The 1,153,433-nt window shown below is 42.2% G+C and overlaps 8 protein-coding genes and 1 pseudogene across 23 annotated transcripts; 4 read left to right on the top strand and 5 right to left on the bottom strand.

The window, feature by feature from the left end:
- The first annotated feature begins 56,301 nt into the window (after window positions 1–56,301).
- VCL (vinculin) lies at window positions 56,302–161,999 on the top strand. Of its 2 annotated transcripts, XM_084633101.1 has the most exons (22): window positions 56,302–56,679; window positions 100,778–100,848; window positions 111,312–111,462; window positions 113,275–113,383; window positions 118,777–118,899; window positions 121,778–121,938; window positions 129,199–129,289; window positions 130,956–131,103; window positions 133,920–134,073; window positions 134,985–135,160; window positions 136,189–136,379; window positions 139,531–139,730; window positions 140,381–140,509; window positions 141,770–141,919; window positions 142,635–142,743; window positions 143,779–144,081; window positions 144,716–144,843; window positions 146,234–146,419; window positions 150,971–151,183; window positions 154,012–154,215; window positions 155,197–155,301; window positions 159,376–161,999. In XM_084633101.1, the coding sequence occupies exons 1-22, from the start codon at window positions 56,512–56,514 to the stop codon at window positions 159,520–159,522; spliced, it is 3,417 nt and encodes a 1,138-aa protein (XP_084489227.1). In that variant the 5' UTR covers window positions 56,302–56,511; the 3' UTR covers window positions 159,523–161,999. The 2 variants fall into 2 exon arrangements, with proteins under 2 accessions (XP_084489227.1, XP_084489226.1); XM_084633100.1 differs by lacking the exon at window positions 150,971–151,183 and having other exon boundaries at window positions 56,303–56,679; window positions 159,376–161,998.
- A 6,403-nt stretch (window positions 162,000–168,402) lies between these two features.
- Window positions 168,403–213,427, bottom strand: AP3M1 (adaptor related protein complex 3 subunit mu 1; the record flags this gene model as incomplete). 4 transcript variants are annotated; one of them, XM_084634810.1, is made up of 9 exons in its annotated part: window positions 168,403–169,459; window positions 171,142–171,286; window positions 173,146–173,353; window positions 174,313–174,446; window positions 175,129–175,214; window positions 177,920–178,057; window positions 180,922–181,093; window positions 181,728–182,003; window positions 213,281–213,427. In XM_084634810.1, 9 exons carry the CDS (start codon window positions 213,425–213,427, stop codon window positions 169,359–169,361), a joined length of 1,407 nt encoding a protein of 468 aa, XP_084490936.1. In that variant the 3' UTR covers window positions 168,403–169,358. The 4 variants fall into 4 exon arrangements, with proteins under 4 accessions (XP_084490936.1, XP_084490935.1, XP_084490937.1 ...); XM_084634809.1 differs by having other exon boundaries at window positions 213,269–213,427; XM_084634811.1 differs by lacking the exon at window positions 213,281–213,427 and adding an exon at window positions 212,877–212,983.
- ADK (adenosine kinase) lies at window positions 213,356–762,583 on the top strand. Of its 5 annotated transcripts, none has more exons than XM_084634813.1 (11): window positions 213,356–213,487; window positions 247,976–248,050; window positions 278,391–278,444; window positions 394,586–394,664; window positions 489,791–489,963; window positions 499,931–500,039; window positions 633,487–633,657; window positions 682,851–682,886; window positions 693,654–693,768; window positions 731,149–731,235; window positions 761,380–762,583. In XM_084634813.1, the coding sequence occupies exons 1-11, from the start codon at window positions 213,426–213,428 to the stop codon at window positions 761,502–761,504; spliced, it is 1,086 nt and encodes a 361-aa protein (XP_084490939.1). In that variant the 5' UTR covers window positions 213,356–213,425; the 3' UTR covers window positions 761,505–762,583. The 5 variants fall into 5 exon arrangements, with proteins under 5 accessions (XP_084490939.1, XP_084490943.1, XP_084490941.1 ...); XM_084634814.1 differs by lacking the exon at window positions 213,356–213,487 and adding an exon at window positions 233,981–234,122; XM_084634817.1 differs by lacking the exon at window positions 633,487–633,657.
- Window positions 252,042–254,573, top strand: LOC311523095 (uncharacterized protein). Of its 3 annotated transcripts, none has more exons than XR_014712261.1 (3): window positions 252,042–252,124; window positions 253,331–253,425; window positions 254,004–254,573. XR_014712261.1 is itself a non-coding variant. In XM_084632816.1 (3 exons), the coding sequence occupies exons 2-3, from the start codon at window positions 252,873–252,875 to the stop codon at window positions 254,495–254,497; spliced, it is 1,047 nt and encodes a 348-aa protein (XP_084488942.1). In that variant the 5' UTR covers window positions 252,043–252,124; window positions 252,826–252,872; the 3' UTR covers window positions 254,498–254,573. The 3 variants fall into 3 exon arrangements, 2 of the variants coding, with proteins under 2 accessions (XP_084488942.1, XP_084488943.1); XM_084632816.1 differs by having other exon boundaries at window positions 252,043–252,124; window positions 252,826–253,425; XM_084632817.1 differs by lacking the exon at window positions 252,042–252,124 and having other exon boundaries at window positions 252,141–253,425.
- A 38,385-nt stretch (window positions 762,584–800,968) lies between the features above and the next one.
- KAT6B (lysine acetyltransferase 6B) lies at window positions 800,969–991,587 on the top strand. Of its 5 annotated transcripts, none has more exons than XM_084634100.1 (17): window positions 800,969–800,985; window positions 809,300–810,193; window positions 914,687–914,795; window positions 921,550–921,665; window positions 921,926–922,007; window positions 925,092–925,224; window positions 931,836–932,767; window positions 933,746–933,867; window positions 934,991–935,106; window positions 937,038–937,179; window positions 941,821–941,982; window positions 946,562–946,655; window positions 978,513–978,744; window positions 982,846–983,005; window positions 983,625–983,891; window positions 985,313–985,610; window positions 988,412–991,587. In XM_084634100.1, the coding sequence occupies exons 2-17, from the start codon at window positions 809,573–809,575 to the stop codon at window positions 990,889–990,891; spliced, it is 6,066 nt and encodes a 2,021-aa protein (XP_084490226.1). In that variant the 5' UTR covers window positions 800,969–800,985; window positions 809,300–809,572; the 3' UTR covers window positions 990,892–991,587. The 5 variants fall into 5 exon arrangements, with proteins under 5 accessions (XP_084490226.1, XP_084490225.1, XP_084490224.1 ...); XM_084634099.1 differs by lacking the exon at window positions 800,969–800,985 and adding an exon at window positions 801,229–801,321; XM_084634098.1 differs by lacking the exon at window positions 800,969–800,985 and adding an exon at window positions 802,488–802,704.
- A 13,085-nt stretch (window positions 991,588–1,004,672) lies between these two features.
- On the bottom strand, window positions 1,004,673–1,022,976 carry DUSP29 (dual specificity phosphatase 29; the record flags this gene model as incomplete). The annotated part of the gene is made up of 3 exons (XM_084633009.1): window positions 1,004,673–1,004,920; window positions 1,009,980–1,010,200; window positions 1,022,801–1,022,976. 3 exons carry the CDS (start codon window positions 1,022,974–1,022,976, stop codon window positions 1,004,673–1,004,675), a joined length of 645 nt encoding a protein of 214 aa, XP_084489135.1.
- Window positions 1,022,977–1,063,456: 40,480 nt separating this feature from the next.
- Window positions 1,063,457–1,097,643, bottom strand: LOC311524286 (dual specificity protein phosphatase 13B-like). Its single transcript, XM_084635230.1, has 4 exons — window positions 1,097,554–1,097,643; window positions 1,076,462–1,076,653; window positions 1,075,613–1,075,833; window positions 1,063,457–1,066,316 (listed from the first exon to the last, which is right to left on the bottom strand). The coding sequence occupies exons 2-4, from the start codon at window positions 1,076,650–1,076,652 to the stop codon at window positions 1,066,096–1,066,098; spliced, it is 633 nt and encodes a 210-aa protein (XP_084491356.1). The 5' UTR covers window position 1,076,653; window positions 1,097,554–1,097,643; the 3' UTR covers window positions 1,063,457–1,066,095.
- A 3,010-nt stretch (window positions 1,097,644–1,100,653) lies between these two features.
- LOC311523210 (dual specificity protein phosphatase 13B-like) lies at window positions 1,100,654–1,107,455 on the bottom strand (the record flags this gene model as incomplete). Its single annotated transcript, XM_084632987.1, has 3 exons — window positions 1,100,654–1,100,899; window positions 1,102,884–1,103,104; window positions 1,107,304–1,107,455. The coding sequence occupies 3 exons, from the start codon at window positions 1,107,453–1,107,455 to the stop codon at window positions 1,100,673–1,100,675; spliced, it is 600 nt and encodes a 199-aa protein (XP_084489113.1). The 3' UTR covers window positions 1,100,654–1,100,672.
- Window positions 1,107,456–1,144,025: 36,570 nt separating this feature from the next.
- Window positions 1,144,026–1,151,913, bottom strand: LOC311523235 (dual specificity protein phosphatase 26 pseudogene; annotated as a pseudogene). Its single transcript has 3 exons — window positions 1,151,765–1,151,913; window positions 1,146,530–1,146,747; window positions 1,144,026–1,144,237 (listed from the first exon to the last, which is right to left on the bottom strand). The product of its transcript is annotated as a dual specificity protein phosphatase 26 pseudogene (transcript).
- Between the last annotated feature and the right edge of the window lie 1,520 nt (window positions 1,151,914–1,153,433).

Raw genomic sequence — 1,153,433 nt, forward strand, 5'->3', positions numbered from 1 at the left:
ACAGAGCATGTCGGCACACCATGCCCTGGGAAAGTTCCGTTAATAGATTAGACTGGGAGAGACGCAAGCGTTATATTCCTGTCAACAGAAGAAAGAAGACAGGAGTGAATCAAGATGGTAAATAGACCTTTCCCCTTTATTATCTCTGGCAGCTATTCCCCACAAGCCTTTGTGGGGGGAGCTTTGCTTAGGCATGTGCTGATTACATAGCTAATGAGGAAGAGAGCTCTCTTACATGCAGCTTTCAAACTTGGATGCATTTTCTACTTGTATGCCCAACTGGTAAGAGAACAAAAGAGCTGCAGGTCTCTTCAGATAAGCATGGCAAAGAAGTTAGAACTATAAATTGGGTTTTCTTTAGATGGTCATATTCCAATCTGCTTATTTCAGCTCAAGGCAAACAATTTCACAAGTTACTCGGTCAGAATTTAGGCCCTGACCCGGTGAGATACGGAATGCCTTCAGCTTCCACTGAAGCCAATGGAAGTTGAGATGCTCAGAACCTCAAGGAGAGATTGAGTCACGTTCAGAGTTGATTCGATTTTATTATTTACTAGCCTTCTGCAGACTTGCTACTTTGGATTCCTTTTCCCATTTCATTTTCCGTTGCTCACAAATGTTATGTAGGATATCACTGGTAAGTATATCCTGCAGTGGTGCTGCACTGTCCAGTGGTCCTGACCAGGACCGGTAGATAACTCCCAACAACAGCACCCCAGCACATGTTGGGTTTTGCATGAAACCTGGAACAAGTAATTTAGGCGACTAAGTTAGATCTCTGCATACATCTGGCTGGAACAGAGCCTTTGTTAGAGCTGCTAGTTCTAAAAATTCCAGTAATCGTCACTCTGTACACTGATCCAATAGCCCTATGGGATTTAGGTTACAACAGCTCTTTGCTGCTGATGTTCAGTTTTACACTGCTTCCAGTGAAAACTGTATTGAACTACATTTGTTTGAATGCTCCACAATCAATTTTCTACACAGAAGAGATCTGTATTTGGATCTTAAGAGAGCTGTCATCTCTGACAAATCCCAATTTTTAAAAAATGACCCTTTTTCTTCTACATATCTTCCCCCTGGGTGTATCCAGAACTGGAGCTGCTAACTCTAGTGATCAAAAATTAGCTTTCCCCACTAACCCTACAGAACTCTGAATTCTATTCTGGCTCATTCACTGTCAACAGAATTGCAGGGTCTTTATGTAGGTTTTTATTCCACGCTCATCACCAAGGTACAAGAGCTCCTCATCACAGGCAATGCATTAGTCAGAAACAATACTCAGCTTGGTTTTCACATTCCAGCCAGAGTTTACAGCACTGGCAGTCAAACACCAACAGAAAAGTTTTAACTTGTAAACATATCAGATTGAGATGAACACTCAGACACAAACACAGATCCTTCCAAAGCCACTTACAGTCACTTTAAAACATTGCCTAGTAATACCAGCTTTTACTGAATAGGTTGCCTTACATAAACAGATGATCTAACAGCCCAAAAGACAGTGTGTCCCATTAAGTTTAATGTTTCCAGAAAATTGCTCATAGTGAAAAAAAGATGTTTATCTCTATGTGCATAATAGCTGGCTTTCTACAGACATATACCCTCTTTCGCCTATGCCCAGTTTAGTAAAAATAAATGAGATGATTTATATCCCCTACTAATTATTATAATTAGTGTAAACATAGCACCCAGAAGCCTTAAACCATGATCAGGGCCCACTGTGCTAGGTGCTGTACATACACGTATTAGAAGACAGTCCCTGCCATGCAATCGAAGTTATATAGGTGCTACTAATGAAGTGCTACATTTGAGCATATTAAGTCACTAAAACAATGAGTGTAACAACTACTTCCTTTGGGAGACTCTTTCTACAGTTTTGTAAACATTATCATAGTTCAGAAATGTTTGAGGTTAAGCAAAGGAAAATTCTGGCTGAACTTTACCCCTTTACTCCTACTTACAGGTTTTGGCCACAGAGCAGAATTTAGTGTGGTCCGAACAGGCCACTTGTATGCAATGGGGTGTTTTATGGGTTCAGTGTAGTCAATGCCAAACATTTAAAAAAAAACCAAACAAACAAACAAAACAAACAAAAAAGAAAGATTTCAGAGAAGCAGCCATGTTAGTCTGTATTCGCAAAAAGAAAAGGCGGACTTGTGGCACCTTAGAGACTAACCAGTTTATTTGAGCGTAAGCTTTCGTGAGCTACAGCTCACTTCATCGGATGCATTCAGTGGAAAATACAGTGGGGAGATTTATATACACAGAGAACATGAAACAATGGGTGGTACCATACACACAACTCTACACAAAGGATATTAGGAGGCGGCAGTGGAAGGGAATGTCTCTAAAAGAAGCTACACTTTGGATTCTGTTAAGGAGAATCGTAACTCAGCTGGCAGCCAGTATTCCATGGATTCAAGATCCGTAATGCTCCAGATCTTGCCAAAGATGACTCCTGATGGCAAGGCTGCAAGTTCATGTCCCACCCAACAGAGAGCACCTTTGGCAGCACAATGCCTCTTTAACCCCATGCTGGAACAATGGTCAGCACCAGCTCAAAGAGTGTCATCCACTTCCTACAGCACCAAGGATGGAGCTGTCCTGTGTTCACGTTGACTGAGCCAAACTTGCTCCAGTTTGTGAACTAGGAGGCAATCACAGCCCCAGGTGGCATGGTGCATCTTGGGATGTAACATAGGCCAAGATCTTACGAACCACAATACCCAACTCCTGCAAGCCAAGAAGAGTCCATTCAGCGTCTTTCAGAAAGGAAAGAATTGGCTTCCCTATAGTGAACGCTGCAGTTGAGCCAGGTCACAGCACTTTAAGGCAGGGACAACATTTGCCAGACATGAACCATGTCGAGGTTCCTTCCCCACTCTGAACTCTAGGGTACAGATGTGGGGACCTGCATGAAAACCTCCTAAGCTTACTTTTACCAGCTTAGGTTAAAACTTCCCCAAGGTACAAATTATTTTACCCTTTGCCCCTGGACTTCCACTGCCACCACCAAACTTTATCTGGGTTCCTGAGAAAACGTAGTTTGGACCCGTCTTTCCCCCCAAAATCCTCCCAACCCTTGCACCCCACTTCCAGGGGAAGTTTTGGTAAAAATCCTCACCAATTTGCATAGGTGACCACAGACCCAAACGCTTGGATCTTAGAACAATGAAAAAGCATTCAGTTTCCTTACAAGAAGACTTTTAATAGAAGTAAAAAAGAATCACTTCTGTAAAATCAGGATGGTAAATACCTTACAGGGTAATTTGATTCAAAACATAGAGAATCCCTCTAGGCAAAACCTTAAGTTACAAAAAAAACACAAAGTCAGGAATATCCATTCTATTCAGCACAGTATACCGAGTGCGTGTCTGGCAAATGTTGTCCCTGCCTTAAAGTGCTGTGACCTGGCTCAACTGCAGCATTCACTGTAGGGAAGCCAATTCTTTCCTTTCTGAAAGACGCTGAATGGACTCTTCTTGGCTTGCAGGAGTTGGGTATTGTGGTTCGTAAGATCTTGGCCTATGTTACATTCTAAGATGCACCACGCCACCTGGGGCTGTGATTGCCTCCTAGTTCACAAACTGGAGCAAGTTTGGCTCAGTCAGCGTGAACATAGAACAGCTCCATCCTTGGTGCTGTAGGAAGTGGATGACACTCTTTGAGCTGGTGCTGACCATTGTTCCAGCATGGGGTTAAAGAGGCATTGTGCTGCCAAAGGTGCTCTCTGTTGGGTGGGACATGAACTTGCAGCCTTGCCATCAGGAGTCATCTTTGGCAAGATCTGGAGCATTACGGATCTTGAATCCTTGGAATACTGGCTGCCAGCTGAGTTATGATTCTCCTTAACAGAATCCAAAGTGTAGCTTCTTTTAGAGACATTCCCTTCCACTGCCGCCTCCTAATATCCTTTGTGTAGAGTTGCGTGTTTGGTACCACCCATTGTTTCATGTTTTCTGTGTATATAAATCTCCCCACTGTATTTTCCACTGAATGCATCCGATGAAGTGGGCTGTAGCTCACGAAAGCTTATGCTCAAATAAATTGGTTAGTCTCTAAGGTGCCACAAGTACTCCTTTTCTTTTTAAAAAAGAAAGATTTGATTTTAAAATCATGAGATTTTTTTAAAGATGTTTTGCATCACGTAGGTATCACATTTTCAATGTTTCTCCACAATCATGAAGGCAAGAAACTTTCATTTTAAAAAAAGTAAGCAGAGGTTCTCAGCTTGTCACAAGACTGAAGGAAATGGAGCTTTAAGAAAAATACACCAAGTATGGCAACACTTGTGATAAAAATCTTGTGAGCTGACAACTCTGTGGGCTGATCTAGTGAATATCAGAGAAAACCCTGAACTGAGGAGATACAGATGAGTTTGAATCTGAACAGCCTCATTTACGTGATAACTAAAAGTGATGTAGAGTCTCTTCCATAGAGAGAGAAGGAAAGAACAAATTGCTGTGATAAGCCAGCCTAACCACTAGAAGTTCTGTGGAGAGCTCTCCAGAATGTCTTGGACCAATACCACCACAGCGGAAGAGTAATTAGCTGAGAGGCAGGTAAGGGGCTCTATGATTAGAAAGCTGATGGCACCTGTGCTCTGCTTTGCATTTTTCTTTTTCTCCTCATGCCATTCTTAGGAAGAAAAGAGGGCTATATTTCCAAAGTTTGGGGATTTACAAGGGGGAGGGGAATAAAAGTTTCAGATATTGACCTGAAGAAAGCTACAGTAGCCAATGCATTGAGCCTCAGCAATATAACAGGTACCATCAAAGGGGTCTGTTTTGGCTGCCCCTCAAACAGCCATGAATGATACTTATGGACCAACTGAGTAGTCTAAAGAGGATTAAAGGAGATCATGTTTTTAAAGGAAGTTTTGTAATGGCTTTCTTGCTTATGCAGACCTTCTCTAACTTTTCTGAAACACCTTTACACAATATTAAGTACTTTGTACCAAAAACTCTGTCTGGTTTGCACAGCTGCCTAGGTCACATTCTGGCATGCTTTCCCACCTTGGTGTTTGTGCTCTTCAAATCCTTTGTTAAGTTCACCTGTGTTGCACCATTAATCTTGCTTTCAGCCTTTGGTGTAGCTACACTGATGCAAACCCCTAGTATGCAGAAAGGAAGCAGAGATGTGCATCAGCAGAGTTTAACCCATTGTTGAGCAAAATGCAAATGGCAGTTTTCCTTGCCTACCCTAGGGGTTTGCACTGCTGCAGCTACACCAACAGCTCCAATCAGGGCTAATTCCAAGCAAAGATGAGGTCTTCATCTCCGTAATTGACACAATACTTTGCAGTGACTTGTCTACTTCTCTGCCCTCCTTTAGCAACTTACACACTACCATAGAAAGCAGGAGAACTTTTCATATTACTAGCTTTCTGAGTGCTGTCTGGCATACTTGGTACAAAGACATTTAGTGCTTCTCCATCTAGACACATCTACATCGATGTGCTGATGGAATGCTGAGGTTGACCCTTGAAGGCTGGCTGCCAAATGCTGCTTCCAAAGAAGTTGCAGCAGAGTGAGCACCCATAGTTAATTACAGCTGTATTCCATGACAGCTCTCTCACAAGCACAATTGGGAGAATCTTTATAGCATTGCTAGGGGAGAGGGATCTACTACAGCAAAGTTGACAGCCCGACTTTGTACACAGTGACAATCTGCTAAATTGCTAGCAGATGGCCTGCACTGCCATAACAAAAGAAACACTTTATAGCGATGATTTTAAAATGATCAAAGGCATGTTTTGGCCTCTCAGGAAGATATTAATAGCATTTCTGCCCCTTGCTATCCAAATTTTTATAGGAATATCCCAAATAATATTGATTGTGCCTCAGAGACCTGTCTGAGTGACCAGAAGCTTCCTGTCATCTCCACTGGTGGATTTAGAGTTAGTGGGGCCCTGTGCTCAGCTTCATTTTGGGGGTCACCTTCGGGACCCAGCCAAGAAAAAGAACATTCTCTCTTATCTCCCCCATCCCTGTTTTTCATTCTTTTTTTTCTTCATCCTCCTCCTATATGATAAATAATAGGAAGTAAATGAAAATAAAGCAAGGTACCTTGATTGTTTTTGTAGTCTAACCTTTTTTCCCACAGACCACTTGAAAATTGCTGAGGGTCTCAGCAGACCACTTAATGATCTTTCCAAATATTGTTTGTACCGCTAGCTAACTATTGTAAAGTGCTTTGGATAAGAGCCCTTTATAAAAAAATGTAAAAAACCATTGGGGTGCGGGGGCTGGCCAGGAGTTAGGATGTGGGAGGGAGCTCAGGGGTGGGGTCTGGGAGAGAGTTAGGGTGCAGGAGTGGGCTGGGAGTTGGGGTGCGGGGTCTGCCCAGGAGTTAGGGTGTGGGAGGGAGCTCAGGGTTGGGGGTGGGGTCTGGGAGAGAGTTAGGGCTCAGGGCTGGGGCAGAGGGTTGGGGTGCAGAGCGCTTACCTGGGGCAGCTTCTGTTTGGTGCGAGGAGTGCACGTGGGGATGGGGGGTGCAGGAGCTCCCATTTGGTGCTCAGGGTGGGGGGAGGATGGGGAGGTGCAGGAATCAGGGCAATGGGGTGTGGGGGGGCTGGGTTTGGGGGGGTGCAGGAGTCAGGGAGGTCAGAGGGCTGGGGCTGTGTGAGGGAGGTGCAGGAGTCAGGGCTGTATGAGCGGCTCAGGGCAGGTGGCTAGGGTGTGGGTGTGTGTGTGTGTAGGGGGCAGTGCGTGGCGGGGGAGCTCGGGGCTGGGGCAGTCCCAGTCGTGGCCGCTGGGTTACCTTACCTGACTGGCTGGTGGATGTGTCCCTGCCCCGCCGCTGCTCCTGTTCGCTGCCAAAGGGAGCTGTGGCGGCAGCAGCATGTGAGAGATGAGACCCCCTGGCCTGCCACTCCCTTCCCCTGGCTTTCTTCCCAGGACCACAAGGAGCAGTGCACTCCAGGGACTGCACCTGCATTGCCCGGCATCCAGAGAAGCAGGGCAACGGGACAGGCACAGATGGATGCCCCACCAGGGGAGCACACCCGCCTCCCCTACAGCGCGCCCCAAGCTGGCTCCTCACTGCCTGCCTCCCCTGGCTACCTGCAGCAGGAGTCCCAGGAGTCCGGCTCACCAGCTGGGAGAACCCACCACACGCCGCGCCTCCAGCACGTCTCTTAAACCGCCTCCTCCCTGCTCTCCCCAAGAGCTTCTGCCCCAGCAGCGGTCCTGCCCACAGGGGGTGCTGGACGGTGCAGGGCTGCCCAGCCCTGGGGCCCCTAAGGCACTGTGTGTTTAATTGTAAATCCACCTCTGGTCATCTTCCAGGATAAGTTAGTATGACTGATAGCTCTGGTTACACAGAAGCTGATGAAAACTCTTACACTTCCTAGAGCCCCATGACTTGATGGATTTTTCTCTTGATTTCTATCACGAAAACGACAGCCTCAATAAAACCTGCCAATTCCAGTGCTGGTGTTTGCAGATGTACTTTATTCTGGTTGGCTGCAGCCCTTCTGCAATTTGTTACAAGACTTACTTCAGTGCATAAAGGGGAAGCCAGCAGATACTGTGCACTTTATTTTGTCTGGATGGACATTTTTGTTCTAATTCATAGCTGACCTGGTAGCTGAACATGTTATACAGGAGTGGTTTGTCCACTGTAGTGAGACAGGCTTGATTTTAAAAACAGAAATAATGTTCATAGTGTGTTTATGACCATAAAAACCAAGATCAAATTCTGCTCTGTTTGACTCCCACATTCCCCAGAGGGTACCATTGATTTCAATTGTGTTGCAAGAGTTTAAGTCAGGGATAAATTTATCCACTAAAGAAAGAGAGTGTAAATATACAAACATTTTTTCCATTAGTTTTGTGAATTTCAGTGCTCATGAATATGAGGAGCACTGTTGATACTTAGAAAGGTCATAGTTCTTATTCCTGTCAAAAAAGCACCTAAAAAGGTTAGGGGAGAAACCCTGGCCCTGTTAAAGTCAATGGGATTTTTATTTTGCTATTGACTCAGTGGAGCCAGGATTACACCCAAAGTTTAACGCAAACCTCAAGTCCACACAATCAAACTAGAAATCTAGCAATAATAGTCTCATGTGAGTTCCACTGTGTTCTGCTTCCTCTTGTTCAGCCTAACACTCCTGTTTTGCTTTTTGAAAATCAACCCCATCATGAACAGCTTCCCATAGTATTTCAGTATGTTCACTGTTGGTCTCAACAGCATAGGAAAATCAAAGTTAGACAGACTACTTCCTAGTATTACTATTATTCATCATGTTTATTACATTAGTTCCTAAGAAACAACCAAGATCAGGCCCCCGCATTGTGTTAGGGGCTATAGAAACACAGTAGTAGATGGTCCCTGCCTCAGCTTACAGTCTAAATAGGCAAGCCAGGCATGGGGGAAGAGGGCGAAGGGTATAAACCCAGCAGAGTGAACAATGTGATGTCAGGAAAGTCATGTTGGTTCCATTATAAAAAAATTTGTCTGGTGGGGGTGGTTAGTTAGGAGGAGCTAACATAAATGGATAGAAAAGTGAAGGGAGAGGGGACATTGAAGCACAGGGAACAAAGGGTAAGAGGGGCAAGTGGAGAGTGAATCTGAGGTAAAGAGATTAGTAGCCTCTAAAACATCTTGGATTTGGATTAAAAGTTAGTTCTAGTTCTTAGTTTATCCAAATCAGTGTCCCTATGCAGAAATTTTTTTTTTAAATGATGTTTTAGCATTTAAATGATTTCAGTGCTAGTGAGAGGCTCAGGACCACACTGAATGCCTTGGAAACTGAAGATCACTGTCCACAGTACAATACAACGCAGACAACAATGAAACAAACTTTCTCACACTACCCTGCCTGAACACTAGGGCTGGTTGGGAAATTTCTGTCACAATATTTCCATAAAAACTGTAGTTTCTGGAAAAACTGATTTTTCCATAAAACAAGGTGGATTTTTTTAAAATTTTTAATTTCAAATTGGGTAGTTAATTTTGGGTTGGCACTGCATGAAGCATAGGAGTCCCATGACCATGGAGCATCATGGGCAATTTAGTCCACCCAGGAAACCAAGCCCATAGAGGGGTATGGGGGCATGAAACATTCAGACAATTCTCATGTGGCACTGCAGCAGCTCAGGGAAGGGAACACAGACTTACGTCAAACTACATTTAAAAGTTTTTTAAAATTTGGTTTGACAAAGCAAAATGAAACATCTCAATACAGAAATGTAGAAAAGTTTCATTTCAATCAGAAACATCTAAATGATATGTTTTGACATTTCCAAACTGAAATTTTTTTGAACTTACTGTTCTGAAAACAAAAAACCCTAATATTTTGACATTTTATCCTGATTTTGGAACAAAAGAAATGTTTCAAAATACAGAAATTTTCTACAGGACATTGATTTTTTGACCAGTTCTACTGGGTACCTAGGCCGAATTTGTTTACAGAATATTGTAAACATTTTGAAGCGTCCCTGCTCAGGCAAACCGAAAAAACAAGAACTCGCTTACCATTTCTGACCATGCATGAAAAGTTTCTCCACCTTCCTAACTATCAGCAAAACCAACCTTGCTTCTGCACTCCAAACCAGCCATGCAAACTCAGGCCACATCTACACTGGCAAGTTTCTGTGCAGTAAAGCACCTTTTTGCGCTATAACTCCCAAGGTGTACACACTGCCAAGCCACCTACTGTGCAGAAACTGCACAGTTGTAGCGCTCTAAAAAAACCACGCCGATGAGAGGCATAGAGCTTTCTGCACTGGGGCTACAGCGCTGCCATTGGCCTCCTAGAGGTGTCCCACAATGCCTGTTCTCACCTCTCTGGTCATCGTTTTGAACTCTACTGCCCTGCCCTCAGGTGACCAACCATCATCTGCACCCCATACAATCCTTTGCAAATTTGAAAGTCCCCTTCCTGTTCGTTCGGTGATGCGTGCAGTGGTCTCACTGCATCTTTCTAGATGGTCATGCCTGCTCCATGCACCAGAAGATCCTCTGCTTGGAGGAATGTCGAGCTGCTGGACCTCATCAGCATTTGGGGAGAGGAGGCTGTGCAGTCCCAGCTGCGCTCCAGCCATAGGAATTATGATAACACGGACAGATTTCATGATGCATGATAGAAAGGGTCCATGACTGTGACAGATTGCAGTGTAGGGTAAAAGTGAAGGAGATGTGGAATGCCTACCACGAGGCACGGGAAGCAAACCGTCGCTCTGGCGCTACGCCCACAAGCTGCCAGTTCTACAGAGAGCTGGATGCAATACTTGGTGGCAACTCTACCTCCACTGCGAAGGCCCCTGTGGATACTTCATTGGCTCACGTGTCAGTCAAGAGTGGACCAAGCCAGGAGGAGGAAATCTTGGACAAAGAGGGGGAGGGGGATCCAGAGGCAGAGGATGACTCGGAGGCTAGAGATGCATGCAGTCAGGAGCTCTTTTCTACCCCAGAGGAGCCTAGCCAGTCACAGAAGTTGGATCCTGGAGAAGCGCAAACAGGAGAGGAGGCCCCCAGTAAGTGGATCTGATTTTGGGAATTGCTGATGCAATATGTTGGGGGCAGGAGGGTTGCAGAAAGCAGGTTGTCTCCCACCGCATGCCAAGTCTGAGCAGCGGAACAGGGTGTTGATAAACTCCCTCACTTCACAGGAATCTCCCTCAGATCTCCAGGAAACTCTTGTGGAGATACTGGGCAATCCACTGCTGCTGTGCCGTCATGGGGCAGGGGTGAGGGCAGGAGGACACAGGCAAGCCACATAGGGGCCAGGGCGGAAGCCGCAGGCTTGGAGAAGACCCTCCCTTGAATCCCTGCTCACACTCAACAGCGAGATATCTTCCATAATGATCACCTCCTGTGGAAAGTGTGTGGACAGGAATGATTATCAGGCCCCACCCTACAGTGCTGGCTCTCCCCAAGAGCCACATGCCCAGCATACAGCAGGGTCCGGGAAGAGTGATTTACCCTGCCCCTGCGGCTACTCACTGTTTTGGGGGTCTTGTGGCTCATGTATGCTTGCCTGGGGTCAGCCAGTTGGAGACAGTTGTGTGAGTACTGGCTGTGTTTTAAAGCACTGAATCAGTGTTGTCTGTGTTGCAAACAATACTGCTTCTGTAAAATGTTGCATTTAAACTTCACAGAAATGACCTTTGGAGCCCAGCCTCCCTCTTTGTTATCAGCAGCAGAACGGCTGCACAGAATTAGAAAGTGGCCACAAAGAACTAAGGAGGACTTTCTCTGTGAGGTTATGATGTACTCTGCCGCCGAGAAACAGGAATTGAAGGAGTTGCGGGACAGCAAGAAGAGGGACTGAAAGGAGAATGCAGCACAGCAGTAAGAAGCCACAGAGCGGCTCTTAAACGTTATGGAGCGACAAGTGGACATGCTCCAGGTGATACTAGCTCTTCAAACTAAGCAGCTCCGCACCCGCCCTCCCCTGCAGCTGCTGTCACAAAACTCTTTCCCATGCGCCCTACACACACTGCCAAAACACTCTTATCAACCTCCTGGCTCCAGTCTCTACCCGCAGCATTCCACTCCTCCCTCCTCATAGTCCAGTACTGTGGACTCCCACTACCCACTGCACTCAACACCCATCCTCTGCAGTTTGGCCCTGCCGAAGTACAGCCCTCACTGCATTGTACTCCAAAGGAGAAGGTTGGGTATGATCCCTGGACACACACAAATCTGTAGCCGTCCCGGGACCCCTCTTCCCCTTCCCCTGTGCCCCATCCCTCTCCCTGCTGACTTATTTTTTCATTTGACTCTGTACTCTGATTGTTGTCTTTTAATAAAAGAATTGTGTTTGTTTGAAAGCAGTCTTTTTTCTATTAAGTGAAAGCAAAAAGAGCACTGCAAAGCAACATAAAATTACGTAAAGGCCCTTTCTTCCATCACATGCACCAATCACCTAGCATTACAAGCACTGCAATCCCGAGCATAGCAACAAATATTAGTGTCTTTCAGCTTCAAATTGCTGCCTTGAGGCATCCCTGATCCTGACGGCCCTGCACTGTGCCCCTGTAACAGCCTTGGTCTATGGCTGGTGAAACTCAGCCTCCAGGCACTGAGCCTCTGCGGTCCAGCCCTGAGTGAAGCTTTCACCCTTCCCTTCGTACAGGATGTGGCTATAACCATAGGAATATTGTCATCGGCCATGTCTAGCTTCCCATACAGGCATTGCCAGTGGGCTTTTAAATGGCCAAATGCACATTCAACAGCAGGGCCATCCGTAGACATACACCGCATATGCAGCTGAGTAGGGCACCTAAAAATTTGGGGCATCCCTGGGTCACCCTCCCACTTCTTCCTATCCCTGTTCTGACCCTTCCTGCAGCTGCATCCTGACAGGTTTCAGAGTAGCAGCTGTGTTAGTCTGTATTCGCAAAAAGAAAAGGAGTACTTGTGGCACCTTAGAGACTAACAAATTTATTTGAGCATAAGCTTTCATGAGCTACAGCTCACTTCATCGGATACATTCAGTGGAAAATACAGTGGGGAGATTTATATACATAGAGAACATGAAACAATGGGTGTTACCATACACACTGTAACGAGAATGATCACTTCAGATGACAGGTTTCAGGGTAACAGCCGTGTTAGTCTGTATTCGCAAAAAGAAAAGGAGGACTTGTGGCACCTCAGAGACTAACCAATTTATTTGAGCATAAGCTTTCGTGAGCTACAGCTCACTTCATTCAGATGAGCTATTACCAGCAGGACAGCGGGGGGGGGGGGGGGGAGTGGAGGGTGGCGGCGGGGAGGCGGAACCTTTTGTAGTGATAATCAAGGTGGGCCATTTCCAGCAGTTGACAAGAACGTCCAAGGAACAGTGGGGGGTGGGGGTGGGGATAAACATGGGGAGTGAGTTAAATATGTAGTAATCTGGAATGATTACTTTATGAAGGTTTAAGAGTACATTTAAAATATAGAATCAGCTTAGAAATACTGATTAAGAAAATGTAAAACAGAGAAGAGCTGCATCATGTATTCCATAATATTTAATGTTGTATTCAGCAGGACAGTTGACTTGCCCTTACTACAAAGTTTTTGCCAATAAATCTCTGACAGACTTCAGGGTATGTCAAAAAACCCACGACTGACATTTTTTATTCCCAAATTTAGTGCTTTTAATTAGGTACCTTCTGCATGCCAGTCTCCACCTTCTAGCTTGCAGTGGAAAACATGCTCCATTTTCTTTAGAAAGAAATTGCAGAGGAGTGTTTTTTTCAAATGTCATTTGCTTCATTTGGATTCAGGGATTTGGCTGGAAGGGGGTGATCAGGAAGGGGGAAGGAAGAGAGGAGGGAGAAAGTGGGGAGAGGGCAGAACCTGGACAGAGTGGGAGTGGGGCCTGGGGCAGAGCAGGGGTGGAGTATGGGCAGGGCCACAGGCAGAAGAGGTGGACTGGGGAGCTAGCCTCCCCAAAAGGCAGCTTCATCCACCGCTCATTACAGCAGGTAAGAGCGGGTTGGCTCCCACACACCCAGTGAGCACTGCAGTCTCCTTAGGCAGGGGCTGTATTCACACAGCTGAATGCGCCAGCATCATGGGGTTCTCTGCGGGGAACTGTGACTCTCCGCCACCGTGAGGTGGGCCAGGCAGCTTGGTAACCTTTGCTGCCTTGGCCCTCCGCCCCAGGCTACGAGTCCGGGCTGCCGTCAGGCATGGGGCACCAGTTTAATAATACTGCATAGGGCCCCATAAATCCTAAGGATAGCCCTGCTCAACAGTCATTCTGCACTTGCTCAGCCTGTTGTTGAACCGCTCCTTGCTGCTGTCAAATTGCCTGGTGTATGGCTTCATAAGCCATGGCATTAAGGGGTAGGCAGGTCTCCCAGGATCACAATGGGCATTTCAACTTCCCCTACAGTGATCTTCTGGTCCGGGAAGAAAGTTCCTGCTTGCAGCTTCTTGAACAGGCCAGCGTTCCAAAAGATGCATGAGTCATGCACCTTTCCTGACCAGCCTGCGTTAATGCCCACAGGGATCCACAAGCGCCTGGAGAACCATTGAGAAATACCCTTTGCGATTAATATACTCAGTGGCCAGGTTGTCTGGTGCCAGAATTGGAATGTGCATGCCATCTATCGCCCCTCTGCAGTTAGGAAAGCCCATTTGTGCAAAGCCATCCACAATGTCATGCACATTGCCCAGAGTCACGGTCTTTTTGAGCAGGATGAGAATAAGGGCCCTGCACACTTCCATCAACATGACTCCAATGGTTGACTTTCCCACTCTGAACTGGTTAGCGACTGATCGGTAGCAGTCTGGAGTGGCCAGCTTCCACAGTGCAATCGCGACGTGCTTCTCGAGCGACAGGGCAGCTCTCATTCTCGTGTCCCTGTGCACCAGGGCTGGGGCGAGCTCATCACACAGTCCCATGAATGTGGCTTTCCTCATGCAAAAGTTCTGCAGCCACTGCTCGTCATCCCAGACATGCATCATGACGTGATCCCACCACTCAGTGCTTGTTTCCCAAGCCCAAAAGCAGCATTCCACTATGGTCAACACCACTTTAATTAAATTGCATGTCCATACTAACAGCTCTTGTGTTGGCACAGCGCATCCACACTAGCAGCTTTTGCAATGACACAGAGAGTGGTCCACTGTGGGTAGCTATCCCACTGTGCAACTGGCTGCTGGGTGCTTTGGGAAGGGTTTGAAATGCCTCATGGGGCAGGAAGTGTCATTTGATGCATGTTTCTCAATTGCATCTTTCCATGGGCATCCTACTAGATTGCCAGCTGCTTTGCAACTGAAGTGTATGTGGGGAGGAGGGGGGAGAGTGTGTGTGTTATGGGGGAGACAGAAACTGTATGTGTTGGGGAAGTGTGTGAGAAATTTGGGGGGGGAGAGTGTATATGTGAGAGAGAGAGTGAGTGCGTGTGTCTGTTGGGGAAGTGTGTGTGTTGGGAGAGAGTATGTCGGCATGCTGTCTCTAAGTTCAGAGAGCAGGCTAAACAACCAATCCGGGGGGAGGGGGACACCCCCACCATCAGCCCCCAGCTCTGTACAGCACAGCTGTCTCCCCCACCACCACCCCGGTGCAGCCTGCCTGCCTATGGTTCTGTGATTCCCTCCAAGTTCTCCCTCAGTCTCCTCAGATACCAGGAGCAGCTCTCAGCAGCTCTGGGAGCTTTCCAGGCTGAGGAATGTCAAAGCTTCCCAGAGCTTTGAAAGGGGAGGGGCGCATACCTGCAGGGCAGTCGAGTTCAAAACAGTGAGCAGAGCGGTCACAGCAGGCACTGTGGGATACCAGGGAGGCCAGGTATGTTGACATAAAAAATGGCAGCATCTACACTGGCACTTTGTCGACAAGACTTTTGTGCAAAAAGCCCTATGTCTCTCATTGAGGCAGTTTTGTTTTGTCATCAAAGTAGCATTGCAATATGTACACCTCCACTGTTTTGCAGCCAAAAGCTGCCTTTTGACAACAAAATTCTGCATTGTAGACAAGGCCTAATCTGGCAATTTACATTCAGGTTAGGCTCAGGAAATAAGTAAACCTTTTTGTAGATCTTGTTCATCAAGAAGCTGCAACCAAGTAGGCATATGTGGCTCAGCCCTTCTGACTACAGGTGTCCTACACAGTAAGCCACATATACTAAGTGCATTCTCATTCCTAAAGCAACTTTTGTTTAGAAAACATGTATTTTTAATCAAAAGACTGACCATTAAAAAAAATCGTTTCCACTTTTTCTTTCAAGCAAATGTTCCATCTGCAATATTCCACACACATTAGCATTATTTAGCACACTAGATTAAACAAATGAACAGAATGTTTTTCAGAAATACAGGCAGTGAGATGGGAGTTTTCACTTAACTACAGTAAGAGAATTTGTAAGAGCACTTGCATCCTTTGCCAGTTTATCTGCAGAGAAGTTGCTCAAAAAAATACAAGTTATATTTGATTTGTTTTTTAAAATCTGGTATTTTATCTAAATGTTTCATGCCATTCAGTACCCCCTTCAGATTGCTACTCTCTTCATATTGCTTTTTCCATTACAGTTGATATTCATTGTTGATTGAAAACCCTCTCCATGCAATTAAAGCAATAACACACCAGAACAAAGCTGATAATTTGGGTAGTGTAAGACACTCAGAATGAAATCAGAAGTGACTGGGTTGGGAATTTCCTTACACACACAGAACTCAGGCCAAGTCTGGAAACTTGGGTTGAGTTCTGAGCAAGTCTGGGCCAAGTAGGATGGCCAGACAGCAAGTGTGAAAAATTGGGACAGGAGGTGGGGGGTAATAGGTACCTATATTAGAAAAAGGCCCAAAAATCAGGATTGTCCCTATAAAATCAGGACATCTGGTCACCCTAGGGCCAAGTCATGGTTTGGGTCAAAAACCATGGAAGACTCAGGTCTGGTCTACACACAGTTTTTACACTGTTATAACTCAGTATGTTAGGGGTGTGACTTTTCACAGATATAGACATACTGGTGCAACCCCTAGTGTACATGCAGTCAGTGGTGAGCTGGAGCTGGTTTGCACCGGTTCGCGAGGGACAACCAGTTCTAAAAGGGCTTCTAAATTTAACTGGCCAAAAGTGGCGCCTTAGGCGCCGACTCCATGGGTGCTTCAGCCCTGGAGCACCCAAGGGGGAAATTTGGTGGGTGCAGAGCACCCACCGGCAGCTCCCTGCCCCACCCCCAGCCCCAACTCACCTCCGCACCACCTCCTCCCCTGAACGCACCGCCCCGCTCTGCTTCTCCGCCCCCCTTCCCTGCTTCCCACGAATCAGCTGTTTGCGCGGGAAGCCGGGGGGCTAAGAAGCAAGTGGCAGCTTCCTGCTCAGGCCCAGGGAGGCGGAGGTGAGCTCAGGCGGGGGAGGCACGAGGAGGGCCGCCCGCGCTGCAGCAGGTAACCTGTGGGGGCGCGCGCAGGGGAACCGCTCCCTGCCCCAGCTCACCTCCACCACCCTTGGCCTGAGCGGGAAGCCGCAGCCTGCTTCTCTGCCCTCTCCGGCTTCCCGCCGAACAGCTGATTCGCGGGAAGCCGGGGGGAGGGGGGGGTGCGGAGAAGTAGAGCGGGGCAGTGAATTCAGGGGAGGAGGTGGAGCGGAGGTGAGCTGGGGCCGGGTGCAGGGAGGGGAGCTGCCGGTGGGGGCTCTGCACCCACCAATTTTCCCCGTGCGTGCTCCAGCCCCGGAGCACCCAGGGAGTCGGTGCCTAAGGCGCCACTTTTGATGTGATCAGTGGGGGAGCAGCTGCTCCCCCTGCTCCCCCATAGCTACGCTTCCCCCCCTACGAGCCAGAGGGACCTGCCGGATGCTTCCTGGGAGCTGCCCCAGGTAAGCACTGCCGGGACTCCCCACCCTCGTCCCCCGGCAGGTGCCTCTGGCTCTTAGGGGTGGGGTGGGCACCCACTACGGTGGCCCACAAGACCCTCCTGCCCGGTTCTGGGGGCAGTCAGGGGACAGGGGAGGGGGGTGGATGGGGCAGGGGTCCTGGGGGGGGCATCAAGGAACGTGGGAGGGTTGGATGGGGCAGGAGTCCCGGGGGGGGGGGTGGGCAACGACCCCCTCGTGGGGTGAGGAGGGAACCCGTTAAGATTTTGGCAGCTCATCACTGCATGCAGTTATATCAATATGGAGACACCTTTACACTGGTATAGCTTAGTTCCATGTGGGAAGTAGAATAAGTGATGCGAGCATAAGCACATTTATATTGGTATAATTCTATCCACACTCAGCAGTTTTTACCACTTCAACTATCCCAGTATGGTTAAAGTAATACAACTTTTGTGTTTAAACAAGACCTCAGTAATACCACATGGCTCCCATCCAAAACTAATGGCACTTAATTGGGACAGAACCTCAGCTGGTATAAATTATTAAAGCCAATGGATCTATGAAAACTACCTATGGTCACCAAGAGTCAATGGCAGAGCTAGGACTAGGACCAAGGTCTCATCTCCTATTCAGTGCCTTATCCACGGGACTACACTGCGCATTATATAGCTAGTAGAGATTTATACAAAAGAGACCCAATAGCATTAACAATGGACAAGCTAGCCTTACATGTGACCCACTCCCAACGTAGCTGAGAATGCACAAACAATCATACGATCCAAAATCTGATGTGCTGGGCAAAACTGTTGTGTGCAGAACAATCAGAGTCACTGCAGAAGTACCAATAAAAGGAAACGGTTAAAAAAAAAGAGTAGCTGCTCCACTTTGGTGTGAAAAATGCTGCTTAAAGAACAGATTGACTACTGCACTCAAACAAGTGACTTGGTAATTTCCATTGACAGATACAGAGTAAGAATGACTAGTTTGCATTTATTTCAACTTGTACCCCGTTTCATTATTTGTAACACGAAGAAACTGTTACTTGCCTAACTATGCCCAAAGTGGGAGCTGAGGATTAACTAGCTAATGCATGAATTATCCTTTGAAAAATGTAAAGTGCTAATATAGACAATGACTTATTTGTAGGAAAAAAAACGTGATAAGAATATACTTGGAAGTAAAGAGAACACCCACCCATAAATACCAGGAAGGTGGTCACCCAATAGAGAATGTATGAATTCATGCTAAAAATGCTTTCAGTCACTAAATACTAGGCCATATTGCTCGCAAAATGGAGAAGCCTGTTTAATGCTGATAAGTATCTGTGGTCAGTCTTGACTTCCTACATCTCCCACAGACTTTAATGGGAGGTGTACATGCTCAGCAGCTCTGTCAGACTAATACCGAATGACTCTCCGACTGCATTATTGGTATCACCATGTGAACTATGCCTATAGAGGGGAGTCTACAATGGATGGACTTTTCAGAATGAATGGGATTTGTATTCTTAAATGACTTAAGTGCTTTTAAAAATCCCACTGAGTATCTACATGTTGCTTCATCTCAACGGGTGGAGAGAATGGTTCCTCCTTTCAAGTGAGAAGAAAAAAACCAAAGATGTTTTGCAATTAAATGAGAAATATCAATTCAGCTTCTTAATACCATGATACAGTGATATGTGACAGGATAGCAGCTGGGAACCACATTTTTTTCCTACACTTGGTAAGGGCAGGATAAAATGTCAAAATATTGGGGTTTTTTGTTTTCAAAACAGTAAGTTCAAAAAAATTTCAGATTGGAAACAGCAGTGACAGGTGGGCGGCCCCACAGCCAGCCATACTGGTGCAGCTGAAGTGGTCCTGTGGCCAGCTGCACCGGCCACTGCTCGGTTGGCCCCAGGCAGCTGGCCCCTAGGGACTGCCTGAGCAGCAGCTGGTGCAGCTGGCCCTGGGGACTGCCTGAGCAGTGGTCCCGGGGGAGGGGGGAGCAGCAGTGAGTGCATGGCCCCAGAGGCAGCTGGAGCAGCTGCTGCTCAGTGGCCCCTGGCAGTTGGTACCGCTGGCCTCGGAGGCCCACAGCAGCTGGTGCCACTGGCCCCCGGACCTCCCCCAGAGCAGTCCCCCATTCCCTAGGTAAGATTTAGTCACGGGTATATAGTACAAGTCATGGACAATCATGGGCCATGAATTTTTGTTTATTGTCTGTGACCTGTCCATGACTATTACTAAAAATACCCATGACTTAATCATAGCCTTACCTATACTTTGTATATACACAGATAAAAGGCCAGATCACCTCCACTGGCACCATGCCACCTGGGACTAAAGGAGGACACCTGGGACCAAAGTAAAGGAGTATCCCAGCCCATGCCCCCATCCCACCCACTTGCCCCATGTGAATCCCCACCCAGAGAAAGCCAGTTGTGAGGCCCAATGGAAAGGCAGTCAGCCCTTGCCTCCCCTTCTGTTCAGGAGCAGGGAGATCCACATACTGAGATACTGTTTCAGAGTAGCAGCCGTGTTAGTCTGTATCCACAAAAAGAAAAGGAGGACTTGTGGTACCTTAGAGACTAACCAATTTATTTGAGCATAAGCTTTCGGTGGCACAAGTACTCCTTTTCTTTTTGAGATACTGTGTGGATCTGGAGGGAGAGGTGACAATTTCCCCACCCCAGTAACATCGTCAACTGCATATTTCTAATTCCCTGGAATGCTTCTGCAGTGCCAGTGCATTCAAGTGAAATTATGGCACCAAGAAGCTTTAACTTAAGATGTATTAAAATGTTTTATCACTAGCATCAAAGATTACTGTGGTCTGTTACCATAATTTTCAAAAAGAAAAGGAGGACTTGTGGCACCTTAGAGACTAACCAATTTATTTGAGCATGAGCTTTCGTGAGCTACAGCTCACTTCATCGGATGCATCCGATGAAGTGAGCTGTAGCTCACGAAAGCTTATGCTCAAATAAATTGGTTAGTCTCTAAGGTGCCACAAGTCCTCCTTTTCTTTTTGCGAATACAGACTAACACGGCTGCTACTCTGAAACCTGTCATAATTTTCAAGTTATTCAACTTCTATTGGGATGCACTTTAAGCTATTTCACACTCAGTAGGAAAGCAATGATTGCATTTTGAATGACTTTCTCTGCTGACTTTTTTTTCCCCTTATGCAAGCGAAAGGTAGGAGTTGATCCTCTATTTTTTTAAAAGCTAAAACATATTTTTTGGGGGTAAATGGATAGCCTTAATTTCAGTGCATCAGAATGAAGTCTGGGACACCGTGGACAGGTGCTGGGTAAGATGCCTAGCATAGCTATTCTATGGCAATGCACTTTAATCCTTGATCTGCATCACCCCTTGCTATTCTAGTCATGGGTTCCCCATGGAGTGCTGGCATTGCATCTCTTCCATAATCTTCAGCACTCCCTGTTTTTCCAGCTATGGGCTCCTAAAGCTCTGCTAACCTATCACTCCTGATGTTAAGCACTACCAAGCCCTGGGCTTTCCTGAGCAGAGACTTTCGAAGGTTATGGCTATGCTTAAAAAGCTACAGCAGTGCCACTGCAGCACTTCAGAGTAGAAACTACCTATGTCAACAGAAGGAGTTTTCCCGTTGGCAGAGGGGACCCACCTCCCCAAGAGGTGGTATCTAGCTCAACAGAAGAATTCTTCCATCAGCTTAGCGCTGACTACCCCGGGGCTTAGGTCAGTATAACTGTCTCTGCGGGGTGTGGATTTTTCACACCTCTGACAGATGGAGCTATACAACGGATGTACAGCTGTGCTGCTGTAGCATTAAGTGTAGAATAACCTCAGTAACTCTTGTTGCTCTTTCACAAAGGTGAGAGCTGAGCAATTGCTTTAGCAAGTGCAACACTCCCCAGTCACTGCCCTTATTGCTAAAGTTGCCTTTCTGGGATAAAACCTGTAATTTGCACAAATAGGGACGAGGCTGAAGTCTGCTCACTTTTGCAATGTGAATCAGACTTGAACTTATGAATCCAAGGTCTCCTCTCTCTTATCCCTACACTCCTGCTAGTGGAGTTATTCCCACTTCACACCAAATCAACAAGTCCTAAGAGGTGAAGTCTAGTGTGTTAAGCCCACGATCTCAGCTCTCAGAAAGCATGTCTCATGTGCTGACCTTTATTGACATTAACAAGTGAAGCATGTGGTCTTTGCTGCTGATAAAAATAAGATTACTAAGTGCATTTGAATACTTGATTAAAACTTCCTCCTGGCAGCAAGAGGGTTATTCTCTGGGCACTGGCTTCCTATGCAAGCTTAAGGTAGATAAGTCCACAGTGGGCTTTGTGCTATGGATGCATGAACTACATGGAATTTAAAATTGAAGCACACACACCATGTTTCTGTACTCACCCTTGCTCCATGGATGGAATAAAACCCTCCTTCCCCACCCAAAACAAAAATACAACCCAGTGCTAAACTGTCTCGCAGGAGTTCTGTACAGAGTATGTACAGAGTACATTTTCCCATTAGAAATTCTCTCCCATCTCAGCTCTTCATTCAAATCTGGCTGTTTTCCCCCCACCTCATTTTCAAAACTAATTTTCACACTTGTTCTATTTTTTCACTGTTCTTTCTCCCAGTCTCCGGGAGAATTGCAAACCTAATAAAACCCAAATAGAATTTAAGCCTACCACATTAGAGTGGGTTAGGAATTGGGAGAAAATGAGTTGCACAGAGAACTAGGCCATGAACTAGGCCTCTCTATAAAAGGAGGCAGCCACCTTCCAACCATGATCATTTTATCTAAAGTTTCCCCTTACAAATATTCTCTCAGACAGGGCATGGTGGCATGCATCAGATCCCCCTTTCATTTATTTTCATACCACTACTAATTTGAAGTGTAAACAGCTCTTGTTTTATATGTTATCTCTGCTATAACAGAGGCTAATGCAATTACCCAAGTGCATTCCAAATACTGAGCGGAAGAAAAGCTTGCTCACATGTGGAAAAGGGAGCAGCAGCAACAGAAGATAATAGCTAGTTATTTTCCTGTCACATAGTATCTCCCTAGGGTTTCTTGTTGGCCTGACAGATAAGCAGCCTCTTTCTTGAGAAAATTCAAAACATTTAGCTCATTGTTGTGTTGAGGCATGACCATTTTATACTGGAGAATATAATTGCTTGAGAGCTGAAGTTTCAGTACTCAGCCTGTATCTGGGGGGCAACTCCAGTCCCCTGTGCACGTATGGGAGGCCTAGGCTGCAGCAAAAACAATGTAGTTCTGACGGACAGGATTTGAGAAGCCTGACTATGTCCATACTGTGCCAGTGAAGACTGGGGAGCTCAATTCCACAGGTGCCTTCTGCTGTAGATGGAAACCTGGGACCAGGACTTGAAGTCATTCTCTCCCACAAACAAGGGCACATGTGTGGCCTAGACTCTAGACAATAGGGCACCAGACTGGGGGTCAAGACCCAATTCTGTACCCAGCTCTGCACTGACTTGCCTAGGTAAGCTATTTAAGTTCTCTGTGCCTCAGACTTCCCATTTGTAAAATGGAGGTGGATAACAGCTACCCAGCTTCATAAAGCACAGATGAAATGTCTGTATAGTGCAGAAAGTTTGATTATTTTTAGTGCTTTGTAGGTTACGGCAGCCCGGGACCAGGTGTGAATTGAAGGTGGAGGATTTCATCTCATCAGCTCCAAGCTTTCCTCTGGTGCTAGATCCAGCTTGGCCTTGGGGAGGATTCAACCCCTTGTCTGTGCTGGAGACTCCATTTCCATTTTCACAAGAGCACCACTGCTAAGTACAAGGCAGTTTTGCTTTCTGGTGCCAAAAAGACCTATCTAGAGCTTTTCAAGAAACAGGTACAAAAAAAAAGCAGCTGCAGAGTCATGTTTAAAGGTTGTGGCCTTCATAAATGCAGGCAATAAAACCAACCATAGACTTTGCTGATTGAGCACCATGCCATACATCCCTAGGGCTCTCTGTTCTGTAGTGGAGAGGCAGGAAAACTTGCTTGGCCCCAGCACATGCAGATTTATGCACACATTAAAGGTCTTTAAAAGGATAAAAAAAAAAGCCACATCCTGTATCTTAGTTTTTAAGCTACAGCTTCTGTTTAGTTTCATTACTTTCCCCTACAGCTTTAAATTGAGGCCAGATCAAAACAAGAGCAGCTGCCATTAACTGTAATTATTTCCCCCATTGGGTTACCCGGTGAAGGTGAGGTTAGTAACTAAGAGCTTGTCTACACTGGCAATTAACAGTGCTGCAACTTTCTCGTTTGGGGTGTGAAAAAAACACCCCCCTGAGCGCAGCAAGTTGCAGTGCTGTAAAGCGCCAGTGTGAACAGCGCCCCAGCGCTCGGAGCTACGCCCCTCGTTGAGGTGGGTTTTTTTAGAGTGCTGCGCTGTGCCGCGACCACACAAGGCACATTAAAGCGCTGCTGCTTTAGCGTTGCCAGTGTAGACACTGTTGAAGATACACGGTATGCCTCTGTCGCCAAATGGGAGTGGGGTGGGGGGGGAGTCTGAATGGGAATTGTCCACACCCTGCTCTCTCGGTTCAGCATGCACACACAGTGGCCAAAGTTCACCCGCCTGCAAAGTCTGCCTTTAATTGTCAGTTTTAACAAAATACACTCCTCCTCTCTGAGCCATTACAGTAGCATCTGAAGACTTCAAAAAAGATGAGAACCCTATTGTGCTAGATGTTGTACATACCCTCCCAGAGACAGATCCTGCCCTGAAGAGCTTCAGTGTAAATAGCTTTCAGGATCTGGGCCAAAGAGTTTGAGAAGAAAGACAGAGGGAAGTGAAGTCACAGCAGGACAGTGACAGCACCAGGATTAGCAGGGTCGGATTAATCTTTTGTGGGCCCATCTCCAAACATATTTGTGCACCCGTCCCCCCCCTTGGGGAACAACTGTATAAGACAGGAGATTGACATAGGAGTGGTCTTTGACACAGCACACAGCTGCACAGGTTTTATTTACAAATTTAAGTTGCAGATGAAGGTGGCTGCCATTAGGGTACCCGCAATGGGAGCCCACTGGAACAAAGAATACACAGAAGGGCACATAAAATAAATTCTGAAAGAAAGAAAAAATACAAAATAGAACACAGTGGATAAAAACAGCTAACAAAAACCAAAGCTGGCCAAAACAACCAGCCATGTGCTGCTCCCACTAAAAGGGAACTGTCACACTCTCTCACCCTTCATGTTTTTCATATGAGCTACCACGGCTTGAATTAAATTTTTGTATGCAGTCGGGGTGGATTTAAAAAACTGTTTAAAAAGTTTAAAAATTAAAAAATATGAAAAACTTTAATACATTTTATTTACAGCAGCATTATTCTCACTAGTCCTGCTAGTCCTTCCCCCCAGGCAGAGAGGCACAGAGACTAGGATCAGAACCAACTGTGCCCCGAAAAGACCGGCCCAACCCTCTAAATCAGACCAGACCTGCATCCCCCCCCCATATTAACCCCCCCCCGCCCCAAACTGGACCAAACCCCCCTCCAGCACAAACTAGATCAGACCCCTCTGTGAACTGACCCCTCTCAACCTGAACCTTCCCACTGCCTACCAGAACAGGGCTCCTCCTGAACTTCTATTCCCAGACCAGACACCCACCCCCCAAACCCCCAGCCAGACCCCTCTCAGGCCCCCACTCCAAAGCCATCCGCTGCTATCGATATGTCCCTGTTCTCTTCTGAACTGAACTGGGCCACGCCTGGGGTGCAGTTGGCTGGGAGCAGCTCCCCACCAGGCCTGCAGCACAGGTGGGCCAGGGGAGCACAGCGGGCTCAAGTCTCCCCCAGGGGGACTGGTGGAGAGAGATGGGTCAGGGGTGCAGGGGAAGGTCCAGTCTCCCCCAGGGGGACTGGTGGAGAGAGATGGGTCGGGGTGCAGGGGGAGTTCCAGTCTCCCCCAGGGGCACTGGTGGAGAGATAAGGCGATGGGACTCCAGCTGCTCCACCGGGCCCAAGCTGAGGAGGGCTACCTGGAGCAAGAAGTACCCAGTGGTTGGGGAGTGCATCTGCTAGGTGCTGCTGCCACCGCCTCTTGCCCACCATGATCTGGGACCCCCATGTTCCCTGACCTCTGCATTTGAATAATGGCGGGTTGGGCACATGGGGTGGGGGAGCTATCTGCGCAGCACCCTCCCACCCATGCTGCCCCAGGCCTGGCAGGGGCTCGAGAGTCCAGGAAGGAGGTGGGGGCTGCACCATCCGCATGTAGGCCATGACAGGGGAGGCCAGGTGTCCCCGGAGCAGCCAGAAACCCCTGACTGGAGCCTGCTGAGCCCCCTGCTCCACCAAGTAATATAAGCCGCTGAAGGGAGGCGGGGCCAGATGCTGTGCCACCTCCCGCTCACTGCCTGTGCACCCCCAACCTAGGATTATGGGCTCCTTCCCAAGTGTGGGCCTAGCACCATGGCACCACTCCACACCCAGTACTGAGGCTTAGAACACAGCTTTCTCGCCTCTCGTCCCGTGCCCTCTCACATTCTTTTTATGCCCCTGCACTGGATCCCTAATAAGGATCTGCTGGTCTGGTGAGTCGGCAAAGCTACGTCTGCATCTTTACAGTGTCCTAGCAACTGACACTGTCATAGTGAAATCAAAATATATTGTTTGCAGCACAGCTAGATGAGTTTGGCAAGGATTTGGGCATGCAAGTGAGAAAAATAAGAATTTCATTGCAGAAAGGAAGCATGGTGAACAGCTGTGTCATATAGACTTCAGCTGTTTATATATGAGGCACACTGCACAGGAACATACAAAGAGCAAGGACCGAACAGGGGAATCACATACTGTATGTCAAGCTGAAATAAATGCGTAGCGCCGTAGATGCTGTTCAAGGTTTGAGTACGTCAGGCATTTGTCTGAGAATTTATGGCATGCGTTGTCAGATTCTAGTGTTTGTAACTGGTTTTCTATTGATTTTATAAGTGAAGCTCGCAGTGGTGTATAGGACCAAAAAAAACCCCCAAAAAACCAACCCCACCCCTCCCCCCCCACAAACCCCAGATAAAGACTCCTGTTGACTCTGATGCTGAATCCTGCACCATTAAAGGATACTTTATATGAGTATGTCAGCAAGCATAAGACCCTGTATTTCATTTTTTCCCCTATGAGGATTTAAAGGCCCAACTCCTCACTTTACTTACATGAGTAGAAGTCAGACACAGGGTTCATACCCTGGGTTTTGGTTTGGCCCATGACAGAGATATGGATCAGAACATCCCCAAAGTTCAGAGATGTTACAATTTGGGCCCCATCTCCACTTACAGGCAGTGGGCCAGATTCTGCTGTCTAACACTGGTGAAAGTAAGGGCAACTTCCTCTAACTCAGTGGAGTTAGACTTGTGCAAAGCCTGTGGATGAGAAAGCAGGATGAGGTCCAATGTGTACCTTTAATGACACCAGATAAATGCTTGAGGCAGAGGAAGTGCTTAGCACATCTGTTTCCCTTGGAAGGCTGTGCTGCACTGTTGACACACATTTTAGGAAGTGCGTTTTGGGTGCCTGTTTATTAGCTCAACTTGAGACATCTTGAGCAGGAGTGCTGGTCACCAATAGCTCCCATTTCTGGGATGACACGTTGGGCTACCACAGACTAAGGCACCCAAAACCAGAGACCATGTTTGAAAATGTGGAAGCTGCATTTAGTAAGCAGCTCATTAGCAAGGGCTCTCCTACACATCCAGCACTTATCCTTCAGTTAAATGGTACTTTCAGTTTGCTCTACTAGTGATGTGTCATGGGAAATGTTGATCTTATTTTTGCCCCCAACATTTCCCACAAGTTTCAGCTTTTGCAATGAAAAAACAAAAACAAAAGAATTTCAGCTTTTGAAAAACTTTTAGTTTTCAAGCACCTCCCAACATTTTATTTTACCTCTAATGAAAAGGATTTACTGAAAAAACCTTGAATTTTCGTTTCCAGTTTGTCAAAAACAAAAGGGAAACATTTTTACCGTTCTTAAAATTTTCCACAAATGTGTGTGTTTTGTGGAAAAAAAGTTTTAGACTTTTTGGGGGTCTAAAAAATGTTTTGACAAAACAATTCTGATTAGCTCTATCAACCAGTTCATCACCTAGCTGACTCACTAAGCACAATATTTAATTTAGCATTCTGCTCCTTTAAAGTGAAGTTGAATAATGTCAGATGATTAGCTCCGTGCACATTTTATTGCTAATTCGTGATACACAAAGCACCTTTCATACAGCGTCCCATAATACAGAATTTGTCTAAAAATAACTAAGGGCTTCTCTTCACTACACTGTTAGCTCAAGGTATAACCTGAGTGTTGTCCCGGGCCTGACTCCTATACACACACACACATACACAAAATCTAGCTCAAGCTAAGTAGTTCTTTAAGCTCAAGCCAGCGGTCCCAGAATTGCTACTGATGCTAAAGCTAGTAATGGAGTGGGGACCCAGCTACTCTGTCCCGCAAATTTATGCAATCTGTGCTGCTCAAGTGTTCTGAAACATGATTACGCTCATCTGAGCAAGCTAACTTGAGAGAAGTTGACTTGAGCATAGATAACTTGAGCTAACACTGCAGTGAAGATAAAACTAAAGGAAACAAACTTTTCTCTGTTTAGTTACTGTCTGTACAAGGAGTACATGATTCACTGAGATGACTAAGGCATAAACCTATATGCTTAAATTCTTGTTTTGTGGGGGGGTGGGGGGGGAGAAGAGAGAAGAGAACCCAAAATAAAGAGGAAAACTGGGGGGGAGGGGTTTGGGAAGTACACAGCCTCAAGACAAGCCTGAGAATAAAGAGCTCTTACAGCATATTAATCCCAAACTCACATTGCTACTGCTATTTCAGTATCTATTTATGATTATTATTAAACTGAAGCTTCTTCTTGTGTTCATCTGGGAATCATTAGTCTTTCATCACCCTCCTCAGCTGGATTTCTGTGTAATATGAAACACGAGAGACACAGTCTTCTTGCCCAAGAACAGGAAATAGCTTTTTGGCAGATGAAAATGAACTTTTGCTCCAAAAAATCATGCAGTACTAAAATGACATTCTACTGAGCTGAAGTCTTGAAAGGGCATCCTGCCAACCTGATTGCTCTTAACTGCCTTAGGCCTAGGGTTGCCAACTGTCTAATTGCACAAACCCAAATACCCTTGCCCCGCCCATTCCCTCAGGCTCAGTCCTTGCCCTGCCCCTTCTCCAAGACCCCACCCCCTGCTCACTCCATCCCCCTCGCTCAGTCATTTGCTCTCTCCCCCACTCTCACTCACTTTCACTGGGCTGGGGCAGGGGTTTGGGGTGCAGAAGGGCATACAGAGTGTAGGTGCAGGAGGGAGTTCAGGGCTGAGTCTGGGGCAGGGAGTTTGGGTGCAGGAAGGGGTGACGAGTGTAGGCTCCAGTCAGGCAGTGCTTACCTCAGGCGGCTCCCAGAAGTGACCAGCATGTCCAGCTCCTCAGCTCGGGGCAGCCAGGCAGTTCTATGTGCTGTCACTACCTGGCCATGGTTCCCGGCCAATGGGAGCTGCGGACTCGGCATTCGAGGCAAGGGCAATGCACAGAGAGCCCTTGGCCACCTCTGTGCCTAGGGGCTGGACATGCTGGTTGCTTCTGGGAGCCACGCAGAGCCAGGGCAGGTTGGGAGCCTGCCTTAGCCCTGCTGCCCTGCCAACCAGACTTTGGCCTCTTAAAATCTCCTGGATCACCTTTAATAGTCACTGGGAGATGGAGGCCGATTCTGGGAGACTCCCGGCCAATCCAGGAGGGTTGGCAACCCTACTTAGGCCATGTCTACACTACAGGGACTATAGCAGCATAGGGGCCTGATCTACACTACAGAGTTAGGTGGACACAAGGCAGCTTATGTCCACCTAACTATGGACGTGTCTACACTTAAATTTCACTCCCACCAATGTAACTGCCCCACTAGGCTGACTTAATAACGCCTCCTCCATGAGCGGCATAGAGTGAGCATTGATGTGCTTAGGTTGCCACAGTGTCAGTATAGACACTGCATTACTTACATCAACTGAGTGGCCTCCAGAAAGTGTTCCACAATGCCCCACCCTGACCTCTCTGGTCACCATTGTGAACTCTGTTGCCCAGCAGTCAGCTGGCTAGGGAAATGTCCCTCCCCTTTAAAGCCATGTGAATTTTTGAAATTCCACTTCCTGGTTGCCCAGCTTGGAGAGCACACCTACCAACTGCCCAGCTAACCATGCTGGCTACATACTGTAGACACGCTCCTGCCTGGAGTACACAGCAGGTGGTGGATCTCCTGGGTCTGTGGGGAGAAGAGACTATGCAGGCACAGCTCTGATCCATCTGTAGAAACTTCAACATCCACAAGCAGATTGCTTGGGGTATGTAGCCAATCTCCTCCAACAGGGACCAGCAGCAGTGCTGCGTGAAAGCCAAGGAGCTGCGGCAGGTGTACCAGGAGGCAAGGGAGGCCAACAGTCACTCTGGTGCAGAGTTACAGACCTGCTGCTTTTACAAAGAGCTGCACGCCATCCTTGGATGAGACCCCATCATCAACCCCAAGAGCCTTGTGGATACTTGGGAGGAGCCAGAGTCAGAAGTCCCTGCCATGAACAACGAGGAGGTGGTGTTGGATGAGGAAGAGGAGGAGTATGGTGGACAGGCAACTGTGGGATCCAGCTGAGCAGCAAGCCAGGACATGTTTGGACTCCAGTGCAGTCAAACCATTCCCTACAACCCAGCACGGGCAAGCCTGATACAGGGGAAGGAATCGCTGATAATTATGCTGTTTGCTTTGAAATTATAAGGCTAGAAGCTCCAGAGTAGCAGGACATATCTGTTGATTTAATCTTTTTTACTTATGCTAGAAGAGGTAGAAACCACCAACAGAGGTAGAATTATCAACAGAATCAACAGAGGTAGAATTATTGGTTTTTTTATCTCCCTGTAGAGTTAGGCAGAGGGGCCCCATGGAACACTCTGTTTATGTGCACCGGGATGTCCTATGAATCCTCCAGAGAGATCTCGATGAAACTTTCATGCAGGTACTTTGCAATCCCCTGCTGGAGATTTTTGGGGAGGGCTGCCTTATTTCTTGTGCCATGGTACCACACTTTCCCATGCCACTCAGCAATTATTTCAGCGGGAACCTTTGCAGCACACAAGCTAGTAGCATATGGTCCCAGGCAACAGCCAGATGCCTGCAGGAGCAGTTCCCATTAAGCCTCTGTTACCCTCAGGAGTGAGATATCAGCTAAAAAGCACCCCTGCCTGTGGCAAAACAGTGCCAGTATGCAGTTCAGTTGCTCTATATGCACATATTCAGCTCCATGAGCTATCCTGCCTCATTTCCCCAATTTGCCCCACAGCCCCAGGACCACACTCACCATGGATGGCATTGACACTGCTGCCATGCAGAAAGGAGAATGCAGCACTTACAACCTCTCGTGAATACACTGACAGTGGTACCTCTGTGCATTGCATCTTCAACAGCTGCAAATGTGGCTTTGAGGGTCTGTCCATCCACACCAGGAGAGCGGCTCAGCCAGATAAGGAGAAGGAGGAAGAGGACTTGGGATGACATGTTCCAAGAGAGCCTGCAAGCCTCCGATGCTTCAGATAACGGAGCACAAGGCTTGGAGGATCGCCCTTGCAGATAGCATAGGCAGGGATAGACTGGAGAGGACAAAGGCACAGGAAAAGGAGAGGTATGGGGAGCAGGAGATGCTTGTGCTTCTCAGGCTGCAAAACAGACATGCTGCAGACTCTGGTGGACCTGCAGGTTCAACAATTCCATGCTCACCTCTGTGTGCAGCCCATAGAGAACTGCATATTGGGAACTCCCTACAGCCCCCTCAACATTCCATGTGGCATCAGGGGCCACTGCATGACACCTACCACTCCACCCTGGGGACATTAAAGACATTCACAGCTGCACATACACACTAACCTGTGAAAGACACTGTTGGTGTGTGTTTCTGAAATGAAAATGACTGTTCTTTTCCCTTAATTTATTAAGTTACAAATGTTTTACTATTTGCGGAGTTATGGAATAAGTATTTTTGGAAATGTAATTCATCTTTATTAGATCACAACATATGCTGGGTGGTGTGGACATCATTCACAAACAGTATTAATAGGTGCATTGACAATGTTACATTACAACAAACACAGCATCCAAGGGTTCATACAGGGCTGCAAAAGTGCAAGGCCAGTTATAGCACACTACAGTAACACACTCTACTCTGGTTCACTATTAAAATGATCTTTCAAAGCTGAATAGCTCCGCATTGAGCTCTCCTTATAGCCCTCATATCTGGCTGCTCAAAAATCAGCAGACAGCCACTCCACCTTTGCCCTCCAACCCAGTGAAAACTTTTCCTCCTTTGCGTCACGGATATTTTGCAGGACACAGCAGGCAGCTATAACCACTGGAATATTTTTTCCCCTGAGGTCCAAATCTCATGAGTAGACAGCACGAGCAACCTTTCAAAAACCAAAAGCACATTCAACAGTCATTCTGCACCTGCTCAGCCTGTAGCTGAATCACTCTTTGGTGCTGTCAAGGTGCCTGGCTTCATGGCCAAGGGAGCAAGGGGTAGGCTGGGTCTACCAGGATCACTACTAGCATTTCAACAACGCCAATGGTAATGTGCCAGTTGGGAAAGAAAGCCCCTGCTTGCAGCTTTCTGAACAGTCCTCCATGCTTAATGATGCACACACCATGCCCCTTCCCTCATGTCAGTAAAGCTTCCCCAGTGATTCACCAGTGCTTGCATTACCATAAAAAGTAGCCCTTTCCGTTGCTGTACTCTGTTTCAAAGTGTCTGGTGCCAAAATAGGGATATGCATGCCATCTATTATCCCATCACAGTTAGGTAACTCCATTGCTGCAAAACCATCCACTATATCCTGCACATTGCCCAGAGTCACTGTCCCTCATAGCAGGAGGTGATAAATGGCCCTGTGCACTTGGATCATAACAGTGGATTCCCCAACTCCCAATTCATTCCTGACTGATCGGTAGCAATCTGGCATTGCAGGTTTCCCCAATGCGATCACCACTCACTTCTACACGGTCAGTGCAGATCTCATTTTGGTATCACTGTGCTGGAGGGCTGGAGTGAGTTTGGTACACAGATCCAGGAATGGAGCCTTGCACATCCAAAAGTTCTGCAGCCACAGCTTGTCAACCCAAATGTGCATGACAATGCAATCCCACCAGTCAGTGCTTATTTCTCAGATCCAGAACTGGCTTTCCACAATCTGAAGCTGCTCCGGGAACATTGCCAACAATTTTGAATACAGCAGGATCAGGCAGCCTGTGCTCGCAACACTCATCACAATAGTGCAGAGCTCTGCAAGCTCCATGGACAGTGAGGAAGGATGGGCCTGTTTGTGGGATTTTGAAGAGAGGTGCAACATATTATGGGATGCCGAACCCATGCTCCCAGTCACCCTTGTATGATTTGTTTCAGCCCCATGAGGCATTGCAGAAACTTCCCAAAACACCCTGCGCTGGATGGGAGTGAACTTCACAGTGGGATAGCTACACACGGTGTACTGCACTCGACATCAATACAAGCACTCCTAGTGAGGACACGCACCCCCAATACAAGGGGTGTAGTGTGGACATGCTCAAGCAATGTAATTACTGTGGTGGCTGTATGCCGACGTACGTTAGGTTGACTTAATTTTGTAATGCAGACATGGCCATAGCTACAGCCATGTAACTATGCTGACATAACCCCAATAGTGTGGACACAGACTCCAGTGATGGAAAGGGTTTTCTCATCACTGCAGGAACTCTACCTCCCTGAGCGGTGATAGGTAGGAAGCATTCTTTCATCAACATTGCTGTGCACCATAGCAATGCAAACCCAAGTTTGATGTTTAGACCAGGCCTCAAAGTGATATAGCTTCCAAAAGGTGCAATAATGGATAAAACACTAACAAGACAGACAAGCCACTGCACAAGAGCCACCAGACACGTGGAATAAGAGTCAGGCAAACCAGCAGAAAGGATTCGCCTCACTCCCTTTAAAGTAACACACTAACAGTTAGGGAGACTGAGAAGTGTCATCTGTGCTGTATTCCATTCATTTATTTGTTCTACTCCTGTTCTCCGATGACCCTTTGAATAGGTTATGTGTGAAATAAACCAATGCCAACAAATATGGTGTGGAAAAGTCTGATATACTGTGGACATGTCTGATTTCCCCAAGTCCATACTCCTCCTTTTGCTAATTCACACTAAGTATGTGAGAACAATTAGCTAGCTGTATCACCTTACCTTGCATGCCCTGCCTAGGATACCCTTTCCAACTCCAAGTCCAGAAAGACTGCAAGGCCCAATTCCATAGCAATGGCCTCAACAACTAAGTGTCTCAAATCCAAAAGGCAACCATTACTGAAACTGTGGATGATACAGGACACAATTAAAAAACAAACCAAACAAACCCACCACCAACAAAAACCCCTTAAGTCTTTAAATATAGCTTCTACAGACAGAAGTCAGACTGAGCCAGTTCTCATCAATGTCATACCAGCACTTCCAGAGGCATCATTCTGTGCGGAACCCAGAGGTTTTATTTTTAAAAGTTAAGGTTCTGATACCTTGCACCTTGTGTAGAGTAAGTGTCATTTACATCTTTGCAAAATGGGTGTCGGACTCTACCAGACTGTCAGATTCTGATTTGTGTCTTACAATCAAACTCTGCAGAGGTGGAAGGTGCAAGGCAGTGGAGAATCATGCACCATGTTTCAAGCCCTTGTGGTTGTAATAAGTCTTCCAAATTACTGAGTCTGTAGCTGGACAGGAACAATAGCTTTAACAGTGATGCAGACAGCCCCATTTAACATAGTTAGCATTGAAGCCTAATAGCTACAATTTAATGTCAACACCACTAAATATTTAGTTGAACACTTGTCTACTTTGGAATTAGAAGCCTGGTTTAAGGGAGTAGGTGGAGTTTGAGTAGTGCTTGGATTATGGGTAGGTGCAAACCACCACAATTTCTTTCCATTTGCCTCTCGCCTACAACATCAGTTACTTTTGTATTTGGTGGCATAGCAAATTGCTATAGACACAGAGACATAGGTGAACAAGAGAACCTTGGAATCGGAGGAGGGAAATCTTGGTGCATCTGCCCACTGTTATGTTTAAAGAATGTTAAGATTGCTAAGTCAAGCACTCAAAAGTCAGGACATGCCAGAATTAAGGTTACCATGCAACTTTAAATCAGCCCCCTTATATCTGTGCATTATGATATAGTCTTTAATGACATGATCATATACTACTATTTCCACAGGATATGGGACAACGTGACAATTTTTCCAGACTAACCTAGTGCCTGGCCATCAGTCTCTTTGTAGGATATTCCTAGGCCTTGGAAATCATTTCCAAATCCTCTGAAATATAAGTACATTGGTATATTTTCCTGTGAAACACCACCACGGTGGTTCAGTGATACACAATGCAATATCATGGCATCACAATGGCTAAAATGGTCATAGGACAAAGTCAGAAGATAGAAACTCAGGACATAGTCTATTTATTAATCATGCTTCTTTTGGCATGCAGCTCTCTTAGATCTTTGTTCTGAATCTGGGAAAGATGGAGACTGAGGCCTGGTCTACACTGGGACGGGGGCGGGAGGGACGGGACAGGAGAAAGAGAGAAAATTGATCTAAGTTACACAATTTCAGCTATGTGAATAACATAGCTGAAGTCGACATACTTAGATCTACTTACTATGGTGTCTTCACTGCGCTCTCCCGTTGACTCCGCCTGCACCTCACGCCCTGGTGGAGTACTGGAGTCAATGGGAGAGCGCCCAGCTGGATTGATCTATTGTGTCTAGACTAGATGCGATAAATCGACCCCCGCTGGATCGATGGCTGCCCATCAATCCTGCAGGTAATGTAGACAAGCCTTAAGATAGTGAAAGAGGAAGGTTTTCTTGCGGGAGAGAGATTTACATCTGTGCAACAACAACAAATTAACAATTTTGCAACCCCTTTAAAAAAAATTATTTAATGCAGGTTCAACACCGGTGTCAGAATGACAACACAATAACAGGGCCAATGCCTCATGCCCTAGCTTTGGAAACAAAGTCCAAAACCAGCTTCTATTAGCCCAGTCTAGTTAAGAACAAAACGCAAACAGGGTAGCTTCCTTCAATCCAGTCCAAAGGGAAACCCAAAGATAAAACAGTCTGACTTACAGCTACTACAGTTCCTTTAATCAGTAAGTTTCACAACTCTTTTTGAGGGGCTCTGGGCTTGCCCCTCACTCCAGAAAACTCCTACCTATTCCCTCTCACGCGGAGAAGGGAAACAGAAGCTGTTTCTTCTTCAAAAGGGCATCCATTCCAGGCTTGCTTTTTTTATGGCTTCTCAGTTTGCGGGGGTAGGAGCAAGGAAAGTTGTTAATTCCACCTCCCAGCAGCCTAATTGGCAACAGCTGCCAGTACTTTCTGTGGGTTAGGTTTATCCTCTCAGCCCAGTTAAAGGGTTTAACCCCTGCTGAGACGCAGTCAGCAGGGGGCCAGAACTGATTGGTTGTTTTCGCAAACAATACAATAGTGGCACATTAGAAACAGCCACCACTCTGCAGCCCTTTGCTCTCAGAGCTGGCTTGCCTTGTCTGGCTCTGCACTCTGCTAGACTGCATGGCACTACTCTGCTGCACATGCCTGACACACAGCTATCACTGCTTCTCAAGGCCAGAAAGCTGGCATATCTGAAATAGTTAAATACATGTTAATCAGCCCACGCCTTCTTAGAACCCTTTCCTGCTATTACTCCTCCACTTTCCTGACTATTTTTCTAAAACAGTGACCCTGAAGCTGCTGTGCCTTATGGGCCTGATTCTGTGAAGCCCTTGAACAAGTGTTTGCAAGACTGGGGCCTAAAGCTCATGGGCCTGAATCAGAAAGTCTGTTCTGAATGAGTTTCTGGCCAGGGATGGTAGTAAATACCACCAGTTTTCTCATGTGAGAAGAGAAACTCTTAAGACCTCAAGGCAAGTTGGCAGACTCAAGAGATGGGGATACCTTGGTTGAAGCCTGCACAAGCATCTGAACTTTTGGGGTACATGCACCATTAACACACTAAGACTGGGATGATAATGGGGAAATGTTGATTTTGCCGCTCTAGTGCTTATCCCCGTATGATTAAACCTCCATGGTATTTGCCTTTCCAGGTGCAGAAGCATATTAATTTCATCTCTTATTTTGACTAATGCAAGTAATACAGCAGTCACCTTTCTGAGCCAGTTTGAAGAGGCCCATATATTCCAAGTATTGGGAAGCTCTGAATTTTGCTTCTTGTCATACTAAGGACGGCTTTCTGCACTACTAGTGCTGCAGCTGCTTATATGCTCCCATATTTGGAAGTTGGCCTGCAGCTTGGAAATCCCTTGTGGGCTGCTGTTTAAATTCCAAAGTCACTGTTGCACATTACCATTTCCTTGAACCGAAGTAAATCAAATACAGTATGAAGGAAAAATGTGAGTCCAGCCTTGACTAACTACTTCACTAAGGAAATTGGAGCTAATGCAGAAAGTTTGCAGGAAAGGAAAAAGTATTTCAAAAACTTGGTGGGCCTGAAATGCCACATTGTGTTGTCATATATGCCTGTGATTCTGGTATGGTAGAATTTTGCCCCCACTTTGCATAGATGTGAATAACACCATAAAGTGCAGGGCAGTGGAGGATCTTGCCCTGTGTATGAAGTACAGAGTTGCTATCATATTCTCCACTCACTGGGAAGGTGTTTGTGGCTATGCACAGGAGACATTTGTAACCACACGGAGCACAAGGATCTATATGGAAACTCACTTTCTTCCCTACAGACCTCAGGGATCTGCACAGAGAGCCAGTCCCTCCAGACTTCTCCCCATCCTCCTGCTCCCCTCAGCCAAGTTTTTTTTTTTTGGTTCCCTCTCCACAGCTCTGTAATATGGTGTGGCAATACAGGCAGAATGACCCAGTGGACGGTGGGTAGCATACATCTGGGAGTAAGGAAACCTGGGTTCTATTTCGAACTTCCACTGTATGTTACATGACCTCAGGCAAGCCACTTAGGGTTTGTCTACACAGTAACTAGACACCTGTGGGTGACCTGTGCCAGCCAACTCGGGCTTGTGGGGATCGGGCTCATGGGGCTGTTTCATTGCTGTGTAGACTTCCAGGGTCAGGCTGGAGCATAGGCTGGAGCATGGGAGGGTTCCAGAGCGTGGGCTCCCGCCAGAGCCTGGAAGTCCACACAGCAGTGCGACAGCCCTGCAGCCTGAGCCCCGCATGTCTGAGTTGGCTGGCACAAGCCAGCGGCCACCAGCGTCTAGCTGCTGTGTAGACACACCCATAGGCTCTCTGTACTTCAGTTTCTCCACTTGTAAAATGTGGGTAGTGAAATTTGGCAAACTTCGTAAAGCTCTTTGAGATCTACAAATAAAAAGCACTAAAACAGCCAAATCTTATTATTGTTTTCCTCTCTGAAAATGCAATATTAACTCACTGGGAAACTGGGTATCCACCAAATAAAACCACTGTTGACTGCAGTAGAAGCAGGAGTAAGGCCACTAATAGATAAAGGTGAAACAAACAGTAAGGGTATGTCTACACTACAATAACAGATTCGCAGCATGCCATGGCTGGCCCAGGTCATCTGAGTCAGGCTCTGAAACTTAGTGCTGCAGGGTTTTTTTCTATGGTGTAGATGGACCCTAGGACAACTCTCAAGTTCTGTTCTCAAGACTGCGAATTAATTCCAAACAGGCCTTGGGAAAAATCACTTCATTTGTCTTTTTTATATTACTTGCCTTCCAACAGGGTTTGGGGAGGATTAGCTCATGTTTGTAGAATACTGTGAGATAAAAAGCTCTGCATAATGTAAGTGCAAAGCATTATAGCCTTGAGTGTGCTTTTGAAAATAAAATTCCCTTAATAATTACTGTAGAAGAGCACATCCAGGCCTGGATTTATGGGCAGGCAACCACCTGAGGTGCCAGGCTTGGGGGGCGCTGGGCACTATTTTTGTTGTTAGCAACAAAAGGGAAAATAGAATGTTTGAAGTAAAATGTTTTAGGTATTCCGCATGTGGATTCATTTTTCACTAACTTTCTAGAATGTTCTTGACCTTTGTAGAATCTCATGGAACCTTCCAGACTTTCTGAGAACTACACTTTCCTGGAATTTCCTAGAATGTTGTCAGCCATGCCCTCATGGGTATATAAGGGGTAGGGTGTCGCCAGTCAGTCAATGAGATATAGGAACAAAATGAAGTGAAGTAAGAGCCCAGCGGCAATATTGTGAACCTTGTTTTATTGTGTAATTATGAAACTATACTTGTGTTTTAAAACTTGAAGAGTGTAAGTAGTGACTAATAAAGGACCTATTTAATGAGATGTTAGAGATATCTATCAAACCCCTATCTACGCAACAATACAAAAGAAATACTGTTACTTCTTTTGCCATACTTAATATGTAATATTTGATGAATTTCTAAGACTTTCAAAGCTCAGGCTCATTAAAACGTATCTTTGATTAATGATAGCCGATGAGAGACTGACATCGCTTGATATTTTATCGCTTGAAAATGCCATTGGCCAGTCTTTGGATCACTCTGACGCTATGCTTCCGTGCGGGAGGTCAAAAGTGAGAAAAGCAACCTTCTGAACTAACGGAGTAGGGTTAGCATTCTAAGGCTATCACTTATCGCAGCTCTATTTAATACTGGTCCACCCAATCTTGGTGCACAGTTCAGTTTCTTGATGTTAGTACATTCCAGTTATTCTTAAAATTAAAGTTTCTATAAGCATAGAGGAAATGTATTTTTTATTTGCTTATATATGGCATGTATAAATACAGACTTACAGATCTTAGCATGCAAATTTATCATCTTATATGACAGAGAGCAATCATGCATGCAAATCATGCATAAAAGTTGTGAAACGGGCTATAAATGCAAAATAAATAAAGTATTCAAAAGTTTAACAAATGTGTTGGGTGGGGAGCACCAAAGATGCTCCTCACTTGGGGCACCATTTGATCTAGGGACAACCCTGAGCACATTCCATTCCTATATTGCATGTACAGTTTTGCCACACTGTCCTCCTTCAATGTTGTATGTGTCACAATGTGGCTTAAAGTCTTTCTCAGCATGAATTTGGGATCGCCAAAGTACTCACTTATGGTGAACCGATGAGTGTGTACATCCCACATCACTGCCAGTCATGCATATGCTTCATCTTTAACAGAATAAAGCTATTTAGAAATGGTTTTAAAACATTTTACTGGAACTAATTTGTTCAATTCTTCTATCTGAAAAGCCAAGCTTCTTTAGTCACAGATTCTGAGTGCATCACTCCCAGCACTGAACAGTTACTCATATGAATAGTGCCCCTGAAGTAGATGGGACTATTCTGTGGGCTTGTCTCCACTTACAGGGGATTGATCCGTGGCGATCGATCCACCGGGGGTCGATTTATCAGGTCTAGTGAAGTCCCACTAAATTGACTACCGATTGCTCTTCTGTTGACCCCAGAGTGGTGTAGACACTGCAAAAGGTCAACCTAAGCTACATCAATTCCAGCTACGTTATTCACATAGCTGGAAATGCGTAACTTAGGTCGACTGTGCCCCATTGTGTAGACCTGCCCTGTGAGTAACTGCTCCCCACTGTAAGGAAGTCACAGTCTAAGCCATTGAGTAACACCTATCCCTAGGAATACAGTAAGACAGAGTGAAGTGAATTTCAGTATGGGTAAGCGGTTGACACTCTGACCCTTAGTAACCATGCAATTGTACAGCTGTTGCAGGAGACAAAAGAATGTGACCAGTACCTTTAAAAAGAACCTTATAAAATTACTTACCATAGTTCTTGTAAACATAAATGTGATAAATGCAAAATTTTCCAGGTCTAGAAACATGTGCTGCATGTCCCCATGGAAAACTGGGACTCCCTGGTTTGCAAACTCCCACCTGTAGCCCTGCTGATTCAATATTTTGCATTTTTTTACACCTGTCAGTGATGCAGAGTTCAATAGTGCCTGTTCTGGGCTTTAGGTCAAATGTAAGATGACAGTGGATGAGGAAAGAAAATGATACATTAAGGTCCTGATCCTGCAGTGAGCTCCACGGGGCATATTTCCTGTGCTGAGCCTCCTGCCCAGGTTCTGTGGGGCTCTGTGTGAATGGAGGGTCAAGTCACGTAGAGGTGAGGGGAAGACCAAGGCCTAAGGGTAGAAAGAAGACAATATTATTGTAGTAGCCTATTTTGTTGTTGTTTAATGCAGATGTTTGAAGCTGCTCTGAGGTTTAGTGTTGGAAATAGTGCTTCTGGAGATGAATCAATGAGCAGAGTATAGGTGAGGCTATCAAACATGCATATTCAAAGTAATTTATCACATGGATTTATAGTCACATAGGATCTATGACAGAGTTAAACGGTTCCGAGTCTAGTCAGTAAAGAGAAGTGGAACCCTCTGCCACACGCACACACTTTATTACTAAATATAGTCTGTCATTGTGGTAGTGTCATATTGTGCCGCAGAAGCCCTGGAAAGTCACAGGTACTGGCTGTGTGGTGAACAAATACATTCACAAAAGTCCAGAGAACCCAGAACCCTCTAACTCCAGAGAACAGATGTACCACAGAGTCCGCAAATCAGCAAAACACTTGAGTTTTATAACTATTCATGTACTTAAACACGTGCTTAAATGGTTTGGTGGATGAACGTCAGAGCGTGGAGGTCCTGGGAAAGGAGCTATGATAGGCAAGCATAAAATGCCACACCAAAGAGAGATTCGCCTTCTCAGCTGCAATTGACTCCCACAAATGCATGTCCCAGCTCAGTAGTCGTTTCTTATAAATACAAGCAAGTTCAGAAGTCTTATCAGCACTCACAACGTTTACTGGAGAGCACACAGCAATGACAGAAATACTTATGCTTTATATGATGTTTAGAAACAATTTGCTGACTTTTGTTGCCATTCCTTCTGGTTGCATGGTAACTGTGTAATTGAACACAGAGTCAAACCACTTGCATTTGCCCACAGTCTCTTGAAAATTAAACTGTGTTGTGTATAAAGAGTAGTAATGTTATAACCACAAAGAGTAAGGAATTTTCTTTGCTTATAGTGTGTATTTTAACAGTATATACATATCCCAGCCCCTAGTTTATAGTTACGCACATAAGAGAAAAGAGAAGAGAAAATATATTTGTTTGAAATTGTTCAAAACAAGAGAGATTGCATTAGACCTTCACCCCAGAGTCTCTACCAGAGGTTATATTTGGCTTTGTCCCCTTTCTTCCCCACAGCATCTGTTTTCTGTCCTTCAAAACATTTCTCTAGCCAATACTTATAAAGACTGTAACAGCAAAGATACTAGCACAATACTCCAACATAACCTGCTGAAGAATGCAATGTGGTTAATAAAGTGTTTTGGACCCAGCGTAGTTGGCACAAAAACTCGGTGGTGGGGGTAAAAAACAACTTAAAACTTGCCCTTGTTTGGGCTTCTCAGTGAATGTTGCCATTGCTGGGTCTGTCTTTAAGAAAGCAAACACCTTCAGGTAGAGATTGAATTTCTGTCCTGTACTGCTCTAAGCACATGAGCCCTATCATCAGGACTAAAGTTTCAATTGCTTTTGCCTCCGATTAATTTGATCTGAAGATAGAAGACTTCTTTCTGCTGGCCATCTGACATCATGGGACTTATCCTCTCTGTGTCTCTGTTTAAGGCACCTATACATTGAGGATAACAATCCAGCACTTTCCTACAAGAGCAAACTCGCTAAAAAATTACTATACAATTTTCAAAGACATCTGCCTACAGGAAAAAAAGTACTGGCATAGCTTCTTAGTTTTGTTTATTAAATTGTATACATCTGCTAGGACCATTCAGTGCTTAACTACTCTTTAGCATAATAAAGTGAAAAGTGACTACAACATAACAGAACACGGTACCATTGTCATAAGGACACTCAGTGGTAACTAGCTAGCCTCCACCCTGCAGTGGAGGATCTCAGAGCTGTGTGTAAATCCAGCTATCATTTTGGAAGCTATTCTGGGGGTGGAGTGAATGGGGTAGGAGGAGTCTGGGAAGGGCATGGAAAGCAGTTCTGTAATGGCTGCAGGGAGAGAAGAGCAGGCATATGTTCTGCCTTGAGTGTGATTAGGGACTTCAGCATCTGTTTGCTCCTCCATCACTTTTATCATCTGCTCCTGGCCCTTTACAGTGCACTTTTCACTATCCTTTCTGTCCTGCCTTTCTATTTTAAATTTTTCCTTCATGGTCTCTCTCCACTCCCTGTGTTCTCTTTTTTCAGACTTTGAGAATTGGTGTACCTCTCAAAACATGCCCTCCTTGCTCTGCCTTGGTTGCTTCCTAATCTGGCAGGAGCACTCCACAGGGGCACTCCACTGGTGTGTAGGGGGTTCCCCTGAAGGCCACATCTGCAGAAGCACAAGAAACAATACACAGCAGCATGATTGTTAATTCACACAGAGCACAGAATTATAGTAAAATACACCTCTTGTAACATACCATTCACTTTCCCACTGTCCCTTGGCAAACACACATCTAGGTGAACACCCTAAACATGAGGAGTTTGGCCCAGGAGGGTTGGGAGCTCAAGATGGGGCAAAGGGTTGAGGTGTTTTCTAAAGGTGATCACTGCAGGTGACTAGGGACAATATTGTAAATTCTGCCATTATTTTCCACAAGTGGGGTTAATTGAAGCCGATATATCACTCCTGAGGGTAAGCAAGGATGAAATGGTACATCTTCTGCACGTGTGTGGCTTCTGACCCGGTCCCTATGCAGCTCACCTGTGTGCCGCTTTGGTCCCTGCACAAGTAATTGCTGATTGGCATGGGAAAGTTTCCTACAATGGGAGGAAGGAACAAAGCAGCTCTTCCAAGGAACCTTTGGCAGACGATTGGCGAGTACCTCCAGGAGACTTTCCTAGAGATTTCTCTGGAGGATTCCCTTGAAATCTCAGTGTGCATTAACACTGTTCCACCGCTCTACAGAACTGCACAGGGGAATGTGGACCACACTCAAATACAGCTAGTCTGGTACATTTCTATCCCTTCACCCACTTCTACAATATATACAGCAAAGCACAGCTCTACCTCATATAACCGAGCAGCCTCAACTCAAAAAGATGACTTACCACGGCTCTGCTCTCCTGCATCATGTGCACCAGACACAGACTGCTGGGACTGGCTAGACCCCTCTGGAGTGGAAGAGAGGTCCTGGCTCTCCGCGCCACCGGACGACCCTGCTGTGTGCTCCACATTGTCCTCCAACTCGACCTCCTCATCCACAACTTTGTCCTTGGGGTTTGGTCCACTGTCCACCTCCAGTCCCGCCAAAGTAGCCACGGACCTGTTGGCAGTGGAGGTGGTGTCACTGCCAAGGATGGTGTCCAGTTCCTTATAGAAACTGCAGGTCTTCGGTGCAGCACCAGAGTGACGGTTTGCCTCCTTTGTCTTCTGGTATGCCTGCCTCAGCTCCTTGATCTTCGTATGGCACTGATGTGTCCCCCATTCATAGCCCTTATCCAAGAAGCCATGAGAAATCTGCCATAGCTATCAAAGTTCCTATGGCTGGAGTGGAGCTGGGATTGCACAGCCTCCTCTCCCCGCAGTGCCAGCAGATCCAACAACTCACGTGTGCTCCAAGTGGGAAAGTGTTTGCTGAGTGGAGCCACCATGGTCAGCCGGAAAGATGTGATGTGAGCTGTCCATGCTGAGCAATCAGGAAGTAGAATTTCAAAAATTCCCAGGCCTTTAAAGGGGGAGGGGCAGAGGCCTGTGCACCTGGGTGCAGGGCAGCGGAGTTTGAAATGCTCACTACAGTGGTCAGCGTGGGCATTGTGGGACACCTTCTGGAGGCTTACAGCAACATAACCAAGTGCAGCGTCTACACTAACACTTTGTCGATATAACTTTGGCACAAAAAAGCTCTACGCCTCTCATCAAGGTGGTTTTATTTTGTTAGCAAAGCAGGAATGTATTGTCAGCAGAAGGAGCATTGCAGTGTTTACACATCCATTGTTTTGTCGATGAAACCTGACTTTTGTCAGCAAAACTGTTTAGTGTAGACAAGACCTTCTGCATGTGTTTAAATCTTTGGAGGATCAGGGCCTTTGTGCAATCCTGCACATGCAGTATTGATACTTATGGTCCAATCCTTGAAACATTTACTGCCATGTGTAGGAACTTACTACCTACTATAAGCAGGCAAACTAACTTCAGTTGGACTTTATGGTAGCAAGAATATCCCTCAACATTAAGCACTTGGAGCAGCAAGCCCTTAGAGATTCTACTCCACTGACCACGGCACTTGCTATTACAGTACACTGCATCCCCACATAATAGCGTGCAATGCAAACAGCCAAGTACAGGTTTCAAACTAGCAGCCGTATTAGTCTGTATTCGCAAAAAGAAAAGGAGTACTTGTGGCACCTTAGAGACAAACAAATTTATTTGAGCATAAGCTTTCGTGAGTTACAGCTCACTTCATCGGATGCATTCAGTGGAAAATACAGTGGGGAGATTTATATACACAGAGAACATGAAACAATGGGTGTTACCATACACGCTGTAACCAGAGTGATCACTTAAGGTGAGCTATTACCAGCAGGAGAGCGGTGGAGGGGCGGGCGGGGGAACATTTTGTAGTGATAATCAAGGTGGGCCATTTCCAGCAGTTGACAAGAACGTCTGAGGAATGGTGGGGGTGGGGGCAGGGAACAAACATGGGGAAATAGTTTTACTTTGTGTAATGACCCATCCACTCCCAGTCTCTATTCAAGCCTAAGTTAATTGTATCCAGTTTGCAAATTAATTCCAATTCAGCAGTCTCTCGTTGGAGTCTGTTTTTGAAGTTTTTTTTGTTGAAATATTGCCACTTTTAGGTCTGTAAATCGAGAGACCAGAGAGATTGAAGTGTTCTCCGACTGGTTTATGAATGTTATAATTCTTGACGTCTGATTTGTGTCCATTTATTCTTTTACGTAGAGACTGTCCAGTTTGACCAATGTACATGGCAGAGGGGCATTGCTGGCACATGCTGACATATATCACATTGGTAGATGTGCAGGTGAACGAGCCTCTGATAGTGTGGCTGATGTGATTAGGCCCTATGATGGTGTCCTCTGAATAGGTATATGGACACAGTCGGCAACGGGCTTTGTTGCAAGGATAGGTTCCTGGGTTAGTGGTTCTGTTGTGTGGTTGCTGGTGAGTATTTGTTTCAGGTTGGGGGGCTGTCTGTAAGCAAGGACTGGCCTGTCTCCCAAGATCAGTGAGAGTGATGGGTCATCCTTCAGGATAGGTTGTAGATCCCTGATGATGCGTTGGAGAGGTTTTAGTTGGGGACTGAAGGCGATTGCTAGTGGCGTTCTGTTATTTTCTTTGTTGGGCCTGTCCTGTAGTAGGTGACTTCTGGGTACTCTTCTGGCTCTGTCAATCTGTTTCTTCACTTCAGCAGGTAGGTATTGTAAGAATGCTTGATAGAGATCTTATAGATGTTTGTCTCTGTCTGAGGGGTTGGAGCAAATGCGGTTGTATCGAAGAGCTTGGCTGTAGACAATGGATCATGTGGTGTGGACTGGATGAAAGCTGGAGGCATGTACGTAAGTATAGCAGTCAGTAGGTTTCCAGTATAGGGTGGTGTTTATGTGATCGCTTATTTGCACTGTAGTGTCCAGGAAGTGGATCTCTTGTGTGGACTGGTCCAGGCTGAGGTTGATGGGGATGGAAATTGTTGAAATCATGGTGGAATTCCTCAAGGGTTTCTTTTCCATGGGTCCAGATGATGAAGATGTCATCAATGCAGTGCAAGTAGAGTAGGGGCATTAGGGGACGAGAGCTGAGGAAGCGTTGTTCTAAGTCAGCCATAAAAATGTTGGCATATTGTGGGGCCATGTGGGTACCCATAGCAGTGCCGCTGATTTGAAGGTATACATTGTCCCCAAATGTGAAATAGTTATGGGTGAGGATAAAGTCACAAAGTTCCTTCACCAGGTTTGCTGTGACATTATCGGGGATACTGTTCCTGATGGCTTGTAGTCCATCTTTGTGTGGAATGTTGGTGTAGAGGGCTTCTACATCCATAGTAGCCAGGATGGTGTTTTCAGGAAGATCACCGATGGATTGTAGTTTCCTCAGAAAGTCAGTGGTGTCTTGAAGATAGCTGGGAGCGCTGGTAGTGTAGGGTCTGAGGAGGGAGTCTACATAGCCAGACAATCCTGCTGTCAGGGTGCCAATGCCTGAGATGATGGGGACTGAGTATCGCTAGAGAGGCTGCATTGTAGCTATGTTTTTTCTTTTCCACCATGAACAAATTGTGTGAATTCTCACACCAAACTTATTCTACTTTTAGTAAAAGTAACATGTGACTTTGTTATTACTTATTAAAAAGATCCCTAAAGGAAGTGACTAATGGAGGGGAAGAGGGCACCAGCATACAAACCAGTGACCCAGAATATATTTCCAACAAAATTCAGGGCTGCAACTGCTCAGCCAATGTGAATAACAGAACTAAGTAACAGATCAGTACAAGATAGAACTGAGTAACACTCTGGGGACACTGGGATATTTAGGGTTAAGATGATGGGACAGAGATGCATTAGTATTCATAGGCACCGACTTCCCCACTTTCATGTGGGTTCTCGACCCCCCGTTTGCCCCCGGCCCTGCCCCCACTCCACCCCTTCCATGAGGCCCTACCCATGCCCTGCTTCTTTCTACCCTTTCCCTGCCCCCATTCCAACCTCTTCCCCAAAGTCCCCGCCCCAACTCCGCTCCCTCCCTGCCAACATTCCAACTCCTTCCCCAAATCCCTGTCTCGGCCCCGCCTCTTCCCCTGAGCATGCTTGCTAACACTGCCAAACAGCTGTTTGGCGCTGGCCAGGCAGGAAGTGCTGGGAGACAGGTGGAGGAGCGGGGACGCAGCGTGCTCAGGGGAGGAGGAAGAAGGGGAGCTTGGCTGCCGGTGGGTGCAGAGCACCCACTAAGTTTTCCCCGTGGGTGCTCCAGCCCTGGAGCACCCATGGAGTCAGCACCTATGTTCGTATTTCCTTACTTCATTATGGGCCTGATCCAACTACCATTATAGTCAGTGGAAAGACTCCCAATGACTTCATTCCAAGTTGGATAAGGCCCTAGGACAGGGCTTAATCACCCCCTTTATCTGGTCTTGTGTTAAGTTTGTTTAAAAAAAAAAGTCTCTGTTGATACTTGCAGCAACATAGCACCTTTACATCCAAGGAGCTCTGTCTTTATTCAGGTTATTATCCCAATTTTACAGAAGGGCAGACTGTAATAAAGAGTGAGAGAGAGAGAGAGAGAGAGGGGGGTTACGGCCCTGAAGTCAATGAGGCTCCATACAAGTACAAAGGTCTGCCTGTGCTGAAGGCTTAAATGACTTACTCAAATTCTCACTGTGACAGATATTACACATACATGGAAACAGATTCACATTTTTCCATCAGAATAAATCAGTTTTCCCTCTCACCTTGTGCTTCTAGGTGTGAAGGGGTTAATTGCTTTCTTCAAACAGGACAAGCAAAGCAGTGACTGCAGGGAAGTCATGTAAGCATGAATGAGCTATCAGGAACTATCAGCCTGAGAACTGAGCTATAGCATCAATGAAATATTCAAAGACCATCACATCAACTTTATAAATGTCATACCTACCTATATGCACTAGCATTTCTATTTTAGTTCCATGGGGAAGGAGTTTCTTCAGAGTTTCTTGCAGGAACTAAAATTGCCGGAGGGTAATTAATGTAATGTAAATACCTAGGCAGATGAACAAGCCTGGAGAAATCTCACGCCCTGTGAGAAACAGCATAGACTCATTTTACTTGGATGGAGAAGACTGGTAAGTAAAGAACTGTATAAACTGACCAGCCTGATATAGCAGGAGGGTTCACGCTCAACCAGACCAAGAATTGGCATGAGACTGTAATAAGAGAGAAGACCCTACAGAAAGCGGTTGAAGTATTTTGTTCCTATCAGGCTTTCTTTGTGGAAGATGGATGATTGTCTAGTAAGCTAAGACCTGAATATAAGCTATTTGTTGTTTTGAAGCTACCTTTTCTCTGCAATGCTTTTGTTCCAAATAAATAATACTTTGCTTTATGAAGGCTGGCTGATCACTGGTTAACCCTGTCTTTGCTCCTGAGAACAGAATGGCAGGTGTGGAAGTAAAGTCAGACTTGCTAAGCTGATCACAGTGAATTACAGGACAAACCACATCCTAAATCCCCAGCCTGGAAGGAAAATCTCCTGCCCTGAGAAAAACGACAAGCTGCCACCTAAGACCTAAGTGAGGTGCCCTCGGGGGCCAAGAAAGGATCAGAAGTACAAGTTTCTTCAGGAACTGTGACACTCACCATGAATTAGTAGCAGAGCTGGGAAAAGAGGTTTCCTGACTCTTAAGCCCTTCACTCTAATCACTAGGACCCTGTGGCTGCTAAGCACTACTGTATTGCTAATCAAAATAGGTACTGCTTCTAGACTATATGAAATATTTTTGAAGGGTAAAGAAAACTTCATCTTTTTTTTTTTATTTGGTCTGGGAATAAATTCTTGTATGTCTGTAATACCAGACCAAATACAGACAAATAAAATAACTCATACTTCCCACCGTGCACTCAATAACCAGAAAATATTATGATAAAAATCCATCATATTCTAGCCAGCTAGGAGCTGGCGAATTAATAAGCCATAAATGCCAGAGAAAGAATCCAACAGGAAGAGCATAATTAATTTAAAATTACAAATATTGAATGTTAGACCAAGCAAGAGTCTGATTTAAACAACAACAAGAGACAACTGCAAAATTATTACTCATCTGGAGTCAAGGAGACAGACTTGAACATTGCAAAGTAAAGGAAAAACAATTTAAAGGCAACTTCTGTTTAATATTATATGGAGCACTCAGTACATTACTAGCTGATCTTTTGTTAAGATGTGTTAGTTTATAGTCTCAAAATTAGTTGCCCATGGTACTAACTAGCAGAGCATTTAAATGCTGAACCTATAATGTAGCCTTGTAACATAGTCCTGAAAACTGACCAACCGAGGCAAAAAAATCTCTTTGCCCACTATTACCATGACCAAGATGCAGCAGCTTACTCAGCCCTTTAAAAAAAAAAACCAACCAATCACTCTGACCTTTTAGGTAAGCATGATTTTAGAAGGATGCTAAAATGGCCATCTGTTCTTTTATATATTATGCATACAGTAGCAGCACCTATTGGAGCCATCTGATGAAGTGAGCTGTAGCTCATGATAGCTTATGCTCAAATAAATTTGTTAGTCTCTAAGGTGCCACAAGTACTCCTTTTCTTTCTGAAAAGTAGTGGTTTAGAATTGCCAAACAAGATTTGTTTTCCGTCCTTTAAAACATATAAATGTATGCATATTTAGGCTAGAACTCACTAAAAAACCCTGAAAGCAATTGGTTTTTTTAAAATCAGATTTTAGCTCATTTTTAATTTCCACAAAAGAGAATTAAGGTGTTCATCAGTTTTGCATATTTCTGCAAAATGGAATTTCGCAGATGATTAGTTCATAATATGGACTAATTGCTTTTTGTAATTCCCAGCTGCTGCACATTTATTTCCAGGAGGATTTTTACTGGGCGCTCATTACTGATTTAGAATATGCAAAACTCCACCTGCTGCGCCTTGATGTGGTTGCCAGTCCCAACCACAGATAAAGTGTGGAGGATTGAGCACAAGACCAACCTAGCCTCATAAAAGCATTTCACTGCTTATAGTTATAGTAATGGAACCAAGCTACCATTCTAGTAAAAATGAACACTGCCAAGCCCTTGTATTGCATGAAGGCTCTGGCAAAAGTCAGTCTCCAGAAGCCAGGATCCCAAAAAGTTTGATGCTGGCAGCAAAAACCCCTCCAAACCTCCACCATCACTTTCAGAAAAGCAGTGATCTCTTTCACAGGTTTTATTTTTCATGGGTCCTCTGGTGACTGAAGAGTCCAATTCTTGAGCCACAGGCAAATTGACAGACATTGCAGGTGGTGTTTGAAGACAGGGTTGATTGCTTTAACTTTCTTTTCTGGCATTTTTCTGTGACCAGTGCAAGGCGATTTCCCTCAAAAGTGGACTTCCCTCTCTGACAAGTTTTCACCAGTTATCCTTATCCTGCTGTCCCCACTGTGCGGTGTTGATGCCACATCTCTTGATGTTTATCTTGAGGGGGTCTTTAAAGCATTTCTTTCGGACTCCTCATTTCCTTTGGTGAGTTGGGCATCCAGCAGTTGTTCTGGTAAGCGTACATCAGGCATGTGCACACAGTGCCCGCTCCACCTCAGCTGGTGCTGCATAATCAGGGCCTCAACACTGAAGATGTTGGCCTCTGTGAGGACACAGATATTAGTGAGATGATCCTCCTGCTGTATGTTGAGGATCTTCCAAAGAAAGTGCTAGTGCTGGCATTCCAGGTTTTTCAGGTGTTTTCTGTAGGTCATTCAAGTCTCACGGCCGTAGAGGAGAGTTGGGATTACCACCACTTTGTAAACTAAAAGTTCAGTATGTGTTCTGATGTTGTGATTGTTGAACACCCGGCGAAACAGTCTGCCAAAGGCAAGGCTGGCACAGTGAATTCTGTGCTCAATCCCAATGTCTGTGTCTGCCCTCTGTGAGAGATGGCTGCCAAGATAGGCAAAGTAGTCTACATTTTCCAGTTCTTCTTTGTCAATATGGATCTTCCTTGCTGGGTTTTGATGATTGACAAGGAACTGACTGATGGAGAACTTTTGTTTTGCTGATGTTCAGACTTAGCCCTAAGCTTTTGAGAAGCAATTAAGGCTGTTTGAAGATCCTCCTTTGAGCGTGCAACTACAGAACAATCATCTGCGTACTGGAGTTCAGTTATTGTTGCTGATATTATTTTAGTTCTGGCATGGAGATGAGAAAGGTTGCAAGACGTTTAACACAGTACTGTACTGTATTTGCTTTGGTTTTTTTGGTCTCTCCTGCTGCCTGATTGCATACTCCCAGTTCCAAATGAGGAGTGTGGTTAACTGGTCAGTTCGTAACTCTGGTGTTCATAATTCTGATGTTCTACTGCACTGATAGGAAAACTCCTGAATACTAAGACCAACAAGCTATTGGAAAAGGCAAAGGTGGGGTATAAGAAACAAGACAAAGCAATGAAAAGCAACATAAGGAAAGATAAACAGAGATAAGTTAAAGACCTAGCAGCTGTAGCTATGATAGGAAACCACAGAGCCGTTTACCAAGTGACTAGAACCCTGTGTGAAAATTTCAAAACAGGACATAGGCCAATAAAAAGCAAAAAGATATAAAATGCTTACAACTGAGGTAGAACAGATGGGCAAAGCATTTCAGGGAAGTCCTCAATAGGCCCAACCCCACCTGAGGGCCAGATATTGATGCAACATGTGAACCTGATCAACTTGACATTAACATTGGTGTTAGAAGTACGGACTGCAATCAAAATAGCTGAAAAAAATAAATCAGCAGGAGATGATCAAATTACAGTAGAAATGCTTACTACCACCATCCTAATTAAAATGACAGCTATTCAATGAAGTTTGGGTGAGAGATCCATCCTGACTAGTGGAAACATGGAATCATTGTCAGAATACCCCAAACGGGCAATCTTACTCACTGTAACTACTGGAGAGATGTTACATTTATCTCGGTTACATGGAAATCTTCTGCAATATGATACTACACAGGATGAAACACGCAGTGGGTGCAAAGCTTGAGCAAGAAAACCTGTGCAGATCAGATAGTCACAGTGAGGACCATCAGAGAAGAATGATCAGAATGGCAAGCTCCCCCCTTCACCAATTTCACTGGTTTTCAAAAGGCATTTGATAGCCACAACGTATGTCTGTGCAGGAATATTCTTCAGTCCCACAGAATCCCTAAAAGTCATCACGGCTAAAGTCATCATCATCAAGGTTGTGTACAAATCTGTAAAGTGGTCTGTAAGGATGTTGTCTGGTTGTCCATAGTGGTTCAACATGGACACTAGTGTAAAACAGGGCTGCATTTTATCTTCACTGTTTGGCATTGCCATAGAGTGGACAATGAAGGAGGGTGTTAGCAACACAAACTCATGACTTGCTTATCAAGAATATCATGGCAAAATGCACAGAGCAACATTATATATAAAGTTATAAGCAGTAATCATGACTGAAGTATGTTTCCCAGATAAGTCTGGGGAGCGGCCAATCCACTTCCTCAGAGACAAAAGGCAAGCTGATGCCTCAGCCAGGTGTCAACAAGGCCGATGGACCATTACCTGCTAAGTGGCCATTCTCTGGCAAGGAACGAAAGGGGGGAAAACCAAAGGGTTACACCTTAGCAAAGAAACAGCATGGAGTTTCCTTTCTTCACTAGAATCCTGTTACCTTGCTCCCAGCTGGAAATGCTCCTCAAAGGGGGGACAGGACTATAAAAAGAAAGGGCAGGGAGTTCAAGACCACCCTACGCCCCATTCTCCACAGCTGAGAAGACAAAAGGAAACTGCCTTTGGACTCTGGGAAAGGGGTCCTGACCTGAGAGTTTGGTCAGTAATCTGCTGGAGCACGTGATGAGAAAGTTTGCTTTGCAGCTAAGATAGTTTCCTAAATAAATGCTAGTAAGCATTTTATCTGTATTTTTCTTGTAACCATTTCTGACTTTTATGCCTCATTACTTGTACTCACTTAAAAAATCTCTTTTTAGTTAATAAACTTGTTTTACTATTTTATTGAATCCAGTATGTTTAAACTGAAGTGTTTTAGTAACTATTTAAGGTAATAAATTGGCATATTATTCCCTTAAGGAATAATGAACTCAATATATTTGTATTGTGCAGGAGAGTGCCGGGCGATACAGGACATCCAGTACAGGATGTATTGGGGGTCACCCTGCAGTATAACCAAAGCAGGTGAGAGCCAGGGTGTAACTGGCAGACTGCAGTTACACACAGACACTCAGGGTGTGGCTTGCATGCTGGAAGGCTGTTTGTGAGCAGCCCAAGTTAGAGTTACTACAGCAAGGCATTTAAGGCACTCAGGTTGCAAGGGAGGGGTGACCCAGCCCACAATAGTCTGGATTGTCCCCCAGTATGCCACAGAATTATACGCAAAGTGTGTCATAGCTTAAATCTCAATAACACGCAAGTCATAATTAATGTGCATTTAGAGCCCACACTCAAGAACAAGTGTTCTTACTTATGCTCATAAGTACATTTTTAATGTTACTAGAAAACTCAACTAAAAACTTTATCAAGTGTATTAACATATCTGCTCCCAAACAGCACTGGATCCCGTCACATGGAAATAAACTGTCTGACTTCCCCATTATACATTTCTCTCCGTCTTGCTCACACACACACATAATCCCACCATGCTAAAAGAGCTAGTAATACGCTCTAATCCATCAATAAGATACATACTGGCAACCCATCACCCATACCAGGAACCCTACTGATTTCACTGGGATTCTGTACAGGTGCAGTGGCCCATCTATGCAAATTCCATTGCAGGATCAGGGTTCTAATGGATTCTTTGTTCATGTATTGCCAAGGAAATTCCAACTAATGAAGCCATCCTGTTTGTACTGAAGTATGTATGAGCTCTCTCAGAGAAAGCCTCCAAACCACTGATTCACAGCACAAAGTAGCACTATTAGGACAAGAAAAAAAGACAAGACTCCACAAATGTTGTCCAAATTTCATCGCATGGGAGCTATAAAAGTCTCAAATCCTTCAAAAGTTGATGCACATGCTCAACTGTATTACTATGAATAGTCTGGATGTCCCAAAGCTCAGTAAAAGCAAAACCTGCGAGGTGGATGAGAGGGGTAGACTATATACAGGAGAGCACATAATAGTTTATTAGGGTTCAGAGGAGTATTGGAGGCCCTGAGCAATCTCATAAATAACAATGATTTCACATGAAGTGGGGCAGCATTTTGCAGACCTTTTCTGGACTGTGCAGTGGTTTTCAAACTTTTTTTCTGGGGACTCAGTTGAAGAAAACTGTTGATGCCCGTGACCCAAAGGAGCTGGGGATGAGGGGTTTGGAGTGTGGGAGGGGGCTCTGGGCTGGGGGTGCAGAAGGGAGTCAGAGCCCTGGGGTGGGGCCAGGGATGAGGGGGTTGATATGCAGGAGGGGGCTCTGAGTTGGGAGGCGAGACTTAGGACTGGGGGAGAGGTGTGGGAGAGGGTCAGGGCTCTAGGTGCAGGCTCTGGGGTGGAGCCAAGGATGAGGGGTTTGGGCTGAATGAAGGGGTTCGGGCTGAATGAAGGGGTTCCAGGTTTAGGGCAAGCTCAGGGCTGGGGCACAGCCTTACCTCCAGCAGCTCCCCATCAATGGTGCAGTTGAGGTACAGAGGCAGGCTTCTTGCCTGTTGTGACACCGTGGATCGCACTGCGCCCCAGAAGTGGCCAGCAGCAGGTCCAGCTCCTAGCCAGAGGTACGCAAGCGGCTCCATATGGCTCTCGCCTGCAGGCACCGCCCCTATGGGAACCGGACAGTGGGAGTGTGGAGCCAGCGTTTGGGGCAGGGGCAGCATGTGGAGCCCTGTGGCCCCCCGCCTAGAAGCCGGAGCCACTACTGGCCGCTTCCAGGACTTTTAACGTCCCCGTTGGTAGTACTCATCACAGTAACCTAATACCTTACATGCCGGGACCCAGTACTGGGTTGCGACTCAAACTTTGAAAAACACTGTGCTATAGGCCACTGTGCTACAGAGGATAACCCCTCATCCTTTGTTACTACCACAACCTTAGATGGATGTTTATGAAGCCGCAATAGTTTTAGAAGTCCACTTTACTTATCACTCTGTTTAATTTTTGGTTTTCATTCACACAGGACAAAGAAAACCATTTTCGGGTGCCCAATCCTGCTAAAGCTCTAAATAGTGTAGGAGACTATTGAGGCAAATAAATACAATCATTGCTTGGAATAAAGAATATTCCAACAGCAGAAGTGGTTGTTGTAAGTGTCCTATCAGCGAGAAAAGGTGCAATATATACAATATGTTAAAAACATACGTTAAAAACATTCAAAAGGGATCTCAGGCCACAAATGAAGGATACAGCTGGAATCCTCAGAACAAGGATGGAAAACTACGTTAGCACAACTTTCCTCTGCACCACAATATCTAGGGGACAAAAGTTTCCGTAATAAGAGCATGACATGTAAAGTGCTACCGGTCTATCGTAGAGCACTGTTTCAAGAAGTCATTTCTTCAAAGAAGGATTCTTCGCAAGCGAAACAAGAAGCAGAGAAGTGGTTTGCTAATTACATCCCACACTCCCCCTGCCCGCATTGGGTGGGGTGTTTGGTTAATATGCCTGTATGTAAACACACAGCCCCATGCGTGGAAGTCATTGCTGAAAAGCGTGTACAGCCTATCAAGCAATCCCAGAAACTAGCACCGAATGATAGTTTTTTGGAACTATTGTGGGAGAAAGAAAGAAGAAAAAAAGCCCACTAGTCTTACATGTTGTACCTAGGGACGAAATGCCAGTTTTTCGCAATACCACCAAGGACTCTGAAATCAAATCGGTAGTTTTCTGACCACTCCACCCTCCCTCCAGGAGTACGGGTTAATCCACCCCCCGGCTCCCTCGGAAAACCAGCGCCTTACAAGTTGCTGCAAACTACACAGCTGGCAGCACCATTCGCTGACCCTAGTGGGAGCCCCAGACTCCCCCACACCTATCAGCTGACCGGGCAGGGCGTTCCCTCACCCTCAAGCTCTTAGAGTCCTGCACTCCCATCTCCCCCTCCGGAGTTAGCCGAGCCGTTCTGGCTTTAACCATCTCCTTATATGGACACCAGAATGTCTGACGTCATCCAACTCTGGGAAACCAGGGCCTATGCAACCAAACTTGGTTGGGAAAAGCGGGCCGGAGCTGTTGGAATGTTGATGGACGCGATGCCGCAGCCATTGGGAGCCAGCGGCAGGGCCCCGCCATTGGGCGGGAGTGGCGAGAGGGCGGGGAAGGGGAGGGGTAGGTTGCGCCGGTTGAAAGCCCCTGCTGGGCCCCGAGAGGCGAGGAGTCAGTGGGGCAGGCGCTGCTGAGTGAGGAGCGTGGCGAGTTCGAGTCCCGCGGTTGGCCGAGCCGGGAGTTCCTGGCGGGCCGCTGTAGTTTTTTCGCGGGGTTAGTAGGGGAGCGGCGCCTCCGCCGGAGGGGAGAGGTTCCCTGGGAGTTTGTCCGGAGTTTGGGCCCCGGCCCCCCGCCACGCCGCCGCCATGCCCGTCTTCCACACCCGCACCATCGAGAGCATCCTGGAGCCCGTGGCGCAGCAGATCTCCCACCTGGTCATCATGCACGAGGAGGGGGAGGTGGACGGCAAGGCCATCCCGGACCTGACTGCCCCCGTGGCCGCAGTGCAGGCCGCCGTCAGCAACCTGGTCCGGGTGAGTGTGGGACGAGGCCAGCCGGGCACCCGCCTGGGAAGGGCTCCCCGCGCCAGCCGCTCCCGGGCCCGCCTCCCCTGCCTCGAACTTCCCCCTCCGCTTAATGCCAACCGCTGCTCGGTCCCTGAGCGTGCCTTTGCTCCGCTCCCATCCCCTCACGCTGCCCGTCGCTCCTCCCCTGCCTCTCTTCCCTACTCAGCGCCCAGGGAAGGGAGCTGAGGCTCAAGGATACTCAGTGTGCCCTAGTCACCAGCGAGCTCCCCTCCCCTCAGGGCCTCCAGTCGCTCTCCTCCTGCCCCCGCTCCAGTCTCCTCAGGGTGCGGTGAGAAGTGATAGCACCAACCCCCGGGCCACTCGCTCTGAGCCGGCTCTTCCAGTCCCTCCCTGTCACAGGCCCTCTACAGCTCTCCCCTAGGTAGGGGGACAGCTCCAGTCCCTCTCTGTCTTATTTTCTCTAGCCAGGATTTATCAAATCTCCCCACCCAAAAACACTTTGTATCTATATTTTATACTCACATACAGTCAACTCCTAATAACTTGCTCCTTTCTGCATGGCAGAAAGATGCTGGCTTCCTAAGTGGTGAAGACTTTTCAGTTCAGAAATAATTAGGTCTAACGTGGAAAAGCTTTTCTTCAGTTTTTATTTTAAGACTACATCAGATTGTTTGTTTGTTTTGCCCCTTGAGTTGTTTTGTGAGTTCTGCTGATTGTTCAATAGCCCCATATGCAACAGTTGCTTAAGATCTTAATGGCTTAAAAATCTGTTCTTTTTTATTTTATGCACTCTGTTCAGAGGCAGTAATGCACCATAATTATTGGTATCTGCATCATGCTTTCCATATTGGGAAGGATATATTTTGAAACCGCTGATGGATATCTTTGACTTGATGATGCATCATCAATCTCTTTTGTTTTGTCAATAAAGTGTTTACCTCTATTTTGTAAATTGCTTTCTCCATGAGTGCAAGTGTTGCTTTGATGTGATAAACTGTTTTCTTTTTTTAAGTGTGTAAGTCAGTAATGATATTCCTGTTCGTTTGTAGTGAAGAGGGTTGCATAGTTAGCACAGCTGTTGGTATGTGTGGAGTCAGGACTTCTTGTTTGTTTCAAATAAAAAAGCTGGGATTGTGTTTTTCAACAGTGAGTTACTGCTTCCCAAAATGCTAACCTTTACCTAGAGACAATGAAAAGTCAATTTTAATCTCTGATTTTTTTTTTTTCCTGAGTCTTTCTTTCAGAGCATCACTTTAACAGTTTACCATGTTTTAGTTGCTAACTGACCTTGTGTCCGGAAAGTCCAAAAAACTGGAAAGCATTAAAATGTCTTCATTGGATATTAAAACATTGATACTAAATTATGTCTAAAGAATAACAAATTACAGACAGGCAACAAACATGCACGTTTTGCTTTGTAAATCCTTAGGTTGCTGTGCCATTTCCTATCTCCACAACTCCCTAGAGATTGCACGTATCTTTTCCTTGCACATCTGTGGCTTCCTTTACAGAGAAGGCGAATTACTCCCATATCACATTAAATTCTTTATTTTGGTCATTAATCTTTTAAGATGCTCATAAAAAGCAATTTCTGCATTGTCAATATAAGTTCGTTTAAAAACTGGGACACAACTCTTTCCCACCTTCTAAGCGTTAATCTGCACCAAAAAATCCTGTAGTCTATTTTAGAAAAGATTTTTATGCTACTTTTAATGTGGTACTGCAGCAGGACATAATATCGACTCTGGGAATATTAACTCAACTTCTTTTGCACATATAGATAAATATTGGATGACTGCTGTACTAATGCTTCAGAAAATAAAACAAAATCTATTATTTAGATGGAATGTCATGCCAAACAGGACTGACTTTCAAGCTCAGACAATGGGACTGCTGGGATATAGGGGAAAAATACATCAGGAATGCCTCTATAAAGGATATGTGGATTGTGCAATTATAGGCCATCGTAAGGCCCTAGAAGTGCCATACAGTACTGATTACTGTGGTATTAGTAGAGCCCTGCAAATCTGCAGATATCTGCTTGATATCTGTGGACCACGTTTGCGGATTGGATGAGGATACAAATTTTGTATCCTCCCACGACTCTAGATATTAGTACTCACTTTTAATTTGGGAAATTTTGTTTAACTTTATTACATTGTTGCAGTACCTGTTAGGGAAAGAATCTCGGGCACAGAATTTTAACAATAGTGATGTATTGTCTGGAATATCTGTGCTTTTTGCTTAGCTCCCTCTTGGCAAAGGAATTTTATATATAGGCCCTGAGGAGATGAACCATAGGTGTCTGGGGTAGTTAAACCCAAATTTTCCTTTCAAGGAGAATTTTGTAGTGAAATTTTGTGGTGTTCACTGTGTCAAGCTGGTTTGATTTTACTTCATTATGCAATCATTTTATTCTGGATAAAAGATTTTGTTGGTAAAAAGAAGTCACAAAATGAGATTCTCTTATTCTTGACTATTAACACCACTAAGTTTGTCTTCCATTTTGGGCTGTGGCTATGGGAGGCATCCTAGCTTCATTTAACAAATAGTTGTCCATTAGCTATATGGAAACCACCGGTCAGGGAAATAACCTACTTCCTCCCCTGACGAACCAAGGAATGCACCCCACCCATGTACCTATTTGCTGCATCAATACTGACTTGGACTCTAAATACATTCTATGGGTGGCATACCTGAGATCACTTATTCACTGACGCTTTAAAAACTCCTGCACCCCAATCTGGGTCTATGCTGATTGTGCTATGTATGCATCTTGTGAACCTTGTAACCGATACTTGTAATCTCTCATAACTCAAGCCTGACCCGATATGTACAGTACCTTCCTTCTTAACTTGTGTAAACTTGATTTTAAACATTAGCTTTTATAACAAGTACTGTTTCTTCCCTGTGCCCATGTGGCTTTGGCTTGCTTCAGAAATACAGAGCAGCTACAGGTGGTGTTGAGTCAGAAATGTTCCTGAAAAAAGAAGGTGCTTCAGCTCCGTGTTCTACCAGACCCTGTTGTGGAGAAGGAACTAAGTTGGTTTGAAAACCATTTGGTAGGAGATGCTGCCAGAGGGTAAATATTAAGCGAAGTTTTATGATGGGTATGTTACGGGACAAAGACCAAAAAGAACATATGCCAGAGGGTGCATGGACACACAGAGGCTTGGGCTCCTGGAGGGAAGCGCCACCCAAACTGCTCTTTAGGAACTTCACGGGTTTGAATTTGAAGACTCAGCAGCTGGAAAGAGGGAGCAGATTCATCGGTTGGCTCCTGTGACTGGAAAAAGGAACCTCTTGTGAATGTATACAATCCCTATTACAGTGTGAACTAGGAAGGTTATTGAAAGTTTATTGATCTGTTTGTGGTGTTTACTCAAGTTAAAAAAAAGTTTCGTGTTTTGTCAAACATAGAAGATGGAGGCATAGTCAATTGGTAGGTATTGAAGAGATCTGCAGGACCCTTGACATAGTTAAGGAAAAACAGCGAAAAAGCGGCCCAGTATTTACAGTCAAGTGTCCTGAGATGAAGGTGGAGGGATAAAAAGGCTCGACTGATAATCTGGTGACATGGAAGTTGAATAATGTGTGTGCCAAGGAAGGGGCAGGTTGTGCCACTTGTCCTCACTCTGGAACTTCCATTGCTAATGTCAATTTTTTGTAAAAATTCTAAGTGTCATGCAACACTCATAAAGAAGTCACTTTGAAGTTGACCTTTGACAGAAGATCCAGTGGGTCACTAGCTGGAAGACTTATGCCATGTACTATCCCAGAGCCCATGTGGATAAAACTAAGACAATGATGGAGAAGCTTCAGTTTTAGCACACAACTGACACAAATTTGAGGCAATACACACCTCTCTATATTAAGCGGTCTCTCTGTCAATTGAAGAAGTCAGTGCTATAAGTAGTTTGTTAGAGGGTTTCCTTTGCTGCCAGTGAACTAAAAACTAGAGTTCCATGAAATCCTTTTTATTTTTGTATAATTTTTCTTTTTTAGGAATTCCTTGTATTATCTATCTTTTTTTACCAATCCAGGGTTGGGTCCTGCTCCAGTGGGTTATGTGTGGAAGGCCTTGGTGGGGGTGGTGTTGCAGAATGAACCTGCCCCAAATGCACCCAGCAGCGGTCGTATGCAGTTGGGCCCCGCTCCAGGCATTGCGACCTGGCTCCTGGGGTGATAGCACTGCCCAAGTTTGGCCCGGCCACCTCTCCATCACGATGACTGGGCTGCTGGGCCAAACCTGAGTGGGACCCAAGGAACAGGAACTGCTGCTGCAGGGTAAGGGTTTTTGTTTCATGTTGCTTTAATCACTGGGTTTTGATTTATTTTGGGGCTCTCTTAATAACTGTAAAACGGAAAGCTTAAACTGAGCAGTAACTGGTGTGGTGAGCAGGCGAGTGTATTTGAGAGCCCTATTGAATTAATTGCTTTGTGAAATGAAGATCAAAATTCTAACTCCGGTCAAACTTGACTGGACAGAGTTTAGCATAATGGTGATGAATAAAATGAGTTTCTAAAACTGAGTCACTAGTTAATCTACTGTTTTAAGAGAAGTTATAGTACTGTGAAAAATTACCAGTAATTGGGAAGTAGTTTAAAAAATAAGCTTTGTGAACTGTCGTGCTGGGAAGTCTTTGGTCCAGGACTGGTCTCTTCATAATTACATACACAGAATTATTGCTAGGCTGTGAATCTGTAAATGTATCTTTCAGAGCTAATAAAACTAAGGTAGGTAAATCGTATGCTCAGACTGAATTTTGTTTAGAAGTGCGTTCAGCTACTAGTTTGTGCTGTGTTCTGGATTTCTGTTAGTAGTTAAGCTCAGTGGTTTTTAGATTTAAAATAATTGTTTTGCAGAATTGAGGGAATATCTTTTAGCCTTTCAGCAACAACCCCAAATGAGCATAGAAGGTTATTATTCATCAGTAAATGTCTCATGGGAGGTTGTAGATATCTTGACCTGCAGCTGTGGTAATTTGAATACTTTTACCTTGTACATACTGCATAGTAAAAGAGTAATTATCTAAAATTGGTTAAACCAGTTCTTGCCACAAATAATAATCTGTCATAGACCAATGGAGGTTTTCTTCAGTAAACACGGCCTTTAGATCTGCGAAAGGGATGTGTGTGTTTGTTCGCACGTACTCCAGAAAAGACGGTTTTAGGCTTTTAGAATTAAATGACAGCTTCCTTCGTCAACTAATACCTGTCATTGGGGAGATCGAGGGGGAGGGGAATATTCCATGAATAGAACGTGTGTGAGAATGAAAGGTGCTGATATTGCTCATGAGATGTTTTCCCACACTCTAAGATATACCCTTAATAATTAAAATAAAAATAACATTATCTGGATAAAACTGACATTCTCTGGGTAAAGTGCTCCTTCTTGCCTTGTCCCCAACAAAAACCCATCAGTTCTACACTCTTCCTGCTACCTCAGTTCTATCAGTCCTTGCAACCTCTTGCCCACTATTTTTCAAATCATCATGCTTTCCCTTTCCCAGTACCTCATTGAGGGCTTGGCTACACTTGGAAGTTGGAGCCCATTAAATCAGCCCTCGGTGCTCTAACTTCTGAGGTGTCCACACTGGCAAGGCATGTAGAGCGCCCGGACTCTGGCTGGAGTGCCCCTGGTAATCCACCTCCACAAGAAGCAATGAGCTTGCTGCACCCTGGCTGGAGCACTGTGGTGCAAGTGTGGACGCCTTGGTCTATTTACACACTCTGATCAGCCTCCAGGAAGTGTCCCACAATGCCTGTTCTAGCCACTCTGGTCATCACTTTGAAGTCTACTGCCCTGCCCTCAGGGGACCAACCCGTCAGACCCGCCCTTTAAATTCTCTGGGAATTTTGAAAGTCCCCTTCCTGTTTGCTCAGCTAATCATGGAGTACTCTCAGCGCATCTTTCCAGGTGACCATGCCTCCACACGCCAGGCGATTCCCAGTATGGAGCAATGGTAAGGTGCTGGACCTCATCAGTGTTTGGGGGGGAGGAAGCTGTCCAGTCCCAGCTGTGCTCCAGTAAATCCAGGAATTGTGATACCTATGGGCAGATATCAAGGGCCATGATAGAAAGGGGCCATGATCGGGACGCACTGCAGTGCAGGGTTAAAGTGAAGGAGCTGCGGAATGCGTACCACAAAGCGCAGGAGGCAAACCACTGCTCTGGTGCTGCCCCCATGACCTGCCCGTTCTACAAAGAGCTGGACGAGATATTTGGAGGTGACCCCACCTCCACTCTGAAGAGCACCATGCACACTTCAGAGGCCATGGCAGCCCAGAGTGCAACAAGGCAGGAGGAGGAAAGTGGGAGTGAGGGTGCTGAGGAGGAGGTGGGCCCAGAGCCAGACGATGGCCTGGCATCCCTAGATGCCTGCAGCCAGGATCTGTTTTCAAGCCAGGAGGACGGTAGCCAGTCGCAGTGGACGGTGCTTGGGGAAGAACAAACAGCAGATGAGGTGCCTGGTAAGCGGCTTTTATTTTGAGAAGGGAGTTGTTGGGTGCAGGCTGTTGAGGAGAGGAGGGTTGTAGAAAGAAGGGTTAGGGCTGCATACATGCTGAGATGCAGAATAGATCATTGATGTACTCTCTCACATTTGTGGTAATCGGCCTCAGTGATCTCATCAAAGGTCTCGTGCAGAAGCTGGGCAATCTGCTTGCAGAGGTTCTGTGGCAGAGCTACTGAGCTCCTTGTCCCAGTAAGGCTAACATATCTGTGCCACTGTGCCGTGAGGGGTGGGGGGACCATTGCTGCACACCGGCAAGCCACATAAGGGCCAGGCCGGAAGCCTCATTGTTGCAGAAGACCCTCCCTTGTTTTCCAGGTCACCCTCAGCTGTGAGATATCTTCCAGGATGAACCCATCCTGTGGAAAATGTGGGGAGAGTGTTGAGTATAGGGGCCCCCTGCAGCTGTTGGCTCTCCCCGAGGCACAGGACCCCAGAGGACAGTATGGCCCTGGAACAATCAGTCCCCCCTGCTCCTGTGGTTACTCACCATTTCGGGGCTCTTGTGGGTAATGTGCGCTCGGCTTGGGACAGGCAGTTTGTGCTGTTGTGTGCACTGTGCTTGTCTAGAAGTTCAGCTGAATCATTGTTCTGTCTAGTGTTAACAATGTTGCCTCTCTTAAATGTTGCATTTTGGCTTTACAGATGCAACCTTCAGATCCCAGCCATCCTTGTTATCAACGGCTGAAAGGCTGCAAAGACTCCAGAAGCGGCTGCAAAGAAGCAAGGAGGACCTTCTGCATGAAGTCATGCAGCAATCCTTTACTGAAAATAAAAAAGTACAGGAGTGGTGGGAGACGGAAAGGCAGGTCCGCCAGGAGAATGCAGATTGCCAGCAACAAACCATGGAGCGGCTCCTCCTAAGCATTATGGAGCGGCTCCTCCTAAGCATTATGGAGCGGCAAGTGGACTCAGTGCAGGCACTCATAGCACTGCATAGGGAGCAGATCCGTGCCCGCTCCCTCCCTGCAGCCCTTGTCACAAAACTCTTTCCCTTGTGCTCTCATGTCACTGCCAACCCACTTTCCCCAATATCCGGTTTCTTATCAGCACCAGCTGCCTCCAAGACCTGTAGCTTCACCTCCCAGCCCTGCAAACTATGACCTTTATGCACTACACTCAACCCCCATCACCATGCATTTTAGCCAGCCTGAAGTGCAGCACTCGTTGCACAGCACTCCAGATAGGAAGGCTGAATATGATAACAGGACATATGTAAATCTGTGATTGTTCCATTCCCCACCCCTCCCCCTTCCTTCCTCCCACACAGCACAGATGTGTCATGCTGTGTGTGTTTCTCCAGCAGTTGTGTTTCTTTTCAATAAATGAATTTTTTGGTTTTGGAAACATTCTTTATTACATTAAGTAAAAGATAACATAGCCTAGGGAAGCAACAGGCACTGCTCGTCAGTGCATCATTCATAGCAAACACAGATGTTTACTAGCATTGGAACCACTGCACTTAACTCCTGTGCAGGGCACCAAACATTACTGGTGGCTTTCAGCATCAGATTGCTCCCTCAAGGCATCCCTAATCCTTATGGCCTCACGCTGCGCCCCTCTAATAGTCCTGGTCTGGCACATTCAACCTCAGCAGCCAATGTCTGAGTGAAGCTTTCACCCTTCCCTTCACAAAGGTTACAATGGGTACAGCACGTGGCTATAACCGTAGGGATATTGTCAACGGCCAAGTCCAGTTTCCCATACAGACAGCGCAGTGGCCCTTTGCTGTCATTATGCACTGCCTCAGCCTGTTGTTGAACCGCTCCTTGCTGCTGTCAAGGTTCCCTGTGTATGGTTTCATGAGCCATTGCATTAAAGGGTAGGTGGGGTCTCCAAGGATCACAGTGGGCATATCGACTTCCCCTACAGTGATCTTCTGGTCTGGGAAGAAAGTCCTGGCTTGCAGTTTCCTGAACAGGCCTGTGTTCCAAAAGATGCATGCATAATGCACCTTTCCAGACCAGCTTGCATTAATGTCCGTGAAACATCCACAAGTGCCTGGAGACCCATAGAGAAATACCCCTTCCGATTTCTGTACTCGGAGGCTTGGTGGTCTGGTGCCAGAATTGGAATATGTGTGCCATCTATCGCCCCTTCGCAGTTAGGGAAAACTGTTAGTGCAAAGCCATCCACAATGTCATGCACATTGCCCAGAGTCACGGTTCTTCTGAGCAGGATGCAATTAATGGCCCTGCACACTTGCATCAACACAATTTCAATGATAGACTTTCCCACTCTGAACTGGTTAGTGACTGATTGGTAGCTGTCTGGAGTAGCCAGCTTCCAGATTACAATCGCCATGCGCTTCCCCACTGGCAGGGCAGCTCTCAATCTCATGTCTTTGCGCTGCAGGGTGGGGGTGAGCTCATCCCAAACTTGCATGCTGATGTGATCCCACCATTCAGTGTGTGTTTCCCAAGTCCAAAAGTGGTTTTCCACAGTGGTGAGCATGTCCGTGAATGCCACCAGCAATCTCGTGTCATGTGCATTGTGTGTCGACATCATTGTTGGACTCCTCACTGTCACTTTGTAACTTAAGGAGTAACTCGACTGCAATTTGTGACTTGCTGGTGAGATCCGTCAGAATATTCCTCAGAAGTTCGGGATCCATTGCTGCAGACTGAAAGGGAAGACAGAGCGTGCAGTACAAAAAAATTTGAAAGATGGCACCAAACGTGGACAGAAGCACAGGTATTGCTTGGATGCTAAGTGATGCATCATGGGGCATTGGGACAGGACCCAGGATGCCCGGCGCCCCCCACTCCCACTTCCCACGAGCCTCAATGCTAGAATGGGAAGAGGTGATCTGTGGGATAGCTGCCCATAATGCATCACTCCGAATGCTGCTGCAAGTGCTGCATGTGTGGCCATGCCACTATGCTTGCAGCTGACAGTGTGAACACACAGCAGCGCTTTCCCTGCTGCTATCTCCAAGGGCTGGTTTAGCTCCCAGCGCTCTACATCTGCAAGTGTAGCCATAGCCTGAGGCTCCTCTACCTGGCACCTGTTACTTGGAGCAGCAGTGGTAGCAGGTGGGTTGTCTTTCAACTTTGCTGATAATGGTGGCAGACAGTGGTCTCTGGGTGTGCTGTGATTATTTTTGGGGGGGAAGGTGAGGGAGGAGGCCCTCCTATATATGTGCTGGGTAGTTGGGCATTCTGGGTACCCTTTGGTTCTTGGGGTTATCCCTGACTGGCAGAGAGGTCTCCTTCATCTTATCTGTGTGTGTGTGGGGGGAGTATCTCATTAAGTACATAGATACAGTTTCCCTTGGCTTATTGATGGATGCACAAGGCTCTCTCCCAGTCACAACTTTTCAGACTCTGTGCTGGGGCTTAGCAGACAGGAATAAGCAGCAATAAGGGCTACACCTACAGTGGCTGTGAGACTCCCACTCAATAAATGGAACAAATTCATAAACTAAGCAGGAATAAGTCTCCAGGACCTCATGGTATTCATCCAAGAGTTCTGAAGGAACTCAAATGTGAAATTTCAGGACTACTAACTGTCATCTGTAACCTATCATTTAAATCAGCTTCTGTACCAAATGACTGGAGGATAGCTAATGTGGTGCCAATTTTTAAAAAGGGCTCCAGAGATGACCCTGGCAACTTCAGGCCAGTAAGCCTCACTTCAGTACCAGGCAGATTCGTTTAAACTATCATAAAGAAGAACATAATTTGTTGGGAAATAGCCAACATGGTTTTTGACAAAGGAAATCATGCTCACAATCTACTAGAATTCTTTGAGGGGGTCAACAAGCATGCGGACAAAGGAGATCTAGTAGATATAGTGTATTGAGATTTTCAGAAAGCCTTTGACAAGGTCCCTCGCCAAAGGCTCTTAAGCAAAATAAGCAGTCATGGGATAAGAGGAAAGGTTCTCTCATGGATTGGTAACTGGTTAAAAGATAGGAAACAAAGGGTAGGGATAAATAGTTTTCAGAATGGAAAGAGAGAAATAGTGATGTCCCCCAGGGATCTGTACTGGGCTCAGTCCTATTTAACATATTCATAAACAATCTGGAAGAAGGGGTAAACAGTGAGGTGACAAAATTTGCAGATACAAAACTTCTCAAGATAGTTAAGTCCCAGGCAGACTGTGAAGAGCTACAAAAGGATCTCACAAAACTGGGAGACTGGGCAACAAAATGGCAGATGAAATTTAATGTTGATAAATGCAAAGTAATACACATTGGAAAACATAATCCTAACTATACATATACAACGATGGGGTCTAAATTAGCTGTTACTACTCAAGAAAAAGATCCTGGAGTCATTGTGGATAGTTCTCTGAAATCATCCACTCAATGTGCAGCGCAATCAAAAAAGTGAACAGAATGTTGGGACTCATCAAGAAAAGGGTAGACAATAAGACAGAAAATACCCTATTGCCTCTATATAAATCCATGGTATGCCCACACCTTGAATACTGCTTGCAGATGTGGTTGTCCCATCTCAGAAAAGATATATTGGAATTGGAAAAGGTTTAGAAAAGGGCAACAAAAAGGATTGGGGTATGGAACGGCTTCTGCACGAGGAGAGATTAATAAGAAGGGGACTTTTCAGCTTGGAAAAGAGGCGACTAATGGGGGCTATGATAGAGATCTATAGAATCATGAGTGATATAGAGAAAGTAAATAAAGAAGTGTTATTTACTCCTTCTCATAATACAAGAACAAGGGGCCACCAAACGAAATTAATTGGTAGCAGGTTTAAAACAAACACGAGAGTATTTTTTCATGCAACGCATTGTCAGCCTCTGGAAGTCCTTGCCACAGGGTGTTGTGAAGGCCAATACTATAATGGGGGTTCAAAAGGGAGTTAGATAGCTTCATGGAAGATAAGTCCATCAGTGGCTATTAGCCAGGATGGGCAGGAATGGTGTCCCTAGCCTCTGTTTGCCAGAAGCTGGGATTGGGTGACAGGCCATGGGTCACTTGATGATAACCTGTCTGTTCATTCCCTTTGGGGCACCTGCCATTGGCCAGTGTCAGAGGGCAGGATACTGAGCTTGATGGACTTTTGGTCTGACCCAGTATGACCATTCTTATGTTCTTATAGCTTGTCCCTGTCTCCTGTTTTCCTCGTGTGCTTCTGGAGAAATTGGTAGTGCAGGTTGTGAGAACTATATTGTATGTACGCCTAGAGGCCTTGGTGTGGGACAAAGCAGGGATCTGCAACCATTGTCACAGTAAATAGCAATAGTAGGCACGCTCAGGTCTGAACACTGTTAATAAACAGAAATGACGTAAGTGTTTGGAGGGTTGATTGCAAAACAATTTATTTTCCATTTGTCACCCCTGTCTCTCACAGTTTATTTGATTTGTGTGATTATAACTCCAGTATGCACAAGGCAATCTTAAAGGTTTTTGCAGGGACTTAGTGAAATGATTCATTGGGTTAGCAATTAGTTTGCAATGGTTATCTTTGCAAGGAAAAGGCCTTGAGAATTTTTTAAAAATGGAGGTTCTCCTTTGTGGGTCTTAACAAAAGATGTTTTGGGGTAACAAAGAACTTGTGCATGCGCCTTCCAGGTCATCAGTGCTTAATATTCTTGACTTTTTTTAACTTTGTAGGTGTACAATCTTACATGCTTTAAAAAGTAGGGCCTTGATAAATCTCTAGTACTTGAACATCTCACTAGGATCAAAGAAACCAATTCTTATGCCAGCCCATCTGGATTATGTTATATTCCTAAAGCTACTGTCAAATGAAAAATAACAGCTTGCTAGAGGAGTCCTGCCTAGCTAATGAGAAGATAAAAAAAATTCACTGTAGGTTTGTATAGCTTACACTTGTGAAATAAAATATATGATCTAATAATTGTATTTAAGAAGAGAACTTCTACAGGTGCAACTTTCTGAGTTTTCTATTCAGAAAGGGGTTGAAAACGTCTGTTTTTCTTCAGTGTACCTGCAATTGCTTGATAATTTAGTGATCTTTAGACATTTTCTGTAACAAGTGGTCATCTGTTTTGATCAAGTAAGTTGATATTTTTAGATGAATAGTCAAAAAGAAAGAAACCAGCTTTGTGGTAATGCCGGCATACATCAATAGCTAGTTCTTTGTTTTCATCATTTGGGAGTGATCTGTAAAGGAGATGAATCAATCTTTCATTTGAATGGATGATAATCTTTTGTTCTGTTGATATGTTCTATGACTTTTCTTACTATTCTCTGCCATCATTTCTGAAAGGAATCTTCCATTTCTTGTTTATGGGTGTAACTGTCTTTAACTATGTTTCAGTTAGCTAAACAATTAGTGATTGTCTCCTCAACTTGTTCTAGGCAGAAAAATTGGGAACATTGATAATCGGTAACCTGAATGTGATTGACTGGACATAGCATATTGTCTGCATTCTGAACTGCTACATACCACCCATGTTACAGAAAATCTATAATTTGCAGCTAGTCTGAGTAGTCATTTGAAAAGCTGTCTTTTAAAACATTTTATTTCTTACCTGTAACTTTACTGTATTGTGGTGAGACCATTTTCAGTCTGACAACTTTTGTGGCCAAATTGCTGCTGATGCAATTTGTGGAAGCAGATGACTATACTTAATTTATAACTCAACCACTGTAGTGGGAGTTCAGTTGTTAGAGCCAGCTTATGTTGATGGGTTGAGGAACTGTGTGTGGATTGATGTGGTTTGGTGATAACTTATGGAGCGTCAACGTGAGATACGTAGTGCTTTGTAGAAAGCGTGTGGGGTTTTTTAAATTCTGAAGTGCCATCATGCTCTTGCTACATAATTTTTTAAAGAGAATTTATTAAGTTGACTATGCAGGGCCGGACAGAAAACTGTTTGGAATGTCTTGGAAACTGCAGAATACCAGTGTACTACATCAACTTGCCAAGACATAGCAGTTTGTTTTTCAGCTATTTTTCTCCTTATGGCTGGAATTTAGAGTGTGTAGTTGTTCCTTTAGAAGACTGTGTAATCTGGGTGAAAAAATGGTGTTTTTTAACACGTGTTGGCCAACACATATTGAGATTTTTAAACACCATGTAGCACCTAATTACTAGAGACTTACGTTAAAAAAATGTTAGTTGGTTCTGGTGAACTCTGGTACATGTTTCTAGTTCTCTTGTGTTCCAAATGTGGTGTTAATTTGGTCTGATATTAAAATGTCCATTTCCCCTGTTAGTCCCTTCTTCAAGGTTCATAGCCCTCATTTGCTTCTGAATGAGTTTTTGTGGCCATCCACTTCAGTTCATCTGATGTTGCCGAAGACCACTGGTCTAGGCAACCTTTTTATGCCCAAGATCACTTTTTGAACTTAAGGGCAACCAATGATCTACCCCGCCCCACCCCCTGAAGCCCCACCACACTCACTCCATTCCCCCCCCGTCACTCACTCTCCCCCACCTCACTCATGTTCACCAGGCTGGGGCGGGAGGTTGGGGTTCGGGAGGGGGTGCGGGCTCCGAGGTGGGGCCAAGGGGCTCACAGTGTGGGAGGGGGCTCTGGGCTGAGCCTGGGGCAGGGGGTTGGGGTGCAGGAAGGGGCTCCGGGCCGGGGAGGAGTGTTGGGTGCAGGAGGTGGTGCATGGTGCAAGCTCTGGGAGGGAATTTGGGTGCACAAGAGGGCCCTGGGCTGGGGCAGAGTGTTTGGGTCCAGGATGGGGTCCAGGGTGCTGGCTCTGGGAGGGGGTCAGGGCTGGGGGTTTGGGTGCGGCCTCCTGATGGGCGGCACTTACCTGGGGCAGCTCCTGGTCGGTGGTGCAGTGAGGCTAAGGCAGGCTCCCTGCTCCCAGAAGGGGCTAACGCACCCCTGAGGAGGTGGCAGGGGGCATGTGGCTCCGTGCACTGCCCCTCTCTGCAGACACTGCCCCCCGCAGCTCCCATTGGCCGCAGTTCCCTGTTCCCAGCCAATGGGAGCTGCAGGGACGGTGATTGCAGGCAGGAGCAGCACATCAAGCCCCCTGTTCCACCTTCCCCCGCCCACGGGGCTGCTTCCCCTGCCCTTAGCGGCAGCCCCACTATGCCACCGGAGATCGCGATCGACCAGTTGGTGACCACTGGCCTAGACCATAGCTATAGATATCTTGTTTAATGTTATCTGTATTTTATATAGTCACATGATTTGCCTGCTTGTCATCTCCTTTCCTGTTACAAAGCTTTTTTATGTGATGTTTCTAAACGGTTGCTTCCAGTTGCATTGAAGTCCATTGTAAATCTTTTCTTTAAGATGCACCTCATTACGTGCAGAGTCACTGTTCCTAAGAATGTTTTTAGTCAGGTAACACTGCATGTCTTATGGCACTCGCTATATTAAGAACATTCATTGTTGAAATGACAGCTGGAACAGAGAACTAGAAATAGACTGAGCCTTATCTCAAACACTGAACAGAAAGCCTCACTTCTCATTATCCCATACTTAATTTATATTTCTCAAACACTATCATTTTTCTCAGACCATTTGTCCTTTTGAGGTGGATATTTGTAAGTCTTTTTCATTTTATAGTGAATTTCCTTCCCCATAAACTTGACATTTCATTCTTCTTGGGGTATAGCCATTGCAGTTATGATGTAGGAGTCATACCACAGATGCTACGTCTAAATATGAATGTATGCAGAGAGGTAGTTTGGGTCATTTCTCCTCTGACTTAGGGATAGTCATTTTTAAATGTGGAACAGCTTCAGTTTCAAATGTCCTACTAGTTTCAGATATATGGATTTCTTTCACAAAGCCCCAGTTGCTAGACAGCTTCAAGCCTTAGACTATAATGCAGCACAGTTGATGCAGAGCCAGTTACTTGGGTTTTTTGTTACCAAGCTTCAAATATTCAAAAGCATATAGGGGGCTTATTCATCAAAATGACTCAGCATACTAAAAGTTTTGAAGGGGAGGGGAAGTTAACTGGAAAAAATGGAGTAAACTGACTTTTAATGCATTAAGGCCCTAATTTGGTGAAGAATTTATGTATGGTGCTTAAGGCCTGTTGAAGTCAATGAGACTATTCATATGCTTAAGTTGTTGCTGAATCAAGGCCTTAATACACAATAGTCTTTGGTCATGTGGAAGCATGAGGACTGTAAAAATTTAATGCTGGGTTGCCAGTGTTAATCTTCTCCTGCAGTCCCCTGCCCCAAAATAAGGATGGAGAGAGCCAAATAAATACATTATTCCACTGAGGAATTAGAAACTTTTTTCCCCTTAAAGCTACAGACCCTACCCTACCTAAATAAAATGTTTCTGTTGACGTACAAATGAAGTTTAAAAAAAGACCCCACTCATGGATAGTTTCTCTCATGCTCATTTAAACACTGGTAAGCAATCCACTTTGATATAGAGTTCACTCTGGTGCAAGGGGTTTTAATTGCTGCAAAAGGATAATTTCTTCTGGCATTTATTGTTAATTATAGAAGCACAGGCCCTATTAGGGAGCAATTTAGTATTTTGTTTGGGCAATAAAATTGCTTCTCTGAATGAAGAAAACATTAAAGTGAATTTATTTGGTGTATAAACTGCATTTATAATTTCTTACCTCTTCAATATTCTGTAATATCAATCAGCCCAGGAGTGGATCTGCCCTTATGAATATATTATCTCAGCTTTCTAGTCAAGGTCCAAAATAATATATTGCTGGTATAGATGTATGGAGTCACAATATAAACGAGCATGTCTTAAAAGTTAGGGCCTTCAGTTATAAATGATGTCCTGGAGTCTCATAAGAGTCCTCTTGGACTCTGTGACCAGCACTCTTAACAATGCAAAAATTGACTTCGAAAGTCTCCTTAGGTTTAAAGCTTGGAAACCGGTGCATTAGCTCAACCTTTCTCATGAGCTCAAGTCATAGTTGCTTTGCAAACCCATGAAAAGGCTTTAAACATCTTCTTCCTTGTTTTGGATAGGAATGTCACAGAGGTTGAGCCATTCCTCTAACCATACTCTCCTGTTAAACTTAAAGAAATCTACATGGTTACCATCAGCAGAGTCAGCTCCCATCCTGAGATGAGAATCCGTGCTGCTCTTGAAAAGGTTATATAGTAAGTTGTCCTAACCTGCCGAACGGTAAAGCTTTGTGCTACCACGGGCTCACAAGGTGCTCCTAATAGGCTCTCCTTTTTTATGTACAGTAGTAGTCGGTGGCATATTACCCTTGGACGTGGCTATCAGATCAGATACCTGCAATGCCTTCACTTGCCTGTGATAATTGTTTTTACTAACTATATGGAATTAGTGATATCAGCTAACATTAATGCCTCCAAATGGGAGGCCTCATACCTGGCATGAACTCATGCAAGAAATTGGTATCACTTTTGTGAAGTCTGACCTTTTTGTGATCTTTGGTGTTTATTTTGCCTTTTTGTGAATCTCCTGTACAGTTACTCATGTGGACTGCTGACCCTTTGATCAGTGTCAGTGTATAATGCAGTCATCAAGGTGTGGCTAAGGAAGTGAAGGGAGGAAATGGAGAAGCCCATAAGGTCTGTCTATACAGCTTTTTGGAGCCCTCGAGATTGATAGACTTAGGCTAGCAAGGCTTCTGCCCATGCTATAAATATAGCTGTGCTTCGAAGTTGCAATTTGGACTGGAGCTCTGGCTCTGAAGTCCATCCCTTTAGGGTTCAGAACCCAAGCTCCAGCCCAGGCTGTAACTTCGAAGCTCAGCCTGTTCAGCTATATTTGGAGTGGAAGTGCCAGCTCTGCTAGCCCACGTCTGTCAACTCAGGCTGCGAGGCTTGGTCCCACAGTCTGCAAAATACTGTGTAGGCCAGAGGTTCTCAAACTGGGGTGTGTGGAATGTATTCTGGGAGGGTGAGAAGCTTTAAGGGAAAAAAACGGTGCACGGTTTACCCGCAGCAGTGAATAGGGGTCTACTTAAATCGAGGAGAAATCATACGTATTTCACAGGCTGGTCAGAGGATAAAGAGCAAATTTTGTGGATGTGTTCATTCAGTTGTATATTCCATGCCACCCCTACTTCTGAGCTGCTGCTGGTGGAGCCGCTGCCTTCTAAGGTGGTTGCCCGGCGAACAGCTGTTGCTCTCCGGCCACCCAGCTGGGAAGGTAGCACAGAAGTAAGGGTGACAATACTGCGACCCCTCCCCCATAATCGGTATCTCACTTAAAATACACATTACTATATGCTTAAATTGCTCTGTTTGAATCAATGCCTTACTGTTTTTAACATTTAATGGGAATTGCATGTTGATTTATTTTTTTTATCAGTATATGTACTTGAGTGGTGGGGTGGGAGGCATCAACTACTACAGACACAAAGAAGGGGCGGGGGCACAATCAAATCAGTTTGAGAACCACAGGTGTAAAGTACTGTAAGTGTCCTGGTTGAGAGGTTGGCAGCTGCTTTTGGAGAAGCTTTTAGAGAGGATGATCAGCTCTGTTGCTACCACTGAAGGAACTGACTGTGAATAGAATCACAGAATCATAGAATATCAGGGTTGGAAGGGACCTCAGGAGGTCATCTAGTCCAACCCCCTGCTCAAAAGCAGGACCAATCCCCAATTAAATCATCCCAGCCAGGGCTTTGTCAAGCCTGACCTTAAAAACTTCTAAGGAAGGAGATTCTACCACCTCCCTAGGTAACGCATTCCAGTGTTTCACCACCCTCCTAGTGAAAAAGTTTTTCCTAATATCCAACCTAAACCTGCCCCACTGCAACTTGAGACCATTACTCCTTGTCCTGTCCTCATCTACCACTGAGAATAGTCTAGAACCATCCTCTCTGGAACCACCTCTCAGGTAGTTGAAAGCAGCTATCAAATCCCCCCTCATTCTTCTCTTCTGCGGACTAAACAATCCCAGTTCCCTCAGCCTCTCCTCATAAGTCATGTGTTCCAGACCCCTAATCATTTTTGTTGCCCTTCGCTGGACTCTCTCCAATTTATCCACATCCTTCTTGTAGTGTGGGGCCCAAAACTGGACACAGTACTCCAGATGAGGCCTCACCAATGTTGAATAGAGGGGGATGATCATGTCCCTCGATCTGCTCGCTGTGCCCCTACTTATACATCCCAAAATGCCATTGGCCTTCTAGGCAACAAGGGCACACTGCTGACTCATATCCAGCTTCTCGTCCACTGTCACCCCTAGGTCCTTTTCCGCAGAACTGCTGCCTAGCCATTCGGTCCCTAGTCTGTAGCTGTGCATTGGGTTCTTCCGTCCTAAGTGCAGGACCCTGCACTTATCCTTATTGAACCTCATCAGATTTCTTTTGGCCCAATCCTCCAATTTGTCTAGGTCCCTCTGTATCCTATCTCTGCCCTCCAGCGTATCTACCACTCCTCCCAGTTTAGTATCATCCGCAAATTTGCTGAGAGTGCAATCCACACCATCCTCCAGATCATTTATGAAGATATTGAACAAAACCGGCCCCAGGACCGACCCCTGGGGCACTCCACTTGACACCGGCTGCAGTTCACAAATTTTTGATTTAGATGGACTAGATGGGCCAAAAGTGTTAATATAAACAGTTTTAAACAAGGTTCAGGATTTGGCATGCAGAGACCTCAGCCTGCTTACTACCTTAGCAAGTACAACATTGAAAATCTGTGTTAACTTTTTATTAAAGATACAGAAAAGAAGGAAAAACAGCTAAATCACTTGAAATGTAAAGTATTAAGTTAGGCTTTCATTTCAGCAACATCCCTTGTTCCCTTTCCCTTCAGCTGGTGAGAGTTTTTAGAAGGAAACTCCCCTCCCCCCCTTGTTTGACAGTTTTTTAGATAAAAGATGGTAATGACTCCTTTTTTGGGGGGAAAAGGGAAGTTAGTAAGATGAGCTGCAGCCGTCATTGTTGCTGTTGTTGAAGTCCGATCCCGTTTCCTATAAGACAAAACCACACACACACACACACACAAGGGAAGAGAAAAAAATAGCAAAGAGAGAAAATACAGCTTCTGTCTTTGCTGTTAATTTTCACTTGCAACCTCAGTGCTGGAGAAACATAGGCACAGCACACGTTCCTATCAGCCTTGTCAAGATCTGGTAACTTGTACCAACATTGGGCTGTTGAGGGCATTGCTTTTAGTTGCTTTTTTCTGCTCACAGGCTAGCAGTAGTGTTACAGAATATACAGTTTTAGCCTACTAAGCCGGACTCTTATTAGACAGAAGCAAAAAGAAGAGGAATAGGTAAGAGAAGAAATAAGGTGGCGAAGGAAAAGGACATATGGGAGTGGGAAGGAAAAGAGACCAAGTCTCACGTTCCAGATGGTATTTGGGATTTAGCTGGAGCCAGTGGAGGTGTCATCTGGGTTCCTCTCTCTGGCCTGGTCCGGTCAAGACATTTCTCAGAATTAGGATGAAGAAGGTCCAGGGTCCCGGGAGATGGTGGCAGTCATGATGGTTATGTAACCAGTTTTTCAAAGTCTTCCCTTAAGGACCCCAAAAGGGGGATTGATGGGCAGAGTAGCCTCATTTCCAACACATCAATTTTGGTTCATTGATTTCTGATTGCACACTTCTCTTGTTTACCAGACATGATCTTGACCCAGCCCTTGAAATATATCAGTAGGCCTTTTTGTTTGGACTAATTCAGTTTCTCTGTCTCCCTTTCAGATCTTTCCCCATCAATATTTATTGTTATGGGTTGATGTTTTATTAACTTTTACAGTTAAACTCACAACTGGGTTAAATTTGTAGGCTGATTTCAGAGTAGCAGCCGTGTTAGTCTGTATCCGCAAAAAGAAAAGGAGTACTTGTGGAACCTTAGAGTCTAACAAATTTATTTGAGCATAAGCTTTCACGAGCTACAGCTCAATTCATCGGATACATGCAGTGGAAAGTACAGTAGGAATATTTTATATACACAGAGAACATGAAACAATGGGTGATACCATACACACTGTAACGAGAGTGATCAGGTAAGGTGAGCTATTACCAGCAGGAGAGGAAAAAAACCCTTTTGTAGTGGTAATCAAGGTGGGCCATTTCCAGCAGTTGACAAGAACGTCTGAGGAACAGTAGGGGGAAAAAGAAACGTGGGGAAATAGTTTTACTTTGTGTAATGACACATCCACTCCCAGTCTTTATTCCAGCCTAATTTAATGGTGTCCAGTTTTCAAATTAATTCCAATTCAGCAGTCTCTCATTGGAGTTTGTTTTTGAAGTTTTTTTGTTTTGTTGTAATATTGCGACTTTTAGGTCTGTAATCGAATGACCAGAGAGATTGAAGTGTTCTCCGACTGGTTTTTGAATGTTATAATTCTTGATGTCTGATTTGTGTCCATTTATTCTTTTACGTAGAGACTGTCCGGTTTGGCCAATGTACATAGGAGAGGGGCATTGCTGGCACATGATGGCATATATCACATTGGTAGATGTGCAGGTGAACGAGCCTCTGATAGTGTGGCTGATGAGCTTAGGCCCTATGATGGTGTCCCCTGAATAGATATGTGGACACAGTTGGCAGTGGGCTTTGTTGCAAGGATAGGTTCCTGGGTTGTGAGCTGTAGCTCACAAAAGCTTATGCTCAAATACATTTGTTAGTCTCTAAGGTGCCACAAGTACTCCTTTTCTTTTTGCGAATACAGACTAACATGGCTGCTACTCTGAAACCTGTTGCTGGGTTAGTGTTTTTGTTGTGTGGCCTGTGGTTGCAGGTGAGTATTTGCTTCACGTTGTGTGTGTCCTGTCTGTAAACAAGGACTGACCTGTCTCCCAAGATCCGTGAGAGGGATGGGTCATCCTTCAGGATAGGTTGTAGATCCTTGACGACGCGTTGGAGAGGTTTTACTTGGGGGCTGAAGATGATGGCTAGTGGCGTTCTGTTATTTTCTTTGTTGGGCCTGTCCTGTCATAGGTAACTTCTGGGTACTCTTCTGGCTCTGTCAATCTGTTTCTTCGCTTCAGCAGGTGGGTATTGTAGTTGTAAGAACGCTTGATAGAGGTATTGTAGGTGTTTGTCTCTGTCTGAGGGGTTGGAGCAAAAGCGGTTGTATCGTAGAGCTTGCCTGTAGACAATAGATCATGTGGTGTGGTCTGGATGAAAGCTGGAGGCATGTAGGTAAGTTGTAGGCTGAATTATCACAACAGTGTGAGTATTGCACACAACAAACATCACAACTTTTATGGTAAGGGTGAGAATTCTGATTCATGTACTGGTCTTCAAATTAAGAGATGGTTCAGTCTTAAAAGGTCTTAAAAATATATACATAAATGGTTTGATGTGGGCTTCAATTTCCTTGAGAGAGACACTGTATTGAGTGCATGCTATATTCCCTGTCATTGTGTACACAGGGGTGCATAAATCAGCATTCATGTCTGACTCCCCGTCAGTATCCAAGCGAGGCTGGGGAAGCCAATGATCCAAGCAGCGGACCAAATTTGGTGATGAATCCTGGTCATGTACCACCTGAGGCACATTGCACATATGCTAAGAAGAAGATTGCATATTCATCCTGACATTATTGCTAAAATATATTATATTATTTTTAATACAAACTTTAGTTGAAATCAGACTCTGAACACTGTTTTCTTTTTCTATTATCTCAGTTTTATTTTTCTATGAAATATTTGTAGTGAACATCCTTCTAGCAAACTACAAAAATTTAAGAAACGTTGAATTGCACATAAACCTTTATGGGTCACTTCTATTGAAGCATTTTTGCTTCATGATAGCATTCCAGTTGTAGTTGCTTTTCCCATTCCTTTTAATGTCTATTGGAGCTTTGACACTGGGCTCAAAATAATTGAGACTTTTGTATACAGAACAGCTAATAGGCTCTGCGTGGATGAACAAAAAATGTTTTAAAGCTAGTAGAATGTCTTATAAATATCTCATGGGTTGTGAACTTGTTCTTACACTGGAAGAACGATCCAAATTTCTCATTCCATACCCACATGTACTGCTTTTTGAGGGGGAGAGGAACATTTGTTATACTGAATTAGTTCAAAAAGGTAATATAACACAATCTAACAAGGTTTGATTTGAGAAAATGTTGTGGTTGTTAATCTCAGTGTTCTGATGTAAACATTGTGCTGTAACAAAGATGAGTAAAAAGAACGAGGAGTACTTGTGGCACCTTAAAGACCTTATGCTCAGATAAATTTGTTAGTCTCTAAGGTGCCACAAAATACGCCTCATTCTTTTTGCTGATACAGACTAACACGGCTATCACTCTGAAACCTGTCAGCATGAAAGATGAGTAAGAGGATTCAGACAGCAAAATATTGCTTTGGCTGGTTTACAATTTCTTTATACTTGAACGTCTTTGTGTTTGCCAGTTTAAATTGTGTGGAGACACAGCAGCTATTCTCTTGTTTCACTGTTCAGCGGGTCAGCCTTCAGTTCAGATAAATACGAGACAGTAAATTGTGTATGGTAATTCCAAAGTTGTCTTGACTCCTTAGTAGTTCAAAAAGGCACAGATTGGTTCAAGGCAGTCTTTAGCTCAGCTTGGCACCAGTTAAACGGTAGAAAGCTTTGTTCTCTAGGGCTAGTAAAGTCTTACAAAATGTACTTTCTATTCATGTAGAATAGTGCTTGGTATTTTTGGATGGTGTTATCCTGCAATGAGCTTTCAAAGAGATGATGGGGAGCTTTTAAATAGTGAAACACTGATGGCATTAGCAGATGATCCGTTCTTCACATTTAGCTTCTGGTTGTGAAAATAGCAAAGTATGATGGTACTCCAACTGGACTGACATCAATATTTTAATTGTAGGGCTCCTGATTTTCAGTTTTAACTGATGAACACTCATAAAACACCCTGGTACATTTAAAAAAAAATCCAGTGTTTATTAGATAAACATAAATGGCTACTTGTATCTAAGGTCTTGTCTATACAAAGCAGTAATGCATACTCTGTGGGGTGTGATATTTAAAGCACACTAATGCGTTGCATGGTAATTGGTCTGTCCAGACCCTGCTGGCACTCACTAAAGGTTCCCTATTGTGCTTTAATGTAGTGAAACAGAACCTTGATAAAGCACACTAAGGAACTGTACAGAGACATTACTCATTACAATATATACTATTGTAATGCATAATGGATAGACTGTACATTATTTACTACAGTATACATACAAAGAACCCCGAAAACCCTCAATTTTTGGACATGTATATAACACTCAGAAATAAACCCTGAAAAACAGAAGCCCTATTGAATAGTCCAAACTGTGGCTGGCAAGTAATAGAAGTGCTGCTGTGGTCAGAAAAATGAACCTTTTTTGGGGGCTGGGTGGGGCACAGGAAGGGTTTATGTTTTTCCCCTTTGTCACTGTTCATGATTTAGGATAGATTAATAGTAACCAAAGGAGATCCTCTGAAGAAGAGGAAACTCCTGACTAGATAACGGCCTCTAGGAGGGGGTCTAGAAGAGAAGCCATTTCAGGTTCCTCCCTCCCACCCTTCCCTTCTTACCCACTCTACTCCTACTTGGAGACTTGCACTTGACACCACAGGCCTCACAAATTGTCAGCTTTGGACCAAAACCACCACTCCTCCCCTCAAAAGGGTTTTGTAATCTGCTGAAGACCCAAGCCCTGATAGAGCAGGTATTGTCAGGCATTCTGAGCATCCAGAGAAGCTGGGTAAAGCTTAAATAAGAACAGATCCATGTGGCTTGGTATTGGTTATGACTAGAACTAATTTGCTCTTAACAGAGGGTATCTTCAAATTTCCTCACTCTGGCAATGAATTCCCCTGATCAGTACCGTATGGGAGGTAAGAGCAGGACAGGTAATCATTGGTAGACCATCTGTCGCAGATCCACAGGATCAGTGCTATGTCCCCACCTTTGGAACAGTCTCCTAGAGGATCACGGTCAATGTGCCAGACCTTCCTTCAGGGTACACCAAGCAGCCTCACCACCTGCTGAGACTGAACCTCTAGGCTTTCAGTACTCCTGTTTCACACCGTGAGTGCTGCTCAGTGTCTCCAACTGAGGGCAAGCCGACACTACAAAATTAAGTCAACTTAAGTTACATTGATGTACAGCCACTGCAGTAATTAAATTGATTTTGTATGTTCATGCTACCCTCCATCTGTCGGCGATGTGCGTCCTCACCAGGAGCACTTCCACCGATTTAATTGACAGTATTGGGCATGGACCGCTGCCAGGGGCTCCATTGCCCAGGACTGATAGCTGCTGGGGCTCTGGCCTGTCAGACACCCGGAACAGTCAACACAGTGTGTACACTGTTACTAAGCACTGTGCTTCTCACAGAGGTGGAATTATTAGGTTGGTGTAGTAAGTGACAGAGGGTATGTCTACACTACCCGCCAGATCGGCGGGCAGCGATAGATCCAGCAGGGATTGATTTATCGCGTCTAGTCTACTCCCGTACTCCACTGCCACGAGAGGCGCAGGTAGTCGATGGGGGAGCAGCAGCAGTCAACTCACCACGGTGAGGACACAACAGTAAGTCGATCTAAGTACCTCGTACTTAGATCAATTCTCCCCCCCCTCCCCCCCGAGTGTAGACCAGGGCTTAGATCAGCAGGAGCAACATTGTAGTGTAGACGCTTACAAACTTAGGTCAGTGTAAGCTACCTTATATTGACCAAACTCTGTAGTGTAGACCAGGCCTGAGATACTCCTGGTAGAATCTTGTACAGTCTTCAGGACTAATGCACCTCACCCAGTATTTGCAGTGATGCTGAAGCAGCATTTTCAGAATAGTAGGGTTTATTAGTTAGCTGGAACACAGAACTGGAAGTCCTTAGGTTAACACAGAGAAATAAAGGTTAAAGCATTGTCCATTCTGGACAGTCCAGAGGAATTCACCAGCCAAGCTGTTGTGAACTCTATTTTCAGGCTGTGTTTCTCACTAACTTCCTTCCTTAGTCAGTTCCCAGGTGAGAGAGAGCATCCAAGCTTCTTCCAGAAACCAACTCTTTATTCTCCTGCCTCCTGCTCCTTTGTTCTCGAGCTGGGGATCTCTGCTCAGCTAGCCTGCTGAGAGGCAGGGAAACCGTCCACCCTTTGGGTCATTGGTTCGTAGGTATCAGTGTTCTGGTGATCGGGTTTTCCATTGTCTTCTCGGATTTTCCATTGATGATGGTTGGCCTTGGACAATCTTTTAATTCAGTCTGCTCAGACCGCTAGGGGACAGACAGACCCCCCCCACCCCCCGGCCTCTTGGTATGCCCTTAGAGCAGACTTAGTTCAAGTCTACACTACCGCTTAAGTCAATCTAATTTACGTCACTTGGGGTGTGAAAATACACCCCCTGAGGGATGCAGGTTACAGCGATCTAAGTGCTGTCCACACCAGCTCTATGTCCCGTTGACATAGCTTCCATCTCTCACAGAAATGGAGTATTTAGAGTAGTTGACATAGAGTGTTTTCACCAGATACGCTAGAGTCGCATAGAGTGTACGTCTGTGAGCAAGCTGCATACTAGACATTTGAATTTTTTTTCACAGTTTGTTATAGCTTTTACTGCTGCTACTTGTAAGTATTCTGCTGTGTGCGCCTTTACTGATGTATCAATTGTTTCTGTAAGGAAGACATTGCCTTCTTCTGTTGTCACACAAGCACATACGACAGGATCATTGTGGACATTGCTCCACCCATCAAGACTCAGGTTAACAATTTTACCCGCTAGACCTTTTGCACACTGCTCAATTTCTCTTTCATACATTTTATCCAGCAATTTGCTTGTGACATCTGCCCTGTTGTGTGGACTGTATCCTGGTCTTAATGACTGAACCATGTTAATGAAGTGTGGGTTCTCAATCATACGGAAAGGAGAGTTTGTTGCATAAACAAACTGGGCAATTTTTTCATCGATTACTTCTTTTTGTAATCTGTTGGTTCTTATCACAAACTTATCTATGGTTATTTCTGGATGATGGAGATTTTTTTTTCCCCTTTGCTACAGGTGATATACTGTGGCTATGTGACATACATGATGTGACTGAAACACTATCATTGGCAGATAACTCTGAAATTATAGAAAATGATGGTGAACTTGAAGGTGGATAGTCTTCAGAATCCTGTATGTTGAGGATGGATTCTCCTAAACAAAATAAGTCAATGCAGTTATTTAATTATTATTGCCATACTGCTCATTTAGTATTACTCATTGCATTCACTGACACTCAGTACTACTTTAAAGGTGAAATTGTAAAAGGAAGATCTGCCTCTTTCAGCTATTTATTTTTTATCACAACTGCATCTAAAATGATAGTACCATAGAGTAACAACTATATATTTTGCTCAAACATGAGAATTCAAGAATAGTCCAGAAGGAAGACAGGCAGTCCTTAAGAAAGAAGTATGAAATAAAAAAGTTTACCAACCTGAAGATCCTGCATGTTCAGACATGTTCCTTTCATCATCTTAAACACAGCTTCCTCCTGAGAAGGAACAGTTCTCATGATGTTTCATTTGGGTGACCAGGCCTTGCATTTCTTTGTTGCACTGTTTGCATTTTGCACACATGCCTGTCTTACCCACGGGTAGAGGAACTTCATTTAAATATTGTCAAACTGGGTCTCTCTCATGGCCTAGTACCATTATAGGTTTTCCCTTCTATTGGGAGAATGGTATGGTAGATCTCAAATCAATGAAGGCTACACTCAGAAAGACCTCAAGACTTCTTGAATATGGTGCTCAAACAGTTTCACTTTTGTTTCTACTGCCTGTCCCTCTCTTCTCACATTTATCTCCAGTCTTCTTCTCCTTGTCCAGATCTTTTTGATCCCCAACGATCTTCTATTTATTGAACTTTTTGAAACTTTGCACTTCTAGAGAGAGGTAAGGGATTGACTCTGTGTACACAAATTTGCAGAGGGACAATTGGGTTGAGGTCTTTTATTTCTCACCTCGATATATTATTTATTTATTTAAAACATTTTTGTTGTCAACAAGCATGTTATCTCTGGAGACACAAATCCACAGTTTGAGAACTGCAAAACTAAGCATCTCTGATGGTCTCTTCTAGACTTAGCACTGAGTCCTATTGAGTAGATAGAAAGATTAACCAATCTATACAGAAGCCTCTGGAACCCCATAAGATTGGGTCTCTGATCCATGAACTATTGGAACTCATTTACAAAACTTTTCTTAAAAATTACATGAATATATTGTCTCATACCATAGAATTAGAATTTATGATCCCTATTCCATGATGAGATACATTATAGTTCATTAAAGATATCTTAATTAAAACTATCTCTAGATAGGTGTTTTTTCCTCAAAAAGCATTTTATCAAAAAAATCTGATTTTAAATTAAAAAAATCATTTTTTTTAAATCATTGATTTTTATCCACCCTGATTCCCAGTTACTTAGTCAAACATTCCTGTAGTGTTACCTCTGCCAGTAGGTAATGCATTTTCCTAGTGGTCTGTGCAGGATTAGTGTGCCTCCTTTGTTAGCAAGTGTCATAAAATCACAGAAGTGTAGGACTGGAAGGGACCTCAATAGGTCATCTAGTCCAGTCCCCTGCACTCAAGGCAGGACTATCTAATAACTAGACCATTTCTGACCGGTATCTGTCTAACCTGTTATTAACCTGGTACTACATCAGTGACCTTGTACTTCCTCAGCACCTCAAAGAGGTTGGAAGGTGTGGGGGAAACATGTAGTCACTCTACATTCCATCCTTCTCTTTGAGTTGCTGGTAGGTTGGCGTAAAACTACCCATGACATATCCCAGCATTAAACTGTTCCAAAGGAAACTTAATTTTGGTGTTAACCTGATTTTCCAGCCTAATGTTGATGATAATTACTATAGCTTCTACCTAAGAACATAAGAATGGCCATACTGGGTCAGACCAATGGTCCATTTAGCTCATCCTGTCTTCTGACAGTGGCCAATGCCAGGTGCTTCAGAGGGAATAAACAGAACAGGCAATAATTGAGTAATCCATCCTCTGTTGTCCACTCTCAACTTCTGGTAAACAGAGGCTAGGGACACTCAGATGATTGGGTTGCATCCCTGACCATCTTGGCTAATAGACATTGATGGACCTATCCTCCAGGAACTTATCTAGTTCTTTTTTAACCCTGTTGTAGTTTTGGCCTTCACAGCTTCCCCTGACAATGAGTTCCACAGGTTGGTTGTGCGTTGTGCGAAGTACTTCCTTTTGTTTGTGTAAAACCTGCTGCCTATTAATTTCATTGCATGACCCCTGGTTCTTGTGTTATGTGAAGGAGTAAACAACATTTCCTTATTCATTTTCTCTGCACCATTGATGATTTTATAGACCTTTGTCATAGTCCCAATATTTTTAATCTATCCTTGTATAGAAGTTGTTCCACAGCCCTAATAATTTTTCTTGCCCTTCTCTGTGTCTTTTCCAATTCTCATACCTTTTTTGAGATGGGGTAACCAGAACTGCACGCAGTATTCAAAGTGTGGGCATACCATGGATTTATATAGAGGCATTCTGATATTTTCTGTCTTACTATCTATCCCTTTCCTAATGGTTCCTAACATTTGTTAGCTTTTTTCACTGCCACTGCACATTAAGCAGATGTTTTCTGAGAATATATATAAAAATACACCTATAGAATAAAACTGAAGTCTGTCATAACACTACTTTATTCTGGAGATTATGTCCCAGGTATCTGGATGCTCTCCAGTTACTCCTGACAGTGACACATGAGAAGTTGGCCTTGCCATCTTGGCGGAGCGACTCTTGCTGTTAACTGATATTAAGAGCTGTTGGCTTTGGTTTAAAGCTGCTTCTTGCTCTTTCTCTCACTCTTCCTGAGAACTCTTACTGTGGCTCTTACATTCCACAACTGGCAGAGAATGAGTGCTTCCTGTTCTTATATGGTGCTCATCACGGTAGTTCTGAGTACCTAAACTGGTAAAGGGTTCATAAACATGATGCATTTTGTACCTGCTTTCTTCAAAACAGAGCACTTCCTCTCCTCAAGACTGGCAGACCCAGCTGGCCTGAGAATCAATAGCCCAAGAATTCCTTTATGAATCCGGGTTTCCTGTATAGTATATTGTAGTGCTTTGGTCATCAGTGTGTCATCTGGTCTTCTGTGGTGCAAGTTGCTTGGAATCTGTTCCTCAATTTCCCATCTGTAAAATGGGATTATAATTTTGACTTGTGTTACTGCAGTTATACCTCCAAAGAAATTTAGAATTCAAAATAAACTAACTGCACTAATTTATTCTCTTCCTACCCTCCCCACGCTTCTCAATCCTGTCTTCAGACACAGAACTGCTATTACTTTGATTTTTCAGAAGAAAGGTGCTTGAGATTCACTGGAATTATCACCATGATACTGTTATGAAGTGACCTGTAGCTCACGAAAGCTTATGCTCAGATAAATTTGTTAGTCTCTAAGGTGCCACAAGTCCTCCTTTTCTTTTTGCGAATACAGACTAACACGGCTGCTACTCTGAAATCTGTTAAAATACTGGCACTCCTGAGAAAGGCAGGGCTGGCTTCACTCTTGCCACTGCTTAAAACATAGAGATCCCTTTTCAATCTGGCATTTAGAAAGTCAGTGCAAGTATTTGCACATGATGAATGTAAGACCTTAAAATTCAGTACGTGGCAGCTAGCTGCATTTTTATTTGGATATATTAGAGCTCTTTATGCAACTCAAAATTACTGTTAAAAGTTAGCAGTATGTTTCAAGACTGACTGATGTTTATGGCAATGGAGTACAGAAAGCAATTCAGATTTTTGTAATTAAATGCTGAAGTGAATCTTGGGACATTTAAAAAAAAAAAAAGAAAGCTGTTTATTGTGGCCAAGTGAGGTTATAGACAACAGAGAAAGTTTAAAAGGAGAAAGTGCTTTAGTGTGGGCTCATCTTAGAATCTGGGTGTGATCATTCTGTTTGTCCTGTCTTTAGTCGTTTCTACAAAATGAAGCATCTTGTGCTATCCCTGTTCATTCAGTTATTTAGTGCCATAAATGTACATGACCTTTACTAAATAAACACAATGGAAAGAGACATCATTAAGTTTGTCTTCAAGATCCAGTTCTTTAATGAAATTTTTGAACTGTCAATGAGTCTTCCCATTTGAGTTAATTAAGTTGACAGTTTCTAGAACCATTTTTGTAACATTCCCGTACTTGAAGTATCTACCTGTGAGATGTTCATGATGGATGATGGAATGAACAGGGAGAAACTCTGGAAATTTGGAATTGTTTTTCAAGAGTCAACAGTGACAAATTTATCCAGTGGTACATCGGCATTTGTCAAAGCTTTGTCAAGTGCGTTCTTTATGTCAACACCACGTGTTGTTTCTTTTAACACCACTAAGTCCATCACTTCTTCTTTCACAGTTACATCTGCTGAAACATATATCCGCTGTTACATCTGCTGTTACAGCCGCTGACACAAATATCACTAGTTGTGTTTTATCTTGTTTATCTGTGGATTTGTTGACAGCTAGGCTGAATGCTAGAGAATTATTTAGATGGCTTTGTATCTTGCTTGCATTGATCTGGAAGGTACACCACTCTGTAGTCTGGTGCAAAATTGGAATTTGCTTTATTAGTCGTTGAAATTTTGTGTTACTTGGATCTAAAATTGCAAGCACTTCTGCAATATTCTTCTTAATAAATTTTCCATCGCTCTATCGACATTTAGCATGAGCAATACTCCAGGACATAACAAAATTAGCTTAGGTTGTATCAGCTTCCTTACTGAATGACTGACCTGTTTAGGCGTAATTTTAATGTGTTTACTTGTGTTTCCTTAATTCTGAATTCAGGAGGGTATTTAGACGAAAAGTTGTTGGGATTTGTTTCATAGTGACGTTTTAAGTTGCTTGCTTTATAATGAGTGAGCGATGCATTGCAGGTGAGGCACAGGGGTTTGACACCTTTAACAGTAAATGAAAAATCTTCCTCCCATTCTGGCTTAAAATTTCTGTTTTCTTCATACTTGCCTTTCTTACAATTTGACGATGTTGTCATTGTCATCCATGAAATAAACGTAGGGTTTACACTTAAGTTGCATTTGAATAGTTTTAGATTTATGAACAGTAAACACAGCTTGTAGTCTGCAGAATGCAGGGAGATGGCGAGCACATGAGGTCTGCACAGCACAATGTCTGAATACAGAACAATGCAATTTCCCGATATAATGCGCATGTGAGAGCTTCTCTTTCTATTGGTCTCACTCTCACGCTGTTGGGTTCACCCAGGCTTAACTTCTCTTAAAGCGTTGCCTGGAGCCCCCTATGCCTTCCCCCATTCTCTGCCTACCAGACTGGAAGTGGGAGCTCGGGGCTTCTGTCCTGCGGGGGTGTGTGCGCGCGCGTGCGTGCCAGGGCCTGGGGCTTCAGCCCTGTGGGGGAAGCTAAAGCCCCGATACCCCCGCTCTCCACAGGGCAGAAGCCCATTGCCTCCCCCCGACCCCTTCCACGGTCTGGTAGGTGTAGAAGAAGGGTGTGGAGGACTCCGCGAGTCACACACTAACTATAAAAGAGCCATGCAGCCTGCAAGTTTGGTCAGCCCTGCTATATAAATACATAATTTATAGTTGGTATTTAGAGTACTGGGATCTGTGTCACTTGAGTTTGTCATCTTGCTGAAGGGAGAAAACCAGCCATTAAACTTACTGGTTTAGGAGTCATTTTCACGCATCAATAAGTGAGCTCTTAGGACTGGGAGCACAAGTTCATACAGGCCACGTCTTCTCCCTTTCAGCGGAGGAAAGCTCTCTTCCCCCATTAGCAGAAGTGTGAACATTTTGTGATGTACTACTACATTTTAGAGTGCTAAAAAGAAGTTCCTATCTTTCCTTCCCTCTCAAACGTCCCTATTAATACTTTACATATATTTCCATCTCTGCTTCTCCCTGGAAAAAGACCGCTAAACTTTTATTTTTTGTTGGAGTTGGGGTTGTTGACCAACACTAGGTCATCACTAACAGTGATACAAACATACCTACGTATCATTGATGTACAATATAGTCTGCCCCGCTCTTCAGACTAGTATGTTTCTATTAGATATGCAGAGGGGTTTAGCCCTACAATATCACAATTGCCCTACTTTTCATGAAACTCCCTGGTGGTATGCTTCAGTTCACACGTTGTCTTTCTCCAAATGTTTATGTATGTCTATAGAATTCTGTATCACCTACTGGAGCCACTTTGAGACTTAGAGATCTTTCACAGCCATAGGTGTCTTAAAAATGGGTCAGAGAACAGTTTTTTGGTATCTGCTGTGAAAGGTTTTCCTGTGTCTCCTTCATGTGAGGCAGAGTTAACTTATTGCAATTGTGCATTTTACCGACGAGACAATTGCCATTTTTCTTATGCATATATAAACTTTATCTGGAAAATCTAGGAGGAAAGAGTTAATCTTTGTATGGGCCCGATTAGAGTGGAGCTAGCATATTATAATCTTGAAGTAGTTCCATTCTCAGAAGTATTGCAGCAGGAGAGAAGCTTTTCATAATAGTGCTGGAAAAATTCTCCAATTAAAATATTTTGTATTGAACAGTTCACTGTGCCATACCTAATATTTGCTTTTGTGTTTCCTTCATGTTGATTTATGTACCTTATGGAGTGGACTCATTATCTGCACAGGGTTACTAGGCTTCTGCAGCATCAATAGAAATCAATTTTGCTATCCAAACGATGTCACTCATTCTGGTTTCTGTGTAGTCTTTTTCTGTAATTAAACTGTTTTAGTTGAATTGTAGGTTTTCATTCTAGGATTTCCTTGGCCATGGGCAGTTGGAACTGGTGTTTAAAAATTTCAGTGTAGCAAGTAGACTTGTTGCCTGATGATGGGGACTGATGGCCAAGCTTTAATTTTCTTGATTTATTGCCAGAGGATGTTGGAATGGTGCCTTGAAACTTCTGGAATTCAGTCTCCAATGTAATCGTGAGAAAACCAGCCAAAAAAAGCATATGTAAATGAAAGATAGGGCCTATAGATGGAACTGATTCAGCAAGGTATTTAAGCACATGCCTAACTTACAGTGTGAATAATTCTGTTGACTTTATTGAAACTACTTATGTGCTTAAAGTTAGGTGTGTGCTTAGGTACTTTGCTGAATCAGGCTATACTGAGGTTGGGTCAAGTGTTAATGTTGCAATGATAAAGATTTATTGTGTTAGAGGACCATAAGATACTTGATATGAACTACAGGTAAGAAAGGAAGAGCTTGGTTTCTTGCTGGTTTACTTACGGGTTTATCTTGCAGCTCCTAAGAAGATGTGGCTGCTTTTCACAGAAGAAGTGCTGTATATAGGCTTTATCAAAACGTTCATAAAATAGTGCTATAGTATGCTTTTTAAACATCTGTCAGTGACACCTTTTAATCTCTTCTTTTGAGCTGGTGCAACTGATTTAAGAGCGGAAGTGGAACAGTTTAAAGGTCAAGGCGCTAAATGCGACAGGGATGAACTTGGATTGAGAAACGTGCACTAGAGCACTGGCTCTCAACCTTTCCAGACTACTGTCCCCCTTTCAGGAGTCGGAGTTGTCTTGCGCACCCCCAAGTTTCACCTCACCTAAAAACTACTTGCTTACAAATCAGACATAAAAATACGAAGCGTCGCAACACGCTGTTACTGAAAATTTGCTTGCTTTTTCATTTTTACCATATATTTATAAAATCAATTGGAATATAAATATTGTATGTAGTGTGACAGAGTTCCTGCTCTACCTTGGTGGGTCTTGCGCTTATTGGCGGATTTGCTCGCCTTGGAGCTTCACGGCAGCCCTCAGCTGCGCCGTTTTTCTGAATTCACAGTCCAGGTTGACTCCTCCTGTGTCTGACCAGGAATTGGGAGATTTGGGGGGAACCCGGGCCCGCCCTCTACTCCGGGTTCCAGCCCAGGGCCCTGTGCAATGCAGCTGTATAGAGTGCCGCCTGGAACAGCTGTGCGACAGCTACAACTCCCTGTGCTACTTCCCCATGGCCTCCTCCCAACACCTTCTTTATCCTCACCATAGGACCTTTCTCCTGGTGTCTGATAATGCTTGTACACCTCAGTCCTCCAACAGTCCACGTTCTCTCTCTCAGCTCCTAGTGCCTCTTGCTCCCAGCTCCTCACACGCACACCACAAACTGAAGTGAGCTCCTTTTTAAAACCCAGGTGCCCTGATTAGCCTGCCTTAATTGATTCTAGCAGCTTCTTGATTGGCTGCAGGTGTTCTAATCAGCCTGTCTTAATTGACAGAAGGTTCCTGATTGTTCTGGAACCATGCCTGTTCCCTTACCCAGGGAAAAGGGACCTACTTAGGCTGGGGCTAATATATCTGCCTTCTTTTACTCTCCTATAGCCATCTGGCCCGACCCTGTCACAGTACATTTTAGTGTATAGAGCAGTATAAACAAGTCATTATCTGTATCAAATTTAGTTTGTATTGACTTAACTAGTGCTTTTTATGTAGCCTGTTGTAAAACTAGGCAAATATCTAGATGAGTTGATGTACTCCCTGGAAGACCTCTGCGTACCCCCAAGGGTATGTGTACCCTTGGCTGAGAACCACTGCACTAGAATAAAGCGGTTAGGCTGTGTTTTTCCTCATTATTCCTAGATTATTTATTAACTAATTTTCAAGATTATTTCAATTTGGATAAATACATTGTAAAATGGCTAGATGTTTCTATTTGCTTTATTAGGACCTTGATTTAACAAATTAGTTTTAAATATGTGAGTAGTCCCACTGACGTCAATGAACTGGAGTAGCGGGCAGGGAGTAGCCTGTAAAACGGGTGTTCTCCTAAAATAGCCTGTTCACGAGTCCTCCATAGTCTTCATTCATTCTTGCTCGTAAAGCATACTACACCTTCTCTATAGGATGCTGAGGTCATCATCCCATCAGACTATTTATTGGGATTGAGGAGTGACAAGTGAAAACTGCATTAAATCTGACAGCTTTCATGAGCCATCTAAACTCTATGTATCTTTATTCAGAAAATTCAGTTTTTTATTGCTAAACCAGAGCGTGCCCTAGTTTATTCTTCGGTAATTTTTTAAATTAAATCCTGCTGGGTGGCGGTATATGGGGACCGAGTCCCATAGAGCAACTTCGAACTTGAGCCATATTTAAAAAATGCTGTTGATTGCCTATAGGAGCCAAATGTTTTGCCATGTTTCAGTGGCTACTATTGTGTGTGGTTGCTAAATTTGGTCCTGTATTTACATGCTAAATAAATATATAAAATAAACTGCAAATTAAACATTGAGTTTACAGTCTCAGATCAGAGTGATCTGAATAAAGCATCTGATAATCTCACCCAGTGTAGTAAATATTTTCTGTTACCGGACCTCAAACTTAGCAGTTCTATACAAACAGGAGACTGGCATAAATTTATCATAATTGCTGGCTGATTTCAATAGCATTTGACAGATGCTTATTTTTAGCCTTGCAGCGGAGGCCATTTTTTATTGTTTTAGGGCTCACAGAAATGATATTGACCATCAGCTCCTACAGCCTAAATATTTTGCTCTGGATATTGCAGTTTGACATTAATGTGGGTCCTGATATGTGTGTAACCAGGAAGTTGTTTTCCATTTGCCCTTTAATGCTTCAGTGGGTCATTAGTATTTGTTTTCAAGACAAATTCCTAAGAGATGAGGAAGATGAGAAACTGCAGAAGTTGCAGAGGATTTGATTGAGTTGCACAGATAAGTAGATAATTTCTGACATGAGTTTTAACACACAATTGCTAAAACATCTTCTTTTTCACAGTCTGTGTATTCCTTATTGGCTTGCTTTAAAATCTGGAAATATTTTAAAATCCTGTTGCTGGCTTAATGCATATGCATGTGGTTTGGGGTAGTGATGATATATTTCTTGGATATAAACTAGACAAGTTCGGTAGATAAGGTCATTTTCTGCACAAGCCATTCCTAGCATTTGTTATGCTAAATTTGTTTATTTACCTCTTCGCTTTTTATCAGTTATCCAGCTGACAAACTCCTGGCCACACTGGTGTTCAGCTACAGCACCTGAATTTATTTGTTATGGTCTTTAATAGTAAGGATGAAAGTCGACTGCTGCCTCTCTCCTCCCCCCCCTCCCCTTTTTTTTTTTTGGTCTTGTTGTTTGACACCGGTGAATAATTTCATGGAAAACAGATCTTGTTTTAAACAAGCTTTTAAGCTGGGGCACAGGGTCCAGGGCTGCTCCACGCAGCTCCTGGAAGCCGTGGCATGGTTCCCCTCCAGCGCGCCAGTGGGAGCAGCAGGGGTGGTGCCTGCGGACGGGGCAGCGTGGAGAGCCATCTGGCTGTGCCTCTGTGTGAGAGCTGGAGAAGGGACATGCCGCTGCTTCCAGGAGCCGCTTGAGGTACGCGCCGCCCGGAGCCTGCACCTCTGAGCCTCTCCCCCTGCCCCATCCCCCTGCCCCATCCCTGATCCCCCTTCTACTCTCTGAACCCCTTGATCCCAGCCCGGAGCCCACAACCACAGCCAGAGCCTGCACCTCTTCCTGCATCCCAACCCCCTCCCCCAGCCCTGATTCCCCTCCTGCCCTCCGAACCTCTCGATCCCAGCCCAGAACACCCTCCTACACCCCAAACTCCTCATCCCCAGCCCCATCCCAGAGCCCACACCCCGGCCAGAGCCCTCCCCCGCCCCGACTCCGAGTCCCCTCCTGCATTCTGAAGTCTTCATTTCTGGCCCCACCCAGGAGCCCGCACCCCCAACTAGAGCCCTCACCCTCCACACACACTCCAACCCCTATTTTCTGAGCATTCATGGCCTGCCATACAATTTCTATTCCCAGGTGTGGTGGGCCGAAAAGTTTGCCCATTCCTGCACCCTGGGCTAGTGAAGGAGAAATAGAGCTCAGGAACAGGTTTGCGGAGTTGAAAAATGAAGAAGGGGCACAGCAGGTGGTCACTGAAGGTGGGAGGGCAAGGAAGAAGAGAAGAGCAGCTAATTCTATAGGAAGAGGGGAAGAGTCAGTGGAGATAACAACACCAAATATGAGCCCCAGGAGGATACAGGATGGGTTGCAGAGAATTGCAAGGGAGAATAGGAATCGAGAGGACTTGCAGCCAGAGGGAACAGGGGATAGACTGGAGAATCTCACCATCACCAGGAAAAGGCAGGTCTACATGATTGGGGACTCCTTACTGAGAAGACTAGACAGGCCTGTAACCAGAGCTGATCCAGAGAGTAGAAGGGTGTGTTTTTTGCCAGGTGCTAAGATATGGGATGTGGACCTGAGGTTGAAAAGGATCCTAATGGGAGCGAGAGAGAATCCACTGATTGTCCTTCATGTGGGAACAAATGATAGGGCTAGATTCTCTCTGGAACGTATCAAGGGAGACTATGCCAGCCTGGGGAAGATGCTTAAGGAAATCGAGGCTCAGTGGGATTCTGCCTATTCCTAGAGAAGGGCAACAAAGGTGTGACAAGATTATGATGATCAACAGATGGCTTAGGCAGTGGTGCTATAAGGAGGGCTTTGGGATGTATGGCCACTGGGAGGCATTCGTGGACAGAGGACTGTTCTCTCGGATGGTCTTCACCTGAGTAGGGAGAGAAATAGACTTCTAAGATGGAGGCTGGCACAACTGATTAAGAGAGCTTTAAACTAGGAATTTGAGGGAGATGGTCGGGAGATGTCCAGGTAATCTCCACACCGGATTTTAACATTGAGAGAGAAGAAAACGAAGTAAGAAAGGATACAGCCGTGGGTAGGAGAATGGACATAAGGAGGAAGGGTAGTGTAGATACCAGTCTAATAGGTGATTCTGGCAGTGGAATGTCTGTGCCTAATTGGGTAAAGAATGTGGGCGAAGCCAAACAGCAAAAATTAAGATGTTTGTACACCAATGAGAGGAGTCTAGGTAACAAAATAGAGTAACTAGAACTACTGGTGCAGGAAGTGAAACCAGATATTATAGGGATAACAGAAACATGGTGGAATAGTAGTCATGACTGGAGTACAGGTATTGAAGGGTATGTGCTATTCAAGAAAGACAGGAATAAAGGCAAAGGTGGTGGAGTAGCATTGTATATCAATGATGAGGTAGACTGTAAAGAAATAAGAAGTGATGGAATGGATAAGATAGAGTCTGTGTGGGCAAAAATTACATTGGGGAAGAAAGCTACTGGAGCCTTCCCTGAGATAGTGCTTGGGGTATGATATAGACCACCTGGATCTGATTTGGATATGGATAGGGCCCTCTTTAATGTTTTTAATGAAGTAAATACTAATGGGAATTGTGTGATCATGGGAGACTTTAACTTCCCAGATATTGACTGGAGACAAGTGCTAGTAGTAATAGGGCTCAGATTTTCCTGGATGCGATAGCTGATGGATTTCTTCACCAAGTAGTTGCTGAACCAACAAGAGGGGATGTCATTTTAGATTTGGTTTTGGTGAATAGTGAAGACCTCATAGAAGAAATGGTTGTAGGGGACAATCTTGGTTCAAGTGATCATGAGCTAATTCAGTTCAAACTGAACGGAAGGATTAAAAAAAATAAATCTGCAACTAGGGTTTTTGATTTCAAAAGGGCTGATTTTCAAAAATTAAGGAAATTAGTTAGGGAAGTGGATTGGACTGAAGAACTTGTGGATCTAAAGGCGGAGGAGGCCTGGAATTACTTCAAGTCAAATTTGCAGAAACTATCAGAAGCCTGCATCCCAAGAAAGGGGAAAAAATTCATAGGCAGGAGTTGTAGACCAAGCTGGATGAGCAAGCATCTCAGAGAGGTGATTAAGAAAAAGCAGAAAGCCTACAAGGAGTGGAAGATGGGAGTGATCAGCAAGGAAAGCTACCTTATTGAGGTCAGAACATGTAGGGATAAAGTGAGAAAAGGCAAAAGCTATGTAGAGTTGAACCTTGCAAAGGGAATTAAAACCAACAGTAAAAGGTTCTATGGCCATACAAATCAGAAGAAGAAAAAGAAAGAAGAAGTGGGACTGCTAAACACTGAGGATGGAGTGGAGGTTAAGGATAATCTAGTCATGGCCCAATATCTAAACAAATACTTTCTCTCAGTCTTTAATGAGGCTAATGAGGAGCTTAGGGATAATGGCAGGATGACAAATGGGAATGAGGATATGGAGGTAGATATTACCACATCCGAGGTAGAAGCCAAACTCAAACATCTTAATGGGACTAAATCGGGGAGCCCAGATAATCTTCTTCCGAGAATATTAAAGCAACTGGCACATGAAATTGCAAGCCCATTAGGAAGAATTTTTAATGAATCTGTAAACTCAGGGGTTGTACCGTATGACTGGAGAATTGCTAACGTTCTTATTTTTAAGAAAGGAAAAACAGTGATCATGGTAACTACAGCCCTGTTAGTTTGACATCTGTAGTATGCAAGGTCTTGGAAAAAATTTTGAAGGAGAAAGTAGTTAAAGACATCTATGATTGAGGTCAATGGTAAATGGGACAAAATACAACATGGTTTTACAGAAGGTAGATTATGCCAAACCAACCTGATCTCCTTCTTTGAGAAGGTAACAGATTTTTTAGACAAAGGAAATGCAGGGGATCTAATTTACTTCGATTTCAGTAAGGCATTTGATATGGTTCCACATGGGGAATTATTAGTTAAATTGGAAAAGATGGGGATCAAAATGAAAACTGAAAGGTGGATAAGGAGCTGGTTAAAGGGGAGACTACAATGGGTCATACTGAAAAGTGAACTGTCAGGCTGGAAGGAGGTTACTAGTGGAGTTCCTCAGGGACCGGTTTTGGGCTCAATCTTAATTTAATCTTTTTATTACTGACCTCGGCACAAAAAGTGGGAGTGTACTAATAAAGTTTGCAGATGACATAAAGCTGGGAGGTATTGCCAATATAGAGAAGGATCGGGATATCATATAGGAAGATCTGGATGACCTTGTAAACTGGAGTAATAGTAATAGGATGAAATTTAATAGTGAAAAGTGCGAGGTCATGCATTTAGGGATTAATAACAAGAATTTAAGTTATAAATTGGGGACACATCACTGGAAGTAATGGAGGAGGAGAAAGAGCTCAGAGTATTGGTTGACAGGATAACTATGAGTCACCAATGTGATATGGCCATGAAAAAAGCTAATGCGGTCTGGGGATGCATCAGGCGAGGTATTTCCAGTAGAGATAAGGACATGTTAGTACCATTATACAAGGCACTGGTGAGACCTCACCTGGAATATTGTGTGCAGTTCTGGTCTCCAGTGTTTAAGAAGGATGAATTCAAACTGGTACAGAGAAGGGATACTAGGATGATCCGAGGAATGGAAAACTGGTTTTATGAAAGGAGACTCAAAGAGCTGGGCTCGTTTAGCCTAACAAAAGAAGGCTGAGGGGAGATATGATTGCTCTCTATAAATATATCAGAGGGATAAATACTAGGGAGGAAGAGGAATTATTTAAGCTCAGAACCAATGTGGACACAAGAAGAAATGGATATAAACTGGCCATCAGGAAGTTTAGACTTGAAATTAAACAAATATTTCTAACCATCAGAGGAGGGAAGTTCTGGAACAGCCTTCCAAGGGAAGCAGTGGGGGCAAAAGACATATCTGGCTTCAAGATTAAGCTTGATAAATTTATGGAGGGGATGGTATGATGGGATAGCCTAATTTTGGGAATTAATTGATCTTTGACTATTAGGGGTAAATATGCCCAATGGCCTATAATGGGTTGTTAGATGGGGTGGGATCTGAGTTACTACAGAGAATTCTTTTGTGGGCGTCTGGCTGGTGAGTCTTGTCCACATGCTCAGGGTTTAGCTGATCGCCATATTTGGGGTCAGGAAGGAATTTTCCACAAGTGCAAATTGGCAGAGAGCCTGGGAGTTTTTCGCCTTCCTCTGTAGCGTGGGGCACTTGTCACTTGCTGGAGGATTCTCTGCACCTTGAAGTCTTTAAACCATGATTTGAAGACTTCAATAGCTCAGACATAGGTTAGGGGTTTATTACAGGAGTGGGTGGGTGAGATTCTGTGGCCTGCGTTGTGCAGGAGGTCAGACTAGACGATCATGGTGGTCCCTTCTGACTGTAAAGTCTATGAGTCTATTATGCAGTAGAGCTGTTTGGGAATTTTTCAGAAACATTTTTTTTGTCAGGTTTCAGATTGGTAGCCATATTAGTCTGTATTAGCAAAAGCAACGAGAAGTCCTTGTGGCACCTTAGAGACTAAATAAATTTGTTCGTCTCTAAGGTGCCAGAAGGACTCCTCGTTATTTTTTGTCAGGAAAATGCTGATTCATCAAAACAGTTTGTAGGAATGGGCTGATTTTAACAAATTTCTTGACTTGAATGTTTTTTTAAATTTTCTAATAAAAAAATTTTTTTCATTCAAAATGACAGTAAAACCATTTTAAAAAAAGCCAAAATCAAACTGAAATGTATTGAAATTATCTGTATTTCTGTTGACCCAAACAGACTTTTTTTTCCCAAGTTTTTGGTTTGAAAAAATTTTGAGATTTCTACTTTTCTCATCCCAGCTAGGGTTTGGAAAAAATTTCAAAATCTCAAATTTTCATGGGATGGGTAAACAGATGACTTCCCAGCTCTATTATACCAACTTTGAATGCAAAAGACACAGATGTTTATAATTTATTTTGACTTGTTATAGTCTGCATATATGCAAAAAAGAAATTGAGAACTACCTCCACATGAAGTATGGATATTCTTTTCTCAAATATTCACACAGCTCTGATGGTCTTCAGTGGGAGTTTCTGTTATGTATCCAAGGGCGGAAATGACTCCTGTACCTTGCAAGTGTAGCACTCCTAAGTTACAATATGTATGTTAGTGGTAAACGTGGACTGTTTTTTCGTGTAAGAACTAGAAAATGTCAGGGCTATATTTTCCTGTGTCTTGTCCCTGTAATGTTTAGAACTGTACTGAAAAGGTCAAATGGGGACAGTGCTGGTGAGCAGAGTGTAGCTTGTACTCCTGAAAGACAGTCAAGTGTTGAGGTTTCAGAATAGCAGCCGTGTGGAAGCTGTGTGTGTGTCTTATGGATTCTGACAAAAGTTTTAATAATATGCACCAGCTTTAACATCTCTTCAGTCTGGGAGTATATATAACTCAGGCAAACCTCTTCGGTTTAATGATTGTATGTTAAAACATATTTGTGGGTACAGTAAAAATTAGGATACAATGTTGTCTTGTCTGTAGCTCAGGCAGTCCTGGAAGCACTTAATACAAACTAGTGTCTGGGTTAAAGACCTTCTGCTTCCCTGGGCCTTGCTGAATGGTTTATTCAGCTGGAAAATACAGTGAACAATGCAACTGGAAATACTCTGTCAAGTTTATGATCTCATAGACCACAGAGAACCAGCTGCTGATTTAAAAGATTTGTGTAACACAAGAGCTATTGTGTATGAAAACAGTGAATGTTGTTACCCTGATCTTAGTTTAGTCCCATAATTGTTAACTGTAAGGGGAAACTTGTGCACCATTATTTTTGCCTGAGGATAATCTATAGTGTGTGTGCGTGTGTTTACTTCCTAATAGGCTAGTCAGGTCGAAGGGTAGAAGAGGTATTTGTTTTGTTTGTTTTTTACCTTGGAGTCTTCTTTCTGATTCACATTTTATTGGCAAGCCTGCAAAGGTTATTGGGGATATAAAGTTCCTTCTCTTTTCTTGCATAATTGTGCAAGAAATTATGATTTTTTTTCTTACAATTTTTGTAGGGGGAAAAACCAAACTAGCTGCTTCTCTGTTTCTGCATTGAGATTTAGTAGAGGTGTCACACAGGACATAAAATGTCTTTATTTATAATACACGATAATGTGACTAGCACCAAGGTCATGTTGATGTACTTACACTAATGATGCAATGTCCAGTTTTATTTGGCTATTAATATGTACTTTTAAAAAGTGCTCTCATTTAGCATATACGCATGCTCACATAAGTGGAACCCCACAAACCCATAAATAAGATTGCTATAAGACTAAATATGCAACTCATGTTGTTTGCTTTATAAAAATGATTAGCTATTTTTATGGCTCAGTGCTGCAGCTGGTGTTCTTGAAATGCATATTACCTGTAAAAAAAGAATTGTCTTTCAGCAGTAGCGAGAATTGTTTCCTCGAAACTTGACTGCAGCAATTTTGGAAAGCAATGTTTGTATTGGTATTATTAATTTGACCAGATCTGTACAGAGAGCATTACCATACTGCACTCCACAAAACTTGCACAGTGATTAACAAGCTGTTTATTGTCCATGAATTTAATGCTTTCCAAAAAGAGTAAACTTTTTAAAAATTCTACTATTTAGCGCCTATATAATGCTTTACATATTCAAAACTCTATACCAAGGATCCGCAATGTTTGGCAAGCAGCCCACAAGGGTAAGCCTCCTGGCAGGCCGGGCCAGTTTGTTTACCTGCAGTGTCTGCAGGTTTGGCTGATTGCGGCTCCCACTGGCTGCAGTTCGCCACTCCAGGCCGATGGGGGCTGCGGGAAGTGGTGCAGGCCAAGGGATGTGCTGGCCCCTGCTTTTCGCAGCCCCCACTGGCCTGGAGTGGCGAACCGCGGCCAGTGGGAGCCATGATCGGCCGAACCTGCGGATGCAGCTGGTAAACAAACTGGCCTGGCCCGCTCCGCCAAGGGGGCTTACCCTGGTGGGCTGCATGCCAAAGGTTGCCGATCCCTGCGCTATATAAACATGACCAAAACTAATAAAAGGGCTTGTCAGTTACTAGTTCCTTTTGTTGGTATATGATCTGATTGATGTAAGCATTAAACTGAATCCAAAGCTGAGGGGTTAAATATGACTCTTGGATTTTTCATACAGGTTGGAAAAGAAACAGTGCAGACAACCGAAGACCAGATTTTGAAAAGGGACATGCCACCAGCCTTTATCAAGTAAGTTTATCAACATATTCAAAATGTCTGTCATAGGTACAGGAACCTACATCTAGAAGTAAATGTTTCTTTACAGTGAGGGGGAGGGGGACTTTATTTTTAATGGCCTTTATTTTAATATACCTTTTACTTCTGGTCTCATTTACTTGCTCAGGCAATGTCTACACTACCGCGGTAAGTCGGCCTATGCTACGCAACTCTAGCTACGTGAATAACTCTCCTGTCGACTTACCTTACTCTTCTTGTCCGGGGTAGAGTACAGGGGTCGACTGGAGAGCGATCTGCTGTTGATTTTGCAGCCCTTCACTAGACCTGCTAAATCGACTGCCGGTGGAACCATCTCAGGGCGTCAGTCCCGGCTGTAGTGTAGGCCTGTCCTTAGGCAGAAACATTGTAGGCTTTTGCTAACAGGAGTAGCCAGGTGCCAAATCTCTGCCAGAGATAGCTACTTTGCTAGCCTATACTTGTATGGGTAGCTTCCCCCCTTCTTCCCCCCTTCCCCCCCCCATGGTACGTTTCTTTCCCTCTGGAGGGACACTGATGGAGGGCGCACAGTATTTCTCCGTGCATTGGTATTAAGCTGTGCTAAAGAGCTTTTTCTGACATTTAGTGCTGTTCTCCCCATAAGTGTTTTCCATTCTTTTGGCTGGAGGAGGAGTATGTCAGTGACTGCATAACCAGTTGCTGCATAACAGGACTTGGAAATATTTTTAAGACACCTAAAAACTAACTGACTAAAAACTAACTCACTTCTAATTAAGTTCATGGCTCAGAACTGAAGATAAATGATTTTCTCCTCTGTGGCCTTGAGTCTTAAAAATGAAACATCACTTTTTAGTGGTCATTAAACTGCCACACCTGTCATTGTCAAATGACAAACTCTCATTGAAAAGACTTCCCTTACCCAGCCACCCCCTTGAATTCAGTGTTTTCTTTATTAGCAATTTCTGCTGGCACATGCTAAGTCACTGAATATGCTAATGTTTTCTTGAGAGAGAGAGAGAGAGACAAGATGCTCAAAAACTAGAAGCGGAAACTACTGAACCAAATACTAAAATAATAAACAAATGAGTACTGTGAGTGTGTGTGTATGGGAGGAGGGGAACAGAATGGTTCTCAAAGAGAAACATCTTTGAATAATTTTCTAAGAGTTTGTGAAGATTTACATGCATGGCAGGGCTATGTTTATTGTTTTGGAGGCTTACATTTTTTGTATTGCTGCTCCTTTAAAGTTATGCAAAATGGTTTATTTTGTTGCCCTTTGCTGTCCAAGATGTATATAGAGATAATAAAGTGAAGCCATGGTTTAGTTGATACCCTTTGTTTAGGAGCGTGATAGAAGAAGCAGGTGGAAGAAATTAATAACTTTCCTGGAATTTAGTGAGCCACCACTGCTTTGTGGAAATGTTTTAAGTATCCGTCATTAAGTCAGTATATGTTAGAGTGAAGCGGAATTGTGTTGGAAGTTTTGTGAAGGATATCTAAGCAGTAGATATTGGGTAAACCCTGAACAAATTCATTTTTAAAAATAAATATTTTGCCAAGTATCAAAACAGTTAGCAAAACAGTGTACTTGTATAAGACTGGGCTTTTATATTTTATCTCTGAAATGTTTGTTCATGTAGATGATTATTCCAGCTGGGAACAGAAGTAAAAAATGGACTGAAAACAGGTATCAGACTTACTCGCGTCTTTTAAAATGGACATAAAAAAAATCTGTATATTTGGGAAACGGGCCTAAGCGGTCAGTGTTCTGAATAAAGCTGCATAATTAGTAGACCTCTGCCCACATGGGTAAACTTGGCTTACACCGAGAGGTGGTTGTGGAGAGATTACTTATGTATTTTGTCAGTACAATATTTGGTTGGTGCTAAAATATAAATTTTTATAAAGTAATGGTTACAGTACAACTTTCTGGTCAAATCCTTTCTTTAGTGTATTTTAATGATTTTGATATGTCCTCTGCATTTTGCTGTTTCAGCATTTTTGAGGGGCTGCCAAGCTGGGGGAGGAAATGGAAATAGCATCAATACATAGGTAAAATAGAAGATGGTCACTTTTTTCTAATTGGGAGCACAAAATAAAGCAGTACAGGTGAATAATTTTGTTCCCTTGTCTTAAAATTTGCTTGCAAAGTAGGTGAAAAAGTTCTAGATTTTCTTGTTTTAGATGGTCTACTACAGAGAAACAATAACACAACTTTATATTGTAGAATATGTTTTGTCTGTAGCGTTCTTCAAAAATTTTAGTGTTGTCAGTTAACTTTGATCATTTTGAAAACATGGTTTTAGTGATCTACATAGCTCATTTTGAAAACAAATTTGCTGATGTTAAAGTAATACTGAATAGGTATTTGTGACTGAAGCCAATGTATTTCATCACTATGGTTGCAAAAACAAGTGCAGTCCACAGAAATGAGGTTTGTTAGAATAAAAGTTAAGAGAAATGAAACTATTTATTGCCCGTGTCTTAAATATCTGAAGTGTTTAAGGAAAAATGAGCAAAATGGATTGTGATTTTACAATAATAAAAACATATAATCTTTATAATGTTGTATACCTACTGTAACTTAACTTGTGCTGCCTCAACTGTGTTGTATTCCCTTATCTTTTGCTTGTAAGAAAATAACATGTACTGCCCACAAAAGTTAGTAATTAACAATGCTGAAGTCTAGAATACAGAGTTTACTTTTGCTGGTTAAATGTGCACCATTACATCACATTTCTTTAAGAGACAGTCTGGGTCTCTCAGGTTCTTTTGAGCATTTGATAATTTGATTAGATCATAACAGTGGCTAAAAGTATATTCACAGCTTTTATTATAGACCTTATTCTGTTGTAAGAACAAAAGTAAAACCTTGGTAACAGGAGTGCATGCTTAATTGATATATATGTCTGACGTTGAGTATTGCTGTGATACCTAAAGACCTCCAGACAGTTAATTATTCCACTACAATTGTGTTATTTCTGATTCTTTACAGAATCTAAAGAATTTAATATCTGAACATAAAAATTGTCATAAATATGCAGACTTTCACAGAACCACCATTTTTGATAAGCACTGGTATGCAGTATAATAAGTACAAATATATCAGTTATGTAATTTGGGTTATTTTTGGGGCTATCAATTAATTGCAGTTAATGCCTGTAATTAACTGAAAGCAAAATTAACTTTTTTTTTTTACGTGTTAATCACATAGCTGTGGGTGGGACAGGAGGCATTGGCAGCGGGGGAGTTGGAGCAGCCCCAGCCCGCAGCTCCCTGGGTGGTGGTGGGGTTGGAGCAGCTCCCGAGCAGGGCTGAAGTCCAGAGCCCCAAGCCACGATCTTGTATTTGAAAATATAGAAAACCCCAAAATTATTTAAATAAATGGTATTCTAATATTGTTTAACAGTGTGATTAAAACTGCGATTAATTGTGTTTAATTTTTTTAATCACTTGACAGCTCTAGTTGTAACTTTCTTGAGTTACAAACTAGCTACCACAAATGACATCCTTGTGGATGGGTTATGAACTATTTTAATATCTTTTCACATGGCTAGGTTTGCTTTGGCACACTTCCTAATGGTACTAAAATAGAGCATAGTGTTTCACATAGATACCTATGTAGTTAAATAACTGTTCCTTAATTACTAATATTGGAATTGTATACTAAAAAATGATTAGTCTTTACTATTGCTGTGCCCAGAATTTGCAGCAGAGAGGGCTCTTACATTTTATTCTCTTGTTAATAACAAAAATGCTTTTATCAGTAAAGTGACCTGACTTTTTTGTGTGATATGGCAAAACTGTAGAAATTTAAGACCTTGCAAGAAATTGGTACTGTCATTTAAACAATGTTGAAAGTATGTTAGGTACTTGCAGGAATGAAAAAATGCTCCTTGTTATGATGAGTTTATTGCAGCTACATTTTAGTGTCTAAAATGCAGTATCTTTCACTTGCTGAATATCCTTATTCTTCTAATGATTTATCATAAGGTTCTATGCTATAGCCCTTCATCATAGTGCCAGGGGATAATCATTCAGTTCAGGGAACTTGGAGCTTTTTTGTGGAAAATGTGTAGCCACTTTACCTTGGGCTGTGACCCTATCAGATTGGTTAGGCCAGGTCTATATTTGAGTTGGAGATACTCCTTACAGATCTCCTGCTCAGTCTGTTGTAGGCAGTGCTACTAGTGAATTAAATAGATGGCACACTTCCATTGTAGTTGGTATTGAGGGATGCCTTTTATGATGTTAAATGGATCTATCTTGTTAGAGGTTTCATATTTTGTGTGAGACCCGAAAAGGTCATGATTTCTTATGAGGCATGCCATGGGAATTTTAGTGAAGGCAAGAGAAGAGTCTCTGAATCCTGTGTCCTAGCTGAATGGCACTTAAGTAATTAGTTTCATTTGGACAAAGGGTAGAATTTTCAAAGGCTCCTAACTTCTGAGATACTTTTGGAAATGAGATTTAGCAGGCTAAGTAATTTTGGATGAAACTTTAAAAAATAACTTGAGTGTTAACTTCCTGCCCTGACGTATTGTTTTGTTTCTACATACTATCAACCAATTGCCCTAGTCCATCTCAGAGGTGGATAAAGAGATCATTGGGTGTAATTTGTTTCACATGGGATCCTTTGGGATGAGCGCTGCTGTAAAATGATATATTAAGACTGACTCTTGCTGCTATAACGAGCAGCTTGCAAATAAAACACTTCAGAAGAGGTGCCTATGGGAAATAAGGTTTGATGGGTTATTTGAGGTCATGTTACAGAATATGAGTTAGAAAAGTTGAGCAAACACGCAAGTGACTACAGAATTTCATTGAACCATTGTTTGTATGTGTGTGTTTTCCATATAACTACCAAACCTGGAAAGGATTCAGAAGGCACTACTTACTTTCATGCAGCATTTTTACAGAGCATTTTGGAAACATTGAGGAATTACCTAGCATTCAACAAATGGTATTTAATTTTTCAGGCTTATGTCCTGTTTGATTTTAGGTTTAAATATCTGTTCAGTATGAGGTATTCTATTAAAATATTCGAATGTTATTTTAAAATTATCACTAACTTGACAGCAGTTTGACAATATGTTGGAAAACTTCCACTCTACTAACTAGATTGCTGTTGGTCAACTTTACATTGTGTTCCTTGTGGTAAATGTCACTGTTGCTATAAATTGCAAGTGTACCCTGTGCACTTATGGAAACTAGTTTCTGAAGAAATGATAATTGATTGCCAAGAGTCCTTTAACATTTTTGTAATTATGAGAAAAGCTTGAAACTGCTGTAATGTCAGTAATTCCAACAGAATGATGCAAATATCATTGACTGTAATGAAATGTAATATAAAATAATTGTACCAGAAGGGAAGTACATCAGAGAATAAAACATGAGAAAGATATATCGGCACACCTGCAGCAATTAAACTTTATCTTTAGCAACTGAGCTTTTGTGTGGGATTTAAAATTAAGGATTGGCTCTGGTGTTTAAAAAATAAATAGACGTTTTGACACATACGGATCCAATTACATCACAAGTCATCCTAATGTTCCGCTCATGTCTATAAACAAGAGTATCAAAGTATATTTATATATAATTAATCTGCCCTATAAATGTGGTGTTGCTGTCTGATGTTACAGCAGAGGTGAGTTGACAAGTCTGGCAGTCAGATTTCTAGAGCTACCATTTTCTGTCTGGTGGCATTTCCATTTCAAATTATTGTCATTAGCATGCATTCTCTATGTTAAAATGAACAAAGCTCCCCCGCCCCCAAACCCTGAAAAATAGCCTTGATGTTAGCAGAGAAGTGTTAGATTAGTATTTTTGCTTTACAGAATGTATAAACTGACATTAATATAGGTTGAGGGGAAACTGCTCTCAAAATCTTTGAGAAAAGAATAAGAAATCTAAACACTAGATGTAAAAAATAAATCCACTCCTCCCCCTGGATTGGTGTTGATAAAATCTTAGCCTACAGCCTTCCCTCAAGTCCCCCAATAATTTTACTGGGTGGGAGAAAATAAATTGAATCATAAGTTGTAATTAGTTCATTACTTAACTATTTCTATAGCACTGAGCATAAAAAAGAATGAGTTTCTAAACATTTTTTGTCCTTTACACCTACCCACAATCTACCTACCTGAAATTTGTGTTGGCGTAGTAATTAATCTTGTCTAGATAATTATGGACCCTCTATTTGACTTTTTACAAAATAAGAGCATAAGATATGAGAGAGTTGTCTTTAGCCAATAACATCTGAATGATTTTGTAGCTTAAAAGCTTTGTGTTCTCTGGTTGAATCCAAATCTAGCCGTTAATTTTTGTTCAATTTTTTTAACATACTCTATATAGATCCCATTGGAGGAAAAAGCAGTTGAGTGCTGTGATTGTGTTTTTTGAATGTCTTTCAACTCATACTAATTTTTTTTAATTGGGCAATAAATTATTTTGTTCTTTTACAAAACCCCATTCCTGCAGGCAGAGGCACAGAATCCGAAGTTGCAGTATTTTGAGAGGACTTGGAACATTTCACTAAACTGGGCTTTGTACAATTAAAACACAAATCCACCTCTAAATCTTCTCAATGTTTTTTAAATTAAAACTACATTGCAGCTAAGAAATTCCATTCACATGCTGACATGAAGATTTAAAGAGTTTTTACTTTTATATCAATTGTTCACAAATGGGAAATACAGTCCTACCTGCATTGGAACTTTTATACAAATGACCATGAAATTCCGCAGTGCAAATCCAGCAGTTTTGAGCCTATTATTTTGATTTGGGTGGATAGGTGACCTGTTTAATGCCTTTCTTAGTGTGGCTGAAAAGAAAAAATATGACACAGTTTAACTCCTTTCAGCAGTGGGAAACTAACTTTAGTGAAGAATGTTGGACTGAAAGCTACAATTACATTTTACACAGCAGAGACCAGATCATTCCTGTTTTCTGACTCTTGTTAGTCTTAATGGATTTTCTTATGCAATTGTGACTATTACCCCTAATGAGCTGACCAGATGTTTCATTGTAGACTACATCTTGTGATAAGGTCTGTCTGCTGGCCCATTTAAGTCTACTCAGGGGAACCGCTGGCTGAAAATCTTGTATTGTTCTGACACAACTTTTAAGTATTATGTTTTATTTCTTAGTGGGTTCAGGAATATAGGATGGATTAGTCAATTTTCAATGATTTCACTGCTCTCAGCACTGTGTCTCTAAATGCTTATTAGGAGGAACTCTGGTCATCATGAAGGAAGTTAGGTATCATGATCCAGTTTCTTAGCGTAGTAAATCTTGGTTTATCTCAGAACTGGTGTAGTAAGAGTTTAATGTTTGACTGAACTTTATTCAAGGATAGCTTAAGATTGAATTGATGGATGACACTTAGATTCTCCTTACACTGATCTTATGTCCTGCGCTGTACTTAACTATCTTGTGGGAGGAAGCCAGAAAATGGAGGGAAATCCATGAGCAACATAATCAGTGTCATATCTCCAGGAAGGTCCTGCATCTTAATTTGTATCTGTTACTAGGCCGGCAATGATTACCCAAAAAGCTAGAATGCGTCACTTTAACAGTACTCTGTTTGATGCTTTTTATAGGCTCCCAAAAGTGGGTAGCTGGGGAGGATAAGTCTTGTAATCTTGATGTCCTCACCCTTCCTTTTGTGAGCTTCAAACACAGAAGGGATCTGTGATCTTCAAGTACTTGTCCAAGTGTATTCCACCATTGGTGCATGTGTACCTCATGTACTCCAGTTTGTACTCTTTTGGCCAACAGTGTCCATTAGGCATGTGAGGATATGTCTACAGAGTAATGTTCATCTAGGGCTAGTGGGACTCGAGTCAATTGACCTGTATCAGGGAACCCTGGGCATGAGCATCTACACTGCATTTTAACCCTAGGTTAAGGATTTTCTGACCTGTGCTCAAACCTAGGGCTCTGGTGTCCACACTGCAGTGCACAGACCCAAGGGTGTCGAGCATTCTCCCCCCATCACCCTCACTCCATTGACACTCTAGTCTTAAGAATGTGTTGCAAGGTGGGAAAACGATACTGTCCACCCTGTTTCCTAACTGTGATGGTGCTATTGATGGGGCTCAGGTGCCCATGAGGAACACATGAGTACATAAATTGCATACTTAGCTCCTTTGGTAGCTGTCTCAATAGAATGACAGCAATGTGAATCGGCTTTATACGGAACTGAAATCTAATCTGAGCACTGGGTTCTCCACCTCTAGGTTGAGTCACATTGGCAGGAAAGGCCCATGCACACCTGTTCTGTGGATAATTAGGACATCAGTGTCCAGGGCTGTCAACCCGGAATGGGATGTTCAGTGAGAGGGATTTTGTTTAGCTGGTTTTCTATTTATTTTTGTCTGTTTTTGAAGTTTGCCATAAAATGTAGGTTTTAGAGGAAAAGCACACACATCCCCCAGCCGGGCTGCTGCCAGCTGTGGAGCAGTGAAGTGCATCCTCAGCACCACCCCTAGGATCCCTGCCCCCGCTACCCCCAGGAGGCAGGGAGAAGGGATCTGTGGGGAAGTTGTGTGGCTGGCTCCCACTCACTACTCTCACAGTGCACGCTGCCTGGGCACCTCTGCATATGCAACCACAAGAAGCTTTCTTCCTCCCTATGCGGATGCAGAAAGAAGGCAGGACATCTTAGAGTTCTTTGTCAGTACACTTAAATGATTTTGTGTTGTAAACAAACTTTGGTACTAGCCTTATTTCTGTCATGTTACCATTGAGTATGTAACCATGTAAAGTTTCCTCTTTAACAGTCTCTTAATGTTCCTTGTCTTATAAATACATTATTGCTTTTCAATTGCTTTCCTTGCTGCACCTAGTTAACCACAGACAACTCTACTGAATCTTACTTACTCAACTGTAGGCACATATCTGAGTACAGTTGTAGTGGAGAATTGTGGTACTTTGTAGGGAGGGGACAGTTTAAAATTGTTAATTCTACTCCTTCAGCCCCTCATTGTCTATGCCATTGCACCTAATGTGTAATGTTTTCTGTTTCCTTCTCTCCCCATGCCCCAACTTCAGGATGTGTGTGTTAACTTCTCCCCACTTCTGCAAATCTAATATAAATTCCTAACTTGTGTTGAGTGATGAGTATTCAGAGTTGTGCTGTTTGGCGTTGGTGCCCAGCTGTGATAGCTAAAAGCACAATTATTGTGGAGAAGGAGGAAGGTGGAAGCTCGTTTTTTAAGCTGTTAAGCAAATTTTACAATTGATTTCTTTTTGGTTTTGTCAAATATTTCCTTGGTGGAATTAAATATACAAAAGGTAGTTGGGTGAGCACTTGTTGAAAATATATGCACACCTATACAAATGCCTGAATTGACACTAAGAAGCACCACTTCAAATGCTTCTGTTTGCATGAATGCTCAGGGAAATGTGAACATAGAAGAGATGAATACTGTTTGATCAATGAGTTAAACTTGGGAAAATACTCCACTGATAGCTTTGCCCTGCAACAAAATGGTGACAGACCAGATGCTTGCTTGCTAATGTATGTGCCAGGATACTATCCAGATATGAGAGGCCAAGTTAATGGTTGGTTAGTTTGAACTTCTGTGTTAAAGCTTTAGAGTCTGGCTGGAAAGCAAGCTTTTGCTCTGCTACCAGAAAGCTTCTGATTGACTTGTTCAAAGAATACAGCATTTGTGAAAAGTGAAATAGAAATTGATAACTGAAACAGGGTTAACTCCTTAACTCAAAATAGTTTTCTTTAGTGCTGCATTTCAAATAGCTGGATAGAATTAGTTTAATATTAATTTTAAAGCTCATATCAACTGTGTTAAGAGTTACAATAACACTCAGACATTCTGCATTTGGGACCTTCTCTCTTAGACTTGGTATCAGAAGTTGAGAGATCTTGTATTTGCTAACAAGATAGGAGATTCAAACCGTATGCCTATTCACATGATATTGATGTGCACAAGTAGTAATATATTTTAAAGAGCTGGAAAGCTTCTTCATTAACAAATGAGGATCTGAGGCGCCTCAATACTTTTCACAAAATGTCCTTTTGTTATCTTAACTTACAGCTCTGACTAATTGCCTATTGATGCATTTGCCTGTTGACATTAATAGAACATAATGCAAATGCCAGGATGTTGCACAGTGATTACTTTGACTTTGTGATCCTGTTGGAAAAGCTCTCCTCTGCCTAACCTCCTGGCTTGTTGGAATTAAAAGGGTATTTTGTGACTCATGTCAGTGTCTCTAATCTGTTACCTCAGTGTTGTTATATATCTAGCTCTAAAGACAATGGCTGATTTAATCAGTGATGTGTAAATATTTATATTTGCACATTTAAACCATGAATGTGTGTTTGTTGGGATGGATGAACAGTTTGCTGGCTGTGTTTTGATGGTAACCCCCTACAAGTTTATACAGCTGTTCACCTCCTGGCAGAGTATTCAGAATAAGTATTAATGGCTGTATCTTATTGTTGCACACAGAGTGGAGAATGCCTGCACTAAACTTGTCCAGGCAGCCCAGATGCTGCAAGCAGATCCTTATTCAGTACCTGCTCGTGATTATCTCATTGATGGATCAAGAGGCATCCTCTCTGGTACATCAGACTTGCTTCTGACGTTTGATGAGGCTGAGGTAGGTGTCCTAGTACCAATAACATCAGTAACATGTTATCTCAAATACCCACTTAATTTACATTTGCTAATTTTACAGCGCTTCCCAAAATTCATTATCCGTGACAAAGACTCTGTTTGGATAGGCACAAAGAATACTTTCAATTTATCTTCCTGCCAAGAAAAGCCTTTTCATGCTGTCTTGTTACTTATAGATTTTTGTGTATTTCTTAAATCCCCTCCCCCCCCAAAAAAGGGGGGGCACTCAGGACCTTGTGTAAACCCATAGATAGAAGGAAATGTGAGATTGAGGCTTCTACTTCATCTTGTGTATGTTTGTGTGTCTGGTGTTAGTAATGGAACCAATTGGGTTGCTTCACTTTTGTGACCATGTTTCCCCTTCTTAGGAATATGTTATCTCCTGTTTTCTAGCAACTAGTGTCATGCCTTTAAGAGGGAATGAAGTTAAGATAAACATATCCCATTTGGTTGAGGAAAAATTGATGCTGCTTACAATGTTTACCTATGTCATACCTTTCAACCTGCAAAGTCTCCATATGCTTTCCTTCCCATGGTATGTGAGCACTCTAGTACCAGTATTGCTGCTTCACTGTTAAATCGCTTATTACTGAAACTATTCTCATCATGGCATCCTGAGGTGAGGCTAATGCTTGGAATTACTTTGTGGCACTAGTGATCACAGATATTCTTGCAGGTGATTATAATCAGTACCAAAAAGAGTTATGGGCATGTTCACCTATTCCACCTATAGATCCAATTCAAGAAGAGAACTCTTTTTTTTTTAAGTTAAACTTTTTAAAAAGCTCTCAGCCTCAGCTGTGACATACCCAAGTTCAACAAGACACATATATTTGACTCTGGATTTGATTTTCACAAATTTAGCATGTTCCCAACCACTCATATTCATATCTTTCAAAAGAGCCTTGTTCTAATGTTTGCTTATCTACCTTATTTTTAGCAGTAGTAATGAACTCCTGTTTTTGAGGACAATTTCTAGAAGCATAATTTCAAACTTATCAACACTTGGAGTTTGATTTGAATCCACCACAAGCAGTACTTTCAAAGTTACATCCTCTAAAATAAGATTTCATGGTGCCATGGGATCTGTCTGTTTTGCCATGCTCTGAAGTATGTGGTAGAAGAATTCAAGAGGCAATATTGGTGTGAATCTTTTTAAAAGTAGTTAAAAACCTAATATGGATTAACAGAGTATTAAACCAAAGTGTACAAAATCCATAGGGAAGTAAAAGGAGAATAAGTACCTCTCTTCAAATGTGCATTGTTTTTTGGAAGATGTAAGAAATTGGATCTGCCCTTCAAAAAAGGTTATTGTATATTGTGTTCTGCATGTGGAAAACTGCCTAATGGATAGCCTTCCATAGGGTAGACTTTGGAATATGCTACTCTGATATAGGTTGGCTTAGGTGATTTCTTTTTTTACCAGTTGAATAGCAATAATAAACTGGAAACTATGCTGTCTTCAAACTGACAGCATTTTCTCTAGTGCCATAATAGTTAAATACACTTCTTCACCATTTTACTACTACTTCTCTGATATTCTTTGTCATCATACAGTTGGAAATTGTTAGAAGCAGGATTTTCATTTCTAAGTACAGATACTTTGATTTTGGCTAATGAGGCTTTCTTGAGTAATCAAATGGTGAGCAGCTTATTCAGCATTCCAAACCACATACTTTTCTATAAATTATGCTACCAAATGCTGTACCTGTTCTGTTTCAGTAATAAACAAGCATTTCTAATTTATTGTATTATAGCTTGGTCTTATAAATGCTGGAATGTTTTTTTTCCCTAGGTCCGTAAAATCATCCGTGTCTGCAAAGGAATTTTGGAATACCTAACTGTAGCAGAGGTGGTAGAGACAATGGAGGACTTGGTGACATACACAAAGAATCTGGGTCCAGGTTAGACCTTTCCAGTCCTCTGTGACTATGTTCTTGCATGCAGCTTTATTTCTCAAGTAGTTCAGAGGCAAGATCTTGGAGAGAGCTAAAGCTGGGGCTTTGAAAACTACTAGAGGCAAACCATTTTTTACCTCTTTCTGCTTGACAGATATTCTTTTCAGTATGTATAGTAGTTCTAATTAGAAAATTGTGCACCATGATTTAATTGACCAGTGTTGGTTTACCCATGTTAGAATATCCATAAGAGAGGTTAATGGTATGCACTATAAAGTCTTTTACTTTGATGGAGTAATGTGCTAAAAGTTGGCATTTGCTGTTGTACTTTTGCTGTACATCATAAAATACAGTTGTGGAAGCTGTGCACTCACTAACACAGAGCTGAATCCCATTTGTGGAAATAAACACTGTGTTCTGATTAGATGGTTTATGTCTTGAAGGCATCTCTTGGGATGGTATACCTTTAAACCACAGTATGAGTTTGACATCTTCAAGTTAGTGAGAATGCAGAAAATAATGTTATAAAAGGCCAGCTTGGGCCCTACCCCTTTTCCCCTCATTACTCACCGTCCCTTCTTTACTTGCCAGCTAGATTGCAGCCTTTTTATGACCTGTTACCTTACTGATGAGGTCTTTCTGTTACATGTATTGATGCCTTTGCCCAAGAGTCTGATAAAGCCTGTGTGACTGGCAGAGGTGTTAGTTGTGATGCAGAAAAGTATTAGATATTAAACTTTGATTTGAATAAAAATAAGTATGTCCATGTAAATAAGAATTACCATACAATATCAGACAAATGAGCCATCTCGTCTAGTACCTTGTCTCTGACATTGGCCATTGTCAGCTGCTTCAGAGAGAGAACCAAGAAACCATATCCTGAAATAACTGGCCCACAGGGGAATTTTAAGTAACACCTGTTAGAAGTTGTCCTGTGGCATGAAGCATGTTTGTCCCGTTATATACGGTGTGACAAAGTCAGGCTGGACGGTTGCAAGAGAGTGCTGGAAGGGCAGGTATGTTAGCCCTAGAGTGATGCGCGCTTTTTCCTACAGGCTGAGAGGGGGTTACCTCAGGTCAGTTAGGGACACAAAAACCCTCCTCTGGTGAGAGAAAGGGAAGAGAGACAAGCTGCTGCAGGGCTAGCGGTGGCAGGAAGATAGGCTTTTCTAGAGTGAGAGGCAGCTCTCCTCCCTACAGGGGAAACAACCAAAACTGAATGCCTCTTTAGGGGAAGGACTGACACCCTCCCCCCACCATCCAGCAAAGGAGCAGGGAAAGGTGCATCCCCTTGTTTTGTGTTTATGAATTGGTTTCTTTTGTTTGGTGGAGGAGTACTCCTTGAGCCTGCCCCGAGGCCTATCTTGAAAATACTGATCAATAAACTCAGAGTGGGAAGACAAACACTGTCTAGAGTGGGGTTGATTTACTCCAGGTCCCGCCACCGTCAAAGGGGGAAGTACTAAGCCCGGCAAGATGGAGGCGGCGCCTTGCCACAACGGGTAATCTTTTTCATCCTCCTAAACTCCTGGCCTCAGTGTTACCTTGTAGTAATAAGTTCCACAAGTTGGTTATGCATTGTGGTTAAAAAAAAATCCTATGAGAAATAATGAAATTGAAGGCAGTATATTTGGCATCCCCTTGTTGTGCTTAAAAAAATTAAGAACCATTCATTATTTTACATACTTCTTTTTTGTATCCACTTAGTCATCATCTCTAAATCAACAGTCATATTCTTGCCAGTTTCTTCATATGAAAGTCATTTTATAGCTCTAATTGTTTCCACTGGTTTTCTCTGGACTTCCTTGACTTCTGAGATATATAAAATTATTTATTTTTGAGCTAAGGTTACCAGAACTGAACTCTATTTCAGGTGAGGATACACCATTGATTTACAAAATGAGGATAATATTTACCTCCTTGGTAAAGCAATTTGAGATTTACTGATGAAAAGCGCTATATCAGAGCAAGTTGTTGTTTTTTTATACATCCTAACATTTTTGTTTTGACTGCAATGACTTATTAAGCAGATATTTTCATTGAGCTGTGCACAGTAAGCTCAGCTTGGTTTCCTGAGTGGTTACAATTAATTTTGAACCCAATAATGTGTATGAGTAGTTCAAATTATGCCTATCAGTGTTTAGAAACTTTGCATTTTTCAACCCTTAATTTCATCTGCTATGGTATTATGTATTTTATCTAGTGTTGTTAGGTTCCTCTGAAGTTCTTCAGTCTTCTCTAGTTGCGGTATCACCATAAATGTTACCTTCATAACTTTCCACTTTGTCATTGATCCCCTACTCCAGAATATTAATATGTTAACATTAGCACATATTAAACTCCAGTCCTAGCCCAGGTCATTGATGGGGCAGTACCCTTTCACAGTTAATCTTTTTTGGCATGCTGAAAATTGACTATTCCTTCTGTCTGTCTCTTAAACAGTTTCTCATCAATGACAATCCTTAACTCTTGCTCCTCATAACTAAGATTATTTTATGGCCTGTTGTGAGAGAGTTCTCAAACTAAATATAGCTCTTGTGTTGTCTACTTTGTTGATAGGCTGAAATTTAGAGTGGATTGGAGAGCCATGATTTTGCTTTGCAGGAATCATGCTGGTTTGTCCCCGTGCTGTTTATCTCGGTATTTTATAACTCTCATTTTCCAGCCAGTTCAACTGCCACTGAAACAAATCTCATGGGTCTGTCATTCCCACAATAGTGTCTGCTGTCTTTCATATAGCTAGGTGCAATATTTTCGATCTACCAGTCATATGGTTAGTGTTTAAAGTGGTCTCCAAAAAAGTGTGTGTGTGTGTGTCTGTCGTCACCCCCATATCTGCCCAGAAATCAATTCTGCCCCCAGCCCCAAATCAATCCTACTCCTCCAGCCTCATATCTGCAGCATGTGGGGTTCTTTCTCTCTCCCAGGCCTGTGGGGTGAGGGGGCTACAGTGAGGACCTTTCTGCCCAGTTGCAGGGGGGGGTGGGAGGAGTAGAGGAGCCTTGCTGTTGCTTGCAGGATGGGAATAGGGAGTGGAGCCATTCTGAGCTGCTGTGTCGTCGTCGTGTTCGCCCCCCCCCCCCCCCCCCGCGACCTTCTATCCTTTCATTCCCAATGAGAATGATGTTGGTTCCTAAGGGAAGAGAGCTCTACCTGCTTTTGCCCTAATTGGCTGTTTCCTTGCTTGCCCATCTTCTGAGGAAGAGCAGCCAATTAGAGGGTGTTTTCCCCAGGTAGCACTAAAAATGTGTATCCCTCAGTGACCGATCTTGCTTTTTGGAAATTTTATTTCCTGAACTGCGACCCAGCACACTTCAAGCATTGTCTCTGGTATAGGTGATTTTACTGAGATTGCATTTTTCCTGCTGTTTTTGGCAGTGTAGTGTCCTAGAGCCTTTCCCTGCTATCTCCCCCTGCCAGAGCCTTTCACTGCTGTGAATAGCTACATGCTGCAGTGTGAACACTACCCGCTTTTCACTGCGGTGTGTAACTACACATACACTACATGCCACCACTGCAAGTTTAGACGAGGCCTTTGATACCTCAGTCGCTGACCGTGCCTTGTCTTCATTACCAGGAAAGAGTGGATCAGTGACATTCTCCTTTGCTCCAATGCAATCATGTAGACCCACCAGTTATCTCACAGGTTTCTCCTTCTGGTATGATTGTTGCTTATTTTTAGGCATGGCAGAATTGATTTTTTGTGCGTGTGCAATTTTGACGATTAATAGCATTGATAATGGTGCTGCAGGGGGCTCCCTGCTCAGCCCGGGGGACCAACACACCTGGGTGCAAGGTGCAGGGGAGGTTTTGGTTCTGGCCCCGCAGAGCAAAGGGCTGCAAGGGGGAAGATGAGCCCCCAGCCATGAGGGAGACCACCCTACTGCTGAACAATTCTTGCCTAGGGATGGAGCCATTCTATAGTGGGGTGGCCTCCCTTGTGGTCAGGAAGCTCTTCCTCCTTACCATCCTGGCCAGAGGACTCTGCTCCCCCTGCCAGCACAGCAGCCTTCCCAGAACCTTGCACCTGCAGAGATCAGGTGTCACCGATTGTGCAGGGAGCCTTCTAGAGCTCAGCTGTCATATCCCCAGTGACAGCAAGGCCACAGAGGGCTTCCTGCACTTGCATAGGGCTGGTGACACCCAATCCCTGCAGGTGCAAAGTTAGGAGAGTAGGCTGCACTCTCACAAGCTGTTACTAGTGGATATTTTTTTCATCTATTTCAGTGAGTCAGCTGAAATCGACATTTGCTGGTATCTATCCATTAAAATCGAACCCTGCCAAGCCTACTTATTTTGTATCTCAGGCTCTTTATCTTCAAAATTTCTCCTAGCCCTCCAAATATTTTACATGTCTAAGTTGTGCTTCTTCCTTTTTGGCTTCACTTGGGCTGGATTTTGATTTAGGAAGAACATTTGTTTGGCTCAAATAGTCACTAAACACTTAAAACATAATATTGATAGTAAGTTTTATATAGTCTTAGGCATAATGCTACTACTCCACCTCTCAGGTTTCAGAGTAGCAGCCATGTTAGTCTGTATTCGCAAAAAGAAAGGGAGTACTTGTGGCACCTTAGAGACTAACAAATTTATTTGAGCATAAGCTTTCGTGAGCTACAGCTCACTTCATCGGATGAAGCTGTAGCTCACAAAAGCTTATGCTTATGCTCAAATAAATTTGTTAGTCGCTAAGGTGCCACAAGTCCTCCTTTTCTTTTTGCGAATACAGACTAACACGGCTGCTACTCTGAAACCTGTCATTATGTTCCTCATGTAAGTCTTGAAAGTGCATTTACTTCAGAAATCCAAAGTAACACTTGCTTTGATTCTCTTCCTTTCATCACCGATACAATTTTTTTTAGAGAATTAAAATTAGTTTTTCTAGGACAGTGTAAATTAATACACTCATGTTGAAAGTCTTTGAAGCCAACAAGCCTAAACCTGTGTCAGTTCTATTTTCCTATTCTTGTCAACCACCCCATTATTTAGGTGAGAACTGATCAAAGCTAAAGGAGGAAAAAGAGTTCTAAACTACCTTGTCATACATTGCTAAGCTGACTAATTTCCCTGAAGTAGGCTATTTATTACTTTTATATTTTTATAGTTCTTTTCTTAAACTTCTTGATAAATGAACGTCAAAAATATGAGACCTATATTCTAGCTTGAATTAACAACTAGAAACTGGATCTGTGGCTTCCCTGAAACTACTGAAATATGGTTTAATGAAAAGTAGGTGATACAAAGCTTCTTCAGTGGTGTCATAACTCATTACATTTTTTGCGTTCTTGTCTGGAAAGCTAAAAAATAACTGAGCCTACACCTTCTTTGTAAAATGTTAATAAATCTGGGGAAACTCAATATGAACAGTTTTATCACTTGAACTTCGTTGTATGACTTAGGAATGACAAAGATGGCTAAAATGATTGATGAAAGACAGCAGGAATTGACTCATCAGGAACACAGAGTGATGTTGGTGAACTCCATGAACACTGTGAAGGAGCTGTTGCCAGTCCTTATTTCAGGTAGTTTCTGCTGTCCTATTATCTAATTCATAATCTGAAATATCAAATCTAAAATATCAATAATCAAAATCTGAAATATCAAATCATAATCTAAAAATCAAATACATAATCTGAATTTGGATGCATGTGTATTATACCATTAAAAATAGAAGCTTTGACATGCCTCTTGGGCTGACTGCAAATATTTAGATGTTTGGCTGATTTGTGGCAAACTGGGAGGGGATGGCAAGTTGTAACGCCAACTCTCCATATGCATACTCTGGGTATTTCCTATTTTAAGTTCTGTGCACCTCCGATTTAAAAGGAGCTACATAAACTAGTGGTACACTGTTTATATCAGATGTATTTGTGTCATGCATACTTGTCACAGTGTAGAGGGTTTAATGAGTATTTTTAAATGGCAGTCTGCATGTGTGCATTCATATGGATAAACTCCCTCACGGTTGTCTTATTTTTTTCAGTATCTGTTCATAACATGTCTCACATTAATACAATCTAGTTGCCATCATGAAGGATTAAGGGGAAGGATCTAAAAAAAATTTTGAGGGTGAGAGCCATTGAAAAGTATACCAAAAAGGGGGCACACTTCTGCTGTATTTCTCACCCTTTTGTCTGGCATGATATGTTTTTTTTTTTACCCTGCGAATGAGCAAGAAGAAAGGAGAGCTTAACAGCTGAAGATTGTTCAGGAGCAGAACTGCCAGTCCAACAGCTGAAATAGCTTATTCATCTAGCAAAATTCATGTGGTTAGCCAGAGGGAATGCTGGTCTGATTAAACTACAGAGGAAGGAGGAATATCCTCCCCAAGACAAGGGTGAAAGGTGGATTGGGGGAGAGGGAGGCATGTAATAGGACTGAGCACATTTTAGTATGTCAGAGTTTTCACACTTGTGAACATATTAACCCCCTCCCTGGTACTTTGCTGGGTTTTGCCTAGTGGTATAAGCGGTTTAGTACATTAAAGCGTTGCTTTTATTTTAAGAACTGACCATAAAATGAAGTAGAAACTGAAAATGAATTTGACAGTTGATTCTTGCTGCTAAATGAGTGTCATCTTGTATATCATAAAGCACATTTAACCAAATTACCTACTCAGAGGCCCAAACTAGAGTAGCCATCAGTGTTACAGATCAGGACAGAGGATGGAAACTTGTAAGCAAAGCTGTGTAGGAAGGCTGCACAGAACTCGCCTGCATCTGGTCCATGTGTAATTCCTCTTAAAGCCCTACTTTTGTCCTGCCTTTGATTTTTAAGTGAATTTACTGTCAATGAGTCACTCAGATTTTGGCCTCTATCTCCAGAAGAATTTACAGCAGTGCTAATGCCCTGCCAACATGCCTCCGTCTTAGTCTGTGGAACTGATTCCAAGAGGTTGGAGGATTAGTTGAGCATTTAAACAGGATCAAACCAGAGTTAAAGCTTGATTCTAACATGGCTTTGTTCTGGGAGGCAAGCTAAACCGACTTGTAATACATATGGCCATGTCTGCATTTAAGGCCAGTGCTAAAATACAAGTACTTGTGGCACTTTAGAGACTAACAAATTGATTAGAGCATAAGCTTTGGTGAGCTACAGCTCATCCGATGAAGTGAGCTGTAGCTCACGAAAGCTTATGCTCTAATAAATTTGTTAGTCTCTAAGGTGCCGCAGGTACTCCTTTTCTTTTTACGGATACAGACTAACACGGCTGCTGTTCTGAAACTCGCTAAAATACAGTGGTGTTTGTAATGCAGATGGGGTTTTTTAATTACTGTTGTCCTGGGGTGGATTGTAACTGGCAACATGGGGGAGAAGAGGAAACAAGCTTATAATTCAAATATCAGAAGGGTAGCCGTGTTAGTCTGGATCTGTAAAAGCGGCAAAGAGTCCTGTGGCACCTTATAGATTAACAGAAGTATTGGAGCATAAGCTTTTGTGGGTGAATACCCCACATGCATCTGATGAAGTGGGTATTCACCCACGAAAGCTTAAGCTCCAATATGTCTGTTAGTCTATAAGGTGCCACAGAACTCTTACAAGCTTCAAAAGTGGCAAATTGCCTTTGCATTTTTGCTGAATATATGATAAATTGATGTAAATAGAACAGTAGGATAACTTTTCTTTCTCTTTAAATAAGATTTTTTTTTTTTTTTGGTCACCACATGTATCTAGCCTAAGAATGGGACTGTTGTGTAACCATGGCAGAGCCTGATTGCAAGCAAACACAGTTGAATGCATCCACACAGCACCATTTTTCCCAGCAAAAACTGCACTGACTGTACTGCACAACCATGTTTCTACATCTGTGCATTCTGTGAAAACCTGGGCAGCTCTCCCTCCTATGTTGCCTCAGCTGCTGCATGCCCTCCACCTCAAGCAGAGTATTATGGATGTGTTTTGCAGAGTGGAATGCACTTGGTATCATTCTTCACAGAAATGTGGGAGTAATTGTGACACTTGGTTAGCTAGTCTAAGAGGTGTAGTTCGATTGGTCCTAGCTATAGAGCAGAAAACTTGTCAGGTTGTAACCAAATTCTAAGAAATATGTTCTACCCCTTCTCATAAATTAACGAACAGTACAGTTAAAGTGGCAAAAAACCTCTCTAGTGTAGAAACAGTTATCCTAGTGTAAAAGTGTTTATACTACTATAGCTTATTCTTGTTTGAGCTCTAGTGTAGACATATTTATAACTATCAGCAAAAAACCCACACTGTATAAATCAACATAGATTTACCAGTAAAACTTAAGTGTAGACCAGCCTTTAAAGTCTTTATGGTGTTTTCCTGTCCTGTTCAAAACATATAGCTTACTGTTTCTGAGTTTATGCAGGAGGAGGAGATCTTGTATATGAATCATATCTTAGATAGTGTCTCTAATCTAGAGTGCAATGTTCACAGCTATGAAGATTTTTGTAACGACTAAAAGTTCCAAAAGCCAAGGAATAGAAGAGGCCTTGAAAAACCGCAATTTCACAGTAGAGAAGATGAGTGCTGAAATAAATGAGATCATCCGGGTGTTACAGCTCACTTCCTGGGATGAGGATGCCTGGGCTAGCAAGGTATGTTCACTGTTCTTTCTGGAAATAGAAGTCAGATTCTATTTAGCTTCTCACAGCAACTATAAATTGAGGTTTTCAAGAATGTTTGACTAGAGTGTACACAATCTTATCTTGTAACACAATATAGTATTATATCATAAATAGGCTTGGAAAGACTAGATTTTTCAGTAAATGCTCATTTCACTGTATACACACAATGAAAAATGTTTCCATGATGCTGATAAAAATTTACAGACAGGCAATGCAAGAAAAATGCAACTTGAGAACTTACCAGAGTTTGACTTAAGGCTATTTATGTTGTATATTTTGACATTGGTTGAAATTTGTGTTTTAACAGTTAAGAAGATTTAACTTTTTTTGAATCTGAATGTCTGTCATTAAACTGTCTGCTCCCCATAGTTTCCCACAATTGTGAAAGATTTTAAATGAATAAAAATAAAGTGCTTAAAATAAACCATCAATATTGTCCATCAAAATTATTTTTTAAAAAATTGAATTCTGCCAAGCTAATCACAAGATACCAAGGTACAAAGAATATCTTTGGAGATAATTTGGTTCCAGTTAAAGCTTGTTTTTAAAAGTAACTTGCCTGTCCCATTGCTTAGTCTTTGCTGATTCCTATAATAGAAACAAGTAGGTTAAAATGCATGATACATGATCCAGTGGCGTATTGGAAGCACTCTGTATTGCCATGTAGGAGATCAGGGTTTTGTGCTCATTTCTGGTCTCTCTCTTTGGTTTGATAGGGAAGTGCTAGACTTTAGTATGCTCTTTTCAAGGAAAGAGTGTGTTTAATCTCAGTCATGTGGTGACCAAATTTTACACTGTGTGGTGTGAGTTAATTGGGCACACAAGCTGTCCCTTGAGGTCTGTACAAAATTTGTCCAACTCAGTACAGTACTTAAACACCCAATCTAGTATTACCTTAAGGCGCTTCTGTATGTGTCAGCAGGCGGTTAGTTTGCATTCATATTATCTCTAGAAACTTGAATTTGTTGCTCGGTGTAAAGACGAGGTGAAGAACTCCATCTTAACTGAGCAAATCTTTTTGTATCAACCTGGGTGTGGGTGGGATTAGTATCAGTATATGTTCTTCTTACCCCTCACCTCCAAAAAGGCTCTGTGTTCGAAACAGTCCTTCTGGAGGAGAAGAGGTGTGAAATGAGACCTGAGAAGTTGGAACTTCTACAAAAATGGCTCCCAGTCAACCCAACGTATTTGGGTTTTGTTTGCCGCTACTGGCATGCACATGGAGTGTGCAAGGGATGCCATTGCTCTGCTTTACCTGACTGTCCGCTTAATACAGAAAATGCTGCCATATCAATGCCTGCCTGCTCACATGGGTAGAGCACAGGCCGAATGCAGAGCTACTGCTGTGTGCATTCACGTCCTGTGTAGCTGCAGTTACCAGCAAACACAGCAGCACAACTAATGGTTGGGATGCCCACTGTGTTTGGATGGCCTTTAAAGTATGCTGCTAACAGGCTTTTTAGGATCAGTGGCAAAGCAGCAAATAACTGAAAAACTATATTTTAAAAAATGTTTAGACATAAAGACAGACTAGTTCCCCCTTAGAAAACCTGTTGTGATAGAGACATTAAAATCACATTAGCCTATGTATTGGTGCCTTGACCCTGATTTTGCATTTGAAGTATTTTACCACTCTACTACTTCTTTATTATGACTACTTTATGCATCTTTGTTTTTGTTCTTCTGTTTATCTTTTCTCACCTTTAGAAGGTAAGATTTCTTCCACACCTCACACCTGTACTTTTGTACTAAAACAAAAAAGCATGTCTGTGGGATTTTGTGCTGTGTGCTGTGTATATTTTTTTCCTGTGTGCCAGTTGTAACACCATACTTATGTATGTAGGTCTAATAGAGGTTTTTAAATGAGCTTAGCTACCCCTGCTCTGATCTAAGATATCTGAAGTTTGGAGCAGCTTGTTAGGTGTGAGTGATGACAGCCCAGACTATGCAACTCTGCTGTTAAGAGTTTGATGGGAGTCTTCCCAAGTCTTTAGGACAGGTTCCTGTTGAATGTTTTTGTTTAACCTATGTTACTAGCTTCTGGTGCTCATGATCATAGAGTCCAATTATACAGAAGCAGGCTTTCTGTCTGATGGAAAGCTTTATACAGTAATTTTGCCCATCCCATAGTTTGTGGGAAGAATCTCTTGCTTTTCATCAGCACAGCCCCTCAATAAATAAGTTTCCTCAGAGAGCTTGAGCCTTCTATACAGGGCAGGTGGCTTAGGCTCATAACTTAAGTTACTTTTTTACAATTAGTTTTTCCTTATGGATTTAAACATTTCCCCCACTTTCTTTGAAACCCACACAACCTCACTATTCTAGTGCATGGGAAACCCAGGAAGCTTTCACTGTCCTAAGATGAATGCAGGGCAAACAAGATAGTACGTGAGATTTTCAAAATTCTTAAGATATATGTGAAAAATTTCTGTTAGTAACACAAGTCAAGGAGCTTTTATACAAATGCTTATATTGACAGTATCTGTAAGTGGAAAATTTTGGCCAGTGTGCATAATACATAAGTATGCTTTGTGGTCAGTATTCCAAGTACATCATTGTGCACTCTAGGTAAATTTAGAGTAATATTTCAATTATAAATTATATTTCAACATGCAGGATTATGATAGTCTGCCTGCATTTTAGACATGTTGCATTGGGCATTGCTTGTGTGTTGAACGGTTCATGGTACAAAGGATATTAAATGTTACAACTGAACGCTTGTGAGAAGAAATAAGTCCTGGTATTGCTTGCCTTGCTAGTGGTCCCACACAGCAGACCTTCCTCTATTGATACACGTGGCAAATGCTTGATTTGGGGAGAGAGGAACTATTAATTTACTTATATTTGCTGTACCTGTTGCATGCTTCTCCTTACTGATGGAGACTTCCAATGGAAAGAGATGATTCCTACAGAAAGGAGAGGGAATAAAGTAAGTGGAGGAAAAAATTTAGAGCAGAACTGTTTTTCCTATCAAGTGCACACCATTATTAACTTCATTAAGATAATTCTAACACTGTTTTTTAGACTGGGTGTTAATTTCAAATTTAGACAATATTTATAGTTCTGGCAAACCATGAATTTGCTTAAATATAGATTTTGTTTTGTTTTGTTTTTGATTAAACATAATGTGAGTGTTGGTTTATAATTTAAATGCTGAATGAATGTTGAAGCAAAACTTAATTGTTGAATAGTTTGGTTGCTAAGTTTTTCATGTGTGGCCGCCCCCCCCCCCCCGGGCGAACAGTTAAATGAAAAATCCCAGTAGATGAGTGGGGATGAAACTACAAATGGAATACATTTGAGTATATAAATGTGTAGTTTCTCCTTTAATTCAAATGTCTACAGGCTGTAACAAAACTAGGAAAAAAGAATCTGCTGCTACAGTGCTCAATTCATATAATTCCCACTGAGGCTGAAGACGAGCAAGCCGGTAGTGAATAAGGAATGGATTCTGCAAGAGACTGAGCATTTCTTGAGAACGGAGGGCTGTTGGGAAGCATCCAGCAGTCTTGTTGGATGCTTCCCAGGCTTGAACCTTGTTTGACTAAGCTAGTTGATATGCCAGAAAACAGGACTTGCTGTACTTTCCCAACATTGCCTTCTTTGGTAAAGAAATGCAGATATTGCACAACTTCTCTAGACTTAGGGTACTTAATGATTCAGAGATTATAGTTAATATTTAGCAACAAGAGAAAGTGTCAGATTTTGGAGATTCCCTCTGAGGCAGGAAAATTGCCAATATCATTTTTCCAATCTGGGCTAGCTCTATGGCTGTTCACAAAATTACTAGTGATGGCGGAAGCAGCAAAAAGAGGAAAGTAGATCTAGGAGGTACCCTTGCTGGAGGATTGGCTTGTAAAATGCCCATTGCCTCTTCCCGAGTCAGGCAGTGGTAACCCTGATTGTTTTGCCTGTTTTATTTAGGCTCTGTGAAAAAGCAGTTTTGTTTCTAGTATCAGGGGGTAGCCGTGTTAGTCTGTATCCACAAAAACAAAAACAACAAGGAGTCTGGTGGCACTTTAAAGACTAACAGATTTATTTGAGCATAAGCTTACGTGGGTAAAAACCCTACTTCTTCAGATGCATGGAGTGAAAATTACAGATGCAGACATAAATATACTGACACACGGAGAGAAGGGAGTTACCTCACAAGTGGAGAACCATCTGTAATTTTCACTCCATTCATCTGAAGAAGTGGGGTTTTTACCCACGTAAGCTTATGCTCAAATAAATCTGTTAATCTTTAAGGTGCTACTGGACTCAGTTTTGTTTCTGTTGCTCTACCTCCTTTATCTGAGGAAAATTTAGACACCATAAATTTAGCTGCATCAGAAGGGAGACAAATCAGTGGAACAGTTTCAGAACTCCAAGAAGATCAAAGTCCAGAAACTGAAACATCTTTTGTTTCTTTTAAAACATCTTCTAATATTTTGGTACTAAAACTGGCTTCCCTGGATACGTTTTTAGTTCCAGGTCCCTGCTTGCCAACCTTTATCAATCAACAGGACTGTAGGTTTCAATGATCTCTGCGCTCCAACCCTCTCCCAAAGTCTGACAGTGGGCCAGGCTCTGTCAATGCTGAAGGGATGAAGCATACAACAAGTACAGTATCAGTGTGTCCAGTTAAGGGGCCTGTTCTGATGGAGTGTGTCCATTAGAAATGAATCCTGACTGGATAGAATGAAAATGTTAAAACAGGCTAAAAGCTGAGAGCAATCTTATGCGTTGCTGTTCAAAAGCAGATACTCTAGTACCATACAACCATGATTTGGATAGGCTACAACTGTGGAGCTATCTGGGCAGTCCATGGGTTGATGTGAAGCTTGGTAACTATGCTTTTAAAGAAGAGATGCTCTTGAATTGATTGAAACAATTTATTGGCTATGTGAATGAGTTTCCTAGCAGAAATCTGAAATATCCAAGCAGAACAGATCTTGACTTACCACCACAAAAAAAAGAAAAGGGTGTGTGTGGGGGAGAATGCTGTTCAAATCTGTGCATTATGTCTGTAGCTTTTGGGGAGCCCCAGAAATTGATGTATTTGATACACAGGATGGCAAGACTTAGACAACAGAATAATCAGGAATGGAGCCCCGGTGCTGATGGGAAAGGTGATAGAAGACAACTTGGCTCTCTTAGATCCCAGGTTGAGTACGTAGTGCTGGGAGTTTTCAAAATAAAAAGTGTAAAAGCTAAAAAAAAATAAAATAAAGTAAAATCATGTTTCCTTGTGTTTACGAAACAAGAGACTCAGTAATATACAGGAAACCTTCAGTGTCATTTTACTGATTATAAATATACAAAGCAATGTAGAGGACTGCAATTAGCATGATCAGATATAATTCTTGGGCATCATCAGTGCACATTACTGAGGAGGAAGATATGGGTTTCTAAAATTTTTAAGTAGACTTAAAGTGGAAAAAAATCAATGAGGTTTTTTTCAGTCTGTCCTCTTGAAACCTCTTCAATACATAGTATAAATCCAAAGCTTGAAAGTGCAGTGTTCTACTGAATGCTTCAGAGATATGGATGTGAAGGACAAACACAACTTTAAAAATCCTTTCATTTATAAACCCCTTTCTCAGTGGTAAAGCCCTGATTCTACAAAGATTTATGCACAAGCTTAACTTTAAGCACTGAGTGATCCCATCAAGTCTCTACAGGGTCAGAGCATTAATATAGAGACTAGTGACTAATATGTATACCTTTTTAAAGCTTCAGTTAATGCTTTTGTTTTTGGATTATTTATGGAGGGGCAGGTTTGCTCTCCACTATCCATTCAGAGCTAAAACTCCTTTAGTCTGGTATGCAATAACTAAAAGCTGCAACCATCATCACAAGTGATAAGTTTATCAGCTTAGTTAAATGTTTAATAGCTTTATGCATGGTGCTTATCGTTTTATCACTTGCCTTACATTAAATACAGAATTCACAAATTATAGAGCTCTAAAGTTAATAAAAACCAGTATATCCTGCCCTATGATGGTTTGAAGTCATTTGAAAGCTGCTCCAAGTACAGATCTTTCACTTACCCCTGAAGCTCATCAATCTCTAGTTCTGACAGACTGTAGAGGAAGCAGGTTCTGAGACCTAGGCCTTCTAATGAGCATGTTCTGTCACCGGACTTGGAGAGCTCAAACCTAACCCCTGACTCCAAGAGCCACCTAGAAGTTGCAATATGGCATGAGGTGACCTTTAAGGAGCTGGGTCCCATACAATATAGGACTGCATAGATTGAAACCAGTCCTTTGAACTATGCTCAGACATGACTCTGTGGCAGGGGCAGCTCATTAACACCATTTAGAATAAACAAATGTAAGTTACTTTTATCATATGCTTATTGAAGAGCTGTTATTCTGGCCCTGTCTCAGACTTCTTATATTTGATTATTCTTGTTTGCTCCTAGTTGGCTAGCAAACTCACAGTGCCCTCTAGTGGAGAGTTAACTGATCAACACTGGCAAGTACACACAGAGAAAGGACTCCATGTTTTCTGCTTTTCTAGGTGAAGGAGTGTTAGTGAGCCAATACCTTTGCTATTGTTAGAAGAGAGCTTCTCTGGAAGAGACTCATTGCCATGGGTAGAGAAGATAAAGTTTTTACTTATTAGAAAGGACCTAAATCGCATGTATGTCTTAGTTTCCATAGATTTAAAAGTTCTGATTATTCGCTGAATCCTAATAGCTGACAGTAAAGTGTCTAGCTAGTGTCTGACTTTAAAGGGCAGATGAATTCCAAAAATGTAGGTGTTCAACAGATTAGGTAGAAAGGGGCATTAAAATTGTCATTGACCTCTTAACTATAAGACGCCACTTCCAGTAGTATCAAGTCATTTCTGAAAAGACCTATAAACCATAATCTTGTTGCTAAATTTACTATAGTTGCTACAGAGTCTTGGTATACACTTAAAAATCCTGATTTCCAAGATACTATGTCTGAAAATTGTTGCAGCTTTTTTCCTGCAGGAATTGTAGCACAGGGAAAATAACTGAACAGAAAAAGTAACTAAAAACTTGCATGTAAGAGTTCTTTGCATTTTGAGTGAAATGAAAACGTCTTTTGGTTTTAATTCTCAAGAAAAGACTGTGACCTGCTGCTGTCCAGTACATTTTTGAGCTGTTTTAATAGGAGAATTGACTTGTGTTAAGCTTAATTTTCTATCAGCTTTGATTGCGTTTACTATCTGTGCTTTGGCAAAGAGAATGATTGTGAAAGTTTCTCTTTTGTAAAGGACACTGAAGCTATGAAGAGAGCTTTGGCCTTAATAGATTCCAAGATGAACCAGGCAAAGGGCTGGCTAAGGGATCCCAATGCATCACCAGGTAATAATCAAAATACTCCACCCATGCAGTGTTCAGAGTTTACTGTCTAAATGATTGTGGGTTTTTTAGAAAAAATTCTGGTATATTACTAAATTACAGGTGAAGTATTCTGAAAAGAAATGCTTAGATGTTCCTTCAAATATTAATGTTAAGAAAATAATTTATATGCAAAGTGCTTTGGAAAGCTCTGTTGGTTTTTTATTCATGTTGTTCAAATGATATAGTTTAAACCATGTGAAAACGAATCTTCTCTTTTCCATTCTGTAAGAAAATGTGTTCAATATTTAATGCTGTATTTATCTTCCTTTGCTAGTAAAAAAGTGTAATACATTACAATTAATATGGGAAAACGTGGCTCTGAAGCCCAGAGAATAAAAAAAATCCCATAGGCACTTTCATGCTTCATAGCTTTAGTTCTATATAGTATTGATCAGGCTGCTATATTTCCATTATTTATTTATTTATTCCCCCCTTTACCAACATCCCCCCCCCATCTTCTCAGATATATCTTTTCCACATATAAAACTGCTATTTATGACACCTTATCTATTTTTTAAAAATTCCTGTAAGACTTTCCTGTGGCTAAACATAACCAATTGGCAGGGTTTTTTTTCATTTGTGCATCAAATATCTAAACTAATTTCTTTTTTTTTTTTTAAGGTGTAGGTCAATGTACACCTGAGCGGCAATACTGGAAGTGTTTATTTTTGCTGTGTATGGTGTCACTGTTTTAAACCTCCCTCTCACTCTCCCTCCCTCCCTCTACATAGTCAGTCGTGGCAACTTCAGTTTCCTGTGGCGAAAGGTCATTGAAATGCATCCTACAAAATAACATTTTAATGAATGTGTTTCTAATACAATCCAGTTTTAACTGGGTTGGCAACTTTCCTTTTAAAAGAAATTTTGTATCTTACACTTGGATTTTAATTATTGTATTAACTAGATGTGTACAGCATTATAGAAAAGCAATAATCAAACTTTAAGAAGCGAGTCAAATAAGTTGTTAGTTTCTAGATTAAAAAAAATAAATCTGTCTTGTAGCACACTAGGTTTAATTGAAGTAACCTCATTAATCCCAGATCTTTTGTCAGTACTGTTTTGTTGCTTGCTTTCATTGAGTCATTCCTAAACTGTAAGCTCTTTGGCACATGAACGTTCTGTGAGTGCTGGAGGTGCCCACAACACCTGGGTGGTTTTTTTAAAAGAAAAAGAATCTAGAACTACCATGCTCTTTGTTGAACACCAAGAAAGCTTTGCTGTAGGCTCCAGCTAAGACTTTGAAAGTTAGTCCCTCTTTCCCTTGCCTCCCACCCAAAAAACCCCACAATTCAAAATCATGTTCTTTTAAAATGTTTTTATATTCCTAAAATTTTCTATAGAAGCTTCATCAGTAGAAATGAAACTATCTTTAGGGATTCATTTCATGCTTAATTCATGGGACAGGATATACTATTAAAACAACACTATGCTGTTGCAGGAACATTGTCTTAGTAAAAGGTATTGGATTTCTTGTACTCTGTGTGCTTTTGCAGTCATTTCAGTTAATGTACTTTACTCAGTGAATGAAGTATGATTAGTGCAGCAGGTCATGGTGGAATTAGCAGTTTCCTCTTAATAAGCAATGAGTGTCTTTCAGTGTACTTATTGACTGTCTCCTGCATATTAGGGGATCCTGGTGAGCAAGCTATAAGGCAGATCCTTGATGAAGCCGGAAAAGTGGGAGAACTGTGTGCAGGCAAAGAACGCAGAGAGATTCTGGGAACCTGTAAAATGCTAGGCCAGATGACTGATCAAGTGGCTGATTTCCGAGCTAGGTAAACCTTCTATTATTAATAAAAGAGTGTCTCTGAAGTATATAGCTGTTTAGGCTGTGATGTTCATCACTGTGGTACAACAGGTTATATTTGTAGGAGCATACACATTATCTTGTTTGTTTGTCTTGCCATCTCTTCCAGAAGGATAAAACACATGGTGATGTGAATTCATATTTACCAGTGTTCTTGGGACAAAGCAAACAATATAGTTGAATTAGATCATTCAGACTTCACTCAATTGCAAACATGTAGCGATCTGATTTGCCTTAAAAAATCAACAAGCAGAAATGGGGTCTTCAGCTCAGTATAAATAATTCCACAAACTCAGGTGCCTTTTATAAATCAACACATTTCATATGATTCAGAGTACCCTAGTCCTTTGGGTTGCCAGAGGTGATGTACCAGAAGATAGCAGTTGCTCATCACCCTGATAAATAATGTAGAAGTTAGTCTTCACCTACAAGTTCTTTTTGTTTCTGTTTTCCATTTGGCCTTGATGAGCCTGATTCTTTTGCTTGCACCATTCTTCCATCTGTGTTACTTCATTGACTGCAAGAGTTACTCCAGACTTACAGTGTTTTGGGAGGAGAATCAGGCCCACTGTCCCATGATGAAATTCTGGTTCTGGGCTGGAAGAGCAATTTTGTAGCAGACACAGTTCAACATATGGTAGCCTAATGGGATCAATTAGATCATGTTTTATAGGGCACTTTGAACAGGAAAGGCAATGCCAAAGCACTAAGAACTTATTATACTCTCAAAAGCTCAGGGGGCCTTGTGTTTCTTTGTGAAAGTGGAAAGGCAGGAGGGTTACAAAATACCTCGTAATATGAATTTTGTAATTGAATTTTGGTGGCTGAGGACACAAAATTGATGTGCAGTTGAAGACTGTCAGTCAGTTTCCTAACACTGATCTTACCTCAACAAAACAAACTGTTCCAGTGATCCATTAGGTAGATATGTGGTGGCTTCCTGGCACAATTTTTTTTTTTTTTTTTGAAATATTAATGCATCTTGCATATTGCCAGGAGTGGCAACAGAAATTGGTAAGAGGAGAGCATGTAAAAGAAAACTTCATAAATACCATGTTTTTCAAACGTACGTAAACCAAATGGCCTCTTCTGGCATAAGCCTTCTAGTGAAATATGGGTGAGAAGTGAACAAAGCCAGAAATTACTTACAAGTTACTTATTTTGAGCTCTCTTTAAAATAAAGCTATTAAATCCTCCGTATGCCAAACTATAAAACATTCTAATCGTATATGCTCATGCTTGGAATACTTTTTATATTTAGCTAAATAAGCACTGGCATACATTAACAGTCATTATCAGTTCACAGTCCTTGTACATCAAAAAGGTACAAATCTGGAGTATGATCCAACTTCCAGAATATTTATTTAGTTGCTTAATGATTCCATCTGTGCAATTCTTAAACCTGAAGCCATCTCCAAATTATTAGTTGCATTGTCCTCAAAACCAGTTTCAAGGCATCGATCCATTTCAGCCTTCATGGGAACAGTGGAAGAAGAAGGTTAAAACTTCCCTCTTTAAAAGCTTCTAGCAGATTCATAAAGAAATAATGCAGGATTTGCCTTGAAATTTTACCTGTTCTTTGCAGAGCGTCAAGGACAAATTCAGTCTCAAGGTTGAGTTTTCTTGCTTTCACAAAGCAACAGTTGGTGCCAGTCTTGTATTGGCTTGAGACGTCTAGGAAGATGATGACATCCACCCCCACCCTCACTCCCACTCCACAGTTAATTTCTGTGCTGGCTAAGTAGTTAAAGGTCCTTGTATCTAATTTTTTAGAGGTTAGGGTTGAAGAAGCATATCTGAAGTTTTGGCCGGACTCAGGAGAGGGGCCCTTAGGCCTACTACTACATGATTATCCACAATCTCCTCATTTGGTGTTTTTTCTCCCCTGTCATCTATGCCTGCTCTATTAAACTAACAATGTATTCTTTTATAAGAAGAGGAAAAATCTCTATGAACTCTAGTACTTCAGACACTTAGAACCTGAGATTCCTACAACCACATCTAAAAACCTGTAAGATTCTTGGGCTTTTGCTTTAAAGAATGTTCCTCTTCAGTTGTACTTTATTTCTAAATGTTTGAACAGCCACCTGTGGTGGTTTCAGTTCTTCTGCAGAGCCCTGCTGATTTCCTATGTGTATTTCAATAACCTTCCCTTGGGTTCAAATTTAGTAAGATGTCCTACCAAGAGCCTATGTGTTTTTCAGTATTCTATCTTTTGAACTGGTGTAAATATGGGAACCAAAGCAGAGTGTACCTTTAAATTGCAGTACATAACTCATTTAATCCAGCCCTCCTTGCTGTATGCAGCATAAGATGTGGAAAAGCATTATTCCCCCTAAGTGCCATGGTTTAAACTGTCCTAGGAGTGTTGAGAAGCCTCTGAGGAATGAACAGAGGAAGTGGACACAGGGCCCTGCCACGGGTAATTCAGTTGCACTCTGCCCCCATAACGCTCTTTTCTCTTCTCGTCGTCATACTAGGAAACCTTCAAAAAATTCAGTTCTTGTGCTGATGTTGCATGTAAAACTCTAGTAAGAGACAGGCACCATTTGTGTTTCCTTTTTAAGAGGCACCTGTCCTAGCCAGTGTTCAGATGAGCTGTTGCCTTCTTGTTCCCGCTCCCCTGTGTACGTTTTAAACATGTTTCCTGAACACCTTTGCAATATCATGATTGTGGTAAGAATTGATGAAAACTTCGAAACCACTGTTAGTGCCTCTTGTAATTAAAATAAAAACAACTTTTTGTATGATATTCCTATGATGATCTTTGTGTTTTTTGAGTAGAGGACAAGGTGCTACACCAATGGCCATTCAGAAAGCACAGCAGGTGTCTCAAGGTCTGGATTTGCTTACAGCAAAAGTGGAAAATGCAGCCCGCAAACTGGAGGCCATGACCAACTCTAAGCAGGCGATTGCTAAAAAAATTGATGCTGCTCAGGTATATAGTAATTTTATGAATTCAAAAAATCTCTCACACTGTGCCTTTAAGTCACTGTGCTGAACTATTGCAGGTATCCCCAAACATGGTGATTACTTTACATGAGGTATATATTGGGGACATTTTCTTGAGCATACATAAGTCTCTTCTTTCTGATTTCACTATCTAGTGGGAGCCCAGAAGAGTTCTCTCACAGTCTCTCTCTCAAAATGGAAATTCTTTTAACACAGATGTAAACTGATACATTTCTGAAAATAGAGCGGGAGGTACAGTCTAATTTTGGCCATAACATTTTTGTTAAAGAATTATGGAGCCAATACTATGAAAGTTTCACAATGTTGAACTCCCTTGGGCTCTCTGTGGGAAGTACAAATGCAGATTGAGTGCTGCTATGTTTTATGCAAATGGTAAAACAGTACATTGCTTGACCAAGAGGGTAGTTTATTCAGCTCTATAATGGAGGAAGGATATGTAGCATCTTCTTCATAACAAGAAAACTTCATCTTCAATTGTTAGGTCATGCACTCCATTAATTCAGTGTTAAAAAAAGAACTATTATCCAACATCCTACTGTACAACATTTTTAGAAAGATTCCTAAAAAGAACTCTACATTGTCAAATAAATAAATTTGGACTTGTGGGAAACCTAGGTATAAAATAATTGTGAATACTTAAACAGCATCTAGTTAAAGTGAACTTGTGAAAACAGTATATGTAAGTGGGACTTGACAATGGTAGCTAAGATGTACATAACTTAGTATGGCTTGCCTCATATAACAAAACACCTAGTAGCCATTAGAATATCAGGGTATGTTATCAATATGAGAATCTTCTGTGAAATGCCCGTGTTCAAAATATTTTATATAAGTAGGTGACTTAATCTTTATTTGTACCTATTCCTTTATATGAAGAACTGGCTCGCAGACCCTAATGGGGGAAGTGAAGGGGAAGAACAAATTCGGGGAATTATGGCCGAAGCCAGGAAAATTGCAGAACTGTGTGAGGACCCCAAAGACAGAGATGACATTCTGCGTTCCCTGGGAGAAATCTCTGCTCTGACAGCTAAATTGTCAGATCTACGAAGACAGTATGTATCTATACTGCACACATTGTGGTATCCGAGCATCTTGCAGTTGCAGTCTGAGTGCATGAATTCGATGGATCAGGAAATTCAAAGTAGTTACACAGAGAAATTTGCATCCTGAAAGTGTAATTAGCTGTTCTGTTGAGAATGAATGTCTCATACTGTGGGTTTTCCTCCTACATGGAGCAAAACATTTTCATGGGAAAGAGAATATCATAGTCTTCACACTTCAGATTCACAAGTAGCTTGTAGCAAGGGATTCCTTCCTGTCCTATATCTCCACTACAGAAGATCAGATGGCATGAGGTCCCCCTATAAGAAGATATCTATCTCTGCTATAAAAATTCTCCACAGGCAAGGTCTAGCTAGAAACTGGCCTCTTTGCACCACCGGAGCAGTAGAAAGGAGCTGCAGAATAACACAGAATTTTGCCCACAGTCTGTAATACTAACTAAGGTGCACTTATGCATTTACTGATACAGTTGCCTTCCCAAATGATAACTCTGGTCCTTTAAGAAAGTTACTAAACTATCAGATGGTCTTTCAAGCACTTGGATCATTAATCGTTATGCCTATGTTCTAAATCAGATAAAGCTTAGAAAAGCATAGTATTAAAATGGTCCCACAAGGATCTGTGAGCTTTAGTTCAATATTTAGCTAAAGAAAGTGTTTCAATATCAGATCTGAAAAGAAGGTGCAGGGTGGAAGAGGAGGGTTACACTTATGTGGGTGTCAACAGTGGTCTTTAATATTAAATCTGTCACGTTTTCCATTTGTAGTTAGTGCTTTTAACATAAGATTTTCTTCAGATTTTGCTACCCTACAGTCTGTACATTGGTGTCTTTCTAACCCCGTAAATAAAGTCCTGTATAAGTCATTATTCTTAATTTCTGTTTTTGTACATAATGAACATAGTTATAGTGAACTGATTCACGAGAGTATTACAGTTAAATCTGTTTTCAGAAATATATAATGTCTTGTATTGATTTCAGTTGAGCGTGTGACTTCAACTATCTTTTTTGGATTTTCAGTGGGAAAGGAGACTCTCCAGAGGCCCGGGTACTGGCTAAGCAAGTAGCTACATCACTGCAGAATTTACAGTCTAAAACGAACAGGGCAGTAGCAAACACCAGGCCAGTTAAGGCAGCTGTTCATTTGGAGGGCAAGATTGAGCAAGCTCAAAGGTGGATTGACAATCCGACAGTTGATGACCGTGGAGTAGGTGAGCTGTTTGCTGAATAACTGTTTGGCTTCATAATAAATCAGAAAAATAAAACTGCATCTCCTGAGATTTTGTTTAGCACATCTGAGACGTTTGGTTTATGTAGAGGTGCATAGTTTATAGCCTGTGGCTCATAGCAGCATTCTGTGCTGCTTCTGCTGGTGAAGTGTGGTGATGGATCCTCCACTTATGAATTTAAGCAGAGGAAAATGAGCATCATATTGAAGATGGGAGAACTTGCAATGTAAAAAGGGCACAAAGGCTAAGAAAACTTTGAGGACCTTTCCAAGGTGATCATCAGATCAGCTGGATTTGTGAATTTAACATGCGTTCACTATCCTAAATAAAAATTGGTATAAAATCACTGTGTTCACAAAAAACTTGATAAGTCAACAAGTGGTACCATCAACAAGTGGTACCAACAAGTGGTACCATCAACATGCCTTTGAAGTTTTCTAATATCCATACATGTAAGTAGGAACAAAACAAAATGCAGTATTTTTTACACTGCTTTGTATTGTTTGTAATTCAAGTACAATGCCTAAAATACACATTTGTATATCGGCTGGCAAATTAGGAAATTAACTCCCATGTAAATAGAAAGTAGATGTTACATTCTGTAAGGGTTTTTCGTAAAGATATGGCTTCACCTCATACAGTTTCTACACAATCTTATGGAACAGCAATATTGTTTTGTTACCAGCAAGCAATGGAAAACGTGATCAAATAGTCATGGTATGTCACTTGCAGGCATATAGTAACGATGCAGGAGTTGCTTTATTGTTAATAATTGGAAGTGGTGGGAAAATTAATTAAATCTTTTTTACGAAGACAAATGCTGCATCCCCACCCCCTCACATTTGTGGTGTTTTTCTTGTTTTCTGACCAGCTTTCTAGCTGGCAGGGTGGCTTTTATCCAAAAAATAGTTTCAATAAAGGTTTTTTTGAAATCTTCATTTTACAATCTCATTCATCATAATAGCGAGGTGCAGACAGCAGAGCTGTGAAAGCTACGAGGAATCCCAACCTGACCCAGCTGTAGTGCAGTTGTAGACCTTCTGTGCCTGCCCTCACCTTTCGGTGCGGTCAGGATTACGTCTGTTGATGTGTGAACAACCTGATTTTTAGATCACTGGTAGGGTTTGCAAGGCTGGCAGTTAAAGAGACCTTTTTATTTTTGAACTTTGCCAATTTTCTCTAGAAGTTGACAATAAACGTGGAACGGTACCATGCAATTTTAGCCATTTTCTGATGCAGGAACTGTACAACAAAGTGTGATAAGACTCCCCAGGCCTTTTGGAAGCTGTGAAAGTGTGTCCCAGGAGGTCTGGTTGCCTTGGTGGGAACTTCTCCAATTTCAAACTGCCCCAGAATCCACTGCATCCTACATCAGCATTCAGCTCCTGGAAGCATGAAATGTAAACAGATACGATTGTTCACTCTTTCCCCTTCAAAAGAAAAATAAGCAAAAGTTTAGATGCAAAAAAGATTTATAATTGCATAGTTACATTTGAGATTTTACATGCAAATTATGTAATTTCCATAGGAATTGGAACTCTCCTGCATTGGAAATATGTTAAGGCTTTAGTCAATAGGTACAATAATATATAATGCCAAAAATGTGTGAAGAGCCAGAATAAGTAGTTGTGGGAGCCTTAACTTTGGAATTTAAGTGTTTAAAAATTTGTTGTAATGTTGCATTAATGTGTGTTGTTTTTGACTTTTATTTTATTATGGCTGTTGGTAAGATTCCTGTATGAAGGATTCATTGGGAACACAGTGCTCTGTTAGATCTCTACAGTATTATTGAAAGAATTTGGCCTGGTAAATTTAGTCTTATGAAAATATTTCTGAGCTGTTCTCTGAACAGGGAGTTTGACCATGTCACAAATAACTTTGCATGTTTACACTTCTCCCAGTGTAAAGTCTGGCCCTATAGGATGGATTGATTGAAGTTCTGAACCATAAAACATATGTTGTTCGAAAATGGTGTGGGTCATTTTGCTGGCATCTCCTGCTGTTTGCTTTGTAAACAGCTTCATTATAATCTGCCTCTACTGAGCGATAAATGGATTAAAATCTTTAATTCTCACTGCCAGATTAAAAATTGGGCAGGATAGGGTGAAATATACCAAATGAATGTCTTCATCACCTGCTCCTTGCTTACTCCAAAACAACAACTTGAATAGATATTACTGGATTCCAACAAGACTCTACTTGGCTAAACTAAGAGATGTCACAAAATGTTGCATCTTGTATATTCTGGGGCTGTGACACAATTATTCTCATCTCTCTGTAACCAAATCTGTAAACTTATCTCCTGAGCTCTAAACTTCTCTGTTGCAGAGTCAGCCAAATTTGTGTGTGTTAGATTTAAGTGAAGACAGCCATACTCCATGTATCTTTAAGACTTAAATGTAATAACTCCCATTTAATAGAACTCTGCTGTGCTATTAGAAAAACAAAGAGCACCAGTCTCTAAACAAATGAACACCACAGATTGTCAAGACTAAATATGGAGATAATTTGCAAGAAAAAAATGGTTGTCATCCCTCTCTCCCCGCCTCCACCCTAACCCTTGGAAACTTAAGTCTCACATCGCAGCTGATAAATCTCTCCTATATATGAAGTCTGAAGAAAAAGAGGATATGATGCACATCACTACTCTGTTTTCTACCCCTTTTATTTTTTGTCTCTTCCTCCTTGTTGCCTTTGCTTGGTTTAGTTATTGCACCTAGACTTCTTTCCCTAAAATAATTTTGGGGGGATGGAGGCCAATTTACAGTAATCAGAATCGGTGAGTATTGTTAAGGTGGTATCAAGTTCATGGTGATTAGATCAGTGGGAACACAATTAACTAATAATCTGTTCTTGCCAACCCACTCTAGTTAAGGATGGTGAGGCTTGGGCCAAGCATCAGCATATTGCACAAAAGGAGAGTTTGAAGAGACTTTAACTCTCCATTGGGTTTGAAATGCGGTTGAGTGCAAATCTCGTTCTTCAAATACAGCTGAATAATCAGAAGGTTAAGTTTTGAACCAAAAAATAAAATTAGTCCTTAATTGCTACTCACTTGACAGTACAACTGAGTTACTCCCTCTACCTCTGGGGTCTGTGAATTACTGAAGTACTGTACTTCTTTCTATTGTAGGCCAGGCTGCAATCCGGGGACTGGTCGCTGAAGGTCGTCGTTTAGCCAATGTCATGATAGGACCTTATCGTCAAGACCTCCTTGCCAAATGTGATCGCGTAGAACAGCTGGCTGCCCAGCTAGCTGATCTGGCAGCAAGAGGAGAAGGAGAGTCACCTCAGGCTAGGGCGATTGCCACTCAGCTCCAGGATTCTTTGAAGGTAAAACTTCATTATAGGTAGAATGGTCACCATTTTGTAGCAGTTTAAGAGCTGAGGAAGCCTCTGCTCATGCTGGTGGGATGGGTACATAAATACTAAATTCAGTATGAAGTAGCATAGGAAAACTTACAGTGAATACTTGACTGTGGAAGCAGCTTTCACTGGAAGTATAGAGAGCTCCATGCTTCAGTGAGACTTAAAGCACTTGGTTTCATACTTTAGGGACCAAATCTTGGTGTGCTGTAGGAAAGACAGACTAATTTAAAGAGTCTATTCCATCTGCAGTTCCTGATGAGCAGCAGGATGGGTTTTGTACATGGAAAGAGATGCTCAGAAAACTGGCCAAGTATTTAAAGTTTTCTTTTTCACTTACCAAAGATACCACATCAGCAGCAACTTATCTGAGGACCATCTAGGGTCTCACACTATACTGTTCATTCCCTCAATGGTAATTTGGTCTATAATCACTAGTAGCCAAAGGGTTAACATTACAGATAGCTTTAAGAAACAGTATTTAAAAATACTTGGTAAAGGATATTTCTGTTGGTTGCCATTTTGTGTGGTCCCATGAAGTTTGTTTTTGCAAGAATGCTGTTTCTGGGATTTGAAGGTCCTACAAAATCTTATGATTTTCATGCTATGTTTTTCAGGATCTGAAAACAAGGATGCAAGAAGCTATGACCCAGGAGGTTTCTGATATTTTTAGTGACACTACAACCCCAATTAAACTATTGGCAGTGGCAGCCACTGCACCTCCTGATGCACCCAATAGGGATGAGGTAAGTGTGGTAGGAACAACCAATATTTTCTTACATTCAGCTTCTAATACTTAACTACACAGTTTTACAAGACAATATTTTTGCCCTTAGTCTTCTGATCCATAATTGCTAATAAAGAATGGATGAGCAGTAGTCTGAACTACTGAGAGTTGAAGGTTATGTCATGATTCACTAGAAAAGTTAGTCCCTAAACATTCAGTAAATCTTAGGATCTTACCAAGGATCTTCTGTCATGATGCTGTTGACATTCTTAAGCTACTTGTATGACAGATGGGTACTTAAACTAGTTAATCCTTTTTATATCTTTATATGTAATAGATGCTGATCATGTTCATCTAAGGACACATCAATCAATGTGTTAGACCTAATTTTTTTCACTGTGAAACTCGCTTTCTGTGCTTCTGATCACTGGCTTTATGCAAAATGTACTAAGTGCTGTACTTGGAAGTTGTATTTGGCCAGCTGGTTGGCACAGGGCCAGAATGATTCCAGATGCCTGAGAATTTGGCTTTGCAGGATAGATTTGTTTAAAAATTTTTTTTTAAAGACTAGAGCACATACTCAGAAAATAAGTGTATAAAACAAAGTGTGTGTGTGTGGAGAGACAGACATTTTTCTATTTAGAATGTTTTAGTTTCTAGAATAAATATCCACTTTATTATAACGTTCCATGGAAAATTCTTTTCTGTTTTATTTCTTACTTTTTAAATTAGATATATTAAAGCCTTTTAGGAAAAATCTGTGAAACTTAATGAATTTAGAAATAATTATATCAAGCATGACAGTCATAACCTTTGGCATGTGCTGCATTCTTCCCATCAACGAAACCTAGTTTTTGGTAGGCAAATTAATTCCTAGGGAGCTATGGGTTCAAAGCTGCTGTGACAAAATGCCTTTTATTATGCAGTGTGAGGAATTCCTGACTAGTTCTACTACAGAATAATGTAAGACATACCATTCGTCAGTGGAAGTGTGATAACACACCTTGGCAACAAGCTGTACAGGATGGATTAGCAGTTTAAAATGTCTGTTAATTTGATTAGAAAAACTTGGAAATAACATAAGAATTACAAAGTAAAACATTGTCCCAAGCACCTGACTAGCAAATAGGAAATCTTGGGTTCAAATTCCCCCAGTGTCTGAAGTAAATCTATTAGTAGGTCAGACAGCATGGTGCAGAGTGTGGTATTACACTTTGAATAGAAAAGAAAGCATCTCTTTGAGAAGGTAATAATGCACTTTTCCCCCACTCTCTTACAGGTGTTTGATGAAAGGGCAGCAAACTTTGAAAACCATGCTGTTAGACTTGGAGCAACAGCAGAAAAAGCAGCTGCTGTTGGAACTGCTAATAAAACCACAGTGGAAGGCATTCAAGCAGCTGTGAAATCAGCAAGAGAACTCACGCCGCAGGTCTCTTTACTCATCTCATAATTATAATAAATTAGTTGGCATTGTTAATCTCCAAAGGAATTTTCTGTATGATCCCAGTCACTAAAGCATGATGTGGGTGATCTTACCGTTACCATTTGTGTTAAGATGTAACTAACATGAAGAACCCTGTGTGTATTTGTGTTGTGATGTCCACTTCAAGGTGGAACTATAAAAATGAGGATGTGTTTAGCTATTACACACAACAAGGCTGAATAGATGATGGAGACAGTCTCATGCTCTCCAACTTTTGGGCAGTAATTTCAATGAATTTTCCTCCTAACAAAAATGATTTTTAACAAAACATATGAGTAGAAAATAATGAATTTTTCTTTTAAAATGATTTTCTAACTTCATGTAAAAGCATAATTTTGTACAGTCATATAGGTCTATGTTTGATATATACTGCTCATTTGCTTTAGCTCCTTTGAGCAAAATTTTATCATGAAAGTGGAGCTTTTTGTGTGACACGTGAATTGCAATTTGAGATACCTGGTGTCTAAGGGCAATTTTAAATCCTTTTCACACAGTGGAATTCTTTGTGCAGCTGAAGGCTTTTCATAGTGGAACTAAAATTGACATATGAATATTAAAAGTAAAACTAGAAAATAGTTGTATTAAAATAGTGTAGTTTCATGACAATGTATAGTATCCCTGTGTAACAATATTTTTGTATTAAATATTTTACATTTGGCAGGTAATATCAGCTGCTCGTATCCTCTTAAGAAACCCTGGAAATCAAGCTGCTTATGAACATTTTGAGACCATGAAAAACCAATGGATTGATAATGTAGAAAAAATGACAGGTAAAGAATTCTTGCTGAAAGCTTTGTTACTCATTGCTCATTATGGGTATTTTTTCTCCTGTTAAGGTGGATGAAATGTGCACAATATAATGGCTGCACAACTTTTTGTGTCTGAAAGAAATAGCAGGCCTACAGTTTGACCCAGGAAAACACCTATGTTGCATAGTACTAACAATACTGGTTTCCTCCTTTTATATAGGTGCTAAATTAAACCCACCCATTATTCTCTAGTTTAGGGGTCCTCAAACTTTATTGCACTGCGACCCCCTTCTGACAACAAAAATTACTACAGGACCCCAGGAAGGGGGACCGAAGCCTGAGCCCGCCCCACCCAAGCCCCTCCACCCCAGGGGGAGCCACTGCCCCAGGCTGGGGGGCCAAAGGGCTTGGGCTTTGGCCCTGGGCCCCAGCAAGTCTAAACCAGCCCTAGCGACCCCATTAAAATGGAGTTACGACACACTTTAGGCTCCCGACCCACAGTTTGAGAACTGCTGCTCTAGTTCAGACTTGCAAAGGCCTTTCTAATGCACTTTCAGCATGGTATTTCTACACTGGGATATCTTGTCAATCAAAACAAATTTCTTCTAAAAGTCATCCTTTCTGATGTGACTTGTCTTGCTGCCACAGAGCAGCAGATTACTGTTGAGCTCTGTTCCACTGTGCATGTTGCTGCTGGCATGCGGTGGATGAGGGCAGGCATGAGTGGATTGTGGATTGTATGCTGTTCATGCAATAACATTTCTAGATAACGGTATTTCTTGTTCCTTCTTTCAAGCTGACATATGACAATGGTTGGGAAAATTTGTTTTAAGTTGTTACAACGAACAAATGATGAAGATAATGCTGTATCTTTGTGCTACTGTATGTAACTTTCTCTGGCACACTTTTCTCTAACAATCTAAACTCTGTATCTAAGGAGCCAAACATCCAGGAGAGTAAATACTTCCAAACGTGAACAACCTCCAGAGCCCTAAATACCCATTTCCCTTTCCATACATGGAAGTGGAATGTTAACATGTTCAATTTTTATCCTAGGGTTGGTAGATGAAGCAATTGATACCAAGTCTCTCTTGGACGCATCAGAAGAAGCTATTAAGAAAGACCTAGATAAATGTAAAGTTGCAATGGCCAATATCCAGCCTCAGATGCTTGTAGCTGGTGCCACCAGCATTGCTCGGCGAGCAAACCGAATCTTGTTGGTGGCAAAGAAGGAAGTTGAAAATTCAGAGGATCCCAAATTCCGTGAAGCTGTTAAGGCAGCCTCTGACGACCTAAGCAAAACTATATCACCAATGGTAATGGATGCTAAAGCTGTGGCAGGAAACATTTCTGATCCTGGTAAGCATAAAGCAAAGAGCTTCTCTCAAACATTTTTTCCCCTTTTTGATGCTTGAAGCTTTTGCACGTTTGAAACAATTAGTTTTTCTCCTTGTCCATATATCATGACCTCAAAAACCCCAGTATCATGCAATCAAGATGCACACTACTTAATGCTTTTATTAAGTTCAGTGGGAAAACCTCCAGTGAGTTAAAGGGAACAGGATCAGCCTGTAGTTTACTACTTTTGTTACCACCTATGAAGAGACTTGTATCTTGTGATTTTTGTCCCAGGTGAGTATCTGAAATGTGCTGGCAAGAGGACATCTGTATTTTTTCTGTAAAATGGCAAGATGTTGTGTATTTGTGCCTGAGTCTACTTTGGCTATTCATAGTGGATTCTTACTCTAGTCATAGCACTAGTTTAAACCCGCTGGCTATTCTACAGTTAACATTCCAAAAATTAAAACTCACTGTACAACATTCTGTCTGTTGTTTAAATACCATTATATTTTGCAACTAAGTGTTGAAAGTACCTAAATTTGAACCAGGTATTGTGCAAACTGCAAATACTCCTGAGAGTAGTGCTTTTTCCCCCTCTAAGCATGCAGGGTGACAAGGGCATATTACATTAAGCATTGGATTTTCTGTTCAGGTTTGCAGAAGAGCTTCCTGGATTCTGGATATAGGATTCTGGGAGCTGTGGCAAAAGTCAGAGAAGCCTTCCAGCCTCAAGAACCTGATTTCCCTCCTCCTCCCCCTCCTGACATTGAGCAGCTTCATGTAAGTACAATTCAGTTTCTCAGTAATGGTACATTTGAGTTGTACTGGTAGTGATTGGCTTTAAGATTAAACTCGATAAGTTTATGGAGGAGATGGTATGATGGGATAACATGGTTTTGGTAATTAAATGTTCATGGTAAATAGGCCCAGTGGCCTGTGATGGGATATTAGATGGGGTGGGATCCGAGTTACCCGGGAAAGAATTTTCTGTAGTATCTGGCTGATGAATCTTGCCCATATGCTCAGGGTTTAGCTGATCGCCATATTTGGGGTCGGGAAGGAATTTTCCTCCAGGGCAGATTGGAAGAGGAGGCCCTGGAGGTTTTTCGCCTTCCTCTGTAGCATGGGGCACGGGTCACTTGCTGGAGGATTCTCTGCTCCTTGAAGTCTTTAAACTACGATTTGAGGGCTTCAATAGCACAGATATAGGTGTGAGGTTTTTTGCAGAAGTGGTGCGTGAAATTCTGTGGCCTGCGTTGTGCAGGAGGTCAGACAAGATGATCATAATGGTCCCTTCTGACCTAAATATCTATGAATCTATGATTGCATCCAGTGACAATAAAGCTTTTATCGGAGACACTTCAGTTCAGGTAGAGTCGTGTTGGGATGTACCGGACTTGTTTTCACTTTAAATAGTTTTAGTGGTCCTTTTTTAGAAGCTAGCATAATTACTTAATTACTTAACTTAAGATTGAAGCACTTCATCAAAGAGCCTGATACAAAGACCAATGGAAGACTTTCATTAACTTCAGTGGACTTTGCATGAAGTGCAAACATCACGGAACTCTTCTTGAAGCAGGTAGAGGGAGAGAGGCAACCTTTGAGACAGCTAGACTCCAGTCCATTGTTTGCTTTATAGATCCACGTTTCTTAAGTGACAGGACTTTCAAACAGGAAATACAGAAGTTAACTGCATCTTCTAAAGAGACTGTCTTTCAGCGCAATGGTTGTAATTTTTGTCTTAGCAAATAAAATGATTAACAATATCACCTCACTCTTATATGCTTTGTCTCATGTAGTGAGGAGTGGGGAAGCCTCAAATTCTACCCACTAGTTCATACTAGTTATGATCTCCCATACTTTCGCCTGTGATATGGGTTAGTTTAATGTAGAGGAGAAGTATTGATTTTGACCAAATGGAAAACATTTGTTTTATTCTTTAAATAAAAATGTTAGTTGTATTTGGCTGGTCAGCACCACAAACTTAGTGGGCCAGCCTTCAGTGTGCAAAGTCGTAAACTACTGTGAACGTACTTTTCTTGTGATGTAGAGTCCTTTAAATGTGAGACAGCATGAGCTCCTCATTGTCCTACAGATGCCTAACAACCTGGTACCATGTTTTGTGCCAGTATATTTTCAAGTGTACTGAATATATTCCTTTCTTGCTCAGCTGACTGATGAACTTGCACCTCCAAAACCACCCCTTCCAGAGGGTGAAGTTCCACCACCCAGACCACCTCCCCCCGAAGAGAAAGATGAAGAGTTCCCAGAGCAGAAAGCGGGAGAGGTGATTAATCAGCCCATGATGATGGCTGCTAGGCAGCTACATGATGAAGCCCGAAAATGGTCTAGCAAGGTAAGTGAAGTGTATAAAAGGGCTTGTTTCTATTGACTCTAACAACTAACGTAAGAAAGGTGTTTATCTCTGGAAATTAGAAATAACAGTCAAAGATCTAGGACTGAAAGAAATCAGAGTCATTGTCCAGGACCAATCATGAGCTTGACAGTCCAAAGTCAGCTGTTGCCATTCCTTTCATTTCCTGGGATAAAACAAAACATTATAGTTGGGACTCTGTGTATACCATGATTAAACAGCTGGATATTTGTCACAGCATTATGCTGAAGATTACAGGCTTTCATTTTTCCAACCTTTATGGCTGTGAAAAAATTGTATACTTCTCAGACTAGGAGTCAATGCAATGATGAGTGTAAATCCCTAAAAAATGGCTCTGTGAGACATGATGTGCTCCATATGCCTCCATGGGGTGTTAATTTTGAAAACTAATGATGCAGATTTCAGTGGCAGTATTGTTAAATGCTAGTGAACTAGTTTACACTCCAAATTAATGTGCTTATCCCACAAACCCAGACGGCCTTCCATAGCTTCTCAGATACTGAAACCACCTCCTATTTTCCCCTACAGCTGCAAAACCTCCTGCTTTCTCCTGACCCCCTTTTATAATAGAATTTATACATTTGTACTGCTAAGCCCCGCTCTACACCTAAAACTTAGGTCGACCTAACTACATTGCTCAGGGCTGTGAAAAATTTTGCACCCTGCGTGATGTAGTTAGGTCAACCTAACTCCTGCTGTACATACAGCTAGTTCGATGGAAGAATTCTTCCATTGGCCTACCTACTTCCTCTTGAGAGGATAGATTTACTACAGCAATTGGAATAAACACACTGAAGCAACAGAAGGGAAGTGTCTACATTACAGCGGTGTAGCTGCAGCTGCACTTCTGTAGACATACCCTAAGTTCTGGAGTGTGCTGAAAATGTAAATGTTAGGGGCAGAATAAAATATGTGGAATTTAATATCACATGAAACAAAGGGTACAATTATAATTAGTTTTTTTTTTAAATTAAATATGAAAATGCAGTTGGAAGATGCCACAGAATCTCCTCACTGCTATAATGTGGCTGCAGAATGCAAGAGTATTGCCACAGAATTAGGCCAAGCTTGTTGTGAAGTAGACCGGCTCTTGATTATAGCATCCCTGAATTAGTGAAGCCACTCTGTTTGAATGTTTATACCCATCCACTGGATATCTATTCTTGAATCATTGCCTCTGGAGAAATTAGAAGCTTTTTACCTTCAAAACATCGAATAGCAGAACAGCTGTCTCAAGGTCATTCTTATGTGGAGAGCTACTATACTGCACCTTACATTCTGTGTAAGTATGGATTTGCCTTCCATGCTCACTTTGTGTTTGTGGTCATCAAAGCTGGTTAGTGTGTCACAGAAGCATGGATATTTTTTCCCCGTTTAAGGTAGGAAACTGACAGCTATGTTAAAACTACTGTAAGTAGTTCTGGTAGACATCACAGAAACCAACCAGTCAGGCTAGATTGGGTGACTGTAGGTAGCTCATTCATTGAACTCTTCTCCTCCTGAACCATCTGTTTCTAGAAGATGTATCATTTTTGTTTAAAAAAACCTCTACCCCTTTGAGCTGTGTGTTCTAGGAAGGTACTATTTGTTCAGACACCTTATTATTAAAAGCCATTGTATGACTTTGGGGTCAAAGATCATTCAATTTAAAGGGTTAAAATTAGCACTGAATTGGGAGATTAATGCTCAGTGCATTAGAATTCCATATGTAGGAAAAGTGAAACTTGTAGCACTTGTGAGCTGGGTTGTGTTAATTCTGGGGAGAGCTTTTCTACAATAGCTGTATAAATGTACTGTGTGGAAATTATTTTAAAGTTTTGTAAGGTTTATGGTCAAAGTGACAGTATAAAAATGGGACCACCTCACTCCTTTTTATTCAGTCACCCTTACACATACTGACAAAAATATGTCTTTCCTCCTCTTAGCTATATTGACAGGTGCTTTGAGCATCTGGAGTCTATTCTGGTTTGTATATCAATGTAATTTTTTAGCTATGTTACAATTATAGAGACAAATTCTGCCCTTGTTTGCAGCTGTACAAAGCCCATTCTAGGCAGGAGGTGTGGGCTTCCACAGGTGTAACTTGTAGGCCAGAATTTTGGTCTGCAAAATTGCCATTGTTTGGGATGATGTGTAAGCCAGAAAACAGATCCTGATGAGTTAGGAGCACTGAGTCGGAAAGGCCTCTTTACTTGTAAAATGAGGAAAATTGATCTGGATCATTGATGTAATAAACATGAAACCCTGCAAATCCATTTTGGAGCCACTTTTCCGACTAGAAATGTGTTTTACATGAGAAATTCAGTATATTTTCTGCTGGGTTTATTGTTACCTGTGTGTGTTTATATCCCAAAAGGAGTACTCCTTTATCTTGTTAATCATCTTAAAAGGTAATTTTGAGGAACAATGGGTTATAATTTCCACTTTTCAGAAAGTGCTTTGTGGTTTGGATTTTAAAGCTGACAATCCAATTAAATACAATAAGTACTTAAATATTTGTTTACCATATGTAGTTTATATGTTAAGTAATATGCCTACTAAAATATTTACCTACCAGAGCAAAACACCAGTACAGCTTAAAAAAATAAAATGTACAACTTCTCCTATATTTAGCATGAGCCTCAACTCTGGGGTCTCTGGATTATAAAACAATATTTTCAGAACCTTTCAAGAAAAGTGATTCAAACCAACCAAACCAGGAAATTGAAGTCTAACCTTTCATCCTTCGTTCATGCTTTTAAAGTTGCATCAGCTGCAAAGCAAGCTGGTCCCATGAGTACAACTGCAGGAAATTGCAATGTCCCATGGTGTGCATCCCCCGCCCCTGCTCTTCCCTGCAGATCATGGATACCATCTTGGATTTAATCTGGGTTCAGTTTTAAAATGCTTTCTTTTGAGCAGTAATGATCCTCAGAGAAGCTATTTAAAAGATGAGTCTTTAACTTTCCACTGCAGCCACAGGAGGTGGCCTTCTCTTATGAAGAAAATCTAGCATGGCAGGCACTGAGCGTGATGTGTGGGACTTGACAGATCATGAGACACAAGATCCAGCTCATCCCAAGCCTGCTGGACTTCAGGCTGAGGCAGGCTCTCAGTGCACAAAGCCAGTATTTCATTTTTGTGTTTTCACAATCAGATGCTTTTATAACTTTTTGTATGGGCGGGGGAGGGGAAGGAATGCTTAATATCTTTTTAACAGGCTTTTGATTGCTCTGTTTTTATAAGACTCAAAAGTTACCAGTTTAATCTTTTTACAAATGTCATTTTTGACTGGGCAAACCCAGGAATTCTCTCACCTCTGTAATGTCTTATGGAGGGTCCATAAGCCCATGTGGGTCAGGTTTCCCAAATACATAGTTTCTGCCTCTGCATTATCTATATCAGGATAACTTTGGCATTAGGGTTTGCCAGTTTTATAAAGTCTATCAATCAAAAGGGGCTAATATTGTGTAATGTCTGGAAGATGCTCTGCATGACTAAGATTTTTTTTAAGATGAGTCACTTATTGAGTTTAAATTGTAACTTTTCCCTTTCAGTGTTTTTCTGGTGTAGATTTTGTCCATAAAAGGCCTTGCCTTAAAAACAAGGCTCATTAGAAAATACATACCTTCTTGATAAGGATTGTTTGGCTTGTTTCATTCTCTTCATCTGGTATGAAGAATGTGATTAGTAATTCTGTATAATACAATGGTCCTGGACGTGTTGGCTATGGTAACATGCCATGCAAAATATGCTGTGACGTTGTTTTCTTACGTATCTCCTCCCCACACTCTGTACTGTAGCCATTATTTGTAATGGCTTAAATCATCATTTTTTCACACAGAAAAGGTAATAACTGCAACATTATGGCGAAACAATATAGTTCTCTTCATAATCCCTTTGTACTCTAATCATTCGTATTCACAGTGCTTTGTTTTACTAAGTCCATTTTCAGTCTGTTAGCAAACACTAATAACTTAATTTCCAAGAATGAGCTCCTTTCCCTTTAATCTTTTTTGTTCTCTGTGTACTCTGGTAGCCCTTCACTTCCAATCCTGCTACTCCTCTGTTGTTAATTCTCTTCTTTACCTCTCTAAGGGAACAGAAAGCAGTATCTGGAATCTATATTACCTCAGCCTATTCTTATCCCAGCCAGACATCCTTATGTGAAACCGCATCCACAAAGTTTGTTTTCACCATTACCAAATTATACCACCATTGTCTTGCCAGAAAATGTTGTTCTGAAATTCTGATTTCCTTGAAATGCATAAGATAAATCATGTGTACTCATCTGAACAATATTTCTTTCCACATCTTTCAAATAATCCTAACTTTTTCTCTCCTTAACTTCTTAGTAATTCTGGTTCACAGGTGAAATGGTTGGCCCCCTTTCTGCTGATCCTTGGATTGCTTTCATTTTCTTTTCATAGACCAAGAGGTTGTTTGATTACTAAACCAGCTCAGCTCTTTTACCAAATTCTGCTTCTAATACTAACTGTCCCTGTTTCTCCAATCTCCCTGCCACCTTCAAAGCCTGATGTGACTGAGGTTAATGAAGCCGCTGAGGCTGATGTAGATGTAGATGAGCAGGAGGATGCAGATGATGTTGAATTCACTCTCCCCTCTGACACTGAAGATGATTACGAGCCTGAGCTGCTGTTAATGCCAACCAGTCAGCCCGTTAACCAGCCCATTCTGGCCGCTGCTCAGTCTCTGCATCGGGAAGCAACCAAGTGGTCTAGTAAGGTACTCCTCAGTTTCCCACTGGCAACCGATCTGTGTGCATCCAGCCATTTGGAATGCTGACACATTTGCATCACTCTTGATACTTGCTGGGCCCCATGAGTCTGAGTGAATAAACTTTTGCCTGCACTTCATTTTAAGGATTGAGAGTGGCTTCACAAGTTTGGTAGGTCTGTCAAGGCCAGATTTCAGCTTGATTTTTGGGTCACTTTTTAGAATAAAAAGGCTTTTTTTCCCTTTGATTGCATCTTCCTATCTTTCTGCGTATGGCAGTATTTAAAAATGTAAAAGACATTTTTCTGATCACCTGTGAAGCCATGGTTGGTTTCTCAATGACTTCCAGATAATAACAGAACCTAAGTCATTCAAGAAGTCATTTAACATGTCTATTGTGCTTTGCCTCTATCAACGGCTTCAGCTAAAATCCGTATGACAAGGAATGGCTTTGTATGGCAGTGTTATCAAGGAGGACTTTCTGCTGACTTGCACTTGGCTGTACTGCAAATGCTGGCTTGGATAAGAGAACTCCTTTTAAAGAACCTGCACTGAATGCATTAGTTGCTGAGATCAAAACTGTTTATATGGTACCAATGGAGAGCAAAGCTGGAGTTCAGACATTTACAAGTACTCTCTTGTGTCTAAACACAAAAAAGTTTTTGCAAGGCTGGTCACTTACTTCATCATGGAACCGGCGTGCTTCAAGATATGTAAGGTTGTTGCTCTCCAGTGAGTTTGAGTGTGTCATATGTGGTCAGTCATTCATTTTTAATAGAAAGGGCTTTCAAAAATATTCCTGCCCTAGTGCTAGATAAACAGAGGGTTTCACAAATGATGTTGTTGAATATTCCGAGCTCCTTTATCCCTCTTTACGAATGAATGGAAAAGTTGCCTGTTCTTCACCACTTTCTTTAACAGATTGAAAACGGCAGGACCGGGCAGGCTGGTTGAAACTACCGTAAAGAACAGAATTGTCAGACACAGAGATGGACATAATTGGTTGGGAAATAGCTAACATAGTTTTTGACAAGGGAAATCAGGCCTCACCAGTCTACTAGAATTCTTTGAGGGGGTCAACAAGCATGCGGACAAAGGAGATCCAGTGGATATAGTGTGTTGAGATTTTCAGAAAGCCTTTGACAAGGGCCCTCGCCAAAGGCTCTTAAGCAAAGTAAGCAGTCACGGGATACGAGGGAAGGTTCTCTCATGGATTGGTAACTGGTTAAAAGATAGGAAACAAAGGGTGGGAATACATGGTCAGTTTTCAGAATGGAGAGCGGTAAATAGTGGTGTGCCCCAGGGATCTGTACTGGGCCAGTCCTATTCAACATATTCATGAACAATCTGGAAAAAGGGGTAAACAGTGAGATGGCAAAATTTGCAGATGACACAAAACTACTCAAGATAGTTAAGTCCCAGGCAGACTGAAGAGCTACAAAAGGATCTCACAAAACTGGGCAACAAACTGGCAGATGAAATTTAATGTTGGTAAATACAAAGTAGTGCACATTGGAAAACATAATCCTAACTATACATTTACAATGATGGGGTCTAAATTAGCTGTTACCACTCAAGAAAGAGATCTTGGAGTCATTGTGGATAGTTCTCTGAAATCATCCACTCAATGTGCAGTGCAGTCAAAAAAGCAAACAGAATGTTGGGACTCATCAAGAAAGGGATAGATAATAAGACAGAAAATACCCTATTGCCTCTGCATAAATCCATGGTACGCCCACACCTTGAATACTGCGTTCAGATGTGGTTGTCTCATCTCAAAAAAGATATATTGGAATTGGAAAAGGTTCAGAAAAGGGCAACAAAAATGATTAGGGGTATGGAACGGCTTCCGTATGAGGAGAGATTAATAAGACTGGGATTATTCAGCTTGGAAAAGAGGCGACTAAAGGGGGATATGATAGAGGTCTATAAAATCATGAGTGGTATAGAGAAAGTAAATAAGGAAGTGTTATTTCCTCCTTCTCATAATATGAGAACAAGGGGCCACCAAATGAAATTAATAGGTAGCAGGTTTAAAACAAACACAAGAGAGTATTTTTTCATGCAACGCATTGCCAGTCTCTGGAACTCCTTGCCAGAGGGTGTTGTGAAGGCCAATACTATAACGAGGTTCAAAAGGGAACTAGATAGATTCATGGAAGATAGGGCCATCAGTGGCTATTAGCCAGGATGGGCAGGAATGGTGTCCCTAGCCTGTGTTTGCCAGAAGCTGGGATTGGGTGACAGGCCATGGATCACTTGATGATAACCTGTCTGTTCATTCCCTTTGGGGCACCTGCCATTGGCCACTGTCAGAGGACAGGATACTGGGCTTGGTGGGCCTTTGGTCTGATCCAGTATGGCCTTTCTTATGTTCTTTTGTTCAGAGAATTGGTACTGTTTGATTTAACTTACTTTTTTTTAATTGGCACTTGTGTTTTCAGTAATGCTGCTTTTATTGGGGAAATCTAGAATGTCTATAACACTTGAACACACTTGTTCTTAAAATCCAGGCAGCTGCCTCGTCACTTCCACTTCCATGGACAAACTAACATTTTGGTCATCTTTTTTTTTTTTTTTTTTCCCTCCAGTTTTGAAACTTTTTCATTGAGTGTTGGAGGGGAAAGTATTTCACAGACATTTGTACAAATCTTCAGTGCTCTTTATGAAGAATCTTTTTCAATAGACTTGAATTGTTCTTCCTTGACTTAATGAAAGGGTTTGCTAGTGAGTGTGGATTATAGTTCAGGTGTAATTATATTATATATGTAATTTTTTGTGACTGCTGGCCTAACACTGCCATGTCTAACATTCATTGTTATATTTGTTCCCTGCAGGGTAATGATATAATTGCTGCTGCGAAGCGAATGGCTCTGCTGATGGCAGAGATGTCCCGCCTAGTGAGAGGTGTCAGTGGAAACAAGCGTGCCCTTATTCAGTGTGCCAAGGATATCGCAAAAGCGTCAGATGAAGTGACTCGATTGGCTAAGGAGGTGGCAAAGCAGTGCACCGACAAGCGCATTCGAACAAACCTCTTGCAGGTAATAACCTGGGCTGACTTTAAAATAATGCACATACCACTTTGCTTCCTGAGTTCTGCTCCTTCAGTATGGCTCAAGGCTGGAGAGTGAGTTTATTTTTGGCTGAGAATCACCTGTGGATCCCCTTGGCTCCCTATCCCAGCTTTTGTGAGTCTTGAGGCCCAAGTATGTGAAATGTTGATTTTCTTCAACTCCCACTTTGTGACTTCAGGTCCTTTTATTCAGATGGGAGAAGACATGTCAGTGTCCTGTAAGAGAGCCTTTGAAAATTCCATGAATGTCAAGAGACCAGTCTAGCAATGTCTATATCACCTTGGCCATCCACATAGTCAGCCTTATCAAGTCATAGGGTATTGGCAATAGCATAAACCAATACATCCCCGAATCCCATCCTCCATTCCTGATGAAACAGACTCTTGAAGGAATACTGGGCAAAGGAAAAGTGAATTCTGCTTTAGCGAATTGCTAGAATGGTCACCCAAGCTTATCAGGAAGGAATGGGAATTAAATTGCAGTGCCTTAGGTCATGAACACAAGAACACTTAGGGCACAGCAAATCTAAATCTACAGCACTCCAGGGTGCTGCGTACTAACTGTCTGGGTGGTTCCTGCTGCTGCTTGCTAAAAGATCCTGTGTGCACTTTGACGTTGTGCTGTTTAAAACCACAGTACATCAACGTGCTCTAGGGAACTTTCAGTGTGCGGCAGCAGGGTCCACATGGTGAGTTAGTGCATAACATGCTGGAGCGCTGTAGATTTCCAACCCAACTTGCCGTGCAGTAAGTGTTCATATAAACATGTCTTTAGTGACATCATGCAAGGTACCCTTGAAGTTTACATGTACATTGTATGCTTGTACCTGAGCCATCAGCAAAGAGAAACTGCTGTAGAGTGAAGCAAAATCTTAGTTTTACTTTAAAAATGGGATATCAATTGTTTCGAGTTTAAAAACTAAAATGATGCACCTTCCCAACTTCTTAGGTGTGTGAGCGAATCCCAACCATCAGCACCCAACTCAAAATCCTCTCCACTGTTAAAGCTACCATGTTGGGCAGGACAAACATCAGTGATGAGGAGTCAGAACAGGTGAGCTGCATAATTGATTTTAATGTAAACTCCTGCTCGCTCATTGATGCGGGAGAGGGAGGTCAGGTGTGTGTGTCAGGTCAGGTCAAAGCCTCCTCTTTCAAGAGTAATCATGGGATCGTAGGACTGGAAGGGACCTTGATAGGTCATCTAGTCTAGTCCCATGCACTGAGGCAGAACTAAGTATTATCTAGACTCCCATGAGTGCCTCCTATCGGCTTGGTGAGATGCTGCAATCTTTTCTTCTGGCTACTCAGAGTGGGGAGGGATAGCTCAGTGGTTTGAGCATTGGCCTGCTAAATCCAGGGTTGTGAGTTCAGTCCTTGAGGGGGCCATTTAGGGAATCTAGGGCAAAAATTGGGGCTTGGTCCTGCTTTGAGCAGGGGGTTGGACTAGATGACCTCCTGAGGTCCCTTCCAATCCTGATATTCTGTGTCCTATATATAATCAGATGTGTCCCAGATACTGAGAGTTAGTAAATCTGACCCAGTGTCCAGTAAATGTGTTAATTTCAATACACCTTTGTATATATTCTGCAGTTAACAATAGGACATTGCTCTGTCTCATAGAGAAGACTTAATTTGCTTCTAACCTGATATTGCCTCTTGTTTTAAAACAATCCACAGTCCAAAACAAAAACGTAGAGCTGTTTTTTTGGCATAGGAGATTATTCATCAGCACCCTCTGGTGGTTTCCAATGAATACAAGTTTAAGAATATTGTAACTAAAGCGGGCAATCATTTAAAACCTTTTTAGTTTCAGCTCTCCCTGCTTCTTAACCAGCAACTTCATCTTTGTTTTGTGAAACTTCGACTTCTGCAGCTACCTTCAATGACTCTGGGTATATTTAGTTACATTTTTGGTCTAGAATTCCTGTAGGTTCTCTAAAGAAAAAAGGAGTACTTGTGGCACCTTAGAGACTAACAAATGTATTTGAGCATAAGCTTTTGTTTGGTAGATGGATGTGTTAGGAATAGTGAGCTGTTCAGCTCGTGTTCAGACATTAGCTTGCACTCAGCTTTTCAAAAGGTAGGCCATGAGGAACAGGAGCCAGTGCTGCTGCTGTTTGAGTAGTGTCCCTGTATGTGCTCTTCAGGTGCGCCTGCCCCTTTGATCAGAGATTTTTGGTAGTAGTGCCCATTCGGCATGTGCATGCACCCACACACCCTCATGCCCTGCACCGAGGCTATATGGGACTGCACAGGCCAACAGGACTCAGTTCCTTCTCAACCGCCTTTGGCCAGAGCCTACGTCGACTGTGTGCCTGTTTGCCATAGTATTTGATAATTAGTTAGTTACCTTATAGGGTATGTAGTTGTTGGAACAATTCCCTTTTTCCCCCTTTTCCTTTAACTAAAAAAACCCCCCAACATTTTATTGCTAGGTAGACTTAGATAACAGTTAAGAGCTTTTTCCCTTCTAGGGGTCCTCTTTGTAATATTATGCAGGAATGCCAGGCTTGCTGGGATTCAAAAGGTGTCTCTCCTGCGGTGAGGTGCTTGCTATCAATGATGGACACTCCATGTGCGTTTGCTATTTGGGAGGTAGACTCATCCCCAGTAAGTGCAAGATCTGTGCTTCCTTCAAGGGGAGATCCACAAAAAATAGGGAAATCAAGTTAAAACTCGCGCAGATGGCACAACCTTAACAACCAGCTTCAGCTCCAGGAGTGGAGGACCCCTGTGCACACAGACTTCCAGTACCATTAGTGCCCTGTTCACATCAAGATCTCAGTCACCAGAGATCCCTAAAGAGAGAGGCGGCACCGCAGCAACTAGTACATCTAAGGTGCAGAAGTCCTTCATAGAGGTAACCTCAACATCTGCCTCGAAGCAGAAAGTGGTAAGGAGTAAATTTCCAAGAAAATCTTCATCACCAATGCAGATGACGACTACGGAGACCTCGGGTCCCAATGGAGTTCCATGTAGGCTTTGAGTGATGCTGGTACCACAAAGATGAATAGGAGGCAGTTGTCTAAGACAGACATGGTACTGAATTCAGGTACCCATACCCAGAGTGGCAGAGACACTGGTGAAAAAAGTTCTAAGCCTGTCCCTGAGCAGCACTGAGTACCGGTAGCATGAACGTCAACAAAGACCGTTCGGCTACCTGTGGTACCAATGGAATCTGAGTCGACTCACTCCTATGTTAAATGTTTGGTACCAGCTGCATGGGTAAAGAGCCGTCCTCCACAGGTTCTTGCTCAACCCTCTCTTTTATACCATCAGTACTACAAGGTCATAGGTACCCTAAAGACCTGCTAGTATCTTGGAAGCCAGTGCCTTGTCTCTTAATGAGCATGGGGGGTGTGTCAGCATCAAGACTCTCTCTTGGTCACCAGCTCCTGTATCGCCTAGAGTACCATACTTGCCCTCATCATCTTTGCAAGCCGGACAGCTGTGTCACTGCCCCTCCACCCCTTTCCCCGCGTTGGAGTACATGGAAGAGGATATTTCCGACTCTTAGATATCAGTGCAGGGTTCCCCAGTCGAGTCTAGGACACATCGCTGTCCCTCCTCCACTGACTTAATACAGGAGAATAAACCTCAGGTGACACCCACATGGCAGGAACACACATGGATGCCTCCACCTATGCTATTTGCCCCCATCCATGGCTTCATTGCGTCCTATGGGCGTTCTCTTGTCAACAATTTGCAAAGAAATTGTCACACCACAGGAGGGAGCAGGAAAGGGCCCATTCTCCCCAACCTCCTATTCTACCACCTATGCCAGAGGAAGAGACCTGTGAGGAGCAGAAAGCAAAGGGGGATAAGGAGATGACTCCTCTTACTAATATTTCTTCCTCATCACCTGATGAAGCTGTGATGCCTCCACCTCCTCCTATGGCAGATGACTTCAGGCAGTTTCAAGAACTGATGAAGTGAATTGCGGGCATGCTGCGGATTCTCTTTAAGGTATTTCAGGTGTCCCACCATAAACTCCTGGATATCTTGCAAACTTTGACATCTGTGAGGCTCACCATTCGAGGCAATGAAGCTCTTATGGAGCCTGCTAAGACTGTTCGGCAAACACTAGGTACAGCACTTCCTACCTGCAAGAGGGCGGAGGGAAAATATTATGTCCCTGCCATGGAACCAGAGTTTCTGTGTTCTCACTCAGCTCCAGACCATTTAGAAGATCTCCTAGACTATTTGTATCCATTGCGGACAGAAACGAGGGTTCGGCAGTTTCAAAACAGGTTATCAAAGAGGATCTCCAGTTGTATTAAGATTTGTTCAGCCCACTTCAAGAGTGATATCACGTTCGACAAGAACACTAACTATGTCTATAGCCTTACTTAAGGATGTACCAATTGCAGAGATCTATAGAATGACAATATGGTCCTCTGTTGGTGTGTTTTCTCAACATTTATGCCATGGTGCCTACAGCTAGGCAGGTCAGTTCTTTTTTCTGTTTTGGACTCTGGTCTGAACCATCCATCTTCTTAGGACACCTTTGGAGTCACCTGAAGTTGAGCACCCACAGAAGAGAGGTTACTTGTGCAATAACTGGAGTTCTTCGAGATGTGTGTCCCTGTGAATGCTCTATTACCCACCCTCCTTTCCCTCTGCTTCGGAGTCTCGCTTGTGGGAATTGGTGGTGGTGAAGGAACTGAGGGTGGTACATCCACATAGCCCTATGTAACCTTGGTACGGGGCACAAGTATATGTGGGGTGCATGCACAGGCTGAATAGGCATCCTTACCAAAAATCTGTCAAAGTTGCAGGTCACAGGCACACTTGAAGTGGAGCACCCATAAGGGGACATGTCTCAGAGAACTCCAGTTACGGCATAAGGTGTGTAACCTCTCCTTCTTGTGAATGAGAGAATCACTTGCTACTTGGAGTGAGGGGGTAGCCTTCCCAGTTATGGAACAAGTAATTTTTTACATTTGACTATCATGAAACATACATTAGCGAGAATGACGTAACAACATGTTCCTGTTGTGAGGCCCCAGGCAGGGTGGGATTTTATGCTTCTGTGTTAAACAATTGCTCATCTGAATGTGAACACTGTTTTACCACTATGGATATTTAAGAACTTGAAAGAATAACACCTTTCCTTTGTCCGCAGGCTACTGAGATGTTGGTTCACAATGCCCAGAACCTTATGCAATCTGTAAAGGAGACTGTGAGAGAAGCGGAAGCAGCATCTATTAAGATTAGAACAGATGCTGGATTCACTCTTCGCTGGGTTAGAAAGACTCCTTGGTATCAGTAAACAACTGCCAAATAACAATCTTCTGAAACATAAAAAGCCTTTTTGAAGCAGAAGAGAATTTTTTAACAGCAAAATGTGCTGTTAACATGAGCTTAAAATTAGCTTATGCTAATGCCCCATTCTAAGGGCATTAATTATAAAAATATGCATTTAAACATCTTCGGAAAGCATCTCAGAATTGCTTCCGACACATTGACAATTTTTATTCTTTTTGGTTTTGAAGATTCTCTCTTTTCATTAGTTCTGTAATCCCAGAGACACACTTCTCATTTATGCACTGTATATTTCAGTAGTTTCCATATGGTGGTATGACACATGGACTTTGCTCAAGCTTGAACTGGAGGTCTGGAACACTAACCGTGTTACTTAGCTATTTTGGGGAGACAATCAATGACACTGAAAAGGTGAATTGTTTTAATGACATTTTCAGTTAGCTGTTCTCACACCACAAAAGTGTTACAAGGTATATGTAGTGAAGTTCATTTACATCAGAAATGACCCCCTCTTTTTTGGGGGAGGGGGAAATCACATTGCTAAAATAGTCTCTTATGCTGCTGTTACTTTGTCTGGCAATGATATCCTAGGTCAGGAAATACTGAGCTGTCTTCTTTACTTCCCATTGCCACCTGTAGTGATTCCAGAATCTGCATTCTTGTGCTATACTAAAATGGTTGGCGATGGATGTTCGTCACAAATAATGACAGCTTGACTGTTAAAGTTTCAGAGGCCTTAGAAAAGCACAGACTCCCATCCCTGCCCCCCAGTAAAAATTTGGTAGAATATGGAGCTAAAAATTTGGAATCCATCGAGTTAGCTGCATTAGTCAGTCAATCATGTTCAAAGCAACTTTTTGTATGAAAAAAAAATGCTCAGATAGAACACAATCAAGCTCCATCTCCTTTTCTTCGAAACCTGGCACACCCACACTCCACCTCTGCACACTTCCTTCAGAGTTGTTTTAGGGGAAAATTACACTCCGTTTAATGATGCTTGTGCCTCACTGCCCTTCATTCTAATGATGGAGCATGTGGGAAAGTAGAGGCACTCAATTTATGGAGTCTGTTGGTGTTCCTAATGTAAATCTGTTGTTCAGATAACTTTAATGAGCCATGAAAATGATTTCTAGACTGAAATTCTATATACACATTTAAAGCTTAGTAGCAATTAACGGAATTAGATAAATTATTTTTTTCCAATCGTGTTAAGAAAACAGAGTTGGGATGGTTTTTGTACTTCCATACTTCTTACATGCCTTCATTTTTAACATGCTTATGATAGCTGTTCAATAATATTTTTTGGCATTTAAAATGAAAAGTAATTAGATTGCTAAAATTTTAGAAACGGCCTTTGTGTGCAAAAACCTTTGCTAACTTGATTATGTACGCCAGCATTGACATCATAATGGCTCCTTAGTTTCTGTTTGGTACGGATTGTCACAATGATCATGCTCAAGCCACCTTTGTTAATGTGCTGTTGCTGCCCGTTGATCAGACACACAGTAACAGCAAAGGCAAGCTGTGCAGTACAGCGTCAGACAACAGTTACTCTACACTTCGTTCTTCTCTCGCCTGCATGGTTATCAAAAAGGGAAATTACATATTTAAACTACATTATAATAATCTGCCTCAAACTGATTTTAGCAAGAGAAAGCCCTTGTTCATCCTTAATTCACTCCTCCTCCCCTGATAATGCCAAATACATGGTACTTAGGGTCTTTTCTCAAACTCCTCCAATAACTACCCACACCAGGAAGGATGAAGGAGTGAGACAGAGCCTTAAGCAGAATGTCTTGCCTTTGGTTGGCTTATATTGGACCCTTAACACTATGTAATGTAGTCATTTCTATTTAATAGTAAACACTGAATAGGAGGGGACTCTTGAGGGTCTTCAGAATAGTCTTCCTGTATTTGCTTTCAAAATAGTTCAAGCTTCTCTGTGGGTACATCTACACAGTAACTAGATGCCCACGACTGGCCTATTCCAACCAACTTGGGCTCACAGGGCTTGGGCTGCAGGGCTGTTTTGTTGCTGTGTAGACTTCTGGGCTTGGGCTGTAGCTTGGGCTCAGGACCCTGGGAAGTGAGTCCCCTGAGCCCAACTTTGCTGGCACTGGCCAGCCGCAAGCGTCTAGTTGCTGTGTAGACGTACTCTGAGATTTTTAGCATCACTGTCTAGTTGCTTGACTGATATTAATGCAATATTACTAATGCCTTTAATACATGATTGTTTATGCCAAAGATCACTTTTTGTTTTATTAAGGAATGTTCGGGAAAGTTATGAATCATGTTTGCCTTTGATATTTCTTCAGAATGTTTGCTATTAGTTCTTAAACTGTTTTGTAGGATCTCAAATACTGTACACCTTATGCAATTTGTGCTTTCTTGAAGACTATTGGTCTTCAGACCTAAAATGAAGCAAAATTTTAAAGACCTTGAATGTTGGTTAGAAATGTTTTACCACTAATACTTTGTTTATAAATCAAAATTTGTTGTATAGTCTAATATTTTCAACCTTTTCTTTTTGTTCTGTTAAAACAAAATAAAAATGCATTTGTATAAATGTCACTTTATGAACATTTACAGGGACTGAATAGTAAGAATGTTCTTTAATTGCAGAAAACATAGGTCAGCACACCAGAAATATGAATTTAGAGGGTTAATTATTTTCTAAAAAGTTATAAAACAATTGTATGTTGAGTAATAGTTATGCACCCCCAATGTGCTTAAATAGGTAACCTAACAATTTCTATACATTCAGAATAGGAGTAGTGATTCTATCTTTCTATCAGTTACGTGGGCTTCTGGCTCTGATTTGGTACAAGTTATCTGAAAGAGTCAACACTTATGAGTTTAATACATGGAGGACTCTGACATAACTATTATTTGTCATACAAAGTGAAAAAAGCATTGCAATGAGGGGTGGGGGAGGTTAAATGTTTTGGTACTTTGTGCAGACTGTTCACTTACCTTGTAGGACAAATTTCTGGTGCCCATACAGGAAATAGTTAATAGATTCATAGATATTTAGGTCAGAAGGGACCATTATGATCATCTAGTCTGACCTCCTGCACAATGCAGGCCACAGAATTTCACCCACCACTCCTGCAAAAAACCTCTCACCTATGTCTGTGCTATTGAAGTCCTCAAATCATGGTTTAAAGACTTCAAGGAGGAGAGAATCCTCCAGCAAGTGACCTGTGCCCCATGCTACAGCGGAAGGCAAAAAACCTCCAGGGCCTCTTCCAATCTGCCCTGGAGAAAAATTCCTTCCCGACCCCAAATATGGCGATCAGCTAAGCCCTGAGCATATGGGCAAAATTCATCAGGCAGCATTCAGAAGTGCTAAGTCCTGCTTGAACCATATGATCAAACAGTTTCTGGGTGCACACCTGTCTAGCCTGAAGAGTCAGAGTGGTTATGTTGGAGGTTGGAGAAGAGACTACTGGGCACAAGGAAACACCATGGAAGTCCTTGCCAGACTACCCCATGGTTTTGGAGGCAATAGTCACATGGTGGTGGAAGGCTGCTGTCAACTTTCATCAAGCAACTACTGACCGTGCTGGACGTGGCCATCCTGCATGCAAGTGCCAACAGGTCAGTAGGCAGATTTGGAGGTAAGGAAGGTCAACTTTGAGTTTGCTTTCTCTATTATGAGGGAGATCTAGTTCCTGGTCAGATTCCAGCTCAGTGCCAGGTAAGTTTGTTAAGGGCCTAGGGAAACTTAGAGTCTGGTAGGGAAGTTTCAAAAGTGTCTAAATTATACCCTCTCTGGGCATAAGAGGAGCTGCCATGTACTCCAAAAATGAGTTAAAACATTCATAGCTACATAGGAACATGCACATCCTATGGGCTTGGCCTTCTCCAAGTAATGCCTTGGGAGAAGTCTAGCAGTTGGTCAGCCTTTCATATTAACTAACAAAGCCCTATTCCCATGTGACTGCCATTTTGACAGTGGAGTGAGAGATGAAGGGAAAGGACCTTTTTGCCAGCCTTTTTCTGCTGGTAGCTTCACTCACATCAGAAGGTATATAAAAGATACCCTTAAAATAGATGGAAGGGTTTAGGGTGGGGTGTCTTGTGCTTCAGGTACCAAATCCCTCATCATCCTGAAAAATGGTATTCCCATAAAGCTCCACTAGGATTGGTGTGTTAGTGTTGGACCCCTTGAAGTTGCCTGGTAGCCTGACTCATCTTTGCCTTTCCAAGCCTTTGAGTGTGGCTTAGGTCTCAGGATTTTTTTGGAGTTCTGTAGCTGCCTGAAGACACAAGTCGTGTTGGAAAGAAAAACAATAGGGAAAAGATGGCGTTGGTGGGCAGCCAGCCTGCCTCTCTGCATTTCATTGAACTAGGTGTGAAGCATGTTCATGGTTTAATTAAGCTGTGTTCTTTCCAAAATGGCAGGGAAACCTCAGGGAACATGAGGTGCAATAGCATGGATGTAATCAGACAAGATCCCATTGGAGTAATGTTTTTGTGTGTTGCTCCATACAGCAGGGACAGCCATTAGTGTGTTTACAAAAGTATCTGGTGCACTTGCCTCTCAGTAAGGCCCAACAAGCTTGCTTGGCCTCATGTTGCTTTCTGCCTAGGACGGGACAAGTGCACCAATGATTGTTGCCTAGAATTTTCCTACCCTAGTTGCAGTTGATGTCTTAAACCAGAAGGTGCCCCATAGACAAGATATCATTGCCAGCATTTAGGTGGAATCAAGTGACTTGGGCACCTGAAAAGAGGTCTGTAAAGCAGAGTGGCTCTGTTGAAGGGCTGGTGCTGTAAAGCTCTTTTGGTGGTGCAAGGAAAAGGTGTGTCTAGGCTTCCTATTCAAGCAGAGGGAAGGTTCAGATTGGCAGTTGGAGCAGAGTGGAGGGCAGACCCCTTTAATTTATTTTCAGTCGATTTAAAAATAATTCCTTAAATAAAAAAAATTAACACAGCTTCTGGTTTAGATAAACGCCACAGCTTCCCTCTTTGTACAGGCACTAGGTTGAATTGGAATTTAACTATGGAGCCAGTAGCAGGCGAACAAGAATGAGAGCTTCTAGGAGTGAAGAAGGAATGGCTCTCTGCCTTGGCCCTCAGATCCTAAGAATAGCAACTTCAGCTGGGAGTAGCAGCAGGAGATGGGATTTCTTTGCAAGAGAGCATAGTGGAAAAGTCTGTGCCTTTCTTTAGGAGCTGCCCTCAATCTCCAGCTGAAGCTGGTCTGATGGGAAGGAACCAAGCTCTGAACTGGAATCCACCTGCTGCCAGGAAGCAACTAATCAATCCTCATTGATGAAAGGTCCATCCCCAGGCTGCATCCACTTGTAAGATATATCTGCTACAGTAAGTCCAGGGCAACTATTTATACTGTACCCATAATAAATGAGACATGCAAGAAGTTGACCTGCCACCTCCACTGTTGTAGCCTCTGCTGTGGGCTGGTAGCTGCCGCTGGAGAAAAGCTTGGGTGGGCTTCACTGAGACAGCCAGGCAACAGGAGTGTGTGAAGAGCAGTGTGCTAGCAGAGGGTTAGACTCGTACTGTAGTGACGATAGCCACTAAAATAATAGTGCTTTTTACTTATCGCTAAGAGCTAGGTTTGATGTAGATCATTGTTTTAGAGGCAGTCAAGGGTTTGGTTGTCCATGTAAACTTTAAGAGGGAAAAAAACATGGCTTTGAGTAAACCACCAATGCATTGACAGCAGCTAGATTTTCAACAGGACTGGAGGTCAGCTGGAATTTAAGGGATGGAAACCTGCCACTTGGTACTTACAACATAGTGTTGCACATTAAACCTATCAAACAGGCTTATTTTGTATAGTGCTCATCCATTCTGTGATATTTTTATAGGCTGGAGCAAAGACAAGGTCTGTAGGCAAAGCAGCATGCTGTACGGGCCTTTCTGTGGATCCAAGCCACGACCTGTTGAAGCACACCATGCTGTAACTTCGCCAAGTACTTTAGAGGAAATAGCACATCTTAAGTGCCCTGAAGATTTAATCTAAATCACATTCCCAAACTAATGCTCGTGAGCTATCACTGGCATGCAGAGACTGGGCTGCTGCTGGCTCTTCCTCATTGCTGTCAGAGAGAAACCAATGTTTGGAAAGGGAGAGTAAAATGAAGTGTGATTAACAGAGCCAGACAGAGGGCTTGTCTTCATGTACAGCAGCACATTTGCACCGGTGCTGCTGTAGCACTTCAGTGAAGACACTCCTCTACCGATGGGAGAGCTTCTCCTGTTTGCATAGTTAATCCACCTCCCGAGGAGGCAGCAGCTATGTTGATGGGAGAAGCTCTCCCACCCAGGTAGCTCTACCTACACAGGAGGATTAGGTTGGTGTAACTGGGTCGCTCAGGGGTGTAGATTTTTCACAGCCCTGAGTGATGTAGTTATGCTAATAGAGGTCTGTAGTGTAGCCATGGCCTTAATACACAAGGCATCTAATACTGTTCCATGTACACAATTGCTACAGCTCAGAAACAAAATGTTCTGTGCAATTGGGAATAAGTTGTCAAAAGGTCCTTAAGATGCACTAAAGCTGTGGTCCTACTTAAATAACACCTCTGCCTACCACAAGGAGACAATATCATTTGACAGTTCAGGAAAGAATCTGGGAACTACTAATGTGAGAGAGGAACCTGGCTCTCAGTTCATATAGGGTGCTGGAGAAAAGTAGACACTTGGCAGAGGACAGCTCTAGGTACAGTATGACATGAGTCATTCCAGCATTGCCAACCTTGTTCAAAAAATTGTGAGCCATGATTGTAAACAGGTTGTATTCTCCTTTGCCAGCTGAACCTTTTGCTTTCACATCTTCCATTTTTTCTTTGCAAGAATGAGGGCTAGGAACTTTTTGAAAATGAAAGCTGAGCTTCTCACTTAGGTGAAGTCAGAATTTAGATGCTTGTTCCTATTTTTCCATCAGTCTATTGCATAGTGTAGGTTGCTCCTACTGGAATTTTTGTAGATAAATGACATCTCGTGGGAGAAAATGTGAACAGCAGTCCCTTCAGATGTAGGAGCTTTGCGTACCCTTTTCCTTCAAAATCAGGACTTTACTCTCATAACAGTGCTGAATATGTTCAGTGTTTGAAACTGGACACTATACTCCAGTTTAGGAAAGCAGATCTGGGTATCTGGCCCCTATGAATCTTGCCCATATGCTCAGGGTTTAGCTGATCACCATATTTGGGGTCGGGAAGGAATTTTCCTCCAGGGCAGATTGGAAGAGGCCCTGGCAGTTTTTCGTCTTCCTCTGTAGCATGGGGCACAGGTCTGCTCCTTGAAGTCTTTAAACCATGATTTGAGGACTTCAGACATAAGTGGGAGGTTTTTCGCAGGAGTGGGTAGATGAGATTCTGTGGCCTGCATTGTGCAGGAGGTCGGACTAGATGATCATAATGGGCCCTTCTGACCTTAGTATCTATGAACTCTGTGTGGCTCATTGCATGACTTTGTATAAGACACTGAAGTACACTGTCTAGGGTAGCTTTGGATTCATTTTTACTTCTAATTCCATGGAACTACCAGTTTTAAATGAAGCTGCTGCAGCATTTCCAGGCTGCTGCACTGGAGCGATACAGAGTGTGGTGAGGAGAGCCTGTCACAGAACGTACGAGGCCTTGGGTGTAACTAGTGTCTCTCCTATTTTTAAGCTTGTTAAATCTGCTGTTAACTTTAAAGCCCTCAGTAGGATGTTTGTATCCAATCCATCCGCAGTGCAGGTTATACTGTCATGCAAACAGTTTTCCTTGGGGAATTGAGGGTAGCAGTTACATTTTAACTGGATATTCAAAGATTGTAATGTTCTATAATTTTGAAATTCTAGCTGTCCATTGCTTGTACTTGTGAGATCAAAGATTTACAGCACATTTCTTACAGAATGATCGTTTTTTCTAGAGCACTTGAAAATCACTATGCACTTCCAGTGGCCCTTAAGGGAAAATTCTTGTTACCCATAACACCTGACTGAGGAATTATGGGCTGAATTGAAGTTTTTCGTTGCTCAAGGTAACAGAGAGGCGTTACTCTGCTATATAATCAACTAACTCCCGTCCAATGAGAACACATGCAAATATTTAATTCCTCATTGGTTGAAAAGTAGTAATTATTCGGTCTCTCTCAGAATGTTGATTGCGACATTGATTGTACCTAGAAGATGATCAGTGTTCCAAATATAAGCGTGGATACCAAAAGTTACGCTTCATCCTAAATAAAATTAGCCAGATTTTCAGACAAGCTGAACACCTACAACTTGCACTAATGTCAATGGAAGCTGGAGTTGCTCAGTCAGGCTTTTTTTTTTTTGTTAAGTGCTTAAATAAGAATTAAGAAAGCAGTTTTACTATCCAGGTTTGAAAGTTTAGGCTGCGGACCTTGGCTTTGGTTAATCTTTTCCTCTCAGGTCAGGTCTTAATACCTACTTACCCCTGTTACAGGTAAATAGGCACAAGTCCAGCAGCAAAGTCAGTGGCAAAGTAGGGACACTAACTGCAGTGTCCCGATTCCTTGCTCCTCCTAACAATGAGGCAATGTTGGACCTCAGTCTATTTCATGGCACATTCATTTAACTGGCAGTCCAGACAATGCCAATGCCTAATAAGTGGTTTTGTTCTCAGCTTTAGAGAAGACCCAGTGGTTAGTGTTAGGAAGGTGATTGACAGTTATACATTTCAATATTTTTTAAGCAGCAAAGCTAAATGAAGTGAATGGCTTATCACCTCCATGTCCTGTTAGTGATGGTACTTATTCCTTCACACTGGAGAGGTGAGCAAGTTGGTAAGGGTAGCTGTAACTGGTGGTTGCTTTGTTTGTATAAGAAAGTTTCATGTGCTGTTTGCCAGAGCAGGAGATATGCAGGTCATAAGCAAAAATACATTTTTACAAGCGGAGATATTTGCAGCAAAGTTCCCTTTTATTTTAATTAATTACAATAAAGCATACAATTTTTACGTACATTTTACATTTTCTACTGTGCTACCTAAAAGCTAGACTCCAATGTACACATGGCACACAAGTCTGGAGGCATTTGCTTCGAAGAGGAAGTGCCTCTAAATCAAAGCTGAGGCTTTACATAAAAATAGATTTTCCTTTAACTGTATTTCTAAAAAAATACAAAGTAAGGTGAGAAGTGGAAAGAAAGTGGAGTACTGAAGCAACAATCACTCCCAGGTTTGGATGCAGAAGGTTATTTTATCAGCTCATCTGTTGGTGGCACAAATGAAAGCCGAGTAAGGCAAACACTTCCTAAGGCAGTATCTTGTAAACATGAGCAAAAGATTTTTCTGTTCATCAGAAAGGGTCTCAAGGCATGTGACAAATCTGACATGTCCCATGCTCACCTGGAAGCCGACCCATTCTTTCTGCTGCATTCTAGTTCTGAAGAGATATCATGCTGCACTGTGAAATGTTAACTCATGGCAGGCTCTGAGAAAGGGTAGTATTCTCTCACCCTGCAGCAGTAAGACCTGCCATCACAAGAGGGTCCTGCTGGGTTGCATGGCCTTTGCCAGTGTGCTTCACCACCTGCAATTCTGGCATTGGTATCTTATTTGACTGTGTGTTAGCGGCATTCTGTGAATCCTCAAACAATCCTTGTTCAAAAGAATTTATTAAAAGTGTGAAATTGTTAGAAAAAAAATCAACCTAGTTTAAAGCCATGTTTATAAAAAACAGACTATACTTTCATTTGAATTGCTGCTGTGAACAGAAATGCTTTGATCCCAAATTAATTAGTGTGCATTATTACTCAATTGGCACCTCATAGCAACATATGTCATGAAGTGGTCGCAGTTTCCAAATCTGAAGGAAAAAAATAGTACTACTTGCTCTGGCAAATAAAGCATCTTCTCATGTCCGGACTTGGAATTTTCCTGCTTTTGTGATGTACTTGACACCTTTAAAAGGCTTGTATTTCTCTCCAAACATGTCAAGGCGATTTACTTTCAATCCTACACAAAGGGGAACATGAAGAGCAAGAGTTTACATTTTCACACTCGCCTCCCCTTGAAGTCTGGATAATCTGCTTTGGAAATGACGTGAGCAGAGGAGTTTAGTTCTTCCATCTAGCAAGCACTACTGTTCAGTTTGAATTGGTTTCTCTTCTAACCTTTCTTTCTCAGTTGATTTTTATGCCAGAAGGGATGACTGTAATCCTCCTTTAGGCTACGGCTTCTTAACCTGGCAGTGCGGCCACCCCATCTCTCCTATATTGCTAAGTGAGAGAGAGAGAGATCCTGGTACACAGACCCATTCTGACCTGTTGCATAGCACATTCTGTACAATAGCTACACCTAATAATTCCACCTCTCAGCTAAATAGGCCACTGGACTAAAGCAGAGCTTTTACAAAGACATCCACTCTTGCTTTAAAAGTTTTCAACCGATGGAAAACTACAGCAGCCCTTGGTCAATGCCAGCAATGGTTAGTTACCTTCACAGTTATAAGTTTGCACTTATTTCCAAGCTGAAGTTAATCACACCTTTTTGAAAGTCTTTCCTTAGAACTGAGGCCATTAATCCGGATTTGTTCAAGTCTCTAGTTATTCACATAAGCACTATACAGCATGCGGTCATTAGCAAACGCACGTTAGCACAGGTACAAGAGATGGAAAAAAACTCAAAATAGAGAGGGAACGTGTATGTCTCAAAAGGGCTTTGGCTGGCAACACAAATTTCAGCCGTTCAGTAAGCTTCGAGGTCAGCACTGTGGAGTCTAGAAAGTCCTCCGGATAGGCCAATGCAAGTTGAGCAGCGTTTCAGTAGGTGAGTGGCCTCCGCAACTGCACTGCAGCTCCAGAGGCTGTGCCTGAGTTGCCAGGTTTGATCATTTGCTATACACCTGACCACCACAGCATTCTGGAACCTCCCCAGGGAGAAGGTGCTTACACTACCACTGTCTTCTGCCCTTGCTAACCCACTGCCCTCACTGATCCTCATTCCCACCTCATTAGGTTGTAAGTAATGTTTTCTGCAAGTGTATAATCAAATATATAGAATACGCCTGAGTTAAGGTTGAAGCCCTGTTCCTGCAAACACTTGCTTATGGGAGTAACTTTACACAAATCCAATTGGTTTCACATACTTTGTTTGTAGGACTGGGGCCTGCAGGCTTAATTTTTCACCTCCATGGTTGTATTAACCCTGTAGCCTTCATGCTCTGAAACTAGGGGAGTTACTCTGAAGCTGATGGAGGCAGTTAAGAACTTTCAATGATTACCAGAGTTAGGAGGAGGAATAATTTCCCAAAATAAAATGGTCACTGATAATCAGGATGGGTTTTTTCTGTGCTAGGCCCACAGAAGTCAAAGACCTAAGGAAAACCATACTGCTGCACACTAAACTCTTCCTCGCCCTGCACCAGAGAAGTTCATGTATGTTCCAGGCAGAAGCCTGTGAAATGCCCACTATTTTGCCTTGGAAAGGCCATGAGAAATGATCCAAATCATCAAGATTTCACACTCTTCTACTTGCAAGATGAAACTGTTAGTGTTTCAAGGTAACTTCATCTGTTTGAATGAACTCTGCTTTGTGTTCTGCAGATTCACTGGGTCAGCAGCTCCAATTCAATGCTAGGAGACCCCTATTCCTACCTCCTCCAACCGTATTAGTTCTGATTAGTGCAGCTATCTCACCTGAAATAGCTAGTTGTTGTATCTTAAACTGAACATTTAGGCTGGGATTCTCCTCTGGCTTGGGGGCTCCAGATTGTAGATTCACTATGCCCTTAAGATTTGGTAGCTTTTGAGGGGTAATTTTGCCAATGTCCCAAGTTAACACCTAAAAAAAAAAAAGTAGTGAGTGAATTTTAGCAAATACTTTGTAAAGTTAATATCTAGCTGCTAGTTTGTGGGTTGGGCAGGGAAGCTAGTCTGTAGAAAAATATCTGGCAGCTTGACACCAGGTCTGGGCAGGACCCTTGCCTGGATTAAATCCAAAGTGAATCTGCCTTCCTGCTGCCAGATAAGAGCAATGACCAGGGGTCAGGAACCCTTAATGGGACCCATTTCCTTAGCAATGGTGCCTGATAAATAACTCAGATAAGTCAACAGGGCACGAGAGATAGGAGGGGAAGCAGCATAAAGCTAGCAGGTACCCAGGTAGGAGAGAATTGGAGGGGGTGGAGAGAAGGAAGAGGAGGGATTTGCAGTTAGAAGACCATCTGCATCACCAGGGCTTTATAGGTTCAATTGTTTCACATGACTGTTACTCTTTTAGAAGGAAAGATTAGTACAAAAGCCCTCATTTGGCCCTTCTCTCCAGTCCATTAAAGCTTTTAATGTACCAAAATTAACAGGACAAACCATACTGGCAAAAGGCATCAGACAAGTCAGCAGAGCTGTAGGAACAGGGTTTTGCGACTGCAGCCTGATCATACATTGAACTCAACAGGAGGTAGGAATGGACACAATGTGTGCTTGCCTGGCTCTACAGGGGCAGATCAAATGTCCTGTGGTGCATGATAGGCCAGCAGACTATTAAGGTAAATCAAGTTTTGGTTCCAAGCCATACACAGTCCTTTGGACACAATTTCATGTATCTCTGTACTAATACACAACAAGGTGTTACAGTAAGGGGAAGACAGCAAAATTTTCTGTCTTCTTCCCTACTTTTTATTTTGTCTCTTCCCAAATGAGTTTTCCTGAACGAGGGTAGAAAGGGACACTGATCATTTGCATGATTTTACCAACTTGAGAAGAACCAGAAGCTGGATGTGTAAGTAGGTTTTACTTGTGTTTTGGGGCTATTTGCTCCTTCGCCCACCTTCCCTTTCCCCTGGGGAAAGTTCTAGTATGTTTTTTCTGCCTTGGGGTCTCTTCACTTTGATTCGGTAGTTTATTTTCATTTTTAATCAGTCTGTTTCTTTGGGGAACTGTTGCTTCTTGCTCAAAGCAAGAGCTTACTGGCAACTTTCTGAGCTTACTGCTGCCCCAGGAAGTGACATGAAACATACAGTAGTGGGCCTTGGCCCAAACCCCATCCTACTACAATTGCTCTTAAGCTTCAAAGAAAACTTTGAGTTCTGGGTGTCAACCCCCATGTGCAAGAGTCATAAGTTTGAATATATCATTCAAACATAGTTCTGAGAAGCAAAATTATAGGTCAACTGTTTTCCATTACACTCCCTGTTTGTTTACAAAGGTTTTTCGGGTGGCATGAGAGCAACAGTAAACATACCCAAATCCACCCCCTCGTCTGCTACTTGCTGACCATTTTGCCTGTTGCAGCTAATGCCTGCCTGGTACTTGCTGTCTTGAGTTTAAAGTTCTGTTGCAGCAGTTACAAGTAAATGTCTTCTCACAGACGTTGGGGGAAGGGCAGGCACCACCAGTGAAACTGACACAAAGTGCGAACATGCATTAAACGAACTGGAAGTGTGTGGTTCTGTGGTCCCTTTTAGAATTATGGTAACACAGATACAAACTGTGGTTTCAAAGAGGACTGTGGCCCTTAAAAATTTACCAGAAAACATAATGAAACCAGAAGTTTTTTAGATCATCATAAAACTATACTGAATGGTTAAGTTTGTATTTTTGCTAGGGTACGTAAAGCACTCTAGAGTATGAAGCTCTCTCTTGATTTCTTTAATTTTGTCTGCATTGAATTTAAAGACAGAAATAAAACAGCTCAAGACTTACTTTAAGGACGGGATCAAATGTATAGCTGCCTTGCGTGGAAGTAAGGTTCATGTTTAGTACAGCTTTTGGCATATGAACCGTCACAATGACTCCTTCCACTGTCTTCCCCATATTCTGTTTAGGTCCAATTGTAACATCAAATCTCCCTGAAGAGCTGTTCTCCTTAAAACTGATTATGTGTTTCACATACACAGGAATTGCTACCAAGCTGAAGACAGAAACTGGGAATTAAAAGACTACTTCAGATGCATTAGGGCAAATAAAAGTACAGTTTGCAGAGGATTCTTATATCTATCATGGTGTTGGTAGGATAAATCAAAACCAATTTCTCTTGAAAGCAGAAAGTAATACTCTACTAAAAAAGATCCAAAGGGGGCGGGGGGGAGAGAATCAAAGTCCTTAAGTTAGTGGTTTGTAATGCAATAGCAAGTTCTAGTGGTGGTGAACCGTTTTACAACAATCATACAAAAAGGTACTTACAGGCAATCTGACTGGACACATTCTCACTTTTGCCTACATTAAAATGAAACCAAGCTTGAAGATAATTGCAGTTTAGTGGAGGTTTGTTTAAAGCCAGTGAAGATCAATGTACTACAGAGAGATAGCGTCTTAATTACAGAGCAGTTTCTAGCAATGGAAACATCAGGAGTTAAATCTTCCGTTACAAGCTAGTGATCTGCCCAGTTGAACAATCACAGCTGAGATGATATCAGCATCTCTGCCAAGAAGGGTTTATTTATGTTAGAAAAACTGTGACAGAGCATCAGATTAAATAAATCTCAGACAGCTACCCATGAACATGCATTTAGCAATAATGAGAATTCTAGTCATTAAATCATAAATCAGAGCAAATTGAGATGTTCATGAGATTATTCCAGGGCTTGTTTAGAGGGTGCATTAGCCCACAAGTGGGGTGTGGATTCCAGTGTGCACTACCATGGTGTGCACTAAATGGCCCATGTGGCACCTGCTGGTGTGTACTAAAAGCTCCCTAGGGAACATTAATAAATCCTGTTTGAAACTTTTAGTGCATGCCAGCAGGGTCCACACAGGCAATTGAGTGCACAACATCCTAGTCGGCACTAGAATTTGCTCCCCTCTTGCATGGGCTAACGCACTGTGCAGACAAGTCCTAAGTGAAGGCTGGATAGCGAACACAAAACTTACTTTTGGGAGCTCACACGGTAGGATATCAGTCTGAAGTTGCCGTCTGGAGGAATAAATGAGAGCACTCTTTCAGACTCCCAACGCTTGAACCGAATACAGGGATGGAAACTGACATCATCCAGAAGCCTTGGGTTCTACAGGAAGCAAGACAGATGTAAGCTTCTCCCACATCTGGTGAAGGTTTGATATCAGTTGGCTCATTCCTTCCTTCCCATTCCAGCCTCCTAGCTTTGCTGCTGCAGAGAGGTGTTAGACCAGAGATGGGCAAACTATGGCCATGGGGAACCTCCTGCCCAGCTCCTGAACTCCTGGCCCGTGAGGCTCACCCCCAGCCCCTCCCCTGCTGTTCCCCCGCAGCCTCAGCTCACTGCACCGCCGGTGCCATGCTCTAGGCAGTGAGGCTGCGAGCTCTTCCAGGCAGCGCAGCTGCAGAGCTGGCCTGACCTGGTGCTCTGTGGTGCGCAGTGGCGTGACTGGCTCCAACCGGGTGGTACGGCTGCCTGTCCTGGTGCTCTGGGCGGCGCAGCTGTAGCGTCGCCAGCCACCGGTGCTCCAGGCAGCGTGGTAAGGGGGTAGGGTGGGTTGGATAGAGGGCAGGGGAGTTCAGGGTGGTGGTCAGAGGGCGGGGATGTGTATAGGAATCGGGGTGGTTAGAGGGCAGTGAGTTTAAATGGGGCAGGGGTCTTGGGGGGGGGTGAAGTCAGGAAGGAGGGTGGCGGTGGGGGGGCAGCCAGGGAGAAGGGGGGGTTCTAACTCTGCTAGAAATACAACACAAAACAGTTACATTTAGATGGCCAATTGCACTGCTAGGTTTACCATGAATGAAAGAGAAAGATCAGGCATTCCTGACAACTTAATGCAGGAATCAATGACACCTTGAATTTCTGCAAAGACTGTGGAACCTGGAAAAGTAGTGTGAGAGAGAGATGATTTAGTATACTGTGGTCAGCTTACCAAATATAACAGGAGGTGCACTAAAGAGGACATAAATGCATCATATACAATGGTGCAGATATCACTAGGTTTAGCACCCAGCTATGCAAACAAAGTATCATTCTTGTTACATGTGTCACAGAAGGCTTGCTGGGGTATATCAGCTGCAGCAAACAATTGTTCAGGTCCCACCCCAGTTGATTATTGCTTATCACACAGGATTTGCTACATTGAACATTGCTGTGTCTAAACAGGCATCCTGTCCGTAGCAGTGGTCAATATGTGTTTGAGAATGTTGTGACAATCTATAACCCTATGTTCACCTCTTTTACAAGACTGATAAATTCTGTCTGAAGCATGCCTTCTGAGGTATCATTTGACAACTCATAATTTGCTGATCATAACTGTCCTGGTAAAATGTGTGGCAACACTGTATGTAAAGTTATAAGATTTTACTGTATGATATTACTAAAAGCAGTCACAAACCAGTTCCTCAGTGACAAAAGGCAAACTGATGCCTCAGCCAGATGTCAACAAAATTAAATAGACCATCACCTGGTTAATTGGCCATTTTTGGGCAGGAAAAAGGGTGTGAGCAAGAAATTTACATCTTGGTAAAGAAACAGCTGGAGGTTCCTGTCCCCATAGACTGTCTCCTGAACCCTAGCTGGAGAGGATTCTCAAAGAAAAGGGTAAGTATAAAGAATGGGGAACAGATGCCATGGGCAGAAAGAAAGGGAGAAATGATTTGGGGCAATACCACTACCTGAAGAACAAAGAAACAGCTTTGGATTTAGGGAGGAATCCTGTATGAAAGAAATTCAGCCACCAGTCTGATAGAACATGCGAGAAACTTTTTGCTTTGAATTCACTTAGCTTGCTAAAGTTAGATATTAGTTGTGTTCTTACTTTTTATTTTTTTGTAATCAATTCTGGACTTGTATGCCTCATTACTTGTAATCACTTACAAACTATCTTTCTGTAGCTAATAAACTTGTTTTATCTAAACCAGTGTGTTTGGATTGAAGTGTTTGGGAAACTCCATTGGGGATAACAGGATTTGTGAATATCAAAGTCTATAAATAAAAATGATGGACTTTAGATGAGCTTGTATCATCCAGGAGAGGGCTGGCTAGTACAAGATACACATTTCTGGGGAAAGTCTGTGACTGGGAATTAGCTGGTAATTCAAGAGCGGTTGGCTGTAGCACTCAGACAGTATAACTGGGAGTGATTTATTGGCTGGAAGCTGTGTATGAGGAGACCAAGAGTGGTAGCTCTCATAGCGAAACACTGTAAAAGGCGCCAGAGGCTGGAGAATTGATGGGATCAGCTGTTCAACAGTCGAAATTGTACCCTGGGTAATGTCACATATGAAAGCTTCTCCCCCCACCATTCTACTCCTAATAAGTTGTGCAGTGTTGTATATGGAGGCTGAAGCAAGACAAAAAAACATGTGATATGCACAGGTGATCAGCTCTTGTCAGGAAACACTTGCCTGGATTATCCTTGGCTTTCATAGATTGCCATGTTGTGGGTTACTCTCACTGTTTAGTGAAATAAGTCTCTTACATCTGTCATGTCTTGACAGACAAGGCAAGACCATGAGATTTCTTATCTAGCAAGCAACTGCTTCCTTAAATGCCCCACGGGAACAAAAAGGTCTTGAGTCTTTAATGGAATGCTGGGCTTATGTAGCCATAAAACAGAAGAATTAATTGGGGGGTGGCAATGCAGAAGCTACTGTTCACTCATTTTGAAAGGGGCCAGAAGAGAGGCAACTTAGGCTAATATTTACATTAGTGACGTGCCTGAAGAGGAAGAGATACCATTTCAAATGGACATGATTTGAGAGTCTCTGTGTAAAATGAGGCAACATCCTATGCTATGGAAGGATCCTCATCAGCTGCAGACATTCTAATGAAGTCTAGGAGTCTCTCAAGAAAGTCAGATCCTTTGAGGAACTCAATGTGAACTGCTCAGTACTAGTGAAACGACATAGGATTCAAATAGTCTCAGACTTTGCTGGAAGAGGGAGCCATAATGGAAGTACAGATGGCAGTTTTGTGATACCATTACTAACTGGGTATACCTATTATATTTTTTGGATGGCATTGAGCAAATTAGGTGCAATCCATATTATGTATCAAGGTATTCTGACTGTCATGCCCCCGCATTCAATATTTCAGCCTTCATCCTGCCTGGCTACTTGGAAAAGAACATTCTCTCAATGTTACACAGAGGCAGATAATGGGGAAGCTGGAGAGTGACAACTTTTGTCCTGCTCATACGGTGAGGAGCCTTGAACACAAGGATGAGTTGTTAGCATAAAAGAATAGTGGACATAAAGATCACAGACCAGCTAAAGCTTTGGCCTTAAAGAAATATTTTCCCTTTAATAACTGTAAGAAAGTACCAATAGATAAACCATAATTATCTAGATGCAGATACTTCTTGCAAATCAAAAGCTTGCCGAGTAAGTGGCCCAGGCCATATTGCTATTATGAGATTAAAGAAATAGGTTTGTGCATGGTATTTCAAACTGGCAACATAACTTATTTGTTATGTATAAGGCAGCCAGTTAGACTGCTTGAATTCTCTCTAAACAGCACGAGCTAAACAGAATGTTGAAATGTCCTTTGACAAGCACATCTACGTTGACAAGACATCTTACCTGATTTGTCTATAATTGCATCTATTTCTTCAATTACATCAAAATAGGCTTCGTTGTTTGTGTACTTTACCACTGCTCTGCGCCAAGGAATGTTGGACAGCTGTCCAGTGGGAAGTGTTTCACCCATATTGCTACTGCCTGGGAAATGCAGACAATTCAAACAAGCAATCCGTTAGAAGGTTTCTTCCAGATCCCACAGTTATGCACCAGAATAAGACAAACCCAGGAACCACAAATTATAAATATCAGGATTTCCTTAATTGGATGATCCAGAGTCACATTTTCTGAAAGAGTCCTTTCTGACAGTGCTCTACCCTGCATTCTTTGCACCTCTAAATATTTGACCTGAGTCAGCAGGAGCTTTTAGGGTGCTAACAACAATGCAAGATTAGTGATTTAGGAGCCAAAGTCGCTTAAGGCACATTTGAATATTTTACCCTCTTGTAGTCAAAATTTGGATAGAAAAATGGTTCTTAACCTTAAAGGTAAATATAGAATAATAGAAGTATAGGACTGTAAGGGACATAGAGAGGTCATCGAGTCCAGTCCCCTGCACTCGAGGCAGGACTAAGTAATAACTAGACCATTTCTGACAGGTGTTTGTCTAACCAGTTCTTAAAAACCTCCAAAGACTGAGATTCCACAACTTCCCTAGGCAATTTGTTCCAGTGCTAACAGTCAGGATAGTTTAGGAAGTTTTTTCCTAAAGTCCAACGTAAACCTCCCTTGCTGCATTTTAAGTCCATTGCTTCTTGTCCTATCCTCAGAGGTTAAGGAAAACAATTTTTCACCCTCCTCCGTGTAACAATCTTCTGTGTACTTAAACTATTATGTCCCTTGTCAATCTTCTCTTCTCCAGACTAAACTCAGTTCATTCAATCTTTCCCTCACTGGTCGTGTTTTCTAGACCTTTAATAATTTTTGTTGCTCTTCTCTGGACTTCGTTAAATTTGTTCACATCTTTCCTAAAACGTGGCACCCAGAACTAGGCAACAATACTCCAGCTAAGGCCTAATCAGTATGGAATAGAGCAGAAGAATTACTTCTCGTGTCTTGCTTACAACACTCCTGCTAATACATCCCAGAATGATGTTTGCTTTTTTTGCAATAGTGGTAACAGTATTGACTCATATTTACCTTATGATCCACTAACCCCCAGATCGCTTTCCACAGTACATCCTCCTAGGTAGTCATTTCTCATTTTGTATGTGTGTAACTCAGAGGTTGGCAACCTATGGCACGCATGCCAATTTTTAATGGCATGCTGCTGTCTGTCGGACCTGGGCAGACAGCAGCGTGCCATTAAAAATCCTGCCCGGCCCACCCTTTTCCACCCCCCCGCCCCCGCTCTCTCCTTGCAGGGCAGACAAGCTTCCCCCTCCCCCAGCCTCTTCCCCCAGCGTGCTGGGTTCCTGCCCCTCCTTCTCTCCCTCCTTGTGGCAGATCAGCTGATGGCCCTTGCTACAGGGACCTTGGGGAAGAGGGTGGAATCAGGGCATATCCCCTCCAGTCCCCTGCCGTGAGCCGCTCAGGGCAGGGAGCTGGGAGCACCCCCACCCCACACCCCCAGCCCTCTGCCCTGATCTCTGCACCCCCCTCACACATACCCAGCCTTCTGCCCTGACCCCTGCATCCCCCTCACACACACCCAGCCCCATGCCCTGACCCCTGCACCCCCCTCACACCCCAGCCCTGTGCCCTGACCTCTCCACCCCCAACAACCCCAGCCCTGACTCTGGCAACCCCCACACATATCCAGCCCTCTCAGCCCCCTGCCCTGACTCCTGCACCCTCCTCACGCCCCCTGCCCTGACTCCTCCACGCCCCTTACATACCCCCCCCCACACTCCATGCCCTGACTCTTGCACCCCTCAAATCCCCACTCCCACCCTGAGCACTGAACGGGAGCTCCTGCACACATTCCCCCCCACATTCCCACCTGCACCCCTCGCACCAAATGGGAGCTGCCCAGGTAACCGTTCCACACCCAAACCTCCTGCCCCAAACCTGAGCCCCCTCCCTCATTCTAGCTCCTGGCCAGACCCTGCACCCCAACCCCCAGCCTGCTTCACCCCCAGCCCTGTTCTCAGCACACTCCCACCCTCATCTCAGTGCAGAGAGAGAGAGAATGGCTAGAACCAGGGAGAAGGCAGATACCCACTCTACGTGGGCAGGCTGGGATCCCAGACTGGCAGCGGGCTGAGCGGGGCCGACAGCCGGGACCCTGGCTGGCAGGAGCTGGCGGACGGAACCCCAGACTGACAGCAGGCTGAGCCACTCAGCCCACTGCCAGTCTGGGGTCCTGGCCACCGGCCCCGCTCAGCCCACTGCCAGTCTGGGGTTCTGGCTGCCTGCCCCTTGCCAGCCGGGGTCCTGACTGCAGGCCCCGCTCAGCCCGCTGCCGGCTTAGGTGAGCGGAACCCCAGGCCGGCGGCGTAAGATGAGCATTTTAATTTAATTTTAAATGAAGCTTCTTAAACATTTTGAAAACCTTCTTTACATTCGACAATAGTTTAGTTATAGAAAATATAGACTTAGAGAGACCTTCTAAAAAACATTAAAATGTATTATTGGCATGCGAAACCTTAAAGTGAATAAATGAAGACTCGGCACACCACTTCTAAAAGGTTGCCGACCCCTGGTGTAACTGATTGTTCCTTCCTAAATGGAGTATTTTGCATTTGTCCTTATTGAATTTATCCTGTTTACTTCAGACCATTTCTCCAGTTTTTGTCCCGATCATTTTGAATTTTAATCCTATTCTCCAAAACACTTGCAGCCCCTCCCAGCTTGGTATCATCCACAAAGTGTAAGTATATTTTCGATATCATTATCTAAATCATTGATGAAGATATTGAACTGAACTGAACCTAGGAGCAATCCCTGTGGGACCCCACTCGACATGCCCTTCCAGCTTGACTGTGAACCATTGATATTCCCAGAGAGTAGTTAGTTAATTTTATTTAAAAAATTTCAAAGCTAGCTGGCTGTTTTAATCATACCTGTGATGGAATTGACAACAGAGCGCAGAATCGTGGGAGGTTTAATCAACTCTTTTAAGATATTTGATTCCGTTGCCAATGGAAAGCCATTGTCTAACATTTCTTCTAGAAGCTCATACACAATAACCACATTGTCCTTAATTGCAGTCTCAGAGCACTCTCCAAAATAATCCTAAACAAATCAGAGATTACAAAGGGAAAGGATTTTTATTCATAATAAAAACACTTTAAAGTTTATTTTGCTTATAAAACAAACTAATAATAATGCTAGCAAGGGCATTTCTGGACATGTCTTGAATCATAGGACTATTATAGAGTCCAGTGCAAATATGGGTACAGTCTCTGGTTATTGTTCAGTTTTCAGTTCAAGGAATATTCTGAATACACCACCATGTAGGTTCTTCAGTGCTATTCATTGCACCTGTCAAATAGCTTTATGCTGCAACATGGTAAACTGTATTACAAAAATTACAATTGTAACTGGCAGTTTTATTACACCAGATGCATCAGTATAACAAGAATACACAATCTTATCCAAAGGTTGAAGCTTTTGTAAGTCAGTATTTGTTTTGTTTGAAGTGTAAGTTTGCTTCAAGTGAATATCCACAAGTAAAGAAACAAAGCAAACCTTTTGTGACTTTGTGCTTTATTAAGCAAAACTGTGCTTAAAAAAAAAAATCACAGATCACAAGGGGAATCAGATTATTGACAGGGAGGGGTTTGCTACTATTTTTTCCCCCCAACTTGTGCAAGAGACACACACACTTGGCTAAACTGAAAATTCAAAGAATTTATCAGCGACAGACCTGGAATGTATCTGCTACTCGGTGCAGGAATTCAATTACAAAGAGCGGTGGCACTTCTGTCTGTATGACAGACACAAAGAAGATTTTTTCCCGGTAGATGCTGATGAGGTAGTGGTGGGGCGTTGAGATGACAGGAGGCACATTCTCAACATCGGCTGCTTTCTCCTGAGCTTCAAAGAAATAATCACACACAGATTGGCTCACAACGCTCTTCCAGTGCTTCTCCAAGAATATATCACCAGAACAGTTTATAAGAAACAGACTGTGGATCATTTTCTGTTGGAGACACATTCACACATGTTATACAGATGGAAGTGATTTGAAGATTGACATTACCTCTCCTCCCACCTTCCCTTCACTTGGGTGTGTTGGGTACCAACATGCACTGTGAATTTTTTTTTTTTTTTAAAGTTACTGCATCATATTTTGCATTACTGCAGTATTTGCTGCAATTCCTCTACTTAATAAAAGAAAATACCCACAAGGACAGTAAGCTGTCACTGTGGTAAGTACTTAGAATTTTTTTTTAATTCAAGGCACCCACACTTTAAGAATAGCTAAGTAAGTTCAAAGTATTAAAGCTACAGTATTTACTCTGTCCAGCTGCACACACTGTCAACTGATAAAAACATAAAACTGCACTTAAAAATGCAGTTAAGTTCAAACTTCAGAAAGTCAAAACAAAGCATCATAGAAATGTAAGACTGGAAAGGTCCTTGATAAGCTTTTCCTAATCTCTAAACTAGATCTCCCTTGCTGCAATTTAATCCCTTTACTTCTTGTCCTGTCCTCAGTGGCTAAGGAGAACAGTTTATCTCCCCCCTCCCTCTTCTCCAGATTAAACAAACCCATTTTCCCCCAGTATTTCCTGGTAGGTCAGGTTTTCTTAGCATTTAATCATTTTTTGTTGATCTCCAATTTGTCCACATCTTTCCCAAAGTATGGTGGTCAGAACTGGACACAATACGCCAGTTGAGGCCTTATCAGTGCTCAGTAGGTGGAAGAATTACTTCTTGCGTCTTGTTTACAACATAACCCTTGGTTCTTCTGTATTGAGTTTTACAAGGGTACTCCGTTGCGAAAAACCAACATAGTTAATCTGTATTAGTTTCTAGGGCATTGGGGATGGAGAGAACAGCAGCTTCATATATCCAGGAAAAACCACTGAAAAGAAGTATTTTCATTAATCTGGGTGGTCTGTCCAAGATGTGAAATGGCACATCTTATTCCTCTTATTCCTTAAGAAACACAACTCAGCCACAAAAATATTTACATAGACCTGAAACCTCCAGGTTTAATGACTCACCCACAAAGTTACCCCTCCCTTCCCGTCCTCCCCAACATACCCTATGCTTGAGACTTGTCAGACTACTGGGAAAAGTGTTTAGTTCCAGACACTTTCTGCTGTTCTCAAAACTCAAGCGTCCTCTCACTTCGTTGAGTTTCCAAGTCACTTGCAATGCTCTAACATGGCTTTTAGGTATTGACCAAAAAATGAAAGCAAAATAGGTTCATCCATCAAACTGGTCAGAAAAGATATACAGTAGTTTTCTAAAGTAAAAGCTGCAATACTAGAAAGCACAAACACTTGAACATTGACTTGTTTGGCCTTTTTTTTTTTTAAAAAAAAGATATGCTTGCATCTGCACAGCACTGAGGGTTTCTGCATGCCATGGTTTCTTTATGGCAGAAGAGCTGTCTTCTCAACAGCCCCCCCCCAACAGAACAAAAAACACAAAACACAAGATGTTGTGGCATGTATAGACACTCCTGTACTGAAATACAGTTTGAAGAGATCTGTTAAACAGCCACTTTTTTATTTTAGAGAGAGACAAGGTTACTGTTCTGTAAGATTTATTTTATTGAGTAAGATAATTGAGTAAAAGTTGACTGATGTTTCCATCGGAGAGGGGAGTGGGGATAGGGGTGCAAGGGAAGTCAGCACAAAACCCCTCAACCTTGTAGCCAACACATTGGTCTCGTCTTCACTAGGATTTTACTTCGACTTAGCTAACTGAAGTTAAAAACATCTTTTTTCCTAGTGAAGATGCAAAGAGCAGCAGAAAAACCGGCCACATGTTGTGGCCCTTATACAGGCTAAGAGTCCCATTGACCCAAGATGGAACTTTAGAAGAGGATACTTAGTAATCATTTATGGTACATAGCTGCAGGAGGAGAAGACGACATTGAAGCTAGAAATTAACAGGGTGGATAAAAATGGATTTAAAAAAAACATCTAATTTTTGTAATTTAAATTGGATTTTGATGATTATTTTTAAGTTTTTTTCTTTAAAAATAAACCTCTTTAAAATGAAATCTGACTATCCCATAATATATGTTAAATTTATAATCCCCTAAACATTTAAAATGAAATAATGCGCTGAATCTTGAGCCTCTATCAAAAACATTTTATTTCTAACTATTTTCCCCCGATTCTAACTTTTGAGGTCAAGCTGTATATATGGCACAACAGGTCAGCCTACGTAACTTAAACTGTTTCATCTTCAAGATATTTAGATGAGTAGGAACTTAAACTCCAGTCAATTAGCCATATGAATTTTTTTTCCCCAGGTAACCTGAAATAATCAATTTAATTCAGTGACTACAGTTAATCCATCTGTTTAATAAATCAATTAGCTGTAAATGTGAAAAATGTTTTGATAAGAGAAGTTTATGTATGCAAAACATTTAAGGTTGTTTTGTTAAATAAAAATAAATTGTATATGCTGTGTGTGTAAATAAATTCTAAGTTACCATCATAATGCTTCATGACAAATCATTAGCAGAAAGTTAGTTATCTAGTAAATAAAAAATATTCTGCAACAGTTTCTCATACTAAAAATGTATTTTAATAATCTGAAAATACTGAGCTAGATATTGCTTAAATAAAATGTATATAGTTCTAGTCTACCCCGCTAAGCAGCAAAAAGATGTACCAAATCTAGTATAAAGGTTCTATTTTATTGTAAATCAACATTTTAATGATATCAACCACTGAGAATGTACCCTTTTTAAAGAAAACAAGTATAAATGAAAAAGTTGATTAAAATCGGATTTCAATCAAAGCTTTCCTCTTGAAGTTTTACATTCCCTTGATTTAAATCAATCCATCCTGGAAATTAACACTATTGCAAGTCTTCATTGAGCATACATAGGGTTAACTCATCCAACATTTAGTTGTTACTCGAACAGCAACAGAATTTGAAAAAACTGGGCAACTTTTAAAACGAGTTAAGTGTTCTTTAACACAAGAGCCTGGACATAACCACTTGAATCCAGTTTGACCCATCTTGTCTTGAATTTAGCAGGTACTGCACATTAAATCTCTACAAAGTCTCTCAAGATGGCCACACAAGTGTGGTAAGTCTAATCAACCACTGTCAGTATTGTTCCACACCAGCACAGGAGACACACATGAAAGTAATCAGCTATGAAATCTTAGAATAGTTCTTGCATGCATTTTAATGTGGATACAATAGCCTCTTTGTTAATAAAGACAACTCCCAATTCACAGCAAATGTAAACAAAGTTGCACAGGAGAGTTTCAATACAAACAGCTCTGGATCTGGCTACGGAAATAAGAGTTCATCTCTACAAGGGCCTGATTCAAAGCCCAGTGTAGTTTATAAAGATTCCCATGAACTGCAAAAGGTCTTTGGATCAGATGTCTGAATCATGGAGCATTTTTAAACTCTAGAAATTGTCTTGCTATTAAAGCCCACAGATTCTATGGACCAATATGTGCTACATTTTTTATAAACATGCATCACTCATACTGAAATGCTGAACTGCTAAAAGTTGATTTGTTTAAATTCTGACCCTAGCAAGTGCTCCTGGATCATCCTTCAAATTGACTGTATTACTGCTGTCACAGCTGAGGTAACAAACCCTGGTTATGGACCTTACAACTGCGAACTGGATAGGTGTTTATTTTATTCCATAAATACCGCTGAGTTTTATGACAGCGTTTGCAAATTTCTAAACTTACAATTTCTCTGATTTTCCAAAATACCTTTACTATTTCAATCCCAGTTTTAGACTTCCCTTCAAAGGGACATTCTCTCTCACAGCCCCCAGCCCCAATTTAGTCCTCGTGAGAGGTGCATAGGCAATTGTGACCCCACACTCCTGATCTGGAAGAATCACCATGTCTATAAAATGGCAGTTCTGCCTCCCATTCAATCCTAGGCCTCTTTGCTATTACTGTCAACAAAGGAGAGCGAATGGTGATGTGGACACTTATCTACAACAAACTGGATTAAGAATGATGATTTATTTCATATAGGGCATTGAACAGCTGGCATTTCGATTATCATAAGTTAAAAAGAGGTTAGCAAATTATGTGCTTCCTTCATTAAATATTTACTGCATGGATCATTGGATTGTTATTTTACTGTTTGCCATTTTAGAGCCTTAGTTAGTAGAAATTTACAATAGTCTCTAGTACAGTGGTTCTCAGACTAGGTCAGGACCCTATTTTAATGGGGTTGCCAGGGAGAGCATTAGATTTGCTGGGACCCAGGGCTGAAGCCCAAGCTCCACACCTACCCAGAGGGGTGGGGCTCAGGCTCTGCACCCCCTGGGTCATGTAGTCACTTTGTTGTCAGAAGGGGCTGCGGAGCAGTGAAGTTTGCGAGCCCCTGCTCTGGTATACAAGCTTCATTAGGCCATGCAACCACCATTTAAATGCTGAATCCTTATCTCTAGTTATTGATCTGTCCAGAATCAGAGCTCAAGTTTTGCAAGGAAAAAAAAAAAAAAAAAAAAAAGAGTCAGACCAGGCCTGTTCTACTTGGCAAAGTACTTCTTAACATCAGAGCATAAGTGAAGCCACTAAAAAGCAAGACTGAATTAATCTTTACACCAAAAGGTCAAGTAAATGACACCAGTAGTCACACAGTGCAGAGTATTTTTAGAACTGGGATATTCTGAGGGTAAAGTTCCTGGATCAAAGCCTAGAAATTACACATATACAGCGACCCACCCCATCAAAGAATCATCCGAGTATTTCCACAGCAGCTCATGGATAACCTTCCCAAAGAGCGCTTTGTAAAACACTAGGCCACAGCAGTTAAAGGAGGTAGTAGAAAAGTTCAATATGTAAAGTGTTAAGAGGGTATGCCTGAGAACAATTAGACTGCACAGATCTCCTGGATCTCTACTTTCAGACTTTTATGCAGGAACAGACTGTGGACGTTCATGGATGATTAACTCATGACAATAGCCCAGGGCAAGTCATTCATGCTTATTTTAATAAACTTGCAGCCTTCAACTGGCGGTATTGAAGAATTGTTGACCAGACTGTTGGGGATCACAAAGGGCTTGGGGGAGCAGTTCTTCAGTAAGTTCATTTACTCCTTCCTCTCCAAGAGGCTGCAGAGACTATCTGCTCATTTTTTGTCAAAAGCTCAGCTGTGTGAGATCCCACTGGGTTCTTTCTGGTCACCCTTCCTATACCAAGGGAACGAGGAACCCCCCGCCCTGCCCTCCGGAAACTGACGTGGTTTTGTCCAATGTGTCTTCAATATGCTGATGATAGCACGCGCTCTCACTCTCTCTCAACTTTTGATCAAATCCAGATTCTACAGTTTCACTCTTTTCTTGTTGCCTGGCCACAAGAAAAATCTAGAGGAAAGTCTGAGGAAGTTCACTGGACTGAAGTGGTATGTGTGGCGAGTTCTATGGGCCGTGGTGCCTGGGCACCAGGAATAGTCCTAGCCCAGAGCCAGCTCCAGCAACATTTGAGGCCAGATCTCTCCCTCGGCCCTGCCTTCTGCCCCTGGGTGCTCCCCCGCCATGCATCCTTCAGGCTATTTAAAATGGTCCAGAACGCCCACCCACCACCCGCAGCATAGAGGAGCTGAGCTGCTTCCTGTCTGCTCGCTCCATGTGGCTGCCGGCCCCTGGGCAGGGTGGGTCTAGGTCTACGTGCACTGCTCCCACCCCAAACACCCCTATGGCCAATAGAAAGCTGCGGGGGCAGTGCCTGGGGGTAGCAGCATGTGGAGGCCCTCCAGCCTGCCCTACCTAGGAGCCCCAGGTAAGCGCTACACCCCCTACCCCCTCCCAGAGCCTGCAGCCCGACCTCTTTGCCACATTCCTCCTCCCACCCCTAAACTCCCTCCCAGAGCCTGCCCCACTCCTGCACCCCAGTCCCCTGCGCCAGCCCAAGGCCTGCACCCCAGACCTCCTTTCCCCACCCAAACTCCCTCCCAGAGCCTTGGGCAGGTGGGGGTGAAATCTGGGGGGACAGGCTCTGGGCACCACCAAAATTTCTACAAACCTGCTGCCCCTGTGAAGTGGTACTTATTGGTAAGGAAGTAACGCAGGGGCAATCACTCAGGGAGCATGCCTATCCTTTGCTGGCATTATCTGCCCCAAAAATGTATTGAGTACAGTGTTACCCAGTGATGCCCTGTGTCCTTCCAGAAAGTTGAGTTCAGCTACACTCAAAGCAGGAAACCAAGAGTTAAAGTACGCATCACCATCCAACAGTGCTACCTTAGCTCCGCCCTCTGCAGCTGGCACTAACCCCCAGGCAAGGTTTCAGCAAGGGGTCTGCCATAATAAGTACCCATGGATGACTAAAAATATGCCGGTTTGTCCTGTGTTCCACAGATCTCAATTACAGTGTTTACTTGCACGCAGTCCAGCTGCAGTATCAGGAGTAGATATTGAATGGTGGGATTAGTAGCAAAGGGCTGGCAGAGGTTTCACTAATATGAGGAAAGATGCAGGTGTAACTCTGGGGAGCAAGTATGCCTCATTTCAGTGAGGAGGTCTGTCAGTAGCAGGGCACAGGAGACTTCTTAGGGATTGTCAGCAGTCTGGTGGCATGTATGCCTATGTTCCCCAGGGCTCAGGGAAAGCAATCTCAGCAGGAATCTTCAGGGGAAAGGTGAAGAGGTGATAACACTTTGTAAGATTGCATCAGTTTGTGTCAGGTGGAGGTAGCTCCTGTTTGCTCCTCCTAACCTAAATCCTTTTTGCTAAGGCAAAACATAGGAGTGTTAGACTTTGCCCTATGGTGCTCTGCTCCTAGTGTTATGTGCCATCCTGAGACTAGAGTGCTAATATATGTGTTGTTGACATGTTAGGGTATAACCTGAAGAAGGAAAAGCTAAAGTTGTGTTTTGGGCATGGGGTGTTCTTTAACTATAGTTCTTGGTATGTGGAGGTTTGAGTGTAGCTGAATTTGACATTTGGGAAGCACACCAGGCATCAGACAACTTTAACTCTGTGTTACAAACTTTGGGGGGAATTTGATTTCCTTGTAAAAAAAACCAAACAAAAAAAAACCTCTCTGCATCTCCGTGCTCCTTCACAGTGATTATCTGAGCCACAGAAATCACTGGCTGTATGTCAGCCCCTTCACTGCCCCCACAGCATCTCTGTGCCTGTCCAGCAGCTTGATCCTCCCTCCCCAGCCCTCTTCCCCGAGGGTTGAGAAGCTGGGGAAGAGGATGTAGAAACAGCACAGACTGACAGAGTCAGGGAGGACACAGCTGAACCCATTCTCCTTCCCCACAGCTCTTCTGAACTGCCCTTTCCTTGAGAAGCAGCAGCAGCAAGGGGAAGGCTGGGCCTAGTGTCCCTTCCCTATTACTGGAGGCAGCATGGGAAAGGAAGATTTGGGTTCCTTCTCTTGATCAAGGACTAGTTGAGGCAAGAGGAGGCCCTAAACTCCCTCCTTTGCCCTGGTTGAGCAGCCATAGGAAGAAATGTTGAATAAGGGCATGGAGAGAGATAAACTGTAGAACAGTGGCGGATGGCCCAGCTGACTCAATTTCCCTTCCCCTTCAAGAATGTCACAGAACAGGAAGGTACCCCCCTTCCACTGGTTCTGCTCCGTTAGTGCTTTTGAGCTCCCAGAAACCAAAGGTCCCTTGGAAGATGACCCCTTATTCACTGAGATTGTAGAAAAGTTACATATTTGGAAACCCAGTTTTTCCATCACAGCGTTAGTCACTGAACCGGGTTTTCAAAACAGTGGTTGGATGATCCCTTACACTTCATTAAGGGTTGTGGTCTCAGGTTCTGCTGGTCCCTCGGAGCACAGCCCTTGGCAGCGAACGTTAGCAAAGGTGTAGAGTTCCCACTCATTCCCTGCACTGCTCCAACCCCTTCCACATCTCTCCTCACTGCTCCCCACATTCCCGAGAGCTTCACCAAAAAGTGGTATGAGCAGCTCATGCTGCGGAGAAAGGGCAGACACGATGTCAATTAACCCCTTGACCAAGTGATCCAGAGACTTGCTCAGTCCTGCTGCTCAGGAAGCAGGTGAAACCCTGTGACATGGAGAAACTTTCTTCAATTTACAGGTCACAAGAGTGACTTGTCCAGCATCTCAGAAGTTAGTAGTAGGGCTTTGAGCTACTCCCACCCAATCTTACGCTTTTAAGCACGAAAGCTGGTATTATCACAGGAGCTTGAGAGTTAGATTCCCATCTCCTACTGATTTGTGTGCTGAATTCCCTTAGGCTACTTTGAAAATCCCACATTTCCACTGAATGGTCAAGCCATCGGACAGCTAACTTGCTCCCCACAGACAGAGAACACTCCTCTCCCTTACTAACAGCAGAGGGCTCATGAACATGGCCAGTGAAGTCTCACTTCCATCAATGCTGACTAGAGGTTTATTGGAGGGATGTTAAGATCTGGCCAGATGTGGCCTTCTGATTTTATTTATGTCCCAGATTAGCATTAGGTTCTGTAAGGGCTCAGGTGCAGAAGTTCACAAAGCCTCTGTGGTGATGAAGTTTTGGCCCAGTGATGGGGTGTTCACCTGACACTAGCCTAGAAGGGCCAATTAACTGGATAGGCTACATCTGAGGGGAATAAGGTGGCCTAAATAATCCCCTGAATTATAATATGCCCAGTTGAGAAGGAACAGGTGGGGGTAGTAGAGAGCCAGGAAGCTAGCAGCAGAAGGAGAGTGCACTGGAGGAGTCTATAGCCATGCTCTGGCCATTAGAGAAGGAAGGATGGAAATAAATCTAGGGGAATAGGTATACAAAAAGGCTCAGGAAAATGGAAACAAGGTTTAAGATGGTGCAGACCTTTGCTGCTGATTAGAGGATGCCTGAGATAGATCATGGAGTAAAGGGCGGACCCAGGTTACCTTACCAGCCACTGGTGTGGTAGCACGGTCTGGGCAATGAGTGGAAAGACTATCAGAGACAGTCTGTACAAAAAGGCTTTGATTCCCTCTTCTGGGGTAAGGACTATACTAACCTGGCTAGAGGGCTAAGCCAGAAAGAAAGAGCACACGGGAGTCACAGAGTTTTGGGGAGAGAAGTGGCAGGGTGCACAACAACAAGCTGCAGAAGGGGACATGGGACCTGGAAAGAGCTAATCTCCCAGAGCAGCCAAGAGGAGGCGCTCTACCGGTGAGTGAACCGCCATGACTGATCCTTAACTGGAAAAAAAAAGATTCCCCCCGTTCTCTTAATGTTTATCCTGTCTTACAGATGAGTTTTTAATGTTAAACTGCAGGGTGGCTGGTCATGCCAAAGCAAAGGCAGTGTTAAGTGTTTTCTTTTTTGAAGCCTGGACATACTTGAACTTTATGACACTGATGACTCCCAGATCTTTCCTGTTTACTATTCTGACTCCTAGTTTTTCAGTCAAATACCACACACTAATTACAGATGAATACGCTGCTCCTCACAAAGCAGATACGATGGACAATTCTACCACACAGCTTTTGGTTACATTCAATAATAGAGCCAGAGTAACAGATCCTCTGAATTATCAGACACATCCTAACAATCAATCATAGACATTGGTACTGATAACACATAAAACTGAACCTCCGATATTTCTAGAAGTCTAACTGCTGCTTCTTCAAGTTACTCCACATGTGGGAGTGTGCCCCAGCACTGGAGTTGGGAACACTTTCACTGGTACTGTCCAGTAGCAGTTGTGTTCCCTCACAGTCCCTCTTCCCCCAAGGGCATAAAGGACATAGCAATCCCAACAAAAGTGTCCTGCTCTGTGGTCTTTTTTTTTCCCCCCGGTTTTTGTTACTTAGTCATTAGACTAGTAGTTAATGTTTGGAGTTAATGTAATTGTTACTGTTTCATTTGTCTTACTGGCAGTAAGACAATATAAAATAAGAGAGCACAGAATGGAGCTAATGGTGGAGACTAGATCTCCTGGCTTCAAGCCATGGCCCTCCTTGAGGTTATTCCTCTGACGGACACCCATGGCTATTTGGGGGAGGAGTATAATCTCTAAGTGTGCTTAAACGCAAGTCTGTCAAGAAGCAAAAACACACAAGGAGAGACAGTCCAGACTGACACTTTTTCCTCATGGAAAAAATCCGTAACCGCTTTGGTAAACTCTGAACACAGACCTGGTGGTGAGAGAATACACCCTTGTATTCCCCACCCTTCACGCTATTCTAATCTATGTACAAAGCATGCTTTGTGAGGTATCCTTTGAAAACTCAATTGCTGGTATTGTCCTGGTAAAATGTGTGGCAATGTTATATGTGAAGTTATATGATTCCCCTGCATGATATTAAAACAAGTTCCAAACCCCACAGCATTGTCCAGGCAGAAGTCAGGTCTGTCCGAAAGGAAGGAATGTGTGCTTGCCTTAATTTGCATATAAGGAATAAACAGTCATCAAGTAGGGAGGGAAAAGAAGGGAGGTTCAAACAGGTGGGGGAAAAACCCAGCAGGGACTATCCTACATATATGCTTTGTCTCCTGGGTCTCAGCTGGGAATGATTTTCAAGAGAGGAACTGAAACTATAAAAAAGGGACAAACACCCCCACCCCCTCACCTCATTCTCCGCACCTGAGAAGACAAAATGGTCATTGGACTCTGTGGGAGGGGTTCCGACCTGAAAGCTTGGTCAGTAATCTGGGGGAGCATGGGGTGAAAGTTTGCTTTGCACCTAAAATAATTTAAGTAGATATTACTAAGAATCTTACTTTTTTCTTAACCATTTCTGACTCTTATGCGTCATTACTTATGCTCTCAAAGTCTTAGTTTTACAGTTTTATCTAACCCAGTGTGTATAAACTGAAGTGTCTGGGTAACTATTTAAAGTAATCAACTAGCACATTATTCCCTTAAAACAGTGGTTCTCAAACTTCCTTTTTCGCGGACCACTTGAAATTTGCCGAGGGTCTCGGTGGACCTTTTAATGAGCTTTCCAAATATTTGTACCATTAGCTAACTATTGTAAAGCGCTTTGGATAAAAAATGCTATATAATTTTTTTTTGTTCTACAAATAAAAGCACACAATTCATATTTTAGCATCAGTAGTCTTGCTAATGCGATGGATGTACCCTCTCTCCCCTGTTGCTGGGAAGGAGTGAGGGGCCTCTCCACTGCCATGGCCAAGCTGGGGAAAGTAGCCTCTTTCTCTGGCCGCTGCAGCCCTGCATGTCCCAAATTCCTGCCACCCCCTCTTCTCAGCCCACTACCGCCTCCCACCTACCTCCTATTCCCCCACAAGGCCACCACCTCCATGTGCATCTTCTCCAAGGTCCAGGCACCTATTTAGTGGAGCCAAGCCTGTGTGGCTCCACTAACTGGATGGGTAGCCCTTCATTCTCTTGTGTGCAGCTACCCAGGTGTGCACCTTAGAGGGAACTATTCACGGACCACCTGAACGGAGCTTACGGACCACAGTTTGAGAGCAGCTGCCTTAAAGAAATAATAAACAATATACTTGTAGTGTCTGGAAAAGGGATGGGCAGTTCAAGACATACATTTCTGTGGGAAAATCCAAAACTGGGTACGTTGGGGGGGTTACCCTGCAGTATCACCAAGGCTGGTCAGAGCCAGGATGTAGAGCTGGCTGGCTGTGGTCACACACAGACTCAAGGTGTGGCTTCCATGCTGGAAGTCTATTTGTGAGCAGCCCAGATGGGAGCTACTACAGCAAGACATTGTAAGGCACCCAAGGTTCAAGAGCAGGGAGACAAATCCCCACAAAGTCTGGACTGTACCCTGGCATGTCACACTGGTACAGAGACTTCTTCATTTGATTCATCCTTGCAATGCTCTTGTCACCAGAGATGTAACACTGAGCTCGGGAACAATCAGGAAGCCTAGAGACACTCAAATCCATCAGGACAGTCACAGATCCCTATTGTCCAAGGACACAGGCTCTGACTCCAGTTCAGTTCCCCAGCACTGAGCCATGTCTCCTTTTCCAGGCACAAGGAAGAGCTCTTCAAAGGAGCTGTTGGCACAGGAAAAAGTTGGAGTGGAATTCTTGGCGTTGCACCATAGCAAGGGGCCAGTACAAATGATATCTTTGCCAAAAAGAGCTCAAGGGCAAGGATGCATCTCTCATCCTATTTCAGTACCAGATTTATCTGCACAGTCCCTCTCAGTTTCCTGAGCACGCTGGTGCTATCTCAGCACCTCCTTTGTCAGCTCTGGCAGCATTAGCAAAATCTTCCTCTACATAAGCAGCTGCAGTCACTGACAAACTGTTAGTATGGAGGGGGTCAGCTACAGCACCCTTAGCACAGATGCTGCTTAACAATAATTTTATAGCTATCAAGAGATCCACAGGGTCTGACCTCTGCCCCAGCTGGTGACCAGTCTCTTGAGAATGACCCTTTAATGTGCTGGACCCAGAACCAGTACTAGGCATAAGCAGACTAAGCAATTGCTTAGGCCCTAAGCAGCTCAAGGGGCTAGCACCAACTTTGGTTGGGCCCAAAGGACCTACACAGTCCCACCAGGGTAGGCTTATGACCTCCAAGATTGGGCCTTTGGCTCCATCAATCCCTGTCCCTTGCTGTAGCTTCCCAACAGCAAACTCCTGTGGGAGGCTTGTACTATTCCCCCTTCAGGGTGCAATGCTCTCAGCAGGTATTTGCAGCAACAGTGTTTTCAAAACAAGGTAATTTTCCCCCCTTTTATTCTCCAGCTCAGTTTGCATATCCCACTGCCAGGTTTTCCTGCTTTTAGGTGTCAACTCTTCAGTCACTGGGGAGGACAGAAAGGGGGTGTTTTGCTGGATCCTTTGTTGATTTGGGTCAGTTTCAGACCGTTCTTTACTGCCCCAGCTATTTCACCCAGACAGTTAGCTGACCCATGTACCTCATGTGTCCTGGGCTGTTCCAAAAGCAGTGTTAACCTTTTTGCCTCCATTGAGTAGCAATGCACAGTACACACGGGAATCATAAGATGACTACAGAAAACTCCCACTTCATCACAACATCACAAACAGATTCCTTAGTGTCCTGGAATGACCCTGAGGTCTGGTGAGAACCAGAGTCTTCAATCCTGGAAGTCACCTCAGTTTTGGTGCCAGACTGATGCCCTCCTCAGAAAGCAGCAAGGGTTTGTGTGATGAAAAGTTCTCTGAATCAACATTAAAGTACAATTAAGGATGCAAGTCCCATACACATCCTTCAATCTCCTATTATGGCTCCTGCATTAGAGATTTCCTCATCCAAAAGGCTGACTCCTCTTCACCCTCACACAAAAGTCTTCCACGAAAAAGGAAAGAAAACAAGACTAGAGAGGGATATGGGAAAGACCCTCCTATTGGACCCGAGGATGTTAATTCTCACAACTTTCCTTGGTTTCCTCGGATTTGGTCAAATATCCCTTTCCCGTATGGTCTGCAACCATGGCCATATTGGCCCTCATGGCCAGAATGTAAAGGATAAGTTCTCCTGTAACATGTATCACCCATACGCAAGATTCATGAGAACTTGCATATAATCACTCTCCTCATTAAGTTCAGCAAACAGAAGAACAAAAAATTCCAAATGATGTAGAAATACATGTTCACCAGGAGAATTCTTGGATCTTCCACTTGGTTCTTTGGTACCCAGTGAAACCCTTCCACAGGCTACACTAGTGTCAGCTGATTTTAAAAAAACTCACTCGAATGACTGAAGTGCATGGGGGAAAGCACAATCCCGGACATTCTTTTGGATACAATTCAGAAAAAGCCTATCAGTTGTTTATATTCTATAACCAACGTCCCAAAGCAGAGTTGCTCTACCTATTAGTGAAGGGATATTGGAGGCAGCGAAGTTCTTTAGATGATCCTGCCTTCATTTCAGCTACTTCAAAATGTGCTGATTTTATATATTATATAAACCAAGTACTGTCAAAGGTTTTGAGTATTTTTATACCCTGGCTCCATCTTCACTGGTGGCATTGCCACCAGTGAGAGATCAAAACAGTCAAGGAAATCAACTCCCATGGAAAAAGCACCCAAAAGCCTGGATCTCTAAGAAAAATCTACTCTTCGGTTGCTCTGCATATCAGAACAGCAAGCTATCAAACCATGCTAAGTAAGGATTATCTGCAATGGGATAGACTGTCAGATTAAGGACAAATTACCCTCCATTTAAGACAAGTGTAGAATTAAAGTGTTATCTTAAGGAAATGTGTTATAAAGAAAGGCCCTGACTAGCAAGTAGGAGGCAGGCCTCGAAAGTGAGTTATAAGACCAACAGGAATGGAGTATGGAAAATATCTGTGACACTATACCTCGGGGGAGTGCCCGATAACCCCCCATATTCCTCATCTATATATAATTTTGATATGGCATATAAAACATGCCATGTGAGGTACTGGGGAAAGGTTATGATCTGCTGAAACTCATTGTTCCAGCTAAATGTGTGGATCATTAATGCATATAAAAATAATCTTGTATGGTTTTCACTAAAATATGCTGTGGGTTTGGGAAGTGCCCAGATACTAGCTCTCCAGAGACCATGACAAGGGAGGTAACCAACGCCCAGGTGGGTGCTGAACAGACATCACCAGCCATTGTCCAGTAGAGGAGTTACAATTACATTACTCACTCACAGGATACATACCTGGGTATTGCTTCACCTTGCCCACCAGACATGCCTGGACTTGTTCTCCAAGCACATGGGCTAAGGGTATAAAACAGAACACAGTGGCCTGATGCTTGGCTTTTTCTCCCCCTTTTCCCCCCACCCCAATGCTGCAAGCAACAAGGAGACTGAGAAGACTGAAGCCTCCAACAGGGGAGACAGTACACAGGTTTCAACTTTGAAACCTGTGTACTATGAACTGCAGTATCTAGTGGGGTGAGAAAAACTGCTTAATCTAGATGTTGCCCAGTCTAATGGAGTTCAGAGTTTAGACTGCGTGCTTATATATTTTATTTTGGTAACCACTCTGACTTGTTGCCTATCACAATCTCTCTCGTAGTCAGTAAACTTGCTTTACTGTTTATCTTTAGTAGTGAGTTTGCCTGAAGTGTTTGGTAAATCTGCTCAGGTTTACAAAGGCCAGTGTATATCCACTTTCCACTGATGAAGTGGGGAACCAACGAATAAACCTGCACTGCTTGTCTTGAGCAGTGCAAGAAGGTATATTCCTGAGGTACAAGGCTGGGAGCTGGGGACAGGATTGGCTGGTGCCTTTCTGTGTGATTCATGAGTAGCTTTGGGAGCATTCATTCAATCTAGCTGGGTGTGGGTCTCCACATGCTGTTGTGCTGAGCGGTAACAGCGCCTGGAGCGGTTTCCTGCTCGGTACTAGCCCAGTATTGTGGAGAGACAACCCAGGCTGGAGAGTTAATGGGGCACAACGGTCCCACAGTCCCAGGCTGCACCTTGGAGATTCTGTTAGTCTGGTTCCCCCCCACCGCTCTTCCAAAAAAGCCTCTAACCAGCAGGGGTGTCTGCAAATGGTTTTAAAACAACACAAAGAATCGGTCTTGAAGGAACCAGCTGGATCTTTCCACCACACATGCCAGTGTTATCTTAAAAGTAAAGCTTATGCAAACCCTTTGACGCAAGAAAATCTGTTGGTCAGCAGGGAGGAAAGGCCTTGGGGAGAAAGGAGGTTGTAAATATAATCTGGATTAAGATGGGAAATAAGGATGAACTCTCTCAAAATTGGTCGTTAGCTGAAGTCAGTAACTGACAATCACTTGTTTGTTAAAGGATATAAAAATTAAACTCTTGAAGGGTTTGTGGCTAATACCCGCCTGACCACATTGGGGATGACCAACATGACACTAAGCACCCCTGGGTTTAGAACATTTATAAGTATCTTGATCAAATGCTTATAAATGTTTTGTTACTGGTGGATGTAGTAAATTGCTTATTTAGGCATGTTTAGAACTGCATAAATTCCATTTGGCCTGTGGATTCAATAAAGGAATTTATGGCTAAATTAGTATTGTGGTACTACCCTATATAAAACACCTCCAACAAGTTTAAATCTGCAAAGAGGATCTACTGCGTGCTAAAATCTCTCTCAGCGGCATTAGATGCTAGTTCAATGGCTCCAAGTGCTGTGACGCAATGCTCACCATGGTTCTTTATAACAATTTTCCTGAGAGAAGTGCAAGCAACCATTGGCTATTTACCATTCAATGGTCAGAATTTATTTAGCATTAAGGCTGATGAGTCTCCTCATTGAGACTCGAGATCCACTCTCAGATCATACGATTTATATAATCCTATGTTCAGAAAAAACCCTTTATCCTCAATCTTCCTTCTCTAGTACAGACAGAGAAACACTCCAATATGAAGAGAAACATTCTCATAACTGAGCAATCCATAAAGATCTAGATGTTAGAAAAAGCCAGTTCCACTACCCTTGGACTAATCTACAATGACTAATCTTATACCCTTCTACTCCACCCTTTGGTTCCCATCTGTTGTATTGCAAGGAGGCTTGGATGGCGATCACCACAGATCAATGAGTCCTTCAAATCAGGGACCATTCAATTTCAAACCTTGCCTCCTTCCCACCCTCTTCCCAAGTACCATTCTAATGCATGGCACTTGTATGAGAAAACAGACCACCTAAATCAAGTTAGGTGCAATAGACAGAGTGCCTCAGGAGTATGTTGGGAAAGGTTTCTATTCTCAGTTTCCTCACCCCCTTGCCCCCCCAAAAATGGGGCTTGCATTCAATTCTATATCTCAGGAACCCCAAACAACTACATGTCAAATTCTGTATGCTTGCTAACTCCAGTTATTCCTGCTGTAGGTCCCATGGAATGGTTCATTCCCCTCAACTTGCAGGATGCTCATTTTCATGTGTCAAATATATACACACTCACACTCTTAACTTTTATGGCTCCACTGCATCGTTAACAGTGTTTCAGAATTTTATCACCCAAGGGTGTTTACAATGTGCCTAACAGTAATAGCAGCTCATCTACACGGACAAGGGTTGCACATTTAACCTCTAACTGGCTTGTGCATGTGCATGGGGAAGGTGTAGGGACAGGAAATCACAAATGCAGGTAATAGCAACCACAAGGAAAGTGATTTCTTCCCCCCTCCACCATCCTGGATTTGAGGATCAACTTAAAGTTGAATCAGATTCCATCCTGATCTATAAAGTTCATTAAATTCTGCTAGATTCAGCAGCAGTGAGAGCATTCCTCCCACTGCACAGATTCCTCATTTAAAAAAAAAACAAAACAAAAAAAAAAACTAATCCTCCACTTCTGTACTTGGCCTCAAACAAAAAACAGGATATGTCTCAAACTTCTAGGCCACATGGCTTCATATATGTTCATAACTTCATTTGCCAGACTGTGTCTCAGATCACTTCAAGCTAGAAGTGAATACAGTTTGCAAATCAAGACTCCACATGTCATTAAATGTGCGGATTCCAGATTCAATTCTAACCTCTATGGAATGGTGAATGATAGGAAATGTATGTGCAGGAATTCAGATTGTCTTCTCTGATTGTGTCCAAAACTCTAATTGATTAATCCAAGATGGGTTGGGAAGCATAAATAGATCATTCAGCCTCATGAATTTAGATCTCATCGAGAATACACAATTTACGTGAATGTGCTAGAATTTGCAAGCTAATCTCATGCCTCTTAAAAGCGTTTCTACCTATATTCAAGGATTTTTCAATCCAAGGGGGTCTCAGACAATTTCACAGGGGCCTATTCTATAAACAGGCAGGGAAGCGTGATATTAGACCTTCTTTGTCAGGAAGTCATAAACTTTGAGAATGGAGTATTCAGAAGTGTAGACAGCTCTTCACTTCCCAGGAGTCTAGTGGCCGTACTAAGCAGGAAAATATTCTGTCCCATGAGTGGGAATTAAAAAATTGATTGAATTTTCCAATAGGAGGGCTTCTCCACAGAGACTTATTCATGTCAAATCAAAACAGGGAAGTGTTTGATATTTTGTTCTCAAGCAGGAAAGAATCCAGGATCTCTAGCAGTTGCCGTCATTATTTGTTGGTCACACCATCTGATGGATGCTTTCCCTCTGTTTCCAGTAAATCAAAGAGTGTTTTGGAAAATAAGGTAAGAAAAAGCTTGAGCTGTATTGGTCGCTCCTACTTTACCCTAATCCGTTTTGGTTCTCAGACCTACTGCTATTGTCAAATTTATCATGACCTTTATGAACTGGAAGTGTGATATCACGGTCTAATTCTTTACCCAAACCCAGCCTCATTGAATATCACATCCTGGATAATATCTATATGTCCTTGGTAAAAAGTCCTCTTCAGAACAGGAAGTTATCCACATATACTGCAAAATGCAAACAGTTTTCATTATGGGTGCGATCTTAAGAGGGTTACATTCCACATTGGTGTTTTAGTCCAGTTATTTTAGATTACTTATTTTTAAAGCACTCTGAATTATCGATTGCTTCAGTCAAAGTCACTTGGCTCCTATATCTGCATTTCTTACTCAAACAGAGGGAAGTTCAGTTTCCCCCCCCACCCCAGTCAGTGACTAGATTTGAGAGGGCTTGTTCATATTTTTCCTTCTGTGAGAGAGCTACACCATGGGACTTAAATATAGTCTTTTCTTCACTTACAGATCCTCCCTTTGAGCCTTTATCAAACTGTCCAATTCATCTGTCAATGAAAGTGGCATTCTTGGTAGCAGTTACATCAATTAGTAGAATAATCAATTTGCAAGCCTTATTGATAAATCCTCCTTGCAGAGTTTCATATGGGTAGGGTAAGTATGAGACCATACCCATCTGTTTATTAACTTACTAGCCTTTTTTCCAAAACCTCATACTTCATTGTCTGAATTTAGATTACATACTCCAGGTAAGAGAAGATTGCTATTTTATTTATTTAGACCTTTTCATTAAGCTTAGACTTGACATTGCTAACGGGAATAAATCCAAGGGGATGGCTTTCATCTTAAACTCACAATGGGTATCTATTTCTATTAGAAATGCTTATGACATTAAGTAGTCGTCCTCCAAACATCTGAATCCACTCCACCAGAACACAAGTCACATCAGTAGCATGTCTAAGACAAATTGCAATATTGGAAATCTGTGGAGCAGCTATCTGGTCTTCAGCTTATACATTTAGGAAATATTTTTTAGCAACCGCTTCAAGATTTGACCCTGTTTCTGAAGGGAAGTTTTGCGATTTTTTTTCCAGATAATTCCTAGCGGGTGACTGCTGGCTCATCACCATATGCAGGATCCAAAATTACAGTGAAGAAACAACAATGATTACTTAACTTTAGAGTAAATTTTGGTTCTTCAAGATGTTCTGCACATGTAGAGCCCATGACCTACCCTCTGTCCCCACAGCTTGGAGTCTTCTAAATGAAGATGCTGGGGGGCAAAGGAATTAAGTGGTGGTTGGAGCTGCTGTGCTATTTAAGCCCTTGGGGCTGGATGGGAGTTCAAGGGCATAAAAGGTACATGCACAACTCCTCCTGAACATTACTAGTGAAAACATTCTGAACTCCTGTGTGGGGGTACGTGGATACCATAAGCAGGATCCACATATACAGAATATCCCAAAGAGCCACAGTTCCTACAAAGTAAGGAACCATTCTTTTTTCCAAGATTCAATCTTATAAAAGTACAATTACTCTGTAACCTTATCTTTGTAGCATTGTCATTTTAATTAACATTCCTTATTTCAAAACAGGATTGTTGATATTCAGAAACTTTTAAAAGCCAGAATTCAAGTGTCATTATTAGGACAAATGTATTATGCAGTCAATTCATAACTGCTTAGTGTCTAGTGACTCATCCCTTTTACTCACCTGAAACTCCCAGAACCAGAATGGGTATAAGTGAGATTAAGAAGGGCTTCTGCGTGAATGACAGCTGCAATAGATTTGAGTCATATGTTTAACCAGCATTGCTTTATACAGTTTTTTTTTTTTTTTTAAAGTTCCTGGTTCCCATGTGTTCCTCAACATTTAATTAGCATTTTTTAAAACCCATTGGTAATCACCTTTTGAGATGCTTTAATTTTTTAAATAAATTGTATTTTTAAGGATGCTTTGAAGTTGTTGTTAATCAGTAATTTAGTGTGCAAAACAACCCTTTCCATTATCGGTCTTGTTTTTCCATAATGGAAATCATAACCTGTGTTTGAAGTAGAGATTTGTACAGTATTTCATCTACCAACTGACAGGCCTTTTATAAAGTACTTACATGCAGCCCCAATTCAGTCTGTTTCCAGACCTGATTCACTCCATCACTGGCAAGACTCTACTAACACAATTGCCCGGACCCGAGTAACACAATTACAGAGATCATTACAGTATTAGCAGTGGAATAATCACATTTCCTTTGAGGGCAGAGGATAGAAAGTTTCATCATTAAAGCTGGAAATCCAAGTGACTCATTTGGAAACAGAATTTAAAAAAACCTTCATGTCTAATTCCACATTCCTGGAAAATGTGAATGGAACTGCATCTTAAATAGAAGTTACATGCAAGGAAGTCTGGTAAAGAATGCTGTGGGAATGTCTGAGGAAATGTACTATCCAAAAAACAGGTCAGATATTGTACTGGAGAACTAACTAGACAGTAGTATTCCCAAGATCTTAACTATCAAACAGATTTTCATATTCTTTGTAGAACTGGGGACCAATCATGCAGCATGCCAAGTAGTGTCAAATTGCACCAGTACCATTGACCATTAAGAAAACTCCGCAGTTAACAAGATTTGGCCATTAGGAAGCCAGAAATCTGGTCTTGTAGCCCTTGGGAGATTCTCCCCACTGCCCAGCTAACACTCAGAAGCCTTAAAAGCACTAGAGCAATGTGGGGCCTATTAGTCAGCCCCACGCTGCTCCCTTCCTAAGGGACATTCTGAGAGCAGGAAGGGATGTGTTTGCACAGTGCCAAAAAGCCACAAAGTATTGAAATGCAGTACAACAGCCTATAGATAGCCATTGGGAGGCTGTGGTAAGTTAGAGCAGCTTTGGGAGTTGCTTTAACTGATGCCAAGAAATAGTGCTGGCCTGCAGCCATCCCAGAATCTGAGCGGAGCAAGGGTGAAATAAAAGCACTTCCACCTCCTTCCTCCATGAGGCACAGCACACGTTGGACCTCTGACCAGTTTCAATGGCACTCCTGCTCACATGAGCAGAGGCAGAAGTACTCGTAGAGCTCTGCGTGGATACAAATTTATATCTGCCCCCAGCCCTGTCCTCTGGCATGGCTGTACAGACCCCAGACAGGAGAGACAGACAACTGTGTGGAAGAGATGGGGGTGGGTCTGGGGGCGGTATAGTCACTTGGGAGAAACTGCCAGCATGGGGTGCTGGCTCCTGGGAGCAGTGGCCCCACGTTCAGCTCCTTTCACTGCTGCGGTTCCCGCCAGAGCCCTGTGGTTCAGCAGATACTGATTTATAGCCACAGATATAAATTTGTATCTGCGCAGGTATCTAAGCATTGGGCCTGAAATCAAGTTTGCACACCAATAACATCTAGTACTATAGGGCTGCCTGGAAAAGAATTTCAGAGATCTAAAGGACACAGCAACAGAATCCTTACTTTTAAAACCTTTTTAAAAGATCCAGTGTTTAGAAGAGAGATTTGTTAGAAGTATGTGGTTGTTTACCCACTGATACATCCCTTTATTTAAAAAATAAAAACAAAGACATGAAGTGATTGGAAAAAGTATTCCAGGGGAAAGGGTGGGGAAAAGCAGCCAAGAGATCATAAGAAATGCTGATTTAAAGTTAGTCTTCCACAAGTTTCTAGGTTGTAACTGGGAGGCATTTAGGATCTGTTTCTAAGATGTATTCACAAATGAGTCCAAGCAGAAAAACAGTTGAGTTAGGTTACAGTGTCTATTAATACCTAAGAGACCTTCTCAGGTACTGAAAGGACAGGGATGACATCTGTGAAGGAATTTGTTATGGATGTGGTAAAGACAGATCTGTATGAAGGAGTCCTGTTTGGATGGAGATAGAAGGGGATGGATTTTGAACAAAATATGGGGAATAATCCCACAGTCTGCAGAAGCCTAACTAACCTATTCCTTTTTCTCCTCCAAACACAAAAGGAAGGAGAAAAATACAAAATAAAGGAGTAAGTAGTTCTAAAAGGTGATGTGGGTTGCTTGTTTTCTGGGGGAGAAAACGTTCTTGCATATTAAATTGAATGGGATTTAAAACTCATTGAGTTGCAAATAGGTAAAGACTGTGTCTAGGATTTTTAAGATGTATTTTCCTGATCTTGTATTGTAAACAACATTAAACATCCCAAGTCCCAGAGACTAACAGGAATTCCAATATCCATCTGATTCACTTTAATCAGTACTTGTGGCACCTTAGAGACTAACCAATTTATTTGAGCATAAGCTTTCGTGAGCTACACTCACTTCATCGTAGCTCACGAAAGCTTATGCTCAAATAAATTGGTTAGTCTCTAATGTGCCACAAGTACTCCTTTTCTTTTTGCAAATACAGACTAACATGGCTGTTACTCTGAAACTTTAATCAGTGTCTTTTACCAGAGCCAAAGCTGTTTCAATTTTTTTTTAATTAAAGATTTCATCTGCTGCATGCCAGTTTCAAGTGTTTAAAAGGAGACCCTGTAAATGATCACTCCATATCTAACCTCTCAAAGGAAACTTGTGCAACACCTTCAAAAACAAGCCTGGGCGCTTATATTCATAAGCGAATATCATTGATTCAATAGAGACAATGATTTTGTGTCTCATTACAAGAGCCTGTAACCCACTAACTCTCCTTTGTCCTACAACTGCAGAGGTAGTAATTGCCTGCTTCATTTTGAGTGGTTTCTTGCAACATGTGCTAACTCCTTATGTTCAACACTGTTTCACCTTATATTTATCCATGAAACACTGATTACCTTTCCCACACCTGAAGAACAACTCTGTAGAGTTCAAAAGCTTCCCTTCCACAACAGAATTTGGTCCAGTAAAAGATACTGACTTACCCACCTTGTCCCTCTGTAAATCTGTCGGTCCAAAACCAACTTTGTATTCAACAGGTTCCACTTTGTTTATGTATGGAAGTGAAATCTTGCTGCATATTCTATTAAATGGGCAAGGCTAGGGGTAAAGGGAGAACAAGAGGGAAAACTGCAACATTTTAAATGGGGAAGTTTTAATTCTGGCTTCTACCAGATATTGCTCCTATGAATATCAGCCAATTGCCACACCAGCACTTACTATCTGCCATTCATACTTTTCCATGTGTATGACCCCACCTTCTCTCCCACAAATAGAAATCTCACAATAAGAGTATGTAATTGCTCAGTTATTAGTAAGCATGAAAAGGCTAGAAAGTTAAATGTCTTTGTCAGAGTTTCAGGATAACTGCACCTGTTTTCCCTGGTCAGGTCTCAAGCGGTCACCTGTTTCCAGGCAGGCACCCTGGTCCCACTCCCTTTTGACTGGGAGTTTTAAAAGGCTGCACAGCTCCCTGCCTTACACCGATCTCCCTGTGACGTTGCACTCCATATGTTTTACGGAAATATGCTTGTGTGAATATGATGTAACACTCATATGCTTTATGCAAAAGATCTCTTGTAAGGCATAACAAAGGTTATAAACTACTGAATATATTCCTCCTATTTGTATACATGTACCATTCTTATAATGGAAGCTAGAAATATGAAGTATAACTCTGAGGTCCTATTACAATTTATGCAAAGTGTGGGCCATTAATGGTGGTTTAGAATCTTGATAGCTCCCAGTGACTAGGACAATGGGTTGTAAAGGGTTTATTTACCCACAAGCCTTCCTGTGTACTTGTGGGCCACCCCCAGGAAAAATGGAGACTACGAGTCTTAGTGACATGTGACCATGTCACATGATCTTGGAATCCATCTTAATCCTTGTACTTTTCCAGTGATGAGGCAGGGATGGGGACAAGCACAGACAAAAGATTCCTGCCTTGTGCCAAAGCTATAAAAAGGGGTGGAGCACAATGAAAGGGGCAGCCAGTCATATGAGAACCCCTGCTTACCACCTGACATGTCTGCTGGATCTAACAAAGACTGTACTGGGGAAAGGATTGGGCCCAGACTAGGAAAGAGTCTAGTCTGCAAAAGCAGTTGACTGGAACATCTTTAAGGGTGAGATATTACCTGTAATCAGCTTCTTAATGTATTAGGCTTAGACTTGCAAGTTGGTTTTATTTTGCTTTTGTGACTTACTTCATTCCATCTGTTATTACTTGAAACCACTTAAATCCTACTTTTTATACTTAATAAAATCACTTTTGTTGGTTAATAAATCTAGAGTAAGTGATTGATATCCAGAGGAGCAAACAGCTGTGCATCTCTCTGTATCAGTGTTATAGCGGGCAGACAATTTATGAATTTACCCTGTATAAGCTTTATACAGAGTAAAATGGATTTATTTGGGGTTTGGATCCCATTGGGAACTGGATGTCTAGGTGCTGGAGACAAGTAACCTGCTGAGCTGTTTTAACTTAAAGCCTGCAGCTTTGGGGGCATGATCTGGACCCTGGGTCTGTGTTGCAGCAGGCTAGTGTGTCTGGCTCAACAAGACCAGGTTCTGGAAGTCTCAAGCTGGCAGGGAAAATGGACCCAAAGTTAATTTCAGCACATCAAGTGACAGTCCCAAGGGGATCTCTGTGACCAAACAAGTCATAATCCCCAGCAAGCTAATCTGCCTAAGGCCAACACTTGTGCTTTGCTTTTTCTCTGAGTGCTATGAACAATGTATTGCCAGCAGTTACCACACAGCTCTTTTTAAGCAAGCACATTTACTCTTAAGGTAAAAAAGCATTACTGAGACAACACAGTGAGACCCCGATTTAAACACAACAGGAGTTGTTACCCATCGGTCCCTCCAACCCTTTGTAATGGTGGGGGGGGGAGGGGAGGGAGCCCTTGGAGACAAAGTCCCGTCCATTTGCTAAAAGGAAAACCAGGAGTCTGTTTAAATACAAAAAGAAAAGGAGTACTTGTGGTACTCCTTTTCTTTTTGCAAATACAGACTAACACGGCTGTTACTCTGAAACCTGTTTAAATACAGCCTTTTATGCCAATAGCCCTTCCTTTGTCTGTTGGTCTATGTGGAATCAAGTTTGAACCAGTACATGCAGCCTCTGCCAGGGGCGGGACCCCTGTGGAGGTGTTTACAACCTAACTGATGCAATTGCCCTTCCCTGTCTCCAGTTCCTGGAGCTGTGATTAAGCCTCCCTTTGGAGATGTATATGTATCACTCTGAGCCAGGGATTGTCAACTTAATACAATATGGTCCTCAAAGATATTGCATGGGATGTAATATGTCAGCATTATTCTCCCCCACCCCCCCCCCAAGTTCTCACTACCTCCATTTTGGGCTCAAAATTACAAGGTCCCTAGTTTCTCCTGCAGAGGTGCTATCCATTCTCAACCATCTTCGGACCCACTTATCAGGGACAGGTCTTTTGTTTCTATCTACCATTCCTCCATAATGCTCCCAGAAGCAGAAAATTAACACTTACCACAAGGAAAAGGTTAGCATCAGGCTCCTCTCAATGCTCAATTGCCCATAGTTTAAGCACTGTATTACAGAATATTTACCATGCACAAACCCACTGGATAAGTGACTATTCTTTCCATAACTTTTTCAGCACATAAACCAGATGTTGCAGAGGCCATGCCAACTATTGGTTTAGGTTTTGTAAATACTTAAACACATTCCCCACCTCCAATGCCAAGCTACTAGATTCATTTCTTTTAAACATTTACCTACAGTGTTTATAACTGAAACACTGCTGTGTCGTGGCTAGTTCATAAGAACCTGAAATGGACTAGAAACTTATTCATCTAAAGTTAGAATAAATATACAGCTTAAACAGCAATTAGATTTTTAGCAACTTCTCCCATTTTTAATAGCATTGCTATCAGTATCAAAGGGACAAGCTTCTGTCACCCTTATTCATGTTGACTAGCACTGTACTCATTACAGACCTATTGATTTTTAGAGGCATTACTCTGTGGATGAAGTCCATTGCTGTGCAGAAAGGACAGTAAAAAGCCACGGTGCCACTGAAGTGAGTTGTCTTTTGAGGGACGAAGTGGAATTCACATGGTGCATAGATCTTGTTCTAGCCCTCCGGACACCAGTGGACTTCACCCAATAGGACTTAGGATCGCAGGATTAAAAATAAAAACACTTTCATGCCTATGTGGAATTTTCATGTATCTATGTACAGATAGGTGGGAATCTGCTTTTGCCACTTTTCTGAGATTGAGTATTTTCAGTGACAAAATACAGAGCATATTACAGATTAAATCCTTGATTTTTAGTAGCCAAAACCATTTGAGTTCTGTTTTGGTAAATGGAACAGGTTGTATACTGTTCTTAGCCTGTTACTGTAATCAAGATTATTTTTCTTTTACATCTCAAGTCTTCCTTTCACTTTGTACAACATCACTCCTATCAGTTTTAGTGGTTGCACTTGTAATTTACTTGTTTTACTTCTATTTTGCATGCAGAGTAGCTTTTCTTTCCTCCAATACTTTACACCACTCTGTATGAACCTATATTTCTATAGGTATCTGCATTTTATTATGTATCCTGCACTCAGCCAGCTTCTTCCTCCATAAGCTTTTTGAGAGAGAGAAAAAGCCTGCCTCTTGAATTGGTTTTTGGCTCTTGGGCTAACCTTGTTGTCTTCATAAAATTCATAGTGCATTGCATTTAAATGGTTAGTAATACAAATGAATTATTAACTTAAAGGTTCCATTTTTCTCTCCATGTACATAAATGATTCAGTAAAAAGACTTTCTTTACTGTTAAGTTGCTTTATATTCAACATTTTAAAAGACTTTAGGGCTGGCAAACGATCAATCACGTGATAAATTAATCATGCGATAAATAAGAATACCATTTAAATATTTTTGGATGTTTTCTACATTTTCAAATATATTGATTTCAATTACAACATAGAATACAAAGTGTACAGAGCAAGGTATTTACATGCCAGATGTGCTAAAGATTCATGTGTCCCTTCATGCTTCAACCACCATTCCAAAGGACATGTCCATGCTGATGATGGGTTCTCCTCGATAATGCTCCAAAGCAGAGCAGACCAACGCATGTTCATTATCATCTCAGTCAGATGCTATCAGCAGAAGGTGGATTTTTCCTTTTTGGTGGTTCGGATTCTGTAGTTTCTGCATCGGAGTGCTGCTCTTTTAAGACTTCTGAAAAGATGCTCCACACCTTGTTGGTCTCAGATTTTGGACAGCACTTCAGATTCTTAAACCTTGGGTCGAGTGCTATAGCTTTTTTTTTTAGAAATCTCACATTGGTACCTTCTTTGTGTTTTATCAAATCTACTGTGAAAGTGTTCTTAAAACGAACATGTGCTGGATCATCATGTAAGACTGTTGTAAACAAATATATGCATAATGCACGTAAAACAGAGTGGGTAACATACAATTCTCCCCCAAGGAGTATAGTCTAATTTAATTAACACACTTTAACAAGCATCAGCACGGCAGTAATTCCTCTGGAATGGTGGCCGAAGCATGAAGGGGCAAACGCAAGGTATGTATGTACGAGATATGCTAAACATTCAACACTGGCTACAAAAGTTCCATGCGAACGCCAATTCTCACTTTTAGGTGACGTTGTAAATAAGCAAGCAGCAGTATCTCCCATAAATGTATACAAACTTGTTTGTCTTAGCGGTTGACTGGACAAGAAGTAGGACTGAGTAGACTTGTAGACTCGGAAGTTTTACATTGTTCCATAACTGCACTCAAAAACAAAACAAGCTACAATTGTAAGTTACACTTTCATGATAAAGAGATTGCACTACAGTACTTGTATGAGGTGAACTAAAAATACTATTTTTCAGTGCAAATTTGTAAAAGATATAAAGTGAGCAGCGTACACTTTGTATTCTGTGTTGAAATAGAAATCAATGTTTGAAAGTATTGAAAAACATCCAAAAATATTTAATAAAATCAATTGGCATTCTATTGTTTAACAGTATAATTAATCGCAATTTTTAAAATCATCATTAATTTGTTAATCATGTGACTTATCTGCAATTAAATCGACAGCCCTACTATTTTGCTACAAGTAACACCTGAGAAACAACAACTGATAAAAATTCTATTAGTCATCTTAATGCATACTTCGCTTACTTTGTGCACAGGGCAGTACTTTGACTAGTAAATTTTTATCTTTATTTGTATGGGCCTAGAAACAGGGGAGATAACTCACTTTAAAACATTACAAAAACTAAAAATTGGCAGGGAGACTCAGGAGCAGGTGTAACTCCTTTTAAAAAACAAAAAACCCAACAAAACAAAACAAAAAGACCTAAAGCGACTACATTGCATGCTAATACTGTTCTCTTAATTAGTTAGACCAAGTAAGAGTAACCCCTTAAGTAGATACTGGGATGAAAGGTTCACTACCACTTTAAAGATGAGTACTACTGAGAATCACAACTGTGGTGTATTCAGCTCAACAGAAGAAGAGGGAGAAAAAAAGTACATGACAAAAAAAAAAAAGTGACAATGGGTTGGCTGTTGTCATATGTTATAGTAACCGACAATAACATGGCTGCTTACTAATACAAGTAACCCTTGTTGAGAGCAAAATGGAGGAAGGACAGTCTTGTGGTTAAGGCTCTGGGATTCAGGAAACACGAGTTCCATTCCCAGCTCTTCTACAGACTTTGTTTGATTGTCAGCAAGTCACTTAGTACCTCAGTTGTGTATAATATAGGAAATCAATCAATCATTTTTCCCCCCTCCTTTTTCTGAGATGGTAAGTTTTATGGATGAGCAACTGTTTCAATAGCAGCACATTCAGCTCAGAGTACAGCAGGTACCCACTCTGAGCTGGAGCCAGTTGGGGCTACTGGGATGGAACACAAAGCAATAACAGAAAAGGGACTAAACACAGAGAGCTGACTTTGAAACTAGTATTAAGGCTGTGTACACATGAGGGACTCTTACAAAAAATTCTTACTGATGCTACCACTGGTGAAGACTGCCCTGCTGGGAACACTAATGACAAGGCAAGGTGCTAGCAGCTCTTTTACATCCATCCATTAAATCTTTTCAGAGCAAGCGTCTCATGGTCCTGAAAAGGGCTGCTAAAAACTGAGCTGTATATACCAGTGCTCCCAACATCAATGCAATTAAACCAATGTTAGTAAGGATGGGAAACCTTCAGAAAGTTTCCCCAGGCGTATACAAGATCCATTTGCAGTTAAGCTACTTTCAATACTAGTTCAACTGCACCAATTGCTGACAAATTATCAGCAACTGTTAAACTTCCTAGAATAGAAAAAGCTTCAGAGAAACCAAGTGTTACCAACAAGATATTGTTCCCCTGACTGTTCATAAACAATTAAAGGCAAAGCCAAAAAGTTATTTAGAACCACTAAAAAGATGCAACAAACCTAGCTAACCACATGACCATACTATTGTTAACTCCTCTCCCATCTTCCTGTTCTCACGGCATTGCTCAGATCACTTATTCAGATGTATATAAAATTTAGACTAAAACCTTTGCAGGGCCAAGGACATGTATTTAGTGATTTATAATGGGCCTAGAAAACTTAGGTGCTTTATAAATAATGATAAAGTAAACTTTCACCACAGATCTTGACATAACGGACCACTTTGCTTAATATAATGTTACACTGCCTTAATATCAAGCTTCTTGATTGCACTGTTTTTGAAAGATTATGGGACTACTTCTGTGAAATACACATGGGTGTGGCTGTTAAAAATAAGTCTTTAAACTGACCCTTTCTCTAAGAAAGTCCTTACTTAAATTCTGAAGACTATTAAAATTGAAAGAATTTGCTTTTCTATGCACATTTACTTCTCACTCAGTTAGAATTTGCTTTTCTATGCATTTATTTCTCAGTTCAGACAATAAAAACAAAACACTCCACATAACTCTCAAATGAACTTTTAAGCACACAGTGCAAACCAAAATGTACTTCTGTCCCACACAAGTCTAGTGTTTTTATTTCTAACTTAGTTGTTAAAATCAGAGATTCTGAATTTACAGTATGTTAAGAAAATTAACCCCAAATTTAGAGTGTGAATGTGTATATATACACATACTCCTATTCTCATAGTTTTTAAAATCTATAATAAATGAGAACCTGAATATGATAAAAATTATATCACAGTTAAACTCTGAAACAAGCCTATTCTTGGGGGAAGAGGTTTCATACAATGATTGAAGTAGAAGAGCTGAGACGTATTAGGACAGTAACAACTCATTTTCTCTTACAGCAAAGAAAGCTTCCAAGATCCAAAGCTAAATCAGTACAGTAGCAAAGATAGTTCTTATGAGTAAAATCCAATCTGAAAACCAAAGGCTCAGTACATAGCAAATTAAAACAGAATCAGATATTAGATCTCATTACAGCACAATTTATGGCGGGGAGACCGGAACAGTTACATTAACTGAAATGTATTTTAAATTTTGTAAAGTTAAAGGAGTTGCTTTGTGAAACTTAACTGGGTCTCTGTCAGACTTTGGGTTTTTAAGAATTTTTCATTAAAATGAATTTAACCAGACAGAAACTATTACCGAGCAAGAATGGAAGAACTAGAAACTGACACACACACAACGTAATACCCCTTCGATTTCTCCCGAACTCTCTCTTCCCACAAAAAAACCCGCCACCTCAGCACTCCTTATTTGGCTGGACGACAGCCACGATTCTGTTAACACAAATTCTTAGCACTTCATGCACTTCGCAAACATTAACCAACATAAAAGTAATAAATTCTGAGGAACAGGAGTGGGATGAGTGCCTGGGACTTTCACGGTCGCACAAATGTATGCGGAACAAAGAGCCATCAATCTCTTTTCCAAAAGTATCAGCTCCTCCAGCTATCACAATAACATTTTAACTTTAAAAAACCCGGCCAGGACAGTAGACTTTCCGCCCCCGAATTCCGGGGCTAAGACATATTCACCTGCCGCTCCCCGAGCCACCGCTCCCACTCAGAACAAGGACCCCGCTCGCCCAGAAACAGTGGCAAATATGGCTGCGAGGACCCCCCACAGCCCATGCCTCCTCCCCCAGACGCACGCACAGCCGCCTATGCGACTGCCTTCATCCGTGCAAGACTGTATGTTTGAATCGCCTGTGAATCTGCAAGAAATCTCGCCACGCTGGAGCCGCTTTGAGTTTGGCAAGCCGTGCATGGGCATCTGACCTCGGTGGCCAGTTAATTTAAGCCTGGTCATTATTTGCATTACAAAGAAGGAGGGGATTTGTATCAGATGCCCAAGGCGATATGATTCTCCAGCAATAAAGGCTGTTGCACTGATCCAGCAATTGCCACGTTATTTTAAAAGTGGGTACCCCGCTCCTGACCAATTCTTGAATCAGGCGCTCTGTAGCCCACTCAGCTCCGCGCCCCGCTGCTGCTGGCTGCTTGTTGCCCGGGTTGGAAGCTGAGCCGCGGCTACAAGGGGATCGTGACGAGGCCGGGGCTGCGCGCCTGCTGGGTACACTGAGCATGAAGATGGCAGCGGAGGAACCACAAGCCAAGAAGCCCAAGCTGGAACAAAACCAACTTAGGTAACAAATAAAAAGAGAGCGAGCGAGCGAGCGAGAATGAACGTCAGCGTCACCCCGAGAGCGTGCATGAAAACGGGCAGCAGGGAGTGTTTGCTATTAAAGGGTTCTTTTGTCAATCTCACTCTGCCCCGGCTAAAGGTTAACACGTGCTGCTCAACTAAAGTGCAGCCTGAAAGTCACCCCCAGCAGGGGTGCACAGACCCCGTAGAACAGAACGGCTATTGTGTTACCGTGTAGCTGGGGGTACTTGGGCAGCCTCTGTGCGACAATACAATCAAACAATTTAATGTGTTTGTGCGTAGTACAGTTACCGGCTTCTCCACAGCCGGCGCACGTTGTCAGTTCCTGGGTTGCTTTCTAGAAAATGCAGTATATCCAGCACAGGCACTCTAACCCTGAGGTAGTTTGTAACGGTTGAATATGTCGTTATAGGATTTGTATGTTTTTCTAAGATTCTTTAATTACACCCGTTACCTGTGGCTGCGGACCGGCGTACTCTTGACACTAACCTAGGGTTATGTTGAGATCGTCCCAGGGAGGAGGGTTCAGTAGTTAATGTGTTGCTGGTAGAATATTTAATTCTTTTCCTCCCCCTGTGAGTAGGTACCGGTATGTTGCTGGATTGTTTAGGTTGCTATCGGGGGGAGGGTGTTTCTGCCAAGCCCCCCAAGTCCTTCATTTTATCGCCATTGCATAAAGTATTCCAATCCAGGAGACAAATGTCAGTGAGTTGAAAATCGCAGCATAAAGAACAATGAGAACTTTGTTTTAAGCAGTCGGGTTTATCTTTCGGTACACAGGAGTTGTGGGTTTGCAATATCTTTTCCTACACGTGGTTGTATCATACATGGTGCCTGCAGTCTTGCTCCGAACTCCATGCATTTGGCGGAGAATAGAAAGTCTGTGTCATGTGCCATGAGGGGGAAGAGGATCGTTACACTTTCTTTCTGTCACGTGTAACCGGATTTTATATAGAACCAGATGATGTCCGTCCATGACACGCTTTAGGCATGAGTACCTAGGCACTTAGTAAGGGCACCTAGGTTCTTCCTATCATTTCAGGCCAATCAGTATTTGGAATGGGGGAAAATGGGATGGTTGCAAAGTGCAGATCAAAGAGTACTAAGAATCCAGCAGACAGCAGTGAAAGAAATAGTGTCCTCTTGAGGAAGTTGACAGTAGGAGCTGCAGTGGAGAGGAAAATGCCAGTTCCTGCTAGTTCATTCAATGACTGATAAGGACACAGCTGCTGGGTGCCAGGAAGGAGAGTGCTACTATTAAGCCTCTGAGCGGAGGTAACTTCCTCACAGCTGTGTGGGGAGGTATCAAGTGGAGTGCCCCAAGGGTTGGTCCTCAGGCCGGTTTTGTTCAGTATCTTCATAAATGATCTGGAGGATGGTGTGGATTGCACCCTCAGCAAGTTTGCAGATGACACTAAACTGGGAGGAGTGGTAGATACACTGGAGGGTAGGGATAGGATACAGAGGGCCCTAGACAAATTAGAGGATTGGGCCAAAAGAAATCTGAGGAGGTTCAACAGGGACAAGTGCAGAGTCCTGCACTTAGGACGGAAGAATCCCATGCACTGCTACAGACTAGGGACTGAATGGCTCGGCAGCAGTTCTGTAGAAAAGGACCTAGGGGTTACAGTGGACGAGAAGCTGGATACGAGTCAACAGTGTAGCCTTGTTGCCAAGAAGGCCAATGGCATTTTGGGATGTATAAGTAGGGTCATTGCCAGCAGATCGAGGGACGTGATCGTTCCCCTCTATTTGACATTGGTGAGGCCTCATCTGGAGTACTGTGTCCAGTTTTGGGCCCCACACTACAAGAAGGATGTGGAAAAATTGGAAAGAGTCCAGTGGAGGGCAACAAAAATGATTAGGGGACTGGAACACATAACTTATAAGGAGAGGCTGAGGGAACTGGGATTGTTTAGTCTGCAGAAGAGAAGAAATGAGGGGGGATTTGATAGCTGCTTTCAACTACCTGAAAGGGGGTTCCAAAGAGGATGGATCTAGACTGTTCTCAGTGGTAGCTGATGACAGAACGAGGAGTAATGGTCTCAAGTTGCAGTGGGAGAGGTTTAGGTTGGATATTAGGAAAAACTTTTTCACTAGGAGGGTCGTAACACATTCCAGTGTTTCACCTAGGGAGGTGGTGGAATCTCCTTCCTTAGAAGTTTTTAAGGTCAGGTTTGACAGAGCCCTGGCTGGGGTGATTTAGTTGGGGATTTGTCCTGCTTTGAGCAGGGGGTTGGACTAGATGAGCTCCTGAGGTCCCTTCCAACCCTGATATTCTATGATTCTACCTGAGGGAAAATGACAGGTTTCAGAGGGGTAGCCGTGTTAGTCTGTCTCAGTTTAAAAACAACAAGGAGTCCTTGTGGCACCTTAGAGACTAATGCATTTATTTGGGCATAAGCTTTCGTGGGCTATAACCCACTTCATCAGATGCAGGGAGTGGAAAATACAGTAAGCAGGTATAAATATACAGCACATGAAAAGATGGGAGTTGCCTTACCACGTGGAGAGTCAGTGCTAAGGAGGCCAATTCAGTCATGCTGGATGTGACCCATTCCCAATAGTTGACAAGAAGGGGTGAATATCAACAGAGGTAAAATTATTTTTTGTAGTGACCCCACCACTCCCAGTCTTTATTCAGGCCTAATTTGATGGTGTCAAGTTTGCAAATTAATTCTAGTTCCACAGTTTCTTGTTGAAGTCTGTTTTTGAAGTTTTTTGTTGAAGAATGGTGACTTTTAAGTCTGTTATTGAGTGTCCAGGGAAATTGAGGTGCTCTCTTACTGGTTTTTGAATGTTACAGTTCTTGATATCTGATTTGTGTCCATTTATTCTTTTGCGTAGAGACTGTCCGGTTTGGCCAATGTACATGGCGGAGGGGCAGTGCTGGCACATGACATATCACATTGGTAGATGTGCAGGTGAACAAATTAGTTCAAAGCAGGAAGCATGTTCAAAACAGGAGCATGTAGATAACCACATATGAATACAATCATCTTGGAATTTGATCTGGTTACAGTATTGCATAAGTGAACATCATAAAGCAATAAACAATTTGAAACATGGTTTGACAGAAGGGGCTTAGAGTCCAATGGTAACTAATCCTTTTTTTAAAAATGCAGCATTAAGCAAAGGTACTTTTAACACTGGGATGAGAACAGTCATGATAAAAAGTCACAGATTAACTATTCCTCCTAAATTAAGCTTGGCATTTTTTTTGTCAGTGCAGAAATCGGTGTATTTCAGTGATTTGTTTTTTTGGCAGATGAATGACTGTTTGAAGTCTAATAATAGGTGATGTTGACAATTGTGGATAATGGAAGAGGAAAAAATATCTGCACTGCAAAAACCAAAACCAACAAGAAAACCACCAAAACCAAGCAAATAAAATATTATTAGAAGCAAAAATATAAATTTGTATTAAAAAAAAACTACAGTTAATGCCAGTGTCCTTAAAATAGTTCTTAGCATGAAGAGAGAGCAGGAATCCAACACTCTGCTCATATAGCCAAACACAGCGAACTGCATCTTAATCAGATCAAGTTCTGCCTAAAAAGTTAAAGTAGATACACTTATATTTTAAAATGAACGTGTAATCCACGTGTAATCCAACACTTCAGTAATAAAATATATTAAAAAAACTGAGGGGGCAATCTGTTGTGACTGAGAATCAAAGGATGTAACACAGAACCAAGAAGGGTTGAAAATTTACCAGGCAGCTACTAGCTGGAGGTCAGCAGGAAAGATGGAAACCTCTCCCAGCATGGTCCAAGGCCACTATCAAGTGGGAAGCTCAAAAGGAATGTTGGTTTTTTTTTTCCCCCAAATGGTGCTTTCTCTGGACTCTGGTGCTCCCTCACCTCCCCTTTAACATCCATCTGTGGTTAGTTGTTGTCTATCAAACTTAAAATAAAACTTAAAATAAAAACTCCCTCCTCAGTCAGTCACTATCAGTCATTATTTTTGCTATCCTTAATTTCCAAAACAGAATTAATTCAAGAGACATATAAAAAGAAATAACTACAGAATAAGCCATGTAAAGAAACAATGTGGATCATCGTTAATGCTGTCCCAAAACAAGATATAAAGTTCATAATAGTTGTTTCATTGTTTACAATTAAAGGGTGCCTATAGACCTGACTATTGCATGCTATATATGGGGTGGTTATACCTTAAACTGAACCAGAAGCTGAAGTTAGGGCATGGCTACACTTGCAAGTTAGAGTGCATTAAAGTAGCCCTGGGTGCCCTAACTCATGACACGTTCACACTGGCAAGGCACGTAGAGCGCTCAGACTCCACGGCTGGAGCGCTCCTGGTAATCCACCTCCATGAGAAGTATAACGCTTGCTGTGCCATGGCTGGAGCACCGCGTCGCCAGTGTGGACGCCCTGGTCTGTTAGTGGGCTCTGATCGGCCTCCAGAAGTGTTGCACAATGCCTGTTCTAGCCACTCTGGTCATCACTTTGAACTCTACTGCCTTGCCCTTAGGTGACCAACCATCAGACCCGCCCTTTAAATCTCTGGGAATTTTGAAAATCCCCTTCCTGTTTACTCAGCAAGGCGTGGAGTGCTCTCAGTGAATCTTTCCAGGTGACCATGCCTCCATGCACCAGGTGATCCCCAGTACGGAGCAGTGGCGAGGTGCTGGACCTCATCAGTGTTTGGGGGGAGAAAGCTGTCCAGTCCCCAGCTGCACTCCAGCCGTAGGAATTATGATTCCTTTGGGCAGATATCCAGGGACATGATGGAAAGGGGCCATGACCGGGACGCATTGTAGTGCAGGGTTAAAGAGAGGGAGCTCAGAATGCCTACCACAAAGCCTGTGAGGCAAACCGCCGCTCCAGTGCTGCCCCCGCGACCTGCCGTTTCTACAGAGAGCTGGACACAATACTTGGGGGGACCCCACCTCTACTCCGAAGACCAACATGGACACTTCAGAGCTCAGCTCAACAAGGTAGTAGGAGGAGGAAAGCGGAAGCGAGGGTGCTGAGGAGGAAGGAGACAGCCCAGCAACCCCAGATGCATGCAGCCAGGAGCTGTTCTCAAGCCAGGAGGAAGGTAGCCAGTCGCAGCGGCCAGTGCTTGGGCAAGGACAAACAGCAGAGGAGGTGCCCGGTAAGCAGCTTTTATTTTGGGAAGGAAGTTGTTTGGTGTGGGCTCTTGGGGCGAGGAGGGTTAGGGCTGCATGCATGCCTAGACGCCGAATAGCGCGTTGATATGCTCTCTCACATCGCGGTAATCGGCCTCAGTGATCACTTCAAAGATCTCATGCAGAAGCTAGCGCAGGTTCCTTGGCAGAGCTACTGTGCTTCTCCTCCCAGTAAGGCTAACATGTCCGCACCACTGTGCCGTGACAGGTGGGGGGACCATTCCTGCACACAGGCAAATTGTGTATGGGCCAGGGTGGAAGCCACATTGTAATAGAAGATCCTCCCTTGCTTCTCAGGGCACCCTCAGCAGCGAGATATATTCCAGGATGAACTCCTGTGGAAAATGTGGGGACAGTGTTGAGCATAGGGGCCCCCTACAGCAGCTGGCTCTCTCCAAGGCACAGAACCGCAGAGGACAGTATGCTGTGAAAAGAAAAGGAGGACTTGTGGCACCTTAGAGACTAACCAATTTATTAGAGCATAAGCTTTCGTGAGCTACAGCTCACTTCCTCAGATGCATATCGTGGAAACTGCAGCAGGCTTTATATATACACAGAGAATATGAAACAATACCTATTCCCACCCCACTGTCCTGCTGGTAATAGCTTATCTAAAGTGATTTCCAGCACAAATCCAGGTTTTCTCACCCTCCACCCCCCCACACAAATTCACTCTCCTGCTGGTGATAGCCCATCCAAAGTGACAACTCTTTACACAATGTGCATGACAATCAAGCTGGGCTATTTCCTGCATAAATCCAGGTTCTCACATCCCCCCACCCCCATACACACACAAACTCACTCTCCTGCTGGTAATAGCTCATCCAAACTGACCACTCTTCAAGTTAAAATCCAAGTTAAACCAGAACATCTGGGGGGGGGGGTAGGAAAAAACAAGAGGAAACAGGCTACCTTGCATAATGACTTAGCCACTCCAAGTCTCTATTTAAGCCTAAATTAATAGTATCCAATTTGCAAATGAATTCCAATTCAGCAGTTTCTCGCTGGAGTCTGGATTTGAAGTTTTTTTGTTTTAAGATAGCGACCTTCATGTCTGTGATCGCGTGACCAGAGAGATTGAAGTGTTCTCCGACTGGTTTATGAATGTTACAATTCTTGACATCTGATTTGTGTCCATTTATTCTTTTACGTAGAGACTGTCCAGTTTGACCAATGTACATGGCAGAGGGGCATTGCTGGCACATGATGGCATATATCACATTGGTGGATGTGCAGGTGAACGAGCCTCTGATAGTGTGGCTGATGTTATTAGGCCCTGTGATGGTGTCCCCTGAATAGATATGTGGGCACAGTTGGCAACGGGCTTTGTTGCAAGGATAAGTTCCTGGGTTAGTGGTTCTGTTGTGTGGTATGTGGTTGTTGGTGAGTATTTGCTTCAGGTTGCGGGGCTGTCTGTAGGCAAGGACTGGCCTGTCTCCCAAGATTTGTGAGAGTGTTGGGTCATCCTTTAGGATAGGTTGTAGATCCTTAATAATGCGTTGGAGGGGTTTTAGTTGGGGGCTGAAGGTGACGGCTAGTGGCGTTCTGTTATTTTCTTTGTTAGGCCTGTCCTGTAGTAGGTAACTTCTGGGAACTCTTCTGGCTCTATCAATCTGTTTCTTTACTTCTGCAGGTGGGTATTGTAGTTGTAAGAAAGCTTGACAGAGATCTTGTAGGTGTTTGTCTCTGTCTGAGGGGTTGGAGCAAATGCGGTTGTATCGCAGAGCTTGGCTGTAGACGATGGATCGTCTGGTGTGGTCAGGGTGAAAGCTGGAGGCATGCAGGTAGGAATAGCGGTCAGTAGGTTTCCGGTATAGGGTGGTGTTTATGTGACCATTGTTTATTAGCACTGTAGTGTCCAGGAAGTGGATCTCTTGTGTGGACTGGACCAGGCTGAGGTTGGTGGTGGGATGGAAATTGTTGAAATCATGGTGGAATTCCTCAAGGGCTTCTTTTCCATGGGTCCAGATGATGAAGATGTCATCAATATAGCGCAAGTAGAGTAGGGGCTTTAGGGGACGAGAGCTGAGGAAGCGTTGTTCTAAATCAGCCATAAAAATGTTGGCATACTGTGGGGCCATGCGGGTACCCATAGCAGTGCCGCTGATCTGAAGGTATACATTGTCCCCAAATGTGAAGTAGTTATGGGTAAGGACAAAGTCACAAAGTTCAGCCACCAGGTTAGCCGTGACATTATCGGGGATAGTGTTCTTGACGGCTTGTAGTCCATCTTTGTGTGGAATGTTGGTGTAGAGGGCTTCTACATCCATAGTGGCCAGGATGGTGTTATCAGGAAGATCACCGATGGATTGTAGTTTCCTCAGGAAGTCAGTGGTGTCTCGAAGGTAGCTGGGAGTGCTGGTAGCATAGGGCCTGAGGAGGGAGTCTACATAGCCAGACAATCCTGCTGTCAGGGTGCCAATGCCTGAGATGATGGGGCGCCCAGGATTTCCAGGTTTATGGATCTTGGGTAGTAGATAGAATATCCCAGGTCGGGGTTCCAGGGGTGTGTCTGTGCGGATTTGATCTTGTGCTTTTTCAGGAAGTTTCTTGAGCAAATGCTGTAGTTGCTTTTGGTAACTCTCAGTGGGATCAGAGGGTAATGGCTTGTAGAAACTCGTGTTGGAGAGCTGCCGAGCAGCCTCTTGTTCATATTCCGACCTATTCATGACGACAACAGCACCTCCTTTGTCAGCCTTTTTGATTATGATGTCAGAGTTGTTTCTGAGGCTGTGGATGGCATTGCGTTCCGCATGGCTGAGGTTATGGGGCAAGTGATGCTGCTTTTCCACAATTTCAGCCCGTGCACGTCGGCGGAAGCACTCTATGTAGAAGTCCAGTCTGCTGTTTCGACCTTCAGGAGGAGTCCACCTAGAATCCCTCTTTCTGTAGTGTTGGTAGGGAGACCTCTGTGGATTAGTATGCTGTTCAGAGGTATTTTGGAAATATTCCTTGAGTCGGAGACGTCGAAAATAGGATTCTAGGTCACCACAGAACTGTATCATGTTCGTGGGGGTGGAGGGGCAGAAGGAGAGGCCCCGAGAAACAATCAGTCATCCTTTACCTGGTTAGCGACTGATCGGTAGCCGTCTGGAGTTGCCAGCATCCCGATTGCAATAGCCACCCACTTCTCCACCGGCAGGGCAGCTCTCAATCTTGTGTCCTTGTGCCCCAGGGTGGGGGCGAGCTCATCACACAGTCCCATGAAAGTGGCTTTTCTCATCTGAAAGTTCTGCAGCCACTGGTCGTCATCCCAGACTTCCATGATGATGTGATCCCAACTCTTGCTGCTGGTTTCCCGAGCCCAAAAGTGGCGATCCACTCTGGTGAGCATGTCCACGAATGACACAAGCAATCTAGTGTTGTAAGCGTTATGCGAATCAACATCATCCTCGGACTCCTCACTGTCACTGTAGCTTAAGGAGTAACTCGACTGAAAATGTGGACGGAAGCACAGGGATTCCTGGGATACGAAGCGATGCATCACGGGGCATTGGGACAGGACAGCGCCAGAATGGGAAGAGGTGCTCTGCGGGATAGCTGCCCATAATGCACCGCTCCCAATGCTGCTGCAACTGCTGCAAATGTGGCCATGCCAGTGCACTTGCAGCTGACAGTGTGAACACACTGCAGTGCTTTCCCTGCTGCGGTCTCCGAGGGCTGGTTTAACTCTCAGTGCTCTACAGCTGCAAGTGTAGCCAGGCCCTAATTTACATAAAACAGCAGCTTGCTTGACACACACAGGGCATGGCTACATTTGCAGATGTAGAGCGCTCTGAGTTAAACCAGCCTTTGTAGAGCGCAGTAGGGAAAGTGCTGAAGTCTGTCCACACTGACAGCTGCAAGCACTCTGGCATGTCCACATTTGCGGCACTTGCAGCGGCATTGGGAGCGGTGCATTGTGGGCAGCCATCCCACAGAGTACCTCTTCCCATTCTGGCACTGTGGCTTATGGGAAGGGTGTGGGGCATTCTGGGTTCTGTCCCAACGCCCCGTGATGCATCGGTTCGTATCCTAGCAATCCCTCTGCTTCCGTCCACAATTGGCACCATCTTTCAATGTTTTTGTACTGCCCACTCTATCTTTCCTTTCGGTCTGCGGGAATGGAGCCTGAACTGCTGAGGAATATGCTGATGAGTCTTGCCAGCACGTCACATTTGGCAGATCCAAAGTGACAGTGAGGACTCTGACGATGATATCGACGCAAGTAACGCATACGACATGAGATTGCGTGTGGCATTCACGGAAATGCCCACCGCTATGGAACGGCGCTTTTGGGCTCGGGATGGTGGTGGGATCACATCATCATGCAAGTCTGGGATGACGAGCAGTGGCTGCAGAACTTTCAGATGAGAAAAGCCGCTTTCATGGGACTGTGAGAGGAGCTTGCCCCACCCTGAGGGGCAAGGACACGAGATTGAGAGCTGCCCTGATGAGGGAGAAGCGGGTGGCTATTGCAATCTGGAAGCTGGCAACTTCAGACAGCTACTGATCAGTCGCTAACCAGTTTGGAGTGGGGAAGTTGACCGTTGGAATCGTGTTGATGCAAGTTTGCAGGGCCATTAATCACATCCTGCTCAGAAGAACTGTGACACCGGGTAACGTGCATGACATTGTGGTTGGCTTTGCACGAATGGGTTTCCCTAAATGCGGAGGGGCGATAGATGGCATGCATATTTCTATTCTGGCACCAGCCCACCTAGCCTCCGACTACGTTAATTGGAAGGGCTATGTCTCCATGGTTCTCCAGGCGCTTGTGGATCACCATGGGCATTTCATTGACATTAACGCAGGCTGGCCCAGAAAGGTGCATGACGCACGCATCTTTCAGAACACTGGTCTGTGCAGGAAGCTGCAAGCCGGGACTTTTTTTCCCAGACCAGAAGATCACCGTAGGGGAAGTCGAAATGCCTATTGTGATCCTTGGAGACCCCGCTTACCCTTTAATGCCGTGGCTCATGAAACCCTGCACAGGGAGCATTGACAGCAGCAAGGAGTGGTTCAACTAAAGGCTGAGCCGGTGCAGAATGACTGTGGAGTGTGCTTTTGGCCGTTTAAAGAGCCACTGGCCTCTCTGTATGGGAAGCTGGACCTGGCCGATAACAGCATCCCTACAGTTATATCTGCGCGCCGTACCCTCCATAACATTTGTGAAGGGAAGGGTGAAAGATTCACTCAGGCAGGGAACTTGGAGGTTCAACATCTGGAGGCTGAATTTGAACAGTCAGAGAGCAGGGTTATTAGAGGGGCCCAGCGCAGGGCTGCAAGGATTAGGGATGCCTTGAGGGAGCAATTTGAGGCTGAAAGCCACCAGTAATGTCTGGTGCCCTGCACGGGAGTGAAGTGCAGTGGTTTCAATGTTAGTAGGAACATTGTGTGTTTGCTACTTATGATACACTGACTTGCAGTGCTTGTTGCTTTCCTGGGCTAAGGTATCGTTTACTTTATGCAATAATAAAGAATGTTTTCAAAGCAAAAACATCCATTTAATGAAAAGAAAATTCATTTTTTGAAAAGAAACAGAACTGCTTGGGAAACACAAAGGGCAAGGGGGTGGGGTGGGAAACGAAACAATTACAGGTTTGCGTCTGTCCTGTTATCATACTCAGCCTTCCTGTTTGGAGTGCTGTGCAATGAGTGCTGCACTTCAGGCTGGGTAAAATGCATGGTGATGGGGGATAAGTGCAGTGGGTAAGGGTCGTAGTTTTCAGGGCTGGGTGGTGAAGCTACAGGTGTTGGAGGCAGCTGGTGCTGATAAGAACCCGGATGTTGGGGAAAGTGGGTTGGAGGTAACATGGGGGCACAAGGGAAAGAGTTTTGGGACAAGGGCTGCGGGGGAGGAGGGTGCGGTAGTGCTCCGCCTGCATGGCTGTGAGCACCTAGATGGAGTCGGCTTGGCGCTCCATGATGCTTAGCAGCCGCTCTGTGCTTTGGTGCCGGCAATCCACATTCTGCTGGCAGACCCTCTTTTCACTCTCCCGCCACTCCTGCGCTTTTTGATTTTCATGAAGGGAGTGCTGCATGACTTCATGCAGCATGTCCTCTTTGCTTCTACATGGCCTCTTCCTGATTCTTTGCAGCCTCTCGGCCAGTGATAACATGGATGGCTGGGATCTCAGGGTTGCATCTGTAAAGGCAAAATGCTACACTTAACAGAGGCAGAATTGTTCACAACAGAGAGAGGAATGATTCCCCCGTACTTAAGGGCAAGCACAGTCTACACAATAGCATAATTTGCCCGTCCCAAAGCAAGTGCACATAACCCACAGGAGCCCCAAAATGGTGAGTAAGCACAGGGTGAAGGGGGACTGATTCTTTCATAGCTGTACTGTCCTATGGGCTTCTGTGCCTTGGAGAGAGCCAACAGCTGCAAGGGGGGCCCTTTTCTGAACACTGTCCCCACATTTTCCACAGGAGTTCATCCTGGAATATATCTCGCTGCTGAGGGTGACCTGGGAAGCAAGGGAGGGTCTTCTACTACAGTGCGGCTTCTGTCCTGGCCCATCCATATGTAGCTTGCCTGTGTGCAGCAATGGTTCCCCCTGCCCGTCATGGCACAGTGGCACGGACATGTTAGCCTGACTGGGACAAGGACCACAGTGGCTCTCCCATGAAACCTGCACAAGCACATTGCCCAAGTTCTGGATGAGACCTTTGAAGAGATTACTGAGGCCAATTACCATGATGTGAGAGAGCACATCAACCCCCTATTCTGCATCGAGGCATCCATGCAGCCTTAACCCTCCTTGCCCCAAGAGCCTGCACCGAATAACTTACTTCCCCAAATAAAAGCTGCTTACTGGGAACCTCCTCTGGTGTTTGTCCTTCCCCAAGCATCATCTGCCGCGACTGGCTACCTTCCTCCTGGCTTGAGAACAGCTCCTTGTCCGCATGCATCTAGGGATGCTGTGGTGTCTTTCTCCTCCTCAGCACCCTCGCTTCTGCTTTCCGCCTCCTCCTCCTGCCCTTTTTGGACTGTGCTCTGAAGTGTCCATGGTGGTACTCAGAGTGGAGGTGGGGTCGCCCCCAAGTATTGTGTCCAGCTCTTTGTAAAAATGGCAGGTCGTGGGGGCAGGACCAGAGTGGCTGTTTGCCTCACGGGCTTTGCGGTAGGCATTCCGCAGCACCTTCACTTTAACCCTGCACTGGAGAGTGTCTTGGTCATGGCCCCTTTCTATCATGTCCCATGATATCCATCATGTCCCTTGAAGGTGTTGTAATTCCTACGGCTGGAGTGCAGCTAGGACTGGACAGCTTCCTCCCCCCAAACACTGATGAGGTCCAGCACTTTGCCATTGCTCCATACTGGGGATCACCTGGCACGTGGAGGCATGGTCACCTGGAAAGATTCGCTGAGAGCACTCCACGCCTTGCTGAGTAAACAGGAAGGGGATTTTCAAAATTCCCAGAGAATTTAAAGGGCGGGTCTGATGGTTGGTCACCTAAGGGCAAGGCAGTAGAGTTCAAAGTGATGGCCAGAGTGGCTAGAACAGGCATTGTGGGACACTTCTGGAGGCCGATCAGAACGGATTAACGTACCAGGGCGTCCACACTGGCGCCGCGGTGCTCCAGCGGGGGTGCATCAAACATCATTTCACTTGTCGAAGTGGAGTAAGAGGAGTGCTCTAGCCGCGGAGTCAGAGCGCTTTACGTGCCTTGCTAGTGTGGACGCGTCATGAGTTAGAGCACACTGGACTGCTTTAAAGTGCTCTAATTCGTAAGTGGAGCCATGCCCACACAGTATCTTGTGATAAGGATATTGCATTTTTGCCCTGAGATCTCCACTGGGTGCCAATTGACTTCTCAGCAGTGTGTAAAAGGCATTGTTTATGACATAATAAAGTCTTAAATGATCTGGGACCTACTTGAGAGACTCTCTCCCTGTGACATACTGCTGCCATTGTGATTCTTAGTTGGGTCTGGAATGGCTGTGTAGGATTGGAGTTTTAATAGGTCTTCTGACTGAGGAGTGTTTTGTAGGAGATGGGGAGAAGAAAATAACTGCTTGTTTGTTTTTGTTTTATTTTTGGGGTGGTGGTTGGTTTTTTTGTTGTTTTTTACATTGTGCTTTTAATTGGTTTCAGGATACCCGGAGCCTGTGATGGATGATGATTTAAGTTGTCTTTTTCGGGGTGAGGGGAGGGAGGAGAGTTTATAGAAAAAACTCAACAAACAAAAACTGTAATTTAGCAAAAAGAAAAGGAGTACTTGTGGCACCTTAGAGACTAACCAATTTATTTGAGCATAAGCTTTCGTGAGCTACAGCTCACTTCATCGGATGCATACTTACTAACACGGCTGTTACTCTGAAACCTGTATTTAGCAGTATTTAGGCTCTAACCAGAATGGTTGCTGCAAAGGAAAATTATGCCTCACTAAACTTTAGAATGCTTTGAACTTGTCAGTAACTAGCTGATACCCAAAAATGGATGACATTATTTGTTTAGACTCTCCAGTCGTCTGATCTTTGACTAAGCTCCTCCATATCAGATTACTAAAAGAAACACAGTAGTCATAGGGTGAGAGGTAAAATATTGTCAGGGATCAAAAATTGGCTAGGAAACAGAAAACAAATAAATGGTCGGTCCATTGCCATCATGGCAGAAAGTTAATGGTGTGGTGCCACATGATTCTATTGTAGGACCAGTGTAGCTTAATATATTTATCAGTGATCTGGAAAAAGGACTGAGCAGTGAGATGGTAAAATGTGCAGATGACACAAAATTGTGTAGGTTAGCCAAGTCTACAGAGGACTGTGAGGAACTTCAGAAAGACCTAACCAAGCTAGGTGAATGGGCAGCATGATGGCATGGCAAATTAAACTCAGTGTTGATAAATGTAAAGTAGTTTGCATGGGTGGGAAAAATGTGAACTACTCATACACCTTACTGGGTTCTAAATTAACTTTACCAGCTCAGGGAAAGGACGCGGACATCACTGTGGACAGCTCAAGGAAGAGCTCTGTTCATTGTACAGCTGTGATCTAAAAAAAAAAAGGGGGCAAACAAAACGGTAGGTTATTTAAGGATAGGGATAGAGGCTAATACAGAAGATGTTATGTCATTGCATAAATTGCAATATATGTCATTGCATAAATTATTGCTGAGATTATAAAATAATTTGAAAATTCCTCTAAAAAATTCTCTCTATATATGTATATACGGAACAGGCAAATGAACAACTTCCTTGGGAGCTCTTTCTAGCAAATGCCATTTTTTCCTGTTATAAAGTCCTGTCAGCTACATTATCATTTTCCTGTGGATGCTCTGCATCTCTTATATTAATTGGATGGTCATGATGTAGATGGCAGTTTGAAGAAATTGATTTGTCTACATGCAGAATAGGTAAGCATTGAATTTTGGCAGTTGGTGTTTTAAACTAAAAATACAAAGCACAGTATCCTCCTTTCTCTATTAGTATTAGGCAACTTATTCTCCTTAGACTAAGTTATCAAGCACACAATCGTTAATGGTTTTTAGGAAGAGTTGTTGCTCATAATTAAAGTTGAATTTGGGCCCTGGTCTATTTATCGATGTATTAAAAAAAATGCAAAGTTTTTTTTATTAATGTTATTTTACAGTTAGCTTCTTTGCTAAGTTACTAGTATTTCATGCATTTTAAAATTATTCCCTTTCCAGACTTCTTTCAAGTAAAGAAAGATTGCACAATTTTAGGGAAGAGGTTTTATTGTGTCTTCTTTCAGCTACCAATCCAAATAAACTCAACTGTAAACTAGATTGGTATCTTAAATAAACTCCAATAAATTTCCCATCTAGAAGTGAGCAATTCACTTTGTTTCATTTCTCTTGCTTTTTTCATTTCACCCTACTCTCTTTTATTTCTGTCCTTTGTTTTCACCCCCTCAGATCTGTGCATCTTTTTTCTTCCCAGATCCCCTTGTAGGGCCCAATTATGCAAACAGGTAAACAGGTGCATAACTTTGTTCATATGAGTATTCTCATTGGCCACATGGGAACTGACTTCAGTGTGGCTCTATGCAGATGTGTGACTGTATGTATTAGCTTGCAATATTGGGTCCTGAAAGATGGATCAAACCTGAAAGACAGATAAAACCAATAAGTATATTGTTGACAGGTGGAAATTTAGGGAGTAATATTTTACAAAACTCTCTCTTTAGAAAGATGAGCAGAGCACAAAGGTGCTTTGGTTTCATTCTATGAGGGAATATGAGCAACAAACTTTCCCCTGGCTGCTGTTGGGACATAAATATATATCTTCCAAAGCAGTTAGTTGACTGGCCAACTGAAAAATGCCAGCATTATAATGATGAAGGATCTGTTTCACCTTATGCAGTTACTTAATTCTATAATTAGTAGTTAGGGCCCCACATGTCATTGCTCAAAACTTGAAGTAATCATGCCTGAGTTGCCAGAACAAAAATTACCCAGTGCAGTTTTTATTCTTGTCCATTATCAGATTGGAACAGAGACCTATTTATTTTGTTGTTTATTTAAATAATGTATTCATTTCATGCAGTGTATGAAGGGGTATACAAGCACTTTGGGGGTCACTGGAAAGAACTCTCTTGGGCTATAACCATCCGTATTTCCCCTCATTGTCTACATTGTCTCTCTGGGTTCACTGTTCCCAGCAAATATGCAGGTTTGATAATGAATTCTGAAATTCAATTGGATTCTTCCCAGGTCTTTTGTGAGTTCCTTTCTATCCAACTGGTCTGGGACAGAAGGACGGCAGCTGGGTAGCATTACTCATCTAATCAGGTCAGCTGATCTTACCTACAAATAAACTTGTAAGGTAACTGGAAAGGGGGGGGGGAGAATTTCCTCCTCCCCCTTTTGTGTGGAAATTGTTGGAGAGTCAATGTGGACAAGTTGGGAGTGTAAAAGAAACTGTTGGATCTAGGGCTTAATTTTGGTTTACTCTGTTTTTTATTATTTGCTTATAGAGTGTGCATAACTGTATTATGGAGAGTGATAACTTGTGATTCAGGGTTGTGATATTGAATTTGAGTTACTGGGGGGTGAGGAGGAAACAAACTGTTTGTGGGGTTTTTGTCCACTTGTACAGCGATGGTTCACAGATATCTTCAACTGTCCTTGGAGCCTTCCCACCAGGGTCCTGCTCTGCCCATGTGTAAGGGTCTGCTGTGGGGTTCCAATTCTAGGATTGGGGAATGTATTGCTAACAAAAGCAACTGACATTTCTAGAGAAGTGTAGGAAAACAGTATCCTGTTGAAATTGATTAGTATTAACCTCACTGGAGTATATGAATATTATAAGGCATCCCCTACAAAACTCACCTCCGTATTTTGATTTTTTAATGAAAACCATAAATTAGATACTTTGATACAGAGTAATTCATATCTTTACAAATGTTGATATAAGGATATGCAGGTTAGGTATGCTTCAAAAATATTTTTTCCTCCTATGCCTGCATGCAACCAAGTAACAAGCTGATTATATGAAGAAAATTCTTTCTGAAGGTCCCCATTCTGTGAAAGTGGTGCATTTGCTTAACTTTATGTATGTGAATAGCCTCCCTGAGTACACACTCTGTGTGTGTGTGTGTGTGTGTGTGTGTGTGTGTGTGTGTGTGTGTGTGTGTGTGTAAAGCTGTGTGTGTGTGTGTCTTTATAGGGTTAGGACTTTGGAGACTGATACTTACTTGACCCTCATCACCATAGTATCCTATATAAATGTTGTGGGTTATTTTTCTGTAAGATCAAAGTTTGCATTTTTATTTGTTTGTTTTAATCCTAGATAAAGAGACAAACTATGAAAATTGAGAATAGAGCTAGGTGAAAAAATTGTGTACACTTTTTTCAGCAAAAATACAGATTTGGCAAGACTTTCACATTTTTGAAATATCTTTGTTTCAGTACTAATTTCCTTTGTTTTTATTTTAAAAAGGCTCAGTCAAATCAAAGCTTTTTCATTTTTCATCAAACAATGTTTCCGTTAACCTCAAACTGGTTGTTTTTTTTTTTTAAAGTGTTAGCGAACCAAAAAAAAAAACCCCTATTGTTCACACAATTCTAGTTGAGAGCGATGACTATTCAATTTATCCTTGAAAGAAAGGAAGAGAGGCAGGTGACCCTCTCTCCATTCCTCTCCCCTTTATTGAGTATACCTAAGAAATATGTAAAGGATGCACTTTCTTTTTTTTCTATTCTTTCCCTCTTCTTTTTCTCTCTTCCTCTCTTCTTTGGCAATCACTCAGCTTGATAAAATATCATTCACCTCACTGTGGTATCTTAACTGCTATCAGATACTGTAATTAAAGAAATAAAGCACACTTTGGTTTCAGTCGCTCTCCTATTCCTGAATAATAATCCACATAAAAAAATCAAGGAGTACTTATGGCACCTTAGAGACTAATAGATTTATTTGGGCATAAGCTTTCGTGCATCCGATAAAGTGGGTTTTAGCCCACGAAAGCTTATGCCCAAATTAATTTGTTAGTCTCTAAGGTGCCACAAGTACTCCTCGTTTTTTTTGTTAACACGGCTACCACTCTGAAACCAATCCACACAAAGTATTTCTTGGTGTGTAATAGATACTGAACTAACTTTCAAAAGTTGTACCTAAGATGTATATAAACAACTCATCTCTTCATAAAGAGCCATCAAAACTAAAAAAGATGAATTAGAGAGATGCATTTTGCCTTTTGTAAGAAGGAAAACACAGAATTGTTGCAATTCTAAACAGAAAAAAATTCTATTTGAAGTAATCCACACTTTATATGATAGAGAGGGTAACTATGAATAGATAAATTAAATTTATAAATCTGTATGAAACTACCTCTCAGCTATTTTAGATGGGATGGGAGACTTTAACTGGCTCCTATGCCTGGAGGTGTGAAGGTAGCTGTAAGCCACCTCAGGATTCTGTTTACACAAGGGAACACCCGCCCCCCCCCCCCCCAGTGGCTGGCTTTCTGGCTGCCTTGCGTAGTCAGAGGCATAAAGTGGGCTCAAGGATTTGGCCCTTTGACTTCTAAAGGGAAGAGCAGAATGATAAAAATAGTGTAGACTACTGTCTGCAATTTGATGAAAACTCAACTAGTTGTACAGATTTCCTTTTATTAGTACAACATGTGGTCCATAAAATTGTTGTCAGAAAAGCAGTGCTGGTAGAACTGCAATGGAAAGTTAGAACACAACATTTTGTAGTTCTCTAATACAGAATTATTGGCAGATAAATGTTATAGCATTTATGATTGGAATAAGAAATATGAACTTCTCCCCAGCGGAGGTAATTTTAGAAGTTGCAAATGCAAATATGCACACAGTCATTTAAAATTCTAAAAGGGCAGTGGGCAGTCTGAATTACTCTCCCTGTTTGAGGGAGGTAGGTTGAGGAGAAATGATTTTGTCACTCTTAGTTAGAAAGTACTGCAGAAATACTAAGGACATTTTTTGGCATAAATAACGTGTGTGACATCAGTGTTCATGACTCAGTATTTCTGGTAGCAGTAACTTCACACAATAAACAAATGCCAAATCTATGTAGGTTATGAGCACTCTTACCTGTAAAATAAGGAACAATTTGAGAGGTAGATAACGGAGGGGAGAGAAGAACAATAAATTCTGGGGCTGTTAATGCCTTTTACTACTGAAAAAGCACTTGTCTAGGCTCATCCCATGTGTGATGAGGGGCACAAGTCATTTTAGATGGCTAAGGCCACTCTTTTGTATCCCCCAAGGTGGTGTCAACCTTAACGTGTGCAGGGCCCCAACTTCCCAGGGGTCAAACAGGGTTGCAAGTAGCCACCACCTCCAGGGTGGTTGTGAAGGGGTGGGTAATCGTGTGGCCATTAGTTTCATCTTAGGGGAGAACGCTAATCACCTCAGCAAGAGGTGACTAAAATACCTCCAGCTCTGAATTTGAGTGGGGGTGGGCAGGGCTGTCCCTAGAAGGGTGCGGGGCCCGGGGCATAGGCTCCAAGATTCTAATCTGCTTTGGGGTGCTCCACCCAGGCCCTCCCCCCACTACATCCCTTCCTCCAAGGCCCCGCCCTGGCTTTTCCCTGCACAGTTCTGCTCCCTCCCCTGAGTGTGCTGTGCCCTCGCTCCCCTCCCCTCTAGCACCTCCTGACTCTGCAAAACATCTGATCTGCGGTGTGGTAGGTGCTGAGAGGGAGGGGGAGGTGCTGATGGGTGGGGCCTGCTGGTGGGCAGGAGGCACTGGGAGAAGGGGGAGGTTCTGGTAGGGGGGCTCCTCGTTGCCCCTCCACCTGTCGCTCTTCTCCTTGCTGTCAACCCTCCCACCTGCCTCCTCACCTCCCTGCCGCTTGCCTCCCTGTTTGCCTGTTCACCTACTTGCCCTCCCACCTCACCTCCCTGCCCGCCTCCTCACGATTTTATCGAAGTGCGGGAACCCCCAAAGCACAGGGCCCAGGGCGGTTGCGCTGATTCGCCATACCCAAGGGATGGCTCTGGAGCGGGAAATCAGTCTTGCTAACTCCGACAGTATTTGGTGTAGTTTCTTCAAGCCCCAGATTCTGAAATTGCTTGGATGTTTCACTTCTTGATTACCTGCTTGTTGCTGAAAGAAATGAATGTCTCTTGTGGTCACCATTGCAGAGGAAAGCTGGACACTGTGACCTAAGTGCATCTTAAAGGCTCAAAACCCAGCAACTAAATTAAAATAACCCAATCTGTACTGGGGAAAAGAAAAAAAAATCCATCTGATTATGTTAAGGCCACACTGATGAGTAGTGGGAGGGACCTGCCTCATGATTATGGAACACCCAGACTTGGCAATTCTGTGGGGCATAAATAGCTTTTGGAAGTAAGGGCAGGACCTCAACAATGCACACAGGTGCAGCTACTGCTATACCTTCCCCACCACAGCAGTTTGTTTGTACATGCAGTAGAGCAGCCCCCTGAGGGAAGATGATCAGGCTCAGAGAGTGTAGTGAGGCACAGTAATTGTGAGGGTCCCCTTCAAACACTTTGTGGCCATCTTTAATATGGGCAGAAAGATCGTTGTAAAACAACCCATTTAACATGGTGCACTGGGTGTGGGTTTTAAAGTTGGGTGACAGATTACGTGAGGGTGTGTGTGCCCACAGGAAAGATGGCGGATAGAGGGAGCGAGCATGGCATTCCAGGTCCTGTAACTGCCTGGTCTCGTGCGCCTCAGGGAGCCAAGGCGCGAGCCCTCCACTTGCCTGCGGCCGCTTCGCGACTCTCGCTCCCCCTCGCCTCAGTCTCTTCTTCTCGCAGGGGCGACGCCCAGCAGCTGGGTGTTAGCCGATCGCGGTGCGCGCGTGTGTGTGTGTGTGTGTGTGTGTGTGTGGGGCGGGGCTACCGGCAGGGTGAGCGGCCGGGCTGCTCAGGGGAGGTAGAGGGAGCTGAGGAGAGGAGCTGAGCGGCGGCTGCGGTGCTGCTGCGGGGGTGTTGTGTACGGCCGCTGCTGCGAGTGGGGACACCTTCTTCCAGGAGGGTGCGGAGGGAACCATGCCAGTTCTCAGGTAGCGCATAGACGTTGATGCTGCTGTGGCTTGCCCCCCTAGCGCGTCCCCTAAGGCAACGGGTTGCTGTCTGAGCAGTGCATTGACTTACTACCTCTGCCTAGACTTGGGATGGCTTAGTTTTATTGCCTTCTCCGATGGGTCGTGGGCTTGGGGTGGCTCCGTTTCCCCATTCCTTTCTCTTCCCTCCCCTCCCTTTTCCTCGGGTTCTGGGTGGGAACTGTGCTGTTTCACCACCCTTTTCCCCCCCCCCCTCCGCCCCCTCCATAACCAGTTCATTTGGTGTTTGACATCCGTCCCACTGGGACCCCTTCCCTGCAACTTTAACTATGTAAGTGCTATCTTTAAATCAGATGGCAATTATCTGTACGTTGCAAAAAATATACAATATTATGGATGCTTATTATTTATGTGGCCCCATGAGCGTACTGGATGGTTTACAGACAAGTACCCTGCCCTGAGCTGCTCCCTTGTCTATTACACTCCCACCTATGGTTTAACAGGGTTTGGTTGAAACAAAATTAAAAGCCTGTCCAATATGAAAGCGAATTACCTGCCTCTTTACATCCTCTTGCTCTTTTTCTCTTGGACACTAGCTGGCAAAGTAAAGTGGTTTTTAGTCTGAAATTGCTCTAAATCTTCGCAGTGTTTAATAATGTGTTGCACTAACGTAGGAGGCATGAGGGCATCTGGGTTGAAATGCAAGTCTCAAATTAGGATGTGTGGAGGGATCTGTCTGTCATTGGCCTGCCATGATAAGCATTTCCAGGAAAATCATTTGGGAGTATGTTGACTTTAAAGTGATGGACTATCGAACTGCTGTAATGTGGGGCAAATGTGGGGCAATGTGAAATTGATGAAGGACGAGAAGTAGATGCATATATTTGTGACAGTTCTAAAATCGTTCTTGGTGAATAATGTTGGCAGGACTATCCATTCTAAAGTTTGGTTTGGAGCTAAGCCTTTTTCCTCTCTATGCTACACATTTAATTGTGGGGAAAGAGCAACTACAGTAATATGGCAGTAACTTGCATAATCTTGCAATAATAGATGAACATTATGATCCAGTTTTAATATTTGCTACATTTTTAAGCTCAGTTTAGATCAATCCCAAATGCTGAGGAGGATAAAATTTAAGACCCTCAACACATTTATTATGCCAGGGTCACAGATGGGTAATGATTACAGTGACTAGATTTAAAATTTATAGCTTAACATGCAGTAGTGTGAATTCTTTTTTTGTATAATTAGTTTTTTCTTAAAGACCCTCCTCTCTTAAATGGACTTGTACTATCAAGTGAACTGGTGACCTTTATCATATATATTTATATACATACTGATCAGTCCAGTAGTTCCTGAAGAGCTGTCTAAAGTTGCTGAGTTTAATTATCATTTCAAGTTGCCTCTCCCATTCCCTCCCCCCATGCAGTATATCAGATGCCACCTTGTCTCCAGTTAAGGAGTAGAGACCAGTGACTCTTCCACAACATGATGCTATGCAGCTGCCAGGTTATGCTGAGCTAATGCAACTGCCTTAAAATCTCAGTAGTGGTAGAACAGTGTTCATTAGTATGACAGACCTAGTTCCTACAGGCCTTGGCTTTAAAGTGCTTGGAATCTAAAATAAATTACGTCTTTCAGAGGATTGTGAAATGTGTATTGAAGATACTGCATTAACCCTGTGTGTAAATATGCAATGTGTTAGCCAAATGTTAACTTCATTTCTTTAAAGCCCCAATTCAGCAAAGCATATGAATAGCCCTTTGATTTCAGTGGGGCTACTTGCATGCTTAAAGTTAGGCTTAAGTGCTTTACTTAATAGAGATGTAATTGAAATGACCTTTAAACTTTATAGACCTATGGAGTACTAGCACCATAGGTGCTGGAACTACTGTGCTGGGGGTGCTGCTGCACCCCCACTTGAAGTGGTTTCCATCATATACAGGGTTTATAGTTTGGTTCAATGGCTCTCAGCACCCCCACTATACAAATTGTTCCAGCACCCCTAACTAGCACTGAAGTGCCTCTGGTCTCAGATTAATTACAGTGAAGGATAAATGATCTTTGTGTTGTAGAAGTAATTGGGCTGTGAACAGAACTGTACTGGTCAAAAGCTTTCAGCAGTGTTGTTGCTAGCAAGATTTTAAAAGGGTTTCTGTGAATGAATATGCATAGCTGTTTTATTACATCTTGAAACCCTGTCCTAACTGAACAGTGTACAAGTCTGTCTCTATATAGTGGCTTGTTTGGATTTGCTTTTGAGAACGGGTCTTACATAAGTGTTATAGAAATGTTAAACGCCAGTGTTTTTTTCATGAAATATGCTATCTCTTCATAAATTTAAGACTGGGTGTATAGCATGGTTTAGTAGCAAACTTGTAGTATAACTTGAGCTCCACACAGGAACAGGCCAAACCATGTTGTAAGTATTTGGACATTTTTATTTTTGGGAGAGAGAAGGTGGTGAAGTAATACTTTTATTGGACCAACTTCTCTTGGGGGCAGAAGGGGGAGGGAAAGAGAAGCTTTAGAGCTCTGTGGAGCTCTTCTTTGGGTCTGTTCTGTGGAGCTCAGAAGCTTGTCTCTTTCACTAAGATAATTTGGTTCTATAAAAGATATTACCACACCCACTTTGGCTCTCTCTGATATCCTGAAACTAACATGGCTACAACAACAGTGCAAACATAGCTTTACAAGAAAAGTAATCTGGTCACTGAAAAGTGAGTGTCCATCTACCGAGGGAAACTTCCGATCTTATACAACTTCTGATCTTATACATACTTTACAATGACCAGCAAAGCTGTTTTTGTAGACTTATAAAATACAACGATCAATTAATAGTAAAATAAGTTATTTGCTGCTATTGTCTAGACAGTGTAGGTCAGTAGAACCTCAGAATTGCCAAACACCTTGGGAATTGAGGTTGTTCGTAACTCTGAAACGTTTGTATCTCTGAACAAAATGTTATGGTTCTTTCAAAAGTTTACAACTGAACATTGACTTAATAGAGCTTTGAAACTTTACTATGCAGAAGAAAAATGCTGCTTTCCCTTTTTTAGTACTTTATGTTTAACACAGTACTGTATTTGCCTTTTTGGGGCGGGGGGGAAGGGAGTCTCTGCTTCTGTCTGATTGCATACTTCGGGTTCCAAATGAGGTGTGTGGTTGACTGGTTAGTTTGTAACTCTGAGGTTCTACTGGTTGCTAATGAGCAATGCAGATCGCTGCTTGGATTTGACGTTTCCAAATGTCATAACTGCTGCAAAAATAATCCAGTGTGTATTTTTCAAATATTTTTTAAGCAAAAAGACTGAAGTTTTTTTCCCCCCGTATGTTATTGGACACTGATACACTTCCATTCCTGTTTTGATGTCACTCTTTCACACTGCTGTTGTGCTAAAGTGCAGATAGATGTGTGAGAAGATGAAATACTTTGATTAAAATCAGTGCTACTAGTGTCGGGTTACCAATTTTGGAGTTGCATAGAAAGAAGAAATATTTATCTAATTTTGAAAACAAGTAATATTATGTACTCAAGATTGCATAAAAAGATTAAACGCATATTTGCAAAGTACGGTCGGTTAAGATTAGTTTGACATTTATAAAAATGACTTGAAGTGGAAGTCAATTCAGAAGCAAAAGAGAGGGGTTTTTTTTTGTTTTGTTTTTTGGTATGTTGGCTGCACCTCATTACTCCTGTTAATTGTGATAATGAGAGAGTAATATCCAAAACATTTCGGAAAGATCATTGGCTATTTGTGGAAATTTAATCTCTCTAGTGAACAAACCTACCCCCCCAACATGGTTAGCAGAACATGGCTTATATTTAATAATGTACATAACTTAAAAGCTTGTGACTACCAGTTATTTTCACTAGGTTCTGTAGTAATTGCAAAGTCAATAAAATGCCTTGGTCTTTACTATGGACAATTTGATACTTTTTGTTTTTTGTGTGTATGTATGTGAGTGTGTGCATGCACACGCGCACATGTGCATGTCCATATTCCCTCCTTACCAATGTCTGTGTCTTCTGGAAAGTAAGCCACTGGTATTTTTGTGATCTTGGCTTTATTTATTTATTTATTTTATTTCTTTTGGGTGTAAAAAGCATTTTCTGTGGCAAGGGCTTTTTTTTTTTTTTTTTTTTTTTTAATGATTGTATTGTGATACTTGTAACGGTCAGAGATGCATTTCCTATTGTATGGGAGGGATGGACCTCTGTCTGTGGTCTGACAAGCCCAGATGGACTCAATGAAGGGGAACAGTAAAGACGGTTAAATAAATTAAACAAGATTATTCTAAGTCAATATTTAGACTTCAAAAGAAGAAAAATTGTAGAACACACTCATCCTTGATTCACCAGTCTGCACCTTCTATTTCGTATCTTATCCAACCTTTAACTTTTCCTCCTTGAGTGTAAATAATTGATAACCAAGATGTGAAATTGACCAGTCCAGTTTTGCTGTCCAACATGACTAAAAAGCAAAAACTAAACAGGATATGTGTTATGTTAAAGAGTTTTTTACTGCTTTTAAGGTGGTGGTAATAACACTGGTCAGAGTTTAATGCGTTTCTTTACACTGTCCAGATTTAACTGTTGTCTGACGTCACTAGTAATTTCAAGCATGTAAATATGGCTTTCATTTTATATCTGTACAATATGGCCTACAGAATCTTGTCTTGTTTTACATAGGCCATGTCTACACTACAGAGTTAAGGCGACTTAAGTTATGTCAACGATCATAAACTACTGTAATTACATTGCTTGTACATTTTTAAGAGCTCCATTTTAAGCTGTGCCAAGACTACACAAGCCACATTAAAGCACTGCCGTGGCAGCGCTTTAACATTGCCAGTGAAGACATGCCCTGACTCAGGTTAGATTTAAGATACTAATGTTACTGTTTGAGGAGCAGTTGTATCTAAACAGTTCACGTGTTTCTGTCTTTGCTCCTTATGTAGTTCTCAGCAGACCGCTCTGGATGCTAACGGATAAGATATGCAAAGTCTCATGTGGTATTTGAAAATGAAGTGCCAAATGCTGTTCTGTTGTAATTGCCTCTTTATGGAACACCTAAATTGAAGACAGTAGAAACAGTGTTGGTTCCAAATGCTGAACCTACTCTTGCTGGTGTCAGTTACCTTTTTTTTTTTAAGTGTCATGTTAGGTGTGCCCATGGCAATGTAGCCTTTATAATATTGATGGGTTGATATTACCAATGGCATTAAACCTTAGTAACCTATGCCAAAGGTTTGCACTCCCTAAAGGCTACAGTATCAGAATTAGCAAGGTCGGAACAACTATTAGGCTATGTCTACACTTGAGGAGTTTTTGCGTTGTCAGTTTCACTGGTGATAGTGAACCAGTGAAAGCACTTCCATCGCAGATGAGAACAGCGCACTGAGGGCAGCTATCCCACAGTGCAGTTCTCTCCATTTTGACGATAGGTCTTGTGGGAAGGGGGAGGTGATCGTGGAGCATCCTGGGTCCCTACACAGCATCCTCTCCCCAAACACTGATCAGCTCCAGTAGCTCAGCATTGCTCCAAGCAGGGGATTGTTTGCTCTGTGGAGCAGGCATTGTCACCTGGCCAGATAAGTGAGCATTTGCCAAGAAAACAGGAAGGGGAGTTTCAAAGTTCCCAGGGGGTCGGGTGGATGTCAGTTTACCTGGCATCAGAGCAGCAGACCTGCTGGCCAGAGTGGTCATCTAGGCACTGTGGGATATCCTCTGGAGGCTAAAAGCTCTGTAAACAGGAAGAATGTGTCTTCACTTGCACATCATTGATAAGAGCTGTACGCCTCTTGTGGAGGTGGTTTTCTTTTTGCGGTGAAACTTCTGTCATTGGCAAGTGTAGATGCTCCCATGGTTTTTGCGCAAAAAAGGGACTTCTTCCTCTTTAAATGGCAAGTGTAGACATACCCTTAGAAATATCGTTACATTTGGAGACTCTAGGAGCACACAAGGAAAAATAGCAATGACTACAGTAATCCCTTTATTAACAGCTTCATTAAGCAGATGAGCAGAGCCACAACTATTGAAATATACATAGCGAGAGACAACCTTTAAGATATCTACAAAAAGAAAAGGAGGACTTTTGGCACCTTAGAGACTAACAAATTTATTTGAGCACAAGCTTTCATGAGCTACAGCTCACTTCATCTGAATGCATCCGATGAAGTGAGCTTAGCTCACGAAAGCTTGTGCTCAAATAAATTTGTTAGTCTCTAAGGTGTCACAAGTCCTCCTTTTCTTTTTGCAGATACAGACTAATACTGCTGCTACTCTGAAACCTGTCTTTAAGATATCTAGTGTTACAGTCAGGCTGGACAGCTGCAAGAGGGTCCTGGAAGGCTGATATGTTAGGCCTAGGATGTTAACTTCTTCTCAGCTTGTAGGAAAAACCGCGTTTATCTTGTGTAAGTTAGAGACCCCTGAATCCAATTAAGGGTTTCCTGAGGCCTTTATCAACTCCTCCTCTGGAGAGAGCAAAGAGGGAGAGAGAGAGACAAGCTACTGCAAGGCTAGTGGCAGCAGGGAAACAAGCTTTTTCAGGCTGAGAGCCTGTACTCCTTCCCACAGGGGAACAGCCAAATCTGAGTGCCTGCTAGGGGAAGGACTGACACCCCAGGGCAAGAAACAGGGCGACTCCCTGCCCCAGTGAGGAAGCAGGGAAAGGTATTCCCTTCTGTTTTTGTGTTTTGATACAGTTTCCTTTTTGTCTGGTGAAAAATCACCCATCAGGCTGACCCTGGGGCCTACCCTGAAAACACAACCAAAGGAGCACAGAAGGGGGAAGGCCAACACTGCCCAGAGTGGGGCTGGTTTACCTCAGGCCTGCCATCACTAGAGGGGGGATGTGGAAAGTCTGGTGAGACGAAGGAGGTGCCTTGTCACACTAGCATCAATGATTTCATACTTTCATCTCTGTAGTCCCCTTGGAGATGCCAGTATCACTCAACAGGTCGTCATTTGTGGAAGGCCTCCTTATGAATTCCTCCTTCCTTTTTCATACTTTTATTTTGTATTACTCTTATATGCATGAGGGTTCCAACCCCTTTTTCCTGATCTGGATATCCACACTGCATAAATGTTGGTATTCCCATCTTTTCATAGCCTGTCCTCTTAGTTTCTCTTATCTTCATTAATGCTTATGTCAGCAAGTCCAATGGTGACTTGCAGTTATTGAAGAATTTCCCATGATGTTACCATCAAACAGCTTGTGGTAGTGAGGGGCACACTGTGGAATATTTTCCCAAATATCACCTGTATTTGAAAGAGGACTTTGTGAACACGATACTTTTTAGTTTGCATCAGCAGCGCCCACACAGGGGAGTGGTAGTGCAGTACTGTGGGGCTGTGTAGAGAAGCCCTTGGACCATGAGGCGGAGAGAAACTAGTAGGTTTAATTGCATTGCATTGAGACTTTTTTAAAATTTTTTTTGGCATTTTATGTGCGGTTGTTAATATCCCATATACAACACTGACACTTGTCTGTTCATACTTCAGTTTTGATTGAGATGTTAACTGGAAATAGCACGTATCGTGCATTTCGTCTTCAGGGATCCCAAAGTGCATCACGCAGATACTGTATGATTGTTATACCTTTCTCTACAGCATATAAGTAGCAGCTGAGTGGACAATAAATGTAGGCATATGGAATCTTGGGCAAACTCATATTCAACACTTTCAAATATTATGGCTTTTCTCCACCGTTTGTATAAATTCAGATTAATCATTGATTTAACACAAAGAAACCCCTACTTTTTAAAGTCTTTACTATATCTAGCCTTCTACAATAAACAAATCCTCAGACTATAAAATAAATATGGATATTAAAAATATTGTGGCTCAAAAAGTGGTGAAATACCAAAGACCTGGAAGAAAACAAAATCATCACTGATAAAATTTGCAGATGATACTCAAATTGGGGGAGTGGTAAATAACAGAGAGGATAAGACACTCAGACAGAGCGATTGGGATCACTAGGTAAGCTGAGCTCAGGCAAACAATATGTGTTACAATATGGCTAAATGTATACATGTAGGAACAAAGAATGTAGGTCATACTTGCACTATGGGGGACTCTATCCTGGTAAAAAGATGTGGAGGTTGTTGTGGATAATCAGCTGAACATGAGCTCCCAGTGTGATGCTGTGGCCAAAAGAGGTAATGACAGGTTTCAGAGTAAGTGAGCTGTAGCTCACGAAAGCTTATGCTCAAATAAATTGGTTAGTCTCTAAGGTGCCACAAGTACTCCTTTTCTTTTTGCAAAAGGGGTAATGTGATCCTGCAATGCATAAAAGGGAATTTTACCTCTGAATTTGGCACTGGTGTGACTGCTGCTGGAATATTGTGTCCAGTTGTGGTGTGCACATTTTAAAAAGGATGTTGATAAACTGGAGAGGGCTCACAGAAAAGCTATTGAGGATGATTAAAGAATTGGAAAGCATGCTTTATAGTGATTGAGCTCCTTGAGTCTGACTATTTAGCTTTAACAAAGAGAAGATATTTGATTACAGTTTAAGTACCTACATGTGAAACAAATATTTAATAATGGGCTCCAGTGGCTGGAAGTTGAAGGTAAACAAGTTCCAATTGCAAATAAAGCATACATTTTTAACAGTGATGGCAATTAACCATTAGAACAGTTTACCAGAGGTCATGGTGGATTCTCCATCACTGGAATTATTAAATCAAGACTGGATATTTTTCTAAAAGATATGCTCAAGGAATTATGTTGGGAAAGTTCTATGGCCTGTGTTATACAAGAGTCAGAGAAGATGATCACAGTGGTCCCATCTGGTCTTGGAATCTATGAATATTAAGATCTAGTCTGCAAAATTATTTTTGAAACGAGGATTTAGTCCTGTAATATTCTAAAGATCTAACTGTTTCACTCACACACAAAATACTCAGTGATTCTTAGTTCCCCTTACTGTAAATTGTCAGTTTCTAGTTGGTCACAACCTGTGATGAAGTGAGAATGTTCTCAATGTTTTCTCTGAATACTGTGTGGGTGCCTCAGTTTCCCTAGGCATTTCTTAAGTATCTAGGTCGTGGGATAAGGGTGTGTGATTGTTGCAGAGCCCCAGAGGGCCAGCGTGATGGTGTCTGCACAGAGAATGGCAGACACCCTGTCTCCTGGCAGCTGATGGCCTGGGCTCCTCCTCTGCAAAGGTGCCAGAGAACAGAGATCAGGTGGTCTCCTGGCCTAGGAAAGAGACAAAGGCAAGAGGAGGGGCAGGAGAGTTTTCAGTTTGGAGCTGGCTGGGGAAATGGAGGGAGGCGCAGATGGGGCTCTGAGCTCCCTGCCCCTCAAGGTAGACCTGACTGAGGGGTCCTGTTCTCTGTACCTACAGGCTCTGTTTTAGACCATGTTTCTGTCATCTAATAAACCTTCTGTTTTACTGGCTGACTGAGAGTCACATCTGACTGCGGAGCTGGAGTGCAGGGCCCTTTGGCTTCCCCAGGAGCCCCACCGGTGCGGACTCGCTGTGGGAAGCACATGGTGTAAACGGGGATGCTGAATGCTCTGAGGTCAGCCCCAGGAATGCCAAAGTTGTGTAAGCTTCTTACCCTGGAGACAGTCTGCTCACAGAGAGGAGGCATGTTTCCGCAGAGTCCTGACTGGCTTCGTACAGAGTAGTTCCAGAGCATCGCCCGGTGACTCCGTGACTCCATATTTTATTTTGTATTCTTAGTGTTTTTGGTAAATTGAACATTCTTGGCTATTAACTGCCATATTTACTGAAACATACTATAAAACTTCTATTTTATGATTAAGCTGTCATAAAAGAAAGTGAGAAACTTGAAATAGAAGTTTTTCAGTTTATCAGTCAGCTAAAAAATCAGCAATTCTCATTTGGTTTTTGCTTGCTTAGGGTTATGAATTACCCAAATTCTAATTTAACTTTATATTGGGCCAACTTCTAGCAGAACTTTAGCTCTATCTTGGTAAATTCGTTTGTGTGAATTTGATGCTTAAAGATATAAGGGGGGAGGGTTAGCTCAGTGGTTTGAGCATTGGCCTGCTAAACCCAGGGTTGTGAGTTCAATCCTTGAGGGGGCCATTTAGGGATCGGGGCAAAAATTGGGGATTGGTCCTGCTTCAAGCAGGGGGTTGGATTAGATGACCTCCTGAGGTCCCTTCCAACCCTGATAGTCTATGATTCTATGATAAGCTTATGGCCTTTGGTAGTGGGCAAGGGTGATGCATGCAGAAATTTGATACCTGTATACTAGGAAAACGTGGTAGTGCATATCTATTCCAGTACTGGGTGCTTCCGCTGTGACTTATTGCTGATTTCCAATAGATTTACTCAAAATGTAGTACAGGAAACCACGGTCTATTTATTTCTTGTACAGATTACAAGGAAAAAAAACTGGAAAGGGGGAGTAAATTGTCAGGGGCAAATACATAGTCAAGGTGGTAATTGACCATGTTAAATAATATAATTTCGTAGCCCCAGAGTTTAAGATGGGAAATGTTAGCGCCTGGATGAGTTTTTAACTGTAGCCTCTTGGTAATGCTTTGGAAGAGGACATGGTAAGACTTGAATAGCAACTGGATGTGTGAGGCAATGGAGAATAGTCATGATTCCTAGTTTATGGGCTGGAGTGAAAGGGAGGATGCTGGTGGTAATGGTGAAAGAGGAGAGTTAAGCTTGAGTTGATGGCAAGAGACCCAAGAGATGTCTTCATCCAGCCAAACCCATATATCAGCACTTTCCTGATAAGTCAGGAGTGAAAAGGTAGATTTGAGTAATTGAGGTCGAGATGGTGAATGCAGCTGTGAGAGTAGCTAGGATCTCCCAAAGAAAGGGTGTAAAAAGAAGAGTGGAAGGGTGAAAAGTAAGAGACTTATGGGACCTCCATGGATGGTATATGAGGAGGAGGATCTACTGAAAGGGCTGCTAAAGAAGGAGGAGGAGAAATAAGAGAGGATGTTGTTGTTGCAGAAGCCTCAGTTGAATAAAATGTCAAGAAGCAGAAGATGAGGAGTAGGATGAGCCCTGAAATTTGGCCAGGTGAGGGTCAATATAGATCTTGGTGAAAGAGCAGCTTCATAGAATAGGAGGACCGAACATGGATTGGAGGGGATCCAGGGTGGAGGTGAAAGAGAAACTGGGAGAAGTATTTTATAATTGAAAGTACCTTGACCTAAACAGGAATATCAGGTATTATACCCACCATCCAGGCTTTTTTGTATATAGCCAAGGACAAATATACTTCACAGCACAACATACTTAATCTTGGGTCCTATTAAAAACACAACATTTGTCATCATTTGAAAAATTCTATATTTAAACATGTATATTCATAAACCAAGATAGTGTGGCCCACTGAATGGGGCACTGGACTGAGAGGTGTTTTAGGTTCTCTTCCAGCTCTGCTGTGTGACTTTGTGCAAGTCACTTCTCTCTGCCTATGTTTCCCCTCCCACCCCTTCTCGTCTTGTGTCCTTGAACTGTAATGTCTTTGGTGTCAGGACCATGTGGTTGTACAGCACTTATTGCAATGGGGGCTCCATTTTGGTGGGATCCTTTTGGTGCTACTGTAATACAAATAACCACTTACAATGATTGTAGACAACACATTCAAGAGTTTGTAGCTGAAGGGATATGGAGCAGTTGGAGAAGTATTTGGGGACCAGGGTTGGCTTTTTTTGAGGATAGCAAAAGGTGTAAAGCTTGTATTAGGAGAGCTCCAGAGCAGGGAGAGACGTGTTAAGGAGTGTGAGGACAAGGCCAAGAGAGTGGGAGGTAATAGAATTGCTGGAGCAGGTGGAGAGCAAAGCCAGATCAAAACTGGGAAGGCTTTGCCAATATAGCTGCCGTATATACTCATTCATAAGCCAAATTTTTTTGGTAAAAAAGTGAAGCATCAAAAAGCAGGGGTTGGCTTGTCAACGGGTCTACACCAAAATTTGACGATTTTAAGCTCTATTGAATTGAATATCTAATACATTGTTATTGTAGATCAGGGGTCGGCAAACTTTGGCTCCCGGCCCCTCAGGGTAAGCTGCTAGCAGGCCGGGATGTTTCATTTACCTGGAGTGTCCGCAGGCACGGAGACCCTCAGCTCTTAGTGGCCGCGGTTTGCCATTTCCAGCCAATGGGAGCTGGGGAAGCGGTGCAGGCAGAACAGCTATACCTCCATGCAGGGTCCTAATATCTGACGACCTGTCAAAATGCCATGGAAACTCCTTCACTTGTGACCTAACGCAGAGTTGAAGAAGGGTCTGAAAGCTAAAGACAGCCACATTAAGTTACTTTGTTGCCTGGCTTTGTTTGAGCATTAAGATTTTAAGGCTGAAATCCTGTGGTAGTGCTTTGGAGAATATTGGCCTAATGAAAATCCTTGAAAAATGAGCAGTTGATGGGGAAGAAGGTGTATATTTGATGGCTTCTTTGTTAAATTTTCAGAAATGATTTCAGTCGCCAGATGCTATGGGTGTTTAACCTGCCAGTTGGAGCCAGCAGGTGTTGGCTTGGTCGGGAATGTGATGGATTTGAATCTAGTATTAGAAAGTCTAGTTGGAACAGCTGCATTCACTACCATTTGCCTCTGTCATGTGTTATCTAGTTCTTAATTATTACTGTATCACTGAAGTATGTAAGATAACTGACTGAATATGCTAATTTTTAAAAAATTATTATAAAAATACTTGATCATTAGATAATGCCTTTTGGTAACTTGCTGCTTTGCATCATACATTGCATGTTTAGTAATTTTTTTTCTGCATTAAAAAAGTCAAGATTTTATCAGTAAACAAATACTGTTTGGTTTCAGAGTAACAGCCGTGTTAGTCTGTCTTTGCAAAAAGAAAAGGAGTACTTGTGGCACCGTAGAGACTAACCAATTTATTTGAGCATGAGCTTTCGTGAGCTACAGCTCACTTCATCGGATGCATACCGTGGAAACTGCAGTAGACATTATATACACACAGAGACCATGAAACAATACCCCCTCCCACCCCACTGTCCTGCTGGTAATAGCTTATCTAAAGTGATCATCAAGTTGGGCCATTTCCAGCACAAATCCAGGTTTTCTCACCCCCCCCCCCCCCACACACAAACTCACTCTCCTGCTGGTAATAGCCCATCCAAAGTGACCATTCTCTTCACAATGTGTATGATAATCAAGGTGGGCCATTTCCTGCACAAATCCAGGTTCTCTCACCCCCTCACCTCCCTCCAAAAACCACACACACAAACTCAATCTCCTGCTGGTAATAGCTTATCCAAAGTGACCACTCTCCCTACAATGTGCATGGTAATCAAGGTGGGTCATTTCCAGCACAGATCTAGGCTTTCTCATCCCCCCGTCCCCCGGGGGAACACACACACACACACATAAACTCACTCTCCTGCTGGCAATAGCTCATCCAAATACTGTTTGTAAGGATAGTTAAGGAGTGGTGTAGAATTAAATACTGCTTTTAACAATTACTTTTATAAGGTTATATTTGTGACTGCTCAGATAAACAACAAAATCTGGCTCATGGAATTCTACAATCTTGTCCACCATTGCCACTTTATATGACCTGCAAATGCAACCCAAGTGCAACTCTTAGAAACTAGATTATAGCATGCATTGCTCATTCTCTGATTGAAGGGTTGCTTAAATGAATGTGCATGTTTGAGACTTTTGTATTGTACGCAATTCACTGAGAGATAATAAAAGTTTGCATTTTGTTCAAATTAGCTGTGCTGTCTGGATTGCAGGCAAATTGACCATGAAGCCCATGGTTGGGCAAAATTAGTTTTGTCCTAATCTGTTTGTCAATGCAATATAATGTTAGACTAGAAACATTAAACTACATTTGAAAAACTTTGGTTCTTTTGTAGTGAAAATGTGCTTTTTGGAATGGGAAATCCTCTTCTTGATATATGTGCGGTAGTGGACAAGGACTTCCTTGACAAGTAAGTATAAAGATATTTTCACATTAATTTCCTAAATATTGCTGATGATTAATTCTAGAAATTTTAGAAAAGCAACAAGGAATTAAGCACCTGCTTAACGCAAGTACTTAACTTTATCCTTTTTAGTATTGCGGTCTCATGCCAAAAGAGATGGCTAATGCATCATTGAGTTGATTCTCCCAGCACCATGGTGCGGCTTATTTCAGCCCTTGCTGACTGAGAACAATTACAGTGTCCTCTATCACATCTATTTACATATTTGATGGTAACTATCTGTTATCTAAGATAGGCTGTACATCCTCTCTTCCCTTAACCTTAAAGTTTTTGTATTTTCCAAACTTCGTCACTTGTTGCTCCCCTCTGATTTCTTCATATTTACCTAAGCAGATAGCTACATGTACAACAAATATTTGTCTTTCTTCATATGTTACCCCTGATATAGTCCACTATTGCATTTTCATGGATTTTTTTCCTCCTCTCTTTGGGAACCAGTTCATATTTTAATGGATTTTTGTTTGGCCCGTTTCTTTAATTTTCTGGCTTGTGGTATTTAATGTAGTTCTGATGTGCTACTTAAGAGCAGAAACTGTTTAATCTCATGGATTGTCCTCTTGACGGATTCTGCAGCGCTTACACAACTTCTCCAAACAGGCCTGCCACTTTACCACTAGTGACACCACCTTTGTCCCATTGGTGGCATGAAGCTTTCTCGTGCTGTGAAGTAGCAGGTGCAACTTCAGCTCTCCCATTGCCTGGCTTAGAAAGCTTCAGCTATTAATAGTGCTCCAGTCACCAAGCTGTCTCCCTGGATACTTCCACATAAATTCAGCTCCTTCCAGCTGCTGCTGTTTCTCGCTTCTATTTTGTTTCGTTTTTAGTGAGAAGTGAATGGGTTAGTCGTATCGTTCCAAGTAGTCACAATTTATTCTTGACTTCATGCTGTATAAATATGTTTAACATTCAGTGTTATATCCATTCTTTCCCCTCGGTTGTTAATGGAAGTATTGGACTCAGAATCAGAGGAAGAAAAAGAACAATTACAGTTTTATCATTGACTTCTTATCCTCATCTAACTCACTGCTATTTCTCTTGCTTTCCTATGAAACTTTTCTGTCTTTTTTATACTTGTTTTTGTTTTTAATCTTAGCAGAGCAAATGAATACAAATTATTCATCTTAATGATAGAAAACAAACATGACAATATGTATTTAAAGCTTTTATAATTTAAAGGTAAGTTTGATAAGGAGCCTGAATGACATAACTTAGAGATAAGACTGCAATAGAATTGGAAGTGAATCACTCAAAGTATGAAATTTTTGAATTCTCCTAAAAGGGTTTCTGAAACTCTTATAAATGTTAAATAAATAAAACTTGCTGCATTCTCGTTTAGTGCAAGCAATAAAGTGTCCATTGTAATACTTGTAAAACCATTCAGAAAATGTTTTGGGTTTTTTTGGTTTATTTTTTTAAACCCTTTATTAAACTGAGACCCTAAGAATTGTTTTGGGATATATGCCACAGCAGTGAAGTGATGGGAGAGCATTGTACTGGGGCTTGCTTTGGGAAAGCAACACTATTATAAGCAGTTGACTGAACTGCTCATTAGGTTGCAAGAGAATCTAGGGCTTGTCGAGATGGTGTGTTAGAATTTACATCCCCGTTGTTGCAAACTAATGGGCACCAGCATGATTCTCACTAGGTGGCCCAGGTAATCCTTGCTATTCTTTGTTCTTCATTCATAATTACACCAGTTTCATGTCCAAATTAAGTCATAAGTTTGTAAACACAATCCCCAACCCAAATATTTGTCATCTTGAGCCAGATAAGGCTTCATCAGTTCATGCAACCAATGCTATTTAAAAATATTTACTATCTAATCCAAATGATATTTTGTTCTCCCGGGGGGGCTGACTCTTTAAGGGGAGTTGGAATTCAGCCTTATCCCTGACTTTTTAAGCTACCTCCCAGCAGAGACTGATCAGCTGATTTGTAAAAGCAGCAAGAAGCCCAGCTGGGAAGATCCTGGGACAGTGGGGAAAGCTAGAGGAAGCAGGTTGGCTCCTATGGCAGGTCATGGAATATGGTAACTCTCAGGCAGGTGGCCTGTAAGAGTACTGGGGAAGAGCTGCCGGGAGTGAGGAGGGTCCAGCAGGAAGTCCCTGAGTCAAAGGAAGAGACAGGCTTGAGATGTGGAATTTGTTACCAGTTTTATACAGAAGGAAAAAATAAAGCTTGAATCTCTGAGAAAAGGCCTGAAATGGACTCTAAGTGTGGTTTTAATTCTTCCTTGGCTGGAGATATGAGCCAGCAGTCTACAACAGGGGTGGGCAAACTTTTTGGCCCGAGGGCCACATCTGGGTGGGGAAATGGTATTCAGGACTGAGGCAAGGGGCGGGAGTGCAGGGTGTGGGAGGGGGTGCTGTGTGCAGTAAGGGGCTCAGGGCAAGGGATTGGGGCAGAGGAGAGGTGTGGGGTATATGAGGGGGCTCAGGGCAGGGGGTTGGGGTGCGGGGGGGGGATGCGGAGTGCTGGAGTGGTTCAGGCTTCAGCCCGGCGCCGCTTACCTAAAGCAGCTCTGGGGTGGTAGTGGCATGCATCGGGGCCAGGGCAGGCTCCCTGCATGCCGGCCCCGGCCCCACGCCACTCCGGGGAACGTCTGGCACCATGTGCCTGTGCGGCACCTGGGGGTGGGGGGGGCACAGGGCTCAGAGCGCTGCCCTTGCTGCGCCCTCAGGTACCTCCCCGAAGCTCCCATTGGCCACGGTTCCCCGTTCCCGGCCAATGGGAGCTGCCGGGGGGGGGGGGGGAGAACGGCACAGTGCCTGGAGGCAAGGGCAAAGCACAGAGCCCTCTGCCCCTCCTCCCACAGGGGCTGCAGGGACGTGGTGCCAGCTGCTTCTGAGAGTGGCGCGGGGCCCGTGGCACAACGGGGGGAAGCCCTGAGGAGCTGTAGTTTGCCCACCCCTGGCTTCCAATGTAATTTTGTGTCTGGAGCTGTCTTCCTCTTTCTGTATGGTGTGCAGAACGTACCAACAGTGCTCAGTAAAAAAGGGAAACTTTTTATTTATGGTTGGCCTAAAAGTTGCGGCCCTTCCTTTTTTGAAGGTGACTTAGATACAGAAAATCCTTTGTCTCTATAATTCCAAAGACAGGCTACTGGATCCCAAAAACACACCCTAGGATCACTTGATTTGGTCCAGGATCTGAGTATCTTAACTAGTAAAGCTTTTATTGTAACCTTTTGTTTTGAGTTGCATCCACTGTGCTAAACTAATTTTAATTAGCGACTTAGCAGACATCACTAGGGGTACGTATTCACTAGCAATGATAAAGCTTCGGCAGCGCTTCATCATGGCGCTGTAGTCGTGGCACCAGTCCTGGGGGAGAGAGCTCTCCCAGGGCTATATTTAAAAAAACAAAAACAAAAAAACACCAAAAAAAACCTCACCACCACGAGAGGAATACTATCAGTGCTGGGAGTGCTGACTACACTGCCACTTTACAGCACTGAAACTTGCAGTGCATAAGGGTGTTGGTTTTTTTTCACACCCCTGAGTGAGAAAGTTGCAGCGCTGTAAAGTGGCAGTGTAGACAAGGCCTTAGTTACTGATACATTTTCAATCTACTGAATAATGAATGATGGAGTTTGGCACAAGTTTTATTTTCTGCTGGTAGAGGTTAAGGCAATTTTGTTGTATATGACTTTGAATAAGAGAATCCTTCAGCACCAGGGTATTAAATCTTTAAGGTCATCCTGAGGTTACTGAGTATTCATTCTGGGGAAGCTTGTATGTAACTGTATACGCTTTGAAGTCTGGGTAGAATGTTCATGAATGTGAAATGCTCTGTCTTCTATTATTACCTTCCTCTTTACCACTGTTGTCTTAATTATTTTTATTTTTCAGAAATGGTGTGTCCAAATGTTTGCCTAGTAAATATACTATAGATTAATCTTTAAAATGCTACTACTTTCTTTTAATGCTGCATCAGATATGCTGATCTAACCATGTGTGATGGGGTATTCCAGACCCTGAGGCCCCCTGCTGGAGGCCTTGCAGCCCTACCACAAAGGAGGTGAGTCCTCCACGCAGCTGCTCTAGGCACCCTAGAATGCAGCCAGTCAGAAAGAGACTGCTTCCTTGCAGCCTCTCAGGGCCGAGCAGGCTTGTATAAAAGGAGCTGCAGGGACAGAGTAAGTTCAGTCTGCTGGTAGGGACCAGGGGAGCAAGGAAGGTGTTTGTGGCTGGCTGCTGGGACTTGAGGAAGATCGGGGCTGTGGGGAAGTGGCCTAGGGATGCAGTTAATTAAAGGGATGTTCCATGTGACTGCTACTTAGAGGATGCCCCCCAAATAGCCACTGGGGAAGTGGCTAAGCCCTGAGCAAGGGAGTTTAAACAGGCCCAGGGAAGGGCTGTATATGGAATTGTTACCCTGAGCCTTGGTCTACACTAGGAGTTGAGGTCGAATTTAGCAGTGTTAAATTGATTTAACCCTGCACCTGTCCACACAACGAAGCCCTTTTTTTCAACTTAAAGGGCTCTTAAAAAAAAAAAAAAAACAAACCTCCACCCCTGACAAGGGGATTAGTGCTGAAATCGGCCTTGCCAGCTCGAATTTGGGGTACTTTGGACGCAATTAGACAGTATTGGCCTCCGGGAGCTATCCGAGAGTGCTCCATTGTGACCGCTCTGGACAGCACTCTCAACTCAGATGCACTGGCCAGGTAGACAGGAAAAGGCCTGCGAACTTTTGAATCTCATTTCCTGTTCGGCCAGCGTGGCAAGCTGCAGGGGAGTGCAGAGCTCATCAGCAGAGGGTGACCATGATGGAGTCCCAAAATCGCAAAAGAGCTCCAGCATGGACTGAACAGGAGGTATGGGATCTGATCGCTGTATGGGGAGAGGAATCGGTGCTATCAGAACTCTGTTCCAGTTTTCGAAATGCCAAAACCTTTGTCAAAATCTCCCAGGGCATGAAGGACAGAGGCCATAACAGGGACCCAAAGCAGTGCCGCGTGAAACTTAAGGAGCTGAGGCAAGCCTACCAGAAAACCAGAGAGGCGAACGGCCGCTCTGGGTCAGAGCCCAAAGCATGCTGCTTCTGTGATGAGCTGCATGCCATTTTAGGGGATTCAGCCACCACGACCCCAGCCATGTTGTCTCACTCCTTCAATGGAGATGGAGGCAACACGGAAGCAGGTTTTGGGGATGAGGAAGATGATGATGATGAGGTTGTAGATAGCTCACAGCAAGCAAGTGGAGAAACCGTTTTTCTCGACAGCCAGGAACTGTTTCTCACCCTGGACCTGGAGCCAGTACCCCCCGAACCCACCCAAGGCTGCCTCCCGGACCCGCCAGGTGGAGAAGGGACCTCTGGTGAGTGTACCTTTTAAAATACTATACATGGTTTAAAAGCAAGCATGTTTAACGATTAATTTGCCCTGGCATTCGCGGCTCTCCTGGATGTACTCCCAAAGCCTTTGCAAAAGGCTTCTGGGTAGAGCAGCCTTATTCCGTCCAGTATGGTAGGACCCTTTACCACTCCAGGCCAGTAGCACGTACTCGGGAATCATTGTAGAACAAAGCATTGCAGTATATGTTTGCTGGCGTTCAAACAACATCCCTTCTTTATCTCTCTGTGTTATCCTCAGGAGAGTGATATCATTCATGATACCTGGTTGAAACAGGGTATTTTTCTTGAGGGACATTCAGAGGTGCCCATTCTTGCTGGGCTCTTTGCCTGTAGCTGAACAGAAATGTTCCCTGCTGTTAGCCATGGGGAGGGATGAGGGGCTAGCCACGCGGTGGGGGGAGGCAAAATGCGACCTTGGAACGAAAGCACATGTGCTATGTATGTAATGTTAACAGCAAGGTTTACCATGAAAGAGTGTACCCATTGTTCTATAAAATGTGTGCTTTTAAATACCACTGTCCCTTTTTTTCCCCTCCACCAGCTGCATGTGTTTCAAGGATTACAGGATCTTCTTCTTCCCAGAGGCTAGCGAAGATTAGAAGTCAAAAAAAACGCATTCGCGATGAAATGTTCTTTGAGCTCATGCTGTCATCCCACACTGACAGAGCACAGACGAATGCGTGGAGGCAGACAGTGTCAGAGTGCAGGAAAGCACAAAATGACTGGGAGGAGAGGTGGTGGGCTGAAGAGAGGGCTGAAGCTGAAAGGTGGCAGCAGTGTGGTGAGAGGAGGCAGGATTCAATGCTGAGGCTGCTGGAGGATCAAACTAATATGCTGCAGTGTATGGTTGAACTGCAGGAAAGGCAGCAGGAGCACAGACCACCGCTACAGCCCCTGTGTAACCAACCGCCCTCCTCCCCGAGTTCCATAGCCTCCTCACCCGGACGCCCAAGAATGCGGTCGGGGGGGCCTCCGGCCACCCAGCCACTCCACCCCAGAGGATTGCCCAAGCAACAGAAGGCTGGCATTCAATAAGTTTTAAAGTGCTGTGTGGCCTTGTCCTTCCCTCCGCCACCACGCCTCCTGGGCTACCTTGTTAGTTATCCCCCTATTTGTGAGATTAATTAATAAAGAATGCATGAATGTGAAGCAACAATGACCTTATTGCCTCTGCAAGTGGTGATCGAAGGGAGGAGGGGAGGGTGGTTAGCTTATAGGGAAGTAGAGTGAACCAAGGACGGGGGGTTTCATCAAGGAGAAACAAACAGAACTTTCACACCGTAGCCTGGCCAGTCATGAAACTGGTTTTCAAAGCTTCTCTGATGTGCACTGCACCCTCCTGTGCTCTTCTAACCGCCCTGGTGTCTGGCTGTGCGTAACCAGCAGCCAGGCGATTTGCCTGAACCTCCCACCCCACCATAAACGTCTCCCCCTTGCTCTCACAGATATTGTGGAGCGCACAGCAAGCAGTAATAACAGTGGGAATATTGGTTTCGCTGAGGTCTAAGCGAGTCAGTAAACTGTGCCAGCGCACCTTTAAACGTCCAAATGCACATTCAACCACCATTCTGCACTTGCTCAGCCTGTAGTTGAACAGCTGCTGACTACTGTCCAGGCTGCCTGTGTACGGCTTCATGAGCCATGGCATTAAGGGGTAGGCTGGGTCCCCAAGGATAACTATAGGCATTTCAACATCCCCAACAGTTATTTTCTGGTTTGGGAAGAAAGTCCCTTCTTGCAGCTTTTGAAACAGACCAGAGTTCCTGAAGATGCAAGTGTCATATACCTTTCCCGGCCATCCCATGTTGATGTTGGTGAAATGTCCTTTGTGATCCACCAGTGCTTGTAGCACTATTGAAAAGTACCCCTTTCGGTTTATTTACTCACCAGCTTGGTGCTCCGGTGCCAAGATAGGGATATGGGTTCCGTCTATGGCTCCACCACAGTTAGGGAATCCCATTGCAGCAAAGCCATCCGCTATGATCTGCACATTTCCCAGGGTCACTACCCTTGATATCAGCACATCTTTGATTGTGTTGGCTACTTGGATCACAGCAGCCCCCACAGTAGATTTGCCCACTCCAAATTGATTCCCGACTGATCGGTAGCTGTCTGGTGTTGCAGGCTCCCACAGGGCTATTGCCACTCGCTTCTCAACTGTGAGCGCTGCTCTCATCTTGGTATTCTTGCATGTCAGGGCAGGGGAAAGCAAGTCGCAAAGTTCCATGAAAGTGCCCTTGCGCAAGCAAAAGTTTCGCAGCCCCTGGGAATCGTCCCAGACCCGCAACACTACGCGGTCCCACCAGTCTGTGCTTGTTTCCTGAGCCCAGAATCGGCGTTCCACCGCATGAACCTGCTCCATTAGCACCATGATGCCCACATTGCCAGGGCCCATGCTTTGAGAGAAGTCTGTGTCCATGTCCTCATCACTCTCGTCACCGGACTGAGGTTGCCTACTCGCCCGGTTTCGCTTTGCCAGGTTCTGGTGCCGCATATACTGCTGAATAATGTGTGTGGTGTTTAACGTGCTCCTAATTGCCAAAGTGATCTAAGCGGGCTCCATGCTTTCCGTGGTATGGTGTCTGCACAGAAAAAAGTCACAGAATGATTGTTTGCCGTTGCTCTGATGGAGGGAGGGGCGACTGCCGACATGGCTTACAGGGAATTAAAATCAACAAAGGGGGTGGCTTTGTGAGAAACAGAATGGCCCCCTCAAGGATAGAACCCAAAACTGGGTTTAGCAGGCCGTTGATTTCACGGAGGGAGGGAGGAGAAAATGAATACAAAACAAATCTGGTCTATTTCTTGTTTTGATCCACTTCTTCTATCTTTATACATCTTGCTGGCAGCAGACTGTGCAGTACGACCGCTAGCCATCCTCATCTCCTGGGTGCTTGGCAGAAGACCATGCAGTATGTCTGCTGGCCATTGTCTTCTGCTGGCTGCAGATTAGAGGACAGAGCACTGCTGGTAGGACTGAATCGCCATGAAATGAAACTTAAAAGGGAACTAACTTGGCTGAATCACTCCCATGTTTGCCCAGGGACCCCTGACCTCATCGAGGTCGGTTAAAAGAGCACCCTGGACTACGTCGACGACGGCTACCAGTCATACTGCACTGTCTGCTGCCAAAAGGCAATAAACTGTTGCTGTGTAGCAATGCAGTACCGCGTCTGCCAGCACCCAGGAGATATACGGTGACGGTTAGCTGAGTGGGCTCCATGCTTGCCGTGGTATGGCGTCTGCACAGGTAACTCAAGAAAAAAGGCACAAAAGGATTGTCTGCCCTTGCTTTCACGGAGGGAGGGAGGGAAGGGGCGCCTGACGATATGTACCCAGAACCACCCGCGACAATATTTTAGCCCCATCAGACACTGGGATTTCTATCCAGAATTCAAATGGGCGGCGGGAACTGTGGGATAGCTACCCATAGTGCAATGCTCCGGAAGTCGATGGTTGCCTTGGTACTGTGGACACACTCCACCGACTACATGCACTTAGACCATTTGTGTGGGGTCACACACAATCGACTGTATAAAAACGCTTTCTACAAAACCGACTTCTATAAATTCGACCTAATTTCATAGTGTAGACATACCTTGAGAAGGGGGCTGAACTGAGACTGTGTCTCAGCTGGGGTAAGTGAACTGAGTTTAAGAATAATGGGTCAGTGGGAGAGCTGTAGTCACTGAGGACTCAAGTGACGGCAGAGAGTCTCCAGGGAAGAAACCCTGGATGTGCTGCTCCATTCCAGAGCAGGAACCTTTGCTAGGTAGCCAGACCCCAATGGAGGATACTGTGATGGGGCCTGTTGACAGACTGACTAAGGACTGAGTCCAGGGAAGGCTACAGAGACGTTGCCAACAGAAGGGTTTCATGATGGGCCCTGTTGGACTGTTAATGGACTGAGCTGTGGGGAAGGGGCTTCAGGACATTACTGAGGACATTGAGATAGTCTCAGTTGGACCATATACCCAGAAGGAGTTCTTGGTTTTCACACACACACTGTGTGTGACTGGGCTGGAGGGCTGAGTCACCAAAGACCCACCTGATGAGTGCAGCAGCCACAGGGGAACCTTGAGCAGAGAAATTGAGAAAAAACTGCAGGCACTCATACACTCCGTCAGCAGGCGCTCACCTGAGGTGAGTGTGCTCTGTAACACTACCTGTCAAAGTAGAAAATGGCTGGTTTTGGATTGATAGTTTGAATTTTTTTTTTTTTACATGGAATCTAAAGCAGCACATGAGTAGTCTAAGCTCACAACTTACTTAAGAGAATTGTTTTCACAAAACTTACGAAAAAATTATTAAACTTCTTGCTTTTCCTGTGGTGGTTTTTCCCCCCAGTACTTGCAAAACAAATGATAGAGCATTGGCTTCTGTGGCATGGGACTTGCCCCTAAACAAGAGAGAGTCTTAATTTGTATTCACATTCAATTCACTGTGAATTAGGATGGCTTGTTCTCCATCCAAAAGATTGATTGTTATGCCCAGTATACCAAGAATATTTGTTTTTGTTTTTTTCTTTTAGACTGAATCTGCTATATATAAACATGACTTTTAGTTTTGGTATGGTTGTAGACATTTCCTACTGTTTAAGACTGGCTTTGTGCTCTTTTCCCTGTCCCCTTTCTAAAACCAGTATTGACGACAACAACAACAACAAATAGGAAAGAATAGAGGGATGATCCTCGTTACTAAGGTAATGAAGTAAACCAGTCTGATTGCTCAGGAATTACCACCAATAGCAATATAATAATAAAGAGACACATATATGAGAAACTAGAGACATGATGAAATTTTTTATATATATGATTTGTAACTGAAGTTATTTTTAGGGAAAGGTGTTTTTTTTTTTTTTTTAGCCTTTTTATTTTAGTATTTTGGAATTCAGTTAATTCTTCAAAAAGAGCTTTGAAAATGTGACTATCAGATGGATCAATGTGACACTGCTTCTTAGTCACTCTAGATTGTATATGATTTCAGTTAGGCACCGTATCCTGTGTCATCTTGATGCATGAATTGTGAGGAAGAATAGTTAAAAACTTTGGTTTCTTCCCTCTCTGGTTTCTAAGTTGGAAAACATTTGGAACCTACTACCTTATTTAAAGCTGAACTTTTGTGTCGAGATATTGCAGCAAATGTGTGTACCAATATATCATTAGTTCTGACTTAATAGCATTGGAAGATCTAGCACAATGTTGATAAAAAGGTATACGTGGAAGCTATATTTCAATATTATTTTCCTCTATCCTTCAATATATTATTTTTATTGCTGCAATTTAATAATGGCATCCTTGGAACAGATCTACATTCCTGTAAGCTACCTGATTTACTGTAGAAATAATAATAATTAATAATAATAATAATAATAAAGAGCCAAGCAGGTCTTTCCATTCTTCAATACCCAGGCATTTTGACTGGTATATTTCCTACTTGTCATCTGATGGAGACAATGGGCTTGCTATTCCAGAATCCTAAGCTGCTTTGTCTCCTGCATGATAAAATGATACCATTCTCTTCCCTTCCTCTCTTTCTTCCCCTCTCTGAGCGAAAACCATTCAACTTGAAAGAAGGAACAAAAAGATTTAAGATTTCTGTGTTTATATTTAATTTGACTGGACATAAGAATGCCTAATGGGGCTACCTGCAGCAAGATTGTGTTGTGGGCTCCTTTTGGCCTTAATGGTGTGGAGAGTTCCTTTCCCTTCTCTTAAACTGGTATTCTCCCTTGGTAGCAAGGAAGGCAATAATTATTGGAGCTTTGTGGCCAGTCCAGCCAAGAGATACTGGTTCAGCCTTCTTTGTTAGGAGTTACAGCACAGTGGTTCTCAATCCTTAGGGGTACGCTGAGTTCTTCTGGGTGTACATCTAGATATTGGCCTACTTTTACAACAGGCTACATGAAAAGCACTAGCGAAGTCAGTACAAACCAGAATTTCATACAAAAAATGACTTGTTTATACTGCTCTATATACTATTCACTGAAATGTAAGTACAATTTTGTATTCAAACAGATTTATTTTATAATCCTGGTAAAAACGAGGAAGTAAGCAATATTTCAGTACTAGTGTGCTGTGACACTTCTGTATTTTTATGTCTGATTTTTGTAAGCCAGTATTTTTTCAGTGAGATGAAACTTGGGGGTATGCAAGACAAATCAGACACTTGAAAGGGGTACAGTAGTCTGGAAAGGTTGAGATCATAAGATCAAAGAAGGCAGCAACTGCTCTATTCCTGGTTGTTAAGACACTGCAGCCCATCAAGGATAGCACTTGGTGGTTATTGAAATGCTTTCATCTTAATGGCTTGTGCTCTTCTTCTCATGCAGCTATTAATTCTTATTGTCCACTCATGATGACACAGCTTTCTTAAAAAAAAAACAAAAACAAAAAAAAACCAACGAGGAGTCCTTGTGGCACCTTAGAGACTAACAAATTTTTTTGGGCATAAGCTTTCGTGGGCTAGAGCCCACTTCTTTTGATGCATGGAGTGGACAATACAGGAGCAGGTGTAAATACATGTATTCATTTCAGCATAACTGTGCTACACCTTCCCCAGTTTTTCAGAAGAGCTGCTAGAGTCATGATTCTGCATATTCTCAGTCTCTGCCTATTAAGCATCCAAAGAGATGCAGCAATCTGAGGAAGAGGGACCGGGGTCAAAATTGAGTTGACGCTGCTGGTGATTAAATTTTAGTTTGGAAAGTATGGAGTACAAAATATTACAACTAGTTGGTTGCAGAGTTGGCAATAGAGACCAGGAGATCTCAAATTCTAGCCCTTAGCTTTATCCACTAGAACTCGGTGATTACAAGGATAATATCCCCTCTGGCAGCTCTTTCAAACCTCAAAGGGTCTGACTCAAAAGTGAAAGTGATTTTCTTTTGGGGGTCTTTGCCTTTTTTCTTGTCAGCATTCAAACTGAAAAATATTTTGCAAGAAAATGTGGGGAAAATCCTTAGTAAAATCTGTGATACTTTTGAACAAATGCTGCCAACATTGAACACAGGTAAATTCCAAGCTTAAAAAAAATGATTGGATGATTTACCTTGATCTTCACTTGAATGCATGCCTCTTGAGTGTTCCTGGCCTGGGAGTAAAAAAAATGGAATCTGAATGGAACCAATTTGGGTTTGTTGAGAGAGATCAAAGTTCTTAATTCCTGCTCCAGAGACATCTTGTTTAAAAGCTGGTTTCAGTTGCATAAAATCAGCGCAACGTTAATTTTCTTCAAGTTTACTTGAAACATATAAAAGAATGACTTCAATAGTAGACATGCACTTACATCTTGGGTAATAAACATGATTGTGCCGGTGTGTAGTTTGGCCTCACCCTCATGACAAACTAGAGAGGCATTTTACTCAATGTATATGACAAGAACATTGCTGCTTGGGAGAAAAAGACAGTCTTTCGTAGGCTGAGTCCCAGCTGTCATTAGATAATGCTGAGCATGAATGTTTTTATTAGAATTCGTATCTTTTGTTAAAAGTTGAATTTTATATTATCAGTTTATGTGCTTGTATGTCTGTTGTATTGGAAACAGAATAGGAGAAAAGAATGCTTTTAATTCATTATTATTACTTGTTGTTTCAACAGATCTTTTTATGTAAGGATTATGCCTGGAGGAATTTCTTTCCTCAGAGAAAATTCAAATGATTAAAAGATGTTTTTTAAAATTAAAGCATCATGAATATGGTTTAACATTTAGCTTTTTTTTAATGTATAGGTACACTTGAAGTAAAAATGAGTGAAATTTAATTCTGCTGCTTGTAGAGTCTCATACTTTACACTACATTTTCAAATCTGATTTTAATGCCATGAAAAAACTGATAGTATTTTTCTACAGTTAGAACTCTATTATGTTCTGACCTAGTGGTGTTTTGTCTGCAGTTTACTGTGTTTCCAGTCAATCCAATATGAAACATTAGGCTCAAAGACTTGAAGTCCAGAAGGGACCAGCATGATTATCTAGTGTGACCTGTACGTTGCAGGCCACAGAACCTCACCCCAAACACTCCTGTAAAAGGCCCATAATCTCTGTGTGAGTTACTGAAGTCCTCAAATCTTGATTTTAAAGTCTTCAAGTTACAGAATCTACCATTCTAGTTAAAACCCTCAAGTGATCAATCTGTGCCCCACACTGCCAAAGAAGGTGACACCCCCCACACTCTTCCCTCCCCCCTCCCACAGGATCTCTGCCAATCTGATTTAGAGGAAAATTCCTTCCCAACATTTAGTCACTACTTTTAAAATATCTGTGACATGTATAACATTTTAAAGTTAATACTGAAGCAGGAAGAAGTGAAATTGAAAAGCTGGAGGACCTGTATGAAGACCAGGTCAGAGCTGCAGCCAGAAACGCAGATAACTGCAGATAGTCATAGTTCTTTAAGGTGAATTTTCTCTCTCTGCTATCTTTTCCAGCATCTTGGAGTGCATATTTTCCCTAAGAAATGCTGTGAAATTCTTCTGCTGCATTTCTGATCTTCCTCTTGTCTTAATGCGTCAGGATGTGTTTTCAATTGAAATTATTAGTTGCTGCACTAATGAATTATCCAATTGACAAGTTCTTATCAGTGGGAAATACAGTAACTTTTCTAATCTTTTAATTTCAGTATTACTGTTTTCCACATTTTTACTTTGATCTCCTAGAATTTTAATATTGCTTTCAACACACACCCAAACAAAACAACATTTTTAGGCATTTGCATCCTGTAGGCTTTGTCACTAAAATTGTTGCATCTTTGTGCTCTCATAGAAGTCAGAGGTGGAAAAGAACATTTAGATCATTAGTCTGTTTCTCTGCCAGTGCAGGATTGTTCCTCACACTAAACATTTTAATCTTTTACTGCAACATGCTAAAATTTAATAATCACAACAAAATAAATAGGCTGTTAACTGATCTACATAAAAGAATTCTGTTGTACTTTCCATATCTGTGAACTTAAGAAGTTCAGTGCTACTAGTATTTGGTACTGGAGTTCATCCTCACTCAGACTGTTGCTTACTAGGAGTTTCCCTTTTTCTAAAGGAACCTAGCAATCTCTTTTTGGATGATTTGTCACTTGATTTTTCTTGTAGTGGCTACTGTGGTAGGGGCATGTTTTAACATACACAGTTTATTTCTATAGTTGGGTTTTATTCAGCTGATTTTACTATCTAAAGATTTAAGTTTATTGAAGCTGGGGTGAAAGGGTGCTTAGGGTGAAAGTTAGCTATCTGCTTTGCCTAAAATGTTGACTCCAGATTATTCCCTTGTACAAGAATGTCTGAATGGTTGCTGGCTTTTTTCCCCCTCATTTCTCCAAGCAGGAAATTGCAAGATTTAATATGTGTAGATAAAAAGGTCATAATTCCAATCAATACAAAGAGAAATGTGCCATCCTTCCAGATCAGAAGGGTATCATCTATTTCAAACTTATGCTAACTCACGCAAACAAAACTTCTGGAAACAGATAAATATGGATTTCATCCCCTGCATGCATGGTCCCAGCAAGCACAATGTCCAACAGTAGCTTCCTTAAGTTCACTTAGCATAGCTGGAATTTCAGGACAGATGAAAATCCTTGTGTTTGGAGGGCTGGTCACTTGCCTACATCAAGGGGGAAATAAATAAAGGCCCATCAACTTTAAATCTTACTTTAAAGTTAGATCAATCTTACTTTAAAGTTAGATCAATTTCCCTTAGAAGTGAAAAAGGTATGCTTGACCTTACTTATGATTAACATGCTCATGAGAGGGTTGGGTTTTCTAGTGCCTCAGGGTTGTTGTTTAGATGGTAATAACATGTGATTAGTAATATCATTACATCACCTGACTAGCCCAAACAACAAAATATACTTTAAATTGTCTAATAGCAAAATTAGTAAAAATTTTAGGCTTTTTAAACCTTGAAACATGTCCTGCTATCTGGCAAGTGAACCTTAGTAAGGGTTTGTCCACATAGGTGGCGAGTTATATGGGCCCGTGGTGCCTGGGCACCAGGAATATTTCTGGCCCAGGGCCTGGCTCCAGCAATGTTTGAGGCCGGGTCTCTCCCTTGGCCCTGCCTTCCACCCCCCAGGTGTTCCCCCTGCGTGTTTCCTGGGTGATTTAAAATGGCCCGGGGTCCCCACCCACCACCTGCAGGGAGGCGCAGCAGAGCTGAGCGGCTTCCTGCCTGCTCGCTCCACATGGCTGCTGGCCCCTGGGCAGGGTGGGCCTGTGTCTGTGCGCCTTGCTCCCGCCCCAAGTGCCCTTGTAGCCAATAGGAAGCTGCGGGAGTGGTGCCTGGGAATAGCAGGCCATGGAGGCCCCCTGGCACACCCTGCCTAGGAGCCCCAGGTAAGCGCTGTACCCCCACCCCTTTCCCACGCACCCCCTCTCCTTCCCACACAGCCCCTCCTGCCCTCAAACTCACTCCCAGAGCCTGCACTCCTGCCCCAGCCCGGAGCCTGCTCCCCTCACCCCCTCCTGCCCCAACCCACAGCCTGCACCCAAACTCCATCCCAGAGCCTGCATCCCTCAACCCCTTCTCCTACACCCCCTGATGCAGCCCAGAGCCTGCACCCCTCATCCCCTCCTGCACCCCCACCCCAGCACCCAAACTCCATCCCAGAGCCTGCACCCCAGGCCTCCTCCCAGAGCCCAACCTCTCACTCCTGCTGCTCCCAAACTCCCTCCCAGAGCCTGCACTCTTCCCCAGCCCAGGGCCTGCACCCCAGACCTCCTCCCACACCCAAACTCCCTCCCAGAGCCTTAGGCAGGTGTGGTGGGGGAGCGCGCTGGTTCTGGGCACCACCAAAATTTCTACAAACCTGCCGCCCCTGCTTGTCCACACTGGGAATTATTTGTGATTAATTCCATGTGTGGATGCTCCTATTCAAGAATGAGTGCCTTATTCTGAATTAGTTTCCATTTGGAAGTGGATTAAGCTAATTCAGAATAAGGTACTCTTATTCCAGAATAAGAGCATCCACACATGGAGTTAAACTATTCCCGATGATCTGCTCTAAGATCACCCTTTAACTTACTCTAGGTTAACTTTTATGTGTGGACAATCTTTTAGAATCTACAAATACCTAGCTTAAGTTATTTTTCTTCTGTATAACTACAGTAGAACCTCAGAGTTACGAACACTTTGGGAATAGAGGTTGTTCATAACTCTGAAATGTCATATCTGAGCAAAACATTATAGTTCTTTCAAATATTTACACTGAGCATTGGCTTCATACAACTTTGAAACATTTCTATGCAAAAGAAATATGCTGCTTTCCCTTTATTTTTGTAGTAGTTCATGTTTAATACTGTACTGCAGGGGTGGGCAACCTGTGGCACGTGCGCCTAAGGCAGCACACAAGCTGATTTTCAGTGGCACTCACACTGCCCGGGTCCTGGCCACCGGTCCGGGAGGCTCTGCATTTTAATTTAATTTTAAATGAAGCTTCTTAAACAATTTAAAAACCTTATTTACTTTACATACAACAATAGTTTAGTTATATGTTGTAGACTTATAGAAAGAGACTTGAAAATGTTAAAATGTATTACTGGCACGCAAAACCTTAAATTAGAGTGAATAAATGAAGACTCGGCACACCACTTCTAAAAGGTTGCCGACTGCTGCTGTATTAGCTTTTCTTTTTTGGTCTCTGCTGCTGCCTGATTGCATACTTTCAGTTCCAAATGAGGTCTGTGGTTGACCGATCAGTTCGTAACTCTGAGGTTCTACTGCATAAATAATGGAAAGGTCTGTCTTCTGGTTTTGAAAAATAAACAAACCAAAAAAAACCCTATTTATAGCAGTGCAATACCAATAGTAATCTTCAAGGTTGTACAGTCAGCACTTCCATTATACAACCTCACTGTGGTTTACTGCTGGAAAATAACTTTCTGGACTGACTTGTGGAATACCAATTTCTGGTTAGGGAGTAGCTACTGGGTTTTTCTCCTATTCTGAACTGACTGCCTTACTTATATTTGTCACTTGACTTGTATAGTGGAGAGGGTTAGTCATGCATTCAGGAACTCTATTTTAATTTTCCTGTTACGGTGGATGGGTAGTAAGCATTAGTTTATATCTAGACAAGGCTCTAATTCCATTTCTAAGATTCTTCTTTTTGATGATGAAGACTATTGTAATGAATTTACTGTACTACAGCATCACTGCCACTCTTAGTTGACTCCTGGCATCAACTCTTGACTTTAACTATAGAGCTATAGTGTATATATTGAGCTGGATCCAATACCTTATGAACATTGCTTTTAAAAAAAACACATGCAAAGTAATGGTATTCCAGGCTTTAAGATGCTCCATGTGTTGACTTGAATGATTAATTAAACTATGGCAGATAAAGAATAGCCATTCAAAATACTCGTCAAGTCTAGCTGGAGGATTCTCAAGATTGCTTCCCGAAAACCCTGCAACCACACTTTTTGGCAAGTAGGCTTTAAGGGAACTTCATCTTGAAGGTTGGGGAGGAAAGTATGTTACAGTCTGAATTCTTATGGAGGAGCAGGATATCTAGCTGGGGAGGATCACTGTCACTTAGCTCCAGATTTTTCAACCACTCCTAGAGAGAGAAGTTGCCATTTGTGTTGGCAGACAGAGCCTAACAAAACATTTTTTGCAAATGATGCTGGCAAGTAGATCTGATTAAACAGTGAGAGAGAGGGTTCATGAACATTTCAGCGGTTTCTAAATAGACTCTTGTTTAGGTTTTGTGTACTTACTTCTCTGTGAATATTTCGGGGAGTACAGTGTGTTGTTTTTATCGGATTTGTTTTGTTTTTGTACTGATGTTTCTAAAATTAACTTTACATCCAAAGCTGAAACTCATTTAACCACAAAACAAGTTGGTTGCTGGTGGAAGCAAAAACAGTGTATAAAGGTTAGTTTATTCTTGAACAGGAACAATACAACAATTTAAATAATTAATGACACCGCTCAGATATTAAATACTCAAAGGAATAATATTCAAAGGAATATGCAAAGAGCTCAAGCTGTCAATAGGCTGAAATTGGCTTGCACAAAACATTAAATGTGTTATAAATATGTTTATACAACTGTTGCACAATTTTTGCATATTGAAAGCCTAACTTGAAGTAAGGTCTAGAAGTGAGGAGAGCATAGAATCTAGAGCATCTGTTGAAAATTGTGCTAAACATAGTGAATGTGTTTGGTGAATATAAAGTGCATTAGATATAACTTTCTAAGAACGATTCTTAGAAGAGGGGAGGAATCTTGTACAGTTGCATATGCCAACAGTTCAATTTTTTCAGCACACTTTCCTTTTCAAATACTTAAAGTGCTTACCTGTCTTATTGTAATTTCTGATCCTCTGGTTTGGTTATAAGAAACTGTTTTGACAAGCCTCTTACTGTATACTTCAATCCAGAGCGATAGGGCAAATTAAATGCATCATAGCGCGTGCCTCAGTGTGGTGATTAACAAGCTGTGAACTTTTCTTTCTTTTGTAATCCATTTTAATCATTTAAACCTATTATTGTTTCGACTTTAATTTCCAAAGCCCTTTAAATCTGTCTTACAATATTAATAGCTGCTTAACATCCTGGTTTCCAAACACACAGATTCCCCACTGACTGTTTGGTTGAATGGGCTGTTGGAAAACAAAACTATGCAGGATAATGTTGGATCAACAAAAGCCTACCCCCAGCAATGCTTAAATTTATTAGTGGCCATTACCCATGTGAGGATTTGGTATCCTAATTATGCTAAAACAATCCATGGTGTGAGACTGCAGAGACCTCACTGCAAACCGAGGGAACAGATAACTTTCAAATAACAGATGGCGTAGTTTTATAATCCTTAGATTACTACTATGTTAAAATTCAGAATTAGTGATTTTATATTATAAACGAATAACCCACTGAAAAAATGTGCAAAGGACATGAGCTGAAAATATTGGTTGGCCTTTTTCGCTGAGGGAAATTCTAAAAGTTATTTTTTTAAGAATGTTTAAATATGTTCTGGGCCTGTTGCAGGCCAAATAAGCCTCCACCCACACTGGCACATAAGAGTTATTAAAAATCTGTGGCTGAAAAAATGAAAATATGAGAAACTCCTCCAGCCCAGCTACTGAAAAGTGTGTTTACAATTTCTTCAGAACTAAAAGCAGTCATATCCTAAAAGCAACATTTCAAGTCTAGGAATCTTCTTGAGTAAAACTACCTTACTTTGGATTTCTGCCTTGAGTTTAAATGTCTTTATTTATGAAGGTACCTGTTGACAAGCACAAACACTGCTTGAAGATATGGTTCCACTTAATGTACCAAACCCAACTCACTGCCAGGGGTAGGAGTGCTCCATTTTTTCCTAGTGTGACCACTTCATAGTAGAGAGATCATCAACCTCATGGACCACCTCTCGTATCCATTCACAATTGCAACTTGTCTGAGGCAGCTGCAGCAGTTGGTAATGTTGAAAGCATTAATTTTCAATCCTCTTTAACATGATACAGCTTTTTTTAAAGAAGACAAAGATATCCCCTTTCTCCTTTTGCTCTTAATTTCAGATCTCCTTTCTGTCACTCTTACTCCTCTTCCTCTTTCCCCAGCATGTTTCCTTAGCACTTAACTTTCTTCTCTGTTGGACATATTATTCAGTTACCTGGTTATCTTTTACAGTGGTTTTTTTTTTTGGCCAGAAGGGAATGTAAAATCATCTAATCTGACTGCCTACTCGCTTCTCCCCTATTTACATAACCAAGTATCGCACTGGACCGCTTTACCACAGCCTCACACTGGGAACTCATGTTGTTTCTTATCCACTGTGATCCTTAAATCCTTTTCAGAATCCACTGCTTTTCAGGGTACAGTCCATTCCCTTCCTGTAGCTATGACTTGCATTCTTTGTACCTAGATTTGTGTGTCTGCACTTAGCTGTATTTAGACATTTTATTTCAATGGGCCAAGGTTACCAAACGATCCAGATAACTCTGTGACTGCTCCATCCACCTCATTATTTACCAGTCTGCCAGACTTGTATCTCCTATGAAGTTTATCAGCAGTGATTTTATATTTAATTCCAGATCACTCAGAAAAATGTTGAATAGCATCAGGCCTAGTACTGATTCCTGTGAAACCCATCTAGAAGCAGCCATAACTTTTCCCTAGGTGAATGCCTGGTGCTTTCTTCTGGACACTGACTCCTCTGCTGTAGGTGGCCAGCAGCTATAGCAGGTTGATTGTTGCAGGTTTTGGATTTGCAGAAAGTACACCTTCATTGTTGGGCCTTTTATCACTGTCATGTACAAATTGCCCTGAATCTTTCAGGTTAATGGAAAAGGATACTAGTTTCTGGACTCCATGCCAGCTTTGGCCAATAAGTTTTTAGTAAATATTTCTTGAATATAATAGCTTCCCTTATTAAATGTGTCATTGTATAGGAATAATAATTTTTTAATTGAGGGAAATAAATTACGTTGACTTGGGTGTGTCATTGTGCACACAGTGCACAATTGCTTGGTGAGCTGCACTGACTGATTGTGGCTTTTGAGGTGAATTCTAAGGTGAGAACCTGGTTGTATCATTGTATGATACTGCCACACATTGTATGGCAGATTTAAAAGAGAGGTGCTCTTGAGACTATAGTGTACGAGTATCCCTCAGCTTTGGAACCAGAGTCTTATGATGCTTGTGCTTCAATTATTAAAGGCTTCTCATAATCTTTTGGTTTCAGGCTTCCAGCTGGTAAAGATCTTCAAAATGTTTTATGTCCTATTAACAGTAATGGGATTGAAGCCACAGTTGCCCTCCTGTGTCGTTTTGAGTTGTCTCTCAGACTATCCTTAGTTGAATAGCTCCGATTTTTATCTACAAGGGTTGTATGGGGGCAGACTCAGTCTCCCACTTTTAGTAGGTCTGAAGTCATGCTGCCCTGAAAGGAGGTGGTGATGTATTAGTGTGTGATCCAGCCGTGAAATGAGATCAAGTAGACAGGGAAGGGGGAGAAGAACGGGAGGATGTGGAAAGAACAGGAGAATATGGGAGGGCAGGGATACTTACGGGTGGGAATATGGTGTGACAAAGAGACTAGATGACTGCACATGGATATACAGTAGGACAGGCAGAGATTTTTGGGGTGCAGGGTAATGAAACCCTGGTTATACTAGTAGGTTTTAATCATGTCTACATTATCAGGTTTTAATTGTATTCAACACTGGTTCAGCTGCATTAGTGAGCAATAGGTAACTTTCATAACGTAGACAACTTTTGAGAAGAAATGGGGGGAGAGTTTGAGGGATCAGAGACAGGGCGATGGGGGCAAAAGGCTATGGGGGCCAAGGGCTTGGAGGGTGGAAGACGATAATAATGATAAGGGAGGGTATGGGAGCTTCTTAATCCCAGAAGTTAGGAGACAATAAGTGGCATCTCCCTCTAACAACCAACAAAGTGACCTTCACTTGTTTGTGCAGAGAGATGTTTTTGCTTTGTTTCCAAAAAGGCTATAGACCAAAAACCATCTTTTTTTTTTTTAAATAATTTTTAAAAACCTCATGCATTTTTGAGGGTTTACTCATGATTCTTTTAACTCTCCTAGCCTGAATCAGTGAAACTCTCCTGACTTTAAGAGTCTTAAGATTTAGTATATGGAATTTTCCTTAAAATGTTTAAAAATATCCATCTGTATGCTGACATAAATTTGAATTTTCCTAGAGTCGAAATGATTGCCATTTCCCATTATTCTCAGGGAGAGTAAATACACAGGCTACTTTCAGTTAAGATGGCTGTCATTTCTCCTACGACCTTTGCAGGTGGATGAGGCAGCCCCTAGCAAAGACGTCTCCCATTGTTTCCAGTTGCACTGAAGCCAGGGTGTCATCAAGTAAAATGGTTATTCCTTCCGTGCTCTCTAATTTCCTGTCTATTTTTCTAACCATCAGAGGTTGAGGTGCTGTAGAGGTATAAGGTAGCAGAGGGGGAAGAGTGAGGGGAAAACACAGGCACATGATTGACAGAAAACAGAGAGCATGAAGGCAGATCTTGAGTGGGGCAAGAGATTGTGTGACTTTCAGGATATGCTGCAGAGCCCCTCTTTTTTACTGGGACTTTAATGAACAGAGGTGATGTCCAAGGACTCGTGTTTGGGCTGGATGATGTGTGTATACTTCAAAAAAGACTTTATACTGGTTTAGTTGGTAATGTCTGGCTTAGATGGAGGTTTGTCTACTGGATTTATATTTATGCTGTGTGGTGTGTGGGATGGTTTTTTTGTTTAAAGAAATATCTGGCATATAGAGCCTAGGACAGGCTACTTATTTCTTTTATAGTGATAAAAATAAAGTGCATGATCTTACATGTTAAGCTTTATGCTAGTGTTCTCTCTCTCTCCCTGCAATGTAGGAGATAACAGACTCTTTCAGAATTTGCAAGTGACTGACCGTAACAGACAGTGCAGAAATTTTACTTGACATACGACAATAGTACTTTCGCTGCTGTTAAAGCAGTTCAGTTACTCTCTGGTTCCTGTTTTGGTAAACCCCATCTGAAGCAATGGATAAATGGAATTTACCAAGCTCAATTGTGCTAAATAGTGTGATAAAGTAACATTTTTGTTAATCTTTGTGTCTGATAAGTCTAAACTTTTTTCTCTGGACTCCTAAGTCTGATTTGTTTTTGAATATCTGTTGGGCTTAACCACATATATTGGTGATAGTCCTCAGCAAATGGGAAGGAGAATGCACCTTTGTAGCAGATTTTCAATATATCTCCCTTAGGCTTTTTAGCATCGAAAAATCCCAGGGGATCTCTAACTGTATCTATTTAAAGAGTAGCTGATGCACTCTGGAAAAAATGGACAAGCAAGCACAGACATTCCTCATGCTCACTGTCCTAGTCTTTTTAGATTAATTATTGAAAACATATGTAACAAGCCTGATGGTGGGGTGTTTTGAATCAGACCAATAAGGAGAGGCAGAGGCAATCTAACTACTACAGAGGCCAAATTATGTTTTCTCAGTCAGTTGAGGGTAAAGTAGAAATCACTTAGGTAGAAAAATAAATCACAAGCAAATCAATGAGTTACTTTTAGTAGGAACTACTACTTAAATTTACACTGTAAACTATTGCTGTTACCAGCTGTATATTAACTACTGTTAACTAAATAAAACTCACTTTATAGGTAACAGTTTACATTTATGAAATACAGAATTTGGAATTAGAAAATACAATGCATTAGAATAGACCCCATCATTATATATTCCCTTTTCAGTTTCTCAGTCTCTGGAAGCCCGGAATTTGGAGGAAAAGTTCTTAGGATTTTAGTTTATATGTTGAGCAATTCTCTTGCTAGCATTTGAGTTCCTGCGTAAATAAAGACATGTATTCCTTGATTCAATGTATTGGTTTCTTGGTTGAACAATTATCCCTCCACTCCTTTCTGGTTTAGTCTCTGCTCTTTTGACACTCTCTATTCATGTCCCTTCACCTTGTATACCTTGAGATGCTGTCTGGGTGTTTTGTTTTGCAGTCCTTACTATTTTCTTATTTTTACTACAGCTCACATCCTTCTTATTTCTTAAACTGTAATTAAAGAGAAACGGACATATTTTATTACAGTTTATTTCCTTTCTATTTAATTCTTGCTTTACTTTTCTCACTGTTTTCTAGCAATGTTTTTTTTATTTCTTAGATTACTTTGAGATACTTCAGTTATTTTTCCTCTGGTCTAACTGTACTGTTCCTTTAACATTTCCTCTTTCCCCTTATACCACTCTTTCCTTTTTCTAGGTACTGCCTCTTTTGTGACTATCCCTATTGTTCCTACTATCTCCGTCTTTCCCGGCTCCGCTGAACTGGACTTTTTCCCTTTTCAGTTGGGTTCCTGGTGCCCCTACAATGATGCAACTCAGTCACTGAGGCTGCTTGCACCCCACTTACTGCATCCCTTCTTTTCTGGTGCCAGGTGCTGCCTCACTTGTTACTGGCCACTGTCTCTCAGTGGGCAGCCTTCTTCCAGATGCCACATGCCAATTCCACTCCTGTCTGTTTGGCATGCTCACAGCAGTGCTCTGGAAGGAAAAGCTGCCGCCTGCTCTCTTCTACTATTTTTTTATTTTATTAATTTCTCCCCACAAAGTTGTCGTGGGCTCAAGCTCACCCACTTCAACTGCCCTGAATCATTAGTTCAAGATCTCCTTCTCCACTCCCCAGAGTAGCAGTTTCAGGCTCCTCCTCTTTTTAAAAAATACAAAATGACATTCTAAACACCAACTTCACTGCTCTCATTGCTCTTGTGACCCAGCAGCCTCCAGTGCAGGTGGGGGCATTACATACACACAAAAGTATCTTTTTTTTTTTCTTTTTTGCAAGAGACCAAACGTGGCTTTAACATCACTTTAAGAAACACAACTGCATTGAAGAAGGCCAACTCATTCTTTTGGATGACATCTTCTGATAAACCTGAAGCAAGAGCTGTTTGTGGAAATTATTTGGGTTGCTCAGGGACTTTAATGAGAGTTTCTGCAGAGGTGCATGTGCGAAGTTACATTCTAAAAGGCCCCTTTTAATGATTGAAGTAGAGACTAGCACAGTACAGCACTTCTTTAGAAATATTATACCATTAACTCGTATGCTCATCAGTACAGCTGACTTCACTGTACTAACTACTGCTCTAGGTTTCTCATAGGGCATCCTCAAAAAGCGACTTTCCCAGCACCTCGAGGTGGGTGTGTTTTTTTTTTTTACTAAGATGGAAGAAACTCTGTCTGAGAAATGTACCCCTTTCTCTCTCACCACTTTAAAATCAGTTTCAGTAATGTAGTTGATATGCTGCTTATTATAGATACAATTTTGTCACGGTAAAATTAAGCAAAATTCACGGAATAGCCACGAGGGAAAAACAGACAGATTCAGGGTATGGTCACAGTGGCGCTGAAGCCAAAGCCGGAGCCCCACCGCCTGGGGCTGAGAGCTGGAGACCAAGAAATCAGAGGTCTGTTAAAGTCACAGAATCCATGACCTCCATGACCAAATTGTATCCTTACTTATTATAATTGCCAGACAATGTAGTAGTTACTATTTTTAAACCAAGCCCCCTGTGCCAATATGTATAATGTGGAACTGGCTTGATCAGCTATAGCAGGAGAGTCTGTATGTAACGTGTTCACATCCATATGAACATCAAACAAGGGGGAAAATGACTGCACGGTTGCAATATACATATTTCTTCTTTCATTCATAGCTTTTTGTCTAGTCCACGTTATAAACTAATAGTTTTTTTTTTAAAAAACTTGCACTGATAGGACTTGTTCTCTTCAGCACCTTATTTCTTCATGATCCCTTTTTTCTGAAATTATAAATTAAATTTTAGTTTTTATACAACTTTTTCTACTTCTGCGCAATTTCAATGATGGACATTTAGACTTAATCACATATATGTGCACCTTGCTTGGGGGATATATAAAATTTTTAACTTTGATCTCTACACTGGCTTCATATGCTGTATATATCCGAGGTTTCAGAGTAACAGCCGTGTTAGTCTGTATTCACAAAAAGAAAAGGAGTACTTGTGGCACCTTAGAGACTAACCAATTGGTTAGTCTCTAAGGTGCCACAAGTACTCCTTTTCTTTTTATATATCCAAGGTAACACAACTTTTTTGTTTAATCTCATTAGTGCAATTCACAGGCAGTCATGAAGGGGGAAATCCTTTTTACTGGATATTCTGCTAAACTCAGTTTTTATCTATTGGCCCATATCTCCAAATGACACTTATGTATCTTGGGCCTTTGGGCAGTTATGTTTTCTTACCAGCTTTTCAGGAAATTCTGGTTCATGGAACAGGTCTGGGCTTGATGCGAACCTGGAGTTAATTCTCTAATTCAGTGGAGTAAGGTGAAGGCCAGACCAGTGACTTTTTTTCTTTTAACTTTTCCTTGATTAACAATAAGAAAACGCTTAATATCAAAGGGCAAAACAATTCAAATTTGAACTAGTCTTATATAATGTTCAGTTGAAGGATCTTAAAACAAATGATTCTAAAAAATAGATCACATCTTATCTGAATAACACTTGCAGTTTAACTAGCTAGGTTACGATCCAAGACTCCCAAGCTTCAGAACATAAATTGATAACTGTTACAGTTAAGACACTTTTTCTCACCATGTTAAGTATTGCAAATTGGGAGGAATTGGCCCCTATAGGAAATGGAACACTTGATAGTTGGCCTATTTTCATATGCTCATTTTTACAGTGGGTGGAATGCCTGTGGCAGTAGGTAGTAAAACTGTAAAAACATATGATGGAAAGCACTGATGGGCTGCCAAAATCTTAACAACCGGTTCCCTATAAAAAGTTCTGATTTAAGGGATGTGCCTCTGTCCTGCCCTCATCCCCCTGGCTCCATCTTGCCCCCCCAGGCTCTGTCCTGGCCCCCTGACCTCCCCAGGCCCGTTCTCCATCCCAGGTGCCTGCTGGTGGCACAGGAGTCCTGCAGCCCTTGCATCAGTGGGGTTGCTCCCGGCATGTGGGGCGGCGGCTCCCTGCAGGCAAAGGCTGCCATCTGCCTGACTCCCCACCGCGGAATGTGAGCGCCCCTGAGTGTTGGAGGCTGGACAGCCCCACAGCACAGGAGCGGGAGAGACTGGGCAGGGGGCTCATCCCAGCATGCCCAAGGCAGCCCCCAGCCATGGCACCAGCTGGCCCTGTCCGGCTCCTGGGGCAGAGAAAGCTGCTGCTGCCAGGGGCCTGGCTCCCCGGCCCTACCTCCTTTTTGTCAAGGTGTAAATGCTGCTTGCGGTGCTATTTTTCAGTTGAGGCTTACAACCAATGAGACTACAATTTGACGCATGAAGGGGAATTTGAATGTTTACGTAATTGGCATGTAAATACCTTGCAGCACTGGCTACAACAGTGCTATGCGAACACCTGTTCTTACTTCCAGGAGACACTGTAAATAAAAAGGGGGCAGCATTATCTCCTTGTAAATGTAAACAGACTTGTTTGTCTTAGTGATTGGCTGAACAAGAAGTAGGACTGAGTGAGCTTGTAGGCGCTAAAGTTTTACATTGTTTTGTTTTTACTGCAGTTATGTAACAAAAAATAAATCTATGATTGTAAGTTGCACTGTAATGATAGAGATTGCACTACAGTACTTGTATGAGGTGAATTAAAATACTATTCTTGTTTTTAAAGTGCAAATATTTGTAATAAAAAATAATATAAAGTGAGCACTGTACACTTCGTATTCTGTTGTAATTGAAATCAATACATTTGAAAATGTAGAAAAACATCCAAAATGTGTTTAATAAATTTAAATTGTATTCTATTGACAGTATGATTGAAACTATGATTAATCACAACTATTTTTTTAATCTATTCAATTTGTTTTGTGTTAATCGCATACATTAGCTGCTATTGACAGCTTTAGTGTTTGCCCTTCAAGAGGGTTGGAGTTCAGCCTTACTTTTGCTAGATGTAGCCTACCTTCCTAGGTGTAGAGAGTGAGTCCATGGGTTATACAATGGAAGTCTTGACTCAGCCCAATCCTTCTGGGGAAAGTAAGTGCAGCCTGAGTTAGTTTGAGGAGGGAGCTTGGAGAGTTTCACCTCCTCTCCTCCCTGCAAGGCTCGCAGGCAAAAGGCCTTGGGGAGATAGACATGTAAGGAGCAGACACTCATGGGGTGAAAAGCCCAATTCTGAGGGCATGTCTACATGATGGGGTAATGTGCAGAATGGGAATAATTTCTCAAGTGCACAAATGTGTTGCATGTTAATTGGTGCGTGTAGACCCGGCTGGTGCACTTTAATGTAGTGCTGTTTGAAACAGTGCTACCTTAAAGAGCACTAAGGAACTTCTAATACACGCCAGCAGGGTCTACATGGACCAGTTAGTAAGTGTACTTATGAAATCTCACCCCTGTAGTGCACATTGGTGCTCTGTGTAGAGATATCCTAAAAGGGATGCAGAGGAGTGTGAGCCTGGAGGGAGACCTATAAGGAAGGGGAAAACCTGATAGAAGAATGGAAAGACTTCTGAGCCAAGAGAGGCGGCTAAAGCCCATTTATAAATTGAAAGGACAAACTAAGCCCAAGGGAGCAGGATTGTGAAAACACCAGATGGAATGTTTTGTTCGCATGATGGAAAGGAAACTGTGGTGGTGGGAAGGCCCAAAGTCAGACCAGTTATGTCCCTCCTCCAGTCATTAAAGATCCCGTGGTGTATTTCCTGACGGTTTAGTTCTAGTGTCCTGGACAAATTCTGTTTACTGTACATAATTACACAAACTGAATTCCTCCTTTAGTGTGAGGTGAAGACGTTCCTTTCTCATGCCTGATCTGAAGAGCTATGTGGAGCTATTGGTGAAGCATGGCTATTGTATTATACCTCTGACAAGGTTCCATTTCAGCGGTGGATGAGGTGACCCCTGTATATGGAATGTATTGCACAGTAGGTGAAGTATTGAGGATAGGGATATAATTAATGTTGGTCAACATGGAAAATAGGTCTTGTCAAACAAACCTGATTTCATTCTTTGACATTACAAGTTTGGTTGAAATAGGTACACGTTAGATATTTGTAAGGCATTTTAAGTTAGTATTGCATGATATTCTAATTTTAAAAAAATCACGGTGCAATATCAATAAAATACATGTTACATGAATTTAAAACTGGCTAATGGATCTCAAAAAGTAGTTGCTAATGGGGAATCATCATCAAATGCGGCTGTTATTAGTGGAGTTCCACAGGGATCAGTGGTAGGCTTGATGCTAGTCAACATTTTGACTGCTGTGGAAATAAATATGAAGTCACTGCTGATCAAATTGGTAGATGGCATAAAGATTGGCAGAGTGGTAAATAATGATGAGGATGGCGGCAGCCATACAGAGGTGATCTGTATTGCTTGGTAAACTGGGTCCATTCAGACGAAATGCGTTGTAATACAGCCAAAAGGAAGGCTATTAATCTAGGCATAAGGAATGCAAGCCATTGCTACAGAGTGGGGGTGCTATCTCATGGAAATTAGTGACTCTGAAGAAGATTTAGGGGATATAGTTGATAAAGAACTAAACATGCGCTCCCAGTGGAATGCTGTAGCAAAAAGGCCCAGTAAAATCCTTGAATGTATAAATGAGGGTATAGGAATAGGACTGTGATTTTTACCTCTGTATCTGGCATTGGTTAGAGTGATACTACAACACTGTGTCCAGTTCTCGTGTCAATATCTTAAAAAAGGATGTTGGGGTGTAGGATATTGCCACAAATGATTCAAGGTCTGGAGAAAATGCTTTAGAGCAACAGATGAGAGCTCAATCTGTTCAGTTAAACAATAAGATTGGGTTCAATACAGAGGTAAGTGGGTGAAATGTAATGACCTCTGAGATAAAGGAGATCATACCATATAATATAATGGTCCCCTCTAGCCTCTAGTTCTATGGATTTATGAACGAAACAAAGTACCATGGAATCCTTCTGGATATAAATACATACCGCATATTTTAGCATGAAGAATTCCAGGGTTTATGGTCATGATGTATGCAGATCAGTTGGAGCTTCCCTTCCCCAGAAAAGCATGAAGTAATGTAACACTTAAATCAGCCTGAATTTACATGCTGGTACTTTTTTTTTCACATCTGCCTCCACTTCCCTCCTGAAGCTTTTAATTGCTGTGGGTTCTCAAAACTTCTGTACAGTTTGTTTCTCTTGACACCTCACAATATCCATGGGAATTTATTTGTTGGCGGTCTTTATTTTTTGTCATGCAAGATGAAGACTTTGTGATGTTAGCTATGTTAACTCTAAAATGCTGTCTATTTTAACTGGTATTGCTCTCTAGTTTTAAAATACGTGAAATGGCTTTCAGTAGACAAAGATTTTAAGATTGTCTACTTTTCAAATGTAAACTGAAAACAAATTTTTTGTTTAAGAACTAAAGTAACTTTTCTCCTGTTTTTTTTCCCCCCCTCCCCCCCATCCCACCCCCTTTAAGGTATGGGCTGAAGCCAAATGACCAAATCTTGGCAGAGGACAAACATAAAGAACTGTAAGTTTTTATATACTCTTGTATTTAGGCTGACAGACACAATTATGTGCATATGAATTTGCTCCTTCTCCTACCCTTTTTAAAAAAGGTTTGAAACAGTTACTGTAAGAAAATGTTTGCTGTTTTTCAAGACAGTGTTTTTTTCCCCTTAGGGCTTGTCTACATGGTGGGGTAAAGCACCCTATGGGGGTGTATGATTTCTAAAGCACACTGATGTATTGCACTTTGATTCATCAGTACACACCACCACGGTCTACACAAACACTTCCTTGAGCATTTTAACGTACAGTACTGCCTTAAAGTGCAGCGGACCTGTAGTGTTCACTGCCAGGGCCTGCAAAGACCAGTGATTGCGCAACATGTCACTGAGCTTTAGAAATCACATCTCCCGTAGTGCACGTTGCTGCTCCATATAGACAAGCCCTCAGAGTTCAGTAGTATCTGCTGCTGTGTGTTACTTTACTGTCATCAGTAGCTACATGGTTGAAGAATACCATAATGTAGCTACTGATGACATACCGTAAGCAAACTTATGGGGAAATACACCCCCATCCCGCACTTCCCCTGCTGATTGTGGTAACTTGCACTAAGCTCTAGTAATGATGACATAATTAGTGAATGTCCACAAGCAGTGTTTTTGATATGAAATCATTATTCATATCTGCTGCAAACTGAAAAAAACAACTATTTCAGGTAATGTCCTTTTATTTAAAGTGATAATACTGCACAGTGCTTTTGCATCCTGTTACTTATTGTCAGCTTCCTAATTTCTGTGATCTTGAAATGTTGCCTATTTTAGCTGAGCTGACTTCATTACTCTTTTTACATGTACAATGAGAACTTATGAACTAACCTGTGGAAGATTTTCTTTATCTACATAGTTATTAATTCATTGTCTTGCAGCACAACTGGCAATAGATATTTTAATCAAATGTTATAACAAAAACATGAATATTTTTTTAAAAGCTTGAAATCCAAATAATGGTTCCAAATAAATCTCAAAGCAGTATGTGAGAAACCTAGAGGAAACTCTAGAGCCATCAGTGGAACTTCTTGAAAAGCCTATTAAGGATACTTCCTCTGTAAATCAGCATATATCTTCTGTGATGCTCTCCTCAGGGAGTCCAGAACTATAAGCCCCAATGTTACTACTTTACCTCAGTAAGAGAGAGCTTTGCTGGAGCTACAATTGTGTGATAGCTCCCTTCCACGCTCGTCTGGCCACCTCACCAGCAAACTCCTCAAGACACTGCCAGTCTAAACCTTGCCTTGCAGGTAACAGTGAACTCCAGCTCCTGAGTGTCCCCCCCATGTTAGATGTGCCCTTTGCAAATTGGCATAAAGGGGCTCTTAAGGTCACACCTTCAGTCATATGAATCACTTAATATAAGTGAACATATGGAATGTTTCGACTGCTCAAAACAAACAGCTTGTCGTTGACCCTGCCAAGGAACCACCGGGTTTTGATTTATGTCAGAAAGTCTGGTACAGATTGAATTGCTTCAGGACATCTCATAGGAGATGTGGACAAACCCTCTTTAAATGGAAAATGAGGCACACACCTGTATGTGACTGGCTGGTCACCAGGCACAAACGATGGAGGACTTCATGGCTGAGTGTCCCCTTCATTCTTTCGTCAGGGGCCTGAGGGACATTCACCAGCTCACTACTGAGGCAGTGTGCTGGCTATCAAATCTAGATATAAATTTGTAGTTGTTGCTACCTACCCAAACTATAGAAAAGAAGACTTAATATAAGGAGGAGAATCCTTTTGCATCCAGAATAACATTGATTTTTCCCCCCCATGGCTAAATATAAACAGTAGTATGAAAAGTTTACATTTAACTTTAGTGCAGGTACTGAATCTTTCCCATATGTAGATGGTACTAATGTGCTTCTGGAATATAAATAATGTTGTTAAAATGTCAACAGAAACTATGCAGAATGGCTAAGTTTCTGAATTTTTTGATCTTTGCATGCCTGCTTTCTCAACCTTAATATTGCAATAATAGTAACTTGATATATAATTTAAAAATATCTACAGGTATCATATCCCTTGAGATAACCTAAAGCTTAAAATAATTCTGTGTGCACCCAGGATTCTAAGCTGCATGTGCATAAAATTCTGCGTTGACATGTGTAACGATGCTGGTTCTGGCGGGACCCAACTGAGAGTGCCAGTTCAGGACAAATTGCTTAAAGCAGGGCAGTTACAGCCCAAGGCAGGTGTTCTTTTGCACACCAAGGCAAACCAAACCAGCCAAGTAGAGAAGACTTTGGTTTTACCCCACTGGCTAACCACAAGTCACACAAGCAATTCCCTTAGACACTCCAGTTTCCCAGTATCACCACCAGTGCCACTCGTTATGGGGGCAAATGGTTATGAACGCCAGTGCCCCACTAAAAGAAAAAAAGTTCTCTCGATCCCAAAGGACCAAGCCCCAGACCCATGTCAATATACAAATCAGATCTTCACCACAAATCACACTGTTGCCAATCCTTTAGAATCTAAAATCTAAAGGTTTATTCATAAAAGGAAAAAGATATAAATGAGAGCTAGAATTGGTTAAATGGAATCAATTACATACAGTAATGGCAAAGTTCTTAGTTCAGGCTTGTAGCCGTGATGGAATAAACTGCAGGTTCAAATCAAGTCTCTGGAGTACATCCACAACTGGGATGGGTCATCAGTCCTTTGTGTAGAGCTTCTGTTTGTAGCAAAGTCCCTCCAGAGGTATGAAGCAGGATTGAAGACAAGATAGAGGAGCTGCGGCAGCTTTTTATACTTTCTTGCCATGTGGTCTTTCTTTCTTTGTTCCAAAGACAAGCTGTCCATCGCTTGGCATGGAAAAACCTCAGAGTTCTGTCCATAGCATGCCTTGCTGAGTCACAAGGTGTGTCTGCCTTCTGTCAATGGGTCAGTTGTATATCTGATGGCCCTTAATGGGCCATCAAGCAGGATAGGCAGAGCTGACACCAACTTGTCTGGGGTGTCACCCAGAAGCATAACATACATTATAGAGCCAATATTCATAACTTCAACTACAAAAATGATACGCACATATAGACAGCATAATCATAACCAGCAAACCATAACGTCTCCATAGACCCCTTACACAACAACCTTTATGCAATATTTGTTGCAAATATATCACAGTGGTTGCAACAGCGATGTATACGGTTACAGATTCTGTCAATAACATCACAACATGCTAAAAATTTTCTTTAAACTAATTGTTTTCCCTTCCTTTGCCAGGGAACAGCCCAAGTCTGAAAATTCTAGCTTAAGCCCTTGGAGATTTTATGAGTGCAAATTTTGTCTTCATGCTTGAGTAACTCAAAAATGTCTGAACGGATTCAGGTCCAACTTAGAAGAAAAAGAAAAAACATTTGTGCTGTGACCAGGGATGGAAAATTTTAGCCTAAGGGGAATTTGTAAGAAATGTAGGGCAACTAAAAAGGGATTAGGATCTGCTAGTCAGTGTTCACTGCCTTTAAAAGCTATAAAGCAACGTTAAAGAACTGCTGTCTGTTTTTGGAGGTTTGGCTGTAATTATCAAACTTAGGTCAATGGAAGGTGGGGTTGTAAAGGGACATTAAGTTTGGGAAGTAAAAGGAGAGGACGGGACTCTAAGGGTATGTCTACACTACCCACGTTACAGCGCGGCCGTGGCAACGCTGTGACGTGGGCAGTGTAGACACACTTCATCACCGGAAAAGAGCTCTCCTGGCGATTTAAAAAACAAACAAACCCACCCCTAACGAATGGTGGTAGCTTTATTGCCAGGAGTGTTGCTCCTGGTGATAACGAGCTGTCTACACTGGCGCTTTTCAGCGCCAAAACTTTTGTCACTCATGGTGTGTTTTTTCACACCCCTGAACGATAAAAGTTTTAGCGCTGAAAGTGACAGTGTAGACACAGCCTAAGGCTCAATGTCCTTAGAAAAGCAGAGCCATTCTGGAATTTAGTCCTAATTGGCTACCTTAAAATTTAAATGTACGAATGAGAACACTTTAAGTGTATTTGAACCATGGAGAGGGAGGAAGTCTTAATGACCAGACTTAGAATTCTTAGGTTCCTTGGAAAGCCTTTTAGTTTTACTGAAACACAACATTTAGCTTTGAAAGATGATAAAAATAATTAACTAAAGCTGCCTTTATAAGACTGCAGTTCCCAGTAATGAAGAAACGTCTTTTCAAAACCCATGAAGTTGGCTTGGTGGTCCATATGCAGGGAATTGGGGATAATCTTAGATATATGCAAATGGAAAAGGGTAAATCCTTGCATACTGCTCAAAACTCTTGGATAGGTGAGATTTATTGTTGAAGCATTTATGCCCCTGCTTAAGTATGTGAGGACATGCAGTGATACTCTGTTTCTTTGCTCACAAGAAAAGGAGTTAGTGAGTAATATTGGGTCATGATTGTGGGAAAGTATCAGGATATTCAATTTGATAAAGGCAGAGGACCAAAAATAATGTTGGTCATCAGAATAATTGAGATCTAAATGGAAAATCTGGCAGACTTCTGTCAATACTCATAGGTAAAGGCACAATCCCTTGCTGCTCTGAACCTAAAATCCTGAGTTCTCTCCCAAGTTTGTCCAGTTGACAGAGAACAAAGGGGAAGAAATAGAAGGGTTGAAGACAACCTTACAAGAAATATCCTGCTATATACAAAACACGGCTTTCATAGTGATTTGGTCACTTTCCCAGTATAAATAATGTCAGTAAAAAATTATTAGCTGCAGCTTTGGTATACTCAGTTACTTAAATCCTTGTTAGCAAGAATGAGACATCTTGTGGGAGGAAAGTGTATGAAGGACAAAAGAGACAAGATGCCAGGGCCTGAGACGTTACTGGGCAAACAGTCTCTAATAACCAGAGTTTGTTGTATATACCCACTCTTTTTATTCACTGCAAATCCATTAGAGTTGATACATATGTAAAAGTGAATTTGAAGCCATAAAAGAAAATGCTTATTTCCACACAATGTTTCCTCTAAGTCTAAAACAAGTGTTTCTGGATTTCAAATGTTATATTAAATCAGTATCTTAGATGTCTGTATACTAATGCGAGAAGTATGGGGATTAAGCAGGAAGAACTTAAGATGCTAGTTAATAAACACAACTATGACATAGCATGCATCACAGAGACTTGGTGGGATGACACACGACTGGAATATTGGTATAGAAGGGTACAGTTTGCTTATGAAGACAGGCAGGGAAGAAAGGGAGGAGGTGCTGCATTATATATTAAAAATGTATACACTTGGACTGAGGTTGAGATGGAAATAGAAGACAGACTTGTTGAAAGTCTCTCTGGGTAAGGATAAAAGGGGCAAAAAAAATGTCATGGTAGGGGGTCTACTATGGACCACCAACCAAGAAGAAAGAGGTGGATGAGGGTTTTTTTTAAACAACTAACAAAATCATCCAAAGCACAGGACTTGGTGGTGTTGGAGGACTTCAACTACTGAGACATCTGTAGGGAAAATAATATGGCAGGGCACAGATTATCCCGCAAGTTCTTGGAATGTATTGGAGACATGTATTATTTCAGAAGGTGGAGAAAGCTCCTAGTGGAGAGGCTGTGCTAGATTTGTTTTTTGACAAATAGGAAGGAACTGGTTGAGAATTGAAAGAGGAAGGCTTGGGTGAAAGTGATCATTAAAGGGTAGAGTTCAGTATTCTAAGGAATCATAGGAGGGAAAACAGCAAAATAAAGACAATTGATTTCAAGAAGGCAGACTTTTTAGCAAATTCAGGGAGTTGGAAGGTAAGATCCCATGGGAAGCAAGTCTAAGGGGAAAAACGATTGAAGACAGTTTGCAGTTTTTCAAAGAGACATTATTAAGGGCACAAGAGCAAACTATCCCACTGTGTAAGAAAGATAGGAAGTATGGCAAGAGACCACCCTGTCTTAACCAGAAGATCTTCAATGATCAAAAAATGGAATCTAGGTCAAATGACAAAGGATGAATGATAAACAAATAACACAAGTATGTAGGGACAAAATGAGAAAGGCCAAGGCACAAAATGAGATTAAACTATCTAGAGATATAAAGGGTAATAATAAAACAATCTACAAATCCATTAGAAGCAAGAAGACGACCAAGGACAGGGAAGGCCCGTTATTCAATGGTGGGGGCGGGGGGAACGGCAACAGTAACAGAAAATGTGGAAATCTTAGAAGTGCTAAATGACATTTTTTTGTTTTGTTTTTTTGTTTTCATCAGAAAGGTTGCTAGCTATTGGACGTCTAACATAGTGAATGCCAGTGAAAATGAGGTAGATATGAGGCTAAAATAGAGAGAGAACTATTGAAGACATCGAACTTGTCTAAGTAATTTTTAAAGTCACCAGAGCCTGATAAAATGCATCCTAGAATACTCAAGGAGCTGACTGAGGAGATATCTGAGCCATTAGCGATTATCTTTGAAAATTCATGGAAGACCGGAGAGATTCCAGAAGACTGAAAGAGGGCAAATATAGTGCCAATCTATGAAAAGGGGAATAAGTACAACCCAGAGAATTACAGACCAGTCAGCTTAACTTCAGTAACTAGAAAGATAATGGAGCAAATAAATAATCAGTTTGCAAACATTTTAAAAGATAATGTGATAAGTAATAGTCAGCATGGATTTGTCAAGAACAAATTGTGTCAAACCAACCTAACCACTTTCTTTGATAGGGTAACAAGCCTTGTAGATGGGGGGAAGCAGTAGATGTGGCATATCTTGACTTGAGTAAGGCTTTTGATACTCTCTTTCTTGACCTTCTCAGAAACAAACTAGGGAAATACAAGCTAGATGGAGCTACTATAAGGTGGTGCATAACTGGTTGAAAACCATTCCCAGAGAGTAGTTATCAGTGATTTACTGTCAAGCTGGAAGGGCATATCGAGTGGGTTCCCCACAGGGATCAGTTCTGGGTCCGGTTCTGTTCAGTATCTTCATCAGTGATTTAGATAATGGCATAGAGAATACATTTATAAAGTTTGCGGAAGATGATACGCTGGTAGTGGTTGCAAGTGCTTTGGAGGATAGGATTATAATTCAAAATGATCTGGACCAGAAATGGTCTGAAATAAATAGGATGAAATTCAGTGAGGACAAATGCAAAGTATTCCATTTAGGAAGGAATAATCAGTTACACACATACAAAATGGGAAATGACTCCCTAGGAAAGAGTACTGCAGAAAGGGATCTGGAAGGATTATAGTGGATCATAAGCTAAATATGAGTCAACAGTGTAACACTGCAAAAAAATCAAACATCATTCTGGGATATTTAAGCAATACATGGGAAGTAGTAATTCTGCTCTATTCTGCACTGATTAGGCCTCCACTGGAGTTCTGTGTCCAGTTCTGGGCGTCACATTTCAGGAAAGATGTGGACAAAGTCCAAAGAAGAGCAACAAAAATGATTAAATGTCTAGAAAATATGACCTATGAGGGAAGACTGAAAAATGTGGGTTTGTTAACTGTGGAGAAGAGAAGACTGAGAGGGGATATAACAGTTTTCAGCTGCATTAAAAAGTTGTTATAAGGAGGAGAGAGGAAAAAATGTTCTCCTTAACCTCTGAGATAGGACAAGAAACAGTGCGCTTAAATTGCAGCAAGGGCAGTTTAGGTTGGACATGAGGGAAAACTTCCCATCTGTCATGGTAGTTAAGCACTGGAATAAATTGCTAGGGAGGTTGTGAAATCTCCTAAAAGCAGATTAGACAAACACCTCTCAGGCATGGCCTAGATAATACTTAGTCCTGCCATATGTGTAGGGGGCTGGACTAGATGACCTCTCGAGGTCCCTTCCAGTTCTATTATTCTGATTAATTCTCACTGTAAATTTGACTTATTAATAAGTTTGTGCACATTTGGGTTCAAAAGAGTGGTGTATATATTTCAGGAGTGCTGACAGCCTACTTCCAGGCCTCTTGGCATAGTACTACACACCCCCTTTCTGTGTTGCTCACCAACTTATATTTATGCAAACTTTCATCCAGTTAAACTGTCATTTTTTTCTGGCCAGAATCCCACTTTGTGGGATTACTAGGTTATGATTTCAGTATGGGTGTACAACATTTTTGCTGTGTTTTAAAAAAATAAAAATGTTTTTATTGCATGAAGTGTACAGTCCATGGAGGGCCTTTTTTGTTTTTGTTGTTTTGGACTGAAGAGGGCAAGTACTGTTTTTCCCTTTAAACATGATTAAGGCTAAGATTTTGTCTCTGTTATTTTTAGTAAAAGTCACTGACAGGTCACTGGCAATAAACAAAAATTCACAGGACCCTGTCTTGTCGGTGACTTCACTAAAAATAACCAGGGGCAGAGCTTGGTGGGGGGAGGGAGACTGACAGGGCACAGCCATGGGGGGTGCACAGCCCCTTCTCCAAAGCTGTCCGCAGCTGCAGGACAGGGGTGCGCCAAGCCCCAGCTCGGGGGAGGGGCACATGGCCCTGGGAAACCGTGAGGGGTGCACATGGCCCCTGCTGCAGCCGCAGCCCCCGGTGAAAGCTGTGGAGTAGGGGCACATGGCCTCCACTGCGGTCCCCACCGCAAGCTGCAGGATCCTGGTTCTGGCCCCAGTTGCAGAGCAGGGGTGCACAGTCCCTCCTCCAGCCCTGGCTTCAGCCCCTGCAGCTGAAGCCGAAGAAATCACATTTATCTGGTAAAGTCACAGAATCCGTGACCTCCAGGCCTAAATTATAGCCTTAAACATGATGCATAAGATAACACTTTTATTTAATCTGCTGCAGATCCTTTCAAGTCTTAAGAACAGCCTCCACCCTGGAATTCTAATTATATATGAACATTGACGTTCATAACACACTGTTATCTTTTGTGGTTGGTCAGAAGAATATTTAAATTTTTAAGAAGAAAGCAGGAGGCTAAACCATATTAAAATAGTTTACAGATGCTTAGTTTTTTAAAACTGTTCAACAACGTAGTACCTATATAAACCAGATAAAGTTGCATACTAAAAGCTGTTATATGTTGAATTTGAATAGTAAACTAGTATCTGCTTCACAGAATATTGTGAGAATTAGTTGTGTTTGCATAGGGTTTAGAAAATACAAATGTTAAAATGATGAGCTCTTAGGTGGTTTTTAACCATAAATCTCAAAGCTCTTCATAAGAACCCAGCGGGGTTGATGGTATTCCTGTTTTATAGATGGGGAAACTGAACCACAGAGGTCAAGTGGCTTGCCAAGGTTAAGCAGTACAACTGTGGCAGAGCCAAGAATAAAATGCAGGTCTCCTGATTGCCTGTCCAGTGTCCTGTCCATTGGACTGCACTGAGTGGGAGACGCATATATTCTGCAAGCTTATTCAGAAGACTTAATGTTTTACTTAAGTAAGCAAGCCTACTTTTTTACCACTTAATTTAGTTCTTAGCAAAGCTGTGTCAGATGGAGTAGTTACTATTAATAGGGAAATGCATTCTTTATAGATTGGTATTATTGAGCGTGATGTGAAACGTCAATTTACAGACAAAAAATGGAGCGACTGGCTTATTGTCTGACAAGTCAGGAAAAGACAGTCAAGAAATCCCTAAAAACCCATTAACATGCCAAAGATCTTTATGCTGCCCAAATGTATGTAAAGAAATGTTGCGCATAATTGATGTCTGTGTAAGTTCAAAGGAATGTTTTAAATGTTGAGTGGGAGGAACCCTATAAACTGAGAGGGAGGCTAATTTTAAATATTCTAATAGTATATGAAGGTTGCTAGACTGAGAGAGGATAGATTGTTCTAGTAACTTCAGACATAAAGGGTACTACATAAATAAATTCCTCTTCTCCCCTCCAAGTTTTTCTGTGGTGGTTGTTTTGTTTTTGTTTTTTTGCGGGGAGGGGCGGCACTATGTAAGATGGTAAGATACTGGTTTCTGAACAAACTTTGTCAAACTAACATTCTGTGTAGTGGCATTAAGACTACTGCAGGGCCTGATAAAATTCATTGAGGCAGTGTGAGAGAACAAGAGAGACTGCTCCATCCTCCTCATGGTAAATCAAAAAGGACATAGCACCCTGGCAGATTGAGTGCCACCCTTATCAATCTTTAGGTAGGTCCTTAATGTTGTCTGGCTGGATAATCAGTTTATGTCCCTCAGTCGCAATGTTATCATGCTACAGATCTTGTGGCGGCCACATAATTGCCAGCCATGTGGCAACATTCCTTGGTGAACATGCTATGGAATTTGTTGGTCTTCCATCCTAATAATAGAAAGGCTTGAGTACAAATGACATGACTACAAACATCTCTTATTGGACAATGATAGTCTGCTATTCTGTCTAGAGAGAAGGTGATCTGGAGAAGCTGGAACATATAAAAACAGAGAAGAAAAACATCTACAGTTTTTTTTGTTGTTTTTTTTTTTAAAGCTATAAAAATTATGAACATGTCTAATTGACCAGTACTTTGCGTTGACTCTTCTTGGTAAAAGATTGTGATGTTGTCATTTTAAATTGGAAGGTTGTTGGAGTTGGAGGTAAATAAACTCTGATGAAATTTAATTTTGCTGTGTTGGTGAAACTATTCAGAAAAAAAAAATTTCCTTTCAGGAGAGAGGACATTTTACCAATTCATTACCAAATGCAGTCTATAAAATAGTAATGTGATGGTTTTAACAATGCCAAAATTTTAGTTACAGGCCCATCCATATTAGGACAATAACACATACAGGCAAATGTGTACACAGTTTGCCTGGAGTTTAAGATATGAATGAAATTATTTTCTGACAAGTTGTAAACATTAATGTAACATTTCAAAAGATATATAATACCTTTCTGAAACTATCCCAGAAACTTACATATCAATTACTTGAAACCACCCACTGCTTTTAAAAGGCCTGCTTTGTGTTACAGTGGAATTCCTTGATAGTTGTGGGTATATAGCATGGGGTGTATCTTCCTTGGCTCATATCTGAAGGTTTTTCTCTTTTAAAATCTATTTGATCATATCTTTATTGATTAGTGAGGCAAATTTTTGTCATCCTCTTATGAAATAAATTTTGAAAATGCATGAAACCTTGCTGTTCTTAATCTTTTTCTGAGTGCATTAAAGATCTGTTGATGCCTTCTCAATGGTGGGTAGAGCATTTGATTCAATCTGATATTGCTTGAAAGGAACTTGTAGGAAAATTCACAAAACATTCTTCCAAATAGGGAGTTTTAAACTGAAATTCTTCACCATTTCACATGAGTTGCTGAATTACGTGTAGCTTTGAGGGTGCAGGAGCCTTTCTCTGATGACTGAATTGTTGACAAAGTCAGAATCAGTGTAGTGAGGGAAGAAACATATTCACAAAATAGTGTACAATGGTATCCATACATCTTAACTTCACTATAACCTTACATGATGACGCTTCCTTCCAGTGTCCAACACCGTGAGTGACCGTGTATCTTCCTGCCTCCAGCAAAAGCGAGTCTGTTTTGTGGTCACTGGATATCTGCTTTGTGACGCTGCCGCCCTTCAGCCACTCAAACACTCTCCTCTGGCCTCTGCCAGCCCTTACTTATGCCTTTCAGGTGCCTCAGTCCCTGAACTTCTCAGAACTATCCCCCTGTAGTGTCCAGTCCCTGTCACTGGACACCCACGGTAATTGCCTTGTTCGCTACTCCCAAGGCAATAGTATATGCATACCAGCTTGAGTCAACTGAATATACACTCCAATATAGCAGCATGGCACTGTAATCTATTCATAGTGAAAACAAGTGTAAGTTTATTAACTAAGGTAAAGATTTAGGAGATGGTGAACAAGAGAAATAAGTACAACAGGTTACAAATAAAACAAAAATATAATGCTTCTACTAGACTAAAACCTAACTCTAACAGGCTAACCTTGTCTAAAGCAGTTTTTCACCTAAGCGCTTTCTTGCAGCATTTCATCCAAGGTTGGTTTAGATCCTGTTTTCATGAGTATAACAGCAGAGCCCGGGTACCCCCACAATGCAGGATGAAGTGGGGTGGTCCTTAAATTCCAAAGTCGACTGTTTTTTGTCCCCAGAGTCAGGATGACACCTTGGTTTCTTTCCTGGGGTGCTGGATCTGAAGTGTCATCCCCCATACTCCTGTTTGTTTCACCTCCTTGCCCTCACTGTCCACCTGATTTTCCTGTTGACTTTCACATATAAATGGGGTTTCGTTTGTGTTTACTTTACAAAGCTTAATTTACATATGTACTGAGGCAGGTGATGCCATACCCTTTGGTCTGGCAAAACTAGCTTGCTAACCCTGCTTGAAACACAGATTCTAAAGCAGGGATGGGCAAACTACGGCCCGGGGGCTGCATCCGGCTCTTCAGATGTTTTAATCTGACCCTCGAGCTCCTGCTGGGGAGCAGAGTCTGTGGTTTGCCCTGCTCCACGTGTGCCATGGCTCCGCGCGGCTCCTGGAAGGAGCATCCTATCCTCTCCCCGTCTCCTATGTGTAGGGGCAGCCAGGGGACTCTGAAAGCACCACCCCCGTAGCTCCCATTGGCCGACAACTGCAGCCAATGGGAGCTGCAGGGGCGGTGCCTGTGGACGGGGCAGTATGCAGAGCTGCCTGGCCATGTCGCCCTGTAGGAGCCGGAGGAGGGACATGTCACTGCTTCTGGGAGCTGCTTGAGGTAAGCGTCGCCCAGAGCCTGCACTCTTGGACCCTATCCAGTGCCCCAACCCCCTGCCCCAGCTCTGATCCCGCCTCCCACACTCCAAACCCCTCGGTCCCACCCTCCCGGACCCCACACTCCCACCCACACCCCAGCACGGAGCCCCCTCCAGCACACTGAACTCTTCATTTCTGCCCCCCTCCACCCCAGAGCCCACACCCCCAGTCGGAGCCCTCACACCCTACTGCACACCAACCCCTAATTTGGTGAGCATTCATGGCCTGCCATACAATTTCCATATCCAGATGTGGCCCTTGGGCCCAAAAGTTTACCTGCCCCTGTTCTAAAGCCTATTTTCAGAACATACATAAACTTTTTTAAATGTCACCCATATATATATCACTCAAGGACTAAGGATCAGTATGATGTAAGCTTCCATTAGACATCACCTATGACCCTTTTTGGGTAAATGCTATGAAAACAGTATATTGGGTGTAATGAATTTGTCAGGCCTGATAGGAGTTGCTGTTAGAGAACAGTGGCACCTTTGACAGTTGGCATTGGGGAGTACTTAGAATCACACTCACTTTCTTAGAATCGTGTTAATCATAAATAGTAATAATGTGAGGAAAAACAAAGAACAGCACAACAGGGAGGGGGGAAATGTTTCGGCTTCTTTGTCTATGTATGTACAGAATTGTGCTTATTGCCATCTCATGTATTAAAAAAAGCATAAGATCACCCTGTTCGCTTCAGGTTTCAGTTACAAATTTCCCTTTTTGTTTTTTTAAAAATGCTTCATAGTGTGAAGTAATTCTATCTCATGATCCTTGGTGCTTTTTCCATCTCTTTCACGACTGGCCTTCTTTGTTCCATCACAGGTTTCTTCCACTGGCACAAAAGTCTTCTCCAACATGTGACTGTTCTTACCTCATCCACTTAATCTGTTTTCAGATCTTGCCTGATGATTCTCTTTCAGTTGTCCTTTCTCTCTGCTGCTCAGGGCCCTCCTTCCCTCATATTACTATGACAGGTTTCAGAGTAGTGTTAGTCTGTATGGGGGTGTGTGAACCTTTTGTAGTGATAATCAAGGTGGGCCATTTCCAGCAGTTTACAAGAACGTCTGAGGAACAGTAGGGGGGAAAAATAAACATGGGGAAATAGTTTTACTTTGTGTAATGACACATCCACTCCCAGTCTTTATTCAAGTCTAATTTAATGGTGTATAATTCTTGAAGTCTGATTTGTGTCCATTTATTCTTTTACATAGAGACTGTCCAGTTTGGCCAATGTACATGGCAGAGGGGCATTGCTGGCACATGATGGCACATGTCACACTGTTAGATGTGCAGGTGAATGAGCCTCTGATAGTGTGGCTGATGTGATTAGGCCCTATGATGGTGTCCCCTGAATAGATATGTGGACACAGCTGGCAACGGGCTTTGTTGCAAGGATAGGTTCCTGGGTTAGTGGTTCTGTTGTGTGGTTGCTGGTGAGTATTTGCTTTAGGTTGGGGGGCTGTCTGTAAGCAAGAACTGGCCTGTCTCCCAAGATCTGTGAGAGTGCTGGGTCGTCCTTCAGGATAAGCTGTAGATCCTTGATGATGCGTTGGAGAGGTTTTAGTTGGGGGCTGAAGGTGATGGCTAGTGGCGTTCTGTTATTTTTTTTTATTTTTTTTTTTGTTGGGCCTGTCCTGCAGTAGGTAACTTTTGGGTACTCTTCTGGCTCTGTCAATCTGTTTCTTCACTTCAGCAGGTGGGTATTGTTTATATCTTTCACTAAAATAGAGTTATGAATATACAACCTCTTCCCCCCACCCCCCCGCAAGTTTAGTTCTTTCACAGAATTTACCATCTTCCTTATCACTCAGAACCTTACAACATTTTAAAGTGTTAAACAATGTATCTGCATACAAATTAAAGTAACTATCCTTGCCAAGTTGATAGCTCTACCTGTCACTTAAGTTCAATGTTACAGGCTTGGATATTGTTCAAGAAGGCCACAGACTTCAGGCTTCAAAAATAAGTGTTCTTATAGTGAACTAGTTGAGTTCAAATGGAAACTATTATTTGTATAGTGCCTGAAGTGTACTGAGAGCTTTAACAAATGTTTTATTTTAAAATAGTTGAAGTGTGTTTGCCGAGAATTTAAAAAGGGCATTAAATTTATTTCTATGTCATGGTAATATGCCTCAGACATTAAAACTACTAGTGCTGCAGGCAAAAGATAGGCAGTTAACCTAATATACTAATCAAAGTCATTTACATGTAGGACATTAGCTGTGATGACAGAACATGTAAGGACATTTTAGATGTGTTTAACCCACAGTACCCACCGAATACAGTGGAAGTACATCTTTTGAAGTTGTTAGTCTGGGGGTGTGGGAAATGCCACCATTCTAAGGGGTTAAGCCCAAGCTGAAAGGCAATATTGTGTCTACATCAACACACCTTTATTCTGGTCAGTACACTTTGTACTGTGTACACAACTTTTATTTGTGTAATATATCTTGACCAAATGTAACATTTAATGTAAGCTTTTCCTTTTGAAATAGTTCAAACTTTATACTAAAGCCTTCACCTTTTCCTGCCCTTTTAAAATGTGAGTTGCACAGTAGTTTATTACAGATAAGTTGTTACTGTGCGAGTAACAGTGCCAAATAGTTGGGGTCAAAATTTAGACTTGAGTACATTGAGATTTTAAAAACAGCAATGAGATAAAGTTCCTGCTTTTACTATTTGCTGTACCAGTGTACCAGATAAAAGACATGCTTTGTAAACAATTGAGAGCATTGCTTAATATTTAACTTATTAATTTTTCAGTACAAAAATTGTGATCCCCTCCCCACCCATAGCCATCAGCCGCAACAGAACTCTACTCTTGGCTCTGTGGTGATATCGTGAGGTATGGCTGGAGCTCCCAAGGTTCAGATATATAAGCCAGTGGCTTTAACAGATGAATAAAGTACTCTGCTCTTGCTGTGGAAATGAGGTGTTCTCCAGTGCCTCAACTATCTGTTCATATCTGACCCTGCTCAGTGGAGGAACTCTCATGGATCAATGTGACAGGCTGCTCCAGTGCAACACAACCCTGCTCATCTTGATGCTTGTAATTAATTAATTTTTTTGGAAAAACACTTGTTCAATTTAAGAATATCCTATTTGTCTTTTCTGCTAGCTTCCAAACTTCTGCTACTCTTAAATAGACTTCCCATGAAACTGTGCTACCTGTTTTATGCACTTCCCAAACAGTTTGTCGCCTGAGTAATGGAGTTTATTTAGCTCTGAGGCAGTCCCTGCCTCAAAGAGCTTCAGTTCTTGCTATGTTATCTGACTGTGCTCAAATGTTTATACCAACCTTACCTTCCAAGCCTTTGGTTTTGCAGATGATGCAGCCCTGCTACTATTTTTTTTTAAAGTGTCAGTTGTAAGTGAAGATGCAAAACCTATGTTCCCTTTGGGTGGAGGTGGTGGTGGTGGACTATTATTATCTTGGTTGTGGATCAACACCCAGATGTTGCTATGGGTTGCCAGATCCCAGGCAGTGTCCTTTAACCTTTCTGACATAAGAGTTTTCTGTCTTCTACCCAAATGGAATTGGTGGTACTTCACATCCTAAGGGATGGGTGGGGGCTGTTGTTTAATGCCCTCTGTCGCCCACCACCTAGAACTTTGAGGAAAAGCAGGAACAAGCTCATTCTAGAAATATGGAAATGAGTGCTCATCTAATGAGACTTAATATTTATCTTAACATGTATTTTCTTTCTCTTCCAAGAAAGACTCTCAAATGCTTTCTACTCAGAATAGTGACATGACACTTTGCTTTTATTAAATAATTTTTCGTAAATTTTATTTATCTTGACAATGTCCCTCTAAATAATCCTTCTCTTGGCTGGAATTATTCCCATTTTTAATTCTTAGAACTGCACTAATGCTGTTGACACTGAGATCAATTTGAACAAATAGTCCCGTATGCTTTTTTTTCTTTTCCCCCCTGATGTAGACTGCTTTTCTGACTATGGTTCAAGATCAAACATATTTTTGTTGGGAAGAAGAAATCAAAACTCATTGCAGTTAGTAATGATGGTGGCCTGGTTCAGCCTGTCTTGGAAGTTAAAGCAGAATGCTATATTGTTTACCCATTTCCAAATGTACTTATGGCTAGAAATGTAGACTCCACCTTTGTGGGCCAAAGAACATTATTTAATGTTCAGACATTGTTAAAATGGTTGCAGCAAAACCCTGAAAATTTGACTGGCTTGAATGAATTTAACGGGGTGGATGATCTGGTGGTGCCTTGTGGCCTTAAACTGATTCTATGAATAGGGAGCTAAAGTGTATTAAATGAGTGTGTTTAAAGCATTGTTTAAAACTTGGTACCATCTAGTCTGTAACAGTACTTCAAAATGCTAGTTTAATATGTTTGGCTGATGGTCACACAGTATTAACTGTCTGTCTATTCTCAAACCACTTTTAATGATTTTTTGGGGGCCTTAGTTGAAGCAGAAGGAAAGATAAATACGACCTGTAGTGTTCACAACTGGTCATCTTTGCAAACTACAGGTCACAAAGTGATGGAGAAAGAAGAAGGTAAAAGTTGTCCATGAGTTTCCTCTTTTTTCAGTCCCACTGCTGCAAGTGTGCAGTGGGAAGGAAATTGTGCATTTCTGTGAGTTGCAAAGTCTGTATATGATCGAGAGTGGCAGCTTATATTGCTTTTTCCTAATTGTGCCCCTGCCACAGACACCTGCGTTCAGTGAAGTTTAACAGTAAAACATCCAATATGCTGAACATCAGCCCAAGTATCAGTAACGTCAAAATTCCCTAGAATAAATGGCTATTTATGTAAAAAAAAATAAAATCAGACATACCCTTACTGAGTCATCAGATGCTTTTTCCATTTCCGGTGTCCAAGTAGTCTTAGTAGACTAGTAGTCAAAATGAATGCCCATGCACACACAGTAACATGTTAAAACAAACAAAACCTTTTAGAAAAGACCTATTGTCAAAACCAAAATTCTCACTAATGGACTTGGACACAAAACTGCTGTATGTGAAGCAGCGTCCTAGAAGCATACCCAAGCATGGCATTCTACCCAAGTAATATTTTAAAAAAAAAAAAAAAAAAAAAGTCTAGGCTATTAGCAGGTTTCAGAGTAACAGCCGTGTTAGTCTGTATTCGCAAAAAGAAAAGGAGTACTTGTGGCACCTTAGAGACTAACCAATTTATTAGAGCATAAGCTTTCGTGAGCTACAGCTCACTTCCTCAGATGCATATCGTGGAAACTGCAGCAGGCTTTATATATACACAGAGAATATGAAACAATACCTCCTCCCACCCCACTGTCCTGCTGGTAATAGCTTATCTAAAGTGATCATCAGGTGGGCCATTTCCAGCACAAATCCAGGTTTTCTCACCCTCCACCCCCCACACACAAATTCACTCTCCTGCTGGTGATAGCCCATCCAAAGTGACAACTCTTTACACAATGTGCATGACAATCAAGTTGGGCTATTTCCTGCACAAATCCAGGTTTTCTCACATCCCCCCCACCCCCATACACACACAAGCTCACTCTCCTGCTGGTAATAGCTCATCCAAACTGACCACTCTTCAAGTTTAAATCCAAGTTAAACCAGAACATCTGGGGGGGGGGGTAGGAAAAAACAAGAGGAAACAGGCTACCTTGCATAATGACTTAGCCACTCCCAGTCTCTATTTAAGCCTAAATTAATAGTATCCAATTTGCAAATGAATTCCAATTCAGCAGTTTCTCGCTGGAGTCTGGATTTGAAGTTTTTTTGTTTTAAGATAGCGACCTTCATGTCTGTGATTGCGTGACCAGAGAGATTGAAGTGTTCTCCGACTGGTTTATGAATGTTATAATTCTTGACATCTGATTTGTGTCCATTTATTCTTTTACGTAGAGACTGTCCAGTTTGACCAATGTATATGGCAGAGGGGCATTGCTGGCACATGATGGCATATATCACATTGGTGGATGTGCAGGTGAACGAGCCTCTGATAGTGTGGCTGATGTTATTAGGCCCTGTGATGGTGTCCCCTGAATAGATATGTGGGCACAATTGGCAATGGGCTTTGTTGCAAGGATAAGTTCCTGGGTTAGTGGTTCTGTTGTGTGGTATGTGGTTGTTGGTGAGTATTTGCTTCAGGTTGCAGGGCTGTCTGCCATCTCAGGCATTGGCACCCTGACAGCAGGATTGTCTGGCTATGTAGACTCCCTCCTCAGGCCCTTCAAAGGCTGGAAGTCACAAAGTAAAGATTACGTGCACAACTGTAACTGTGCCTGTATTTGTGAGTGTATTATGATAGTCTTTCAATTACATGATCCTATACTACTATTTCTGTAGGACCGACTCCCGCTTCATTCAGCGGACAAAACAGATGATTGTTGAAACAAGCATCTGTCCTTTCTTTAAAAAGCAAAAAAAACATTGTTCAGTGTTTGGTCCCAAGTCTCATTCACTTGCATACCAACCAAAAGCTGCACTAAATAATATTTGTTTTCTGTATCTCCACCAACCTTGATGACTTTATTATTGTAACACCTTGGTGGAAGTACTGCATCCTCTTTCCATATATAGAACGGAGGCAAAGAGTGTTGAAGGTCCTTTGTTAATATCACACAGGGAACCTCTGGCAGACAGGAATAGAATCATAGCTCCTGACACCCAGTCCAGTGTCATCACAGGACCACAGTATACTCTTTTTCCTCCAATGCACCTCAGCCTTACTGTGTTCCACAGAACTTGTCCAGAGTTCCCTTGCCTTATTCACTCACCTTAGAACAGTTTGCTACACAGCTTTTCCTCACTGACTGTCCAACATGTGCACTGATTGAAGGAAGTGTCATTGGTGAGGTGAGAAGAGGAAGTATTCAACCACCTTAACCACTTTAACCAATTAAAACCAGAAAGCTGCAACACATAGACAATGCCACCAGAGGGTACTGCCTACTCTTAAACTGCATATTGCTTGCAAATTCTTCTGCAGAGTTTGCAGCCAGGTATCAATGTGTCCTATTGATTGTTTTGATATTCTCTGATCACCTATGTTTTTCGGACACATGTTTAAAGGTGACCTGCAAAGAATTAACAGATTGGGCTTGTTCTCCCCCCATTTTTGTTGTTCTGCTTTATAATGGACAACAAAGGTAGATTTGAAATTATGAGGGATTTTTTCCCTTTAAATGCTAGAAACATCAGGAAAGCCAAGTCTGGGCTTCCCTGCTTTTGTTAAACCACCTGCTGGATGTCTGAGGCTGTATGTTAGGATGGGTGTGGGAGTGTTTGACTCTTGATAAACATCTTGTCTTTCAAAACTATTGGCAGCTATTATTTTGTCTAATTTACCTAATTTTATTTTTGCATGAACCAGTAGTTAATATTTAGTATGATTTGATAGGAAGTTAGTTTGGAGAATAGTTAATGGAATACCATTATTGTATTCTGTCAGAGATTTACAGGGTGCTCCATGCCCCCCAACCTTTATACTCCATCTGTTGGAGTTGTCCTTTGTATTGCACTAGTCCTGAGGCCTCCACTTTTTGCAATGACAAGCCCTGTGATTCTGCTTCTCCAGGACTGGGCATTTGAACTTCAGCACCCTGTTGCTCAGTGTTGCTCTTTGGTGGGTCCAAATGAGTTTTGATCCCTGTGAGATACTTTGCCCCTTTAGGAGCGATGCAATCAATAGTTATTTGTAGTAATGCAAGACAGCTTTTCAAGACAAGCCAGAATTTATTAGTCAACTGGATTAGTGTTTCAGTGTTCTCAAGTTAGTATGGAAAGGCAAAACTGAATTCACAGTTCGCGTTGGCAGCGTCGTCCACCCCTCTTTTCCAAGCCTTCTGGATTTCATCTCTGTCTCTTCCTCTACACTGGACGTAAGGGACCGGTCTGTAGGCAGTCTGGCTTAGTGGTCACAAGTGGGCTGGTGTCCAAACATCAAGGATGCCCACAAGACAGTAGCCTGTGAGCAGGGATTGGAGGAATCACTAGAGCAGAGTTCAATAAGCAAGAGTCAGGGTCCGAGTGAGGCTAGGGTCAGAGACTGCAGATCAGAGGTAGTATACCAGGCTGGAATCAGAAGGCAAGAGTCAGGATGGGGTCTGAGATTGGCAATCAGAAGACAAGGTATGGATGGAAGTTGCAGCAGGCCAGAAGTCAAGACAACTTTCTGGGGGACCCACCAGGGTTAAATAGTGTACTTGACCACTCAGAGGGCCGCAGTATACTGTCACTTTGAACCCTTTAGGCCAAGGGTTCTGAAACTTCATTGCACCATGACCCCCTTCTGTCAACAAAAATTACTACATGACCCCAGGAGGGGGGATCAAAGCCTGAGCCTACCTGAGTCCTGCCCTCCAGGGGAGGGGGAACCCAGTTCCACCAACTCGGGCAGGGGGGCCCAAAGCCTATAACCTGAGCCCCGCCACCCAGAGCTGAAGACCTTGGACTTTGACTTCGGCCCTGGACAGTGGGGCTCAGGCTTCAGCTTCAGTCCCAGAAAGTCTAACACCAGCTATGGTGACCCCCATTAAAATGGGGTCACGACGCATTTTGGGGTCCGGACCCAGTTTGAGAACTGCTGCTTTAGGCGGTACTTCCTGTGGCACCTGATCTCCACAATGTTCCCTGCAGATGGCTCTGCCTGCCTTTCTGGTGGTAATGTAGCCATGTCAGCCATCTCAGGCTCCTCAAACTTGAGTTCCAGTCCCACGGATCCTTCCACTAGCTAGCTGAGTTCTTATCAAAGTCCTGACACCCCAAGAGCTTTGTTTCAGGTTGCCATCTGGTTTGTTCCATCTGTTCTGCTTCTTTTGGCTGCCAGTCATTAACAATTAATATCCGGTTGTTGGTCCTCTATTGTCTCTCCCAGGCAACTTCATTCATATTTGGGCAGTTCATATATATGTGTACACCCCATCCCTTATTCCCCTGTACCAGAGGTAAAATTAACTCCTTCACACGCAATACAAATACAATACAATACAAAGTAAGTTGGTAAATTGAGTCACACAGTTTCATAAAAATATTAGAAAATGTCCATAATTGTCACACAAGTTTTCTTTGTTTAAAGAGCATATTAATTATGGCATTTTTACAATTTGTGTTTTAATTATCTTGATTTGCTGCTCATGTTTCTTGATTAGACTATCATACTGTCCTTTTCATTGAAAGGACTGCTATATATGGAAGTCTCAGTAGAAAAATGCCCTTTTTGATTTAATATTCAGGGTGACAATTTTTTGTTAATCTTAATTTTTACCTTTTCCAGGTTGTACTAATTCTACACTATTTTTAAATTAATAAACTGTAAAATAGAATTATCGCTCTCTTAAATTGTCAGTTTTCACATGCTAACTATCAACTGATTTGTATTGGTGTGATGGTTTTATGGCATGCTGTCATGTTTAAAAAGGAGACTAAACAATGGCAAAGGCTTCTGTGGCTCAGATAAAACGTGTAAAAGTTTGGAGGCTTTGTGAGTTGCTGGGTAGATCTGCTATTTATTGCTGATAAAATAATGTTGTTTGGACTAAACATTAAAATATTTGGTGGAAAATATGTAAATATGATGAAAGAGATGGTTAGCCTGGATGAATTTTGCCTACTGCACTGGAACAAACATGTCAAGCCTGTTCTTTGGGTTATTGGCTCCCTCTGTAGAACTTTTTTAAAGTTGAAGTTTGGCTTTTTGCCATATGACATTTTAAAATGCTTGCTCATCTCTGTAATAAACTAAGAATTTGCTTATTTGTCTAAATAAACTCTCTTACGGTAGCCTGAAAAATTTCCTCCAACTTGAATTTTTTCATGTACATTTTTTCTAAATGCACCACTGAGAGAAAAATAGGGCCACACAAATTTGTGAAACTTCTGGTATTAGAAAAACACCTAAGTTTTTTTTCCCCCAAAAGTGGGTGCCTCAAGATAGGCTCCTAAATCCTAGTTGACTGTGAGGCACCCATTTAAATTTTTTTTTAATCTTGATCCCAGATGAATATCTAAATCTACTCATGAAATGTTTATTAATCTGTTTTACATATTGTATGGTAAATCTAATGTGTAGCTTATTTATAAAGAAGTCAAATATTGCAGATTGATTATGTACATACTTTTTTTTTAAAAGCAAACCTCCTGACTTGGTATTCTCATTAACATAGTATATATTAAAAATATGACAGGTTTCAGAGTAGCAGCCATGTTAGTCTGTATTCACAAAAAGAAAAGGAGTACTTGTGGCACCTTGGAGACTAACAAATTCATTTGAGTATAAGCTTTCGTGAGCTACAGCTCACTTCATCGGATGCATTCGGTGGAAAATACAGTGGGGAGATTTATATACACAGAGAACATGAAACAATAGGTGTTACCATACACACTGTAAGGAGAGTGATCACTTAAGGTGAGCTATTACCAGCGGGAGGGTGGGGACATTTTGCCAACATTTTTATGGCTGACTTAGAACAACGCTTCCTCAGCTCTCGTCACCTAATGCCCCTACTCTACTTGCGCTACACTGATGACATCTTCATCATCTGGACCCATGGAAAAGAAGCCCTTGAGGAATTCCACCATGATTTCAACAATTTCCATCCCACCATCAACCTCAGCCTGGACCAGTCCACACAAGAGATCCACTTCGTGGACACTATGGTGCTAATAACTGATGGTCACCCACCCTATACCAGAAACCTACTGACCGCTATTCCTACCTACATGCCTCCAGCTTTCATGCAGACCACCCACACAATCCATTGTCTACAGCCAAGCTCTATGATCCAACCGCATTTGCTCCAACCCCTCAGACAGGGACAAACACTGACAAGCATTCTTGTCTATCAAGCATTCTTACAACTACAATACCCACCTGCTGAAGTGAAGAAACAGACTGACAGAGCCAGAAGAGTACCCAGAAGTCACCTACTACAGGACAGGCCCAACAAAAAAAAAAGACAGAATGCTGCTAGCCATCACCTTCAGCCCCCAACTAAAACCTCTCCAATGCATCATCAAGGATCTACGACCTATCCTGAAGGATGACCCATCACTCTCACAGCTCTTGGGAGACCGGCCAGTCCTTGCTTACAGACAGCCCCCCAACCTGAAGCAAATACTCACCAGCAACCACACACAACACAACAGAACCAATAACCCAGGAACCTATCCTTGCAACAAAGCCCGTTGCCAACTGTGTCCACATATCTATTCAGGGGACACCATCATAGGGCCTAATCACATCAGCCACACTATCAGAGGCTCGTTCACCTGCACATCTACCAATGTGATATATGCCATCATGTGCCAGCAATGCCCCTCTGCCATGTACATTGGTCAAACTGGACCTTCTCTATGTAAAAGAATAAATGGACACAAAGCAGACATCAAGAATTATAACATTCAAAAACCAGTCGGAGAACACTTCAATCTCTTTGGTCACTCAATTACAGACCTAAAAGTGGCAATTCTTCAACAAAAAAAAACTTCAAAAACAGACTCCAACGAGAGACTGCTGAATTGGAATTAATTTGCAAACTGGGTACAATTAACTTAGGCTTGAATAGAGACTGGGAGTGGATGGGTCATTACACAATGTAAAACTATTTCCCCATGTTTATTTTCCCACCCCCCACTGTTCCTCAGACGTTCTTGTCAACTGCTGGAAATGGCCCACCTTGGTTATCACTACAAAAGGTTCCTTCTCCCCCACCCCCCCCCCGCTCTCCTGCTGGTAATAGCTCACCTTAAGTGATCATTCTCGTTACAGTGTGTATGGTAACACCTATTGTTTCATGTTCTCTATGTATATAAATCTCCCCACTGTATTTTCCACTGAATGCATCTGATGAAGTGAGCTGTAGCTCACGAAAGCTTATGCTCAAATAAATTTGTTAGTCTCTAAGGTGCCACAAGTACTCCTTTTCTTCTAATTATAAATATGAAATTTTGCTGAACTATTCTCCAGCAGTGCTGTGAAGTCAAACACAACAACATGATCCCAATGTGTAAAAACTAGGAAGTGAAAAAGGCTAGTCTAGTTTTGCCTTCATAGATACTAAGGTCATTATGATCATCTAGTCTGACCTCCTGCACAATGCAGGCCACAGAATCTCACCCACCCACTCCTGCGGAAAACCTCACCTATGTCTGAGCTATTGAAGTCCTCAAAGCCTTAAAAGCTAAGTTAAGTGAAAGTGGTAAAGTAATACCACTAATGATTTTCTGGTAAATCATGACTTCTCTGAATAATAATGTTTAAAAAAAGTTCTTTATGAAATACCAAAGTCAGAAAGGAGTTTGGGGTATCTGAAACACTTAATAAAATGGGTTTTCCATTAAAGTAATTTAGTTTAAATTCTGTTGTCTGGAGTGATACAGCTATCAGTAAGGGTTTTTAAAAATGCTTTTTATCTTAACATGTCTTGAAGATTCTTACGATACCGATTCATAGGTGAATGTTATATTTTGTGAATTTAGCAATCTACCTTAAAACAAACAAAAAAACACTCCTGCTCTCTGAAGGTACTGAACTAGTCTGTTGACTTAATTGTTAATGCTGTGCTATCCCATACAGACCCGTTGGGTGTAGTTTGGTATTAAGGTTAGTAGTACAAGAAATGGCTTGTGAAGAACCAGGAATGCATTGCCAGTACATAGAGAAGAGATAATTAGCTGATTTAAAGTTTTGCTAGGCTAGGAAAGTCTGTGCTTCAAGACGACATCCCCTAAAAGTAGGTATCAGAGTGGTGCTGGATAGTTTTCCTGGAGCTTGTTCAGAAGAACCAATGTGTAATGGAGGGTAGGCTCTAAGTCAATGGTTCTCAAACTTTAGTACTGGTGACCCCTTTCACATAGCAAGCCTCTGAGTGCAAACCCCCCCCCCCATAAATTAAAAACACTTTAAAATCTATTTAACAGTATTATAAATGCTGGATGTAAAGCAGGGCTTGGGGTGGAGGCTGACAGCTCATGACCCCCCATGTAATAACCTCACGACCCCCTGAGGGGTCCCAACCCCCAGTTTGAGAATCCCTGCTCTAGGGTATCTATCACAGATATGCAGAAGAGCTTTTGCCTATTCATTCTCATGTGAGAGGTGGATTTGGTTAGTTCCAATCCAGGAATAAAAAAGATGGCTGAACTTCTTTCAGAGATGAGGGACAGATGGACCCTTTAGGGAAAATCCCCGGGATCATCTAAACTCAGATTAGATCAAGATTTTGTCTTGTTGGAAACCTCAGGCAGAGAGGAAAAAGGACCTTATCTTCAGTCGGTATATACTGTAGGGTGAGAACTTAATTTATGGCAAACTATCTCCTTCCCCTGTAACTTCATTGACAGAAGAATTAGCCTCCTAGTCAATCTGGTTTGCTATTTCATCCACCCTGGCCCCAAGAAAAGTTTTGCAACCACCTTTATCCTTTGCTTCCCTTCCTTATACCTCCAAAGTCACAAATGGTCTGTTAGATCTATCAACATCTTATTTAAAGATTTACACTTTTGGAAGCTCTCATACCCCATCCTTGGGTTTATAGGAAGTGGCTGCGCAAGAAGATTCTGTACTCTGGAAACCTGTCCTTGTAGCATTGATCTGACTTGTCATTACCTTATGAGCATGGAGCTCCTTAAACCTGGTAAACTAGTGAGATGAGTTGTTGTGGCCTTGCCTGGCCTTGTATTGTGGATCACACACATTCTAAATGGGGTCACTGCCTCTTCAGTTAAAGCAACATGTCAGGTCAACATATGAGCAACACCCCCCCCCACCCGAATTTTTATAAAAATGGTCTTCTAAATTTAAGACCAATAGAAATATATTTTTGTGTAAATTAAACAAAAATTACAGGACTCAATCTTGATAAACATCCACTTATAGTATTCACAAACCAAAACACGGAAGCATTTTGCTAGTGCATGAAAATATAAAAGTTAAATTTACTAGAAAAATGATTAAACAATTTTGAAGCAATTTCTCTAGCTATTCAAAGTGAAGAGAATTGTAAACAGTGGGGAGGGGGATGTCTAGATTTTTAAAGGTTTCTATTTCAAGCTTCAGTTACACATGGGAATTCTTTAACTTAGCTGTCTCTTTCACAGAGTGCACAAAGTCTGCAAATCAGTGTAGAATAGGCTTTCATAATTTAGCATTAATTCTAAAATGCAATAAATGTTGGTTGATTTAGCAAGTGAAATTGTCTTCCTTCTCTGTCCAACTCTACTATTCATAATTATCAAATGCTCCATTTAAAAATGGCCAGATCAGGTTTCCTTTGGAGTGTGTAGATATATTTCTGAGTTTTAAGCATTTGTTTGGCATGCAGTCCAGCACACATTTCAAAGTTAAAGGTTAGAAAGTAATTACTAATTCAGTTGCTAATTAATAATGACTTCAAACACCACCCTTCTTAAAATTTCACTTGGCAGAAATACATAAAGGATGATTGATTGTTCTATAAGATGGTTCTCTGCCTTGCCTTTTTTCTGCCCACCAGTAAGTACAACTCATTCTGAATTTCTTCCAGTGTGTTTGCCTTGAAAATTACCAAAAGAATGGGTCTCTAGTTTAACTTCATATCAGGATGTGGCTCCTACTTCTCTATTGTATCTTTTTCTTCACTTCAAAAGGTGGCAGTTTCACAGGGAGTATTTTGCTGGCAGTCCCCTGAAGAGTTCTGCTGCTCCAGGATGAAAAGATTGCTCTGTCTGGCAGGATTAGGGTATGAACAACCTTTCTCCCCAAGGTGCTCATGTGTCAGTGGCCCAGCTGGGCCACTTCTGGTTCACCCTGGCTCAGGTAGTGGTCCCTCTCGCTGTCTTCCCCCTCTTAAACAAAAGGGGTGTATGTGTGGCGGGGGAGTGTCTTGAAAGGCACCATCACCCTTTCCTTCCCTGTGGCCCGATAAAACCCCCTGCACTCAGGGTGTGGGAAGCACATTTGGCTATCAGTATCCTGAAGAGTGAGAGACCAGGACTAGAAACTGCCCATGTTTCTCGCAGGTCAATGTAGAAGTGACTCCTGCTTGAATATTTTATAAAATGACATTTAAAAGGAAAACACTTCTGAATCCTCTTCACTCATTTGACAGCTGCTGTGAACTCTATTTCTGTACAAACTTACAAGAAATGAAAGAAAATAACAATGGACAAGTCAGCTTTGTTATACTCTACAAAATTCAGATACTTATATTTGCCATTAATATAACTTTGCCACAAGGTGGCAGTTGTTATGCATTTTAGTTGGAAATGAATAAAACACTAGAGGCTACCATAAAATCTGAAGTCTCCAATCATTGTAAAGTGCTTTGTCATGCACCCAGTAAGTCCGCCCTCTCCCTGCAAGACCCTGCATTTGAATCTAGGATGCTACTTTAATGCAGACTTTTAAAATGGAGTGGAGGGAGAAGTGTGTATGCCATCACAAGTTAAGTCCAAGAAATAACAGTTTTGTTTTATGCTGAGCGTTCCATATACAGCAGTGTAAAATAAGCAGGTTTCATATTTCTTTCTGTAAAGACCACACATGCTTTTGGTGTGGAAGTTCTTTAGGTAAGTACTTCTAGAATCAAAGTCATAATATTTATGAAAATGGTTTCTTATCGCAAGTTATTTTTCTGTTACTAGTATGACCTAGTCCAGACACGATTATTTTAACATCACTTACACTGATTACAGACAATATGATTAACTAGAAACAGGCCACTGCATAATAAGTAGTATAGTTGTGTGGCCAGCTTAGTGGAACTAAACCATGAACTTGACATTCATATGTGTGTTTTGCACACACAGAGAAATAGATGGAGAGAAGGAGAGTGTAAAAACTGCTTTTAGATTTTCTGCATTATCACACTTTAATGAAAAAGAAATACTGAAACTGGACTTTAGTGTAAACTTTCCTTTGATGCCTTTTGGATTTAATAGATGATTAAATCCTAAACTGCTGCCAACTAGTGTGTGGCATTTTGAAGTAAACCCATCGAACTGTCTGATACTGGTACCTCTACATGTATTTTTTTTATATCTAATTATTAGTTCCTCCATAATCTCCAGGTAGCTGAGTTATCAAGATATAATTCCTGTTTTTTCATAATGTGTTACTTGTAAATGTATTGGCATTTTAGCAGTAAGAGATGTATTACTGTACGGTCATATTATCCTTGGGTCTTACTTTTCAATGCACAAGATGGTAGAGATTTTTTCCATTTCATGTTAATTAAAAACTTTGAATATGAAAATCTTAATTTTAAATTAGGCTATTTTTAAAGCAAATTTAGTGCAAAAGAAAGGTGCCATATTTATAGCTTTGGAGAGTAAAAGACTCATCTATTCACACCTTTATTATTTTGGTGTAACTCTGTAGACTGATTGCATTTGAATTACTCCTAATTTATTCTGGTATGAAAGCAGATTTTTCACCTGTACTAAATTCACTTCAAAAATTCTTCATTAATATCTTAGACTGTTTATGTGCAGAACAGGTTCAGCTGAGCAGCAGCCATAAAAATTTCCTCACCCTGTCCCACTAACATACCTCAGTTTTCTGGTGGAAGGATGATCTCTGCATCTGAGAGGGTAGGTTAGATTTCATGGCCCACTCAGTCTTCATTTCCTCAGCTGAGCCTGGCCACAAGGGTATTAATTAGTGCTCAGTATGGTGATTTCTTTATCTTAAACAGATGGCCATCTACTAGGGATGCAATTAAGACCAATAACTTATCTATATAATAATATTCCAGGGTTGTCACCTGTCTCTGTCATTCTGAAGCTTAGCATGTCTGAGTCAATGTGAAGTAAATGGAAACAGTGACAGGCATGGTTGAGGGCTCTCTTTTTGTTCAGAATATCACTAGGTTCAGTCATAACTGGGATATGCAATCTGTTCCTGTCCGATTCTGTTACCATTCAGTATAAATTCTTTTGACTTTACAAGTTACACCCATGCGACAGGAAGACATACAGCTATGCCATGCCGAGTGCTAGACCATTGTGATATCAACCAGTTACCACCCTTCCTCTACAGCTAATTTCATACAACAATTTCATTGGTTATATGGAGACTTTACGGCTGGTGAATTACTTCGCAGCATACTCCTTTAAGTCCCTATCTGCACAAATCAGCGCAGTCCCCCATTCACCTACCCTCACACTTAACAATAGAACCATAAACTAGTGTAAAAACAGTTGAATAGTTTTCGGACAGTTGCCTTTTCTTTCTTGTTTGACGAGAACTCCACAAGCATCAAACTAGAGTTTATGAACCCAAATGTGGATAGAGCTACAGTCTGTTGGGGCATGTTATTCTAAATACCTTATCTTAAACTTCCACTTCTTCATTATTGTGGAGACACCAGTAGCAGCCCCATAGTTAACACTAAGTTCTGAGATTTAAAGAGAGGATTAATTTCTTTTTTTAAACATATGGGAAAATACAGTTTATCCTCAAAATTATGGCCTTTACTCTGAGTATAGAATGAATTTTCTGGAAATTTGCAAGTAAATCCATTAACTAGTTTTGGAGCTGAAATTTATTTTACAGTGGTTCCTTTAGCATCTGGTGTTAGTCTTTGGTTGGTCCCAGATGGTTTTAGCAGAATAAAGCAGATGCTTCAGACCTCCCATATAATTAGGTCAGTGAAATCTTGAGCATAGGCTACATTTGAAAAAGAAATTGGGATGAATGTTCTTCTCTGTCTAATAGCAGGGGAGCACCAGATGAGAGAGAACAGCTTCGCTTCAGTCTCATTAGGAATGATGGAAGGTGATGCCCATTGTGAACGAAGGCGATTCTTTGAGGTTTTTTTTGAAGGAGATTTTATGATTGTGTCTGATGACAGAAACTTTGTTACAAGTAAATGCAAAAAATATTCATTAGTACTAAATATTACTGATCAAAAGCTGCCTTTTATGCCAAATCTAGCCAACAAGGTAAACAGGAAGGAGAGGGAAACTAGTGTGAATCCACATACGTGCCTGCATGCAGGGGATGAGGGAGGAAGAGGGAAACTGGAGGAGATACATTTGCAGGGCTATGTGGGGTGCAGGAGGAAGGGGGGGATTTGAGGAATTCACCAATACAAAAACATAGTGGCCAGCTAACTAGGGTTTTCTGCTAATTTGTTTATCCAAAATATCACAAAGCAGCTGGAGGGTATACTCCAAGTTTCCCAGGGACATGGAATTTGGAATGTGTATACAGGTACATATTGAGAGGTGCAAGAAGGAGGTGAAATTTGGAGGATAGGAAGGAGGGGAAAACTTTAGTGTGTATTCCAGCTATGTTGCATTTTTCTTTCAAACAAAGCAGTTGTAAATCAAGCTTAACTGGCCATTGTGCTCTTCTTCTGGTGAATCAGACTCTAAAAGTTAAATTGCAAAAATGATGTTAAGTTGAAGTTAATATCTTCAAATGCTTCAAAATATCACATAACATTCTGTTTGACTTTCATGTTTAGTTTTAGTGGATTTAATTTTAATTAAAAAGGAAATTCCTTGTGACTCCATGAGGGTGGAAGAAAAAAAATCAGATGTCTTTTAAAAATCAAGTTGATCAAATCTGGCACCACAAGTACTGAAGTGCATGTGCTTAAGGCATATGGTTATTGCATAGTGTCCCTACTGGTTGTTCAGGTGTCCAACTATATATTTCCATATCTTAACACGTTCTAAGCTTAACCATAATTAAATACAGAAAAGAACACTAAACTTACAGTGCCACTTCAACCAAAGCACCAAATACTCCTGTTACTACAAAGCATTAGATTATCAAATGTTAAATCCAAATGAGTCAGCACAATGAGGTATCATGGATTGAGAAGATCAGATAATGAATGGATTGTGTGTGACTAAAATGAGCTTAAAGTGGTAAGTGAATGTCAGGGTCGTGTCACGTGTAGAGAGAGAGATCTGTGTGAAGTGCACATATAGATATAAGCCTGTCCAGAAGGGTGTGTGAACACATGTCCATTCATGAGAGTGGTGTACCTGGCCGTATAAGTGTATAATACACACTCAGTTAGTGATTGTGTGTGGCTCTATGGAGAGAGGGAAATGTTTGGTAAGGCTGGGGGAATAGACTTTTTGTCTGGCCTCTGAGTACAGCATTGCAAAATTGTTGAAAATAAGTCTTATTCTGTCACTTCTGTGTACTTCTATAGCTCCAATCACCATAGAATCTGAGTGCCAAACAAGCATTAATTTATTTATCCGAGCAACAGCAATTAACGATGAGCCTTGAAGTGGTAGGTTGATCTTCACCTTTACTGTGTGAATGCCCCAGTTAACAGTGCAGAGAAGATCATGCTGTTAAGGTGGTCCAAATCTCTGTTTTAGAGACTGATGCAATTTATGCCAATGTTTCCTAATATGGAGGGATGTGAACCACAGTGTGGGTGCCAAACTGATCCGGGGGTTGAGGCAGAGAGGAGCAGTAGAGTAGAGGTAAACTGCATGACTCCAGATCTAGTTCCCCTGTCCTGTCCCCACATACCCCTTGCAAACATGTTTTAAAGCCAGCTTCTTCTAACCCTGCTCTTGAGGTGGTCCTTAATTATGATGTACATGGGAAGTACTCACATAGAGAGCCTCAGCAGGAGCTCCTCAGCCCCACTTTCTCTTTTCTGCTTTCCTGGTATTCACCTCTGCCGTGTGTGCATGCAGCTGGGTGCCCTGAATGGAGGCCCCCACCCTGATCCCCAGGAGCTTGTAGCCTTCAAAGGAAATAAGAAAGTGAGGCCATCAGAGAGTAAATAGGCAAAAACTGACAACAATAGAAATAAGAAAGATCAGAGGAAAACAGATAGAAAAGCGTACTGAGGACCAGGCTTCAGAAGTGTGTTGGTGCATGCACTAAGTAAATACCGGGTTCAGGCTCATAAGAACGGCCATACTGGGTCAGACCAAAGATCCACCAAGCCCAGTATCCTGTCCTCTGACAGTGGGCAATGGCAAATGCCCCAAAGGGAATGAACAGACAGGTTATCATCAAGTGATCCATGCCCTGTCACCCAGTCCCAGCTTCTGGCAAACAGAGGCTAGGGACACCATTTCTGCTCATCCTGGCTAATAGCCATTGTTGGCCCTATCTTCCATGAATTTATCTAGCTCCCTTTTGAACCCTGTTATACTACTGGCCTTCACAACACCCTCTGGCAAGGAGTTCTAGAGATTGACAGTGCGTTGCATGAAAAAATACTTCCTGGTTTTAAACCTGCTACCTACTAATTTCATTTGGTGGCCCCTTGTTCTTGTATTATAAGAAGGAGGAAATAACACTTCCTTATTTACTTTCTCTATACCACTCATGATTTTATAGACCTCTATCATATCCCCCTTTAGTCGCCTCTTTTCCAAGCTGAAAAGTCCCCGTCTTATTAATCTCTCCTCATACGGAAGCCGTTCCATACCCCTAATCATTTTTGTTGCCCTTTTCTGAACCTTTTCCAATTCCAGTATATCTTTTTTGAGATGGGACAACCACATCTGAACGCAGTATTCAAGGTGTGGGCGTACCATGGATTTATGCAGAGGCAATAGGGTATTTTCTGTCTTATTATCTATCCCTTTCTTGATGAGTCCCAACATTCTGTTTGCTTTTTTGACTGTCGCTGCACATTGAGTGGATGATTTCAGAGAACTATCCACAATGACTCTAAGATCTCTTTCTTGAGTGGTAACCGCTAATTTAGACCCCATCATTGTATATGTATAGTTAGGATTATGTTTTCCAGTCTGCATTACTTTGCATTTAGCAAAGTAATAACAGTGAAAACAAAACAGGACTGCTGTTTCGGAGAAGGTTCTTGCGTGTGTAGATCAGTAGCTGGATTTTCAGTACTAAAATGGTTTCACACTATAAAGCCTGTAAATATTATGGGTAAATTAGTTAACTCAGATCCACTAGCTAGTTGTAAGTGCTCTATATTTAAGATGCAATTCCTCTCTTCAACTGAGTTGTTTGTTCTACCTTCCCCCTTGGATCCCCCTACTCTCAGAATGTAGATTCCTTGCAGGCCCATCTTGTTTCATATTATTTCTCAGGCATGATCAGAAAATTGAATGGTTCCCTCTTTAAATGAAGAGATTGCCACTAGATGGTGCTATTGTTATGCTGTTTGAATTCTGCTCTTTGATAACATGGACACCATAAGCAACCCCTCCCCTCCGACCCCCCCCCCCCAAAAAAAACCAAAAAAACCTGTGAAGCCTTGTTAAAAGAAAATTTGGTGTTACTGGGTCACAATACCAATGTGAAAATATTAATCCTTAACCTATACGTTTGAAAAGGTTGGAGCAGAGGGTAACTGTCTTGTGTGACCTGTATTTGCGCTTTGCAGATTAATGTTTAATATAAACTTGACAGTGAGCCCACTGTTTGATAATACAATTGTTTTTATTGTAGATGATCTTGAGGAAGGAGACACATAAGCCAATCAGCTCTGTAAAATCTGCATATTCATAAAAAGTCTAATTATCCATAAAGAGATGCTGAGTTACTGAAATTGTCACTTGGAATGCTTTTCTAACAAGGGGACTGTCTTTTAAAACGGCAGGGGTTACATAGTTAGCTATCTAATACATTTTTTTTAAAAAAGTTGTGACTGCTTTATGCAAATATAGTGCATTACCCCATATAAATGAGAAGGTAAATTAGCTTTTGAAAGCCCTTCATATTTTTTTTTTGGTGGGAAAAATGAGTCCTCCATATAAATTTGCATTTCAAGCAGTAAGCAATTGCTTGAAAAAGTGCACCCGCTTTTAAAGATTGCAGTTTAATGATTAGGTTAGAGATGGAGAGTTAAAATGTCTAGAATGTTTTGAAATTTATCTTCAAGTATTGTATGAAGAATTGAAGATGCAATCCAATTTTTCAGATATGCTGAAGTTAAAAATGGTGTTATGATTTTTATATTCTTCCTCCTTTCTCTCTTCCTTTGCTCCCCTTTCACTTGTACTTATTTCATTTGTTTGGATCTGCCCACAGAAGTTGCAGAATAAAACACAGGTTCAATTTAAAAAAAAAAAAGAAAAGAAATTGAGTGCTACCAATGCCAGTCCTTAATTTAGTGGCACGCATGGAATTAGCGAAGAAGGTAACCTTGTAAACAAGATCCATGTTTCAGAAGAGGTTTACTTGCTTGATGAACTCAGTCATCTCTTACTGAAACCAAAGCTGCTTGTTGGCTCCATTTGCAGTAGGCCAGCCCTTCGGTTTGTTAATCATGTGTCCACTAAATCTGTCCTGTGAATTTAAACTTGCATTTGCTTGGTTATTTTTTGTGTAAATTTACTGTAGAAAAATATATACCTGTGCTGCTTTTGTTTGTTTGTTCTAAAAAGTAACAGTTCCTCTTATGAAGAAATTGGGAAGTATGGTGTGTCCCAAGCCCTCTAGTCTAAAAGGCAAGCTTTTCTGTATAATCACTTATTTACTCCTCGGGGAATTCTGCATGCCCACAGAATTCATATCCCTCTGCAGAATTTCTTTGCTTCCCTGCAGAAAATGATGGGGAAGCAAAGGGAAGCTGTGTGGGAGTGGGGGTGAGACTGGGGACGCTCTTGGGCATAGTCTGGGGGAAGCATTGCCCCACAAACAGAGGCGAGGCATGCAGGGGGTCATGAAGTGTCATGTGTCGCTGCGCTTCCCCCCCGCCCCCTTTTTCTGCGAATTTTCAATTTTTTGGCGCAGACTTCCCTCAGGAATAATTGGTATTCACCAATAGATAATAGGAGTAATGGTTTCCTTGGGCACATTTGTTTTGAGGCTTTTTGTAGGATTTTTCCAAAGTAACATTCTCTCTGTTGCATTAAAAAAAGGAGCTAAAATATCTATATAACTTTTTAATAATTTTTATGCCTGTGAATGAACTAAGAATGAAATGTGTTTAAAAAACCCCACTAATTGAAATGAAAATTATAAATTAAGGTGACTAGATAAATGATTCAGGATATACCTTTTCATTTGTTTTCCTCTCCCATTGTTCATGACTACCATCCTGTACGGAGAAAGGATGTGGTTTGTATTAAATCCTCCAGCTTTTTGGTTGAGAGGAAGAATGGTGTGGACAGTCTTGAGAGAGGTAGATGCCCAACCCCTTCATCTCTAGAAATCAATACCTATACAGCGTATCCAGTGTTGGCTGTTGAAAAAAGCATGAACCCCAGATGCATTCCCAAATGTAGTTCTCACATGTTTATTGGATGGGCCCAGCTCACTTAAGTTTTTTACTGTAGCTTTATTTTCTGACTGTTATGAAGCAACACATCCTATACTCATGTTTTAGTCAGTGTGAATGAATAGAGACAGGGTGTTCGACAATCAAGATCTAGCAATATTGTCATATTGCAGCAGTGGCTGTGTAGCATATGCTTTTAAATGTGTAATGTACAGTAGTCGTGATAGATTTCATATAACAAATTTGTTTCAGAGCATTCTACTTCAAATGTGATGTACAAGATAAATTTTAAAGATACCATCTGTTCAGGATTCTCATTCCTGGTGTTTATCTCCTTACTGTGAGACTGATGAAACTCCCGATTGTTAATGTTTTTGTTTTTCCAGTTTGAGCTATTTGTCTCCAATATTTTTTGATATTCATCAATTGTGCTTCACTATCTGCTTTTTTCAGCACAGCTAGTTTTGGTGACTTGGTATCTGCTCTTTGGTTCTCGCTGCATTCTGCGTGGTAGTGCCTTGGCATTACCACAATGCTTCAACATCAGTATTTTCTCAGTATATGAATTTTAATTTATGTTTCTCTCACCCTATCGATGGTTGACTTTGTGTGCTTCATTGCCAAAGTTCTGAAGGGTGTTTCAGTACCCTGTGATTCAGTGCTCTGGTGCTAGGGCTATTTGGAATGTGGTTCTGGGCTTAGTGCCTCAGCACCAAACTTTTTTCATGTTTGATACCATTATGGCTCTCTCCTTAACAGCTTTAGCTCCTGGCAGGATAGAAATCTTTAGGTGTGATGTTTTGGAATGGGTGGTGCTCTTAACGTTTCAAAAGCCATTTACCGGAACGACATACACTTACAAATGGAAGCAGTTTGCAGTGTGGTAAATAAGCCATTGTGGACTTCTGCCCCAAAATTGCTAATCTGTTTATCTTCACTTGACTGGGTTTAACTATTACAGTCTATCATGAAGTAGGTTTTCTCAAGGCAAGGGAATCATCACTCCCTGTCTCAATGAGCTTTCCATCACAGATTACAAAGGCAGCTTCATGGTCCTCTGTCTACACATTTACAAACCCTTATTGCTTGGATTCTCCTGGACAGAATTTGGTTTGGTCTTTCTCTCTACTCCCAAACCCATTTCCAGGGTTATAGAGCCCAAACTTTCCAACCCCCTTAACAGATATTTCTTTGTTTTGGGGGTGTACCTTATTTTCCATTGGACAAGTTCTTCTTTTCTTCCCAGTTACTCATTTGTTCTACAGACTTGAATGTTGATTCATTCAGGTATCGCTAGATAAAACTCTTCCAGCTCACATTTTTGGCATTGGGTTTACTGTTCTTGCATGTTGCAGCTGAGCTTTCATTTTTCTTTAGAGACATCCTTCAAACTTTTTGCTCTGTAGGTATGAGAATCCAGCACAGCTGATATATTTGGAGAGGAAAACTGCAACCCTATTTTCCTGTTTGTATGATGATCTTTTTTTCTTTTTTCTATGCATCCGATGAAATGGGCTGTAGCCCACGAAAGCTTATGCTCTAATAAATTTGTAAGTCTCTAAGGTGCCACAAGTACTCCTGTTCTTCTTTTTCAGGTTGCTCATTCTCCCTCCTCCCCCCATATCCACCTCTCATCATTGCTTAGATGTATACTTTTGGAGGTATTTTTCACTTTGCAATTTGATTTTTTTTTTCAGTTATCTTTGAGGCACATTGTTTTTTTGTCCTGTCTTGTTCATTTTGGGATTTGTTTCTCTCTGCGAGAGCTCTGCTTTTTGCTGTGGAGGGCAGCTTTTACATACAGCAGGGGTGATGTGCAATAGCCAATAAAGGCTTGTCTCACACTCAGTGCTGCTACTGGGATGTGAAAAATCTTTGAGTTAGGGATGTTTTGCCAGCATCATTCTAAGAAGATATTTAGGAATGAGAATTCCACACAGATAATATCTTGGGAATAGCAGATATACAAGGCAAGCTCATTTTTTACTGTTACATCCTCACTAAATGTTACTCCTGAGAGACCTCTGCACTAAAATATTCTGCAAAATTCTGCTTATTTTATTTGTCAAAGTAACGCAATATAATCACACCGTTTTCAAATATTCGCTGAGAAGTATTTTGAAATAAATTACAAAAATAATTGAAAATGGTGTGATTATATTGTTATGTTTCTGTGTTATTTTGACACAATATGCAGAACTGTGAAGAATTTTAATTTTTAAAATTTTTTGACGCAGAATTCCCTCGAGTACCAGGGTTGTGTGTGGTGGGATCTGGGTGTTGGTAGCTTGGTGTGGGGTCTGTGTGCATGGGGGGAATCTGGATGCACAGTGTCTCGGTGCGGGGTTCTGGATGCAGAGAGAATGGGACTTTGCAGGGGAGTCCAGGTGAAGGTGGTTAGGGCTCGGGGGGTGGGGGGTTAGTTAAAATCCCAAAATCACAATATGATGTAACCTTTTATATTTAAATATACCATATTACGTCATGATTTCTTTCCAAGTGCTTGAAGTTGTTTAAAACAACTTAGTTCAGTTGGTTGAACTTTGATCATAATGAAGAACATTTAATTGTACTGTGAGGAGATTTAACACTATGGTGTTTATCCTGAGGGGAATTTTGTTTGCAAGTAAGCATTGTGTATGTAAATATCTTAGTATCTTCAAACACTGATTTCTATAGAATAAAAAATGAGGTAATCTTTGGGTTGACATTCAAATTAGTATTAAACTGAAGAATGTAGTTATTAAAGAGAACAACTTGGAAAGCAGAAACTTGTCAAATATTTTAGATTTCTGCAATTGCTTCAGTTTATTCTAGAATAATGGAAGATATTAACTTTCCAGGCCCACCTCTATCAAATAAGTGCTCATTTGGGTCCTGGACCTCTTGAATTTCCACACAAATTGGTGAGAGTGCAGGGAGCCTGCCCCAATCTGGTGCAGAAATGTTTGCAGTTACTGTGCTCACAGTACAGCACTCAGCTAGCAGATTGAATTTCTTTTAGTCCTCTAAAATGTAGCAAATTTGCATTGCTATGTAAATTCTCAGGAGTAGTGGTGAAGTGTTTTAAAAAAGAAAAGAAAGAAATGGGTAAACTATCCTAAACTAAACTCCATATTGTGTAAATGAGAAGTGGGTAAACTCTGTTTACTTGTGTTTACTCTGTGACTACGCTACTGGGGTGGAGCCTCTTTGTACAGTCAAAGTGCAACGGAAGCACTATCTCTGCATGCTTGGGAGCACAGAGGAGAAATGTAAGCTTCTTTGAGGCACAGTTCTTCTAGCTGCCACTTGTATGGTGCAGCTCTGGACCACCCATTATGTGGGTTAGTACCTTACACACACAGTCTGGTTCTTGATATACGTGAACTTTAAATTGTCCTCAGAAGCAGCTAACAGTAAAGGTCACTAGTATTATCTGCTACAACTCTGATGAATAAAATGAAGGCTGCTGTTCTAAATTTATTTGTAAAATATCCTGGATTTGTGGTGACAGTGCTAGGAAAGGTGTTTTCTTTTGCCCTTTATGCAACCCTGTCTGAGCTGTATCGTAAAACAGGCCCCAATGCAAGGACTTGCTAATTATAGCCAATCCAAATGTGGGTTGTGTGGCTTTAGCTCCTTATTTCAGTGTTGAATATTGGTTGCCATTTTACCTGTGCAGTTTTCCTTATTTTGTTCTGGAGATAAGCCATAGCTTCCTTTCCAGTCCAATGTCTCATGCCAGAGAGAGAGAGGGAGAGAGAGAGATGACCTTCTCTCCTGACACTGTAAATCACAATGCAAATTCTCTACATTTAGAAGACTAAAAGATGAGCCAGCTCATTCTTCGGTTTCCTCACTGTGTACTACCCTCCCTTTCATTACTGCCAAAGTGTCACCATTTTTGTTGGCTCTGTATGTGAGAATTTGAAATGATCCTCAAACTTGAAACCTCTGGGGGCAAGGAAAAGCACTATCCATCAAGCTGTTTGGTAGTTGCGGTGGTATTGTTAAACCTTGAAATGTTGAACTTCTGTGTCTGAAACTCATGTTGGTTATGGTTAATGTGTATATAAGAAGCTTTTATTTCTTAAGAATAAACAATTGAAGACATAGTGGAGAGTTCAACACTGCACTCTTGGAAAAGAATAACTACTATATTGGGATTTGAAGATATTAAGTATCTTTACAGGACTTGGGCATTACTGTCAGCTAGGACAGGTGCTCATCTGTTAATTATGGAGCCTTTGTTCACTGATAAGGTTCTATCTGAAGATTAAAAAGAAAACACACAAATCTAGAGGAAGTAAGTGATAACTGGCTGTTGTCGGTGATGATATACTATACTTCGATTATTATGTGGAACTTGCTACTAAAAAAACATACTAATGCAGTTTATGAATGTGGCTTTCAATCAGCTTCTGGGTGGCTCTCCATCCTGCAGTTTAAGGTGTTAGTTACATTGGTTCTGGCAACCTCAGAAACCACTTTTCACCTTCTGTGATACTTTGGTGCAGAAGATAAGAGAGGCCGCAATGTCCTTATTGGTTTCTGGATTTGAACAGTGGCTGTGTGACAGCCTCTGGAGAAGAATGTAGGATATATTTATTTGGCTTGGTTATGTTCAGTTTTTGTTTTTGTTTTGGCTATTGCTGCATACAGGAGTTAAGGGGATTTTAATGTCCAAGTAATTTAAATAAAACTTCCTTTACTGTGGAACATGCTGTATGATCAGTGTATTTCATCAGAGATTTCAGTCACATCATGTGTCATGGCAACCACAGCACAACTCTTCTTAAATAGCCTTAATAGTACTGCACGTTGCTTATATCATTCATTTTTTAAATTTTGCTTACAATACCTAAATGTCACATTGATTGCTGCTTGCAAAATTAAAAAGGGGTGGTACATGAATCAACATTTTCTTGGTATGAGTAGAAGCAGTACATACAAATTACTCCTGATTTGTCCCACCCAAAATCTGTATGACATGGATATTAGCAGCTCAGTAATGGAACTTTTTTGATGCACAGGATGCACAGGATATTAGCAGCTCAGTAATGGAACTTTTTTGATGCACAGGATGCAAAGTAATTTGGAATACCAGATGCACAATATTGGAGCCCAGTTTAGGCAAGCAAAAAATGCAAATCCCTTTCTGTTCCACCAAGACTGTGGCTATGCAGAGTATCTTATAACTTTTAACATTTGTTGGGTCTTTTACTTCAAGCTACTTTATCTTTTTGTCTTATAAAATTGCCCTCTTATTTTGGGTAAATCAAAATCCACCTCTTGCTTCCTAATAGGTAGACCGATTACTCTTCCTTATGTTATACACATCACGGTAAATTGGCCTGCTTTGTGGATCCTCAAGTCAGCCAATGTCTGCTGTTGACTGACTTGCATAGAGATACTATTTATCTTTCACTGTCTGCCTTCCCCATGTAGCCTTCTTAAAATTAAGTGTGGAGGTCCCTGAAAGTGACCTCAGTGCTTTGCAGACATTACCGTTTTCCCTCTCTGAGGTGGGTTTTAGAATCATTTCCTCATCTAGTGGGGAAGATGAGAATGAGGGCAGAAGGGCATCTGATCCAATTGTAGTGCGTTTGTGGGGTGGCAGTGAAGTGTTTTCTGTTTCTTTGTAGCCTGAGATGTTCTGTTTTGTGGGGTTTTTAGCCTCTTTTGGTTTGGTCTGTTTTACCCCGCATTGTTGATCAGAAGCAATGTTTTCCATTAGACAAGATTATGTGGTTATGACATAATTATTGACTACATGGATCAGCTCCTTTGATTTGACCAGATTCTGTTTTTCACAAAGCTTCAGGGAATGGGTGAAAAGGACGCTCAAAGTCACTTTGGCGCTCCCCTAAAACAGTCAGGGGCCAGTTTTGTCCCAAAGGAACTTGCAGCAGCCTTAGGAGAGAGACTCAAAATTCCACTGGCCCACAACAACCCCAACAGATCATTGCTTTAACAGGGGATCACCAGAGGAAAGAGCACTTTACTAAGTCCCCCATAATATGCCTGTGGGGAGAAAGGGCTGTTGTACAGCCTGCAGTTCTGGCTCAGGAGTTCCTAAGGGAATGAGGTATGGAGGTGGGGTTTAAGGATCTGGGCTGTTTTGTTTTTAAACTTTTTAGAAATTTTATTCTGGAACTTTGACATTTGAGGCTTATCACATCCATTCGGGAAATCTCTTTTAAAAACTCACAAGACTCTTTGAATTTGTGGTGAGTTCTGCAATATGTGTTTAAACTTCAGAGAGAAATCAGTTAAATTCCTAAACTTTTGAAAAAGCACTACCATATATCAAAATGTCAAAACACTAAACAGTGGAAAACTGACTGACTTTCATGTAACTGGAAAGGTTGATGATTTCTTTGGATCTCTTTGGTGAAGTGTAGCATTTTGACCTTCCCTGTCTCTGCTCATTGGCAAGGTTTCCCTAAGGTTCAGTTGTTTTTACTTTATAACTGTATGTTCTAATCTTGCTTAAATTCCTATAGTATTTGTGGTGAAGTCATTGAAAACTCGTTTGTTAGCCTTGCATTGGAAAGACACACATGCTTATCGTAAATTACATGCATCAAATTGATTGGAAATTGGTCCATTAGTTACATTGATTTAAAGTGCCAAAAATTGATCTAAATTTCATAATTTAAGAATGCAAACAGTTTCTCTTATTTATGGGAGGATGATTTATTTAGAGACCAACTGGAGCATGAGTATATGGATAGTTAAATAGATAATGGAAATACAGTAGTTGACGGGGTAGGACTAAGAGTGCAGTCACAGTGTGTTTATGGAATACTTTCGTTGCAACCCAGTGAAAACCAAGCATACTCTGGATATCTGTGTTTCTTGTCAGAACTTCTAGGTTCATAGCATCGCATTTTTAACACTGGCATGTCTTTCACTATCCTTTTTCTAGTGTTTTGAAGATTGTTAGCAAGCATCATGTCTACTTAATGTACCTTTTTAAATAAAAAGCTTTTCAGTTGTAATGGATGAAGTAGTGTGCTTCTGTAATGTATTCAGAAAAGCTGCTGAAATTGTGGACTGGGAGATTTCAAAAGATTAATATACAGGAAAGAGTGGGGAGGTATAAGAAAACGCTGCAGTTATATTGGGACACAGTTGTTTGAAAGAGGAAAACTTTCAAGTCTCAGTTCTTGCTATTAAGCCTCTATCTGCTCACATAACTTTGAGTGCTTGTGTAATACAAATCCCACTTCTAGTTCCATGGAACCAGCAAACCCTGTATGAACATGCAGTAAACTGTTGAATGCCGAGGATGTCCATATATTCACAGAGATTCAAATCATGGATAAGTTGGATTTATTTTAACATGAATCTTTTAGAACTTCAGGGGTTCTGTGAATAGCTCTGAAACAAAGAAATTGGAAACATGTTTCAAACTGAAGTTGAAAGTGTTTGCACATTTGTTTTCCCCCATTTTTTATATAAATTTGAATGAAAAGTCTAAAGGTGACCTTCGTGATGAATTTCTTTAAAACTATACCTTTTTATTTGGACAGACCACTCATTGCTTATGGTTATTCTCTGTATTTGGTACATTCTTACATTAATTAAATGAATTTAAAGCTGTGAATTTTAAATTAATGAAAGGAAATTGAGCATTAATATTCTCACCATAACCATAATCCGTCCCTTTCATGCACAGGTAATGTTTTTTATTTTACTGTATATATTCAAGCATAAATTTATTACTACATTTTGTGCTAAAGCTAAACAATTGTTGTGCAAGTGTTATTACATAAACAGTGAAATACATAAATTTAGGGCATACAGTAAAGTAAAGCAGTATAAATTATGGATTACATTTGTATGATACTGTCAGAGTTCCTTCCCCATTCTGAACTCTGGGTACAGATGTGGGGACCCGCATGCAAGACCCCCTAAGCTTATTTTTACCAGCTTAGGTTAAAAACTTTCCAAAGGCACAAATTTCACCTTGTCCTTGAACGTATGCTGCCACCACCAGGTGATTTAGACAAAGAATCAGGGAAAAGGACCACTTGGAGTTCCTCTTTCCCCCAAAATCCCCCCAAGCCCCTCCACCCCCTTTCCTGGGGAGGCTTGAGAATAATATCCTAACCAGTTGGTTATAAAATGATCAAAGACCCAAACTCACGGGTCTTGGAACAATGGAAAAATCAGTCAGGTTCTTAAAAGATGGATTTTATTCAAAAAAGAAAAGTAAAAATCATCTCTGTAAAATCAGGATGGAAAATACTTCACAGGGTACTCAGATTCAAGAACACCGAGGATTTCCCTCTGGGCAGAACTTTAACGTTACGAAAAAAAGCAAATCCCTCTCAGCACAGAGAAAAACAAGAGCCAAAACAAAGATAAGCTAACGCGTTCCCTTGCTAGTACTTACGAGTTCTAATGGAGTTGGAGTTCCTGCTTCTTTTGATCGGTCTCCGGCAAGCACACAGAACAGACAGACAAAGAACAGAAAAACAGACCGACAAACGGTCTTTGGTCCTGTTCACCCCAATATGGCCACTAGGATGATCGTGGGCTAAGCTCAAGAGCTTTTCCTGATACTTGGCTGGAACTACCAACTGTCTTTTGAGGATGCTAGTCTTCCTGGTATCCACCAGAAAGAGTTTCCTTGTATAAAAGTGCTCTTTCTACAACAAACCTGGATCGATTAGAAGAGCTGAGAGGCGGTGGGTTGCTCTCTGGAGGCTTTCATCTGCTTCCTGTTCAGCCTGGAACTGTTCCCTTGATGCTGGAGACATCAGTTCCTCAATGGATTGTGGATGTGGGCTTGGTCCCTCTGGAAGCGATGCAGGTGATGGTGCTGTTTTCGTTGACTGTGAACCGTTCTCCGCTGGTGCACTGTGTGGTATTTCAGGCTCTGGCTGAGTCTCTAGTGTATCTGCTTACTACTTATACTGTTATCTGCTGCTGCTGCCAGTACAGGCTCGGTGGTGGCCTCGGGTGTTGGAGTTGTAGGTGGGGTTGCAAGCGCTGGACGCAGTGCTGGCAATGGTTCTGGTGCTGGTTGCTTCGCCAGTTTCGGTTCGGGGACTGGCTTTGGCTGGATCTCTGGGACTGGGTCTGCTACGGCCGTTGCAGTTTTTGTCAGTTCTGGTTCCACCACCTCCATCTGGGTCTCTGGTAACACAGCCTGGGCCCTGGTAGAAGGCTCAGGAACAGGGATAGGTGTGAAAGCTTGCTTAGCCTGGCTGCAGGTGACCAGCTTCACATGGCTAGCTTCTCATGGTTGGCCAAGTCTTCCCCCAGCAGCATGGGAATGGGATAATCATCATAGACTGCAAAAGTCCACATTCTTGAACAGCCCTTGTACTGGTCAGACAGCTCGGCTGTAAGCAAATCAAAAGGGTTGGGCTTGAATGGTTGAATCATCACTTGGACCTCTGGGTTGATTAAGTTGGGGTCCACTAAGGATTGGTGGATAGCTGACACCTGCACTCCAGTGTCCCTCCACGCTATAACCTTCTTCCTGCCCACACTCACAGTTTCCCTTCGCTCTGAGGGTATCTGGGAGGCATCTGGGCCTGAGGACCTTTGGTGTGACCCCGGTGCAATGAACTGTAATCTGTTGGGGTTCATGGTGCAGTTGGCCTTTACATGCCCCAGCTCATTACATTTAAAACATCACCCAGCTGACTGGTCACTGGAGTGAGGTGGGTTGCTGGAGAATGGTGTGGTGCGACGACAAGGGGTCTGGGGTTTTCCTTGGGGTGTAGGTGGGGCCTTGGGCTGCCCCTGGTGATGTGGTGTGATCTCAGGGTGTCTCTTCTGATATCCACCCAAACTGTGACCAGGGTTGTTACTTTCGGCTACCCCCACCCATTTGGTTCCAATTTTCCTTGCATCCCTGGTGGTCTGGGACTGCTCATATTGATCACCATAAGAAGCAATACTTTCTGTTGAGTCCATTTTCTTATCCCATAACCACTGTTTTACATCATCATTGGTCATAGTCAGGAACTGCTCCTGTATCATTAAATCACCCAGTCCTTCAAAGCTAGTTATATCCCTTCCTTTGACCCATTTATTGAACAGATCCTTCATCTCGTTTATATAAGCCACATTACTTAGTCCAGCCCCTCTCTTAAGGGCTCTAAATTTTACTCTGTAGGTTTCAGGTGTAACCTGAAATTGTTTCAAAACCAAGTCCTTAAATTAACCATAGTTTGAAGCATCATCAATGGGCATCTTATTGAATATGTCCAGAGCTCTGCCAGTCAATTTTGCTACCAATGTGGTCATCTTGTGATCATCAGGAATTGCATGGAGGGTGCACAGTCTCTCAAAGGTGAGGAAATATTCAGCAATATCACTGGATTCATCATACTGTGAACATAGTTGCTCCCATTTGTGGATTTTTGGGGAAGGATTGTTAGGGTTATCTGGTGGACCTATCTTAGCCCTTTCCAGATCTAAGCACTTCAGTGCTAACTCTGCCTCCAAGCGGTGCTTCTCTGCCTCTGCCTCCATGCGTTTTGCCTGTTTCCTCTCCTCTGCTTCCAACTCCAAGCTTTTTAAGGCTATCTGTCTGTCGTGTTCTTTTTGTCTCTCTTCAGCTTCAGATTTAGCTAATTCTAGTTTCTGTTGGACATTGCATTTCGCCATCCTAGCTCCTGCTTGCGTAGCTCACGGGAGAGCTAGAAAGAAAAAAAAAAAACCTGCTTGTGAATTTTCTGGCTGTAATCTAACACCTCTGCCTTCAGGCAGAGAAAAAAACTCCAGCTGTTCTCAGCTCCTGCTTTTCCCAAGCAGCTAAAAGAAGAAAAAAACATTTCTAAGGTTTGTGCTTCTAATTCAAAATGATCTCTGGTTCAAAATGATACCACCGCTCTGCCATGTCAGGGTTCCATGTCAGGGTTCCTTCCCCACATCTGTAGCCCAGAGTTCAGAGTGACAGATCCAAAAAAATGTCAGTGGTATATTTTTAACCAGTTCAATCAATTTGGTCTATATTTCCCCAAGCTTTTCATTTATTAAATGGTTACAGAGAGTCAGTCATTCTACTTCTCAACAAATTTTTATCATCTATATTCCTATGGGGGGTAATAGTCTTTGTTTTATAAACCTCTCCCCCAGATTGTAAATATGCATATTTACATAAGAACGGACATACTTGGTCAGACCAAAGGTCCATCTATCCCAGCACCCTGTCTTCCGACACTGGCCAATGCCAGGTGCCCCACAGGGAATGAACAGAACAAACAATCATGAAGTGATCTATCCGATCACCCATTCCCAGCTTCTGGCAAACAGAGGCTAGGGACACCGTCCCTGTCCATCCTGGCTAATAGCCATTGATGGACCTATCCTTTGTGAACTTATCTAGTTATTTTTTAAACTAGATAAGGAATTTAATTGTATTCCTGCTCTTCTCTTGTCTCCTTAGATTGTAAACTCTTCAAAACTGGACTAGGTCTCTGTGTGTACTTTTTAGGCCTAGCAAAAGGGGGACCCTTCTTAATTGGGGTTTCTGGGCACTAATATAAAATAAATATTAACTTAAGTAATAATACTAAATAGTGCTTGGTCCTCCAAAACCTAAGGCCTTATGTCAACAGTCAAAAAGCACTATAATAAAAATCGATATGGCAAGTTCACAGTTACTCCCTCTGACAGCAGAGCGTGCCCACACTTGGGGCACTAGCATCGACAGTGTGAGCAGTGCACTGTGAGTACCTGTCCCATAGTCCAGCTTGACACCTTCAGTTGCTTGGTCTTGTGGGAACGCAGAGCAGATCGTGGCACATCTTGGGACTGGGCTCAATGTCCCGTGATGCATTGTTTTCTGTCCCAGCATTTCATGGGCTTTCAGCTTGCTTTTGCAGCATTTTTCAACGGCCCTTCTTTGCTGTGCACCCCGGCGGGATGGAGACGGAATGGATCCTGCACTGCTCTCCTATGCTCTGATAACTGTCATGAAGACATCATGGGTGGCAGTGCAGTTAATCATGAAGTTTCTAACTGAAGAAGACTCCCAGTCGCCTGACATGCTGTGTGATAAGGATAGGAGCAACTTTAGATTGCTTTTGGCATTCACAGAACAGCTGCAGAGGGTGGACTATTGCTTTTGGGCTTGGGAAACAAACACAAAATGGTGGGATCATATCGTCATGCAGGTATGGGATGATGAGCAGTGGCTACAGAACTTTTGGATGCGGAAGGCCATCTTCCTGGAACTGTATGTGGAGCTCCCCTCAGCACTGTGGCGCAAGGATACCAGAATGAGAGCTGCCCTATCATTTGAGAAGTGTGTGGCAATCGCTGTGTGGAAGCTGGTGACTCCAGACTGCTACCAGTCGGTCGTGAATCAATTTGGAATCAGGAAGCCGACCGTTGGGGCTGCATTAATGCAAGTGTGCAGAACAATTAATCACATGCTGCTACAAAGGACTGTGACTCTGGGAAATGTGCGTGAAATAGTGGATGGCTTTGCAGAAATGGGTTTTCCGAACTGTGGAGGGGGATAGATGGGGCACACATTCCAATTTTGGCACCAGACCATCTTGTGATGGAGTACATCAATAAGAAGGGTATTTTTCTATGGTGTTGCAGGTGCTTGTGGATCACCATGGACGTTTCACTGACATCAATGCGGGGTGGTCCGGGAAGGTGCATGACCCGCGCATCTTCAGGAACATCTGCCTGTATAGAAAGCTACAAGTGGGGACTTTCTTTCCAGACCAAAAGATTATAGTGGGGGATGTTGAAATGCCCATAGTGATCCTGGGAGACACAGCATACCCCTTAAAGCCATGGGTCATGAAACTTTACACGGGAAACCTGGACAGTAGTAAGGATCGGTTCAACAGCAGGCTGAGTATGTGACGGATGACAGTTGAATGTGCCTTTGGCAGATTAAAGGCGCACTGGTGATGCCTTTATGGCAGACTAGACCTCAGTGAGGATAATATTCCCTTGGTCATAGCCACATGCTGTATGTTGCATAATCTTTGTGAAGCGAAGGATAAAAGGTTTGCTCAGCGTGGAGGTGGAGGCAGACTGCTTGGCTGCTGATTTTGAGCAGCCAGATACCAGGGCTATCAGAGGGGGGCAATTCGAATCAGGGAGGCTTTGAGGCAACACTTGGAAAATGAGAACGAGTAATGTACATCTCTGTGATTGGTGCTGCATTGTTACATTACATGTAGTTTTCCAAGGAAGCAATAATGACATTTGGGGCCTTACATTCTAGTAAGCAAATGATTAAACTGCCTGTGTATATATTGGTAGTGCCTTCTATCTCAATTTGTAGGAAACAAAGATGAGTTACCATTCAAAAACTTTGCTTTTATTGCACAAGAAACTCCCTCCCCCCCCCTGCCCCAAGACACTTGGTGAGAAAGGAAGGGCAGACTTTCAGAGCTGTGTGTATGTCCAGCTATCATTTTGAAAGTTGTTCGGGGGGGTGGACTGAAGGGGAAATGGAGAAGTCCTGGAAAGCGGAAAGGACTGTGTGGGCAGAGTTTGGCGGGGGGCATGGAAGAGAGTTCTGAATGTGCTGCAGGGGAGGGCAGGCACACGTCTGTTCAGTCTGCAGCATTATTTAGGACTTCAGCCTCTGTGTTTGCTCCTCCATGATTTTAATCATCCGCTTAACAAACTTCTGATTTTCTTTTTTGTCCTGCCTTTCGGCTTCCTTCCACTCCTTGTATTCTCTGCATTAGAGAAGTGCAGTACCTCCCGGAATATGTCTTCTTTGCTCCATCTTGGGCTCTTTATTTGGCAGAGAAACTCAACAGGTGTGTGTGGGGTGTTCCTGAGGGCCACATCTGCCGAAGCAGAAGGAACAATGCACAGAAGCATGATTGTTAAATTCACGCACAGCATTGAAACATTTCAGTAAAATACACATTTTGTAACGATCACTTTTTCACTGACCCTTGGCAAGCACACATATCTGTGAACACACAAAGCATAGTGAGTATTGGCTCGGGGGTATAGGGGGAGGTGCTCTACATGGGGAAAAGAGCACCCTGCAAGGGTTGCGGTGCAGCCGACTAGGAAAAAAATTCTAAAATTCTTCCACACTTTTCCACAGGGAGGGGTCATTGTAGCAGATATCTCACTGTTGAGGGTAAGCAGGGAAGTGAGGGTACATCTACTATATGTGGCTTCTGCCATGGTCCCTATACTGCTTGTCTGTGTGCTGCTTTGGTCCCTGCACAAGTGATTGCTGAATGGCATGGGAAAGTTTCCTACAATGGGGGAAGGAACAAAGCATCTCTGCCAAGGAATCTTCGGCAGAGGATTACTGAGTACCTCCAGGAAACTTTCCTAGAGATCTCTCTGGATTCCCGTGAGATCTCAGTGTACATCAACACCCTGTTCCACCATACTGATTAGCTACACAGGGAAATGTCCAGCGCACACAAACACAGCCAGCCACGTACATATCTATACCCTGAACCTACCTCTGCACTACACAAACCACAGCTACTTACTAGGTGTCTCCTATCCTACTTCTTGCTCACCAGAGAGCAACTGCTGACACTGGTAGACAACCTCCGGAGTCGTGAACAGTTCCTGGCTGCCTGCCAAACCTGGGTGACCCTGCCGGGAGCTCCACATCATTGTCTAATTTCACCTCTTCATCAGTGACTTCATTCTCCGGGTTGGGTCTTCTTTCCGCTGCCTCCAGGGCTGCTGAAGTATCCACAGGGTTCTTGTTGGTAGATGTGGGGTCGTCACGAAGGATAACATCCAGCTCCTTCTAGAACTGGCAGGTCTTAGTTGCAGCACCGAAGCAACCGTTTGCATGGTACGCTTGCCTCAGCTCCTTTATCTTTGCTCTGCACTGTGGTGTGTCCCAACTATAGCCCTTTTCACACAAGCCTTGGGAAATCTGCCGGTAGGTATCCCAATTCCTATGGCTCAAGCGCAGCTGGGACTGCACAGCCTCCTCTCCCCATAATATACTGAGCAGATCCAGCAGCTCCGCAGTGGTCCAAGCGGGAGAGCATTTGCTGCGATAACCTGCCATGGTCATCTGAGAAGATGCAATGAGACCTCTTCATGCCGAACAAACAGGAAATGGAATTTCAAAAATTCTTGGGGCTTCCAAGGGGGCGGGGCAGATGATTGTTGACCTGGCTGCAGGGCAGTGGACTCCAAACTGCTGATCGGAGTGGTCAGGATGGGTATTGGGGGACACCTCCTGGAGGCTAATTAAAGCAATAGTATCAAACATGGTGTCTACATTGGCACTTTGTCAACTAAAATTGTGCACAAAAACCTTATGTCTCTTGTTGGGGTGGTTTTATTTGGTCGCCAAAACAGGGCATTTTTGCCACCAAAAGTCACATCACATAAACTGTCCCATTGAGTACAGGTTTGTAGGACATGGCCCATAATAGTGTAAATTAGTGGTCCCCAACCTTTTTGTGCGAATCGCATATTCCTATTCCCAAAAGACTGTGGCAGGTGCCAGACACCCCATCGCTGAAATGCCGCCAAGAAGCAGCAGCGGCAAGAAGCATCGCCACCGAAATGCTGCCAAGAAACAGCAACGCTTCTCAGCGGCATTTTGGCGGCGCGGTGTCCTGTAGGTGTACACAACTGCCCCGGCGGGCGCCACTGCACCTGCGAGCACCACGTTGGGGACCCCGGTGTAAACTGTTGTCTTTAGACACCAAGGATGAAATCCTGTCCTCGGTGAATACAATTGCAACACTCTCACATTGAATTCAGTGGCTTCAGGATTTCACTACAGTATTCTAAGAAAGTAGACCGATTGTTCAAAGTCACTAAATTAGAATATTTCCCTACCACCATTATAAGAATTTGGGGATATGTATAGAAAGAGCCTTGAAATTACTATTACGTTGGTTTTCTAACTTCAGGGCAGAAGTCTTTCATTTTGAAAGTTTCCCAGATCATGTAAAGATGATTTCCCCCGTATAATGGCATTTTTTCTAGCTTTTTGCTGTGAACTGTATGTGTATTTTGTTTTGAGACTATCATAACACTGGTAATATCTAATCAGAGTTTTCATGATATCCTTCTGATAACCTGTAAAGACTCGTGGGTTCATTTTCTTTTCCCAACATTACCTCATCTTGCATTGTTAGTAGTGCATGTACTTCTGTAAATATATGTACGTATAATTTTCCTATTTTTTTTTTCTCATAACTTCATTGGCTGCTGTTTGGAGAACTGCCTCCAGTTAGATTTTTTTTTTTTAAATAACCTAGGTAAAAGGAATGGAAAAGTCCATTTTCCTAATTTGTTTCCCTTGAATTGTGTGAAATTCTTTAGTGCAATTTTGACAAATTTATCTGTTTTAATCTTGTTTGTGTCCCCTAGTACCTTTGGTATAATTGGTATAATATATGGGATTTTATATATAGTGATCAGATTTGAAGTATCCCTTGAAAACGCTAGTCCTTCTCTTATTTTTTCATAATTGCAGCACACTAAAAATCCATGGGTTATTTTTTGGTTGACATACGTTGCAACTCTTTCTTTTGGTGATATTAATAACTTGACTATTTTTTTCCAATCTGTAACTCTTTGATCTCGTCTTCTTTGTTCCAAGACCTAATTTGGGTTGCACAATACAATAGCCATTATATTTGACAAGGATAGTCCTCTATTTTTCTGCAAGCGCTACAAAGATTTTTATTTGACTCTTGGTATGTTCCTATTTCATATGAGTTTCACATATATTTTCCAACTATGTCAATCTGGTTTTTGGGTATGGATATAAAATATTTTTTAGGACAACATTTATATATTGTTTCTGTTCTGCCTGGTAAGGATAATGTAGAACATCCCACCTATTTAAATCTTACTGGAAATTACTCAAAGTAATTACTTTTACTTTTAGATCTGGAACTTTTTAACTAAGTATATTCATTCTTTTTTTGTTCCTCTTAAGTTTATTCACAGTATTGATATTTTCTGGTCTTTTGTTGACTTATCATCACTTCTTGTTTTTATGTCCTTTATTGTTATCCTGGAGCTAGTAATTGAGCCCTACATGTGTGCAATGTGTCTGCATTAAGGTTATGATGAAAACCTTAATATCTACAGCAAAAAAAAAACAAATTACATATGTACAGGGCATCAGGGCATATCTATGGGTCACATGGCCACCTCTATCTTCACCCTGGAATAGAGAGAATTTGACAGAGAAAGGGGAATCAAATATATTTTGACTGTATTTACAATTCTTCCTGAGTAGCCACATGTAATTTTTCTTTGCCTGAAATAATTTTCAGGATTTGGATGTTGAGTAACTTGTTGAGGTGGCCATGATCTTCTAATATGATGTGCTAGTGTGGATCCCTGTATACATATGGATACTATTGACTTTGGGGGTGGCGGGGGAGGGATTTACATGTGGATCATATTGGAGATTCAGGACTATGGTCAGTAAATCTAGTTATAGAGTTTACAAGGACCCAGTTGACCATATTATAAATGGAGATAGATGGAGTCAATTTCTCTGTATACAGCTTAAGGTTTTTTATGATGCTCATTACTACAGTATCAAAGGGTATGTCTATAGTGCGACTGGGAGTGAGTCTAGCTAGCCTGCTAAAAATAGCAATGTGGATATGCTGACAGGGACTTTTGAAGCCTTGGGGATCAGGTAGGCTGGATAGCCCGAGCCAGAACAATCCACATTACTGTTTTTGGTGCACTAGCCCTACTAGTGCAAGTCTGTCTACCTGGGCTGGGAGACCTCCCAAAGAGATCAGGCAACTTCTGGATTCTTCAGAGGCCAAGGCTACACTCCCTCGTTAAACAGAATGGAGAGTAATCTCTGTGGTTGCAGTGAAGCCCACAATAGTAGTGTCTCATTTTGTTGAGATCAGGCCCTCAATACTTGATGATTTTATTTGTCCACGTTTATAGTTAACCAGCCGTGACTCTTTCAAGACTTTTGTAATGTGGGTTTGACAATATGTCTTATTAAGTGGAGTTAATGTATTAATTGAGAGACTTTGCTTACGATACATGGAAAATAAAAGAAGCACATGGCTACTGTCTGCAGTAATGATGGTGAGATTCTTCATTACAGATTCCTTATTTCTAAGGACCACCTTCCCACCAATTTCCCCCTCTAATAATTAAAATTACACCAACCTTTCATGTCTGTTGAAAAACAGTATTGGCTGTCACCCATGTTGCTGCAAGATAAACTTTTAATTCACTTCTATATTAGAAATGACTTTTGGAAGAGAGGGTAAATTTTTCTGAGCAAATCAATGCTGAAGTGCAAAAAGAGTGCTATGAGATTTGTACATTATTGTTTGAGATATTGAAATAAGGGTAATCCAGCTGTGTGTTGACACAGAGGATGTAGTAATATGTGTCGGTTGTAAGACAAGTTATGGCAGTTTTCCAGTGGAAACAATCATTTTAAAATGGATTAAAATGCATTCATCTCAAATTTTCTGAGCTAAATGCAGAATGTGTAGTCAAGGAAAACTATAAGAAAATTGGAGACGACTGCAAATTGACAAATTGTGCTGATTTGAATTTGGTAATAGAAGATGCTGTAGATGTTTAATGTATTAGCAACCTAGGTAAGTAGGTCAGTTATATTCATTTGGGTGTATTTTAATTCTGTTATGTTTAGATTTTATACACTTAAAAAGATAGCATGTAGTAAAAATAGGTGGGGCATGTACTCATGTCTTGATTGTGCTTAAAACCCCCCAAATCAATCCATAGAGAAAAACATATAGATGACCTAGTTAAAACTCTCCATCTACCTTGACTCCTAATTTTTGTTGTTAATTTACTATCAGGTTTTACTATCATTTCTGATTCTCCTAGTTCTATGTATTGCATCAGTAAAGTTCGCTCATTGGTCATTTCAGCCCTGCTGGCTTGCCCCAATGTAGAATTCTAATATGAAATTATTTTACTATAACTTCATTAGTAGTTAATGATATTAAATTATAATTGACTAAACTGAATAGTTCCTGAATGTTTATGCACTAAATTTAAGATGTAAAAAAATCCAGTTTAACTTGTGCTATAAATAAACTGTTAGTAGTGAACATCATAGTGAGACCTGGCAATGCATGAATTATTCACTGCAAGCTTATTATCTCTGTCATTAGCATGAATGGTTATGAACATAATTATTATGGTGGTATGCTCCTGGGAGCGTGGAATTCGTGTCCAAGGTTCTGGGCTTTAGTTACCACTCACAGGAGTATTGAGAAAACTGCAAATACTGCTGCAGTGTGTTGTAGCTGAGATGATGTTTCTCCTTTCTGGATGCCTCTAATAAAATATGCATTCTTTGAAAGTTGTCTGCAATAAATTTCAGTTTTAAGTGTTGTTGATTTTGGTTTCTTAACTTTTTTAGAGACTAGTAATATTTTAAGTGTACATTGACTTCTGCAGTTTTTGGTATGATTGTGGTATTGTATTCAGGCTAAATTGATTTGGTGTTTAATTGTAGTAGCATTGTAGATTTATCCACTTCTGTTAGAAAAGTCTATTACAGTAAATTAGTATAAACAGTCTAATTGCTTAGAAAATCCAGGGTAAAAGGTTAATAAGCAATTTGCCATTCTTAAAGGACTTAAACTAATATGATTTACTATTCTTAAAGAATTTGGCAAGGCATTAGTTTATATGCCTTTCTAATCTAAAAGGTTGTCCACCTGATCTTATGTTAAGCTTTTGATGAACTTCATCGTGCTTCTATTTTCTATTATGATAATGTAAATTATCTGTAATAAGCCATCCTAATTAAAGTTGGTAAATCTACAACACTACTCCAATTACACACTAATCAATTACACACTAATTTAATTCTACTTAGCTGGATACAGTGCATCATTAATCAGGTTCAGACTTAATACAACAGATTTATTGTATTAACAAAATTTGAAGCATTCAAATGGAGGAAAAATAAAGGAAATCATAATGCCAAATAGTGCACATAAATACTTTCCTATCAACAATGTGATACAAAAGATTTCATTCTTCAGCTCAGAAGAATAACTGAAACCTGTTCATTCTTCTTGAGAAGATTAATGCTATGGGCTGAAACCACTGATGATATGATAGATTCAAGCAGCTTGTAGTTCTTATTCAGTGCCCTATTCTTAATTATCTGGTATTGCAAATTGGCTCACTCTTAACAACATTCAAGTGAGCAGTTGTAAATGAAATTTACTAAAAGTTACACTGCCCTTGGCAGTTGAGCAGTAATAGCTAGTGGCCAATTAGATTTTATGCTATTAGTACTTTAGCAAAGATTTTTTTCCCCATATGCCTATTTGTAGAATTTTGCACATAACTTCTTACCCGCTCTAATTAGGGGCTCTAATTTAACTTAGTTCATTGTAAAATGAGTGAAGTATTTAGGATGCAAAAACGTGTGGGAAAATGTTGCATCAGCACACTTATTTGAATTTAGAAGGAGGAAATTTTAAAATTAAGGTTAGATAATCACTAAATAACAAGTCCACAAACAAGCACCAAATATTGCTCTGCTTTAAAACCAAACCACAAAAATGTTTCTGCATCCACTGTATGACAATCTGGAACTTATTGGTGCTCCTTCATGGTAATCTGGCAGATTATGACAGAGATGAGATTTTGGGGCTCAATTAATCCACTTCCCTCTTTGAATTCATGAGTTCCCACTATTCTTCTGCTCAGAAAGAACAATTATAGATGAAATCAGTTTTTTTCTTGCTCTGTTGCACTGTCAACTCAGTAGGTGATCATGGAATGGAAAAAAGAAAAATGTTATTGATCTTTAACTCCAGTCAATTATTGCTTGGTCAGAGAGCATGGTCTACTCTGTAGCCTTCTCTTATCCAGATTATGTTGTAACTCTAGATGGCAGCAACAGGTCATACAAGGTGGGAAGGGGATGACAAAGATCGTGAGCAAATTACAGAACATTGTAGTGATCTTATTGCGCAAACACATGTGAAAGAGGAAGTGTTTCTGTTACCGCTCTTTCTTTGGCTCTCTTGCCTCATCCAGCTCTTTCTGCAGTGAACAGGCACACGTAATAGGGCTCCTGTTATCTTTTAACAACCTGATTGAGAATTTTCCTCTCACAAGCCCACTTCAAGAAAATGTGTATGTGGTGCTAGGTACCTGGTGAGTCTGAATTTTCAGGTCGTGGAGAATGATCATGGAAAATAGTATCACAAGGGTCTCCATAAGCAAACCCCAGCAAATGGGTCTCTGTTACTCCTTTCCTGACTGGAGAGGTGGTATTTCACATCATTGTAGATAAGAAGCTAGCATCCAGACAAGTCTTAGTTGTGTACGGTGTGGTGGAGTCATTTGCTGAAGAGAAGCGGCGAGAGAAATTTTGAGCTTAACAGACCTTCTAAATTGTAAAAGCTTCCAATGAAGGTTAAAACAAGACAGGGTCTTAAATTATACCCTGCTTTAGGCACCTGCTTCTTTTGAAGAGGGTTGTATCTACAATGGATCCTATTAACAAAAATGTGATGGATCATTAAATTATTTCACATTTAGCTATATTCATGATCGTGAATACTGTACCTTGTGTGTTAGACTTATTGGAATGTTTAATGTTGAATGAGATACCTAGTAGTTGTCCAACCATTCAGTTCCAGAAATCTCTCCTATCTGGTTACCAGTGTTTCTGTTGCACAACTTCTCTTCTTACTCATGACAAATGTGTAATGCCTCCCACCTGTGGAATTAAAAGGTGGTCCAATATGTTGCTATAGGCTCCAGGACTAAGCCCCAACCTTCAATTCAGGTCACATCAATTTCTAGCTACTGTGGTGGAACAACTCGGTGCTTAGGTTTCCTCTGGCCACTTTTGTTTAATATATTAATTTTTCTTTTTTTGTGGAGTAGCAACTTCATTTTATCGTATAGCTCCATACTCTCTCTCTTTTCAGCTGAGGAGTTATCAGAGCATTGAGGCTCTGAAATTCTGATGGTGCAGTGCCTCTCAAGTGGGCTCCTTCTATGGCCCAGCATAGCAGTGAAGAAGCTCTGCAGCATTGAAGCCTGTGCATGTTCAAGAATTGCTATAAACAGGTTTTTAGAAGCCTCAGCACATGATCTGTGCCCTGCTGCCACAAGCCACTGACCTTTGCTTTGCCAGGGCATGGGGCTTCAGAGGGCAAGCTGTACCTTGTAGTTGTAAGCCACTGACCCTCACTCTGCCAAGGCATGGAGTTTTGAGTTGGACCAATGTGCCAGGGCCTTGCCACCCCTTCCACTCCCCCAAAGTCATAGTTCTGTCATGAGAATGCTTGACCAAGGAACTGAGAACCCAAATTTGAGACACTGGGTCCCAAAAGACAAAGCAAGAGTCCCCATCATAAGGTAGCAATACATATTGTTAATGAGCAAATGGTGTAAAGATCAGGATTTAACCCTTTTTCTTCGAGTAGCGTCCGTACGGGTGCTCCACTGTAGATGCGCTAGCACCCCCTGTGCCTTTGGAGATTTCTCATAGCAGTGTCCGTTTGGCCCACATATGCATGTTAGTCAGTCTTGTGCCCCCTGTTGCTATCATATGGAATTGAGGGCAGTTACCTACACAGTGCTTTCTCAATCGCCTTGGCCTGAGACAGAGCTGTGGCAATTGTCCAGTTGAGATTTCCTAAACTTTATCCTCTTTTCTTATTAATAGTTAGTTGTAGTATTGGTGTTAGTTTCAATATTTAGTAAATAGTAATAGTATAGCTTTTTTTTTTTTTTAAAGAAAATGTTTTTTGTTTTATTTTTCCTTATATGACATTAAGATAGATATTAGTTAGTAGCTCTTCTTTACTGGAAGGTTATGCCTGCTTTTCCCAGCTTCAAACCTTGTCTATTGTGCCAGGAGGTGACCCCAGTCAGTGACTGGCACTCCCGTTGCATCTATTGCCTTGGGAAATCATGTTGCCCAGAAGTGCAAATTTTGTCTGGCACTGAAATCAAGAGAAGAAATAAAGCTTCAGCTCCTCATGATAGAGCACTCTCTATGCCTGGCTTCTGACCCAAGCAAAGGGACATCTTCCCATCCCCATACGCTGGTCTCTGAGCAAGTCTGCTCCCTCCACAACATTGGAATCCCACACCTCCAGGGCATCTAAGAGGCAGACCCGTGACTTCTGTCATAAGCCCTCAAAATGCCCCTGGCTACCAGATAGAGAATTTATCGCTAAAAAGCCGAGGTCTTTGTTATCTTCAGCTACTCCAGTGCCATTGGATCTCCAATCAGATACCTGTGTGGCACCTGATTCCTCAGGTATCCTGGGCATGGCTAGACTGAAAGAAGACAAAGCCTTGGGCTCGGAGAGATTATTTGTAGTATTAATGGCAATCAGAAAACCACTTACTTTGTTTCCTCGGTACCCAAGAAGCCTGCTTGGGCTGAGCCCACGCTTCCTTCAGAGCTCACAAGACCTACAGTACTATCAATGCCCTTGGCCATGGTCACCTCAGTGCAGACTACAGGTTTAGTATCGATAACACACTCAGTATTGCTTTCCCCAGGACCTTGCTGTATCTGAGACATCTGAGTCTCTGCTGCTCTGTTTTGAGGGGTTGGTTGCGGGCTTGAATTCACATCCTCATCCTCTTCAGCTGCACTAATTCACCAGCTTTCCTCCCTTGGTGACTGCCTTCACCGCTTTAGGTGGGCGTGGGAGTCAATCGCTTATAGACAAGTGGGTTTTGGAGATCATCTCCACAGGATACAGCATCCAGCTTACTACACTTCCAACAAACCCTCCATCCCTCTTCAGGGAGCCCTCTCATGAGAGCTTGCTTAGTCAAAAAATGGACGCTCTCTTACGCTTGGTAGCTATAGAACTAGTCCCATCAGTTGGCCATTTGCTGTCCTATCACACTGCTCCTCATCTCCTTTCCCAGAAGGCAAGAAGATTCTTCACCTCAATCTCTCAGTGCTTCATCTGAAAGCAGGATTGGTCAATGGGACACCAGATTAGAGGCAACCTGCTCAGAGGCCGTAAAAAGAGTACTATTACACAGCAGGAAACAATCTACTCTCTGCACATACTCTAAAAAATGGATGAGGTTTGTCAGTTGCTGTGACCTCAGGCATGTTCCATTGATGACCTCATTGCTATCAGGTATACTGGGCTACATTGTAACTCAAAAAACTTCAGACTATTGATGAGATCCATAAGAGTCCACCTGGCAGCCATCATGGCTTTCCACTCCCCAGTAGAGGGTTATTCCATCTTTACCCATCCAACCACAGCAAGGTTCCTCAGGAGGCTTGGAAACCTATATCCTCTGGTCTGACACCCTACTCTGGTATGGGTCTTCAATCTGGTCCGTAAATACCTCACAAGACCACAGTTTGAACCAATGTCTACCTGCTCATTGCTCCATTTGTCATTGAAGACAGCATTCCTTATAGCCATCACGTTGGTGCAACAGGTTGGAGAAATAGAGGCTCTGATGGCATACTATCCTTTCACAGTATTTTTTAAGTACAAGGTCACGGTGAGGTCCCACCCCAAATTCTTGCCAAAGGTTTCTTTGGAGTTTCATTTTAAGCAGCCCGTTCACCTGCCTCTCTTCCATCCCAAACTGCCTCTAGATAACCAGGAGGCACTGCAACACAGCCTTGACATCAGGAGAGCCCTGGCCTTCTATCTGGATAGGACAAAGTCCTCGGAAAGACCCGCATGTTATTTGTCTCACTAGCAGATAAACATAAGGTGCAGTTCTAGCAATATGTGTCATGAACAGAAGCACATTCATGGGATTACAGGGATTACTCATCAAGTAAACAATTGTCCCAAACTCCACGTGTCCAGATTTACAGGTCTGAGGCTCTTTTGGGAAACACTAAAGAAATTATCTGAGAAAACAAAAGGACCTCAGTTCTCACTGTCAAATCCACGATAGTAGTTTATAATTCCAATGAAACCTAGATACATTTTTCTTCCCAACCCAACAAAATCCTCAGTTTCACAGAGGCAAAATGAACTTTTGGGAATGAAACCGTATTGATTTTTATACAAGACTCCTCCTTATGATCTGATCTCTGCACCCAGCTTCTTCAGTGGCCGATAGTAGTCACAGCAAGGCTCAGGTCCCATATATGCCCATTTGTGGAGACTGTCACAATCCATGCCCTGTCAAGAGAAAAGATCACTCATAATTTGTCAGCTGTTGGAAAGAACTCAAACCCAAAAGTTGTTAAAAAATCAAGAACTTTTTCAATATAATGTAATAAATAAACCCAGGAATCAAGACCGATCAGACTGGCTGCAGAAACCTTTCTGCCCAAGGTAAATTATTTTTTCCATCATTCCGTGTAAATAGTTCTCATTTTGGTCCCATCTTCAGCATACCTTTGGAAAGGTTATGGAATAAGCTTTAAAACTCTAGGAATGCCCACTATCTCATGCATACACACACCAATAATACACTGTTCATCTCATTCCATCCAAAATGCTTGCATTTTAGGGCTTTAAAGTTGCTGCAGGCAAGATTTTAGATACCTGCAGTAGTTGCCATGTTCAACATCTGGGAAATTATTCATGGGGGAAATCAAAGTTCCTTCTGCTACATCCCTAGTGACACTGTGGGAAGAAAGTGTTCCTCATCTGAGGGATATTCACAAAGTAGGTTTACATTCCTCTGTGGAAAAAGAAAAGGAGTACTTGTGGCACCTTAGAGACTAACCAGTTTATTAGAGCATAAGCTTTCGTGAGCTACAGCTCACTTCCTCAGATGCATATCGTGGAAACTGCAGCAGACTTGCCTCTGTGGAGGCATCCTTTATTTGGAAATTGCTACTGGGATGGTTCCCAAATAATTCCTTAAATTCAAAGATTTTGCTTTATAAGGAGGAGACATCTCATTATTCTACTATATTAATTAAAAAAATGCTTTATCCTTTCCTCCCCTACTTGTGTGAATCTCTGCTTGCTACTTCCCATTTCTTCTGAATGGGGAGAGAAGTGGTGCACCAGAAAGAGTTTTCTTACCTGATGATTTTCGTTCTGTTATCAGCTTCTCTCCTCATTCAACCTGCCTTAGTAGTCTGGCAAATGATTTGAGTACAATTTGTAACAAATTGAAGTTTTTCTCTAAAGGAAGACTTAACATAAAATTGCTTTAGTTAATATAATTTCAAGTTATTGTCATAATGCTAATCTTCTGCTGGTGTGTTTCTCTGGCTGTGGGAGGACAGGTTTTAGTTCCAATAGCAACAACAATAGGAGCAATCCCAAATTCCACAAGTGAGTGGCTTTACCCGTTTGTTGTGAATGAGGAGAGAAGCTGCTAGCAAAAAATTCAGGCAAGAAACTTCTTACTCCTTGATATAGAGAGTGATGTTTCTGGGGCTTCCTTGAGAAGTACATAAAACAGCATTGTGCCAGAGAGATTTCTGGCTTGTTAGACAATGTCATCAAAACTCTCATCCAAGTTCTTAAAGATACTATTTTGTCATTTTATGTGAGTAAGTTTCTTTAGTATTTTTTGCACCATCCTCTGAACAATTTAGAAAACAAAATGGGCACTCACTCTTTCACTGTTATGAAATCAGGCAAAATTTATTTTTATTTTTTTAACAGAAGGGACTTAGACTTAAAAATACCAGGTCTTCTTCATTGCACAGATATACTCCGTGTTGAAGGTTCCAAGACTGTTTTCCAACACACTGATTTCTTGTGTCTCCTCAGGAGGTCTACCACTTTCCTCCCAGGAAGCGATTGCTTGCTTGACAGTATTTGGGAGCCACAGATAAAATGTGCACACAGTTCCTGTTAGTGATAAACACGGGTAACAGATAGAAAATCTGTCTCCTCTACCTCTGAATTCTGTAAACAAGAAGGAGTCCGATGTACTGTATTGCATCATTGCCACTGGGGAAAGTGATCAAGTGCCCAAAGAAGAACATTTTGAAGTGTTCTGTTTATTACTATTTAAGTTCTCCAAAATTTGAGTAATTAGCTAATTTGACTTAGAATCAGTTTGTTATGCAGAGATATTTCAAGATGCTGATATCTTGTCCAGTGCTCTGGGTGGTCAGTCCTGCATGTTATGTTTTTGTGTAAACTTTTTAGAATCCTGCTTCCATATCCCAACAGAACTTTAAATTTATTTATTTTTGTGTATGTGTTTTGATATCTTCTTTACACTCTATGGCCCTGTCATCTTTAATAGAAGTATTGTGGCTTTTGTAATCATCACCACACCAAGCATCTTCACAAAGTCAGTTATTATAAAAGCAGCTCTTCAAAGGCAGTGGAGGTTATTAATTTTTCTTCGTCAGGACAGCTGGATGATCCAAGGTCCCTCACTTAATTTAGTTTAGGAAGTTGTTTGCAAGGTGTTTCATGTGTCCCAACATCTGGGTCTGATGACCAATCAGAAGAAAAGTCCTTTTTTCCTATTATAGACCACTCCTCTGGAATTGGACTTCATCATATGTTTCATGGGAATGTTATTTCTTTCTGAAGAAAGAATTAAAAATGTCTAAGGATATTCAGAAACTCATGGAAGCTCAGCTACATGTGTTCCCTGGAGAAAGAGCCTCTGTTATGTCTTTTGGACCTGTTGTTTATTTTTATTTTTTTTTAAATGCCTCTGGGTACATGGACAAATTGAAAAAACACAGACCAAATATTAATCCAGGGACATGATTAACCTAAAAACATCACAGGTTAAGATTTCTATAACTAATGATAAATATATTTCTTAGGTTGTTTAATTTGTGTATTTGACAGTGTTTTGTGTTAGAATCATGCTTTTCCTCCATACACTATACTAATTAGTCTGTTTACTCTTTGTCTTTCACACAATAACCTGGGAGAGAAAAACACTTTAAAAAACAAACAAAAACCCCAAGTGAAATACAACTATAAAGTTGTAAAATTTGGCAGAGGTTGTGCCTTACTACTTGTAATTCCTTAAAAAAAATAATTAATTTGAAATTATCCATGTCTCTTTAATAAAAACAAAAAGTAGGCTGTCCAAATACTAGGTTTGATAATAAATACATTGCTCTGCAACACTCAAGCAAAAATCTTCATAAACTAATGGCCTAAAGACATACAAAATCTGGCTCTTCAGGCTTGATCGAAACTCCATTGAAGTCAATTAAGGTAAGAAACTTCTTATTCCTTGATACAGAGAAGGATGTTTCTGGGGCTCCCTTGAGAAGTATGTTAAACAGCATAGTGGCTAAAAGGTGTCTGGCCTGTTAAACAATGTCATCAAAACTCACATCCAAGTTCTTAGATAGTATTTTGTCATTTTAGGAGGGGAAGCTGCTTTGGGACTTCTTGCATCATGCTCTGAACATGGATTTGAGTGGGTTTTGGATTAGGCCTTTTTGGAATGGAGAAGTGAGATCTGGTCATCTACTCTAATTGCTGAATCGCCCTACCAACAGTATCTGGATATTGAAATCTAGAAACTGTTAATGATAGCACAATAGTTTACCTTAGTTGCCATGGTGGTATGCGACTGAGTAGTGTGTCCCTTTAGGGTAGTGGTGCCTAATGGTCAGCCCACCCTGTCATGTGGCCTGGAGCAGTCATGGGCCTTTAAGAGTTTGGAAGATCCAACGATGTGTATAAGGACCTGGGAGATATTGGGAGAGAGGAAATGGCCCCAGGAGTAAGAATTGTTTGGGAGGAAATCCCATCAAAGAAACAGTAAGTACTCCTGGGGGAATTCTGCACCACTGTGCATGCGCAGAATTAATGTCCCCTGCAGATTTTTTTTTATCTGCAGAAAATACATTCTGTTGGAGAGGTGCTACAGTTATGCCTTTTGCCCACCAGGGACCTGCTGTGTCACCAGAACGGAGCACAGCTGCTCACCAGCTCTAACAGCATATAGGGGAGGGCAGAGGCTGCGTTCCTCACAGTGCCCTGCCTGCAGTATGGGGCACACATGGCTGCTGGGAGGGATCACAGACTGGGTTTCAGAAGGGCTAGTGTGGTGGACAGACTAGGATGGAGTCTGGATGGGAATGTGGGTGGAGGGTGCAGGGCTACATGGGGACGGGGCAGATGTGTCTTACTAAATGAGATAAGCTAGGGGTCAACCAGGGTCTGCATGTGGGAGGCTCACTAACTCCATAACAATTCCACCCCCCTTTCCAAAGCCCTCCCCCCTCCAACCCTGTTCCATATTTCTCCCATCCACACCCAACAACCCTCTAGGTTCATTCCCAGACTTCTTCCCAGCAATTACTTCCCTCTCCCTCAGCTCCTCCATTATCCTTGACTCCCCCAAGTCTTTGCACTGCTTCTGAGGGGTGCGGGAAATACATTCCTGTATTTTAGTTTACATGAATTATTACTCAGAGTTCTGTATTAATATGCCAAGTAAGGAATCTATTTGTCAAAAAAACATTTCCTGAATCTTAAATTGTCTGCATTGTTACAGACATATTTGTTGACAAGTATTTTGAAATAAAATACTAAAATAATTGAAACTGGCATGACTATAGTGTGTTGTTTGGACCAATAAAATATGCAGAATTTTACAGAATTTTAAAATATTGTGTGCAGATATATTTTTTTTTTTTTTGGCACAGCATTTTTAAACTTTTGGAGCAGAATTTCCTCAAGAGTAAGTAAGGGCTGGGGTCAGGAGCCTTGCAGAGAGCATGGAGCAAGGCTCTCCCTTACCCCAATCAATTGGGGATGAGCTAGAAGAAGGGGGCCAGCATAAATACTACCTCCTCCCTCATAGCAGACAAAAGAACCGGTGCCCTGTTGAGCACCCTGAAGCCTGACTCAGGAAAAGAAGCCAGCTGAGACAGAAGCTGACAAAGGCCTTAGAGTTTGCTAAAATACAAATCAGCTCTAGAGAGGAGAACTGAGGGATCCTTCTTAAGAAGGACTAAGAAATCTGATTAACAGAACTCAGCTTCAAAGAGGAGACCTGGGGAGACTGCAGTTTCAGGAGGAAAAAAATATTAAACAAATGTAGGAGCCTCTTCTTTCCTGTGCCTGTGAATGGTCTCTATTTCTAGAACATCACCCTGTTCATTCATTAGGGGACTAACTAACGTAGCCCAGTTCCAGAGAGGAGAGCTGAGGGTTACTGCTAAAAAAAGGACTGACAGGAGTAGCCCAGAGAATGAACAGGGTGATGTTCTAGAAATAGAGACCATTCACAAGCACAGGAAAGAAGAGGCTCCTACATTTGTTTATGGCTCTTCTTAATAAATGAGACCATTGAAAAAGAGTGCTGTTTGATTAATAAAGGTCAGTCTGGACTTGTTTATCACCTGAGTGAAGGGAAGTGGGTCAGGGCTTACCTCTGGTGCTGTGCCTGACTGAAAGGGGGTGGTGCACTGCAGTGACTTCCACACCATCACATGATGCCCAGGGAGGGAAGCAGTCACCTAGGGCCTGCTTTCCATGGGATTAATCATGTTCTTACAATTTAACCAAGTGAATGCTATGTTAAGACCTCAGTTTGCTAGAGGCCAAAACATTTTACATCTTAAATACGGTAGAATCTCAGAGTTACAAACACCTCAGGAATGGAGGTAGTTCATAACTCTGAAATGTTCGTAATTCTGAACAAAATGGTTGTTCTTTCAAAAGTTTACAACTGAACATTGACTTAATACAGCTTTGAAACTTTACTATGCAGAAGAATTCCCTTTATTGTTTTAGTAGTTAACGTTTAATACAGTACAGTACTGTATTTGATTTTTTTTTTTTTTTTTTTGGTCTCTGCTGCTGCCTGGTTGCGTACTTCTGGTTCCAAATGAAATCTGTGGTTGACTGGTCAGTTTGTAACTCTGGTGTTCGTAACTGAGGTTCTACTGTGTATTCAAATGAGTATTCTCTCTCCTTTTACAATGGTTAACTGTTGATCTAAATGGAGTTACTCCTGATTTACACTACATTGAGCACAATCAGGCCCACTGATTATATATTTTTTCAAAATGTAACATACTTACCAATTTAAAGAAGAATATATTACTTATAAAATACATTTAAATAAGTTAAAGTGGTAGCAGAACATTATGCGCTTGCTCTCACTCAAAAAAAAATAAATAATCCCCCCCCACCCCACCCCACCCCTGTTCCCCTAGTTATCCTGGACTACAGATTTTCTCTCTCAAGGTTTAGTTTCTGAAAGGAATGTTGTTGATGGCCCTGTGCCTGAGTCATATTTTCAGGGGTATCTCATTTTAAAAAAATGAGAGTATGGTATAATGAAACTTGTTCTTGTGTACGTCCTAGAGATATGAAAGCTAGTTTTCTCTGTCTAGCTCTATGTTTTTGGCTCGATTAAATATATATAACGGTACCAGTATGATTTAAGTAGTAATTTTAGATATCAAATGTTGCAAACATTTTCTAGTGAAATCCTTGATTACGGTAAAATACAGATGAAGCTTGCTGATGACTAATGCCATGTTGGACAAATCCGTTAACCTCTCCAAGACTCAATTTCCAGATCTGTGACCCTGACAGCATCCCAGTGCAAAAAGGCAAGGGACTCACTGATATCTGGTGGTAGGTTTCTCCTAGGCTGACCAGTTCAGTGTTCCCCAGCTCACTAATGTCAGAACCTGTATCTAGAAGGCATCATGGACGATACCAATAGAAAGCGGTTAACATACTGATCAATAATATTATTGTGTGATATGTGTCCGGAGGACAAATTCAGAATTACAAACCTACTGGTTTGTTTATTATCCAAATGTGTCTGCAGGGCAGGGCTGATGTTACCCCATCCTAGAGAAAGGAATGTGGTTCTGCCACCAGGAAGGTATTTCCAAGGGACATAAAGAGACAATGGGAATACAATTTACATAGAATGTAAATAGGACTATCAAGCCAACAAGGAGAGGAGGAGGTAACCACTCAGCCTCACAGCAGGGAGATGACATTGCAGGAAACCCATCAATTTGCATTTTAGCGAACACCAGTGGGGAAAGAAACCAACAGAGAACTTCCTTCAACACCAGATTCCATATTGTTTTCCTCACAGCTTGAATGAACTTTGGGGGATAATCTTCAAAAGAATCCATTTCAAAGGTTCACTGGACTATAAAAGAAAGGACACAAATCCCCCAAGTTATCTTTCACATAAGACAAAGGAACTGAGCACTTGGGACTTTGTGGGAGATTCTGACCAGAAGGATGGTCAGCCATCTTTCTGGAAGGTAGATTGATAGGAAGAACTACCTTCAACAAAGGCTGTAGCTTGTTTTGTTAAGTCTTAGCCTCGAGAAAGTGTTTTTCACTTTTATCTGCTTTGTACTTGTGCTGACTTAACATCTTGCCTCCTTTTGTTTTGTTTTAAATTTAATGTAAGCCAACCCAGTGCTGTTTGATGTAAAGTTAATGTGGCAAGCTACTGGGTATTAAAAGAACAAACAAACATTAATATCTCTCTTAATGGTATAGGAGAGATCTGGACATTGCAGAGCACAGTTTTGGGAAAATTTGGGACTGCGTATTGGGACCATCCTGCCAAATGTAACCAAGGCTGGTGGAGGCCAGAGTATGGCAATGGTGTAACAAGCAGGCTGCTGGAATCAGGATGCTGAGCCAGGGTTGCTTAACACAAAGAAACTTGGTGCATGCTTGTATGCTGGGTGAAAATGTCCAGTCAAGAGAGCTACAGCAGCAGAGCATTTTGAGGAACTCTAGGTTACAGGGCAGGCAGTGACACAACCCCTTACTGGTCTGGATTGTACTCCAAAACATGATACCATCTCTTACAAAAATTCTAATCATACTTACCTCAGAGGTATCAGGGTTAATTAATATTTGTAAAAGTGCTTTGAAGTCCTAATTAAAAAGAAAAAAAAGAGGTAGGTATGGATGTAAGTGCAAAGTACATAACTGATGGTTAAATTTCAGCCTATGAGAAGTGTAGCTAGGAAGAGCGGTACTGATTGTTATGGCTTTGTGTGGAGAACTGAGCGCTTGCTTCGAAAATAAACAGGTTTCATTTGGTTAAAATAGCAGTTTTTATTAACGTTTTTCAATTTGATAATGTGTTGGACTATTTTGAAGGGTTGAAATGTGATTTCAGTAGAAACTGCTGTGAGTGTTTTCCGAATCTTTTGGAAAGAGATTTATAAGCCAAGTTAACATTTGTTATGATCCATTGAATTCAGCAAGAACTGTCTTGAACAGTTGAGTCTGTACTCAATACTTAATGTACATGTGAATGACTCCTATTCACTTTCTGTACATTCCAGCTGTTTTGGGCCTTCTCACATCTCTGTGGGCAGTTACACTACATGTTCTCCAGTCTGATTCCTAACTCCTTATTGCCTGAGTTTTCCCTCAAGATAGCATTTCATGTGTCTGTTGTGACCTACTGTGGATGCTGCCCCTGAACTTGATACATTGCATTTATCACTACCCTTTAGTTGTCAACCTTATACTAGTTTTATACCCATGTAATGATGCTCTGTTAAAGTCAACTGAATTAATTTGTTAAACAAGATTTTCTCAGGGACAGTAATCACTTTACTAAACTCCAGATATAAGACAATCCATTCTCTTTATAGTTTGATCAAAAAACTATATATGTAAAGCTGAAAATAGAGAATGAATTAGTTAATGTTTTAACTTTATTTTGTTAAGTTTAAAACACTGCCAGTATAAAGCATAAGTAGATCTTGCTGAATGGGCTCTAAACTGGGTGGCAAAGGTGCTTTTGCTTAAATAGGATACATGGAAACACTAGGCATCTGCTACAGGCCACCAGAGATGAGGGAAGTGATAATGGAAAAATACATGGACCAATTCTCAGGGTTATTTAACTGTTCTAGATATTATAGCTATTCCAACGTATGTTGGGTAAAATATGGGCAGTTTCATCAAAGATGTTGCTAATTTACATAGAAAACAAATCTATGCTTCTTAAAAGTTGAGAAACCAACTTTCTTCTATTTCTTACAAACAGAAAGTAATGGATTTAAAAAAGAAAAATAAGGAAAATTTGAACCGATAACCATGAGTTGTTTGAATTCAACAGAGAAAGGAGTGGTATCATGAAGTACAGCAATAAAAGGATATTAGGGTTTGGGTTTTTTTTATTTTTTTAAAGCAAATAGTTGAGGAATTAAGAAGTCTAGTATTCTGTTGCCTTATATGCACAGTACCATGTGGTACCAGTACTCTGTAGTGCTACGCTGTCCCAGAGGTAGCCCCAGGATTTGGTGCTTCACTGTGCTCCTAGGTATGCAGAGCCTGCACACTGAATGCTGCATCTCTTTATGGTGCAGTTCACATATGATGCATATGATGGAAATCAGAGCCATGGCCCCATCCCCTTCATGTCCATCTCTGCCTATTGAGGGTCACCGTGAGCCTCCAGGAGAGAAGGGCAGGGTTGGAATTTTGACTGGTCCTTATTGAGGCAGTCCAAATGAGGAGGTTCTTTGCATGCTTCCCTCATCGAATTTGAATAAGGTCCAGTGAGGGAAAGTACTTTACTACAGTCCACCAGTGGGGAATACCCAAAAGATTCTGCAATTTAAAACAAATCAGGCTACAGTTCTACAGAAAATTATGGAAGCAATGAAAAACTAATGTGGTTTTCAAAAACATGCAAATCAAATAAACAAAACAAAGGAAAAATATATTATAAATGGAAAAGGGGGAGACAGCCAAACAAAACTACAGAATTGGTGAAGGCCTGTAGAGTAACAATAAGGTCGGGGAAAAAAGTGCATAATTAGCTCAATGCTAGCTAAAGAGGGTAAAGAGAATAAAAGGCTTTTATAAATATTTCATAAAGGAAAATGAGGTACCAGAGTGGTACCTATTAATAAATTAGGAGGTTGAAATTTATAACTCAGAAATAGACAGGAGAGTAGACATCTATTTTAAAACTTCAATAAGAAAAATACAAGGAAAGCAATTAGAAAAAATAGGAAGTGATGCCACTGTTGTAAAATATTGTTCTTAAAGAACAGGGAAGAGAGTACTTTTGAAATTGTAATTTTATTCATATCAGCCATTCTGGATGACATCAGTGCTGGGGTTGTAAATGAACTGGAAAATGAGCTTTCTGTTTGACAGAGAATTTAGGTTTGAAAATGGAAAACTAGGGAGGTTGCAGAATACTGGAGAAAAGCAAATGGTGTACTGATCTTCAGAAAGGAAGTGTCATCCTGGCATTTTATGCTTTTTAAACCTAACATCTACTCCAAGCAAAACGATAGAACAAATATCAGGGGGCGGGGGGGGGTGTGTATGTGTATGTAAGTAAATCATTAATTTCTAGAAGAGTAAGCTCCTTAAGTTTACAAGAGAAAGATGTGGTCTGAAAAACTTTTGTTTTGTTTTAAAAAATATGATTAAGGAGTGGCTGACGAGTATTAGATGTAATGTATTTACATAAAATATAACTTTACCCTTTTTTATTGTAAACATAACCATCAACACTGTGGTCATGGCTGCCACTCCACTATATTGATGAATGGTGATAGTAGACATCTGTAATCTGTTGTTTGCCCTTGCAGATGGGGAAAATAGGCAGAGATAATTTCAGTTAGGCCTGTTTTTTGCATCCCTCAAACAAAAAGGTATAATGCTATGTGCCAAAGTTTCTGATTCTAGAATCAGTGAGACTGGATAGATACACTGTAGCTCTATAGCTATGTGATCTGAAGTGTGTGAACCTTAAATACTTTAATCTTGTATTACAAATTAAGAAGTTAATACAAGAAAAAGTATTTTAAATGTTTTTAAACATATGATGGTTGTATTGAATTGTAAGGTTGAATGGTATGCCTGAATCTTGCCAGTAATGTTCTTAAGGTAATTCTTGTAGTGAAGAGCCTTTAGAGAAGAGGGGAGGGGTGGGAGGGAGGGAGCACTGCTTTTAACTTTGCGTTTTGTTTCTGTGGCTCCCTTGGTTCTGAACAGTAGATCTGACAGAATGGTATTCATGTGGATAAGAGATGTATTGCCTTTATTACTACTTAGGACATGAAAATGGCATTTTAAATGGCTACCTGTATCTGTCATGTCATGTGGAAATACTATTGGTAGAAGTAATGTTTTCAAAAAAATATAGATTTGTGTACTGCTAGGAGTGTCCAAAAGTTTCATTATAAAGGCTGCAAACTCAGACTAGGAAAATCCAGATTACTGCCTTTTAATTAACTATACAAATAAAAGAGCAATAATTTTACTGAAAAAAATACTGTTTTTTGGTTGTCCACTACTTGATTTCAAAGTTGTGGTGCTTTTGGGTTTCTTGAAATGCAGGCATAGGTTAGTGAAGTCTACTTCTACTGTAGGAAATGTTGTTGCACATAGATGTCATTAGCTAATAGATAGAGTTAAGGTAACCCATTTCAAGAAAAGTAGTTTTGTAACTTGTCTAATGGATTTATAAGGCGATTTCATTCCATAATGCTTCCATTCGAAACGCTTTAATTTAGATGCCTAATGTACTAAAGAGTTGGAAATTATCTGAAAGACGACACTTCAGATATTAAGATTGTAAAGTAGTTATTGTCTAGCTTCCAGAAAAATAAAAATAGTTGGAAGATGCTTTTTTCCCCCCAAAGACATTTAGATCAAATCCGTGCTTACTTCTCTGACTTTGAATTTTAGTTTTACTCATTAAAAGTGACCCACAAAACTTCTTTGAATTTTTCTAATGGCATTTATAGTAGCATATATGTATTTTTTTAAAGTGGTGATAATTAAAAAAATCTTCTTTGATTACTTTTTCTGTGTGTGTGTGTGTGTGTGTGTACACGTACACATGGTTTACTTTTCTGACACAAATATACTGGTTAAATCCCCGTGTGGACACATTTATGCCAGAATAAATTCAAAATGAAGGATACACGAGTTGAAATCTGGAAATTAAAACAGATAGACTGATATCTATTTTATATATAGTCTTTTCCCTCACCATCAACACTGACATGTTTCTTGATTCAGCGTTTGTCAATTTACAGTAATTAAAAGTGAGGTAAGAGCAGTTGCTTTGGAAAGAAGTAAAGTTAAGTTTAAATATAGATTATTTTAAGTCAAGAAATTTGAGATGTACTGAGCAGCGTCATGATTGGTTTTTGTAGGTACTTCCTGTTAATTGAGATTTTTTTTATCTACCTGAACTGTTCTAAGGTTTCTAAAATGTACAAACATTGTAAGGGTTAGTGATTTAGTTCTAAAATTATCTGCATTTTATACTGATTCTTCTTTCATTGTTTGAAATAACGATTGATAGACAAAGGCAGTATTTGTTCTTGTCATAATTTGCAGATTTCACTCAGACAGTATTTTCATAATTAATCAGCATAGGGGAATACAAATTACTTCGAAAAGATAGTAATAAATACATTGAAATGGTAAATGATTCCACTGTTTGGTAGAAGATAAAATGCTTCAGGTTTTTGTGAAGAATAGAAAAAGTTTGACAGGAAGAAAAAAGATGAACAATAAATGTATTGTTTTTGTTTAGTGGTCTTTTTGTTTAAAGGAGGAGGAGAGAATGACTTTACTGCTGAAGAACAGATACAGCAACACATACAGTATAGCTAGGGCTTCTGTTTTTTCAGGTTTATTTTTAGCAGTTTTTCAGTTGTGTATATGTCCAGAAATCCACGTTTTTCAGGGCTTTCTCTTTGTATATACTGTGATAAGTAATCTCTCTGTAATGTTCCTTGGTGTGCTTTAAGGTGGTACTGTTTCAAACAGCACTATGTTAAAGGGAACCTTTTGTGCACACCAGCTGGGATCTATGCAGATCAATTAATGTGCATCATGTTAGCGTGCTTTAGAAATCTCATGCTCATAGTCTGCTTTACTGCTCCATGTAGGAAAAACCCTTAGATACAACTAACCGTTTCCAGTGTTTTCCAGTAGGTGTACTTTGACTTCCATATGGGGGGTGAGGGGGGCGCTCCAGTCAGGCCAATAGGGTTGCGTGGAGGGAAGGGGGGTAAATTCTGTGCCTGCCTGAGGCTTGCAGTTTGGGGGTGGGGGAGGGCGTGACACCCCCTGCCCCCGAAACCATACCCATGTGTTTTCCCTGTGTTTATTGGATAAGCACCAATTTCATTTTATTTGTATTGTGGGGGTGTTGTTGGTGTTTATTGGTTAAAACTTAAAATCAGAAGCCCTAAATATATAATTTATTTGTATATACTGTAACTTGTTGTTTCAGTTACCATTCACCTTTATGGAGAAATGTTACTTTTATTAACCATGAAAACATTTTGTTTTTTACAATTACTGGAGCATGTACGTGTGAGTATGTCATTTGTAAAATCTGCTATTCTCTGAAAATTGTCAAAACTTCTCTAATCCATTGAAAATAAAGATCTTTTCTGAAAATGCATACATCTGCATGATGGGCTGTTCCTCAAAATAGTTAAGATTTTTTTTAACCATAGTGTTGTTTTAAAAACTTTAACATATTTCTACATGAATTAACTACAAAAATTATAGTTCCTTCATATAAAAACCACTTGACTTTGTCACTTCTGTTTGAGTTGCCTGAATGTTGATTAGACAAGCAATGAAAAATACTTGTGCTACTCTATATAAAACAGGAAGAATGTAGCCCCACTGAGATTAAATTACTTACAGGAAATAATATGGGGGGACTCTTGTTCAGAATATACTTTTATGTCATTAGGTGGAGATAATCTGTTCACTATATTTCAAAGTAAATGACATTATTTGCATAAAGGAATAACACTGCGATATCTCTTTAACAATGTGTAGTACGTTGTATAATGAAAATATTTTTCCAAATTGTACTACTAATATGGTAATTTTGTTTGAAAGCTGGTACTATGAAAAGTTTCATTTGTCTTTATGTAATTAACACTAATTTTACAGCACAAATGATAAACAGATTTGAAATCAGGTTGTAGATAATGGGCTCTGAAGAAAGGTGATATTTCTGCTTGATCTGATGAGCAAAGTATTCTAAATCATTAATATTAGTATTAAAAACAGTGTATAAAGAAATGTACGCAACATGAAGTGAAGTATTAAATATTAAATCAACTAATGCATAATTTATTCCTAAATCTATATCTCCTCCATTTATTGGTGAAAAGAAGTGTGATATTGGTAAATTAGACAAAAACTGATGCCTCTCAGACTAAATGGTTTTGTGCCTGACGGTCTGACATGGATACTTAGTTTTTCTCCCACTACATTAGGACTAAGGACTCAGTTACATTCAGGTAAACCATGTACATCCTCACTGTTGGAAGTATGGAATAATGGAAGGTAGATTTAGTTCTTAAGGTGCTTAATATTGCTGTAATATTTGTTTTTACTGGAATAAATATAAGCCATTTGCAAGATAGAAAGACTTCTGCTGTTTTCTGTGTGTGCGCCTGCCTACATGTATTAAAATGTTTACCGTGCGGAGATTGAGCCACCGTCTTGCTGTGCTGCTCTTAAGGGTAAGTAGACTCAACTAGTTATCACACTTATGTGGGTAATCTGCACCACTGTGCCTATTATTAAGGCTGCCCAATAGTCCTCTTATAAGACCCATTTTGTCAGTTGCTTATAACTTTACCAAATTTTAACTGTTTGGGCTGAAATTATCCATGCCTCGTGTCTGCTTCAGGCTGATTATTTAAAAAAAAAAACAACACAAAAACCTCCCCAAAATCCACCTTCCTCCATTTCCAAGAATGAGGCTAGGAAAAATGTTTTGTCCATTTAAAAAAATTCTGGCGACCTCCTTGTGGGACCAGGGTCTTGAAATTTGGTAGAGGAGTGGCCTTTGTGTAAGGTTTCTAACCATCAGAGAAGTGATGTTTTGGAACAGCCTTCCAAGGGAAGCAGTGAAGGCAAAAAACCTAATTGGCTTCAAGACTGAACTATGGTCTATTACAGGAATGGGTGGGTGAGGGTCTGTGGCCTGCAGTATGCAGACTAGATCATGATGGTTCCTTCTGGCTTTAAAATCTGAGGTATAACTCCAAGTGTAAACTATGGTATCAGTTGGTCATTCTTTCTGCTCTTAATAGCATAAAGCTCATTATCTGTATTGTCTTTATTTATAGTTGAATTTTGGCACATCCAATAATCGTGTAATGTGTCTAATCCTTCATATTATATATTTTCATACATTAGGATGACTACAGTATTAACTAGTGAAGTGGAACAGAGCTGCGAGTTGCAGTTTAGGCCATGCTGCGTGAAAATTAAAACAGTATTTCTTACCAAGGGTATTTTACTTAGAACACATTCATGGTGTATGCACTATATAAATATTCTTTGTGTACAGATACTCTCACAAGATGCAACTAGTTCCTTAGAGGTGGTGATTAAAAAATAAATCTTTATAAGAAGGAAAGATAACAGTGAATTAATGCATATGAGAAGGCTATTGAGTAGAGCATTCTTATGACTTGCAGTGCCAGTCATTGAAAAAGGACATAAAAGCAATATGACATTATTTCCACAGCGTGTATTCATATCAGCATTGTAGTGATGCAGTAGATAAGGCTAGGTTGGCAATTCTTTGCTAAGCTCCTATTTTCTGTGCTTATAACTCTTTCCAAAAACTGTATTTAGATTTTAATTTTCTCTTCATTACTCTTGGTCTATTGGTTACAATGAAGAATATTTATATTGAAAATGTAAAGGACAGGTGGTAAGCCAATTTTTAGTTACCGTGCTGGGGAAAAAGTTTTATAATATTTTCAAATGCTTTCTTTGCACCTTGATACTCCAAAAACAGTCTTAATTTAAAAACTTCTCACAATAATCTGGCTTTCTAAACTGAAAGAAATTGTTAAAATATAATTGCAAGATTTATAATATACATATATGCACACTTAAAAAATCTAAACACATTAATAACATATCAATTAAAAAAAGTACTCCAGCTAACCCAGTTGCTACATTAATTATCAACCAAAATAAAATCTCCATGTTAACTTCTCATCAAAAAAGGTCTTCAGAAATAGGTGTGCCTTGCTATGTGTCCTGAAAAAAACACCCAACTTGAGTTCTGTTAAATTGAAAGGGGGAGTAAGTTCCAGAGTAGAAGACCCTCAGTTGAGAACACTCCGCCTTCTGACTACATGTTTTCTAAAGACTCAGTAAAATTTAACTGCAATATCTTACACTGAATGTATATTCTAGATCAAAAACAAATGTTGTATGTATAATTAGTTTTATATAAAACTTAAATTTGTTTGTTCTGTGCCTTGATTTTTTAAAGCCTTAGTATAAACAGAGTAAAGAGGTTTTATGAGGCATATTTTACTTCTGAATCCTGTGCTTTTTGTTTTTGACTAGTGCTTTAGATGTTAAAAGATAACATCTTTTAGTATTGTCTGGTTACTAGAATGCAGGCTTAAACACAATTTGTGTTTAATCTCTGGTTCTATTTTATCAATAATCTTATGGTTTCTGTTAAAGCAATGTTACTGAAAAAAATCTCTTATTGAACTATGTGATGTTTTTAAAAATGTTTAAGATTTCACATAAAATTTAACTGATCACAGATGAAGCTGTAAATTAATACCTCATGAGTTTTACTGACTGCAGGGCATTGTGTGTGAGTTGCTTTGTTCCTGCACACTAGGGAAAGACCAGGTTCAAACTAACAAATTAAAAATTGTATCATAATAACTATGTACTTCTGAAAATCAAAACACTGTTTGAATCACTTAGTGTGCTATAATATTATAAATAGCTATAAAAATGTAATAATTTCCTTAAACTTAAATCTTTAAGGAATGAAATAAGAGACATAACATTTTATTTTGTTGTCATGTGTAGCTGCCATTGTAGAAATTGTATTCTGTTGCTCGTGAAACTGAGCATGTTAATAGCTACTAATTAAACTTAAAATAACTGATTCGATAATTGAATCAACCACATTTGTTTCCACTGAGTTGTGTGCAGCCCAGAAGTGTACGTATAAAATAGTTTTGGACTTTATTTAAGAAAACACTTCCAATAGCCATATTTCTTCACAAATACTGATAGGTCATTCCGAGCCACAAGCTTAGAATGAGGCTTTTTATGTTCTAAGTCTTCCGCTTGTCCTGTCTAGGCCCAAGAAGAAACTTGAGGAGGGCTTCTTCATACTCTTCCTAATCAATGAGTGAAAATGGATAAAGGCAGATTATACAGCAGCATCTATATTATGAAATTTATTTAAGTAGTCAAATAAATTCTACATGCTGACAAAGTGGTAAGTAGTCAAGGGCCATGTATGGACGTTAGGAAAGCTATACTGAAAACTGTCAGGAACATTGGCCTTCAGATGAATAATAAAGTGAAAGAAATTGTTCCTAAAAGAGGTTTGAAATCACTCAATTGATTTCATGAAACTTTTTTCTTTGGGTTACTGCACATGTGGGATCCCCTTCTTGGTGTCCACGTGCCTCAGCACAGGAGTTTGGAAAGTTTTCAGTAGCCGTATCCAGTAGGAGTTTTGCATGTGCTCTACACCCCCTGTGGTGTAAAGGGCACTGCAGCTGTGCCCATGTAGAACCATAGTATAGATGCTTCCCGCATTGATGGAAGGGGTTCTTCTGTTGAACTAAGTAATCCACCTTTCCAAGAGTTAGTTGCGTCTTCCATCGACCTGGTCATATCTATGGTGGGGTTAGGTTGACCTAACTGCGGTGCTCAGGATGTGAAATTTTTCATCACAACACTGAGCAACACAGTCATGTTGAACTGATTTTTAGACAAGGCCTTAGGAATTAGATTTATAGTTGGTACTTAATTTGTTTATACATCGTATTTAGTGGACTTGTTACTGTTTCAATTAGCTTGTTAGCAGTACGTGGAAAAAAAAAAAAAGAAAAAGCAGCAGCTTATGGCTGACAGATCTCCAGGATTCAATCCATGTTCCTCCTGTGCAGGGATTATTCCTCTGACTGATACCCACAACAAGTTCCTCACCCAGATAGTAAAGGCATCTATCACTGCCAAGTGTGCAATTTTAAGTCCTTCAGGAAGTAGATACAAAACGTGAGGCAGTCCAGACTGAAGCTTATTCTATGTCCATGAGAGCTACATTGGACTCAGAGGACAGACCTGGAACATAGGCATCTGTTTTCATAATTTATCTCTCCAGTGTTCCTGTCATTGGAAATGTGACCCTTAATTCAAGAGCAATTAAAAATACAGGAGAGACTCAAAGGTCCACTGGAGCAGTTAGGGACCCCTGCTATCTGAGGGCTGAGTGGCTCTAAGGCTTGGTCTACCCTTAAAAATTAGATTTACCTAGCTGTGTCAATCAGGGCAGTGAGGACAGTTTTGCATCCTGAGTGCTGTAGTTTGGTCCAGTGTAGATGCAGCTAGGTCAATCTAGATTTCATCCATCAACTTAGCTACTACCTCTCAGAAATCTACATTCACGGAAAACCCCTTCCATTGATGTAGGAAGCATTTACACTGCGGTGCTACAGTGACAACTTCAATGCCATAGGTCGGCCACTGTAGAACTGTTGATCTGAATTATCAACATGTTGATTTGAAACTGAATATAACCTTTACACTAAATTTGGTACTTCCTTTTGCTAATTAGGACAATATTTATTTTTAGCAGTTACATAGCTTAACATACACTTATTCAGATTCTCAATTTTTACTTTATTATGTTAGAAAATGGTGAATGTATAATCTTGTACTAGGGTTGCAAGGAGATAATTAAGGTATTGGTATCCTGGTCATTTTTTTTAACTTCACTAAAAAGACCCAAAGCTCAGTTGGAGTCAGCCACCATTGTTCTTTTTCCATTTATATTTTCTTTTACCTCCCCAAACTTTCTGGTGGAAGGTATTGTTTTAAATGTCAGGCTGACGCCTCAGGCTTCTAATTTGTTTCTGGATTCCCTACTTACAGGCCTGTTCCCTAGTTCTGCCTCCAGGGCTCTGGCCTGCAGAGAAAAGCGTGGGAAGAGTGTCTTAAGACACTGAAAGGAATATGAAGAAGATGCCACAGGACTGTGGGAATGTTTAATACTCTATATATTTCTGTCTCTAGGGCAGTGCTAGTAGAAGTCCAAGAACTTTAAAGGCATGTGTACATTAGCATGCTACATTGACGCAGCTGCACCTGCTACTGTAGTGCGTCTGGTGAAGACGCGCTGTGTCAGTGGGAGAGCGTCTCCCGCCAGCATAGCGTGGTGTGGACAGTGATTTAAATTGATGCAACTTATGTTGCTTGGGGGTGTCATTTTCACACCCTTGAGTGACGTAAATTACATTGACTTAAGCAGTAGCGTAGACCAGGACTAAGAAGAGAATATTATAAAATGCCATGGTCAAAGACAGTACATTTCCTTACTTAAGAGAAACCTTTTTTACTCCATTATTTGTATCCTCTTTCTCCTTTGAGTTACTGCATTTGACGGGGTTCAGACTCACCACCGCTGGCGCCTCCCACTAGTTGCTCCGGGAATTAGCTCTGTCCAGTCATGGAGCACCTTTTGAGCATGGTGCCTTGCCCTTCGTCTGCTCTGCTGCTTTGGGGACCCTCGTTGTTCCCCGCTCAACGGCATCCTCTTCAGGACAGTGCCCTCTGGCAGTGCCCACTGCTCCGGTCTCACCCCCTTCCGGGAGTTTGGTGTTACCAGCAGTCTTCGATCTACACCAGCTCTAGTGGCCGACTGCAGCCTCAAAGTCTAGCCCCTTTGTCACAGGGGCCAGCCACTGCGTGTATCTGGCCTTGCTCCTCCTTAGCCAGGTGTAGTACAAGAAGGACCCAGGCCCATCTGCTACTCTGGGTCCCAACCAAGGAACCCTCTAGTGGCAGCCTCTCTGCCCTTCTTCTCTCCCCTTGTCAAACTATTGGCCCTGTGCACCTGCTCAGTCCTTTGTAGCAAGGCCTGCAGCCTGCGGTTTTCCTTGGCCGGAGCTCCCCAGCTCCTTCTGCCCTTCCCCAGCACTGCTCCATCCAAGGTGCTACCTTTCCACACAGGAGCCAGTCCTCCTCCCTTGCCAGTCAGGGAGAGACTGCCCTGCTCCCTAGCTGGGCAGCCTTTACATAGGGCCTTGCCCCGTCCTGATTGGCAGCCCCTTCCCCCTCCCTGATTGGCTCTCCCCAGGCCTTCACTGATTGGCTGCTGGTTCGTGAAGCCTCTCTGGCCTGGTTCAGCCCTTTTCTCAGGGGGTGGGACTCTGCCTCACCATACTGCAGTAGGTGAGAAGGAGTACTTGTTCTATAATCAGCCAGATTAACAGGTTGACTGCTATGTAAACCACACACAGAATCAGAAAGTCTCAGAATGTTTATATTCTTTACAACAAAAAGGCTTCAGGAATGGGTCAGAAATGCACTGGGAACAAATAGGGTCAGCAGTATGAACCATGTGGGGGATAATTATATTTGGAGCTGGTCATCACTTAGGCAAACAGTAATGCATTTCACTTTATTAATAATCTAGTCAGATCAGCAGGCCCCTAACTACAGTGTTTTTGGAACTTGGTTTAGTAAACACTGAAGCAGTTTGGATAGGGGTCAGTGGGTTCCCCCTTTCCCTGGCACAAGGTAGGGCACTTTGTCACCCTCCAGTTACGCCTTCACCAATGTGAATCAGCTTTGCTTTAGGAAAATATCAAAAAAGTATGAATGCAAAATAAGATTAAAATCGATTATTTAAATCCTGGTTTCCAGGTTGATGATCTAAGTCACTATTTTAAATTGCTTTGATCTAATTCAGTCCATACTGGGGCTTCCAGATCTGAAGACAGCTAGGTCACCAAAGAATATACAATGGAATTCCAAATTGCCCATCACTATTTTTTTTTTTTAACCACACTTATCTACAAACATCTCCAAACTTGCTCAGATGAGTAAAACATTATCCAATTTACTAGAAATGGGAGCTATTGAACCAGTCTGAATGTAGAATCATTTTATATTTTTCCTAGTTGCAAGATCAAAGCACTGTTAGATCCAAAGGACTGGGAAAAAGGCAGTTAAGAAAATAGAACTCAAGCAGCAACTTTCAAGAATGATTTTCTGACCTCCGTGGATCTAAAAGAAAATATATCAATATGTTCTCAACAGAGAATCTCAAGACCTTCAGGACCATTTTCAGTACAGTGTACTTAGCTTTTCAGAATCCAGGAGGATCTAAGTTTGGATAGCTGCTTTCAGACAAAAGGCTATACATATCTACCTGTTGGATTATATCTTCATCGGAGCTCCATCCAGAGAAAAAGCCTATGTGTTGTGGAATTCATTATTAGATTTTTTCATATTCATGGTTGTCTGATCAAATTGAGAAAAAGCCAGCCCATTACTTCATGGAGCATTCAACAGCTGGGAGTTACAACCAATAGAAGACCACAAAGAACGTTTTTTTTCCCCCTCAGAAATCATGCTCCAAAACCAAAATTACATATAGCAAGTTTTCTGTCAGCCATTATCTTACATCAAGATGCTATCCAGGATCTTAGGAATGATAGCTTCTTGTCCGGACTTGACATGGTTAATGGGGTGTGACTCCTCTCCTGTTTTCTTCCTACAGAAATGGTACAGACTCCCATGGTTGTGCCTTCACTGTGTCCTTTTATTTTAAGTTCTCTCCACCACTTCTACAACAATCTCCATGCAACAATCTATTTACAGGGTCAACAATAGTGAGTGCCATCTTGTTTCAGGGAGGGAATAGCTCATTGCACTCAGCGACTGATCAGGAACTATGTCCCTCCACCCCCACCCCTCAAAAAAATTCAACAAGTAGCAATTCACCTGACTGTACTCTCTCTGAGAGAACAAATATTTCACTATCATAAGATCGTGAGAACACATGATGAGGAGTATGTCATTAATAAACAAGCAATGGGATATACAGTCATCCAGCATGCACAAGGAAGCCATGTCTCCTTAGGAATTAGACACTGAAGAACCCAAAACTAGTTGTGCTCTTCACGAGAGCTAAAGTCAATGGCAGCTTGACTGAGCAGGCAGGATGGTGGACCCCGGTGGAGTGGAGCTTCCCTCCATCCATCAGCCTTTTGGCAACTAACGGAGAAATTTGGGTTGCCAACAGTGGACCATTTTTGTTTCCAAAAGAAAGCCATAGTCAGTGGATTATTTTCAATGGAGACACATCTTGGGGAAACTCCAGCCCTAGCTTTCAGTGTCATCTCCGTCTTTGGTCTTGGGGTAATCCTGCATGTCTTCTAAACCGCTTTTTTCCTCCTCCAGAACCCAACATACTACAGAAGATCAAATGGGAGAAGGCACAAGTAATTCTTTTTACTTCATTCTGACTTTGGAGTTAAATTCTGGTTTCTGATATAATGAACATGTTCTCTCAACCATCACCTACCAAACCAAGAGAACCTTCTTACACAAGGATCTCTGAGTCCCCTTAGACTAGGGAAACCTTGGTTAACGACATGGATATTGAGAAAAGGCAGCTGAAGATATAAGGCTATTCCCAATAATAGTAACATATGTTCTTCTGGTTTCTAGTAAGAGGTCCACCAAGTTGGAATACACCAGATTTTAATTTTCAGTTCTCTGCAACAGTGACTAAGCCCCAAATCAGACCAGTTAAAATTTGCTACATGTTGGAATTGCTTCAAGACATATTGACCCTGGAGCTTAAAGCCATCACCATATTCAACCATGTCTTGCAGGAATTGATAATCCTAGAATTAACCCCTTCTATTCTTGTATAAAAAGATTTCTAAACTCAGTTGGTTAGCTCCCAGGAAATTCAGATTTGCCCATGGAAACATAATCTAGTTCTGACCTATTCACGAGACCACTTTTTGAACCACCGTTCTATCGCCATTCCATATAGGTTCTTATATGGTGCGCATCACTGTTGTATCTGAGCAGTTTCCCATAGTGCATTATGGAACCTGACTAATATCTGTCATGTGTTTGTTCTCCTATACTCTCCCAAGGGTAGAAGCGTGTGCAGTGAAGTGTTTTGTGTTGGAATTGTGTTTTCGCTGAATGTGCAAGGCCTTCCGCTCAACTGGATGGCATTTCTGTGTCTGTCTGTATCCAATGTGATAATTTTTGAAAGCTACATCCAATCAATTCCAAAATTTCAGGGAATGTTTTAGGTATCAGTGGCAGAACCCTATTGAATTTGGGGAAAGCATGAGATACATGGAGCCCCTTCCATCTATTTAGCACAACTACAATTTAAAGCACCTCTGCAGTTTTCTGTAGTTGAAAAAACTGGGAGATGTCACCCATTAATGTGTTTCAGCATAACTGTATCCCTGCTCATCCTCCCAACAGAGTTTAACTTGACTTATCTAACGGACAAATAATAATGGGGGATTTAGGGGAATGGCTATATGAAGGCCACTCATGGCATGAAGGGGAGAATGGGGTGACCCTGGTGTGGTGAGTGGGGAAGTATTAGGGGAGTACACAGAACCCTGGAGGAGAATTGGGGGACTTTGGTATATGGGGCACACAGAGCTCCTAGTGAGGGAAGATGGAAATAAGGGTAGACAGAATCCCTGATATAGGGGCAGTGGGTAATGGGGGGGCATGGGAGAAAGGAGAGGAATGGCAGTGCACACACAACCTCTGCCATGGATGTAAATATTGAAGTACTTCACCTAGTGACTGGGGAAGGTGGAAATGGGGTAGACAGACCCCATGGTATAGAGGGAGTAGAGAATGGGGACCCTGGTATAGGTGGAAGAGTGTAGGAGGAAAGAGAATAATGGTGCACACACAGAATATCTGCCATGGGGGGAGACTGGAGAAACTTAATGTGAAGTTAGGGGGCCCACAGAGCCCCAGCCATGGGGCACAGGGTGGGCATGTTGGGGATGGGGAATGGAGGTGCTCTTAGTGCTGCTGGTAGGGAGGAAATAATAAGGAACCCTGGTATGGGAGGGTGGAGGGACGGGGGGCACACAAAACCCCAGCATGGGGGAGTTGCAGGGAGTCCTTGAAGTGGAGGGGGATAGGAGGGTGGTGCACAGGGAGATTGTAGGATAGAATGGAGGAAGGATGAAAGGAGCCCCAGGTGTGTGCAATAAACTTGGACTACAGAAGCTACAAAGTGTGCGACACACTAGCAATAGCTACACATGTTGCTGTATCTTTTGCTAGAAAAGGCAAGGTCAAAGAAATGTACTTTGCACTGAGAGCAGAACGTGGTGAGGTTCATGATAGCCCTTTGTTCCTGCAGGAGTTCATTCTGCAGTTGAAACCAGCCCCCTAGAAAGCTCTGTGTCCTGCACAGATGAGCTTTACCCTTATTGTAGACTTTTTCATTGTGACGGAGGAATGAAATTGTTGACCATAGTCTTCATCCCACAGTTTTAGTCAATCTTTTAGATATCTTCAGCCCAGGGCATTGAGTGCCTTGAAGATAAGGACTGACCTTCAATTTGATTCAATATTCTATGGAAAGCTAACATAGGGAGCGGAGAGGGAAATGGGGTGGTGTGGTGCACAGAACCCCCTGGCAGGGGGCATACTTGGGGTAATTGCAGGGAGTCAGGTTTAATGTGTCCATAGCAGCCAGTGTTGCTGATGACATGTGCTGTAGAGTTCTGTGTCAGTTGGAGTTTCCAAAGTGCTGAAGGCTTCATGCCCAGGCATATTGTATTTGCTGTAATCCAGTGAGGTAATAAACGTGTGAATACCTGAAGCCAGGTCATTGTTTGCTATGATGGAATGGAATACCCTGGCCAACCAGAGGCAATAGAAGGCATCACTTGCAGATGCTGCTCTGTGATAGGCTAGTGTCAGTGAAGAATCCAGGTTGCATTTAGAATGCATTCCTAATAGACTAAATTGACTAGTTGTGTGTGTATGTCACCAACCAAGGCTGGCTTCAGTCTCCAAAATGTTTTCCTGTGCTCACCAGCATAACCTCTGTCTTACTCAGATTCAGCTTCAACTAGCCATTCTTTACCCATCAGCTGATCTCATCAAAGTACTGGCCCCTCTTGGAGGTAATGATGTGGTGGTATGTGATGGTAGAGCTGTGTTATCTGCATATTGCTGGCACTTGAGTCCATGTTGTCAGATTAGTTCACCTACTGCAGGGGTGGGCAAACATTTTGGCCCGAGGGCCACATCTAGGTGGGGAAATTGCATGCAGGGCCATGAATTTAGGGTTGGGGCAGGAGGTTGGGTGTGGGAGGGGGTTCAGTGTACAGGAAGGGGCTCAGGGCAAGGCATTGGGGTGGAGGAGGGGTACAAGGTGTACGAGAGGGCTCAGGGTAGGGGATTGGGGTGCAGGAGGATTGTGGGGTGCAGCAGGGGGTTGGGATGCAGGAGGGGTGCAGGGTGCGGCAGGGGGCTCAGGTCAGGGGGTTGGGGTGCAGGAGGGGGCTCAGGGAAGGGAATTGAGGTGAGGGATGCACGAGAGGTTCAGGGTGTGGGCTCCGGCCTGGTGCCGTTCACCTTGAGCGTCTTTGGGGTGGAAGCGGCACACAGCGGGGCTAAGGCAGGCTCCCTGCCTGCTCTGGCCCTGCACCACGCCCAGAAGCGGCCGGCACCACGTCCCTGCGGCCCCTGGAGGAAGAGAGGGCAGAGGGCTCCTTGCCTGCAGGTACCTCCCCCGAAGCTCCCATTGGCCACGGTTCCCCGTTTCCGGCCAATGGGAGCTGCGAAGGGTGGTGCCTGCAGGTGATGGCAGTGCGTGGAGCCCTCTGCCCCCTCTCTTCCTCCAGGGGCCGCAGGGACGTGGTGCCGGCCAGTTTCGGGAGCGGCACGGGGCCTGCGGTGCCACGGGGGTGGCAATCCCGTGGGCCGGATCCAAAGCCCTGACGGGCCGTAGTTTGCCCACCACTGACCTAGTGGCTGCATGTGGATGTTGAATTGGACCAGAGAGAGATCCTTATGGGAGACCACAAGTGAGGGGTCTAGGTGGGAGGTGCAGTTTCCTCTCATTGTCTTTCTCTCTTCAGGAAGGACTTAAACTTTGTAGCTGTGTAGCTCCAGAAATCACCTTCTAGTTGCCATTGCTTTTCTTTTAGTCTTGGAACTGGGGATACTTTCTATGGAATCCCCATGGTTATGTATTCCATAAAGGCAAGGTTGTCTTTCACCTAAGCCCTGAATTCATACCCAAAGTCAAGTTGCCTTTCTTCCTGCCTAAACCCCATTGATCAAAGAGAAAGGAATGGCAAACCCTGGGAATGCTGCATACTAATCCAAACCATACCTGAACAGAAAAAAGCCCTATTCCATCTTTGTGCTATATTACAGTGATAAGGATAAGAAAGCATGAAACTCATCAAAAGCCTGATGAGTTAAGTACTATATGAAAGTAGTATCTAAGCCTACAAAAGGCCTACTTCCTTTATCAAGATCAGAAAAAAGTTATCTCATGAGCCAGAAAAATCATTTGCTTCCTGTAAGGAAATCTTGCAAAATAAAAATATAAATTGGATATTCAAGTTTTGTGTTTGCCTCCTTTGGCAAATAGGTGCTGCAAACTATAGTACCCCATTGATTTTGTATTATTTTGATATACTCATGCAAATGGGCATTAAGTTAAAATTCCCTCGCAATGAATGAATTCATACTGCTGTTGAAATATAGTTCCAGGAATGTCAAGCATAGAGAAGTGAGAGAGTTTCTTAGCTGATGATTTTCTTTATTTATAGATCCAGATTCACCATTCCTCCCCATCCTTGTTGGGAGTCGTGAGGAGAAAGGAAAGAATTTTCTACTACTCTGTCCTGAGCCTAGTCTCCATTTTTGTTGGTCTTTCTCCCTCATGGCCAACTCTCTTGGCTGAATCTGCTGCTCTTTGTCATTTGTCCAAGTAGCATCAGCAAGAAATTATCCTGATTCTTGACTATTTCTCTGCTGGCTACAGGGTTCATAATAAAAGTTCTGAAACTGATACAGAGTCTAGCTAAATATACTCAGCTGCTGTTTGCAGTCACTGTGGCTGGGTGTCTGCAGAATCAGGAAGGCAAACATGCATTGACTTAATGTTCCTAGTATGATCTTTGCAACTATATAAGCATAAAAAACTTGTTTCTTTTAAAAGAAAGCTAAATTATGCAGAAATTTACTTTAGATGGCCTCACTCATCAGAGGAAGCTTCCCACTTGTCACAAGTTAGTGTTTTTTTTTTTCTTTTTTCAATCTAGGGTTATCAATTATGCTGTAGACCTGGCTCCTTAATACTGAGGAATTTGGAACTTACATTTTTATGACTTATGCAGTACCATTCCCCTAAGTTTTTTGTTTCTTTAGAATTTTTTTTGTTATTAATTAAATAGGTTAAATGTCTTTTTTTTTTTCAAAAGGTGATCCTCTGAAATTGTGCTGATAGAATAAAGAGATGGACTGAATCATCATAGGCTGTGAGATTGAGTTATTTTTAGCTCTTGGCATTTCAAGCTGGAACACTTCATTCTTTCCTGCCTGTTAATGAGTCATCTGGCGAAAATAAGCCTCTTCTTGCTTTCAGAAAGGGTCTGCAGCAAATAATAACAGGCTAATCTCTACCAGAGACATTCTGTCAAGTGAATGAAACTTCAAATATGAAATATATTTGAAGTAGAGACTTATCACCAATATGTAAACATTATATGTGAAAAAAAGATGCCTGTATTGTAATATATATAAAAATCTCAAATACTAAAAGTGTGGTGAAAAATCTATTGACTATTCTAGTGATAAACACAGTTTAGAGAAGCTTAATTGATGCCCAGCACACCTTTTACAAATACAAGAGAATCAGATACTAAGCATGTAATTCAAAATGCAGTTGATACCCGAGGGATCTGATTTAGCAAAAAGCACTTGGTTCAGAAGCTAGCAGTAGTTTTCCCTATGCAGAGTGTTAAGTGTAAGTTTCTGTTAGGGCTGTCAAGCAATTAAAAAAAGTAATCGTGATTAATCGTGCAATTAAAAAAATTACTTGTGATTAATCGCACGATTAATCGCACTGCTAAACGATAATAGAATACAATTTATTTAAATTTTTTTGAATGTTTTCAACATTTTAAAATTTATTGATTTCAATTACAACAGAGAACACAGTGTACAGTACTCACTTTATTTTTGATTACAAATATTTCCACTGTAAAAAAACAAAAGAAATAGTATTTTTCAATTCACCCTCATATAAATACTGGAATGCAATCTCTTTATGATGAAAGTTGAACTTACAAATGTACAATTATGTACAAAAAATAACTGCATTCCAAAATAAAACAATGTAAAACTTTATAGCCTACAAGTCCATTCAGTCCTACTTCTTGTTTAGCCAGTCACTCAGACAAACACATTTATTACATTTGCAGGAGATAATGCTACCTGCTGCTTGTTTACAATGTCACCTGAAAGTGAGAACAGACATTCACATGGCACTGTTGTAGCTGGCATTGCAAGATATTTACATGCCAGACACGCTAAAGATTCATATGTCCCTTCATTCTTCAACCACCATTCCAGAGAACATGCGTCCATGCTGAAAACGGGTTCTGCTCAATAACGATCCAAAGCAGTGCAGACCGACGCATTTTCATTTTCATCATCTGAGTCAGATGCCACCAGTAGAAGGTTGATTTCCTTTTTCGGTGGTTCAGGTTCTGTAGTTTCTGCATCGGAGTGTTGCTCTTTTAACACTTCTGAAAATATGCTCCAGACCTCATCCCTCTCAGATTTTGGAAGGCACTTCAGATTCTTAAACCTCGGGTCAAGTCCTGTAGCTATCTTTAGAAATCTCACATTGGTACCTTCTTTGAAAAGATTCTGTGAAATCTGCAGTGAAAGTATTCTTAAAACGAACAACATGTGCTGGGTCATGGTCCGAGACTGCTATAATATGAAATATATGGCAGAATGCGGGTGGAACAGAGCAGGAGACATACTATTCTCCCCCAAGGAGTTCAATCAAAATTTAATTAACACATTATTTTTTTAACGAGCATGATCAGCATAGAAGCATGTCCTCTGCAATGGTGGCCGAAGCATGAAGTCACATTGGAAAGTTTAGCATATCTGGCACTTAAATACCTTGCAATGCCAGCTACAAAAGTGCCATGTGAATGCCTGTTCTCACTTTCAGGTGATATTGTAAATAGGAAGGGGGCAGCATTATCTCCCCTAAATGTAAACAAACTTGTTTGTCTTAGGGATTGGCTGAACAAGAAGCAGGACTGAGTGGACTTGTAGGCTCTAAAGTTTTACATTGTTTTGTTTTTGAGTGCAGTTATGTAACAAAAAAAAATCTACATTTCTAAGTTGCACTTTCACAATAAAGCGATTGCATTATGGTACTTGTATGAGGTGAATTGAAAAATATGGTTTCTTTTGGGGTTTTTTTTAGAGTGAAAATATTTGTAATAAAAATAATAATAGAAAGTGAGCGCTGTACACTTTGCATTCTGTGTTGTAATTTAAATCAATATATTTGAAAATGTAGAAAAACATCCAAACATATTTAATAAATTTCAGTTGGTATTCTGTTTAACAGTGTGATTAAAACTGCGATAGCCCTAGTTTCTATCATTGACAGAAATCAAAATTCTGTATGTTGTTTTATCTAAGGCTTATGCAACATCTTAGTTTTGATGGCCTACTGTAGAATTTACATTGTAAAAAGAATTAATTGTTTCTGCAGGAGAATCTACACTTTCTCCATTTGTTTTTTCTTCCTCTTCACCAAGCTTTTTAGGAGTCTGACTGTATACACAAAAAGAAAAGGAGTACTTGTGGCACCTTAGAGACTACTCCTTTTCTTTTTTTGTGAATACAGACTAACACGGCTGCTACTCTGAAACCTGACTGTATACAGTTTGTTTTGTTTGACAGCTGTTGATGTAGAAATATGCTTTGTCTCATTGGTATAAAAATCACTTTTATCTATAACTCTCTACTTGGGTGGTAATTGCTCAAAGGTGTTAAACCAATTGCTTCATTTACCTCACTTGTTGAGTTCCTGATATTCAATAATGTGAATGATTAGTTTATAAAAATATAGAACCTGAAGGACTACATGAAAGAGGATTCTGTAAATGAGATGAACTGAAAGAATAGTGAGAAATTATCAAGTTGTTGTGTCACATGGAGACTTTTAATGCTGCTTTTTTATGTGATGTTTTTGTTGGAAGAGTTCTCTTAGTTCTTGGGATCAGAGGGTATCTGATTTCAAGCTAATTTCTTTTGCACTGCTTGGTTGATTACTGTTTGGGATTATTGGCCCGCTTCTCATTTATGTTAGGTGACTGAACTCTAAAACTGATTAGAGTTTATTTCAGTGAATAGTTGTCACAATGCTAAACAATAAGGCTGTTTATAAATTGGTACAATTAGGCTGATGGCTAGTAATTGAGCAATTAAAGACATCCATATAGTGGATTTGTTGAAATATAAGGTACCTTCTATCAGATACAAGCGTAACAAAAAGCCTAGCACTAAGGTTAATTAACTCTTCCTGTGTCCATACTGTCCTAAGTCGTCATCCTCACATCAATATTTGGTGATTGACAAGGTGCTCAGACAGTTATATCACTCCTGACTCTATCCATTCAAGGTAATTGTTCAGGCTCCTTCTCTACAAGGTGTCTGAATGGTGCATATCCTAATTTGAGCCTGTACCTCCAATTTACGTTGTCCAAGCTAAAACCATAATTTATTGGCATAGAGAAAGTGTAATTTAGATTGTATGTCATGAAAATTGCTGCTAAGTGGGCCACAAGATTTAGTTGTAGGGACTGGGTTAACTAAGATACAGTAAATACCTTACATATTAGAAACTTCATTTTCTCTCCAGCAGGCAGTTGGTCTCACATTCCCTTAAGTAACAGTGTGTGTATCCAGTCCTGGGAACTCTTTCTGCCAGAATCCAGCACGTTCCTGCAGCCCACGGCTTCCCACAGCTCCCATTGGCCGGGAATGGTGAACTGTGGCCACTGGGGGCTGTGAGTGGCCATGACTCTGGATGGTCAATGTAAACAAATGGTCTCGCAGCCTGCCAGCAGATTACCCTGACAGGCCGCATGTGGCCCACGGGCCACAGGTTGCCCACCACTGGCCCAGGTGCTCTGGTTCCTCATTACATCATCTCCCAAAACCAGTTTGGATCTGACTTACGCTTCATCTCAGCCCCCACTTTTCCCCACAGGTATGGACAATAAGCAGTATCTTTGTTAATATGCACTTACAACGTAACATGCAAAGACATTATTCTTAATGATAATGATACTTTCGAGAGGACATTGTTTCCTGTGAACTCCCAGTACCCTTAAATGAAAATGCAAGTTTGGGCATGTTGATTAGGTGCATCTCAGGAATTACTTATCCAAGACAACATGAAGTAAATACACAAAGATTCAGAAATTGAATGCATAATTAGATGTTTCAAAATAACCATCTGTCACAATGAGTATTGCATTTTGTTTTGAAATAGAAACCTGAACTAAGAACCATCATCAATCGGTGAAAACTTGTCTTAAATTATCTTTTTTAACCAGCAAATTTTATTGGAAACCTTAGACTTTAGTAAATATGAAGTAAGATTGGTGTTTATCTCATAATGGTGCTTACTCAACTAAGTTTTGCTGTACTTATTTTAATTTTGTTTCTGAGATTTGCCATAGCATTGATACAGTTTACTGCAAATCCAGTAGTAGTAGTGTACCTGTAATAGTTTCTTGGACGTATCTTAATATGCTTTTGATACTGTTTAGTTAAAACCAACATCCTGGATTGATGCTTGATTAAAATGTTTAAAAACAACACAGGTGATAAAGAAGACTGATACGTAACAAATATTGCAGCCATGTAGTTATTGACATTGTTTCTGTGAGTGGAAAAAAATCAACAAATCAGTTTATAGAATATTGATTATTAATATCATCATTAATAATTATTTTGTGCTTACTAATGGAATGGAAATTTTACTTGGGTAGAATTTTCTTAAATCCAGGAGTGGTACATGGAAGCAATTAGTTTGAGTTGTGTTTAGGCAGACTTATCAGATATTTTATGTGCCTTGAATTAGAAACCAAATTCTTGAATTTGTCCATTTCTAGCTTTGAACAATTTTTGTTTCCAAGTCTGTTATATTGATAGATACAAGTGCAAATTATAAAGTCACTGACTTGTAGATGGTAAATCACCTCATTCTAGCAAGTCATCTTTTTTTTTTTTTTTTAAAAGGTATCACCCTTCTGAAGGAGGTTTAGGATATTTTAATCTGCAGCTTTATTTCATTAATCCAAATTGTAGCAAAGATAAGAGCTAAGATCTCGTGTGTGATGGCTTGATAATTTTAATATTAAACGTTCTTGGCAAATGTTCTGTTAAATTAAACAAATTTTCACTTTAATGTGAACTGGAGTAATTTGAAGCTTGTGAAATTGCAGCTTCCGTTAGCATTTACTGAAAAATTATTGACTGTTAACTTCTGGTCTCTACTATGCCAAATGGGAAACGTTTCATGTGATTATTACATAATTAGGGTTATGATCACTAATTTTATTTTTATTTTGTAAAGCAAATATTATTTCTAAAGTGTTCAGTAGTACTTTCCACCCTGCATCTTTACTGAAGAACAGATGACATTTTCAGTATTGAAAAGATTAAAAAGTATACATTCACTTTTTGATCAGATAAATAGCCTGCCCTTCTGCTTATTCCTTTCAATATAATCTGTGATGAGCAAGGAATATCCACAGGTGTATCTGATTTTTAGAATGCTTGTGTTCTCTCCTTTTCTCTTGTGTGCCTATAGTATAGTAGAATATTCTGAAGTAGGAAGGTTTTTCTCAAATAGTTGCACAAATGGAAAACCACTGCCATCAATGATATCAGGCACATGTGCAAATATTTTGTATTACAAATGAGAAATAAATATGATAAAGCAAAGGATGGTCTCTATATCCTCAGAACAGATTTTGACACATCTGGAGGGGTGGGGTAGGCAAATGTTTCTTCCATCACCCCGATCTCTGTAGCTACAGAGCACTGCTACAATTTAGGGCAACCTTACGATTGCTCTAATTTGTGTTTGCTTGTAACAGCCTTGTACGCAACAATCCTCCCAGCCTCCCGCATACCCGTGAACCTGGGCTTGGGGAACAGGAAAGAGACTGTGTAGACCGTTTGTACTTCATGGTGCCTAGGGCTTTCTCTACTTTGAAAGCATTAGGAAGGCAAAAAAGAATTTGAAGAACAGCTAGCCGAAGACACAAAAAGTAATAGCAAACTTTTTTTAAGTCCATCAGAAGCAGGAAGCCTTCTAAACAACCAGTGGGGCCACTGGACGATTGAGATGCTAAAGGAGCACTGAAGGACAATAAGGCCATTGCAGAGAAACTAAACAAATTCTTTGCATTGATCTTAATGGCTGAGGATGTGAGGGAGATTCCCAAACCTGAGCCATTCTGTTTAGGTGACTTATCTGAGGAAAAGTCTGGGACTGAGATGTCATTAGAGGAGGTTTTGGAACAAATGGATAAATTTAACAGCAGTAAGTCACCAGGACCAGATGCTATTTACCCAAGAGTTCTGAAGGAACTCAAATGTGAAATTGCAGAACTACTAATGGTTGGTTTGTAACCTATCATTTTAACCAGCTTCTGTACTAAATGAGCTAATACGACACCAATTTTTAAAAAGGGCTCCAGAGGCGATCCCGGCAATTACAGATTGGTAAACCTGACTTTTTCAAGTGCTTCCTCATGACCATTCAACTTAGGAGTGTGTGCTTACCACATGCACTGGTGCCGAAAGTTTTCCCCTCAGCAATATCCATAGGGGACCAGCTCTGGCACCCCCTGTAGTGGCGGGCACATGCCGCAATATATAGGGCGCCACCGGTCCCCCCACCCTCAGTTCCTTCTTGCCGCCAGTGATGGTGCTGGAACTGTTGCTGCTTCAGCTAGCGCTGTTGCATTCTTGTTCGTACTAACTCGTTAATCCTTGTATTTGAACGTGTATAGTTGCCAATTAGTGTTAGTAAATCCCTTAGCTATAGTTAGAGACTTCATAGGTCCTGAGCGGGACTTTGCCACGGGATGGGGAATGACCTGGTTCCCATGCTTTAAGCCCTGTGGTTACTTCAAGAGGCCCATGCCCGTTAGTGAACCACACAGCAGCTGTCTTGGACACATTAGTGAAAAGTGCAAGTCCTTCAAGCCAAGGACTAAGAAGGAGCACGATATTCATTTAAGAGTGCTCCTTATGGAGTTGGCCCTCACCCCAGCACCGGAGCAACGCTCCGACTCAGCGCCAAGCACTGTGACCTCAGTACGCAGTTCCCCACCAGGACCGTCCGCTGGCTGGCACCAGTCCCCATGTGTGGCTCCGGCCAAGAAGACGTTGCAAGGTCAGTCTCCAACCTCCTACAAGGGAAAGGATAAGACACGGTGCGAGCAAGGTCCCATGCGAGGCAACTCGTCACCCTGTCGGGATCTCGGGCCCAAACTCTGGTTGAGCGGTGTAGCCCAGCCCGCTCCCCACCAACCACCCCGGATAGTGGCAGAGGCCTCCGTCAGTTCCGGGTACTGTACGTGCCTGAGGCCCTGCAGGTGGCGTAGGAGTTCATGTCCCTCTGGGTGCCGCCCACACCGGCTCCCATGGTTCACTGGTCACGGGGTAAACCCGCGTTCGGACTGCTGTGATCCCCATCTCAGTGTCACCATTCCCTGTCGCGGGGCACATCACGCCAGCGCTCAACCTCCCGTCTCTGCCACGACTGTGAAAGGCAGATGCAGCGCAGCTCCATTCAGTCCCCGGACCTTGGGCATGGGCAGAGAGGCTCAAGGCGCAGCACCCAGTATCTCCAAGACGGTGGTACTGCTCTAGGGACCAATCAAGGGATCAAAGCTACCATCACTGATCCCTTCGGAGGGCATCACCGCGTGAGGGCCCTTACTGGCACCAGGCCTGTTCCGATTCCCCGTCCCGCTCTTCATCCCAGTACCGTTTGTCAAGCGCAAGACATAGATAGCCGTTGCGTACAAGACATAGATGGCCATCGCGGATCCATCAAGCGCTGCTGGTCGCCAAGACCCCATTCCAGATTGGACTCCAGGCGGAGTGATCAGTTGCCTGGGAGCGACTGCTCAGGGTCCAGCTCTGGTTTGGAGCAAGGTTCCCTGATGGCAGAACAAGCTCCGGTACCAGCGGTACCAGCTACATTGTTGGCACTGAAACCGGTCCCATGGCGTCCGGCCCAGTGGCCGGCACCATGGTACCCATGAAACCTGTGGAGGTTCACCCAGCCCTCCCAGGCCGCCATCTTGGTGTCCGGAGCCTCAGTGAGACCAGCTGCCTCTCTCTCCCACCCTCCTCCGGTGCACGAAGCCTTGGGCACAAAGATCCTGCAGGTCCAAGAAGGAGTATGGGAACAAGCCACTGGGTCACCAGTGGTTGTGGAGGACCCTACGGCACTGGCATCTTCCTTATCGTTGCCAGATGAGGCTATAATGGCCCCCCCCCGGTTCCTCTGGATGATGCTAAAGTGCACCAGGAACTACTGAAGAGGGGCACTGCCAACCTGGGGGTTCAGGCGGAGTTGTTAAAGGAGCCCTCAGACTCTCTCTTTGATGTCCTCTGCTCCACAGCATTGGCCAGGGTGACTTTGCCCCTTCATGAAGGGGTTTGAAAGATCACCAAAGCCCTGTGGCAAACTCCTTCCTCCTTGCCCCCTACCTCCAAGAGGGCTGAGCACAGGTACGTTGTGCCATCCAAAGGCCACGAGTACCTGTACACCCACCCGGGTCCCAATTCTATAGTGGTGGAGGTGGTTAACCACAGTGAGCGACAGGTTACCCATAAGAATAAAGACTCCAAGAGACAACACTTGTTTGGGTTTAAGATTTATTCAGCCTCTAGTCTCCAGTTGAGGGTGGCCAACCACCAGGCCCTCTTGGGACGCTGTGACTTTAACATGTGGCAAGCCATGGCCAAGCCTCCTTCCTGAGGCTTCTAGGTAGGAGTTCCGGGCAATTATGGAGGAGGGCACGACACTCCAGGCAATGTCAGATGCAGCGGACACTGCTGCCTGAACCATGGTCTCAGCCGTCGCTATGTGCCAGGCATCCTGGCTGCTCAACTCTGGTTTGTCCATGGAGGCTCAGCAATCGATGCAAGCCCTTCCCTTCAATGGGCAAGCCCTGTTTGCAGAACAGATAGACAATAAGCTCCATGGCCTCAAGGACTCCCACACGACCCTTAAAATGTTGGGCCTATACGTTCCCAGCCCTGCCTGCAAGCGGTTCAAGCCACAGCAGCCTCATGGCCAAGGGAGCCCCCCTTGCCAGGAGCCTCCCCATAGGAAAATCCAGAGACTACAAGCGGCGTCCTAGCCACCAGCCTCCTCAGGCTTCTCAGTCGAGCCCAGCCAGCAATAAGCAGGCGGGCAAGCGCTCATTTTGAGGTTACGCCCGAGGGCGACCTACCGGTCTGTTCCCAGGATACTTTGTCTCCTATTTTTGCCAACCACTTTTCTCCTTTCCTCCCTGCATGGGTATCTGTAATATTGGACCGATGGGTCCTCCAGTACGGTGGCATGGGGTTACACCCTTCAGTTGCTTTCTACTCCTCCTTCCCACCCCCTTTCCCTGTCCCTCTTCAGGGACCCTTCTCACGAGAGTATCCTTGCACAGGAGGCAAAGGAGTTACTGAAGTTTGGTGTGGTGGAGGCTCTTTCTCCAGAGTACAGGAACAAGGGGTTCTATTCCCATTACTTTTTAATCCCAAAGGCCAAGGGTGGTCAGCGACCTATCCTGGACCTGCAAGACTTGAGCTGCTTCCTAGCAAAGCTGAAGTTCTGCATGGTCTCCCTGGCCTCCATTATCCCCTCCCTGGATCTGGAGGATCTGGGAGACGCCACCCTCAATCAGAAAAATGCATACATCAGATCGCCATCTTCGAGGGATACAGACACTTCCTCCAGTTTATGGTAGGTCCCAACCACTGTCAGTTTGTGGTCCTCCCGTTTGGCCCAGCAACAGCACCACAGTTATTTACCAAGTGCATGTCAGTGGTAGCTGCTTACCTCCGACATCCGGGTCTACAGATCTACCCATACCTCGACGTCTGGCTAGTCAAAGGCAGCTCCAGGTCCCGGGTCCAAGGGATGTCACGATGCTGTTGGCCACTTGCTGTTGTCTCGGCCTGTTGTCTTGTTTTTTGGTAAACAACAAAAAATCCACATTAGTTCTGGTACAGAGGATAGAGTTCATCGGAGTGGTACTCAACTTGACCTGCGCCAGGGCATCTCTGCCACTGGAGAGGTTCAGGGCATTGATGGACCTCATCACAGAGGTCTCTGCATTCCTCCTGACTACTGCCAGGGTTTGCCTGCACCTCCTAAGTCAGGTGGCAGCATGCACATATGTGGTGTGCCACGCCAGGCTACGGAGGCGATCCCTGCGGCAATGACTGGCGACGGTCTACTCCCAGTCTGGGGACCACCTGGAAAAGGTCGTTACCATCCCTGCGTCGATACTTACTTCACTGCGATGGTGGACTGACCCTGGGAAAGTCCTGGAAAGAGTTCCCTTTGTCAGCACTCCTCACTCAGTGGAGTTGGTTTTAGATGCTTCAGACCTGGGCTGGGGGGTGCACCTTAGCACTCTCCAGACCCAGGGTATGTAGTCCCCAGAGGAAATGATGCTACACATAAACATCAAGGAACTCAGGACATCTGGCACAGGGTACCTCACCCGTCAGGCAGAGTGTTCAGAGTCTTGACAGCCAACACAGCCTTGATGTTCTACATCAACGGACAAGGGGGAGCACTATCCTCGGCCGTCTGCCAAGTGGCACTCTGTCTCTGGGGCTTCTGCATCAACCACGGAATCCACCTAGGAGCGTGTCACCTTCTGGGGGTCAAGAACATGCTAGCAGATCATCTAAGCAGGGACTTCTCTCACTGCAATTGGGTGCTCCACCCAGAAGTAGCCAGCATGATCTTCCAGTGGTGGGGAACTCCCCAAGTGGACTTGTTCACCACAAGGCAGAACAGGAGTTGCCACATGTTTTGGTCCAGATGGGGTTTGGGCAAGGGCACCCTCTCCGATGCCTTCCTCCTGTCATGGACAGAAAGCCTGATTTATGCGTTTCCTCTGATTCTGCTCATCAGCAAGGTTCTAGCAAATATCAAGAGCGACAAGGCTCAGGTTATCACAATCGCCCCGGTGTGGCCTTGCCAGCACTGGTTCAGGACGCTGTTGAGCCTGGTAGCTATCCCTCTGTGGCCCCTGCCAAACCGACCGGACCTGCTGTCACAGGATCACGGTCGACGCTTGCATCCCAACCTCACACCCCTCCTCCTCATGGCATAGATGTTGAGTGGCTGGACCCTGAGGAATAGGCCTGTTCAAAGGGTCCTCTGGAGAGTAGAAAGCTCTTGACTAGACAGACTTACCTGGCAAAGTGGACGAGGTTCTCCTGCTGGGTGGCCGAACGAGGCATCTCCCTTTCTTAGTCTTCTGTGCAGTCGATCTTAGACTACCTGCTTCATTTGAGGAACCGGGGCCTGGCACACTCCTATATCAGGGTGCATCTGGCAGCCATTTCCGCCTTTCATCCACCAATCCAGGGGCAGATGGTGTTCTCCCATGACATGATGGTCAGGTTCCTCAGAGGTCTTGAGACTTTTTCCACAAGTTCGGTCCCTGGTCCCTCAGTGAGATCTCAACTGAGATCTGGGTCTGTCCAGTCTCACAGGCCCACCCTTTGAGCCTTTGGCCTCATGCTCCCTGTCTCACCTATCATGGAAGGTAGCTTTCCTGGTAGGAGTGATGTTGGCGAGGCGAGTCTCCAAGCTGCGAGCCCTGACCTCAGAACCGCCATACACAGTCTTCTATAAGGACAAGGTTCAGCTCCGGCCCCACCCGGCCTTCATTCCCAAGGTGGTGTCTACTTTCCACGTAAGCCAGGACATCCTCCTTCCAGTCTTATGCCCCAAGCCCTATGAGACTGGTGAAGAGAGGCGCCTTTATGCTGTGGATGTAAGAAGGGTCCTGGCTTTCTACCTAGATCAGATAAAGCCTTTCCGTAAGTCAACTCAGCTTTTCATCTATACAGCTGATAAAATGAAGGGCCTCCCAGTGTCCACGCAGAGCATTTCTAACTGGATCATCTCTTGCATTTGCATCTGCTATGAGTTGGCAGGATTGTCAGAGCCCACTTGATGAGAGTGCAGGCATCTTCAGCGGTCTTCCTGGCACACTTCCCAATCTAGGACATCTGTTGAGCCGTGACGTGGTCCTTAGAGGGCCATGAATATGTGCACTATGCCATCACTCAGCAGGCCAGAAACGACACTGGGTTTGGCAGAACTGTGTTGCAATCTACACATCCGTGAACTCCTAACCGCCTCCAAGGGGAACTGCATGGGAGTCATCTAAGTTGAATCGACATGAGCAAGCACTCAAAGAATAAAAGACAGTTATCTTTTCCATAACTGGTGTTCTTCAACATGTTGCTCATATCCATTCTACAACCCACCATCCTTCCCATTGTCGGAGTTTCTGGCAAGAAGGAACTGAGAGCGGGGGAGCCGGTGGCGAACTATATACTGTGGCATGTGCGCGCCACTCCAGGGGGCTCCAGAGCCCAATGGATACTGCTGAGGGAAAAACTTCTGGCACTAGTGCATCTGGCGAGCACACACACCTAAGTTGAATGGACAAGAACACCAATTACGGAAAAGGTAACGGTCTTTTCAGTACCAGGCAAACTGGTTGAAACTATAGTAAAGAATAAAATTGTCAGACACATAGATAAACATAATTTGTTGGGCAAGAGTCCATGGTTTTTGTAAAGGGAAATCATGCCTTGCCAATCCACTAGAATTCTTGGAGGGGGTCAACAATCGTGAGGACAAGGGTGATCCAGGGGATATTGTGTACTTAGATTTTCAGAAAGCCTTTCATAAGGTCCCTCACCAAAGTCTCTTAAGCAAAATAAGCTGTCATAGGATAAGAGGGAAGATCCTCTCATGGATTGGGAACTGGTTAAAAGATGGGAAACAAAGGGTAAGAATAAATGGTCAGTTTTCAGAATGGAGAAAAGTAAATACTGGTATCCCCCAGGGGTCTGTGCTGGGACTAGTACTATTCAACATATTCATAAATGATCTGGAAAAAGGGGTAAGCAGTGAGGTGGCACAATTTGCAGATACAAAACTACTCAAGATCGTTTTAGTCTCAAGCGGACTGTGAAGAGCCACAAAGGGATCACACAAAACTGGGTGATTGGGCAACAAAATGGCAGAAGAAATTCAATGTTGATAAATGCAAAGTAATGCACATTGGAAAACATAGTCCCAACTATACATATAAAATGATGTGGTCTAAATGAACTGTTACCACTCAAGAAAGAGATCTTGGAGTTGTTGTGGATAGTTTTCTGAAAACATCCACTCTATGGATGTGTAGCGGCAGTCAAAAAAGCTAACAGACTGTTTGGAATCATTAAGAAAGGGATAGATGATGAGACAGAAAATATCATATTCCCTCTGTATAAATCCATGGTACGCCCACATCTTGAATACTGCATGCAGATGTGGTCACCCCATCTCAGAAAAGGTATATTGGAATTGGAAAAGGTTCAGAAAAGGGCAACAAAAATTATTAGGGGTGTGGGAGAGATTAATAGAATGGGGACTTTTCAGCTTTGAAAAGAGATTACTAAGGGCGGATATGATAGAGGTCTATAAAATCATGACTGGGATGGAGAAAATAAATAGGGAAATGTTATTTACTCCTTCTCATAACACAAGAACTAAGGGTCACCAAATGAAATTAATAGGCAGCAGGTTTAAAACAAACAAAAGGAACTATTTCTTCACACAATGCACAGTCAACCTGTGGAACTCCTTGCCGGAGGATAGGGTGGATTTAATTTAAATCAAATTGATTTGATCACTAGTCATTAGATCACTAGTCAGGAAGACTCTATTTAATCATAAATTTCTACGTAAAAGTGCATTCTTGTTGGTTGTTATAACCTTAATACATATTCTTCACAACTCAGAGATAGATGTAGGTTTCATTTTTAGAAGATACACACTATACATTTTTAAAGTGATGTTCCTTTCATCGTCAACACAGCTTCCTTCTGAGAAGGAAAAGTTCTCATGATGTTGTTTCATTCGGGCGACCAGGCCTTGCATTTCTTTGTTGCGCTGTTTGCATTTTGCATGTATGCCTGTCGTACCCACAGGTAGAGGAACTTCATTAAAATATTCCCAAACTGGGTCTCTTTTACGGCCTGCTGCCATTATAGGTTTTCCCTTCTAGTGGGAGAATGGTATGGTAGATCTCAAATCAATGAAGGCTACACTCAGAAAGACCTCAAGACTTCTGGAATATGATGCTCAAACAGTTTCGCTTTTGTTTCTACTGCCTGTCCCTCCCGCCTCACATTTATCTCCAGACTTCTCCTTGTCCAGATCTATTCTGCCCCAACAATAATCTATTCATTGAACTTTTTGAAACTTTGCACTTTTAGAGAGAGGTAAGGGATTGACTCTGTGTACACAAATTTGCAGAGGGACAGTAGGGTTGAGGTCTGTTATTTCTCACCTCTATATTATTTATTTAAAAATATTTTTGCTGTTAACAAGCATGTTATCTCTGGAGACACAAATCCACGTTTGAGAACTGCAAAACTAAGCATCTCTGATGGTCTCTTCTAGACTGAGCCCTATTGAGTAGATAGAAGGATTAACCTAAATAATCTATATAGAAGCCCCTGGAACCCCATAAGATTGGGTCCGTAATCCATGAACTATTGGAACTCTTTTACCAAACTTTTCTTAAACATTACATGAATATATGGTCTCATACTGTAGAATTAGAATTTATAATCTGTATTCCATGATGAGACATTATAGCTCAAAGATATATCTTAATTAAAACAATCTTTAGATAGGTTTTTTCCACAAAAAGCATTTTATAAAAAAAAATTATCTGATTTAAATAAAAAAAAGTCAGATTTTTTTTAAAAAATCATTGATTTTTATCCACCCTGCCAGAGGATGTTGTGAAGGCCAAGACTATAACAAGATTAAAAAAAGACCTAGATAAATTCATGGAGGATAGGTCCATCAATGGCTATAAGCCAGGGTGGACAGGGATGGTGTCCCTAGCCTGTTCGCCAGAAGTTGGGAATGGGCGACAGGGCATGGATTACTTGATGATTGTCTGTTTTGTTAATTCCCTCTGGGGCACCTGGCATTGGCCACCTAGATGAACCTTTGGTCTTACCCAGTATGGCCGTTCTATTTTTCTTTGTTTTTTAAAAAAATTTCTTAATCCCTATCTATCTACCTAAAGCAACTTTAAGTCCTCTTTGTGCTGCCAAGAATGGCAGGGCTGAGAACCAACGGGCTGTTCTGTGCCCAGATGTATTTTTCTAGAGTTCTGTGTACCACTGCCAAGTATGCTTTTTGCTTTGTGTCACACTTGTTCATAAACCCTTAAATAAGAGAACCTTAGAGTTTACATGAACGCTCCTCTTCGATGACTAAAGTCAAATTAACCTAATTCTTCCATGGCCCAATCTCATTGTGAACCAGTTCACATGGTTTGTGCATGTTTGCATGGAGTTGGCAAGAAATGAAAATGGAACTAGTAGTCATATTAGAAGTACTCAGATAACTTTTTCTAGTGAGCATAGATAATATGTAATACACCAGTGAAAAGGAGCCTAATAGAACAAAAATGTTCGTATCTAATTTTGACTGTAAGTTCTTAGATGCCAACAAGACTTGAACAAATTACTGTTGATTCATGAATGCAGGTTTAACTTGAACAAAGGTTTATTGCAAATACATTTGAAGTTTAATACAAATACATTTGTATTAGCAAATACAAATGAGTTCAACATTTCACACACCACCTATATTTAATATAGTACAGTATTTTACTGTTGTATCTTGCCCTAGCCTATTGTTTTAATACTGTAAAATTATAGCCATGTAGGAGGAAATGTTTTGATTAAATAAACTTTTGTTTTTACTATTTTTGTTGTACCAAGTATCAGAGGGTTAGCCGTGTTAGTCTGTACCCACAAAATGTAAGAGTTATTTCTGAGGCTGTGGATGGCGTTGTGTTCCATGCAGCTGAGGTTATGGGGCAGTTTCAGCCTGTGCACGTCTGTGGATGCACTGTCCTTTGATCTTGGGAAAGGTAGTGGCTGTGTATGAGGGAAAGGGTGCACGTCGGTGCTGTGTGTGTTGCTTTTGTGCAAGCAGCATCTCTGACAGATTTAAGGATGTTGTTGATGCATCCCCGTTATTGGAATTATAGCTGTTGTAACATGGGGTCTGTTGGTGGGGTGGATGAGACTCTGAAAAGCATTTGGAAAATCTCCTGAGAGAGAAGAAAGTGTAGATACTAACTATTGGATTTTAAGCTCCTAGTGAATTCATTAGATACAAGGAAATGCTTCGTTTTCTACTCAGTTGAAGACTTCACCAGAATTTTCACTGTTTTTCATTATTTTGCACAAAGTTAAATTTTCATCCCCTTTATTTCATGTATATTTCTTTCTCAGTTCTGTGGAATATGCACAGGTGAGTAAACTTATAGTTGTCACATGCAATAAAGATTATAGGTTTCTAATGTTCCTGTCCAACAACATTCCCTTAGACCACTTTCTTGTTACTTAGATGCTCCTTAGTTGTATAGTCCATCAACTACAGACTATTTTTTTTATGAGCATGTATCCCTTTTAACTATTTGTTTCAGATTTAAGAGGGGGAAAGTCAAATGCTATTACTATGGAATGCAAACTATTAATCTAATTACATAGTAGATAGAAGTTCAAGGTGTATGTGTGCATGCCCATGGCCGTGTACTCTATGTATATACAGTATATATTAGTGTGTCTTTTGCAATAAGTAAAAGCAGAAGCCTAATATTTTGATTGTTTTCTGATAACTTGGAAACATAACTGATTTACTTTTTAATTTTTCATCTTGTATAGTGTCAACATCTCAACAATTAATTTTATTTAATTCTACCTGACATTTCTGAGCACAATTCTGTGTATCTTCAAGGATATGTGGTGAATGCATGGGTGGAGCGTGTGTGTGGGAACATTCAAATAGTTTAGAAAAAGAGGCGCCTTCATATTTTAGGGCTTTTCAAGGAACACTTATGTAAAGCTGCCTGACTTTCTACTGAAGAAAGAAAAAAAATTAACTTGGAGAAATGCCTTTAAATCATGATCCTTAAGAGCTGATGTTTTAACCTTACTTTTGAATGACTGTTACTTTTTTCATCTTGTTTCACTATGCTTAAATGCAAACATATGTGGAAAATCTTCTTTTGGCTTTTATCAAACTGACATTTAAGTGCATTTTTTTCAACCTCGTGAACATTTGTGGTAAAATATTTCAAAGCTATTAATCTTACAATTTGCCTATGCATTTTTTCTCTTTCTTCTGTTAACATTTGGTATTCATAAGCCTAACCTGTTTGGAATTACTGATTTTATTTATTTATTTATTTTTAATTTGCTGTTTGTTTGGATGAGGTGGTTAGGAAAATACTGAATCTGAAATTCTAGTTTGCAGTAGTAAATACTTCCATGAAGAGTCATTGTTTTTTGAACTTCACTGAAAAAGATCATAGTCAGCTACATTCAACTGTAACTTATCCATCATATTCCTAAAATAAGTTGACTCTTCTATGCTGGTAGCTGAACCCAATGGTAAATCTTTTTATTTTTTTGGTATGTTTGTTTGTTTTGCAACATGAATCTAGGTTTGCTTGGTTTTTTTTTCACTTTAACTCTGGATCTATCTAGTGTATAGAAAAATCAGGAGTTAGTTGCACTGGGTAAAGCCAGTCATAGCCAGCGAAGTACTATGTAAACTTTCCCTTGTAGCTCTGCCATTGCACCTCAGTTCTGAAATGCAACATTTTTGCTGTTTCAGGCCTCTCCTTGAGCAGTGACTGCCAGTTGTGACAAGCTTTGAGATCATTTTGAGATGTGGACAAAAGTCCAGAGAGGATTAGGGATGGACTCATTTAATGTGTTTTAACTTTTTGTCTTAGACAGAATTTAAAATCTGAAACCCAAAGCTGAAAGTTTAATATAATCATTAACTTCTCTTCTTACTTAGAATATAAAAAAAAAAAAAATCAAATGTCCACCTTTCACGGTACAGTAGTATTTTACTTTTAAAAAAGAAAGAAAGAGGAGAAAAAAGAAGAAGAAACTTCTTAATTATTACCTTGCAGTTAAGGTAATAAACTTTTACCTTGAATTGTAGAACTAGTTTTGGTCCATTGTTATTCATGAACACCATATGGAAAACTGTCTTAGTTGATTTCTTAGTAATCAGTTATTAAAACCAGTGTTCCCTCTAATTTTTCCCATGCATGTGTGGAATGAATTCTGTTATGTGCACATCACCTCCATATTGGTGCACAAAACAAAATTCATGTGGCGGGGGTGAGGCTGAGGGGTTTGGAGTGTAGGAGGGGGCTCGGTGCTGGGGCAAAGGGTTGGGGTACAGCGGGGATGAGGGCTGTGGCTGGGGGTGCAGGCTCTGGGGTGGGGCCAGGGATGAGGGGTTTGGGATACAGGTTGCCCTGGGGCTACAGCAGGGAAAGAGGACCCCCCCGAGCTCTCTCTCCCCTCTGCATCATCTGGGCTCGGAGGGAGAGGCGCTTCTCCCCGCTGTGACAGCTCCAGGGCTGGGGCCATGGGATAGGCGCCTCTCACTCCGCCGTGGCAGGTCCAGGCCGGGCCGGGCCGGGGCCTGGGAAGGAGTGCCTCTTTCCCGGCTGTGGCAGGTCTGGACTGGGTTGGGGCCAGGTGAGGGTTGGCTCTCCCCGCTGCGGCAGGTCCAGGGCTGGGGGGAGAGGCCTCTCTCCCTGCCACAGCCCTGAACCCCTGCGTGGCGCTTAATAGACTGCTGTGCGGCTGTACAGCTAAGAGGGAACTTAGATAATGACCCTTCATTCCTCTGTGAATTCAGATATTCAACAACACATTAAAATTCTTGTTACTGAAATACTGTATCTGTAAATTTCATTTCCAGTTATTACAATTTATTGATTTTCTATTCTCACAGAAGTGGTAATTACTGATTACTTCTGTCTCCTGTACAGTATGTAAATTATATAGTCTATGTGAGACTCTGGCTGTATTGGACCTGCCTATCCTGAAATTATTAAACTTGGGACACGAATGATGACAGGGTCACCAGATGTATGAGTAACTGAAAATACCAAGTATTGACTGAAAAATAGGATGAATAGATTTTGCAATTGTTTTTAACTAGTTTTTTTTTAACTGGAAATGGTAACACTATCTAAAAGCCACATAATGCCGACTTTCTAGTGGCACTTAAATAGCTCTTGTAGGAATGTTATCTCACTCTGAAGCAATTTTTCTTTGATTTACAATGCTGATTCTTTAGACATTCTGTCACTCATTGCCTCATCTGAAGATTTAAATGGCTTTTAAAAAAAATCTAAATAGTGAGATTAGACATGAGGACATTGGGACGTTAGTCGGGTTCTCCTTGCTGCTATACAGTAAACTGAGATCTGTGTCTAGCATGACCTGTTCTTGCAACTGAAAATGTTAGGCAACTAGAGAAGTGAGATAAATGTAATATATATTACCCAAACAATTGTTTTACTGTCTTATTAAAGCAGCAAGTTGCAAGGATGTTGAACCTTTAACAAAGATCTTTTCTCCTAACTGCTTGTCAGGCAGTTTGTGTTAACAAAAACAAACAAAAGAATTTGAATAATCTAACTAAAAATCCCCGGGAAAAATAGGTGAGCCAGGACCTGAATTTCTAATATACAAAATAAACAGAAAAAAACATATGAACAAATAAAACACCTTCAGTTACAAATACACTTTTTCCCTCCTCCTCTGCAGCAGCTTTTAGGCAGCTGATCTTTAAAATGTGGCTTCCTGCTGGTGTGTGCTATAGAGTCATCCTGGGTAACAAGGAAATACTTAAGAAAATAGCCAAGAAAACCCATCTTGCTGAAAAACAAGAAACTACATTTCTTTTTACTTCTTGAAGATAAAGTGGCCCTTGACATCTGCATCAACAGTGTCTTTCTCTCAGGCATTTTTTCTCTATCTGTAACTTGTGTAGAATGGTTTTTAGGTCCGTTTTTTATACTCATTTATACAACTTCAGAGGTCAATAAGACTTGGGCTCCAAAGTGCCTAAATCCCTTTTGAAATGGGATTTAAGCACTTTTGAAAAACGTAACCTTATCTATAAATATCCAGAAGGATATAAATCTATATGAGGTAGGAGGATCATCATTATTCCATGGTTACAATATGTGTGAATAAAGGAAGATGGTTAAATTGTTTTACTGATGGTTAAAAAACTAATTTTACTCATCTAATCCACAAATAATTTTGACTGGAATTCATACCTAAGTGAGTTTGCCATGTTAGATTTACAGGACCTGATTTTGGTCTCACAATAATGTAAATGAAGAGTAATTGTATTAAGGTCAATGGACTGACACTAGTGCAAGACAGATGTGCATAACAGAATCAAGCCCATATTTAAGCAAAATAAAATTAGGATTTGTGTAGTCATGTTGGCAGCCATATTGTGTGTGTATAACTTCCAAGTTCCATTTTCAAAAGAGACTTCGGAAGTTAATGGGATCTAAGATTCTAAGTCACTTTTGAAAATGGGATTTAGGTTCCAAAGTCACTTAGGACCTTTTGTCTTGTTTGTATTCTTTTAGACACTCCATTCCGGAAAGTTAATGCACTTTAAACTCAACAAGAACACCCCTTTCCATTCAGTCTTACACTTCACTGTGAGGATAGACAGAAGATATGAGACGACAATAAATGGATACCAACTTTGGCTGACTTTTGCTTTTTGGTTTTGTCACAAGTCGATTTTTAGACTATAAGATCTTTGTGGCAAGGACTGGCATTTCCCAAATGTTTTTAAAAATGGTACCTTGCACAATGGGGCTGTGATCTGGGTGGCTTCCAGGTGCTAGCTACTGCAATATAAAAATTAAATCTGAATAATTGCAGTACTCTTATTAAGTTGCTTTTTCTGCTTTCCAAGTCACCTAAAAAGTGAATCTCTTGTTCAGATATACCCTTCATCATCAGCTTTTATTAGCAGTTCAGTTCTACAAAGCAAGTGACAGACGTGCTGTCATTGCCAATGTTGTGTATGAAAACAGTAACATACTTGCATTCTTTTTGGTCAGTGCTATTGTTAATCAGCAGTACCACAGCTAGAAACATGTTTTGCTACTGTTGCAAACATGTTTTCTCTAAAATATGATGATCAAATTTATGGTACCAAACTCATGGCCTTCTGGATGGTGCTGATGGTGAGATTTATTGCATTGTTGAAGGTGATGGTATGTTCAAAGATCGACAAAAGAACCAGAGTTCTCAGATATGCCAGAGACTTCAGAAATATTCAGAAGGATCATCAGTTGCAGAACCAGAAACAGCAATGTTAGTCTAGCTTATAAAGTTCGAATTTTCTTGAATTTGTCCCAGACATGATAACAGTTTACTCAGCGCACACACACAAGGTGCCTTTGGTATCCACTGGCCTGAAAGATCGTTGCTCCAGTTGATTTTTTCCCCCCCTAAAACAAAAATATATAGAAAAGCAAATTTAACGCTCTTGAAAGGTGCTGGCATGGAATTTCCTATTCGTAGGCCAGATATAGTGCGGACAATGGCACAGCAAGTTTCCCCATGCTCCCTTGATCATGTACTGATTTTTTTTGTCTGTCCAAATGTTAATTTTTAAAAATGAAAATTCAATTTAAAAATGAAATCCAGTTGTCATTCTTAAGTTTCAGGTCAGTAATTGGTTAATGGACTCTTGTGGATAAATTAACACATTTAATTGATATCAGCCTTACATCATGATATTGAAGACAGTCAGCAAAAGGGATTTCCTTGCATTTTCTTTGAATTGACATATTCACCCAAGGCTCCTGAAGACCTTGTTATATAAAACATGAGGAAATGAGGTGTTTTTTTTTAATACTTCTGATTGAAATAGTGAAGGGCAGCAGTCAGAGTCTCACTGTCTGCATGCCTAATTCAATGAAATAATTGAAAGTAATTTTTTTACTCTCCGCTGGCTGTCACCTTGAGATTGAAATATTAAAGACAATATTTTATCTGATGCCAGTTACTGCATATTTATTTTAGTTTAGAAGCCATCCTCGTTGTAGCCAAACCTTCATTACACAGACCACAGAATAAAGTGATTAAATGCACTAGAAGTCACAGCTCTAAATAAAGAGAGACAGTAGGGCATCTAGTATATATTAATACAAGTAGTCTTGAGTTACCTCTCAGTCACCAAGGCAGTTGTTGTAGCAGGTATTTTCTGGTAAAGAAGTTAATATTTTAATTGCTATGCTCATAGATACACAAATAAATATTAACCATATGGATTGGGTACCAAGCGTTTAAACTGATAGAAAATGTAAGATTTAATTTTACAAATTTAATTTTATAAATCTTGCTGAAACATTGTTAGTTCATGTTGTTGTTGCATTTCTTTATTTGTGAAGTGGTTGTTATGAGACATATTGTTGTTGCTTTTTTCCCTCAGCAACTTGATATCAGTAGAGGTTGCAATTGCTTGGTATACAATTGGTAGATAATTACTAGTGTGGATGGCTGTGAAAAGCATATGTAGTAATTTAGTTTGTGATACTTTCTAATTGCCTGCCTGTCGTTAGTTTGCTAGGATGGGTATCTCATTATTCAAACATTTGAAATGGAGAATCATTGTGGAAAGAAAAAGATCATAACTCTGACCTTTAACAGAGTATTGAAGTACATGAGTAATTATTGGACAATTATGTCCCCTGTCATATGCTATAGAGAAGTATGTGTGTATGTGACAGGATGGATAATATGGTTTAGGTAGTGTTTTCCCTGCCCCCCCCCATCCTGAAAAATATTGTTTTGATAAGTATTTTAACAGAGGCTTCAAAACTGAAACAGAATACGTGAAACCAAAAAAACCTATATATCGGTCGCTAAATTTGAGCTTAACAAGTTGAGGCTTTTGAGTGTAAATATGTAATATTGTAAAGTGAGATGTAAACTTGGACCCAATTAGTGGACTTTAATAGAAGCTTAAATTGTATTCAACTTAGTGTTGAAACTTAACTCCGGTACATGATCTACTATTTGATGATAATGATTGAATTCCACCAGTACTTAATGGTATGTACTATATAACTGGTTGTAAGTATTATAGAATAGGCAGTACTCTTCTCGAATGAAGGGTGGTGGGAGCTACAGTTTTGACTACTTTAATATTAATGGATAACTTTCCATTTCCAGCATTTTCCTTATAATAGTTCTCTTCAGGCTCTTCTCCAGAAAACTGAAATGTGTGATAGCAGATACACTTTGTCAGATAGAAACTCTTCTCAGTCTTTCACTAATCCATCCTCCATACAACTCTTTCAGTTCTCAGTACAATGGCAAAAATGTTGAACTAAACTGTGCTACTTCTCTCCTTTGCCTTTCTCTTGTTGTAGTCCTCCAGCCTCAAACAAGGTAAATGATAGCAAGAAATTAAAAACCTTTAATATTTTAAATTCCACTACTTAACCTATTTGTGAGAGACTGAAGAGATAAGTTACTCAAAGAAAATGCAAGGAAAACAGGACCAAAGGTGCAGAGGTGAGCATTTTTAGATATTTCCTGTGCCCACATTGCTAAATTTTCTGTGTGTGTGTGTATGTGCAAATATAAAATTAAAACAAAACTAGAGAACAAAATTCTTCTATGAAAAGTCAATGTGCCAAATTTTAAAAGTAAGCCTCGGATTTTAGATCTAATGTCCATGTACATCTCAGCTCAACCTTAATAGTCATTGCTGATGCCTCCATTTTCAAAGTAATTTGCAAACGTGACTTAGAGGAAACTATTGTAGAATCATTAAGGTACAACAGCTTATAAAAGTAGTCTGTGAATGGATTTCATAACAGAAGCAGCAGCCTCTTAGCAGCACAGATACTAATAATCAAGAGACCCTATTGATGATGATTTATTTATTTAAGGTGACATGGGTCTCTGTCATAGGATAGGAAGTTTCTATTCTGGATATTGTATGATAAAACTGCTGTGCAACAAGGTTTTCCATCTATTATAGGAGATTGTCAACCCAAGAAAATAAATATAATGAACATCTGGAAGCGTAACTTTCATATTAGTATGGCTGTAATAAAATGACATTGTGGGATTCCATATTTGATTATTTACTTGTACAGCAGATTGCTAAGCTGACCATTCAGAATGATGTATTTGAAGTACAGGTCAACTGTACTTCAGCTCTCAAACTAGAGATAATGCTTGTAGCCAATCATAAATGACAGGTTTCAGAGTAGCAGCCGTGTTAGTTGACCTGGGAAGAACTTCCTGTAAGTGAGTTTTACCAGAGTAAGGACTACAGAAGCAGCACCAACCTCGTTCCACTCAGCATCCCAAGAACTTAGTTCGACTCCAGACTCCATCACTCAGTGCCACATCCAGCCTCACTTTGGTCAGCCATGACACTTCAGCAGTCTTCTCATGGGGCATCTAGTTCTAGCTGACAGACCCCAATTACCCCATCAACACCTGAAAACAGATAGAGTACAGGGTGAGAAGGAGTATTTAACGCCTTGAGAAGTCCAGTTGATTTCAGTGGGACTAATTGAGGAATAACTTACTACTAAAAGTAAGTTATGATATTCCTCTTCCTTCCCTGAGATATCCTTATGGGGATAAGAGTCCTGCAGCTTGCTGAGAGCAGTGTGGGTGGAGAGCTAAATGAAGAATACTTTGCTGGTATGCATCCGATGAAGTGAGCTGTAGCTCACAAAAGCTTATGCTCAAATAAATTGGTTAGTCTCTAAGGTGCCACAAGTACTCCTTTTCTTTATGGTTATAGAGCACAAGACAGAATGGAATGTAACTCTTTCTGATAGATATACTGTATCTGGATCATGGTCGTTGGCATTTGTGTTTTGGCATTAGCAAATATGTTGAAAGAAGATGCCTTTTTTTAATAGTTACTTTTCTGGCTGACGTTTATTCCTTTTTCATTGTTGTATTATAGGTAATCTATATTTATATAATAAGATTTTGTGAGTCACTCTGAAGTCTAAAATCTCCATTGAGTCAGGGTGAAGTGATGGAAACAGCCACAAGCATGGTTGAGAGCTCTCTATGTTCAGAGTATGTCCAGGTTGACTCATCACTGGGTTTCGTGGTCTGTTACGATCAAATTTTTAAGTTTTCAGCCATTTTGACTTTACAAATTACCCTCATGCAGTGTATAGCTTGTGATAGATCCAGGCCAGTTGGATACAGCAGAGTAGCAGAAGGCAGATATACTGGCCACTAGATTAACAGTTTTCTGTTCCCTGACTGACCAGAGCAAAGGCTGCTCCAGGCTAATGAGAACACCTGACTCCAATTAACTTGCAAATAGTCAGGTGAGGCCATTAAGCTAATGTGACCACCTGACTCTTAAGGCCCCTCTGATACTATAAAAGGGCTCACTCTAGTCAGGCAGGGGAGAGCCAGAGGAGAGGAAGTGCGGCTGAAGGGCTGGTTAATGAAGACACCCTCAAGTCATTGGTAAGGGAGCCCTAAGGTAAGGGTGAAGAGGGGAGAAGCAGGAGAGCTGTGGGGAAGTGGCCCAGGGAAATGTAGCAACTCTGGCAGTGAAAGGTTGGCTGCCAACAGCTCCTACCATTAGGGTCCCTGGGCCGGAACCCAGAGTAGAGGGTGGGCCCAGGTTCCCCCCAACCCACCTCTACAGAAACACCTCCTGCGGGGGGAGAACAGGCCCCTGTCAGGACCAGGAGGCTAAACTGTCCTGGTATGAGGCCATAGGAGCAACAGAGACTGTGGGAGTTCCCTCACCGACCTCCTTGCTGACTTATGATGAAAAGGGCTCAGTAGACTGTATCCCTGACCCTAGAGAGAGAAAGGCTATGTGGAGGATTGCAGTGAGCCTCTGAAGCTAGCATAAACTACCTGGAAGTGTGGGACCCATGGGGACAAGGTCAGAGCTCTGCCACAAGCTACAGTAGGCATGTATTTATGCCATGCCTAGATCAATAGTCCCCAAACTGTGGGGCATGCCCCCCAAGGGGGGAGTGGAGGAATGGGGTGTGTGTGGCAGGGCCTGGGGCAGCCCCCACAGGGGGCGGGAAGGAAGCACCACCCAGCTGCAGCTCTGCTCTGCCCCTGCTCTGTGCCCAGCTCTGGCCCCAGCCACAACTCCACTCCACCCCCTTCTCCATCCCCAGTTAAGCTCTGCCCTCATTGCCTCTCAGCACACACCCCCCTCTCTGGCCAGCTCTGTCTCTTGCTCCAGCTTCAGCACAAACTCCTTTGCTGAGCCAACTGTGCAGTAATGGTAGAGGGGGAGTGCGGAAGGATTCCACTAGTAGTAAGGGGGAGGGCATGACAAATAAAGTTTTGGTACCATTGTCCTAGACCATTGTGATATCAGAGGTAACTCATCCAGTCACCACCCTTAGTCTGCAGCTATTTTGCCTACAACCAGTGAAATGGTTGTGTGAAAGAGACTACACAAATCAACACAACCAGCACACATAATAATCCCCCAAATCACTTTGTAGCCTAGAATGTCAGTTGAGTCAGCGTGAAAAATGGAAACAGCTACAAGCATGGTTGAGAGTTCTTTTTGAATATAATATCATCTGTTCAATCATCCCTTGGATTCACAGTGTGTTGCCATCCTATTTTTAAATTCTCAGCCATTTTCAGCTTTTTTTACACACTTCACTTAATGAATTACATTCTTGTGACAGCACAGGCTTTCTGCTACTAGTATTTATTGTAAGGTTGGATGGGTGCCTAACTTATTTAAAAATTATGTGTATTAAAACAAGGGGAAAGTGTTTTCTGTTGATGTATGAACAAGGAGACAATAATGAAAAAACTATCAGGACTGCGACACATGAAAAGTAACATGCATAAGTTGAAATGAAATAAATTTTCATACAGTGTGCAAGAGTAGTGGTTCTCACTTTTGTATTGGTGACCCTTTTCACATGGCAAGCCTCTGAGTGCGACCCCCTTATAAATTAAAAACACATTTTTGTATATGTAACGCTATTATAAATGCTGGAGGAGAAGCCGCGTTTGAGGGTGAAGGCTGACCGCCCGTGGCCCCTAGGTAATAACCTCATGACCCCTGAGAGGTCACGTCCCCCAGTTTGAGAACCCCTGTGCAAGAGAATGCACTTATTAGTCAACCTCCTATTTTCAGAGATTATCACAAAGAATCCACAAATTGATAGAATACTATTCTGCTCCATCTTCATTAGAAGACCACTTCTGTTAAACTATTTTAGTTGGTCCCTTAAGACAGGTTTCACTATATTTCTCTTGAATATTAGGATTTTTCTTGATGGTAGTCCAAACCTAATTAGAATTTTACATTACTTTTGTACTGACCATTTATCGATCTTTCTGGAACTTAAACAATTCAACTTGCACTGCATTTTTTAACAAAGTCCCTTTCATTGTTTCAGTGGTAGCTATGCACCAGATCTAACTAGTGGAACCAGACATTATTAACTTATAATTGTTATGTACGTTATGTTAAAAACCGTGACTTTTCCTTTTAAAGTAATCAAGCTGTCTTTATACATATTTTTATATTGTGAAAAATAGGTTTTGCTAGTGAAACCAAGTGTTCTTTCAAAACATTTGGACAGCGGAGCTTTTATATTAATTAATTTATTTTTTACACAATGATCCAACTTAGAGGACTAGAAAACTGAAAGAGAACTGGTCTGCCACAATTTACACACATTTTACAATTCTTATTTTTTATATCCGGATTTTCTCAAACTAGCAGTAGATTTATTTATAAAGTTCCAATACCTGACAAACACAAGTTAAAAATTCATGCTTTAAAATATTGTTTAAATTTTGAGTGCACACTATTTGACTAAAGTTTTAAAGCAGATAAAGTATCTTATTATTATTATTTATTATTTTATTATTGAACTTTTATGTTACGTATTTAGCTAGAGGAAGTGTGAATCAGCACCTCCTCATTGGTTTCCTTTCATTTTTTTTCTTTTACATGCGAGCATATACTTTAGAAGCTTGAAAGTTAACTATCATCGTGCACAAGCTCCAGATGCTGTATTCCTAAGACATTCTTTAAATGTTCTAGACTTACAATACAACTGTAAGGGAGTGAAATCAAGTTGATATCACTTGCTTTGTCATTGAGCCAGTTGCCTAGTGCGCATACTGTGCATGCATGCTATTTTAGTCTGAGTTTTCTCAGCTAGCACCTTGTAAAAGAGCTAATATGTCTGAATTTCCTGTTTACAAATAACTTGATTTCATACATTTCTAATTTAGATGCTTATATAGTTTTTCACTGTGAAAAATTACAGAATCTGACTGCCTTTCTGTCTCTCTCCTTTTCTCCCCCACCCCCCTACCCCGGTGGTTTCTTACAGGTTTGAAGAACTTGTGAAAAGGTTCAACGTAGAATATCATGCTGGTGGCTCTACTCAAAATTCTGTTAAAGTGGCTCAGGTTTGTTCTTCCTTAAAAGAAATTAACTATAAAATATTCTAAAGGTGTTCACTGTTAAACAACTTCTTGTTCTAAGTTGCTTATCATGTTGCCCAGAGGCATTACTCAGTGAGTGCATGTTAGTCTGTAGCCTAAAATAAGTTGAGCTCTGTACTCTAGAAGTGACTTTAATATTTTTTTTCTTTTTTTTTCTGTTGCACTGTTATTGTTCAAGTTGCAACATTTTAATTATAACCACATTTATTTGTTAAGGGTTTATAACCTGTGCATAAATGATTGAAGTGAAAATTTTTTTACATGAGGAGAATTTTAGAGATATGAATATCATGAAGTTGGGCTTCCACTGATCCAAGGTAGATTTTGTGCATTTTGATAATGGAGAATGTGTTTTGTTATATACTAGTGAATGAAAGCTAATCTAGTAATACATTTTGTGTGTACAATTGTAGATGCACCCACCACACAATCTGAAAGTATATTGCATAAATCCCATGATTTAAAACATGCAACTTTTATTTAGAATTCTTTTACTAACTAATGGCTGGTTTGTTGTTCTTCAGACTTCCTATGTAGATAAAACATATTGCCAGATACCTTCAAATGCTCATTTTGAAGAAGTTAGATTGTAATTCAGCAAAGTTATTAAGCTTTGTTTTGCTTTACAGTTATATTCACAATTTTCTCTTACTCAAAATAGCTATTTCCCATAATTTACAGTGGGACTCCAGCTACCAAGTGGGATTAAAGGCGTTTATGTCCTAGGTAAAGATGATCGCTACTTTACTATTGGGAGGGATACCCTAATAAAAATAGCATCCATTTTCTAATGTTTCCAACTGGGCTTTGAAGCCATAGACAACCATTAGGAAATATGGCTGCCATTTCACTAAGGCCATCACGCTTTTCAAACCTTAAACCTACCAGTCTTTGACACAAGCAATTGAAAGGTATGACCAATGGCTGAAATATGAACTCCTATGTTTTGTTGTGTGTCACATCATAATTCAGATTATAATAATTTTTTATATAAAACCTGTTTTAAGATCGTTCTTCACTCTGTAAATTAGATGAAACATTTAAAAAAATAGAAAATGAACTGGAAAAATAGGAATTTTATCACGTTCACTTATAAGGACCACTACATGGATCATCGGTAGAGTTTCAACCCAAGACATTCAGATCTTGAGTCCATATCGCTACCATTTGAGCTACGGAAGATGGTGGTAGTAGTAGCATAGGCAGCTGTTCTCTGTGTGGTTCAGCCACCAAAGGGGATTTTTGAATGGATTTCACAACCATTTGCAAGACGTGCTGAATGTCAGGAACCATGGCTTTGTTCCTAGCTCTGGAACAGTGGTTTACTGATTACAATCACTTACAGAGTTGACAGATTCTTTCTGTGAGTGGCTGAGACTGAAAGTTAATCATAGAAGTACATTGGTTCTATTTTCATTTCTTTTGCAATGTTGCAGATAATTTATTTGTAAAACGGAGTGAGTGATACTTGACTGTCTCTTAATATAGGGGTTGCTCAATAATAGGTCTGTGAAATGTACAGAAATATAAAGAAATATAAATAAGAGCAATCAAAAGACGTGAAATGTGAACTCCTGGTGTCCTGCCTCCCAGTTCAGTGCACCTTCCACTGTGCTAAAATGTATTTTGTTAGGGAATTTGTCACTCACATAAACTGGAACTCTGATTCAGCTAAAATGCAGTAGACTTGAGAGCTTTGATGGTCATGTGAAATTGAGGCTGCCCAGTAAAGATGGCCGCCTCTTAGCTCGTCTTTCCAATGGCTTTGAAGCTACAGGCTGCTCTCCATGAAGTTCCCCTCCATCCTCTCCCCACTATGCTCTAAGGTTAAGAAACTATAAGAAGGTTGTCTATGCTGTAAACCCTGACTGAGTCTGTGGGTGATACCAGCCAGGGTTGCCAGTTGAGAGCTGCTTTGATTTCCAGTGTTGTGAGTTCTTCAGCTTCAGTTGAAGTGCTGCATCTTCGACAGAGGGTTCTCCAATCTAGACAGCCATAGCTGGCCCAGTGGAGCAGAGATGGCACTTGACAGATTCCTTTTCTCTCCACCCAAGGTGTTTGGGAGCATTCTAATTAAAATTTTGCATTATACTATGCTGGAAATAAATGTTATGTCTCCTTATCAGTTGGAGGTATCATCCGTGTGGCGGTGGACTCTGTTGCCCTCAGTGGAAATATGCCCTCTGTGGGCATTAGAGGTGTCCCATAACTGGACATTTCCTTGCTTTCTAGGGTTTGAGTCAGTGGAATATTACATCTATACAGTCTCAATCCCTTTTTAAAGGGTCTTTATTTAGATCATTTATATAGTGCTATTAAAATATGTGCTGTTTCATCAGAGTAAATATAGGGGAAAGGGTCTGCCCCAAGTAGCTTACAGACAAATTAAAGTGAGGTTAGATGAGCTAAGGTAGTTGATCCTGGAGGTAAGTGCTTTCTCCAGAGGCTACAACAGCAAATGAAGGCTAAAATGAAATATTGTAACATCTGAAAGGTGTATAATGAAGAGACACACATACTCATCAGAATGAGGCTTTTGTTGAGTTGGTGCAGAATATTGTCATGGCCCCTTCTCCCATAAGGGCTTTAAAATCCAGTGGGGTTTGCTGACTGAAGATAGACCAATCAATCTACAAGTTTATAAACAAAGTGTGTAAAACAGTTAGGGTTGCTTGTTCCACTGAATAGGCATGCTTTACCAACTAACTGTAAGTAAAGGAACAGTAGTGCAGGAAGCTTTTCCAAGGCCTTATCTATAGAAGCTATAGAGAGGGAATATATACAATTATTAGAGACTGGAGATAGGCCAGTGTCATCAAACTACCAGGCCAACTGAAACAGGCCAGTTAGATGGAGGGCTAAGAAGGTTAGAACAAGCATCTTAAACTTAGTGTGCGGTGCGGGGTTGGTAGGCAGGTGATTGGATAGTGTGGGGAGTCATGGCAGAAACATTGTTTGAGTAGGTGGGCAGCAGAATTGTCAACAAGCTAGTTATTTATAGAAAGAGCCAGGAAGATAAGCTAGAAATCAAGGCAGAAGATAACAAAAGCTTAATTGAAGAGAGAGAGATGACTTGTATAAATTTTAAGTCAAGGTATAACCCGACACATGGAATCTACAAGGAACGTTTAGAATGGTAGGGCACGAATCCAGATAAAAGTTTAGACGGGAAAAGCATGTGATAAACAGTGTTTCATCATCAAAAAACTCAGTGAGAATAAAGAAAAATGAGAGAAAAGAATATTAAGGGTACATCTACACTGTTTAAAAACAAAAAACTCACAGCAGCGAGTCTCAGAGCCCAGGTCAACTGACTCAGGCTCATGGGACTTGGGCCACGGGGCTAAATATAGCAATATAGACATTTCTGCTTGGGCTGGATCCCAGGCTCTGAGACCCACACCCCTCATTAGATTTCAGAGCCTGGGCTTCAGCCTGAGTGTGAATGTCTATGTTGCTATTTCTAGCCCTGTAGCGCAAGCTTCAGTCAGTTGACCTGACCGCTGAGGGTAAGTCTAAACCGCAAAACAGAACCTGCAGCAGTGAGTTTCAGAGCCCAGGTGACCTGACTCAGGCTATGTCTACACGACCAATTTTTGTCAACAAAAGTGATGGTGACACCCAAAACTTGACATAATAAAAATCAGAATCTCATATTCACATTTACTCCCTCTGTTGGCAGAGCATGTCCACAGTGGGGGCACCATCCTTAACAGTGTGAGCATTGCACTGTGGGTACCTATCCCACAGTCCACATCAACACCTTCTGTTGCTAGGTGATGTGGGAAGGCAGAGCAGATTACAGTGCATCTTGGGCCCTGGCTTAATGTCCTGTGATGCATTGCTTTGTGTCCCAGCAGTCCATGGGCTTCCAGCTTTCTTTTGCGGCATTTTTGCAACAGTCATTCTCTGCTGTGAACCCCAGCATCTTTGTGGGAAGAGATGGATCTCGCACTGCTCTCCAATGCTCTGTTAACTGTCATGAAGAAATTGTGAATGGCAGTTCAGTTAATTGTCAAGTTCCTAACTGAAGAACACTTTCAGGCACCCGACATAGATTACTTTTGGCATTCACAGAGCAGCTGCATAGGGTAGATCATCACTTTTGGGCGCACCTAACAAGCTGCTCACCTAACTGAATGGTGGGATCGTATTGCGATGCAGGTGTGGGATGAAGAGCAGTGGCAACAGAATTTTTGGATGTGGAAGCCACTTCCTGGAACTGTGTGTGGAGCTCGCCACAGACCTGTGGCACAAGGACACCAGAATGAGAGCTGCCCTCTCAGTAAAGAAACATGTGGCAATCGCTGTATGGAAGCTGGTGACTCCAGACTGCTACCAGTCAGTCGCGAATCAATTTGGAGTCAGGAAGTCAACCATTGGGGCTGCATTAATGCAAGTGTTCAGGGCAATTAATTGCATCCTGCTACGAAGGACCATGACTCTGGGAAATGTGCATGAAATAGTGGACGGCTTTGCAGAAATGGGGTTCCCTAACTGTGGAGGGGTGATAGATGGTGCACACGTTCCAATTTTGGAACCAGACCACCTTGTGACGGAATACATCAATAGGACAGGGTACTTCTCCATGGTGTTGCAAGCGCTTGTGGATCACCGTAGGTTTTCACTGACGACAACGCAGGGTGGTCCGGGAAGATGCATGAGCCATGCATCTTCAGGAACACCAGCCTGTACAGAAAGCTACAATCGGGGACTTCGTTTCGAGATCAAAAGATTATAGTGGGGGATGTTGAAATGCCCAGAGTGATCCCAGAAGACCTGGCATACCCTTTATGGCTGTGGTTCATGAAACCTTATATGGAACACCTGGACAGCAGTAAGGAGAGGTTCAACAACAGGCTGAGTATGTGCCAGATGACAGTTGAATGTGCGTTTGGCAGATTAAAGGCACGCTGGCGATGCCTATATGGCAGGCTAGACCTCAATGAGGATAATATTCCCATGGTCATAGCCGCATGCTGTACGTTGCATAATCTCTGTGAAGCTAAGGGTGAAAGATTTGCTCAGGTGGAGTGCTGAGGCAGACGGCTTAGCTGCTATTTTTGAGCAGCCAGATACTGGGCTGTCAGAGGGGGCCAGTTTGAATCAGGGAGGCTTTGAGGCAGCACTTTGACAATGAGCACCAGTAATGTATATCTCTGTCAGAGGTGCAAGTTTTCCTAGGATGCAATGGTGTCATTTTGGGCCTTGTATTTCCATAAGACAATGATAACAATGCCTGTGCATGTATTGGTGGTACCTGCAATCTCAATTTGTAGGGAAAAAAATAAAGGTGATTCACCATTAAATAACTTTGATTTTATTGAACAAGAAACAGCACACACAAAGACACAGATGCCTGATGGGAAGGAGGCACCAGGGAAGGACAGACTTTCACAACTGTATGTAGATCCAGCTATCATTGTGAAAGCTTTCCTAGGGGGTGGAGTGAAGGGGAAACCAAGAACTCCTGGAAAGTGGAAAGGAATGTGCAAGTGGAGTTTGTGGGGGAAGGGAAAGAAAAGTGTTCTGAATGTGCTGCAGAGGAGGGTGAGCATGGATCTGCTCAGTCTGCAGCACTATTAAGGACTGTAGCATCTGCATTTGCTCCTCCATTACTTTAATCATCCTCTCAGTTGCATCCTTAACAAATGCTTCATTCTCTTTTCTGTCCTGCTGTTTGGCTTCCCAGCAGTCCTTACGTTCCCTTTTTTTTTCTGCATTGGAACACTGCAGTACCTCCCAGAACAGGTCGTCTTTGCTGTTTCTTGGGTGCTTTCTTATCTGGTGGAGATGCTTGGCAGGGGTGTGTGGGGTGTTCCTCAAGGCCACTTCTGGTGAAGCACAGGGGACAATGCACAGAAGCGGGATTGTTAAGTTCACGCACAGCATTGTAACATTTCAGTTAATACACCTTTTGCAATATTGCCATCACCTTCTTACTGACCCTAGCCAGGCACATATCTCTGCGAACAGCCAAAGCATGGTGAGTGTTGGAGGTGGGGTGGGAGGGCCTGCTCCACATGGGGAAAAGTGCACACACTCTCTGCAAGGGTCATGGTGCAGCTTTCTATGGAAAATTCTTCCACATTTTTCCACTGGTGGGGATCATTCTAGCAGACATCTAACTGCTACAGGTAAGCAGGGAAAGGAGGGTACATCTACTCCATGCTTGTGGCTTCCGCCCTGCTCCATATGCTGTTCACCAATGTGACGCTTTGGTCCCTGCACAAGTGATTGCCAAATGGTGTGGGAATGTTTCCTACAATGGGGGACGGAACAGAGCTGCTCTGCCACAGAACTTTTGGCAGAGGATTACCGAGTACCCCCAGGAAACTTTCCTGGAGATCTTGCTGGAGGATTCCTGTGAGATCTCTGCGAGCATCAACATCCTGTTCTGCTGTACAGATTAGCTACACTGGGAAATGTCCACCTCAAGGAAACACAGCCAGCCTCCCACATTTCTATACCCTGAACCCACCTCCGCACTACACAAGCCACAGCCACTTACCAGACTCATCGCCTGCTTCTTTCTCCCGTGATAGCGACTGCTGAGGCAGGCTAGATGCCTCTGGAGTGGAGAACAGTGCCTGGTTGCCTGGCTGACCGGGCGACCCCGCTGGGAGCTGTACATCCTAATCGAATTCCACCTCTTCATCAATAACTTAGTCCTCTGGGTTAGGTCCTCTTTCATCTGCCTCCATTCCCTCGAAGTATCCATGAGGCTCTTGACAGTGGAGGTGGGGGTCGCCACTGAGGATAGCGTCCAGCTCCCTATAGAACTGACAGGTCTTAGGTGAAGCATTGGAGTAATGGTTCGCCTCCCTCGCCTTATGGTATGCCTGCCTTAGCTCCTTTATCTTCGCTCTGCACTTCAGCGTGTCCCGATCATAGCCCTTTTCACACAAGCTTGAGAAATGTGCCCATAGGTATCCCAATTCCTACGGCTAAAGCGCATCTGGGACTGCACAGCCTCATCTCTCCTTAATATACTGATCAGATCCAACAGCTCCACAGTGGTCCAAGCAGGAGAATGTTTGGTGCGATAACCCACCATGGCCACCTGGGAAGATGTGATGGGACTTCTCCATGCTGAGCCAGCAGGAAATTAAATTTCAAAAATTCCTGGAGCTTCTAAGGGGGAGGGGCGGATCTTTGTTTACCTGGCTGCAGGACAGTGGAGTTCCAACTGCTGACTGGAGCGGTAAGGATGGGTATTGTGAGACACCTCCCAGAGGCCAATTAAACCAATGAAATCAAGCGTGGTGTCTGTACTGGCACTTAGTTGAGAAACTGGAGAGGAAAAAGACACAAGTCTCTCACCGGGATGGATGTTGTTTTTGTCACCAAAACCGGGCATTTTTCCTGTCAAAAGTCGCATTGCCATGTGTATGCACTATGCACATACTGTTTCTTAGACAAAAAGCAGTTTTTGGTGAAAAAACTTGGTAATGTAGGCAAGGCCTCAGGCGTGCTCTATGGAGCTAAAAATGGTAGTGTTGGTGTTCCCGCCTAGGTTCTGAAACTTGGCGAGGGGGTGGGTGTCAGAATCCAGGCTCCAGCCTGAGCAGGAGTGTCTACACTGCTATTTGTAACCATGTAGTGTGAGCCCCATGAGCCCAAGTCAGTTGACCTGGACTAAGACTCAATGTCCTGGCTGTTCTTTGGAAAGTGGACATACCCAAAGACTTGCTGCCTTGGGTCTTTTTTTGGTAGTGCAGACATACCTTTAGAAGACTGAAGGGAATTGGAAACTGTGATGGGGTTGAGACTTACCACCACAGCGCCTCCTGCTGTTCAGTCTGGGAATTAGCTCAGTTCATGCAGATCGCCCTCTGCCTGTGGTGTCCTGTCCGTCTCTCACCCTCGATTGGCGTCTCGACCCGCATTGCTACCAGTGTCCTCTTCAGGACACTGCCCTCCGGCAGTGCCCCCCAAGTCCACACTCGCCCCCTTGCAGGGGCGGGAGTTAACAGCAGTCTTTCCAGTCACTCCTGCTGCAGTGGCCAACCACAACCCCTTGAGTCTAGCCCCTCTGTTCAAGGGGCAGTTGCAGTTCAAGTGACGGTTGCAGGCCACCCTTCCACAGCCAGGTGCTGTACAAGGAGGAAGCAGGGGACCCAGGCCCGCCCACTACGCTGGGTCCCGACCCAGGGACCCTCTAGTGGCAGCCTCCCTGTCCTCCTTCTCTCCCCTTGTCTAACTGTCCCTTGTCTAACATGGGCCACTTCCCTTCTGGCCTTCATATCTTCTAGGCCCTTTCTATCAGGGCCTGCATTGTGGCAGGTATTGGGCTGGAACCATTCTATGCTCCCCCGAGCCTACCCAGCACTGCTCTGTCTGAGGTGCCTGTCTCCTGCTCAGGAGACAGACCTTCCCCCATGAAGGGCCTAGCCTAGCCCTGATTGGCTGGCTGGAATACTGGCCCTGATTGCGCACCACTCTGGCCTACTCTAGCCCTATCTCTCTTAGGGGTGGAGCAGCCGCCCCACCAGAGAAACGCATAACTGTTTGAGTAGATTGGTGAGGGTGAAAGCCTCAATAAAGTGGATAATGGAGGAAGTGATTTCAAAGTCTTTGCTCATCCATTAACCTCCCTTTTTAAAAACTAAAACGTATCCAACATGTAGTTTCAGATAGATACTGATATGAAATTAGGGCTTGGCTACACTTGCGAGTTACAACGCAATAAAGAAGCCCCAGGTGCACTAGCTCACTACCCGTCCACACTGGCAAGGCCCGTAGAGCGTTCTGACTCCGCGGCTACAGCGCTGCTGGGACTCCGCCTTGGCGAGTGGAATAACGTTTGCTGTGCCCCCGCTGGAGCACCATGGCGCCAGTGTGAACGAAGTGTTGCATTACTGCACTCTGATCAGCCTCTGGAAACGTCCCATAATCCCATTAAGTCAAGTGGCCACTCTTGTCATTGTTTTTGAATCACTGCAGGAATGTGCATATGCCCTTTGAAAGCTCCATTTCCAATAGCCGGCTGCTTATCTGCTCCGAGACAAAGCAAGCCATTAGTGTGGAATGCTGTGTGAGAGAGATAGAGGGTGGTGGGGTCTGCTGCTGTCTGAATTTACAAGACAGCATGGTGACATGCTCTCAGCCCCCCAGAAACCCACTCTCTCCCCCCACATATTCACAGCACACTCCCTATCAGACTCCACCCCTCCCCCCATTTGAAAAACACATTGCAGTCACTTGCATGCTGGGATAGTTGCCCATAATGCACTGCTCCCAATCCCGCTGCAAATGTGGCCATGCCAGTGCACTTGAAGCTGTCAGTGTGGACAGACTGCAGTGCTTTCCCTACTGTGCTCTCCGAAGGCTGGTTTAACTCAAAGTGCTCTACATCTGCAAGTGTAGCCATGCCCTCAGACTCTAACATCACTGAAAACTGCATGATCCAAAACATGATGGAAGGATGTTTCAGGTTTAAAATCTCAAATTCAACACTACTTGCTTCGGTAGATTCTAGATTTTGGATTTGTCCTTTGTGTAGAATTTTTTTCTTTTTGTCTTGAACATTGAAATAATGATGCACATTTACAAAAATAATAAGAATTCTTTAGGATTGCATCTTGCTGTTAATCTCATTTTAATTTATCTCATTAAAACTTGGCTTTATATCTCTCATGATATGTGACATTTGCTCTCATCTGAGATCACTGCAGTGCCTTCAAACAATTGGATCCATTGTATTCAATCTGCAAAATATGTATGCTAGATAGCTGTATACAGATCATGAATAATGTATTATTGTTTGAGTTCTGCCAACTACCTAAATTCAGATTTGTGAATATAGTATTTCACTACTCATGAACATCTTTCTGCATTTTTTCATTAATATTATATACTTGTCTCATAGCAAACATTGGCTTGAGGGGGCAAAACAATAAAACTCACATCTTTGAGTTTTAGGAATCATGGTGATAGCTGCTTTAAAGGAACCGAAGATAGTTTGTGTGTTCAAAATTAGTTTGTATTGCGGGTCATGCTGTACATAAGAATGGCCATACTGGGTAAGACCGAAGGTCCATCTAGCCCAGTATCCTGTCTTCAGACAGTGGCCAATGCCAGGTGCTCCAGTTGGAATGAACAGGTAATCATCAAGTGGCTCATTCTGGCAAACAGAGGCTAGGGACACCATCCCTGCCCTTCCTGCCTAATAGGTCCATCAATGGCTATCTTTCATGAATTTATCTAGTTCTTTTTTGAACCGTTATAGTCTTGGCCTTCACAATGTCTTCTGGCAAAGAGTTACACAGGTTGACTGTGTGTTCTGTGAAGAAATACTTCCTTTTGTTTGCTTTAAACCTGCTGCCTATTAATTTCATTTGAAATTAGTTTTTGTGTTATGAGAAGGAGTGAATAACACTTCCTTATTTACTTTCTCCGCACCAGTCATGATTTTATAGACCTCAATCATATCCCCCCGTAGTCCTCTCTTTTCCAAGCCGAAAAGTCCCAATCTTATTAATCTCTCCTCATACAGAAGCCATTCCATACCCTAATCATTTTTGTTGCCCTTTTCTGCACTTTTTCCAATTCCAATATATCTTTTTGAGATGGGGCGACCACATCTGCAGTATTCAAGATGTGGGTATACCATGGATTTATATATAGGGAATATATTTTTTGTCGTCTTATCTGTCCCTTTCTTAATGATTCCCAACATTCTGTTCGCTTTTTTGATTGCTGCTGCACATTGAGTGGATGTTTTCAGAGAAGTATCCACATGACTCCAAGATCTCTTTCTTGAGCGGTAACAGCTAATTTAGACCCCATCATTTTCTATACCCACATGTCTCATGACTGTTCTTTTAATGTGGGGGGATGAGAAATACAATCACTTGGTTTATTTTTCTATTTCAATTACTGGTGGTAGTTTACTGTTTCAAACCAAATCTGATGACAATACAGCTGATTTTAAACACTAATGCGGGTAGCCCTGTTAATGAAGAGTTGGTTTGTGGATGAGTGTGCTTTTAGTTTTGGTATTGTGAAAGTGCACTTACGATCGAGAAAGGGACTGTAAAAATAGCACCTCCTTACTCAACAGAATTGTTCTGGGTTGGTACTCAGTTTCATATCCGCTTACTCTGACTTTAACGCTTCTATTGTTGCTGTGAATCCTAATCCAACTAACAGAGAAAGTGAGCTGTATTCTGTTGTCTCTTGTATTATACAGAGGATTAACTAAATTCTCATTGCAGAATTTCTATTACTAGTGATGATGCTTGAGCGACAAAGAACACAGCTTGTCTTTCAGATTTCAAGATGAGTTTGAAGGGCTGGCAGTTATTGGGAAAAAGATCTTTTAAGTTACAATTTTTTGAGCAAATGTGATGCAGATAAATCTGGAACCCACAATGCTGTGTTTACAGTACTCCACAGAATATAACCACACATTAAGTAATCACCTCATATTATTTTGTTCATTGCCTCTCATTACCTAACCTTTAAATTTAACTACATATAGTTGTATAATATTTAACAAGAATGTATTGTATCTAAACTTGTTTCAAAAATATAACAGTCTTATAACTTTATTGCACATGTGCTAGATAGGCTCAAGGTAGTTTTAAAGGTTTGTTGCCTGAAACCATTATTTTCCCCCTAGAAATGTTTCTCTAGTTTGCACTCTATCCAGGTAGACTTGTGACAAATTCTGTAATCTTGAGTGCTGAAACTAGCTTTGCCACTATCTTGCTTTGTGGCTTTAAGACTTCACCTTTCTGTTTCACTTTTCTCATTTGTAAATCATAGAATCATAGGACTGGAAGGGACCTCGAGAGGTCATCTACTCCAGTCCCCTGCACTCATGGCAGGACTAAGTATTAGCTAGACCATTCCTGACAGGTGTTTGTGTAACCAGCTCTTTAAAATCTCCAGTGATGGAGATTCAGCAACCTCCCTAGGCAATTTATTCCAGTACTTAACCACCCTGACAGTTTGGAAGTTTTTCCGAATGTCCAACCTAAACCTCCAGTGCCGCAATTTAAGCCCATTGCTTCTTGTCTGATCCTCAGAAGTTAAGAAGAACAATTCTTCTCCCTTCTCCTTTTATGTACATGAAAACTGTTATCATGTCCCCTCACAGTCTTCTTTTTTCCAGACTAAACAAACCCAGTTTTTTTCAATCTTCCCTCATAGGTCATGTTTTCTAGACCTTTAATCATTTTTAAAAAGAAAAGAAGTACTAGTGGCACCTTAGAGACTAACCAATTTATTTGAGCATAAGCTTTCGTGAGCTTCACAAGTACTCCTTTTCTTTTTGCGAAGACAGACTAACACGGCTGTTACTCTGAAATTAATCATTTTTCTTGCTCTTCCCTAGACTTTCTCCAATTTGTCCACATCTTTCCTGAAATCTGGCGCCCAGAACTGGACACAATACTCCAGTTGAGGCCCAATCAGTGCAGAGTAAAGTGGAAGAATTACATCTTGTCTGTCTTACAATGCTCCTGCTAATACTTCCCAGAATGATGATGCCCTTTTTTTTTTTTTTTTGGCAACAGTGTTACACTATTGACTCATATTTAGTTTGTGGTCCACTATGACCCCTATATCTCTTTCTGCAGTACTCCTTCCAAGGCAGTCATTTTCCATTTTGTATGTGTGCAACCGATTGTTCCTTCCTAAGTGGAGTAATTTGCATTTGTCCGTATTTCATTTCATCCTATTTACTTCAGGCCATTTCTCCAGTTTGTTCAGATCATTTTGAATTTTAATCCTGTCCTCTAAAGCACTTGCAACCCCTCCCAGCTTGGTATTGTCTGCTAACTTTATAAGTGTATTCTCTATGCCATTATCTAAATCATTGATGAAGATATTAAATAGAACCAGACCAGAACTGATCCCTGCGGGACCCCACTCATTATGCCCTTCCAACATGACTGTGAACTACTGATAACTGCTCTCTGGGAACAGTTTTCCAACTAGTTTTGCACCCACCTTATAGAAGCTCCATCTAGGATGTATTTTCTTAGTTGGTTTATGAGAAGGTCTTGCGAGACAGTATCAAAAGCTTCACTAAAGGCAAGATATACCACATCTACTGCTTCCCCCATCTGCAAGGCTTGTTACCATGTCAAAGTTATCAAGTTGGTGTGACACGATTTGTTCTTGACAAATCCATGTATCTTCTCACCTTATTATCTTCTAGATGTTTGCAAATTGGTTGCTGAATTATTTGCTCCATTATCTTTCCAGGTACAGAAGTTAAGCTGACTGGTCTGTCGTTTCCCAGGTTGTCCTTATTTCCCTTTTTATAGATGGGCACTATATTTGCCCTTTTCCAGTCTTCTGAAATCTCTTTTGTCTTCCATGACTTTTCAAAGATAATTGCTAATGGCTCAGATACCTCCTCAGTCGTCATCTTGGGTATTCTAGGATGTATTTCATCAGGCCCTGGTGACTTGAAGACATCTAATTTGTCGAAGTAATTTTTAACTTGTTCTTTCCCTATTTTAGCCTTTGATCCTACCTCATTTTCACTGGCATTCACTATGTTAGATGTCCAGTCACCACCAACCTTGTTGAAAACTGAAAAAAGTCATTAAGCACCTCTGCCATTTCTACGTCTTCTGTTTCTGTTTTTCCCCACTCATTGAGTTACGGGCCTACCCTGTTCTTGGTCTTCCTATTGCTTCTAATGTATTTGTGGAATGTTTTCTTGTTACCCTTTCTGTCTCTAGCTAGTTTAATCTCTTTTTGTGTCTTGGCCTTTCTAATTTTGTCCCTACATACTTGTGTTGTTTATCTTTATCCTTTGTCATTTGACCTAGTTTCCATTTTTTGTAGGACTCTTTTTGATTTTTGATAATTGAAGATCTCTTGGTTAAACCAGGGTGATCTTTTGCCATACTTCCTATCTTTCCTACACAGTGGGATAGTTTGCTCTTGTGCCCTTAATAATATCTCTTAGAAAAACTGCTAACTGACTTCAATCATTTTTCCCCTTAGACTTGCTTCCCATGGGAATCTTACCTACTAAATCTCTGAGTTTGCTAAAGTCTGCCTTCTTGAAATCCATTGTCTTTATTTTGCTGTTCTCCTTCCTACCATTCCTTAGAATCATGAACTCTAACATTTCATAATCACTTTCACCCAAGCTACCTTCCATTTCAAATTTTCAATCAGTTCCTTTCTATTTCAATCAGTTACTCCCTAAAATCAAATCTAGCACAGCCTCTCCCCTGGTAGCTTTCTCCAGCTTCTGATATTAAAAAAAATGGTCTCCAATACATTCCAAGAACTTGTTGGATAATCTGTGCCCTGCTGTGTTATTTTCCCAACAGATGTCTGAGTAGTTGAAGTCCCCCATCACCACCAAGTCCTGTGCTTTGGATGATTTTGTTAGTTGTTTAAAAAAACCCTCATCCACTTCTTCTTCCTGGTTAGGTGATCTGTAGTAGATCCCTACTATGTCATCACCCTCAGTTTTTTTATCCCTTTTATCCTTACCGAGAGACTTGCAACAATCTGCTATTTCTATCTTAACCTCAGTTCAAGTGTATACATTTTTAATAAAAAGGCAACACCTCCTCCCTTTTTTCCCTGCCTGTCCTTCCTGAGCAAGCTGTACCCTTCTGTACCAATATTCCAGTCATGCATATTATCCCACCAAGTCTCTCTGATGCCAACTATATCATAGTTGTGTTTATTTACTAGTATTTCAAATTCTTCCTGGTTATTCCCCATACTTTTCGCATTAGTATACAGACGTCTAAGATACTGATCTGACACCTTCCCCCTCCCCCGCCCCCCAGTTCTGTCTTGTCTCTCCTTTATCCCTACTGTAACAGACCCTTCTTCCAGGTCTGCATGTTTTTGACTTACCTGTGGGCTTTGGTCACCTGCCCCCTTCGAACCTAGTTTAAAACACTCCTCACTAGGTTATCCAGTCTGTATCTAAATATGCTCTTCCCCTTCTTCAATAGGTGGACCCTCTCTCTGCTTAGCAGTCCTTCTTCCTGGAACAGAGTCCTATGGTCAAGGAAGCCAAAGCCCTCCTGGCAACACCATCTTTGCAGCCAGTAATTCACCTCCAGAATGCATCTGTCTCTGCCTGGGCCCCTACCCTTGACCGGAAGGATCAAGGAAAACACCACCTGCACTCCCAACTCCTTCACTCTTACTCCCAGAGCCTTGAAGTCACTTCTGATCTGTTGAGGGTCATACCTTGCAGTATCATTTGTGCCCACATGGATGAGTAGCATGGGGTAGTAGTCAGAGGCCTGGATGATCCTCAACCATTCCTCTGTAATGTTTTGGATATGGGCCCCTGGCAGGCAGCATACTTCCCGGGATGCCATGTCAGGGCAACAGATGGGTGCCTCCATCCCCCTCAGAAGAGTCACCAACCACCAGTACCCTACGTTTCCTCCTGGGAGTGGTGGCTGCAATCCTCCCAGCCTTGGGGGTACATAGTTTCTCTTCCTATAGTTTTGGGGATGATTTCTCATCACTCGTTGCCAGGGCAGCATATCAGTTTTCCATCATCATGCTGGGTGGGTTGGGAGTAGGGGTGGAGCACTGCCTGCTGCCAGAAGTAACCAATAGCCAGTGTCCTCCCTGTGTCAGAACTATATCCTCCTCCCCTGTTGGTGTGACAGCAGTCCTCTGAAGCTGGATAGTTTCCTCATGTCTCCATATGAATATTCTCAAGGAATTCCTTGTGGACATGGATGCTCCTCAGCCTAACCACCACCTCCTCCTTCCCACCTGCCTCTTGAGAGATTCCACCAGCAAGCATCTTTCACACTGGATAGTTCCCCCCAGCCTGGCTTTCTGTGAGTGGGAAATGAAGGCCACAGTCTCTGTGAATTCACAACAGGATATGGGTAGAGGCATCCAGGGTTAGGTTGTCTGTTTGGATAGGGGCGCAGGTGGAGGAGATAGGAACAGCACTGGCACTGACAATGCAGCCCTTCCTAACCACAGCGATTCTGTTACGTCTCCCTCCCACAAACTCCCTCTCAAATTCCCGTTTGTGGTGATGAATGTTTGTTTATTTCACAGGAGGATTGCTGTATTAAAGTTTTCATAGTGTTTTTAAAATGTAGAACATATAATTACTACGTATTATTAATATGAGAGTTTCAAAAACTGCAATGGTATTCTATTCCTATTAAAAAAACAACAACCCACACTGATGATCTCACAGGAATATGGGATTGCCATACCAATCAGATCTGTGATCCATATTTCAATATCTCTGACAGTGGCCTCATATTAGGGCATTTCGTTGTTGTTGTTGTTTTTGGAGTAAGGTACAAGAAATCTTGTTAAAGGCAGTTATGGAATAGTATGCCAATAGGGAAGTTTCTTCCTGAACCCCAGGCAGTTAGTAATTGACTTTTTTTATAACCTGCAACACAAGTGTTTAAATCTGTTTATATATTATTTATCCTGTGTGTTGATGATCTTATTACTCATATACATGTATAATCCTTTTCTGAAATTTATTAAGCTCTTGGCTTCCTTGATTCCTTGGAACAAAGAGTTTCATAGATTAATTTCCCATTATGTAAAACAATATTTGCTTTTTAATTTTGATTTTTTTTCTGCTTGTATTAGATGAGGGCTAAAAGGAGTGCTTTATTGATCCTTTCATTATTATCCTTGATCCATTCATTATTTTACATATGTCTATCATGTTTGTTCTTATCATTTTCTCTCTAAACTAAATAGTCCTAATCTTTTCTATGTCCCTTCATATCAAAGTCTTTTTATGCCTCAGTCATTTTCATCATTGATGTCTCTATTTGATAGATCTTTGAGATAGGATAAGAAAACTCAGTATTTGAGATGAGACTACACCATTGCTTGATACAATGGTATTATAATATTTTCCTTGTTGTGGGATTGTACATTTGATAAAAATGAGTTTCCTGTCACTTTCACACCTACCATATATGATTTTTAGGGCTTCCTGCCTTCCGTGTCCTATCTTTTTATTATTTTTATTTTTTGATGTGACTGTTTTTCTGCATTAAAAAGTTTGATAGATATGGGTTACAGGTGTCCCGTTGAGGTATGCCATAGGGATTAAAAAAAAAAGAAAAAAGTTTGTGTTCCCTATTACACTCTGAATTTGTAATTCTCCAAATAAGAGCAAGAATGCAGTAATTCTAGTTCCTTTTCTGCCATACCGTGCCAAATGAAAGTAAGCATTGAAAGTAGACAGCATAATGGCATAGTTAAATACCATTTCTGCATTCTGCTCTCAATTATGAGGTGTCTTTCAATTATGATACCCAAGTGAGAAAGGTATCATATCATATGTACAATTGTAGCCATCTATTGATCTTTCTACTCACATAAATTGAATAATTAATCATCTATGCATAGTCTGTATAGCAGATTTTTCCACAATTTTAGGACTAACAAAAATCTCCAAAAAATTTTTGAGATGAAATGCCTATGACAATTCCAATTATTTTCAGAGGAGATTATCAAGGGATTAGGAAAGAAAATATCCTTAAATAGCTGAACCTGGGCATGTCCAGAAAGGATTTTCCTCTTCTTAAGTGCTGCCAATGCTAAGACCACACTGACATATGTAGCATCTGTTATGGCCTCCAGCTCTGTCAAAAAGAGCTTTGATATAAACACTTCCTTGTAAGGGAAGTTTAAGGAGAATTGAAATTGGCTGTCATAGTAGGCAGAACCCAACTGTACTCATCTAGACTATATTTCCTGATGACCTTATAGTTGATCTAATCTACATTTTAGAATTTTGTCCTTTTATAATTATTCAATCAAATTCTGCAATCTTCAATGAAGCTGAATTTGTCAACCTTAAAGTCAGGTAATCTTTCTCCTTTCCATTTTAGCAGCACCCACACCTGCCGGGTGGCAGAGAGAGAAGGTTGAGCAAACATTTATAATAGGGGTTAAATCCACTGCCCTTAAAAAGTACACCATGGAGTTCCATGTTTATTGTCTCAGTGTTTCCATGTCATTTGTTCAGTTTTTGTTTTTAGTTTTAAATGGGCCACCTTGCAAGCCTAGCCCAGACCCAGAGTCAAGCTGGCTTCTTCTCTCTTCTACATCATCACCATAGTAAACATTCTGCAGGCCAGTTGATGCCCTAAGTTACACCTTGTGAAACATCATTAGCTTTCAATGACATTTTATAGATGTAATTAAGGAAATCATTTTCCAACATAATCTTTTATTACTAGTGATGATGCATGAAAGGGAAAGAACTCGGCTTTACTCAGATGCCAGATAGAACTTGTGGGCCTGGCACATAGAACAACTCTCTTTATTTGTAAATGGAACATATTTGATTTTGCGTCAGAGAGACATCATAAACAGTCTGTGTGATTTTTGTGGAGTTTATTTTCAGAGAAGAAGGGATTCACTTTAAAGAGATAGAGGAGAACATATAGATATACTTCAGCAAATGTGGATTTTTACAAAAAACAGACAGTCTGAAATCTTATTTGCTTCCATGCCTGAAGTAGTCCAATATTCTATGACATACAGTATCACAAGTTTGAAGAAAACTGTCTTCCCTTTAAAGTTGAATGACGGCTGAAAAGATTGGTAGTATCATGGTCGCAGAGGACACGTGCTTGCTGAGGACTACCATTAACTAATCCTACCCAATCCTTTGGTTTTGGTATGGCCTTTAAATTGGATCAGCAATCGTCTCTGTTGCTCCTCTTGTAGCCTGGAACTTTCCCATCTATCCTCTGTTGAAGTATAGTGTGCTTTTTTGCATGTATACTATTGTTACACATATGAAATACTAATTTCCTAATGTTCCTTTTTCCTTTCTATAGCTCAGGATGCTCTACTAGTAATTGCATCTTGTAGCAGTATATCAACTTCTAGCCCAGTCTCACTTGTGCTCCTGGTGATTCTAGCAGCAAGGGATGGAACAAGTCCCCTCCACTGGGGAGATCATATTTTGCTCATACAGTATTGAAATCATGCCTTCTTCAGTGTAGCTGGAAGCAACTTTACTGGCCAGAACTGATGGTTATACAGAAGATCTGAACCTCTCCATGTGAGATTTGGTGGCTTCACTGTTAAAGTAGTGTTTGCAGTTGGAATAATAGTGCTGAGATCTTGGGACCCCATGTTGACAGGTTCACTCACCGGTGGGGCAGCCCTTTGTGGCTGGATCTGGGGTCCACTGTAGGGCCTCCTTCTATCTCTTGCTCGTCTTGTGGCCCTTCTCACTCTCCTGGACTTGGGTGCTCTCTCTTGTGACTTAGCCCTCCTTCTAAGTCACTATATGGTCTTCTCCTTCTGGGCTATCAAAGTCTCACTGGACCAACTGTCGGGATGCTGCTTTCACCAGTCCTGCACCATTTCCCAGTGGCTAACAGGGGAACTCAGGCCTATGCACTACTCTGGGTCCATAATTAGCAGCCAAGGTCTACACAGTCTCCACCCTCACTGCTCTTTCCTTGGGCTTCTTCCTGCTTTGCCTTCCATAGGCTTTCTTCCTCACAACTCCTCTGGGTAAACACCTTCTGTCAGGGACAGGATCCCAGGAATTTTGTTTCCCCCGGGTTTCCTCCTACTGACCTTTTTGTGCCCAGAGAGCAACTGCAGACTCTCTCCCTGCAGCCCACTTCTGCTACAAACTTCCTGGCTTTATATGTTACCCAGCTTCTCCTCCAACAGGGCTTCATCAGCAATTAGTAATTTATCAATCAAGCTTAATTCTCTCCCCAGATGTAGCCAACCAGATTAATTTACCCCTTCTGAGCTATCTTCACCCCTTCAACGGTGGTGTGGGGTTGAACAGGCCATATCTCACACAGAAATGGCAGCCCTCTGCAACCCAACCATATCAATTAACTTCAAGGACTTCCTGCTTACAAATTCAGCAGCTTGTTAGTTTGCCTTTGCCTTTTTCAGCCTTTTGGAAACATAACCATTACTATGTTGTTCCCCCTTTATGCTACTGTATTAGCTTAAATAAGATAAATATAGAAACCATATTTAGTAGGTAACTATTTTCAAATTGATTTTTTTAACTTAAGCATATCTGTTTTGATCATCAGTTTTCATCAAGAAAAAAATGAGATTTCCCTCCTGCTTGCTCTAATGTACAGATTATTCAGCTTTAGCATACACATGTTAGAAGATAAATGTATAAAGTATTTGAAAAGTACATCATAAAAATGGGAATGATTAATTGCTTAAGAAGAAACAGAAATATAACCTTCAATTATAGGTTTGCTGTGGTGTTTTTCAATAACATTGATGTGCATTTATAGCTATCCCTGTGTGTTTCTTTTGAGTGAACTCAGGTATATGTGTGTGTGTGTATGCAAGGCGTGTGAGGTAATATCTTTTACTGGACCAACTAATGCCCCAAAAACAGCTATGTGGATGAAACCAGACAGTCACTACACTCTCACAATTGTTTTGGATGTGGATGTGGATCAAGTGGAAGATGTACTTGGTCCACAAATTGATTTCATGTGATCCACTAAACCACTATCAGATAACAACTAATTTCAGATACTACCCAATCTTACACTTCTTTTTTGTTTTTTTCATGGTATTATTTAAAATGATTAAAGAGCTTTTTTTATTACAAGGCCCTTTTTTATAAATAAGACTTACTGGTAATCGTAAACATTCAGCAATGTATCTGCTTTAGCATGTCAAATATTGGTGGTGTTCAAGTGCTAGTGCAAGTGGAAGTCAAGTCAAAACTGTTTTGAAAATGTTTTCTAAAATCCCCTTAAAGGAACCGAAATACTTTTTGTCACTATATAAATATGCGTAAGATCCTAAATTAGCAGAATACTGGGATAGACTTAAGTTAAAAATACATGAAAAAAACAAAACTGGTTGTACCACTGGCTGCTTCACTTAAATAGTTAGGTGCTTTAGAGTAAATACTGAATAGTTATTTTCTTTTAATTTTGAGATATGCATCTCAGGTTTTGTTGTATTTTCTTTCCCAGCTCCACTCCCACCTGCTGATTGAAGGCAGGGCCTGGTGGTGCTTTGGCTATGACACTGAAGCTAGAGTTGTATCCTAGAGAAGTAATAACTTCCTACTTTGTCCCTTACAGAGGGTAGTATGGTTGGTGGGGGAAAAAGCATTCCTGGCAACAGGGAGGAAGAGCCCCAAATCCTTCAGTTGCTATGGGAGGGAGTCATAAATCATAGAAGCAAGTAAAGAGAGATGCTTAGAGATGACTTATCAAGAGTTTCATTTCAGGGATAGTGTAGGAAGGAATCCTTTTATCCACTGAGTAGTTCCAACCCTGGCAGCTTGACACAAGTTTCCTAATCCACTACTCTCATATTCCCTGCAAGAATCTTGTATAGTGCTGCATGCCCTTATTTCCCACTGAAGTCATAAGAGTGCTCTGCAACTTGCTGGATTGGGTTCAGAGGTAGCATCTTTACTGGTTAAGGACTAAATGAGGTTAAGGATTTAAATGGTTAAGGACTAAATGAGGGTAAAAACCCTCCTCCTTTTTCTCTTCAAAAGATAGCACTTCCTCATCAAAGATTATGCAAATTGACAGGACATGGGAAAATGGGGTAGAAGGGAAACTTGCTTTGTTGCTGTCTGTGCCAGACCTCAAGTGTGGGTGGAGAAAGGACTTCAGAATCCAGGACTCTAAATCTTGCTTCTCAAAAGAACTAAAATGTCTTTAAATGATATATTATAGTATTATGCAAAGAATTAGTGAACTGGACAAAACATGACCTTTGTAACAGTCTAATTAACACGAGAATTTTGGGAGAAAGTGTTCAAACAAACTTGTGAAAATCAAAGGCTTGTTAAAATCTCTGAACTTGATCTTTATTTGTGGGAGTGTGCATATATAAAATAAAATAAAAACTCTGACCGTGCTGATCCTTTTGGAGGATCTTTTGTTTACCTGAAAAAATAAGTTAAAGGTTAAATGGTCTTTTAGTAGGTGTTGCTCTGGGAAACAGTGAGAAGGCCAGCTCTGCTTGGATGTTAAAGGAAGAAATGCCACCGATGTGATCACAAGGCACTGTCTGTCCTAATGGTTTACACCTGGAGCAATTGTGGAAATGTCAGCAACACAACTATATTTATAAATATCAGAGCACAATGTAGCAGATGGTGATGCAAAGCAGAGTTCACATCAGACTTTCCTGTCATTAAAGTGTGTTGTGGGGAAGGTGCTTTTTTACTGCAATTTTAAGATAGCATCTTTTTTTTTGTTTTCTCATAGGTCAGGTTTTCTAAATCTTTTAACATAGTTGCTCCCTTCTGGGCTCTCTCCAGTTATCCACATCTTTCCTAAAATGTAGTGCCCAGAATTGGACACAGAACTCCAGCTGAGGCACTGGTGCCAAGCAGAGTGGGACAGTTACCTCCTGTGTCTTTCATGCAAAGCTTCTGTTAATCCATCCCAGAAGATATTGGCCTTTTTTGCAGCCGCATCAAGCTGTTGACTCATATTCAGTTTGTAATCCAGATCCCCAGATCTTTTTCAGCAGTACTACCTCTTACCTGGTTATTCCCCATTTTATAGTTGTGCATTTGATTTTTCCTTCCTAAGTGCTTTTCACTTGTCATTACTGAATTTCATCATTTTTTCAGACAAATTATTTAATTTGTCAAGATTGTTTAGAATTCTAATCCTATCCTCCCAAGTGCTTGCAACCCCTCTCAGCTTGGTGGTATCTGCAGATTTTATAAACATACTCTTCACTCCATTATCCAAATCATTAATGAAAATATTGAATAGTTTTGGACCCAGGACTGACCCCTGCGGTACCCAATGAGAGACACCCTCCCAGTTTGATAGAGAGCCATTGATAACTATTCTTTCGCTAGGCCTTCCGTGCATACCGCTTGCAGCAGCATGTAGGTACATGTAGCTACACATCGCAGTGAAAAGCGGGTTGCATCCACACTGCAGTTCATAGCTGTGTGTTTCAGTGAAAGGCCCTCCACTGAGGGGGAGGCAGCCTTGCACCGCTGCTTCCCTCTCCACTACCGCAGTCATTCACTGTTGTAAGGAAACTCTCCACTGGCCAAATTCTTTCCCTGCTGCTGGAGCCTTTCCCTCTGGAGGGAGAAGATTCCAGCAGTGGGGAGGGAGAAGGATGCTACACTGCTGAAAATAGCAGTGTAAACAGGGAGAAGCTGCTTGGGCAAGTAGAGTACATACCCAGGTACAGACCCACAGGGTTCAGGTGTGTGTTTACTCTGCTTGCCTAAGCAGTGCTTCACCATCTCCGCTGCTATTTATACACTTCCTAGGAGTGTGTGCAGTGTGTACACTACATGCTGCTGAAAGGAGTGTGTATTGTAGGTGTAACCTTTGAGTACAGTCTTTCAACCTGTTGTGCACCAAACTCATAGTAATTTAATCTAGACCACATTTCCCTAGTTTGCTTATGAGAATGTCATGTAAAACTGTGGCAAAAGCTTTACTAAGATCAAGTTATATCATATCTACTGCTTCTCCCCAGGCCAGTAACAGTGTGAAAGAAGGAAATTAGGTTGATTTGGCATTATTTGTTCTTGACAAAACCGTGCTGACTATTCCTTATAATCCTATTCTCCTCCAGGTGTGTACAAACTGATTGTTTAGTAATTTGTTCCAGTATCTTTACAGGTATAGAAGTTAGAGTGACTGGTCTATAATACCTTGGGTCCTCTTTGTTCAGATAAATACTGTGTTTATCCTCTCCAGTCTTCTAGGACCTCATGAATCCTCCATGAGTTCTCAAAGATAATTACTAACAATTCTGAGATGGCTTCAGATAGTTCCTTAAGTATCCTAGGATGAAATTCATCAGGTCCTGCCAACTTGAATACATCTAACTTTTCTAAATAGTCTTTAACCTCTTCTTTCCTTGTGTTGTTGAATGTTTCTTCCCCTTGTTGATGATGATAATTGTGTTGATATCTGCTCATCATTAATCTTTTTAGTGAAAATTGAAGCAAAATAGTCATTCAACACCTCATCCTTCTTGATCTCATCAGTTATTAGCTCTCCTTCCCCACTAAGTAAAATGTGTATACTGTTCTTTGTTGTTCTTTTGCTCCTAATGTCTTTAAAGAACATCTTCTTATTGCCTTTTATGTCCCTTGCTAGGTATAACTCATTTTGTGCCTTAGCCTTTCTGTTTTTGTCCCTATGTGGTTGCTATTCTTTTGTATGCCTCCTTAGCACCTTATCTGTTTCTACGATTTGTAGGATTCCGTTTTGATTTTCAGGTCAAAGAACTCCTAATGGAGCCATATTGACCTTTTACTATTTTCCCTACCTTTCTTTCATATTGGGATGGTTTTCAGTTGTCTTTAATATTGTCTCCTTGAGAAACTGAAAGCTCTCTTGAATTCCATTATCGCTTAGATTTTCTTTCCAGGGGACCTTACCTACCAGTTCTCTGTGTTTGTCAAAGTCTACTTTTTTGAAGTCCATTGTCCTTATTCTGCTGTTCTCATTTCTCTTCCTCCTCAGAATCATGAAGTCTATCATTTCATGTCACTTTCACCCAAATTACCTTCCACTTTCAGATTAGTAACTAATTCCTCACTGTTCAGAATGAAGTCTAAAACAGCTGTCCCCCTGGTTACTACTACCACTTTCTGAATCAAAAAGTTGTTCCCAAAACATTCCAAGAACTTACTAGAAATTTTGTGTTTTGCTGTATTACTGTTCCAACTGATGTCTATGCAATTAAAGTCCCCTTTACTACCTGGTCTTGTTTTGGATATTTCTGTTGTTTTTTATAGAAGTTCCTCATCCAGCTCCAATTCCTGATTTTGTGGCCTATAGTAGACTCCTATCATGATGTCAACCCTGGTTTTTTTGCAGTGTTTCACCTTTATCCAGGGACTTTCAGGTGGCCTGCCTCTCACCACCTTCTGGACTTCAGAACAAGTGTAAATATTTTTGATGTATAATGCAACAACTCCTCTCCATATAGGCAGTGCCAGCAGGCCTTTAAACAGCCAAAAGCACACTCAACTGTCATTCTGCACTTGTTCAGCCTGTTGAACTGCTCCTTATGGTGAACCTTGACAGCAGCATATGGCTTCATAAGCCATGGCATTAAGGTGCAGGCAGGGTGTTCCAGGATGACAATGGGCATTTCAACTTCCCCTATGATGATCTTCTGGTCTGGGAAGAAAGTTCCTGATTGCAGCTTTCTGAACAGGCCAGTTTTCCCAAAGATTTGTGCATGATGCACCTTTCTGAACCAGCCTGCGGTAATGTCCGTGAAACGCCCACAGTGATCACGAGAACCATCAAGAAATAACCCTTCCAATTAATGTACTCGGTGGCTAGGTGGGCTGGTGCCAGAACTGGAATATGCGTGCCATCATCACCCCTGCGCAGTTAGGGAAACCCATTTGTGCAAAATCATCCACAATGTCACGCATGTTGCCCAGAGTCATGGTCTTTCGGAGCAGGATGCGATTAATGGCCCTGCATACTTCCGTTAACATAAGTCGAACAGTTGACTTTCTCACTGTGAACTGGTTAGCAACCGATTGGTAGCAGTCTAGAGTAGCCAGGTTCCACCGTGCAGTCACCACATGCTTCTCCAACAACAAGGCAGCTCTCATTCTCATGTCATTGCACCACAGTGCTGGGGAGAGCTCATCACACAGTCCCATGAATGTGGCTTTCCTCATGAGAAAGTTCTGTAGCCACTGCTCATCATCCTAGACATGCATGACGATGTGATCCCACCAGTCACTGCTTGTTTCCCACTGTGGGCAGCACCTCCATGAATGCCACAAACAATTTCGTGTCATAGCTACTACATGTGGTGAGATTGATGTCGGACACCTCTTGCCTTTGTAGTTTAAGGAATAACTCCACTGCCACTTGTGATGTGTTAGTGAGAGCGAGCAGCATATTGGTCAACAGTGTGGGATCCATTCCTGCAGACCGAAGAGGCAGAGCGCGCAGTACAGGAACTGGTGAAAGATGGCGCCAAATGCGGATGGAGGCACAGGAATTGCTGGGATGTGAAGCAATGCAGCATGGTACATTGGGACAGGACCTAGGGTGCCCCGCAACCCCCTACACCTTCCCACAACACTTAGCAGCAGAAGAGGAAGAGATGCTCTGTGAGAGAGTTGCCCAGAGTGCACTGCTCCGAATGCCTCTGCAAGTGCCGCAAGTATGAACATGCTGACAGTGTGAACACACAACAGTAGTTTCCCTTCAGCGCTCTCTGAGCGGCAATGTAACTGCCAGTGAAGAAACTCTACCAGTGTATACATACACAATTTCCATAAATCTTAGGGTATCAAGTAAGATGTCAATGGAAAAATTACAATCTATCAAATATGATTATTTGGTTAAATCCATGTATTATTTCTGCATCTGAAATTATGAATATTGGCTGTGTATTCGTATTTGAAACCCGTGTTGTATTCCTGGGTGACACCCACCAGATGGATTTACATCAAGGCTATGCAGCTATGTATAGATGGCCCATCAAGGACACTTAGCTCTCTCAGTGAGCCATAGAAGGCACACATCCTGCTCATTTAGCTCTTCTTGCGAATGCCTCCGACTCCGAGGGGCCAATAGCCACCCACTGTGTGTCTGCAAGCCATGTAAGGACATGTGATATGTTCATGTGACCCTGGCCTCCATCTTGTACCTGTAACTTTTCACAAACAGGGGTTGTGGGCTTTGTTTGGGACAGTAAGTTTCCATGCACGTGCAGAAGATATAAAAAGACACCTGAGACATCTCCATTTTGTCTTAATTTCCTGCTTCGTTTCTCTGGGCTACATTTCTAACAAGGAAACTGTGAACAAGGACTGATGACTTCCAGTCTGTATGGGTAATTCCAGAGAGACTTTTGCAAGCTAGCAGTTTATTCCATCACTAGTATGATCCTGATCTGTCAACACTGAAAAATCCCTTGTATGTATATGATCTATTAACCATTTATATAACTCTTCTTCTTTTCTTTTATTATTAAACCTTTAAGTTACTAAAGGATTGACATCAGAATGATTATTGGGTAAGATCTAAGATCCATATTGATATGAGGATGTGGGTCTGATCCTCCTGTGATCAGTAAGAACCTCACATATGGTGAAATAGGTTTTCAATAACCCCTCGCCATATTAGATCTGTTTATCTGGATGGGAGCCAAGGGCTGCATTGCCTAAGGGGGACTGTGTTTGGCTTCTGGTTAATCAGCATAGTACTGCAGAAGCTATTTTGTTACTGGCTTGGTGAATCTAATTATAGAGTAAACCACTAGTTTTGAGGATTGTCTGCCCTATTTCTTGCAGTCTGCCCTGAGTGTGGCATTCTCAGTGAGGCCCATTCCAGGAACTCAGTCACACCTTACAAGGCTGCCCTTCTTCCTTTTAGAGCTAAACCTAGAAAGTTATGATGGACAACTGTATTTTGGCTTCTTGAGATGTTGCATATGGAGTTCCTCAGGGCTCTGTCTTCTTCCCTGTGTTAGTTAACATTTTATGAGAAACCGTCAGGGGAGATCACGAGGCACCGTGTATGTTATCAAATGCCAGCAGTGTGCAAACATCAAATAGCTGTACATTTTTCTTCACATTAAGTGCAGAAAATACCATCTCTTAGCCATATCAAAGCTTTTATGTGAAATCAGTGCATATATGAGAAGTAGGTCACTGAAGCCGAACTCAGTCAATACAGAAGTGATGCTAATAGAAAGATGAAGCCACCATGAAGAGTTAATTAGTAGTTTTAGACAAATCATTGAGAGAACTGGCCCTCAGTTAAAATGCTGCGCAGTCTTGTAGTCTTCCTGGACGTTTCACGAATCCTGGATGTGGATCTCAGAAGCACCCTTTTAAACTAGGAGTCTGAACTTTATTCTGGCAATTGCAGCCCTAGGGATGGTTTACCAAACTTTTGAGATTTACAGTCTTGATTACTGTAACACTCCAATACCTGGAAAGTACACAATCCCTAAAATAATTCCAAGTGGTCTAGAATATGGCACTTGGCTTCCCCAGCAACACTGGCAGTGGGAGCACGTTATCTTAATGCTCTGACCACTACACTGGTTCCCCATTACATGATGCCAGCTCCACATCACGATACTAGTCTTCAAAGTCCTCCATGTGTTGGGACTGAGCTACCTGAGAGAGATTTCCCCCTTTCACAACAGTTTTGCTCCTTATGAACAATGGATCTTTTAAAAATAAGAGTTAGAGCTGTGAAAGCTAGAAACGGAGGGCTGCGTTCAGAGACAACGTGTAAGATGGTGTAAGTTAATTTTCTTTTGTAACTTAGACTCCATTTAACAGAGGACTAGGGAATCAAATTTAGTAAAAGGGAATTTGTCTTGTGACCATTTCACATCACTGCTGAATGTGGCCCAGAGTTTCCTGTCTCATTCCTGGAGAGATCAGTGACCTCAAATCTTTCTGTCTTCAGACCCATTTGTAAAATCCTCCTCTTTTTCTTAGCTTTCCTTCAACAATAACAATAACACTGTTGGGGAAGAGGAGCAGAGGGAGAGAGAGGGAGATGACACAAACTGGAGGGGGCGGGGGTGAGAACCACCCATTTAAGATGAACTACTTATTTTATTTAAATACAGGGTGGAGTGTGGGTCTAAATACCTGGGTATATACCAATGGATAATTTTTCTCTTGTAGCACACTGAAGGGGAACTCAATCCAGCCTTTCGATTATCAAGCACAGGTCTGCAGGGCCCCAAGCACTACTTTGCATTGCTCATGACTAAGGTCAGAACTGGCCCCAATTCAAAATTATATCAGAAACAAGAATGTGAGGCAAATACTTACTGGCTGTCTTCCCCTCCCCTGCTTATGCTGCATTCTTACCTGATGAAATTCACTCCATGCAAAGAATTGCCTCTGACCTTGACAGCATTTAAATTTTCTGTATTGTGTAAAGAATATATTATACAGCCTTTCTCCTCTGAGTCAGCAAACATTGCCTTTGATGTTAACTGACTGGTGTAATTGTGGTGAAAAGATGGCCAAAAGACCACTCCAGTAATCAAATTAAACACTTTTAAAGGCAGCTAGTCTGTGCAGATCTATTAAATTAATGCAGGGAAGTTGTCTCTGTAGATTTGGATGCAAATAGAGCAATAGGCTGCAGTGAGATGTGCATTAGTACGCTATTGGTGGACTCCTTGGGTGTGCTGTGCTTTCAGATAAGGTAGAACTTCACTTAAGCACACGAATGCAGACCTCTTCCTGGCTAATGGCTATTAGAGTTATGTGCAAGTTTAAATTTCATTAAGAAAATATTTTAAACCAAATTGTGATGGAAAGAGAGGCTATGCAGTGTGCCTTTCCACTATGAAAAACAATGGTAGAGCAAGAGGAAATAGTAGGTAAAAGGTGATTACAACCTTATTTTATTAGAGTAACCATACATGTTTGTTAAAATAACTTGCTTTAACTCTTCTCTGCATTTTTATGACCATTTCTCCTTCTCAGTCCCCCTGAACTTCAATACCATTTCAGCAACAATTTGTGATCAATGGCCATTTTTAACTCTTACTTTCTATTAAGTAATCTGATATTGGGATCGTAGATCATTTCAGATTTTAAATTTAAAGTAAATTGAAAGTGGTCAAGTGGCCACAAATGGCTACATAAAAAACAACTGATCTCATAGGGGAAGGGCTTGGCTGCCTCTCTTACTGCTGAGCCTTGTGGTTGGGTTGGAAGATTAAGCAGTTACTCCATCAGGCATTGCCTTCTTTTAACTTGTACTTTGAGAAGTAAAAAGCTGGTGCTTATCTAGATGACCTCCTGAGGTCTCTTCCAACCCTAATCTTCTTCTATGATCCTATAATTCCAGAACTTGATGTTCAGCTTTTAACTGAGCTAAAAGCTTAAAAACTGAATTGGGAGGTGATTAGGAGAAGAGGTCTTCCAATTCAGTTAGATGACAACTGACAGGCAGCTTTTTTTCTGTAATGAATTCATATTGTGGCTAAGGGCCACATTGGCTTTGGATAGTGAGTTACCAAAACATTCTAGTGAAGATTACATTGCAAATGTAAATATATTTGGTCTCATGTGAAACTATATTTGTGTTTAAAAACATATGATTAATTGGGGAAGATTTGCCATAGAATCATAGAATATCAGGGTTGGAAGGGACCCCAGAAGGTCATCTAGTCCAACCCCCTGCTCGAAGCAGGACCAATTCCCAGTTAAACCATCCCAGCCAGAGCTTTGTCAAGCCTGACCTTAAAAACCTCTAAGGAAGGAGATTCTACCACCTCCCTAGGTAACGCATTCCAGTGTTTCACCACCCTCTTAGTGAAAAAGTTTTTCCTAATATCCAATCTAAACCTCCCCCACTGCAACTTGAGACCATTACTCCTCGTTTTGTTATCTGCTACCATTGAGAACAGTTTAGAGCCATCCTCTTTGGAACCCCCTTTCAGGTAGTTGAAAGCAGCTATCAAATCCCCCCTCATTCTTCTCTTCTGCAGGCTAAACAATCCCAGCTCCCTCAGCCTCTCCTCATAACTCATGTGTTCCAGACCCCTAATCATTTTTGTTGCCCTTCGCTGGACTCTCTCCAATTTATCCACATCCTTCTTGAAGTGTGGGGCCCAAAACTGGACACAGTACTCCAGATGAGGCCTCACCAATGTCGAATAGAGGGGAACGATCACGTCCCTCGATCTGCTCGCTGTGCCCCTACTTATACATCCCAAAATGCCATTGGCCTTCTTGGCAACAAGGGCACACTGCTGACTCATATCCAGCTTCTCGTCCACTGTCACCCCTAGGTCCTTTTCCGCAGAACTGCTGCCTAGCCATTCAGTCCCTAGTCTGTAGCTGTGCATTGGGTTCTTCCGTCCTAAGTGCAGGACCCTGCACTTATCCTTATTGAACCTCATCAGATTTCTTTTGGCCCAATCCTCCAATTTGTCTAGGTCCTTCTGTATCCTATCCCTCCCCTCCAGCGTATCTACCACTCCTCCCAGTTTAGTATCATCCGCAAATTTGCTGAGAGTGCAATCCACACCATCCTCCAGATCATTAATGAAGATATTGAACAAAACGGGCCCCAGGACCGACCCTTGGGGCACTCCACTTGATACCGGCTGTCAACTAGACATGGAGCCATTGATCACTAACTGCTGAGCCCGACAATCTAGCCAGCTTTCTACCCACCTTATAGTGCATTCATCCAGCCCATACTTCCTTAACTTGCTAACAAGAATACTGTGGGAGACCGTGTCAAAAGCTTTGCTAAAGTCAAGAAACAATACATCCACTGCTTTCCCTTCATCCACAGAACCAGTAATCTCATCATAAAAGGCGATTAGATTAGTCAGGCATGACCTTCCCTTGGTGAATCCATGCTGGCTGTTCCTGATCACTTTCCTCTCATGCAAGTGCTTCAGGATTGATTCTTTGAGGACCTGCTCCATGATTTTTCCAGGGACTGAGGTGAGGCTGAGTGGCCTGTAGTTCCCAGGATCCTCCTTCTTCCCTTTTTTAAAGATTGGCACTACATTAGCCTTTTTCCATTCATCCGGGACTTCCCCGGTTCACCACGAGTTTTCAAAGATAATGGCCAATGGCTCTGCAATCACAGCCGCCAATTCCTTCAGCACTCTCGGATGCAACTCGTCCGGCCCCATGGACTTGTGCACGTCCAGCTTTTCTAAATAGTCCCTAACCACCTCTATCTCCACAGAGGGCTGGCCATCTCTTCCCCATTTTGTGATGCCCAGCGCAGCAGTCTGGGAGCTGACCTTGTTAGTGAAAACAGAGGCAAAAAAAGCATTGAGTACATTAGCTTTTTCCACATCCTCTGTCACTAGGTTGCCTCCTTCATTCAGTAAGGGGCCCACACTTTCCTTGGCTTTCTTCTTGTTGCCAACATACCTGAAGAAACCCTTCTTGTTACTCTTGACATCTCTGGCTAGCTGCAGCTCCAGGTGCGATTTGGCCCTCCTGATATCATTCCTACATGCCCGAGCAATATTTTTATACTCTTCCCTGGTCATATGTCCAACCTTCCACTTCTTGTAAGCTTCTTTTTTATGTTTAAGATCCGCTAGGATTTCACCATTAAGCCAAGCTGGTCGCCTGCCATATTTACTATTCTTTCGACTCATCGGGATGGTTTGTCCCTGTAACCTCAACAGGGATTCCTTGAAATACAGCCAGCTCTCCTGGACTCCTTTCCCGTTCAAGTTAGTCCCCCAGGGGATCCTGGCCATCCGTTCCCTGAGGGAGTCGAAGTCTGCTTTCCTGAAGTCCAGGGTCCGTATCCTGCTGCTTACCTTTCTTCCCTGCGTCAGGATCCTGAACTCAACCAACTCATGGTCACTGCCTCCCAGATTCCCATCCACTTTTGCTTCCCCCACTAATTCTACCCGGTTTGTGAGCAGCAGGTCAAGAAAAGCGCCCCCCCCCCAGTTGGCTCCTCTAGCACTTGCACCAGGAAATTGTCCCCTACGCTTTCCAAAAACTTCCTGGATTGTCTATGCACCGCTGTATTGCTCTCCCAGCAGATATCAGGAAAATTAAAGTCACCCATGAGAATCAGGGCATGCGATCTAGTAGCTTCCGTGAGCTGCCGGAAGAAAGCCTCATCCCCCTGGTCCGGTGGTCTATAGCAGACTCCCACCACTACATCACTCTTGTTGCACACACTTCTAAACTTAATCCAGAGACACTCAGGTTTTTCTGCAGTTTCGTACCGGAGCTCTGAGCAGTCATACTGCTCCCTTACATACAGTGCTACTCCCCCACCTTTTCTGCCCTGCCTGTCCTTCCTGAACAGTTTATAACCATCCATGACAATACTCCAGTCATGCGAGTTATCCCACCAAGTCTCTGTTATTCCAATCACGTCATAGTTCCTTGACATCACCAGGACCTCCAGTTCTCCCTGCTTGTTTCCAAGGCTTTGTGCGTTTGTATATAAGCACTTGAGATAACCTGTTGATCGCCCCTCATTCCCAGTATGAGACAGGAGCCCTCCCCTCACAGACATTCCTGCCTGTGCTTCCTCCCGGTATCCCGCTTTCCCACTTACCTCAGGGCTTTGGTCTCCTTCCCCCGGTGAACCTAGTTTAAAGCCCTCCTCACTAGGTTAGCCAGCCTGCTGGCAAAGATGCTCTTCCCTCTCTTCGTAAGATGGAGCCCGTCTCTGCCCAGCACTCCTCCTTCATGGAACACCATCCCATGGTCAAAGAATCCAAAGCCTTCTCTCCGACACCACCTGCGTAGCCATTCGTTGACTTCCACGATTCGACGGTCCCTACCTAGGCCTTTTCCTTCCACGGGGAGGATGGACGAGAACACCACTTGCGCCTCCAACTCCTTTATCCTTCTTCCTAGAGCCACATAGTCCGCAGTGATCCGCTCAAGGTCATTCTTGGCAGTATCATTGGTGCCCACGTGGAGAAGCAGGAAGGGGTAGCGATCCGAGGGCTTGATGAGTCTCGGCAGTCTCTCCGTCACATCGCGAATCTTAGCCCCTGGCAAGCAGCAGACTTCTCGGTTTTCCCGGTCAGGGCGGCAGATAGATGACTCAGTCCCCCGGAGGAGAGAGTCCCCGACCACCACCACCCGCCTTCTCCTCTTGGGAGTGGTGGTCGTGGAACTCCCAACCTCAGGACATAGCATCTCATGCCTTCCAACCAGCGGAGTCTCCTTCTGCTTTCTCGCCCCAGACATATCATCTGGTCCACTCTCCGCAACGATACCTGTGGAGAGAACATGAAAGCGGTTAGTTACCTGTGTCTGTGTTACTGGAACCCGGACATTCCGCTTACCTCTTCTGGAGGTCACACGTTGCCAAGCTTCTTCACTGGCCTCTTGGCTCCTCTGTGCAACCTGCTCTATATCTGTAGAGCCTTCTGTCGTGTTGATGGTCTTGAAATGTTCAGAAGTTAGAAATTAGGGCTCAGGTGCAAGGCTGGAGCTGTGTGATTTAAGCTTGTGAAGAAGCAAATGCAAAAACTTAAATTGAAGGAAATAACTTTTGTGCTCCCAAAGCAGTGCCATCTTTTTGGCTACTTTTCAGGGACCTGATCAGTCCTTAATCAGTTCATTGGGATATTTTGCCTCAGTAAGGACTGTAAGATTGACCTTTAGTTTTTATTAATTTTAGAGCTGGTTTGTCTCTAGCTTTTCTCATTGTGGGCCCAGTGTTTTTTCTGTGGAAGTTTGTGGGAGTTTTGGTATTGATTTGAGTGGGGATTTTAATTTTTTTAGCTATATTTATATTTTATTCCTGAAGGCATTAGAATGCTGTCTTTCAAGAAGAGCCAACTGCTGTATAGTAAGTATTCACAATAAGTGTGGTGGTCTTTCTCTCTACATATATATACTGAAGTAGGTACTTGGTAGCTCCATTGCCATTGGTAATGTAATAGAGCATAATGCAAAGACGAAAGCATTTCATGAGGCATGTATGTGCAAAACCAAATCCTGTGTGTTCAAATCTAAAGTCTGAGAATAAGATTTAAAAGCATTTTGGAAATGCCAGAGGTCCTGACTACTTTTGGTGTATTTCTGTCTCTAAATTTTGTCAATATGTACCTTTTTTGAAAAGCTTTTCATCAAACTCATTCACCAAACTTGTTTACCAGTATACAAACTGAAGGTTCCTAGTTGATGGTTTGATGGAAGATGACTTACTTGGTGATCCAAAACACTAGGGCCAGTTTGTTAGCGGGTAGAGCTGGACAGGGATGACAGTTCTATATCATGACTACAATCAAGGTTGTTTTTGTTCTGCGTTGGAATGAAAACAGAACCTTTTCAGTGTTTTTGAGAAATGGAATTATATCTAAGCATCCATTTATTTTTATTGAAAAGGTCAAGTTTCACTCTCACAAAATGCTTGCAGATACCATCCTGGACCTCAGAAACCTTCCTGTTGAAAATTTCATCAGAATCGATAATCTTTATTAAACATTTTGGTTTTGAAAAAACAGCTTTTCAGACAAAAAATGTTTAATCAAAAACGTTCTGAACAGCTCCACTGGGAGCCCTTGCGTGAATACAAGAACCAAGAAGCCTTCCCCCCCACCCCTTTGTGCAATTATGACAAGGACTTCTTATATTTGCAGTTCCTGTCTTCTTGCACTGTGCTAGCCTTCTCTGGGACTCAGGATGGCACAGGTCTGCTTTAAGAACCCAGGAACTGTAACAGTCCCCTGCACTCCCCAAAGCTGTGCCAGGCAGAAACTCTGTGCAGCTGAGAATCCTAGACCACTGTCCCAAGTGCCCTTCTTGTGTTGGAGTGACTTCACTCCATTCCCTATTTTAGGACAGTGTCATAAATTCCACAACATAGCCTTTATTGTATAGAACTAAAAAACCCTGCATACTACTTCTCTGTAGTGAGGTCATACTCCATTAATGAAGAGTCCTTCTTTGTCAAAGACAGAGAAAAACATTAATATTAACCTATAGTGAGAATTATTAACTTTATTTGTGAACGTTTGTATTTTAGGAATATTTTGACAGTCAATTAACTTCTCTTGAGTCAGGTCCATTTTTTTATGTCCATTTATATCAAAACCAAAGAATTTTTTCATATATTCAATTGTCTTTATTAAAGTACTATTTCAGAAAAGTAAAATTGAATTATAGAAATATTACCTTATTCAGAGGAGACTACGTTCAATATCGGTCACCAAAAACTTTTACTGATTACACTGAGGTAGTGGCACATGATAGTGCAAAGACTTTTAAAGAAGAATCTGGGTCCAATTCTCTTTTCACTTGTACTGATGAAATCCCACTAACTTCAGTGCTTTTAGTACAGACTATGATAAAACCAGTTAAATCAAGTCTTCCCTCTGTATACTTATAACTTATGCTGTCTTGGAAGATGGAATGGAAAACTGAATAGAGATGGAATAGATTTTTTTAAAACAATTATATATGTCCTTTGTTTGTTCATTCTTGCTTCTTTTCTTAAAAAAAAGTTTGAAATACAGTGTAAGGTCTTGATACCACAGAAGAGGATTTTAGTGTAGGCTTGTGTGCTGTCTTCAGTATACCCTGTTGTGTCTAGGTATTGCAACAGTCTGACAGCAATGACTGATCTTGTATGTGACATGTGGTGCATTATCTAGGTACCCAGCAGGTTAAAATAAGGCCTCCAACTAGGATTTCTTTACTTTTGTTGGTAAAACTCAGACCTTTAATGTTTATGTAGTTTTTCTGTGTGTGAATAAATTGAATTTTTTTTTTTAATTTCTTCAAAATGACAAAATCATTTAGGATGCCGATTAACCCTCTGTGACTTAAAAGTAATAGTATCCAGGGGAGTTTATATGGATATTCTGGATTTGAGCAATGTTTTTCTAATTATAACTGTAAATCAGCATTATCGGAAATTCTTGAGATTCCTCTGGGAAAGAAAATTATGGGGATTGAAAACAATTTTGCAGGATGCAAGGAATTTTATGCTATAAAAACTTTTAGTGGTTGTTAGTATGTGGATGAATAGAAAATTACTGGTTTACAAATATAGTCTGTAACATTATATGAGACGTTATGCATATGATATCAGCTCTTGTCATAAATTTGAGGGAAAAAAAACCTTATTTTCACAGAAATAGTGTTTTGGGATTGTAGTTGAGATACAAATCTGCAAACTGTAAAATTGTGTATTCCAAGTAGGAGCCTAATAGATAAAAAAAATAAAATGCTTATAATTGCTCCAATCTTTGCTGAAGAAAGTCTTGAATCCAAGATTGTTAAGAATATGCTGTCTGTATTTTAGGGAAAAAAAATGGTTATCTGTTAAATGCTAGGAGAGCTTTTTCAGCTTGTTTCTATTTTATGTTCATAGAATCATAGAATATCAGGGTTGGAAGGGACCTCAGGAGGTCATCTAGTCCAACCCCCTGCTCAAAGCAGGACCAAGCCCCAACTAAATCATCCCGGACAGGGCTTTGTCAAGCCTGACCTTAAAAACTTCTAAGGAAGGAGATTCCACCACCTCCCTAGGTAATGCATTCCAGTGTTTCACCACCCTCCTAGTGAAAAGTTTTTCCTAATATCCAATCTAAACCTCCCCCACTGCAACTTGAGACCATTACTCCTCGTTCTGTCATCTGCTACCACTGAGAACAGTCTAGATCCATCTTCTTTGGAACCCCCTTTCAGGTAGTTGAAAGCAGCTATCAAATCCCCCCTCATTCTTCTCTTCCGCAGACTAAACAATCCCAGTTCCCTCAGCCTCTTCTCATAAGTCATGTGTTCCAGTCCCCTAATCATTTTTGTTGCCCTCCGCTGGATGTTTTTCAGTTTTTCCACATCCTTCTTGTGGTGTGGGGCCCAAAACTGGACACAGTACTCCAGATGAGGCCTCATCAACGTCGAATAGAGGGGAACGATCACGTCTCTCGATCTGCTGGCAATGCCCCTACATATACATCCCAAAATGCCATTGGTCTTCTTGGCAACAAGGGCACACTGTTGACTCATATCCAGCTTCTCGTCCACTGTAACCCCCAGGTCCTTTCCTGCAGAACTGCTGCCTAGCCATTCGGTCTCTAGTCTGTAGCGGTGCATGGGATTCTTCCGTCCTAAGTGCAGGTCTCTGCACTTGTCCTTGTTGAACCTCCTCAGATTTCTTTTGGCCCAATCCTCTTAATTTGTCTAGATCCCTCTGTATCCTATCCCTACCCTCCAGCGTATCTACCACTTCTCCCAGTTTAGTGTCATCTGCAAACTTGCTGAGGGTGCAATCCACACCATCCTCCAGATCATTAATGAAGATATTGAACAAAACGGGCCCCAGGACCGACCCTTGGGGCACTCCACTTGATACCGGCTGCCAACTAGACATGGAGCCATTGATCACTAACTGCTGAGCCCGACAATCTAGCCAGCTTTCTATCCACCTTATAGTCCATTCGTCCAGCCCATACTTCTTTAACTTGCTGGCAAGAATACTGTGGGAGACCGTGTCAAAAGCTTTGCTAAAGTCAAGGAACAACACGTCCACTGTTTTCCCCTCATCCACAGAGCCAGTTATCTCGTCATAGAAGGCAATTAGATTAGTCTGGCATGATTTGCCCTTCGTAAATCCATGCTGACTGTTCCTGATCGCTTTCCTCTCCTCTAAGTGCTTCAGAATTGATTCCTTGAGGACCTGCTCCATGATTTTTCCAGGGACTGAGGTGAGGCTGAGTGGCCTGTAGTTCCCAGGATCCTCCTTCTTCCCTTTTTTTAAAGATTGGCACTACATTAGCCTTTTTCCAGTCGTCTGGGACCTCCCCCGATTGCCATGAATTTTCAAAGATAATGGCCAATGGCTCTGCAGTCACATCCGCGAACTCCTTTAGCACTCTCGGATGCAGCACAACCGGCCCCATGGACTTGTGCTCATCCAGCTTTTCTAAATAGTCCCGAACCACTTCTTTCTCCACAGAGGGCTGGTCACCTCCTCCCCATGCTGTGCTGCCCAGCGCAGCAGTCTGGGAGCTGACCTTGTTCGTGAAGACAGAGGCAAAAAAAGCATTGAGTACATTAGCATTTTCCACATCCTCTGTCACTAGGTTGCCTCCCTCATTCAGTAAGGGGCCCACACTTTCCTTGACTTTCTTGTTGCTAACATGCCTGAAGAAACCCTTCTTGTTACTCTTAACATCTCTTGCTAGCTGCAACTCCAGGTGTGATTTGGCCTTCCTGATTTCACTCCTGCATGCCCGAGCAATATTTTTATACTCTTACCTGGTCATTTGTCCAATCTTCCACTTCTTGTAAGCTTCTTTTTTGTATTTAAGATCATCAAGGAGTTCACTGTTAAACCAAGCTGGTCGCCTGCCATATTTACTATTCTTTCTACATATCAGGATGGTTTGTCCGTGTAACCTCAATAAGAATTCTTTAAAATACAGCCAGCACTCCTGGACTCCTTTCCCCCTCATGTTATTCTCCCAGGGATCCTGCCCATCAGTTCCCTATGGTTGTCAAAGTCTGCTTTTCTGAAGTCCAGGTCCATATTCTGCTGCTCTCCTTTCTTCCTTGTATCAGGATCCTGAAGTCGACCATCTCATGGTCACTGCCTCCCAGGTTCCCATCCACTTTTGCTTCCCCTACTAATTCTTCCCGGTTTGTGAGCAGAAGGTCAAGAAGAACTCTGCCCCTAGTTGGTTCCTCTAGCACTTGCACCAGGAAATTCTCCCCTACACTTTCCAAAAACTTCCTGGATTGTCTGTGCACCGCTGTATTGTTCTCCCAGGCAATATCAGGGTGATTGAAGTCTCCCATGAGAACCAGGGCCTGCGATCTAGTAACTTCCGTTAGTTGCCGGAAGAAAGCCTCGTCCACCTCATCCCCCTGGTCCGGTGGTCTATAGCAGACTCCCACCACTACATCACCCTTGTTGCTCACACTTCTAAACTTAATCCAGAGACTCTCAGGTTTTTCTGCAGTTTCATACTGGAGCTCTGAGCAGTCATACTGCTCTCTTAGATACAATGCAACTCCCCCACCTTTTCTGCCCTGCCTGTTCTTCCTGAACAGTTTATATCCACCATGACAATACTCCAGTCATGTGAGTTATCCCACCAAGCCTCTGTTATTCCAATCACATCATAATTCCTTGACTGTGCCAGGACTTCTCAGTTCTCCCTGCTTGTTTCCCAGGCTTCTTGCTTTTGTGTATAGGCACTTGAGATAACTTGCTGTTTGTCCTGCTTTCTTGGTATGAGGCAGGAGCACTCCCCTCTTACGCTCTCCTGCTCATGCTTCCTCCCGGTATCTCACTTCCCCACTCACCTCAGGGCTTTGGTCTCCTTCCCCCGGTGAGCGTAGTTTAAAGCCCTCCTCACTAGTTTAGCCAGCCTGCTTGCGAAGATGCTCTTCCCTCTCTTTGTTAGGTGGAGCCCGTCTCTGTCTAGCACTCCTCCTTCTTGGAACACCATCCCATGGACAAAGAATCCAAAGCCTTCTCTCTGACACCACCTGCATACCCATTTGTTGACTTCCACGATTCGACGGTCTCTACCCAGGCCTTTTCCTTCCATGGAGAGGATGGATGAGAACGCCACTTGCACCTCAACTCCTTTATCCTTCTTCCCAGAGCCACGTAGTCTGCAGTGATCCGCTCAAGGTCATTCTTGGCAGTGTCATTGCTGCCACATGGAGATGCAAGTAGCGATCAGAGGGCTCGATGAGTCTCAGCAGTCTCTCCATCACATCGTGAATCCTAGCTCCTGGCAAGCAGCAGACTTCTCGGTTTTCCCGGTTGGGGCAGCAGATAGATGATTCAGTCCCCCTGAGGAGAGAGTCCCCAACCACCACCACCTGCCTCCTTCTCTTGGGAGCGGTGGTCGTGGAACCCCCATCCCTAGGACAGTGCATCTCATGCCTTCCAATTGGCGGAGTCTCCTTCTGTTCCCTTCCCTCAGATTTATCATCTGATCCACTCTCCACATTAGTACCTGTGGAGAGAACATGAAAACGGTTGCTTACCTGTATCTGCATTGCTAGTACATGGACACTCCCCTTTCTTCTTCTGGAGGTCACGTGCTGCCAAATTTCTTCACCATCCTCCTGTCCCCGCAGCACAGCCTGCTCTGAATCTTCAGAACATTGTGTCCCTAAAAGCATATCCTGACATCTGTCCAGGAAATCTTCAGTTTCTCTTATGCAACGCAGGGTCGATACTTGTTTCTTCAGACCTTGAACCTTCTCTTCCAATATGGAGACCAGCTTGCACTTTGTACAGACAAAGTCGCTTCTGTCCTGTGGAAGAAAGACAAACATGGTACATCCAGTGCAGGTCACAACAGCTGAACGCTCCCCGTCCATATTACCTTCCTTCTGTGAGCTTTCTCAGGAGTTGCAGTAACTACTCAGAGAAGCCAGCAAGATGTAAGCCTAAGTGGGCTCTCCCCAGGCAAACTCCCTCTGTTAGCCTCTCTGCTGTTCGCCGCTCAGATTCAGATTCAATATTTCTATAAAATCTAAGACTAAACCATCAAGTTGACGGAACAGAAACCACAGGATTATCAAGTATTTAAATATCTTACTGAAACTAATTACTTTAATCATAAATTTGAATTTCATTGCGTTGGAGGGATATTTCAAAGTTAAGGCTACTACAGATCCCATATTTTAGCTCTGCTTTGCTCAGACATCATAGCAAATATGATAATCTATTCTAGAGGTTTCCAGTGCCTGGGGAAAGGTACATATTATGTGTGATTCTTTACAGACTTTTTTTTTTTTTTAAACAATAATAGTTTCCTTTGTCTATGACTTTCTCGGTTTCTTTGCGCGCTTCTCTGAGTCTCCTATTGATATAATACCTGGGGCTTTAATACAGCTTTTGCAGTAGGGGTGCAGGAATTACTCACGGATCTGGCACTGAAACACTGTGTGATGACTATTTCCTTGGGGGAAAATGTGTGTGCCTGGGTGTGGGGTAGAAAAGGAGCGTTTTCATCTTACACCATGTCATAAATGGTGTTTAACAGGTATTTTGTGGCAACCATTGTAGATACTTGCAGCCCACGTGTTCTTCCTCAGTGTGAAACTGATGTGCACCAGTGCAAAGGTTTTAGATGCAACCTCAACAACTGGGAGCAGCTTAAACTAATTTTCACACTCGGTGGAAATTTTGTATATAAACTGTTATTTACTGGTAATTTATTGACAGTATTGCATTTAAACTATATGTCTGATACATAATCATGCGGTATATATACTAAATAATATTGTAATTTAAAAAAAAATGGTTGGCCCCAGCCCGGAGAGTCTGAGTCACAAGATTGCTAGATCTTACTTTCATTCCCTTGACCAACCCTGCTGCCTGTGTCTCTGGAAACCAATCAAAACACTTTACAATGCTCATTTCCTTTGAGTAGTTAACAAAATGGGTAAACAGTAAAATACAATAAAGCTCTAACCCAGCATTAAATTTGATTACTTGTCAAAGTTATGTTTATAATTAATACAACCTTGTCTTGCCAATAACTCAAATCTGCTTCAAACTAATTTTGCCTTGCATTAAGTTGCAATCTAACCACACTACACCAGTGCTAAATAACAGTACTATTATTTATTCTGCTGGTATTACCATTTCCCCCAGTTTTGAGAAACGTGAACAGGTATATTCTGAGCTAATCTTAAACAGAAATTACACAAATATCCCAAACATACCAGACTGGCTCTTTTTGAGGTTTATATATAATTCTGAATATTTAGATTAACAGTGAAACTTACAATAATTCTTCCATAGTTTACCGTTGGTATGCACACTGAAGTTGGTGCTGGGGAAAAGGGGAATGCTTTTCATGTGTTTTCACACTTGTATGAAACAAAAAGCCAGCATTGAGTGAAAGGAAGATAGGACTGTATTCATGGACACTTGAGGCTGCTAGAAAAAACTACTTAGGGCTTGCCTACACTGTACTGCAGTTTGGACTGTGGGGGTGTGTGTGTGACTTAGCAGTATGCTCCAAAATGCTGAGCTGTAACTCCCTCCTGTGTGGACATTGTGGGTGGGAATTTAAAGATTCCTATTTTGTGTTAACGTAGACCTCTTCAAACAGGATTATATTAATGTGAACTACGAACCTTTTAGTTTGCACCCTCAGTGTCCTCACTGGGGAGTTACAGTGCAGAACTTCGGTGTGCACTGCTATTCACATCCCCGTAATGCAGTCTGAGAATGGTGTAAACATAGCATTGGATTTTAACAGAAAGTGGACCTAATTATAATGAGTTTTATGTACGTTGGTCAAATTGTAACTTCTAAATATGTCCCAGATGACTGAATTTCTGCAATTATTTCCAGAATGATGCTTGAATTTGTTACCTGCTAGCTTTCCTGTCATGGTATATTGGTTTTGTTTGTTTTAAAGGCATATTGTACATAAAACTTGAATTTTCCTTTATTATTTTTAAATCAAATTCCATTAAAGTTTTAAAAAGGCCATAACAACAAATCCTGCATCTCACAACAAATCCTATGTCAATGTGTGATTAGCAATTTTGCACTTTATTAATCCAGCAGCGGATTAAATAATGTGTTTGTGATAATGATTTCTAATGTGGTAATGAGAGAAAGTTATTAGCATGACTTTGTTGTCTTTTTATTTCTTAATTGTATGACTGACTGACTGACGGGGTGTACAAACCTCACACTGATGAGCAGGGCTTTAACAAGCAGCTCTGGTTATGGGTGGCTCTGCCCAGCCATGCCTGCTGGGTGTGCTCCCAGTAGAGGTGGAGCTTAAAAGGGGGCAGCATGGCCAAGTCAGGGCAGACAGTGCAAGGGACCAGACATGCACCAGTAGCTTCTGCAGGAATCCAGCAGGTGCCTCACATTGTCCGGAGGCTGACCTCAAGTTACAGTCGCAAGCCAATTCAGCAGAGACAGCAGAGTAGCTGCTTATGAGTGAGGAAGGGAATCTCTTGGACCCCTTCTGTGGCAGACATGTCGCAGGCCATGAGCCAGGGTGATACCCTAGCCAAGGTCTGACACCTGAACTGCCTGCTCCAGGACCCTGAGGTGGAACCTGGGGAAGTGAGAGGGCTTGAATTTCGCTATCGTTAAACCTCCAGACTTGCACCATTAGGCGCTACTGCCGAACACTTGGATTTGCACCAAGTTGTTATGGATAGCCAGTGCTCTGACTACTAGGGGGCATGGTCTGAGGAGACGGTCCCCCACACAGACTATATTGTATGCTGCTCTAACCAATTTTTATAATAGCGCAAAACTAAGTGCATTATGGTGAGACCAGGAACAGACAAATTTATGATTAGTTTCTGGATAGACGACATCTGTCACTATGTGGTTTCTTTTGGGAATACTGTAATTATTAATGGGAATTTTTTCCACACAGAAAGCACAGTATTAGTATTGACAAACAGGAGAAGATTCCACCATTTAATATATATCTTTCAGTAATGTTATCTCTCTCACACATTTAGAGTGTGACAAAACTGAAGTCTGATTTGTGTCACAAGCCATGGTGTTCCTGGAGGGCAATGATGTGAAATCATTATAACATCAATGTGATAGCACAGAATAGTAATACCAGAATATTCAAAGTGCAATTAAAGGATAAGCATTAAGATGAAAGCCCTTTCTACCTTAATAACTGATACATTTTTGTAACGCAATACAGTGCAAGCCCAGTGTCAGAAATGAGGCAATACTAAGGCAAGAAAACGTGCATGATGGGAAGATGTATAATAAGCTCAAGATACTGGGGAAAAAGGTTGATACTCAATAAACCAGTTAATAAGAAATTGTGTGCCTGATCCTACAGAGTGGTGTGGAATTTAGAAATTAAACAAAACAAAATCTGTCAGATACAGAATCCAAATTTTTCTCCATTATCAATAAAGGTAGTGTATATAGTATGTATTTTTGAAGGAACTTTAATTAGTCCATGAAAGCAATATAGGAGTTGGAAATTTGTCCTAACTTTAAGTTTACCAATTTAAGAGATGACTTGGAACATTGATTGTGAAGGATAGCCAACTGACACACACAAAATTGAAATAAGTTATTCAAGTTCAGTGGTGTCATTCTTCACAAAACCTCTATAGAAAAGCTGGGAATTCATAGGTAGTGTAGAAAAAATGTAGCAGTGAGGATAACTGCATTTGCAGTCATAAAAACGTTATAATCTGAGTTGCATATTAAAAATGTGTCATCTACCAGAGTACATTGTTAACAGGAAACCTTATTACAGCAGGGAGCATGATGAACATTACACAAAGAGAGCCAGTGTCGGGATAAAAACTGAGCATTAACCCCATGGAAGGTCTGAGCATCAATAATCCAGCCAGTAGAGTAGAACTTCGTTTTGTCTCAACTACCCAAAAACAGATGTTATGTTACTACTAAAAATATGACTAAAATGGATCATAAGTTAAAAAGGTCACTGAAAAGTGCTTGGGTAACTAGAATTTAATAATTGGCTTGATAATCTGCATGTTGATTAAAATGGTATTTTAAAAAGCATGCTGGAAAATGAATCAGTATTTTGGATTATTTTGATGCACTTCAAATTAATTTTGAATATGAAGTATGCTGACGACCCCAGTGCTGCCGTAAGTTATTATGGTTTGTAATTGGCTCTCTGTGGCTACCTCTGCATTATGAGCGAGGGGTGTGATTACCAGCTCATGGGTACATACTTGAACTAGCATATTTAAAACAGTTAATCCTGGCGGGAATTCTGCACCAAAAAATTAAAAATTCTGCATATTTTATTTGTCAAAATAACACAATATAATCAGGCCAGTTTCAATTATTTTAGTAATTTATTTCGAAATACATGTCAGCAAGTATGTCTGTAACAATACAGACAAAAGAGAGTCAGGAAATGTTATTTTTGACAAATAGATTCCTTACTAGGAATCTTAATACAGAACTTTGAGTAATAATTCATTTAAACTACAGTACAGAAATGTATTTCCTGCACCCCTCAGAAGCAGTGCAAAGGCATGGGGTAGTCCGAGGTAACAGAGGAGCTGAGGGAAGTAATTGCTGGGAGCCTGGGAGTGAACGTGGTGGGTTGTTGCATGTGGGAGGGAGAAGCATGGAACAGTTTTTTTGGGGTGAGGGATTGTTAGTGTGTTGGGGAGCCTCCCCCAGACAGACCCTGGCTGACCCTTAGCCTCTCCCATTCAGTCAGGCACACCTTCCCCTGTTCCCATGTCCCAGCACCCCCACTCAGCCACCCCACTTCCCCATCCCCATATGGCCCTGCGCCCCCCCATTCCCATTCAGTCCTTGGCTCAATGTTGTCACCCCATGAGCTCCTGTGCCTCCCCCCAGTCTGTCCTCCCACTTCCCCTTCTGAGCCCCAGTCTGTGTGACACCTCCCACCCCCAGCAGCCATTTGTACCCTGCTCTGTCTGTCCCCTCATATCCGGTTCCTCTTTACCTGGTCTCACGGGCAGAGCGCTGTTAGGAAGGCAGCTTCTGCCCCAGCCCTCTCCATATCTGGCTGCTCTGGCCCATGAGCCATCTGCCCCCTCTTCCAGTGCCACATCATCCCCTGGTGGGTAAAAGATGTAATTGCAGCTTCCCTTCACCTCCCTGTTAGAATCAATTATTCTGCAGGAGAAAAAAAAAATCTGTGGAAGATATTAATTCTGCTCTTGCACAGTGGCCCAGAATTTCCCCAGCAGTAAGCAGTGTAGCCACAGTAGTAGGGAAGCGACGGAATGAGCTAGCCACCCTGATTGCATGCCCACAAGGTTGAGTTGGGTTTGTATGTCAGGCAGCTAGCCTATGCCACTGCTCCCCGTGCTACCACAGCTACACTATTTTTTTTTAGCGCACTGGCTGAATGGGAGTTAGTGAGACAATGTGTATGGGAGCTGGGAATCGCACCCTGAGCTCAGAGTGTAAACTTAGCCTGTGTGTGTGTTGACCGTGCCTTTGACCTACACTGGCATGCTTCCCATTTTGCGGGCGGTGTGAGGGACTGGTGCAGAGCCAGTGGTGAGCATTACTCCAGTCAGAGAACCCTCTTCAATCTGAGGGGGGCTGCTTTGGCCCCTTCAGTGTGTTGGAGCAGCCCTAATGAGACCATTCTATAAAGTACAGTCTCTGTGTGTGTCTTTATTTAATACTGATATACTGTGTGGGTATGTGTTACTTTACAAATAATTCTCACAAAATCTCTCATGTAGTGTTTTTTGCAAAAAATAAAATAGAATGATGACTCCACTGCCTTGATGCCTGTCAGGCCTTGGCCTTCTACTTGCGGAGACCAAGATGGATCTGGCAGATGTCCTAGGCTATTTGTCACACTAGGTGAAAGAAGGGTCAGGCAATCTCCACACAGAAAATCTCAAAGTGGATTTCGGAATGCATTACACTCAGTTATCAGGACTGCCTCCACTCTCTGAGGTGCAGGCCCATTCCACGAGAGCTCAGGCTTTGACCATGGCCTCCTACCATGACGTACCACTCCGGGACGTATGTAGAGCAGCCACATGGAGTTCAATACACACCTTTGCTCACATTATGCTTTGGTGCAGGACTCAGCAGTGGATACCTTCTTCAGTGCAGCTGTCTTCTGCTGAACCATACCATCTTCATCCTTGCACCCTCCTTCGTCTTAGGTATTGCTTGTTAATCACCCTCAGTGGAATACAATCGGGACCATCACTCAAAGAAGAGGAGGAGGTTATTTACCTGTAACTGGAAATTCTTCGAGATTTGTGATCCCTATCTGTATTTCATTTCCCTCCCTACCCGTCTGCAGCAGATCTGTTGGATTTGCAGTGAAGAAGAAACTAGAGATGCAGTCGGTCTGCCCCGCCCCTTATCACCTCAAACGAAACCACGAGGCGAGACAAGGGCACATGCGCAGACCAACAGATGCTGCTACTTTCAGATTCTCCAGTTCTGGATGCATGGTGTGCATGCATAAACCCTCAGTGGAATATAGTGAGGGACCACACATCTCGAAGAACCTCCAGCTACAGGTAAGTAACCTCCTCATGTTGAGTGTTCCTGCTTCAGTTCCTATACGTAGTACAGTACCATTGGACCCAACAGTTAATGTGCCTCCCAGGTCAGTATTGACTAGGGGAAAACCACCTATGATCTCCCCAGTACCTCCCACTTCTGGGCTCTTAACCTATCTCCCTGGTACCAACAGGGTCAGCTTCATCCTGGTTGGAAGAAACAGACTCCTCATATTCTGAGGTGGTTACTTATGTATCACAGCTTGGCACATTCAGAAGCCCCTATGCAGTGTCTCCCCTCCATGGTATTGGCCTCAGTTGCAATATAACCGTACCACAAAGACCCATTGCACAGACATAGTTGGGGTCCAGCATTATATCAATGGCCTTTCAGGAATGCTTGGGGTTCCTTCCTCAATCCAGGGTTATCGCCACACCCTTCACATCCTCCTTCAACTGTGTGTCATGACCACTTACATTAGCATCAATCCTTTCTCAGTACCCTGCATGAGGATGTTCACTCTTAGGAGCTGCCCCTGGAGGAATTGGAGGAAGCTCAGCCTCACCAACTCTTGGCCTTCTCTTCTTCATCCCCTCATGAGGCAGTGGTAGCAGAGTCTGTTTCTCTGCCTCCTGATTATTACAGAGCCCATCAGAAATTGTTGAAGAGGATGGCTGTAGCTCTTTATATCCAACCAGAGGAGGTCCAGGGAAAGTCTCATAGGCTTGTTCAAGCTATCCTGGAGGCTGTTGGGGTCTGCCATAGCCGTCTGTCTTCCCTGCCCTGTACTGCAGAATGAGCAGAGAGGAGATAATGATGTCCCCTCACAGGGCTTTGAACTTTTCTGTAATCATGCCCCTCGGGGCTCCCTGGTAGTCTTTGCAGCTAATGAATGGGAGAGGGTCACCAGGCATCAATGCCAAAAAGCAAGGAAGAAAAGAAACTTATTTGGAAGCAAGCTTTATTCCACAGAAGGGGGGTTACAGCTTCAAATTGCAAACTAGCAGGCTCTGCTGGATCATTACAATTTTACCCTGTGGGATAACAATTTAAAATTTGACAGGCTTCCAGATGAGCTGCAACAGCAGTTTACAGCAATGGTGGATGAGAACAAATTAGTTGTCAGAAAGCTTTTTCAGGGAGATCTAGATTGTGGCTGACTCTGCCACTTGAGCCATGGCCTCCACCCTCACTATATAACAGTTTTCATGGCTGCAGTCATCTGGTCTTCCCCCAGAGGTTCAAGAGAGCATCCAAGACCTTCCTTATGAGGGTCCTTTGCTCTTTTCTGGAAACATTGGTGAGAGGCTGCACAGTCTCAACGATTCAAGAGCAACCCTTAAGTTTCTGTATATGTATACACCAGTGACAACTAGACAGCCCTTTTCCTCACAGCACTCCCAAAGGAATCCAAGTTTTGTGACTCATACCCAGGACCTCTCCATAAAGAATGGCAGAGGTTACAGAAAACATGCACCACCTCCTCCTTCTGCTTCAGCGGCTGGACCATCTAGGTAAACTGACCAAAACTCCAAACAAACATTTTGGAGTGTTGGTCAAGGACAGAATACCAGTTCCCAGAATACCATTTTTTCGTCTCCTCCTGTTTGCCAATTGCCTATCCCACTTCCTAAGTACTTGGTCTCACATTACCACAGATCGGTGGGTCTTAAGCATGATGGAATTGGGGGGGCCGTAGAGGAAGTTACTCCATTACTAAAGGGAAGGGGTTTTGTTCCCACTACTTCCAAATCCAAAAAGCAAAACGGGAATCTCAGTCCAATTTTTAGATCTAAGAGAGCACAATAAGATCCTAAAGAAAATAAAATTCCAAGTGGTCACTCTAGCTTCCTTTATTCCTTCTCTGGATCCAGGGGACTGTTATGCTACCCTTGACTCTTAAGATTCATATTTTCACATGGCAGTTTTTGAGAGCCACTGAAAATTGCTAAGATTCATGGCCAGTGCATCTTACTATCAGTTAATGGTGCTGCTCTTTAGCCTGTCAGCTACCCCTTGTGTGTTCATGAAGTGTATGGTAGTGCTAGCAGTGTTGGTGGAGGTCAGGAGTCCATGTGTACCTTACCTACATGATTGGCTGGTGAGAGGCCAGTCCATATCTCAGGTGCTGACCACTTTTGATGCACTGGCATTGCTAATCAACACATAGAAGTTGATCCTGTCTGCTGTACCAAAATTAGAATTATTGGAGTTATCCTGGACTTTACAGAGGGCAACATCTTCCTGTCATGATTCAGTTTCCAAACATGCAAAACATTGCTCTAGACTTAAAGGCACAATTCCAATCACTATAATATGAAACTGCCTCAAGCTTCTAGGACACATGGTGGCATGCACTTACGTAGCACTGTATGCCACACTGCACTTCAGGAAGCTACAAGATTGGATAGCCCCAGAGTATTCACCATTCTGTCATTATATGGACATTGTTGTCCAAGTACCACATAAATTCTTGTCCTTCTTGGACTGATGAACATAATCCTCCAATGTTTGCACAGGCATTCCCTTTGCTCTTTCACAACAGACACTCACCTTTGTCACAGATACATCGGATGTAGGTTGAGCAGCTTGCTTGATACAAGATCTCTGGTCTGCCCAGCATCTAAATGTGAGGGAGTTGCGAGCCATCTATTTAACATTCATGCTGTACCTTCCACACAAAACAGGAATGAATTTGTTGGTACCAATATACAATACAGCAGCCATGCTTCATGTGAGCAAGCAACGGGGAGCCCAATGAGACAATTGTTCCAGGATGTTGTTCTGCTTTGAGATTTCTGTACCACCAAATCTATGCACCTGAAAGCAGCTTGCCTTCCAGGAATACAGAATGCTCTGGCAGACTAAGCAGATTGTTGATCATGAGCTATCCTTTTCGTCCAGAAGTGGCAAGATCCATTTTCCAGCTCTAGGGAGCTTCCCAGGTGGAACTGTTAGCAGCAGAGATCAACACAAAATGTCATCAGTTTTGTTCCTGAGCAGGTCACAGCCTGGGTTCTTGGACAGATACCTTCCTACCTCCCAATAACATGCTGTATACCTTCCTTTCCTCTACTTCCCAAAGTTTTGTGCAAAATCAAGACTGGGCACACCTTATAGCCCCAGTGTCCCCCCATCGACACTGGTTTTCAGCTTTACTAGCCATATTGGCCAGGCGTCCATTGTCACTCCCACTAAACACAGACATGATCTCCCAATACTGCTGCAGCTGCGATCTCCATCCTGTCCTAAAGGGCCTCTGCCTCATGGCCTGGATGGTTCATAGCTGATATCTTTGGAAGAATATTGTTCTTAAAGGAGTACAGGAAGTGCTTCTAAATAGTAGAAAACATTTAAGTAGGAGTATATACGCAGCTAAATGGAAAAGACTCTCCATCGGGCGCTGGCAGAAAAGTGTTTCCAGCTTCTATCCAGCATGTATTGGTCTCTCTCCTTTTCCTGAAACAGCCAAGAGTTAGCCATTAGTTCATTAGTCCATTGGAGGATACCTAGCAGCTAGCTCGGCTTTCTGCCATCCTGTTGATAACAGTTGATTCTTTTCCAATCCGATGTCTATCAGATTTGTAAAAGTCTGGGCAACTATATTTATGGGTATAGAATCCTGTTCCCCTATGGAGCTGGAATCTAGTTTTAGCAAAGCTGATGGCTCCCCTCTCCTTTGAGCTGCTGGTAACCCATTCCCTCCTATACCTTTCATTGAAAGTGCAATTCTTCAATCAAATTTAACTTGCTCCCCAAATTTATTAGCTATTTCTCTTTCCTCTTATTTTCTTTCTCTCTTCAGTCTGTTGTATTATGCTAATCTTGTAATTCATAGAATTGATTTTCTCCCCTATGCAGTGTGCATTAGTGGAAGTGGCCACCCCTTTACATTGTTTCCACAAGAGCAGTTAATTTGGACTGGAGTCTGAGCTCACTTAGGCAAGTTTTATACCAATATCCCAAATGACTTTAATGATTTGAGAGAGATTCAGTACCTTGATATCATGTTGGTTCTTTACCCACCCATTAAATGTCTCCTCTAATCACTTATCTAAAACCTAGATGTGTAACTATATATAAATAGTAACAAGTAGTCTACTTACTCTCCAATGGCTTTCCCACCCAAAATAGCATCTATCTTCAATAGCGCTCATATTTTGACTATCTAGTTCATTAATTGCCTCGGGTCTAATCACAATGGGCAATTTAGTAGAAAACCACTGAACATCTCTTTTTATCTCAATACTCAGACACAGTCTAAACCAGGGATCTCAAACTCAAATCACCACGAGGGCCACATCACTGAAATGTTTTCACACAAAAATACAAAAGCCCCCCGGCCCTACCCCCACTCCTCCCCTTCCATGAGACCCCGCCTTGCCCCACCTCTTCCAACCCCTTCCCCAAAGTCTCTGCCCCCTCCCTGTCCCTATTCCAACCCCTTCCCCAAATCCCCGCCCTGGCTCCGCCTCTTCTCTGCCTCCTCCCCCGAGTGTGCTGTGTCCCCGCTCCTCCCCCTTTCCTCCTGGAAAGTCCTAAGCGCCGCCAAACAGCTTGGGTGAGGGGAGCTTGGCTGCCAGTGGAGTCGGCGTCTATGGTGGGCCGCAGGAAATAACTCTGTGGTCCACGTGTTTGAGACCCCTGGTCTAAACTGATTATAGAGCAGGGAGAAGCTATACATTATTGTAGCTATAACTGGTTCTTCCTTAGTTTTCATAAATAATATAGCAGCTGTCTCAGACTGTTCCCACCCTTTCCCTCTAGAACACTGATCCTCTGTTAGCTTGGCTTTTGTTTTTGTTCGTTTAATAACATTGATTATTGACAAATCATATCACCAAGTCTCCTGTTGTTGATGATATTTTTTTAACTGTTTCACATTTGTAAGCTTTGTACAATCCCATCCTATACATTACTCTGTCAAATACTTTTGAATTTGTGGGGCAAGCATCTTACATTCATCCTTTAATAAATTCTTCTATTTCATTGTCACTGTCCTTATTTCAGACAATTTATCCTGTGTTGTGTGGTGAATGCATGTGTCCTGTACTTTACATAGTTGGTGGTCGTTTGTCATCTCATATTGATCTCCCTGAGTACACCAAAAAATCTTTTAATCTGCTGAACGAAAAATAAAAGTTGAGCAAAAGTGTGGGTTTTTTGGTCTACATCCATCTACCCTCAGATTCAAAATAATTTCATACTTAAAACACTGCACCACACCAATTTTGAACTTTGTATCTGCTTTAAGGGTTACTATATTATTAAAGTATATATCACGTCTGATAGGTTCTACTGATTGGCTCACCTTGTCAATTGCCAAATATTGAACAGTTTACCTTTAAAACTCTAGGTATGTAATCTTTCCTTTGAACCAATCCATGTAGCCATCAGAGCAATAAAGATATATGTGAAGTACAACTTTAGCAGTAATCCAGCCAGTAAATGTGTAAATCTCACTTGTTTCCTGAAACCTACATTCATTCATCTCCTCAATGACAATGTCCCCCACTCATTCTTACACTTTAACTGTCATTTGAGTATTCTTTGAATTTGGTTCTCAGTTCCTTTGGGGAAGGGACCCTACCTTCATATTTATTTTGTAAAGCACGATGTACATTTATAGCACTATATGAGTAATGTTCAGTTTTCTGTTATAATATGCATTCTGGTTTGCACTATGTTCATTGAAGAGGTGAGTAATTTTTCAAGACCAATATTTCTCAGTGTGTTCTTCCTGGTAATTCACCAAGAAAAGGAACTACAGTGTGCATGCATTTTTTAATTAGTTTTTAATCTTTTTTTCCTTCACCAATTTTTTTTCAAAAGTGGTAAAGCAAAGTATTACTCGTTGAGCACTGCATACAGCTCAGGTTTAAAGTTTATATTTATTTAGTTTTTTCCAAAACCAATGCTTTAACATACCACTTTAAAAATGTTGTCATCCCAGTATTGTGTATAGACAGATTTCATTTTCTAGCTTCCAGTGGATTTGTAGAATTAGATATTGCATATGGAACACACTAAGTACACTGGATTTGCTGTAAGTGCCCCATGTTTTTAGGTCTCATCATCAGTCTCTAATTTTGACGATTATTAACTTTTGATATCTTGAAACTATATCTTGCTTTACCTTTAATTTTACTTTCACTTTAATTTTACTATACATTAGTTTGTTGCTGTAGGATTGCATGTAAAGAGATTTTACTTATCAGTAACTGTAGTTCTTAGAGTATATTGTCTCTACAGATCTAAACTCTTAGGACATGCCTATCCATAGCGCTACAAACTTAAAACCATGTAGAAGATGGATGGTACTCTGACCCTGAGAGGACACCGCCTCATTCAAATATTTCTAAAATTGTTCCCGTAGGTGTTCCAGAAGAGGCAGATGGTTATGATTATCAGTCTTTCCACTTAGAGTGGCTTGATGGTTAGTGATATGGGGAGCCAAAATCACAGATTAATAAATATTTTTTTGAGCAAGTTGGAATGCTTGTCAGAAGGTGGGGATCAGACAGATCTGCTTAGCATATTCTTGACCATTGTGAAACTACCATAGTGTGGAGAATGGGGGAGAATGTTTAACTCTTTGTGGGATACCTAATAAAGGCAACTAGCATTTCTCAAAACAGTAGCAAGCAAGTCTTGAGTGAGACAAATGTTAATGAAGGAAAACTTAGGTTAATAGGGAGTGTGTTCTTCTCATCTTTTTTAGGCAGGAGCACACTGAATTAGGGATATGCTTGCTTCAGTTATTTCTTTATTTCTTTAAACTTTCATGGTAAATTGAAAGCCTCAGCCATTTTTCTTAGTAATCTTGAAACTGCTGATAATCCTCAAATATGGATGCTGAAGCAGCTGTGAAGCTCATCAGGCAAAATTTGAAGATATGGACTTTTCATAGCTACTTTAAGATTAAAAATGCAGAGAATGAATGGTAAGGCATGATTTTTTTCCCTGTACCTGCCATAAAGAAGGACCTGAGGATGGCTGGGCTCATGGGTATCTTTTATAACCTTGTTCTGAACATGGAGATCTGAGGGGGAGGATTCATGTGGCTTTGGTGGGCACTACTTTATGGTTTTGAACTCTTTGTGCCAATACACATAACTTCCCAAAAATAGGAAGCAACAGAGACTGTTCTGAAAAGAGGTGACATTTGCAGTGTCTCTTTAAATTGTAATGATCAGATGTGCTAAACTACCCAGACACCATTTCACTTGGATTATTAATCTTTATTATTATTTAATTAAAAAGGAATTGTGGTACTTCTGTTCTTGCTGCTTAATAGCCAAACTGACTTAAGAATTTCTCTACAAGCTTCATAGCTTGCGAGAAGATGAAGCAATCTGACCAAATAAAATACTGTTCTGCATATAATCACACAAGGGATTTCCCCAAATTAATGCTTTTAATACTTGGGCCTTTATAATATCAATCAATGATGAGTAAAAGACTCAGTTGAAAATTAGAGAATAAGAATGGGCATCCTTGACCAGTGCCACAAAACAATAAACAAGGAAATGCCTTAAATTGGAGGCTGCAACTTAGCATCATTATGTAAATTTTTTGCTGGCCAGCAGCACAAGATACAATAGTTCCCAGTTAAACTAACTCATATTAGGGGGCAGGGTACCCAAATGCCCCATTTCCAAATGGAACATTTTTTAATGTGTCATGGAAGCAGTGTCTCTTGTCATTTAATGTTTTGACCCTAATTATAATATTTAAAAGAAAAGGTGCACCTTCTTGCTGAGCCCTAATGTTGAAAGGTTCACAGGTTAAGAAGCATTTGTCACCATAGATAAATGTGAAATATATTATTTTCCGTTCTTAATTACAAATAGTATTTCTAAGGCTAGAACTGGAGACTTCTGTTTTGGTAAACATTGATGCCATATAGACACTCAAAGTATGAAAGTATAATGCTAGAGATGGTAAACCAGTTTTGAGTCTGCTTTAGTAACTAGAGGCTGATATAGAAAATTATTATTATTTTTTCATGTAACCAATATCTGTAGTGGATGCAGGAGTTTTACGTGAAGGAGTTGAGGTGGCCTGTGCAGCTTGGAATGTTTCATATGACTAGAGATAGGAGGGGAGGTCATCCATGTGATAATGAATGAGAGGGGAAGAGTCTAGTTGGGGTCCACCCAGTGAAACAATTTGAGAGCTTCTGCTTGATGTAGAAATCTTGAGGTTCTTTGGTGTGCAGATGATGCAGATGATCCCAATGAGCCTTTCTGGCCTTACAATCTCTGATGTTTTGGTATTGCTTTATGTTGGAGCAATATTAAGCTCCGAATGCCTCATCCCATTCAGGAGACAGGGCGTTTCATTCTGCATGAGTTGAGGTTTCTGAATATTTCAAGCAGCCTCAAATAGAGTGCATTTTAGTAATTCAGCCTGAAGATTACCAAGACATGGTTACTGTGGCAAGGTCTGCAACAGAGAACAGTTATAACCTTTGGTAGATGGAAAAAAATGCTCTACATGCCACAGCCATCACCTGAGACTCCAGGAGAAATGATAGATCTGATGTGAGCCACAGACTGTGAAATACTTTGACAGATTTTCTAAGAAATTATAATATATGTAAACGATGTATGTACATAAATGTGTATGTGTGTGTATATATATGTGTGTGTGTGTATTAGAATATAGTGTTTTAAAATCTTCCAAAAAATTTAAAATCTGAGTGACTGAAGTTAGGTTCTTAGATCCATAGTTAGGTACCTAGTAGAGATGGTTTAAAAATACTTTGATGGAGCCATTTTGTGTCAGAGCATGTGATTCCACTGAAATCAAAATGTTTCAAGAAATTGTCTGTTTCACAGCGGGACGGGGAGTTCCAACAACGTCAAAGCATCCTGTTTTGATATTTCCAGAAAGACATGTTTTGATGTGTCCTTTTAAAAGAATTTTTGTTTTGATTTTTTTTGTTTTGTGTTATACCATAATATAAAATTTAAAAAGTCAAAACCAAAATATTTTGATTCATTCAAAATTAAATTTTTTCAGAATTTTATTTTGCAGAGAATTTCAAATTTTTTAGGTTTTGTTCCTACGTGAAACAAAAAGGAACTTCAAAGTCCTCTGCAAAATGCAATTTCCATTCACCTTAAAGCTCTGGTATCTAGATAGAAGCAGCACAATATCCAGAAGTGCTGTGCACTCCTGCTCTCATAGAAAACAGCACTCCTATCTCCCACTAACTAAGTGGGAGATGGAATTGTCTAGTACTTCTGAAGATTGGGGCCAGTTCCGTTCAGGTGCCTAACTGTGGATTTAGGCACCTAGGTTTAAAAATGTTGACAGCTATTTGCACTTCAGACATTCTGAAATAAATATTTCTAAGTGAAAAAGGTTATCTAAATTCTTCTAAAAAATGAAGTTTGCCTCCTCCCTCTCAGGACTAAAAATGTGGCCATCAAGAATTGAAGTGGGAATGAGAGATTATCAGACACTTAAAATGACAGTTTCTAAATGTCAATTGTCAGAAAAAGATGTTTCTTTTGTTATCAATTCTAGTGAAATATAGCTGTGCAGTGGCTTCATGACAGCTAAATATAGCTCTTTTCCCCCTTGCTTGCACTGGGTTTGGGGCCATATCTGTTAAATATTTGCCTTTTTGACAGATTTCCCCTGAAGGATGTTATCAAATCAAGTATTTGATTGAAGGGCAGCTCTGACTACACAAGAGTAAATACCATATCATCTGCAACCAGAGAGCATTCATTTATTCTCCCTTGAACTATATATTATAGCTGATATTTCAGGGTTCTTTTGAAGGTCTCTGTCAAAGGCTTTAATTCTAGTGCAATAAGCATGTAGAAGGGGGAGATTTTTGTAGACCAGAGCACAAACTGTGTTTATATGTAAGGACTACCGGTATGGTAAATAAAATGTCTTCTCTGCATCTTTGGCAAACAAATCTAGAGTCTCCCTGGAATTCCTGTTTTACCACAATTGCATCAGAGCCTCTTTATTTTATTCTCTGAGGACCATAAATTTCCACCTGATCCTTTTATATTAGATTACAAAAATAATGGATGAGAAATGGCAAAGGATAATACCAGAATTTGTCAAGGAAGTACCTTCTCCTTTCCAAGTTCCAGAAGTTCATTCTCGTTCAGCCTTGTTCATTTTTTGTGGGTTCGCATTCTAAATCTGTTTTATAATTTTTAGTTAAATGGCATAAAAGGATGATGGTAGATCTTTATAGCATGCATTTGGGATACCATCCATTGTTTGGTCACATCATAGCCCCAGTAAATTAAAAACAATCTTTTAACGCAATTTGGAAATCATGCTATCTAATAAATTTCTCTGAGACCCTGGATAAGGTGACATTTTGGAAGAATGAATCAATGTATTTGAGTACAAACGATGAATATGCATTCCTTGTAGTAATGTTATGCAAATGATACGTTGTGGCCCCAGCTAGATAATGTTTACAAGAGATAAATCAGGTAAATTTCACATACCACTTTGCATAATTTTATCAGAATCTGAGTGTCTGCTATTGGGGCAAGAGCCAGTGTAAAAAACTGACCTTATGGTTTACTTATTACAAATATCTTTTATTTTCCACAGAGACGTGATTTAAATTGAGCATAAACTAATGGTTATTACTCTGCACAATACATTTTTCTTTATACATTTATGGAACAACCTGTTAATCTGATACAACTAAATAAAAGTGTGTTACATAGTCAGGGATGCAACCTCATGCTCTGGTTGTCACTAAACCCCTCGCTGCCAGTAGCTGAGACTAGATGATGGAGATGGATCACTCGATAATTGCCCTGTTCTGTTCATTCTCTATGAAGTCTCTGGCACTGGCAACGGTTGGAAGACAGGGTACTGGGATAGATGGACCACTGGTCCAACCCAGTATGGCCATTCTTATGTTCTTATTTAATCTTGAATAAATGTATGTATTTTAAAATATTTATCCAATAACATGTTTTATTGCTCATTGTCATGAAATCAGTCAGTCAAAGACTATTAAGGTATATGTCTTAGGGCATGGAGACTGGGGTGAAGTGAAAGAAAAGAGACTTAGGGATATTGAACCTCAGAATGAAAGATCAAGGAAGAAGGAAGCTATGTATTTCTTTGAATTTCCCAACTTTTGTGATTGTATTACAGCAGAGCAGGCCACAATTTTTGAAAATGCAGAATTTCAAGAACTGCTCTTGAAAAATATTAGGCTACTCACTTGTTTTATCAAGGTCAGTGTTCTTTTTCTGTTGCATTCACTCTGCTTCTCCTCCATTCTTTAGTTATTTTAGTAAATCTTGTTTGAAAGTGATTACATTTTGTATTATGTCATATTTGCATCATACCAGAACCTTCTTAAATAAACTATTGCACTAAATTCATCTCTCCCTTAATTCCAGTGAATTCAGGATTGTATTTACCATATTCTCTATTTGTGTCTTGTAACGACATTAGCTATTCAGAAAAAGTTCTAAATATTCTGCAATCTGTTATTTTCAATTAATCACTCCAGTGATAGTTTTAAAATAAATACAGGTCGGCCCACCTGTCAGAGTTCCTGGCATTGTTCCCTGGACTCTAGGCGGCATTCCCTGGGATCCCAGCGTCAATCGCTGACTGTCTGGTGCAGATCTGTGGAGGCACGTCAACAGTCCCTGGAGTCCGGACACCAGTCTCCGGAGCAGCAGGGTCAATCTCCAAACTCATGGTACCGCTCCAAAGAGTCCAGACGCTTGTCCCCAGAGTCCTGTCTCCAGATCGCTGGTACGTCAACGGTCTCAGAGACATCGATCCTCTCATTCCCGTTCTTGCTCCTGGTCCACGGAGTGGCACTGCTCTCAAAACATGAGGTGTCGATCACCGGGGTACCATCGCCGATCTGCCAAACACCGCTGCTGGTCACCAAGCTCGCGGCACCAAGAGCCATCATGCTAGTACAGGTGCCCTGCTGAGGTATGCGGAGAGGGCCCACGGGAAGGGGGTAGACGCGGCATTGGTACCATCCTGGTCCCCCAGTCAAGTTTCCCCCTCCTCAGGCTCTGAAAGTGAGGAGGAAGACCTGCCTGCAGGCCAAGGCCACCCACCAGGCGCATCGGCATTTCTGTCCGGGCCACCAGTGGCTGCATGGCCTGAGGGCCAGTGGCCAGTCCCCTGGCAATTATGGAACTCCTGGGGGGTTTCACAACCATGGCAAGGACACCAGTCAGTCTCCGGGGTATCTGAAAGACAGTCAGCAACAGTCTCCTGCACTCGGAAGCGGAGTCAGAGCATGGTCCCGAGGTGCAGCCAGCCTCAGCTGAGGTTCCCCTGGCAGAGGCAGTGGATTTGGCAGACCAGCCTATACCCTCCTCCTCCTCATTTTCGCCTGATGAGGCGATAGCAGGGCCTTCCCACACAGCTCCCCAGGATGATGCAAGGGCCCACCAGGAGCTGTTAAAGAGAGTGGCACCAAACCTGGGGCTGGAAACGAAGGAATTGGCTGAGCCTTCTGACTCCCTGTTTGTATTAAGTACAGCAGCTCTCTCCAGGGTGGCATTGCCAGTCCACGAGGGAGTAGTAAAACTGATCAAGGCCTTGTGGCAAACTCCCTGCTCTCTGCCCCCCATCTCCAAATGGGCAGAAAGAAAGTACTACGTCCCTGCTAAGGGGTTTGAATATCTGTATACCCACCCCGCTCCAAGCTCACTGGTTGTATCAGTAGTCAATGAGGGCAATAGATTGGGCCAACCAGGATCGATGCCTAAGAATAAGGAGGCAAAGAGGCTTGATCTCTTTGGCAGAAAGATTTATTCTACGGCCAGCCTCCAGGTGAGGTCTTGGCTGTAATTATTTTAATATTTGGCAGTTCATGGCCAAGTTCTTGGATTTACTGCCAGAGGAGCCCAGGAAGGAGTTTCTGGTGATCCTTGATGGGAGGAGGGCTGTGGCCAAGCCCTCCAAGCAGCCTCCCATGCGGTGGACTCCACGGCCAGACCCATGGCTTTGGCCATTTCGATGAGGCGTGCTTCCTGACTACAGTCATCGGGCCTGTTGGTGGAGGTTCAACAGTCCATCTAGGACCTTCCGTTTGATGGTCTGGCACTGTTCTTGGAACAGACAGTAAATTGCACAGCCTGAAAGACTCTGCGCTCTCTGGGCTTTTATACACCAGGGCCGATGAGGAAGTGGTTCAAGCCGCAGAGTTGCACAGATTTGGGAGCCAATCCTGGTCAGAGCCATTCAGCAAGAAGGACAAGAGGTACAAGTGTCAGCAAAGCCATCAGCCGACCCCTTCAGCTCACACGAGCTCTACCCACAACCAGACAGGTAACAAGCAGGCCTTTTGAGAGTGCTTTGATCCCTAAGTTCTTTAGCACCCATCAGCCCTTAACTGGGAGAGGGCGTGACTCAGGAAGATATGGGCTTTAAAAAGCCCGCTGCTAAGTGACCAGAGGAGCTAGCGAATAGGAACAGCTAACGGGGGTTTTGCAAGGTAGTTCTCCAGGGGTAGTATGTGGGGGCTAGATACACTTACTGTTCCTTAAACTTCTTTAAACTTAAAGCCCAAAACACCCCCTAATTAAAAAAGAAAGAACAAAGGAACAAGTTTCAGGAGTTAAAAGACAATGCAGGCAGAAGTCCAGCAACATCATGGGGGCTATGCAGTTTATTGCACCCAATACAGCATGTATGGTTATCTTCCCTATGGGCAAGTGGCATATGTGTGCATTCAGTGCAAGGAGCTCCTGGCCCTCAGAGGCAGTGTACTGACTTTGGAGATCAGAGTGGCTTAAACTGGAGGAGCAATGGAGACAGAGAGGTACATAGATGAGACTTTCCGGGACACAGTAGAGTGGTCCCACCCCTGGTCTGAAACCTCTGTGCTGTTGTGGAAAATAAAAGTCTCAGGGAAGGAGAACATCCAACTGGAGCAGAGGGAAAAGATCCCATGGTTCGGACCCTCCTTCCAGATAATGTTGTGGTATCCTCTCGCACTGAGGATACCTCTCTGGGGGAGGGAACTGCAGTCATTGGAAAGAGACAGGTATTAGTAATGGGCAATTCGATCATCAGAAATATAGATAGCTGGGTTTGCACTGACCAGGCGAACCACATGATGACTTGTCTGCCCGGTGCGATTGTTGTGGATCTCTCAAGACCTCTAGATAGACTTATGTGTAGTGCTGGGGAGGAGCCGGTGGTCATGTACATGTAGGTACCAATGACATAGGGAAGGATAGGAGAGAGGTCCTGGAAGCCAAATTTAGTCTGCTAGGTAAGAGATGGAAGTCTATGACCTCATAGCATTCTCTGAAATGCTTCCAGTTCCATGTGCAGAGCCAGTTATACAGGCAGACCTGCAAGGTCTCAATGCATGGATGAGATGATGGTGTAGGGAGGAGGGGTTTAGGTTTATTAGGAACTAGGGAAACTTTTGGGAAAGGGGGAGCCTATACAGGAAGGGTGGGCTCCACCTAAACCAAAATGGAATCAGATTGCTGGCACTTAAAATTAAAAAGCTCGTAGAGCAGTTTTTAAATGACATGTGCGGAGGAGCCCGGGGTTCAGACAGAGACATCCCTTAGGGGAGGATCTATTAATGGAGATTCTCTATGTCCTAGTAAGGAGGAGAGGATGGAAGATGATAAAATGTGGACAGGATCTGATGAGAAACAGTCAAATGAAAAAAAAAGTCCCATTCAGTTACATCATGTAATGGCAGACAGCTAAACAGTGCCAAGTTTTTAAAGTTCTTATATACCAGTGCTGGAAGTCTAAATAATAAGATGGGTGAACTAGAGTGCCTCGTATTAAATGAGGATATTGATATAATAGGCATCACAGAAACTTGGTGGAGTGAGGATAATCAATGGGACACAGTAATACCATGGTACAAAAAATATCGGAAGGACAGAACAGGTTGGGCTGATGGGGGAGTGGCACTATATGTGAAAGAAAGCGTAGAATCAAATGAAGTAAAAATCTTAAATGAACCAAACTGTACCATAGAATCTCTATGGATAGTAATGCCATGGTCAAATAATAACAATATAGCAATAGAAATATATTACCAACCATCTGACTAGGATGGTGATAGTGACTGTGAAATGCTCAGGGAGATTAGAGAGGCTATAAAATAAAAAACTCAATAATAATGTGGGATTTCAACTATCCCCATATTGCCTGGGTACATGTCACCTCAGGACGGGATGCAGAGATAAAGTTTCTGGACACCTTAAATGACTGCTTCTTGGAGCAGCTAGTCCTGGAACCCACAAGAGGAGAGGCAATTCTTGATTTAGTCCTAAGTGGAGCACAGGATCTGGTCCAAGAGTTGAATATAGCTGGACCGCTTGATAATAGTGACCATAATATAATTACATTTAACATCCCCATGGTGGGGAAAACACCACAGAAGCCAGCACTGTAGCATTTAAATTCAGAAAGAGTGATTACACAAAAATGAGGAAGTTAGTTAAACAGAAATTAAAAGATACAGCACAAAAAGTGAAATCCCTGCAAGCTGCATGGAAACTTTTTAAACACACCATAATAGAAGCTCAACTTAAATGTATTCCCTATATTAAAAAACAGAGAACCAAAAAAGTGCCCCCATGGCTGAACAACAAAGTAAAAGAAGCAGAGAGAGGCAAAAAGGTATCCTTTAAAAAGTAGAAGTTAAATCCTAGTGAGAAAAATAGAGAGGAGTATAAACTCTGGCAAATGAGGTGTAAAAATGTAATTAGGAAGGCCAAAAAAGAATTTGAAGAACAGCTAGCCAATGACTCAGTAATAGCAAAAAAAAAGAAAAAAAAAGTTTAAGTACATCAGAAGCGGGAAGCCTGTTAAACAACCAGTGGAGCCACTGGACGATCGAGATACTAAAGGAGCACTCAAGGACGAGAAGGCCATTGTGGAGAAACTAAATGAATTCTTTGCATCGATCTTCACGGTTGAGGGATGTGAGGGAGATTCCCAAACCTGAGCCATTCTTTTTAGGTGACAAATCTGAGGAACTGTCCTAGATTGAGGTGTCATTAGAGGAGTATTTGGAACAAATTGATAAACTAAGCAGTAATAAGTCACCAGGACCAGATGGTATGCACCCAAGAGTTCTGAAGGAACTCAAATGTGAAATTGCAGAACTATTAACTGTAGTCTGTAACCTATCATTTAAATCAGCTTCTGTACCAAATGACTGGAGGATAGCTAATGTGACTCCAATTTTTAAAAAGGGCTTCAGAGGTGATCCCGGCAAAGGTGATCAGTACTGGGCAAACTGGTTGAAATTATAATAAAGAACAAAATTGTCACACACAGATGAACATAGTTTGTTGGGGAAGAGTTAACATGGTTTTTGTAAAGGGAAATCATGCTTCACCAATCCACTAGAATTCTTTGAGGGGATCAACAAACATATGGACAAGGGGGATCCAGTGGATATACTATACATAGATTTTCAGAAAGCCTTTGACAAGGTTCACCAAAGGCTCTTAAGTAAAGTAAGCTGTCATGGGATAAGAGGGAAGGTCTTATGGATTGGTAACTGGTTAAAACATAGGAAACACAGGGCAGGAATAAATGGTCAGTTTTCAGAATGGAGAGAGGTAAATAGTGGTGTTCCCCCAGGAGTCTGTACTGTGCCCAGTCCTATTTAACATATTCATAAATGATCTGGAAAAAGGGGTAAACAGTAAGGTGGCAAAATTTGCAGATAATACAAAACTACTCAAGATAGTTAATGAGCTACAAAGGAATCTCTCAAAACTGGTTGACTGGTCAACAAAATGGCAGATGAAATTCAATGTTAATAAATGCAACATAATGCATTGTGGTAAACATGATCCCAACTATACATATAAAATGATGGGGTCTAAATTAGCTGTTACCACTCAAAGAATGGAGTCATTGTGGATAGTTCTCTAAAAACATCCATTCAATGTGCAGCAGTAGTCAAAGCTAACAGAATGTTGGGAATGATTAAGAAAGGGATAGATAATAAGACAGAAAATATCATATTGCTTCTATTTAAATCCATGGTACACTCACATCTTGAATACTATGTGCAGATTTGGTCACCCCATCTCAAAAAAGGTATACTGGAATTAGAAAAGGTTCAGAAAAGAACAACAAAAATTATTAGGGGTATGGAATGGCTGCCATTTGAGGAGAGATTAATAAGACTGGGACTTTTCAGCTTGGAAAAGAGATGACTAAGGGGGGATATAATAGAGGTCTATAAAATCATGACTGGTGTGGAGAAAGTAAATAAGGAAGTGTTATTTACTCTTCTTATAACACAAGAACTAGGGGTCACAAAATGAAATTAATAGGCAGAAGGTTTAAAACAAAAGGAAGTATTTTTTCCACACAATGCACAGTCAACCTGTGGAACTCCTTGCCAGAGGATGTTGTGAAAGCCAAGACTATCACAGCGTTCAAAAAAGAATGAGATAAGTTCATGGAAGATAAGGTCCATCAATGGCTATTAGCCAGGATGGGCAGGAATGGTGTCCCTAGCCTCTGTTTGCCCAGGATGGCTGTTCTGGCCCAGGTTGGCCATTCTCATGTTCTGAGAACATTGGGATCAGTTTAAGTCCATTATAGAAGAGAATCAGCTGCTAGCAAAGAGATTTGCTCCAGGCCTGCTTGGATGTTGCAGATACGGCAACACGGTCTGTGTCCATTGCAGTGGTCATGAGAATAGTGTCTTTGCTACAGCTGTTGGGCTTTCCAAGAGAGGTTCAGAGTAATTCCAAAGATTTTCCCTTTGATGGTCGCAAACTATTTGCAGACTCAACAGATTTCTCATATGCAGTGGTGTAGCTGTGTCAGTTCCAGGTTACTAGAGAGACAAGGTGGATGAGATAATATCTTTTATTGGACCAACTTCTGTTGGTGAAAGAGAGAAGCTTTTGAGCTACACAGAGTACTTCCTTACGTCTGGGAAAGTTACTCAGAGTGTCACAGCTAAACACAAGACCAAACAGATAGTTCAGTATAAGTAGTGGGAACATATTCTTAGGGACCATTCAAGATGAAGTGGCCTGTTAACACCCCAGTAGTTATAGGACAAAAAGGGGGTTAGTGGGTTACAGATTCTTATAATATGTCATAAAACCAGTGTCTTTATTAACCCCATGATTTTTAGTGTCTAGCAAAGTTATGAATTTAAGCTCCCAGGCTCATCTGTTAAAATTGTTATGCTGATTTCCTTTGAGGATGAGGATTGAGAGATATAGAGTGATAACTTTGTGAAACTTTAGATCACTCAGATATAGAGTGATCACTTTGTGAAAAGTGTTAAGCCACAGGTGATAGTGTTTTTGACTTATCATTTTCCTGTACGAGTTCATTTGAGAATGTAGTGATTGTGTGGTTTCATCCACATAGTTTTTTGCGGGGAATTTAGTGCACTGGATGAGGTACACGACATGTTGTGATGGGCATGCTTAGGACCCATGGATCTTGTGGTGGGTGTTGATCATTTAGCAGTGGAGATATGTCTGCAGGTTTTGCATCTGTTGTTCTGGCAAGGTCTGGTGCTGCTTTGAATTGGTGTGCCTTGGTCTGTGGGGGGCTTGCTTCTGCTGGGGAGAGTTTGGGTTGTTTGAAGGCCAGAAGGGGGTGTTTGGGAAAGATTTCTTTCAGGATGGGGTTCCCATCAAGTTTGGGTTGTAGTTGTTTGATGATATCCCTTATGGGTTCCAGTGTGGGTTAGTAGGTGACAACTAGGGGTGTGCAGTCAGAGGGGGTTTTATTTCTGTGTTGAAACAGGTTCTCTCAGGATATTTGGGTGGCCTGTTCCATGATGTGGTCTACTTTTCTGGTGAAGTGTCCTTGTTTAATGAAGGCGGACTTGAGTGTGTTAACATGTATATCCCAGTCTTTCTCCTTGGCGCATATTCCATGGTGTCAGGGTGCCTGGCTGTAGATAACAAATTACTTGGTGTGTTTGGGATGGTTACTGCATCCATGAAGATGAGTGTTTCTGAGAATAACTCACCACACTTGCAGGACATCCAAGATTTTTACTGAAGGTGGCTTAGAATTTCATATTAATCAAACCTTTCATCTTCTAATTTTTTCCCCCAAACTGCACAGAACTAGTCAAGAAGTGGTAACTTGGTCAGCTGTTCATACTTTTTCTAATCATTATGCTGTGGTACCTGCGGCAATGCAGTTATCTCATCTGTATTGGACTCCGATCTGAACCTCCCACCTCCTTAAAGCGGGTAGTGCTTTGGAGTCATTTGAAGTGGAGCCCCCACAGGGACACTAATCCAATGAGAAGGAGAACTTACTCACCTTCTGCAGTACCCACAGTACAACTTTGAGATGTATTCACCTGTGTGTGCTACACTACCTACCCTCTTTCTTTTCTGCTTCAGTGTCTCCCTTGTGGGTCTTTGTGATGGAGAAGGAACTGAGCGTGGTTTGCTCATGCACCCCATATAACATTGATGCGAGGCACGAGGATATATGGGATGCATGCGTGGGCTGAACAGGCACTGCTATCAGAAATTTCCAATCAAGGGCACAGCAGTAGAACAACCATAGGGGGACACACCTTGAAGAACGTTGGTTTTTGCATGAGGTGAGTAGCTTCTCCTTATGCTGCCAGAGTTTGCTGAAAAGTGACATTTCTGATAATGGCCATCCTCAAATCAGGAAGAGGTTCACATATACTATCACATATGCCAGCTGAAATAAATACATTTCAACTATATTTCACAATCTACTAATAGCCTCTTGATTTATGATCACTAATTTCTGAACCCAAGTGATATTAATCTTAAATAGTCATGTACTGTATATACACCCATTATATGTATGTGCATAATTTTAATAATTCTCAAGCTTTTTTGCAATGAAATTTATAGTTTTAGTTTTGACCTTTTTTTAAATGAATCACGCAACACCTTTTGGAAAATTCATTGCTGGAATATTTCCATTTAGAACATCTACTTGCCAAATGTTGTACTAGTATTATAAAGTGGGTGTAACTTCCTTTGCCAATCATATTAGCTATGCTAGCAGAATGGAATGCTTAAGTACAGGCAGCTGTTTGTTCTTTTAGTCACTGTCTCTAATATGCTTTGCTTGGTTGTTAGTACTTGCACAAATATTTAGCAGGTTAATGTGTCAGTTTCATGTCAGCGATAAAAGTAATTTTGTCAGTCTTTCAAATAAACTTTTCTTTTGTGCTTGAAAGAATCCTGAGTTATAGTTAGTGTTTTAAAATATTTCATACATAGATTACACAAAATACATTTCTAAAATTGTACACAGATATCATATTATGGAGTATTTTAAAAACACTTTAGGTGTTAATTTATATTTGAAAACTGAAAAACTCTAATAAATCTAAAATCGAAGCCCTTTATTTTGGCTATGTTAACTTTGTTTAACTCAGCCTGTTATAACTAGGGCTTCGGATTTCATGCGGTAACAATATCACAAGACAAAGATACAAGTTGCAGGCATGTTTTGTATTAGCCAAATTTTGCAGCTCTAGATTTCTACGTCTAATTTTTGTTTTAGTGTGGGGGAAATCTTATGATCTCTTATTCTACGTACTTAGCTACTGTCCCTTTCACATGGTCATTCTCGTAGGCTCTGGCTTCTTTTCCCAAAATGTCTTAGCTTCAGGGAACTTTGCTACTTTTCCTTCCTTCCTTCCTTCATCAGTTGTGTACTGCCTTGTTGATGTATTCCTTGGAATTGTACTGTGAGCAGATTGATCTGATAATTTTTGTCCCATCACTTGATGCTTTGTACTATAGTAATATCCTGTGGAGTTCTATAATTTTGTCTCTCAAAAAAGAAAAGGCGTACTTATGGCATGTTAGAGACTAATTTATTTGAGCATAAGCTTTCGTGAGCTACAGCTCACTTTATTGGATGCATGCAGTGGAAAATACAGTGGGGAGATTTTATATACACAGAGAACATGAAACAATGGGTGTTACCATACATACTGTAACAAGAAAATAGCCCACCTTGACTATCACTACAAAAGGTTCCCCGCCCCCCTCACCCATCCCCCACCCCCCCGCTCTCCTGCTGGTAATAGCTCACCTTACCTGATCACTCTTGTTACAGTGTGTATGGTAACACCCATTGTTTCATGTTCTCTGTGTATATAAAATCTCCCCACTGTATTTTCCACTGCATGCATCCGATGAAGTGAGCTGTAGCTCATGAAAGCTTATGCTCAAATAAATTTGTTAGTCTCGAAAGTGCCACAAGTACTCGTTTTCTTTTTGCGGGTACAGACCGACACGGCTGCTACTCTGAAACCTGTTCTCTTAAGGCTCTCAAAATTAGGACAACTATTTACCTGTTTGTCCATCACCTCATTAGTCCACTAGCATATAAAAATCCCAAAAGATTAAAAATCTGATACTGTTTTAAAAAAGAAAATATGGAGTGCACAACAGTTGTGACAGATACTCATACTTGTAGTCATTCCGTATAGCTCCTCCAGTATGACTACCCTTTCAGAGTAGTCACATTGCGATCAACAGAGGTGTGCACAATCTTTTTTCCATGATGTTGCAGTAGGGAATGCAATATATCATAATAGAATCATTTCACATCCCCAGGTAGGTTGTGCTCTGTACATTCCAAAGAGCTTATTACCACTATGATAAGCATTCATAACTTCCATTAATGTTAATTGGAGTTATCCATGCACATCAAGAGGATAGATCCTTACTGAAGTAATGGGATTAACTGAGCTGTGTTTGGTTCATTAATTACTGAAATGTGGTCATTAGACTCAAAAAAGAAAGAATTGCTGTCACGTACTAGTGGACATTGTATTGCTCATTGATTTGCTGAGGCAGAGGTGATTAGCAGAACAGTTAATTTTTAGAAATTTAATGTAAGAGGTGTGATGAGTGTATGTCTATGAAAAAATCAAAACTCAGTAATTCTGAGAGAAGTGATTTAAAGGGAAATCTAATTTGTATAGTTTAAAAAAATTAAATGTGTGTTTTATCAACGTCTCTGAAGAAAAATCTCACTTATCTGGCAGCCATTTTGGAATCCAAGATTATCATGTCAGTCTAATGGAGAAGTACTCATCAATGTTGTCATCTTTATTTTATTGGTTTAGGGTGCCAGCTGTCACTAAGAAAGCCATTGTGGAGCTTCTACTTAACACCCCCCCACCCTCCCAAAAACCCCTCTTGAGTCTAATGATCTTGCTATCTGTTAACCTTGTGTCCAGATTTCCTTTTCTGTGTAGGTTTATTGAGATAGTTGTGATGGAGTATCCGGAATCCTCAGATATCCTTGTTTTGAGTCAGCCTGCTTTCAGATTTGCGTATGGAGTGTAAGATCTGTACTAATAGGTTAGGTTGCTCAGGGACCCTTTAAGAAAATGCTCTGCCAACAGCCATCTTTCTATTTGATTGAGGAAAGCATAAGTGTTTCTACTGATTACAACTGTAGCACTTTATTTGAGTATGAGCTTGAGCTGTAGCTCACGAAAGCTCATGCTCAAATAAATTGGTTAGTCTCTAAGGTGCCACAAGTCCTCCTTTTCTTTTTGCGAATACAGACTAACACGGCTGTTACTCTGAAAACTTTAGCACCCTCTCTGAGAGAGAGGGGCTCATAGGTCCCATGCTATGGAGGACTTTTTAGGTGAAAACTAACGTTTTAAATCTGTCTGGGATAGGTAACCAGTGCTTCAAGACGTTGCAGTAGTCCAAACATGAAGTTGCATAGGTGAAAGTAGTAACGTCCGCATCCAAATGAGCATTGCCTTCTGGCCACGCGTAGATGGCCAAATGCCACATTAGTGGTCGTCTTCTATCCTGCACTTCTCCTGGATACTCATTTAGCAGCTGAGAGCAAAACTTGATTTTTCCATCTCCAGTGGGCAAAAAGAAAACACATTTCTTTCACATGTGTATCTTGCTACAATTATACATGTTTTTGTCACTAAACTACTGTAATAAACTCTTTTTATGGGGCTCTGCTTTGGTACCATTCAAAAACAGAAGTTTGGTGCAGAGCACAGCTGCCCCTTGTATTAAACGGTACCTTATTCAGACAGCACAACACACACCAGTGCTCTGAAGTTTTCACTGACTGCCTTGTTTGAGAAGATTTTAAGGGGTTGGTTTTGAGCTGTAAAGGCCTAAATCATTTGGAATGGGTCACTTGAGAGATCAGCTGTCTCTCTTTGTGATATCACCAGTTGTGATCAGCAGAGGCATTCTTGCTAACACTCTGTCAGTGTAAAAGGGAGGAGATTAGTGGCTAGGAACATTCTCTGGATCTCAATCCCCACACATTTGGCTGCATTGTTCAACCTTACAAGTACACTTCATAGCTCACTTTTTTCTGAGACTTTTGATAGAGGGATGTATTGAGAGGCACTGAGATACTGTGTTGATCAGGGCCTTATAAATACTGTTTTAGATAGTTTTGGCTGGTTGGATATGGCAGTTATTACTTATTGTCGTTATATGTAGTTATTACTATAACTCTAGTTATAGTAGATTTGGCTGAGCATGTTTTTTATATTTGATGTTATTTGATAGGTACTTTATACTTTATTATAAGTTTAGTTTATTATCGGATATTCTTTTCTGTTTAGAAAAGATTGACTCCAAATGCTTAGAATTACAAATCTTTTCCAAAAGGGAGAGTTATTTTGTAAGTAAGTAAACTCAATTTATTCATGTCTCAATACTGGTGACATCCTAGCAGAATTTTTGGAAGCCTTCTTGATCCATTGCTAACTTTACACGCTCAGCGTCAGGAATCAGGGCCTGCAGCAGAGCTAGTATATGGACAGCCTAATGAGTGCAGCTCGCCTATAGTAAGCTGCCTGACTGGCAGAGCTAGTTCTAGGCATAAGCAGACTAAGCAATTGGCTAAGGCTCTGAGCAGCTCAAAGAGGCTCCTATTCACTTTATATTATGCGTTGTGTCAAGGAGGGGGCCCCAAAATATTTCTACTTAGGCCCCCAATGGGCTAGCACCACCTCTGCTGACTAGCTACATGGTCTGATCGGTTAGAAGAGTCAGCAGACTCGCCATTAAGCCCAGCAGCATAAGCAGCTGCTTAAAGCATTTGCCCATGGCTGCAATAGCTCCTGATTGTTTCCACCATATTTTGTCCTGCTTCTGCCTTGGCCTCAGTCTTGTCCCTGCCTTGCCTCTTTCCAGGCTCTGTGCCTCGGTTCTGATTGGTGACTTCTGACTCAGGCTCAGGTGCTTGGCTCTACCATCTGGCTTCTGACTCTGGTTCTGACTCTTAGTTCAAATTTCTGACTCTGGATCTGACCCTTGGCTCTGGCATCTGGCCTCAGACTCAGGCTCTGACCCTTGGCTCTTGTTCCTGGCTACTGACTCCAGCTGTAAGTGCTAGGCTTGATTCCTGCTCCAACTCTCGGCACAACCACCCACATACCAATCACTGAAACTCAGCAGCTGACCTTCCGGTGATCTTCCACATGCCATCTATCCATCTCTTCACTGCCTGTCCCCTGGTACAAGGACCTGCCACCATTCCTTCCATGATATCTTTCTCAAGGTTATTTCCATCTGTACACCTGATGTGATTCCTGTAATATTTCTAATTTCTGTCCAAGAGCTACTCAAGAGTCTTTTCCAGCACCACATCTGAAAGGCTCCAATTTTCTTCTTGTCAGCAGCATTAATTTCCCAGGATTCTCATCTATAAATCACTAGTCAAACCTTTGTATGTTTTGAGATGCCACAATGATTCCACACTTTTGTAAGGGAGACGATGGCTGAAGGAGCCATCCCTAGTTATCCTCCAATTTCTTTAAAACAGTCTCCTTGGTTGAATATGTATGATCCCACGTAATTAAATTCAACAGCTGCCTCTATAGTTTGACGGCTAATCATGATGTCCGCTTATGTCCTATTATAATTGATTGTGTCAACATACACACATTTTATTTTTGCCAAGTTCAGGGATAGTCCCTATTCCTCACTGTTTTTGTGGACTCCAACATTTGTTTCACTGCACTGATGTTTGAGGCAAAGAATGTGGCACCCATGGCTGTGAGTTATCCCGTTGCCACCTGTCTCCAGCATGAGGGAGTCTTGCCTTTGCCAGCTGAGTGTAAACTTTCTAACAGAATAAGCCTGTCAGCCACTCAGGTCTTCCGTTGCCCTGAGATGCAATAGATTGACAATAGATGCACCCCAGCTCCCGAGTCCCTTCAAAATGTCCCCCAGAGGAATCCAGCCCTTGATCTCTGGTTACCTGTATAAATCCAGATCCTCTGCTCCTAAAGAAACAGTGTACTCCAGCTTACCAGTTTGACCATAGCCTACTACTACTGTATTACACACAGCTCTTGAGTTCAATTATAGTAAAATAAAAGGAAATTTAGTTAAGAAAGAGTAGAGATTCAAAGAGAAACAAGCGTGAGTGGTGGAAACAAATGATTACATACAGAATAAAATCATAAAATGCAAACTAGGGCGTACCCTTAATAATAGTTACCTTTCCTATCGAATAAAGTAGGTTTTCACTCCAAAGTTCGGTCTTTGCAGCTAGAATCCAGACTGTCATGAAGCACCCACTCTCATCAAGGTAACTCCCCAGGGAATGGATCCAGTTTGTCTTTCTTCACGCGGTGATATATTGAATAGGTCTTTTGTCTTTATTCACAGATAGGGCGATCCCTGCACTGTTGTATCATTTCTTTTCACTTCCAGGAGGTTTCAGTGTTTGTCTTGGATGATTTTTCATGGACTTTTGTGGGTTGGTGAAAAGGTGGACAGTTGAGCAATACATTACATCATTGGCTAGCTGAGGAGGGGTGACAAGTCCCCCCCACTTGAATGGACCATCACTGAAACATATCATTCCCTGGTGACTCACTTTCATTCCAAGACCCTAAGAGCTTAATTTTCAATATAGTTACAGCATTCCTTAAATATTACCTGTACACACACATCGCAATGATTGAGTATCAATGAGGTATAAGCTTTCAGTAGAGACCTCACATGCTATCCTGTAAGGATAAATATCAAGAAAATGGTGTATTATATGTGGTGAGTTTGCCAAGCCTGAGACAGGAGTTGCTTGTAAAGAACAGTTAACCCTTTGCCAGTTGACACCAGTGAGCCTCTGTGTCAAGTCATATCATCAGTATTTCTGAAGTCAGTTAAGAGGTGCCAACAATGTAAATCCTACTTCCTTCCACTTTATCAAAATCTTCATGGGCTTGTCTCATAATAAATTCTGCATACATGTTGGAAAGACTTGGAAACAGAATGCAGTCTTGTTTCACACTATGCCCAGTGAAAAACCACTCATTGTCACACCTGTTGTTTGCACCATGGTCTATTGCTGACAGTAGAGACTTGCAATGAGCTCAGTTTGATGCTTCAGAATCCACATGTCTGCCAGTATCCTCCAGAGACAGTCATGTCATCCTCCAGAGACAGGTATCATACACTTTGGAGCAGTCAATGAAACGCATAGTCAGTGGGTGATTATATGCCCTGCATTTTTCAATGATTTGGCAGCTTGTTCTGGTGGTAGTTCCGCTTCTATCATTCAATTCATGTGATCTTGAATTATGTAGTGCAGCATTATCAGGGAGATGATATAGTAGTTACTGCACTCTGTGATATCCCCTTTCTTTGGTAAGTTAAAGAGTCCCTTCTTCCCATCCAGTCGATTTTGAGTCATCTATATGTTGTGGCAAATTTTTCACATGAGATCAGTACTGTGGTAACCAATTGCTTTAAGCAGTTCTGCTGATCTGTTTTCTACCCCTGGTGCTTTTCCCAAGCTTCATTATCATATTAGAATGCATCCTTTCTCAGGATTGATGTCTCCGGCCCTGTACTCTCTTTTCTGTGCTACTATATTGTAAGCGGCATACAGAATGGCAAGTAATTGCTCCACTTACATTTGATAAAATCACCTTCAGTAAGAACTCTGCCATTTTGATCTTTTATTATTTATTATTACTTCATACCTACACTTTTTGCTCGGCCTCTTTTATATCGAATTTCCTGGGTATACAGAGTACAGTACTTTTGCAGGCTTCAAAGGAAATGTAAAGTTTGTTTATTTTGATTCAGTGAACATACACAGTGTACTGATATACTGGAAACAATAGCTTAGTTTCTCTCCCAACTTAATTGAATTAGTTTCTGCAGTTGAAGGGCTCATATCTAGTTCAAGGAAGTCTAGCATTGTACCAACAGGATGTTCAGGGGAAGCCCACCAAAGGAATTGCTTGAGGAAGTTGCAGTGTTGCACTACTCCCAGACAGAAGTTCAGGCTTTTAACTGGGAGACCAGCTGACTGAACTCTCTCCACAAGTAGCATGTTATTCAAGGGCCAGCTTTCCCTCTCCAGAATGGCATTGTCTTGCAAGGGCCAGTTATCACAATATGCAAGATATACCTGAGAAATTTAGAGTCATTCTATCTGCAAAGCGATAATGCAATATCTTTAGTGACACTTAATCATATGTGCAGGATACTTATGGTTTTGTGCCCTCCCTATTTGAAGGTCATTTACATCTTATCACAACACCATTTTCTTACATGAAAAGAAGTTCTATGTTCATTATAAAATACTCAGTTCCACAAATCAGCTGATTTCAATCGAATCTGATAAAGACTACTGATATACCATACCTGGGCTTCATCTTTACATGCCATGGTTTGCCAGCATTCATCAATGCGCTCGAAGTTCCTGTTTGCTGTTTTTGTTCTTTCTGCATGCACTGGAGTGCAAACTGCTGAGCCTCATTTTTGAATGTAGTTGTGTAGGTTGGCAGTCAATAGGTAGGGTTTTTTTTTTTGCGGGGAATCTAAGAAACTTCAGGAATAAATTGGGACTTCTGTATTATGATATTCTTTCTTTTAGCACTCAGTAACTTTCTAACATCTGGAGTACACTGTATACTGTATATGATCCCTGTGTGGGTTAAAGGGATTTCTGCATCTGAAATTACAACATAGATACCTTCCTAAATGTGCAGTCTGAAGTTTTGCAAAGCTACCCTCCTGTTTTTACTTGTTTCTGAAAGATCAAGATATCCATGCTGATGTTTTTCTAGTTCTAAGTTTTTAATACTGCTATCCGTTGTTCAACCTTGAGTCATTTATTACAATGGTTAATGGATTAGCAAGGAAATTAGGTACAGTTCTTGGATTAAAGAATGTTACTTTTGGCTTTTACTAAAGAAAAACTTTTTTAAAAAGTTGAAGTTATTATATTGAATGTCATATTTAATTGTAGGAATGACTGTACCCACATTGTTTTCCTACATATATCTCCATAAACTTTCTAAAATATTAAAATATTAGTTTAGAGTGGGATTTTAACTAATACATTTTGGAAAGTAAGGTATTTATTTTGGCTTGTTAACCACGTCCCCCCCCCACCTCCCCGGTCAAAGGATGAACTTTTAATATCACTGATTCTGGAAGGGTTCCTCACTCTGAGCTGCAGTTTCTCTACCTCTGGAGATCAGTGGTGGGTGAACCTAGAGATGTGGCAAATCTGGATACAGGAGTGTGTTTGGGACTGTGGCTGCCTGGGGCACTGCCTAAAATAAGACAAATAGTGGGGGTGACAAATGTGGTAATATAACTGTAAGAAAAGAATTACAGAAGTGTAGGGCTGGAAGGGATCTTGACAACTCATCAAGTCCAGCCTATTGCATTAAGACAGGACCAAGTACACTTAAACCATCCCTGATATATGTTTGTCCAACCTGTTCTTAAAAACTTCCAGTGATGGAAATGCCACAACCTCCCTTGAAAGTTTGTGCTAGTGCTTAACTACCCTTCTAGTTAGAAAGTTTTTCCTAATATCTAACCTAAATCTCCCTTACTGTAGATTAAGGCCATTACTTCTTGTCCTACCTTCAGTGGACAGGAAGAACAATTGGTCACAGTCCTCTTTATAACTTCCCTTAACATATTTGAAGACTGCTATTAGTTCCCCCCTCAGTTGTATTTTCTCAAGACCTTTCGTCAGAGGTTAGGTTTTCTAAACCATTTATCATTTTTGTTGCTGCCCTGTGGACTCTCTCCAGTTTGTCCACATCTTTCCTGAAGTGTGGTGCACAGAATTGGACATAGTTCTCCAACTCAGGCCTCACCAGTACCGAATAGAGCGGTACAATTACCTCACATGTCTTACATACAAAACTTCTGTTAATATACCCCAGAGTGATATTAGCCTATTTCACAACTGCATCACATTGACTCACATTCAATTTGTGATCCCCAGATCCTTTTCAGCAGTACTACCATCTAGCTGGTTAGTCCTCACTTTGTAATTATGCATTAGATTTTTCCTTCCTAACTGAAGTATTCTGCACTTGTATTTATTGAATTTCAGCTTGTTGAATTCAGACCAATTCTCCAATTTGTCAAGGTCCTCTGAATTGCAGTCCTGTCCTCCAGAATGCTTGCAATCCCTCCCTGCTTGGTATCATTTGCAAATTTTATAAGCATACTCTCCATTTCATTATTGAAATCATTAATGAAAATATTAATTTTTACCAGACGTTGGACTGTCCCTTTCCGGATCCCTCTAGATACACCCTCCCAGTTTAACAGTGAACCACAGATAACTACTCTTTGAGTAAGGTCTTTCAACCAGTTGTGCACCCACCTTATAGCAAAATAATCTAGACTGCATTTCCCTAGTTTGCTTATGTAAGTGTCATGTGGGACTGTGTCAAAAGCCTTACTAAAATCAAGATATATCACATCGATTGCTTCCTCCCACCCACTGGGCCAGCAGTTCTATCAAAGAAGGATATTAAGGTGGTTTGGCATGATTTACTCTTGACAAATCCATGCTAGCTATTTCTTATAGCCCTATTTATCCTCCGGGTGCTTACAAATTGATTGTTTAATAATCTGTTCCAGCTCTTTCCAAATATCAGAGTTAGACTGACTGCTCTATAGTTCCCCAGGTCCTCTTTGTTCCACTCTTTAAATATAGGTGCTGTGTTTGCCTTTCTCCAGTCTTCTGGGACCATACCCAGCCTCCATGAGTTCTCGAAGATAACTGGCCAACGGTTCCTAGACGACTTCAGCTAGTTCCTTAAGTACCCAATTTCATCATGGCTTGCCAACTTGAATACATCTAACTTATCTAAATATTATTTAACCTGATGTTGTTGTTTTGTTTGCATTCCCTTGTAGTTGATATTAATTGAGTTGACTATCTGGTCACCATTAACCTTTTTTAATGAAGACTGAAGCAAGATAGGCATTTAACCTCAACTGTCTTGATGTCCTGAGTTATTAGTGCTCCTTTTCCACTAAATAGAGGAACTACACTTTCCTTCATCTTTCTCTTGCTCTCAATGTATTTAAAGAACTTCTTCTTATTCCCTTCTATGTCTCTTGCTTGATTTAACTCATGTTTTGGCTTAGACTTTTTGTTTTTGTCCCTCTGTTTGAGATAAAAGTCTGTTATGATCTATGTTTGAGCCTGTTGTCTTTTCTTACAGTTAGATCTGCTGTTCCAAAATGATGGTAAAATGAAACGGTTCATCTGGGGGAACCTGGCAGCAGTTAGAATGATGAGATGGTGAATAGCCACTGGTTAGATACTGCAGTGAGGGGCTGCTACCTCCTCTGTAACTTCCAGACATGATCACTCATTAAAGAGAGAGGACACAGAAATATTTGAATGACCTTTATATAGATCCTAGCTTGTCAATTCCCATCATACTTTAATACAATTGTCATAGGCCACACCTGCGTATCAAATATTAAGATAGTTGTAGGTTGTATTATAAAACTCCAAAGGGTACATTCATGTGGCCCTCAGCAACAGCTTATCCACCCATTTTAGCCCAACTTATAATCGAGATGGTCATATTAACACATAATTTTAAAAAAATTGTTCTTATTAATCACCAGGTTTGTAGAGGGGAAAAGATGGTTATCAGATAATATATCAAGTTCCAACAGCCTTTTCCTGAATATAGGTTATGTCATGTTAGTACGGGATGAAGATTTTAAGCATTTTAAAAATAATTAATCTATCAGTCTATAGAAGTTGTTTTGTTAAGACTTGATGTCTGAAGGATTTGGTGTAATTTCCACATGTTTTTCTTGAGATCCTAGTGCTTGAATTACAAGGAAAGCAATTACCATAATGGTTTAACTACGTTATTTCTGCATGTGCACTATTGCTACCGAAAAAGTTGATGATACAGAATTTGTCATGCTTCCTTACAAATAGTAAAAAAGATTAAATTGTATGTTTACAAGTGTGTGTGTGTATATATATGTGTGTGTGTGTGTGTATATATATATACACACACACTTGTAAACATGCAATTTATATATATGCAATAATATATATATTATTACCATAGCACTAAGTTATTCCATGTTTTTATATATATATATACACACACACACACACACACTAAAAATATGGAATAACTTAGTGCTATGGTAATAATAATAACGCTTAGCATTTATGTAGTGCTTTTTAATTTCAAACTGCATTGCAAGCATTAGTTAATCTCTCCATAGCCCTTTGATATAGGAATGTTTTTGTATTCCCAAGTCTTCACTGGTTACCTACTAAGTAGCATAACCTACTGAAGTAAAGACAGAATGCTACAGGGCCAAATTATCATGTCATAGTATATTGTTACATCCCCACTGAAATCAGTGAGATACCACTAGTGTATATGAGAGGAAAATTTAGCTTTTAGCTTATATGAAAGTGGAATACTCTGAGGTGTCTTCTGGAAAACTGAAGATAAGAGTCTAATTTGCTAACTGTTGTCTTTGTAATCACATAGTTCAATCAAACACAGTGGTGTAGCAAATACAGTAATTCTTTAGCAGTCTGCTTCCAGGTTACATGCTAACTTTTATAACAATTTGAGTGTTTTAATACTGGAACGTGTCCTTATCTTTGGCTTGATTTACTGTCAGGTTCTCTTTTTAATGCAGTTTAGATGAAGCCTTTAACTTTTTTTATTCCTCAGTTGCTTCAGACTTTCTAATGTCTTAGTATTATTTCATCCATTCAGTGCCTGAAGCTACTTTCCTGCTTCTGTTTTATAATAACATTTACAAATCTTGCATGCTATATTGCAAAAATAAATTTGCATTGGCTGTCATTTTATCATCTTGACAGCTTCTTAATCTACTTCTTTCCTCTGCCTCTATAGAGAATAAATAAATGGAATTACATGTTCTTGGAAAATCATGTAATGATATAATTAACGTATTAGTAGAGTGGTTAACAAAAAACATTACATAAAGCTATGTTTCTGTTTTTAACTATTAAGAAAAAAAGCTACAATTTCTAGACCTTTATCGTTTTAGTTTAGTTTGCAGTTTCTTGTGTTTAAATGTGTTTTTGCTTTGCTTTTAAGTTTAATGAATTTATATCTGTGCAAGTTTTTTATTACCACAGATTTTATGCGGTATAGATGATGACTATATGGAGTACCAAAGACCTACTACAGTATTATGATTTTAGCTCCAAACTAATTTACATAGATTTGGTTAAAAATTCAGGCTGAGTACACATAGCACAAAGCATTGAATTTGCAGGATTTACAATTCGCATATTTTGTAGTCAATGAAAGTAAGATATGTGGTCTTTGGCTTTTCCAGTATGGCTGAAAGCAGTAACTTCCCTCAAAACATTTACTATTAGTAGTTACTGAATTGTGCTGTTGATCATACTATGTTTAAATTTAATTTACCGGTAATTCTATAATAGAGTAATTGTTTGAGAAATATATTTAATTTAATGTACTATTGAACATATTAGGATTGGGATAATCTATGATGGAATTACTCAAAAGAAGAGGAGACTATTTGTATACTTCGTAATTACCCAAGAAGAGAGAAATTCTCAGATGATGCATCTAATAATAGATCATGCAATTTGAATAGTCTGGATGTATCAACCAGAAGTATTCAGGTTAATTACTTAAAAGTATTGGACTTCTTCCAGTATAAGCACAGATCAAATGAATATCTCACAATTTAACAGAGTTTTGGCAACATCGATTATCATTTTATTTCGGGCACTGTTTGTGGACTGCCACTGATTCTGATAGCCGCAGAAATTTGCACAGCTTTGAGAATTAATTCTTTCTTGGTATTTCCTCTGTGTGATGGGTTTTTCTTTTTCTTTGTTTCTCCCCCTTTTTCCCCCCCCCATTTTTGTGTCCGCTTTCAACTCTTATTATTCCTCCTCCCCGTACAGCCACCTTCTGATACTTAACCCTTGTAGTACAACTTTTCTCAAGATTGATGCTACCCAGCTATAGTAAAAATGGTCAGGTCAGGAAATCTCAGGTTTGTGAATTTGGAGGTAAGGGCAATCCTGCATTTTCATCAAGACCCTTTTCCTCCTTATGAAAAGGCCTTTTGTTAGCCACACCATCTGATCTAGAGGACTGAACTGAAAATTAAAGTTCTATAAATGTCACAATCACGTAACAGGTTTTGCTGTTTGATGATCTGAGATTCATCTTGGTCTCTAGCATCTTCTATTATCAAAAAGAAAAAATGTGGAGGATTGTTCCCACCAGATGACGATTTTTTTTGGTTGGGGGTCCAAATTAATTAGCATTTTGTAAAATTAAATTCTATATTTAATTTTTTTAATGGAAATGCAATATAGGTTGCTATCCTTATCCCTTTTTTACTGCCTCCCTGAAAACAGGGAGTGAGGGGAAAAGAAAACTAGTTGAAATATTCCCATTTGAATTTCACAATGGGATGACTTCTGGAAGTTGGGTATTTTATTTTTTTTTTTTAATATAGAGTAAACGTTGTCTCCATATTTTAAAGAATTCTTCAATTTTATTCTCCAACATGCATAATACATTTCCATAAGTGTAATCTGTACTAAATGCCAAATCCACAACTTTTTCAATGACCGTGACAGTTTTCGTGTGTCTTATCATTTATTATCATCATTTAACATTCACATTGTGGTTGTGCCTAGAGGCCATCCAGGTTGAGGCCCTGGTGTGCCAGGTTCTGTTCAAACATATACTTAATGACAATCCCTGTACCAAAGAATTTACAATTTAAAAAAACAATGGGGCCCTATTGAAATATGTTCCTTTAGGATCACCATTAATAAATTACTGTGTGCCAAATGGGAAAGGATGAAATATATAGGGACAGCTACTGGAAATGATTCTTATCTCATTGACATCCTGTATTACTCAAGAGTAACTTTACTGAAGTAAATAGATTTACAGCAGTGTAAAACTGGACTAATTGAGATCACAGTCAGGTCTGCTGTGCATTCCAACTTTTCAGGCAAAACTGAAAACTACAGTACATCTTAAAAAGTATCTGACTTCAAATGTTTACCTCACATTGCTGAATTCCATGAACTTTTCAAAAATACTAACTAGATCAGGGATATAAATGTCCACAGAAATATTTTTCTTTGGATCTTCTGTGTTTCTTTCCCATATTATTTGTTCTTTATTTTGAAATGGGCTTTTGTTAATCTTTCTCTTTTTGTAGAGATAAAATGAATCCAGTGATGAGCTGCCAAAATCTTATCCGGTTCCCTCCTCACCCCACGAGGGGGTCATGGCCCGCCCCCCTCCCGGGACCCCTGCCCCATCCATGCCCCTCCTCTGTCCCCTGACTGCCCCCAGAACCGGGCAGGCAGGTCTCATGGGCCACCGTAGTGGGTGCCCACTGCGCCCTGCTCCTAAGAGCCAGAGGGCCCTGGCGGGGGGTGAGGTAGCGAGTCCTGGCGGTACTTACCTGGGGTGGCTTCCAGGAAGCATCCAGCAGGTCCCTTTGGCTCCTAGGGGCGGGGTAGTGAATTTGTGGGGGGGGGAGAGGAGGAGGAGTGGCTGCTCCCTGCACTGATATCACATCAAAAGTGGCGCCTTAGGCGCTGACTCTGTGGGTGCTCCAGGGCTGAAGCACCCACTGGCAGCTCCCCGCCCCATGCCCGGCCCCAGCTCACCTGCACTCCGCCTCCTCCCCTGAACACGCCGCCCTGCTCTGCTTCTCCGCCCTTCCTGCGAATCAGCTGTTCGTGCGGGAAGCCTGGGAGGGCTGAGAAACAAGCGGCGGCTTCACGCTCAGGCCCAGGGAGGTGGAGGTGAGCTGGGGCGCGGAGCGGTTCCCCTGCACGCCCCCACCCTCCTCCCGGTTACCTGCTGCGGCGCGGGGGGCACTCCTCGCGTGTGCCCCCACCCCAGCTCACCTCCCCGCCGCCTTCCTGGGCCTGAGCGCAAAGCCGCTGCTTGCTTCTCAGCCCTCCCAGGCTTCCCGCGCAAACAACTGATTTGCGGGAAGCAGAGTGGGGGAGCGGAGAAGCAGAGCGGGGTGGGGTGGAAGCGGAGTGGAGGTGAGCTGGGGCCGGGCGTGTTGTGGGGCAGAGAGCTGCCGGTGGGTGCTCTGCATCCACCAAATTTTCCCTGTGGGTGCTCCAGCCCCGGAGCACCTACGGAGTCGGCGCCTAAGGTGCCACTTTTGGCCAGTTGTTAAATTTAGAAGCCCTTTTAGAACCAGTTGTCCCAGGACAACCGGTTCTAAAAGAGCTTCTAAATTTAATAACCAGTTCTAGCGAACCGGTGCAAACCGGCTCCAGCTCACCACTGGATGAATCTGATCAGGCCTGATCCTGGTGTCGCTGTAGTCAGTGGCAAAAGATCTGATCCAACTCCTATTGAAATTCAGTGGGAGTAGTTTTTTACTTCAGTCGGGGTTGGATTATGCCCATAACTTCCACTAACTTCCTTCAGTGCAGGATCAGGTCTGCCATGATGCAAGATGTGATTATGTGAGGTACTGCGCATCTTCAGCTCCCAATGAAATGAGTTTGTAACTATGAGCAATCAGCAATTGCACAGAAATCCACTGAGAGAGAGGATTCCTGCTAATTTTTTCCATAACAGTTTAGTTATTCTTTCTGTGAAAATGGTTTGAATTTGTCAGAGATTTGATCTGCATGCCAAGGAGTTCTGGGAGTCCTAATCATTCCTTTCAAAGGTACATAATTATAGGTCACTTCTTTTGTCAATTTTGTTAAAATCCTTTTTATTAATTTTTAACATACCAATATAATTACTCCAGTGAAGGAATAACAGAAATTAACAGTATGAGCATGAATAATTCTGTTATACTAAACAATTATAGTCTGCTCTTTTCTTGGGTGTCTTTGGAAACAGTTATGGCAAATTGCATAGTGAAGAGGTCAGGGTTCAAACAGTTGGCTTCCAAGAGCCATCCATGCTTCAGATTCCTAAGTTGAGGGCTTGATGTGTTTTAGCAATACATATTTCTCATCTCAGTATTTACTGTGTCATTCCTTCAATCTATGGGCTAGGAAGAAGAGAGAGAATCCTTTTCAGGCCTTCTTTAATTCAGAGGCCCTAGCAGCCAAGTCTGTATTTTATGGCAAATAGAAGCATTTTCAAATTACAGATCCTGGGAAAAGATATGGTCTTGTGTGTCCACAGCACTTTTTGAGATGTTAGAGATGAGGTGGGCAACAGGGGAAAGTGAGATAAAATATAATTCCTCCTTATTAGTTGTCTGGGCATCTATAACACATCTCAGTACAATAGAACCTCAGAGTTATGAACACCAGAGTTACTAACTGACTGGTCAACTACATTCCTCATTTGGAACCAGAAGTATGCAATCAGGCAGCAGCAGAGATGGGAAAAACAAACAAAAATGCAAATACAGTACGTAAAATACACGTTTACGGTGTTAAACGTAAACTATTAAAAAAATAAAGGGAAAGTTGAAAAAAGATTTGACAAGGTAAGGAAACTTTCTGTGCTTGTTTCATTTCAATTAAGATGGTTAAAAGCATTATTTTTCTTCTGCATAGTAAAATTTCAAAGCTGTCTTAAGTCAATGTTCAGTTGTTAACTTTTGAAAGAACAAACATAACATTTTGTTCAGAGTTACAAACATTTCAAAGTTATGAACAACCTCCATTCCTGAGGTGTTTGTAAGTCTGAGGTTCTACTGTAGTTAGACATACAAGTACTGAATAAATAGACAAATACAGTTCTCACCTTTCAATTGTGCAAAAACTTGACTGGGCCCCACCCAACTCTGCTCATTAATCCATATACTTTAAAAAAATCAAATAATTAACTGAGATACAAAATGGTATTAGTTTTTTATTTGAGTGGATGATACTAACCACCCTTCATCTGGCTTTGGGGGAGGGGAACACACTACTTTTTTGTTTATTTGGGCAGCATAAGGCATCGTAAATCATCCGCTTAAGATGGTAAGTTCTTTTAGGTGGGAGCACAACTGAAGCAGATCAGCATTAGTTTTTAAATATGCAAATAAAATGCTTGTGAAAAGTGTCAGAGAGCCCAGAGGACTAAACATACATCAGTTTTTCGCAATGTCCTCTAAATCTTGCTTTATTGTAAACTCTGTGTATAAATAAACCTGAAGACTTTTTCTTAAAGGAGGCTGATTATTTTAAAATATAGTTATTGTTAAGCAGTGATTAGGCAAATGCTTAAACTGGACAACATCCTCACTGCCTTCATTCTCTTGTGTATGGAAGAAAAATACACCAGAAATTAGAAACTAGCTTTTCTATAATCCCTCCTCACCCAACAAAACCAATTTTTTTAAAATGGCTAGGCTGGGTGGAGTTGCAAAAGAAGAACTGGATTGTGAGTTCAGACTTAGTACAGTAAAATGTTTTATCTGTGATCTGCAACTTGTTGCTCTGGCAACAAAAATACATGAATTTAAAGAGGAAAATTTTCAGCATATGGGATTGATAAAATTGCAGTGTCTTTCTGCTCTTTCCAATTCAGGAGTAGGATTATCATTTGCCAAATTCTTATAATTGTCACACATTCTTTCTAAATGAAATGTAAATTGTATATTAAATTGTTATGTTTATGAAAATGTATAATAACTTAAAAATTAGTCAAAAGAATGTTCTCTAATAGTTCAAGCACGCATAAGCTAGGGCTTTGATTTGACAACAAAAATTACTTTTACAAACTATGTTGCTTGAGCTTTACTAAATGGTAAATAGTTTAATGTATTGGGAGTTCTTGACAGCAGATGAAGACCTGCCACTTTAAAGGCTCTGTTGCCTTAAATGCTTTCTAACTCCAGTAGTCAAAGGCTGTTAAGCTTTAAGTGCTCTGTCATACTTACAGGCTTTTATAGCAGAAGCATACAGCAAACAGCAATGATGATGGAAAATGATGGCAGGTAGACTTAAAACACCATAAAGCATAGAGACAATTGTATGTAATGCCTCAAATTGAATCCGTTTTGAATGAAATGATCAGCCATATGCGCCACCCTTATGGACCCTGTAAGAAGAAGAGAAGAAATGTACCCTATTGCTAACTGTGCATGAAATTGCAGTGTTAGGAGATATTGACCAGATGTTTCAGTCTCAACAAATAGCTTGTTATGTGACTGAGTGAAAATCTCTCTGCTGCTTTGATCACTTACACCTTAAGGGAAGAAGTAATTTAATAGAGGCTGTCAAAGTTCATCAGTGTCAATAAATTTTGCCTTGACCTTTGCCATCTGTTTTTGATACTGTTGCTGATAGAAGTTGAGAGGCAGATGTTTACAGTATGAGGGAGTACTGCTCTTTATGAAATCAACGCTACAGAGAGCAATGGAGATCCTTTCACTCAGACTCTTTTGGTGTGATTCAGGTGTTGGTATGTGTTCATTCAGACTGCACAGCATTTACTGGAGGTGCAAACATGGCACATTCTTGCATTCTGAAAAGTAAAGATGACTTTTTGGGGGTTATAGGTGTGCTTTTTCATATATTTTGTATCATTTTAGTCTGTCACAAAGAAATCCTACATTAAATCGTATTTGTATTTGGCAGCGGTGATACCTGTCCTGGCAGGTTAATTGTCATTTAACTACTTTGTACTTAAACAGTGCCTTTCATTGGAGAATTTGAAAGCATTTTTCAGACACTTACCACACTTCGCAATGTCCCTGTGGAGCAAGTATTATACCTTTTGTACAATGGGTGAGCTGAAGCATGCACAGATTGCAACATGCTGATGGTCAAATAGTGAATCTATGCCAGAACTGGTAATACACCTCAGAACTCTGAAGTCTATACTTGTTCTCTCACCTTTATACCACACTTCTTCCAATAACAGCAGATACATTCTGTAGTTTGCAATTACACTTTACCAGTGGTTCTCAAACTTTTTTTTTCACAGGCTATTTGAAAATTGCTGAGGGTCTTGGCGGACCTTTTAATGATCTTTCCAAATGTTGTTTGTACCATTAGCTAACTATTGTAAAGCGCTTGGGATAAAAGCGCTGTATAAAAAAACCTTAATAATAATTAACCTTTTTTGTTCTACAAATAAAAGCTCACGATTCATATTTTAATATCTGTAGTCTTACCTTTCTAATACGATGGATGTGCCCTCTCTCCCCCACCTCAGCAGCCCCCCAAGCTGGGGCTGGGAAGGAGGGGCGTCTCTCCCGCTCTCCTCTGCAGTAGCAGCCCCCCGAGCTGGGGCTGGGAAAGGGCGGGGCGGGGGTCTCTCCCCCGCCACAGCAGCCACAGAGCTGAGGGTGGGAAGGAGGGCCATCTCTCCCCAGCAGCCGCAGTCCTGGAGCTGGAGAAAGTGGCCTTGTTCTCTGGCCACCGCAGTCCTGCATATCCCAAATTTCTCCCATCCCCTCTTCTCACTCCACTGCCTCCTCCCACCTACCTCCTATTCCCCCCAAGGCCACCACCTCACCTTACATGTACGTCTTCTTCAGGGTCCAGGCTCCTAAGTAGTGGAGCCGCACCTGTGCAAGTCAACTAATTAGGTGGGTGGCCCTTCATTCTCTTGTGTGCAGCCACCCAGGTGCGCACCTTAGAGGGAACTGTCCACGGACCACCTGAATGGAGCTTGTGGACCACAGTTTGAGAACCTCTGCACTACATGGCTAGCTTTATTCCTGTGTTGTATTCACTGCTTTGCTACACAACTGCTGTATGACTTTGGGCATGTCACTTAACATCTTTGCATCTCTTAACGTATCAGTAAAAAGAGTCTACAAGTTAATTCTCTCAAGTAGCTTAGTTAATGTTAATAAAGCTCTTTCAGCTTTCCTTAATGAACACTGGTATACACTATAAATGCCATATTCTGGTCCCTGCTGTACAAAGGGCTTTGGAGTATTCAATGTATGCATATGTTTTTGCCAGATTCATACAATGGTTTAGTTTTTACTTCAATTTTTTTCCTTACATTAATGGTCTTCTAAGCTGAGTTGTGATAAACCTCCTTCCTACATCCTTCCATTTTAAGTGTTCATAACAAATTATTTTCAAAGGGACTCTCCATATTCTCACTATTGAGAGAGATGCCCAGGGTGCAGCAGGCTGGTAAAACAGCCTGAAAGTAGTGCCTTTTGGGACTCTTTTGGCTCTGAATATTTTGCTGATGAAGGGGCTCTCTAACCTCCTCTGAAATTCTTTTCACATGCAGTTGTGGGTAGACCTGAAACTTCTAGCCTGTCTCCATTGACCTTTGTCAGTCTTTCTATTGATTTATTAAAAAAAATGGTAAGTGGTGGTTAAGATAGCTAATGTTAGGTTTTAGTAAACAGGTAATATATTAGCTAGTTTTATAGTTGTCGAGCTCTCTGTGCTCACAGGTGTGATTTGCAGTTCTGACAGGATCAGATATGGCAGATTGCACAGTGAAGAGGTCAGGGTTCAAACAGGGCCTTCCAAGGGCCTTCCATGCTTCAGATTCCTAAGTTCAGGGCCTCACATGTCTTGGTGATACACATTTCCCATCTCAGTATTTTCTGTGTCCTTCAACCCATGGACTAGAAAGGAGAGAGAGAATCCTTTTCAGGGCTTCTTTCATTCAGAGGTCCTAGCAGCCAAGTCTGTAGGTTTTAAGCCAGCAGGATCTTTGGGTTTTGTGCAAGGCCCTAAGAGGCAGTCTCCTTTTCTAAGCAGGTTCTAAGAAAACAGCTCCAGGATCCCTATTGACCTCTATTTCTGGATTTGGAGCAAAGACAATCATGTTGGGTTTAGTGACTAAGATTCCATTTACTGCTTACTTCAGAGCAGAGGGATACAATGCTCCTAGCCGAGTACATCAGTTTCTAAGAACCCAAGATTCAAAAGTGCAGCACTGAAAATTCCTTCTGCTTAGAAGGAACATCGCACTAAGGAGAAGGCTTCAGATGCTTCATGGTAATGTTGCTTGAGGAGACTTTCAGACCTCTCTCTTCAGCTTTGATATGTAAGTATGCTAATAGCTGCAGCTTCAGAAAGATTCAAGAACTCAGTCTGCATTGGCTGATAAAGATCAAAAGATGGATTGCATTGACAAAAAGATGTATTTATCAGTCTCTTTCGTCATCAGGATTGCTAATATTTCCCAGATACCAATACCATCTAAGGGACAAGATGGCTATTTGCTCAGAAATTGTCTGAGGATTAGAGTAAACTTGCTAATGCTGTAACTCTGAAGAGCTGTTGGTGCAGTCTGAAAGCACCAGTTGACTATTTAGACTGTTTCTAGAACTGTCTCCTCAAGATGACATTCCTGTGTAAGGTCTTTAAGATTATCTGCTGAGACCCAAGAGCAGAAGACCTTCCTTTTGAAGGCAAAGGTCTCTTCACAATGGAGAAGCTGAGGAAAACCAGTTCAGTTGCTCAATCTCTGGGTCTGTCTTCACCTGAGAAATGGAGGCACTGCTCTCCACTACCAGTGTCAGACGGTAATACCCTGTGCTGTTTGTACCCTCCTCTAAGGTGGCCATACCAACAACAGCAGAGGAAAGCCTTTCAAACAAAGACTAAAGAGATATGATCTGGTTCATCTTTCAACCCAGCATCCTCATTCTGGAGAATTTAGGCCATATGGGATATTTGAGAGCCACAAACCAATCTTAAACACAACTTTGTTTCCCTTTTCCCTACTTTTAGAGAATAATAGTCTCTGTTGCACATGGCATGAAGAGGAATTGCTATGGGTCATTGGGCTCTAGAGGTCATTCATAAAAGACTGTGTAATCTAATTTGACTCTGACACTTCCCAATATGTTTTCAAGGCTCTTTCTTACAAGACAGTGGTGAAAGACAAAGTGCAATCCTTCCCGCAGTTGGGAGCAATAGAAGAAGTCTCTATGGAATTTAGGGGAATAATAAAGGGCACAGGATCCAGAGATGTTTGGGAAAGTTACACATAATCATCTTGGAGCAGTGGATAAGGAGTAGGGATGTAAATACCATTTAAAAAGCTAACTGTTCAAACTATTTAAAATATTTTGTTTAAATGGTTAACTGATTAAGCAGCTGGGCGCAATCTGGCTGGTGGCAGTGCTGGCTGGGGCCGATCCAGCTGGTGTGTGGGTTAACGATTAAGGCAGGTAAACCAGTAAGACTAATGCTTACCATTCAATTGGTTAACATTTTACATCCCTAGTAGTGAGATGGGCCCTCAATCCTTCTTCCTCAAGATTCAAGAAGAATTGTTCACATAGTCTGTGATCATATGTACTAAGCAAGGAGGGAGTTGATTCCAAGCAATTCTGCAAAGTGGGAGTAGTTCATTAGAAACTGTATTTATCATGTTTAGCAGGTGGTTTTCCATCTTGCAGGAAGAGACAGTACTCTTATGTGCCAGCTCAACCAAAGTCTTCAAAACCAACATGAGTTGTCTGTGAAACAGTCAGTAGTAGAGTGGATTTTCCACAGTGGGGATGTCCAGCCAAAGACCTTAGTCTGGACACCAAATGCAAAAGATTCTGCTCATCAGGAGGCCTAGAAAATCATTCCAAAACAGTTGTTTTTCTCCTGGACTAGAGAAGAGCCCACCTCTGCACCTTTCCCTCCCATTCCCTTCATATCAAGGAGTCTTTGAAAAATCATAGGAGGTAATACTTATTGCATCAGCATGAGAGGTATTCTGAGTTGCTTCAATTGTCCTGGTTCTTACGAATTTCACCGCAATTATTGTCTGGGAAGAACAGATAGATAGATCCAGCATCCAACCCAGAATCTGTTCACCTTGCGGCTTGGGCCATGGGACTTTGACGGCTCCGGGACCATGCTGCTCAAAATCAAGTTCATGAGTTCCTGACGAATTACAAGAAATGATCTTCTCCTGCTTGTTACTTTCACAATTGGAAAAGGCTTTTGCTGTGAATAAACAATATTATCTCTCCAATTTCAGTCCCAATGTAATCAATACTAGAAAATTTTCACTCTCCACTACCTTGTCCCTATCCTCTCTAGTAACGTATAGAGGAGCTCTTTCAGCTCATCATCTAGTACAGAGGTCCCCAAACTATGAGGTGTGGATGAACATTCAGGGGGGCGCAGCAGGGCCCGGGGAGGTAGCGCCACCAGCCTTGCTCTGGCCCCAGCCCGCCCTTAGTCTTGGCCCCCAGCCGTGGCTTCTGCTTCCAGCACCAGCCACAGCTCTGTTCCTGGTCCCAGGCCCATCCCCAGCTGTGGCCATAACCTCGGCCCCCTTTATCCTGTCCATCCTCCAACCCCTGCTGCAGCCTGGTTCCTGGAGTGTGGGGGTGGGTATGGACAGGGTAAGGAAGGGGGGCGTGACCATGAAAAGTTTGGGGACTCCTGATCTAGTAAACAGCAAGTGTGTGTTCAGTCACTCTACAGTGAAAGACCCAACACCAACTTGGGACCTGAACTTAGACCTCATAGGGTTATTGAAGCCCTCTTTGAAACCAATGGCCAATTGCATTCTATTTAATTTCTCTGTGAAAACAGCATTCTTTATTGTCATAACATTTGCAGGAAGGGTCAATGAGCTTCAGACTCTTATGGGTGACCTTCATTTTACAGTATTTCATGAGGATGAAATTTTCCTTCACCCTCATCTTTCCCAAAGTGTTGACGATTATTATGAGAATCTGGCAATAAATTGTCAGCATTCTTTCCAAGACCACTTCCCATTGAAAGAAAGCTCAGTTACATTCATTAAATGTGAATAAAGCATTTCTACTTCAGTAGATCCAAAGAATTCAGAAAATCACCCATGTTTTTCACTGCCTATAATAACAGGTTTCAGAGTAACAGCCGTGTTAGTCTGTATTCGCAAAAAGAAAAGGAGTACTTGTGGCACCTTAGAGACTAACCAATTTATTTGAGCATGAGCTTTCGTGAGCTACAGTCTGCTGCAGCAGTTTCCACGGCATGCATCCGATGAAGTGAGCTGTAGCTCACGAAAGCTCATGCTCAAATAAATTGGTTAGTCTCTAAGGTGCCACAAGTACTCCTTTTCTTACTGCCTATAATAGTGGTTCTCAACCTTTTTACCAGTGTGAGCCACATATGCAGCTCTCTGTGTTTGTTATGTGGGCCACATCCATACAATATATATACTTCCTATATGGCCCTGAAGATGTCACACGGGTCCTAGCTGTGTGCTGACTGGGCTGCAAGTGGCCCACAGGCTGAGAATTACTGGCCCAGGGAACTACTTACCCTAATAGTTATCCTATAGCAGGGGTGGCCAACCTGAGCCTGAGAAGGAGCCAGAATTAACCAATGAGAGTTACCAAAGAGCCACAGTAATATGTCAGCAGACCCCCATTCACTACCCCCCTTTAGGGTGACCAGATGTCCCGATTTTTGAGCCTTTTTCTTATGTAGGCTCCTATTTCCCCCCACCCCATGTCCTGATTTTTCACATTTGCTGTCTGTTCACCCTACCCCCCTCCCTCCCTTTGCCTCCTGCCCCCTGCAATCAGCTGTTTTGCAGTGCGCAGGAGGCTCTGGTGGGGCAGGGGGAGGAGCGAGGGCATGGCATGCTCAGGGGAAGGGGCAGGAGCCTTGGGGGAAGGGGAGGAGTGGTGGCAGAGCAGGGGGTTGAGCAGTGAGCACCCCACAGCACATTGGAAAGTTAGCATCTGTAGCTCCAGCCTCAAAATCAGTGCCTATGCAAGGAGCCGCATATTAACCTCTGAAGAGCCGCATGCATCTTTGGAGCCACAGGTTGGCCACCCCTGTCCTATAGGGGTAACTATTAGGGAAATGTCATCAGTGCCCAGCACCCATCCAAAAGCGTCAGGCTTTACATTGGAAGAGTGTTATAAGTTAGCAGTGTTCTTATGCTGGCTCATTGGCGAGATCACCTTAATTGTATGCCATAGACATATTCTTGCCAGACCTATGGCACTCAGTACATATGTTTACTGAGATTTACTCTTTCAACTTGTGTAAATCTGCCACAAAGGCAAAGTAATATTGCAATCCTTATTTAACTAGCACTCCTCAACCCACCATTTTTGGGAGGAATATCACTACTAGTTGAACTCGCTAAAGTGGGAATGTGCAGAGGTCACGCAAAGAAGAAACCTTTCAGTATGTGGAGTTTTTTGGGAAAAACCTCTGCACAGTCATGCTGCCAGTCCACGGTCCCCTCTTCCTCAGAGTTCTGTTGCTGTGCCAGGCTTTGAAGTTCATGTGGAAGGAACTGAGGCAGTGAGCATGCCCCACCCCCTTTTCATATGCATGCATCTGGAATGTTCAGAGGTGTGCGCAGGCCCCTCAACAGGCACCGTCACCTGAAGAATCTCTGCTGTATCATGGGCACATCTCCCAGTAACAGGAATGCGCAGGCTCATCTCAAAGAACTTCAGTAAGTAACCTTTATTTCTGATACATCAGGACACCCATACTTAAACTGAAAATGAAGACTGGTATAGACTTGAATCCATGCAGGACCTAAGTGTTCAGCCACCCAGTCCAGAAAATGTTTTTGACCTCTCCTTCCGAAGCGGATTTACCTGGAGTGAGAGAGAATGACATCCTTGGAAATTGGTCCTCAGTGCAACCACTCTGATCACCTGCCTGCCAAGGCCGGCCTTGATTTGAATATTTGATGGCAAGTTGCATGTTTAAACTCAGTTGACCTGCTGCACATAGTCAAAATTGTGGCATTGTAGCATATATACTTTTTCATAAAGATCTATGATATAGTACATGAGTGGTGTTAATGCTCCAAGTTTGATCAGATGGTATATAAGGATGAAAAAACAGATACGTCGTTTGCTAAAATGTGTTAGATCCTCAAGGGGCAGTTTGTGAAATTCCACAGGGATTTTTGAGGAATTGGCAGGGTTCATAAAGAGCGGATGCTTTAAGTGCTGTCCATAGTATACCCTGCAAATTCTAGTAATCTGTGAGAGTAAGTCACACTTTTTGGCAGAGAACACAAGATTTGAACCTGTCTCCTCTTATTAACATTGAAACTGGTTCCCTGCATTCCATAAAGGAGCGTATGGTATTCTTAATCTTATAAAATAATCTGTACTGCTTTCCCCTGCCTTCAAAGATAGTAAACTAATCTGTCTGAAAGAGTTCAACTATTGGTTTTATAAAGTATTCTGTGTAACGTCTCAGTCTCTTACATAAAAAATTCCTTATTCTGTAAAGGTTCAGTTACTTTCTTTATTAATTTAGAATAAGAACAAATAGGTCTGCATAGCTCATCAAAGATACATTTTTGTGTGTGAAAAACTTCTGTTGCTCCAATAAAGATACCACATTTTCAGTTTTGTCCACTTTTTCCTAATTAGTGAAGACTTTTTAATGTGAATAAAGCCCTTTTTTCCTCTGGAACTGAATAATAATGGAGACATGACTAAGACTGTATTTCCAGCTCAGTTACTTGAACTTTCTACAACCCACAGATTTGTAACGGAGACATTATCATTTATTTAAATCTTGATTAGGAAACAATTATAAGTGGGGGTTTAGCATGCAGTAAATTCATGTTGCCTTTAATTCATACTGTAGATTGAGTGGATAAGCTTACTGATTTTAAGTAGGGGGAATTATAATGACTTCAGTTGGTTGACTCATGACTGCCAGGGTAGAGTTTTGTATTGTTTCTTCATGACATTTATTATATTTTTAGGTCACTGGCAGTTTTATCTTGTGGTTAAATTTTATTTTTCCCATTTTAGCACACAACACAGAATCAGTTACAGTTGATTGATATATCTGTCCTTCTTTTGTAAAGAGAAGCTTTGTGAAATAACCCAACAGTTTAGCAGCACTACACAGCTATACTCTTTATTTAAAAATCAATTTGCAGAATTGCTCTGAGTAAAGTTCAGGACAGAGATTTTTACATATAATTTACCAGTGTGGATAGGATAATTCCCTTATTTTGCATATAACTGTTAAATACAAAGGGTTATTTTCAATGCTAGTTGCATTTTTAAAATCTATATTGTGAACATTGTAGACTTTCTATTTTTTCAAATGTACTGTCTTCCTCTGTTTTGCTCTTCCATTTGTGTTTTGTTTTCTTCTGTTTTGCAATTACTATTTAAAAAAACCACACAAAATCCCTTTTAAGTTCTTTTGAGGGAACACAGATTCACTGATGTATCTGATCTCACAGGCAAGTGATTTTTTTTTTTACAGTACGTCATTATATTTGAATATAGTATCAGAAGGACTCATGAGTTTTACTTCAATTTTGAATTATTAAACCCTCAACATTATTCTATGTGAATCCTTTATTAACCTTTCCTGAGTTAATGTATCTAATACTTTTTTTTAAAACCTATGGCACAGAGTATGTGACCTGACTTAGAAAAGAGGTGGAAAAAAGTATATATCAAACATTCTCAGTTATTTGTATTTTTTTCTTCTTTCCATCGGCAGTGGATGATCCAGAGCCCTTACAAAGCAGCAACTTTCTTTGGGTGCATTGGAACAGATAAATTTGGTGAGATCCTGAAGAACAAAACTGAGGAAGCTCACGTGGATGCTCATTACTATGAGCAGAGTGACGAGCCAACAGGAACTTGTGCTGCCTGCATCACTGGTGACAACAGGTCAGATGTCTTTCCCTAGAAGTTTTTCTTGTTCTGAAGGATATGAGTGCCGATAAAATAGAAGTCTACCTTTTGATTTGGAATATATTTGCGATATTTGACCTTGAAAATGTAATATACACAATAAAGATGCAGTATTAACAACAACAGTTATTTGGGGAGTTGAGGCAGGCTGGCTCTTCTATTTTTGTTTTCATGTTCTGAGTATATAAGGTGCGTGACAATGGAAGGGTGTTAGTATACTAATCAGGAGTCCGGCGGCACCTTAAAGACTAACCGATTTATTTGAGCATAAGCTTTCATGGGTAAAAACCCCACTTCTACAGATGCACATTCTTCTCTGTGCACATTAACTACTCCAGCCTCACCTTAGTCTCGAGAGGCAGGCGAAGCAAAGAGGATACCCCCCTATGCATCTAAGGGAGGTAAAATATAATTACTCAAGCCAGAATTTGGCCAGGACATCAGGGTTAATGCCCCTCCCTCTTGTGCCCGCTGTTAACATTGTAGTGTTTACTATAAGTAAATTCAAGATACAGCTTCAAGGTTGAGACACAGGGCCAGACTCACAGCTGGCGTAGGTGAGAGCAATAATTCCACTGTCTTCAGTGGAGCTGCCCAGTTAGTTACACCAGGTCTGAACTCGGTTCAGTGTCTCGGTTCACACCACTTCCACAGCCATTGAAAAAGGAGCAAAATATTTCAGACGGGCAACGTAAGCTGAACTCTGTAGAGTGTTCGGCACCATGGGTGGCCAATAATCGAAAGTAGCTTCTTGTTACTGAGCCTTAAACTCTGTTGTTCTAGACAAAGGACTGTGTACAGGAAAACCTTGGGAGGCAGCGGTTAATCTCAAAGTCCGTCTGTTAATTGTAGATGAAAGTTGATTGGCACATCACTATGAGTGATGAAAAATATTAATGTAATTAGTGTATTTAAAGAGGGTAGATACCAGTTAATCAGTCCAGTGCTGTCACTATATGGAAGGATGAAAAGTGAGATATTGTTTGTCACTGATGTTCACAAGTCAATATGAGAACTGTAACTCAACAGAGGTGAGTGAGACAATGAATGAATGATATCCTGAAATTGTAACTGAACAATTAGAATAAGCATAACATTGAACTATTCACTGCTATGTGTTTTATTTGTATTTGAGATTTTTATTTGTTCTTATTTTAATTGATCTGTATATCATTGAAGTTTCACACTCATGACACATTCATTTGTCTCATCTTGTCTTAAATTAAATAGTAAGTGCTTCATGACAGGGACCATAAATTCCAGTTTGGCTGTACTGAACATTGTGCTATGGGACTCTCATCCTGATTGGAGCATTTTGGGTGCTACTGCAATACAACCAATCAAAAGGAAGAGTTTTGAAGAAGAGAATGAAGATAGAGTAACTCATTCTGAGCATCTTCTTGATTTTCTCTGCACAAAAAGGTTTCCTCTTTACTGTTGCTGACACGTACTGATTTTAATGATGGTTGCTGAAGACTTGAGATGGCTGTTATGCTTTCTGGAGTGACTCACGACCATGAGTACCAACCTCAGGGCAGACTGTCAAGAAGCAGGGCAGAGATCCCAAACCCGTTGTATGGTCTATAATGAGATTTCACCAATGCAGTAACAATTGTGAACTCCTAAAGCACTATGACAGTCTTACTATGGAGTCAGACAGTTTCCTTGGGCATTCCAGTCTATCTTGCCACCCAGGCAAGCTGGACTTAGTGATGATTGCTATATTACCAAAGATCACAAAAGATTCAGGTTCCTTCCAGTCCCAAGAGACCAGTTACTTACCTCAGGGCAATTTGTACCTTAGACCTCTGGCTAAAGATAATGCTTGTAGACAATCCTATAATAAACTAGTTAAAGATTTATTAACTAGGAAAAACAAATAAGTTATTCTTCTTCGAGTGATTGCTCATGTGCATTCCACAATAGGTTTGCGTGCTTGCCACGTGCACCAGTGCCAGAAGTTTTTCCTTTAGCAGTATCCATAGGGGAGCGCCTCTAGTGACCTAGAGGGCTCTGCTATGGCGCGGTACAAGGGGAGCTGCGCGCTCCCTCCACCCTCAGTTCCTCCTTGCCACCAGTGAAGGTGCTTCGGAACTGCTCTGCTCCAGCTCTGCTGTTGCTTTCCCTCTTGAACTCTGTTAGTTCATAATTAGTAATGCCTGTAGTTGTGTTTGGTTTTTTTAAGGGTAGTTTTAGTTAGAATTAGTTAAGTGCGCCTGTGGTCGGGGCATGCACCGGGCTTTAAATCGTGCAACACTTACAAACAGCCTATGCCCGTGAGTGATTTGCACACAGACTGTTTACGCTGTCTGGGGGAAACCCATCTCAGTGATGGCTGCAAGATTTGCAGTTCCTTCAAACCTTGGACCAAGAAGGAGATAAACATTCGGCTCCGAGCCATTTTGAGGGAGTTGGCCCTAACCCTGACACCTTTGCACTGCTCCGAGTCAGGCCTGAGCATCGTGGCATCGGTGCACAGCAACCCAATGGTCGGTACCGCTCCCTGTCCATGGGACATTCCAAAAAGGCGAAGAAGAGGTCTTCTCTGCCAAGGCACCAGAGTAAGACTGGGGGAGAGACTAGACCCTCGTTCTCAACACCGTTCCCCGCTCAGTGACCCCCCCCCCCCGTGCGCAATCTACACTGGTTCCCATCGACCCCCACCAGGTTGTCTGGCTGGGTACCGGCCAACAGGGGTTCCAGGCACCACTACACCTCGAGAGAACGTAGATCTCATGAGGAGAGTGTGCCCCGTCGGGACCGGGGCAGATGGCACTGGAGGTCGTTGTCTCTGAGAAGCTACCATAGCCCCTTGCAGTAAGGGCATCAACACCGTTCCCGTTTGTCTCGCTTGAGGTCCCCACCATGGCACCACTCCCGAAGCCCCAGGCGTCAATCGCCAGCACCCCACCATTGCGGATCCGTCCATCGGAGCTGGTCATGGAGCAGCTGCTACCAGCAGTACTCCTGCTCCTCCACGATGGGATCACGGTCTTGTGGTTGGCACCACTCCCAACAGCACCACTCGTCCCAGTCCCAGGATAGCGGTCAATTGTATGCCAGCCCGGCCTCCCTTCGAAGTTGTCACTCAATGGGACAGTCTAGTCAGGCTGGACAGCCCACTCCACCAGTGCCACAGCAGGTTGGTGGAACAAACAGACATGAAGTTACACAGTCTGAAGGACTCCCACAAGACATTAAAGACCCTTGGCCTCTATGTCCCAGCCCTGGCCAGGACCAAGTTCAGACCACAACAGGTTCCCGGTCAGGCCACCGACTCCAGATACGAGCCCCTTTATAAAAAGTCAAGGGATTATTGCCTGCAAATGCAATCCCGGCCTGCACCCCAGTCTGGGACCTCTAAGGGTAAACAGGCAGGAAAGTGCCAGTTTTGACGGGATGCCCTGGGACGATTTACCAGTTCATACCATGTATCCACCTGCAATAAAACTTCCCTTCTCCAACCAGTTGCATGTTTTTCTCCCAGAGTGTTCACGGCTGACCTCGGACTGATGGGTCCTCAACACTGTCTCCCAGGGCTACACCCTCTAGTTTACTTCTACCCCACCCTCCATCCCCGTCCCTCCTCAGAAACCCCTCTGACGAGAGCCTACTTGAGCAAGAGGTGAGGTGGCTTCTTGGCTTAGAGGTGGCGCCAACAAAGTTCAGACGCAAAGGGTTCTACTCCCACTATTTCCTTATCCCGAAGGCCAAAGGGAGGCCTGAACCAGTACATGGTAAAGCTCAAGTTTTGCATGATCTCTCTGGCCGCCATCAGCCCCTCCCTGGATCCCGGGGACTGGTATGCTGCTCTCGATCTACAGGACGTGTACTTCCACATTCATACATTCAGGGGATGCAGGCGTTTCCTCTGTTTCACGGCTGGGCCGGAGCACTACCAATTCACTGTCCTCCCGTTTAGCCTGTCCATGGCCCCTAGGGTATTCACAAAGTGTATGTCTGTGGTAGCGGCCTACCTCAGACATCGGGGGGTCCAGATCTTTCCCTACCTCGACAACTGGCTGGTCAAGGGCAGCTCCAGGTCACTGGTATAGGATCATGTATCGCTCCTCCTGTCCACGTGCACCACACTGGACCTGTTGATAAACGACAGCCAAGTCCACGTTAGTTCTGGTGCAGCGCATAGAGTTCATTGTGGCAATTCGGGACACGACATCAGCCAGAGCCTCCCTCCCACTGGACAAATTTGAAACCCTAAGGGAGCTCATCAGCTCAGTCATGAGGTTCCCCATGACCATAGCCAGAGCGTGTCTCCAACTCCTGGGTCATAAGTCGGCATGCACGTAGGTGGTTCGTCATGCAGACTCAGGATGCGGCCCCTCCAGCTCTGATTAACCTCAGTATTCTCCCAGTCCAAAGACAGGGTGGACAAAGTCCCCTCCGAGAAACATGCTTCAAGAGGTCCAAGAGGTCCCGTTCAGGGGACTCCCCCTTCTATGAAATTGGTGTCTTCTATGAAATTGACGCATCGGATCTGGGGTGGGGAGCCCATGTGGGAAACCTCCAGACCCCAGGTCTGTGGTCCACACAGGACCTTGCCCTGCACAAAAATGTCAAGGAGCTAAGGGCGGTCCGTCTGGCATGCGTGGTGTTCCTCTTGCACCTGGTAAGCAGAGTGGTCAGGGTGCTCACGGACAACACAGCCTCGATGTTCTACGTCAACAGGAAAGGTGGGGCCCGTTCCTCAGCCCTCTGCCAGGAAGCCCTCAGACTGTGGGACTTCTGCATAGCCTGCAACATTTACCTGGAAGCCCACCACTTACCAGGCATCTAGAACTCTAGGGCGGATCGGCTGAGCCGAGACTTCTCCTCTCAGCACAAGTGGTTACTGCACTCAGAGGTGGTGCACACGAGTTTCCGAACGTGGGGCACTCACCAAGTGGACCTGTTCATGACCTGGCAGAACCGCCGGTGTCCCCGCTTCTGCTCCAGGGGAGGGTTGGGCATGGGCGCGATCTCCGACGCCTGCCTTCTGTCCTGGTTAGGCCAACTTTTCTATGCCTTTCCCCCCGATTCCACTGATGGGCAAGGTCTTGAAAAAGATAAAAACGGACAGGGCCCAGGTCCTCCTAATCGCCCTGGCATGGCCCAGACAACATTGGTACGGGACTCTCACAAGCCTGGCAGTCGCCCCGCTCTGGCCGTTGCCATCCTGCCCGGACCAGCTCTCCCAGGACCAGTGTTGCCTCTTCCACCCCAGCCTCACGGCATGGCCGCTCAATGATTAGGTCGGGAGGAGAGGACTTGCTCGGAAGGGGTTCAGTGCTTCCTCCTGGAGGGCAGGCAGCCCTCCACGTGTCAGGCCTACCTGGGGAAATGGTCTCGGTTTTTCCAGTGGGCCGCTGATCGGGGCATCTTGCCTGTGGCTGCTCTGATCCATTTTATATTAGACTATCTCCTTCATGTTAGAGCCCAGGGCCTAGCACCCTCATCTGTCAAAGTGCACTTGGTGGCCATATCGGCCTTCCACCTGCCAGTGCAGGGTCACATGATATTCTCTCATTCCATGACTGGCCGATTCCTTAAGGGTTTGGATCACCTCTTCCCGTATGTTAGGCCCCCCGTCCCACAGTGGGACCTGAACTTGGTGCTGGCCAGGTTAACTGAACCTCCATTTGAACCGCTAGATACATGCTCCTGGTAACACCTCTCATGGAAGGCAGCCTTCCTGGTGGTGATCGCGTCCGCTATACAGGTCTCGGAGCTCTGGGCCCTAACCTCCGAACCCCCATACATGGTATTCCATAAAGATAAGGTCCAGCTACAACCACATCCTTTGTTCCTCCCTAAGGTGGTCTCCGCCTACCATATGGGCCAGGGCATTTTCCTATTGGTGCTCTATCCCAAACCCCATGCATCCAGCAAGGAGCACTGCTTCCACATGCTGGATGTGAGACGGGCTCTGGCCTTTTACCTGGAATGTACAAAACCGTTCAGGAAGTCTTTGCAACTGTTCATTGCCTCAGCCGAACACATGAGAGGCCAGCCAATCTCCACTCTTCAACTGGATCACCTCATGTATCCATACTTGTTAAGACCTGGCAGGAGTCCCCCTGCCGCCGTTGTGAGGGCACACTCGACCAGCGCACAAGCCTTGTTGGTTGCTTTTCTGGCCCATGTCCCTATTTAGGACATCGGCAGGGCTGCCACATGGTCATCGGTTCACACGTTCACCTCGCATTATGCGATCGTCTCCCAAACCGGGGAGGACACTGGGTTCAGGAGGGCCGTGCTCCGTCCCAAGTGTCTGTGAACTCCTGCCCACCTCCAACAGATACAGCTTGGAATCACCTATTGTGGAATGCACATGAGCAGTCACTCGAAGAAGAAAAGACAGTTACCTTTCTGTAACTGGTGTTCTTCAAGATGTGTTGCTCATGTCCATTCCACTTCCTGCCCTCCTTCCCCTTTGTTGGAGTTGTCTGGCAAGAAGCAACTGAGGGTGGGGGGAGCGCGCAGTGCCCCTTATATCGTGCCATGGTGGCGCCACTCCAGGGGTTGCTATGGGCGCTTCCCTACGGGTACTGCTAAGGGAACAACTTCCGGCACCAGTGCACATGGTGAGCACACACACCTATAGTGGAATGAACATGAGCAACACATCTCAAAGACAACCAGTTACGGAAAGGTAACTGTCTTTTACAAGGTTAAAGTAGGCACACATATATACACAAATGAGTTACAGTCAGTGGTTTTAAAAGATGACAGAGCTGTAGTAATGTCAGCTGTGAATGTCTTTTAGAGCTAACCCAGGTTGAGTCTAGGGATGCCTGCTTGTGTTTGCTAGCTCCAGCCATGTGAGAGTCCAAACACCAAGAGAGATCAAAAATATTATTGTCAGCTACTTTTATTTCCTTCTTCCAGAATTCAAGCTGATGGGACAAGCCCGTTGGCACATAGCCTCTTCATGGGAGTGAAGGGAGAGTTAACAAATGTGTGATCTCGCACAAAGGCCCATTTAGTTTTGATAGGCCTTCTTGATGAGCAAGAGACGATCCCTCCTGACTGGGTACACAGTTTCAGAGAAAACGTTTTTTACAGTTATAAAGTGAAAACTTAAATATTACCTTATAGCATGTGATAAAGAAATTGTAAGTGATATTAATGCATGCAGCAGCTTTCAAGCATTTCATATAGTCTAAAACTAAACACATTGTTATAAGTTCAATAACCATCTTAACCATACTAGCACACAGGTGAAACAGATTGGTTTCTAGCAACAAATTTGTCAGTGCTCGGCTGAGGCCTGAAGCCTTGGCAAGAGCTGGCACCTGGTCTGCCAGCATCACAATTATATCTTATGCTATAATTTCATGGGATAGAGATCCGTTCAAGTTAGTTCATGCTTTAATGCATAAGTAGGTAGAAGAATTTCTAGATTTGATCATCTGGAATAGCAACTGATACATTTTTCTGAAACTGTTAAATGTTTATTCAGTGGCATTAGTTAGCTTCAGTGGACTCTGCTGAACAGAGTACCCATTTCTCAGAGTCCCTAGCACCCCCCACCATCCCAAAATGTGGCCTCACTAGCCCTAGGACCATGGGTACTTTGGGAAAACTTTACTGCCCGCGGAGCACATTATCAAGGAGCAGCTTGCTTTGCAAAAGGCTTGATTGGTTCACTTGCCCTTGAGTGCTTTCTGATAGTATACTTGTGGATTGCAGATCAGAAGAGATTTGGTTAATGCTGACCTGAGTTGAGCTGCTGCTGTTTGCAAAAGGGATGTGGATTGCTGTTTGCAAAGGAGATAAAATTGATTGTGGATTGTTGGGATAGAGAGGACTAAGGAAGTTCTTCCCATAGAATTGTAGGATACTTCTGGATGACGCCTGGGACTAGGGTTGCCAGGCATTCGGTTTTCAACTGGAAGGCCCAGTCGAAAAGGGACCCTGGCGGCTCCGGTGAGCACTGCTTACTGGGCCATTAAAAGTCCGGTTGGCCACCCGCAGCAGGGCAGGCAAACTGTCTGCATGGCTCCCAGGAAGCTGCTGGCATCTTTCTCTGGCTCCTAGGCATAGAAGCAGCCCCAATGGCTCCACTCACTGCCTGAGCACTGGCTCCGCAGCCCCCATTGGCTGGGAACCATGGCCAATGGAAGCTGTGGGGGCAGTGCCTATTGGCAGGGGCAGCACCCACCGGCAGGGGTAGCACACGGAGCTGCCTGGCCACGCATCCCTCCGCCTAGGAGCCAGAGGGAGATGCCAGCAGCTTCTGGGAGCCACCTGAGGTGAGCGCCGCCCAGAGCCTGCACCCCTCACCCTCTCCTGCACCCAAACTCTCTGCCCGAGCTTTGAGCCCCCTTCTGCAGTCCGAACCTCTTGGCCCCAGTCAGGTGCCCCCTCCTGCATCCCAAACTCCTCATCCCCAGCTCCGTCCCAGAGCCTGCACCCCCAGCCAGAGCCCTCACCCCAACCCGGAGCCTGCTCCTGTACTCTGAACCCCTTGGCCCCACCCCCCAGCCAGGAGCCCCCTCATGCATCCCAAATCAGTCATCTCCAGCCCCAGCTGGAGCCGTCACCCCGTCTCACACCCCAACCCTCTCCCCTAGCCTGGTTAAAATGAGAACATGAGCGAGGGTAGGGGAGAGTGAGCGACAGACGGGGTGGATAGAGTGAGCAGTGGGCAGGACCTTGGGAAAGGGCTGGGGCAGAGGACAGGGCAAGGGTATTCAGTTTTCTGCAAATAGAAAGCTGGCAACTCTATTTGGGACCTGAGTCAAATGGAGCTGCATCTTTGCTGCAAAGAAATAGGGCTCAGCCTCTGGGTCCCAGCTTGTCTCGAACTTGGACCCTTTAGCCCTGCAGGGTCCTGGGACCCTGGGTCCAAACCACGGGTTAGCACAGTTGGAGTGTAGACACAATGGGGGTTAGCCTGGAGCCCAGGCTCAAACACAGGCTTACATTGCAGTGTAGACATATTCACACACACAAAATCCATAATTAGCAATACCCGGTAGTAGCTTGTGCTGTGTTCTGTGGATAAATAGAGCACTGCACTTTCCAGATTTGTTAATCTTGCTCTTTTTATCATCACAAAAATTCAAAAACCACGTTTAAATGTATTCTTAAGAGTCGTTTTTTCATTCTTCATGCAACAGCTTTCTCACAGTGGTACTAATAGTTTGTTCAGCTGCAGACGGAAGTGAATTTGACTTTTCAGCTTATTTAGCCAAGAACTACTTTCAAGAGTTTGGTTGAATCAAAGCCACGAAAAGGTGGAGGAAAAGGTTATTTATGCTTCCTTATCCTTTTAAATTATACTTTTGCTTCAGTGAATGATGATCTGGCAGAATATATTCATCTCAATTCTTTCTCCTATTGCCCTGTAGTTTTTGGAGTTTTGGGTCATTTCATATTAAATTAATTCGTATTAGTGGAGGTGGTCCCTAGTATCATAAATCTCTGATTGAAAAAAATAACCCTGCATGCACTGTTCTTGATTTCCCTTTTCCATAGAAAGGAAGTTTTGCTTTTTCTTCCCTTTACAACAATTTTTATTTTAAAATATGCAGAAGGATCTAATGCTTAGAGCAGGGAACTAGGGGCCAGAACTCTCCCCAGGTGTACAGTGTGTTCATGGGCAAGTCTTTTTACACCGGAGTGGTTGTGTTAAATCTTTTCATAGTGGAATTGCATACTAATGACTGTGTATGTGTATGACATACGTTTATAGGTTTTTCTGTAAATGTGGATTTAAAAAAACGTTTCTCAAGTTTTTATGATTTTTCTCTCCGTATATATTTATACATGTTATGTAGATATATTTTACATGGACTATTTAACTATTTTACATTATGGTAGCATTCATGCCCTCAGATATAAGTATTTTTAAAGAATCTTTTTATCTGATGTGGAGAACAATACTAGTGTTAAGAAAAAGGATGTGTCTAATTAATATGTGTTTCTTTGGTCATTTTAGGTCTCTTGTAGCTCACCTTGCTGCTGCCAATTGTTACAATAAGGAAAAACACCTTGATCTGGAGAAGAACTGGAAACTGGTGGAAAAGGCCAAAGTTTATTACATAGCAGTAAGTTTGGCTTATTTTAAAGTTATGAAATGTTTGTGGGTTACTATACTCAATTTCTGTAGCACTGAACTACTAGTGTCCATTTTGCATATGATGCAGGATAACTTTTGTGAATGTTGAGAAATAAAATGTCTGCTTCTGTTGTAACTTGATCAGATTTATTTACCTTGAAGTTTACATCCTTGTAAATACTGTTAGTTATATGCATTCTTAAAATGAGCACAGGAAGCCATAAGAAAAAAACTCTTAAAATGTGTTCTATAATAGTGCATCAAATTTACATTTCACATTTTCTGGCAAATTGTTGTGAAGGATGCATAGATCATGTAGAAAAACAATATTAGCCTAATTATTCACTGCAAACAGTTTGAGTTTATTTGTGAGAACCATCTTAATTGCTATTTATTCCATAGTAATTACCAATGCAACTTGCAACTTGATATTTCAGAAACAATGATCATGACAAGTCTCTTGAATATGGGCAGAGGGGGCAAGCTATGATTTCAGTGACTAAATTTTACTTCTGGTACCAAACTTTGGGGGAAAAAGAAAAATAGTAGGGTCACAATTAGTTTTCAGAATAAATATTATTTCTTGGGTTTTTTTTTTTTAATTTTGGAATTAATGAAACCATATTTGTGTAGATTGCCTTCTGCCTACATATAAGTGGTAAATTTTTCATCTTTCTCTCTTGATATGACCAATGGCAATTAGAGAATGTATAAAACATCTATGATAGATTAAAAACACATAATATGCAGATAATACATGCTTTCTGTATGAAAGCTGCTGTCATTTCGCAACCTGAGCTATTTGGGAACAGCTGGTAAGAAGTGTAAAAAATTGATTATCCAGGAGGAATAAGTACATTGAAAATAGTTATTTCTTTCAGCTAGCGTTAATGTCTCCTATAGCCTGTTAGTGTGCACTGCTGTAGGCTTTACATGGTTGTTATTGATTCTTGCATATGGCCAAGGCTGCCCCTTTATAGCTGTCAAACAAATACTTACACTGAGAAGATTATACAAAGGAAAGACATCCCATTGCTTCTGCTGCATATTTAAGATGTATTTAAAAATATGTATTTCTTCAATAGTCTGCTCATTTTTAATTTATACTTTTAAAAATGGACAGTATTTTAAATTTCAGATGATTATACTGTAGTGTGTTCTGAATGCCAGACTTGGGGCTAAATGCTATAGGGCTAAAAATTGCAGCAAGAATTGAGTATTGTTAAATGAAGAAGAATGACAAATGTTAGCCAAAGCCATACTGAACTAAGCTGTCTGTTTTCTACATTTGATACCTGTATATAATTATCACTGAATCTTTTAATGTGTGATTTAGAATAATTATTCTCAGTTGAAATGGTTCAGGGAAAGTTGGGAAGGTCACATAAGGGGAAAAAAGGGATTTTGTTGTATAGAAGTCCACTCTATACTTAATTTTGGTTTTAGAAGCCCATCTTCTGTGTTCAAGCACCGAGCTCAACCACACATTGAGGAGCCAATTTACCATACAGATTTGGGCTTATATTAAAAAGAAATTCCTGAAGTCTGATGGCCATCCAGACTTTATTACCCTCATTGACCAAGAAGCTCAAAAGTTAGGGAATAAGCTTGCAAAACTGAAAATAAAACAGAAGATATGAATAAATTTCAATGGAGAAGAGCTGGGAAATTGTATTGGATATTTGAATATGAAGGGCAGATTCGTGGAACACCAGGTTGATAGTGGGACCCAGAGAATATTCTGACAAGAAGAGGCCAATTGTCATTTTCTCCTCTCTCTTTGTTGCATTCTTCCCTCAGTCCAGTTCTCCATTGCGTATGACCGCTACAAAGGTGCAGTACTGCCACCACTCAAGCCAGTAACTTGGATGATAGACTGCAAAATAGAGTTATAACCCCATCCTTTTTTGTTGATGGTTGTAACATCCCAGTACTGAACAAGGTTAATCAATTGGCATTTCTTCTGGATCCCTGCCATTAATTGTCTGCTGGAAATCGTCTATCTTCTGCTGTCATTGGGACTGAGACACAGAATTTGAGCTCAAACTTTGATGACTCATAGTGACTACTTGGAGTAGATCGTTCATTTCTGACTGGGTTTGATAGTGGTAAACTGAAACAATGCAATATTTTGAGATACACATCATTTCTGGATAGGCCAATTTGGTAAAATTTCATTTGTTCTTTTGGAATGTGTTGCTCTTGATGTGAGAAATAAATTTCTGAAAATAGGAAATGTTTTTCATGTGTCAACTAACTCCCTCCCTACTTCCCGGAAAACTAGATAGCCTTTTCAGGAGAGTCTAAAATTGTCCAGTTCCCACCTGACATTGTTTGTTCAACAGTTCTATATATTAGAACTCTTACTGAATGACTTATTGAGAGCTTTCTTTATCCTCCATACAAGATATCTCTCAAGGTCTCTGGAACACTTCTGACTTTATTAAACAGAGTATCCATTCAACGTTTAGTCTAGTGTTGCACACTCTTTGCAATACTTTATGAAGAAACCTCTTTAAAGTTCTTAACCATTGAGATTATTTTTGAGATAGCAGCGTTAGTTTACGGAACACACTCTCTCTTTTCAGTTATCCATAAAGACAACTTAACCAGCGTACTGTGCTATCTTTTATGCCCAAACTCTCCATTATTTTTTCACCAGAATCAGGATATTCAGGATCTCCTATCTTAATGCCCATTTCCTTCCAAAAAAGCTGAGGCATCTCAAAAACTTAGATATAAAAAATGCCTTACAATTCTATTGAATTGAACAGAAGGCCTTGGAGCTTTTAATCTGTTCATACACTGGATTATGATAGGCCAAAGAAAAGACATAAAGCCAATAAGTATTCAAATGTATTATTACTGAAGTATACACTGTGACAAAGTTCCTCCTCTACCTTGGTGGGTCTTGCGCTTATTGGCAGATTTGCTCGCCTTGGAGCTTCATGGTAGCCCTCAGCTTGGCCGTTTTTCTGAACCCACAGTCCAGGCCGACGATTCCTGTGTCTGACCAGGAGTTGGGAGGTTTGGGGGGAACCCGGGCCCACCCTCTACTCCGGGTTCCAGCCCAGGGCCCTGTGGAATGCAGCTGTCTAGAGTGCCTCCTGGAACAGCTGTGCGACAGCTACAACTCCCTGGGCTACTTCCCCATGGCCTGCTCCCAACACCTTCTTTACTCTCACCATAGGACCTTCCTCCTGGTGTCTGATAATGCTTGTACTCCTCAGTCCTCTAACAGTCCACGTTCTCACTCTCAGCTCCTAGTGCTTCTTGCTCCCAGCTCCTCACATGCACACTGCAAACTGAAGTGAGCTCCTTTTTAAACCCAGATTAGCCTGCCTTAATTGATTCTAGCAGCTTCTTGATTGGCTGCAGGTGTTCTAATCAGCCTGTCTGTCATAATTGTCTCCAGAAGGTTCCCGATTGTTCTGGAATCTTCCCTGTTCCCTTACACAGGGAAAAGGGACCTATTTAACCTGGGGCTAATATATCTGCCTTCTATTACTCTCCTGTAGCCATCCAGCCCAACCCTGTCACAATGCGCATGAAAGCCTTGTCCTGAGGATATCAAGCTATTCCATCTTCTTGGTACAGATGGGCAATGCTTCCCTAAGACAGTTCTGAAATATTGTGTGGTCCTCTATATATACTTACTAGAGTAGATACATATGCCTTTTCAAATGCAGCATTCAGTAGAGCAGCATTCAGATGAAACTCAGCCCTGAAATCTAATCAGTTCACAGAGGGGGAACAGGTCCAAAGAAAAAGAGCAATGGACCTATGGCAGAACCCTGAGAGGGAATTTGTGTTACCGTTTATGAACACAATACATTCATTTTATCCATCTGGCGAAAAGATGTAGACAGATTGGAGAGAAACTACCCAAGAAGAGAACCTTGAAAACCATAGGTTGAAGAAAGATGTAGACCAGGCTGAACCAATCCTCTAAAGTTAGGAAAACTGAAAAAGATGTCAAAGAAAGAAAGAAGAAAACAGAAGACTGATCAATTCTTTTAGCTTTGAAATAATTCCATATTTTAGCAATTTTTCATAATATTTTACAGGTCTTCAAACCCCCTCCCTTCCACTCTCCAGTCTTACTTAAACACAGCAGTTTCTTCCATTGGCATTATATCCTACAGATTCTTATCTTCTTTTCATTCTGGATCAGCTGTACTTTTGGTGGCTAATCAGAGTTTCCTGACAGGACTTTAATGTTTGCTCACGCTTGGGCACTTACGTTTCCTCAAAGTTCCTGTTTAAGAGTTCTTCCTACTCTAAACATCACAGTACTGTCTGTTTCTGTAGTCCATTAATGGGCCGTATCCTGAACTCTGATTTTATTTATGTAAGACTTACGTTTCTTAGTGGTTTTCTTCTATCAATATGTACATTCTTTTGGGACTGGATTTTTAGAAATTGTGGCTAAAATTTTCAAATTAGAGTGACCTAAATCTCTATTTAGACACCTGAATGGTCTGATTTTTTCAGAGACACTGCACTACCATTATTGTGATTATTTAGGCATATAAATAGGAAGTCTGATTGTCAGATGACCATCTGCAATTCCTCTTGTGAACTGCAGGTGCTCACACTTCTGAAAGTCAGAGTACTTATTTTATTTAGGTGCCTAATTTAGACACTTATATTTTGAAAAAAATTCCAAACATTTGGAATTTAATATAATACAATCTTTATTAATATCTCCTGTGGGAAAAAAAGGGCTGCCTATTGAAGAGAGCCATTGAGGAGAGCAGAAAAGGAGGGTCTTATTCAGATGTTTTACTTTTATTTGACTCTGGTATTCAATAAACACTGTTATATATTGACATGGAATTCTCTGCTTATCCAATGAGAATGGGGAAAAAATTGAGAACGGAGGAAGTGCTTGTCTCCATTAAAAGTTGCAGTTAACCAGGTGGGATTTTAATTCAGTTCTGATGATTGATTCTGCTTCCTCATGCAGACAGAATAATATAAACTTTTCCCAATGTGTTGTATCCTGTTCCATATTTTTCCTCATGTCCCAATTAGATATCACCATTTCTCCCAGTTAGTGTTTCTCAGTTTGCTCTTCAGTACTGTACCCATGTTAATTAATGTTTGCTGTTGGAGGTGTAAAGTAGGTGAAGTACCATAACTTGTTGCTGTTAATGCATTAATTCCTTATATCTTTGTAATCTTAGAAATTTCTTTGTTTTGCCTTTAGTTGTTCATCTGCTCATAAACAGTAGCCCCTTACTGAGTGCGTTGAAATTACATGATTGATTACCATTACTGTTCTATTTAATAACTCACATGTTAATGTGGTGGCTTTTAGTGTTGAATAATTGCACAGCTTTTAAGAATGTTAAACCAATCAGATCACTGAATTAGTAGAATATCCAAATGACCCTTTCCTTAAAAGGGAAAATAATAGATTGTTGGTGAGGGAATGTCTTTGAATTACTTTTTAAAGTTAAGGCTTGTAAACAAAAAAAAAACCTTTTAATTTGTGAGTGCTTAAGAGAAAGAGACATCCTTTATTGGACCAACTTTTGTTGATGAGAGAGAAAAAGCTTTCAAACTTAGACAGCTCTTCAGTTCTAGGAAGTTTACTCAGAGTGTCACGGCTACATACAAGATGGAACAGATTGTTTAACATAAGTGGTTAACATATTAATATATTTCAATGATGTCTCTTTAAAATCTTTGCTATTTTAGTGTCTTCAAGGGCTTTTTGAGTAGCCAATTGGCAATTAAAGGATATGTCATCATGTGGCTCAGCTCCCTGCAAGACCAATATTTGTTTCTCCTTTAGCATGGGTGCCTGTTTAATGCTTCTGATGCTCAGTTCTTTGCCCTGGCAGTGCTTGAAACTTTCGTGTTCCTCAGTACCTATGAATTTGTCAGAAAGGAGATATAGGGCAGTGATACAGTTCTGTGGTGACCTAGAATCCTATTTTCGATGTCTCCGACTCAAGGAATATTTCCAACACACCTCTGAACAGCATACTAACCCACAGAGATCTTCCTACCAACACTACAAAAAGAAGGATTCTGGGTGGACTCCTCCTGAAGGTCAAAACAACAGATTGGACTTCTACATAGAGTGCTTCCGCCGACGTGTACGGGCTGAAATTGTGGAAAAGCAGCATCACTTGCCCCATAACCTCAGGAGTGCAGAACACAGTGCCATCCACAGCCTCAGAAACAACTCTGACATCATAATCAAAAAGGCTGACAAAGGAGGTGCTGTCGTCATCATGAATAGATCGGAATATGAACAAGAGACTGCTAGGGAGCTCTCCAACATCTTATTCTACAAGCCATTACCCTCTGATTCCACTGAGGGTTACCAAAAGAAACTACACCATCTGCTCAAGAAACTCCCTGAAAAAGCACAAGAGCAAATCTGCACAGACACACCCCTAGAATCCCGACCTGGGGTATTCCATCTGCTACCCAAGATCCATAAACCTGGAAATCCTGGACTCCCCATTATCTCAGGCATTATCCTGCACCCTGACAGCAGGATTGTCTGGCTATGTAGACTCCTTCCTCAGGCCCTATGCTACCGGCACTCCCAGCTATCTTCGAGACACCACTGACTTCCTGAGGAAACTACAGTCCATTGGTGATCTTCTGAAAACATCATCCTAGCCACTATGGATGTAGAAGCCCTGTACACCAACATTCCACACAAAGATGGACTACAAGCCCTCAGGAACACTATCCTCGATAATGTCACGGCAAACCTGGTGGCTGAACTTTTGTGACTTTGTCCTCACCCATAACTATTTCACATTTGGGGACAATGTATACCTTCAAATTAGCAGCACTGCAATGGGTACCCGCATGGACCCACAGTATGCCAACTTTTTTATGGCCGACTTAGAACAACGCTTCCTCAGTTCTCATCCCCTAATGCCCCTACTCTACTTGTGCTACATTGATGACAACTTCATCATCTGGATCCATGAAAAAGAAGCCCTTGAGGAATTCCACCATGATTTCAACAATTTCCATCCCCCCATCAACCTCAGCCTGGACCAGTCCACACAAGAGATCCACTTCCTGGACACTACGGTGCTAATAAGCGATGGTCACATAAACACCACCCTATACCGGAAACCTACTGACCACTATTCCTACCTACATGCCTCCAGCTTTCACCCAGACCACACCACACGGTCCACTGTCTACAGCCAAGCTCTACAATACAACCGCGTTTGCTCCAACCCCTCAAACAGAGACAAACACCTAGAGGATCTCTATCAAGCATTCTTACAATTACAATACCCACCTGCGGAAGTGAAGAAACAGATTGACAGAGCCAGAAGAGTTCCCAGAAGTCATCTACTACAGGACAGGCCCAACAAAGAAAATAACAGAATGCCACTAGCCGTCACCTTCGGCCCCCAACTAAAACCTCTCCAGTGCATCATCAAGGATCTACAACCTATCCTGAAGGACGACCCATCATTCTCACAGAGCTTGGGAGACAGGCCAGTTCTTGCTTACAGACAGCCCCCCAACCTGAAGCAAATACTCACCAGCAACCATACAACAGAACCACTAACCCAGGAACCTATCCTTGCAACAAAGCCCGTTGCCAGCTGTGTCCACATATCTATTCAGGGGACACCTTCATAGGACCTAATCACATCAGCCACACTATCAGAGGCTCGTTCACCTGCGCATCTACCAATGTGATATATGCCATCATGTGCCAGCAATGCCCCTCTGCCATGTACATTGGGCAAACTGGCCGGTCTCTATGTAAAAGAATAAATGGACACACATCAGACATTAATAATTATAACATTCAAAAACCAGTTAGAGAACACTTCCATCTCTTTGGTCACTCGATTACAGACCTAAAAGTGGCAATTCTTCAACAAAAAAACTTCAAAAACAGACTCCAATGAGAGACTGCTGAATTGGAATTAATTTGCAAACTGGACACCATTAACTTAGTTTTACTTTGTGTAATGACACATCCACTCCCAGTCTTTATTCAAGCCTATTTCCCCATGTTTATTTTCCCCCCCGACTGTTCCTCACATGTTCTTATCAACTGCTGGAAATGGCCCATCTTAATTATCACTACAAAAGGTTTTTTTCTCTCCTGATGGTAATAGCTCACCTTAACTGATCACTCTCGTTATAGTGTGTATGGTAACACTCATTGTTTCATGTTCTCTGTGTATATAAAATATTCCTGCTGTATTTTCCACTGCATGCATCCGATGAAGTAGGTTTTAGCCCACGAAAGCTTATGCTCAAATAAATTTGTTAGTCTCTAAGGTGCCACAAGTACTCCTGTTCTTTTTGCGGATACAGACTAACACAGCTGCTACTCTGAAACTTTTCTACTCTTATAATTGTGCTCAGCTGAATTTTTGGTTTGTTCTCTTCAGAATTGCAAGGTAACATCCTGCTTTCATGTGAGGTGATGGTGCCTAGATCTCAGTGTCACATTTCATTCAACCCGTTTGTTCATAAGATGCTAGTTCACCATTATCCATGAGAATCTAAACTTTCCTATGTATTTTCATGTGATGGTAAATCATTCAAATTTTACAACACTGAAGGCTTACTCGTATGAATCTAAAAGATATTCAGTGATCCCAACTGTCTTGTTTGAAGGATGATATGCCACCATATGGCACCCCATACTCCTTGGAAACGTGCTAACATTGTACACTGATTACTGCAGCTGTTCGGAAAAAGTAAGTATTTTTTAAAAAATTGTAGAAATTTTCTGTGAATTTCTTGTTTTTTCAACAAAAATTTTGTTTTATATGTGGGAAACACTTGCACATCTTATATAGGGGCAAACACTTGCACATCTTATCTTCCTTTCCCCCATTTGTAAAAGGCTGAGGTAAAAAAAATTGGGAATTTTTTTTCTCCCTAACTTTAAATATTTTTACTTTTCCCTCCTTGTTTGATTGTGGAGCGGTGTGGGTGGCAGGGGTACGGTGGGGTGCACAAAGTTACTTTACCTTTCCCTCTCCAATGAAAACAAAATTTGTTGAAAACATTCAGAATTTTTCATTTTGAAAATTTTCATAAAAGATAAACAAACACTTCAGCCAAAATGAAATTTGGCAAACACAATTGGTTTGGTTAAAAAGGTATTTTCCATTTATTAAAATAAAAATGTTTGAAAGAAAATTTTCAATAAGCTCTGTTGCTTACACACACTGTTTCAGTATTTTGATACTTAGAATCTGGGTGACACAGATTATTTAACTGAAATGGATTGGGGTTCTTAGAACAGTTCAAAAGGTATTAACTCTTTGCTCTGCAAGCAAACTGGAGAAACAGGTTCCCATTCACTACTATTGGTGGCATATGATGATGGCCTTCAGTGGCATTGTATTTAGGATAAAATCTTCTAAATCTGTTTAGATTGTATGCATGCACTTAAAAAAGAACAAAGCAAAATATATTTTATGCTACACTGAACAAAAGGGTAGCTTTTGAGTTTTAACCATTCTTTATTTGAGTGTATGATATGTAATACTGTTTTAAATATGCCCATTAAATTAAATAAATTATTAATACTTCAGTACCTCTGTATATTTATAAAACTAATAGCAAGTGCATAATTTTAATGGCAACCACTTTTCAAGATTATGTATTTTGTTTTATAGATTCTGTTTGAAGGACATAATGTCATGTATTTTCAGTGGGTGATAATCAATACAGTATAATATGCCTACCTGTTGGAGGAATAGTTCTTAAATCTCCAAAGTCAATGGCATATTTATGAACATATAAAACGTCATTTTTACATTTATTTTCCTACAATGGCTACTTATCTAAGCAGAGAAATACTGTGGTAGTATATGGGCTTGATGGTGGAATTATCTGGTTTCAACATGAGACTGTCAAAACTTTAGCTTGATGTCAGCAATGTGTAGCACATCTTAAATACTACTTCACAGCATTTCGTTCTTTTTACATGGTTTTGGGCTATTCTGCTTTAGAGAAAAAATTCTGATATAACAATGTAAGTATAAATGAAATGTCTTTTGTGCTGTCTCCTCCTTTCAAAGGTATGTTCAATGAAGCCATTTTTATTATAATTTAGTTATATGATGATTGATACATTTAAGATGGATTGTGATCAATATTTTGAGATGTGCTGGTGCTTCCCTATGCATGGGAAACTAGTGGCACTCACAGAGACTGGCAGAAATCAAAATATCCACCAAGTATTTGTAGCTGTGGATAGCTGCACAATACTCATGCCTCCACTGATATTCTTAACCGTAATGGTCCAACATTTCCTAAATAACTGCATCTGGGAATAATTCGTAGATTTGAAGGTTGGAAAGGAACCATTCTTATCTTCTAGTCTGATCTCAAAGATGAGGCCACAGCTAGCAGTGGATGATTGTAATGTTACATCACTGGCACGTTGTATCTTGTCACTTCCAAAACCACCATTTTGTAGGATTGTAGTTTTGGGAATTATGGAGGAAACAGGGTGCCAACTACCATGAGCAGGTCCTGTAGCTGTGTAGAAAGGAAGATCCATACATCCTTCACAGGCGTGCAGCACAGTACCCAAATATTTCCTATCTCATAAGCAATTGAGAAATAAAAACAACTTTTCCCTCCCTTTAAAGAAAGGAAAACTTGATCAAAATGTGAACCAAAGGTCTTGTAAATTTTCAGCACAATGTATTGAGTAATGCCATGATACATACTGCATATTGTGAAGATACACAATGAAGTCTCACCCTGCCATCTCAGAATGTGATTCTATACACAGATGTCTTTGTTACTAACTTCTCAAGTAATTTAACTGGAAAAAAGCTGGGTTGTGTTCTGTTTGCTTTCTGGGGATTTTTGCAAATTGCGATCCACAGTGGTCCAGTATGTGAAGATTATTGATGCTTACCTTGTGGAGAAAAAAAAATCCATCAAACAATATTTCAGAAATGTTACCCACCCTTTTCCCAAATAGCAAATTAACAGGAGGCCATGTAACAAAGAGAATAAAAATGTTTATTTGTAAATATTCACCTTTAAGTTGCCAATGATATTTATTTATATGTGGAATATGCACACTCTTCCCCCACCCTCCCTGCATCCCAGTAGCCTTTAAATTGCAGATAAACTTCCTCAGCACAGTCAGCACAGTAATTAGTGAAGCTTGGTCGTTGCTCCTCTTATCATGTGATTTTTAAGAATGCATTATTAGAGCACTTACACAGCCAGTCTAGCTGCAACAGCCAGACAGCAACAGCAGTGCCATTTTTCACAAAGAAAATGTTGAACAGGAGCCAAATGTTTGGTGGCAGAGTCTGTTGCTAGGAAATCAAGTTCCTGAGGCGATTAATGACAAAGCAAGCAATAACAAGAAGGCAGAATTACAGATTTAAAAGAGAAAAAAGTGGTTGGTGTTATAATTACCCAAAGAAATCTGCACTCATTAAATTGGCTGTTTTTATGATTGACTTTAATTGGAGGTTAGCTCAGATATTTAGCTCCTTTCCCACCCCTTTAAACACACACATGAACATAATCTGTAGAACTGCAGACTTGTTTTTCTAAGCATTGAGAGGAGCTTGCCCTGTAATTTGATCCCCACTGACAGATGCATTTTCTATGCTGCCATTTTGAATTAACCTATTGTGCAACAATTTTCCTCTGCTCTGTTGAATAAAACATCAAGTCTTATTACCTCAGATGGATTTGATAGAGTAAAAGAATGTACTTCTAGCTGAAGTAGACTATTTGCAGTGAGTTCAGTGATTGAACTCTGCCAACAAGCACCAATAATTTGTGATATGTACTTAAAGCATGAGATGAGGGGAAGAAAGAGCCATATGGGGTTCTCTTTGGAAGTATGAAGTTCAGACTGTCACCTCAACGTAATATTGCTGTTTGCATTAAGGTTGTTGCTCAAGATGAGGACTTCTAGATAAGGTGTGTTAACTAACAGAGTTTTTACCATTATTCAGATTTATTTAATTAGAATGTTTAAAAAAATTAACAGTTTGATGGCTTCTTTGGGGCCATTCTTCCTGGAGATAGTCTTCCTCCCAAATTTGCACTTAATATAAACAGATCTTTTTTTAGAAAGAAAATTTTATTCTCTCATAGGAAAATGAATCTGACATTTAAATCCTGTCTTGTTTCATTGATCATTTTCAAGTCTACAGAAAGAGCTGTTCCTATCTTATACAACTAGTTGTAACTGAGAAATTATCATGATACACTTACAGTACCTGTAAGTGAACATACAGAAGCTGAACTGTAAGAGCTACATGATGTCACAACTCTCCAAATCCCTAATCTGAAACAATAGAGCTGCAAGTATTCTAGCCAAAAATACGCACATTGCTAATCAGATGCCATTGCCAGGCTGTCTGCTTTGTTAAATACCCAGGTTCCCTGAGGCAAGAAGACAGCTGCTATAACTACTATGAAATTTGGTAGCTCAATCTATTTTTGCTACCCTTGGGCTATCAAGCTACTGTTAATTTAGACCACCCCAATTGGTACACTTCAGGGATTTTTTTTTCAGTGTTTGTAATTAAAATGATAAAACATCATTATTACTCAGAAGACGTTGTGTACATTTTGCAGTTGACAGATACCTACGGAGATAAACCCAGCGTGTAATTTTCGTTGACATAATGGTTGTAATTGCATTTCCCTTTTAAAAAATATATTGCATTTTTTAGAAAAAAATGGGAGGTGGGAAAATGGCATGCTTTTATTTCATTAGCAAAATTTGTAAATCTGCTAGAATACTAAACCAGTCTACTGGTAATGAGCCGCTTCAACTGCAAAACCTGAATCAGCCTTTGTGCAAGACAGGGAGTGAGTGAAAATAGATATTCATCAGCCTGAACACTACCACCAGGGGGAGGAAACCTCAGAGCATATAAATCCACATTGATCTATCTGACTGCAAGCAGATTTTACAACAGAGGCCTGCAAGTGTACTTATCCTGCTCTCCCAGATGACTCTGCCTTTAGGGATGTTGAGTCTCAAATTGTATGTAAAGTCTGGGCAGACTTAACACACTATTTAAATGTAAATTAAAAGAAAAGCTTCCATATTCAAGGGGATGGAGGGAGTCAATCTGAAGGAGATTTTTATTGCTATCCTCTTGCTTGTCAGTCTTATTAGATGCTATCCTTATGAGGATGTAAGATTTTAGTCTCTTACCATGTCACGTTTCTTATGACGAGATCTCAAAAACAAAGCACAGGCAAATTTAGAAGAAGTTTACTGCTGTGAGTGGCATTGCTATTGCTGCTGTATCATACAATATTTGAGGATGTGAGTATTTTCCTAATACACAGGTCTTAAAAAAAAATTCATTCATTCCAGAAAGATTTTAAAACTACTATAAAGATTCACCTTTGACATTGACATTATCCCCTGTGACAAAGTTCCTGCTCTACCTTGGTGGGTCTTGCGCTTATTGGCGGATTTGCTCACCTTGGAGCTTCACGGCAGCCCTCAGCTTGGCCATTTTTCTGAATTCACAGTGGAGGTCGACTGTGTCTGACCAGGAGTTGAGAGGTTTGGGGAGAACCCAGGCCCGCCCTCTACTCCGGGTTCCAGCCCAGGGCCCTGTGGAATGCAGCTGTCTAGAGTGCCTCCTGGAACAGCTGTGCGACAGCTACGACTCCCTGGGCTACTTCCCCATGGCCTCCTCCCAACACCTTCTTTATTGTCACCATAGGACCTTTCTCCTAGTGTCTGATAATGCTTGTACACCTCAGTCCTCCAACAGTCCACGTTCTCACTCTCAGCTCCTAGTGCCTTTTGCTCCCAGCTCCTCACACGCACACCACAAACTGAAGTGAGCTCCTTTTTAAAACGCAGGTGCCCTGATTAGCCTACCTTAATTGATTCTAGCAGCTTCTTGATTCATAGATTCATAGATATTTAGGTCAGAAGGGACCATTATGATCATCTAGTCTGACCTCCTGCACAATGCAGGCCACAGAATTTCACCCACCACTCCTAAAAAAGACCTCACACCTTTTTTGATTGGCTGCAGGTGTTCTAATCAGCCTGTCTTAACTGTCTGCAGAAGGTTCCTGATTGTTCTGGAACCTTCCCTGTTCCCTTACCCAGGGAAAAGGGACCTATTTAGCCTGCTCTCCTAGTGCTGCCCTCTGGCCTGGGCTTTTCTTGCTTTTCGCCTCTGCTTCGGCTCCCCCCCGACCAGGCCAGACGCTCTCCCCCTTTCTTTTTTTTTTTTTTTTTTCTTTCTCTGCTGTTGCTAGAGTGCTGGCCGGCTGCCGGCCAGCTGTTAGCACCCCCCCCCTCGGACGCTGCTGCCACTCCAGCTGAAATCCCCCCCCCCCGAGAGAAGGGGGGCCTGCTGACCCGCTCCCCAGAGTTGGGGGAGTAGAAGGACCCAGACCCAGCTGCTTGCTGTTTGTTTGTGGACCCGTCTCTGGCTGAGAGAATTTCTTATCACCGACTCCGGCATCCCTGGAATCTTGGAGCTGTGAAAAAGAAAGCCCGGACAAGGAAGGGAAACAGCCATCTACTGGAGGAACACCTCCTGGAGAATCTACAAATCGCCGTGGAGGGGGCCCAAGACTGAGTAACTTTCGAACTGTGCTCTCGTGTGGGGGGGAGGCCTTGACTGTGTCGTGACTATGTTTGTAGGGACACAGGGGATGTGGCACGGAGCTGCCCCCGGATCCATCTGTGTGTCGTCCCACCACACACACTACTATCCTCATCACTGCCCCCTCCATCGTCATTGCTGGCTGTTTAACATCTGCCTCTGGACTTAGCTGCTCGTCCTGATTCCACCATCTGGGCCAGAAACACCAGCCAACCAAACAGGACTCTCTGGACAAGCGTACGGTGGTTCATGTGCCCCCCACCCCCCGAACTGCCCATCCCACAGTCCGTCCCTTTTTACCTGACCCCAACTCCAGTTAACCACCTGCCATCGCCCCCGCTGGTGCATCGGCAATGGAGGGCACCGGGGTGACCTCCACTGCTGCTATGCCCACCGCCTCCCCAGACTCTAGAGGAGCCCCCCCAGCCGGCGGGAAAGGCCAGGGCAAGAAGAAGGGGAAGGGCTCCGCTAAAACCACCAGGCCCTCCGTGGCAGGGGCCACCCCCACTGCTGCGGCCCTGCCACCGACCATGGCGTCCCCTCCCCCCCCCCGCTGCCCCCTCCACCGGCTCTGCGGGTGTCCCTCCCTCACCCCCCAGGATGTATGCCCGGGCAGCGGCAGCCCCCCTGCCTGCCGCCTCGTCATCTCTCCCGCCCACCACCTCCGCCACCATCAACAGCGGCCAGGGCCCCTTCCCCACCATGACAAGGAAGCACGGTGTCCGATGCCTCCTGGTGCCCGCCTCGCCCCACGTGGAGACCTACGTGCGAGTGTTGGCGAGGGTGGTGGGGCCCTCAGCCATTGTGGTGGCCTCCAAAATGTACAGAAAGGTTGTCGTCTTCTTAGCATCGGAGGCTGCCGCCCAGGAGGTGGTGGAGAGGGTCCTGGCGGTGGGGGGGGTGTTTGTCCCCCTAGAGCTGCTGGAGGACCTGGGCGTCTGCCTGGTCCTGACCTCTGTCCCTCCTTTTCTCCCCAATTCTGCCCTGTTACCCGCCCTTTCCACCCTGGGGAAACCTGTTTCTGTCATCAGCCTTCTCCTGTTGGGCTGCAAGGACCCCACCCTCCGTCACATGTTTTCCTTCCACCAGCAAGTGCAGCTTCTACTGCTGTCAGTGGCGCACGATGGAGAGGCGCTCGAGGGGTCCTTCCTAGTCCCCCACCAGGGGGCCCGTTACCGGGTGTATTTCTCCACGGGGGAAACCCGGTGCTACCTCTGCCGGGCGTCAGGGTATGTCCAGAGGGACTGCCCCTTAGCCCAGCAAGGAGGGGCACCTGGGCTCCCCGAGACCCGGCAGGACATCAGCCCCGTCATTGCCGACACCCCTGGCTGCCCGATACCCGAACCCGACCTCCCCTCCTCTTCGGACCACCGCTTCTCCCGCTCAGGCCCAAGGGGCACCTCCCCTACAACACCCAGACGAGAGGGAGAGTCCCACCCTCGCTGCTGACAGTCTGGCGGGGCCTGTGGAGGAGAGTGTGGCAGAGATACCACCAGGCATGGGAGCGAGCCTGTCCCAGGGAGAATCCTCCTTCTCTTATGCCGCCCCACCGTCCCCACCCCCCAGGCCCCTGAGCCATCGCCTTTACCCCCTGACACGACCCCTGCTAACCAGCCCCCAGATGATACCATGGAGGGCTGGGCCCTAGTCCAGGGGAAGCGAGGCAAGCGGAAGGCTCGAGCTCCACCTCATCTATCCGAGGCGGAGGCCCCCCGGAAGACCAGGAAGGGGGGCACCGATGCCAAGCCTTCCGCTTTGCCCAAGAGTGCATCCCATCCACCGGTGTCAGCCGGGAAAGATGTGGTAGCACCGGAAGGTAGAGTCTCCCCTTCACGGGAGACCCTCCCCTCCGAGACCCTCGAGGAAGCCCCTTCTGTCCTGACACTACTCGAAGCCCCCGTGAGCCCCGAGGCAACCCTCGTGGCGGGTGCCAGCGGGGAGAACCCTGGGGCGATGGAAAGTGTCCTCTCCTCCATGTTCGAGGAGATCGAGGCCCTAGATCTGACCACGGTCACCCAGGGAGAGGACAACCTTTTGCCAGCAAACCTCGATTTGGGTGACCTCACTCCACCCCTTTTTTCCCCATGTTCCCTCCCCCTAACTGCTGTTTCTGCTCCCACCTCCGAGGAGCCCCTGGACTCCTCCATTGACCCGGCCGCTGATGGCACCCCACTGACGACCACCGAGCCTGCTCAGGTGACAGCCGGCGCCACACGGCCGGGGCACAAGCCGCCAGGGGCACCCCCCGTTGGTGCAGAGCAATTGATTTCCTTCCTGGGCTGGGGCCCAACAGAAGATAATCCACCTCCTGATACTGTGGCCGCTAAATCCACCACAGAGTGCGTGTCCGGTGTCACTAAGAGTTCCCTCCCCACCCTCTTAACCCTTGAGCCTGATCGGGAGGCGCCACCATCCAGCTGCTCGCCTCCCGAAACCCAGAACCTTGCCTCTGCCCCTGCCCCTATCCCTATCCAGTCTACCTCCTGCGATGTTATTGACGCCTCCGGGGCTGTCTCCTTCCCTTTTCCAACTGATGACCCCCAGGGAGCGGCCTTTGCATTCTCCTGCCCCGACCCATTAGGGGCTGCTATTTTCCCTCCACTGCCCCCTATCATCCCAGAGCTTGAGGCGGGTCTAGAAGCTCCAGCCCATCAGGCACCCCATCAGGGGTCCGCATCCTGCTTGTCCGTTTTAGTGGAACACGGGGCAGCACTAAGGTCCCCGCCGGGGAACAATCGGGAAACCATAATCCCACCCCCCCATGAGCTGCGAGGAGAGCTGCAGAAATTTTTAGAGGATGTCCGTGGCTCCCGCAACAAGGTACAGCTTGCTCTCCAGCGTTGGGGTTTTTTTTTCAAATCCTCTGGGCCACAAGGGCTCTCATGGGGGAAGGTAAAGGGACGAGGAAGCAGGATGCCGTGGCCTACTGGCGGGTCCGCGTCTTCCGTGACCAATTACTCACCTACGGGATGGGTCAAGGACTGTTGCACGACCCGCTAGGGGATGCGAGCGTCCCTGCCAGTGAGGACCCCCCCAAATCCCCAGCCCTCCCCATGACACCTCTCACCATCTCAACGTTGAACACCCGGGGTTGTAGGATGGCTCTCCGCAGGTCCCAGGTGCTCTCCTTCCTTTGGGAGGGAGGGTACTCTGATTTTCCTGCAGGAGACCCATACGGATCCGACCGCCGAAGATAGTTGGTGGCTGGAGTGGGGGGACAGGGTCTACTTTAGCCATTCCATGATTCGGCAGGCTGGAGTGGTCACCTTGTTCTCCCCCAACCTACGGCCCGAGGTGCTAGGGGTCGCCGAGGCCGTGCAGGGTCCTGCTGCATTTCCGGGTCCGTATAGAGGGGCTCGTGGTTAACCTCGTTAACGTCTATGCCCCGACATCGGGCCCGGAGCGACTGCAATTCTATCAGCAGGCATCCGCCTTCCTCGGCACCTTAGCTTCTCACGAGTGCCTGGTCCTGGGAGGGGATTTCAATACCACCCTCGAGGAGCGAGACCGCTCGGGGACCGAGCAGTGCCCAGCTGCCACGGACACCCTCCGGGAGATAGTTGAACATCACTCGGTAGTGGACATCTGGCGTGACCACCACCCGGATGACACTTCCACGTTCATCTTTGTCCGGGTGGAAGCCCATCGGTCGAGCCACTCCCGGTTGGACCGCATTTATCTATCACGCTTCCGTCTCTCAGGAGCCTACTCCTCCAGCATTCGGCTGGCCCCATTTTCTGACCATCACCTAGCCACCGTGACAGCCTCCCTCTGTGCGAAGAGGCCGGGGCCGGCCTATTGTCATTTTAACAACAGCTTGTTGGAGGATGAGGGCTTTGTGATGTCCTTCCAGGAATTCTGGCTGGCCTGGCGAAGGTAGCAGCGTGCCTTTCCCTCGGCGCAGCGATGGTGGGACCTGGGGAAGGTGCGCGTCCGGCTTTTCTGCCGCAACTACACCCAGGGCACCAGCCGACGGAGAAATGCGGCGATAGAGCAGTTGGAACGGGAGGTCTTAGAGCTGGAGAGGCGTCTGGCCGCCAGACCCGAAGACCCGCTCCTCTGCAGAACGTGCCGGGAGAAGCGGGAGGAACTCCGGGCCCTCGAGGACCATCGGGCTTGGGGCGCCTTTGTTCGATCCCGCATCTGCCTCCTTCGGGAGATGGATTGCGGCTCCCGCTTCTTCTATGCCCTGGAACAAACGAGAGGGGCCAAGAAGCATGTCACCTGCCTCCTGGCAGAAGACGGCACCCCCCTCACGGAACCGGCGGAGATGTGCGGGAGGGCCCGAGCCTTCTACGCAAGTCTTTTCTCCCTGGATCCGACTGACCCTAGCACTTGCAGAGTGCTTTGGGAGGAGCTCCCTACGGTCAGCGCGAGCGACCGAGACCACCTGGAGTTGCCTCTCACTCTGGCCAAGTTCTCGGAAGCCCTCCGTCGTATGCCCACCAATAGGTCTCCAGGCATGGACGGGCTGACCGTGGAGTTCTACCGCATGTTTTGGGACGTCCTCGGCCCAGACCTAGTCACCGTCTGGGCCGAGTTTCTGCAGAGCAGGGTCCTCCCTCTCTCGTGCAGGTGAGCTGTGCTCACCTTATTGCCGAAGAAGGGGGACCTCCGCGATTTACAAAATTGGCGTCCCGTCTCGCTCCTCAGCACAGACTACAAAATCGTAGTGAAAGCAATCTCGCTGCGGCTAGGGTCTGTGCTGGCGGATGTGATCCACCCAGACCAGACCTACACCATCCCGGACCGCAGTATCTTTGATAAACTATTTCTGGTTCGGGACCTTTTGGAACTCGGGGTAGAGACGGTCTGTCCTTCGCCCTCCTGTCCCTAAATCAGGAGAAGGCGTTCGATAGGGTGGACCACGGGTACCTCCTGAGCACTGTGCAGATGTTTGGCTTCGGACCCCAGTTCGTGGGTTTTCTCCGGGTGCTGTACGCCTCCGCAGAGTGTCTGGTTAAGCTCAACTGGACCCTGACCGAACCAGTCAGCTTTGGGCGAGGAGTACGGCAGGGGTGCCCCCTCTCAGGCCAGCTGTACGCTCTGGCGATCGAGCCCTTCCTCTGTCTCCTCCGCAGGAGGTTGACAGGGTTGATGCTGCGGGAGCCGGAGCTGCGGCTGGTCCTGTCGGCGTACGCTGATGACGTGCTCCTCGTGATCCAGGACCCCGGCAACTTGACGCAGGTGGAGGCTTGCCAGGCCATCTATTCGGCAGCCTCCTCCACCCGGGTCAACTGGGTCAAGAGCTCTGGCTTAGGAATAGGAGACTGGCAGCAGGCGAGCTCCCTCCCACCCGCGCTTCAGACTATCCGGTGGAGCGCAGGTCCGCTGCTCTACCTCGACGTTTATCTTTCTGCCACGCATCCCTCTCCGCCGGAGAACTGGGAAAATTTAGAGGGCGGGGTGATAGAGCGGCTCCGGAAATGGATGGGACTACTCCGATGTGTCTCCCTCCGAGGAAGAGCGCTGGTGCTTAATCAACTAGTCCTGTCCATGCTCTGGTACCGGCTCAACACCCTGGTCCCAGACCCGGGTTTCCTGACCACCCTCCGGACATTGATTCTGGGGTTCTTTTGGTCAGGAACATACTGGGCCCCTTTAGGGGTTCTTCATCTACCCCTGAGGGAAGGAGGACAGGGCCTGAAGTGTCTACACACTCAGGTCCATGTTTTCCACCTCCAGGCCCTACAGAGGCTCCTCTATGGTGCAGGCAGTTTGGCATGGAGCACACTGGCGCACACCATCCTGCACCGCATCCGAGGGCTCCGATACTACTGGCAGCTCTTTTATCTCCATCCGGGAGGTCTTCCGCGAGACCTCTCCGGGCTGCCGGTCTTCTACCAGGACCTCTTCCGGACTTGGAAACTGTTTTTAATGACCAGGTCCATGGCGGCCACCGAGGGGGTAGATCTCCTCGCGTAGCCTCTGCTACACAACCCCCAGCTCTGTGTGCAGGTGGCGGAGTCCCGCTCGGTGCGCCAGAGCTTGATCCTGGCTGAAGTCACAAGAGTCGGAGACCTCCTGGACTATGACCGGGGAGACTGGCTGGATCCCCTGATGTTCGCCCGGAGCATGGGGCTCTCCAGACCTCGTACCCCCCCGCGGCGCGTACTTCAGGAGGTGAAGGCCGCTTTGCCGCCCACTGCTCGAGCTTACCTCGACTGGGTCCTGCTCGAGGGCATGCCCCGCCCACCCTCTACCCCAGGACCGCCGGACTTTTTAATTGGATCCCTGCCCCACAGATCCAATCGACCCCCCCACCCCTTCACTGCGAGCCGGCTGCATGAACTGCAGCCGGTATGCTTCCAAACCGCGCCAAGGAAACATCTATACACACCCTTCACGCCCTCAGCCTAGTGTCCTGCCCTGACACAAAGTGGCGAGGCCTTCTGCCACCTTTGGAGGGTGAGCAGCCCCGGTGGGCCAGCCTATATTCCACCTTGGTTCCGAGGCTCGTCGGGGACATCAGTTGGCGGCTCCTTCACGGAGCTGTGAGCACGGGCACGTACTTGGCGCGGTTCACCCCTATCCCAGATACTTGTCCCTTTTGTGGTGTGAGGGAAACCCTGGCGCACGTATATCTGGAGTGCACCAGGCTGCAGCCCCTGTTCCAGCTCCTCACAAACCTCCTATTATGTTTTTGGTTGCATTTTTCCTCTCACCTTTTTATTTATGCACTCCCCATCCGTGGCCTCACAGAGTCGCAGGATCTCCTAGTTAACCTCCTCCTGGCCCTGGCTAAAACGGCCATCTATAAAACCAGAGAGAGGAGGTAGGCCGATGGAGTTTCCTGTGACTGTGGGGCCGTTTTCCGATCCTCGGTCTGTTCACGTATCCGGGCGGAGTTCCTCTGGGCGGCGTCCACCGACTCCCTTGATGCTTTTGAGGAGCGGTGGGCGCTGTCCAAGGTTCTCTGCTCGGTATCCCCATCTGGGTCCCTTTTGTCTGACCCTTTAGGGGAGAGAGTAAGGGACCCCAGCCCCAGCCATTGCTGCTGCGGACACCACCACCCTAGAGGGATCCTTTCACACGTGGGTGCACGTGCTCCCCCCTTCCCCCGGATTGTCCACCCCACAGCCTGCCCCTCTTGTTGGGTGCTTTCAGAGGAGTGTTGGTGACACTCGGGCGTGGCGCCAGATAACTCGAGGGGGTGGAAGATCACAAGAGTCGATGAAGCCCCCTCTCTCTGGGCCACCAGGTAACTCGGAAGGGTGGAAGACCATGAGAGTCGAGGAAGCCCCCCGCTCTGGGCCCGGGCAAGCTTGAACACTTCACTCCCCTGAAGCTAATGAGAAAACTATTGTGATTGGGTGCTGTGTTACACATTGCATATGCTGCTGTTTTTACTTTGTAAGTGTGTTATGCAAATAAAATATCTTTTGCTTCAAAAAAAAAAATTACTCTCCTATAGCCATCTGGCCCAACCCTGTCACACCCCTCAGTTTGGGATAATTTTTTAATTAAAAGAGAATTTTAAAAAAGTAAAATAAATACTCAATACTTAATTAATCACAACTGATCCAAGTTCTTGGTTCTGTGTTTCTTCTACAAAAGTTAATCTCAGTTACACACAAAGCCATGGAAGTCTCTTTAATTCTAAAAACTGCATTCTTTATGTTTATCATTAAATGCTGCAGTAAAAATGTGCAGTCCTGAATTCAGGCCTAGACAGGAAAAAAGCCTTATAAGAGTACAATTTTAAAGTGTTGTTCTGCTCTGGAAAATTACTGTAAATTGGGACTATGAAACTGTGTTTCAATCATGTTCAGATCAAATGTGCTCTGTTTACAAACAAAAAGATGATTTGTCTAACACCAGTACCTGCAAATTCAACTTGAGAGCTGAGAGTCAAACTGGCTGAAAAGTAATGAGGCCTGGAGACCAAATAAATACCTCATTTATGCATGAGCAACCATAATAGGAGAAAGTGGAGTTGCAGATATAAATGAGAGTATAATCTATGTGCTGAAAAATTGATACTGGTTATAATGCACAAGAAGGAAAGAATGCAGCAGTGATAGATGGGCATAGATGGAAGTGCAGCCACTTGGGCGCTCCTTCTCTAGGACTTCCTGTGCCACAAACTATGGCTTTGAGCCACAATTCGAAATGTTTTATAACCTACTAAAATGCAGGAAATTGTACCTGGTATGTCAAAAAGGCTATGGGCCTGCCTTTAACAAAATTGAAGGACAAAACAATTAGTTTCCTTGCTTTTATAGAAAGCAAAAATTAATATTATTGGTCTCCAAAAGTGCACATTCCTTTGTAATTCAGAAACTCTGTTCCTTTCTTGGCTTCTACATCACGTGAACAAAAAATTTTAAAATGGCATTAGTCCACATTGTAGACTAGCGGCACTTTGTGTTATCTGAGGAAGTGGGAAAGACTGGGACAAGATAGAAATGTCAAGAACACTTTTTGATATAATACATAATTCTCATTTAGAAAACTAGATGAAGTTTCTACGTAAATACCTTACTCATCAACATCATAAAGATTTGTGGCTTGCAGAACTAGTGTATGATGACATAATAGTAGCAATTTCATGTTGGAGTGGGATGGTGTAAAGTTTCTGTGAAGACACTTCTGCACAAACTTTCAACAATAGTACACCAAAACCACAAGAAATAAACAAAATCTGTACCATTTTGTATTTGGACTTTCATCTGCTTCATTCAGTGCATTTCCGCTGGACTGTCAAGATTGTAAGACCTAAAGGAAAGGGACCGGTTATTTTTCTATATATTGTACAGCAAATGCTAACTTTGCTAAATAAATAATGAATGTATTAATAGGGCTGATTTCCATTTCAGCAAGATTCCGCCACTTGTTAACCCTATCTGAAGAATTATAGCCCACCGTGGCAGTAAGTAGGGCTTCACTGATTAAACAAAATATTATAGATCTTGAACAAGAAAAACACATAAAAGTAATGCTAGCAAGGGTCTGATTTAAACCAAAAGAAGCCAAAGATGCTTTGGTCTTCTCTACACTGGAAGGTGTTTTCCAGTATAGCCATATCCACAAACCCTCTTAATGGAGATGCAGCTTATACCAACAAAAGAACTCTTGTTGGTATTGGTATGCCTGCAGATTTTTTATGCATAGACCAGGCCTTGGACTTCATCCTGAGACTCTAACCATCATTCACTCTCATGTCCCTACGTATTGTACATCTATGCCTGTGTTTCTGTATCTGAGAAATGCTGAGGGAGCCTACACACGTAGAGATCTGTAGATGAAAATGGCTGTATACATTGTAAGTGTTACTGTGTTTTATAACATGGATAATATGTGTGATATGTTGTGAATGCAAATGTTGCTATTGTTTGCAATTAGTTCCATGGCAGTGGAATCTCGCCTGATGCAATGTAGTAATACCTCCCCATTTGAGATATGGAAAGGGGGGTAGCAGAAGCTGATGCTATCCAGCATGTAATGTGGCTCCTTATTCTAGGTATGTCTTTCTGAGAGCGTGCAGTGTACAGCGTGGTCAGGAGGAACATCATGGAAGTGAGCATTTGTGGAGGGCAGAGGCAAGGGGTATGAGTTATCAAGGATTGCAAGGCAGTGGTGGATTAGCCAGTTGGCCAACAGGGCCCATGCCCAGGGGCCCGGCCGATGGGTGCCCCCGGAAAAATGGGCACCCCCGTGCCCGACCGGCTCTGCCTGCCCAGAGCTCCTGCCGAGGAGCAAGGCAAGCCCCCACGCCCCAACCCCACTCCTCGGCAGGAGCACTGGGCAGATGGGGGAAGTCCCAGCACCCTGAACCCATTTCCCTGACAGACGCGACTGGGTGGGAGGGTTGAGAGGGACTACAGGCAAAAGGAGTGGTTAGGGGGCCCCCACTTGCTCTGGCCGAGGGCCTCACAAATCCCTAATTTGCCTCTGGTGAAGGGCATAAGGAGTGAGGCATAAAGAAGAAAAAAGGCAGGCAACTGGAACATGGGATAGTTGGATACCCACTACTTTTGCTCTATGAACCTATGCAAAGTGTGATCATGGTGAAAAAATGGGTGTAGCCTTGGGGGAGGGAGTGCTGTATTCTGAAGAGATTTCTCTGTAAATCAATATTAGTACTAATGAGCAACTCAGCAAAATAAAGGCACACTGTGCACACTGTACTGACTGTGTGGGCTTGGAAGATGGTGTGTTAAACAGAGCCAGCAGTGGGACCTTGAGCAGTGGCTTCCATTGGGGGCACACAAAAAGCGAGCAGCATTCATGGCTGTGCTTAATACCATTAATTATGGCACTCTTTGAGCTAGTAGTTCCTGTAGTACAGGGGTTCTCAAACTGGAGGCTGGGACCCCTCAGGGGGTTGCGAGGTTATTACATGGGGGGTCACAAGCTGCCAGCCTCCACCCCAACCCCGCTCTGCATCCAGCATTTATAATGGTGTTAAATATATAAACAAGTGTTTTTAATTTATAAGGGAAGTCACACTCAAAGCTTGCTATTTGAAAGGGGTCACCAGTACAAAAGTTTGAGAACCACTGCTGTAGTATGTAATCCCAGTAGGGTAAGGTAAGAATTAGTTTCATCCTTAGGTATTAATTTAGTGCATTTTCTGGGTTGGGGTCTAAACCTTAATGTAATTTTCTTTTGGTTTTATATATATATATATATATTACTTCAAACTGAGCATTCCGTATCTTGCTGTAGAGAACTCGTAAAGCAGTGTGCAGTAACTGGAATACCTCATCATTTCATTGATTTTAAACATTAATTCAATTTTAGAGCAGTGACCCATTGAAGAAATAGATTTATAAACTGCACTGGATTGGAAATATTCAGCTATACTATAGGTCCAATTTTCTTTTGAGAAAAAAAAAGTTTTCAATGGGGGTTGATAAAGGATAGCAAGCATTCATTCCTCAGGACTAGTGCTGTCCCTAAGTACTTCTTTCAACTGCTCAGAATGGGCTGAAGAGATACTCTACTGAGGGCTGTAGATTCTTATCTGCCTAATTGAGCCATCATTTGTTGCCAAGAGTGAAATCATGTGACTTGCCTTAATGCATTTCTCAGTAACAGCAGGTGGCTAGAATGTAGTTCATGTAAGTGTAATGCCAATAGAAATGTTGTTAGAATGTTCATAGTGGCCTAGGATGTGAAATAATTTGAGGGTGGCATTAGAACAATAAAGACAATTGTCTGAACCTTTTCACAGGGTAATTTTTGGAAGGAAAAAAGGTAGTGTGTTGGTCAAAGTGTTCAGAGTTTAAACTTGTAGTAACTTTGAAAATACTAAAACATTTATTAGAAAGCCCTGAAAAGATTGGAATATGAAGTTAATTTATATGCTGCTTTGTTTCACTGCCTGCTATACTAATTAATAGCTAATATTAGTAGAGTAGAAAGCTGTTGGCATTTTTTTCTTCAAGCAAAACTGTTATAATATTGTTGTCAGTTGCAGAGTTGTCAATTCATACGTTCATCTTCATGAGGTGATTGTACACCATGGAAGGGGGTGACAGAAACATTCAGCAATATCAGCTCTTAGGTGGATATTGGGAAAGGATGTTTCTAAGTGCCCTATAAGGGTGCATTATTTGCTTTTTTTCAGTTCATGTGATCATATCATCTGCAAGGAATTGCTTTAATTTCAGCCATATTCCCTAACCAAATTTCGTATAGTATAGAACATAGGTTTATAGACTTACTACTGTCTTCTGGGAGTGAAAAGAGAATCTTTTGGGAAAGATGTCTACTGAACAGAACAGGTTTCTGTACAATATTAGATTACTACAATCTCATTTATGAGAAAATTTACAATCTTTAAACAAATTCTTATTGTGTCATAGATTCCAAAGGCAGAAGTGACCATTATGATAATCTAATATGACCTCCTGCATAACACTGGCAACAGAACTTCCCCAACATAATTCCTAGAGCACATTTTTTTCGAAAAGCATCCAGTCCTAATTTTAAAATTGCCAGTGATGGAGAATCCACTATGACCTTTGGTATATTGTGCCAGTAATTAATTTCTCTCTCTCAAAAATTTACGCCTTATTTCCAGTCTAAATTTGTCTAGCTTCAATTTCTAGCCATACCTTTCTCTGCTAGATTGAAGAGCGTGTTATCAAATATTTGTTCCTCTTGTATGTACTTACAGACTGTGATCAGGTCACCCCATAATTTCTCATACTTAAGTTGAATTTAGATTAAGCTCCTTGAATCTATCACTCTAAGGCATGTTTTCCAATTCTTTAATATTTTTTGTGGCTCTTCTCTCTGGACACTCTCCAATGTATCTTGAATTGTGGACATCAGAATGCAACACAATATTTCAGTTGCTGTTTCACCAATGTCAAATATAGAGATAAAATAAGCTCTCTACTCCTATTTGAGATTCCCCTGTTTATGAATCTAAGGATCTCATTAGCCTTTTTGGACACGGTGTCACCTTGGGAGCTCAGCTCATGTTCAGCTGCTTATCCATCATGATCCCCAAACATTTTTCAGAGTCACTGCTTTCCAGACTAGAGTCCCCCATCCTGTAAGTATGGCCTGCATTCTTTGTTCCTACATGTAGACATATACATTTAGCTGTATTAAACTGCATATTGTTTGCTTGAGCCCATCTTACCAAGTGATGAAGATCGCTCTGTATCAATGACCTGTCCTCTTCATTATTTACCACTCCCCCAATTTTACTGCAAACTTTGTCAGTGATGATTTTATGTTTTCTGCATTGAAAACATTGTTTTCATTGATAAAAATGTTAAACAGCATAGGACCAAATAACCAGTCCATGCAGGACCTCATTAGAAACCCACCCACTCCACAATGATTCCCTATTTACAATTACATGTTGAGACCTATCAGTTGGAAATTTTTTAACCATTTAATGTGTGCCATGTTAATTTTATATTATTCCAGTTTTTAATCAAAATGTTGTGCAGTACCAAGTCAACTGCCTTGCCTAAGTCTAATGCAATGCTGTAGCCATGTTGCTCCCAGGATATTAGAGAGACAAGGTGGTTGAGGTAATACCTTCTATTGGACGAGCTTGTGTTGGTGAGAGAGACAAGCTTTTGATCTTATATAGAGCTCTTCTTCAGGTCTGAGAAATGTACTCAGAGCATCACAGCTTACAGAAGTCTAAGTATATTACATCAACACTATTCCCTTTATCAACCAAATTTGTAATCTCATAAAAAAGATATCAAGTTAGTTTGACAGGATCTGTTTTCCATAGCACATGTTGATTGGCATGAATTATATTATCCTCCTTTAATTCTTTATTAATCAAGTCCCATATCAGCCGCTCCATTTCCTTTCCTAGGATCAATGTCAGATGGACAGGCCTATAATTACCTTGGTAATTGTTTTAAATATTGTCACAGTATTAGCTTTCTTCCAGTTTCCTGGAACTTCTCTAGTGTTCTAAGATATACTGAAAAGTCAATGTTAGCGGTCAAGCGAGCGCCTCAGCCACCGACAGCTCTTTTAGAACTCTTGGTTACAAATTATTTGGACCTGCTGATTTATAAGTGTTTCACTTTAATAGCTTGAGTTGGACATCATCCTTAGTTACTGTTGGAGTGGAAAGTATTTCATCATCATCATCATCATCATCATATGGCATGAGTACATTATTTGTGTTTTCCCCAAATACAGAACAGAAATATTTATTGAACACTTCTGCCTTTTATGCATTATTATTGATAATTCTACCATTTCCATCTAGTAATGGACTGATGGTATTTAACGATTTTTTTGTTCCTAACATACTTTAAACACTCCTTATTTTCCTTAACTCTGCTGGCCATAGATTTCTCCTGGTGTCCCTTTGCTTCCCTTATCAGTTTTCTACAATGCCTACCCTCTGATTCATATTCATTAATATCAACTTCCCCTTTCTTCCATTTGTTATATATACATTTATTTTATTTTTTAGAGCTGCCTTCATGTCCTTTCTAAATCAGACGGTTATTTGAAGCAGCACGGCCTTCTTCCTCGATTGTGGGTTTTGGGGCATCTAGTAAAGCATTCTTAAATCATTTCCAATGATCATTCACATTTTTCTGATTAAATTCTTCCTCCAAGCTGATTTGGCTCATTATTGTTTTCAGTTTTGTGAAATTGGCCCTTTTAAAGCATTTAGTGTATATATGTTACTGGTTTGGACTTTATTCTGTTTGCACATTATAAATGTTATCAAGTCATGATTACTTGTACCTAAGCTACTCTTAATTTTTAGTCATGTGATCAAATTTTCTTTAGCTGTAAAGATAAAGATGTCTAATCTAGAATGCCTCTGTTTTGAATGCAACACTTTTTGAGTTAAGAAATTGTCAGCTATAATATTTAGAAATTCAACGGATGTTTTAGTACTTGCAGCACAGCATCAGACTTTCAGCATATGTCACTCAAACTGAAACTGAAGTCCTGCATGATCACACAGCTTTTTTCCCCTACATATCATAGATGCATGCTTAAAGAACCAGTGTCTCTGTTCCCTACTGTGACTTTTGTAGTCCATAGCAGACACCAGTGAATATGCCATCTTGTGCTTTACCAGTTAAGACCGTGATCCATAAGCATTCAAGGTAACTTTCATATTAATTTTCAGTGACTCAGGTAGTGCCATTTTTGATGTAAACTGCCTCTTCCCCTCCCCTTATGCCCTCTCGATCCTTTTTAAATAGATTATAACCATTATTTTAACATTCCAGTGATAGGAATCATCCTACCAGGTTTCACTATTACCAGCTACGTTGAATTTATGCTCATAATGAGCAAATCCAAATTCTTTCATTAGTTACTCAGGCTCTTGGCATTGCTGTGTACTCAATTAATAAAACCAAACCACAACAACTTCTCTTCTTGTCCTTCGGTTCCTTAATTAATTTTGTTCTCAACGTCTCAATTTTGTGGTAAATCGGTGCTCATATGTTGCCTCTTTTTACCTACTCCCTTTAATCATTAGTTTAATAAGTTCCTGACTACTCCAGCCAGCCTGTCCCTAAGGAGATTAGCTCCCTTTCTCTTGAAGTGGAGGCCAACCAAACCTTACAGCCCTCACCCTAATAGAAGATGGGCAAATGGTCTACAAAATCAAAACCCTTCATCCTACGTTGCTTACCTTTCTTTGTTCTTGAGACAGGAAGGTTTTCTGAGAAGATCACTTGGACATTATTCTTCAGCACACGTCTGAGCTCCTTGAAACCATCTAAATGTGAGATACTCTGTGAAGCATTGTCATTCGTGCCGATATGGACCAGCACCAGTGGATCCTTGCCTATAAACTTCAGAAGCCTATCCCCCAAGTGACCTCTCACGATTTAGGTCATCCTGTTGCCCACCTGTCCCTTTCAGAATGTTCTTTTGATTCTTCTGAGTATTGAATCATCTCTTTTTCTTGAATGGTTGGAGATGTTTTTGTAGGCAAGCTTGATTTTCTTACAGGTTGGGCCAAGCTGCCATCCAGAAGTGTGTTCCATATATCTCTTCGCTCCCATAGACTAGCTGGATCTTGAGAGAGATCTTCCACAGCTTCCATTTTTGAGGACCTGGTATCAATTGGAAACTTCTAGCTGTGTGGAATTTCTCCCTGTCCTATTCTCTCTGATGGCTGCAGCCTGCCCATCTATATCTCTCTCCAGCTGTGCAGAATGCTGCTGTGACCCTTGTCAAAGTGCCAAACCTCCTCTCTGACTTTTTTTCAGTCTGATTCCTTGATGGCCAACTCCTTTCTTCCTTGAATCCAGGGTACTGATGTTTCCCAAATCTGGCCATCTAGGAACTCCTCAGCTTTTCTGGTTCTCCATAGCATCTCTACTTGCCTCTCCAATCCAAGAATTTTTCTTCCAGCATAGCCAAGACCTTGCATTTTCATGCACATTTCATGCAAGTTGCTTCTGCCTTCAGGCCAGAAAGAAAACATGGCACATCTGTTGCAGATCACCGCCAATGTTCCATCACTGTCCATCTTGAAATTGCACATACACTTCCCTTCTAGGTTCAGCTCTTCCTCATTCCCTCTCCAAACACCTCCCTAAACTCCACTGTTAGCTGCTTCTGTCTGCAGCCCTTGAATTCGCCTAGCAAGTGATCTTTTATACTAAATCTTCCTGCTTAGCACAGCTCAGCTATGCATCTCACCACAAGGGGGCAATTAACCATTCAGAGACTTCAAACAGTGGGGCTGATCAAAGCTCCAAGGGGCAGAGCTACAGTGATCTTTATCAAGGTACCCAAAACAAACCTGTTTCAATGCTTACTCAGGCCCACAGTTCAGCTGTTCAGCCCATATACAGAGAGCAAGCAAACAGTCAAAACCGCACAGGTGGACCAAACCCATCACTCACCAAGTCCTGCTTCCTCCAAGCACAGAGTTCACAGCTATGCCCTTTAAACTTTCCTGTTAGCTGCATCTGTTCATGGCTTTCTGTTGACAGACTTCTCTGTTGGTATAGCACAGTCACATGCTATAGTCTGGGATATAGTGGTGTGAAAATGAAGTAGGTCTTGTGAAATTGAGAATGGATTGTAGAATTGATATAACTAATGAATGCAGAGAGTGGTGAATCATGTACCACCATTTGCAGGCTAACTTATGACTAGATTTTGGCTGTGAAAACATTTGCTAACTATCAGTACTCCAGCAGAATAGTGTCGGTGATAGTGGTATGACTACAGGGAGGGTCAGACGAATACTTGATTCAGACTGCTTCAGCAGTATGACCTCTTCACACATCATCAGTAAAGATGCATACTTTGCATCTTTCATTTCTCAACTCTGTTTTTTTCTCCAATTTAAATAGCAATACTGTAATTCTGACCCTGTGAGAGAAGGAACGTGGGAGGAAGAGTGATAGGAGAGAGGCAATAATTTAAGAAGTCTTTTCTGATAAATTTAATTCTGTCTCCCTTTCAGAGAGCAACTAATTTTGTCTACTTGAAGATATATTTCAAGAACCCCTTCTTTACCTCTGCAAAAGAAAAAAATGTTCTTGGAGATACTAGATTGCAAAGCATTAATAAATTAATAATAAGACATCCAGATACAGCAATGCATTCGTATGTAGATACACGGTGGTGGTTTGCTTAGAGTAAAACACATCCTAAACTTGTGTGAATAATAGTGGAATATTTGTAATATTTTTGCTAAGAATAAAGCCTACCAAAACAGTTACTAATAACTGTGCTGAATCATGTATTTAAGAGAGTAAAATTTGTGCTTATGCTTGTAGACTCTGATAAGATGTAAATAAACAATGGGTTAGATTTAGACTTTTGTCTTGCCCTATGTAAGGGCAGCACCCCCCAGAGCAGTTCAGGGAAGTAATTGTGACTGGGGGCAGGACCGAAGCCTGGTATAAATTGTCATAGCTCCATTGAAGTCAATGAGGATTTATCCTGGAGAGTAATATTTCTTCCCTGTACTCATCCTTTGCTTCCTAAGGCGGTGGAGTAATTTGTATAACATTTTACGGGGCACATCATATTCCTGTGCTGACTAACACATTGCATGGGGAAAGCTTCTGCCTGCTCCCCACTCCTGGCTATTCACTTTCCATCCACTTGAGTAGGAAAAGCCCCTCAGAGCTTGCTCTCTCTTTCCCCTTCTTCCCCCACACTCCAACTAAGCAGACTAGATAGGTTGTGAAGGGGCACTTTTGGCCTTCATTTCCCTGAGTGGCGTTGTCAGGACCAATTACAGTTTGGCCCAAAATATTTGGTTCAATTACCTTTCACATATATTTTTTTCCTTCTTGTTAGTACATTCTATACCGTGTTGTTAAAAATAATAATTTGTTTGTAAGTACTTCCTCTTGCTAAAGCAGTGGTTCTCAAACTTTTGTACTGGTGACTCCTTTCACATAGCAAGCCTCTGAGTGTGACCCCCCCCCATATAAATTAAAAACACATTAACACCATTATAAATGCAGGATGCAAAGTGGGGGTTGGGATGGAGGCTGACAGCTTGCAACCCCCATGTAATAACCTCATGACGCATGAGGGGTCCCAACCTCCAGTTTGAGAACCCCTGTGCTAAAGTAAAAAGAAAAGGAGTACTTGTGGCACCTTAGAGACTAACCAATTTATTTGAGCATAAGGTATTGTTTCATATTCTCTGTGTATATATAAAGTCTGCTGCAGTTTCCACGGTATGCATCCGATGAAGTGAGCTGTAGCTCACGAAAGCTTATGCTCAAATAAATTGGTTAGTCTCTAAGGTGCCACAAGTACTCCTTTTCTTTTTGCGAATACAGACTAACACGGCTGTTACTCTGAAACCTGTGCTAAAGTAATATACTTTCCTTCTTCGAGTATTTGCTCATGTCAGTTCTGATTAGGTGTGTGCGCGCCATGTGCACGGCAGCGGAAAGATTTTCCCCTAGGAGTACCTGTTGGGTTGATCCAGGCGCCCCCTGGAGTTGCACCTGCATTTTGCCAAATATAGGGTCCTACTGACGCGCCGCCACTTCAGTTCCTTCTTACCACCTGTGACGGTTAGCCAGAATACTTATCTATTGCTTCAGCAAGCCTTCTCTGTCTCTAAGCAGTTTTTTCCTGTAAATAGTTAGTTTGATGTAGTTAGTCCTAGCAGTTGTTTATTAGTTAGCTCTCCATAGGAGTTCATTTGGGGGTACTCCTTGTGTCCCCTCTTCTCTCCCATTACCAGGATATGCCTCGGTCCCTGGGGTTTAAACCCTGCACAGCGTGTGGCAAGTCTATGCCCAGGAGTGACCCCCACACTTCCTGCTTGAAGTGTTTGGGGGAAGCCCACCACAAGGAACACTGAAATCTGCAGGGGATTTCGCCCTAGAACTCAGAAGGAGAGGGACCAGCGCCTCAAGATCTTTCTGGTGGAAGCTTCCCTCCATTCCCCACTTGAACCCGGGGTCAGCCGAGCCGACACCAAGCACCTCGACATTCATGCGCAACGCTCCAGCACTGTCGCGGTGTGAGTCAGCAGCGAGGAAGGACTCTGCCAGAGACCCTCAGTACCAGCAAAGTTCCCACATAAGGCAAGTGGGTGGCACCATTCACAGTCCGTGGTGTCCCACAAGAAGAGGAGACTCAAAAGGGGCCACTCCCCCATGCCCAGACTGGCACAGAAGGAGTCTGCCGCCGTGAGACCCATGTCGGGCCACATATGCTTGGCACCGCCCGGTAGGGTTCCATCGATTCCTGCCCCACCATGGGACCAGTCGAGTCTGGGCCCCCAGCACTCCCCTCTCCGGGAAGGTCACAAATTCCTGCAGTTGCTTTTCACACCAGAGACGTTTGAGGCTGCCAGGGATCTCATTGCTTTCACGGTGCCGCCTTCCCCTCCTAGGCACGACAGGACACCGAGCTCCATCTCAGAGGCACCCGAGAGACCCTCGGTGCTGTCTAGAGGCAAGCTGGCAACAGTACCATGCCGATCACCATCCCCTCGGCACCGGTCACCAGTACCTTTCACCAGCGGACGGACAGGGGATCCACACTGGTCCCCAAGTTTCCAGCACCAGTGCCTGGCACTGGTGGCCATGCCCTTCCATGGTCATCCTACAGCAAGTCCTCCCAGTCAGAATCTGAGTTGGAATCCTGTAGTTCGAGGTAAAGCAGGCAGTCCAGGTCCAATAGACACAGGCAATAGTTTCATCCACCGCCATGGCCTGAACAATGGCAGGTTCTAACTCAGTGGCCTTTCTGGAACCCCTGGAAGTTCCACCATAGTCAAAGCCAGAGCGAAGGGTCTTATTCACGGAAGTTGGCATTGGTGCCTTCGCCATAATATGTGCTTCCAGTACCTCACCCGGGGCAGGACCAACCACACTACGCAGCACCAGTACCTACTGCACCGGAAGACCAGGCACCGTGTGATCCCCTTGGTGACAAGGGCAGAGAGCAGGACCCACACCCAGCTAGGGCCTCATCCTCATCCTCTCCTGATGAGGCGGTAGCGGGAATTTCAATAGCCCCTGCCCTGGAGGACAGCAGGGTGCTGCAGCAGCTGCTCAGAAGAGTGGCACAGAACCTGGGGATCCAGGTTGAGGAGATCACTGAAGCATCAGATCTGATGGTAGACATCTTTGCCCCCTCTGGCCTCTCCCGTATTGCTCTGCCACTTATAAAAACTATCCAGGGCACCATTAAGACACTGTAGCAGACCCCTGCCTCCATACCATCAACGTTGAAGAGGACTGAAAGAAAGTACTTCGTTCCCTCTAAGGGGTTTGACCATTTTTATACTTATCCCCTGCCAGACTCTCTAGTGGTAGCGGTGGCAAATGAGCGGGAGTGCCAAGGATACCAGGGCCCATCCCCTAAAAATCAGGAGGCTAAGATGATGGACCTCTTTGGGAGGGAAATTTATTTTTTTATTATTATTATGGAGGGGGCTCCAGTTCCGAATTTCCAATCACAAGCTGTCCTCAGCTGGTACAACTACAATTCATGTGGAGCTATGGCCAAGTTCATGGAGCTTCTGCTAGAGGACTCCAGGGCAGAGCTCTCCTCCTTAATAGAGGAGGATAAGCTGATTGCCAGGGCTTTGCTCCAGGCAGTCCTAGATGTGGCTGATTTGGCCACCCGCACCATGGCCTCGGGAGTAGCCATGAGGAGGAGTTCCTGACTGCAAGTATCAGGGCTCCCATATGAGGTCCAGAAGACCATACAGCACCTCCCCTTTAATGGCTCATCCATCTTTTCAGAGAAAACTGATTCGCGGTTTCATAGCCTCAAAGAGTTGAGGGCCACCCTCAAGTCCCTTGGCCTTTACATTCCGGCTACGCAATGGAGGCACTTTAAGCCCCGCCTCGATTCTACCACCCACAAAACAGGCAGGATTTTTCAAGAAGCCATAACAGGAACAATAGAAAGGGGCCTCCCCCCTCGTCAACCCAGGGCTCTGGGCGGGCGAAACAGTCCTCAGGCCAGAAGCAGAACTTTTGAAGGTGTGCCCAGGGGGGACGCATGAGTCCAGACTCTGGATCCATCCCCTTACCTTCTTGTGCCAACTATCCCGTTTCTACCCTGTCTGGGCCCGAATTACATCAGATCATTGGGTACTCCGCACGGTAGAAAGGGGATACTACCTCCAGTTCTCCTCCCTCACCCCCTTCTACCTCCCATTTCCGGTCCCTCTTCAGGGACCCTTCTCATGTGCAACTCATCATGCAGGAGGTGCACACACTCCTAATGGTGGGGACAGTGGAAGAGGTTCTTCAGGAGCTGAAAGAAAGGGGTTCTAGTCCCAATATTTCCTAATACCAAAAGCCAAAGGTGGCCTCAGGCCCATTCTAGAGCTGCAAGACCTCAACAAGTTCATAAAGAAACTGAAGTTCCGCATGGTCTCTTTGGTCTCCATTATCCCGTCCTTGGATCCAGGGGACTGGTATGCCGCCCTTGACTTGAAGGACGCTTACTTTCATATTTCAATAACACCGTCCCACAGAAGGTACCTCAGGTTGTGGTGAACCACAATCGTTATCAGTTTACAGTCCTTCCGTTCGGCCTGTCAGCAGCTCCTCGAGTGTTTACCAAGTGCATGCCAGTTGTGGCTGTGTTCTTGCGCAAGTGTCAGGTACAGGTGTTTCCGTGACGACTGGCTAATCAAGGGCTGCTCTAGGGCTCAAGTGGAGGTGCAAGTGAGCTTCATAAGGGCTACTTTTGTCTACCTGGGCCTTTTACTGAACATTCAGAAGTCAACCCTATGCGCCGTTCAGCGGATAGAGTTTGTAGGGGCAGTATTGGACTCTGTGCAGGCAAGGGCATGCCTCCTGGAGTCTTGTTTCCAGTCTCATCCAACATCATACGAAGTCTCGGGCAGTTCCCTACCACCACAGCAAGGAATTGCCTAAAGCTTCTGGGACACATGGCAGCTTGTACCTATGTATTTCAGCACACCAGACTGACTCCGACCTCTTCAGGCGTGGCTGGCCTTGGTGTAGCAGCCTATTTGGGACTGTCTAGACAAACTCGTCACTCTATCTCGACCAGTTCTCGAATCCCTCCTATGGTGGCTTGACTTACAAGCGGTGTGTGTGTGTAGCTGTCACCTCGCTGGACCGCAGACTTCCCTTTCACTGGTGATGGACGTGTCAACGATGGGTTGGAGTGCGCACCTGGAAGACCTCAGGACTCAGGGCCTCTGGTCCCAAGCAGAGCTCTCACTTCACATCAACATCAGAGAGCTTAGAGCAGTCCATCTAACCTGCCAGGCATTCCAAGCCCATTTGGAAGGGACATGTGTATCGGTCGCGATGGACAATAGAACACTGATGTTTTACTGATGGGGGTGCACCCTCCTCTTCCTTGTGCCAGGAAGCCCTCAAATTGTGAGACTTTTGCATAGCTCACTCAATACACTGGAGGCGTCGTACCTTCCTGGAGTCCAGATCGAGTTGGCAGACTATCTCAGCAAGTCCTTTCACAGCCACGAATGGTCCATCTGGCCGGATGTCACGAACACCATTTTCCAACAGTGGTGGTTTCCCCAGATAGGTTTGTTCACCATGTGACACAACTGGAAGTGTCTACAGTTCTCCTCCTTCCTGAATCACAGCCCAGGTTCTGTCACAGATGCTTTCCTCCTTCCCTGGAAAGGACACCTTCTGTACATATTTCCACCCATACCTTTCGTTCATGAGGTACTGCTCAAGGTTTGAAGAGACAAAGCCTTGGTGATATTGATTGATTATCATGCACATTGTGTAAAGAGTTGTCACTTTGGATGGGCTATCACCAGCAGGAGAGTGAATTTGTGGGGGGGGGTGGAGGGTGAGAAAACTTGGATTTGTGCTGGAAATGGCCCAACCTGATGATCACTTTAGATAAGCTATTACCAGCAGGACAGTGGGGTGGGAGGAGGTATTGTTTCATATTCTCTGTGTATATATAAAGTCTGCTGCAGTTTCCACGGTATGCATCCGATGAAGTGAGCTGTAGCTCACAAAAGCTCATGCTCAAATAAATTGGTTAGTCTCTAAGGTGCCACAAGTACTCCTTTTCTCCTGGAAATGTCCGTTGAAAACCCAGTCACCTTACTGCTGCTCTCAGACTTGCTAACCCAGGATCACAGGCATCTCCAGCACCCGAACCACAAAACTCTTCACCTCATGGCGTGGAAGCTCCATGGCTGAACCCAATGGCGCTTGCCTGTTCGAGTTCAGCTTGGCAGTAGGAAATCCGCCACTAGGGCTACCTACCTAGCCAAATAGAAAAAATTCACAGTTTGGTTTTTGCAATATCTCCAGTCTCCAACACTCTCGTCCATACCTATGATATCGGACTACCTCTCCACCTAAAGCGGCAAGGGCTTTCTATGTGTTCAATAAAAGTACACTTGGCTGCCATTTCTGCCTTCCATCCAGATGTGGAGGGCTGGTCTGTCTTTGCCATCCTGATAGTAGGCTGTTTTCTTTAAGATCTCGAGAGACCATCGCCTCACGTATGACAGCTGATCCCAGCTTGGGACCTTAATCTTGTACTCTCCAGGCTATTGGGGCCACCTTTTGAACCACTTGCAACATGTTGTCTGCTGTACTTCTCATATAAGGTGGCATTCCTGGAAGCGATAACTTTGACCAGGAGGGTGTTTGAGCTCAAGGTTCTAACAGCTGAGCCTCCTTACACTGTGTTCTATAAGGACAAGGTTCAGCTTAGACCACATCTGACCTTTCTTTCTAAAGTTGTCTCCCAATTTCATGTTAACCAAGATATCTTTCTTCCAGTTTTCTACCCCAAGCCACACGCATGCAGTATGGAGCAAAAATGTCATTTGTTTGACGTTTGACAGGCATTAGCCTTCAATATTGAGCAGATGAAACTGTTTTGGAAGTCTATTCAGCTGTTTATCACAGTAGCAGACAGAATGAAAGGACTTCCAGTCTCCTCCCAAAGAATTTCGTCATGGATCACATGCTGTATCTGGGCACGCTACAATCTGGCGCAGATACCTGCCCCTCCACTTACAGCGCACTCCATAAGAGCACAGGCATCGTCAATGGCGTTCCTGGCCTAGGTTCTGACTCAGGAAATCTGCAGAGCTGCTATGTGGTCCTCAATCCACACTTTTACCTCGCATTACACCATTATTCAAGCAGGCTAGAGATAATGCAGCCTTTGGCAGAGCGGTGCTACAGTCAGCAAGCCTTTGAGCTCCAACCCCACCTCCAAAATTTAGGCTTGGTAATCACCTAATTCATAAAGTCGACTTCCCCTCTGCCTAGTGGGGGCTCGACCCACCCCTGGCCCCGGCCCTGCCCTGCCTCTTCCTGCCCTTGCCCCACCCCCATTCTACTCCTTCCCCAAAGTCCCCGTCCCAGTCCACCTTTTCCCACCCCAGCCACGCCCCCTTCCTGCCTCCATTCCACCCCCTTCTCCCAAGTCCCCGCCCCTGCCCTGCCTCTTTTCCATCTCCTACCCCTGGTGCGCCGCATCCCCGCTCCTCCCTCTCCCTCCCAGAAAGTCCTATATGCTGCCAAACAGCTGTTAAGCAGTGGACAGGAAGCTCTGGGAAGGAGGGGGAGGAGCGGGGACATGGCGCACTGGGAGAGAAGGAGGTGAGGAGAGGGGAGCTTGGCTGTCAGTGGGTGCAGAGCACCCGCTAATTTTTCCCTGTGGGTGCTCCAGCCCCGGAGCTCCCACAGAGTTGGTGCCTATGATCTAACTGGAAATGACATGAGCAATCACTCGAAGAAGAATAAATGATTACCTGCCTTTCATAACTCTTGTTCTTCGAGATGTGTTGCCCATGTCCATTCCAATACTCACGCGCTTACCCCTCTGTCAGAGCATGGCCAGCAAGAAGAAACTGGAGTGGCGATGCTTCAGCAGGGCCCTATATTCGGCACCATGGAGGCGCAAAGTCAGGGGGCGCCTGGATGATCCGACTGGTACTGCTAGGGGAAAATCTTTCTGGCTGCCATGCACGTGGCGCACACACACATAATTGTAATGAATATGAGCAACACATCTCGAAGAACAACTTCTATGAAAGGTAGGTAACAGTTTTTTCCGTGTCAGTTTCAGAAATCATTGTCTGTTCTTTATGAGTCAGCATGGTTTTCAATTTAAAAATGGTAACAATAACAATAGTTTGAAATTTTTTTTAGATAGTAAAGTATGTATTTTCTTATTGATCACTCTTTACTCAGGCAAAACTCCCATTGAAGCCAAACACAGTTTTGCATGAGTAAGAAGCACTGACTATGCCCCCTAGGTAGCAAATATGTGTTCTCATTTTTACAAATTCAAAACTTCCAATAGAAATCAATCTATGTTTTTAGTACAAGAAAAGAAGTATTGAAATAATATGAACCATGGTTTGCTGATACAGCCACTGGCACAAAATCTGTGTATAATAGGCTTACTCATTTATACTAGAAGGACAACAGTAGCCTGCAGCTAAATACAAAATAAAATCGGAGTTGCACTACATATGATTTTATGCTTCGCATATGTGTTTTTCATTATTTTTAATGGAAACACAATTAAATACTTTGTGACAATGGTACAGTTATTGAATATGGACAGTAAGCATTGTGATTTAGGTAAATTCTTAGGCTAGAAATCTTCATAAGGTTACTTAAAGTCTAAGGGATTTTTATAACTCCCTTGAGTTGAAGAGCTCTGGCTGAATATAAAAGTTTTGATGAAAAGCATGAAGTATGCATTGGCACTGTAAATTCTACAGGAGAAATATTTACTTTGGATTTTTCCTTGCCTTCATTGATATGTTTCCCGAGCAATACTTGGAAATGATGATTGCCCTGAAATGGCTGATGGTTCAAAAACAAGCCTTGTGTAAATAAAAGGAAGTTAATATTCGCTAGATCTCACAAATTAGTTGTAAGTTCTAGAGCAGACATAAAAGCAGTTCTCAAATTAGTCTCTTGAGTAAAAAGAATTAAAAGCTTTAAGAAATCCTATGAAACACTTTAGGTCCATCTCTATCTCAATAGAATCATTGCCCCCAAAGAGCTACACTTGCTGAAAATATATTACAGTAGACTACTCAGCACTGTAGATATTAAGGGTTACCACCACTTCCCATTCTGCTGTATGATTGCCATAGTTTTTATGTTTCATTTCCAAAGCTTCTGAGAGGGATTCTTTTTTTTTCTTTTTACATCGAGGTCTCTGTTTTTCATATTGGACTTAATCTTTTTTTAAAAATCATCTAATGCTATATTGATGATTTTGGACTGGCAGTATTTTTTTTCCGAAAGCTCTTTGCTTGTAATCTCAAGAACATAATATCAAGTGTTGAAACTAAATACATTAAGAAAACACCTTTTCAGTCAGTCTGTCTTGTTTTGTATACACTTATTTGGCATGGTCTTTCTAATAAGCAAATAGTACACAAAGTTTTCCAGTCCCCAAAAACACTCTTCCCCTTTGGCAATGTTACGACAGCAAAATTAGATTTTGTTCATCTGGCTCTCTCTAACTTGTCATATTAAAAGGAGTGCTCATATACTAATGAGCAACTTCAAGATCTTAGAGTTCATGGACACAGAGTGTTTATGCTACAAAGGTGATTGCTTTGGCGTCCAAAGAGAAAGGCTTACTTAATCTCCCCATACTTCAGCTGTATCTTCTGACAGGGTTCTATATACTGTCACTTATTTTACAGCTAAATTTTCTTGGTGCACACATGCTTTTAGTTTGTTAAAGTAATTTGACATGAAAAATACAAATAAACCTTAATCATTTGAAGATTTCTCCTGTTTGACGATGTACCAGATTTTAAAGTCCACTGTCACACATTTGGGCCTTTGTAGGTTGAGTTATGAACTTCATAAATTACCCAAAGAAGGAAGTGGTACAGCCAGGAATTGCTGTTGAGGAAGGTATAACTTTATTTACAACACAGCCATGAAACTAAATGATAGGTGGGATGACGAGAATGTTATGGCACAGTTTAGAACTGTATAGGTAAAATAGCTAGTGTGTTTATGGAACATATTTAAGATATTTTACCAGGATATGGGATGGCCCATTTGGTTTACAGTGTGGTTTTGCTGAAAGCACAGCATTGGTTAAGTACAGTAACTAACTAAATAAAATAAAAATAAAATCCCCAGATATGTGGTTAGAGTACCATGAATATTTACTGTTCTGAGCCCTGGCATAGTTGATTGCCCTTGAATTAGCGTATGGTATTGGGGCTCAAATTTAGCATGAAATTCAAGTGTACTAGGATTTTTTTCAGTATATACTTCATAGGTTGTTATAAGAGAGTGTTAAATGCCAGTCACAATACACCATGTAATTCAAAAAACCATAACCTTAGTTACATTATGTAATATATTGACCATAGCCTGCATTTAACAGTAAAAGCTGTTAAATAACTTGATATATTCAGTGTGGATTAAATAGGAAAAAAGTACTCTGTGCACTGTAGTATGTGAGTTTGTTTTTTTAAAATATTAATGTTACAGTTCATTCCTCCTTAAACCTAGTCAGAAGACTGCAGAATTTGTCATCGTATTTAACCAAGGATGTTTTAAAAAAGCAATAACATTAAAGGTAGCTTCATTTCAGAAATTAAGTTTTCTATGTTAATAGCAATCCAGATGTTAAACCAAGCACAATTCCAACTTCCTCTTTTATCAAGATTTATTTAGATATGTGAAATTCCTACAGTTTTAGGCAAGGAAACAGGAAGGAAACAACTTAACTTACTGAGAAAGGTACAGTGATGGCGATTCATGATCATTCTATAAGCTGATAATAGTAGCTCATTACCCTGTAATAGGCTTGAAAGAAATAAGATTAGTCCTCTTCCAGATGTGGCAATAATGTTTGAGTTGTGACATAACAGGAGTATTGACTGTTGTTACAGCTAAACAAAAGCCAAGCCACTTTCAGTAATGCTTTGTTTAGCACTACTTTGTATTCTGATTGATCTTGATCATTTAGGATGCTCTCCAAAATTGCACCATGGACTTTTAAATCAACAAATGTTCAAGCACAAGTTGGACAGTGGTATGCTACATTTACTGTCATTGGGTTTTTTTTAAAAGTCCAAATAAGGAAATTTAGTTCCTAGACTCTGCTAACTAGTGGATCTCAGGAAGATTATAGTTTTGTTATGTTGTAAGAACTCTATAAGAAAAGGAGTACTTGTGGCACCTTAGAGACTAACAAATTTATTTGAGCATAAGCTTTCGTGAGCTACAGCTCACTTCATCTTTCCACTGAATGCACCTGATGAAGTGAGCTGTGGCTCACGAGAGCTTATGCTCAAATAAATTTGTTAGTCTCTAAGGTGCCACAAGTACTCCTTTTCCTTTTGCGGATACAGACTAACACGGCTGCTGCTCTGAAATCTATATTGAATGTTTGGCAGCACGTCAAGTGAAAAGCAACTTAAATTATTTGTGGGTTTTTCCTGTTACTTTCATTTGTTCATGTCATTAATTACATAATATTGTACTGAACAGCTAGTGAAGGTGATTAATTTAGTTCATGTCAAATGGCAGTTTTTTGTCTTGGTTTTTGTTTGATGTGTGGACCCAGGGGAAAATTGATGTATAACCTAATATATGGTAAATATCTGTCTCACCTTTTATTCCCCTATCAGGTGTCCTGTTACGTTTAATTGTTATACATTATTTCACTTCTGTTGGTGACTATACAGTTCATTATATTACCTTGATGATTGTATTGCACCACTTTGTACAATTGTTTTATGGTCTAGTGATTAGAACAAAGTACTGGGACTCATGACTTTTATTCCTGACTCTTCCACTAGCTTGTGTGTCCACAAACATACTGAATACAATGTGAATGCACTCTAAAGAAATGATTTTTAAAATGGTACCATGTGGTTATTTCCACCAATGATGCCATATCAAATTTGCTCAGTTTTCACGTTTTTTTATTACTGATATTGACCAACCAGCTGCTTTCTTTCTAGCTGGCACATTGTCAATTATTATTTAAAAAAAATATTAAATTGGAACTTAGTTACCAAATTTACTGAAGTATGAGCCTTAATACAATCCAACTTGCTCTCTTACATCATTATAGGCTCTACATTGTGTTAACTGAAGTAAAAAAGCAGTAAAAACTTATTTTCTCAGAAATGTAAAGCAGTTAACTTTTTTCAAGAAGAGGTCGGAGGAGATGCAGGTAATAGATTAATAAACTATCCTAATTTGGTTTATTTACAATATACACAATTCCTTCAGGAGATGAATATGAAATAGCAAAACACAACTCCACTTAGGTCTGTCTGCTCTCACACTGTGGGTAACATACAACACCAAGAACTCCAGAGACCAAGCTAAATGAATGGGCTGCATGATGGCACAAAAAAATAGGAATACAGAAATATAGAATAGCCATGCTGCATCAGTCCAGTGGTACATCTAGTCCAGTAGTCTGTCTTGAACAGGAGTGGCACCAAATGCTTTAATGGAAGTGGACAGTTATGGAATAACCTGCCCTAGAAATGGTTTCTTCCTACCACTCAACAGTGTTTGATTGTGCCTTGAAACGTGGGCATTCATATCCCTAATTTAAAATATATAATGCCGTATCTCATGTAACTAACTGTGCCTGTTCTTCTTATCCATGTAAACATATAATCTATTTTTGATTCCTACTATGCTCTTGACCTTGATGGTATCTTGTGGTACTGAGTTCCACAGGTTAAATGTGTATTGATAAAAGACCATGAGCTTTTTACACAGTTTTAAATTTGTTGCCTTTAAACGTGGTTGGAGATCTCTTGTATTACTCTGCACCATTCATTATTTGTATATCTCTCACGCATCTCCACTCTAAATTAAACAGTCCCAATCTTCTCATTCTTTCTTCTGACAGATATCTTTCTTTGCATAACATTTTAATCACTCATCTCTGCCCCTTCTGTTTGTGCTATTTCTGTTTTGAGATAGGATTACCAAAACTGAACATAGTATTCCAGTTGAAGCTGTTCCATTTGATTTGTATAATGGCATTTTTAATATTTTCAGTATTATTTTTCTAACCTATTCTTTATACAAGTAAACCTTTTCTTTGCTTTTATAATCATTCCAGCACATTGAGTGGTGTCTCAGGTGGGTAGAGCTTGGGAGAGTGCTTTTTTTTTTTTTTTTAAATTTGAGCATTATATACATGAAGAACACAAACAAACTTTTTGCCCAAAGAAAGCGATTACAAGAGTCAATGGCTGTAGAGAAAACAAAGCACAAGAGAGGCCTGTGTAAATATCTTTGTTGGAGAGGGCCAGAGGTTACCAGAACAAAATAACCTGAGTATTACAAGAGGGTGGACTCCAGGAAAAAGAAAGGAAAATGAACAAAGGCAATTGATACAACAGGAGCATTACAGCTACCTCGAGACCTGAGGCTGTCTCTGATGTGCTGCCTGACATACAGAACAAGTTGCAGAAAGAAATCAGAGTTTGCTTCCTTGTTTCCTCACTCTTACTACACAGATGTACATATCTAGATTAGCTTTTGTGAAGTTTAAAATCCCCTGCAAAGGGCTTTATGTTGGTTATGCTTCCCTTCCCCACCTCCCTTTTAAGGTATATAAGATGGTGTGAAAGGCTTTTTGAAAAAAATTGTTGTTTTCCTTCTTTTTTTATGTTAAACATTCAGGTCTTGCCTGCTCTCAAAGGCTCCTGAGTAACTGGCAAACTAGAGGAATGCTATCATGAACCAAGAGAGGGAAAGCTAAGCTGTTGAGAGAGGAAGGAACTTTTAGTTAGACTGTTTAAAACTTACTTTTTGTGTTTTTTGTTTTTATTAACTTCTGTTTAACTTGAAATGCCTAACTACCATTTTGGAGAGAGGAAATTTTTCTTAAAAATTCAATAGCACTGACCTTTCAGTTAAGATGTAAGAGTTCACAGTACACAAGCACATGGAGAAATCCAGAAAATCTTCCTGCAAAACCAGGTTGAGATTGAGACTTATAAGCTAAAAAACAACCAGAAAAAAAATTCAAGTGTTCCTTATATGCCATAAAGAAGCATAATGCAGGCATAAGCCCAATTTTAAAAATATATCCTCTAAAGGTCAATTTTAAGACTCAGTATGTTATGAAAACATTTATTTAATATGATTTTCTCTCTAAATAACTTGTTCTATTACTAGATGTGCTTTTTAGACTATTTGTTCAAAGAATGTGAAAAACCAGTACAATTTCTATGGGGAACTAATGAAGAAAGGCAATCTGGAGAAGACCCGTGTTGGGAGTCTGTCTAAAAGAGTATGTACTATAACAGCTGTTATGATCAGTTTGCGGGCTTCTGAATACATGGGGACCATCTAGTGTATATGGGTGACAGTCAAAATTGTAGGACTTACGGTAACAGTTATTCATGTCAGTGTTTACATACCACATGATTTGTATCTATGATTGATACTTGTGGTATGTGCATGTAAGGTCAAAGTTGAAGTTTATATTTATTTGCAATACAGAGCTGTCATGCATTTATTTGTAAGTCATATGCCCAGATGTTCTATCGGTCTTGGATTTTTCCATTTCTCTCAAAATACTATAAACTGTGTGTTTAGCAAGGTGAGATGATCATATACCCATAGGAAGTAGATTCAAAAATGAAATTATAATAAAACAAAGTATGAACACATAATTACCAAGTGTGGGCTGCTAAATGTGGCTTAATGCCAGAGCAGTCAATGATTTCTAAAGGTTGAATAATGTCATGAAAGGAGGCATGTCACCAGATATCATTGTGCACCAATGATGTCCTCCTACACCTAACTCTGACAGCTGCACTGCAGGCAGCTCTGCACAGTGTGAGAAGATTATAAAATTAACCTTATAAATTATAACACATCTTCACAGCCTCAAATGTTCCTATTCCCCTGTATGTTGTACAGACCACTCATAATTTGAAATGTTAATTTTACAGTTGTACACAATGTAGTTTAGGAAGAAATGGAAAAGAACTGTTAGGGTAGAGGAGGATATCACTGGTGTACAATGCTGTTTCGTGACATCCTTTTTTTTACAGTTTCATTGGTGTGTCAAATAATTTGAGCACCTATTCTGTGAGTTCGTGAATCTGCTAAATTCCTACCCAATCCTCAACAGAGTACATAGACTCTGACATAGTGTCATGTTCATTCCCTTCCTGGGGGTTGGCTTTATTGGTGACACAATGTGAACTACAGACTAATCATCCTATCCAGACTGACTGTTCCTATAGCTTTGTGGCTCAGAATAACACTACCATTGCCTTTATATCCTGGTTGGAATTAACTGAAGTAGCCTCCATCATGATGTGACAGTAATTATCCCAAATCTTAAAGCACTTGAAGCTAATGTGACTCCCCAGAAGAGCTGTACTTTCCATACAGATACCACTTTCCTGCAGATTTATCTCAAGTTATCTACACGTGAGTTATTTCTCTCAAGTTAGCTTGAGTGAGAAAATTCACACTGCAAAGTAATACTCAATCTATATGTCCACAATGGCACTATGCTCACTTGTGTGTGGTGCTAAGACTTCTGGGGGTACATCCCATGGTGATTTGCTCTTCAGTAAATTCAGCTACTGTATGAAGTTTTTCCTCAATGAATTGTGTGCCCTTTCAAGTTACATGGCAGGAATTGTGGAAAGGCATTGGAGGACTAATGGGCACTTCGGTGGTGCCAGACTGTATCCAGGCTATGGAGTGGTCAGTTAACAACTGCTGGGTTAAGCTAAATTGAATTTTAGCCTAGATCACTCTCAGGCCAGTCAATCCAAATTAAAAGCACACCCATTTTCCAAGTAAAGGATTTTATGTGTAGTTGGGACTCAATTTAGGGGCAACACCTGAATTACAACTTGAGTTAAACTTGTAGCAAAGACAAATCCTTAGAGTCTGCCGTCTTGTTCCAGTGCTGTGCTGAGCCCCAAACACGTTGAAAGGTTATATATGAATTCCTAATGGAACACTTAAACAAGGAACAACCCCAAAATAAAAATCTGAGCAAGAGCAATGAGAAGTAATTAAGTGTAGTTTCGCTGAGACTTCAAGAAATAGCTTCTCTTTTAGTAAGGGAGTGCAATACAGTTAAATCGGAGTCTGTTTTCAGGGTGGCCCATGCAGTTCAGCCAGTGTCAGGATTCCTAATAAGCTCAGAACCTCTCCATATAAATACTAGTTATCTCTTTTCAAGGACAGTGAGACATAGATAACTTTTTAAACGGAGGGTGTGGATTTTGTCATATTCCCCAAATTAACCCAACATATTCATTGAACATCCCATTGATCTTCTTTTGAGATGAACACTTCACTAACAAATCTCAAAGACTAGCCCATCAGGAATGAAAATACTAATGTGGATGCATCCTCAGCCTATGTGGGAGAGAAAGCGCCTGTGTTTGAGGGTGAGGTCCTCCAACTCCTTTCGCAACAAATACTGAAACAAGTAGATGAATGGGTGATATCTCTGGAGCCTCCCATGACCATGTGCTCTAGTGTTGTTTTACTCTAGATTTAAAAGGGGGATTAGTGTATTAAGGTATCTGAAGGAATAAACATTACAATGAAAGATTAAAGAAGTGAAAGATACAGTTTCACATTTACTTATTTTTAATAAAATAACTGCTTTACACACTTGAAATGTTTCTCTTTATTAATTGTAGACCATGCAGTTGGAAAACATCAATATTTCTGTGGCACTTCCCATAAGACTGAAATTTTGAATTTTTTTCCTGCATGTGGAAATGTAGAAAGAAAATCCATAAACTTTATTTCAGAAAAGATTAAAAATACCCTGCAAACCTTTGCTAGGCATACATAACTATATCAAGGTTCTGACATCAGGAGAACCATTTATAACAGTCTCATTCACTTGTGAATTATTTGTAAGATTGAAGTCTCCCACTGAAATTCTATCAACAGAATGGACCCCATTTCACAAAAGCAATTTAATTGTTCCATAATGATGCTTTCAACTTTGATAAAACATCTGAGTGAAATCTTGAAATGTGTCTTTTAGCATTCTAGTGTCTTAAATTTATGTTTTTCATATAGAAGGATTCTAATTGTTTTTAGTTCAAACACATCTATGTAGCACTATATACTCATGGTTTATGTGCAGTCTTCAGCTGATAGTAGCAAGATCAATGTGTGTGCTAATGAATGAGGTATAATAAACCCCACACATTTTCAGAAGTGAAAATAAATGCTGCTGTAACTGAAATGAGGATGTAACAATATTTGTAATTTCATTGAGTTCTCAAGGAAAACTGACACTCTTTGACTACTTCCCTTGTTGATATCCCAAAATACTATGACAGTCCATTTAGGGAATCACAGCTTCAAATGTAAAGTACAAATTGCCTGCTTCTCAAATGTGCTGAGCACCCATAACTCCCATGCAAGTCAATGGAGAGGGTGAGGTTCAGCACTCTGAAAAATGAGGTCATAAGTTTGAGTGTAATAACTGTTGGACCAGCCTGGTCTGTAAGGTTGAAAAATTGTAACTGGTTTGAAGAGCTAAAGGAAAAACATAATGTCTTCGGATATTGTTTTCAATGCATCAGAAAATCCCACATTATGCTTCTTGTTGGGACAAAGCTCCTACATCACTTCATTATGTAGGGACAGCCATCTGAGAAAGCATCCAAATTCCTGCTTCCAACAGCCATATTGGGAATGATTAAATTAATGTTTTAAAAAAATTCTAGGAAGCACTGCTGGTAAGTAGTATTTGATATTAATGAATATACACGCAATGTTTGATCCTGTAATGAAAGACTCCATAGATAATGTGGGACTGTGATGGATTCCACCTGATATACTGGGGTCCCACTGAGCCTACCTGTTCCACCAGCCTGGACTCCCTCTCTCTTTCTGGGTGAGCCAGGCCCTCAAGCCTCCTCTAGCACACACACAGCTAGTGCCACACCAAGTTGCAAAAGGACACAGACACTGAGATCAGCTCAGTGTGGGAAAACTAAGCTTGGGGATTGCCCTGCACTCAAGTGCACACCCCGTCTGGAGTGTAAGCCAAAAATTTTTATATTGTCTTGTGCTGCACAGAAAACTCTCCAATGTAAGCTCATAAAATTCACTCCCTCTCTCAATTTAGAGGAAGATATGCACAGCTTTTTGTCCTCCTCACTTATGAATGGCACAAACTGGGTTTTAGAAAACAAAAAGGGTTTATTAACTACAAAGGATAGATTTTAACTCATTATAAGGGATAGCAAACGGATCAAAGTAGATTACTGAGCAAATAAAGTAAACATGCAAACTAAGCTTAATACACTAAAGAAACTGGATACAAGTAGTAATTTCTCACCCTAAATATTGTTTTAAGCAGGTTGCAGAGATTCTTGAAGACCAATTTCTTTTGCTTGCAGTTTAGAATTCCAGATATTCCCTTCACAGGCCAGACACCTTCTAGCCTGGGTTCAGCTCTTCCCCAGTTCAATCTTAGGTGTTTTTAGCAGTCGTCTTGAGGAGGAATTCAGTGAAGAGTCGACCCCGATTAACCCACTCCCCAGCATTAAATAGGATTTACATATGGCAGGAAGTCTTTGTTTCCCAGTTTGATCTCCACCCCTTTTTGTGGAAAAATACGAGCAGGCCAAGATGGGGTCCAGTACCGGGTGACATGAGCACATGCCTCTGCAGTGGCAAAGCAGCATCCCAGGAATCTTCTGAGGAAGGTGGGAGATTAGCATCTTCAAAGTCCTATTGTCCTTCCTAATGGCTCATCCAGGCTGATTGCCTACTGTCTGGTGCGTGTTCCCCAGGTGCAAACACTTTAGTAATTGATACATAGTCAATTTTCCTAACTTCAGTGACAGAAATGATACATGCATACAAATGGGATAATCTTATTCAGTACATCATAATTTTTACAATGATACCTCAGATGACCCATATTGCATAAATTATAGTTATGCCATATGTATATCATAACAATGTTTCTATGAGGAATATGGGGCGTAATGTCACAGTAACCTCATACAAGCTGAGTACAGGTTGCTGTGGAACCTCAACTTTGAAATTCCTGATATCTGTGTGAATTAACTGCATTCCTAACATTATATTAACATTGTTTTTACAGCACAGTTTAACAGTTCAGTTAGCAAACATTTTGTCTGGGAGGCCAAATACAATACCAAGGATAAAGTAGCACCAATTTATTTAAGCCCTTCAAAGTCTGTCCAGTATTCCTGAACCAAAGAGCCCAGTCCAGATTAAAAGAGAGCAAATTATAGTTTTTCTGAAGGCTACACAAATCTATATTGCTCTCATCTCTGAATCCAGTTTCATGGGCTTCCACTGTAATTATTTTAAATAGTTTATACAAATAATTGTGCTCCTAATAACAAAGATGGTTTCTATAGTATACATTTCCTTAAAAGCACTGGTGAAAGGATATGACTGTATAAGTTGTAGTGTATCCCTCAGGCTGTTTTTTAATAGAAAATTAAGTATCTGCGACATGACTTCTGAGTAAAAAGATATTGTCCATTACTTGCAGTGGTGTCACTTACATTTTGCTTTGAGGTATTTTGAAACATTATTTGAATATTTTTGGCCTTAGTATAACATGAACTTTAAATTTACAAACAGTGCATAGTCAAACCTTCTCAACAATACTCCTTCTATATCACACTCCCCTTATCAATATACTTCCAAGTATCTTTTATTACATGGAAATCCTATTATTTTCTTACTGCCCTCCTGGAATAGAATTTGGAACTGCTTGAGGGTTAGGAGTTGCTTAAGTAGCTCACCAGGGTGCAGTTCTGGCACCTTTTGCGTTACATTCTAGAATGAAGACTGGGTATGAACTGTCACATCAAGGTAGCTGGTTGTTTGTTTGGAGGGCAGCAGCTTAGTGGGAAAGCTCAATGGAAGGAGCGGAAATTTGGGAATGCATAAATCCTGTTGAGCCAGTTTGGTGCCATTTGCCAACAATGGATTTTGAAGGGAAGGTCTGAGAAATATGTAACAATTGAGAAGAATAGATTAGCTGAGATACCTTGAACTCTGTGAAAGTGTGAAGGGCATTTACTGTCTCCTGGGGGTGTTTTAAGAACTAAGAGGAAAAGCAACAGAGTCCTTGTGGCATTTAGAGATTAACAAATTTATTTGGTCATAAGCTTTCTAAGGTGCCACAAGGACTCCTCGTTGTTTTTGCTGATACAGACTAACACGGATACCACTCTGAAACCTATAAGAGGAAAGTTTGCTTTCTGATTTATTCTTTATTGTATATTCCTGAATACTGCATGTTATTTCTGTTTATAATGTTTTTGTTTTTAAGAGCTTAGTGCTTGTTCTTTTAATAGTTGTAGATAGATAAATAAATGCATCTATTTATTTTAAATTACAGTTATCTTTCTGTGACCCTTCCTCGCATTGAATAGTACCTTATTCTGTGAGTTGTCCTCTAGAAGTCAATGACCCAGATTGTGGTTAGGCCCTGTGTGGCTGTGCAAAGGCAAAAGGGAAGCAATACCTGTCTTCCCCCCTCTTTTGTGTGGTCTTTCTATCTCCATTACAGGTCTAGGCAGCAAGCAGGAGGCTGCATGCCTGAGTTCCTCACTTCTCTCAATGTATGTGGGCAAGGAGTTGGCATGGAGCAGGGAATGAGTGGAGTCTGGGCTCTGCCTCCTCAATGTGCTGGTCAGTACAGCTGAGCTGGCATGGGAGTTTGTAATCTGCTACTGTTAAGGATCTGCAGGATATTACATTTTTTCCAGGGGTAAGTGAAGAGCAGGGAAGGAATTGCTGCTCGTGGTGTGTCACACTTACCATGCTGTTTGTTACAGGGTACAGGACGTAAAGTGACAATCCAGCTCAATGAGACTAATTGTGCAATTAAGGGTGGTGCCCAGTGTGTTTCATAGATAAACATTAGGTACAAAAAAAGACTAAGTAGGTAAGCTGGTCCACCTGCAAATCATATTAGATTTCAGGAAAGGCATAAGGTGGCCAGAATATAGTACCCGGTCCTTAAGACTCGCAACCAAAAAGACAGGTTTCAGAGTAGCAGCCGTGTTAGTCTGTATCCGCAAAAAGAAAAGGAGTACTTGTGGCACCTTAGAGACTAACAAATTTATTTGAACATAAGCTTTCATGAGCTACAGCTCTGATGAAGTAAGCTGTAGCTCACGAAAGCTTATGCTCAAACCAAAAACAGTGGTGGTAGCAATATTATGATCGTTATGAAAGCGCTATGAAGAACTACTACTTACAGATGGATTTTGATTTGTGCAGGTGACAGTTATGACATTCAGAGAAGAAATGGACAACTTTTTTCATCCAAAACAGTTGTGTTTTAAGAAAAAATGCAGATTCGGCAATGTTGAAACTTTTTGTAAATTCATGTCAATTTTGCTGAATTGTTTGTTTTGTGGGAAAAAATCTTTAAAAAATTAATATTTAATTTCAGTACGTTCTAAATTAAATATTTTGATTTTTCAATTTGACATGACTTTTTGTTAAAAACTTTCCTGATTTTTTTTAATTCGAAAGTATTTTAAAATGGTTGAAATTTAAACATTATGGTTTTGTTGAAACAAAACATTTCATTTGCACTGAAAGTAAATTTTTCTTAAATTTTGAAAATTTTAATTTTTGATCCTACCTGAAAATGAATTTGTTGCTGACTTTTCAAAATTGCCAGTGAACCAAAAAAATTCATTATTTTCCCAACCCTATTTCTGTACCGTTTCAAAGATGACAACTTTAAATAGACTTACTGACTGTATCATATTAAAAGTTGAGTGATTTTTCCAGTCTTTATCTACCAGATTTTTGAGTACTATATAATTTAGGTAACAAATGGGTATGGGCTAGTTTGCAGATGTTGCCAGTATTACAGTGTGCTGTTAATAGCACAGGCTGATTTGGTTTGGTGTATCAGGTTGTTTCCTGGGAAGAGCAGTAGAATGGGATAGCTAACCATAATTTTTCACTGATCTTTGTAAAATCTAAATTAGCCAAACAAAGAAAAAATGTGGTTTGTTACAGCCTTTGTAGACAGTTAAACAACCATACTCACATTTCAATTTCAGCTAGTTGCTTTGAAATGTGAAAAGCATGCTTTAAGCAGTTTTTCTTTAAATACAGTTAGTCTCATTTCTTTTATGCCTTTTGAGCACTCTCTCACCTCTCACTCATCTTTAGAAAACCTCTATAGTTATTCCCACTGATTAAATTGGTGCTTACAAGTGCATACAGAGCTTAGACCCTGCAGGCTATGCCTCTTATGTCTCTGACATGTTCCACCTTTTGAAGAATGATGATAAATTGTGGACATGTTTTGTTTTTTTATTTACCTGTTTAATTCTAGAAATAAAGTTCACATCTAGAAACAATGTATGGCTCTGGCGGGTGTCATGGAATCCTGAACCAGAGCACTTACAAGCAATCAACCAACTATACCATTTCTTCCTGGATAATTATTCCAGTTGGATAGTTGTGTTGTAAAGGCTGTTGAATAAGTGTAAGCTACATTCTTGTTTGTTGTTCCAAAGCATATTTTTTGCTTAAAGTCCAAGTGAAGTGTAGAAATAATAGGAGTACTTGTGGCACCTTAGAAACTAACAAAGGTGCCACAAGTACTCCTTTTCTTTTTGCGAATACAGACTAACACGGCTGGTACTCTGAAACCTGTAGAAATAATGGCTCAGCACACAAGATCAGAGCTAGGAACGAATTCTTGGACTTTGCATCTTCAGGGCTAATAGCATTACAGAGGTGATTTTCTATCACCAGGGTGAGGGTAGAGTTGGTTAGTTTCACTCCAAATACGTCTTTAGCCTGCAGCAGGAACATACTGAGAGCATAATAAAAATAAGAAAGAGAAGGAAATGGGATCATAAAACAGAAATATATTGGCCCAGAATAAATGAGCAGTTGAAATCCTAAAGAATTATGTTTAATAAAGAGCCACTACATCTGTGGAGGGGAAGGAGTGAAATGCATATATGCCTGCTTTCCCCCAGGCCATGAAAGACAGTATTTACCAGGCATAATAGCTGTAAAGATGCTATTGAAAATGAAGAGGCAATAGGCAAGTGTGCGCACAAAGAGGAGGGTAGAAGGAGTAAGGCATGGGCCTGTGCATATTTGACAATGTTGCTTTCAGGGCCATCCAAAAGCTGGTTTTAAACACAGCAGGGGAGTTGAGAACATTAGAATGCCCATACTGGGTCAGGCCAGTGATCCACCTAGCCCAGAATACTGTCTTCCAACAGTGGCCAGTGCCAGATGCTTCAGGGGGAATCAACAGTACAGTGCAGTTATCAAGTGATCGATCCCCTTTGGTCCAGTTCCAGCATTTGGCAGTCAGAGACCAAGGGACACCCAGAACATCAGGTTCGGTCCCGGACCATCTTGGCTAATAGTCATTGATGGAAGTATCCTCCATGAAATTATCTAATTCTTTTTTTAATCCAGTTACAGTTTTTGCCTTCAGAACATCCCCTAGCAATGAGTTCCACAGGTTAATTGTGTGTTGTGTGAAGTACTTCATTTTGTTTGTTTTAAAACTGCTGCCTCTTAGTTTCATTGCTTGACCCTTGGTTATTCTGTAATGTAAAGGGTAAATAACACTTCCTAATTCACTTTCTCCATGCCATTCATGATTTTATAGACCTCTATCATACTCCCCCTCAGTCATCTCTTTTCCAAGCTGAAGAGTCCCAGTCTTTTTAATCTCTCCCCAGGTGGAAGCTGTTCCATAACCTGAATATTTTTTGTTGCCCTTCTCTGCACCTTTTTCATTTCGAATATATCTTTTTTGAGATGGGGTGACCGGAACTGTATGCAGTATTCCAGGTGTGGGCATACCATGGATTTATATAGCGGCATTCTGATATTTTTTGTCTTAATATCTATCCCTTTCCTAATGGTTCCTAACATTGTTAGCTTTTTTCACTGCCTCTGCACATTGAGCAGATGTTTTCAGAGAACTATCCACAATGACTCCAAGATCTTTCTTGAGTGGTAACAGCTGGTTTACACCTCATTATTTTGTATGTATATTTGGGATTATGTTTTCCAATGTGTATTACTTTGCATTTATCAACATTAAATTTCATCTGCCACTTTGTTGCCCAGTCACCCAGTTTTGTGTGATCCCTTTGTAATGCTTCACAGTCTGCTTTGGACTTAACTGGGTCTTTTTGTGTGTAATTTTGTGTTATCCTCAAACTTTGCCACCTCACTGTTTACCCCTTTTTCCAGATCATTTCTGAATATATTGAATGGCACTGGTCCAAGTACAGATCCTTGGGGGACACTGCTATTTACCTCTCTCCATTCTGAAAACTGGACATTTATTCCTACTGTTAGTTTCCTGTCTTTTAACCAGTTACTGATCCATGAGAGGATCTTTCCTCTTATCCCATGACTGCTTGCTTTGCTTAAGAGCCTTTGAGGGACCTTGTCAAAGGCTTTCTGAATGTCCAAGTACTTTATGTCTGCTGAATCACCCTTATCTACATGTTTGTTTTAACCCTCTCAAAGGATTCTAATAGATTGGTGAGGCATGATTTCCCTTTACAAAAGCTGTGTTGACTCTTCCCCAACAAATCGTGTTAATCTATCTAATAATTCTGTTCTTTACTATAGTTTCAACCAGTTTGTACTGAAGTTAGGTTTACCAGCCTGCGATTACCAGGATCACCTTTAGAGCTTTTTTTAAAAAATTGGTGTCACGTTAGCTGTCCTCCTGAAGCGGATTTGATAGGTTACAGACCCCAGTTAGTAGTTCTGCAGCTTCATATTTGAGTTTCTTCAAAGATCTTGGGTCAATACCATTGGGTTAAAAAAATACTTTTTTTTAAAAAAGGAATAAAAATAATTAGAATATGTAATTGAAAGGATGTTTTATCAGGAAAAAGATTTTTTTTTATGTAGTGCAATTAAAATAAAGCATTAAAGGGACACTAAATCTGTCTTTTGATTTTACATAACATCCATGGAGCTGCAAAAGTCTGTCTCTAAGGACCCTTTAATGGGACTACTCATGTAAGTAAAGACTACTTTCCTAAGTAAAGACTTGAAAGATTAGTTTGTTTTAGTAAAGTAGTTCTTATGTAATTCTCTCAGGAGCCAATCATCCATCTAATCTGGTAACCTATTCCAGATATTCTAGAGATGTAAGAAACCAAAAAATAAAATCCTATAATTATCTACCCAGTCAGGTTTGAGGTACTGTTAAATAGTAGGTTGTGAGAAATGAAAAATATATTCCTGATCTCCTTTGGTGGTCATGTGGAGTGTGGCAAACCAGTTATACTCTAGCCCTTATAATTGTACCCTAGTTGTTATAATTATGCATATGCTACAGTTACTCGTGTATTTAACAGCTTACTTAACTATTTGATTTAATCATATCTTGTGGCAATAAATTCCACAAATTAAATATATATTGCATAAAAAATGGTATCTTGGAGTGACTTCTTGGTATTGTTTTATGGGACAGGGAGCATGAGACCATTCAGCTCACTTTCACCATGCTGCTGATGTTCCCTCAGAATTCCCAGACATATGGCATTAATAATATTTGCATTTTGTATATAGTCAAAGGAAGGGTCTGTTACTGGACATGTGGAATTACTCTTAAGAATGCCTTACATCTTTTATTATAAGGCTGTTTATATATTACAGTAAAGATGTTACTGGATTTGCTGCTTGATGTCCATTTTCAGAGTTGAAATTTAATTCTAGAGTTTGGGATCTATATTTTACAAAGTTTGCAGAACTGTAATCCTTCAAAAATATTGTACATAAAATAGCAAGCTGTTTTGTATTTGCTAAAAGCTGAGAAAGTTATTACTTTAGCTTTTGCCAAGTAAGATGACTTAAAAAAGAAAAAGTTTATCAGAAAGGATTATGGAAGGAACAGATTTATGGCAAGTGTCTGATATATACCCAGAATCCTCATGTTCAACTAAACCAGACTTGCCCTAGGCCTTCAGGAGCACAATGCCCTTAGCAAGTAGCTTTCAACAGTTTTTTTCGGGAAGAAACATTTTTCTTCAGAAAGAGGGTCACTCCACTGTTTTTCTTTTTCCTTCTCTCTTGTCTTATCTTTTGAGTTCAGGAAGTACTTTAAATGTGCAGCCAGCTTTGAAGGCATGAAGCAAGTTCAGCCCCAGAAGTATTTCCTGTTATGGCATTAATCTAATTCCATGAAAGTAGAACTGATTTTTCATCTGTAAAGTAGATAACTGCCTCGAGCAGCAGACCATTACTTCTGGGTTATCATGATAAAGAAGCTTAGTTTTGACACTGAAGTGTTTATCTGCCTAACCAGTGGAAAATTTCATCCTTTTTGTTGAAAGAGATATTAATGGATTATAATATTTCTTTACTTCATAAAGACAATATGAGTTCATATTGAAAATGTTGACTTGAAATAACATTGTACCCATAACAAATTATAAGCTAATTTATCAAGTAAATCTACTGGTACCTGGGGAAACAAGGGAAACTGTTTGTAAAATATTACAATCAGCAAGTATTTCATACATACACTATAGTGTTGATTTCAAATTTACAAAATAGCTTTAGAATTCTGGCCACAACTAGAGCTTTCTGACTAGCATCGGTGATGCCTATGGTTATATTGTGCAATGAATTTACTTTGCTTAGTTTTATGTATACTGCAGATTCTATTATATAGTAGCACTCAGGCACTCCAGACTGTGTATTTCAGGGCTATTATTACACTTTATTTTTTTTAAAGATGGCTAAAGTGCCAAAGAATAACAGTGCCAAAATATGCTTTAGTTACCTAGAAATTCACAGCTCATGTCTTATTGCTTAATTGTAACATTGTCTTTTATATGCAAATAAATAAATAAATAAATAAAGTAGTAGTAATAATATAAATAATAATAATGTGTTAGTACTTACCAAAATATCAGTTGATAATGTTACAATATTTAAACTTGTCTTCAGAAAACAATTCTGATCTGACACTTTGCGTGTACTGTCAGTATACTAGTGTGTGTGTGTGTGTGTATATATTTATATACCAAGCTTATTTCTGTCCATTAGAATTATGACTGAGAGATTGTTTTATATAATAATTGTTTAATTATAGATACAATTTGACCCCTAACTATCTTGCTACATCTCCTTAGGGTCCAATCCTGCAATTGGGTCTGCACAGGTAGACCCTTTGTGCCCACACAGTATCTTTACTTTCAGTGAGTTCTGTATCAGTGCACCAGTCTGCCTGTGTTTATCCGATTGCAGGATCAGGGCCTAAGTTATGGACATGGCCTGGATTACTTTTGATGTTTTGGGGAAAGGGGGGAAAAAAGCATGAGACTGTTTAGCGTGGCTAAGCACTAATAGTATGTAATTTAACTTTTTGAAAAGCACTGAGTGGGTTTACAAGACAGGCCATAGTGGCTCCATACAGTGGCTAAAGTGTTTTAGATAACTAATACAATGTTATCCTCAAAATTATTTATGCTTACCAGGAGCTTTACCTTTCAAAACTGACCAGAGCTAAATGAATAGGTAGTGCATAAAAAATTGATGGATGTGGTGCATACTTATCCAGTGCTATGCATATTGCCAATACATTTGTACAGTATAATTGTGAATTGTTTAGGTCTATGGAATCATTTCTCATATGCAATCATGACTGTTTTTAAAAAATACCATTTTTGTGTGTTATAGTTGAGTGTCCACAGGCAAAAATATGATGCAAGTAAAATTTGATACAAAAATTATTCAAATGTAAGTTGTTTTTAAGAATCATGATTGTCAGCTGTGACTCTTGCTTTATGGTGTCATGAGGTAAAAATAATAGCTTGCTTTTAAATCTGAATTCCCTTTAATTTCCCATGTCTTTTAGTCTTCAACTCTATCAACCTATCTATTGTGATGTATAAAATCTGAACATTTGGCTTGTTGACATGATTAGGTTATGGATATTTCCTCTGAAAGTGTCTGTGGAAAATGAGACTATCTATATAGCTGACCTTTTTTTTATTTATTTACGGATATAAACCTTCATATTTCAAGGGCATAAGCCAACTATTAGCTGACAGAGAATTAGGAAGAAGCTTCCCCATGGGCAAATTAATTTATAGTCTATGGGGTTTCTTGCACCTTCCTCTAAAGCATCTGGTACTGGCCAATGTCTGAAACAGGAAACTAGACTGGAAGGATCACTGAAATGGCAATTCCTATGACCCCTTAGGCTCTGTCAACATGTTGGGTAAAAATTAATATATTGTATTCCCGTGGATGTGATAAGAAAACTGACAGGAAAGAAAACCAAAGTTATGTTTATAGTGAAATCTTATCTAATCTTTTACAGTATTATACAGATTCCTCAGGGACTCCCTTGTGGCAGCTTAACGGTCATAAAAGACCAAGAAAAGCAACATAACAGGCCCCTAGGGAATTCCTCAGTAACTTCTTGTTCTTTCTCCATGCCCAAAACTCCATGAAGAGGCCTGCTGGGGGTAATTGGGAACTGGATGGGGAGTAGATAGAGCAGTTTTCACTCTGACTGATTTGGTCTGCTGAGGGCAACCATCATAAGTTACAGCAGTTCCTGGGGCCACTTGAGTCTTTGTCAAGGGCCAAACCAAACCATTCCAGAATATGGGACATGCAAAGGTGACATAAAGTCCTCCTAGGCTCAACCGTATGTACAGTGTCTCCTGAAGTGGCTTTTAATCTGTTTGGCTTCCCCTAGGGTTGCCACGTGTCCAGTTTTCAACTGGAACACCCAGTCGAAAAAGGACTCTGGCAGTGCTGACTGGGCTGTTAAAAGTCCATTTAGCAGCGCAGTAGCGCTGGCAGACTCCATGCCTGGCTTCGCATGGCTCCTGGGAAGTGATAGGCATGTCTGGCTCCTAGGCACAGGGATGGCCATCAGGGCTCTGTGCGCTGGCTCTGCAGCTCCCATTGGCTGGGAACCACAGCCAGTGGAACCTGCGAGGGTGGCCCCTGTGGTCAGGAGCAGCGCACAGAGCCACCTGGCCGCCCATCCACCTAGGAGACGAAGGGACATGTCACCACTTCCCAGGAGCTGCCTAAGGTCAGCACTGCCTGGAGCCCGAATCCCGTCTTGCGCCTCAACCCCCTGCCCCAGCTTGGAACCCCCTCCCACACCCAAACTCCCTCCTGGAGACTGCACTCCCTCCTGCACCTCAGCCCTGAGCCCCCTCGTGTGCTCTGAATCCCTAGGCCTTTGCCCAGAGCCCCCTCCTGCACCCCACTCCCACACCCCCAGTCCCCACCCCCTCTCTCACCTTCAACCCCTCATTTCTTGCCCCACTCTGGAGCCCACACCCCCAACCCAGGGCCCATATTCCCTCCTGCACCCCAGCCTGGAGCCCCCTCCCACACTCTGAACCCCTCCACCCCAGGCCAGAACCCCCTCCTGCACCTCAAACCTCTCATCCCTGGCCCCAGCCTAGTGCCCACAGCCAGAGTCCAAACCCCCTCCCGAACCCCAACCCCCTGTCCCAGCTTGGTGAAAATGAGCGAGTGAGCGAGGGTGGGGGAGAGCAAGCGGTGGAGGGAGGGGGGATAGAGTGAGTGGGAGGCGGGGCCTTGGGGAAGGGCAGGACAAGGGTGTTTGGTTTTCTGCAATTAGAAAGTTGGCAACCCTATTTCTCTCATGTAATTTTCTACCCAATTGTTCCACCAGAAGGTTGGGAATTCCTCTGCTTAATGAGTCACTGGTTCTACCCATGATTAGATGCACAGGATTTAGTTTAAACACCTACCACTAGAGAATTGGTTATGAACATGTTACAATGATTTGGTTTCTGTGGGTTTTTTGGTGTGTGTGGGTGGCGTGGGAGAAGGTGAGGAGGGATTGGTGTATGACTACAGGAATAGCCTTTCTTGTCCAAAAACTTTGCCTGTGGTTTCAGCTATTGCCAACACCTTTTCACTCCAAAAAATAACAAATACCTTGAATTTAATTAGCCAATATTTACTTAAATGATCTTCTATGGGCCACTACATCAGTTTTTTTTTTCAGAACTGTTGTTAAACAATTTGTTAGGAGTTTTTTTAAGTACTAATAATTAATTAATGTTACCCTAAACAGGCGTATTCACTTCTGACTTGCTCAATGGTTTTTAACTGTGTGTAATAAATATCACAGTGCCTTCAGGCTGAACCTTCACAGCAATGTAACATAGCACCTCTGCACTTAACCCGTCTGCCACAAAATGTAAGCCTAATATGTACAAGTAGTAACTAAAAAATAAATGAAGTGTTCCCCTCCTGAACTGTGAAGAAGGCTACATACTTTATTCATGCCTATTGGGAATGTTTTCATATTCCTCCCAAATAATTGACCTGTTATGGTTTATTAGAACAGGAAGGAAATTGGCAAACATGCTCAATATGCTGAATGTATTGTATTCAAATGTAGCTTATGTGTTGGTTGGTTGTTTTCATCTAGTGTTCATCACTTACTTATCTAAGTACTGCACAATATTAAGAATAAAAGCCCAGAGCATAAAGTCTTTTTTTCCCCTCGGTCTTATTCCAGAGAAGTGTTTGTGTGTAAGTTAAGAACATTTTTTGCAAATTCTAATCACAAAGGCTGGGTAAATGTTTCCTCAGATTTCGCCAAATATTTTTAAAATATATTTTATATAGCTTGATTACCAGGATGATCTTCAATGTACATGCAGTTGAAACCATGGACCAGATTCCTTGGTCTTCTGAAACATTAGAAAACCAGGGGAGAATTTCTCCTCTTCAGGGGAACTCTTCACTGAAGTAAAGTTGGCAGAGGCAGCTCTGACACTTATTGCACCATTGGTCACCTGCAACCTCAGTGTAAGGGGAGAGAGGGAGCATACCATTCGTGTGATATGGACAGGACGGAGAGGGGAGAAGGGTGTAGAACTGTGGAGTGGAGCTATGGCTGGTTTAAATTAGAGTAACCCTGAATCGGAGAACTGCAGTGAGCACCTGGTTTGCCAGCCTCCACTAGATAGTATGGAGAATCAAGACCCATATGTATTTTTACACACTAAGTACAATTGGTATCAATGGCCCGAGCAGCATGTCCAAACCCATCAGTGCTCACCAGCAGGACTGGAAAAACACTTAGCACAGATAAGTTCATTGTAGATTTAACTTTTCTTCAATCTTGCACTGTAGATACGGCAGATCTCTTGACCACCACTCTTTCAGCTTTGAGCAGCTTATACAGAAAAGCCTTATTTCCCAGTATCCTACTAATATTGGTGTTAGAGATGACAGTATCCTGGACAAACCTTATTAAATTAGCTTTAAGTATTTTAAGAGTTCATTGTACTAAAAATGCAAATATTTATATGCTGTTGAGGAATTGTATGTATTTCCATGGGGGAGGGGAACCACAGTCCTCCAGGGACTAAGTGGAGTGGTGTGATTAGGCAAATTCACTCAAACTGTAACAATTCCAGAGAGGTGCCACTACCTGGAAAGCGGCTTACATACATTGGTTCAAACTGGATTCACCTCAGACCAACAGACTGAGGGGCCATGAGTCTCAAATCTGGGCCTGCAGGTCATTAGGCAGTGCTCAGACAATGGCTACCATGCAGCAGCTCACTTGAAGCCATGGAGAAGGGGGCTAGTGAAGCTTTAGCTCACAAAAAGCCTTGCACTCAAAACACCTGATTGCGGGAGATGTCCACCCCGCTGATTGGCTGGGATGCACTACTTAAGCCAGAAACATGCACAGGAAGTTGTAGGCGCAACTAAGTCACTCCCCGACTGGCTGCTACTACAGATCCTTTCTACTTGCTAGAGCCCTGCCTTCCTACCTGTTCCAGGCCTTCTCATTGCAAACTCTCATCTGCTCCTGGTCTCTGCTCCACCCCTGTTGCTGACTCAGGCATTGACCCTGTCTTGACTCCTGACTTTGTCTCTGGCCTTTGGCTTTGCATCTAGCTCTGACCCTGGCTCTGGTTCCAGGCTCCTGATTCTAGCCATTGGACTTGACCACCCAGGCCCTGGTACCTACACAGACAAAGAGAGGATTTTTGGTTAAACAGCCTGAGTTAAAACTGAATCTAGGCTTTTTTTTTTTTTGCTCCAGCATATGGACAGGACCTCTAATCCAGGGGAGGTCCCAATCCTTAGAGCAGGGTTCAAAGATCTTTGGCTTACTGAGATCCCATAAGACTTGGGTACTTGTTCTGAGCTGAAGCTGTGATGAACTTGTGACCACAGGGAAAACTCCGGTATGGGATTTGATGTACTAATCACCAATCAGAGCCCTTTTTGGAGAAAGGGGGTGATCTCTGATTATCTTACTAGCATGCATGTAGGTTATTTTATTGTTTTTAGTATGTTCTCTCTGCAAGGCTTTTCGCCTTACAAACAAATATGCTCCCTTTTAAAGGGTATGTGGTATCCTAACTCCGGCAATTACACTGTGAACTGAGTCTGAGGAGAAGCAAAGCAGGCCTATTTAGATAGTCTGTCTTTTGTTGGGGAATAACACGGTCAAGGCAGGGAACTGTTCAGCCTGGACATACCCCAGCCAGGACGGGGAGAGACATGTGTCTCCATCCAAAAGAGATGACGGCTGAGGAACCTAGAGTAGTGCCCTTCCTGGACCATAAAGGGGGAAAACAGGTGCAGTTTCCTTCAGCTGTGACTAGGGTGACCAGACAGCAAATGTGAAAAATCGGGATGGGGGTGGAGGGTAATAGGAGCCTTTATAAGAAAAAGACCCCAAAATTGGGACTGTCCCTATAAAATCGGGACATCTGGTCATCCTAACTGTGATAATTGGCATTGCTCTTTCACTGCACCCTAATCATCATTCTAAAAATGTGTCTGAGAGTCCAGCAGCTATTCCCAAAGAGTTTTCACAACAGGGAAGCATGGTCACCTCTGCAATATCTGCTGGTGGCCTGCCTTTTCCTTCTTTGGCTGGTCTGTAATACAGACAATCTACAATGGCCAGAAATGATGATAAAATACTCCAAAAACTAAGAATAAGGAATGTTTTGAAAAGTATATTTTCAGTAGCAATTCCACCCTTTGTAGGATTTCATTTATGTATATGCAAAGTTTTCATTGCTTACTGGGGGTACAGCTTATGTTACTTCAGTATCTTTGAGTCACTAGCATCTGGGTCACTCTAGCCCTTTTCTCATGCCGTTTCAAGGCTGCCAAGTCATGTAAAGTGTGGAGAAGAGACTGGATGAGTCACTGCTGATTGTTTTGAGACTATTTGATATGTTTGATTCTTGCAGCCAAACTCTGGGGAAGACAGGATTGGTAGTCCCATGCTTACATCTGTTCTCAGCAAATCAGGATGTCTTTTGCCCAGCACATTCCCCTAGCACAGCTGCTAGCTCCTATTAGAATATTTTAATTTTATTTGTACATACGTTGCTGCTATTGCTTATATGCGCACATTATGCTGTTAAGTTCACAATGCTGGACTTAAATTTGTGTTTTTGTTTTCGTTAGATACTGCTTTTTCAGAGGATGATACATTTCATGTAAATGTCATCTCTTCAAGGTCACAGGTCAAGAGCAAATTTCTCTGGAAGATTTGAACACAATCAGTTAGCCATCTGTTAGCTCATTGCTCAATCATGAATGGAAAAAATCCTTAGAAATTAATTTATAATAAATTAACTACTTCATGTTGCTTTTCCATTACAAACAAGCAATTTAATTATTTTAAAGTGAAGTTTTGCAAAATGTTGGACTGAAATTTGAACAAATTTTTCTATTTGCTTCTCAAAAAATGGAAAAGGGGCAAGTTATTCCCCTTTTTAAGTAATTACAAATATGCACATTAAATCAATCATATTTTGATCACTCAGACTTCCTGAACATTTATCATGTAGAGCTACAGTGAGCATCATTTAAACTCTATCATCAGTAACTAGATTTACCCCAGCAGTTGCAATACTAACCATTCTATTTACAGTAAAGGAATGCATGTGGTATATGTCCATTTTAAAAATTCTCTTCATTATAGAAACCATATAACAGTTCATGTGGAGGCATAAAAGGAAAACATAATTACTTAACAAACAAGAATATAGAAGCAGATCACTCTGAGGTATCAGAGCCCTATGTCTTTTCACATTTGCAATCCACCAATGGAGAAGAGGAAGCATAATTTCCAGAGCGTAATCCCCTGAAGTTTGAAAGTATTGGTGAAAACCCATTAGCTCATGATGACACTTGCTTTATTACATATTGTCTATTATATGAGATTTTTCTCCATAAGACCTGGAGTTTGCAGCAGTTTCACAGTCCAGGCAAACTTCCAGCAGTGCTCAAAGTTGAATACTTGCCTTTATGCTTGTCAACTATCTAAATGGGCCATCTTGATTATCACTACAAAAGTTTTTTTCTCCTGCTGATAATAGCTATTAATTAATTAGCCTCTTACAGTTTGCATGGCAACTTCCACCTTCTCTGTATATATATCTTCTTACTGTATGTTCCATTCTATGCATCCAGTGAAGTGGGCTGTAGCCCACAAAAGCTTATGCTCTAATAAATTTGTTAGTCTCTAAGGTGCCACAACTACTCCTGTTCTTTTTGCCTTTATGCTTGTCTCTTGTATTCCCACTTCCCTTGCCCCATTTGTGCCCTTCTGTGAACTAATAATTTAAAATTAAAGACAGGGAAGAGGAGATTGGGAGACGAGAATGGTGGGGAATGTAAGAAGGGAAAAGTTAAGGTGAGAACATTTTTATATTTAAACATTTAGCCACACCAGAGAGACAAACAGGCCCAAACTTCTAACCTTTTAAAAACCTTTGTTCAGAATTCCTTAAAGCTTTTTTAAATAGTACAAGTTAAGGGTACTAGGTAAATGTTCTCTGTTGCTTAGGATGGGGAGTGCCTACAAAGAGGTCAGTAGTTGAAATCAGTGCTTCTCAGTGGTGTTGTTCTTGGACATACACCAGTGGGCAGTATAGAAGTGGCAGGTCATGGCCAATTCCACCAGTTATACAGATTCACTGACTAACATTCTGCATAAGGGAGAATAGTGGCCCCTTCTGGGTACATGGCATCAAGCAGAACCCCACCCCAGCTTATCGGCCACATACGTTGGGGCAAGCTTCTGCCAGGTGTAGAACTACACAAAGAAGATACCAGGACTCCCCACTGGCATAACTCCACAGCCCAGCACCCTGATGACCTCACAGCTTACACTGGTCATTGGCTACTACTCCTACTCCTGGAGCCATTGAAACTCTGTGGAAGGGCTGGGTAACCGTGGAAGTGGGCCCAACTAGTTGAGTTGAATAACTGTTCAAGGGTTCATATTGGCTTTTTTTTTCTTTTTGTTTCTATCTCCTTGCCCCACACACACACCCTATCCCCCCCCCCCTCCCCCGTAAGGTCCTAGTTAGGAATGGGGGATTGAGACATTTGGGGAATAGAAAGGCAGGATGATGAAAAGGTGATGAAGTAACTCAGGTTAGTTATTGGCAGGGGGCTCACTAAGTACAAAAGGGTAACTAAAATAGCAGATGGAAATGTTTTGGGTTTTTAAGTGCAGTTGAACAATGGCTAAGTAATTTGGAGAGACAACTGAGAGTTTACTAAGAAGGATACAAAAACACCATGAATCTAATAAGATTTTTGCCTATCATCACCTTAATCACTTTGCTTGTATGTTATATCCCTTTCCCCTCACTTTATTCCTTTTTTAAAAAGGTTATAAGCTCTTTGAGACAAAGACTCTGTCTTCCTGTGTTTGTACAGCACCTAACATAATGATATCACAATCCTGATTGGGGCTTTGGGTTCTGTCACAACACGAATAAATTATAAAAGCTTAATAATAATAAGTAGTTGTTCCAGCTCATCTGCACAGGGACACCCAGTCTCCAGGACTCCTTTCCCCCTCATCCCCCATGTTAGTCCGCTTTGCATAGCCTACTAACTTTGGCTTTCCTGGGATAATACAAATCTCCTCCATGGGAGAAATATACTTACTCAAGTAAAACTCCCATTCGCTGAGTAAGAACCACTTTTAAATGCAAAGGTTGTTTAAAGCAGGAAGAGAAATAACTGAAAATGTGATTCAAGCACAGTTGTTTCTGAACATAAATATGTTTTGTGAGGTAAAAGTCTAGCAGAATTTCATATTATTGATAATATAAATAATTTTCTTCGAGGTTGCACCTCCCTTTCCATTCCTCCTCCTTACTGTTACATTTCAGTTCAACAGGATCAGGCAGATGACAAAGGAAAATCAGCTGTTCATGGACATAGACATCCTAATATGCACTTAGTAAGATACTTAGTGATTAACTGTATGTATTAATTAGTAACAAATGTTTGGTGTCATTAATATATCTATATTTAATTACAATATTAAATACCTTATGTGTCTTATGATTAAATCTGTCGCTAAAGCAAGCATTTACATGTTTATAAATAAGTGGTGATTGCTGAGTAATTATCGTTAAATTGACTAAAATGAATTATTAACTGTATAAGTGCAACCTGCGTCTCTCATTCAGCTTGGGAATGAATGAAACTTTTCCTGGCTTTCTTTCCAACATATTTGCATAGCTGTGTTAGAGATATCTATATATTAACAATCTGTTTAAGTATATTTTCTCTTTGAGAAAGATAATGCAAAACAGACTGTGAAATAGGAGCCCATTCTTGACCATGCCAGTGATGTTCTTGTCTCATAAGCACATTTGTGTGCTTTCGTTTGTGTAGCTTTGTATATTTTTGGAAACAAATGAGAACTGCATCCCTTGTGCATGTGTTACAGAACACTGACCATCAGGAGATTACTGTATAGCTCATACGAGGAACAAAAGAGCCCATTACAACATCTCTTAAAGTTAGAACTGGTTGTGCCAAATTAGCAAAAATCTTAGGGTTCAGTCCTGCTCCTCTTAGGGTTGGCGAAGCTCAGAGTCCTTTCTGCTTTTTGTGAACACTTGCATAAGAGTGAGGATTTGTGGACATTGCTGCACTGGTGGCAGCTCAGGCGAGCCGCTTGAGTCCAAGCCTGCTTGACTTTCCGGGTCTAAGCTTGGGTGGCCAAGCCAAGCCACCACCCTCACCGCAACATAAGCAAAGATTTTAGGCAGGTTTTTCTTTGGCACAGGTCAGCTGTGCCCCCACCGCTGCTACCTGTGCTACCACTGCTACCTTGCTATTTACAGTTGCATTACCTCAATGAGAGCTAGTATGAGAGTGTGGACATGAGCTGGGGAATCACACCTTTAGATCCTAGTGTGGACGTAGCACTAATGTGTGGGAAGAGTGTCCATGCTTAGTGTACAGCAGCTGTTATGCTTTAAATTCACACCCTACCTCTCTGCACAATAGCTTCCTGGTGTAGACAAATCCTTACAGTGAGAAAGGGTGACAGAATCAGACTCATGTAATCAATTTGTTAGAACCTCCAAGAGCCTTAGAATTAACCATACTCCTCCAAGGCTCTATCAGGGAAGGAAGGGTACTCATGGTTAAGACACAAGATCTGGAGCCATGAGAAAGGGTTCTATTCCTGGCTCTGCCATAGGCTTCCTGCATAACCTTGGGTTATGGAAACGCTATTTGGCTTTATTCATGAATGGTTGTAAAGTGTTTTGAATTTCTTCAGTGGAAGGTTGCATCTGGTATAAGCACAAAATATTTTTATTAGCCTTGTTGTTGACTACTTGCTTCTGGTATAATATGTTACCCAAATACTTTCTTCTGCAGTAGGGTTGCCAGGCTTCCAGTTTTCAACAGGAATGCCCGGTCGAAAAGGGACTGTGGCAGCTCTGGTCAGCACTACTGACTGGGCCGGTTGGCAGCGCAGGCCCAGGGCTAAGGCAGGCTACCTGCCTGCCCTGGCTCCGTGCGGCTCCTGGAAGTGGCCACCAGGTCCCTGCGGCCCCATGATGCGTGGGCAGCCAGGGAGGCTCAGCGCGCTGACCACACCCCGAGTGCTGGCTAAGCAGCTCCCTATGGCCAGGAACCACAATCAATGGGAGTTGGGGTGGGGGCGCCTGCAGGCATGAGGGCAGCAAGCGGAGCCGCACTTGCCGCCTATGGGCCACAGGGACCTGGCGGTCACTTCCTGAGAGCTGTAGTAAGCGCTTCTGGGATCCAGAACCCCAATTCCCTCCCAGAGCCGGCACTCTGCAACCCCCCTCAAACCCTAATCCCCTGCCCCAGCCCTGAGCCCTGTCCTGTACCCCAAACACCTCATCCCCAGCCCCACCCCAAAGCTTAACCCCTAACTGGAGCTCTCCCGCCCCCTAACCCCGTGCCCAAGCCCAGAGCCCTCTCCCACACCCTGACCCCCTCATTTTTGGCCCTACCCGGAGCCCACTGCCCCACCCCAAAGCACTCTCCCACACCCCAAATCCCTCATCCCCGGCCTCACCCCAGAGCCCGCACCCCCAGCTGGGGTCCTCACCCCCCTCCCACACCGAACCCCCTGCCCAAGCCTGATGAAAGTGAATGAGGGTGGGGGAGAATGAGCGACGGGTGGAGTGAGCGGGAGGCGGGCCTTGGAGAAGGGTGTGGGGGAAGGAGTGTTTGGTTTTGTGCGATTAGAAAGTTGGCAACCCTAGCAATCACTAATATGTAATCACTAATATATGTAGAATATGCCCATAGGTCCCATCTGTACCCATTATGATGGTGATATAATCCGTAAGGAAATTGTGGAGTGTTGAAATAAGAAGCATGTTCTAAGAAAACGAAACTGTCTCTAGTGTCCCATTTTTAATCATGATTATGAATTTACGATGTTACAAAATTGGGATTATATTTTGTTTCATTCATCTTTTGTAGCGATATTTTCAAAATTTATTTGTGCCTTTACATACTTGATACTTTTTTCTGCAATCCTAAAAAATGTTGCTCCATGTAAAGTCAGACCTGACACTGGCTATTTTTTGGATTTTCAAATTTAGTCAAAAGTAAATAGCAAAATCTAGTCCTTTTTAAGATGACTTTGTTTGCTTTTGAATAGGGTGAAAAGACACTCTCTCAGACCCTACAGGACTCTTGAAGAAAATGAACTTGAATTTTTTCTCCTAGTTGCATAACTAACTTGTAATGCATGCTCTAGGTATAGATAAGAAAAGTCAGTGATAATGTACAATATCTGGCTAAGAGAACAATATGACAGGCATTTTTTATCAACTCTGATATTTCAGCATCCAGCAGAACTTACAAAAACCTAATATAGATGTAGAATTGCTGCAAGACATTATCGATTTTTACCATCTCTCATCAGTTGCAAATTAATTTTTCAGCAGTTTATAAAACAATTGTTCTGTTCTAGTTCTTGATTTAATTGTAGATGGGAATCTCTGGTTCAACTAAATTAAACTGTTATAGCAGTAGGGGTTTGAGCCACAAGTGAAATCTGACTAACTTACTCAGATGTTGGAAGTTACAGATAGACAGAGTTCATTATCAACCATCATAATGATACCTCCCTGAGACAAGTAAAAAAGTAATATATAATGTTTCTATATTGTTGTTCTTTTCAGTACAAATATTTGTTTTAGGATTAGTGGTTGAGGAGATAAATGTTTCAAAGACTAATTAACTGTGCTATCTTATTATCATCTTAACTTATTAGTAGGTCAGTGGCCTGTTAATGCATGAAAATTGCTTTTTTTCCCACTTCTAATTAAGCATCAGGAAGATGTCAAAAGCGAAAAAGCAAGTGGGTTTCCCTTCTACCTTTTTTCAAGGGTTATGATGTTACAAATCTGCCTGCCTTCTCTGAAACTGCTGTATATATGTGGAGGGAGGTTGCTTTATTGACTTGAAATAACAGTAGACAAAATTCAAGTCCTGTCAAATGAAAGCTCCCTTGCTGGGACAAGAGGTACACCTTCATGCTTGCAGGGAGAATGAATAGAATACCACCTTATGTTTATATAGGACTTTGCAGGTACTCAAGACAGTTTGATGTATTGTAGTAGTGCAGGATGGAATATTATTTAAAAAACTTAATGAACCCTAAAACATTTTGAGTTGTTTTAGCCCTTGAGGAAAAGTGGACAAGATAACTAATTTCATGGCTTTTCTGTGACTTGATTGTGACTGGTATTCTCCTCTCCATCCGTGGTAGATATGTGTGAGGGATGGGGATTTTGACTCGTCTCTACAAAAGTATTTTCCAGAAGGCTCTCAAGATGACATTGCTTTTTCATGTGAAAATCATCAATTTGATTTCAGTTGATTTGAAATCAGTATTGCAAGGTTTTAAGCAACAATAGTGAAATAACAGAGAGAAGTGGCAAATTCTTGCAGGTTATAAACCAGTAGAAACATGGTTTTATTTCTTCCTAACACTTGGATCTACATGGTGAGTGAGCAAGAAAGGTCCCGGAGTTCTTTATAGATTTGATCAACTTTGGATTCAATTCCTGCTGTCCCAAAGACTTCCTGTGTGACCTTGGGTGAGTTTCTCAGCTTCTCTGTACCTTAGTTCCCCCTCCCTCCACTTCATAAGAGTGCTGTGAGGATAAACGCATTAAAGATTGTAAAGTGCTTTGAGAAATCATGATGTAAAGAGCTAGGTGAGAGCTAGGTATTATTATTATTATTTTATTTATTATTTATTATTTATTTTATTATACCACCCTAATCACTAGGTAATGGAGCATCTTCCAACAATGCAATGAGCAATGTGAGTTGGTTCCTTTTCCATTTTTCTCTTTGGGGGAAAATCATGTGTGGTCTTTGTTTTGTTTGGGGTTTTTAATGTCCTTTCTTTGTGTTTGTTTTTTTATATAATATGTTAGGTTATTTTATTGGTGAAGACTAGGCTGAAGCAATATACTTTGCACTGAAACAGAAAGTGGTGCGGTTTGACATAGTTCTTGGTTCCTGCAGGGATGAATTCCAATGTTGTGTGTCAAAATCATCTCTGGAGGTCAAATTGGCAGTTACCAGGCTCCTAGTAATGTGTCACTCTACAGTAGATGGTTAACTGAGGTAAAAAGAAGCTCATTCTTAGAAAGAATTGGAAAAATATTAACCCTGGCCCACAACTTCCAATAATAATAATAATACCTCGCCCTTTGTAGGGCTTTTCATTAATAGATCTCAAAGCGCTTTACAAAAGAAGTTAATATCACTATCTCCATTTTACAGTTGAGGAAACTGAGGTGCATAGAGGGGAGGTGACAGCCATGGTCACCCAGCAGGCCACTGGCAGAGCTGGGAAAAGAGTCCATATCTCCTAAGTCCCAGTCCAGTGCTCTATCCATTTGGCCACTCTGCCTCCACACTAGAAGGTGGATAAAGCAGTATTTCTCTCCTTGGCAATCTTAGGGTCACTCTAGAACTGATCATCAGCCCCAGTTCTGCTCAGGGCTCCTACTACAGTACCTACTGAAGGCATAGAAAACAAAAGCATTCACGTGAATGCTCACCACAGATGAAGACCTTAAGGAATGGTAGCTTGCAGGCCCAACTTCCTCAACATCTGCTCCATATACCTCTTCAGCATGTGCATTACTGTGGACAAGAGTGTGTCAGTGTAGGTAGCACATACTGCTCAGAAATTAATGCAGAGAAAATGGTCCACAGAAATAATTTTTGGGCATCAACGCCTGGAGGTCTCCGGATCATTTATCACAAATAAACTAAAAATTTACTTCATTAACTTGCCCAATTAAATCTCAGGGTAAAAATCAAGCCTGTAGGTTCTAGATTATCTCTGGTTTTCAATACTAATATTAAGGCACTGAATCGTGCTCATTAATCTATAGAGAACAGTGGAGTTAACAAAGATCAGGCAAAGGTCCTTGAGCTGTTGTGCTGCTTTACTCTGCCATAGCTCCAGGCTCAATAAACATCCTGCATTTGTGAACAGTGCAAATAATTGTAACAGAAGCATCCAGACATCACCTGTCCTATTATGGTCAGATAGCACATTGGTAGCGGCCTACTAAAGTCATTATAAAGGAACCAAATGCCAAAGCATTTCTTCTGCCAATTTTTTCCCATGATTTGATTACAGGGGAAGGCACCAACCCATTACAGCGCTGTCTTGTGCTAAGGTGTGGCTAAAAGTTTTCATGTCACTAAGAAATGCAGAGAGGCTTTAGAACATTCCTTTGGAGCCTTCTAAAAGAGAGAGCAAAGCAGGGCACACAACATTCCTCTTCTTGATTAGCTGCCACTTGTTTAATTGACTGATGAGGATTTGTACCGCCAAGTTACATAAGACTTATAGGGCTGGATTGAGCCATTAAATTCTAGCCTGAATTGGAGACAGTGCAGTCACCCTATGAGCTCCCTTCTGTATCTGGTGAACTGTGCTGGCAGTTGCATATTGGGATGGAGCCCATGGGCCTCCCATCCCCCCACTATTTTATTTGAGAAGTTAGTGCCTATGGAGGCACTAGCCCTTAGCCAGTCCTTTCATTCACGGTAGTGCAAAGGATACAATTGCAAGTATACAGGTAGCAAAGGGGGAAAGTTCATTGCATCTCATAGGGTCTAGTTATAATCTGGCCATTAGCAGGTAAGAGGAGTAAGGATTTATTTATTTACTTGTTTGCTGGCCTAAAAAAGGGATTGTAGTTTACACTTTTGGAACAATACAAATTTAATCTCAGCATTGGCAGTGAAAAGGACAACATAGGCAGATCCGAAGGTCTGATTATGCCAAACATATATGGTATTTACTTTGTGATTTTAAGGCAATAGAAGCTATTAGTTGCACTAATGAGTAAATATGAAATTTAGTGAATTTGAAAATAAATGAACACACACAGTAAACAAGGATCATTCATACTTCACAATATGTACCTTGTTGATGGATATTGACAAGTGCAGTACAGCTTTAATTTTTCATCATAATAGCATTATAGTAAATATACAGTTGTTGCCATTTAAAATTCACAGCTTTCAGCCTCAGCCAATAGGTGCCATACAGCAGTATTTAGATATCACTGTTTTCTCCACCATTTATAATACCATGTTGTATCTGTTGGCAAATGTTGGCTTTTCAATGTTGAAAACTGTAGTATGGTATATTATATAAAAATAATTAAGTCCTACTAATAAAAGATCTCACTATATCTCTGTGCTATTAAAACTTAGGAGGAATGATGTAAGACTGCTGGAAAAAATCAGACTGGAAATAAGGGATATGTTTTTAACAATGGGAGTAATTAATGATTGGAACATCTTCTCAAAGGTCATGGTAGATTCTCCATCACTGACCATTTTTAAAACAAGATTGGATGTTTTTCTAAAAGATCTGCTCTGGGAATTATTTTGGGGACATTCTCTGGCCTGTGTTACACAAAAGGTCAGGCTAGATGATCCCAATGATCCCTTCTGGCCTTGAGATCTATGAAACTTACATTGCTGTTGGTGGGGAGGGGTTGTATATTTTGTGATTTATGGGGTTAATGAAGTGAGAATAAGGGAAGGTTTTTGGGGTATATAAAGAAATAAAAAGCTTTATTTTTCCTCTTCCAGTAAAGGTCACAGCGGTGAGTGTGGTGCTGACAGCAATGTGATTGAGAGCAGGCACCTTTTAGGACAATGCCACAGTCTGAATTATAGTTTTTTTACTTTGAAGCACTGGTGTTTTCAACCACATTCTGATGGGAAACATTTAATGTAGATAGAAAAAAGAAAATTGATTTTTCAGCCTGGAAATGGCAGAAATGTAGATGTGAAATAGGTGTTGAAGTATTTCAGAGATAATGTACAGATTGAAGGCTTTTTTCCCCCAGTCCCTGCTCTAGTCTATTAGCAGCCATTCGTAAAATACTATGATGATGGGAGCCATACAAGCACCTAGATAGTGGGAAAATTGCACTCATCTAGGATTTTCCATTTATTCTGTCTGTCAAAGCTTCAGTAGTATTAGGACTTAAGCCCAAGTAGCTGTAGTGTGTTGCTTTTCCTGGAAATGTGATGTGCGCTACCATAAAACAATGCCAGGAGTCCAGGAGTAAACTGTAGGGAAGAATGAATGAACAAAAGAGCCTTCAGGATCCATGTGTTACATACCACTTTCTTGTAAAGAAGTGTAAGACTTGTGAAGTAGTATTAAGTACAGTCCCCAGCTTTCCTACAGCTGAGGCTGGTGCTTTGAATTGTATCACCTGATGTAAACTAAACAAAGGCCAATACCTCAGAAGCAGACTCGCTCATTACATGTTTTAATTTCCTGGTTTTGATTAATTGGATAGAGCAGCTGCAGCTGATTTTTTGTAGAAAACTCTGGGAACTTCAACTTGTTGATGCTCCGCAGGTCGAGGATAGGGCATAGACACCCCCCCCCCCCCGTCCCCCCGCCATTGGCCTTTGGGATAAAAAAATAGCAGGAGTAAAATGGTTTCTCCCTCAGTGCAGGGGGACTTTCTCCATGGCTCCCACTCGCAGAAAGCCCTGCACTTCCTGAGCAAGCAAATGCATGTGAGAAGGGTCCCTGAACAGGGTTGGGGATGGCCCAGGATGCAAACCTAATTGAAATGGCCTAAGCCAGGGTTCAGGCCGCGGAGATTGCTGCATCTGAGGCCTCTTAGAGGGCTGCCCTGGCCACAGCTCTGTCATCATCCAGAATAGTCAGGAACTCCTTTCTGGGCTCCTTTGGCAACGAGTCCGTGAACTTGGCCATCCCTTCCCTGGATCTGGGAGACTGGGTACGCTGCCCTCAACCTGAAAGATGCTTACTTTCACATATCAATATATCACAGACATAGACGGTTCCTATGTTTCGTAGTTGGGACCACCCACTACCAATTCGCATTGCTCCCTTTTGGCCTAGCAACAGCGCCAAGGGTGTTTACAAAGTGCATGTTGGTAGTGGCAGTCTACCTCAGAAGTCGGGGTATCCAGATCTACTCGTACATCAATGACTGACTCATCAAGGGCCGGTCTAGGTCCAGAGCAGCATTGAGACATTGCGAGTCACTTGTCAAGCTCTGTGCCTGTTGATAAATGAACAAAAATTAACATTGATCCCGGTCCAAAGGGTAGAGTCTATTAGAGTGGTACTTGACTCTACCCTGGCCAGAGCATTCCTGCCAGAGGCCAGGTTCAGGACGTCAGATCTGATTGCCAGCGTCACTGCCTATCCACTCATCACTGCCTGGGGGAGAAAGGGTTTTACTCCCACTACTCCCTCCCCCAGTCCAGGGCTACCAGAGCTGCTGCAGCCCGGGAGAGGCTCCTCTCACCTGATCCCAAGCTGCTGTGTCGAGAGAGGGCTGGGGGGGGGGGAGTCTTTTCTCCCCGCTGCAGCCCCGGGGCAGCCTGCACCCCAAACCCCTCATCCCCGGCCTCACCCCAGAGCCCGCACCCCGAGGCAGAGCCCTCATCCCCCCATGCGTCAACCCTCTGCCCTAGCCCTGAACCCCCTTCCACACCTCAATCCCCTCATCCCTGGCCCCACCCCAGAGCCCACACCCCCAGCCAGAGACCTCACCCGCCCTGCACCCCAACCCTGAGCCCCCTCCCACATTCCAAACCCCTCTGCTCCACCCCCACCACACATCACCTCCATATTAGTGCACATTACAAAGTTAATTCCACACATGGATATAAAATATTAGTGGGAACACTGCTCAGCAGGTCCTTCTTCGCTCAGCATGAGTGGTCCCTCCACTCAGAGGTCATCAGAGTACTCTTCCAGAAGTGGGGAGCTCCCTGACAGGACCTATTTGCCACCAGAGAAAACAAAATGTGTCATCAGTTCTGCTCTCTCCAAGGCCTCAGCAGAGGCTCATTTTCCGATGTCTTTCTCCTGTCATGCTCAGGAGCCTTGATGTACGCCTTTCCGCCAATTCTGCTCATCAGCAAAGTCGTCTCAGAAATCAAGAGGGACAAGGCACGGGTCATTATTATCGCCCCAGCCTGGCCTGGCCAGCGTTTGTTCGGCATGCTCATGGACTTGGCCGTAGCAGCCCCGTGGCCACTTCCCACCTGCCCAGATCTACTCTTGCAGGATCACAGTTGGCTCCTGCACCCAAACCTTGCCTTTCTCCACCTCACAGCTTGGATGCTGCGTGGCTGAATCCAGGGGAACAAGCCTGCTCAGTCAGGTACGGCAGGTTCTCTTGGAGAGCAGAAAGCCCTCCACCAGAGCTACTTAACTAGCTAAGTGGAAGCATTTCTCCTGCTCAGTATTGGAGCAGAATATCTCCCTGACTCAGTCGTCTCTGCAGTCCATCCTGGATTAGCTGCTTCACTTAAAGCACCAGGGCCTCGCCTTCTCTTCGATCAGGGTGTATCTGACAACCATCCTCACATCCAGGGTAGATCAGTATTCTCGCATGAGATGTCAATCAGATTCCTGAAAGGCCTTGAAGGACTCTCTCCGCTAATCTGGGACCCAGCTCCCCAGTGGGACCTGAACCTGGTCCTCTCCAGGCTCAAGGGTCCACCCTTTGAACCGATGGCTTCTTGTTCCCTTTCCCACTCATCGTGGAAGGTTGCATTCCTTATAGCTATTACCTCAGCGAGACGTGTCTCCGAGATTAAAACCCTCGTTTCTGAGCCCTTGTACATGGTATTCTACAAGGACAAGGTCTAGCTGCGGCCCCATCCAGCCTTCCTGCCTAAGGTGGTGTCGCACTTCCATGTCAACTAGGATATCTTCCTGCCAATGTTCTGTGCAAACCCTCACATGACCAATGAGGAGAGGTGGCTGCACACTCTAGATGTCAGGTGTGCCCTGGCTTTCTATCTGGAGCACACCAAGAAGATCAATCCAGCTCTTTTTTGCTATAGCTGACAGGATGAAGGGCCTTCTAGTGTCCTCTCAGAGGGTTTTGAATTGGGTCACCACCTGCATTAGTACTTGTTATGAGTAGGTGCAAGCTGTGCCTCCACCGATAGTGAAGGCTCACTCGACTAGGGCTCAGGCCTCTTCAGCTGCCCTCCTGTCATATGTCATATCCAGGACATCTTCAGGGCCACGACATGGTCTTTGGTATATATGTTCATGACGCATTAGACCATCACCTAGCAAGTCGGACATGATGCTGGATTTGCAGAGCTGTGTTGCGGTTGACACATCCATGAACTCCTACCCACCTTCAATGGTAATGGTTGGGAGTCATCTACAATGGAATGGAGAGGAACAAACACTTGAAGAAAAAAAGATGATTATCTTTCTTAACTGTTGTTCTTTGAGATGTGTTGCTCATATCCATTCCATGACCCATCCGCCTTCCCCTCTGTCGGAGTTCCAGTAAGAAGGATCTAAGGCGGGGGGAACCAGCGGCACCAGAGCCAGTCCGCTACGGATACCACTGAGGGAAAAACTCCTGGCATCAGTGTATGTGGAGAGCACACACACCTAAAATGGAATGGACATGAGCAACACATCTCAAAGAACAACAGTTATGAAAGGTAACCATCTTTTCCAGTCTCCTCTCCCAGTTTCTCAATAATAGGTAGTGCTAACAGCCCAACTTGTAATAATTTGCCCTTTTGGTAAAGATGTAGTTTTTGTGGCTATTGTAAGACTGTAAGACTATATACTAAGAGGAGTATATCTGATTTACAGAGCTGAATTTTGCAACGAGTTTTTGTGTTCCTCAGTAACTCTATACAGCCGAATAGGGATAGCACTTATTGCATCTTGTTTTGAGTTTTGGTAATCCAGGCAGGTACCTCCTTGCTGACTAAGCATGGGAGGAGATGCCTATTATCAATATTAGGCCTTCTCAGGTATAGTTAATGGAGGAGAGGGAGTCACTGTGTGAAATCTTAGCATAGCAGGTTGGGCCATTAATGAGGCATAAGCAATTAGATAGTAGATGGAATTCACTAGTGGCACCAGCCCCAGCAGTTGGGTCCCTGTGGTTCATGTAATGGTGTGAATTTCCAGTCCCCATTGGTCTGATCCTAATCTGCGAGGATTTACTACCTGGAGGTAGGTTGCTCAGTTTTAATAAAACTGCAGCCAATTTGATTCCACTCCATTCATCTGGCTTCATTTACAGTCTGGAACTCTGTCATCAGTGTACCCTTACAATAATAGTAAGATGCACGCTATGCAATTCCATTTCAGACAAAAAGCCACCAGAAAAACCAATCTGGAAAATTTTCAGTATTTGCAATAATCTTTTTTTAAAGTGTATACGCATTTCTGTTTGTAAAAAAAAAAATTAATTACAGGAATGGGCACCTACTAGATTGGATACAAACCTTTAAAAAAAAAATAAAAGCACAGCCAACTGGTGAACTGCTAATTCACTCAGTGTAAAACAAAGATCCATTTCTGTGGGGCTAACTACATGCATCCCATCTCCTTGACAACCGCTCTAATTACCTCAGCTTGGACGATCAATATTTGATCTTTTTCCCACCATGCAAGCATGTCACTTTAACTCCATAGCTTTCTTTTAGCTTTTTGATAATTTGCAGCCAAGTGAGAATGGTCCATTCTATTTGTTCTTCTTGGCTTCAGGCCAAGGGTTCTCACTAGTATAATACAGTTCATTCATGTGAATTTGTCAATCTCCTGGGTAGTTTTTCACAAATTTAAGGCAATTAAAAGCCTTTATAAAGGATTTCACTTCAAGTTATTATTAGTTGTTCAATAATTTTGCTTTTAAAAACTACTTCATCATTTTCTTTCCCCTTGTCTGTCCATGAAACAAATTCAGAAACAAGGAAAAAACCAGCCATTTCGTTCACTGGTTTATGTAAAAGATCTTACAGCTTTTAGACTTACAATTTAATGACATTTTAGAAATATCTAAGTTGATTAATTTAATTTTAAAGAGTAAGTTTTGGATGTTTGAAAAGGTAGCTATTCTACTTGTCGTGTAAAATATATTGATGATGAAAGAGGAGACAATTTTAAGAACAGTTGTGGGAATCTCATAAAATGCACTTTAGCAACAATGAAAAAGAATGAAGGAATTTTCAGCTTTTAGTATTTTTATGATCATTAACTGCTTTGTTAGTACAGGGTTGCCTCTATGTTAGACTGTTCTGGGAGATTTTTAGGACTTAAGGCTTGCACACTGTATAGTGAGTTGGTTCTTGGAAACAGAATCCGGGATAGATTTTATGGCAGCACAGAAGCTTTTGACTAGATAGTCTTATTAAATAACGGAATATACTATGCAGCTCCATAATGTCTTTAACTGCCTTTTTAAAGGCCTTCAGGTATTGTCACCCAAACTGGAAACATAACATGTCTCAGTGTGCAACCTAATCCACTTAGTGAATTATTGAATTCCATTTGATGTCTATATATGGAGTCTGGTTTCCCTTGATAAAGGAGGAGGTTTGGAAAAGAAAACCAAGAGATTAATGGTCAGATATAGGTAGAACTCACACACTGTTTTTGGTAAAAATTTGGGTTGAGGTTTTGAGACAGCTTTGTCCCTGTGTAATATACAGTATCTTCCAACATTAAACTAATGCTTCTTCCAAATGTTACTGCAATTAAAAATGTTGTTTATGACAGGTAAAATAAAGAGTAAGATCTCTGGTGAAAATATATTAATCAATCCTCTAAAGACTCTTGTGATTTAAGGATGACTGACAATTGCAGAACTGTTTTCTGAGGGACGATTTGCTGAGATTTCAGACTGCTGCAACTTGACAGAAAGTGATGGGAGGCTGAAAGGCCTTAAGTAGCAGAGCAATAGCAACCCCTATATTTAGTTGCCTAACACTACAAAAAATGACTGGTTTATTAAGAGCTTGCTCTAACACATCCATGGCTTGCAACAGGAATTTGAAATTTGGCAGTGGGATTATCCTTGGGTTAGGACAGCTCTTTCCAATTTCCAGGAAAATCCATTCAGATTGGGTGGAATTTTAAACTGTCCAAAATCACTATTTCCCATCTGAGGTTTGCTTAAAAGCATTTACTAGAATTTAACCACTCAAATCTCTCACCATCCTATTAGTACTGCACAGGCACTGTCCTGACATCATGCTTCAGCATGTCACACAAAACTGAGCCTATGGAAGGAATTCAAGTAAAATGACTGCTGAAGATGCATATACATATTTCATATGCACATAATAGAATTTGTTTTTTTCTTTAAAAAAAGATAGATACAACATTTCCTAGTACACTTCATCCTGTACTCTGAAGTAGGTAGACGTCCTCCGAAAGCAATAGTTGTCATACTTAAAGACTGTATCATAATACATATGCACACGGGAACAGAATTAAAGATGTAAGGGGCAATCTAAATTTTGGCATTTCCTAGCTTTTATATACTTCACTTTGCAATCTCCACATTCTACCCTACAAGTCCACACAGTCCTATTTCTTGTTCAGCCAGTTGCTCAGACAAACAGGTTTATTTACATTTATGGGAGATAATTTGGTCTGCTTCTTGTTTACATTTCCTGAAAGTGAGAAAACAGGCATGTGCATGGCAGTGATATAGCCAGCGCCGCGAGATATTTACGTGCCAGATGTGCTAAAGATTCATATATCCCTCCATGCTTCAAGCACCATTCCAGAGGACATACATCCATGCTGATGACGGGTTCTGCTTGATAACAATCTAAAGCAGTGCGGATTGATGCATGTTCACTTTCATCATCTGAGTCAGATGTCACCAGCAGAAGGTTGATTTTCTTCTTTGGTGGTTCGGGTTCCATAGTTTCCACATCGGAGTGTTGAGATTTCTGAAAGCATGCTCCACACCTCATCCCTCTCAGATTTTGGAAGGCACTTCAGATTCTTAAACGTTGGGTTGAGTGCTGTAGTTATCTTTAGAAATCTCACATTGGTACCTTCTTTGCATTTTGTGAAATCTGCAGTGAAAGTGTTCTTAAAATGAACAACATGTGCTGGGTCATCATCCGAGGCTGCTATGACATGAAATATATGGCAAAATGCAGGTAAAACAGAGCAGGGGACATCCAATTCTCCCCCAAGGAGTTCAGTCACAAATTTAATTAACACATTTTTTTTAACAAGCGTCATCAGCATGGAAACATGTCCTCTGGAATGGTGGCCGAGGCATGAAGGGACATAAGAAAGTTCAGCCTATCTAGAACGTAAATACCTTGCAATGTTGGCTACAAAAGTCCCATGCGAACACCTGTTCTCATTTTCTGGTGATGTAAATAAAAAGTGGGCAGTATTATCTCCTGTAAATGTAAACAAACTTATTTGTTTTAACGATTGGCTGAACAAGAAGTGGGATTGAGTGGACTTGTAGGCTCTAAAGTTTTACATTGTTTTGTTTTTGAGTGCAGTTATGTAACAAAAAAAATTTACATTTGCAAGTTGCACTTTCAAGATAAAGAGATTGCACAACATTACTTGTATAAAGTAAATTGAAAAATGCTGTTTCTTTTTTTATCATTTTTCAGTGCAAATATTTTTAATCAAATGTAATATAAAGTGAGCAGAGTACACTTTGTGTTCTGTGTTGTAATTGAAATCAATGTATTTGAAAATGTAGAAAAACATCAACAAATATTTAATAAATTTCAGTTGGTATTCTATTTAACAGTGCAATTAATCGACAGCCCTAGTTTTAACGGTTGCAAGATTGTGAAGTCTACTTTATTTCCCAAAATTATTTTTCTGTTTGAGACAACCCAAATCCAAGAGAAAATGTTAAAAACCCAGCCACTGAATGAGGGATACTTCTTGGGTGGATCACTACATTCGGTTCCTGCTTTGTCCCAATAGACTTTTTCCATAACGTGACTTATCACCACAGTTATTTTTTGTTGTTTTTTTACAGTTGTACCTGTACTCCACCTGACATTTCATAAACTTTGCTCAAATGTATATATTTATTCCACGTATTGTTGCCTTTAAAAATGATTTGTTACAAAGTCTTAACAAGTTGCAGGTATCACAGACAGTAATTGACATGGTTAAGTTTTTGTAAGCAGAATTGCAGTTGCTTAATTGAGAATTTCATGGTCAAGTGCAGTTTTCCTTTCTGTGAAATGTCTGAAGTATCTTTGGATGTTCTATTTAGGAATTGCTCCATCAACCAAAAGGAGAAGATAATACTTCTCAGGCTTCCCATATGTGAATTTTAGGCAGTCTTCATAGAAAATAATACTGCAGACACCAGAGCTCATTCAACTTTGGTTGCAAACCACTTACTTGTTTTCTTTTTCTCTGGCTACATTTTTTATAAACCAGTTATGTTTTGTTAATTTTTTTCATAATTTGTAATTGTTGACAAAATAGTATTTATGGACCTAGGTTTGAACAGCCTTGGTACTAGTTCCAATAGCCACCATAATACCATGAATTCTGGGCTGTAAGAATATGGTTTGATATATACTGATTTTAAGGAGTGAGAATGAAGGAATACAAGAAGCGAGGCTTGTAAAGACCTTATGGTGATGTTAAAACATTATAGAAAACATTTTTAAAAATTTTCTTATAAAGAGACTCTCTGTATAAAATAACTAATTATTGCTTAGATTAAACTACTAACACTACAGAAAATATCTAAGTTAATAATAGTTCACCATAATAACACATGCAACTGATTTTGATACTCCAACTCATGCTGAATAGAATTCAATGGGACTACTGGTGTGAAGTACGCTAAAGGAGGAGTAAAGGGTATAAGAATATGGGCCTAGCATTTCATTTGCTGTAAACTACTGTGTTGCAGTAGCGAGGCAAGATGGCAGATGCCTCTTTCCTTTGAAATTTACCTTTTTTATATTGAATAACAATTTAAGACATGTGATGCAATACACATTTTTATAGCCAAGTGGCGTGACTAATTTTTTTTTTTTTAAACAAATAGCTGTTCTTCTTTTAGGATTCTACTGGCAGTAGAAAAAGACCACAGATATTACTTCTATAATTTTTGAGGATTTAAAAGTGGATCCTGAAAGGTTTTGAGACCACTGTCTTGATTCAGCAGAACACTTAGGCACATGAATAGATCCATTCATGGGACTTGCAGGATCAAGCCCATAAACTATATGTACAAAGACCTCTGTCCTTTCATCTCCAGATGGAAAAATGTCCTTCATCCAAATACAAAAATTGTTTAAATTGATTGCTAAATAAAGAAAATAATTTTAATTCATTACATTCTTTTCACGAACAAACCTTATTTAACTTCAGATATAATTTGGCAAAACTTCAGTAGGGCATTTTGTTATGAGAGTCAGTGGGAGGCTGTTAGAAGATGGTCCAGTGGCTAGAGCACTACCCCGTGCCGTGGGAGATCAGCTTTCAATTTCTTCTCTGTCACAAACATCCTTGTGATCTTGAACAAGTCACTTAGTTTCCCTGTGCCTCAGTTCCCCATCTATAAAATGGAGATTATACAGTACTTCTCTATCTCATGGGGGTATTCTGAGGATAAGTATATTAAAGATTGGAAGGCACTCACATATTACAGTACAATGATGGGGGCCATGTAAGTACCTAAGATAGACAAGACAGATAGACTTTATCCTGACTGCAAGATATTTACCCTCTCTCTGCTGCAGTTTCCAATTTGCAAAATGGGTATAATTCTTATCTCCCTTGCAGAGCTGTTGTGAGGTTGAATTCATTAAAGTATGTAAAAAGCTTTAATCTTCAAATGGAAGACACTGTCCAGTAGAAGTGCAAATAATTGTTAGTATTTGTTCCTGCAAAATAAAATATCCTGGCGGGAACTTAAGGGAATGTTATATATAAGTTAATTTTTTAGTCGTTTTTATCTTTACCAAAAAAAAAAACCCAAAAAACCCCTCCCTTTCCTCTCCCAAAAATAGATTCTGAGTTTTAGCTATAAAGGACCTCTTTAGTCATCTTGACCAGTCTTGTTCCCTCGCGTAAGTAAATAAATAGAAAGAAATGACATGCACAGAAATTGCCATTGGGGTGCATGCTTGTCAAGTTCATTTAGAAAACCAATATCTGATTTAATCATGATGCATCCTGCTGAAGTAAAACTCAGTCTCTTGACACACTGAAGTATCTTCATGATCTATTTCAGTATAAGCATTGTGCGCAAAATGGTCGAATAGTCTTCCTGCACCTTTTAACAGTTTGTTAATTAAAAGTAAACAGGACTCTTAAGTGGAAAATGAAATTATCTCATTGCCTGAAATACCTTGATGCAGTTTTTATTACAGGTTGCATATGGTATCTGTTAGGAATTGGAGCTTGGGTTGGCTGTTGAATTATTGTGTGGATTAGCTGTAGCATTTGAAGGTTCTCGACTTTAAAAGCATGTGTCTGTTTTAAATCCTACATAAATTCCTCACAGTTTTTTAGAACAGTCTGTAACTTTAACCGGGGCATTTTTTAACACCATAGCTTCAAGCCAACAGCAGGAGCAAATCTAAAATATTGCTTTGAATGGTTTCATAACATCATTAAAAGATTTCTTTTTAATTAGATAAATGCCCTCTTTCTTTAACTTTTCAACCTTTTTGTAGTTTGTAGTACAAGACAAATAGTGGAAAGACTAACTGAATTGAATTAAATATTAAAACATAAAAATTGTCATTTTTAGAGCTCACACAAAAAAAACAAAACAAAAGTACTTGTAAAACATATGCTTTTTAATGCACATTTAAATTTCTTTTAAGATCTTTCCAAAACTATACAGATTTATCCTAGTAAGAAAAATTATAGACTGTGTTGTCTCACAGGACCACTAAAGTTTCCAAAATGAAGTTCAATATGTAATACATTTTTCATATGTTATTTTAATAAAATCAAATACCATTGTATGTTTCCACCAGTGAATGGGGACCCATTGTTTGGTCATGGTTCCATACACCAGCAGCTACGTTAAGGAGGAATAAAGTATACTTATTTTAAAATATGTTGATTGTATTTCTTTCAAATGACAAATACCTAAAGGATTACATCCATGTTACATATGAAAAATGGTCTAGTCGTATATTGGTGTGTTTGAATTTAGCGTGTGCACGTGTGTGTGTATATTTATACATGTATTAAACTGGGGAGATAAACACCATACCAATTTCCCCTCTTATCTGTATTCCTGACTCAGCAGCAAAGAGAAAAATATTGGTACTCAATGATTGTGATCTATAATTAGCAATAAAAGAGAAGTTACATTTACATAGTCTATTCAGTTACCATTTTGCCACAGTAACTTAGAACTTCATACAGGAACCTGTAACTGATATATGGAAAGTATAGCGGAGCTACTCGGTGTTTATAAGCATTGATCTGCATTGTAAAACCAATGGCTGTTTTAGTTTTACCATTTTAGATCATCAGTCTGGTTCATGCCGAAAATGTTTTAAAGAGGCTTGCAAACTTTTAAAACCTGTCTACACTATTAATGCATTTCTGCTGGGGACTCTTTATAACCCATTTGTCTCCTAACACTGGTAAAACATGGTTGGTCCTCTGACACTAGTAAACCACTGTATTGTTGATGGAACATAGCTGTATTTTCATCCTGTCTCCAAATTGTGGTAAGCCCTGGATGTCTCCATGCACATAAAACATTATTTGGTCCCATCTACACTGCAAGACTAAACTGTTTTAACAGGGTCAAGGGATAACCATGTTCTAGTTGGCTCTCCTAGCAAAGTTGTATTTGCAGTGTAGGCAGGTCTAATGTAAGCCTTGTGGCCTGAAGCATAAAGGGTAAGGAGCTCCCTGCTCCTTTCTGGTGGTAAACAGGGAAGAAGGGCCAAGGAGCTGCTTCATAAGTTGTTTACCTAGAATGCGAGATGGACAGAAGCTTCAGAGGGGAAGGAGCTTTCTGCTGCTCTCTATTAGTAAACAGAGGAAGTACAGCTACAGAAAGGGCTTCATCTGCATAAGCTTTCTACACAGAATTCCTCCAGTAATTCTTTGGGAGCTTCCATAATGGGACACAAACTCACTTGGTTGGGTAGTGGAATTAAACTGAGGGAGGGAAAGGGCTCCTACCCTGTTGCAAGGCATGCATGCTCACTGGCAAGAGGTCTGCTCAAAGGTCCTACATGTTACTGGTTCCCCTCCCCTGGGGATTCTGCACTTTTGAAAGGACTTAATGGTGAGAGATGATGCAGACTGAGGCTTTACTGCAAGAGTTGTTGCAGAAGACATTGTGACAGGACATGATGCAGAGGCAGCACTTTGAGGGAGATAACACATAAGCAGCTCCTCAACAGGGTGCAACACAGAGAGGCCCTATGCTGAAGCTGAATGACTTTCAGTGAAGCCCCTTTTACCCAGGCACTAAATGAAGCTGAAATCAAAATCTCTGGATTAGGCGATGGAGCCTCAGGACAGGACCAGGTAGTGTTTCCCAAGGGACTAGAGCTATGTCTGTCCGAGTGCACCTCAGGACTCTGGGACTTTGCCACTCCTGACACCAAACCATGTGTGGCAGTTTAGTGGATGGAGAAGGGGGAAGTGATTTGATAAAGGGACATTTGTGTATTGAATGTTAATACTGGTGGGTGGGGAACCAAGCTAAAGGGCTACTGCCAAAGTTACCATGTGGAAGTGTTTTGCTTATCATTCCTTTAGAAATACTGTTGCTGTGTTTTCCCAAGTTTATGCTATGTTCCCTTTTCTCTAATTAAGTTTGCCTTGTTTCATGCCTACACTCAATACTTGAGAGAGGGGAAGTGTTGGTCATTAAGGATGCCCAGGGAAGCTATTTAGTGATCCCAGAAATTCTGGGTACAGACTACAGCTGGTGGTGTGTTAGTTATAAGAGTGACTCAATATAGCTATTTGAACTCAGCCCTTGTTGCTGCTGACAACACCTGGCAGAAGGGTTACACTTAATTACTACATTTTCTCATGTCAGCCTGTATGCAATTATGCAAACTGTACAGCATCTTCCTGTATAATAAAATGGGTATCCCTAAATTAAGCATTTTATAGTTTTTTTCTGTAGTAAAGACACATTTTTAATTTCTCTTTGCACACTTCTTATGACTGGTTTCTTTCATTTTTCTCTCGTAAAAAGAAAAGATTTATAGGCTAGATTGTGGCAGAATCTGTTGCTCTACATTTCAGTATGGCCTGGCTTTTTAAGTTGGATTCACCAAGATGTCAGTCGGCATGACTTTTCTTTGCAATAAGCTAATAATATAAACAGTTACTGGGTTACCCTGCTTGCCTGTCTGGCTCCAAATCTGAAAATTTAAATAGCAGTAACCCAGATTTACAGTATTCTTACCACTTTTGTGGGAGTTGGCAAGAAAGACTTGAACAATCAAGCACTTCTCCTGTTGCTGTCTCTTACAGAGGAATAAAAGAGATTTGCATTCCCTTGTGTTTATACATTGGTTTGGGGTTTTTAAAATCCTTTTGAGGCTTTTGGATGAGGTGTTGTTTGAGGATCCAGTTTCCTCATTCCTGTGTGAGCTGCTAGAGGGTGAGAGCTTTACAGAGTGATTGACACTGATATGCAGGACACGCTTGTGTTTTTGTCATCTAGAGTTTAAAAAAATTGTAGAGAAGGGTAAGAATTGAGGGAAAAGAGTGCAGGGAAGTACATTTCTCAGCATTGTCAATTCCATTTTGTTTTAAAATCTGTTAATTGAAGTTTTCACATTTTTCTAAAGTCTAGGTGCAAACTGCAATCTGTGTGAGATATCAAGGTAGCCTTTCTGAAACTATGTTCTGGCTTTATATTTTATGTGGTTTTCATTCTTCACTGGCCTCTGCAAATTGTAAACCAAAATAAACTACTGGTACCTTTAGTCTGTACTTTTATTTGTAATAGAAAAGCTCCAATTATGTAGTTTGCATTATTTGTCAGTTGTATAACTGTATACCTCTGATAACTTTATCCTAGAGGATCTCAAAGCACTCTCCAAATTTTATGAACTAGTATATTATTTAAGAATCAATTCCTCTTCCTCTAGAGTGGAATACAGTAGTTGTTTAATAGCATATAGGAGTGTTACATGATAGTTTAGGACAGGAGGTATGGAATGCAATATGCAGTTGAGCCTACGGGGTGAAATTAGAAAGCCAGGAAATAGTTGGCCAAATTGGAGACTAACATATTCTTACTCTCTTACTCCTACTAACACTGTTACTCTTAGAAAACTCCAGGTCTCCATTGTGCTAGGTACTTTACAAGCACAGAATCAGACAGTACCTTCCCTATGGATCTCACAATCTAAGACAAGAGACAGCAGAGGGATACAGACGGATAGGGGAGCACTAGGAAACAATGAGACCATATTGGTCAGCATGATAGGCCCTCTGTACACCAGTACACTAACCATTGTCAAGCTGTTTTATGGCCATTGTGGAAAAGGAGAGTTTGAAGGAGGATAGTAAATTAGTTTTGTGGATATGTATGGGAGCTTCTTCCAAACCTGAGGGGGCAGCATGGAAGAAAGCCTGCAGGTTCTTGTTTGAAAATTTAACAAGTGGGCAATGGAGGCTGGCATCATGGGCCAGTTGGAGACAAGCTTTGACAGCTCAGTAGTGAATGAGGGATAATAAGTAGGATGAGGATAGGCCATGAAGGGCCTTGAAAGTGAAGACAAGTAGCTAATGTTTTATGTGAAAAGAGACCATGGAGCCAGTTGCGGATGCAAAGAGAGGGGTGACATGATCAAAGCAACAGGGAAGGAAAATTATCTTTGCAGCAGCATTCTGAATGGGTATGAGCGGGACAAGATATCATTTGTCAAGACCAGAGAGAAGGATGTTGTAATGACTGAGACACAAGATGATGGATCGGAAAGGCTGTATTTTAGAGATATTATGCAGAAACAATCTGCAAGATTTAGACATAGCATAGACGTGAGGTCTGAGAGAGGTATGAGTCAAAGATGATACCCAAGTTATGGGCCTGAGTGAAAGGCAGGATGGTGGTGGTGTCCACAGTGATTGGGAAAGAAGGCATTAGGGAGGAGTTTTGAGGGAAAATTAAGAGCTTTGTTTAGCTGTGTTGAGCTGGAGCAGATGGCTAGACATCTATGAGGAGATGTCAGTGACAGGCCAAGATTTTAGTATGGACAGAAGAAGATTTCAGTATGGACACATTTTAGTATGGACAGGTCTAGAGTAGTCTGTATAAAAATGGTACTAGAATTTGTGTTTGTGGATGAGATTACCCAGTGTTAAGGTGGATAGCGGGAGAAGAGAAGAGGACCAAGGACAGAGCCTTGTGGAACTGCTGCAGAAAGTTGGTGGGGGATGAGGAGTATCTTCCAAAGGACATGCTGAAGGACCAATTAGAGAGAGAGCTTTTATGACTCTGTCCCTCTCCTAAGGGAGGGCAAGATTTCAAAAAGAAGAGTATGGTCAGTTGTGTCAAGCTGACTGATGTGTCAAGGATGGAGGGCGATAGAGTACTGGTTCTGAGCTTTGACTAGGAAGAGGTCATTAGAAACTTCAATTAGAGTAGTTTGAGTGGAGTGCCAGTGGCAGAAGCCCAATTGGAGAGGGTCTAGGATGGAAATGGAGGAGAGAAATATAGATAATGCATTCTATGATCTTCAAGGTGAAAGGGAGAGGCAACTGAGGTGTCAAGGTGGTTCTATTTCAATATGGAAGAAACGAAAGCATATTTATATTGTGAGAGGAAAGAGCCAGAGGAGAGTGAGAGGTGAAGGAGAAAAGTGAAAGAGGGGATGAGAGTGGGCACAAAGGAGATCAGGAGATCGGATGGTGTCACTGCTGTAAGTGGAGGGGCTAGCAGAGGAGAGCAGATGAGAAATGTCAACACTTGCAAACAGGAGAAGGAGGAAGAGAATTGTAGGAGAGAAGGGGAAAGGTTACATCATATTTTGTCAATGTTTCTCTTGAAACAAATCAGTAAAATCCTGTGTGGAGAAAGAATTGGAGGCAGGAGAAGGGAAGGGTTTGATGAGTAAGTCAAAGGTTGCAAAAAGGCAGCTGGGATTGCAGGAATGGGACACAGTTACATTGAAGAAATAGAATTGTTCAGCTTAGGAAGATGGCAGTCCTGAAAGAGGAGAGAACAGATTTGTAGTGGAGGAAGTCAGTCTGGTCATGGCTTTTCCACTAACGGCACTCTGCAGAGTGGGAGTGGGAACAGAAGAAGCAGGTATTGGGATCAGGCAGACCTTGAGATGGGAGAGGGGCAAAAGAGGCAAGGGCAGAGGAGAGTTTAGCATGGAGAGACTCAACAACCATGTCAGTGGAAGAAAGGACAACATAACAGCTTTCTTTTGATTATATTTATCTAATTTTAGTCCTGTTAAATTATAACATATGTTTTAGAAAGCGCTGCTTAAACCTTAGGAATACTTTCCTTTGTTATCATTTACTCTTTATTATTCTGTTCATTTGTATACCCCTCTCTTTTTTTAATCAGTTGGCAAACCTTTAAGTTGACATGTTCTATATTATGTCATTGAGGCACATGTGTCAGCACACTACATAAACAGAAGCAGCTGGTTTCCTCAGCACTTAAGAGAATACATACACACAACTGAGATCTTCAAATCCTCTGTATGCTTTGGATACAGTTCCAATCCTGAAAATCCATGCTGTGATTTCAATTAGTGCAGATGTGCACCAAGCCACCTTGTTGGCTAAAAAAAGAATTCTTTTGTTTCAACACTTGAACTGCTAGATCTGGTTAATGTTACCAAAAGAAAAAAATAACATCACACCTATGGTATTAGGCCTGTACTCCAGTATCTGAAAAAGCCTTGGCAGAAAAAAAATGTTATCATCTCATAGGGAAAAGCTGAATTCATACACAGGAACTGCAAGATTACTTCGACATTTTACTAGTCCCCTGTAACACCAGGCAAGTCCCATAAATGCCTAATGGAAAAACAGCAAAAAATGAGATCAGCAGCAAGCCTTTAGAGATCAAATTTATGTTGCTGAACACTTTTTTCAGGTCGAGTTTAAAGGTCAAAAGAAAGTGGATAGATTAAATTTGCTGATTTTTAGCAACTTTAAAGGCCCCATTTAAAGGTGTTCTTTTTCTACAGAAAGCCACCTTTGGAGTAGTTTTTCTATATAAGAGAACCAAAATATGTAGTGTTTCCACTAAATTTGCCATACATGAGAAATGCAGTTATTTAATAATGTTTACACATCTTCCACACTGTTAATAGCATCTGTCTTCAATACAAGTTACATAGTCTTTTGTGAAGTAGTCAGTAGTTTCTAGTGAGAAATGTTTTTCGTGCCTGTGTCCTCCATCCAGACTGATGGGTCATCCCTACCAACATGCGACAGTGGTGTAAATAGTTTAGCTTCATTTTGTCTTCATGCTCATATTGGAATAGTGCTCCTCATTTCTCACACAATGCTTTTCCTCCTTTATCTCAAAGCAGAAAGGCATCCCTTTGGGAACTTCACTGAGTTCTAAATGCCAGGCTTCCTCAAATGTGAGTGGAACAAAGGTTAGAGCTTACACAGTTGAATAGGAAGCAAGGGGTGCATAGTGGTTCGGAGACTCATCAGGGATGGGCACTCTAGATTACCAGTCACAAGAAAATTAAGTGCAATGCTGGTCAGCAAACCCATGACTGAAAACAACTGCTATAAAATATCTTTAGAATGCAAACAAAATTGTCCCTATGGCTCAATATACTGTAGATCCCTTTGGTTCAAACTGTTTTAAAAAAAATCTTCTCTGTTCCACTGAATACATTTTACCCAAAGACGAATTGAATTAAAAATTCAGATTGCCATACACAAAGCTTTGAACAGTTAGCATGTTGGTATAAATGATTCAGCTGCACCACTGTAGTGCTTAGTGAAGACACTACCTATACCTATGGAAGAGATTCTCCCATCATCAGAGGTACTCCACTTCCCTGAGAGGTGGTAGCTATGTCTGGGGGTTAGGTTGGTATAACTATGTTTCTCAGAGGTGTTGAAAATCCACACCCCAAGCAATATAGTTATACCAACGTAAGTTTGTAGTGTAAACTAAGCCTAAGTGTCTGAATATTTCAGTATTTACATATTACAAGATCGTTCAACATTAGCACAGTGTCAACACTAATACTCTTCATTTCACAAAATTGTAATCTTGCCCTCTCAATACACTCTGTCAGAAGAAGCATGAACAAATAGGCAGTGTAAATTTTATATATCTATATACATAAATACACATGTACACACATTTGCAGCCTCAGTTAAATTAGGTTAGGTTTTGGAAAACACTTTGGATTACTGTATTTTTTTACACTTCCCAGTAAAGTAAGAAATATACTGTGACAATCTTAATTTTATATGCGATAATTTTCATGATATTGTTTTCAGTAAACTGCTTCAAAACCACATTGACATCACATATAATGAAGGTCCTGGGCCACTGGATTGACTCTGAAAGGTGGGAATTACTACATAAATCTTTTTAAGGCAATCTCCTCTTTAGGGATGAATTAGTAGACAGTGTACTTAAGGAGATTATGGGAAAATATCATCCCTTTTAACAGCCAAAACTTGTAGCTTGTGGAGCAAATGTTTACTAATATCCATCTCAAAGAATACCTCTTCTAGAAGCATTAATAGTTTTTCAGTTAAAAAAAGAATTTCTTTAATCAGAAAAGTACAAAAACTGAAGGATCTGGTCCTGATTTTTGAGTTCTACAACAAAGCTTCTGTCAGGACATGTATGGCTGGGTCTGGTGAGGATCTTTGTCTCTTGCAAGTAGTTATTTACCATGGGAAAGTTCCATGGCGGAACTCGACTGGCATTTATAATGCTTCTCAAACCCAATTCACAGTTGATGTCAAGATTACAGCTTCAGCCTAGCCAGAAGTTCTCTAAATTAGGGGTTCAAGCATCCAAAGTTTTAAGTGAGATACAGCTACAGGGGCCATCTCTTGAGAGTAGGGGCGCAGATGCTAGTTTGTCCCGGCAGGGAACCTACCTGAACTAAAGAATAGTCTGAGGCTTGTGATTGGGCTCAGAGAGAAGGCATCACAAAAATATTCACCAGCTTAGGGTAGTATTCAAAGTTCTCCTGCCCTTCAGGGTGCAGCTAATGGGGCATCTTTTAGTAAAATCAGATAATATGTAATTGTACCATATATCAACCAGCAGGCAGACAAAGAAATCGGAATTTATTGGAGGAATCCATTTACTTTTCCTGTGGACAGAGCTACGTCTGTCCTAGCCATTTTTGTGTTTTCTCAAAGTGCCAGCAACTCAAGAGATGTTATATTAGATCTAATTTTTCAAATGGTTCCTTGCCACCTGCATCCTTGGAATATAGGAGTATAATCATAGTGTAGATTTGCTATTCATCAACACTATTCAGCATCTAAATTCTTTAATAATCATTATTAAGGGCTTGTCTTCACTATCGCGGTAAGTCGACCTAAGTTACGCTACTCCAACTACCTTATTCACATAGCTGGAGTCACCATAGCTTAGGTTGACTTACCCCGGTGTCTTCACCATGCTGCGTCGATTGGAGACGCTCTCTGGTTGATTTACCTTATTCTTCTCAGGGAGCTGGAGTACTGGAGTCAACCGGAGAGAGTTCTGTCATTGATTTGCATTGACTGCAGCAGCGTCAATCTCCCTGGTAGTGAAGACAAGCCCTTAGTCTTAGAACATCTTGAGAAGACAAAAATTTTCCACAGGAATATCATCCATAGTGAACATTCTAAAGTTCCTTTACTATGGCATCAGAATGGACAGGGAGAGGATGGCATATGTGAGACCCAGACAGTCAGCTTTCTTAAGCTAGATCTACGCTACGAGTTAGGGATGTAATTCCCCTGCTCATGTACACATAATCGCACTAGCTCTCACTGAGCTACCAGGAGTATAAATAGCCATGTAGGTGCAGTAGCACTGGTAGTGGTAGCCGAGGCACGGCTGAGCTACACTGAGTACAAACCTGCCGGAAACCGAGGGGTACGTACTCGGCATGGCTCAGCCTTGGCTTTGCTACTACTGCCCGTACTACTGTGGCTACGGTGCCGTTTATACTCAGGCTAGCTTTATAGCAGCTAGTGAGTGTGTGTGTGTGTAAGCAAGCAGGGGGATAACACCCTTAGCTTGTAGTGTAGACATTGCCTTAGATTCCTCTGGGTGCAAGGCTTTTGCAGCTGCGCTGGGATGTGCCTTGGTGCCAGGGTAGGGCACAGACTGGAAAGTGAAGGGGGAGCCAGTACCATGCAGCCCCTCAGGCCCCCGCTCACCATGGAAAGCCCCAGCAACTGGGCTGTAATCCCCCTGTCAAGGACTCCGGCAGGGGCTCCCATGTTGGATAGGGATGCGGGTACCTGAGCCTGTCCTCTGTTGTATGGGCAGTAAGTTCCTGGCCACAGGGCTGCCCACACTGTTGTCTCAGGCATGGCCAGGAGGGGAGGTGGCACCTGCTGGTCTCTGCAGCCTCAGAGCTGGCCAAGGGGAGAGTGGGAGCTTGGCCCTCCTGCCCCATCACCTTGTGGCCCCCTGCCCCTGCCTTCCCTATGGTCAGTGCTAAGGTATGTGGGGGGGAATCTTTACTGCTTCATAGGCCAAAGGGTCTGAGCATGCATACTGACCATAGTGAGGTTGCTGCCAGTGTCCTCCCTGATTCAAAATGGGGAGGGGCATAAGCATACTATTTGAAAAATTTCTGGGGATGCCCCTACCTTGATATGTCACTGAAGTTCAAGTAAGGGATGAGCTATGCCATTATTTAATTTAATTTTATTATCTCTTAACCCCTTTAATGGATTAATAGTTAAATCCTAAAAAAAATCTGATTCTAGAATCTGGAATTGTATTTCTGTATGTGGCTACAGAAACAGCATCTGGCTCATAGAATTGAAAAGGTTGGACCATTCTGAAATTAGACCTAGGATGAAAGAAGTTTCCCTTCCTTGAAGTTTTAATCTGATGCTAAGATGTCTTTTCCTACCCTTGTCTAAACCCAGTGGTAGTTCCATTTATTCTTATTCACTGAAGATGTTGAGGTTATGCAAAATGTCCTCCTTAGTAATTCTTTGTATCTGGTTTCACCAAGGAAGATGTGGCACTGAAAAACACACTCCTAAACTTGTACCCACTAAGATTTTTTTCAAGGAATTGCACTCCCTAGTGTCTGACTTAGCTCAGACATAGAGAAATTACTTCTCTTGCTGCCTCTAAGGAGAATCCTGACATATGTGCTAAATATCTGATGGATATATTCTTTTAATCATGATAGAAGGGCCTTGAAAGCTTTAAATCATCATGACTTGTGCAATCTAAATGGCATGTTTTCTATATTAGAGAACTGTATTAAATTTTTAAAAGTTGAATGTTCATTCTGTCAGAGCAGTTTTCTCTGTTGGGTGGCCTGAGGGAAGGCTTCCTGCTAAGGCTGTATGTAAAGAAACTAAATGAAGTTCCAGCCACACATTCATGAAGCATTGCAAATTCAGGGCCAAATTCACTGCTGGCATAAATGGGTGGAAATTCATAGAGGCTAACAGAGTTGCACATGCTTATGCCATCAGTGAATTTAACCCTGAATTATCGAACAGCTACAAAAGTTTCTCACAAAACTGGGTGACTGGGCAACAAAATGGCAGATGAAATTCAATGTTGATAAATGCAAAGTACTGCACATTGGAAAACATCATCCCAACTATACCTATAAGATGATGTGATCTAAATTAGCTGTTACCGCTCAAGAAAGAGATCTTTGGGTCATTGTGGATAGTTCTCTGAAAACATCTACTCAATGTGCAGCGGCAGTCAAAAAAGCAAACAGAATGTTGGAAATCATTAGGAAAAGGATAGATAATAAAACAGAAAAATATAATATTGCCTCTGTATAAATCCATGGTACACCCACTTCTTGAACACTGCATGCAGATGTGGTTGCCCCATCTCGAAAAAGGTACACCTCTACCCTGATATAACGAGACCCGATATAACACTGCATTCGAATATAATGCAGTAAGCAGCGCTCCGGGGGGGGGGACGGGGGGCGCGCACGGGACTGCGTGCTCCGGTGGATCAAAGCAAGGTTAATGTAACGCGGTTTCACCTATAATGTGGTTAGATTTTTTGGCTCCCGAGGACAGCATTATATTGGGGTAGAGGTGTGTATTGGAATTGGAAAAGGTTCAGAAAAGTGCAACAAAAATAATTAGGGGTATGGAACTGCTTCCATATGAGGAGAGATTAATAAGACTGGGACTTTTCAGCCTGGAAAAGAGACGACTAAGGGGATATGACAGAGGTCTATGAAATCATAACTGGTGTGGAGAAAGTGAAAAAGGAAGTGTTATTTACTCCTCATAACAAAAGAACTAGGGGTCACCAAATGAAATTAATAGGCAGCAGCTTTAAAACAAACAAAAGGAAGTATTTTTTCACACAATGCACAGTCAACCTGTGGAACTCTTTGCCAGAGGATGTTGTGAAGACCAACATTCAAAAAAGAACTAGATAAATTCATTGAGGATAGGTCCATCAATGGTTATTAGCCAGGATGGGCAGGGATGGTGTCTCTAGCCTCCGTTTGCCAGAAACTGGGATTGGACGATGGGGGATGGATCACTTGATGAGTACCTTTTCTGTTCATTCCCTCGGGGGCACCTGGCATTGGCCACTGTCGGAAGACAGGATACTGGGCTAAATGGACCTTTGTTCTGACCCAGTATGGCCCTTCTTATGTTTTTATACAATATGTAACATACATGTTGGCACAACAGAATAATTCCAATAGTACTCAAGCGATAAAATATTACTATATAATTGTGGAAAGATTTGAACATTACAATAGGTTGCTTGTAACTGAGGGACAGATCAGAAGGAATACCTCATTAGTAGGTAGCATCTGGCCACAAAAAAACAATTCACAGGTAAAATACTATTTCTGTGTGTGATGGTAATGAGTCCTGTTATGGACTGTGGACAAAGGAAATCCATGTTATTTTATAAACCTTTTTAGTTATTTTTTTCTCCATTCATATTCAAGGAATAAGATTCCTTTACTACAGAAACACAGAGAGTGAAGGAAAAAGGAGGGAAATGGAGTTTGCACCTTAAATTAGCACATCTAAAGAGAACAAAGACATCCATTGTGTTGCTTTCATATGGCTGTTAGATATTAATTTGATAAGGGCAAAGTATCTTAAAATGGGGACTGAACAAATCTTGAACCTTTTTTTCCCTATGGCTTTATCTTATATTAAAATGTTTATTGTTGAGATAAAGTGCTCTCTATTCAAGCAGTAACAAGTTCCATAGTGGAACAAAAGTAGGCAGCACTCACAAAATTCACCATAACAAAACGTATGAACAGTAAGATATGAAAACTATTGATTATGTTGTCTGTGGTGACATACAAACAAAGTGATAACTGTTCACATCCGTAAAAGTTGAAGAATGGCAATGTCAGACCATATGAAGATTAACATCAGAATCTGACATCTTTGGTGAAAATTTATAATTACATTTGAAGCTTTTGGTAGAGATTGGAAGAAGGGTGGAATTTCCTCAAGCAATTTTTTTATTCGTGTCTATGCTAGCTAGTTAACTCTTTGATTCATAATAATAATTACTATGCGGAAGCGCAACAACTTTAACAGGAGGCTATGAGGAGGGTGAAAGAGTATCGGGAGCAGCAGTATGTTCCCAGTGTAGTAGCTGTATTTGCACTTCTGTGTCAAAAGTGAGCCATCTAAGTTTTGGTCTTGACCTGCAGAATACCTTAGTCCTTAATATGGCTGTCATTTAGCATCAATGTACAGGTAGCAGTGTCTATCTTAAGATAGTGTCTATCTTAAGTACTGTGTCTTGAGACACAGTCAGAGGACCAAACTGAAAGTGTAGAAGCATAAAATCATAGAATCGTAGGACTGGAAGGGACCTTGAGAAGTCATCTAATCCAGTCCCCTGCACCCGTGACAGGACTAAGTATTATATACACCATCCCTGACAGGTGTTTGTCTAACCTGCTCTTAAAAATCAACAATGATGGAGATTCTACAACCTCCCTAGGCAATTTATTCCAGTGCTTAACCACTCCAACAGTTAGGAAGTTTTCCCTAATGTCCAACCTAAACCACCCCTTACTGCAATTTAAGCCCGTTGCTTCTTGTTCTATCCTCAGAGGTTAAGAACAACAATTTTTCTCGCTCCTACTTGTAACAACGTTTTATGTACTTGAAAACTGTTATCATGTCCCCTCTCAGTCATCTCTTCTCCACACTAAACAAACCCAATTTTTTCAGGTTTCAGAGTAGCAACCGTGTTAGTCTGTATCCACAAAAAGAAAAGGAGTACTTGTGGCACCTTAGAGACTAACAAATTTATTTGAGCATAAGCTTTCGTGAGCTACAGCTCAGTTCATCGGATGCATGCAGTGGAAAATACAGTGGGGAAATATATATATACATACAGAGAACATGAAACAATGGGTGTTACCATACACACTGTAACGAGAGTGATCAGGTAAGGTGAGCTATTACCAGCAGGAGAGCGGGGGGGGGGGAAGCCTTTTGTAGTGATAATCAAGGTGGGCCATTTCCAGCAGTTGACAAGAGAACATGAAACAATGGGTGCTACCATTCCCTCATAGGTCATGTTTTCTGGACCAAGGGTCAGCAACTTTTGAGAAGTGATGTGCCAAGTCTTCATTAATTTAAGGTTTTGCATACCAGTAATAAATTTTACATTTACAGGGGCCCCCCAATGGAACCTCAGACCGTCAGCTGGTTAAGGGAGCAGACTAAGGGAAAAGAGACGACTCAGCCCACCGCCGGTTTGTGGTTCCTTCTGCTGGCTCCTGCCAGCCGGGAGCCGGGGTCCCGGCCACCGGCCCTGCTCAGCCTGCTGCCAGCCTGGGATTCCATTCACGCAGACAGGCAGCGTGCTGAGTGGGGCCAGCAGCCGGGACCCCGGCTGGCAGCAGCATGCCAGTAAAAATCATCTCACGTGCCGCCTTTGGCATGCGTGCCGCAGGTTGCTGACCCCTGTTCTAAACCTTTAATCATTTTTGTTGCTCTTCTCTGGACTTTCTCCAGTTTGTCCACATCTTTCCTGAAATGTGGCACCCAGAACTTTACACAATACTCCAGTGGAGGCCTAATCAGCACGGAGTAGAGCAGAAGAATTACGTCTTGTGTCTTGCTTACGACACTCCTGCTAACACATCCCAGAATGATGTTTTTTTGCAACAGTGTTACACTGTTCACTCATATTTAGTTTGTGATCTACTATAACTCCCAAATCCCTTTCTGCAGTACTTTTTCCTAGGCAATCATTTCCCATTTTGTAAATGTGTAACTGATTGTTCCTTCCTAAATGGAATACTTTGCATTTGTCCTTCTTTAATTTCATCCTATGAGTTCATTCTGAAGAGTTGTTTGTAATTAAAAGTAGAGATTTACTCATAGTTACCACAGATCCGAGATTCCTCAATTATTTCCTCCTCTTGTTATTTGGGGGAAACTGTGGCATCCCTAATAACACTATATGGTAACTGTGGCTAACTTTTGACTATTTAAAGGGATCCCCTGATTTGTTGGGATAATAAATGGAGGAAAAAACAGGTAATGCACAAATGAATCTGAGGTTAAAAGCCACATAGCTCATCTTGGAAAACCCTTTATTCTCCAAGTTATCTGTGTTGCAGGGAAGTTATCATCCTCAATAGAAGGATCAAGTCAGCATCTAAAAATTAGAGAATCCCATTAACATAAAAACTGTTTAGATCTTGAAAGAGGAGATTGTTGATGTCTCATGGATACTGTAGGATTTAAATGATTCCACTCTTATGTCCTATTGTGGTTTTATATATTTATTATGAAAATATGCAAGTCATGTGTCACTTCCAAGTGGCCCAATTACTTTCACTCTTTACAATGAGAACGTGGCTATACAGTTAAAACAGGTCCTAATTTGGGTATGGCGAATGATGTCAACATAAAGAATCAACTTACATCCAAAAAAGCAGAGAGTATTCTGAGTGACTTATAATATATATACTATGGCCCCATTTCAAGAAAGCAGATAAACATGCTTAAATGCTGTCCTATATAGGACTGCTTTCCTTTTATCCAGTATAACAACAATTATGCCTTTATATCTGTCCAGTATGGCCAAGTTATAGTTTTATGGGAACTAAAATCTTGAATTTTCTGCCACTTGTATGTTTAAAATCTCAACCATAACATTGAATTAACATGACTTTTGTGTTTAATTTCCTCATTTTGTTTTATTTTCAAAGACAAAAATGGGAAAGTCATAGCCAGAAAAGAGTGGGAGGCAGAAGGGGGATAAAGAGCAGAGGATATGCTTTAATAATTCTTGGTCTCAAGGTGAAATTCACCTCTGTACAGAGAGCTCTGTGTACACGAGGCTCAGTACATTGTGTGAATCTCATTTAAGCTCTTAATGTAAGTCTCAGGAGGGCCTAAAGTGGCCCAGATGGTCTCAAGAGAGCCCTGTTCACAGGGGGGCTGTTTCATCCTGAATGCGTTTGTTTCATCTGCAAGATATAAACAGGCAGTGGTGTTTTTTTATTTTGTGATGATTATATACACATACACGTATCTCAGGGGTGGGCAAACTTTTTGGCTCGAGGGCCACATTGGAGTGCGAAACTGTATGGAGGGCTAGGTAGGGAAGGCTATGCCTCCCCAAACAGCCTAGCCCCCCGTGCCCCCTCCCACTTCCCGCCCCCTGACTGCACCCCTCAGAATCCCCGACCCATCCAACCCCCCCTCCGCCCCACCCGGCTCCATGTCCCCTGACCGCCCCCTCCCAGGACCCCACTCCCTATCCAGGCCCCCCGGGTCTCCCACACCTATCCAACCACCCCCTGCTCCCTGTCTCCAGACCGCCCCCTGCCCTCCCAGAATCTCCGCCCCATCCAACTGCTCCCTGTCCCCTGACTGCCCCACCCCAGGACCTCCTGCCCCTTATCCAACCCCCCCTCCCCGCCTTCTAACCATGCAGCTCAGAGCAGCAGGAGCTCGCAGCCACACTGCCTGCGTGGCGGCATGGTTGCAGGGGACGGGGAACAGCAGGGGAGGGGCCAGGGGATAGCCTCCCCGGCTGGGAGCTCAAGGGCCAGGCAGGATGATCCCGCGGGCCAGATGTGGCCACCTCTGATGTATCTGGAGCACTGTACTTTAGAATGTTGTGAAAGTGAATAGATAATAGGAGAAGGTTTATTGAGCCCAAATGCTATGTAATTTTTGAAATATCACTAACTCCATTATTTTTCAACCAAACTTCTTCAAGTATGTTACAAGCAAGTTTTAAATGACGGTGAGTTTGAACTTTCAAAAACAAGTAATGTGTGAACAAAAGTACCCTAAAGATATCTTAACTCATATAAACCACTTTTTTAAATTTTGGCTTCAACATTTCAAAAACAAGCAAATGGAATTATGTCAAACAATAAACTCACCTGGTGGCTGAGAACAACTAGGGGAAATTTCAGGCAAAAAGGTTTTTTAGTTCTAAACTTCTGAAAACAATCGTGTTGGAAGTGTCTTTGTAAATGTAACTACAATTCCATAAAAATAACAGCTTTGGAGCCATAAGGGTTGCCCATGCAATCACAAATGTAGGTTATCATTAAGATACCTAATTTTCACTACTATTCTACATTATTAATCTTAATTTGTAAATTGATGTTAGTGCAATTTACTGAGACTTCTCATTTAAGTGATTTTCATTACTTTGTCATACATAATATTATAAAATACCCATATGTTTCTACAGTTGTAGAAAAATGTGTATAATATTATATAATATTTATAAGAGAAATAGTATATGGTTTTATAATTAAAAACTGCATCATAATATATACACACAGGGCAGCATAGTTTGGCATTTCCTGAATTCTGAGTACTTAGCCATGAAACATTCACTTTAAGTTTTTTAAGTGGAATTTCCTAGGTTTGTGATTTAAAAAAAAAATGCAGGGGGAAATATTCCTTAATTTGTAACTATTTAGCTAGACACCACTTGAGTGTCTCGTTCCATGCACATTACAATATGTGCAGGAGGGAGACCTCTCCCCAGTGAACCGTAAGGGCCACCCAAGCAGGGCATTTTCCGCAGGTTCACAACGGGACCTTTGCCTCAGCCCATGTACATCCAAGTTTAACTAGCTCAGCAGTCTTTAGTTTAGCAATATAATTCTGAAATTTAGTATGAATTTTTAAAGGTTCAAAATTATCTCAAATCAAAACTAGTTTTCATGGGAAAAGTCAAAGGCTCTTTTACTGAGCAAGTATTAGCTGTCTGACTAATTTTGACTTTTTATTTCCACCTTTTATGGCTCTAGAACTGTCTTTTTAAAAAAGTGATCTTTTTAATGGAAAAAGTGTTTTTACTCTTTTGCGCTCATGGAGTTTGAACCTGTTTTTATTCAGATTTTGCCGGGGGGGGCGGGGGGCGAGAATCATGCTTGGCAGAGAGGAAGTAGGGAATATGTCCTCCTTGCAAAGTTGGGCACCTAAAATAGGGACTTAGAATGGAAGCCATTATGCAACCTGTCACTTGTGCAATAATATAACATTATAATAAGCAGTATTTTAGAAAATAGATAACTTTTCAATTAGATTATAGTAGTTGGAAATAAAAAATCTTGACACTATTCTCTTTGATTAGAGCAGAAGCCGCATGATTTAAAAAAATAAAAAGTATGAGATCACAAATATTTTAGAAGCAGGTATTTAACTGTAAGTGTCATCTGGCTCTAAAAAGTTAGTAGTTAGATTTCCCCCCTCCCCTGAGTCTGAAGAAAGGGTATATGTGGATTATAATATTGATACTTAGTACTTACAGTTGATATATCACTTTGTGTTCCAAGTGCAGACATTAATTAATGTTCTGTTCCCAAAACTAGTTTAAGTGCAAGTATCTATCTTTGGGGTTTAGCAGCTGTCCACATTTCAATTGTATTGCTCAATAATTTATTCGATGTAGTGCTGGTCCCTACCCACGTTGTTTTGCGTGTTCACAAACAATGCAAAAGCTGTACATAATGAAAATAAAAAGGCCAGACAAAAACATTTTTCTCTTAAATAATGCATTTTAATGTGGAGAAGTGTTAGTAAGTTTTATAGTAAACCCTGCTGTGCTAATTAATCCAAGTGATTAGGACCTAATTGCTTGTTCATGGTAAATATAATATTTACTGTGAAGTAAGGCGATGCAGATTTGCAGTTCGAGGGATAGAGTTGTGAGAGGAATGATAGTTACAAGAGATAGGATTCAAATTATAGCATTTATGCTTCACTGTTGTAATGGTAGAAGAAGTCTCAGACCAATTATTAAAATTATTCCCTTTTTTATTTTATTGATCGTTTTATTCTGATTTTATGAGTTGTTTTCCTATTGTTTTAGTTTTGTGAATGAATGTTCCCTTTGAGTAAAATAAACACAAACTGAAAGTCACATAGATGTTAATGTAAGGAAGAAGTTGGGGCAGAGGAGCCGGGGTTGTAGAGTAAAGGGGACAATAGCATCAACCAGCAGACAGATCCTTCGACACCTTTAACATTTTCTCCATCTTTGCAAGATGAAACTATGATCCCAGTAGTTACATCTATAGTGGATAATTTCAAGGCATTTTGGGACCTTCTTAAGCGGATGGCCAAACCCTGGAAATAGCACTAGAAGTGGGTCAAGAAAAATCATATAAGCTATTTGACATTTTATACTCTGCCACACAGGGCCATTTAACAGTGCCTATTAATAAGGGTATTTTAGATCCATCCAAAGATCTTTGGCAGACCCCAGCATCCGTTTCTGTAGTCCCCAGACAAGTGGATCACAAATATCAAGTCCCATCAAAAGGATTTTTATGCTCACCCTATCCCAGAATCACTTGTTGTTTTGGCTGTAAATGAAGCATTGAGGTAGTCTGGTCCATCAAAGTCTACTCCAAAAGGTAAGGCATCAAAGAGATTAGATCTTTTCAGGAGAAAAATATATCCTTCAGCTATTTTACCAGTCAGAATAGCTAACTGTCAGGCTTTACTAACCAAATTTGACTACTTATTTACAAGAGGACAGAGTTTCCCAATTTTTGGATGAACGTCCAGTGGAATTTAAGGAAGAATTAAAATCTGTGGGGCAATTAATTGCCAGATCAACTTGCAAGTAGCTCTAAATGCTGCTGATACAACTACAAGATCAATATCAACTCTTGCTTGGTTGCATTTGGTATCCCAAAACAAGTCCAGAGAACAATAGGGGGCTTACATTTTGAAAGACGTAGCAGAATTTAAGGACAAGCTCCCTGCAAACGACCATGCCCAGTTCCAGGCCTCAGTAGATATGGGGAAATTGGTGGCAAAGGTGGCTCTATGGTCCATGATGGATGTAGCTGATGCTACATCCTGTTCCCTGGCTACTGGGCTCGTTATGTACAGAGACTCTTGGCTCCAGTCTTCTGGTTTCCCAAGGGAGGTCCAAAACACCATCAAGGACCTCCCTTTCCATGAAGCCAATCTTTTCAATGATAAGACGGACAGGTCTCTGCAGTCCCTCAATGATTCACGCTCCATTCTGGGGATGTATACCCTGGGGTGTATACCCTGGCTCCCAGGAGGAAGCACCAGAGACAGTCCTTCAGACCATGGCCACCTCCTCCTCCCTCTCCCAGCTGCAGGTCAAGGGTCACTTTTGACATACGGGTCTAGACCTGTTAACAAGTTTCAATGCCACCTACCTCACCGCCCATCATTTTTGTCAGCCGCCTTTCCCTCTTTGCCCACAGTTTGGACAATTGGATACTGGAGATCATCAAGGATACTCCATAGAGTTTCTTTCCTTCCTGCCGCATCACCCTCCCACAAATTGATTCTTCCACAGGAAGCAGACTCCCTGCTCCTCAGGGGTGTGATTGAGGTTGTCCCGCCTCTCTACCAACAGAGAGGTTTCTACTCACCATATTTTCTCCTCCCCATAAAGGGTGGAGGATGGAGACTCATCATGGATCTTCGTCAGCTAAATATATTCATCAGCTGAAATTCTGGATGGTTACATTCACATCAATAATTTCCTCCCTCCAGGAATCATTGGACTGGAAGGAACTTTGAGAGGTCATCTAGTCCAGTCCTCTGCACTCATGGCAGGACTAAGTATTATCTAGACGATCCCTGAGAGGTGGTTGTCTAACCTGCTCTTAAAAATCTCCAGTGATGGAGATTTCACGACCTCCCTATGGCATTTATTCCAGTGCTTAACTACCCGGACAGGAAGTTTTTTCAAATATCCACCCTAAAGTTCCCTTGCTGCAATTTAAGCCCATTGCTTCTTGTCCTTTTCTCGGGGGTGAAGACATAGTAAGGGAAGCCTTTTTGTTTAACTTGGCCAGCAGTCACACTTGTGCAGCACTTGTTTTAGGGCTGAATCTCATAGACTTCAAAGCCACAAGGGACCATTATGATAACCTAATCTTACCTCCGGCACATTGCAGGCCACAGAACCTCACCCACTCACTCACTCCTTTAATAGACCCATAGACCTCAGCACACCATCTGCTTGGGAAGATATCAGGGAGGGATCTGGAGGTTGGGAAGAGTTGTGAGTTGCCCATTAATACATTTCTACTATCAAAAAAATCTACCAAATTGTATAAGAGACCGCACTGCCAGAAAAGGAAGTGTTTCCTTTTCCACCACAACATCACAGCCTGGACTTAGCTAGATGCAGCAAATATGATGTCAAGAGTTCTGGATTAATCTGCAAGGACGTCTACCCCTTCTCCCCTCCTTTCGGTACTCACTTTGTTTTGAGGATGTTTAGACTGGAATTAGGATGGACCAGTGGGTCCTCATAGTCATTCAAGGAAGTTATGTCATCCAGTTCCAGTCTCTGCCTCCTCTCTACCCCCATGCTTCTTCAAGGACCATTCTCAAGAGAATCTGCTTTAACAAGAGGTGGCTTCCGTAATTCTGTATTGTGGGTGCAATGGAAACAGTGTGTCCTGCGTTCCAGGAAAAAGGGTTCTATTCCCTATACTTCCAAATTCTGAAGAAGAATGGAGGTTTGTGACCTATCCTGGACCTCAGGCATCTGAACAGGTTTATCAATAACTTCATATTCCACATGGTAACATTCGCTTTCATTATACTTTCCTTAGGTCCCATAGATTGGTTCAGAACTCTTGGCTTACAGGACAGTTACTTGTGTGTCTATCCATCCAGCTGATAGGAATTATCTATATTTTGTGGTAACAGGAGTGCTCCCTTTTGGTCTCTGCAGTACCACCAGGGTATTCACAAAATGTTTTTTTTTATAGCTGCTCATCTAAGGAGATATGTCTTTATGTTTACCTTTACCTCCACGATTGGCTGATACAGGGAAGGTCAGCTCATCAAATGACCAAGGCTTAGTTCTTCCATTCTTTACCTCACAGGGTCTCAGGGACAGCCACAGCAAAACTGTTCTTACTCCTACACAATGGTCAGAGTTCAGAGGAGCAATTCTTGATTCGGGGTTCTATCTTCCCCGGGAAAGATTTTATACTATTCAACACTTCATAGTGGATCTTCAGCCTCATCCATTAACTTTGGTAAAAGTCTGTCTCCAGTTACTTGGTAATATGGCCTTCTGAACCTTTGTAACACTGCATGTCAGACTTCACCTTGCATTCTTTCAGGGGAGATTGTAGTTCTTTGGCATCTTCCATCCCTGTTGATCCCATGACTTCACCCTCTTTCCCTGATTCTGGGTGGCAAAGGTAATGAATGGCAGTTGGAGTCGCTCTGCCCTCAGGAGGGGTAGCATGAGGAAATATGGGTACATGTGCAGGCCCGGAGAACACTACTTGTTTAAAGATTCTGATCTCCTTCACATGGGGATCATGTGCAACAAAAGTGAGATCCATATATATCCACATAGACAATCTTGAAGAACCTCACTTACTGTAAAGCAACCATTCTTTCTTCTAGGAGTATCTGTGCACTTGGATCCTGTGCTTGGTGATTAGCTAGCAGTTTAATTCTTACGGTGTGACAGCTCAGCCAAACTGAGCATCAGCTCTAGAGGTTGACACACAGAAACTGTGATTAGTAAATGTATGAACTGTTCTTTACTTACAGCTGTACAAAGTATGTTTTGGATGGTGTCCTCCTCCAAAAATGTTATAAAATACAGACTGTCGACCAGATTATGTTCTCAGCTACCCCAATTGACATCAGTTCAGAAGAGCTCCAGTGGAGCTATTCTGGATTTTCACTGGTATAATACTAGAATCTAGCACTGGGTTTGTTTGGTTTTTTTTGTTTACAAAATAACATTTTAAAATATTGTGACAGGGTCGGGCCAGATGGCTACAGGAGAGTAATAGAAGGCAGATATATGAGCCCCAGGCTAAGTAGGTCCCTTTTCCCTGGGTAAGGTAACAGGGAAGGTTCCAGAACAATTAGGAACCTTCTGGAGACAATTAAGACATGCTGATTAGAACACCTGCAGCCAATCAAGAAGCTGCTAGACTCAATTAAGGCAGGCTAATCAGGGCACCTGGGTTTTAAAAAGGAGCTCCCTTCAGTTTGTGGTGTGTGTGTGAGGAGCTGGGAGCAAGAGGCACTAGGAGCTGAGAGTGAGAATGTTGACTGTTGGAGGACTGAGGTGTACAAGCATTATCAAACACCAGGAGGAAGGTCCTGTGGTAAGGATAAAGAAGGTGTTGGGAGGATGCCATGGGGAAGTAGCCCAGGGAGTTGTAGCTGTCGCACAGCTGTTCCAGGAAGCACTCTAGACAGCTGCATTCCAAAGGGCCCTGGGCTGGAACCCGGAGTAGAGGGCAGGCCCGGGTTTCCCCCAAATCCTCCCAACTCCTGGTCAGACACAGGAGGAGTTGACCTGGACTGTGAATTCAGAAAAAGGGCCAAGCTGAGGGCTGCCGTGAAGCTCCAAGGCGAGCAAATCTGCCAATAAGCACAAGACCCACCAAGAGCAGGAACTTTGTCATAATATATAGTATATGTCTGTGGCTATATATAGGCTACTATTTTGTCCTTTGTGAGTTTGCTTTAGTTAGGCACGAATTCACTTAGAATAGAATATGGCTTGCTTTTGTACAGTACAGTAAGCTTCAGTAATTTTTTTAACACCTACTATGCTCCATTATCAGAGTGCAGTCCTTTTGATTATGTGATCATTATCAGTGAAATAATATGCTCTTTCTTCAGGGCTCTTGAAATGTGTTCTAAAGATGATGGTAATTGACTTTGATTAATATTTAATCCCCATGCTGCTACATGCTTACAACATCAAGATCTCAAAGGTTTGTTGTTTTTTTTAGCTAAAATTTTTCAGTGTCTACCTCACTTGGAAACTATACATGGTATTTTAGTACCCTCTGTACGTTTTATAAACTGAATCCAGATATAACACTGTTTTACACAGTGACCATTTCGTATACATGGAAATTCACATGAAACAGAGGGCATGGTGCTCACATGAAGTTGATTTATTTTTCTATGGTATTTGATTCATTCTTTTATTTGTTCGTATGGATCAATTGTTTTTGCCTAGAGCTGGTGTCATTTCTCAGCACTCTTCTGAAGCATTAGGGAATCCCAACACTGAAAGTGCCCAATTAATATGCTCTGCATAGAAAGGATGTCTCTTTGATAAATAGGAGGATAGTTTCAGATCAGTTCCTCCTTCTTCCACCAACCCTTCCATTTCCCAAGAAATGTTTAAATACCTACATAGTCACTTGTCCAGTGCTAAAGAATTTTTCAGCTTTTCAAGCCATCAAAATGTCAAGGACAAACAAATGTTGTGTAAGCAAGAATAATATTGTAGTTTTGAATAGCTCTCCAAGACCCTTTAAAATCATGTAAAATTATCCAAGTTTTTACAAGCTCTTTTGATACACAGACAGCCAAGAGTGATTTTGTCTAGTAATGTAGTAATGTATGGGCCAGCCATTTTTTCCCAATCTTTAGTATTTAATCTATATCTATAAAAAGAACCATTGTGCCATTCTAAATCTAAATAATTTAAAATTATTCACGTTCCTTCTTTTCTTCTCCAGGGCTGTTTGAATAAACAAGGAAATAGGTTGGTTTTAAATGTTTCCTTATAGATTATAAATATTAGATATTTTAAAACCTCCAAAGAATTAGACATTTTTCTTTATAGATTCATGATAATATTGATTTTTGTCAATACACAGTTAATACTGTTCTGTAAATAATCTCTTCACCCCAAACTTCGATGAATTCAATATATGGTTGATATTTACATACTTAATGAGATGCTAAATTACATTGATGTTACAAACCACCAAAAAAAATGTTGCACTAACATCAAGGATCCAGTTTAACCCACACAAACTCTCTTCTCATGTATTCCTGACTCAACAAAACACCAGTTGCCAGAACAATTACTCTAGGATTAAGCTCAAAATAGAGGAAATTAAAGTTGAAAATCCAGCCTAATGTTCCTAGTCATAGTGGTTGATATCCTTAACTGCACATTTAAATATTCCTACAATAGGAAACATAGAGTATATGGTCCTGATTTTAGTCTCAATGATTTATATCCCACTTTTTTTATAGGTGTGCACTGAGCTTCCCTAAATTGAGTAAAGATTCTTTTTTCAAGTGACAGAGGGAGAGGGCAAGAGGCAACTTCTCGTTCTCTCTCTTTTTAACCCACAAAAATTGTTTCAAAGATTAAGAGAAGACTGGTTTCACATTGCTATCCAGATTCTAGATTTTTATCCCAAGGCAGGAATAAAAAATGCAATATATTATATACAAAAAGTAAAGCACAGTGTTTTGGGGTATAGGAGTGAGGAAGGAAAAGCAGATTGCCTTTTATCTCGTTTGATTTGCAGCTTATATTTTATTGATAATACTCTGCATTCTGTAATACCTTTCAGCATAGCATCTCAAAAGCCTTTACTAGCATTAATTAATTAAACCTCACAACAATTTTGCAAAGGACTTCACAATATTATTATATCAGTTTTTCAGTTGAGTAAACAGAGTCACCAAAAGGTTAAGTGATTTGATCAAGATTTGGCAGAAAATAACAATCATGAGTTCTGACTCCATCTTATGCCCTAACAACGCTTTTTCATAAATTCTCTGCATATTGAAAAATATTAGGAAAAGCACAATGTTGAAATGACTGATGCAGGCAAAATGCATTTTTGTAACCACAAAATATATTTTGAATGAAAAATCTACAGTATTTCAATAAAAAGCATGTCAAAGCTACTCTTTTCAGTGTAAAGACCATATTTGCTGAAGAAACGTATTTTAATCTTTTGCATGAAACTCTAGAACTGCCAGCTCACTGAATTCATTGAGACAGTTGTTAACTGCAGGAACCCAGGATATAGAGTATAAACCTTTGGGTCAAGGACCATTCCTAATTTTTTGTTTGTGGAACACATAGCATATTGTTGATGCTACAGCAAATAATAATTCTCATGTTTACAATATTTAGATATTGGCCACTGATATTTTTTCTGCGAAACTGAATTTGTTGAGTCAATGAAAGATCAGAAAGATACTGAATTGTCAGAAAGTGGTCAATGGGTGGATATTAGTTATCAGGTTTCAGAGGGGAATTTGTTTTACATTAAATGGCCAACCAGAACTTCTAATATTGGAACAGCTCCTCAATCATATGAATGAAAGTTACTTCAAAGAAAGATCTTTTGAAGCATATTAGTAATTAAATGAACCTACTATAGGTCACCCATGGAAATATGTGGATCTTTGTTCTCTATGTGGATTAGGGCATAAGGCTCAAACTCAGACGTGAGTGTAAATGTAAGAGGCAGCAGCTATTATAAAGGGGAATCAACATGTGGAGAAAGTGCTCGCTTACTCTTTTAATACAGGATGTAGTAGGTTCAATATATAGTGCTGAGTTCTGCCACCTTTACTCACAATGAGTAAGTATCTTACTTTGCAAGTAGTCCGTTTGCCAAGTCTGAATGCACAAGGTGACAGAAAAAGATTTTACTTGTAAAGTGAGCACTTTTGATATGAAATCATTGAGAGAAACTAAACATGGAACCCACACTGCCATTTTTATGGTTATATTTCAGAGTAGAACCACACTTTAAAGGAAATATGTTTATTTTTTACTATACTGTTTGCCTGACCTTTTGTATGCTAAATTCATCCCAAATAAATTTGTAACTTGGTTTATAATGAAAACAATGCTAGACTCTTAACTCTTGCACAGCAAACTTGCTACCATAAAACTATACTGACGGGTAAAAAACTGGGCAATCTCACTGTGGGCTTCAACACTTCCATGGCATGCCTTCTTCTCTGATCTACTTCATTTGTGAATAGATGTGTTCATATTGTATATTGGACGGGCGTCTCTATGAAACACTCTGCTCTCCAATAATTTACCTGCTAGCCTTTGTTACACAAGATAAACAAAGTATGTCAAGAGGGCACTGTCCGGGGACTCCTGTGAATTATATGCTCTCTGTCCCACTGGAATCATGTCTGCTGAAAGTGGGCAAATTCCCATGCAGATGGCACATGGTATTTTAGACCTTACAATTTATTGTATATGACTTTTGCTCCCGTTTATTTCATCAGTAGTTAATGTATGCTTAGTTCTTGCACACATATACCCCTTATATGGCATAATAACCTGCTTTCTATTGCTCTGAGCAGCAGAGGTTTATTCAGTCAGGGAATATACAAAAATCTGAAATCAGCTTATTGATGACCATATAAATGTTGAACATGTGGAGACTAGGGGGAAAAATATCTTGGAATCATTACAAGATCCAGTTTCTGGAGCCAGAACAACACAGGGATCCCAGTTCCTGCACCTGGTAAATCTGTTCATTCAGCCCCTTGGAGATGGTGGAGACCTTCTGTAGCTAACTCAGAGACAGACTTAAGGAACTAGCCCTCCTTGCCAAAATGAGGACCATTGTGATACTGAAGCCCTTTGTCTGGGGAGAATGAAGAGGGGAAAAAATGATAGGAACTTCCCTTCATCAGTCTTTTCCCTTATCCCTCTGTTGCTTCTCTGTCGGTCTGTCTCTTTGTTCTGTAAGTGCATGTGCTCAGATACAATAATTTAACAGATTTCATATGTAAAATCATGTTGCTGTTTTGTCCTAGGTTTGGCTGATAGAAATTCCTGAAGAATGCATATCTTAACCTTTACAGTAATTTTAACTGAAATGCATTTCTAAATTGTTTAAGGAATTAAAATGTTGCTATAATGTGCACAAAACAATTCTATTAATCATCTAATGTCAATATTTGTATGAGTTTTTATGCTACTGTTGCAATCTGATAGATACTAATATGGCAGCAATCAGAGTTTGCTTCAGCAGAAAAAAGCTGTTCAAGTCTGAAAGCAATCCTCTCCTTTCGACATGTTGGCCCCATTTTAGAAGAAAATGTCAGGGTTAATATAAGCACATTTACTGATAGTTAAGCTTTTTCCTTACTGAAAACTGTTTGAAACTTGGCTTTTATCAAAAACAGAAACACTGGCCACTCAGAATGATAAAACAATAGCTTACAGCTTAGTCATTTTCCAGTTATAAAGTGATACTTTCATAAAAATAAACAATGCAAACTGCAGTGAGCCAAAACTATTACTCAGAGAAATTGTTGCGTTTTTGCCATCTTTACTTTCCGATTTAAAACAACTGTTTCCAGTAGGAACTAGTGGAAACCAGTGGTTTATATTTCATTAAATAGCCATTTGCTGATCACTAGAAGATAAAATGTAATTTGAAAGTACAATGAGCACTGTGTAGGTACTTAGTGTTCCTGAGGAAAAGGGCTATAGAGTTTGAACAGCTTTCATGTACTGCAACCATTTTGTATGTATGTAGTGGATGTTCTGTGTAGATTATTTTCTCCTTCTAGGTGAGGTACAAGATATTTTAAAAAAACACCTTCATTAAAAAAGTTGACACTTTTTTAGTGTTGTTTTGTTTAAGTTTTATATTTTAGGGTTTTTTTTTTACAACAGCAGTATTTTAATACCTAAGTCATTTGGTTATCTACTATCGGATACCTGTATAATTAAGCTGTAAAAGTTACATTAATGTATTTTTAGATTATTAATTTAAATGGTCATAATTGAGGAAAAAGTTACCTGGTTTATTAAACCCATTTCTTTGGCAATACTGTATGTCCTGAGTAGTACTGTACCCAGACATTTCAAGATTTAAAGATGAGATTTTTCAAATGGTTCTCCCTGTCCCTCTCTCTCTCCCCCTACATCCATACACATAACTCAGATACAAGTAAAGGTATTTTACATTAATGTTATAAAAAAATTCACCTCCTGCCTCAGAGCTACCAATGGAAGTTTTAACTCAAAGGAAGAATGTTTTAGAGCTATGATGCGCAGTGGGTGGATTCTGGGCTGCATCAAGCTCATGCTCCATGCAGCTCAAATGATGGGAAGCAAAGGTGTCTCTTTGCCCCAGCCGCAAGGTGACACTGGCCCTTTGAGCGGGAAGAGGCTAGTGCACTTATGACTCATCAGCTGACTCCAGTTGGGCTGGAAAGACAGAAGCTGGGCCCTAGATGGGAGGGATTGATCAGGACAGTGGTAGAGTCAGCAACAGCTCCCTGTGGGAGAGAGATTGGCAGATGAGAGACCAGGTGGTCTCTGAAGGTAGCAGTGGTAGTTCCTAGCGGAAGGGGGGAAGCAGGAGATCAGAAGGTGGGGTTTGCTGGATGACCTCCCTAAGCCAGAGAGCTGAAGGCCAGAGAACAGCAGAGGGAGTTGCTTGCTGATTTCTAAGCCAGCGAGGGCTGAAAGCAGTGGACCAGCAGAGGGGAGAACGGGAGCCAGGAGAACAATGAGAGAGCCCGAGGGAGTGAGAGATGCTCCCCTTGTGAGGACAGACTCCCAGGAGAGAGGTTGTGGGGCCTCCCACTGGTAAGAGCACTCCAACTAAAAGGGTTGGGGTGGTTGTCCTGATAAAAGGCCAGGCCAAGACCAAAGAGGAGGCCATGAGTGGTGGAAGATGCTGTATGTAGTACGTTGATGGATGGGAAGATGTGGAATTTTAAAGACTATGTATAATGGGTATGAGAAATGAACTATATTTGGGACTTTTGTTATGGCTTATTTAAACCATCTTTCAGTAATAAACCAGCCCCAAGGAAGGTATTAGTGAGTTAAGAAATCTTCCAGGGGAGTTACTGGGATCTCTGAAGGAGGTATATTGAGGCAGATGTGCCTGTTCTGCCACAGCCTTCCATGGGAGAATGCTCCAGGCAGGTCCATCTTTCTACCTTCCACCTTTCTGTTTTCTTCAGCCACCTTTCTACCTTCTCCATGGGAGAAGATATACTCATAGGGACTTGTTCTAATGTATCCTAGCTAGAATGAGTCCCTGAGGGATCATTCTGCAGGCCTAGGATTGCCAGACTGCATTGTTTACCAGCTTTACTCCATTATGCATGCCCCTGATATGCTCACTAGGTTTACAGGGGGAGGAATGGATGGTGCAAGGCTACACTATGATAAGGGACTGTTCATCTATCTGATTAAGGTAGCTTTAAGTCCCCTTTGTGGTATTGGAGTTCAAAGGAGATTTAACCTGAGCGAAAGATCTGACCTAGTGAGTTATGACTCCAGTTCAGCAGAGGACTTAAGCATGTGCTAAACTTTAAGATTTCAGTGGGACTAGTCACATGCTTAGGCTATGTTTACACTAGAAATGCTACAGGGGCACCGGGGCAGTGCTGCTGTAGTGTAGACATTAACCGCAGCAACAGAAGGGGTTCTTCCATCACTGTAGTAAATCCACTTCTTCCGTCAACCTAGTGGTTTCTACACTGGGATTTAGGTTGATTTAACTACTTTGCAAAGGGCATAGGGCCTGAGCAATATAGTTAATCGGGCCTAACTTTAGTGTAGACCAGCCCCAAGTTAAGCAAGTTCTTAAATACTTTGCTGAATCAGGACTTATATCAGGATTTTCATTACAGCAATGTCCAATTGTCTATATATACAGAAAACTTCCATCCTTTTGATGGATGAGGGTGGTGTAATTGAAATTGCATATTGCTGTAAATGTTTCCCATAAAATAAATTTGGATTAAAGAATTTATTCCTTTCTGTGTTGGCAGAATATAACCTGTTTTAAAAGGCAGCAGGCAGCTTTATATTTGTTTCTGACAGTTAAATATTTTGATTCTCCCTTACAATTTTTCTATATTGTTATCAAATGCTGTTTGAAAATCAGTCCAGACCATCATGAATCAAAATCCATTGGCTCAGATGGCTATGAATTATTTTTATGTAAACTGTTTTAGTTCTGCTTCGAATGATGGTTCCTATTATATTCCACTGAGGGTTATACACATGCGCCAAGCATCTGGAGTTAGGGATTTTGAAAGTAGTAGTGTCTGTTGGTCTGCTCATGTGCCCTTTCTCCACCTCACGGTTTCATCTGAGGTGATAAAGGGCAGAGCGGACTGACTGCACCCTCAGTTCCTTCTCACTGCTGCATGGTCCGAGTTGGAGCTTCTACTGTTCTCTTGTGACATACTTTCTAAAACACAGAAAAAAGACTTTTATTCTTCGAATGGTATCTTTGTTATTTTTGTAGTAGTTATACTGTGAGTAGTAGTTTTAAGGACTTTGGGATGCTGTTTTGCCAATCTCCCACTCCCCGCACCCTCTCAGCACCCACGCCAGGGTACTAGATTATGCCGAAGATGCTGGGGTTCAAGATCTGCACTTCCTGCCCTTGCTTGTTCTCAATCAGTGATGAGCAGCAGTGCTGCTGTTACTGCTTGGGGGAAGCGCACATTGCATTCAGGTGCAGTATCTGCCTCTCCTTCCCAAGGTGTACCTAGGAAGGCCGGGCTCTCCGCCTCAAGAAGCACCTCGTGGAGGCCGCAGTTGGATCCAGGCTGGGAAACCCCCTGTACATTGGCCTGAGCAATCAAGGAGTGCACCTCCTGATGCAGAGTTCCAGTCCGGTTCCGCAGGTACCAGTGTTATGGACCCCATGCTGGAATCTATTTGTGAGACAAGGAAGTGTGCACATCAGCATGGCAGTAAGTCTTCCTCCAGACCCAAGAAGGATACTGTTCCATCCCCTAGTTCCAGCCACAGAGAAGCAGCATGTTCCAGTGCTCAAAAGCACAATAAGAAGTCGCACAGACCGTCGGCTCTGCCTGTTCTGTCCACCAAGCCGTGTATTTCTTCCAGGTCAGTGCTACTGAAGTCAAGGGAACCTTCGGTTCTGAGGCAGTCCTCTGTTCCAGCTCTTGTTCCAACTGTGGAGTACCTACCACTGATACTGGGGAGACTCAAGTTGGCCCCTAAGCCTCATGACCTCTTTGCCTTGGAGGAGGTGAGATCTCCACATCTTCAAGTGCTGTCACCTCCTAGGTGGGTATGCTTTCCTACATTAGAGTTGCTTCCCTCGGGTCAAGTTACTGCCCGTTTACCTACAGATCCCACAGTTCCAATGTCACTGCCATTCGAACTGGGCTCTGATTTTTCAGCATCGGAGGACTCAGATGGAGCCCAGGGTCCGGTCCTCCCATACCACCAATACGACTAATCTAAGGTCACACCGACTCAATGGCAATACTCTCCCTTTCCTAAGCAATGGAGCCATTGGCACCCTGCTTCTTGGGACACTCTACAGCAACCACCAGATCTGCCTGGTTGACTGTACTGGGGGTCATAACCGCAGTATCTGCCTTTTGAAACCTTCTCACGCCACTTGAGAGGAGTCCCCCATCTCTCCTCTTCGACCGCGTAGTCTGACTCTAACAGTACCACAAGAACCAGAGCAGTTCCTTTCATTGTCTGCAGACACTGCAGTGTCTTCGCCTCCCTCCTTGCCCCCAGATGACTACGATCAGTTCCAGGAATTATGTTGGGTGGCTGATGCCCTCCGCATTCCACTGGAGGAAGTACAGGAGAAACAGCACCAGCTGCTTGAAATCTTACCAGCAAGAGTGGCTCTACCAATCAATGGTGCCATTCTTCAACTGGTCCAGAATGTCTGGCACACTCCAGCCACTTGCACACCCACCCTCAAGGGGGCATAGAAGAAGTACTATGTACCTGCAAAAGGGTCCAAGTTTCTGTTCTCTCATTCCCCACCCAATTCCCTCATCATACAGGCAGCAATGGAGCAGGCCCATCAACAACACTCGCACTCCCTCCTGGCAAACAAAGAGGGCAAGCAACTGGATCTTCTGGGTCACACGGTCGTCTTCTCTGCCAGCCTTCAATTTCTCATCTCCAGTCACTTGGCTCTATTCACTACATATAACTGCCTTACCTATGGCAAGTTGGCAGACTTCTCTGACAGATTTCTCCAGCACGATCAAGCCCACTTCCAGGCTATTCTACAGGAGGGAAAACTAGTTGCAAAGACAACTACTCCAGTCTACTCCAAACACTTCTTTGCACACTGTGGCTACAAGATTGTCGTGAGGAGGGAGTTGTGGCTGCATTCATCAGGTTTCTCAAAGGAAGTCCAGAACACCATATAGGACCTCCCTTTTAATGAGTCTCATCTCTTCTATCAGAAGACTAATGATTCCCTTCACTTCCTCAAGGACTTCAGAGCCACTCTGCAATCACTGGGTATCTACATACCAGCACTCAAGTGCAAGTTTTACTGCCCACCACTGGTGCAACATTTTAAAGCTCCCCAATTCTTCCACCAATGGTCCTATGGGCCTCCTTTCAAATGCAGAAGACCCAATGGCCCCATCCAAAATGCCTATCCAAAAACCAAGCTCTGAGGTGAAGTCTGTGGATCAGGATGCTGGATCCTGCCGCTGTGTTGCATCAGGAGTTCCAGGAAAGCTGGAAGTGGGGGAACACGCTGACATGTGGAGACGAAGGGGAAACCAGAACTGGCAAGGCCAGAACGGGGTGATCAGAAAACTGCTCTCTTCTGTCTGATCTCGTGTAGGACATGCAGCAGGAGCAGTAGGGGAGGCATGGCATAATTTATCTGATCTGACAAGCGGATGACTTGTGCATTGCCTTGAGAGAGAGTGCCGAGCAGTACTGGTGCATTTGCTGTTGGCATGGGAGGCAAAGAGGTCTGAGGTAGGAATCCTGCAGTGGTTGAAAATGTTGGAGACCATGGTGTCGCGGAGCTCCCATTTGTGGTTGGTCACGAATTTCCTGCTGAGGGACTTGCAATTACGTTTTGAATCCCAGGAAGATATGCTGCCATCAACAGGATCGTGTGGCCAATGCACCAATCCCAAAGACGAACTGCCTCTGCACAAACCGCAGGTGACCTTGTGCCCCTTGTTTGTTGCTGTAGTAAACAGTGGTTTTGCCTGACATGATGAGAACATGATAGGAATAAATGGATGGGAGAAATGCGCAACATGCTGTCCACACCACCCAGAGTTACATGATATTGATGTGCATCTGGGATTCCTGAGCGGTCCAAATCCCTTGAGTCATGTGCTTACCACTCCATCTGATGATCGTCGCATCTGTGATGATCGTCATGCTTGGGGAGGATGGAAGGAATGGTGTCCCAGTGCAGTCCCCGTCCACCACTGGAAGGAGGAGAGAACCTCGTGGGGAACCATCAGTAGGAAGTCCGTGCTGTGGTGCATGGGAGAATATGTTCTTTTGAGCCACAGTTGTAGGAGGCGAAAGCGTAGAAGATTTAAGGCAGTAATTTATGTGCAAGCTGTCATGTGGCCAAGAAGAGAAAGGTAAGTCCTGACCAGAACAGAAGAACTGGAAATCACCTTGGAAATGAGCTCTTATAGGGCCTGGAACTGTCCTCCTGTAGGTAGAAGCGTGTCAAGATCACGTCAATGAGGCCACCAATAAATTCTAGGGAACATGTGGGATCCAAAGTCAATTTTTCAACGTTTACACTCACTCCCAGGGAGGAGAAGAGCGTGAGAAGCATAGAGGTCGAGGCATGAGCCTCCCCTTTTGATTGCACTGCTAGCAGCCAATTGTCAAGAGAAGGGAACATAAGGACCTCTTGGTGCAGGAGGTGGGCTTCCACTACCAACAAAACTTTGGTGAAGACCCATAAAGCAGTGGTGAGTACAAACAGTAAAACCCTGTATTGGAGGTGACAAAGGCCCATCATGAATATCAGGAAATGTCTCTGGGTATGACGGATATCCACGTGGAAGTATGTGTCCTGCATATGGAGAGCTGGAAATCACATGCCTCTTTCTAATGAAACTTTGGCTTGCATATGAAGCAGTTGAGACAGCGGAGGTCTAAGATCAGTCTCCATCTGCCCTTCTTGGCAACTAGGAAATAGGTGGAACAGAACCCTGCACCCTGATAGACCTATCACTGCCTGTCAAGGTTCCCTCCCCACTCTGAACTCTAGGGTACAGCTGTGGGGACCCACATGAAAAACCCCCTAAGCTTTTTCTACCAGCTTAGGTTAAAACTTCCCCAAGGCACAAATTCTTTGCCCTTGGAGGGTATGCTGCCACCACTAAGTGATTTAACAAAGAATCAGGGACAGGACCACTTGGAGTTCCTATTCCCCAAAAATATCCCCCCAAGCCCTTACACCCCTTTTTCTGGGGAGGCTTGAGAATAATATCCTAACCAATTGGTTACAAAGTGATCACAGACCCAAACCCCTAGGTCTTAGGACAATAGAGAAATCAGTCAGGTTCTTAAAAGAAGGATTTTATTTTAAAAAAGGTAAAAACCACCTCTGTAAAATCAGGATGGAAAATAACTTTACAGGGTAACAAAAGATTGAAAAACACAGCAGAACTTCCTTTAGGCTTAGTTTCAAAGTTACAAAAAACAAGAGTAAACCTCCCTCCAGCGGAGGAAAAATTCACAAGCAAAACAAAAGATAATCTATCTCGCCTTGCCTGGCTTTTACTTAAAATTTTTGTAATATGAGAGACTTTTAGGATGGTTTATAGGAGAAGGAGTTTTCTGAGCTGATGCTTCTCTGCTTCCCAAGAGAACACACAAAACAAAGCCTTCCCTCCGCCAAGATTTGAAAGTATCTTCGTTCCCCATTGGTCCTTTTGGTCAGGTGCCAACCAGGTTATTTGAGCTTCTTAACCCCTTACAGGTAAGGAGGAATTCTAGGCTACCCTTAGCTGTATGGTTATGACACTCCCCTTTGCAATAGGGAGTCTACTTTTAGGGTGAGAATGCTGTTGTGAGAGTGGTCCCTGAGGCGGGGCAAGGGTGGGGGATGTGGATGAGGTAATGTTGTGAACTCAATCATATAGCCATGTTGAATGACATCCAGGACCCATTTGTCCATTGTTATAGCACTTCAAGCTTGTAAAAAGAGTGCTAGATACCCCCCGAAGGGGGTAGGTCAGGTTTACAGCATGAGGGGGTTGTGGCTCTTTAGATGCTCTCCGAAATATTACTTCTGCGAAGACTAAGCGTAGGAGATGCTAATGGTTGTGAAGATGAACCCAGAACCAGAGGCATTTTCACTAGAATGGGAATGTTCATCAGCAGTACAAGATATCCTCTCGAGTAGCACAAAAGAGTCCACAAGGCAGTCCTATAGGGCCAAGTGGAAGCATTTCTCCTCATGATCCCAACAAAAGTGTCTTGCTCCTGAAGCGGTGGACATCCCTCTTCTTTTGGACTATCTCCTCTCCCTGAAGGCATCAGGCCTCGCTCTCAAGTCCATCAAGGTGCACATAGCTGCTATCAGTGCTTTCCACCCCCTTGTGGAAGGGCACTCTGTCTTTACTCACCCCTCGACTACCAGGTTTTGGAAGGGCTTCCTACAGGCTTTTCCTCCCCTTCAACCCATCGTTCCCCAATGGAACCTCATCCTTGTCCTCATGGCATTGACGAAATCGCCCTTTGAACCTCTGGCCTCCTGCTTACTGTCTATCCTCTCCAGGTAGCTCCAGGTAGGCCTTCTTGGTAGCTATTACTTCTGAAAGAAGGGTTGGTGAACTGGGGGCCATGATGGCAGAATCCCCCCTTTACCATGTTCCCTAAAGACATTTTTTCCCCTGTGCTTGCATCCCAAGTTTATGTCAAAGGATTTATCCCGCTTTCATCTCAACCAATCCATATACTTACTTGCTTTTTTTCAAAAACCTCACTCCTCAGTGGAGGAACAGCACCTTAACTCCCTTGATGTCCGCCAGGCCTTGGTCTTCTATCTGCGGAAGACAAGATCATTCAGGAAGTCCCCTAGACCAGGGGTTCTCAACCTTTTTCTTTCTGAGACCCCCACAAGGTGCTATAAAAAATCCACAGCCCACAATAGCTGTTTTTCTGTATATAAAATCAAGGGCTAATGTTAGTGGGTAGCAAGCAGGGCAGTTGCCTGGGGCCCCATGCCACAGAGACCCCCATGAAATTATGTTGCTCAGGCTTCAGCGTCCACCCTGGGTGCGGGGCTCAGAGCCCTGGACTTCAGTCCCATGCAGGAGGGCTTCAGCTTTCTGCCCTGGGCCCCAGCTACTGTAACACTGGCCCTACTTGATGGACCCCCTGAAACCTGTTTGCGGCCCCCCCCAGGGGCTCCAGGCCTCTGGTTGAGAACCACTGCCCTAGACTTTTTATCACTGTAATGGACCAGGATTAAAGGGCAAGCGATCTCCATTCTAAGTGGGTTTCGGGGTGCATTACACTCTTATCAGTTATCGGGATTGTCTCCACCACTTGGGGTAAGAGCCCACTTCATAAAAGTGTAAGCATTGACTACAGCAGCACCTCATAACGTACCACTTGCAGGCAATAGGTTGGCCACATGGAGTTCAGTACATACCTTCTTTTCCCATTATGCCTTGGTGCAAGATTCTGCAATGTATGCCTCGTTCAGTGTGGATGTTCTCTGTTCCATGATTCCATCATCTTCCTTTCACCCTCAGTGGAATACAATAGGGACCATCACTCAAAGAGAAGAGGTTACTTACCTGTAACTGGAGGTTCTTTGAGATGTGAGGTCCCTATCTGTATTCCAATCCTGCGCTCCTTCCCCTCTGCTGCGGATTTCTTAGTTTGTGGTGGAGAAGGAACTGAAGGCACACTTGGTCCGCCCTACCCATCAGCACCTCGGATGAAATGGCTGTTATGTTGGATCATATTAAAGAAGTTCTGTATTAAAATCACAAATGAGTTTGATTTCCCATAGTTTAAATTCCAGGGTATTACTAATTAAGAGGTCTCTTGGTTTTTTGGTCTCTTATTTTTACAGTTTCTCTCCCTCTCTGTGTGAAACTTGCAAGCTGCTAATTGTGTTAGTACATCCTAAAACAGAGTCTGTTCTCAAAGCAATACTTTGTAACAACAACTACTCACAGAGAGAGAGACCAAAGCGATACTTTGTAACAACAGAAACAGCACACAGAGACTCCCCGCCCTTTTGTTGTATTCGTCTCGCTTTATTAACAATTGTGATTAAAATAGAGATAGAGGATGTATGTGGATGAATGCTTGGTGTGGATAATAAATGAATGATCAGGGAGGTGCCAGCCTAAGAATCCAGTGTCAATTGGCCGAAGATAGCGTCAAGTGGAAACAACCAGAGGACTCCCAGAGGGCAGACTGGAATCCACCCAACAGCCTCAAGAATGGGAAAATCAAAGAACAAGATAACATCTGGCAGCACGGAGCCATCAGGAATGTGCCATCTGCTGATTGATTCAGCAACAGCATGATGAAGCAATTCCCATAGACTGGCATAGGAATACAGTCCTATAAAAATGGACTCTAGAAACTGAGAACTTTGGGGTCTGATTCTGCAAACCAACTTCCAGGAGCATCAGATGAGCATCTGACAAGGCCCAGCTCCCTCCTCGTGTCCAGGCCACCTGGCCATTGGCTTGGCACGAGCAACTCTAAGGCTAGTAATTATGATGATAACCTTGCAGAACCTGTGTGTGTGTGTGTATGAATGAATGTGTGAATAAATATTAAATTAAATGGAATGTTATAGCTATAACTAACTGCTTACTATGATTCTTTCTGGATTCACAATAAATGTAGCATTTTGCCTTATTCCCTGCTGGTTTTTATTTTATTGGTATAACACAGTGAAGCAAGGGTGCATGCATGAACTAACAGGCACTACTACTTCCAAAATATCCAGCTCCGGATGTATGGCACATGCGTATAACAAGTGAGCTGTAGCTCACGAAAGCTTATGCTTAAATAAATTTGTTAGTCTCTAAGGTTCCCCCAAGTACTCCTTTTCTTTTTGTGGATACAGACTAACACAGCTGCTACTCTGAAAGATAGGGACCACACATTTTGAAGAACCTCAGTTACAGGTAACTAACCTCTTTTTTTCTTGAGTTGTATTTTTTGTTCTCATACAAACATTGTCTGTGTGGTATTCAAGAATCATAAATCCAACAATACATAGTTGCTTGTTGTCTTCTGAGTCTGGGTTTGTTTAAATGAATACTAAGTCACAGATTTCAGCTTTGGGTTTAAAGAAATACTTGTTGGCTTTAGAAAATCTTGGCCCTGATCATGCAAACACTCATGCATGTGAATAATTTCACTCTTGTGTTATCTTACTGAGTTCAGTGGAACTATGCATGTGAATAAAGTGTCTCATATGCACATGTGATTGCAGGATCAGTGCCTTTGGGTGGAACACCTTATAGAGAAATACCTTCACCACAGGTGGAGTATTCCTGGCTCCAGGAGATGCTTCAACCGTCTCCAGTCCTGTAATGTGGACACTTTTGACACCCTTAATTTGTTTCACTCACATCTGCTATTGCTGGTGCTGCATAGGTTTAGTGTGAGTCAGAAGAAACTCTCTGGGTCTTCATATGATAAAAACAGGAGAGATGACCTCACAAAAGAAATTACTTGTGCAGAAAATTACTAAATGTGTCCAGTCATTCTGATGTCTATGAAAAGGACACCTGAATATGAAAGATGGAAAGGAGCAGGAGGGCCACCTCACACAGCTCTACTGATGGAGGAGGCCTCTCAGGTCCAGTTGACTCAGTCTGGCAATGTGTACCTCCAGCATCAACTTTAGACATCAACTAAGCTAACTGGCTTTGTATCTGGTGGCATCCATGTCTTTGGTCTTATCTGTTGTACCCCAGTGCTAGGGCCCTGTGCTGGCTCTGAGGTTTCTGGATTCCTCCAGGTCAGCCTAATTCAGCACCAAGGTTCTGGTACTGTCAGCTTTGTGCCAAAGTCCTCAGAGCCTTACAGGTCGACTTAATTTGGTGCTGACAGTCAGACACCATAGAAATCCCTTGATCCATACAGATCAACAGAGTGCAGTGTCTAGTATCCAGCACCATGGACCTGGTGAACCACTTGATGCCCATAATTTATAGCATTGAAGGTCCAATAACCATCTGAATTTGCTGCCAAAGTTTTGACACTGTTTCCAAATGCACCACTTGCTTGAAGTAGTCGAGTGCCAGTATAAGTAAAAAAAAATCACACCCCTAAGTAACATAGTTATCTTGGTACCAAAACTGTGTAAACCAAGCCTCAGTGAAATACAGGCCAAATGGCTATTCCTCTATAAACTGAAGTAGGATTTCATTGGTATCCTCTTCTCCATTTCCAGTCTCAAGTCATCTCTGTTTCCATCTCTTACAGGCCACTAAACTTGTCTGTATTCCCCAAGTCTCTTGTACACCCTTGGTATGATTCACCAGGTTTTCATTCACCTGGATATATATTAAAAGATATTCGGTTAATCTGAAGGCAGCATCCTTTGGGGGCTTAGTCTTTTCATGGAATTTGTAAAGTTGTTACTTGAAGCAAAAATGTGTCCCTTACTTAGGTGTGATCAGGGAGAGCAAAATTGTGGCCACCCTCTAATCCTTTCTTGACCTGCCATTCAGAGCTGATGCTCATTTTGGCAGTTCTGCAGTTCTTGTTCATCTAGAACTCCTCAGCCCACCTTCCTATGGAGATGTGCTGCTTGTTAATCTCCCACAAGAGGGAATGTGTAGAGGCCACTGGAAGAAAAAAGAGTTATTTGCCAGTAATAATTGTTCTTTGAGAGTGTTGCCTCTGTGTGTTCGCAGCCCCTGCCCACTTTCCCCACTTCTCTGATGTCTCAGGTAAAGAATTCCAAAATTAGAGAAGGCACTGAACAGTGGCTGGGGCCACTCCCCGCTTCATATTCTGGGAATCATCCACAAGTGGAATGGAAGGGAGGGGCAAATGGCTTCAACAGACACTGCTCTCTAGAAGATTCCACTGCTCAATACCAGGAGGTGCCAATCCTGCAAGTTGGAATATGCATAGATAATGCACTCAAATAATAGCTGCTGGTAGGTGACCTCTCGTTATAACTCCCATTAATACTAAATGGCAGTTTCATCCATAAACATCAAGATGAGGGTGTTCTGCTAAGAGAGTTCTCCTGATTAGCTGTTTTATATTCTTCCTCCATTCAAAACATTTCTGTTGCGAGTTCAAAATGTGTTCGTTTGCAGCTTGAGAATAGAGCTGAAGTGGTTTCCATGTGTCCTATACAATAACGAGAGGTTTAAGGCAATAATCATGTTTTTTAACACTGGTTAATGTGTAACTAGGAAATATAACTTCCAGCCACTTAGGAAGTTGGCAGTGCTCGAGGGTATGAGAATCAGAAGGATAATTTGATGTTACTTTGTCCTGTTATGTGTCCGCTTTCCAAAAAACTAATCTTATATTTTTATTACTAAATGTTCACTCCTTGGACCGACAAATATACTTTTGTTGACCTTACGTTATTACTAGATGTTGGTTGTAGCCTACCAATTTGAAAATGCTGCAAGCCGCTTGTTTTAAGCATAAGAGAGAAATTTGCATATGGAATTTCAAAGGTTTTGTCTACAGTGGTGATTTGTCCTGATTACAGCTATTGTGGCCAGGCATTCTTGTAGCAACACTGGTGCAAACATCTAGCATAGACAAGGAAAACTGTTATTTGAACTGGTGGAGCTTACTCCTATTTAAAACTATAGTAAGCTACAGTGGTGCAAATCAAAACTTACAATTTTTTTAGTGCATCCACTAGTTGCATTGGTGCAACTGTGCTGATAGCTGGACAATGATGGCTGAAATTGGAGCCTCAGTAAAAACATGGCCAAAGTTCATTTCAGTTCTTGGAATGCAAACTGGTTGGCTTACTTAAACCCAGCTCTCTGGTTAAAGACCAGTCAAATTTCCCCCTACATTCTTTTTCGGCACTATTGCCTGGAACAAACAGCCGAAAATTACTTCTACAAAGAAAAATTATGGTTGGCAGAGTATTAAAAAAAGAGCTCTCTCATCTTTAATACAGCTGTAATCCCTAAATGTTTTAAGACCAAATTTTCATTTTAAGAAAAATATGAGGGAAAGAAACCTTTTGAAGAGTGGAGTGAAATTAAATTGAGTTTATTTTAAAGAAACCCAAAAGTCAGTCTTTCAACTTTCGTGAGTTCATGGCCTTTACTGTGCAAGGTCTGAAATGCAAATTATACTTTGTACATCTCAAATACCCTTATGTTGCATTTCAAAAGAAGAGGGGAAAAAGTTGGATTTAGGCATGACTTAGATCCCAAGGGGATACTATTCTGTATCTTAAATTACAATCAGATGGATTTTAGTTCAGATCAAGTTTTCAATCTGAAATTGGTAAGAAGCCTAATTATTTGACCAGGATAATAATTCCAACTGCTCATTAAATGAAACACTAAAAGATGGAAGAGATTGCTATGGAGACAAGATGTTATATCATGTTTGTTTTAATTCTTTGGGATACAAAAATAGAAAGGAGGCAGGTTTGTTGCTTATATGGTTCAATACTGAAAGGTGCTGAGCAGCTCAAGGAGATTTAAAGGGTCCTCAACTCCTGTTGCCTTTAATGGGGTGCTCATCTCTTGGCAGGATCCAGTCCAGATTTTGGCAGTGATCGTATATTTGCTAAACTGGAAAGTGTGGAGCAATGGGAAATATTTAGACAATGTTTTCAAAATGATCTTTAATCTGTAAACTCCTTGTTAGATTAAAATTTGTCAATGAGTAGAACTTCCAAGATGATCTTTAGCTGAATTACTTTGAATAAAAATACAGATGTATTCTAATGTGAAGACAGAATAATATGGTGATGAGAACTGGAAAATAGAACCCTTTCATCATTATGTTTTTAGAGTGTTGCAGTAGTGTTGCTATAGATAAGACTGAAATGGCGCTTTACTTACAAAACCCTACTTGCAAGTTGCTTGTTATTTTGCAGCACATGTGATTGCTGCCTTTAATTCAGTATGTTTAATCAAATTTGAGAATATTTAGTGAACTCTTTAAGGTTATGGAAATGCAAGACTACTATAATTAAGCAATTATAAAGGTATTATTTTTAATAAGTGAAGCATCTTAGAGTATGTTTAACTTGGTATCCTACTGTGATATTAAACTTTATGGAACTGAAGAATGTTACAGTTTACCATGGTAAAGTCAGTGTGTCACCAGTTTAAAAAAAAAAAAAGTTCCCTTTTTTGGTTGAAACAATGTATAAAAGATGGACTACTATCAATCATCACAACACATTGGGTGTACAAACTGAGATCAGTAATTTTGAGCAGGGACAAAGTCTGCCATTTCATATGGGTGAATTTGAGGTCTTGGATTTTTTCACTTGTAGGAATAAAACCAATTTTATTTATTTGCATAACCAGACTTGGTAAGTGATTGCTCCTTAATGAAGACTCAATCATTTTGCCTGCTTTTAATTATTGATTCTACTAAGTTGCAATTGGTTTTGAAATGATGATTGGTATATGCGCAGTGCAACATTGCATGTTAGATTTTAGTCACAAAGATTCAGAATGTTGAGCTCAAAATGGCAGCCATCACATCTTTTCAATCATGGTTCCCATTTTGACGTCAACCTACTAGAAGAAGTAAGTCATTTTACCTATCTATGGAATCAGAAATACAATGATAGTGACACCATGCTAGATGTCAAACAATGAATATCAAAAGCAGCAAACAACTTTCATAAGCTTGAGAAGATTTGGAAAAGTAGCATGATTGGCCCTGACACGCAACTATGAATTTTGAATACTGGTGTCATGTCTGGAGCGGAGTCATAGAAATCTACAACAGAAATTGATGAGAAGATTAACTCATTCCAAAGCAAATGCCTATGAAAGATCTTCTGAGTGCATTGAAGACAGTTTCTTGCAACATCAGAAATTCAAAGGAGAGCAAACCATACTGAAGCATCAAATATGCAAGAAGAAAATGATGGACATATTTAGGACACACTTTAAATATGCCAATAACATAACTTCCACAGCAAGTGATAACGTGGGCACCACCTGGAAAGAGTAGAAAGAGGACAACCTAGAGAAATATTACTTAGAACAATAGAGAGAGCTAAATTCATCAACATGACATTCAGAAGCCTGAACAGACTAGCCCAAGACCAAAATAAATGGTGGAAAACTGGTGAACGCCATATGCACTTAAGGATGTGAGAGGATAAAATAAAGGAGGGGGAAAGAAAGTAAACTGAAATTTAATTAAATGAGATACTGGATTGTTTCTAGTTCAACTCTGTTTATTCAGTATTTCATTTTTGACACTTATTTTATATTTGTCATGTTTTCATCATTTGAGTTCGGAGAGGGAGAAGCTCTTGAAAAAATTATTACTATTATAAAGTATGTACAATCTACAGAGCTTGCAGTAGTTACATTAACTAATATTCCCCACCAATGTGTAGCATCTGCATCAGGGATCGGCAGCCTTTGGCATGCAGTCCGTCAGGGAAATCCGCTGGCGGGCCGGGACGGTTTGTTTACCTGCAGCATCCGCAGATTTGGCCAATCACAGCTCCCACTGGCCACTGTTCGCCGTTCCAGGCCAATGGGGGGCTTCAGGAAGCAGCATGAGCTGAGGGATGTGCTGGCTGCTGCTTCCCGCAGCCCCTGTTGGCCTGGGACGGCGAACCACGGGCAGTGGGAGCTGCGATAGGCCAAACCTGTGGACGCTGCTGGTAAAGGCCCGCCATCAGATTTCCCTGATGGGCCACATGCCAAAGGATGCCGATCCTTGATCTATATAAATATAAAATACCAAAACAGGGATACTGAATAGTAACTAGAAAAGGAGTACTTGTGGCACCTTAGAGACTAACAAATTTATTTGAGCATAAGCTTTCGTGAGCTACAGCTCACTTCATCAGATGCGTTCAGTGGAAAATACAGTGGGGAGATTTATATACACAGAGAATATGAAACAATGGGTGTTACCATACACACTGTAACGAGAGTGATCACTTTAAGGTGAGCTATTACCAGCAGGAGGGTGGGGGGGGGGCGGAACCTTTTGTAGGTGGGCCATTTCCAGCAGTTGACAAGAACGTCTGAGGAACAGTGGGGGGTGGGAAAATAAACATGGGGAAATAGTTTTACGTTGTGTAATGACCCATCCACTCCCAGTCTTTATTCAAGCTTAAGTTAATTGTATCCAGTTTGCAAATTAATTCCAATTCAGCAGTCTCTCGTTGGAGTCTGTTTTCGAGGTTTTTTTGTTGAAGAATTGCCACTTTTAGGTCTGTAATCGAGTGACCAAAGAGATTGAAGTGTTCTCCGACTGGTTTTTGAATGTTATAATTCTTGACATCTGATTTGTGTCCATTTATTCTTTTACGTAGAGACTGTCCAGTTTGACCAATGTACATGGCAGAGGGGCATTGCTGGCACATGATGGCATATATCACATTGGTAGATGTGCAGGTGAACGAGCCTCTGATAGTGTGGTTGATGTGATTAGGCCCTATGATGGTGACCCCTGAATAGATATGTGGACACAGTTGGCAGCGGACTTTGTTGCAAGGATAGGTTCCTGGGTTAGTGGTTCTGTTGTGTGATGTGTGGTTGCTGGTAAGTATTTGCTTCAGGTTGGGGGGCTGTCTGTAACCAAGGACTGGCCTGTCTCCCAAGATCTGAGAGAGTGATGGGTCATCCTTCAAGATAGGTTGTAGATCCTTGATGACGCGTTGGAGAGGTTTTAGTTGGGGGCTGTAGGTGATGGCTAGTGGTGTTCTATTATTTTCTTTGTTGGGCCTATCCTGTAGTAGGTGACTTCTGGGTACTCTTCTGGCTCTGTCAATCTGTTTCTTCACTTCAGCAGGTGGGTATTGTAGTTGTAAGAATGCTTGATAGAGATCTTGTAGGTGTTTGTCTCTGTCTGAGGGGTTGGAGCAAATGCAGTTGTATCGTAGAGCTTGGCTGTAGACAATGGATTGTGTGGTGTGGTCTGGATGAAAGCTGGAGGCATGTAGGTAGGAATAGCGGTCAGTAGGTTTCCGGTAGAGGATGCTGGTTATGTGACCATCGCTTATTAGCACCGTAGTGTCCAGGAAGTGGATCTCTTGTGTGGACTGGTCCAGGCTGAGGTTGATGATGGGATGGAAATTGTTGAAATCATGGTGGAATTCCTCAAGGGCTTCTTTTCCATGGGTCCAGATGATGAAGATGTCATCAATGTAGCACAAGTAGAGTAGGGGCATTAGGGGACGAGAGCTGAGGAAGCGTTGTTCTAAGTCAGCTGTAAAAATGTTGGCATACTGTGGGGCCATGCAGGTACCCATAGCTGTGCCACTGATTTGAAGGTAGACATTGTCCCCAAATGTGAAATAGTTATGGGTGAGGACAAAGTCACAAAGTTCAGCCACCAGGTTTGGCGTGACATTATCGGGGATACTGTTCCTGACAGCTTGTAGTCCATCTTTGTACAGAATTTTGGTGTAGAGGGCTTCTACATCCATAGTGGCCAGAATGGTGTTTTCAGGAAGATCACCGATGGATTGTAGTTTCCTCAGAAAGTCAGTGGTGTCTCGAAGATAGCTGGGAGTGCTGGTAGCGTAGGGCCTGAGGAGGGAGTCTACATAGCCAGACAATCCTGCTGTCAGGGTGCCAATGCCTGAGATGATGGGGCATCCAGGATTTCCAGGTTTATGGATCTTGGGTAGCAGATAGAATACCCCAGGTCGGGATTCCAGGGGTGTGTCTGTGCGGATTTGTTCTTGTGCTTTTTCAGGGAGTTTCTTGAGCAAATGCTGTAGTTTCTTTTGGTAACCCTCAGTGGGATCAGAGGGTAATGGCTTGTAGAAAGTGGTGTTGGAGAGCTGCCTAGCAGCCTCTTGTTCATATTCCAACCTATTCATGATGACGACAGCACCTCCTTTGTCAGCCTTTTTGATTATGATGTCATAGTTATTTCTGAGGCTGTGGATCACATTGTGTTCTGCATGGCTGAGGTTATGGGACAAGTGATGCTGCTTTTTCCACAATTTCAGCTCGGGCACATCGGCAGAAGCACTCTATGTAGAAGTCCAGTCTGTTGTTTCGACCTTCAGGAGGAGTCCACCCAGAATCCTTCTCTTTGTAGTTTTGGTAGGAAGGTCTCTGTGAGTTAGTATGTATTGCAAAGTAACAAGGGTGTATTACAGTTCAAGACTAAAAGGTATATGTGGCCTGTTCTTCTGTTGTCTGGAAACCTTAAAGAAAGTGATAGGGACTACTAATGTCAGGTAATGAAGATTTTCTTTTAGCTTCAATGTGTGAATTTGAACGAGCCTCATATACATTCCAGCAGAGTTGGTTTCCTCAGAAGGGAATCAAGTGAAGTAAAGGCCTGGTCTGATCTTCACTCTTATTACTTTCCTAAACCCTGATCTGCACTCCTTACTCTAAATTAGCTTTTTCTTTGGGAGACTGCACTTAGGTTGCCAGTTTTGGTTGGACGTATTCCTGGAGGTTTCATTACATGACATATTTAAATTAAAGTACTTAAATTAAAGATTAATCTTTAATTCCTGGAGAGTCCAGGGCAATCCTGGAGGGTTGGCAACCCTAATTTATGTAGTTATTTATTTCAGTTTCCTTTTATTGTTATTGGCTTTATTAACATATAAATGGCTTCATATTTTATATTATAAAATATTATCAATTATGTTGGATGACATCTTTTTCATTGTTTAAATATTATACTGCATTATTAAGAGATCAGGCATAATGGATTAATCTAACTAATTAAATTAAATCAAAGGATGCCATTTATACACAGTTTCACATTCAATAAGTGTGCTTTTCATTTTTTGTCCTACCTGCAAACAACTTATTTAATATGATTCCTAATTTGAAATTAGTAATATATATTTGCTTGCTTGCTTGCAGGGATTTTTTCTTACAGTTTCACCAGAAGCAATATTAAAGGTGGCCAGTCATTCTTCTGCAAACAACAAGATCTTCACTTTGAATCTTTCTGCACCATTTATTAGCCAGGTCTATAAAGAGCCGCTGATGAAAGTCATGCCTTATGTTGACATACTTTTCGGAAATGAGATGGTGAGTCCTACTAAAAATATTTGTTTCTGACAGATGTTTATGTTTAAAATAATCTCTGGGGGTTTTTCTCCATTAACATATATTTTAAGGAACTTTGTGTAAAATGACACTGTAAAATCTAATTTACAGTCTAAGTTTAAAAAGAGAGAATTAAACTAGTGCAGTAGTTCAATGGACTGTTAATGTGTTAACCTGTTAAAAGTTTTCATCTTGATAGCTTTAGTCTTGACGGCCCATTCTGCAATAAAGTAGACACTTTCTTTAAGCAGGAGGAGGAGGACATTAGGAAAATGCAGTTTATAAATTTCTCATTGATCTCTATGGAAGATAGAGTGCCAAACCATCTATGGAAATTCGGTTTTGTTATGCTTTTCTGTGCAAGAGTGGGGTAAACAGATGGGGTGAAATTCTGTGCCCACTGAACTCAATGCAAAATAGCCATTGACCTCAATGACGCCAACAGTTTACTGATTGTATTGATATCACTTTGCATTTTCTTAATTCACAGGGTTCTCTTGTAAGCATTTATATGTTTGCTTATCATGAACGCCTGAGAAAGTCACATAAATAAATGAACTGAGTGAGGGCTTGTCTACACTTGAAATTTTTGCACCAGCATAGGTTACATGCATTATTGAAGCTTGTCTAAGTGTCAGATCAGAGTAAACTGTATTGGGAAAGTGACTTTTTACACTGGTGCAGCATGTCCACTCTCGGCGTGTACATTGGTGCAGGTACACCAGTGCAAAAACTAGCATAGACCAGCCCTGAATACTTTTTTAAAGATTAGAAAATAGAATATTTCTTCAGGTGCAGTACGATAGTGAGAGTCTATTAACCACAGGTAGTTGGATGGGAGGAGTAGTTAACATTGACAGTTCTTCTTTGAATGGTTGCAGACATGTATTCCACTCAGGTGTGTGTGCACCCAGCACATTGAACCCGGAGAACTTGGCCTAGCAGTACCCACAGGGGTAATGCCTGTGCCCTTTGGCCCTTAGCCTCTCCCTTGACTGTTTAAGGGCAGCTCTGCTCTGACACCTCTCAGTTCCTTCTCACTGCCTGCGGCTAGAGTCAGAACATTTTGTGTGGTATTTTACCTCATGCTGCTCCACCTCAGTCTGTTTGGGATTTTATTGTGTATAGTTAATAATTAAAATAGTTAGTGGTACTCTCAGGTTAATTTATTGTAGTAGTTTAGATGGATCATCATCTTGGCTGATGCCATCACCAGAGTTTAAACATTATGCTTTGTGTGAGATGACTGTCCTCAATAGTGACCCCACACATGCTGTTTATTATGCCTGTGTTAGGGAAACCTTAAGTAAAGGTGCTGCATCTGTAAGTGAATGCAGAACCTGCATTTGAAACAGCACCTTCTGGAGCAAGCCATATGGCCTGCTTTGGCAATGGGGACCTTCACGGATAGGTAGACCTCCCAGAGGGTATTTGAGGCAGCATGGGCTCTCCCCGGAGGAAAAAAGACGGTTCTCCTTCCTCTGGTCCCCCTAGAAAAAAATCTCATAAAAGAGACTGGAGCTGTTCCAGAGCTAGGAGAGATTCCTCTTTCCCTTCTAAGAGGAGTGCAGACAGGTACCGTGATTCATCCTGTACGTGAGAGCAGGGTCATCTACCCGATTTTTGGCACTGAGGCGAGAGCAAGTGGACTCAGTACTGTCGTCTCCAGTATCATCTGTGGGTCCACCATTGAGTCTGGTACTGGTGGTGTCAGTGTTGGCAGCATCAGACTTGCTTTGCTTGACAGCATACCAGTGCAGGCATATCAGGCAGCATCAGACTTGCTTTGCCTGTCAGTTCCTGAGTCTCCTCAGATTTAAGGGTGCTGAGGTGTGATGGCTTCTTCGTCAGTGCCCTTGGCGCCAGCTGTATGGGTTGTGGACTTGTCATTAGTGTAGGCACCAACTTTGGCACCTCTTCTAACTGAGGGTACAGAACTAAAGTTGCCCGCCTTTTGGGCACTGAAAATCAGCACAGGTATTCTCTTTGCTGCTGTTGATGACTCTGGTGCTCACTGCCATGATGGGAATAGTGCTGGCTTCAACTTCAGTGTTGACATCTGCTCTGGTATAGAATGTAAGTGTGAGGCCCTAGCAGTGCTTGAAGTGTCTAGGGTTTTAACTTTATCATTACCAATGCATCTGATGTGCTGGACTTTGGATGAGGCTGGACATTTGTTGAGCCTGCTGGGGATCACTCTTTCATTGCATGTGGACTACGTGGAAAGTTTCTCAGTATCGGGCTCAGAGATGTCTTTATCTTCTCCCTCACCTTCTTGTTATCACTCGCAGAAGTCATCAAGACCTCCCGGGGATCACCCATCAGTACCCGGATTGGCACCAATCCTGTAGTAAAGTGAGGCATCCTTGGCCTAGTGCCTACTGGCCACCAATGCAGTACCCTTACCCAGAGTGGCCTCCTTGGAATCTCAGGGATGTTCCAAAGTCAGCATGGTCTCAATCCTTGGTGCAGTCCAGAATGATATTACCGATTCTGCCGGTCGCCTCTCCTCCTGCACATCTGTTGCTGCAGCCACAAATCTTGTTTTCTGACAAAACTAAGGAGATGTTACATTCATGTAAAGACTTGTGAGCTAAATTGCATTAATTTGGGGATTTTTACCCCAGCAGTAAACAGATGTCAGCAGCAGCAATATCGCCCTCAGTGGTTTTTCAGGTCGAATTGTCTCCAAAAAGAGGCACAAGTCTCATAGGATAAGGTCTTCTGGTCCCAATGCCAATCAGACAGCCCGTCCTCCATCAGCTTCTGCCAAGCAGCCAATTTGACTCTGTCTCTGGGGTCGGCATTGCAGTCATTATGCTTCAAGCCGCCATTTGAGGATAGGCTTTGCAACTTCTACAGGGCTTGAGAGTCAATAATTACAGACAACTGGGTCCGAAGCACTGGGACTGGGTTATGCCATTCAGTTCCTATTTATTCACACTTCTACCCCATACCATTTCAGGGAACCCTCTTAAGAGTCTGCTTCTTCAGTAGGTGCACACTTTTTGAGCTTTGGGGGTCACAGAGGAGGTTTCCTTTCAGAATCAGGGAAAATGATTCTACTTATGGTACTTCCTGGTCTCCAAGTCTGAGGGAAGATACAAGATTCCTCATGGTTACCTTAATGACTGTTCTCCCTGCTTTGAATCAAAACTGGTTTGCTACCCTTGATTTTCAGGATGCTTACTTTCATGTGGCGATTTTTCCAGGTCACAGGAGGTTTCTGTGATTTGTAATGGCAGGTCAGCATTATCAGTACACCGTGTTTCTGTTTAGCCTGTCCTCCATTCCATTGGTATTTACCAACTGCATGACTATGGTAGCAGCATAGCTCAGGAAAAAAGGAGTTAATATCTTCCCATATCTGCATGATTGGTTACTGAGGGGCAAGTTCTCTCACATGTCCAATTCTTTATGTCTCTACAATCGTCTGGGTCTGATTTTGAACAAAGGGAAGTTGTTTAACACTGACTCAAAAAAAATGAGTTATTTGGGGGCCCTACTAGACTCTTGAGTTCGAGAGCACTTCTTCCAAATGAACGATTTTAGGCATTTCATCATCTGTGTTTGGCACTTCAGTCTCAACCTTGGACTACAGTCCATGTATGCGTGAAGTTATTAGGCCATGTGGCTGTGTGCATGTACATAGTCCAGTATGTGAGATTGCCCCTTCGTCTGTAAGTGTGATTGAAGTTGGTCTATTGCCTGAGTTGTCAATTGCCCAAATTCTGTGGGTGTCCCCGGCAATCCTGGTCTCCCTACAGTGGTGGGCAGTTCAGAGCAATGTTTGCCAGGTTGTTCCCTTTGCTCCACCAACCAGAACTTCTGCAGAAGAGAAGAGTAAGGGGGGGATTTGATAGCAGCCTTCAACTGCCTGAAAGGGGGTTCCAAAGAGGGTGGAGCTTGGCTGTTCTCAATGGTGGCAGATGACAGAACAAGGAGCAGTGGTTTCAAGCTGCAGTGGGGGAAGTCTAGGTTGGATATTAGGAAACACTATTTTGCTAGGAGGGTGGTGAAGCACTGGAATGGGTTACCTAGGGATGTAGTGGAATCTCCATCCTTAGAGGTTTTCAAGGCCTGGCTTGACAAAGCTCTGTCAGGGATGTTTTAGTTGGTGTTGGTCCTGCTTTGAGCAGGGGGTTGGACTAGATGATCTCCTAAGGTCTCTTCCAACCCAAATCTTCTATGATTCTATGAACTGTAATCACCAATGCCTCTCCAATAGTTTGGGGACCACATCTAGGGGCACTGAAAATTCAGGGCTTGTGATCAGAAGAAGAGTGTCTGTCCATTTCAATGTCCTGGAGCTTCTAGCCATTTACAATGCATACCAAGTCTTTTGAGATCATATCAGGGACACAGCAGTTCACATACTCACAGACAACAAGACCGCAATGTATTGCATGAATAAGCAAGGAAGAGCCTGCTCCAACCAGCTTGTCAAGAAGCAGTAAGTTTTGGCAGTTCTTCATCGAGGAAAACATAATTTGCATAGCTGCTCATTTACCCAGGGGTACACAGTCACTTGGTAGATCACTTCAGCTGGATTTTCTCCCAGAATCACGAGTGGTCTCTGAAGTTACAATGTGCTGAGGTCCATCTTCGCAAAATGGAGCATCCCAGCTATTGATCTGTTTGCAACAAAAGACAACAAGTGCGATCAATTTGCTCTCAGCTTGGTCTTAGTCCAGGAACCTTAACCAATGCCTTCCACCTGAACTGGGAATCAGTGCTAAAGTATGCCTTTCCCATGATCCCACTGATTCCTCAACTTATTCTCAAACTAAAACTGAATCATACCAAGCTAATTCTCATTGCAACAATTCGGCTGAGACAGTGTTGGTTCTCTGACCTACTAAGTCTGTCTATTCAACCTCCCATCTCTCTTCCTCATTGTCCTGATCTACTGCCTACTGACTCAGCACTATGGTTGAGTTTTGCATCCAACACTGAGCAGTCTGTATCTCGTTACGTGGATGCTGCATGGCTAGATGAGGAAGAGGAATGCATGATGTTTGAGAAATACCTCTCAATAGCAAAAAACCATCCTCTAGAGTTACGCATTTGGCGAAATGGAAGTGGTTTTCAAATTGATCACTGGCCCTGGGCATTCAACGAGGGCTAGCTTGTATTCAGGAAATTTTGGAGTATCTGCTACATCTCAGTGCTTAGGTCTGTCTCTCGTAGGCCATGTCTACATTACGAAAGTACTCAGATTTTACAGAAGTCGATTTTTGGGAACAGATTCTATAAAGTCGAGTGCATGCGTCCACACTAAGCACATTAATTCGGCGGTGTGTGTCCACAGTACCGTGGCAAGCGTCAACATTCCAAGCGGTGCACTGTGGGTAGCTATCACACAGTTCCCGCAGTCCCCACTGCCCACTGGAATTCTGGGCTGAGCTCCCAATGCCTGATGGGGCCAAAAATTTGTCGTGGGTGGTTATGGTAAATGTTGTCAGTCAACCCTCCCTCCCTCCGTGAAAACAACAGCAGAAAATCATTTCACACCCTTTTCCCTGGATTGCCTGAGCAGACACCATAGCATGGCAAGCATGGAGACCGTTCAGCTCACCGCAGCAGTTATGGCCATTGTAAACACCTCACACATTATTGTGCAGTTTACGCAAAACCAGCACCTGAAAAACCAGGCAAGGAGGCGACGGCAGCACGGTAATGAGGACATGAACACAGATTTCTCTAAAACCGCAGTCCCCGACATTTTGGAGATCATGGTGTTACTGGGGCAGGCTCATGCCATGGAACGCCGATTCGGGACCTGGGAAACCAGCACAGAGTGGTGGGACCGCATAGTGTTACAGGTTTAGGATGATTCCCAGTGGCTCCGAAACTTTCGCATGCCTAAGGCACTTTCATGGAACTTTGTGACTTGCTTTCCCCTGCCCTGAAGCTCAAGAATACCAAGATGAGAGGAGCCCTCACAGTTCACAAGCAAGTGGCAATAGCCCTGTAGAAGCTTGCAATGCCAGACAGATACCGGTCAGTCGGTAATCAATTTGGAGTGGAAAGATCTACTGTGGGGGTTGCTGCGATGCAAGTAGCCAATGCAATCATTGAATTACTGCTATCAAAGGTAGTGATTCTGAGAAATGTGCAGGTCATACTAGATGGCTTTGCTGCAATGGGATTCCCTAACTGTGGTGGGGCTATAGACGGAACGCATATTCCTATCTTGGGACAGGACCACCAGGGCAGCCAGTACATAAACTGCAAGGGGTACTTTTCAATGGTGCTGCAAGCACTGGTAGATCACAAGGGACGTTTCACCAACATCAACGTGGGATGGCCGGGAAAGGTTTGTGACGCTCACGTCTTCAGGAACTCTGGTCTGTTTAAACGGCTGCAGGAAGGGATTTACTTCCCAGACCAGAAAATAACTGTTGGGGATGTTGAAATGCCTATAGTTATCCTTGGGGACCTAGCCTACTCCTTAATGCCCTGGCTGATGAAGCCCTGGACAGTAGTAAGGAGCTGTTCAACTATAGGCTGAGCAAGGGCAGAATGGTGGTAGAATGTGCATTTGGACGTTGAAAGGGTCGCTAGCACAGTTTACTGTCTCGCTCAGACCTCAGAGAAACCAATATTCCCATTGTTATTGCTGCTTGCTGTGTTCTCCACAATCTCTGTGAGAGTAAGGGGGAGACATTTATGGTGGGGTGGTAGGTTGAGGCAAATCGCCTGGCCGCTGAATACGCACATCCAGACACCAGGGCAGTTAGAAGAGCATAGCAGGAAGTGCTGTGCATCAGAGAAGCTTTGAAAACCAGTTTCATGACTGGCCAGGGTACTGTGTGACACTTCTGTTTGTTTCTCCTTGATGAAAATCCACCCCCTTGGTTGCCTCTAAATTCCCTGCCACCCGCCCTCCCCCCTTCGATCACAGCTTGCTTGCAAAGGAAATAAAGTCACTATTGTTTATAAAGCATGTATTCTTTATTAATTTATTACAAAAATAGGGAGATAACTCACAAAGTTGCCCAGGTGGGATGTGGGAGGGGGGTAGGAGGGAAAGAAAAGGCCACTTCAAAACTTGTTGAATGACAGCCTTCTGTTGCTTGGGTGGAGTGCGAGGGTGCCCAGAGCCTCCCCTGCCAATGTTCTTGGGCGACTGGGTGAGGAGGCTATGGAACTTGGGGAGGAGGGAGGGCGGTTAAACAGGGGCCGCAGCAGCAGTCTGTGATCCTGCTGCCATTCATGAACCTCCACCAGACGCTGGAGGATGTTCGTTTGATCCCGCAGTAGCCCCAGTGTTGCATCATGCCTCCTCTGATCTTCCTGCCGCCACCTCTCCTCACGTTCATCGGCCACTTTCCTGTACTCTGATATTGTGCCCCTCCACATATTCTGCTGTGCTCTGTCAGTGCTGGACGACTGCATGAACTCAGAGAACATTTAATCGCGCGTGCGTTTTTTTCGCCTCCTTATCTGAGATAGCCAAATGCGAACAGCTCAGCACCAATGCCCCCCACCACCACCACGTGGCTAACTGAGGGGAGGATTTCTTTTCAGCCACAGGCAAACAGCCCAGTAGGAACGGCCACCTCTGAATGTCCCCTTAATTAAATTCCCCTATTTCAACCAGGTTACCATGAACGATATCACTCTCCTGAGGATAACACAGAGAGATAAAGAACGGATGTTGCTTGAATGCCAGCAAACACCGGGACCATATGCTGCCAGGCTTTGTTATGCAGTGATACCAGATTACTTGCTGCTAGCATGGCGTGGTAAAGTGTCCTACCATGGAGCATGGAATAAGGCTGCTCTCCCCAGAAACCTTCTGCAAAGGCTTTTAGAGTACCTCCAGGACAGCTTCATGGAGATGTCCCTGGAGGATTTCCGCTACATCCCCAGACACGTTAACAGACTTTTCCAGTCGCTGTACTGGCCATGAATGCATCCCAAGTCCTCAGGGCTACTTAATCATTAAAAACTGCTTGCTTTTATAGTATGTATTATATTTTAAAAGGTACACTCACCAGAGGTCCCTTCTCCAGCTTGGTTGAGTTGGGAGGGTATTTCAGTCAGGGTGATAAAAAGATCCTGGCTGTCAGGGAGAACGGTGTGCTGTGTGCTCTCCTCAAGCTCGTCCTCCTCATATTCCCTGTCCGCAAAATCCTCAGGCATGGCGGAGAGTACCCAATCATCGGAGTCCACGGACAGGTGTGGGGTAGTGGTGGTGGCCCCCCCTAGAATTGCATGCAGTTCAGCGTAGAAGCAGCATGTCTGGGGCTCTATCCCGGAGCATCCGTTTTTTTCTTTGGTTTTCTGGTACGCTTGTCTGAGCTCCTTAAATTTCACGCAGCACTGTGTTGCGTCCCTGCTGCAGCCTCTGTCCCTCATGGCCTCGTAGATTTTTTGAAATGTTTTGGCATTTCGTCTTTTGGAACGTAGTTCTGATAGCACGGATTCCTCTCCCCATATAGCGATCAGATCCAGTACCTACCGTTTGGTCCATGCTGGAGCTCTTTTTCGATTCTGGGACTGCATGGTCACCTGTGCTGATGAGCTCGCCTGGCCAAACAGGAAATGAGATTCAAAAGTTCCCAGGGCTTTTCCTGTACACCTGGCCAATGCATCCAAGTTCAGAGTGCTGTCCAAAGCGGTCACAATGGTGCACTGTGGGATAGCTCCCGGAGGCCAATACCTTCAAATTGCATCCACACTAACCCTAATTTGAAACAGCGATGTCGATTTCAGTGCTAATCCCCTCATTGGGGAGGACTACAGAAATCAGTTTTAAGAGCCCTTTATGTCAAAAAAAAATGGCTTTGTTGTGTGGACAGGTGCAGGGTTAATTCGATTTAACGCTGCTAAATCCGACATAAACTCATAGTGTAGACCAGGCCTTAGCGGCAATCTCAGCATTCCATCCGTCCATCCAAGGGAAGCCATTTTCTCAAACTTCATGATAGTGAGATTTCTGAGATGAGTCATTCATTACCTCCCACCAGTGAAAGAGCCGGTTCCCTTGAAGGACCTTAATATTGTGTTAACTGCTGTTATGGGGCTTCCATTTGAGCCCCTGGCAACCTGCTCTTTGTCCCTCCTGTGCCAGAAGACAGCCTTGTTGCTATAACATCTGCAAGGAGAGTAACTGAGCTACGGGGCTTAATGGCAGAGCCCCCATATGCGGTTTTTCAAAGACAAAGTAGCCCTACAACCATATCCTAAATTCTTGTTGAAAGTGTTTCCCCATTTCTACCTTAACCAAGTAATATACCTACTGGTGTTCTTTCCTAAACCACACTCAAGTGCAGATGAACAGAGACTTCATACATTGGATGTGAAACGATGCTTGGCGTTTTACCTGGAGAAGACAAAGCCTTGATGTTCATCACGTTGTCATTTTGTCTCCTATGTGGATTGAACTAAGGGTCAGGCGGTCTCTATGTACACGATTTCCAGGTGGATAACTTCCTTCATTACAACACCATATGAAGTATCTCAGACCATGCCTCTGCAAAGATTGCAGGCTCAGTTGATGAGAGCTCAAGCAATGTGTAGCATTTCTCAGTGATGTTTTGATATAGCACATTTGCAGGACTGCTACTCATATGTTAACCAAGCACTATGCTGTTACCACTGCATCTAGGTCAGGTGCAATGTTGGGAAGGCCATTCTGCTGTAGTTGTTTAAATAGACTCTGAATCCCACCTCCTACAACTACTGCTTGTGAGTCACCTGTGTGGAATACACATCTGCAACCACTGAAAGAAGAAAAAATGGTTACCTACCTGTTTTGTAACTGTTGCTCTTCAAGATGTAGGTGAAGATGGGTATTCCATGCCTCATCCTCCATCCCCTCTACATCAGAGTCTCTACTCTTGACATTGGATGCAGAGGAACTGAAAGGCATCGGGGAAGCACTGCCCTTCAATAGCCAGGGGAGGGGCTAAGGGCCAGAGAGCATGGGCTTTGTCCCTACAGGTACTGCTGGGCAACTTTCTCTGGCTTCCGTGCACTGGGCACAAGCACACCTGAGTGGAATACATATCTGTGCCCACATCTCAAAGGACAACAGTTGCACAACAGATAGGTTTTTCCCCTATCGTTGTCACTATGACAGCCTCATTCTGTCATTTGCATTGTGAAGACCTCATCGAGGTGCTATCATGTATTTCTTTTCAGGAACCATACAATCTCAGGTGTTGATCTTGTCAGATCTCACAAGTTAGCAGAGTCAGGCCTGGTCAATTCTTGAATGGGAAACCTCCCAGGAAAACCCAGTGTTGTGTTCCTCCTCCTTTTGGGTTGGTACTGCTCCCCTAAACTTTCTGATATAATACATCACTGTGGTGTGTAAGGTGCCATTTTTCAGATGAAATATAAAACAGAAGTTGTGATCACTTGTCATTAGATGTACAACAACATTTCACAAAACTAGATGCAACCAGTTCAATGGAAACTGCATTCTGCCTACTTTAATGCCCCCTGCTGTTGCAATAGGATATGGTATTACTTACTTACTTGTCATAACTTTTTGTGTAATACTGTAATGCATAATGCAGTGTAAAATCCTCCCTGCATTTACTGTATATGGTTTTTGAAGCAGTCTGTTATCTGTTAGGGTAAAAGATACTATTCAAATATAAGCTATCATCATTAAATGTTACCATACTGTTTATGCACTTTAAAGAGTACCAGACATCTTGATCTATGTTGCTTGCAGCCTTGCTAGAGTGGGATTTCCCGTTCATTGTAAGCAAAGTTCATCTTTGCTTCTTGCTATGTAACCTACTTATTGCCACTTTAGATTGTTCTTTCTTTAGGATACCTTTCACTGCGGTATATTCTCTTGTTACTCTGTGATTTGAAACCCTTTCTCTTTCCATGGTACACTTCCTAATTATTGGCTTGGGCTGTATCTTCTGGCTCCCAGTGTTTTTGTTCCATGTATCTTGGCTTGTGGTTAAGAGCATGCAAAACCCTTTTAACAAGAAAAGTTTCTCTGGCACAATTCAACTTTCTGAATGCTCCTCTTCTCGTTTCTTCTCCTGGATTCATTTCCCTGATTTTGAGTCTTGTATAATAATGTTTAATTGTCTGTCTATTTATGTATGTCTTCATGTGAAGTGAACCACTTGGCTGAGCCAATGTATACCTAAACACCTATTTTTCCCCATCTATTTTGATCATTCCTTCTGTCTTTATATTTTGTTTTCATTGAGTTTTGCTAATTTATCTATCATAAACAGTAAAGGGACATACATAACTTAAGTATATAAGCTATAAAATGCATACTAGATGGTATAATTATTACTTTATTAGAACAGAGAGTAAGTAGCCTCACACAAGATTTTACTCTTCTGTATATTTATCTTCACTTCACATTATAGACCAACACAGTTTTATTGTTGAACATTATTTTTAGAGTAATGCAAAAAGCATCAAAAGAGCAGCAGAATTCCAAATTGATGCCATTCTTAAACTAAAAACAATTGGCAAAGAGATTTTAAATTACATCTTGCACTTAAAAATTTACAACTGAATGGAGATTGGTTATTCCAAGTTTCAGCTAGATGATAATTAAAATGGGCAAGTTGTAAACCTCAGAAAATAAATACTCTAGTTTAGAATGTAAATGCCAACGTACCCTTAACTGCAGTGGTGGTGCTGAACACTGCTATAATAAACTGTAGTAGTTATCAGCTACAACTGTAGCTCAATGGCCATTGGTATGTTGATCATTTGTCTTTGAAATCTCTTTCATACCTATCCAAAACATTTTGGCTTGGATATTTGGCACTTATTAACTAGACTTCACATAATAAATTTAATTCAAAACATTCAATATAAAAATAATCATACAGCCAGTGCTACTAACCAATTAAGGCCATTCTGAGGTCATTATCCGGCAATACATGACAAGAGAACCTGATTATTGTCATTACTTTTAATTTTTATTAAATTAAGTTTTTTTTTAATAGTGTCATTTTGCAAATGGTTCTTAGCAATTATACCTTCCAAACTATCATAATCACTGGATAATTAACCTGCCAGGATTAAGCACACTCTACTTTGCCTCAGGATGCTTAACTCTCAAATAAGGTCAATTATCTCCTGATGATAACTGCTTTGTCACCAGTTGCTACCTAATTCATCTGTAACAACTCACCTCCTAATACATACTTTTTACAACTCACGCTAACTTTCAATAACACAACAGTGGTTTGGGTTGTTAGAGATGAAGGCTTTAAAAATTGAATCCAAATCTAAACTCACCTAATAGGCAGATGATTTTTTCTTGCACAAGAGGTGCTGTGCAAGCGGAGTAGCACACATAAGAGGATAAGTGAAGGGTGGAGAGCAGTACCACAGCTGTATGCTTGTTCTCCCATTTCTTTGAAAGCTCCATTCTCCCTGGTTTTTGTGATGAGGGTTCCACAACTCTGGTAGGCCTGTTTTGGTTCAAAGGAGGATGGATCCAGGAAGCAGTAACTCTGTGTTATCTGTTCCCTCTCAAAACCTGTGTCTATTCACATGGGGAGTATATGCTGGTCTTAGGAGAATGAACACAAGTTCTATACCTCTCAAAGAGGGTGCAGAAGCCAATGGCCACACCTAAGGGATGGTAATATATGCTGCAGGGGAAGCTGTCTGCAAACTTTGGGACACACTGTTGAATAAGAGTTTTTTCCTCATAGATCTCTGGGACATGTGGGTTCCCTGCCACTTCAGCACCACATTCCTGCCCCTTGCAAGCCCCTCTGTCCCTGAGAGGACCATTTGTTAGGAAGTTGGCATGGTGAAGCTTGCCGGGTTTCCGGGGTCCTATGTCTATTTCTGTAGGATTTCTCCACAGAAAATTTATTTATTTTCTTTGGACTTGGAATAAGATTTTGAGTACCCTGTCAGTTTTTTAAGTAATAAAGCCACATAAGCAAACAATATGGCTCATAGTTCACAAGTCAGTGGAAGTTACAAGGAGGATGTGTAGAACGGTGATCCCAAATGTGAAGGTGAAATCAGTTTTTTTGAAGCAACACAATAATATAGACAATAAATTAACAAGCTCCCTTGAAAATCAGAACCCTCTTCTCTTCAGTGTGTGAAGCGGTTACTTCTAAAGGTGTGGTCTCTGAACAAATTAATTACAGAATTCTAAACTGAAGTTCTGCAATTACAGAGTACTGTTGCAACCAGATTGGGAAAGTGATGTGGGTACAACAACAAAAGTGCTGTTACGAAAGGACTTGTACATTTTGAAAAGCAATAACAATAGCTTTAATAATGGTTCTGGAGTCATGTATCCTGAGCTGTAGAAAGATGGGTACATCTGCATGCAAAAACAATAAAAACAAGCAGGCCTTGTCATCATTGTGTTTAGCAGTTGTATGAAAATGGCATATGTACCTCCTTAAATTAAAATGTTTGCATATCTTATGAAGTATCAAATAATAACACATAAAAATCCTCACAAAAAGATATTATTTGGACGCAGTATGTACAGATAGCATATTGGAAAGTGTATTATTCAGTGATTCTACTATTTATTTTGATACTGTCCATCTTGTTTAATATGTGTTTAAGTTGTACATTCTATTGTTACTCCTCTTTCAATGACAAGGAAAAGTCTTAAATCTAAAAGCACTGATAATGATTGCAGTTGTCCTGACTTTGAACTTGCTTTTGTGCACTGGAAGCTGATTTACTGATTCTTTGTGCTTGTTTTAACTGCAAGAATGGATGTAAATACTTTGTCTTGCAGTCTGAATAGATCCTGCTATCTATTTCCTTTACTTGTGATATTGTATTATGTTGTATACAACTTTGCATTTTGTACGCATTTCTATGTAAAATGCACTGAACATTTGAGTCAAACTGCAGTCCAGCTTCTAAATTAGCTGCTTTAATTTTGGCCCACATATGGCAAGTGGGGAATGAAACAAATGACCTTCCTACAGTAAATCAGGTATGTTCCAATTTTGATTACACTAGTGTAAATCCAGAATAATTCAGTTATCTTCAATGGAGTTACTCTGGATTTACACCAGTTTAACTGAGATGGGACTAAATCCTAGTAGGTGCATTTTAAAGATACAATATTCCAGGCTTCCTGTGTTCATTCCTTTGCCTGAGGAGTGTCTGATACTGGGGAGTGTTTGGTGTAAGCAGTTGCTGCTGAGAGGTTTTGACATAAACAGGCTGTATGGAGGAAGGAAAATGTAGTTGGAGCTATGATAAAAGATGAGAAGGGAACAGAGCCTCATCAGTCTCTCCTCCTCTTCTAAATCATGGTGGGCTCACAAGAGAGGAGAGGTAGCTGATTTAGCTGAAGCCAACTATTAGAACTGTATCTGGAATAAAGCTGGATACCTCAGTGAAACCTCATTTTGGTATGACATGAGTATAGTGTATGGAGAAAGAGAGAGATTTCTTTTTCTTTATTTGACTTAGTAGGACTGCTCCTATATATGTTGAGAGGTTATTTCCACTCACTAATTGTTGGTAATCTGTCTCTAAATTCACTTGATAATTTGATTCATTTTGAAGGAAATTTTCAGCAATGCTAACGATCTTAATTTCAATTTTGAATTTACAATTACATCATGCCAATACTTTGCATTTCACAATGCCTTCCATAATCTAAGGATCTCAAAGTGCTTTACCAACACCTACTCCCTGGATGAAGTTAAGTATTATTATCTCGCTTTATAGATGAGACGGGGAATGAATCAGAAAAATTCAGGCTTGCCCAAGTTCACATGGTAATCTGTGGCAGAGCTAAGAATAGCACCCAGATCTCTTAACTCTCTGGTCTGTTTTCTTATTAAACACATACAGAGAAAACCTTTGTAAGAAGACATCTCATCTTCTCTTTCAGTCTAACCGGAACAGACATTTAAGGTCCATAGATGCCGGTGTTTGTTCTTTTGATGGAAAAAGCAAATAGCATTCTGTGTTCTAAAGACTGGATTTTGATTTTTATAAAATCTGTAACTGGAAGAGGGGGATGGGGGAATGGACAGACATTTAAAGAAGGTAATTTTCAATAGAGGAAGAATATTGTTTTTTTACAAAAGCTCTTCTGTTTCTTTGCAGAATTTCAACACTGATTTTCTGGTGAAGGTATTGACTTTTCAATTACAAGAGCTATGGCATCATCATATTACTGCTAAATTCACAGAATTAACTTCCTCAATATCTCAGTGTCTAATAAATTGTGTTCCACAGAAAAATGAGGTGTTCTATAGCACAAGGTTTATAATGTCAATGGCATGTTGTAAAGATGTGCTTTGGGAAGGATTCTGAAATAGCCCAAGGCTATTTCAGCTGCAGACACTGAATCTCCTTCTCTCTCTCCCCCACTACTCCTCCCCCCCAGTTTTTTTTTTTTTTTTTTTTGTGAACTGCAGTGGCTGTCTTTACATGAAATGCTTTTAAATCATTTCCCAGCCTTGCAGCCATCATTGATAAAAGCCCTGTTATTTGAAATAATCTCAATCACGGTGGAGTTAATCATACCTTATACAGCAACATATTTCAGTGTGATTCATTCTGCTTCAGTTAATCTTCCTGTTTATCTACACTATCTCAGCTGCTGCAGTACAAATTCAGGAGTAACAAGCAAGTCATTATTTCAGTATAGTTTACCTAGTATATTATGAATGAAAGAAAAATTGAGAGCCTAATATTTAAGTTGATATTTAGGGCTGCTTTTAACTAATCATTAGCTATTTAAATAATTTGGGAATCTTACCTCAAAAATGTTTTTACCATATGTTGAAAACGAATGAGCATATAAAAAAGGGGACTACATTTTACAGCAAGCTTTGCTTCTTAAAGCTAATGACATTTTCCAGTAGCCTCTCTGACAGAGGAGGAGGCAGTCAGGGCCGGCCCACAACATTTTGGCACCTGAGGCGGGGAGCTCAAATGATGCCTCTGTGCCCCTTCGCTTGGGACAAAGCTTTGAAAGGTCTCAATTCTGCCTTCTTCCTGTTCTACTCCTCTCATGGTACTGCTCTGCTACCTACCCCAATAAAGAGAACTAACAACTTAAAATTCCTTGTTCAAAATTTTTAAGTAACACTTAACTTTCAAACGCTTGAACAGCAAATGTGACTTTTATTGTCTGCATAGTTAACACTGGCATTTTTATCTGTTTGAATAATCAAAGTGGTGCTTTTCATGCCTTCTTCGTTGCAAAGATTTGAACTGCTTCCTGCAGGTCCACAGTCTGGGCCAGCTCATGCTCTATTGAGATGGTTGCAAGGCCAACCAGCCTCTCCTGTGTCATTGTGGAGCGTAGATGTGTTTTTATTAATTTCAGCTTGGAGAAGCTGCCTTCTCCACTGGCAACTGTTACAGGAAGTGTAAGAAGTATGCGCAGAGCAACAAAAGCATTTGGAAAGAGGGTGGTCATCTTATTTTCATATTCCAGAACAGCCTTTGGAGTTGATCCTGCTGAAATGTATCTTGAAAGGACTTTCAGGTTATCACCTAAATCACTCGCATCAATATCGCACATGTCATCATGTGTCAACACTGTCTCTTGTGCCCTGCATTGCTGGTGTAGGTCTTCTTCAGGTATAGTGAGGAGATTTGGAATATCATACAACATCCCAAATATACTGCTGTGTTCCTTGAGCTGCATGAAACATTCTTCAACTGATTGTATTGCACAATCTAGCACCTGGTTAAAGAATTCAACTTTGAATTGTTGTTTGGGGTCTCTTATGGGATTATCCCATGCCTCGTAATCAAAATGTCTTCTTCTTTGGTGACACTTGTATTCTTGAATGGGTGGGAAAATAGCTTCAGTGTGAAGTTCCTCTGCCAACTTCTGTGCACGCTTCAGAACGGTTTGAAATCCCTCATCTGACCGGTAAGACTGTAGGTATGACTTTGTTTTGTCCAGTTGTTCCATTGCTCCAGATATATCAAGGTTAACACCTTGGAGTCTCTTGCTTACAACATTTATTTCAAACAGTATGTCATGCCACAACACTAAGCCACACAAAAATTTGAAGTTACGTATGTTTCTGGTGATTCCATTTCCCTCTGCCACTGTTCTCCCACGAACAGTTCTGTCATAGCATTATCCTCCATAATGGCAACTATGGCATCATCTATCTTCCCAATCTGGTGTTTGATAGGCTTTATCGCCTCCACTCGACTTTCCCATCGTGTGGCACTTTGTGGTTTCAGTGTCAGAGAGGATGTTCCCAGATGTTGCTTCAAAATTTGCCATTGATGAGTTGATGCAGAGAAAAATACATAGAATGCTTTGAATTACATTAAAAAATTCAGCAGCCTCACTAGAAGCTGATGTTGCATCACTGACCACCAAGTTCAATGAATGAGAACTGCATGGGACAAAAAAAGCTCGAGGGTTTAACTCTCAGATCCGTGTCTGCACTCCTCTGTTCTTTCCTCTCGTGTTGGCACCATGATTGTACCCCTGACCTCTCATGTCAGCTATCACAATTCCCTTATCTTCCAGCTTTTTAAGAAGCACATTTGTCATACCAGCTCCTGTAGTATCATCAATGTCAATAAATTCTAGAAAATGCTCTCTGACAGTCACCATTGAAGGGATATTTTCACTAGGTTCTGTTGTTGTTACAAAATGCACCAGTAAAGTCATTTGTTCCGTATGGCTGATGTCAGGTGTGCAGTCCAGAATAACAGAGTAATACCTTGCTGACTTCAGATCTTCTCTTTGACTTTTGTTGCCAGTAACTGTATGATCTCATTTTCAATTGTTTTTCCAAGGTAGTGGTGTGTGTACATTTCTTGGGTGGTGACTCTTCTTAGATGTTCCTGGAGTACAGCATCAAACTCAGCCATCAGCTCCACAGTTTTAAGGAAGTTTCTATTGTTTGACACATACAGCTGATCTGAAGTTCCACGCAGTGCTACGTTTTGGGTAGTAAGCATTCTCACAATGGCAATGAGCCTTTTCAGAACATTTGCCCGTAAAGAGACTCTGATGCAATCTTCTCTTGATGCTGATCATCTATGGTGGCCTTTAACCTTAGTCTCATCTCAAGCTCTTTTCACCTATGGAATACTCTCTGGTGATTTGCTGCCTTCTCATAGCATGGCAAATTTCTAGCCAGATTTTTCCAGTCCTTTGTTCCTGTAGAACCCAGTGTGGCTGGAACATTAGACTGGAAGAGTTTGCAACAAAACCAGTATGCCGCATTCTGGGTTTTTGAGTACATAAGCCATGGCCTCTCCACTTTGTCACCATTGGAGATTTCATGCCAGTAATGTGTTGGATGGAAACTTCTATTTTCATTGTCTTTGGGGAACATGAAGTTTTTCACTTGCTGTGGCCCATGCAGTACAAGGAAGTCCCTCAGGCTACTGCTCAAGTGGGTCCACAGTCCTGGATCATCTAGACTTAAGAAACTAAACTCAGCAGCAGCTGTTTCTTGCGCCTCCGTCACACTCTTCTCTGATCTACACTTTTCTTCAGGAATGTGCATGGTTACATCCATTTGAGATGGAGATATGGATGCTGCAGTAGCTGCCAGGTCATCTGCACTCTGACTAACTGGAAGATCAGGCATCTCCTCACTGCTCACATCCTCACTGAGGCCGGTAGGCTCACCATGAACATTCGTGTCTGTGTATCTCAGGAGAGCTCCTTCCTGCTTAGATAGAAAAGCTTCCTTTGCTTTCTTTCTTCTTCTGAATGCTGCCCCAAAGGGGTGTTTTCTTCTTTCATTCATGACTGCTGTTCTGTGCCAGCTATAGTGGCTCTCAACACTCAATTGAAGGGGACAAATAAGTAGGCTGGTAGCTGGGCCTCAGTGAGAGAAGAGATCAGCGTCTTAACGGCCTACTACTTCAGTTGACTTCTTGTTCTCCTCAAGTGGGTTCAGGGAAGCAGCAGGAAACAGGAAGCTCCCAGAGAAGCTGGTGTTAATCAGTCTAGGCTCCTGGGGGTGCTAGAGAGGTACATAAGAGGCTCCTCCTCCTCTCTCTCCCTGCAGCTGCTGCTGCTTTCTGTTATTATCTCTCACCTTTTCTCCTGCCTGCCTGTTATGTCTCTTGTGTCCTCCTTCCTGCAGCAAAGCACTCCACCATGAATGCACCATGAATACATATGCACCAGCAGCAGACACAATTTTCTACACTGTGGGTCCTAGTGGCGCCCCCCAGCCCCCAGTCTGGCACCTGAGGCAGCCGCCTCAGTTCACCTCATGGTAAGGCCAGCCCTGGAGGCAGATCTTTTATTAATCTGTCCAGGTTTTAGATACTTCTGAGATCAGGAATTAAAAAAGTCAGTGTACTACTGAGTGTAGTACAAGATGGAAGGGTTATTCTAGAGGAGAAGGCAGATTCCATTGCAGCTCAACAGCTTCTCTGTTAGTAATGATGATAATACTTTGCACTGTGTAACATTTTTCAGATAATCTCGAAACACTTTACAAACATTAAACCTCAAATTATACCAATGGGGTACTGATGTATTATTGTCCCTTTTTACAAATGGACAAACTGAGCCCAAGGTCATGCAGCAAGTTAGTAACAGAGTTAGGAACAAGCATACTTAAGGATTTCTGGTACTTTCCGTTTCTTTAACTTCTAGAAATGCTGCCTCCACACTGGATCTGTTTTGGCCCAATCTCTGTTAGCTGGAGGTATAAGACATGCAGAATTTGGCTTTTATTTTTTAGTTTATTATTTTAAAGTTGATCTTTGAGGACTTATTAAAGGTAGAGCACATGCAGTAGACAAAAAGCAGGACACTTACATCATAAAACAGCTGTGATCAGTCAGAATACTAATAAAACTAAATAGTATAATTAATATGAAGCAACAGAGAAGAAAATGGAAATGTTTACAAAAGCTCTTCTGTTTGTATTTCACAAATATTTGCAGATAACTCCACATGCAAAATATGTGGGTATGAATGCAGAGTTCAGTACTCAGCAGCAGTTGAAGTTTGTCCTGTAGCTCTGCAATACTAGGGCTGGCCGGGGTAGATATAGCCTTCAGCATAACTAGGGCTTGCCAGGGACTGTAAGGCCAACCAGGAATACTCCAGCTATGTTCTTTTCCTCTGCCTTACTCCTTATGCCAGGGTGAGCTTAGCCACTGTAGGGTTCCCTCAGAGTGGGCAAAGAGAACATAGTGGGGGCCAGGCTATGGCTCAGAGTTTTTAGGATTTGTATTATGTCAAGTTAAGAACACAGAAATAAGAACTGTGGTGAGATATTGTTCTATATAGACAGTTAATGAAATATTGCTCTACGCTGATAAAGTCCACATGTAGTTGTAGAGTTCTTGTACACAAGTAGCTGTGAGGCTTTTCATAAAGAACAGTTTGTAGTTTTCCAATCATTATGTATTGATACTTCTTCTGATTGTAAACCTGGGTCTAAACAAGTATGGGATGGAACAAAATGTGGCAGACTTGGGGAGGGACAGTGGCAAAAGGATCTGTAACTAGTAGAGAACACTCCCTACTAATGCTACGACTTACTTCATTAGCTCAAGTGATAGAGAGGTCTGTGCCGTAGATCCAAAGGTTTTGACCCTGCTGATGACCCATGGTTCCAGATGGTGGAATTTGCTTTTTCCATTTTCTTTTAATTTAAGAAATTGTATACACAAAAACATGATGTTAAGAAAAACACTAAGGTTTAAAGGTCAAGCACTCAGAAGATAGGAAATGCCAGAATTAAGGTTGCACATGCAACCTTGAATTTATTTGAGCATAAGCTTTTGTGAGCTACAGCTCATTTCATCGGATGCATGAAGTTGCATCCGATGAAGTGAGCTGTAGCTCACGGAAGCTTTTGCTCAAATAAATTGGTTAGTCTCTAAGGTGCCACAAGTACACCTTTTCTTTTTGCGGTTACAGACTAACATGGCTGCTACTCTGAAACCTTGAATCCTAGTCTATAGGAATTGGGGAGTATCTCTTCAAATAGTTTCTGAGCTGTCTATTGCCCTTCTCTCTCTTCTGTGTTCTAGAAACTGCCAGAACCCTACCAGGACAGAAATGTATATATGTAGGTAGGCCTTGCAAGTTGCATATAGTTAGTCAACAAGATTATTTAGACCCCATTGTGTATGTGTGGTTGCTTCATATTACATAAGTTGTGTAAAAAGTAAAAGACACAATATATAGGGTCTTCAGTTACATGGTCAAATTTCACTATTTTTTCCACAGGAACCCTGCCTCATTCAGTGTACAGAGTTCAGGAAATTAATCAGGGTTGTTCCATGAACGAAGCTGTTGTCTGTAGGACCCCTGCCTCAGTTGTTGCAGAAGTTGGAAGATGTGTAGTGAATGAGATTAGGGACTGCTGGAAAATAAAAAAAGGTCTCACAGTTAAGGAAGTTGAATGTCAGTCTTGAGAACTGAATTTTATTCCTGCCTTTGCCACAAAGTGAACGTGACTTTGGACAAGTCACTTAAAGCAGAATTATCATAGGTGCTTGTAATTGTGTGATCCTCATTGTCTGAGTGCCCAGTGTGAGACACCTGGAGCCTGCTTTATAGAAGTGCTGAGCACTCACAGCTGCAACTGAAGTAAGTTGGAGCTGTGCTTTGAAAATAGCATTTTAAGCACTTTATAAGTCTTCTAGAAAGTCGTCAGGCATTAGACATCCCAAGTTGAACACCCTAAATTATTGGATTCCTTTGACAGTTTTGGTATTATTTGCTCTGTGCCTCAGTTTCCCAATTGTAAAATAAGTATAATAATAGCATCTCACCTCACAGGGCTATTAAGTTCAGTTTATTATTGTTTGTGAAGCACTCAGTTGCTATAGTGATAGGAAAAATATGACACAAAGGGTAGGAATAAATGGTCAGTTTTCACAATAAAGAGAGGTAACTAGTGGGGTTCCCCCAGGGATCTGTACTGGGACCTGTGCTGTTCAACATATTCATAAATAGGGTCCTACCAAATTCACAGCCATGAAAAACGCATCACAAACCGTGAAATCTTGTCTCCCCCCATGAAATCTGTATAGTATAGGGTAAAAGCACACAAAACACCAGATTTAATGGGGGAGATCAGCGTTTCTCAAATGGGGGTCCTGACCCAAAAGGAAGTTGTGGGGGGTCACAAGGTAATTTCAGGTGGGTTGCGGTATTGCCACCCTTACTTCTACACTGCCTTCAGAGCTGGGCAGCCGGAGAACAGCAGCTGTTGGCTAGACGCCCAGCTCCGAAGACAGCACTCCGCCAGCAGCAGTGTAGAAGTAATGGTGGCAATACTGTACCATGCCATCCTTAATTCTCCGCTGCTGCTGGCAGCGGCTCCGCCTTCAGAGCTGGGATCCTGGCCAGCAGCCACTGCTCCCCAGCTGCCCAGCTCTGAAGGCAGCGCCACCGTCAGCAGCAGTGCAGAAGTAAGGGTAGCAGTCCTGCAACCCCCCTCTCCTCCCCCTCCCTACAATAACCTTGCAACCGACCCACAACTCCTTTTTGGGTCAGGACCCCTACAATTACAACACCATGAAATTTCAGATTTAAATAGATGAAATCATGAAATTTAGGATTTTTAAAATCCTATGACTGAAATTGGCCAAAATGGACCATGAATTTGGTGGGGCCCTATTCATAAATGATCTAGAAAAAAGGGTAAACAGTGAACTGGCAAAGTGTATAGGCGATCCAAAATTACTCAAGATAGTTATGTTCAAAGCTGACTGCAAAGAGTTACAAATGGATCTCACAAAACTGGATGACAGGGCAACAAAATGGGAGATGAATTTCAATGTTGATAAGTGCAAAGTAATGCATATTGGAAAACATAGTCCCAACTATACATACAAAATGATGGGGTCTAAGTTAGCTGTTAGCACTCCAGAAAGAGATCTTGGAGTCATTGTGGATAGTTCTCTGAAAACATCTGCTCAATGTGCAGTGTCAATCAAAACAACTAGCAGAATTTTGGGAGCCATTAGGAAAGGAATAGATAATAAGACAGAAAATAACACAACGCCACTGTATAAATCTGTGGTACTTCCAAACCTTGAATATTGCATGCAGTCCTGGTCACTCCATCTCAAAAAAAGATATATTAGAATTGAAAAAAGTACAGAGAAGGGTAACAAAAATTGTTAGTGGTATGGAACAACTTCCATATGAGGAGAGATTAAAAAGACTGGGACTGTTTAGCTTAGAGAAGAGATGGCTGAGGAGGGGATATGATAGAGATCTATAAAGTCATGAATGATGTGGGAAAAGTGAAAAGGATGACCCCTTCACATAACACAAGAACCAGGGGTCATCCAATTAAATTAATAGGCAGCAGGTTTGAAACAAACATAAGTACACCCATTCTATTCTAATTTAAATGTGATAAAAAGTTATTTTAATATCTGCTTTACTGGAGGGAAATAGGTGCTTGTTCTTCTGCGTATTTCTAATTGTACGGAAATATGTTGGAAGCCGATGACAAAGGCTGTTTGGGTTTTCATAACTTGTGTAAGGAATATAGCTTGCTTTTTGGGAAATAACCTTAGAGCTTACTGCAATATGCTTCAGAAATACTGGTGACAATTTCTTTATTATACATCATATATTCCCACACGATCATGTAGTACCATTTCTCTAAAACCACATACCCAACTCCTCTTTCCTCTGCCCCCTCAATCCACCACCCACATATACTCTGTCTCAATTTCTATATATAGCTTATAGAATACGCTTACCCCAGTGAAGAGGGTTGCACATCCAGATTCTAAACTCAGCAACAACTGTTTAATTTTTTGAATCTGTATGGCGAGGGAGAGCAAATCCTAGGCAGCCTGCATCTCCCATTAACGTTTTCCCCCTCCCCCCACTTCTATTTCTGTAATCTACTATCAGTAGGAAGAAACCTAAGTTACCAATGACAATATTGAGGCTGTTTGTTAAGGACTGCCCAAGAAGCCTTATGAATAACAGAGAGATTCATCAATTTTTTTTCCTTCCTGTAAGAGAATGCATTGTTTAAGAACTATGCATTGACTTCTGCTAAACCATGGTCCAAGGACTAAAGTCCATACTGGAATTCTGGGGTCACTCAAGTTGCAGTACAGTGCATTGCCATTAGCCCAATCTACCAACTGTATTTTAACCATATAAAGGGGATTCAAAGGAAGCCTTCATGGCACAGCGTAACATAAGCAAGCTCTCTCATTCATAAAATATCATACGAACAGCTGAGAAAGTATTCTTGACAATCTTTCTCAAAACACCACCACAACATTAGGAAATTAATTGTTGGTAAACGGGATGGGGAAAATCTGAATTATCTAAGCAACTGATCAGCCATCCGAATGGCAGGTATAAATCTACAGCTTTGTGAGTGTGCATCCCTAATTGCATATTTGGGGAGTTGGTGGTCAGATTTTGGCTTTTCCACAGAATCGCTTGATCAAATACTAACAAAATCTGAAAGCTGCAGTGGAGGAATAGCTACACTATAGCAGCATCACTTTGCTATTAATTTAACATAATATCTGTATAAGTCATTACACTCACTTGGAATTCTGTGTAGACATGATCTACCAAAACATAACAATTACACGTATACCACCTTTCATTTTAGTGAGAGTTAACTCCCCAGATACATTAAGGTGTGGATTCCATACTCTCTCAGTCCCTGACATATTTAAAGCAAAACATTTGAAGCAGGAAAAGGGTGTGTGTCAAACTGAGATATAGCTCTGTTTCATTTAAGTGAAACTCAGATTAAGATTATAGCATTTGCTGTGCTAGCCTCCTACAACTGTATCCCTGGAATTCTTTCTAGGCCATAGTGGAAGTGACTATAACCAAAATAAGTAATCTGCACACATGGTAAATAATATAACACAATTTTAATTCAGGTTTTTCTTCCTTATAACACAATCTTAATTCAAAGTCTACCTATTAAATTCCCACTTTCTCTTCTGGAGCTATTTTTGTCAGGGGATAAATGTCAATTACCTCTTTTTAATGAACCTTCACCTCTACTATTGTTAAATAAGATTTTATCCTCCTTGTTATTTCAAACTGAAAAATACGCCATGTGGAATACTGCAACATAAACAAGCAGAAACATTGGTTGCTTCAGAAGGCATTTAGATGGATCCAGAGTGAGAAAGGAAAGTGTAATAGGTTATAGAGGGATGATATCACCCCAGGAAGGTGCTTAATTCAGGAGTAAATTATGCAGGCATTCCTTCCTCTCACTTTTTTTTAAAATAACAAATTGCAGCAGAAATAGAAGATATGTAATTTACGTTTTTCTTTTATTTTGTAAAACTGTTTAATTTCATCATGCAAATTAAAAAGCCTAAGATTCAATTTTAGACTATATATAATTTTATTGGTGTAATAATTCTATATGCTGGATGGGTGGAGAGGATTGGACATTTAGATGGATAATGAGAACATCCACAGTTAAGGGAGATATAAATTCTCATTCTTCAGGGCATAAGCCAGCCATCATCTGATGACAATTGGAGAGAAACATCTCATATGAGCAGACTATTCTATAATTGTCCAATATGGGTTTCTTGCCATTTCCTCTGTAGAATCTGTTGCTGAATTGTCAGACAGGATACTGGAGTAGACAGATCACTAGTCTACTCCAATATGGGCAATTCCTATGTTCCTTTTGCAATTATTTTTCTCTCAAGAACGGAGAACTCATAGTTATGTAATCAGAGTTGTTCTCATCACAATTTATGTAATGTTATGACTTTCTATTGCATTTTTTTAAAAATTAGAATTGGACAACTGTTTGTGATGCCACTGGTTTCATCCTCAGTTTCACTCCTTTGAAAGCATTTAATCGAGCCTCCTAAATGACTCTTGAGGAAAACTCTCACCCCATCTCAAAGAAAGATGCTACCATCGTGGGAGATTAGGAGGACCCTTTACCAAAGAAAATGTGTCTTCTGGGGGAAATGGTAGATTGGCATTTGCCATCCATTTATATCTACTGACTTTTATAGTAGCTCCCTGTAGACTTAGGGAAATGCCTGCCTGGAGCTTTATGCATGACCAGGGCCTTTTAGAAGGAAGCTGGTGTAAGAATGGGGGAAGGAGAGGACTTACTTCCCAGGGTTGTTCTTTACTCTCTCTCCCATATACCCTGCTCCACAACAAGGAAGAAACAGCACCATGAAAGTGTCCATCTTGCTCAGATGGTATACCCAAAGACAGCATATTTTGATTCTTCCCTCCAAGTCACATTGAAGAACATTTATAACATTTTGCTGGTTCCCTCAAGGCCTCTATGTGAAAATATTGGGATTGATGTAGCACAAAGTTGGTACCTTGATTGTTCTTCCTCCACTCATTCCTTTCTCCCTGTATTGGTGTCTTTGGAAGTAAATGCCACACTTACTGCTCTGCAGGATGAGGTCAGTACAAGGAATATGCTCAGATTTGGACAGAAAAGAAGTTAAAGCTGTGTAATAGTTTAGACCCCAGTCCAACTTCTATTAAAGTCAATGGAAAAACTCCTATCGACTTCAGCAGGAGGCTGGCTCAGGCTTTGAGTAAGGTTGTCTAGACTGCAGTCACAGCTGCATGAGATCAGGAGATTAGTGTTCGCAGCAGTAGTTGGGTTTTTGGCTCCAGTTGTTGATGAGCCTTTCTCAAGCCTCCATGTCCACTGTGATTATCACAGAAGGAACAGGGGCTATCTCATAGAATCTTAGCAGGTTTCAAGCTGTCTGTTTCTCACTATAGGAAAGTTATATACTCTGTAACCCTTCCTCACCATTGCATTAAGGAAATCTTCCAGGCAGCAGATTAGCTAATGCCAGTGTCCACTATGGTCTTCTGGAAGGACTCCATGGTAACTGAGCCCAGGGCAGTGATAACACTGACTGGGAGAGAAAAGGTGGAGCCCCTGTTTGTTGTCTTCTCCAGGTCATCCCTTATCTCGCTATATAAGGTGAATGATGACTTCTGGGATGAGCCTGTGTTGCTAGTCTACCTGAGCCGTGATGAAGCCAAGGAAGTTCTTCCTTGGCTTGTAGACCCTGTGTGAAGAGCATCTGTGAGCCAGTGAAAGTTTTGCTCTCCTTTCCCTTACTTGGCTCAACATGTACTAGAATGGTTGGGTGTTGTGCTATAGCCAGAGATTGCCACAGCTTCCACGCAGGACTGGCAAGCATCTTCCCTAAGGCCTTTTCTTAGTCCTCCCCTGTCCTATACCTGGGCAGTCTAATTGGCTTCCTCTCTCAAATAACCAAGCCTGGAGCCCCTTGAAAACTGCTTGCATGTTCACTCTCTCTCACCCATGCTCACCTGACTATTTGTTCAGGGAGAAAGGATAGGATATTTAATTGGTTTGGAGTGAGCATTTTAGCTGTGTAGCAAGCTATGAGTGTCTGGTGCCTTAGGCCCAGATCTGCAAAGGTCTTTAGGCACCTAACTGCTCCTGAAATCAATGAGAGTTAGTATCTTAAATATCTTTGAGGATCTTGGCCCTAATAGTTTAACTAGTATCACACACATTACTGCTGACATGACTAAACGAGCAGCACCTGGCTAAGTACATGTGGGCATCCAGCTACTTCTAAAAATCTTACCTGAGTGGTCAGCCTCTAACTGCAGCCTGTGGCTGAACACTACAAGAGGGAAGGTCCCGAGCACTCAGAGAATTTAGGTGTGGGTAACAAATGGTTATGTTGAGGTTATGTTGTGTTTTGTTGAGGTTCATTGGGAGCATGCAGCATACCACCAGCACTTGTGTAAGCTTTGAACAAATTCCAGTTTATTGTCTGCTAGCAGAAAAAGTAAAGAAAGTAATTGACTTATGATGATGATAAACTGGTAACCTTCTTGCAGTAAGTGCTTGTTGAGGATAATGAACAAGAGGGAGAGACTGTATATGTAGAGTTCCCAAGTGTAAAAAGAAAACATCCCCAACTCCTCTTACAAAGTATTAAAATTTGAACTGATTTTATCCATAGTTCCATATGTAACTATAGATGCCAAACTAAACCAAATCCATAAAATGTGATACTTACCTTTTGGAGTAAAAAGAAAAGGAGTACTTGTGGCACCTTAGAGACTAACCAATTTATTTGAGCATAAGCTTTCGTGAGCTACAGCTCACTTGGAGTAGTTCCTTCTAGTGTGGCTTATTAGCAATCAAACATCAAATGTTTTTAAAAAGCAATGCTGAGTATTAACTGAGAATCATTCTTCAGTAGAATCTAGTGACGGTTACTTGGAAATGAAGAATTCTTGTGTTTTTGTAAGCATCGTAAGCTATGTTGTTTTTCTTTAAACTTTAGGGTATGAATTATATTCTTATAATGGCAGCTGCAGAGTGGAATGTTTTAACACACTGGAGTGAGATATATCTTGGACACATTCTTGGTATCTTAAGTTCAACATGCTCCATATGGTGCCACTGAGACAGTGATTTTGAAGAAAACAGTCAGACTGCTGAAACAGCGTAAAATGCAAATTAGTCTTTGCTATATAAGTACAAATTCACTGTCAATCATTTTAGTTTCCTTTCTCCACAAATACTTCCAAAATAGGCACCACATTTTATACCAGCTGTTGAACATCAGTTAAAGAAATGGAAGAGGTGGTGTGCTAAGAAATACTTATGGCTGAGATTGTGTCCTGGTGTAACGCAGTCATGTTGGAGAGCAGAGGAAAGCAAGATGCAGCCTTCCTTCCTTATCACATTAGGACTGCCTTTATCATGGCTCCAGGCATTTTGGGAAGAGCCAGGGCTGTGTGCTAGCTCTTCCTCTCCCTGCAAGCAAGTATAAGGTGGTCTGACAGAGGGAGCTGTGGCTTCACCAACACCATGTGCTGGCCAGCAGAACCTCCTCGATAAGGTGGGGGAAGTGTGCGGATCTCCTTTAAGGTCTGTAGCAACGTCATTCCCCATCAGCACAAGAGAGGAGCCACAGAGTTGCCCCAGCTACCACCAAGAGTAGTAATAGTATTTCGCCCTATAGCAGTGCCATGTAACAACCATAGTTAAGATTAAAATATTTTAATGCTTGTGGTCCCAGATTAGATGAGATTAATTTTTAAAGACATGATAGGGTTTTTTTCATATATTTTTCCTCTCAAGGAATTTTCTGGGTTTATAATACTTGGTTTTGGGATACAACATTCTTGTAATGTTTTTGCCCTTAATTAACTGATACATACTCTCAACATTAACTCCACCTTAATATAAGTGTTTTTCTTGGCCTTTTAAAATTATTTAAAATGTCACACATGAGCACTACATGAGAAACCCAAGGAGAATGCTACCTTGTGACATTTTTAAAGATTTGAAGATATGGAATATCAACCTTAACATTTTTTTCAAAATATGATTTACTTTTAAGGCAAGATTCACTGGTACACCAAAGCAATCAGCATGAACTGGCCAGCTAAAATGAATTTACAACTCTTTTGCATCATCAGAGCAGTGCAAAGCAGCCAAAGCAGTCTAGTGAATCTGACCCTGAAATTGCAATTGACTTACTGGTTTAGAGGGTTGTGTTAGTGAGACCGGTGCTCTGTGAAGAGGGAGAGCTCAGTCCCTGAGTCCCAAGTTCTTTGTGAGCTTCTGCCTGATTTGCCCCAACAATGTGAAGTGCAGTGGAACTAAGGGAGCAGTACCATGGGGAACCTTTCAAGCACTAAATGCTAAATGTCATTAAGGACCCAGTTTTTAATTTATGTTGAGACAGAAACTAATTAACAAATGTATTTGTAAATTTGCAGAAAATTCATTCTATACTCAGAGTAAGTGCTGTAAATTTGGGGTCAATATGCTGTCCCATACAAAACAAATGTCAAATCCCTGCTTTGAGTACAAAACAGAACTCATAGTTAATTGTGGATTCATGACTAGCACTTGTACAATACATTGACTCACATTTTTTCCACATACAAAAAATATAATTTTATCTCAAGATTGTCAGATTTTTTTTTTCCTTGCATGAGCTGATTTTTTTTATTTAAAAAAGAACTCTGTGTTCATCCAATCAAATGACACCTCACTGAACATGTACTGGTAGAAGCGTTTATGAGAGCTTTATGCCCCTATAGCTTCTGATATGCAATAACTCTTTTGACCTCCCAGTCTGTACATTGATCCTTACCCCTCTGACATGATGATATAATGATGTCACCCAAGACCACCTCCGATTCCCTCTTTCTCTGCCTATCAATGGCTTTCCATCACTGTGTGTCTCAGTACCATGTACATAAGTAAGAAGAGTAAAGATGCCTGTTTAAAAAAAAAAAAAAAATAGAGCTGTGTTATAGGTCTGACAGTTGCATTTTGAAGTTTAGCTAGTGAAAAGAGAAGGGACTCACTGGACCAAATATTCTGTTCATCCCCATCCCAAATGAAGAGTAGTGTGAAAGAAAGCAAAAAGCCTCACTCCACAATATATAGCCCCTCCCCTTTTTTTTTAAATAATAAAAAGAGGATGGGGCCCAGGAACCAGCTGTATTCTCCCTGTACTAAACCCATACCCCCGCCATTCGTGGTCTATGCAGGAAAATTACTCCTACTGTGGAAGGGACAGAATCCAGCCTAAAGAGTTGTGACACACAGGATGCAGAGAGCTCATTTACAGAAGCTCTACACTCCCAAGCAGCTCTGCACTTCCCAGATGTGGAACAATTTCCCCAGCCTTTCCAACTGTACACAGTATATCAGCCTTTCCCCAGTTAAAGTCCACTCATGTGACTAGAAAAGGAGTACTTGTGGCACCTTAGAGACTAACCAATTTATTTGAGCATGAGTGAAGTGAGCTGTAGCTCACGAAAGCTCATGCTCAAATAAATTGGTTAGTCTCTAAGGTGCCACAAGTACTCCTTTTCTTTTTGCAAAGATAGACTAACACGGCTGTTACTCTGAAACCACTCATGTGACTGGCTTTCTGGGTTTTGTATGAGCCATGAGACTGTGAATACATTCTGCTGGCTAGAGCCCTAATAGCATAAATTATTCTTTTGAAAAGTTCATCGAACCTTTTTAGGTGAATGATCAGCTCACCTTTATGCACTGTAGGAGGCAAAGGGAAGATTGTCATCTTAGTGAAATAAAGGTACATGGGGAGATACTAATAATTTATGGCTAGATTTAACTATTTTAAAGAGAGTAAATTATTGCAGCTCCAGGGCAACAGTAACTTACATAGTGACAACTTATACAAGTTTTATGTACCTGTTTACTTCAGTGTTCGCTACAAAAGTGTAGTTACCATAGCAATGGTCTTATCGTCTGATTCCTATGCTAGTTTTGAAATGCATAACACCCATATGCAACCTGAATTGTGATTGTTTTCTACGGCACGTAGAACTTGAGAACTTGCCACACACCTTTCTAAATAAACAGCAACACACATAGATTTATAAAACATTTTATGGTGAAAAGTAATGGTCTGAGTAGATCTCAGGTCTCTATTATTGCTAGTACTGTAAAACCTATGCTACTGAAGTAAAATAAAAGCTTCTCTTATCAGCAGGGTATCTACTACTGTATATTTAACCCAATATCTTGTGCAGCATATCAGTACTTATCTGCAGTATTCCAAGATAAAAATGTATAGCATTCAGGAAGACATTTTCTCTGATTGAGAAGGTGAACTTCCAAACAGAAACATCTTTTGGCTCTCTTATTGCTCCTTTAGAATATGTAAAGATGGCCTCCCAATGCTTTTTCCCCCTTAGTTTGTTTTTCTGCGTGCGAATATATCTAGTCCTGTCTTTTCCTATATTTACTGGAAGACTTTGGTAATCTTCTGGAAGACCTAGGTGATGACTTCACACAGCTCAGAGCTGAAGTGAGGTGCAGCTCCCCTGGCCCCAAGGTGTGGGATTAGGAATCTTGAGTCTTAGATTCCTAAATTAGTATTACCCCACAGGAGGGTGGCAGACTAATGCAACGGGGCACTAGACAACAGAAGGAAGTGAATAGAGATATGGAGAGCTCTATTACCACAGATCTGCTCTTTCCCCTCCCTTGGCTCTGCAAATATGTTCCTAGAGATGTGTATAAATCTTCATGAGTTCCTTAAAAACTGGCTGTCTTCCCTCTCTGCTCATACAGACAGTTGCGTGCAGATTCATGAGTACAGGGTTACAGGCTCAGGCTGCAGTGTGCTGGCTCAGGTTCCTCACCTTTAACACCTAGCTTAGATGAACGAGCACATTTCACCCAGCCTCTCATAGCCATTAGTGGACAATCTAATTTTTGGTGGGTAAGGAAACTGGCAGGAAGAGCTAAAAACAATCCTACATTGAAAGGTTAGGACTGTTTAGTTGTAGGGAGTGAGACTATGAAGCTTGACTCAGCATCCCGTAACCCTTCAATCAGGAACTGGGATTGCACGGCTCAGGTTTCAGCCTCATGCTGTGAGGTCACTGTCCAGACCCCTCTAATGATAACCAAAGTGCTCCAGTAAAATGACTGAAGTCAGGACAAGATATTTTTAATTTTTTTTGAAAACACTGTTTATCATAACTCTCAGGCTGCTTACATACTGTGTAAATGGAACTAATGCAACTTTTTTCTCTGCTTTACAGTTCATCATTGACAAGCACTTTAAACTAGTTTTGGATTTCTCAGCTATATTCCTTTCTATGTGAAAGTAAAAAGTTTGCTCTCTCCAAAGGACAGTAGAAGCGGATTGTGCTTAATTGTTTTCTGAGCACCATATTATATCCACTCTCTGCACAGGTGTACAAACAGGAGAGGATGGAAGAAGCCTCACATCACTTACCATATGGCCACACTTACCACACATGAACTAGCCACAATAAGTCTGGAGAAGGTAGGCCCAAGTGAGGACAAGGCAATGACCACCCATGTTCTTCATCTCTCTGACCAGCAGAGTTGGATGGTTTGGAGTGGTGCACACCTTGCAGTCTTCTCTAAGGATAGTCAGTGATAGGTCAGGTATATGGTTGATTTATTGGGTTTACTAGCTTAGTTTGTAAAATCCCATTGGTCCTTTTTCCACTTCCTACTCCTTACATCTATGCATTTCTCATTTTGCCACTTATTGCTTTTATAGCCCATGGTGAGTACATTCCAACTAGTTTCAGAGGGGTAGCTGTGTTAGTCTGTATCAGCAAAAACAACGAGGAGTCCTTGGACTTTTTGGTTTTTACATTCCAACTGGTGACTTTAAAATGCGCAGCCAGACACTGACCTATAGGAAAGTTATGTCATAATATATTTTACCATTGTTGGCAAATGTGAACATAGGAAAGTGCACACTAGCACTATAGAAAGTGAAGGTGCCATATACCCTGGCCCTTACTATATAAACAACAGACTTTGAAGGAATGAACCACATACATTTTCTAAATGAAGGCTGTGCTACTGCTACTAAAATTGTGATTTCATATTCTTGATCATCTGTTGCTACTTGAATATAGTATTCCTTCCTTACCCTCTGCTGGTGGTCCAGCCACATGGTCTGGGGTGGACTCCCTAGGACATGTTCACACACATGCTCCTCTCAGCCAGGAGAAGAGGACATAATTTTCTGTCACATGAAAGAGAACTGCTGGTACAGTACATCACCAAATGCTAGACTCATTTCTTGAAGTGGGACCACTGCAGGAGAATCTGGCAAGGAAGCTGTGTTTATGTAATGGAATTGAGTGTTGCAATTGCCATCACTTAGTTCCCTGGCTGCTGTGAGCAAGTGGAGGGAGAAAAACAATTCAACCTGAGATATATTCAGACACCAGGGGCAGCTCTAATTGTGTACAAATACTTATTTAAATACTATGGAATATTATTGGAGGCAACTATAGTATTAAGTTCATTGAGAGACCATATGTAGCAGGCTCATTGATGGGGATGGGAACACCCAGGTCCCCACCCTTTTGTTGGAGATACATCTTCCTCTAGTGTCCTCAGTATATGGCAATATCCCTGGGAGATTCACAACACAAGAATAATTACTGAATTACTTGGCTCTTGTACTTAAAAATTACTTTCCAAGTCCAGCTGTTTGGGGTATAAGTGTTAGGAGAACAGGATCCTTATGATGTAACTTTATGAAATGCAGCTAGTCTTCCATCAAAATGCAGAAAATATAAGTTAGAGCCTAGGACCCTAGTCAAATCTGGCACATAAAATTTTATGGTTATGTTTAATGTTCCATATGTGCTTTGGACAGATGCCAGGTTTGAAAAGAACTGGTTCAATATTATTTACCAAAAAAACAGTATTTTCAATACAGTATCTTCTGTGTAATGTCCAACTGTTGATCATGTGAGCCGGTCAAGTTATGGGTGAAGTGTCTGGGGTGGGGTTGTGTGTTTCTTTTATATAATATAAATCTGTGATCAGGGAAACATTTCTAAAACATGGCACAGCAGACATCATTCAAGACCCTCAGAAAGCATAAATGAGAGGGAAAATAATCTGTTTCTCCTCACTGGAAGCAAAAAAAGATGATGAGGAGGAGGAGGAGGAGGATGAGATTGAAACTTTAACAGATGTCTGGGAAAATGGGAGAGAATCATATTCTTAACTTTTAATGCAGATGCACCGACCTATGCAAGTTCTGCTTTTCTATTTTGTTTTGGTGTTCATTTGTAATATATTTCTGTATTATGTGAGCTCCAAAATTTTTCTCAGCTTTTTTAGGGAGTTTTGAATAGGAACAGAGCGATGCAAACACAAGGAATTTCTATAAATCTATGCCACTCCTATAAAGCAGGCGAAGAGATCCCAGCCTGGCTCTCTCTCTCTCTCCCTCACCACCACAAATGAGGCCCTTTTCTCTTTGGGTTCCCAAGGCAGTGTGGCGGTGCTGCTGCTTTGGCAGCGCAGGATTGTCCTTTAAGAATATTCATGATGAGTTACTTTATTTTTGGTGTGTTGCCAAAAGTTTGCTGACAATACAAATGAAAGACATGGGACAAGGAATAGGCAACTCTTTGGTCCCAGGGCTTTTGCCCTGCTAAATTTCAAAGACCTGCTGCAAAAAATGGAGGTAGTACAGCTTCTTAATAAAAGGTCACATGAATCTTTTATAGTGAAAAGTGTCAGGCATCCTAAATATAGGGGTTGCTATCAGCACCCCCTATAATACATAAAAAGCAAACATTCTAATTAAGCTATTTATACTACAGGCAAGAACAGGAAAAGAGAGAGAGATTATTTCCATTTTTAAATACTTGGGATGTGCTCAGATGCTATGGTGATGGGGCCATGTAAGTACATAGAGAGACTGAAGGAGCCATTAAATCCAAAGCTCATCTAAAAATTTTAATTTCAGTTTGAAGACGATTTATAGTTTTTCAGTTATCATGTCACCTAGTGGGGGATAAATCTGGAGCAGTGTAAGCATGTCATCTATATGTACTGCAGAACTAATCTGTAAATCCCAGTAATTAAAGAAAAAAGAAAAGAAAATGGAGATAGTATGACAGAGTCTAAAATAAATGGAAGATTTTAAATATAGCGGGGAAGAAACTGAAATGATAAGTGGTTCAAACTTGTAGTGCTGGATCAAATCTGTTATCTGATATTATCATAGCTGACAGGCAAGCTGAAGATATATGTACCAAAATGTCAGAAAGAGTGTTGTTCTGTGAATGTGTTACACTGCTGCAAAGAAAGCGATGCAAGTGACAATTTCAAACAAGTGGTGTTCCTGCAGTTGTTTCCTTACTTCGTAGAGGCTTACAGGTCAGCTTCTGTAATATTGCCAGTCCTCGTCACATCCGAAAATTAAAGAGTTTAATTTGGACTTAAACCAAGTCTCCCCCTTTGTAGCGCATCTGTGCCCATAACTAAGTCATCCTTAATATTTTTATATGAATTAAGCCCAAACCTTTCATTTTCATCCTAGAGTTAAAAGTTAACCACATAGATTTACAATCTGTGGAATAAGTTAGTGCAATATTCATATTCATTAAACTGTAGGAAAAATATATTTGAACTTTAACATTTTTATGACTAGGTAACGCATGAAATGGTATTTTTAACAGAAAAGGTAAACTAATCAATTAAAAGTTTAAAACTATATTAACAAAGCCATTTATAGTTATAATTAGGTTATCACTGTCTAAGATTAATGTTGTTTTAACCTAGTGGTCTTTAACGATAGTCCATAGAGAACCAGTGGTCTGCAGAGTTCTTCTTGATGGTCAGCAGAATGCAATATTTTTAATAAGAAAATCTGATCTTTCTCCTAGGAAGTGGTCTGGAGAATGAAAATCCACAGTAAGAATATGGTGTAGGGGATATAGGCATGAAAATAAAAGTAAAGAATACATCCTATAGGAAAGGGATCTGATGCCCTCATATAAAATTACCTGAAGTTCTCATTTTGTTGAGCTACAAGAAACACTCTGCATTTGGAAAAGTAAAGACAAGGATATCAAATGTTATCAAGGTACTGACATGCAGAAACACTTATGTCAGATATGTTTATTCATATTGCCATATATCTTTAAAAAAATCCAGTACAGCTCTGAGCAGAGTTCCTGAAAAGATCACATCAGGTGAAGGAACACACATTGTACGAAATCACCAATGTGACACTCTTCAAGACTATGTGCCTGTAACTACCCATATCTTTGATAAATTGTACAAATTTTGTTTGCCATGTGAATTACATTACCAAGTATTAGGTGAAACATCACATGCTTATTTATACAGAAAAGTAATTTTAACATGGTTGAGTTTTATTTTTAAAACTTAAAACAAGTTAATTAGTAAGTATACTTTTTTTTCGCCAGACAGTGATTCAGTTTTTTGCCTTTTACAGTTTACAATTTGTTTTTACTGGCAGAAGAGATGTGTCTTCAAATTAGAAAGGGCATGGTGAGAAGTATCCTCATTTCCTTTTCAGCATAGGAATGCTGAACCCATTCTTTTCCTGAAAATATCCTATTTTCGCATATGAGAGCAGAAAACCAGCTGGCAGAATAGACATTATCTTTTTACCTAAGCCAATTTTTCAAAAAGATAATTAAATTCAAATCATATGAGAAGGTGACTAGGTGTCTGAAGAAATCAGTAATGGGATACAGAGCCTTTTGTTTCTTGTTCAAATCTGTCCACGGTTGGTAGGAACTTAAGGTATATCTACACTGCAATTTGAAACCCACAGTTGCCCGTGCCAGATGACTCAGGCTACCAGGGCTTGGGCTGCAGGGTTGTTTAACTGCAATGTAGACTTCCTGGCTGAGGCTGCAGTCTGAGCTTTGGGACCCTTCCACCTCTCAGGATCCTAGAGCCTGGGCTCCAGCCCAAGTCCAAACATCTACACTGCAATTAAACTGCTCTGCAGCCCAAGCCCTGCGAGCCCCAGTCAGCTGGCACGGGCCAACCGCAGGTTTTTAATTGCAGTGTAGATGTACCCTTATTGGCCCAGGTGAAATAAATCTGTAGACTGAAGTCCACTTCGTATCAAAACCTTTAGTGCTACTTGTGGGTGTTGTCATTTGGGTTTGACAATCTTTCCACCTTTCTGTCTACAAACATATCATGCTAACCCAGGGCTCAGACTCAGCTTCCCAGGAATCCACGGAGTGAAGGGTCCAAGCCTGAGTCAAGCTGGAACCCAGGGTTCGAGCCCTATTGCTTTGCAGTGTAGATGCAGCCTCACTGGACTTGTGCTCTGGGAGTTGACCAAAAGTATCCCACAGGCCAACTTTCTTTGTCCTCTGGATAGTCAAGTTTGGTGAACAGTCAAGTTCTCCCACATTGCACCATGAACAAAGGGATAGAGTGGCCACGTTTTGGGAGGGTACTAGGAAAGCTGGAATATGTGTGGTTGGACTCAGGCCCACATAATACAGTGCAGACCCTGGAGCCCCAGGTTGGGAGCCAGGGTTCATCAATTCCTAACCTGGGGTTCCAAAATGAGTGTAGAGGCTCAAGCCCTAAGTTAACAAGCCCAGAGTCTGGTAAGTCAAGTGCTACTAATATGAGGCTTAAATTGCAGTGCAGACATACCATGTGTGTCTAGCATAACTGTAGTAGCCAAACCTATAAAGTGCAACAGAAGCCATGAAATTTAAGTGGGGTTTTCAGAGAGAGCTACAAAAAATGTACAGACTAAGTTAACAGGCACTGGCAAAACAAATTCTCTATAATAAGAATGTCTAAGTCAACTGAATTCAAACTAACTTTAAAAAGGTAAAATCAGTACTGTTAATATCAGTAAGAAGTCAGGACTCTTGCTGACAGATGGGGCGGTCAATTTTATTTTTTTGATAGGAGTTAGCTGAGCAGTTAAACCTAGCACAGAAAGAGAGTTATGTGATCGTTCACCCCCTGTTCTTTATAGGGTTCCTGACGCGATAGCCATTAGTTATAATTCTAAATGGCCACACATGACATCATACAAACAATGTATATCAAACGTCTTGCTTTTACTGCTAAAAATCTATTAACCTTTTAGGTGTTCAGTTGACAATATGTGATCTGCAAGTCCTGCTACATCACAGCAGTTTTAGAACTACCTAATCATTTTCCTCAGCTAAGATTGCTGTAATTTCAGGCCAGTGATTTCAGGCCAGTTTGAGTGCCTGCAATCACAGAAGGACTTGTTGAAAGTGATGCAGTCCTTTATTTCTGTTTGTCATCCCTCAGCCAGGAAATAATACAGGAGGTTTCAGATTACAGACTGAGAGAATCCAAGGGCCAGCATTACAGATTTCAAAAGATCCTGGACATCTTTCATTTTTATACGTTTATTAATTCCTTATCTCCCCTAATACCCTATCTACTTGATTTGAACATATTTGTTTCCATCTTTATTTAGTTTACTTGATCTGTGGATTAAGCAAGGAGGCATTTATCTTTTTCCCCCTTTTGCATTTATTTTTAATTAGAGACAGATGCATTCATATAGACAAATGGACAATTTAAGGTAATATGATGTAGCTAATTTGATATCAGAAGCATACGAGTTGAGATACAGTGAAGAGGCATAAATAGTGCTGTTCCTTAGATTAGGATGTAAAGTGGAGATATAAGTAATAGCTCTTTATTCATCATAAAATTTCAAAATGGCTCAGAAGTGTATCACTATTGCAGCTGTTGCAGACCTTGTAATGGCATTAAGCCTCTGACTCTGAGTGACTTTTTTATTATTATTATTATTATTATTAATTATTATTTTGCCAGAAGATTCTGGCAGCCACTACAATTCTAGTAATAACCTGAATAAGAAAACAGTTGATGATGATGCATAGGTAATAAAGATGCTTGAGCCTTGCCAAGGCTGATATGGGAAACAAAGTTTTAATTATTTTCTAAATGAGCCCTCACAAATCACTCTCTCTGGTAGAACACCACGAAATAACGTGCACATTGCAGCTCTTATTCCACATAGTGTTTTCACATGTTCTAAACTGATTTTTTTTCCCCTCATTTGGTGAAACCCATGTACTTTATGAATTGGTCAGTTTCTGTAGCAGCAGTGGGACAATTTGGGGCATAATGTGGGCATAATGTGCATCCCTGCTAGCCTCTATGAACTAAGATAACTTTGGGATCTGACACTGCTCACAGGAAAGGTAAAAGTTTTCAGTATTTCATCCAGTTAATGCCAGATGTGCTTTAATCTGTAATATATAGTGGTGGGTATGCACTTTTTCAGAGATTATAGTGATGATTCTCAGGCTCTATGCAGGAGCCGCCCGGTCTGTGACCAGCTTTTATTGATCCCTTGTCTGAAAATGTGAACAGTTGTATGCTCCTGACTAGAGAAATCTTTTAGATGAATCTCTCATACTTGTCAAGGAGCAAAATATTTTGAAGCATTGTACTCCCAGGAAGCATCTCCAAGTATGGATCAAACTTTACCAACTGCATGAGAATTTTATCAGATACATATTTGCTTCAAGAAGATATGCTTGATGTTTCCCTTTTTCTTTTCCCCTCTGCTCCCAAGCTCTCCGTCTCTCCCTTTCTAAAGAAATTTTTAAAAATTCTGGAACAATATTTCTTTGCTGCTGAGTTCTGAGTACCCTTTATAAATGGGCAGTTTTTATAAAGGTTTAGGAGGATGTATTGTTTTGATACAATGGAATGTGGTACTATCTGACATAAAAGGAATTTACTTGCAACCAAGTAAAAGTCTGTATAGAATAGACCAATGTTTTGTGTTGAAAATAACTATTGATAATTGCATTAAACTGGATTGATGTGAAAATACATGTTGTTGTCACTATTCACAACAAGTTTACTGCTGCCATTAAAGAAAGTATATAGAGGCAGGTCCTTGGGTCATGTAAATTGTAATAGCGCCATTGAAGTGAATAGAATTATGACAGTTTACACCCAGCTGAGGATCTGCCACATAAACTGTACATCTATCCTTTTTTAAATGTCAGGGTGCCGTGTGGACACTGGTGGACACTTCATAGAATTCTTGTTTTAAAATATCTATACCCAGATGCCAAGTAATCACAATGCTCATCTTAATTACGCTAATATCATTAGTATACTTTAAATCTATTTTTATTTGAAATATCAGCTACAACTCAATAATATGTACCTTCCTTAATCAAACATAAATGATCTTAAACATATATCTACTTGCTTATACTTCTTGATTGCTATTACACAGTCATGGCATCGCTCCTAACTACATGATGTAAGGTTAATCGTGGCTCTTGCATCCTATTAATTCATCATATTAAGGTATGTGGTTTGCTGTTACTGCTCCTCATTTGAGAGCAGGACAGGTAATAAAATGAAGACATCATACATATTATGCACATTATAATGTAGCACATTATACAGTGAAGTGAGTTGTAAGAACAGATCATATTATGAAGCTTTTTATGTGCTTTATAGAATAGTCAGGTTTGGTATAAAAAAACCCCTACCAAGAAGTATGTCATGGAGTTGGTGATGTATGTAGGATGCCTTTGTTATATTCCAAAACATAGCAACCAGAAAGCTGTTATCCTTTTTATGTGTTAAGACAGATGCCATTTCTAGGATCGTATTTAATAGTGTGACCTGGTCTGCAGTTGAAAGAGTGGAAAATGTGGCACAGCTTACTGAGGCATTTAATAAAAACTTCACCCCCTACTCAAAGACAAGTTTAACTCCCACACAATGATGCGGCTGTTACAAGAGAGGCACATGTAAGGGACTCTTGGTGCTCTTGATAGCAATATTCTTAAAGACCAGGTTTCTACATAAGTGTGAGGAAAGTTACCACCTTCCATAAAAGGGGAAAAAAGTCTTCAGCAAAAAGGTGCCTGATTTTCAGAAGTGCTGAGCACCCAGATATCCCACTGAAGTCAAAGGCAGGTCAGCACCTTTGAAGTTTGCAGTATACACCAAGGGAGAGGCCAGCTGGATTGCAAACCTGGAAGCTGAGCGTTTGTTTGTTTGTAGTTTGCTTTAATTCATGGAGTGAGGAAAGAGAAAGCAATGCTGTGTGCAATTAAGCATTAATCCATGGGGAAGGGGACTGCTAGCAAGGGTCAGAGAATGATGTAGAAGAGAAAGAGGTGGGCTATTTTTTCCCTAGTTTACAACATCCAGGAGGGACAAATCTTTCTGCATACACTCATTCTTTAGTAGAGCTTCATGTCTGATACCTCTGTGATGTGTTGTGACCAAAGCATACTCAAATGTGTTTGATTTCTTCTATTTATTTATTTTTTAAAAAAATTTACAGGGATTCTGGGCAAAATAAATGAGTGTCTATATCATGGATATACTTTTTAACCACTTAGCTCAAAGGTAGTGTGTCATTACTACAGCAAAACTTAGACTATCTGAACCATGTCTATCAGAAAAACCCCTGATAGAAAATCCAACTTCCAAAGTGCATCATTTGTTTAAAAACTCTCTCTCTTAACTGCATCCCTATTTATTTATATTACTTTCTTGTCCTCCATTCCATTTAGACAATTAGGGTTTCACTTTAGTAAAACTTTATGCTACTAGCATTTCATTATGGCAGACAAGGTGAGATGTAGAAAAACAAGAGAGAATTCAAAGAATACAAAGTTATACAAGGATTAGAGGAGAATTAATAGGAGAGACTGAGAAGACTAAATGATTATGGTGTAGAAAAAAGAGAAGTCTCTGAGGAGGTGATCATAGTCTTTAATACCCTCAAGGAAACAATATAAATGAAAGAAAATAATAATTCACAACTCTCAGAAGCTGATAGTGCAAGGAGCAATAACCTGAAGGTAAGGAAGGGAAAGTTTAGATTTTAGAAATTTTTAAAAGAAAGAGCAATTTGGCCATGCTATAGATTGCTAGAGAATATGGTAGAGACGTCATTCAAGAAGTGGTTAAATGAGATATTAGTGGGAGTAAAATAGTGAATGAGCGGGTCTGCCAAATGCAGACTCAAACTGCATGATCTTAGTGGTTTTAAGAATCCATTAAAGTTTTGTTGCTCATAATCCACTTGGATTTGGGAAAAGCATTTTAATACTCTAAAACCATTCTGTGGGGGAGGAGGCTTTAAAATTATTCATGTTCCAGAATCTACTGATATGCTGTTGGTTTGTCTTCCCAAAGGAAATGGAGGGTACCACTTATAAAACTGTAAGCAAATGAAGGCAGAAAATGCTGTATCCATGACCTTCCATGATGGGTGTGCAGATTTACAGGTGTGGCAGTGAGAACTCCCTCATAAATAGTCAGTATTCTACCATGACAAATTTATGAGAGAAACGTAGGAAAAAGTGACTGGGTTTTATGGTGTTCAGTGAGATATTCCTTCTTTCAAGAAGGATTTTGAGGAAAGGTTAGGTTGTGCATCCCCTGCATTTGCGATCTTGTATAATTATTGAAAACACATTCATGTGCAAGGTTATTGTTTCCTGCTGTTTTATAATTTATTTATGACATAGTGTTGGTTTTAGCAACAAAATGCAATTTGATTTGCTGTGATATTTTTGCAGGCTTAAAAGTCAAAATGCATAATATAGATAATACCATTGCTGGCACTTTTTGGAAGGTCTTGTCACTTGATTTCAGCAATACATAGTTTTAAATGCTGTTGAAGAGAATTATATGAGTTTTATATTGGCCTAAATTAATTAAATTTAATCCAGCATGCATTTTGTTACTGTTTTGAGTATAATTTAATCAAGATACCATATAACCTTGGTACCAATAAAAAAAAGAACTCAGTATGCCAAGAAAATGTAATATGTAGTTTACCTAGTGTTTGTTATGGCAAAGAGAACATACAATCATTGATAGTTGAACCATCTAGCTCTGTAATCATAAAATTCTTGCTGAACAGGGGGTTAAATACCCATAACAAAGTAGAGGTTAATTAAACTTCTGTTTGGAGGATATGTTTCTGTTTATTCATAAACAAATAGTTTTATATTATTGGTTATAAAAAGCCTCGGAATTTTAACAAGCCACGTTACAATTAGTTTCAGTCCAGATTATAGACAGCTCCACTTAATAAATACTAGGAAACTAAGAGCAATAAAATACATGCAAACGTGTAAATGGTTTTAAGCTAGCAAAAGAGATGTAGTATAATAGCAGTGGTAGGTACTAAAGGAAGTTGTCGTTTTTTATTGTTATCTCTTTAGTTTATCTCCCCTTTCCTGTGTAAACTGTTCAGTGTTAATTTTAGTGATACAGTGTTATTCAAGTTAAACTACCCTGTACACATAGTTTTACAGTGTGAATTTCCATATACTACTAAGGAATGTTTTTCCCAACTTGATGATGCATTATTGTTAAACCAGTTCTATTTCTAGTTTGGGCTATCCAGTAACAAATCTGCTGTGATAGGCAAATACAAAGATGGTATAAATGAGAGTATGATGATTATAAATATATATCATAGTTTGAATGAGCACACAATGAAGCTTTTATAAAAGTAAGTGTTGTGTTGTGAAAATATGAGTTAGTGAAAGTTTATCAAAAGTGGAAAAAAAACCTATCCAGCCTCCTAAGAAAATTCTGTTTTGTTGCTGTTTTGCTTTATGTTGTCGCATGTCATGCATGAATGAAGATGCTGCATTCTCCAGGGAGCAGTAAAGTCTCTATGTGGGTTGTTTATTTCCTTAATCCTTCCTTCTTTGTGACTCCTGATGTCAGATATAAAATGGAAAGCCTGTAAATATAGTGATTATCAAACTGATTATCACCTGCATGAGGGAACGCCCTGACTGGCTATCATAACCCTAGCAGACTCCACATGTTACAGCCACTCTAAGGTTAGATTTTAAACTGACTACTTCATTAGTGATGTGAAGCTCAGTATGAGGCACCCTGAGGCAGCACAGATGGGGACTGCTTGTTTCCTCTTTCACTCTTATTGTGAACAGAAACTAAAGATTGTCCAGCTATATTGAAAGAACAACAAGAGACACTTGATATGGTTTTAATCGGGCTACAACTTTATTGTTAGATGTCTGGGACTACAGTTACAGTGCAGGTAACTCCATGGTCATTTCAATAGCTATGAGAAAAGGAGGACTTGTGGCACCTTAGAGACTAACCAATTTATTAGAGCATAAGCTTTCGTGAGCTACAGCTCACTCGAAGTGAGCTGTAGCTCACGAAAGCTTATGCTCTAATAAATTGGTTAGTCTCTAAGGTGCCACAAGTCCTCCTTTTCTTTTTGCGAATACAGACTAACACGGCTGCTACTCTGAAACCTGTCAATAGCTATGGGGGCTTACGCCAACCCCCATCTTTTTCCATCCGGGTCCCCCAGCCAACCTTACCTTCCCACCACCTAAAACAAGGGTTAAGATGGACTATAAGGAAAGGGCTCCCTGCCGTGCCAGTCACAGGAGCCCCAAACCTCCCCCCCCATTCCGCTCCTTTAACAAACACCTCCTTTCTAAGTCCTTTACCAAGCCATTTCTTTGGTAACTGTAGCCCTTCCCTATGGCGTACCTGCACAGGATATCCACCCCAAACTTACAGAATAAGCTGCGACATCATAACCTAGCTCCCTTCCCTACTCACTGTAATAAAGCCCCCCAGGAAGGCGAAAAAACCCACTCCACCTAAGCCAGTCTGGTGGTGAGGAAAAAATTCCTTCCCAGCCCCCTTAGAAAGGAGCGACTAGTGTGATGCTCACAGCAAGTCCTGACCAAACCCGATATTTTGTCAAGGGGAGGGAGTGTGGGTGCTGCTCAACCTGGTCTGGAAAAAAGGGGCTTCTCCTACTTGGCTTGCCCCTTTTCAACTCCCCAGCCCTTCCAGTCCCTGGGGGTGAGTCAGTGTCATCTCACTGACCCACTCCCACTTTTGCAGCAGCTTCTGAGCCCCTCTCCCACCCTCCACTCCTAAAGCACTATTCCCCTTCCCCCGGAAAGCCAGACAATGCCTCTTCCTCTCCTCCCCATTGAGGTATGATGGGGTCATCCTCTGCAGTTCTGTTTGGTTAATTTACTTTGAACTATCCTTAAAACTAATATGTTTCACTCTTCCGCAAACCCAGTCTGCAAGTCTTCAGTATTGTCTTTTGAGCTTTACTATTTTCTGTACTATGAGGGCTTTAAGGTTAAGGTTATTTTTAAATGGGTGTGATCCTTCATAGGGAGTTGCATGTGTTGAGCATATCTCAGGATCAAGCCCACAAGACAACTTGTTTTGATGGTTTTGTTGATTGGGGGCTAGGTGGTCAAGGGAGAGACAAACACTGCTGTTGCTCTGTGGTGCTTTCAAACATCTTTAGATCGAAGGTTTATTATAGACAAATCTGTGGTTGTATAAACTAGCTACCATCACTTATGTAGCTGTAGAGATAGCAGACCAGCATAAAAGATGAAGCTATAAGAGGGGAAAATCGGAAGATAAGATATGTTTTAAGTGTTGTTCAAGTGCTTACACATTTTTGTGCATGGGCCAGGGCTTTCAAGCTGCATGTGTTATATGAGAATGCCCAATTCCAGGAAATTAAGATGAACTTCCTTAAAGTCTCTCTCCCATATAAGGAAATAAAAATACTGTTAACTGCAATAGTTTGCACTTCACAGATGTAAGAGTGTACTGGTATCCACTTTCCTGTCCAAACAATAGTTTAACACAGATGAAGGGGAAGAGATGGCCAGCCCTCTGTGGAGATAGAGGTGGTTAGGGACTATTTAGAAAAGCTGGACGTGCACAAGTCCATGGGGCCGGACGAGTTGCATCCGAGAGTGCTGAAGGAATTGGCGGCTGTGATTGCAGAGCCATTGGCCATTATCTTTGAAAACTCGTGGCGAACCGGGGAAGTCCCAGGTGACTGGAAAAAGGCTAATGTAGTGCCAATCTTTAAAAAAGGGAAGAAGGAGGATCCTGGGAACTACAGGCCACTCAGCCTCACCTCAGTCCCTGGAAAAATCATGGAGCAGGTCCTCAAAGAATCAATCCTGAAGCACTTGCATGAGAGGAAAGTGATCAGGAACAGCCAGCATGGATTCACCACGGGAAGTTCATGCCTGACTAATCTAATCGCCTTTTATGATGAGATTACTGGTTCTGTGGATGAAGGGAAAGCAGTGGATGTATTGTTTCTTGACTTTAGCAAAGCTTTTGACACGGTCTCCCACAGTATTCTTGTCAGCAAGTTAAGGAAGTATGGGCTGGATGAATGCACTATAAGGTGGGTAGAAAGCTGGCTAGATTGTCGGGCTCAACGGGTAGTGATCAATGGCTCCATGTCTAGTTGGCAGCCGGTATCAAGTGGAGTACCCCAAGGGTCGGTCCTGGGCCCGGTTTTGTTCAATATCTTCATAAATGATCTGGAGGATGGTGTGGATTGCACTCTCAGCAAATTTGCGGATGATACTAAACTGGGAGGAGTGGTAGATACGCTGGAGGGGAGGGATAGGATACAGAAGGACCTAGACAAATTGGAGGATTGGGCCAAAAGAAATCTGATGAGGTTCAACAAGGATAAGTGCAGGGTCCTGCACTTAGGACGGAAGAACCCAATGCACAGCTACAGACTAGGGACCGAATGGCTAGGCAGCAGTTCTGCGGAAAAGGACCTAGGGGTGACAGTGGACGAGAAGCTGGATATGAGTCAGCAGTGTGCCCTTGTTGCCAAGAAGGCCAATGGCATTTTGGGATGTATAAGTAGGGGCATAGCGAGCAGATCGAGGGACGTGATCGTTCCCCTCTATTCGACATTGGTGAGGCCTCATCTGGAGTACCGTGTCCAGTTTTGGGCCCCACACTTCAAGAAGGATGTGGATAAATTGGAGAGAGTCCAGCGAAGGGCAACAAAAATGATTAGGGGACTGGAACACATGAGTTATGAGGAGAGGCTGAGGGAGCTGGGATTGTTTAGCCTGCAGAAGAGAAGAATGAGGGGGGATTTGATAGCTGCTTTCAACTACCTGAAAGGGGGTTCCAAAGAGGATGGCTCTAGACTGTTCTCAATGGTAGCAGATGACAGAACGAGGAGTAATGGTCTCAAGTTGCAGTGGGGGAGGTTTAGATTGGATATTAGGAAAAACTTTTTCACTAAGAGGGTGGTGAAACACTGGAATGCGTTACCTAGGGAGGTGGTAGAATCTCCTTCCTTAGAGGTTTTTAAGGTCAGGCTTGACAAAGCCCTGGCTGGGATGATTTAACTGGGAATTGGTCCTGCTTCGAGCAGGGGGTTGGACTAGATGACCTTCTGGGGTCCCTTCCAACCCTGATATTCTATGATTCTATGTTAATGTCTTGTTGCTCTGGGACCTTCTTTAAGGCCCATCGGGATAGATCATTATAACTTTGTATTTCAATTTTATAACTAAAAACCAAGGTTAAAAATGTAATCTGGCTACAATACATGGTTTTTAGTTCATTTTTATATTCTCTGTGAAGCTTATCATCCCTCTATTTTTCTCATTGTTGCTTTTTCTGTGTCCCAGTCCCATCTAAGCCTTTCCTGATTGTATTGCAGTTCATTGTACATGCATCACTTTATAGTAGAAGCTTGCAGACTCCTTTTTTCATACGAGTATAGGCTTTGTTAATGACATGCTGGTTTAGGAAACACTGCATGATATCTTTGAACCCTACACTCTTCCTTGACAGCCTGGCTAGCAAATGTCATTGACTATGTGATGTACAAGAAGGAATTCTATTGTACGTAAATTGTCAAAGTGGCTAACCTTGCCTGCACCCAATTGTCAGGACCATGATTCAGTTTTTCTGTCAACATCAGCTAAGACTAACCTGGGCAGCCTTATATTTCTGCAGTGAGCAGCCTGAGGAGTTGTGCTTTTCAGCTTATCACATTTTATTAACCTGACCTTACTGTTGTAATCAATTACATCCACTTCAAGTTCTTAAATTGTCAAAAAATTGGCAGGTTATATAGGTTCACAAATGTGTATTTTTCCCTCCCCCGTGTACTGCTTAAAAGTGAAGCATTACCAAAAGCTGTCCTAGAGATACTGATAGTATGTCTAAGCACACTGCCTTAAATGATTTGGTATGGTAGTTGTTTTAATTTAGTTGGATCATCTTGCTATTCCAGCTCAAGACCCATCCATCTATTAAAATCACTTGGCAAAGTTAATTTGGAAGAAGGCAAGTTAAGGTGTAAAGATTCTTGACAATTGTCTGCAATATTTGCTTATGCTAAGTTGGAAAGTGGATAGGAAAATAACATTGCTATCGTCCTCTATGTCTCTGCTTTCATTGAAAAACAAAAGATATGACTGGAGCGATTAACATAGGTAAGAAACAAGGACATTGTGGTTCCCTGATGTTTCTTCTGCTCTTTGAGGAAAGGAACATAGTTACAGCGCCTGACTCTGTGATTAAGACATCTGAGTATTTAGAAATGTTCCTGTGATTCTGCCACAAAGGTTTGATCTCATTTTGTTTAAATAATATCTAATCCTATCTTTTTAATGTGCAGTAGATGACAAATGATTTTTAAAAGGCTTAATGACCTATATATCCTGATGTCTAATAGACAAATAGGGACATGATGCTTTTTAATTAAGAATATATCTTAAAGCCATATGCCTGGGTTGGTTGTTAAAGTTACTATAACCAGAAGTGAATTTGCCTGCTTGAAGAAAAACATACGTTGCACCTTCTTCATTGTAACTTGTGAAGTCCATTGATAATACCCTGCTGTCTTGCTGGGGATGGGGCGGGGGGAGCCCTTTAGTGCAAGTATCAAAATTGAGCAACTGTATATGGATATATTGAGATAATTGTGTAAAAGAGAAGACGGCCTGAATGAGTTTCAAAATGTATTATTTCTTCATTAGCTAGCACTTTATAATTAACTGTTTTTTATTTTTATTATTTCAGGAAGCTGCCTCTTTAGCCAGAGAGCAAGGCTTTGAGGTGAGTTAACCCACAATTGCACACTAAACAGATCCTAAAGGTTTTTTTCTTGCTGATAATGAAGTTCTTTTGGACAGTGATTGATGTGCTATTATACTCTCCAAGCCTCGCAGTGGTTGCCATGGAAACTTGGCAGTCGTCATGGTTTCTTTGTTCTGCCAGCTCAGTGTTATGACGCACTCTGCTAGGTCTGCACCCAACATCGCCTACAGATGTTATTTATTGAATTTTGAAAAGCCTCTTGGGAAGCCGAGAGGTTGGGCATGGTTTCAAGCTGCCTCTGCAGATATGGGACCTGTCAGTTTGTTCAGTTAAAAAGCTACCTCATTAGCTGCATTACACTCCATAAGGATTCGCTGCTAAAGCAGTGGTGAAGCAAGACTAAACAGTGAAATATAACACCGTTTTAGATAACTTAAACCCTGCCACATGCGGATTATCATTATGCAAATGATTTTAGAAAGGTTGTAAATAAAATGGTTAGGAACTGATTAATGTGAACCCTGCTTCTACAAACAGCCCCTTTTGGAAGGGTAGTGTAAGTTTTTGTTTTCACACGCACACAAGTTGCTGTTTTCCATCTGTGTTCTCCAAAATGTACAACCTTCACTTAACACTCACTTTCTTGAAGTAAACACTGTTGATTTTACAGTGATTTTTCAGAGCTTTTGATGTCAACTTTATCATCTTGATGTATTTATTTGAATGACTAAGCTTTTTTATAGTTTCTCACTGGCTAAATTCACGTACAATAAATTGATCAGGAGCTTTATCAGCAGTAGGACTATAGTGCCATCTCCAAATGTGCAGTTCTTAAACACTATAATTATTGTGACGACAACTGTACTAATTTTACTGATAGTTAAGTGATCCTACTGAAATGTAAATTGCAGCACAGAGCACATGTAAATCCCTTTCAGCACTTTTAAGTGGGAATCAGACCAACTCAAAGTTACATGTTCTTAGTACAAATGTATAGATAGAGCTTTGACTCTTCAGCTCCCATTGGCATTAATAAGAGGAGCACAGTTAGAACCCTATAGGTTAATTTGAGAAATGCAACTTTTGTGTGGGTCTGATTGTGTACAAAAGAAGAGGGAAATATTTATATCTTTTGTTCCCCGATTTAGATTTCTTTAGGATCATTCACTAGCAGGTATATTAATGTTTTGAATATTAAAACTGTCCCATTTCAATGTGTGTGTCATAAATTCTTGCAGTTGCTTTGTAGAAATCTAGACATTTTATCACTGTCAGGATTCATTTGTATAATCTGTATTGTTTGCATAAAAATACATTTTCCATTTATTCTGTCAATTAAATGAATTTTGCAGATGCTTCCAAGTATCACATGTAGTGTAACAAATTATTGGGACCCAGTAGTAGCTAGACAATAAAGAAAAAGAGGAAGTAGTGTATTAAGCCAACCCATTATATATTTTTATTGCCACCTTGAGCTAAAGATTTTGAATGTGCCTTGTTTAAATTCAATCCTAGTGACAAACCACTTTTGCTGGTGTCCACTAACCACCATCATATTAACCTTTCCATTAGCGTTTGCTTAGAGATTCTAGCATAGTTTTTTCTGAACATCCTAAATCTGCCACATTTGATTAGAGCACATCGGTAAAGTGCACAGTGATTATGATCTTATCTCCTATTGGCCCCATGCTTGGCAATAACTATCATGTCAAGTTTGCTGACAGTTATATATAAAATTTGATACGTGTCCGCTCTATTGTTTTCTCTTCTGGTTTGAAAAAAAATTCCCAGCACCAAAAAGCGACATCAAGGGAAGGTAGAATAACCTCCGTTAGATGTTTCATAAATAATAAAATATAATGCCTGTGTGAAACTCAAACTGGAAAAAGCTGAGCCAAGCCACTGCTATTTGAGAATGTTTTCAGAGCTTGCTTTGGACAGCACAGAGTAATTTGGAAATGCCTGTTGGAGAGTTTTGTACTTCTGTGAATAAAGCACAGTGTAAACTAACCAGACTTAAAAACAAGTGTAATATAAAAAGAAATGGCTAGACTAGCTGTTTGTAAGCATACCAGAATGTGAGGAGAAATAACCATTGTTTAGGCATGAGTCAACTATTACATGACATTCTATTTTTTTGTTTGTTTGTTTCTTTGTAAATTTTGCATGATTTTTTTAAAGAAGAACTAAATCTCTAAAATGGATACAGTGATTTGCAGTGAGAAGAGACAGCTCGAAGAGTACTTGAGAGCAAGATAAGAACTGGAGTTGGGCAGAGCAAAAAACAGAATATATTTCAAGTAGATAATGGATTATTAGAATCATAGAAATGTAGGGCTGAATGGGACCTCAAGAAGGCATCAGGTCCAGCCCCCTGTGATGTGGCAGGACCAAGTAAACCTAGACCATCCCTGACATGTGTTTGTCCAAACAGTTTTTAAAACCTTCTGTGATGGGGTTTCCACAGCCTCCCTTGGAAGCCTGTTCCAGAGCTTAACTACCTTTGTAGTTAGAAAGTTTTTCCTAATATCCAACTTAATCTCCCTTGCTGCAGATGAAGCCCATTACTTCTTGTCCTACCTTCAGTGGACATGGAGAACAATTGATCACATTATTCTTTATAGTAGCTCTCAACGTATTGGAAGACTGTTATCAGGTCCTCCCTCAGTCTTCTTTTCTTAAGACTAAACATGCCCCGTTTTTAGTTTTCTAAATGTTTTGTTATTTATTCCATCTCTCCTCTGGACTCTTTCCAATTTGTCCACATCCTTCCTAAAGTGTGGCACCCAGAGTGGGATACAGTACTCCAAGCTGACACTTCACCAGTGCCAAGTAGAGTGGGACAGTTGCTTCCTGTGTCTTATATACAACACTCCTCTTAAAAACCCCCCATCCCGCAGAATATTAGCTTTTTTCACAACTGCATCAGATTTTTGACTCAGTTTGTGATCCATTTGTAACCCCTAGATCCTTTTCAGCAGTACTACCCTTTAGCTCGTTATTCCATATTTTAGACAGGTTTCAGAGTAACAGCCGTGTTAGTCTGTATTCGCAAAAAGAAAAGGAGTACTTGTGGCACCTTAGAGACTCACAGCTCACAGCTCACGAAAGCTCATGCTCAAATAAATTGGTTAGTCTCTAAGGTGCCACAAGTACTCCTTTTCTTATTCCATATTTTGCAGTTGTGCATTTGATTTTTCCTTCCTAGGTGAAGTACTTTGCGCTTCTCTTCTCTGAATTTCATCTTGTTGATTTCAGATCAGTTTTTCAATTTGTCAAGGTTATTTTGAATTATAATCCTGTCCTCCAAAGTGCTTGCAACCCCTCCCGCTTGGTGTCCTCTGCAAATTTTATAAGCATGCTCTCCACTCTATTATCCAAGTCATTAATGAAAATATTGAATAGGACCATATCTAAGCCTGACCCCTGAGGGACCCCTCAAGATTCACCCTGCCAGTCTGACAGCTAACCACTGATAAATACTCTGGTCTTTCAACCAATTGTGCACCCATCTTATAATAATTTCTTCTAGACCACATTTACTTAGTTTGCTTATGAGAATGTTATGTGGGACTCAGTCAAAAGCCTTACTAAAATCAAGATATATCACATCTACTGCTTCCCCCTTATCCACTAGGCCAGTTACTCACTCTGTCAAAAAAGAAAATTAGGTTATTTTGGCATAATCTGTTTTTGAGAAATCCATGCTGGCTATTCCTTATAAACCTACTATCCTCCAGGTGCTTACAAGTTGATTGTTTAATAATTTGTGCCAGTATCTTTCCAGTAGGATGGCTGGTCTATAGTTCCCTGGGTCCTCTTTGTTCTACTTTTTAAAGATAGGTACTATGTTTGCTCTTCTCCAGTCTTCTGGGACCTCACCCATCCCCCAGGAGAAAGATAGTTGCTAATAGTTCTGAGATTGCTTCAGCTAGTTCCTTATATACTTTCTGATTAATTTCATCAGGAGCTGCGAACTTGAATACATCTAACTTATCTAAATATTATTTAACCTGTTCTTTCCCCCTTGTTGTTAATATTAATTAACCTTTTTAGTGAAGACTGAAGCAAAATATGCACTAAGCACCGCAGCTTTCTTGATGTCATCAGTTCTTAGCACTCTTTCCCCACTAAGTAGAGAACCTACCCTGTGATTTGTTTTTCTCTTGCTCTTAATGTATTTAAAAACCTCTTCTTATTTCATGTCCCTTGCTAGGCGTAACTCATTTTGTGCCTTACCTTTTTTGATTTTGTTCCCACATATGGTTGAGTACTTGATTTAAATGACAGGCCTGCTAAGAACTTAAAATTAAGATACTTTATCTAAAAGTTTCACAAGCGTGATTTAGCATTGAAAATTAGTTATAACTAGAGTTTTTCATATCTACTGCATTTCTAGCTGCAAATTATTAAAGCCGCTTTATACTTTTAGGACTTGTATTAGACAAAATGCTTCTATAAATATATATTCAATTCCATATGTCTGTAAAGATTTTAAAGGACCAGGTTTAAAGAAAGAGAAAACACAATTTAGTCATTTTCAATAAAGTTATACTTTTACATAGAAATAACTTGTTGCTTTGTGCCAGAGATAGGGGAAAATCTTTAGTTGTATAAAAAAATCACAAAAATGCTGCTAAGAAAGATCACATTTGAAGGACTCTTTGGATGTACTCCAGCTCCAGTTTATCGAGTTAGATGGTCTTCTGTCTCACTTGAAGGAAATATCAGTGAGTTTTCATCCAGCACTGCATTCTAAGGCCACCATTTCCTGCCTTTATCTCCTGCCCTACATTCAGCTATATTAACTGTAGGTGGAACTTAACCTCTAATGTATGGCTTCCTCCAGTGGCACATCAATACCTGCTTACTGCATGAATTTTTTGCCAAGTGCACTGCTAAATGAGTAGTGTGTGCTCCCTCTGAAGTCAATGCTTCATCCCCAGCAATGCATTACAAGGTCTGCGTAGCCACAACTACTTGTTCCAAGCTTACTCTCAGGCCTGGTTCTACTGTGAAGTAGTATAAGGTACTGCTGCTAAGAAACCTGCCTTGCAATAGATCTGTTTTCAAGTAAGTTAAATGGAGAATTAGAATGTGTTACACCAGGCTTTCTGGGTTCGTCCTGTATAATGGCTGATAGCTTTCTGCTAATTTTATCTAGGGATTTAGGGAGTACCATTTTACCTTCATAGAAAATTTAGGGCTCAGTTCTAATCTTAGCCCTTTTTGTGAAAAGCATGTATAGTAAAATAGGATAATATGTGTGTAATAGGACAGCCACCTCCTGAGCTCCCCCTCGTGACCTGAGGTCACTTTGCAGGACTCTTCCTCTGTTTCACCTCTTCGGGGTCAATGAATAATTCCACACAGTCTGTCTCATCCAGTAACAGCCCTTCATTATCACAAAGTTCCAAAAAAACAAATACCCAAACTCTTCTACCCATCCTAAGCTGGGCACAGTCTTTCTACCCTGGGAGACTCCCTTTCTGTTCTCTGAGCATGTGGAGAAGATGCAGGACATGTCCTACTTTCTTTGCCTTCTGAAATGGAAAACAAAGAGAGCCACAACTCCCTTCCCTGGGGACCACAGCAGGTGGCTCTCTCCCCCTGCAGCTCTGGCCTGCAGTTGCCCCAGTGACTGATCACAAACCTCTGTTTTCCTTCCCAGAGTCCTGATTTAGTCATGACTTGCTTCAGTCTTTCTACTTGATTAATCAGATTAGTTATGTCACAGGTGGGCTGGACCATTTATAAGGGCCATCCCCCCCATGACTATGTGTATTAGGGGCTAGTAGCGCCTCCACACAAAACTGTTGGTCTCCCAGAATACTGCAGACTTCCAAAAAAATCCCAAACCATTACTTTAGATGTATTGGACCAAATTCAGCCTTGATGTTTGTGGGCACAACTCCATTAATTTCAAGGATTTAAGCCTGTTTAAGCCAGGTCTGAACTAGTCCCATTATATTTAATGTACATATATTCAGAGATAAAGAATTGGAGGTTTTGTTTGACCAACTGTGGGAGGTTTCAACTCTATGTACCTGTTATTCAGCATACATGACATATGTTTCTGAAGTGCAATATGTTCTACTTGATCGAGTAAATGCAGCCTGTGAGCCTCCTCAGATGCTTTATTCAATAGGGAGCTGCCTGCCCCGTGTGATTTTTTATATCTTCGTAGCTAAATCAGAGCCAAATCCAAATGTAAAATCCAGCATTTCGAGGCATCATGTGCATTTATGACACTCTTTTAGATACTTTGGGACCATAAAGCAATGATATGTTTGCACTCACTCATATATGTAAGGGAGTAAGGGATTCAGAACAGTGCCCTGGATAAGAATTCAAATATAATCCAATGCAAGTTACAAATAAAAGTAGGAAATAATCTTTGCTACAGGTATTTCAAAATAATATGTATGGAATAATTTTGCTGAACAGAAATTACTTATTCAAACTTGAGGGAAGGTAGCATCTTACAGGGACTTGAAAGACATGCCACAGCTGAAGCCCTTACTTGTCATTTGTCTTTCACTTCACTGAACCACGTGACACAAAACACCACAACCGCACTTCAGAATATAACAGTGCGTAATGGTCAGACGAAGCTAGACTGTGGAGAGGTGAAGGACTTTCCCACATTAAGATTATAACCATCTTCTGTTATAAGGCCCCATTTTAGTTCCCTTTGTCATTCCCAATGACTTTGGTATGGAAGATTAGTTTGGCCTGAAAATTAACTGATTTATTCACAAGGTAAAAGATAATGTCCAATTTTATTCGAAGGTTGCAGGAACAGTTACAAGACACTAAATTACCCTGGTTTGAAATTCTGACTTTTGTACAATGTTTTTTTGTTTCTGTGTAACTCAAAGACAGCTTATTACTCCTACTTCCCCATATAGTTAAATCTACTTGAAAACTTGTGCTTTATCTTACTGTCTTTCATTTCCTCCTTTACCTTCATCCTCAATTAATCTTTTTTTCCCTTGGGTCTTTCCTCTCTGATTTCAAGGACACCCTTGTAATCCCTCACCCTGAAGAAATCCTCTCTTGATCACGCCATTTTCTCAAACTATAGCCCATCATTCTCGTTTCCTTTGACTCTGAAGTCTGAGCAAGTTAGTTTACTCCAAATGTCTTCAAATTCTCTGATTCCTTCATTCTCTTTACTATGAGCTCTCTAACGATTATCACTAGGGACCACCTCCTAGTTAAATCTAATAGCCTCTTTTCTAGCCTTATTTTCCTTGAGCTCTCTGATGCTTTAGTCTCTCCTCCTTCATGGCTCTCTTCACGGCCTCTAAAGGTTCAGGATTTAGATTAAAACATCTAGTAGCCTGGATACTTGTCTCAACCAATGTAGGCCTGCTATTCTCTAGCCCCCAACATCTCCTATTCACCACTTGCAGTTATCTTCTTAAGGAGAGGTACTATAGCATCTTTACAGAAGAAGAGAAGGCCCAGTTCCTTCTCTGGCATCTTCATGGTTCATCTCATCCTTCTTTTCCTGGAGAATAGTGCAATGTGGCCTTTCTGTCCTCCTCCCCTCAACCAGGAGAGATGTGGGACTCCTTCCATTTGTCTTTCTGGTAGGGAAGGCTATCTTCCAGTCTCTGTGTTCCCTTCTCCCAGTGTCCATGGTATGTTACCCTGCATCTGTCCTCCCGTCTGGGGAGACCAACCACCACATCTTTTCTCTCTCTCCATGTTTATCTTTTATACATTAAGAGGAGCTGGCACTATATGGGCAGGGCAGAAGCAGCTACTGCTTGTCTGGTTGCCTTCTTACTGCCTCATATGCTTTCTGCCCTGGATCATTTTTGGATACTCCAGCAGACAGCAGAGCAGCTATGGTCAGGAGTTTGGGGAGCAAAGGCAGCCAGAGACCTCCCACCCACTCAGGATGGCACTGTGTGACCTTCCTGTGACATTGTCAGGGACTGTAAACATCTGGAACTAAATTTCAAAAATGCAGGGTAGCCCTGACCAAAATAATGCAGTTGACAAGTATGTAGTAATAATTTTAGTTACGATCCTGGTCTCAATTATGCCCACTACAATCATCTAGGAAGTTAGTTCTGAATTAGAAAGCCAGGACAAGACGCATGATAAAACCTGCATAAACTGAGACAATTACATGGTCATGTAGGCATGTCTTAGACACTTACCATAAATGGTAAAACGGAATGGAAACTACCTCTCCTGCTCTCCCTCCTCCCCCACCCCCAGTATGAGTAGCAAAATCTGGCCTAAAGGCTACCCAGTACTAGAGAGACTTGTCTTGTTTAGCCTAACAGGAAGGTTGACAGGAGAGATGATTTCTCTCTATAAATAAATCAGGGATAAATACTGGGGAGGGAGAGGAGTTATTTAAGTTAAGCACCATTGTGGACACAAGAGCAAATGGATATAAATTGGCCATCAACAAGTTTAGGGTCGAAATTAGTTTCTAACCATCAGAAGAGTGAAGTTCTGGAACAGCCTTCCAAGGGGAGCAGTAGGGGCAAAATACCTAACTGGCTTCAAGACTGAGCTTGATAAGTTTATGGAGGGGGTGGTATGATGAGACAGCCTACAATGTCATGTAGCTGATCTGTGACTGCAAGCAGCAAATATTTCCAATCTCTAATGATGGGACACTAGATGGGAAGGGCTCTGAGTTACTACAGAGAATTCTTTCCCAGGTGTTTGCCTACTGGGTCTTATCCAACTGCTCAGGGTCTAACTGATTGCCATATTTGGGGTCAGGAAGGAATTTTTCCCTGGGTCGGATTGGCATAAAATTAGTGTAACTTGGGGTCTTTAAACCATGGTTTGAGGATGTCAGTAACTCAGCCAGAGGGTAGGGGTCTGTTACAGGAGTGGGTGGGTGAGGTGCTGTGGTCTGTGATGTGCACAAAGTCAGACTACATGATCATGATGATCCCTCCTGGCCTCAAAGTCTATGAGGATATGGACAACTTTGAGGGATCTAACAAAGCTAAGTGAAATTAAATTCACTTTTGACATACACGATAATGAACATAGGAAGGTATAATTTGAAATACTCGTACATTGCTGGATTCTAAATTAACTGTAACCACTCAAGTAAAAGTCTTGAGGAGCCAATGTGGACAGCTCTATGAAAACCTCTGCTCAATATATAGTGGTGGTTTAAAATAAATAAATAAAAGTTAGAATAAAGAACGGAGCAGAAAATTATTCTGAAAATATTATAATGATATCACATTAACAAACAGTCCACCCTCGCAGACTTGCTGAGTTGAGTTCCAGTCACTTTCATATAAAGGCAGATAGGAAAGACTGAGACTGTTTAGCTTAGAGAGGATATAAATAGGTTTTGGCAGGATTCTTTTCTGAAGCCTGTTATACTTTTGGCCTTCACAACATCCTCTGTCAATGAGTTCCATAGGTTGACTGTGCATTGTGTGAAGAAGTACTTCCTTTTGTTTGTTTTAAACCTGCTGCCTATTTATTTGTTGGGTGATCCCTGGTTCTTGAGTTACGTGGAGGAGTAAATAACACTTCCTTATTCACTTTCTCCACACCATTCATGATTTTATAATAAATATACTGTACAGTATAGTACATATCCTTAAATCAAACTCTAATAAGTTCTCAAGCAGCATTTTTCTTACTTTGCCTACCTATAAATTTCTATTATTATTAATGGCAATATCTTTTCATTGGTTTGTATGTGTATAATGAAATTGACATTTATCGATAGAAATTTAATCCTTGCACACCTAGATATAAATAAGAAGGGACATAGCAAATGGCACAGAGAAAGCATGTTCATTTTGTTATTCACGCTCTTACAATTTAGATGCAAAGGGGCATTCTCAAATTGAATTGAAAGGTAGCATATTTTGTAACTGAAGAAAGGAAATACTTTTAACACACTAACTTGTGGAATTCATTGATGTAGAATATAATTGAGACCAAAAGCTCAGTACTGTAGCATTAAAAAAAATGATTAGACCTTTATATGGATAATGAGAACATTTACATTAGGTAAGATTTTTAAAAATAGGAATAGAAACTCTTGTGCTTCAGACCATTGCACAATCACCAACAGATGGGATTAGGAAGGATTCCTAAAGGCTGGTCATTCCATAAGTGTCAGTTACTGGGTGTCTAGCATCTTATACTGGCCACTATCAGAGATAGGATACTGGAATGGATGGACCACTAGTCTGATTCAATTTGGCAATTTCTATGTTTCTACATATATACAATATGGTGTGGAAATTTGTAGTCCCTCAGAAGTGTTCAGAGAAACAGCAAGGGCCTGATTCTTCTTGAATTACACTGTTGTAAATCAGCAGTAATTCCATTGAATCAGTGCTGTTAAAGCAGCGTAAACCCTCTATATATGGGAAGAGAATCAAGCCCTGAGATTTTCTGAGTTATTCTCTTTCTCATTTTATTTTTAATTTTATGGGGAATAAGGTTAGAATTTAGCCAAAGCATGGAAAATCAATAGAAATTGCCAGTTAGGAAATGCTGCGTAATTCTTTCATTAGGCTCTGCATTGTGGCTATTGGTATAGCGCCAGTATCACTTCCAAGATTATAGCAAATGGCCTCTTGGTACTACATAAACCTTTAAGAGAATGAAGTATTCTTCCTCTTAAAAATCTTTCTCAACACACAATAAAGTCTATTTTATTATCTAGTCATAAGAGGATAAATCTTTGATCTGCTAATAAAGTCTTAATCTTTCACTGCTCTGCTATGCTGGTTACAAGAATTTTTTCTCCCTTGCTGTTAATAGACTGAAGATATTAAAGAGATAGCCCAGAAGGCACAAGCCCTGCCAAAGGTGAACCCTAAAAGGCAACGAATTGTAGTCTTCACCCAAGGGAAAGATGACACTATAATGGCTACAGGTACCTTTTTAAAGCTGTATTGTTATACAGAATACATACGCGTTAAATCATGTATTAGTTTTACAAATAATATCTGTGAAATTGTATTCAAAGTACTTGTCTTTCCCTGATTTTATCTTAATAAATGTTTCTCATGTTTTTAACCCCTTAAATGTCCTAAACATCAGAAGTTAATATTTCACAGGAAAGTTCAACAACTGAGTTATGGATATCTTAAGTTATTTTTATAACATAGATCTAAAATATTTCTCCAATTGGTTTTACTCTACTTTTTATGACTTCAGATTTTATCTGCAAAGCCATCTTTGCTGCAAATAAGAACACACTATACTTGTTGGGAACAGCTGCAGCAACAGTAGAGTACATTTAAGCATTTGTGAAAATGAGGAAGTGAAATCCAGCACGAAGTGAATTTCCAGTCTTTTTTGATTTGAACAGAAAGTCTCACTTCTAGCTTTTCTCAGCTGTCTGCTCTTCCATTCTCAAAGGAATAAGTGGAAAAAAGGTGTTCTTAGCTGGGATATGAGTGGCTTCTGCTGTTTGAAATAATGATATGTGACACACAGATTTAAGCATTACAAACATGACTGCCTGCCTTTGAGCAGGCGCTTTAATTTGTCCACCTATAATTCCTAGATTAAATAATACAATTACTGCCATGTGCTGTTGCAAGCCGTTTTAGTCATTAATTCCTGCACAAGGTAAGGTATTAATTAAGGGTCTGGTTCTGTTAGGTGCAGAGTGCATCCTGTGAGGCTAGGACTTCAGGATTGGGCTCCAAGTAAATATGTCACTACCTTACAATTTGTTCTTAGGAGAAATCTAAATTATTTCTGTTTTTTAGATTTTCTTCCCATAATTTGTTAGTCACAAACGGCTTTCAAACAACACAGGTTCAGAGTTGGATATGTCTGTCTTGTCTTGCAAGCATGACAGCTTTGCTTCCAGAAAATCACTGCAATATTTGAATGGTCCATATGGAGATGCTCCACTTGAGCTTTGTACGGTTGGCTGAAAAAATAGTAGTAAAAATGTTTTTATACATGAGTTAGTAATAATGGTGGTAAACCTAAATCTTACATGTAACCCTCCTGTGCTCTTATTTAATTTTCACTGTGTATTTATTTTATTCTTTAAACTGGAGTTGTTAACAAATCCATTAATCCATTCTTTGATATTTTTCCAACTGGGAGCTTATTTGAGAACTGACGCTTGCTAATCTTAGCTGTTTGTTCCCTATGAAAACGAACTTAAATTAGAGAATGCACTTTGTATGCATGATAAATGCAAGATGGATAGAGAGGGTATGCAGTGGTGTCAGCTACAAAAGCAAACATGATAAATGTTAAGGCAGTTTTGAGCCCTGGGATAAACTATTCAGTGCACAAGCATAGCTGAATCTCTTTGCTATGTTGTTATTCATGGCAGCCAAATAAATGTCAATAATAAAAGAGAATTAAAGATTTTCATTTCCCAGAGGCAGTCCTCTAATACAGCTTGATCTTTCATTTCATTTGTAATTCGTTCTCATGTCAGGATGCAATCATTTGCCAGGCTCTGTGTGTCATGTTAAGTCATTTAATAATGATTAAGAACATAAAAATGCTTGGCCTGTGGGGCAATTCTCAAAAGAGATACCAATTTGTTATTGTTCCCCACCCCCTCCTCTCTTCTTGAATATGGATCAGCCTTTTCCCACCTCCTAGCTTTAAACTACTAATGAAGAATAGAAGGAAAATGTGTCCCTTGATTTAGCATATAGTGACACCACAGACTGGCATAGGGCAGTGCTAACACAGTTATTTCAACACTAATTAGGGCTTGTTGTGTTTTAAACCCTGCATTGTAAAGTGTTTGTAAAAGGTCATTGGAAAGATGGCTGCACTGAGCAATATCTGAGTGTACAAATTAAGCCTCTCTTCTTTACTGCATAAAAGACAATTAATACATGTTCACAGGGACCAGTTGTGGTGCAGTTTATTCTAATGCCTTTCTGAAGAGATCAGATATTCAGGAAGAGTTTGATCAGAGATTAAAAGAATACTTGCAAGGAAAAGGAGGCAGTTAGCCAGCCATGGGTTTGAGCATGCTTGTGGGGAGCTCCTACTTTAGACTGCAATTAAATAACCTTTTGTCCGGTTTTGACCAGCTGAACATGACAAAAGGAACTTCCTGGTTACTAGGTCAAAGAGAGATGTCTAAAAAAGCAATATAAACATGAATAATTTAATTTCTCCCACCCTATCTCAGGGATTCAGCATCTATGCAACAGACTCTACTACTTCTGTCCCTTCTTCCCTTGCTGCCATTAACTGTCCTGAAACAGTTATTGAACAGATCACTTAAAGTCTCCTTGAATTCTCTTTATGCCAACCTGGGAAAAATTAACCACCTCCATCTACAGGAGCTTTGGGGGGCACCTGCTATCAGTTCTAGTCTCCTTTGCCACAATGGACTCCAGCTGCCAGGCTGGCAGGAGCAATTGCAGGGAATGTTCTGTTGAGCTCTGGCCTGCAGCATGCTCAGGGCACTGTGTGAGGGTGAAGCAGACTGAATTGAGATGCCAGCCTCTAACAACACTCTATTGAGCATGTGCAAATGACAATTTTCATTGGCTTCTCACTTGGCTGTAATATGGTTGCACTTTCATGGGGGACAACAAAAGGTGTCTCTGTTGAAAGGGGAAACAACTCCACCAAATTTCACATTTGCTCCAAAATATGAAGCTTCTCAACATGATGAATGTAAGAATTAACCTTGGCAAAACACCATTTTTACCCTTAACGTTCTCAGAAACAACGGAACCATTTTTGCTGAAACTTTCAAAGGAAATAAATACACTGAGGCAGACATCTGGCCCAAGAAAAATGTCAGCCAAAATTGTTCAAGTTAGGCAAAGTTATAAGCAAATGAACACAGGGACTTAGGGATTGTGTACTTGGGGAAATTTACCAGCAGAACTATATTATACCAGCATAGTACTGCCAGTAAATGTCATCACATCAGACAAGCCCTTATTTTGGAAAGTGCAAGGCAACTTTAACTATAGGTATCACTGCAAGCTTCCACGCATAATAACAAGACATTCAGTGATACCTTTCGGTAGTGATCACACCATGAAAAGTAGACCAAAATGAAAGCAGAAAGTTGATTAAACAAAATTGTGGCCTCTAGAAAAACCAAGTTGTTCATAGTCACCATTTGCTGTCCATAAATAAAAAAAAAAAAGTTGGGGATATACAAATGGCTTTACTAGGTATTTCTGTGAAGGTAATTGTACAATGTGTTTTGGGTTTTTTGTCATAAATATTTGTGGGAATGGTTTGATGTTTTTTTCAGCATTTGGTTTATTTGAAAGTTCTCCCACCTGAGAACAGAGGAGGCAATGCTCTTGATTTAGTTGAGCTATCAGATTGCATCCATTAACATATAGTTGAGTAATTTTTTGTACATACGATCATATGAGCTAGTGCAGCGAATCCTGACAGTGAAAATGGTCCAGGTTGCCTCCGTTTGCTAACGCAGGTATTGATCCAGAAGTATGCCTGATTCAATCAAAATGAGCCTTTTAGTAGTTGCCCAAAGAAAGCTCTGCAGCTGTGGAGGTTGCCTTTTTGACTGAAGAAAAGAAATGCTACCTTATCTTTTTAGCAGAGGTCTCTTTCCAGGGGGCAACTATCAGACCTCTCCCAACCTAATCAATGTATATGGGAAGGACGCTCTTGGAAATGTTGCTTAGCGAGTCCCAAGATATCCTAATGCAGGGGAAGGACTCGGTAGTGACCACTGCCCACATGCACTTCTTGCTTGAGACCTGTGCCGGCGAGCAACATGCACAATAGCTGCCTGAAGTGCTTGGGGGAAGCTCACACAAAGGACCAGTGCCAGATTTGCAGGGAGTTCAAGCCTAGAGTGAAGAAGGATAGGGAGGCGAGGCTGAAATTCCTGCTGATGGAGGCAGCACTTAGGCTACCACTGGAGTCATCCCTGTCTGACTCGGTGCCAAGAGGTGCAACTTCAGTGAGAAGCGCACCTCCAGCTTTAGCATAATCCTGGCACCATTATCCCTTGCCTGTACTGAGGAAGAAATACAAAGCTTCCATAGAAGCCCGACTAGGGCAAGCTCTTCAGTCTCTAAGTCTGGTAAGAGGAGCAAGAAGGAGTCACGGAGAGTGCACCTGAAACCTAGGCATTACTCCAAATCAGTGCCTAAATTGGCTCAGTCAGCTCCAGTGTCACAACGAGCACTGTTGAGACCAGTGCTGTAAGTGGCACCATCAACTTCTTCAGCACCAAGACAAGAGACCATCTCAGGGCCGACTACTCCAGAGGAGTTTGCAGCGGCAAGAAATCTGTCTCTTGGTACCTGTGTCTCTTTCCTTACAGGAGTCTGATCCCTCGGCACCACTGCCCTGTCCACCAGCGACTCAAACACCGATACTCAGTTGGCTGCTTCTTGGACAGGGAGGCCTCGGTCCCACCCAGGGCCAAACCAGCAATGATGGCATCACTCTGCCCATTGCCAGGCTCTTGGCACCAGGCCCCGCCCCTGAATAGATCAGCCCCACCATGGTCAGAGAGCCCACCTGGGTTCTCTACAGATGCAGGGTCTGTGATCCTCAAAGGACTTAGCTTTGCACATCAGTGTCAGAGAACTGAAAGCTGTCAGACTGGTGTGCCAATTATTTCTATCGCTGATGAGGGGAAGCAGCCTATTAGTCTTCACAGACAACATGGTGGCAATGTTTCACCTCAACAAGCAGGACTGTACTCTGGGAGCTCTTCAATGCCAGCACGATAGAGCTAGAACAGTGGTTCCCAAACTTTTTCCACCGCTTGTGCAGGGAAAGCCGTGCCGGGCTGGGCCGGTTTGTTTACCTGCTGCATCCGCAGGTGCGGCCAATCGTGGCTCCCAGTGGCCGCAGTTCACTGCTCCAGGCCAATAGGAGCTGCAGAAAGCTGCGGCCAGTACGTCCCTCGGCCTACGCCACTTCCAGAAGCTTCCATTGGCCTGGAGCAGCGAACCGCGGCCACTGGGAGCCACTGTCGGCCGAACCTGTGGACGCAGCAGGTAAACAAACCAGCCCGGCCCGCCACAGGGTTTCCCTGCACAAGCGGCGGAACAAGTTTGGGAACCACTGATCTAGAAGCATCTTACTTGCCAGGTTACAGAATGACCTAGCAGACCACCTGAGCAGATCATTTATGAGTTGTTTCTTCGCCCAGATGTGGCTAGATACATATTCCAGTGGTGGGGGTTTCCCCAAGTTGACCTGTTTTGGGACAAAGTCCAACAAAAAGTGTCAGCAATTCTGCTCCCTAGGGAGTCACAGCCAAGGTTCTATAGTAGATGCCTTTTTACTGATGTGGTCAAGTAGGCTCCTCTATGTTTTCTCCCAGATCAGCATATTCACAGGGTATTACTAAACATAAGACAGGACCGTGCCAAAGTCAGACTTATAGCCCCAGCATGGGCCCATCAGCACTGGTTCTCCACTTTCCTGGAACTGTCAGTGAAACTTCCAATTTCACTTCCAGTAGACTTGAACCTAATCTCTCAGGATCATGGTCGCATAATCCACCCAAGCCTACAATCCCTTCACTTAACTGCATGGATGCTCCGTGGCTAGACACTAGAGAGTAGACCTGATCAAAAGTTGGTCAAGAGATCCTGCTAAATAGTAAAAAGCCTTCTACAAGAGCTACTTACTTATCTAAATGGAAACATTTTTTCCATATGGTCTTACCAGGACAGTGTCACTGATCAGTTCTTCAGTTAAACATATTCTGGACTACTTATATACTTGAAACATCAAGGTTTAGCAGTTCATTCAATCAAGGTACATCTGGCAGCTACTTCAGCATTCTACCCTAAAATGGACAGTCGCTCTATTTTGTCCAATCCATTAAGTTTTTTAAAGGCTTTGTTAAATTATACCCACTGGTGCAAGACTCAGTTTCCCCATGGGATCAACACTCAGTATTGTCAAGACTTATCGGTTCCCAGATTGAACCGTTGGCTACCTGCTGTCTGCTGCATCTGTCAATGAAGGTGAAATTTTTGGTGGCTATTGCCTCTGCCAGAAGAGATGGGGAGCTGCAGGCATTAATGTTGTGGCCTCCATACACGATCCCTTTTAAGGACGCAGTTTACCTATGTCCTCATCCAAAGTTCATCCCAAAGGTGTTTTTTTCTTTCCACATCAACCAGACAACTTATTTGCCAGTATTTTATCCAAAGCCACATATGAGCAGGGAAGAAGAGCGATTCCATACCTTTGACATCAGGAGAGCCTTAGTGTTTTGTCTAACAGAACCAGGCACTTTTGTAAATCCTCCCAGCTGGTCATAGGTCTAGGTCTGGGATTATTATTTTTTAAATATCTGATTTGCTTCTGCACATATTTGTACATTGTGGGACAGCTAATATAAAATGACCTCGCTTCATTGAAGTCAATGGAACTAGGCCTCTATACATCAGCTGAAGGTCTTGGTACTACCTCTTTTAGTTGAATAGTAAAAATAAGGCCCTGACTCTTTGAGCTTATTAAAGATACTGTAGCACATCCAACTTGGGGAATTACATGGTGTGATAGGGTCAGGCCAGACGGCTACAGGAGAGTAATAGAAGGCAGATATATTAGCCCCAGGTTAAGTAGGTCCCTTTTCCCTGGGTAAGGTAAAAGGGAAGGTTCCAGAACAATCAGGAACCTTCTGGAGACAATTAAGACAGACAGGCCGATTAGAACACCTGCAGCCAATCAAGAAGCTGCTAGAATCAATTAAGGCAGGCTAATCAGGGCACCTGGGTTTTAAAAAGGAGCTCACTTCAGTTTGTGGTGCGCGTGTGAGGAGCTGGGAGCAAGAGGCACTAGGAGCTGAGAGTGAGAACGCGGACAGTTGGAGGACTGAGGAGTACAAGCATTATCAGACACCAGGAGGAAGATCCTATGGTGAGGATAAAGAAGGTGTTGGGAGGATGCCATGGGGAAGTAGCCCAGGGAGTCGTAGCTGTCGCACAGCTGTTCCAGGAGGCACTCTAGACAGCTGCATTCCACAGGGCCCTGGGCTGGAACCCAGAGTAGAGGGCAGGCCTGGGTTCCCCCCAAACCTCCCAACTCCTGGTTGGGACACAGGAGTTGACCTGGACTGTGGGTTCACGAAAACGGCCAAACTAAGGGCTGCCATGAAGCTCCAAGGCGAGCAAATCCGCCAATAAGCGCAAGACCCACCAAGGTAGAGGAGGAACTTTGTCACAATGGATACTTGCCTAAATGGAATTTTTTTCCTGCCGATGCACAATTGGCTATATGTACTCTGTGTAATATTTTTGTTTGTTTGTTTGTTTGCCTTCCTCTAAAGCATCAGAGATTGGCTGTAGCTGGAGATGGGACACTAGACAGGATTGACTGGTACTCTAAGGTACTACTGAGAATCTTCTTTCTAGGTGTCCGGCTGGTGTGTTTTGCTCATATGCTTAAGTTCACAGTTACTGACAGATGTGGGGTCAGGAAGAATTTTCCCCCAGTTCAGACTGACTGGGACCTTGGGGGATTTTCACCTTCTTCTGCAGCATGGGGCATGGCTCACCTGTTGGGATCATCTGGGCATAACTCACCTAATCAATTCCCTGCCAGTGCAGGGGCCTTGGGCTTTGCTGGCACCTTGGTTTCTTCCATTCTCTGCTGGCGGTATACAGGTTAGTCTCCTGAATACTGAAATGCTTTAGTCAAACTAAGGTCTTTGGATTTACTAAAGGGGCATCTGAGTGAAAATCGATGGCCTGTGATATAGAGGAAATCAGGCTAGATGATCTAATGGTCACTTCTAGCCTTAAACTCTATGAAACATCTATAAAACCATGAAATTCCTCCTGCAGTTCCACTGGATATGTTGTTCTTCACTTCCTGTCCTAAAATGGTTGCTTATCATTATTATTTATCAGGTTTACTCTTACTTATAAACTGCCATATGGTAAGTGTGATCGCACTTACCAGAGCTTTAGACAGGTCCCTGCCTTGAGAATCTTACAATTTAAGGTCCATCCCTCAAGAAGTTTACAATTGACATTGGATGGTTGCAATACAACAAATTAAAGGATGAGTCAAGAGAGTATGAGCAGGCAGAGTTGTTGTTGGTCATGAATGGAAAGCTAGGCAAAAGAGTGTTTTAAGGTCGGGGATGGTCTGTAAGAAAAAGATTGTTGATGGTAGGGAGGTAGTATGGGGAAAAAGTAGAGAGCCAAGAGAAATAGAAGGGAACACGGAGAACTAAGAAGAAAGGACTGGAACGGGTATAGAGTCTGGGAGAGGTTTATGAGAAAATGAGTAGGCAGAAAAGGGCTGTCGGGGTTAAATTAGATGTATCAAAGTAGATGAAGCAGGTACAGAGCAAGGAGAGAGTGGTGATTTTTAGCAGCAGTATTTTGACATTATGTATTGTTCCTGTGCCCTATTTAAACAACTACTGTATCACATTTTCATGAATAGTTCATTGGAGGGTGATGTGATTTGTGTATGTACATTAATTTCTTATGGGTATGGATATATGTCATAGCTATATGTGCACTGTAACATTTGTCAGTATCAAATGCTGTGAAATGTACCTCCTTTTCAGGGCTGCTCATGACACTTTTAAACAAATTGCTTTTGGTCAGATACATTTTATGTCTGGGCTCGGCCCAAGGGAAAATCTTTTGGAAAATCTGAGCACAATCAGTTTAGCAGTGGAAAACACACTTTTCTCTTGAAATATTTGCATAATTAAAAAACAGCTGAAGCTACAAACTTTAAACTTGTCTTGTTTTATGGTTTTAATAGAGGAAAGAAAAACAATCCCAGTTTGAAGAAAGTCACTTCAGTATTTTTAAAGTTATGAATGATGAAATTTGGCATATTCAGGCATGCATATTAGAATTTTCCATTCATTTTTCCCAGTGTTTTTAAGACCACCTCTGTTAAGGGCATGTTGCTTGTGGGCTCCTTTATTAGGAACATGGCAGTTAAGGTTGGATGTGTTTTTAAAGATTCAAGCATTTAGACCACCTTAGGCAAGCCCTGTTGTGTTAATGATGCTTCAGTTAAGGCCACTTCATTTTGGGCTGAATGCATCAGTAAAGAATGTGTTCCCAAGAGCAGTAGAAACATCAAGGAGTATTTAAATTTTGATAGGTGCGCTAAGGCATCTTTAAAGCAATTTAGCAGAGCTTTTTCCTCTTAAAAAGCTTATGTAAATTAAATGGAAAAGCTGGTATTTATGCAACATTAAGATTAAGATACCAAGTGCTCCAAAGTCAGGAAATTCCATTTGTTAACTCTGTCACATTGTAAATATGTAATAATTTATATTCCTGTTTTCCTTGTTAAATGTGACCCTTTATATTAGTACTTGTTAGTTAATCTATATCATAAAATAAGCCAGATATGCTATGTGGCCATGTTAACATTTTGGCAGTTAAACCTTTCAGCATTTCCTGATTTGAGTGCTTTCCCAATCTTTAATGTTACAGTAAGACTAAGTTTTACATGTAGGCCCCAATCCTGAACCATTTATCCATGTAAGTAACTTTTATACATGCTAGTAGTCTCACTGAGTTAATATAGATAAGAAAATAAGGAACTGAATCTAAAATATTTAGTTTTAATGCATAAATGTGTTTATAATTCATAAGTCTAAATATATGTTTGGTTTGGGCCAGATCTTGATCCTTTTTGAAGTCGATCACAAATATGGATAGTATTAAGTTATGAATCATGGAACTCCCTCCATTTTAGAAGGATGTGTTGCAGCCTTTAATATTTTCAGAAGGTTTTTTTTTATTTTAATTTAATGTCTTAGAAATCTTATAGAAATTTTGCAAGATAGGGAATTGAAGGAACAGTTGTTACTTAATCACAGTGTTATGATACAATAAGCTTTAATTGGGAATCAAGAGGAGTTGTTGGTGTTCAAGCATGCAATGAGCTCTTGGGGCATGGCTACACTTGCAGATGTAGAGCGCTTTGAGTTAAACCCGCCTTCGGAGAGCGCAGTAGGGAAAGCGCAGCAGTCTATTCACACTGACAGCTGCAATCGCACTGGTGTGGTCACATTTGCGGCACTTGCAGTGGCACTGGGAATGGTGCATTATGGGCAGCTATCCCACAGAGCACTTCTTCCCATTCTGGTGCTGTGGCTTGTGGGAAGGGGGTGCAGGGCATTCTGGGTCCTGTCCCAACACCCTGTGATGCATCGGTTCGCATCCCAGCAATCCCTCTGTTTCCGTCTGAATTTGGCGCAATCTTTCAACATTTTTTGTACTGCGCGCTCTGTCTTCCCTTTCAGTCTGCGGGAATGGAGCCCGAACTGCTGAGGAGTATGCTGACGAGTCTTGCCAACATGTCACATTTGGCAGTCGAGTTATTCCTTTTGATCCAAAGTGACAGTGAGGGCTCCAACAATGATATCGACTCAAGTAACGCATATGACACGAGTTTGCGTGTGGGATTCACAGACATGCTGACCACCGTGGAACGCTGCTTCTGGGCTTGGGAAACAAGCACTGAGTGGTGGGATCACATCGTCATGCAAGTCTGGGATGAGGAGCAGTGGCTGCAGAACTTTTGGATGAGAAAAGCCACTTTCACTGGACTATGTGATGAGCTTGCCCCCACCCTGCGGCGTAAGGACACGAGATTGAGAGTTGTCCTGATGGTGGAGAAGTGGGTGGCTATTGCAATCTGGAAGCTGGCAACTCCAGACAGCTACCGATCAGTCGCTAACCAGTTTGGAGTGGGAAAGTCTACCATTGGTATCGTGTTGATGCAAGTTTGCAGGGCCATTAATCGCATCCTGCTCAGAAGAACTGTGACACCGGGTAACGTGCATGACACTGTGGCTGGCTTTGCACGAATGGGTTTCCCTAAATGTGGAGGGGCGATAGATGGCACGCATATTCCAATTCTGGCACCAGCCCATCTAGCCTCTAAGGATGTTAATCGGAGGGGGCATTTCTCTATGGTTCTCCAGGTGGATCACCGTGGGCATTTCATTGACATTAATGCAGGCTAGCCCGGAAAGGTGCATGACGAATGCATCTTTCAGAACACTGACCTATTCAGGGATCTGCAAGCTGGAACACTTTTCCCAGACCAGAAGATCACCGTAGGGGAAGTTGAATGCCCATTGTTATCCTTGGAGACCGCGCTTACCCTTAGTGCTGTGGCTCATGAAACCCTACACAGGGAGCCTTGACAGCAGCAAGGAGTGGTTCAAAAACAGGCTGAGCCGGTGAAGAATGACTGTGGAGTGTGCTTTTGGCCGTTTAAAGCAGGGGCAGGCAAACTTTTTGGCCTGAGGGGTGCCAGTGCCTGAGATGATGGGGCGCCCAGGATTTCCAGGTTTATAGATCTTGGGTAGTAGATAGAATATCCCAGGTCGGGGTTCCAGGGGTGTGTCTGTGCGGATTTGATCTTGTGCTTTTTCAGGAAGTTTCTTGAGCAAATGCTGTAGTTGCTTTTGGTAACTCTCAGTGGGATCATAGGGTAATGGCTTGTAGAAACTCGGAACCCCGACCTGGGATATTCTATCTACTACCCAAGATCCATAAACCTGGAAATCCTGGGCGCCCCATCATCTCAGGCATTGGCACCCTGACAGCAGGATTGTCTGGCTATGTAGACTCCCTCCTCAGGCCCTACGCTACCAGCACTCCCAGCTACCTTCGAGACACCACTGACTTCCTGAGGAAACTTCAATCCATCAGTGATCTTCCTGATAACACCATCCTGGCCACTATGGATGTAGAAGCCCTCTACACCAACATTCCACACAAAGATGGACTACAAGCTGTCAAGAACACTATCCTCGATAATGTCACGGCTAACCTGGTGGCTGAACTTTGTGACTTTGTCCTTACCCATAACTATTTCACATTTGGGGACAATGTATACCTTCAGATCAGCGGCACAGCTATGGGTACCCGCATGGCCCCACAGTATGCCAACATTTTTATGGCTGATTTAGAACAACGCTTCCTCAGCTCTCGTCCCCTAAAGCCCCTACTCTACTTGCGCTATATTGATGACATCTTCATCATCTGGACCCATGGAAAAGAAGCCTTTGAGGAATTCCACCGTGATTTCAACAATTTCCATCCCACCACCAACCTCAGCCTGGTCCAGTCCACACAAGAGATCCACTTCCCGGACACTACAGTGCTAATAAACAATGGTCACATAAACACCACCCTATACCGGAAACCTACTGACCGCTATTCCTACCTACATGCCTCCAGCTTTCACCCTGACCACACCACACCATCCATCGTCTACAGCCAAGCTCTGCGATACAACCGCATTTGCTCCAACCCCTCAGACAGAGACAAACACCTACAAGATCTCTGTCAAGCTTTCTTACAACTACAATACCCACCTGCAGAAGTAAAGAAACAGATTGATAGAGCCAGAAGAGTTCCCAGAAGTTACCTACTACAGGACAGGCCTAACAAAGAAAATAACAGAACGCCACTAGCCGTCACCTTCAGCCCCCAACTAAAACCCCTCCAACGCATTATTAAGGATCTACAACCTATCCTAAAGGATGACCCAGCACTCTCACAAATCTTGGGAGACAGGCCAGTCCTTGCCTACAGACAGCCCCCCAACCTGAAGCAAATACTCACCAACAACCACATTCCACACAACAGAACCACTAACCCAGGAACTTATCCTTGCAACAAAGCCCGTTGCCAACTGTGTCCACATATCTATTCAGGGGACACCATCACAGGGCCTAATAACATCAGCCACACTATCAGAGGCTCGTTCACCTGCACATCCACCAATGTGATATATGCCATCATGTGCCAGCAATGCCCCTCTGCCATGTACATTGGTCAAACTGGACAGTCTCTACGTAAAAGAATAAATGGACACAAATCAGATGTCAAGAATTATAACATTCATAAACCAGTCAGAGAACACTTCAATCTCTCTGGTCACACAATCACAGACATGAAGGTCGCTATCTTAAAACAAAAAATCTTCAAATCCAGACTCCAGCGAGAAACTGCTGAATTGGAATTCATTTGCAAATTGGATACTATTAATTTAGGCTTAAATAGAGACTGGGAGTGGCTAAGTCATTATGCAAGGTAGCCTGTGTCCTCTTGTTTTTTCCTTACCTCCCCCCCCCCCCCCCAGATGTTCTGGTTTAACTTGGATTTAAACTTGGAGAGTGGTCAGTTTGGATGAGCTATTACCAGCAGGAGAGTGAGTTTGTGTGTGTATGGGGGTGGGGGGGATGTGAGAAAACCTGGATTTGTGCAGGAAATAGCCCAACTTGATTGTCATGCACATTGTGTAAAGAGTTGTCACTTTAGATGGGCTATCACCAGCAGGAGAGTGAATTTGTGTGGGGGGGTGGAGGGTGAGAAAACCTGGATTTGTGCTGGAAATGGCCCACCTGATGATCACTTTAGATAAGCTATTACCAGCAGGACAGTGGGGTGGGAGGAGGTATTGTTTCATATTCTCTGTGTATATATAAAGTCTGCTGCAGTTTCCATGGTATGCATCCGATGAAGTGAGCTGTAGCTCACGAAAGCTTATGCTCAAATAAATTGGTTAGTCTCTAAGGTGCCACAAGAACTCCTTTTCTTTTTGCGAATACAGACTAACACGGCTGTTACTCTGAAACTTAAAGTTGTGTCCCACATACAAATTTAATTTAGATATAGTAAGTCAAATATTGTACCATAATAAAATAATCACCAGAACCATACCTGTTAATGCTCAACTGTATCATTTCTGTAGTAGGTATCAGAGACTTTTGGAGGTCCAATACTGAAAGAGTCAGAGCAGGTGAACTGAAATGAATGTTAAGAGGGGACAAGTTGCACACCAGAGGCCCACCACAGCAGTGGCATGCTCTCTTGCCCAAGTGGACGTGATGAGTTTCCTAAAAGACAGGCATCAGAACACAGTTACCCATCAAAACTTTGTAGTTATAAAGATATGCACGGCTGTTGTGAGACCATCACGGAAAATATAAGGGTAGAGCCTGTGCACATTGTACATGTTGCTTTCCACAGAAGAAGTATGGTTGAAAATGATCCCAAGATTCTTAACCTGGCTTATTACTTCAAAACAAATTATTCTTTACTAGTTGGGACATAGAGGAATAATCCTCCTTTTATTTACAATCCGTTTTTGGAATAAGGTGACTGATACCTTTTGCTTATTTTTTCTAGGCTGCCTGTAGATATTAGGGGGCAGGGACTAGCAGCATGCTATTGAATTTGAAGTGTAAGCTTGAATACATGCAAAAAATATGAAATTCTTTGAAAACTTCATTGACGTCAATGGAAATCCCATTAACTTTAGTGGGGATTGTTTATGGTGGTAAAGAACTTACAACAAAATGTTCATTTGTACTTAATTACTGCTAGTGCTCCATGTTCACAAGATTGAGAGGAACATATGCAGCTGACAATATTGTATAGGCATGCCTGCAAGCCAAAGATCAAAGCTGAAAGATACAGGGCCAAGAGGTTTAGAGTGGTGTATCTTCAGCATAGAAATGATCTCTTCAAAGTCTTACTCTGTAATATGATATTTTTTAATAAAAGGCCATTTTAAAATAATTCAAAATGTGCAAAATCAAAAGTTATGAAATGCCTCAATTAATTGCAACCTTGCAACTTGTGCATATGTATTACAATACAGATTTTAATGACATGATTACCTACTATTTTTTTCCACAGGACACTTGCCTCAATCAGTGCACAGGACACTTTATTTCGGGCATTTCCTAACTTTTGAGTTCCTGAATTAGCAACCATAATGTTATCTCAATGTAGGGTTTTTTTGAACATAATTTTCTATGTTTTTAAGCAAACTGAAAAAAACCAGAAATTCCATCAAATGGAATCACATTGAACTTCACACTGGTTAATCGGGGTTGGAACATTTAGAGCTACAGAGCAACTGGTAACATTAATATGATGTTATCCTCTATGTAATCCTGCCATTAGAGGGGGATAAGACATGCTCTTGGCCAGTGGGTTTCACAAATATTTGCTAGACATCAGCAGAATATTGGGATTTAGGAAACCCAAGTTCTATTCCTAGTTCTGGCGGGAAGTATCCTCTAGTGATTAAAGACCTTTCTGCCCTTTTTCTCCACTTCTGCCCCTGTCCCAGCATATTTCTGCTAGCATACCTCCCTCTACCCCGTCCATCCCCTAGCCTGCCCCTGTCTACCACCCTTCTGTCCCTCACCACTCTACATTTGAGTTTGGCTGCATTCTCGTACTGCTGCATCGTCCATGCTGCCTGGGCTCCTTCATGGGAAGGAATGGAAGTTGAAGTGGGGCAGTCTTCTCCCAGTTCTGGTGTCTGGTGCCATAGTGTCCCCAAGAAGCGGGAAGAGCAATTGCAGGGAAAATCCTGTTAAACCCCTGAAGCCCTGGGCTGGAGAATGTTCAGTGCAGACAATATCTTCAAAGAAATTAGCTGCCATCTCTAATAAACCTTTACCTGAACACATGCAAAAGGCAGTGTTGCCAATTCTCGTGATTTTATCATGTCTTGTGATATTTAGTGTTTGTCTGTAAAGCCCAAGCACCTAGAGGCATGTGATTAGGGGGGAATCTCAGCTTTCATTTTTTTAAAAAAGTAATGCCCTAGCCTAGGTGGTTGCAGAGAAAAGCTTGAAAACATGATTCAAGTGTACTCCAAAGTGTCAGAAACCAGAAGGCAACTATAAAACTGTATTTTTTAAAAAGAACTCATGAATTTCATGATTTTCTGAGGCTTAACTCATGTTTGAGCTCTTGCGACCGGTAATACTGAAATGGATTTCAGGGGCTTAAAACTTTCCCAAATTGGGATGGATTTTCATAGGAATAGCAAAAAGCATCTGTCTGACCCTAGGGCAAAATCCCTTGCCAAATAGTAATTCCCTGCTCCAAAGCATGGGGATACAAAAGTTTCTTAGGGAAATGGTTGTCAGAATTTTTTGAAATTGGCAAAACAGCATACTGTTCCTTAACCTTGTTCTTGGAAATGGTTGAGCTGTTTTTGCTGAAACAGACTCCTGGTATGAAAAATTGCAGCCTGGATGCTTAAAGTTTGGCAAAGTTATGAGCAACTGAAAACAAGGTCTTATAATGGAAAGACCTGTTAAAGTAGCTATAAGCGCCACTGCCAGCTCAGCTTATAACTGAACAATATGGTGGCCGGGATAGATCTTTGAAGAGTGCCATTTTTCAAATTGCATAATAGATCAATAACATTACTGACAACACAATTGTCAACCACTGCCAACCAACTCCCTTTACACATCCTCAAAATGAACCAACATGAATTCAGTTGAGGGGATAGCACATAAGGAACCCACAGCTCTTGTGGTTGAAAGATCCATAGCGATCATTCTGGAGCTTATCTGTCTTTCCTGTAAAAACTTAACACAGTAATTGCAAAGTTTATTTGAAAAGACGGTTAATAGGGAGAGACAATCTACATGAATCAGAAGGGCACTGCCCAATAGAGTTCAGCTGAATGGTTCTTCACCTTGTGTTTGGCTTAGGGCAAGTAGGTACGTGGGCCTCAGTCATAGCTTTCCTGTATGCCTGCATAAAATCTTTATTCAAAAGAAAATATTTATTTGATACATATGCAATACACAATAGTTCTTTTATAAACTTTTCATTAAATGTGTATTTCAAAATTTAAATTCAGTGTTCTAATAATTCATATGCATATTTTATTCTGCTGTAACATTCAGCGTTTGATACAGCTTGTTTCTCTTTGAACAGCCAATGCCGTTTAATAAGGTGATACACAGGGCAGGTGATTGAGAGTTATAGTGCACTAGTCTTTCACCTCCCAACCTTTGGGTTCAAATCATAGCTCAAGCAACAAATGAAAACTTCTGGTATGGTATCCACTTTTATGTCACATAAATTAATCTGGTGATTATTTTGTGAGATTAATCTGATGTCATGCTTATTACCCTAAATTCTACTACAGATTTTTTAGAAATCTATTTTAGTTTTACCCTAATTATGTGTGAATATTTTTTTCATTGTATGGGATTAAAGAGCCAACTACTTCAGCAAGTTTCATAATAGATCATAATAATAAGTTGGCTTTAACATTTTTTCTTGTGGGGATGCAGAAAGATCAATGTCTGTGGTGCCCTAGGTCATGATCAATACTTTTAATAAAACTTCCTTTTTTAACCTTTGTATGGTTTTGCTTTTATTAATGAGCTTGTGTTTCAGTTTCAGACCATTAATGGCTTTCTGATAATGTCATACTGCCCAAGATGAAGGCCAATTTGAACTTATAACTCTAGTATCAGTGAGTAAATCCGTTGTCTCTGTGGGCTTAGATGTGTTAGAAGACATGAGTCTGAACACATCATGAAGCACTGCACTCTCGAGCTCAAAGTTAAAAACCTTTTGGGAGGATGGCAAATTAGATTTTTACAAATCTTATGGATCTTGTACTCTAGTATTGTTGGTAATCGCAAGTAACTACTGCAGCCTTGACCACTCTTCAGTTAAGTAAGGGTATTAAACTTTCCACAATGACATTGTGTGACCTTATACTATGCATTTTCTAAGTTCTTTTTGGAATAAGGTGACAGACACCTTTTGCTCATTTTTTCTTGGCTGCCTGTAGATGTTAGGGGGCAGGGTCTAGCAGCATGCTATTGAAGTTTGAAGTGTAAGATGGAATACATGCAAAAAATATGAAATTCTTTGAAAACTTCATTGACGTCAATGGAAATCCTATTAACTTTAGTGGGGATTGTTTATGGTGGTAAAGAACTTACAACAAAATGTTCAATTGTACTTAATTACTGCAACTGCTGCATTCATCTTTGTATGTATTGTATCTTGTCTGCATCCTCTGGTTCACTTCTCATATTCACCTGCAAGTTCATCAGTAGAGAACTTTCTATATATTCAAAGGTTTGGTAACACATTTTACCTTAGGGTATATGCTTTGTAGTCTCTTACAAATGAGGTGGAGAGAGAACTGGACACTTAGACCAGTGGCACCTTGGGAGCACATTTTATGTAGAGGAGTCTTTTTTCCAGAATTTTGGAAGTCTTAGCCTTGTTATATTTGATAGCAGATCACTTCATAACAAATCATCACAAAGGAGTTAGAACAGCAGTCTCTGCTGGAAGTTGCCCTACAGACTCCAATTTAGAGGCTTAAGTTCCCATCTTGTGATTATAGTTGAGTGAGCATTGTAGGAAAGTTCAAATTGTAGCTATCTGTGTCGTGCTTTTGCTGTAGATGACAGAACTTACATTGTCAGTCCTCTAATCTTCACAAGCTCAAATAGTCACCATAAAATTATTGTACAAAATAAGGATGTGTGGGTAGGAGGCATGTCTGTGACTCTCGGGGGAAACCCGCTGCAGGAAGTAGCTATCTGATCAGATGTTTCTGTACTGGAGAGGCCGTTCCCAGGAGGTACAGACTGTGGGAGGAGGGTGCCCAGACAGACAATGGGTTCTTAGTGCTAGGAAGGACAAGACAGAGATGGGTGGCTAGTAGAAAAAAATGAAAAAGATGGAGGAAATAGAGAAAGGAAATAGTTGGAGGGGACTTGCTTGACTGATTTTTGGGTCAGGAGTCTAGAGATAATTATTTGTATAGGGCACCAACATACCTAGGAGCTGGCATGAATATAAAAATAGTCAAGTGAGGGTTCACTCTACAAAGGGAAAATTGTCTAAAAGTGGGCTGGTGAGATTCTGTGGTTAGTGTGACTTAAAAGTTTCAATAGTAAATTTTCTTCTTTTCAAATAAAAGAGTGGGAATGACTTTAACTCCAATATTTGGAAATCAAACTCTGACCTTTGTTGTTCACGCAGCAGCATCAATAACCTTGAAACTGATGAGGTATATTTAAAGTACAATTTAGGTGTACACATGAATACCACAAGGAGAAGAATCTGCAGTTGATAATTAACATTTTGGTTGATCCTTTGTGAACCAAAGTAGATTCTTGCTCACTCTCTCCTATCTGTATGCATTCTACATTGCTCAGAGGAGTAAAATAAAGACTTATTTGTGTCAGTAAAGTAAGCAGATCTGTTAAATAAGAAGGACAAGAGACAAGGTGGGTGAGGTAATATCTTTTTATTGAAGCAACTTCTGTTTGTGAAAGAGACAAGTTTTCGAGCTCCACAGAACTTTTCTTCAGGTCTGGGAAAGGTATTCACAGTGTCACGGCTAAATACAAGGTGGAACAGATTATTTAGCATAAGTAGTTAACACATACTGTCTCTTGATTTCAGCAATAGAAGTTGGTCCAATAAAAACGATTACCTCACCCACCTTGTGTCTCAAATACCTGGGACAAACACGACTATGACAACACTGCAAACAACTGTTTGTATACAGTTAGTTTTATTGCCATACATGCAAGGTGATATAACAATATAATAATACTGATTGTTTTAAAAAGATACATCCAGTCATCCTGATGAGATTTAAAGTTACAGACATATTCATGTTGAGTTTACTTGACTTGATGTTTTTAGTTTTGTTCACTGCCCATTAACTGGGGGAGGGCAGCAAAAAGATGTTCTGTGAAGCCAAATATTTGTAGCACTTAAACTCTGACACTGTGATATTGCACTGTGAACCTGCATTGATGCTGGGCCAGGCATTGTGGCTAATAGCAATTGATCACAGGATGAAAGTGCAGAACTCCATTCCAAATTGTTGGCTTTAGAAATTTGATGAGTACCTTTTCTGATGGAATAAAACAAGTGCCACAAGCAATATCTCCTCCTCCATGCCTTCCCCCCCACCTCACAAGTTTCAGAATAGTGTTTGTACAATGTATTGTTGTCAGTGACAACTGGACAAGAATTTTTAGGAGCAGTTGGCTATCAAAGAATGGCAAATTTAAAGGTTATGCAAATTGTGCCAGTACAGCCCAGCTTGTTTCAGACCTCTTTTCTCTATTATCATATCAATCGAGGCAGCTCATAGTAGACAAAGCAAGGTTATGGGAACCACCTAGAGCATCATGCATCATTAAACATCAATGCAGCATACATGAACATCTGCAATGTCGATTTTATTAACGGAGGGTATAGGGGAAGGCGATAAACAGCTTTCTTAGTCACTTAATTGTAAGAAATTTAATATCCTAATGCTTGCATTGTTTATCAACAGCATGTACATCAATAATTATGTAAATATAGTAGGCTAGATTACAATACCTATTGCTCACTGTTAATCACTACACAAATATGAACTTCCATCTGTGAGCACTTAAACACGTCAGTTGCACTAATAGTGCAGTTCTCTTTTAATGTTCCTTGGCTTGTGGGATGGAAGTATTTATGTGTCTCTTACATTGACATTTTTCTAGCTGGTGCATGAAGATTCTTTCTTGGATGTCCTATTAGCCTGGGCATCTTAGAAACTTCAAAAATCATGCAAGGATTTTTATTTAAGATTTAATAAAGGTGGGAAAGAGAGGGGGAAGCCATTAAGGAGTCCCTGTGTGTGCACCCAAAATTTGGAAACATGAAACAAAAAGTGTCAAACATTTGTACTAGAAATCTATAGATTGTGGGGCAGGCTTTTAGGATAGCGGATAGAAAATGAAAGCAAGTGAGGCTGTGGCCCCAAATGACTTGGAGGAAACTGGTATAGCAATTAAAATCTATTAGAGAGCAAAGAGTACAGTAAAGAGGGGGAAAGAAGTTGGCTACTTAAACCCAGATTGCAAGGCAATGGCCAGAGATTGGAACCACACCCCTAGATGGCACAACAGTGGCAGCTGGCAGCCCTGTTTTGTTAGAAAGGCTGTCATTGGTGAAATTCCCTATGCTTCTTACAAATGCTGGAGTTGTTTAGCCAGGTGACAAGAGGCCTGCCCATAAAAGGGTAAAGGTGGGTGGAAGTACTCCTCTTCCTGTTTCGTCCTGCATTCCACTGAAAGCGAAACAACTATTTAACCAATAAAATCAGAAAAAGGAAGCTGGTGAATGGAGGAGTAAAGTAATACAAGCTCAAAGATCAGGTCCAACAAGTTCACTCAGCAGAAAAATGGTCTAAACTTATCCTGTTTCCAAGAAGCCTTGTTCTTTCCTCAGCACCTTGTACTAGCCCTAAGTTACTGCTCACAGTGAGTAGCAGGCTCCTGTTACATTTGCTTTTTATATGGAAAAAGAAAAAAGTCTTCAAAGTTTTTGTTGGCATAAAAATCCAAAATATGTGCTCAAAATGTAGGCTACGTTCAGCTGCAGGGAAACCTACAGATGAATGCAGAGTCAACAGTAGTTGTCTCTGCGGTCAGTAGAATTCAACTGGTGGCAAAGAAAGGTGAAAAGAAATATGTTAGAAAAAGAAAGGTGAGTCAAATTATGAACAGGGTTGGATGAAAACTGTGTGCAAATGTAAACTTGGCAATTTGATAGTTCATTTTGTTTCCATACCCTAAAGGATAGTTTTTATTAGTCTAAAGTGCGTGTTTGACATATTCAAATTCAAAGATTCAGAGTTCATTTCAGTTGTTTTTTAAAATTAGATACTGTTCATAAATAATCATCAAATACATCCTCTATGATGGATGGATTAAAAGCAACACATAATTGTCTTTTTCCACCATCCTTTCCTCATCTCAAGATGTAAGTGATATGTTCTATTTCCTTCCACAGGTATGAAAACAGAAAATTTGGCCCTGTAGCAGTCCATGAAGTAATATTCTGCTTTAAACAGCAGACTTTGTTTCCTATCTTTTTTCCTTTTCATTCAGAATAACTAGTAGTTGCAACAGAACAGGGTCTGTAATCCAAAAAGAGTTGTATTTATTTTTATCGTTTTTGCTAGAATGGTCACAACTCGAGCTTTCTTTAATATGCTTGTGAAAGTTGTGATTTTGGGGTGTTTTTAAAGCTCAAAATACATGATCAAAGGGTTAAAAAGATTTTTTTTTATTTTTTTTTTTTAAATATAAAACTCTAGGATGCAGCTAATAGTATGGTAGTAAAACCCTGAAGGAAGAGTGAGTAAAAGTGACAGGCTGTGGTACAAACTCGACACGGTTCTGTAAATGTGGATGATGGAGATTTTTAATTTATGCCTTCTAACTTGATTATTGTGGTTTTGTCAAGCAGCCTGTTTTTATAGCTTCAGGTTTTACTGTAAATGATAGTGGTGCGTGCACTATAAATCCTCTTGTGTTACCTTTATGAGTGCGTATATCCTACAGCCATGCTTTAAAGAGCTTGCTATGCAAACATACGATTCAAGTGCTCTTCCTAGAAACTGTCTGTCAAACTGTTGTTATAATAACTGCATCATAATGAGTCCTGTTCACTATGTAGGAAATAATTTATAAACTAAATTTATAGTGTTGCATAATTTACATTAAACTGTATGTGTAATTATTTTGAACTGAGTAAATCCTATACATTCAGTTTACAGCCGTAATTAAGTAATATCATTTTGATACTAATTAGGTGATTCCAAAAGGATCATAGTTTTGTGTATTTAATTATCAAAAGAACAATAAACAACTAATTTAGGGTGAAAAAAACCTCCTTCATTTTGCACCAGATTCTGCTCTTAGTTACCATGGTGTAAATGTAGAGTATTTCCACCAAAGATAATGGAGTTGCTCCTGATTTTTATTGGGTGTATCTGAGAGCAGAATTTGGCCCTTTGAGATTAGCACAAATCTCAGCCCACACTGCACTTGCATCTTCTAATAGATATATAAAAGCTGTGAAAGCCTAGGAGAATCCACTTAATAAGCAAACTCCCATTCTGTTAAAAAAAAATCAGTCTAGAGAGATCTTAATTAAAGGCAACAGAGAATTTATAAATACAGAATGAGAGCAACAAAAATAGTCATTAAAAACCCTAGATCTAGCTTCTAAACAAAACTAGGAGAAATTAAAATCTCCAGGTAGAAATTAGGTATTTAAAGGCACTAATATAGGGTCACTCAAATTTTTCTCTCTTCTTCCTGAACTTTGTCCAAGAGAATGAAGTCTAATGAATAAAAAATTAGTCATGTGCTGGGGAAGTCTTTCTCTGATGCACTGATCATATTTATAAAATTAAATGTAAAATCTTCCAGAAGAAAAAGCTCCTTCAAGAGTGCTCTGTAGTGACCAAGGGCTCACTCCTTCCCTATTCAGTCTCAGTCATGCTCAAATAAAACAGAAATGCCTTGGGCCCATTTCTGCCTCTCCTGACGACCTGTGTTTCTCAGATTATCATGTAACATAAACGAAACTGTCGTCTAACATGGCCTCATTTAAATTATGTGATTTCTGTATTCTCCACTCTGAAATTGAGGTGTAGCTGAGGAAACTGGCAAGTCTCATGGTGGGGGTCTGCACATAACCCATGGGAAAATGAAGCTATGGGTATGTCTACTCTACGAAATTAGGTCGAATTTATAGAAGTTGGTTTTGTAGAAAGCGTTTTTATACAGTTGATTGTGTGTGTCCCCACACAAATGCTCTAAGTGCATGTAGTTGGCGGAGTGTGTCCACAGTACCGAGGCAACCGTCGACTTGCGGAGCGTTGCACTGTGGGTGGCTATCCCACAGTTCCCGCAGTCTCCACCGCCCATTTGAATTCTGGGTAGAAATCCCAGTGCCTGATGTGGCTAAAACATTGTTGCGGGTGGTTCTGGGTACATATCGCCCCCATTCCCTCCCTCCCTCCGTGAAAGCAAGGGCAGACAATCGTTTTGCGCCTTTTTTCTTGAGTTACCTGTGCAGACTCCATACCACGGCAAGCATGGAGCCCGCCCAGCTAACCGTCACCGTATGTCTCCTGGGTGCTGGCAGACGTGGTAATGCATTGCTACACAGCCGCAGTTTATTGCCTTTTGGCAGCAGACAGTGCAGTATGACTGGTAGCTGTCATCGACGTAGTCCTAGGTGCTCTTTTAACCAGGTGCCTGGGCAAACATGGGAGTGACTCAGCCAGGTCATTTCCCTTGTTTCGTCTCGTGCCGATTGAGTCCTACCGGCAGTACACTGTCTTTTAACCTGCAGCTAGCAGAAGATGATGGCTAGTTGTCATACTGCACCGTCTTCTGCCGAGCACCCAGGTGTTGATGATGGCTAGCGGTCGTTCTGCACAGTCTGCTGCCAGCAAGATGTATAAAGATAGATGAAGTGGATCAAAACAAGAAATAGACCAGATTTGTTTTGTATTCATTTTCTCCTCCCTCCCTCCCTCTGTGAAATCAACGGCCTGCTAAACCCAGTTCTGAGTTCTATCCTTGAGGGGGCCATTCAGTTTCTCGCAAAGCCACCCCCTTTGTTGATTTTAATTCCCTGTAAGCCATGTCGTCAGTCGTCCCTCCCTCCGTCAGGGCAAAATCGTTCCACGCCTTTTTTCTGTGCAGACGCCATACCACGGCAAGCATGGAGCCCGCTCAGATCACTTTGGCAATTAGGAGCACATTAAACACCACACGCATTATCCAGCAGTATATGCATCACCAGAACCTGGCAAAGCGATACCGAGCGAGTAGGCAACGTCAGCATGGTGATGTGAATGATGAGGACATGGACACAGACTTCTCTCAAAGCACAGGCCCTGGCAGTGTGGGCATCATGGTGCTAATGAGGCAGGTTCATGTGGTGGAACGCCGATTCTGGGCTTGGGAAACAAGCACAGACTGGTGGGACCGCATAGTGTTGCAGGTCTGGGACGATTCCCAGTGGTTGCGAAACTTTCACATGCGTAAGGGCATTTTCATGGCAAATCTACTGTGGAGGCTGCTGTGATGTAAGTAGCCAACGCAATCAAAGATCTGCTGATATCAAGGGTAGTGACCCTGGGAAATGTGCAGGTCAGAGTGGATGGCTTTGCTGGAATGGGATTCCCTAACTGTGGTAGGGCCATAGACGGAACCCATATCCCTATCTTGGCACCGGAGCACCAAGCCGACGAGTACATAAACCACAAGGGGTACTTTTCAATAGTGCTGCAAGCACTGGTGGATCACAAGGGACATTTCACCAACATCAATGAATAGGGGGATAACTACCAAGGTAGCCCAGGAGGGGTGGTGGAGGAGAGAAGCACCAGGAGGGGTGATGGAGGAGGGAAGGACAAGGCCACACAGCACTTTAAAAGTTTAAAACTTTAAAACTTATTGAATGCCAGCCTTCTGTTGCTTGGGCCATCCTCTGGGGTGGAGTGGCTGGGTGGCCGGATGCCCCCCCACCGCGTTCTTGGGCGTCTGGGTGAGGAGGCTATAGAACTTGGGGCAGAGGGCGGTTGGTTACACAGGGGCTGTAGCAGCGGTCTGTGCTCCTGCTGCCTTTCCTGCAGCTCAACCATACAATGGAGCATATTGGTTTGATCCTCCAGCAGCCTCAGCATTGAATCCTGCCTCCTCTCATCACGCTGCCGCCACCTTTCAGCTTCAGCCCTCTCTTCAGCCTGCCACTTACTCTCTTCAGCCCACCACCTCTCCTCCCGGTCATTTTGTGCTTTCCTGCACTCTGACATTGTCTGCCTCCATGCATTCGTCTGTGCTCTGTCAGTGTGGAAGGACAGCATGAGCTCAGAGAACATTTCATCACGAGTGCGTTTTTTTCGCCTTCTAATCTTCACTAGCCTCTGGGAAGGAGAAGATCCTGTGATCCTTGAAACACATGCAGCTGGTGGAGAAAAAAAAAAGAGACAGTGGTATTTAAAAAGACACATTTTCTAGAGCAATGGGTACACTCTTTCATCGTAAACCTTGCTTTTAACATTATATACTCAGCACATGTGCTTTCGTTACAAGGTCGCATTTTGCCTCCCCCCACCACGTGGCTAGCCCCTCATCCCTCCCCGTGGCTAACAGCAGGGAACATTTCTGTTCAGCCATAGGCAAACAGCCCAGCAGGAACAGGCACCTCTGAATGTTCCCTTAAGAAAAGCACCCTATTTCAACCAGGTGACCATGAATGATATGTCACTCTCCTGAGGATAACACAGAGAGATAAAGAACGGATGTTGTTTGAATGCCAGCAAACATACACTGCAATGCTTTGTTGTACAATGATTCCTGAGTATGTGCTACTGGCCTGGTGTGGTAAAGTGTCCTACCATGGTGGGTGGAATAAGGCTGCCCTCCCCAGAAACCTTTTGCAGCGGCTTTGGGAGTACATCCAGGAGAGCCGCGAATGCCAGGGCAAATTAATCATTAAACATGCTTGCTTTTAAACCATGTATAGTATTTTAAAAGGTACACTCACCAGAGGTCCCTTCTCCGCCTGGCGGGTCCGGGAGGCAGCCTTGGGTGGGTTCAGGGGGTACTGGCTCCAGGTCCAGGGTGAGCAACAGTTCCTGGCTGTCGGGAAAACCGGTTTCTCCGCTTGCTTGCTGTGAGCTATCTACAACTTCATCTTCCTCGTCCCCAAAACCTTCTTCCGTGTTGTCTCCATCTCCATTGAAGGAGTCAAACAACACGGCTGGGGTAGTGGTGGCTGAACCCCCCTAAAATGGCATGCAACTCATCATAGAAGCAGCATGTTTGGGGCTCTGACCTGCAGCAGCCGTTTGCCTCTCTGGTTTTCTGGTTGGCTTGCCTCAGCTCCTTAAGTTTCATGCGGCATTGCTTTGGGTCCCTGTTATGGCCTCTGTCCTTCATGCCCTGGAAAATTTTGACAAATGTTTTGGCATTTCGAAAACTGGAACGGAGTTCTGATAGCATGGATTCCTCTTCCCATACAGCGATCAGATCCCGTACCTCCCGTTCGGTCCATGCTGGAGCTCTTTTGTGATTCTGGGACTCCATCATGGTCACCTCTGCTGATGAGCTCTGGCCAGCATGGCAAGCTGCAGGTGACCATTCAAACAGGAAATTGAAATTCAAAAGTTTGTGGGCCTTTTCCTGTCTACTTGGCCAGTGCATCTGAGTTGAGAGTGCTGTCCAGAGCGGTCACAATAGAGCACTCTGGGATAGCTCCCGGAGGCCAATACCGTCTAATTGCGTCCACAGTACCCCAAATTCGACCCGGCAAGGCCGATTTAAGCGCTAATCCCCTTGTCAAGGGTGGAGTAAGGAAATTGATTTTAAGAGCCCTTTAAGTAAAAAAAAAGGGCTTTGTCGTGTTGACAGGTGCAGGGTTAAATCGATTTAACATTGCTAAATTCTACTTCAACTCCTAGTATAGACCAGGGCTATGTGTAAATGGGAGCAACCTGGTGAAAATATGAGGGAAAACATAATTCTCTTCCTTTTCAAAATTAAATTACACTCAATTTTTTTTTTTTTTAATTTTGAGTTTCTCCCATTGATCCGGTGTAGACACTGTAAAAGGTCGACCTAAGCTATGTTGACTCCAGCTACGTGAATAACGTAGCTGGAGTTGTGTAACTTAGGTTGACTGAGCCCCGTAGTGTCGACCTGCCCATAGCATCATACACTAATACCAGCAATCAGGCACACTTACAACAATAAACAAAAGAAAGACTGGCAAAAAGACTAAACTAGTCAATAAAAAACAAATGAAGGTTTTGGTTTTCTGCTTAGTAAACAGTAATTCTTTCCTGGCGGTCAGCTATGTCTTCTTTTCCTAGCTTGCACCGCCATGCCTCTGAAACAAACAGGCTCTGGTTTTGTAGGTGACAAATAAGTAAATAAATAACCTAATTTGTTTTTTAAAAACTAAAAGGTAAAAATTGGAAATCTTTTTATTTATGGTGGTTGAAATCATTGTGCTCTGAAGTTTCTATGTGTGCATATTTACAAATATAAGGTCTGTCCACATAAATGTCTTAGGCCAGATTCACCACTATGTTACACTAGTTTTATGCTGGTGTTGCTTGACTGATTTCAGTGAAGCTACACTGTGGTAAAACTGGAGTAATGCAGTGGAAAATCAAGCCCTACATGTCTGAGCAGGGCTTGGGAAAGTGTATTTTGGGTCTTGGGTTGCTGTGACCCATCCATTCTCTCTTCAGGCCTGATTATGATCATACACTGGTATAATTCAGGAGTAACTCTATTATAGTCATTTGAGTTACTGTAGTGTAAAAACTGTACAAGTTCAGAATCAAGCTCTTCTTCTTTCATGTGTGATGCTTAAATCTTAACACTCTTTGCCTTTCCTCAGCCTCCAACCCCTTTCCTTGCTCAGACAGAGATCACAGGAAAGTGGTTTAATTCTGAATGCTACCTTATGTCTTTAGCAGCCATGCTGAATTAGGGGAGTTAGTTTTCTGGCAGTTCAGTGGATGCAGTTTCAGCTCCCACTGAAAAGCATGCCTAGCAGGCAAATGGTAGTTCTCTTGTGAACTTGGAAGGGCTTTTTCAACAGAATTCACTGCAGTTCTAAACTTTAAACATTGTGACACATGCCAGAAAAATTCCTCAGCCAGTTCTTCAGGGCACTTTTTCTTAGAAATATATATGTTTATATAGGTATATATTTCATCAGAGCCAGAATAAAGATAAAACTTTAGCATCTTCTGCTACCCTCCCCTGCTCCTCTGTCTGATATACATAATTATAGTGTTTTCTGTACCAGTCTAAACAAAACATAATAAGATTTAAAAAATGAAACAGAACTTCAGCTGTTAGCATCAGCAGTGAACTGGACAGAGAATGCCAAAGGGGAAGGAGCTCCCATACCTCCTGTAAAGAAAACACTTTGGGGTCTATAAAAAACATTCAAGACTGAGTCATTCATTAGTGCTGTTAAGTTTTGCAGTTCTTGCAACTAGATAGAGTCTGAGGCCATGTCTACACTACAAAGTTAAGTCGACTTAATGTAAGTCGACACTGAGTCTCCGATTTAAGCAAGTTGATCTTGCATGTTCACACTAGACTCATTGTGTCGGCCGAGTGCATCCTCACTAGCAGGGCTCTTATCGACACATGGAGCACTGCACTGCAGGTAGCTATCCCACAGTGCACGTAGCCAAGTGGAATTTTGGGTTGGGTTTACAATGCCTTATGGGAGCAAAATCTTGGCGTGGGTAGTTATGGGAACATAATGTTAGCCTCCCATGATGCACTTACCTCCCTCCCTGAAATCAATGGCAGACAAACCAAGCCTTTTTTGTAAGCCTTGGTTACTCGCACGGACGCTATAGCACGATAAGCCTGGACCCCACTCAGGTGTAAACTGTTGTTGTGAGCATTAAAAACACCTCATACCTTATCCTGCAATATTTACACAGCCAATACAGGAGCCGCCACGTGGAACAGTGTGACGCCATGCAAGCAGCCCTGCTGGAAGACATAGAGCAGAGCAATTTGCAGTTGCTGGCGACAGTCACACATCACCTTGACACGGTTGAGTGCCGTTTCTGGGCCTGGGAAACAAGCACTGACTGGTGGAACCACATTGTTATGCAGCTATGGGATGATGTGCAGTAGCTGCAGAACTTTTGAATGTGTTATGCCACTTTCCAGGAACTGTGTGAAGAGTTTTCCCCAGCCCTGAAGTGAAGCAATACTAAAATGAGAGTTGCTCTGACAGTGGAGAAGCAAATGGTGATAGCTCTGTAGAAGTTTACAATGCCAAACTGCTACCGGTTAATGGGGCATCAATTTGGAGTGAGTAAATTTACCCTGGGATCTGTTGTGATCCACCATTGCAGGGCCATCAACGGACTTCTGCTAAGAAGGATAGTGACTCTGGGCAACGTGCAGGACATAGTGGATGGTTTTCCCACAATTGCGTTCCCGAGTTGTGGTGGGATAACAGGCGGAATGCATATCCCAATTTTGATACCACACCACCCTGCGAAAGAATACATAAACTGAAAAAGGTTACTTCTCAATGATGTTGCAAGCGCTGGTGGATCACAGGGGCCATTTCACCGACATCAACATGGGATGGTTTGGAAAGCTGCATGATGCGCACATCTCTAGGAACACAGGTCTGTTCAGAAAGCTGCAAGCAGGGACTTTCTTTCCAGACTTCAAAATAACCATTGGTGATGTTGAAATGCCAGTTGTGATCCTGGGAGATGCAGCCTGCCCCTTGCTCCCATGGCTCATGAAGCCATACACAGGCATCCTGGAAAGCAGTAAGGACCTGTTCAACTGTAGGCTGAGCAACTGCAGAATGGTGGTGGAATGTGCCTTTGGACATTTAAAAGGTCACTGGCGTTGTTCGCTTACTAGGTTAGACCTCAGTGAAAGCAATATCCCCATTGTTATTGCTGCCTGCTGTGTGCTCCATAATATCTGTGAAACAAAGGGAGAAAAGTTTACAGTGGGAGTGGGGAGTTTAGGCGGATCGCCTGGCAGCCTATTTTGAGCAGCCAGGCACCAGAGCAATAAGCAATGAGCCAGAGTAATATGACACTTACGTATACTGTTCCTTACCAAACTGTCCCCTCCAGTGCATTTTCTCCCCTGTAAACACCACCCCCACCAACCACTGTGCTGAATGAATAAAGAGCCTTTTCTCCTCAATCTGTTCAGTTTTTTTATGCGCGCACACACAGAGATGGCAAAAAAAAAAAAGTAAGATAACCTGGGGTAAAAGGGCTGATAACATTCTGGGCGGGAGAAACAAGGAAAGCTTGCTTACAGATGCACTGCAATAACAATCAAAGGTGTGGGAATGGGTGCCTTCTAGTCCTTTTACCCTCCCCTGGTGTTGAGTGAAAGGGATACCGAATTCTTTCCCCTTCCCCCTATACGATGTTTGGGGAGTTGGATGTAGAACTGGGCGATGATGGCAGCAGGTTCAGCATAGGCTGCAGAGGGACTCTGGCATCCAACTGCCTTTCTTGAACCTCAATCAGATGTCTCAACATATCTGATTGCTCTTTCATAATCTGTAGCATCTCTTCCTGCATGGCATGCTTGTGTTCCCTGAATGCTCTCCTGTCCTCCCTGTCCATGTCCAGGTTCTTGGACAGTGTAATACTCCATGCTCTGAGCTCCATCTTGTCACTCTCAGAGGCGTGCATTAACTCACTGAACATGTCTTCCTGAGTCTTCTTTTTCCACCTTCTAATCTGGGAAAGTCTCTGTCCCAGTGTGGAGGATGCACCAACGGACAAGGTTTCAGCTGCAAGGAATACAAAGCACAAGGGTAGCATTGACAGTGCATACATCGTTTCGGGTGCAAGGTTAATTATTTTCTTTAAAAAAAAACCCACGTCACAATACACTTCACTGCAAGCCACACTGACATCACAACTGGTGGCTATTGCAAGAGTCAGTTTTCTACTCCAGCCTTGGTGAGCAAGGCCATGAGGCATGGGTAAGACATCTTGTGGTGCTGCTTTTGTGAAGACATCATTTGGATCACAGGTTGGAACTTGAGAAAAGCCCCCTGTCCCCTAGCAATCTGAATGGTCCTTGAGGACAGGCACCAGTGTAAAGCCCCACAAATATTTTTTTACAAAAGTGGCACCGGGTGAGGGGGGGAAGAGGGAGACAAACAGGAAGCCTCCACCCACCCCCCTTTTTTACAGTGCTGCTTGCAATACACGGTGATCTCTTACAACCACGGCATGTTTGGGAAAGCGTGGTTGTGTGACCCAGATGTCCCCAAATGGGGGACGGACTATTTGTTGAATTGTTTGCAGTTTAAGGGCTAGCATTCAAAACTCTCCCCGTTTCCCCTAGGTGACCCTATGCGATATCACTCTCATGAGGGTAACAGAGGTGGCAAGGGAGCAAATGCTGCAAGCGTCTGGGAATAGACCCAGTCCTTATGCTGCAGTGCTGTGTGCTGCAGTGATGCCAGCAGAGTTAATACTGGAGTGGTGTGGGAAAGTGTCCTATAGTGGTGGACGAAATAAGGCAGCCCTCCCCAGAAACCTTCTACAAAGGATTGCAGAGTACCTTCATGAAAGCTTCCTAGAGAGCTCCATGGAGGATTCCCGGACCATTGCCATGCACATAAAAAGTCTTTTTCGGAGAGCATCCTCTGTGTAGCTGGAGTGGCCACCGATACCCACTACCCCTACTTTTTTTGTTCATATTAAACATAAAAAAATAGCAGCATGAAATCCCTAAGGTTTGTTTGGAAATGTGTACTCACCAGAGATGCCTTCCCCGGCGTCGCGTTCTGCCCACCAACTTGTCCTGTTAAGGGATGGGCTCCAGGGTTAAAAACAGTTCTTGGCTGTTGGGGAGAATGGATCCTCCGCATGCCAGCCTCACATTCTCCTCCTTCTCCTCCTCCCCTTCCTCGTCAACAATGTTGTCCTTTTTGTTGCTCAGGGTCACCTGGGGCTCCTGGGACATATCCATGGAGAGTTCTGGCATGGGGTGGGGTCGCCTCGGAGAATTGCATGCAGCTCTTCATAAAAGAGGCATGTCTGTGGGACAGAACCAGAACAACTGTTCACCTCCCTTGTCTTCTGGTACGCTTGCTGAAACTCCTTTATTTTCATGCAGCACTGCTGCGTGTCCCTGGTGTAGCCCTTCTCCCCTGTGCAATCTTGGCATAGATGTCAGCGTTTCTTCTGCTGGATCGGAGCTCTGCCTGCATAGGCTCTTCTCCCCACACAGCAATAAGATCCACCACCTCCTTTATATTCCATGCTGGAGCACGTTTGCAGCCTTGAGTCTCCATGATCAGCTGTGCTGTGCTGGCTCTCCACACTGATCAAACAGGAAATGAAAAGCCAAAAGTTCCTGGGGCTTTAACAGGGGACCGGCTGTTTCCTGTGTACCTGGCTGATGTGCAGTGGAGTTGAAAGTGCTCTCCAGAGCAGTCACAGTGGAGCATTATGGGACACCTCCTGAAGGCCAATTTATTCGATTTACACAATGCAGTGTCTACACTATCCCCATGTCAACCTGTGGAGGTAGAGTACAGAATGCCAAGGGACGTGCTGGCCTCCCTTCACGCAGCCTCCATTGGCCTGGAGCAGCGAACCGCGGCCTGTGGGAGCCATGATCGGCCAAACCTGCGGACGCGGCAGGTAAACAAACTGTTCCAGCCCGCCAGGGGCTTTTCCTGAACAAGCGGCCGACGGCTTTGAGAACCACTGCACTACACCATCCCTGTGGATTCTTTATAGCTTTGGGCATCTCTGGGCTGATATTGATATTGGTATGACAGTATCTACTTAATGTACATGATACTGGTTTCCTTTTTTCCTGTTGTGGAATACAGCAGTGACATTGGTGCCTACAGCACTAAAAACAAGAAAAAACATTATTACTGTACTAATTTAAAGGGTTTTTTAATTACCTCGATGTAAGGATGATGTGGAAGCCTAAACACTGTTAGGTTCTTTTTCACCCTTCTTTGGAGTGGGTTAAGAATTCAGGTTCTGCTCTGCTGACTTGGAGTTGATTCCGAATACTTCTCTCACTTCTCTCCACCACAGCGGCCCAGAACCATTTATATATTTCTGGGCTTAAGTTAATATCTTCTTTCTATTTTTTTCTGTCCTTTCTTTTCCTCTCCTTTCCTTTCCATCTGGATTTGGCCCCTGATCTAAAGAAAATTGTGTGGGGGGTTGCAGGTGGGTTCTGTTTCACAGTTATTGTTTTATAAAAAGTTCAGCTTACAAATGAAAAATGAATGTGTCCCAGCTTGTCAGCATCTGTATAATCAATATCTGCCCATGTATCTAAAGATTATTATTTTAGGAAGCAGCTAGACAATACTATGGCATTTTAAACTCCCTTTTTTAAAAAATGAGAAGTTAAGGGCACTTGGACATGTTGCCTTTAAGAGTTCTGTTACAGGTAATTAAATATAAGTTTACACATTTAATTTACCTCTAAGAGCAAGAGAGACTAGTAAATGACCCAGTTAAGAAAAGTACTCAGCCTAATTGGATGTAATGATTGTTTGCTAGTGTTTATTACTGTACTACTACAAGCAGACGTATAATCTGTGATTCTAATTTGGTTTAGAGGCAGACCTGTGGTACTCGAAGCTACCATCAGTGTTTCAGCTAGCATCATGAAACTGGCTATATTTATTTGGCAACTTTAATTTCTGTGTGTATTAGGGTGGGAGGAAGGATGTTTTTCTGTCAATATTGTTCTGCAGCATTACCTCCAGGCTCTGTTTTACCTGCAAAAATATTGTTTGGGTGGATACATTAGTGTACATATTTTCTAAGGAAAAAAGATAGGTCCTATATGCATAATGCAACAATTAATAACAGCTAGGATTTACCACTGAACTGACTTTGACTAAGGTTGTGTGTTATAAAGGTGTCTTAAGCACAGGAGGCCACTACATTAGAGCCTGATTCTGGTCATGCTTACATCAGTGTAAATCAAGTGTTGAAGTTAATGGAACTTTATCAGTGTGAAACTAGTGTGAGATCAAGCCCTAAGACTCTAGCTTTCAGTGATATTCATTACCAAATTTTGCTTAATTATTTACACCTGCTGTAACTCTCACTCACACACAATCCTTAACTTCCAAGAAGCAACATAGAGAGGGTGCCCTGTATTTGAATGTGTTTACCATAGAAGAGGTTTGTTGCTTAAAAATAGCACGCTGGATTTTATGCCCAGAGGAGTAGCACTTGGATTTCAAAATACTTATGTAATTATTCTTTATTTCATAAGCTGTCAGAATGATAAATGAAATCAGAACTGACTTTGAAAAGCAAGGTCATTTGATGACCAGTGCACTTAGCCAAGGTGTCCCTGTGTTCACTATGATGGATTTGGGAGGTTTATAATATAATATATCACACATGAAAACGAAGTTAAAGTAACATTAAACTCACAATAGCAAGGAAATTCAGAGTGGAGGCTTCTGGTTCATCCTTAATTCACCCCATTGTTCCTGGTTATTACAGGACCTGCACAGTGGTGGATGATGTTAGATATCACATATCCTGCTGCATGGGCATAGCAAAGTGAATTAAGCCTATTGACTTCATTTTGTGTGAGTTAAAGATAGATCCTTAATGTTACTTCAGTGTATTTTAAATGTGTGTTATTGTTATCTGCCGATGGTAACAAAAGTAGTCTGATACTGATCAGAAGTAGTCTGATACTGTAGGTCCAAAAGAGTGATTAAATTCTGTTGTGGCAACAGACATTTGCACAGAGAAAGTTTTATAATTTGCTGTATTGAACATGTGCAGTATGTAAGAATATCAACTTCTTTTCAAAGTAGTACATGCTGCAAAACCAGACAAACTGTTTCTGAACCCTCAGCATCCTGACTCAACCCACTTGAAAACATATAAAGTTATAGAAGCAGGAAGAACAGACTGGATGACCCATTTAAAACTGAAAATTGTGAGAGTAAAGCAGGTTTATATCATATCAGCTGAAGTCATTGGTGCATTTATTTTTTAAAATAATTCAGAGTTTCCTACTATTATATCTGATACAGAATGAATAGCATAGAAATGTATAAGTCCAGTACTTAAGAGTACTACAGGCAGCTTAGGGAAGGACTCAGGAGGAGAGAAGTGAGGAGAAAGAGAAGATGGTGGTGGGAGTTCTTTCATTCACGTGAGTTTGCTTGAATACAGAATCCTGTTTAATCTTGATCCTTGCCTGTTTAGCTTATTCAAGTACAACATTTGTGCATTATGTCTTTTCTGTGCACATACATATACATTCATACACATACACAAACAGCTGTGTATGCACATATACTTTATATTGTACATCTGTGTGTGTATATCTGTTAGGGGAAAGGAAATCTGCAGAAGGCCACAACAACAAAACAAACTTCTTCATTGTAATGTGTCTTTTAACAGGTTTGTCATTTTATGGATTGTTTTTGCATAAGCTAGAACAAAATATGTTATACTTCCTTATCAGGTGGTTGACTGCACTCTGCTCTCCCTGCAGAGTTCAATACAAAACCTGTATTCCTTGATTTTCTGTTCAAATGAATCCTGTTAAAGTACTATCGGGGTGAAACGCTTAGCTCTTGAATACCATAATGCAACAGCATTTAAGTCACGTTTCTAAATAGCTTTATAAATGAAATAGAGAGGATGCACAGAGTACTGACTAAAACCTGTTCTTTAACTGGAATATTCTTAGATTTTTTTCGTTACCCTTTTCCTTTTTTCCTTTGCCTTTCACTGATGGTTGTTGATAACACTCCCCTCCCTTTCTGGTGGGCCAGCCAACAGTTCCCTCTGGAGGTACCATCATTATATCTGCCTGGTTTACTTAATAGCAGATGGCGAAGAGCAGTAGAGCTGGTACACTGCACTTCACAGAAACCAGGATCCTTCTGGTACCTCTGTAACACACACACACAGGCTCCTGGTTTGAGACTGTTAATTCTGTGTTTGCTTCCCAACCTGAGATGCTTTGTTCATGACTGTGTATTGGACAAGTACTCTGTGTATGAACCATTTTATGATCTGCTGTGTAGCTGGGTAATGAAAAGACTAAACACCTGAAATTTTTGCATATTGCAGGGACTATTTGTCATGTTACTTCTATTTTTATCAAAAATTAAAGGGTGAAGACAGCTCTGATAGTTTTCAGTGTTGCTGGCTGACAGGCAATTTTTTTAACTATCTGCCAAAGGAAATCCATTTGCTGAGACCATTTTAATGCACACTGAATACCAGAGGCAGAACTTCCATTGGCTCTATTACAGGGGTAATTTACACTTTAACAAGGTATTGTGACAAAGTAGTCATTATCTTTTTATCACGTCATTATGACATTACCACCTGGAAAGCCCTAGCTGATTAATTAGTGGCATATATTAAATTTATAACCCTAGATTGCTAAAGTTATCATATGTAAGTGGTGTAATTATGTTCAGTTGTAGTGTGTTGGTGAATTGGAGGTGCAGATGCTCTAGATCCATCTGTTGAAATAGTTTTTATGGGTGCCAGTAGAGGATAGAGAGCTTCAGGGGAGAGAGACTAAAAAAAACCACTAAGGAAGAAGGCTGAGGTCACTGGACATTTTGAAACCACATCTACTTTGGCTGCAAATTCCTAGGGTCCATCCTCAGACACATTTTCAAATGAGATGCAGTTTCAAAGTATTTTACTACCCCAAAACGTATTAGCTTTCCCCTTGTATCTTACATTTTTATTATTTCACATTTATTTTGGCTTTTCTTACGCAGATACTTGTAGGTCCTCCCTATTGGGCTTGTTACTTCCTGAGGCCTTGACTGTCTAGTCTAGAGGTTGCATCAGCTGTCTGCAGCTGACAGGAGGTCCTGGTTTTGGCAGGATGGATTTTTCTCCATCTCTCTTTTCATCTGTCTCTGCATCTTCTTGTGTTTTTCTGTCAGTTAGTTTGACCACCCATACACATGTGTCCATATGGTATATAAATTGACATGTAAACTAAATGTGTGATCCTTTTGGTCCAAATTGAGTTGTTGAGCACTGACATTCACATGTTGATTGTTTTATTTTGCAGTGAGGTGTTTCAAATTTGTTTCCCAAATTACTAATGTTTTCTTTTCCCCTACTCTTGTAGAAAATGAAGTGACTGCTTTCCCAGTCTTAGACAGTGACCAGAGTGAAATCATTGATACCAATGGAGCTGGTGATGCTTTTGTTGGAGGTACTTATTGCTTTCTTTATTCTCTTATTTGGAGGTTAGACTTTTTTCCCCCTATTCTTGATGGAATATGCATTTTTCAGTCTAGAATTTCAGATTGTTCTTTAGAGTAAATTTTGTTCTTTTCAAGCTTTCGTTTACATCCTGAGATTGTGTTTTAATTAAGTGTTAATTCTCACAGGAAAAAATGTGTTCTATGACTTTAAAGATAATATGCTATTACGTTATCCTGTGGTCGTTTTCACAAGATTAATTGTATCTGTCAGAATGTTGCATAAACAAGCTGCATCAAATACATTGTATAGTGTACTCAGATCCCTCCTGGCTTAAATTTTAACACATTGTTGTTCTTTAAAACAGGTTGTGGTGAATATTAAATAGCATTTTAATAATTGAGTGTAATGTCTTCTGATCATGTTGTTTTGTTCTAGAACATCTGTTTCCAGTCTAGTTGTTTGGAGATCAGAAAATAATATAAAGGGTTAACTTTTTAAAACTAGACTAGAATATTATCTGGCACTGCTTAATATTCATTTGCAAATTGACTAATCTTTGGCATAAGCCCTCAAAAAAAGAGGATGTTATGTCTGTGCCTGGTTCAAAATGACTCAATATAAGCCAATAAAAAATCCAATCCAAAAATTCCCTAGCTGGTTGTAGCATTTATGTAGTGCAGTGACATGCTATTGCATCTTGAAGGCCACACTGGAAACACTAGAATGGCACAGTTGCAGTGCTAAAGCTGTGCTGCTGTAGTATACACACTCGCTACAGCGATGGAATGTGTTCTTCTATCACTGTAGTAAATCAAGCTCTCCAAGAGCTGGTAGCTAAATTGATGGAAGAATTCTTCCATTGACTTAGCAGTGTCTATGCCAGGGCTTAGGTCAGCTTAAATACATTGCAGAGGGAGTGAAATTTTTCACAGCCCTGAGCAATGTAGTTAAGCCGACCTAACTTTCTAGAGTAGACTAGCCCTGATTAATAGCAGCAAGTGTCCCATTAGACCTTAACTTACTGGAAGCACAGACTAAGATAGAGATTCTCAAACATTTTTTTGTTGACTGACCCCTTTTCAAATGCAATGTTAATCATGCACCCCCCCAACTGAGAAACTGATTGACAAAAGTATCTGTGTACTTTGTATAAACACGTACTGTTAGTGATGCTTTAAGAAAAAGAGTAGAAGAGTACTTATAGATATCAGTGCGATGGGTGGGCCTGTTTCTTACTGCAGAGTCTATCTATCCTTTGTGTGATGGTTGACAAGCAAACTCGTAAATCACTCTCCACTTCCAGTCGAGACCCGAACTTTGTCTTCATAGCTGGCATGGCAGAAATGGTGCTTCACATATATGTATTGTTGGGAAAGGTAGCCACACTTTCATTGCTTCTGTAACTAAAACTGGGTACTCTGTAGCAATAGTTGGCCAAAACTGGCAAGGTCTCTGTTCCTGAAACTTAATTTTCAGTGTGTGGGCACAGGTAGTTCGAGCAGCTCCTGTTCTGCTTTTGCACTCAAATGGCGAGATGACATAGCAAAAGTTGAGAACGGATCCCAAACCCAATCATATTCCTCCGTGTTGATATTTTTAAAGTAAACCGTGAAGTGCTCGGCTAAAGTTGAAAGGTGACCAACGATCCTGTTTCTCTCACAGCCAATTGTCATTCTGTGAGTATCCAGAAATTCTGTCAAAAGCAGAAACAGATCTGATGTTTCGCTGCTCAGCCTGGTTTTCCAAATCTCTACTTTCTTCTGAAATGCTGCACTCTTGTCACTCACCTCAAGTATGATTGTACTGCCCCCTTGTGTGGACAGGTTCAGCGCATTCAATAGATTAAAAATGTCTGTGAGGTATGAAAGCTGCGCGATCCATATTGGGTCAGAAAAGTTTGTGGCGATCTTGGGATTGTGCACAGAAAGAAAACCCAGCAGCTCTTTGCGAAGCTCAAAAACTCTTTCCAACACTCTGTCGCAAGGTATCCAACACACTTCTGTATGAAACAATAATTTGTCATGTCCAGCACCCATTTCTTAGCAAAGCTTTGCAAAAAGGCATGAATTCAAAGGCCAGGACTTTATAAAATTCACAACTGTCACAGCTCCATTTAGCATATCATGTAATTTGGGTTTCATTTTCTTTGATGTAAGGGCCTAGCGATGCAACATACAGCCTGTTACAATTACCTGTGGGTTTATGGCTCATAGTCTTTCTACAACACCACTCCTATTGCCTCTCATAGCAGCAGCACCATCCATGCAAACAGCAGCACAGTTCTCCCAGTTCAGCAAATCAACTTTCACAAAATCATCCAATAATTTAATATTTCCTGACCTGTTCAACATCCTCAGCCAAGGAATTGTACCCAAACTAGCCCAGGGCCATTAAACTCTAAAAAGAGGACTTCAGAAAATATGAGCCTAAGCCAAGAAGTAAAAATAGAGTTAGATGGTAAAGTTCACATGCTTTTTTGAGCCAAAAATGGAAATCCAACCCTAGGAGACTAACAGAATGGAGCATCTCTCGTGACAGGTAAAATCTAAGAAGGAAACTAGGAAATTACCAGAGAAATACAATTAAATAAGAAATTATTTAAATAAATCAGAAGCTGAAAATCTGAGAGGAATTGGTGTCTGCTGGATTACCGGAGAATAAAGGAAGCAAATAAGGAGGATACGGGCATTCCAGAGAAGCTGAGTTATTACTTTTCCTCATTCTTCACCTCAGATAGTAGTAGGGAAAAACCTTTCCTGGGCCAGTCTTTTTCTGGTAGTAAAGATGAGATATCAGCGATTGAGGCATCAAAAGAGAAGGTGCTGGAACAAACTGATAAATTAAAGAATAAGAAATCCACATGTCCTGAAGGAGCTTAAGCATGAAGTGGCTGATCTGCTAACACATGTACACAGTCTCTCATTAAAATCATTTAATATACTGGGCTCTCGGGAGTAGCAAATGTTATATGTATCTTTAATGGCAACACTAGGATTGATGCTGGGAATTACATAACAATAATTCTTTCTTCTGTTCCAGGGACATTCAGTGCCCCTGAAAGGTCCCCACATAGACTTGTGTACTTTTTAGTCAATGGAACTCATTGCCACAAGATATTGAGACTGAGCACTTAGTAGGTTCAAAAGTGAACTAAAATTTTATATAAAGAGAACATCCACATTAGAGAGGATAAAAACATTAAGAAGAGTCCTTCCCTCTTCAAGGCATGAGCCAACCACTCATTAATGGGGATTAGGAAGAAACTTCCCCTTTTGGCAATTACACTATAATTGTCCACAACATTGTTTCTTTCACTTTCATCTGAAGCCTCTGATACTGGCCATCCTCAGAGACGGGAAAGTGGACTATATTGACTACAGGACTGATCTGATCTGTGTTCCACTGGAAACAATCTCCGTGTTATCTATTAAAAAAAATTCTTCCCTTTAAAAAACTATATTTGTGAAAGATACAGCCTTCTATGACCTATTCACAAGAGATGATCCTATATTGTGGTGGTGGTGGTAGTAGTTGTATTTTTTGACATTTATAGTCCCTACTCAAGCCATGGAGCCAGATGTTGAATTACTGTCCTACCCAATTTTTTTTATAAGGGAAAGTTTTTATTCTATCTTTTCAATACTCCTTGCTTTAAAAGGTCATGTGTATTGATACGCCTGACACCTCAGTATACAATTTTGATTCAGCTTTTAGTTTCCTTATAGCAAAATGCTTCAAATCCCATCTGTTGACTCATAAAATGCACTCATGGTTGTATTAGAGACTGGAAAACATGGATGGTTTTTCAAATTAAAGGAAGCAAAATCCTCTCAGCAGAGCTTACCATACTTCTCTGGGAGTGGTAAATTAGCATGGCTGAGTTGTGGGCTGCTGGATCAAAGGCCTTTGCTTCAGCTAGTGGCTGAGACAGGGTCGTGTCAGCCCTGCTGGAAACTAAAGACTGCATTCAGGGAGTCTATTTTTTTTCCCAAGTGGTCAGGGTGATACAATGCATCATGTGGCTTGAAAACCTTTGAGCTAAGCCACTCATGTCCACAGACATGGGAAACTGAGGTGGAATCTAGTTCTGGGGCCCACAAGATTGCAAGAAAAAGTTGGCCTCAGTGAATAACCGGAAATGCAAGGTTGGAAGGCTGTTCCTCCCAAATAGCTTTAGGGACAAGAAAGGTGGGAAAAGGCAAAAATAAGAAATGTATTTTTTTTCCTCTATAAAGAATCTAACTACTAAAGTTCAGTAAATTTTAAAATCATTAAGAAGAAAGATTTTTTAAAAGTTTCTGAGCACCTGTAGCTCACATTGGCTTCAACTGGCATTCTGGGTGTGAAGCACCTCTAAAAATGAGGCCTCAAGTCTCCTAGTGTCAGTAGCTCAAAGCTCTGCTCAGCCAAGCAACTAGAGACAAAAAATGAACTGGATTCTTTAAGTGGAACTTGTCTTGATAGGGTTTGACATCAAACATTTCATTGAATTCCCTGCTTCCATCTGCAGGCAGAAAACCACGTTACCCATTGTCCAGACTGTCCCATAAGAAACTGAATTTTAAAAGCTTCTAAAATGTATCTTTATTTTGAAACACCTCTCTGAACACTACCGTCAGTTCTGCTGCCTCCAGTGGTTTTCAGCAGCACCACATCCTTTTACCAGCTTAAGCAACGATAAGCAGCTTTACAGTAATTCAGCACCTCTAGTGGTTTGCAGAAGCACACCAGATTTCCATTTCTAATATTAAATGAATCCCTGAAACACCCGCAAAGTAAAGCTGTAATTCCACCTCGGGTTCTGGTGACATTGACAAATCACTTGAGCTTTGCTAACATGGTTTATGTCACCAGGGCCCCCGGAATGAAATTACAGCCTGATTCTGTAGCGCTTGGAGAGGTTTCCTTATTATTTAGCCAGTCCCATCTTGAACAGCCCTAATCGTGTGTTGCAAAGCCTATGTAATGGCAGTGCACATTGGAAATAGGAACAGTTATATCATTTTGAGCTCAATGTGCCTTCCTAATTTCCTAGATCAAGAGAAAACTCCTTTTTGCCGTCCTGCTGTTTTGTCAGAGTAGGTCTGTCTGCCATTTGGAATCCTCTTTGACATTGTCACAGTAACAAATGAAAACAGTGAGAATATTTTGTGACAATCACTGTCATTGTTCCCTGCAAAACCTCTCTGCTAGTCTCGTCCACTAAATGGAACTGGGGGAAAAAATCATAACAAATGGACAGAAAAAGGTGCAAAATCAATATGTTCTACAGGTTCTCTAACAAATGTTGTAGCTAATCTAATGTGATTTCATTGTATGCTGTAAGAAAAGTGTTAGAGTATGAACTATAACTGCAAATCATTTTTAAAGAGTTTAATGCAGCAGTGACAGAATATATGCAGTAACATTATAGCCATGTGATAAAAAATCTTATGCCACTTGCAAGGGCCAACATTCTTGAGATAAAAGCAGCTCCTCATTAAGTGCTGTGAGGTGCCAAGTACTAGCCAGAGCATTTTACTTCTGTCGGTATCAAAGCTGTAGTCATCAGCTCCCACCCGTTGTCATTTTCAAAATCCAATTGATAGCTTTAACATAGAGACAGATCCTAGGAAGAAGTTACCTATAGTTTAAAAACTACAAAGAGAAATCCTGCTTCGGTGTACATGCTTGCAGAATAAACAATTATCTCTCCCCTTTTAATGAAACATAGCATCAGTCTTGCTCAGTGACAGCTACTGTATCAGCCATCAGAACACAATTCATATCGAAGTTAGTACTTGACACAACAGGAATAGTCTGTCCTCCTACGTATCTTCTGTGTGCCTCATTGAATCTTGCTTTAGCTTATCATTTTGAGATACACAGGATTCATTAGATATATTTTCCTGTCTTTTGTTATATTCTTGTTGCCACATCGGCCAAAATAAAGCCAAATCCCTCAACTTTAATATAGAGGTAAGGCCTGTGGAGAATGCAGGTCCCAGTTTGTGATCATCCCCCTTGATCAGAATGCCTTTACAAATTATATCTGGCCTTTGAACTTCTGGCAAGTTGCCAAGTGTCCCTCAACAATGCAAAGATTGGCCTCTATCTTGTGGCAAATGCAAATGATTCTCTGTAGGTTAACATCCAGATATGATTTCAGAACAATGTAATATTTTGTATATTTGTAGTAAGGCTGTCAAGCAATTAAAAAAAGTATTCCTATTAATCATGATTTTAAACAATAGAATGCAATTTATTAATATATTTTTGGATTTTTTTACATTTTCAAATATATTGATTTCAATTACAACACAGAATACAAAATGTACAGTGCTCACTTGATATTTATTTTTATTACAAATATTTGCACTGTAAAAAAAAAAAAGAAATAGTTTTCAATTCCCCCAGTAGAAGTACTGCAATCTCTTTATCATGAAAGTCTAACTTAACAAATGTAGAATTATGTACAAAAAAACCTGCATTCAAAAATAAAACAATGTAAAACTTTACAGCCTACAAGTCCCTTCAGTCCTACTTCTTATTCAGCCAATCGCTGAGACAAACAAGTTTGTTTACATTTGCAGAAGATAATGTTGCCTGCTTCTTGTTCACAATGTCACCTGAAAGTGAGAACAGGCGTTCCTGTGGCATTGTTGTAGCTGGCATCGCAAGATACTTATGTGCCAGATGCGCTAAAGATTCATATGTCCCTTCCTGCTTCAACCACCATTCCAGGGGACATATGTCCATGCTGATGACGGGTTCTGCTCGATAACAATCCAAAGCAGTGCGGACTGACATATGTTCATTTTCATTATCTGAGTCAGATGCCACCAGCAGAAGGTTGATGTTCTTTTTTGGTGTATCGGGTTCTGTAGTTTCCGCATTGGAGTGTTGCTCTTTTAAGACTTCTGAAAGCATGCTCCACACCTCGTCCCTCTCAGATTTTGGAAGGCACTTCAGATTCTTAAACCTTGGGTTGAGTGCTGTAGCTATCTTTAGAAATCTCAGATTGGTACCCTCTTTGTGTTTTGTCAAATCTGCAGCGAAAGTGTTCTTAAAATGAACAACATGTGCTGATTTCAGAGTAGAAGCCGTGTTAGTCTGTATCCACAAAAAGAAAAGGAGTACTTGTGGCACCTTAGAGACTAACAAATTTATTTGGGCATAAGCTTTTGTGAGCTCACTTCATCGGATGTGCTGAATTATCATCCGAGACTACTATTAAATGAAATATGTGGCAGAATGTGAGTAAAACAGGGCTGGAGACGTACAATTCTCCCCCCCCAGAAGTTCAGTCACAAATTTAACGAATGCATTATTTTTTTAACAAGCGTCATCAGCATGGAAGCATGTCCTCTGGAATGGTGGCCGAGGCATGAAGGGCCATACGAATGTTTAGCATATCTAGAACGTAAATACCTTGCAATGCCAGCTACAAAAGAGCTATGTAAATGCCTGTTCTCACTCTCTGGTGACAGTGTAAATAAGAAGAGGGCAGCATTATCTCCTGTAAACAAACTTGTTTGTCTTAGCGATTGGCTGAACAAGAAGTAGAACTGGACTTGTAGACTCTGAAGTTTTACATTGTTTTGTTTTTGAGTGCAGTTATGTAACAACAACAAAATCTACATTTTGAAGTTGAACTTTTACGACAAAGAGATTCCACTATAGTACTTGTATGAGGTGAATTGAAAAATATGGTTTCTTTTGTTTATTATTTTTACTGTCCAATTATTTGTAATCAAAAATAATATACACTTTGATTTCAATTACAACTCAGAATATAATATATATGAAAATGTAGAAAAATATCAAAAATATTTAATAAATTTCAATTGGTATTCTATTTAACAATGCGATTAAAACTGATTAATTGCTATTAATTTTTTTATCACGATTAATTTTTTGAGTTAATCGCATGAGTTAACTGCGATTAATCGACAGCATTAATTTGTACATTATTGACTTTTTTTTAAATTGCTCTGAATATGTAAAATACATCAGATGTATAAACAGGCTTATGCAGACCACATAATCCCTTCGAGGGGATAGCTTTAGCAGATCATTACTTCAATGGTATAAATGTTGCTCCAAGAAGTTGTTTAACATAAAACCAAAGGGATTGATTGTAATAAACCAGTGTAAATCAGGAATAACTTCACTGAAATCAGTAGTTTCACTATTAGTGTAAGTGAAAGCAGAATGAAATCCAACATTTTTAAAGATGCTGCCATAGAGTCATAGAACCATCGGGTTAGAAGGGACCACAAGGGTCATCTAGTTTAACCCTCTGCTAAGATGCAGGATTTGTTTTGTCTAAACCATCCATGACAGATGGTTATCCAGCCTCCTTTTGAAAAGCTCCAGTGAAGGAGATTTCATGACTTTCCTAAGCAATTTGTTCCATTGTCCTACTGTTCTTACAGTTGGGAAGTTTTTCCTAAAATTTAATCTAAATCTGCTATGCTGTAGTTTGAACCCATTGTCTCTTGTCCTGCCCTCTGTGGTAAAAGAGAACACTTTTTCTCCATCTTTCTTATGGCAGCCTTTCAAGTATTTGAATACTGCTATCATGTCCCCCCTTCATCTCCACTTTTCCAAACTAAACATACACAATTCCTTCCGCCTTTGCTCATATGGCTTGGATTCCATCTCTTTGATCTTTTTTCTCTCTCGGCCTCTGGATCCTGTCCAGTTTCTCTAGATCCTTTCTATATAGCAGTGACCAGAATTGGACACGGTACTCCAGCTGAGGCCTAATCAGCACCAAGTAGAGTGGTATTAGCCCCTCCTGTGATTTGTATGCTGTGCCTCAGTTAATGCAACCCAAAATTGCATTTGCTTTTTTTTTCAAGAGCATTGCATTGTTGACTCATGTTGAGATTGTGAGCCAACACAGCAACCAGATCCTTCTCAGCAGTGCTGCTGCCAAACCAGTTATCCCCCATCCTGAATTTGTGCATTTTTTTTCTTCCCTAAGTGTAGCACCTTACATTTGTATTTGTTGAATTTTATTGTCTATAGCCCAGTTCTCCTATTTGTCAACATCCCTTTGAATTTTAGCTCTATCCTCCAGAGTGCTTGCAACTCACCCCCAGCTTTGTATCTTCTGCAAATTTGATCAGTATGGTCTCTATTCCTACAGCCAGGTCATTAATAAAAATGTTAAATAACACTGGACCCAGAACAGATACCTGTGGGACCCCACTTGAGACCGCCATCCAATATGACATCATTCCATTAATAGTCTTTGTGGTTGTTTAACCCATTATGTATCTACTTAATGATAGTTCTACTGAACCTGCATTTCTCCAGCTTACTTATGAGAATGTCATGCGGGACTATGTCAAAAGCCATGCTAAAGGCCAGGTGTATTATGTCCACCGCATTCCCCCTAGCCGCCTGTCAAGGTTCCTTCCGCACTCTGAACTCTGGGGTACAGATGTGGGGACCTGCATGAAAGACCCCCTAAGCTTATTCTTACCAGCTTAGGTTAAAAACTTCCCCAAGGTACAAACTTTGCCTTGTCCTTGAACAGTATGCTGCCACCAAGAAGCGTTGTAAACAAAGAACAGGGAAAGAGACCACTTGGAGACGTCTTCCCCCAAAATATCCCCCCCCCCCCCAACCCTACACCCCCTTTCCTGGGGAAGGCTTGATAATAATCCTCACTAATTGGTAAAGGTGAACACAGACCCAAACACTTGAATCTTAAGAACAATGAAAAATCAATCAGGTTCTTAAAAGAAGAATTTTAATTAAAGAAAAGGTAAAAGAATCACCTCTGTAAAATCAGGATGGTAAATACCTTATAGGGTAATCAGATTCAAAACATAGAGAATCCCTCTAGGCAAAACCTTAAGTTACAAAAAGACACAAAAACAGGAATATACATTTCCTCCAGCACAGCTCATTTTACAAGCCAGTAAACAATCTAGCTAGATTACTTACTAACTTTACAGGAGTTGTAAGGCTGCATTCCTGATCTGTTCTCGGTAAAAGCATCACACAGACAGCCCAAACCCTTTGTCCCCCCCGCTCCAGATTTGAAAGAATCTTGTCCCCTCGTTGGACATTTTGTGTCAGGTTCCAGCGAGGTTACTTTAGCTTCTTAACCCTTTACAGGTGAAAGGATGTTGCCTCTGGCCAGGAGGGATTTTATAGCACTGTATACAGAAAGGTGGTTACCCTTCCCTTTGTATTTATGACACCACCAAAACAGTTTCTTTGTCAAAGAAGGCAATCAAGCTGGTTTGGCATGATTTGTTCCTGGCAAATTCATGCTGGCTGCTAGTGATCACCCTTTCATCCTCCAGGTATTTGCAAATGGAATGTTTTATACATTGCTCAGTAGCTTCCCAGGTATTGAGGTCAGGCTGACTGGTCTACAGTTCCCCAACTCCTCCTTTCCTCCCTTTTTAAAGATGGGCACTACATTAGCCCTACTCCAGTCTTCTGGGACCTCTCCTGTCATCTATGAATTTGCAAATATCACCAGTGGCTCTGAAATTTCTTCAACTAATTCCTTCAGCACTCTGGGGTGAATAGCATCAGGCTATTCATTCATCATTTAGAATTCATTCAAATTAGTCAGAAAATCTCTTATGAGCTCTTTATTTATTCCAATCTGCATCCCTTCCCCTTTATTGTCCATGGCTCCGGGCATTCCCTCCTGCACGGAGAATCCAAGAAGCTTGAAAAATTTAGTTCGACTTCCAGCAGGATTTTCAAAGAAGTTTAAGGAAGTTAGGTGCGCAAATCTTACTGAAAGTCCATGGAAGTTGGGCACCTAACTCCTTTAAGCCCCTTTGAAAATCCCAGCCTCCACCATTTTCTGAGAGCTCTTAGGATGGTTTAGAAACTGACTGAACCAAAAGTGAAGCTTTCACAAGCAGCCATGGAAATTCCCTCCTCCCCTAGTAATTTCGACATGGGGCATGAATGTGCATCATCTTGAAGAGACCCACACATCCTTCCTGCTTTTAAAGAGATGGCATTTTGTGTGCACATACATATATACTGTAGATATCACTAGAGAGTGCTGCACAGGAGAGCTGTGAGATTACACATCAGAAAGTTCTTTTGGCATGGTCAACAAACAGTAGTTTCGGTGGTTTGTGATATAAAAACTCTGAGATGAATGAGTTTATGGCCTTATTCAAAAGTTCCTGTACTTACTATATTTGTATGATATTACAAAGTTATAAACAAAAAACATGTTTTTACTAAAATTGTAGCGAGCACAGCATATCCTTTTGCTTCTTATGTGTTTGTTTCTGTAACATAGACAGACATACAAGAAAAACAATTCTAGATGTCATGAAATCAAGTTTCAGAAACTAGGAACAATTCATTGTTGAGTGGCAGAACTGTGACATCAGAGACTACTTAATCACTATACAGTGGCATTTAGTTCATCTGTGTATAGCTATTTTAATTGGTTAAAATACCATGGAAAGTTGTCACAGTTTTTTCAAACACATTTTAAAAAGACACATTTCATGGATATAATATCACAACCATAAAATACAGCCCTCTGATGCTACCATAGCCCTAAGATACGACTTTATTTGCCAGCTGGCAGTATGATTGTTGTGATAGCAATTAAATATATATTGATATGTAACATGCAATGGCTTATTTCTGTTATAAAATGTATCTTCATAAGGAAAGAGATGAGGGGACACTACTTGTGCATTATTCTGTCTTTCCTTCCAAGTGAAGATAAATGTTCTAACAAAGATCAGTGCCCATGTTGTCTTCATTTATACAACATGAGCGACTAATTGCCTCTGAGCAATCCTGTCGTTGAAATCATAGTTGATGAAAAATAAAGTGTTGAAATAAAAATACTCTTTTAATATTATAAGCATTTTGACTGACAACCCATTTTCCACATCTTTAGCACTGCTGTTGTATAAACAGCACACACTAGTATAATAACTCAGCTGTAGATAGGGCATCAGTCTTCACTTCCATGGGGATGACTTGTCAGAACTCTCAACTTGTTCATTACTGTACTGCTCATGTGTTCTGATGTCATCCTTAACTCACAAAGATAAATGCCACATCTAAAACAAGGCTATTAGATGCCCCCTCTGTCTCTTTAACTGACCTTCCGTAAACTAGAATATTGTCAAATTATGCCTTCATAGTGGATTTTTCCCTGTCACTGCTGGAGGTGCACTATTATTCTGATAAATGTTGTAGTCAGCCACCAGTATGCACTTTCCACATTGGAATTGGCACAATTTAGAAATTTGCCATACTGTTTGAATTGCCGCCACTTTTTTAAAAAGCATAATATAAAAATAAACACGTCACTCAGAAAAAACACTGCATATTTCCCTTTTCTATTTACCTCACTGTTTCAGACTGTACAAATTCCTAAATATTAATTATAATGAAAACTAATCAGATGTTTGCAATCATGAAAGCTTTATTTGGAAGTAATACATTATACTTTATTGGTATATGTACACGGCCAAATGCAATTTCAGTACAGTCCTATCTGTTCTTCTTACTTATCACCTTTCCACTGGGATCCAGGTATTCAACTCTTTCGTTTTACTGTCTTGTCTGTATTTCATCTTATTAAAATACAGTAAATTAAAAATTTTAATTTCCAATTACACAAAACACATATGCTTTAGAAAACAATGTAAAGAAATAAGTGCAAGATAAACTAAATGCTAATTCATCTGCTCTCATTTTGAAAGTAACATTTAATTTTTCAATGCATTAAAAGGGATGTGCGTATGGAATAAAATGCCCCATGGTTCTTGGTTTGGCAGAATTAGGGCCTCATCTATCAAGGTACTGAGCATTGTCAGTTCTCATTGATATCAACAGCATTGTAGAACGCTCATTACCTTGCAGAATTAGGCCTTAAAGGACAGATATTATTCTTAATGACTTTCTAGACAGACTTGATGGGAAACAAAAACTGAATATGTGTTATGTATGTTTAAAAATATTTTGCATTAGAAGTAGATTTTCATAACAAATTATAAGGTTCCAGTTTTTGCTCTGTTAGTTCTGGGACACAATGTGACTTAAAGTCTGAAAGCAAATCATCACTGTTTAAAAATATTTTGTCACGCCTTCTGTCAGTGTAACATTTTATTTTATGTTAATGTGGCATCCATTAGAAAATCATGTAATGATGAAGAAAATGTTGTATGGAAGGTTAGAGCAGTGACTTTAATGAGTTATTATCTCTCACTCAGAATATTGGTAATATTTTTGCACTGGTTTAATGTATTCTGAGTAGAAATACAGGCACTAGTCAAACTAGATCATTGAGCAGATTCCTCTGGGAGACACGGCAGGATATAGTCCCCTGAGAAATGATGCATAAAATTAAGCTGATATTATATTATCATAAAATATAAAACATATTGAAGTATAAAATACTTGAAATATATTAGCTATCTCATATCTGACAGGTCCCCCAATTTTATATCATGTATATCACCTTCCCCAGCACTGAAATGCACCCACTTTTTGGGTGGGAATATAACTAGGGTGAAATCCTGGCACAGGTGAAGTTGATAGAAAACCCCCCATTCGCTTCATTGGAACTAGGATTTCACCCAGAGATGTGCTGGGGTGAAAATTACTACAAAATATTTAAACACGTGGGCACCGATTCTGCAAATATTTTTATGCACATGCTTAGCTTTACTACTGTGGGTAGTGTCATTGAAATCAGTAGAGCTTGTTAGGGGGCTTATTCCTTCACCCACTTACTTCCCTGGTCCTTCTCGCATGAACAGAGAGCAACAATACTCGAAGTCCAAAGATGCAAACAATTCGATGTTTATTGGGGTGAACTTCCAGCAAGCATGATTCCAGTTTCCTTCCTTAGTGTCCCCCTTCCCAGCTCTGACGCCACAGAGTCTTACCTTTGTCCCTGTTCCCATTCCCCCCCTTAGCAAAACATTATTCCAATTTCCCCACCCCCATTCCCTGTTCCCATTTCCTCCCACCCACTCACTTCCTGATTGCAGACTATATAGTGAAACTTGAGTTCTGCTTAGCTATACCTTAACCAATCATTTTACTGAAATTTAACTAACCAATCCTAACATATTGAACATGATTATTTAACCAATTATATCCCACCACCTTAATTAGTTTACACCCAGCAAAATTAATTATACAGCAGACAGAAACAATCACAGAACCAGACAGAGACCATGCAAATAAACAATAGCAAAGTGGGAACTATAATGACAAAACAATACAGAAGTGAGGATTTCACATCCCAGCTATTGATAAGTGAGTTCTTGCCAGACAGGATGCTATCAAACTAAGTTTCCTTTTACATCTTCTAGGTACTTCCCTTTCTCTGGAGGCGATAGGCATTATCAGGACAGGATTGTATTCGTAATAGCCCAATAGCACCTTATTTCAATGTGACTAGGTTGGAATGTGAGGATGTGACCGTTTGCTTCCTAGCTTATGGCTGCCTCTGCTGCTTAGCCAAAGGCCTTAGCCTAAGAACAGGGCCTCAGACTGTCACAGTAAGAGAAGGCTCTTACACCGGCAGACAGTGATTTTGATTCTCTCTTTATACATCTATAACTAGCTAAGTGATAAGAATACACCTAAATTCTTAAAGTATAGGCCTTTACAGACAGGCCTGAATATCTATATCCTAACAGAGCTACTCACAATATCAAAGTTAAGCAAAACATATGCAAAAGTGTTTGCAGGATCAGGGCCACAAAGAGTAAAATATTGTGTGCAGTTGAGAAGTTGCCTTACCTTGCTTTCCTACCGTACTTAATAAACACTACTGTCATTGACACTTCTTAGTAATTGACAAGAGGCTTTTTCCATGTCAATTTAGCATAGGAGTAGTTATTAAAAAAAAAAGACATTAAATATGACCCTTCTGAATTCATTGCATAGAAGCTCTATTAATATAGTGCTGTGGTAGAGAATTTCAGCCCACAAAAGTCATCCCCCTTGCACAAAGGTTTTATTTTGTTACACTCTGCATGCTTTAATGTCTGGCAATGTATTTGCAAACTGCAGTGTGGCTGACTTATGGTTGCTGTGGGAACTATAACTTCGAATTTCCTGGCTTTCGTGCATGTGAAATCTCAACCATAATGTTACATTCATGCAACCTCTTTGCATTTCATTTCCTCAAGCAGATGATAGGAGCATCATCCCCCCCACCCCAAAAAGTGTTTAAAAACTGAACAGAAAGTAGCATTTTGCATTCTATTTTGTAATGTTTATAACTTTATCTTTTTTACAGGAAATGAACCAAATTCTCTTCTAGTCATTATTTTTATAGCATGCCCATTGCCATAGTATCTGGACCCAGGTGCCATCTTTGGGTTATTGAAGCAGATAAATAGCACCTGAAAATTTTCTGAACTGTTAGAAATCCACTTGTCTTCATTCTGATATCTCAAAAATGGTGAAAGAGAATTTTATCCAACTTCCCAGAAACAATTCACTTGTGTGCTAAGAAAAAGTCAGATAAATATCAGCTTGGAAATAATTTTTTTTCAGATAGCCAGAAAATATACTTCAGATGAAAGTATCCAAGTTTTAATGTAACTGATGTAATGCTCAGATTACCTTTTGGAAGCCTGGAGACATTGAAATACATTTCCCTCAAATTGTTTTCCCTTATCCTGGTTAAGCAGGGCCAGATCCAAATGTGAACTTCTTCAAAGATCAGTAGGTAGAAAATAAAAGAAAAGTTTGATGGGACAATCACCATTTAGGACTTATCAATATCCTTCCATCACACATTTCTGAGAGGAGATTTTAGGTTCATCTGACAGGTTTCAGGGTAACAGCCGTGTTAATCAGTATTCGCAAAAAGAAAAGGAGTACTTGTGGCACCTTAGAGACTAACCAATTTATTTGAGCATAAGCTTTCGTGAGCTACAGCTCACTTCATTGGATGCATACTGTGGAAAATACAAAAGATGTTTTTATACACACAGACCATGAAAAAATGGGTGTTTATCACTACAAAAGATTTTCCCTCCCCATACCCCTCTCTCCTGCTGGTAATAGCTTATCTAAAGTGATCACTCTCCTTACAATGACAGGTTTCAGGGTAACAGCCGTGTTAGTCTGTATTTGCAAAAAGAAAAGGAGTACTTGTGGCACCTTAGAGACTAACCAATTTGTTTGAGCATAAGCTTTCGATGCATCTGAAATGCATATGCATCCGATGAAGTGAGCTGTAGCTCACGAAAGCTTATGCTCAAATAAATTGGTTAGTCTCTAAGGTGCCACAAGTACTCCTTTTCTCCTTACAATGTGTATGATAATCAAGGTGGGCCATTTCCAGCACAAATCCAGGTTTTCTCCCCCCCACCCCACCCCAAAACCCACGCTCCTGTTGGTAATAGCTTATCTAAAGTGATCACTCTCCTTACAGTGTGTATGATAATCAAGGTGGGCCATTTCTAGCACAAATCCAGGTTTTCTCCCCCCCCCCCCACCCCACGCCACTCTCCTGTTGGTAATAGCTTATCTAAAGTGATCACTCTCCTTTCAATGTGTATGATAATCAAGGTGGGCCATTTCCAGCAAAAATCCAGGGTTTAACAAGAACGTCTGAGGAACAGTGAGAGGGGGAAAGGAATAAACAAGGGGAAATAGGTTACTTTTTATAATGAATTAACCATTCCCAGTCTCTATTCAAGCCTAAGTTAATTGTATCCAATTTGCAAATTAATTCCAATTCAGCAGTCTCTCGTTGGAGTCTGTTTTCGAAGTTCTTTTGTTGAAGGATAGTCACTTTGAGATCAGAAATCGAATGACCAGAGAGATTGAAGTGTTCTCCGACTGGTTTATGAATGTTATGATTCTTGACATCTGATTTGTGTCCATTTATTCTTTTATGTAGAGACTGGCCAGTTTGCCCAATGTACATGGCAGAGGGGCATTGCTGGCACATGATGGCATATATCACATTGGTAGATGTGCAGATGAACAAGCCTCTGATAGTTTGGCTGATGTTATTAGGCCCTGTGATGGTGTCCCCTGAATAGATGTGTGGGCACAGTTGGCAACGGTCTTTGTTGCAAGGATAGGTTCCTGGGTTAGTGGTTCTGTTGTGTGGTATGTGGTTGCTGGTGAGTATTCGCTTCAGGTTGGGGGGCTGTCTGTAGGCAAGGACTGGCCTGTCTCCCAAGATTTGTGAGAGTGTTGGGTCATCCTTCAGGATAGGTTGTAGATCCTTTATTGGAGGTGTTTTAGTTGGGGGCTGAAGGTGACGGCTAATGGCGTTCTGTTATTTTCTTTGTTAGGCCTGTCCTGTAGTAGGTGACTTCTGGGAACTCTTCTGGCTCTATCAATCTGTTTCTTCACTTCCGCAGGTGAGTATTGTAGTTGTAAGAATGCTTGATAGAGATCTTGTAAGTGTTTGTCTCTGTCTGAGGGGTTGGAGCAAATGTGGTTGTATCGTAGAGCTTGCCTGTAGACAACGGATGGTGTGGTGTGGTCAGGGTGAAAGCTGGAGGCATGTAGGTAGGAATAGCGGTCAGTAGGTTTCTGGTATAGGGTGGTGTTTATGTGACCATCGCTTATTAGCACTGTAGTGTCCAGGAAGTAGATCTCTTGTGTGGACTGGACCAGGCTGAGGTTGATGGTGGGATAGAAATTGTTGAAATCATGGTGGAATTCCTCAAGGGCTTCTTTTCCATGGGTCCAGATGATGAAAGATGGGGAAAGTTGTTTCTGAGGCCACTTTCTATAAGCCATTACCCTCTGATCCCACTGAGAGTTACCAAAAGAAACTACAGCATTTGCTCAAGAAACTCTGCACAGACACACCCCTGGAACCCCAACCTGGGATATTCTATCTACTACCCAAGATCCATAAACCTGGAAATCCTGGGCGCCCCATCATCTCAGGCATTGGCACCCTGACAGCAGGATTGTCTGGCTATGAAGACTCCCTCCTCAGGCCCTATGCTACATAATCCACAGAGACCTCCCTACCAACACTACAAAAAGAAGGATTCTAGGTGGACTCCTCCTGAAGGTCGAGACAGCAGACTGGACTTCTACATAGAGTGCTTCCGCTGATGGTGCACGGGCTGAAATTGTGGAAAAGCAGCATCACTTGCCCCATAACCTCAGCCGTGCAGAACACAATGCCATCCACAGCCTCAGAAACAACTCTGACATCATAATCAAAAAGGCTGACAAAGGAGGTGCTGTTGTCATCATGAATAGGTCGGAATATGAACAAGAGGCTGCTCGGCAGCTCTCCAACACCACTTTTATAAGCCATTACCCTCTGATCCCACTGAGAGTTACCAAAAGAAACTACAGCATTTGCTCAAGAAACTCCCTGAAAAAGCACAAGATCAAATCCGCACAGACACACCCCTGGAACCCCGACCTGGGGTATTCTGTCTGCTACCCAAGATCCATAAACCTGGAAATCCTGGGCGCCCCATCATCTAGGGCATTGGCACCCTGACAGCAGGATTGTCTGGCTATGTAGACTCCCTCCTCAGGCCCTACGCTACCAGCACTCCCAGCTACTTTCGAGACACCACTGACTTCCTGAGGAAACTACAATCCATTGGTGATCTTCCTGATAACACCATCCTGGCCACTATGGATGTAGAAGCCCTCTACACCAACATTCCACACAAAGATGGACTACAAGCTGTCAAGAACACTATCCCCGATAATGTCACGGCTAACCTGGTGGCTGAACTTTGTGACTTTGTCCTTACCCATAACTATTTTACATTTGGGGACAATGTATACTTTCAAATCAGCGGCACTGCTATGGGTACCCGCATGGCCCCACAGTATGCCAACATTTTTATGGCTGACTAGAACAACGCTTCCTCAGCTCTTGTCCCCTAACGCCCCTACTCTACTTGCGCTATATTGATGACATCTTCATCATCTGGACCCATGGAAAAGAAGGCCTTGAGGAATTCCACCATGATTTTAACAATTTCTATCTCACCATCAACCTCAGCCTGGTCCAGTCCACACAAGAGATCTACTTCCTGGACACCACAGTGCTAATAAGCGATGGTCACATAAACACCAACCTATACCGGAAACCTACTGACCACTATTCCTACCTACATGCCTCCAGCTTTCACCCTGACCACACCACACCATCCGTTGTCTACAGGCAAGCTCTACGATACAACCGCATTTGCTCCAACCCCTCAAACAGAGACAAACACCTACAAGATCTCTATCAAGCATTCTTACAACTACAATACCCACCTGCGGAAGTGAAGAAACAGATTGATAGAGCCAGAAGAGTTCCCAGAAGTCACCTACTACAGGACAGGCCTAACAAAGAAAATAACAGAAAGCCACTAGCCATCACCTTCAACCCCCAACTAAAACCCCTCCAATCAAGGATCTACAACCTATCCTGAAGGATGACCCAACACTCTCACAAATCTTGGGAGACAGGCCAGTCCTTGCCTACAGACAGCCCCCCAACCTGAAGCAGATACTCACCAGCAACTACATACCACACAACAGAACCACTAACCCAGGAACCTATCCTTGCAACAAAGCCCGTTGCCAACTGTGCTCACATATCTATTCAGGGGACACCATCACAGGGCCTAATAACATCAGCCACACTATCAGAGGCTCGTTCACCTGCACATCTACCAATGTGATATACGCCATCATGTGCCAGCAATGCCCCTCTGCCATGTACATTGGGCAGACTAGCCAGTCTCTACGTAAAAGAATAAATGGACACAAATCAGATGTCAAGAACTATAACATTCATAAACCAGTCGGAGAACACTTCAATCTCTCTAGTCACTTGATTTCTGATCTCAAAGTGACTATCCTTCAACGAAAAAACTTCGAAAACAGACTCCAACGAGAGACTGCTGAATTGGAATTAATTTGCAAATTGGATACAATTAACTTAGGCTTGAATAGAGACTGGGAATGGTTAATTCATTATAAAAAGTAACCTATTTCCCCTTGTTTATTCCTTTCCCCCTCCCACTGTTCCTCAGACGTTCTTGTTAAACCCTGGATTTGTGTTGGAAATGGCTCACCTTGATTATCATACACGTTGTGAGAGTGATCACTTTAGATAAGCTATTACCAACAGGAGAGTGTGTTTTGGGGCGGGGGCAGGGAGAAAACCTGGATTTGTACTGGAAATGGCCCACCTTGATTATCATACACATTGTAAGGAGAGTGATCGCTTTAGATAAGCTACGACCAGGAGGAGAGTGTGGTGGGGGGAGAGAAAACCTTTTGTAATGATAAACACCCATTTTTTCATGGTCTGTGTCTATAAAAACATCTTCTGTATTTTCCACAGTATGCATCCGATGAAGTGAGCTGTAGCTCACGAAGGCTTATGCTCAAATAAATTGGTTAGTCTCTAAGGTGCCACAAGTACTCCTTTTCTTTTTAGTTTCATCTGGTTTTTGTACATTGCAAATTGTAGAGCTGTGAAACCCAGGCAGGGGGATGGTTTCAGAGTCCAAGCTCCAGCCCAAACCTGAACATCTACACAGCTGTTTTTAGTACTGTAGTGTGAGCCCGGGTCTGAAGATGGAGGCTCTGAGATTTCCTGCCATGGTTTTAAAATGCAGTGTAGGTATACCCTAAGTGGCTAGATTCACTACTGGGTCTCTACACTGGCATAAAAAAGCATAGACGCAAACAGAGTCCTCTGATTATGGAAACTTTACCAGGAGAGGAGGCTGTATCACTGGAAAATGCTGCATCCTCCCCTCTACCCTGGGTTTCATATGGGCATATTGCTAATCACAGAGGTGGGTGGTAATCACTAGGCATGTGCGGGGCAGCCAAGGTATGAGCTGATTAAGGGGCTCATGCAAAGCACCTTGAAGTTAATGAAAGGACTCCCATTGACTTCACTGGGCTTTGACAGAGGCCATATGTGCATCCTTTGAACAACCTTCAGCAGCAGAGCTCCTGTAGAGTTCCAGCTGCAGTTTACGCTTGCTGGCCCACAACACAAGCATCAAGGTGAGAGATGATGTGGCAACACTAAAATCCATGTAGGGCACAAGCATCCTGGCTGGCACTGAGAAGTATGATTATGCCTCACACCACCAGCATTAGTGAACTGCTCAGTAAACTTACTGATGATATTAATAGTACAAACATGCTTTGCAATAAAAAAATACTTCGTAAACATTAACTGATTCATTGATGAGATAACAGGGATGATGTGGGGCTTATTCTGTCCTTTGCTCTTGTAGACTTGTTTCACAGGTATTTTTTTATAGTTTTTTTTTAGTTCTTTTTGCTCGAGAGCATAGCTGCACACAGCACCTTCATTTCAGCAGGAAATGACTACTAAAGCAATGCGAAACCGCCCCCATCGCTTACCCACATCATCCAGTCAGTGCAAAGTTGCATTGTTTGTGTGAGTGTCCACCCATAAATGATTGTATAAACTCAGGCTGAGGAAAATGCACACACAACTGAGTGATCCTTAAGGAAATTGAGTGCACTAAATATAAAGGAAACAAGAGGAATGGAGATAGCAATAACAGCACTGCTACTCTTGAGTGCGTACTTGTTTTAGCCTTCATGCTGGTGATTAGAAAATAAGAGGCTTTGTAACAAGGTTTTTTATATAGTCAGTGAAAAGTATTCACCATTTAGCACGTGAAACATTTTATAATCAGAGTGAAAATAGACTTCCCAAACCTTTTATTCATGATCTCATGGTTTTGTCATTCTGTGGAAGTAAAAATATTGACATTTACCAGGCTGCTTGTTCCAGCTTTCTGATCTCCTGCAGTTTATTTTTATAACAACCTTATTGATGGGCCTCTTACCCAGCTCTCTAGGTTTAACTGAGTTGAGTCGATTTGTTACCAGGGCTTCAAGTAGCTGTTACAGAACAAGCAAGACATCCTAATAAAGCTGTAAACATGTTTACTCAAACGTGGTATTGATTTTACTTGGAGAGGGAGAAGCTAGTGCTTAGCATGGTGTCAGGATGGATGAATTTAACTGCAGTTTTTCATTGTCATCTGTCATGGTTGTGAAACACTAAGTAAAGCCGCGAGAGGATAATTAGAATTGCTAGAAATTTAGCCCCTAAAATCAGTTAACCGTTTGGGATTTTAGTAGTTTAATTAGTTTTTATTAAAACTTTCCTCTAGTGGTATAATCAGAAAGGCACTTCTAATGTGCTTTCAGCTACAGTGAGAATGCAAGGTTGCCACTTCATTAGATCTACGTTTTAAACAAATGATTTTGTTGAGAGGGATGAGTAACTTTTTTTCTTTCACTTGTAATTAGCCCAGCACTGGTTTGTCTTACGCACTGTAACAGTGTGCCAAGCTGCATTGCTAAAATTCTACCTGTGTTGCCTGATCTAATGATTGTGCATTGATTGTTTAAGAATTCCCGATTGATTCCCTCAGATTAACACTCTGAGGTTTGACAGGTTTCAGTTCCAAGATTAGACCCGGAGTTATTAGAGTTAGGGTTAAATTGGAAACCCCAACGTGCACAATTGCAACACTCACACTTAGGAAAAAGCTTTTGAATTTGAAGTAGTTTTATTAACACAATTTGTAAACACACAAAAGTTCCAAGCCAAACAAGAATGTAACAGTAATCCAATAGTAACTCACTATTACTCAATAATAATACTCAATAGTAACTGTCATATGCATACTCACACAATTCTTGTGGAGACCTAGGGCAGGGAGACAGGTGGTGGCCCACGAGATCCTAACCTGGTTCATGAGGTCCTAACCTATCTGTGGCATTCCAAAAGACTCCGATGATCGAGGTCTTACCTGTCTAAGCCAGAGGTCGGCAACATTTCAGAAGTGGTGTGCCGAGTCTTCATTTATTCACTCTAATTTAAGGTTTTGCGTGCCAGTAATACATTTTAATGTTTTAGAAGGTCTCTTTCTATACGTCTATAATATATAACTACACTATTGTTGTATGTAAAGTAAATAAGGTTTTTAAAATGTTTAAGAAGCTTCATTTAAAATTAAATTAAAATGCAGAGCCCCCCCAGACCGGTGGCCAGGACCCGGGCAGTGTTCGTGCCACTGAGAGGCGGTACGCATGCCATAGGTTGCCTACCCCTGGTCTAAGCCATGGTTAGCCCCGTTGTAGTATCTGATGGCTGCAATGAATATTCATGTGAGCATTTGCGCTCCTTTGCTCGTAACTAAGTTCCTCACCATCATATTGTTGGGGTATCCTTATTCTACATGTTAGTATATTAAGTACATTAAATTTATACATCCATTGGTTACTATAGCAATCCTGCAGTTAAGCGTTTGCTAATTTTCCTATCCTAAAATACCCAAACTGGAATCAACTGACTTTTTGCAGTTACCTGTTAGCATTTTATACAGAGTTTCAGTAGAACTGTTTATTGCAAAATTATCTCTTATGCCATCTTGTGACTTAGGGTCACTGTTGGTCAACTTACTTGTGCTAAGGTTTATAGGCCTAATTTCCTTCTACTAAATGCTTAAGCTAGTATCTTACAGGTTTGTGCCTGTAGGCTTCTTGCATTACTGCCTTATACCTATATCAGGGATCGGCAACCTTTGGCCCATGGCCCGCCAGGGTAAGCCCCCTGGCGGGCCGAGCCGGTTTGTTTACCTGCCGCATCCGCAGGTTCAGACGATCACAGCTCCCACTGGCCGCGATTTGCCACTCCAGGCCAATGGGGGCTGCCGGAAGCGGCAGGCAGCACGTCCCTTGGCCCACGCCGCTTCCCGCAGCCCCCATTGGCCTGGAGTGGCGAATCGCGGAGCTGCGATTGTCTGAACCTGCGGATGTGGCAGGTAAACAAACCGGCCCAGCCCGCCAGGGGGCTTACCCTGGTGGGCCACAGGCCAAAGATTGCCGATCCCTGACCTATATCTTACTTTTAGGTTTTAAAGTAAACTTTAAACTTATACTTTAACCCATAGATGACACCTTTAATAAAAAATATTTCTATTTAGAATAGCCGACTATCAGTTTGATAGATGGGTAGGGCTTCTGGCTTACCCCAATCCTTGGCTGTAATATCCACCATTTGCCACAGAAATAAAAGAGGAGACCCACAGCATGTCTAAGTACAGTTGTTCAGCAACTACATTGCAGAAACATCTGATGCCAATGTCTTTTACAGATTCTAGGTTGGCTGGCTGATTTCTTGGCACCAGCTTTGCTAACCAGCTGATCACAATTGACCAGATTTGTGTTACCATAACATTATCCCACACCAGTAGCACTAACAGACTTACAGAAAAGTGCAGCAGTATTGGCTAAAAGATTGTAAATGGTTTGATGCTAGAGTACTACTTCCTTAAAACTACATGCTCCCTAATTCTTTTTGTCATTGCTGGCCTGAATGGCTAGTGGAATCATATAAGAATAGATTTTTATTTTAGATTGTTTTGGAGGTGGAGAAACATCTGGGAGGATCAGGATGCAGACTTTTTTTTAAGGATCATGCTGCTCTTGTGTAGGGTTTGCTAGTCTTCCAGTTGACACATCTGATAACTGCTTTTTCTGTCTACCTTTTTTATTTAAAGGAAAAAATTCACTTTGCTTTGGGCATTTTATTAAAGTTTTCACGGTGCGAGGAGGAATAAAATGTGACATACTTGTGGGGGAACCCGTCTCAAAAATAGTGTTCTTATAAGAATGGCAACCCAGGAGTTCCCTGTCAAAGACTTTAAGCCAGTTTCCAGCCAACTTTAGTAATTAACAGTCATTTAAAATTAATTGTCAAGTTTACAATTTGAAATTAAATGTTAGGCTTTCAATATAAGCTGGTTTTAAGTGTTGTTAAACCATTACTAAAGCAGAGCAAAACTGTTTTAAAATCTCAGCCCTAGCTGATGTCATTGCACTAGCACTAGACCCTTATTCAGAGATGTCAATGGTAATTTTGGAACAAAACCTTTTTAAAATACATTGATTATAGTGACAATTGCTCCTGACACAGTGGGTTTGGAACTTCCATATAGCTGCCCACAGTAAAATGAATGCAGTTTTCCTTTAATGATGCTGAAGTTCAGTTCTGCTCTCAAAAGTAACTAAGTAAAAACAGCTATTGCTCCCTCAGTCTTTTCAGAGTTGTATTAATAAAGCTGTGGTGGAGTAAACTGGATTTTATTCCTGCTTGTGATCATCAAGAGCATGATTTTCTAGGTTCCAGTCAGTTATACCCAGGCAAAACCATTTGACGACAGTTGGGAGTATGACATCACAGGTGTCACTGAGGGCATAAATGGTAGACAATAATATTATGCTGGTTCCATTGAGGGCCTAATTTGGCCTGCAGAAGCTTTATGTCTGATGACGATGTGCCAGGAGGAAAGAAACCAACTTGACTTTCATATCCCATGTTGAGCCTGCAGGGCTGGAAGTTAGAAAAACTGTCTTAATACTTGTAAAATTGAGTACAGACAGCATGGAAATCATTGAGAGACAATAAAGATAGTACTCAGTGATATCAGAGACACTTTTCAGAGCCAAACTGCATTTTAGCTCCTGGGTAGATAGAAGCCCTGCAATTCTCTTTAGGAAATAAAATTGGGCCGTTAAAGCTGTTGATGTTTTCCCATAACCGTTTCCATTGGCTGAGAATTTGTGCACAGCTTTGTTTTGTACCCTTGTGAGGTACAAAATTTGGTTTTTCAAACACCATTTTATTGAACACAATTCCAGCTGAGTTGCTGTAATGAATAAGGGTAAGATTGTCACTTGTTCAGCATGTCTGTGTGGGTGTGGTGGGGAGAAGGAGGGGTGCAGGGGAAAAGGCACCTCTTACTCCCCTGCATGAGCTACCCAGATCACTGATTATAGTAGGGAGGCAGAGCAATCACCATGGATCTGCTATTCCCACCTCCTCCACACACACTCTAAAGAGAGGTGGTAGAGCAGGGGCAAGCAATGAGTGGGGCCTTGACTCTGGTTCCTCCCCCAACACTCTGGCCAGCAGAGGTTTGTATTAAAGTGTGCGACGTATCCATGTGTTTGGACTCTGGAAAAATGCTACTGGCAATATCATCTGCACAGTGGCGCTGGAACATTTTTAGTAGTAGGGGTGCTGAAAGGCACCCCCCCTTACTCCTGTCTGTGCCTCTCCCCTTCCCCCAAAGCTGAGACTGAGAGCAGAGCTGTGTCTCCGGGCGGGGAGACCCGGACAGAGGTAAGGGGGGCTGAGACTATGGCCGCAGCTGGGGGCGGGTGTGGGGCCAGGAGCAGAGCCTGGGAGTGGAGGCATGTGAGCGGGAGGTGGGGCTGGGCTTGGGACCCCAGGCACTCGGCCAGCGGCGGTAGTTGGGAAGCGGAGTCCTGGGCGGAGGGCCAAGAGCAGGGCCCCAGGCATAAAGCAAGTGGCTGGGGAGCAGGGCTAGCCCCCGGGACCTGAGCCGGGGAGTGGAGTTCTGGGCGTGGGGCCAGTGGCCCCAAATAAAACCTGGGGGTGCTGAAGCCCGCATCCTCCTTCCCGCGCCTTTCAACAATATTTAGACAAAGATGCATTGTATTCCCTAAGGCTGATTTGATAGAATATACAAGGCCAGATTCTCAGGTCTAGCTGAGCTTTTCTTGATTAGGGAGTTGTGCCACCTTTGCACTGCACTGAGCGTGAGGGAAGCCAAGAAACTGGCTCTGCCCTGGCATAAGTTAGAATAGTTGCTCGCGCCTCAGAGGCCAGTCCCATGACCCAGAATCACAGAAGGATAACCATGCCCATTATGCCCATGTGGGACTAAGAGCAAGTGACACATAATCAGTATATAGGGGATGGAGAGAGGCTGAGGATACAGGCCAAGGTTGGAGTCATGCTGGAATGCTCCGGAATGCTGTGCTTGCACTTTTGGGGGGAACTAATGCTGTTCCAGTACTATCACATACTGGAAGTACATTCTTGCACTTCTTTTTCTAGGACTGGAGTACTGGATAGGTCCCACAGTATTTGCAGTACAGAACATATCACACTGGAGAACCCAAACCCAGAATTATATTTGAATTTGATTGCCTTTTATTGAGTATACTTAAAAGGCCACTCTGCAGCTAAAGCAGTCTGCCTGACTGAGTTCTTTGTTTTTCTACTAAACCAAGAGTGCTTTCTGGTGTTTCCCTAGGGTCTACTTTGCTAACTGCCTATGTTTAGTATGTGCTATACTTATATGCTTGTGATTTATGTGTTTGCATTATTACTTGATGCGATATTACTTCTGATGCTGCGCCATTCTCCTTTGTCAATCCTGTAAAAAATAAATAATTTTTAAAAGAAACTTTCAAGATTAGATATTGATCTGGGGCAAACTTTCCACAGCAGATTCTACACATTACACAAGTAGCAGTTGAACTAGGACCTTGAGTCTGCTCTCAGTCACTTCAGTGTGAATCAGGAGTAGCTCCATTGAAGTCAGTGGAAATACACTGGTCTAAAACTGTGGTAAGCTGAAAGGCAGTCAGGCCCTAGAGGTAGTTCGTATTAAATGATATTTCATTTCTTAAGATCCTTCACATACCTTGGGTTCCTTATTTTCATAAATATTCAAAGTATTGACCTTCAACAAAGAGTATGATTTTCTTTTTTATATAAAACCCTTTCTGGACTTATGCTCTTTACAAAGCTGAGAGTTGTATGTATTTTTCAAGGCCTGCACAATACATTTCTTAGGCTTACTGATTTAGAAATGAACATTCTTAATTGCCTAATTTTACATATGGACACACTAGCACTCAAGTTTTAACCACCCAGAAACTCACTGGCAAGCTCATGCGTCCCAGGCAGTTCAGATGTAGTGACTGACATTCCCTGTGTATCCAGGACGGGTTCTACTAAGAGTACAAGCGAATTTAATGGAGAGCAGACTATTTTAATTGCGTTATTCAGAAACCATCTGATTTCTACCAGACATGCGTTTTGAATTTCAGAACTATTGTCCAAACCTGGTTGCTGGTTGGACCCTCCTGCCACCAGTCAGGGGGTATGTCAGCCTCAGACTGCCATTGCTGGCAGTGCTCATGGCACAATTCCTCTTCACTTGTTAAGGCTCTCATCCTGATGTATTGAAGACTTCTGACTTTCACTTACATTTATGGCCTCAGAGTTTGTCAGTGACGTCATATCTGTGAAACTGTAGCTAACTTATGGCTCAGGTTTCCCTGGAAAAATACTGATTTTAAAACACACCCAGAATCTTTCATGGTTGTCAAGCTGTCAACCAAAACACCTACATTCCAGCATCTCATGCATTCCATTGGAAAATCTGTGGTATCTGACTAATAGAACCTGTGGCTTTTATATAAAAAGCCCTGCTTTTCTCCATGTCAGTGGCATTTAGAGATGACATTGAGGATCAGTTAAGCCTTTTTTCACGGTTGGTTATGATGGGGAGAGGTTAGAACCTACTTAATCATTGACAGTGGTCTTTTTGGCTCATTGGTATTGTCCACAGTTCTTGAGATTCTTTGTGTTTCATGTTTTATGTGTTTTCTGTATTATAAATTGATCTCTAAATTACTAACAGGCATTATTACACAAGATAGAATGTTGTTTTTTTTTGTGTCCTAAAATAGGGTTGAACATCCCAAGAGGAGTAAATATTTAATACAGGTTAAATGAAAACAATCTTCCTTTAGGGCTTTAGAGTATTGTACTAAAATGTAGGTAGTTTATTTTCATAGTAACCAAGCTGAATATAGAAAACATATAGGGTTCTCTCAAAAGAGAACTAGTGGAATGTGTCATTCTCTTTGAACCAGAATTTCTGATAAGTCGGAAGATGGTAGATTTGAGCTACTTTTATGAGATGTGATTTGAGACTAATCTTGCACTGTTGAAACACAGAGGCAGCCTGAATGTGACATGGGGACTTTAAAGAGTGAAAATGGAGGTCAAGAGTAAAAGGATGGGTGAAAGCCTTACAGAATCTGTTTGGGTTTACCTTAATTCCGGACCTGACTGGCTGAGGGTGGTTTTGCTCCTGTGCTTGGATGGGAAGGGGAGAACCCAACCTGTGACATCTGAGATGCTTTTTAAAAAAGGTCAAACTACTTGGTAAGAGTAGAAAATGTTTACCAAATATTGTGGGGTTGGTTCTGATTATTTGATTTATTTCTTCCCATTTCAAGCCATGTTGAATTCTAGTTTTCAAATGTATTTTATTTCCTATCTGCAGTAAGTATTGTCAGTCTGCTAACCATGGTGTTGCTTTGTGCTGATGCATGTATGCAGATCACGGACAAGAGTTTCCAAAATGAAGCTGGGATTTTCACAGCACCTAAGGGAGTTATTCACCTAATTCCCACTGGCGCCTAGCTCTTTTAGGCTCCTTTGGAAAAACCCCAACCAAGGAGATTAAAGTTAGGCTTTTGAGTCCACATAGAGGCACTTAAACAGGTGGAGCTGATTTTCAAAAGTGCTGAACTCCTCTTGCTTTCAGGTTTTGTAGGCAGTGGTTATGGTAGTTGGTAGCCATTGGTAGCTAGTTAAGTGTCCTGATTGGTCAACATTCTGGAAAATGGGGCCACTTATTTTAGATGCCTAAGTTCAAACTACAGAGTTCAATTTAAGGCACCCAGTTTTTAAAATCTTGATTCCTCTTTCCCTAATGAGTAGGGAACAACAGCTGCCATCTGAATTTTCTGATCAGTTTAAAATTTCTCATTTGATTTTGCTTTGGACACCTACATCTATGAATAAAGTTAACATTTATGCTCTTAAGCAGTTTGCTTTCTCAAAAGGAACACATTGTCCGGAGGTAAGTTGGTGGGCCTGTAAATGCAGCCGATATGAACAGTAGAAACTCTCCAATAGGAAGAGTTGCTTCTACTTTTTTAAATGGGATTAGAGGTACCAGCAGCTCCCCCTGAAAGAAGGGGAGAACGAGGAGTGTGATCCTTTTTGTTTGAGGTCACTAATAAAAAAAACAACCTTGATAGTTATACCATTTGCTTGAAGCCACCAGGTGGAAACTTTAAATAAAAATAAGTAAGGCCCCAGTTTAGCAAGTTACTTAAACATGGGCCTGAGTTTAAATTTAACTTCAGTGGGACTACTAATATGCTTAGAATTAAGCATATGTTAAGTGCTTTGCCAAATTAGGGACTATATGATATACTCAAAATCTAACTATTTTCTTCACTCTCTCTCCATTCTTTTGTTCTGTAGGCTTTCTCTCTCAGCTTGTCTATGACCGACTGCTGACAGAGTGCATCCGAGCCGGACATTATGCAGCCAGCGTGATCATAAAGCGTTCTGGTTGTACTTTCCCAGAAAAGCCTGACTTCCACTGATACCAATGAATCGGAGGGATCAAGGGAAACTCTTATGTTTATGGGATTGCTGCCTAAATATTTCCTACTTCCCCTTTCTCACCCTCCCAATTACCTGCATCAAGGCTTCTGTACTTCTGTTCACTTTATGCTATACAAAACATATATTGCTATGGTATTTTCCTATTCATACAACCATAATGTCTCACTAGTCTTAATTTAGGGATTACAGTGCTATGTGACGCTTATTCTCTTATCAACTTGGAAAAGTTGTATTATTTACATAGGTTACAAGAGAAGTCTCATGTAGATGCCACAGCTGATTAACTCTGTTAAAACACTTCTACAGAAACCTCTAGTTTGTGTTTCATCATCGCCAAATCCTGCTCATCTTATTCATATGTAAAATCAGCAGGCCTGACATTCATCTCACAATGGTGTAAATCAATAATAACTCTTCCTAAATCAATGGTTGATTGTCCAGTGTTAAAAGTAGTGTAAGTTTGAAGAGAATCAGGCCCAAGGGATCTACTTGTGTAAGTATAACATGCAAGATCTGCTCAGTCCTGTTTCCAATCAAGTTAATAGATGTTTTGCCAGTAATTCAAAGGCCTCATCCAAAGTCCATGTTTAAGTCCATTATTAAGAGTCTTTCCATTGATGTCTGTGGGTTTGGATCAGGCAGTATTTTCTAGCAGGATCTGACCCTTAATTTGTAAATTCATTTGCATCTCTCAGACTGGCCAGTAAGACAGGCACTCTCAGTGATTTTGAGGCAGAGACATGATCTCATGATAGGATCTAGCTGTACATTTTATATCTGTCTCCTCAGTGTAAGCTTTTTAAAGGCTGAATTTAATTAAGATACAAACACATAGTGAAAATGAGGTACAGAAATATTTATGCAGGATGTCTTGTCAGGATATGCCAAATGGAATCTCTTAAACGCACACTTTTAAACTTGTAATTTACTTTGGATAATGAAACAATATGCTGGATTTTATTTGTATTACAGTATTCAAAAGAGATTGTCTGACACTTGCCTTCATTACTTTGCTATGTAATTTGGTATTGATGAATAAAAAATTGTCATATAGTAATTCCCTGGCCTTTTGTTGCCAAGAACACAGTGAGAGTAGTGCAGTGTGCGTTCAGCCTTCCTGCACAGATCTTATTAAACCAGGGGCCAGGAAGCAGGTGCTCAACCCACATTATATGATGGAGCTTGAGATTTTATTTGCAACTTGAAGTGTCCAGGCTGACACAGGGTTCAGTCTCAGGAATTTGCTCATCATTAAGGAAGGAAGTGGTTGTGTGTTTTCTCATCAGTGTAGTGTTCTCACCACAGAAGAGATGAGAAGTTAGTAGCTAAGGTTCAATGAACCACCAAAGGGCGTCACAAACAGATGCAGTCTTGCATTCTCCTGAGCTCAGAGACTACTCTCTGCTAGCACATGCTGGGGTGCTATGCACCCCAAAGAGAGTGGGGAGGAGACAAGATCCTGTGCATGGGCCAAGGAAGCTGGTTGGCTGCAGAGGAGAGCAGGCTCCACCTTCAAAACAGATGGTACAGAGGGCACTTCTGCCTACACACCAGGGAACTCCAGGAGGCACAGTACTTCCCAAAGCACCCTTTTCAATCGTGACTTGAATAGCTCAGTGGTTTGAGCATTGGCCTACTAAACTTAGGGTTGTGAGTTCAGTCCTTCAGGGGGCCATTTAGGGATCTGGGGAGTTGGGGACTGGTCCTGCTTTGAGCAGGGGGTTGGACTAGATGACCTCCTGAGGTCCCTTCCAACCCTGATATTCTATGATTCTGTGACTCCACTGTCCCCAGTGAGTTGGTGCCAAATGAGCACAATCCATACTTAAAGGATTTAGTGAGGCTTAAGAAATGGACAGGGTAGAGGCAGGCTCTCTTCAGTTCTGTTAATACAGCTATGTGTATTTACAATTGACACCTTCTGACTTCACAGCTTCTAATCTTCCACTGTTAACTCATAAGATTTCACACTTAGGGCTTGTCTACACTTGGCGCTATTCCTAAATAACTCCATGAGGGGACACTCTCATTCTGGAATAAGAGTAGCTTGTTGCTGTGTAGCTTAACACAGATATCATCTTGTAACCAGGAATTTGTGTGGCAGTTGGGAAAATGGTTAAATCTGACATTGCTATTACTCGGCACTCAGTGACATGTTCCATTCCCTTTTGTAACACCTTCATTCCATGTTATCCCTGTTCCACCCAGAGAGTTATGATTCATTTAAAACAACAGAATTTACAATGGATATGCTCCCCATTTCATATTAATTACATTCAGTTTCAATGGTGAAAGAGGTCTGGTCTATTAAGATCCACAGGATATGGAATATATTTTACATTTCATATATATATAGCGTGAGTTTCTTCATTTTAGTACAAAGAGCAGAGGAGTTCGGGTCTTAGGTTCTATTCTCAGTTCTGGCACTGAGCTACTGTGAGAGCTTGGACTGTTGACACTTTAACTGTTTTTGTCAATCCAGCTAACGAGACTAGCTTGAAACCATTGGGACCAAAGCCAACTACGTCGTCAGAATCTGACCCAGTATGTTTAGTTCCTCAATATCTGGAAATTATAGGACGATGCATGAATACTTAGAAATAGCTTGCCAAGCTATGCTAAGTAACTTCCAAAGGTACTGTCAGCTGTTTTCCTTCAGAATTCCTTTCAGCATCTGTTTCTTTTTTTGCTTACCTCCGCTGGAAGATTTTTGTCCATATAATGGTTACTGGTGCCATCCCTGGCCTGTCGCTATAAGTATTCTTTTTCTCCAGTTTGTCCTCTACTGACCACCTCCATGTAAGAATGGGCTTCCTGAAAAACATGCCATCAAAGACTTGTCAAGCTCTGACATGTGCAATTGTCTGAAATCCCAGCTCTGCCAGATGAACTCAGGTGAGTCTGACTCTGAACTTGAACCATCATTCAAAGCCAGAGTCCTCAGATCAGGACAGTGTCAGGAGGGTACCCCTTTGAAACGCACCACTTATTAACCATTGGCCCCAGTGCTTACCCAGCTAAAACTCCCATTGACTGCAAATAATTTTACTCAACATTACACAATTTGGGCTTCAACTGATACCATTGAAGTTAATGGGAGTTATGCCATTGAGCTCAATGGTCCATTATTCAGAGAAGCAGCATAATCCATGTACTCCACTGGTTTGGGAGTAGGACTAGGAATCAGGCTACCTGGGTCCTGTTTCCATCTCAGCCATTGATTGTGTGTGTGATCTTGGACAAGTCACTTCACCACTCTATACCCCAGTATCCCCAATGGATAAAGTAGTGCACCCTTGAGTACAATAGTATTGGCAATATCATTCATTGTATCTTTTCCTTGACTTGCCTTTTATAGTTATAATTGCTTTTTCTTGTAGCAGCTATGTGCCCCATATATTTTTAAAGAGAGGATAGTGTTAAGTGTTACACCTTGTTTTGGGGGAAGAATAAAGCTTCATCTTCAAATATTCTAGCTGGAAATTACAATAGAAATACAAGCTATTGAAATATGACAAGTTTGGGAACAATGTTTAATGTAGAGTGTCTTAACCACAGTTTTAGCAGAGAAATGTTAATTAAAAGTGTGATGCCATGTTCGGGATTTAAATGAAATCACCCTGCAAAAAATTTATAGCAATCAGCGCTCATGAGCATTAGGATTATGGCTTCTTGTGCTGTTCCTTTTCAGTGATCATGTGATTGGCCTGTTGTTAAATATAGCTTCAATGTAGTGAATTGAGACAGGCATGGGAAAGGTAGGAATACTTCCCTTTAACCCGATGGAGTTCAGAGGTGTTAGAGATTATACAATTCATTAGTCTTTACAAAAGATCAAAGGGAAAGAGTATCTTAATTTGGGCACTGACTGCTACTGTCTGAGCGTTTTACATAGATTAAATGGAAAAGGAACATGTGCAGTACTAACTGCGTGTATTAAGGCAGGAGCCTATTGTTTTATATCTCTCTAACTCACTGTGCACTTCCTGGAGATAATTCTCACACTTAAGACCTTTTCAGATAGTTATTTCTATTGTGACTAGTTCAGCAACCAAATGACTTAGAGGTTAGTGCCTAAGCATCTTCCTCTTGGTCTAATCCCTTTCAAGGACTTCTCTGAGCACTATTGTTAATCTAAAAAGAATGCTAACTGACTTCTATGGCAAACATTATTCAGTTTATGCTTTAAATATTTCCTGCAGAGGCCAACAAAAATTCTGCTTTTTAAATGCGGACCTTTGGGTGCCCCTTGTGTAGTATCTTTTTTTAAAGATTAGAACAAAAATGACAGAGTTAAAATGCTGAAAATCTGTATTTAAAACAAAGCTGCACCATCTAACCCTGAGGGCCACACAAAGTGGACAGCTAAAAACCACCGCACCAGTAGAGTTAATTCTGTGTTAATAACAGTGAATGTTACACAGACCCTGTTCCTATTAGATGCACAATGTATCATTGCATGGCAGGGATTCAGAGATGGAGGTGAAATATTCTCTTATCAAGACATGTAATAACCAGGCTCATTACAAAATGAAAACCAAATAAACATACTTTTAAAAAGCAGCGTGTCTTTTGTGTCCTATTTTTGTCAGGTCTCACCAGAGTTGGTGAGAAAACTCTTGTTTGTGTCAATGGCCTTGACAGGCCTTGCATGCCTAATGACAGGATGGGAAGAGAGATGGACAGATAGATCTGAATAGCAGTATGGTGGGTTTCTTTTCAGTGTGATTAGAGCATGGGATTCCTGTGTGCTGAGATGAAGTATAGCCCTGCTGCACAGTCCAAATATTTAATGCTGTTCTAACTATCCCCTGGTTATTGATTTGTGACAGTTAATAGCCATCAGCTGCCAAACCCGCTGAACAGTTTGGTTCCCTAAAAAGAAAATGAAAAGTTAAAAATGAAGCCAAGTCAGACCAGACACCTACAAATCAGAAACGTGCTATAGCTTAGCAGGCAAATCATCTCCAAAGTTCAGCCTGCTGTCGACCTGAGCTGCTGCTCAAATCAGAGACAGAGGGCTGGGAATCAATCATGCCTAGCTTCCATTCCCAACTTTGTGATGGACTGCTGTACACCCTTCAACAAAATGCTTCACCGCTCTGTGCCTCCGTTTCCCTATCTGTAAAAGTGGGATACTACTACTTACCTCTTAGTGCTCTCTGTAAAGCACTTTAAGATCTTCTTATTAAAGGCTGCAAAGAAACACCAGCGATGATCGTTCTAAACATCCCAAGTGATTGGTTCAGTATAAATGCATAGCTATATGGAAGCATCACTAGATTAAGTTTAAAAGGCCAAATTGTGCACTGACTAAACCCTGCAACCCATGGAGTTGCATGAGATGTAAATCAGTGTAGAATTTTTCCCAAAAAGAAGTTCTGTATGGCTGCGGTTAAATAAAAACAACATCTGGTGGAATGCTTAAAAGGGACACAGCTTGAAAAAAGCACACTTCACTATGAACAGTATTTTACCTACTGTTGTTACAAGTAACATGGAATTTTATGAAAAAGATTATTCAGAGAAATTTTATATATTGAACATATTACTTTGCGCATTTACTGCACTTTGTGGAGAGTGAATGTCACTGTTTTTCCTATATAGTCACTGAGTTTTTGGTTTTTATGGGGTTTCATACAGGAACAGTGGAGAGAGAAACATTAAAAACAAACAGATAAATGCAACTGTAAACCCACAAAACATTGGTAGAGGGACTCAGTGGCAGGCGGTAGCACCTACTCTGAAATCTGTTTTTAAAATCAATTGGATTGGAAACTGAGGGTGGCTCTTTTCAACACCCATCTTGTTATTAACATACCCACTGGAGAGTGCACCAAGCTCTCCCATCTATCCCTAAGCTGTCATTTAGGCAGCAGTTATAATGCTACTAAATAACTTTTTATTTCCATTTATAGTGTTGGCACCTCCACAGCAGAGGTAAGCCCCTCTAATTGAATATATTTTACAGAGCAAGTTGTTTCTTTCCAATCACAATGGTCCTCCCAGACATAAAGGCTATTGGAATCGCGGCCTGTGGATCAGCAGAGTATAAATGGAATGACGAATACAAGTGCAATAGAGAATTGTGTGGTATAACTCCAAAGGCACCATCTACCTGTGGGATTATACCAGATGGAAGTATTTATTTTAGAAATTGCATTGCTTGAAAAGATAATTTATAATCACTGTGCTGGGCCGGGGAACCATAGGGGTGCTTGCTGTGTAAAGCTCTAACTCGGGGAGGTAGTGTAAAAACCTACGACTTGCCTACGCAAGATGTGGCTTAGAGGGCCTCAAAAGCAGCCAGCTGCTGCTGCTGCTTTCCTGCAGGGTAAAGACAAAGCTGATCTTCTTTTGTTGGTGGAGAATGTCAGCAGCCAATGATTCCATGTCATCTACAAAGGATGGTACACACATACACACAAATAATAGGGCTGCTGGTGTTTGTGTCAGATAGTGCAATGTACAGTAGAACCTCAGAGTTACAAACTGACCAGTCAACCACACACCTGATCTGGAACTGTAAGTACACAATCAGGTAGCAGCAGCGACCCGCCCCCTCCCCCCCTAAAAGCAAATACAGGAGAGTGCTGTGGTAAACATAAACTACTAAAAAAATTAAGGGAAAGTAGCATTTTTCTTCTGCATACTGAAGTTTCAAAGCTGTATTAAGTCAGTTGTAAACTTTTGAAAGACCAACCATAACATTTTGTTCAGAGTTACAAGGTGTTCGTAACTTCTGAGGTTCTACTATACATTTATTGGTGCAACCTTTGGATTCCGTCAACGGTCAGAGACATCCCCACACTGCACAGTTTAGGTGGCCTGGCCTTAGGGAAGGGTGTGCCCTGGATGCACATTGCCTTAAAAATGCATTAATACTCTAAAAAAAGAAAAAAAAATACTATACAGTGCCTCCTGAAGGTCCGTGTTTATTGAATCCCAGTGCTTTCCAGATCAATGAACGCTCCTCCGTATGCATGTAAGAAGATTTTTCTTAACTGCCAACTCTGTAAATTTAACTTAGTTTCCAGCAGCTGAGGATCAGCCTCTCAATTCCTATCAGTGCTCCACTGGATGTGCTCTTTTGAATGCAGGTGGTTTCCTTTCTTCTTGTGCACCATAACCCATGATCTTGTGTGGCTCAAAAAGGGATCGCCTAGAGCATATTTGGTTCTATCTGATCCTCAGAAATAGTTCTCCCCTGAGAAGAGGCCTCTGGAGCTTGCCTTCACTTAAAAAACAAAAAAAGTCATGATGAGTTTGAGGAGTTGTGCTAACTAACAGTTTTATCCTACTGGAGCTACAGCTTTACCCACAGCCAACTGACACAATGTTAAACACACCCCTAACTGCAAATCCATGTTTAATACCATTTTAGTTACCTCAATGCCTCACGTGTTTTAACATGATCTCATTTTCCCTGAGAAGCTCTGGTCTTTTCTGATACTCGAGATGGAGACGTTTTTCCGGTGTCCAACTAATTTCCCTTGACACTGTCTGCCTCTCACTCTTTACTGGTCCAGGTATCATACTGAACTATCAAGAGATGCTGAAATTAGACAACCCTGGCAAAAAGGCCAATGAGATTTTTAATGACAAGTTCATCATCACACAATGCCTCTTAAAACTATAGTGATCCATTGGCTCAGTACTGTCTGAGTGCAACCCAGCAAATTACTAGCCTCACTTCCTACCGTATTGTAATTGTCCCTTCGAGGTCATGTACTGAGCCAGCCTAACACTGTGGTGTCTAATGGGATCAGAGCACAAGGTGTATTTCCCTATATCCCTGCTTTACAGCGTGATGATGTTTAGTACAAGCAGCAGAGAGAGTCACCTATTTCCCCCAAAATTCTGCTGATGAAAGGAAACAACAGACCACTATGCACAAATCTCATGCCTCCCAATTCTGCTAGTAACCTGGCTGAACATTTTATTTCCTTTATTATTTGCTTCCGCTCTATAAAACCATAGTTACTAATATTCAGTTTTAAAGGTGAGCCACACAAGAATTGGGCCTTCACACAGGACTCTTACTGGCTGCCGTTCCTGCTGACAGACAAGACGGCAAGAGTCAAGATTTTGAATAAAGGACAAATGTCACATATGCCAAGTGCTACAGAGGACAAATGTGGAATACAAAATATGTTTAATTGCTGAGTTAATTATCTCACTAAAGTCTAAATGTTGTTTTTGGCACTTCCTTCCCCCTACCCGTACTCAGTTGTTTGATTTTTTAAAAAATTTTCAGATAAAAGTAATGTCAAGAAAAACGTAATTATATTCATACTAATCTGAAGTGTTTTCTCATTTGTGTACTGCAGTCTGATATGTTTTATCACTTTCTTTCCAAGTATAGCACTGGAAATTGCATGCTAAATCTAGGACTTAAGAGCAAAAGGAAGAAAGAAAGAAAGAAAACCAAATAAAAAAAACCAAAACATGCTTTTCACCAAACAAGAATTATTCCTAATGACAAAACTTCTGAAATTTCCTTTTAGATAATACATGAATAGCCAGGAATGAATTGGGTCAACAAGAACTTCATTAAAATCCAACAGAGAAAACAAGATCTTTCATGTGAATAATTTGGAATGATTGGGTAAAGATGAGGCATTATTATAAGATTGCTTTCTGCTCCACAAGCCAGAAATATCCAGGCTCTTCCTTGCTGAAGTGTGAAAGCATTTTGTAAACAGTTCTAGTTAGTCCTGAGTGTCAGATGATTGTGCTACTTAATGAACTGCTGCTCATTCTGAGTTAAATTCATCCCTTCCCTTCACAAAGGCCTGGTAATTGGGCTTGGTCTGAGACACTTTGAGCAGCGGAAACGTCTCCTCACTCGAACTCACACAGGTTATAGTGCTGCACCGTAAGCCACCTGCAGTCACTGCTTCAGCCTATGGGTACGGCTACACTGCAATCGAATAGTGGAGCACCCACAGGGGGACACAGCTCAATTAACCTCAGTTACTGCACAGGGTGAGTAACCCGCTCTTGCAGTTTGCCGAAGCATACCTGTGCTAGCTTTCATCTAACGAGCACGGCTAAAAACAGTCGCAGAGCATGGGCTTCACTGTGGGCTAGAAGCACAAATATGCACCCAGGGTTCTGAGTGGCTTGTACAGCTCATGCTGAAGCCCGTGCTACCACAGTTTCACTGCTATCATTAGCCTTGCTAGCTAGAGCATGGGTCTGAATACCTGAGCTGCAGTCACACCTCCACTTGCAGTGTACACATATTCTGTGGGCTGGAATGGCAACTCCATGACCTCTGCACAGCATTTTGGGCCACTGGATACATAGAAGCACAGATCCTATAGCAATTGCCCTGCTCCATGGTCTTTATGCTTCCTTGTCTGCAGTTGAGACCTCTACAGAACATAAGGTGTGGGTGTATCAGACTCCGCTCCCAGAGTGGCCATTCTGTCTATATGCTGTCCCACTGAGCACAAGTGAGATGGAAGGTTTTGCATGAGATCTCCCCATCTCAGTGAATTCCATCCATAAGACACTGAACTGCATGCACTTTCCCTAGCAGATGGGTTGCATATTGGTGCATTGTCCTACTTTCCCTTTGCATTGCTAAGGCCTGGTCTACACTACAAATGTAGGTTGACAGAAGCTGCCTTAAGTCAACCTAATAATGTATGCGTCTTAACTACCAGGTCCTTTCCGCCGACCTAACTCGCCTGTAATGTCAACTTAATTACTCCACCTCCACGAGCAGCGTGATGCTTAATTCGATGTTGTTGGGTCAACAGAGGCAGTGTAGATGCACTGTTGTGTAGGTCGACTGAATTGGTCGCCAGGAGATGTCCCACAATGCTTTGCTTTGACCGCTCTGGAGAACATTTTCACCTCTGCTACACAGCAGCCAGGGACATAGGAAACAGCCCCTCCCCTGTTAAAGTCCCATGAACTTTTGAATTCCCATTTCCTGTTTGATCAGCACAGTTTGCCAGCCCAGCTGATCATGGTGACTCAATGTCCCAAATGCGCTCCAGCCTGGAGTATACAGGAAGTGGTGGATCTTATTCATCTGTGGGGAGAAGAGTCTGTGCAGGCACAGCTTCTATCCAGCCAAAGAAATGTAGCCTCTATGCAAAGATTGCCCAGGGCATGGTGGAGAAGGGCTACAGCAGGGACATGCAACAGTGCCACGTGAAATCAAAGAACTTCAGCAGGCATACCAGACGAGAAAGGAGGTGAACAGTCGTTCTGGTTCTGCATCACAGACATGCGGCATGCAATTCTTCGTGGTGACTGCACCACTACTGCCAAACGCAGCGTGGATACCTCCCAGGAGTCTGGGTCACGGGCCACCTCAGGCAACAACAAGGATGACGTTCTGGCCAACGAAGAGGAGGAGGAGAATGGAAGGAGAGCAATGGATCCATTCTTCCCAGGAGCTATTTTTAACCCCAGAGCCCAGCCAGTCGCTGGAGAGCATGGTGGCCGAATGTGATGCCGGGGCAGGCACCTCTGGTAAATATGCAATTCCAATCAATTGGTAGGGGGTTTGTGCTCTTTTTTGTTTAATCTGGGGAAAAAAAAAAGTGAGGTGCAGTGGGTATTTATTTCCCAGGGGCTGCTCCAGCTACACCAAGGGTCCGCCCTGGAAAAGACTGTTTATGTGCACCAGGATGGCCCAGGAATCCTCAATGGAGATCTCAAGGAAACTATCATGAAGGTACTCTGCAATCCTTTGCACAAGGTTTCTGGGGAGGGCTGCCTTATTTCTTCCACCATGGTAGGATACTTTCCTGTGCCACTCCAGTATCAACTCTGCTGGCATCATTATGGTACACAGCATAGCAGCTTAAGGACCAGGTCTGGACTCAGAGACTTGCAGCATCTGCTCCCCTGCCGCCTCTCTTACACTCAGGAGACTGATATCACATAGGGTCACCTAGGGGGGACAGTGGAAGTTTTCATTACAAGTGCACGTACCACAAACAATACAGCATGTGATCCCCCACCGTGATTTCCAGGTCCCTCAACCACGGTTTCCCTAACATGCCGGTGGTTTCGGTGGCAGGAATCGGTGTTGACCTCAGAATCTGCAAGCCTAGGGCGACTGCTACTAACAGTGTTAAAGAGATGGGAGGAGGGGTTTCCTGTGTTCTCTCGTGGCCGCAAACACACCTCCCCCCCACCCCCTTCAGAGCTGCCTCAGACAAAGACCACAATTTTGGAGACTTAATGCTGGTCCCTGAACTCAAAGCAACATCCATGTTGCTAGGGGGAGGGGGCATTGTCCACCTCTGCTCCTGATGCGAGTTCCCCACAAGTTACAGCACAAGGCTCATCACTCATGCCCCTGGGCCCCAACTTACACCATGGCTGGTACTGGAAACCAGTTCATTGAATAGCCAGGGATTCTCATTGTGGTCTGGCTTGCACTTGACTGTAATAAGGGGAGAGACTTTAAATAGCAACCTTGTACCAGACCCAGGGAATGCACTGACAATGTTGCCTACTGCTTTGCATGCCTTACAGTGGAAAGCTTGGCCTTCAGCACAGCAGATTAGAAGATGGAAAAAGATAACACATGATGACACGTTCAATGAGATAATGAATGCCTCCGGGACAGCTGACACAGAGCTGAGAGCCTGGAGGATTTCATTGTCTGAAAATCTGAACATGGACATCGAGAGCATCCCAGAAGCATGAGTGGGCTACACAGGATGAGATGCTGTGGATTATGAAGGACCAATCAGACATGCTGAGTCATCTGGCTGAGCTTTAAAAAAAAAAACAGCTGGAGGCTAGACTCCCTCTACAGCCCCTACACAATGACCTGCAACTATTGACCTGTTCCCAATCCCCCTCCCACAAAGTTCCAGGAGGAGGGAAGGAAGGTGCAGTATCCCTTCCACTCAACACCAGGGGAGGGTACTAAGAACAAGAGATGGCCATTTGAAGACCTTTGATGGACAAGACTTCTATGATTTCACAGACAGTCTGACTTGGTTTCTCCTCTCCCAGTTTTATCATACCATTTGTCCAAGGTTAAATTATTTTCCTGATCTTTAGTTTCTTGGTTTGTGCAGTAAAAGTCAACTTTGTGAGAATTAAACACTCTTTATTCCAGGCATGGGGGTTTGGATGGTGAAGGGGAGATACAGGGAAACTGATGCAATGGAAGGGATGGTATGGGAAGGCACAACGCAGATAAGTAGTGCACATTACTGAAAAGGGTTTTCAAAGCCTCCTGGAGATGCAGAGCTCCTCACTGGGCTCTTCTTATTGCCCTGGTATCTAGCTGCTCAAAATTAGCTACCAGTCTATGCACCTCCAAGCCCCACCCCTGTGGAAACTTCTCTCCCTTTGCCTTCCAAATAGTATGTAGCACACAGCAGGCAGCAATAACAATGGGGATATTGCTTTCACTGAGGTCTAACCTAGTAAGCAAACTGCGCCAGCAACCCTTTAAACATCCAAAGGTACATTCCACCACCATTCTGCACTTGTTCAGCCTACTGTTGAAGCACTCCTTACTGCTGTCCAGTGTACAGCTTCATGAGCCATGGGAGGAAGGGATAGGCTGGGTCTCCCAGGATCACTATTGGCATTTCAACATCATCAATGGTTATTTTGCGATCTAGAAAAAAAGTCCCTGATTGCAGCATTTTGAACAGACCTGTGTTCCTAAAGATGGGTGCATCATGCACCTTTCCTGACCATCCCACACTGATGTTGGTGAAACACCCCTGTGATCCACCAGCGCTTGCAACATCATTGAAAAGTATCCCTTTTGGTTTATGTACACTTTGGCAAGGTGGTCTGGTGCCAAGATGGCACACATATCCCTATCTATCGCACCACCTGCAGTTAGGGAACCCCATTGCGGCAAAACCATCCACTATGTCCTGCAGGTTGCCCAGAGTCACTACCCTTCTTAACGGAAGTCGATTAATGGCCCTGCACACCTGAATCACAACAGCTCCCAAGGTGGATTTAGCAATTCTGAATTGATTCCCCATTGACCGGTAGCAGTCTGGCGGTACAAGCTTCCACCGAGCGATTCCAACTTGCTCCTCCACTGTCAGAGCAGATCTCAGTCAGGGCTGGGGAAAGCTCTGTACAAGATTCCTGGAAAGAGCCCTTCTGCATTCAAAAGCTCTGCAGGCACTGCTAGTCATCCGATAACTGCATAATAATGCGATCCCACTAGTGTTAGTTTCCCGGGACCAGAAACGGTGCTCAACCGTGTTCAGCTGCTGCGTAACTGCCCTCAGCAACTGGGAATTGTTTCATTCTGTGGCTTGCAGCAGGGCTGCATGAATGCATGGGCAGCGGGTATAATAGGCCAGGGAAGATTCTACCTCCCGTGGTGCTGCTGCTGGACACCTAGTTGTGGGTTTGTCTGAGGAAGTTTTTGCTTTATTATGCCCCATGCAGGAGCAGCTGAGGTGGTGGTATGTGCTATTCAGCTCCCCGGGTTCATCCGTAATCTCCCTAGACTCTAGAGAGATTACTGATAAACCCAGAAAGCTAAGTAGCAGATACTGCCTCCTCAGCCGTCTCAGAACCTGCATGGAGCATAGCTAAGTAGCAGATACTGTCGTCTTCTTCAGGAAGAGATGCTGTCACACTGTGGTTTTCTCGGGCGGCTTGGGGTCTGGGGAGGGGAGGTGTGGCTGGCCTGGGGGCTCCTCCCGGCAGTGGCGGGGAATGAGACTCCTCCTGCTGGGGGGGGGTGGCCTCGCTTGGGCCGAGGAGGGTGGTGCACAGGGCTTCTCTGGGTGTGTGGGGTGGCGACTCGTTGCTCCATCCGTGGGGGTGGGAGGGCAGGGGGTGTCAGGGCTCCAGCTGCAGGGGGGAGTTGGGGGGGCTCAGGGCTCCAGCCCAGGCGGGTGGAGCTGGGGGGCTAGCCTCCACCAACCACCCATGCTTGAATGACATTGCTATGTTCTGTGTGGCAGCTCCTATCTCAGCCCTGGAAATACTGCAGGATACGGTGTGTGGCATTTGTAATGTTCACAACAAGAATGCACAGCTGAGCAGGGTTCATGCTTCTTGGACTATGCCGTATGCATGGCTAAGCCAGGCTTTTGAAAAAAGGAGCAAAAAAACATGAGTTGTTTGCTGTTGATTTCAGGACAGGGTGGGAGGAAACTGCATCATGGGAGGTCAAAGCCAGGTTTCCATTCCCCCTTGCAACAATGTTTTGGTCCCATGAGGCATTGCAAGCGCATCCCAAAACCAGCAGTGGTGCACTGCTATACCCATTGATGCAAGTGCTGCGAGTGAGGACACACTCCACCGACAAAATGTGTGGGGTGTGGACATGCATGATTGACTTAATTAATGCGGAGACTGGATGTCGACTTACATTAAGTCAACTTCACTTTGTAGCATAGACATGCCCTAAGTGAGCTCTCAGAGCAAATTCCTCTCTCTGCAGCTGCCATTGTGACAGCTATGCAGCCGGGAAGCACAATGTAGCAGTGCCAGTTAGCAAACCAGACAGAGGCATAGATATCATCTTCCCGGCCAATGAAGCAAATTCAAAGGAAGTAGAAATGAGCTCTGGATTTTTAACAGCTGGAGCCGGGGGGAGCGGTTCAGATCCAGGATATTGGTTTGACTCAGTATAAAGATAGGGCCCATTTGCTAACTTTGGTCTGGATCTGGATCCAGCTACCTATGAAGTTCATCGTTGTTTGGATCCGGGGTTTTGATTTGGGCCTATTAACCTACCTTACCAGTCTCTCCCTATGGCTTTGCTTTGGCACCATCACTGGAAGAGGGCCAGGGATTTGGTGTGTGGTCTCCTAAACTGAATTAATATAGCCTTGGATTTTAACATATTCACGTTATTTTAAAGGAAAGAACACTTACATTGTTTACACTGTAATAACAGATACCTCAACTCACATGAAAATCATTGAAAAATTCTGGCAGCCCTTGGGCAACAGTGTAGCCTGACTGCATCTGGTTTTAGATGTATGTGATGCCATAATACTGAATCACTGTGGACAAGCTCAGAATTAAGGAGGACATTTCCTTATTATTGCTACTGAGAACAATGAAGCCATCTCTAGTATGTCTTCATTAGGGAGCCATTTACCCAGTTAAAAACTAAGACTGACAGTATTAAAATGCCATTCCACAGATAATTGTTTGGGGTTGGTTTGAAATCGTGGGAGAGCTGTTTATTACAGTAATGTAAACACATTTGGGGAAATTTCAGAGAATTGGTGATGGGAATTAGAATCTGATCAGAGCTAATTAAGATGTGATGGCTGTTTGGTGACCTATGTATGAAATGCGTTTGATAGGATTCAGTTTGGCTCTTAATAAGCAAGCACCCACAGTGCAAAAACCGCCACCACAATTAGTCCCTTCTCTGGTCATTTCAGCAGAACAGGCCACAACTGAAAGAGGAATGTCTGATCAGATAACCCTTCATCCCTGGCACACGCAAGGTCAAAGCACATTGAAGGAGTGCTGTGGGAAAATTTACACTGGCTAAACAGAGGCCATCATCTTCCAATCCTGCGAATTTAATTTAGCAGCAAATTCACTTTTAAAAGGGGAGAAAGGGAACCTATACTGCAGTATATTGTAGCTAAAGACCATATTGTGCCATCACTTTTTAAATAGACGCCTGTAGTGAATTCAGTACAGAGGTTTGCTGATAGATCAATGACGTGCTCCAGCCCTACCTTAACTCTGTCTAAATTTTAAAGATTTGTTTGCAGATGTTGTGTAGCCTCTTTAATCTCGTCCATCTACCTATTAGTAAATATTGTGTGTCATCTTTGAATAGTCGACATACCTTAGACAGAATAATTCCAGTCAGCACCGAAAATTATCATGATACATTTGTTTGAATCTCAGGCCAGACTCTAGCTGGTGTCTGGGAACAGATGTGACTGGCCTCTGCTCTAAGCAGCAGCTCTAATATATTGCAAAAGCAGCACTGACATGCACCTGCATCCTGGCTGAAGCCACCATATCAACTGCCCTGCCTTGTGTATATTCTATTCCTGGTACTAGGAGGTATTGGTGAGGGGGTTGAGAGGAAGGGGGGGAGGCCGGGGCGGCAATACTTGCTAAAAGTCACCATATATGGGTATGTGGACAAAAGGTGAACCATCCCGTTACATTGTTTTTTGTTGCAAACCACAGAAGACCGGTAGAAGGCAGAAAACAGGAGGTCCATTTTCACCCTGTACTTTCACTTTGGCTGCAGTTTTGCTGGCTTATACATGCGCACAGCACTAGCCAGAATTTGGCCACTCCACAGATTAACCCTGCATTAAATTATACACCAACAAGCCTTGTTAAATATGTGGCTGCTATTCTAGGCAGTGAAAAAAGAAAGCTTCTAGGGCCCAATCCTTAGCTAATGGAAAGTCAGAGGTGCCATGCCAATTCACACCAGCTGAGGATTTGGTACATAGGCTGGGGATGTTTACTGCCGGTTAACTAACAAGGAGATGTTATTTTCATATGCTAGGGCCCTATTCTACAAACACTTTTGCACAAGGGTGACATTACCCATGTGAGCAGTCCCACTGAACTCAACAGACTTACTCACTTGAGTAAAAAGTTACCATGCATATGTTTGAAAGACTGAGGCCTTAGGTTTTCCCCTGAAATCTTCAGTATAAGAGAATCCTGGTTCTAAGCTAGTTCTGTGTTCGGAGAGTCCATTTGCATTTGTTCTTATGACAAAACATGGACTTTGCTTATTTTCATACCATTATCTCCCACTTTTCAACAGACCCCTTTTCCTTACCTGTGCTAGCAACAGTGAGTAACAATTCATATGAACAACTCTGCCATTCATAATGAATGAATTTTTACTATGGCAGCCCTGTGCTGCTGAGTAAGTGAGCAACCTGAGGAAATAAACTCATGTACAGATGTAGTGTTATATTAATTCTCTGCTTTACAAGGGAGTGGGAAGTGTGTTGTAATCAGCAGACACTTGTTTCCATTTTTAATGAAGAGTATTAATGGATTAATCTCTGACAACCAGCTCCTCTTTTTTCCCCTTCCACTTCACAATTCAATGGTGTTGGGAGAAAGAAGGCTTATGTTTAGCTGAAGGGGCGATGTCTCCATGTAGAATGTGCATGCAGGCATATGAGGGCCATAGGGATAAGAGAAAGGCAGCCACTGTTACTTGTACCATCCCTTTATTGCTGGCATGGAAAAAGTAACAATAATTGCAGCCTGGATGCTTCAGGAGTAGAATTCTCACCTGCCATTTGGGAGGTCTGGGTTAAATTCCTGGCCAATGCAAAGCCTTTGTCATTATCCTTATCACAAAGGCAGATGTCTGTGCTTGGAGCCTGGAGGGGAGGGTCTCTGAAAGCTTTGGAGCATTTTAGACATCCGTATGTTTGTCTGAAAAATATGCTATAGCTCAGCCACAAAACTACTGGGCTCAATGGAGGACCCCCTGGGTGGAATTCTCTGACCTGTGATATGCAAGAGGCCAGGCTTGAAGATCAGTGTCTCTTCTGGCTTTATAGTCAATGAATTCCCCTGTCCTGATTGCAGTCCTGCCCAACATATATGCGATTTGCTGCCTACATATCAGTTGGTTTCATGGGCCAAAAAGGATCTTTCACAAGGCCTGGAGATGGGTTTAAGTTTTTTAACCCAATCTCTGCTTTCAACCAAGACCCAAACCTGTGGGTTGCTGAGAACCTCCTGGGAATTGCTGAGCACACTCATTGCCCATTGAATCAGGCCCCAGTTCAGAAATGTACTTTTGGACAAGGCAAACTTTAAGCCTGTGAGTTGATCTGTTGACCCGAATTGGACTGCTCATGTGATTCAAGTTCTGCACATACTAGAGTTAGTAGCTACATTTGGGCCTTAACTGGGAACTCAGCACTTCACAGCACATCAAATTGTGCACAGTAAAACAAACCTCAGTGCAGTTTGGCTCGGCGAGTTTCCCCAGTGGACAGTCACTTTCCACGAGTGAGACCTGCACTTTTCCTTTGATTTGTGCACTGTAAAATACATTTATTACACTACAAAGGATGTATGGGACACCTATAGCTGTCAGGCTTTTCACACTCTTCAGCAAAGGAATGTTTTGTCTATCTTCTTCTCTTTACTGCATTAGTTATTCATGCATTAACACAATTTACAGTCACTTTCATTTCTGGTGGTGTTGCATTATGACCTTGTGCATTACTTTATTTATTAATCTCTTCCTGCTGGTTTGCCTAAAGAAATCATAAAAACGAGAGCAATGATATGGCTTAGCTCTGTACAAACACTGCCTCATTAACCTCACAATGTTCCTGGGAGGAAGATCAAAGTCATCATCCCCATTTTACAGATGGGAAAACTGAGACACAGAGAGCTTAACAGCCATATCATGCCATCAGTTTAAATGGGTAGTTCTGCTACCAATCAGTGACACATGTCCCTAAGGGTATGTCTACGCTGCACAGTTAACCTGGGCCTTTACCCAGATTTTAGCCTTACCTGCACTACCGTCCATGCAGAAAAACCTTTGACGCTGGTTTGGAGATACTTTAAGCCTAAACTAGTTTACCTGGGCAGGGGTATGGATTTGAGACCAGATTCCATTTGAACTTGGACTGGAACCTGCCCACTTTGCAGTGGGGAAGCATGCTAAACCGCTCAAGTATTGATAGTCTTCCAATACCTTCCCACAATTCCCCTGAAGGACAGACCGGTTTTTCTGCAATTGACACAGCTGACTGAGAAAGAAGTCTAGAACGAGTGAGGACACAGCAATATGGGTAGGGATTTGCAGTGGCAATGCTCACATCCAGGAAAGACTAACCCGCGTGCTCAGACCTGGGTGCCACACAAACGGTAAACCGTGCAGTATAGCCATTGCTTGAAGGCAGGTCTACACTTCGAGCTGGAGTGTGTAATTCCCAGCTCAAAGAGACATACCTGCACTAGCTCTAATCTAGTGCAATACAAACAGAATGAAGCTATGGCAGTGGGAGGGGCTTGTACTTGCTATATGAGCACATACTTGGGGCAGCTAGCCACTCGTGCTGCCACAGCTGTGTGCTCTTTTTAGCACGCTAGCATGATCAGAGCTAGTGCAAGGATGTCTTCGCAAGCTGGGAATCACAAGTCCAGCTCAAAGGGCAACATATCCATAGTGACTTGACAAGGGACACAGAGAGAGTTATTGGCAGAACAGTTATTTGAAATCAGTAGTTTTTACCTTCCTGTCCCACATGCAGATTAAGTAACAAAAACAAAAAAGATACTTGCACAAAATTTGCTTCCCCACCTGAGCCAACTAGATCCAACATCCATTTGATTGGATTAGAAATTATCCATGGTCATTAATGTGTTAAGAAAATTACTTTCACATACAAAATAATGAAATAACCTGAATTTTGGAGGACCAGAACAAATTGTCTTCCAACCAAGGTAAAGCCACTCTGCTTATTCTCAATTTGGAAATTAGATATTTTAAAAAACAAAAAAAACCCTGAAAGCATATTGTCACCTATGAGCATGGGACTGCAGCGTGAAAGCTGAAATGCTGTATGGACTAAAGAAATTAATTCCGCCTTATTTTCTGCATTACTATTTTTCTTGTGACCTCCTCATTTGGTGCACCTCAGCCCACACATGGACCTAACCAGGTTGAGAGCTGCATTTACATCATTTTACCTATCAGAGGTACTACGACTCTTAGGGTACAATCCCTGCATTGCTGTACTCTGCAACCCCTTTGCATTATCTGTGTATATTAGTGCAGCTCTCAGCCTACCAAGGACCAAATATGAGACAAAGATCAAAATGGGCAACCCAAGAAAAAAATACCAGAATAGAAACGTTAATGCAATGAGCCATTCATGCTTTTAGCCAGTAACATTTTCCAGCACATTCCATTTCATGATTCTGCATTTGAAATCTAAATTATACATGACAAAATAACTGAGCGCACCTCAGAGTGGAGGTAACATTGGTTCTGTAATGAGATGCTGTTGAAAGGTCTATTCAATAGGGAGACTTTTGAGAGTATAGTCTTAACGATACTTTCTTGGGGCTTTGATTTTGGTCTAGACGAGGGGTGGCCAAACTTACTGGGCCTCTGAGCTGCATACAACAATCTTCAGAAGTTCGAGAGCCAAAACACACCTGCCAGGAGCTGGGGCTTCAGCCCCACTCCTGCTGAATCCCTGAGCACTGGCAGGGTTGAAACCACAGGGCTGAAATCCCAAGACCCTCTTCCCCGCTGGACAGAAGTTCCTACCCCACCACCGCACTGCAAGGCAGACATCCCAAGCTCAGCCCTCCCTGCCTGGTAGGTGGAGAATGCAGGAGCAGAGGGAGCTTGCAAGCCGCACTTTAATGGTAAAAGAGCTGCATGTGGCTTGCGAGCCACAGTTTGGCTACCCCGGTCTAGTCCTTATCCTTAGCTGCAGTTTTTGTATATTATTTAACTTGGTTGCATGTTAAAAACAAAATCAGCTGAATGAAAGAATGTTCTCTCTTTGAAAGGGAGAAAAAAGGCAAACTATTTAATTCCTTTACCTCCCTATCTGGGGCTGCAATTTAGGAAAGCACATTCTTACGTGCTTTCCTAAATAAGAGCCTGAATCCCTTCTGGTTTTCTTTGAAGTGCTTCTGTGTGCCATAACTTAAAGCCACTCAGTCCTCTTGCCTTACTCACTTAAACAACTGTTTTGATATCAGTGGGGTTGCATGAGTGTGGAACTGAAGACAGAATTTGGCCTTTAAGATCTAGTTCAGCAAAGCATCTAACCTTGAGCATGTGCTGGGATTTTTGAAGGCATAAGACAGTTCTGAACTCAGTCACAACTGAACATCAATCAAAGTTGGGTGCCAAGCTCCTTTGAAAATGCCAGCTGAAGTGCTTTGCTGATTCAGGCCCTTAGGGTCTGTAAAATTTAACCTGTACTTATGGGATGGAAGAAAATTCAAAACAACCTTGAATTATTAAATATATATTGCCTTCTTAGCTCTTAAAAATGGCTTAACTAGTTTAGTAAATGGAGGAAAATATTGAGTTGGAGGTTTGGGAAAATTCTTGCCCACTAACACAAAATAGAGCAAGAAATGTGAAATGTAAGTATAGCACCCCCTATTCACCCGGTTATCTCCTTAAGAGTTTTGATGGATAGGCCTGAGTTCTTCTGGATCCTGCCACCCACTCAGTAGGGTTGTAAATATCGGTTTAAAAAGTTAACCGGTTAAATTATTAAAATTATATTGTTTAACCAGTTAACTGTTAACCAAGGTCACTCCAGCCGGCCTGGCATGGGTCGGGCAGGGCCAGGGTCCCTCTGGCCGGGGCAGGGTGGCCAGGGTCACTGCGGTGCGGTTGGGGTCCCTCCAGCTGGTGTGGGGCCACTGGGGTTAATGGTTAAGGTCAGTTAACGGTAAGCCTAATGCTTACCAGTTTACTATTTAACCTTTTACATCCCTACTACTCAGCAGGGTGTAGCTTCTTTTTCTTCCCCTATGAATTTAGTTGGCCGTGCCTCCACCCCCCTTGCTCCTTCCTGGCAGTGTCACCCGGGCAGTCTGGGAAGAAAATTCTAACCACAGGATAAACCCCTCCCCGCCTTACTTGCCAGATAGTTGGAGACATCCAATAAATAAAACAAGCACCCAAGAGTGCTGGAACAATTTTTATAGTGGGGATGCTGCTGAATGGAAACCAGGTATTTGGTGTTTGTTATGACTACTTCAAGCCAGGGGGTATGGCAGCACCACCAGTTCCAGCACTACTGCAAACACATTAATATAATTACTATGTAAAATATATTAAATATAACATAACTTGGTAAAACACTATTCTCAGGGTCATCGGTGCCCACGCTAATACCTGCGAATTTCCCTAGTAACATGACCTGATATAGCAAGCTTAAAATTAGTGTCCCATTGGTATGCATACTTTGCAGGGGCCTTTGATGACCTGTGACCATGGTATCTTCTGTGCAGCAGTTAGCAACTTGGCTGACTGGGTTCAGTACAGCCCAGAAGACTCTCAAGTGGGATAAGATGTTAAGTCCTCCAAAGGTTTAATAGGCAGTAGGTAATAAAATCCCCAAACCCGTTCCCCCTGTCTTTAGAACACCATGCAGGTAGTATGGGGTCTCCCAAACAATCTCTCTGACTAGCTAACTTAAAGGATGGCACACTCACAACTCCCCCATAGCTCCTCAGGTTCAAAGAAGGCTGTGGACTCCTCCGTCACTGCAGAGGGGCTGATGACCGCTGCTGGCATGTGCCCTCTTCATGCAGGAGTCAGACTGCTTCTGGTCCCAGGATTTCCCCTCACTACAAAGGGGTGCAGGGCCCAAGGTGCCAATTACAAAACTATACTAAAAATCCAAACTTTAGTCTCCTACCCTAGGGCTCGGACACTCCCAGCAGGTAGCAGCCCTGGACTAGAAGCCAGAGCAGAGTTGGTCATGTGGTGACTGATTTTCCTTAGGCAGTTGGAGGGTTAACTCAGCCTGCCTAGGTGGGAGTTTTCCTAACAAACCTCTACAAACTGGGAGTCATCTTGGAGAGGGATAGGGCCAAACTGAGGGCTCATCTTGCTTCCAGGTCCCCAGAGCCCAGTTCTCAGGGAGAACCTCCTGTATACAGACTTGGGGCTCCAAGCTTAATCCGGCCCTGAGTGTGCCTCTCCCTGAGCTACCAGGACATAAAGCCCCAGGGACCTAGGTGAGCTCCAGGGGGTTACGTAAGATACAGTAGTGTTTCATGATTCCTGATCTTTATTGGCCTTAAAAAAAAAAAAAACCCTCTGAAACACATGTATATCTGAGATCAACACAAGTTAGAGCTACCATACAGACAACCATAACTGTAAGTATAGAGAATGTGGCAGTGTGTAAAATCTACTAAAAAGATGGGCAAAGATACAACAAATAATGAATGCAACTGAAGAAAATGAAAATGTTCTACTGAAGCCAAGGTTGTTCGCTCAAGGAGTCCTTTGAAGACTTGGGGCTCCCCAGCCAGCCCTGCCCTTTCTGTGGCAGGCTCCAGACTGCTCCAAAATGGTTTCTCCGCCTTCCCTCCCCAGTGCTCCCAGGAGAGGGCATTTCACTTCCTATTGGTCAGGCTAGCTCTTCTTCTTGGGCTTTCCCTTGTCAGTCATTTGACTCTGCCCTCTCCTCCCAGCAGGCACATCTGCTATCCTTCCCCTAGCCAACAGGGGCCGTGTTTGTTCTAAATCAGAGGTTTCCAAACTGTGGAGCACGCCCCCTACGGAGGTGCTGAGGAACATTCAAGGGGGGTGCCAGGCCAGCCCCCATGGGTGGCGTAGAGGGAATGCTACCCAGCTCTGCTCCTGGCACCGGATGCCAGTCCCGTGCCTGGGGCTCCGTGCCCAGGGCCCCAGCTGCTGGATCCATGCCAGGAGCTCCAGCTGTTGGCCTCAGCCCCCAGCCGAGGCCCCCTAACCCTGTTCTCCCCTCCTGGACCCCACGGCCCCACTCCTGGTCCCAGCTCAGGGAGGGCGAGGTAAAAAGTTTAGGGAACTCTCTAAATAGTGGCTCTCCTTGCTCCTCCTCGGTTGCCTAGCAGACTCTCATCTGCCCTTGGCTCCCCCTCCCTACTAGGGACAGTGTGCCCAGTGCTGGATTTACAATGGCTCCAGTGGCTCCATGGAGCCTGGCCCATGCTCAGAAGGGGCCCCGACCTGCTCCACTTGCACTGCACCCTGAGACCCCGCTGGCTCCCTCCACCCACCACTTGCTCCTCTCCACCCCTGGCCCCACCCAGCGACTCCTCTCTGCCCCTTGGTTGGACCCCACTGCACTTCTGGCTCTGGGCAGTCTTCTGCTTCCTACCAGCTGTGGGGCCCTGCCTGTCTCCCCGGAGCTGAGCCGCCTGGGGCTAGTGCAGAAGCCTAGCCAGGTGGTGGAGGGAGACAGTGGGGGGGGCTTGGCTGGGCCCCTCCAAGCAAGTCAGTCCTGAGGGAGACAGTGGGGGGTTGGGGCTGGCCCTGGCCTGGCTGTTCGTGCCACTCCCGAGGGGCCGGAGAGATTCCCCATCCCGGGACGAGCCCTGGCTGCACTGCTGGCTGAGCCCAGCAGACACAGTCGCCTCCCAGCAGGGCTGGTGAGTGCAGCCGGGAGGCAGGGTGTGGGGGAGTGAGGGTCTCTGGCGGGGGTGCTGGGCTGTGAGGGGGTGGGAAAGATGTGTGTGTTGGGGCACTAGGGAGTGGGGGTGCTGGGCAGTTGTGGTGGGGCTGTGGGAAGGGTGTGCTGGGCAAGGGTGGTGGTGTGCAGGGTGCTGTGCATTTGTGGGGAGAATTTGGGGGCACTGGGCATAGTGGGTTTGGGAGGGGCTCTGGCCATGGGGAATCAGGGGAGTGTTGGGCAGGGGAGCTGTGTGGCATCACATGGGCCTGCCCCTGAGGCAAAGGGGCACGCTGGCAGCACAGGGCCAGTCAGTCCATTGTGTGTCTGGCAACTGCCGGTTTGTAAATAGTGCCCTCGAACTGGGCTTGGCAGAGCGGGGCTGCCCCTGCCCTGCCATGCCCCGTCACCTCTGACTGGCCTCTTGCTCTGGGGACTGACCTCCCCACACCATGCTCCACTGCCTCCATGGGGACCCACAAATATGTTTGGCACCGGGCCCACAGAAGGTTAATCCGGCCCTGAGTGTGCCTCTCCCTGAGCTACCAGGACATAAAGCCCCAGGGACCTAGGTGAGCTCCAGGGGGGTTACGTAAGATACAGTAGGATTTCATGATTCCTGATCTTTATTGGCCTTTAAAAAAAAAAACCTCTGAAACACATGTATATCTGAGATCAACACAAGTTAGAGCTATCATACAGACAACCATAACTGTAAGTATAGAGAATGTGGCAGTGTGTAAAATCTACTAAAAAGATGGGCAAGGATACAACAAATAGTGAATGCAACTGAAGAAAATGAAAACGTTCTACTGAAGCCAAGATTGTTCGCTCAAGGAGTCCTTTGAAGATGATTCTACTTCTCACAGCCATTTTGTGTATCAAACAACAATGGGCATTGAAAAAAGTCTGGATGGTACATGACAGGATTTCATGGTGAGCTCCCAATGAACAACTGGGTTATAGACTGAGAAATAATTGAGACCTTTCATTGTGCTCCCTCTAGCACCAATCCAGCATTTTCACTGGTGAGTAGTGACTTCAATAATACTACACGTGGGCATATAAGCATGTTCAGGCATATAAGCATGTTCAGGATTGGAGCTTTAGTAATATACCTTTGAGTTCAATAGGACTTCTAATGTATGTAAAGTTAGGCTGTGGCTGTGCAGAATTTTTTTTTTTTTGGCGTTACATCAGTGCAAAATATGCAGGTGTGCTGCACGAATGTAAAACAGTGCTTGAAGGGGTGTGGCATATGCTAATTTGAAACCATATTGACATCGTATCATGAGTGCAAAAAACCCCACCTCTGTGTAGATAGGGCCTTATTCATACCTATATGTGTTTGCAAGATGAGGGCCACACTGTAACATCAAAGTCCATGTAGCAGCCATCACTATGACACTCTTGTACTCATTTCAGTAAGGAGAGGTTTTAAAAAAATATATCTAGTCTGACAAATACAGTATGTGTCCGGCGGCAGCATGATGAGGTTAAGGAGTTGAGTTACACCACTGTAATCTGTATTTCTATATTTTGCTAGCTCTCAAATCAGGGGAAATCAAAGTACCATGTTCCAAGTCACAGCAGCTCAATTGCCACGGTTCTCAATCTAACACCTTTAAATGTGCACGTGCGCACACACAGAGGAGTCAGTCTTCTGACTGTGCTAATAGAATGTAATATGTTTTATACTAAGCACAACATCCATTGAGCTGTAGATTTTGGAATAACTGAATGTGCTGGACCTTAGAATCTTCCAGTATAAAAAAAGTTTAAAATGGGGCTGACATGAGCTGCTTCTGAGGAACAGAAACAAGTGGTTATAGCTTGGTTAAATGATGCCTGGGGAGGGATGTGGCAACTGCGTGCATAGAATAACTGTCTACAGATAAACACCAGGAAAGGAAAGGAATTGTTTAGAGGCTATAATTAGGAGCATAGTAAGGTGAAAAGAAAAGAAAAAATGTAAGCTGAATATCAGGGAAAACGTCCTGATGGCATGTTCTACAGACTGTGGAATGATCTCTCAGGGGAGTGGTAGGAGCCCCACTGTTTGGGTCAAATTAAGGTGACTTGCAGAGGAAAGCTCAAAATTGAGTTAAGCGTTCATTACTTAATTCTGAATTTTCATTTGCAGGTCACCTTTAAAGCTAGGCTGAACAAAGCACAAATATACTACAAATAGCTATCATGAGTAAATTAGTAAAATGCTTTGCCCACCCCTGGCCCCGGGAAAATGGACATGACAATCCATTTTCCATTGTTTATTTCTATGATTCAATACTGGGGAGGGTTTTTAATTTTTAAGAACAGCTTAAAAGGGGGGAGGAGAAGCAGGGGAAAGAAAGATTTTTAAACTGAAAAACCCGAAGACATTCAAAATGGAAGCAGGCCCACCACCTTTAGCATTATTTATTTGTTATTTATTTCTTACAGTAGCACCTAGAAGCCTCAGCTGAGATTGGGGCTCCCTTGTTTTTCAATCTAAACAGACAAGATAGATGAAGGGAGTAGTAATGTCCCCATTTTACAGATGGGAAACTGAGGCCCAGAGAGATCAGGGCACTAGGTCATGCAGGGAGTCTGTGGCAGAGCCGGGAGGCGAAGCCAGATCTCCTGAGTTCCAGTCCGGTGCCTTAACACCAAAACCATCCTTCCTTTCTATCAGTCTGTCTTGCTCTTGTAGGCCTCTGAGTGGCTGCAAAACTACCTGACAAATTCATTGCAGCCTAAGCACAATGGGATGTGCATCTTCTTGATTGGGTGGGCTTGAGTCACAAATTAGTGCTATTAAACATGGCTGGCTGTGAGTTAATTCTTTTTAAAATGAGATTGGTTTTCATGTGTGTTATACAGCTGTGCTCAAGGGACCCTACTCTGATTGCTTCTGTTACCTACCAGCTGGAAAGTAGAAGATTGTAATTTTAGAAGCAAAAGGAGAAATGCAATTTCCTTGACTGTAGACATTTTTAAAGCAATTATCCATTGTGTATAAATTCAACATGTAAACTCACTGCTGATTCTTTTATAAGAGGTTAATTGTTACAACAGAAAAATGTATGCAGCAATTGAAATAGAGTGGGGTGTTCTCTGTGCTCAGGAAACCCTGTCCTTTGCTGAGCGTGTTCTGTGTAATAATGCTCAGTACTTACATAGGGAGTATCACTTTTCAGCTTCAAAGTGTTTCATTGTGAGGTAGGTTAATACTGTCCCTATTTCACAAATGGGGAAACTGAGGCAAGGGGGTTAAGGCAAGACTAGTGAGGGGCTTTTGTGTCAAAGCTATGTTTAGAACTCAGGAGTTCCTGCTGCCCAGTACTGTGCTCAGACCATTAGGCTCTGCTACTTCCCATTATTCCACAGGTCTCTGATGGTTATGGGAATGTTTTGCAGGAAAACAGGGAAGAACAATAAAGAGTTAGCCTCTGAAACAGATTAAGAATGTGAGAGCAGGGTCAGTGAAGAAATGGAATCTGGGCAGGAATGCCTTCTTCGATTGCTGTGTTCATAATAATAATTTGATCCGACCTAACATTTTCATCTCAAAGCACTTTACAAATAGCAATGGATTGGATTTCACAACATCCCACTGTAGAAAGTGAATCATAGAAGGGACCACAAAGGTCATCTAGTCTAGAAGTTCTCAAACTGGGGGGTGCCCTTCCAGGTGGGCATGGAATGCATTCTGCGGGGACGTGAGAAGCTTTAGGGGGAAAAAAACCGTACTGCACACATTTTACCCACAGCAATGAATAGGGGTCTACTTAAATTGTGGAGAAATCACATATTTTTCATGGGTTGGTCAGGGCATAAAGAGCAAATTTCACAGATGTGTTCATACAGTTGTATATTCCATCCCACCCTTACTTCTGCACCGCTGCTGATGGCAGTGCTGCCTTCAAAGCGGGGCACCCGGCCATTAGCCGCTGCTCTCCTACCACCCAGCTCTGAAAGCAGTCCCACGGCCAGCAGCAGCAAAGAAGGGTGAGATGGAATGGTATTGCCACTCTTACTTCTCTGGTGGTGGCACTGTGTTCAGAGCTGGGCACCCGGCCACCCATTGCTCTCCAGCCGCCCAGCTCTGAAGGCAGCACGGAAGTAAGGGTGGCAATACCACAACCCCCCTACAATAGGTATCTCTCTTAAAATTTACATTACGATATACTTAGATAGCTCTGTTTGACTCAGTGACTTAACTGTTTTTGATATTTAGTTAGAGTTGCATGTTGTTTTTTTATCAGTATATGTACTTGCGGGGTGGAGGCGTAAACTACTACAGGTATAAAGAAGGGGGTGTGATTCAGTAAGTTTGATAACCACTGTCTAACCCCCTGCCAAGATGCAGGATTTTTGTGTCTAAACCATCTAAGATAGATGGCTATCCAGCCTCCTTTTGAAAACCTTCAGTGAAGAAGCTTCCACAACCTACCAAGGCAGTCTTTTCCATTGTCCTATTGTTCTTACAGTTAGGAAGTTTTTCCTGAGATTTAATATAAATCTGCTGTGCTGTAGTTTGAACTCATTGCCTCTTGTCTTGCCCGCTGTGGTAAGAGAGAACAACTTTTAATAATAGCCCCTCTGGGACTTTGTAGTTGGGGAAATGAAGGTACAAAGAAATTATGGGCCTGATTTTCAGATGTGTTGGCAACCTGTAAATCCCATTAAAATCAATAAAATTCAGATTAAAACCCAAGTTTTCTGACTCCCAGTACTGCTAAATAAAGCCACAAGACCATTTACCCTTCTCTTGTGTTTAATGTAACACAGAATGGAGGAGGGAATATTTTTATCCCTTTCCTGGGTGTTCTAAATGTACAATTGAGGACAATATATTTCTGAATTGGTTTTAAAATAAGCTACAGAGGTTGCCATTAAAAAAGTCAACATTTGCTAATAGAAAGCATACAGTTTATTAAGTAGTATTATTATGTATTTACATATTATGGTTGAGCCTAAAGACTCCAGTCAAGTATTGTGAAGCTGAAGCATCATTATACAAAACACTGTCTATAACATAATGAAAGAATAGTCTCTGCATGGAAAAATCTAAGTAGTATTTCCAATTCTACCTGATCCAAGTTTTAATACAGGGAAAACCTGTGGTATCTCAGATAATCTGGTAATTGTTGGAATATGCTGTCTTTTTAAAGGCAAACAGGGAAACCATAGTACAAGGAAAACTAATATGTTCAGTGTAAATCATTTCTTATTTACTTATCAGTTTTTACCACTGATTGAATGTACTCTCATGCTTCTTAGCATTCATAGTGGCATTTGTAAGTAGTTCTATTTATGATGTAATGTGGGAATTTATTACATATGTTTGTAGATTTCCTTCCTGTTAGATAACGCTGTATCTGTTTTCTTTATGATCCACAAATGTACCCTTTGCCTCCCAGTAAGAGCAAGAGCTAGGGGTCACAGATGTACTTCTTATTTTTGAATGGAATTTCTTTTGGCCAAGATTTTAAAAAATGACTTATTTTGGGGTGCCCAATCTCACACAGCATAAGTAGGGTTGCCAACTTGGTAATATTTAAAAACTGGACACTCCAGCAGGAATGCCAGAACCTCCACTGCCCCGCCTCTTCTCTCCAGGGCCCCACCCCTGCCTTGCTTCTTCATCCAAGGCTCCGCACCCATCCACTCCTCTTCCTCCCTCCACTCTGTTGCGCGCTGCTTTTCCTCTCCCACCCCTCCACGCAGGTCAGGAGGGACTTGCCTACTTTGCTGGGGCTAGGAGCTGAAGCAGCCCAATGCAGATAGGAGGTGGCACCGGCTGAGTAGGGGCTGGCGCGGGTGATGACCCAGTGCCTTCTCCGCTTGCAGTAACTGGACTTTGGGGGTCCAGTAAGTAGAGCTGACCGGACACTGTCAGGTCCCCTTTTCAGTTGGACTTTCTGGTCAAAAACCAAGCAGCTGGCCACCCTAAGAAAGATGTTTGATTATCAAAGGGCAAATGTTCATCCCTTTCAGAAAATCAGGCCCCATTAAGGTGTCTCAAGTTGGGCACCCAAAATCACTAGTCATTTCTGAAAATGTTGACCTTTATGTGGAACAATTAGTATACAAAATTTTGAAACCTATATTTATACTGTGTTGTTCCACACTGTACTTTTATTTTCTTGTTTTATAGTTATATTAATTCAGCCTCACAAAATTAGGCCCTGATCATGCAAACACATAGGGTGAGATTCAAAGTTCATGGAACTAAATCGGAGTCTTTCCATTGACTTCAGTGACCTTTGGATCAGGCCCTTAAGCAGGTGCATAATTTTATTCACATGAGCAAAGCCACTGAAATCTTTAAGATTACTCAGATGAGTAAAATTACACATGTCCTTAAGAGTTTGCAGGACTGAGGCCTATATACGCTCAGGGAAAATATACATTTTGATCGTAAGCATTTCCATTTTATAATCATCGAAGAAAAGGATGGGTGAAGAGAGTTTGAATCTGGGCAGGTAAGGCCCTATGGCAGTTTTGCAAGGCTGTATTAAAGGGTTGTATGAGGTAGATGCTTCACTTCATTAATTGTGCTTTTACTATACAGTTACATAGACCATTGGGATCCTTCAGAATACAAGGCACAATGTAAGTCTAAGTTGTTACAGGCTCCAATTCTGCACTAGAATTTGCTAGCAATGATGCTTGCAAACTCCTATTGCCTTCAAAAGGACTGCTCATGTGAGTAAGACAAGCTAGAATTAAGAGGAGATTTTGACTGGCACAGATGGGAGTTAGGCACCCAATTCCCACTGAAAGTCAATTAATTGCCTAGCTCCCATCTGTGCTTTGAAAATATTCCCCTTTGCTCTCAGGCACCTTCAGTTGCTGATATGGAGAACACTGGTGTTTGCATCAGGGCAAGATATTCATGTTCCTTATAACCACAGGAGATAAAATCTAAATAGCTGGCAATAAGCAACGTGAAAAGGTATTAAATAAAAATGTTTGGTGGCCCAAAATTAATGGGGAGGGAGGACATCCTGAAAAAGCAAGTGAAACAGGGATGGATGTTGGGGAAAAGCTCAGGGCCTGATTACCCAGGCATCAAGGGGGATCAAAAATGAGAGAGGATGTTCTGTAGCTTAATTAATGGAAAGAGGCCTGTGCGTCTGACAGCAGCGCCTCTGCAAGGTGAATTCTTTCATAAAAGGCCGCATTCATGAGTTGCCAAGACATCCATGACCTATTCTTGAATTCACACAAAAATTAAAATAAAAACAACTGACTGGCTAATTTAGCAACTTGCAGGATGCAGCTGGTGCTACTGTTTTCATTAAAAAAAAAAATAAAAAAAAATTATTGGCCTTTCCCTTTCACCTTCCACCCATTCTGATTTTTCCCCCTCAGCTATTTTGTATCCTACAGTACCAGTGCTGAGTGTGACAACTCACTGACTTAGCTGGCACTGTGGGATACAAAATAACAAAGGGAAAAAACATCAGGGTAGTTGAGGGGGTGATGGCTAGCACCACAAAAATACATGCAACCACTGCACTCCCTGCCCTGATCTTGCTTCTGCTTCTATCAGCTGAGAGAATTGGAATTTCCCCCTTTTAAAATAAAACAATATTTTTCTATGAATTAAACAAAAGGGTTAATGATGCCAGACTGTGAGTCCCCCACCCCAGCATCGTGATGAGTCACTATCTACCTAGCCATGACAGAGAACATAAGGGATAGCTTGTGCCACAGGGCTCTGCAGCTGAATATTTAAAGAGGATTACTTTATGTTTCTAGCACTGATAATTTACCTTAGCTTTACAGCAGTTCCTAGCTTCTCTGGTCATTAACGCTCTCAAATACCAGAGGCAGATCAGTTGATCAGTTGATTGATCCATCAGGTACCTTTCCAAAAATTCTCTTTACACACAGTTCTTTCCTCCACAAGAGATGTTTTAAAAACATGTCGCTCTGTTTGTAACACTGGTTCGGCTTCAGCAGTGTTAAACTGACTGCTGGCTGATGACACCGTGCTGATTAGATCAGCTCTGAGCAAGGTTAGAACACATCATGTTTGAAGTGGTCTGGGCAGTGGACTTCCCATCTATGTTGCAAAGATGAGTGGAGCTGAGCTGGTGTTAGCAGCTATGGGAAGTGGTTGACTAGGGCATCCACAGCTAAAGCAGTCAATGCATTTTAAATAAAACATTAAATATACAAATAACAATAAACAAGTAAATATATCCAGTTAAAATCCCAGCAGGAGATAGCAGCCACAATCCTGGTGTCTGGCTGAGCTCCACATGGCACAACTTCACAAGACGTAAAAGGGAGGGACCACAAAGGACTCAGCTTCCAGAGTAACTCAGAACAGACTCAGGGCTGCTCTATACTATGCTGGCTTGTAATGCACTGATAGGACCATTTCAGTTTCCTCATCTGGTAAATGGGGATACAGCTAGTTAAAAAATGCAGGAGGGGTGAGAGGGGAATGGAATTGATGAAAATGTGGTCAAACTTCCCCTCCCACACATTCTATTCTTCTTGACAACATCTGACAAGAACAACTAATAGAAAAATCTGGAAAATTTCAACCAGCTATAACTGGATAACAATGTTCTATAACTACCTCCCAGTAGGAAGTTGTGAGGCTTCATTCATTAACCATTGAGGTCCTTAGATTTAGAGTGCTTCAGAAGCTCAGCATATTGTTATTTATTAAATCTGCCTATCCAGTTTCTCCCAGTGGCTCAGCTGCGGGCAAGGATGGTCTTGTTTTTTCCTGGTGTGCTCAGCAAGGGGAGAGGTATTTTCTCCCTCATCGTCTCCAAATGGGTCTGGAGAAGGTTGTGAATGTAAAATTAAAAGAGTGAGCGAGAGCCCTCCAGCAGCTGTTGGGAAGCCATGAAAAGGATTTCATGTGAACTCTAAAGAGAATCCCATCCTCTCAACAAGTGACAACTCAATATCCCCAAAGGAAACAGCAGGAGGGAAACCTGAACCTGTGGGCAAGTCAACCGATAACAATTGGAGAGTTAATTACTTTAATGCTAACAAAGACAAGCTGTTAAACTGGTTCCTGCAAACACCATCCTCCTCCTGTTTCATCTAGACTAACAAAACCTAGAACAATTTGTGGATGAAGGGCCTGTACAGACCCCTGATTATGGCCGCTTTCACTAGTTCTGAGAAAACAGATCTCTATTCATTTTCAGTTCCATCCTTCATCTCATCAACTGCCTTAACAAAGTATCATGGTAAATATGTGTAAAAACACAAAGCTGTGCCAAGTTCAGTGATACTGCCTGACACAGAGAGCTGGAATTTAAAAGGACAATCTTTCCTCTTGAGATTAGACAGCAAAATACTACTTTTGCACCCAGCAGTCAAACTCCATCTGCCATAGAGATACATTTTACACGGGGGGGGGGGGGGAATCCCTTAAAACAAATATAAATATGACAAAATTTACTGCAGATTGGATGACCAGAGGCTACTGTTTTTTCTTTATCAGAATAGTTTTGGATCACACTTTACATTATGGTTCCATTTATAAAGGGTTAATAAATGATTAACAGGCGTTATAAGCATGTTGCAGACATGAGCAGTATGTGTTATAGAGGTTTATAAGCACATTGATCGATGTTATAGAGGATTATAAGTCAAGGTTATAAGCATCCTGTTGACCTGTTGGGACTCATAACAATTGATTAACCATTTGTTAAAACAGCTATTAATCACTTATTAACCCTTTATTAACTATTTATAAATGGAATCTGTTAGTATGCAGTCTGACCTTGATTTGGTTATGCATTGCACAGGGCTTTGGGATAATGTGCATAAGAAAGGCACTATATGATATAAACCTCACATTTCATTCTTCTGCTTTGTTTTAGGGAATTTTTGTTTGTTTCCTTGTTTGTTTTGTGGGAGGCCTGCTTCTTTAAAGCTGTGGAAACCCATTTCTCTCGATGAGGTACATGAGGTGAATCTGCTTTGAACTGTAGTTACTGTGGCAAAAGAACAAGGTTTCAATATGTGTATTTACAAGCAAGTGGTTTTGCTCTCTTTGGCTAACAGTTATTCTCTAACTGGACGTGGAAAGATGTTCTAAGGGCATGTCTACATTACAATACAACACCCATGGCTGGCCCATGTCAGCTGACTCAGGATCGCAAGGCACAGGCTGCGGAGCTATAAAATTGCTGAGAATATGTTCAGGCTCTGGCTGTGAGGTTCCCAGGGTCCAAAAGCCTGGGCACCAGCCTGAATCTGAATGTCTACACTGCAATTTTATGGCCCCTCGGCCAGAGTCCCACGAGCCCAAGTCAGCTGACACAGGCCAGCTGTGGGTGTTTTATTACAGTGTAGTCAGACCCTAAGGGGTTTGAACAGGGGACTAACTATCAGAATGGCTGGGTTGTCTTCTCAGCTCTAGCACTCACTACAAGCTACTCTACTCTGTGCCTCAGTTTCTCTATCTGTAAAACAGGGATAATAATACGCACTTGCCAAACATGGTTGTTGTGAGGCTTAATTAATTAATGTTTGTAAATGAGATCCTTGGATTAAACAAGTTACAGAAGTGTGATTTATTATGAAGTCACTCTTTATCCCAATGGGATGGCAATTGATCCAGCACAAACATTATTATTTTCGTATTATAGCATCACACCAATTATAATTCTTGAGCTAAGGCTGTGTCAGCATTTCTCCTGTAAACCCTTAGTTTCAGGGATTTAGAAATAAAACAAAAGAATTAAATAAGGTATCAGCAGGTGATTATTTATACTATCATCAAGGTTCTTTAAGTATAATGGCTGAGCTAGCTGATGTTGAGAAGTGAGTACTGCACATGCCCAGAATATACTTTCATAAATATTTCACTAGGCATATTTATTACTATTTATTAATTACTTGTGTGAGGTGAAACCTCAAGGCTGGGATCGGAGTTCCATTATCCTATAGTGCATATAATAAAGCATATCATAGATTCTCATACATAAGACAAGAAATGTAAAATCCACATTCAAAGGGATTGTCTCATATATATGGATCACTCTTTCAGGTTCAGTTACAATGCAAGTAACAGGCTGCAGAAAAGGCAGAGGTGAGATGACGAAGGGATGTTATTCCAGGCCAGAAAGAAATCTATTTCGGGGCTCAAAGCCACAGTGAGAGACACAGCCTAGCTGTTGAGCTCGGGCAGTGAAGCAGACCAGAAGATGAGATGTAGCTACAGAATCTGTGTATCTGACAGATCCATGGAGACACTTACACTTACAAGACCCCTGGACAGAGAGGTAACTTACTGAGCTCTTATAGCTAGCTTTATCCCCAAGGTCACTACAGCCAACGGTCTGAGTCAGGGACAGGAGAGTTTCAGGTGGAATTTGCTGATATGTGTATATGTATGGTCATTACACAATAAGTCTTGGGTGATGTGGCTGAATTTAAGTCAATGGGACTTTTGCCATTTACTTCAGTGGGGTCTAGATTTCACCCCTTAACAGCTCCAGAAGAGCTAAATGGAGGTCTATTGTTAAAATGACAAAACCTCCCCCGCATTTTTTTTTCTAAATTCATATAAAAATAATGGACAATAATGACTCCACAGAAGAGAAACACACTCGGTGAAGGACATGCCTTTTGCAAATTGGCAGCATGTGTATTTAGCTGATAGAGACCTCACATGTCAGAACTGTTGCTAATTTGTTAGCCTTTAGCTGATGTTTGTTTGTTTGACACAAATAAAGTAAAGAGGTTTAAAGTGAAGGTTGAAACTTCAGCTTCATCTTGTTTCTCTGGTTCCCTGAGCCCTGTTGCATGAATCCATCCTGGTGTAACCCTACTGATCTTAATGGAGTTACACCACGGATTAAGGCCCTGATCCTACTTACATATGGGAATAACTTTACACACAGGAGTAGCCCCACTGACTTCAAGGAGTAGCCCCTACATAGATTGCAGGATCAGGCCCTAATTTATTATTATTGTATAATCCCCAACATATGCTTCACACACAGGTCTGAACACAAGTATTGTAGCGCTTCAGATGAAGCTCTGAGATCAAATGTCTATAACTCTGTGGTTACAAGGATAATATTTCAGCCTGAAGGGCTTGATTGTCAGACATGCTGAGCATCCACAGCTCCAACTAAAGTATGTGGCCCCTGAGAATGCTCAGCACTTCTAAAAATCAGGCCCTGGCTACATCTTTGTTTGCATTGGCGTGTGTCCCCAACGTGGGCAGTGTGTCTGGATTTCTGCACTAACCCTAAAGACATACGGTACATAAAACATGTAGATATGTGTAAACAAATGTGTCTAATGGGACAAATGTAAAGTTTTACCTATATTTTCCGACAGAAAAACAAAAGTATTAGGATTATCATAATTAAGGGAAGGAAATTGACACAGTACGGTGAATTGAACCATAATATTTCCTTATAGATGCAGGTGCAATAGTATGCTTTTGATCTTGGATAGTATTTATTAGAGGCTCTCTGGTAAGTAGGGGGAATAATATAGTACATTTCTCCCTGAGGTGTCTAGACATCTCTCAATGCTTAGGGGCACTATTTGGGATTGTAGCTCATTAGTGTTAAGAGACAAGAGGGGGATAGTGTACTATCTTTTATTGGAGCAACTTCTGTTAGTGAAAGAGACAAGCTTTCAAGCTCTTCTACTCTGTGGAGCTCAAAAGCTTGTCTCTTTCACCAACAGAAGCTGATCCAATAAAAGATATTACCCCACCTACCTTGTCTATCTCATATCCTGGGGCCAACACAGCAACAACAACACTGCAAATAGTAGTTGTAGGAATGTAAATCCCCCACAGTTAGATGGGAGAAAACATTTCTTTACTATTACTTTTACTGGCTTCTGTCACATTCTTAATGTCCTTGGAATTTATATATATCAATTTAAAAAAATTGTTTTTAATTAAGATATGGTTTGCTTTGATTAGATCAAATATAATACAACATAGGGATCCCATATTTAGCTCACAGACTAAAATACATCTGAGTGGGAAAAATTATGTGCAAAATAACAGTACAGCAAACACGTACTAAGTTGGGCCCCAAACCTTCCAACACTTACGAATCATGTGAACCATCCTCAAGTTCATAAATCTGACTCCTTTAGGAACTTTCGCCCAATTAAATATTCCTGGACATGGATATTTTTATAAAATAGTTTTGAATGCTCCTTCTTTTCAAGTGCTAAAAAACTAGAACAGAACATTTAATGGTCTAGAATTCTGAAAAATTTCCTTTTAGAGAAGCCCTTCTAGATAGAAAAGAATTGGGGTGTGGTAAGGGGGGTGAAGGAGGAATATCTGAAAACAATAGCAGTCCTGTTTTTTATGTCTTTAGTACACTCTTAAATCCAAAATGGCCAAATACATTGTCAAGTTTTCCCCAGAGTTTTGTTTCCTGGACTGAGATGTGTCATGACAAGTTTCAGTCTCGAGATTTTTTCTCTTTTACCACCAACCAAGTTGCAAACGTCCTGTAAAAAGGGGTTTACAATAGAAATGTTGACACAACATTCCGAACAGTGTTCCAAATGTGAGGCCATGCTACAGCCCCTTTTCATGATTTAAAAATTTCCCAATAATTTTAAAACTATTTTTAAAGCATCACCAAATCCTGTATATTACACGAATGTGGTAGATGCTGAAAGCAAGATTCTCCAACAAATGCTAGATCAAAATACAATTTCCCACCATGTGTTTGTAATACTTCACTTGGGCAGATAAAAACAGATGTTTTTCCATAGATATAGACTGAAATAAAATTTTCACCAAGTGGCTTTTTGTAAATAGCCCACTCAATTTTACAGGGTTCTAAAACATCACAACGTAGCTGTCTTATACACAATCTGAAACAACTGACTTGCTGAAATAGTTGTAATAAACCTTAATATTTAGCATTAGTATGGAAGTCTAGATCCCCTGCTGATCTACAGAGAGCATCTACTCCCTGGGAAAGACCTTCTTGATTTATTGGAACAGGTAATTTTCTATCCATACTCTGAAGGAAGAGATCATTCTTTTCTTTTTTCCTCTGGGGTACAGGTACAGAGCCAGAGCTGAACTTCACAAAACTTTGAGGGTCTGTGGTTACAGAGGAACACCTGCGGGCAGCATTTCATCCACAGTGTGTGGAAAGCGAAGTTAGTGGGCCTACTCATGTGAGTAACATTAAGCATGTGTGTGTTTGCAGGATCAAGTCCCAAACTGGGTATCTGAAACAGGGAAGATATTTTTGAAAAGATGCTGGAGTAAGTTACCATTCACCCTATCACATACTACCACAGCAGGTAACATTCTATTATGTTAGACTATGGTGAAGTGTGATGTTTGCTAACCATAGCTGAGCAAACATCTGAAGGTATGAAAGCTTTGACCTGATGTCTGGCTCTTGCCAATGTCACTCAAGACTGCAGCATGAAAATGGGGGTGGGAACAACACAAGTGTAGCCCTCCCATAACCCCAATACACATTGAAATCAGGACACCTTGTCTCCTAAAATAAGTCCTTATACTAATCTCACCAGATAAAGATCAGATTTGAAGGGAGGGAAATATTCAGAAATTGCTCATCCTTTTTCTGTCCCATTGGTAATTTTGATTGCCTCTAACACAGACCTGCCCAGAGTGGGGAAAGTAGGGTGCAGGAGACTCCCTCATTATGGATTGAAGCAATTTTAAAGCATTTTATGATGAAGGATTTTACAGTCTCTCTGGGTGTTTTTTTTTATTTAAACATTTAAAATCTCTCTCTCTATATATTTTCCCTCATTCAAATGATCTCAGCAGCTTGAGAGCCCTGCAGAATGCTTTAAAATCACCAAAGATATCTATGATAACCATGTTCCACCATCAACCGCAACCAAAACACCCCAAACCTCACCCCCCTAATGCCTGGCATGTAACCCAGACCTAACCAGACTTGCACTTATAATCAGAAACAAACAACCCCTCCAACCTTCCTCAATTTTTTTCTCCTGTTTTTGAAAAAGCTCAATTTCCTACTTTCCAGCAGCAGACAGAAAAGTGGGGAGGGACCTCATCTGTCAGAGCCTATGTAGATTAACCTTTCAATTAGCTGTTATCAGGTTCTGTGTTTTAGCACCAGTCCTCCAATTTGCCTCCATTTAGCATCAGGAAGGCTTGAGGTTTAGGGTGGGTTTTAAAAAAAATTAATAATAGTCATTATTTGTTCTAATGTTTTCCCTTTGCTTCTCCACATCCTGATGTGAACGGTTGCAACCCATTTTTGTGTGTCTGATCTCTCCCCCACCCCTCTTTGTGTGTGTGTGTGTGTGTGTGTGTGTAAGTGTAAGAAGACGAGCCCCACAGAGGAGGAGGGGAGACAAGGTATTCTCTATATATTATTCTTTTATTCCTTTTGTAAAGGAGTTTAGAGAAGGTAACTGATGCAATCAATCCGTTAACTTGGGATTCTCTCAACCTCCCCCCACCCCCTTGTCTGTCTCTCCTGGCTGCGTTTCCTCACTGAGTATGTGTGAGGGGGAGGTTGTGTTGTTGTTGTGTTCCTGGCTCTGGTTGCAGCCAGGAGAGAGAGAGAGAGAGAGAGAGAAGCCGCGATCGCGTTTCAGGGGCAGCACATTCCGCAGGAACCGCTGCTGCAGAAACACACACAGCCAGAGAAAGGAGGTCATTGCAAGCAAAGGGGGGAAACCTGCACCAGAGGTTAGACTCAGAGGAGTTTATGTGGGGGTGGGGGGGGAGGAATAACAGGGAGAATGCGGTGGGTTTTGTTTTGCATTAGGTGACAGGCTGCAATTTACCGTAATAACCCCCTTTCCCTCCTCTCTCTCTGTGCAAGGGGCTTGTCAGTAAGCTGGGTACTTTTTTTTTTCTTTTTGCATTGGAGGCTGATGCACGTGTTTGTAGACACTTATGCTCGGTAAAGCATTGCAGCGTCCCTGTGTATATTGCAGAGGAAGGGACAGCTGGGTTGGGTGGGGGAGGGAAGGCAGGGGGCGGCTGGCTTTTTGTGTGTTGCATGCGCCCACCCTGTACGGGTAGGTTGTAATTGTTCCTTAGCAGAAGGGATGACAGGGAAGTCCTTGTGCTTTGCGTGGGGAAACTTGCAGGGACCTGCATGTGGCGTTGGAGCTGGGAGTCATTGTGCCCCTCACCCCCTACATTCCGTGGTGCGGGCTGCGTCTGTGCGCGCTATGCCGCTGCTAGTGCCAGGCACCTCGGGAGGGTTGTGCTGAGAGAACACGCAGGGTCTATCTCGCCCGCCCGTACGAGTGGGAAGATCCGCGGCACGCGCATGAAGCTCAATATTTAACGCTGTGTATTAGTGTGTGTCGCGAGCCCGCCCTGAAGTATTAGCTCAGCAGCGGCTGTCGCTTGCCAGCGCTCACCTCTCGAACAAACTTCAGGAGTAGGCGGTGACTGGGGGAATGGGGTGGGAAGAAGGCGAGATTGACGGGTGCAGCAGCCAATAGTAGGGCAAGGCTGCGAGATTACTCGCCCCAACTAGTAATCGGCTGCCAATCGGTAGAGTTCAAGGCTGGGCCGGGGCTAGCCGGGTCCCGGCGAGTGTTTGGCGGCGGCAACGGCCAATGGTTGCTCACAGTGCTTCCCCCTTGACAGGTAGGCGGGGTTCCTTGGGAGTGAAGGGGCGTGTCCCGTGATTGGCACGCCCCACCTTCCAATGGGGAGCCTGGGTGGCTGCTGGGCGCGGTGCGACGCTCTTGCGGGTTGGTGATGGACAGCGAGGAGCGGCCAATGAGCTTGGTGCGGCGCGGCCCAATGTTGGGCGGCGGTGGGCGGGGCGCGCGAGGCTGGGGGGGGAGGGGGTAGGTAAGGTTTTAATGAGACTCCATTGGGCTGTAATCAGTGTCATGTCGGATTCACGTAAACTACAACAGGGTGAAACAAAATGGCGGCGGCTTAGGTGAGCCCAGCAGCAGGGGGAGCCCAGCAGCTGGGGCGGGGGGGAGCCAGCCGCAGCAGCAGTGGCGGCAGCTGCCTCAGCCTAGCAGCAGCAGGGGGAGCAGCAGCAGCAGCAGCACCTGGAGGTTGCTCCTCCCCCTCCCAGTCCTGATCCCAGCAGAGGTGAGTGGTACCCTGAGAGGGGGAGGGGAGCTCTGTCCCCACAGCATCCGCCCCCAGGGGAGGGGAGGGTATGTCACACATACACAGGCACCGCCTCATGTGGGGACAGCTGCACAGTGATGCTGCCCTCCCCACCCACTCGGTCCTGCAGCCCTGCTAGATAAAACGTGCAGAACGTTTGTGCATTAAAATGGGGGGAGGGAGGGGGCGAGGATTTAAAAATTAAAATAAAATTGCACCCTTCATCCCCCTTCCCACTAAAGCATCCCCCTGTGATAGCTGACTGAGATTTGCCAATACATCCTCCCCACCCCAGGTGGCAAAAATATAATGCACATTTCAAAATAAACTTGCAACCTCAAAAATTCCACCTTGAAAACACTTAGTTTAAAATACCTCCCCAACCAAAACTTGCCACTTCTCTCACTGAGAATTACAAATCTCTTCCCCCCTGTCCCCTGCAAAAAAACTTTCCCTTTAAATTACTTCCAGTCCCTCAAAAATATATCTCCAACAAAAGCATCCACCCCAGATTAACCAAGGAGTCAAAATATTCCCTCCTTCCAGTCGCTGATGACTTGAAATCACTGTCATAGTAGTAGCACATTCAGTGCTTTAAAAATATGCAAGGGGGAAGGTGGGAAGGGTCAACATTTAGTTTTGTGGTGGTGGTGCTGCTTGCTGCTCCTGGTACTTGTTTCTGTCATGTTGTTGCTGTTTTAATATGTGCAGTTATGCTGGTTTGTGGGGTATTGCAGCATACAAACACTTCATCAGATCCTGATTTACACATGCTGCTCTCCAAGAAATTAAATAGCCCCTTGATCTGTTTCTTGCAGTTAAAGTTGCTAATGCCTCTCTCTTTACAGTTAAGTAAGGTTTATACAAGTACCAGTTCATTCACTTGTCATAATTAAAGGTATATACAATGTGAAGAGAAAAGAAATCACTGGCTTCATGATCTGAATAATTTTAGTTTAAAGAGTGTCTTATGAACTGGGAATCCCCCTGTTTGATTTTTCTTTTGTAGCTGTATTTATTTTGAGATGGAAACTTATGTCTTGAATCTTTAGTTGAGGGGATAGTAGGGAAGAATTAGAATTGATGGGCTGCATAATTCTAAATAATGAGCTGGATGAAAGGAGTGTGGCCAAGAGAGTTTGTTTAATGCAGTGGCAGTTTTCTCTTTTCTCCACTCCTGCTGCAATCCTTACATGACCCTGATGCTGCAGCAGAGAGCTGGCCTGCTCCTGCTGTCTATGAACAGAGCAAGTAGGAAGGAGCTGAATGAAATGGTACTTCATAGGTCACCAGCAGGTTGCACAACTGTCTTTTCTGTGTTTTCTCGACTCCCCCCCCATCTATTCTGTTAAAATCATATTTTAAAAACTTTTATTTGTGCATAATATTTAAAGCAACTGAGGATGACTTTGAGCTTTTATTTTTTTTCAGATCTTTGTGTGAAAAGCTTGTTGTTTTTCTTATTAAAAAGAACAGCAAAATTAAAACATCTTTCCATTTAAGCAAACAGTTTGTTTTCTGAAACTAGAATTATTTCTGAATGATCCAGATACTAGTTTGGACTAAAGAAAGATGTCATCATTACAGGATTATAGGATTAGTGACTACACTCAAGAATGACATGTTCAGTCAAGGTATTCTTTAATTAGCTGTAGCCCTACAGTAGATTTGTTTTTACAGCTCGGATACTTAGCTTCATTCTAAAATTTGTTATGATTTTGCAACTATTTTGGATCTAGCCTAGTTTATGATTTTAAACACAGGCCAATCATTGAACAGAGATGTCTTTTTCTTGGACTGCAGAGTAAGATAATGTGCTTTCCAGAGCTCCTGTATCTGCATGTTCAATATTAATGTCTATATGTTCGCAAAATATATCCAAAGGATTAATGACTCCTAACCACTTGGCTGCTAAAATACTACATTTTAAAAGTAATCAAAGTTGCTATTACTTTCAAAACAAGGTATAATTAAGCATTTGAGAAACTGAAACCATAATACACAGTGTGAGGCAGCTAAACCCACTAAGTTAATGCCTGCCACCAAGAGACTTGGAACTGGTCCCTCCAAGATTATGGTGGTGAAACTAATCCTTGCTTTGTTGGAGCTTATGAAAGTCTTAATAGAATATTGCTTAATGATGATGAATTTTTTCTGGAACATTAATGTGGACACCAAGAAGTTTGTAGTAAAGAACACTATTATACATAATAAAATGAAGTTGCCAACAAACTTTAGGCCAAATAATTGCAGTTTTGAGTTTTAAATGTGTGTGACTTTAGCAGTGCTAGATAAGCATTGTTCGCAAAATTATCAGTCATAGCTTTGTTTTCAGTCTTACAGTATTCACTTGTTTTAATATTGAAAATACTCTTGGAGTCATATATTTTGCTGAGTATGTACTGGGGAATTGAATCTGAAAGACTATATCTGATTTTTGGTTGTCTTAGACTTGGTTTAATAACTGCTACCAATGTTTCTGATTTCCGAAAAAGTTTGTTTTTCTGAATTAAAAAAAAAAAGTTAAAAGTTCTACAACGTAAGGCAAGCCAGACACAAAAGCACTGAACTGGGCTATGTTCTGGGGGAGAATGTTTGCTATTAAGTATTTCATTTACAATAGACCTTTTTGGTGCCCATTGCTGTGTGCTTTGTCTAATTAAATACACGCCGTGACAAAACAACAGAATAACAGACCCATTATTTGTTAACTTTTTAAAAAAGTCATTCAAAAGCCTGACCGCACAAGTATTGCACTGTGGCCTTGAAGCTTAACAAACTCAGGCTCTGCTGAACCTCTGGAGCAAGTACATTGTAGAGGTCTTGCTTCTCCATTGAGTAAACCTTGTCATATGCAGTGGAAATTCTCCTGTACTTCTGGTGATACACTCCACCAGTGTTGATTTAGTAGGTGCTAGCATGCAGGAGGTTGTGTGACACAGAGGGAATTTAAAGTAAACAGGTAAGTGTACAGTTATGCTTAGCAGTAGCCTCTTGCTTGCATACGCCTCTGCCACAGCCATTGGCTAATAAAAATTCCTGTAACCCACAGGTTACAGTATTTATATTGATATGCTTCATCAGTATCCTCGGAGGTTAGAACAGAACCTACACTGTGTGGTTTGGAATTTAATGGAAATGATATGGTAGTTCATATGACATTAACGTAATAGTATAAACTTGAGTAAATTTAAAATGTGGCAAATTTGTATGACTCAGTAATTATGGTTTTGAGGGCTTAATTAAGGCATTGACCTTTATCCCCGTGGAAAATCCATGGTAGAGCCACACAACTCAATAACGCTTTTTTTTTTTTTTTTTTAAATGTAGCTGTATAGGAATCTCTTGCCTCTGCAAGGAATTCCCTCAAGATTTTATTACAGGATATGGGCAAGCCCTATAAAATGGTGTTAGTGTGACTTCTAAAGTATATTTAGTTGTGGTGGGTGTGGTGTTTTTTTTTTTTTTTTAACAGTTTCCAGGGTTCAGAAATGCTCAAAAATTAAAGTGTGGGCTGTTTTCACCCTAAAGCTCTCTCCCTGTTTGAGCATTGTAGCTATGTCTGAAATGGTCTTCACCCACAACTTTCATCCACGTACTACTTGGTTCCAAAATGAAACTGTATTAGAATCTTCGTCGTGTAGTTAACCAGAGCATGGGTCCCGTGAGTAGACATTCTATCTTAAACTTCACCCTGTCCACAGTGGAATATCAATTTATATTTAAACACTTCTAGCTACAGCAGTCTGAAAACTGTTCTCAAATGTGCAGAACAGTTTTCAAACAGTAATAGGTAATGTAGCTTGTGTACTAGTGTGGAATTGAATTAAACTGTGAATGGGTGGGGCTGTCTTTTCACTAGCCAGTCTGTTTAGATCAACAAGCTTCAATGTAGGAATCAGTGCAACATCCAAATCCTGTATTTTTTTTTTATTTGGAATGTCTTTTTATTCTGGCCAACTGTTGAATTTCTGTGTTTGTAATCCCAAAACTACTTAAGCCCCAACCAAAACTAAAGGATGACACATTCTTAAAATCTGAGTTACTGATCTCTTGATTAGGTCTAGAGCTGTGGTTCTCAAACTTTTCTTTCATGGACCACTTGAAAATTGCTGAGAGTCTTGGCGGCCACTTAATGTTCTTTCCAAATGTTGTTTTTATCGTTAGCTAATTATTGTAAAACACTTTGGATAAAAGTGCTATGTAAAAAAACTTTTAAGTTCTTTGCTCTGCAAACAAAAGCACACAATTCATATTTTAATATCAGTAGTCTTACCTTTCTAAGGCAAAGAATGTGCCCTCTCTTCCCTGCCATGGCAGCTCCCAAGCTGGGGCTGGGAAGGGGGGAGGGAGGGGTTTGCCTGCTGCGGCCGCCACGAAGCTGGAGAGGAGGGGAGGGGTCTCTCTGTCCTGCACCGCAGCAGCCCCCAAGCTGAGGCTGGGAAGCGGGGGGGTCTCCCCCGCCACAGAGCTGAGGCTGGGGAGGATGGCCGTCTCTCCCAGGCAGCCGCAGCCCTGGAAAGTCACATCTTTCTCTGGCTGCCGCAGCCTTGCATATCCCAAATTCCCCCTCCCCCTCTTCTCACCCCACTGCCCCCTCCCACCTACCTCTTATTCCTCCCCAAGGCCACCACTTCACCTTACATGTGCATCTTCTCCAGGGTTTAGGCACCTAATTTGTGGAGTCACGCCTGCACGGCTCCACAAATTAGGTGGGTGGCCCTTCATTGTCTTGTGTGCAGCCGCCTAGATGCACACCTTAGAGGGAACTATCCGCCTGAATGGAGCTCGCAGACCACTGGTGGTCCGCGGACCACAGTTTGAGAACCTCTGGTCTAGAGCCATTTAAATTCATCAGTAACTGAACACACTTCCACTATTTAATCCTACTGGGCAGTACCTCATGAGACCTGATCTGGAGTTGAAACTTAAAGAAAGAAGAAAAATATTAGATCCAAAACATTCCTATTTGCTCCTCTTGAAAATTACTTACAACCTTCTGAGAAGATTAGAATAATTACAACTGCTAGATAAGTGTGACCTGTGGAATTGCAATTCCATTTTCTGTTAATATAGTATGCCATATACTCAATTTTCAGTTTATTGTAGATCAAGAATATTTTTATTTAAAAGAACAAGGTGAGCTTATTATTATTGGATAGACAGACTTGATTGCAAAAGCCATTTTTTTTACATGAGATATTAATATTGGCTTTGCACTTTGCCGCTGAGTCATTGTGTGCTGCCTCAACAGCTGACACATACATATATTTGTTTAAATTTAGATTTTTCTGGAGAATTGGAGAATCTTCTCCTTTTCAAGAGAACAATCAGTTTAAATCTTGAGGAGTTCTGTTCCATGTGGTGGTATTTATTATTTTCTAATTTATCTCTTATCAAAGTATTAATCCTGTCAAGTGGTGGTGGTTGTTTAAAGCTGGTGTATAATAGGGCATATCCTCAGAAGTAGTTGGTTAACTTTTTTTTTAAACACCTGTTTTTAAGATTTGAAGATTACGTCATGAGACAGAATGATCTTAACAATGAAGTATATTTTCATCTCCATTTATGGGTATATTTATTTGCTTAACAGCTTGACACAAAATGAGTCTACACCTTACCAAGAAACTATTTATGGTATTCTAAACTTCAGCTAACTTTGGAGGCCATGTAATCACTCACTAAATACAAGAAACTGGAGGAAATTTGTGTTTTGAGACAAATGCCACAGATAAATGGCACATGGTACATTTAAGTCAAGTGTTCTATGTGCCTTCATACTAAAAATGGGAATTATAAATGTAATTATATTATGCCTATCTCAGACTCGTCCTGTCACTCCACTGGCAAAGTTCCTCCTTCCTAAGAATCTCTGGTATTGCTGGCACAGATAGGCCCTTGTTTTCAGCCCCAGAGGTGATGGTAGCTCAGTGGTGTATGGTTATCCCTGTACGTACTGTGACATTGATACTTGTTATGGGCACCATATCAGTCATATAGTGTTCATGTTTTGGTGGTGGTTGTGATTAAACTATATATAAACTAATTAAACAAAACAGGTAGTTTTTAATTGTTGTAGCCTGTTGAAAAGAAAGGAATGCTTGACAAAGGGCACTCATCAAAGGATTAGTTGCACCTGTTAGGGAATTCATTCTTCATTAATTACAAGACCATAGTGCATATGCATGGTGTTTACTTTTTACATTGTTCGGCTTCAAGAAGGTCTGTTGACCACTAGTGTTCCACCAGGAAAGATTTCACTGAATTGAATCCTTTTAAGAACTAAGCAGTGAAGTAATTGGTTGGGGAGTTGAGACTCTTAAAAATTACAGTTACACTGGGTATGAGTAGAAATTTATGCATTCTGTGGATCACTTTCTAAACGGGGAGGGAAGTGTGGAATTCTCAAACACATTTTGCAAATAAAGTGCTGTTTTTAAAGGTCATACGGAGGCTTCATTACTGGAGCATCTCCAATCTTAAAAAAAAGACACCAGAATTTTATTTATTGTTAACTTGTATCTGTTTCAGCACTAACTGTTTTTTCTTTTCTTTTCTTTTCTTCTCTCTAAAGCTTTTACCTTCCTTGATAAGGATGTACCCGTATCACCAGGAACAGTCTTTCTAGACTTCCATGTTGGTAAAACAATAAGGAATTTCAATCAGCACGTGTTTCTGTATCTCTTCTGATTCCTGAAGGATGGAGGATATTTATGAGAAGCTTCTAAACAGCATGTGGAATTCTCTGATTGTTTTACAGTTGTGAATAACCTTTGAAAGGTTTGTTAAAAGAATAAAGAGGAACCTCTATGGGTAACTTTTGGCTGGAAGATATTATTGGTCAACCATGGTAAAACTTGCAAACCCACTTTATACAGAGTGGATTCTTGAGGCTATACAAAAGGTTAAAAAGCAAAAGCAAAGGCCATCTGAAGAAAGAATTTGTCATGCTGTGTGCGCTTCACATGGATTAGATAAGAAAACTGTTTCAGAACAGTTGGAACTAAGTGTTCAAGATGGCTCTATTCTTAAAGTTACCAACAAAGGCCTTGCATCCTACAAGGACCCAGATAATCCTGGGCGTTTTTCGTCTGTTAAAGCTGGCACTCTTCCTAAGTCTGTTAAGGGATCTAGAGGAGCCTCGAATGAGCTTCGTAATGTGGATTGGAATAAACTATTGAGAAGAGCAATTGAAGGGCTTCAGGAACCAAATGGCTCCTCTCTGAAAAACATAGAGAAATATTTGAGAAGTCAAAATGACCTAGCAAGTATTTTCAACAACCCTGTCTTTCAGCAGAGATTACGGCTGGGGGCCAAGCGTGCTGTAAATAATGGGAGGTTACTGAAGGATGGACCTCAATATAGGGTGAATTATGGTAGTTTGGACAGTAAAGGAACTCCAAAATATTCCAGTGCTTTCCCAGCTTCTCTCCCACCCGTAAGCCTTCTACCCCATGAAAAAGACCAGGTAAGTGTGGAAAATGAAGGCAAATCTAGATGTGAAAACAAAATCCAAATAAATGACTGCTCCAGTTTTCCCTTGGTTTTATATGAAGTTGCTTGTTATCATCTGGAATAGTTTTAGATTAATTTAACTGTTTGTGCATGAATCTTTGACAAACACATTCTGAAAGGTGATGCCTGCATTGCTGTATATGCTACTGTGAAGCGTTTGGGTTGTTCCTGGTTTTGTTTTTTAAGATAGGGAAGAGGAGCTATGTGGAAAAAGGGTGTGTGTGCGCTTGGGCACTTCTGGAGATGAAATGATTTCTTTTTGTCACCTCTTCCACCAGCGTGATAAAGTAATGTTATGATGTTGCTAGAATCCTGGCATAAAAATCAGTAAAATTCAAGCAGTTCACTACTTCGTGTGTATAGTTTTGTACTATAATGCATGGATCAGACACAATTTGTTTCACAACTATATTACTACTAATTAATAGATCTATTGTTAATACATTTCTAATGTAGTCTTAAGTCCTTTTTTAAAAAAAAGACTTTTTTTAGTTATTCTCAGCCTTAGAACTGTGGTTATTATGAGCTGGAGTTAATAATACATGCATTCTAGGAACTGAACTAAAGATGGCAGATAAATGTGTTGCTTCCTCTTCCTTCTACCATGGGATCTTTTGTGGCTCTGTGTCCTGAAGAATGTCCTCAGCCGATTTTATTCCTCTTGACCATCATACATCTGCTTCGTTACCAGGTGGGCCTTACACTTCCAGCAGAGGTGTTTAATGGCTCTAGCTTCTTTCTAAAACTTATCCCTGTGTTTTCATCCCAAGATTTTAAAGGATGAGAGAGAGAGAGAGAGAGAGAATCAGTGGCATAAAAAATACCTAAAGGGAACCCTTGGTCATTCCTTACTTAGAGGTTGTGGTGTGCTTTTTGAAACTTCACTAGAAATTTTCCCACTCTGCTTGAATTATTCATCTCAGTGGCTTTTTTAATGGATTAATTGCAGAGTGGCTTTTGAACTTCAGATGCATTTTGATAGTGCTCAATTCTGATTTTGCATAACATACACATTTCTTTTGACAATTATGGGGGCTGCAAACGGCATCTCCATCAATCCTCCTTTTAGCAGTTTTCACACTGATTTCTTCCTTTCCTTTCTTCTCTCAGCCTAGCCTGTGTCTTGTCCTACATTGTTGTACAGAAGCAATTCGGCTATGGAGCTAATGGCAAAGTGACACTGACTAGAAGCTTGAGCCTGCAGAATTAATTAAATAACTATATGGGGGTGCTCAAGCAAAGTTACATGAGCAGTCTCACTGAAATAAATGGGTATGAAAAGTACATGGCGTATCAGGCCCTAGAATTGGAATAGGAATTCAGGAGTATTGCTTACCATATGATGATTGCTATATTCATACACTGTATAGGTTTAATTATGCAAACCACTCGGAACTTCATCATTACAAGTACCTTTAGGAATTCTTGCTGTAATTCCAGTATTCTACACTGAAGTGAATCGTTTGAAGCAAACAAAAACACATTAATACGTCAGATCTTCATGATCCGTGTTCTCAGGAGGAAATCTCCACTGGTAATATAGGGATAGTGACTCCGCGTTCAGGGCAAGCAAATGGTCAAATAGGTCACAGTCCTCGAAAAGTTAGCCTTTATTGTACTACTAAGAAACACTGATATATCTCTAAATTTGATTTTTTGAACATTTGTCCAACAAATCAGTCCTCTGATGTCAAGTGTTGTTACAAGAATTGAGCTTTCGTTATATGAAGTAAATTCAGGTATAAAGACGTACTGCTAATTTATGCTGCTTAGATTTTACTCAAAGTTTTTACAGCAGCTTCTGGAAACCTGTATAGCTCCACTCAGATTACAGAGCTGGGCTGAAGTAGTAGCTGAGGATCTGGCCCCATTATAGTTGATATGTGAATTCTTACAATATAGTTTAATGTGGCAATATCCTGTGTGTAACTACCAGTTTCATGACTTTATTTTAAAATAATGGCTTATATTATTCATCTTACTGCTGCATTTACTTTCCATGAGTGAACAGGTTAGTACTGAAGGGAAAAATGTGGTGCAAGTAGAAATAGTTCACAGAATGGTTGTACAAGGGTGTGTCCCAAGATTATCCCTTGAATTTGATTTACCAGAATGTAGCCACCTGGCCTTTCGCATTGAAAGCTAGACTTTGATAGGGCTAGTATATTTTAAAGGCCCCTCTTTTTGATCTAAATCTGGTAGTATATACTCCTTACTAAAGTATGATTTCTTATACTGGAGAAAAAGAAAGTTTGTCAGAAGATTGGTCATGACCATTCATGTTGCCCCTTCTGTAGAAATGATGATTAGAATAGCATCTTTGAATTCCAGAACTCAGTGTTTTATGGACATTTAGTCTGGTCTTGTAAACCCTTGCTTATACAAGTTGTACTTACTAATACAAGTAGTAACACATCACAGTGGATAAGTGAGATGCTGTGTGAGTGTACATCATGGAAATCTATGCATCTATTCAAAAGGTTGGTTGAAGCAAACTGAGCTTTCACACTGGTGGGAACAAATGCAGACCTTGATATTCCCCCCGGGGGGGGGTGGGTGGCAGCGGCGCTTGGAGGGAACCCATTGTGAGGTACTGTCTCATTGTGTTTATATAGTGTTCGCCACAGTGGGGGCCTGATCTCAGTTGGGGCTTCTAGGTGCTGCTGTAATAAACAAAATAATGCGGTGGGATCTCCTGAAGTTTGCGTTGCAAAACAGGAGTTGCAAATTCCCTTTAAATGTTGGTGGTGGAGGGGTGGGGTGTGAACTCACAGATGAGATGTGCTGCATGCAGATCCCAAGGGTCCAGAGAGATGTTAGAGCACTGCTGTGTGGATCCTGGGTTAGCCTTTTCCATGAAACTGTCTGGATCCATTTTCTTCGGGTATCAGGGTTATGTTAGGAGTGGTATAGTCCATTGGTACTCCACCATAGCTGTGCATTACCTCCCTGGTCCAGTGGGAATAGACACCACAGAGTAGAGTTAATGCTGTTTCTGCAAGTTTTAACTACCATATGTATTTTCCATAGAAAATGTGCATGAGTCCAGAGGGGACCATGTGTTTAAATGTCAGCTCCACTTCCTGTAGAGTTCCAGAGTAGTGGAAAAAGATGGTCAAGGGTGTGGAACAGCTTCCATATGAAGACAGACTAAAAAGATTTAGGCTGATAAGCTTAGAAAAGAACTGACTAAAGGGAAATATGATAGAGCTCTATAAAATCATGAATGGTGTGGAGAAAATGTATAAAGAAGTGATATTAACCCTTTCACACAATACAAAAACCTGCCATTGCCAAATGAAATAAAGAGGCAGCAGATTTAATACAAATAAGAGGAAGTACTTATTCACAAAAGGCACAGCTAGCCTGTGGAACTCATTGCCATAGGATATTGTGGTGGCCAAAGTATAACTGGGTTCCCAAAAGAATTGGGTAAATTCATGGAGGATAGGTCTATACATGACTATTAACTAAGATTGTGAGGGACGTAGCCCCATGCTTGGGGTGACCCTCAACCTCTGACTACTGGAAGACAGAGCTGGATTGCTCCATAATTGCTCTGTTCTGTACACTCCCACTGAAGCTGTGGTATGGCCACTGTTGGAGACCGGATACTGGGCAAAATGGACTGTGGTCTGACCTGGCATGGCAGCTCTTATGTTCTTCTGACTGTACTACTTACATGGAGGGGCTTCCAAGGGCCCCCAGCAGTATGGGAAGAGAAATGTGCAATGGAGCCACTTATTTTTCCATATCCTTTTGCTCCTCTCCATCTGCATGAGGGGATGGATGCACCTGGCCCATAGGCAAAACATATTCCATTAGTAATGTTCCCTAGGTTGTCAACAATAAGCTTTCTGGGCTGGATGGCAGAAAGTGTGATTAGAGCTATATGAATTGAGCGTCTAAAGAGCATCACAGATAACTATTTTGGGACTAGTGTGGTCGCTTACACTTACCTTCTCTCCCTCGCCCCCCACATACTAATAAAGAGGGGCTGTTTTAAAACAAGGCATGTGGGTTGATCATTTGCAAGAGCTTACTCAGTGTAGACATGGATGTGCAGTGGTTTGTGACAGATAATGGGTGTCTATAGCACAGGTATAGCTATTGGGCTTTCCTGTGTTCTGGGTGAATCAGAAGAGACAATATATTGCGTTTGATATGTATTCATTTTTAATATTTTCTTAGGCCTCTTGAATGCCTTTTAAAAAACAAAAACCCACAGTTGAGTAATAGTTCTCTGCTTAGATTTTTATGCCAAGAGTCATTCTTTGTATGGTTTTTCTTTTTCACTTTCATTTTGTCCCTACAAATTGATCTTATTGCAAAAACAAGCTGTTTTATTAATTTTTCATACTTTGAACTCCTATTTAATGTTTTTACTGGCCTATGAAGACCTTACTTGCTTTTCAAATTATAACTTGGCATGGGTTGAATTTCAATTGTCTGGGATGCTGCTTCTGCCAGTGCAGACACTGGGTGTTCCTCCTTCTGTCTGTCAGGCAGGGAGCCAATGTATAGAGAAGATTCTGGCACCCAGCCCCCTCTTCCAGGCTCCTCCCCTCTCTGCTTCTTCCCTGTGGAAAGGCAGCTGGAGCCTGTTGGCTAAAGGTTTTGCTAATTGCTCCACCTTACCCATCTGGCCTCCAGATATACTGGACAGCAGAAACAGAAAGCCAGGCAGAAAGGAAGCTGTCTCTCCTGCTTCTGCCCACTGTACTTGTTCCATAATTAGGGCAGTGTTTGACACCCACTGTTGTCTGTTTGTCTACAGTGACCTACCATAGCTGACATTAAATTATCCAGGACCACCTGCCCCACTCACAGAGTTAGTCTGTAGGCAACTCTCCGTATGTCTTCTGCTAGTGAAGAACCTCAGCCACATATTCCAGGACTCCAATCAACTAACAGACAACATCCTAGCTTCCTTGGTTCCAACCCCATCTGGATGTATTTCTGAGGAGAGAATATATTCTCTTCCTTCAGTGGCCGAAAAATATTCAGGGGTGACCCAAACGTTTGTTTATAAAAGTTTTTCAGACGCAAAAATCTCTTTACTCCAGCAGTTTTAAAAACAAGAGCAAATAGTCACCTCTCCATCTTCCTCATTCCAGAGGAATAAGCCTATTTCTCTCTCTCTGTGCTGGCTTGTAGTCAGGCACAAGTTTAACACTAACAAGTTCTAGGAACCAACTTCAAGCCTGAGCCTTAATTTAAAGAGGGTGTAATACGATTTATTTCTTTCCCTCTGATCCTCCTGAGTCAGAGGTGCCAAGAGGAAGGATTTCTTGTTGCCTGTATGGTTGTTCTAGAACAGGGGTGGCCAACCTGTGGCTCTGGAGCCACATGCAGCTCTTTAGAAATTAATGTGTGGCTCCTTGTATAGGCACCGACTCCTTGTATGCCTTGTATAGGCAAGAACTGGTGCCTTTCCAATGTGCCGGGGAGTACTCACTGCTCAACCCGTGGCTCTGCCACAGGTCCTGACCCGACTACACCCCTTCCTTTCCCCTCCCTTGAGCCTGCCATGCCATGCCCTCGCTCCAGAGCCTCCTGCATGCCATGAAACAGCTGATCAGGAGGTGTGGGGGGGCGCTGATTGGTGGGGCTGCCAGTGGGTGAGAGCTGATGCGAGGGCTGTTGATGTATTACTGTGGCTCTTTGGCAACGTACATTGGTGAATTCTGGCTCCTTCTCATGCTCAGATTGGCCACCCCTGTTCTAGAATTTCCTGAGTCTTCGAAGTTGTTCTTGCAAACTACTTAATGGAGTTTCTTACCCTTGCTTCTGCCCTTTGTCAAACCAGAACCGCTGTGGCCAAAACCCTCCACTAGGAGCCATCTTGCCAATTCCTTGGACCAAACAGGCCTGTGGGTCTTCTCAAGGTACTTTCATGTTTGTGAATGATCTAGGGAATGAGGCTGAGCCTAGTCCTGTCGTTACTGATCCAATTATTAAATACATCAGTTAAGGATGGAGTCTGACCCCTGGAGTGTCCAACAAAATGGTGATGGTAATTTGCTGCTGCTCTCAGACAAACTGTCTATTTAATGCCTTATGTCTGGCCTCTTTCAGGGATTTGTGTCCAAAGGTGCTAAATAGGCAGCATCCAGATGGATACCTCCTCACATATGAAACTCTGGGCTTGTTGTGAACCAGGCGAAAAGCTCTCTCACCCCATTTTGGAGTCGTAGTAGATAAAAAGAGCTCTCTCCAAGGCCTGAAACCAACTCCAGCTTTTAATCTTACAGAGGTATCCATCAGGAGCTGCATATCCTTACAGGTGACCCTGGTGGCCAGCCTGCCAACAGCTGGTATGTGTTTAGTCTTTCACCTACTGGGGATCTCCTGGAATTCAAACTGGAGCCCCTCCTGTCAGGGAGGTCCTCTCTGACCTGAATGAATGGGTCAATTTCTCTGAGTCAAGTCCTCGTTGAAGGATTTCCTCCCCTCCACATAGATGCCAGTGGATATGATGTTCATTTTCCCCCTTGGGGTATGTTCAGAAAGTTTAGTTCTCCCAGGGAGAGGCAGTGTACTAGAAGTTAGGGCTGTCAGGCTTGCTGTGGTTTCTCTGAAATACCATCCAGTCCAGTAAATCATGATCAAGTTGGAGAACTCATCAATGATAGCCTACGTGAACCAAGAACTGGTGCCTCATGAGTAAGTGTGTCCTGCTTTTGCATTAAGAAGAGGAGAAATCTGGATCTCTGAAGGCTCTTCATGTGTCCAGCCAATTTAATAGTTATGGCCATTAGCTCATCTATCCAGGCAAATGTAAACTCTACAGGGCAGTTTTCCAGTGGGTATCAGCAGACTAGGTCACTATAATGTAACCTATTTGCAATCTCCCCCAGAACTATCCGGTTCCCCAGTCCCCGCAACAGATATCAAACCTAGGGAGTTCTGGCCTGGAATGTGTTCATGATCAGCTGGTTAAACAAGCGATGTTAGGCCTTCCTTTCAAACCATTTTGCTCCTCCAGAAAATCTTAAAGAACCACGAGACATGAGAAATAATTTTTCCACTCTACTCCACACTGGTTAGGCCTCAACTGGAGTATTGTGTCCAGTTCTGGGTTCCACATTTCAGGAAAGATGTGGACAAATTGGAGAAAGTCCAGAGGACAGCAGCAAAAATGATTAGAAGTCTAGAAAACAAGACCTAGGAGAGAAGATTGAAAAAATTTGTGTTTGGTTAGTGTGGAGAAGAGAAGATTGAGAGGAACATGATAGTTTTCAAGTACTTAAAGGGTGTTATAGGGAGGAGGGAGAAAAAATTGTTCTTAACCTCTGAGGATAGGACAAGAAGCAATGGGCTTAAATTGAAGCAAGGGAGGTTTAGGTGGGATATTAGGAAAAACTTCCTAACTGTCCGTGATTAAGCACGGGAATAAATAGCCTAGTGGGGTTGTGGAATCTCCATCACTGGAGATTTTTAAGAGCAGGTTAGACAAACCCCTGTTAGGGATGGTCTAGATAATACTTAGTCCTGCCATGAGTGCAGGGGACTTGATTAGATGGCCTCTCAGTGTCCCTTCCAGTCTCACGATTCTATGATTTTATGAAAAGAGGAGGGTGCTTCTTGGTGCTGGTAAGCAGAGTGACTCTACTTCCTGGACCTGCTCCACTTGATTGGGGAGAGGTGGTTGGAGCTGGGGGGGAGGGGAATAATAGCCTCCTGAATCCAGGTCCAGTGCTGAACCCTTTTCTCTACATTCTGCATGCTCAGGGCCTGACTCTTGACTAGTCCTTAAAATCCTAGGGAGTTTCAAAGATTGTACAAATTCCTCCTCTACTGCCACAAGAAGTCTGTCTTTAACATACTGCTTGATCTGGTTCATGTCCCTAGGGATAGGGACAGAGAAACTTTTTCTTTTTCCTTGATCTCTATCAGTGTGGGCTCAAGAAGAGGACTGCTAGTTACCTCAAGGCCTTCATGCCAAGAATTCTGAGGGGTTCAGTAAATGGCCTCTCGAGAAATCTTGTGACCAGGAGGTGGCATTCTTCCTAAACCCACTAAAATCCTTGTATCCCTCCATGAATCCTCTAATCTGGTTCCTGCAGTTCTTTTTTCTAATGCTTTTCTAGATACTGAATCGGATCTTAATCTCTCTTCATGGAAAGCGGTGGTGGTTTTGGCATAGGCACCAACTCAGTGGGTGCTCCAGCCCTGCTTAGCACTCACTAGCAGCCAACTCCCGCCTCCTGTCCCCCCCCACCGTGCCTCCCACCAGTCAGCTGCCATGCCGATCAGCACCTTCTCCCCTCTCCCAGCACCTCCCGCTGCAATCAGTTGTTTTATGGCGTGCAGGAGGCTCTGGGGGAGAGGGAAGGAGTGGGAATGGGGCCCTCTTGGAGGAGGGGGCTGAACTGGGTGGGAAGAGGTGTGGTGGGGTCTTGGGGGAAGGGATGGGGGGCAGAGCAGGGGGCTGAGCACTTCCTGGGCCCAGAGGAAGCCAGCACTTACGGGTTTTGGTGGTCATCGCTTCGGCCTGATGCATTAGGGAGTTGGCAGCCTAGTTTAATCTTCCAAAAAAAACAAGGTAGTCCTCTACACTTCCCATGGTTTTCTCCTCCAAGATGGTTTTATTTTTATATATATGATAAGGGATCTCCCTTCTTAACTCTTGTCTGAATCACAAAAGTCCGAAGAAGGTGTTCTGGCATTCTCTGGTTGCCTGAGCTTTGAAGACTTAGCTTTAATATCTCTTACAAATCCTCCTTTCTTCATCTTTTTTTGAGGGCTCATGTGAAGGAAAGAAATCTTCTCCATATATGCTATCATCCTGGTGTGACGTACCCAGGGTGCAGTCTGGACCAGTGAGGGACTCTGCCAGAACAGTATGTAAGAGAGAAGTCTTCATGCATGAGCTCTGTTGAGCTGACGCTTCATTTGTAAGTCTTCCTAGATAATACTGTCTCTTTGGACTTCACTTTCTTAGCCAGTTTAGCATTTGGATGTGGGGTAGGAAGGTGTTTTTTTTTCAGAGCTGCTACTCTTCTCTTCTCGTTGCTGATGGTGAAGACCCTAGTTCTCATACCACTAGAATCTAGCCAGTGTCTTTTCCCGTACACTTGTCATTGCAGTCTGGTTCTAGAGCTTCAAGAACTCTTCTCCTATACTGACATGCTGTTGCTGAGCAGAAATTGCATCCTGGAAAGCCAAGTTTTTGTTCTCCTGCATCATACCCACCAACCACAGATGGATTGTCCTCTTTGTTGACTGGGGGAAACTATAGAATATCAGGCACTGGTGCTTCAATTTATAAGGAAGTCCTTTTACTTAATCTTCTGAAAATAATGCTGCTTCAAAAAGAAAAGTCGTCATAATGTGCTCCTGTTTTAAAGGAAGTTTGTATTGCCACTGACAGCAGTGAGTTAAACTTGGATAATAGTTTTTTTTGTTCATATTCACTTCTCTTCAGCCTTTCTGCAAACTCTGATTTTATGCAGGGCACCAGGCATCATCCCAGTTGCCCTATAAATTGAAAAGTTTTAGGGATTTCCCTATTTTGCTCTCTGACAGCATAAATTTTGTTTCATTAGCAAATGTAACTAGTTTACAAGCGTTCGTTCTGTCTAGATTATTCTATATGTTAAACGCAGCAGGTTCTACCTTAGTAACCAAAATAAAGTTTCTTTTTTAGTCTCTCGTCTAGTTTCACAAAGCTGGTTTCCCCTCCCCCCATCCCCCAAGAGCAGCCTTAATTTTATTAAATAGTTCTTTTCAACTCCCCTGTTTGGCTAATGTTTGCTCATCATAGTACATTTGGGATTTGTTGATGCTTATGAGATTCCAACTGTCTATACATCCCATTGTTCCTTGATATTACAGGAACACAGTTCTACAACATGTGGTGGAAAAACTAGGAACTGTTTTCTGCCTTTTTTTTTTTTCTTGACTGATTTCCTCCCTTTATGTTTAAGATCCTTTGAGTATAAATCAACTGCTGATCAAGCAAAGTTTCCTAATTTGATATCTCAAAATTGCAGTAGAGAATCTTTCTTCCTGAGAGAGTTTGGAAGTCAAGTGGTTTAGAAAACCCTTTCTTGGCAACTTAACTGCAATGCCAATTTTGAGCTCTTTGGCGCTGGGACTCCTCAGCATGAATAATATGCTGGTGCTGTGTAAGGAATGCAAAAATGAGTACTAGCCTAACTGTGGGTGAGTGAGATGGATTCTGTTCTGCCTTGTGCATTGTAAGAAGAATTCACAAGATTTCAGTTGCAGAATTTTGAGATTGGTGATGCTTTGAGTCAGAGCACGTTTACAAGATGCCAGGGTATTTCCAGGGCAGTAACCAGTTAGGGTGCAAAAAAACTTCACCTGTAAACTGCTGGTAGCCAGAAGGAATCAGTATGATTACCAATTTTATTTTAAATTGGGTTGAGATTTTATAAACTAACTTGAGAACCTGTACTATTGCTGTAATGCCTGGTGGCTGGAGTGGATTAGGGGCAGTCTAGAGCTGAACTCAAGTGTGCACGGGTGGTCTGTTAATCAGGAGGTCAGTCAGTATCAGAGTCAGTCTGGGCCAGGTGGGAGTTCTTGCAGGGGTCAGTAGCCAGTAGAGCCATTTTATGGGACTGGGTCAGTGGATTAGGGAGGTGAGGGTGGGCTGGGCAGGGTCAGGCAAAGCACAAGGGTGGCAAGGTATAGTTATGCAAAGGTAAAAAGGCAAGGCGGTCTAGGCAGCGACCAGCAGGCAATGGCCTGTTGTTCAGACAGCTGCTTCTTCCTGTTGGTTTCTGCATTAGGTATCCAAGGAGGATGCTGACTGCTCAGCCAGTCAGAGACCTGGGGAGTGGCTACTGTGATGCTGCAGGCCTTAAGCTCTAAGGCTCTCTGATGGGGACAATGTCGGAGTGCCATTGTGGTGTGGTAGCTAGGGACACCATCTAGGAAACTGACGGACCAGGGTACAATACCAGGCTCCTGACATACTGCAAATATAGTTTAAAATTTATAACAGTAAATTTTAAATGCTGTGGAATTTTTTAATGTCACTACCGGTGGGGTGTCTCACTCTTCCTTAATTTTTTTTTGCATAGAATAGCTTAGTAAAAATTAAAAAATAAATATTGCAGGATATGAGTCTTAAAACAGTTATATAACCTTACTCACATGAATAGTCCCATTTCCTCCAATAGGAAAACCCATGTGTATACGTGTATGCAGCGTCAAGAGCTAAAATTGCATTTTTATTAAAACCTTTTCTTAGATGCAAAGCCTCTGTCACTTCAAAACAATATTGCTTCAGTGTTAACAAGGAAAAGTTATTTGGATTTTGAAAACATTGAAGTTATAGTCACTTTTTTTTATACATATCAGCCAAATTTTTTTGAAAAGTAAAAACCTAAAGCTAGTCTCTGAAGCCTATATTTTGGCACCTAATGGTTGGATTTTTCAGAGGTGACTAAGTGACTTAGGAGCACAAGTCCCATTGACTTCAGACTGCAAATGTTGATGAGGTATAGAGCCCAGTCAAAGCATTTCAGCTCTCTTGATTTGTGGAAGTTCAATATATTGGAAGGTAATGTTAACTTCAGTTATACCTGGAGCTATTTGCTTGCTTTGTGGTGTTCCAGTGACAATGTTGCAGTCCTGGACTTACCTTTTTCAGTATAGATGAGCATTTTCAGTGTGAAAATTAATGGTAGGCAGTGTTTGGGGGGAGGGGGGGAGAGAAAGAAACAATTCTCCACCTGCAAAATAAGCTCTGCCCACATGAATTTGCGGAATGAGAGACTGATCACAGTAGAATATGCAGACATACAAATCTGGAGTGCTCTCTGACCTCTGCTGGGCTCCTTGAGTTTTTGGTTGTTGCTGGGGTTGATTGGGGTTTGAATATGCCCATGGGCCCTCCTAGCCTCCTTGGGCTTCACTGTGATATTTTTTGGCGGGGAGGGGTGGAGAGGGAAAGAAGCGGTAACGATATCTCCCAAACACCACCCACTTAGGCCACCCAAATGAGACCAGTTGTGCAAATCTGTGATCCTCCCTTTTTAAATGATTAATAAAATGGTTAACAAAATTGACATTCAGATCATCGTTTCTGGGTATCAGTTAACATCTCAGTGAGATGGAAGGGGCCACTTATGCCTCTCAGAGCTACTGTTGTAGGCTTTCAGTGGACTTGGACATCTCTGGATTGGTTACACACATTTTTCAACTCTGAAGAACTAGAGGTACACTAAAAAGTTTGAGAAAGGTGCAGCTGGGCCATACTAGCCTAATCTAAGCCTTGTATTGGTTTTATTACTTGGTTTGAATATGTTTATGATGACCTTCCTACTGATGACAAAAAAACCAGACAAACTGACTGGTGTTTTGTGTTTTAGTCAGTGACTCTGTGCAACCATGGTTAGAAAAATCAATAACTCTCCCTGGGTGAGTAAGACTCTTTCATGGATGAGTGCTGTCAGCTTCTGCAGAATCTAAGCTTCTAGCTGTAAGTTTATGGTCCTCATAGTTGCAAAGGCAACCTTCCAGTTGTGAATGGTGTAAACAGACGTCATAGGCTCCAGAGAGACTGTTCGCATGGGTGGAGGGGAAGAGTTCAGCTGCTCTTGTTTGAGTGCTGTGGGAGCTGTTTCCTCTGCAGAGGGAGGTTATGCTGGACTCCGTTGCTGCAGAAGAGAGTCCCGTGTATGTGTAAGGTCTCTGCTGTTGTATCCTGGCACCCACCAAAAGGGGTATTTTTGGGGTTGAGGGTTCTTGCCATCCCAGCAGAGTGTTCTTGGGTCTGGGGCCACGGCCACCACCACACTTATTTCCCTCTGAGGTGGCAGGCATGGGGCCAACTCGAGCAGTCCATCTGCTTGGTGGAGCCTAATTGTTCCTTGTTGTTTTGGTGGGCTGGGATCTGGTCCAGGAGAGGGTAAACTTCATTACCCCACAAAGTTCTCCATTTTGGGGTGTGCTGGGGGGAGTGGCACTCCTGCCATGCAGTAGAGCCCTCTGTGGGAAGAGCCAGCATAAATGTAATGGAGTTGGCAGCACTTACTGCTATCTATTTTCTTGTCCCCCAACAATGTCTTATTCAGGGATGGCCTGGCATTAATTGACTTTTTTTTTTTTTTTTAAATGTGGTGTCTGTGTGGTGGGAGGCAGCATTAATGGGGAGTGTGGTTTGGTCAGTGCAAAACCAAGGCTTTTGGTGGCATTAGTGTATTTCATCCTGGTAATTAGGCATAGTTAAGGCTACGTTTTAGTCACGGGTATTTTTAGTAAAAGTCATGGGCAGTAAACAAAAATTCACAGCCTGTGACTTGTCCATAACTTTTACTATATACCTATGACTAAAACTTGGGAGATGGGGAGTCAACTTGCGGGGACAGCCCAGGGAGCACCGTGGGTGCTGTGGGGAAGGTTGGCGGGGCTGGGGCAGGCTCCCTACCAGTCTCCTGAGCTCCACGTGCTGCCTCTGCTTTGCCCCAAGCCCGAGTTCTGCAGCTCCCATTGTCTGGGAACCGTGGCCAATTAGAGCTGTGGGGGTGGCTGCCTGCTGGCAAAGGCAGCATGTGGAGGTAGGAGCTGAGGGAGGGGAGTTCCTGTAGCCCTTCTGGGGAGCCTGCCCTAGGTAAGCACCACCCCAGTCCACAGCCCTGAGCCCCCCCACACCCAAACTCCTCCTGCTGGGGGGGGGGCGGGGAAGACTTCCCCAGCAGCAGCTGGTGCGACTGGCCCAGGGGCTGCCTGAGCTGCTCAGGTGGCCCCCAGACCAGGCACACCAGCTGCTGCAGGAGTCACGGAAAGTCACGAAATCCATGACCTCCATAACAAACATGGAGCCTTATGCATAGTCCTTAAGTTAACAAATGGATACACTTTTTATTTTGGCCAGTCCTCTTATAGGAGAGGATAGCCTTGTGTGTACAGTAGCCTTTTTTGTATACTGTTGTAGAACAATTACTTTGAGGGATTTTATGTACAGCTACCTCATACAATTTTCAGCTAATGTTTTGATTATAAGCCGAGGAAACTCGGCTTCAAAAACTCTTGAACAATTCACAACATATAAAACAGAAAAATACTGCTACGTGAATCATATGTGTTGTGTGGGAGTTTAAAAACAGGATTGACAGATGGTCTAGGTCAGGGGATCTCAAACTCGGCTTACATGAGGACTAGTACCTTGGCCCGAGGGCCGCATCACTGAATACTTTTCATTCAACGATAGAAAAGTATAGTCCAAAAATGAAGAGTAATATAGTATGCTATTAAAAGTCAATGTATTAACTTTTTAAAAGCTGTAATGCAAAGAGGGGTTTTAATAAAATATAAACACTCAGTAATGCACCTCACTCATGACAAAACACGCATTTACTTTTAGAATTACTTCAGTTGAAGCCCTCCCTCTGCCTAGGGCCCCACCCCCACTCCACCCCTTCCATGAGGCCCTACCCCCATTCCAACCCCTTCCCCATATCCCTGCCCCAGCCCCACCTCTTCTCCGCCTCCTCCCCTGAGTGCAGCACATCCCCACTCCTCCCCCCTCCCTCCTGGAAAGTCCTAAGCGCTGCCAAACAGCTATTTGGTGGCGGAAAACGCTGGGAGGTAAGCGGGGGAGCGGGGCCGCAGCACACTCGGGGCGGGGGTTGGCTGTCAGTGGAGTCTGCGCCTATGGAGGGCCGCAGGAAATAACTCCGTGGGGGCCGTGTGTTTGAGACCCCTAATCTAGGTTTTCTTATTGGGTTTGCCACAAGATTTTCTGTGTGACTTTGAAGTTATCTGTAGGCCCTGATCCGGCAGCTGGCTCCAATAGCCATCCACCTGCATGAAGTCCATTGGACTCCCTGTGAGCTTGCCATCCTCTCATCTGGAGCTTGTTGTTGAATAGTGACCTTCATCATACCCCCCTCTCCATTTCTTCCTCTGTAAAAATGTGGATAACACTTAATTCATAAGCATGTTCTGAAGCTTAATTCATTGACGTATTAGAATATGAAGGTAATTAAAGCAAGCTCCATAAAAATAGCTATATAGAAATACAGTTCAACTTAATCCTTGTCTCTTTTTGTAATGCCTCTTTTTAAACAGTCAAAATAGTAATACTTTTGTCAAAAACAATTTAAATTTGTTGTTTTATAAAAGCATTTTAATGTAACAATTATGTTCTTTGCTTGGCTAACTTATTTAACAATGGCTAGTTAAGGAAGATCCACTTTTTATAGACAGCCAGGTCCTCAAATTATAGGAGAAAAGATGTTCTGCTTTGATTTCTGACTTTGTTCCTCTTGCTTTCATCTAGTGTGCCCCAGTAGATCTACTGCAGAAGCCAATTAAGAGGGATGCTTGGGGGGGGGGGAAATGGTCTGTTAAGGACAAGTGTTCATAAGTCTGTCTATAAACATACTTTTTAGAACGGATAAACAGAAGTAGACTCTTCTGATGTGATTAGCTTTGACCTGTTATGAACTTTCTAACTTATCCAAATTTTTTCACTAGCAGCTGAAATTTAGCACCACTGTCAATAACTTCTATTCCATTAAACCATTCACACACGTTTAGAAATTTTTATTTTTCTGATACTGGAAAATTGTGTTATAGAAATAATTCCAATTTAGGATGGCATGTTGGTTGGCAATAAATCTTCCTGTCTTATGAATGCAAGCCTTAAGGCAGTTTTGGAAAATGATCAGGTACAAATCATAGACATTTTCTGAACATCTACCATTTTTATAGGAGAAATGATGTGAGAAATGATGACTGAAGAAAACAAGTTATTTGGACAGATTCTAATCTGATGCATTGCTGTATATCTTTCAAGAATCTGCTACAGCACTTGCATATGTGCATTGTATTTAGTGCTGCTGCACAGCATTAGAGCTGATACAGTGTGATCTTAGAAACCAGTGATTTGCTTTTCTGTGGCCATTTTAAATCTAGGTTCCCATCAGTTCTGTGACATACAGCAAAAAATGCCTTGTATCAAGGCACTTGACATTTCTATATGCTGCACACCTTAAGGGAGGGGGAAAAATCCTGCTAGCTGTATTTTTAATTCCTCATGGTAATTTAAATCTTCTTTCTAAAAGAGTACTAAGACATGACTCCCGCGCCCTTCCCCCCCAGCAGAGCAAGTAGATGGCTTCTGCTTATCTAACACTGGTGTTTTTGCATTTTATTTGTAGCTTCATTTCTGTTGGTGATTTTTAACCATTAACAATATTCTATCTTAGAATTTAATAGTATAGCTACTGAGGAAAGTCATCTTCAGTTAGTCATTCAGCAGGAAATGTGTTGGAAACTTTTTTTTAAGGATTAGGGGCCTAGAAATATGGATTGTATTATTGGCTGTGTATCAGTATTAATGGGCAAGTTATTTTAATTTCTGCATACCTCCTTCCACTCCCTTTGGAAGGGGACAGTTGTTGCCCACCTCACAAGAGCATTATGTATCTTTAATGGTTTAAAAAGCATGCTGAGATCCTGGCATGTATGATCCTAAGGAATTATTGTTAATAGTATTAGTTTATTAGGTAAAATAACCCATCTGAAGAAATGTTTGAGGAACTCTGCCTAATTTGAAAATATCTTGGCAGCTGTTTCTTAGGAAAACCCCAGTTAAATTCCAAGTTTGTAGAGATAAATTGGATGGAAAGCCATTTCTTGCTGTGCTTTTTTTCTTCTTCTATCCATTGGCTACCTGACACCCAAATACACTCTGTAAACAGGTATTTTTGTTTTAATGCATTCCACCACCCCCCCCCCCCCGGCGCAATCTGTTCTTAAGCTGACCTTTCTGAAAGCAGAGTTGTCTGATCCCAATATTAAGAGGTCAGCTGAACTAAAAAGCACTAATATGTAGATTTTTTTTTTTTTTCTCCCTGATGGATGGTGTTCGCAACCTAGTGGTTGGGGCTGGGTTTGGCCTCTATTTTGCTGCATCTCTAATCTTACTCCCAGGCTGCTGTCACGACCTGAGGTGGTCTGGTTGGGTGGTGATTTGATCCTTTGGTCATGTCACCAATCAGTTTCACCTCTCCCAAAGGTGATGGTTCCAAGGAAGATACGGGGGTCTGTCTGTCTGACTATTGAGAGTCTGCATTCCAGTTGCGGCTTTCCAAAGGTCTTTACCCTTTCCTTCCTTACCCTATGGAGAGGCTAGAAGTGAGGGTTTTCATGCCCTTCTTAATGAGGAAGGTTAGTAGGGAAGCCTGGGCCCTCCTCCTCCTCCACCTATGTACCCCTTAAGTTTGCTTCCCTGGGCTACTTTCTACCATCCACTCTCTTGCCAAAGTCTTACAGTTTGCCTCAAAATAATAAAAGAAAAGATAATAATGGAACCTTCAGCTCTTTTGGCTGAGCAAGCGGGCTCTTTCTCTCTGGGAGAAGGTTTCTGCTGCACCATTCTTCAGGAACTCTCGGGGTAGGTCTCTCTCCCTGCCCTATCAGGCCTCTTCTGAGCTGCCTGGCTCCCTTTTTAAGGTTCACTTTCAGCTGGAGCATGCTCTGCATGTGTGTCCTGGCCTAGAATTGCTTCTAAAGGAACCCCTTTAGTTCCAGTGCAGGGTTTATACACCCCATCAGTTGATTCTTAATTGGGTTATACTAGTTTCAAACATAACTAGATAAATCTCTCTTACATCTTGTTTCAAGCGTAATTTTCATGCTACTTTCCCCAAATAAAAAGTAAACTATTTTATTATGCATTGTGAACCAATGGATGCAACTGTTTATTACTTTCTGTGCTTTATTTCGGAGGAGTATGATTGAGCGGAACCGGAGGCTTTGAGGGAAGACTGAAATTTGATTAGTTTGTGTGTGACCTCTAGCTGGTAGATGCAACTAAATGTCATGTGGTTAATGTGGCTACTTTCAAGTTAAAAAGAGCATTTGTTGATATAACTCTCTAAATTAGTAGTGCTTTTCAGTAGCTTGTACTTTACTGCTTCCTCAGCGCACTTAAATAAAATCTGAACTTTTAAATGTAGATTCTCCCCGCTGTAACTCTGTGAAATCCCCGTTTGGTCCACAATCTAAATTGCATTAGCCTTCATGAGACATGTGAAGTGAATCTAGCCATCTCAAAGACAACACATTTATCCACATCACAAAGCCACCACACCGCTTGGCAGAAGTGGAAGTCTTTGCTCAACAGTAGGATGAAGACCACTGCAAGCCTTTCTTGCAGGCCAGAAATGGAGTGAGTTATTGGATCGCTAGGGATCTGAGTTTGTAAAAAGACCTATGGAAATCAAGGACTTGCAGGTCCAGAATTTATGGGAGGAGGGGAAGGGTATTTGCATAGACCCTACTTGCGCTAGTTGGCTGTAGTTAGTGATAATCTTCTCTTATAATGTTAATCATCACACTTCAAAACAAAAGGGATACATATGAAGAATTTAATAGCAATATATTTTCATTTAAAAACTATGAAAACCTTGATCAATTAAAATTAAATGGTAGCGAGAAGATTTCAGAAACAGGTTAAACTGGGTGTGTGTGTGTGTGTACACGCACCTGCATGAAACCGTAAGAACATAAGAATGGCCATACTGGGTCAGACCAAAGGTCCATCTAGCCTAGTATCCTGTCTTCTGACAGTGGCCAGTGCCAGGTGCCCCAGAGGGAATGAAAAGTACAGGTAATTATTAAGTGATCCATCCGTCCGCTGTTGCCCGTTCCCAGCTTCTGGGAAACACAGGCTTGGGACACCATCTCTGCCCATACTGGCTAATAGCCATTGATGGACCTATCCCCCATGAACTTACCTAGTTATTTCTTGAACCCTGTTATAGTCTTGGCCTTCACAACATCCTCTGGCAAGGAATTCCACAGGTTGACTGTGTATGTTGTGAAAAAATACTTCCTTTTGTTTGTTTTAAACCTGTTGCTTTTAATGTCATTTGGTGACCCAGTTCTTGTGTTATGGAAAGGAGTAAATAACACTCTTATTTACTTTCTCTACACTGGTCATGATTTTATAGACCTCTATCATATCCCTCCTTGGTCATCTCTTTTCCAAGATGAAAAGTCCCAGTTTTATTAATCTCGCCTCATATGGAAGCCATTCCATACCTCTAATAATTTTTGTTGCCCTTTTCTGAACCTTTTCCAATTCCAATTTATCTTTTTTGAGATGGAGCAACCACATCTGCATGCAGTATTCAAGATGTGGGCATATCATGGATTTATATAGAGGCAATATGATATTTTCTATCTGATCTATCCCTTTCTGAATGATTCCCAACGTTCTGTTCGCTTTTTTGACCGCCGCTGCACGTAGAGTGGATGTTTTCAGAGAACTATCCACAATGACTGCAAGATCTTTCTTGAGTGGTAATAGCAAATTTAGATCCCATCATTTTATATGTACAGTTGGGATTATGTTTTCCAATGTGCATTACTTTGCATTTATCAACATTGAATTTCATCCGTCATTTTGTTGCCCAGTCACCCAGTTTTGTGAGATCCCTTTGTAGCTCTTCACAGTCTGCTTGGGACTAAACTCTCTTCAGTAGTTTTGACTCATCTGCAGATTTTGCCACCTCACTGTTAACTCCTTTTTCTCCCAGATCATTTTATGAATATGTTGAAGAGGACTGGTCCCAGTACAGACCCCTGGGGGACACCACTATCTACCTCTCTCCATTCTGAAAACTATTTATTCCTACCCTTAGTTTCCTATCTTTTAACCAGTTACCAATCCATGAGAGGATCTTCTGTCTTATCCCATGACTGCTTATTTTGCTTAAGAGCCTTTGGTGAGGGACCTTGTCAAAGGCTTTCTGAAAATCTAAGTACACTATATCCCCTGATCTCCCTTGTCCACCTGCTTGTTGACCCCCTCAAAGAATTCAAGTAGATTGGTGAGGCATGATTTCTCTTTACAAAAACCATGTGGACTCTTCCCCCAACAAATTATATTAATCTATATGGTCTGACAATATTTGTTCTTTACTAGTTTCAACCAGTTTGCCCGTTACTGAAGTCAACGTCACCGGCTTGTAATTGCTGAGATCTCCTCTGCAGCCCTTTTAAAAAAAGTTGGCATCACATAAGCTATCCTCCAGTCATTTGGCACAAAAGCTGATGGATAGGTTACAGACTACAGTTAGTTCTGCAATTTCACATTTGAGTTCCTTCAAAACTCTTGGGTGAAAACCATCTGGTCCTGGTGACTTATTACTGTTGAATCAATTTGTTCTAAATTCTCCTCTGACACCTCAATCTGGGACAGTTCCTCAGATTTGTCACCTAAAAAGAATGGCTCAGGTTTGGGAATCTCCCTCACATTCTCAGCCGTGAAGACCGATGCGAAGAATTCATGTAGTTTCTCTGCAGTGGCCTTATTGTCCTTGAGTAATCCTTTGGCATCTTGATCATCCAGTGGCCCCACTGGTTGTTTAGCAGGCTTCCTGCTTCTGATGGACTTAAAAACAATTTTTGCTATTACTTTTTGAGTCTTTGGCTAGCTGTTCTTCAGATTCTTTTTTGGCCTTCCTGATTGTATTTTTACACTTCATTTGACAGAGTTTATGCTCCTTTCTATTTTCCTCACTAGGATTTAACTTCCACTTTTTAAAGGATACCTTTTTGTCTCACTGTTCTTTTATTTTGTTGTTTAGCCCCAGTTGTACTTCTGGTTTTCTCACTGTTTTTTAATTTGGGGCAATACATTTAGGACAACCTCATTGGTCAGTTTCTGTGTGTAAGACACACTTTAATTTTGTTTTAGGTGTGAAAATTAGAGGGCTCACATGAACAAAATTAGTATAATCTTCAAGTAACTGCACATGCTGGATTTCATTCCACCCCATTACATGGGTTACTCTATGTTCATGCCTGCACAACAGAGCCGAATTTGGCCTGAAAGAGTTTGATTCTCTGTGACAGGTACTTTTTTCCAATCTTGAAATACATATAACTTAGACTCTGATCCTGCAAAACTTTTACACAGATTGTTCAGTTGAAGGCATTTGGACTATTCACACAAATAACCTTTATTCAAGGAAGTAAGAATTTGTAGGATCAGGGTTCTGTCTGCTATGGATTAAATTTGTGTAACCTTTTTATGTAACCAAAGTGGGTTTCTTTAAGTCATTAAATATTGAACTACATAAACAGTTACACTATTGAGAGGGTATTTGTGTACTTAGACTGAGAAGTTAAGTAACTTAGTTTTATTCAACTTAAATGTTGGCTCCAGCCATAAGTAAATCACAAAATTTGGCAGAAGACAGGCTAGTGCATCTAAACATCTCAGCGATTGACATACCAGAACTGGTATGTGACTGACATTTAATCTTTGCATCCATTTGGCTTATTGATTTGAACCTTCCATACTAGTAACTAATGTGTGTGTTACTGCTCAGCTGAGCAAGAGCTTAACAGATTTACAGTTGTACTAATAACACTGATCTTTCCTAAAAAGAAAAAGGAGTACTTGTGGCACCTTAGAGACTAATCAATTTATTTGAGCATAAGCTTTCGTGAGCTACAGTTCACTTCACGAAAGCTTATGCGCAAATAAATTGGTTAGTCTCTAAGGTGCCAAAACTACTCCTTTTCTTTTTGTGAATACAGACTAACACGGCTGTTACTCTGAAATTGATCTTACCTGTTTATCTTGTTTTCATGTTTGCCAACTGAAAGTTTTAAAACTTCAGTCACTCTTTACTATCATCTGTATACACTCTGTGCCTCTTCAGATCCCATGTTTTGTATTATTCAGTTACAGTAGGGCAGAAGGTGCTGTGCAGAAACTGATTTCTAATGTTAGAGAATGAAGGTTTTCTGTTAAAATTTCAGATATAAATCCAATCACTGCCTCTTCGCATACATGAGCACTCAAACAGAACAAGTCTCTACACTGAAATTCTAGCTATCCCCAACAATTTTCATGTGAATTCTTGGAGTATGTATATTGCATGAGGTTTCAAACAGAGATAGAATTTAACATGGATATGAAAGACTAGCTTAACTAGCAAAACATGTTAAACTGCTTCAAAATTACATTTTTTTGATGCTTCACAAGAGAAGAATCTATACTGAAACAGAAGAAGAAAAGATCTATTTGGTCATCCGGCACACTTGCCAGGATTATTTCCTGCAGGATGTTCATTTGGTCAAATTGAGCCCTGGAAGAAGAGGATTCAGCTCCCACTGAAGTCATTAACCTGTAGTGTCCAGCTGAATTCAAAATATTTCCAGCAATTATATTTTTTTTTTTAAAAAAAAAATTCCTTTTCTAAAACTTCTCTGTAGACCAGTTGGATTTTGGTGGTGAAATTTTCATTATTGGTTTCATACCACAGCTTCTGGTTACATCACTTGGTGCTAATATAAATAATTCAGCTCACGTTTGTTTATAGCCCTCCAAATACTTGTTGAAGCCTAACATTACCTCATTTAGTAGTTTTGACCAGCTATATATTGTGACAAAGTTCCTCTTCTGCCTTGGTGGGTCCAGCACTTATTGGCGGATTTGCTCGCCTCAGAGGTTCACGGCAGCCCTCAGTTTGGCCACTTTCGTAGCTCAAATCTGCCATTCGCTCAGTTAGCCTCATCACTGGCCAACATGGGGAAAGGAAGAACAATCCGCACAGTCTCTGCTGATCCACCTAGTGGATCGGGGAACAGGCCAGAGACTTTCCTCTCTGGTGGAACCCACAGTCCAGTTCAGTTCAACTCCTCTGATATGAAGTAAGGAGTTGGAGGGATGGGGGGAACCCGGGCCTGCCCTCTACTCTGGGTTCCAGCCCAGGGCCCTGTGGGTTGCAGCTGTCTAGAGTGCCTCCTGGAACAGCTGCGTGACAGCTACAACTCCCTGGGCTACTTCCCCCATGGCCTCCTCCCAACACCTTCTTTATTCTCACCACAGGACCTTCCTCCTGATGTCTGATAATGCTTGTACTTCTCAGTCTTCCAATAGTACGCCTTCTCACTCTCAGCTTCTTGTACTTCTTGCTCCCAGCTCCTCGCACGCACACCACAAACTGAAGTGAGCTCGTTTTTAAACCCAGGTGCCCTGATTAGCCTGCCTGTCTTAATCGATTCTGGCAGCTTCTTGATTGGCTGCAGTTGTTCTAATCAGCCTGTCTGCCTTAATTGTTTCCAGAAAATTGCTCTTGTGGTGGGGGTCTTGACTGTGTTTGTGGGGACATGGGGGGGGGTGTGGTGTGGAGCCTGCCCCTCCAATCCATCTGTGTCCCCCCTCCACCTCCCCCACTGGCTGTTTACCATCTGCCTTCAGCTCCTGCCTCTGGACTCAGCTGCTTGCTTGGCTTGCCATGCCCTACTTCCACCATTTGGGCCTGAAGCAGCAGCCAGCCCAAACAAGACTTTGTCATGCAAGCGCACATAGGCGCACGTGCCCCCCCCTTGGACTTCCCACCCCACAATTTTGCCCCTTGCTACCTGCCCCATTCACTCCTTGCAGCCTTTTGCCCCTCCCTTTGGCCAAGCCTCCCTTACTAGCTTCAGTTTGTTTGCCTGCCCCACCCGTTTCCCTCTACAGCTTTTGATTTTTTGCCCCCCCACCAGCCTCTGAAGCTAGCCCCTTGGTTTCCCCGTTCTACCTCCAGCCCGCTTAGCCCCTCGCTCCGTGTGCCCATGCCCCCTCCCCTGTGCTTGTGCCCCTCCCCATTTTTAGTTTGAACTCTCTGCATTGCACCCCTCCATGCTGTTGTATCCCCCCCCCACACACAGTGCAGCTAGAGGAGCCGGAATTCCACCCAGTGTCGGTTATTGACCCCTAGCCCTTGATTGCCACCCTGTCCAGCCCACCCTCTTTGGCGCCCGCCTCCCCTGCCTGCAGCCTAGCGAGGAGGAGTGGTCGACCTGATTCCCCTATCCCTTGCTCTTTCTGGTGTCTCCCCCTCCTTCCCTGCTTATGATGGCGGGGGACAAGACAAGTGGGGCCCCTCTGGAAAACTCCGCTGCCCTTTCCCCACCTGCCGCCCCATTGCCCCCCCGAGCCTCTACCTTCTCGGCCGCAGCCGAACCACCTGCTACTGCCCCTGTTGGGGCCCTGGCAGCGGTGGACACTGGGGTGACCTCTGCTGATGCCACGTCTCTTACCCCCTCCGACTCTGGGCAAGCCACCCCAGCCAGCGGAAAGGGCCAGGGTAAAAAGAAGGGGAAGGACCCTGCAAAAAAGACCAATCCCTCCATGGCAGGGGCTGCCCCCACTGGCACGGCCCCGCCTCCCTCCCCATTGTTCTCTCCACCAGCTCTGTGGGTGCCTTTCCCCAGGCATATGCCCAGGCGACAGCAGCCTCCCCATCTGCCGCTACGTCGTCTCTCCCACCCACCGCCTCCGCTACCATCTGTAGCGGCCGGGGCCCCTTCCCGACCTTGACCAGGAAGCATGGCATCCATTGCCTCCTGGTGCCCGCCTTGCCCCACGTGGAGACCTATGTGTGGGCATTGGCAAGGGTGGTGGAGCCCATCACCACTTAGGTGGCCTCCAAAATGTATGGAAAGGTCATCTTCTTTTTGGTATCTGAGGCGGCCGCCCAGGAGGCGGTGGAGACGGGCCTGACGGTGGGGGGTGTGTTCGTCCCCTTAGAGCTGCTAGAGGACCTGGGCGTCCGTCTGGTCCTGACCTCTGTCCCTCCCTTTCTTCCCAGTGCCGCCCTATTACCTGCTCTTTCCACCCTGGGGAAACGCATCTCCCTTGTCAGCCCTCTTCCACTGGGCTGCAAAGACCCCGCCCTCCGTCACGTCGTCTTGTTCTGCCAGCAGGTGCAGCTTCAACTGCCGCCGGTGGCGTGCGAAGGAGAGGCGCTCGAGGGGTCATTACTAGTCCCCTACCAGGGGGCCCGTTACCGGGTGCACTATTCTATAGGGGAGGCCCGGTGCTACCTCTGCAGGGCGATGGGACACGTCCAGAGGGACTGCCCCTTGGCCCGGCAAGGAGGGGCATCCGGGACCCCCGAGTCCCAGCAGGGCGCCGGCCCTGTCATCGCCGGCACCCCTGGCTGCCCGGAGCCCGAAGACACCCCTCCTCCTTCCCAGTCCACCACTGATGCCAAGTGGGGGCACTGATGCCAAGCCTTCCACCTTGCCCACGGGTGTATTCCATCCACTGGTGCCAGCTGGGGAAGATATGGCAGCACCGGAAGGCAGTATCGCCCCTCCACAGCAGTCCCTTCCTTCTGAAGCCCCGATGGAGCCCCTCCTTCTCCAGTACCATCAGAAGCCCCTGTGAGCCCTGAAGCAACCACCACTTCGGGTGCCAGAGGGGAGAACCCCAGGGTAGCGGAAAGTGATCTCCCCTCCATTTACGAGGAGATTGAGGCCCTGGGTCTGACCCTGATCACCCAGGGGGAGGATGATCCTCTGCCAGCGGGCCTCAATCTGAGCGACCTCACTCCGGCCGCCCTTTACCTATCCTCCCTCCCACTAACCATTACTTCTGTTCCCGCCTCCGAGGAGCCCCTGGACTCTTCCACCAACCCTGCCGCAGCTGGCACCCCAGTGACGGCCGCCAAGCCTGTTGAGGCGACAGCCAGTGCCACGCGACCGGGACCCGAGCCACCGGGGCACCCCTCGTTGGTGTGAAGCAATCAACCTCCTTCCCGGGCGGGGGCCCTACAGTAGATTGTCCACCTCCTGATGCCGTGGCTGCCAAACCCACTATGAAGCCTGCGCCCGGGATCTCTGAGAGCCCCCTCCCCACCCCCCGAACCTTTGAGCCTGACCAGGAAGTGCCACCGCCCAGTTGCTTGGCTTCTGGAGCCCAGACTCTCACCTCTGCCTGTCCCTGACCCCGGCCCTGCCCCTGATGCCGAACCTGTCCCAATCCCTTCCACCTCCTGTGACGTTATTGCCGCCCCTGGGGCTGTCTTTTTCCCCTTTCCAGCAGATGACCCCCAGGGAGCGGCCTTTGTGTTTCCCTGTCCCGACCCACTAGGGGCTGCTATCTTCCCTCCGCCGCCCCCTATTGACCCAGGCTTTGAGGTGGGCTGGGTAGCGCCAGCCCATCGGGCGCCACGTCGGGGGTCTGCTCCTTGGCTGCCCATCTTGGTGGGCCACAGGGCTGTGTCAAGGACCCCGCTAGAGGATGGTCAGGAGCCAGTAATCCCACCCCACCATGCGCTGTGAGAGGAGCTGCAGGAGTTTCTTGAAGATGTCTGCGGCTCCCGCAACAGGGTACAGCTTGCTTTCCAGCGATGGGGGGGACTTTCACCCAATCCTCTGGGCTGCAAGGGCCCTTATGGGGGAGGGTAAAAGGACCGGGAAGCAGGCCGCTGCAGCCTACCACGCGGCTTCTGTGACTCATTGCTCACCTACGGGGTAGGTCATGTTTTGCTGCGTGGCCCAATGGGGGTCGTGAGCGTCCCTGCAGGTGAGAATCCCCCCTAGCTCTCCTCATGGCACCACTCATCATCGCAACATTGAACACCCGGGGCTATAGGATGGGTCTCTGCAGGTCCCAGGTGCTCTCCTTCGGAGGGGGGGGGCAGGGGGGGGGAAGGGGTGGTACTCTGTAGTTTTACTGCAGGAGACCCATATGGATCCGGCCCCTGAGGACAGCTGGCGGCTGGACTGGGGGGATAGGGTCTACTTTAGCCTTCTCACAGTTCGTACGGCTGGAGTGGCGACCCTGTTCTCCCCCGATCTACGGCCCGAGGTGCTGGGGGTTGCCGAGGCTGTGCCGGGCCGCTTGCTGCACCTCCAGGTCCATATGGAGGGGCTCATGGTCAACCTCGTTAATGTCTATGCCCCAACATTGGGCCCGGAGCGGCTGCAGTTCTATCAACAGGCATCTGCCTTCTGAGGATCCAAGGTGCTGAGGGAGTCCCTGGTCCTGGGCGGGGACTTTAACACCACCCTCAAAGAGCGGGACCGCTCAGGGACCGAGCAGTGCCTGGCCGCCGCGGACGTCTTCCAGGAGATAGTCAAACATCACTCCCTGGTGGACATCTGGCATGACCACCACCATCTCAGACTTCCACTTGGACAAAGATGAATGTTATCGGTTGCGTCACTCCCGGTTGGACCGCATCTATTTTTCAGGTTTCCACCTTTCATGGGCCTACTCCTCCAGCATCCGGCTGGCCCCTTTTTCTGATCATCTAGCCACTGTGACAGCCTCTCTCTGCGCAGAGAGGCCGGGGCCGGCCTATTGGCATTTTAACAGCAGCTTGTTGGAGGATGTGGGCTTCGTGGCATCCTTCCAGGAGTTCTGGCTGGCCTGGCGAGGGCAGCAGTGTGCCTTTCCCCCGGTGTGATGGTGGTGGAACCTGGGGAAGGTGCGTGCCCGGCTCTTCTGCCGTGACTACACCTGGGGCACCAGCCGACGGAGGGATGTGGCGATAGAGCAGTTGGAATGGGAGGCCTTTAGAGCTGGAGAGGCGTCTGGCCACCAGCCCCGAGGATCTGCCTCTGTGCAGAGCGTGCCGGGAGAAGCTCCGGGCCCTCGAAGATCATTAGGCCCGGGGAGCCTTTGGTCGATCCTGCATCCATCTCCTTTGGGAGATGGATCGCGGCTCCTGCTTCTTCTACTCCCTGGAGAAAAGGAGAGGGGCCAAGAAGCACGGCACCTGCCTTCTGGCAGAGGATGGCACCCCCCCCCCCCCCATGGCTCCAGTGGAGATGTACGGGAGGGCCAGGGCCTTCTACGCAAGCCTTTTCTCCCTGGATCCGACCGATCCTAACGCTTGCAGAGTGCTCTGGGAGGAGCTCCCTATGGTCAGCACGGGCGACCGAGACCGGCTAGAGCTGCCTCTCACTCTGGCCGAGTTCTTGGAAGCCCTCCGCCGCATGCCCACCAATAAATCTCCGGGCATGGACGGGCTGACCACGGAGTTCTACCACATGTTCTGGGACATCCTCGGCCCAGACCTAGTCCCTGTCTGGGCTGAGTCTTTGCAGAGCGGGGTCCTCCCTCTTTTGTGCAGGTGAGCCATGCTCGCCTTATTGCCGAAGAAGGGGGACCTCCGTGATTTACAAAATTGGCGTCCCGTCTCGCTCCTCAGCACGGACTACAAAGTCGTAGCAAAAGCCATCTTGCTGCAGCTAGGGTCCGTGCTGGCGGACATGGTCCACTTAGACCAAACCTACACCATCCCAGGCCGCAGCATCCTTGACAACCTGTATTTGGTCCGGGACCTCTTGGAACTCGGGTGCAGGGATGGTCTGTCGTTTGCCCTCCTGTCCTTGGATTAGGAGAAGGCGTTCAACAGGGTGGACCATGGGAATCTCCTGAGCACTCTGCGAGCGTTTGGCTTCGGACCCCAGTTTGTGGGTTTTCTCCGGGTGCTGTACACCTCCGCAGAGTGTCTGGTCAGGCTCAACTGGACCCTGACTGAATCAGTCAGCTTCGGGCGAGGAGTACGGCAGGGGTGCCCCCTCTCAGGCCAGCTGTATGCTCTGGCGATCGAGCCCTTCTTCCGTCTCCTCCGCAGGAGGTTGTTAACAGGGTTGGTGCTACAGGAGCTGGAGCTGCGGCTGGTCCTGTCGGCATATGATGATGACATGCTCTTCATGGTCTAGGACCCAGGCGACTTGGCACGGATGGAGGCTTGCCAGGCCATCTGTTCGGCAGCCTCCTCCATATGGGTCAATTGGGTCAAGAGCTCTGGCCTGGTGGTCGGGGATGGCCGCGCTTCAGGCCATCCAGTGGAGCAAAGGTCCGCTGCTCTAGCTCAGCATTTACCTTTCTGCCACACATCCCTCTCCGCCGGAGAACTGGCACGATTTAGAGAGCAGGGTGATAGAGCAGCTCCGGAAATGGACAGGACTACTTCGAGGGAGAGCGCTGGTGCTTAATCAACTGGTCTTGTTTGTGCTCTGGTACCAGCTCAACACCCTGGTCCCAGCCCCGGGTTTCCTGGCCAGCCTCTAGACATAGATTCTGGAGTTTTTTTGGTCAGGACTGCACTGGGTCCTTGCAGGGGTTCTCCATCTACCCCTGGAGGAGGGAGGGCAGGGCTTGAAGTGTCTGCACACTCAGGTCCATGTCTTCCGCCTCCAGGCCCTGCAGATGCTCCTTTATGGTGCAGGTAGTCTGGCGTGGAGCATACTGGCACATGCCTTCCTGCGCTGCTTCCAAAGGCTCTGATACAACCAGCAGCTCCTTTTATCTCCATCCGAGACGTCTTCTGTGAGACCTCTCCGGGCTGCCGGTCTTCTACCAGGACCTCCTCTGGACATGGAATCTGCTTTCAACGACCAGGTCCGTGGCGGCAGATCTCCTTGCGGAGCCCCTGCTACACAACCCCCAGCTCCGCGTGCAGGTGGCGGAGTCCCCCTCGGTAGGTCAGAGGTTGGTCCTGGCAGAAGTCACAAGAGTCAGAGACCTGCTGGACTACGACCGGGGAGACTGGCTGGATCCCCTGATGCTCACTCAGTGCATGGGGCTCTCCAGAGCTTGTACTCCCCGGCATTTACTGCCGGAGGTGAGGGCTGCTTTGCCCCCCGCTGCTCGGGTTTACCTCAACCGGGTCCTGCACAAGGGCGCACCCCGCCCACCTTCCACCCCAGGCCCGCAGGACCTTTTCATCGGGCTCCTGCCCCGGGTCCCAACCACCCCTCCCCGCCCCCCCCCCCAAAGTGAGCCGGCTGCATGAGCTGCAGCTGGTCTGCTTTCAGACCGCGCCAAGGAAACATCTATACACGCTTGTGCTCCACACCCTTCACGTCCTCACCCTCACGTCCCGCCCCGATACAAAATGGTGGGACCTCTTGCCGCCTCTGGAGGGTGAGGAGCCCCAGTGGGCCAGCCTATACTCCACCTTGGTCCCGAGGCCTGCTGGGGATATCAGTTGGCGGCTTCTTCATGGAGCCGTGAGCACGGGCGTGTACTTGGCGTGGTTCACCCCATCCCAGACACCTGCCCCGTTTGTGGAGTGAGGGAAACCCTGGCACACACATACTTGGAGTGTGCCAGGCTGCAGCCCCTATTCCAGCTCCTCACAAATATTTTGTTACGATTTTGGTTGCACTTTTCCCCTTACCTTTTTATTTATGCACTCCCTGTCTGCGGCCCCACAAAGTCATGGGACCTCCTGGTCAACCTCCTCCTGGCCCTGGATAAAATGGCCATCTATAAAACTAGAGTGAGGAGGTTGGCCAATGGAGTCTCCTGTGACTGTGGGGCCTATTTCCGATCCTCCGTCTGTTCACGTATCTGGGCAGAGTTCCTCTGGGTGGCATCCACTGACTCCCTTGATGCCTTTGAGGAGCAATGCTCAGTGTCCCCATCAGGTTCCCTTCGTTTGACTCTTTGGCCACACTCCCCTCCCTGTTATTTCATTAATTGTCCCTTGTATTTATTTGGTGTCCAGGTCCTATGGATCCCCCTCTCCCTCTTCGGCTGGGGGGGATCCTTTAGCACTTCCCGGATCCCAGTAGGATCACTCTCCTGTAGCCATCTGGCCTGATCCTGTCACATATTCCCCCCGCCCCCCCCAACACCACGGGGTTGGGGAACTTGGAACGTTAGGAAGTGTACCCGTGACAAACCATCTGCATTGCCATGGTGGCCTCCAGCCCAGTGTTGTATGGTGAATTAGAGAGGTTGTAGGGACAGAAATAATCTGGTCACCCTTGTGTTCTTCTCTTTATTTTGCTGTATCCACTGGAGGGGTGCAGGGTCGGTCACAAGGGTACACCGTCGTCCCAGAAGGTAATAACGTAGTGTTTCCATGGCCCATTTCACATCAAGTCACTCTCTCTCAACCACGGCATACTTCTGCTCTCCCGGGAGGAGTTTCCTGCTGAGGTAGAGGATTGGGTGTTCTTCATCTCCGACCATCTACGATAGGATAGCTCCCAATCCTACTTCAGATGCATCTGTTTGTAAAATGAATTCTTTGTTGAAGTCTGGGGCTATAAGCACAGGGTTACTGCAGAGGGTTACTGCACTGTCTGTAGATCCGTGAATGCGTTCTCTGCATCGTCAGTCCACTTCACCATGTCCGGACCCTTGGCTTTTATCAGGTCTGTCAGGGGACTCGCTCTGGTAGCGAAATGGGGAATAAATTGCCAGTAGTACCCCACCACGCCCAGGAATGCCCGGACTTGTTTTTTCCGATTCAGCCGGGGCCAAGTTTTGGATAACTTCCAGTTTGTTCAGTTGAGGCTTGACCATGCACCTTCCTACAACGTAGTCAAGGTATTTAGCTTTAGCTAGCCCTATAGCACACTTGGCTGGATTGTCTGTCAGCATGGATTCACCAAGGGAAGGTCATGCCTGACTAATCTAATCGCCTTCTATGATGAGATTACTGGTTCTGTGGATGAAGGGAAAGCAGTGGATGTATTGTATCTTGACTTTAGCAAGGCTTTTGACACTGTCTCCCACAGTATTCTTGTCAGCAAGTTAAAGTAGTACGGGCTGGATGAATGCACTATAAGGTGGGTAGAAAGTTGGCTAGATTGTCGGGCTCAACGGGTAGTGATCAATGGCTCCATGTCTAGTTGGCAGCCGGTGTCAAGTGGAGTGCCCCAGGGGTCGGTCCTGGGGCCGGTTTTGTTCAATATCTTCATAAATGATCTGGAGGATGGTGTGGATTGCACTCTCAGCAAATTTGCGGATGATACTAAACTGGGAGGAGTGGTAGATACGGTGGCAGGGAGGGATAGGATACAGAGGGACCTAGACAAATTGGAGGATTGGGCCAAAAGAAATCTGATGAGGTTCAATAAGGATAAGTGCAGGGTCCTACACTTAGGACGGAAGAACCCAATGCACAGCTACAGACTAGGGACCGAATGGCTAGGCAGCAGTTCTGCGGAAAAGGACCTAGGGGTGACAGTGGACGAGAAGCTGGATATGAGTCAGCAGTGTGCCCATGTTGCGAAGAAGGCCAATGGCATTTTGGGATGTATAAGTAGGGGCATAGCGAGCAGATTGATGTTCTCAATGGTAGCAGATGACAGAACGAGGAGTAATGGTCTCAAGTTGCAGTGGGGGAGGTTTAGGTTGGATATTAGGAAAAACTTTTTCACTAGGAGGGTGGTGAAACACTGGAATGCGTTGCCTAGGGAGGTGGTGGAATCTCCTTCCTTAGAAGTTTTTAAGGTCAGGCTTGACAAAGCCCTGGCTGGGATGATTTAATTGGGGATGGGTCCTGCTTTTGAGCAGGGGGTTGGACTAGATGACCTCCTGAGGTCCCTTCCAACCCTGATATTCTATGATTCTGTAAGGCCAGCCCATCTTAGCGTGTCCAGAACCACTTCCACCTTTTCCAAGTGGGTCTCCCAGTCGGGGGTATGGATAACTACATCATCCAGGTATACAGCTGCGTAACTGGTATGGGGCCGCAGGAGTGTGTCCATAAGACGCTGGAAGGTGGCAGGTGCCCCATGCAGTCCAAGAGGAAGAACAATATATTGAAACAGACCCTCTGGTTTAGAGAATGCCGTCCTTTCTTTCTCATCTTTGGCAAGGGGAATCTGCCAGTATCCCTTTGTTAAATCAAGGGTGGTCAAAAATTCCTATTAGCACTGGATATGGGAGTTTAGGGACTACACCTGCTGCTACCTTGGTAGTGTTCCCCTGAATCTCGATTTTTACTAGGATGATGGGGTAATAACCAACTGTACCATGGACGCATGTTATCCCTGTACGCTTAGCCCACAGCACCTGACTACGCTTCATGAGCTTTCCCGAGACCAGCGTGATAGCACTCCCCGCATCAACCAGTGCCGTGGTCTCTACCCCATTTAGCTTCACTGGTCTGATGTACATATGTGGGGTTAGTGAGACCCCCACAAGGTGGATTATGGAGCATGGGTCTGCCCAGTTCCCCAGGTTACACTGCATAGACTCTTCAGCATTGGGACACTGTGCAGCTATATGTCCCCCACTTGCCGCAGGCGTAACATCTGTATGGAGCCCTAGGCGTTCCCCGGTCTCTTGGTTTGGGCACTCTACCATCACGATCCTCTTCCCCCTCAGTGCTCCGACTCTTTGTGGCTTCTGGTGGGCCTTCAGCCCCTCTCTTTTTCCACCTGGGCTCGCCTGGTGGCCCAGTCACCCAAGCTCTAGGGCTTGGTGCTGCTAGTTTAACGCAGGGTGCTTTTTCCTTAACTGGTTAGGTCAGCTCCCTCGTTGTCCTTCACCTTTCTACCAGTGTGACAACCTCATTGTAGGTGGAGGGTTTGTTCTGGCTTACCCAGGCGCGAAGGTCTGGCAATAGTCCTCTCATGTACCAGTTGGTGACCAGAATCTCTAGTATCTCCTCCGGACTCTGGGACTCAGTTCGCAACCACTTACGTGTGAGATGGATGAAGTCAAACAATTTGGACCTCGGGGTTTTGTTTTCCTGGTACCTCCACTCATGATACCGCTGGGCACGCACTACGGTCGTTACCCCAGATCTGGCCAGGATCTCTGCTTTCAGCTGGGGGTAGTCTGCTGCAGCTTCTTCAAGCAGATCATAGTAGGCCTTCTGGGCCTCCCCACACAGGAATGGGGCGAGGATGCCAGACCACTGATCTCGAAGCCAGGCCTCCCGTAGGGCTGTCCTCTCAAAGGCCAGGAGATATGCCTCTGTCATCCTCCCCTGTCATTTTCTGCAGGCAGTTGCTGACCTGTATGATCCGTGTCCCATCATGGCTGTGATTCATCTCCGTAAGGGCCTTCACTTGATTTACCAGTTCCCGCAACAGACTACGGTCTTGAGCAGCCTGGTCCCTCAGCAGGCGATTAGTCTCTTGCTGTAACCGCACTGCCTCCTGTTGGGCGGCTGCCTGGATACGGGTAGCTTCCTGCTGGGCAGCCGTGGCTTGTATCAGTGCCCGCACTACCTCCTCCATTGTGGTGGGGAACCCCCCCCCCTTTTTTTTTTTAAAAATAACACCCTCCTTCTTCCGCTGTGCTGTGCACACCAAATCCCACTTCTCACACCAGTTGTGACAAAGTTCCTCCTCTGTCTTGGTGGGTCCTGCACTTATAGGCGGATTTGCTCGCCTCAGAGGTTCACGGCAGCCCTCAGTTTGGCCACTTTTGTGGCTCAAATCTGCCGTTCACTCAGTTAGCCTCATCACTGGCCAACATGGGGAAAGGAAGAACAACAATCTACGCAGTCTCTGCTGATCCACCTAGTGGATCGGGGAACAGGCCAGAGACTTTCCTCTCTGGTGGAACCCACAGTCCAGTTCAACTTCTCTGGTATGAGAAGGTATGAAGTAGGGAGTTGGAGGGATGGGGGGAACCTGGGCCCACCCTCTACTCCGTGTTCCAGCCCAGGGCCCTGTGGGTTGCAGCTGTCTACAGTGTCTCCTGTAACAGCTGCGTGACAGCTACAACTCCCTGGGCTACTTTCCCATGGCCTCTTCCCAACACCACCTTTATTCTCACCACAGGACTTTCCTCCTGATGTCTGATAATGCTTGTACTTCTCAGTCTTCCAATAGTACGCCTTCTCACTCTCAGCTTCTTGTACCTCTTGCTCCCAGCTCCTCGCACGCACACCACAAACTGAAGTGAGCTCGTTTTTAAACCCAGGTGCCCTGATTAGCCTGCCTGTCTTAATCGATTCTGGCAGCTTCTTGATTGGCTGCAGTTGTTTGCCTTAATTTTTTCCAGAAAGTTCCTGGTTGTTCTGGAACCTTCCCAGTTACCTTACCCAGGGAAAAGGGACCTACTTAACCTGTGGCTAATATATCTGCTTTCTATCACTCTCCTGTAGCCATCTGGCCTGATCCTGTCACACTTGCTATTGGTCTTACAATTTCATGTGCCAGTTCCTTTAATATTCTTGGACGGAGATTGTCCAGGTCCTCTGATTTAGTCTTGTTAAGCTGTTCCAGTTTGACTTCCACCTTTGGATGTGGTGGTTTCTACCTCCATACCCTTGTACCCATTAGCTACCCTAACACTAGCCCTATGCTCTTAATTAGCGTAATTTAAAAACTGTTTAGTTTTGGCGTTGGACCATGCCTAGATTGGCTTGGCCCGTTCTGGTTCCCGCACTTCCCATTGGCTGGGAACAGCAAACCATAGCAATTGGGAGCTGCAGGCGGCCATGCAAATGTAAACAAACGGTCTTACCCTGACAGGCCGCAGGTTGCTTGCCACTGCTCTAATATCTGGTTTCACTTCCTGCACCAGTCGTTCTAGTTCCTCCATTTTGTTACCCTTGCATACCTGAAAGCCTCAGGTTACCTGAGCATCTCTCATGAAGAAGTTTGGATGATCAAGGTTGTTCCTTATTCCTTCCCGGTTTGCGTAGCACCCACTTTAATATTTATTTCCAGATGAGTTTTACCTTAAAGTATCTAGAATGGATTTTAACTGTTTTCCGTTCAGTTTATAACCTGCAGTCCTATATAATAAAATCGTAGAAATCAGGAATGGAAAGAATTTCTTTTGAAAGATTACCATCATTTGTAAGTGAGTGTCACCCAAGATTTGTTCTACTGGGAAATGTGTGTGCTTGGGAAAGAATCCAGTCAGGGTACAACATACTGTTCAAACAAGTGCTGTAAATAATCAAATGTAACTACCTGCTAGAACAAAATTCTGAGGATATTGAAATAAATTTGACTTTTTAATAATAGAGAGATTCTGGCCTCTCTCCCCCATTCATGGTGAATAACACCCTATTATGTGTAATCAATGGGGCTATTCAACATGAGTAAGGCTGGTAAAGTCTGGCTTTGAATCTCTTTGCAAAGAGACTTAACAATACTGTAATTACAAATACCATTTGATAAAGAGATATGACCAAAAAGGGAAAAAACAATGTTCTGTGTGGCTGGTATGCAGCCACGCACCAGCATGATAAAAGTAGACTCGTGTAGATAATTTTTAAAATGAGGCTTTGAGTGCAAATCAGTTGGTAAAGTTGCTCTAAACTTGTTTTATTTTAGAAAATGACACTGTGAGGCTGGAGCTCTGTTCTGTTATGGCAAAAATCACTGGATGCTCAAATTTCATTGTGTGAACATGCCAGATTTAACTTGTTTTATGCAGCTTCTAAAGGGAGAAAGTGTTTGCAATCTGTTAAGAGGGCATGTTTCTATACCTAACCTCTGAGGACCAAAATATTTTCTTTCCCAATGCTGCACTTCAGTGTACTTAAATTTTAAATAGAATTCTTAAGCAAAGATAAACTCAGTACTGATACAGAAAAATAATGTCGCTCAAGGGAAAAAAGTTGTATATCTTGAGCCATGTTATCTGTAATTAGTATTATACTAATATAATGCATCCAGTGAAGTGAGGTGTAGTTCACAAAAGCTTATGCTCAAATAAATTTGTTAGTCTCTAAGGTGCCACAAGTACTCCTGTTCTTTTTGCGAATACAGACTAGCACGGCTGCTACTCTGAAACTTAGTATTATACGTACGTGGTTCACCCTTTTAATTCACTGGCTGTTTTGATGGTGGTATCAAGACTAGCGATGGGCACAATGATTTTCAGAAGTTTCCTTTTTTTAAAAGGAACACTCAGAGTTTGAGGTCCAAATTTTATTTTCTGTTTTGTTTGTCTTGCATCTAATAGAAAAGCTTTTATTACTATATAGGCAAAAGAGAACTGAGATTTTTTTGGGGGGGAAGGGGCTAATTTTAACTTTAGTAACAAATTTGTTTCTTCTTAAAGTAGTTTTTAATCTACCAATTCACCTTTAAAATATTTTGGAAGAAGAATCTTTTTGGGTATAAACTGCATAGTAAAAAGAATGACCCCAATATATGTATTTTTAACGTACTTAGCATTTCAGTTTGGGTCAGCACAAGCCTATGTTTTAGCTGAATGTAAGGCTGATAGAAATTAGAGCAGCAATCATTGATTTCTTGTTCAATAGGTCACATGCATTTTTGTTTGGCCTAATTGTTTCTGGTATGATTGGGAGGGTAGCAGCTTTAAATAAGGTTGGCTCTGCCTTTGTGTACCCCTTTGTTATCTCTTACAAAAAAGTTAAATAGTTTATGAATGTCTAATCCTATTGGTAAAAATATATTAAATACATCTTTTAGGGATCAGTAGCAATGAACATCATGTGCTAAGAAGTCATTGGCTCATGATGCTTCTAAAATTTCTGTTAAGTTCAGCTTCTTTTTAGCTGTTGCTAAGAGAGAAATTTTTATTGACATGAGGGACTTGAGGACATGTCAGCATGCTGCCAGTTGTTTTCTAGGCAGTTAGCTCTGCCGCCTTGCAGATGGTTAGAAACTCTTGGTAGTGGGTAAATGTGTGCTGATTATCTCATTGAATTAAGGTAACCTTTTGTCATTCATTGAATTCTGCAGACCAGTCACAGAGCAGCTGCTCTAGTGTTGTTTAATTCTGGATTTGGAGTGGACAAAGACTATGTTAAAGGGTGTTCAGCCTGGTTCCAGGTATGCAGCATAGCAACACCACAGAATTCATTTTATTTAGCCACCATATTCAATATTTTCAATAAAAAAAGAAAAACATGCTGCTCTTATATTCATGCAGTTAACTAAATCCATTGAAATAATGGTTTCTCATATGTTTGACTAAATGCTACCCTTTTTTCAAGCTTGTTTTATTTTTTTCTGTGAGCACTTACTTTCTAATAAGATGAAATGTGGGTAGAAATAGATTAGCAACCAGAGGTTTATTTGGGCTTATTTAGGAAGCTGAGTTTACTGCTTGGGCTCTTATTGTTTACTTAATTTTTAGAAAGACATTCTCTGAAGTCAGAGCAGCCTAACTTAAGGTATAAATCACATGGCAAATGTTAGAGAAATCAAAATCCTTAGATGTTAATAGAGACAGTGACAAGGTGGTGGTTCTGGCTATCTGTTGTTTACTTTTATGCGTTCTGATTAGGCTGTCTGTAGGTTTCTCCCTTCTTTTGATAGTATTGGCAAGTGTACCTGCTTAGTAATATTTCTGATTTGTTAGCTAATGCTTACTTCACTGTAATTATTTTACTTTCCATGTTTCACATTTTGGAATCGTGTGTATGTGTTCACTCGAGTTCAGATGGAATTAGACTTTCAGATAGGTTGTTCTTCTATGGGAAACTGGCTTTATTTGGAAAATTAATTTTGAGATTTGGTTTCCAGTGTTCCCTGGAGATGATACTAATATGTGGGTGACTTCTTTAGTACTCACAGGCTCCCATCAGAGACTTAGGGCTTCATTGTGCATATGTATGGTGACTGCCGCAACGAGTTTATCGCGGAAATGATTCGCTCTGTATCCAAACAGCATCTATTATGGACATTTGCCACAGTTGCCTAGTCTGTCTTGTAAAGAATATGGTTATATTAGGATTCGAGATTTTCCAAGGATGTTATGAGAGGACACATTTAAAATATGAGAAATCAGCCATCCAAGCCCTAGAAGTAAGTGTGAGCATAGTTCACCAGCATTGGAATACATATGCCTCTTGGGTGGTGATTCATCTCTCTGTAGGAATGACGGTCTTGTTTCCTGATACCACAGCGTTGACAAATTAAACAAAAAAACCTAAATTTAAAATTTGCAAGCATTAATATTATCAATTTGCAAGTCAAGGTAAATCAAGCTTCATAATGTTTGCTGCTCGCTACAATTTCATAAACTTACAAATATAGAATTATGTACCAAATATACATAATTTTGTTTTTGAGTGCAATTATGTAACAAAAAAATCTGCATTTATAAACTGCATTTTTCAAATAAAGAGATTGTATTACAGTACTTGTATCAGGTGAATTGAAAAATACTATTTTATCATTTTTACAGTGCAAATATTTGTAATAAAAATAAAGTGAGCACTGTACACTTTGTGTTCTATGTTGTAATTGAAGTCAATATGTTTGAAAATGTAGAAAAACATCCAAAAATATTTAATAAATTTCAATTGGGATTCTATTGTTTAACAGTGTGATTAAAACTGCAATTAAACACGATTAATTTTTTTTTAGTTGATTGCATGAGTTAACTGTGATTGATCAACAGCCCTAGTTTTTTCAAAGATAAACTATATTCTGTAAATATCAAGAGATCATTTAAAACTTAATTCCAAAGATGACTTTTTTTAAACCCTAGTTGTCAAAACCTTTAAAGGTGTATTTGAATTAGATGAATTCTATAGTTTATTTGAATGTGTGAAGAGAGATATTCATACCAACTTGCTGTGTACCATATGGCCATCTTCTCCCTTTCATAACAGAAAATGAAGATTCTGAAGTGTGTGTTCATAGAGAGTAGGTTCCTTTATGCATCATGGTCTACTCAACAAGGATTTTCTTCATGCAGAAACGTGTAAAGTGTTGTCTGAAGTGTCACTATGTATTTTTAGGTGAAAGTATATTTTAGAGTCCTGACCAGTTACAGTTTAAGGAAGGAAAGTGTTTTGAGTGCTGAATAATTATTTACCCTACTTACTGTTGGTTTGATTTTTCTTATTCCTCTTCAGACTTAAAATAGCACGCCTCCCTAATGTCTTCATAAACATATTTTCTAATTGGTAAATCTGCAGTTTTCCTTACTCTCACCTTTTATACTGATCAGATTCCTTCTACTAACCATCCGTCACCCTCCACCTCTGCTTAATTTGTGCCACAGCTTGCCTGGGCTGAGCCCTGGCACCTAAAGGCTTGGCAGTTCATAACCTTGGCACCTCTGGGCTTGCCATCTCGGTTATGAAAGTAAAAAATGGCTTGAGCATCTTTTTCATTACAAATTAAGCACTGATCTCCATCCCACACCAGAAAATTTCCCTATTAAAAATCCTGTTAAAACTGGATTAGTGCTGAACTTGAAATGCCTATTTTTATATGAAGATTGTAATGAAATATCTGACTTCATATATTTTAAATGTATATAAAGGCGAACATAAGGTCTGCTTTTGGTACAGAAGGAACTGATAGCATTTACAACTGTGATTTACATTTTACATTATCCGTTTAAGGCCTGTGTGACAAATAATACACTTCATATAGTTATAATAAGATTTTAATGTGCAACTCAGAGGAGACATTTACAGGAGACCTGGGCAGCAAGATGTTTTGCCAGATCTATCAAAGATGTCTTTAGTCAAATAATATTTCTAAACTCTGAATAAAGGAGAAATAGGTTTCTACTTTGTTTGATTATCCCAATTGCCACATTTCATTATCGTGAATCAAATCAGCCTCCACTACTAAGCAAAATGTTACATTTAACCATGGGTTGCATCTCATCATAAATTGATATTTGAATCAGCTTCTTAGGCTTAACAAATGGATTTTTCTCTTACTCCCAGTGGAATTTCTTTATAGCTTTTTTTTTTTCTTACTCTAGTCAAGTGTCTTATTCCAATTCCAGTTCCTTTCCCATGGTTATCATTATTCTTCTCCATTTTATCAAATAAATATGTAACCTGAGATCTTTTTTGCTCTATGATCTAAGTTCTAGAACTCTTGTCAGTGTGTAGAATAAAGTCTAGTATATAAATGCCAGTTTGAAAACAAAAGATGTCTTATTCAGTCCTTAAAATTGCCTCCTTTGGGGATGATTGTGTGTTTACATAGAGTGTACAGATTCTAATGTAACTATAGCGTAATTATACATATGGAAATTAGCACTTGAATCTACTGTAACGAACCTTTCACTTTGGTAATCTTTGCTAGGTTATACAAAGACTCTTTTTTTTAGCAAAGGCAAAATTATGCAAATATTAGTGCTTGCTTTAGGCAAAACAGGCAGGAGCCTAATAGCTCAGGACTATAGGTTAATATGTCAGGACTCAGATATTCAGGCAGCATGATAGAAGGAAAATGCTTGTACTTTTTGAAGTTAATTATCAGAGTTCTGGAGTTAATGTCTCATATTAAACTATAGTAACATTGTTTTTTTTCTTTCACTTAAATGAGTGATTCCACTGAAGATAGTGGTATTAAACCGGTATAAAATTAGCATGTGAGGAGAATTGGACCCATAATTGGGACTAATTTCACAGAGGCAGACAATGTGTAGGCAGAAGTATTTTTATGTTAGCAATTGCACAACTGCAGTACAGAAATTGATTACTAGCTTCACTGCACGTTATCAATGTAGCATTTGGTTGTAAAGTGTGTATGTGAGTGTTTACACACGTTCTCTGTTCACTAGTAACATCAAATAAGTTTGTCTGTTGATATTTTGAAACTTGCAAGTATGTGCATAAACATCCTAATGTCCTGTGTATCTATTTTCTAAAATACTCGTTGTAATTGTGCTTATATAGAATAGGCAACAAATTCTTGCCAAACACAAGAAGGAAGTTTAAAGCTGCTTTGCTTTTCCTGCAAGTGGTTTTCCAAAGCCTGCTGTAATGCTCTGGAGACTGTTCATCAGGTGGAGCTGCAGAGATTTTTCGACTGCTACTTACTCATTTCTTGCTCATTCTTGGTGAAGACTGTTTTAATGTCAATGCAGTTCTGTCTAGGCCTGGGATTCTGAGTCTATTCCAAGCTATTTTTCCTTTAAAAAAGCTTCCGAAGGGGAATTTATTTTCAAGGTAATAGAATTCGAGGTGATGGTACGTTTTGCTTTTGTCCCTTTGTTTTTAGTAATTTCTGGTTTTATACTCAAATAGCTAACTGTCATTGTACCTACATATGCTGATATTTAAGGCTGCAGTGATATGGAGTCTGTCAGGTCAAAGCCTGCAATCAGCTACTATGCAGTAAAAATATAGCATAGTCTGCACATTATTTACTGGTCTCCAGTGGGTCTTGGACTCATAACACTGCATTTAGACAAACAAAAACAAAACATCCACAGAGGAGGAAAATGGGTGACGCTGTAGAGAACTTTTGATCACAGGCATTAATTCATACTTGGGGAATTTTTTCTCAATTGCTGTTTGTTAAACATTCTTTTAGGCATGTTGAAAACTTCATATAAATACAGGGTGTTAATAGGAACAGAATAACAGAATTTTTAGCTACTGTAGTAGTAGGAATGTTAATCTAAAAATAGGTTAGGTCTGTTTTATATAATATATATATTTTCTCTCTTGTAGTTTCAAAGGTGCCACAGCCAGAAGGGACCATTGTGATTACCTGGTGTGACTCTGACCTCTCGTATGACAGGCCATAGAAGTTCCCCAAAATAATTCCTAGAGTAGATCTTTTATATAAAAAAAATCCAATCTTGATTTTAAAGATGGTCAATGATTGGTAATCCACCAGGACCCTTGGTAAATTATTCCAGGGTTAATTACTCACGAATAAAAATTTATGCCTTAATTGCCAATCTGGATTGTCTAGTTTCTATTTCCAGCCATTGGATCATGTTATACCTTTCTCTGAAGAGCTCATTATTAAATATTCTCCATGTAGGTACTTACAAACTGTAATCAAGTCACCCCCTAGCCTTCTCTTTGTGAAATCTAAACGAATTGAGCTCCTCTAGTCTATGACTGTGTGGTATGTTTTCTAGTCCTTTAATTATTTGCATGGTTGTTCTCTGAACCCTCCCCAATTATCAGCATCCTTCCTGAATTGTGGACACCAGAAATGGACATAATATATGTCTGCAGTGGCTGCACCAATGTCAAATAATCTCTCTACTTCTATTTGAGATTCCTGTTTATGCATCTTTAGGCCACAGCATTTTACACTGGGACTTTGTGTTCAGCTGATTATCCCCCCCTCCCCCGCCCCCCAATCATTTTCAGAGTCACGGCTTGCCAGGACAGAGTTCCCCATCCTGTTAGTATGGCCTATGTTCATTTTTCCTAGATATATACATTTACGTTTTTCTGTACAATGACATGTCCTTTTCATTATTTACCATCCCCCAATTTTTGTGTAATCTGCAAACTTTATCAGTGATGATTTTGTGTTTTCTTCCAGGTCATTAATAAAAATGTTAAATACAGTAGTGCCAAGAACTGACCCCTGTGAGACCCCACTGGAAGCACACAATGTTGATTCCCTATTTACAGTTACATTTTGAGACCTATCAGTTAGCCAGCTTTTCATCCATTTAATGTATGCCATGTTCATTTTATCTTTCTATTTTTTTAAATTAAAATGCCATGTGGTACTAAGTCAAATGTCTTTCAGAAGTCAAAGCGTATTATGTCAGCACTATTCCCTTTATCAACCTAAGTTGTAATCTCCTCATAAAATTTTTTTAGTTTGATAGGATCCATTTTCCATAAAAGCATGTTGATAGACATTAATTATATTACCCTTGTTTAATTCTCTATTAATCAAGTCCCATATCAGTCACTACATTATCTTGCTCAGGGTCAGTGTCAGACTGACAGGCCTATAATTACCTGGGTCATCCCATTTACCCTTTTTTAAAGATTGGCACAACATTCACTTTCTTTCAGACTTCTGTAACTTTCCCAGTGTTCCAAGACTTATTGAAAACCAACATTAACAGTCCAGCGAGTCTCCTCAGCCAGTTCTTTTAAAATTCTTGGTTGTAAGTTATCCAGACCGTCTGATTCTAGTAGATGCTGTTTAACATCCTCCTAATATTTAGTCATCTGCTTTGTCCCCCAAATACAGAACAGAAATATTTAATGAACACTTCTACCTTTTCTGCATTATTATTGATAATTCTACCATTCTCAGCTAGTAATGGACCAATACCATTAGATTCTTTTTGTTCCTAATATACTTAAAACTACTCCTTATTGCCCATAGCTCTGCTGGCCATAGATTTCTCTTTGTGACCCTTTGCTTCCATTATCAATTTTCTTCAGTTCCTAGCTTCTGATTTATATCCATTATTCTTGACTTCTCTTTTCTTCCGTTCATTATATTTAGATTTTTATTTTTTTATAGCTGCCTTCACTTTCCCTCCAAACCAGATCTGTGTTTGTTTTAACCTTCCTCGATTTTTGGGTAACTTTTTGGGTATCTAGTAAAGTGTTCTTAAATGGTTCCCAATTATTCACCTTTTTCTGGTTTAAATTCTTTCTCACAGTTGATTTGGCTCATAATTGTTTTCAATTTTGTGAAATTGGCCCTTTAAAGCACCAAGTGTATATATTGCTGGTTTGGACTTCATTCTGTTTGCACGTTACAAGTGATCATGATCACATTTATATCTAAGCTACCATTATTTTTTAGTTCTGTGATGAGTTCCTCTTTATCTGTCAAGAGAAGGTCTAATATAGAGTTTGTTTGTGTTGCATGCCCCACTCTTTGAGTTAGGAAATTGTCATCTGTCATTGTGATGGCTCACATGAGAGACAAACCAGGGCTGCTCCTCAATGGTATGAGCAGCAATGGATGCCATCCCCTATACCCTGTGGTCTTCTGGAGTGGCCATATTGGAACCCTTGGGGTGCCTACTGATAACAATTCTCATGAGCTCCTTGTCTTTCTCCTTGGAGCCACCAGTGGAGGCATTCCCCTACTCTATCTGTTCCTTCTCTGCTACTTCAACTACAGGAGAAAACCTTTGAGGAGCAAGAGGCCGGAGCAGTCAAGGCGGCCACTCCACTTAGTAATATCTCCTCATCTTCAACCTCGCATGAGGTTGTTATGCCTCATCCACCTTCTCTGGCCTATGACTTCAAAACAATTTCAGAAGCTAATAAAATGTGTAGCAGGCTCATTTGCAGTTCCCCTCGAGGAGGTCCAAGAGTCGCAGCACAAGTTCTTAGACATTTTTCAAATGACACGTTTTGCTTTAGTAGCCATGGCCATTAAAGAGGCCTTCCTAAATTCTGCCAGGATCATCTGGCAGACCCCAGCAACTGTACCATCGATGTGCAGGTGTGCTGATGAGGAGTATTATGTCCCAGCTAAGAACTCTGAGTTTTTATTTTTGCATCCTTTGTCTAACTCACTGGTTGTTGAAGTGGTAAATTAACGTGGTAGACAACACCACTCTACATCAACCCCATTTAACAAGGACCAAAAACACCTTGACCTTTTTGGCCATAAGAGTTATCTCTCTGTGACCTTACAGTTTAGGAATGTAAATTGCACTATAAGGGCTTGGTAATACTAATCACATGAACCGTTCCAAGTTCACCACATTCATTGAACACCTTTCAGTAGAACATTGCAAAGTGTTCCATGGCATAATAGCTGAGGGTCAGGTACTGGCTAGAACATCATTACAGGCCTTCCTAGATGAGGCTGACACTGTAGCACACTCCATCTCCTTGGCAGTCATTATGTGTCAGGCATCCTGGCTCCGGTTTTCTGGGTTCCCTAAACAAGTCTAAAATACCTCCCCTTTGATTGTCTAAAACTCTGTGCTTAGATTACTGATGAATCATTGTGCACCTAAAAGGGCTTTGCGATCACTTGGGATTTATAGACTTGAAAGTAAACAATTTAGTAGGTCCCAAACTGCACAGAGATTGCCCAGCCCACCCAATATTCTGAGACATCTCGGAAGAAGCCAATATTTCAAAGAAAGAAGCCATTCTCTACCTCCACTTCAACCGCTCATCAATCCCCATAATCAAAACATCAATTTTGATGGCTTGGTTGAGAGTCTGAAACAACCTCACTTCTCTGATCTCCAGCTGCGCCAGTTTACCTGCTTTTCTCCCCTTAGGTACCATCTCTCTCACCTTCCATCTGCATGGGAGCAGATCACATATGACAAATAGGTTTTGGAGATTATAAGGTCAGGTTATGCCATTCATTTTACTTCCCTCCCTTACCTCTCATCCCTGTCCCTCTTCAGGGACCCCTCTCATGAACACTTGCTGAGACAGGAAATTGCTTCCCTTTTACATTTAGGAGCCATAGAACCAGTTCCAGCTCGGCATAGGGAGAAGGGATTTTACTGCAAGTATTTTCTGGTCCCCCAAAAGATTCTAAATATAAGACTCCTAAACAACATTTGAAGATACAGTAAATTAGGATGGTGATGCTTTCAGCTATAATTCAGTCCAGAGGATTGGGTTTTTTTGGCCCTCTACATATAGGGACATGTACTTTCATGTTGTGATTCATCCTGCTCAGAAAGAGATTCCTTCAGTTTCCTGTTGATTTGATATCACTTCCAGTATCATGTACTTCCTTTTTGCCTTTCCTTTGGTCTGAGGGTATTCTTTGATAGTTTTGGCGGTGGTCACCACTTTGTCAACTGGGGATAGTTTTCCATACCTGGATGATTGGCTCTCAAGGGCTGGACTTATGAGATTCTCTCTACCATAAACATAGCATCGTCCCTGTTCCCCAGGTTAGGAAACCAGCTCAACATTGAAACGTCCAGTTGGAATCATAGGGATCACCTTATACACAGTAACAGCCACAGCTTACCTTCACATGGACAGGTTCACTGCGGTTTCAAACTTTATTTAAAAAAATCAAATAAGTCCACAGCCATCAACAAGAAATTGTCTTCAACTACTGGGACACAGAGCAGCTTTGTAATGTGCCATGGTAATGCAGCATGGTAACACGCCTTTGCTGCTTCCAGTGGTGGCTCAGGACGGTTTACGTGCTGAACAGACAGTCTGGACAGCCTGGTATCAGTCCCTCATCAAATACAAGATTCCCTCGGTTGGTGGAAGAACCCTCACAATGTCTGTGCAGATGTTCCATTTATCCAACCTTCTCCTAGCATCACCATAGTGATGGATATGTGGTAGAATCTCCTTCCTTAGAGGTTTTTAAGGTCAGGCTTGACAAAGCCCTGGCTGGGATGATTTAACTGGGAATTGGTCCTGCTTTGAGCAGGGGGTTGGACTAGATGACCTTCTGGGGTCCCTTCCAACCCTGATATTCTATGATTCTATGTCTCTTGTGGGCTGGTGGGGGCTACATTTAGGGACACACACACACACTGGTGTATTGAGATTGAATAGAGCAGGTGCTAAAACTGATCCTTTTGGAAAGCCTCTGTCCAATCTCTGTGATTTGGTGGCAGATTCAACAATGAATGATTTTAGCTACATTCCACTCCTTCAGTATTATGGCAGAAGAGTGGATGTTGGTGAAAAAGTCTGCCAGCCACCTTCTTGCCTTCAGACCAAGATCCTTCAGAAATTTTGGATATATTCCATCCATTGCTGCTCCTTTCCCACAGTTAGTGTTGGAGAGACCCGTGTCCACTCCATCTACTGTGTAGGGGGCAGAAAGGCGTGAAGACGACTGGCACCGGTTTAGTGTTCAGTAAAGTTGTTTGTGGACTTGCTGCCTGATGGTTTTTCTTTCAGCACATGGGAGATGCCAACTAATATGCCATGTTGTGCTTTTGTTCTGGTAGGACATTGATCCATAAGCATTTCTTCTAAGTTATCAGTAACTTAGAAACAGATATTTTTGCCATTTTTGACAGAGTACCAGTCCCCCTCCCCTTTAGCCTACTCAGTCCTTCCTGCATAGGTTATAACCATTGGTTTGGTTTTTTTTTGTTTAATGGTCTTGATTTACATGATGGGAATAATTTTCCTAAAGCAGCCATTTAAAATTAGAGAACACCCTGAACTAAAACTGACTGAGCTCCTTGGACACTTGGGAAAGCTCAGATCCAAATGCTGCAGTTTGAACCATCTCTATGGTTGTGACTGTGTAGTAGTAGAGGAATTATGATGGTGTTTATCATTCAAAAGTTTATAGGTATTTGTGAATATGACTATTCATTTGTGGGCTAAAAAATTTTGGAGTTGTTCGTGTATGCAGTACAGTTTTGGGAAAACTCTTTTTGCACGTGCATCCATGACATTTTATCGAATTCTAGTTTCCTGCAATGCCAACCATGAATATAGCATCACAGGTTTCAGACTTGTAACACGAGAGAGCAGTTGCCTATCTATGCACAAAGTAGGTACAGTCCATACAGCTTGGACAACATACATCAACATACCTCAAAAGGAAGGAAAAAGCCAACCACATTCGGAGTGCATTTCACATCCTAGTGTAGGATACTGCATCTTAGACAGTTTCCTGCCATTTCCCAGATTTGTATTTCAATTCACTAGCAATTTTAAAATAAAAACAAATTAATTTTTTATATAAAATGCTACAGGAAAATGTGAAAGTGCTTCAAATCCTGCTTATCTTCTGGGGGGGCAGAATTAACTCACTTTGCCATCGGCTTAACTTTTATTTCTTCCCCTTATTTCTTCCCCGATTAATGTTACCTTTTTTCTTTTCATCCATTCAGGTCCAGTGTGCACTAAAAAGATAGCTGGCTTAAGTTGATTACAGCACAGTTTTCTTCTGACTTGACATTACTAAAATTAGCAGAGTGGGCAGTACCTATCCATGATGTAACTGGGATAAAGCCTTGGAAGGCTTTAGCGCAGTTGTGGTCCTATCCAAATATTAGCAAATGTTAATTATGTTCTAAGCGGGTGTCCTAATACCGTTATAGTTATATAAGAGCTTTAGCACAAGGCCTTTTCTTTTAGGTGGACTCTTGGCAAAATACTCCAAATTTCTACAATTGGAAGAAAATGATAATTCTTCAGTGCACAAGTTACAACACTCGTTCTTGAATAGAGAGGCCCTTAATAGAAGAACCAAGCACCCAAATGAATAGTGGGAATTATCGAAGAGCATGGAAATTTTCTCTGCCTCAGTAAAGGATTCTGAGTGCAAAGAAGTCTCCAGGAAACTTGTATGGGAAAATAGGACTTTCCTCTCCAAACTACAGTGTTAAAGGCATTTAAGTTAGCCCTTTCTCAGGCCAGGTCTAAACTGCAAAGTTAGGTTGATGTAAGTTGCTTTGCGTCAGCCTAGTTGTGCATGTGTCTACACTTAAAATTTGCCTCCCATCAATGGAAGTGACCCATTACAGCAAATCAGTAATACCACCTCCCTGGCAGGTGTTGAGCCTTGGTTAATATACTGAGGTTGACACAGCGCAACTGTAGGCACTGCGTTACTTAGGTTGACCTTAACAGTGCTCCAGAAGCTGTCCCACAATGCCTGACACTGACCACTCTGAGCACAATTGTGAACTCCACTGCCCAGGGGTCACAGAGACTAGAAGGCCTATCTCCCCTTCAAAGGCCAGCAAATTTCTGAAATGTTTCCTGTTTGTCCATCTTGGCGAGCACACCTAGCAGCTCTCCACTGTTGTGTGCAACTGCCCAGGTGACCATGCCAGCTACACGCGCCAGACCCACTCAAGCTTGGTGTAGTGAGGGGATGTTGAGTCTCCTGGCCCTCTGGAGAGAAGATGCTGTGCAGGCACAGCTAGAAATCAGCTGTAGAAATGAGGACATCTACGAGCAGATTGCAAAGGGGGTTGCAGTACAAGGGGGTACAACAGGGACCAGTAGCAGTGCCGTGTGAAAGTGAAGGAACTGCATCAGGCATATCAGGAGGCGAACAGTCAATCCGGTGCCAACCCCCAGACTTGCTGCTTTTACAAAGAGCTGCATATACTTAGCAGAGACACCCCTCTACAGCACAGACCACCATGGATACCTCTGAGGAACCCGAGTCACAGGTCCCTGGAATGAAAAACACAGAACAGGACGATGGGGGACACATGACTGGGGAGGGTTCAGCTATGCTGTGAGCCAGGACCTGTTTGAGACTCCCCTGCAGTCCAGTCAGTCCCGGCAGTCTAGTACAGGCAAGCCTGATGCAGGGGAAGGAACCTCAGGTAAGTGTGTTTCCCATTAAAATGATTTACTGATGGTGCTTCTAATTTAACAGAACACAGCTATCAACTTTTCATTAATTAGCTTGTACTAAAAGATAGCAATACAACAGAGAGAGTGTGTGTGTTATCTGTTTTTTGTTTCCTCATAGAGTTAGGCAGGAGAGGGCCATGCGGAGCAGTTTGTTTATACACACAGGGATGTCCCTTGGTTCACCTTGGGATCTCAAAGAAACTTCCATGGAGGTACTTTGCAGACCTCTCCTGCAGAGGTCTAGGTACGGTAGGACACTTTCCCATGCCAGTCAGTGGTACATTTGGCAGGCACCATTGCAGTACAGGCAAGCAGCGTACGGGCCGGGCTGCTTTGGGACACCAGTAGCAGCTGTGCACTCTGTGCCTTTGTTATCCTCAGGAGTGAGAGATCCGCTGAAATCACCACTGCCTATAGAAAATGGTGCCAGTATTCAGTGCCATTGCACTATACTCCTAGTTTCACAACCAAGCAACACCCCCCCACCCCCTCATTTCCCTCACCCCTAGTGGGCCATAGTCACCATGGTTGGTGCTGTGAGTGTTGACATGCACTTGAAAGCAGGAGTATCAATAAGCATGTCTTGTATAAAACTTCAGGAAAGCAAGGGAAGGGAGTTCTGAATCTTAACTTTCACTTTCTGTTGTGAATGCATTGACAGTGGTACCTCTGTGTTTCTATCTGCAGCTGACACTATTGAGACCTTGAGAGGTTCCTCCTCCACATGCACAGAATGCCAGAGAGAAGAGGATTTGGGATGACATATTCAGTGAGAGATACTGCAAGTGAGTGTTGCATCAGATCGTGAGCAAAGGTCCTGGAGGGTGACCATTGCAGACAGCCCGGGGAGGGAAAGAACTGACAGGAGAGAGTTCCAGGAGGAAAAGGAGAGGGAGATGTACCAGGATGTAACAGGGCTTCTCCAGCAGCAAACACAGATGCTGCATACTCTTGTGGACCTGAATGCCCAACAATCTTGGGCTCGCCTCCCTTTTGCAATCCATGGAGAACCTCATTACAGCATCTCCCTACGCTTTCCTCCCCTCAACATTCCACACGGTGTCAGGGGCCGAATCCCTTACCCCTACCAGTCCACCCTGGGGGACATTAAGGACAACCACAGCTTCACATATGCTGACCTGTGAAAGGCATGGTTGCTGTATATGGAGATAAAATGAACATGAATGTTCTTTCCCTTAAGTTCTGTTTTATTAATTTTTCAAGTTTTTTATGTATTTGCTTTTAATTGCACAGATTTTTCTTTGCACTGGTTTTGTTACTGAATAAAATTCTATTATTTGGAAAATAATTCATCTTTATTAATTCACAAGAAATGCTTCAGAGTGCCTAGCAGTTCTGAAAGCACCCACTTACTTGTTACTGTACATTGACACACAACCTATAGGATCAGTGACACACTGTATAATAATGCATAAATGTACAGCAAGCAGTACAAAATTAATAGGTACATGGACAACTGTTATATTCATAGATATATGCCAAACCTCACAGAATTCCTTTTGGGCCCAAAACAGCAGGGCCAGTTAGAACACAGTACACCACAAAGTATTACTGTGGCTCACTGTTAAAGTGTGTCTTTCAAAGCCCTCCTGAGCTGTATAGCTCCATGTTGAGCTCTTCTAATGGTCCTTGGCTGTTCAAACTCAGCAGATAACTGCTCCACCTCTACCCCAGAGGCAACTTTTCTGCCTTTGCTTCATAGATATTATGCGGACACAGCGGGCAGCTATAACCATTGGGATTTCTTTTTAATGATATCCAATCTTGTGAGTAAATAATGTCATCGTCCCTTAAATCTACCAAAAGCACAATGGAACTGTCATTGTGCACCTGCTGAGCCTATAGTTCAATCTTTCCTTGGTGCTGTTGAGATGACTAGTATACAGCTTCATGAGCCAGGGAAGCAAAGGGTAGGCTGGGTCCCCCAGTATCACTGTTGGCATTTCAACATTGCCAGTGGTAGGCAATCTGCCAGTCAGGAAAGAGTCTCTGCTTGTGGCTTTCTGAATAGTCCTTTGTTCTTAAAGATGCGAGCATCATGCCACTTACCTGACGAGTCAACGCTGATGTCAGTGAAGTGTCCCTGGTGAACCGTCTACACTGGTATAACAATAGAAAAATAGCCCTTTCTGTTGGTGTACTCTATAACAAGGTGGTCTGGTGCCAGAACAGGATATTCGTGCCATCTGTTTCTGCACTGCAGTTTGGGAACGGCATTGCTGCAAAACCACCCACAATGTCCTGCACATCGGTGAGAATCACAGTCCTGCATAGCAGGAGATGATTAATGGCTGTGCACACTTGCATGACAATGGTTTCTGCAGTGGATTTTTCCAACTGCAAAATGATTTCCCACTGACTGGTATCAGTCTGATATTGCAAATTTCTGTAGTGCGATCACCACTCACTTCTCCACTGTCAGTGTAGCTCTCATTTTGGTGTCCCTGTGCTAGAGGGTTGGGGAGAGTTTACCCCACAGATCCAGGAATGTGGTCTTGCATGTGTGAAGGTTCTGCTGCGACTGCTCATCATCCCAAACCTGCATTACAGTCCCACCAGTTGGCTCATTTCTCAGGCACAGAAGTGGCGCTCCACCGTCTGCAATTACTCTGGGAATGCCATCCACAAACTTTGAATTAGTTCTTGCTGTGTCGCACAGCAATATGTTCTCCAAGAAATTGTCATGTTCCCTGCTTATTTGGTGGTTCTCACAGCTCTGCAAATACCGGCGGACCGTGTGTCCTGTGCTCGCAGCGCTTATGACAGTAGTGAAGAGTTGTGCAGGTTCAGTGCTTCTGTCAGAGATGGCAAACAGCTATGAGGGCTAAGTGGGTCCATGGGATTTTTAAAAAAAAGATGAATTATGGGATGACATAAGATGGAGACAGTTACATACTGGGGAGTTGACCCCTTGCTCCCGTCACTCCTGCGTGACTTGTTTCTGCCTCACTATCCGTTGCCAAAACTTCTCAAAAGACAATGTGCTGCATGGTGGCAAGTTGTGCACTGGGACAGCTACTCTGGTGCATTGCGTTGTGCAGCAACACAAGCAATCCTGGTGAGTACACAACACTGATGCAAGGAGCCAAGTACTGTCACAAAGAAGCAATGTGCTAACTTGCAGGGGCTTTATGCTGACATAACTTGCGTTGAACAAAGTTTGTGGTGTAGACATGGCCTCAGACTCCTGAATCAAAAGCAGTAATGCATTCGATTTATAGAAGATGACTTTCAGGGCCAAATGGTACTGTTAATCCAACAGAGGTGTCTTTCATAACATTTTCTGTTAACTTCTAAAGTCATTTTAACTGGAAAGATTTCTGATTTTTTTTTTTTTTTAAAAGAGAATCTCAAAATGTGACAGGTTATGCGGGTGGTCCTACCTTTAAAAATGATCCAGCTGTTATCCTCAGCTTACTGGTAGTCTCTTTCCCTGCAACGTGAATGCACCTTGCGAACATGACCTGAAAACAATAGATGCTGCTTTTTTAAAGAGGTTTTGTTTTGTTTTGTTGTGTGCTGTTTCACTTAGGCTTACTTACTCCTTCTAGCAGGGCTCTTTGACTAGGAAGGCAAGGTCAACTGGGTATCTGACCAAAAGTCCAAACCTTCCTCTAAGTTATTGCCAGATGCCATCTTGTTGCCTCTTTATGCCCAATACCAATTAAGGATGTTATCAAAAGCTAGTAATGTGGCTTGATGTACTTCTTTTATATCCCTGTTGCCAACAGAGCTGTCAGTCAAATTTTAAGATACTTACATTCCAGTAATTTTGGTTCTATAAACCAAACCATAGGTGTCCTGAAAGCAGTTACGTTTTTACTTGATTGTAAACTGAACTGATTTGGATTTCTAATTCAGAGATGCAGTGACTAGGGGCTTGTCTACAGTTTAAAGTGCTTTAGCAGAGCTGCTGTTGAGCTTAGTGAAGACGCTGCCTATGCCAATGGGAGAGCTTCTCTCCTTGTTGACATCCCACTGTCTACACAAGTAAGGTTGGTACTATGTCGTTCAGCTGAGTATGTTGCTGAGCGACTTTAGTTACACCATCATAAGTTGGCAGCGTAGACGAAACCTAAGCCCTTTTCCCCATATACTTACATATACAAGTATACTTACATATAAAGATATTCCCATTTTCCCCATATACTTAAATTTTTAATCCCTGCTTATTGGAGGATTAGGGAAATTCTAATAAATCTAGATCACAGCCCGGAAAGTCTGAACAAAGATGGCCATTCACCAGGACCAGCTCTGGTTGGGGCTGTGCTCAGTCAAACTCCCAGTACGGAGCTACACCTCAGTCTTACTAGATGAGAGTACACCGTTGCCCTTTTTCCACAAGAATTTGGCTTCAGGTTTCCATCAGGTAGGCCAGAACTACTTGAATAGCTCCAGAAAATATCAGATCGACTTCAACAGCCTGACTTTGGTCCCCAAGTTCCTTTGATCCCTGCTAGCACACAGTCCCTTCAAAAAAAAATGGGATGGGCTTCTAGAAGATGCATTTCCACATGCTGTGGATATGAACAGTTCTAACTGGAGGAACCATCTGAATTTCTTTGGCTTTTGCAACAAAATCCACTCCTTCCTCTAGAATCTAAGCTTTCATTATTAATAAAAAAAATTAAATATTTAGCCCTCATTTTCTCAGAGAAAATCTGAACCAGTAATGAGGGGTTTTTTGTGTGTGTATGCAATCAGACATGCAGAAGGGAAAGCTCTGAGAGGTAGGAATGGCTTGAATCATTTCAGGGGGTTTGTTTAATCGTCATCAGTAGGCTTCAGAATTAATGTCACTGTTAACTATTTTGACCACTGATAATTTTAAGGCATGTCTAGCATATGTGCTTATTTATTTTGGCATGATGTTTGCTGTGGAGGATTTTAGGGATCTGAATTAGGAATTCATTTCACTTCCCACCTCTGTGTGCAAGCAGGGAGAAAAACTAGAGATGTGTTGGGTCCAAGCCTTAACCAGAAGGTATGCAAACTCCCAAACCAGCTCTTGTCCCTTCTTGAGCACCTAAGACCTCAGACACCCTCTGCTTGGCTACCAAACTACTTCCTTTGCTGCTGATGTATTTAACAATACAGGTTTGCTGTATTCTGGTTCTGATGGAATTCTCTTATACTACTTGGAGGAAACTTGAATATTCTTCCAGTGCCCATAATCCTTAAACAGTAAGTTTGGGCTTTTTCTACAACGGGAATATAGGGTGTGGGGAGGGACGGGGTAGAGGGCTAGATTTCTCACTGTGTATAGGGGTATGTCTACCCTGCAATTAAAAACCCGCGGCTGGCCAATGTCAGGTGACTCAGGCTCGTAGGGCTTGGGCTAATGGGGTGTTTAATTGCAGTGGAGACAGGTTTGGAGTCCGGTTGCAGTCTGAGCTCTGGGACCTTCCCATGCTGGTTGTCTACAATATCTTGATGCAGAAGCCAAAAGTGAGAAGCTTAAAAGCCCTGCAGAATAGAGACACACTCTATCAGAATTACCACCGCTTCCACCACATGTAAATAATGGAGATGGTAAAATACTGGATCAGAAATTCCAATAGTAAGGTCCTTGGTGTCTCTGTGAAACTAGAAGAATTAAATTAGTGATGTTTTCAATATACATTTATTAATAAGTTACCTGATTGGGATATTACCATCAATTCCGCTATAGAAAACTGCAACCAGCTAGAGAGCGTGTGAGTAAGTGACACTGTGGAAGCAGAATGGATAAAAATCACTATTTTTAAAAAAAATCTAAATTGGATTTATTTATGTTTCTAGTTCATTTCTCATTTTATAGACTTAAATTACTAAACTGGGTGTTTCATACTTTTCTTTAGTTTGCTAATTGTTAGTAGAATTTTAGATTTTACAAAGACTTTTTTCTGCTAAATTTTACACTTCAGCTGTTCATCTGTGCTGAAAAAGACAAGTCTGGGCCCTCATTAACATCCTTCCTATTAGAACAAAAACTCAGACATAAAATTGCTGTGCAAATAGTCCACACTGTTTTCAACCAACATCACCTCTAATATATTGAGCTTCCACAGGTCAAGAGAGCTGAAATGCTTTGACCAGACTATACTCCTCCATCAGACTTTGCAGTCTGAAATCAATGGGAGTTGTACTCCTAAGTCACTTTTGAAAAATCACACCAATGGGTGCCTAAATAGAGTCTTTGGATCACATGTACAATGTTAACAGTTGGGACATTTATAAAGTACAGTTCTAGCTTGATGAAATCTGCCATTTTCTTATTTCTGTCCTCTTATTCCTCCTCGGCTCCAGTCGGGCAATCCTAAATTTAGGCTGTGGGCTGTTCAGAAAGAAGTGTTTGTTTCTCAGCTTTCATAGCATATTTACTTTAGTGCCTGTTAAATAGGACACTTGTATTTTCCCAAACGTGTTTGTTTCCTCTTCATATGAGAACAAAATATGTTGTGCATAAGAACATGCAGATATCTCAGTATTTTATGTTAAGCGATAAAAATATTACTAAAGAGTGCTGTCAACTGTCTTGCATCTGGGTGCAATATAGAAGTTACCATTTTAGTTTTCTGGATAGAAGGGTTTCTAAGTGAGTGTATTGCAGGGTTTTCCAGAAGATTAGGCGTACTAAACAAGTTTGCCACTGCTTCAAGATTGAATCAGCCAAGACATTTCCTGTCTCCATCAGTCCAGGTGATTATCGGGCACTGGTGGACCTGCAGAACTCATATCTATGTGTTCCCATCGACTGCTGTCACTGGAACTAAATGTGTAAATTTCTGGAATAGGAGGTAAATGAAGCTCCTGCTGCTTTTCAGTCTCTTTAGGTAATGAGTCTAATCTATTACTGTAAAAGCTCTACCCGTCAATGTGTGTATTGCTTTAAGTAATTCTGTCGCTTAAATCTAATTACTGTACAGTGTCTTTTTTAAATCAAACTTTTGTGGGCTGTGGGGTGAAGCATCTTAAGCTTTGTCAGCACATAAACTGAGCCCAGTGTACATTATGGAATTGTTTTAAGAGTGGTAACTGTAACCCTAGATCATTTAACCATATTTATGGGGAAAGAATTATGGCTGTTATAGTTGGTCAGTTATATAGAAAATAATGGAATTGACTGCAGTTAAATGCAAGAATATAGGCTGCGCAAATGGATAGAAAGAAAGAAGCAAACCCATTAGGCTGTGACATTGTAGCAGTGAATTGCAAGGTTTTCATGATGATATAAGCACTAATTATAAAGCTTTTTTTACATTACAAATAATTTAATTGATAAACTGTCAGCACCCGAAGAAGAAAAATCTTTTAGGCCCAGAAGCTTGTGTACTATAACATATTTGTTTGTCTGATAAAAGGTATAGCTCATTCTATCTAATTTAACCAGTAAGTATTTGTTAGAATTTTAACTATAAATCTCAGCAGGGGAAAATTGTGGGATGTGCTATGATCTTGTGGTTAAGGCTGCTTAGCATCAGAGCTTCAGATAGTTATGCAAATAATTGGGGTTTTTTCAGAATTTTCCTGTGGTGCTGTAAGCTGTTTATCTTCAAAACAATATTTTCTTTCTGTCTGTCCCCATGCATTTGCCAGTTTCAGTGCCTTCTCGTTTGTGCACATTGAACAGTGATTTACCACCCTTGCTGTCGTGTGAAGATTGTTGGTAAACAGAAAAATAGAGTGCAAGACTCAATGAGGAAGGGGTGGGGGTGGAAAGTAAAGAGAAGCTTTATGAAAGCAGGATAGTGGAATGTGAAGCAGGAGAATGGGAATGTGACTGTCTGTACTCTTAATTTTGGAATGGTGAATTTATGGTTAAGGCTCTTACTTTCTGAGAGGTTTTGGCAACCATTCTGCCAACTAGACATTCTTTGCTTACTTTTCAAGTTGGATAAATAGCTTATTTTGCAGTTGCTGGCCTTCCTATGGTGTGAGGGTATTCTCAGGTGCTGTAAAATTAATGTAACCAGCCATCATGTATACAGCATGAGCCAGCATCCACTGTACTGGTATTGAGTTTGGGATCCTCTTGGGGTCAATAGCAGAGCAATCTTTGAACTAACACCGTCAGTCTGTTTCCCATAAAGCCTGCAAGCAAGCCCAGTAAGGGAAGGAAGATCCTGTAGGAGCCCCATGCAGATGCTGACTGGAACAATTTTCTTTTTGACTTACGCACTTGAGGGGAGGGCCTTACCATCACTTTTTCTCTGTGTCTGCATTCACTGTCCCTGCACTTAATAGATTCCAAGGCCAGAAGGGACCATTGTGATCCTAGTCTGACCTCCTGCATAACACAGGCCAGAGAACTTCCTCAAAATAATCTCTAGAGCATATCTAATTCATGAGGCTAATTATTCTTTCATTCCATGCTCTCCTGCTACTGCATTGTCAGATAGCTCATCTGAGGAAAAAGGAAGAACTTCCTGGTGTATGTACACGATCACAGAGCTCTTAAAGCCACAGGAATCTCCCAATCCAAAGCTGTCCTTAGGGGAAAAGTTCATAAAGAAAGCAAGGCCAGAGAAGACCTGAGAATTAGCCCTTCCTTTCTTTCATCTTCAGTCTTAGTGTAGCTCAGTATTCCTCAGGGAGATGATTTTCAAGGTCATTTAGTGCATGGGACTCCACAGCTTGACATAGTAGCTGGTTCTGGTTCTCTTATAAACACCACTGTCCTTTTCTCCTGCTGAGTGCCTCATCTGTCGTTAACAAACGCTCAAAGTACTCTGTTTCGCCACAGCTCAGTATTGAAATGGTAAATCAGTGTGATTTCTAACAGTTTATTTCTTCCTCTGAGAGATACCAGGTTGGCCTAGTTTCTCTCTTTTGCTACCTACCCAGGGTGCTCCACTGGCATGGGGGACAGTATTTCTTACCGCCAGCCTGCCAGTGACACAGTGTCCTCTTTCCCCCGGACCATGATTTGACAGTAAAGCTCAGGGTTGATTTAATTTCCCATCTCTGCAGCAAGACTGACTGGCATTTAGTGTAGTTTAAAACAGGGAAATACACAGTGCTTATCTTTAGCTCAACTGATCTGCCACAAGGTCATTTTTCAGCTTATTGGAGGACAAACTTCTTCAGTGCTTTCCAAATAGTTGAAGTCCAGATGAGCAGACATTAGCAGCAGCAATATCTACAGTCCTATCCCTGAATTTGCATGAAACTTGTAATTCCTTTCTGCACTGCAGTTGAGGTCTGAAGTGGATAATGAGGATTTACTTCCAAAGACCCAAGTATATTACGAGGCCACATCATACGTTAAATCTACTCCAGCATTCATTATAGTTGATACAAAAGGAGCTCTGGAGAATTAACATGTGTGTTTGTTTGTTTTAAAATCTAGAATACCAGCAAACCCACTTTGTTGAAGCACATTAAGCTATTAGTTGAAGTCCCCTGGAAGAAATCCTCGTGGCTTAGAACACATCCCTCGCTGAGGGGCTGTTCATGTTTTGACCCACAAAGGTAAAGAAATCCCAAGCCATGTACAGGTTTTTTTCCCCCCCGAGCAGACTGGTTAATAACATTCCATGCATTTGTTGGATCCCATCCTGGTGATTCTCTAACTAATCTCAACCAAATGGCTTCCTCTGCAATGGGACTAGTTAATTTTTTGCTTCTTTTTCAGCATTCCCATGTTGCACCTTCCTTCCAGGTGTCTACAAAAATTGATCTATGGAGGAAATCAGATGCCTTTTTCATGGGGTTGGCAGTCATATAAAAAGGGCATGTAATCCTCCACATTCTACCGTGCCAGAAGGATCAGTGAATGCCTTTTTCCAGGCAAATAAATTGGTAGTCTGGAAACCTCCTTTGGCATTTTGGTGCTTATGCTACAGAAGAAAAAATATCTCCTTCCTTAGAAGTTTTTTAAGGTCAGGCTTGACAAAGCCCTGGCTGGGATGATTTAATTGGGGATTGGTCCTGCTTTGAGCAGGGGGTTGGACTAGATGACCTCCTGAGGTCCCTTCCAACCCTGATATTCTATGATTCTATGATATGTAGTATGTTGGGTGGAAAAATACCAACCCTGTTTGAAGGAAACGTCCAAGGCTAACTGGTCACCAGAACCTTCATTCTTTTTCTAAAGGTTTCCAAATTGAATTGTTATACTCATCAAATTAAAAAAAACAAACTTTCAGCCAGTAGATCCTTTACTCTGTCAGTGCATTTTAGGACCAAGAGATACCAGTAAAATTTGTTTTCATATGTATATTTGTATTTATACAGATTATATGTAAATATATAAAGATAATTATTGCTTCTGCAAGCTAGTTATTTTTGAATTCAAGGCTAATTCAATAGGTTTACCATAGCTTCTAAATCTCAGGCTAATATTATCTTATAGAGGGTTTCTTATTAGTCTCGTTGCTGTTTGAATCACAGCCACTTTCTTTTATTTGTAGTGACATTTTGCATTTCCCCACTATTTTATCACCCTCTGCATATGACTAGTTGATGGTCACTGATTGTTACTTCCCATTACCTATGGACTTCTGTCCAGAGCCGTAAATCTGTTGTGTGAGAAAGGACTAGTTTTGCATTACCTGTTTGTTTTAGTTTCTCCTAGTACATTTATATGTAGTATCCTCTGTGGGCTTAGTTTTGCAAAACCTTCTTTTATGTCTAATTTCAATTCAGAACAGGGTGGGCTATTAAGTGGGGCTAACATGTCACAATCATGACATAAACACATTAATTTTCTTTTTCCTTCAGTGTAAGTTGTAATGATTTAGTTTTGCCTCCCTGGCCTTGGAAGCATTTGTGTGGGGAGGGCATTATGGATTCAGCTAACATACCAGCAGGAGGCACTTTTAACTAACGGCTCTGCCTCACTTCTGCTATATGGGGCAGAAATACCCATGAGCTATGACTCTGGTCCAGAGCAGTGGATTCATTTTAGGAAATAGCAAAATTATAGGTAAGAGAACTAAATTTGGCTTGTCTCTGTTCTCTTCCAAGGATCCTGTTAATCAGAGAGAGAGACCCCACAATTGTGCAATGCCACGGTTCTGCCAACACGCTCTCCGTTTCTACCTTATGTCACTGATGATTAGGATGCAGTGGGCAGATGGAGTCTGCTTGAAATGGAGGTGTACAGCCTGTCTCCAATAAAGACAAGCTTTAACATGAAATTTAGTGTATTCGTGCTGAAAGTGATGATCGGTTTTTGCTGTGCTGCAACTGTCTGATGGAAACTGCTGCATCTGAGCCTGTTCCCCAAGCCGCAGGGATTAATTGTGCCAATCAGTGTGTTCTCTGAACTGCCCATTCTACCACTTTTCTTCCTTGCCCCACTGCTGGGTTCACTATACCAGACACAGTAATTACATTATCCTGCAATGAGCGCTGTTCCATGCCATCCAGGGTAGTAGGGATTGCACAGAGGTAGCCTTGCTAGTGTACCCGGACTGGCAAGGGGCTAGCTGTTTTCAGGGCTGGAGCCACATTTATAAGGTGCCCATTCTGCTCTTTTAATGATGAAACACCTTTTGGGTCCCAGATATGACATCCTCCATCCCTAAAACATGCTTCTCAAACATACACAGGACTCCTGCAGAACTAAACCTAGAGTAGAAGCAGGTGTATATCTTATAGTGAGGGCCAGGATTCTGGGCTTATCTGCCTTTCCAAATGAGATGGGGAAGTAAGCACACACTGTGGGGACTTTCCTCTGCAACTACAATGTAAACATGCTAGCTTTCATTTTAAATGGAAGCAAATTCCTCTTTGAAGAAGGAGGGGGAAATGGCCAGGATGTGGGGCATAGCGGGGCAGATCCTCAACGAGTATAAACTGCAATGCAGCTGACAGCTATACCAACTGAAGGATCTGCCTCTGAGAGAGCAAGTCCTTCACAGCCTTCCCTTCTCAGACTAAAAAAGGGTAAAGACATAGTAAGGGGGGAGCCTGTGTTCTTAAAACCTGGTGGAATATGTTGAGCACAATTTAGTTTAGTCTGTAGTGTCTCTGCAAAGCATCCCAAATCCATGTTAGATGAACTAAGCTTTTAAGAAAAGTTCAGGTAGCAAAGATTTTGTCATAGTATGTGTGGGGCTCGTAGGAGATGTATTTGGAAAAACTTAGGCTGCTGTGGATTTATTTGGTGGACATAAGAATTGATGACACCGATAATGCCTGAGGAAAACCTGTCTCTGCAGTAGGCAAATCTATCTCTGTAGACTCTTGATCAAATCAAATTTAAATGCTTTTATTCTATTACACTCTAATGATGGTGGTTTGTTTGGGTTGTTCTATAATGAACAATTGTACATGTTATAGGAAATGAATATTTTGATTTTAGTTCAAATATATTGGTGTTAATGGAAGACCATTTTGAACCTGATCCAGTTTAATGAGACCAGCTTCTATTAAATTTACTGCTTTAAATCCAACTACAAATAAAGTGGATTACAGACTGAATTATTTCAATGTAGAAATGCATTGAGCCAAAGTGTTATAATGATTAATTTCCTCTAGTGTTAAATTCCCAGTAGGTTTTTGTGTCAACAGCCAAAAAAGAATTTATTGACTTTACTTTAAGCATAGTTCGGTCTTGTTGATTATATCACTCAAGTATAAATTAGTGGGTGGTAGAAGACTCTGTGTTGTATTGGAATTTTATTTTGTCCTAAGCAAATTGTCTCATGCTTTATTAACTAGAAGTGCTTAAAATGTGTAGTTTTGACCCTTGGTATAGATGCCAAAACATTCTGAAAGTTTCTTTTAGGTTTCTCTTATTCGTTATGTAAGCCTGTTGGTATTCACGGTGTATTTTTCTTCCGTAGTGTTTTGTTGGTAAAACTGCATTGTAAGGTAAAATGTTTTGTGGCAAATTCACGAAGAATATTTTTGTCATCACTTGAGATATATATATATATGCATGCATGCATGCATGTTTAAACTCCACTTCAGTAGGCAATTGGCTTGTGGATCACAGTCACTCTCTTCTAACATAAGTAGAGATTAGATACAAAGTCACTCTCTCCTGCATCTTTTCCCTAAGTCCCACCCTGCCCATACATTTTTAAAAGTAAGTCTTTAAATTGGCACGGTGTATTTTTATAGATTTTATTCAAAAGCATGACATGATTAATTTCTAGTCTGTCTCACAAAAGTCACAGTGGAGGAGTGTTCAATTATTTTGGTTTTTAGAGTACTACAGATATTTCATTGAGTACATTAATGCAGTATGTATCATTGTCAAAGAAAACATATCTTCAAACATCTTCTCTCCTCTAATCTCGCATCAAAGTATCATTAGAAATGGTAGGTGCTTAAACAGATGATCCTGATGGACCTTTTTATGTTCCAATTAAAAATTATGCTTTGTAAATTAAAAAAAAAACCACCACAGATTTCTCGTTGGACATGACAGCCCTCCAGTTTGAAAAATAATTACTGTTGGATCAAACTTTCTGTGGCAACGTCTGTTATCAAATTATCTATCAAAGAAAATGAGATGAATGATTAAAAGGTTCAGCTCAAAAGTAACTGGTTTAGGTTCACTGGAGGTTTCCATCCTTTAATTTAAAATTAATCTATGTCTAACTGATTACCTCTCACATTTATAAAGAAATATTGACATCCTGCTAAAGTATAAAGTGACCTCACTTCTAGCTGTGTTGTGTAGGTTTCACTGCAGGCACTCCGAAAGCATTGATATTCTTGTAACCTTTGAGGCAAGATATGTGTACAGTGTATTAATGAGCTGTTTGAAGTGATGCACAGTAATTTCATCCTTGGGTAAAAACAGATGTGAAAGATTCTGTTTTAATATTTAATCAGGCTCAAAGCCTCTGTTGGCTTGTTTAAGTTGATCTGACAGCATTATACCTGGAAACACTTTGAATTAAACCCTGAGTGCTTGACCTTGTTCAAACAGTTGTAATTTAATAAGGCTGCTGTCTTTGTGGAGATAGGGTGGCTAATGGGCAGATTCTGTTTTGGCCAGGATTGCTTTCTGTTGCAGGAAAAATACTCTTCTCATCTCCCTTTTAGAGGAGACTGTAATCTGATAAAGTAATAAAACTGAAATAAAAAGTGCAAGAGTGATGTTAGCCACTCCAAAGTTAAGACTAAAGCTAGTTTCTTCCCATTGTAAGCCTAACTTTTCATCCTGTTCCTAACACCCCACAAAGAAACCAAATGCTCTGAAATTTCACGTGTCATAACTCATCTCTAGGTAGAATTTTTCAGGAGGGGGTCTTCGAGAAAAAATCAGTAGAAAAATTAAGTTATGAGGTCAGATTCTCAGCTGCCATAAATCAGTGTGGCTCCTACATCAGTTTAAGACAGGTGAGAATCTGACCCATAATGTTACAAAAACATTACTGTTGACTCTGAAAAATTTCCCAATTTTTTTTCTGACTTGTTTCTCCAACGTGGCTTGGTCTGGGAAAATTCAAATTTAGTTGTTTGGTTTTGCTTACCATGCAGGGAAGAAGTGCCTTATAGTTTGGCTTTTGTAGGAGGGAGGTAGCTTAGTGGGGAAATTATTATAAAGAGATAGAATAAATGCCACAATAAGGAAATCAGGGAAGTGGTAATTTAGGGGCTCATAAGAGCAAGGATATGTATAGAAGGCGAAGGACAGCAAGAGGGAAGATGATGTATTCTCAGTCTCGAGTATGAAGCCCTAGACACCAAGATAGGAGAGAAGGAAGAACTAGGAAACCATCTTGCTCTGCTGCTTAATACAGTTTTAAGTTAAGCATGCTTTGCATTTTTGGTGTCAACTGTTTAGCCTCTTTTTTTCCCAGGGAGGCTGATATAAGCTCTAGTCCCAACTCTGTGTACACACTGTGAAGGGTGGAGAAATACTCTGTGGTGTATCTTATTTGCTTTCCCCTTGTTTTCCCACCATTTTCTTAAAAAAAACTTAATAATGCATATGGCTTTTGGTGGGCTTCCTGGAGCTGTGCTCCCCTCCTGTAGAAACTAGCTAGTTCCCCACTGCCATATAATAATCATTGTTCCCTGTGCCCCACCTGAGTTACCCAACTTATTATTGTCCTATAACATTTGCAAAAATATACACCAAGATCAAAATAACAAATTGTGAAGTTAAAAAACTCATTTCCTATTTGAGATGCATTTTGCTCAAAATATTGGAACTCTTCATTATGCTACAGTGTTCCTATAAAACATACATTGGTTTCTAAACAATATTGTTAATACAGTTCAAAAGTGCAAGGTCTACTTACACTTACAGAACTCTACAAGAAGTTTCAACAAACACAGCCCATAATGCCAAATAAACCAATGAGTCATAAAAAGTATTCTTCCATTCCACTAAAATATTAAACTAGGAGAACAACTGTAGAGATTTCTGGCATAACTTAATGTACTGTTCTGGGACGATATCACTTTTGAAATCATTGCTACGCATTTAATAAACATCAAGCGTGTACATCCAGCAGCATATTTCCCCCTTGCTTTGTTCTGCAATGGAAAATTAAGTTTGATGGGCCATGTAAACAGAGGAAGAGTAGTGAGTAACTGTTGCAATGGCAATTTTCAGACATTCTAATATTTTGCTTTTTGAAGAGGTGTAAAAATGTAAACAAAGGAAAATATCAATTTTGGGTGCTAATGGAATGCCACTGAAGCAGACTTTCAGCTTTAGTTCTTTGATGAGGCTTATTGTTTACTTAGTCATTTCCTTTTTCACTTATAGGTTATTGAAGAAAATGGCATTCTTCTGTCTGTCTTCCACAGCTATTTTGCTTATTTCTGCCTTGCATATGTTGCTCCCAGCTGTTGTTGTTGTTTGAGGTTTAATATCCTAAATTTCAATCTCCTATGTGAACTTGCTTGATGCCCAATATATTTTAGATTGACACCCCTTTGGTTTTATGCAATAGCTTGTTTCACATAAGGTTTGCACATATACTAATTGTCTTGTAGAAGACGGGCATGGAGACATGAGTGAAATTTCGTTGGAGGCTTATGTTAAATGACGTCAATGCAACACGTTCTCAATGTTTACATGTACCATGTTCAGATAAGTTTTGCGGAGTTTCTGCAGACTTTGCTTTTACAGTGAGAAGCCTATTGAAAGGATTTTTGCAATCCATTAATATCTTTTTCCATCAAGAGATTGGTAATGGGATATGAAGCCATTCACCTCTAGGTGACTATTTTAAATCTAGCTCAGGTCAGTAATTACTGGAGGTCAGTACTCTCTCTTTGGCTGTTCAGTGGTTTATGTAAATGAGATGGAGTCCTAGTCTAGTTCGTAGTGAATAAGTTTGCACATTATACCTATCAATAAAATTTCATATCCTTAACTAGTATTTTCATCAGAGACTCCAAGGATTTATAGATAATGGAGATGGTCTGATCCTCAGTTGGTGTAAGATAGTGTTATTACATTAAAGTAAATGGATCTACACTCATTCACACGAGCTGAGTATCTTTAGAACACAGTTGAGGCATGTTTATAACCAAACCTTCATTGATATTTCCTATGCTAGATCTGTTTTATGGATTTTAAAAAGAGACTCTCTGTTTCTAGGGCTGTCAATATGACAGTATTATAGGTTGGTAGGTTTCTCTTGTTTCCTTACTTCGGTAGCAGGTGTTGAAACCTTGCAAGGAACTTCATGTTGATTGCTGGTGACTTATATGTGCAGGTGTGGTTCATTCCACTTCATTGTGGATATGAGGGAGGTGGGCTTCAGCCTTTGGCAGAGGAACCTTGGACCTGGTACATGGTTCCTGAATCAATCTGCCAGTCAACTCAGGGAGCAGCAAGGCCTTGGGTGAAAGCCTAAACTGTGAGCTATATAGTATATTTTAGAATTACCCCTTTGTTGGTAAAAGTAGATCCTAGGAAGACTGGCTTTGATTCTACCACACATGTACAGCTTTTTTAGGGGGGATGGGGGAAGGCTGGATTGGAGCTGGATCAGGACTCAACAGTTTACAGCTGGGTTCGGCAAACTTTTTGGCCCGAGGGCCACATCGGGATTGCAAAACTACATGGAGGGCTGGGTAGAGAAGGCTGTGCCTCCCCAAACAGCCTGGCCCCCGCCCCCTATCTGCCCTCTCCCACTTCCCGCCCCCTGACTGCCCCCGTCAGAATCCCTGACCCATCCAACCCCCCTCCCCGCTCCTTGTCCCCTGACTGCCCCCTCCTGGGACTCCCACCCCTAACTGCCACCCAGGACCCCACCCCCTAGCCAACCCCCCCCTTCTCCCTGTCCCCTGACTGCCTCAACCCCTATCCACACCCCCGACCCCTGACAGGCCCCCTGGGACTCCCATGCCCTATCCAACCCCCCTGTTCCACATCCCCTGACCGCCCCCCCCGCAAACCTCCACCCCATCCTACCACCCCCTGCTCCCTGTCCCCTAACTGCTCCTCCCCAGAACCTCTGACCCATCCAACCGCTCCCTGTCCCCTGACTGCCACCCCGGGACCCTCCGACCCCTTACCATGCTGGAGCGAGCCACACCGCTGCGCTGCCTGGCAAGAGCGGCAGGCCAGAGCACGTGCGGCGCACTCAGGCTGCGGAGGAGGGGGAACAGCAGGGGAGGAGCCGGGGGTAGCCTCAGGGCCCGGGCAGGATGGTCCCGCAGGCCGGATGTGGCTCGCAGGCCGTAGTTTGCCCACCTCTGGTTTACAGGTATCTTTCAACAGCTCTGCATTGACTTAAAACACATAGTGCCAATTGCTGTTGCAGTCACCACAGGTGCTTAAGGTGGGGGTGGTATAAAAAAGAAGGAACTGCCAGTAAGTTGTTCTCTGTCAAAGTCTTTCTCTAACTTTGGAATCTTTACACTCTCACTCTGTGCCTTCACACGGAGTAGCCAAATTTGGTGACTTTCAAGGCACTGGTTCTCAACCAGGGGTCCGGGGCCTGCTGGGGGGCCACAAGCAGGTTTTGGGGTACTCCAAGCATGGTCCGTGTTAGACTTGCTGGGGTCCAGGGCAGAAAGCCAAAGCCCCACTGCAAAGAAAGCTTGGGGCCCTGAGCACTGTCACCTGGGGCTGAAGCCGAAGCCTGAGCAATGTAGCTTCATGGGGGCACCTGTGGCATGTACCCCAGGCAATTGCTCTGCTTGCTACCCCCTAATGCCGGCCCTGGCTTTTATATGCAGAAAACCACTTATGGTGGCACAGGGGACTGTGGAGTTTTTATAGCATGTTGGGGGGAGAGGGCTCAGAAAGAAATATGTTGAGAACCTCTGCTTCAAGGTATTCTGTGGGGCCCATCTAATTTACTCCAGTTTTTGGAGAGGGGGTATTTTGGAGATTATTTTTGATAAGTCCTTATTTTTGATTTTTGAGGGGGGGGAGTGGTAGCTGCTAGCTTTATTTTTAATTGTGTTTTTTAAATTTTTGGTAAAGATACTTAGAGCCTTGGATAGGATCATTTTTGTGTGTGTTCTGTTATAAATCTAAATAATTGAAGAAAACGCTAGTGTGTAAGTGACATTTTGTTACCCAAAGTAGAGCAAAATATGTACTTGCTCAGTAATTTCTGTAAACCCTTGCAAAGATGAAAGCTAACGCTAAATATAACTAAAGAATGTGAGTCTGCCAGTCAATTAAATGCAGATGGTATGGATTCAGTTAGCTGGAATATCCCAAACACAGCATGTGAACAGACTTGTTTTTTCCAGGATACAGAAGCTATTGCCTTCATGTTTGTGGAAGTTCTTGGTATGTAGCATAATGGATACATTGGTACTAGCTATTACTTTGCTGCATGATATACAGGTAACACTGTATTGGAACAGAACTATATTAGTATCACTGGGTTCTACAGAATCCACATACTTGGTACTTTAGAAGGATCAGAATACACACTGATTGGACAGACCAGTGAGTAAACCTAATTTGCACACTAAAGATTTCTGGGAATATATTTTAAACAAATACTTCTAAGGATTTAAACAGTGAAATCTTGTAGCCATTTCCTATCTCTTTTTTCCCCTTATCCACTTGCTATTCATGTGTTAAACTGAAAATGTATTAAGTAATGTACAAAGTATAAAACATGTTTCCTGTGTGTCAAATATATAATGAAATTGTGATTTGTGTAATTTTTGAAAAGTCTTTATGACCTTGTGGATTGAAAGGGCAACCTTGTTGATTCCACGAGGTGGCATGAACAATTCGATTTTCATATTTTCAAATATTTGTCAAATGTAAAAAAAGCTTTTATCTATAGTCAACTCTGTTTTGTTTTAATTATATAATATTTTATGTTCAAGTGTATCATGTATATAGAAATAGTGGGTTGATTTTTTTCTTCTTAGCAGTGCAAGATACACATAGTTTTTCAACTTGTTTTCCTTGACAACTGTTTAATTTTCTTAAGGTGTGTCAAGGTTCCTTCTCCACCCTGAACTCTAGGGTACAGATGTGGGGACCTGCATGAAAGACCGCCCCCCAAGCTTCTTCTTACCAGCTTAGGTTAAAAACTTCCCCAAGGTACAAAATTTGTCTTGTCCTTGAACCGCATGCTGCCACCACCAAGCGTGTTAAACAAAGAACAGGGAAAGAGCCCACTTGGAGACGTCTTCCCCCCAAATATTCTCCCAAGCCCTACATCCCCTTTCCTGGAGAAGGCTTGAAAAAATCCTCACCAATTTGTACAGGTGAACACAGACCCAAACCCTTGGATCTTAAGAACAATGAAAAATCAATCAGGTTCTTAAAAGAAGAATTTTAATTAAAGAAAAGGTAGAAGAATCACTTCTGTAAAATCAGGATGGTAAATACCTTATAGGGTAATCAGATTCAAAACATGAATCCCTCTAGGCAAAACCTTAAGTTACAAAAAGACACAAAAACAGGAATATACATTCCATTGAGCACAGCTTATTTTATCAGCCATTTAAACAAAAGGAAATCTAACGCATGTCTAGCTAGATTACTTACTAACTTAACAGAGTTTCTGAGAGTGCATTCCTGATCTGTTCCTGGCAAAAGCATCACACAGATAGACAGACCCTTTGTTTCTCCCCCCCTCTAGCTTTGAAAGTATCTTGTCTCCTCATTGGTCATTTTGGTCAGGTGCCAGCGAGGTTATCTTAGCTTCATAACCCTTTACAGGTGAAAGGGTTTTGCCTCTGGCCATGAGAGATTTTTTAGCACTGTATACAGAAAGGTGGTTACCCTTCCCTTTATTTTTATGACAAGGTGCAAGTAATTATCTGTGTTGATTTAGCTGTATAGATTATATCAATTCTCTGTACCGTGCCTACAAAGTGATCAGTGTCACATTGAGCACTGTGTGGTTGGTATCTATCTAACATGGTTCTGTAACACCAAGCCCAGGGGGAACTAGCAGCATGAACGGCAGTTTGCTTTTGACAGCAGAATGTCCTTGTTGCTATGGATTGGGTTGTTCAGTCAAGTGAAAAAACATTGATTCAGCCTTAAACTGGTAGTTATATGATAACCCTGGAGATGAATGAGTATCAAGTGAAGTATTGCTGGGGAAAAAAATCAAATACACTGTTGTTGTACGTAGTTAATAATATACTAATGATTCTTTAAAAATAGACGTTTTATTCTATAGATCTGCACTAAATTAGACACACAGCTAATACAGTATGAAATAGATTCTTAACCACACTATAGCTGTTAATAGGGTTTAGAGGACATACATTACCTCCTTCTCCTCACTCCAGAAAGTATAGCTAGAGAACAAAACTATGTTGAAATACATTACCCTGGTCTAAGGATACAATAATTGTCCGGTATCTTCAGCTGGGGTAGGTGAATATTAACTTTCTAGTATTTAGGGTTTTATTAAGTGATTTACAAACTTAATGTAATTGGGCTTCTAATTGACTTGCTGCACTGCTCTGCATTAATGAGGTATTCAGAAGAGACATCTAGGACTTCTATGTTCTCTTGAGGCTGTTGATCCCAGCTTGTACGTGTTCGAGTACAGTTTATGAATCTAGGTGGTTGTCTGGCCTTTTTTTTTCTTTCTGTAAAGCTACCTTCCCTTAGCAGTTGATAAAATGAAGGTTCAGCGGGATATTGATCTAGTACTCCTGTAGCAATGCTGTGATTAAGACTATTTCATTTTAAACTCGGACTTTCTCAAGATTTACTCTCTTGATTGTTTCAGAATTCACCAAGCTAAAACATGGAGTAAACAAATAATCCTTTTGTTGTTGCTGAAGTCCATGTGGCTGTAAATTTAGTGTAGATTGGTACTTTGCCATTGGTACCATTTTCCCTGCAGAGTTAAAGAATCACAAGTTACCATCCACACAGCTCACTTAGTAGAAAGAATGGGGGGTCTCTAATTAGAGACAGGCTTCATCATCCTTTAGTGGTCATAACATGACAGGAATTGGCCAATGGGAGGACTGAATACCAACAGATTATGTGAGTTTAACATGTTTCGTGTAGTAATTTCAGTGGTGTTGGTGAATAACTAAATCTTTGGTAATTTACATGTAGTAAAAGTGGACTACTGTGTACAGACTATATAGTGTATCAGAAACATGCTCAAACTACGAGCAAACATTGTTCAATAGTTTGGCCATCAAACTAAAGGTCACCAAAGCAGGCATTATATGACCCACTTGGCATAGATTTCATAGTAACAATTCAGTAGATGTCCTATGCAATTGTAAGGCAACTTGTAGTGATACCAGGTTTTTGATGTCATGTTATCACCTATTCATTTATGGTAATAGGCAGGTTATGAGTGCAGCTGTTTCAGTAGCTAATAGGCTAAATTTCAAAAGTGATTTTTACGTGTCTTGGTGTTTGGGAGCCCAGTTGTACATCTTAAAGGGGCCTGATTATCAGAAAGTTTTGAGAACCTATCTTCATACTCGTATGATAGCTTAAGTTGAGCACCCAAATCATTAGCGCCTAGTGAAAATGTAGGCCAGTATCTTTTAAATCTAACCTTTCAGGGTGTCTGTTAGTATGATCTTTTTTGTGACCTTTCTGCTCCCAGAGAACTTCAGAATTTTTATTTTGCCATACAGCATCCTAGCCAAAGCAAAAGAGTAGTCTCTGAAATTTTTGAATGGCTGAATCTAGTGCTTTTTGGAAAACTGAATTGGTTAAAACAGACTCAGTGGATGTCTAGGGAGTGTGATGAAGTTTCTCCACTGTGAGAGCGCACTGGAGAGAGATTATACAGCATCATGGCCTGTTTTGACCAGATTGAGTGTACATGTTCACCAACTCTACTTGAATGCTATTAACTTGTTACTAAATTTAAAGCATTGAATGAAGACTGACAGTCATTTCTAAATTGCTTTACATTATGCATGGCCTTGAAACACACCAATTCCAAAGTTATGACAACCTTTTTAAAAAATATCTGGCAGTTGCTTCCTATTTGCTGTTTGGTTGGTTTATGTGATCCTATAGACTTGTAGTAATTGCACTTATAATTCGTGACCCAATTAGTCAGTCTTAGAATTAAAATGTGCTTGTGCAAATTGCGAGTTGAATGTTAATCACTTACAGCAGCATTTAAATTCCCAATAGTTGGTTTATTTTGGTTAAAACAGAGCTGCAAGCTTGCCCATTCCTTAACTTCTGTGGATCTCATTGCAGGGACCTTTACCTCTGTCAGTATGTTGGCCCATGACACCCATGCCATCAAATCTTGTACGCATTGGGGAGTGTAGTCCTATTGTGCATGTAGTTTCAATTCCGAGCATTAGTTAAAGCTTTTACTTGCTTGGTTCCATTGCAATTGCTGAGCCAGTCTTCGGAGGATTGATGGAGAAAGGGAAGAGAGTCTCCATCAATTCTTTACCACCACTGCCCCATTCCCACAATGTTCAGTGCTGTTGGAGATCAGGGTTTTGAAGCGTGCACAGAGGATGTGTTTGTGGTAGTTGATTGTCAGTCAGAGTCAGGGTATTAGTTGGCTCTTCCACCATGTATGGATCATGTCCTCCAACTTGGCTTCAGTGATGGAGTCGGTTACATTTCAGAGTATTTGTCTTCTGGTATTCGGGTGAGACTCATGTGCTTCCTTGTGGGGAGGTACTTTACAGATAGGAGAGAGTGGATTGGAAGGATGATAATACTTGAAGGAGGTTTGTGGTTAGATGGCATAAAGTGACTACCTATAGGGGAGAAGGCTGTCTTTATTGAGAGGTCTTATTTTGGAGAGGTTGAGAGGGTGGAATTTTAAGTTGAGAGGTTATAGAGCATTGGGAGGGTTTTTTGATGGCAAGTGGGTGAGGGAGATGGATACTTTATTGAAGATGGGATTTCTAGACTCTTCTGGAGGCCCTCATTAGGGTGCTTAGTGTGTCACTTCAGTGGTCACCGTTGGGTGACCAGGAGGGTAGAACAACATGGTTGCATGCAAGCAATCTGAGTCCCAAGAGGCAGGATTGCAATTGCTTGTGCTTCTAGTTTCTGATGGCACTAGACAGGGGAGACAAGGCATTGCAAAGTGAAACAGATGTAAATTTGTGCTTCAAATCCTGGTTTTGTCTGTAGTTACCTGTCAAGGGAGAATAATTTGCTGATCTCTTCCTCTGGGCTTTTGGGGGTGGGAGGAATGTCTGAGCGTGGTACTTTTTCTTATGTTTCTAGAATAGTCGAGGCTTTCTTGTTGGACTTGTCTTATTATATGGCTTGTATTTTTAAAGAACTGTCAAAATTACCTAAAGCTGAGGCTTTATTGCTTAAGCTTAGGTGCTCTTTTAAAATATTAACTTAAAAATTGAAATATAGAGGGGAGTACTAGAGGAAAAAAATATACCACACTTCCCCCTTAGCCAGAGGACTAGTGTACCTAGCTAGAAGGTAACAAAGGACCAATGGGGATTTCACCACTGAGGCACAGGCAGAAACATAGCATCCTGTCCCATTAGCTACTGGGAGAGTGATGGTGTTGGAATCCTATAGTATCAGGGTGCTATCCCTGAACCACTCAGGAGCGCAATCTTTCATTTTAGTTTCTTTCTCTCTCTGAGTGTTGGATCAATTAGAAGCTATGGGATCCTAGTGGCTACTGAAAGGGAGAAGCTTGTTCTCCTCCCCCATTTCCCTCCCCCTGCCTTTACCATGCAACCTGTCAAGGCTCAAAATTAGGGAGACACACAAATTGTCATTTAAAAAACATAAAATGCTGAGAAGTTCATTCTTGTGTTGCAAATAACTTCATGTAACTTAGGTTCCATGATTCTGCATATGTAAAACTTGCAACAATAAAAGAAAAGGGACACCAGATTTGTGTTGTGTGGACCATAGCTAACTTTGGTACTAAAATTAGACTTTTTGAGAATATGCTGCCAACTCTAGACGCTCTTGACAATTCTGGAGAAGGTTTTTATGGGTATTAGTCTCTAGTGGTCTGTCTTTCCAGATCTTTTTGGGCGGAGCGGAAGGGGGAACGAGGCAGTTTGTCCTGTCTACTCAGTAGCTCCACTGCTTTCCACTGCTGCTACCAACCATAACTTGCCCAAACGGAAGGAGATGTGAAATTAACGTGATTCTTATCTTTTTTACTGTTCGTTTGCTTTCACAAATTGTAGCAGTGACATTACTGCTGTCTGCCCACATAACCTCCCATGCAAACTTATTTCACAACCATGATAACTAAAATTCTGTGGAAATAGATGATATAACCTCATCCACACCTCATTTTCCAAGGAAAATTCCTTTTTCAGACTATGCTTTTCACATCAAGGACATTATTTCTTAATTGTTTAGCAAGCAGCACACTATGCATGTTACCACAGTCTAAATTAAATGGTGCTGTTTATTGCCTTTGGCAAGTGAGTTTTCAACCCTCTGTTAGACTTAAAGGCAGCACAACTTAACAGTGATGCAAAGTAGTTAACCCTGGCTCCTTACGTACATTTTCATAGATGGGGCAACCAAATTTTTTAATTTCCTGATTTTTATTGTTGTGCATTTGAGTAGATTTAGCAGATGATTTAAATATTCCAGACAACAGCAGAAATTTTAGTGGCCTCCGAATAACAACTGATCTAGTACTCAGAAATGGAAATCGAGACTTTCATGTTTTATTTTTTTGTCCTATCTATCTAGCACTTTCATGTCCTTCATCCCCATAGTGTCAGAATGCTTCCCAAAGTTATGTTCATGAATGGATTTTATTCTCACAACACCTTTTGTGAGGTAAAAATCCTTATACAGATAGGAAATTGAGGTACAGAGTAGATTAAATGATTTACCCAAGATCATGTGGGAAGACTCTGGCTGAGCTGGGAAATGAATCCATGTCACTTGGAGTCTGGAGTCAGTCAGGTAGCCAGCACTGGACTATCTTTCCTATCATCTCCTGACTGTAATAATGATTACAGCAATTTAAATGTTAATTGTTTTTATTTCAATTTATGTTTAAAGGGAATTTTTAAAAATACTTAACATGTTTTTTTTATTAGTTTTTCATCTGTTTTGAACAGACCATGTTGATAATATATTGACTTATTGAGGAAGATGTTGACATGCTGTCAAACAGATAAAACCTTTAGAGAATATTGTTTCAATATGAAGTATTAATAATTCAACTCTATTGGGTTTACAAGTAACAATTTATCCCAGATGATAAATTGAAAGTATTATTAACTTTCCCAAACAGGAGTACCAGAGATTGAGAAACTGTTTTTTATGGCTTCCCTTTGTATCTAACTGTGGAGACCACAATTAGATAGGTTGATAGTGACTTTGTGACGAATGTTATCAGGGGAGAGAAATTATTTTGAGTCAATGGTTTCACTTTATACATGCATTTGAACTAATGTCTCACTTTTGTACTCTGGATTTTACTGTGCTTTAAGAAGTAAAAATAAAGAGATTAAATTTTTTTTTGCAGTATTAATGTTCATCCTTTCTCTTCTTCCCCTTCTTTCCCTCCCTTTTTCTTGTTTTGTCACTGTCACTTCTTTTTAAGTATTGATTTATTTCTCATACAAATTGTTATTTTCTTTGGCAGGAGCTAGCAGCAAGTCTGTGTGAAATTATGTAATGTCTGAAAAGTTATGATCATGATTAATTAGCCTATCAAAATGTTTTTGGTGCATGTGGAATAACTAGATCATGCTTTTTCTTTGGCAGTGGTCTAAGGCGCTCTGCTCAGATCAGGTTACTTCAGTGCTTTCTTACTAATTCTTGTATGCCTTGCTTGATGGTTTTGCAAACATGAAACATACATTGGATTTAGTAGCAGCCAGTTTATTCGGCCCTGAAAGTAGGGTTCAAACAAACTTTAAAAGAAAATGGTTTGAATTGGAAGTACATTTTAGCTTACCAATAATAAAACACACAATTGCTTTCTGTAAAGCACAGGGCCTCTTAAATGACACATCCAAACCTGTTTCACTTAAACAATTTGCAGAGGATTTTTTTTAATCCATAAGGGTGAAATCCTAGTCCCTTAAAGTCAGTGGCAAAACTCCCATTAACTTCAGTGGGGCTAGGATTTTCCTGTAAGATTTTAACCTGGTCTCTTTACCTTGAAATACCATTATGTAAAATACATTAATTATTGCAGTTTTAATCTTACAGACATTTAAGTTTATTGGGCTTTTTAAAATAAGATTTCTGTAATCAACCTAGTTAAGTTAAACAGAAGCAAACAAATACAGATTTCAGTACTTAAAGAGGTCTGCATTGTTTGGACAACAATTCAGATCAGCAATACCACCTATTAGAAGAGGGTTTTGTGTGGAAAGTTGGGGGGGATTTTTTGGGGTACCATCACAAGTAAATTGAGACAAAGGAGTCTGCAGTGGTTAGGACATAGCCTCGGATATGAGGAAGACCTGGAGTCAGTTCTCTGCTCCACCACAGACTTCCTGTATGACCTTGGGCAAGTTACTTAGCCTCTCTGTAGCTTAATTCCCCATCTGTAAAATGGGGATAACAGCACTACCCTTTTTCGTGGTTGCTGTGAGGATGAACACACAATTGCAAAGTGCTCAGATGCTACAGTGATGGGGGCCAAATAGGCACTTTAGATAGGCAGAAGTAGATTGTTTTTCCAGACTTTCTTCTGCCTCTCTAGTTCGTTTCAACAGCTCCTATGAGGAAAACTTTATTTTCTGTTTTGTGCATTTTTTATTATTTTAGGGGATTGTCTGCCCTTCAGACACAACTAAAGATCAAAACACAACCTGATCATTCTGTACTATTTTTGCTGGAGAAGTTGCTCACTTCAAAGAGGACTAGTAGAGTGATTAAATTGAGGATCTTCTTGCCAGAGTTCTCCTTCCAGGGCCGCCTTATAGTCGTTGCAACTAGACAGCAAAGAGTCTGACTATGAAAAACCTTGGCAGAAGACTTTGGCCTGTCTGTCTGTGCTAGTGGCCATCTTAATTTATCACAAAGTAATTTTGAAACTGGTTAGACTAGGGATGTCCATGTATGCCATTCGGTAGTTTCCGTCATGCTGTCCCTCTAGAAGCACCCCCCCCTTTTACTTCCTGCTTGAGTGAGGGAAAAGTTGTATAGTTCTGTAGAGGAAAAAAAATTGGTGTTTTGGAGGTCATCCCTAAAAGTGGATCCCTGCAATAGCTCTTACTTCAGTGTATCTGTTTGCTGTCCCCTTACAATATATGGGATTACACTGACGAAGATTATTGGATCTTTGGGCCTGGTCTACACTTGAAAGCTTTACCCGTATAACTATTTTGCCTAGGAATGTGTTTACATTATTTATTCATTTTGTTGTCTGATGCATTTATACTGATAAAAGCTCTAGTATGCATGCAGTTATACCGGTATAAAGGTGCCTTATACTACTTATTACCCTTCTTGTATGGAAATAAACTATATAAGCAGTGTGTGTGTAAAGCTTTAGGTTTAGTTACAGTGGAATACAACTTTCTGTTGTAGACAAGGCCTAGAGATCCAATAATCTTTTTGTCATTCTAGTCTGTGTGTGTGATCAGTTTCCCAAATGTTAATTGTTTTTCACTCTCTCTGCTGCTAAAGCCTGGCTGTTTGGAGCAGGGTGGATTTGATTTAAATCAAATTGATTCAAATCATGGTTTAAATCACTAGTTAGGAAGACTTGATTTAATCATGGATTTCTACATACAAGTGCATTCTTGTTGGTTGTTATAACCTGAATACACATTCTTCACAACTCAGACACAGTTGTAGGTTTCATTTTTAGAAGGTACACACTATACATTTTTAAAGTGATTTATTTTGAAAACTTTTCAGATTAGTTTTACAGCTATGAATGATTGTTTGGTTATTTCATTTACCAAAGGTAATTGAAGCAGATATTTATGAAGTCATTGGGATGTGAACTATCTCCAGTTCAACAGGTTAATCATTAATATGTGGAGGATTTTCTTGCCATGCTGTATTAGGAGGAGAACATCACTAGACAGACATTTAAATAGTTCTATTTAACTAAAACAACGTCATATATTCTGGATTTTTTTCTTCAATAGCAAACATATGTTTTAACAAAACAAGCATATGAATTTTTGAATTAGTGAAATATTCACGTTTTTTAAAATCAGGTTTCTTTTTGTTAAAATTGTTTAAAATAATTAAATGAATTTTTTAAAAAAAACAAAAATTAAATAGACTGTGTCAGCCAGGTCAACATGAGAAAATTAAAATATTGGCTTCTGCAACTAACTCAGTCGTCTTCATCTTCATTTTCCTGTTTGTTCATAATCTGGAAAAGAAAAACAAGCTTTCCTGCTTTTTCAGGTCCCAAATGATTTCCCAATTTGGAATGAATTAGTCCAAAGGAAGAAAATATTCTTTCTACACCACCAGAAGAAGCTACTGCTGTTAAAAGTGAGATTATCACTTCAACAGTCTCTGAATCCAAGTGTTTAAGTGACTTCCACCAGTTCACCGGTGTGACTTTTTTTTAAAATCATCAGCAAACGTATTTCTTGAATGGTTCACCTTAGCTCTGAAGTTTACTATAGTTGGCATTATGGAGGGATGATTGCTGGATGTCCATGTCATAGCCAACTCCTCTTCTTCAGCAGTTAAGGTTTGACCCTGGCACCGAATATTGAGAATATTTGCAAGAAAATGAGCTGGAGATAGTGCTTGTTTTTTTAATGCTTGTAATTTAACTCTGTCATTGCATATTTCTCTTTTTAAGATCTCACTCAGTTCCTTCCAAATTTCAACAGAGTCAGTAATAAAACAGCAGTTTCCCTGCATTTTGTTCAAGGCTATAGAAGTAGGCTTCAGAGTACCGAGCATGTGTTCAACATTTCTCTTAAGCCCAATGTTGAGAACTTTGGCTGTGACAATGCCATCTGTTTTTTCATGATTTTGTTCACAAACTGTCATCAGGTTCGGCTTGTTCTTGATCTAGTGCTCAAAACAGTCCACTACTGAGTTCCATCACACATCTTATGGGAGAGTTAGCTTGAGTCCTCCAACTATTTTCAGAGCAGCTGCTGCAAAGTGGTTGTTACGGAAGTACTTTGCAATTTCAACAACATTAGCCTTTATTTCTGGAACACTGACGTCTTTGGCTAGGAGGTGCATCAAATGAGCACTACAACCGTATGTTGTTAGCTTGGGACTCTCTCCTAAATTTCTTCTCATCTTGAATACATTTGCAGCATTGTCTTCGACCAAGCTGCATACTAGACATTTGAATTTTTTTTTCACAGTTTGTTATAGCTTTTACTGCTGCTACTTGTAAGTATTCTGCTGTGTGTGCATTTCAAGATGTATCAGTTGTTTCTGTAAGGAAGACATTCCCTTCTTCTGCTGTCACACAAGCACATACAACAGAATCATTGTGGACATTGCTCCACCCATCAAGACTCAGGTTAACAATTTTACCCTCTAGACCTTTTGCACACTCTCAATTTCTCTTTCATATATTTTATCCAGCAATTTGCCTGCAATATTTGCTCTGTTGGGTGGACTGTATCCTGGTCTTAATGACTGAACCATGTTAATGAAGTGTGGGTTCTCAATCATACGGAAAGAGAGTTTGTTGCATAAACAAACAGGGCAATTTTTTAATCGATTACCTCTTTTTGTAATCTGCTGGTTCTTGTCACAAACTTATCTATGGTGGTTTTTGGATGATGAAGATTTTTTTTCCTTTTTGCTACAGGTGATATACTGTGGCTGTTTGACATACATGATGTGACTGAAACACTATCATTGGCAGATAACTCTGAAACTATAGAAAATGATGGTGAACTTGAAGGTGGATAGTCTTCAGAATCCTGTGTGTTGAGGATGGATTCTCCTAAACAAAATAAGTCAATGCAGTTATTTAATTATTATTACCATACTGCTCATTTAGTATTACTCATTACATTCACTGACACTCAGTACTACTTTAAAGGTGAAATTGTAAAGGGAAGATCTGCTTATTTCAGCTATTTATTTTTTATCATAACTGCATCTAAAATGATAGTACCATAGAGTAACAACTATATATTTTGCTTAAACATGAGAATTAAAGAATAGTCCAGAAGGAAGACAGGCAGTCCTTAAGAAAGAAGTATGAAATAAAAAAAAGTTTACCAACCTGAAGATCCTGCATGTTCAGACACGTTCCTTTCATCATCTTCAACACAGCTTTCTCCTGAAAAGGAACACTTCTCATGGTGTTGTTTCATTTGGGCGACCAGGCCTTGCATTTCTTTGTTTCACTGTTTGCATTTTGCATGCATGCCTGTCTTACCCGCAGGTAGAGGAACCTCATTAAAATATTCCCAACCTGGGTCTCTGTTATGGCCTGCTGCCATTATAGGTTTTCCCTTCTAGTGGGAGAATGGTATGGTAGATCTCAAATCAATGAAGGCTACACTCAGAAAGACCTCAAGACTTCTGAAATATGCTGCTCAAACAGTTTCCCTTTTGTTTCTACTGCCTATCCCTCCCTTCTCACATTTATCTACAGACTTCTTCTCCTTGTCCAGATCTTTTTGATCCCCAACTATCTTCTATTCATTGAACTTTTTGAAACTTTGCACTTTTAGAGAGAGGTAAGGGGTTGACTCTGTGTACACAAATTTGCCGAGGGACAATAGGGTTGAGGTCTGTTATTTCTCACCTCTATATTTATTTATTTATTTATTTTTAAAACATTTTTGCTGTTAACAAGCATGTTACCTCTGGAAACATAAATCCACAGTTTGAGAACTGCAAAACTAAGCATCTCTGATGGTATCTTCTAAACTGAGCACTGAGTCCCATTGGGTAGATAGAAAGATTAACCTAAATAATCTATACAGAATCTCCTGGAACCCCATAAGATTGGGTCCCTAATCCATGAACTATTGGAACTCATTTACAAAACTTTTCTTAAAAATTACATCAATATATTGTCTCATACTACAGAATTAGAATTTATAATCCCCATTCCATGATGAGATATCTTTGAGCTGTAATGTATCTTAATTAAAAAAAAATCTTTAGATAGATTTTTTTTTCAAAAAGCATTTTATCAAAAAAATCTGATTTTTTTTTTTAATTTTTAAAATTTTTTTTTACATCATTGATTTTTATCCACCCTGGTTTAGAGGGAATGAGCTTTCCCACCAGTGGCTACTAGCAATGCTTTTGCCATGTTGTCTCCTCTCCTGATGCAGATCTGAACATGCTCAAGATATTGTGAAAAGTTACACTAAGCAGAGTAATAGCCAGATGCACCCTGCTACTGTGACTCTACTCTGAAGTCCTGTCTGTAAAATACAGGCTGTCTGCTCTGCTGTTTGAGGAATCCCTCAAAAAGTCATGATGGAGAGATCCTTACCTATTGACCTCACAGAACTAGACTTTAATTTCACTTTCTGTGGGCAGCATGGTCTTCCTTACTGCAGTAGGAACTGCTAGGTACCCAGCAGTTTTGAAAATCAGACAGCTTATTTATGGGTCAAAATCAGGATTTGGCAGCCTGACCATGTTCCTGTTTTAGAAAATTTGGGTCTAAATAATAAAACTGTATGTTAATCATATACATTACATTACTATCAATGATTTGGAATTCAGTCTTTTTAAATTCCCTTTTAAAAAGCATTTCGGTTTCATCCTTATGTATGTCAGTAGTATTTATATATCTTAAAACTTCGCCAAAAACTGGTAGGCTTCTGTAAACAGAACATTACTTTTGTTCTGTGCTACTTGTGGACTTGAGTATGTGGCATCAGTTGTTAAAATTACTTAGTTTAATTTTGCATGGAGACATTTTGCTTGTTTTAAAAATTAAGTGTGATAATATAGATTCTCTTTAGTTAATTATAAAATGGGATTATTTTTTCCGTTGGAACTGTACACAGAAGCAGTTAATAGGCACTATTATTTATGTATCTAAAGTGGCATGGATTAATGGAACAGGCAGCTTGCTCCATTTCTTAACTGGCTGGTTCCTATTGAAATACCAATAATTTAAGCATCTCCACATGGCTTAGGACTACTTGACTTATTATTCACCTTCTTTACCTCTCTGCCAAACTAAGACTGCTATTCATATAAGTCATAATTCCTTCAGAAGACTTGTATGAACTGCACTGGTATTTGTCATAAATATGGGTGGATTTTCAATGGCGTCATGTCTCAGGTGTACTGGTTTGTAAAGCAAGGAGTCCATGAGTGACTTCAGCATCTTAGCTGTTAAATAATAATGCTCTTCAGAGTAGAGTTCAGTTTCTGTTGGATCAGAAGTTAAATAGTCTCGCACTTGTTCTATCGGACATTTGTGCAGGTTTTTCACCAGGGAGACCAGGAATCTGTTTTCATAGCTGTCAGGATGTGTGTTCATTATCTGTATGTTGCATAATGTACAAGGCACTTATGTAAATACAGCATAGTGCACCTAATGACACTCTTGTTAAATGGCATAGTACTTACTTCAGATATTTACCAGAGACAAATTAGTGACTCTCAACAATGGATAAATGGAATGCCGGATGTTTCCTGCAAGCCTCTTCACACTTGTTAACATGGAGAATTGATATTGGTAGTGTAAATTCCCTAGTGTGCAGCTGTGTAAGTGAGATGAATGCCCTTTTAATACAGATGAAATATGATTTGTTCTTATTCTTAAACTAATTAAATGAAAGCACAGTATGTCTATGATGAAGAAATAATCTGTTTCCATGAGTGTGAATTCCACAATGTTTGACTTTCAATAAAACAATACTATACAGGTCCATATATATGTAGTGGATGTATTGAGGAATGAACGTTGTTTGATTAGAATTTCTGTATTGCATTTGACATTCTGTGTCTGGTTTCAGACTTCAAATCAATTCTCCTTGGCCTGCCTTTTCTAGTCCTTTTAAGTCTCAAAGGCAAATAGGCCAGTTGTTGGTTTTCTGTTTGAGGATGAGAGTATTTATTTCTTGTGTGATTTGCTTTGGTATGTGTAAATTAAACAACTTACTGCTGAAGCACAATGACTGGAGTTCTTCCTCTGATTAAGATGACATTTCAAATGTTTAGTCTGGTCCCATGAAGCCCATACTGCTCTGTTTATTCCAAGGCAATTCAAATCAGTATTGTAGTGACAGCAAACTTGCCCCAAAAGAGTACGTTAAATAAAACATGTATGTGATCAATTTAATATGCAGTTAAACATTTTCCCAAACAATTAATTACCTGTGCTACACTGCAAACATCAACATTTATTAGGATGACTTTGATAATAAGTTATGAATAGAAAATATGCAGTTATGTGAACATCTGGGCAAGCACAGCATTATAGTAATGAAGTAATTTAATACTAAAGAAATAAGTTGCTTCAGTCCCCTTAGAGGATATGCTTTCCAAAAGGCTTTGAAAACATGCATACTAGGCCCTAGGCTCTGAACTGTACCTCTGTCTGATCACTGCTATAGTCACATATGTGTCCCCAATATCCTGCTTTATCTTTGTATTTATAATTTGTATTGTAAGAGCAGTTAGAGACCCTGTTGTGCAAGACACTGTACACATATATAACAAAAGGACGGGCCCTGCCCCAAAGAGTTCCATACGATCAAAGTATAAGAGGAGAGACAACAGTAGGATTCAACTAACAGGGGTGTACAAGGAAACAGGAAGACGATTAAGAACTTCATAAGCAGTATTACAACACACCAGCTGCCTGCCCGTTGTCAAATGTTTTGTAGGTATCGTGGCAGAGGCGTGTTGTAAGGTGAGATTTGAAGAAGGATAATATAGTGTCTCTTGTGGATTTTAAAGGTGCCCTTCCCAAGGATAAGTGGTGGCATGTTAGTACAACAGAAGCAGTAGTTGATGGTGTTTAAGAGATGATTGATAGGGTGGTAATAAGCCTTAAAAATGAAGACAAGTATGTGACCCTAAGAACCCCCTCTTCTGTAACTAACTCATGACAGGTCTGACAAACTCATCACACCTAGAGGACACTGCTTTCATAGTATTTATCCATAAAGAATGTCATGTGAGGTTTTCAATAAAAAACAGAGGCATGCCAATCATGAATATTGTTGTGAAATGTATGTACAAATACCATGTAAGATGGGTGTGCGTGGGCACACCTTGAAAATATGTTCCTAAAAAATTCTGAATCAAGGCAGGGTTGACAAACATATTTCTGCCACATAAAGGATGTATGCCTCAGTTGACATGTAAATTAAGTATTATAAACCAATACAACAAATGCTCCATTTGCATACAAAGTCAGCATGAAGTCAGCCCACCAGGGAATAATCACGGGGGGGTCATCCCGACTCAGGGGACAAACAGGGATTTGGGGGATATAAGGAGAAGGCAAATGGACACCTCTTTATCCTGCACCTGAGAAAGCAACAAAGCAGTATGATTGCATTCATGAAAAGGGGATCACATCTTGCCTTGGTTGGAAGCACTATAAAGGACATTAAGGTGAGATAAGACAGCTTTTAGACATATGGTTAGCCTGTTAACGTTAAGTTTGGTCTCTAGAAAGCATATATTATCTTTGCTCACTATCTCTTAAGTCTTAACATAATCATAGACTTTAAGGTCAGAAGGGACCATTATGATCGTCTAGTCTGACCTCCTGCACAACGCAGGCCACAGAATCTCACCCACCCACTCCTGTAACAAACCTCTAACCTATATCTGAGCTATTGAAGTCCTCAAATTGTGGTTTAAAAACTTCAAGGTGCAGAGAATCCTCCAGCAAGTGACCCATGCCCCACGCTACAGAGGAAGGTGAAAAAACCCCAGGACATCTGCCAGTCTGCCCTGGAGGAAAATTGCTTCCCGACCCCAAATATGGTGATCAGCTAAACCCTGAGCATGTGGGCAAGACTCATCAGCCAGACACCCAGGAAAGAATTCTCTGTAGTAACTCAGATCCCACCCCATCTAACATCCCATTACAGGCCATTGGGCGTATCTACCGCTAATAGTCAAAGATCAATTAATTGCAAAAATTAGGCTATCCCATCATACCATCCCCTCCATAAACTTAGTAAGCTTAGCCTTGAAGCCAGATATGTCTTTTGCCCCCACCGCTCCCCTTGGAAGGCTGTTCCAGGACTTCACTCCTCTGATGCTTAGAAACCTTCTTCTAATTTCAAGTCTAAACTTCCTGATGGCCAGGTTATATCCATTACTTCTTGTGTCCAGATTGGTACTGAGCTTAAATAATTCCTCTTCCTCCCTAGTATTTATCCCTCTGATATATTTACAGAGAGCAATCATATCTCCCCTCAGCCTTCTTTTGGTTAGGCTAAACAAGCCAAGCTCTTTGAGTCTCCTTTCATAAGACAGGTTTTCCATTCCTCGGATCATCCTAGTAGCCTTTCTCTGTACCTATTCCAGTTTGAATTCATTCTTCTTAAACATGGGAGACCAGAACTGCACACAATATTCCAGATGAGGTCTCACCGGTGCCTTGTATAACGGTACTAACTCCTCCTTATCTCTACTGGAAATACCTCACCTAATGCATCCCAAGACTGCATTAACCTTTTTCATGGCCATATCACATTGGCGGGTCATAGATATCCTGTGATCAACCAATACTCCGAGGTCCTTCTCCTCCTCTGTTACTTCCAAGTGATGTGTCCCCAGTTTATAAAAAAAATTCTTGTTATTAATCTCTAAATGTATGACCTTTCACTTTTCACTATTAAATTTCATCCTATTACTGTTACTCCAGTTTACAAGTGTCAAGGTTCCTTCCCCACTCTGAACGCTATGGTACAGATGTGGGGACCTGCATGAAAAACCTCCTAAGCTTATCTTTACCAGCTTAGGTCAAAACTTCCCCAAGGTACAAAATATTCCACCCTTTGTCCTTGGATTGGCCACTACCACCACGAAACAAATACTGGTTACTGGGGAAGAGCTGTTTGGAAACGTCTTTCCCCCCCAAAATACTTCCCAAAACCTTGCACCCCACTTCATGGACAAGGTTTGGTAAAAAGCCTCACCAATTTGCTTAGGTGACTACAGACCCAGACCCTTGGATCTTAAGAACAATCCTCCCAACACTTGCATCCCCCCCTTTCCTGGGGAATGTTGGATAAAAAGCCTCACCAATTTGCATAGGTGACCACACACCCAAACCCTTGGATCTGAGAACAATGAAAAAGCATTCAGTTTTCTTACAAGAAGACTTTTAATAGAGATAGAAGTAAATAGAAGTAAAGAAATCCCCCCTGTAACATCAGGATGGTAAATTCCTTACAGGGTAATTAGATTCAAAACATAGAGAACCCCTCTAGGCAAAACCTTAAGTTACAAAAAAGATACACAGACAGAAATAGTTATTCTATTCAGCACAATTCTTTTCTCAGCCATTTAAAGAAATCATAATCTAACACATACCTAGCTAGATTACTTACTAAAAGTTCTAAGACTCCATTCCTGGTCTATCCCCGGCAAAGCAGCATATAGACAGACAAAGACCCTTTGTTTTTCTCCCTCCTCCCAGCTTTTGAAAGTATCTTGTCTCCTCATTGGTCATTTTGGTCAGGTGCCAGTGAGGTTACCTTTAGCTTCCTAACCCTTTACAGGTGAGAGGATTTTTTTTCTCTGGCCAGGAGGGATTTTAAAGGAGTTTACCCTTCCCTTTATATTTATGACAACAAGGTAATCCAGATCTTCTTCTATGATATCCTGGTCCTTCTCTATATTGGCAATACCTCCCAGCTTTGTGTCATCTGCAAACTTTATTAGCACATTCCCACTTTTTGTGCCAAGGTCAGTAATAAAAAGATTGGTCGCAAAACCAGTCCCTGAGGAACTCCACTAGTAACCGCCTTCCAGCCTGACAGTTCACCTTTCAGTGTGACCCGTTGTAGTCTCCCCTTTAGCCAGTTCCTTATCCACCTTTCAATTTTCATATTGATCCCCATCCCCATCTTTTCCAATTTAGCTATCAATTCCCCATGTGGAACCGTATCAAATGCCTTACTGAAATCGAGGTAAATTAGATCCACTGCATTTCCTTTGCCTAAAAAATCTGTTACCTTCTCATAGAAGGAGATCAGGTTGGTTTGGCACAATCTACCTTTTGTAAAACCATGTTGTATTTTGTCCCAATTACCATTGATCTCAATGTCCTTAACTACTTTCTCCAAGACCTTGCATACTACAGATGTCAAACTAACAGGCTTGTAGTAACCCGGATCACTTTTTTTCCCTTTCTTAAAAATAGGAACTATATTAGCAATTCTCCCGTCATACAGTACAACCCCTGAGTTTACAGATTCATTAAAAATTCTTGCTAATGGGCTTGCAATTTCATGTGCCAGTTCCTTTAATATTCTTGGATGAAGATTATCTGGGCCCCCCGATTTAGTCCCATTAAGCTGTTCGAGTTTGGCTTCTACCTTGGATGTTGTAATATCTACCTCCATATCCTTATTCCCATTTGTCATCCTGCCATTATCCCTAAGCTCCTCATTAGCCTCATTAAAGACTGAGGCAAAGTATTTGTTTAGATATTGGGCGATGCCTAGATCATCCTTGACCTCCACTCCATCCTCAGTGTTTAGCGGTCCCACTTCTTCTTTCTTTGTTTTCTTCTGATTTATATGGCTATAGAACCTTTTACTATTGGTTTTAATTCCCTTTGCAAGGTCCAACTCTACATGGCTTTTGCCCTTTCTCACTTTATCCCTACATGTTCTGACCTCAATAAGGTAACTTACCTTGCCGATCCCTCCCATCTTCCACTCCTTGTAGGCTTTCTGCTTTTTCTTAATCACCTCTCTGAGATGCTTGCTCATCCAGCTTGGTCTACAACTCCTGCCTATGAATTTTTTCTCCTTTTTTGGGATGGAGGCTTCTGATAGTTTCTGCAACTTTAACTCTGCCTTTAGATCCACAAGTTATTCAGTCCAATCCACTTCCCTAACTAATTTCCTTAATTTTTTTAAAGTTAGCCCTTTTGGAATCAAAAACCCTAGTCACAGATCTGTTTTTGTTTATCCTACCATTTAGTTTATAATACAATTATGTTATAATTATAAATGTATCTCTGTGCTGTTATCTAATCCTTAGTTGAATCAAATAGGCTGGTGTGTACACTGACCCTTTGGGGATAACAAACCTGGTATTTCTGTGAGTAGTTGGAGGCTGGATCTTGAGGACCTTGCATGAGAAGCAGCAGTAAGGTTTAGATGCAGTGTAGTTGTGTGGCTCTCAAGAGAAGTTGAAGTCAAAAATGAGGCCCAGGTTACAGATCTGAGTTAAAAGGAGGATAGTGGAGGTATCCAGGGTGACCGAGGCTAGTGGGAGATCTTGGGAAGGAAAATATCAATAGTTTAATTTTGGCCACGTTGAACTTGCTTTGGCAGCTGCACTTCAACAAAGATGCTAGAAAGAGGCTATAATATTAATTTAGACAGAAGAAAACAGATCCAGTTTAGAGAGGTAGATCTGCGAGTCTTTAGTGCAAAGCAGAAGTTGTGCTTTGCCATAAGATCCCCTAGAGATAGGGGGACTTGAGAGTGGAGCCCCACTGAAAGCTGGAGGGAGCTGAGGGGGATCCTCCAAACAAAACACTGAAGGAGTGTTCTCTGCTTTCTTCCTTGGCAGCTGGTCCCTCAATGGATTTTGAGACTGCTCTTTTTTGGCTGTGTTACTAGGTTTTCTTTAAGTTTGCCTACATCCCTGGCCTCCACCCGTCTGTCATTACATTTCGTTTGTCTTTCCTTTTTAATAGAAAATCCTCTCCCACTCCCTTGTGATTATGTATAGCATTCCACTGAATTTGTTTGTTTGTTCTTTTACAATAATGATACCTAGCTCTTTATGTAGCACTTTGCATCAGTAGCTCTCAAAGGGCTTTACAAAGAGTTCAGTATTTCTTAGAAACTGAAGCACAGAGAGGTGCAATGACTTGCCCAAGTTCACACAACAGGCTAATGGCAAAGTCTGTATCCTGCGTTAAAAGTTTCAGGGTGTTATTATCTGGCTGCAGGTAATGTAGTGAACAGTAGTTTCTATTAGAGGTCTAGGTCATGTAAAGAGCCACAAGAATGATTAAAGGATTAGAAAACTTTCTTTATAGTAATAGACTCAAAGAGCACAATCTATTTAGCTTAACAAAGAGAAGATTAAAGGGTGAGTTGATTGTAGTCTATAAATACCTACTTAGGGAACAAATATTTAATAACGGGCTCTTCATTCTAGCTGAGAAAGGTATAACGTGATCCAATGGCTAGAAGTTAAAGCTAGACAAATTCAGACGGGAAATAAGCTGTAAAAATTTAACCAGGAAAGTGATTAACCATTGGAACAATTTACCAGGGACCGTGATGGATTCTCCATCACTCACCATTTTTAAAATCAAGATTGGATGTTTTTCTGAGAAATCTGCTGTAGACATTATTTTGGGGAAGTTCTATGGCCCATATTACACAGGAGGTCAGACTAGATCATCAAGATGGTCCTTCTCACATGGGAATCTATGAAAGATATTAAACTATAGCTTTCTCAGACTGTAAGCTTGTAACCTACAGTGCTTTCTTTTTTTCTTTTCTTGCATTCTTCTTCAGAAGGTGCATTTCAAATAACTAAAACTCTGCCCAGCAATTTTAGCATGACTAAACGCTTCTAATGGAGGAACTGTTTCTATATCTGTTTCTGATCATAGGTTGTTTGAAGGTTAGACTGCAGATTGGAAGTGGTTACTCCTGTTATGTAGTTAAAATTGTAACACACTCAGAAATATTTTAGGCAGGTCCTTTTTGCTAGGCAAAATCTAATGCTATTCTGATCCTTTCTAAGAGTATGTCTACACTATGAAATTAGGTTGAATTTATAGAAGTTGTTTTTTTTAAATTGTTTTTATATAATTGATTGTGTGGTCCCCACACACAAAATGCTCTAATTGCATTAAGTGCATTAATTCGGCAGAGTGCTTCCACAGTCCCGAGGCTAGTGTCAACTTCCTGAGTGTTGCACTGTGGGTAGCTATCCCACAGTTCCCGCAGTCTCCGCCGCCCGTTGGAATTCTGGGTTGAGATCCCAATGCCTATGGGGCAAAAACATTGTCGCGGGTGATTCTGGGTACATGCCGTCAGGCCCTCCCTCCGTGAAAGCAACGGCAGACAGTCGTTTTGCGCCTTTTTTCCTGGGTTAACTGTGCAGACGCCATAGCACGGCAAGCATGGAGCCCGCTCAGCTCACTGTCGCCGTACATCTCCTGGGTGCTGGCAGATGTGGTACTGCATTGCTACACAGAAGCAGTTCATTGCCTTGTGGCAGCAGACGGTGCAATAGGCCTGATAACCATTGTTGTCATGTCCTAGGTGCTCTTGGCCACCTCGGTAAGGTCGGTCAGGAGCACCTGGGCAGACATGGGCACAGGGACTGAAATAGGAGTGACTCGACCAGGTCATTCTCTTTAATCCTGCTGGCAGTCGTATTGCACAATCTTCTGCCGAGCAGCCAGGAGATGAGGATGGCTAACAGTCCTACTGCACCATCTGCTGCCAGCCAAAGATGTAAAAGTTAGATGGAGTGGCTCAAAACAAGGAATAGACCAGATTTGTTTTGTATTCATTTGCTTCCCCCTCCCTCCCTCCGTGAAATCAACAGCCGACGGTCCTTTCAGTGAGGTTTGTCAGGGGCACCTTGAAAGTTTAATGGAGATTCAGTCCTGTCTGGAATACGGGGGGAGGGATAGCTCAGTGGGTTGAGCATTGGCCTGCTAAACCCAGGGTTTTGAGTTCAATCCTTGAGGGGGCCATTCTGTATGATAGTTGTTTTTGTTTCTCCTTGATGTAAAGCCACCCCCTTTGTTGATTTTAATTCCCTGTAAGCCATGTCATCAGTCACCCCTCCCTCCGTCAGAGCAACGGCAGACAATCGTTCCACGCCTTTTTTCTGTGCAGACGCCATACCACGGAAAGCATGGAGCCCGCTCGGATCACTTTGGCAATTAGGAGCACATTAAACACCACACGCATTATCCAGCAGTATATGCAGGATCAGAACCTGTCAAATCGAAACTGGGCGAGTCGGCAATGTCAGCACGGTGACGAGAGTGATGAGGACATGGACACAGACTTCTCTCAAATCACGGGCCCTGGCAATGTGGGCATCATGGTGCTAATGGGGCAGGTTCATGCGGTGGAACGCCGATTCTGGGCTCGGGAAACAAGCACAGACTGGTGGGACCACATAGTGTTGCAGGTCTGGGACGATTCCCAGTGGCTGCGAAACTTTCGCATGTGTAAGGGCACTTTCATGGAACTTTATGACTTGCTTTCCCCTGCCCTGACGTGCAAGAATGCCACCCCTCACAGTTGAGAAGCGAGTGGCAATAGCTCTGTGGAAGCTCGCAACACCAGACAGCTACCGAGCAGTCGGTAATCAATTTGGAGTGGGCAAATCTACTGTGGAGGCTGCTGTGATGCAAGTAGCCAACGCAGTCAAAGATCTGCTGATATCAAGGGTAGTGACCCTGGGAAATGTGCAGGTCATAGTGGATGGCTTTGCTGGAATGGGATTCCCTAACTCTGGTGGGGCTATAGACAGAACCAATATCCCTGTCTTGGCACCGGAGCACCAAGCCGGCGAGTACATAAACCGCAAGGGGTACTTTTCAATAGTGCTGCAAGCACTGGTGGATCACAAGGGACATTTCACCAACATCAATGTGGGATGGCTGGGAAAGGTATATGACACTCGCATCTTCAGGAACTCTGGTCTGTTTCAAAAGCTGCAAGAAGGGACTTTCTTCCCAGACCAGAAAATAACCGTTGGGGATGTTGAAATGCCTATAGTTATCCTTGGGGATCCAGTCTACCCCTTAATGCCATGGCTCATGAAGCCACACACAGGCAGCCTGGACAGTAGTCAGGAGCTGTTCAACTACAGGCTGAGCAAGTGCAGAATGGTGGTAGAATGTGCATTTGGATGTTTAAAAGTGCACTGGCGTAGTTTACTGACTCGCTTAGACCTCAGCGAAACCAATGTCCCCACTGTTATTACTGCTTGCTGTGCCCTCACAATATCTGTGAGAGTAAGGGGGAGACATTTATGGCCGGGTGGGAGGTTGAGGCAAATCACCTGGCCACTGGTTACCCGCAGCCAGACACCGGGGCGGTTAGAAGAGCACAGGAGGGCGTGCTGCGCATTAGAGAAGCTTTGAAAACCAATTTCATGACTGGCCAGGCTACAGTGCGAAAGTTCTGTTTGTTTCTCCTTGATGAACCCCCCGCCCTCCTTGGTTCATTCTACTTCCTGTCACCTAACCACCCTCCCCTCCCTACTTCGATCACCACTTGCAGAGGCAATAAAGTCATTGTTGCTTCACATTCATGCATTCTTTATTAATTCATCACACAAATAGGGAAACAACTGCCAAGGTAGCCCGGGAGGGATGGTGGAGGAGGGAAGCACTGGGTGGAGTGGTGGAGGAGGGAAGGACAAGGCCACACAGCACTTTAAAAGTTTAAAACTTTAAAACTTATTGAATGCCAGCCTTCTGTTGCTTGGGCAATCCTCTGGGGTGGAGTTGCTGGGTTCTGCTGCATTCTTGGGCGTCTGGGTGAGGAGGCTATGGAACTTGGGGAGGAGGGCGGTTGGTTGGCTGTAGCGGCGATCAGTGCAGCTCAGCCATACTCTGGAGCATATTACTTGGATCCTCCAGCAGCCTCAGCATTGAATCCTGCCTCCTTTCATCACGATGCCGCCACCTATCGTCTTCAGCCCGCCACTTCTCGCGTTCATTTTGTGCTTTCCTGCACTCTGACTTTGTCTGCCTCCACGCATTCATCTGTGCTCTGTCAGTGTGGGAGGACAGCATGGGTCAGAGAACATTTCATCGTGAGTGCATTTTTTTCGCCTTCTAATCTTCATTAGCCTCTGGGAAGGAGAAGATCCTGTGATCCTTGAAACACATGCAGCTGGCGGAGGGGAAAAAAAGGAACAGTGGTATTTAAAAAGACATATTTTATAGAAGAATGGGTACACTCTTTCACAGAAAACCTTGCTGTTAACGTTACATACATAGCCCATGTGCTTTCGTTCCAAGGTCACATTTTGCCTCCCCCCACTGCGTGGCTAACCCCTCACTCCTCCCGCTTCCCCCCACCATGTGGCTAACAGCGGGGAATGTTTCTGTTCAGCCACAGGCAAACAGTCCAGCAGCAATGGGCACCTCTTAATGTCCCCTTAAGAAAAGCACCCTATTTCAACCAGGTGACCATGAATGATATCACTCTCCTGAGTATAACACAGAGACATAAAGAACGGATGTTGTTTGAACACCAGCAAACATACACTGCAATGCTTTGGTCTACAATGATTCCCGACTACCTGCTACTGGCCTGGCGTGGTACCGTGTGTCCTACCATGGTGGACGGAATAAGGCTACCCTCCTCAGAAACCTTTTGCAAAGGCTTTGGGAGTACATCCAAGAGAGCTTTATGGAGATGTCCCTGGAGGATTTCCGCTCCATCCCCAGAGACGTTAACAGACTTTTCCAGTAGCTGTACTGGCCGCGAATGCCAGGGCAAATTAATCATTAAACACACTTGGTTTTAAACCATGTATACTATTTAAAAAGATACACTCACCAGAAGTCCATTCTCCGCCTGGCGGGTCCAGGAGGTAACCTTGGGTGGGTTTGGGGGGTACTGGCTCCAGGTCCAGGGTGAGAAACAGTTCCTGGCTGTTGGGAAAACCAGTTTCTCCGCTTGCTTGCTGTGAGCTATCTACAACCTCATCATCATCATCTTCCTTGTCCCCAAAACCTGCTTCCGTGTTGCCTCCCTCTCTATTGACGGAGTCAAAGCACACAGTTGGGGTAGTGGTGGCTGAACCGCCTAAAATGGCATGCAGCTCATCATAGAAGCGGCATGTTTGGGGATCTGACCCGGAGTGGCCGTTTGCCTCTCTGGTTTTCTGGTAGGCTTGCCTCAGCTCTTTAAGTTTCACGTGGCACTGCTTCGGGTCCCTGTTATGACCTCTGTTCTTCATGCCCTGGGAGACTTTGACAGATGTTTTGGCATTTCGAAAACTGGAACGGAGTTCTGATAGCACAGATTCTTCTCCCCATACAGCGATCAGATCCCGTACCTCCCGTTCGGTCCATGCTGGAGCTTTTTTGCGATTCTGGGACTCCATCATGGTCATCTCTGCTGATGAGCTCTGCACTCCCCTGCAGCTTGCCACGCTGGCCAAACAGGAAATGAGATTCAAAAGTTCACGGGCCTTTTCCTGTCTACCTGGCCAGTGCATCTAAGTTGAGAGTGCTGTCCAGAGCTGTCACAATGGAGCACTCTGGGATAGCTCCTGGAGGCCAATACCGTCGAATTGAGTCCACACTACCCCAAATTCGACCAGGCAAGGCCGATTTCAGCTCTAATCCCCTTGTCGGGGGTGGAGTAAAGAAATCAATTTTAAGAGCCCTTTAAGTCGAAAAAAAGGGCTTCGTCGTGTGGACAGGTGCAGGGTTAAATCGATTTAACTCTGCTAAATTTGATGTCAACTCCCAGTGTAGACCAGGGCTAAGATCTAAAGTGGTGGTAGCATGTGTAGTGAACCTTGACAAACCTAGTCAGGAGTCTGAGGGACACCTTTTCCCATCTTCCTAGTTCCATAAGCCAGTGACAAGCAGATGAAAAAGAACTGCAATTGTGATGGGTGAAAGCAGAAACAGAGCTTTGATGTGAGAACCCTTCTGCAATGGACCGAAGTACGTAAACTACCCTATAGAAGGGCATTGGCCACTAATTACTGAGAGTTACAGCAGAGTTCCAGCTTGTATCAGGCAGTTATAATGTACTTGGGTGCCTCATGTGATAACAGAGATCTAATGGCATCTTGGATATAAATTAGATTTGTACTGAGATACTCTGATCAGGTGCTGATGTGGAAAACTTGCTTTTCTGGTTTGACAGCAAGTGATTGGTAGCAATCCAGAACAACAAGGTGGTCAAACTGGAAAGGAATATTATTTAGCACATATCTGACCACTTCAGCTGCTATAATCTGACTCCTGAGCAAAAATTCCCAGTGGCGTGGGAGTTGTCGGTTTCTTCTTTGCGAGCCATGGGGTTGGTATGGTAGGAGAGGAGGAAAAGCTTTCCAACACCATAGAAGTTTAAGGTGCTATATTCAACAACCCTTTCATTGATTTTTATGAGGAAAGAGAGAGGAGATTGTCCTTTTCATCCCATTCTTATTTTGAATGGGATGGCTGGAAGGGATGGCGGAGTAAAATAGCCAACCTTCCCTTTGCTATCCAGGGGAAGGAGGAATCTTCCTTCCTTCCTTTTTTATGATGCCACTGGAAAGGGAAGGTGCACTGCCTTCACAGAGGGGGTGTGGTTTGGCAGGAATGGCCAGGACATGGCATTAGCTAGGCTTAGGCCACTGCAAGATGGCAACTTCTAACTGTGAAACTTTCCTTGCTTGGTAAGTGATCGGGACTGACTAAAGTCGGCGTATCCAGCAGCACAATGGGATTAATGTGCTTTCTCTTCACTTTAGGTCTAGATGCAACCTTAGGTCATAAGTGAAGATGAGTTGATCAGGCTTTTAATTTATTTAAATCACCAAACCATCACGTAACTTAGTACAATTTGGCCCAATTGGTAGTTGGCTTTTCTTAGCATATGCGCAACATGCCTCAGGTGGCACGTGATCAGGATTCATCACTGAATTTGGTCCACTGGTTGGATTATTAGCTTCCTGGACTTGGGCTGGGTACTGATGGGGAGTTCGACGTGAATGCTGTTCCATGTTTCTACTCGTGATAGCTCAAGAGCTAGAAATTGCATGCCATCACTGGGGTATAACTGAAATTCCATGAAGAGATGCTTGTACAGGGACTATAACTAATGCTACTTGTATTTTGTTTTTATGCCTACCAAACTTGAATACACAATTTAAAGGGACACTGTCAACTTCAAAATCCTTTCTGTGAGAAAATGTTGTACGGGTACCTACAGTGGTTAGAAATAACACCTAAGATTACTGTAACTGAAAGAACCTCCTTTCCTTAACTCAAATGATGCTTATAAGCATATATTTTAAAAGTGAATATAAGAAAAATGGCACATGTGTTTAAAAGAAGATGCTCTGTTCAGGAATTGGAATTTTTAAGAAATTACTTAAATTTCAGTTTGATCATCTCATTTGAAAGGGCTGTGTGAGGAGAAGTTACTGAAGTTAAGAAATTTTTAAAAATGAGTCCCTATTCAAGAAATTAAAATGAATCAGACTCTCTTCAAGGTTGCCATGCAGTGTTCTTCATAATATGCTAATTCTATGCCTTTTTTTACATTTCTGATGAACAGTGAAATAGTTATGTTGAAACTTGAAGTATCATCCTTGGCATCTGAGTTGATGGCCATTGAAATGATTAAGGGAGTTGATATCACAAAGCTACTGTTTCAGGCTCTCTGCAGGCTCGGACAGACTTCTTTGCCTCGATTACACTCAGGTCATGGTTTTCTCCACAACCACAACAGCTTGAGGCTGACTTTTTTTAAAATGAAAGCTGAGACACTGGAGAACAACTGAGAGATTTGTCTTCACCTCTCAGCTACTTCTTTGCGTCTTCCCCAGGATGGTATGCCCCACACTTTGGGAAATACTGATTTACAGTGGCAGGAGATTGTTTAGGTTTCAGTCTATGTGGATATAAAATGCAATCACACAAAGAGTAAGATTCAAGAGATAATGGATTTTGGGATAACATTGTGGGGGACCAACCCAAGGCCTTGGCATTACTTAAGCCTTATTTTGACTTAAATTGCTAAAATTGCGTTTAATTGGTGCTTAGGCCTTGAGGAGGTCCCCTGCACATGGAGTGAATTTTAATCTTAATTTTTCTACATATATATGTATTTTGTACAGTGCCGAGTGCAATGGGGCAGTCATCCTGATTGGGGCATTTGAATGTTACTATGGTAGATGTAATACTTCGTCATAGAGATTAGGGTTTTATTTTTAATCTCTTGAATCATTTGTAGAACATGGACAGTTTCATTTGAAATAGACTAGAATTTGACTTTTTATATCATCTTTCATATTCTAGACACCCAAAGCTACAAATTGGATACTGTTGTCTAAGTAGTAGCTCTTTTGAGCTCACCTGTACTAGTGTAAATTGAAACATTCTCTTCCTGTTTGACAAAGCTAATGCTGCCTCATGAGAATCTTGAAAAATATCCCATTTAGAAACCTATCTTTTAGTCTATGCTGTTTTCTGCATTTCTTCCCCCACTAAAATGTAAACATAGGATTTTTTTCATAAAGATGTACCTTTTATGCAAAATTCCATCAACTGTAATAGTACAGTAGTTAGTGAATGTTGCTAGTGAGCATTCTGTATTGATTTAAAACATTAGCGGAAAATAGTGTAGCTGAGAACTGTGTTACTTCCAGAGTTGGGTGCACATTAGTGGTGGGTGGTGTGTTTGTACAGTAATTAATAAGAGCTTTTGGTGGAAATCTGCTCTAAAAATGCAAGTGCTAGGTGAATGATATTTGTTAGCCTATCTACTTTGAGCTTAGGTGCATTCTGGTACTTTTAAGCTAAAAAGAAAAGTGGTCTTGAGGGTAAGCCCAGGGCTAGGAGTCAGAGGACCTGGTTCTGTCATGACTGTGCTATACGACCTTGAGCAAGTCCTTTAGTGTGCGTCTGCCTCCAATTCCCAATTACAAAAAGTGTTATCCCCATTTTACTACTTCACAAGGGTGTTGGAGGCTCAGGCAGTGGAATGTTTTTGAAGGACTTTGAGATCCTTGGATAAAAAGCTGGTAATGGTAGTATGAATATATATTTAAAGAGCTTTTTATAGAAGTATTTCTAAGTACCTGCTCCTCTTTATTATGCACCTGAAACCTAAATCCTAATCGTGACATCATAATCATCCTTTCAATCAACTGTGATGTCAGAAAGACAGTTTGACTTTAGATGAGAAACATGAGCAGAAACTGCGTGTGTGTGTAGGTAAGTAAGTAAATAAGGAGATGGGGTTGTCAGTTCTAGAGAATATTCTACTTTTTATCAACACAACTGGTGCAGTTAGGGAACTGCAGTTTAAAGAACTCATAATACCATGCCAATGTGCCTTATCAATCAATGATCAACCTTCAAAATAATTGTTCTTGAGAAGATAGCAGTCCCTGTGGCCCATTTGGTCCTTGGCCTGTCTTCTGAGGCAGAAAAACGGTGCCAGTTAGCATTGGCTCTGGAGGTGGTCTATATATGCATACCCCTGTCTCAATAGGAACTGAAATTAAAAGCAGAATCTTCAGGAGCCATTTAATAACATTATGGAAATATAGAAAATGCCAGAATAGTAGATTTATGCTTCTAATTGGAATGTTTTTAGAAGTCTTTCATGAGGTTGTAAATACAGTTTAGCAGTCTGCAGAGGGACAAAGATTATGGGACCATGGCGGGGGATCCACAGTTAAGGTCATGGCAATTTCCATTTTAAACCGTTTTGACCCCAACCTCCAACTTGCTGTAAAAGCTCTTTTCAGCCTTAAATTACTCACGTGTTGTCTCTATCCACAAAATATAGATGTATAATGTCTGTGTATATAATATATATAAAATACTTAACTCTTTTCTAATAGAGGTGAAGTTTTGAGATAAGGGAGTTTGTGGAACAATAGTGAGCTTAACTTTTCAAAAAGATTTGTAACTTTTCTTTAGAAATGTGTATTTTAAAAAAGCACAGATTTAAAAATCTAAATAGAATTCAGTGGAATTACACCAAGGTATGATGCTACTCACTGAGGTAGGAGTTTGCAGGACTGGATATTTAGAACTTCTGGAAGATCTCTCATATGTTTGACATTTGACCTTCAAACACCAACGCACTGCCCCAGTCTAAGTAACATGGAGAGTGTCTGAAGAACACGCAAATTTCATAAGATCATTAGCAACGGATGAAAAGAAATACAAGCTCTTTTGACCCTTTGAGCCAAATTTGTCCTAGTGTAAATTCATTAAAATCTAGTGGAGTTACTCCAACTGTTAATTTGGCTCACTAGGAAAAGCTCATTAATTTTTTATGACAAATACCTGTGGTTCATGAAAGCTGTAAGTACAGGTTGAATAGGGTAGACAAGCTCCATGATGGTGGTACTTAAGGCTTGTCTAAACGCAACTTGTACTGGTTTAACTAACATCATAACATCATACTTTGAAATTGTGAGTATTGAAAGCAGAACCCTTTTTGACACTAGTACTATGTTTGTAACATTAATTAAAAAGTACCTCTTTGCAAATAGTAATAGTTCTTTTTATTAAAATTTAAAATAACATAAACTGCTGAACATTGTAGATAAATTACTTCAGTGGTTATATAAAATATTTTATTATTTTATAGCTCAGTCTTGGCTTTGGTATGTACTGTAGGAGAGACAGCTTGCTGCCCTTAGGGGGCAGCTCTAGGTCATGAAGTGTGCAGCCAGAGGGCGCTTGCATTCCCATGGACGTGTGTCAGAACTATTGATGGCAATGAAATTACTATCGCTGTAGCATTCTAGTATTTTTGTGACGTTCAAGAGGTTGATTGACTACAGTAGTCTGGTATATACACAAATGGTAGTTTGATATCTCGTAATATGTTAAAATGCAAATGAATTACACATCCTGTCATGATACTCTCACATTAACAAATAGTAGAAAATGCCTCGAGTCCTAATTTTTTTTTTAACATATTTCAGGAGAGTGTGTTGGAAGTCCTCTTCTCCCGTTTTAGCATGTGAAATCTTTTCAAACTTACTTTTGCTGCAGTTATCAGTAGCACACAAGTTCTCAAACCAAGGGGAGAGGTGGGAGGGGAAGCAATTTTTAACCTTGAAAATTTTACTAGTGGTGATCACTCTGCCTGATCTGGTAAGCTGGCATCTCTTGGAGAGAAAATACAACTTAGAAATATTAAGTAACTATATTTAAAAACAAAATGAAATCATCATATATATCACAATATTTTCACTGGCTCTTAAAGTAAATAGGTGGGGGGGAAATGGCCCTTGATGAATTCGGTGTATTGAAGGAACAATGGCACTTGGTTTGGACAGGTGGCATGCAGCCTCTCGTCTGACTAGAAATGTTTTTTAACATAACTAGTAACTGCATTCTTTAAAAAAAAAAATTAGCTTTTAAAATAATGTTAAGTTGGTAGCAAAATTATTAGTTGTGATGATCTTCTACAATCAGAAACATGTTCAGGTTCCAGATTTATTCAGTCAACATCTTTTCTGTCAAATCAGTTCAGTTTACAAAACACAACAAGATTTCTTTAACTATACTAGTATTGTGAGTTGTGAGTTCAAGATGAAAGTCACGCTGTGTCTTTTCTGCTTCCTGCAGTTATTGCCAACTACAAAGATTGTGGGATCTGAGCTTACGGGTTAATTCTTGTTCATATAAGACGCAGAGTGGAATTACTTTGTTCTCTTTACCTGTAACCTTTGAGGTGATGACACTGGTACTTAATTACTTGGGTTGGGCAGTAAAACTAATGGATATGACTTGAAAACACAGGTATAGGTACGAGGTATGTACAGTACCTAATGAGCTATTTTTAGTTTGTGTTGGATCATATCCTGATTCATTAAAAATAAATTATTTCATGTACATATCCTAGTTGAGACAACTGTGAGCCAATATATTCCTACAGCCAGTTCGTATGCCATTTCGTTTAAAATCTTCGGCACATAATTTTGGATAATTGAGTTAGTGTATTGGGAAGGTTTCAGAGTAACAGCCGTGTTAGTCTGTATTCGCAAAAAGAATAGGATGCATCTGATGAAGTGAGCTGTAGCTCACGAAAGTTTATGCTCAAATAAATTGGTTAGTCTCTAAGGTGCCACAAGTACTCCTATTGTATTGGGAAGGAGTCTTAAAGTGTTCTGAATTTTCAGTGATAGGTAGCACAGCAGACATTATTTCTGTCTTATAATGCACTGGTGCGATGAGATAGTTATCATTAATATAAATAGCTAAAGGCGAACATCAGCGCTGTAGGGTTCTAGAAAACGTAGCATGAAGTGATAGGATCTGTAAGCTTTCTATTATTAGGTTTGTTATGGGGACATCAGTCTTTCTAGCCTTGAACTACCAACAACCTTTGTCCTTTATGTTACCTTTAGTTAAAAACAAAGAAGAGCATGAATGCTGGCCGATAGCCATGTCTCTCTCTCTCAGCAAAAAAATTCATCTGGGAAAGATAAATGGGATTGTAGATCTGGATTTGTTTCATTATATGAATGATATGTGACATTTTGTGAATTATTTATTGCAGTAAGCATGGCAGAAATGACTAAAGCGTTATTAAATCAAATGAAGGAAAGAATACCATGACTGCAAAGACAGGATTTTCACTGACCTCTGTCGAGGGAATATTATTGCTTTTTAAATCAGATTGTTCTTTTAATTGTTATTTAAAGGGCAAAAAGTGTTCCCAAGATGCTGCATTTGAGCAGTTGCAGGTAATAACTGGATCCACCAATGCATAGCACTGATTGCCTGACATTTTTGTAAGGTGATGGCAGGGTCAGTAACCAATTTGTAGTTGTTGTTTTTGCAAATTCTTTAGAGGTTTCTGTACTGGAGGAATGTTCCTAACACTCCTAGAAAGTACATTTGCATAGACAAAAATTGCAATGTGCTTGAAGTGGGAGGGAGGGGCTTACTGAATTCAAAAGGCCACTACTGAGCAAGAACAATCAACCCAGCTCTTTTTTTCCTCTCACTTCTTGCATTGTTTTTTAAACTTTGAAATGAAGAATGCTCCCACCAATAAGATTAATGATGCTATTGAAGGTCACCGCACAACAATTTAAAATAAATTATTGAAATTCATTTTCACTGTTTTAGAAACATGATTGAATTAGAAATGACACAATACGATCATTTTCCTAATTAGTTCTTTCAAAGTGGCGATTTGATTTTTCAGCAGTGCAAATAATTTGTAACAATTTGTGGCATTAATAAAACTGATTAGTATGTGGTGTCTGCAGTTATATTTGACACAACATAAGATGATGTTTCAGTCTCTTTTAATGCATTTATGGAAGATTAAGACCAATAAGTTTATTATTCCTGATAGAATCAAAAATATTTTTCTAAGGGTGGATTGTGTGTGTGTGTGTGTGTGTATATGTGAATATCAAAATCCTTTTAATTGTATTTTAAAGGGACATACCAGCAAATAACAAATCTGTAGTTCTGAGAAATACATTTTTATTTAATGCAGCATGTTAACAGCTATGAAAACTACTACCTCTATGCATTCAGGAGTCTACACATAAACAGATGTACGGGGCCTTGGTATTGCTCGGAGTAGTAAAGAACCATTGGGAGAAGTAAATGTAGACTTGTATGTTCTTAAAAGGAATTTCTATAGTAACGTCATATAATGCCAGTGGTTGGTTAAGTGTTCTCTTGCTTCTTTTTCAATTTGGAAATGCAAAAATGTTGATTTAGAGCTTGTGTAACTTTTAAAATATCATTTGTTCAGTTTGCTATGTAAACTAATACTATAGTTCTACTGCATTCCAGATCTTTCATGTGAATTTTTTAACTGTTTCATAGTTATCTTCTAGTAATCATGACTCTTAAAAATTCTGTTAGGACCTAATTGTGCAAACATTTAGTACTTCCTACAGTGAGTACTTCCATTTGAAGAAAGGGCTGTGCCTGCAGGATCAGGCCCATAAATACCCTAAGTAAGCAAGCCTTTTTTAGGTGATGTGATTGTTTGTTTTTAACACATTGAAATCTATTACACAAATTATTTTGAAGTATTTTAATATGTTAGCTTGTCATACAGCAAATGAAGAAGAGCAAAAACAGTGAGACTCCCTTCAGTGAATTCCTGATCAGAAAAATGTGCTTTGTTGAAAGACTCAGACTTCCTAAATTAAAGTTTGTGTTTGTCTAATTTATTGCCATAGAATATGTTGATTTAATAGGGACATAGAAATTGCGAGACTGGATCAGATCAGTGTGGTCCATTTAGTTCAGTATCCTTTCTCCAACAGAGTCCAGTACCAGCTGCTTCAGAGAAAGGTGCAAGAAACCCCTCTAGTGGACAGTTATGGGGTAACGTGTCCTCAGAGAGAGTTTCCTCCTACCTAATATTTAGAGTTACCTTATGCCCTGAGGCTTGAGGGTCTCTGTCTCTTCCAAAGTTCTCATTTATTTTTGTAGTAGTTATTATTATAGCTTGTGATATTCTTGTTTTCCCTGCAAATGCCCAATCTTTATTTGAATTTTGCTGAGCTCTTAGCCTTAATTGTATATACTGGCAATGAGTTCCCACAATCTAGTTGTCTGATATGGAATAGTAATTTCCTTTTACTCATTTTGAATTTGCCATCTTCAGTTTCATTTAATATCCCCTTACTTATTAAGTTGGAGTAAGCGTAGATGAGAGATGTTGTGGTAGTTGGGCCTACCAATGCTGAGATGGTTCAGTGACTCTGCTAAAATCATGCTTGGTAAAAACAGAACATGTAGAATTGGAAATTAATGAACCAAAATTGGTGTGTTGGATATTCAGCCTAACTGGTGGACAAATAATGATGGAATGGGCTATTCCACCCACCGCTCCCTTTTTGGGTCTTTAAGGAGACTGGGGGCAAATACAAAAAGAACAGATCGAGGCTAGTAGAGCAAGCTTCACCATGATGGCTGCCACCCCCACCCTCTTCTGAGACCCCGGACCTTGTTCATCCTAATCCTGAGGGATGTCCTAACTAGATAGGGCCTCAGAGAGGGATCCAGATGACATCGCAACCCCTACCTGCTCCAGCTGAATCCCAAACACCACCTGAGATGAAATGGGGTTGGACTTTAGCAACAGTTCCCGCCCATCTCAACTAACTTCTTCTCTTTTCCCATCTCAGATACCATCGAAGAGACTGTCAAACAAGGGGTTTTTCCTTCTAAAATCTCTCTCCAGCTAATGGGAAAGGGAACAAGGGATGTTGCTAAAATGAAAGCCTCATTCAATGCTTTACATTTGAAATGCTTTAACTGTTTTTCTTCTCCGTATGTTTAATAAAAGGTTAAAAACATTTTCAGTGCTGTATTTGCCATGGTACTAAGCAGGGTGAGATCTGTGTATACCAAATCCCAGACCTTGTTTAACACTGTTTAATGTTAGAAGGTGACTGGGTTATGTTAACATGTTTGGCCCATTTATTCCAGCTAAATTGATACAACTGAGCACAGAATGAGTAGTTGATCCTGGCTTTCCAACTGATGTGAAGCAACCCTGAGCAAGTTATTTCACCATTTATGCCACTGTTTTCCCCATCTGTAAAAGAAGATGATAAACTACCTTAACTGGATGTTGTTTGGGGCTAACTGAACATTTATAAAACAGTTTGATACTACTATGATGAATGATACTATTGTGGCACAAAGTATATATTTGTGTTAAATGTAAGGTGAGGGAGATGACTACAGCATAATATCTATTAGGAAAAATTAACTTCATATACCAGAGTAAGTGTCTGATAAACCATGAAACTAACATTTAGAAAATAAAATTAAGGCAAATTGTCTTCTGATTTTGTGAAAAGAGGATTGGAATATCACTTTTTGTGTAAGAGAAGTAACAACAATTTGTATTTATTTTTGCCCTAGCCACGAGCTGATCCCATTCCAATATGTAGTTTTTGTTTGGGGACTAGAGAATCAAATCGTGAAAAAAAACCAGAAGAACTGCTCTCCTGTGCAGACTGTGGCAGCAGCGGTAAGTTGGTTCTACTTGCAAATTGTACAAGAGCCATCTGTAAATCTATCTTTTTGGTCATTGTTCAGCATGTAAATTTCCTGTTTCAGTCAAAATAGTCTTAGGCCAAGTTTTCAAACCATGATAGCTAAAAATTAGATTCTTAAATTCAATTATTCATTTGGGCTTGAATTTCAAAGGAGCTAAATGACTTTGGCTCCCCCTGAAGTCAGTGGGGGCAGCAAGTTTTGAAAATTGGGGCAAAAGCTTTGATTTTAGAAACCTAACTCTGGCATCCATGTTTCAAAAATTTTTCCATCATCTCCAAGGCTATCAGTCTGATACCTTTTACAAGCACTGAGTTACAGTATTTAAAAGAAGCTGGTGTAGAGGATAAAGAAATTGGATATTATCTGTACTGCTGCCGATTTTACATAAAATCCTATTAAGTTTTACAAAAATTATATGGATGAAAATACAAATAGTAATTTTAGTAAATGACTTGAAATATTAGCTAAGTGCCAGTATACTAGTTTCCCCATGTTTATCCTGGGGGGGGGGAGGAAACAATTTGTGGACCGATAATGCTTGAAGATTAAAACATTTTTTTAACATTAATTATATAAATATTGTACAGTCATGCATCCCTGCAGACCGGAGGGAGACTTTCAAAAGCACAAGGACAGTTAGGCATCCAATTTGCATGGAAAGTTGATGTCCCTTGTACCTTTGAAAATCTTCCCCAGATGTTATATGGTTTTAAGAAAAGTTGCTTAAGATGCTCATTCTCTCTCTCCCTCCCCCCAGTGTACAGTAACCCACCTTTCTCTTCTGACCAGCTCCCTGACAGCTTCGTCCTGGTCACCACACTCTCCCGTGCTGCTGGCTCCATGGCAGTTACTCTTCTTTCAAAGTTTGCGGCAAATTTATATTTGCATTCAACCTCTTAGCATAGAATCTTCCTTAAAATACTGAATTTTCATAATCTTTGCTTTGTATGTGTGAAATCCAGAGTATGAGTTTAGAAATACTTTGGCCCGAGTTAACTTAATCTTGTACGATATTGTGATAGTGATAACTTAGTGTTGATAGCAAGTACTTTTTGAGCAGACCCATAAAGGACTTTTAGATAGCTGCTCATTTTCCCAAAGGGCTTTTCCCATAGGACTTTTCCCACAGTCTGTTCTGTCACCTCTTGGTTAACATGTGTATGAGGTCATTAATTGAATTAATGAGGTTGGCTGGTCATTGGAGACACAAGTATGCAGATGATACTTAGCTCTTACTCTTCCTTTTTGTCTGGATCGTTCCTTGCTCTGCCGCAGACTTCCTACATGACCTTGGGCAAGTCACTTATGCCTGGTTTACGCTAGAAAATTAGGTTGGTTTAATTAAATTGGTCAGAAGTCTGAATAACCACACCCTGAGTGCTGTAGTTAAGACAACCTAAGTTCCCATGTGGACAGCACTAGGTTGATGGAAGAATTCTTCCATCAACCTAGCTACCACCTCTTGGGGAGATGGATTACCTACACTGATAAGAGAATCCTGTCCGTTAATGCAGATAATATCTACACTGAAGCACTTCAGTGTAGGCAAGCCCTTAATCTCTCTTTGACTTGGTTCCCCATGTGTAAAATGGGGATAATAGCACTTTCCTATCTTATAGGGTGTTGTGAGGATAAATACATTAAAGATTGTGAGGCACTCAAATTACCACAGTAATGTGAGCCACAGATGGGCTCATATAAGTACCTGGATAAAACAGGACAGCATAGACTAGAATGTGGACTTCTATAACTAAAAAAAGAGAAACTTTCATTTATGCAGGATAAAGTTTTGCCATTATCCATTTCTGAATTGATGTGTGTCCCTTTGCGATAGACTTCCATAAGCATGTATCCTAATTTATTTTTACACCATAAAGTAAAGCAAATTGCTGGATTTTCAATAGAAAGTTAGAAAGTTGATGTTTCCTTTAACTGTTTTATTTGTGACTTACCCAATTCTCTGTGCTTTCTGTCAATCCCAAATCTAATATTCTTTAGAAAAGAACTGGATTGGTACTTAGTTTGTTACAGTGGCTTTTTTGCAAACATGGTTTGCATTAGTCAGGATGTAATAAATATCGGCTATTCTTCCAATATAAAACAATCTCTGGCAGTTCTAAGGAGCATTAGAATTGGAAGCCTTGACTTTCATGGATCAGCTTCCATTTGAATTAACACTGATCCATTCTCTCTGCCTCATTAAGACTAAATTATCTTTAATTAGTTTCTAAGATGTATTAGATATACACATTGAAATGCTGAGACTGCCAATCAGATCGCAAGATGGCTAAAGTTTAGTTACTGATGATTTTTTAAAATAAAAACCAATCTCAGAGCACCATATAAACAGAAAAATTTGACTGTGTTGAGGTTTGTTGTAATTTGGACTTGTGATTTGCACATTGCAGCGCACCTACAAGCAGGTTCCTCTGTACCGGGGTAAAAGAAACTGTAGGAATAATCTGCATTGTTGCTGGACAGAGCAAGTCTATCTGTGGAACTGGGATTCAGGGGTTAAACTGCAATGCCCATAATCAGTGCATGTTTTTCTATGCTCTCCTGCATTCTTTGTTTCAGTCACATGTGCCATTTCATACAGGGGTTCTCTGACTCCAGCAAGAACAGAGGGAAACTTTGGGAGGGAGAAGACCCCTAAAAGAAAGGGGAACTGGCCCTGGGGTTTGTTGGGAACCAGGCTTCATCTCCATTTCCCAATCGTGTAGGACCTGGGTGCACTCCCTCTGAAGTGACTGTAATCCTCCATCATGAGGAGGGTTCTTTCACCACTGATACAAAGAGGCCATTCAGAGTTGAAATCTGGGGGAGCTCTGTCCTGCTCACTGCTGGCCTTCTCCAACAGTGTACATATAGAACTAGCTAGGGCGGGGTGGGCAAACTATGGCCTGGGGGCCGCATCTGGCCCTTCAGATGTTTTAATCTGGCCCTCGAGTTCCCACTGGGGAGCAGGGTCCGGGGCTTGCCCCACTTCGCATGGCTCCCGGAAGCAGCAAAATGTCCCCCCCTCCGGCTCCTACGTGTAGGGGGAGCCAAGGGGCTTCGCACTCTGCCTTCACCCCAAGCACCTGCAGACAGGGCAGCGTGCAGAGCCACCTGGCTGCGCCTCCATGTAGGAGCCGGAGGGAGGACATGCTGCTCTTCTGGGAGCTGCTTTAGTAAGCGCTGCCCAGAGCCTGCACCCCGAAGCCCTCTCACGCCCCAACCCTCTGCCCCAGCCCTGATCCCTCTCCTACTCTCTGAACCCCTTGGTCCCAGCCCAGAGCACCCTTCTGCACCCCCAACTCCTCAGCCCCACCCCAGGGCTCGCACCCCAGCTGGAGCCCCCTCCTGCGCCCTGAACTCCTCATTTCTGGCCCCACCCCAGAGCCTGCACCCCCAGCTGGAGCCCGCACCCCAACCCCCAATTTCGTGAGCATTCATGGTCCACCATACAATTTCCATTCTCAGATGTGGCCCTTGGGCCAAAAAGTTTGCCCACTAGGGCATCTAGTCACCCTGCTCCTGGCCTTGCTGATGCTGCTGTGCACTGTAACGATGATATTGTTCAGCTTTGGCAGTTTCCTAATAGCCCTTTGATCCTCATTCTGGCTTCCTCTCACCTGTGTAGAGGAAGCATGATATTGCTTTCGCTCCCCACTGCACAGTTGAGAGGTGCCAAAGAGCTTTGGAGAGTTGAGCTAGTGTCATGCAGACTCATTTTTAATCAGTCAGTGTAGGACATGTTTGGAAAGAGGACAGAAGGAGATAGTTATGTTGGAGGTAAGAAAAAAGGGGAAGAGAAGATGGATGGAGATTTAGGCAGCAGGGGAGAGTGGGATCTAGCTAATGTGTACAAATCTAGGTTAAACTGAAAAGGCAAAGGGCAAGGAGTCAGAGGCATGGGAGCTTGGGGAGGAGGACAGAAGAACAAACCAAGAACAGCAGCGGACAGGGCAGAGAGAGAGAGGAGAAAGGGAATTGGGATTTGCAGGGCGTGGGACAGATAACTTCAGTTCAGAGAATGGGGATTGGAGCCAAAAGTAAGGGGATAGGGAGGGCTGCCTCCCACTCTCTGTTCATTTACTGACCCATGTCCCATTTTTTTATTCCAAAATACTGGGAGAGGGTGGTTGGTTTGGAAGGAGGAATGAACAACTAAGATACCTTCAGCTATTAAAAATATTTTTACTTGCATCCTGACTGTGACACGTGTCCTGATCCTTTCTGCTTAAAAAATAAGGGCACTCTTGTGAATAATTCTCTTCCACGTAGAAGACCATTGGAAACAAGTGATATTTCTGAATTGCATAGCATAACAGGAATGGTGGAAATAGAAGACCACAAAATCTTGGAAACCCAGGATATTAGCATTTCTGGATTAGCAGGATAATAATTGCTTGTCTGTTGCATAATGCTTATTTTCATAGTTCTTTAAAAACGATAACTGATTTGTCACAAAATCACTCAATGATAAACATAAGTCTGTCAAATTTACAGATGAGGAAACTGAGGCAGATAGGTTGAGACAGTTGCCATAGATGATAGAGGCAGAGGCAGAGCCTAAATTAGAATTTGAAAATCTGCTCTCAACTAAAATAAAAACTTCTGCCTAATGAATCTTCTACTCCAGCACCTGATAGTCTAAAACTGGGTTTCTCCCACTGCATTGCTACTTTGGAGCAAAGCTGCTTGAAGGATTATGGAGGGGTGAGGTCTTCCCTGAGGTAGTCATGTCCCTGCCTGTTGACAGGTTTTAGAGATAGGACAAAGATAGGAAATTCTTTTATGCTTTATCCCATCTAGCTTTTTTGTGATGGTTTAGCTCAGGGGTCTCAAACTCAGTTTACCTTAGGGCCAGTACCAGTCCTCCAGTCGTCCCAGCAGGCCAATAATGTCACTCATGCCACCCAGAACCCACCCCCAAAAACTCCGCCCCCCACACCTGCCTAAGGTTCTGGGAGGGAATTTGGGCTCGGGAGGTGGTCTGGGGTAGGGGAATTGGGGTGCAGGCTCTGGGATGGAGTTTGAGTGCTGGGTTCAGGCTCTGGACTGGGGCAGGGGCTGGGGGAGGTGGTGGGGTTTCAGTCGCTGGGAGTGTGGGGGAGGGTGCAGGCTCTGGGAGAGAGTTTGGGGCCAGGAGGGGGTATGTGGGAAGGGGATGCAGGCTCTGGAAGCAGGTCAGGAGGTGCAACGCTTACCTGGGGCTCCAAGGCGGGGCAGGCCGGGGGGCCTCTGCGTGCTGCTGCCCCCAGGCACCGCCCCCACAGCTTCCCATTGGCTGCAGGGGAGCTCGGGGCAGGGGCAGCACGCAGAGGCACAGCGCCGCCCCGGGGCCCCAGGGAGGGGCCGGCAGACACGTGAAGCGAACAGGCAGGTGCCACTCAGCTCCTCTGTGCTACCAGGGTCCTGGGCCATTTTAAATCACCCGGGGGGAGGGGAGTGCCCGGGGGCGGCAGGTGGGGCCAAGGGAGAGACCCAGCCCCAAAACTGCTGGAGCCCTGCAGGCCACATTGGGGAGGTTTGCGGGCTGCAGATGGTCTGTGGGCCGCGAGTTTGAGACTCCTGGTTTAGTTCATCCTCCAGTAAATAGATTTACAGCAGTTTAACTTGGAGGAGGAGAGAGTTTGGATCACATGGCTAGGCTCTCCTCTGAGAGTGCACTGATAGATATGTACGAGAGCATTCCTTGTGGCTATGACAATGCACCTGTCTAAAAATAGTGATGAGTTAGTATGGCTCCAAAGCTTCTTACCATCCTGACAATTTGTAGTATGATGGCCTTGATCATCAATGTGGGTACAGAATTGGCAAATTCTTCTTCCTTTAAAGATTTGCCCTTTCCTATCAATATAACGTCTGCCTTGTCAGAATTAAGGGTGATTACTAGTGATGTCATTGGCAATAATTGTTCAACTGATCCTGAAGAAACATACCATTGCATTTGCTAAGGTTCCTGATAATTTGCATTCTTTGAAGGAGGAATTGACTATCTTAACCATGAGAACTGTGTCTCCTCACCAAATTTCACTCTCATGAAAGAGGGGGGTCCATTTCATAGGAGGTCAGGGGTCAGATACACCTTATTTCTGGTTGAAGCCAAAGATTTTTTTTAAAAAGTTTTTTACTTATAAATATCTTGTTACATTTTTTATTTTACTGTTGCCATAAAATGTGTGTGTTGTAGGACAGTGTAAGTAGTAATATAACTAAAATGAAAGGAATATATTTGTATAGTTAATTGAATATATTTTATTAGATTTTCCTTTGTGCATACTTTAAAAATACTGTAATCTAGTTCTAAAATTTAGAAATATATTGATGCTATTATATTAAACTCTTTAATAAGTTATGGTTCACTGTGGCTACTATGAAAAGGATTAATTCAAGTGTATGAAAATAATCTTTTTCAGAGTGAGTGATAGTTTAATATGCTGTGGAGACAGCCTGGACAAGACATCATTCAGTTTCAGGTGCTTATAGACTTATTGACACATTATGATTACTGTAAATGCGCACTTTCCAGCTCTCCCCACACTAAAGCATTCTGAGCAGCTATTTCATATCCTCTTCAGAAGAGGAAAAATAAGTTGAATAATATAAAGTTCTGAGAATGGTTGACATTGGCAGCGTTCCAGTGATGGAAAATGCAGTGGTGTCATAGCTGTTGTAGGACACAGGAGTTGGAGCTCTATTAAACTTCAACACATTTTAAATACTCTATTTTGCAGGGCATCCATCATGTTTGAAATTTTGTCCTGAGTTAACAACAAACGTAAAGGCCTTAAGATGGCAGTGTATCGAATGCAAGACATGCAGTGCATGTAGAATCCAAGGCAAAAATGCAGTAAGTTAATATTTTAATAGCACAGTGTCTTTTGAGTTCGTGTTTGCATATTCACTCATATTCTGTGGGCTAGTCCCTTCAACTTTACAATTTCAGGCTACTTTAAAAAGAGTAAAAATATAAGCCTCTATATAATGTAATAAGCTCTATAATCACTGTTTTCAGTTTCTTTTTTTCTTTTACTGTCAGGTTTAAAAATACAAAAAGTATTGATGCAGAATCTCTAGTAACTTTGTATTAAGCCTTTTTTTCAATTTCAGGATAACATGCTCTTCTGCGATTCTTGTGATAGAGGGTTCCACATGGAATGCTGTGACCCACCACTTTCCCGAATGCCTAAAGGTGATATTCTTGTATTAATTAGACCGGAAGTTCAAGTGCCAAGTTAGACTTTCAGCATTTATAGATTGCTTAGCGGTGTGGTCCTGAACATGAAAAGCAAAGCCTCTTGAGCTTGACTGCTCCTAAGATTCCTTCCTGCAAAGTGAAAGACATTGCTATTGATTAATTTTATAATATGAGTTGAGTCACTGAACTAATTATTCGGAGTGAAGCTGTTGGGGAAGGCCATAGCTGACAGCATATGGGATATACACACTAGGACATATCAGGGCACATGGAGAGAGCCTCCTTTGTGTCTTCCAGAGGATATCATTGTAAAAAGCCATTTGACAGTCATGTGGTCAGAGTTCCTCTCTTCTCTCAAAGGATCTCTTTCTCCATCTAGGATTATATGTACCATATGTCATATCTCATTTTGTTGTATCATTGCTGATCACTGGTTTTTCTTATATTTCATTATAAAAATTGCTCCAGATACAAAATTTTTGTAGCACCCTTTTTCTTAAATAATCAATATTTTTGTATTCATTTGCCCATCTTTAACATTGGCCAAGTAAGGTTAGGTGGTTGTTAGCATAGCTGAGTCACCATATCTTTTAAATTACAGCTAGATATGATCTGGCCTTTTTTTTTCAAGAGCCATTGATGTAGATGGGTTTGTAGAGCCTCCTTATATTTTCTAAAATGTATAAGCTGGTTAACATTTTGGAGGGGAGTTTGGAGAATGCTGAAAATAGGTGTGAACATGGCAAAATTATATATTTATCAGTGTTATAAAGTTTGGCCCCACCTACACTGGGAACAAAAGCATCCACTACTATACAACCTTCTTTAAACATAATTACTGTTGACAAGGTTCTAAAACAATTTGCCTTACCAAACAATGATAAAAGAAACCATGCTGCTGCCACTGTCAGTGACATGGTTTAGCTTCCTCCAGAAAATTTTTGGGACAGTGGTTAGGAAAATCCTGCTACTGTTAATTGTTTCTAAGCTGTATCCCCTACCTAGGCTTGACCAGTTGTCAACAACTAAGTTTTTCACCATCTACTAGTGCTTGCATCATCTGGCAAAACCATGTTAGCTGAAATGGCTTTCAAGAACTATTTCAGGATCTTGGAATAGAACTGTACGGAAAAGGTCTAAAGAGCCCATAGGAAATGAGGAGTGGGGAATTTTCAGCACTGCAGCCAGTATAAAGTATACTGAGCATATCTAGAACCTGGAAGCTCCAACTGAACACACATGTTCTGAAAAGAGCAAAATACTTTAAGAGAAGGAAGTGGGACTGGTGGGAATCAGTGGCCATTCTTCAACAAAAAAATTTCAAAAACAGACTTCAACAAGAAATTGTAGAACTGGAATTAATTTGAAAACTTGATACCATCAAATTAGGCCTGAAAAATTAGGTCTGAATAAAGACTGGGAGTGGCTGGGTCACTACAAAAAGTAATTTTTCTTCTGTTGATACTCATACCTTCTTGTCAACTGTTGGGAATGGGCCACATGCACCCTCATTAGCACTACAAAAAGTAATTTTCCCTCTGATATTCACCCCTTCGTATCAACTGTTGGGAATAGGGTACATCCACCCTGTTTGAATTGGCCTAGTTAGCACTGACCCCCCACTTGGTAAGACAACTCCCATCTTTTCATGTTCTGTAATACGTATACCTACCTACTGCATTTTTCACTCCATACATCTGATGAAGTGGGTTTTAGCCCATGAAAGCATATGCTCAAATAAATTTGTTAGTCTCTAAGGTGCCACAAGGACTCCTCGTTGAGTCAGCAGGACATTAAATTTTGTCCATGTTGACAGCAGAACCCTACTAGTTAAAACAATGTTTGCAAACAGTTGTCGTCTTGTGTGATTTTCACAGATAGATACAATTGTAGCTATCACAGTTTCAGTTACCATTGTGAACAACCCCCCACTCTGCCCCCGCGACAATCATGCAGTATCTTAAGCCTGTTGCAAATTTCTGTGGCTTTCAAATACACTTTTAAGTTGGTTTAATAATGTGGAGCATAGACATACAGTCATATTACAGCTATTTTGATCACAGCTTTTTGAAAATGGTTTCAAGAGCGATAGCCAGCCTGAGTGTTGATTTAGCAGGCTGATCTATCTACACTGTAAAATATAATGAGTTGGGGGATCTTGTTAAAACATAGCAGTCCCCCTGACAGGGTTAAAATACTGTTCATCTTACATCACGGATGGAACTAAAACATGTTTTAACCGTGCTGAGCCCTTGAACCTTAGCAGGGCTTCAGTACGATACAGAGCATGATTTTGTCCTTTCTACACGGTAAGACCAAAAAATATTGCAGACACACTACCATGCTGTAACCCATTTCATCCAACGTAGGTTTTACAATGTAGATGGGATTTCAAGGAGGCAGAGTGTAGTGGAGCTTTCTCTCTAGATCAGGACAACTCACCACACATTGGTATGCTTGGTGCCCAGGAAACTCTTAGTGTCCCCCAAAGCAGATTGTAACATAAGCTTGATAAGTGTTGAATTAAGGTATCTTGTTGTGTGAAAGCCATACCAAGATTCTACTATGTTAGCACAACAGAGCTTTTGTTATGCTCTCAGCAGAGGGGTTTGTATGGTGAGAAGCCTAGTGATTGTGTTCTCTAGTGTTCTTCCTCAGCCTCCTATTGACTGGTCCAGGAAACCTAAACGAGGGTAATTAACAATATGAAACTGAGAGAACATAGACGCTGAAGATACAGTAAAACTCTTCACATATATCATTTTGTTTTCAATTGAAAGCTTGGTCTGGTACTTCCTGGATGGGGAGAGGTCTGTCTGGCAGTAGAAAGAGGAGACATGTTAGAATCCTTTTGCTAGTGCCACTCCCCCGTGATCCTTGTTGCTATAGGAAGAGCAAAGCTGTCCTTCTGAACTATAGAGAGAGTTTTTCTTCCCTTCCCCCAACCATCCTTTTTGCTGAAGTAGAATTTGTTAGAATAATGCACCTGAGATGTAGCTTTCTATACCTTGGGTACAAACTGGACACACACTACATGCATGTACAGTTAAAACAATTGTTTTTTCTTAATCAATGCAGGGATGTGGATTTGCCAGGTCTGCAGACCAAAGAAGAAGGGAAGAAAGCTACTTCACGAGAAAGCTGCGCAAATAAGACGACGATATGCAAAACCTATTGGACGACCTAAAAATAAACTAAAGCAACGAATGTTGTAGGTTCCCTTTTTCCAGTTGATTATAGTGTTCTTGAAAATGTAATACAATGAGATTTTAGGTGACAGTTTATTTAAAATTACACTACTGCTTTTGCTGAGTACTACAGCCTGAAAAAAAATCACATGATGAGCAGCACCTATTATGCATCATGTTCAATGTAATGGAAAATAATTAAGTACAGTAGATATTTCTGAGTCTTCTGATGGCAGCAAAAAGTTATCCTAAAAGTTTGCATCACTTTAAAAAGAATCACTATTGGTTCTAGGGAAGGAATTAAACTTAAATTCATATGTGAACAGTGTTATTTCCCAAATCCAAATGGTACCAACAGTCCTCAATAATAAATAGCCATATGATTGATTACTTTAAAAAAAACAACTATCATACCTGGGTTATCAGCACAATCCATATCAAATGGATGATATACACCGATAAAGTGAAAAATGTAATTCACCTCACCCCAAGAGATGTCTTTCAAGGTTTCCTCCAATTGATTTGTTGCCTATTCAACACTGTTCTGTGTTGAGTATTTATTTGCAGGAATATGCTATTTCAGAAATGCTGCTTGCCACCTCCTAAAATTGGTACACATTCCCTCTTAATGTATATAAAATCCCTGCCTACAACACAAGCTCCATAACGAGTCAGTGCTCAGTTCAAGGCCCAGAGGTATCCATGAGACCGAGCTATTGAGTCCAGAGTTACTTTGGAAAAATAACCTTTTTGACCTTTGCTGTTGCTAAGTAATGCCAGTCAGGAGGGGAGCGGGCTGCAGTTCCTCATGCTTCTCTCCAGCCCATGGGTATTAATGTCTGAGAGAAGAGGGTACTGTAGACCTTTGGCACCCCGCTTCCCAGAGAACATTTATATAACTGAACACAGACTTCTTGGACATCTTAAAGCTGGAGGGAGGGCTGTTGTGGGTGGAGGAGCTAGCTACCTCCTTTGTCCTTCTCACCATCTTTTCATGCTCACACACAAGAGAAAGCAGAGTAAAGAAAGGAACATCGATAGCATGGACTAAAAAGACAACCTAAAAAAAAAGGGGGCAAAATTTAAAGCCATCTCATTGATTCATTTCATCAACTTTTCACTAAGCACATCTGTGGTGATCACTCATACATTTCTTGTTGCAAGAGTGAGGTTCAGTGATGTATGCACACCATTGATTGCCATGTCTTGACACTATAGCATCAGCTTGCAAGGTCTAGAGCACATAAATTACTTTTTGCTTATCTAATAATGACAGTTACTATTTGGGAATCAAGTGCAAATGTTAAAAAGTTGATGGATTTGTAACATCCTTTGTGGGAGCCCAGTGACCGTCCATCCCACATTGTGGTGTTAGAAGGAGAAGATGACTGTGCAAACACTGCTGCATAGTTAGAGTGAACCGATCTCCTGGTTCTCCAGGATTGTTTTGGTTTTTTGGCAATTGTATCAGTAGGTTTTAGGACTGAGTCCTAGTTTCATTATCTTCAGCAAATCTGGGATGATATTCACTCGGTTGACACCTCCATTTCACAATGAAGTTCCTCTGCCATCCCCTTTCTCCACGTCTTTATTGCTGTAGTACTGTGGTTCAGGTTGTACCCTGGATATCCCCACTACTATGGCAAAATCAAAGAGAGAGGTGATCATCAGAGAGGCAGGTTGATGAGTTGGTAACACATTGGGCCCAGCAGAGAAGCTGTCATAAACATACAGCTAAGGGTAACATAAAATCCCTCTTTACCCTGTAAAGGATTAAGAAGCTCAGATAACCTGGTTGGGACCTGACCAAAAGGACCAATAAGGGGAGAAGATACTTTCAAATCTGTCGGGAAAGGTTTTTTGTCTGTGTCTCTCGGAGCCAGCCAGGAAACAGGGCAGGGAAAAATACATCTCCCTGAGCTATATCTGAACTAAGCATCTAGTATTGCAGAAATAGTAAGTAATAGGAAAGAAATGCGTTAGGTTATCTTTTGTTTTAGCTTGTGAATTTTCCCTGTGCTAAGAGGTTTATCCCTGTTTTTGTAACTTTAAGTTTTGCCTAGAGGGGAATCCTCTGTGTTTTTGAGTCTTTTGTTATTCTGTAAAGTACTTACCATCCTGATTTTACAGAGGTGATTCTTTCACCTTTTCTTCAATTAAAGTTCTGTTTCTTTTAAGAACCTGACTGATTTCTCTATTATCCTAAGACCCAGGGGTTTGGGTCAGTGATCACTTTGTAACCAATTGGTTAGGATATTATTCTCAAGCCTCTCCAGGAAAGGGGGTGTAAGGGCTTGGGGAATATTTTGGGGGAATAGGAACTCCAAGTGGTCCTGTCCCTCATTCTTTGTTAAATCACTTGGTGGTGGCAGCGTACCGTCCAAGGGCAAAGAGTTTGTGCCTTGGGGAAGTTTTAACCTAAGCTGGTAGAAATAAGCTTAGGGGGTCTTTCATGCAGGTCCCCACATCTGTACCCTAGAGTTCAGAGTGGGGAGGGAACCCTGACAGAAGCTGAGTCAAACTTTTGCATTAATGTTGAATGTGAGGAATGGGTTATTTAAATCTGTAAAGCAAGATGAGAAGGATAGTAGCATGTCACCGTCCAACATATGTTCCTACCTTTGCCCCTGCATGTGCCCCTCAACGCTTTCCTCCAGTGCTATTCATTTGTACTTGAATGGCTCTCATCACTGTACTGTAGGAGAGCTTCACAGTCATTAATGAACTCTACTACTTGCCCCAGTCCTATGGCCCCTATCAAATTTTTCTCTACACACCTAAAACCATCCTAAGATTTCTTCACTCCACATTGTGAAAAATTTACTATTCACTGCCTAAAAACTTGGTTAATGCAGAGTTAAGGTTGACTGGCAGCATCTTATACTTCTCTAGAATGTCAGAGGCACCTATACTTAAACCTCTGAATGACTAACAAAGAGTTACAGTAAAACAAACTTAAACCTTTGACAACTGTGATATATATTGTTAGAGGAAGTCTGCCACAAAACCTTAACCCTGCCCCCTTACATCACTGTGAGAAAGCATAAGACTGTACCCTTCCTGAGCAGCTGGAGGACAGCGTGAAAAGTGCACAAGAGTAATGTGATGGAAACTATTAGGTCGAGTGTAGGTCAGGCTTAGTAAACACAAATTAGTTAAGCATGACCTACATTCAACCACTTCACTTGCTCTTGACAAACCACCAAAGAGTTGCCAGATTCTAACACCTATTCATCCTTGTCCTAGGCAGTGCCTGTGACACATCACCTTTACCTAGCACTGACTGAGACTGGCAGTGCACTGTGGTGTGTGCCACCAAGCTGCTAGACCTCCCTAGAGCGGTAGAGCAGGACAGAGAGGGTGCATGGCACTTGGTGAAAGCCAGTGCAGATAATGTGGAGTTCTAATGGGCACTGAGAATATGCAAGACAGTGTTAGAAATGGATGAAACGTTCTTATATTCACCTGTCTTACTGCCATGCACAGTGGAATGTCAGTATTTGGAGGTGACAGTAGCAGCTGTTACAGCAGTCTTAAGAGCTGAAGAAGAGCTCTGTGTAGCTCAAAAGCTTGTCTCTCTCACCAGCAGAAGTTGGTCCAATAAAAGATATTACCTTACCCATCTTGTGTCTCTAATACCCGGGACTGACATGGACACAACAGCATTGCAAACTAAAACTCTCTATGGACATTTTAACAACTTTTGTCGGCTCAGACCTCCTGTGTATCACAGAGAGAGAGAGAGAATGAGTCCTGATTCCTTTAGCATCAGCTGCACTTCTTCTCAAATGGCTGTGAGAGGTGTGGTGACTTGCTGCAACTAACCTCTGGATCAATATGCTATGAGCCTAGCCCAGTGTCAGTAAGAAAGTGTGAAGAGCAGTAACGATGTAGCATTGAGTTGGACAAAATTGAGCGCAGATTTTATTAGAGGTACGTCAGGTTTTGATTTGTTCCAGTGCCTATTGCCAATTGCAGGAGGGCAGCGGTAAGGGAGTCATCACCTTAGACTTAAGTATAGGTGTATTTGATGTTCTGGAAGGGTCTGAGGCACTACTGGCAACCTTAACTCTGCATTAACCAAGTTTTTGGGCAGTGAATTTCCCTTTGTTTTCGAAGAAGTGTTGGTAATGAAGGGGGCATTAAGGAGGAGGTAAGTGAGGGATTTTCCAGCTCGCCCTCGCTCTGGCTTCTCCATGTCCCTGATAAGGTTGGAGGAGCCCTGGGGAGAAATGAAGGTATTAACCAGGGGACTGCGAGAAGCACACCAGCAAGGGAGTAGGGAGGGGAAACCCTAGACTCTCTACTTCACTTTGGGGATAAGTACAAAGGTAGGAGTTTATATAAAAAAAAAAAAAAAAAAAAAAAGTAAAAAAAAAGTAAGAGCTGTCTCAGCCTCTCACTGTAGTAGTGCTGTTGCCACATTATCCTCCTCACTAACTAGTCCCTAGAGAGAACTTTGGGCCAAGTTTGGGATGCTGAAATCCGATCACCCAAGTAGGGTGCATGTTGTGGCATGGCGGGGGACGGCACCTAAGGGCCTTGATTTCACTTCCACTAAAACAAAGTGGAAACATTGAGAATGACATGTGGTACCACTGTTACCTTTAACTATTTGGGTCATTGCACTACAACCATATAATAAATACTACATTTAAAAACGGGCAAGTCCTCTGAAAGAGCTTGCATGATGGTTTTGACTATAAAAATCTCATTCCCCACTTTTGTCTGAGGATTCTTTGGTAATCCTGGTGACTGATTTGTAGGATTTATGCAAGAATAAATTATTTCCCCATTTTCTCAATTGTATCTATGTATTTCTGTCATTAAAACTCAAGAGTGTATGGTTTCCCACTGAACAATATTCCTTAAAAATGGGATTATATCTTAATTTACAAGGCTGGGTAATAAGACTAGAGAAGAATAATTCCCTAGATGAAATCTACTGCAGAAATAATCCCACTTTAAAAGCAGTACGAGGGTATGGGAGGTAGTGAATCTAGCCATCTTTCATATGGTGCTGGACCTTAATGCGTATAAAGTTGCTGAAGCTGCTTAGCCCTTTTGATATAGTGTATGGAATCTTATCCCGTACTAGTGGAATAGCACTGCTTAAAAGGACCTCTGTATGGAACCCTGAACAGACAAGTTACTGCAGGAGATTAAATAACACCAGGTGCTTTTGTTAACTTCTGGGCACAGATGGTTATTGGCACATCTGGTACTGACAATATGTGTTGTAACTAGAAATATGAACTTCTGGTATCAACAGATTCAGAAGACTTTAGAGAAAAAGATAGTATTTTTAAACAAGATTGGGAATTTTAAGAGCTCTTCAGCTACCCAAATTCAATGATGTGTGAGAGAGAAGCAGCGGCCAGTTTTAAGGCTGGTGGGCTCTTGGAGTTCAGGTACCAGATGGTAGCCCCAGGCTGTTCCATCTCTAACTAAAAGTAATCTGTTGGAATTAATTGTTTCAGCTTCACAATTAAGAAGAGAAAAATCTGTGGAAGGAAACCTTCCTCTGCAAAATACACAAATGTTTTAAATAAATGTAAGGATGCATTTGTGGGAGAGGAAAAGGAGTGGAATAATTTGATGTAATTATGCAGCTTTGTTTGGGTTTGCAGTATAACACTTCCTGATGACATGTATTTCTTTACTATGAATAAGCTCAGCTGTTCAGTTTGTATTTACTTCAACAAAATACCATTCTTCAGTATTCCCTTCAGTGTTCTGTCGTCTCATTCAGTCATTAGCCATCAGCTAAATCAGCATTTTTTAATGTAAGCTTTGGTCTGGAGCATGTCCTCTGATCATTCTTAGTAAACTTTACCACTTCTCCTCAAGCTCTTCCACATCATGCCTAACCCAGTTATGACTTTTCTTTGATCATTATTTTATTTATGCTTTTGCTGTTTCCCTCTATCTATTTTTTGCTTTAACTGCACTTTTATTTTTTTAAATAGAGTGGTCGCTTTGTTAGCTGTATGGGTAGTGCCTTGCATAAACTACCTCATTCCGCCTTTAGAGCTTCATTTTTTTTAAAGGGATATTTTTATGGTCTTTTATAAAGAAAAAATACTAATTTCATCAGTGTAATCTAATAAAATCATACAAAAATACCAGTTTACTGAAGATTGGCTGTATTATTTCCCCATACTGATGGAACACCTCTGCTGTCTTTTAGTGAACATTCTGCTGAAATCAATACAATGTTTTGATATGCTATGTATACTTTGTAGCACAGGACATGTGCATCTCCTGGATGTATGTTACAGATTTCACAGCAATGAAGTGTTTGATGTGAACAAAAACAGTATGTTAATAGTTTTTCTCTCTGTCAGAAGAGAATATTTTTCCTTAAAAAATGTGTTGTATATACTGAAGACTTTTCTATCCCTCCTCCTTACTACTGGTACATGCTGTGAACTACCCAGTGAAATCTGATAGGTATCAGCGGCTCACTTTCATTCAGTGAATCATGTGTCAGTAGTGCATACGTATTTTTAAGGGTCACTGTTACACTCTTGACTTTTAAGTGCAATGGCATATATGTTTTATGTAGAACTGTTTTGTCAGCAGTTTTTGTAGTTTTTTTAATGCTGATTTTATTTTCCAAATTTTTGCATAGGTCTGTAACCAGTGATGAAGGATCCATGAATGCATTCACAGGAAGGGGGTCACCTGGTAGGGGTCAAAAGACTAAAGTCTGTACCACACCTTCATCTGATCATGCTGCATCTGTGAAGGATTCAAGCAGCAGATTGCCTGTTACAGACCCCACTCGGCCTGGTGCCACCACCAAAATCACCACCACCTCCACCTACATATCTGCCTCTACACTTAAAGTTAACAAGAAAACCAAAGGGCTCATTGATGGCCTTACTAAGTTTTTTACACCATCACCCGATGGTCGCAGATCACGAGGTGAAATAATAGACTTTTCAAAGCACTATCGTCCAAGGAAAAAGGTCTCTCAGAAACAGTCATGCACTTCTCATGTGTTGGCTACAGGTACCACACAAAAGCTAAAACCTCCACCTTCTTCACTTCCACCCCCAACTCCCATCTCTGGTCAGAGCCCCAGTTCACAAAAATCCTGCACTTCCACCTCTTCTAACTCTCCCCAAAGTTCTTCCAGTCAGTCAAGTGCACCCTCCTTTAGCAGCCTTCCTAATAACAGTCAGCTAAAGGGACTCTTTGATGGACTTTCTCATATTTATACCACCCAGGGACAGTCTCGAAAAAAGGGACACCCGAGTTATGCACCACCCAAACGTATGCGTCGTAAACCAGAGTTATCTTCCACATCAAAATCTAATACCCATTTCTATGGAAAGAAAGAGATTAGAAGTAGGTTTATTTCTCATTCCTCCACCTCTGGATGGGGTGTGTCTAGAGGACGTGCTTTTAAAGCAATTGCTCACTTCAAGCGAACAACTTTCCTTAAAAAGCACAGGATTCTAGGCAGATTAAAGTATAAAGTGACCCCTCAGATGGGGACCCCCTCACCAGGGAAGGGGAGCTTGGCAGACGGAAGGATTAAACCTGATCAGGATGATGGTAAGCAAAGGTCAAAGCTCCAACCAAACCTGCGTCCCGTCCAAAACCAAAATTCTTATTTTGTCACATAGGTCTTAGCTATTTCTCTTATTCTTACTTCACTCTCATACAAAAGCAATGAAACTTTGACCTTTTACCTAATGCTGACTAAACCTCCAAAGTGTTTTTTCTGACTAATACTATACCACCGTTTTATTATTATTTTTGCATCTGTAGTGGCACTAGGAGCCCCAAATGCCTTCATAACGTTGCTTATGGCTTGTAGTACCGCATGAGTAGCCACTTTCATGCTACTTCCTTGTTCTTTCCCCTGCCCTTTCTCTGGCAGTAGTGCTGTCATTATGATTGTGTGCTGTCAGTGCTTATAATGATGGACATTTCAATTCTTCATTTCCCTCTGCTCCATTGCTTTTTCATGACCAATTCCATCCTGCTGCAGTCTCCACAACACTTGATCTGTACTGCTGTAAAATGTCCTTTTTCTGATTTTTTTTTTTATTTAAGTAAGAGGAAATATATTTATAGTGTCTGAATGTACATTTAGCATAGCACTGGTTTCCTAATTTTTTAAAAAGGTTTTTTGTTTAAACTAGCACTGAAGGGGACACAAGATTTTTATTTTTATAGAGAAATAGCGTTGGAGACTTAGAATACATTATACATATACTAGTATCAACTTAACAATTTCAGGAGGTTTGTGTTCAGAATTCATTTAGTACAGTTCAACTAGCCTATAAAGGCCTGTAAGAGACCGGCAAGAAAATACTGAAAATTGCTCCTGCAGCCGCAATTTTAAAAACTAGAGAGGGAGGAGGGGCATAGTTGCTATAACAGGTATAAAGGAGTCCAAATCTAAACTAGAATGGGAGTTTCTAAGAGCCATCACTGCCTGCAGTGCTATTTAGGAGTACAACTCAGGAACTGTAAGACGTGGTCTTCATGTCTGTGAATAAACCTTCTGCTGGTTTTAAATAACAGATACAGAAATCAAAATAAGCATCAAACAAGAAAATACAGATGTAATTCTGGTGGGGAGCAAGGAAATTGTTACAGAGGAGGATGTGGAAGTTTTTAAGCAGGCTCGGGAACTTTCTCTGGAGGTAAGACTAACTGAAAATCATTTCAGTAATGAACCATGTTGTGGTCAATTCAATTACCTCTATACATTAACACTGAATTATTTTTCTGATGTTCATTCAGCCTCATGGTATTTTTGATACACTCCTTTGACCAAGTGTATCATACTTGATGTATGTTTAGTGGAGATGTTCTGTATAAAATAGTATTCCCTTAGGTTGGAGTGCTGTCATCCCGGTGGAGTGAATCAGATGTGTGACACTTGTGGATTTTAGGTATCTACCTCCTATTGGCTAGACAAGGAATCAAAGACTAAAATCCTGATCCTTTCCCGCCGTCTATGCAGAAAGCAGGCACTATGAAAAGCCACCAGATAATGTCAGTGTCCTGTCACTCTTCTATAAGAAATGCAAAACTGGATTTTATGATCAGTATAGAACTTCACTGCTTTATGTTGCCCAGCTATTTTAATAGTCTATAAGATTATTATGGTCATTGAAATGTTTGAGCTGGATCTGCCTAAAGTAAGTAACCTTGCCCCCCTCTACCCCCCCAGTCCCCATTTAACCTCCTCTGTGGACCCTGGAGGTCATTGTCCTACCAAGTGGACTTCTGTCATCTCAGCTAAAGTTAACTTATTTTAACACCCTATGGGCACTGGAGGTTGCAAATTGAACCCTCGGTACCCACAGCGTCTGCTTGCAGGAGGGGTAAGTCCACTTCTGGGGTAGAGCAGGTGCTCCCAATGTCACCATCCTTCTTCATTTAGTTCTGGAAAGGACCCCTTAGAATTTGAACCAGGACTCCAGACAAGGTCTGCCAACTGCCTGTGAGATTTACTGAATCAGGAAACCTGTTTAGCTGGGCCCAACCTCTGCCTGTTTTGTGGGCAGCATCACCCAGTGCCAGGCCTTCCAGTGGAATGGAGCTTACAGCCAGCTTTTACTGCTGCACTCCAGTCCTGCCAGGCTTTCTGCAGCCTGGGTTCTAGCCCCATGTTTGGCAATTTCCAGAGACCTCTGACAATTAATCATGTCTGAGAAACTTGAAGGTTTTCTAATCTTAACCAAATGAAAATGAAGATGTGAATTGACCCTCCTCTAATTCCTTATAACTGGAACTTTTTGCTTTTGTTACACCTGACAGAAAATCGGATGTAAAAACAGCAGTGAAACAAATGGCCGGTACCCTTCAGTGATAGAATTCGGGAAGTATGAGATCCAGACCTGGTACTCTTCACCTTATCCGCAGGAATATGCGAGGTAGTAGAGTGGTCAAGATTACTGTTTGTTTTTATGTGATGATGAGGACGGGGGCTTCATCCTGTTCTTTTCTTTCACGGTATTTCAGCTGAGATTAAATTTGACCAACACATTGAGGCAGCACCCAAAACTATTACTTCTACAGCACTTCTTTTGCAGTCTTATTAATTTTGTATGAGTTCCTAGTTGTCCCTTGATTACAAACATGCTGTAAATCCTGCCTCTCCCCTCCCCGCTCTCCCCACTCCAAGCTGGTATTTCCCTCTTCCACTGAGAATGAGGTGTATATTGTGAACAGAATATACTGGATTTAGACCAATTTCATTTTATTAACTACAGGACTGTCCAGTGGCAACAGCCTATTTCACTTGTTTGTAAACTTTTCCTCAGTTCTACCACACTGGGGACTGAACAGCCAGGTACAGGGAGCAACAGGGAGGCTGAGGTGATAGCGGGTAGTACATTAGTGTGAACCAACAGTGTGATATGGCATCTAAAATGGGTATTGTGATTCTTGACTTGCAAAAGGCATTACATTATGGAATGGAGAATCGATAATTCCTCTTTATGGTGATGGAGGCAGTTCTCCCTAGAATAGGTGCAGTTTTAGGCACCAAATTACCAAAAAGATGCAGATATAGAGGGAAAAAAACCATAAATGATTAAAGGTCTTCAGGGAAGATTTTCCAGGAAAGATTAAAAACTAAATATGTCTATAGGTTGGCAAAATGATGATGGAGATGTGGACATAAGTGTCTACAAATACTTGAAGTAAGTAAACCATTATAACCACCTGTATACGGTCCTAGGACGTGATAGTTGCTTTTAGAGCACCTGTAAATTGGCCTCTGCTCCAAAGATGATATAATATAATTAGTTTATGCAACAGTGTCCTGCTGTTTCTGTAGTTTTAAAATGTGGATAAACCTAGTGCTAGAAAAATTACTGCAGGGAATAGTTTTGTTCTGGCAGTATGAGTGCTTGCCCCCGGCCCCTCCCCCGCTTTTCCCCCGCAGCCTCAGCGCACCATGCTTCCAGAGTAGTATATTAAACTGCTCTGCATAGGAATGTGCTACTGGTAGCAGTTACGGAGAGCAATTTACTACACTACACCGGCGCAACGCTCTGGGCGGCTGGGCACCGGTGCTCTGTGCTGCGCAGTAAGGGTGCAGGGAGCGAGGGGGTTAGCTAGAGGGCAGGGGAGTTCGGGGTTGTGGTCAGGGGGTGGGGGTGGGGATGGGGTCAGGGCGGTCAGAGGGCGGGGAATGGGGGGAGTTGAACGGGGGTAGGGGTCCCAGGGTGGGAGTAGTCAGGAAGTGGGGGGGTTGGATGGGGCAGTGCGGGAGCAGTCAGGGCAGGGATTCCAGGGGTGATCAGGGGACAAGGTGGGGGTGGCTGGGGCAGGGGTCCTGGGGGGGGCTGTTAGGGAACTGGGGGGTTGGATGGGGCAGGAGTCCCCGGGGGGGGGCAGATAGGGGGCGAGAAGAAACGGTGGGGGGGCGGCAGATAGGGGGCGGGGACACAGCCTGGGACAGCCTCCCCTAACCAGCCCTCCATACAATTTCGGAAACCTGAAGTGGCCCTCAGGCCAAAAAGTTTGCCCGCCCCTGGTCCAAGCCATGGATCAGCCAAGATGAGGCATTCTTCACTTCTGACTCAGCTGACTCAACTCTACTATGTAAGAAAGCCTCCCATCTCATTTAGGAGAAAACCACTTACATGAGTCTCTAATGTGCATTACTTTCAAATAACGCATGCATGTTTTAATCTTCCCCCCGTGATGCATATTTGGCACACACAGAAATACAGTTTAATTCAAGTCTGTTTAGATATTTTTAAGATGGGTGGATAGGGAGAACATGTGCTTTTTGGTCACAGAGTTTAGAACTGTAACAGCACTCAAACTCTTCATGATTTTTATATTTCAACAGACTATCAAAGCTTTACCTGTGTGAATTCTGTCTTAAATATATGAAAAGTAAAAACATTTTGCTAAGACACTCAAAGAAATGTGGTTGGTTTCACCCTCCAGCCAATGAAATCTACAGAAGAAATGATCTTTCAGTATTTGAGGTAGGTGTATTAAAATCCAGATTGTTTAAAAAAGAAAAACTTACATGTATCAGTTGATTATGTACCAGTTGAAGGCCAAAAGTAGAAAAAGATAAAAATGTATTAGAGTAGAACCTCAGAGTTACACCAGAGTTACAAACTGACCGGTTAACCAGACACCTCATTTGGAACCAGAAGTACACAATCAGGCAGCAGCAGAGACCCCCTTTCCCCCACCCCTAAAAAAAAGAGAAATACAGTAGAGTGTTAAATGTAAAATACTTTAAAAAAAAAAAAAAAGAGGGGGGAAGCAACATTTTTTCTTCTGCATAGTAAAGTTTCAAAGCTGTATTAAGTCAATGTTCAGCTGCAAACTTTTGAAAGAACAACCATAACTTTGAACTTTTGTTCAAAGTTACAAACGTTTCAGAGTTACGAACAACCTCCATTCCCGAAGTGTTCGTAACTCTGAAGTTCTACTGTAAATATTTTCCCACTAATATTCATATTGTACTCAAAAAATTAAGTCTCCTCTTTCACTTTTCCCCACCTTTTATATCCTGTGTACTCATAAGTTATGTAGAATTTAAGAGCTTTGTAGCCTTCTGGTGCAGCAGGCTTTTAGATGTATATTGAAACTATATCTTCCAACTACATGTTCTTTCACTTCTAGTCAGATGATAAGGGCACCCTTCTTTTCCCCTTTCTACCCATTACATAAGAACAGTCATACTGGATCAGATCAATGGTCCATCTAGCCCAGCATCCTGTCTCTTGACAGTGGCCAGTGCCAGATGCTTTGGGGGAATGAACAAATAGGACAATTTAGAGTGATTCATCCCTGGTCGTCCAGTCCCAACTTGTGACAGTCAGAGGTTTAGGGACACCCAGAGGATGGGATTGTGCCCCGACCATCTTGGCTATTAGCCACTGATGAACCTATTCTCCATGAATTTATCTAATTCTTTTTTGGACCCAGTTATGCCTTTGGCCTTCACAACATCCCATGTCAACGAGTTCCAGAGGTTGACTGTGTGTTGTTTGAAGAAATACTTCCTTATGTTAGTTTTAAACCTTGTGCCTATTAATTTCTTTGGGTGTCCGCTAGTTCTTGTGTTATGTGAAGAGGTAAATAACACTTCACTGTTCACTTTCTCCACACCATTCATGGTTCATGATTTTATAGACCTTTTATAGACATTCAGTTGTGACACAGTGATTATTTGGAGAAGGAAGAGAACAATGAGCAAGACTATTGGCTGTATAGGAAATGCAAAGGTAACATTTTCCTCACTTAAGTTTTCTGCATAGTTGATTTAGGACTCCAGGAGCACTAAATTTTGAAACTGAAGGTATTCCCCCTACAGAAAGCCTGAGAAATATCTCCTGAGGCATTCTGCTGGGGTGTGTTGGGTCCCAGGCTGAACCTGTTAGCTATCGGTATTACTTCCACAGCCTGATACAAGTCTGGTCAAGGTAAACTGCCTTTAATTTAGTTAGTTCAGAAATTACACCAAAGAGAATATAATTCTTCGGGACATTTTGGAGCTAATCTCTTAAAGACTTTTGACCACATTGCTCTGTTGTGAAAAGACCCTTGAGCTTAACTAATGAGTATTCTGTCTCATGGCTTCAAGTGTCATTGCTGCACCCAATTACCCTAACCTACTTATTCATATTTCTTAAGCACCAGTACCAGTACTACTAGCAGAAAAGACTTCCAGGTTCTTAGGACCATCTTAATTCTCTCAGAAGAATGGCACAAGTATTTCTGAGTAGCAATACTGAAAAGAAATTCTGAATTTTAAAAAACGCTTAAAATCAAAGTAGTGTGGATGTCACGGATGCCACTACCTAGCACTTTCATATTGTGTAAATATATTTGTTACCCCTGCAGGTATGCTTGTCTACTCCGTGTCTTGAAATATTGATGTGTAATCTGGTGGAGTCCCCATGCAACTGAACCAAACCTTAACACTTGTTCTAGTCAGTCACAGATTTCTTGTTCTTAACTAAAATAAAATTCTGAATTAAAACTGCACCGACCCCAGCCAATGGTGACCTGTGGGGAGGTGGGGGGAAAGTAACTCTCAAGGCCGGCAGCTGGGGAGATGAAGCGGCAAGGCCAGAACTGGAAGGGAAGAGGTGGGGCCAGAGCCGCTCCTCTTCTGGCCACGCTGCCTAGTGCAGCATGCAGTTGCTGCGCTCTCCCAGGCAGCCTCCAGCCATGCTGCCCACAGTCCAGGCCAGCAGCATGGCTGGAGGCTGCTTGGGAGAATGCATTAGTGGCTCCATACATGCTGGGGGACTGGAGCAGAGCGGAGGGTCTCTGGCTGGGGGTGGGGATGGGTCACGGGAGCGGGACGGGGAGGAGTCATGTGGGGAGGTCATGTGCCCTCCTTTAGCTGGTGCCCCCTTTGTGTCCCTCCTACTAGTCGCTCATTTCCCCCAGCCTAAGTGTTTTCTCCCAGATATTTCTGCTCCTATGGTTTTCCCATGTCATGGGTGAGCCACACCCTAGTTCTCTCATCCAGAGAGTTACTCCCACCTCCCTTAAACTTTCCCAGTGTATAAAAAGCCACACTTTTCCCAGTGAGTCACCAGTGAACATGATTAACGTGTTCCTCTCTAGTGGGTTCTTCTAACACCTGCTAACACGGAGTAGGGCAACAGGAAAATCTGCCACTATGTTAGTGTTATTCTGTGAGCTGCCATCAAAACTTATTTAGTCCTTCATTTTTCTTTTTTTGAAGCATTCTTAAGGTCTCTCAAAAAGAGCCCTGGAAGAGAGAATATTTTGTGGAAGGAAAATCTGGACTCATCAGATGGCCCTTTTTTCCTTCTGTACTTGAGACACTTGGAAAGGATTACTGAGACTCTTGAAGACTAACTTTTCCAGTTTGCTTGAAGTGTTGGCTAGAGCCGTTACTTCTAATTTTGATAGTTGCAGAAACTCAATGAGTTGATAGAAATTCTGCAGACTTCGAACAAGATACAGTGACTGAACACATTCATTCCCTGCGTGACAGGACAGAGAAGGGGATGGGCTCTTATTCTCCTTCTGTTTCTCCAGGGAGCAGAAAATGCCCCAGGGCATCTTATGTTTATGTATGCCTTCCCTCCATTGCAAAACTTTGACAGATCTAAGAGGAGACTTATTGTCATAATTTATTACTTCATTCTAGTCTAGCAAACATTGGTGTCTGAGATTGTAGTCCATTTTCCCCCACTGAAATGCTGAACAAGCTGGTCTTATCAGAAAGTTACGGAATGCCTTTCCATCTTCACATGAATGCTCTTTCACAAAATAGCGTATAGAATGTTTTAAAGGATTGGCTGTTTCTAGGATTTTTTTTTTAATATCAAGGAAATCTTCCATTGAAACAACATAACAATTGGACACTTCCTCTTTTAGGAGAGTTGAGAAGCAAACTCCAATATTCATTGCCAACATTTTTAGAGGAACTGCAATTTCTTTAGTTAACCATTACAAGTTTTTTAAAATCTAATTAAGGCCAACTTTATCATTTGTTTTTTTCACTTGCTTGCACGTGTGTAAAAAAAACAAAAAAATCCCCAGTTTCGTACAAGGGAGTCAGTTGCATGAGTGTGCTTAAAATACTTCTGAAATTATTAGGTACTATATGTGAGATTATACATAAGTATTTTATCAGTAATTCTTAACTCGTAAGTAATATTTTTTATCTTAAGATAACTTACAGATATTGTCTGATCCACCCCCAGATACCCACATACCCATATGAGGTTAGTGCTTACCCACTTTAGAGCAGGTAAAGCAGAGACTTATCCAACCTACACCAGAAACTGACTCTGGCAATGGATTATAATTTCTTCCTGGTGCTGTGCATAGACCAGAAGGCTCTCTGTGTAAATAAAATACAGATGGTCCTATCATCAAAGAACTCTAGTTGCAAGTAATCATTTCCCTGAAGAAGAATCTTGGGGAAAGACTCTGCTGCTTACATTGATTTTGCTCTTCATTTCAGGGAGAAACTGATTGTGATCAAAGAAATTTGCACTTGTGCCTAGCCTGTCTGCAACCATCAGTATCACAGCTTGATACTTTATACTTATAACAGACATAGACTAATTATGGTACTTAGCTTGAAAATTTACTTCTCTTGCTCAGTAGCATCTTCACTCCAGCGTAGAATTTTTATCTTCTCTAATTATATCTAAAATACTGCAGTGTATAATACCAAACGGACATCCCATTTGCTGGCCCTACTCAGGGAGTCGGAATAAAGCAGTTCAATCTGTACTACTTTTGGAGGGCAGCCCCTTCAATAATGATCTAGAGCTTAAGATAGCTTTAATAATGTTTGCATTATCTGCTATTCATATCTGTAGGATTATAGGGCAATAAGTGAAAGGGATGTAACCAAGTCTAACTGGACCAATTATCAGATCAATTTACCTTGATTGTTTGATAAATCCAGATCTTCTGAAGATTCTTGCTATGCAAACAATTAGCACTAATAGAGAATTTCTATTCTGAAATTAACGTTTTTTTCCTTTCAGGTTTTCTTAACGGATACTGTAAGTACAAGATACCATTTTATGCTAAAATGGTGGTGTTGTAAGAAATAATGGTTGTGTGGGGAAAAAAATGTATCTGTGTGATTTTTTTTTTTCTTTTAGGTTGATGGAAACGTGAGCAAAATTTATTGCCAAAATCTTTGCTTGTTAGCCAAGCTTTTTCTGGACCACAAAACATTGTATTATGATGTTGAGCCATTCCTTTTCTATGTTCTTACAAAAAATGATGAAAAAGGCTGTCACTTAGTTGGATATTTCTCTAAGGTAAAGCAATATCTCTATATGCTTTTTAATATTAACAATTCATAATTTTTCCACTGTTAAAAATTATGCTTCTTATTCAAGTATTTTTGCATATGTAATTTCAATAGATAATGAAGACAATTTTTTAAAATTTGAAATCCCACCTGCAAGTCTCATAAAATTGTTCACTGTCTGATAACCAATAACAATATCTTTATCCATCCCAAAAAGACTTACATTAACTGAGAAAAGTTCTATGTGTATTCAGTAGAGCTGTCAATTAATTGCAGTTAACTCATGCTGTTAACTCAAAAAAATTAATCACGATTAAAAAAATTAATCGCAGTTTTAATCACACTGTTAAACAATAGAATACCAATTGAAATTTATTCAATATTTTTGGATGTTTTCTACATTTTTAAATATATTGATTTCAATTACAACGCAGTATACAAAGTTGACAGTGCTCACTTTATATTATTTTTTATTACAAATATTTGCACTGTAAAAATGGCAAACAATAGAAATAGTATTTTTCAGTTCACTTCATGCAAGTACTGTTGTGCAATCTCTTTATCGTGTAAGTGCAAGTTAGAAATGTAGATTTTTTGTTGCATAACTGTACTCAAAAACAAAATAATGTAAAATTTTAGAGCTTACAAGTCCACTCAGTCCTACTTCTTGTTCAGCCAATTGCTAAGACAAAAAAGTTTGTTTACATTTATGAGAGATAATGCTGGCAGCTTCTTATTTACAATGTCACCTGAAAGTGAGAACAGGCGTTCGCATGGCAGTTTTGTAGCTGGGATTGCAAGGTATTTACGTGCCAGTTATGTTAAACATTTGTATGCCTCTTTGTGCTTCAGCCACCATTCCAGAGGACATACTTCTATGCTGATGATGCTCATTTAAAAAAAAAAAAAAGCATTCATTAAATTTGTGACTGAACTTCTTGGGGGAGAATTGTATGTCTCCTGCTCTGTTTTACCCGCATTTCATGTTATAGCAGTCTCAGATTATGACCCAGCACATGTTGTTCATTTAAGAACACTTTCACTGCAGATTTGACAAAACACAAAGAAGGTACCAACGTGAAATTTCTAAAGCTAGTTACATCACTCAACCCAAGGTTTAAGAATCTGAAGTGCCTTCCAAAATCTGAGACGGACGAGGTATAGAGCATGCTTTCAGAAGCCTTAAAAGAGCAACACTCCAATGTGGAAACTGCAGAACCTGAACCACCAAAAAAGAAAATCAACCTTTCTGCTGGTGGCATTTGACTCAGATGATGAAAATGAATATGTGTTGGTCCGTACTGCTTTGGATGGTTATCAAGCCCAACCCGTTATCAGCATGGATATATCTCCTCTGGAATGGTGGTTGAAGTATGAAGGGACATCGAATTTTTAGTGCATCTGGCACATAAATATCTTGCAACACTGGCTATAACAGTGCCATGCGAACGCCTGTTCTCACTTTCAGGTGATATTGTAAACAAGAAGCGGGCAGCATTATCTCCTGCAAATGTAAAGAAACTTGTTTGTCTGAGCAATTAGCTGAACAAGAAGTAGGGCTGAGTGGACTTCTAGGCTCTAAAGTTTTACATTGTTTTGTTTTTGAATGCAGTTTTTTCGTACATAATTCTACATTTGTAAGTTCAACTTTCATGATAAAGAGATTGCACTACAGTAACTGTATTAGGTGAATTGAAAAATACTGTTTCTTTTTTACAGTGCAAATATTTGTAATCAAAAATAAATATAAAGTGAGCACTGTACACTTTGTATTGTGTTGTAATTGAAATCAGTATATCTGAAAATGTAGAAAATATCCAAAACTATTTAAATAAATGGTATTCTTTTATTATTTAACAGTGCAATTAATTGCGATTCATTTTTTTAATCACTTGACAGCCTTAGTATTCAGTTAAATCTGTTTTTACTGTTTATCTGGTGATTTATAATTGTTCAATTTGACATGAAATCTTTTTCTATATAATTCACTTAGTTACAGATTCTGCATAGATATACTATGCCTGACTTTCAGCAGTTTTATTTGTACAAAATGGGTTATTTGTATTGTATTTACAGATGTATTTTGGTAAAACTTACTATTTACACATGTAACAAATGACCATTTCTGTTAATCTTTGGTCACTTGTGTGCATAAATACCTGAATTTTTTTTTGCAGTTTTTAATTGCACATTAAACTTTTGAAAATCAAGCCCTAAGTTACTAATTTTCATAGTCAATGCCTTTGGCTCGTGGTGATCCTTTGAATTTTAAAACAACAATCCCAATTATTGCTAAGAGGGAATTTCTCTTTATTGCCTTGACAGAGGCTATAGTAAAATTAATTGCAAGGTAAAAGTAGAATTTCCTGGAATAGGAGAGCCAATATTTGTTTCTGTCAACTTTCAAATAAGAGGTTTAGTGTATCAGTGGCTTCCAAACTAACATGTCATACAATCATTTTTATCTTTGGAAATTGGGTGATTTTTCTCATTTTCCTTTAGCTTTCTCTTAATAACAAAAAATGATCTGAAAGAATTTTTTTTTAAAAGAGATCTGTTGAAAGTGATAAAGTTGGAGTAGCAGCATAGTCTACCGAGGTGTTTTTGGACTGATACGTTTGTCTTCAAAAATAAGGCTTGAAGAGAATCTAAGGCATGGTGTGCACCTAAAACATAGGTCGACCTAGCTACATTGCTCAGGGCAAAATTGAAAAATGTCATGTCCTGTGCAATGCAGTTAAGCCGACCTAAGCCCCACTGTAGACACCACTAGCTTGACAGAAGTCTTTAATTTAGTTAGCACGTCTCAAGGGGGATGGATTTACGACAGCAATGGAAGAATCCCAGTCTAGCATTTTTAGTGTAGACGTTCCCTAAGTAACCGTGAGATTGACAGACATAATTTGCACTGCCTCAGACCCTAGAATTTCATATGTCTTTGATCTATTTCCTTGTAGGCCTATTCATCAATCATAGTTTAGATGATTCTAAGTATGTGGATTACAGATAAAATAGTACTGCCACTTCTCAGATTGGCACATACCTTCTAGTACATTCATTGTCTGAGGCATTATTCTAAACTTTATTAGGTATAAGGACCTGCTGGAGATGCAAAAACATTCAAAATGAAGACTGGAATTTGTTCCTCTCCCTCCCCCCACCCCCAAAAAATTGTTTTGGCCCTCTTCTTCTCAACAGCTCACCCAGTCTCTTATCTTTGTCATGTCCCTGGCACCAGTTCAGGAAAGCACTGAAACATGTACTTGAATCCCACTGACTTCAATAGGACTTAGCACATGCTGGAGTGCTCTCCTGAACTGGGGCCCTTTCTTTTCAGTCTTCTGTACCTAGTATTCTTTTGTGGACAAAAATTCCCCTGAATCCTTTGCAGTGGGCACAGTAATATTTCAAAGTACATATTATGGCAGTCAGTTCAAGGGGTTTTGGACCACACTAGAGACTAAGCAGTACTGTCAGTATAAATCTGCACAGGAGCTGGGATACTTTTATGAAATGTGGCAAAGAGGCAATCAAATTTCGTAAGTGAAGGAGTATGATTTGAAACTGGCCTATTGCTACTTGTGACAGTGACAATTCCCATACTATTCTGGCATCTCCTTACATGTGTTACCCTGAGTAGCTTCCTATCAGGTCTATGCTTGCTGCAGCTTTCTGTTGAATATGTCACCCTGGATTTCAGTGGTCTGATTTAGGTCTTTGATGCTGTTAGCTTTATTTTTAAAAGTTACTTATTTTTAATTGCAGTACTCCTAAATACAGGAAGAGGCCTGTCTCAGGACTGTTCTTTTGTGGATTTTGGCATTTTTGGATACTCCTGCAAAAACATTACTGCCCCTACATTGCATCCAAATTTTAAAAAACAAAAATCCTTCAGACTATATTACAAGGGCTGCTTCCTAGTTTAGTTTCTGTGCCTGCTTTCCCCTTTGTCTTGGGCAGTCAGTGTAATCTTTGCTTCTATTATGTTCTTAGTCATGTGATTTTTGTCTTGCCTGAAATGCTGAGATCTGATGGCCCAAGCATTTTTCTTTCACTTTGTAATCAGAGGAGAATGTATTTGTCTGTGAAAAAACTGTATCACTTGAGTTACACTGTCGTACCAGCATTAAAAGTATTTGCTAAAAGGTAGAAGATGAAATGTAGGTGAAAGGCAGTAAGTTATTTAACATGGCAATTGCTGCAAACCTAACTTGCTCTCTTTGGTGAGTGTGTGTATATTATTTCCCCTTGTATATATCTGACAGAATAATCAGTATCACATGAAAAGACTTCCCCCCCCCATTTTGCACTTAACCGTCATATATTGTTTATGCAAGTCCTTGGGATTTTGTTTAATTTCTATAGTGCTGACTAGTTAAATAGAAAAAAGAAATTATTTAGAGGGTGTATTTGATTGATACTTTCCCCCTTATAATTAATGAATACCTTAGACTTATTCTGCTTTGGTATTGACCAGATACGTCTTTTCACCTTTCTGGAATATTTTACAAGGACAGTGGCAGGTGCAGGGAATTGGCCACTTCAGCAGTGCTTTGACATACTTGATCTGTTTCTCCTTCCCTCAGGAAAAGCTTTGCCAGCAGAAGTACAATGTCTCCTGCATAATGATCATGCCCCAATATCAAAGGCAAGGATTTGGAAGGTTTCTCATTGATTTCAGTAAGTGAAGTGCTTTATTTACATTCATGAGCCACAGAGCTGATGGTTGTTATGGGAAACAGTAACATATAAAACTTTATTTAACCTGCTTTGTTGTTTTTATCAATAGATAATGGGATTTCTATTTATATTTATATAGGGCAGAAAAGCTCCCTGAAGTGAAAAACTTACTGCTGCTCTGTTATTGTACTCCAGGAAATTGAGAATAGATCTCTCTGCAGTAATATTAGCTCACAAAGCTATTACACTGAATGAATGTCTAAATTACATTCCATTTTGCACTGCTCATTAGTACAAAAAGAGGCAATTATTTGTGATTAAAGCTAAAGAAGGTGTTAGTCCAAGGCATTCTCCACTTTCTACATTTTTTTTAACTTGTAACATATTTTTAGCAGAACAATTCTTATGAAAAGAACATAATTCAATTTTTCTTTTTAAAAAAAAAGTGGGGGAGAAGGAAAGAGGAATTTCATTACCTAGCTTCTCCAGTGAAAACTCTGCTCTTCGTAGCAAATATATAAACTGGCATTCATGGTTGTATCCTTGTTTGCTGCTTTATTATGCAAATCTGTACATCTGTCCTGTTTGAAAAGTCTAAGGATAATTTGTTTAAACGTACCCATGTATCACCAAAAAACCCTCAATTTGAAATTACAATAAAATTCAAAACAAAATTCTGTAGGTAAATGTTTCAGTTAAATGCCTTCTGTGCTTTTGAACCTGACTTTGTAATGTCATTTAGAGAGAGGATAGAGAAGTCAGGTTAGCATATGTGGGGAAATGGGAAATTGAGATTTCACTATGATTTTAAAGCATTGTAAGAGTACACGGCTCCATAGGCAGCTAAGATAATAGGTAGAGCCCCTTGGTGTAGCATCAAATTTGGAGAGGTAGGTTGGGCCAAACCTGGGTGGCAGTGCAACCCCGTGTGCCGCAATGCCCAGAGCGGGGAGCTGGGCCCAGCCCTGAAGGAGAAGAGCTGCCGCTGCAGTGTGAGTGCAGGGCTGACTCATTCTACAGCACCCTCCTCCTTCCCCCAGAGCCTCCCACCCCAAGGGCAGGACCCAACCCTGTCTTACAATGGGCTTCCCATGAGAAAACAAACTTCCCAAAAAATAAAATGAAGAATTTATAAATAAAAAAATGTACAGGGTTCTAGTAATATGGTTCCTGCCTCAAAGGGGCATGCAAGTGGATTAACATGCAAATAAAACACATTTATGGTATAACAGCAGGACTAAGACAATAGCTTATGACTATAGAGTTTTGATACTCTCGGTCTTGCAACATTCTACGCAGCATGACCACACTGCCTTTAAAGAACATTAGGATTAATAAAAATACTGTGTCTATAGTGCCTTTCATCCAATAGCTTTACAAACAATTAAGCTTCACAACACCCCAGTGAGATAGATATGGATCACTTCATCCACCATTGTAAGGCAGCCACCAGTGGAGTGGAACACAACAGCTGTCTAACTGTGCGGTTAGATTACACAACATTTTGGGGCAGGAAGTGAAGAATACCATATACTGTTAGAACAGCAGGGGGAATTTAGGAGGATAGTTACTTGAGTTTGAAATTGGCTCAGGCATGAGGATTAACACCTCTACTCTGATGAAAAGGGATGCTGAACTCTTAATGAACACAAGTGGTCAGAACCTCAGTTTTGTGCCTTATCTGAAAGACAGCACGTTCAGTAAAACACCCACACCCTCGAATAACACCTAGATTTTTGATTTAGTACTGATACAAAGGGCAGAGTGACCCCTACTGAATTGCCAACACCACTTTAAAACTTAGATGTTCCTTGGCACTCTGTTAGGTGAGCTTTGACATGGCCCAGCCGTGCTTAGCTTGGTGAGATCCAGCTGGATCACAGCACAAGGGAGTATTTTCTCATTTAATTCAGTCCAGGAGGGAGTGACAGGCACAAGAACTCAATGCACTATGCTTCTTACTGGATCTGTCTTCCACCCGCCTCCTCCCCCATCCCTTTTACTTTCCTGCATTTGTTAATCTGAAGGTACCAGTGGGGCTTTGGAGGTAGCCCTGCTTAAGTTTGTGTTCAAATTCTCTTTTTGTAAAGAGCCTGCAGTACATCAGAGCCCTGGAATTTTTCTCATTCTCAGAGATGATTTAGGTATGACTTTACTATGGAAATAGCCCAGGCTCTGACCCTGGTCTTGCCCTTATCCCTCATCTTCCCCCGTCCACACAAACAACCCTCTCACCTGAGTTAGGTGGTAGCTTCTACCCAGGTGAACAAGCACAGCTGGGCATCTGAGTTAGAATTCAGGTTCCACTTTCACTCAGGTTGGTAACTGCCACCCACTCTCCAGTGAGATTGCAGGCTAAATCGCTCTAGTGCTGGTAGCCCTCTAATGCCTTCCCACAATTGTCATCTCCCTCCATTTTCAGTTTTGCTTACTTGCCACATATTCTAGGAATAAGGGTTTTAATGATCATATACTCAGAGGAGAAACATACAACTAGCCAGAGTGGAGTGGCCCAATTAACATTCTGCTGAGTAGGGTAAAATTAACCCTCACCTTCCTGGTATATCAACACAAAACGACAGTCAAATATGCTCAGATAAATTGGTTAGTCTCTAAGGTGCCACAAGTCCTCCTGTTCTTTTTGCGGATACAGACTAACACGGCTGCTACTCTGAAACCAGTCAAAGTACAGAATACTAAAAGAAGCACTTACCTGAAACATCGGTCTGCAGAATGTTTCATTCTAATGTGCTTTTTGCAAAGTGGTTATAAGTTTGACATAGTGATTAATACTAAAATGTCTTAATTTACCACATTCTCACATCGTAGCATTTCCCTCTCCTTGAAACAGGAAATAATTGTTGTATCTCAGATTCTGTGAAGTGATAATTGATAATATCTGTTGACTTCATAAAGACAACCAGCAGAGTTTTTAGCCTAAAATAATCAAAATCGAGCTCACTGAATCATGCTGTTGAGAAACAGCTGCACCGCTTTGTAGTTTAGAGATATATCAGATACTTATCTCAAAACAATGAGCAGATTATTGCTTACAAACAGCAGAAATGCCTCTTTTTCATGGCTCATGATTATCATTTTATAAAAATTAACATTGCACATATAACTTTCTGTCTGTTTATATTTGCCCAGGCTTCTGTTGAGGTGACCCTTTTTTTTGTTAAACTTTCTAAGGAGAAAGTCAGTCACTGGACTACTTTCATTTTAGTAGCACTTTGCTATAATTTGGTTGATTGCATCCTATTAGTTTTTTTTAAATACATGATAATCATGTATAGTTTGAATTGTGTAGCATCTGATGTCTGGGAGACCTTTTTACTTAGGCTGTGTCTACACTGCCCCGCACTCCGGCTACGGGGGTGTGAATAGCAGGGCGCTCCAAGGTGATGTGCTGTAACTCCCCCATGTAGATGCTAGAGGTGCGAAGTAAAAGGTTCCTAGTTCCCAGTGATGTAGTCCTGTTTGAAGAGGACTTTATTAGCATGAAGTAGGAACCTTTTGATTTGCACCCACAGCTCCCACCCAGGGGAGTTAGAGCATATTGCTTTGGTGCACACTGCTAGTCACACTTCTTTTGTCCAAACTGCTGGGTGGTATAGACATTAGATTTCATGGAATAAGTTTGTCTTTAGAGAAAGATCAGGTTGATTTTTGGCATGTGATGCCCAAGGGAAAATCTCTTAGGTTTTTACTATAAAAATAAATAACAAAAAATTATATAAAGGATCCAATTTATCTTTTTTCTGTCTGTCCCTTTCTTCTCAACATCTGTTAACGTACAGCTGTCTATGTGTAAGTAACCTATTTGTACCACTATTCCATGTTGCATTTTTCTGTTAGATTACCTGGAATGAACTGCTTTTGGAGTGAGGGAGAGGAGCTGAAATGACTATTGTTTCTAAACCTGATTATAACTATTAGTATAATACACCTCTACCCTGATATAACGCGACCCAATATAACACAGGTTTGCATATAACGCGGTAAAGCAGCCCCTGCCCTGCCCCCCCCAGGGTCTGGGAGGCAGGAGCTGTGGGGGGGCACTTTTGGGGGCCCTGCAGGCCCAGAGTGGCCCGGGGGATTAGCGGGGAGCCGGGAGCAGCCTGCTCTGCTTTCCTCGCCCTGGCCCTAGCCGTGTCGCTCGGGGGAGGGGGCTTGGGGGAAGGGGTCTTTTCCCCAACCTCCCCGCACTCACCAGCGGCGGGAAGCGGAGCACCGCGGCTGGGAGCTGGCGGAGTGGAGCAGGCTGGGGCCACGTTTCTCCGCTTCCCGCCGCTGCTGGTGAGTGCCTGTCGGGGGGCAGAGGTGTGGATAGGGGTCGGGGCAGTCAAGGGACAGGGAGCAGGGGGTTTGGGTGGGATCCTGGGGGTGATTAGGGACAGGGGTCTCTGGAGGGGGCGGTCAGGGGACAAGGAGCAGGGGGGCCAAAGCAAGTTCGATATAACGCAATTTCACATATAATGCAGTAAGATTTTTTGGCTCCTGCAGACCACATTATATCAGGGTAGAGGTGTACTATGTTCAAACTTCTTGGTTCCCACAGACAAAATGAATACAGTATTGTGAATTCTCTTGAGTGAAAAAGTATGTTTTGAGGAAGAGCAGACCAAATTATGAAGGAGGAAGAAGTTTGTGTATTAAGACATTTCAATGGCAGGGATGAAAATTGATTATGCCTTCAGCCAACATCTCTTTTCACATGTGTTACTGTATGTGACAATTAAGTTCAATGGAAGTGTTCTATAACACGACATTATGCACCTTGTCCATTCTGGTTTTTGAAAGCCTGGTAAGATGTATGTTTTATGACAGGGTCGGGCCAGTGGCTACAGGAGAGTGATATAATGCAGATATATTAGCCCCAGATTAAGTAGGTCCCTTTTCCCTGGGTAAGGTAAAACGGAAGGTTCCAGAACAATCAGGAACTTTCTGGAAACAATTAAGGCAGACAGGCTGATTAGAACACCTGCAGCCAATCAAGAAGCTGCTAGAATCAATGAAGGCAGGCTAATCAGGGCACCTGGGTTTAAAAATGCACTCACTTCAGTTTGTGGTGCACGTGTGAGGAGCTGGGAGCAAGAGGCACTAGGAGCTGAGAGTGAGAACGCGGACTGCTGGAGAACTGAGGAGTACAAGCATTATCAGACACCAGGAGGAAGGTCCTATGGCGAGGATAAAGAAGGTGTTGGGAGGAGGCCATGGCGAAGTAGCCCAGGGTATTGTAGCTGTCACACAGCTTTTCCAGGAGGCACTCTAGACAGCTGCATTCCACAGGGCCCTGGGCTGGAACCCGGAGTAGAGGGCGTGCCCGGGTTCCCCCCAAACCTCCCAACTCCTGATCAGACACAGGAGGAGTTGACCTAGATTGTGGGTTCACGAAAACAGCCAAACTGAGGGCTGCCATGAATCTCCGAGGCGAGCAAATCCACCAATTAGCGCAAGACCCACCAAGGTAGAGGAGGAACTTTGTCACAGTTTATAGAACAAAAGTCTGTTTCTTGACTCCAGCGATTTTGGTGGGGCCCAGGAAATGCAATATCCAGTTCCAAGCTATTTGTTGAGATTGAAGAACTGCTCATATTTAAACCCAGATTTGGTTTGACTTTCTTTAATTCACTTACTCTAAAATTAACTTGTCTTATATTCTAAAAGTAAGAGTTTTGTACAAAGTTATTAGCTATGAAGAAGATTCAAGTGACTGTTCTTTTTTTTATTGCGCCCAGTATACTTTAATAAATATTCTTATATTACATTATATTACGTGTGTTAGTTTCCACACAGTGTTTTTCACTTGTATTTGGAATAACTCTTAAGAACATTACTCATTATTCCAACTTTTGTGCCATTAGAAAAATATCAGTTTACAAATACAGTATCGTTACTCATTGTCAGATGCTATTTTGTCTTGGGAAAACCAATGACCAAAATTTTCAGAATAGGTTAGTTAAAGTTAGGCATCCCAATCCAAATTTAGAAAACTAATTTTTCGGAGGCGGTAATCATGTTAACTCCCCCTGATTTATTTGAAAACTGTTGGTGCTCAGTCCATATAAAACCGGGCTACTTTTATTTAGGTGCCTAACTTTAAATACCAGTGTTCCAAAATTTGAGCCAATAAATACAGATTTTTGTGTTCAGTGTAGGTGTTTTTTGTCCCTGGATTGTGATGGTGTCCTATTCTATTGGGGTAGGGTGATTTGTCTCTTTAGATCACATCGTGTGTTTTAGAGAATTGGAAGAGGTGTGTTTGGTGTGATAGTAAGTGAAGGCAGGTTACTTTGGTAGCTTTAAGCAGTTCCTGAAAGAAAGAGAAAATCCTGAATATGCCTGGGGCAGGAGCTTCCTTCTTCCTTTCTTTATATATATTGTGATAGAGCCAGGCCAGTTGGGCACAGCAGAGTACAGGTGAGTCGCATCATACGCGCATTTAACTTACGCAAATTCAACTATACGCGCTCAGCAAAAAAAAAAGAAAAATAACAAGATACCTGTAAATAGTGTGGGCGATTCCACCCACCATTCCACTCAATGAGTGTATGCCCCGGAGTGAGTGTGAGATGGGAGACGTGGATCTGCTGTTCCCTCAGTCAGTCTCAGTTCCTGCGTGCCTCTCATAGTGTAAGCATCTCGCCGCGCTGAGTGTGATTCTAGTGTTTAAAGATACTGTACGTATTTTTCATACAACATGGCCCCTAAACACAAGCCAACTACTTCATCTGGTGCTCATCCGAAGAAACAGCGATCTGTTCCAATGCTGGAGGAAAAACTGGCCTTGTTGGACTTATTGAGAGACGGTATGTCAGTTTCCAACGTGGCGCGTAAATATTGCCGCAAAGAATCTAGCATCCGTGCCATCAGGATTCGAGAGAGAGAAATTCGTCAAGCCGTGGCATCAAGTGCTCCAGTAACTGCTAAGGTGACGAGCCAGGTGAAGACTAGTGAAGACTGAAAAGGCATTAAACTTATGACTGGAGGACATGAACCGTAAACGTGTGTCTATCGATGGCAACACGTTGCAAGAAAGGGCTCTTCGCTTCTATGCACTGTTCAAACCTCCCACCGAAGAGGGACAGCCTTCTGAAGAGAAGGAATTCAAAATCAGCCAAGGTTGGTTTAACAGTTTTAGGAACCACTTCAACCTCAAAGACGTGCAGACTACTGGTGAAGCTGCATCTGCCAATGAAGAGGCAGCAAAAGCCTACCCCAAACAATTAAAGAAAATCATAGAAGAAAAGGGCTATCTTCCGGAACAAGTTTTTAATGCTGATGAGACTGGGCTCTTCTGGAAAAAAATGCCCAACCACACTTACACTTCAAAATCAGAAAGACAAACCCCTGACTTCAAAGCAGCTAAAGACCGTGGGACTGTATTGTTTTGTGGCAATGCAGCTGGGCATTTAATAAAGCAGGGTTTGCTCTACAGGGCTGCAAATCCCTGTGCCCTAAAAGGCAAGAACAAAAATCTCCTGCCTGTGTTCTGGCAATAAAATAAAAAGGCTTGGGTGACGTCAGCATTATTTCTGGATTGGTTCCACAAGTGTTTCATTCCGGAGGTCAAGCGGTAACTTGAAGAGAAAGGACTTGACTTTAAAGTGTTGCTGATCATAGACAATGCTCCTGGCCACCCGGCAGCACTCCGGTTTGTACATAACAACGTTGAAGTCATCTTTCTCCCCCCCAATACCACTTCTATCCCCCAACCTTTCGACCAAGGCATGATTCGCTGTTTCAAGGCCACGTACACCACTCGGGGGTCGAGCCACCAGCGGAGGGAGGCGAGGACCTGCCCCGGTACAGTGACCACTGAATTCAAGCTGTTGCGCCTCAGGTGGTAGACGGAGGTGAGCCATGCTTGCAATGGCTTGAGCCGGAGCCTGGCTTGCTGGGTCACATATGTGCATGAAGCCATGTGCCTGAGGAGACTCATGCACTCTCATGCTATTGAGGTCAGGAATTGCTGAAGGTCTTGAATGATGCCTGCGATAGCAAGAAAGCAGGAGTCAGTTAGGAGGGCCCGTGCCTGAACGGAGTCCAGCACCAGCCCGATGAATTCTATCCTCTGGGTGAATTCTAAGGTCGATTTCTTCACGTTGAAACCCAGTCATTCGAATGTACACCTGACCAGGCGGAGTTGGGACTGCACCTGCTCTCTGGTGCGGCCCCGAAGTAACCAGTTGTCAAGGTAGGGATACACTTGCACCTGCCATCGACGGAGGAAGGCAACCATGACTGACGTACACTTGGTGAACACTCGGGGAGCTGTTGAAAGACCAAATGGAAGGGCTGTAAACTGGTAATGTTCATGATTGACCACAAAGCACAGGAAGCGCCTGTGCGCCGGATGAATTGTTATGTGGAAGTACACGTCCTTCATGTCAAGGGTGGCGTACCAGTCTCCAGTTGAGCCCACGCAGGTTCAGAATGGGCTGGAGGCCCCCTTTGGCCTTGGGGATTAGGAAATATCAAGAGTAGAACCCCTTTCCCCTTAGGTCCCATGGAACCTCTTCTACCACCCCCATGGCGAGGAGCGCCCGAACCTCCTGAATAAGAAGTTGCTCGTGAGAGAGGGGTCCCTGAAGAGGGATGGGGAAGAGGGGAGTGGGAAGGCGGATAGGAGCAGAATTGGAGAGAGTATCCCGCTTCCACTGTGCAAAGTATCCCGCTTCCACCAGCTGTCCGAGGTTATTTGGGACCACACACGGTGGAAGTGTGATAATTCAAAAAAGGGCAGGGAAGGATCTGGGGGTAAGTCTGGTACATCGTCCTCGGGAGTCCCTTCAAAAGGCCAGCTTGGAAGCCGACAATGGTTTGGTTAGGCCCCAGCCTTGCCCATACGGGGGGTTGGAGGGCTTCCTTCTGCCATTCTGTCCCCGCCGCCTGTAAAAGTCATGCCTCGGCCAAGGAAGGTAGGAGCGCTGCTGTGGCTGCTGGGGCTTGAAGTGTTTCCGCTGGGTTGCCAGGGCGTGCATACCCAGGGACTTCATAGTCACCCTTGAGTCCTTAAGGCTATGCAGCCTAGAATCAGTCTGCTCCGCGAACAGGCCCTCCTTGTCAAAGGGCAGGTCCTGCAGTGTCTGCTGAACTTCAGGAGGCAGGCCAGAGGCTTGCAACCAAGAGGTGCGCCTCATGGCAATCCCAGAGGACAAGGTACACACGGCTAAGTCTGCAGCATCCAGTAAGGCCTGAAAAGAGTCCATGCCAACATCTTGCCCTCGTCAATAAGGGCTCCAAACTCCTCCCTGGACTCAGGTGGCACAAGCTCCTTGAACTTCAGCATGGAGTTCTAGGAGCTAAAGTTGTAGTGGCTCAGGTGCCTGCTGATTTGCAATCCTGAGCTGGAGCCCCTCCGTGGACTATACCTTGCGGCCAAACATATCTAGCTGCTTGGCGTCATTAGACTTGGGCGCTGGGACCTGCTGCCCATGCCGCTTCTTCTCATTCACAGCCCCAACCACCAGCGAACAGGGCTGCAGGTGCGTGAATAGGTAGTTGCACCCCTTTGAAGGTACAAAGTTTTTGCATTGGACCCCCTTGGCCATAGGAGGAATGGAGGCCAGGGTCTGCCAGATGGTTTTGGCATAGTTTTGGTTAGTCTGAGGATGAAATCCCTTGCAGATCCTGCACTTCTCGGCTTGGTGAGCCTCCCCCAGACACTTCAGACAAGAGTCGTGGGGGTTGCCTGTTGGCATGGGCTTGGAGCAGGACTTGCAAGGCTCAAATCCTGGGGACTTGGGCATGAGAGCTCCGAAGAAAGACAGTCGGGGTGGAGGGTAACCCCCCCCCCAACCCCACTGCCACTAACTACAACAAAATCAAAAGAAACTATCAACAAAAATCAGGACTACTTTCTAAACAAAGCTAGGGAAACATGGAGAACTTGCTGAGCAAGACGCCACCGTTCCAACGACCGTCACAGGCGGTAAGAAGGAACTGAGAGGGCTCCGGATCGGCAGGGTCATATATTGAGCACCATGGCAGCATCACTCCAGGGGGCTCCACTGCCGACCCGACGGATGCTGCTCGGGGAAAACTTTCCGACGGCTGTGCATGCGGCGCGCGCACACCTGGTTTAGAATCTATATGAGCAATCGCTCGGAGGAGAACAGATTCTCCCCTCCCCCTTGGCCATCAAACCAAAAGCAGCACAGGATCTCAGGTGAGTGGCTGGAAGGCCCTAGGGTGGATCCAGAGGAGTATGTCGTAGAACAAATTATGGTCCATGCTGCAGGCAGCCAACTCCATGGCTTCCAGGTTGTCTATGATGACATCATCATCATGTGATCTCAGCTGGTGCGGCAGAGTGGGCACTCCTATGCATGAGCTGAGCATTTGGTACTTAGTGGTTAATCAAATGCTGGGCAGCAAGTTGGCTGTAGCTCCCTAGGTTCAGCTAGAAGTGGACTAGGGGCAGATCTTTTTTGAAGTTCTGGTTTTGTGGAACTTATTCCAGTCTTCTCTACAGTAGAGAATTTTGCATTGCAAGTATCTTGCATCCATGCATGAGCATTTGCAATAGTGCACTAGCACTGTTAGCACCATTGTGATTACACATGCTTGGGGCCCGACTCCACCGCCTTTGCATCCGGTCATCCTGCACCATTGCAGTGCTGGTGTGGACTGAAAGAGGTGGCACTGCAGCTTCTCCTCCCCACACAGTTCCACATCCTTTTAGCAGCCTTTACCTATATTGTGCAAAGGTTCCTGCCCTCCTGTTTATTTGCTTGGCTACTGCAGCTTCCGTAATTTTTATGCATGATTTTGTAAGGTGCAGTGCTGGAATCTCCAGATTTTTCTTATTTCCATCTATTGAGAATATGATGCAATACTGATTTAATATTGTAGCATTCATGCTCTTTTATGTTTGGAAAATGCTGATCTGTTTTGGCTCAGTGTGCTGGATCAAAATGTTGTTTTAAAATCTTTCTGTGTGTGGACTGCAGTTCCCGCAGTTCCCTGGCTCAGAGAGAGGAACTCTTCTAAAGATGAATTTTGAAAAAAGTTTTGTTGATTTATGATTATTCCAAGAAAATCAGCCTGTGGGGATTTCTCAGCATATTTTATGGAGCTTCAGGACACTGTGCATTTATCAGAACGGTAAAAGAAATCTGATATGTCACTTCAGACATAACGATAAGACTGTTCTAACCAAAGAGCACCTATATTTCAGTGATTGAAAGGTAGCATTGAAAGCAACTAGAAGGAAGGCTAAAACATGGTAACAGTCAAGACAGGGCATTTGATAGGCAAAGTTGACTTTAAAGTAGAATGGGTGAGTAGGCAGGCTTGACCCAGAAAGGTTACAGATTTTCATAAAAAAGCATCTGCATTGACCAACCTGTTTGCTTCTATGGTCAACCACACAGTCCAGTTATATTGCAGTGTGCTGATGAAAACAGCAGGCATTCTCCCATGGCATATGTCGTCTGGCACTTCCATTCATTTCCCTGTTGCTGGCAACATTTCAACAAGACAGCGCGCTCGCTAAGATAACCTCGTTCTTCCCTTAACAGTCTGTTGTAGATATTACCAACATGTAACCTTTGGTATTTGATTGCCTCAGATGAAAACTTGAGTCCCTTTCTCTGTCAGCAGGACTCTTGAAAGATCCCTAAGAAACTTATTGAAATTATAAGAATTCCACCTGAATGCAGGAAGTCTGCCATTTCTAGGTTTTAACAGAGGATTTAAGAATCTGGAAAATAGGCATAAAGATGTTTGTGTTCCATACCTAATACCTGATATTTTTAATTCTGATACCTTATCCCCATGTCCCTCCAAGCAAACTTCAAACTAAACTCCTTAATTCAATTGGTTTTACTTTTTAAAAGGTTTTTTTGTTTTTGTTTATTTAAATATCTTTAACAATTTTAGACTGAAAAACAGGAATGCATGTTGTACAGTGATATAAAAGTATTATTCCTAACAAAGAGGATTGGGTCAGATAGATAGATGAAACTAGCCTGTTACATAAATGTTCCTAAATAATACATTTTGTGAGATTTGGTGTACAGACACTGTCCTCAGTTTGGGTTGCAGAGGGACCAAGGGATTGTTCCCTTTCAACAATGTTCCTTCCATTATTTTTCCCCCTTTGTGTAGAATGCCTGACTGCATGCAGGTTTAATTCTTAGTCCTTCATGTAGCCACGTATACATTCTCTTTCACTTATACACTCACCTAAATTCAATCTACCTATCCCCATTAATTCACTCTCTCTCCTCTCCCTTCTCCCTGATTCACCCTTTCCTTTCTCAGTTCCTCAGTCTTCTCTCTCTCCTATTCCTGTTCCCCATTCTCCTTATTCCCCATCACCCATTGCATTCACCTCCCACCCAGTCGCACTGTGTTCATGGTCTCCCCATCACTTACTCCATTTTTCTCTTTCATCACACATCATATGCAGATGTATCCATTTATATATCAGAGACATTTAAAGATCCTCCTCCCGCATTCCCTGCTCCAGTTAGACCCTCCTAAGGCACTCAGCTCCTTCCCTTCCTTTCATATATTGGCATCTAGGCCACCCTGCCCTCAATCTTCCCCTCCCTTCTTTTTAAAAGAACATAGGGCTGCTCTACTCCTAGCTTTGTTCCCTGACCTTAGGCCAGAACCTAAGTTCCCTCTATGCTGTGCGGCTGTGCAGCAGCCTGTTAAGCATCACACAAGCTCTCAGTACAGTGGCATGGAGAGATACCTCTCCCCTGGATCTGCCATGGCCAGGGGGGAGAGACACGCCTCCCCCGGCCCCAACCCTCTGTCCCGCCCCCGCTGCATGAATTTTTGTTATGTGCACCAATATGCACAGCTATGATGTGACTTTTGATTACAGAACCTCCATGAGCCCCTGTCCCAGTTGTTTGAATGCTCTTTAGTAGTGCTAGAGACCATCTCTCTCTGTCTTGGAATGACAGACTTATCAGTTGAGATGATTATAAATAGCTTACCTGGAAATATGGGTTATCTCATCGTAAGTACCCTCTGTTACCTTCTGTAGTTCTCAGAGTTTGTTAAAAATATGATCACCATCTTCAAATCAACCATCTAGTCTATTTTGCAACCGATGTTGTTGCTTAGCCCTCGATGTTATGGGAGCACCAGAAAATAACAGTGGTTCTTAATGACATTTATTCAACTGTTACAATTACATATACTATTTATAAACATCTCAGTGTTTGAAGTCATTAATATATTTATAAAATCCAGGACAAGAATCAAACATCAGTAATGATCTTTTGAACTGCTTAACCTGCTAACAAATCTGTTCCTCCTGTTGGCACCAGGCACCCTGGTTTTGGTTTCAGAGGTGCTGTAATTCCTCTCCTCTCACTTATTCTCTCACTACAGTTCTAATTAGTCCACTTCGTGTAGACCAAAAAAAACAACCCAGTCAAGGATTTACTGGTGACTGGCACAGGTGAAGTGAGTGTTAGCCAATTAATTTTCAAAGGGAGCTTTTTGTTGTTTTGACTTTAATGCTGTCTGCATTACCCTTCCTTCCCTTAGTCGAGGGAATTTGTTTAGCCTCTTCTTTGAAACTTTCTATAAAGGAACCAAAGGTTTCAGGCCCCCTGTGCTGCATTTAGTTGAGAATGTAGAGGTGAGTGATAGCTACCATTCTTCCTCGTAACGATAATGAGAAAAACTTTGACTTGGCCCTGTTCAAAGTAAGTAAAGCTTTTTCTTTAACTGGACAAAGAAGAAAAGAGAATGTAGCAGGTTGTTCACTTACCTAAGAATCTCAAGTTACAGCTGACCTTTCTTTTTCTCAGCAGTAATGTTTACAAGGACCCTGGCATTGTGGCCCCTTTGAAAGCATTCTTAAGGCAGCTTCAAAAAGGATATAAACTCCTATTTAAGGTCCTCGATCTTTGACAGTTCCCCCTCCTCCCCCCGACCTGTATAGGAGGTATGGATACACACACATGGAAAATATTGCCATAAATAGGACAGACTATTTATGAACAAGTCATATTTTGGGAGGGTACGTTTATATTAATCTCACATTTTGGCCTTTCTGGGTTTTCTCTCTCTTTTTTCTTTTCCTTGGTATTTCCTACTTGGAGCTTGAAATTCTGTGCTGAAACATCAACTTAGAGTGCACTGTACTATACAGCTGCTTTCTCATTGTTTGTTTTTCTAATAATTTCTTGCATCATTTCATTTTAAAAACAAACTGTTGGTTATGGCACAGAATTAAAAGCTGTCTCTTGGTATAGTTTAAAATACTGTGAATATATCTTGCCTTTCCATTTAGGTGGTAGTTTATCATAAAAATTGTTACCAGTGTTTGCTATTTTGCTTTCAAAGCTCTTGTGTGATACAGTATGTTGCACTAAATCCCTCCAGTTCTTTCTTTGCATATTAAGGATTTATTTTGCCAGGTTGTATGGTCAATAAAACTCAGTTTAATAAAAACCTGCCTGATGTGAACCCTTCTGAGTATGGTTATTCACTCATTGGGAGCCTTTAAAGGGGATGTATAAAAGCTCAGAAAATGCTTTTGAGAAAAGTTCACTGACCCTCTCTTCCTTTGCATTAGATGGTTTCTTTTTAATACCTTCTATTGCTGTAGTGTAAGTTTTAAAAAAAAATCAAATATCGGAAAGAAAATAAGAGTTCAGCAATGCAGATTATTTAAGAGCAATCTCTTGAACATGAAAAAGTGCTGCTGACTTTTTCTTTTTCTGAAAGGCCCCATTCTAGTCTGTGAGGGCCTCTGTGAGAAAGTTTCAGATCTCAAGCTGTTCCCAAGTTTTGGCAGCAGTTCAGTTTTGTGGCAGTTCTTTTGTGTGCTCAGGGTTTTCAGCAATGTGATGGCATCTTTAGTGTATGTATCTGAAAAGCTTTCCTAAGTAATTTGAGTCTATCTTCATTGTGAGAACCATTCAAATGGTACAGGGGTTGCCTGTGATGCTGTGTGTGTAAGTGTACATATACTTGCGTATGTATATATAGTATGCAGGCACACTTGAAACTGGAATTGGCAGACTTGAGTTGTCAGGGGTAGTACAAAAGCTTTATTCATAATCTTTCTAGATCAGATCTAAGTGCAGTGTGTAATGGTGTATTGTGAATTTATGATTTTACTAACATATTAGCACCTGAATGCTATAGTTATTTGTGCTGTGCAAATATACAGCAGACTTATGTAGCTGTATTAAGCAAAATGAGACAAGTGAACTAGAGAGTATGGCCTTTACAGCAGAAAGAAGTTTCAATATTAAAAAAGCTGTTTTTAATAACTTCAATTTTTGAGATGTTATTTTTTGAGGCTCTTAATTGGACTGAATACTCATTATGTGCCTCAAAGCTTCAGATTATGCTTCCAAATCCATTCTCCTTGCATAGTGCCGCATGCAGTTCACTGTCTGGACAGACATTATTTCCCAATCAGACTCCTATCAGTAGCGGAATTGTGATTTGTGACTTCAGTGGCAGATAGATTAAATACAGTGAACTTCAGAGCATAGTGCTTAACTACATAATCAGCTTAGGTGCATAAGAATGGCATAGTCCTTGTTGCACTAATTAATTGCATATTGGCTAGCTGTATAAATTGGCTAATTGCATACTAAATTGAAGTGCAAATGTTCCTCTTTATACTGTAATCACTCTGGACCAAGTGATCAGTCAGAATACTCATGAGACTTTTGTCCATTCATCAATTTTGTTTAAACAGCTGTTAATATATGTTGTTCGGTGTAAGAGGATATCAGATTTATGTATAAAACCTGTTTGTGGCATGAAACCAGAACAGCATGCAAGATGTTAGCAGGAAAAGCATAAAACTGGTTAGTTCTCCAAATGTCCAGTTTCCAATAATAGCATATTCAGGAGGTGATGTCATGCATGAAAGGAGAGTGCCTCTTGGTGAAGTCCTTTCCATTGGCTATTTTAGTGCTCTGACACGGTATGATGTGTTGCACAGACGTAGAAGTTTAAATGTTCATTACTCTAAATTTAGTAAGATTGAAAATAAATTCAGTAGAAAAAATCCATTGACTACTTGTATTGAGTGGTGTTTAGACTGAATATTGCTGAACTGCAGGATATTGTCACATCAGCAAATCTTTTTTCAAATTAAAAAATTGAGCTCTTGGAAATTCAGTGCAGTGGGTTAAGAGAAATTCAGTTACATGTGTAACTACTTTTGCAGCATGAGCAGTTAACGAAGTAAATTGGTTTGAGACACCAATTCACTACAAAAGATGATAGAAAGCTTTTGATTTTTATCTCAGGACAACAAAACAAGTTGTAAATTGCTTCAGGTTTTCAAAAGTCCTGTCTAATCTAGGATACTGCTGCTAAAATTTCCCATCGTTGCTACCACCAGTTGAGCTCCACCAGCAGGAGCACTAGTGTAGTTCAGGTGCAATCAGCGGGTTGGCATTTAAGCACCATGTTGTGTAGATATGTTATGAGCAGGGTTAGATGACATGCAACTTCCAACCTGGCAGCTACCGGAAGGCCCACCTACATCTGTGATTCCACTGTTGTTACTGCCGGTGGAACTGAACCAGTACTAGCAGTGCTGGGGAACTTGAGCAAAAATAGCTCCATGGCACATTACCTACAAAACGAAATAAATGACTAGTTTGGAGAGATCTGATTTACAACACCATAATTCCCTGGCAGAGTTTTAAACTGGGATTAGTTTTGTGAAAACAGTAGTCCTGTGTAATAGACAGGACTGAATCGTACCACAGCCCCAGGACTGTAATGTGGTGTGGCAACATAGTTAAAACATGCTTTGGGCTTGTTTATGCAGGCAAGACTGAGCAATTCTTTAACCGTGGCAGGATTCTGCTGTGTTGAAACTTGATCCCCCCAATACAGTGGGATTTATAGTATTAGGATTTATATGAATTAAAGAAGCTTTGTTAGGGGATATTGTCTGGGTTAATAGGCCCAAATCTGGATCTTCGTTAATGTGTGCATACCTTTTCCTAGGATCTTCCCAGTTACTTACATTTTCTTCTAGTTTTTAAACATCGGTGCAATCCTGACTTAATTGTTATATGGTTTTAAAATAGCTTTTTTTAAAAAAATGGTGCACAGTTGCGCTGAGCAGAAGCCTTTTGGGATGTGATCAGAGCTCTTATATAGCATGCCTTTCTGTTCTGTTTTTATATGCAAGTGGTAAATTGAAATTTACAAGAATCCTGCTCTGGGAAATCCTGTTCCTTGGTGCCTCAGGGAGAGAGAGAGATACTTGTAAATTTCACTTTATTGCATATCAGGAAGAAGTCCAGACACTTGCCTTTGAAAGATAAGCAACACCATGATGACTATGAGGCAGTTTGTGGAAGAAATGCTGCAGAAGCAGAGGTGAGTAAGAAAAGAGCAATTCCCAGAGATAGGTCAGGAGTAGGAGGGGGAGTATTCAGAGCTATGTTGATGAGACTGTGCTGAAGGGAATAAAAGAAACGTTAGGAGAAAATTATAAATCATTCTAATAGAAGGACAGACCATCCTTCATGTAGTCTTCTTCTCTGTTACAGACTTCCTTCTGCCTCACAAGCACACTGCTGCACCGTTTGAGTAAAGGAGTAGCTCTAGATGATCTCGTCATAGTCAAGCCCAGGGAATCAATGGAGATGGTAATTTATTTCTAGGGACACAAGTCTAGTGAGCAACAAAGGTTCTTAGAAGCTAACCCTTCCTACCCCCACTTTCCCACTTTAATAAGAGATGCACATCCTCAAGCACCAGTCATTAAGAGCATGATCTTTTCCCAGCTTCTAGGGAGTGAGTGCCCTTATGAATTTCTTAAAAGCTTTCTTCAAAACTTGAGTGCAACCTTCTGTTCTTGTTTTATAAAAGGACCCGTACGTTATGTGTCTGGCATCAGCCTGGCCCAATTATGATGTATTTATAGGAAGCCATTTTAATGTTATCCATTTATCCCAACAGCTCCTTTAACAAGGCCCCCAGTAGCTTCATTGTTGGCATAATTTGAGATGTGCGGAAGCAAGAAGAAGAGGTGATTTTGTGTTGTCATTGTCTTGTTTTTAACAAAGTGCATAGCTGGTTTTGCATTGAGTTTGAGACAGGCATGTGTAAATCAAGACAAATACAATAAATGTGTATATGCAGAAAGGTGGTTTGTGCATACTGCTAACCACAGTTGGATAGCCACAGGTTTGTTTGGACAGGTGGCATAAGCTTCTTTTGGTATTTGTCATCCTCCTTTTTTTCTTTTTGTCAACCCAGAAGAGTACTCTTTGATTCAAATATGCTGTAATTGTGATATTCTCCCGAACCCTCAATCTGTGGCTGCTCTGTGAGCTAACAAGCTTCGCTTCATCCAGACTCTGGGCCCAGTTGCTAAGAGTGCAGTGCTCAGTGTTACAGAGGTACTGCTAACTTGTGTCAGCATGAAGATTCTTCAGTGGACTCCTACCCCCAGTCTGCTGGTCTCCACCAACAGATGCCTTGAACGGACCTGCACTGGTTAAATTTACCATTTGAAATACTTCCTCTTGGCAGACTTTCCAGTTTGTATTGGTTCAGGGAATTCCTTCTGCAACTGTCTCAGTTCAAATCACAATTGTCATGGACTGATCCAGTCTGGACAACTCAGAATCTGAGTTCCTATTCCAGTCAGTGATGTTATATAAATATGAGATCCTTCTGGGAAATTCAGCGAAGCCTTCCCTGACTCCTTTTGTGTCCTAGAGAAGGAAACATGTCTTCCTCCTAAGTGACAACTTCACCGTGACACTTTCTGTGAAGTAGCCCACTAGCAAGAGTTCCTGATTCCTCTTCAGAGAAGTCAGCTAAAGTACATGGAAGCAGTGACATCTGTAGGTCTTACATTTGTGGAAAAATGTTCAAGTACACTTCAGTTGTGTTCTGTTTTTAATTTACCCTAGAAATTACCACTGACTCCTGTAAGACCAATTCTTCTGGTTCTAATGATTAATGGGTTATACTTGATTTGAGCTACTGATCTGTGTATAGTTCTCTAAATTACCCTCAGAAAGACACTGAAAAGCCTTTTGGGAGTCTGAAAGCTTATGTCTTTTCATCATATTTTCTTTCCTCTTGCAAAGAGGTATTTTAAAAAGGAGGAGGGGGGAATCCTGAAAATGTTTATGAAATGTTCCCCTGAATTTTTTTTTTTTTTTTTTTTTTTTAAATTTCAAATGTTGATATGCTTTAACTGTCATTCTCCAGCCTGGTAGGGAAAAAAATGACATTAATTTGACCAGGCTTACATGCTGTGTATCCATCAGTTTTAGAACCATTTGCTGTAGAAAGTGGGTTGAGATTCAAACAGAAATGGTATCTGTGAGAGGAGTGTGAGAGTTTTTTGAGCACAGAGTGGAAAGTGGGTGATGATCTTTGGCAGACCGATTACATGCAGTGTAGTTGTAGCCATGTTGGTCCCAGGATGTTAGAGAGACAAGGTGGGTGAGGTAATATCTTTTATCTGACCAACTTCTGTTGGTGAGAGAGACAAGCTTTCAAGCCACACAGAGCTCTTCTTTCCCAGACCTGAAGAAGAGTTCTGTGTGGCTTGAAAGCTGGTCTCCAATAAACTGATTACAGGTAGAAGAAACATGGAGGAAGCAAAAATTTCCCAGTGAAACACCAGTTTCTTTAAAACCGCTCTCCTCAACCCTGCTATGAGACTCCTGCACTCCTTTCCCAGAACTGCCACTCCTTCAACCTCCCTATTTAAAGAAGAAATAATTATTGCTCTGTATTGCTATTGCTCCATGAAATGTGAATTGTAACAGATTAGCGAGAGGCTTTTCCAGTGAGCAGTAGTAAAGTGTCCAGGCCATACAGAAGATGCCAAAAAGGATTTGTAAGCACACCACAAAAGGAACAAGGGCTTAGCTAAATAAGGTGAAGAGTTTAACTTTTAAATGGAATGTATGTCAAACAATTATACCATCTATCTTTAACAGAGCTGTGCAGGAAGCTATTTAGCTTCAATCCACAAGTAATTAGCAGAGCAAAATAAGGATTTAAGTTCAAAATATCTTCTTATCCTTAGTCACACACTTCTACCCTTTTTTATTTTAAGGCCTTGACTACACTGGATGAACTTCAGAATTTAAACTCATGTTTCAGCACAGTAAATCAATGTGGATGAGCTAAAAGCATGTGAGAAAGGTATTCTAACCTGGGATATGGTTCTTTTATTATGGCCTTGAACACAGTTGTTCCAGGTTTGTCCCACCTTTACATTAAGTAAAACCATTTCTCCATGTTTATTCCACCCCCACCGCCCCCCAGACGTTCTTGTCAACTGCTGGAAATGGCCCACCTTGATTATCACTACAAAAGGTCGCCCCCCCGCCCCTCCCCCGCTCTCCTGCTGGTAATAGCTCACCTTACCTGATCACTCTCATTACAGTATGTATGGTAACACCCACTGTTTGATGTTCTCTGTGAATATAAATCTCCCCACTGTATTTTCCACTGAATGTATCCGGTGAAGTGAGCTGTAGCTCACGAAAGCTTATGCTCAAATAAATTTGTTAGTCTCTAAGGTGCCACAAGTACTCCTTTTCTTTTTGTACTTATTTGCAGCACAGGGTGGTAGTTGTAATGTAACTGATTTGCACTGAGTTATTCTCAAAGCACTTTCGATCCATTCGTTGAGCCTGTGCAAGTCTAAAGAGGTAACCCTGTTTTTAAAAACAAGTGTACAGGGTAATCCCAATATATCAGTATGGAGGCCAGCAATTCCTTCTCTCAAACTGCTTCTGATGGCCAGCTATTGCTGAGGACACTTCAGTTATGAGCCTTAAGCTACTCAACCCCTCTTAGTTTCCAGAATTTTATTAGCTATTTATTTCTTTACTTGAAAGGATGGGAATGTTGCGGGGGGGGGGGGTGTTTATTATTCAGAGTAACATTAGGTTCTAGTTTCCCAGAAGAGGGCAATTAGTGTAATCTAAACATTACAAAAAGGCGACTATTTGCTCAGGGCTATAAATATATTTTGAGGGGGTTAATTTGTTTAATATATTAAATTGCTTCCCAGTGACAGAGGCAGAGTTAAGGTTGTACTGACTTTTCCCCTGTAAACACTGATTTCCAGGGTTTTAAAACTTTGACATGAGAATTCCATCCCCACTGAAAGGCAGATCACATGAGTCTCAGCCTCAGGGGCTCATTTTTAAAATGCTCTTTTTTTGTTCTTGCATAACTGAAAAACAAATGTGTTTTTATCAAAACAAAATGCTGCAAGCTATAAGTTTCTGCCTGGGTTCAGACGGAGCTGGTATTGCCTATATACTATCCTAGCAAGGCTCTGTTGGCTCCATCAGCTTCTTCAGAATTTATCCTTTATTTATTTTTTTAAAATAATTTCGTTTCTAGCCCTTATGAGTGAGAAGAGACTCTTCTGAATGTGAACCAATGTAGTGCAGTCAAGCAAAGTCTTCAGAAAACCAGTAAGAAATAGCAGCTCTGAGAAATGGGAAATCGTCCCTTTAATATCAGCAACTTTTATATCAATTTAGATATCAATATATTAACTGCATCACTGTGTACTGTTTTAGGAGAAACATCCAGCTAAATTTATTTAAAAATGAAAGCAGGAGATAAGTAGTTAGAAAAATCCAAAAGTCAGGAGAGGAAGTATGTGTTAGTTTTCTATGGGTTGCCTGTATTTTGTCTCTTAAACTATATTTCATGGAATGCCTAGGTTATTAGTGGCTGGTTAAAATTGCATAATAAAGTACCTGAAGCATCTGATCTGTGATGTAACATTCTTTCAGGAAATGTCCTTCAATCCTTTTAACATGAGGATATGAGTGGCAGATATAAGGCAGTAATCTTGGTGAACAGGCTGTTCACCCTCTAGACTCAGATATGTAACATAACCAAATTTTCTCTTATCCAATAGTCAGATGCTCCCATGTACTGCGTGACATGCAGTGAAAGAGAATGTCAGAACAGATTTTAATTTGTCACACTTAGGGTCCTCCAGAAGAATAAGCAATTGTCTTCCAGGATGTCATCCTCAAAGGAACAGCATAAATGTAAATATTCACATTATAGGAAGCGAGGAATGGCCATTTTGGGTCAGATCCATATCCTTTGTTTACCACATAAAATGAATGACCCACGGTCATGCTTTGGGCTGTGATACTGTGAGATTCAGCAAACTAAGCAAGCTTGGGCTAGGTTAGTATATGGATGAGGAACATTCAAGGAACTCAGGTGCTGCAGGAAGTGGTCCCCTGGTCCAGCCTCCTGCACTGATTCAATAGGGGGATGCTCCCTCAGAATTTATATTGAAAATGGCCCTGACTGGGTTTAGCATACCTTATATTTCTGGAAGTGCTCTTTTTCACATGAGGTGCAGCTGAGGTCCTAATCACTTACGGAATCATAGAAATGCGGGGCTGGAAGAGACCTCCAGAGGTCCCCTGGTCCAGCCCCCTGCACTGAGCAGGATCAAGTAAACCCCAGACCATCCCTGACAAGTGTTTGTCTAACCTAGTTTTAAAAACCTCCAATGGTGGGGATTCCACAACCTCCCTTGGAAGTCTATTCCAGAGCTTAACTATTCTTATACTTAGAAAGTTTTTCCTAATATCTAACCTGCAGATTAAGACCATTACTGCTTGTCCTACCTCCATCTGACATAAAGAACAATTGTCCTGTTTATAACAACCCTTTAACATATTGTGACAAAGTTCCTCCTCTGCCTTGGTGGGTTCTGCGCTTTCTGGCGGATTTGCTCGCCTCGGAGGTTTACAGCAGTCCTCAGTTTGGCTCCTTTGGCTAGTGGCACAAACCTGCCATTCACTCAGCTAACCTCATCACTGGCCAGCGTGGGGGAAAGGAGGAGAACAATCCCCGCAGTCTCTGCTGGCCCACCTAATGGGTCGGGGGACAGGACAGAGACCTTCCCCTCTGGTGGGACCCACAGTCCAGATCGACTCCTCTTATATCAAATAGGGAGTTGGAGGGTTGGGGGGAACCCGGGCCCGCCCTCTGCTCCGGGTTCCAGCCCAGGGACCTGTGGGTTGCAGCTGTCTAGAGTGCCTCCTGGAACAGCTGCGTGACAGCTACAACTCCCTGGGCTACTTCCCCCATGGCCTCCTCCCAACACCTTCTTTGTCCTCACCATAGGACCTTCCTCCTGATGTCTGATAACACTTGTACTTCTCAGTCTTCCAGAAGTACACCTACTCACTCTCAGCTTCTTGCACGCCTCTTGCTGCCAGCTCCTCGTACGCACTTCACTAACTGAAGTGAGGTCCTTTTTAAAACAAGGTGCCCTGATTAGCCTGCCTTAAGTGGTTCCAATAACTTTCTGATTGTTCTGGAACAGCCCATTATCTTACTCAGGGAAAAGGGATCTGCTTAATCTGTGGCTAATATATCTACCTTCTATCACTCTCCTGTAGCCATCTGGCCTAACCCTGTCACAATATTTGAAGACTGATATCCAGTCCCCGCCTCAGTCTTCTTTTCTCAAGACTAAACTGGCCCAGTTATTTAACCTTTCTCAGAGGTCAGATTTATTAAACATTTTGTAATTTTTGTTGATCTCCTCTTGACTCTCTCCAGTTGGTTTACTTCTTTTCTAAAGTGGGACCCAGAATTGGACGCCGTACTCCATCTGAGACCTCAGCAGTGCCGAGTAGAGCAGGACACTTACTTCCCATGTCTTACATGTGACACTCCTGTTAGTATACCACAGCCTTTTTCTCCACTGCATATCATTGTTGGCTTATATTCAATTTGTGATCCACTATAACTCTCAAATATTTTTCTGCAGTACGACCACCTAGCCCGTTATTCCCCATTTCATAATTGTTCATTTGATTGCTCCTTCCTAAGTGAAGTACTTTGCACTTGTCTTTACTGAACTTCATCTTGTTGATTTCAGAGCAATTCTCCAATTTGTCAAGGTCATTTTGAATTCCTCTCCTCTGCTCCAAAGTGTTTGCAACCCCTCCCAGCTTGGTGTCATTAGCAAACTTTATAAGCATACTCCCCACTCTATTATTCAAGTCATTAATGAAAATATTGAATAGTACTGGTCTCAGGACAGACCCCTGTGGGACTCTTCCCCCCCTCCCCCCACCCCAGTTTGATAGCAAACCATTGATAACTACTCTTTAAGTATGCTCTTTCAGCCAGTTTTGCACTCAGCTCATAGTTATTTCATCTAGACCACATTTCCCAAGTTTGCTAGAATGCCATGAGAAACTGTATGAAAAAACTTCCTAAAATGAAGATATATCAAGTCTACAGCTTCCTTTCTCCAGGCCAGTAACCCTGTCAAAGAAGGAAATTAAGCTGGTTTGGCATGATTTGTTCATGACAAATCCTTGTTGGCTATTACTTATAATCCTGTTATCCTGTACAGGCTTATAAATTGATTGTTTAATAATTTGTTCCAATAATTTGTGATTGTTAACTATCCCATGGCACTTTCATGGGAGAAGAACTGTTAAATCTGGTGGCCTGGCCAAATGCTGTCTTATGTTCTTCCTCCCTAAAACCCACTGTATTGCAATTGGACATGATAGTCTTGCTCTAAACTTTTAGGGTTGCTGTTAACCATCTGCCATGGGCTACGCCAGAAACAGGTTATTCTTCTTTGAGTCCTCGCTCATATCGATTCCAATTAGGTGTGCGCACGCCATGTGCACAGCCGTCGGAAAGTTTTCCCCCAGCAGCATCCTTGGGGTCAGCTGTGGAGCCCCCTGGAGTGGCACCTTCATGGTGCTCAATATATACCCCTGCTGACCCGGAGTCCCCTCAGTTCCTTCTTACCGCCGTTGACGGTCGTTGGAACTGTGGCGGCTTGCTCAGCAAGTTCTCCACGTTTCCCTAGCTCTTTAGATAGTTGTTTTTAGTTTGGTTTGTAGTTCTAGTTTTTCGTTTTAGTTAGTGCTAGTCGGGTTCGGGGGTTACCCTCCACCCTGACTCTTCTTCTTGGGGTTCCATGCCCAAGTCCCTGGGATTCAAGCCCTGCAGGTCCTGCTCAGCGAAGATGATGAAATTCTGGATGGAGACTCTACCTTTTGTAGGCCTGGCTGCAGCCCTAGGAATAACTAACAGTGTAAACCAAAGGCTGTGAATCAGAGGTGGCCTGGCCTTGACAAAATAACAACACAGTAGGTATTAGCTAACACCACATAAGCACATTCCTGACTGGAGAGGATGGTATAAAAACACACAGATCTCTTGAGTAACTACATGTACTCATTCCTAAGAGATGGGATAAGAATACACCGACCCCTCGTAAGGTAAGGATGGGATGACAGGATAATGGGTAAGGATGTTTTGTTCGAGCTAGCAGGTATAAGGATAAGGGTGGTAACTAACAATGTCTGGAGTGTATTTTGTAACTTGTTTGTATCCATGTATAAAAGGAGAAGTCATAGGAGGGGAAACTTTGTACTCGCTGAGGGGACAGCATCCTGGTGTACTGACTGAGCAGGTACCTTGTTGCAGGCATACATGTGTTGCTCCTGTGAGGCTCTAGTACTGTGCTTTGTCGACAGATAAACCTGGCTGAGCGCCTTCGCCACCGAACCGAGCCTGTGGTCTTTCTTGAGAACAACATCACGGTCTGCTGAATTAACATGCTGTACTGTCTGCTAGTGCAGCTGACATTGGTGCCCCAAGAACAGCAACGCTGGCAGCCGTAACAATGCGACAGCAGCAACAATATTCCACAGAACTGACAAGATCTTTCATTGTTGTTGCAGGAGACCTTCTTACTTCAGTGGATCTGGCAGGAGCTTATCTTTATATTCCAGTCATGCCCCATAAAGCTCAGCTATGCCTTTTGTTAGATGATTTTCCCATCAGATGCTCAAAGTCATTAGAAAGACAACTTCCATAAACCTAAAGAGCTATCTGATTCTTTCTGAGTGGATAGTCCACCTATGAGGTGGGATTGACACAAGGAGAGCCAAAGTCTTCCTGACACAGGAAAAGTTTGATAAGATCCAGGCATTGGTTTCTGAAGTGTCATGGAATGGTGTCATCAATCCATCTGTATCTGCAGCTCCTTGGTCTTCAGGTTACACATTCATGCAAACTTCAGGGATTCCTTGGAGGCCTGCAGCAGAGTACAACATTCAGCCACAGTGATCCAGTCCCTCATTTGATGGAAACAAGAGGACCATTGGATTGTGGGCTCCTTCCTTCCTTCCCTTTCACAGCAGCTAGTTCTATCTTCTTGACATGAGATTTTTCTAAATTGCTACAGCTCTTGTGTCCCTTCAAGCCAGTCACATCTATTTCCCTGTGTTTACTCTGCATAAAGACATGCTTCCTTTTGTCAAGAATTTTGAAACATCTGCATTTAGAAGACACAAAGATTATTTCATCTTCCCCCAGGACAAGGTTGTTGATCATACTGCCAATTAATTCACTGCTAAGGTTAACTTTCCATACATCAGAGGAGATCCTTCTTCCCTCATTCTCTTAACACTATTGGAAAAAGATGGCATGTGCTATTGAGCAGTTAAAGTTTATCTTAGTATAGGCAACCACTTCAGGAGAACAAGCAAAACATATTTCTTCATTTCCTTTCACTGTAAATGCTTAAGAAACTAAATCCTCCATCGGTAGATTGATTAGGTGCTGTATACTGAAATATCTATTCAGTGACAGATAAACTAATTCCTGAAGGGATCAGAGCCCACTGTCCATGTTCCACAACAGTCTTCTGGGCAGAAAGGGCATCAGCCCCGCACGGAGAAGATCTGCAAGACCACTATCTTGTTGTGTCTCTTAGCACATGAGCATCTTTATAAAGCCCAGCTGGCTTAACTTCATTCCTCTGCAGACCTTTTGACAGAATAATGCTCATAGCAATGGTCCCCAAATAGATACTATTAATTTTTCTAGAGTGGAACTTTTTTCTGTCTGTTTTACTTCTTCCTCTGTGCAGTTTTCTTCGGTACCACTTGTCACTTGATTTGCTTTTTGGAACTGATCTCACCCATTCCAACCCAACCTAAGAAGTTATTTGGGCATCTTCGTGATAGTCTTGTCTTAAATCCATGGAGACAGCAATCATAGTTTAATAAGCCTTTATGGGTTTTTTTAAACAATTAATAAGACTTCATTATTTCAATACAGATTTGAATGGTAACTGGGTGGCCAGGTCCTGCAGCAAGTTAGAACTTCATTTAGAGTTTGTAGGGAGAACGATACAAAGCAAAATGTCTTAATTCCAGGAAAAAAGAACTGACTTTCCAGTCAGATCAAACGGAAGTTTGCTTCAGTCTGCGGAGCTTATTGTTTTGCTTCCTTCAGACTGTACACAGTCCTTAGAGGAAGCCAAATCAACCACACTTGCATATATGTAAGCTCAGATTTATGACCCTGTCAGCAGAGAGACTTAGTACAATTGGCTTGATACTTCCCTAGCTTGGGATATTGAAAGATGCTGTGAAAAAACTTATATTCATGTGTGAATTTGATCAGAAAATGATGAATCAGGATTGCCTTTTTCATACAATGTTTGTAAGCCTCTGAGTCTCTTGCTTGGGGATTCATCATTCATTCAGGATTCATCCAAATTGAACTCTAGATCCAGACAGCCCCAAACTTTGAAGTGTTCAAAATCTAGATCACTGCAATATTGGCCCGTCTCTCGTCATGAGTGTAACCATGGAGGCTGGAGACGGGAGATTGTGTTCTGAAGTTACATAAAGGTGGGGTAAATATTTAAAAGATTGCTTTTCGCAGAATTGTTCAATGTAGAATAAATTACCTACTTATATAATTAATTGCTTGAAATAAGCATTCTGCAGAATCTTTCATAGATACTTAATTCCCTTGGGATCCATCTGAATAAGAATGTATCAAGCTGAGCATAGCAACAGATTGAAAGGGGACTTTTTAGTGTTTGCTATAATTTCTTTAATAGAAATGCTAGGGAGCTACTCATCTCTACTCTTAAATTTGTGGACTAGAGTTTTCCTAAACAAAAAAGAATTATACATTTCTCCCCTGCCCCCCATATATAATCTTAGTCTCTTCTGTTGATGAAGTGTAGCAGTAATGGGGAGATTCATACAACAAAACTAGGGGCCTGAATCTGCATGGACAAATTGTTTCTCAAACCTGGAGACAGGGCTAGGAGTCCTAAATGTTAGTATTTTTCTGGATATTAATTTTATTGTGCAGGAGTCTAGTAGGCTTTAGTTGGCACCATGCACCCCTGTGAAGAGAGCAAGGGGACTCTTTTCTTAACTAAGAAACACCTAGTAGTACTTTCGCTTCACTGTTATTCATAACAAACGGTATCCACTGTTTATACTTCATTTATTGTGCTTTTTCCTCCAAAAGTTGCCAGCATTCCTAGTTATATCCTTAGAGAATCTGTTAGGTCGTCATTTTGAGGATATCCATTGTTAAGACTAGATGGAGATACCAGCACTGGGGCTATCTGTTTAACAGGGGCGTGTTGTACTCATTTCAGATGCTTCAGGATAAATACACGAGCTATCAAGATCAGTGTTTTTTATTTACCTGCAACTTAGATCAATTATTTGGCATCTGTTTGGTAAGTTTAATTTAATAGATGTAATTTAAATCACAGAACCAATTAAATTGTGTATGCTGTAAATAAGAGGAATTTAGTATTTAATCTGCACTATTTACACTGCGAGTTCAAAGTATTTTTACGGTAATATGATATGAGCATCTTGAACACAGGTAGGCCATAGAACCATAGAAATGTAAGGCTGGAAGGGACCTTGAGTGGTCATCTAATCCATCCCTCTGTGCTCAGGCAGGACCTAGTATATGTAGATTGTCCTTGGCAAGTGTTTGTCTAACCGGTTCTTAAAAACTTACAGTGATGAGCATTCCACAATCTCCCTTATTCCAGTGCTTAACTATCCTTACAGTTAGAAAGTTTCCTAATATTTACCCTAAATCTCCCTTGCTGCAGATTAAGTCACTTGCTTCTTGTCCTGCTTTCACTGGACATGGAGAACAGTTGATCACTGTCCTCTTTTATAACAGTTCTTACCATATTTGAAGACTTATCAGTCCCCCTTTTCCTCGGTCTTCTTTTCTTAAGACTAAATATGCCCAGTTTTTTTAACCTTTCCTCAAGGAAACTTCAAGTTTTCTAAACTTTTTATCATTTTACTGTGTGCGTACTGCAGAATTTCTGGGGGGAAATTCACACTGGTGCTACCTCCATGTTAGTTACACTGGAGTGGGGGTAATTAACAAGTCCCTAATGTAGACAAAGTTATAATAGGAGGTTCTGGGAGTATGAGTATATAGCAAACAGAAGGAGCCTGTGCTCCAGAATATAAATCGGTGAAATTGTAAAGTTATTTATAGTGATCTAGTAGTAAGTAATACCTTGCTCTTATGCAGTGGTTTGCATCAGTAGTTCTCCAAGTGCTTTATAAAGGAGGTAATCATCCCTATTTTACAGATGGGGTGAAGTGGAGACACAGAGGTTAAGTGACTTCCCCAAGGTCACCCAGTAAGCCAATGGCAGAGCTGGGAATAGAAACTGAGTCTCCTGAATCCCAGTCTAGTGCTCTATTCACTAGGCTAAACAACCATAATGATATGCAAAGATACTTTGGGAGAGTATACACTGAGCAGTAATACCATAATACATGGCATGATGTTAGTAAAAGCAAAACAACATACACGATTGTGTCTGAGTGTCTTTGCAAGTTATGGCATTAGCTGATGATTTCAAATAACTTGATAATTTAACCAGCTTCAGTCTCTGCATTATGGGACACTTCATATCCTTGTACAAACCCACATGCTCCTTCAGCCTGCTTCTAAAACCATCTCACCATTTCTTGCACTACAGGTTCACACTCTATCTGATTAGCAATGACATCTAGTACACATTAAATACAAAGTTCGTCTTACTTTACAGCATTAGTAAGCTGGTTTTGAATTCTTATCAGTTAGAACTAAAATTTTCCCCAAAATTGAACAGAATGTACAGGGGTAAAGAGGAGCTGTGCTATACCAAAGTTTGAAGCAAGATATTTATTCTTGGCCTTCAACCTAGCCAGTACACAATGACCAAATACAGTCAGTCTTAGAACATGAAGACCAGCGTCCTCTGTATGCACAGTGGCTTAGCTTGTTAGAAAATGTATCTTAGTCAACAGATGTTGTAAAGCAGTATCGTATATAATGGGTATATTGTCATAGGCTACCTCACTGCAGTAAGCTTAAGTGGCACTATGTTAGATTGCAGTTGTGTGGTAAATAGAACAGGTTGTACTGGCCCAAGTGTCTTCATGGTTTCCATAGGTATAAGTAGACTTTACATTTCCTGTGGGGCAACTTTCCTCCTTAGGAACTAGTAGGCTTTATTATTCATAAATCCTTTTATTAACAGACTAGTAGATATCTGAATAATATTTAACTGCCACCCACGATGTTACTGATCATCTTGTGTGTAATGGCATGTCTGCCTTTCTGTATTATGGACATTTTGTGGTCCGGAGTCAAGAGTGTGATCAGAGTAGATACACTTTCCAATTGTCAGCCCTGATGGGGCCCACAACAGAAGAAAAACAAAGACCATTGTTTCACACTATAAAATATTGATTTGGAGAACATAAAGTATGCAGAAAAGCGAGGAAATAAGTCCATAAGAATGACTGTATTTCACAAACCAAAATGTTAATCACCTGGCTTTAATTTATAGCGAAAAACATTATGATCAAAATAGGGGGGGAAATCAGAAATGTAATGGGGAATATGCTGATTTTGTCTTGAGATATGCAAAGTTGGCTATGGTAAAGGTGTATTTGCAGTGAGCTTTGAGATTTAAAGAAATGAAATTCTGACTCGTTTTTCAAGTTTAGTGCATCAAGCCATTTTAGAAAGTTATTTGTAAGAGAGAGAACCAGTGGTGCTGGTGAGCTCAAGTTTGACACATTCTGAGCAATATAATTTCATAAATATGGGTACCTGCTGTTTAAGGTCTGCATTTGAATAGTGTTCATAAAGGTGAAGCTAAAGGAGTATTTAATCAGGGAAAGGTAGACATCATTAGTTTATACCATTTCTTCTCTGTAAGTAGATTTTAATTACAATAACAGCTTCCGGATTTTTTTTCACTTTCTTTAAGCAGGTTTGCTCTGTTTTATAATTTAAAGCTTCTTGAAATTGAGGAGAGCTAAAGGACTAGCCTAGATTATACCATGGAGACCTACATGGTATATATTGAGGAAGACATTTTTGAACAGGATTATTGTATTATAGTGCTAAATAGGGTAATTACTGTGGAAGACATAAAATGGGAGCTAGCTGAATGTTCTTACAGCTGACTTAAAGGACATGGCATTTTAAAAAATACTTCTCACAAGTTCAGGTTAACCCACAAGTTATATTGTACATTGCTTATTGCGTTTTAGTCAAGGTGACTCTTTGATAATACACAGCTCTCAACAGGAAAAGTGAATGGACTGTTACTCCCTGTGATGGTGCCATGGAAGGACTTTCATGTTATCTCCTGATTTCCAGTATTTGCAAGAAACTGTCTAAATGACAGTGTGTATGTTCAAGTTATTGTCCTGAAAAATTATTTTTTCCCATGATTAAAACATTTTTATGCAGGTTTGAAATGCTGATACCACACAAATGAATCTGAGGTTTGCTATAAGGAATTCAGAGAAATAAGGCGCACAGAACCTTCTTAGATGCTACCGGAACAGGGAAAGACAGCATTTTCTGCCTTTTTTTCAGCTGAATCTTTCTCTTGTTTTCATAGCGTGTGATCACGTTGACATGTCTGTTATGTATTGTCTCTCTAATAGGACATGTCCTAAATTCTCAAGATGAGTTGGTTCAGTAAAATGTTCTTTCTCTTCCCTCTGTTAGGTTATTTACTTTCTAGAAGAGAGGGACAAGCAGGGTCTCCTGAAAAGCCGCTGTCTGATCTGGGTCGTCTCTCATACTTGGCCTACTGGAAAAGTGTCATATTAGAATACCTTTATTGCCACCATGAAAAACATATCAGCATCAAGGGAATGAGCCGAGCGACTGGAATGTGTCCACATGATATTGCCACAACCCTGCAGCAGCACAGCATGATAGACAGGAGGGAAGACAGGTCAGTAAAGCATACACCATTTGGAGAGTACTTATGAAGACAAAAATATTCATTGTAGCAGTACTCGTTGAGAGTGCACCTTTTACCATAGGAAAAAACTAGTGTACTTTGCATAGACTTTTATGAAGGCTTAGTGGTGATCGTCACTGCCTGAGAAGGAACTGCCAACTTGAAAATCAAGCCAACGCCTGTTTTGAAACTGAAGGTAGTTTCAGATAGCATACCCACACCAGAGTTCCCTCACTAATTTTCATTGTTTTACAATCATGTTTTCCTAGTTCCTCCCTCCCTCCCTCCTCACAAAGAAAAAAAAAGGTTTTCTCCTCTTATTACGGTGTGAAAGACACACGAAGAAGGGAACCTAACTGACTATACACAAGTTCAGGCAGATGCACAGAGAAAGCAAAACAAAAGAATATTTTTCTTTATTTGCTTTCATTTATAGAAATCTTTAGTAGTGCTTGTAACATTAGTAGATTTTTTTTAAGTTGACAGGGTCCTTTTTTACATGTCTCTTCTTATTAGTATATTGGATTGAAAAATTTAGATTTAGCATTTAGGGTGGAATTATCAAAAGGCCTAACTGATTTAAGACACAGGTCTTATTTATTTTCAGTGGGACCTGTGCTTCTATATCTCATGAGCCTAGTCTCCGTGTTAGGTCAACTTAGCTGTATCACTCAGGGATGTGAAAAATCCACACCCTTGAGTGACATAACTATGCTGACCTGACCCCCAGTGTTGATGCAGCTAGGACAATGAAAGAATGCTTCTGTCAACTTAGCTACAGTCACCTGGAGAAGTGGTATTCCTACACAGATAGAAAAAAACCTTTCTATTGATGTAGGCTGTATCTACACTATGGGGTTATGCCAGCATAGCTATGACACTAGAGCCATGCTGGTATAGTCCTTGTAGCATAAGTAAGCCCTTAAACACTTTGGAAAATTTCAGCTTCAGAAACGAAAAGTCTGCAAAATTAGTTGGTGAAGGGACAGTGATTGCTGAGAAAATGTATCATACAAAGCAAGGAAGAAGGCAGTAACTGTGGACTCAATAACACATGTACATTTTCCTGTATTACCAACCTCAAGCATTAAAAAAAACAAAAAACCATGAGTCCATCACCAAAATATGAGATTGGCTTAAAAATAAGGGGTTTGTTTTTTTTTAAATAATAATAATTTTGAGGTTCTTTTTCTTTGCCTTCTGGTTTCTGAGCTGTTAGAGTGCATTCACTTTACAAGCTATTCTCTGCAACTATGATGGCTAGACATTTGATTCTCATGATTCCAGGAGCTGGAGCTTTAAAAATTACACTAAAGTCACAACACTTGCAATAGGTTTCAGAGTAGAAGCCGTGTTAGTCTGTATTCACAAAAAGAAAAGGAGTACTTGTGGCACCTTAGAGACTAACCAATTTATTTGAGCATAAGCTTTCGTGAGCTACAGCTCACTTCATCGGATGCACTTATGCTCAGATAAATTGGTTAGTCTCTAAGGTGCCACAAGTACTCCTTTTCTTTTTGCAAACACTTGCAATAAAATCACGAAAGTTGGCAGCACTACATAGGAATTAAGCACACGTTCTCCTTCGTAGGAGGAGAGCCAATATGGTAACGTCCTTCATTTTGGATATTCTCGATCTCTGCCCTTGATTTTGCCAGTCTTGGTAGGGCATAATTTAGGATTATAATGTTCTACTTTGCAACATCTGACACAGCATGTAAGTGCTTTGGAGAGAAGATTTGTTAAAGGAAGTTAAGAGTTTGCTTGTGCTCGGGGAGGGTACCATGACAGTCCACAAATATTCTGATGGTTTATATTTTGTCTTCTGTGCATTGTTTTGTATTTTAGGCCACACAGTCTCCAACAGTCATGCAGCAAATTAAAATATTACTTACATGAGAACAAACCATGAGATAAAATTCCTTGATTGGGTGGAATGAGTAGGTTAAGGAGGGAGAGTCTCCATGTTAATGGTGATGAGTTTGGAGGATCATTAAGTGTATATTTTTCCACGTTTGGTTTTTGATGTGGTGCTAAAAATAATGGTATATGCCTCTAGTTTATAAATAGATGCTTCTCGATAAATAGAAATAATCTCACCAGTGCCCAATCATACAAACACTTCAGGCATGTGAATAGTTATGTACTCAGGTGCATTAAGTTACTCACATGTGTATGTGTTTGCAGGATCAGAGTGTTGTGTTTTCTGTGTTAGGTTCCACACTTCTGATGTTGAAACCATAGTTTTGTTGTCTGCACAGGACTGTGCCGTCCTTCCGGAATCCCCCGCACAACGAAAGCAGCATCGATGGGCGACAGTCACAATTGGAGCCCCATTGCACTTGGCACAAAGAAATGTGAAAGCATGAAGCCAAATTCCCTGCTGGTATATGTTTGATGCAGTTCTGTTGCCTTCACTGCACCTGTGCAAGTTTATATCAGCAGAGAATTTGGCCCACAGTCCTTGCCCCAAACAGCATCCAAATTTTAAAGAGCAACCCACAAAGGGTGGGAGAAAGGGATTAAGTCAGATACATGTGGTTTTTATATACATCTACCTATGCAATTTTCCCTCTATCACAAATAACTATATATAACTAGATCAGGGATCAGCAACCTTTGGCACACGGCCCGCCAGAGAAAGCCCCTGGCAGTCCAGACCAGTTTGTTTACCTGCAGCATCCGTAGGTTCAGCCGATCGCGGCTCCCACTGGCCCTGGTTTGCCGTCTCAGGCCAATGGGGGCTGTGGGAAGGGCGGCCAGCACATCCCTCAATCCATGCCACTTCCCGCAGCCCCCATTGGCCTGGGACGGCGAACTGCGGCCAGTGGGAGCTGTGATCGGCCAAACCTGCGGATGCTGCAGGTAAACGAACTGGTCCGGTCCTTGATGGGCCCCACATGCCAAAGGTTGCCGATCCCTGAACTAGAGAGAGATGAAAAAATACAAGATGCCAACTACACCCATCTGCCCTTCAGTTCATTAACTTTCTTACAGGTATCATGATAGAAGTGGATCCCAAGGAAAACCAAAGGATTGCTCTTTAAGTTGCTCATCTTAGAAAAGAGAGGATATGGGGAATATGACAGAGTTCTATAAAATCATGGATGGTATGGGGAAAGTGAACAGAGAAGTATTACTTACTCCTTCACATAACACAAGAACTAGGGGTCACCCAGTGAAATTAAGAGGTAGCAGGTTTAAAACAAACATCAGGAAGTACTTCTTTCACACAAGGCACATTCAACCTATGGAATTCATTGCCGTAGGTTGTGGTGAAGGCCAAAAGCAAAACTGAGTTCAGAAAAGAATTAGATAAGATTATGGAGGATAGATCCATCAATAGCTGTTAGCCAGGATGGTCAAGGATGCAACCCCATACTCGTGGTGTTCCTAAACTGCCAAGTGCCAGAATCTGGGACTGGATGATAGGGGATAGATCACTCAGAATTGCTGTGCTCTGTTCATTCACTCTGAAGCATCGGGCATTGGCCACTGTCGGAAGCCAGGGTACTGGGCTAGATGGACCATTGGTCTTACCTAGTATGGCCATTCTTATGTATTTATTTCTTCTTTGTTTCTTTTATTAGAATACCTGTATTTGTAATTTGCTTTCCCGCCCAATCATATCCTGTGTACAGGACTGATACTCTAGTCACTAACTTTCCCAGTTTTAAGCACCATGGTCCCATATATATTCTGCTTTGTCCTAATATGTTCTGTATCACAACTGGAGAAAGTTATTCCAGGGATGGGTAAGGTGGCCCTGGGGTCCATGCTCAGACATCTTCCACATGTCTGTGAACATCTACTGCTGCAGGAGCATTCTGTTTTCTCTCCTTTTCCCTATTTAATCCTGTTAATATCTGTCTTTTATCTTGTAAATGATTATGCACATTTTTGTTCTGATGAAAAACACCAGCATGAGCGATATTTCTCCTGCATGCATGTAAGATATATTAATGTGTATATAGTGGTCTCCATCTCCCTCTTTATTTTTACCCAGACCTCTATTTTCCAAAGTAGTTATGTGAGATTGTTTTGCTTTATCTTGATATTTTTCTAACATCAAAAATCCTTTTTGAATTCTAGATTTGTAATAATTAGAAGGGAAAAACTGATCTCAAGCCACATGGAGAAACTGAAAGCTAATCCACGCGTCAATGAAGTAGACCCTGAAAGTTTGAGATGGACTCCACTGCTTGTTTCTAATGCTGCGGTTTCTGAAGAAGAGAGGGAAGCTGAAAAAGAGGTAACAGCAGACATTGTCAGTCTGAATTCCTTTCCTTAGGATTTCTTCTCCAGTTTTTACCATTCAGTAGTAAATATATAGCATTGTTTAACATTGTCAGATCTTAGTTATGGGGAAAACTGCTTGTGTGAAACACTTTAGCACTAATCACTTATAACTCAGGGTTTTTGGAGATTGTACAGTAAGTTTTGGAAAATGAATATGAAAACTTAAACTCTGTCTCACTTGCTATGAAGTTGTACTTAAATGATCCTGAAGTAGTCTAGGAGCATGGAATCAGATCAGATTTGGTGCAGAGCTCAAAGGCCGCAGTGTCAATCGATTCTTTGTGTTTATGAACTTGCTCAAAGTGATCCATGTCAGCGGGCATGTAATGTAGTGCTAAAAGACTTAAATCAATTCGCTGCATCATTAATAGTGCTAAATATCCCATGAAATGCAATCTTCTTTGGTTTGTTATCCTAACTGTTGTAAAGGCGCTACTAGATGATTCAGCTGAAATGTTGTTGCTTGGTTAGGCAGCAGTGCTAATCAGGGTCGACTTACTGTAACTCTTTAGCTGAACTTGATATGGCTAATACTGTTTCAGTGACCCATTATTTTAACCCCAACCCTTCAGGCTGAGCGTCTGATGGAACAGGCTAGCTGCTGGGAAAAGGAAGAGCAAGATATATTCTCCACAAGAACTAATAGTAGGCAATCACCTGCAAAAGTACAATCTAAAAATAAATACTTGCGATCTCCAGAGAGTGTGGCAGTGGTTGGAGAGCGAGGGCAATCCACAGAGCAATCTAAAGAAAGCAGTGAGGATGATGAGGGGGATGGGAATCATCAAAGTTCACCTCCCCGGCTGACCAAACCACAATCACTGGCCATAAAAAGAAAGGTATGTTACTTTTAGCACTTTCAGTTAAACTTGTTCAGTGTCCATTACAATCAAACCATGTTTGTCAAAAAGATATAAAAAAAGTGCAGGGTTTTTTTCTGTTTACGAGCTTTGATTAGACTTCTTTTTTTTTTATCTAAATTGTGTTTGCACACTAGGCCCTTCCTAATTCATAGCTGTTTTCTAGGCAGTTTGGCTTTCCTTTTGACTTATTCATATTGTTATGAAAAAATGGATGGCACTAAACATTAGAATTAGAATTTATTTTTAAACTAATGACTGCCCTCTGCTGTTTAGGGTTGGTACTGATTAAACATTTTAATTGGTTCTTCCATACCCTCACTTGGGTTTTTTTGCCCTTTTGGGATGAAGTCAAATCAATTATGTGTTTTCTCCTGTTACAAGATTAGCAGGATAAAAAGGTCTTTTGCAAGATATGTTAATAAAGCAAATGCATTTTTTAAGACAAATTTGTTTCTCGAAATATTACAACATTTCTATTTTCTTATACAGCGCCTTCTTATTCCAAGAACTAAACCCTCCAAATTCTGCTTAAACTTGAGTATTTAAATTTTTTTCCTGAAAATTATGTAATCATGTTGAATGTTTATTAACTTAATAATTTAAGAACCCATAAATGTTAAGCTACTTGGCTTAATGCATGTATTTACATTGCTTTGGTGAGAAGTTACAGATGAGTGTCCCACTGTGTATATTTTTGGATTAGAGAATTTTAAAGTAAATGTGAATCTTTGAGAAATGAATAGGTAACAGTGGAAATATAACTTAATGAAATTTTAGCTGAACCTGTTCAAACCCTTCTTTTCTACAGCTGCTAAACTGTAACATTCTTTAGTATATTGCTGTTATTTACACCAAGTTTGAGACTTGGACTGTTTGTCTTGGCACTGTGCTGTTTATCATTTTTCTGCTTGTTTGTTTATAAGCAGCATCATAATTTTAAGGAACCTGAAATCTAAAAGCATAAGATGTACATTTGAGCCTTGAAAATGGTTTTGGTGGAAATATGAGCCACTAAGTATATAACCAGGTGTTTGTAAGCATAAATATTTTATATACTACTATTGTGAATTTTTATTTGTTTAACCAGAGTAGAGGCTGGAAGCCAACCATAAACTATAGATATTAATTTTCACCTTCATAAAACAAAGACCACAGTGTGCATTCTGTCTCAGATGGCACACGCTCATTGCTTAACTGTATGGGTTTAGTATATAGCAGTAAAAAAATCTAATCTAGATTTAGAAGTGTAACATAAGGTAACTTCTAAATTGATAAATAGATTAGACCATCATAAACGCATTTCACAAAAAATAATTTGTTCTCTATGTACCAAGTCAGGTAACTCCTCCTGGACTCTAACAATTCATTGTTATATTTTTTGGAATTTCTTTTTTTAGAGACCTTTCATCTTGAAAAAGAAAAGGGGTCGTAAACGCAGAAGGATTAATAGTAGTGTTACAACAGAGACAATTTCTGAAACCACAGAGGTGTTGAACGAGCCCTTTGATCACTCGGATGAAGAGCGGCCCATGCCACAGCTGGAACCTACTTGTGAGATAGATGGGGAAGATGATGACTTAAAGCCTGTGATCAGAAAAGTATTCCAGTATCAACCTGGTAGGCAGAACCAGGAGGAAGAGGACGACAAAGGGGAGAAAGACAATCGTTGTTATAAAAATGATGTTCAGTGTAGAAGTAAGTTGAACATTATTTTTAAACTATGTTCAAGTTAACTTGTTACTTGGGATTCAAAGGCAACACTTGCTTTTGTAGTTAACTAGCTGGTTTGTGACCAGCTTTTCGGAGCTGTTGAAATTTTTACATTTCACAATCAAAATAACATGCATTTTTACTAATGCGCCATCCCTCTGAGATATGCTTTACGCTATTAGTCCCACTTTATCTGCTTGCTTTGTGTAATAGCTTGAGGCATGTTGCTCTTTTTTCAGTATTTTTAGTGTTTAATTTTTCGGCTCTCTCTCTCTGTCCTGTTATAGCTTGTTCAGTACATTAACCTCAGTTCATTACTCCTGTTCAGGAGAAAATTAGCAGGTTTTGTTTCAGTTTGGGGTATTCATGTTTTTACCATTTGGGAAAGAACAAAAATAAAATCTTGTATATCTACAACAGGCCTCATCATACTTTTCCAGAGAAAACCAGGGGATCTCTTTCTCTTTAGTTTGTTTTGTGAAACCATTATCTACAAAAAGCAAGAGATAGTTGATACCAATGACTTTTTTTTTTTTTTTTTTGCACTCAGTATTGACACCAATTTAGTTATGAGAACTACTGAAATCTGCCTAGTTCCCCAGGAACAATATGTCCTCTTCACTTTAGTTTGGCAGTTCTGCAAGGCTATATTAATAAACTCTGAGACCTCACATTCTTCCACCATGAGCACCCAGAGACTTCGCTTTCCATCTTTCAAAATAGCCTGGGGCTGTTTAAGCACTGGCACAGCTGCCAAAATCCTGGGTTCTTCTGTTGATTTGTAGGGAGGTGTTTGGTTCTAGGATCCCTGGTCTTCCCTAAAAAGTGCACAACAATTTATTTAATGTACATTTTAACAGCTGCTCATCAAGTTAGATTTCAAGGATATTGCCCAGCTGGAAAGCTAAAGGATGTAATGTGTATTCACCAATGAGCAATTTTGGGAAAATCTTCATCTCTCTCCCTCTTAACTCTCAGATGAAAACATCAGTTTAATTCCAATTTTGGAGTGAATTATGGATTCCGACATACAAACTCTTTTCTCTCAAAAGCTGCAGGTACCTCTTTGGTACTGGAGAACTAATAGTTCTCAGGACATGTCAGGAAGTTAAATTTTTGTGTTGCCCAACTAAGAGATCATCTGCTGATGCCTGGTTTGCACACAGCTTTTGTACCGTATAACTCTGTTGGTTAGGGGTATGATAGTCTACCAATATAGTTACACTAATACAGTAGTTCTCAAACCTTTGTACTGTTGACCCCTTTCACACAGCAAGCCTCTGAGTGTGACACCCCCATCCCTCACCTTATAAATTAAAAACACTTTTTTTATATTTAACACCATTATAAATGCTGGAGGAAAAGCAGGGTTTGGGGTGGAGGCTGACAACTCACAACCCCCATGTAATAACCTCGCAACCCCCATGTAATAACCTCACAACCCCCTTAGGGGTCCCGACCTCCAGTTTGGGAACCCCTGCACTAGTACAACCCCTAGTGTGGATGCTGTTTTACCTGTGTAAAGATGCCTTATAATGGTATAGTTTATCCCACTTCCTGTACAGAAATAAACTGTACTGGTGTAAGCACACTTATATTTATAAAATTGCATCCCCAGTAGTGGGGTTGTACTGCTGTAACTATACTGGTATTTGTGTATAGATGAGACCTAAGAGTCTAGTTCACATAACCCAACTGTTGCCATGCTTTTGGAGTAACCCTTTCAGTGGGAGGTAGTATTTAAGAGTGTAACGCTTTTTCTGAAGCTGTGTCTTTGAAGGCAGCAATATTCAACACGGAAATACGTTTCATTCTAATTGTTTTTGTGATTAATTGAATTGGTTGATTTTTTTAATTTTGTCTCTGCTTTCAATTTTATTTAGTTCTGTTTCAGAATATGTTTTTGCATGGAATCTCCCCCCACATTTTGGTTTGTATTGCAAGACGCTTCTTGTGAGGAGGAAAAGTTATTTTCCTTTTTCAGCACTGGAGCAATAATTTCTGTGCATCGAACTCAGCATTTCTGTGCATCGAACACTTCCTAGAGTTAGAGCTCCTTTGTGTATCCAGTGGCTGTATCATTTCTGCAATAACAAAAAGGATGTAGTCATGCATTCCATATCTAGATAATGAGAGTTGATATCCATCTTTTATAAAGGTGCATATTACTGTATAGAGGGGTGCATGTATGTGAGCTCTTGTGTGTAAAAATCACTCTGGGGTTAGTTTATCTCACTAGTGGGAGAGATTAACAATTGTAAACTTTGTAGCATTCTGTTTTATTCTGCAAATTAGCTTTGTATTCTATTTGTCCACCACATTTTATAAATACCACAAGGTGAGGCGATAGTTTATATTAAATCAAAGGTTTGTAGGGTACATTTTCTGCAGTTTAAAATTGTTTTTTGCTTAAAATTCTTTCAGGAAGTATCAGGTAGCATTTTTAAATACATATATAGTTATGAGGCTGACTGTTATAGTGCTACAAATAAGGTGTCTGTCTACATTTATTCAGCTAGTATGCTCTAATGTTTAAAACTCTTGTGTAGTTTTACTGAGTGGGAAGCAGTGTGTATATAGTAAATATTGCCCCTACTTACTGTCATGTGTGGTTAGATTAAGAGTATCTATTTATTGGCAGTATAACTTTTGTTTAATTAGCTAAAGTTTTTTTAAGAATGTATAAGTTAATTTTGGATTAATCAGTTCTGTCTGTTGATAGAAATGGATTTGTTTATGCAAACTAAGACCTTTTTTCTCTTTTCTCTGTTCTCTGCTTCCCAAAGACAACACAGAGGATGTAGCTGTTTTGGAAGAAAGCACGAAAGACAATCCTGAACCTTTGAGGTGTAAACAGGGCTGGCCCAAAGGAGTGAAGCGTGGTCCATCTAAGTGGAGGCAGAACAAAGAAAGAAAGCCTGGTTTTAAACTTAATTTATACACCCCACCTGAGACTCCTATGGAACCTGACTACCAGGTAATAGTAGAGGAACAGAAGCAAGTATCTGAAGACAAGCCCTGCCAAGTTCCTGCTATTGCAGAAGAGGAGATTAAAGAGCCTGTTAAGAATTTGCAGCCTCAAGATGAGGTAAAAGAGCTGGAACCTGAGCTTCTAAACCCACCCAGTGAACACTTTGAAATCATAGAAAATGATCTAATGAAAGTAGAGGAAGAAGAAAGAAATGTAGAGGAAGATGTTGTCAGTGCAAAAAATCAAGATAAAGACCCACAGAAGGAAATGTATGCGCAAAAAGATGAGCCTGAGCATTTGGATGATCATGAAGAGGAGGAGGAAGAAGAGGAAGAACCGTCTCACAATGAGGATCATGATGCAGATGATGAAGATGATAGCCATATGGGTTCAACAGAAGTGGAGAAAGAGGAGTTACCAGGAGAAGCCTTCAAAGAAGTGCTAGAGAACCAGGAGTCTTTTTTAGACCTAAATGTACAAACTGGTAATTCAAATCAGGAAGACTTAATGGACTGTGGTGTTGACCTTGCAGCTGTGTGTGAAGGTGACCATAAAGAGCTTACTGCAGATTCAGGGCCTGTGCCTGAATCTGATTACGATCATACAGATAATAATCAGGACCAAAAGGAGAGTGAAGAATTAAATTCTGATTTCAAGGAAGAAAGTACTGAAACTATGGAGATTGATTCAGAGACAGTACAAGCAGTCCAGTCTCTAACCCAGGAAACAAGTGAACAGGAAGATGCATTTCAGGACTGTTCAGAGACGCAAGAGGCATGTAGAAGCCTGCAGAATTATACTCATACTGACCAAAGTCCACAAATGACCACACTGGATGATTGCCAACAATCTGACCACAGTAGCCCAGTCTCATCTGTCCATTCTCATCCTAGCCAGTCAGTTCGTTCCGTTAATAGTCCAAACGTTCCTCCATTAGAGAACAGTTATACTCAAATCAGCCCAGATCAAAGTGCCATCTCTGTGCCATCTTTACAGAACATGGAGACCAGCCCAATGATGGATGTCCCATCAGTGTCTGATCATTCACAGCAAGTTGTGGATAGTGGGTTTAGTGATCTAGGAAGCATCGAGAGCACAACGGAAAACTATGAAAACCCAAGCAGTTACGATTCTACAATGGGAAGTAGCATCTGTGGAAACAACTCTTCCCAAAACAGTTGCTCGTATAGCAACCTTACATCTAGTAACTTAACACAGAGTAGCTGTGCAGTGACACAGCAAATGTCTAATATTAATGGAAGCTGCAGTATGATGCAACAAACCAACATCAATTCTCCTCCTACCTGTAATGTAAAATCTCCTCAAGGCTGTGTTGTTGAAAGGCCACCGAGCAGCAACCAACAGTTATCTCAATGTAGCATGGCTGCTAATTTTACACCACCTATGCAGTTAACTGAAATCCCAGAGACTGGCAATGCCAACATTGGCCTATATGAAAGAATGGGTCAGAGTGAATTTGGAGCAGGGCATTACCCACAGCCATCTGCCACTTTTAGCCTTGCCAAACTGCAACAGTTAACTAACACACTTATGGATCATTCATTGCCTTACAGCCATTCAGCTGCTGTAACTTCCTATGCAAACAGTGCCTCTTTGTCCACACCCTTAAGTAACACAGGGCTTGTTCAGCTTTCTCAATCTCCACACACTGTTCCTGGAGGACCCCAAGCACAGGCTACTATGACCCCGCCCCCTAATCTTACTCCACCTCCCATGAATTTGCCTCCTCCCCTTTTGCAGCGTAACATGGCAGCATCAAATATTGGAATATCCCATACCCAAAGACTGCAAACTCAGATGGCCAGCAAAGGCCACGTGTCTGTGAGAACCAAATCAGCCCCTCTGCCCCCAGCGGCAGCAGCCCATCAGTCACAAATCTATGGGCGTGCTTCACAGACTGTGGCCATGCAAGGACCCGCACGGACCTTAACAATGCAACGTGGTATGAATATGAGTGTAAATTTGATGCCAGCCCCCGCTTATAATGTCAATTCAGTGAACATGAATATGAACACCCTTAATGCTATGAACGGATATAGTATGTCCCAGCCCATGATGAACAGCGGATATCATAGTAACCACGGATATATGAATCAAACAGCCCAGTACCCTATGCAGATGCAGATGGGAATGATGGGAACTCAGCCATATGCACAGCAACCAATGCAGACAACACCACACAGTAACATGATGTACACTCCTCCAGGGCATCATGGCTACATGAATACTGGCATGTCTAAACAGTCTCTTAATGGATCCTACATGAGAAGGTAGGCTCTTTGGAGAGTCAGATTACCAAACTGGCGTATTGGATTGATCTGCACAAATAGGAGAGTACGATTTCAAAACCAGCAATTGGTGTGAATGCAAAAACATTTGTTGGCACCATGTTAAAAGCTGTATGCAGCAGAAAGCCTTATACAAGTTCTTTTTTTCTTTCTTTCTTTCTTAAACCTCTCTTTTTTTTTTTTTGTTGATTTTGTTTTGGGGGGGGCTGGGAAGTTGTTTTGGTTTTTTAATTTTAACTGAAGTTCTCTGGAAAGGAAGAATTCTTTCTACGAACTGCAATTACACAGCAGCCAATGGTTCAGAGCCATTTTATGTGCCTGCTCCCATTAAAAATGTGGATACATAGACTCCAAAACTTAGTACTGGACCCTGAGCTTTCTCTCCACTTTCCCCCACATGTAAATGCCTTTTAGCATTTCATTTATTGTACATTTTGTTTCTTAAGGTGACACTTCCGCATGCCGCTAATGTCTTTGTTAGTGACAGTGCATTTTGTAGTACTGTACAAGTGTTGTGCTTAACAGTAAGCCATTTCTTAAGTTTTTTGCCTTGATTAGGTTACCCTAGTTTGAGGGTAAAAAAACAAAACTATATTTTTGTTAATTATAAAACTTGTAAAAATAAAAAAAACTGTAAAAGCTATTCACATTTTTGTTAGTTCAAAGGGTTTTATTGCTAAATGTTTGGTGTAAAGTTGAGACTCTTTTCCATTTTTGGTGACTGATTTCTGTTGGGTTTTTTTTCCGGGGGGGGGGGGGGAATAAAAAGGCAGCTTTCTGTTTTATAATTACAGACTTTTGTTGACAGAATGAAGCATATCTCAGTGTTTATTTGTCATGTTTTGAAACATTTTCACATATGTCCAAATACTTGGCAGGATTTTAAAAAATAGTGAATTTGGTGTAAAGTTGCTATTTTATGGAAATGCCTCTAACTTTACATTTTCATTCCATCTGTAGATTTTTCTATCTTTATAAAATATTGAAGTTATTTTTTAAGGGAAAAAAATAGAGCAGTAGCGTGTGAATAGTTCAAACTAAGCTTACAGATCGCATGTAAAAAGGCAAAAGTTATGTGTCTGTTTATATTGCTTCCCTTTTTTGTAGCCTTTGTACCTGTACAGAGTGACTGTAAGGGCCGAGCAGAAGAGGCTTGATACATGTGTAAAATAGGACCCAGTGACACTCTTGTATTTATCTGTTATCTTTTTAGTCAGTCACTTAAAAAAAAACAAAAAAAAACCAACAACCCCAAGCTGTACATTTTAACATAAAATAAATTATGATGAGCCATTTTTAGCCTCTTGTGTTTGTCATAGTCTGATGTTGCATGGAAAATTATCACTTTGCCTTACCGTGTTCATTACAGATCTCTTTGACTAGGGGGCCTGCTCCAAAGCCTCTTAAAGTCAATGGGTTTTGGATTAGGCCTTTAAAGGTTAAATGTAGATTATACTTCACAACCGGGTATACTTTGTGAAAATAAAAATATCTAGGATAATTAAAAAATAACTTGAATAAAACAAAATATTGAATAATTACATATATAAGACATTACCAAATATTTAATGAATGTGGACTACTTTTCTTTAAAAAAAAAAAAAAAGAAAGAAAGTTGTTACTTTGTTAAAAGGCTGTTTTACTGTTGTGTACACAGCGTTTGTGCTGAGCCGTCTCTCAATATTAAACCTGCATTCCCTTTGGTCCTTTTGACTACTATCTTCAGTTACAATGGAGAGTTATCCAGTTTCCAAGATGTTTTGAACATCCAGAACTGAACTTGCCTCACAGTATTGCATATTTAAACAACTTTGCCCTGGCAATTGTAGATATATAAAAATTGAAAATGACTCATAAATGCAGCCATAATGAAATGTGTCTTTCAAATCGAGGTCAGGTGCATGTGAAACAAAACCACAGAAAAGATGTATCTTTATGAGAATTTCTAAAAATGTTTCTGCGCTTAAAGCTGATATTGATTTTTTGCATAATTTGAGTTTTAAAACATGGTAGACGTAATAAAATCATCAGCCATCTTAATTCATCATTGAAAAACATCTATAAAAGAAGCTTCATAGTTGGGCATCTAACTGCTCAAAAGTCAGAAATGTGTGTGTTACTTAACAAAAACAACACCCCTTAATACTTATGTCCAGTGTGTTCAGATTAAGGCCCTGGTCCTGCAGGCTCTTACACATGTGAGTATCTTTATATGTCTGAGTCATCCCGTTTGAATTTGATGGGGCTACTCGTGTGAAGTTACTTCACATATGTAGGTGTGTGCATGAACAGGGGCTATGGTGATTGTGAGAATCATAACTTTGAACCCCTGTCTCTTGGGAGTTTCAACTGTCAACCATAATGCTGCATTAAGGACATGACTGCAAAGATTTACGCACATGCTTAACTTTATACACTCTGAATAGTCCTGTTGAAACCAGTGGGACTATGTATAGTGCATAAAACTAAACACTTGCCTATGTCTTTAGAGGAGCAGCATCTGCTGTAATGTTTTTGCCGTAGCCTCTTCATTTTTAGGGAAATACAACAAAGACAAAGAGAAATGAAGAGAAAACTGTGCTTATTTCAATGTGTGATGGGAGATTAACACATGCAGGTTTGTGTGTGCGTGTAAATTTCTAAACTGGAGCTCTGCAGCTGTGTGTGTTAAATGATTGCACAGTGAAATAGAAGCAGCATATTATGTGACTTGTATTTGTATATTTATATGAAATCAAAAATAAAGACAACTGGGCCTTACCCACTGCTGTGCGACACCAGTTTTGCAGCACTGTTCACGCCAGGTCCAGCTGTTGTTTTGGTGTGTGGCGCTCTGGCCCTGAGCATGCTGAGTCTAGAATATTGCGAGAGCTCAGCATTGTAATATATGATTGAAAGTTTCATGAAAAATTGTGTACTGTGTGCACATAATAAATACTTAATTTCAGAAACAAATTACTTTCAGAAGGACAAGTGCTTTTGACATCTTTTGAGTTCTTTATTTGTGGCATTTATACACTGACAACTCTGCTTTATAAAACTCTCCTGTCTTCCTAGATAGATCTGCTCCATGTGTATATTCAGTGTCACTCACCTCTGCTCACTTTAGTAACAAAGCAGTTTTCACTTCTTTTTACTCCTGTTATCCGTGAAGAACCGACATAGCGAAGAGAGTATCAGCTGGATTCTCTTCAATGAAGTGGATCAACAGAATTATTTGCTGACTTGTAATCAGCATTCCCTGTGGGGACCATGAGTTTTGCACAGATGCTACTGCAGGAATAATCAAAAGAACATGGGGTTGCTAGAGTGTGAAGAGGGCCTAATTAGGACAGCAGAACCTTTTATTATGGCTGGTGGTGTGAAAGATGGAAAGAACCCCGACTCTGAACCTCTGGTGAGTTTTCATGGCTGGCAGTTAGGTCAGATCTACACTCTCAGCTTGTGCTAGAAAAGTTATATTGGTCAGAAGTATACGGTGTGATCCCTGATTCATAGGTGCTGACTTCTCCCAACAGTGGGTGCTCGACTCCCCCCTGCCCCCAGCCCTGCCCCTTCCCAGCCCTGCCCTGCCCCCATTCCAACCCCTTCCCCAAAGTCCCTGCCCCAACTCCACCCCCTCCATGCCCCTATTCCAACTCCTTCCCCAAATCCCCACCCTGGCCCCGCCTCTTTCCCACTTCCTCCCCTGAGCGTGCCACATTCCCACTCCTCCCCCACCTTCCAAGCACACTGCCAAACAGCTGTTTGGTGGCAGCAAGGCAGGAAGCACTGGGAGGTAAGCAGAGGAGCAGGGACGCGACGCGCTCAGAGGAGGAGGAGGTGGGGCGCAGGGCAGGGAGCTTGGCTGCTGGTGGGGGCAAAGCACCCACTGATTTTTCCCTGTGATTTTTCCCACGGAGTCAGCGCCTATGCCCTGATTGATATAGCTGTAAACAGTGTAGATCAGGGATTGGCAACCTTTGGCACGTGGCCAGCCAGGGAAATCCGCTGGCGGGCCAGGACGGTTTGTTTACCTAAAGCGTCCGCAGGTTTGGCCAATCGCAGCTCCCACTGGCCTCGGTTTGCCATTCCAGGCCAGTGGGGGCTGTGGGAAGCAGCGGCCAGCACATCCCTCAGCCCACGCTGCTTCCTGCAGCCCCCATTGGCCTGGAACGGCAAACCGTGGCCAGTGGGAGCTGCAATGGGCCCAATCTGTGGACGCTGCAGGTAAACAAGTAGTCCTGGCCCTCCAGTGGCTTTCCCTGACGGGCCACGTGCCAAAGGTTGCCAATCCCTGGTAAAACTGCCTTTTACTGGCAAAACTGCCTTTGCCAGTATAGCTTATTTTGCTGTGGGAGTTGGGGCTGGAATAAGCTATATAGCGAAACGCTCCTAGTATAAACTGAGCCCATTTGACATGCAAGCCATTAAATGCCAATGCACTGAAACACCACTCTCCCCAAGATGCCAGTTTTGCTCAGTCTTTTGTCAGTCAATCAGTGCTAAGTGATTAGCACTGCACTTTAAGATTGGGCTAGTTTAACCAAATTAAAAAGACCCAACCTGTGAGCTAATCCTGTTGGAAGGAATGTAATATCAACAGAAAGCATGTATTGTGTAATCAGTCCCAGACACAAAAAGCTTTTAATAAATCCACTGTCCCTAAATCTGCATATAATGAGTTTTTACCAGTAAATTAACTAGGTGTCACTCAGATTGGCTGATACAAAACTCCATTTGGTATATTATAAATAGATAATGAGAATGGTGACGGTGGAATAATCCAGCAAACTGCCATAGTAAGGGAGGGGTCACGCTGCTACATCCTATGGCTATATGAATTTACGTATTACTGATACAAAAACGAGTAACTGATGCAGCAAAGATCTTTTGATTGTTTTTACACATAGGAAGCATGTGCATGTCTAATAAATCCATTATTATAGTGATTATTAGGGACTGGATGGCTTGTGGGATTGGTAATGGCAGATGAAGACTTCCTCTCTCTCAGTGCAAATGAAGCCCAGATCAGTAATGATCAAGAAGGTCAGGAAGCGGGAGGGTTTTGTGACTAACGTGCAGAATGGGGTTTTATTTCTGGCAGTGCCAGAACCTTTATATATAACGTTGGCATGTCACTTAGCCTCTTTGTCTCTCATTTCCCCCCTCACTAAAATAGGGATAATGAGTGATAAGTTTGAATAACTCATGTTTGTAAAAGCACATTGAGATACTTTGATGGAAGGTGCTATAGAAAAAGTATTTTCTGTTGCCTGGTTGCCATTGCTGCAGACTATTGGCATAGTCCTTTTTCATTGTCAGGCAGGTGGCAACCAATCATAATACAGCAAAACACCTGTCCTGCGTCAGGATTCCGGATGTTTGTTTCTTTCTCAGCCAATTTGCTTCCTACCTCTTATTATGATTTTTTATTTATATGTAGTCTCACAGTGCCTTGGAGCCCCAGTCGTGGCCCATTGTGCTAGGTGCTGTACAAACACAGTACGGAAAGACCCAACGAGCTGACAATCTAAGTATGGAGACAGACAGATGGGAATTACATGGAAACAATGAGACAATATTGTCTAACTGGACGAGACAGGTGGGGGAAGGGCAATGTGACCAATGAGATGGTGGCAAACATAATGTTAGTTCCGCGGGTGTTAGGGTGTTTTTTTTTTAATGGGTGGCTTTACGTAGGAGGGGTTGAGCTAAAGGGAAAGAAAAGGGAAAGGGAGTGGTGGTGGGGGGCAGAGGGAAGAGTAAGGCAGGGCAGGTATGGAATAAAACTGGTGAAGAGGCTGTGGGGGTAGGAGTTGGAGCGAACAGCCAGTCAGCAGGGCAAAGACAGAACTTCTAGCAGTTTGACTGGACTGTCCAGAGTTCCTTGAGTTGGCTGTTCCTACTCCTGTCGGCTGGAGACTTTGGCTGGCTGTTCTCTGCACCATTTTTTATAATGTCTTCCTTTTCCCACATCCTTGTTAGGATGATGATGATTTTTCATTCTTTTTGTGCCGAACATTGTATTGATTTTACTCACTGGACCAAGCACTCATTTCCTAGGGAGCAGCACCCAGAAGAGTTCTCCAGACTTAGATGGAGAACAACCAACTTGGCCCTTCCAGTGATATTTTTAGAGCCCTCAAGGTACTGACTCTAATCAGTTCCTTTTAGGAGAACTTGTTTTTATCTTTATGGTACGATGGCAACTTGCAGATTCCTAATAGGCAAACGGCTCAGATCCTGTGTTTTGCAAGCTGATGAGTTTGCTAATAGGCCTTGTCCATCTAAATTGAAAGACCATTAAGCTTCTTTCTAGGTTGTGGGGAAAACAGAGAATTGGTCTTTAAGATTGCCATGTGGCAGTCCCTTCCCACTATTAACAACCACTGTAGCGGAGGGACTCAGCTATATTCCTAGCATGGGCCACATTTTAATACATGGACTGTTCTCCCATTGACTATGGAAGAACATCCCTGAGGTAAGTACAGCAATTGCTTATATTGGAAAGTAATTTTATGGAAATATTGAAGTTTCTTCAGATGCAAAATGCTGCTGGAGATAAGGAAGAGCCAGTGTGTATTGCACAGACCAGTTGAGAATCTCTGCATAATAGGATTGATCTAGTGCCTGGGTGCAGGTTGCAAGCAGTGGGCCTTCAGTCTTAGGAGCACATGATCCATTGTTGTGCCAGATGGATACATTTAATAATTTCAGCATTTGCTTCCTATCCTTGGTGGAAGTCACTACTCACAAACCCAATCGATCCCCGTCAGTAGCAAACAGGTCACAGGAAATGGAATTTTTCATCTGCTCTTTCCTTCCAGTGAGACTTGTGCAGACAGACACTCGCTTGTCCCTCAGACCCAAGAGAGCTTTGCTGTAATATAATTTCCAGTCTGTTTTTCACAATAAAGGACCTACTTAACAAACCAGCTACAAATCCACTTCTAGCTAGGACAGCCACTGAACGGGCCAAGGACAGGAACTGAAACAGCTGGTACCCTGGCTAGGGGAGGATGAGTTTTCCTCACTGGCTGCCACCTACCAGAGTGAAGTGAGGACGATGATGCATTCCATCTGTCTGCATGGTTGACGCGAGGACCCATAAAAGTGTGATGGGATGTATAGGCCTTATCGGCAAGAAGAAGAGTTTAACTCCTCAGAAGAGAGGAAAGTCTACAGTTGCGTGCTTTAAATACAAAGATGGTCAGGATACTAGGGCTGGGTCAGCTGTCCCAAATTAATTCATTGCCCCAGTTGAAAGGGAGTTGCACACTGAGGGATTGGCCTGGAAGGTCTTTGGGAGGGAGGGAGGGAGGGTAAAGTATCTCCTGTACAAAGCCTTTGTGAATGCTTTAGACCCAGAATTTTTTTTCTGAGGTTTGGAGTGGCAAAATATGTACACTACATGACTGGTGGCACCAGCCTGTGTTGTGGCATGGGTGTTGCAGGGGGGTGGATGGTGGCTGCCCTCCTGCCCCAGGAGAATGAAGAAACAGGAATTCCTTTCTCACCATCTCGCATTAGAGATACTCAAGCCCCACAAAGAGCAGGTAAAAGGCATCCGAAAATTCATCTTTGAAACACACTTAGCAACAGTCAGTTTGTAAAGTCCATGAGCGGTACTTACACGAACTCAGTTCAAGACCAAGCTCCTCAGGAATGTGATATGGCTCTGCCTTTCCTCTGAGACTTCCCCAACAGAGCAGCTTCTCACCGCCTTCAAAGACAGAATCTGCCCCATCCACTTGAGATGCTGTGTCCCACTTTCAGTCACTCTCCCTGCTTTGATTCCACAGCCTCCCTGCAGTACCCTTATTTGTGGTTCACCTGGTACAAAAGAAGAAAATGCTCTGGTTTCCTGTGCTGTGAGGCAGTTATTTCCCTGGGCCATGAAGATGAGATCTTGAGTTAGACGTCTAACTGAGATCTTGAGTTAGACGAGCAAACTCCTGAGGAGAGGGTGTTGATTGTGTCCCTTTGAGGGTGTCAATAAGGTATGGAAGTAATGTGGTTTGTTTTAGTCTTTTATCTTGACTAGGTGGAAAAACATCGAGGTCTGGTCCATGCTGCAAACCTTCAGCTGCAAATGTTCATCTCTGAACATAGTTCCCAGTGCTAGTATTAGGTGACCAAACCCTATTTAGCATTGTGTGGGCAGAGCAGATTGGCACCTTCTGTGTCAGTTAACAGAATTGTTGGAAGCCATGTTTGAGCATAGTAATGTTTTGTAGTGTGGCCCAAGCCCAGCTCCTTGTTCGTGAATATAAACAGTTATAACTGAGAGCATAGCAACAGCTCCGTCGTGGATAATGAAAACAATATGGTGGTTTGTAAATGTTTTATTTTCCATCCTCAGGTTAACGTATACTGTCTCTCTTCACTGTGTTTTTCTCTTTAAAAAAGCAGACATGCAGAACCTCATTAAAACTGCTTTTATTTGAAGCATGGTTGTTTATAATGTTAAGCATAAACCACTCCTTAGCAGCCCAAAGGAAATAGCAGTTTGCTCAAGAGAAAGAATGTATATTGTTTGAGCAGTTAAATTTGTTTCAAGTGCTGCTCCAGAAGAACAAAGCCCATAGCAATAAGGAGACGTCTTTCTCTCCTAACTTGGTTCGTTGTCTTGTATCCCAGTCAATCATGTGTGGTAGACAGAACCTTTAAACTCATTAGAAGCGAGCCTTCTGACATTTGGACCTTTCGAACATTTAGCAAGAGCCTGTTAAAACTAGATGGTGCAAACATACAAGAGATGCGCTGTGTGTAATTTTGGCAGTATTTGTATTTCCTATTTTTTGCTGCTTTCCTGACCTGCTCAGGAGATGTTGTATGTGTGGTGGTTTTGTTGCTGTTGGTTTTTATTTTGTTTTCTTTTTTGTGCCCTGTTCCAAAAGCTGCTGTGCAGAATGAGAGCGTGACCCACTTCTTCTGTGTGACCTCTGCATGCTGCTCCGCTGGAGCTTCTCATGTGAAGAAAGTAGACGCAGAGAAGCCAGGAGGTGGCACAAATGAGATGGCTGGCTGGCTGGCTGGCTGACTAGCTGCCCAGCAGCTTCCAGGTCAGGAAACCCTCCAGCACTCACTTTCTGTGTGATTTAATTGATCTGTTTTTGGGGTTTGTGCTGTTGCCCATCACTGTAACATCTGAACACGTTCCATGTAAAATAGATTGGGAACGGTAACGTCCCTGGTGTACTTCATGAAGTCTCTGGCTCCTTCTTATAGAAAGCTCTGCTGGGGTAGGAATTTGGGTGGGAGTGGACGATTGGAACAGGAGGTGGTTTGAAGTTGTGACTATCAGTTATGGAGGAAAAGTGTTATTAAAGAGGAAGCGATTGCAACATTATTCCTAAGGCTTTTAGACTCTGAAGTCATCTCCTGTCCTCCAGAAGTTCCTTCTACAGCCAGATCCGCTTGGGAATGCTTTGACCTTGGTTCTGGCATACTTCATGCTGGGCTTTATGAGCTGCATTGTCCCTGACTGTCCTGGTGGCAAATGGCTGGCAATGCAGTGTGTAACATAGGTGCGTGCCGATCCAGCCCTGACTTTGATGATTATGACCGAGGCTCTAAACTGAGAGCTGCAGCTGTCTGGGGGACCGAGGAGGAACTGGGTCACAGGCTAGATACATTCACAGTGGCCTAAGCCATGAAGGTGATGGCTGCCACATTTTATACCAGCTGGAGCCCGAGTGCTGTTCTAGCTCTCATGTCCTGATATAGTGAATGACAGGAATCCTGCAGGGACCAGCGTGGCCAGGTCCTCATCCCGGAGGGAGAAGCAAAGGTTCCTAGCAAGCTGTAGGTGGAAGAGGGATTTTAGTTATTGGTGCTGGCGTGGCATCCAGCCGCACTGGCGAGTCAGACAGGAGGCTTCATGCTGCTCTAACACATGGGGCTGTGTGCCTTCCATGGGCAGGCGGGACTGTCCCTACTAGTTCTCCAAAGCATCATCCTGACGAACAGCTTCCGTCAGCGGGAAATGGGAGGGTTACCTGGGGTATGGGGCCCTGAATATAGCATACACTAGAGCTGAGTTCATGGGGTCGGGGGTTAATGGAGGGGTAAAGAGAGGTGCCCAGTGATGGAGAAATGGGTGCCTCGTACTGCAGTAGTTAAGAGGGAGGAGGACTAGTTAATGGTACCCAAGGCAGTTCCCTGCCCATTGTTTAAAGTGCTGTGCAGACATTAATGTTCAAGCACCTTGTGAAGTAGATGTTATCCCCCAGTGAATAAAAGGGGAAAACAGGCAGAGAAGTTAAGAGTATGATTACACCTCTCAGAAGGCTGAGGGAGCTGGGGTTGGGGAGACCAAATTCCCAGGCCTGCCCAGAAATGCCTCTCTTGGTTCCTCCTTCCTGGCTGGCATCATCCATGTCCCCTCTCCCCTGCACAGCCAGCCCAATGACTGCTGCAGTCTCCTGGCACCCTTTCTTCTCCTCCAGCCCATCCGTGCACCCTGGCTGGTGATGTGTCCAAGAGGTCACAGTCTGTGCCAGTGGCAGAGCTGGGGATAGAACTCAGAGGTTCCTGGCTCCTGCCCTGTGGTTATTTCATCAGACAATGCAACTTCCCTAGGGGCAGGGGAAACAGGTGTCCGGTGCTAGAGTAATGGAATGAGGGCTGGAGGAGAGAATCAGGTGCTCAGTGATGCAGAAACTGGTGAGGAAGAGAGGTAATGAAGGGGACTGCAGGAACTGCGGAGTAACTTCTCTGGCAAAGTAGAACCTTCTACAATAAGGATAAAGGAGACAGAGCTTCTCAGAGGCTGGGCTGAGACTGTGGAATGAGCTCCTGCAGGAGCAAAGGGCCTTCCCAAACCTTGCTGCCTTCCACTCTCAGTGCGGAATGTATTGCTTTGATCTTGCCTCCTCTACCCTAAACATATTACAAACTGCACGTGTATATTGAAACAAAGAAAATCTAGAACACAACACTCCTCTGCCCAAACATCAGATGCTGCGGTGATGAACGTGGTACAGGAACCTATGTGGACTAGCATAGAGGTGGAGGAGAACCCAGAGATCCAAACAGAGGGAATGTGTCCCCATTACTGCCATAACTGGGGGGATGAGGGGCTGGGGAGAAGAGATGGGGGAAGGAAAAAGGACCTTGCAGTAACTGGTAAAGAAGTTGGAAGAGGGATGGCCTGGTGGCACTGATTATGCAGCAGTGGGGGGAGCTTGTGATGCTTCATTGGCTTCCCAAACTCAGTTACGATGAATCTCCTGCTCTTCATGTTATCATGTTTTCTACAGCGGGGGAGCTGTAGCAATGGGCAAAGGCCTTGGCCGCTGTTCACAGTAGCTACCTGTTGAGAAGTTTGCAAGGTCTGATGTCATCTTGAATGTTCCCGTTTATAGTGCTGTTCTGGAATTTAGCTCCCCAATAGCAATTGAAAGAAAGCTGACAGGTAAGAGGCCTTATGAGTGTCAAACAGCTGCTCAGAATCGGTTTACCAAACCAAACTGTATTCTGCTGGAGTTCGGTACTGCATGTTCAAAGAATAGATTCAAGCCTTAGGATGCTGGAGCATAGCTACGTTTTCCAGGTGACTTGCACCCCATTGCTTAGAGAGTGTTCGGTGCATGACACCCCCTCTGGGCCAGCCCCCAAACTGTTCTCAGTGATTATAGTCAACTGTATTCTGACAAATCAAACAAGACAGGGACGTGGTAGTAGCAGGGAAGGTGGGAACAGAGTAAAAACTGGTCATTCTTCAAAGAAGCAGACTGGGAATGGCAAACAAAGTGAATTTTATTTTCTCCAGATTAGATGCAAATCATATCTCTGACCCTTCCCATAAACGCCTGCTTTTGGCCTTGTCAAAGAATAACCGCCTCAATAGATGGAACTGCAGTAGGCACTGTGTGTTACAGCGCTGGTTCATTTCCAGCAGGACTGGCTTTAGGATTTTGGGGCTCTGAAGGGAGCCCATGCTTAGGTACAGGGAGCTAAACCCAAAGTCTCTTTTTTTTCCCACCCCGCCATGGGCGGCGGGTATAACAGGCCAGGGGAGGCTAAGCCTCCCCTGGTGCAGCCGCCAGTGACCTGCTGCTGGACACCTGGGCTGTGGTGGCCTCATATCTTCCCCGAGGCCCCCACCTGCTGCTGCTGCTGCTGCCTGGTGAGTCTTCTTCCTCTCCTCCTCCTCCATCTCCCCACCCTGAGGTCCCAGCTGCTTTCTGCCTCCCTCCCCCATAGGGGTGGAGGGTGAGGAGGGATGCAGTGGGGGCGGGATTTCTCGTGGTGGGCGGTGGAGTGAGAAGGCAAGCGGTGGGGGGTGAGGAGGAACATTGCAGGCTGGGTCTTGCGGTAGGTGAGGGAGTGAGGAGGCGAGCAGCAGTGGGTGGGAGGGGTCTCGTGGTGGGTGATGGAGTGAGGAGGCAAGCAGCAGCACGTCGGAGAGTGAGGAGGCAACTGGCGGAGGGTGAGGAGGGACACAGCAGGCAGGGGCTCTTGCAGCGGGTGAGGGAGTGAGGAGGTGAGTGGCAGTGGGCTGGGGGACGAGGAGGGATGCAGTGGAGTGAGGAGGCGAACGATGATTGGGCAGGTGGGTCTCATGGCGGGTGGTGAAATGAGGTGAGTGTCGGCGGGCAGGGGATCAGGAGGGATACGGTGGAGTGAGCAAGCAGGGGGTGAGGAGAGATGCAGTGGGCAGGAGGGGTCTTGCAGAGGGTGGTGGAGTGGGGAGGTGAGCAGCGGTGGGTGGGGGGTATCATGGCGGGCAGGAGATGAGCAGGGACATGGTGTATGGTGGACTGAGGAGGTGACTGGCTGCGGGTTGGGGGGTGAGGAGGCAAGAGGCAGCAGGTGGTGGGGATGAGGAGGGATTCAGAGAGTGGTGTGTGGGGAAGTTCGTGGGGGAAGGGTGTCTCGCAGCGGGTGGGGGAGTGAGGAGAGATGTAGCGGGCAGCAGTAGAGTGGCCGAACAGGGTGGAGTGTGGGTCGGGCCGCAGGCGGAAGAGGCGGGACAAGAAGCTAGCCTCTTCCACAGGAAGCTTCACCCACTGCCCATGTATCTCACTCCAGTTAGTTTAAAGGAGGATTGCAGCTATGGGTTCTGGCTCAGGCTTTGCAAGGCTGTTTGGGTCTCCTCTCCCTCTCTCTAGATCCTACAGCATGGATTCACAAGCTAGTGAGTGCTGAGTTGGCAGTTATCATAGGTGCATGACCATGTGGAAAGGTTCTGCTAACCTAAGGCAACACAGGTGAAGCTGGGCTCATGCTTCCTTATTCAGTTTACACCTTGTGACATGTATAATAAATGTATGTTGTGCCATGGGGTGGTTATATTTAAGTAAATGTGTTAGGCTTTACATGTGGGTTTGCCTTGGGATAAACTAGCCCCTCATAAACGGTATTAAAATAACGGCTGTTCAACATTTATTGTAATAGGGCAGCAGGAGCAGCTGGGCCTGAATCGTATTTCATGGGCTTGCACACTTACCCCATCCTTTACATACTGGACACCACCCCTATGGTTCTCATAGAGCCACTGCCTTCCATCACAAGTCCCTCTTTTTTCTCTTCTGTACAGCATAGCCCTAAAGAACAGCACTAAAACAAGGGGATTCTGTGTTACACTCCCTAACGAGATTGCTTCCCCTCTCCATTTATCTATCTCCAAACTTAGATTCCCTTTAAGGCATTTCAAATGCTTTTGATTCTTCCCTCTGGACTTCTTACAAAGGACTTTTGACAGTATTGTTTTCCAACTCCAGTTTTCTCTTGCTAGGTGTTTTTCCAGGTAGCAGTAACTGCAGGGCATGAGGAATGCTATATCTCCTTGCCATGCTCCTCTCCACTGACTTGGATGCCGTTCTTGGCGTTTGTCCTCTCCAGAGCCAGCTTTATGTCCAGTTCTCTCAGCTGTTTCAGGAAGCCACGGTTTGGGAGGATGCATCGGTGCTGCAGCACTTGCTCAATAGCATCAACCACTGTCATATTCTTGTAAATCATCAGGTAAGCCAAGACCAAGGTGGCGGATCGGCTGCGTCCCATGGCACAATGAACCAAGATCTTGTCTGCATGAGTGAGGAGAGCAAATACAGAGAAGGCTTTCAGATTTACCAATAATAAACACTCCCCCTTCTCTAGGGCCTTCTGCCCAGAGATCTGAATGCTTCACAGCCATGAGTACTCTGTACAGCCTCCCTGCAGGGCAGGTAAATACCATCCTCTTGTACAGGCAGGGACTCTGAAGCACAGAGAGATCAAGTGACTGGCCCGTGGTCACCCAGTGAGTCCCATTGTAAAATCTGGATCTCCTAATGCTTTAACAACTGAAGGATTGCCAATTTACAGCCAGGCAGGATGGGCTGCAATGCGACAGTAGGTAGCCAGCAAAGCCAAGCTGCAGCCTCCCCTTTATTGGGCTCCCACAGTTCCATGATTTACTGTGCTTCATTCAGTCTGCTGAATCAAGGAGTGTTTGCTCTCTGGGTCGGGAACAGAATTAGGAGGCGGGGGACCAGCGCCGGCGAGGTGCTGAGGAACCAGATACTCATTCCCTCCAGGAGGGTGAAAAGAATGTGTCCAGTTGCTCACTCCCAATACTTAGTAATATAATACTTAGTCCTGCTATGAGTGCAGGGGACGGGACTAGATGACCTCTTGAGGCCCCTTCCAGTCCTTGGTTCTGTGAATACCAGGAGTGAGAGAGGAAGGATGACTCAGTAGTCAGTTGCCTGCTCTGCCTCAGACTTCCGGTGTGATCTTGGACGAATCACTTTATCCCCCTGTGTCTCATCTCGGGATGACAATTCCTTTCATCCCACCCTGTTTGTCTTGTCCGGTTAGATTTTAGCTCTTGGGATCAGGGCTGTCTCTTACTGCGTATAGGCAGCTCTCACACAATGAGGTGTCAGTCTCTGCCAGAGCCTCTCGGCGCTGCTGTAAGGCACATGAATGAGAGTGGGATTCCCCCACTGGCAGTAGCCAGGGGCCGGAGGAGGAGAGTGAGTGATACTGGGCCCTTCCATGTGCTGCAGGAACTGATGGAAATGCTTCTGGGCTACAAGGCCCTGGGAGGAGAAAAGCTGGGGTGGAGTTTTACATCTTGGAAGGAAAAGGGTGATCCATTGAGGGTGCATCTACACCGTGTTTTAAAACCCCTGGCAGCAAGTCTCAGAGCCCGGGTCAACAGACTCGGGCTTGTGTATGGCATGAGAGATCCTGCTCAGACTCTGAAACCTGGCGAGGAGGGTGGGTCTCAGAGCCTGAGCTCCAGCCCTAGCAGGAATGTCTACACTACTAGTTGCAGCACTGTAGTGTGAGCCCAAGTCCATAGCCCTGGGCTCTGAGACTAGCTGCCATGGAGTTTTTTGTTTTTTTTTATCAGTGTATCCTGATAAAGGCAGCATCTGAAACTCTGTCTACTACAACTTCCTATGGTCAAATAACACCACAAACACCATTGCAAGGCCAGAGGCACTTTTACTTTGTCAACTACATCTGGCTACAACTCCTAGCAATTCACTCCTTGATGCTGGGAGTGAAGGGGATGATTTCCTGGCAGGAGCAGCACTGCTGTGTCATGGACACATCAAGAACTGCCAGCACAAGGGGATTAATGGTCACAGTTTGCATCCTAATCCCAGCAGATAGTTGTAGAGGCATCATGGCAGATTTCCAGCCTCACTGATAACAGAAAATGATAATCCCTTCTATCATTACTCTGAATATTTGAAACAGATGAAAACTGATGAAACCCATTTGTTCAGCCCTTCACTCTTTGCTCGGGCCTCCGGTTTGTAAATGGGCTGGGGCAGAATGGTGGAGTAAATGACTGACATGAGGGGAAGGCTGAGGGATCAAGGCTTTGCTTGGCTAGCTGGGAAAGAGAGAAGAACTTTCTGGGCATCGGTGGGAAGAGGAGAACCTGTATTTTTTGTCACATAAAGGAAGGAGAAAAGTGTGCATGTCTCTTTAGAAATGGCAAGGATGGAGAACCTGTCTGCTGTGTGAACATTGAAGATCTCAGAGGACTTTCCAGAAAGAAGAGAATTTGCCCTGTCCTGCAGGGCCCAATTGTGCAGTGTGTGGGTCGGTGAAGTGATGCCTGCTTGTGTGTTGCTGTTCAAATGCTTTGGGGTGCTAATCTATCTTGCTAAGCTCCTTGTATGGCCGTAGTATCTGGATGCCTCACAATCTTACTTATCCTCCCAACCCCTCTGGGAGGTCAGGAAGTGCTATTATCCCCATCATACAGAGGGGGAGCCAGGACAAAGAAAGACTAAGTGATTTGCCCAGGGTCACATGGCAAGTCTGTGGCAGAGCAAAGACTCAAACCTAGGTTTCCCAAGCTAGTGCCCTGGCCCCTGAACCATCCTTCCTCTACTACTTACTCCAAAGTGTGGGTTAGGAACCCGGAGGGCATTAACCAGACAAACATACTGGGTTATTATACTCCTAGGATGCCTGGAATTAAGTTAAGCATGTGAAAGAAGTGGCAGCTTGCGATGCTAGGTGGCTAAACAGAGACTGGTCTTTATCAAACAGGGTAGTTATGTACTTGTACTTGTATGTATGTTTGTAAGTTATGTACTCTTGCGTAAGATTTCTTTAAGGCTGATCCCTTGCACTGATAGGAGTATGTGCTGCTTGGCTAACTGCCTCTTGTCTCTTTACATGTCCTACTTCTGTAGCCCACTATCTGAATGGGGAAAATGCCCACTACAATACTTCTGAAACCACCGTATCAGCAAAAAAAAAGTCCCTAAATCTATTGCACGTGTATGTTTGACTGAATGCACTAAAATGACCATCCACATCTGGACAAGAAGGTGAGGCTTAATGGTGCCATACTTGGCTGTGGTATGAGTAACGTATTCAGAGCCCCTTGTTTCCCAACATGAGTTTCTTTGCGTTCTTGTCCTCCTCTCTTCTCCAGGGCTACTACAGGCAATGGTCATCTTTACATCATTAGTGCATGTAAGAACAAAACACAACTCTCTGTCCTTGTTATTCAAACACCTTACCAATGCAGCAGCCAGAAGAACAGCTACATACAGAAGTGTCAGCATTACACATTTAGTTACTCTTGAATTCAGAAGTATTTTTAATAAGTGAATCACTCCATTCTCTGAGTCGGGCTTCTGTTTCATTGCTGCATCAATGCTTGGTTGAGCCTCAAGGCTTCACAGGTGTTTGATACAGCCTTGTAACCGGGAGCTTTGAAGCTTGAGCCTTGCGAAATGCTCTGAGTCTCTCCCCCATCATTTATCAGCACATGAGGATGTGCTGGACTTCCCAGGGCTTGTCTATATGGAGCAGCAATGTGTACGACAGGGCTTTGAGTTCTAAAGCACACTAGCGTGCTGTGCACTAACAGGTCCATGTAGGACCTGCTTGAGCACTTTAATGCAGTGCTGTTGGAAACAGTCTTTCTCTCTTGACTTCTGTGTGTTTACCATGTCTTTCATGCTATGCTGCGGGAATGGGAAGAGAAGGCTGCAGGATGGAGAAATGAAGGCTATTAAGGGCTTGTCTGCAAAAACATTTTCTCCATGGCAACTTGGGGTGTGACTGTACCCTCACCGGCCTGCCGTGGACTAGGTTTTTGGGTGCACCTTGCTGGCACAAGTTCTTTAGAGTACTTTGAGCAAGTCCCATTTTAAAGAAGCTTGGAGCGAAGCATTCTAATGAACTCAACAGCAGGGAGCACGGAGTTAGTTATTCTGTGGCAGGGTAGTGTGAGCTAGATTCACACCCCACCTTGCCACAAACTACGTGTTTGTGTAGACAAGCTCCTGAGGCCTAAGTCCCTCTCTGGGAATGTGATTAGAAGTGAGGCTAGAGATCAGACACTTTCAGCCACCCAGAAAATCTAACTATTCCCCACCCTTTCCAGAAGCAGGACTTGGGTGGAGTCTTGTCAATTTTAAGTAGCTTCCTTCACCTACGGACCTCTCTTCCTTCTAAGAACATAAAATCTTCAAGCAGCACGAAATGCTAATGACACTTCAATTTTAAAATAGTGATGATTTATTGTCTTTCTGCCTTAACAAGGGGCAAATTCTGTAGCTGAGGACTGTACTTGTTGAAAGCTTAAGACCTGGCTGGTTATTGGGGATATGCCAGGTAACCAGCAGCTGCTGATCTAAACAGCCAAGAACACAAGTTGACAAAAGGTTGGAAACTTGGTATATGTGGCCCTCTGATATTAAAGGCTTTGTAGGTCAGCAGGAGGATCTTAAGTTTCTTTGCTGGCTCCTGGTAAAACACACCCTGTTGAGATTTTTTTTTTTTTTTTTTAATAAGAACTGGAGTAAATGCTGAAAGACAGTGTGGGGTCGCGGCTGTGGTGCTTCACATCAGCTTAAACCCTTAGTTAGAACACTGCTGGAGGTCAGCAAATAATGAATTGTAGTAATCAAGCTGGGAAATTACAAAGGCTTTAACTAATGTTTCCAGATCTGTGCTGTCAAAGTGATTTCAGTCTCCTACGGCTTGGAAGATGACAAAAATAAATCCCTGTTACAGCTTGGAGATGATCTGATGGCAAAAGTACTAAAGTGCTTTTATATGTCTCTATAGCAAACCTAATGCTTTAGTGTAAGAAATGTTGAAGTGACAGCCTTGGAGACTGGAGTCCTACATTCGCAGGGTAAGTACAGCCTGGGCAGATGCCCTGCTAATAGGCCTCACAGCTTACTGGAAAGGGACCACTTCTAGGAATGGCAGATGAGCTCCATGGCCCATTGAGTTCACGACTTTCCTCCTGAGATTGTTTGCTTCATAGGATTGTACAATGAGCGCTGCTTGTGCTAGGGACACCTGTATGCTAGGGAGATCGCTGCTTAACAGTGGCCCATCGGAAGGTAATTTGGATTGCTATCAAATCCCATTGATTGGAATGGCTGATGTGGCTGTGAGATGACCTGAACCCCATAACAGCATTGACTTCCCTGAAATGACCAGCTCCATTATTAGCCATTGCTTGTTTGTCCTCTGCCGGTGGTCCTTGACTTTCTCTGCCTGTTTCACCCCTTGGGAGTTGGCTACTTCTGATGAATACTCATGTGCACTGAGATCAACTGTAGCAAACGAGGTCTTTCTGACCGTACTCTGCCCCCTCCTTACTTCTCTGATCTTGGAGTGCAGCTTCAATGAATTCAGCAGCTGAATAAAAGAACTGGCTGAGGTTGAAGGTGGTGAGATCATCTGCTTCTACCCCATGGTACTCAATGGTTATGTCACTGTAGTAGTCTGGTCCTGTGTCCACATTCCACCGGCCGTGGGCTGCATTGAGGATGTGGGTGAAGCCGGCTTTCTCAAGGCTGTAGCGATCTAATGCAGTTTTCCTGTTAAACAAATGTCACAGTCAGATGTGTAAATGGAGCTCTCTCATGCTGCATCCGCTCAGAAATATTTCTCTTATTTTGCAAGTCATAAACCACAACGACACTGATGATACTTCAAAGAAGCAGTCTGATCCCCTGCCTTTACACAGGTTTCAGAGTAGCAGCCATGTTAGTCTGTGTCCGCAAAAAGAAAAGGAGTACTTGTGGCATCTTAGAGACTAACCAATTTATTTGAGCATAAGCTTTCGTGAGCTACAGCTCACTTCATTGGATGCTCAGATAAATTGGTTAGTCTCTAAGGTGCCACAAGTACTCCTTTTCTTTTTGCCTTTACACAATACCTTTCATCCCAGGATGTCACAAACAAACTGAGCTGCCTAGCAGCCATATGCTGTGAGCCGTTATTGGTTCTACCCATTTTACAGATGGGAAACTTGAGCTACAGAGAGGTTAAGTTGACTTGTCCAAGGTCACAAACTGAGTGAGCAGCAGAGCTAGAAATAGAATCCATGAATCCTTCCTCCCACTCCCTGGCTTTAACCATCTGACACATTCTCTCCCTTCATTTAATATTACAGGACTAATCAAAAAGTCAGTTACAAATGAGGATTAAATTCAGCTAAGGTTCACATGGCTCTTACTACCTCTGAAAGAAATGCAACCACCCAGATTTTTCCCTTCTACACTTAGAGGAAAAAACTTGTTCATGCTCATGTGTCCAAAGGGTCTAGAAGCCCTGTCAGCCTCCTCCTTGCTGCCATGTACTAACGGATCATGTTAAGGTGTCTCAAGACAAAAGCACTATACTCAGAGATCACATATCAGCCACTGATTTAGAGCTGTAACTGCTTTAGAGAAGTAAAAGGGGATAGTGCTACTCCCTGTCCTCTTCCTCCTCTGGAGTGAAGAGGAATTGGCTCCTGGGGTGAGGGGGAATCTATTGGGTGGGTGGGGGGAATGAAACTGAAAATATTCAAGCTTCTTAAAGTGGTCAGGAAGTGCAAAGCTAATGCTTCCCTTTCCATGCTCAGGCACCCGGATGTGCTAAGGACAGGAAAGTGGCAGTCCAACCTTCAGCAAACCTGTTGATAAGAACAGCCTATTGTTATTTATTATTATTAATGTGCCCTCATGCCTAGGAGCCCTAGTCATGGATCAGGGCCCCACTGTGCTAGGTGCTGTACAAACACCCAGCAAACAGATGAGCCCTGTAAGGATTGTAAGGACACAGTGTGGCTGTTCTTATGTTCTTAATATGAATCCTTTATCCTTTCTTCCTAACCCTGTTGGCCAGCAGATACAAAAAAGAAATTCTAATTGTACTCCGCTGTACCTGAGCACACACAAGTGTGGTTGAGAATTCCTTGAGGGATGCAGAAGAGCTGCTGCTGCTGTATCAAGGCACGTAGCTCTTGCTTCCACACAAGAGCATTGTTTAGCGGCTATGTTTAATAAGCTGTGTGTTTTATACAAGGTAAGACAGTGGGGTCAGTTTCTACTGTTGTGTTACCATGGGATCTTTGTTTTGGTGGGTTAGCACAATCTAGCAGAGTCCCCAGAACAATTACACAGCCACGAGCTCACTGAACAATAGAGACCCAGCATTGTTATTGGAGGAGAGCCCAGAGTCAGTGCAGCCCTCTGCTGCCCGTAGTGCTCAAACACACTTTCACCTACTCCCTTAGGCAGGAAGTATGCTCACCCCCTGAACTTCCTCTCAGAGCTACTTCCCGAGATGGCCGGGTCCTTCCTTTCTGGGAGGAGCCACAGAACTGGGTGAAGTTTTTCAGGTGAATTTTTTGGGGGAAAAATGCGGATTTGGGTTGACTGAAACATTTTGTGGCTTTGAGTAGAATATGTCAAACTGATTCAGCGGAAAATAAAAACTAAAAATAATTCCAAACAAATCTGAACATTTCATTTCTATACTAACTGTTCCACGTTTTTTTGATTCAAAATGACTTTCAAAATTTACTTCAGTTTTATTTTTATAAATTTAAAAACATTTAAAACACTCAGAATCAAAACATTTCAGCAGATGTTGAACAAAATGTTTCATTTGACCCAAATCAGTGTTTTTTCTGACTACTTGATTTGCTGAAAATTTCAAAAATGATTTGTTTTTGGATGAACCCAAGATGGTAATTTTTTTTTCAGAATTGCCAGTGGACTGAGAAATCAGTTATGCATACAACTTTAGAGCCCCCCTCGTTAGGGGCTGCATATAGACGAGACCCACATAGAGTCCTAGCAAGCACAGAGTAACTCTGTTACATACTATCGAAAAGATTGATGCTTTAAAAACAGATGAAATAATTTCCTGGGGAGAAGGTCAGGGCAGGTGACGTACCCTACTCTGTTGAATCTGCCATGCTTGAGGTGAAACACGGATTCTGCTTTCAGGTTTGGTTTTGTGGTGGTTCCCCCCTGCAACCCTTATGGGGAAAAAATCTGTTTTCCATTCTTCAGACTTGGCCCAACAAATATGGGAAAATGATGCTTTCAGTTCATAGATCTGTGCTCAGTTAGAAGTCCTGCAAGTGGAATCCTTGCTTAATAGCAAGTAGGGCCATATTGTAGTCAGGGTCAATGGGAAAATAAAGATTAACTGTCCATGAAAAGTAAGTTCAAATTTGGATTCTGCAAATGCAGCTCAATCGAATAAACAGCAGTTGAATTAAACAATGTACATTGTTGCTGTTCTAAACAGAGACAATGCCAAACAATAGGTCACATGCAGGGGTGAAAGTAAAATTCAGCTCTTACCGGGTATGGGGCCGCTCTGGCCCCCCCAGAAGGGGCAGGGCCTCGGGCAGAAGGGGCAGGACTGGGGGTCAGCGTATCCCAGCCCATCCATCTGCGCTCCCTGGCCCGCACTGCCTGGGGCTTTTTTTTTTTTTTTTTTTTTTTTAAAAAAAAAGCCTGGGGCTTCAGCGGCAATTTAAAAGGCCCTTTTAAATCGCAGCCCTGGGGCAGCTACTTCTTTTGTGTCTCTCCCCCACCCCCGTCAGCAGTCAGGGGGGTGGGCAAAAGTGGCAGTGATGTTAAAGCTTTTTGCGCCCCCCATCGGCGGCCCTGCCGGGTCGTCGCTGCTCCTTTTGTGCCCCCCCCACCCTCCCATTGGTGGCCCTGTTGGTAGGGACCCGGCAGAGCCGCCGATCAGGGGCGCAAAAGGGGCAGCGATGTTAAAGTCACCCCTGCATTTGACACTGCAACATTCATCTGGGGTGTAATTTCCCTGTTTCCTTGACTGGGTTCTCAGGAGACTGTCAGAAATTAATGCCTTAAATGCAAATTAGACAAGGTGGGTGAGGTAATATCTTTCAGAGAACCAACTTGTGCTGGTGAGAGAGGCAGGCTTTTGAGCTAAAAGGACCTGAAGAAGAGATCTACGTAGCTCAAAAGCTTTTGCAACTCCTATCCTGGGACCACCACAGCTACAACAACACTGCAACCAACTTAGACGCAGACACTATACCAAGAGAGAGCTTTGATTATAACGTGTTGCATGGTTCTGAGATCTCGCATTTATGTGTTCAGTGGCTGGAATGTTTAGTGAGCACACAGGAGTCTCATTTGTCAGAGAGAAGGCACAGTGCTTTTTTATTAACTGCGTCAGCGCTCAGCTAAGTCAGAGTCTGCTCAGGCTTTGAAAACCATTTAGTGTGTTCTGGGCAAACCCAAGGGTTACCACAGGGTTTACCATAGTCACTCCCATATTAGCATGGTATTTTTGTATCTGCATAGTCACTTCCATTCTACCTCTCCTTACAGTACCCAAATGAAACCTCCCAGGGCTCTTTAGGGTTAGGGACATGGGGGGGGTCTATGCTATTGGAGCAGCCCACTGGTATACTGACTGCAGTATCCTGGCAACAGACTATACCTGAAGTTTCAGTGGAAAACACTCCTCTTTGCCTTTCCTTTTTGCCCCAGGCGTTGTGGGAAAGCGTATTTTGAGGCCGGGGGTGGAGGATGGAGTTCCTTCCTGATGCCTGCTCTTGACTATCTTATGTCCTGAAGTTTTAGTATAATTTTTCTTGATCAGTTTGGACTAACCCCTTATATTAGCAGAGGCATATTGGGTATGTATTTATTCATGTAGTCATTCTGTCAGTTGGGATTGGATAAAGAGGAGTAACTGATCCGTCTTAAACCTTACAAATGCTTACAGTGTGATAAACAAAATCTGTTATAATTGTGAGTCCCTCTTCTGCTCTGAATTAATCATAGATATAAGATACAGAAGAGACATTCTGAGCTCTGTCTAGACCATCATCCTGCCAATGAAGGATTATTCTCTATCATGTTCTCTTTAGTGCTTCATGCAGGCTGATGTTAAATTGTCTGTCATCCTTGCCTTCCTCTTAGCTTAGCTTCTCAGGTCAACTGCTTCAAACTCTGCTGTATTGAGTGCTGTTCTGTGGACCTGTTCGAGTTCAGAACTGACCTTTTGCAGGCAAGGTTACCACAGAAAAGGCCATTTATTCCCACTGGTGCCTGTCCCATAACCCATTGTTTAACATGGGCCCAGATCAAACCCTTCCTTCTTTAGCTGCTAAAACTAGAAAACTTTCAAACGTGAGTGCTCAGAGTTAAGCATTCAGATCCATTTTGGGGCATTAAGATGCCAGTTTAGCAAAGCACTTAAGAATGTGCTTAGGTTGCACTGACTTCAGTGAAATTTAAGCATACACTTTACTGAACTGGTGTCATAATAAATGCCCTGACTTTCAGTGGTGCTGCGCACCTGCAGAGCCAGTTGTGAGCTCTCTGCACCTCTGCAGGTAAGACTATGTATTTAGATGCCTCAATATGGGTTTGGCTGCCTCTGTCTGAAAGGGTTGTTGTCATTTCTGTAGAAGGCTTACACCAGGAACTTTTCCTACGATTTCTAGTACGTTGTGTATTCTGCGGGGCCAGGATTTTGTGCCTTTGTTCTGTACAGCATTGAGCACACTATCTTTGTGAAAAATATAAAGGATTAAATCACTCCACAGCTGCTGCTTCCACCTCATATGCTGTTTTTTGCTTTCCTCTTTAGAGAGCTCCAGCAAGCTTAAATGGCGTGATTTCCCTTTCCAGTAACTAAGCTCTGTTAGGTCCTTAACAGGACTTCTTCCCTCTGCTAGCAAGAGGTTCTGTATTTATAACCTGCTCCTATTGGCTTAAACTGAAGTTTTGCCATTCATAGTAACAAAGGATCAGGTCCTCAGACCAAGATTTTCAAAAGTGACCAGTGATTTTGAGTGCCCAACTTGAGATATTATAAAGAATTTTCAGAAAGTGCTGCAGATTAGCCCTTTGATAATCAGGCCCTTGTAGGGTTGCCAATCCTCTAGGATTGCCCTGGAGTCTCCAGGAATTAAAGATCAATTTCTAACTAACGATTGTCATGTGATGAAACCTCCAGGAATACATCCAACCAAAATTGGCAACCCTAGACCCTTTTCAGGTGCTTCCAGTTGAATATCTAAATAATGGGCCTATCCTTCAAAATCCCTCAAACTTTCCTTTTCCATGTTACCTACAAAAAAAATCTTTACAACAGGTAGACAGATGGGGGCATGCAAGGAAACAATGAGACATTATTGCTCAGCATGATCGGCAGTGGTCTCAGCTTACCGGCAGCCTGTCTATCTGTGGTCTCTTTTCTTATACTTAGTTTCTAAGCTGTTTGGGGCAGAAACCATCCTTTTTCTCTTTATATAGCACCTAGTACAATAGGGTCCTGGTCAGTAACTGGGGCTCCTAGGTTCTACAAATAATAAATAAACGTAATAGGTTTTGGTCTTGCTTTAGTTGAAGTGACTTGATTGTCAATGATCTTGAGGTAACTAACATGATTGCAAATTCTGATGTAGAAGCTCATGCACGTTTCTGAATGCAAACATTGTTCCCGGCCGTAGCTCATACAACCATGACCAGAAACAAACCTTTGTGCAGTGCCAACACTAGAATTTACAAGCATCTCAATTAACTCAAGATAATTGGCAAACAGTTAGGTTGATTTACAGCACAACCCAAAACTTTGGTGTAGATGTACCGATAGAAGCACCCACAATCATGAGTCACTTGTGAAAATCTCAGTTCATAGTTTACCTCCTTTGTGCTTTAATATCATTAGAACTCTTGGGTATATCACAAGATGTATGTGTTTCCTTTTCTTCCATTTACTTCTTACACCACTACTGTGGTAATAGCATTTTAGATGAAAGCAAAGAGGATGTAAAATAAGAATACCTACCAGCAGCCAAATGGGTAAGACAGCTAGTGAGCTAGGGCCACACAAAGGCTGTTAGTGTGAATTATAAACCTTGTTCAAGGGTTTATAATTCAATCCTTAATTTGTTTTGAGCTAGCACATGACACAGATGTTCTCCCTCTTGCAATTAGCTCACCACCTGAGTTTAATAGTCCAGCTAAGAGTTTTCTGTCTTACTCCCTCCCTACGTGATGCTATTGCCTTGTAAATGTGATAGATATTTCTATTTCTCTGGTAATAATTGAACATAAAACCACAAGGCCAGGAAAAGTTCGCTCTAAATGCCCGGTGTAGGTGAAACTATCAGCATTTGACATCCTCCAGTTGCTTTCATTTTACTCTTCTGGGCCATCTGTGTTTTAGCGCTTGATTTCTTTTTACATGGCATAAGCCATTATGATCTTCAATGTCTGCCTTGAATGCACTTTAGAGCAGGGAAGGTGAAGTACTGTATTGGGAAATAATTAGGAAAATGACAGTACATCTCAATCTGGGAAGGGAGGCATGGAGGAAAGTTTGGGTCCCTGAGTAAAAACCCACCAGGCCTTTTAATAACAAGAGATATACTGGGTACAGTGGCCTTGATTCAGCAAAGCACTTAAGCACATGCTCAAAGTCAAGCATGTGCTTAAGTCCATCCTTATGCAGCAAAGCCTTTAAGCAGGGGCTCAACTCTTTACAAAACCAGGGCCTCTACAGTGGAACATGAGGCAGATGGACCCACCAGTGTGTTTGTAAAGTTCTGTGACGGGGGAGAGGAATACTTGAGATGGGAATGACCCTCATATGTGGGAAATAGAAGATGAAATCCCTTTTTACTTTAGATTATATGCACACCTCAGAACATGTTGCCTAGTACTGAGTTGAGGGGAAAAGGCCCAATCAAAAATATAACTAAGTGCAGCCATTTCCTTGAAGAATAGTACTTATTTCTTTAAGATTTATACAAGGACAAAAAGATGGTGCCCATCCAAGCCTGTGGTCTTCATTTAAAATGAAAGTTCATAGCAAAAAGACCACTACTGCTACAAATTCTATTTCATCCCAGCAACAGTTAGCTAACCCTTATAGCAAAATAAAATGATACTGTCCTTCCCTTTCTATAGTTTACCCCAACCCACCATCGCCACCTCTCTCATTGGCACCTCTCTCATGAGCACCAATAACTCAGCCTTCATTCATGCTTTAGTCTCAGCCAGACACTGGGGGAGATGCTCAACCACGCCATCTGGTCAGAGGAGACAGAAACACAAGCTGGGTGTCATCCACATATTGAAGACATCACCACCCATGCTTCTCTGTTAACCCTCCCAATGGCCTCACACACGTGTTAAATGGGGAGGGACAAGATGGAGCCCTGTGAAAACCTCTGAGTGCCCAGCAGGAAGCAAAGCAAGTCTACCCTCTGAGATCGTTCAACAAGAAATGCATAGAGCAACACTATCTACTCCTCCTATAGCCCCCAGGTAAGTCAACAGAATTTCATAGTCAGTGCTATCTGACTCAGTGGCTGGTGTATCTAATATCATTATGGACACTCATCTTTTATGCAATACTTGAGGGAGATCATTGAGCAACACAAACAGCTGCTTTCTTAGTTTGTATCATACTCAAGTTAATACTTGGATTGACAAGGGTTAAGAAAATCTGAGGCAATGAGATATTGTGGAAGGAATTGTCTCTTCATAAATTTTCAAGTATTTTTAACCACCAAGGGAAGGCTAGGGGCAGGGCACTAATTTGCCAGATGTTCAGTGTCAAATGAGGAATTCCTGAATATAGACAGTTTCCTTAAGAGTGGTCTGCAACCTGCCATTGCTAAGGCAGGTGTTGACAATCTCCACTAATACTGGGCCTAAAGTTTCCGCAACTTCCCCTGCATCTACAGAAGCACTGCTGGCTGAAGCTTAAGTAGAGATAATGTAGCATTTGTCCCCAACAAGGCATTGCCTAGTCTTCACAGATGCATGAATCAGAGCAAATTTTTTTCCCTCTGCAAACTAGCTAGCAAGTTCTTCACAACCAGAGGAACTCATGAGTTGCTGAGTGGGGAAAGCCAGGATTCACTGAGCAATCCAGTCCCCAAAGCAAATCCGCTGACTGACGTTTTGTGATTGCTGTGATAGGCAAGGAACCTCCTCTTCACCTTCCCCACATCAAAAGCATAAGAGTTTTGGAAAATGTTTGACACAGACAATTAATTTTGGACTTTGACACTCTTCCTTATTGCTTCAACTGTTGCAAATCAGCTGCAGACCAAAATGATTTGTGAGGAGGACTGGCAGTGTAAACTGCCAATGCTGCTTGTATCTTGGCATTTAAAGCTAAAGTCCATACCATCGCTTTTTGTTCCTGAGAGATTTTTTTGTATGGAGTTACATATTTACCTTCCGGCTCATAAAGCCTCCACTAGGACTGGCAAATGACAATGCTAATATTACAGTGAAACCTTCCACCATGTCTCTTTCTTTTTAAAATAAAATGATCCCACACCCCTCTCCATTCTGTGTACATATTTCTACCTCCTGGGTAACTAACAATACACCTGGAATGTTTCTATTTTGATGTGATTAATACCAGTGGATGTCCTAAGAGTTCATATGTTCTAAACAGTGTGATGTAACTGTCCATTGCACTGAACCAATTCCCATCTGATTTCCTCTGAACTAATCCAAATGGCATTTCTCTTCAAATGTAGCCATTTTGACTGAGCCAAAGACATCACTTTGCCAGACAAAATCCTCCAGAAAGGGGAGGGAGTCAATCAATGGGTGGCTAAACACTCAGTGTGTGCTTAATTAGCACAGTTCCCTATCTTCTAGATGATCTCTCTGCGTGTGCTACCTGCAAACTTAATTGCCTTAGTCAGTTCTCAAACCATACCCCTCGTAGCAAGCATGGTTGTCAGCTCTACCAGCTGAACTATAGAGAAGGCTTCCTTTCTACTGGAGTTTGGCTCTGCTTTGCAGCTGGAAGTTAGTCTTAAAATGCATTATGTAGGGAGGGCTCTCTTGATTAGTTTCTCTTTTTGGTAGAGAGAGGCCAATGAGACAGTGTTCAGATATAGATTAGGTTCTGGCTAGGATTCAGATTTGAGGCCTAATCAGAGCTAGGGATGAGGTCAGATGAGGCCAAGCTTTTAGGAGACCACCATCATCTTTAGTTGAAATCTTGTGAATGGTACTTTGGTTCCAGAAAACGGCCTTTTTAAGTTTTGGATTTAACCCAGAATCACAGCCATCGTGATGGGTAATTTGGCAGCTACCATCTCTACTTTCTGGCTCTGCACTAGGAGCTGGGTTTCCCTCTGAGCATCAGTTTTGCTTGGTTGTACCCTATGGCTGGGGATCAGCCAACCAGGCCACCTGAAGAAGACATCTGCCTCACATCAAACAGTGCACATCAAACAGTGTTAAAAGAAGGAAACAAAACAAAGCAGTTCCCTATCCTATTGAAGATGATCTACATGTTACTAATCCTGGTCATGGATAAACCAAAAGCCTGTTTCTGTTCCTGTCACTGGGAGGCTCCTATTGTCTCCAGGGTCTGGTCTTAAAAGTCTTTAGAACTTGCCGGAGGAAAACTTCAACTGGAACTGAACACAGGATGTTAAATTTGAGGCTTTGATTATTCTGGGCCTGACGGGCCTCATGAGGATTTGATTGCCCTTGGGAAACAGCTGCAGCGGAGTCCTGTAACAAAAGGAATGAGTGGCCTCACAGGGCTCCATGATAGCCTGCGTTGCATTAGAATAATGCTGTGGTTATGTAGTCAGGATAATTAATTGGCATTTCCATAAGCAGTCACTACTAACCTCGTAAATGCAGAAGGCAGGAATGAGGCCCAGATGTGGAGGCTCTGAAGATAAACTCTGTATGTGTGTGTACACTTGATTTGCAATGAGCATGCCACTAAATTCTTCTAAGGGCAACCCTTAATTTAGCCTGGTTGATAAGGATGCAAAATGAACGTGACATCTGTTGCCTTTTCCACAGTAGCTATTTGGTGCCCAGTGCTTCAACCAGGCCCTAAAAAGAGGCACACTGTTGAGTTGAGGGCGGAAGCTGTTGGTCACAAATAAGGTCATCTTGTCCCAAGGGGCTTATCTTGTGTTGCATGCTTAGGACATGAAAATAACTAAAAGAGAACATAAAGCTGGGTGAAGTGTCAAAGCAAACCAGTTCCACTCTAATTAAGAGGCACCCCTATTTTGACACTGAGAGCAGCACTGCCAAAGTGCCAGCATGTGGAGTTGTGTATACGTGGATTATTATGGCCCCATTATCCTGGACTTCATCTGCTTAGAATTAAATGCTTAACTACCACCTTGTCCCAGTAATGGGGCCAGAGTCTTTCCTGGTGAAGAGTTCATCGTCCCTTGGGGACTGGAGGCTGGGCCCTATGTGACCTGGAGCGCTAGCTAAAGAATTAATTTTTTGTGGGTCATCAGCCTAGTAAAGCTGGTCATCATCTGTTTCCATCCCTCCCTTATTTCTTTCCTATCCCCCTGATCCCCAGTCATCTCTCCTTCTCATTTGGCTTTCTTTCCCTGCCTCTAATAGGGTGGAGAAAATGTCTCATTGTGAAGCCCTGCTTCAGGGATGGGCTAGCAAGCTCTTTTGACCCGATGGCTTTTACCTGCAGTGCTACCATCATGTGACCCTTTTCCACCTATTCTTAAAAGCTCGCCCCATTTTCTTAAGAGTTAGTGTGCTCTGCCCCCCAAAAGATCCTTTCTCAACAGCCAACCCCAGCTAAGTGAACAATGTGTCTCTGAATATTCTCATGGGAGGTAGCGGGGCTTCTCTTTTGTTTCCCTGATTAATTGCTCCAGTGGACAAGTGCTTTATTCTTAGCATTTGTCTTATAGACGTTCAAATTAGAGGTGTAACCAGGCAGAATTACAGAAACAACTGTCATTGGAAAAATAACGGTTGGTAGATGGTGGCCTGTGTCTAGGGTCCCTGAATGTTCAAAGCCTTGTTCTGATTGGCCACTTGGGCCTCTCTGCACCAGCTCAAAGGGGCAGAGTTGAAGCCTCATCTCAAAGATAAGTGGAGAATACTTCCACCTATTACGTTAAAAATAATTCCAATAATTTTAAACAAGGAAAGGGAAAGCAAATGCCAGGTGAATTTAACGGAGTCCATTCTGCTTTTGCTGAACCTTGGGTTAAAAAAGATCTAGCAAGAAACAAATAATCGCTTCTTCCCACCCCCCTACCCCCACTTGTCCCTGAGCTTGTTGGCCAGACTATCACCACACTTGGAAAAAAAGATTTTTCTTCTGTAAAGTGTTAGCCCCTGGATGCTTATAGCCCAGATCTCTCATGTGGGTCTTTCTGTTGCCTCTGGTGCCACAGAATTAATTGGTCAACAATATTGGAACTAGAATAACTTTTTTAAAAAGCTGTTTATCTTTCCACTTTTATAATCTGGCAGCAGATGAATTTTGGGGACCTTTTAAAAATATTATGAATACTTTGGAGTCGGTGGGGTTGCAGATTGTGCCTTTAGTAATGATGTAAAATAAAATCCCATTAGGGAAGGGAGTAGGGGGAAAATGGGAATTCGACCAATAGTGCCTAAGGGTTAAGAAAAGTTCTCCTGCTCTGCAGACAGGTTTGATTGTCTGCGTATGGAGTTGGTTCTGTTTAACAGTATATTATAGCCACTTCCAGATTAATCCTGTGCTTTCACATTCATTTGCTAACAGCAGCGAGATGCGCCCTGCAGCAGAGAATGAGTTCAAAGTAGCCTAGCCCTATGAATAAGGACAAATTTGTTTAAAGCCTGGACCGTTTTAATGCACGAGAGCCCCCCTCTTCCTCCTTGACATACTCCCCCAGCCAGGCTCTGACTTACCAACACTGAAATGTTTCCAGCTTTTGGGAAGACTCTTCAATCACTTCCAACAATTCCATTTCAGGCTCACCCATGGTTCTGTGCACTCAACCTGTGCCCTTCACTCAACATGACCAGGGGACTGTCACTTGGTAATAAATTACAAATTACTCCTTGAAATTAACCATCTTAAAATAGTACATGACTATCCCCAAATGCTGCAGCCTGTCCTACTGTCACTACTACGCCATTACTGCAATCTTTGGTAAGAAGAGATGCCTACATGGCTATGAAAACCTTTTCTCTGGGCTGTGGTGCTTGAAAACTAGAAGGGGAAATCTTTGCTTTTGTGTATCCTGAGAAGAGCTGAGGCTTCCTTATTCCTATACTGAGCACTGGTTTGGGCTGCCAGCAATGGCTTGTGTGCTGGCTAACAGAGTGTGGGGATAGGAACCCCTTTGGCTCCATTGGTGGGTTGCATTTATCACTTACTCATCTCCTATGTAGAGATTAGGCCAGACTTCGTTGACATGAGTATACTTTGGGCTGCCTTTCCAGAAGAGCCGCTCCAGTTCAAATGTGCCGGGGGTATAGTAGTCTCCATCAGGGTCCACTTTGATTGCTGTGTAGGCACTTCTCTTCATGATGTTCAAACTTGCTGAAGACATCTTGTCCCTAGGGGATTATATGGCGTTGTATACTTGGAATGACAGTAACTAAAATGCAATCATAAAAAGAATAGAAAGCTGGGAGAAGTGTCAAAGCCACTGGGTCCACTCTGGTTAAGCCCCTTCCCCCCCACCCCGCTCCTTTGTGACACTGAGAGCAACATAACCAGCGTGCCTGGATTTGGAGCTGTGTATAAATGGATAGACACCTCTCTGACAGATGCAGCCCCATGACTGGAATTTGTTTGTGCTGCTGGCTCTCTTGAGAGAGGAATTAGAAGTAGCTCATTGGATAAACTTGCTCGCAGTGAAGACAAATAAAGGGTGGGACTTTCCAAAGCGCTCAGCATTGGCCCAACTCTGCTCCCCTCGGTAGTTTGTGCCCAGGAAAGTCAAGGGTTACAGTTCAGCTGACCTCAAGTGTTTCTGAAAACTGCACCCTCAGGCCCCCAAAGATCCAGTTGAAGGGAATTTTCTCCATCAGATGACATTTTAAAATCAATATGGGGCATTTTTCTAAACGATCTGCCCTATGGATTCCTAGTTCACACGGGAATCCATTCGAGGAAGTTCTATGGCCTCTCTGGAGGTCAAACTAAATGATCACAATGGTCCCTTCTGGTAAGACTTGGACTCCAGGTTGTTAGTCATTAGTCTCCACAGGCTGCACCTTTATCTAACATACGGCAAATCAGAGAGTGGCTGAGTTTGTCCCTAAGGCTGGCCTTGGGGTGCCCTTGTTTTACTCTTTCAAGCTTTTAACACAGCTCTCCATACTGAACATTTAAATGACTGTTTCCAGACTTGCTAGTTTGCCCGGTTGCTGCAGGGCACTAATAGCCGGTGTGACCAGCTGAACCTGCTCTTCAGCCAGGAGTGCAAGCGTAATTGCCATCTGCATGCTCGGAAAGGCTGCGTACTAAACAAAGGGAGCAATCTTCAGCTAAAGAGGTGCGTTAATTCTCATCTGCGGTCATAGACCGCCCTGTTGTGGGGTGCGACCCAGACCAGCGAGGGGTTGTGTCATTGCCTGCCTGTAACCCTGGATGCCCTAACTGCTTTGCTGCTGTGGCTGACAGCCCGGACACCTACAGCCAGCAGATGAAAGTGTAGAATCCTGAGTGTCTGTATGCTGTGCAATCCCGGTTCAGCGCTCCGATCCCAGCAGTCTGCCTACAACACAACAGCCCCGCTCTAGTTTCCACTGGGTTTAATTATACCTAGCAAGATATAACCCCAACTCCCCCAAGTCCCACATTTTCCCCAAATCTTTGCTCTGCAAAGTCCAACCCTTTTCTGGACCATTCAGAGGGATAATCGGGTTGGTTTGCTCCTTTAAACAGACAATGCCCAGTCACTTCCCACATTAACGGGAGTTAACAATTACTTCCATTCAGCACTGGGTTGGTTTAGATTAAAGGTAAATCAGGTTTATTAACAAAAAGGCATAGGTTAAGGGATGAAATAAAATTAGAAAGAGTTGCAAACAAAAGCAAAAAGATGGTTTCTAATGGCTAAGACTTAACGAGCTACAGCTTTGGTTCAAGATAGATTTCTTACCAATCTTTTGTCCCACAGTCTCCAACCCCTTTTGTTGAAGGACCCATCTTTCTCAGCTTGCAAGAGTTCTGGCCCCTTGTGTCTGTCCAGTGATGGATGCCAAGATGGCTGCTTCTCTTTCCTTATCATCCCAATCTCCTCCTCCTCCCTTACTTTTCACTAGGCCCGTGTCTTCACTAGGAGAAAAGGTGTGTACTTAAAACATTTGTTAGCTAACTCAAGGTGAAATCCAAACGCGGACAAGGCAGTGTGTAGGTTTCACACACACATTAAGGACTAAGGTCTATGCTGCGATAAAAAACCAATGGCAATGAGCCTCAGAGTCCCAAGTACTTGGCCTCGCAGGGCTATAAAATTGCAGTGTCGACATTGGGCTCATGCTGGAGCTCAGGGTATGAGAGCCTCAGTCTCACAGCCTGAGCCCCAGCCCAAGCCTGAATGTCCACACTGCAATTTTATAGCCCCTGCAGCCTGAGTCCCACAAGCCTGAAACAGCTGACTCTGGCCAGCTGTGCTGTGCCACATGTTTTTTTTTTTTTTTTTTAATTGGAGTGTAGATGTGCCCTGTGAGCCTAGCCTTTAACTTGACCTGCTGACACACATGAAAACTACCAACTGCTTTGTCATTAGGATTTTACCTTCTGGGAAGAACACACCTTTTTCCTGGTGGAGACACACCCTTAGCATATGTTAGCTAATGTGATGTAACTAAACATCTTCAATCCTAACCTAACCTAGCCAAAGCCAAGCAGAAACCTTTCTGTCTGTTGGAAAATTACCTTGAGCCAGATCCTTCCAACACAACAGTGCTGGTTTACACCAGCTGAGAATCTGGCTTTCAGATTCCCACTACTCTCAATCTAGTCTAGTCACATTAAGAAAAAAAAACTTTTCAGGGGAAATTCCATGGCAGAGTAATTTCAATCTGGACTACAGTGAGATGGAGCTATTCATGTAGTTAGAGCATGTTTTAAAGAGCAACCTCTTTATTGACCTGGTACATCCCCGGTAGAAGATCAGAGACCGCAGGGAAGAAAATGGCAAGTGGTAAATGTATATTTGAGTCACGTTCAGTCCAAATCGACACAACTGTAGCTTCATACCCATGCTGCCTCCGAGACACTGCATACTACAAAAAGGATGCTCGTGCCATAGATCCAGACAGCATATCATAGGAGGGTTCTTGCAAAGCACACAGAGATTGTAATGCCTCTCTTGTTCTTCTTTCATGGACAGTAAGGTTACCAAAGGCAAAGAGAGCCTTTGTTCTGTGGGTTGCCTGCGGAATGTTACTCTGTGCAGTTGATCTCCATATCAAACCCTGTCTTTAGAAGCTTGAATTCTGGGTTCATCTCGAATTTTCATCTGCTCTTTGCACTTGAAGTCAGCGTTCCTCTCTATGGAGCCAAAATCCTTAGAATATGAGAGTGGGCAAAAGGCAGTAGGTTTGCTCTGATTCTATCCAAAGTGTTCTGAATACAGTTTAATTCTGTTGCTTTGTAGAGATGTGTGCAACCTGAGCCAATCTAGAATACAGTGGGGTGAGTTGTGCCTCTGAATTTGGGAGCAGCCTGCTTAGTGTCTCTGTGTTTTTGGTTTTCTTGTTCTAAATTATAAGAATTGTAGTTGCAACCTTCCAGCAAAACTATTTGTTTTTCTCTAACTTCTCTATGTGTATGCTGTGATCATAAAACCTGCTTGCTTTCCTCATACAACCAGTAGTCCCCACTGCTGGTCATGAGTCTAAGCAATAGGCAGCAGTGATGGGCAGTTCAGTTGGAAAAGCAGGTTCCTAGCAGAGGGAGGTGGTGGAATAGGACTCCATCTTCCTGAAAGGGTCAGCCTGCCTCCCAGTGGCTAGAAACCCATGCTCCTTGCAGGCAAAGTACCCTGGACTGGCTCCCCCAAACTCCTCTAAATTAGCTACTGGATTTGTTCACTGATATTGGGGGGAGGAGGGGAAGAGGGGAATGGTGCCTATGAAATGTTGCTTTTCCACAGAATTCAACAAAAATGGCCATTTTCTATCAAACCACAAAAGCTCCTTTTTGTTTGGTATGTGTGCACCTTTGTTCAGAAACTGGGCTCATTCTCACTAGCACTGGGATCCAGCTATGTTAGAGATTATGGACACATGGACTATCCAAAGACTATTGCATCAGCTTTATAAAAGTGATATATATCTTTATGGGCTCAGGATTGTATTCCGGGTTCTTGGAGAGCTAAAGAGTTTCCTGCAGGAATTAAAGTCACTGTGGGGAGAGGGGAGATAATGAATGCAAACCCTTACATCCCTATGCAGGTAACAAAGCTCATCTTACTAGGGAAAATTGACTTGCTTGGTCTGGCCTCATTCCAGAGAACAGGAAACCATCTAAAGTGCCCACTCTGATGTAGGGAAAAAGGTCACTCTCACCCAATCCAAAAACTGTCATTAAACTGACCAAGAAGGACAGGCCCTGTGAGAGGCTCTCCGTATAGAAGATGGGGAACATCTGGTAAGCTAGACACGTATATGACCTGTTTATTGTGTTTAGAGAAATTTTTTTTCTGTAATGCTTTTATTTGATTAAATAGTACATGGTTTTTATGGAAGCTGGCTGGTCCCCCCCTAAAGACCTGGGGCCAGGCAGCCCTCAGAAGGTGTTTGGTGATCCTTATGAAGGGGTGAGAGAGCTCAGCTGAGAGGAGTTCCGGGAGGGAGACTGGCTCCTGTGGTAGGCTCTGAAGGGAATGGTGTGTCCTCCTTTCAGCTGTGAGAGGCTCCAGGGGAGAAGTCTCTGGGAGCTGTAGCAGGAGAGGTGGGCAGAGGTATTGCTTTTGGGGCTTGATATTTTTGCCTGAGTTCTATGTTTGAAGAATAAAACGCTGCCTGGAAAGAGGCTTGGACATAGCAGTGACTCCTTCCTGGGAAGGTGGCGAGATACAGCCTGAGACACAGGAAAATGAGGCAGCGGTTAGCCTGAAGCAAGACCAGGTAGGTGGCTGCTGCCCAAGAGAGAAGAGTCCTGCAGGGTGCTGAGCTAAGGCCAGACTGCTGAGGTGATCACAGTGAACTGCAAGGCTCTGCAGCCTAATCTTCCCAGCTGGAGGGAGTGGATCATAGGATCCTGACCTGAGAAAGCTGATGGCTACAGGCCTGAGACTTAAGTGGGGTGCTCTCATAGAGGCAGCAAAGAGGTCAGATGTTTACACACCTTGGAAACTGTGATACCATCTTTCAGCCAAACTTCCTAAAATATATTGTTGTTTGCAGGGCTGGCCGTAGGAGTTTCTCCCGCCACCCCCCGATAGAACACATTTTTGTCTCCTCCCCCACAACACCCAGGGGCAACCAGCTGAGAAGGAAAGGGATAGGGGGAAGGCTGAGCAATGTGCCCCCCACCCCTGCTGCTGCCGATTTGGTGCCCAGGCCTTCTGCCCTGATTGCCCACCCACCTCTTAGACTGGCCCTGGTTGTTTGGCTAAATGGGCTTCTGAGTTTTGTAAGGAAATGTGAGTGCTCACACTTCTGGCATATCTGCCTTGCACTGTATTTTGCAGAGCTTAGTAGCATGGAGTTCTATTTCTGCACCTTCAGCAATAATTCGTGAGGAGAATTCTTTCTTCTAATGGCTAAAGCACACTCATGCCACCAGTCTGTTTAACACTGGCTGTCTAACGTTCTTTATAGAGACACCAACATAATGTGTTCTAACTGTGTGGGTGAGAGAGGAGTGTTGTGCCTTGCTAGTGGCAGACTCTGAGGATAAAGGACCTATTGCTGGTGCTAGCTGGGAGAATGTTCTCCTTAGCTCAAGTAGAAGAGGCCGGTAATTTTGATGCTGAGGGACTGACGGAGGTTCTAGGCCTGTCTCCCTAAGTGAGGCTGTGTGTGTGAGAGAAAAGTGTCCCTGGTAATTGTATCTGGTGACCACAGAACATGGATTTGTAACTTCGATAGTCTTGCACTTAAAGTGCAGACCTTAAAACTGGATAGTTACATCTGCAAATGATCATCTGTGGTACTGCAACATACTATTTCAGTTTTAAGCTTTGTTAGCACTCTGAAAATGGAATCTCTTCTGAGACACTTTCAGTTCTGCTGGTTGTCTTGGGAAGCCGTATTCCCCCCTGAACTCTCAAGCAAGCTATGCACTTTCATCCCCTGCCAGTGCTATCTGCTGCTGGGATAGTTTAATTGAATTACAATACAAGGAAAGATTCGTTGAAACTCCCCTAATAAAATATATATTTCAGATTTGATTCTAAACTTAAGTAGGAAATAATGTAGTTTCAGTTATAAAAAGCTGGCTTCCTGCACAAGCTCTGGAATTGATTCCTGTCAAGTATTTGTTTGGGAGGAAAGGTTAGTGTCAGTCAAAGAACCAAGTCACTCTAATCTGCCCTTTCATTTGGCTTCTGTGTGTATGACAGACAGAGCTAAGGGAGGATTGCTCCCCAAATCAACCCCCTGAATTTAGATTAGAGGTTAAAAACTGGTTGGATTTCTTTTCCTTCTCTTGCCCTCGTATATTGCCTCAAATATAAATATGATAAATTATGTCTAAGACAAATCAGAAGTTATGGCAAGGAAAGTCACTTTTTTTTTTTAGAGGGCTCGGTCTATTTTATAAGACAGACTTGGAATGGTGTGTCTCAGCTTTGTTTTTCTCTTCTGTTGACAGTGAATAATAATACTTACCACTTCTATGTCTGTTTTCATCCATAGATTTTTTGGGAAGCACTCTTATTAGATTGTAGGGTCTTTGGGGTGAGGGGCCATCATTTTTTGTGTACAGTGTCATCCTAATCTGTGACTGGAGTGTCGAGATGCCCCTTCAGTAGAATATTAAATAATAGGAATCCCCACTTTACAGAGGAGAAACTAAGATAAGCTCCAGAGAGAAGAAATTGCTATGCCACTGTACCATGTCAGTTCTTTCACGCTGAGCAGTATGCTTTGAGCCCTGTTGGCTATTTACTGGGTGGAGAGTACACTGGACGGGAAACAGGAGACTTGAGTTCTGTTCCCAGCTCTGTCACTGATTCACTGTGTGATTTTGGGCTAGTTATGTCATTTATTTTTAAGGTCAGGCTTGACAAAGCCCTGGCTGGGATGATGTAGTTGGGGATTGGTCCTGCTTTGAGCAGGGGGTTGGACTAGATGACCTCCTGAGGTCCCTTCCAACCCTGATATTCTATGATTCTCCATGTGCCTCTGTTTCCCCAACTGGAAAATGGGTGGGGAGATTGATATGTATTATCTTCCCTTGGAATCTATGGAGGAAAAGTGCCATGGAAGAGTCAAGTATTATAACTTTCTTGTGCTGCTCTCCTGCCCCTTGCCATGCGAGACTCAGACAGATAGCTGTACGTGAAGGGCCTGATCCTCAGAGTTGCTGAGTGCCGTCTATTCCCTTAGGGACAAGCACTGAGTTTCTTAATTAGTAGTTAGTCTTTACTCAGTACCAGCTCTCAGTGGGAGCTGAGGCTGGTGCTCCTTGCATGAGATCAGGCCCGACATAATTTCCCATATTCACCCTGAGTCATTTGCAGGGTTCACCCTTTCTGCAAACCAGGACATAACCATTAGGTTCAAAACCTGTTGCTTCTGAATGACTCTGTGATAATCTTTAAACTTATGGTCAGACACAGGCTGATAGAAATTCCAGCATCTGCAATTTTATACCCTAATCTTACTTTGCATAAATAAGAGCAAAGTGCACATTATCTAATGAATTTTATTTGTTAAGCATTTGGTTGGAAGGAATATTTCCCCCCTCCCCCCGGGTTATATGTATATAAATGAAAATATTGTTAGTGATTTCACAAAATGGTAATTCAGAATAATGGAAACTTAATCCTCTTTTCATTAGCAAACCACTTCAGGACATACACTGTGGCAAATTACACTGCATTTTAAGTCTCTCTCAAGTGCTGTGCACTAGAAAAAACATTCAACTATTTTTGTATTGATAGAAGTAATTGTGCAGCTAATTTGGATAAGCAGCATGCATTAGGCTCTGCAAAGGAATCTCTTCTTTATGCTCACTATCCACTCCACAGTTGCCAAATGGAATTGTGGTTTTATCTTTTCTTGTTGCCATTGTTAAGGGAAGTCTCCTGGTCTGTAATATTGTGATAGCTGGTCTGTCTGGTGTTTGTTTCAGAGAAGGAGCATGGTCCAGTGGGAGAAGCAGAGGACTGGGGGTCAGAATGTATAGTCTTGTGTCTGCACCTCACTCACTTGTGTGGCCTTGAGCTAGTCCCAAAGGCCAAAATTTCCACAAGTGTCCACTCTGGGTATTCACTTTGGGTATCCAATTTGAGACACCCGTGACCTGATTTTCAGAGGTGCCAAGCAGGTGCAGCTCCCACTGAATTGTGGGTGCTCAACACCTCTGAAAATCAGGTCATGGGTGTCCCAAAATTAGAGGCCTTTCTTGGAAATGATACCCTTAACCTCTGTGCGTGTCAGATGGCCCATGTATAAAGGGGAACAAAACATCCCTGAACTCTGGCGTTCAGATCTGCATGTGAAAGTTGTAGATTTGTGATCTCCAGTAATGACGTGTAGATACCCCACTCTTGTTTTACGTGCCCTGCTGAAGGTTTCTAAAGCACTGTAAGGTCCATGGATACAAGGCATTTTGTAAATGCAAAGTATTATTGTTTCTAAATATTTTGGCTTGACATGCTGTATAAATCTTACTGCTGCATGCCAAGACACCAGACAACTTTGCTCAGTGAGATTTATGTCCAGACATCTATTGTAGAGAGAAAAGGACTGATGCAAGGAAAAAAGAGAATGTGTCCTCTGCTCCCTGCAAGAATCTCAACCAACCCTGTCCCTGTGCAGATGATTCCTCTTCTTTGCCCTTAGATAGCTACAAAGCCCTCTCAAGACTACTCAAGTGTGACATACCCCTTGTTGCCAGTTCTGCCTGTGTTATCTGTGTGAAAGAGTCTAGAGGCCCCAGCTGAGACCAGAGACCAATTGTGCTAGGTGCTGTACAAACACGCAGAGAGAAATGATCATTGTCCCAAAGAAATTAAAATCTAACGAGACAAAAGGCGGGAGGGAAACTGAGGCATGGAGTGGGGAAATGATGATCACACAGCAGTCCAGTGGCAGAGCCAAAAATAGTTCCCAAATCTCCCGACTCATATTCCAATGCTTTACCTACTACCCCACACTGCCTCCCTAGCTGCAAAGAAATCTTCTTTCCCATCTGCCCTTCTATTCTAACTAGTTCCTTAGTCGCTTTAAGGGTCCACAGGCATGCAACCATTTCAGCTTCCCAATCCCTGGCTAAACAGCAAGAATTCCTGCCAATGTCCCCAATTAGGCCATGTCTATGCTACAGCGACTATAGCAGCATAGCTAAGATGCTGTGTCATAACCCTGTTGTGTAGACACAACTCCAGTCTCTATTAGCAACAGTTTTCTAAAGGCTAAAGAGTCATTGGCTCAAAGCAGTAAAGGTGGGTGACTTTTACAGTCACATGTAATAGATGTAGTGGACACCAGAACCTCCCATATGATGCTTGAGGCCTGTAAAGAAGAATGTTTCTTGGTCTAGTGGTCAGAGCTCAGGACCGTGAACTTACACTCCTGAGTTCTAATTCTGGTTTTCTACTAGCAGCTAAGCTGTCTGACTCTCTTCATAGCTGTAAAATGTGGTTAAGTCTTGCCCACTTCACAAGAGTGTTAGGAAACTTGATTGTTTGTAAGGCACTTTGATTATTAGGATTGTCTTTTTGTCTTGTGTTTGTAGAACAGGTCCATGACTAGGGTTGCTAGGTGCTACAGTAATATAAAACATGCTTATTGTACATTATTTTATTTCCTCCACCTTACTACAGGCTGAAGGGGGAGGGCGGGGGGCGGGGGGGGGTTGGCACATTTTTATGAAGAATTGATCAATGAGGGAGTGTGGTATAGAGATAAGATTAGAGCACCTCTTCTTCAAAGTGTAATGGCTCATCCCACAAATGCACTCCCTTGTACCAGCCCTCTGCATAAGGTGAATTTCCCCTCTGTGGCTAAATGTCAAGCTATAGAAACATGATGGGAGGTTAGGCCAGTAATGGTGTCTGCCTTTTTCCAGCTGGTCCTTCTCTTTCTGAGACCAGGCCTGGCATGCTGGCAGTTATTTTACAAAGTCTACAGATAGAAAGCAAGTGACTAGATCATGTGCAGTGTAGGGATGGGAATAATCAGTCAGTGAAGTCAGGTTGGGGAAGGTCCACGGCGAACTAGTCAGGCTTTCCCTAAATGAGAGCCTGTTCACCTTCCTCGCACAGATAGCCTCATTGACTTGCAAGAGTGAAGACACTTAGGGCTTGTCTTCACTGCAGTATTAGCTTGGGTTAAAACTTGTTTTGTTTCTAGTAAAAGAAGTTGTGCTTTAAGAAGTTCCAAGCACCTGCAGGTTTCATTGTTCAGCATCTCTGATAGCAAGGCCACTTTTTATCTAGGTGCTTAAATATGGATACTGATGCCTAACTTACTTCCCCCCCGTGTGAAAGTGTTGGCTTGACTTCTTAGGATTCTGCAGCCTCAGCGTAACTCCATTTTTGTTTCGGCAATGCCTAGTATGTCTATGTGTGCGCGTGTGTAAAGATCTTCAAAGCACTGTCTGAGGGAAAGAAAACAGCAAAACAATTCAGGAGAGCAGACAGGCACCATCTGTCCATTAAGATTATATATTGCTGTCCATCACCATAGTGTCTGGGTGACTTCCATGTAATAGCAATAGCAAAGTCCCTAGTGGACTTCATGGCCAGGACAAAGCCCATGGACCAGCCCCACTGAAATCAGTGGTAAAATTCCCATTGACTTCAATGGAATCAAGATTTCACTCCAGGGTGAGAATTTATTTACTGCCGTTTGTATTTAAGCTGAATGATGAAACGAAGAGAAAACTCAGGAGTTTTGTTGAAACTTTTCCAGGCATGAAATGAGCATTACGATAAATCGTTCATGTCTGTATTTTCTTCTGTAGAGGATTGGAATACTGATTTTTTCCCCCTGTTCATTGCATATCCTGCCCCATGAAAGACAATTGTAACCGCTGAAGTTTTGCCATCGACTTTGAGTGAAATCCTGGCCCTATCAAACTCCATATATGTGCAACCTGAGGTTTCTTATTTAACTACACTTAACATAAGATCTACACAAAGAAAAAAAAATTGCTGCGAACACTGCGTGTGAGAGAGAGAGAGAGAGAGAGAGAGAGAGAAATATCTGAGATCAAGTGATCAGAATGACAAGTTCTCATGTGTACTCAAGAGTATGCAACAGATCTGGATCTAATTTAGCAGTATGACTGTCTACATACTAGTACCCTCTCAGTGCTAAAGGGAAAATAAGCCAAGTTTCTTTCTTTAGAAATAGTGAATGGCAGTGTAGTATGTTCCCTGAATTCCTGGCTAATGTTCTATACTTTCCTTTCCAGGCAGTACTAATAGTAGGGATGTTACCAGTCCATACTTCTGATCTGGGCAGACAAGCACTTACCCTCTTTGAACAATGTCACTACATCTTATTTTGCTAAGCAGAAGGTGGTTACATGGCAGAGAGCTGTCATTTAAGAATTCAGCATATGGACTCTGTGGAGTGCATTGTCTACTTTTGGCTGAGAACGTAAGCAGCGCTTTGCTTTCTAGGTTCAAAGATTGTACTTGTCACAAAGAGCTAACGGTACGTAAATTACAAGAAGAAAAACCCTTTGGGTTAGGTTACTTCCCTAAGTGTACAGAGGGCTGAAAAATGCTGCTCCTGATTATATCGTCCTCATGACACTTTGCTTGACCAACATCCTCAGAGATTTATGCCATCCTCTGTGAGTCTGGCACTTACCGAGCCCTGCAGCAGTTAGGCAAGGAACTGAGGGATGTGTTTGGGATTATTTTTTTTTTTACATCTGATTAAAAAATATTTGAGATTTAGAATTTATTAAAAATCTATCCTGTGGGAGGGGGAAACCTTAACTTTTTTACCCCTCTGAATCCCCTATAAAAACTGTTTTCCTCTACTTCAGCTGGGAGCCGAGAAAGAATGCAGGCAAGGGCTGTAAATACATAACTAATAATCCTAAAATACCCCCATTATATAAAATGAAGGAACTCCTGAGAATATGATCCATATTTATTATCCCCTCCAACCTTCACCAGAAATTGTCATTTTGTTCAGCCTCTTTTATCACCCAGATGTCCTTACATTTAAAGGATTTTGGGGCTGTAACATAGTTCATTTTATGCAGTTGTCTTTAAACAATTTCAAGCCAGACAGAGTTGTAGCCTCTGTGTAATTATTTCCCAAACCCTCCTGCTGTGTACATTCCGAACTAACCAGCTATTTCAATGAATCTCTAAACCTCTGATGCCTTTTTAAAAAATACATTTTGCCCTCATTCTTTGTTGGTTAATTTAAAACAGGTTAAGTTGGGGGCTCCACTGAATACCTTGAGTGCCCAAGAAACTTAAAACCTCATTCTCATTTCATAAAATCTGTAACTGAATTGGAAAAGTCAGATTTTAAACTGGTGGAGCAGGGATCATCAGAGAATTAACAAAATTTTCAGGTGGGGGAATATCTGATTTTAGGGGGATGTCACAAAAAAATTAACCTGTAAAACTGAAGCTGGATTTTCTCTGCTATCTTTTTAATCTAATTTCAACCCAGATTTAAAGGGGATTTGTGTCCTAAACATTTATTTTAGCTAATTTTCCTTTTATAAGTCTCCTCATACTAGGATTTTTAAGAGAAACTGGCCCTATATTCTTCCAAAAATTGATTCTAAACTTTTTCATGCCTTTGTTTATAACAATTTTATGAAGCCATCAGTTACCTTGGAAGATTTCCCAGCTCTCAATCCGTGCCATGACTTGCTGAGCTAGTTTTTAAAAGGAAGAGTGGTAGCATAGGAAACATAATTCAAAGTGGATTTTGGTTAGGCTTACCTGTAAGTTTAGGCAGGCACCGTAGGTAGCTTGGCTCTATGAAGTGTGGCAGGACGACACAGAAAATCTTACCGACTTTGAAACTAGAATCTATATTTAGGGTAGGATTTGCTGACTCTGACCTTGTGTGCTACCCAGTCCATGGGGAGAATCTTTATATCTGCTTGTAAAACTATTCCCTGATGTGACCCGAACCTTAAACCTGCCATTTAGTCATAGTCTGTGATCAGTCACAGCATGAGTAAAATAATGTGACGTCTGCACGTTGGCTATAATAATAAACAAGAAGGTCTCTTTTACCTTTCCATTCCCCTCTTGGTCCTGATGCTAAGTTTACTCATGGTTTTGTTAGAAGCAATTAACAGGTGTTTGTAGACACAGTGCCTCTGGTGGCTTTATGCCTTCAAGATAACGGACCACAGGAGCAGAGGTGGCCTTAGACCCATGCAGCCACACAGGGCTCCAGGCTCTCAAGTGTGTGCATGTGGTGAATAGCTCCTGGCTTGTTAAAGAGATTTTCCTCATTAGGTGTTCTGTCTCACTCCAGCACTGACACCCACAGCAGATATCCAATTCCTTAAGGACCATTCCCTGCTTGGAAAGATGAGCATCAGCTCCACTTGCTACCTTCCCAGTCCATGTGGACAGGAGTCAGAAAGTCTCTCAAACAGGCTGCACAGGCAGGGGCAAAGGGAAAAGGGTGTTGTGGGGGCTATGGGACAAGCAGGAAATTATAATGAGAGATTGCGTTGGATGTTACTTAGCACAAGACCAAGCCAGGGCCTGCCCATACTTCAGTGCCTTCTTATCACCCAGGTACAGAATAGTTGCAAGTCAGTATTTCAGAGGGAGTGATGGACAGGACTTGTGGACTTAACTTGTCTCATCACCCAAACCCACACTTCAGCCCCTATCTTTATCCTTCTGCAGGAAAAAGTGCCCTTGAAAATTACATTAAAAACTGTATTGAATTGATTGTGGTACTTTTGGAAATTTTAGCCAAGTTCCATTTTCAAAAGCATTCAAGTCCCAAGTGAGGAGCTGTGATAAATGAAGGAGGAGGCAGGGAGCTCCCTTTCATGGACAGCCAATAGCTATAAAAGTCCTCTTAGTAGCTGTTCTCTAATTGCTCTACCTGTAAAGGGTTAAAAAGTCTCGCTGTGATGCATAGGTAAAAGGAAGTGAGTGGGCACCTGGCTAAAAGAGCCAATGGGAAGGCTAGAACTTTTAAAAATTGAAACAAGACTCCCCTTTTGTCTGTCTGTGGTTGTTCTCCTGGAGAGTGGGGACAGGGTAGAGTTATGCTGTGAGAAACTTGGGCCAGGTATGAAAAAACATCAGTATCATACCTAGAAACTACTCATCTAAAACCCCAGATATGTAAGTAGATCAGGAAATGTCTAGGAAGATGCGATTAGGTTTCTCTCTTTTTATTTCTTTATGGCTTGTGGACTCCTCTGTACTAACCCCAAATGCTTTTGTTTTGCATGTAACCTTTAAGATAGACCTCAAGAAAGCTATTCTTGATGCTTAGTCCTTGTAGTTGTTTTTTTTTAAATCTAGCAAAAGCCTAAGTTCCCAGATGTATTTTTTTTATTAATAAAATTTACCTTTTTAAAGAACATAATTGGATTTTTGTGTCTTAAGAGGTTTGTGCACAAATTGTTTAATTAGCTGGTGGTAACAGCTGATTTCTCTTTTTTTTCTTCTCTTTCTCAGCTCCCCCCCAGAGAGGGAGTGAAAGGGCTTGAGGGTACCCCACAGGAAGGAATTCCCAAGTGCGCCTTCCTGGGTTCTCAAAGGGGTTCTGCACTTGGATGATGGCAGCATCTACCAATCCAAGGTCAGAGAAAAGCTGTAACCTTGGGAGTTTAATACAAGCCTGGCGTGGCAAATCTTAATTTTTAGAATCCTTGTGGGCCCCCACTTTCTGCAGTCGAAGTGCCAGACTGGGGAGTCAGCCTTGACAGGAGCCTACATCCCATTGATATTTTTTTCAGTGAGACGAAGGATATGTTTACATTGCAGTTACGGAGTTTACACTGCAGCACGAGTTGTAGCCATTCCTGAGCTAGCTTTAATCCTTAGTTTTAAGCTGCAGCAGCAAGGAGTTCAGTGCGGGCTAGCTGCCATGGGTCCAGGTGGGTTTGTACGGCACCGCAGCCAGTACTGCCTCAGCTTTGCTGCTCTTGGCAGCCTAGCTAGCTAGACTGAAGCTATCTTGGGTAAACCTACGCATACTACAGTCACCTACCCCATGATTGCAGGGCAGACAGACCCTTGATTTCACAGAGGGAGGGAGGGGGGAGCAAATGAATCCAAAACAAATCTGGTCTATTTCTTGTTTTGATCCACTCCATCTAACTTTTACATCTTTGGCTGGCAGCAGACGGTGCAGTAGGACTGCTAGCCATCCTCATCTCCTGGCTGCTCGGCAGAAGATGGTGCAGTAGGACTGCTAGCCATCCTCATCTCCTGGCTGCTCACCAGAAGACAGTGCAATACGACTGCCGGCAGGATTAAAGAGAATGACCTGGTTGCATCACTCCTATTTCAGTCTCTGCACCCATGTCTGCCCAGGCGCTCCTGACCGACCTTACCGAGGCGGCCAAGAGCACCTAGGACATGATGACGATGGTTATCAGGCCTTTTGCACCATCCTGCTGCCACAAGGCAATGAGCTGCTGCTCTGTAGCTATGCACTACCGCGTCTGCCAGCACCCAGGAGACGTACGGTGACAGTGAGCTGAGCGGGCTCCATGCTTGCCGTGCTATGGTGTCTGCACAGGTAACCCAGGAAAAAAGGAGCGAAACGATTGTCTGCCGTTGCTTTCATGAAAGGAGGGAGGGCCTGACGGCATGTACCCAGAACCACCCGCGACAATGTTTTTGCCCCATTAGGCATTGGGATCTCAACCCAGAATTCCAATGGGCGGCAGAGACTGCGGGAACTGTGGGATAGCTACCCACAGTGCAACGCTCCGGAAGTCGATGCTAGCCTCAGTACTGTGGAAGCACTTTGCCAAGTTAATGGACTTAATACACTTACAGCATTTTGTGTGTGCACACACACAATTGACTATATAAAAATGATTTATAAAAGAACGACTTCTATAAATTCGACCTAATTTCATAGTGTAGACATACCCTTAGATTCCGAAGTAATTTAAGTGCTTTCGAAAACATTATCCCATATCCCTCTCCTCCACCCTTCCTGTGCCTTCTTTCTAGATTACTAAAGCCCTTTGGGGAGGGAATGGGTCTTTGCATACTTCTATCTAGCACACTGCCTAGCACAATGGGACCACAATGTTGACTCTCACCTTTGGTTACTATTGCAGTAATAGTTTCTGTTTGAGTTGTGGGCGATGGATCTATTCCTGTTTTATCTAAGCAGGTTATTCAAGCTTAGTTGTTATACAATAGAGCAATTAAGCTTCTTGTCCAATTATTCAGATAGTTGGCTTTAAAATACAAAAGATTTTAGATGTTAGAAACCTGCTAAGCCTTCCAAGTTACCTCAGAAGGTAGTAGAAAAAATTAATTCCCTTCTGGGGAGAAGGCAATATATCTCATGTGACAGAAACTGCTGCTCTGGTCATTTTATTTTTATCCTGGCGACCAACCCAGCATGGGGGAATGGAGGTAAAGTGATATAGCAGTGCTCATTAGAATAGGTTACGTAATGTGGGTACTGTATAATCTATGGGTGGTGGAATGTTTCCATTCTTAAACTGTCACTCAGCAAATTTGCCCTTTTGCTGTCAGAGTGATGGTCTGACAAAGTTTTGAGATATAATTTTTTTTTCTTTAGGGTCAAGAACATTAAACTGAAATAGATGTATTTATTTGTCTCCCTGGCTGTCGGAACAATACAAGCTCTTGCTGCAATTCGCTAGAATTGAAATAAGTGCTTGGAAGTGGATTTTAACTCCCAGAAACCTAGGTTCTATTTTGGGGTCCAATTGTGTGTGTGCTTGTTAGTTTTATTTTTTTATCAACAACTTTTGTGGAGAATATTTTCAGAAGTGAATAGTGATTTCAGACTGAAAGAGCATTAAGGGACAATCTGATTTTTTTATTTTTATTTTTTAGGAAGTGCTGAGCACCCACTCTCTGAAAATCAGGTCCTTTTAAAGTATCCCAGTTAGGAACCCAGAAGCTGAGATACCCCAGGTCACTAGTTACTTTTGAACTAGTCTTTGCCAGACTGTCCAAGTGACATTCTAAACCACACACCCTGCTTTATCATTACAGATTTAGCCCTGTACGTAGCCAATATTTCCTTATTGTCACATGCAGGTATCTGAAGCCCAAAAAACTCAAACCGGAAATTAGGCACATTTTTATCAAGAAGGTGATTAACTAGGGGAACAAACTATCAAGAGAATGGTGGGATTTTGCATCTCTTGATGCTTTCAGATCAAGACTGGATGCCTTGCTGGAAAAGATGCTTTAGTCAACCACAAGTTATTGGGCTCAATACAGGGGTAATGGCCTGTGTGATACAGGAGGTCAGGCTAGATCTAATGCTCCGTTCTGGTCTTACTTCGTTTCATAGACTTTTTCTCTCCATGAAAAAGCTGGTACTTGGACACATTGACATTCCTAACCAGGTCAGCTCTAGTACCCCAAACACTAATAATAGGAAGTGTTGCATAATGTATTTATCATTTTTATTATGATCGTGTCAAGGAGCCCACTCAATAAATGATGCCCTATTATGCTAGGCGCTGTACAAACTACAATAAAAGACCGTCCTTGCCTTGACGAGCATTCAGTCTAAATAGAGAAGAGAGAGAAAGATATGGGGAAAGAGAGAGAACATATAAGCAGAGGGAACAGTGCAATTGCAGCAAATGTCCTGTCAGTTCTGTAATTTTTGTTTGTTTGTTTTAAATTCTTTAAGTGACGGGGGATTAACTAGATTGAAAGACTAAGGAAGAGAGGGGGGCCAGAGAGGGAAGGAGGAATTGGTGCAATTTTATACCCTAATCTTACTTTGTCCATCAGTCCTAGCTTGAACTGCTTTCTGCAGCTGCTGTGCTGGCCTCCTAACCTCCAAAGAGTAGAATGATGATGGTCCCTCTTACCATCTTACATTATACACCTACCCAATGCCAATAATTTTTTTTCATGCTACCTCCACTAAGATCTGCTTCAATTTACATTATGAATTATCACTTGTATTGGGTTCCTAATATCTGTGTAAATGTAATCTCTGGATCTGTTTAACATAGGCTCCATGGAAGGAAATCATTTCCCCATTGAAGTCACTGGGAGTTTTGCCTCTTACTTCTGGCTTTACATCCCATGTGTCCAGGCTTTGAGATCTGGAAGAGGAAGAATGGAGTTGACATAGTCTGTATTAGCGGCAAAGAGTTCTGTAAAAAGAAAAGGAGTACTTGTGGCACCTTAGAGACTAACCAATTTATTTGAGCATGAGCTTTCGTGAGCTACAGCTCACTTCATCGGATGCATGCCGTGGACCTTATAGGCCAACAGACATATTGGAGCATAAGCTTTTGTGGGTGAATACCCACTTCATCGGATGTATTGTTCTCCTCTGTGTCTTTACATATCTGGAAGTGAGTGTTGTATTGCCTGAGCTCAGAGGGCCTCACTGTTTGCTCCACTCTTTGGCCATGATCTCAGTCATGTCTTTGGAGATGAGGCTCTTTTGAAATAGCAGCCAACAATGTACAATTTTAATGCATATTTTTTTAACTTAGTACCTTAGTAAAAGCTGAAATGTGACAAAATTCTTAGAAGCACTCAGTTTCCCCCCATAAATCAACTGGGCTAAGGAAGACAGGAGGGAGGAAAACCACCGTGATATTTTGGCCAGACCACACCGGAGGTATAGTTGGAAAAATCTGGCATTTTGAAAGTTTAATATTTAATTTTAAAAATGAAAGCTTTGAATAAGGTTCCGGTTGAAATGATTTCTTTCCTCCTAACTGGAAGATTTCCTTTTTATTACAAAATATGCTGTTATTTGGAGAAGTAGGGTTTTAAACAATTGTATGGGAAGACTACATATATAATTATATAAGATTATCCTAATGAAAGTTTGCAGCTGCACTGCAATGCTAATAGCATGCAGGAACCATTACGCTTTGAGTTGTTTTGGCAAAAGTTAAGAAACTTTATATATACATACTTTTTTTTTTTTAAAGTTAACCATTAAGCAAATCCAGATGGTCTCCTTTTGCACAGACAAGCAGTCTTTAAACTAGACATAAGCTATGGCACAGCTACGGCTTTTTTGATTTTTGCAGATTGAGACCATCACATTCAAAAACAAATGGCCCAGCTCTACAAAATGTTGAGTGCCTTTGACACTCATTAAAGTCAACTAAAGCAGGCACAGTGATGCCTAGAATTTGTATGACAATATTGTACATGTATAAGGACATGGCTTGATTATTTGTATGGAGGTATTCCCAATCAGAGATCATTATGCTATAGGCTATATATAGGTATAACAAAAAGACAGTCCCTGCTCTACATTACTTGCAATCTAAATTTTCATTTGTTCCTTCTCTCCCCCATTGTAACCACTACCAAATAATTCATTTTTATTAAAAAAATATTCAGCCCTTTAGTTGTCTAATATGTTATTTCTTTCAAAGGTTGATGAGAGAGAGAGGATGAAGGTTAGCACCAAGAAGGCCTCACTGCTGAAGTCCTACAGTGCTTGCCTGTGAGCTGCGGTGTACCTGGCATGCTCCTGGCACTCTAAGGGGTTGGGGTATAGAGCAGTAATTACAATAGTCTAACACAATGATAGAAACTTGTAATAAAGATCTTTCTCTAAGGAGGGTCAAGTTATTATCCCAATGAGAAATGGGTGACATAAGAGACATGATAGGTATATGCCTTTTATGAAGGTAGAAATCAAAATTGTGTTGAATCAAGAAAATGAAAATACTGACGAAGGCAAAGCAGGTGTGACTAACTTCCTTAACAGACAATATATCTAGGTGTTTGTTGAAACATAATGTGTATATATGCATTGTTAGATACTTGTTAAATGGTTTGATTAGATATTTATTGGAAATTTCATCATTATGATCATAATTTTAAGTGTAAATTAAAAACAAAACAAACAAACCCATAATATTCTAAAGGGGAGATTAAATGAAAGGTCCTGCAAAAAAAATTAATTTTCTGAGCCATGCAGGAGGTGCATGCAGATTTCTGTTAGTTGAATGGCTCCTCAGAGATAAATAATCTGCATTCGTTTCTTACAGCTGGGAACTGACTGGCAAATAGTGCTCCTAATCTTAGTATTGTTGAAGCCTTGTACAAAAGTACTCATTCCCTCTCTTGTTACATGAGATACAAGGTGGGTGAGGTAATATCTTTTACTGGACAAGCTTCTCTTGTTACATTGCTTTTTTCAGCCAGTCATGAGCCAAACGTTGTTTATAGCTATAGGTATTGTTTATCCAAGTAACATAACAGACAGAAAGCTGATATAGTTTTATGAGCTTCTCGTCAACTTCTGATATTATCACAAAGGTATTTTATATGTTCCATTCTATTTGGCCCTGGTGAGGCCTCAGCTGGAGTACAGTGTCCAATTCTGTATGCCACACTTTAAGAAAGATGTTAATAATGGGAGATTCAATCATTAGAAACATAGATAGCTGGAAGAAAAGGAGTACCCCTTCCAACCCCTCAGACAGAGACAAACACCTACAAGATCTCTATCAAGCATTCTTACAACTACAATACCCACCTGCTGAAGTGAAGAAACAGATTGACAGAGCCAGAAGAGTACCCAGAAGTCACCTACTACAGGACAGGCCTAACAAAGAAAATAACAGAACGCCACTAGCCATCACCTTCAGCCCCCAACTAAAACCTCTCCAACACATTATCAAGGATCTACAACCTATCCTAAAGGATGACCCATCACTCTCACAAATCTTGGGAGACAGGCCAGTCCATGCCTACAGACAGCCCCCCAACCTGAAGCAAATACTCACCAGTAACTACATACCACACAACAGAACCACTAACCCAGGAACCTATCCTTGCAACAAGCCCATTGCCGACTGTGTCCACATATCTATTCAGGGGACACCATCACAGGGCCTAATCACATCAGCCACACTATCAGAGGCTCGTTCACCTGCACATCTACCAATGTGATATATGCCATCACGTGCCAGCAATGCCCCTCTGCCATGTACATTGGTCAAACTGGACAGTCTCTACGTAAAAGAATATATGGACACAAATCAGATGTCAAGAATTATAACATTCATAAACCAGTCGGAGAACACTTCAATCTCTCTGGTCACGCAATTACAGACATGAAAGATGCGATATTACAACAGAAAAACTTCAAAACCAGACTCCAGCGAGAGACTGCTGAATTGGAATTCATTTGCAAATTGGATATAATTAACTTAGGCTTGAATAGAGACTGGGAGTGGCTAAGTCATTGTGCAAGGTAACCTGTTTCCCCTTGTTTTTTCCTACCCCCCCCCCCACTGTTCCTCAGACATTGTTGTTAAACCCTGGATTTGTGCTGGAAATGGCCCACCTTGATTATCATACACATTGTAAGGAGAGTGATCACTTTAGATAAGCTATTACCACCAGGAGAGGGGGGGTGCGGGGAGAGAAAACCTTTTGAAGTGATCAACACCCATTTTTTCATGGTCTGTGTGTATAAAACATCCTCACTGCATTTTCCACTGTATGCATCCGATGAAGTGAGCTGTAGCTGACGAAAGCTTATGCTCAAATAAATTGGTTAGTCTCTAAGGTGCCACAAGTACTCCTTTTCTTTTTGCGAATACAGACTAACACGGCTGCTACTCTGAAACCTGTCATAGATAGCTGGGTTTGTGATGACCGAGAGAACCGTATGGTGACTTGCATGCCTGGTGCGAAGGTTGTGGATCTCTCGAGGCGTCTAGATAGACTTATGCGTAGTGCTGGGGAGGAGCCAGTGGTCGTAGTACATGTAGGTACCAATGACATAGGGAAGGGTAGGAGAGACGTCCTGGAGGCCAATTTAGGCTGCCAGGAAAGAGACTGAAATCCAGGACCTCTATGGTGGCATTCTCAGAAATGCTACCAGTTCCACGTGCAGGGCCAGGTCGGCAGGCAGAACTTCAGAGTCTCAATACGTGGATGAGACGATAGTATAGAGAGGAGGGGTTTAGATTTATTAGGAACTGGGGAAACTTTTGGGATAGGGGGAGCCTATACAGGAAGGATGGGCTCCACCTAAACCAAAGTGGATCCAGACTGCTGGCACTTCACATTAAAAAGGTTGCAGAGCAGTTTTTAAACTAAGAGATGGGGGAAAGCTGATTACTACAGAAGCGCACGTGGATCGGACAGAGACTTCTGTTAGAGGAGAGTCTATTGATAGAGATTCTCTAGGGTTTAGTCAGGAGGAGGGGATGAAAGAGGACAAAGTGTGGGCCAGAACAGATGGGAAGCATTCACATAAAGAATCTGACACATCAGAAAAGGTCAGACAAATAAACAGTGACAAGTTTTTAAAGTGCTTGTACACAAATGCTAGAAGTCTAAATAATAAGATGGGTGAACTAGAGTGCCTCATGTTAAAGGAGGATATTGATATAACAGGCATCACAGAAACCTGGTGGAGTGAGGACAATCAATGGCACGCAATCATTCCGGGGTACTAAATATATGGGAAGGACAGAACAGGTCGTGCAGGGTGGGGGAGTGGCACTATATGTGAAAGAAAATGTAGAATCAAATGAAATAAAAATCTTATATGAATCCACATGTTCCATTGAATCTCTATGGATAGTAATTCCATGCTCTAATAAGAATATAACAGTAGGGATCTATTATCGACCACCTGACCAGGACAGTGATAGTGACGATGAAATGTTAAGGGAGATTAGAGAGGCTATCAAAATAAAGAACTCAATAATAGTGGGGGATTTCAATTATCCCCATATTGACTGGGTACATGTCACCTCAGGACGAAATGCAGAGACAAAATTTCTTGATACTTTAAATGACTGCTTCTTGGAGCAGCTGGTACAGAAAGATGTGGATAGATTGGAGAGAGTCCAGAGGAGAGTGAGAAAAATGATAAAAGGTTTAGAAAACCTGACCTATGGGGAAATTTTTTTTTAATGAACATGTTTAGTCTTGAGAAAAGAAGATTGGGGTGGGAGGTGGGGACCTGATACCCCTTAATATATTTGGAGACTGTTCTTATAAAGAGAATGATGATCAATATTTCTCCATGTCCAATGAAGGTAAGGCAAGAAGCAATGTTAATCTGCAGCAAGGGAGATTTAGGTTAGATATTAGGGAAACCTTTTTAACTCTAAGGGTAATTAAGCTGTGGAATAGCCTTCCAAGAGAGATTGTGGAATCACCATCATTGGAGGTTTTTAAGAACAGATTCAACAAACATCTGTCAGGGATGGTCCAGGTTTGTTAGGTCATGCTTTAGCTCACAGGACTGGACTTGACTTCTTGAGGTCTCTTCCAGCTCTACCTTTCTGTGATTCTATGATTGTGGCTAGAGTGTCTAGGCTGTACATTGCATCTATCTGCAGCATACAGCAAGTAACCTAGTAATGATGGTTGCATTTGTAAGGCAGTACCTGGACTCTGAGACAGAATAAGCTCTTGCTGGGGATTAAGAAGGCATCTCAAGGAAGAAAAGACCTTGCCTTTTAATAAACTGAATTTATGGTATTCTCCCCCCTTTGTTTGGTGGGGCCCCAAGTCTAGAGCCCTGAGAGAAGGGCCATTTATGGCTCCTCTCCCTCCTCCCCCAGTGTTACCAGGCTTTGGGAGATTTGTCCTTACCTGGAGAATAGGGCATGGTATACAACAGACTGGTGGAAGAGGACAGCCTGTCACCTCCTCTTAACAAAGCATGCTAGGAACAGGAGGAGTGTGGTGGCCTTCGTAATGAAGGCTTGTCTATCTCTTCGTCAGTGTTCAGGAGGACAGCCCCAGAAGAGGAGCTGCTGTGAATGGACCCTGAAAAGTTGGGGGGGACATTGACCAATGAATAAACTACTTCTGTCAGGATGCCCTGCATGCCACTGACTGCTGCAAGCAATGAAGGGGACCTTAACTGTTGTGCAGCATTTGAATTGCACTGCGAGTACAATATATGTTGTCACCATTAGGATGACCTTATAGTTAACATACTAGAGCATGACACATAGCACTGTGCTTAATCAATCCTCTGGAGGAGAAATTGGGAGATTGCCACAGTCTGTTTCCTCTCACTGTGCATGAGGGCAGGGAGGTTTTCATTTTGGAAACACAGGCCAATCTATTCTCTCAGCACAACGTAAATAAAAATAAGTTGATATTTTCAATGTAACTCTAATTTAAAAGTTTTGTCCAGGCATGCTGAGTGCACATTTCATGTCAAAGTAACCTCATGTGATGTCCTGAATGCCAAAACTGAGTCTAACACAAAGTAAATAGCCAGGAATTATATTGCTGTCGGTTATCCCTTCAGTGCAGATTTCAGGCTCCTTGCCAGTGCACTATAAGGGAATGAGAAAATTGCCATACTGGTCCATATAATCCTGGGTCCTGCCTTCAAGGGTAGCCAGTTCTAGGTACTTGAGAGGAAGGTCCAAGAAATCCTCAAGTGTGAGGTTATAGGATAACCTGCCCCCAGGGAAAATGTCTACCTAATCCCCAACAATTGCAGGTGGCTTAAGACCAAAACAAGAGCGTTTATATTCCTTCCAAAACTATTTTAAATCACTTACTTTTTGTCTCTGGTTGGTCTTGTTATCTAGATAAAACGTCCAATCCTTTCTTGGATACTGCTAAGCCTTAATGATATATTGTGACAGTGAGTTCCACAGGCTAACAGTGTGAAAAATAGTTTCTGTTATCAGTTTTGAATTTGCCACCTTTGCACTGAATATTCTATGCCCCTTCCCCTCCCCCCAGCTACTGCTCATATTATGGCTGCTCAGTGGTGACATAATCTGCAGCAACACTGTCGGGCTGGGCCCACTAACCAGCTCAGAATTAACAAAATACATTTTGTTAATGTCACTTAACATTGTAGTTATGTTCATGAAAAATGTGACTTTAAGCAAAACGATGTTAAGCAAAGCCAATTTCCCCATAAGAATTAATGTAAAATGGTGGGGGCGGGGGGGGGCTGGGGTTAGGTTCCAGGGAAATTTTCTTCACCAGACAAAAGACTATATATATATATACACACACACACAGTATAAGTTTTAAACAAACAGTTTAATACTGTACACAGCAATGATGACTGTGAAGCTTGGTTGAGGTGGTGAAGTAAGAGGGTGGGATATTTCCCTGGGAATGCCTTACTGCTAAATGATGAACTAGCACTTGGCTGAGCCCTCAACAACATTGTTGTTAATGTAGCCTCACACTCTACAAGGCAGCACAAATGGAGGGAGGGGAGACAGCATGGCAGACAGGGACACATGCCCTGTGTGTCAGAGAGAGAGAGAGAGAGAGATGCACATTGCCCCTTTAAGTATGCTGACCCCATTCTAAGTACATTTCCTTTTTAAGTAGATCAGCAAGTTGAAACAGCAGCTGCTTCCAGCAAGCTCCCTCCATCCTGAGCCCTGTTGTGTGTCCCCCTGCTCTATGGAGATGGGGTAAGTGGGGGGGGGAGGAGCAGGGGGCAGGGGGACACCCTGATATAAGCACCCCTCTTCCTCCTCACCCCCCGCACTGCAAGCAGGAGGCTCCCAGGAGCAGCACATGGCAGTGGGGGGAGGGACAGTTGAACTGCCCGGCAGTTGGTAGCCTGCTGGGCGGCTGCTGCACAGGGAACTTAGGGGAGTGGGGAGCTGATGGGGGGCTGCTGGTTCACCCTGGTTCCAAGCCCCCCACCAGCTAGCCTCAACGGGCTGCTCTTTCTGCAAGTAGGGGACAAAGCAGGCGGCTGCCAAATGACATTATAAGGGAGCATTGCACAACTTTAAACAAGCATGTTCCCTAATTGATCAGCAACATAACAACGAAACAATGTTAACTGGGATGACTTTAAGTGAGGAGTTACTATATATGTAATGTAATAAAAGAAAACAGCAAAACAATGCATCAATGTTTACCAGGGACGTTTTGGCGTCTAGATAGTGTAATAGCTGCACTACCCTTTGGTGAAAAAGCCTTATAATCGCTTGTCACTCTGACAGCTTGGCTACACTCTAGAGCAGGGGTGGGCAAACTTTTTGGCCCGAGGGCCACATCTGGGTATAAAAATTGTATGGTGGGCCATGAAGGCTCACAGAACTGGGGGTTGGGGTGAGGGCTCCGGTTGGGGGTGCGGGCCCTGGCGTGGGGCCAGAAATGAGGAGTTCAGGGTGCGGGAGAGGGATCTGGGCTGGGGCAAGGGTGTGAGGGCTCTGGTTGGGGGTGTGGGCTCTGGGGTGGGGCTGGGACTGAGGTGTTTGGGGTGCAGGAGTGGGCTCTGGGCTGGGACTGAGGGGTTCGGAGGGCAGGAGGGGGATCAGCGCTGGGGCAGCGGGGGATGGGGGAAGGCTCGGGGGTGCAGGCTCTGGGCAGAGCTTATCTCAAGTAGCTCCCAGAAGCAGCGGTGTGCCCCCTTACAGCTCCTACACAGGGGCGCGGTGCTGGCCATACGGCTCTACGTGCTGCCCCATCTGCAGGCGTCGCCCCTGCAGCTCCCATTTGCTTCAGTTCCTGGCCAATGGGAACCTTGGGGGTGGCACTTGGGGCACAGGCAGCGTGTGGCAAGCCCCCTGGCTACTGCTACATGCAGGAGCTGGAGTGGGACATGGCGCCGCTTCCAGGAGCTGTGTGTCAGAGCAGGGCTAGCCTCTGACCCCACTCCCTGGCAGGAGCTCGAGGGCTGGATTAAAAGGCCTGATGGGCTGGATGTGGCCCGCGGGCCATAGTTTGTGCACCCCTGCTATAGAACCTTTGCTGGTATAGCTATGCTGGCAGAGTCCCCTAGTGGAGATGCAAAAGCCAATGCAAAGAATTCTTCTGCCAGCATAGCTGTGCCACCTCCCTGAATGATATTTGCTAAGCCAACACCCTTCTGTCGCTGTAGTTGTCTATACCAGGGGTTTTGCTGGCATAGCTATGTCTGCTGGGTGTGTGTATTCCCATCCCCACCCCCACCCCCCACAAGCCTAGTCAGCATAGCTATGCTGGCAAAACTCTGCAGTGTAGACTAAGCCTGGGTATAGGCAGTTTCCTAAGGCTCTAAGATGAAAACATTTTGAAGAGCTATACACCATAAGCACTGGATATAGGGTGCAACCTTGGATGGTGAAATAACAGTCCAGACTGAGCTGTTCCACTGTGGAGTAGAAATAGGAGCTATACTGTGAAAGATGGCACAGCTGTTGGCATCCAAATACAGTTGGTTCTTGATTTTAGTGGTGGTGGCCCACAAAACATATACTCTGCAAAGAAATCAGGAAAAGCTAAAAAAAAAAAAATGCCTCAGGGCTTTGAAGTAATAATTATCATCCTCTGACATAAGAATGGGAGATCCTCTCAACTCCATCCACTACTGAGGAATAAATGAGTTTGGTTGGCGCATACATCAAAGGTCTTTCCTAGTAATTTTCTTAAGAGATTAAAAATGAAATCTGAGGGAATTATTAAAGAAGAGCAAGCTGACTTTTTTCTTCGAGGGAAATAAGAACAATTAAGCATCTATTCTGTCTGAAAGTGATTACTGAAAAGCTTTGTGACAACCTTCAGCAAAACAGCAATTGCATCTTTGTTTCGGTGACATCAAATAAAGCATTTGAGTCATTGAGGCCTGACTGGATCTGTTTATTACCAGGGATGGGTGACTTTGGTTGAGATACAAATGAGCTAGATAATGCTTTTCCTTTGCAGAATGAAAATCTCGAAGACACTGCATTGCTAGGCCATGAAATGCATCACGTATCTTAGCTTCCAGAAATATTTTATGAAAAAAACTAAAGACAAATCATGTTAGGTTTGTTACTGCACTTCTTCCACTCAAATATGCTTTAACGGGGATTGATCAAGAGAGTGGGAATCCATTTGGGTGAGAGTTAGTGTGCATAGTCCAGTGTGTCAACTTCTGGATTCTGTTCTTATCTCCGCCACTCTCGTTCTCACTGATATTGTGGAAGTAATTTAATCTCTCTGTGTGCACATCTAATTGCCTCATTTTACCCGTCTGTAATAATGGTATAATATTGAGTGATTTTACAGGAGCGTTGTGAGTCCTAATATTTGTAATTTACATAGAGTTCTTTAAATGAAAGGCTTTCTACTTGTAAAATTATTACCACCATTACCATTTTATTGTTACCTTTATAAATGATGAGTTACCATAGCACGAGAAAGACAACAATCGATATCAAAACTAGGATCATTCTGTAGCAACTGGAATAAAATGTGCTGAATAGATTTTTGGGAAAATGCAAATGCTTTGTGGCATTAATAGAAGAGCAATGATTCATCTGAGGGATATTCCTAAAATCCCTAAGTACTAATGTGTTCATTTGGAAGGGTTGCAAAAGCTGCTCAAGAGACTGGCTCGCTTCACAAAGGTGAAGATTTTAACATTGCATAAGAATTATAGAGCATTGTACAGTACAAGTGTAGTTGATTGATTATACCCGGGAGGCAGACAACCTCATTCACTATTCTTGTATCTCTGTCTCTCAGTGGTATATAATAATACTAAATGAACTATATCTGATCTCTCAGCTCTATTCTATAATGTATCTATAAAGAGACGTTACCAATTTGAACTTGAAAATGACAGCATGATTATTTTTGTTCTGTATTTCAACAACTGTAAGGAGTTTGCTCATTTGGAGGAGGATTTGCAGAGAGGTGGGAGAATTATTTATGACATAACCAATGCTGCACTAGAAGGAATATGTATGAATTTGACTAGCGGGAGGTGGGCTGGGGTGGAAAGAAGATTGTCCAGTTTGTGATTAATATTTTGAGGAAATCTCAAAATATTTCATAGCTTTTTAAGGCCAGAAGGGACGATTATTATCATCTAGACCAGTGGTTGTCAACCAGGGTATGTGTACCACTGGGGGTATGCAGAGGTCTTTCAGGGAGTACATCAACCCGTCCAGATATTTGCCTAATTTTACAACAGGCTACAGAAAAAGCACTAGTGAAGTCAGTACAAACTAAAATTTCAAACAGACAATGACTTGCTTATACTGATCTATATTCTGTACACTATCTATATTCCAGTTGATTTATTTTATAATTATATGGTAAAAAGTGTAGCAATATTTCAGTACTAGTGTGCTGTGACACTGTGTATTTTTATGTCTGATTTTGTAAGCAAATAGCTTTTAAGTGAGGTGAAACTTGGGGGTACGCAAGGCAAATCAGACTCCTGAAAGGGGGACAGTAGTCTGGAAAGGTTGAGAACCAACTGATCTAGACTGATCACTTGTATAACACAGGCCAGAGAATATTGCCCAGTCATTCCTGTTTCAAACCCAGTATTGTTTGGTTGAGCCAAAGGACAGCTTTTCAAAAGACATCCAGTTTAAATTCTTATTGTGTATTTCCTGGAGGTCCGCCCCTTATCCCCCGCCCAACATTCTATAAAAATTCTATAAAAATAGTTACTGGAGCTCCACTCCAGACAGCTCTGGCTGAATTTAAGGCCTGTTCCTTATCTACCCCTTACCTAAAGAACCTGACATATTATCTCTCCTATTTAGATTCTTTGGAGAGGAGTTTCATCGTAGTGGTTGAGCCTTCTTCTTGGGGGGGCTCAAGACATCATAGTAATAATGGATATTATTTAAAATATGAACTAGATGAGTAATTAACAATTGTTTCATGAATTCTTCCAAAAGAACTGGTTATAGAATACATCCTTTATGGACTGACAAAGGGCCATGGAATACTCCACATTTTAAAGGCTACAACAGTTGCCATGTTTGGGGCGGGTGGAGAAAGTTAGTAAACGTGTCTCCTTTTTTCGCTGTATATTTAGGAATAAGATTGTAAAGGGGACACCACATAATGAGTCTAGAATATTATGTGCAAAGCTAACTTACAGCTAATAAACATAAAAAATCTTAATGCATTTTTCAGAGAGATTCCAGTGCTCATACTGATCTTTTACTGATATTGCAGTGGTAATCTATAGTGATCATAAATGGCCCTCCAACTTGGGGCTCAGAATCGTAATGCCTCCACCTGGTCACTGCTAGACAATAAAGACCTTGGCAAAAGTCCACTATGGCTTGTGTAACAGTTAGAGACCTTTATGAAGACACTGCTGCATTCTGGAGTAATGGTCTACAGGAGAAGTTGCATACTTCTTAATAGTGTGGATCGCATCCTAGTGCAGGCTGTCTCCTCACATACGTGACCACTGCCACAATTCGTCATATAGAACTTCCCTAAAATAAATATATATATTTTAGCTGATTTTGAGGTGGTGGGTGTTTTTTGAAAAAACAAGTTGCTTACATTGATGACTCTTTCTGCTCTTCATTTCATCTCTTGTTAGCCTTCAAAGTCTTTCTGTTTTTAAAGCCGGTAGATAGCTGGTGAGCCACCAGTCAGTTTGAGAACTTCAGGTCTAACCCACCAAATCATACAACAGTGCTGATATAGTTGTCTTATTATTACTGATGAATACTGTAGATACTTCAGAGCTGAGCAATACCAGTAAAGTAGTATGGTTTGAATATGTTTCAAATAAAAGAAGGTAATGGTTAGAGGTGAAAGTGAATTGGAACACCAGATCACGTACCCTTCCAACTTCTTGAAGTTCAGATCCAGCTGTGAAGTAAGTGGCTTGCGGTTCGTCTCTTGTATTCTCCAGTGTTAACGCTTTTTTTTATTTCTCTGAATTTGATTTTTTTGATGCAATAAAATATTAATGACATTTACAAAACCAGCCAGTAGTTCAGTGTATAAAGCTAAGCACTGTATGTTTCAAAGAAATCCATTTGTTACAATCAAAACATAGTTCTAAGTGAAATGTCATTTTCTCCCCATTTTACAACTGAAGATTCATTTATAAGTGTACGTATGTTTCTGAGAAGATGGCTTCAAGACCAGGCAATGTGCACAAGATCTTATAGGCTGTCATGGACTCACAGGTCATGCCCACTCTTGGCCCCGTGCGGTCCGTCGGGGGTGCCCCTTTCAGTGAGACAGCTCTTCTTGGGGGTCCACTCTCTTGCGGGGTAAGCCCTTCCACCTCCTGGATCTGCACCTCTCGGAGCTTTAGCACACCTGTCTCTGCCATGGGCCCCCTTGGGGAGTCCCCTCGCTCTGGACTCCCCAGGGCCTCCACTCCCTGAAGCGGACGATGCAACCCTGTTCTCTAGACCGGAGCGACTCTCAGCCAGCGTAAAACAGGAGGTTTACTGAGCATTGAACACAGCCCAGGAACTCTCAGGACCCTCAGGCCTGGCCTCCCTCAGCACAGCACATCCAGATCTCCCTGCATCCAGGTGGGCTCTGCCTGCCCCCTCTCTCCAGCCCAGAGACCCCTTGCTGCCCAGCTGGGCCGCTAGTATCACCATCCTCAAGCCCCACCTCTGTCCATTGTCTTCTCTCCAGGTAAACGGAAAACGGGGTCGCCTGGGCCTCCTCTCCTCTCGTCTGCCCTCTTACCCCTCTGTCTGGAACCGGCTGGTCAGGTCCCCGGGGGTCCTCTCTTCAAAGCCCATTGTTCTCCCGCTGGCCAGAACCAGCTGCGACTGAGCTGGGCCTCTGGGTCACCAGGTCATTGGCTGGGGTCCCACTTTCCCTCGCCGGTCCTCTGGAACAACAAACTCCCTCTCCCATCACTTTGTTAAACCGGTAACCCCCAAGGAAACTGAGTCCCACTCCCTCTGCATGCAAACCATAGGAAAACCAAGGAAAAAAAACCCCACAGGAAACAAGGAAACCAGGAATTTCCCCCACTTTGTCACATAGGTTAAAGTATCAAATTCTCCGTAGTAAAGCCTAATGCCTTGTATAAATCTTATTATTATATGATCTTTCCAGATGTCAAAAACTTGATTAGCTATGGCTCTGTTTGTAAATTGACACAAAAATCTGTTCCATCAATTTATTTGCTGTGACCTGGGGGCTGGTCAAATTTCCACTTTCTGCTGGGAGTCATCTTGGATATAACTAGCAACCTCAACCTTACTGATGTTTTACCAACGGCTGTCCCATCCTGAAAGCTTGCAAGGCTCAAGGTAGCTAATTAAAGAAAAGCTTATAAATAAGATTAAGATTTTGTCACAGATAGTTTTAGTAAAAGTCATGGACAGGTCACGGGCAATAAAGAAAAATTCACAGAAAATACTAAAAATATCCATGACAAAATGGGAAGCTGTGGGGGCTGCTGGGAGCTCTGGGGGCCCCCACAACTCATGGGGGCTCTGAGATCCAGGGTCCCCCTTCACCCACAGCTTGGAGCTGTGGGGATCCCCCGGCCGCCTATGGGGCCCAGGGACTGCGGGGAGCCCCCGCCGCCCGTGGTGGCAGGGAACTGCTGGAGTCAGCTTGCCAACTGTGGCAGTAAGGAGCTGCTGGGGTCTCCCTGTCTCCTGTGGGGGACGGGAGCTGCAGGGTACCCTTGCTGCCCATGGTGGCTCAGAGCTTTGGGGGCCCCATAGCTCCCTGCCACCGCGGGAGGCAGCAGGATCCTGCAGCTCCCAGCTGCCCCAGAGGTTTTTGGAAGTCACAGAATCTGTGATTTCTGCAACCTCCATGACAAAATTGTAGCCTTAACTGTAAATGTCTCAGTACTATAGAAGTCAATAATGCTGGTATAGATAGGTTTTAGAGTAGCAGCCGTGTTAGTCTGTATTCGCAAAAAGAAAAGGAGTACTTGTGGCACCTTAGAGACTAACAAATTTATCTGAGCACAAGCTTTTGTGAGCTACAGCTCACTTCATTGGATGCATTCAGTGGAAAATACAGTGGGGAGATTTATATACATAGAGAACATGAAACAATGGGTGTTATCATACACACTGTAACGAGAGTGATCACTTAAGGTGAGCTATTACCAGAAGGAGAGCGGGGTGGGGAGGGGTGGGGGACCTTTTGTAGTGATAATCAAGGTGGGCCCATTTCCAGCAGTTGACAAGAACGTCTGAGGAACAGTGGGGCATGGGGGGGGGGGGTGGAATAAACAAGGGGAAATAGTTTTACTTTGTGTAATGAAACATCCACTCCCAGCCTTTATTCAAGCCTAAGTTAATTGTATTCAGTTTGCGAATTAATTCCAATTCAGCAGTTGGAGTCTATTTTTGAAGTTTTTTTGTTGAAGAATTGCCACTTTTAGGTCTGCAATCAAGTGACCAAAGAGATTGAAGTGTTCTCCGACTGGTTTTTACATGTTATAATTCTTGACGTCTGATTTGTGTCCATTTATTCTTTTACGTAGAGACTGTCCAGTTTGACCAATGTACATGGCAGAGGGGCATTGCTGGCACATGATGGCATATATCACATTGGTAGATGTGCAGGTGAGCGAGCCTCTGATAGTGTGGCTGATGTTATTAGGCCCTATGATGGTGTCCCCTGAATAGATATGTGGACACAGTTGGCAACAGGCTTTGTTGCAAGGATAGGTTCCTGGGTTAGTGGTTCTGTTGTGTGGTGTGTGGTTGCTGGTGAGGCCTGTCTCCCAAGATCTGTGAGAGTGATGGGTCGTCCTTCAGGATAGGTTGTAGATCTTTGATGGATGTTGGAGGGGTTTTAGTTGGGGGCTGAAGGTGATGGCTTGTGGCGTTCTGTTATTTTCTTTGTTGGGCCTGTCCTGTAGTAGGTGACTTCTGGGTACTCTTCTGGCTGTTTCTTCACTTCAGCAGGTGGGTATTGTAGTTATAAGAATGCTTGATAGAGATCTTGTAGGTGTTTGTCTCTGTCTGAGGGGTTGGAGCAAATGCGGTTGTATCGTAGAGCTTGGCTGTAGACAATGGATGGTGTGGTGTGGTCTGGATGAAAGCTGGAGGCATGTAGGTAAGTATATAGCGATCAGTAGGTTTCCGGTATAGTGTGGTGTTTATGTGACCATCACTTATTAGTACCATAGTGTCCAGGAAGTGGATCTCTTGTGTGGACTGGTATAGATGTATTCCTTCCTGAGAGCTTCTAATTTTAGGGCATAGCCAAGTATATTCAACAGCCTGTAGTTGTATCTGTGTTAGCACCAGTACCCCTGCATGGCATGCCAGTTGGCAATGTTCCAGCCCTCGCAATTTTATTGCATCTCAGATTGATGTGTTTCTTAAATCGTCATTTCCTCTATGAGACCCTCAGCTTTCATTTTTGTAAAAGAAGTCGGTTTCTTCTGAGGATGAAAGCATTAAACAGTGAACCTTAAAAGGCAAGTAAAAAGAACCCCAAATATCATGACTTATAAACCGTGCTCATGATTGGGCGGGCTGGGGCAGGAGCTTTCCCATCATTTCTGAACACTTGGGGCTGACAATATTGCAGTTCTTGCTCACAAAACTAAGTGGTGCATTATGTGTGCTTATCTGATTCCAAATTTGATTCCAGATCAAGGTTTTCAATTTGCTGCTGTTACCAGAGTAGACTGAACCAAAATCCCCAGGTCCAAAAACCTCAGCGTTCAGGGTGTTTGAAATCTAGATTAGGATCTGAATTTTTTATCTCATACTCATCTTCAGTTAAAATGAAGTGTTACTACAAAGGCACAGCAAGGGATTCTGCCCATCTGCCTTGAGGCTTGTCTAGATGGGAATGTTTTTTCCAATATATGTTTTCCCACTATAAGTTTACCAGTATAACTACATCTGTCCATGACTTTTACTTTTTGTCCACCCCATGTTTATGCTGTCTTAATCTAATTTTTCTTTTGTGAGACACTGTGACTAGGCAGCTCTCTGCTTTTTGAAAATAATCACTCTGTGTTCTGGCCCAATATACCATGTTCTGTCGCTTGCTTGGTTTTTCTTGTGGTGGGATCATGGGATACCATCCGGAACCCTAGGGCTTGGGGTCAAACTCCCACAATTCCTTTCCTGGTATCCTATAATTCCTCTGATTTTTAGCATACCAACACTTTCTGTCAGTCAGGATGGAGGAAGCACTGCTGAGCAGCACAATCCCGATCATCATCATTATGAACAGGGCATCCAGTACAGACAGGTAGCGTTAGATGAGTTGCCGCAGAGCCACGGCATGATCCTGGAGCAGTCCAGAGTTCATTTACAGAGCAAAGCTGTTTGGAATGCTCCCTGTACTGTGAGTTCAGCTGCCTTTGATGTCAGCAGTGCTGGTGCCCCAACAATGCACAGCCAATAGTGGTTGAAATTGGTCAGTTGAAACTTTTTTCCATCCTTCTCGAAGCTGATGGAAATGGAAGTCAACAAACCACGTAAATAGTGAAAAGTAAATGAAAAATTTAAAAAAATAATGTAGATAGTCTGTGGTGTTGGCTAGTCACTCTGGAAGGACAAACATTGCATTAAGAACAATCTGTGACCCTTGGACTTTGCTAGGTAACTGTTGTGAGGCAGTGATAGCCATTCAGCCACCTCAGTAATTTTTTCCTGACGGTTGGGTGCAGTGGGAGAAAAGTGAACTTAAAATCCAAATCTTCCATGAGCGTAGCAGACTAAAAAGCATCTGGAAACCTCTTGGGGGAAATAAAGGGTTATGAATGGAGAATAAAATATTGGTAGCGCAAAAGGGCTGTGGTGTCTGAAGAGCAGATGGGAAAATGTTGAGTTTGAAGTTTAAAAGACTTGAGAATGAATCTTATTCAGTTAAGCGGGGGGAAGTGGTTTGGGTTTCCTTTCCTTGGAGGTTGGCTCCATGAAATGAGTTGTCAAGATGTGCTATAAAGGTTTAAGATTTATAGGAGAGGGCCCACGGAATGCTAATGAGCACCTAAAAATAGATACCAAAGGAAAATATAAACTGACAAACAGAACATCCAGCATAACAATAACTTCATAATCATGAGGCTGTTGCCAACTGGAGATGGAAGGCATGGCATGACAATAAGCTTTTGTTGTTCACATCTGAAAGTTAAAGGAGTCAGAGTGGAAACAGATGTTCTCTGGAACAGTGTGTCAGAATAATTCTAGTAACAGTCAGTTGTCACTAGATCTGAACAAATAATTTGTAGCTAGAGCTGGTTGGTATTTTTTTTTTCTTTAGAAAGGTGGATTTTTGTCAAAAAATTGCTGTGGTTTTTTTTTTTAACAACTTTATGAAAAATTGTTGACTTTGACATTTTTCATTTAAAAATTCCAAGCCTCCTCTTTCTCTAATAGTTTATTGCAAATATGACTGCTATCCAGGAAATATTCATAGAAAAGGATATGGTCAATAATTTTGGTCTGTATATTGTTCACGAGTGGCTTGTTGAAGATATTTGATATCAACACATTGGAGATATATTTTGGTTAGCTTTCATTGGATTGGACATGTAGGTCACATGGTACTGCCTCTGTTTTCTGACTGGATAGGTATAACTCTTATTATCAGTTTTCCAGTGAGAATACTCCCATATATGAGTTAAAAAATGCTGCCAGCTAATGTTTACTTAAAACTGGCTGCCTTGGTGAGCAGTCCTGGAATCAGGCTCATTTGCTCAAATATTAATGGGGAGCAAATGCCAAAAGAGAGCAAACACAGCTGAAGCAAGTTCAGCTTTTTATTTGAGTAAACACTTATGTTGAATCCGAATATGTGTTAACTCATCTCCAGCTTTTATCCACCAAAGTATTGATTTACATACAGTACAGCATGAATAGCTAAGAACCCCAGCAGGAATCAGGATTCTGTCTCTGTGGAGTCTTACCATTTGTGTGCTCCCAACCCAGGGCTGATTGTCTATGGTGCTAAGTGCCTCCTGAGTGACCTCAAGATCCCTTGGTTTCAGTGGGTATGGAGAATGCTAAGCACCTTACAGGATCAGGCCCTGTCAAAGGTGGGTAACGTGGGAGATTGTGTCCACTGGAGACTGGCACTTTTCTTACAGAGGGAGGCTACTTTGGGCACTAGTCAGAAAATGTTTTTTAAATCAGCTGTGGAGAAATATGAATTGAATCTTGGTTGCATTTTTGCTTTGCAGATTTTCAGCTTTTATTATTATGGGAATATTTATATTTTTCCCTGGGGGCTTGTATTGGAGAGAGGTGTTTCATCTCCCGAGTAATTTCTCCAAGAACAGATTTGAAATCAGTGAATGTATTTAATTTGTCATCTTTATATGCCAATTTGATTATAAATATTTAATCAAGAGTTTTTATTCTCTTTCTGATAGTTCTGTCTTCCCTGCCTGAAACCATGTCTTCCTAGTGCCTGAAAACTGAGGCAGAGCCATAGAAATGCAGGCAAGGATTTGGTGGTAGTATGGACTCAAATATGAGCCCAGAAGTCAACTGAGAAAACCTAAGCATAACTGCAGACTGAAGTAAAGTGGAAACTTTGTTGAAGCAGGCCTGTGTCTGTGACAGCCACTAGTCCATTCTGTCAACAGTGATCTTCTAAAAGAAGTGAGATTTGTATGGGGGAAGGAAGAGAATGAGACTGCTTGGCAAACCGAAGGAATGTGACTGTTCCAGGTATGGGGTAGCAGAAAAGTGTTGTGGTGTCACAAGTGAAAGGAGGAGATGTAGGATCAGATCCACAGGAGCATATATTAGCATTTTTACAGGAGAACTCTATAAAATAGAGGGGTGTGTGTGTGTGTAAAATTAAAAATCGTTGACAGTGTCAGTAGGTGGTGCTCAAGAAAATGCATAATTGTTTCTGAGTTCTGTAGAACTAATACAACTTCTTGTGCATTGCAAATAGCAAATTCAATGGAGCTACACTCATTTACACCAACTGAGGATCTGGTCCATAAGGTGCAGTGAAACTGGAGAAGTTTGAAGGAAGTTTTACTGGCCAAAGCCTATCAGGACCAAGGCTCCAGCTTGATGAGATTCCAATAGATGTATGTACATTCCTAACTGTGAACAAATCTCAAGTGATCTTTCAAAACATGAAAGTATCCTGCACAGAAGCTCTTCATACTAAAGCATTGGGCAGCTAGGCGTTCCTCAAAAGCAGAGCTATCTCTGGTACACATGGAATGAAAAGCAACAACAGTGGCAAATTAACAGTGGGCAAACGAGCTTTGGCATGCTTTAAAATCCTGGGAGGGCAGGTGGGAGCACAAGGGGAATGCAACTCAGATCTGGATACAGGCTGTTAGATCTGTGTTGTGTTTTTAGGGTACTGTACTCAAAGAGCAAATGTATCTTTTTATTGCAAGTTGCACGCCAAAGAGTTACACTGGGAAGTGCTCAAATTAAGCCTGCTCTATGAGTCCTTCCCGTGCTGAGGCATTACAGATCATGGTCATGTTTAATGTTCTAGTAATATGATATGTTCTGATGCAAAGGCCCAGGCTGTTTGTAGAAGAGGAACAGCAAAAGCAACCACATCATACACAAATAAAAACCCGATAGAGGGGGTTCTTCTCATAACTGCACTGAAACTATCCTAGAAAGCTGGATATTTGCCCTGTTCTTGTAGCTGGGTTGGTCCAAGGATGTGAGAGAGACAAGGGAGGTCAGATAATATCTTTTATTGGACCAACTTCTGTTGGTGGAAGGCACAAGCTTTCAACCTTCACAGATCTCTTCCTCCAGTCTGGAGAAGATTACTGGAGTGTCCAAGCTAATTACAAGGTGGGACACGCTTAAGCATAAGGGGTTCACACATGTTGTAGGAGATCACTTAAAATCAAGTGGGCAGTTAAGCATTAGCAGGCAGTACATACGGTGTGTTATAAATTGTTGTAAATGAGCCATAGAATCCGTGTCTCTTTTAAGTCCTTTTTTTAAGTGTCCAGCAGAGTTATGAATTTAATTCCCAGGCTTGCCTTTTTGAAGGTGTTGTGCGGGTTTCCTTTGAGGACGAGAACTGATAGGTCAGCTATGGATATATCTTTTATCTTTTTTTTCAGTGTGAGTTCTTTCGAGAGCGTAGTTATTGCCTGGTTTCTCATAGTTGTTTGTTGGGGCATTTGATGCACTGGCTGAGATACACCAAATGCTGTGACAGACATGTGTAGGACCCATGGATCTTGAAAGGTGTGTGTGTGTGGCGGGGGGGGGGGGCATATTTATCATTGTAGCAGTGGAGGTATGTCTGGAAGTTTTGCATCTGTAGTTCTGGAGAGATGGTATAAATTAATGCCCCGAGGTATGAAGAGACCAATATACATAGCTGTCATGGCTGCCTCAGTCACATATTCATCTCCCCAGATGGTGTACATCTGTGCAATGCCCTTAATTGTTCTTTGGGAAATCAGCCCCAGTGCAAAAGCCACTATTCTTGCTCCTTTCATGTTACTTATTTGGAGTCAGTAGCCTCTCCTCCCTTAGCTCTTCACAGGACAGATTTATAGTCTCTCTTTTCTTTTACAAATAAAACCCGAAGTGCAGAAACAAAGAAGGAATAATGCAGCACAGACGTGTCTGCTGCAACGTTCTCTATAATTACTGTCATTAACGCAGGTCTGGGAGGGAGAGCCAGAGAGGTTGTTAATATATCTTCAGAAGGGGAGAAAAGATGGACCAGTGGTTGGGGAGCTGCCACAGGACTGGGGAGACAGGTGCTCAATTCCTTCATCTACCCCAGACATTCCGTGTGACCTTGGACAAGTCGCTTAGCCTCTCTGTGCCGCAGTTCCCCCTCAGTAGAATGGGAATAATAGTATTTCCCTTTCTCAGAGGGATTTTGAGGATAAATACATTGCAGATTGCAAGGCTCATATACCGCAGTAATGGTGGTGGAGTTATATAAGCACCTAAGATGAATAGATGGTGATGAAATCATCCTTAGTGCTCATATAATGCCATGTAAAATGTGGGTGGGAAGAAGAGAATGCTTATGAGAGAACATGCATGTATCTGTTATGACTAGCTCTGCACTTGCCATTATGGACAGAAAAATGCTACCATCTTACTCAGCCTCTAGTATCTGCTGCCTGTGTTTCTCACAAGTAGTAATGAGTTCATTTGCAGACAAGTTTTACTCGAACTGGCACTGCAGGGTCAGTACACCTATGGCAGAATGAGTGGGAGTCTATTCTCCTAGTGCATGATCAGCAAAATTGCCAGCTAAGTTCTGGTATCAGACTCCTTGTTACTGGTGAGAATTGCAGTGGCAGAAATAACAGCTGGATTTCTCAGATTCCCAAATTGGTTTTGCAGAGCTCACAGCTTGAAAAGCTGTCTCAGTGAGCAAGCTTTGTACATGGGATCTGGAAGCTGTTGAGTGAGAATAAATCTGGAACCAACCCCTAATGCCTCTTTGATTTTTGTCCTGATGCTAAGTGTGCTTTAAGAAATTCCTACGTGGTAATTAAGCTTGGTGGGAAGAAGCCACCAGTGTGTGTAACACATGTGAGTCAAGGGTTATGATTGCTTAATCTTCATAAAATATTAATTCCAAGATGCACCTGTGCTGGGGCCTTTATTTTAGTAGATGCTCTCATCGCTACTGCGTGTGTTCAACAGGCAGGCAAGCACCTATTATATCCATAAAAATACCTGTGGGAAGGGAAGGGACGGGGGAACTGTGAAGTGATGAAACCAAGTTCAAAGGGAGAAAGAGGGGGACTAGCTGCCCACCAGCACCTGGAAGTTATGGCAAAATGGGATGACTCAAGGGGAGTAACTGGGAGCTAGCCTGACCACTACGGGAGGGGAAAGCTTTCCTTATATTTCTCTTATCAGTGGGGTGCTATTGGTTCACTTTCAGCTCCTGCAGGTTGGCCTCTTTTAGTTCTCTGGGTCCCTCTCCCAAGAGAAGGGTAAATCAACCCTGTGTGTATGCTTTGAATGTTATCTAGTATAATACTTTGTGCTGCTGCCCATGGTGTCACCTCTCAAGAGTTGGAGATGTCTGAGACTGTGCAGGTCAGCTTCCCTACGGAGGCTAAATCAGTGACACAGAGTCTGGTTATAGTCTGAGTGTAACTTGCTTTATTTACACACGTGCACCGGTCCTGACGAGATGGTCGAACAGCATACAGGCAACCCCTTCTTCCAGATGTCTTAGCCCAATTCCAATGCCTGCTCTGCTTCAGGACTTGACTCTAATCAGAGCCCCAGACTCAGTCTCCCGCTGCTCACATCGCTCCCTCTCACCCAAAGCTGCCTCTATGCAAAAGCTCTGTCCATAACCAGAACTGCGAACAGCACAGCACGCCTGCCCGAGAGTCAACACTTGCTTGCATGCTGAGAGAGAGAATCTAGACGACTACATGAGATAGTGACACTTTTTGTGGCACCTTTCATCCCAGCAACTTAAAGTGCTTTGCACACATGAACTTAGCTTCACAACACTACCATGAAGAAGTTTCATATTATTATCCTCATCAGCTAGTTCAATTAATGCTGCTGGGCCTGCAGTGACTTGGGGTGGTCATGGGAGTCCTGCCATTGCTATTGTGAGGTTTGCTGCTTGTGTTGCATTGCTGTGTGCTGTTGAACATGAGCTACTGTTGCTGGTGGAGAGGTGTCAGGGGATAAGAACTTGAGCCCCCTGAGGAATCTGGTCATGTTTCCTTGTCACAGCACTGACTGGGTCACAGTCCAAGTTCCCCTGTTGTAATGCAAGGCCCGTGTCAATAACGCATTTGATCGTTGGCTGTTTTGTTTTAATTCCACTGTGTAATCATGGAGAGGCCTGGAATTGATGTGGGGTTATGACATCTCTGGACTGGATAAATGCATTGAGCCTTTGGACTAGTGCCTTTCTAACATCACCTGCACTCTGCTCAGATTGCCCAGTAACGCCCCATCGTACTGCATAGGCCAAGTTAAAGTGAATCCGGTGCTCAGGAAAGGTGTCCGGTTGACAGCTGTGGAGAGTGAAGGCTTCTATCCACAAAACAGGTACAGGTCAGGCAGTGACAACACAAGATTCCCCACCCTGCCCCATCAATATGCCTTGCCCCTGACATGGAGGGGGACCACCTCTAACAGGGAAATGGTAGTTCAGCTTCCATGTCTGTTGAAATGCTTGGCCTCTCTGCTGAGACTGCCAATAAGCAGGCCATTCAGACCTTAGAGTCATAGATTCCCAGGCTAGAAGGGACCACTGTGATTCTCTAGCCTGACCTCTTGTACAACACAGCATCCCTAAAATGATCCCTAGAGCTTTTCTTTGAAAAGCTGCAATACACCACTGACTTTCTCCCCCTGCCCCCATCATAAACTGTGACCTCCCTACCAGCCACTTTCTCCATTCCCCGATGGATAGGTCCTCTTCCAGTTGTCCTATCTTAACAGTGGAGACGAAACCAACCTTGCTGTCACCTGACCCCTTTGAGGATACAAATCTTTAGCATCAGTTGCAAAGGCTTACCAGTGCTTCTGAAAAGGAAAATATCAGCTGAGTTTAGCCACCAGCTCTGCAGGGAAGTCTCGTTTTCATATTGCTGTCTGAGACACACACAGGAAGGGTGCTGTGCTCAGTCAAAATGTTTCTGCATGGCAGTTTAAAAACCCAGCAGTTCCAGGTGAGTGTATACAGCCCTCTATTCCAGCTCAGAATCCACAGTACTCTAAATACAAGCTCCATGGCACTTTCACTACTGCAAGCCTTTAAGAACTCTCCAAGGAAAACATCACACCAAATTAATCTGCCGTCAAGTGGAAATTCTATATTATTTGCATTTGCCAGTGGGCTGCATGGGGCTGTAATTGCATTCTGAAGTCAATATCTCCTTCCAGTTGTTCATGAGATAGAATGTGGTCAATTGGATGTAAAAGGGAAACCTGACTACAGAGCTGCTGCTTTGGATTTGGTAGGTGCATTGTCTGGTTTTGCTCTGACATGAGGTTAGCGTTCCTTTATCAAAGGGAAAGATGGGGAATGTGAACAGAACAGGCACTAGATGCCAGAGGATCTGGATTCCTCTCCTGGCATTGCTACTGATTTGCGGTACGTCAGTAGGGCAGTTTGCTTAACATCTTCGGGCCTCGATTTCCCCATATGTAAAATGGGGCTAACATTACGTACCTACTCACTGAGGGGTTGTGAGACTTGAACCAATTATTTGCCAAGTGTTTTGAGACACTGGGGTTAAAAGCCAATGGAAATGGAAGCTATTGTTGTTTCTGTATAAAATAGCAGCGTTCAGAACATGGCTTTGGGCTCTAACTGTGTTGCATTAGTAATTTCACAGCTGTGCATCAGCTTCCAGCGTGTGACTGGGACCTCACATATCTGTTGATCGTTATGAGGGTCTGAGAGTGTGTGGGGTGGTTGTGAGGAACCCCAACTAACCTACAAGGGCTTGTTGGGGTTCCAACGAGTCCACTAAGGCTTGCCGGGGAGAGAGGGGATCCAATGAAGGGGCCAGATGGTCAGCTGTTATGAATTGGCATAAGTCCAGTGGAACGACATTGACAGGCACCAGCTGAGGATCTGGCTTGTATTTCCGCAGGAGGTGAAATTTCAAACTCTCAAACTCTCCCTGCTCGCCCCATATGGATTTCTCCAGGCAACTGCAGCATAGTCCGGGTTCATCTATCTTGCAAGAGGTACAATCTTCCGGGAGGCAACCTGTATCTCTTGGTCTGTAATCAGAAGACATCTCCCCATCTAAAATCTGAGGGGATCTGCTTCTCTTCCTTTCTCCCTCGCTAATCGCATGTCTAGATCCTGAAGCTGCTTGAGGAAGCCGGAATTGGGACAGACCCCTCGATGTTTACACACAGCCTGAATTGCATCAACAAGGGTCTTGTTTTCACAGATCATTAAGAAAGCAAGTACAAGTGTTGCTGATCGGCTGATCCCCATTGCACAGTGAACTAATACTCTGCCTGAAAATAAGAGAGAGAGAGCAGGTGTCACTATTTTACACCGTATCTGCTGATGAAGTTCATCCAGGCTGAGCTTGGCCGGGCTACTGCTGGCAAACTCGCTGCAGACAGGAGTATCTAGACTTTCATGATCAGACCAGACATGGTACATCATCTGTGAGGGAATGTAGTCTGATGGTTGAGGATAGACAAACTCAGGGTATGTCTACATTGCATCTGAGGGCAAACCTCCCAGCCCGGGTTCCCAGACTCATGCTAGTGCACTCAAAATACCTGAGTAGATGGTCCTTTGACATTGAGGCTCAGGCTCTGAATCTCACCTCCACCTGCCAAGGCTTCAGAGCCTGAGTTCCAGCCTGAGCCACAACATCTACACAGTTACTTTTAGCAGGCTAGCACGAGCTCTGCTCGTGCAAGCCTATGGTCCCAGGTGCAGTGTAGACATGTCCTCCAAGGTTCTATAGTGGGCCACTGGCTTATTTGGCAAGTCATTCATCACTCCAGATGCAGACGCAGATAGGGGAGTAAGGAGGTGTAAGGACCTGTACTTGACCCCACAGTGCCAAACCCTACTCACCATCCTGTGCAAGTGGGTGCAGAGTGAAGGTGGATCCTCCCGCAATGAACCTGCCAGTGGAGCTAAGCTAGCACGAAGGGGGAAGGGATGCATGCCAGAAGAAGGGCTGGAACAGCTTACTTCTACCATGAAACAAGGAGGGAGGAGGGACTGAACTGTGACTGAGTTGCCATTTGGTCCCTCTCCTCATGACAAACTGGAAGGTGCCAATTCAGCCCTTCACCCCTCTATGTTTGGGTTTCCTCATCCACAGTAGTGGGAACTATACTCATCCTTCTGCAAAGCTTTTTGGCTCACAGGGCTGCCCATGAAATGTGGGCAGAGAGCCTTTCCGTGGAAGCGGGTATAGAAAGGCGCAGTATTACTAGAAGAGCGGGCTGCAAAACTCTGAATTTCAAAATTTCCCAACAAAAAAGTGAACCAACTTTTTGCAAATTTTCCCCATTGTTTTACCAGCTGTGTTTATCTGCCTGCAGCGCGGAGGGGAAGACTTTTCAGAGGTGCTGACGCCTCTCGGAGCTGAGAGAGAAAATTAAGTCCTAACTGGTATTTCTTTGAGGAAAGTAGCCTGACATTTGAATAGGCTGTCTGCACTCATTTGAATATGCTTTGCTCTTTGCTTTTTCCTTTTACAACAAGGGCTTAGCAATTGCTGCTATCCCTATATGACATCCAGTTCATTCTTTACTAGCAGGTAACTTTACAAATGGATAATTGACTATCTTGAGTGTGCCACTGATTTCAGTAATGTGCAAACTATGGGAAGAGCAGTACAGCAAATCCTGCAGTGTGTCACCATCCTGTCCTGGAGAGACCCTCTCTAGGTATGATTGGGTAGTTCACTTTCCACAGCTGTTCTGTACTTGAGTTCTTTTCTCCTCCATTCAAACTAGTGGGAGTGCCACTCAGCACTCACCACTATTCAGGATCCAGCCCAAATGGGGAATGGGAGTTTTATAGAAGCAGGTCTGAGACCAACTCATTTTCCAAAGGCCACTAATCCATCGAATTTCCTGCTTACCAAATGCTATTCATCCAACTCAGCTAGATGTTGTTAGAATATGTTACAACTTATGTCCAGAAGAAAGTGAGAACAACTGATCCCAGTGGGTCAGAAAATATCCCATTTTGTTGTCCCTTGGAGGCAGATTACAACCATTGCGGTTATTGTAAGCCTTTAAAATGCAGAGGTGTTTGATGATGTGGCCATTGTACAGCCTAGAGCTTGTCAGGGTTTGTCCTTGGTTTGTTCCTTCTAACAGCATGTTAGCTTCTCTATTCTCAGGGATCAGGAAAAAAGGGCTTGTCTACACTTGAAATGGGACAGCTGCGCCACTGTAGTGCTTCAGTGTAGACACTACCTGTGCCAACAGGAGGCATTTTCCCATTGGCGTAGGTAATCCACCTCCCCCAGAGGTGCTAGCTAGGTCAACCTGGCACTGTGGGCGCTGAGGGTTAGATTGGCTTAATTAAAACACTCGGGCGTGGATTTGTCAAGTATCCAAGTGACCTATTTAAGCCAACTTAATTTTCCAGTGTAGAGCAGGCCAAAGATACCCCTGTTGGATTATGTCAATCTGTCCAGCCAAAGAAACTTGTTTGCTGTGCCTGTCTCCCTGGCTGTTAATACCTTGTACTCTGTGCATTGGCTTGCATCTCATATTTCATTGCTTTTGTGACACAGCTTTTATTTAAGGAGCTTATAGCAACAGTTGCAGTTTTGACTAATGACGACCTCATCGTCACATGCTCAGAGAATGAGCGAGCATGTGGTTTAAAACCTCTTCCTGTCAGCAGGGTCAGAGAAGGTTTCATGCCACAATGGCCTGTGTCTGATGAGACTGTCACCTTTCACTATCCTGGCATAAGAAACCTGAGCCCTGCCTCTAAATATAGACATGGCTTCAACAGAAAGAAAAGGACAAACATAGGCTACAAGGAAGTAGTACAAACTCTGCTCTGCTGAGAGCAGATACGGATCAGGCTTTCAAACTTTTTAAAAAAATCTCTTGTGTTGATCTTGCAATTAAAAAAATATCAGCTGCTGCTTGGGTTATCCTTTTCCCTTTTCATCTACAGATTTCAGAAATGACTGTGAGCCGCAGCATGATCCCCTTTCTCATGCTGAATTGTATTTTACACCGTGAATAGTTCCATTGAAGTCAATGGGAGTATTTGCAAAATAGGGCAATATGTGCTGTCAGGGAAATGGCCTTTAAAAGAGAATTCCTTGCACTGCTTCATTTTCAAAGTTCTGTGCCATCATCAATCCTCACAATACCCCTGGTAGGCAGATAGGTTTTGCATTGCTCTCCTCATTTTAGAGAGGGGGCAGTTGAGACCCAGGTAAGTTTGGACTGGGATTTTCAAAGGAGCCTAAAGGAGATAAGCACACAACTCCTGTTAAAAGTAAGTAAGAATCAGGTGCCTAACTCCCACTGGTTTCTTTAAAATCCAAGCCTAAATTGCTTGCACAAGGTCAAACATCAAGTTAGTGGCACTGGGAGACTCCAGGAGTTCTTGCATACCTCAGCCCCAAATGGTGGAAATCTTGGAAGAAAGGATGTTCCTGGAAGAAGCCAGGGACACTTTCTTTTATGTGTCTGAAAAACACTGTACATGTTTATGAAGCTCTAGAAATAATATTAAAATGTCCAGGGTTTGAGCTACATCCAGAAAAGAAGGTCCTACTGGTTTGTGTCTGACCCAGCACTAGAGCCATAGAACAATTTGGATCTAAATCCAAACTGTCCCTGAAATTCAGCGTGGTTAAAATAGGAGACTGTTCTGAGTCTCTTTGTCCTTGGTTCAGGTCAGACTTGGCAGGCAGAACTCCATTTGTTGGCTTTGGGCTTGTGTACATGGTAAATTAGTGAGCGGCTAACCAGGCGTGTGAATCTACAGCATTCTAGCTTGCTGCGCTGTGTGGATCCTGCCACCATGCACTGAAAGTGCCATAATGTGCTTTGACTTTGACTAAAATTTCCTGTATGGAACTTTTAGTGCATGATAGCAGGGTCCACATGGTGAGTTAGCTTGCGTTGTAGATTCACCCCCCTCGCTTGCCATGCACTAGCTTGCCATACAGACAAGACCTTGGAGGGTGAGACTGCAATCAGCAAAGTGACTGTGGTTTTTTTTTTAAATGTTAGGTTCCATATTTATTCTCACTCAATGACTCTTCCATCTCAAGTATGCCCAGTCTCCACAGGTGCTGGAAGTAGGGGTGCTTCTGTATGTCCTGATGTGAAGTGGTTTCCATTATATAGAGGACTTACAGTTTGGTTCAATGGCTCTCAGCACCCCCACTATAAAAATTGTTCCAGCACCCCTGTCAGTCTCCACATTTAATCTGGGGTCTGGAGACCAAGCTGTGGTTTTTCCTCCTTATGCACCCCCCAAAGATTCCACCACTGGAACTTACGTGACCCCTTTTTTGTTAGGGATGCAGGATAAAGCCAGAGGTCCCTCTCCTCTTCAGGGCTAGGAGCAGCAGACCTTTGATTTTATCAGTGAGTGAGTAGATATGTCTCAAATACAAAGAGAGAATGGAGACAGTAAGAAGGTGCTGATTTTTCATATTTGCTTCTCTGACTATATCTTCACTTTAAATGACTCCTTTTCATATCAGCTATTAGTTTCTGAAGGTCTCCCACCAAGACTATAGACCAGCCTATGATTGGCTTTAGAGCTAATCTACCTAGCTTTCTAAAGCACTCATCACCATGGCATGTAGATTAAGATAATTTACCTCCTTTATATTTTCAGTCTTTATTCCTGGCTGCTGTCCTTTGTTGCATAGAGATTAGGATGTATTCTGTTGCTGACAATAAAGTGACTGTTTGATGCAGATAAATCATTCACATGAAATGATTTCATTAGTGTGAAATTGCTCTAATGAAAGAGGATTTTAATTTACTATGTGATTGTTTTGCAGCAAACAAATGAATGTTAAACTTGAGTAAGGGGGAAAAAAGCCATGTTGCTATTTAGCTCTTCTTACAGGCTGTGATCCTTATCTGATAGCAGTTGATATAAATGGGATAAGTGCAATCTGAACTCACCATGATGTATTGCACTTGTTTTACTGAATAGAGCCTGAAATGGGTATGTTCTGGATGGCAGACCTGAGCACTTCTGATGGCAGAATATTACCGAAGCCTCTAGCAGGGAAGCAGCTAGTAAAGACACCTTGGCGTCTGGTATCCATGCTCCAGGTCCTCATTCCCAAAATAGAGTAAGCAGAGAACTAGACATGCCATGGATGGATGAAGACGTGTCATCTGATTGGGATTTGCATAGAACAGTAATACTTCCTTTCTAACAACGGATTATGGCTATTATCTCAGATTCGTCCCTGATGTAACTCCACTGACTTGACAGGGCTTCACCAGGGATGAATTTTGCAAATTCAACTTTGTTGGCCAAATTCAAGTTGGAAAATTAAATGTTGTTAAACAAATTAGACATTACAGCACATAAGATCTGATTGTCCTTTTTGTTACCCATCATTAACTGAGCTGAATGCCTTGAATTAGCCTTTGCTTCCTCATAGGACTGAGCTAATTTGGGTTAAAACCGTGAACCAGCTCTTCAGCCAGTGTAAATAGGCCCTGCCCCATTGACTTCAGTGGAGTAACATCAATGTACAACAGCTGAGGATCTGGCCTATTCTACGTACTGTGAATCTTCTCACTTACCCTTGTTTTTCTCATCACTTGTTTCATTTTACCCACTACCATAAAGCTATGGGCAGAACCAATTATCTGTGTCTTTACTATCAGCTGAACAATAGCAAAGGCCGACTTCCAACATAGGGCTCATCTACACGGCATAGCAATGCTCACTAGAGGAATGTGATTTCTACGTTAATGCACCCAAGGGAACTTTTGGTTCATGACAGCAGGGCATACAGGGGACAGTTAGTACACAACGCTTTAGAAATCAGCCCCTCTAACACACTTTGCTGTGCTGTGTAGACAAGCCCTTATGCTGTATCGTGCCTTTTATCTGGGGGTTTGAAAATGCTCTACAGATGTGGCTAAGAATTGTGATCAGGTGGGGAAAGTGAGAGGTTAAATGACATGCCTAATGAGCCTGCAGCTGATTCAAGGAGGAAAATTCTTGTTAAGTCACTGGGCCGCTCTGCCTCCCTTATGGGGAGACCAACTTTTGCATTTCCACCAGCACGATGTTAGAAGAATGGTCTTTTCTGAGCACCCATAATTTCAATGAGTTAATTGATGGTTTTCATCTGCTTGTTTAAAATATGTGCACAGACCAATAAAAAGAAAATCCTGTATTTGCAAACCTTTCTCTCTGCATGCAGATAGTCTAATAATTGTCCATGGACTTCTCTCATCTGTGCTCACAGATTATTTTTCTCCTTCTGCAGACTTTATCAAAACCTGCAGATTCGCATTCACGTTTAGTTATAGTCTGAAAAAATGCAAATTGTACACATTCCCATGCAAAGGGGCGAAATTGATAGTCATGGTGGTGTTCTCTCCCCTAGTGCCTTCTCCTATCTGAAGCAAACAAGTTCAGTAAAAGATCAGCCGGAAACATTTCTGGCTGCATGGATTAGCTTGCTTGGAGGAGACTCCTCTCACTTGCTGACCCATGAATGGGGATTCTCAAACTACCATGGTAGTTACATTGTCAGTTGAAACCAACAGTTGTACTAACTGTGTGCCATAGGGCCATGCAGGTACGGAGTGGCTGGTTTTCAAGCAGGGCACAAGCCAAAGAAGCTGGAATGGTGGCACCTCATAAAATAGTGCTCTCATGGCCTGGCTACAGCAGCAGCCTCTGTGACAGTCAAGATGTAAGAGGTTGCACATTGAGGGTGACAGATGCTCCTTTACTTACCAATACTCCAGAACAGTATTGGTGGAAAGGAGGTCAAGAGTGTCCAATACTTAAGACAACAGTTCCCCTTTAAGGATACAATAGAGCTCCCACTGAAGACAAACAAAACCAAACCTACCCCACTGGGAACATCTCCTGATCAGTTACACTAGCGTAAATCTGGAGTCACTCCGATTTCAGTGGCATTACTCTGGATTTACAATGGTGTAACAGAACAGAATCTGGCCTCAAGTGTAATTCTAAAGATAAAGTATTTGATTCACAGCTTAAAAAAACCAGTATGTGTGTGTGTGCATCATATATACTTAAATGTGACTCAGTATCATCCTGGATGAACAAGTTAATAAAAAATACCTTCTAAAAAGCTGTGTGGAACTAATTAGTCATAATTAAGTGGGAGTTCTACCAAACAGTTTCTCGATCAAACAAAAATACCATGGTATATCCTGACTTTAAAATGAACGGCCCTCGTGTTACCTGGTACATTTCTGTTGTCGTGCATCAGTACTTTTAAGTAAATGCAGCTATTTTTTCCCCCCTCTTCTAAAAGATATGGGATGGGATAACACACCCATCCCTCCTTTCTTTCCTGTGCAGGCCCTGGATATTGAGCTGCTGAGTTGCTGTAGCTCAGGGAATTGTGCTTCCAGAACATCTTGTTTGTATATGTATCAAACTCTGCCACCCCTTAAAAAAAAAACCAACTTAAAATGATGACTGTCAGCAGCAGCTGGATTGAGTGGTTTTTTTAATTTGATTTTCTCTCCATTTCCAGCACTCCTTCTGGCATGTGGACTCGGGGAGTTCAGTAAAGTAATATCTATAGCCGTAACACTCGGACTAAATATCAATTCTAGCTATGATTAGTTCAGCTGTGATTACCTTATACCCATACTGTAGTTCCATGGGGCAACAATCTAGTCTATTTTCTTAACTGTTCCACTTTCAGTATTCTGGAATGTACCCAGAAAGGCTTTGTATTTCCTTTGTGGTCAAAGTTGTACTAACATTATCTGAGGGGAAGGGAGCCTGTAAGTCAGCTTGGTTCTCATGTTTTATTCCTTTGTATATTCTCTATGCTAGAATTTACAATGGAGTCTACCTTTCTTCAGGGGGCTGACTTAATTTGTAAATAGCACACACTGTAGTAGAAATGGGTCCAGATCCAAACTCCCTCAACTTTGGTGGTGGTTTTGAATGCCAAACATAGACCTCAGCTTTTCAAAGCCCAAGTAAATCTTTATGATGGGACAGATCAAGTCTTCCAAATAGCCTCTGAACTTCTGGGTGTTCACAATCCAGGTCCAAATTTTGCTGCTTAGGACTAACCCTAGAGTGTAGTAGCTATGGACCTTGATGTCAGGTACATCCTACCCTAATAATTACTGTTTAGGATCTATGTTGCTGTAAAACCTTGTAATTGTTGAAACAGAACAGGCCTTTAGGTGCATAATTACCATTTGTGTAAATCTGTAATCACTTAACTTTGTGGTGCTGTGGAAAACCCTCCCGTTAAAGATTTGCACTTAACTATCTGGATTCACCACAGGGTATATGCCTCCTGACCACAGAGAGAGTCCACTCACGAAGATTGTCCTGGCAGAAAGCAGATGCAACCTGCTCTCCCCTAGGGGGCCAAAAGGGGCCGACCATAGCTCAAGAAATGGCAACACCTTTCCCCCACATTTGCTATCATGCTAATTACTTTGAATGCTGAGTGTACAGCTGCATACCTCATTTGTTTGAAAAATCTGGCCCTAAGTTCTTCTGTGCCGTATAATATTTCAGACCACTGGCTTCCTGGCATTGAAGTAGACTGCAGATTTGAAAGTGGTTTGAGCATTGGCCTGCTAAACCCAGGGTTGTGAGTTCAATCCTTGAGGGGGCCATTTAGGGATCTGGGGCAAAAATTGGGGATTTGGTCCTGCTTTGAGCAGGGGGTTGGACTAGATGACCTCCTGAGGTCCCTTCTAACCCTGATATTCTATGATCTCTTTTTCCTCATGAGAAGTTTGAGTTTTTCTTGCTGGTGCATAAGGGCTGGTGATGTTTATTCCCACCCATAGTGCCACATCTTTTAAATTTGCCTCTATTTTTTCCAGGGACCAGATGTAAAGAAACTGTGATCTGTAACCTGCAGAAAATGCACTCGCATAGGGGTGTGTGATTGTGGTTTAAAGACATGCTAGTCTAATGGCTCTGCATGCTATATACTACACCCCAGGGACAGATCACTCCACAGGTGCTGGGAGCAATTATGAGTGCTGGTGGGCACTGAATCTTCACAGTGAATTAGCAGAGATGTTACTGTAATTGTGAGACCTATGAAGATGGGTCTTAAAGATGCCCTTATTCCTGTGTTGTGGGCTGGCGGTAGCCACACTAACTGCGTGCAGCTTATTTTCCCCCACAGCACACAGCCTGGCTGCTCCAACTGAGTACTGGGGTTCAGGATTTGGATCTCTAAATGCCGCAGAAAGAGACTCTGGACTTGATCTAAACCCCACTGAAGTCCATAGGAGTCTTTGTGTCACTAGGCTTTGGAGAAGCACTTCCATGAAGAGTAAGTTGTGAGCATAGTGGGAGATATAAAAGTAGATTTCAGTTGTAGCGAGGCTTTGTGTCTCCTTCTCTTGGCAGGGCTAAGGTTTGAGTGAGAAAATACTCACTAACTGGTTTACCAGACTAGCTGTGGGACTATGGGTAGTGGCTGTGTGACCAGGTGGATTAGGTATTTCAATTCCCACCCATCTCTACTTGGAATCTGCTTGTGCTGAATGCTAGCTGATGACTTGCTCTGCTTGTTTTTATGCTGAAGCCACGTAACATGCATAGCCAGTGTTGTTACCTCGTGGAGAATTCAACGCTGCTCTTATATATCTGGCAGCCTGATAGAAGTAAATGCTGAGATCAAAATGTGGATCATCGTCTGCTTCTATTCCATAATAATCTACAGGCAGGTCTCTGTAGAATTTAGCTCCAGTGTCAATATGAAATCTGCCAGCTGCAGCATTCACAATGTGGGTGATACCCATTCGGCGCAGCTGCTCTTTGTCCCGAGCTGTAAATCTGAAAGAAGGAACACTTGAGTATGCAGGGTGTTGTGCAAGGATTTCTCTGCCCACTGCCCTACAAACCTCTGGGCCAAACTATAGTGGAATTGTGCTGCTGTCGGCTACTGCGCTGATTGTTGTTACAGTGCAGACGCTAGGTGCTTTGAAATACCAGCAAACTGGCACGGCTCGCTTTTTCCCCCATCAATATGTTTTTTTCAGCACAAACTGGCTCTTGTGAATTTTTCATTTCCATCAGGTTTTTTTCAGGTTTTCATTGGAAAACCCACATTTTTTCCAAGAAAACTTTTAAAAACGTATCATTATTATTTAAGCACTGGTAGCGTGCCTAGCTGCTGTACCGATGCAGTCCTGATGCAGTGCTTCTCTACTACTACAGAGGAGATGAGGTCCATGCTCACTTTTGGCTTTAGGATTAGAGGAGGTGTAAAGCTGGCTTCTCTTCCCCTGTTCTTTAGATCCTGCCCTAGGCATAGTTCAACCAGGCCCAAGGATTGGGCCCCCCATTAACAGATGATTCCCAAACCTTCCATTCTCAGGTGATTTCATTTGACAGAGCCCCCATTTATCTCCTAGTTCTTGTCTCATTTTGAGGTCAGGTTCTTTAGAAGAATCTCACTTACAAGTCTCCCACGTAGAGGTTTGGCCAGACTTCATTCACATGGCCAGTGGAAGGTTGATGTGCCCACAGCAGACGTTGAAGCTCTGTCAGAGGTGGCGTCTGGTAATTGCTCTGGCTTCTGAGGGTCAGGCTCGAAGCGCTTCGTATCCTGGGGCGCAGTAAGTCATCTTTGCATAACAAATCAAAAGCCATTCTGAAATACAGAATAGAGAAGACATACCCCCCCTGTTTATACAGTGTTTCATTCTCCCTCCCACTCAAAAACTCACCTACAATTACAATAACAACTTACAAGATTCCTGCATCAAAGAGCTTACTATCTGTTTGTTCTGTGTTTTGTGTCCTGATCCATGACAAGGGCTCCTAGCTATTACTGCAATATAAATAATAATAATAATAATATATTCAGCTGTAAGGGCTGTATTGTGATAGCACTGAGCAGTTCTGTTCCAGTGACCCGACCCAATGTCCTCATGACAAACTGCCATAGTAGGAAGGAATGGTAGGACTGGACAGAACAAGTCTGACTAATGAGCAACTTCACAGACTTGTGGATGTTAGCACTTTGGAGATCATAAATTTTATTTCACTTACTTTCCTCCTTCATTCCTTTTCTCTCTCCTTTCTAAACTTCTAGTCTTGAAATAAATGTTGGAACTGCAGAAAGAAAACGAAACTGCAGGCTTTGCTCGTGTCTGGGTTTGTTCAGTCCCTGTATGGTATATCTTTCTCTTGGAATAGTAGCGCCTTGGTTCTTTAACTGGACATGGGCTTGAGCTTTTGGGACAATTCTTAGGAGCGGGATAAAGTACTTAGGGACTGCAGGTGAGTTCACTATTTTGTCTACACCACAATAAAAAAAAATTGTTGGGGAAAAATTCACTTACGGATAATCCTCTTTCCATCTTGGCCTTTTATTTAACTTTTTGGGCCTAGTTGGGCCATAATGGCCACTGGCTCACTCATAGCAGTGTTTCTTGAGGATAAAGGTCCAGAATGCTTCAGAGGACTGGCCATAGACATGGAGCCTTTACAAAATTCCCCATCTCTGCTTACTTTAGGCAAGAGAAGGAACACAGGAATTTGCACATAAGAACAGACGTGCTTCACCTATTCTGATATCCTCACTTTGACATTGATGAGTCCCAGTACTAGCTACTTCAGAGGTACTTCCACCCCCAATGCATAATGAATCTAACTGTGTCAATTCATGCCCTCACTCCAGCTAGTGGTCTCAAACACCTAGATGACTTGCCTGATGTCACAAAGGAAGTCTGCAGCAAAAACAGAACTAACATTTTCTGTGTCTTAACCACCAAACCATCTGTCATTCCATTAAATAATCGCAGCTCCCTCAGTGCCTCCCATCTCATAATAGCTGCAGCTAACCTTCCCTTCCTTTGACATATCCCATCCCTTGCAGCATGGCTGGTGACCACTCCAGTGTAGCTGATGACCTTATAAGCTTCCTTCAGCTGTTTTGGCCTCTGTTTATTTACTGCTTCCTGTCATCCCACTGCTTTCTTTCTCCACTGCATAAAATTCTTGGTTGACTTTAATTAATATTGCTGAGTCTTTGAGAGCCAAAAGAACCTATCAACCTCGCCTCTCAGACCCATACAGTAGTAATGAATTATAGGCTGTCTTGTGAGCATTGCAGGTAGCTGTGTGTGGATTGTGTTGCTGAATGAGATCTGGGAAACAGAGTGGCTTAAAATTTATCATACTGCCCCTCCAGGAATTGGACTGTTAAATTATATTAGGAGAGGGCAGTTTATCAAAATATAAATAGAGAGAGTATTTTCTTGGGTGACAGTGCAGAGGCACCTGTTAGAATTTACTGAAACACAGTTAGAATTTACTGAAAGCCCCAGCAGAGAGACCAAGGATTGAATGGGCCATGGAGAGTTTTCTGCCCTAGAGCCTTGTCTACACTAGCTTTTTGGCACTGTTTGTCTACCAGCGGTGTACTTCCAAGAGTTGCCAATGGTATAAGCCTAAAACAGAGCATGCATGAGCTTGTCTTTATCACCCCATTGTTGAATTGTGTTCAGAGTGTGACCTGATGGTGAAAACACCCGCAATCCTACATTCTCTAGCAGTTCCACCAATGCTGTGACTGATGGAGCAGCATCAGCGGTAGGCAAATGTTGGGAATAGTGCTGTTGTAAATGTTTCCCTAGAGGTGGTCGTTTCAGGAGAGCAGAGGCATGCTGACCAGGTAGTACAGGGAAGCCTGTGCTGTACGTGCCCTATGGATAAAGAGAAGATATACTGAAAGTCTTGGAGATTGAAACTAAGATGGGTGAATCCCTCCAAATCTGTCCTCAAATAAGCTCCAGCTGTAGTCTCACCCATTTTGTATTCCAGCAAATGAGTTTACCAGCAGGGATGTTCACTGAAAAAGTGAGCATTACAGTAAATTAATGGAAATCAAACCTTGAATTCTCACATCAAATATTCCCACTACAGCCTGATTCTAAGACTCACATTTATCCAGTTAGGGAATAGAATCGTGTCATGTGACTTCTGTGTCCAATCAAAGCTAGCGATCATTGCTCAAATTTCAGAAACAGAATACTCATAGCAAATTGATCATAAATGGTCTATAGCTAGAAAATTGCTTGTAGAAATCCTTTGAATAATGAACCCATTCAAGAAAATAAGGAGCATCCAACAGAAAATTTACAAACAGAAAAGGCAAAATTTAGTGAATAAACTATTCACTCCAAACTATTTTAGCTCTAGCTTTATCTATCACTTTTTCACACACTAAATTCACACATGCAAATTAATTGCACACTTTAAACAAAGTGATGAAATGCAGAAAGTTATTTTGTCTAGCTGAAATAAGCTAGGCATGTTGCTTAAAATGAGGTGGTACATTTAAAACATTAAGCACACATGGATTATAAACAATGTGGTTATCCAAAGCTATTGTAAAATATTTTTAAAATATATATTTAATGACTGGCTTGTTTAACTTATCTTACATTGCTTTTAAATCTACATTTAAATCTTTTTACTCTGTTTCTGTAGTGGGCTTGTTTTATGGCTTACTTTACATGTAATGAGCTATATTGTCTTAAAATGCCCATCCAGTTGGGATGCTCTTAATGATATTCATATGAGACACTTCTGGTCTTTGCCCTATTGAAACTGTATCACAGTAATTATTCAACCATGTAAGAGAAATTTTTAGCACTATATTTAAATTAATTTTGAATCACTTTATACTAGAGCTAGTAATTTTAGCTGAACTGTGTACTGTAATTTAATATAAATATATATATCTATATTTAATATATGTTAGCTGGAGAATTGCAATCAGGCAAGACTTTAATAGATCTGAAGGCTAGAAAGAAACATTATGATCATCTAGTCTGACCTCCTGCAGAACACAGGCTAGAGTGTCATCAGTAATTCCAGTATCTAGCCCAACAACTCTTGGAGAATTAGCATTGGTATCATGGTAGTGCCTAAAGGCCAACCAGTTCAGGGGCCGATTGTGCTAGATACTGTACAAATACGTAGTAAACAGTCCCTGCCCCCAATTGCTTACAGACAAACAAGGGAGCCTGGATGGAGGGGAGGAGGAAGATTGGGTAACAAAAGTAATATGCTAGGAAGACAGTTGATTTGTCTCAAGGCAGCCTTGAAGTCCTTTCACGTGTTGTCCTTTACTCCCCTCACGGGAATGCCCAGGTAGAGTCTGTCTGTTCATCACCATTTGGGTGGGTGGGAAGGTCTTTTCTCTCTTCCCACTCAGAGAAGCAACAATGAATGTCCTTTTGGACTGCCCTTATTGTGGATTCTCCAGCACCATTTTCATTAACTCCGGCCTGCTCTACGCTACTGAGTTAGGTTGACGTGAGGCAGCTTACTTTGATCTAACTATGTAAGTGTCCACACTCAAATTTTGCTCCTGCCAACGTAACTGCCCTGCTACACCAACTTAATAACTCCGCTCCAGAAGAGGTATAGAGTGCATGTTGATGTGGTTAGGTTGACACAGTGTCAGTGTAGACCCTGCACTGCTTCCAATGACTGTTGCTGGCTTTCAGAAACTGTTCCACAATGCCCCACACTGGGCTTAAATTGCAGTAAGGGTAGTTTAGGTTGGACATGGGATTGTTTAGTCTGTGGAAGGGGGGGCGGGGAATTTGATAACTGCTTTCAACTACCTGAAAGGGGGTTCCAAAGAGGATGAATCTAGACTGTTCTCAGTGGTAGCAGATGACAGAACGAGGAGTAACGGTCTCAAGTTGCAGTGGGGGAGGTTTATGTTGGATATTAGGAAAAACTTTTTCACTAGGAGGGTGGTGAAGCACTGGAATGCGTTACCTAGGGAGGGGGTGGAATCTCCTTCCTTTGAAGTTTTTAAGGTCAGGCTTGACAATGCCCTGGCTGGGATGATTTAGTTGGGGATTGGTCCTACTTTGAAGAGGGGGTTGGACTAGATGCCCTCCTGAGGTCCCTTCCAACCCTGATATTCTATGATTCTAAGGTTCTATGACATTAGGAAAAACTTTCTGTCATGGTGGTTAAGAACTGAAATAAATTGCCTAGGGAGGTTGTGGAATCTCCATCATTGGAGATTTTTAAGAGCAGGTTAGACAAACACCTGTTGGGGTGGTCTAGATCAGTGGTTCCCAAACTTGTTCCACCAGTTTTGCAGGGAAAGTACATCCCTCTGCCCGTGCTGCTTCCAGCAGCTCCAATTGGCCTGGAGCAGCGAACTGCGGCCACTGGGAGCTGCGATCGGCCGAACCTGCAGACACAGCAGGTAAACAAACTGACGTGGCCCGCCAGGGGCTTTCCCTGCACAAGCAGTGGAACAAGTTTGGCAACCACTGGTCTAGATAATACTTAGCCTTACCCTGAGTGCAGGGTACTGGACTAGATTACCTCTCAATGATTTGATGACTCTATGATAGTTCAGTTAATACAAGTGCTCATGGTAAGGATGGGCACCACCAACACAAGGCATGTAGTGTGGCAATGCAAAAGTGATTTAATTACTGTGGTGGCTGTATGCTGACATAACTTGAGTCAACGTAATTTTGTAGTGTAGACATACCCTCAGGGGTGCCCTGAAGCATAGTGTTGTAACTAGCACAGGTTGGTGCCACAATATGGAGAGGGCCTTTGAGGTAAGGTCCCCTAACAAAAATCCCAGTCCTTTGAAACTCATATTACTTTTCCCCCAATGTATCTGTATACCTAATACTTGGCTAAATAGGAAGAAAGGAAATAATAGGGCAGGGTGACTCGTGACTAAGTGGCACTGTTCCTTTTGAGTGACTGAACCAAACTGCTGCACCATATTTGCAGAGGGCACAGTGCTGCACAAAATGGTGTCGGTGCTTCAGTAGGTGGTACTGTGTTGTTTGCATGGATATGAACCCAGTGCCCTAGCACAGAGTTAGCTCATCAGCCCTTCACTGTACTTCCTTTTTCTGGTGAGATGGAGGAGAAATTTTTGGAAAATTTCAGGACGTCAGTACCCTTGCGTCAATAATCTATTAAATGTTTTAATCCCATCAGTAATTATCAGTCTATACATTTGTAGAATACTATCTTTTCCCCAACTTAATAAACACGCCTTTAATGTTCACCCTGCAGAGACATTACTCATGATTTGTTTTTGACTGGCTGGGACATGTTGTAACCCTGTCATTTTAGTTAAAAAGTCAACTTGAATGCACTTCAGTTGGATTATGTTTGACAGGTGATTGTAAAAGACCAGAATGAAGCTCTGGGTTTGGCCAAGATAGGGCATGTCAGGTTTGTGCCAGTTGTATCTTTAGAGAGACAAGGTGGGTGAAGTAATAGCTTTTATTGGACCACGAGACAAGCTTTAGAGTTTATGCAAAGCTCTTCTTTAAGTCTGGGAAAGATACTCAGAGTGTCACAGCTAAATACAAGGTGGAACAGATTGTTTAGCATAAGTAATTAGCATATGTTGCAAGAGACCATTCAAGGTGAAGTAGGCAGCCAATACCTCTGCAGTCCTAGGACAGCAGAGGGTTAGTGGGTTACAGATTGTTGTAATGAGCCATAAATCCAGTGCCTTTGTTGAGTCCATGATTTTTGGTGTCTAGCAAAGACATGAATTTAAGCTCCCAGGCTTGTTTTTGGAAGGTGTTGTGCAGGTTTGCTTTGAGGATGAGGACAGAGAGGTCAGATATGGAGTGATCATTCTGTGATAAGTGTTCACCCATGGGTTATATGGTCTTTTATCATTTTTCTGTGGGAGATCATTCAAGAGCATGGTAGTAGTCTGTTTCACCCACTGAAATTGTTATCGGGGCATTTAGTGCACTGGATAAGGTGCACCACATGTTGTGATGGTAGGATCTGGTGCTACACAGATGCAAAACCTGCAGACATATCTCCATTACTATGATGATCAGTACCGCCCCCCCACTACACTTTTCAAGATCCATGGGTCCTACACATTTCTGCATCACCCGGAATGGTCTCTTGCAATGTGTGTTTAGCATAAGAAGTTAACAATCTGCTCCACCTTGTATTTAGCTGTGACACTCTGACTATCTTTCTCAGACCTGAAGAAGAGCTCTGGGTAGCTTGAAAGCTTGTCTCTCCCACCAACAGAAATTGGTCCAGTAAAAGATATTACCTCACCCACCTTGTCGCTCTCATATCCTGGGACCAACACTGCCACAACACCACTGCTAACAGTTGTGCTTTTGAAAGTCACAAATGCTTTGCAAAAACCCTATCCATTGGAAAGATTACTGCATGATAACATATGTCTGAGGAAAGGTTTTGTACTTTATCTGTTACATCTCTACACAAATTGCAAATATTATAGTAATCATTCTTCCTTCTTGCTGTTTAACCCGATAGTCTCACTGGAGCCATAATTTATTGATTGCTGAGAGTGCTGTGGGAAATAGTATGAATCAACTACAGTGATGATTGAGGTAGAACTGGCTGGGTTTGAAAGTTGAGACACTGGCCATTTCCAGGGGTGCACAAGATATTTGAGCAGCCAACTGTCTGTAAGAAAATCTCTCCAGCAGCTGGAGGATGTAATCTGAATAGCATTTCCAAATTTAGTAGGGACAAGTTTAGCACCAGCTGTGCGTTTTGTGTAAGGTGACGACCACATGCACTAGTGTGACTTTACAGAATCCATTTCAGTGGCCTGCTCTTCACTATACAATGTGGTCTCAATATCTGGAGGAATGTGAGCTAGATCAGTCTTCACACAACATAGAGCTGCACTGATGAGAATAAAACATCTGCCTGTGATCTCTTGGATACTATGCTGGTAGCAAGTGTCCTCTCCCAATATAGGGCTCGATTTGGATGCCCTTACTCACACTGAGTGGACCTTACTCCATGTGAAGTCCCATTGAATGCAGTGGAATTATTCGTGGAGTAAGGTGTACTACCCAAATATCAATAAGGGCATCACTATCTGGCATGATTTTCAGGGGTGTTGAGCCTGCCCCAGCTCCTTTGGACTTCAGCTGGAAGTGTGGAGACAGCCCTTCTGTAAACCATGCCTCAGATATGGCTCCCTGACCTATTTCTCTTCCTCTCTCAGTGATTCTGTGGGCTGGTCAGTTGGGATCATACTTGCTGATCTTGAATGTTTCAGGGTATAAAACAGCACGTGGTCCCTCCAGATGGGTCTATATTGCTCTATAGAGTATCAGATGTTCTTGTGACATCAGCTAGTTGCTGTATCTGTTGATGAGTATTATGTTTGTGTGTGTGGTCACTGAAGGGGAGAGCATGGAGAGGATTCACTCTATTGTGCAGTAATATTGTGGTTAATTGCAAAGTCTGGTTACAGCTGCTGCTGTCACTGTTCTTTAAAGTGGAAATGGGCTCACCAAAGATGTTGCCTACACTGCATTGCAGGTCACAGCCAGGGGTTAAAGTTCAGGGAAACACAGCTCTTGCTCCACTGCTAAAAGTAGATGGGAGTTCCCCCTCTTTCTCCTGGCTTGGGAGACCATTATTCCAACTGTAAGCAGGGTCTAATGAATTCTCCCCTGACAGCTAGATGGGAGGGGGAGAGACTTCAGGAGCAAACTGTATTTACATGAACACACCTACTCTGCTTACATATCCAGCAGATAGAGCAGTGTTGCTCAAAATAATCAACTTTGGCTGGCGTTGGGTTACAAATCACTTTAGTACTGAATGCAGGGGTAGTGAAATGCTGTTACCAATGTTGTTGTCATGATTGTATGAATAAAGGGGAGCAGAACTGTGCTTAACCTGTCACCCTCAGCTGAAAGGACCTAGTTAAGCCAGGGGCTCGAATGCCAGAGCCCTGTGAAACTAAGGGGGTGCGGAAAGGTGTCCCAGCCGGGAAGTGTGGACTCTCTCTAAGGGTGCCTGGTCTGGTTTAACTTGTTCCTCCTCACTGTTCAAAGAAAGAGCTAAATAGGCTTCATTAGGAGAAAGAACAGGAGTACTTGTGGCACCTTAGAGACTAACAAATTTATTAGAGCATAAGCTTTTGTGGGCTACAGCCCACTTCATCAGATGCATAGAATGGAACATATAGTAAGAAGAAATATATATACATACAGATAAATTGAAAGTTGCCATACAAACTGTGAGAGGCTAATTAGTTAAGATTAGCTATTATCAGCAGGAGAAAAAATCTTTTGTAGTGATAATCAAGATGGCCCATTTAGACAGTTGACAAGAAGGTGTGAGGATGCTTAATTTTAGGGAAATAGATTCAATATGTGTAATGACCCAGCCACTCCCAGTCTCTATTCAAACCCAAGTTAATGGTATCTAGTTTGCATATTAATTCAAGCTCAGCAGTTTCTCATTGGAGTCTGTTTTTGAAGCTTTTCTGTTGAAGAATTGTCACTTTTAGGTCTGTAATCGAGTGACTAAAGAGACTGAAGTGTTCTCTGACTGGTTTTTGAATGTTATAATTCTTGATGTCTGATTTGTGTCCATTTATTCTTTTACGTAGAGACTGTCCAGTTTGGCCAATGTACATGGCAGAGAGGCATTGCTGGCACATGATGACATATATCCCATTGGTAGATGTGCAGGTGAATGAGCCCCTGATGGCATGGCTAATGTGATTAGGTCCTATGATGGTGTCACTTGAATAAATATGTGGACAGAGTTGGCATTGGGCTTTGTTGCAAGGATAGGTTCCTGGGTTAGTGTTTTTGTTATGTGGTGTGTGGTTGCTGGTGAGTATTTGCTTCAGGTTGGGGGGCTGTCTGTAAGCAAGGACTGGTCTGTCTCCCAAGATCTGTGAGAGTGAGCTATGGGGACCATGGCAGACAGTGAACACACAGAAATTAATTTTCCATGGTTTCTACCCCCCTGCTGCCTGGAAATATTTTGTTGCTGAATTGGGCCCTTTATTTACTAGTTACGAATTTTATGTGCCACTTTAATAGCGTGCATTGTAACTCTTTAAAGACCTGCATTAAACAGGCCCAGACATTGTGTTAACAATCTGCACGTTACGATGTATTTTTTGTAACTGCTTGTTATAGCATCGGCTATTAAGAATTTATTACTAGTGCATTTTAGACGGTGCTTTACAGTAACTTTAATTACAGCCATCTAGCTATCATTAAATAAATATTCATCAAGAGCAGGAACCCCAGTGTAAAGTGACCCAAAAGACTTTTACCTGCCAAGACCGGAGGTCAGGCCCTTAGGTGTCAATGATGCCATTGGCATTTGCAAGGAAACACAAACATTTAAAGCTGTGCAGGGAGCTGTGTTCCTCCCCTGTGCTAGGCGTTCATGAGGTCATCAGCTGGAGCATGAGAGAAACAGAGTCCTGAGGGCCTGAACTTAGCTCTTGGCAGAGGAATGAAGGAAGCAGCATGGGCCAAATTCTGCAGTCAGTCCCCTGTCAGCCCATTGAAGACGGTTGGATTTTTGGCAGAGCAAGTACAGGAGAATGGCTGCAGGATGGCGCCCTGGAACAGAAACTGTAATGACAGCATGTGCATCCCAACAGAGCCCTGCTTCTGGGAACTGCTGAGCTCCCTCCATTCCCATCAACCTGAACAGTAAAGTGAAACACTTAGGCTCTGGTACAGCTTCAGATACGGTGATTATGAATGTGAAACAATCCAAAGGCTCCAGCTGGTCCAAAATGCATCTGCCACCCCTTCTGTGATGAAACCCATGCTCCAGACATTCCACAGGCTCCCAGTCAGCTTCCACTCCCAGTTTAATGCCTTGGTCACAGTCTTCAAAGCCAGGGATGGATCAGCACCCAGCTGTATTACACACTGCCTTTCTTTCCACCAACCACCAGGACAGTTGCATCCCTCTGGGACAAAGTCCTGGTTGATGCGTGTGAGAACTGGTTGAAAATGCATTCTTGGTCCAGGGGATCTGGCTGAGGAATGAAAGTGTGGAGGAGAGGAGATGAATCCAGTCTGTCCACCTGTAGGAAATGCTGCAATCGCGTCCTCTTTAATAAACCTTTCCCACCATAACCACAACAACAGTCACAACTTCAAATCCTACCCCAGCGGAGCTTTCCATTACCTGAAAATGGAGAGGAACCAGACACTCCTTGAAGTCTACTTTACATGCATGGTGATCAGATACTATAGTCATGGGCAGCAGCACAAAACTGCAAGATAGAAACTGTTAGTGATTCAGGGATCTCAAACATTTTCTGTGCAAAGCACTTCAGTCTGCATTAAAAGTGTGACCGTGAACAACTTCTGCCCTGCCCAGCTCAGATGCTGGTATCTCAAATGAAGACAAATTGAGAGGTGCCTTTCATAGGTTTGCTCACAGCTCTAGTCTATAGTTCATGCCTTTCACCCAAACTGGCCCTCCAGACAAACTTTAAGTGGTATTTAGGAAGGCTGACTTCAGTGGGAGGTTTGGATTGTGGGGTCAGCAGAGGTACATGCTGCCATTTTATGTTTAAAACCCAGCGCTTTGCTTGCTTTGCTGCTCTGCTCCAAGTTTTCTGTTGGTCTCCGTTTTGGATTGTGATGAAAATGATATGGCCCCTCTGTGGGCTGCCACATTGTTGCATTAGATCTCTTGACTATGACTGAGTAATCTCTGAGAATTTCATAGGACTATCGGCTTCTCTTGAAGGAAAAATACATGGGTGCTGTGAGGATATGTGCACTGTTTCTTTAAATCTGTAGGAGGTCGTGATGGTTAATGCCTGCCCGAGTCCTGCCGACCCTACATCTTCTTCCAGCATGGATTGATGCCAATGGTGAATTGTGGGCCACAGCCTTATTGAGATGAAGCCTGAGGAATACCAAAGCTCTTTTGGAAGTGGGGGTAGCCTCAGTTTTCACTGTTTGATAAGGCAAATCATCCCTTGCCCCAGGTCACATTTTATGCATTGGGGCTAGAGTGTCTGGAGCCTGGAAAGATTGAGAGTTTTGGTTTGGAATTCCAGTTCCACCCCCTAGAACTTTGGGAAACTTGCATCCAGATCCAAATGTCATGGCTAGTACATCCTCCTAGTACGGACTCCAACCATATTATTATAGCAGACAGCGTTTGTTTCGGGTACTCTTGCAGAGAAGCACACATTTTGGATTATTCACAGCTGGTTTGGGCTGATTTCTTCCAAGCAGGTACCTTTTCATCTCTGTAACTGATGGTGATTTGAGTTAAACGCCAGTATGATGGCTGTGCAGGAAAGGGGTTTGTTAGGACCTTATCCTCACAAGGTAAATTCTCATAGCAGAAAACATTCTCTCTTTAGCAGCTGCTGCTGGCATTTGGGATGACTGTCGTACTCAAAGCAACTTCTAAAAGCATGTCATGCTGACCACCAGGCATAAGCCTTCCACTATTTAACATACAGGCTTGTTTTCGAGAGCTGTCAACCTGGACATCTTGTCACCAGCTGTGTGCAACAGGAGAAGGCCACATACAGTGAGTGGGTCCAACTACAGTTAGCTAGATGACAGAAGGACTAAATGCTGCTTTGGTGCTGCTTCCTGTCCCTTGTCCATTCCTCTCACCCATTGCTAGGTTTAGACCCTTGTTCGTTTTCTCAGTCTACCCACTCTTCCAGATAGGCTCAGCTGATCTCTGTCCCAAATAGTCTGAAACAGAATCATGTTTATTACTTATATTGCCAGAGCCTTATTGTGCCAGGCATTGTACAAAAACACAACTGTAACCCACACCCACTCAGTGTGGGGCTCCGTTCCCCTCTAGTGGTGGCCAAGCCACATATAGAGGTTGATGAGCCAGCTATATCTTTTAGCTCAGGCGGTAGAGGTTCATGGTTTAAGAGCCAGAGGTCCCAGGTTCAATCCCATTACTTGTAAAGAGACAACCCTTGCCCCAGAAAGTTTACTGACGATGTACTTATTTACCAGATATAAAGTGAGGCTCTTCTCCTGTATTAGCTCCAAAGTGCTTCCCCATTAAAACTGCCGAAAAAGAAGGGGTTAACTTTCCCTGTCTAGAAAGGTCATTGCTAGCAGGTTGCTTCCTGCCATGTCTGTGTCTTTAGGGCTAGCTGCAGCATTGCTGCCTCTGTTCCTGACCCATAGCCTTTGCTGTGAGCCTTTGCTGTGAGTAGCTCTGTGCTGTGAGCTTCAGGAAAGCGATGGCTTGGGTATCTCTGTATTTACACAGAAGGGAGGCTTTTACATTTAGTGAGGGAGTCGGAGGAAAGAAGGGAAATGGCAGGAGGTTGACAGTGAGTATATTAAGAATGGGCATTTTATGGCAGTCTGAGTCATTACTAAATTTAGCCTGTGATGCAGGCGTTAGTATCCCCATTTTACAGATGGGGAAACTGAGGCAACGAGCAGTTCTGTGACTGCAGGTTATTCGCTTAGCCAGGGGCAGAGCTATGCAAAACGTTGGTAGTGAAACCCAAGTCCAGGCAAAGTCCAAAACTTGGGAAAGATTTTCCCAGAGCTACGTCTGTCTCCCAGGGAACCTGGGCCAGTTTAGGGTCTGAGGCGCAAAGTGGGGAAAAGTTGGTGCTTCTGCATGATTCCCACTCCGAACTGATGCTTTCGGCTAAGTGGTGCTTCGAGTTTCGGGGTTCACTTGACCCTGAAGTTCAGAAAGAAATTCAGGATGTGCACACCCAAACCAAGGAAGATGTGACAAACTCCACATGCTGCTCTCCAGGACTCCTGGCTCTTTCCCAGACAGAACTGGGGAAACTTGTCCGGTCCTTGCTGCTGCTGCTGCTGTGGGTGGGTGGGTGGGTGGGGGTACCTCATAAAGCAGGTATGCACCTGCACTAAATGTTGTGACTGCCTCTGAGTTTTGCTTTCTCAGTGGCTCTTCACCTCTTTCCACTAATCCGAACAACACGACTGCTGCTTGCAAAGGCCAAGATTCAGCACATCAGAGAGCCTTCAGAAGTGCGGCTTCAGCAGCATGTTCCTTCCACCAACCTCCTTTGGCAAAGAGATGAGCCATGCCACTTGTAGCAACGTCCTGTCTTTTAGGTTTCCGACTGGATAATAGGCAAAGGCTGGCACTTCCCTTCCCATGGCGAGGTAGAAACAGAACAGAAGAGAGGAATGGAGATCTTCTCATGATGGGAGACTTACAACAGACCAAAGCAAGTCAGCTCTTTTGTTTTATTCCCACAGTAAGGGCTATGGTCAGTCCAAGTGCAACCCTGACCACCTGTTAAATCAGGTTTGTGAGCTGAAGTTTATTGGAATTTGAGATGCTTCAGTCTTGGTGCTTGGGTATGGATCAATAAAGGCTTCTCTGATAACAGTGACAAAATGCATGTGCTACCCATGCAATCCCAGGTGCCCCTCATAAATCATTAAAATACTGGCCTGTTATAATCAGACCCCTGGGTATAGAGTAATGCACCATTTGAGAACTAAAAATAATAAAGTAAATTAGTACAAAGGTCAAACTGAGCTTGAACAGACTGGGATTTGCTGGCTCATCCTCTTACAGTCTAAAAAATATAGTGAAAATAAATGAAATCCCACTCTACTTTAAGCCATCATTGTAAAATCTCACTGTTAAGCTGGCTGTAGAGGAGACAAACAGGAACTGATCAGATTTTGCCTAGTGGGTGACTTTCATCCCAGTATTTGTGCTCGTTTTCTGGATTCAAAATATGTCTGTTTTGGATCAGCCTGAGTATAGGTTAATTCTTACCACATTTCTAAAATAACTAACCATTCAAGAAAAAAACGATCCAAAACATAACACACATTGCAAGCAAAAAAGAGAAAAGAACAAAATTTACCCTGTAAAGGAATGATATCTCTACAAAGAGCAGTATGAGGCACTAGTTAGCCATTAAAAAAAAAAAAGAGGCACAATTATTCTATTAGATGCAAGGGTCAACTTTCTGAAGGGCATGTCTCCCTCTAGTAGCTGGAGGCCTAAGGAGGCAGTAATCCCTAATGCTGCTTTAGCCGAAGGAGGTGCTCCTTAAACTCTAATGGTAGGGACTTCTGGTTTTTGGAGCAAAAGAATCTGCATTCCATCGACACTTACAGTGTTGTATGAGAGTGAATGTTATGCGATATAAATGGTCTAAGTGACCTTAGTGTGTGGGTTGACTGACAGCGAGGTTTATGTGTTTACAGAATGATCCCAAAGACTAACTTCTAACTGCTGTGCTTCCATTTGTCTGTATCCACTTGTTGTTGTCTCTTGACTTTATATTTGGGTAATAAGTTCTTGGAGGCAAGGACCATTAAATACAGTGCCTAGCAATATGTATAATAAATAATAATAACTGGATCCCCTTCATCCCATGTGACATTCTAACATTTGGAGGAGGCAGGGTTTTATAACTGTATTTACAAACAGTTGGGCACAGAGAATCCCCTCCTGGTTTTTTTTCGGTGTTATCCTTTTAGTGGTGCATCTGTCCCTGTGGCTTTCTTTGCAACAACTGCCCTTCAGTCATAGAGGACTGGGTGCAACTCTGTTGTGAGCCTACTGAGACTGCTGTTGGACTGGCTACAGGCATTACAGTCAAGACATGTCAGCTGCTTATTGTGGTGTATTGAAAACTGTGTTAAAATGACACTATCACTTTAAGATTCAGGGGTTTCCTGGTCCTGCTTACAGCCTAGAGGGCTCTATGGAGAAGTGTGTGATCCGGTTCTTCAGCAGGCAGCCTGCAAAGAGCCAGGCTAGAGCAAGGTGGCTTGAGTTGTGCCTTAGGGAGCAGCCTGCTTTATCTCTCACTGTTTGTTGGTTCTTGTGTGCTAGGGTTTTTCATTTTAAGAAATAAAGTAGTGTCATTGCAATCTTTCAGGGGGAGTATTTGAATATTGTTTTTTGTTTCTAACTCTGTGGGTAAACCATGAATCTATTCAACCTTGGAGCTCACCATTGTGCCTTCTCAAGGCTCCCAACTTGAGGCACCAGAGAAAGGTCCGAGGAATTGGCCCAGGATCTTTTTCACAGCAGAGCACAGCAATGAACAACAGGGTCACTAGACCAAGCCTATTGCTTCCATTGCAAAGCAGTGAAAAAAGTAATCATGAAATGTTAGCAATTAATAATAAATCAAGTAAGAACTAGGCTATTAATCTGGTGAGAAAGAGAACAGCCTGGTGGGTCTGCCCATGTGGGGGCCAAAGGGTCTAAAGTCAGGACTGAACTTGTTCTAAACTCCTGGGACAATCAAGGTATGGTTCTGTACTTGCTGGGAGAATCTGGCTCTCAGTGACACGAATGTAATCCTACTAAAGCCAATGGGGATGCTATAGGCTGTAACAGCTATACATACGTATAAATAGATATATCAATACCTTAAATGGAACAATGTTGAAAAAAGATGTATTTAATTTCCAACTAAAGCATACAATCATCACTTAATTTGGATTGGTTTTTAAACTGGGATCGTGGGGGAAATAGTTGGAATGAGAAAGGAAAGTCAATTATCTCCTTCGTCAATATATGCGAGAGGAAGAGTTGTAGCACAGCCTCGTTTGGGGACTTTATGCAGATCCATAGGTCAACAGTGATATTCAGACCAACTTAATTTACTCACAGGACAAAGGATCAACTTTTTTGGCTGTGTGGTTGCATATCTTTGTGACAAATATGGAAGAATTTGAACCTCCCTGGTCAAATTGCCTTTGGCCCCCGGCTAGTACTCTGTAGTGTGAGCATTGGGGATAAATGGAAGTCTTGCAGAGAATCTACAGCCAGGATTAGAGTGGTGTGAATCTTTCATAATGAATCCCAAAGCCACATGAAATCTCCAGGAGACAGAAAATGGAATATTTATTATGATTTCCTCAACAGTCTGAATCTTGGACCTGATTTGCCAAAAAAAAAAGAGAAAGAAAGAAAGAAAGAAAGAAAGAAAGAGAAAAAATCAGAGCATTTTTAGACAAGCTTGGGTCAATTTTATGATATCTGGAACAAACTCTTGCTGGATGGGAAACAACTTTCCTGACCCACAAGAGTTTTCGAGATATCAAAAAACTTTCCAGGACCAAATCAGAAGAAGAAATCGAAATCTTGAAAATTTTTGTGAATGGATAATCCAAAAATGTAATTGGGCCTAACCCTAACCTTTCATTTCAATAACCTGTAAAAACTGCATTTTCATGGAGCCTTTTTTATTTTAACTTTTTTTTTACTACAAATAATTAAAATTTCTACTCAAAAAGCCAGTTTTAAACCAGCAAATGAAAATTTTCTTTTAAAAAATGTCAACATGGGATATTTTAACAGTTTCAAACTTTTCTTTTCAATTTTTTTTTTTCAAATCAGGAGATTCATTGAAACTGACTCTTTCTAAATGAAGACTGTTTGCGGGACAAATCAATGTTTTCTGATGAAAAAATGTTGTGCCTGAAAATTCTGGACTAGCTCGAGACCAACCCATGGGAAACTCAGTGGCTTATGACCCCCAAACGAGATGAAAATGGGCAGTTTTGGCTATGTTTTGTTCTGAGTTTGTTCTGGAGCTACTTTTTTTCTTGCGTAGGGCTGGTGTAGAGCAGCAACTACAATTTCACCTGAAGTTGATCGAGGCAAATGGCTACGTGAGCAGTAGCAGAGTTTTTTGCAGTAATGCCTCCTTCATATTTATAAATTGGGCAGTAGGTAGTGATATGTTCGATGGTCTGTCATGGGGAACCACACTCAGACAACGGGGAGTCCTTGATTTTCCATTTATGCATTAGATATCCAAATCTACCATCGTTGGTTCAAATTCGGTTCAGAGTTGACCAAGAATACCGTGGAAGGTCAAACCAGGAACCTTCTGGATGGGAACTGGCACAAGGTGCTTATTTTTTAAGTCTTGTTTAGCCCAATCTGCTTTCCAAGCCTCCTCCTGATCATAGCCTGATTGCATGAAACTAAATGAATGTTCCCAGAAAGGCTTGAGGGACTTAAGATGTTGCAGGGAGGCATTGTCAAGGTCTTGATGAATAGGAAGACATCTGTTTTCCTGGATTTGCTGAGCTTCGCGGAATGTTGCAGCAGTTTGGCACGTGCTGGAGTCGACTTAAGGGTCCCCAGGATGCACCAGATCACTGTATTCACACAAATGGTGTGTGGCTGCATCTACTCCATACGCACAATGTTCAGCTACTGAATATACAAGTGCTATTGCGGATGTTCGCAGCACTGATGCTGGTGCACCCCAGGGTTGTACCTGCTAGTTTCTGGATTATGTTGGCTCTTGTTTTTATCTTTTGCAGCTACCTTCTCAAGATGATCATGGAAGGAGAGGGTGCGGTCGAGTTTCACTCCATGCTATGTTGGAGTGTAATCGTGTTGCACATTTTTACCACAGAAAGCTACTTTCAGTGTGTTTTTGGCACTCCTGTTATCAAGATGAAATGTGCTTACTATTGTTTTTCCAGGATTTGTTTTGAGCTTCCATTTCCGGAAATATTGTTCCATATTTTGGAGGTCCTCAGTTAATGCTTTCTCGATGTCATGTAGGTTTTTAATGCTTGGATTGTCATGGCAAGATCATCTGCATATCCACATTATCGTGATTTAGTTGGAGGCATATCATTTATGTAAATATTAAAAAGGGTTGGCGCAAGTACAGAGCCTCATGGTAGCCCGTTGTTTATGATATGGGGTGAGCTGGTCTTATTACCCAGGTACACCCATAGGCATCTGTTACTCAGCATGGTCCACAGAAGGTGAAGTATTTGGTAGCAAGGTATAATTTTAGCAAGTTTCAGCGTCAGGCCCTTAATCCATTCAGTATCCTATGCAGATGACAGGTCAACAAATACTACGCCAGTCTTTAGGTTTTTTTAATAGCCAGCCTCAATGTGAGTTGTGAGTGCCAGAACTTGATCACAACTACTGTGTTTTGGCTGGAAGCCTGCCTGTTCGACAGGGATAATTGGCTCAGTAAAAGGGCATATTCTTTTGAGGATGATACGTTCAAGAAGTTTATAAGTCGTATATAGTAGATAAATTGGCCTATAGCTTGGGGCTACTAGGAAGATAAAACTCAAAGCGAAACTCAGCAAATGGGGATCCCTCTCAAACTGACACCAGAAAACAAAATGTTTGTATGGACCCCTCAGAACTAAACCACTGGGAATCAGACAAGCTGTGTGCACAGTCCTTTTGCCCACAGGTGAGAGTGCTCATCAACTAAACCATAGAGATGCTTTAGGAAGACAGCATGACATGTCTTGGTCTCAGATACAATTTGCCCTGAAGTTGATGAGAGTTGTGCGTGTGTATCTGAGGGCAGAATATAGCCTGTAGAATGAGAAACAGATGTAATGTGAGAAACTTTCATGCTATACTGTAATAGTCTGAATTGTTTCCATCATTTTGGGTTAAGTAATTCCCCAATATCCAACTCTAAAGTACAGGCACTGCTGCCTTTATAGGCCCCAGGGAAAGGAAGCAAACTAGTCTTTCTTTCTTTCCCCAACCTTACTGCTCATATTTTGCTTTCGATGAATTACTCTTCAAATCCTTAATAAGATTTCATTCCGATAAAAGATATTTACTGGGGGGGGGTGTGTGTGTGTGGGGGGGGGGGGGGTTGTGGCAGTAGTAAGGCTGTGTTTATTATAGAAACAGCACATGACTAGCTTCACAGTAAGGAGAAGCCAAGAATGCAGAGCACTGCAAATCTATCAGAGCAACAGCATGTTTTCCACCTGTTGAGGCAGAGATCACAATACAACAGATGCACATAATAATTACCTGCACCTCAAAGGCAGCTCCAGGTCCTGCAACTTCTGCTCCCTGCCTAGCAGACAGCAGGAGAATGGAATCACAAAACAGGGGCACTGAGTAAGTAGAGTGGATATTGTTCCTGAAAGAGAGGATAGCAGCCACACTAAAGAGAAACCTTAAGGTGGAAGATGTGGAAGAAAGATCAGAGAGAGCATGAAGCTAAGAGAGGAGGGGAGGAGTGTAGCATTGGAGCCTCAGCAGACAGCTCTATTTTTAAAGGGACAATCATGTTTTTTACACACTCATTTTAAAGACTGCCCTTGTTACTTTAATAACCTCATAGATTATTAAAAACAGACACAAACATGCTCTACTAATCTGTGGGACCCATTTCCCTCTCTGTGATTGCCCCATGATGGCTGGTCAGGTTGGGGGTGTGTGGCCCCCATGGAAAAAGCCACAGCAGCAGAAGGTGAGGACTGAGGCTAAAGCTATCTGCAACAAGACCCAGTTCCTCTTTCCCTGCTGTGGCCCCTGGCAGTCTGGCTGCATTGGACTGTGCTACCAGGCATGCCCTCATCTGTGGGTGCCCTGAGAAACCTGGTGAAGGTAAAGGGAGTGGAGGAGTAACATAAAGGTAAAACAGCTTCAGGTTCTAAGAGTAAATTCCATGGAACTAGAAGGGGAATGATTTGCATCTCCCTGGCTCTGCCCTTGGTTTAGTCTCCTCCTCCTACCATATGGATTTCATGAAGAGAGCTCTGCAAGGCCTGAGTGGTGCAGGGTGGCCAATACCACAGACGTGATGGAGTTCCCTTCTACATGAAGGGGGCAGATCTCTATATAAAGGAGCCTGTCCTGCATAGATCCGGAGCAAGGGGGATGATCTCCCCCATGATTTTATCTTGACAGAAGCAGATGATGAGCCCTGTGTGATGAGTTGGAGTTTTCCTTTAAATTCTTACATAGCGAGGGTTAGATAAACAGTGTCCCCTTAGCCCTGGGACAGCTCTGTGTATAATTTCCCATGCAGACAGTAATGTCTGATGGTCCATATTTAGCAGGAATTAATTTAAACGAGTTTCCTAGGTCTGTGCTCTTTGCTCTCAGAGATTGATCGATTGCACGTTCCTACTCACTGCCTTCCCAGCCCTATAGTAGGCATTGCCTCAATAACTGCAATTTACAAGGAATTCTGTCACTGCAAAAATCACATTTCTCACATTCTGCTTTGGTTTTAAGTAGTCACTAAGATCATTGTAATTGAAAGGAGTTACCAAAAAAAAATCTTTCTCTATTTTTTCAGTTTGCTTCGTGCATTTGACAGCATTTTGTGTATAATCAGTTTCACGTTTTCTCTGTATATTAGTCAATCATTGAAAAGACTCTTATAAACATGAACAGTGGATCAGGAAAATCTTACAAAATGTTGTGAAGTACGTTATTATAGAATTTACTATTTAAATTAGGAATGCCCTGTCTGGACTGGAATTAAAAGCAACATTGTTTTAATCAGGTTTCAGAGTAGCAGCCGTGTTAGTCTGTATTCGCAAAAAGAAAAGGAGTACTTGTGGCACCTTAGAGACTAACCAATTTATTTGAGCATGAGCTTTCGTGAGCTACAGCTCACTTCATCGGATGCATCATGCATCCGATGAAGTGAGCTGTAGCTCACGAAAGCTTATGCTCAGATAAATTGGATAATCTCTAAGGTGCCACAAGTACTCCTTTTCTTTTTGTTTTAATCGTCCTTTTCAATGCAAGTTGCTTCTCTTGGTAATCCAACTGGAGAAAGCAATCTAAAGCTTCACAAATGTTTCAGTTTTTGGGAACAACAATGCAAATCAGAACATGGCATGGAGCTGCAGTTGTTCCACCACTCACATAGTTTCCTATGATTAATTTTGTGCTGCCCAGTGCATGTATTAAATTCAGTGTTATTGGTTTGTAAACAAGCTTAAAAGTACTTGCCTGGAAGTTGCAGCTCCTTCACTGTGCTGTTTTGGATTAATTTTGTTTCAATGATGCCGTTTAGCTTCTTCCTAAGATGTCAGTTACACAGCAGATTTCCCTACTGCCTGCTACTTTCAAGTGTATTCAACTTCTATTTTTAATGAGTTAATTATAAACCATGATCTCCTTCCACCTTTGGATCTAAAGCATCATCCAGTAAAGGGCAGCTGAGAAAAAACAGACAGAAACTGAGATCTCAATGGGATCAGATTCTCAGCTGGTGCAAATCGGTGTAGCTCTGCTAATGTTAATGGAGCTACACTGATTTACACCACCCAGGAATCTCCTTGTGCTGTTGAGTAAACCTATCAATTCAAAGTGCCATAAAATATCCCATCCACCTAGGATTTTTTTCAAAGAATCCTAAATAAAAATAGCAATAAAGCATTCATTGCAGGGAATTTCCTGAGGATTAAAGACCAGATGGAATTAATAGCCAGAGGTGCAGACTGGGCCAATCTGTTCCTACTAGCTGTTCATTAATCCTGGGACAGGACCTCTACCTCAACATGGAGTAAAACACATCTCGCATAGGGAATATAAGTTATTAATTTATTATTTTTCTCCGTGTTTGTGCAACAAATTTGTCCAAATCTGGTTGTATCATTGCTTGCTATATATATGTATATAACTGTGTGTGTGTTTACAGCTTATTACTGTGCAAAGGAGTTTATGTTAAGAATTTCAAGGTGGCTACAGACAGCTTTCCTAATTATCTGAGATGTGGTAATTCTGGCTCTAATGGAACACATTCAGTATGGTGTGGTGATTCGCTTTCTTGAAAGAGTGATGGGAAAACTTGTGGATTGTATGTAGGATTTTAAATGTGCCTGTACATATTACCCAGGGTTTAGTTTGCTGAGCTCTTCAGCTCAGCCTCAGGTTTATACTGCCATCTACTGGTGAGAGGGGATCATAGCTCCTAGCTAGTTCTCTCATCCTGTTCCCACAGAGTATACTTATTACAGGAACCATCTGCAAATCCTTGGGTTGGAATTTGCTATTGGAGAGACAGTGTAAACACCATTCGAGTGATTTTTTTTCCCAACAAATCAACAATGCTGAGAAAATGCACTAGAGTTTCTTTTGTGGAAACGAATGAACAGCCCTATAGTAAACCATCACAGCTGTAGTATCAATGACACGTTATAGTCCATAGTTCCCCTGGGAGGAAAACATTGCCTGAAGAGCTCAGTCCTCCCTCCATTGAAGTCAATGAGAGCTTTGCTATACACCAGGGGTCGGCAACCTTCAGCAGTGGTGTGCCGAGTCTTCATTTATTCATTCTAATTTAAGGTTTTGCGTGCCAGAAATACATTTTAACATTTTTAGAAGGTCTCTTTCTATAAGTCTATAATATATTACTAAACTATAGTTGTATGTAAAGTAAATAAGGTTTTTAAAATGTTTAAGAAGCTTCATTTAAAATTAAATTAAAATGCAGAGCCCCCCCGGACCGGTGGCCAGCACCCCGGGCAGTGTGAGTGCCACTGAAAATAAGCTCGCGTGCCATAGGTTGCCAACCCCTGCTGTAGACTTTAATGGTACCAGGATCATGCTTGAGTACTCAAAGATGTCTGGTCTACTTAAAAGTTCCATATTAATTCGGTAGGCTAAGGCAGATGGGATCTGCTGGTAATCAGGGAAAATCCTATAATTGTGGATAGTTCTGCACTTGACTGCCCGGGAGGCTGAAATCTGTCTTATGGACAGCATAGGGAGGGGCAATGCATGCTTTTCCATGCCGCCCTACTCATCTGCCTCAGCTCTGTTCCTCAGCAAGCAGCTCAGGGTAGTCTGGTATCCATGCCGATTCATTCCTGAAACTGGCCGTAAGGATGGGCACATCCGGGGCAGTTCTGGAGCTGGCTTTGTGATGTGGACGCCTGTCTACTGGGGATGGGACTGGGATGGCAAGATTCATTTCACATAATTACAAACTACCATAGAGGCATCAGATGACACTGACTGTGGGTCACGGCTGCACTGGCCCAGACTTGCTCCAGGGACCTTGAGGTAAAAGGTGCTGCACCTATTAGCACCCCCCTTAACAATCCAGTGCCCCAGTGGCTTCTCTTTGTGTTTTCTCATTGCAGATGGGCAAAGACTACAAAACACGATTATTTCTGTGAAAGTCGTCTTGATTTTGAGAGGGAAAACTGTAAGTAATTAAAAGTTGCAAAGTTGGATCATCTTTTCGGACCTAATGAAAGACCCTTGATTCTCAATGGCTTTGAGTTTTGCCTTGCGTGTGAGCACACACACACCTCCCCGCACACTCCCTCTGCTGCCAACGCAATAGTTTTAGACCCTCAGCTATGAGACCATTACCAAGCTGCCTCCTTCATGACAGCATAATCATTTTCTACAGCAGCCGCTTGACTTTTGGTGGGGAGCAGCCAGAGCAGATGAAAATCCATTCAAGTTAAGATCTTTTCATGAAAATCCCCTACTGATGAAGACCCAGGGGGAGGAGTATGGAAAACAGACTGGAATTGTTTCTTAAGAGAGTGGCTTCAACATTTCCCAGCTGTTCTATATCTAAAGAGCCTCCATGGCCCAGCCAAGAGGCTCAGACTGCTGCACAAATTGTTATAACCTATAACAAACAGATGCCAACATTAAAACCTCAAAATATTAACAATCTTAAACATATATAGCACCATGGGGGCCCTGATTGGGGCCTGTAGGCACTACTGCAGTACAGATTATGTAATAACAAAGCACTTTTCACCTCCAAAGAATCCTAACACTTCGCAGACTAATATAAGTGTCATGCATCACTGAAATGCAGTCACCTCTAGGGTGGAGCTTGGCAGCTGCTTAACAGTTTACAGCTATTTCTCACAACAGTTGAGGGGAGGGAGTGAAGAATACCATAACCAACTGAGCTGCAGGTAGAATTTAGATAGGCTTTATACAATGTATAGATAATAAAGTCAAATAAGCATTTACATATAGAATATGTATTACGCTGCATTTTCAGTTTATGCCCTTGGCTTGGAAAACATAATTCATTTTAAAAGAAATCCAGGAAATACTGATAGTGTTGCATCCACTCTCTGTGCAGTTCTGTATTATGGTTCTTTGTTGGCAGATTCTCTAACTCCTTTCCTCTCTTCATTTAATTTGATGTCCAGATCTCGGAGCTGGCTCAGGAATCCTGTATTTGGGCAGATCTCTCTGTGAAAATTCACCATTTTTAAAGCCTCCACAAGCGTCATGTTTTCATGGATCATTAAAAAAGCGAGCACTAAAGATGCAGAGCGGCTTATCCCCATGGCACAGTGAACGAACACTTTACCTGCAAATAAATGAAAAAACATGTGCCCAGTGGGATTTAGAACTTGAAAGGTAAGATAGACCCAGAGGGGTCAAAACATCCAGAATCAATAAATACAATAAATAACCAGTTTTTCACTGATTGTTAGTGCATCCTGAGGTGCTATTGGCTTGGGACACTGAAGCTCTCTGGTCATCCATGCATGAGTAACAGCAATAGCTACACAACTAAATGTATGCCGGAAGGGAGTGGGATCTAGATCTTACAGCAAAGGCTTGGCCATCAGGACTCCTTGATGATAATCTTGGTTCTGCTATGGACTCGCTGTGACTGGAGGTGGTTGAAAAATGGGGTTTTTCTTCTATGGAAAATTTTGGATAAAATTTGAATGCTGAAATGTTTTGGTCAGAAACAGAAATATTTTGCTCCCAAAATAAAATATTTCAGTTTGGAAAGGCTTCCACAGCATCTCATGGGGGTTGTAGTTTAAGTGCCTTGTACTCCCATTTCCCCCTGGTTGGACTATTTCTCCCACTATGGTCACCCATCTTGGAGAAGAGAGGTGGTGCATCATGGGAGATCTAATCCAGCCAGAAAGCATGACCTACAGAGGACAATGGGGACATAAAGAAACCAAACTACAACTCCCATTTCCAAATCAAAATATTTTGTTTTCAGGTATTTGGTTTTTTGACAAAAAAAAATTGAAACTTTCTGCAGAAGGTGGATGCTTTTTGTGAAAAATGTTGTTTTCCATGAAAACAATTTTATCAGAAAATTTTCAACTGGCCCTAATGGTGATCTTCAGCAAGTTATATAATTGTTCTGCACATCAATGTATCACTTGGCTGTAAAATGTGTATGTTACCTACTGTACATCAACAATTGTGATGTGAGGCTTAACTACTGAATATTTTAAAAGCATTCCAGTAGGAAGTGCAGTGTTATCACTGTTATTTTTTTTTTATCACCCAAGTGCTGAACTCTTCCCACATCTGTGGTTTCCACACTGGTTTTAAAGGAAGTATCCTCTTGATAGGTGATTTTGACTTCCATGTTGTCCTTGCCTGGCACCTTGTTAGGCAAAACCATCAGGAGATTGGTAATGGGATATGCAACTTTTAAACGCAGAAGTACCTCAAATCTCACAATAAAAGTCTCTGCCTTCATTTTGTAGGCCAAGTGGTTCAGATGTTCCTCAAACCAAGGCAGTTAGACATAGAAAAAAGACTTATAGTCCAGCTGGTTTAATCTACAGCTTTCTCCAGAATAGCTTTAATTATCTCAAATCAGGGGAGAGTCCATCAATTTCCTTGGGAGACTATTCCACAGACTAAAAGCTCTCAGGACAAGAATTTTTTCCTAATATTGCTTAACCTTTTTCTCTCTTACTATCACCTCATTACTCCAAGGTTGTACTCTAAGGCGATTCCACTCCTCTTAGTGTTTGCAAGCTTCATGCACTTGTAGGACCCTATCATGTCCCCTCTCTTAGCTATTTTTGTTACTACTCCAGGTGGTTTCTTTTTTCTAATTACACTTAGCACTCAGAGAGCCTGTTACCTTTCCAAAGTACTGTATGAACATGAACCCTCGCCCCAACTTTGCAAAGGTGTAAGTGACTATTCTCTCCATTTTACTTGTGGAGAATCTGAGATGTAAAGCAGTTGATTGCCCAGACCCATGAGGCACTGAGGAGGAAGTGGAGAATGATCAGTACATCCCAGGATCAGCTCCTTAATGACTAGTTGCCAAAGACCACACAGCCAGTCAGGATCAGAGGGAACAACTAGACCTAAAAAATTCCTAGCAACTAGGCCATGATGCTAATAGTGATTGGAAAGAATCCCAGTGACTTCCATGGGCATTGGCTCAGGCCCCCACATCCTTGGTTCATATTGCCTCTCCGGCTTAATTGACTGAAATAGTCTGAATTAGAGCTATAGGTCCCATTCAGAAAAGCACTTACACACATGCTCCCCATAATATCAAACCCCTTCCTTACCTCCTGCTGTGTGTAAGGCTTTGTGTATGAAATTAGCAGCATCATAGAAAAAGATACTTAAATCAAAGGAAGGGTCATCGAATGCTTCTACTCCATGGTATGCTACTTGCAGATCTTTGTAATATCTGGCTCCTGTGTTGATACTGTACGGCCCATCCGCTGCATTTAGGATGTGAGTAATATTGAGGCTTTGAAGAGTTGCTTTACTTCTAGCAGCCCATCTGTTGAAAGACGACGAAGGTTTTACTGAGATCATTGCTGACTTTCTGCATTAAAATAGCCCTGTTTAATGTGAGTACCCACTCACCCTGGGGAAGAATGCAAGCACTGCAGCTCGCTTTACAGGGCATTGAATGGCTAACAGACAACCCTGTTAGTCCATAGTGCCTTGGTCTTAAAGAGGTGGCTACTGAAGAATGTGAGATGGTATTGTAACCACCACTTGGAGTTTGCCCGCTGCTGGAGCACCAGATTGAGCCTCTAGGTCAGTGGGTCTTTAATTTGATTGCGCCCCCTTCTTTGTGTCTGTAGTAATTTATATCCTCCTTCCTACCACACAAGTACATATACTGATTTTAAAAAAATCAACACACAACTCTCACTGAATATTAAAAACAGTAAGGCATTGATTCAAACTGTAATAAAAGCAAAAGCAAAACTGCGATTGTGTTCGATGCTTACAATTAAATGTGCACACTGCATGACAGCAAACGGATTAATGTACAGGTGGCAACAACTTTCTATCATGCTATACAAGCTTAACAGAAATCCGTCAAAATGCACAGCGCCATCTGAGGACCTGAAATGTCGCAAGGAATCAGCTTTGCTAGTTACACATTGCTGTGGGTAAAATGTGCGCAGTAAGTCTTTTTTTTCCCCCTAAAGCTTCTCACTCTCCCCCAGAAATACATTCCATGCTCTCACAGGGAGACCCCCCCGTCCCCGGTTTGAGAACTGCTGCCCTAGGGGGTGCTACCAAAAGGACTACAACTGAAACAGCTACCAGAGCCCTGTGACACCATTTCCCAGCATGCATGGAGTCAGGGGTGGGGACTGAAAGAACTAGAAATTCCTGGTGAGGCTAATACGGAGGCAGTCCAGTATTACGGAGGCAGTCCAGTATGTACAGAGGCAGACCAGTGACAAGCCAGGGCTGCACGCCCCCAGCCAGGGGACAGCCTGACTCTACACAGATAGGTTTGATTTCAGTTTTGAGTTTGGAAAGTGGGAAAGAAACAGCACAGTGCCCATTGTCCCCAAAGCAAGTGCTTGCTCTGCTGGGAGATCTAGCTGCGTGGATTGGGCCATTCCAGCACCAGGTAAGCAGCATCTAGCTAGAGAGAGATCCGATCTGGCGCCAGCTACTGAGAGCCAGCCAAGACCCCCGCCCCAGGATTCTAGACCATGGAAACAGCAAGCCTGGTATGAATCCAGAGAAGATCCTGGCCCAGCCAAGCATGAAGAATTAAAGTAAGCTGACTTCTATTTAAACCTGCCCCATGTCACAGTGCTGTAACACTCCATCTCAGGATTCAACCTCAAGATACCATGTTCCTGGGAAGATGCCAAGATGGGAGCTAGAGGTTGGGATAAATGTAACTCTTCCTCTCTTGAAATGGGGGAAAGATGAAAAATATTGCACCCCACAGAACATAAAATGTTAACACCTTAGTCATTATTGGGATAAAGTGTTGGGAGGTGAGGGATTTGTTTGTTTGTTTGTTTAATGTTTAGTACTTATTAGATAACCGTAACCCTTTCCTTCCCTGGATCCTATTTTCCTGTTCCAGTAAAGCCCCCCTTTGGCCTTGGCTACACTTGCGAGTTACAGCGCAATAAAGCTGCCCAGAGTGCTGTACCTCACTCCCCGTCCCCACTGGCAAGGCATGTACAGCGCTATGTCTCCACGGCTACAGCGCTGCTGGTCTTCCACCTCCCCCAGAGGAATAAAGTTTGTTGCGCCGCCGCTGGTGGGCTGCGGTGCCAGTGTGGCCACCCAATGCGCTCTGTTTGGCCTCCAGAAGTATTCGGAAGTGTCCCACAGTGCCTGTTCTAGCCACTTCGGTCATCAGTTCGAACTCTACTGCCCTGGCCTCAGGTGACCAACCATCAGACGCGCCCTTTAAATTCTCTGGGAATTTTGAAAATCACCTTCCTGTTTGCGTGTGGTGTGGAGTGCTCTCAGCAAATCTTTCCAGGTGACCATGCCTCCATGTGCCAGGCGAGCCCCGTACGGAGCAATGGAGAATTGTTGGACCTCATCAGTGTTTGGGGGGAGGAAGCTGTCCAGTCCCAGCTGCGCTCCAGCCGTAGGAATTACGATACCTTCGGGCAGATATCAAGGGGCATGAGGGAAAGGGCCATGACCGGGACGCACTGCAGTGCAGGGTTAAAGTGAAGGAGCTGTGGAGTGCCTACTGCAAAGCCCGCAAGGCAAACGGCCACTCGGGTGCTCCCCCTGCGACCTGCCGATTCTACAAAGAGCTGGACGCGATACTTGGGGGCTCCATTTCCTGCAGACCGACACGGAACACGGATCACGCTGCACAGAAACCATTGAAAGATGGCGCCAAATGTGGATGGAAACACAGGGATTGCTGGGATGCGAAGCGATGCATCACGGGGCATTAGGACAGGACCCAGAATGCCCTGCACCCCACGCCCCCTTCCTACAACCCATGACACCAGAATGGGAAGAGATGCTCTGTGGGATACCTGCCCATAATGGACCACTCCCAATGCCGCTGCAAATGTGACCACAACAGTGTGCTGGCAGCTGCCAATGTGGACAGACTGCAGCGCTTTCCCTACTCAGATGTACGAAGGCAGGTTTAACTCACAGCACTGTACATGTGCAAGTGTAGCCAAGGCCTTTGTTATGCTGCTCTTTTGGGTGTGTTCTTCCTTTGCTGGGGTTTCTGTTTATGTACTTCATTGTCCCTCATGTACTAGGCTTTACACTCCTTGCCAGCTGGTTGTATTGATTTTTCTCAAAGGGCAGCATCCCTGTGCACTGGGCAGTGAGGAGTCACCTTGGGTGGAGGCACCACATGCCATCAAATACCCAGGACCCAACCTGTGCAAGGAGAAGGAAGAAGCAACTCCTAATATTGATGATGGCAAGCAGCATGGAGAGAGAAGGGAGAAGGTTTGAGCCACGCTTCAGGGAAGGGACTACATGAGTACGGACCAGCCTGTGAGATACCAGTTGTTCAGGTATTCCCTCCTTGTAGTTAATCACTGGGAATGTTGTTCAGTGATTAGAGCAAAGGATAGTAGTTAGGACTCTCCTTTAACTGTCCACACCGATCCCACTTCTTGAAAATAGCCATTCTTTCTTGGGTTCCATTCCTGTTTCTGACATTGGCTCACTATGTGACCTTGAACAAGTCATTTCCCCTCTCCAGGCCTCCCTGATTTCCCATCTGTAAAATGGGGATAAAGTTATTGCACAAGGAAGTTGTGATGTTTGTATGATGTTTTTAAAGCACTTTAATATTCTCGGATGAAAAGCAATTTAGACAAATAGTCTGTCTGGTGATTAATAGAGAGAGGCAAAGTAGCTCAGCATAGCAACGTCTCTTTTGCCACAAGTACAAAGTAATTGTGTAATATGTTTTGATATTTAGTTATAAGCTGGTAAAAGAAATTCTGCTTTTGCATCTGCAGGGCCCCCAACCATATAATTATGGGACTTTGTCCTCTCTTCATTCTGAGTCCTAAGGCTGAACCTCTTGGACCTCAGTTACCTGTCTGTAAAATGGGCATAATAATACTTCCTTTCTCACTCATTGTCTATCTTATTTAGAGCATAATGTCTTAAGGGCAGGGACTCTCTCTTAGCATGTATATGAACAGTGCTTAGCATAATGAGATCGCGATCTCAGTTGGGGCCTTCTAGGCAGTATTATATACAGAGGGGATAGACACCTTTTTTTTATTTGAGGTACCTAGAGTTGAAAGATAATAAAATAAAAGCTGTTGAATGTCACTTGAAGGAGTAGCTTTGTACCATAACTAAATGAGTCCACTTCTAATATAGTGAGATAAATGAGTTTCTGTTTTAAACTGTGTTTAAACTGTGTTTATAAATGCAAACTCTAAATATTTGGAGGAGGTAAAGCCCCCAAGACCCAGTTGTCAATGTCCATGATACAAATAATAAATAAGTTTATCTTGCTAAAATCCATTGTGATCCATGGAACGTAGAAAGCACAGCTCAGGCAGACTATGAGTAAGTTATATGCATATATGTCAAGCTTCTCATGACATCCAAACCACTTGAGGCTGACTGTCATGGTGTTTGGCTTTGGAACCCTGTGATGTGAGCATAGCTTTACCTCTCACTGTTAGCCACCTCTACACCCCTCCATCTCTCTCTAATGTGCAAGTAACAACACAATATACAATATCCCCTTACGCATCTCCCAGGAATAGGTTTGGCCAGACTTGGTCCAAATGATTGTCAGATCCTCCTCTGAACCAGAACAGCTTCTGAAGGTCAGATAATGCTGGTGTTTCATATGGTGCCTGGCTGCTGGTTTCAGAGGAATAGCTCTTGGTGTGAAGCATACCTCCTCTTCTGTTTCACGTACTCAGGTGGTATCCCAAAGAGCCTTTCTGAAATAAACCAAGAGAAGCTTTTCATACATAACTAATATTCTCTGTAAATTAGTCCTGTTCTTTGCCCTCCAAATAATTTTGCATTATTATTACAAGAGTGTACAGTTGAGCCTGAACGTGTTGCTAAAGGCAGCCAGCCATGAGGGTTGCCTCTGCACTGTCACTATACAGGTATGGAATTTGTCCATGAGGAAAGCAGCATCATAAGACAGTATAGTAATTTCTTGTCAAATCATGCTGTGGAGAAGAAAAGCCCAGCCCCTTCCAAATGCATTGTGATTAACACCCTCCCTCCCCCCTCAGATAATCCTCAGCAACAGCACCCTGCCTTAGTACATCATTCACTGTGACGAACACAGGTATAATGATAAAGCCACCACCACCACACATGTCCAACAGCTCCGAGTAAACATCTAATTCACTGCTTGATACTTTAAGGTACTGTCGTTCTACTGCACTGCATTTTGTAGTTTTGAAAATGAATTCAGCTGCGGTGAAAAGTGTCAAACTGGTGCATTGCCACGTGGAGTGAGAAAGGGGGGCTTGAAATGCATTTAATGATGATGTATCCACAGAACAGGTACAGTATGGGCAGCAACAATGGATCTCAACCTTACACTGGAGATGCCATTTTTAGAAGCAAGGGGGTGGTTCAGTCTCCATGTCTATTCCGTGACAGGTCCCTTAAATACTGTGGCCCAGGGACATCTCATTATGTTCTGTACTAAGGAGAAACATCATCCAAGCTGAGGGAAAGCTGTCCTCAAGTGGAAGAGGCTAGTGAACCTTGATGGCCCTGGTCCAGGCCCAATAGTCCTTCTGGCCCCTTGTGTGGGGCTAGTTCTCCTGTTGAGGCTGTAAAGGGGAACTCAGTCCCTCCCTGTACCCTGGATTCCAGCCCAGGGACCCTGTAGCAAGTGGTTAAGATCTGTCTGGTCAGAGTTCTTGACTTTTCCCTGGGCTACTTCCTACAATGTCTCCATCTTCTCCTCAGGGGAGGTTGTATTCTCAGCAGCGGTCCATCCTGAGGTCTGCCCCTAGTCTCAGTCCTCAAGATAACAAAGAAAATAAATTAACAGAGAGAGATGGCTCCAACTTCTCTGTCCTGTCCGGATCCTCCAGCCACCTGTCCTGTGGCTCTGTGCCCACAGTCAACCAAAGGCCTCTATGAGCTGAGGTGAGACATCTGTCCACCTTCCCAGGCTGAGGCCTTCTGAACTGAACTTCTCCCTTTTTAGGGCTCCTCCTCCAAGATTGGCATGCCTTGCAGGTGCGGGGGATGAGAGGGTAGGGATGGGACTTTCTGAGCCCAAACCTGCTCTTTAACCCCTTCTTGCCTGGCATGGGACTTGTACACCCCATCACGTTTTCCTTGACACACCTGAAAGAAGAAATTGAGTATCTACATCTCTTTTGCAATGACATTTGCTGCTGTGGTAGTGTAAAAACCTATTTGTTGATTTCTCAGTAAATAAGCCTCTCCAATAGGTCCGGATGTCCTACTGAGCAATGAGGTTTCTCTTGCATGCTCAACTGAAACCTTTATTACTTAACACTGCACTAGCCTGGCATTTTATAACAACCATTAAGATTGAGCAAATTTCATTCCCAATTGCCTTTGCTACGTCTTAAATAATTTCTGAGATAATGAGGTCATCTTGGTTGGGGTGATGATTCTATCAACCCAATGATGCTAGTGACAAGTTAAACTAACATTTCAGAACACATCCATCTGACTCCTTTGAGTCTGGATTGCAGAAATACATTCATTTAAATACATTCATTTTTGCCCACTGCAAAACCCATTCATTTCTATTACCCTTGACAAAGGTTGTGATAATTTGGTTGCTTAGATTGTGAATTTTTCTGAACAGAGACCAGGCCTTTTTCTCTGTTTGGAAAGCTCCTAGCATGTGGTGGGTGCCACAGCAATGCACATTATAAAGCAGGATCGGCAAGAATGGGGAGAGATGGCAGAGGTGGCATCATGCTATTCAGCAACCTGTTGCCAGATCAGTACTGGCAAATGGACACGGGGGATCAAACCCCAGGCAGTGTGTGGCCCTACCAAGGCAGGCTCTTACCTGCCTCTGAAAGATGCCTGAAAGGTCTGTCTCTTTTATTATATACTTTGGCAACAGTTGCATAGCTTGTCATGCCAATAAAATCTCTTTAAACGGAATTATTGCAATTCTCGCCTCCAAAGAACATTGCACTTTTACCAGTGATCAACTTGACATTCTGATTCAGATCCAAACTTTCCCCAAAGTGCAGAACAATGTGGATTGAGGAGTCTATGTGGATTGAGGTGGTTTAGATACAATAGAAAGCCAGAGCTAAATCTGGGAGTGCTTTGAATCTATTCTATTCCTCATAAATTCTTATACCTTGTTCATTTTTGTAGTATCGGGACACATGTACCCACGGTTTGGGTTTACACTCATCTCTATAATTTTCCAAGTTTTGCACCATGTTCTTTTCTTCAACAGCAGAGACAGCTTTGGGGCATACACACAAAAAATTAGCAGAAAGGATTTATTTTGAGAAAAGCAGTTTTTCACCTGTGTGGGGAAAAATGCAGACAATATAGCAGGGTTTTGAATACTCCAGATATATTCCTTTGTGAGATTTTAGCCTACACACGATTTTTTTTTCTTTCGTGCTAATTTCAAGAGCACTGACAACTTTCCTCAGGAAAGGAGCTCTCATTGGGGTGACCATTTAATATGCAATAAGATAAAATTAAGCAAAGGGAAAAATGCAGGTTAGGAGAAATTCCCGAACAGTAAGGTCTGTTGATCCATTAGACTTTCCAAGGAAAGTGCTTGAACCTCAATTACTTTAGATGTTTAAAAGTAGATTGGATCAACACTGAGGAACATACTGTAGGGAGGTGTCCAGCAGAGACAGCAAGGCACAAATAAGATGGGATCTAAAAGGGGTCTCTTTTTGTCCTATCTCTCTCTTATGATTTTAGTTTTCTGCTATAGTCCTATAGCTTTTAACATTTTTCTCCCCTCTCCCATGGTCGTGGTTCAGGGACTTATGTCAGAGGAGCTCTGTGCACCTTGCGGGATTGAGCCCTTGGTGCTGAATGGTTCCTTCACCATTTCATGCCCTGCCATGCATTCTGTAACAAAGTGCCCTTTCATACAGCTCTTCGATTCCCAGGAAGTGTGCAGTGTCGTTTGCTCCACATGACTAATACCAAACAAACAAGTTCCTCTTATCATCATGGAGTGTAACTCCTAATCATTCCACCCTGTTTTGTGCTGCATTGCCCTTGAGATGAATTCGTCTGTGCAGCCTTTAGGAGTTACACCAGATGATTGGACTAATGAGGAAAATTATATGAAAATTTTAATTGAAGACCTGGGACTTTGTTGAGGTGTTTTTGGTTTTTTTAAAGATACTAAAAGACCGAGCTGTAAAGCTGGCAAAAAGTGCTGCTGCTGATTGTGTGTTTGTAAACCACCCTGCAGGGCTAATTGAAACGGGTCCATTTTTGGTGACAATCAGCAACTGTAGGAAGGTATGGTCCCTTGTAATTAGAAAATAAGTTCTGGAGAGAAAAATGTTACAAGGGCTTTAAATAGGAAACTTTTTTTGCAAAGATCTAGTCCACATACATTAGAGAGGATTATTTTTAATTCCAAAACTAGACTGTAGCTTGGGAACATTTTAGGATTGTATTACTGCATGGATTTTTTTAACAAGCTTGTACCTTTAGGAAAGGATTAAGGCAGGGTGGAAATCTTAAATGTAACCAATATGGATTTATTTCCTTGCTTCACAGAGAGTGTGAGAGCAACTTCAATATGATGTTATTAAGCATTAGTTTACAAATGCACAAAGCACTGGGTCCGAACTGGCCAGGCTTTGGCTGGGCCCTCTGTCTGTAGAGCAGTGATATTTGATTCCGGAAGCCTCAGGTTCCACTCTGCAGTCATTATGGAGCCACCCTATCCCCAAAGCCCCACCCCCATGGTAGGTATCCTGCAAGTGGTTCAGCACCCCTAATTTTATTGCAGACTCCAACTGACTCAGTGCCTGTCGCTTGCTGAGGTGGGAAGTACCAAATAAGCGAGCCAGGCTCTAAGTTCATTTCCTGAACAGTTAGTATGTACTACAGGGCCTTGTCTACATAAATATTTCATCTGTCTGTGGCAGCAGTTCTCAAACTGTGCATTTAGACTTGCTGGGATCTGGGTCCGAAGCCCGAGGGCTTCAGCCCTGGGTGGCGGGGCTTGGGTTACAGGCCCCACACCTAGGGCTGAGGCCTTTGGGCTTTGGCCCCCCTGCTCGGGGCGGTGGGGCTCAGGCTTCAGTCCCCCCTCCTGGAGTCGTGAAGTAACTTACATTGACAGAAGGGGGTCGTGGTGCAATTGAGTTTGAGAATTGCTAGTCTACGGTACCTCAGTGCTTCACAAACTTTTACTGTGTTTATCCACAATACTCTGGTAGTAGTATTCCCATTGTATGGTTGGAGAACTGAGGCAGAGAGAGACTAAGTAACTTACCTAAGAGTGTGTGGTGGAGCAGGTCCCAGGCTAACATCCTGACCACTGAAGCATCCTTTCCCTCTCCTTTTACCATCACTTCCCCAGTGGTACACCTCCACTGGTGATAATGAAGGTGGAATAATTAACATAGACTAGCCACAGGTGTCTTTAGATAACAAGGGCTTAAATTAGAATGTAAATTTATCTTAGTCTGTCTTTTGTACAGCACCTAACACAGTGGAGCCCTTGATCAAAGCATCCGGGTGCTGCTGTTATACAAATATTAAATAATAATATAAAACAAAAGTTTGACAGTAAAACCAATACAAACAAAATAGCTAAACACTTGAAAGATTCAAACAGTAACACCAAGCATGAAATCATTACTCAGTTAGCATGGCTCTTTTTACTGCTTCTGCACTTGGACATCTGTCGGCTCCATCTCCTTCTTCCTCTTTTTCTATATGAACATCTTTTTATTCTGCAGACGTCTTTCCATTGCCTGACCTTCTCTCTCAGGTAATACATCCTGGGGCCCTTTGTCTTCATTATGGAAGAACCCAGTCAGGGAAAGAACCAAGGAAATGATCATGTGAGTGGAATTACACATTGACTGTAACCTGGAATCTGATCTCTTCTCTCTCTCCCCCTCCCCCCACACACATCCGTCCCCCGAAAAGACCCAATCTCTCTCTTGAAATTTTGGCCAGAATCTTGAGCTCAGGAAATCCAAAAGTCTCTTGAGGCAGGACACAGTCTCATGTGCAGAAACAGGCACATTTAAAAGTAATAGCCAAGTTAAAGCAGCCAGATGGGAACCTAGCAGGCGACTGAAAGGGGAACTCTGTATTTTCCATACAAGCCTAGAGGGGCTTGTTTGCAGGAATTAGAATCTCTCACCAGCAGTTCACTGCAGCTCTAATACCAAGTGATATTGAAAGCAAGAAGCGGTTATGGCTGATGGTTAAATGAGGCACCTACAGGGATTTTGAAATGAGATCCTGCACTCACCCTTATATAGCCCATGCACATGGCAGAGCAATATTGCTTTCTTGGCTGACTGCATCATATTTTATAGCCTTTTATTTTGCCAATTCTCAAACAGCAGGAACTATAGAAGTTCATTGCTCTCCCTAAATATTTAGGGCCTGATTCTCCTCTCTGTTACACTAGTGGAGTTGTTCCTGATTTGCACCAAAGTAACGGAGAGCAGAATCTGCCCGTCCAACTCTTTGACAGTCTCTGTTTAATGCACTGCTGTGTTAATGCTGTTTTAATTATTCTGGTCTGAAGAGAAAAGCAGAATGAATGATTAAAGCACCGTTTGTTTTTTAAAGTAAACTTACTGCTTGATAAAGGTGTCTGATGCATCTGGAGAATACAGACCCCTCTTTAACCACAGTTTAGGGACAAAACAGGGAACAACACTGCAAGCTTCTCCTCATGACACTCAGAACCCAATTGTCCTCCAAATGCATCTAAGCCCTGGATTGTAGAGGCCCCCTTTCTGGCGGGGAGAATATTGAAGTCTTCATATCCATTCCTTCCTTGATGTCTCTGCTGAGACAGACTTCCAATTAATGCCAGACCTGGGGCAGTTGTGATATGGACCCCTGTCCTTTATGAATTAGACTGAGAGAGAGCGATTTTTGGTCGTACTGGCCTGGGCTAGATTTGAATCAGGACGTTAGAGGTGAATGACTCTTTGCCTTATTACTAGTCCTCATGGGCCATCTATTTCCCTTCATGTTTCTCCTTACTCACTGTTTAATTGCAGTGTAGACTTCCAGGCTCAGGCTGGAAGCCAGGCTGTAGGATCCTGCGAGGTGGGAGGGTCCCAGAGCTTGGGTGCAGCCCAAGCCTGAAAGTCTACATTGCAATTAAACAGCCACACAGCCTGAGCCCTGCGAGCCTGAGTCAGCTGGCATGGGCCAGCTGCAGGTGTCTAATTGCAGTGTAGACATGCCCTAAGTGTCAGGAATCATGGCCTGCAGCAAAGTCAGTCTCCAGGCAACCTAATGAACACAGCTGACCTGGAGCAGGCTCCCTCATTGGCAACACCCCCAGACCGATGGGAAGACTCAGCAGACTGGCTCCTAAGCCCAGCAGCTGCAGCATTTCAATGGCTGCTCAAGCCTTTTGTTTAGGTCTGTGGTCGCTCCTGTGCCTGCTTGTTCCCAGCCCTGCCCCTACCTTGTTCCAGCCCTGCCCTGTCTCGTTTCACTCATGGTAACTTGGTACGAACCTTTGGGTCTGGTTCCTGACCTCTGACCCTTGGCTCTGACTCCTGACTATCAACACCTGTTCTGATGCTAGGCCTGACTCTCCTCTGATCACTAGGCATGGCTGCCCATGGCCTGGTCATGTGACACGAAGGGCTTGTCTCCACAAACAATGAGAGCGCAGCAAACTGGGTGCGACTCTACCCTGGCTAGTCTGCTGTGTTCTGACTGTCTATCGGCACCCTGCTGCTGCATGTGACCAGTTTGTTTAAAGTGTTTTGAGGTAAGCCCCTGTCAAAGAGGACTCACCGGGATCTAATTGTTCATGTACCATGAATGAAATCCTGGCTGACTGGTGGAGAAGAGGCATTCCTGCTGTACCTTTCACTGCTAGTGGGAAATACTTGATAGTGGGTATGTTAACACGTGTGTTGTTCTCTCCTATTAGAATTTAAAGGCCTTGAAGGCCCCTCTTCCCAACGCTACTGATCTAAGCTCAGTGAATGTGTGAGCGATGGCCACAAAGGATGGGTCACTGGGAAGAGGCTTCTGGAGAAAAAATAGAAGGTTCTTGTGCTTCTTGCACACTTCAGTTGCTCCCAAGCAGGTGGGTAGTGAAGCAGAATCGACTGAGCTGCCCTACTCAGCAAACCAGCCCTTCTTGATTAAAACTACTAGGATGACATTTAAAGAAAGAAGTCTCTAAAGTCTGTCGGATTTAAGAATATTCCTCTAGAGCTCTATTGGGGTTCAGCTCAGAGGGATCTGTGTCTGAGTTAATGGACGTTTCTGTCGAACATCGAGGTGGCAGACTCTGGTAAAAAAAAGAAGTTTTGAAATACATCGTGGAAGACTTTGAAAAATGGGGACTCGGTGGCTTGCAATGCTTTTGCCAAATGCAAGGCTGCAAGTTTAACAGGAAGGCAGCTTTTCAATCTGCAATTAACAGAAGAAAAAAATCATTATACCTTAGCAACTGGTACCTATGTTTCACTGGCACGTTACCTGGCCTTTCCACAAGCCTTTGGTATCCTCTCTGAATCTGCTGTTGGCAACTCAGCATGTGTCCAGTCCAGAGTGGGTTTTTTTCCTCCTCTAGTTCTTTTCCTAGGCACTTATGTCCAATGGATAAACCCTACAGCTTGTCTGTGTACTGCTGGATTAAGTTGTTGATTCTCCCTGATTTAAAATAGCTGTAGTTTTAAGTCTTGCTACTAGCAGTCAGAACTGTGCTACCTGGTGTAATTAGGAAAGCACAACAGCACCATCTAGATAATAGTTTATTTACTGTATGAACTTCACTCTGATCTTAAAATAGCAACAGTAAGGGAGCAAGGAGGCTGTGAATCAGGAGATGCTCAAGAAGGAGGATTCCCTTAAGACAAAGTACTCCCCAGGCTGGAAGAATTAGAGCTAAAGCAAGAGAAATACAGTGACCTTGACATTGCTAACAGTCCACCAAGTGCTGTCACAGCGTTCAGATTTCATCAGTGTCAAAATTGTCAGTAGGCATAAGGTACATCAGTCCTGATACAAACGTCGATGGGGAGAAAAGATTGAAAGGAAAAAAAGTCTTGAAAGCAGAAGGAAAGATAAATAAGCATGTTAATATCCTGCCATTCAAAAAGGTTCTAAAGCACTTACCCTTCTTCAGGCAGTGCAGGTGTGTGTGATTGTGGATTAAAAGGTCTTTTACTTCTACTTGATTTACTCCTTGACCGCTTTCATCTGGCTGATGCTGTCAATAAATAGATGACAATGCTGTCAAGCTTGCAGGATTTCAGAATATCTGACAGCACAGGTAAAGGCTTTCAATGTTCCTCAGCAGTAGGGCGAATGGCATTCTCTACTGCTTACTTTAAAGGAGCTGGGAGAAACAGCTCAAAGTGCCTTCCCTCCTTGCAGCTTGCAAGGATGAGCATGGGAAAGACACTCTCCATCAAGAGTGCATGGCTTTAACTCTCTGGGCTGGAATTTCAAATGAAAAGACTCCAAAAACCTCTAGTCTGAGGAATATCCTGGCAGTCAAATTGTTGGGACAAACAATGCATCATTCAGGAAACACTGTCAACTTGGATTTTGCTTGGATACTTTTTTAAATTGAGTAATTATAAAACAATCAGGTTTCCGATAGCACATTCTTTAAATAGGATTACAGATTTCTTTTAAAAAAATCTGTCAAAATGTGTTTTAATAAGGGTGTTTCTGTTCTCTTGGCGATGCTTATAAGGGAGGAAGCATTGCAAACTAGTTAGGGCACTGAATTAGAAATCAGGAAACTTGGTTTCTATACCCTCCTCTGACACTGACCTGCAGTGTGACCCTGGGAAAAACACACTACCTCTCTGTGCATCTGTCATGTCTATTTAGGTTGTAAGCTCTCTGTCCCTCTCTATGTGTTTGTTTAGCAGCATAGCACCCAGTGCAGGGGGATCCTGATCTTTGGGCAGCTAGGTGCTACCAGAATATAAAGAATGAGAATAATTTTTCCAGCAAAGGAGAGTTGGCAACGCCCCCAAAAATGTACTCGTCTCCCCCAGGTCTACTTCCTCTCTGTGCAGTTGTCTGCCTGCTGCCTAAAGTCGCTTTCAGGTCTGTTGCTTTTCCTGGTAAACCCCGCCTTGTGTATGTGAGTTCTGCTCAGAGCAATCCATGCAAATGACGAGCAACAGAACTTGACTATAACAGAAGGGGCTTCTGAATGCATCAAGTACACAGGGAGAAAAGATATTTGTTCCCCCAACTTTGCATCACTGATTTCTCCTCCACCACTCAACGGAGGAGCAAAACTATTCTTCAGATTATTTTTAAATTCGTATTCTGCAATGATTCTGACGCACTGTGCTAAGTGCCATCATCTCCTATAGACACCAATGGAACTGAGAGCACCAATGGAACTGCATCTCTCAGAATTGGGCACTTACATTACAGACATTATATATCATTCACTATCTACTGATTGCATCTGTTGTCTATGACACATGAATATGGATTGATTCTTCCATATAATAGGCCAAACCCTAACACCTCTGAACTTCGGGGGAGTTCAGATTTTGATTTGGAAATCCCACTGGCAGGAATTCAACGTCCAAGGTTTTGGTTCAGTCCATTGTAAAGCTATGTACTCAAGGTGAAGTTTTTAAAGGCATTTAAGCATCTAACGCCCTTTAAAAAATCTGGCTTAGTTCTGCAACATACTCTGTGCTGGAAGGCTGAAGGTTCAGGGTGCAAATGATGATGCTTAAAATGTGATGGGAAGTTGTTGTACATAATAGATATTGAGAGGAAGGGGTGGTCCAATGGCTAGTGATCTAGCCTGTGACTTGGGAAACCTGGTATCAATTCCTTGCTTGGCTTCAGCCTTTGTGTGACCTTGGCCAAGACACTTTTTCTCTCTCTGCCTCTATTCCCCATTTGCAAAATAGGGATTCTACTTCACATAGGTGTTCCGAGGATAAATACAGTAAAGTTTGCAAGATGGTCAGACACAATGGTAATGGTGGGCCATATGAGTACCATAGACAGAGGATGTTTGAGTTGATCTCAGTTTCCTACACTGCAAAATGTAGTGTTTTGCCAATGCTAGTACTTTTCTCATCTAACACGTGTAGCTTCAAATAGCTCTTTTACCGAAACTCCTTTTTACGTTCTTCTGCGTGTTGGAGTTTCTCTTAGATTTTCTGGGTCATCTTGTTACTTGCTCAGTATTTAGTATATTGTGAAGTTCTCTACAGGGCAGAGACCATTTCCTACTATGTATTTGTGCAGCGCCTAGCACAGCAAGGCTTTGCTCCTGACTGAGCCCTTTGAGTAATATTGTAATGCAAATAATAAATAGACTTGGTCAAACAAGAAGCCTATTTTCATGGGGGTGAAAATGTGAAATTTGAAACTGATGTCATTTTGGAATATTTGAAACTGCTCCATTTTTCATCTTTTAAAAATCTTGCCTGTTTTACTTCCAACGTTTTTATAAAAAATGATATTGGAAACTTTATTAAAATTGTCCTTGAAATGTTTTATTTACTGAAAACCAGGTTTCAGTAAATAAAAGTTTCAACCACCATTTCACTAATGTTTTCAATAACACTTTTCATAACAATAAAAAATTGTGGAAAATATTTGGAAAAAGAAAACATGATTTTTTTTAAAAAAAATGAACATTTCAACAATGTCAATTTATTGTGAAATATTTCACCTTTGAAAACTTTTCAGTGAAAGTCTTTGTTCAAATAATTTCCCTAGCTCTAATAGATAATAATAGCCGAATAATAATGCATTATGTCTTTCGGACAGCTGATCATGAGTGTGGCTCTGTTTTGCTGATTTCTTACTACTCACATCTTAGAGCACCTAAGCAACAGTATATAATTGTGCATTCAAGAGTGAGGGTTGGTATATTATCTATAACTGTATATATTTGAAATATAGGTTTGTTGTGTTTTTTGGTCTAAGCAGCACCACAGTTTGTATCATGGTTATATAGGGAGTTCCTAAACAGAGAAGTAGCTTCTATATGTTCATTGTGCAAGATCCCCAGTTTGATTCATAGCTCTGCTTAAGGACAGGAATTATAACTACAAGTATCAAAGATGTTTTTTTGCTGATGAGCTGTGTGTTCTTGAAAGCAGAAAATTTGAAATGTTAGCAAGAGGAGCTTCTCTTCAAGGTATTTATGTTGCACTGGAATGCAACCCATGTGTATTATATGGAAAATTTAGATTGCCAGCATTTCACCTGGAGATCTTTTGCGGTTAAAAACATTTAAGAAATGCAAGGCCTGAAAAACAAAGGAAGTTTTGGACCATTCTGAATAGTGGTCAGTTGGCTGAAACACTGTAATACTTCATTCAGCCAGGAGATGGCAGGAAGAAATTATTTTGAAAGTTTTATAAAGGAGTGACAGAGTAAAATCATGATTGGATTTTTGAAAGAAATGCATTATTGACACACAAGACACAACATTGATGGGGTGGGAGAAACACATGGGATTAATTCTGATAAACTATGTAGTCACAAACTGAATATGGTAAGTAATAATCTACACTGCATTTTCTGTTTTAGAGAAGTTCTGCAATGGCACCTGCTTCTCTTAGATGAAGCAATGACCTGGTGCAATTCAGCCTGGTTCTTGCTTTGGTGGCAAAAATCCTTGGTGAATGAAATCCATTGTACCAGAGCAGACTATTGAGTAGTCCAGGATATAATGTAATGAGCCAAAGTAAAAAGGAATATGATTTTTTTCTGTTTTTATTAATCCATTCCTCAAATGTATTCCCAACAAAGATATTTGTGTCTGATGACCAAGAAAGTTGCAATATTTCCCCTCTTGTTTTACACACTGATTTCCAGAAAGATTAAATTTGTTTCTGGCAACTTTACTAAGTTGCATAAAGTTGGAAATTGGTTGCTGAAATCTGTCTAATAGATTTGTCATCTGGGCACTGAATATCTTATTAAGACTTGCATGAAGTTTGTCTAGAATGGAAGCTGCTCTTGATTGCTTCCAGGTGTCCACTTTCACTTTGATAGTTGGAAGTTTATTAGTCAGCTTATGCTACTGGGGAAAGGAAGACTTCTGCTCTAAAACCAGTTGGACATCAATAGCTTCAGCATCCTTCTGTGATTGCAGTTGTTTTTTGGGTCATAAGCAGAAAGACAGTCTATAAGATGTTTAGCAATCAGAATGTAAGCCATTTGGAAGAAAGCTTAAGTGAAGGTGCTTTCTTTCCCAGAGAGAGAGCAAAATAAGGGTGGTTATTGGAGATGACCCAACCAGAACTTTGTGTCTAAATCTGTTTGAATAGTCTGGATTCAAATCCTCCAATCAGAGCTCACATTTATGGTTTTATTTCCAAGTCAGATCTAAAACCAAAAAGCTGTCCATTTTCTGATTCTGCCTTTGAGGTGGCAGAGTGCATACACCCTTGGAGCACCACCTAATGTGATGTCACCAGTATCTTTGGCTCCAGCATCTCCTGCAGGCCGGGCCATTTGCCTCAGGTTCCGGGTCTTCTGTGGCTCAGCCCTCTGGCTGAATCATGTGAAGTTCACACCCCTTCCAGGGTAATTAAGGTCCAACTCAAAGTCCAAAATCGAGTATCCAAAATAGTAGTCTTTCTGCCCCTTTGGGGCTCCACTTTCTTGGCCCTTTTTAGCCCCTACAGAGCTTCTCTCATCTTGCTTCTTCTCCAGCAGGATTCCCTTACTACTTCTCTTCCTCAGGGATTCTGACAGCTTTCCTTAGAGGTGTCTCTGCTGCTGAGCTTCTTTTACAGCTAAGCAGGACCGGCTTTAGGCACCAGCAAAGCAAGCATGTGCTTGGGGCGGCACAATTCCAGGGGCGGCATTCCGGGCCCCCCCCCCTTTTTTTTCCCTTGGGTGGTTGTCCTCTTGGAGCTTGGGGCAGCAAATGTTTTGCTTGGGGCGGCAAAAAACCTAGAGCTGGCCCTGCAACTAAATAGTCTTTCTGCTTCTTCTGGGCTTCCTTGTAGGCCCTACCTCAGGGCTCCCCCACAGAAACCTACTCTACTCATTGTGGGTCTCTGTCTGACTTACCCAGATTCTTCCCACAGGGGAACTCCACTTGTTCCCTTCCTCCAGGATCTTCCCCCATCTACTGAGTTCCTACCTCTATTTAAGGCCTAGCTCTGCCTCTTATGTCAGAAGACAATTAATCAGTCACCCCCCAAGTGTGCAGCCTGACTCATTAGGGTCGGTTTCTAATTACACCCTGTCATAAATATAAAGGGAAGGGTAAACCCCTTTGAAATCCCTCCTGGCCAGGGGAAAGCTCCCCTCACCTGTAAAGGGTTAAGAAGCTAAAGGTAACCTCGCTGGCACCTGACCAATGAGGAGACAAGATACTTTCAAAAGCTGGGAGGAGGGAGAGAAACAAAGGGTCTGTGTCTGTCTGTAGTCGTCTTGGCCGGGGACAGAACAGGAATGGAGTCTTAGAACTTTTAGTAAGTAATCTAGCTAGGTATGTGTTAGATTATGATTTCTTTAAATGGCTGAGAAAAGAATTGTGCTGAATAGAATAACTATTTCTGTCTGTGTATCTTTTTTGTAACTTAAGGTTTTGCCTAGAGGGGTTCTCTATGTTTTTGAATCTAATTACCCTGTAAGATATATACCATCCTGATTTTACAGGGGGGATTTCTTTATTTCTATTTACTTCTATTTTTTATTAAAAGTCTTCTTGTAAAACACTGAATGCTTTTTCATTGTTCTCAGATCCAAGGGTTTGGGTTTGTGGTCACCTATGCAAATTGGTGAGGCTTTTTATCCAACATTTCCCAGGAAAGGGGGGGTGCAAGTGTTGGGAGGATTGTTCATTGTTCTTAAGATCCAAGGGTCTGGGTCTGTAGTCACCTAGGCAAATTGGTGAGGCTTTTTACCAAACCTTGTCCAGGAAGTGGGGTGCAAGGTTTTGGGAAGTATTTTGGGGGGAAGGACGCGTCCAAACAGCTCTTCCCCAGTAACCAGTATTAGTTTGGTGGTGGTAGCGGCCTGTCCAAGGGGTAATATTTTGTACCTTGGGGAAGTTTTGACCTAAGCTGGTAAAGATAAGCTTAGGAGGTTTTTCATGCAGGTCCCCACATCTGTACCCTAGAGTTCAGAGTGGGGGAGGAACCTTGACATGGTGGCACAGTGGTGGGATTAACCTGAAATCATTTTGAGATCCAGTTGAGATTTTTTGAACTAGAAATACAGATTTTAAAAAGGAATTTTTAGGAAGTCCAGAAGGCAGCTTTGAAACTGAAAGCAGCTTGGTTTCTCTCTGCTTTGTGGCCAAGCAGAGACAAAAGGGGATTATCTTGTGAATTGCAGGTTTTCTTTGCCTGGAGGCAGAGTACTTAACTCCTGCAGGGAAATTCACAGTCTTCCAACCCAGAGGTTTTTTTTTTTCTTTTCTTCCTAAAAGTAAATAGGGGGTGTGTGCTCTACCCATTTGCCTGGAGACAAAAGTGGCAGGGTTTTTTTTAGGATTTTGATTTTTTTTTTGTTTTACAAGGAGCACAGGTTTGAAAAGAAATTTTTTTTCTTCTTTGGGCTGGGTAAGCAGGTTTCCAAGTAGTTGGAGGTTTTTTGCTTTAATTTGGGCCCAGAGCAGAGACAAGGGAATTGTCTTTTTCTGTAGGCTGACAATCACTATCAGAGAATAGGTATTCTATTCCAGCACAGTTATTTGGGCCCAGAGCAGAGACAAGGGAATTGTCTTTTTCTGTAGGCTGACAATCACTATCAGAGAATAGGTATTCTATTCCAGCACAGCAAAATTTTACAGCCAAGTTTTGTTTGTTTATTTCTAAACCTCGGGTGTAAAGTTAGTTAAAAACAGAGAGGTTAGAATGGCCAAATCCTCAGCTCGACTACAGCTGGAATTAGCCAAATTTCAGGCTGAGGAAAAACAAAGGGAACATGAAAGACAGATAGAACTCATGCGGCTGAAGGAGGAGGAGAAGGAAAAAGAGAGGAAGCATGTGGAGGAGATGGAGAGGATAAAGGCCCAGCAGAATATACCAACAAACCCTAGCAATCCTTCTCCAGGTACCACTTCCCATCCCAGAAAGTTCCCCACCTACAAGGCAGGTGATGATACTGAGGCCTTCTTAGAAAACTTCGAAAGGGCCTGCCTTGGGTACAACATCTCTACTGACCAATACATGGTAGAGCTGAGGCCGCAGCTCAGTGGACCCTTAGCTGAGGTGGCAGCTGAAATGCCTAAAGAACACATGAACAAGTATGAACTGTTTAAATCCAAGGCGAGAGTCAGAATGGGGATAACACCCGAGCAGTCTCGTCGGAGGTTCAGAGCCCTAAGGTGGAAACCAGACATGTCATTTACCCGACATGCCTACCACATTGTAAAACATTGGGATGCCTGGATATCAGGAGCAAGTGTTGAATCTCCAGTAAATTTGCCCTTCCTAATGCAAATGGAACAATTCTTAGAGGGTGTTCCTGAGGAAATAGAAAGATACATCCTAGATGGGAAACCCAAAACTGTAATTGAGGCAGGAGAGATTGGAGCCAGATGGGTGGAGGTGGCAGAGAAGAAGAAAACTGGTCGCAGTTGGAGCGGAGACCAGAAGGGACCACCCCAGACCACACCCTATTACCGGGGGCCGCCCAAAGCCCCACCTACCTCCCAAAGAACCCTCCAGACCCCTTATCGTCCCACCACCCCGTTCTCCAGCAACCCTCCTCGCCCCAGTGACCCGTCAGCTGGACGATGTTTTAAGTGTAACGAGCTGGGGCATGTAAAGGCCAACTGCCCCAAGAACCCCAACAGATTACAGTTCATTGCACCGGAATCACACCAGAGGTCCACAGGCCCAGATACCTCCCAGATACCCTTGGAGCGGAGGGAAACTGTGAGTGTGGGTGGGAAGAAGGTCACCGCGTGGAGGGACACTGGAGCACAAGTGTCAGCTATCCATGCTTCCTTAGTGGACCCCAATTTAATCAACCCAGAGATCCAAGTGACGATTCAACCCTTCACGTCCAACTCTTTCAATTTGCCTACAGCCAAGTTGCCTGTCCAGTACAAGGGCTGGTCAGGAATGTGGACTTTTGCAGTCTATGATGATTATCCCATCCCCATGCTGTTGGGGGAAGACTTGGCCAATCATGTGAAGCAGGCCAAGAGGGTGGGAATGGTCACCCGCAACCAGGCTAAACAAGCCGTGAGGCCTAGCTCTGTTCCGGAAACTTCTATCAGGACCCAGTCAGAGGTGATGGACCTGGACCCCAGGCCAATGTCTGCAACAGCAGTAGTGGATCCAGTCCCAGAGACCCAGACGGAACCAGTCCCAGAACCGGAACCAGCCAAACAACCAACACCAGACCCCGTGTCAGCACTGAATCCAGTACTTGCAACCTCAACACCAGAGGGCCCCACCGAACCTGAACTGGCAGCAGCCGATAACCCTACACAAGAGGCTCAGCCGGAGCCTGAATCCCAACATAGTGCACCAGCGGAGAGCGGTTCACAGTCAACAGAAACAGCTCCATCCCCTATATCGCTTCCAGAGGGACCAAGCCTAGGTCCACAATCCCATGAGGAACTGATGTCTCCAGCATCAAGGGAACAGTTCCAGACCGAACAGGAAGCAGATGAAAGCCTCCAGAGAGCTTGGACGGCGGCACGGAGCAACCCACCGCCTCTCAGCTCTTCTAATCGATCCAGGTTTGTTGTAGAAAGAGGACTTTTATACAAGGAAACTCTTTCTGGGGGACACCAGGAAGACTGGCATCCTCAGAGACAGTTGGTAGTTCCAACTAAATACCGGGCCAAGCTCTTGAGCTTAGCCCATGATCACCCTAGTGGCCATGCTGGGGTGAACAGGACCAAAGACCGTTTGGGGGGGTCATTCCACTGGGAGGGAATGGGCAAGGATGTTTCTACCTATGTCCAGTCTTGTGAGGTGTGCCAAAGAGTGGGAAAACCCCAAGACCAGGTCAAAGCTCCTCTCCAGCCACTCCCCATCATTAAAGTTCCATTTCAGCGAGTAGCTGTGGATATTCTGGGTCCTTTTCCGAAAAAGACACCCAGAGGAAAGCAGTACATACTGACTTTCATGGATTTTGCCACCCGATGGCCGGAAGCAGTAGCTCTAAGCAACACCAGGGCTAAAAGTGTGTGCCAGGCACTAGCAGACATTTTTGCCAGGGTAGGTTGGCCCTCCGACATCCTCACAGATGCAGGGACTAATTTCCTGGCAGGAACTATGAAAAACCTTTGGGAAGCTCATGGGGTAAATCACTTGGTTGCCACTCCTTACCATCATCAAACAAATGGCATGGTGGAGAAGTTTAATGGAACTTTGGGGGCCATGATACGTAAATTCGTAAATGAGCACTCCAATGATTGGGACCTAGTATTGCAGCAGTTGCTCTTTGCCTACAGAGCTGTACCACATCCCAGTTTAGGGTTTTCCCCATTTGAACTTGTATATGGCCGTGAGGTTAAGGGGCCATTGCAGTTGGTGAAGCAGCAATGGGAGGGATTTACACCTTCTCCAGGAACTAACATTCTGGACTTTGTAACCAACCTACAAAACACCCTCCGAACCTCTTTAGCCCTTGCTAGAGAAAACTTACAGGATGCTCAAAAAGAGCAAAAAGCCTGGTATGATAAACATGCCAGAGAGCGTTCCTTCGAAGTAGGAGACCAGGTCATGGTCTTAAAGGCGCTCCAGGCCCATAAAATGGAGGCATCGTGGGAAGGGCCATTCGTGGTCCAGGAGCGCCTGGGAGCTGTTAATTATCTCATAGCATTCCCCACCTCCAACCGAAAGCCTAAGGTGTATCATATTAATTCTCTAAAGCCCTTTTATTCCAGAGAATTAAAGGTTTGTCAGTTTACAGCCCAGGGAGGAGACGACGCTGAGTGGCCTGAAGGTGTCTACTACGAAGGGAAATGTGCTGGTGGTGTGGAAGAGGTGAACCTCTCCATGACCCTTGGGCGTATGCAGCGACAGCAGATCCAGGAGCTGTGCACTAGCTATGCGCCAACGTTCTCAGCCACCCCAGGACTGACTGAACGGGCATACCACTCCATTGACACAGGTAATGCTCACCCAATTAGGGTCCAACCTTACCGGGTGTCTCCTCAAGCTAAAACTGCTATAGAACGGGAGATCCAGGATATGCTACAGATGGGTGTAATCCGCCCCTCTGAAAGTGCATGGGCATCCCCAGTGGTTCTAGTTCCCAAACCAGATGGGGAAATACGTTTTTGCGTGGACTACCGTAAGCTAAATGCTGTAACTCGCCCAGACAACTATCCCATGCCACGCACAGATGAACTATTAGAGAAACTGGGAAGGGCCCAGTTCATCTCTACCTTGGACTTAACCAAGGGGTACTGGCAGGTACCGCTAGATGAATCTGCCAAGGAAAGGTCAGCCTTCATCACACATCTCGGGCTGTATGAATTTAATGTACTCCCTTTCGGCCTGCGAAATGCACCCGCCACTTTCCAAAGACTTGTAGATGGTCTCCTAGCGGGATTAGGAGAATATGCAGTCGCCTACCTTGACGATGTGGCCATATTTTCGGATTCCTGGGCAGACCACCTGGAACATCTACAAAAAGTCCTTGAGCGCATAAGGGAGGCAGGACTAACTGTTAAGGCTAAGAAGTGTCAAATAGGCCTAAACAGAGTGACTTACCTTGGACACCAGGTGGGTCAAGGAACTATCAGCCCCCTACAGGCCAAAGTGGATGCTATCCAAAAGTGGCCTGTCCCAAAGTCAAAGAAACAGGTTCAATCCTTCTTAGGCTTGGCCGGTTATTACAGACGATTTGTACCGCACTACAGCCAAATCGCTGCCCCACTGACAGACCTAACCAAAAAGAAACAGCCAAATGCTGTTCAGTGGACCGGAAAGTGTCAGAAGGCCTTTAACAAGCTTAAAGCGACACTCATGTCTGACCCTGTACTAAGGGCCCCGGACTTTGACAAACCGTTCCTAGTAACCACAGATGCATCCGAGCGTGGTGTGGGAGCAGTTTTAATGCAGAAAGGACCTGATCAAGAATTCCACCCTGTAGTGTTTCTCAGCAAAAAACTGTCTGAGAGGGAAAGCAACTGGTCAGTCACTGAAAAAGAATGTTATGCCATTGTCTACGCTCTGGAAAAGCTACGCCCATATGTTTGGGGACGGCGTTTCCACCTGCAAACCGACCATGCTGCACTAAAGTGGCTTCACACCGTCAAAGAAACTAACAGAAAACTTCTTCGGTGGAGTTTAGCTCTCCAAGATTTTGATTTCGACATCCAACACATCTCAGGAGCTTCTAACAAAGTGGCTGATGCACTCTCCCGTGAAAGTTTCCCAGAATCAACTGGTTAAAATCGTCCTTGAGATGTGGAAAATATTGTTAGTCTTTATGTACTTGGTAGTATATTTAGAGATGCATGTGTCTTATTAACTCTGTTTTCCTAGAGCTCCAGGAAGAAATCCCAGCCAGTGTTTCACCCTAGCTGAGATTTGGGGGGCGTGTCATAAATATAAAGGGAAGGGTAAACCCCTTTGAAATCCCTCCTGGCCAGGGGAAAGCTCCTCTCACCTGTAAAGGGTTAAGAAGCTAAAGGTAACCTCGCTGGCACCTGACCAATGAGGAGACAAGATACTTTCAAAAGCTGGGAGGAGGGAGAGAAACAAAGGGTCTGTGTCTGTCTGTAGTCGTCTTGGCCGGGGACAGAACAGGAATGGAGTCTTAGAACTTTTAGTAAGTAATCTAGCTAGGTATGTGTTAGATTATGATTTCTTTAAATGGCTGAGAAAAGAATTGTGCTGAATAGAATAACTATTTCTGTCTGTGTATCTTTTTTGTAACTTAAGGTTTTGCCTAGAGGGGTTCTCTATGTTTTTGAATCTAATTACCCTGTAAGATATATACCATCCTGATTTTACAGGGGGGATTTCTTTATTTCTATTTACTTCTATTTTTTATTAAAAGTCTTCTTGTAAAACACTGAATGCTTTTTCATTGTTCTCAGATCCAAGGGTTTGGGTTTGTGGTCACCTATGCAAATTGGTGAGGCTTTTTATCCAACATTTCCCAGGAAAGGGGGGGTGCAAGTGTTGGGAGGATTGTTCATTGTTCTTAAGATCCAAGGGTCTGGGTCTGTAGTCACCTAGGCAAATTGGTGAGGCTTTTTACCAAACCTTGTCCAGGAAGTGGGGTGCAAGGTTTTGGGAAGTATTTTGGGGGGAAGGACGCGTCCAAACAGCTCTTCCCCAGTAACCAGTATTAGTTTGGTGGTGGTAGCGGCCTGTCCAAGGGGTAATATTTTGTACCTTGGGGAAGTTTTGACCTAAGCTGGTAAAGATAAGCTTAGGAGGTTTTTCATGCAGGTCCCCACATCTGTACCCTAGAGTTCAGAGTGGGGGAGGAACCTTGACACACCCAGTGAGGGGGTGGTGTCACTAATTAGCTATTATGTTGCCAGCTCATCAGAAAGGCCGAGTGATAGCTGCTAATGGGCAAGGCTGAGGCCAGCTTGCCTCAAAGGGTTGACAGGCTGAAATCAGTTTCAATGGGACACTGTGGATGCAAGAATGAATAGCTGCATTTCCTCCTGTCGGAAGTAGGACAGTGACAGGAAAACATTGTTCTGTGTGGTGTTGGTACCAGGATCAGTGTTTATTTTGTCCATGTAGCCCCGTGTCCAGATGCCACTATGGGAATCCTATTTACCATGGTATGGAAACCTAGACAGAGAGTTTAGGTGTAAACTTTTGGTGCACCAGACACAAGTAATCAAGCTGACTTATCACATGATGCCATGAATGCAGGAGGCAGCAAGACTAAGTATAAAATATAGCGGTCTTCCTCAGCTCCTCATGCAAAAAATACTTGTTTGGAGGATTCCCAGACACTAACAGTATCTCTGCAGAGTCATGGTTGGTGCTGCCAGGGAGACGGCAAAGTAAATTACCTGTGATTTGTATGGTCTAGCTGAAAGTCTCCTTCCCATCAAGAAGGCTTTAGATTTAAATAGGGTTCCCCAAAATGCATCTTTTCATGGGCATCTGAAATACATAGCAAGATGGACAAAGTAACTGAGAACAGTGATTCGTCTTGGTGTCAAAGTCTACAGATCCATTACAACGGATACTTCAGTCCACTTGCAGCCTCGGGGCAGAACCAGATCTGTCAGTCACCATCAGGAGGGGAATGCCCCACCTACTGAAGTTCCCTCCAGTTGAGATAATTTCCACAGCCAGGAATCTACTTCCTTAAATTCTAGATTATTGAGGGTTTTCCCTTCAACGTATATTTAAAACAATTTCTCTTACTGCAGAGCATGGTAAATTCCACCTAATGATGACAAACCCAATTACTTAGATGTCCATTTCTGTCTCAGTTCTGAATGATCCGTTTGTCTTCCGGGAGAGCTGGATCTGTGGACCTGATTGCTCAAAGAAAGGAAATATTCAGGTAAGCATAGGTCAACTTTCCTATACAGATTTGATTGCACCATAAAATGTTTGGTTTTTTCACCCTGTTAAGTCCCTATTTCTTGGAACTGTCTCTTGTGTATGTGGCTGAAAAGAAAATTCACTGGTCAGTTCTGGCATCTCAGAGCCACAACTTCCCACTGAAGCTTTCTCCGGATGTTGGAAGAGACAGTCAAACATATATACTGTAGCTCCCCCACAAGTCTTCACTATTTAATTTCAGCCTGTTGATGGCATTTCATGTCCTGCCTCTTTCTTGCTGTGCATGAGCTAGCATCAAATGCTAATTAGTTTTATCTTATCTACCAAGGATGGTGATTCAGCTAACATTGCCTCAAGCCAATCCTGGACAATACTTTTAACAGACGCTTACAGAAGCTTATGCACACATATTCCACTGCAGAAGGTTATGGGAGAGGTTCCAAAGCTGGTTAGGGGATTTGGATTCCTAATTTAATTAATTTTTTATGGGAGTTGGATGTCCAAATAATTTAGGCTGCTCTGAAAATCTCAGACTACAGTTTTATAGAATACTATAGAAGGGTCTAATTGACAAAAGTAGAAGGGGAAGGACAAGTCAAGCATCAAATCTACTAATTTCCCATTCTAGGATCTCTACCACCCATTATAATGCCGGTGTGGTCTAGGGTGGAACTAAAAGCTCATATAGCTCCCTAATATCTTGTATGATTTGCCTCAGAATTTTTTCTGAATATAATGGAGTAAGGGTAGCTTAAGGCCCTAGACTGAGGGCAGGTCTATACTACAGCTGGGATCTATGCTCTGAGATCGATCCACTGGCCGTCAATTTAGCGGGTATAGTAAAGACCTGCCAAATTGACTGCAGATCACTCTCCAGTCGACCTCTGTACTCTACCCCCGACAAGAAGAGTAAGGTAAGTTGGCGGGAGATTTTCTCCCGTCGACCCCCCGCGGTGTAGACCCTGCGGTAACTCGACGTAAGGTACGTTGACTCCAGCTACGTTATTCATGTAGCTGGGTTGCGTAGTGTAGGTCGACTTACCATGGTAGAGTAGGCATAGCCTAAGACTCCTGAGATCTGGGTTCATTTCCCAGCTCTGACAGAAAGGTCCTATGTGATTTTGGCCATGTCACTTAGTCTCTCTGTGGCTCAGCTCCCCATCTGTACAATGGGGATACTATCCTTTCCTACCTCCCATAGATATTTTGAAGATAAATTAATTGAATTCTTGAGATGCTCAGATGCTGTGGTGATGGGTACCATTTAATGATGAGGTAGATAGAAAAGAGCAATTGTAGCATTTCAGGTAGGTTGCTTTAATTGTGGTGAAGTGAGGGGATGGTCAAAGTCAGGCTCAGAGCTGTGTCCTTAACAACGGAGAGAATCTAAAATGTCCCCGTGCTGTATGTGTACTGAAGATAAATGTCCTGTAAATAACTTTCATAGTATCAGAAGCTATAGGTGAGGTTGAACTCCTGTTTCCATTCTCCTTCCTTTTCACTTTTTCAATTTCCCATAACTTTCTTACATGAAAAATTGCTGTTGAAGTCTGAGATTTTCCATGTGAGACTCAGCCCAGGGATGAAATTTGGTTTGGAAAGTTTGAGCAAAATCAGGTCAGCTGCTTGGAGTTAAGTGAAGAAAATGCTTTCCTCAAATTTTCTGGAGTGACTTGTTTGTATTCTCATCATTTACAAGTTAAGGAAACCCCACACTTAGCTTGTGTATAGGCCTCTGTGCAGGAGAACGGGTGGCCTAGAATGAAAGGGTAAATTAAAATCATCAAGACCAGGGGTGGATTATGATAAGCTCCATGGATCTACAGAGCTGGACCGTTGTCTAGGAGTGGATTCTTGATCCTATAAAGTTTGGCTCCAAGGTATATGACCAGAGAGGACTATTCCACTGGAGACCACTGGGTGGAACATTTTGCCAAGAATAAACATTTTAGGAACACTTTGTGATTCAGGAACACTTTGTGTCCACCCCTGCTGTCTTCAGACCAGCTCTTTTGATTATTTTGGCAGATGGGAGTGAAGCCTATGGGTGGTGGTGGAGACTATAAGTTATTGCAGGCATGGGAGCGAAGGAAGGAGGAGACAAACAAATATAGGGAAAGTGAGACGGGGGTGGGGGGAAAGGGCAGTTGTCAAGGTTCCTTCCCCACTCTGAACTCTAGGGTACAGATGTGGGGACCTACATGAAAGACCTCCTAAGCTTATTCTTACCAGCTTAGGTTAAAAGCTGCCACCACCAAAGTGTTACACAAAGAATAACAGGACAAGTGCCCACTTGGAAATGTCTCCCCCCCACAATATCTCCCCAAGCACTACACCCCCTTTCCTGGGGAAGGATTGATAAAAATCCTCACCAGTTTGCATAGGTGAACACAGACCCAAACCCTTGGATCTTAAGAACAATGAAAAAGCAATCAGGTTCTTAAAAGAGAATTTTAATTAAAGAAAAAGTAAAAGAAAAACCTCTGTAAAATCAGGAAGGGAAATACCTTACAGGGTAATCCGATTCAAAACATAGAGAATCCCTCTAGCCAAAACCTTACATTACAAAAAGACACAAAACCAGGAATATACATCCCATTCAGCACAACTTATTTTATCAGCCATTTAAACAAAACAGAATCTAACGCATATCTAACTAGATTGCTTATTAGCTCTTTACAGGAGTTCTGACCTGCATTCCTGCTCTGGTCCCAGCAAAAGCAACACACAGACAGAGAGAACCCTTTGTTTCACCCTCCCGCCCCCTCCAGCTTTGAAAGTATCTTGTCTCCTCATTGGTCATTGTGGTCAAGTGCCAGCGAGGTTATCCTAGCTTCTTAACCCTTTACAGGTGAAAGGGTTTTTCCTCTGGCCAGAAGGGATTTAAAGGTGTTTACCCTTCCCTTTATATTTATGACAGCAGTGATAGCTGGGGTCCTACAGGTGCAATGTTTTCACCCTGAGTGATTCCCATCTGCCAATGAGGCACGTAATAATGATAAAATCTAAGCTAAAAGTTTAGGTCCAAACTTTCCAGTGACTGATGATTTTAGATGCCTCAATTTCTGGATGCTGAATTTCAGAAACCTTAAAGGTGCCTGATTTTCAGACAGTGAGTGCTCACCATTTTCTAAAAATCAGGCCCTGTTAAGCTGTGTCAAGTTGGGAATTGTAACAGGGTATACTGGCCCTTAAAGGAAAAGAGTAATTAGGAAGGAGGTGGCATCCAATGCCAGGCTACTCTGTTCAAAGTAGACTCTACTGAATGATGATGATGGGGACAGCTGAGGTAGACATGGGGAGAGAGAAGATGGTTCTGGGGGAAGACTGAGTCTCAGGGAGAAGACATGACTTTCTTTAAGCGCCCAGGGCAACGAAGCCTTGTAGCATAGGCTCCCCTTTCTCCCAGTCAGTCACTGAACCAATCAAGATAAAACCCTGGAAACAGCACAAAAAGCTCTCTGCTGTCACTGTGAGAAAGGGAAAATTGAGATGGACTGTTTGCCAGTGGACTCTACCCCCGGAGGGAAAGGGGTGATGCAGAGTCCCCTTCCCAGGCTGCAGAGGTAACTCCAGTTTGCAGCCAGCCCAGGGGGAGCTGGACAAGAGAAACTTAAAGAACCTGCCACAAAAGAGAGGGAGGGAATGGCTTCAAAACACGAAGCCTTAGTTACTACATAAAAGCCGTATTTCACCCTTAATCATTGTGCAAACCTCCCATTGATGCCTTTGGGGGTTCTGCTGTGGATGGAGGAGAGTATGTAGTCCTAAATGTACAGCCCAACCCATGGACCATTATTTAAAACAGAACTTGGACTTCTCCTATGAATGAAAGAGATATTGCTGTATTACAGTAACTTGCATGTCTATCTATGGTGGTAGTAAGTGCTAGAAATTCACCACCTCCACCATTAGGTGTTGCTGTGCGACCACACAAGGAAAAAGAGAAGTGAACCGATTCTGGAAGAAGCACTTCTAGGCCATGATTCAGCCAAGGAGTCAAACTTGTGCTTAACTCCAAGTCAGGGGAATACTTACAAGCTTCAAGTTGAGCATGTGCTTATATCAAGCCTTTGGCTGAGTTGCAGCCCTAATTGCTGCAGTTTTGCAGGTGACACACACACACACATAGTTAGCTTGTCACTAGGGGTTTGAAAAGGATTTAGGGTTTGAATTTTTTTTTCCTTCTGGTAAGAGTCAGGGGTGTATGAATTAAAATCTATAGCTGTCTGCAGCGTTGAATTTTTTAAAATTTACTATGAGCCAGTAAAGGGCACATAAAGAAAGAGCCAGAGATGGGTCTGCACCAAAATCCCACCCCTACACATCCCTGAACTCTGACAGAGTTCAGCTCTAGTTCCAAGCTTTTCAGCTGGCCCCTCTAAAACAAGCTGAACTGACCTCCTGGATCTGCATGTGCCTGAACATTGGGGAATTTCATACCAGGATTGGAACTTCCAACCTCTGTCCCATCTCTAGTAACTAAAGGTCTGTAGAACTCTTAGGAATAGGTAGTTCCAGAAAAGATGCCACTGAAGTGTATTCCTGAGCGTATAACTTATGCACTGAACTACCAGTGTCTGCTTTTCAGGCTTGCAGCAAATTAATTACTCTGGGTCTTTTCATGATTCATTTCAGAGTGGTAGCAAGAAGGTGGAGGACAACCTCACACCAGAATCAAACAGAGAGAAGCAAGAAGAAAAGAGCGTTTCTGCATGCCATTGTGCTTTCTTTCTGTTGAATGAATCTACCTCCTGACCCGCCCAAGGTCCGATAGCATTTTATCAGCTTATGGCATATTTTGCTAATTACTCATCAAGCAGCAGTACACACTGTGTCTGACACCCTTTGTGTTCAGCAGTAGGAGCCAAGTTTGTCTTGTGGGGACGGGACTAATTTTGTATGGTTATTGCCCTCGCTACTGTAGTCCACATTTTACAGCTTCCCTATTGAGTCTCAGCCTCCCGTTATGGGAGCACATTGGTCCACTTGTGTGGATTCAGAATTAACCCACTCATCCCTCATGCACAGTTCTGCACAATTAGAACCTGATACAGCAGAGTACTTACGCACATGCTTAACTTTAGTTATATGATTAGTCCCACTGGCTTTAATGGTAATGCTTACATGTTAAAACTTAAGTACATACCTAAGTGCATTGCTGGATCAGAGACTGAGCTGGATTCTCCCTGTTCCCTTCTTCTCTGACACCCTTGCAAGTGACCAGTGCCAAAGGCAGAATCTCAGACTGGATAGAAAGACCGGTGCTCTGATCCCGAAGGGCAAATCCACTCCAAAAGCAGGGATTCAGTTTTGGTTCTACTTAGTTACATTCTTTGGTCTCTCTTTGGCAGCAGAAGCACGAAAATATTGTTGCCAAGCCTGTAGGGTGGCTAGCCCACAATAAAGCCTGTGTCACCACATCTACACTGCTGTTGTGACAATGCATGTGATGTAGAATAAAGCCTACCCATGCTATAATCACACCTTCATTTGCAGTGTAGACATATTCTGTGTTACATATTCTGGATTGTTATCTGGGGGCAGCTTAACTACTAACTATAGATAGGTAAATACAGAGCAGTCCTGCAACTCCTGGTGATCAAGCCATTGGCACCATTTGGCAGAGGAGTACAGTTTTCCTCCTCTGGAAAAAATAAATCAAGAGCTTGTCTATATGAAAATTTGGTTCACAGCAAGCTGGGGCATAAGTCTACCTCAAACTAGCCTGCTGCGCACATAGTGTTCACATGGACGCTGCTGCCACTTTAAAACAGGATTAAAGCACATTAGGGAACTTCTAGTGTGCACCAGCAGGATCAACATGAACCCTTAATTCATAACAAGCTGAGGTGTAAATCTATCCCTCACTAGCCAGCTGTGCACTGTGTTCGTCTAGACAAGCTCCAAAATATAAGTGGCTGAGTAGAAGGATGGGTATATAGAGAGTTATAGTCAAGGTATTAATTCTTATCTTAAATCTATATTTCATTGGTTGGTGCCCTAAGGAAGATAAATATATCTAAGGGTGCTTGGGGAGAAATGGAGGGTGTTTCTGAGCTCCAACATGGACATGAAAGACCACTCCATCCCCCCACCACTCATCACATTTGTAGCTGCGAGTTTCAGGACAGGCTACATGTTCACATCATCATCATCATGTTCCTATTACGCCTCTGGCATTTAGGGCAGTGACGAAGCTCCTCCACTCCTGTCTGTTTCTGGCAAGTCTTGCAATGGTTCCCCAGCTGTGCCTCAGTTTTTTCAGTTCGGTTTCCACAGCTCTTCGCCATATTGTTTTCGGGTGGCCTCGTTTTCACTTGCCTTCAGGTGTCCATTTTATTGCTACTCTGGTGATGGAATCAGTTTCCATCCGAAGCACATGACTGATCCATCTCCAATGCCTCCTGGCAATGATGGTGCTCAGATCCTCTTGACTGCCCTGTGTCAATAGATCTTGGTTTGAGATTGTTCTGGGCCAAAAGATACATAGGGTTTTTCTGAGGCAGGTTGTATGGAATGAAGACAGTTTGGACATGTCAGACTTTCTGATTCCTCAGCATTCTGCACTATAAAGTAGTGTCGAAAGTATGCAGCTCTGAGAAATCTTGAGTTTTGGTTTTGGTTTTGTATTTTGATGATGTCCAGACTGTATTTAAGCTCCTGAACATGTTCCTGGCTTTATTGATTTTGTTCCGGATGTCGTGCCTTGTTCCACCATCCTGGCTGATGGTGCTGCCAAGTATGTGAATGTTTCTACTTTGGTGAGAACATAATCCTCTATCCGTGATGGTGTGGCAATATTAAAGCTCATGATATCTGTCTTATTGTGGTCTAAGTTGCTGGCTGAATGCGTTGTCGAGTTGTTTTTTCTTGTATATGGTGTTGGGTATGTGATAGGAGAGAGACATCATCTGCGAAGTCCAGGTCTTCAAGGGATGAGAAGAGTGTCCATTTTATGCCTCTTGGCATGTCTTCTGTTGTACACCGCATTATCCAGTCGATGGCAATGTTGAAGAGGATTGAAGACATAACACACCCCTGATGTACTCCTGTTTTGACTTCAAAACTAAGCTCACTGTGATCAACACTGCATGTAAAGTTGAAATAGAAGCTTTTGATGATGTTGATTATTGGAAAAGGAATTCCATAAGCCTGCAGAATGCGCCATAGGCTGAACCTGTGAATGCTATCAAAAGCCTTCTCAAAGTCTATGAAATTTATGCAGAGTCGCTGTTGCCATTCTAAGCACTGTTCTGTTCTGTTTCGTAGAGTGAAGATCTGGTCTGTGCATCCATGCCCTTTCCGAAAACCAGCTTTTCTGAGAATGCTATCAACTGCCTCTGATATATGCTGGACTATGATCTTACACAATACTTTGCTTGGCACAGATAAAAGTGTGATACCACGCCAGTTATTACAGTCACTGAGAGTTCCTTTCTTTGGTATCTTCACTATAACATGTTCACAGTTAGACTATAATCCCATAAAGATCAGGTTTCCTAGTGAAACTTTTAAGTATAGCAGGCACTGCCATAATTTAATACCATTTTTTAGCAACCAGACAACACATTTTCTATCTTTCTCATTTTCTTGTACCTCTTTCATATCACTATATATAAATATAATATAGTAGGATAGAGAAGGTAGATGTGGAACTTTTATTCACTCATTTTGATAATAGGAACAAGGGGATATTCAATTAAAATGAAAGATGTCAAATTTAAAATTGATCAAAGGGAACAATTTTTCCAAACGGGAAGATTTTCAAAGGCACAAATGGGAGTCTGTGGAGGTTTGGCACCTAACTATTATTCATGCTTTTGAACCCCACCCCACCCACACTGCTTTATTAGCCTGGGGAACTGATTGCTACAAGATATTGTTTGTATTATCATAGTGCATAGGAGTCTGCACCATGGACCAATCTGCTAGGCGCTGTACAAATACAGAACAGAAAGACAGTCCCTGCTTCAAAGAGCTTACAATCTAAACATAAGACAACAGATGGATACAGACAGACTCATTAGAGAATATAAAGATGCACTGAGACAATATTGGTCCACATGGTGCTGTGGTCTGAGTACATTAACAACCTAACCATTGTCAGGTTTTTTTGTAGCCTGCCAAAGGAGCGGTTTATGGAAGGATTTGAAGGAGAATAATGAAGTGGCTTTGTGGATCACTGAGGCCAAGCGTTTGACAGGCTTCCAGGAAGGAAGGATAACAAGCATACTCAAGAGTTGTTTTTCTAAGGATTAAAGGAGCAAGAATTTTGGAAAGAATATCTTTCAGGACATAAGTAAATCTCTCTTGTAACTATACAAGTCCAGCTGGTGAAAACAATCTCAGACACAATGAAATGAGTTACATGTGAAGTGCTGAGATCTCAAATGTGAAATTATGCAGAAGGGAAAGAGGCTGCAGTAGATAAAAACAGCCCATTGTGTTATCAGGGGTGCACTTTGCTTTTGATGAATGCTAAAAGAACCTTTAGCCTTGGAAATAAAGAGGATAATTTCTCTCTAGGCAATGGCTGCTCGTGCAAGTCATAAAACAACCGCACCGGAGCCCTAATTTTATAGTGCTTTTTAAATGATTTTGAAATCGTCCAGCTGCTTTGTGCCACAGTGACACAAGGCAGAGATATTCACACTGCCGATAACAAGCATGCATACGCCTGCCCAAGCTGCTCCCAGCAGGCAGTCTGCAGTAGCTGTAATACGTATGGAAAACTGGTACCTGCCAAAGTTGATGGATCACAATAATCTCTTGGTTAGACCAGTCCTGTGAAGTTGCTTTTCCACCAGACACCTGGATACTGAGTCTTGTTTGAGGCTGGTCTGTGAGCCATGGGTCATGCATTGCTTGTAATTCTTGTTCTATTTTAATTTGTGACAGGCTGCCAACTATGTGTGTCTCTTAGGCCACACTGTCCTTGAATAACAGAGCAATTCGGATACACTGGGTCTGATTCATTCCTGGGTAACTCCATTGGTTTTGTTGGGTTGACACCAGGGATGAATTTGGCCAATGAGTTTAAATTCATACGTTAGCCAGTTTCCATCTGTTTAGAGCCACACACAATGCAGATGGGTGCTGCTTGATACAGCTCTGCTAAGGTACTACAATCCTGACTTATAACTCCTTCCTGCTGTTCCAACATTGGTCTTCCAGGATTTCAGTTTAAGTCAGCAGAGGTAAAAGAACACCCTGCTAGCCCATTTGCCCCACCTAGCCATGATGGCCCAGATTTTTATAGGTGTCTAGATGTTGCCGCACTCGATGTCACTTGGGAGTCTAAATTCCCTCAACAGTCAATGGGAGATAGACGCCTATGTGCCTAAATCCCTTTTGAAAATTAGATGTAGGCTCCTGTGTCAGTTAGATGTTGCACCGCTGAGCACAGCAACACATAAATACCTTTACAAATCTGGGCTGGTGACTAAATTTTTCCCATGCCAGTTCCAAGATGGGAACTGTGCGGTCGGGGGCAGGGAGGGAGAATGGGGAATGTAGCTGATCCTGTGAATTTGGGGCATCATTTGTATTTTCTTTATCACTGCAGTTCTCTGTCTCTGTCCAAGGGGCTGACAAGGGAAATGAGAGATGCCTTTCTGTTGCATAAGTAGCGGAGCTGGGCAAAGTGCCAGTCTTGCTTTGTGTGGTGTTTGTTTCCTTTAAAAAATGCAAATTAAACTCCTCAGACCTCAGATTTTCTCGCACTGCTGGGTCCCATGCTACTTGTGTCAATATGCTCAAGAGAGAATTTGGGGCTGAAATGGTGAACCTCTGGGATAAAAAGAAGAAGAATGTATGGCAATTCTAAGTAGGATGCTCAGTAGCTATACAACTGTAAAGTGTGGGATGGGATTTTCAAAGGAGCCAATGGGAGCTAGGTGCCTAATTCCTATTGAAGTTCACTGGGAGCTGGACAACTAACTCTGCTTTGATCTGCCAGCCATGATCTGTAGCAACATCGTATTTTGTGGTTGTTCCACTTGGTTTTTACTCGTTCTGTGGTCCCCAATTCAGCTTTCATTCTTGGGCCCCAGTTCAGCAGAGCAGTTCAGCACGATCTGTCCAAGCACTGAAGCAGGTACCTAACTTGGTGGAGCAGGTGCCCACTTCCCACTGAAGTCAATGTTTAAGTGCTGGGCTGACAGGGACTACTGACCTGGGGCCTCAGACTTTAACTTGCAGGCGTAGCTCATGCATGTAGAGAAGTGAAGATGGGCAAGTGGTTGGAGAAAGACCCAAACCAGACTCCTGTTTAACTGAGCTGAGTCAGAATATATTTTAAGGTTTGATTTTGTTCAGGAAACCAAATACATTTCTCCCTGTTTATCTAATACAAGCTGCTGTTTGTTCTGAATTTAGTTTGGACAAATGATGCAAAATTGGCAGTTCTGGAGACTGAAGTCCTTTGTTTCCCTGCAGAACAGCTACAGCATGGGCAGTGGCAGTACATTCTTCCCCATGTCACCTGGCCGATGCGCCTCAGTTATTTCCTTCTGGGGCGAGAGGGGAGTTCGGTCTCCACAGTCTGTGGGGTCCTTGGCCTCTCAGCTGGGACTGCCAACAAGAGTGAACATTTAAGCTCTAGCACTGGTGGTGGTTTCAGTGATATGGACACTTGTCCAGTAAGAACTGGAGCCCACCGCCTTATTTTCCATGGGCTACCACTCAGCCATTGGATGGTAACAGTCGAGGGTTACTACCACTTTGGCTCACCATTGATTACTACCACCTTGAAATGGCAACCGTGAGGAGGATGGCTCTGTATCCCACCCCTTATTAAATGTTTAAAAATGCCACCCTCCTCTCCTTCCATCCTTATTGACAGATATTTGGCTCTTCTTGAAAAGGCAACTGGCCTTCATCCTGACCTAGTCCTTTCCTCTGTCTCCCCCATTCACCTGCTTTTCCCATCCACAGATCCTCCCCAGAGCTGCACTCTGCCTCTGCTGCTGTTGGAGCAGCATCATGCTCCCTAAACTAGTGCCGTTTCTTCAGAATGCATGGTTGTGATGTTTTGGGGATCACCCAAACCAGTAAGGGGTTCTGTCACTGCCTGCCCTGTCATCTTGGGTGCCTGCATGCTATGCTGCTGTGACTTAGAGCCCTGACACCACTAGCCAGACCATGAGTCTAAAGGTCTCCCCTTTGCTTCCACCAGCCTGGTTCCTCTTTGCAGGGTGATCCCAACAGCCTTTCTGGTCCCAAGTCTCGACAAAGCCGTCTACCCCAAGTTAACTACCAGACACTCTGACTTTTTCCCTCTGGTTCATCACCGCTGAAGGCATGAAACCAGCCCCCCAGTGATAAGTTCCCTTTGGCCCACACAGTCTGCACACCAGAGGCCTGCTTGGGGTAAAAACAAACAAAAGCTTTATTTAAGAGTAATATCTCAGATTCAAAGCTGAAGTCAGAAAGAAAAGCAAACACATACAAGTTACACAGAAAATAAACGTAAATACACGACTTCAGGCTTTATGCCTCTACATTAGACAAATCCCCTTTTCCAATTGCCTCTGAAGAGTTTCCTGGCATGCCATTAGTCTTAGAGGGAATTTCATTGACCGCTTCCTGCGCCTCAGTTTCTGGATAAAAACTTCAGTTAAAAGTTTAGGGCTTCCACCCCCTTCCCCACCCTCCATGCCTTTTTTCCCCTCCTCTCCTGGCATGGTGACTCATGGTTATTTAGAGTGGGGAAATTCTAGCCAGGATGTCTCTGTGTTTTCCTATTAATGCTAATGGCCCACCATTTGTCTGCTCCTGGATTGTACAATGTTAGGTGCTTGGAGCTAGTCTTGTCTGGATGGGGAGGCAGCCCATCCCTGCCTGCCTGCGAACCCCCTGTTGTGGGGTGGAGCTGAATGTTGCAGCACAGATTATGATCACCATTTCATAGCTACACAAATACAAAAATTCATAACCACAGTCCATATAGCTCATAGTGACCAAGTTCTGAATGTTACAAGCTTTGGTAAAAGACCTTACTTGACATATTTGTATACACAATAACACTGTGTGATTCAATTGCTTTCTCTTTCGGGTTCTGCCCTCCACTCCCACTCCCACCCCATGTTCTCCCCTGAGGGTGTCGAGACCCTGACTGTCACAATGATGTATTTTTGTGGTGCCTCTTAGCCAAGGCAGTTCCAGAAAATACGGGATCACAATGCAAAAATGGTCAAGGAAGCTGAGATGCGGCGGTAAAAGGGCTGGGATTGATGGAAGGTATGGGGATTATAATTTGTTTATATAGAACCATTGGTGTGTCTGGTGCTTTATAGGTGAAAACAAAAAGAGGAAATCTCTGTCTTAAGGGGCTTATGTCTTATGAGATAGAACAGCAGGACAGCTGACAGTGACAAGGAAGGTTTGGGGAGCAAAAGGGTTGGGGCCACGGAGAACACTCCTTGGAGGATACAGACTCCCACAGGCAGCAACCAGTGCTTGCTTTTCTGGTGCTTATTTTTTAACATAATGAAATGTATAGCTATTTTTATTATAGAGGGGAGGCTACTGGCTGGGAAGGACAGCTTCATGGAGTGGGATTGGCTGGGGAGCAGTTGGCTTCTGGGCAGGAGTGTTGTCATCGCTGGTGAATCTGTAGTTGGTTTGCATGGCTGTCACGGCTTGTGGTGGATGGGAAATATAACCCATCTGAAAGCCTAGATGTGTAACTGACTCATCAGTTCACTTCAGTTTTATGTGAATTAAAGCAGGAGTTTGAAAACTGATTATGGGGCAGAGAGGAAAGCAGGTCTTGCTGTATGCAGCTGTCAGATCGTTCTTCAAAGAAGCATTGATAAATGTCAGGAGCCAGTAACCCCCAGATCTCTGTTTTAAACATTGTTTTCTGCATCTGAGAGATTCTGCTGCAATAACCAGCTGTATTTGCAGCAAGGCTGACACTGCCCTGATCCTCATCAAATGAGAATAGAGGCCTTTTCACCTGTTGTTCTGTTCTTTTTTTTTGAAGAAACCTGATATTTGCTGAATGAGTCACTCAGATAAAACTGTCAAAAGCAAAGCTTTCCAAACCACAGTGTAACTGTATACACATTCCAAATAAATGAAGTTTCCACATTAAAGTGACACTGTATATATTTTTCATAGTACCCCTAATAATGGTACTTAGTTGCTCTATGAGGGTATTAAAACACACACAATGCAGAATTACACAAGAATGTCCGATTCTTTGAAAAACAAGAACACCCTCCGTAACCAAATATATTCAACAAACCAAGCAAGAGACACAGGGCTAGAAGTAGTTGAACAATGCAGACTGCAGCAATCTCAGGATTTGATGGACAATCAGAAGGTGTGAGATCCAAGCTGTAGTGGGCCAGCTCAGCCTCTTCCAGGGAGAAGTCCACAAGAGAAGAGAGAAAATTCCCTAAGGTTCCACTTGCAGAGTTTCCTGTCAGTTGTGCCTAATAGGGTGTGGGGGAGTCATCCCAACCTCATAGATCCTAGTGATTCATAGGAAAGAAACTCCCTTCCACCTCTGAATTCTTGTGTGGTTTTCTGTGACGTCACAGCACTGGTACTGGCTGGGTCTCCCTGCAGCTGCTGAGCAGCAGGCACAGGAAGGAGACAGAGAAAGTAAATACAATTTAATGCAGAAATCTGGGCAAGCTGCGGTGGATGGTGTCAAGGAGCATGTGGCGACTCCCCAGCTCCACTCCTGAAACTCCATGAAGTCACAATGAAGGGGCTTCTATAAGATGTTGGCGCAGTGCCAAGGCAGAAACACTGCCAGTAAAAGAACTACCCATGGAAATACCCCCAGGTGAGTACATGGAGGGTTGTTCCAGGCCCACGTTAACCAGGGATGAGTCAAGTTGTTTGACATTTCAAATCCACAAGAACTCTGTGAGTTTGCAAGTTTTGGTTCAAACGCAAATGTGATGAGGTTTGCTTTCAGCTAAGGAGAGGCTGGAAAAGGAATGGAAAATGGGAGAGAGGAAAAATATCCCTGGGGGGAAATGGAACAGACAATGGACAGAGTACCAAGAAAATACAGCACGAGAGTTTAAAAAAAAAAAAAAGAGAGAGAGAGAGGGGAGGGGAGAGTCTCTGATTTTTGAAAGATGTAAGTACAGTGCACTTGTAGCTTCCAAGGCATCCACTCAGGCCAGCCTAGCATTGATAGATTTTTCTCTCCTTAATATAGAGCATAAATGCTGTCATTTACAGAGAAATTCATTCCGCCCTCCCTTTTTGAATTGACTCTCCCTTGGGGGAGCAGGGGTGGGGAAAAAGGGAAGCTGTGGGTTTAAACTGTAGAAAAACCAAACATTCACACACACACAAAAGTGGCCCATTCTCAAACTCCATGAGAGGAGAGCCACCCATCTCTAATAGCAGCTAAAGCAAACTGCACCTGACCAAGAGTTAGGGTTGTTGCAGGGTTCTCCTCAGCCAGGATTACTGTGAAATATGGAATCAATACCAGAAGAGCAGCGGATACAAATGGAGACTCAACAGGTGACAATTAGTTCACTGCTTCTTCTTGGAGACAGGCCCAAACCACAAATTGGGATCTAGATTTTGACCTTCCCAAAGATCAGGATTATTCAGATCAAGGTTAGGGTTAAGATAGTTTGAGAGAGAGAGAGAGAGAGAGGAGCCAGATGTGAAATTCAGAGCCAGATTCAGGTTCAGATTATGAGATCCCCTGTCCACAAAATTTGGGAGAGGGGTAGGCTTTGGTACTAGAATTTTGGTTCAGATTCATTTAATCTTTTTGCTTCCTTTAACACTCTGCGACACTTCATATTTTTTAGTCTCTATTGATCTTTTTTCTTCCCCCCCATATTATAAGAGCTCACACAGGTTTGTCTTGTCTTGCAATTCAACATCTAGGTCGTGTAGCTGTTTCAGGAACCCTCGGTTTGGTGAAACAGCTCGGTGCTGGACGATACGTTGGACAGCATCAGTCAGTGAGAAGTGATGGTAGATCATAAGATAAGCCAGCACCAAGGTGGCGGATCTGCTTTTACCAAGGACACAGTGAACTAAGATCTTTCCTGAAAAAGAGAAACAAAGATGAATTGTGCTGCTCCAGTCTGCTCAGAAGTGTCACAATGGGTCTTGGGCTGCTCAGCATATTGATAATGGACTACCCTACCTTTAACCTCTTGGACACTGCTTTGAATACATCCTGGGTCAATGACCAGAAACCATTCTAATGTGATAGTTGTTCATCCTCCAGTATATGAAATAGGTCAGGGGTCTCAGGCAAGTTAATTCTGGACAGGTATCTCCTGCTCAAAATGCAGCACTATTATGTGGCATTGTTGGCAGTCTTGGCAGAGAAGCCAAGTACTCATTGGGTCACAGAAACTAGTCAATGCTCTCAAATCCAGAGGTGTTCACTCAATAAAGGCACTGAGGAATATTGGAGGAGTATTGTGGGAGAAGCTTGTAGGGCTGCTGCTGCTGCCTGTGCCATATGTTTCCTGTGGATAACTGGAGGTCAGTGCTCAACATATGGTGCCTCTCCTGGGTGTTAAAATAAGTATGGCACTCAAGATGCAACTGGGTCACACAGGTTCTTATACTGGCCTTACAGGGCCAGTACCTATTGTGTTTCACCATAGTTAGTGCAATCTCGCAGCATGCAAGAGGATGCCTACTAAATAGAGGGGGTCAGACTTCAGAGTCCACAAGATATTAGGTATCTCTGAGGTAGATTCCCTCCTGATTCACATAATCTTCTATGGAGCATGGCCCCTGAGGCAGAAAATCCTCTCGGGGGCAGGGGAGGCAGTACTGGCAGAAAGTAGCCCCAACCACCTTCCCTTAACTGGCCTAGAAGGAGCTATCATGGCTCCAAACTAAGCTTGTGGTGGTTGGGAAATTGGGTGTGTCTAGGGTTGCAGGGAGGTGTGTTTATTCAGCACGTCCCTACTGAAGCCTCTGTCAGAATCTACAACTGCCTTCCCTGGTGGATCCTTTCGAGGGAGGTCGTGGTGGGGGAGGAGGGGAAACACTGCCTGCCTTCTCCTTTGGGATGAATCTGCTCTGAAGTGCAGCTCCACTGTTGGCTCTTGGAGGTGCAGTGGATGCTAGCTGGAGTGAATCTAGCCCTCTAAGTAGTACAGTGATCCATTCCATAAGTGAACAGTAATTACTGGTGGTGCTGGCCTGTTTCCTGATGGATTTATAACAGAAGGAAACAGCATGACCCTGGACCTTGTCAATGGCTCATTGACACATCTCTCTGTGATAGCTGGTATCACAAAATCACCTTATTGCAACATCTGCCCTTGGCTGTTTTGTAGCCAGAGAAGGAATGGTTCATGTGCACTTGCATTCTGATGAATCAACGCAGAACACTGGTGCCATCATATCCCGGCTGTTATATATTAACCACTCTCTAAACTACAACATCATCCTCCATAGGCCTTTTTCCTTCTGTTCAAAAAAAGGGATTCTGGTCTAGTGATTAAAAGGGGGCCCATGTGGAGCCTGGATGCTTAGTTTTGTCACTGACTTGCTGTGTGACTTTGTGTGTGTTACTTAACCTCTTGGTGTCCCATTTTCCTCCCATTTCTAAAGGGAGACAGCCCATCAGGGCCCTGCTGGCCCAGATGAAAGGAGCTGCAGGGCTGTAGTAGGCCAGTTCGAGGCAGCGACCAGAGGGATGAGGAAAGGTGCACCTCTCTGGCCACAGGAAGTTGAGGGATAACCCAGAGTTTTTGGTTCTGGCTGCATTGTGCATAGCTGGGTTTCCAGGGGAGAGAGGACATGAGAACCTTAAGTGTGAGGTAAGGGTGAAGCTCAAGGGCCCAGTTAGGAAGAAGCCCAGGGAACAAGTAGCAACTAATTGGATTGAGCAATACGTGATGGCTCTTTAGTGGGTTCCTGGGCTGGAAACCCAGAGTAATGGGGGGCCTGGGTTCCCCTACTGGCTACAGGTAAAGTGATGTAAACCCCAAGAAAGGGATGGAGCTTATTTGGGAGCTTGAACAAAGGGCTGAATTTAAAGGGTCCAGAGCCAGGGCTGAAGACCCTACTGAGGGCAAAATAGACCATTTATTGGACTCTTTAATACCCTAGAAGGGGTTCATTCAGACTTTGTGACTTGGCCAGAAGGCCAAGCCATTCAAGACACAGCAAGGCTGGCCTGGGGCAGGGGGGGGACGGGGCAAGAAAAGGACTGTGATACCACACTCTGCCCCTTGGAGGTGCTCCAGAGGTGAGTGTGCTGTGGTAGTCTGCCTCCCAGCGGTGTTGGATAATGTTTGTATGGCACCTGATGATCCTGGGATAAAAGTACTACATAAGCACAGAGTATTCTCAAGAGAGGCACTTACCATTCAGAGCACTCAGTGCCTTATTAATGTACTCTGAGGCAGGGTAGAAATGCACACGCAGGTTAAAATCAGTTGAATCTTCTGCAGCTATTCCACAATAATGGATTTCCTGGCCATAGAAAGCTTGGTCTCCTTTACTTTCCCATGCGGAATGTGCAGCATTCAGTACATGGGTGATGCCAAGTTTCCTCAGTTCTTCCTTGTCATGTGCAATCAAGCTACGAAAAATTGGGTATTAAAGGTCACAAGAAAAGGTATTAAATGAAAGAGTCTGATGTGGTCAAGTCCCTGATGCCCCAATTGACTCTGAATATCACTGAGGAGTTCAGAGCCTGTTACACTTGGAGATCTGTTGTTTGCATGGCATAACACCAAGCATGAGACAGAAAGTTGTAACTTCTAGTCTGATGATCACATAGGAGCTGCACATAGAAAATATGCAATTGCATGTAAATATGGAAAGAGATTTCATCTCTATGAAAATAACCTCCTCTCTCTCTGTGTGAAAGTCCCTATGAGTTTTAATGAGAATTAAAAGCCCGATCCTGAGAGATGCAAAGCTGCCTCCAGTCCCACTGAAGTCGAGGGGTTTTGTTGGCCCTGAGCGCATGACAATGGGTTCAGCATCTCCCAAGATTGAAAGGACATAGTCAAGCTTTTCGTTTCGTCTGCAGCCATTCTGCCTCAGTCTGTAATAATTTCAGAATGCATTTTTGCAGGACTAGGAGTGTTAGCCCACAGAACCTGACTAAATTCCAATGGTTAATTACATTCTGCCTGCTTAAAATTCAGCAGCTAGATTCATTTGTGAAGGGCATTCTTTGTGTTTTGCCCTGAACTGTTGTGCAGCATTCCTTTGCACTGTTCAAAGGCTTTTACTTTCCACCCCAAAGGGCACTGCATTTAATTATGGGTGATGCATGTACATCAATGTAATAGTCAGTTTGTTGAGCACTTAGGATCCTCTGTGATGAACGGCAGCATACAGCAGACAGTCATTAGTATTTTGCTTTAAAGGAGAGAGGTTAGGGTTGTTTGCACAGTATGAGATAAGAAATTTGGTAGCTAGCTTTCAAGATGAAAAAAGACTTTATTAGCAAAATATAGTCTTAACTCTAGATTGTTCATTCATTTCTGCTTGCCGAGCAGCCTCCTGAAGTGATTATACAGGGCTAATTCTCAGGAAACAGGCCATCAAAACTAAATCTATGATAGCGCTACGGACTACTGTACCGTATGGCACAGTTCTGATGCTAATTAATCTCCACTGACACAGGCTTGCTCAGAAAGGGCCTGATCCAAAGCCTATTGAACTCAGTGGAAAGACTTCTATTGATTCCACCCCCTATTTCTTTCCCTTCCCCTCCAGTGTTGATGCTTGTGCAAATGGTCCCACAGATTTCAACAGAGGGGGAAAATCCTGTCTGCAGTTCTTGATAAATTCCAGTTAAATCCTGTAGTTTTTCTTTTTACTAATTTCAATTTTTAAATAATTCTGTGCTCTTCTTCAATATTCAAGATCTGCTGCCTTGTTTAGCTGCTCAGCCCTTTTGGCCATTGAATCTTTGCAGAACATACACAGACACTGTTCTCAACTGTGAATGGAAACCAGGGATTTTTAAAAAATGCTTTTGAAAGAATACAGATTTCCCCTGACATTATTAAACCCTTCAACAAAATAAATGCATTTTAAAATAAAAATGCAATGAAGATAGCCATCAATTGTGGCATGTTGCCAGCATGACAAGGCCTCCGTTACACCATTGCAGGGTCACTAACCTCAAATCCAACAGGTTTGGAAAGCAGATTAGAACTCATGATTTGCACTTGCAGAATTTGAAATGTAAAGTATTGTTTCAATTTTTAAAACATATGTTCTTGTTTCCCCACCACATGCTTGCTCATTATTTTATGCTCTGTTTGTTTATTGCTAAGACTTCCAGTTTTCAAAATATAATCACAGGGAAATGTGGCTAAAGAATCAGTAGTAGCTCCTTCCTTCTCTTATGGTAATTATGATTATTATCTCCAAATATTTAAGCCTGTTGATGGTGCAGGGGGACCTGTTCGATATAAAAACAGGGTTCTAGACTTGCACAGTTGGCAAAATTAATGTTTCTTTATGCATCAGAAAGAATCAAATACAGGGTGAAATCCTAGCCACCCTGCACAAAATTCATGTCAAAGGGCTTTGTGCAGGTGACCTCTGTAGGGCTGGAATGATATCCTTGTCTCCCAGTTGTTCAGTCCCTAATGACACTTCTTTATTACGATTCCAGATCAGGAAGCCCTCCAAGCATGGAATGTTTATCAACTCCAGTGGGAGTTCTGCATGCAAAGGGCTTTCTGGTTAGGGCCTAATTTATCCACCTTTGAAACTTAAATGCCTTGATCTAGCAAATATTAAGCATGGGAGTAGGCCCACTGGGACTAAGCATGAAGTTAAGCACATACTTAAATACTTAATAAGCAGTAAACACGTATGTTTCCTTTTCTGGATTTCTGCGGCCAACAGTGCAGATTGTACAGTTACTTTAAAGCCATCATGAAAAGAAGTCAGTGTGTGTATTTAAATAAGATAAGAAATTTTACAATTCGGGAAGAGTTGAGAAGCAGCACAGAAAGTGTTAGGAAGGTTAGAGTCTTCTGGGAGAGCTGTAGGACAGAGTTAAATTGGGCTTATAAGAAAAATTTCATCTCTCTTAAGGCCTTGACTCAGCAAAGCACTTAAGCACATGTATAACTTTAAGCACATTCTTACATCTTACTGACTTCAATTGTATTTAAGAGCATACCTAAAGTTAAGCATGTGCTTAAGTGCTTTGCTGAGTCAAGGTCTAAGAATGGGATAGCTACCACAGCTCCAAAATAGAGCAAAAATATTCCAAAAATAACTTTGTATTAAGGGTGCTTGGAGGTCCAGATGGCCTAATGATTGGTGTGTCCAACTTCCAACCCTTTGTTTCCTTGGTCAAGATGCCTCAGTCTTTCAGACAGTGGGCGGTAGGTGTCCCAGACCCTCCCACTTAATCAGGTCCCAGCCGAGGGCCCTGTGTGAGTTGACTCCTGAACAGGGGGCATTCCAAGGAGGGAGTCTAAATCCACTCCCCTGGCCTACTTTAGGGTTGCCAGGTGTCCGGTTTTTGGACCCTGGTGGCTCCAGTCAGCACTGCCGACCAGGCCATTAAAAGTCTGGTCGACGGTGCTGAGAGTCTAAGGTGGGTTAGTCACTACCTGTCCTGCCACTGCGCTGTGCCCCGGAAGCAGCCAGCAGGCCCAGTTCCTAGGCGGGGGGGCCCATGGGGCTCTGCACGCTGCCCCCACCCCGAGCACCAGCTCTGCACTCCCATTGGCCAGGAACTGCGGCCAATGGGAGCTGGGGGGCGCGATGCCTGTGGGTGAGAGCAGCACGCGGAGCCTCCTTGGAACCCCCGCCTAGGAGCTGGACCTGCTGCTGGGACACAGTGCGGAGCCAGGACAGGCAGGTAGCCTGCCTTAGCCCTGCTGCACTGCTGACCAGGAGCCGCCTGAGGTAAGCCCACGCCCTAACCCTGAGCCCCCCCAAACCCAGAGCCCCGTCCTGCATCCCAAACCCCTCATCCCTGGCCCCACCCCAGAGCCTGCACCCCCAGCCAGAACCCTCACCCCCCTGCACCCCAACCTCCTGCCCCAACCCTGAGCCCCCCCCCCAACCCGGAGCCCCCTCCTACACCCCAAACCCCTCATCCCCAGCTCAGAGCCTGCACCCCAACTCCCTGCCTCAACCCACAGCCCCGTCCTGTACTCCAAATCCCTCGGCCCTACCCCCCAGTTTGTAACCACCTCCTGCACCCCAAATCCCTCATCCCTGGCCCCATCCCAGAGCCCGCACCCCCAGCTGAGAGCCCATATCTCCTCCCACATTCCGTATCCCTCGGCTTCAGCCTGGAGCCCCGTCCTGGACCCCAAGCCCCTCATCCCCAGAGCCCATGCCCCCAGCCAGAGCCCCCTCCCGCACCCTGAGCCCCTCATTTCTGGCCCCACCCTGGAGCCTGTATTCCCAGTTAGAGCCCTCACCCCCTCCTGCACCTCAACTCCTTGCCCAAGCCCAGTGAAAGTGAGTGAGGGTGGGGAACAGCAACTGAGCCACTGAGGGAGCGGGAATGTAGTGTGCGGGGCCTCAGGGAAGGGGCGGGGCCTCAGGGAAGGGACATGGCTAGGGTGTTCGGTTTTGTGCAATTAGAAAGTTGGCAATCCTAGGCTACTTCCTACCAGTGTCTCTTTAGTTTGGGGCATGGCTCATATAGTTCAATTTGTTGGGATGGCTTGCCTCCCTAGGCACCCTCTCGTGGATCTTGGGCCGCATCCTGATGCGGTCCCAGGCTCCTTCAGGTGGGGCAGCCGTAAGTTTGGTAAAGCCAAACCCCACAATGTCTCTGGGGTGCAGTCACCCAGTTACTGGAGGCTCCTAGCTCTTCTCTGCAATCTCCCTTGGCTGAGAGACAGAACATGCTCCATAGTGGCTGACTTGGCCTGCAGGCTAGTGATCATTCCTTTCAGGTGGGGCTGTAGCTAGCTCCTGCTTCTTCACCAGTCAGCCCTGAATTGAGCCAGGCTCTCTCCTTTTCTACCCCCTCCGGGCCTGGCATTGGCTGCAGGTATAACAGAGTAGGCTTAGCTGGGCCCAAAGGCCATCCTTAATCCCTGCCATGCTGGCAGGCAGTTTCTCTGCTTCATCACAGACTTATTAACCAAAAGTAATGGCTCCAGTTTAATTTAAAAATGGTTATATTAGTGAGCAAAAAACTCCAGCTGAAGATCAGTTTGCTCTAAAAACAAATTTTAAAATGTGACGTTTTTTCGATGTGAAAATATCCATTTCATGGAAATCTCGTGAAAAACCAAACATGACTCATGAAATGAGAAATATTCTATACCAAATTTAGAGAGCTCTGTGCCTCAGTTATGTGCACAACTTGAGAATGTACTGTTTGGCGCATTTGTAAAATCCATTAATAAAAGAATTGTAATAATTAAATGTAAAATAATAGAGAAACATAATGGTCACGGGAATTCTTTCCTAACTGTATTCCTTGGTATGGTAAGTACTTTCTTTAGTGTGTAATGCACACTCCAGTTCTAATCTAAAAGTCAATTTTAAGACTCTTAGTTGTTTAACAGATATCACCAAGTAAAATAGTGGGACAGTTTATATGGATAATCATAAAGAATGGCTCAGTTTCAAACAACACTTACATATCACCTATATACAGGTTAGGCCACACTTCATCCACATGATTTAATTCCATCCTGCAGCTGTCCAAAACACGCTCCAGCTCTTTGACAGAAGGAGTGGCGGATGGGAAACGCTGATGGTTCGGAAGGTTCTGACCATCTTCAGACATTGACCCTTAAGCTAAATCAAAACATAACTAATCTGAGACCCGGTCAGGTACGGTTGCTGAGCAATTGATAGTGGAGCTCCTGCTGAACTATGTTTTCTTTGCTGACACTTGACATTTCCAAGCAGCTGGATCTCTTTAAATATGGCATGCCTTATTCCAGCCCCTCTGATTCATTTGGCACCATGTCATGGCTGAAATGGAAACTTTAACTGACAGCACAAAATTATGCAATAAACAAGGGTTAATCACAATATCGCACTGCATGCCCGAATTAAACGATGTCACTGCAGCTCAGAGGAGCAGCCTGAGCTCTCTGCAAAAGAACTGTCATTCTACTCCAGCACTGTACTAGTATTAGTGGTAGTCAACTAAAAACAGGGAGACCGTTCGTTTTAGAGAAAGGTCCAAAATAAACAAACTTCAATAAGCTTCCACTGCAGATTTACATGACTCTATCTAGGCTAAATACAATTAAGAAGGACTAGTCCCCACTATGCTTACAAGTTTCTATATCACTAACAACAAAATAATAAAAAGAAAAGGAGTACTCCTTTTCTTTTTGCGAATACAGACTAACACGGCTGTTACTCTGAAACAAAATAATAATTAATGATTACAATGAGCTTTGCTGAAACTGAAGTAACCAAAACCAGGAATGAGACCCACCCCATCTCATTACCCAAATGGAAACCCAGGAAACTCAGAGGAACTTCCAGCCCATTACCTGTGTTTCTGACTCCCTGTCTCTCATGGCTGGTAAAGTTTAACAAAGCACAGCTTGCTCCCATCATGATAACTGAGATCAGCCATGCCTCCTTCCAGGAACTTCCAAAGTCCCCAAAGACCATGGGTCTCTAGCCAGTCCTGAACTTAACCATTGTATACAATGGGAAAAATGTTTTGGCCAGCACAAGGAAAGCAGCCTGCATCTCACCAGCTCTTGTCTAATGCAGGAGCCAACCTAACCTCCTTCATTGTGGGATCCTATATAGCCAGGGTCCCCGTCAACAGGGCAACCATACGGGGACTGTTTATTAGAGTTTTTTGTGGGGTTATGAGAATTTCCCTGTATATACTCTTTATATAGGATCTGACTGTTCCCTCTAGCATAGCCCTACCTGTGGGAGGGGTTGAGCTGATAAATGTATGCTTTGGATTCTTCTCTCCAAGCACACCCTGGGGCAGTAAGAAGTGGGTACTTAAATAAAAGAAAGGAAATAAGGAAAGAAAGAACAGATTGGGGCAGGGCTGGGCGGAGAACATGAGTGGGTTTGTATGACAGGATTGCTTTTGATGGTGGCAGCAGCACTCAGCAGTCCTGGAGGTCCCTTATGGTTTAGGTCTTAAAGCTCATGCTTCAGGGTATCACCTGGTCACCTGCGGGAGTCAGGAAGGGATTTTCCATACACTCCTGATTCCCCATGTTGGATTTTTGTTTTTTGATCTTTTTCCTCTGAAGCTGCAGAGATGGCCATGGCTGGAGATGGGACACTGGACAGGGAGGGTCAGAGCTCGGAGAT

This window comes from Lepidochelys olivacea, assembly GCF_965140295.1.
Source record: "Lepidochelys olivacea isolate rLepOli2 genome assembly, chromosome: 7".
Taxonomy (NCBI): domain Eukaryota; kingdom Metazoa; phylum Chordata; order Testudines; family Cheloniidae; genus Lepidochelys; species Lepidochelys olivacea.

Excerpts from the sequence above, each read along its gene's own strand:
- ADK (XM_084634813.1), top strand. The coding sequence starts at position 213,426 with ATGAAGATGGCAGCGGAGGAACCACAAGCCAAGAAGCCCAAGCTGGAA. Across the intron at positions 633,658-682,850 it reads TACTTTTCGGAAATGAGATG|GAAGCTGCCTCTTTAGCCAG; the intron begins GTGAGTCCTACT and ends TTATTATTTCAG. Across the intron at positions 731,236-761,379 it reads TGGTGATGCTTTTGTTGGAG|GCTTTCTCTCTCAGCTTGTC; the intron begins GTACTTATTGCT and ends TTTGTTCTGTAG.
- VCL (XM_084633101.1), top strand. The coding sequence starts at position 56,512 with ATGCCCGTCTTCCACACCCGCACCATCGAGAGCATCCTGGAGCCCGTG. Across the intron at positions 136,380-139,530 it reads AGTTGATGACCGTGGAGTAG|GCCAGGCTGCAATCCGGGGA; the intron begins GTGAGCTGTTTG and ends TTTCTATTGTAG. Across the intron at positions 146,420-150,970 it reads CCCGAAAATGGTCTAGCAAG|CCTGATGTGACTGAGGTTAA; the intron begins GTAAGTGAAGTG and ends CCACCTTCAAAG.
- KAT6B (XM_084634100.1), top strand. The coding sequence starts at position 809,573 with ATGGTAAAACTTGCAAACCCACTTTATACAGAGTGGATTCTTGAGGCT. Across the intron at positions 941,983-946,561 it reads TAGTTGGATATTTCTCTAAG|GAAAAGCTTTGCCAGCAGAA; the intron begins GTAAAGCAATAT and ends TCCTTCCCTCAG. Across the intron at positions 983,892-985,312 it reads CACTGGCCATAAAAAGAAAG|AGACCTTTCATCTTGAAAAA; the intron begins GTATGTTACTTT and ends TTCTTTTTTTAG.
- LOC311523095 (XM_084632816.1), top strand. The coding sequence starts at position 252,873 with ATGATGGAGTCCCAAAATCGCAAAAGAGCTCCAGCATGGACTGAACAG. Across the intron at positions 253,426-254,003 it reads AGGTGGAGAAGGGACCTCTG|CTGCATGTGTTTCAAGGATT; the intron begins GTGAGTGTACCT and ends CCCCTCCACCAG.
- LOC311524286 (XM_084635230.1), bottom strand. The coding sequence starts at position 1,076,652 with ATGGCTTTTGATTTGTTATGCAAAGATGACTTACTGCGCCCCAGGATA. Across the intron at positions 1,075,834-1,076,461 it reads AACCTCTACGTGGGAGACTT|ATTTACAGCTCGGGACAAAG; the intron begins GTAAGTGAGATT and ends TCCTTCTTTCAG. Across the intron at positions 1,066,317-1,075,612 it reads AGCGTTGAATTCTCCACGAG|GCAGAGTATTAGTTCACTGT; the intron begins GTAACAACACTG and ends TCTTATTTTCAG.